General features: G+C 44.0%; 1 protein-coding gene across 2 annotated transcripts; it reads left to right on the forward strand.

Annotated features, from left to right (window-relative positions):
• Positions 1-24,487: 24,487 nt before the first annotated feature.
• Positions 24,488-753,658, forward strand: PTH1R (parathyroid hormone 1 receptor). Of its 2 annotated transcripts, none has more exons than XM_069210957.1 (14): positions 24,488-26,233; positions 248,211-248,282; positions 440,858-440,963; positions 567,890-568,000; positions 572,229-572,347; positions 631,579-631,673; positions 636,234-636,420; positions 637,554-637,707; positions 646,941-647,001; positions 668,107-668,173; positions 713,324-713,418; positions 737,199-737,340; positions 741,428-741,469; positions 750,603-753,658. In XM_069210957.1, exons 1-14 carry the CDS (start codon positions 26,159-26,161, stop codon positions 750,963-750,965), a joined length of 1,689 nt encoding a protein of 562 aa, XP_069067058.1. In that variant the 5' UTR covers positions 24,488-26,158; the 3' UTR covers positions 750,966-753,658. The 2 variants fall into 2 exon arrangements, with proteins under 2 accessions (XP_069067058.1, XP_069067059.1); XM_069210958.1 differs by having other exon boundaries at positions 26,020-26,233; positions 646,941-646,997; positions 668,103-668,173.
• The last annotated feature ends 399,775 nt before the right edge of the window (positions 753,659-1,153,433 follow it).

Below are 1,153,433 nucleotides of genomic sequence, written 5' to 3' on the forward strand. Positions count from 1 at the left end.
AAAGCCAAGAAAGCGCTGAATTTCCTTACTTGATTATGGAGCTTCTAGTTCAGACTGGCCTGTATCTTGTTTTTGTCCATAGCAATACCATCAGGAGCTTTAAAATATCCCAAAAACTCTATTGTTCTTGCAGGAAACACACACTTCTCTAATTTGTCTAATAAGTGGTGTGCCCCTAATTTCTGAAGAACTGCCCATACATGTTCTGCATGTTCTTTAGGAGTAGATTAATAGATCAGAATGTTGTCCATGTAAACTATTACACAGACGCCCAGGAACTCTTGCAACACCTAATTTATAAATATTTGGAAGGCAGCAGGGGCATTTCACAGGCCAAAGGGCATCACTGTATATTCAAAGAGCCCAAACTTGGTCAGGAATGCTGTCTTCCATTCATCATCCTCCAAAATATGGATCAAATGATAGACCCCACTAAAGTCAAGGTTGGTATAGATGGTGGAGTTACGCACTTGATCTAAAAGAAACGGTATTAGAGGAAGGGGGTAACATTTTTGATTGTCACATTGTTAACTGCACGATAATCTATACAGGCACACAAATCACCATCCTTCTTAGGTACGAGAAACAAAGGCGAAGATACTGGTGATGTAGGTATTGAGTTTCTGGCTCAGACAGAGCGTATACTCTGGGTGGCCTGTTGTTCACTGAAGACATCATGAAAGTCCCGGTAAGGACCACGTAAGGCCTGTGAGTCAGGGACAGAAGCAGCAAGAGTGGATGCGCAGTACAAGGGTGTCACCAGTTGAGGTGGTTCCGGATAGCAGGAATGCCAGCAGTATTTTGAGCCCAAAATGACCATCCAAGGTACCAAATATATTTTTGGGTTGTGTACCTGGAGCCATGGGATACCTACAATGGCACCAAAAACTGGAGTATCCATGAGATCAAATTGGATCTCCTCAAAATGTTTATTGGCACAGATCATAGTTAAAGGACTAGTCTGATGGTCGATAAGTCTGTAGGATAATTCCGAACTATCAACAGCTCTTACTGGCCCTGGAGTGTCTTTCTTAATCATAGTGATCCCCAAGGTCTCAGCAAGACCTATATCCAAGAAATTCCCAGTGGTTCCTGAGTCAAGTAATATAGAAAGGACCTTTCGTACTTGGGCAGACAAAATCAAGGTGACTATTAGGGTAAGGTGACGAGGTACCTGAGTTATGTTATTAACTAGGAAATGTGAGACCTTACTCATAAGGTTGCTCGATAAGGCGGTCACAGCTTTTATGGAGCCTGGTACTTTTCCACCTGCTTGGATGTACCTAAATCTGACATAGCTACTGTGCCCACTGCTTTCTTATTTTGAAAAAGTAGCCTCTTTCTAGCATGGTTACCCCCATTTTTGGCCTGTTTGCGAGTGTTTGTCAGTGTGTTTTTACTGTCTCACTGGGGTCCTGCTAGCCAGGACCCCGGTGCTCATAGTTAAAACCCTATTTGTCAGTGTGTTTTGCCCATCTCACTGGGATTCTGTTAGCCGGGACCCCAGTGCTCATGTTTTCTGGTCTATGTGTGTGTTGTCAGTATGCTTAACTGTGTCACTGAAGTTATGCTAACCCGAACTCCAGTTCTTATGCTCTCTCTACTTACTAAATTTGTCACTATAGTTTAGTGACTTCATATCCCAATTCTGATTGGCACACTGGACACCCATTATAAGTCCCTAGTATGTGGTTCCTAGGTACCCAGGTCATTGGGGTTACAGGAGATCCTTATGGGCTGCAGCATTTCTTTTGCCACCTATAAGGATCTCAGACAAACTTTCTTCAGGACTGCCACTGCAGCCTGAGTGAAATAGTGCACATACTATTTCCCAGCCATTTTCACTGCACTTAAGTAACCTATAAGTCACCTATATGTCTAACCTTCATTTACTGAAGGCTAGGTGCAAAGTTACTGTGTGTGAAGGCACCCTTGCTCTAGCAAAGGTGCCCCTACATTGTCCAGGTCCAATTCCCCAGACTTTGTGAGTGCGGGGATACCATTACACGCGTACACTACATAGATGTCAATACATATATGTAGCTTTACAATGGTAACTCCGAATATGGCCATGTGAGAATTCTAAGATCATGGAATTGTCCCCCCATTCAAAATCTAGTATTGGGGGGCCAATCCCATGCACCCTGGGGAATCCATTGTGTACCCCCAGTACTGTCAAACCAGCTCTCTGAGGTTTCCACTGCAGCCCCAGCTTCTGCCACCTCACAGACAGGTTTCTGCCCTCCTGGGAACTGAGAAGCTCAATCCCAGGAAGGCAGAACAATGCATTTTTTTGGGAGGAGGATGTTACACCCTCTCCCTTTGGAAATAGGTGTTACAGGCTTGTTACAGGGGTAGCGTCCCAAAGCCTCTGGAAATTCTTTAAAGGGCACAGATGGTGCCCTCCTTGCATAAGCCAGTCTACATCAGTTCAGGGACCCCCAGTCCCTGCTGTGGTGCGAAACTGGACAAAGGAAAGGAGAGTGACCACTCCCCACTCCATCACTGCCCCAAGGGTGGTGCCCAGAGCTCCTCCAGTGTGTCCCTGGCTTTTGCCATCCTGGATTCCAAGGTGTGGGGACACTCTGGAGACCTCTGAGTGGCCAGTGCCAGCAGGTGACTTCAGAGACACCTCCTGATAGGTGCATACCTGAGTAGGTAGCCAATTCCCCTCTCATGGCTATTTAGGGTCTCTCCTCTGGGTGTCCCTCAGATTCAGCTTTGAAGACTCCTCCAGGAATCCTCTGCATCCTCTGCTTCAGCTTCTGGCTGTCGGATCAACCGCAGACTGCTCCAGGAACCACTGCAACTGCAACAAACGACTCCTGTGACCTGCAACTTCAGCTCCAGACAGCATTTGCAACAGTTTCCAAGGTGTGCACACTCTGAGGACTGCCTGTCTTCATCCTGCACCAGAAGAACTGAAGGAATCTCCTATGGAGTGACGGAGTCACTTCCTTGCTTCTGCAGGCACCCTTCTGCGACGACAAAAATTATTCTGGGACTCCTCTCCTGATGACGAGCGTGCTCCCTGGAACACAGGTGGTGGACCGAGATGACCCAAACTGTTGCAAGGTCCAGCTGTCCAAATTTAGTGGGGTAAGAGCTTGCCTCTCCATGCTGTGACAGTACCCCTATGCACTGCATCTTCACCAGCTCCTTGGGCTTCTGTGCACTTCTTCCAAGAATCCTTCATGCACAGTGTAGCCCAGGTCCCCAGCACTCCATCCTGCAACGCACAACTCACTGAGTGGTTCTCCGGCGGCATGGGACCTTCCTTTGTAGTGCTGCGATGACCGCACTTTGCATCTTCTTTGTCCCCATGTCCTGGGACTCCCGTGGGTACTTCCTGGTCTTCCATGGGCTCTCTGAAGTGCTGAGAGCCCCCTCTGTCTGCTCAGTCCAAGTTGAGACCCCCAGGTCCCTCCTGGGTCCAGGCAGCTCCATTTTGACACAAACCGCATACTTGCGTGAACCAAGGCTTGTTGGTGAAATCCAGTGACACAAACAGCCTGCATCCAACAACTCGACTTGGGACATCACCTGCACCAAGCAGGAACCCACAGCCATCTACTTTGGTGCTCTTCTGTACTCTTCTTTTTACCAGAGAATCCACTTTTGCACCGTCTTTTAGCTTGGCAGGGGCTCCTGTCCTTCGTGGAATCTTCTTCAACTTCTGGACTTGTTCCCCTCTCTCCACAGGTCTTCAGGTCCAGGAATCCATCATTTTTTGCTTGCAGTCTTGCTTGGTTCTTGCAAAAACTCTTATCACGACTTGTATTGTGTCCTGAGGAAACTTGATGTTCTTTACTCCGGCTTTCCTGGGCTCTGTGGTGGAGTATTTTAATTACCTTTGGTGTTTTCCTACACTCCCAACTTACCTCTACACACTAGACTTGCCTAGGGGAGAATTCATGATTCGCATTCAACTATTTTAGTATATGGTTTGTGTTGCCCCTAGGCCCATTGCAATCTATTGTATTTTCTACTGTTTGCACTATTCTATGACTGTTTACTTACCTGATATTGGTTACTAGTGTATATATTGTGTATAATACTTACCTCCAGAAGGAGTATTGCCTCTAAGATATTTTGGGTCTTGTGTCACTAAAATAAAGAACCTTTATTTTTGATAACACTGAGTTTTGTCTTTGCATGTCTCCTAGCTCAGCCTTAGCTGCTCTGCTACAGCTACCTCTAGACAGCCTAAGCTGCTAGAACACTGCCTACATTTCACTAATAAGGGATAACTGGACATGTTATACGGTGTACGTACCTTAGGTACCCACTACAAACCAGGTCTGCTCCTACACTTAAAAGTAGTAGATCTATTTCTACATTCTTGAGCAAAATGCCTGGGTTTGCCGCAATAAAGACAAAGATTCAATTTCCTTCTACTCTCCTTCTCTTCCTTGGACAAGGGTCCTCTCACTCCTCCAATTTGCATGGGTTCTGAGGAGTCATGATTAGAAGTGATTGGTTCTTTTCTTTCCGGCACAACCACCACTATTTGAGTTTCATCTTGTGATTTCTCATCTCTTCTTTCTGCCAAATGATTATCTAAACAAACCACCAGGTCAATAAACTGTGAGCACTCACTGGGTGGGTCGGCTATCTAGGCTAGAACATCCTTAAGTTTTTCATGAATGCCTCGATAGAAGATAGAGGTGTATTTTTCTTCAGGCCACTCAGTCTCAGCTATCAGGTGATTAAAAGAGGTGATGTAAGTTAACAAATATTTATTACACTGACGTAGACTCAGCAACTCGTTGTCGCTGGCTTGAATAAACACATTTTAGTGAAAAGCCTATGCATGGATTCCTTAAAATGAGTAAAGTCATAAAGCAATTGGTTGTTATGTTCCACTAGGGGAACAGACCAGTTTTTGGCGTTTCCTCCTAGATAAGAGATTTTAAATGCCACCATGGCGGCATCATTTGGGAAGGCCATTGGATGGTAGATTCATTGTAAGTGACATTGGTTCATAAAGGTTTGGTATTTGACACTGTCACCCAAAAATCACTCAGGGGAGCTAAGAGAACTGGGGTAGGTGTGTAGGTGTGTAGGTTGTGTAGGGGAAGATAAACTTTGGTTTGTACTATAGCCGAAGGCGGTATATTGAAAACGAGGTGGATGTACAATGGGTGTTCTTAGCTTGTATCTAGTGTCTTCCCATGAAAAATTCTGGGGCCTCTACGTATGTAACTTGTAACTCAATTCAGTATTATCAAGTTGAAGGGCTGACACCTCCTGCTGTAAGGCCTGGAGGGTCCTTGTGATATCTGCCAAAGAAGGAGAGTCCTCTTCAGGTGGCAACGCATGCTTAAAGGCTTCAGAAGACTCATCCAGGGATTCCATTGCCCAGTCAGCCCTGAATGTTGTAGCTTGGTTTTTATATTGTGGCGCAGCCACTCACCTGAAAACCAGGCTGTCTGCAGGGGCGATGACTGTTCTTCCAACATCCTGACTCACCTCTCGGTGGTGCTAATTGCACCAGGAGCCCTGGAAGGTGCCCCAAATGTGAAGGGGATTTGGAAAAAGAGAAAAAGAAACACTGCACTCCTTTTCACCAGGTCCAGCCGGGTGTGGTTCTTTGGGTTATAGAGGACTGTCAGTGGAGCCCCTGGAAGTTGCCTTTCTGTGTTGAATTACAGTATTGGTGAAGCTATGTTGTTGGGTCCTGACAACTTCCACTGCCAACTGAGAGCTTTAAGATGGCCCAAAAGAAAGATCCCCCAAAAAAAGTGGTCAGCGAGAAGCAGCTTTCCACCAGTGGTGTGCCAACCGCAACCTTTTTCGGGCGACGTGTGCCTGCCACACCTGCCCTCAGGGAGGAACCTGGGAGCAGCACTCCCACGTCAACAGCCCCACCCCAGTCTAAGCCCAAGACTATGTCTGTCAGTGAAGCAGCCACTGAAATCATGGAGACACCAATGAGCAGTGACACTGAATCTGATTTGTCCCTTTCGCAAAGTAGTACCCCATTATTTCAGGAAACAGAGCAAAGTGGACAGCAGCTGCAGCCAGCAATAGTAAATCTTCCCAAAGTTGGAGCAGAATGGGAGATTGAACTTCCTGTTGAGCAAGAACCTCCTCTTTTAGAATCAATGGCTCCCAGATCACCAGTAAGAGGAAGGAAGGGTACTACTCCACCACCTTCTCCAAGCACCACTTGTGATGATGATGATAGGGACATGGAGTGGTCCCTGCCAAAGTCCGGGAGACGCAAGGAGAGGCAAGGAAAGATAAAAGCTCCAGAAAGCCTTAGAATCATGGGAGAGGATGATGAGGTGGATGACGACGATGAGCCAGTCACTGTGGAAGCTGGCACAGAGAAGTCTGACATTACTACCCAACCTTCTATGAGGAATGAGACACAAGTAGCACTGCCAGCTCCTATATTTGTAAGGCCCCCAGCTGAGACCTGCACCAACCCCGGCCTCAGTAGAAGTATGCACTGCAAAAAGGCAATTGACACACCCACATACCCCAAGTTCTTCTTCAGGCATTGGCTGCGGCCCACTATTAAAGTACTCTTCCCCAGTTTGGGACTTTTTTACGCTTAGCAAACAGGAAGAGATCATTGCAATATGCTCCATTTTCCACATGAATGTTCGTTAGGGTAAGACTGGTTCACATTATAGTATTGGAGGCCAGATGACACATATGAAAAAAGGAGGAGCACCTTAAAAAATAACTGAACGTGGTCATGGTGGTAAAGGTGAGGAGAGCCGGGAAACATCAACTACAACTTGTCATATCAAGGTAGAAGGTGAGTAAGAAAATGGTGACATCCTCACGCAAGGCAGCCCTATCCCCAGCAGTGTGCCAGAATCACCCACTTCAGCAACCTCACAATGGCACAGAAAGACTCAGAGTCTGATGAAGACACCATGGCATATGGTGACTGCACCATGATGTACAGTGAGTCTACCATCACCTACTTCTTTGAAGTCTTCTGCGCCAGTGGCCCCAGAGAAGAAGAAAATCCAAGCTAGTAGTACAGGCATGCTTAGGCAGAGAGGTCCTATGACTGCAGCCACCAAAGGGCACATTTGTACAATGGAAATCTGGCACAAATGTTAGCTTTTGACCTCCTCCCTTTTTCTTTTGTGGAAGTAGGATTTGTAGAATTTGTGCCTGAAATGGAAGGTTCCAAGTCAGACCTATATTGCCAGAGTTGCTGTTCCAGCACTGCATCACAATGTTCTGCAATATGATGGACATGCTTTGCAGCAAAGTGTTGTCCACACTATCCCACAGAAGACAGACATGTGGACCAGTTGTCAGGCTACTGATTACATGTGCATCACTGGACACTGTATCGCTTTTGCGGGAGTAAAGCAAAAGCTATCTACAGGGCTTAGCCCTGAAGACATTTTTAAGAGCGTCCGGCAGCATGCAACAGTAGCCATGTTTCCCATGAAGAAATCACATACAGCTGAAAACATCTTGGACAAATTTAATAGCAAGGTGTCTGATTTGCTGCAACCTAGAGGTCTCCAAATTGGATTTGTTGCAATGGGTAATGGCAGTAGCATAGTTAAGGTCATGGCAGATGGTGGCTATTTCAGGGTCCTAGGTTCAGTGCATTGCATCGTCCTGGCTGTGCAAGAATTTCTTCAAAGAGAAGACATAGTCAGCAACATACTGACCACTTGCTGATGAATCTGCACTAATTTCAGCCATTCTTTTGAAGTCCAGAAGTACCTGCGGATTAATCAGCGTGCTAACAGTATACCAGTTAAAGCCCTGATACAGGAGGTACCAACACGTTGGAACTCAACCTATTATATGTTACAACATCTATTAGATCAGTACAAATAGATCAATGACTATGTCATTCAAAGAAGAGTGGATGCAATAAGGAAAGCTATGACCATTGATAAACAGCGACTAATGAAATGCCTGATACAGATGCTGCTCCTTTTTGAGGTTTCACGCGGGACGTTAGCAAGGAGGACAGTACAATGGCCCAAGCTGTCCCATTGTTGCATCTGCTACAAGAGCAGTTAAAGAAGGTGTCTGAAAGGTTCGCACTCAGAGGTATGAACGAAAACCCAGAGGTGCATTTCTTGGTTGAGATCCTAAGCTATCACTTCACTTGTAATATAAGGCTGCAAAATTATATTATCTCATCCAAAGAGCACATCTGTGTCACCCTACTTGATCCACGCTACAAAAATATTATTCCCACTTTAATTCCTTTTTCTGAAGGGGATATTTAAAAATACAAGTGATAGATAGTTGAGCAAGCCAGAGAACTGGAAGAGGAATGGCTGGAACTTAGAGTCCCACTCTGCAGTTCTGGGATGCTGCCTTCAATTTCCACATAAGGCAGTTTTGTCTCACAGCAGCCAACAACAGCAACAAGAACATCAGCAACAACAGCATCAGAAGAATCAGACTCAAACTCTGCATTGGCTTGGTTTCAAGTGGCAGGTATTAAGTCCATTGCAGAGGTGAAGGCAAAAGAGGTCAGGCAAGTGGCAACACCAATGATACTTCAGAAGATCTTCCAGGAGTAACTGGGTGACCAAAAGAGGTGTATATGGATTGAAACCCATTGGTGTATTTGTATGGGAAGATGTGCCAATGGCCACAGATCAGCAGGCTGTCAATAAGGTATCTAGCTTGTCCTGTAGCCAATGAGTCTGCTAAACATGTTTTCAGTGCAGCTGGTGCAATTGTTCAATGAGAAGGACCACCCTCTTGCCTCAAAATGTGGAAAGATTAGCCATGATCAAAATGAACCACCTTTGTATACCACCTGATTACAGCATTCCTGAAACACCACAGGAGGAAGAAGAGGGTGAGTGGTAGGAATCAAGTCTATTTGCTAACCAACTTTTGGGTGAACCACCTGAGTTTAAGGGTAAACTCTTCTTCCCGGACTGAGTATGCAATGGCCTAATTATTTCTAGTTGAACTTCTTTCTTTCTTTGCAAAAATATAACCAGTGGAACATTATGTTTGTGTCAGATTTATGTTGCCCAACATGTTTTATTCGCATGTATGCCTGGAGACAATGCCTGCCTTCTTTACATGCAATTACCTATCCTTTTTTATATCACATAGCAGGGATGCCCCAGAAGATCATTGATTACAAGACTGCCAGTGCCAATTCCAAAATCCAATGTGTTGCTACCATTAAAGAGGAGATACTGTGCTTGGATAAGAAGAGGTAACTACTAACTATTGCACCAATGAGTCGTGATATATTGAGTGATGGTGAGTGATGATTGATGATGTATGTGGTGTCTGACAGTGAGGGAGGGAGTTAATCAAATTTGTAAACTTGATTGCAATCATTTGCAATGTTTGCGGACTGATGGGTGATCATTTTGTCCTAAAAGTGATTTGCCTGTCAAACTTTGTGAAATTTACTTGCAGGGTCCTCTCCTTTTTTCTGGTTCCTCTGAGACCAGGCTAGCCACTTTAGTTACCAAAGACAAATCCACACAAAATACTCTAATTCTGTTTCTCTATTTGTTCTTCAACAACAGTGCACTACACAGGTCTACCTCACTCGATCTGGGACTGGGACGGAGTTACTCAGAATCAGGAGGAGGAGGATGGAAGGACTCAACTGCCTTAAAAGCTAGAAGGAGAAAGTTATCGACTTCAAAGAGAAACCATGATGATAGCGAAGTCTCTGAGGCCTAGTACTCACTCAGCTCTGTGGACTGGAGAGAGGTGTTTTGATTTGGTAAATGCTGCTGAGTGTGTGTTTGCTACATTGCCGGCTCAAATGTGAAACTCCTCTTTACGCTCTTGCTCTGCCTCTTAGTCTTCTTGGTAAACTCCTGACTCCTCATGAAGCTTACTTTGCTTCCTTTTGTCCTTCTCCTTTACTCTGTAATACAGTTACTGTTTTTCAATATGCAAGACTTCTAGTCCTCTCCTGCATGAACAAAACTTGGTGAAAGCTCAGCATTCCAGCTTACCTACCAAACATGTTCAGTTGGGCACCCAAGAGTGATGGACATTCCAAGAAGAATGGAGATGCACCACTCAATTTGGCAATACAGTGTCATTTTATTTTTAACAATCCCAATTTTTAGAATTGGGTGGGTTAACTCCAATCCACCATAATTTGTATTTTTCAAACCTAGAAGACATAACATTTAGAGATATACTATATTGGGTCTCTCTGGGGCAGAAGGACTGATTGCAATGCACTTAACTGAATTGTGTCATACTTAGCCCTTCACCATTTCTTTCCACAACGGATTGATGATGGTGTGCTGCTCAGTGTACTGATACATATTGTTCTGGTTTCGTTTGTGTAGTGTTTCTCTTTGACACACTTTTCCCCAAAACCCCTTTCCCATCCATTCATCGAGCCCCTAACCCTCTTTCCCTGGGATGTGTGATTTATAAGGTGTGACTTAATTTTACACTATAAATGGATCACACACTTACTGGGGTGGATGTGGTGAAAGTGACACCAACTCACTGCATGACCTGTTACCAGAGCAATATTCCACACAGACCCCATCAACATCATCATTAAGGTCTTGCTTTGTGTGTTCTGTAAATGTTTCACCTTGTCCAACTACTCCTGACTCTGAGCCCACTTCTCTTGACTCAAGGATTTCATTTCTTAAGTTTAGTTTTTTCATTAAATACTAGCTTCCCACTGCTCAGAAGAAGTGGATATCTCTAGTTTTTATTATCGTATCAGGTCTTCCTATTTGTGTATCAAATACTGTCATTGTGGAAGTCTGGTCTCGGTCTTCCTAAAGTTATGATATAATATACGACCCACTAACTCTTTGTTTTCTTTCAATCTAGTTGACAATGATGGTTACCATTTGATTAATTCTGCAGTTGGAGTTCACATATGTGGAAGTGGCACTTTTGTCTTCCCTGTTAGTACGCTAGCCTGATACTACTACTACTACCACTCCCTTAAGATAAGATACCACCTTAGGAAACCCCTGTAGTAAGAAGACTAAGGTATCAGCCCTCACTTCATTGATTCAGGTAAGAGAAGCACTGTGGATTGAATTGAACTTGTTTAGTTAGTAACTAAATTCTACTGAAGAAGATGTTTGTGTGTATGTAGGTGTTTGTAGGCAAAATAGGCAATAGCAATCATCACATAGTAGTCATTATAGTTACAGAAGGCAGTAGAGCAAGGATATAAGTAAATGACACACACTTTTCTTAGCAGATTTAAAAAACAGTCTATACTAAAAGGCATCAGTGCAAACTAAAACCCCAAAACACACATTTGGGGCATAAATGAGGAAGAATAACTTAGCCCCTTTTATTTTTTACAAATAGAAAACTCACCCTTTCCACCCACAAAAGGCTCACCCTCTCCCAAAATAAATAGCCCGTTCCCAAAAGTCCACAATAAAAGAAACAAAAGTCCACAATGAAAGTCCAAGTGCAGAAACACATGGTCCCAACTCCCTTCCCACCCTCTAAACCCACAACATGTCCATCCTACCAAAACAAAAAATTGAAAAAGGACTCAGAAGAGGGCATTGTCAATTTGGGTCTGGAGCTGGTCCAGCTCTTCTCGATCCTCTCCAGATGACTCTCCACTCACCTCTCCAGGCAGTCCAGCCGCTGCAGGATGGGTCACAGCAATGTCCTCTGAAGGTCAGAGGAGGTGGCAACAGTGGCAGTCATTGCCCCTGACAGCTGGTGGTGGCGGCGTCAATGTATTGGCCAGGAGGCTGGATGCTGGGCCTTGCTTACTTAACTAGGACCCGGGTCAGAGGCAGCTACCTCTGCCTCTTCATCCTCCAGGGCCACCAGCAGCCAGTATTCTGACTAGATGGTCTCCAGCCTCTACTGCTGCAGACGGGCCACTATCTTCTGCCTGGTGGGTGGTTCTGGTGGACCAGCAGGAGTAGCTACATCGAGGAAAACAACAAGAAAAAATAAAATTTTAAAGAATGCTCTGTGCAAACCCTTGTATAAAATGAAGTTGTGGGTGGCAAAGTAGCAGTACATTGCTTGTCCCCTGGGCCCATTGGAATTTGATGTGATTATGATTAGGAGTGTCACAGTTTTATTTTTTACCCACACATGCCTCTCATAAAAAGCACTGACTATCTGGCGGGAAAGAATTAAGACAGAACAAATATAACACCAGATTAAAAAACCAGTAATTTGATTTTTTTCTTTTAAAGGGTTATCTAGTAATTAAACGGAAACTTTGAATGGAAAAATGAAAATAAATTACCTCTCATTAATAAGTAAAGCATTATGCACTATGGAGTACAAGTTGTTGTGCTAAATGAATGGAGGCATGCTAGCCAGTGCTTTGGATACTTTGCTGCTGGCTTCAGCCTGGGCAGCTGAAGTTGACAATTATCTATCTTTAATTCCGATTGTCCTGCTCTTCTCCAAATGCCTTTCACTTTTTATCCCGAAGCCAAAGAAGCAGATCGAAACCCATTGGTGTAAGATACTACGTCACACATGTCACATATAAAATGCAGATATTATTATCCTATCTTCTGTAAGCAGATGGTGGGGAAAATGATGCACGGCACTACAGGGAAAAATCTGATCAGACCTAAAAAGAAATCTCATATGGGAAACCATGAAACATATTTTGGAATCACTTCACATGGCCATAAAAATGTGGCACATGGCAAAAATTGATTTTTCTATTTTTTAGTAGGCTGGGATAATAGAACTTAAGAAAGAAGAAAGGAATTAAGTACTAAGAGATGACTGAATGGTCGAAGGAAAACACACCTTGTGTGTTTGGTTTGAAATACATTTAAAACTTTGTAAATGCTGCATTAAAGGAAGCAGACGCAAATTTCACAGCCAACACTGTAGTCACAAATTGAACCATACTTAATTTCGGTCATAGGTGGTGAAATACCATGAGCAGAGTGGGGGGGGTTGATGAATGATGGCGGGTGGGATACTTATCAGCTTCACTTAACAAATACAGTGAGTCAAGGGATTAGAAGAAAAATTAAATTACCACCCACTCTGAACCACAGTTTTGATAACCATAAAAGAAAGTAAGTAAAGTAGGTGACATGCATGCCCCTCTCTAGAAGAACTCACTTGTTTATTCATCCAAGCAATTATTCAATCAACCTTTCATTCTTCCTAGTATATTCACCCACAGCCACCATGATTTATGTTTTACTTTTTCTCATCCACTTTTTCATTAAAATGTCCAATCCATTATCCATCCCTTAAGTATCTACCCTTTCTTTCAATCATTCTTTCACCCATCCATCCATTTATCCAATACTCATCCACACATCTTTTCGCCCACCCACACACCCTTTTCTTTCACTTATTTCACTCATCCTTTCTTTTAACCTTCTGTTCTTTCCCGTTTTCATCAAGCCATCATTTTTAACATACATTAAGTGAGTTTTGCTGAGTTGCAGATAGAAGAGACCATAACTCAACCACCAAATGTAGCTGGTAAAGTGGGGTGTTCACAATCACGAGTCACAGTGGTGCCCTTGTAGCTAGTGAGCATAATAGTAATTGTCAATAAGCAAGCAATGTGACTTACCACTGCCTGATCCTGGTGCTGGATCTCCGCCTCCAACTGACTCTCCATGTGCAGTGGCCAGCTATGACTCCCCTAAATTTTTTTCATCAAAAAAATACAACTGCAATACATGACTACAGTTCGGTTAACAGTTTGGTTAGCACTGGAGTATCTTCTGTGAGAAAGGGCCTCTTTTGACATGGTAGCCCCCATGTTTTGCCAGGAAAATGATGTGGTTTCGAACTGTAAGTGCCCTGGGTCCCTGTTAAACAGGTTCCCAGGGTCAGATCTCTTTCTCCAAAACTGTATTGGCACTTCAGCCACCTTTGTAAGTCCCTGTTAAATAGTACCCCTGGTACCTAGGGCATGGATTCTGAAGAGTGCCCGCCAGAACTGCAGCACCAATTGTGCCATTCTGAGAGGCCCCACACCAGCTTCATGCAGACTGCCTTTGCAAGTGCATGACAAGGTGTATTTAAAGGCTGCAAACTTGACAGTGCCATTTCCCCTAACACTTCACGCACTGTAGGTAAGTCATCCCTTTGGCAGGCCTCACAGCCCTAAGGTAGGGTGCACTATAATGCATATGAGGGCATATGTGTGTGTGAACAAATATGCTCCTACTGTGTATTTTTCAAAACCTTAAGACATGGTAAGTGTACAGGGAAGCCATAACAAATGCATGTGCTGGACACAGGTCATTACGAGTTCCCCAGCTACATGATGGCCTCTCTCTATAATACTAGGTTGTTAGGTATCACAAAACTCAGAATAATATACCCACATTGATTCCCATTTTGGATTTATTATAAAATGTTAGAGGTTCCCTTTGCAAACCCTAACAGTCCTTGCATGGTTGCTGACTGGTTTCTGCCATCCTGCCATCACCAAACAAAAGTCTGGACTCCTAGGGTGACAGTCTCTGCTCTGAATAGCCAGAACACAAAGCCTTTCCTGGGTGGAGGTGTTACACCTCCTTCCCCGGGCAGGCACCTTGCACCAGCGGTCAGCTTCAAAGGGTTTATCGCCTTTGAAATCTGACCTCTGACTGTGCTGCTAGAAGCTGCCCAAAAGTTTTACCCCTACTTTAAGTGAGAAATCCCACTGGAAAACTTAAGCAGAATGGGAGGCGTGGCCATCCACAGTATGCACCATCCCCTAGGTGTGGCAGGCAAGGTGACCACTCCATTTCATTTTCCTCCAACTTGAATGGTTGGAAAATAGCCAATCAGTGTTAGAGATGTGACCCTTTCCTACAGAAACTGGTTCCATAATGGGCGTAGCCACCCTAAGGTAGGTGGCCCACTGGCCACTACCAGGTACTCCCCTTTCTTCCACTAGATGCAGTATTTAGTGGGCATCCCTAGACCTACAGATCAGATTTGATGGGCACAAGAAGACTAGCTACAAAGAAGACCTGAGACACGAGAACAGTAGTCCTGCTGCAAGAAGAAAAAGGCACCAAACCCTGCCTGCTGCACCCAGGACTCGACAATCACCTCCGTGTGACAATGGAAGGACTCTAAGAAACCCAAGAGGAACTCCACCCTTCTGCAAATTGCCAAGAACCTCCCTCTAAGTGAAAGCATCACTATATGCACACTGTAAGCAAGAAACCAATGAAGTCCAGTTCACCGACCGGTTGCTGACCATTGAACTGGACACAGCAGCCTGACCAAAATAATCCCAACATACCAAAGGGACATATCCTACCAGTGTGCCAAGCTTAGTCTCACTGCAAGTAAGCATCAGTCAAGGGACACTAGGACACCCAAGAGTGGCCCTCCTGACCTAAAATCTACCCTCAACCTGACCTGCACCCTTGGCCGACCTATCTGCACCTCACCCAGCCTCCCTGGCCCCTGCATTGGAAAACCAGCTGTGCTCTAGGGGTCCCTAACCCCTACTAACCTATACACTCCAAAGGGACCGACTGGCTTACCTTTAAGTCAATCCGTGCAGTGCATTTCCAAGTGGTCCCCTTCTTTGTTCTGCACCAGCTCCAAGACTTTCAGCCGCTGTTCCTGCTTGAACTGAGAACCTCCTGAACTTCTCCAGCTGGCCCACAGGACATCTCAATGACCTCAACCAAAAAATAGAAGGTGACACTTGTTAGAGCATTGCCTAATTTTATATGCATTTTTAAAGTTTTTCCCATTCATTCCTATGGGGTGTAATTATGCACAAAATGACTATACTTTCTATACTTTGAAAAATCTTAATTAAAAAAAGTACTGACCCAATTGTGATAATCTTAGTCTTAAAAAATGTATAAAAATCTTAGGTATTCTTGTTAATTGGTCTTTGATTTGTTTTTGGGAGTGTGTGTCCACATTTATTGATACCGTGAGTGCAACAAATGCTTAGCACATCTCCAAGGTAAGCCTAACTGCTCGCCCAGACTACCACAAAACAGAGCATTAGGTGGTCTGCTTTTCACCCCTAGATACCAAGGTGAGGTTGCTTGGACTCTCTGCACAGTGCATGTCATTTTTGTACACTACTGTATATAGAGAATCAGCCTCCTACATCTTCTATCAAAAATATCACTCTGTGCATTTTGCTGGTTCGCAGTATTAGAAAAGTCAGGTAGTCAAGTCAGCCAAAAATTTTTCATAATGGAGGGGCAGAGCTATATTCTATGATGATGATGCCTCTGAATCATTAAAGCACAATGAAGAGGTGGAATAATAATGGTCAATGAAAGACATGTGATGTTGGTTGGCAAATGCAATGAGACCTAATACTTTCCAGCTATGCTGCACTGTCATAGGAACTGCTGTAATACTGTATAAATGAATTACAAGGCACAACATTGGAAGTTGGGGGTGGTCCATGACCATGGCCACTCTCTTGTTAACTGTTAGAGCATGAGCAAGAAAATGAACGCATTCTCAACAAACATACATGGTGAATATTATTTATAATACTAGCTTACGTGGGCCTGCAGTCTTCACAGTAGATAGTAAAGAACTAAAAACCTTTTGTTAGTCTTACAATACCACAAGATATATAGGGGAGAGGGAAAGATTACCAGCAAAGCAGAAGAAATCTAGAGATAGGTACAGACTGGAAAAAGCCAGCTACCAAACAAAAAACATGAAATAAGGAAAAGAAAAGATGATACAGGGGTAACTGGAGTTATACAGAAATTGGATAATGAATTGGAAAAAAGGAGACAGTATAAAAAATGCACAAGACAAAATTAAAGGTAGTATATAATAGTGGGCACAGATAAAAGTTAGAGAAATTGTAATAAGAAATGATAGGGCTTACTGGGATGAGTAAAGCCCTCAGCAGTGGAGCTAGTGGTCAGTGCCTCCTCCCCAGCCATTCCCAGACTTGTCTCTGTGCTGCCCCCTTCTTGCACGTGGATGCTGATGTAAGAAATAAAGAAGTTAAAAAATAGATTTGCGGTATAGTTAATCTTCACAAAATTATTATAACAGGCAAACGGAGTAACACTGTACTTATCTAAATCAGATCGCCTATGGTGCTAGTATCGACTATCTTTGAGTTGGCCCTACTAATCCTAAAATCCCTATACCCAAATTTCCTTAACAAAAACTATATTTGGAACTAATGCATTGTAATGAATGATCTTTGATTATAATCTAATTTCTCAAATCCCTTGATGGACCACCTCAGCCTCCCTTTTTTTCAATGCATAGATGCATACTAGTACTACACCCCCACTGTGAATGTGCTTGGTACTGTATGAGTTACATAAAGAAGGTCACAGAGAATGCAAACTAACTGATGTCACTAATTCACTATGGTGACAGAAGGACAGAGGAGTCTGCAATTGCTTCTTAAATAATCAGTCAAAGTGAGTGCCAACAAGTGTGATTAGGTAGCATTGAGCACCTGCCTAGCTCATACTGGATCACATAATATTCTTAATGTAAATTCTGAGTGTGAGCAGCATGCTATTTGGAAAAACGTTAGAATTGTAGAACAAAAACACGACAAATGATTAATACTCCCTGAGCCCTGTAATCTCAATGCCTAGAAGGTCGAGCAGGTCCTGCTCCCGCTCTAGGATATCTGCCCTGCGGTGTGTCAGCTGCTGGGTGGTACTCTGGACTTGGCTGATGTGCCGCACACACCTGCACAAACTCCCAAAACACTGCTAGTACTCCTGCAGGGAGAATCCACTGCCAGGCCTGCCCCCTGCTGCCAGCACGGAGGGGAGGTGGTACTGCATGAAAAAAACAAGCGCTGCCACCTCCACCTCAGAAAAGATTGCCAGGCGTTGCATCCCTTGGTGGCACTGCCATCTGCAAGGTAGGTGAGTGCTGAGGCTACCTGTTCGGGGGCCTGGCGAAGCCACTCCCCTGGTCACCCTGCTCTGCCATGGTGCTGGGTGGGGTAAAGAAAAGGAAGGAAGGAAGGAAGGAAGAAAGGAAGGAAGGAAGGAAGGAAGGAAGGAAGGAAGGAAGGAAGGAAGGAAGGAAGGAAGGAAGGAAGGAAGGAAGGAAGGAAGGAAGGACCACTCTGCTGTGTTCAACATAGCACGACTATGTGAGCTTCACCCAGGTCTACTGTTGACTCAATGGGTCACTTTCACAAAGGCATTTATGAGCATGAGAAGTAGCAGTATAACATGAGTACTCTTTTATGTGTTTGTCTATTCCTCTGTGACTTGGCCCTGAAGCTCCCATCTCCAAATTAGCAAAATGCAAAGAGGGAACAGTCCTTTCTAAATGTACTAACTGTATATGAATATACTCACTTTATTCCCATTTTAGATGATTTTAAGTCAATTGGCAAAAACATGTAACAGTACATAATACAATACTACAGGAGTACTTCTTTACGTGCTCCAAAATGCCTCTGTGAATAGGACTTTTAGTCTGCACCTTTGATCTTACTTTGTATTCTAATGACTAATGCACTGGCATAGCCTTTCCCTTTTTCTCCTGTATTTAAATTAACTTTAAAATATAAAGTCTGGACTCTCAGATGAGTGATTTGGAGAATAATGTGAAGTACATTGTGGTGGGGGTAAACAGTAAACTTGCACTGCTTGAAGCAGCTGCAGCAAATGTGCTGGAGCTTCTAAACAAACTCATCAATAGCACCAGTACAGGCAACATGCAGAGCCCACATACTTCTAACAGGAGCATAATTATTGAGACACGTTCAACTTCCCTAGCTGATAAAACTGAGTGACCAGAGAGGAACCACACTGTGCAAAAAAATTGACCTCTCAGGCTGACCATCACTACCCTTCAGGCGGAAAGACCTCCAGGAAAATGATGGGTCAAGCTCCTTCTCAGAATGATGTATTGCAAGGAAGCAAGCTACGGGGAAGGGTCATTAATACACAGTGTGATGTGTTCATGTATTATAGCCACCTCCCCACAAGATACTGTGCATCTCTCACCTGAAACCACGTCATATGTGCTGATTTCGAAGGGGGGGCCCGTCTTGAACCCCACATTAAAGGAGTCCTGCTAGGAGCTCAAAAATAAAGTAGTCCACTGGTTATCACAAAGGATTTGCAATGTGAAACAAGTGCCTAATGAAATTATGGCTATGAGGAAAGTTCAGTGGGCAAGTAATACCAGGAAATCTAATGAGGGGATTGTGTTGTTTGAATTTTCAAAACCCTAAATTAGTTAAATATATCATATTGACTCTAAAAAAAATACAATATGGTGGCGTCTGCATGGGGGCAATGTTGAAGTCGAACTGCTAGGGATTTTTTATAAACCTGAACAATTTTTACTGCATAATACACACCCTAAGCTTAAGGAAAGGGCCATGAGCTGCATCAAGATGAAAGCTACAGAGTGGCCATCAACAACCAGTTTGCCTCCCTTGAGTGCCTGGAAGAAATAGATTGACTCTTCACTCTAGATAGGAAAATAGGAGTAGGAGGAAATATCCTCCAGGTCAATGACGTGTAACACCTCTCAACAGTGTTTGGCTACAGATAATCTAACTGCCAATCTACGTGGTACTTTTGAAGTTACAGCACTGTTATGGAAAATCAGAGGTTTGGTAATTATGTTTTCCTAAAAGGACTGGTATAGCTGTAGTAAGCTAGCTCAGCTTTTGTATTTACAAAGTACATGGCTGGTAGACAATATTTTTTTGGATGGTTTTTAAGTTGAGTGTAAGCGTACTACCTCTTGTATACTTTTAAGTATACTTCTGTAGGCTTCCCGCTATTTCATTTGTTATTTTTAGTGTCATTTAAAAATCCTTGCGTGCTAGTATTCAGTCATGCCTCTTTGTCCCTCCTTCTTCTGTGTGGGAGCAGGGACCAGCTACTGTATAATTACGCTTTGTCCTGGTTATCTGGTCTGAAGAGGACCTTTTTATTTTCTTTGTTTCCTGCTCCTGTCCAGGGAAGCTTCCCTTTCATTGGAGAGCATTATTCCTCTGAGCTTAGCTGTAAACAAGGCTATAAATCAGGCTATCTTGGTCACATTTGGTCTTTGTGGGCTCTCTGTACCCTTTCTCAGCTGCCTGGCTCCCGCCCTTCCTTGGCTTGGATTTTCATTTCCAAGTGTGCCTGCCTGTATGCTGAGAACAAAAGTGGAAGATCACTTGTAATTGCTTATAGCCTAGGCACCCAGCTGTACCAGGGCTCTGCAATCCTTAGTGACAGTGCCCACTTCTGCTCCTTACTGGGATCCCACTCACAGCTCCATCAGTGCACCTCAGTTCACACACTCCAAGCCCTTAGCAGTGCCAGGGCCAGTGCCAAGAACACCACACATGATGTCTGCCACAGCACCTCAGTTCTTGCTGTCAGTACACTCAGCTGCTCCAGTACTGGGACCACCGCGAGCACAGCTCCATCAGTGCACCTCAGTTCGCACACTCCAAGCACTCAGCCGTTCCAGTGCCAGGAACTCCAAACATGCTGTCTGGCAGAGCACCTCAGTTCTTGCAGTCAGTACACTCTGCTGCTCCAGTACTGGGACCTTGGGCACAGCTCCATCAGTGCACCTCAGTTCACACACTCCAAGTCCTCAGCTGTGTCAGTGCCAGGAAGCCAACACATGATGTCTGCCACAGTACCTCAGTTCTTGCTGTCAGTACACTCTGCTGCTCCAGTACTGGGACCACTGTGAACACAGCTCCATCAGTGCACCTCAGTTCGAACACTCCAACCCTCAGCCATTCCAGTGCCAGGAACTCCACACATGCTGTCTGCCAGAGCACCTCAGTTCTTGCAGTCAGTATACTCTACTGCCCCAGTACTGGGACCACCTCATGCGCAGCTCCATCAGTGCACCGCAATTCACACACACCAAGCTGTCAGTGTTGCCAGGAACCCCACACACGCTGTCTGCCAGAGCACCTCAGTTCTTGCAGTCAGTACACTCTGCTGCTCCAGTCCTGGGTCCACCTTTCGCACAGCCCCATCAGTGCACCTAAGTTCAAACACTCCAAGCCCTCAGCCGTGCTGGTGCCAGAACCCCACACGTGCTGTCTGCCAGAGCACCTCAGTTCTTACAGTCAATACACTCAGCCGTTCCAGTACTCGGACCTCGGGCACAGCTCCATTAGTACACCTCAATTCTACCCCGGCGAGGTCACTTCCTTTCCTATAGTGGGACCCCACTCACATACAGTTCCATAACAGCAGCTCAGTTCTAATATTCAGTCCCGCAGTCAAGCCACTACTGGAACCAAGAGAGCAAACCATAGCTCAGCAAGTGCACCTCAAGTCTAACATCGAACACCACTGTTGATGGGAAGCACTACAGCTCAGCCAGAATCAATCAATTCTAGCATTCAGTGTGCATTTCTTCTCAGTCCTAAGGCTCAGGCACACACCCTTCAGGACTCCTTGCTTCTGTGGTTCAGAGGCAATACCACTCCTACACTGGGCCCCACTCTCAGCTTCACCAGGGCACCTCCAAGCTAACACTTGGCAACACTGGCACGCCAATAATAAGTTCCACACATAGCTCCATTAACATACCTCACTTCTGACCATGTGTGCCCATTACTATTCCAATACTGCAGCCCAGACACAACTTTGTCAGTGCACCTCAACCTTAACCTGCAGAGCTCCATAATTCCAATAACAGGAATTAAATTGTGCTCTGTTTCTCATTCCTCACCTGCTGCCTTTCTGTTAATCCAGCACTGGGCTGGGACACAGCTCTGTCTATACCCCTAATCCTGATATGAAGTGCTCCAAAATTGCTGTATTGGGGTTCACATACAACTCTGCTAATGTACCTCCTGCTGTTCTGCATTGTTCCTTGCTGTTCCACACTCTGACTTCTGTTTGAGGACCTGAGGGAGTCAATTATATCTATTCTTAGCGGGCATCTTTATTTGGGAGGGTCTGTTTCACCTATCTTACTCTGTTCTTTCCTTTACACTGTTTACTCTCAATGTTTTCTTTCTCCCCCACGTTTCTCTTTCCATCTTTCCAGCTCCTAAAATCCACACATTAACAGTTTTACTCTTTCTTTCAAATGTTTATTTGTACTCCTCTCCCTTTTTTAATTTCCCTCTTCCTCTTGCTACCTCCTCTTTCAAACTCGCAAAAACGTAGTTATTTCTTTCCTTGTTTCGTTCCTCACTTTTTTTATCAGGCACTCATTCTATCACTATTTTTCTCTTCCCTTCATGCTTTTTTATCATTTTTTATTTGCTCTCTCTTTTGACTTGGTATGCATTCTTTCACTTATTTTTAGATATTTCTTCCTTCCTTTCTCTAGTGTTTTTTTATCTTTATCTGTCAATTCACGTTTTCCTATAAATCCCTCTTTTTCCCGTCTATATGTGGAAGCCACAAGTTACTTGTTGGGACACGAAGTGTCAAAGTGGTTTTCCCATTCTGTGTGTCAGTACATATATGCCCTGGTTCTTTCACTGCTTGTTTCTCTCACCATCTCTCTTTTTTCTCTAATGTTAATTTTTCTCTTTCTTTTCACACTTCTTTCATATTTTTCCTCTTTATCTTTCATTCGCTAGCTTCCTTCCTTTTTTTCTTTTGTCTCACACGTTTCCTCTATTCCTTCTTTTAGTTGTTTTCATTTTCTCGTTCTTTCTTTCCCTTTTTTCTTTTATTTCTTTGCAACCCCTTCTCTTTTTCCCTTTTGTCTGTTGTATTCCTTTTGCTTCTATTTTTCTGCATCATCCGCTTTGTCTCCTCAATGGAGCAACAGGTGCAGTGGCACCAAGGCCCAGAGACCTATGGACCTCACTCAACTCTAATTACTGCTGTGTTTTCCTACCAAAATTGAAGTCAACCATTTTCCTTTCTTACTCCAGGGCCCATGACACCGTTACTCCACCACTTGTCCTCTCCATCTTTATTCCCGACTCCCTCTTTCCTTTCACCCTCCAATCCGTCCCAAATGATATTTTTGTTATGAAGTTTTGAGCATTACACTCTAATGCCAAAAGTTTATTTCTGATGAAGATTTATATGATAATTGTATATGTTTTAAGATGGAGGAAAAGGGTAAATGTAAGTGCTTTTTTAGTTAAATGCTGGGCCACTGGAATTAGTTAGCAGGAAACGATGAAATTATGAGGCAGGATTGACCAATTTATGTGGCAAGAAAAGTTCAGTTATGAAATTACAGTGCCAATAGCTCTAACTCAAGAAAATGCGAGACCTGTTGGACAGCAAATGCTTGTTTATCTTGCGCTGCTAATGCATCTCCGTTGAGTGTAGGGAGGACAAAGGAAGTCTTCTTGTTATAGTATCGATTATATTACCATTGAAAGGGCTAAAGACATTTTTAGATTCACTGTTATCAATGTGTACTACTAATCATTGAAGACAACCCTGATATATTGATAAGTAATTTTTGTGCTAATTAATACATGTGATGCTTCTTGACTGAGTGTAGTCACCACATTGGAAAAAGATTTAGATACTTTTCTCCAGAGCAAATGATATCTTCCTAGTCTGGTCTGGGGACTTCAATATCAGCAGATGCTCTCTTCCTTCTAAAGCGGTGTTGGTTTTAACTGACATGTAGGGCGAGCGGTTGGAGCACTTTCGTCATTCGTCTTTTGGCAAAGATTTGAATAACTTGATGATCAAGTATAACTTAATCATCACCAATGTTTATAATAGTGGCAGTGATAAGCTGCCACTCACTTTTATTGGACGAGGTGCTAAGATCATATATTGGTCTCAGTTAACCATAAGATTCTCCCAGTTAACTTCAGTGTCAACGAAAGCTGTGTAAGTGACCATAACCCGGTAGTGCTTACTGGATCAATGCACTTACAACAACATATGCAGCTATCCAGTATATCAAATATCAAAATTGACAGGCAGAACATTTTGGGCTGGGATTCACTGATCGCTTTTTAACCGTTTTAAGGAGGTAATTTTATATTGGTACTTAAAGCTGGATGTTCTTTTATGGTTTATTATGTACCTTAAACCAAATAAAGATTTGCTGACGATGATGAACTTTAAAATTGTCTTGCATGTCGGCACTGTTGGAAATCACAGCCCTAGAGCAGAAAGTGTATGCTCGTGTACGCGTGTGAGAGCAATGTTCATGGCCATACAACACATATATTGAAAAGGCTTGCATTATCAAACAGCTCTTATTTTTATTCCACTCACTAAATATTGGCACGAATCAGCTTGACACCCGGGTGGTTATTTTCTGCTAAGCCGTTTTAACAGCTGCCAGCCCATGCGGTATTCTGTCCTGGTGTGTGTGGTTTACTATAAACGTGCTCCACCCAAACCAAATAAAAACACCCACTGCTGAATTGTACAAAAGGGGACATACTTTGTACGAACTGGAAAAAATAACCCAGTCATTTGCAGATGCCAGCGAAGGCAACACTGCAATTTTCCAGCAGAGACTCAATGTATCATTAGGAGAGTTGAGGTCTGAGCAAGAAAGAACGGGAGGGGCAGCGGTGGTGGTGGGTAAACATGGATTTCAGTGACTGGAGGTCACGTGCCTCTCAGCGACCGACCAATGGGATTCTTACCATGCTGCCTTTATACCTGCCTCTCGCCAAGGAGCCACACACGTCCACTCAGACCTACAGAGAGAGAGAGAGAGGGCGCGCGAGAGGGGGAGCCCAGAGCATCGGCAGCGAGAGTTTCTGACAGGAAACCCTCCTCTGCCTACGCTCCACAGAGGGTCCCTTTTCATAAAGTAGCTGAAGGCACCTATTCAGGGCTGCGGTTGTGTGCACCCAAACACGAGGAAATCTGCTCAGATCGAGCAAGCTGCAGTAGCCGTTACCTTCTCTGCTGCTCTCCTAGTTTTGTTGTATTTTTTTACTTTCATTTTATGTGAGCTGCAGCGTGAATACTTCCCTCGCGCAAAAGTGCATTAATTTGTACATACCTAGGTTCCGTTCCATCTAAATTTGCCATCACGGTCCACGGAAGCAAACCACCACTCAGGAGGAAAAAGAAGCAAAGTAAGGAACAGAAGCAAAAAAGGCACAGCGGTGTGTTTCGTCGTCTCTGCAGCTCCAAAACCAATCGCTGTTTCCAAAGGAACGCACGCTTGGACTTTGCTTTTTTTCATTAAACAAACACGCCAAGCCTTGCAGCGGTGATCCTGTCCCTAAGGATCCATGAAAGAACTTAACTAGCAGCTGAGCTGGGACGCAGGCTGGTGAATCCGAGGAGCTCGTGAGCTCAATAAAGTTGAGCTTCAGTATTGCTCCTGCTGCTGGGATGGACTGAACGCACTGGTTCCAGGGTATTCTGTATCTTTTCACAGCATCACTTTTCCCATTCCGGAAAGACTTATCATTCCATCCTACATCTCTATATACAGAAGTGGCAGCTTTCCCGGATGGGCATCATAATTGTCGACATGTTTTGGTCTAAACCAAAGTTGCATGCCCTGGAGTTGGCTGTGGCATGCTTCTGTTGAGGTGCAGCTTAGAAACCTGCGAAAAGCCAGTCCTGTCCCTGCGACGACTGATGCGCATGCTCTCGGGACTTCCTCCGACATCTACTCAGAATATCATTCCGCTTGGAACATCATCAACTCACTCGCGAACTTCGACGACTCTGGTATGTTTTTGTTTCCTCCACCATCCTGGCACATTGTGGATCTACACCACAAAATCTTTTTCTGAGACAACTTGAGCACTATACTCTCGCAAGGCACACATCCCCTGCGCTGACGTCTGGGAAAGGAGCCTGCGCACAGTTTGGGTGACTGTCTTATTGCTCAAAATCCAAGTTACCCACCATGGTTCATTCATCTTAAAATACAAACTCGCGCAATTATCTACAAGTCTGTGCGACTAAAAGTTTGTGAAGAACCCCCTGATCGCCTTTCTGCCGCATTTTGTGAAGTTCAGAACACCAGGCCGCCTTGATAAAAAACAGGAAACGTAGTAAGACTTTTCGACATATGGATGTGATTTTGTTTCTCAGACGGCCGGCTAAACTTGCACAAGGGGGGCATGCAGCCGAGCACTGGCCAGCTTGCCGCTAATTAATTGTTTCCGAGACCTCCTGGTTGTCCTTCGAATTTTGTTGTTGGTGAAAAGTCAAACTGGGTCCCAGAAATGAGAAAAAGAGGCAAGGGTATGAGCTTTCTATCCCAAAGCCTGCTTGGCTCGCGGGCGCCTTAAAAGCGCGAGCAGCGACGACGTTAAGTGACTGGTCCGCTGAAGAAGCCCCGTCCCTCGCAAGCGTCTGGATGCAGGCTTAGTCCCTTGGATATGGGCGCTTCTCTGGTCTCTCACAGCCTGCGGTTAATGCTCCTGTGTTCGGTCTTCAGCTCTGTCTATGCTATGGTGAGTCAACGCTCCGTTCCTTTTCTTCCTAGTTGTATCATGTTGCCCTGGTTCGGCTATGCTGCATGCGTGTTTAATTTGGTCACCCGTGCCTTGCTGCGCAGCAAGAGCACGCCGACTCGTCTGCAATTAAGTATTCACCCTCCGAGTCAATGAATGAAAAAACGAATGAATGATTGAAAGATGAATTGTGAACTTGGTTTGTCTACTTTGGAGTGTATCTACATGCAGTGCTGTCCACGCTCAAGGTCCTGGTGCCACTAAGTGTCTGCTTACTTTCAGCTAGCTGCCTCTTGATACTTGGCTGGGCAGTAGGTTTTGATTTGATGAGCGGAGGGAGCATGGTGGTGTAGTCACTGATCTGGTTGTCTGCGTTCTTTGTCAGATTTACTTTGGTGGAGAATATCTAACATAACCTCCTAGCCAGTGCTTGAAATGGAAACACAGAAGTGTGGGGACGCTCTACCCCAGAGTACCCGTTTGCTTCTAAGAAGTGCCAGTACTCTCCCATTAAATGTATTGCGCGAGTGGTGAGAAGTGCAGGTAGTCTTCCTTTCAAATTAAAGAAGTGTTTGAAATCACTTCCCGGAAGCCCCTGAAAATTTAAAGCACTAAACCTAGAATAACAGAGTAATTTAACTTATCTTTGTGCCTTTTGAAACTACGTTCCGTCTGTGTGTTGCTGTCCAGATAGGGTTTTGTGGTACCATAGATAAAAATTACATGTTGAGGCCCCATCTCTAACAATGGAGTCAAAATTGATGCTTCTCTTAGCCATAGGCCGCCCCTTAACTGTGACGCCATATGCTGCTACCCACTGTAGCATTTATGTAGGATTTTCCCTGTCAGAGTATCTGTTATGAAAAAGGTACACATTGGGATTAGTTTTAAAAAGACACGTTTCAACAATTTTCTGATTTGTTTTCCAAGGATCGTGGTAAACCTGCAACTCAGAAACATGGACATATGATACTCTGGCATCTTTTTCTGAAGGGATTTTCTATTTCGCTTTCCATGCTTCGAAGTTTACGCAGGAGCATGCCTCCAGCACATGGTGGGCAAGAATCTTACACACAGGAGAATAGAAAAATATTTAACCTTGTCCTTTCTGCCGAAGCCCTTGTGAGGAAATGCACCCTTCAAAATGTATTTTGTGCTTTAAGTGAGCAGGTTCTGTTGATACTGAGTTCCTGCTCTTATGTGAAAGAGCATTTATAAAGTGCTTCCAAGCGCTTTGCATAGGGGTGAAATACTTTCAATGGGAGGATACTGTTACTTTTCATCATCAGCACAATATTTGAATACGATGGTGTAAGCACTTTGCATTAGGAGAGAAGTGCTTGTAATAGGAAGGTATAAACACTCTTAGCAGGGGTGCATAACTTCAATGGGGTCGTTATGGCCACTTCTCTGTAGAAGTGCGTTGATGTTAATGTGATATTACTGGGACTTTTTAGTAGAGGTACAGTGCTTTCAACATATGGGAATTAAATATCTCAGGAACAATGCATTTTCCAATAGCCAGGTAGCAGAAGCACTTAGTAGGGCACAAGTTCTTTCAATGGTCTGTATAGACGTTTTCAGCAAGTGTGAAATACTTTTGGTAGGAGTTTAAGGGCATTTATTAATAAGGGTGCAATACTTCCAAGTCAGGGGAAAGGTGGCTCTCCCTAGCTGGGGTACAATACTTATAATGTTCGTGCACTTGCACGTTTTAGTAGTGCAGTTGTTACTTTCAGTGGAAGGTCATTTCCACTTTTCATCATTTGTGCAATATTTCCAATAGCAGTGGTTTGACACTTCTCAGTAGGTATACTCAATTTCAGTGGGGTTGTCTTAATTTCAATTGACAGTGTTGGTACTTCTCAGGAAACGTGTCATATTTCCATTGAAAAGGTATCTTCACTAATCAGTAGTTATGCAATGGCTTCAATGAAAGTGTAATGGATTTCTTCACTGGGAGTGTTATACTTTCCATGGGAGCGCATTTGTACTTCTCAGTAAGAGTGAAATAATTATACTGAGGGTATATCTCCACTTCTCGTGATACTTTTAATCCTATTAGCACCTCGCAGCGGTGGTGTGATATTTTCAATGGGATGGTATCTGCACTTCCCAGCAGTTGTGCAACACTTTAAAAATAAGTGCATTGGTACTTTTAGTGGAGGTGCTCTTACTTTCAATGGGAAGATTGCTGCAATTCTCAGTAAGTGTGCAATGCTTTAATAGGAGCATCAGTGTATTGGCACTTCTCAGTAAGAGTGTGATACATTCAATGATAGGGTATCTGCACTGTGCAATGCTTTCAAAGTGAGCGTATTGGCACTTCTAAGTAGAGGTGCTGTAAGTTTCAATGCAGAATGTTGTTATCTGAGCAGAGGTGCAATGATTTTAATATGTGTGTGTGCACTTCTCAGTAAGAGTTGGATACCTTCCATGGGCGGGGTATCTGCACTTCTCTGCAGGGGTTCAGTAATTCTATGTAGTGTTTCTTTACGTCTCAGTAAATATGTGCTACTCTCAGTGGGATGTATCAGGCTTTTTGCAGTAGAGGCATGATCTTTTTTTCAATGGAAGCGTGTCTACAGTTCTCCGTAGTTGTGCGATACTATCGATGGGAGGGCATCCCCGTGTCTCAGCACGTGTGTATTGCTTTATTTGGGAGTGTAATGACACTTCTCAGTAAGAGTGCGATACTTTCAATGGGAGAGTATCTGCATTTGTCAGTAGACTTGTGATGCTTTCAATGGGAGGGTATCCGCACTTAGCAGAAGAGGTGTGATATTTTCAACGAGACAGTATCTGCAATTCTCTGTTGGTGTGCAGTGCTCCCAATAGGAGTGTCCTGGCACTTTTCATTAACAGAGTGACACTTTTAATGGGAGAGTATTTGCACTTTCCAGTGGGTGTGCAGTGCATTTGTTGGGAGGTTGCCTACACTTAGCAGGTGAGAATCGTTTTCAGAATATATTAGTACATCTCTGTAGTGCGGCTGTTACTTTTAAAGTGAGGATACCTGCTCTTCTCAGTAGGCGTGCAATACTTTCAACGGGGGCATATTGGCCGTTCTCAATCGAGGTGTGATGCTTTACACGGGAGAGTATCTGCACTTTTAAGGGGTTGTACAAGACTTTCAAAGTGGGCACTTGCACTTCTAAGAAGAAAGCAGCTATTTAGCATACTCGGTACCAGGGTGTGTATCTTTATGTTTCCAACAGAGAGTATATGGTTAGCCTCAACTCATGCATTGCTCTGTACGTGGTAAAGTTATATTTTTGGTGTCTCAAATCTGTTTCGGGTAGCAGTGTTTCTGCTTTATCAGTGCAGTATTCAATTAGCAGGATCACTAAATGATCCTGCTGGCTCGTGAGTAATTAGGACAGTGATTTATGTGTTCTGGTGATGTTTGTGTTTTTGCAATTAAACAGGGCGCATGAAAAATTGATAATGTGATAATTAAGTGATCTGCCCCTAGCGAAAGTCTGCATGAGGTTTACAGTACAGCGCTCAGAATTGTTTTGTAGCACTACACAAAGCAATCAATGACTCGCTTGAAAAGTATTCCTGACCGCACACTATCGAATCTGCTTACAGATATATCCTCTTAGAGTGGCAGAAGCGTTATATAAAACACTCACATTATATCAAAGTACAATCGGTGAACCTCTGACTCATCCCTCACAGAGAACGAGACAGCGTTGCATATTTCCCAACAGTCTCCAAACATGCCAGTGCACCTAACCGAAGTCAGTCGCCCAACTAACACCAGTCCTGGCCAGAAAGAGCGTGACTCTCTGTAATGCTAGGTAGCGAAAATAGAATGTGTTGATATTTTGAGCACCCGTGTGCAGGATGCATGGTCTGCTGCTGTCACATTCCAAAAGTGAGGTTTTTCAGCGGGTTAACCTTCCACCCAGACTGCGTCCTGCATGCTTCACAAGCCTTTCCCCAAATCCAGGCCATTGTAGACCTTTTCCCAGAGAAGGGGCCGGTAACCGCCTGCTTATGCAAGTGCACTTTTAAAAAATAAGCGTGGATGTGCTTGCTTATTCACCAATTTACTTCTGAAAGTGGAAAGTTTGAAACTGTCTTGAATAGCCACCTGAAAATCTTAGTATTTGATGGCAAAGCCTGGAATCTCGTGACGCGTTGCTACTGTAGAATTATGTAAATATATATGTGTGTATGTACGTAGAGTGATGGCTATGATATATATCGATGTATCAGTTCCACGTGGCATTTCTTAAACACGAACTCGTATGTAGCCAACAATCGAAGCTTTCTTTAATGGGCACAGAAAAGCACTAATTTGTGTTTAATTGGGTGAAATACGGCAATGTAGGGTGGCTTCTACTGTTCTTCCTTTTCCAGATTCCAAGCCTCACCCTTTATCATCCACCTGAAAAGTCTTGGGGCACCATATAAAGAGCGTGAGCATATTAGTCCATGAGTGTAGAGGTCACGGAGCTGGGGCACGTGCGTAATGGTGAGAGCTATCCTGGGATACATGGGCAGAGATAGCATGGAAATAGAGACGCTAGGACTGACGAGGAAGATTGGAGGCTCACGGACGGTCAATATGAGGGGTCGGGTGGCACATGGACCCACGGTGCGAGAGGTTTGGAGGTTAAAGACACGCATTGTGAGGGGCTCATTCAGCCACGTAACCATACAGTCAAGGGTGATTTAGAGCCTACTGAGAGTCAATATGCAGACCAAATAAGAAAGCCATATCTATCTATCTATCTATCTATCTATCTATCTATCTATCTATCTATCTATCTATCTATCTATCTCAAAATTAGTGTGGGGAGACGGGTGCTTGTACAGGCATGATATGATCTGAGGCTACATTTAGACACTGCCAAAGTGTTGGACAGGTGCACAGACAATCTGAGTATTGCACACGGACAGGCGTCAGGAGCTGTGGCCGATTGACCCACACTGCTCGAGGCATGAGGGTCCAAGGTCCAAGCATGACGAGCTTCAGCCACATTAATGGCAGTGGAAGTTGCTTGTGGATAGTGGGTAGTAAATGTTTAGAATGTGGCTCAAGCAGGCGCTCTGAGGAGCTGGGTTACCTTTACCAAGAATGTGCATAACATTGTGTTCATGCACAGACAATGGGAGGAGATTTGGGCACATGGTAGGACAGTGAGACTGGCATCAGATGCAAGTGCCATGTGAACAACTTAGGCATGTGCACAATTACTATGAGGAGCTTGAGGCACATGAGCTATGAGGAGTTTAAGACAGTCAGAGACAATGTGAGGGACTAGGTGCACATGAACCGTGTGAAAAGCTTGTGACATACACACTGCCAGAGATGAGGAGCTAGGTGCATGTGAACAGGATGAGGAGCTTACAACACGTGCATAGGCAGCGCACAAAGCTAGATGGACATGAACCATGTGACAAGCTTTTAACACATGCACTGTCAGAGTTAGGAGCTAGGTGCACATGGACCATGTGAAGAGTTTGCAACATATGCACTGCCAGCGTGAGGAGTTAGGTGCCGGGGAACCATATGAGGAGCTTGCGACATGTGCACAGCCAGTGTAAGGAGCTGGGTGTTCATGAAATGTGTGAAGAGCTTGCGACACATGCACTGCCAGCGTGAGGAGTTTGGTGCACATGAAACGAATGAGGAGTTTGTGACACGTGCACCTACAGTATGAAAAGAGAGGCACGCATGAACCATGTGGAGAGTTTGAGACCCGTGCTCAACTGTGAAAAGATTGGGACATATGGAAAGGTAGTTTGAGGAATGTGATTCACGGTCAACAACTTGAGTCTAGTAAGTAGAAGGAGTGAAACGTTTGTGACACGTACAAAAAGTGATTTTTTTGAGCCATTTTGATAGACAGTGTGGAGTTTGAAAGAAGGTACGGGGACAAACAGTAGCTTGGTCACTTGGGCACGTCAACTATTTGAGGCACATGGACACTGTATGCCATTTGAGGCATATAGTGAGGAGATCGAAGCTCATTCAGACATTGTGGCTAAGGGACGATTAATAGACAGTGTGAGCAGAATGTGGTACTTGGAGAGAGTGAATTTCTTTAGAAATATTCACAGGAAGGATGTGGTGATCTAGGCACATGCACATTTTAAGGAGCTTTGGTACCAGGGACAAAGTGTGAACATCTGAGGCATAGGTGCTGTGTATGGCATTTGAGGCACATTTGCAGGCAGGGAGGAACTTACAGCTAGCACCAAACATCACCTGGAGATAGGGGAAAACTAACAGAGTATGGGAGGAGCTTGTGGCTCATAGACAGACTTGGGCGGTCATTCTGACCCTGGCGGTCAAAGACCGCCAGGGCGGAGGACCGCGGGAGCACCGCCGACAGGCCGGCGGTGCTCCAATGGGGATTCCGACCGCGGCGGTAAAGCCGCGGTCGGACCGGCAACACTGGCGGTCTCCCGCCAGTGTACCGCCGCCCCATTGAATCCTCCAAGGCGGCGCAGCTTGCTGCGCCGCCGAGGGGATTCCGACCCCCCCTACCGCCATCCAGATCCCGGCGGTCCGACCGCCGGGAACCGGATGGCGGTAGGGGGGGTCGCGGGGCCCCTGGGGGCCCCTGCAGTGCCCATGCCACTGGCATGGGCATTGCAGGGGCCCCCGTAAGAGGGCCCCTAAATGTATTTCACTGTCTGCTGCGCAGACAGTGAAATACCCGACGGGTGCAACTGCACCCGTCGCACAGCTTCCACTCCGCCGGCTCGATTCCGAGCCGGCTTCATCGTGGAAGCCTCTTTCCCGCTGGGCTGGCGGGCGGCCTGAAGGCGACCGCCCGCCAGCCCAGCGGGAAAGTCAGAATTACCGCCGCGGTCTTTCGACCGCGGAACGGTAACCTGACGGCGGGACTTTGGCGGGCGGCCTCCGCCGCCCGCCAAGGTCAGAATGAGGGCCCTGGAGTGCTTTTGGGGGAATGATGGACGGCACATTGAGCTTGATTTTCACTGTAGATCACTTTGGGCCAGATGTACCAAAGGGTTTTACCCATTCTGTGTCTATGGGAAAATGTGTTTGTACATATGGCCCTTTGTCATTTAGATATTTTGTTTTCATCATCCTTAAGTTCTCAAGCACAAGAAGCAGCACCTGATGCATTCAAGGTGTGTTGTATTAGAAAACTATCTTGTTTTATAGGCCATTTGTACCTTCCATGTGACACAGTGTGGTGACACAAAACCTGTTAATACCACAGTATGAAGCCAATCCAATAGGATCGGCGTCAGCTGCTTTGTTTTCACATTGCTTTTGCAAATGTTTAATGTTGGGGAGCCGCCAGTTCCTTGCTAATATTAAAAAACACCTAAAAGAAAAAATTATATTTTGGTCTAAAAAACATATGCATTGCTATGTTAACCTATGGCATTACGGGAACAACCTTGTGTGTGGGTATGCTCCTGTAAAAGAGCAGAGACTGCTGTGTTTCATAATAAAGGTAGCTGATGAACGAAGTGGATTAACCAATAGTCCCATGCTGATAGCTACGGTGGGAGGAAGACACATGTGAATGGTGCAGCTACAGACCAATAGACGAAGAGGGCTAAGCTCTTTTAAGTAAATGCATTAAATAAATAATTTTAGTGAAATAGACAGGTCTTCACGAACACAGGAATACAACTATTACATGTCAGATTAATAAAATTTGGATCATTTTGCAATGAGAAATCCTTGACTTATTCTGATTCAGTATGTTCAACAAACAACATAGTTACACACTGGTAAGTCTGGAACGACATTGGACACTCCAGAGTAAATGTTAATTTCTATCTGTTTTTTAATTGGGGCATTCAAAATTACCTGAATGTCTAATACAGATGTGAAGTGGAAGAACTGGGTTATAAACATATTTTATGCTGGCTCTAGTGTTAAAAAGATAGTGGAAACTGTGCCCAAATGCTCTGGTAGTAAATAAAGTGTGTGCATGGAGAAACAGGCCAATAGATATACTGCATGACTATTGTATAGGCTCCATGCAGAGTTTTGCAGTAAAAGCGTAATGCTAACTTGAATACTAGAGGTGAACTTGCTGAAAACTTGAGATATTTTGCTTGTGGGGGCTGTAGAGGATCCTCCTGAGTTGCATTTTGCTTTTCATTTTGTTTCACAGGTTTAATAAACTGGACTTTCAGCTCCACCAAGGGCTGGATCTCTGCTATGGCAGAGGAGCATCGGCCAACTGCTGAAAGCAGAAAAATTAAGGTATAATAAAAGTATTTTATTATCCCTTTATTTTTCCGGTTACGTGGGGACGGGGGGGGGAGGTGGAGGCGAGGCCAGCATCCTCCACGTCAACAAGTGGAGTAGGAAAGGTGGTGTGCTTCTAAGTGTGCATGTCAGTTGTTTGACCGGCCATCCGAGGCCAACCAAACTGACATATGCACTTAGAACTCTCCACTCAGCTGTGTAGTAGAGCCGGGTGGAGACCGAGCACAGTGTCCCACTCCCTCTCTGAGTGGCATTTCACTCCACGTGCTGCCCCCGCACCCATCACTCTACACGCTGCCCCCGCACCTCCCACTCTGTGCACTGAGCCCCCCTCCACTCTTTCCTGCAGCAGCCGCTACTGAGCTCCACAAATGGGATATCAGTTCCCTAGTTCAGCATTTATAGGTGGTTTAGTTTTACAAAATGGCTCTGAAAGCAAACAGATTAAGTGCATCTAGGATGCCTGTGAAATATTCGGAAGGCCACTAGAATTATGTGGCAATGGAGCACAAAATCATGTGACAACGTTAACTAAATGATGTGGAAAAGGAAATCTGGCAAAGGAAAACCAAACCGAATTATTTGGCAAAATATATTTTCTCTTGGATGATTGTAGTCAGTTAAAGGGTAATTAAGCACCTCGTTCATAGATATTACATACAGCTATTTTAATATTTAACATCGTGATACAAGAGGGATCCGAAAGTTGGACTATTAGTAACTTTACACTTCTTTGCTATTTACCATTTCTGAGCATACATTTACTACTAAGAGCAAAATGTATATGTCTCCACCTCTCAAAACAAGGGTGGTGACAGCTAGAGCTGTATTTCTGAGTGTAAAGCTATTACTACTAACTTATCACATGTAGGCAGCGGCTCCTCCTCAAGGGCGTAGTTTTCACTATGTTTATCCATGGGCAAAAATAATAAAATGTGCTAATTCTTACAAAAATATATTTTAATGGAAAATAAGACTGTAAATTAACTTAAAATAAATATTATTAACCTATAACTAAAACATAAATGTTACAGCAGATTAGCTGATCAAATTGAATGCTCAATAAATAAATAAAAATATATCAAATACTTTTAAAATTGTTATTATTCAAATTAATTGAAGGGAATACGGGACTCACAGTCATTTCATGTACAATGATTACTTATTACATTTTAGTAAAGTGTATTTGCTTACCAAATTTTTATTACTTTATTTTTTATTGTGTTTAAAATATATATTTAATTATTTTAAACAAAACTTAAAACATTAGTTAGTTCATTACTTTATTTAATTAAAGTAATGTGACATTGAATATAATTTTAATACATATATAGTGTGTTGGTATACCTAAACATATAACTTTCTATATACACAGAAACACATACGTTTAACTTTTTGAATTCAAAATAATTAATTTTATTTAACATGCTTTCATAAGAAGTGTTGTTTTTGGTCCCTGCATTTATTATTTTCAATGGTAGTGTGTTACAGTATCTGTGAGTGGCCATGTGGCATGCTAGACTTACTCCAAGGCTGTACTATAGTTCATTACAACTCATTTTGGTCCTTTTTGTCTGTAGTAACTTTAGAAATGCAGTTTATGAATAGCAATGTGTTTAGTCTTTTTTGGATGGGGCTTGTATTTGCATGTATTTCACTAAACCTATCCTTGGCCCTACATAATCAACTCCCATTTAGTTATAAGAACTCCTCATATTCTAGTCACTCCCCTGGGTTCCTTAATCATTTGCTACTAAAAAGTATACATGTGGTATTTGGAGACCTCTGTAACTCAGGCAGAGAACTGCCCATTGACAAGATAGGAGAGGCTTAGACGGAGATCTCCACATGCAGCCTCGGATTGGCAAGGCGGGCAGTCTGGCATCGGCCAATGGGCCTGTGCCTGAGGCCAGTTAATGGGCTGTTTTTCAGCCTGTTAAACAGTGCAACCTGCTTTGGCCCTCTCAGGCGTCACCAAGTGCACAACGTGAAAGGCCGTTATACTAGCTTTTATATACAAATACTGAACCTGTCTCCATCAAGTGATGTCAGGGCAGCGGCTAATTGTCAGAGGCAGAATGACAATGAACTGCTCCAGCTGTCACAGCAGGTCACCTCCGACTCTCTCCAGCTGTGCCAGAGCTTCCGATGGGAAGCAGTTACCACTTGCTTTGCAGAGGATAGGGACAGAAGAGAGGACCTGAGAGTTGGGTAGTGGGGGTTGGTGAGAGGCAGAGAGGGAACTCTGCAGTTGATTTTTGTGCCCTCCATGGGACAGGGTGCGATAAATTAGTCTCTGCTGTTCTTCTTTGCCTGCCCCATATCCGTTCCTGCAATCAACAGGGAGAGGTTGTGGCCTTAACAGACTTCGAAACTGAAAAACCATATTTAAGTCCCAGCATCAACTCAGCATCCTGTGATCCTGGGCAAATCTCATAATTCACCTGAGCCTCCAATCTTACCTTCTGTATTGGTATCTCCTGCTCTTGTAAAGTTCAACACTCCTGTGTCAAGTTTATGCTATATAAAACTGTGAGAAAAGTGACACTATGTGTATTTATTTTTGCATTTACACACTAGCATCATTCTATTTGTTAGAACTTACGCATGATGCTACCTGCAAGTAAAACAAAAATAACAATGTGCTTTTTGCAAGTCTCTGAACACTACACTACAGGACCTTTCTTAAGTAGTGTAAAAGTACTGCACATATCTAAAAAGACATGCGTGAGTGTAAAAGGCCTTAGGATGAAGAGGACTCTCAGGGAATCTCAGGATGAGAAATATTCCAAGAACATCCAAGAGAATAATGTGGAATAATTTTGTTTCCAGTCTTGACAAAAGTTACAGGCCCTATAAGATTTAAATTACTTTTAGTACTGCAAATGTTTACAAACATTAGGTCCATGCTCCTAACTAAACAGTGTTTTGCTAAAGGTTGCGATCTGCAAATGTGGGCCACTTTTCTTTGACTGCCTGGGCCTAATTGTGGCCCCAATCCAACCCTGTCCACATGTAACAATAGTGAGTAGCATTTTGCATTATGTGAATTGTAGTATCTATTGCTATTAAATGTATTACTAAGTGCAGTTGGTGACTAGGCCCGTCTTTAAAAGAAATATGGGTCAGAACAAGAGATAACCTTTTTTCTAGGATATCACCAGACATCAAAAGGTAAGAACCAAACTAGACCTGGGTTTTTGCAGATCTGAATGCAATGCATAATCTATGCGAGGAATGCATTAATTGCATACTGTCAGCATGGAACATTGTCAATGCAGACCATGTAATCCAAGGGAGCATATTTATTCCACAGACGCATAAACAGAGACCAACGCGCTGTGGTTTTGTTTTTATATGAAATAGGTCGGTTCATTGTTTTGTGCGTTTTTTTTAACATTTTCCGAACCCCATTGTAAACGCCAGCAAATGTTTGAGCCAAATTTGCAATCCAACAAAAATGATTTCCGTTTCTGTATTTAGTTTATGCATGTTTGGTATCTTTGTCGTAGGCGGTAGCACCAACATATCAACATTCAAGCAGAGATCACATATTGAACAATTTTCGGATTGACTAGTTCAGCAATTGGCATCGTTCTAGGGATGATAGTTCTTCTTTTCTCAATTTTCTAAGATTACACAGACAGAGCTTATACGGACACAAAAAATTAGATTCCTAGGAATACAAAAAGTGGATTCCATTAGCTACGCCTGTCCTGAGAAGACTGCACATCTCTGATCACGTTGTCCCTTATAAATGTGCTTTGTCTTTTTTGTAGGGAGGCTATTTATTGCACTTAAATAAATCTATGGTGTCATTAGAGGTAAACGCGCAGGTGATGTACAGAGTGCAGGTAGATAAGGATCAAGACCATTCATTCCCTTTGCCATGTTCCTAGCACAGTGTTCAATGTCTGAAAGATTTGTAAACATCCGTTCCCACGTGTAGGAGGTTTTGTTGGAATTGTGTTGCTATCAGTGACGATTAATTCAAAATCGGAATAAGATAGCTAACAATAAAGTATATTTCTTTTAATTCAGGGAAAATCTAGATGTGTTCGAAACCGAAAAGCGCTCTATAGACATACTCTATATAGTGTTTCTACGTCTGAGAGAGTGACGTCATCTTTTGTGTGCCACCTGTGAAAAAACACTTCAAAGCTGAACATTTGAAACCAGACACGCACGCCAACACTGACATCTATAGCCGGGGGAATACCGCCAATTTAGATCATGTAAGCGGGCACTGAGCCTGACTCAAAGCCCTGACTGAGAAGCGGCTTCTGCTCTGTACTTCAGCACTTTCCCCCAACAAACCGCAGGGGGCGCTGAGTTGCTGGTTGCTCAGTGGGTTAGGCGCGCACTCTGTTTACCGTTTTGAACCTGCAGAGGTTCGACACCCAGCAAAACTGACACAGCCTATCATTTGTATGACCTTGATTAAAGGAGTACCATTGGGTTGAACAAAATACGCGCCCTCTTTGTTAATTGTGAGTTGCACTTCTGTCTGAATTGTCAACTACACCCATTGCCAGTGATGTGAAAATGAAAGTGGGTATTCACGCAGTTAGGGACATAACTTTACTGGCTTCAAGAGCTCCAGTAATGGTAGTACAGCCTGGTCACGCCTGGTAAAGCTAAAGCTCAGTTGGTTAATGTGCCTGCTGCATTGTTCTAACTGCAGAGCTCAAATCTGAATCCCTGTAGAATTCAGCATTCTCCATCTTTTTGTGTTGAAAGAGCAGAGCGTGTTAAGATGGACAACCGGAACGTTGTTTTTATTTTACACAATGTGGTAATTGCAAAACTACCTGAGCTAAGTAGATGAAGTAAATAAATACATGAATAAATAAATACATACATAAATTAATGGAACACTACTTATTCACGCGAAACGAAAGTGTTGGTGGACTCTTGCCATGAGATAGAGCAGTGGGGATTGGGGTTTGCTGCAGTGTCTTTTCTGTAAACTGGAAGTCACAGATTTTGAACGTAGCAGAACTGCCTCTCAACTTTTCAAAGATATTAATACGGTGTGTGACGAGCAAAAGCACCACCTCTAATTTGCAGGCCAATCTATCTATCTATCTATCTATCTATCTATCTATCTATCTATCTATCTATCTATCTATCTATCTATCTATCTGCTAAACCTAGGTAGTTATAGTTAGAATTTGGTTTCTACAAAAAAAAAAAAAAATTGTTTTGCTAATAACGTTGGCACCGATAGAGGAATCTTCATAAAAGTTTCCCCCAAAATATGACACCCACTTCAGCTGCTTACTGGAAGGTTTCGGACCACTACCTCCCGGGCTAATTAGATTAAGTAGCCACTCCATCCCCGGGGACCGCCCCCTCCCCAGGGCTAATTAGATTAAGAATGCGGGAGGCTGCCCTGCAGCCCCAGGGACCACCGACTCCCCGGGGCTGTATAGATTGGAGGGGAGCCGTGCGGCTCCCCACAAGGAGCCATAGATGGCCCTGCAGGCTGCAACCCCTCAAGGTAGACTCCTCCTATATCCTGGGGAGCCACCCCCTGGGACATAGCTGTTTGCTGTGACTTGGAGGGAGCTTTGACAGCTCCAGCTAAGTCAGAGCAAACAGTCTGTTTCCAGCAAGTGAGAGCTGTCATAGAGCTCTCACTTGATGGAAGCAGAGGTGTCCTCTGTTTCCCTGCCTCCAAATATGCAGGCAGGGAAACAGAGGAAACTATTTCTCTCACAGAGATAGAGCTTCACCTTTAGCAGCTTCCTCTCCGTGACAGCAATGCTCGCTCACATAGGAGGTGGGAAGCCAGCTGGGACGGTGAGCGCCCTTCAGGCTCCCCTGTGGTCCCCAACACTTTTGACTGGGTACCCTGCTGGACACCCAGGGGATGGGGTCCCCGGTGCCGAGATCTGCCTGGGGAGGGGGGTACATCGCCTCTTCACCCCCCCAAAAATAAAATCATTAAGCCAGGCCCCAGGGATGGGATCCCTGCGGCTCAAGTCAACCAGGGGAGGGAGGCCCTCTGTCCCCCTCCCCCCAAACAAATTAATTTAGAAGGCCGAGCCCTCCTGGATGGGGACACCAGGGCCCAGGTCAGTTTGGAAGGGGGGTTATGCGGCGCCCTCCTCCAAAAAATAAGTATATTAATGTTGGGTCCTGAGGGATGGGCTCCCCGTGGCTGAAATCAGCCTGGGGAGGGGGGGTACATGGCCACCCTTCCCTCAACAAAACATGTTGTAAAAGGCTGCCCCCCCAGGGCCGAAATTAGCCAGGGAAGGGGGGCCTTTTTGGCCCTCCCCATGGAATTGCAGTGGGACCAGTGAATGGGGTCCCTGGGGCCAAAAATGGCCGTGAGAGGGGAGCCTTGAGGACCTGCAGCCAACTACTGCTGCACTTGGGCAAAAATTGTGTGCAGCATGGGGTTAAGTGGTTAGGAGGTTGTCCACAGGGACTGGCCACAGGCCAGGCTCTGTAGCCAACCCCACCTCAAATGGCTGAAAGAAATGCACGGAGAAAGTTTGGGTGGTTATAGGGGGTTGGCCGCAGGGCCTGGCCACAGGCTACCTTAGAGCACAAGTTATAGTTACTTGAAAAAACTCAACTATAAAAGCTTTCATTTCTATGGTTTTGTGCATGTAAAATCTGAACCAATCTACAACGTCCCTGCTTTTAGTGAATATATATAATATATATAAAATCCACTTTGCATTGCCAAAAGTCCCTTTTGTTACCGCTCAGAATGCCCCATATTATGTTACTGTTGGTAATTACAAAGATAAAATAAATTTTATATGGTGGCAGTTTGAATTTGTTTGACAGATAGGGCAATGAAGAAAACATGATTTAACCGGGATCACACAATCTGATCACAGTGAAAAGCTGAGAGTAGAACTGTTTCAAAATCAATAACTCATCCACTAGCCTCGGCCTTCTCCCCTACCTCCACTATACACTGCAAACATCAGAACAAAATAGTACATTCTTGGGTGTTGGTTATGGATTGCCTTTGGATACTTTTATCTTCTCTGAATTTCTTTGTTTTTTTCCAAGGAGGTCAGCTGAATTAAAATTCCAATGTGTTTAAAGTTTCTTTCTCATTCTTTGTATTCTGAAATTTAGCTTAAAAACCTATTCACACTGATTTTCCATTTTTTTAAACAATACTGTGATCCCTCTACAATGGCGTAATATTTCCTCATAATTATATAAAAAGGAAAACTTTGCGAGTCTAAAATACTGCTGTAGAAATTATGGTTATTTTGTTTAAGAAATGTAGGTAAAGCCTCAGAGAATCGTTTTTTGACTTGCCACACAATAGTAATATATGTAGCCAGTTTAGCACTGTTAGTGGGTCAAACCAAGTATTTAAAAGGAGATCACAGTGGGACATCTTGAAAACAAAGCTCAAAAATCATCTTTGGTGTTCCTTTATTAGGGGTGTCTAAGAGGCAGGCTGCCTCACCAGCCTTATGTTTTATTGATAAATACATACCTATCTATATATATTGCAGCTTTTATGCAGCCCTCTTCATCCATTGGTTTACTCAAGTGTCATTCACATTTGGGTTCCACCCACCACAGTATACTACATGTGGCAACAGGTCAGCCCTCTTCTCCCATTGGCTGCCTTGCACTGTCAGTTACATCTGATCTGACATGGAAAGACCTCTGAAAAGGAGAGCATCTTAGTGCCAAGGACGGTGTGCATGGGATGTTGGGCAATGTCATTATTTTACACATTTTTATATATATATATATATATATATATATATATATATATATACCAAATTTGTTTTGCATAGTGCATAATTATGTAAAAAAATGATAAAAAAACATTGTGTGGTTGCCAAGGCAGACATACGGGCTTTGCAAGTGTATGTTTCGTACATTAATCCTGGATATGAAATTAAAAATGTAAATATAGGAAAGTACCCTCTTTTTGGCATGTTAGCCCCCAATTTCTGCCTGATGTCAGTGTGTCACTGGGATCCTGCTCACCAGGACCTCAGTGTGTACGGTTTATGGCCTGCTTGTCCGTGTGTTTCACTGTTTTCTAAATTGTCACTGGAGTCCTGTTAATCAGAACTGCAGTGCTCATGCTCTCTCTCTCTTTCAAAATTTGTCACTACAGTTTAGTGACTCCATATTTCACTCTAAATAGGCACACTGGACCCCCCTTATAAGTCCCTAGTATATGGGACATAGGTACCCAGGGCATTGGGGTTCAGGGAATCCTTATGGACTGCAGCATTTCTTTTGCCATCCGTTAGGAGACCATACAAACACTTCTTTGGGAATGCCATTGCAGCCTGTGTGAAATAGTGCATGCACTATTTCACAGCCATTTTCACTGCACCAGGTCACTTATAAATCACCTATATGTCTAACCTTCAGACTCTGAAGGCTAGGTGCATAGTACCTGTGTGTGAGGGCATCCCTGCACTAGCAGAGGTGCCCCCACATCATCCAGGCCCATTTTCCCTGTCTTCTTGATTGCGGGGACGCCATTATAAGTGTGCACTACATATAGGTTAATACATATACGTAGCTTCACAATGGTAGCTCTGAAAATGGCCATGTAAGGTATCTAACAACTGGGAATTGTACCCCAATAATGATTCAAGTTTTGGTTGCACAATCCCATGCATTCTGGGGGCTCCACCATGTCCCCCGCAGTACTGTCTTACCAGTCTTCTGAGGTTTTCACTGCAGCCCTAGCTGCTGCCACCTCACAGACAGGAAGGCAGAACAATGCCTTTCCTTTAGGAGAGGAGTGTTACACCCTCTCCCTTTGGAAATAGATGTTACAGGCATGGGAGGGTATCCTCCCAGAGCCTCTGGAAATGATTTGAACGGCACAGATGGTGCCCTCCTTGCATAATCCAGTCTACACCAGTTCTGGGACCCCCAGTCACTTTTCTGGCGTACAACTGGACAAAGGAAAAGGGAGTGAGCAGTCCCCTGTCCATCACCACCCGAGGGGTGATGCCCAGACCTCCTCCAGAGTGTCCCTGGGTTCTGCCATCTTGTTTTCAGGATGGCCAGGGAACTCTGGGAGCATCTGAGTGGCCAGAGCCAGCAGGTGACCTCAGAGACCCCTCCTAATAGGTGCTTACCTGATTGGGTGACCAATTTCCCTCTCCGGGCTGTTTAGGGTCTCTCCTCTGGGTGTTTCTTCAGATTCAGATTGCAAGACTCCAGCAGGAATCTTCTGCATCCTTTACTTTATCTTCTACTGATGGATCAATCACTGACTGCTCCAGGAACTCTACAAAACTGCAACAAAGAAGCTAAGACGACTTCTGCAACCTTGTAACTTCAGCTCCTGCCAGCAACTGCAACAGTTTCCAGGTTGTGCATCCTCAGAGGACTGCCTATCTTCAGCCTGCACCATAAGAACTGAAGGAATCTCCCGTGGAGTAACGGAGTCACTTCCCTGTTTCAGCAGGTACCTGTCTGCAGCGACGACCGGTGGCTTGGGTCCCCTCTCCAGAAGACAGGCCTGGATCCAGCAACAAGGGTGGTGGACTAAAATGACTCGGGCATTCCCGACATCCAGCTGTCCAATTTTGGTGGAGGTAAGAGCTTTCCTCCCTACTCAAGACAGTACCCCATCCACCACATGACTTGCAGTTGCAAAGGCTCTTGTGGGACCTTCCCAGAAGTTCTTCATGCACAGCACAGCTTAGGCCCTCCGCACACCATCCTGTGATGCACAGCTTCCTGAGTGGTTTTCCAGCGGTGTGGAAATCCTTAGTGTTGTGCTGCATGGGCCTCCATTTGCACCTTCTTTGTACCCGTGCTGTGGGACTCCTGTGCACGCTGTCTGGTCTTCTGAGGGCTCTCTCAGTCACTGAGAGCCTCCTATGTCTGCCTCTCCTGGGTAGAGGCCACCAGGTCCTTCCTGGTCCCAGGCAGCACCATTTTCTCCTAACCCCAAGCTTTGCGTTTTCCAAGGCTTGTTGGCAGAATCCAGCAACACAAACCAGACTGCATTCATCCGTCTGGCGTGGGATATCTTCTTCACCAACCAGGAACCCGCATCTGTCTTTTTTGGTGCAATATTGACTTTGTCTTCTCACCGGTTGTTCCACTTTTGCACCTTCATCCGGGTTAGCAGGGACCCCTGTTCTCCCTGGACTCTTCAGTGCTTCTTGGACTTGGTCCCCTTCTTCCACAGGTCTTCAAGTCCAGGAATCCATCATTGATGTCTTGCAATCTCTTCTGGTTCTTGCATTATCTTCTATCATGACTTCTAGTGTGTTTAAGGAAACTTGCTGTGTTTAACTCCTGCTCTCTGGGGTGGGGTACAGTACTTACCTTTGGTGATTTCTTACACTCCCGGTGCCCCTCTACACACTACTCTTGCCTAGGTGAGAAAACAACTTTCACATTGCAATATTTTAGTATATGGTTTGTGCTCCCCCTAGGCCCATTGCAACCTATGGTGATTTTCACTATTAGCACTGTTTTCCTACTGTGTACTTACCTGTTTCCGGTTATTAGTGTATATATTGTGTGATTTACTTACCCTCCTAAAGGAGTATAGCCTACAAAGTATTTTTGACATTGTGTGACTAAAATAAAGTACCTTTATTTTTGTAACACTGGGTACTGTCTTTTATGTGTGTAAGTACTGTTTGACCTCAGTGGAATTGCAAGAGCTTTGCATGTCTCCTAGTTCAGCCTTGTCTGCTCTGCCTTCAGCTACCTCTAGACAGTCTGGCTTCTAGACACTGACTACATTTCACTGATAAGGGATAACTGGACCTGGTATAAGGTGTAAGTACCTTTGGTACCCACATCAAATTAGGCCAGCCTCCTACAGTAAGTGAGTGAAATTAAACTTCTAAGGGTATTTAGGAATCTGAAGTAAACGCCCAATGAGCATATACGGTTTGCAAATGTTTGTCTAGTCCATGCTTCTTTTTCAAAAGCACTACCTTTTTGATGATTCAAAGGAAACAAGTGCTATTCATACATTTAATTCCATGAATGTCCATTCGGAAATTGTAGACATTTCCCTTTCCATTCTTGGTTAACAGTGCCTCTCGTACCCTCATATTTAAGACAGATTATTCCAATCTGAACTCAGTTGGTGCACAGATCCCCTAAATTGGCTCATAGATTCTCCCATTTCTAGTTGAAGAAGATATACCAGTGAGTTACATGCAAATGTTGTGTTGTCCACGCCGGGTTTCTAGCGATAGAACAACTATATTCTGAAATAAATGAGAACTCAAAATGTTCTAATTCTATATATAGTCTTCAGACTGACACTCATTACTTCTTATTTTCTGTTGCTGCGTAAACTGAGGTACAGATAGATGAATATGATAAAGATGAGGCTGATATTATAACAGTTGTTTTGTGGGTGGACATTTGACAGCTTGGATACAAGAATATAGTTAATTGAACTATTTTTCCTTCTAAGCCTAACCCTCACTGCCGCTGGCGCTGTCTGCTCTTTCTAACATTAAAGTGCTGCGCAATTTAAACTACAAGACATAACCTTCATCCACAGGAAACAATTTAAAACGTGCTAAATTGTGCCCACTGTTCTTTTTGGACAGGATCAATGTGACCAAGAAATCAATTATTTTGCATTGGTTGTTGGCCAGGCTGATGTTTTCAGTGAAGAGGAGCGGGCGTGTTTTTTTCCTTTTCATTAGACCTGACATTATCAGTCCTGTGATGTTCCCATATCTCTGCCTGCTAAACATCTTCATTAAAATGGTTCCCTTGGGAGACTCTTGTTCCAGCTTGACAATCATAGCATTCTTCCCTTGATGCTTTTGGATTAAGGTCTATGCAGAACTATAAATAAAACTTAAATGATTCATGGAATAAGGTCTATTCATTTCCTTGCCTAAGAAACCACATGCATGTTTGGATCTGTTTGTTTCTTTTAACGATTACACCAAGCCAAGGTTTTTATAATAATAATTCAATATAAGGCAAGGTCGTAAAACCGAGATCCCCTACAGGATCAGCCAGATGTTTTCTAGTGCTGAGCATTTGGGCCAAATCACAAGCTTACAAAGGCTATCACCGACTTGAGGGCTTCTTGATATATAGGTTCCTTCACTGTATAGCACAACATCTGGCACCTGTGTCACACCTCTGGCTCTCCACGTTCAACTGCATGAGTGAGTACAAATGCTACAAGAAACAAAGTTTGCTTTTCATGTAGCACTCACTGAGCAACAAATTAGCTATTTCCTATTTCAGAGGAGGCGTAGACCATGTCATCCAAAGAAGGGGCTTGTGAGGTTCCTTGGGGGCTGCGTGCACAGCACTTGAACAGTTTCCTCAATTAGGAATACCACTGTGTTGCACGTGGTGTCATGCCTCATCAAATGACCACATGGTGAAGAGGTACAATCCCACATTGAGATGGAAATCATTGAACAGAAGGGTTTCCAGCTCCGGTGTAAAGGCTCTGTACAGCTGTACTCCAATAAAAACGCCCCAGAACATGGAAAGTGAAACTAGATGTTTTCTTTATTGCTCTGGTGGAGGGTGGATGTGGCTGTTTAGGCAGGGCAGGGGATACAAAGTCCCCTTCTCCACACCCCTGCCAAAGTCACTCCCTGCTTCTCTGTATGCATACATGATGGAAATATTCTTTAGGTTAGTGCTTTAAATGGGCAGGTACACTCTGGTGCTGAGTACCTACACTTCTTTAATTTGACAGGGAGAGTACCGGCACTTCTCTATACGTCTGCAATACATTTAATGGGAACACACAGGCATTTATGAGTAGCAAACACGTAGTGAGTACTTACACTTCAAATTTTTCACTTAAAGCACTGCTTAGGGTGGTAGGTATGAGAAAATGTGAAAATTTGGAATTACCATACCTTCCATTCCTGCATTATGACAAGCCTTGTGAGCTATGAATGATTGGAGGTGAATGTGAATACCTGGATGGATCAATGAAAACATGTAGATTTAATATTGTATGGAGAAAGTTATCTCCAAACCTATTTTCTTCTACTAAATTACAGATGACTACACGTTTTTCATATATTATGCAAATAGTTGCTGCAATCATATGGCAAAGATCCTATCTCCTTACGCCTTGTCCCCTTTGTAAGCTTCAGATGGTCTTCGATATGTTAGAAACAAACTGATGGATGTTGCTCAAAAGCAACCTGGACATTACATTGTGGTCCATACTTCCACCAATGGAGCTCACCACTACTCAGGAAATCTATTGTGTGGATTGCCAAGACATTCAAGAAATCTTCCAGGTCGTCAATGCCTGGCTGCACTATGCACTATACAAATGCATTCTATCCCACCTTCAAAAAGTGCAATCTTTACTAGCTTCAGAAAGTGGCAGATGCAGGCCGCTCGACTTGCAGAGAGGGAATATGCCAGACATAGTGGGGATTAGATTAAAAATCTTGTCCATGGCATTAATGTCCATCACTGGGTTGGGATCCTCTCCCTCAATTACAAGGGCACCCCTAGTGTTTCTAGGACATGCCCATTTCATCAACATCCATTGAATTAAAACGTTCCTTCCAACTACATCAGCCTGAAGACTAATGATTTGCTCTCCAGACACCAATGTTTTGTAATTGATTTGCTGTGCGCAATATGGCAAGCACCAACCTTGAAGAAGCTAAACACATTCTCCTACCAAAATATTTTTTAACTTCTGTAAACTCTGACACCCATCTACACACATGTCTCTTTTGACTGCAAATGTGTCCAGGTAACATGAATGCCCAGGGCCATTTTATTGCTTTTTTTTAATCTTTGTGTAACTCAACAAAAAGCGCTTTGAGATGATTATGTTTGTAGAGCAGGCAATGAACTAATACTGAACATGAATAAATAATGAATCCACATGGAACTAAGGGTGTAGTTATATTAGTGAAGTTGGTACAGTGCCACCTCTGTGCAGGTGGGTGATTCATCCACTGCATCCCAGTTATAGCTGCCTTTTCCTACCCGACCATGGTGCTAAGGGGCCTATTTTCCTAGCTTGCATTAGACCTGGGACACGCTCGCTACACTACTGCATGAGACCACAGTGAAAGAGCTTTAAAGTTAATGCTTTCACATGGGATTGCTCAATATTATGCCCCATGTCAATAAGCAATTGACTAATGTATCTGTTTAAGGCATTCGTTCGTTGAACATGCAAATGTATACTTGTTTATACAACGTGCAGACACATCAACACTGTGGGCAGACCTATCAGCACTTGGTGTTGGTGCAAAGTCACAAAAAGTGATGCAGAATGGCACAAATTGTTGATAAACTATTTAATCCAGCTTAAAATTGATTTTTTTCACTCAAAAAGTACCCTGTAAAGTAAAGCACACATGGCTTTATTCTGCTTTCCGTTACCGAGCCAACGGGGCATTCCATGAGTGGTACATGTGCATTCCCATGTTACCACCCATTGTTTTTGGAAGCAAAGACCTATCCTCTAACAATGGTAGGCAGGGCTATACTCGAAAAATGCTGCCTAATTGACTGCAGGGGCTAGCAAAGAGAACTCTTTTAATTTGTTTCTAACTTCTCAAACTTTGCATGTGTGTAACACTGTACAGCTCACATACAAAGTGGGGAAAGTTTTTTACTATGTCCAAGCATAGTATAGTATTTTGTACTGGAATGTTACCCTCCCAGTACAAACCTACACTAGACCCCATACACACACTTTTTCACTATGGTGTAAAGGTGTGTGCCTGGCTCTAGGCAGCTTGCTTGAGTACTAGCACAGGTGATAACAGAACAGAAGGTGCACTGTGTTTGCCCACTTCCAGAGTGTGGCACAGCAACTTTTGTTGCTGCACTGCCTTGCAAAACTTTTTAATAGGACTCCCCCTGTATTTAGGACTCCCCCTCCATCTGTGGGCTCCTGCATAACGTCTCTGCTATGACCATTACATACAAGTGTGGGAATTTAAGTTTTATAAATGCTCCAAATTCCACAGTTGCAAAACTTGTTAATAAATCCTGCACATTAAAAAGGGCAGTAACTGCATGTGCAGAGCATGGATTGTAGAGCAAAGATTTTAAACTTTCGTCTACTCTCTGGTCTATCAATAATTCCATATTATTTACTAGAACGCACCCCTATACAATGAAACGGTGAGTTTGGCGGATTGTTCGTTCATGTATTTTTGTTACTGTATGAGTTCAGTATTTCATGCATCGTCTGGAAAGAAAACTATTCTTAGCTTTTTTAAACCCCTGGCTGTAAATCAAAGCAATCAAAAAACGTGTCGTTTAGTGGTACTTAAAGTTATTTCGAACTGGCCCTTTTCCATTCAGGAGTTGGGTACACAAGCCAGATGTTGTGTTCAGAATTCCCCTTGCTTTCTGTTATATTATATGATTTTACATAGCTCAACTGCCGCTTGATTGTAGTGAGCTTGTTTATGGAGTTCTCCTTTTGCGGAATGCTCCTTATCTTCCAGAACCTCAATTCTTCCTAGTTACTGCCTTTTAATCCTAGTGTGTGGGTATTTAAGTGTCCATTTCTTACAGGCCCATTGTTCTATGTCCTTCTGTAAGTGTTTGCCTACCACAGTGTCAGTCAGTGTCTTTTTTATTAGGTCTGGGTGAAGTTTCTTTTATGTGGGTGTAATTTCACATATTTTTGATAATTTCGCATTATGCTTGTTACCCGAAACTCACAAAATTATGCTCTCACAACGTGTTGTGCAATTATGCACCTTTCATGGCAAAAAATAGCACAAGTGTAGGAAGAACTGAAACAACCAGATGTGAGAGACTGGTGTTACTGGTGCTTGTTGTTTTGTTGGGCTATTTTTTTTTAGCTTGGAATGTATCGTTGCATCCACTTTTGTGCAAAAATATAGTGCCAATTGCTGCTACTCTTTAGCAAAGAATTACCCTTAATTTCACATATTTGTTTCAGAAAATGTGTAATTAGGCAAAACTAAATTATACAAATTTCACCCACTCCCTTATCTATCAAAGTGTTTCAGTGTCTCATTGTTTCCGTCAACTGTAATCTTAGTTCAGTGTCACTGTTTTCCTGTCTCACTGTTAGTCAGTAGCTTTTTGTTCCAGTGTCACCATATGTCCCTCTGAGTGTCTTCATTTTCCGATTTAAGTGTCTTTGTTGTTCCAGAGTACATTTGTCCCTGACTGGGGACAGTCTTACTGTCCAATTGTGGGTTTCCATGTGTTAGTGGTTTTCTGGTGATAGCATGCGTCTCCCTTTCCCAGCGTCAGCACCTTTCCTGTACCAGTGCCACAGTCTTCCTGTTCAACTCTTGAATGTACGTTTCTCACCGTCCATATGTAAATGCCTCTTTTTCCCAGCGGTTTCTTGGCCAAGTGTCCATGCCTCTCCGTATCTCTGGCAATGTCTTGTTTTTCAACACACCCAGTCTCATTGTTCCAGTGTAAAATTCCCCACTGTACATGTAGCACATACAGTCAGTGGTTCCACAGCACTTCACTCTTTCATGTAAGCGCTAATCTTGCAAAGTCTCACCATGTGCTCTGAACAGGAAGAGTGGTGCTGTGCATGGCAAGAACGAAATAGATTCTCACATTTGCACTTCGGTGAGGATCAGGTTTCTCTCTGAAATTAACTAAACATTACATACTTAAATATGTGAATACCAGACATTACCTTTTGGGTGCATGCCACGAAATACAACTGAGTCCTCACTCATTTCACTAGGTAACTCATGCAGTTTGATGATATGCATTTATTTATGTATGTACGCATGTACATATGTATGTATGCATCTATGTATTATGTATTTGTGTATGTATGCATGCATGTGGTATTTCTATGACAAAAACCTAGCCAAAAAGCAGAAAAGTTCTGTACATGGTCAAAGACATACATAAAGTCAGTAAGTTAGGTGAGAGGAAACTGGATTGTGGATGATTAATTCATTGTGATGTAGTGTTCTTTAAAGAGGTGATTCTTCAGCTCTTTCCTAAATTGGAGCTTTGTTGAGTTGGTCCTGTTGATTACAAGGATGTTGTTCCCGATCGTGGGTGCAAAGATGGAAAAGGCCTACTGTCTTTTAATTACTCTTTATACCTTTTGGTCTGTAGTCATATTGTGTCCTGGCTGTGTGTGTGCCGAGATCCACCAGAAATCATGAACTTGTCTGCAAGATAAGCAGGGATGCTGGTCATGGTAGCTTTATAAATGAAACTGCTGGTTATGAAACTGGTTTAAGTTAGCAAGAGGAGCAAATAGATTACCATCAGAATGTGGGTGATGTGAAATATTTCTTCAGGCCCCAGATGGGACATGCTGCTGCATGTAGGATGACACTATGTGGTGCTAATTTGGAGTCTGAGAGATCATAGACAAGAGCATTACCACCATCTAGATGCAAGAGTCACTTTCTGGTACTAGCCTGTCTTTGTTTTTTTGCCAGTGTGTTCTTTAAAAGTGAGGTTGGTGTCCAGGATGATTCCAAGTCACCTGACATTTGGTAAAAGACCTTATGCAAGAAGCATCTACACGAACCTGTAAAACACAATCTTAACTGTTTGAACCATGTTAAATGCCTACATCCAAGAGGAGGATTTCTCTTGGGTGTGGTCCCATAGTGATTACCTCTAATCCTATCCCTGGGCTCCAGTAGAGAACTACCAATGTTTGAACTTTCTCAATTGTCATAAATAAACAATTTAAGCAACGTCAATGGACATTTTTATTTTATGTCACTCTAATGTACTTCTTTGTCCCGATTGGACTTTTAAAAAAGTACATATGTTAAACAAGTCAATCAGCACAAAATTATTTTTAGTTTCATCAAAATCTCCCTGGTCATTTCACCATTTATATGTTTGTGAACTGACAAGTAAACTATCTTCCAGTTTAAATTGGAGAAAAGGACACAGCGGAGATTACAAGAAACCTAAACTATATGGCTATGTGACTCCAGAATCAGTATCCTGTGAGATCCCCAGATTATATTATTACGTGGCACTTTTTCTGAAGTAACAAATCTGCTGAAAGTCTTCAGTCAGCATCAAGATAGCATTTGCCAGTGTCACTTAATGTTATCCTGGGGCTTACCTTTCAACCCAGTGCTCCATTAGGAACATAAGGTGGTTCTAAGAACCTTCCCCTACTAAGCACAGAAAGGGCACTGTGTAATGCTTTCAACAAGAAGTGATCTGGGTTATTTACTCTAGGATGGCTTCATGAGACAATTGGCAGGACAACAGCTCACAGGAACCTGCTCCTTGCCCTCCCAGTCTTCAATTGCCACTCTCACTCAACCTGTTCCAAAGGTCTCAGCCTCCCACTGTGACATTAAAGGCACTGGTGTGCACATCTGATGTCACATGGTCATTGTAGCTGCAGCTCTGGAAGGTTCGCTTGTGAAAACAAAGGTCACATTAACTCTCAGGTTTAAGATAAGTACTATTAAATTCAATGAAGCCTAAAGTGAGTTATATCAAGGCACTTAAATTGACCCTGGAGTCTATTCAGGGAATGCACAAAGGTATTAGTCTTTTTCAGCTGTGTTCCCCTGTTTCTTATACGTGTAGAGTGACTATATGAACATAGTTACGACAATTACATACTTTTCTCTCTGTCTCTATCCTATTGTCACTGTCTCCTTGGCTGGCATCCATGCCTTCCTGCCAAATAGTCTGTTTCTTTGCCCCTTCTGTGTCCCAGTAAAATAGTTTTTTCCAGACTCCAGTCCATATGTCTTAGTCCTTTTGTCTGTGCCCCATTTTTATGCATAAGCCTGTCCCAGTCTCCAAGTGCTCCATGTGCCTGTGTCCCTTTGTACCAGGATCATAGACTGTTTCTCCCTTCACCAGAGTTATTATCTCCCTCTGTCAGGATTGCTTCTGTCCCTCTGAAAATGCCCCCATGACAGAGTTGGTGTTTCCAAAGCCTTTGTTAACATCAGCCTGTCCTAGTGCCCGGGTGAGATCATGAAATGGTAACTTTGAAAGAAAGTGCCTGCAAATTATGGAGCCATGGTGAAAGAGTGGGATAAAAGCAGGCAGGGAGCAGCATAACGGGGATGTTGTTGTGCAGGGAGATAGGCAAGATGATGGTCTTGCAGGTGTGTTAGGGCATCAGCCCCTAGCATCTACTAAAGCCTACTTATGTCAATCATGGCTTGCCAAGGGCTGTTTTAGCTCTGTGACTGAACACACAAACAAAGATGCCCTGGAAGCTGTGGTTAAGTTGAGAGGCCCTGTCACATGAACTAATGTGTGTACCCTTTGAGGGTGAAACTAAAACCTGTGGGGACTTCTGGAGGGACCAGAGGGAGGCAGTGCTGACAAATCTCACACACCACTACTCCAGGTGTAACCGAGGCATGAAAATTACATTTGTGTCATGAGTTGGGGAACAAAAGGAGCAGAAACATTAACGAAAAGTCATGCAATCCTCTGGGGTCAATCATGTTTGAGCAATGGAGTTTAGGAAGAGGAAGGTAGAGTGCCAGTTGTTGTCTTACCTGGATGGCAGGAGAAGCTATCGACATTTGTAGGCTGTGAGCATCAGAAGAATACTACAGTTGTTCCCCCATGTCTATTCAGTCCTCCATAAGGCTCAATAATTTAAGCTCACAGTAAGATCACTTTACCATTTTTAAATAGATAGTTATCACAGCACAATTGTCAGAGACATCTGGGACCAGTACACTTGAAAGAAAACTGCCATCAAACCTTTTGTATGAGATTTTACTGGTGCCATTCAGAAATTAAAAAGTCAGCAAATGCAATTTCTGAGTGGTTAGAGACTGGGAAATAGTTGATGCTCTGTTTAAATAATTCTAACATATTGGGAGTATTTTTTACATACTATAAATACATTAAATTCACTTGACCAAATGTGGACAGGTCTATCACGAAATCAGGTTTAGGGCGATGTAAAAACATTTCAAAACAATTCTAAACTACTTAATTGGCCAATACTAAAGTGTTGATTTGGTTAAAACTCACAGTTGTAATCAGGTGGACATCATTTTATTAAACCAAGCATTGCCAAAACCAATATGTTTAGTGATTGCTGCGAAACCTTTGGATTTGTCGATGCTTTTAGGTTTTTTGTTTTTTTTTAAACATTGTCATTCATCAAATAGTCTTGTCCATATGTCACATAAAAAAGCAAACATTGTGCCACTAGTCCAGGGCACTAAAGGGACTACATTATTCAATGTATGTGTGCAAGGGCAGGATGCCATCACTCCCAGTGAAAAATGCTGCTGTGATAGTACAATGAAACACGGGGTCATTAAACTCATGGGAGGAGAGACGGCGAAACAATGTCCTTTGTCGGCAGGTTTACACTTTTCCAAAGAGTAAGAACTATTAGTACATATTCGTGTGGGGTCACAAATAGCAAGAGATAAGGCCACTCATGATTCTATATGGACCTCAAAATGGTTGTGTCTTGTAGTATTTAACCCCGAGCTCGTGCCATATTTACTTGTTACCGGCTCGTGTTATAAGGTGATTATTGCATAACTCACAGCATTGCCATTTACAATGTTTTATAATGATGCTTTTGAAAATGAGACATCGAAGGATTCAGTGGCTTCCTCCCGCAGGGCCTCCTTGCTCCTTGTTATGTGTTGTCTGTCCGTCTTAGTCAGTTATAGATTGCTCTTGATGGGTTTGTCCTTCACAAAGCCTTTCACCTTTTATCCCCTGCTGCGCCATCCGCCCCTGCTCGTTCTGGTGATGATTTCTGTCAGTTAGGACTGAGTGAGACCTCGCTTTGCCCTCCCCAGGGGGCCGACAATTGCTTGCTTCACCGGTATACTTATTGTGCTTCTGTCGTGTATACTTGTAATCCATTAAAGTCGGAAATGAGATGTCCACATTAGTACCGTTTCCTCCCTTCCTAGCCTTCACATATGCTTTCCCATTTGTTTTTATACATTGTGATGATGTGCCTTTTCCAGTCGAATCAGTGGGAAATTAGAAAGCCGATTATTTATCTTCTTTAAGAGTGCGGTATTGCCATCGGCCCTTGCCATTTTCTCGGACATTTCGTCAACAAAAGAAGCTAGGAACCAAACTAGTGCACAACTAATGGTTTTATTTCAATTGTTTATATAACTGTTTAAAATATTGTAAACGTTCGACCACAGTAACCAATCAGAGAGCACATTTACATTTCCAACCGTGCTTCCCCTAGTAAAATACCCTCGTACAGCGTGATTGCATTCATACAGCGGGGCTGCGCCAGGTGGTGGAGCGTGCTTCTCTGCTGCACTTAACAGTCAGGTGCTTCTCTGCTGCACTTAACAGTCAGGTGCTTCTCTGCTGCACTTAACAGTCAGGTGCTTCTCTGCTGCACTTAACAGTCAGGTGCTTCTCTGCTGCACTTAACAGTCAGGTGCTCCACTGCTGCACTTAACAGTCAGGTGCTTCTCTGCTGCACTTAACAGTCAGGTGCTTCTCTGCTGCACTTAACAGTCAGGTGCTTCTCTGCTGCACTTAACAGTCAGGTGCTCCACTGCTGCACTTAACAGTCAGGTACACAAGGCCTTCTTGGAGGAACACAGACAAGCCACCAGGAGCCTCAGGAATAGATTATTACGTTTTATACGTTGAAAGACTTTCACACTGGCCATGCTTGTAAGGACCTTCTGTCGTTGTGATAGAGCCTTATGAGTCCAGCCTCCAGCAAAAAAATTAACTACTCGAAAGCTCTGTGAGGCATTCTGGGAGAAACTCAGCTTTTTTCCGTATAAGTTTGATGAAATATGTACTACTGAGTTAAGTAACAATACGTATTATTCACAGTGCTGCTAAACTACGTCAACTGGGCAACAGCCACTATGTGTAAAAAACACAAATAAAAATGCTTGCAAGAATGCACATATATTAGTAGATATTTTGTGAAAAAATAGATGCAGGCAAATGGTATCAGTTTTTCACTTTTGGAGGTGCTAAAATTGCAGATTTTGCTTTAAATAAACACAACACCCTCGCACACAGCCCAGCAAAGGCCCACCTTCCTGCCTCCACCTGATGTTAGCCTTGGCTTTTGTGGAAAAACTCTACAAGTGGACAAGTATACTACATAGTGGGAGAACCGGAAAGGGTCTCTTGCCAGTGGAGTCATTCAGCCACCCTTCTTTCACCTAATCATCCTGTTATTCATTTATCACTGTTGAGAATGAATGAAGCCTAGGGTGACTGAGTATAAAGGGGAAACGTCCTTAACAATGCGTCCTTAAGGACGCAGGCATTTCCCACACAAGCGGAACCACGCTTGCCTGAACAAAGCATGGCTTTTTCTGTGCCTTAACCATGCATGTGCTGAACTATGCATATGCATGATTAAGGCACAGAAAAAGCCATGCGTTGTTCAGGAGAGGCCATGGAGGATGCAGTGAGGTAAGTGGGGCTAGGTCAGGGGTGGGGGGCTGATTAAGGAATTGGGGTGGGTGGTAGGTCGGGGTGGGGTATTTTTTTTTTAAGGGGCGGTTGGGTAGTTTGGGTATTTTTTTTATTTAAGGTCTTAGGGTTGGGGGTTGAGCTATCTTTTTTTTAAGAGTGGGGGTTTGGGTATTTTTTTTATTTAGGGCTTATGGTGGGGGCGGGAGAGTTTATTTTTGAAGGGGTGGGGAAGGTGTAAGGAAGGGCAGGAGGAGGGAGGATAGAAGAGGAGGAAGGAGTGGGAGAGGACGCAGTGAGGTGAGTGGGTTTGGGGCAGGGTTGGTGGGTAATTTTTAGCGGTGGGGTGGATTTAGGGATTAGGGTGATTGGGGGTATCCCACTACCTAGTTTTTTGTGGCAGGTGTGGAGGATCAGGGTATTTTTTTTTAGGGCTCAGGGTGAGTGGCGGGTCGGGGTAATTTAGTTTTTAGGGGTGGGGGGTTGGGATGTATTTTTTTTAGGGCTTAGGGTGGATGAGGGTCGAGGTAGTTTACTTATTTGGGGGGAAAGTTTTAGGGCTCAAGGTGGGTGGGGAATGTCGGGGTAGTTTAGTTTTTAGGGGTAAGGGGTCAGGGTAGTTTTCTTTAGGGCTCATAGTGGGTTTGGGATCGGGGTAGTTTACTTTTTAGGGGTGGGGGGTCAAGGATAGTTTTTTTTAGGGCTCAGGGTGGGTGGGGGTGGCAACACTTTAGTTTGTAGGGGCAGGGTGGGGGGTTTGGGATAGATTTTTTTTAGGGCTCAGGGCAGGTGAAGGGTCGTGGTAGTTTAGGTATTAGGGCTCAGGGCGGGTGGAGGGTCGGGGTAGTTTAGGTATTAGGGGTGGGTGTAGTTTTGGGGCTCAGGGCAGATGGGGGAGTTGCATGACAGAACCACACATGCTGTTTCACATGCATTTCCACATATGCCTTTACTAGGCATGCTTTTACAATGAAATTCATTGTAAAGGCATGTGGGGTAAAGGCATGTGTAGAAACAACGTGGTCATGTTTCTGACTGCGTTGTAAAGGCATGCGTTGTTCCGGCATGGGTGGTTCCATCATACAACCAGTATATAAGTGTGGAAACAGTGTAATTTTTGGGTAAAGATAACTATCAAATCCTGGTGAGCACATATTATGAAAGTGATGTTAGTTTGGAAGGACAGGGCAGCATTTCACCATCTTTGAAAATCATGGGATTTTATTTGTGCCACTGGCTGAAGGTGGTGGGCACCAGCACTCAATTTTGTGTCTCAAGACATATTTCTCATCTCAGGCCTTAGTCCTAAACAAGATGGAGAAAGTCAGAAAAGAAGGAAAGAGCAAAAGAAAGATACAAACACTAACAAAGGGAGAACACAATTCCCCACCTCAGGCCAGGAGACCACCACCTCCCCGAGACATTGAAGAAAATGTGTGCAGGGGGGTCCTCTCAGCCCTGGGGACCACCACCTCCCCGGGGCTATACCTTTTGGAGGGGGGCCGCACAGTCCCCCTCAAGGAGCCAAAGATGCCCCTGGGGACCGCCACCCCCTAGGGCCGTCTCCTGCTATGTTCCAGGCTGTCCACCCCTGGGACATAGCTGTTTGCTTTGGCTTGGATGTAGCTTTCAAAGCTGTAGCCAAGGCACAGCAAACACTCAGGTTTCTGACAGTGGGACCTGTCAAGAAGGTCCAGCTGCCAGAAACTGGAGTTTTTATCTCTGTTAGGAGATGAAAGCTTTCCTTCAGCAACCACAGAGCTACTACTTAAAGCAGCTCCTTGCTTTTTGAAACAATGGGACCGTGCGCAGCCCCAGGTAGCCCGTAAAAGGCACATTATAAAAAAAAAAAAATGTAGGGACTACTGAGAACCCATTAAGAGCTCCCCCATGATCCCAGAAAGCCAATAAACTACTAAAAAAAATATAAAAAAAGAGAATAGCACAAGTGTTAAGGTCACAGACCTTCACGTTGAGGGTTCAAGTCCAGCCGGACTCGTTTCCCTTTTTTTTTATGTACATATGTTTAAGGCTCATATGAAAGGTGATCTTACCCATTTTAAATGGCAAATACATTTTTCTTTTCAAATTGTGCAGAAATATCGAATTCTAAGTATATTATACATCAAAGCCTTAAAAACCTTTCATCTCTCTCCCTCCCCCTCACTGACTCTCACTTTCAATCTCTTTCTCCTACTCACAGACCCACTCAGGCACTTACACACCCACTCTCAGACCTACAGTGTTGCCCTAAGGTAAATATAACTAACTCCCACGCCAAGCACTGCTAACTACCCCACAAATTACCGCACTCATGACATCTTTGATAACATCATTAATAATATCAATGTAATATTTGCAGTAAAATATTTGACAAAAAACTGTGCATGGCGAGGGCATGAATTATAGTTATCTTAGGGCATGAGTTATAGTTACTTGAGTCAACTTTAACTATAAATGGTGAATTTCTATGGTTTCGTAAATTTTAAATGTAAGCCTAACTATAACATCCCTGTAACCTTTGTTTTTTTCTAAGTGAATATATATAAAATATATATATATATATATATATATATATATATATATATATATATATTCTGTCAAAAAGCTGCTGTAATCCTTTCGCCCAACGCGGCAGACCAGGACGGGGTAGCAATCCCCTATAAATTCCACACAAATTCCTCTTACTCCACACGTCAACTATCCGCTGTTTTAAGAAAGGAAAGTCCCAGTCACCACTCTGAGTGGTGTGTGTGCACTAAAGACTCACTGCAACAATCAATATTGTGACTGGGACTTTCCTTTCTTGAACTAGAGGATAATTGACGTGTGGAGCAAGAGGAATTTGTGTGGAATATATATATATATATATATTCACATTTATTTTAATGCTTAAATAAAATTTTATTTATAAATAAATATTATTTTATCACAAAGATATTTTAATAACCTTTATTATTGTAAAAATAATGTAATTGATTAAAAAAAATATTAAACTCATTTAAATTACTTCCTTACTTCCATACATGAATTTTGCTAACTTGTAATGCATAATCAATAAATATAAATATTTTACTCTTGATGTGTATTATTGTTTAAATAAATATTTTAAAATAATTTTGTTTCATTTAATAAATAATTATTTTTGTTATTAATAGTGTAGCTTCCATTTACCTTAGTCTACATTTAAAATATATACACCACATTAAGTATATTAACATTCAACTTAAAAATATTTAAAATATTCTTCTCTAACCTTAGTTAACTTTTCAAATTCTCTCTATAATGTACCTTAGTAATATCTCCGCTTCTATTGAGAGTTGTCCACCAAGAGTGCGGACTGTCAAATATGATCATAAGGTCACTGCTAGTAGTAAATTTAAGGTCCTATATGATATTTGTACTGACTTCAATATCTGTGTCAGTGGGCTGGGACGTATAACTGTACACTTCTGAGTAACATTAGACTCCTAAATGGTGAATAGCCAAACGTAGTAATGTTTTCTAAAGGTATAAGAGTAAACTTACATGTGTACATTTACTGTTGTGAATGTTCCGAAATATTTGGTGCTTTAACTTTAAGGCATGAGAAAAGGTTTATTTTTTTATTTCAAGAAAAAGTTAATTACATGTTTGTTCCCTAAATGGCACAGATAGTTCCTGTTTCATTACTGACTAAGCTGTTCTGATTCTGTTTTTGACATCTCAATGGAAAGGAACTTTGAGAACATGTTGATGTACATATATATAAACCTAGTGACCTTTCGTATTGTATATTTTTTCATGACTAAAAGAAGTCTGCCTCCCCTTCGGACCATTAAGTTTGTGAAGTTAAGTAGGTGGGGGCTTTTGTGAACAGTGAACCTTTTTTAAGTTTGCTTAGTTGCCGTCTATATGTAATCAAATAATTCCTAAATAAATAAAAATTACATGCAAATGTATTCATATAGGTGCTGTAAGTTGCTTTCAGCCCTGGGCAATTTTAACATCTATTCAAATTTTGCTTCTGATGTACTACAGCATATAGCTTCGGCAAGGATTCAGAACACTTTACCCATTGGCTTCTTTGCACTGTGATTTATTGCATTTATACATTTGCCTAAACGAAGTCTGCTTTAAAGACAATGTTTGTGGGCCAATACTTTTACTTTGCCAGTGCTTTTTCCATCTTTATATACGTTTTTTTTCTTAGTCCTTAAAGTATGGTTTTTGGGTTACAATTTTCACTAAGCTAATAAAATTCTAATTTCTCCCATTGTATATTAAAACTAAAAACAGGTTTTGACCCTTTTCCATACACATTTGCCTTATTTGAAGCAGTTGTGGTTTTCTATTAAAATCATATGCAATTTCTTTTTGTATTTTTTATAATTTGTTGCATATTGCAAGAACATAGAGGTGGTGACGTTTTCTTTTTCTTCTCTTTTATTATTGTGACATGCTTACATTAATAAGAAATCATGTGAATATATACATGCATACACACATACATACATAAATAAATAACCACAATGTTAGCATGTTAGCTTGGCAAGGCCAGCGCTATTAGGTTTTGCAACAGCTTGTTTGTTTGTCAGAATTTTCATTTAACCAGGAGCAGCTTTAAATTGATTTATAATCATAATTTAAAATTACCTCTGCTACTCCCCCTAAATGCTGGATTGTTTTGGAAAAGGTTCATGCCAAACTAGAATATCAAACTGATGTAATTGTAGCGCTTTTCCTGTCTGTTTGCGATGTGAATAAACAACAAAGAAGGAGTTTTACCTGTGGCTTTGGATATATGCACTGATTATATATCCTAGTCTGTTTTTCTGGGAAATGATATGCATGATGTGTGGTCAGGAAAACTGAGGACGAAGCCTAATGTTCTCATTAAACATTTGGGAAAAGGCAACCAAAATGCTGATGCCTTTGACACTTCCTTTTTACCTCAGTTTACTCACTTGTTCCGATATCCATCAGAGATGATCTTTACATTGAATAAAACATAGGTGACTGACACGATTTGGTGCAGCTTTGAGATCTGATTTTTATCACTGGACAATCATATTGTTGTATTCACGAGGAGCCTAGATATTTTGGAATATGCCAGCAAATAGGGGTGGCACACTGGTTGACCTTCATTGTAACTTTTTATGTGAGGTTATTGAATTTTGTAAAATAGCTCTCTAGATTAGGTGGAAAAACTATGGCTTCTAGAAATGTAAACCTGTGTGGAATGCCTCATTTAGAGGGTAGCATGAATAGAATATAATAGAATCTGTTGACACAGGAGCTATCTAACTTCAAGATGGGAAAGCCATGCTTCCTTAAGCCTGTGAGCCAGTCTTGTTCTAGATGCTTTTGGCATTCTATTAGACCAACTGGTGGTTTCTAACCTAGATTGCAACTATTCTGCTTGTTACAAAAAATGGTAAGCCTGGTACAGTCTCTGAAGGTTTCTGAACATTCACTTCTTTATCAGTCATTGGTTGCCCATTCCTTGAACAGCTGATAATTGTCCTCTGCTCCCATGCTGATTTGACACCTAAAATAAGCTTGTTCAAGCTTTTGGATCAATCGACTATATCTAGGTTGCTCTAACTCTTCTGCAACTTTATTATCTCTTGTTTTGGCCTACAGCGCAACTTAGCTCTAGCTCTAGTATTGGTTTATTGCATCTGTTCCATATCAGTCTCACATTATCACCTGTGGCTTTATTGTTATTCACAAAAATCACAAAATAAAATAAATGCAAGTGAAATATGTATCCGAAAGAGTTTTCTCCACCAAGACAATATTTTCTGTTTGTAAAAACAACATTTTCCATGTACAGAAAGAAATTTTGGATTATTTCCTAATTTGTATTTCCTTCTATGTGGAAAATAGTCATTTATAAACGTTTCCCCTCAGGGGTCCTATTGAAAATGTACAACTGTTGCATATTTCCAGTAATCCTGTTTGGGTCCCCTGTGAATTTCCGAAAAGTCCACACTTTTACAGGAGTAATATTTTATTAGCCTTCCTTTGAGAATAGCTTCTTCTGGATAATTAAATAAAGAAAAACAGGCTATTAAATTTCTACTACTTTATCATTTTCTTTCTTAGAGAACCTGGATTCCTGAGTGATGTGCATTTTATAAGGCGTTTGAAATGAGCACAAGAAAGTTGGATTCATTACAAATAGAAATAGCTAAATGGTTGATTCGTTGTCAGGTAAATTTAATCTGTTCCCAGTTAAGATACTAATAGCTGAATTACATTTCCCACGGCAGACACTGTACACGTGCAGTTTTCCCCATATACATTTGGGAAGTCAAACTTGCCAATTTTTCCCAGGTCAGGGAGGGTGGTGGAGGTGGTGGTGGGGCGGTATTCTCACTAAATACAGACATGCAGATTTTTGTTGTGGAAAGTCCCAACATTCTTCTTTTATTTCCCAGTTCTTGGGAAAAACTCAGAAGAGGTGATTAATATTGCACCCGATAAATTCTGAACACATTAGTTTGGATTTTACCTGGTGCGATAATTGTCACACATGGCATCGGGGCTCTAGTTATCCAGACTTTAGTCCAAGGGAGGCAAGCTACCGCAATGTAATACTTTTAATGCATTGAATTACGTAATCATTTATATCTATAGCATCACGTTTACAGATGACAATGTTCAGTGCTCACTGTGTGATCCTTTGAAGGGATGTCTAGCAATAGATAAGTGGCAGTGCAGATTCAGAATTATTGCTCCCGGGAGCCATATATTCTTTCCGAAACAGTTATTGATTGGAAGCTTGAAATAATTATGTTTCCCGGGCTGCTGGACATGCTAGTGTATTTTTACATCAAATAATCTAATTGATGTTTTTGGGATGTATTTTCAATATCTGTAAAAACGAAATGGAACCGGTAATTCTGATGAAGGACTAACTGGTTAGTGACTGAAGGACAACTGCTAAAATTGCTATTTCTAGTAGAAAGAACAATGTAACTTTTGCTTCAAGTGTGTTCTTTCATAGGATAGTCTCAGTAGGGTATATACGAGTTCAGAGCCCATCAAAAGCCCTGGCTTTCTAAAGGGCTGCCTTATTGACAGTAATGCGACCCTTGGGAGTTGTGAATATGTTGTTTAGGGGCATTCAACGTCAGCATTTATGCCTTAAACATGTAACCTAAGTGAACAAACATGAGGATTTATTTTGAGAAATGCGCACAGTGATTTTGAGACTAAGTCCCATATTTAATGCGGAGCTAAAAAAGTATAAATATGGGCCTAAATACCTAAGCAGAAGTCGTAGCTCACCTGCCTAAAGTGCCTGCTGCGTTGAAGACCTGCACCTGGGTTTTAGGCTTAATAACGATCTTGAGCTTTTTACATAACACAACACAATGTAAATTGAATTAGGTTCTTGAACAATAGCGCGGATTAGCCAGTCCAAGGACCCATACCCACCTTCTGAATCTCTGCCTGTCGATCAAAGACTTATTTTTCTGGTGGAGCAATGCAGGGGTCCTACCTTTCCAATGAAGGTAATTTCTCTATGCCAAAGTCAATTTTTAAAAAAAGTTTCAGGTTGTCATTTAGAGGCCCATCTTTAGACAGACTACCTGATTGACTCAAAAGTGACAGACTTGGCTCAGTTGACATTTTTCTGGTATTATTATCAATCAACTAACCGGAAACACTACTACCTGATTTTATATCCTCCCCTCGCCCACTGTTCTCAGAAATAGCTCTAATGCAATTTCCGGGCTGTGCTACTGTGATACAAAAACAAGCGATAAAATACATTTTATCTCAGAAGGATCAATGTTTGAGTTGGCCCTACCCAGTGTGATCATAGGGCCTTCAAAATACACACACGTATAAAACAACCATTGGCAAAGCCAGTAGGTTTCGCCAATGTGAGACCTATTGGTGTGGTCAAAGTTTTTTAAGATGTTGCACAGCATCTTGGGATGCTGTGTAATATGGCTTAAAGTATATAAAACCAAAGCACTGTGACACAGACAGCATTAACTGAGTCATAGCACTTGTTTTCTATTAACTGTGCACAGCCAGAGCTGTTGTGCAAAATATTTTAAACTAAGCCAAATAGCTCACACAGGGCTAGAACGTAAAAAAAATATCAGAGCAGAATTTAAGCTGGCAGTTTACATGGCTACTGTGGGTGTACACTAGGTGGTGGGCGATTTTTTCGGGACTGCAGTAGACAGAGGCTGCACACAAGCCACAAAGGAAATATCAACAAAAGGGAAGCACAAGTCAGAGTAAGTAGCAACAGTCCAAGCATAAAAAGCCTGCTTGGCTCTCTGTAGAACACCACTGTAAACCGACCATATCTTGAAGTAGTCAGGGGAAGGTGGAGGCCACCTGTTTTGAATACACACATACACTCTAATGTCTAAAACAATGGAAACAACAAATAGAAGTTGGAGAGTGGCTGTGGGGGGTACATCAAAACACCAGACATTGGGGAGGAGGTCAGGGGCAATATTGAAACAAGGGACAGGGAGAGTGGAGCGGGAGAGGCAACGATGAAGAAAGCAAGGTGAGAGGGACTGGGGAGGCAATAAGCAAGAGGGAAGAGGTGGAACTAACGAACCAAGCAACAAGGGTGGAAGGGACAGATATGCACTCTTATGGAGCTGTAGCAGACAAATAAAAGTACTTATGCAAGTTGGTGGCCAGTGTAAAAGCACTGGCCGCAGGCAGGAAACTGTACTTCAGCCAAGGTCCATGGAAGATCAGAAGAACTGAAGAGAAAGGGGAAAAAGAAGGTGTTGTCCAATGACAAGCAAGGAAAAAAGAGCCATGTCTGAGCTAACCAAAGGTAAGTAATAGGTGGGCTCTAAGCACATTTTAGTTTTTTTTTTAATTTACCATAGATTTCACAAGCATAGCACAAGTAGTGTACAGGGAAAACCTGAAAACAGTGGGCAGTAAATCCGGTAAGGTACTTATCTTGTCTTTTTGCTGCAAAAGATCTAGTTGAGGAGTTCATTCTCACAAATGGGATATAGCTAACCATTTTACTGAGCAGCATTGGAGTGTTAAACAGCTATCACATAATGCACTATGTACACAGATACATTGAAGTTATTATTGGCTATATAAATAAAATAAGATCGACTAATACTAGGCACAATGAAAAAAACTGAAGCAGATTCTCATTAGTGTGCTTGAAAGAAGTGCAATGCCCACTGAACTTCTCTTGAGTTCTTATTGGTGACTTTGTCATGATTGATGAATGGCTTCAACAATTAACTTTAGGGGCAGATCAGAATGCATATGTTTATTCTGGTGACATTTTGGGGTTCTAAACCTAGTGTGCTTGTGTAATTACCTGTTTAAAATCCTTACGTGCATTGTTTTCTCATTTAGGAGAGGCTCACAAGATAAGAGGTTCAGCCACGGCACAGGTCAGAGGTGAGGTGGTATACGGAGTCCCCTCTCTATTTTTAGAAATGGGACCCTATTACTCTTAGCTCCTTGCAAGAAGGTGTTGCTCATAGCACCAGCAGGAAACAAACATGCATTAACAGCAACTGCAATGCTTGATAAATACACACAGCACACTGTGTTTACTCACTAAAAGCTGTTTAAGAAATAGAATTTACAAGTTCGACATGGCTGTTTTAAAATGTTTGTTACTTTCAGCCACTTACAATTTCACTTACACTTTTGATATTGTTGGAAATTGGGTTTCTGGTTGGCTAAGGTATGTATCTAATCCAGGCAGAGCCCACCACTTGAGTCAGGGCAAGACAGTTGCACACCATACAAAATGTGTGCTCACCCTCTGTTAGCTTGAGGCAGAGCACGTGGGCATATCATCAGAGGCAATGTGCAACGCATTTGTGCAACACACTCACACAACACAATGAAAACACCACAAAAGAGACTCCACACACAGAATTATATAAAAAATATACAGTATATTATACATAAACCCACATCAAAATGACATGAATCATAAATACTGTACACACTATGGAGGTACTCAGATAGTACTTGTTATCCTGATCAACGCAAGGCATATATCAGTAAATACTTAGAGCACGGAATGCAGCAGAAAAGCACATGAATAATAGTTAGTTAACATAGGCACAGGAACACCTGCACTCCTAATAGCAGGGTTACAGTAATCACTATGGGCCTGACAGAAATTGTGCTTTAGCAAAAAGAGTAGGGTGCTGGATATTGTAGTCCTTGAATCACTGTTTCCTGATGCCAGGAAACGTTCCTTGCAGCAGTAAGTACTCTGCTGCGCTTGGGGACCTCCACTGAGGTTTTTACCTGTAATGCTTACAGAAGCTCAAAAAGCCCCCAAGATCTGTGGCACAGAGTGAAGGAGGGAAGGAACAACCATAGGAGACCCAAAAGAGACCTCGCTGGGTTCCTTACTTTCCCTGTGCCCAAACCCAGCTGCTGAGAGCATGTAGTGCATCTGCCCACAACACTGTACCTTTCAGGTTCAACTGAGGTCTATCCTGAAGTGGGCAATGGTGCTCTCCTTGCAGGGAATTCCTTGGGGCTGAGAAGAGGCCAAAAGGCCTCTGAAGTGGAGCCTATGCTGTCGGCATGTTACACGCCCTGAATCCAGGGGTGGGACATCAGCATAAACCTCATGGGCTTGGTCTTATCTCAGTTGCCAGGTAACGCGGCACTGACAGGGCCGTACTGCGAGGCATTGCAGAGGCTTCCTCGTATGGCAGTGGTAGGCCTGTGGGGAGCGTGTGCCTCGGCGCAGCACTTAGCTCAAAGAGGCCACATGCTGCGGTTTCCCTGTCTGAGGGGCCGCACTGTAGAAAAACACATACTGACATTTTAGGAAGTACAAATCGCTCTGCACACACTTTTTTTCACAAGCAGCAAAGCTTACAGCACGTGCTGTCCTTAGAAACTTGTGATGTCTGGACTCAGAGTCCCACCAGCCAGAGATTATAAGGCAGAGTCTTTTCTGGTCCAGAGACTTTAATCAAACAGGGGGCAAACCAACAAGTCCTTGTAGAACACTGGGGCAAAAAGAGGGTACAATGCAGGCGGGCCAGCACAAGAGTCCAATTGCAGGGGGGGCAGTGTCTTCAGCAGCCCAACAGTCAGCGTGATAGCACAACAAAGCAAGTAGTTCAAATGACAGTTCCTGCTGGCAGCGCAGCAGTCCTTTGTCAATGTGTAGTTTGTAGACCTAGCAGCGTTTTGTTACACGTGCACATAGTGTCTAAAAACATGAGGTCAAAGAACCAATACCTATACTATAAAATGTGTGTCACGTAGGAGGTGACTTCAAAGTCTTTAGAAGTATACAACAATTCCTTTCAGCCCAGCCCTGGCTCCAGATGGTCAGGTTTGGGTGAATCCACTCTTCGTGTGAGGGCAGGACACAACCTATATAAATGTTGAGTGAACCTCCTCTCCCAGTCCAGGAAGAATATCAGGATGTAGATGAATACAGATGTATCCGCTGTCACATCCAGCCCTTCCTGTCCTATTGCTGTCTAGAGAGTATGCACACAGTGTAGCTGTCACCCAGGCCAGGCATGTATTGAAGACAGGCTACAAAGCACAAGAGATGTAAGCGCAGAGAAATTCCCACTTTCTAAAAGTGGCATTTCTAAAACAGTCATGTAAAATCCAACTACACTAGTAAGTAGGATTTATCACTACCATTCTAAACATACCAAACCTGACTAAGCTACTCCTTTCTGATCAGGAATTACCACTTAAAAGGGTATAAGGGAATCCCCAGTGCTATCTTATGAGAGGATCAGGCCTCACCAGAGTAAAAAATTAAATAAGCTGTTTGTCACCATCAGGAGATGCCACACATAAAGGCACGTATCCTACCTTTTACGTACACAGCACCTGCCCATAGGGCTTCCTAGGGCCTACCTCTGTAGTAAAAAGGGAGTTTAAGGTGTGGCAAGTAGTCTTAAAGTCCAAGTCAAAGTGGCAGTAAACTGTGCACACAGGATCTGCAGTGGCAGGCCTGAGACAGTTTTGAAAGGCTAGTTCTGTGGGTGGCACAATCGGTGCTTCAGGTCCTCTAATAGCACTTAAATTACAGGCCCTGGGTATATAGTATACCACTTTGCAAAGGTACTTACAAGTAAATCAAATAAGCCAAGCAGGTGTAAACCAATCCTACCATATTGAGAGGAGAGAGAACATGCACTTTAGCACTGATTAGCAGTGGTAAAATTATCACTGTCCTAAAGCCAACAAAAAGAAGGCCAGAAAAATAGGAGGAGGAAGACATAATGTTTGGGGTAACTCTGCAAAAATGGCCAGATCCAACAAATATATAGAAAAAATATGTGTGCTTTATAAAAAATTTAAACAAAAATATCCTATTCATATTTATTTATACTTATGTTAAGTTAACTTTTATAAAGTAACCAGTTTGACTTTCCATTAACTTTTAAGAAAGGATTATAATAAAGGCATGGCACCAGTGCTTGTGATGTCACTTCCTATGTTGTAATTTGTAAACCTAATACAATAATTAGTCCCCCAGTATTTTCCCTAGGACTTGTGGCCTGTGTCTGATGGACAACACTATATGGTTAAGGTTGCTAGTGGGGCACATGGGGTCCTGACTCATGTGAAGCTTCATGGTTGTCGTCAGACATTTTCTGCTTGAACCAAGTCGCCATAGATATAAAATTGTGCTATCTACATAAGCATAGTAAAATAAAAATTTTATGTCATGCACACAGCCAAATAATCAGTTTTTATGGAAGGTAAAACATAATAAATATTACGCACCACCCTATTTAGCTTCGACCTCTACCCCTTTGTAAGTAGTGCTTGTTTTGGGGTAGATAACAAAAATGACCCATCTTGTGATTACTGAGGCAGTTACAGACATATAACATATGTTGTAGTCCGTGTTTAATTTGAGCCAATGATTGCAGGTGGGACAAGCATTTCTGGGGACAAGGACTAATTTTTCATTACTACATTCTGACCCAGAGATAGAGAGAAAGAGACGGGGCGAAGAATAAAGAAATGAAAGACTGAAAAGCAGTTACAAAGGGAGAAAGCAGGGATGAAAAAGAACCTGCAAGAGTGAGATAAAGGGACAGGGAGTGTATGGTGGCGGGTGAAAGAGACATGAGGTGGAATTAAGCACAGACACCTTTGGCTTTAGGCAACCCGAAGTTCCGGAAGTGTCAGACGTGGCTTTTGAGAAACGCTGGGTCCTGTTCACTTATTCTTTCCCAAACAGGCACTGGCAGTAGAGCCCAGCCTTAGTGTGGAGCAGAACTGTTTTTTGTTAACCAGGTGAAGTTACGAGTGAAGGCCGGAAACTGTAGCAAGGGATTATATGAACTTCCAAAATGTTCTACATCACCCGTATGCCTATACCTTTGCCATTTGGTGGGTACCCACCAACTAAGGAACTTTTCAATCAGTCTCTCTGATGTGTTATTGCAGAAACAAAGATTCTTAATGAACAGTATAACTGCTGCTATGAATCTTCCTTTTACTTTCTTGTTAAAGCAATATAAGTGTCTCCAACATCCTGTGAATACATATGGCAATTTAGTCTTAAAAATGATGTTGATTGCCTTTCGTTTTTTTATCAATAAAGCAATTTTCTATTTGTTTGCTGATGGATCTCGTAAAGATGTTGGCAAGCACGGGACGATAAAAAAATAATAATAATTTGAACTAACTGTCGTAGAAAGTTTATGTATCAGTTAAACACCATAAAAACATAATTTCAAGATTAAATATCTACAGCAAATTTAAAACCTATAATTAGAAATGCATACAAGTCTGTTACATATAGATTAAAAAATCTGCACGGCTGTCAGCCTTTTGGAGAGCCCTGTCTTTCTGAGCCACTCATTCGTAGTAAATTCTTTGGTAAATACTTGTGATAAGACAAGGGCTGCTGATAAGATGTGTATTTATCTACTCCTTTCATCCTCCACAGTGAAAAAGTACACAAATCCCTGGCATGAGCGCAACAATGCAAGTTGGGAGTGATTAATTCTCTGAGGAAGGACGAAGAACATGCGTACATTTTCCTTGTTGATTTGTGAAAATATGCTTACATTTCTAGAAAAAAAGGTATTTTTAGAAAAGAGTTGACCTTCCTCAGGATTTATGTCGGAAATAGGCTCATTATAAATGGCGAATTTAGTGATAAAACTGCTTAGCCGGCACTGTAGCTTTACGAAAGTGTTATGCTGGTTTGTTCCACCTTTATATGAGGTATTCTCCCATGCCCACAGAGGTTTACACCAAGTTGGACCACCTTATGAGTCTATTGCAGAGTCCAATTTCCTTTTACTGAACAATTTGGCCCTAGAGTTTTTTTGCTTAATTGATAGCATGTTGACCGGGGACATATTAAGGATAGTGAGGGCCCTGGGCCAAATTAATTTTGGGGGGTCCTTTCTGTAACAGCTTTGAATGTATGATCCAGTCATAGACCTTTCATTCATTCTTTGGCCAAGTCACTCAGGTTCACAGATACACTCGCCCAAATGCTAAGTATGTTGACATCTAATATTCAGGTTATAGTGAGGTGTGTTTTCAATATTGTAACACATCAGCAGCTCAGTAATGCGCAGCAAATAATCTCTGCGACACTGTTCCATGTCTCATGTATCGTGCTGTTTTGATCTAAAAATGTTTTTATGGATGTTGCATGAAACATAAACACATTTCTCGGCACAAATGTCTAACACACTCTCACACATCACCCACATAAAAAAATAAAAGTAAAGGAAAACGGTATATAAAACAATCTGTTCAAGAATTACTCAAGGTGATCAGGGCAAGACTCTATAGAACAGAGCTGGCTCTATCACAGGCCCCATGAAAAGCTGGAGCCCTGGGCCAGAGCCCATTTTGCCCATGCCTTAAAATGTCTCTGATGTTAACCAATTTCTCTGAAACGTTTTCATACATTTTTTCACCTTCGGCTATTACTGTTCAATGACAATAACGTGTAATTGTAAAGCACACATTCACATTTTGGTCTCTTTGCACCGACATAACCGAGGTGTATTGTAACCCAACTCATCAATACTCTTTTTTACCAAACTCTAGAGGTGAAAGGCTGAGTGGAACAATCAGAAACCAGAATTCCAACCTGTGACAATGAGATCAACTACAGAGTTATGGAGAGAATGCTTTAATCCACTGAGCCACCGGATACGGCATTGCATTACCTGTTTTAAAATAAAATGTATATAATTCCAGGACTAATCTTCAAGCAAAGCTATGTAATATCAAATACTTTTAATTTTTAACGATAGTTTAGGTGCCCAGTTTATAAAGATTTTGCTGTGAAGTAGGCGTGACATATACTTTGAATGCTACTGACTTACTAATGCATTCCTATAGTAAGCCAGGGATAGTTCTGCCGTACAACAGAAATTCACGAGTAAGCCAAGAGTTCTCCAAACGAAGGTTGCAACATATTCTTTGTGAATCAGCTCATCGGTGCGCACGCACCTACATAATGGACAGATCCTTGCCACATTTTCAGTGTAACCACTGACTTTGCAAGTTATCCCAATTTTAATATGTATTTGCATATAGTGATCATCTTTAAAAGGTAGCAACCATCCATCCATCCCACTGGTTGAGCTGGAAAGCGAACCTTGAAGAACAGCCTGCCATCCATTCTGAAGTGGGATTTTAAAAGTATACATTGAATCAGAATGAAGAGTAGACATACCACGCAAATCATCTAGGTCTCATTATAGTATAAACCTTATAGACATGATTCAATCTTTGAACATACTTTACAATGGTGGAACACTTTGAAACAGAGAGACATTAGCGCTGAGACTAATGTGTTGTGTTGTAAATAATTAAAAGCGTGGTGTCAATGGTTCATTCTCTAGCGAGCTTGGACTACTTTGGGTTGTTCTACTACACAATTGGCTTTCTTTTGCTCTTTATAATATGTGATCAGCAGCGATTCTGCATTCACAGTGTTTTCTGCAGAAATAAGGATTAACCACATCTGCCACAAATCCGACATATGATGCATAATTTTCAGATTCCAATACAAAATATTTCTAGCTTAAAGGGATCGAAAGTTGCCTAAAACTACAACATGTTGTGCTGCTCAGTGGCCGAGTAAAAGTAAAGGTTAATTGGTCAGCTTTCAGTTCCCAATTGCTGTGTTCAGGTTTTAAACAACTACAGTGCGGTGAAATACTTGCTCGGGTCGTATTAATGAGGGGTACATTGAATTAATAGCGAAATCATACTGCAGCATGAGGTGTCGCATTAAGCTGCATAATTTGTCTGTTCTTACTAGATCTATAGTCAACCGGTCGCATAATCTGGTCCTCCACTGGCGAAGGATTCCAAGGGTCCAGCCACTTTACTTCATCTTACAGTCCTTCTAAAGCAGGTGAAACAGGACAACTCCACATAGAATAGCTAACTGAAATGTGATGTGAGTGAAACGTCAGTGTTTACATGTAAAATTACATGTAAACATGTAAACATATAGCTTAGGGCTATTTCAGCGTAGACAGTCGTAGCTTGCAGCCTACTACTGGTACTGGCTTTCGCTGCCAGTGGCAATTTGTAGAAAAGGTTTCTGTAAAATGCACACTGTGTTTGTTAGGAATTGAATATCGAGATGAACTCTCACCTTGAGGCCACCTGATGGCCTTTGATCTTTGACCCTGAAATACTGTTGGAGCGTCTGGTGGTCATGGCTCTGCTCATTAACTTAAATTTGTTGTTTTTTAACATATTTTCACTTTCAGATAAGGCAGCAGGGCCGTTAAAAGGACAATGTAACCAACCTAATTGCTGCCTCTTCAAGGGCACGTGGTTAAAGTAATGAGTGAATAAATGCCAGGCCATTCAGCTTGTGCTTCGAATTTTATTGTCACTGTTTTAGCTATACCTTCGTGGCACTGCTTGTTGGTGTATCATCTATTTAGGATCGAGCCGGCGCTGCATGCGCTAGCGCATTCGTATCGCTAGAGAGACGCTTTAGGAATTAGAAAAGGGCTTGTAGCCCCGTCCACGTCACATCAGTGTCTTTCATTGGTTCGTGGGCTTGCCTGTTAGAATCTGCTTCCTTTCATTAGTTGAAGGCACGCATGCGTCATGCCTTTTCCGGTGGTTAGCCCTCCTCGAGCGCAGCGACCAATTACAGAAAACATGCAAGGCTCGCTGTTTCCCATCAGGTTTGTGGACTACTTTTTCTCTATTTTCGCAGCGCGATCTCGCTTGGCAGAAGTCGAGCGCTTTGCATAATATCCACCCTATTACACAGTTAATTGCACTTTTGCCGGTTACGATCATTATTGCGCTTTTGCCGATAGGTTTCATTACGAGTGAACTGTAGCAGCGCTGTTTTTTTCTTTCAACTTGGTAAGAAAAATACAGTTGGGAGTTTACAACTGGTAATAGCTGTAACTCGGACAAATGCGAGACCCTGGTGCATTGCAAATGCTCGTTTAATTCCTACATCTAACCAATCTACTGTAGTTATGTGTTCCTCGCTTTCACAGAGTGGATGAACAACATCACGAAGAAGACAAGAAGAACGAGGGTGTTTGTCTTCTTTGGAAAATAGCTATTTGCAAGACTGCCGCCATTTTGTTTTGATACATATATTTTGCAGTAGTATTTATTGATAATTAAAATCATTACAATATAAAATATTTAAATTTAAAAGAGACCATGCTTAAACATGATTGTGCAACACATTTGTGTCATCTGTTACAATAGTAGATGTCCATTCTGGCGGTATAAGAAGTGCCAGTGCATTGTACGCAGTAAAATTAACTGTCTGGCGTCTTATTTTGTGTACTTATATTTTATTTAGTGATTTCCATTTGTACAGAGAGGTATACCAAGTGGTTATTGTCAGTACTTTTTCAGAGATGTACAAGAGGGGATACTCTTACATATTCTGTTTTTCAAATTGAAAAATTGAAAGTCATTGTTTACAGGTTGGCAAATAGGGGACATTTGGCAAACAAAAATGGAAGATACCCCATTCGCCAACCTCTGAGTTCCCTCATCCCAGCAGGTTTTTGACATCAGAGGCTCAGTTAGCTCTGGAAACAGTAACTGTTGACTTGACAGCCCGTTCACAATTGGGCCCACCAGACAGTATTGGTTGACTGGCCCTATTTTTTGGTGGGTTGATTGTTATTCATTTTACCTGCCTGGCTCCCAAAATGAGCACAGGAAGTTGGGAAAAAGAACTCTGGAGATCTTAAAAAGAATAAAAATGCTATCAGAAAGTTTAGGAATACTCCTTAGACTATGTATCTGAAATCCATATTTTGATCTCATGGCTAGTTATGAACGCATACTTCAGCATTGTATTTGGCTTATGGCAGAGGCAGCCATAGAATGAGCTACATCAACTTCAGTCTGTCTAAGTCAGTAACCTGGGAAAACATGTTAAACCACTTCAAACTGTCTTATTTGAGGATTTTTAGGTTTCATAAACTTCTAAGAAAAAAGCAAAAAAACAAAAGTCCTATTGAAGTGCTTCCATAGATCCTGCTTAGTAAATATGTAGAATAGAGGTCAGTGCATCGAAAGACAATTGGTTTGCAGCTTTATATAGCTTGAAATTGGCCCACAGGCATTAGAGCACTTTACATGAGCATCAGGTTACATTTCACAAGGTCAGATGTTATTTATTTTACACACATGAAGATTATGTTAGTTTCTTAGAATCACTGGATGTTGATCTGATGTAGGGACTCAAACTTGGTTTCCCAAATCCAAAGTCAGCCACTCGGCCACATCTCCCCCAAATAATGGGGTGAGCCTGAGAAAAGAAGGTCAGTGAGGAAACCATGATATTCTTGCCCAGTAATGGTCGGTGTCAGGGAAAAGTCACGGGGGCCAGGGAATAAGGAAACCCAAAAAATAAAGAACTTACCTGCTGCTTGTTGTTCACCGCTCTTCCGGTGTGTGTGCACACAGGCTGAGGCTCCCAGAGTCTCCTACAGCCAATCCTAATGCTCCTCTCATGCTCTCATGCATGTAATACCCAGGAAAGCAGCATCAGGATTGGACGGAGGGGGTTTGTTTTGGGCTCCCAGGGGACTGGGAGCCTGTGCCTGCTGTTGTTCCCCACCGAGCGATGCAGCTGGGTTGGAGAGATGTCAATGTGTGTGTCGGTTTGATCCTCCTAAGACAGCCAGCCAAACTGGCATGCGCACTTACAGCAGTGCACTTAACTCCTCCACGATTTTTCTTATGGCTACTTCCCCAAGACTCAGCTCCTAATGAAAAATGAAATGATAATAAACGTGTTATTATCATTTCATTTTTCGTTTGCCTCCTCTGGCAGGGGGGCGGTGCTCCTCTGCCTTAACAGAAGAGCTGCCCCTGTTCTTACCTACTCACATTTCACACAAACAACCCCTACTGCCGCCAACCGCCCTGTTGCTGCCAGCATCCACTCATTGGCTTGCTTTGCATGGAGTTGTCATTGCGTAAGGTGTCTAATATTTGTGTGCCTTCAACTCGGCTTAATTATACAGATGACCACATAATCTATACAGGAAAATACATTACTACACTGGTATCAACAGTAGGAGCTTACATCACACAAAAGGTATAGCCTATGCAGCAAGATTCCATAGAATTCACAAGAGTTGTGTTGTGCCTGGTAAGAGTGCTGTGGTAGGCAGCACCACAAAGTGTTGCTTTCCCTGGTTGCGTGTTTAAGGAGAAAGATGCCAAGGCAGGAAATTGGTAGGAGTCTTGTGCACAGCACTCCCTCTGCAATGTCAATACTCATGAAGCTTAGATACTTTTCTAGCATTGTGATGATCAGAAGCTGAGTAGACTCCTGAGTCATTCATCACACTCTTACAGCCGGTGTGGCTCTCAACTTTGGCTCATATCACAGATACTGTTTCAGGTGGCCCACCCCCTTCTGTAGGTCTTGAGCAGTTGCAGTAGCTCACACCTGAGTATGCATGAGAGGAGCGTCAAGAGAGGTCTACAGAGATTTGCTGTAGGCTCCCACACAAGGGACATGCAGTGGTATTTGCACAAAGTGATGATTTGATCCTGTCGGGGAAATGTGTCACTCTGGAGAGGATAGGGGTTGCAGGAGATGGTGCACATGATGCTGGTAAGCCCTGTGTATCTTAGAACAGTGAATCACAACACACATTGAGTTGTAAGGTGGAGTCCAATTAGACTGAGGTCAAAGGTCTTTGTTGAGAATAGTCTACTAACCACTGTGTTAATATGGGTCCATGTAGCCTGGGTGACCTTGTCCGTCCGATCTCTGATGTCACTGGAGCATGCCCACCTTTCACATGTAAAGAGTACTTTAACCAAAAGGCACAGCATAGTCAGAGCAACCCCCAGTACCTCGATAAACACTAGCACACTAGCTTTTGGGTTCCAAAAGCCCACATTTATCACATCAATTTTCCAATTCCGTCAGTGTGTGGGCCTGAATGTCCTTTCTACTAAAGTCCTTGAATGAAAGCAGGTCAATCAGGAAAACATGTGCCGTTGCTCATGTCAGGATGCAGCGTTTCTAAATCAACAATAACAAAGAAGACATTAATTAAAGGGTATGAATGTGCCAGCAGGTGGTGCTGTGCATTCGCTGGTTATGCATTGCAAAGGAAGCACTCCTTAAGCTAAGGAAAGGTATGTAAAGGATCTAGCTACCCACAGAGTCTTTCATTCCTTGAAAGATGCACTGTTGTTATTCTCTACTATTATTGCAAATATAACAAGCCCTTGAAACCTACAGTATTACACTGTTAAAACACGAAACTAGTTATTGCTATGAGTATGGCTTTCCAGTTGCGGAAGCATATCTCTGCTACAGATTCCTAGATGTTGCGTTCGGTTGATTAATTTATCATGGCCATCATGCCCATCAAACAATGCAATACGTGCAACAAAATTTAATAATAATTATCCATGAATGAAATCACCCTGTGCATGAAATAGCGCACTTCATTTAATGATCTGTGCATAAAAGATTCTAGAACTACTGTGCACATTACGTAGCATTGTAAATGAAATAGTATATATGCATAAAATTAATTATATTTTGCATTAGTCTGCATATGGAATGCAAATAAAAATACCCCACGCATGAAATTTCCATATCTAATATATGTGTTTGCACATGGTGCCCGCATAAATGAAAACTACTCTGCATCTTTCATCTCCAAATGAAATGGAAAACGGTATTAAGTAATCCTTTAATTCTCATTAAATCGCCCTAAAAAGACCATGCATAATATTTCACCCAATGGTGAACTCTCCCCATGCGTCTGTGCATAATGTGTATAAATGAATATAAACGATCTTGCCAATAAATCTTTTCCCGCCCAAAACAATGCTCTGGGGTGTCTGCTGATGTAAGTTAATAGCAAGTGCCCATTGTCCACTCTGGCAAAATGCATAGATTTTCATAGAAACTTGTAGGTATCCATTGCATGATACCCCATACCTAGTAAAATGCTTGTACTGCCATAATTATAGTAATTATTGGAAGCATTAGGGTACCCGTAGCTTATATACATTCATGATACAATGTTGGCCTTGGCATAATAGTTTACTTACTTTCAACTTGTGGACATCATGCTCACTCTGACATAATGGTGGTAATTCCTGGTATATTTGAGACATCCATAGTATGATGGTGCATATCCTTGTCATTTTGCTGATCCTGACAGAATGGTGGTCTTTATTGACATATTGGGCAAGCCCATAGTACAATCTTTTCATATCCTTGGCATAATCGTGGTCTTGGCGCAATAGTGGTAATTCTTGCCATGCTGTGGATATTCTTACTACACTGGTGGCTCTGGCAGTATGGTGGTACTTCTTGCCATAATAAAGCCATCCAATGGACAAAGTTGGTAATTCCTGGCATATTGTTACTATCCATGTAAGACATAACTCCTATAATGGTGCTTCTTGCATTACGGTAATAATTCATGACATATTGCAGGCATCCATGGCCTCATGGTGTCCACCCTAGCATAATGCTGTCCCTACAGCAAGGTGGTAACTCATCCATATTGCTATTAGCCACTATGATGTTGATCCACATGTATAAGTAATTTTTAATTTATTAAAGTTCACAGAGGCTCAGATAAAAGGTAACAAATGTAAAAAAACATATTCCCTATGTATATTAGTTCAGTGGTTCCCAACTTGTGGCCTGGGGACACCTGGGGGTCTGCAACGCCGCTTCAGGGGGTCTGTGACTGCTTAGAACATTAAATAATATTAACAGATTAATAAAGTGTATGTAAGAGTGGCTAAATTTACAACTGAACATTTTAAAACATATTGTAAATGTCAAGGAATTTGAATTTGGAGGCAAAAAATTAAATTAGTATCCTTAGATTGAGTTGTGGGCGAAGTGCAGGTTCATCAAACAGAATATAGTATGGACAATGTGTGGTTTCAACTGAATTTAGAAAAGCTTCAACCTTCCTATTAATTTATTTTGTGTTTTTATATTTGCTTGTAAATTACATAAAATACTTTATCATTTGTGTATGTGTTTGATGAATGAATGTTTCTGAAATTTCTGTGTATTGTTTTGCGGCTCAAGTCATCAACAATGTTTAGGCCGGGGTCCCGGGCTTTCAGTAATGACTCAGTGACGGTCCCTGGATTCGAATAATGATGCAGTATAGGTCCCTAGGTTCCAGTAAGGATAAAGTGGGGTCCACAGAAGTCAGAAGGTTGAGAATAATGGTGGGAGGATCTCACAGAGTTTTACTCCACAAAATTTTGCAGAGTTTACTAAAAACTCCATGGAATTCCATGGAGTTATGTGTGCGGCAGGATGCCGCTTGCACTACCACCACCCTGGCCTGAACGCGCCAGATCTCAGAAGCACCAAGCAGGGTCAGGCCTGGCTAACCAGGCCCGACCCTGCTTAGCGCTTCTGAGATCATGCGCATTTAGGCCAGGGTGGTATGCCAGAAGCCAGTGGAAGCTGCAGATTCAGGCCTCTGTTGTGCCCACCACCCTGGTGCCTGCTGCTCTCAACCACACCTACACACTTCCCTTCACCAACTGTCCTCCTCCACAAACTTGCTACGAAGGGCCAAACACACCCCTTGTCTTGCACCAGCCTTGCAACCACTCCCTCTACACGTACCCACAGCCTCAGACTGTCCTTTCTTTAGGGCTTAGCATTAACAGCAGCAAATCAGCTCACCAAAAGCAGCCCAGTATTTTCACAAAGTGACTAGTCTGGCTTGCCACTGGGCTCCAAGGCACTCTCTCAGGCCACAAACATCGCTATCTGGTGGGGCCCGTCGGACTACCACTAAGCAGCTGATGCTCACCCGGTCCCTAGCTCTCTCTGCTGGCCTCAGCACCGCAACCCATAACACCACTTACGTTTGCAGGGACTTTGGGGAGACAGGTTCTTTTTAAGTGGAGCTGTGACTGCATGTTTCCTTTTCTCCAAGCACAGACCCCCGTCATAAGCAAATATTGTCCCTGCCCAGTGCTGGCTCCCACGTACACATAGAAGAGAAAGTGAAACGAGCATCTTACCTGGGTCTAGGAGGGTCCCTGTTGCCAGCGGCCTGGCTCTCTGCCTCCCTCTGCCTTCTGCTCCTGGGCTACTTAGGACACTAAAAGCACAGCCGCCTGGATCTGGAGGTGGCACCGGCACAGCTCCTCAACAGCAGCTTGCAGCAGCTCCACGCCAACCCTGTCATAGGACAAATGTTGACTTCTTTGGGCCAAGTGTAAAGTGCAGCCCAGTTATGGGCCACACAGCTCAAGAGCAGTCTGCGGTTGCAAGTCTGCGTTTGCTGTGTGTGGCCCATAACTGAGCTGCTGCGCATGCCGGTGAGCTCTGCTCCTCTGTCAGGCCCATGCAAAGGCTTTGGCTGAATTCCACGCTCCAAGCACGGAGTTCCAAAAACTCCATTAAGTCTGCCAGCAGAGCAGAGCTCACCACCCACCAGTAGTTGGGAACCACTGTATTAGTGTGCATGCTTAGCAAACACTCTCCACAACTCAAGACAGAGGTGACTTTGCTAAGGCCTGCGTTTTAGAGAGAGGGTTCAGCAAAGCAAAATCTATTGCACATGTAAATTCTCATGTATATACTTGCGTACTACTAGAACCCAGATGGTAAACAAAAAGGCATTCCTCTGGTTAATGACTTTATGGTTTTTGTTACTGGGAGATGGAGGAATTGCTAAACCTTGAGGTATTACCAGGATCACTGGCAATATGCGATTGAGCGGCTGTGGTGATTTTCACATAATTGTAGATTTGCCACATTTGCCACATAATTCATCATCTGCCTCATAATCTGCTGAAATGGCGAATTAATCAAGTAATACTATTACGAACTATGCAACATTATGCCACCTAATTTGGCTTTTCTTGCTGCATAATCTACTCAACCATGTTGCATAATTTGGCCCACTCTTAGTGCATAATTCCAGTGGCCCTGGGTACCTCCCACTGATTTTATCTTGAACCTCTTTTTTTTCACTCTCCAGACAGTTTGTTCTCGAGTGTCGGACGTGGGCAGTACCTTCCTACCTGTGTAAAATGTGTTCAATCTTTTTCAGGCTTTCTCAGAGTTGACAGGACTTTTGCCCAGACGTGTAGGTCTTAAAAGTTAATAGTCCTCTCAGAAATGAGTATGATATCCATGTACACTGGGTGAAGAGCATAACACAGTCCTCTGCAGCACCGGAGGACCCAAAACCTTTTAGGGGTCTTCCAACCCTTTTGGGCGCACCCATTCGGCTCAAAGCCGATGATTATCAGGAAGATATGGGAGACTCTGGGACCCTTCATCACGTTCTGCATGGGAAGGATCATCATTTTGTATTACGCCAGTGGGTCAGGCTGCCTTTGTGCCAGAGCTAGTGGTATTGATTCCATTCCTGCTACCCGGATCATCAAAATGTGTCTGCACTTGCATTGCAAACTAGTTTAAGGTATTCATGTGCACCTAGGGCAACATTTAGGGGGTAGTAGCTGGGACAGATGTTCTCCCATTGTGTCTGCTTGTAACTGCTACGAATTACTTTCCAACCCTGTAATTAAATAGACCTGATTATTGATGAAATGTGTTCAACTTTTACCAGTTTTATAATCAGCCTCCTTTTTGGTAAAGAGCCCTGGAAATAATAGAAACACACTGAGCCATTATCGGTTGGCATTCTCTAGGGATAGACATGCCCTGTGATGTCATATTAGTTGCCCCTACCATATTCAAGAAATAATGTAGCTTCACTAGGTGCGTGTTGCATCCCTCTGCAGGAGTACTGCCCTGATGAAGCTAAAACACTCCAGTGTGAAGAAATCATAACACTGGCCTCCCAAATATATTGCAAGTGTAAGGATCTGTCACAGTGGCTTTCTGTTGTAGCAGCAGCTAACACATAGCCCTTTTCGGAAATGGGGCCCCTAAGATTCCCAGCAGGGTTGGTCTTGTTCCCAAGGTATGCTTGTGAACAGTTTCTATTTTTCCTATGAGCACATCACCTCCCAGAGGGAAATATACCCTGTCTCGCCACATCTGAGGGTCCGAACAAAACAGCACTGACCATAGCAGCCATATGTATAAAACATAGACTTGAACCACAACATCAGTCAGTGCTGTGACATCTGGAATCCTGTCAGTTGCCCGCGGTTTGGCAGCTCAATTAAACAAGAGCAGAAACAGAAAGCCACACACGACATACCCCGAGTGTATACGATGGCTCATAGGGTTGAGTGCCTGCTGCAGCAATTCATGAGTAAGGTTCCACCTATCCACAATTATTCTCAATGCAGTGATTCTTATTGAACATAGGGATACTAAAAAACATTTTAGTGTTGGGATGAATGCCAGACAGCTAGTTAGTTAGTCTGTAGAAAAAAACGTTTTAATATCTTAAGTTCCAAGTCTAGAGTGCACTTTACAAGCTAATAATAAAATAATCATCTCCCATGTGTATATCTGTGGTTCTGATATTCTCTTATTTTTAGTAGCAGATGTTGTATATTGTAGCCATTAAAACTAGAAAATGACATATGAGGTAGAGTACCTTCCCTCAATTATTATAGTTATAATGACATTGCAAGTTACGGAGCAGTTCTAAGAGCATAAGGAGGCGGGAGGCCGGATACTGATGCTTTTGTGAGGGCATAGTACTCCAAGGTGAAATCTTATGTTCACATACTGTATCTAGTTGGGGTACTCTATTCCATAGTTTGTGGGTATCTTATTGAAAAGCGTCTTCGCTGCTGTGTGGGCAAATTATTTTCTACTGGGTGCGACCCTACCACGGTAAAGAATTTAGGTACCCGTGTTAAGGAATTTAAGATTAAACGTTGGTGTATTATTTTAATTTCACCATTGGTTAGGACTGTGTAAGACTGCTTTTACAGATCAAGAGTATGGTGTACAAACATTCTATTTTGCAAGAAGGCTGTTTATCTGCGGGCTTAGACACATTCACTTCAAATATAAAATATTGTAATTCTCTGTGTATACCTTCAGATCAACAATTATTTGTCCATAGTTGGTTCAAAACATGACCACCCTGCTTTTAGAAGGTGAAGATAACCATGTTCAATTCAAATTCTTTATGGTATTCTTTAAATTAGACCATGCAGTGATGGATTCTATTGTTCCTTTGGAAAATATTGAGCGCTCTCATACTTCAAGTTTCTTCAATTTAGCTGACTGTGGCCATTGAATTGCCCATGCTTCCCACATAGTGGGAAGAGACAGTTTGACTACAGTAACCCCATGCAGTGGCTGTGCTTTGTGAGGTTGTGTGGCTGCTCACGTCCTCTAAAGAGACATGCTGCTTTACTGTGTCCAAGGGCTCTCTCATTCCATGGATGTGGTCAAGAAAGTGAGAAATGCTGTGGGTAGGCCGCGACACGCAAGCCGACATTCCAAACATGGGCAAAGTGGGCCCCTATCTTTTAATCCCCGCTTAGAATGTGATATTTCTCTTTCTCTATCTCACCTCTATTTTTTTATCTGAGGCGCTCCCTTTTCACTGTCATCTTGAGGATTTTTGGATTCCCGGTAAGATATATTTCAGCTGTGTCTGAGTAATCTTGTTTCTAAAACATATACTTAAATATTTTTGGACATTGTGTGGTCTTCCATTAGCAAAATGAGGCAATACAATTAAAAAAATGTTCCAAAGAGGGGTCCCAAAATATGTTGTGTCCGTGGCCCCAAAAATCTTTTATGCATTTCTGCCCTCACCCCATTACCTCCTCAACCCCATTTCTCATCCCACTTCTCACTCACATGAGGTGTTCCAGCTCTACAGAGGCCCACGCGCCTCAGCCAGAACCAATCCAAAAGGCTCTATGCAACCCCCCCAATCTCCAATCACTTTCCACCAACCTGGTGATAAAATGGTATGGAGCCCAGAAAACGTCTTGTTTTCTTTGTCTGCTCCATACAGTATTAATGTATGGTCATTACAGTCATTCTTTGTAAGGTAAAACCTGGGGAACTGGACCTCTTGGAGATAGATTGTTGGCTCTCCCTTCTTAGTGTCTCCCTGGTAAACTTGGCACTGTTCTGGGCACTGTGCCTAGAGCTGGGGTTTGGATTCTGTGCAGTTTCCCGGGGAGTGGGAAGGCTTGGCCTTCCTTTATTTATTGCTTACCCTCTGTAATATCGGGACTGCCCTGGTGTGTTTACCGCTTTCTTCTTGAAGGATTTGGGGTGATGCACATCTCCCGCATCTCCTCCCAAATTCCCATTTCTTGGTGCCGTGCCATGCTTTGTGGTTGCTGGGCTTCCGGTGGATTGGGTGGGGCTGGTTGCTCCATTTTGTGGTGTGGTGTGTTTGCACTGTGTGCTTCATGGTGATGGGTGCACAGTGCCTGGAGGCTCTGCTTGGTTCCTCTTTTAATTTCTAGCAAACAAACACAAATGATGCAGAATGCAGAACCAATCAAACATTCACCCTCAGTCACAGATCTGGGTTTAATCCATCAATACTTTTGCTCACCATGCCACCCCAGTTTGGACCCAGCCAGATGCAAATCAGCCTTTGCAATGTTCCCCATGTAAACAGTCCAACCCGAACTGCTAAGCCAGGTTCTCCCTGGACCAGAAACAAGCATCCTGGGACTGGTTTTAGGCTATCATCCTTCATCAGCCAGGCTAACTTGAATCCAGTGGCATAGTGAAGCCCACGTCTGGTCAGACCCAGCGTACTTAGGATGACAAAAGCAAACAAACACAAATAATGGGCAGAATGCAGAACCCATCAAACATTCACCCCCAGTCACAGATCCTTATTCAATCCATCAATTCTTTTGCTCACCATGACAACCCAGTTTGGACCCAGCTATATGCAAACCAGTCTTGACCCTGTTCAGCCGAACTGTCCATGCTCACTGTGCCACTTGATTGAAGCTAGCCTTGCTGATGAAGGGTGATATCCTGAAACCAGTCTCAGGTTGCTTGTTTCGTGTGTACAGAGGACCTAGCCTGGCAGTTCGGGCTTGACTGTTCCCATTGGGAACAGGGTCAGGACTGATTTGCATATGGCTGGGTCGAAACTGGGGTGGCATTATGAGCAAAAGAACAATATATTAAACCAAGATACGTGATTGGGGGGTGAGCATTTAAAAGATTTCAACACTCCATGCTTACAGCTGCTGCCAATGGCTATGCACACTTCCCTATAATGTGTTCAGTGCCTGGTGGTCTCTTTTCTTCTGTCCTTCTCAATTCTGTGTCCGGTGCTCTTCCTGTTGTGAGCCTGGTGCCTGGGGGCCTTCTAATGTCTAAAGTCTTCCTCCATAGTGCAGCACTTCTTACTGCTGTGCTGCCATGGTAAGGTTTGGCCTGATCCTTTGGCTCCCTCTAGTGGTAGGAGGTCACCGGTCTTGTTGCCTAGAGAAGCTCAGTTCATTTCATGCCCTTCCGATTCAGGCAGTAGTTGGTTGTAGGCGTACTGTGGTGGTGGGATTGTGGCCTACCTTTTCTGTTTCAAGTGCCCTACATTTTTATTTGTCTTTAAAAATAAGTAAAAAAAATATATATAAATAATACTTTGATGAATTCCTCTGCCATTCACAATTATGTCTGATTTTGTGAATCTGCACGCATCTTTGCAGGCATACATTTGGCCTACTTGTGTCCTTTGGGGCCTTATAAGATGGTCCTGCCTCCTTCTCCATGTAAGTTCACCATGGAACACAGGAAGAAATTGGCCAAGTGTTGTTAAGGAGAGGAGGAAAAGACAGAAGTCTGAGGATGTTCTTTCTGGGTCATTTTAAGGCATAGGACTTTCTGAAGATCATTTCCAGCTTCTATTGTCTTCCCTCCTTGATGTGTGTTTGTGATCTAAGGACTCTGGGGGCTTAGGTTACTCTCCCTATTCTCCTTCCTCTTCAGTGTCTTCTTTGGTGGTATCCTCTCCCTCCTCTTCTTTGTCCTGGACTTCTCCAGAGTATGATTAAGATGTTGGTCTCCAGTGTCTGAGGCTCTGCCCAGGTCCAAATTCCTCCAGAAATCTGATAATTTGGCCCTATTATGGTATCTGGGTGACAATCTGAGTATCTCTATGGAGGATGATGTCCCAAGTCCCAGCTCAGGACATTTTCAGCAGTTTCATTCTTGCCCACCTTTATGATTGGCTGTCAATGAGGAGGTTTTGGATCTTCTTCTTCGTGACTGGAAGGATCCTGAAAAAGTGAATCTGCCTACATTTTTTACTCGTCTTGATCCTCTGTCCAACGGCATTGTTGAGTTCCCATCCTCTTTGAGGGCTGATCCTCTGCTGATCCTCTGCTTTTTCAATTGGCTGGTCATCCTTCTATTATGTCAGCTGAGGGTCCCATTTCTGATTCTGTTGATGGTTGGGTGGAGGCTTCCTTGAAGAAATGATTTTCTGGATTGAACCTGGCCTTTTGGGCTGCCATTTATACAGTCTATGCCACTCAGTCTTTGATTAAGGACTGCTATTCTTTGACTTTGACATACCAGGAATGGGTTGAGTTTTGCTCACTGTTTGCTAACATGAAGACTCAAGCTAAGTTTTTGTCAGATGTTTCCTGTGATGTTGTGGAAGCCTCCGCCTCTGCCATATTTCTGCTCATTACATTTGTGTCTCTGTGTGATTGGAAGGTGAACTCAGCTCAGAAGTCTGGGTTGGTACATATACTCTTCACTGGTAGCTGCCTTTTTGGATTTCAAAAATCAGAAACATGCCCATATCTTTTGCTCTCAACAATTCCTCTCAGAAAGTTCATCATAAGAAACTCTTGTGGGGTCACTCAGTGCCTTTTCAGTCCAAGCCTAGACGTTCTTCCTCCTTTCCTGCTCACTCTTTTTCGAAGCCTCAGTCTCCACCTGTGCTCAAGGCGGGAAAGTGTTCCTGACTATTCTTCCCTCCTGATGGGAGGTCACCTTGCCTTTTTTCTTCCAACTTGGCAAAAACTTGTCTTAGGCACATGGATGTTGGCAGATCATCGCAGAAAGATATTCCCTCAACTTCATCAGCTATCCTTTCCAATCTGGTCCGGTGGAGTGTCTCTCAAGCCCTTCCAAGCTCACAGTTCTCTCTCAGGAGATTGCGGGTCTCATCAGGAAATGTGCTGTGGTACCAGTTCCAGTGGTGCAGCAGAGGAAATGTTTTTACTCTCTGGTCTTCCTGGTTCCGAAACCTAAAGTGAAGGTCAGATTCATTTTCAATTTCAAGCATCTGAACCTCTTCCTGATGAAGCCTTGTTCAAGATGGACACTTTGCAATGCATTTTCCCTCTTATTCACCAAAGCAAAAGGCTGGCCTCCTTGGTCTTGAGGGATGCAGATCTGCACATTCCCATTGATTATTCCCATCAACAGTTTCTTTGCTTTGGTGTGGGCAGTTCACTGAAAGTTCAGGGTCCTTCCCTTCAGCCTTCAGCCTTGCCACCTCTCCCAGAGTGTTCACCAAGGTGTTGGCCCCTCTGATGGCTTATCTTTATGGTCTTGGGTGATGGTTCACCCCTACCTGGATGATTGGCTACTCCATCATCCTGTGTTGTCTGTGCTTCAATCTCAGATTGTGCTGGTGTGCAAGACTCGGGAGGGCTTTGGCCTGCTTGTGAATTGCAAGAAGTTGCATCTTACCCCTACAGAGTATCTGCATTTCATTGGGTCCATTTCCAGATCCCTGTGGGCTTGGTAACTCCTCCTTCTGACCAGGCACAAGTGTTGCACAACCTTCTCCTGGCTCTGGAATGCTCAAGACTGGCTGTGTCTTCAGGGTCACATAGCATGTAAGTTTTGATGCCACACATATTTTACTCATGCTGCTTTCTGGATTGACTTGAGAATTGTCTTTTCTTTTTCTTTTAGGGATCCTGCGTCCTTTCATCCCTTGAGCTCGGCTGGACTTGGGTCCTCTGGTACACCATCGGCTCTCTCTTTGGAAACCTGGCCTTCATCTACTGGATTTTTTGGTACTCATTTTCCCACACATTTGGCACTTGCTAAAGTGGTGGCTTGATCCTGTCAATTTGGCCAGAGGATTAATTCTTGCCTTCCCAGGGTTACTACTACTGATGCCAGCAGGCTGGGATGGGGAGCTACTTTAAACACGTTCTCGGTTCAGGAAAAGTGGTCTCCTCAGGAAAGCAAGCTCTCTTTGAATTAGAGGGAGTCGAAGGTGATTGTTCTTGCTGTGCTGCATATTTCCCCCTTGCTCACCAATCAGGTGGTGTCACCATTTCTTATGTCAACAGGCAGTCAGAGATGGGGTCTCTGTCTCTGTTGTCTCTGGTGTTTCAGTTTTGGAACTGGGCAGAATCTTTCCTCCTGTCCCTCTACGTGGCCTGTATATGAAGGAAGGACAATGTGCAAGCAGACAGGCTGAGCAGAGTTTTTCCTTCTTCCCTCGACTTCTGTTTGCTGGCCTGTATTTTCACCCAACTGTGCCAACGGTTCACTACTTCCTAGGTTGACCTGTTTGCCTCTGCAGAGAATTCCCTACAACCCAGGTTTTTTCCAGGTGCACAGAGCCAGGGTGTTGGGGGGGTGGATGCTCTGTCCCAACCCTGCCCACAGATGCTTCTGTATGCTTTTTCTCAATTCCCTCTTCATCCCAAGCTTTTGGCCAGACTTCAGAGGGAATCAGTGTGTCTCACTCTGGTCATTCCCTTTTGCCAAGGATGGGTTGACTTCCTCCATGGCAGCTGATGGTGGCAGCATTGGAATGGTTCCTCCTGTTCCACCCATGTCCCCTTCGGACACCCATTCTTCCCCCATCCACTTCTCAATGGATTTGTCTGATGGTATGACTCTTGAAAGGAGGGGTTTAATCTTGCAAGGTCTTTCCTAACCAGAGACGGCCTCCATTTAGCACTCTCAGAAGGGGTTGAGTAGGAAAGTCTAATGACCATCATTGGTCCTCATTATTTCAGTGGTGCAAAGATAGGTCTTTGGAGCTACTTGTCCTGCCTCCTTGGTCCATCAATTTCTGCAGGAGGGCTTCCAGAAAGATTTGGCAGTTACTACTTTGAGGGTACAATGGGCTTCTATAAGGGCGATTCACTCTCCTTTTGGTGTACCTGAACTGCTTCCTTTGGGTTCCTGCCTTCTTAAGGGAATTCTTTCATAAAACCTCATGTTCGCTCTGTGGTCCCTGCATGGGATTTGCCTTTAGTCCTCTGGGCCCTTTAGTCTCCTCCTTTTGAGCCCCTGCACAGTGAGAGTTTCAAGTTTCTTTCTTTGAAAGTTTTCTTCTTGGTGGCCATCACTTCTGCACAGAGGTTGGGTGAGTTGTAGTCTCTGTCCATCAGGCCTCCCTATTTGTGAATTTTCTCTGACAGGCTTGTCCTGCACTTGGGTCCTGTCTTTCTCCCCTTGGTTGTTTCCTCCTTTCACCGGCACCAGGAGATAACTTTGCCCTCTTCGTTCCAGAGACTGCTAATCCTGAGGAGGAAGCTTTACACAAATTGGATGTGGTAAGGGTTGTGACAATCTATCTGTCTCACACCAAGGATTTTCATCAGTGTGAGAACCTCTTTGTGAACCTTGGTGTCTTTTGTCATGGCCTGAAACTTTCTATGTCCTCTTTGTGTCACTGGATTCGCCTTTTGATTTCCCTGGCTTACGATTCTCAACATGTCTGTCTGGTGGTGTCCAGGAGTAGTCGACGAGGGGCATGACAGCTTCATGGGCAGGAGCTAAAGATGTTTCCATTTTGGACATTTGTCAGGCGGCCAATTGGGCTTCTCCCTCTACTTTTTTCACCAATTACAAGTTGAATGTGAATGATTCCTTGACGTTCAGGTCTTGAGAGTTGGCTGCTGTTACTCAGCAAAGGACTTGATCTCCTGTGGGATGCCTTTTTGGTTTGCTATAAAACTGTTTCTGCAGTACCCAAAGTCTTGGGGCATTATTCTTCGGGGATTTGGGTCATTTTGGATTTACTTTGGTATATCCTCATGTGAGTGAGTATTGGGGCAAGAAATGGGGCTGAAGAGGTAATTGCATTAATTTCTTACAGGTAATTCGTAGTACTCCGAATCCCCTATTTCTCATGCCAATACTTATGTGCCACCCTCCCCATTACTTCCCGGATCACAATCTGACCCCTTGGTTCTTGAGGTGGGGGATGGACAAGACATTTTCTTGGCACCATATCTTTTTAACAATAGGTTGATGGAAGGTTATTGGAGATTAGGAGGGGAGACGTTTTTGATTGGTTCTGGCTAAGGCACTTGGAACATCTCATGTGAGTTAGTATAGGTGCAAGAAATAGGGTATTGAGAGTAATGATAATTACCGATAAATTATGAATTCATTAGCCAGCACTTTGCTAATCACTTGTAATAAGTTGTTACATACAGATATTACTATTATTTTCTTACTGTAAGTGTGTTCTCCAATAAGAAAATCATGCACATCATTTAACCAAAAGATTATCATCTCCTTCAATTTATAATAAACTATCAGCAACAAACAGTCGATTTCCATTCATAAAAGGACAACTTTTGAACTGCATATCTTTTTATCATGACTCAGTATGTGATAAATGCACAATTGAAGTATTCCAGTTACAATTTTTAAAATGAAAGTTTTCTGGAGAATATCTGTGTTTTGGTTGAAGGTTACATCAATTCTAAACTTATTTTGTGCTGTTACCAAAGATTGATTTGAGTGACACAAATGCCTACTATGGAAACGACAAAAATCATTTCACATAGTTTTTTACTACATTCATGATTAGGTCATATTCTTTATAAATTACCCTTGTATCATGCATTTATGCAAAAAATTATCATTTTTATGCTACTTGATAGGTATAAAAGGATTGCACATGTATAATTTTTTCCAAATCTAGAACCGACTTGCTGTGCTTGACACAAGTGTACATCACACCCTGTTAACTCTCTACTCATAGCAAGCTTTAAAGGACAAGAGGAGCTTTCACAAATAGAATAAACACAGAGTGAAAAGAACAAATTTGCTTCAGATCAATCTGAGAGACATGTCAGACAGGACCCATGACTCACAGGTATGTGTGAAAAAACAACACAAGGAATGCATAGGGTTTGCTGCAGGGATGGGCTGGTCACTCATGACCTGCTGTCTTTTGGATGCCATCCAAGCTGAGTATATCCTGCTTTTATGTCTGAATGTCTGGGTCACCGTGAAACCAACTGGCAGGCAGAATAGTGGGAGGCCGAGTTCAAATGAGCCCTATCTATCAATCTCCTGCTCATGTTTGTTTTCTATGCATCCACAAGAGATGAACGCACACCATTCACACAAAATGGCTCAGGAAAATGTTGTAGGGCTGATCATGCTGTTTCTTAGGAATTTCTATATGTTTTAAGGTCTGCTTAAGGACAGATTTAGGTTAGGCCTCACATAGTAAGCCACACTCATAAATACACATTACTTAAATATATAGATATTCACTGAATTAAGCAAATGTTACAGGGACGTTATAGTAAGATAGGCGTTTTACCCACAGAAAACCCTAGAAATTCAGCAGTTATAGTTATCCTTATGGTTATACTTATGTTAAAAAATGATAACTCGTGACATAAAGTTACTTAACAGATTGAGTCATAGTTAGCTGCTGAATTTCTATGGTCTTGTGTGGGTAAAATGTTAGGCTAGCTATAACGTCCCTGGTAATCCTTGCTTTTTAAAGTGCATTTCTATGTTTTTTTACCATAAACTAATATATAAATACCACACTCTATTACAACCACTGCCGTGCACAGCCTTTGCCCGGGGGTGACAGGAGTTAGCCACAGGGCCTACCTGCAGGTATATTCTTCCAAAACATGCTCTAACCCCTTTTGTGCCCAGGATGTAATGGTTACGTCCTGAGGCACAGTGCTCGTGTGCCCAGGACGTAACCATTACGTCCTGGGCACAGAGCTCAGAGGGAGCGCTAGCACTCCCTCTGTGGGGTTCCCCCCCCACCCCCCAAGGCAGGGATGGAAGTGGAAGCCCTTCCCCTTCCACCCCCGACCCCCCCATCCTCCCTGTGACGTCAGCGCGCAATCGCTCGCTGATTTTCACAGAGGGCCTCCTCCATCGCGCTATAAGCTCAGCTTCCAGCGTGATCGGAAGAGAAATGCAAAAGCATTTCTCTTCCGATCACGTGGAGGAGGCCGAGAGGCTTTAAAGGAAAGGAAAGTTATTTCCTTCCCTTTGAAGTCTCTCTCAGTGTTTTAGCAGCCGGATTGCAAGCAATCCGGCTTCTAAAACGCCCACTAGACACCAGGGATTTTTTATGTAATTGGCATGAGGGAGCGACCCCTTGGGCAAGGGTCGCTCCCAGGGGGGGCATTTTTTTAAAGGCCTTTTCTGCCCCTTCCCCGGGGCCAGAAACCTCTAGGCACCAGAGAGCATTTTTTGTTGTTGTTGTTTTTGTTTTGTTTTATATTTTTGAGGTGGGGAGTGACCCCTTAGGCAAGGGTCGCTCCCCTAGTGGGCAAATTATATTTAGGCCTATTTTTATGAGGCCAATCTGCCCCCAAGAGGGGCAGAAACCACTAGACACCAGGGAGTTTTTTTTGTTTTTGTCGTTTTACAGATGGGGAGCGACCCTTTAGGCAAGAGTCGCTCCCCTGGAGGGGCAAATTGTATTTAGTCAATTTCTGCCCCCTTTGGGGGCAGATCGGACGATTTTAGGTCAATCTGCCCCAAAGGGGGGCAGAAACCACTAGGCACCAGGGATCTTTTTTTTGTGCCAACGTCACACAAGGGGAGCGACCCCGTAGGCAAGGGTCACTCCCCTGGGGGTGGGGGGGCAAATTTATTTTAGGCCATTTATGCCCCCCCTGGGGCCAGCTGAGCTAGAGGCCAAAATCCACAGGTAGGCACTTTGCAAAAAACACCTCTGTTTTCGGTGAAAAAATGTGACATGTCCATGTTGTGTTTTGGGCTATTTCCTTTCGTGGTCGCTAGGCCTACCTTACACAAGTGAGGTACCATTTTTATCGGGAGAGTTGTGGGAACGCTGGGTGGAAGGATATTTGTGGCTCCTCTCAGATTCCAGAACTTTCTGTCACCGAAATGAGAGGAACAAGTGTTTTTTTGGCCAAATTTTGAGGTTTGCAAAGGATTCTGGGTAACAGAACGTGGTCAGAGCCCCACAAGTCACCCCATCTTGGATTCCCCTAGGTGTCTAGTTTTCAAAAATGCACTTGTTTGCTAGGTTTCCCCAGGTGCCGGCTGAGCTAGGGGCCAAAATCCACAGGTAGGCACTTTGTAAAAAACACCTCTGTTTACTGTGAAAAAATGTGATGTGTCCACGTTGTGTTTTGGGCCATTTCCTTTTGTGGGCGCTAAGCCTACCCACACCAGTGAGGTACCATTGCTATCGGGAGACTTGGGGGGAACGCTGGGTGGAAGGAAATTTGTGGCTCCTTTTAGATTTCAGAACTTTCTGACACCGAAATGAGAGGAAAAAGTGTTTTTTTTGGTTAAATTTTGAGATTTGCAAAGGATTCTGGGTAACAGAACCTGGTCAGAGCCCCACAAGTCACCCCATCCTGGATTCCCCTAGGTGTCTAGTTTAAAAAAATGCACTGGTTTGCTAGGTTTCCCCAGGTGCCGGCTGAGCTAGAGGCCAAAATCCACAGGTAGGCGCTTTGCAAAAAACGACTCTGTTTTCTGTGAAAAAATGTGATGTGTCCACGTTGTGTTTTGGGCCATTTCCTTTTGTGGGCGCTAGGCCTACCCACACAAGTAAGGTACCATTTTTATCGGGAGAGTTGCAGGAACGCTGGGTGGAAGGAAATTTGTGGCTCCTTTCAGATTCCTGAACTTTCTGTCACCGAAATGAGAGGAAAAAGTGTTTTTTTGGCCAAATTTTGAGGCTTGCAAAGGATTCTGGGTAAAAGAACCTGGTCAGAGCCCCACAAGTCACCCCCATCTTGGATTCCCCTAGGTATCTAGTTTTAAAAAATGCGCTGGTTTGCTAGGTTTCCCCAGGTGCCGGTTGAGCTAGAGGCCAAAATCCACAGGTAGGCACTTTGCAAAAAACACCTCTGTTTTCTGGGAAAAAATGTGATGAGTCCACGTTGTGTTTTGGGCCATTTCCTTTTGTGGGCACGAGGCCTACCCACACCAGTGAGGTACCATTTTTATTGGGAGACTTGGGGGAACGCAGAATAGCAAAACAAGTATTATTGCCCCTTGTCTTTCTATACATTTTTTCCTTCCAAATGTAAGGCAGTGTGTAAAAAAGACATCTATTTGAGAAATGCCCTGTAATTCACATGCTAGTATGGGCACCCCGGAATTCAGAGATGTGCAAATAACCACTGCTTCTCAGCACCTTATCTTGTGGCCATTGTGGAAATACAAAGGTTTTCTTGATACCTATTTTTCACTTTTTATATTTCATCAAATGAATTGCTGTCTACCCGGTATAGAATAAAAACCCATTGCAAGGTGCAGCTCATTTATTGGCTCTGGGTACCTAGAGTTCTTGATGAACCTACAAGCCCTATATATCCCCGCAACCAGAAGAGTCCCGCTGACATAATGGTATATTGCTTTAAAAAATCTGACATCGCAGGAAAAAGTTACAGAGTAAAACGTGGAGACAAATTGATGTTTTTTCACCTCAATTTCAATATTTTTTTATTTCAGCTGTTATTTTCTGTAGGAAAAACTTATAGGATGTACACAAATGACCCCTTGCTGAATTCAGAATTTTGTCTACTTTTCAGAAATGTTTAGCTTTCTGGAATCCAGTATTGGTTTCTCACCCATTTCGGTCACTAACTGGAAGGAGGCTGAAAGCACAAAAAATAGTTAAAATGGGGTATGTCACAGTAAAATGTCAAAATTGTATTGAAATATTGGGTTTTCCAATTCAGATCTGCCTGTTCCTGAAAGCTGGGAAGATGATGATCTTGTCACCGCAAACCCTTTGTTGATGCCATTTTTAGGGAAAAAACCACGAGCTGCCTTCTGCAGCCCTTTTTCCCATTATTTTGAAGAAAACAAAATGTTCACTGTATTTTGGCTAATTTCTTGGTCTCCTTCAGGGGAACCCACAAAGTCTGGGTACCTCTAGAATCCCTCGGATGTTGGAAAAAAAGGACGCAAATTTGGCGTGGGTAGCTTATGTGAACAAAAAGTTATGAGGGCCTAAGCGCGAACTGCCTAAATAGCCAAAAAAAGGCTCGGTACAGGTGGGGGAAAAGGCCTGCCAGTTGTAGATACATGTTCACTTAGTTGAATCTGTTGTCCTTCTTTCACTTTGTTAAAACTGCAATGCACTTATTTTCCAGGTGTAAGCAATGTGTTTTCAACAGCTAAGCAAGGCGAGTGGTTGTAGCACTGAAACTTGTAGGGTTTTTCCTGCTGGCCACTATGTTCACCGAATAAAGCTTTAATTTTGAAACTGAAGTGGAGTTCTATGGTCCAGAGTCAGGAGATTGTGTGGTTCATATATAGTTAGGACCATGTTTCAATCGAAAAAGCGAAAAGCGATTTTTGACTTACCTATATCTTTGGCACCTTTTGACGAATCTGTGCCCTGGTGATTCATGTTGTGCATGGAAAGTTTCGGGGTGATCCATCAAGCAGGGTCTGAGAAAAGGGGGGTGGTCAAAAAAGTTGTGTTTCTCATGTTAATTCCCATAGGACCTTTAGGCACGACTACAGCCCGAACCGCTGAAGGGAATTACACCAGATTTGGCAGAAAGCTAGATTTCGGTACACAGAGTGTGCTTTCACTTATTTGGTGTAAATCTGTGCTGTAGTTTTGGAGATATTAAAGGGAAAATAAATGTAGATATGTCTGGCCGCTACAACTTTGTGAATAATGACGAGCTAGTGCAGAGAAATGCACAGCTCTGATTGGATGTCAACACTTCAAACCGGGAATTGTTGGCAGCCATCTTGGGCTTCGGGTCCAGCCGAGTCCCAGAAACAAACACAATAAAAAAAAAAATGTGCGAGTGTAGGGTCATCCTGACACCTTAGTTCTGGTGGTGGCATCCGAGAGGGACCATGCCAGTGCAAAAAAACAGGTTTTTGTTTATTTTTTCACCCAAAATGTAAAATATTTGTGGATTTAAAAAAAAAAAAAACACATAGAAGGTCCAGGTCCCGAGGGCATTTATAACTTTGAATGTGGGGTCACCTTTCAACTCACCCACGGTCCGGGGACCAACACCTCGCTGGGGCAAAATGCTTATGTGTGGGGCAAGGCCCAACGGCCTCCCCTGCACCCTGGGGACCACCACCTCCCCAGGGCATTTTTAAATTCACTGCAGGGAGGGCCTTGTGACTGCCCCCTGCTGCACTGGGGACCACCGCCTCCCTAGGGCATTATAAAGATTCAATGCGGGGAGGGCACTCACCCCCCCAGCAGCCGTGGGGACCACCATCTCTCTAGGGCACAAAATGCAATGAAGTTTGGGGTAGTGCCCAGCCCCCCCCGCAGTTCCGGGGACCACCACTTCCCTGGGGCTATACTCGTAGGAGGGGGGCCGCATGCGGTGCAAGGTTGGGTGCTTATAGGGGGTTGGCCTCTGTGGCTGACCGCCACCATGAAGGGCTGAAGGTCATGAGCGGCAGAGTTGGATTAAAGCATAGTAATGAAAATGACTATACATGAAAAACCATAGAAATTCACAGAAAAAACATGCTTATAATAATACAAAACCAATAGTACTTTTTATGGGTGAGCGCAAAGCGCTCAGTCCATTCTGTAATCTCTTTTTGGGCTTCAAACCACGCCCATGTAACGTCACTCACTTACATTAGTTCGCGGGCTTGCCTTATAAAATCCGCTTACTTTCATTTGCGAAAGGCATGCATACGTCATGCCGTTTGGGGTGTTTAGCCCACGTACACATCAGCGGTAAACTACTAAAAACATGCAAGGCTTGATGTTTTCAGCGAAGCACAATCTCGCTGCATTTTACATAGCTCGATCGCTCTGCGTTTTTTTTTCTTTACAAGGCTAATAGCTGTAACTCGAGCAAATGCAATACCCGTTGCATTGAAAATGCTTGTTTTCTTTTATCAATCAGATTATTAGTTTCCTGTAATGTGCATGAAATCAAATAGATTTCATTTTCCTTTATAAGAACACCTTCCTGCCACAAAGCATCTACAATACTATTACAATTATTGTTATTTTTATAGTATAAAATTTCATTGCCAACATATGGCCATCATGTTTAGGCATCAGGGTATTTGTTTTTATTACATGTTTACTTTTATAGCATATGTTTGTAATTAAGAAAAGGTCCCATGGCACCAGCTTTCATAGGACAAATCTATTTGCTTTGTCAGTGTAACATATAAAAGCCAGTGGAAAAATCCCCTTGACACCATTCATTGTCTTTTTGGTATTAGAAAGGTGCTTGCAAGTCCCCATCTGAGACAGCAAATATGCCCACACACTTTCTCTATGTGATAATCTGATTCTTGGTATGTGTGCCTGGCAGGCTGGCTGGATCTGTCCATGTCATAAAGTTGGCGGTAGGCCGTGCAGGAGTGGCAGTACACAACTAAGGCCAATATTTATACTTTTTGCCACAAAACTGCACTAACGCAGTTTTGTGGCAAAAGGTTTAGCGCTGGTTTGTGTCATTTTACAATGCCAGCTGAGCTCCGTATTTATTTAATGGCGTAATCCGGTGCTAAACTTCGGCTAGTGTCTTCAAAAAAGACGCTAGACGGGTGGTAGTGGCAGTAGGGAAGGAGGGGCTTGTGTGTCAGAAAATGACATTAGCCTGGTTTGAGGCAAAACAATGCCTCTAACCAGACTAGCTCCATTTTCCGGTGCACAGCCACCAAAAACATGACTCCTTTCTTAGGAAAGACAGGAGTCATGCCCACCACCCCAATGGCCAGCACAGGGGACAAGTGTCCTCTGGGCATGGCCATTGCAACCTGTGCGATGCAGGGGGCCCCAAGTTAGGGCCCCCCATGTAAAAACGAATATAGAAAAAAAAATACCTACCCAGACTTACCTGGGATTGCATCCCCCATCCTCCGGTGTCCCTCAGGTGGGGGTGTTCCTTGGGCTTGGGGAGGGCACCAGTGGACCCATTCCATGGTGTTTAACCATGGAAATTGGACCACAGTTCCCCTAACACCGGGTCTGACCCAGGTGGTAAATAATGGTGCTAAGTGAGCTTAGCACCACTATTTAGCCCCTCCTCCCACCCGTACGTCACTTTAGCATAAGGGGGATAAATATGAGGCTATGGGGGAAGCACCATTTTTTTGGATGGGAATGCCTACCTTGCACCTCATTGATGCAAGGTAAGTTCACGCCTCCAAAAAAAGGTGCAAACTCCTAGGTTTTGACGTTAGACATGTCTAATGTCAAAATATAAATATGGAGTTAGGTTTGCGCTGAATTTGCGTAAAGAAAAAAACGATGCACATGTGACGCACAAAAGTATAAGTATGGACCTAAATGTGATCTACCAGTATAATTTCAGCTGTGCGCCATGTTTAGGGAATCTGATGTTGGTGTGGGAGAGTAACTTAGGGGCATATTTAAGAGCCCCTAGTGCCTCCTTGAACCACATTTGATTCATTTTTTTAAACGCAAATGTGGCCCGAAGAGGCCAAAAACGTGGTGCCATATTTACAAAGTGGTGCAATGCATGCAATCCTCCACTTTGTAACCCTTTGTGCTATATTATGCATGCACCAGGAATAATGCATGTAAAGGGGGCATTCCCCCATTGGGGGGGCGGAAACGATGGCGCAAGGAAATCTAAGAGATTTCCTTGCACCATTTTTCCGGCACTTTCAACACCTGCACAGAGCAGGCATTAAAAGGAGGCTTCCATTGCTTACAATGGGCCTCTAAATGCCTTGCAGGATTAGCGTCAAATTTTTTACACTAATCCTCCAAAGCGCCGGACTAGCAACAAAAATGCTGTCACTAGTTCCCTAACTACTGCCATTTTGTGCCGTATTTTAAATATGATGCACAAATGGTGGCGTTAGTGGGGGTGCTAAGGGGCGCATGAAAAGTGGGGCTGCACTAGGTGCAGCGCCATTTCTCATAAATCTGCCCCTAATCATCACCAGCATCCTTAATTTACTACAGCCAGTATCGAATGCAGACCTGTGTGTTTGTCTGTGCGCCTAGCGTCCTGTCTTTGTGCCTTACCATCTCGTGCATTTGTGTGTATAATGGTATTCCTATTAAATGTTGGTATTGGGATTGGCTGGTCTTATGCATAATTTAACATAACAGTTACAGCAGAGCTCCAAGTATTATTGATGGTCGTGGTTCAGAGCCAATTTCTGACTTGTTTATACAGAAAATGTGGCCGCCGCAAACCTGCCAGCATGTGCCTGCTTCATTAACATTGTATCTAATCTAATAGGCCAGTCTTTTAGCATAACTAACTCTACAGGGTAATAAACCAATTAGTCAAAGGCAGCTGCATAAGGTTTGAAATAGAAGTATACCTTCAGCAGATTTCTTAAGGTGAGTCCGGGCCAGAACACTGCGAGTAAAGATGTGTAACATTCAAGTGAATTAAAGGGAGGCAGCTAAGGTAAGAGTTGACTCGAGGACATGCGGAACAGGATGTATCCAAACCGAGAACTTCGCTACTCATAATTTTTCGGAAATTGTATTTAAAAATAATTTGTAATATTTCCTGGGGAAACACCAAATATTTATTTTAAAGTGATGCTGGAGGTATTAGGCTGAACGTGCTACGTAGGAAAGGTAACTCAAGTGTAATGTTGATGAAAATATTTATTTGTTGTCACATATGTTGAATAGAACCAGCATTTTTCTCCTGCCGACTAAAGTCACATTTATTTCATTATTACACGACTTTTGCATAGCACCAAAATATTGCCTTCTGGCTGCTTCGGAATTATTCGAGACACTATAAACTAAAAACAACTATAGCAGCATTTGAAAAACACAGGTGGTTACAGTGTCCTTCATGCTTGAAGGACAAAGCAGGGCCACTGGAATTAAAAGCGATTCTGGCACTAGCACTGATCCAAAATTTGAAGATTTCTACGAGTAAATCATTCATAGCTCAAACGAACCAAAGTTATATTAAACGCGTCAAAAGTTGTGCTGCGGTTCGGCAGACCCCCTATACAAAGGTTAACTGCTTACCTTTTAGTTGTTGATTACAATATTCTGGTCTTAAATTCGTGCTTGTGAGGTGAAACTTTACTGTAGACGGTAATAATGTGTGATAAAATGACAGTAATAGTGAAATAAAACTGTGATAGACTGTACAGGATTATGCTGCATAATTTCCCACTTATTGCTGCATAATTTCGTCACTGTCAAATTTCAGTGGCCATGTATACAAGCAAGACAGCGAGATAATGGCTTCCATGATGGTGTATTTGAAAACATTTCTGCTAAGCACACCTTTATAAGAAGTAGCCAAAGAAAGTATCACCAAGTCGATACAAACTTGCCATTTTAGTGTGTTTAAAGCAGGAGCGGCTCGCGGGGCTTTGTAGGGGCAGGGCGGAGCGACGAGGGGTGCGTGCGGGGGGCACCAGGGCAAATTAATAATTTCTTTTTAAAATCACTTACCTGCTTCTCTGCTGCACTGCAGGCTCCCAGCCTGCCCTGCGGCCAAACCTGACCCTGCTCAAAGCAGCATTAGGATTGGCTGGGAGCACCCAGCCAGGGTGCTCCGAGGCAGATTGGGAACCTGTGCATGCTCTAGTTGCTGGGCTGGAGAGAGCATTCTGCACATGTATGTTTGGCCGGCCCGAGAAGGCCAGCCAAACATACATGCGCAGTGAGGGGAGTGCATAGTGCACTCCCCTCATCGTTGTCATCCCCGATGGCCAGCCCCTTTAACAAACAAAATAATAATAAACATAGTTTATTATTGTTTCATTTGCTAAAGGTGATTTGCAGCGGCTGCTGCTGGCAGGAGTGGGTGACGCTCCTACGCCCTAATGGAGGAGCATGCCTGGTTTAAAGGTTATATATTATTTTCATTCCTGCTAGGGCCCTGATTAAATATGTGTGGAGTTTCCGTTGGCTGGAATCACCTTTTTGACAGGTATTTCCACACATATTCATTTCTATGTGAATTAAACCTCACTGAAAGCGGAATAATGGTGCAAACACAGATTTACTGGCACTATTCTCTTTTCTGTAATATAGCACACACACACACACACCACCAGCTCTGCGTAGGTGATAAATATCTATGGGGAACTGGTGTAAGGGGTGGGCTGAGAGTTTGAAGACTGAAAGGAAGAAGGTTGGCTGGCAGGGGAGGCATCACTTGCTCATCCCATGCGTTGTCTGAGTGTCTATCAAGAGCCAGCATGTGGATCTTGGCTAAAATGAAGCCATTTCACTCAACAATTTTACCAGTCAGATTTTACCACCAGGAAATTTGGTCCGGTGTTCCTGCAACCAATAAATCCAGCTGCAGGATCAACACCCTTCTCATGACTAAGTGGAGTATAAATCGCTCTAATCAACTCCTAATCCGGGTCTATGTACACAGCTGCTTCACCCAAACAATGCTGCTGTTTTGAATCATGTTTCAATTAACTGTCATTGCAGGAGACAGTGCAAGTTACTTATAGCTATTGAGTCTGACTGTGGATGTTACCCATAGCTATTGATTTTGACAGCATCTACAGTTTGCTACATAAAGCTAAACATCTTACAAGTTCACACAGCCATCATTTTATTGGATCTCAGTGCCGCCTTTGACACTGTGAATCACAACACCCTCCGCCATAATCTCTCTAGTATAGGGATAGAAGGTACAGCATTCGGCTGGTTCTCCTCTTTCCTTACAGGAAGAACCTTCCAAGTCTTGGACCGTTCTTTCTTGTCCGATACATTTCCCCTGACCTGTGGAGTCCCACAGGGCTTCTCTCTGAGCCCTACTCTTTTTAATATCTATCTTTCCTCCTTAGCTAAAATTGTCAAACCGTATGACCTCTCAGTGGGCACATATGCTGACGATACTCAACTAATAGTATCTCTTTCCAATACCAATGATCCTTCCTTAACGAATCTTTCCCTCTGTTTAGCGGACATCAGCAAATGGATGAATATGTCCAAATTGAAACTTAATGATGGAAAATCAGAGGTGATGATTATAGGCAATGGCGCCCCTTCTAATCTTTCAGCATTGTACCCAGAGGCTCTTAGCAATTTTCCTCCTCCCAAGGATCATATAAAGAGCCTTGGCTTCTGGTTGGACTGTTGCCTTACAATGGAACAACAATCTAAAAAGATTTCATTCTCTTGTTTTGGTCTTCTTAGAACTCTAAGGAAAATCTTTAAGCTGCTACACCCTCTGGCCAGAAGAATTCTTATTCAGGCCATGATACTCTCCCGACTGGACTACGGCAACTCTCTTTTTCTCAGTTCCCCTGACTATGTAGTGAAGAAACTCCAGGTCGTACAGAATGCTGCCATAAGACTACTTATGAATTTACCTAGACATCATTCAGCCAAATCAGACTTAGCTTTGCTTTACTGGTTACCAATAAAGCAGCGTATTCACTTTAAAGCCCTATGCATGATACATAAAGCTCTGCACAAAAAGGGACCACAATTTCTGAGACATAACATCTCTCTTTATGCCCCCACTAGAACGCTGAGATCTTTCACCACCTAGCTAGTCCATATAGCATGGTTTAAGATGTCTTCAAAGGGAGGTAACTCCTTTTCGATCAAGGCAGTGCGCCTCTGGAATTCCCTACCTCTAGAACTCCGGCAAGAACCTTTTGAACTTTCGTTCCTAAAAAAAATTAAAAACTCTCCTATACTCGATCTAACTTTCTCATCCCTGTTAGTCAATATTTTTTGCATCAGAGCTGTTACTTCCTTTTTCAGCGCTGGGAGGCCTTTGGGTAGCTATGCTCTTTATAAATCTTTTAAACTAAACTAAACATCCTCCAAAACGACATGTGAGCTGTTAGTAATTTAGTTATGTACTCATTCGGTTGTTCAAAGATAGGGCTTTAACATTTGCAAACTGACTGTTACATTTAGGACTTCTACGAAGCTTGGAGATGACACTTCCATGGACAAGCAGGGTCTGCATCAGTTATGAAAGGGATATTAAAGGATGACATTGTATGATCAAACCTTCAGTTGTAGATATATATGAAGGTAATTCATAAAAAAACATGCACATGCATCAGCTTAATATGTATTTAGCCGTAGCATCTTAAAGAGTGATCACAGTGTCTGACAGCTGTGAGACAACCTAACATGAGTAGTTATGGCCTTTTATAACTGGTAACACTATGGTAACCCTATGTCAACGTGCTTCTTAAACATTGCTACTGTCTAAACCCCAGTATACCTGATGACTGGGGGCATACCTTGGTCAGAAAGGTTGGGAGGGTGTGAGTTTCTGATTTTCTAACAATCATGATGGCATATAATGAATGTCAAAATACATTATACAATAAGCAGGGTACATGAGAGGGGATAAAGGGGCATTGGAAAGGTAGAGTATGTAATTGGTAGTGGTAGTAAGTGAGAGAAAACACAAAATAACCACTATTTTGAAAACTTTCAAAGCAGAAAGGCAGTGTGTGTGTGTGTGGGGGGGGGAGGTTTCAGTGTTTTTGTAAAAATTCCTTGTGAAATTTGACCGACTCCTCATCATACCCAACTGAAAGCACCTGAGCGGGTATAACACCCCCAAACACCCCTCCTGAAGCTATGCCCCTGTTGATGACAACCATAACCTGACTTTTAGCAAGAGCTCAACTGAACAACAAATCTCTGAAGCAGACTCAGATTCCATTGTTAGAGTAGGCAGGATGCATGAGCCTTCTAGTTTGGTTTACAACTCAGATTTTCTCATATTGCATGTTTCCAGGTTTTTAATTTAATTAGTGCCACATTGGCAAAATGTTGTATTTCACGGTCTATTTCCATTCCACCAAGATTCCTTTTGTTATTTCTGTGGACATTTGTCATGAACTCCCGTAAGAGGTTCAAAGAGTCAACTGAAAAAACTTTTTAGCGGTTACTGTATGTCACCATGTTAACAGCATTTGATCTTCTGTATGGCATCCACATCCTCATCTATCTCATAAATACTTGATTGGACATTAATAACACACCAGTATATAGGTTGACTTCGTCTTTCGCCATCTGCACCATCTAGGTGAAATAATCATTCCTATCCTCATCAACTCTCAACATTTCAGGGGAGGTGTCTGACTGTTTGATACAACTGTTTTCATCTTAATTACCTATTTTGCTACCTATATTGCTTCGCTGGCTTCCATCCTCAGTAACTACAAAGTTGCCTTTCATATTTAATTCTCTCAGTATTCAGCTGCACACCAACTGCATGAGAATTGAGGTATTTGACAAAGATTTAGTGGTTGCCACCTACAATATAAGAGGTTGGAGAAATGGCGGCCTCCCTCCCTAGGCTGATGTTGGCGCTGGGGACCCCTTTCCCTGGGGCCCAGTCTAAATATTTGATTTTTGGGCAGAGGGGGAGTCCCACAGCCCCTCTGCCAAACATCAGCCCCTGGGGCCCTGTCTAAATATTTAATTTATTTGGGGGGGAGAGGGCCATGCAGCCCAATTCTCAGGCTGATCCTGACCACAGGGACCCCCATCCCAGGGCCCAGCTAAGTATTTATTTTTTTGGAGGGGAGGGGGGCCATGCACCCCCTCCTGCAGGCCAGTGTCAGCTCAGGGATCCCATCTCCTGGGGCCCAGCCTAAACATTTATTTAGCATTACTGTGATAAGGCAACCAAAGGCGGTCAATGGTACACCTTCTGTGAACACCTTTAATCTGAGTTTTATTAGTCCGACCCAGTCCCTTTGGCAGCCAACTGCAAGCACTGATCATGGATTACTGACCAGTAAAGAAAATCAGACTTTGTATTGACCCTGAAAAACCCAGATGGACGAAACACACATCTACTGTTGTTTTTGTGCTTTATGAGATACTGAAGCGAGCATTGAAAGACAAAAAATACAAAGATGATATTTGCATCTGTCAAATACCACACAAAAGAGCGTACTCTGCTTAGATCTCGATTGGTGCCCAGCATGCTGTGTTATAAAATGTTGAATTAATTAATTGGCCCAAAAAAACATTTGATGACAATCAGTTGCTGTTGCTGCTGGCTTTGCATCTGGATATATTCTTACTATAGTGCAGACCACTCAAGTTGTGGCAAGAAAAAGAAGCACCAGTTGTCCTGCATTGGCTTCTGTTTATATTTGTTCCCTGGCATCCACTGCTTACAGGACCCTACTTTTTCCCCATTGAAAAATGTCCTTTCCTGTCTACTGCTGTCTTTGCATATCCAATGTCACCCATCCCCATTCATTCCTGTCTTCCACTACTTACAGCTCCTTCTCGTCATCCAAATTCATGTCTCCAAAAGGCATCTTATTTCTCATAATACTAGCCGGATAATCCATCATCTCTCCTGCTCCACTGCCATCCATTTTGGTCCACTGCTGTGTCTAGCCATTCACATTTGTCACTCAGATTTCACTGCTGTATCTCCTCATGTGTTCTGTCATATTTTCCCTTCCAAGGGTGTATGTGTATCCATACGCACACAATCCAGGCACTCTGCTTTATCAAATTGTTCAGTGATCTGTCTCTATATGCACGTCCAAATCTCTATATGCATTGCCTTCTATGCTCATACACCTGCTGTTTTTGTTTAACCCCTTCGCTGCCAGGCCTTTTCCCCCTTAGGTGCCAGGCCTCTTTTAGGCTATTTGGGTCAGTTCACACTTAGGCCATCATAACGTTTTGCCACATAAGCTACCCAATCCAAATTTGCATCCTTTTTTTCCAACATCCTAGGGATTTTAGAGGTACCCAGAGTTTGTGGGTTCCCTGGAGGACACCAAGAAATTAGTCAAAATACAGTGAAAATTTAGTTTTTTTTAAACAAATGGAATAAAAGGGCTACAGAAGAAGGCTTGTGATTTTTCCCTGAAAACTGCATCAACAAAGGGTTTGAGGTGCTAAAATCACCATCTTACCAGCTTTCAGGAACAGGCAGACTTGAATCAGAAAAACATATTTTTCAACTCAATTTTGCCATTTTTCTGGGACATACCACATTTTTACTATTGTTTGTGCTTTTAGCCTCCTTCCAGTGAGTGACAGAAATGGGTGTGAAACCAATGCTGGATCCCAGACAGCTAAACATTTCAAAAAAGTAGACACAATTCTGAATTCAGCAAGGGGTTCTTTGTGTAGATCCTACAAGGTTTTCCTTCAGAAAATAACAGCTAAAATAAAGAAAAAAATATTGAAATTGATGTGAAAAAAACAGCCATTTCTCTCCATGTTTTACTCTGTAACTTTTTCTGCGATGTCAGATTTTCAAATGCAATATACCGTTACGTCTACTGGACTCTTCTGGTTGCTGGGATATATAGGGCTTGTAGGTTCATCAAGAACCCTAGGCACCCAGAGCATAGAAAGGAGCTGCACCTTTCAATGGGTTTTCATTGTATACTGGGTGTACAAAAATTCATTGATGAAATATAAAGAGTGCAAAGTAGGTATCAAGAAAACCTTTGTACTTCCAAAATGGGCACAAGGTAAGGGGTTGAGAAGCAATGGTTATTTGCACATTTCTGAATTCCGGGTTCCTCATAGTAGCATGTGAATTACAGGGTATTTCTCAAATAGTCGTCTTTTTCACACACTGACTTACATTTGGAAGGAAGAAATGTAGAGAAAGACAGGAGGCAATAAAACTTGTTCTTCTATTCTGTGTTCCCATAGGTCTCCCAATAAAAATGGTATCTCCCTTGTGTGGGTAGGCCTAATGCCCGCGACAGGAAACACAACATGGGCAAACCTATACATTTTTGAAAACTAGACACCAAGGGGAATTTTTTAATGTGGTGACTTGTGGGACTCTTACCAGGTTCTGTTACCCAGAATCCTTTGCAAACCTCAAACTTTGGCAGAAAAAACACTTTTTCCTCACATTTTGGTGAAAGTAAGTTCTGGAATCTGAGAATAGCAAGTTCCCCCTTGAGCCAGTCGCAGGACATAACTGTTACGTCCTTGGTGGGTAAGGGGTTAATGCATTGCTGCTTATCTCCACCCACATCCTCTCTTCATCCCCTGCCTTCTCTTTGATTCAGTCTCGCTCTCTCTCTCTCTCCCTTTCTCTTGCTCTCTCTCTCTCTCTCTATCCACTTCAGTTCAGTTTCATGCCCTTTGTGCCCATCCAACACCATCTTTCCCATTTTCTGATATTCCTATATCCTGCTTTGTCTCTTCAATGGCTTCCATGTCCCCCCAGGTATGTACAATCATCCAGAAAGTGCCTCAAATCTACTGATATGCAAACATTCATAGCACCTTATCCAATGCAGTTTTTTTTCTGTTTCCTTCCATTTAGCTCCATCCACTGAAGTACTTCCACAATCCCTGTTTACATCTCTTTGTATCCACTTCTGTGTCTCTACACCAACTGTTATGCTTCCCTGTTCACAGAAGAGACTTCCAATCTGAAAACATCTCTCTATCCACTCCCTTCTCTCCCAGTGCGTTTCCATCTGTTCTCTTTCAATGCCATCTCTACTCATCTCCTGAACCCTCACTGCCATCTCGTCCCATCCACTGCAATTCTTCCCATACATTGCTGCCTCCCCCCATTGACTGCCGTGTCTAGCCAGCGTTTGTGGTTTCCCCATACTCCACGCAACTTATGCTGTTTTTCTCACCAATTCCTCTTGACTGCCCCATTTCAGCTTTCCCCCACTCCGACATATAATCCCATACATACCCAGTTACCACTCTTCCCATTTATAGTGCTCTTTCCCCACTCACTGATTTCTCACCCCTGCACTGCTTGCCATATACGTTGACACTGTCCAATAAGCAAGCAGATTGTCATACACATACAACTTTAAATGTGTATAAATATGTGATTTATGTTTGTCTGCTTCTCCTTGTTTGTCATGAGTACTCTGTTTGTGACCACATGGTCACATCCTGGCGGATTGTCAGAAGGCAGAGAAGCGAGGCGAGAAAGAGGATGATATGTGATATAAGCAGTATGAAGGTGAATAAAGAGAGTGTTAGGAAAGATGAACACTCATTGGCAAAGCCAATAGGTCTTACGCTGGCTGACAGCCTGTTCGCTTTGTCAAGATCTGTTCTTGTTTATTTTTTTAAATCTTAGCCTTCATCAATCTAAAAAAAAAATATTGGCTGAAAGCAAATATATTTTTTGTTCTCAAAAAACATACATTGCCATAGTAGCGCCTGTCACTGAAACAAACCCCATTATGTGGGGGTGTGACCTTGTAAAAAGAGGAAAATGTTATCCCTACCAATGAAGTTAACCAGTTGCTGAAATGGGCTCATCTATTAATGGATACTACAGCAGCGGAAGAAACATGTGTACCACACAACAGGAGACAAATAAATGAAGAGGACTGAATGAAATGCCCTATAATTAAGTATATTGTATAAATAATTTTGGTAAAATCAAAAAATCCTGGCTAACCGAAGTCCTAAAAGGAAAGGCGAGGGTGGCGTAGAAGGAAACGAAGGGGAGCATGGCTGACAGTGGAAGCAGAAGGGAATGAGATCTGAGGGCAGCAGGTGGCGAGGGAGGGGAAATGAAGAGCAATGGCAAAGAACAGTGAGGGTAGGTGCGGGAAAGACAGGAGTGGGAGAAGTGCGGGCATGGGCAGGGGAGATAAGTTAGAAGTGAGAAAACAGGAAAAGAACATTCGAGCATTACATTTTCAGCCAGTTTTTACCTTATAGTAATTCCGTTATCTTACTGTAGGGTATTACATTACAGTAGAGAACAGTGGTGCATTAAAATTTGACCTGTTACTGTATTAGCAAATTAACTTATCTCACAGGAGCTATAGCCCTCTCAGTGACATTATAAGGATAACTTGTGATGCATTCTTTGGTCCTATTAAAAAAGGATACCGAGGCTGGCCTATCTACTTGTGATCAGAGGCAAAGTAGGAGATATGAAAGTTAAGAGACAACTGAATAGAGCTGATGAGTGGGAGCGACTGAGCCTAAGGGCAAAGAAGGCATGTTTCTAATTGAAATCAGACATAATTTTCGATTTTATATTTCAGCACAATATAGCTGAAATGTGTTTTTGAAATTCTGACTTTACATATAGTATACAGCACAGACCAATGTCTTAACTTTCTAGCTACCTCACTAGCTCTCTGCGGCTTCAAAATTAATTTGAACCGATCATATTCAAAGGTATTCACACTTGACCTTCCTATGGATGTAACAGGGCCCTCTAAGATGATTAGAAGTTCTCAGGTAACTTCCGTTACCAGCCTCTTTAGAAATACAAGATCTGTGGCAAATTCGCTGACCAGGTGTATTTCACCCTGAGACTTCAGCTGCTGGAAGCAGTCAAAGTCGCTGGCTGAAATATTAGGGGAAATGAGGAATTACTGAGGGATCTGGAATGTAATTACTTATTCTACAGGTAATATGCTTTAGTTCCCTCATTTCTAAGAAGAAAGAAGACCTCGAGTGGATCACTTAAAATCCTCAGTTAACTTCCCTCAACAGGAGTTTTAGATACCCTCATTATCATTAACTCAGGGTGGGGCGTATTTGCTACGTGTTTGACTCGTCCACTTGGAATGAGGCCCTAGATGTTCTCTAACTAAAATCTATCCAAATGAGCTTTATGATGGCTAATGTAACTCCACCTGCACTAGGCATTTCCTAGGATCAGGGCACTTTTTAGTATTGTACCTTATTAATTTGTGTGAAAAAAATATATGTTTAATTTGAAGTGTAAATGTTGCACTAGTCCGGAAACAAACAAAAGATTTGGTAAAAATAGATTACTCTCCAAAATATTGTACGGAGTTTAATGCCAATGGAATATGCAATGATGAATTATACAGGTACCATAGTTGCTTAAAGCCAAGAAACCCTGTTAGATTAGAGCATTGGCTGGGATCATCATTGGTTTTGATCCACTCTCCGAGGCTCCATTATTTGACAGTGGAACCTGACATGCCTCTTTCCTACTGACATTTCAGCTCCAGGCGTGGTGACAAGGATTGTCATCACCATAATATTTTGCAATCCCAAAACCTCTGACCACCATGTAATGACAGAAAATTGATTGGAGAAATCTGAAGCACACTGAAGATATTGAAATCCCATTCAATGCTGTCAGGGACAAATAATTTCTCCAAGGGAACTTATGTTGACTTTGCAGATGGTAGCCTGGCAGGCTTGTTCATTAATTAAGATAATGAGTGTTTGCTTTTCCAGCGTGAACTCTGACAGCAGCAATTAAGCCTCTGGCAACCTTGATGTGTCCAAATCACTAATGTGAGCAACCTTTGTTGCACGTTTAACTTAAATAAATAATTTGAGAATATAAATTCTGTGACACACTTTTGATTAAACTATTGTTTATGAATAGTTTCCTTTGATTCATTTAATTAATGGGATACATTCCCAGTGGTCAAAGCCCCATGACTTTATTTTTAAGAATTATTTTTCCTTAATCACTTTCATTAGAAATGTTACCACTGACGAACCAGTTGATGGTATAGGGGTACACTTCCAATTTATACAATTCTATTGCATAATTGAGAATAAATACATACATTTCGTACCAGAGTTAGCAGCACAGTAGTATTTTCAGTACTTGGACAAAATATCCAGCTGTAAATCTGAAAGACAGAATTATTGGCAAAAAATATCGTGATACCAAAATATCATGATGTAGACATATCGTGTCAAGTATTTTTTTTTAAACTAATTTATATTGTTGTTAAGAATAGCATTGTTATTGATATTGTTTTCTGTAATACAGCTTTACAAATATTATTTCTTAATTATTTTAATATTTTTTAGTTCATATATTAATTGTATGTGTTACTATTGTTTGTATACTTGTTCTGAACTTTTTTAAATATAATTTCGAATTTGAAGTGATTGTGAATTTCTACTTTACCTGGCAATATTAATTTATAGTTATGTAAAACGTTGTTGGGCTTTTAGGAGGATAGGGTGGGACGTTAGTTAAGTAATAATTAAGTATTAATTTATTAATAATATTTAAGTAAAATGTAAAAATGTAAATTAGCACTTGTATAGCGCACTACTCACCCGTTAGGGTCTCAAGGCGCTGTACTCATACCGCTATGGAACCCCTCCTGGCTTTTCCCTGTGAGGCGCCCACTCCTGAGCACCCCAAGGGTGAAGCCAGGCATCCAAGCACTGTTGGGGCCGTTGTGGAGATTAAGCAAGCTATTGCCCAGAGTTGCAGAGTGGGACCCATGAATTAGATTAGGCACCGAGGCGAGAATTATCTGGTCAAGGGGAATTGAGCCCAAGACCTGCCGAAGCAGGACTTGAACCCTGGTCTTGAGCCAGAGCTCTGCCTCAGGGTCTGCCGCTCTAACCATTGATCCACACTTCTCCAGTGACTGGTATTAATAATGTACATTATGTAAAACTGATTTACTCGACTTATATTTTAGGTACTGTTTGCTATGTTTGTAGGGGTATAGAGGGGGAAACTAGATAATAACTAACAAGTACATTTTTTATGTATTATTAATTATTTAATTGATTATTAATTACATAATTTTTGTAATAAAGATATATTTTAATTACATTTTAGGTGCTGGCTGCTGGGTTTGTAGGGGTATAGAGTTTGAAGTTAATTAGGTAATAATTGGTGAACAATTAATTATTAATATTTTATTAATAATTGAGTTAATTGTTGCTTATGTACATTATGTAATACTGATTTATTTTATTTATATTTTAATTGCGGGCTGCTATGTTTGTAAGGCCATAGGGTGGGAAGGTAATTAGGTAATAATTTAAAAAAGAATTCATGCAAAATGAAATATTTAATTGATTAATAATTGTGTACATTTTGTAATATTTATATACTGTAATAATTATATTTTAGGTGTGGGTTGCTGGGTTTGTAGAGTTATAGGATGGTAAGTTAATTAATTAATAATTAATTGACAATGAATTATTAATTGTTAATTTATTATGTAATTGATTATCAATTATTTAAAATGTGTTATACTTATTAATTTCGATTAGATTTAAGGTGTAGATTGCAAGGTTTGTAGAGGAACAGGGTGGCAATTTAAGTAATATATATTTTTTTAATTTGAAAATTACTTATTGCACTATGAATTTTGAACAAAATGCTGTTTTTATTGTTTAATATGTATATTATGTTAAGTAATAATGTTTATAGTATGAGTTTTGTATATTTTCTAAATTAATAGGGTAATTCAAATATGTAATTTATTTGAAGTGAAGTAGTATATCTACTGTTGGTTAGACTGGAATGGGAATAGTAAATTTCACCCCTCCAAAGTCCAACACTTTTCTTTCTGTTGCACAGACTGGAGTGGGAATAGTAAATCTTACCCCTCTGAAGTCCAATGCTTTCTCAACTGTTCCACAGACTGGTGTGGGAATAGTGGTGTGGAATAGTAAATTGAACCCTCCCAAGTCCAACACTTTCATTCCTGTTTCCCTGGTTGCAGTTGGAATAGTAAATCTAATCCCTCAGAAATCCAATACTTCCCACATATTGAGGTGTTTGGAGTGGGAATAATATATTTATCACCTCCAAAGTCCTGCACTTTCTATAGTGTTGCATAAACGGGAGAGGGAATATATTATTCCTCGACTTTAATACATTTCCTAAAAATAGTTAAATATATTCATTAGGGTTATTAGTAACATTTTTTATAATGTTATTTTATATTACTTGCTTATATTTTTATTTTTTAAATTTGTTATAATATTTTTGGTAAATTTCTGGTTTTAGATTATAGTTTGTATGTTTTGAAATTGAATAGTTAATATTTTGTATGTTTCCTTGAAGGAAAGTACATTTAAAGATTTAAACATAAATGTAATATACTGTAAAACATATAGTTTTAAAAATGGGGATACAGTATATAAATATGTAAATATATATAAATTTACACACATAATATATATTTAAATGTGTGTATATAAATCTACATTTAAATATAGTATTAATATTAGTGAGATTTATTTAATTCATATTATATTAATGGTATACATTAAAATATTTAAGAATTACTACTTTAAACTCTAGATATAAAGATAACGTATTTTTGTATGTGTTTTAAGAATATTCATTAGTATAAAACAATATTTATTTGATATTTTTGTACTTGCCATTATAAGGAAAGCAACACAATATTTTTGTAAACTATATTTTTAACACAATATCTGTGTTATACAATATTGTTAATTTTGATATTGTGTCAGCGATCTGTATTTTCTATCTCTCTCTGTGTCTAGTGGCTAAGTAGATGCTCCATCTAGTAGATCTTAGTCTAATCCTGCCTTCCCCTCCTAAGCAAATTGTGCATATCCCAAAACTCCCAGTATCTCTCTGCAATTAATGAGGCTTATTTAATGATAGCAGGGGTGATTATGAAATACCAACCCTCAATAGTAAACTTCCATAATATGGACAACACATTTGTATATTACTCAGGAGGTGACGGTTAAGTCAAGGCTTTAATTAATATTGAAAAACAAGCCAAACTTTACATCTCTTTCTGTGAGTTGGCATTCATATGGGCATCTGCTCCTGGCAGACTTGTTGTCCTGCCATAATATTGTGTTCAGAATATTGACTAACATAACATCATATAAATAGGTAAGTACAGATTTACTATTCCTAAGACCATATCTACACACTTTCAAGATAGATATATAGATACTAAGATAGATATTAAGTGTTCATTGGTATGAAGTTACATTTAGTACAGCTATACTTACCTATATGTACTAACCTCCATGATATTGTGGTGGTCACTATTCTAGGTACAGTATTATGGCAGCACAATATTTAAAACTTGATATTGTAGTGGATGATTTCTTATTTAGATCAAATGTAAAAGGAACACATTTGCTGTTTGCTGTTTTACTCTAAATGCCAATGTTCTGTGGAATGTTCCATTTACGTACATGGTAACAGCTCCTATTTTCTGTTTGTGACACAAATATAAACATCACTATTAAAGTCCTCAAGTGCCTTTTTCTGGGTTAGCATAGGGCTGCATAAGAAGCTTGAAGGTGATGATGTTTAAGGTAGTCTTTTCGCCCCACTATGAAGCAGATTAGAAGGGAACGATTTACCCAATACAAAAGAGTTTGTGGCTCTCTAAGCACAAGCTTATACTAGTGCTGAGGCCTATGCACTTGGATATAGCCTAGTTTACAGCTATTGAAAAAATGTACGAGCCAACGCACAAAAAGAAATAACTGGAAAAGTTACCTGAATAGTTGAGGTTCTTTCTGTTTTCTGCATCAAGTGTCTCTAGTGATATATAAAATGTGGCCTGTTGCTCTTTAGATTTTCTTGACAATATTTGAAGCACATGTTGTAGCTGAACCCAAGGACTTGGAAACACTAACTGTTTTACTTAACGATGTTAGAATAAAAATGGTTATGATCAATTAAATATGTTATGGATCACAGTAGCATTTGATATACATATTATAACAAAATTATTCTATCCAGTATATTGACTAACACTATATTTTCAAGTTAAGATGTGCAATTAAGAACAGTAAATATATACTTAGAGTGATGATGTTGTTGTCTTCAATGTAAAGAATGCAATATTTTTGTTAGGTTTATAGTTGTGAGCTCGATGCGCTGATATACAACCATTGATATGTCATGTTGATTTAAATTCAAAATCTGCTAGTAGGAGACTTTTATTATGTGTCACCATTACTTTAGTGCTCAATGAATATTGAACCGTATATGGACCACAAGTCTAACTCAAGCACACGTTTATCAGTTTCACGCAAATTAATTTAAAATAGAATGTTCAAGTGATTCATTTGACACCACAGTTGGCATGGCTGATGTGAGGTCGTGGCATCTCATACAGTGGACCACCAAACGTTTAAGAGAAATAGCTTCCATTTGGCATACAATTTTTTAAGTCCAAACAAGCAAAAATGATAAACAAACCACAACAAGTTAAATAATGACCGAAAGAATTGGGTCTGGGGCAATGTTAGACCTGATATCCTTGGCGTGGTTACCCCTGACTTTCTGCCTTCTGCCTTACTGTTTTGCTGACTTCATGCTTGCTGGCTTAAAGACTCTGGGTGTTTTACCACTGCTGACCAGTGCTGAAGTGCATGTGCTGTTTCCCTAAAATATGTTAAAACTGGCTTATCCGCAATAGGCTTATTTAATTTACTTAAGTCCCTAGTAAATTGTACTTCAGGTGCCCAAGGCCTGTAAATTAAATGCTACTAGTGGACCTGCAGCACTGATTATGCCACCTGCTTTCGTAATCCTCTAAACTTGACTGGGTCCTGCCATTGCAGAGCCTGTGGGTGCATTTTTTAATTATCACATCTTCCTGCCAAGTTAACCCTCTTGCCAGGCCAAAACATCATTTTTAATACATTTAAATCACTGCTAAGGTAGGCCTGGACAGCCCTAAGACAGGGTGTAGTGTATTTAAAAAGCTAGACATGTACTTTTAAGTTTTGCATGCCCAGTTAGTGAAATAAGTTCGTTTTTCACTCCTGCAAGGCCTATTTCCCCCATGGGTTAATATGGGGATTACCATGTTACATTCTATAAATGTATTTTCCCACTGGGACCAGATAGATATTCCAAGTATGGTTTCTCTGAGCTCAACATTTAAAATCATAACTTATAGTAAAATTGGATTTTAAATTGCAGTTCTGAAAGTGCCACTTTTAGAAAGTTAGCATTTTATTACTTTAACCATTCTGTGCCTCTGCCTGAATACATGTCAGGGTGGGTGACAGCTGGGCTCTTGTGTATTTCCTCTAGACAGCCACACACAAAGGGAGCTGAGGTGTGCTATTTACATCCTGATGGCCAATCACCAGGGTGATGAGTCTTCCTGGGCTGGATGGGAGGGAGGAGCTGACACTTGCACCTGAAAAGGGCTGTGCCTGTCTCCAAACCAAAGCTCTGCCTAATCCCCTGTAGTATGTTATGAACCAAGGAAGTAAGGGCAGAGACTTGTGCACTTCAAAGGCTTCTCTTTGAAGTCTCCCATACTTCAAAGGCACAACTGGGTATAAGTATGTGACCCCAAACACCACCAAATCAATAAACGTCTGGACCTGAGGACATTCTGCCAGAAAGAAGGACTGCTGTGCTGCTGAATGGACTGTCAATCTGCTGGAACTATGCTGGTCTTTGCTGAACTCCTGCTTTGCTGTGCCTTCCCTGCTGCCTTCCTTCCCTGGGAGTGAGAAGGGCTGGGCCTGCATCCGTAAATCCACAGAACCAAAGTGACTCCAAGTGCTTGCTCGCATGCCTTCTGTTCTGAAATCTCAAGGACATCAAAGACTTCACTAACCTCTTCTACACCCTCTGGCCAACTGTGGGTCGTACCCTGCCAAGCGGTGCCGGTGCAGTCTTGGGCCCTTGGAAGTGGGTTCTGCAGCTGTGTTCTGAGAAAATCCATCCATCGCTGTCACTGCGCCCATCAAAACCACCACATTGCCCCTCGTCTCGGAGCATTGCAACTGCTGCTGTAGAAGAGGACCTTGCATCTCTGATTATCCGGCTCAGAATCGATGCATCACCATCATCCCCGGCGCATCACCTTCACATCGCAGGCTGCTTGGCTGGACAACAATGAATTCCCCTCATCACAAAAGATTTGACGCCACATCCCTGCTCTGGGATCATCAACTGTTGGGTTTGATGGCGTAACATCCCCAGACTGCGTGTATCAGAACCAACACATTGTCTTTGCATCGTCTCCCCTGCTCCTCGCATCTGATCTTCGACATCCAAGCAACCCTCCATACAAAGTACTGTTTCAGATGGACAAGGTTGGTCCCTGTAGCTGGCTCATACTCCATCACAGTCGGCCTGAACTTTGGATTTACCCTGGTCTAGCACAACGAGATTGCCACAGTTGCGCTTTAAGTTTTTAAGCACTACAATTGCAGATATTTTCAAAAATTCATATCTCAACTTCTACTTATAGGATTTTTGTTGTTTTGGTCCCATTTTGGTCATTAAATTAGGATCCATATTTCTAACTTAGTGTGGATTATTCTTGAGTGATGTTTATACTGTTTTACTGTCTAAGTGATGCACAAACACTTTTCACATTCCCTCATAAGTTAAGCCTGCCTACTCCATGCCAAGCTACCAGAGGGTAAGCACAGGTTATTTTATGATGTGTATCTGACCTACCCTGACTAGGATTGTGGTCCCTATTTGGACAGGGTTCATACGTTTGCCAACTAGAGGACCAATTTCTAACAGACAATTACAAGGCAAATTTGGCTCTAAAAGCAAGCTTTGTAAATCTCACTTAAGGGCTTATGTTTCCTTGCTTTGGGTAATGCAAAAGGCAGTTCAAGACCTGAGTAAATCTGGGCCCCAGTTTTCTGGAAGAAAATGTGAACGGTCATGATGATGCCTTGACTCTGAAAACTCTGAATAAGAAGGACTTTTGGTAGGCATTGACCCTATATTGTTTATATATTATCAAATATATTTGGAGTGTACAATCTGAGAACTATCGATGAGGTGTTTTATGTAATTGCAGTTTCAATGAAAAGATTTGTGCCCCCTTTTGCCTCTGATTTTATGTCTGCCCATAGTGACCACCTCACAATAACCATGTGACATTGCAGACAGTTTTCTGATCTGCATTCAGAATTTAATGGTGTTATCTTTGTAGAGAATACTTTTTAATCTCTTTCACAATGTAACAGGGCTTCAGTTCAGACACTGTTGAAGTATATTGATGATCTTATTAGCAGGGATGACTTTTGGGTGGTGCAACAGGTGCAGCCCACTGTACTGCGCTTGAGAGTTAGTGAAGAGCTTCCAAACAATTTATGAGTTTAAAAGCACCTATTGCAGAGTTCCTTTTGTGTCCAGCAGTTTTGGGCAAAAAAGAATGTCAAGATAACTCTTATGATTACATTTCATGATGGAGAAAGATCAAGGCCCTTATTTATACTTTTTTAGTGCTGCATTTGCGCCATTTTTGACGCAAAAGCAGTGCGAACTCACAAAATATAGTTGCATTTTCAAAGTTTGTGCCACTTTTGCGTCAAAAAAAGTATAAACATGGGCCTGAGTGTCATCTAGTGGCAGTTTTGACTCCACATAAAGTAGCGCAGAGGGTTAATATGCCTGCGGCAAAGAACGTGTGCCATGCAGATCACATAACTGTATGCTACATGGATAGCTCAGTGGAATACTGCTTTTGTCACAGAGATCATTTTATTAATTGCAGTTCATAAGTTACAATCCTAATACAGCGCAGTAATTTATGAACTGTCATCAAAAAGCTGCATGCAAACTGCATGGTGTAGGTTAGAATGTTATGTTTTTTTCCTTGTGTTTCTTTAACCTAATATTAAAAGGTTTGGGTAGAAATGCATTCCTATTAGTAAAGCCAGCCTCAACCACAGTGGTATGTTTCAAATCCTGAGGTTGTGTGTCTCCAACTCAAATAACTCTTAAAACATACTGTCTATTAATTTGGATGACATGGGATTACTATACCTTTTACACCTCATTGTTTTCTGTAACATTTCTTGTAGACTGATTTACCCATGTATGATTCATTGTCTGCATATAATATGTATATAGCGTAAAGTCTTCTGACACCCTACACTGGTATGACTAGCACAATAAAAAAAATGAAATGCATGTGAGACAGGGGTTATGGAGAGAGGAGGAGAACTGTTGTAGGGTGGTAATTACAGACATCCATGGGAAAGGAGGCCATTGGGGGGGCGCCAAAAAGATTGTAGTACTGGACACAAACCAGCGAGAGAGGCTGTCCTGCTCATCAGATACAGATGATAGCTTCAAAAATACAGAGCTAACTCCTTCATTAATGTTCATTCAATTGGAAATGATAGCACCTGCAGTAAAAATGTTTGACTGTCCCTTTGTAATAGGATATGTTTTTACCATTTCTACTTGTCCTAAATCAGTAAAGCTGATAAGTTGATTTAGTGGTAACTGCAGCGGTTATGAGTAATCTGTGGGTAACAGCATTGGCTTTATAAACACTACAGTTCATTGCTCTTTCAGTCTGAAAGAAGTCAACACAATAAGCAAAACGAAGTTGAGTAAGGAAAGTGCTTATTAGGGAGTATTAGATCAGCATCAAGACAAATTCAGTGTGTGGTGTACACCATATTTATTTTATTCACTTTTCTTGCAGCAATCTACTACAATCATGATCATCTCAAAGAACATTCGTACTGCTTGCTTGCGGCAACATAAATAGCAGTTTCTAGAAAATTGTTGTATATAATAGATTGTGGAAGAAGATGGAGGCTAGGCACTGGCATTGATTGTTAATTCAGAAAAAACACAGGACAAAATCCTTTATGTCGAAACTGAACCAGGGTACAGCAGAGAACAGAAATAATGGTTCAATGGGCCTGAGTTCACACAGTAGCACAAGTCTAATCCAATCAATGAACACATGTGGGTAATGTATTTAATGAGGACAGAAAACTAGCAAAGCCTTTTCGAATGAATAACCCATTGGTTAGTGTTATAATTTACAAATGTACATACAGCACAGTGCTCAAAGGTGCAGTTGTGTGAACAATAAAATGTGACATACATATATACAATTTGATGTATATTATTTATCAAGTATCCACAGTTCCTCATATTTTGATTTATTCAATCCATGTAACAATGTTGATGTTTTGACCCACATTCTAATTTTAGTGGGACTCTTCAGGACAACAAGTGCTGCCTGTCCCAATCACCTCAGTGCTGTTGGTATCCTAATATATGCAGAGGTAATCAGGATACAATGCTAAACCAACGGCTTATCACAAAAATAGACTGATCTTGGAGTGAGTAGCGAGATAAAGATCCAGAACTTCTTATTTGCCGGATCATGAAATCAAGCCTCGTTTTTATTAATGTTGCTGTGAGAGTAGGCAGTGGAACACTGTCTTCTTCTGCTTAAACTTTCTGGAACAAGCCACAAAGGGAAAGGGGTCCAATGGGGACCCTTTCATATTTGAAAATAGGGTACCATTCCAACTTGGGCGTCTGTAACTTTTCAAATGTTCGCAAACAGAATTCATATATCTAGATTACCAATTGCAATTTGGAAGAAATGCCCACACCGCGCCACTTCCTAATTGCAATTTGGTAATATGTTAATAGACAGTAAAAGATTACTGCCTAATAAAATGGGATTCGTACTTGGGAAAAACCCATTTTGCGATTGCAAACACTTCTATTTTGCAAATTAGAATGTTTATTACTGCAAAGTAGGTTAGTTAATCTGGCTCTCTGTACTTTATCCAATACCTATTTTATGGTCGTTCGCTTTATCAAGGCTTCAACTCTTTTCAGCACATCACATTCCCGATTGTCAATGTTCATATTAATCACAAAGCTTATTTTTAAGGCTTTATGGCATTTTCATCATAATTGGATTGTCATCATTCTTTCATACTGTTTAGATTTCCAAAAGAGATTTATAATTCTGTAACGTAATTATAAAGCTGTACCATGTGCTTAACATATTAGAAAAAGCACAAACGGTATAAACGAAAGTGAATCATTTCAATTGCAAGATTATCAGAAGTATAAGTCTGTTCGGAAAAAAAATTAAATGTGAAGAGGTGAATAAATAAAGCCTTAACAAAGTGGTTGCCAGCGAAACACGTGCTGGTTGTAGCCCGAACTTGAATGTTTATGGACAAAAACAAACGAGGAATCCTGAACAATGAACAACTGAAAGAAATGATGAATATATGGAGCACCTAAAGGCAATAATCTCATGAAAAAGTTTTTGTTATGATAGAACTCTATTGAGAAATTCATGACGTTCAGAAGATCATTATTTGTTTGTCTGTAATATTTGTTTGAGGATGCCTCCTCAACCATATTGTGTAGGTAGAAACTGTAATACTAGTGGGTAACTAGTAAAGCCAGTAAAAAGATGAACTTATGTTAGTGTCTGGTCGTTCTCTACAATTCCCCAAATTAGATAACTAGAGGTATGTGATTTCTTCACTTTCAGTATGAGCATTCGCCTTGTGTTAGCTCCATGATCATGCCTGCATGGAATATGTGCATGTCACACTATCTGCAGTGCTAGCACTTGTAGAGGAACTCAAGGAAGGTGGTTTAGGAAAGCCATCCTGCTCTTAGAGGGTTCTTTCCTGGTAACTTAATTCTGAATTGAGAAGACTAACTTGTTTTAAATATGCACGTGTCCTGCATGCATCATCCACAAGCATTGAGAATAGAGGGTGTACGTGCTGAGATACTGTAATTATAGCTAGTTATATGTCAGATGGCCCCGTTCATTACCAAGATATTTCTTAGCAACATGTATGCTAATAGAAAGTGGCACATGTTACAATACGGACTGTGTATGGACATTTGCAAGATTGTTTGTCCAAGAGGAAACATGGACATGAACAAACTGATGGAAGGGAAGCAGTGGGAATGTGGCCATGATCAGTAAAAGCTCTTCTCTCTGTCTTCTCTCTGGTAAAGCTGGCGTGTTTTGTGTTACTCTCTGAAAGCTGAAACACCTATAGATGGAGGAGTAAGAGTACACATTGAGGTCTGGATGCTTGGCAGGAGGGCGAATATAACTATATTTGGAAGGGAGGGAGAACCCCTGAAAAGTGGAAGAGGATGGCAATGAGCAGGGTAGCTTTCAATGGCAACAGATATCACAGAATACTAGTAGGCAAAATATGCTTTGGAAAGAAATGCATGGATAAAGCTGTAGACCATATAAGGTGGATGTATCTATACTAAGGGAATCATTGGGTGTATGTGATGGGCTGGGCATTTTTCTTGATTGTCATTTTCTATGAATAAATTAAATAATTTAAGTACTCTAATTGAGCACGCTGTTACCCTACTGCTGTGTTCTGGTGCTTTAATTAAGTACCTGGTGAGAGGGAGGATTGATTAGGAACTAGAGATGTTTTTATGTAACCCGTGATGATTTTTGAGAAATCACAAGATAGATGGAAGAGAGATCCAGAACTAAACTGCAATAAATAAAAACAAGCTTACACCACTCCACAATTTGTAAACATAGGAATCTGAAGGCCCCTAGCTGCGTAAAATATACAGACCTAAATGACTCAAACAAAGTTAGAGAAACGTAGGTCCTTGGTTATAAATGTTTATAACACATGCAGCCACCCTTAAAGGCAGAGGGCCCTATTCAGTCAAAAAAATATAAAAGTACAGAGATGGTCATCTCTGCATGAAAATACCTTTACTGTTATTACTACTCACAAACATTTAAAGTAGCACGAAACGGTTTGGACTCCAAGGGTGCCACTGGGAATGCCATATGATTATTCTGAATGCTCTTATGTCCACTGTGTGGAGTTCTGTATTGCATAGCATTCCACACCAGAGAAATGGCTTCTCCTGTGCAAAATCAAAAATTTTCTTCATGAGCCATACATTTTCCTTGTGGAGAAAGTCTTTCGCCTTCACCCCCAATAAATTAGGGGGTGACTTATTCCCCTCCCCATCTTGGAAGCAGCGACACACCAAATCTTGGCCTGGCATACATTTCTTACTATTTCCAGGGTGGAAAGAGGTCACAGAGAAGTTTTGGAATGCCCACAAGTGTACATTTTTGTGAGAATTCACTGACTTCCAAGGCAAACAAAATCTTGGCAAAGCCAAACTTTGGAATGCCCAATTCCCACCCCTTCAGTGGAATTTACTACTGCACTTCCGATGGAGAAATAGAGGTGGTAAATGCATTGATGCCAACCACGGATTCCTTTATGAGTTTCTGGCAGGCATGAAAAAGGTATTTACCTGTGTGAATAGGCCTCAAAGTATTTTGCAATTATAAAGGCAGCGTAGAAATGCTAGACAAACTCAAAACATAATAAGCTAAGCGTGTTGAATGATTTTAAATCGCTTTTCAAGCAAAACAGGAAGGCCTTGCTAAAGTTATTTGCAAGAACCAATGCATGATTTAATAATGTATCATTGCTATATTCTTCTTGTCCTCCCCTTCACTAGATTGAAACGGTTTCAAATGACATATATGCCAGACAGATGACTAATATCACATATCTGTAAACGGTACTGATAAATTCCATTCACTATTAACATCACTGTCCAAAATTGAGGAATCTGTGGTATGTTCTGAATCATACTATTGACTTCCTGTTTCACAGAAGTTCCTACCTGTAGGTTGTACCAAAAAACCGACTATTTTTTGGTACATAAAATTGACAGAATGAGTGTGTTTTAGGCCTTCCTTTGACACTTCTTGAAGTTTAACGTCTACGGCTCTTGATATAATGCATTCTATAGTACACTGACTGTAGTGCAGGGAAAAGTCATTGCTACTTCGCTGTTATGCATTCAAAGGAGAAAGCTACAAAAATGTGTTGTGTGCTGGAAGTGGACACTTACAAATGAGCAAAGGTTTAATGAGGTAAGAAATCTATATCGACATCATCGGGAACCCTTATTAGCACGTTTAATGACAGAAGGTGAGTATCTCTTAGTTCACACTAAATAGGACACTCAATCAAGGGCTTTTAGCATCCCTATCCCCAAAGCAATATGTACTCATCCAAAAAGTGCATACATTATGGACTAACAGAAACAGTGTTGCTCTCTTGAAATGTAATTATTCACTCAGTACCTTATCCTGTCAATGTCGAAATCCCGATATCCATATATCACTAGGGTAGCTCTGGAAGCAATAGATATAGATTGAAGCGTCAGCTTCCATATTTGACAAGAATAGTGTGATTCTAGTCAACTCACTTTTAATTCCTGCACCTCAGATTCTCTTTTCTTAAAAAACAAATATGTTCAACTCATTGTATCAGCGTTCATATACTTACATGGAGTAAAATACATTTCACCTCATTCCTTACTTTTCAGTTTATGTGCAAGAGAAAGTAAGAAATAGCCTACTTTAACAAAATGATGCCTCGACTTCACTGTCTACCAGTCGTGTGAGAACTTAAAAAGATGCTAAGACAACATCGCAAAACTATAGTTATATAAAAGATAATGTTATTATATTTGTAGGTTGTATTGTAATGTAAAGGACATTGTTGCACAGTTAGCAGCATGCACAAGCCAATTGGAGGAGAGGTCGAACAAAGTTTAATTTTTACGGACTTGTGGGACAGAAAAGGATTAAGAAAGGGAGAGTGGTAATCGACTTTGTTAATCATGTAGTTTACCATCCTGAAACATCTTAGAGTAAAAATGTCCCTGGAGACTGGCCTATTTGTTTTGAAATCTCCAGCAATAACCAAAGTAACTGTGAAATGTTGTATCGCTACTGAATTTGCTGGGATGCCATATCAATGGCTGACTGTGCGCTGCATACCCGCAAATACCAACAGCAATAACATAATATAATATTCCCACGGTTTTGACTTTTGGAGAAACTGTCGATAAAACGCTTAAACCGGATTATTCATAAAACAATTTAGTAAGGTAGCATGTCTGGTTTATTTTAAAGAATTCTGCTCCTCTGAAGAAAGTTTTTATATATTTTGTTTAACAAGAGGTTATCTAGAAAAAAACACTCCTGAAATCACTTTCTTTGGTTATTAGAGTACATCACCCAGTGCTTAATTTGTAAATAAAAAGGTGCCGGCGCCCAAAGCCCTCCTCTTAAATGCGTAGCTGCTGCAATTAAATGTGTGAACAGGCAATACTGAGGTGGCGTAATCCAGAAGCCATCTCGGGCCTCTTCAAACCATAACAAGCATTTACAATGCAACGGGTCTCGCGTTTGCTCATGTTAGAGCTGATCGCGTTGTAAACTCCTAACCCGACTTTTCACCTATCGGGCAAAAGGGCATTTATGTACATAACCCGAAAAAGTGAAATTAACTCTGTAGAAGCGCTCGACTTCTGCCAAGCGAGATCGCGCTCTTAAATTAGAGAAAAAGAAGTCCACGAGCCCGACGGAAAACTGCGAGCCTCGCATGTTTTCTGTACTTGGTCGCTGCGCTCGAGGAGGGCAAAGGCATGACGTATGCGTGCCTTCGACTAATGAAAGCAAGCAGATTTTATTAGGCAAGCCCACGAACCAATGAAAAACACTGACGTGAAGTTGACAGGGCTCCTAGTCCTTTTCTAAATACTAAAGCGTCTCGCTGCGATACGCATACGCGAGCGCATGCAACGCAGGCTCGACCCTAAAAGCCACTCCATGCCCCTTCAGCTCACTCTAGCAGCTTTCTACTTCCTCCCTTTGTGACGTGTTTTCGTTTTTCACTTCCTTCGTCTTTCCCATATGTGTCTTTTGCTCTCAGCAAATGCTGGAGGCAGAAGAATAAGCCCCGGCCCTCAAAAATAAGTGCCGGTGCTCAGCACCAGAAACAACAAGAACAAATTAGAACAAATTAAGCACTGACATCACCTAAGGCATAGGTCGCAAAAGAAAATATATTTAAAGTCCACATAATAAGGAAGCACGTTTAAGTAATTCATAGCTTAATATTTGCTAACAAAATATTATATCTACCAGCCGTCTTAGTGTTTCCTACATCCAGGAAGGCTGGTGAAACCGGAAAGCTTTGCATTTCAAAAGGAAGTGCAAAGTTCCCAAACTTTGGACGACCTGGCACAGATTACCCACACACATTCCCTGCCTCCCGATGTAAGGCCCAAGATGGACCTGGTAATGCTTGTATGGAATTGTGTTTCCAACTGTTATCTCAATGGACAGGGTGAAAAACTATAGCCCGCGGTTAGCTGTGCTTTGTCCGGGGCTTGGGTTCATTGGGAAATAAGAATAAGAGAGAACAGTTAAATAATAAAATAAGCACTGGCAAAGGCAATCGGTCCCACCTTTTGCAAATGTCTTTTAGTCATCTTGCACAGCGCTATGACACAGTCTGTACTGGCTGCGCCTTAGCGCTTTTGTAATGGCAGGCAGGAGGCCAAGCACTAACAACGGGGGTGTGGGAGGGTTATTTGCAGCATGGACAGGGACAGTAATCAAAATTAAGTAATCTGTACTTGGGCTGTGTTGTAAGAGAAAGGGGAAGAAGTGAAACTAGCACGCACAGGCCAGTTAGGAGGCACCAAATAAGAGTGCTTTGTGCAGAGATATGTGGTCTGGCTAATTTGTAGAGTTTGTTACTAAAGTATCTTGTTTTAGTCCTAACAACCCAGCTTGATCCAGTTGTGTGATCCTGAGCACATCATTTTATGTCCCTGCCCCTCAGTTTTCTTGCAAGTGTGTGCTATTCAAGAAAATGCATTTATTTTTAATAGAAACTAGAGGAAGTTTCTAACTTCTTTTGGTTAAAATGCACTACACTATGATGAAAAGATAATATATTGACAGCTGGTAGCCAGGCTTTTTATTTGCAAATCTTCACACACCTGCCAACGAACTGTAGAGGGAATTAAGATGTGTGAGTCCTATGAAGCATCTGTATTCTGCAACCAAGTGCAGTAGACTCTCTGAAAGAATCATTAAGGTAAATGCCCATCGACGGAAAAACAATCAGCAAGTTAAGTGCTCTCCGCTGACATCTATCGTAACATGCAGGTTTCAAGTTCGAATCTCTGCGAAGCAAACAGAGACTTATATTCTTCTGAGGACAGTTCATTAAGTAACATTAAAAAGAATTAGTATATTTATTATTTACACATTATTTATAAAACTCTGAAATTTCAGGTCTGTCATATGGAGCTAAATATAAACAAGCATTGGCAAAACCAAAAGATCAGACTTGGATTTTGAGCCCTATCAAAATGATTCAGACTACTTTTGAGATAGTGAAACAGTGCACTGTGCAGGCACACTATAGGAAGTGGAATGATACACAAACAACTAATTGTATTAGATGGAAGATAATTTACTCCTCCTCTGGGTAGACCCAAAACCAACTCTGTGTTTTAAAGAACCGGTAACATAACCCACACAGATAGCTGCACTGTCAAGCCATGATTAGGCACGCATTATCAATGACACAAATAAGGAATTTCTGCCCAACGTTAAATGAGATAATATAGTGAGACTGGGATAGAAGACAAGGTGAGACAAAGGAAGGTACAGAGAAAGGTGTTAAACAGGAAAGGCGTTGAGAGATTGAGACTGAGAATAATTAAATAGAGGGGAGAGAAAAGAGGGGATTGTAAAAGTGGAATGAATTAGCATATTAAACAATAAGGAAGTGAGGGGAGTCTAGAATATTCTATTGAGGGATATGATCAAAACAGGGGATCCAGTGGAAAGGGTAGCAGTAGAGAGAGTGAGTCATAAGAATAATGCTTGAGAAAGGGGTCCTGAAAAGGTGAATGGGAATCAATGTGCGATTAAAGAATATATTCAGAAAAAAGTCTGTGGGAAATTAAAGTTAGAAGGGCTGATGGGAAAAAATGGAAGGTAAAGTGTGAGGGAAACATTAGAAAATAGGAAATAATTTATTGAATGCTAGATCAGTCCACCCTCTTTAACTTTCTTGGTCCCGGGGCTGGTTGTCTTCCACCGTATCCCCTTCTCCTTCCTGTTATCAAAACCAATCCCAGGTTGTTTGGTTATCAACCAATTGCTTACTTGTTTGTTGGGCTTTTCAATACTGCTGGACAGACGTCCCTGATTGATCTCATTTTATATCAGATATGGTTGATCTTTATAATTTGCATATATTTGTGGACACAAAGTTTGTAAACTAACCATGGTGATTTTATGTAAACCATTAATAAAGAAGTATGATTAAAAAAAGAAAATAGGAAATAGAGAACATAGAAGAGAGAGAAAGAAAGCGGTAGAGTGAAAAGAGAAAGTAAGTAATGGCAAGTGATAATGAGAGCAATTGACAGATGGGTAACAAGGACGTACCTCACCTAAAGAAGAAGCGAACACAGGTCCAGCAATTAGGCTCGTATACAGCAGAGGAAGTAGATACGAAATAAGTACATTGGTGGCAACTGAAAAATCTGATTCATTACCACTGCTGAGTGCGAGAAGCCATTACGCAGTAGGTCCCATTTCTCTCAGTCACCTATAAGCATATGTGTGAAATTACACTTCCCACCAGAGCACACATAACTAATGGATGTGAAGACTGCTCCATAAGTGTAAGAGTTATGAATGAAACACTTCATTGATTCTCACCAAAGCATTGGTAACATTTTTCACGTTCCTGCATTTAGAGTTTAAGTGCCATCGGCCCTTATTGAGAGAATAAAGCAATAAATTACAGGGCACATGTTTTCATCTAATATTATTAAATAGATTTTTATTGCAATGTATGGACTATTTTTTTTTTTTTATTTAAAGTAAAAAGATGTGTTTTAACAAAAACATGCACTGAAGTCGATTTTGCCCTGGGCTCATTGACTTTTACAGAGTAGCTATGTAAACACTTGCGAATTGGGGTAAATACAATTAACCGAAAAATGAGGTATTTCCACAGGTTTCTTCCTCTCAAGACAGATTTATTTTTATTACAAATGTGTTTTTATTTGCAAGCATTGGAAAAAATAAGTATATTCACAGTTGTAAACAAACTGAATTGATTCGCATTGATTTTCTTCGCCTTAAAACTGGCTATACCCTTATAATCACAATTTTTAAAGGAGCCCCTTGAGCCTTAGAGACAATACCTAAATATTATTCAAATACGTATTCATTAAGATGGTCAGTGCCTTGTGCTTAAAATAAAGTGTATCTCTGTAGCAGCCCGAACTTGGTAAAATCATTAATTATATAATTAATATTTTGTATTGAAAAAGGCAAGCATTTAAAATAATCTTTACTTTGCGCTCCAGTGCAAGAGGTGCTAAGGTGTGCATTTTCTGCCATCTTCAGCCCAGCCTCTATTCTTGACTCATCAGATGGCGAGTTACATGTACCATCTGTATTTTACAACAATAATACGTCACCACAAAGTATTATTACAATGAATAGCTTTTTGCGTGAAATACTAAAATGTTATACTTTGAAGGTAAAACTTTTATGATTACATATAGTAGGGGATCCTTATTTATATATGTTTTGATTTTTTTTAACTGGGTTTAAATGATTTAGACACTGATTTTGGCATTAGTACAAAAAAGTTACTGTGCCAGGTCACCATTTTTCCATCGTCTGTGCATCAAAGAAAATATTTACACGCCAGGTCATTAGTAAGGAATAAATACCCTAGTTGGCTGGTGCAGGGTTGAGAATTTCGGAGGTGAGCAGCCATTCAAAGGCTATTCTCTTGTGACATCAGTCACTCAGACAACAGTGTCCATTAGCAGGTCACATATTGACACCAGGTCTCAATGGATCTACGTGTATGACCTAGGCCCCATCAATAATTTGGGACCATGACACCCTTGCACCAATACATGGTACCACGTGTATTACTTGCTCAGAATCTGCGCACTGCACAGCTGGAGAAAAAGGAAGATTGGAATTGTAGTTCTGACTGCATCTAGGAAGTAGCAACTTCATCTTATTAATTTTTATGTTGTCAACAAAGCACCAGCTGATGTTTGTTGGTGAGGTAAAGGAGGACAAGTTGACTGGATTGATGTTATGGTAAGCACTTATGGATGAGACATAGACGAGACAGACCATTATTTTAAAACATTTACATTAAAATATGTGTAAGCCAAGTGAAACATTTTCCACACTTAGGCCATCTTACTCACTTGGCTAGTAATGCTGACCCCGTTGCACACAAGCTTGTGCAAGTGAATTGTGTTACAAGTTGTGCTCAACCTCACTATTCTGAGACTCATAGTGCCGAACAGGGAAAACGTGCAGTATTAGAGTGTTATTCCCCATTGTAGCCCATGTCATTCATGCTGGACAATCACAACTGCACCGAAGAAAAACTGCATCCTGCATTATTGGTGTTTCCCTGAGGGGTAGTGCAACACTCAAATACTGGCCGACTCATTATAGATAAAGTCAAGTTTCATGGTTCTTTTTATTAATAAAAATGTATAAGGTTCCAACAGCTATTCCACACGATCCCACCAACTCACATTAAACATAATGTAAGTGGTCAAGCTAATAAGGAACTTGTGAAATAATGTTTGATGCTTGTTAATCAGGGTAAATGAAGAATACTGCTGAGTTGTTGTGGCAAAAACTGATTTTAGTCCCGTATTACAAGTTTGCCAGAATATAACTGGATATCTACAACAAATGGTAAATAATATTACCATAATTTAAAAAATTGACACGCAATTATGTCAAATGCAAAGCGCACTCCTGCAACCAAACCTGACACACGTATGCACTTTGCACTAAATATAATAAACAAATAAACACAAGTGCTGCAAACAAAAGTCACTTGATTTCTGCTTGTTTGCATTGTTCCTCCACTCTAAGGATAGAATGTTTTTGCCTGCGTGTCTCCCAATTACGCCATGTGGCATAATAGCGTAGTTTGATGAAATGTTGCTTAAAATCAAGGCTGGACTGGCCGTACCAGCCTTTAGGCAATTCACTAGAAGGCTGAAAGGGTGGAGGTCACTTTTGTTACTGGGAGCTGGTTTTGTAGCAGTGTAGTGTTTTAAAAGCACCGCAGAGGACTTTGTATGTCAACGTTTTTCAGGCCGCATTAAAGGGGCCAAGATAACTCTGGTGATTAATGTACCTGCTGGAGAGAGATTGGGGTTTTGTCTGGTCGCAGTTTTGACTCATATAAGGTATCTCAGAGGGTTAATATGCCTGCTACAAAAGCTGTGTTCTATGCAGATCACAGAACAGTATTTTATGTGTAATGCTCAGTGGGATACTGCTTTGTCACAGAGATCCTTTTGTTACTGTGCAGTTCATAAATTATTACAATTATAATCAAGCACAGTGAGCTATGAACTGCCATCAGAGAGCTGCATGCAAATGGCATGGTAGAGGTTAGAAAGTCGTGCATTTTTCCCAGTCTCTGATTATCCTAATTTGATTAAAAGGGTTTGTTTAAGTACAAATAAAAAGGCAACCCTAACCACTGTGTTACATTCTGAATCCTCAATATATGCTCCCCAAGATCAAACATTCTAAAAAATGCCTGCCAGTATGGATGACATGTGAATCCTACACCTCGTAATCCCATTTGTCAACATTTTCTATACCCTGATTTACTCATTGTCTCTGTATCTGTGTATGATGTAAAGTGCTACAAAACCCTACACTGGTAAGAGAGGCACTATAAAACAAATGAAATACATGCAATTTAGAGGCTATGAAGAGATGATGGGCACTCGCTGTATCATGATGTGCTGTAAGGTCATCATTTAGTATGCTTTAAAAACTGAGTCAAATGAATTTATAATGAAAAATGTGTTATAGAATGCACCGTTTGTGCCATGTTTTGCCAAATTTTCTTTGAGGGTAAACCCCGCCTCCCAAGTTCCATTGTAGTAGTCAGGCTTGCTCACCGTGCACCCAATGGGGGCTGGTCTGACAAAATTTGCCAGGGCTGCTTTGTGTTCCCAGTCCAGCCCTACTTAAAAAGCATAAGGCAAAGCATAATACACATAACAAAGAATATTGGACCAGGGAGTCAGCAAACGGAACCCTTTGAAGCCACCTAGAAGAGGGATGGGAATCATATTAATCAGCAAGCAAGGCATTAGACAATGGGTAAGAAATACAGTTTGAAAACAGCCAAAGTACTCTAATTTTGTATAATGTGATAACAATAAATAATTTCCAAGAAAAAGGTTTGGTAGGCATTCTGAACTGTCATACTTATTTATATGCAATTTAAATCACCACCATTGGTAGCGGAACAGGGACATAAATCATTATTAAAACTACTGCAGTATTGATATCCTGCAGGTGTTTCACAGCCGTGTGGGTGTAACACCTTGCATAGCACCCAAATAATCTGTTCTAGGCATGCAAATTTACAGAATGCACACAAAAACATTACATATCTCACACTGTATGCAAAACATTGTGACGGTATAGCTAAGGAACTAGACAAATACAGCAATTAAACGAATTGTGAAGTTGTTGCACAGCTGGTGTGGGCAGTGGAAATGAGTTTAATGGCGAGTGGGAGTTTGTCAGCGGGTGGCAGAAAACACTAGGAAGGGAGAATTGTTCTATGATCTCAGGTATAGGTAAAGAGGGTGTCATTTCTTGCCTTTCATCTTTAGATTTGCATAATTTCAGCCTTAAGATGAATTGGCTGTACTTTGTGCAAAGAACACCAAAGAAGTGGGGCTCATCAAAAGGTTGTTTTTGGTTTAATGCATAGCAGTTCACACACTAGGACATTAATCTGATGTAACCTAAGTGAGGGTGGCAGTGGAGTGGATTTAACCCCTCGGGTGCCCTGGACGTAACGGTTACGTCCTGGGCAGCACCGCTCGGGTGCCCAGGTCGTAACCGTTACGTCCAAATAGAGGCCCTCGGGAGAAGCGCTAGTGCTCCCCCAGCGGACCTCGCACCCCCTCCCCTGGGCAGGGATTGAAGGGAAATCACTTCCCCTTTCACCCCACCCCCATGATCCCCCCGTGGCGTCTGATCTCATCAGAGGCCTACCCCTCCGTGCTGGAAGTTCAGCTTCTAGCACTGATCGGAGGAGAAATGCAAAAGCATTTCTTGTCCGATCACATGGAGTAGGAGAGAGAGGCATGCAAGGAGAGGAAAGCCCTTTCCTTTCCTTTCATGTCTCTCTCAACATGCAGAAATGCCACTAGACACCAGGGATTTTAAAAAATATATATTTAAACGCAAAGGGAGCGGCCCTTGGGCACGGGCCGCTCCCCAGGGGGGCAAAATATGGGGGTGGGGGGGCAGAAACCTCTAGGAACCAGGGATTTTTTTTGTTTTATTTTTTTATATGTGGGGAGCGACCTCTTAGGTAAGGGTCGCTCCCCTGAGGACATAATTATCTTTAGGTCATTTCTGGCCCCCCCTTGGGGGCAGATGGCCTATTTTTGGAAGGCCCATCTGCTCCCAAGGGGGGCAGAAAGCCCACCAGAGACCAGGGAAGATTTTTTTCAAAATAAGAGGGTGGGGGTATGGCCATGCCCCCATTCCAAATAAATGGGGCCAAAGTTGTTCTGCCCACTATTGGGCGGCAGAGGGGGTAACTACCCCCGATCCACACCCTAGGGGGGACAGAAAGTCTACTAGATGCCAGGGAATTATTTAAAAAAAAACAAATTGTGTGGTGGTGGTGGCTACCAACCAGTATGGGCAACTGAAGGGGGTAACAGTCTTTCAGCTCTCCCCCGCACACTAAAACATCTTATCCCACGGCAAGCAAAAGGACCTTTGATTATTTGGGGTTCTGGTTTTCCATTTGGGCCAGAGAACTTGGCTAACTCAAAATCGTCCCACTTGGAATGGTGAGGGCTGCACTTTTTGGACTTTGGGACGCTGCCATGTAGAAAAAATCCACAAGACCTAGACACATCTGAAAACTAAACATCTGGGTGATTCCATGCACCCCATACTACTGTCTTACCCACAATGCCCAAAAACCTCCAACTTTGCTGGAAATCACACATTTTTCCCACATTTTTGTGATGGAACCTTCCAGAATCTACAGGAATCCACAAAATTCCTACCACCCAGCATTGTTGCATCTAAACCTATAAAAATTGTGCCCCACGTGTCAGCCTAAACATTTTCTTTTTCCAAACTGCCCTTTTGGACCTACTTTGGTTCCCCCTCAATTTTGACATGTTTTTGTCTCTTCCCTACCACAGGCACTTGGCCCACCTTCACAAGTGAGGTATCATTTTTACTGGGAGACTGAGGGGAACGTTGGGTGGTAGGAAATTTGTGCTGGTGAGGTGATCCCACACATAAATGTGGGAAAAATTTGATTGTTTATCTATATTTGAGGTTTTCTGAGGATTCTGGGTAAGAAAACAGTGGGGGATCCATACAAGTCACACCTCCCTGGATTCCCTCTCATGTCTAGTTTTCAGAAATGTTTGGGTTTGGTAGCTTTCCCTCAATGGCTGCTGAACCAAGGGCCAAAAACGCAGGTCCCCCGACAAAAACAGGTAGTTTAGTATTTGATAATTTTGATGTGTCCACATAGTGTTTGGGGCATTTCCTTTCATGGGCACTAGGCCTACCCACACAAGTGAGGTACTATTTTTATTGGGAGACTTGGGGGAACGTTTGGTGGAAAGAAATTTGTGGCTTCTCTCAGATTCCAGAACTTTCTGTCACCGAAATGTGAGGAAAAAGTGTTTTTTGGCCAAATTGTGAGGTTTGCAAAGGATTCTGGGTAACAGAACCTGGTGAGAGTCCCACAAGTCACCCCATCATGGATTCCCCTAGCCTTCTAGTTTTATAAAATGTGCAGGTTTGGTAGGTTTCCCTAGGTGCCGGCTGAGCTAGAGGCCAAAATCTACAGCTAGGCACTGTGCAAAAAAAGAGGTCTGTTTTCTTTGGGAAAATGTGATGTGCCCACGTTGTGTTTTGGGGCATTTCCTATTGCGAGCGCTAGGCTTACCCACACAAGTGAGGTAACCTTTTTATTGGGAGGCTTGGGAAAATGCTGGGAGGAAGGAAATTTGTGGCTTCTCTCAGATTCCAGAACTTTCTGTCACCGAAATGTGAGGAAGAAGTGTTTTTAGGCCAAATTTTGAGGTTTGCAAAGGATTCTGGGTAACAGAACCTGGTGAGAGTCCCACTAGGCACCCCATCTTGGATTCACCTAGGTGTCTAGTTTTCAAAAATGCACAGTTTTGGTAGGTTTTCCTAAGTGCGGGCTGAGCTAGAGGCTAAAATCCACAGCTCGGCACTTTCCAAAAAACACGTCAGTTTTCTTTGGGAAAATGTGATGTGTCCATATTGCGTTTCCTGTCGTGGGCATTAGGCCTACCCACGCAAGTGGGGTACCATTTTTATTGGGAGACCTAGGGGAACAAAGAATAGCAGAACAAGTGTTATTGCCCCTTGTTTTTCTCTACATTTTTTACTTCCAAATGTAAGACATTTGTAAGACAGTCTGTAAAAAAAACATGTATTTGAGAAATGCCCTATAATTCACATGCTAGTATGGGGACCCCAGAATTCAGAGATGTGCGAATAACCACTGCTTGCTTCTCAACACCTTATCTTGTGCCCATTTTGAAAATCCAAAGGTTTTTTTGATACCTATTTTTCACTCTTTATATTTCACAATGTGAATTGCTATAAATCCGGTATAGAATGGAAACACATTGCAAGGTGCAGCTTATTTATTGACTCTGCCTACCTAGGGTTCTTGATAAACCTACAAGCCCTATATATCCCCACAACCAGAAGAGTTAAGTAGACGTAACGGTATATTGCTTTCAAAAATATGACATAGGAGTAAAAAGTTACAGAGTAAAAGGTGAAGGAAAATTAATGTTTTTTTCACCTCAATTTCAATATTTTTTTATTTCAGCTGTTATTGTCTGTAGGAAAACCTTGTAGGATATACACAAATTACCCCTTGCTGAATTCAGCATTTTGTCTATTTTTCAGAAATGTTTAGCTTTCCAGGATCCAGCATTGGTTTCACACCCACTTCAGTCCCTAACTAGAAGGAGGCTAAAAGCACACAAAATAGTAAAAATGGGTTACATCCCAGTAAAATGCCAAAATTGTGTTGAAAACTGCGTTTTTCTGATTCAAGTCTGCCTGTTCCTAAAATCTGAGAAGCTGCTGATTTTAGCACTGCAAACCCTTTGTTGATGCCATTTTCAGGGGAAAAAAACACAAGCCTTCTTCTGAAGCCCTTTTTTCCCATTTTTAAAAAACAAAAACAAATTGTTGCTGTATTTTGGCTAATTTCTTGATCTCCTTCAGGGGAACCCTCAAACTCTGGGTACCTCTAGAATCCCTAGAATGTTGGAAAAAAAGGACGCAAATTTGGTGTGGGTAGCTTATGTGGACATAAAGTTATGAGGGCCTAAGCGCAAACCTTTCCAAATAGCCAAAAAAAGGGCTGACACCTGAGGGAGAAAAGGCCTGGCAGCGAAGGGGTTATAGTTTGAATGGCTGGTTAGATTTTTCTTTTGTTGCTAGTAAGGAAGGTTGCTTCATGCATATCAGTTTGAATGACACTTGAAAGGTGATAATTGAGAGGGGTATTGCAATCATTATTGTGGAACTGGAACAAGAAGTGCCTTCATTGAAGAAAAGATGTTTGTTGTAGGAATGATTCAATTTTGTAGAAAATGCTGAATTCATGCTATGTTATCTTAGGGGACCTGTTTTTTTAAACAATCTAGCATGAGAGGTTTATGTCTATTTAGAAAACAATGCACTTAGTGCCTCAGTAAGAAGCAAGAAAAGATGAAGATATGAATATGTATCCATGCTTGAATCTTCGAGTGAAGTAGGCTGTCATTAAATAGCACAAACTCCATTTTTGTCAGTCTGAGCTTTTGACAGCATATGATGTGGCAAAAATCTCTGAAATTTGAATTCTCTGTAACAGTCAAAATCACTTTAAAATATAGTTTCATGTCATTGATGTACGTGTGGTGTCAGATGTCATTTTGGGAAACAAGTTCCAGGGGTTCAATGCATTAGTACCATCATTAGTGCCCATACCTGGTCCCTGAAAGATATCACATGCAGAAGGAAGAGGTGGGAATTTAGAGGAACCAATTTGTACAATATTTAACCTGTCTGAGAGAAAAGCCATGAACCAGACCAGGACAGAATTGGAGATTTGTGTAATGTTGCTCCCCACACTCTCTACTGCAGAAGAGGTTTAACTTGCTTTGGTATGCCTAAAGCAGCTAGTGGTTGCCAGTGGGACATGGTATTGAGTGGGTGTTAGACTTTTCATCCTTGGCGTAGTCTCTCTTAACGTTTTGCCTCTGTTTCCCAGGTTGTTGATGTGCTAGACTCTGTTTTGCTATTTTTGTTACTCTAGGCACTTTACCACTGCTAACCAGTGCTAAAGTGCAAGTGCTCCTATACAAAATGCATATGTAATTGGTTCATCCATGATTGGCATATTTGATTTACCAGTAAGCCCCTAGTAAAGTGCACTAGAGGTGCCCGGGCCTGTAAACCAAATGCTACTAGTCGGCCTGCAGCACTAGCTGTGCCACCCACCTAAGTAGCTCTGAAATCATGTCTCAGACCTGCCACTGCAGTATCTGTGTGTGCAGTTTTAAACTGTAAGTTCGACTTAGCAAGTGTACCCACTTTCCAGGCCTAAACCTTCCCTTTTCTTACATGTAAGACGCCCCTAAGATAGGCCCTAGATAGCCCCAAGGGAAGGGTGCAGTGTATGGTTAAGGTACGACATACAGTAATGTGTTTTATATGTCCTGACAGTGAAATACTGCTAAATTAATTTTTCACTGTTGCAAGGACTGTCCCTCTCATAGGTTAACATGGGGGCTACCTTTAAATATGATTAAAGTGAGATTCCCTTTGGGAGCGGATAGACATGTGGAGTTTGGGGTCTCTGAGTTCAAAATTTAAAAATACATCTTTTAGTAAAGTTGATTTTAAGATTGTGTGTTTGAAAATGACACTTTTAGAAAGTGGGCATTTTCTTGCTTAAACCATTTCTGTGACTCTGCCTGTTTGTGGATTCCCTGTCTGGGTCAGTTTGACAGTTGGGCTGGTTGCACCTCTCACTGGACAGTGACACAAAGCGAGCTGGGGTGTAGCCTGCATGTCCTGATGAGCCATCTGTGCTAGGAGGGAGGAGAGGAGTGGTCACTCACACCAGAAAGAACTGTGCCTGCCCTCACACAATGCAGTCTCCAACCCCCTGGTGTATGTCTTGGGCTTGGGCAAGGCAGGATTTCACAAACACGAGAGACTTTTCTTTGACGTAAGCCTACTTCAAAGGGCAAAATGGATATAAGAAGGGCACCCAAAACCACAGACTTTAGAACACTTCTGGAAACCAAGAGGAACCGCTGCCTGGAGAAGTGCTGAGGAAGAAAAGCTGCCCTGCCTGTGACTGTGCTTTGTGGAGCTATGCTGCAGTTGCTGTTTCTGCCTGTGCTAGAGGACAAAGAATGGACTTTGTCCTGCTTTCCTTCTTGTGAAGAACTCTCCAAGGGCTTGATTTAGAACTTGCCTCCTGTTGTTGAAGTCTCAGGGACAGCAAAGACTTCTCTCTTCTGGCACCTGGAGCCTCTGCTTAGACTCCTGCTCTGCCCAGTGGTGCCCATCCAGTTCCTGGGACCCTGAAAGGAGAAGCTGACAGACCAAGAGTGGGAAATCCACGCACCGACTGCTGTGTGGGGAAAAGATCGACGCAACTCCGATCTGCGGCTGAAAAATCTACGCGCCACCGGCTTTGCGGCTGAAAATCGACTCTTGCCTGCAACGCGACCGGAGGATAGACGCCCGCGGCTGGAGAAACGACACGCATCATCGCTGACAGAGGTTGGTGAGATCGTAACCTGCGCTGCATGCTTTTTGGATCATCGTGTGGCAGATTTTCTGATTTTTTACATTGCTGGGCATGTAAAATTTACGCAAGGCCTGCCCTGACCTGAGAGTGCATTTTGAATCGACGCATCGCTCTTCTGCGGTGAAAAGAAACAACGCACGCCAACTCGACTGAAGGAGAAGTGACGCACGATCTCGTGAGTGAGTGAAATCGACACATCGCAAGCCCTTTTTGATGCACGCTCGCCGTGCGGGGATATTTGTGACATACCCAGGTAAATTTCCATGCTCACAGTGTTAGCGTTGTGTGTAAAGTTACATGAAGACTCTTTTTGGTTTTTAATTGATAACTTGACATTTGTTTATTGTGGATTTTTGTCATTTTGGTCTTGTTTTGTTTAGATAAATATTTTCTCTTTTTCTAAACCTGTGCTGTGTCATTTTGTAGTGTTTTCATTAAGTTACTGTGTGTGTTGGTACAAATACTTTACACCTAGCACTCTGAAGTTAAGCCTATTGCTCGTGCCCAGCTACCAAGGGGGTGAGCGGGGGTTAGCTGAGGGTGATTCTCTTTTACCCTGACTAGAGTGAGGGTCTTGCTTGGACGGGGGTAACCTGACTGCCAACCAAAGACCCCATTTCTAACAGTGGGGACATCTCTCTATTAAATGTTCCTTAAGAACTAGACAGCCTCTTGACCTTATATTGGATACAAGATATTAAACATGAAGTACATTTTGTTCCCAAGAATCAGTCACAGAAATCATTCTTCAACATGTTAAGATCATTATAGTACTAATACACCTACAGCGATCTAAGAAGTCTTCTCGACAAATGAAATAAATCCATAAATAAAGCCTAATGCATTCTTCTCAGTTTGATGGTTCACCATTGTTTTGCTTGTCTCAATCTCCATGGAGAGTCTTAAAAATGATTAACAACCTAGGAAACAGTGGCCTAGAAATGGTCCAATGGGCCCTCTATTGTCCTGTTTCAAGTGAAAGACAACAATATTTGTGCTAGTGGGTCCTTATCAGGGATAGACTGAAAACCAAAACCAACCCTGGCAAAACTGTTCAAATCAGCTCCACATTGGTAGAAGTTTTGGCTAGGACGGGTCCATGAGAGTTTGGTTTAATCATGCCAGCCCATCTTGCTCTGTAAGCAATTCCCTCATCTGCAATCTACTGGGAAATTGCCCGGGTGGTATAATGGGCAGTCTAGCCCGGGCCCTCATAATCAACACCTTTGTACCATTGCATCTGCTGTACTGATGATAGCTATGGCCTCTACAAGGAACAGAGGCAAACACATATTTCATATAAGCAGCTGGGATCCAGGAGGTGGGAAAACATGTACTCCCTTTAAACTGTATACTAGTGAAATTATTGATTTAAAATTTGTGGCAATCAGGAGGGAATATTTAATTGAATTTATCACTTTTAAACAATGTTCAATAACAGTCAAGTAACTTGAGTAGCATGTTTTTTCCTTTAGGTATTGGGCAAATATGTATTACCATTCATATGACTCATTATATTACCAAATGACTGGAAAATACTCTTAAATGATAGGAGGGGTTCAACGTGTAGACAACCTGGAAAAGACTCGAGCAGAAACTTAAATTTAGTAAAAGGGTGTTGCCTACTCTTTGCCCCTGAACATAGAAAGAGTTCACTGTTCTCTTATAAGCAGCTAAACTAATCTTTATCCCTCGCCTCAGACCCAGTTGACCCCTTGCCCTGAGGGATGGAAGGTGGTGGTGGACGAGGGTGTCATCTTTTGGGAGAGGCAGGTGAGGTGCATCCCTGCCTCCTAATAGAGGTGTAACACAGGCTTCTGCAGCCCCTACTCTGCAAAGGCCCTATTCAGCCCAAGGCCAATGATATGGGAGACTCGGGGACACATATTCATAGTCTGCAGGGGGCATCATTTTATGTTACACCATTGCCTCTCAAATCTCTGTCTTTCTTCCTGTTTTGCCCACCTATTTGGTGCTGACAGGAAGGAAATAAGAGTGGGGCGAATGTGGGGAGAGGAGATCACATGGGGACTTGTGGATTAATAATCAGTAAGTGCAAATTAAAAGTCACATTTCAATTATATGATTCATCCAACATTTAGCACTTCTGTTCCTTAAAAAATCAATAGATGTCCTGCTGCATACATATATATATATATATATATATATATATATATTTATGCCTTAAGTTAAATGCATTTTATTACAAATGCGAGAACCTTGATAAGACCTTAAACTCTGATATCTCATATGGCTAACACGACATTCATAAGGAAATGTGATGGGTGAGTAATAGTGCCACAGGCCTATTCTACGGCCTAGTTTACTACTAGTGAGGTGGGTGGCCCAAGGTAAAAGGGCAGTAGTTGTCTCAAGACATGTTTACTTCGAAAGAGCTTCAGGTACATTGTTGCTGGCCTCCCTGGCTACGGGTTCAATATATGCATTAAATTGTTCATTGCTTTCTACATGTCAGTCATGCTCTCTGAATAGGATGATTATATTTAAATACGAATGTGCCGCAGAATCACAATCGAGCACTGCAACACAGACAATTTTCCACGGTCTTGCTTTGTCGACCTTGATAGATCTGCGTCTTAGGCAGAATTATGTTACAAAAATAAAACCACACTTCAAATGACACCATATTTAATAAACGACAGTGTTACATTCTTAATCTGTCCCACTTGCCCTTAAATCACGAGATCAATCTCCGGAAACATTAATGCAGTAGCTTACAGCTTCGTCGGGCCTAAAACACACCACCGTTTGTTTCAGACAAAACGCCCCTACCATGTACAACCCCAGTGTTGGTGAAAGGTTTGCGGTTAACGGGGCACCCTCAAGAAACTAACATTGATGCCGTAAAGGTTGCTGCATTCATGCTAAATTGACATTTATCAGTAATTGGTCTTGGTAACATTCATGCCTGACAATACCTTCAGTGTTCGCATTTTTCTACTGTCCTAAACTTAAGTTGCAGTTTGCCGCAGGGATTTCTGTCGTATAACCAGCCCACCGGCATAAACCTCTATCCTAATAAACATGAAAAAAGCCTTACAAACCGATTCAGCACAGTTTAGGGGGAGTCCCAGTGGTCGAGCGCGAGGGAGGGAAATTTGGCCGGGCTCCAAAGAAACAGAAACATCATTTGACTTAAACAAATACAGGAGGTTGTTTTTGGCTGAATTCCAGTCAAGTAAAGCAAAATAGCAAAGAATGCAGGCTCCCCCGAGCTAACCTTTAAAACCATTTCCAATAATAGAGCGTTCAGCATTTGAAAAAATTGCACATGCAGAAAATAAAGCTGTTGATAGATGTCCGACTTATAAAACGCGATCATTATCCATCCCGCTGTTAAATATCAGCTCATTAAACTGCATAAATAGGAAGGTGTGAATTCCAGCATGCACTGCCATTTCGTTCACTCTTTATAGGCCCAAAAGCTAATGATGGGACTAAAACAAGACAGGATGCTCTGTGTGAAAACCTTGTTTACGGTGGTGGTAAGCACTGGCGTAGCAAGGGTATCAAGGGCCTTCGTGCTAGGTAAGAGTAGTGCAAGACAGTTGGGCACGGCCCCGGTGTCACTGTGCTTGGTGCACTCGTAGAAGACACGCCTAGTGGTGAACGTTATCCGATTGAGCAATGGCTGCTCTCTGGGATGGGCCAGGCAGCATTCTGAAGGCTTCCTGAGCAGGAGTAGCACGTGTCAGTGGCTTCTAAGGAGATGAGAGGTCAGAAGCACTTTGACTTCTATTCCTGGAGCTCGGCATGACTAAATGATGATAACAATGACCCTCGACAAATACAGCAGAACCCAATCTTGGGGTCAGTGACCTAGCTGAAGGGGAACTTCCACAAAAAAAGCCCAAGACCTCTCTTTTGCACACTCTTCTCATGTAAGTTTATTTTCATTTATGATTCCTGTGGTGAGATACCGACTGTTAATTTGTTATTGAGCCTGACCTTTGGCAAACATGTTGGCCACCATGAGATTAACGCTTTATCCTGGCTGACCTTGTCTAGTACAGTGACGGGAATGAGCCTCCAGATGAATGGGTGAATCTAATATCATGAGAGTCAATGCACTGTTACCTAGAAGTCGAACCTCGACCGTCTGGGACTAATTTAAGCAGTATCCTCTAGTTAGAGCTAATTCTGGTTCTCAGGACCAATCACAATAGTGCAGTATTATGTCTTCTACAGGACCTAACAAGCTATCAGCCTAAGGGTAGGTGGTCTCTCTGCCCAAAACAAGTATTTATGGAAGTGCAAACACATTTAGATCTCAATAAAGAAGCTGTTTACTCTAGTCTGTACAGGCAGTATAAACGTAAGTTACTTGAGTAAAATTTAGGCAAGCACTACTATGTAATGCAGTTACATTCAGTACCAGCCCTAATTTAATGCTTGCACTGACATACTTTGGTAGACCTTGCCATTTTTAGAATATCATTACTGCTCTCAGAGGCCTCAGCTTGAAAGATTGGCCTAACTTGTTTGTGTATTCATTCATTCAACTATATGTTTCGTCGTACACACTCTTAGTCATCCATGCTCTCACCCATTACATTTCTATGTGCTTAGTCGTCACTCATTCGTTCATCCATTCATTCATTCATGCAATGATTAAAAAGTTATCACACTTAACCTTACACTTTACTAGCCACAGACACACTGGCAAACTTATGAATCAATGAAGAATCACTTTCACTCATAAAATAGCCACAACTTTTGGCTTTGTTAATGCTCGTTTGAACATCGAAATTGAAATTTAGAATTCTTGAATGCACGGAAACATCATGTATATTCTTGGAAAATGATGAACTTATCACGGTTCGTCATTGCAATATTCAACATAGACTTTTCAAGAAAATCTGGGGTTTGACTGTTGTGGTGGCCATACTTCATTGTTGTGACTTGGTTAAGTAATTGCTTTCCTTTTAGAAATGTGATCAACGTGATTTAAATCACATCCCCCTAAGGCATGCAGCATGATTGAAAGTGCTGCGAAACAAAAGCTTATCTTCTGGGGATCGCTCTACCACTATGCCTGAAAAACAGAGGAGGTTGAGCAAGTGGTTGGCGGAAGCAAAAATGATACTCAATCATGCGTTAGTATTTGTATTGTCAACCTTGAGGCTCAATCTACTGTATAAGGAGATTTGCATGACTCTTTCTGAGTCTGAACACTCACACAAAAGGAAATAGCAGAACGAGTGGGCACAGAGCTATTTTTTAGAGCCTAATTTAAAATGCAGCCAGAAAAAAAAATCTGATATTTACTCACATAGACCTATGCCCAAATTTTGTGCAAATTCCTTTCTTTTTTGGAATCCTCAAAGAATTCCTGGAGTACTCCATGGGATCTATGACTGTTGCTGCTTTCCAACAATATTGGCATGCCTATCCATTTTTGCCAAATCAGAATGTACGTGTGTATATTTCCACATGCAGGAATGACAGGATATCTGTTCTAAGTATTTGTTATCTCCACAGGAAAGCAATATTCCTGTTCATAAACGCTTTACAAACATGGATTTACATCTGCCCTTAATAGGAGTACATCTTAAACGTTTTTAATGTTTCCCCTTCCCTCCCCTACTTGCCCACCAACCCCACTCGGGGGTTTTCCTCATACATTTACCACCAATTCAGAGCAACTGGTAAATATATGCCTTAAACTCCACAAAACGGGGGATTCCATTTGGTTCTAGAATAGGAAAAAAATGGCCTCATGGTAATTCCCCTTTCCTTGGGTTTTAACTCGTAATACAAATGATGAACAACAGAGGTTGAATGAGAACGTAAACAATTGGAGGTTGAGGTGAAGACCCAATATTCTGACAGAGTGATAATGAAACTGGTATTTATCACAAAGAGGGAAGTGGGAAGAAAGCTGTGTCAGTCATAAAACAGGCTAAAAAAGTGCTGTTTCTTCCTACTCTGGCTGATTACAGGATATGGTTTCAGATAAACCATGCTAGTCAGACAGTTACAAGAGTTAACCACCTACCACACAGACTGGCATGGCACGTTTAGTGTCCTAGTGGGGCCATTCAGCTCAGCTCAACTCGGTTGGGGGCCTTTGAAATGGGGAATAGCATCAACTGTTATTGAAGGATGGGAAGCTGGAAAATTCTGGTAAAAATGTGTATACTGACATCTGCCTTCTCCTTATTCGGGATGTGCGAAATAAGTGTAATTTGTTTTTGGGTAAAAATGTTGGCAAATGTGCGCGAAATGTCATGCAGTTATGAAAATTGCAAATCCATCATTTCATGCAACAGTTTTCTTCTCATCGATTTATAAAGTGGGGACACATTTTGCGCTTACATTCTGTTACTCCCATGCAGAACATTTTTTATTACGAATGGTGCATAACTATGTGGTAACAGGTGTAACTGGAAATTAAGTAAATTATGAGTGAAGTAAATTATGCCAGGGTAATTTAAAATGTTCTTAGGCGTAATCATTATATCAGCAATCTGGATAGATAATATGTTTAAAAGTAAACATCCCGCCGCCTGAAAGCCTCAATAAAAGGAGAATCTGGCACATCATCAGTCCAATCTGTTGTAATTCTTGTTGCCACTTAGAGGAGGAAGCAGCACGAATGGCCACCAGGTAAGGAGATGTGCTTCTATTCCTACTACTTTTCCTTTTTAAGGAACATGTGTTTTGTATTCCTACTCTGTTTGCTGGTAACTGTGCACAGTTCATGACGCAAGAAGTTGGAGGATGGCTCCAAGTCTGTGGAAATCCCCACTTCACTTAATTTGTGAAGAAGTTGCAACCTTTTTTATTTCTATGTATTATCCCATCTCAACAACACTTATTTAAATCTGGACACCCCTCTTCCTTCAGAACCACATGAAATAATTTTCTCAGAAGTAGAAAAGCGCTGCACGGTCGAGTGCAAAAGGAAGCGGAAAGAAAATAGTCAAGTATATACTTTACTGTATGCCTGTACCGGTCTCTGCGTGAGGCCCACCTAGGCCTCTCAGTGAGCAACGCTCCCATCTGGCTCTCATCAGGAGGCCCTCGCCGTGCACCGCCCTGGGTGCTTGAAGGTTTTATGTGAATTCATTTCCCTATTGTCATTTCCATATGTTCCGCACAAGCCTTCCAGCAATCTACAAACTTCTGGGCTGTGAGAGAAGGCTGAGGAACCCCCTCCCGCAAAGTTAATTCTCTGTATGTCAACACTCCGTGCCTGAGTCACAAAGAGTTTGCCTTGGCTTGTTATTTGGAAGTACACTTCTCCTGACTTATTATTGCAATTGTATAGTAAGACAGGAGTGCTACAGCAGTAAGTCACAACCATGATCAGTGAAATCTTTGTGAATGACTCCCTCGCAGGTTTTCTATGAGATAATTTTCAGTCAAAACTATCACAAAATATGACTAAAAGCAAAAATGACTGTTTTGATCCCAAAAAGCACGCATTACCATAGTAGTTTTTGGCACTTGCTGGAACTATTGTGTGTGTACTTGTGATCCTTAAGAAAGGGCAGAATGCCATCACTCCAAGTGAAGTTTGTCAATGGCTGAAGTGTGATTACACACTGACAAACGCTTTTGTGAGTAGAAGAAACATAACACCATAACAGGCCAATGGACAAGAAAGGATTGTCTGAAAGTCAATTTAATTAAATTTACTATACATATAATTTTAGCAAAATCAAAAGGTCTTGGTTAACGCTACATCTAAAAATGGTCTGCAGGTCCAAACTGCTATGTTGTTTTTTTCATGGGATCTCTCTGAACCACTAAGAAAGGGTGCAGAAGGACATCACAAATATGGGTGCAATCATTAATTGTTCATGACTCTACTGAGTGTCTTGTGGGTCTTCTTTACAGTCCAGGATGCCTTTGCATAGACACTGACATGTGGGTCCTGTCTTTTTATGCAAAATGTCAACTTGCCTATGGAGGGCAGTTGGAGAGTTCCCCACATGCAGTGCTGTGTATGACTGCTTCCTCTTGAGTGGTCACCTGAGCACATAGCCTGCTACTTGCCTGTGGCCTCTAGTTCCTGCTTGTTCCAGCCTGATCCAGTTGCCTCTGTTTGACCAAATGACACTGCCATTGCTCGGGTTTTCCCATATCCAGGTTTTTCTGCTCACTGTTCTTCCTATCAACAGATGCCCTGCCCACCCCATGACCTATTTAATGCAGGAAGTGCAGCAGAGACGTGCAGTGGGCAGGCCTCAGTGTGCCAACGGCAAGCCCATCTGTGCCCGTCTGTCCCTGGGCCGCACCCAGCACCAGGAACACTGGTCCCTTGACCATCCAATGCAGCACCACAACCACAGGTGTAGCCACCACTGGAGCTGACAAATGTTTTCACTACTCCTACACCATCCTCTGCAACCTCAACAACATACACTGTCAAACACACTGCTGCTAAATTTCCCCAGCTTCAGAGGAGAACCTTTCTTCTGCACCAATTGTGATTTTACTTGGAACACATCAGATGCCAACATCACTACCTCCAAACAACCAACACACGCCACCACCAGAACCCCATACTAACTGTCAGCCATGCTCCTCAACGTCTGATGTCTTGGGAAACACTCCAATAAAATCTGGGATGTCCTCAACAGCAACACACCCAACCTTCTCTTCCTGACCGAATAATGGCTCAACCTAGCCTTCAACCCGCAAATCGATTCAGCCATCCCCTGCGTGCAAAATCATACACCAAGACCGAACCCACAAACCAGGGGGGAGGACTCGCTATCATCTACAAACCCATGATTAACTGTACCACCTTCACCTACCCGAACAACAACTTCATGAAACACCTTCATTTCAAAATATGAATGGACTTCAATGCCTCCCTTAAAGGAACCCTCTCCTACTGTCCCCTGGGCCCCCAAGCCAAGTTCTGCAACCATATTGCAGATCTCATCGCTCTGTTCTCAATGAAATCAATCAACTATATTCTCTTTGAGGACCTCAATTTACACCTGGGAGACAAAAAAGACCCCAGCTCCACCCAGCTTGTCCAAGGACCAACCCACAAAGCAGGCCACACCCTCATCCCTATTCTCCTCTCCAACAACAGGACCACCACTACCCACATGACCCTACTCACATAGTCCAACCACTACATCATACATTTCAAGGTACCCACCCACTAAGCCACACCTCAAGAAAAATCAGAAGCACCATTAACACACTAGGCATAAAATATCTGAAGAAAACTAGACCAAGACTTATAGGAATGCCCACCCAACCACACCGGAAACCTCAATGTCTACACCAAGCTCTTGAATAAATTGCTCAATGACTGTGCTAACTGCTCTGCTCTCAACATAAACAAGATATCCAAAATAAACAAACAACCCAGCTGGTACACAAACAACCTCAGTGAGTTCAAGTGACACTGTAAACAACTTGAGAAAAAATGGAGACTCAACAAAGCTTCACATACAAAGCCACACTCAACCTCTACCACCAACTACTATGAGAGGCAACGAAAAAGGCCCTAACACTTAGACTCAAAGCCAGCCCCAACAATGCCAAAGAACTCTTCACCATTGTCACTGAGTTCTCCAACCTTGCTGCTGCCAACAGTGACATCATCTCATTTCAAGCACTCTACAGCAACCTCTCAAACTTCTTTGAACAGGAGATTGCCAAGATCTACACACATTCAACCCACAGCATACCGATACAATATCCAGCAAGACACCTCCCTCATCTCTAAACAGCAGTTTAGCAACTGGAGGACCCTACTGAACAAAGGCACAACCGCCCTGGTCAGTACCATCCACTCAGGAGCTCACTTAAACTCATGCCCCAACTTCATATACAACATTGAAAGAAATATCTCCCCTGCACTCACCGCTATCATCAATACCTCCATAAGCACTGCCCCCTTACTGTCTTACTGAAAAAATGCAGATTTCAATGCCCTACTGAAGAAACCAGCAGCAGACCCCAGCACCCTCAATAGCTACAGACCCATCTTGCTCCTGCTTTTTCCAACTGAGGTCATGGAAAAAAACATCAACACCCAACTCGGAGACCACCCACAACTTCCTCAACTGCTAGGCACCTCTCAATCTGGCTTTTTCACCAACCACAACACAGAAAAAGCCCCTATGTCCACCAGTGGCATCAGAAGCATCCGTGACAGTGGATAAATGGCTGCACTCATCCTTGTCAACCTCTCCACAGCTTTTGATACAGTCTTCCACAACACACTCATCAGAAGGCTTCTGCACTTGGGTATCTGCGGACCAGCTCTCAATTAGAAATCCACCTTCCTCACAGACAGAACTCAATCAGTTGGATTTTCCCCCTACACCTTAGAACCCAGGAAACCCATCTGCAGAGTCCCTCAAGCATTGTCACTCAGCCCAACATTCTTCAACATTTACATGACGCCCCTTGCAGACATTGCTGGAACCCATGGCATCATATAGTATTCTACACCAAAGACACACAGCTCATCTGTTCCCTGAGTGACTCACCCAGCACTGCCAAAGCAAACTTTGCCAAATCGATGATCAACATCGCTGAAAAACAACTGCCCCCAGCTCAACATAGACAAAAACGAAGTCCTTATATTTGGCAACAACCACTCCCTCTAGAACGCCTCTTGGTGGCCCTCTGAACCTTGCCCCAACCCCTGCAGACCATGCCAAGAACTTCAGGATCATCTTGGACACCAACCTTTCCATGAGCAGACAGATCAACACCGTCGCCTCATCATGCTTCCAAATCCTGTGAATGTTACTCAAGATTTTCAAGTGAATCCCACTGAAAACCAGACAAACAGTCCCCCAGGCTCTTTTCACAAGTAGACTTTGCTATGGAAACTCCCTCTACTTCGGCCACCCCAGCCCATGTTCTATGCCACCTCAAAACCACTCAGAACGCTGCCACTAGACTCATCCTGAACATCCCAGGAAATAACCACATCTCTCCACACCTCAACAATACTCACTGGCTCCCAGTCCAGGAAAGATGTAAGTTCAAGCTACTCACCCATGCCTTCAAAGCTCTCTACAACAGCAGTCCAGTATACCTTAACCTCTGCCTCAACTTCTACCAACCTGCCAGACACCTTTGATCTGCATCCCAGGCAAAAGCACTCCTCCCTTGCATCAAGAAGACTAGAAGCCGAGGTCACTCCTCCTCATACCAGTGGCGTTACAAAGGCCCAACAGCCCCTGCGGTGCGAGGTGGCCTGAATTCCAGGGTTACACCTCAGCACCTGACCTGAGACTAAATGCTCCTCAATAGATCTGGAGGGGGGACCCTCCATGCACTTTGTAGGAGGGGCTCCCTCCAGTTCCGTTAAGCCACTGCCTCATATCGCTCAACCAAGACCTGGAAAGACCTCCCTCAACACCTCAGAATTCCTCCTCCCTCATGGACTTCCCAAGGAGCCTCAAGACATGGCTCCTCCAGGCTAAACAGGCATAATCTCCTCCCAACTCAGGCCTGCCCCACTCAGCACATGAATAACCTCACAAGTGATTAGCCATGGTCCACAAATCCTCATAACATAACAGTGGTCCACAGGGGTTCCTTGGGTACACTGTTTGTGTTCTCTCAAGGGGCATTGTCAAATAGGACACTAGCTTTGCCTAACCTTAAGGTGGCACACAAATAGTATTTCCCCCAGTGTCTATTTTGTGTATGCATCTCCATCTCGGATTTGCTATAGGCAGATCATCTGCTTTGGCCACAAACTGTGCAAAAGAGGAACCACCCACCATTTATAGTGCAGAAGCAAATCAGGTGCCCACATAGTGCAGTGGGTATGCTAAAAAGTACTTCCTATGCTCACTGTGCCACTAAAAGCAAGCTGCAATTAAATGATGAGGCCCAAGTAGGCCAAAACTGGTCTATGGTTGCTTTTGTTACGGCTCAACAAGGACCTGCCTAGGCAATTTGGGTAGAATGTCTTCTAATGCATCAGGACCAAGGCTGATTTGTACATGGTTAGAACGCATGTGAGGCGGTATTGTGGGCAGAAAAAAATTGACTTGGAGGCAGCCTTAGTAATTACTAGTGTCTGAGATTATTTCACACATTTCATCCATCACTTATTTGTATTTTCTTTTGTGATGCCCTAAGTGTGACTGATATGCCCAGATGTGGGTCCCGTGATCACTTTGCCACTGGAACCAGGCTACACCTGACTGAAGAGGCCCAATTAGGCTGAAACCAGTCTTGGGTTGCTTGTAGTCTAATTTATTGAGGACATGGCTTGGCAGTCTAGATTGGACTGTTCTTTTAGAAGTTGGATCTAAACTGATTTGCATATGGCTGGGTCTCATTTGAGGAGGCATGCTGGACAAAAAAAATGGACTGCGATATGGCCCAAACAATTACCAGTGGCTACGATTAGTTCAAGCATTCCTTCCATCACTTTTATAGTATTTTTCAATATGCCCCCTAAATGTGACGGTTAAGCCCTGACATAGGTTCCACGTTCCCTATACCACTAGAACCAAGTTACACCTAACTGAAGAGAGGGAATTATGCCAAAATTGAACTAGGTTTGCTTTTAGCCAATGTTTTTTATATTTTGTATCATAATGGCATGGGCTCAACAGCTACCCAGGTAGACAGTTTATAAAGTTCCTTCCATTAAATAACTCGCCATAGTGAGCTGGTAGCACATATGCCACCTAAAGGCTTTGATGTCTTATTAATGCGAAAAAGATACATTATCTGAGTGATATGGATTCTCTCTGATGCTTGATCTATAATAACTCTATGTTAAACTCAAAAAGCGTAGTAGAGTTCCCTGTTGTATAAGCAGCGATTTTGGAACCATTACTGTTTCGTAAATCCTGCAGAATTTTATGTTTTTCTCTTTACCTTTCAACTTGGAAGCAGTAGCCAACAATATCACCTTCAAAAGAGGAATCAAGACCTGTGTTGTTCATCATACTCACATAGTCATTCACAATCAGCATGGCTCTGGATACTAATGTCGCTACCATGGCTACGTAGAGATTGATGGCCTGTTCAAGCAAAGTTGCATAGACGTGGCCATTTAACTGTTAGTAGTTGAGAAGTGGCCGTGCTTCCCCGCAGGCACCGTCTGTCAGCTGCTTTAAATAGCAAGGTCATTCCTTCTTCTTATCTGTAATGGAGACCTCCGACCTCTGACCTCTGCGCTGTCAGTACTTCCTCTCTCCAGAAAATAGCAACATAATAGTGTGCAGAAGCCACGTGATTTTCCTCGGACGTTCTCACCTCACATGTAACAATATTCAGCAGTGAATGCATTGCTTACTTATATAATATAAATCATTGAAAGAACACGAGGGCGATCCCTGCACTTGGGAGTGATCGGAATCATGAATACGATTGGCGTGATGAACTCCCCTTAAATTATTGAGTTTCAGAACTAACTGGTTAATATTATAAGTACAAACGAACCAGGTATTGGTGAAGTCAAGACACTGAGTTGGCAAATTACAAGAATCACGCCCTGAATATGAGTGGGTCAATTCTTTCTGACCCCTGCACAATCTCCTGTTTGGGCAGGGGGTCACAGTTTCCAGTGTGAGTTATTTAATTCACCCAGTAATCAATGGGCGCGTTAAATATCTCACGCTTCACTACATTTCGGAAAGTCAGAAAAGTATAGGGTATTTACAGTACTGTGCGAATTTTTGGTGCACTAAGCACCAAAATCCAAATGTTATTCCCTAAAAACTCGTGATATGTGTTAATTATAGCATCTGATAAATAACAAGCCCTGCGGAATCATTATTTATGAAGTGCAATAAATATTACCTTGATTTCAACAAACTGGACCTATATTTATTTAATACTTAATTCATGTTTCAAAGAGATTAAGAAAATATGTGAAACTCAACAAATAAACTATAAAATAAAACATGATTGATTGGGTCAATAAATAAAGTAAATACTAAATGGATGAGAAAGACACTGAAGAGAAGAATACATGTATTATCATGTGAGTGGAAGAATGGAATGCTGAGTGGCTGAGCCACACACCCAATAGAATAATGTTCCTGAATGAAAGGTGGGAAATGAAAACAAACAGAAAATGAAATGGACAAGTAAATACCGAATGAGTTTTGGAATGTCCAGAGTGCAGAATGCGGAATAGAATGGCATGATAGATAAACAGGAGTATTAATACATGAAATTGTAGAATTTAGCACTGACATGCTGTAAGAACTTGGGGCCAGATGTATGAAATTCCGGCATTGCGACTCGCAATTTGCGAGTCGCAATGCCGGATGCAGGATGGTGTCCCTGACACCATCTGCGAGTCGCAAGGGGGTCGCAAAGGCCCACCTCATTAATATTAATGAGGTGGGTCGCAATTTGCGACCCCCTTGCGAGTTGCAGCACTCAGGGATGGTGGCCTGCTGGAGACAGCAGACCACCATATCTGTGACTGCTTTTAAATAAAGCTGTTTTTTTTTTTGTAATGCAGCCCGTTTTCCTTAAAGGAAAACGAGATGCATTACAAAATGAAAAATGAAACGTTTCAGTTTCATTTTTTCAGAGATGTTCTGAAAAAATGTTTCCAAGGGCATTCACAAAGGGGCAGGGGTCCCATGGGGACCCCTTCCCATTTGCGAATGGGTTACCACCAGTGTGACACTGGTGGTAACTGCGATTGCTTTGCAACCGCGTTCGCGGTTGCAAAGCAATCCCACATCGCGCTGCGACTCGCAAATAGGAAGGGGAACACCCCTTCCTATTTGTGACTCGCAGTCCCATTTTGCGAGTCGGTAACCAGGTTACCAACTCGCAAAATGGGAATGGGCATCGCGATGTGGCTTTTGCGCCTCGCAAACAGCGATTTTCACTGTTTGCGAGGCGCAAAAGCCTATCTACATCTGGCCCTTGGAGTAATATGCAGTGAGGCTGGTTCGACTTCACTATGAAATACTCTCACAGTATCCCAGAGATGGTTCTGTGGTTTCTCAATAAGAAATTCTTAGCTCACTCCTAGTGGTGTGCCAAAGAGCAGTCAGGCTTTACTAGAGGAACATGTGTTAAGCATTTCAGAGTACCAACATGGATGATAGTAATTGACACAACTTGAAAGAAATCCAAAACCAATTCTTAAAAATAAAGCAGATTATTATTATTCATTCAAACACCAAAACAAAGTAAGTCAGATACGTAAAACCTCAGTTATGGATTTTCAAAGGAAAAATAATTCAATGCAGTTCAAGCCATCAAACTGTTACCATTGCAGTGAATGGGGAAAATCACTAGTGACACTCAGTCACTTGCGGGGTGACATCAGAGAAACCCACTGGTAGTTAAGGTTTTGCAGGTTCCATGACCAAGCTCAAAAAGTCAGACTACTTTTACCTGGCTCGTGGGGGCCCTGCTATAGAGGTGTCGTGGCTGTCCTTGGTGCTGAATGCAGTAGCCATGGGTGCTGAAGAAAATTGTACTTTTGGCACTCCTTTACTTGCAGGTTGATCTCATGGAAGCCCACTGGGGGTTAAACTTCTGTGGGCCACTGGATCAGGGATCACTAGCAGAATAGACCTAATTAGCTCAGACGCCTGAGGTGCAGAGGTGTGCTTGAAAAATGGTAGCTGACTATATCTTGCTGGTGAGCTGAACTACACTTCCCACAATGCATTGGACCACCTACTTTGGGTTATCCCTCAGAGGGCTTGATAGCCAGCGCATCTTCAGTTTCGGTAGATGCTTTTTACCTGCGATAGGCAGGGGACTAGTGCCACTAGTCCAAGGGAGCCTGGGCGAGCTGCAGTAGAGTAGTTCCAGGAAGGTTGCCACACGTTCAAGATATCAAGCCTTTGGTTTATGCAGGTTTCTGTTGTCGTCAACGCAGGTCTTCTCCTCTACTTTCTTCACAAGCTGTTGCAGACCTGAGGTACTGGTGCCAGGGGAGCCCCTTAAATCCTAGATTTAGAGGTGTTAGGGGTGGGGGATACAGGTAGCCAATGGGCTAATAGCCACAGCGGCTAATCTGCCCCTGAGGTGGCACCTTTTCCACTCAGAACCTTCTATTTTGCCGCTTTTCAATATGGCAGAAATCTTCCTGAGCTGTATGAACCAGGCTGTCCACTCTAGCAGTGTGGATAGCCTTCTGGGAGAGCATATTTGGAGACTAATTTTCCTATGTGCCCAGGTGCAAATATGCCAGGGGGACGGCTTTGTCATCCACTGGGGGGCACTCTGCTTGAATATCAGAGGTGGTGTTCCCTTTGAAGCTCACTGCCTTTATGTGCCACTTCACTAGCCTTCCTGGGAGGGAGGGAGGTGTGATCTACTTCCCATCCAGGCCATTGTCCTGACTTGAGTGTTCACACTTCTGCTGAGGATGTCAGTATCCTGTCTTGACAGCAGCAGCTGTGAGCTGGCAGCCAGAGCACAGGAAATCTAGGACAACTAGTTGGGCAACCTCTAAGGTTGCTCTCTGGGTCTATGCCACATCCCCCTTGACATGAGAGCCATGTAAGGGGAGAGAAGGCACTTGTTTCATACCAAGCATGACCCAATTTGGTGGTACCATAATGGAACTGTTGACCTCGGATTTGCCTGTGTGAAGCCCATGTTATCTTATATACCGTTGTTCATTTATAGTAGCCTTTAATGTAAAAGGCCACTATAGGGACCTATAAGCTTGCACTTATATGTCCACACCTTTAATATAATGCAGCCTACCTTCTGGGCTCAAGAGGCCACTCCTAGGGGTGACTGACATATATTAAGATATTGTCAACATGGTGTGGGCACAGTTGAGTTCAAGCAGTTTGCACTGCTGTTGCAATCTGCAATGACAGACCTGCTGTCAGTACTTTACTTGAGTAACTCAGGGTGGTACAAACAGTGCTTCAGGCCCTGATGACCCCTTTAACACCCATGCCCTAGATACCATATGTACTATATACTAGGGACTTATAAGGGGGTAAGGGGTTAACATACTTGCCAATTGGGTGTGGATATACCACTTTGGGGAGAGAGCACTGGCACTGAGGTGTGGTTATCAGGCTCCAGTGCATTTTAGGAGTCAAGCAACAGCATCTAGAGCAAAAAGCGTGGGGCTGACCATCCAAGAAGGTCTCTTTCCTACACATGCTAAATAGATGAATTAATCACAGTCTAATTTTACAAGAGGGATACTTAATGAATTAATGAATGTAGTACTGAATAATTGGTGCACCACACAGTTGAGTCAACCTAAACTATTAGCAGAGTAATGACTACATTAATAAACTGTTGATTGACTACAGACCGGCATACAAAAATCAAATTGAGAGGATAAATTGAATGTTGAATAAATGTGTGCAATTATCATCTATCAATTGCAGAATGGTAGATGCATGAGTGGAATACTGGAAATATAAATGAATGAATGCATGGTATGTGATCAAATGAATTGGACACTTAAATAATTATTGATAGTGTAGCAGTGCTATTAATTGATCTATGATGCTGTTGGAAAATTAAGACAATTTATTGCTTTTTGATGGCAGAAATGTTGAAAATTCTAAATCACTGCATGAAAACTTGAATCACATTTAAGTCTCATAATACCAGAAACATCTTTTGGTACCCTCAAAACAGACAATCCCAGACAAGAGGAAAATAGTGCTTGTGTTCTCCACATTAAAGTAAAGCTTGAGACACCAAGTTGGGCGTGACAGAGGTGATGGTTCAAGGAAAGTCTTGTATTGGTTGACTCTCGGATGACTACATGGGCAGGGGTAACAGGTAATGTATGAAAGTGGTGGGGCAAGCGAAGTGCCCCACTGCATTGCAAAACACATACATATAACGAGCCTGAAAAATACCAGCACTTGCATGCATTACAATAACATTAAAAATAAAATAAATGCACTTACCCACGTTGCGACCTCTGTGTCCTTCGCAGTCTGTGACTCCAAAAGGCACGTGTGGAAGAGGTAACTTACCTAATAAATCCAGACGGTGCTCTCATGATGTTAACCAGCATGAGAGCAGTGCCAGGATTGGATCGAATGTACTGACTAGACGTTCTTTCAGGCCCTGTAGGCCTGTGCGTGGTCTCCATCCAGCTGTCTACGACAGCTAGGTGGAGAGCTTCAAAGTGCACTTGTCAGTTTTGCCGACAGAAGACAGCTGGCCGACCTCACTTGCACCCTTTTCTGTGTCTGGCCAGTCACTGCTGTAGTCGTTCATGCAGAAGAGGACATGCCCCTCATTTTTCCCAGCTTTGGGGCAGGTTGACGGCTGTGGTACGCCTTCTGAAAATTAAAATGGCAATGAAATCATTTCATTGCTATTTTATTGTTCACATTGATTTAGTACGGCTCGCAGCTAGCTGGGCAATGCTATCCCATCCTCATGAAGAAACCGCCGCTGTTAACTTGGGAACTATAATTTTTAACATAAGGCCTCTCTCTTCGACTCCAGACCAACTTGGAATCTTGGTCCTGCCTCTCTATCTCTGATGCCAGATTCAGTATGGTTTCTGACCACACTCTGAGATGCCTTACTTTCTAGTTGTCCAAAGTGCTGCTCATTACACGAAAGTGCGTGCCCTCACCAAGGGCTCTGTGATAATGTGCAGGCCCAACTCAAAGTCATGGTCGAAGTGCTCATGGTTTGATTAGGCTCTGAACGCTTTACAAAGCGGAACGAGTCACTTCCACTCTGCTCTAGGAAACAAACACTGAAACGGAAACAGAGAACAAAATAGAAGTCTCTGGGACCTCGCCCCATGTTCAGTAAGGTAAGTGGGGTCGGGTGGGGGGCATCATTGTGTGCATGCAGTTCGCCAGTAAAGAATCACGGTTTCAATATGTGTTCATTTTTAACATTCAAGTGCGCTCCAAGCGCGGATCAATCACTGAGCCTGAAAGTATGCCGCGTGCTTCGGCCCAGCGGCATTTCCTGATTGTGCAAATCATAGTGTTGTAGAAAGTTCCAATATTTTCTTTAATATGGAAAGGAATTCAATGGTTCCGAGGTCCTGGCTCTGTAATTATCGGCCCCTTGCCTAATTAGGCCTTGATTGATGGTTTTTGTAAGATGTCAGTCTCGTTTCTGCATGCTGGAATCCCTCTGCTGCCATTTGTTTGTAATTCAGAAAAATACCGGTTAGTGATGAGCAGCTGTGCCAGCCTCCCTTGCTGGCACATTAAGTGAATCCAGAATGAGAGGGAAGTCTCGAGCTGGGTTAAATATAATCATTAGCAGAAGTGCGATTGGCTACAGCGGTTACCATCTGTGACTGATCCTGCCACTAGGAATGCAGTTATGAATGTACCCCACCCTACCCTTCACCACCTCCAACCACACACACACTCTCCCTCTCACCACACACACACGCACACACACATGCTATTCTTTGCAACATACACATACAACCCCCTCATCTCACCTCGACTCACAAGGTCCCACCCTTCACCCTCACATGGAGACACACACATGCATGATTGTACGCACAATGAGACATACACACACCCGTACCTCTCACCCCCTTCGCCCAAGCCCTCTACACACCAGCACACACAAACATACACACCCAGGTCCTTTTCCTGGCTTCCCCCAAAACGCACCTAAAGATTTGGTCTTACGTTTATCTCTATCACCGTCTTCCAGTAAGTATTAAAAAATGTACCCTTCTCATGAAATCATAATTTCCATGTTGAGTATGTGATGGAGGCGGTGAGGTGCACTGTATTGTGGAGCTTAAGTGTCAGACTAATTGACCACAAAAAGTTACTTCGAACGAGATTATTGAACATACACTCCTTGCAAAAAAGTTCTTTGGACCATATTCTTTGGTGTTATGTGTGTATTCTGGTTTTACAGAAGGTACTATATAGCCTATTTAATGCAGAAGACACGTCAGCTCTTTGATCACTCCCCTGAGAGAATGTCTTCACTTGCATAGTAACGGACCGGTGCAAATAAAACTAAGACTTTGCTTTTGTACATGTTGTTTGTCATTGAAGTATGAACATAAGCAACAATACCCTAAGGGCATTACTGGATGTGTGCCTCATGAGAAATGGGCCGCTTTCAATAGAGTGCACTTTTGAAGAGAGCACAGTGGGCTCACATGCTTCACTTGCTTCAAGGGTGGGGTTCTGGCCCCTTTCAAAAGCAGAGTCCGTGTAGTTAGCATCTTCACAGGAGCAGCATACTCTTGCAGAGCCATTAAGACCTTCTTCAATGTTAAGGGCTATCTGCACCCACCGAAAGAGAACTAAGAGAAGTAAGTCACCTGCTGCTCCACGTGTAATTGCTGCAGACTCTTCTGCACATGCACAGTTTGCATCACATTTTCCACCTTTGGAAAGGGCCTGATGTACTCAAAGTGCGTTATGCTGCTAACATATAGATTGAAGCATGGTGCACTGATCTTCGTGTATTCAAATTGATGTTGCCTCTCTGTGAGGGGCTGATTAATAAAAATGAAATCGAATCCCACTTGAAATGGCAGAGGTCCTTACAGACTACAGCAGAAGCATTTACTTTGCCCTATATTGTATCTTTGCATACAAACTAGGGCAGAGGTTTACTTAGAAGTCATGCAGCATAGTACACCACGTAAAGCTGCTGCAGTCTGTATCCTGAAAGAAAGAGCAGAACAGCACCAACTCTACTAAGATGTAGTGGTATTCTGCTCTCTCCCTGTACTGGTGCAGTCTTCGCTGCTATGCTCCAATGCAGACACTCTTGTACCATAGTACAAGAGTTTACGCATTGTGGGAAGCATAGGTTTTTTGCAGGAAGTGGTCCTTTCCACTATACAAACTGTGCTTTAAGGTTTTTCATACTTTGTATGTGTGCTGTTCAATGCTGCAGACATGCAATGTCTGAAAAACAAGAAGAAATGAAAATATTTCTCATTGTTACACCCGACTCGAGGGGGTGCCGGATCCCTGTCTATATTGCTTTGTAGATAGAGGTGTGCGTCAAAACCCATGGATGACTGCATGGGAATACCCACACCCGACCCATGGAATGCCCTCTTGACTTAAGGTAACTGAAGGCAGCACGTGGCACAGCTTTGCATTACTTTGGATTGCAATCCAATACAAATCAGGATTTGCATTAGGTTGTAAATTACAGCAGAATGCTTTGTGTCAGATTTGTGATAAAAATATAATGCAAACCCAATGAAAAGTGTAAAAATGAAACCACAGCACTTAGGGCCAAATGTATCAAGCAATGTTGCATTTGCAAACGCTGCGAATCGCAAAATCTGGCCGTTTGCGAATGCAAAAATGCCTTTCAGGATATATGAAAGGCATTCGCTGTGCAATTTTAAGGAATCGCTTAAATAGAGATTTCTTAAAATTGCGTTCCCATTTAGAAAATCGCAAATTGCAATTCTCTAAATAGGAAATAGAAAATAGGGAATTCCTATTTGCGATTTCCAAAGCGCATGTATCAAGCATTTCCTAAATGTGAATTGGGCATTTAGGAAATGTAATTTCCACCAAATCCAATTTGGTGTAAGCATGTGCAATTTTAAAAAATGCATTATAAATGCATTTTTAAAAATGACATGTAGCACACACATGCCCCTAGGGCATGTGTTTGCTTCACATGTCCGCAAATATTTTTTTGGGGTGCATCAGAGGGGGCCTTAGGCCCCCGCAACCCTGGGGTTTGCATTACCTAATTTGTGAATTCCTAACTGGATTTTGCAAATTGGAAAATGCAAAAACATTCGCACCTATGGGCCTACAGGTTCATAGGGATGAATGGAGTCACATTCTTTAATTGCGATTCGGTAATCAATTGTGAATTTTAAGAAATCACGATTACCGAATCACAAATTTCATACATCCCATTTTGCATTTCCTAAATAGCGATTCCTTAAAATTCGCTAGTTAAGAAATGCAAAACAGATCTTTGATACATCTGGCCCTTAATCTATAATCACAATACATGTAGTTTTAGATATTTTTTGAAATCATGAAATTCTGAACCAGTCCCTCTTGAAAATTAAATTCTTCTTTATTGTGAACTCGCAACTTCATTAGTCTTAAAACAGTCCTCCTTGTCAATTTGCTCATTGACGGCCAACACGTGTTTCACCACAATTGTGGCTTTCTTAAGGCATGCAAAATAGAATTACACTCTGTAGATTTCCTGTATATTCTGGAGAGTATCTTGTTCTCTACTGTATACAAGATAACATCCAGAAATTCAATTAGGTCGAAGCCCACATGATGTGTAAAAAGATTATGATTATTGTTATTCAGATGGTTAATAAAGATATCCAAATCCGAATTTGTACCAGTCCAAATGACTAATTTGTCATCTATATATCTTCCCCAACATAGGATGTGTTGCAGGACAGCTGGTGGACAGTCTGTCCACTGACGTTGTTTTTCAAAATGTCCCATATAAAGATTTGCATATGAGGATGAATTATTTGCCCTATAGAAACACCTTGAGCTTGCCTATACCAATTACCGTCATGTAAAAACAAGTTATTCTCCAAGACTAGTCGTGTGAGATCTATCAACATATTGGTGTGTTCATAAAAGGTTGCATCTCTATGGGAGAGTATGGTAATCAACGCCTCTAGGCCTTTCTCTAGAGGAATAAATGTCTATAATGAGGTGACATAAAAACTAACCTCTTCTACCATTCAGTGTCTCTTTCTCCTTTCTCCTGGCTGGCACTTTTGTTTTATAGCTGAAAATGGGTTGTGTTTTAAGGGTCTTTCTTTGTAATTTCATTGTTATAGACCTGTTACTCCTGAATATGTGTAATGTGCTATGCTTTCTAGGGGCTAAACATGTGGTTGTACTGCATTACCTAATCAGAGTAATTTCTTGTGGCTCTCCCCTTAAACCTTAAAACACTTGAAATAGGTGAATGCTTTACTAAAATAGAAATCCTCAAAGCGAAAGCAGCTCTCCCAGCACAGCAGGAGAGCAATTCTACAATATTCACTGAACTCAGGAAACTCATCCCATAATGCTTTGCAAGCATTCTTTTTCAAAACATTTTTACTTACTATAACTCATCCTGTGGTGGTCCTAAAACAATGGGACCACCACCAAAACGTTCACAACAACATGCTCCTTCTGTCTACATCATCTTTGGGTCCCACACACTAGGTTAGTGGGGACCCCAAAATAATAACCCTTCCTACTATTCAGTGTCTATTTAATCTTTCTCATTGCTGGAACTTCTGTTTTGTAGTTGAAAGTAGGTTGTGTTTTAAGGGTCTTTTTCTGTAATGTCATTGTGATAGGCCTGCTAGCTCTGAATATATGCAATATGCAATACTTCTAGGGGCTAAATATAGTGTTGCACTGCAATACTTTCTGCCATTTTTTGTGTGTGGTTATGCCCTCGAAGGGCAAACTATGCAGTTACATGGCCATGTTTTTTACAAATGTTATTTCCATTGTGGGGTTTTCTAGGGGCTGTTCCCGTAATACTTTGCAGGGCATTACGTTTACAAAACATTTTTGATCAAACCTCAGCCTATGGGGGTCCTAGGACAATGGGACCAACTTCAAAACACTCTTTCTGTCTACATCATCTCTGGGTCCCCACACTAGGTTAATGGGGACCCCAAAAGAATAACCCCTCCCACCATTCAGTGTATTTTAAGCTTTCTCATGGGTACAACATTTGTTTTACAGCTGGGAGAAGTTTTGTTTTAAAGGCCTTGTTTGTAATATCTTTGCAGTAGGCCTGCTAGCCCTAAAAATGCCCTCTACGGGTTAAGTATATGATTATTCTGCGTTACCTTCTCTTGTATTTTTTAATGGGGTTGTTCCCTCTGAAAGTAGTATTCTATTGGAATTAGCATGTCAGATTTAAATTAGGATGCTAATTGGCAATATTTTCATTTTTTGCTGCAGATAGAGGAAGAAGGTAAATGGGAGTGATTTAGTTATATGCAGGGCCACTGGAATTATATAGCAGGAAAAAACAAAATTATCCAGTTATGAATTTACAATGACAATACCTCTAACTCAAGCAAATGTGAGACCTATTGCATTGTAAATGCTTGTTATCTGTGCAGACACTCTGTAAAGTTATTGGCCCAAATTTAAGAAGGGCCTAGCACCAACTTTCGTCACATTAGCGTAATTTTTTAATGCTAATGTGGCGATAGTGTGGAAACAACGCCACACCATATTTACAAAGTGGTGCAATGCACACACTGCGCACTTTGTAAACCCTTGTGCCACATTATGCCAGTTCCAGACAGGATGTTTGCAAGGGAGGCGTTCCCCCGTTAGAGGGCCCGCAAAAATGGCGCAGTGGAATCTGTGAGATCCCACTGTGCTATTTGTAGCTGCATTTTTAACCCCTGCACAGAGCAGGCTTTGAAAGGAGGCACACCATTTTTGTTGATAGGCCTCCTTGTACTTTGTAGGACTAGTGCTAAATATTTTGGTACTAATCCTGAAAAGCACAACAATAGTGTAAAAAATTATGATCTATTGTCCCTAAACTGCACCACGGTGCGCCGTATGTTAAATACGGCACACATATGGTGGTGTTACAGGAGGCGCAATGGGCACCAAGAAAGGTGGCACTTCATGTTATGAAGCACCACTTTTCTTAAATCTGAGCCATTGTCTGTTGCATTCTTTTACTTTTTTTTATGTACATTTCAGCCCTCGAGTGCCATTGGCAGGAGTGGAATAAGAAAGTCAGCAGTTCTTCTGATTGACCATGTCTCACCTGGAGTCGGGTTAAAAACAAAACAGCTCAGTTTAAGAGACAACCTGTGTTGACCAATCAAAATACATCTGGAATTGATGTATTCAAAAAAGAGTGCTAGACATTGAGAGCCTGATTACGACCTTGGCGGAGGGGATAACGCTGTCCCAAATGTGATGGATATTCCGTCCGCTGTGTTACAAGTTCCATAGGATAAAATGGAACTTGTAATACGGCGGACAGGATGTCCTCACATTTGGGATGGAGTAATCCCCTCCGCCAGGTTGTAATTAGGTCCAGTGTGAAAGGCCTTAATCCCCCCAACACAGATTACAAGAGATATACTGTAATTAAACCACAGAGTATGAGGTATACTGTGATTACTTTACAGAGTATACAAGGGATATTGTGATTACTCTTCAGAGTATGAGAGGTACACTGTGATTACTTTCCAGGGTACCAGAGGGATATTCCGATTCAGAACTCATGTTCACTGCTCATAGTTTTCTCTGCTGCGACTACTGCAGTATTCAAACGAGATAAAAACTATAATGCAGTCAAAAATAATTAGCAAATATATCGCTAACTAATAATTAATGCTGAAAATCGGGGAATGATTGTTCGCAGCAAAAGGGGAACATCAAATCAGATACTTCTACATATATTACATCTGCATTAAGTTAATGATTATTTTATGTTAAGTGACTCGCCACCATAAATACAAATGACATGTTCAGCAACATGTGTAGGTTTAAAGTACTGCTCATGCTAAAAATGAAATAGCCACTGAGTAGGCACCTTAGCACCATGATAGCACCTAGTGCCAGATTTACAAGGCCCTGGTGCCTCCACGTGCCACATCAGCATCTTTTTGCACTTTTTCCAAGCTGTCAAGTAACAGTCAGAACACTTGTATCTACTAGTTGATTCAGAGGTGTAAATGAATAACAAATGACATGTTTCATTCTGACAGAAGTGCTGTTATCATTAGAGCTACAGAGTAAGCCTGCTAAAATATGTGTGATGCGAACCACACCGTTGGCCTGATTACGAGCGCCCCGTGTTGGTTGCAATAATTATTGCACTCCATAAATGACCGAGGTGTTCAGAATTTATCAAGTGTACTAAATTATCCAATACTCTGACTTTTTAGGGACTAACAGGTAGGTTTTGGTGTTTATCGTACCAAAATTCCCATACCCAGTAGTACCTGGTGTCTTTTCCCTGTTACCTTCCAGCATTTTCCGTGCTGAATTTTAATAAAGGGTATGAACTTTATTACACCCAGTAATTTTCCGAGTGCAATAATGATCACACTAATTATAACTGCAATTCCAGTGCAAACATCTGATTGCAAAATAACGGGCCACTCGTAATCAGGCCTTGTTTTTACTCTCTAGGCTATGGCCGGGCTCTGCAGTAAAGACACACCATGAAATGTGCATTTTCTATAATGGCCATGCACATCCTGGTGCTACCCACCATGACACTGTGGGGCATATGTACAACAAATGTTCTTGTGTCGCCCCTGCCCCACCTAACGACACCAAGAGTGCACCGCATTTACAATACGGTACACCATGGAGGTCATTCGGGCAATAGTGTCAAAATGTTTGATGTTTTTGTGGTGCTTTGCTGCACTAGCATAAAAAATGTTGACGCTAGTGCAGCAAAGTGCAAGGAGGCCCATAGGTTTCTATGGGCGCATCATTTTAATGCCTGACATGAGCAGGCATTAAAAATGACATAAAAAACGGCAAAGTAAAATCTTGTAGATTTCAATGCGCCATTTTCGCAGGCCTCCTAACACTGGAACGGCCCCCCCTTGCATACATTATGCTTGGCGCAGGCATAATGTGGCGCAAGAGTTTACAAAGTAGCACCATGCATGCATTGCGCCACTTTGTAAATATGGCACGGGGAAAATGCCACTTTAGCGCTGCTATAGCGTAAAAGAAATGATGCTATGGTAGCACTAAGGTGGCGCTAGGGCTCTTAAATATGCCCCTAAGTGTTTTATTGTTTTTATGGTCTGGCTTGACAGCACAACTTTCGCCAGACAATTATGTGAATATCACTAAAGAGGAACTTTGGCTCAGTTCTCCTGTTGGGAGCCAGAAGTACGTGTTTTGATTGGGCAGAAATTGTGTGCTTTCACAAAAAGGTGCTTGCCCTCCACACAGTGGCAATCAATTTGTTTATTTATCCAGTTGCCTCCGCTTGAACCTTCAGGGGCACAAACATGAAATTATAATGCTATTAAAATGTCTTAGAAAATTAGAAAACCTATGGTATATTTGTCTGGCAGCAGTACAGATGGAAGGAGGGCAGTCATTAACATGCACGCTGTTTAGGTTTGGCTTGAGAGTGCAAATGTCACCTGACCTTTGAACCTACACCAATATCATTCTACTGTTTTTGCTTCCACACCAATAGGTATCCATTCACCTGCTATTTACTGGTAATGCTTCACATTGCCATACAACATTTCTTTAAAGCCAGATTAGCATTGCCAATGCTTGTTATCTTCTTAAAAATGCATGTGACCTAATGTCGGGAAACACCAGCTTCTACGGCTGAAGTGTAGCAGCTGATCAAGCAGCACATATCTACCTCTATACTCAAGAAATAACTTTTATTATTAATATAGTCAAAGATAATTATTTTGACTGTGAAACCTACAGAAATGAGCTAAAATCCCAACCTTAACAGGTGTTCAAAAACCATGTGCAAGAAACATAAAGACAAGGACTATGGAAGGAGTAATATTTGGGCTTTGCTGTAAACATAGTCAGTTTTCCTTCAAGAAGCAAGACTGCATTTGCTTTACTGAGATGCCAACATTTGTACTAGGAAAAGTTTCAAAACGCAATAGAGTTCATGAAAAGAGTCATGTAGTTGACAGATCAAGCAGGCAGAATATGGTGGAGAAGTGTGGCACAATGGTTAGAGCAGCAGACCCTGATGCAGAGATCTGGTCTGGGACCAGGGTTCAATTCCCACCTCAGTGGGTCTTGGCCTCAATTCTCTTGGACCAGATAATTCTCAGTGCCTAATCTAATTAATTGGTCTCACTCTGTAACTCTGGGCATTAGCTTGCTTAATCTCAACAACAGCCCTCACAGCGCTTGGATGCTTGGCTACACACTGGCACTGTCCAGGAGTGGCACCTCAAAGGGAAAAGCCAGGAGGGGTTCCACAGCGGTATGAGTACAGCACCTTGAGACCCTAATGGGTGAGTAGTGCGCTATACAAGTGCAAAGTTGACAGTTTTTTGTTTTTTTGGCAGAACAGCTTTAGTGTGGCATTTATTTTTTTCAGTTTATTCTGGGGCAAAAATAACAAATTTGTGAAGGAAGGCCTAGGTGAGATTATAACTAACTTTTCCCCATCTTGACTCTGTCGAGGAGCAATGTGATAATGTTGCATGCGTAGTGGCAACGGGTCCCAGGAGATAGGAAGCAACTGCACCTCACTGATAGTTCTTTTTCACTTCCATATCTGGGAATGAGGGAACCATTTTCCTTATATGCGCTAGAGACCAAGGCACCCCTGCTACTCCCCTGGTTATGCACCCTGATGCTGCTTCTTTTCCACTCAACTTTTTAGTTCACTGTGTTTCAGTATTTTTAGTTTATTAAGCATTCGGTCATCCGAATTTTTTATACAAAATGGAAAACTGAAGGTAAGCATAAAAGTAAATGACTTTAAAACTCATAAAACGTAGTATTGTATAAACAACATAAGCATGTAGGAACATGGAATTGAGTATTAGGCACCAGCGATAAAAAAGAAATATACATATATTTAGAATGGTGGCATCAAATCCCATGTACTTGCTACTTGTATACTCATAAAGTGGGCATCTGTGAATCTATACAAACATGTTTGTGTGTAAAGTGGAAGTAGTCAACATCCTTCTTATTTGGATTTTCTAATTGATTTTCATGGGCATGTATCTACTGAGGTTCTTCTCCTAAAGATATGTTCTTTCTTATGAGATTGTCTTCATTTATTGACCTATACGGTCAGTAAACCGGGGTGACATTTATGGCAGTGAAAACTTCAGTAATTTGAGTAATTTGTGTAATTTCACATTATGATTGCTACGCAACGTGCCTGATTATGCCACGTCACTGATCTGAGACGTAGGCCCAGATTTATGAAGGGTCTAGCGAAAACTATAGCAACATTAGGCTCATTTTTTGACACTAACGTGGCGATATTGCGGCAAAAATGCTGCATCATATTTACAAAGTGGTGCAATGCATGCATTGCACCACTTTGTAAACCCTTGCGCCACATTATGACCTTGCCAGGCATAATGTATGCAAGGGGGTGTTCCCCCGTTAGGGGGCCCTAAAAAATGGTGCAGTGAAATCTATGAGATTCCACTGCATCATTTTTAGTTGCATTTTAACGCTTGCACGGAGCAGGTGTTAAAAGGCTGCACACCATTAGTTAAAATGGGCCTCTATGTGCTTTGTAGGATTAGTGGCAAATATTTTGGTGCTAATCCTACAATGTACAACAATAGCGTCAAAAATTATGACACTATTGCCCTTAACCTGCACCATGGTGCATCATATTTTAAATACAGCGCACATATGGTGGCGTTAGGGGAGCCCAATCAGCTGCAAGAAAAGTGTTGCTTCATGACATAAGCGCCACTTTTCTTAAACCTGAGACTTAATTCCGGTAAAAACCCTATCAAAGGAACACAGGAAACAAGCAAAAAACTGAGGGGCATATTTAAGAGCCCCCACAATTCCAACGCCACATTAGCTTCATTTTTTGACTCTAATGTGGCGTAAGAAGGCCAAAAATGCCGCACCACATTTACAAAGTGGCACAATGCCTACATTGTCCCACTTTGTAACCCCTTTCACTACATTATGCCTGCTCCAGGCATAATGTATGCAAAGGGGGCATTACCTTGTTAGGTGGGGCCAAAGTATTGGCATAAGGGTATCTAACAGATTTCCTTACGTCATTTTTTGTGGCACTTTTAATGCATGCTCAGAACAGGCTTTAAAAGGGGTCATGCCATGGAATGCAACGGACCCCTATTTACTCTGCAGGAGTTGCACCAACATTTTGATGCTACTCCTGCAGAGTACATCAATAGTGTAAATAAAATTATCCTATTGCCCCCTACCCTGAGCCATGGTGTGCCGTATTTTAAATGCAGCGCATAGATGGTGGCATTAGGGGGGTGCTAAAGGGCTCAAGAAAGGTGGCATTGCATGCTGTGCACTGCCACTTTTCTTAAATATGCCCCTGAATGTTAGTGGTTCTTGTTAGCATCACATCTGATTCTGTGCTTTTTTTTTTTAAAGAAGACTGTTCACCTTTGCACTGGAAATGGAAACATTTTGGGGCATATTTATACTCCGTTTGCACCGAATTTGCGTCGTTTTTTTAGACGCAAATTCGACGCAAAACTAACTCCATATTTATACTTTGGCGTTAGACGCGTCTAGCGCCAAAGTTCATGGAGTTAGCGTCATTTTTTTGCGTGAACACCTTCCTTGCGTTAATGATATGCAAGGTAGGCGTTCCCGTCTTAAAAAATGACTGCGATGCATACGCGTCGTATTTATACTCCCGGGCAAAAATGACACCCGGGAGTGGGCGGGTCTAAAAAACCCGCATTTGCGCCGGATTTTAGCGCCTGGGTCAGGGCAGGCGTTAAGGGATCTGTGGGCTCAGAATGAGCCCAGAGGTGCCCTCCCCTGCCCCCAGGGACACCCCCTGCCACCCTTGCCCACCCCAGGAGGACACCCAAGGATGGAGGGACCCACCCCAGGGACATTAAGGTAAGTCCAGGTAAGTATTTTTTTTTTTTTTTGTGGCATAGGGGGGCCTGATTTGTGCCCCCCTACATGCCACTATGCCCAATGACCATGCCCAGGGGACAGAAGTCCCCTGGGCATGGCCATTGGGCAAGGGGGCATGACTCCTGTCTTTGCTAAGACAGGAGTCATTTCAATGGGGGATGGGCGTCGTAAAAAAATGGCGCAAATCGGGTTGTGGCGATTTTTTTGCCTCAGCCTGACTTGCACCATTTGTGGACGCCCATACGCCATTTTCCCCCTACGCCGGCGCTGCCTGGTGTACATCGTTTTTTTTAAACGCACACCAGACAGCGCCGGCGGCTAACGCTGGCTAACGTCATTGAATAAATACTGCGCCCGCATGGCGCTTCAGAATGGCGTTAGCCGGCGCTAATTTTTTTGGAGCAAAACTGCGTAGCGCAGTTTTGCATCAAAAAGTATAAATATGGGCCTTTGCACTTAAAAATAAGGCAAAATTAAGAATCCAGCATTTTATATAACATTGTGTAATTCTGCACAATATTTTGGGCATTTTGCATAATTTCTGTAAAGGTAATTACGCAAATCTCGTCCACACATAACATTGGTCAGCAATCCATTTTCAAAGTACCCCTGCATCACTCCTGCTCTCTCCATGAAAAGGTCCCTTCTGGCAGGTTACCCCAGTAGATTTATTTCCATTTCTAGATCCATTTATCACGGAAACGCAGTCTGGTGTGCTATCATCCAGAGACACAACAGGCCCAGTTTCTGCTTTTGCCTTCGCCATGTGAGCAAACTGTTTGATCCTGGGCACTTTATTTCCCAGTCTATCAGTTTCTTTATCTGCTCAAGCACGTGGATAGAATAACAAGATTAAAATGTACAAATGAAAACTGAACATTTTGTGCATTCTGTTTCCTCCTGTGACTTTGTAGAGTTGGCCTTTCTTATCTGTACTAACATTTGCTTTACCTCACCCCTACTGCTCTTACCTGAATGTTTGTGAAATAATTGCTCCCATCTCTTTGATAGGCTCTGATTCATTTCTCAGCTGGCACTCAGTGTCGAGTGAGAAAGGGAAGAGCTAGAAGGAATAAAGGCAAAGTGTTGTCTGATGGTCATTGATAGATGTACTATGGTTTATTGTCTGTTTTTGATTTTCTTTGATTTGTGATGACAATGAGGGAGGAGAGGCCAGGAACATTGGTTCAGCAAGGGAGGACCAATACATCATTTTTGCACCCGACCTGTAGAGAGGGAAAAGACAAGCATTTGCGCGCACAGGCAGATGTTTGTTACTTTCTGCATTGAAATTCAATTTTGTATGGCCCATCCCCTCTGTTGTACTGAAATGTGTTCAGGGTTATGATTAAATAAGTGAAACTAGAGAATAAACAGAGTGGATGTGTGCACATAAAATATAAAAACAGGAGCTTCTTCTGGTCATACACCACAAAACACTCGGAGCCTCATTTATAGTGTGGAGGACAGGATGTTTGGTCATAAAGACGACAGAGTACTCTCTTTGCCAAACCACTGATCCGCCTGCCATATTTAGATATAGGTGGTGATTAGGTTTTCGTTGTCGGAGCAACTTCTGGTCTGATCGATGGAATCATGCCTCTTACTGCTCAATGAAGTGGGAGCTGTCAGAGGAAAGACACTACAATGGCTATTTAGGTGGACAACGTAATTGTTTTCTGTATGTCACCATCAGGCAAAGCCTCGTAGCGAGGGACAGAAAAAAACAATAATGATCCAAACACCCTAGGAAAAAACTCACAGGGTATAAGGGTCATTCATGTTTTTGTTTTTTAGAAACAAACACCCACTTCAGGAGTTTGTTTCTGAAAAACAAAAACTTTGAAAAAGTTTAGTGAACGGCCGTGTAAACTGACGACTGCTGTTCACTAAACTATTTTGTACATTGAAAGAAACCACCCAGACAAAGGTTCCTTGCACTGTACAAAGATGATTGCTGGACTGGCAGTCACTTCAGGTTAATAGCCTGTCAGAATAGTAGAGGATATGGTGGAGGTACTATCCTCTGCCACCATGAAAAGAGTATTGTCTGTCACATCATAAACTATGCCCTTACGATACTCCTTGTTAGATGTCCCATTTGCCATATTACAAATGCAATATAGCCTATGCCATTTGTCAAACAGTGCAAAGGATATCCATCATCTTTTGACGATGTACTCCATCTGCCAAACTCTAAATAAAGTCCTTAAGCTTTAGGTTAAATAATTGCATTTAGAAATGTATTTTGCAGAAAATAAACAAATTTTAGGGAGACTCAGATTTCCCCCATCAAATACTTTTTTGAAGATTTTTTATTGGAACATATTTTCAATTGCTATACACACTTTAGTTGCCAAAGATGTTGGTCCTGTGTGTATAATGTGTTGTAGTGGTTCTTTTGTTGACCTTGTATGCATATGGCCCTATTTCTAGTCCCCATTTTTCTCGTTAACTAAACTATGTGATTCTGTGTAATTACCTTTTTTGTTTTAGTCGGTAAGTTCAGTTGACTCCAAAATATAATGTGGTCTAGTTCTTATATTGTTGACTCTGCTTTTTTATGCCTGAATAATTTTCCCCGTTTTCCTACTTAAGTAAACTGGATCAGTTCCATTGAGAGCAAAAGCTGGGAGCTCTCCAAATGTGGCAACGCACCATCTTACAGTGATAAGTATAGAACAGGGGGCATATTTCAGTAGTACTTGTCAATTAATTTTCTTGAGTGTTCATATTAATACTTTGTTATTTATTTATAGTGCTGTGAGCCAAAGCACCTCACGTAGACCATTTATATGTACAATTATTATTACCTAATTAAATCAGCCAGAAGTGTTCTTATGTTCTTACTCTACAGATATGTAAGTACGTTTCAAGAAATATGTCAGATGGTAAGAAGATGGTAAGAAAATATTGGGTTGACAAGCTCATGTGGCAGTTCTATTGTTCAGGGAGAATTGTATTACCTACTGACCTACCAGAAGCAATTCTAGTATTATTGTTTATAGGTTAGACTCAAAACCGCATAGAGCTAACAGGTTTTCAAAAACATTTCAGTATAGATTTACTTATATTTCATGCAATGCTGCACAGTAACCAAAGTTGCTGTGCTGCACTGAATGACAGAGAGAGAGAGCAAGATAACACAATAAATCTATTAACATACGGTGATGCTGGTTTTTCCTAGGCGCTGGTGCACTGCCAGACTTTCTAGCACCACGTACACACATAACATAACATAAACCATAGTGCAAATGTTTATGATGTCTACCATATATTTATTTTATTTATACTGAAAGGGTATTCTTCGAGTGTGTACTTGAAGTATACACCTTGAGTACATAAACTAAGCTAAGCTACAACATACTTCAGTACACTAATGAACTGTGAAAGAGAGAAGAGGGCTGCTTCTGCTGTTGTGACCTTGACAAGAACCCAAAGGGTTAGTTCTGCTCCGACTTGTACCCAGGATAAAGAAGTGGGATACAATGGTCAATTGGATGATCTTCTCTTAAGCTACGGGGACATAAAAGGTGTAAGGAGCCCACTTTTCCAAAAGAGTCCTTTGACTATTTTATACAGGCCCTGGACTGTGACACTAAAAGCACACAAAAGAAGATTTCTACACACAGAATATATATATATATATATATATATATATATATATATATATATATATATATATATATATATATATATCACACACTCTCTCTCTCTCTCTCTCTCTCTCTCTATATATATAGATATATATATATATATATATATATATATATATATATATACTGCAAAAGTATATTTAAAAATATATATTTTTGTATTAACTTATCCTTTTTGGTTGGCTCTTAAGAGAGCCTTTTACTAGAAGTGTGACTTTGTATTTAGATATGCATCAGCAATAATTTTCAGATGTTATCAATGAAGACGTTATTGCCATTGAAGGTACAATTTACATCACCAGTATGATATAGGTCAGCTTTTGAATAGAGAATATTTAGGTGATATATCGACAACATGATGTGATCCCTTTAGGAATGCAGGCACCATTTTCTTTATATCTCAGTGTATTTTCTCAAAATTTCTGACATTTGCTAATGAGTACTTCCAATTTATGCCTTTCATTTCAATTTCCATTTGAATACCAGTGAGGTGACTGATATCATCACGTCCAGAATGAATAAATATAAAATGGGGATGCTCGCAATCACTAAGAGAGGAAATGAGAGGTAGGACATTATTCCACCCTAAACCTCTTTTAGCCACTCATGTGACTTCAATGTTTGCCAAACCTAAATTATGCTCACTTCTACACTTCTTGACATACTCTGTATCCCACAAGATATAACTATGTCTCATGATCCACACTCAAACCATAAATTTGAAAAAATACAACCAACCCTCAAGAAAACTGACTTAATGTAATATAGTGAAACATTGATATACCAGCCCACAATACTGTCCAATGAGATACTATTTAAGATATAACATATGAAATATTCAGTGTAATTAGTGATGCGTAAGATTGGGCTACTAACATTGCCAAAAGAGTAGTAAGGAAGCACATTATATAACAACTAGACTGTACAGTTTAACAATCTGATACTCTACCTACAGCAATTTGACTGATATTTAAGCTGATATGAGCATGTAAAGCAATTCAGTACAGGATTAAAAGGGAAACCCACCATTAACATGTTTTGTACTGGGTGCTTTCCTTAATCCAGATGTGAAACAGAAAAAACATTTATTCATATCATAACATTAACTAATAGTATGCTACCTAAAAGGCATAATTCAGCTGCAACACAGATGCTATTAGATATTTTTTTGGATTAGGCTATAAATGTAGACCAATACTACTACATCTATGCAAATACTATGCAGTAATAGGCTCAATATTTATTTGTACAATGCAGGGCAATAAATAAGATGGAGGGTGAGAACTGATTTGCACATGGGTGGGTCTAAAATAAGGTGACATATGAAAGAAAAGAATAATGGGTTGGAGCGCTTCCCTGAACTATTAGCTTGGTTTCACTTATCATCATTGTCTATCATCAGCTTTTGTGTATTTTATTTACCACTCTAAGTAGGATGGGTATGGCCAGACATAGCTCCCGTGCTTACTGTGTCACTTGAACCAAACTTTACCAGGCTGATGACCATATAACTACAGTGAGAACAGTCCTGCTTCAGGCTCAGGGAAGACCTGACTTGGCAGTTGAGGATGGACTCTATGTATAAGGAGCATGGTCAAAGCGGGTTTGCTTATGGCTGGGTCCAAAATGTGTTTTTATGGTGAGTAAAAGAAGGATGCCTTGCACTGCTACCACAAGCTATTGCCACTGGTTAGACGTGCTGCTACCAGTCTCCTATCACCTTTTGTGTGTTTTATATCCTGCCCTAAGTGGTATTGGTGTGGTTACACTTGCGTCCTGTCCCGAGCTTCTCACTGTAAGTACTCTATTTCTAGCCCATAACTAAGATAAAACCATTGCTGTGATGCTTATGTTGCAGGTCAGTTAGGACCTGGCTTAGAAGTATAAACTACACTGTTCCCATTAGAAGCAGGGTGAAGACTATTTTGTATGTAGATGCATCTGAAGTGAGATGGCATGCTAGCCATTACAGCGATGGGTTGGAATGCTACCCTGAGCTATGACCACTGATTTCACTAGTTTCAAACTGCCTCCATCAACTTTTGTGTGTTTATAAACCACCATAAGTGGCATGGACAATGCAGCATGCAGGCCCCATGCTCACTGTGTCACTGGAACTAGCTGTACACTGCTGGTGTGCTGATACATAGGGTGAAACCTGTCCTGGGTTGCCTGTCTTTTGCTTTACGGAGGACCTGGTTTTGCAGATCAGACTAGACCCATTAGGATGATGACCAAGACTGAATTGCTTATAGCTTGGGCAAAACAGAGGTGGTATTCTGAGCAAAACAATGATGAGTTTGACTGGTAACCCAAGCTATTATCATTGGCTAGACTATTGCAAAAAGCCTCCCATCTTCGTTTGTGTGTTTTTAGTGATACACTAACTAAAGCATACATTTGTAAATACATTTTTATTCCTACATGAACAGGACTACATAAAAAATATTAATTTTCTCTGGATGTGAACAGATGTCAACACAACGTTTAATTGTTTACTGTTTTAAATAAAGTTACAATTTTACTTTTTGCTTGTTTAAGTACTATTCCTTTTCTATATGAAACATATGTGAAAACATCAGATAAAATACAGCTCTTGATTATAGTGAAATGGAAAATAGTTCTGGGAAGAACTTTTTTTTTTTTTTGCTCCTTTTGTTTCGTATTTTTTTGTGTCAAGCTATAGGTCAAATGGGACAACTATAAAAAAAAACGAAAACATCCATCTAACAGGGCATGATAAAACATGCTGCTAAAAAATAAAAAAAAATCCTAGGGTCTTTTCAGAGGGCAGCGGTGAGCTATTGCAAGCTCCCAGTGGATTTTAAGGTTGACTATAACTTTTTGGCAAGCTAAACAGTAGGACGCTGTCCTTGCATATGGCTCAACAATGTTTCACTCCTGCCTCAGGAGGTTAACATTCACTGCCGAACCAGGTGGTGGATTGGTGGGTGATGCAGAAGTAGTCTCTGGTGGGTGTATTTGGGTGGCCACAGCTGAAGTATACAGTCCAACTGTTGTGATATGCCCAGCTCCAACATATATTCTCTCTTCCAGTTTCACCAACTGCAGCTCTCTTCTCCTTTGTGTCCAAGTGAAGTGGGTGGAATGCATGGCACGAAGGTGTTTCTGCATTCCTGTTGTCCCTAGGGAGTACTGCTGGCCACTTCCATGGGATGTCACCTAGTGTTACAAAGAACATGTCACAATCTGAATGTTCACTTATTTCTCACCCACTGGGAGAATGAAGAACTGCCACACCACCGACTCTTTAAGAAACGTTTGCAGCTCCAGTTCTTTCTCTATGATGGCAATGGCCTCCTCTTGCTCCTGTATCGCAGCCGCTGGCACAACAGTGAGTTGTTTTTCACCCGACGTGATCAACAATTTGCCCCAACCAAACCAAAAGCAGCAGCACAATCGTTGCACTTCTGAACAGGTAAAAAGCACACCAAGAATGATTAGAAATAAATAAAGCTTCCTATTGGTTGAAAGCCAAATGGTTCTAGCTTTGTTAGCATCTTGAGGTACTGCAGTACCTCTGAGATGGCAGGGTACCAGTGGCACAAACAATAGAAATACCACAGTTATAGTCACTTTTTTCTTGTTCATTAAAACATTATTTGACCAAATTGCACTATAACCAACAGCTTTATCTAAAATTTAAATGTCCCTCATACACTCAAGCAAATATAACTCACCATATTTATATTACATAAACAACAAAATATTTTTAAGATTAAATCCTAATGTAAACAAAATTCAGAAATGTATACATTGTTTTGAAACATGTGATTTAATATAATATAAATGTTATAGTTGCTTGAGTGTATGTGGGACGTTTAAATTTTAGATAACCCTGTGGGTCGTTGTGTAAATTTGTCAAACAATGTTTTAATAAACAAGGAAAAAAGTGACTATAGCTATGGTATTTCTAATGTTTGTGTAGTTCAAATGTGTTATGTAGTAGGATACTATTACATTAACCTCAAACCATAACTCAGCTGTAATCTTTGCTTTTTGTGACCAAAAAAGAAATATAGACATATACATATTCACTGAACAAACACAAAGGTCACAGGGACGTTATAGCTAGGCATTCATTTTAAACCTACAAAACCATAAAATTCACCAGTTATAGTTAGAGTTACCTCAAGTAACTTATAACCCGTGCCTTAAGGTAACTATAACTTGCACCCCTGCCATGCACAGTTTTTTCATCAAAAAATTTACTGCAAATATTACATGGATATTATCAATGATGTTATGAAAGATGGCATGAGTGCTGTAATTTGTGGGGTAATTAGCAGTGCATGGCCAGCCACCGTGCGCGGCGTTGGTTGGCCACGCGGTGTGGCTTCCAGCCAGTCACTGAGGCCAACCCCCTAAAGCACCCAAACTTGTACCCTGCATGGCCTTCACCCGTGCGCATGGGAGGTTGCCCGCAAGACCTGGCCTGCAGCCAGCCCTTGCGGCCAACACCCCTACCCACCCAAACCCATGCTGTGCACAGCCCTTTGGCCGTGCACAGCGGTAGATGGCAGTGGCTTCCCTGAGTGTGAGAATAGGTGTGAGAGGGTATATGTGGGGGATTGTCTGTCTGGGTGTGAGAGGGCAAATATCAGTGTTTTATTGGGTATATCAGTGTGTGTGAAGGTTTGTGAGTGGGTGCATGAGGGTGTCAGTGGGTCTGTGAGTGTCTAAGTGGGTCTGTGAGTGGGTGCGTGAGTGTCTGAGTGGGACTGTGAGTGGGTGCATAAGTATCTGAGTGGGTGTATGAGTGGGAGCAATTGATTGAAAAAGGCAAAAAGAGAGAAAGAAAGTGAGAGGGAAATAGAGTGCTTTAGGTGTTAATATCTCATATACTTAAAATGAGACATTTGTGTTTGATTTAAAATAAAAAATGTATTTGTCATTTTTTTTAAACTATAATTTTTCATTTATTTAAAAAAAAAAGGGAAATGAGTCCAGCTGGACTTGAACCCCCAAAGCTCAGCACTTTATGGGCTATCTGGGACCCAGAGGGAGTCCTCAAGGGCTCCCCATGGTCTTTATATATATATTTTTTATTTATCTATGCCTATTTTTTTTTAAAATATATATTTTTAAATAAAAAGCCATTATGGGCCACCTGCCACTATGGGGGAAGCCTTAAGGCTTCCCTGGCAGTGTTATTGCTTCAGCAAGCACGGAGCTGCTTTAGCAGCAGCTCTGTGCTTGCTGAAGCATTTCATCTCTGTCCCCTGGTAACTCATAAGCCCTGGGTTGGTAGTGGTCCCTGGGGCAGTGAGAGGGGGCCAGGAGCCCCCCCCACTTTTTTACACAAAAGCCCCCTGGACTTGGCACACCTGGGGGCATTATAGCAACGAAGCATGGGAGCTGGCACTTTGTTTTTTTTAAACTTTATGGCGGATCCATGGATCCACCGTGACTCCATCTGTAAAATAAAAATACAATGCTTTTCAGACCTGGAAGGGTCCCTTTGGGACCCCACCACCAGAGCTAAGGGGTCAGGGGGTTTGTATCCTGGCCCCTTTCATTTATTTGTTACTTTTTTTTTACACTCAGCTTCAACCAAGCCCCAAGATGTCTGACAAAACTTCAATGACTTCTGTTGTTGAAGTGTTATCAGCCAGTCAGATCTTTGCATGAGATCAGGAGGGGTCGCAAATCCTTTGCATTCCTACATATACACATTTGGATTTTCTCTAATATCTCAAAACTAATGAACAGAATAACACCAAGATAAGTAAAAAGCAGTCTTTCTGGACCAGGCCCTACCTATCTCCCCAGTTTGGTCCGTCAGTAGTTTTTGTACTTTCACTGTTCGAAATTCCTATGGAAAAATGAATGGGGAAAACATGTTTTGGGACCCCCCCTTTTTCTCACTCCCCACCCGATGGATCACCCCGAAATATTCCAGGCAGCAGCTGATGGGACTGGCGAATGTTTTTGGAAAGTTTTGTGAGGATTCATCAAGCAGGGCCAAAGATATAGGCAAGTAAAAGACAGCTTTTTTATATGAAAACTAGGTCCCAACTATAACTACCTAGAGGTGACTGCCACTCTGTAATATACATTTATATAATAATAATAATATAATAATATATAATATGTAAAGAGTTTCCAAACTAGAGATTACACACGTATAAGTAAATGCAAAAGCTTTACTAAACAAAATCCAGCCCTTGTGACCCATTTCAGCACTACAGCCTTGTTTTTGTAAAAATGTATTTTAGTGCATTTATGTAGCAATACGTCAGTTATCATGTAGCATAACAAGAACATGTTTAAGCCACATGTGTGCAATTTACTCCACCTTACAACTTAGAACATGAGGGCAGGGGTTGCAGACAAAGCATATCCATGACATCACATAATGAATGCAGTGTGACAGTTATTGAGTTACTAATTTTGCACATCAGGCATCTCCAACATGCACGTTCAGCATGTTCTGTCTCTGGTGTGTTAGAACGCAGTTGGGGGGCACTGCCCATCCAGTGTCCCCATAAAGGCAGAGTTGCCACCCGTAATGTGGAAAACACTGTGTTACAGACAACCACCTCCTGCATCAGGGTGTCAGGATTGTGTGGTGTGGTGATTAATGGGGTGCAAAGGTCTGTTAGGATTAACTCCCATTGAGATGCAAGTGGGTGTTTGCATAGACCTAGTGTATATTTAGAACAAAGAGCTGTGCCCTCTGCTCTTGCTCAGACAGTGACTGTACCCATGCCTCCTATGTCAGTGGAGCAGGGGATCGCCATTTATGAGTTATGGGGCATTTAGCCAGTAATGATCCCAGATCTAGAAAACGGGACATGACTTTCAATTTTGTACCCCTATGGAACAATCCCATAATGCATGTTTCCCATGTCTGCAGTATAGGCTTGCCCACACAGTTTGTGATTCAGAATTGTGCTCCAGTAGCGATTTAGAGTTGGACATGAAAACATCATGTGTAGTAGGTCCGCTCCCACCCTCCGTCAATGTGAGCAGGCAGCGTCAATGCGATGGAAGTACCTGTTGACCTTTTCAGGAGTGAGATAGGCCCTCTGTGTGACATAACATTGTATGAGGCGGAATTGCATGTTGCGTGGGACATGCATGAGAGTTTCTTATACAGTTGCCCACTGCTTATCAGTGAAGACCCCCCTTGTCCTCCTCCCGTCACTCGTGGAGAGTTGTGAGCGGTCTGGATGTAAAGAGCCATTAAGAGTCCACCATCCAGCACAAAAGGTGTCTCCACTCCCCAAACACATGTAGGTATTTTAATGTGAGATGTATTTGGGGTTCCTGTGTCAGGTCCCCCCATGCACACAGCAATGTATACTTCAGGGAGTTATATAATAGAAAGGTCCCTGAGGTAGATGCATGGTCTCCCATCAGTGTATCATGAGTGTGGAGTATGCCATCAGTACAGAGGTCCCCTAGGGTGTGTATCACCACTTAATGCCAGGAAATCAATTCTGTGTTTGATGTGATACATGCGCCACATGGCGTCCCTAGTAATGGTGTGGCCGGTGCTAAGGAATCGTGTCTCTAGTAAGGTAGCAATATCTATGATAGCAGCAGTACGCTAGGCTCAGTAATGTAGGCTCTGGGGCGGAAGATTTGGTACAAGGGTGGAACAAATGGAGCAGTCTATAACATGACCATGCTGGTAGGTCGGTGGCAGTATCCGATATGTGTGGGGATGAAAACCAGCAAGCCACCAATTGCAGCTGCGCAGCCAGATAGTAGTGCCATAAGTTTGGTAGTGACAACCCTCCCAGGTTCATTGAGCAGTAGAGTTTAGAAAGGGACACTCTATAGCGGGAGGTTTTCCAAATGAAGTTACGTAAGTCCCCCTCCATGGAGGGAAAAAAGGAGGCTGGGATATATAGTGCCAAATTCACAAAGTAATATAACATTCGGGGCAGGATTATCCTTTTAACAAGGGTCATCCTACCCATCACTGTCAGTGGCAGCGTCTTCCAGAACGCCATCTGGCTGCGCAGAGCCGTCGTGGCATGCACCAGATTTCCATTAAACAGGTCAGAGTTTGTATGATATACCTGAATGCCAAGATATTTAAATGTACTCAGCTGCCACACCAGTCCAGGGGCGACAGAGATAGGGCCTAGATCAGTTATGGCGGGTGACAACAGGAAAACAAAGGATTTAGTCCAGTTCAGTCGTAGCCCGGAGACCTTCGCATGCTCATCCGACAGGGTTAATATATCCCTGGGAAAATCGCTGGGTCCCTAATTTACATCAGGAGGTCATCTGCATATAAAGACACACCATGATCCCCATCTCCTTGAAGGCACTACAGCCTTGTTCACACATGAACCTTGAGGTTTCATACTAAAAAGAACTTAAAGGGGCCATGCAGTACCCCCCCCTCCGACTGGGCCCTGGGAGCCATCACCTAGCCGGGGATATTTTATAAATATTTATTGGAGGGGGCTGAAAGGACCCCCTTGGGCCCTGGGGACCACCACCTCCGAAGGGACAAATACTTTTTTTCAAAAAGAAACGGGGTCCACGTGTCCCCCATCCCTATGCTGATTTTGGTCTGTGGCCCCCATGCCCCTAAGGCCCGCCAAATATTGAAGGGTGCCCATTAAAACCTATGGGGGCCACAAGCAGAGCCTCAAGACCCCCACGGTCTCACCATCTCCTGCAAGAGCTGGCATTACTCCCGTATGCAGGGAGCTGCTTTAAATAGCAGCTTCCTCCATGCTTGAGCAATTTTTTCATGTCTTTTCCTGCCCACATATTAGAGGACAGGGAAAGAGAGGAAAACTCAATTTTCAGTAAGCTAGAGTTTTTTTTAATTTCCCACTTGCTGAAAGGAGAGTATTTTCTTTTGCTTGGCTGGAGCTGTTACCTCCCGCCAAGCAAAGGCTAGGAACTACCTTCCAAAAGTGGGCATCTCAAGAGGTAGCAGGAGCTGGCTCTGGGGGGTGACAGTCCCCAGGGCCATATATAGCTCCAGGAATGGTGCCACATGGACCCCCTCCTCATATTCTATTTATATTGCCCTGGGGAGGTAGTAGTCTCTGGGGCACAGGTGGATTGCGTGGCCTTCCATATATTTACTTAACAATATTACCCTGGGGAGGTGGCGCTCCCCGGAGCATGGGGGGGCCACGCGCCTCCTGCATACTTAACTACATTGCCTTGGGGAGGTGGCGGGCCCCAGGGCATGAGGGGACATGCGGCACCCTGCATATTTAATAAGAATAGTCTGAGGATGTAGTGATCCCCAGGGTTTCTGAAAGACCTAAGAGGGACCATATGCAACCGTTATATTTTTTCCTAAAATGCCCCAGGGCCTGACTCATCTGTGGGTAAAATGAGTTAGAAACGGGAGACTGTGTTTTCTTTTTGTTTAAAAACAATCAGAGCAAGATCTGTGGTTCCAGGCACAGATTTCTCTGTGATTAAAAATACATATTTTTAAGCCTGGTTGGGGGGGGGGGGTCCCAGGGCACCACTGGCTGAAGCCAAGTCCAAAAAATGGCTTCCAACACTTCTAGTTTGAAGTGTTTGCAGCCAATCAGATCTCAGCAGGAGAGCTCCATGGATCCGTGGCCCTAGATATAAATTTTCTTTTCCCGTTAATATCTCAAAAAACTACTGAATGAATTTACGCTAAATCAAAAAAGGTGATCTGCACACAAAAAGCTACCTTTTTGCAAAATTTGGTGTATTTACCTCCAGCAGTTCGGGCTGCAGATGTATCTAAAAAGTTTATGGGATTTAACATGTGAAGTGCACTTTTTTAACCCCCTCATCTTTTTCTCAGCCCACTCTTGACAAATCATCCCAAAAATTTCCATGCACAACAAGACCAAACTTGACAATTTTTTGGGAAATTTTGTGAAGATTCGTCAAACAGTGGCAAAGATATAGGAAAGTAAAAAACGATTATTCAGTGGAAACAAGTTCCTAACTATAACTACCTAGTAGGATATATATATATATATATATTCAATTAAAATGCCAAAGGTTACAGACACGTTCTAGTTAGGCTCACATTTTAAGGGTACCAAACCATAGAAATTGACCTGTTAGAGTCATCTCAAGTAACTATAACTTATGCCCTAAAGTAACCATAGCTCGTACCCCCAAATATATTTATTTCTGCCAAAAACTGTAATTTTCTGGCCTGTGCCTGATTGCTGGTGATGCATGGAGAGGTGCTAACCCTAGTGCCGTAAAAGTGGCACAAACACCTCACAAATGTATTATACATGCAAACTGCATATGGGTAAAAAATGTATATGTGCCTGTGACGCTATTGCAGCTATATGGAAATTAAGCGATCCAGTTCAGGAAGTTATTTTTATGGAACTGTCCATTATGGGAGTTGGAGTTTGGTTATTGAAGTCACATGACTGTGTATTTAAAAAGCACTGGCTCACTCACACGTGCTTTTACTAACCTGTGAACAAGGCATGCTGTTGCCGAAACGCGTCAGGATTTTTTGTCTTGCTGCTCAGAAATGCTATTAAATGCTTAGATTTTAACATGGACTGGTGCCTGGGCTTTTCATGTTTGGGAGATATTGTCTGTGGGATGCTTCGCCCCAGAAACCCAGGCCAGCCTGTTGGGTCTGTGGCCCCTTACGGAGCAGGAGGTGAAAATGATAGTTTTATGGAAGGGGCCCAACCCGCTCACCTTCATGCAAACAAGGCATTTATCCGAGAAATATATTGTGATGGAGGTGAGCAAGGGATAGGAGGGAGACAGTGTGTCTCTTCTCCTACTTTTCATGTATTCCTTGTATTGCTGTTATCATGCTGGGCAGCAACTGTATAAGCAAGTGGACTATCAAGTAATGGATACATAATGCACATAAAAACATCTGTATGGTGAATTGAAGTGCGTGTGACGCTATTGCAGCTATATGGAAATTAAGTGCTCGAGTTCAGGAAGTTATTTTTATGGAACTGTGAATTATGGGAATTGGAGTTTGGTTATTGAAGTCACATGACTGTGTATTTAAAAAGCACTGGCTCACTCACACCTGCTTTTACTTACCTGTGAACAAGCCATGCTGTTGCCGAAAGGCGTCAGGATTTTTTGTCTTGCTGCTCAGAAATGCTATTAAATGCTTGGAATTTAACATGGACTGGTGCCTGGGCTTTTCGTGTTTGGGAGATATTGTCTGTGGGATGCTTCGCCCCAGTAACCCAGGCTGCCCTGTTGGGTCTGTGGCCCCTTACGGAGCAGGAGGTGACAATGATAGTTTTATGGAAGGGGCCCGACCCGCTCACCTTCATGCAAACAAGGCATTTATCCGAGAAATATATTGTGATGGAGGTGAGCAAGGGATAGGAGGGAGACAGTGTGTCTCTCCTCTTACTTTTCATGTATTCCTTGTATTGCTGTTGTCATGCTGGGCAGCAACTGTAAAAGCAAGTGGACTATCAAGTAATGGATACCTAATGCACATAAGAACATCTGTATGGTGAACTGAAGTGCCTGTGACGCTATTGCAGCTATATGGAAATTAAGCGCTCCAGTTCAGGAAGTTATTTTTATGGAACTGTGCATTGTGGGAGTTGGAGTTTGGTTATTGAAGTCACATGACTGTGTATTTAAAAAGCACTGGCTCACTCACACCTGCTTTTACTTACCTGTGAACAAGGCATGCTGTTGCGAAACACGTCAGGATTTTTTGTCTCGCTGCTCAGAAATGCTATTAAATGCTTAGATTTTAACATGGACTGGTGCCTGGGCTTTTCGTGTTTGTGAGATATATATATATATATGTACATCTATGTATATATATATATATATATATACATAAGCATATATACATATACACACACATATATATATATATATATATATATACATACACATATATTTATACATACATATATATACATATATATATATATATATATATATATATATATATATATATATATATATATATATATATATATATATAACCTACTGGTGGTCGTCACTAGGTAGTTATAGTTAGGATCTTTAGGACCTAGGCTTTTGTTTTGTTAATAACTTTAGCGTTGTTTGATGAATCGTAGTGACATTTTCCACTATTAAATATGACTCTCACTTCAGCATCTGTCTGGAAAGTTTTGGGGTGATCCGCCATGCAGGAGCAGAGAAAAAGGGGGGGGGCTCAAAATGCTTTTACCCCATGCACTTTTCCATTTTAAACAGCAGTAGCTCCCAAATCACTTGATGGAATTACACCAAATTTGACAGAAAGGTAGCTTTTAGACCACAAAGCGTCATTTTTGCCAAATTAAAATAAAATGCAGGTGGCTGCCCAGCTCTCCCACAGCCCTAGGGACCACCACCTTCCTGGGGCATAGTTTACATTATAATGCAGGGGGGCTGCGTGACTCCCTTGCAACCCCAAAATCCTCCACCTCCCCGGGGCTTTAAACTAAGTAAATGTGGGGCCACTTGGCTGCCTGCAACACCAGGGACTGCCACCTCCCCAGGGCATAACTTACATTACAATGTGGGTGGCTGTACAGCCCTTCCGCAGACCCCGGGACCTCCACCTCCCCGGGACAGATTTTGTAAATAAATGTTGGGGGAACCCTGCCCCCCGAAGCCTCGGGGACATCACCTCCCCAAAGCTAAAGTTCAAGAACATAGGGGGTCAATTTTGGATCCCCGGCCCTAGGGACCACCACCTCCCCAAGGCAATTAAAGTTGGAGGGGGCCACATGGCCACCCATCAAGGAGCCAATAATGGCCCTGGGGACGGCTAACCCCAGGGCCAGCTCCTACTATGTCCAGGGGTGCTTTGACAGCTCACACCAAGTCGGAGCAAACACTCTGGTTCCAGCAGGGAGAGCTGTCAAACAGCTCTTCCTTGCTGGAAGCAGAGCTTTTCTCTGTTTCCATGCCCACAGAGATGCAGGCAGGGAAAAAGAGGAAACATTGCTCTCACAGAGAGGAAGCTGCATCTTTAGCAGCTCCCTCTCTGTGACAGCAATGCTGGCTCCCACATGAGGGTCGGCGGGAGCCTTCAGACTCCCCCCATCCCCAACATTGTAACTGGGTACACTGGGGGGGCACCCAGGTCTCACAGCCGGGTACTGGGGGATGGGTTTCCCGGGCCAAGATAAGCTGTGAGAATGGGGGCCATGTGGCTACTTCCCACCAAAAGAAAAAAAAAAGTATAGTCTGGGCCCTGGGGGATGGGGTCCCAGGGATTGAGATCAGCCTGGGGAGGGGGTTTGTGCAGACGCCTCCTCCCAAAAAAAAGGTCCCAGGGAATGGGATCCCTGGAGTCATGATAGCCTGCGGAGGGGGGACCATGCGAGGGGTGGGATGCTGTAGGGGTTGGATACAGGGCCTAACTGCATGTTATGCTCTGCCATGAACCCCTGCTGTGCATGGTTGAAGGTAGTGTGCAGCATGGGGTTGGGTTGTTATAGGGGCTGGTTGCAGGCCAGGCCACAGGCCAGGCCCTGTGGCCTACTCCTGCTGTGCTTAGCCGGGTGGTTATAGGGGTTGGCCGCAGGGTCATACCTGTGGCCAGGCCCTGTGGCCAACCGCTGCCACACATGGCCAAAGGCCATGCGCTGTGGTTGATGGATTAACATATAGAAATTAAAATTACTTTATGTTAAAAAAAAACCATAGGGAGTCACTTAAAAAAACAAAAGATTACAGCGATGATATAGTTAGGCTCACACTTTAAGTGAACTAAACCATCAAAATGTACCTGTTATCTCAAGTAACTATAATTTGCTCTGTCACCATCCACTGCTAATTGCCCCATATAATAGTTGAGATAATTCTAACTATACATTGCAAATGTGAGCCAAACTATAACGTCTCTGTAACCCTTGTTTTTTTTAAGTGAATGTATATATATATATATGCAAAAAAAGAAGCGAGAACTCTGGGTAGTTCCCACATTTATGTGGAGAGCAGCTCCAGTAAGGAGCACCCTGTAACACCAGTGACACTCTAGATTTGTTCATCTCAAATGTGTGTTTATCAAGCAAAGTTTTTAAGTATAGGACCAGTACAGTGATATCCACGCCGATCTAGATAGGAACAGAATCGTTTGCCATTTGTACAGCAAATTCTTTAAGCATAGGTTTGACACTTGATGAGCTGTAAAATGACAAAAGCCATTTACCACTCCAGGCACAGTATTACAGCTTTGGATTATTAAAATAACATTCAAGCAAATCTGGAATGAGTAAAAGCAACTCCTGACACGTGTTTCACTCTCATTAGAGCTCTTCGGAGAGGTTTAGCTTTGTCCAGACACAAGGGAGCATCCAGTATAAGTCAAAAGAAATCCCTATATATATATATATATATATATATATATATATATGGGTGTGTTTTAATTCAGAATTGTCTGATAAGCTCACCTATAGAGTGTCCTCTGAAGTGTAGGAAAGTGCTTTAGTGTGCTGGTGTGCTTGAATGTGCCATACACCACTGTGTAATGATGTAATGGTGATGATGTAGCATAATGATTTTAATGTATGGAGATGATTTAGTTTAAAGTAAAGGTGAATTGGTTGGTGGTTTTTGAAGGGGCATGTAGTAAAATTATTCCATCACAGAGGAACAAGGCTGGTCTACAGTTCACTACACTGAAAGGAATGCCTTCAATGTCCAAAGGATATTTTAAGCCCAACATCCTGGGTGAGGAAGAGACAGGGCTGTGAGAGAGGGTTGGCAAGCTGAGTGGTGTGGCAGCTGCTTCAGCATATAAGCAAAGACTGCTGGGCAGCTACTATGAAGTCAAGTTAAAAGCAACCATTGCATCGGTTAACTAGCTTTGTCAGCAAATCACTTGTTAACTGGAGTTAACCCAAACACTCACTCATCATTAAGAAATGACACTTCTCTGTGGAATACTGTTCATAATAGTCCATAACACATTTAAATCTGATACAGACATTTTTTTCTGAATTCCTAAGTGGATGCATCCCCTTCTCTTACCCTGGCAATTTCTAGATTCCTAGATCTCCCCAGCCCACAGGGTCTTCCCACTCATGAACAACATGCCCTAGGCATGCAGGCTGAATGGGATGTGAGATTGGCCATTCTGATCCCAGCTGAAGGATGTGCCAGTGGCAGCTTCAATCCTGCATTACTAGAAAGGCAAGTCACCTTTCATGAAAAATCTAGAAAGGTATCATTAATCTGAGAGAGCTCAAGATATAAGTAGAAAACAATTAGTGGTGAACCATCCCTCTGCAAGGATCCTCTAAAATAATGGTCAGAGCCCTATTGAAAGGCTTCTGGATGCTATCTGTAACAAATAGTGACTGTGAGGTACAGCTTGCCAATTCCTGCGGTAGAATTATTTAATATATATAATATTAATATTAATATTAATATATATGTTAGTTCTTCTAGAGAGCACCCACTCCCTCCCTCGATTATCAATGTGATTTCACATATTGGGTGGGAGACAATTAATGTCAGGTATAATAAATCCTCTCTTTGCAACCATGACAACAAAACCTGTCAAGCACCAAGAGCGTCTGAGGCCTATCCTTTCCTCAAGGACTAAAGTAGCAGAGCAGCCCTCCTGTGAATGTACAATTTTTGGTTACAGGCTTCTTCCAGAGACATCAAGAGCATACTCTCCCTACCTCCTCAGGATGGCCTATATTTTTTTTGGGGGGGTGAATAAAACAATGACACTGTGCTATTAACTCCATAGATCAGACCAATAACCACGGGGCAATCATTGTGCTTTTGGCCTGGCCCTAACTACATTTAAAACACCTCTCAATTGTATCTGGTGCTCAGACCCACCTGTTTCTTATGTGGTTAGGAAACATCTAGGAGAGTGGCAGGTCAATGGAACGTGGTGAAACTTGGCCTTTCGTGGGGAACACAGTGTCCATAATGTATTTTTGGACAGTCATCTTGACCCATGGCTCAGGTATTCAGTGTAAGTTTACTCAGCTGCTCAGGTGTGACTGCTGAATGCCTAAGTGCTAGACCTGGCAGTCTTAGGGTGGTCTTACCCACAACTTTTTGCTTAACTGTTAACCACTTTTCTGACCTCATTTTTGTTGTCTATAGGACTCTGTGCACTTTACAAAGGGCCTGTACTCTCTCCTTAAAACATGGCAACATTGGCTCATCCCCAATTGGCATATTTAATGTACCCATAAAGTCCCTAGTGATGAGGTACTACATGTACCAATGGCCTGTATATTAAATGCTACTAGAGGTCATGCAGTGCTGATTGTTCCACCCACCTAAGTAGCCCTCTAACCATGTCTCAGGCATGCCATTGCAGCACCTCTGTGTGCGGTTACACTGCCATTTGACCTGGCAAAACAACCCTTTTGCAAGGCCTAAACCTTCCCTTTTTATACATATAAGTCACACCAAGGGTAGGTCCAGGATGACCGAAAGGGCAGGGTGCAACAAAAGGTAGGACATGTACTTTTAAGTTTTACAGGTCCTGGTAGTGAACAACTCCCCAAGTTGTTTTTCACTACAGCAAGGCTTTTCTCTCCCATAGGGTAACATCTGGATTGCCTTATTACATCTTATTAGCATAATTCACAGTTCGAAAGAGTTAAGCGTTTTGCCTTTGGAGTTTCTGGATTCACAATTCAAAATAACAACTTATGGTGAAGTCGGATTTTAAATTGCAGTTCTTAAAATGCCCATTTTTAGAAAATTGTCATTTTCGTACTTAAGCCATTTAGGGGGTCATTCTGACCCTGGCGGCCGGTGACCGCCAGGGTCACCGACCACGGGAGCACCGCCAACAGGCTGGCGGTGCTCCCAAGGGCATTCTGACCGCGGCGGTTCAGCCGCGGCCAGAAAGGGTAAACCGGCGGTCTCCCGCCGGTTTACCACTGCCCTACAGAATCCTCCATGGCGGCGGAGCGCGCTCCGCCGCCATGGGGATTCTGACACCCCCTACCGCCATCCTGTTCCTGGCGGGTCTCCCGCCAGGAACAGGATGGCGGTAGGGGGTGCCGCGGGGCCCCACAAAGTATTTCAGTGTCTGCAAAGCAGACACTGAAATACGCGACGGATGCAACTGCACCCGTCGCACCTTCCCTCTACGCCGGCTCAATTCTGAGCCGGCGTCCTCGTGGGAAGGTAGATTTGCCCTGGGCTGGCGGGCGGCCTTTTGGCGGCAGCCCGCCAGCCCAGGGCAAATCTCAAAATACCCTCAGCGGTCTTGCGACCGCGGAGCGGTATTTTGACGGGGGAACATTGGCGGGCGGCCTCCGCCGCCCGCCAATGTTAGAATCACCCCCTTAGTGCCTGCTGCCTGTCTCTGATCACATGTCTAGTGTGGGTGAAAGCTGAGATTTGTGTATTCTCCCTAGACAACCACACACAATGGGAACTTAGGTGTGACTCTGTGGGCCATTCTGCATGTATGGGAGGGAGGAACTGAAACTAGGAACACTTACACCTGAAAAGGCTGTGTCTTGTCCCCACCCAAAAGGCTGCATACCCCTTTGTAGTGAGTATGGTACCAGGACAGGAAGGGCAGGACCTCTGTGCACTTCAAAGGCCTGTCTTTGATGTCCCCCCCTTTAAAGGCCCAAATGGGTTTTAGTACTGGACCTCTGACACCACCACGTCAATACACTTCTGGACCTGTGAAGGACTGTTGTACTGCTGAAGGGCTGCCACTCTCTTGGACTGCTACTTAAATGGACTCCTGCCTTGCTATGCCGCCCTGTTGCCTGCATGGGTGAGAAGGACTGGACCTGCACCACTTGAACCTTGAGTGACTCCAGGGGCTAGCTGGCTGGCCTCCAGATCTGAAGTCACAGAGACATAAAAGATTTCCATCCACCCTTCTTCTGCACCTGGACTCTGCCATCCATGAGTCTCCCCAGCCAAGTGGTGCAATCACAAGTCTGGACCGCTGGGAGTAGGCCTAAGGTGCCTTCTATCCTCTGCTGAATAAGACATCCCGAGCTGAACCGAAGCATCTCCTAGGCTGAGCTGCGCATCTCCAAGCAGAACTAACACAGTTGAGGACTAATAAATGGATGTGCATGTGTGAATCTATTTTATGATGTGGCAGCATTGTATCGGAAAGGGATACAGGAGAAATGTGTCTCAATGTTTATACCTATTTCAACATTTTGCTCTCTTTCGCCTTACGACAAATCATACCTCAAATACTCAACACAATGATACTCAAAGTCCAGATTTGGAACCACAGCACCCTCCATTTTTAATTGTGCCTTATGCATTTACTTTTCCTGGAAAGTAGTAGAGAGGATCACCATAAACAATCAAACTAACTAGGCTGACTTTCTCTACCTCTTTCTACCTATATAATAAACCTACAATCTTTAGGTCATTTACACTGCTTCAGCTAGTCTAGCAACCAGGTAGAGACCTGGGACTCTATCATCACAACTTCTCTGAAGATACTTGGGTCCTTTTACATAGAGTACTGAGGGATACAACAGATTTTTACACCCACTGTGTTTACCAGGTCACTTTGAAATTACAGAAGGGGAAGCTGACTCTTGTGCCCCCCGAATGTGCAAAATGTCAGATCTAAATGTGCGCATGCACGATCCCAAGGTAGAAAGCCCTCATATGAATGAGAATGTGAGTGTATGCAGATGAGGGAACCCTTTACTTCTGCTCCCCTTTCATGTCAAATTACAGATTGGGGTGCAGGGGAAAAGATGTTGTCCAGAGATGTACTGATTATGCCCCACATATAAGGTGGAGCATAGGCAGCACAGGGTCTTGTACAGGGGTGCTAAGAACCCCATGCTTCTGCCGTAGGAAGGAACATTCATACTCTGCACATGCCAGTGAGGGTATCACTACTTCCTCTTCAAAATAAACCTGAGCCCACTGCTTGCAATGAAAGGTAAGTTGGTGCTTTCAGACAGCTGGTCCCCCTTTCACTTTGCACTTGCACTGAGAACAGCAAATGTTTTGTATTTCATGAACTGTTCCTGTTTGCACCTAATGCACCCATTTAAGAATGCACCATGGCACAAACAGGGACAGTGCCCCTCATGTGTAATTGGGGCCCTGACTAGCGAGCTAAGAAAACACTCCTCTCTGACCTTCTAACTTAATAATAAATGCTTTAACAGGAAGACCACCAATTACCAAACCAATAAAATAAGACATTCTGCTTGTTTTTATTTTGGTACACCAGGACTTTATTTTTCATCATCACCAGACTGACCTAGGACAAGAAAAAGAAAAGCAGAGAAGTGAGACAATTAGAGGAATTGAAACAAGCCATGGCGAAGCCAATATGTTTTGCCTATGCAAGAGCTATTGGCTATGCCAATGTCTTTTAGCCATGTTGTACATCAGCGTGTCTGCTGTTCAGTATGTCTAAAAGTTATTGGCATAGAGGAGAGTGGTGTGGAGTGATGTTGACTGGATTGTCATAAAGTAGAGTGTCGTAGAGTGTATTGGGGTGGTGTAGATAGTTGTTGAGTGGTGTAGAGTGGAGTGCAGGGTTGTGTGGTGGTGTAGAATGTGGAGGAGTGTCATGAAGTTTTGTAGAGTGGAGTGCCATGGAGTGCCATACAGTGTTATTGAATGGAATAGAGTGTTGTGGAGTAGAGTGGGGTGTCATGGAGTAGAGTGGAGTATCATACAGTGGAGTGCTGTGGAGTAGAGTGGAGTACAGTGTTGTAGAGTGGAGGGGCATAGGTAAGAGGGGTGTAGAGCTCAGTAAAGTTTCATAGACTAGAGTGGCATTGAATGGAGTAGAATGTTGGAGAGTGCCATAGTGTCACAGAGTGGAGAGACACAGAGTGGATTGTTGTACAGTGGAGTGTCATAGAATGGAATGCAGTGTTGCAGAGTGCTGTAAAGTGGAGTGAAGGGTCATAGAGTGAAGGGTCATACAGTGGAGGGTATTAGAGTGGAGGGTTATAAATTGGAGGGCCGTTGAGTGGAGTAAAGTGTTGTGGAGTTGAGTAGAGTAGAGTGGCATAAAGTGGAGTAGAAAAGGTTGGCATAGAGTGGTGTAGAGTGCTGTAGAATGGAGTAGAGTGGAGTGTCATACAGTGGAGTGGCAAGCAGTGTTGTAAAGTGGAGGGGTAGAGTGGAGGGGCGTAGATTAGAGGGTTGTAACGTGTATGGACATAGGGGGTCATTCTGACCCTGGCGGTAATTACCGCCATGGCGGAGGTCGGCGGTAGCACCGCCAACAGGCTGGCGGTGCACCGCTGGGCATTCTGACCGCGGCGGTTCAGCCGTGGCCAGAAACAGAAAGTCGGCGGTGTCCCGCCGACTTTCCGCTGCCCTTGAGAATCCTCCATGGCGGCGGAGCGCGCTCCGCCGCCATGGGGATTCTGACACCCCCTACCGCCATCCAGTTCCTGGCGGTTCTCCCGCCGGGAACAGGATGGCGGTAGGGGGTGCTGCGGGGCCCCTGGGGGCCCCTGCAGTGCCCATGCCAATGGCATGGGCACTGCAGGGGCCCCCGTAAGAGGGCCCCAAAAAGAATTTCAGTGTCTGCCTAGCAGACACTGAAATTCGCGACAGGTGCAACTGCACCCGTCGCACCTTCCCACACCGCCGGCTCAATTCTGAGCCGGCGTCCTCGTGGGAAGGGTGTTTCCCGCTGGGCTGGCGGGCGGACTTTCGGCGGTCGCCCGCCAGCCCAGTGGGAAAGCCAGAATGACCGCCGCGGTCTTTTGACCGCGGAGCGGTCTTTCGGCGGGAACCGCGTGGCGGGCGCGACCGCCATCCGCCGCGGTCAGAATGACCCCCATAGAGTGCTGTGGAATGTTGCAGAGTGGAAAGGGATAGAGTGAAGTGTCGAAGAGTGGAGCGGCATATTGTAGAGTGGAGTAAAGTGTTGAAGAGTAAGGTAAAGTGGAATAAAGTGGTGTAGAGTGGTGTAGAGTTGAGTGTGATAGAGCTTTAAAGAGTGAAGGGGTGAATAGTAGAGGGGTATAGAGTGGAGTGGAGTAAAATGTTATAGAGTGGAGGGGCATAGAGTGGAGTAAAGTGGCATTGATTAGCGTAGACTGCAGTAGAGTGTCATACAGTGGAGTGAGGTAGAGTGCAGTGGCATAGAGTGGAGTTTTGAGGTGTGTCATGGAGTATTGTAGAGTGGAGTGGCGTAGAGTGAAGTAGAGTAGAGTGGAGTAGGATGGTGTAGAGTAGACTACAGTGTCTTGGAGTGGAGTAAAGTGTTCTAGAGTGGTGTAGCGTGGTGTAGAGTGGAGTAGACTGGCATAAAGTGGAGTACAGTGGAGTAGAGAAGAGTAGAGTGGTGCAACATTGTGGAGTGTGTGTCATGGAATGTCATAGAGTGGATGTTCATAGAGTAGAGGCCCGTAGAGTTCAGGGTCATAGAGTGAAGGCGAGTATTCTGGAATGGAGTAAAGTTTCAGAGTGGAGGGGTGAGGAATGTGTTGTAGAGTGAAGTAGAGTGTCAGAATGGAGGAACATAGAATGGAGGGGCTTAGAGCAGAGGGGCGTAGAGTGTCATAGAGTGACGTGGAGTGTCATATAGCAGAGGGTCATAGAGAGGAGGGTTGTAGAGTCAAGGGTCATAGATCAGAGGAGCATGAAGGGGAGGGGCATAGAACAGAGGGTCATAGAGCTGAGGGACATAGAGCAGAGGGGCATAGAGTGGAGTAAAGGAAAATAGAGTAGAGTTGAGTGGTGTAGCGTAGAGTGGAGTACAGTGGAGTACAGTGGCATAGAGTGGAGCGGTATTGAATGACACAAAGCAGAAGATCACAGAGTGTCATAGAGTGGAGTATTTTAGAGTGGAGTAGAGTGGCCTACAGCAAAGTGGCATTGAGAGACATAGAGTGTTGTAGAGTGGAGTGGCACAGAGTGGTGTAGAGTGTTGTATGGTAAAGTGGTATAGAGTGTTGCAGAGTGGAGAGGCATAGAGTTGAGTGGAGAAGAGTGCCATAGAGTGTCATGGAGTACCGTAGATTAAAGTGGCATTGAGTGCATCATTGTAGAGTGGAGCAGAGTAGAGTGGTGTAGAGTGGAGTGACTGGATTAGAGTGGCGTAGAGTGGCATAGACTGGAGTGAATTGGCATAGAGTGGAGTAGCATAGATGTCATAGACTGGAGGGGCGTAAAGTGGCATAGAGTGGAGTAGAGTTGCATAGAGTGTGGAATGCATATTGTGGTAGTGCACTGCTGTTAGAAATGGGGTCTCTGGTTGACAGTCAGGTTACCCCCTGTTCAAGCAAGGACCCTCACTCTAGTTAGGATAAAAGAGAATCACCCTCAGCTAACCCCTGCTTACCCCCTTGGTAGCTTGGCAGAGCAGTAGGCTTAACCTCAGAGTGCTAGGTGTAAAGTATTTGTACCAACACACACAGTAACTTAATGAAAACACTACAAAATGACACAACACCAGTTTAGAAAAATAGGAAATATTTATCTAGACAAAACAAGACCAAAACGACAAAAATCCAACACACATAAGTCAAGTTATGATTTTTTTAAAGGGTTAAAATAAAAAGAGTCTTTAGGTAGTTGTAACACCACACTAGCGCTGCTAGCGTGAAAATGTACCTGGTTTGCGTCAAAAATAACCCCGCACGGGCGGTGGGCGTCGAAAGTAACCCTGCACGGCTGTGTGCGTCGAAAACAACTCGGCACGGCGGTGCGCGTTGAAAAAGCCAGCCACACGACGATCCGAAAGTCCCGCGGCGCAGGGTGCGATCTCTCAGCCTCCGTCAGCGATGCTGCGCGTCGTTTCTCCTGCTCCGGGCGTCGGTTTTTCGGTCGCGTTTCCTGCGGCGTCGTTTCTCAGCTGCGGAACCGGCGTCGCGTCGTTTTTCAGCCGCGCTCGGATTCGCGTCGATCTTTTCTCCGCACGGCGCTCGGTGCGTGTATTTTTGTCCTTAGGCTGCCAGCCTCTCCGTTCAGGGTCCCAGGAACTGGAAGGGCACCACAGAGCAGAGTAGGGGTCTCTCCAGAGACTCCAGGTGCTGGCAGGAAGAAGTCTTTGCTATCCCTGAGACTTCAACAACAGGAGGCAAGCTCTACATCAAGCCCTTGGAGATTTCTTCTTCAAGATGGAAGGCACACAAAGTCCAGTCTTTGCCCTCTTACTCTGGCAGAAGCAGCACTGCAGGAAAGCTCCACAAAGCACAGTCACAGGCAGGGCAGCACTTGTTCCTCAGCTATCAGCTCTTCTCCAGGCAGAGGTTCCTCTTGATTCCAGAAGTGTTTCTCAAGTTTGTAAGTTTGGGTGCCCTTCTTATACCCATTTTAGTCTTTGAAGTCACCTTCCTTCAAAGGGGACTCACACCTTCTTGTGAAATCCTGCCTTGCCCAGGCAAGGCCTCAGACACACACCAGGGGGCTGGAGACAGCATTGTCAGAGGCAGGCACAGTCCTTTCAGATGACAGTGACCACTCCACCCCTCCCTCCTAGCAGAGATGGCTAATCAGGAAATGCAGATCACACCCCAGCTCCCTTTGTGTCACTGTCTGGTGTGAGGTGAAAAACAACCCAACTGTCAAACTGACCCAGACAGGGAATCCACAAACCAGGCAGAGTCACAGAATGGTTTAAGCAAGAAAATGCTCACTTTCTAAAAGTGGCATTTCCAAACGCACAATCTCAATATCAACTTTACTAAAAGATGTATTTTTAAATTGTGAGTTCAGGGATCCCAAACTCCACATGTCCATCTACTCTCAAGGGGAATCTACACTTTAATCATATTTAAAGGTAGCCCCCATATTATCCTATGAGAGAGAGACAGACCTTGCAACAGTGAAAACGAAATTGGCAGTATTTCACTGTCAGGACATATAAACCACATTACTATATGTCCTACCTTATCCATACACTGCACCCTGCCCTTGGGGCTCCCTAGGGCCTACCTTAGGGGTGCCTTATATGTAAGGAAAGGGAAGGTTTAGGCCTGGCAAGTGGGTACACTTGCCAAGTCGAATTTACAGTGTAAAAATACACATACAGACACTGCAGGGGCAGGTCTGAGACATGATTACAGAGCTACTTATGTGGGTGGCACAACCAGTGCTGCAGGCCCACTAGTAGCATTTGATTTACAGGCCCTGGCACCTCTAGTGCACCTTACTAGGGACTTACTAGTAAATCAAATATGCCAATCATGGATAAACCACTTACATACAATTTAAACAGGAGAGCATATGCACTTTAGCACTGGTTAGCAGTGGTAAAGTGCTCAGAGTTGAAAAGCCAACAGCAACATGTCAGAAAAAAATAGGAGGCAGGAGGCGAAAAAGACTGGGGATGACCCTGCATAAGCAAAAGTCCAACACGACCCCCTACCAGCCTAAAGCCAGGGGAGAACAATCAATACCTTGATGTACTTCCCTGATTGGGGCGATAGAACAGGGACCCAGGCCCACAACAGCAGGGGCATGTTCCAGTTCTACGCCTTCCTGACTCCAGTTGGATCCCTCTGTCCATACTCTCAGGGCCCACTAAGCTAACCCATGGGGAACCCTTCTCCACATCTACAGACGCCATCTGTGCAACACCTAACTTTACTTTGCTCACAGATGTATTGCAATGGGCAGATAGTACCACCAGGGCCAACACAGTGGTGTTGCCCACTCCACCCCCGGGGTGTGACTCTCGTCCTCCCCCCCCTAGGGGCAACTCTGTCCACCAGGACAGCAAGCCACAGTGGCCCCAGACAACTGTCAGGGATGAGAGCCCGACCTCAGGCCTCTCTAACCACTGTGACCGTGGAGAGTGGGGGGTTGTAGCCCCAGGTGCCTGGCACCCTTTGACCACTCTCTCTTCCACCAGTGCAGGGATGTTAACCTGCAACTGATCCTCCAACCTGGGGTCTGTACCTTCAGGTTGGACCAGGGCCAGGGGTGAGGCTTCCCTCCCCCTGCCCTCTCCTCTGGGGTCCTGGACCACCCAACTAGGAGTGGCCCCCCCAGAAGACAACATGGTAGGGGCACTGTTAGCAGTAGCCCCTTCCTCCAGGTCAGGGGGGACACCCTTAACCTGGCCTCCCAATCCAGGGTCTGTACCCACAGACTGGATCACTGCCTGGCAAACCAGGACTTCCTGGGGGGCATACCTACCCCCTACCAGGTCAGAGTTTACCCTCTGAACCTGGTCATCCAACCCAGGGTCACCACCCTGCGGTTGAACCACTGCCTGGCACACCAGGACTTCCTTGGGAGCACACTTACCCCCCATCAGGTCAGAGTTTACCCCCTGAACCTGATCATTCAACCCAGAGTCACCACCCTGCGGTTGAACCATTGCCTGGCACACCAGGACTTCCAGGGGGGCACACTTACCCCCCTCAAGGGACACACTGTCCCGAAGGGCCACACAAGAGTCTGGCTGGCGCAGGTCTCCTGACCTCTGCCCATCTGACAGAGTCTGGATTCCCCCCAACCCAGAAATGGTCTTACCAAGGTCATTCATGGGGGCTCTGCTCTCAGAGTTGACCCCTGACCCTCCAGGTTCTCCACTGGGGTCCGCAACCCCCTCTCAACCCTCTGTCTGGACTTCTGCACCCCCTCACTAGGAGTGGTACTGCCAGACACCAGAACTGGTGGGACGCTGGCTACAGCCGCCCCCCCAAGTTCTCCTGACACTGTGGGGTCTCCCTCAACAGATGGCCCTATGGTACAGGCTAGGCTCCCCTCCTGGTGTTCCCGCAGGGAACCCTCCAGGACCTGGGACCGGATCTCGGGCACCTTGGGCCTCAACCCATCCCCATTCCCTCTCCTCTGAGACTGGACAAGGGGTCCCTCACCCATCCCACTACACTGGGACCTACCTGGGACACTACAATCCTTCCCTACCTCACCTGGTTGGGAACTACCTAGACCACTCCTCTCAGGAGCACCCCCAAATGCCTCTTCAGACTCTCTGGTACTCACCCAGAAGTCTGCCTCCATTGTAAGCTCCCTGGGGTCAGAGAACTCACACTCCACCTGGTGTTGGCATAGCTCGGGAAAATAAGGACTAGACATATGCTCTCCAGCAATTACATCACTCAGCCCCTCACATGAATTAACCAAAGTACCCTTCACCCAACCATCCAGTGACTGCCTTGAAAAAGCACCCCACATCACCCTCCTGAGACTGGTGAGACAGTACCTGACTGTCCCTGACACTCAACCCACACTCTTCTGGGATGTTTTCACACTCCATAACCAGGACTTCTACCTGGGGGGAACCCCTCTCCCTGTCACTCTCACCTAGAGTCAGTAGAGTGTCCCTCCCACCAGTAGGAATATGACTCCCCATGCCAGTTCCCCAATCCACCTCAGAGACCCTGTGCATCACTGGAGCTACCTCATACCCCTGAACCTCCTGGCGTGTGTTAACTCCCTCCTTCAAGTAGGGCACCACCTCTCTGGGCATGTGCACTTCTGCAGCATCACTGGATATACAATTGTTGCTGCCACCATTCCAGCTGGACTCAGCCCTCATGACTTCCAGCTCTTTCAATTTAAGCTCGTAAGCATAAATCATTTTTTTAATCTCTAAGTTCCTCCTCCTTTCTTCCAACTCCCAATCGAGCTTTTTCAGCTCCCATTGGTACTCCCTCTCTGCCTGTCTGTCCTGTAACTCTTCAGGAGTCAGACCCTTGGGTGACACCCTGCCACCCCTCCTGGGGACCCTCCCCCCAGGCGTAACAGGTTCCTCCACTACACCACTGTGTATCCTCTGCACTTCCCCCCCCCATATTCTCCTCCTCTGTGTGCCTTCCAGCCTTCTTGATTGTCACCCAGGCCCTCTGTGCCTGTTGCAGCTCCCCCTCCCTGGTGGAGCTCTCAGTGGGACAGTCAAGATCTTTAAGGAACTGTTTCAATTGAGCAACTGAGTACTCCTTCAGTTTCTCCATTTCAAACACAGCTCCAGCTGTTGCATCTCCAGATTGAGACATGATGGTCACAAGTGCAAAGTTCCAAAATGCAGAAAAAAATAATTTCCCAATGAAGTAAAAAGAATCAGTCAAGGGATCAGCAAAATCATGGAAGTAAAAAAAAAGAGTCCTTAAGAGAAAAATCAAAAAGATCACCAAACAAGTAGTATGTGGTCACGTAGTGGTCTGAGATCAAAACAGTAGTGTACACTTAATTACTGTATGTCAAGTACAAATACAAGTCCAAATCCCGACCGCTGGTCACCAATGTTAGAAATGGGGTCTCTGGTTGACAGTCAGGTTACCCCCTGTTCAAGCAAGGACCCTCACTCTAGTTAGGATAAAAGAGAATCACCCTCAGCTAACCCCTGCTTACCCCCTTGGTAGCTTGGCAGAGCAGTAGGCTTAACCTCAGAGTGCTAGGTGTAAAGTATTTGTACCAACACACACAGTAACTTAATGAAAACACTACAAAATGACACAACACCAGTTTAGAAAAATAGGAAATATTTATCTAGACAAAACAAGACCAAAACGACAAAAATCCAACACACACAAGTCAAGTTATGATTTTTTTAAAGGGTTAAAATAAAAAGAGTCTTTAGGTAGTTGTAACACCACACTAGCGCTGCTAGCGTGAAAATGTACCTGGTTTGCGTCAAAAATAACCCCGCACGGGCGGTGGGCGTCGAAAGTAACCCTGCACGGCTGTGTGCGTCGAAAACAACTCGGCACGGCGGTGCGCGTTGAAAAAGCCAGCCACACGACGATCCGAAAGTCCTGCGGCGCAGGGTGCGATCTCTCAGCCTCCGTCAGCGATGCTGCGCGTCGTTTCTCCTGCTCCGGGCGTCGGTTTTTCGGTCGCGTTTCCTGCGGCGTCGTTTCTCAGCTGCGGAACCGGCGTCGCGTCGTTTTCTCAGCCGCGCTCGGATTCGCGTCGATCTTTTCTCCGCACGGCGCTCGGTGCGTGTATTTTTGTCCTTAGGCTGCCAGCCTCTCCGTTCAGGGTCCCAGGAACTGGAAGGGCACCACAGAGCAGAGTAGGGGTCTCTCCAGAGACTCCAGGTGCTGGCAGGAAGAAGTCTTTGCTATCCCTGAGACTTCAACAACAGGAGGCAAGCTCTACATCAAGCCCTTGGAGATTTCTTCTTCAAGATGGAAGGCACACAAAGTCCAGTCTTTGCCCTCTTACTCTGGCAGAAGCAGCACTGCAGGAAAGCTCCACAAAGCACAGTCACAGGCAGGGCAGCACTTGTTCCTCAGCTATCAGCTCTTCTCCAGGCAGAGGTTCCTCTTGATTCCAGAAGTGTTTCTCAAGTTTGTAAGTTTGGGTGCCCTTCTTATACCCATTTTAGTCTTTGAAGTCACCTTCCTTCAAAGGGGACTCACACCTTCTTGTGAAATCCTGCCTTGCCCAGGCAAGGCCTCAGACACACACCAGGGGGCTGGAGACAGCATTGTCAGAGGCAGGCACAGTCCTTTCAGATGACAGTGACCACTCCACCCCTCCCTCCTAGCAGAGATGGCTAATCAGGAAATGCAGATCACACCCCAGCTCCCTTTGTGTCACTGTCTGGTGTGAGGTGAAAAACAACCCAACTGTCAAACTGACCCAGACAGGGAATCCACAAACCAGGCAGAGTCACAGAATGGTTTAAGCAAGAAAATGCTCACTTTCTAAAAGTGGCATTTCCAAACGCACAATCTCAAAATCAACTTTACTAAAAGATGTATTTTTAAATTGTGAGTTCAGGGATCCCAAACTCCACATGTCCATCTACTCTCTAGGGGAATCTACACTTTAATCATATTTAAAGGTAGCCCCCATATTATCCTATGAGAGAGAGACAGACCTTGCAACAGTGAAAACGAAATTGGCAGTATTTCACTGTCAGGACATATAAACCACATTACTATATGTCCTACCTTATCCATACACTGCACCCTGCCCTTGGGGCTCCCTAGGGCCTACCTTAGGGGTGCCTTATATGTAAGGAAAGGGAAGGTTTAGGCCTGGCAAGTGGGTACACTTGCCAAGTCGAATTTACAGTGTAAAAATACACATACAGACACTGCAGGGGCAGGTCTGAGACATGATTACAGAGCTACTTATGTGGGTGGCACAACCAGTGCTGCAGGCCCACTAGTAGCATTTGATTTACAGGCCCTGGCACCTCTAGTGCACCTTACTAGGGACTTACTAGTAAATCAAATATGCCAATCATGGATAAACCACTTACATACAATTTAAACAGGAGAGCATATGCACTTTAGCAACATTGTGGAGTGTGTGTCATGGAATGTCATAGAGTGGATGTTCATAGAGTAGAGGCCCGTAGAGTTCAGGGTCATAGAGTGAAGGCGAGTATTCTGGAATGGAGTAAAGTTTCAGAGTGGAGGGGTGAGGAATGTGTTGTAGAGTGAAGTAGAGTGTCAGAATGGAGGAACATAGAATGGAGGGGCTTAGAGCAGAGGGGCGTAGAGTGTCATAGAGTGACGTGGAGTGTCATATAGCAGAGGGTCATAGAGAGGAGGGTTGTAGAGTCAAGGGTCATAGATCAGAGGAGCATGAAGGGGAGGGGCATAGAACAGAGGGTCATAGAGCTGAGGGACATAGAGCAGAGGGGCATAGAGTGGAGTAAAGGAAAATAGAGTAGAGTTGAGTGGTGTAGCGTAGAGTGGAGTACAGTGGAGTACAGTGGCATAGAGTGGAGCGGTATTGAATGACACAAAGCAGAAGATCACAGAGTGTCATAGAGTGGAGTATTTTAGAGTGGAGTAGAGTGGCCTACAGCAAAGTGGCATTGAGAGACATAGAGTGTTGTAGAGTGGAGTGGCACAGAGTGGTGTAGAGTGTTGTATGGTAAAGTGGTATAGAGTGTTGCAGAGTGGAGAGGCATAGAGTTGAGTGGAGAAGAGTGCCATAGAGTGTCATGGAGTACCGTAGATTAAAGTGGCATTGAGTGCATCATTGTAGAGTGGAGCAGAGTAGAGTGGTGTAGAGTGGAGTGACTGGATTAGAGTGGCGTAGAGTGGCATAGACTGGAGTGAATTGGCATAGAGTGGAGTAGCATAGATGTCATAGACTGGAGGGGCGTAAAGTGGCATAGAGTGGAGTAGAGTTGCATAGAGTGTGGAATGCATATTGTGGTAGTGCACTGCCATTACAGACAACACCTTTTCAATTGAAATGACCATTATATTTCCAGAGACATACAGTGTTACTGATAAAACTACGTAGCACACAAACAATGATGTATGGAAATGGCATCACCTAGTGTATTGATTCATTTGGATTGTATTAAAATATTTGGTTACAGCACACTTCAGAATGACAATAATGTTCTTCATTCTCTAATTCGGACATATTCTGAAAATTTTACACAGTTCTTTCACTTATATGTACATTTTGTTGTGTGTTAGAAAAAAAGCCTTTCCTTTCACTGTCCAAGATTGCCAGATATATCCTCTCGCTTTGAAATCAGTGAAAGAAAAGTAAACATTAAGCTCCCTCATAAGACAAAGCCTGACATTTGACCTCTACCTTTTAAAGCACAGCAAAAGTCACAAGATAAGAACAAAATTTAAAGGCCTGTTTGAGCACTTCTGGAAGAATACAGTAAACAGGCTATAATCCAGGAGAGGGACAAACCAGGAAGAACAGCCTAAAACAAATAAAGGCAGCAAGCAAATATGATTTCCAAATCACAAAGCCAATGGTAAGCAATGGGTGTAATGCATTCTTAGGAGAGCTTTTAGAATGTCCCTAATGAGTCTTCAGCTATCAGTTAGCTGCACTATCTGGTAGGCTTCGACCTCAGAATTAAAACAGTGACAAAAAGAGAACGAAAGTATAAAAAAATAACCTGGAAGAGTTAGATAAAGAAGTGTAGAGTGGTGGAAGAAAGAGGCACAATATGGAATCAATAGGCATCCTTCATATTTGCATATCCCGACATTTTGCAGCACTGGCTGTTCTAAAGGAAAATGTGAAATCCCTGCCCTACCATTTTTGTATGTACTTATTCATTCAGTCATTCGGAGCCATTTGGGCATCAAGAAAAAAGCTTTAAGGGCATCTGTTCTGCCTTTCACCTCCGCGGTTGTGAAGAGCCGAGGAGCAATTTATCAACCTTCATGACTCTCCTCATTGCCTTAATGTCATATCTAATTAATGTCATCACTAATTATTGCTCACACTCTTCGGAGTTGAGACCTTGTGACCATGGGGATTTCCCCGTTGGCTAATGCGCTGTATCACTTCTACTAGTATTCTGAATCGCCTCAAAATGATCTCTCTCATCCATTCATACCCCCCTCTCGTCAAAAGCAATAGGAAATCAGCAAGTTGAAAAGCTGTTTCTGCCACAACCGCCTGCATGCAGACAGCATCCTCACAGGAGTTTGGTTTCAGCTTTCAAAGCTGTCTTTCACGCTGCAGGCCACTGTGCGCGCTGATAAGTTGTATTTCTATTTTCGCAGCCATGCCTGGGCGGACCGGTGGGATGCTGCACAAGCCGTGTCAGGTTGATTTTCCGACTATTTGCCCGCCACTTTGTTCACTGGCATCTTTCCCAGGTACAGACATTCTACGGAATTATTGAAAATATAAAATCAGTTCTACAACACAGAGTGGTGTTTCTGAAGTTTTGATCAGTTATGTCTAAAAGACCACCACTTAATGAGGTGTAGTTTTCTTATTGTTTTATACACTGCTTGCAATTCATATTTGGACTTATACAGTACCTAAAATTCATATGTGAACTATGTGCAATGCTTAAAATTCATATCTGCACTTTTATAGTGCTTCAAATACATACGTACCGTTATTCATGTGCTTCTATGGCTAATAATGATGAGTGTGTTCAACCCTGAAATCGGTGTTCTTATAACCCTTAAAAGGTAACATTTTTCTACTGCATCTTACATATTAATGTAAAGGAGCAGGGGATGTGGAAGGATATGATAGAACAGCTTTAATGTTAATACAGAAACTGATGACTCAAAAGTGAAATTAAAATATGCATCATCGCTCTGAAACTATGCAACATATGCCATTTTTGCATGTTCCTAATGTAGATGCTCCAATAGGTAAATTTCCTGCTCCTGAAATTTCTGTTGAGACTTTGGGGGTCATTCTGACCTCGGCGGTAAAAGTCGCTTACCGCCGGCCAGAAGGCCGCCATAACACCGCCGCGGCCGCGGAAAACCGCCACGGTCATTCTGACCCGCAACTGGCAAACCGCCAAAAACCCGACATCCACAATAATCCGCCACACCAAAGGTCAGCGGGAAACTGGCGATGACCAAACCTCCACCGTCATGCCAACAGAAATACGTCCATGCCATTCCGACCCACAAATCCCCGCAGCGGTCTTTCAACCGCGGTATTCCATTGTCGGTACACACCGCCGCGGTCAAAATACACACACCTTTACAAAACACATCCACATTGGATAATTCAAAATACACACACCTGAGACACATACACACACCACTCCCACACACCCAATCCAGTATAAAACACACACCCACATCACCCACAAACCCCTACGACCACAATTGCGAGTGAAGGACAGAGAGAGAGAGCACAGCATAGAGTACACCATCACACAGAGGCAAATCACAACATCACCCACACACTTTCCACGCACAAAACACCATACACCACCACACTCACCACACTCTACAACACATACACCACCCCTCACCTCATCCACACCACCCCATGGCACCCCAAAGACACCCCAGGTTCTCTGACGCAGAACTCAGGGTCATGGTGGAGGAAATAGTTTGTGTAGAGCCCCAGCTCTTAGGGGCACAGGTGCAGCACACCACCATTGCCAGGAAGATGGAGCTATGGAGCAGAATAGTGGACAGGGTCAACGCTGTGGGACAGCATCCACGCAATCGGGACGACATCAGGAAGCGGTGGAATGACCTACGGGGGAAGGTGCGTTCCATGGTATCAAGGCACAACATTGTGGTGCAGAAGACTGGCGGCGGACCCCCACCTACTCCCCCAGAATTCACAGCATGGGAGGAGGAAGTCTTGCACATCCTGCATCCTGAGGGCCTCGCAGGAGTAGGCGGAGGAATGGACTCTGGTAAGTCAAATCTTCACTACTTCATTCCCCCCACCCCACCTGCATGCCAAATCATACCCCCACCCTCACCCCCACTCCCATCACACCAACTCCTTGCTAATGGCTCACCATCACAACCCACCCATCCCAAAACCTAGCCCTGCATGCCTCCCCAAAGCATGGACACCCATCCCCAAAGCATGCCCACTGCACACACCCATCACCCCCACAAGCCACCGTCACAAAAGCCCCCACAAGGGAATGCCAGCACTGGGGGACACGGCCACCCACCCATTACACGAAATGCCACACACAGAAGCAATAACCATACTCTTATACCCCTGCAGGACCCGAACGCCACCACACCGCCACGGAGGGTCCAGAGATGTCCATCCCACCCCCAGAAGAGGCCATCAGTGATGACAGCAGCTCTGTCTCCCTGGACCCTGATGACCAGCCCGGCCCATCGGGGACCTCGGACAGTCGGTTCCCCACAGACAGCCACAGGCTACACCAGACCCAACCCCCTCTGGGAACACCAGCACAGCTCCCACCCAGCGGGCCCATGCCTCTGTCTCCAGGACACGTCAATCAGCGGTGTGTCCACCACTACAGGGCACCCAGGTTGACCCACCACCCCAACAACAACAGGGACCTGGGGGCAGTGGTAGTGGGCACACCGTCCAGGGCACAGAGGCCCAGGGAAACAGGGGAACTGGGAGGGCTGCTGTGCGACGGGGGGGGACAGGCCCAGGGAACCGACTCTCCAAGAGGCCCTCTCCTCCATCATGGGAGCATACCACCACTCCCAGGAGACGATGGCTACGGTACTGGCCAGGTTCCAGGAGATCCAGGTCATGCAGGAGCAACAGTACATGGGGTTCAGAGAGGAACTGAGGAACATTAGTTCCGCAATGGGGACCATCGTCGCGGCCCTAACCCAGATAGTCACCACATTGCGGGACCATGTGGCACCACAAAGGGCCCCTGTCACTAGCCTGGACCAGGAACAGCCTACCACCTCCACCGGCGCTAGTGGACAGGAGGCCCCCACACAACGACAGGCCACCAGAACCCCACCTCCTGCAGAAGAAGAACCACCCCGCAAGCAGAACCTGAGATCTCACAAGAAGACAGAGTAGGATTGCAAGACCCCCGCCAGCAAACGATACCCCCTGATGTCATCCCACTGTCCCACATTGTCACCCTGTCCAACCTTGAACTGCCCCTGCTCCATCCTTCCACAGGCATATGGACAATGCACCTGTGCGACTGAGAACTGGACTCTGCCATGGACATTACTCCACCATCACCCATCCCCGTTTTACAATCATGTTCCATAAATTTAGCACTTGAATTAAATCACTTTTTGCACTAAAAAAATCTGGAGTCTGCTTGTAATTTGAACAAATGTATTAGACATAACAGTGCCAAAATGTTCAGTTACATTGTGATGACAACATACCACTGTCACACAGCTGTAGTCCATGGGCAAACAAAGCAGAGGTCACGCAGTGGGGCCCACAGCTCTGAAAACGGAAGGGAAAGTCACAACTCAGTTAACAGGAACTGGGGGGGAACTCAGACAGTAGAGAGGCAGGAGACTTTAAGTAAATGTAAAATGGCGTGGTTGATTCGTACCTGTGTGCTACTGAAAATACTGTTGTATCACTGTGTCCCTGTTGTCTGTGTCGTCCCCGTCGTCCTCCTCCTCTTCACTCTCCACAGGCTCCACAGCTGCTACAACACCACCATCTGGACCATCCTCCTGCAGGAAAGGCACCTGGCGTCGCAAAGCCAAGTTGTGAAGCATACAGCAGGCCACGATGATATGGCACACCTTCTTTGGTGAGTACATTAGGGATCCCCCTGTCATATGCAGGCACCTAAACCTGGCCTTCAGGAGGCCGAAGGTTCTTTCTATAATCCTCCTAGTTCGCCCATGGGCCTCATTGTAGCGTTCCTCTGCCCTTGTCCTGGGATTCCGCACTGGGGTAAGTAGCCACGACAGGTTGGGGTAACCAGAGTCACCTATTAGCCACACATGGTGTCTCTGTAGCTGTTCCATCACATAAGGGATGCTGCTATTTCGCATGATGTACGCGTCATGCACTGACCCAGGGAACTTGGCATTTACATGGGAGATGTACTGGTCAGCCAAACAGACCACCTGGACATTCATAGAATGATAACTTTTTCTGTTTCTGTACACCTGCTCACTGCCACTGGGGGGAACCAAGGCCACATGTGTCCCATCAATGGCACCAATGATGTTGGGGATATGTCCAAGGGCATAGAAATCACCCTTCACTGTAGCCAAATCGGCCACCTCAGGGAAAACAATGTAGCTCCGCATGTGTTTCAGCAGGGCAGACAACACTCTGGACAAAACCTTAGAAAACATAGGCTGAGACATCCCTGATGATATGGCCACTGTTGTTTGGAATGATCCACTTGCCAAAAAATGGAGTACTGACAGAACCTGCACCAGAGGGGGAATCCCTGTGGGTTGGCGAATGGGGGACATCAGGTCTAGCTCCAGCTGGGCACACAGTTCCTGTATAGTGGCTCGGTCAAGTCTGTATGTAAGTATGACATGTCTTTCTTCCATTGTCGACAGGTCCACCAGCGGTCTGTACACGGGACGATTCCTCCATCTCCTCGCAAGTCCCAGCGGACGGTGCCTAGGAAGGACAACATGGAGCACAGAGTCAAGCAACCCACAGGTACGTAACCACAGCTTGCACAGTACACAATTCGCTATGCATTGAATGGCTTGTATGAGTGGCAATGCAAGGCCTAGGCCTGTGTGACGCCGTAGAAATTCAGCCAATGTGGGCACTTGAAATGGCGGCTGCCTGACCTGTGAAGTGTGACAATGGGATGTGAGGTCAATGCGCTGGCGTGGCACACCGTGGCGGTAGGCGGTCGAAGACCGCGGCGCAAAGCAGCATTGGTTAACATAGAACCCTATGGGTCTCAGGAGCCAATGACGATGTGCGCCGGCAGTCGCGGTACTCACCGCCGCGGTACGCACCGCCGCGGGCGTGACCGCCATTTTCTGACTGCTTAATCACTCGAGACCTGATCATCCACAGGAGAGGACCTATACTGCAAGTGCTGCTGTGAACTCGGTCTGGAAGAGACAATGGCTGCTGCGACTGGGGAAAGGGCCCCTGCCTTCACATCTGAGGAATTGGATAAACTCGTTGATGGGGTCCTCCCCCAGTATGCGCTACTCTACGGTCCTCCAGATCAACAGGTAAGTACACTGGGAGCACGTAGTATGGGCTATGCCTGTGTTGAGTGGGGTGGATGTAAGATGGTGGGGAGGGGAGCGTATGAGGATAGCAACGCACGACAGATGAGAGCATGTGCCACATGGCAAGGCTGGGGAGGAGGAGCCACTCACATCGACCATGCAGAAAAGTGATGATATTTCTTTTTCCACCCTGTCCATGTCACATAGGTCAGCGCCCATCAGAAGATCGACATTTGGCGTGCCATCGCCAAGGACGTCCGGGCCCTGGGGGTCCACAACAGACGGGGCACCCACTGCCACAAGATGTGGGAGGACATCCGCCGCGGGAGCAGAAAGACCGCCGAGGCTCTGCTGGGGGTGGCCTCCCAACGTAGGAGGGGTGCCAGTCGTCAATTGACCCCCCTGATGTCCCGGATCCTGGCGGTGGCCTACCCCAATTTGGATGGGCGCATGAGGACATCACAGCAGACACAAGGGGGTGAGTATCAGCACATTCTGCTATATTAGCGCACAGTGGAGGTGTCTGGGTGGGGGAGGAGGGCTGTGGCTATCTCTAGGCCAGGGCGGTTTCTGTAGGCTAGGCCCCTCCGTTAGACATGGCCCTGTGCCCCACCCCCCACCTCTGAAGGGTGCTAAGTACAGATATCCATGGCCCGGGCTCACCTATGTGTGCATTTGACGTCCATAGACTTGTAGGCCAAGTCACAATAATTGAGTAGTGTACCCCGAGTGCGGGGCGTAGTGCAGGGGGCTTCTGTGTCTGTCCTCTCCGCCAACGGTGCCGCCAATGCATGCACTCAACATGTCTTTCTTTCTTCTCTCCCCCCCTTTTTTTTGGTTTTCCTGCTCATGTGTGCATTAGCATCATCAGGCGGAGGAGAAGTGGCATCGGCGCACGAGGGAGCTGCATCTCACATGGGCCCGGAGGGCCCTGCAACCAACTCGGACTTAACCAGTAAGACGGAGGGCGAGGGGGGCTCCACAACGGGGACCCGTGGAGACGTCAGCGACACCGACACGTCCTCGGAAGGGAGCTCCCTTGTGGTGGTGGCACCATCCGTGCCCACCGCAAAAACAGGTACAGCCGCCACCCAGCGCACCAGCTCCGCCCTCCCAGCAGCCCCTCAGCTTTCGCCCCGTGCCCGCTCGGCCAGGAAGCCGGCCATCTCCTTCGCCCCTGGCACCTCAGGTCCTGCCCCAGTTACCCCTGCTGCCCTCAGTGAGGAGGTCATTGACCTCCTCAGGACGCTCATTGTTGGGCAGTCTACCCTTTTGAATGCCATCCAGGGGGTGGAAAGGGAGGTGCATTGGAGCAATGCATACCTGGAGGGCATTCATTCGGGTCAGGCTGCCCATCAGCGATCGTTCAACGCTCTGGCCTCAGCACTGACGGCAGCAATTGTCCCTGTGTCTAGCCTCCCCCCTCCAACTTCCTCAACCCAGTCCCACTCCCCTGTTCCTCTGCCTATCCCAGACACACCTACAGAGCAGCCTGCACACACATCAACACCCAAGGGCAGCTCATCCAGACATAAGCACCACAGATCACACAAGCATTCACCCAAGCAACATCCACATGCAGACACAGCAACACCCACTGCCTCCACTGTGTCCCCCTCCTCCTCGTCTCCCTCCTCCCTCCCTGTGACGTCTCCACTCACACCTGCATGCACACCACCATCAGCCAGTACGTCCATCACCACCACACCCACCAGAACAGTCCCCACACGTGCAGTCACCACCCCCACTACCATTTACACGTCCCCTGTGTCCTCTCCCAGTGTGTCTGTCACCCCGTCTTCCAAACCACACAAACGCAGGCAGCCACCCACCCAACAGCCATCCACCTCACGACAGCCTCCGTCACAAGCACCTGCACCCAAAGACAGCACACTTGACTCTCCTACAACCACATCCTCTTCCTCCACTCCCATACCCACTACAACTACCCGTCCCTGTCTTTCTAAATTGATTTTCCTTTCCAACCTTGACCTCTTTCCAACAACTGACCCACCCCCTCCATCTCGTAAGAGTCCAACCAGCACCTCAGCCAATACAAGCCCTGCACCTACTAGGACCATCGTTCAGGGCTATTGGAGTCCACCAGCTCCTAGGGCAGGAACATCAGCCAGCAGCAAGGGGACAGCCAGCCCACCCCCTGGGAAAAGAAGCAAAACAGTGAAGGGCCGGCTCCACAGGCCTGAGACGGCTGCCCCCAAGGACACCAGCCTTGCACCGTCACCTGGCCCATCCACCAAGGGAGGCAAGGGCCCCAGAGATTCTTCCAAGGAGGGCAAGGGCCCCAGAGATACTTCCAAGGAAGGCAAGGGCCCCAGAGATTCGTCCAAGGAGGGCAAGGGCCCCAGAGATACTTCCAAGGGAGGCAAGGGCCCCAGAGATTCGTCCAAGGAGGGCAAGGGCAGCAGGGCGAAGAAGTCCGGCAGCAGGCGAGCTGCCCAGGAGGGCCCCACCAGCCCCATTTGGGGTGTGACGGAGGACACCCATGGGCCCAGGAGTCCACCACAGGAGGGCCCCGCAAGCGATAGGTCGGATGGCGACTGAGCGGGAATGATTGCCCAGATCTGGTTCCCTAGGAACACAAGACAAGCACCGCTGAACAGGGCCCGCCGTGAGAAGCACCGCTGAACAGGGCCCCGCCGTGAGAAGAACCGCTGAACAGGGCCCCGCCGTGAGAAGCACCGCTCCGCTGGGCCCCGACGTGAGAAGAACCGCTGAACAGGGCCCCGCCGTGAGAAGAACCGCTGAACAGGGCCCCGCCGTGAGAAGAACCGCTGAACAGGGCCCCGCCGTGAGAAGCACCGCTCCGCTGGGCCCCGCCGTGAGAAGAACCGCTGAACAGGGCCCCGCCGTGAGAAGAACCGCTGAACAGGGCCCCGCCGTCTCTGCACCGCTCCGCTGGGCCCTTCATCTCAAGCACTGCTCCGCTGGGCCCTTCATCTCAAGCACCGCTCTGCTGGGCCCCGCCGTCTCTGCACCGCTCCACTGGGCCCTTCATCTCAAGCACCGCTCCGCTGGGCCCTTCATCTCAAGCACCGCTCCGCTGGGCCCTTCCTCTCAAGCACCGCTCTGCTGGGCCCTTCATCTCAAGCACCGCTCCACTGGGCCCCGCCGTCTCTGCACCGCTCCGCTGGACCCTTCATCTCAAGCACCGCTCCGCTGGGCCCTTCCTCTCAAGCACCGCTCTGCTGGGCCCTTCATCTCAAGCACCGCTCCGCTGGGCCCTTCATCTCAAGCACCGCTCCACCGGGCCCGCCGTCTCTGCACCGCTCCGCTGGGCCCTTCATCTCAAGCACCGCTCCGCTGGGCCCTTCATCTCAAGCACCGCTCCACTGGGCCCCGCCGTCTCTGCACCGCTCCGCTGGGCCCTTCATCTCAAGCACCGCTCCGCTGGGCCCTTCCTCTCAAGCACCGCTCCGCTGGGCCCTTCATCTCAAGCACCACTCCGCTGAGCCCCGCCGTCTCTGCACCGCTCCGCTGGGCCCTTCATCTCAAGCACCGCTCCACTGGGCCCGCCGTGAGAAGAACCGCTGAACAGGGCCCCGCCGTGAGAAGAACCGCTGAACAGGGCCCCGCCGTGAGAAGCACCGCTCCGCTGGGCCCCGCCGTGAGAAGAACCGCTGAACAGGGCCCCGCCGTGAGAAGAACCACTGAACAGGGCCCCGCCGTCTCTGCACCGCTCCGCTGGGCCCTTCATCTCAAGCACTGCTCCGCTGGGCCCTTCATCTCAAGCACCGCTCTGCTGGGCCCCGCCGTCTCTGCACCGCTCCACTGGGCCCTTCATCTCAAGCACCGCTCCGCTGGGCCCTTCATCTCAAGCACTGCTCCGCTGGGCCCTTCCTCTCAAGCACCGCTCTGCTGGGCCCTTCATCTCAAGCACCGCTCCACTGGGCCCCGCCGTCTCTGCACCGCTCCGCTGGGCCCTTCATCTCAAGCACCGCTCCGCTGGGCCCTTCATCTCAAGCACCGCTCCGCTGGGCCCTTCCTCTCAAGCACCGCTCTGCTGGGCCCTTCATCTCAAGCACCGCTCCGCTGGGCCCTTCATCTCAAGCACCGCTCCACCGGGCCCGCCGTCTCTGCACCGCTCCGCTGGGCCCTTCATCTCAAGCACCGCTCCGCTGGGCCCTTCATCTCAAGCACCGCTCCACTGGGCCCCTCCGTCTCTGCACCGCTCTGCTGGGCCCTTCATCTCAAGCACCGCTCCTCTGGGCCCTTCCTCTCAAGCACCGCTCCGCTGGGCCCTTCATCTCAAGCACCGCTCCGCTGGGCCCCGCCGTCTCTGCACCGCTCCGCTGGGCCCTTCATCTCAAGCACCGCTCCACTGGGCCCTTTATCTCAAGCACCGCTCCGCTGGGCCCCGCCGTCTCTGCACCGCTCCGCTGGGCCCTTCATCTCAAGCACCGCTCCGCTGGGCCCTTCCTCTCAAGCACCGCTCCGCTGGGCCCTTGATCTCAAGCACCGCTCCGCTGGGCCCTTGATCTCAAGCACCGCTCCGCTGGGCCCTTCCTCTCAAGCACCGCTCCGCTGGGGCCTTCATCTCAAGCACCGCTGGCCCATTGGCAGGGCCGGATCTGTGTCGGGCAGGGCTTCATGAAGCACTCTGGGCACCATGCCTCCTCCATAACCAGTGGAGTCTGTAATCCACCAGATGGACTGTGGCTTTGCACTCCCCAGGATGGTACAGTGGGCAATCCACCCACTGAAAAGACTTGTGAGACTGTGGCTTTGCACTCCCCAGGATGGTACAGTGGGCAATCCACCCACTGTAGAGACTTGTGAGACTGTGGCTTTGCACTCCCCAGGATGGTACAGTGGGCAATCCACCCACTGTAGAGACTTGTGAGACTGTGGCTTTGCACTCCCCAGGATTGTACAGTGGGCAATCCACCCACTGAAAAGACTTGTGAGACTGTGGCTTTGCACTCCCCAGGATGGTACAGTGGGCATGGAGGCCCCTCGTGGATCTGGCGTCGTGGACTCATGTGGCTGAGGTGCCCCCCCTTCCCTTCCCCCTGAGGTGCCTGTGGTTTTATTATCTGATGCCCCAGCAGTGTTCTCTCCAATGGAATCGGGTTTCGTGTGTGGGCTTTGCCCATGTGTTTATGCACATTGGCCCACGGACAATGGCATGTAGCCAATATGTGCCGGACTTTTGGACTATGTTCATATTCTTCATGTTGTGATTTATTTGTTTTAATAATCTAATATTTCACTTAATTTCAAATATGCTTTAATATACTTCTATTTTAATGATCATTTTATTTTGTCTTTGAATTATTCCGGGGGGTTTGGGGGTGTAAATCTGACTTGTTGCTCTGCATTGGTGTGTGGGGATTTGGGGGGGGGGGGGTGTCGCGTATGTGTGTGCCCGTAATCTTTTCTCCTCCCCCCTCCCCCCTCCCCTGTGTCGTAGGTGCAGTACTCACCGTTGTCTCTTGCGGCGGCGTTCGTGCTACTGGTAGAGGAGCAGGTAGACAATCGCTGGTAGGATGTTTAATTCGGGTTCCATACTGTCCAGATTCCTCGTGGAGTGTATAGAGGTGAGCGTTTTCCCGTTCGTGATCTGTTTCCGCCGTGTTTTTATCGGCGGGGCTCCCGCCCCGGAAAAGGTGGTGTATTGGTGGGTCGTGATAGGGTGGGCGGTACATTGTCTGCCGCCTGTCTGTTGGCGGTGACCGCCGCGCTGTTTGTTTGCCCCACCGTGGCGGTCGGAGTGTTAAAGTGGCGGGCTGTGTTGGCGGTTCCCGCCAGGGTCAGAATTCCATTTTTTTGACCGCCTGCCTGTTGGCGGGTTGGCCGCCGCTTTAACACCGACCGCCAGGGTTGGAATGACCCCCTTTATGTCATAGGTCTGAACATAAGCAAAGCAGCCGGCATGTCATTTTTCTGAGTATGTATGTATGTGGTATTTTTATAGCGCAGGCCTAGGAAAAAGGCAGCAAAGTGATGTAGAAAGTCAAAGACAAGCTAAAGTCAACAAGTGATTGCAGTGATAGCTTGTTTGCAGATCGTTAATGCATTTTGATTTAGTGTTCTTTAAAGAGGTGCATTTTCACTCCAGGTCTGGATGCTGTAATTTGAAACTGAGGAGACTATCAAGTAGGTTTGAGAAGCATCCGCCTATTGGTGAATCTTATTGCTGTTATCTGTGAGTACAGCACCAAGCAGCTTCATGTAGAGCTTGAAGATGGCAGGGCAAGGTATGGAATCCTGTGGGACTCCACAGGTAATAGGATCTTTTGGGACTTGATGGTGTCCATGAGAACAAACCAGTGTTGGCTTGAAAGGTCGGAGGGGAACCATTAAAGGACATTTTCTCTGAATCCCTTTCAAGACTCCAGAGTGCATATGAAAGTTGGATGGGTGGGACGGTGGGATGCTGCACGCTATTTTCTTGCCTGCGATCGAGGGGTCATCACCATCACCATCTATGGTTAGGAGGGCATTGTCTACAATGTATAACGTAGCAGTGTTTGTGCTGCAGTGTGGTCTGAGGACAGACTGGGAATCATGAAGGAAATGTTTAGCCTTAATGTAATTTTGGAGTTGAGTACATACTGCATTTTCAATGATCTTGGTGATGAGTGATGGGTCAGTAGTTGGCTAGGTCATCAGAGTATACTGTAAGTTTAGTTAGGAGTGGGAGGACCTGGCCTATCTTGATAGCTTCTGAGCAGATTCCCTGAATGTAGGAAGCATTGAAAATTGTGAGTATTGGTGAGTGACCTTCTCAGAGAAAGCTGTTGATGATGGGTGAGAGTACTACATCATCTTTTTTAAGAAGTGTCTCTGAGGTTTGACAATGTCAACCAGAGCGGGCAGGAAAACAGATGTAAAATCTGTTGCCAGCCAGTAAACACAGTTTTCCTACTCCCGCCTGATGGGAGCGGACTTAGAGTTTGCTCTTGCTTGTCATGATCTGCCAAAGCTTCCACCAAGTGAAAGTAAACTGCTATCTCCAGAGGGTGGGCACCTCTGGAGTTAGGGAGCCAGTTCCTTGGGGTTGGTGGCCCCCAGGGCTATTAATGGCTCCAGGAGGGGGGCTGCACAGCCCTTCCTCCTTTAGTTTGCACAGGGCCAGCCCTACGGAGGTGGTGGGCAGGGGCAGAAAATTGCCTAAGAGGGTAGATGCACAGCCCTCTACCCCTTTTTTAATATTTATTGTCCCTGGGAGGTGGTGCTCCCTAGGGCCCTCAACAACCTATGAGGGGTGCCTGCACGGCCCGCAATATATTTTTCCTAGAAAGCCCTGAGGAAGTGGTGGTCCACAGGACACTACAAAATGACACAACACCAGTTTAGAAAAATAGGAAATATTTATCTAAACAAAACAAGACCAAAACGACAAAAGTCCACCATACACAAGTCAAGTTATCAATAAAAATGCAAAAAGAGTCTTTAAGTAGTTTTAAACACACACTAGCGCTGCTAGCGTGAAAATGTACCTGGTGCGCTTCAAAAATAACCCCGCACGGGCGGGTGTGCATCAAAAATAACTTCGCACGGCGGTGCGTGAGTCGGAAATCCAGCCGCGCGATGATCCGAAATCCCCGCAGCGCAGGTTGTGATCTCCCAGCCTCCGTCAGCGAAGCTGCGTTTCGTTTCTCCTGCTCCGTGCGTCGATTCTTCGGTCGCGTTTCCTGCGTGCGTCGTTTTCTCAGCTACGGAGCCGGCAGTGCATAATTTTTTCAGCCGCAGATCGGAGTCGCGTCAATCTTTTCCCCGCACGGCGCTCTGTGCGTGGATTTCCTTGTCTTTAGGCTGCCAGCTTCTCCTTTCAGGGTCCCAGGAACTGGATGAGCACCACAGGGCAGAGTAGGAGTCTCTCCAGAGACTCCAGGTGCTGGCAGAGAGAAGTCTTTGCTATCCCTGAGACTTCAAATAACAGGAGGCAAGCTCTAGATCGAGCCCTTGGAGATTTCTTCTCAAGATGTAAGGCACACAAAGTCCAGTCTTTGCCCTCTTACTCTGGCAGAAGCAGCAACTGCAGGATAGCTCCACAAAGCACAGTCACAGGCAGGGCAGCTCTTCTTCCTCAGCTATTCAGCTCTTCTCCAGGCAGAGGTTCCTCTTGGTTCCAGAAGTGTTTCTAAAGTCTGTGGTTTTGGGTGCCCTTCTTATACCCAATTTCTCCTTTGAAGTAGGCCTACTTCAAAGTAAAGTCTCTTTTGAATGTGAAATCCTGCCTAGCCCAGGCCAGGCCCCAGACACTCACCAGGGGGTTGGAGACTGCATTGTGTGAGGGCAGGCACAGCCCTTTCAGGTGTGAGTGACCACTCCTCCCCTCCCTCTAGCACAGATGGCTCATCAGGATATGCAGGCTACACCCCAGCTCCCTTTGTGTCACTGTCTAGTGTGAGGTGCAACCAGCCCAACTGTCAAACTGACCCAGACAGGGAATCCACAAACAGGCAGAGTCACAGAAATGGTAAAAGCAAGAAAATGCCTACTTTCTAAAAGTGGCATTTTCAAACACACAATCTTAAAATCAACTTTACTAAAAGATGTATTTTTAAATTGTGAGCTCAGAGACCCCAAACTCCATATGTCTATCTGCTCCCAAAGGGAATCTACACTTTAATCAGATTTAAAGGTAGCCCCCATGTTAACCTATGAGAGGGACAGGCCTTGCAACAGTGAAATATCGAATTCAGCAATATTTCACTGTCAGGACATATAAAACACATTACTATATGTCCTACCTTAATCATACACTGCACCCTGCCCTTGGGACTACCTAGGGCCTACCTTAGGGGTGTCTGACATGTAAGAAAAGGGAAGGTTTAGGCCTGGCAAGTGGGTACACTTGCCAAGTCGAATTTACAGTTAAAACTGCACACACAGACACTGCAGTGGCAGGTCTGAGACATGATTACAGAGCTACTTATGTGGGTGGAACAACCAGTGCTGCAGGCCTACTAGTAGCATTTGATGTACAGGCCCTGGCACCTCTAGTGCACTTTACTAGGGACTTACTAGTAAACCAAATATGCCAATCATGGATAAACCAATCAACAATACAATTTACACAGAGAGCATATGCACTTTAGCACTGGTTAACAGTGGTAAAGTGCTCAGAGTTAACAAACCAACAGCAACAGGTCAGAAGAAATAGGAGGCAAGAGGCAAAAAGATTGGGGTTGACCCTGCATAAGCAAAAAAGTCCAACAGTGGTGATCTCTGGGGCACTATTAAGTGCACGGGGGGCACCTGCACCTCCTCCCTAACAATTATATAACCTCATGCCCCAGAGACCTCGTCCAGCTAGAATTCCAGTGAAATATTTTTACAAAAAAGCTCTTTTCCTGGCAGGGTCTCTGGGGGACCCCAGCACCAGGGCTAGGGGGTCAGGGTAGCCCTATCCTCCCCCTTTTCTTTTTTTTTTGGCCCCCTCTTGGAGAATCACCCCAAAACTTTCAACACAACAGCTGAACTGACTTTAACACTAGTTTTCTCAAATGGGGCCAAATGTACTGGTAAAGCAGAAGACTAGGTACTACCTATGACTACCTCCTGCCCGGCCAACTGCCCGGATGTTAAATATATACATATATATATATATATATATATATATATATATATATATATATATATATAAAAATATACACATATATATATACACACACAATCACATAAATATTAAATCTATTCAAGTATTCAATTATAAGGGAAGTTATCTCATTATGGCCACTGAATCCCAAAAGCACATAATATGCAAAATAATCCAAAGAAAGGAAAAAAGAAGAAGAAAAAAAAAAGAATTTGATAAGCAGAACTAAGCAAAAGCTAAGAGATACTGCCTTTACTATTTACTGTTTGGTGTGTCCCTGACAATTAATATATATTGGCCACCTATACATCCAACTAAAAAACGTATTATGAAACATATGAGACCGATCATCCATAGGGACCACACATATCCCGTAGCACAACATTTTGTATCACTTCATGGAAGCTTAAGGTTCTTTTGTCTAGATCATATATCCTAGGGAGAGAGAGGGGGTGATAGAGTGAGAAAGTTGAGACGCCTTGAGTCAAGGTACATTATTGTCCTCCAAACAAATATACCCTCAGGCTTAAACAATGAGGAAGAATTGACAGTGCATCAAGGTCAGTAATCATGTAACATATAGGCCTTTGAACTACAGGGGGTGATTAGAGGTAGGTGGCCCAGAATGAAATTTTAAATGAGCTTTTATCTCAATATTCTTGTAAAATTAGGTATGGAGAAACAATAATTAATACATGCGAGTAATAGTCCTATCCTCCTTCTTTTTCTCTTAATTTCTGCTTATTCAATTCTCTTTTATTTTCTTCTCTTTTCCTTTCTTTGTATTATTTTGTATATAATGTGTTTATTGTGATCCTGCGGTTTGGATGAGATAACTTCTCTTATAATTAAATAGATTTGATTGACTAGCATTTGTACTTTATGATGTAATTGAAGATTTGTGATATAATATCCTCTTGACCAACGTATGCCCATATTGGGTTCAATTGGTATAAATGCGAGCTGCATGGAGTATATAATAATGATTTATAGTTGCATTGGCACATGAATAGGATCTTACGTTTATGCTGTATAGGGTGATCCTTTGATATCTGCAATGCATTTTTGCCCATGCAGGGCTTCATCGTAGGCCTATTTATGCTATTTTATGCCAGTGCGGCACAGCAGAATGGTAGTAGAGAGACAATGAATGATATTTTTGTTAATATTTCTTAAAGACTAAGGGGGTTATTCTAACTTTGGAGGAGGTGTTAATCCGTCCCAAAAGTGATGGAAAAGTGACGGATTTACCACCAGCCGTATTACGAGTCCATTATATCCTATGGAACTCGTAATACGGCTGGTGGTATATCCGTCACTTTACCGTCACTTTTGGGACGGATTAACACTCCTCCAAAGTTAGAATAACCCCCTAAGTCTCTCATTACGGGTGTGGCGTTTTCAAGACCGCCACATTCGCGATGGAGGTCTGACCGCCGCAAACAGGTCAGTCTGACCACCCTATTATGACCATGGCAGATGGGCCATGGTCCGACCACCCCACCAGGTTGCTGCGTGTCGCCAGCATGGCTGTCTCGCCGGTCGCAATCCACCAGGGCAGCGCTGCAAGCAGTGCTGCCCTGGGGATTATGAGTTCCCTTGCCACCAGACTTTGCATAGCGTTTTCACCGCAATGCAAAGGCTGACAGTAAGGGGGCCGCATGGGGGCCCCTGCACTGCCCATGCCTTTGGCAAGGGCAGTGCAGGGGCCTCCATGGACCGCCCTATCACGCATTTCACTTCCCGAATTATGGCCAGTGAAATGCTTGACAGGTGCTGTTGCACCCGACGCACTGCAACATTGCCGCCGCATCGACTACAAGCCGGCATCGATAATGTGGTGAGTTTTCCGCTGGGCCAGCGGGCGGAAACACTGATTATGCCTGCTGGCCCAGCAGAAAACTCCTAATAGGGCAGCCAGCATACTGCCAACACTGGTGGTATGCTGGCTGTAGTGGTTTTGGCGGTCTTGTAAAAAGACTGCCGAAGCCATATTGAGGGCCTAAATGTGGATGTTAGTTGGTCTTTAAACAACAGTATGGGTTGTGTTATTTTTGATTTTTTTATGATTATTTGGTAATTCTGGATGATTTAGATGTGACTTTTTGTAGCAATGAATTTAGAAACTGTGCTATGACAAGCATGTTAAAAGTTGGAGACTGTGGAAAGGAAGGAATTCTCCTACCATGACAATAGTCTGTTGTTGATTGTGTATGCATAATTCTCATCCAATAATTTGATTTGAAATGTCTATTTAAATATACTTCATGGCATGGAACACCAACATTGATAAAGGTGCTTGCTGAAACATGTCTGTTCTTTGTACGATCTGAATAAAGTAACAATTGTTTTACTTCCCCGAGAGTGCTGGTCGTTTCTCTGGTTGGAGCTTTGATTTAATTCTGTGAGCCCAACCTCATGTGACCGAGCACCTGCCCGGGAGTGCAAGTGGCTTTTGTGATCTCGCAGCAAATCTCATATATGAGTTATAGTAAGGACCATGTTTCCACAGAAGTGTTTATTGACTTGCCTTTATCTTTGGCGCCATTTGATGATCTTCACAAAATTGTGAAAATAAAGTGTGCCAGTAATTCTTGTTCTGCTTGGAAAGTTTTGGTGTGACCTGTCAAGTGGGGGGGAGAAAAAGCGGTGGTGTCAGAAAAAGTGTGTTTCCCATGTTAATTTTAATAGGAGCTTTGAACACAACAACAGCCTGAACCACTAGACCGCATTACACCAAATTATTCCGCAGATTGTGCTTTTTGCTATTTGGTGTAAATCCTTTTAGTAGTTGTTGAGAAGTTTAAGGAAATCCAAATTTGTATATCTATGGCCACGGTTCCTCTCCTGTGCCTATTTTTACTTAAGCCCCCAGGTGGGCCAGGTCCCAGGGACATGCAGTGCTCCAAATAAACTGGAGGCGGGCGCATGGGGCCCCCTTTAAGGGCTTATTTGTGCCCCAGGGACCACCACCTCCCCAGGGCAAAATACTATCATTATAAAAAGGGGGCCCTGTGGACCCCCTGGGCCTTGGGAGCTGTCACCTCCCACAAGGCTACTAAATAAAATAAGGTGCGGTCTGCCATGATCCCCCCTGGCCCTAGGGACCACCACATCCCCAGGGCAAATTGTAAATGCTGGAGGGGGACAATGAGACCCTCCTTCTGGAGCCAATAATGGCTCTGGGGACCACCACCCCTCAGGACCGGCTACTGCTATGTCCCGGGGTGCCCACCATAGTTATTTGCTCAGATTTGGAAGGAGCTTTGACGTGGCCACCAAGTCATGGCAAACTTTCCTCTTCCAGTGGGAGAGAGCTGTCAAGGTGCTCTCACCAACTGGAAGCAGAGGTTTCATCTCTTTTCCTGCATGCAGACATGTGGACAGGGGAAGAAATAAAGCAATTGCTATTGCAGACAGGGAGCTGCATGTTTAGCAGTTCCCTGTGTGCAATAACAATGCTGACTGCCGTAGGAGGCAGGCGGGCGGCTGGTAGCACAGGGACATTGATGCTCCCCCGTGGTCCCAGTGCACACTGGGTGGACTACGGGGCACCCAGGAGACATGGCTGGGTCCCAGGGGATGGTGTTTCCCGGGCCGAAATTAGCCCGTGGGTTCCGTACAACCACCTTCCCCCATTGAAATACCCCACTTACCGTCCACCTTAGTAATATGCAAATGTCTTCTCTCCTTTGGCAGGATGATGAACAGCTTGCCAAAGGGCTCTACAGTGCATTTCTCATGATTTTGGTGGCACATTCTTGATGCCGAGGAAGATGAGGACAATCGGACCAAACAAAGAAGCACTTATGTCAAATAACTTAGAGGAATTACCCTGGTTTGGTGGAGATTTACATCTTTGTAGTCTTGTTGTCCTCTCTATAGGAGGATTAATGTTATCACAGAATTCTGGAGAAAGAGGCACGAGGAACAATCACACTGCTAAAGGCACACAAGGTCACTGGAGACATTTCCTTGTGGTCCATTAGACAGCTCTAGTGTAGAATACATGCTGGACATTTACACAACGAGGTAGGACTTATTAACTAACCAATAGAAAGTACTCCACTTGGGTAGACATTTTGTGCAAAATAGTGCACTCTTGTTGGATAAACAAGCAAGTGAACTTACATTCTGGCCATGATGCTCATTTCACACACACAGGAAGCACTTACAAATACAAATGTAGCAGGTGAACCAGTTGAAGCTCTGCTTATGTAAAGGACAGATGATCCTAACTCCTGTGTTTGGCAAAGGCAGAGCAAGTGTGTTTACTCTACGTTTCCATATTGAAAAACGATCTGAAATTCTTCACGTAGGTGAATGTATTTTTTATGTATTGGAGCGCAATCTGTATGTGACTGTGACAAGTGGGTTCTTTCTCTCCTGGTTAGGGCAGAGTCCATGGTTCTCCCTTTAAACTGCTATGTGTATGCAAATGTGCAAATCACCTGGAAGCTCTGCCTGCTATGCCCCGCCACGTCTACCTTTGTAATATACAAAAGCTCTTCCTGTCTTTTGCAAGGATGATGGACAGCTTACCAAAGGGCTCCCCAGTGCGTTTCCAGCCAATTTTGGTGGCACGTTGTTAATGCAGAGGAATATGACGACATCCCCACCAAACAAACAAGCACTTATGTCAAATAGCTAAGAGGAAGGATCCTGGTTTTGTGGAGGTTTACGTCTTTGTAGTCTAATTGGCCTCTCTATAGGAGGTTTCATGTTATCACAGAATTCTGGAGAAAGACACCTGAGAACCAATCACATTGCCAAACACATACAAGGTTGCTGGAGACATTTGTTTGTGGCCCATTACACAGGTGTAGTGCATAAAACACATTAGACATTAATCCGTGGCAGCACTTACTAACTAACCAGTAGAAAGTCGTTCAGTTGGTTAGACATTTTGTGCAAAACCATGGACTCTTGTTGGATAAATGTGCAGGTGCGCTTCCTTTGTGACTGAGTCACTCACACAGCTACTGAAACACCCACACAGACACTCATACACCCACTCACAGACACACTCAGACACTCCTGCTCCCACTCACAGACCCACTCATGTACTCACTCACAGACCCACTCAGACACTCATAGACCCAACACAGAGACTTATCCACCCACTCACAGGCCCACTCAGACATTCACGAACCCACTCAGAGACCCCCTCAGACATTCATGCACCCAGTTACAGACCCACTCAAGTTCACACACCCATTCACAGACCCACTCAGAAATGCATGCTCTCACTCACAGATGCACTCAGAGACTTGTACCCACTGACAGACCTACTCAGACACTCATGCACCTACTCACAGACCCACTCAGAGACTCACACACCCAGTCATAGACCTACTCAGACACTCGCACACCCACTGACAGACACACTCAGACACTCACACACTTACTGAGACACTTATTCACTCACTCACACACTCACTGTCAAAGGTTAATGGTTACATTTAGAAATAAAAAATTACAAAAATTTAGAAATTCGCTTAAAAAACAAAAGGCTACAGGACGTTATAGTTAGGAAATAGGATTAACAAAACCTGAAAAATTCACTGAAAAAAACAAAGGTTATAGTGATGTTATAGTTAGGCTTACATTTCACTCAGACAAAACCAGTGAAATTCAGCAGTTATCGTTATCTGAGCTAACTATAACTTAGGCCCCTGCAATGCACTGCTTATGACATTGCATATTACATCACCCATGATATCGCCAGTGATATCCCTGATGACATCACTGATGACATCTCAAATGACACATTTTACCGGGGAAGCTAGCACTTTTTCCTGAGATATTGATGTTAACTGGAATATAGAGTGAGGCATTTTTACTATGGCAAAGTGTTGGTCAAAAAGCTCCTATTGAGTAGCCTTCACAGTGTCATAAATAATTTCAACTGTATCACAATAGAAAGAAGCCAGGGTATCACAAAGAATCTGTGAGTGTTGGCTAGGGGGTCGCTTTTAAGATGCTCAGGGGTCTTGAAAAATGTGGCTGCTCTAAAAGGATCCCCAGCCAAGGTTATGGAAGAGGACCACATGGTTCTTTAGAAGGTGGATTTAATCACACAATGTCACATTGAATACTGCCTCATTTGTCTCTTAAATGCTTTGGGCTTGTCTGGTGAATAATGCCACCTTCAATGCCTCTCAGCTTGCCTAGCCACTGTATCTGCTGTGCCAATTCAGGGCTTACTCAGAGGTAAATAATCTATTGGTGTACTTGCCTGATGAAGTCTCAGAGTGGCAGATTGAGTTAGCTAGTACCATGGTTCAGGGAAAGGTTTGGGACACCCTTTACTGCCTTGGTGGTCTGAAATTGATTCTATTTGTTGATGAGGCGTTCTGTGGTCATCAGTTTTCTAGATTTGTGGCCTAAATGGGGTCAGCCTTTTAAACATGATCAGGTGGTGATTTGACCATGTAACTGAGGAGATAATAATGTTATAAATGAAGCTGTACATGAGAAAAATAAGATCAAGGCTAATATCTGTAGAATGTGTAGCACCTGAGGGAGGTTGGCATAGTCCCATAGCTAAGAACTAACTTGCTACTGTGGAAAAGCTAGAACTAGTATTCAATTCTGCCTTGAAATGAAAATTCCTGTGGCTGGTAGTCTGAGAAAAGGCCATCGAAACCTTGCCACTTTGTTCTAGAAAATTGTCTAACTATTTCCCTGGGGTACTTGGTGGATGATTCGTCAATTTAAATGCACATGTGAAAGATGCTAAGAACTTCACAAGATCGTTCAGAACAATTCCCTGAAAGGAGTCAACAGTTAAAAATGTTGAGAAAGTTTTTGAAGACAATAGCAACACCTCTTCTCTTCTTCACTACTCTATTACTTTTAACCTTCTGTAGTCTGTTGTCTGTGCCTTACCTGTGTAAGGGTTTGAGGTCTGTAAAAGCCAAGTCTCAGCAGAAAATCAATGTCCAAGCCTAATAGAAGGTGGAATATCTCTCAGTGTTGTTCTGAAAAGAAGTGCGTATTGATATGGGATCCTTGAAAATGCTAGAGCTCTTCAGTGTCCTAGAAAGTTGCTGTGGCCACTTTATGTCAAGCAAGTGCCCAGGATAAGATTTGTTCATCCAGCCTAGCAGCTTGCTTGTTGTGTATCATGTTCCTCACTCAGGTGGTCGAAGAGCAGCCTTTACCACCATTGGCATGGATGGGGGCTCACATGCTTATCTTTGGTGCACAATCAGGACATCCACTGCATGAACCTGCTGTGTGAATGTGCACCACCTGAATTTAAATAGAAAAATCCATCAATACACAAGGTGGAACTCAAGAATGCTAACATGCACATTTTCAACAAGGAACTAACCCCTAAAGGGAAGGGAGGCTGGACTCAGTAAAAGGATTCCCAAACAACTAAGACAGGGGAAACTGGCATAGATGGTTGCTACAGTCTGAAGTTAAGAGACATATAACCAGATTGTGTGCATACAACCAAACAGCATCAATAGAAGAAAAGGTAGCTCCAAACAGACTTCACATCAGATCAGAGAAGATCAAAGTTATTATATACTTAGTTTTAAAAATGTGATTTTATTATGAATTCATAGTCTGATATCTTTAGTGGAAGAGTAACTTTATAAAAATGCACTTTGTGCTGCCTGAGCCGAAATAGAGCATTTTATGCCGCACATCACTCCTCCAGAGACTGGCTACATTTAGCAACCCTGCCCTCCAGAGGACAATATCTTGATTTCTGGTTTCATGAAGGCAGTTGTATTGTCAACAACTAAACATAGAGGGCCTGACTTTGCATTTGGTGTGGAGGCCACTTTGTCATAAATGTGACAGATATTTTATCCACTATATTACAAATGCTTTATATATAATGTCACTTGCAAGATAGCAGACAACTTATCTGTCACGTTTGTGACCATGTCACCCAATCACCAAACTCTAAATGCAGCCCTTAGCAGGAATTACCCATCTGGGAGTAGACAATAACAGTTGGGAGAATAAAGGGCAGTCTTAGCTTTAACTTTTTTGCTTAAAAGCTGCCAGAGTCCTCCAAGACCCAATCACACCAACCACAAGATGGGTTTGAACTCTGACAAATTGGCAGAAACCTCATGTCCATACTGGAGTGGTTTTAGAGAGAGCCAGAGACCTTTCTGGTGAAATAAGGTTTCAGTCATCTTACATTTTGAGCTTCTGGGAATTTTTACAGTGAGACAAAGAGGAAAAAGATGGGCAAAGAGAGAGACATTTGGCAGGTCTGGGTATGGACATGTCTGAATCACTGGATAGTGTACAGGATCAGACTGGAAGGAAGACACATTTGACTCCTGATTTCTGCCTGGAAGCCTGGGAGTGGAACTTCCCCTCTTTACCTGTTCAATGGACTCAATAACCGGGAGGTTGTCTTGTTAATGCAATGCTTGGCTGACCACAGAGGACTTGACCTTGTGGCAACCCTGGCTAGATAGAGACTGAGGCCCAGATTTATACTTTTTGACGCAACACTGTGCAAACACAGTTTTGCGTCAAAAAGTATAGCGGTGGCTTGCACAATTCCAGGATGCCCTCCAGGTGTCAAATTAATGGAATGGTGCAATCCAGTGCAAAGGGTGAGCTAACTTCATGGAAAATGACGTTAGCCAGGAGGGGGTGGTGGTATGGGAGAAGGTTGTCTTGCACCAAAAAATGACACTAGGCTGGTTAGAGTTAAAAAAGATGACTTTATCCAGCCTAGCGTCATTTCTTGATGTAAAACCATCCATACCACATGACTCCTGCCTTATAATAGACAGGAGTCATGCCCACCACCCCAGTGGCCAGCACAGAGGACAAGGGTCCCCTGGGCAAGGGCCATTGCACCAAATGCCATGTATGGGGGCCCATTTCAGGGCCCCCAATGGCACTTAAAAAAAATACTTACCTCTACTTACCTATACTTACCTGGGATGGGGTCCCCAATACAGTGATGTCCCTCTGGTGTGGGTGGGGGTGTTCCTGGGGCTTGGAGAGGGCACCTGTGGGCCCTTTCCATGGTGTTTGACCATGGAAATGGGTACACAGGTCCCCTAACGCCTGGCCAGACCCATGCATTAAATAATGGCGCAAAGGAGGCTTAGCACCATTATTTAGGCCCGCCTCCCTCCTGTGCACCATTTTTGCACGGCAAGGATAAATAAGGTGCTAGGGCCTCAGAGTCATTTTTTGGGATGGGAACGCCTAACTTGCATATCATTGACGCAAGGTAGGTTCACGCATCCAAAAAATGACTTTAACTCCAAAATGTTGGGTCTAGACTTGTCTAGCCCCAAAATATAAATATGGAGTTAAGTTTGTGAATTAAGGTAAAAATAAATGACGCTAATTCTGTGCAAACAGAGTATAAATCTGGGCCTGGGTACCTCGAAACTTGCAGCAGTGACCTGAAATTTTGTGGGACCTAGTTAATTTAATCACCTCTGTAGGACCGGGGCAAGACCACCTGAACTGTAATCTTCAGCGTGGTTCCTCTTGCTGATTCTGTGCAGCATTTTTGCACAGTTCCCGTGAATTGCCTCATTGCATTATCTCCCTTATGCATAATATTAAATGTAATTCAAAGTATTCATATACAAATAGTTGCTGTGAATAAAAAGTGCTCTTATATAAAGCTATGTGTCATCCTTCGGATTCTAGTACACACCATATAAAACAGCAAATAGTAAATACAAATCTTTAACAAGTCACTTGTGGGAATAAATGTTACATGGGCCTATTCAAATGAAATTATTAACAAGAATTCACTTTTAAAATCAACATTTTTATGCTCCCCTTTCCATTTAGTCACTGCAGTCCCGTTCGTGGTCAATAATGCCATTCTAGAAGAATATACTCTTGTTCTTAACTGGTTAGGTTATTCCACAGGAAGCCCCTAGTTTGATACTTCTGGGAAGCCTCTTCCATATGAGTGGCAATTGTCTTTAAATTGCCCCTCTCACTGTTCGATCAGTATATATATTAGACCTCTCCGGTCTACACCATGTGGTAATGCCATCACCATGCATTTTGTCAACTTACAAACATCCTTGAGTTGAGATATTTTGTCATTTCTAACTGATTTGCAATTCTTTGCTGATTATGAAGTGGTCTGGACACCACTCTGGTGACGGTGAGTGCAAGCACAGGATGATCACTTCAGTCAAAGAGCAAGCTCCAAGTATAAACATGCCATCTAATCGTCTTTGTAATCAGTCTCCTCTACCTTTCTTTCATCTGTTCAATGCATGTATAAATCCAGGCCACCCCTTTAGACCGTGCTGACTATGATGTTTGCATTGCATTTCATTTTCTTGTCTCATGGAGGTTTTAAAAAAAAAAATCTTCAACATGAGCCCACGCCCATTTATTATCAGCATGCTGCTGCTGCAGTCCATCAGCTATTTTTGTCTTCTTTTTTCTTCCTTTTGCCAAACCTGTTGGTGTGCAGGTACTCCTCGCCAGTCACTGAAATGGAGTCTCTATATAGAGCACTGTTTCAGATAAGGGTGATGACACTTGGTCAGTATATGGGAGCCACAGATAAAGCATTGGACGTGACCAAAATCTCTAAAAATTGAAACAGTTCCATGAAATTGCGGAAAGGTGGAATTGACTCCAGCGTAATTTATATTGCATTTTATTATCGTTGTACATATATAGATGTTTCCTACGCTTTGCGAGCCCCATAGTGCTCTCAGCTTGTTGAGGAAGTAGAGATTCCATATTTATAATTTATAAAGCTTTTGAAATCCTTAACAAAGTCATGTAGCTTTCTGGCCATTAAAGCTAGGTGGGTTGCAAACGTTTGTTGCTTTAAAAACTGGCCGTGGTTCTAAGAATTTTGGGAAGCACTGATTTAGGATCTTGGTTGTAGTTAATTAATAGATTTGCCAGTGAGAGTGAGTAACTTTAAACATCAGGACCAGCATAATGTATTTCACCCTATTAATGAAACCCCTTCCCTTGGCGATACTGAAACTGTGGGTACCAGTAGTCCGAATAAAGGGGAGAGTTATTGAGAGTTACACTTAACACCTTATGATCACATGAGAAATGTAGATTTACCAGAAAAATTGGTAGTTCCCCCTCCGATTCTCATGTAATTCCACACTTTTGCCTGGATTTTTACCTAGAAAATTTGGCTGCCATTACCAGCTGATAGCTCCTGGCGAAACTAAAAAGATCAACACTGTTCCCACAGATCTCATACTGGTATTACCAACCCTTTTAGAATTATGAGGTCATTACTATTGAGCTCTTCGAAAGACAAAGTACATGCATGCTGTTTTATCTTTCTCCGACCTGAGGAGAAGACAGAGTAAGTGTTTTTAACCGTGCCTAGAGCAAAACAATCGAGGCTAGTTACATGGCAAGTTGATGGTGAGTTTAAGCCACGTGATTCAATTAGAGATCATGGTTTGTCTGACAAGCATAGCGAAATCCCCCACAGTGGTCATAAGGAAGTACAGACTCTAGAAAGATAGAAAATGCAATAAAAATATCTGTTAAATAATTAATTGGCTTCTTAACTGAGACTGCTAAAAGCGGTAACAAATACAACTCATGAGTAGGGTTGGGCAAAATTGGCGGAGGTTCATTAAGGGGAATTCCATGGAATTACTTTACAATTCCGTGAAATTCTGCCAAGGGGCAGAGTGGGCAGCACAATGTGCAGTTTATACCCCTCAGTGCCCTTACTTAAATATGTAGTGGTACAGAGGGTTATGCAGTGCACTCCACCCCAGTGCAGTACATACCCCTTGGTGCCCTTACAGACATATGTAAGGGCACCGAGGGGTATGCACTGCACTGTAATTCAGTACATACTCCTCGGTGCCCTTACATAAGCATGTAAGAGGGAGTGCATGCCTCTCGGTGCCCTTACATACCTATGTAAGGGTATCAAAGGGTATGCAGTGCACTAGAGTGGTGAATCAGCCAACAGAGATGTTCTAAACTGTGGCAATTGGTGCAGGTAAAGGTTGAAAGGTACTGATGGGAAACACGTGGTGCATCTCAAATCATCAAGGATTGAGTATAAAAACAAATATATATTACTTCTGTTCCTATTTCTGTGTTCTCTCCATTCCACAGTTTTACTTATGTTAGACCCTCTGTGTCACTTCCTCAAAGTCTCCATTGTCTCTCTGTGTCATTTACTCCTGCCTTTGCAATCCTTATTTGCAGTCTATTCTTGTGTCACCCTCCTGCATCTGTTCAAAATCTATTTCTACTCTAAACCAAAACCTTTGAGGGTGGCTCTCACCATATTCAATTCCTATTCATTCATATCATCCTATATACTCTGCATCTAAATGTACTTCCAATCCTGTGTCACCTCTTCTCACGTCAACATCTGTAATTTCATGCCACCCACTTTGTTTAGTCTTCTCACTCTCCATTTTTGCTTTCATGTTCAAAAGCATGCCCCCCCTGCGTCTTGACCTTCTCAATTTCCATTCTATTCTGGTGGGCCACCATCTTCTTATGTTAAACTTGCTCTCCTCTTCTGGCATTTTGAGAATTCTGCTATGTAATCACCCATGTCTAATTTGACTTCTGGTCTATCCTGCTCAATCCAGTGACTAAATGGAGCAAAAAAGTAAAATATTGGGACAAAGCAGTCCACCATAAACGTAAGCAAATAAGTCACATGATGATACATTCAATTGAGGTATTATCCGAATATGGAAGACAAGAAACACATAGGTAAGGAGATTGAGGATTGTTTGATGGAACAGGATGAGACAGGTGACTGATAAAGGTTGAGCTATGATATCCGATGTTTGAAACAAGCCACATTTTATAAGAGAGACTTTCCTTCAAGCACGCTGCACTTAAGTTAAATTAAAATATTAATAGAAACTATTCAGAATCAAGGCAGTCATGTTATCACCCTCACATTCCAACATGAAATTGAAAGAGGGTCATAACATGTTAGGCACCAAAGGTATGATTGTGGCATCCCTATGGCTTTCTGAAAGCATGTAGATGTTGTTGAAGGGGATGCGTGGCTCTAAAATGAGGAATAAGATTAAGAGTAGTTTTGTAGGTGGAATAGGCATAATTGTAGTCCTCAAGCTCTGGGCTGGGATAGCTCAGTTTCTGATCCAATTTAAGCCATTCTAATAGGGTTACTTGAGTTAGATATTACTATTCATCGCTGGATTTAACAGTCTATACATCATTATTATTTATTAAATACTCAGTAGCAAAGAGAATGAACAAGAATGTGGAGGGATATTGTTACAAAACTCTGACTTAAGGAATTCATTCTCTTCTAACCACATGCATATGTCTTTCCTTCATGTCTCAGAAATGCTTGCTTGTAGAGATGGAATGAGGAATAATTATTGTTAAAAGTGATATCAACAGTAGAAGTGCCAAACACTGTTACTGTGCATCTAAACCATGTGGTCACTATATAGCATAACATAACTGGTATATGAGTATATTGACAGACAATGGATATTTTGGGAGTATGGTTTGATACATGGTTGACCATGGATCATCAAGCGAAGAAAATATCTTCTTCCTGTTTTGGCATATTCAGACGTCTTAGAAAGATCTTTAAAATGCTTCCGTTTATTGCAAAGAGGCTTATCATACAGGCCTTAATAATTTCTCACCTGGTCTATGGGAACGCTTAGTTTCTTGGCGCACCAAAATATGTTATGAAGAAATTGCAGGTGGTACAGAACACCGCTGCCCGCCTTGTCTTCAAATTACCCAGGCATGAATCGTCCAGATCAGCTTTATCAACTCTGGACTGGCTCCATTTAGAGCAACGGATAAAATTTAAATCCTTATGTTATATTCACAGAGCGCTATATGACAAAGGCCCGCCAATATTGCCAACCCTAGCTTCCTTCTACAAATCCACCAGACATCTCAGATCATCTTCCACGGCCCTAGCTGTTATTCCCCCAATAAAAAAAGGCTAAATGGGAAAGAAGATCAATATCTTACCTTGGAGCTCGACTGTGGAATTCACTACCACTGAACCTATGTCAAACTAGCCACAAACTCTCATTTCGGCGGCTATTAAAAACTTGGCTATTTTAGTTAGTGTTCCAAGGCAGTGTTTTTGAAGATTTCTGTACAGCGCTGGGAGGCCTTCAGGTAGCTCTGCGCTCTATAAATTTTCATAACATAACATAACATAACATATTTACATCTCGCTGGAGGATTTAGAGAGTGATCAGGAGTCAAGTCATAAAATGTATTTTACATACAATTTTATACATCCCTGGATCAACATGTGAGCAGTACTGGTGATCACAAAAAAAACAAAAAAAGCCTTAGGCACACGCTTTGAGACAACAGTATTGAGCAAGGCTGAAGACAATGCGTTGTGTTTCTCAAGTGGAGACAAAGAACTATACAAACTAGAGTTGCAGCGCAATTGTTATTTCATAAGAACCACACGAGCTGGTTTCGGCTGTTCAACTTAAGATAGTGTGCTTTGAAATGTATTTCTCACCACTATCTTTGTGGTTTGATATATTTTAAGATAGAATTAAAATACCATTATCTGTTGAATGGGATTGATAGAGGTACTTCATCTTTATTGGTGTAAATGAATGGTAAAGAGTTTCAAATAACACACTTTCACTGAGCTTTCTCTTGTTGTAAGGGACTCTGATTACTTAAGCTTCACTGTGATAGTCATGAGAATACAATCACATGTTGTACCTGTGTACACATTAGTCTTTCATGCTGAAGAGTCTATTTCTGGAATGTGTGTATGTTGCAGATTGCTTTGCTTTTTCAGAGGGCCAATGACATGAAAATCTAGTGCATGCATCTCAGCAAAATCTGGTCTCTAAAACAGTTTACTACAAGAAAGTTTTACACACATGAAAGAGTTCTGTTATTTGCGTCAGTATTTTTAAGTGCATCGCAGGAGGATGATCGTGAAACCCTAAAGCAATTTAAGAAAGGTATTGAATTCAGTCAAGTTGGCACTTGCTTAATTGTGTTCAAACACAACACAGAAACACAACATGACAGTGTTATCAGAGTGCTATTCAGACCACACGCTTGTTCCTCTCCATCACTCAAATCTGCAGCACCGCCCAACCCATGCTGAGGATGGATTTAGGAAACATGCTACTTAGACAGATAAAGAGGGAGCTGATAAGTGTAGAATGCAACCTTCAGAACAATCAACATGAAAACCTTTAATGAAACAACCATTTAGCTATTCTCAAATACCACAATGAAGCATCTTCCTAGAATAAGCTGGCCCTGCTTATAATAAGGAAAACAAATCATGGCTTCATATTGACCAATACATGGTACAACGAGTAGTCAACCAAACAATGCAGTGAAACATGGCAAACTAGTTTATGAAGTGAGTGGCGGAAGAGAAAAAACACTGTCACAGAATTACAGACCTGTACACCTCAAATCCATGAGCCAAACAGTATCTTTAACCTCATATATATATATGAGCTCATGTAACCAATGAAGATAGTTTATGAACATACAACTGTAGTTACCTAACCCACACGCTCTACTAGTATCCTCTTTGTGGCTCAGTAATATTACAATATCATACTGATGCTCTCTGAGTCCAAAAGATCTGAAATATCTGAATTCATATCCAATAACTCTGAAACCTCATTTAACCCACCCACATTAACCTATCTCTTTGGCAATTTGGTATTAATAACATTCAACCTTCTGGTGAGAGTGAATGTGTCAGAACTCAAAACCCAAAGTAAAATGTATAACTATGGTGTCAAGCTTGAGATAAATGCCTACCTTCTAAACTAGACCATAACTGGAATCCAAAAATATACCCTCAACGTAACCCTCCTACAGCTGGCATCAGCAGATGCTAAAGCAGCAGCTGTTCGCCACCAGGCATGAAACCTGCCATGCCTTAGTGAAATCATTCGCTAAGAGTTAGCAAGACAACTTGAATAACACATGTAACAGTAAGTAGGGCCTCCTTCATAATTATCGATACTGGTTGTGGCTTGTCAGCAGCAATGAATTCACCAGAGCGGCTTATACTTCCTATAGTTGGGAACAAGATATTAACCTGTATAACCCACAGCTTTTGATACTATACACTACTTTATATTGTGGGTAAGTGTAAAGTGTGGGCTAGTGTCTAGATCTACTCTGAAGTAAATTTGGACCTTCCTCCTGAACCTCATCGGCAAGTATGGGCTAAGATAATTCAGCAGAAAGATATATAAATTACGTAGATTAATGAGTTACTCGTTGGTGATCACTATCATGACTGTTGTCCAACATAGAAGGTATTTTCCAGTGCAATCTTTAGATGCATTTCCAAATATTTAACATTAACCCCCTTACTTTACTTTTGGTTGAAGAGAAAGGAACCCCGAAGCCTATGTTTTTTTTCTTGATGAAGAAGAGCTTCTTTGCATAAACAGAGTCAAGTCAAAGATACCGATTCTAGTAGGACAAACACATTACCGTTACACTGGTCTCTAAACCTGCAAAAGCTTCAAGGTGCCACTTTCAGGGTTAGACACATGAGATTCCTACTGAACAGTAATCTTTCAATTGTACATTTATTGAAGTGACCACAGCCACCACTATGGAGTTGCCAAATATACTGGCCAATGAGGTCACAAATCCGGGCAATCAGATTGTGACTGATTTCATAAAGGCAAAATTTAATGAAGAAAGGCTTAAAAGGATTCCACAAGTGCCCAGAATATTCAAGGATACAATTCAGTCATAATCACAATATATATGGCTTACTGCGGCATAAGCCTAAGATGCTTATCAAAACTGGACGTCATTATGTGCTACGCAGGAAACTGTGGCCCAGATTTAAGAGGGCCTAGCGCCATTCTAACGAAACATTAGCATACATTTTTTACGCTAATGTGGTGTTAGATGGCCAAAAACGCCACAACATATTTACAAAGTGGTGTCAGGCACAAATAAATCTAGGAGATCTCTGTGCGTCACTTTTTTGGTACTTTTAATGCCTGCTCTGAGCAAGCGTTAAAAGGTGGCTCCCATTGGTTACAGTGGGCCTCTGGGTGCTTTGCAGGATTAGCATCAATTTTTTTTATACTAATCCTGCAAAGCACAAACCTAGAGTAAAATATTCTGATGCTAGTTCCCTAACTACTGCCATGGTGCACCATATATTAAATATGCCGCACACATTGTTGCTTTTGGAGGGCGCTAAGGGGGCGCAAGAAAAGTTGCTCTGCCCTAGGTGCAGTGCCGCTTTTCTTAAAAATGCCCCTATATTTTTCTCAGTAGCTCAGCCAGTGTGTTATGCACAAGCGTATTGAAGAAAATAGTCTCCCTGACTGCTGTTTGAATTATAAGGTACAGTAATGGGCTCTACAGGCCTCTAGCCTCCTGTGCCACTGCACCCGCTGTGCCAATGGAAGCTAAGCTCCTGAATCCAAGACTTTCCATCTTATCAAAATGCAGGCCTTCAAGTGATTGAAAGAAGAAAGAGGAGCTCTCGGAGTCCAAAGTCTCAGGATGCAGAATGTATGGTCTTATATTAAGGGGAACAACTTTTTTCAGGAAACACCTGAAAATTAATTGTTTAGACTTGACTAAACTCAGTGCTATACTGGGTTGGCAACTGACGAATCCCCGACTTTTGTCTCTGTCTTTGTTTGAACTGTAACTTCTCCCCCTTCAAAATGAGATTCTGGTAGTGTTCACAATGTAGATGCACAGTTCTTTAAAAACAACTACAAAATAAACAAACAAATAAATAAATATAAAACAGTTGTGTCAATGTATCTTAGTGATAATTCCTCCAACCGCTAGGGAATAATATTCATTATCAACTTGGCAAATCTAACTTTTGTTGCGAACGTCAACCTCGTTCCTATGCCTAGTGAATATAGCAAAGGTCTGAACTTAGTTATTAGAGCTAATTGGATCACTCACACTATCCAGTTTATTTTAAGGCCAGTTCTCTTATTCACACATCGACATTATTTAACGTAGGCAGTCCACTATGTAAACATTCCTCACAATCATGCACATACATCTCATACACTTGTGCCTTAGGATCATGTACATTCTCTCCGCTGTCATGTATGGATAACTCAAGATGAAATATGTCCTCAGAGACATGTGACATACTCCTCAAGAGTGTGTGTATACTTCCAAGGATAATGCACATGTTGTTGAAGATGACTTAATAACACACAATGAATATAACTTAATAACACACAACCTGACTTGCCCTGGAAGCTGAAGCTGAGTTGGTAAGAGAATAGACAGATCAGTGCTTGATTTAAGATAAAGTATGAGCAAGAATCTACAACAGCCTTATGTAAAGCATATGTAAAACTAGATAATTATTTTAATCAGATATTACTCACATATGTTCTGCTGCCTTGTTTAACCATTAATCACTCACTTTCAATCACTCACTCACTATAGGACTGCTTGCTATGAAGACAGAGATGCACAAGTTAACCCATATATAGAATGCACGCCCTCACCAACCTGTTGTGTAGCATGCTTCATCATATGGCCCGGATTTGCATCAGTCACAAAGCTCCTGGTGCGAACTACTGCCATAAAAAATAGGAGGAGCTCCTGAGGTGTTATGACAAAAAATTAGGATGGGCAAATGATGAGCCTAGGGTGGTGATGTGAGGGTTTTATGTGCAAAGGGGAGAAAATAATAATGTTAAACTACCTCAAGATCGATGAGTATAAGATCATTGAGCCTCATAGGGTAGAGATTAAACATTTGTGGGATACTTTGACCCACTTGCAGAGGGCAACATTTTTATGCTCCCTTAAAACCCTCAAAAGAGATGCAAGGGGATTCGGCAGGATGTTGATGCCCTCTCTGCTAAATTTATATGCATCAAAACAGATAAAAATAAATTTCACAGCCCATCATAGGAAGGTCCAGTGAATACGGGGTAATACCCCTGGCGTCCGAAGATGGTTCTTCTGATGAATGAAGCCTATTTCTTCCTATCTCAAAGGAGAAGTAAAAGATACTTCAATCCACTGAAGAGGGCCCCGAAGAAGAAGCAGGTCACCTACCAGAGGGGTGAAATCCTCATATCCTGTATATAGGAGTACTTATGACTCTTAAGTGGTGTTTTTGTTTTCTCTTCCTTAACACAAGTTTGTGGTTATTTTTTGTTTAACTATGTAACCTGTGTGGTGGTCCATACCTGTCGCCTTCCTTGTTTGAAAAATAATTTGACAGTGGATGAAATAGTCACATACATTTACTTCAAAGAACAATCAGTAAGTCATACTAATCCTCTCTATACTCCCAATTAATTAATTGAATTACACCCAAATTATCATCACAACCAATCGAGAAACAACTGAAGATTAGTGTGTATGGCCCTGCCAAGCTCCCCAGTAATAATATTTAGATAAAGATTCGCAGCTGGGACAAAACCATGCCAACAGGAGGGACTTTAAGTCCCATCCTTGTACATATTGTACTTACACTGCTCAAAAAAATAGCGTTGTTCCTAGTGGGTACATTTACAGTGTCACTGAAAAAAAAATACATCATCTGTTAAGGGATAAACCTACCATACATTTTAATTATCGAACCAAGAAAACATAAAATGTTATGAAATAGGAATTTCAGTGAATTATTAACGTAGTCAAGGGTGAACTGGAAGTCGGATATTAAAGCACTGATAAATTAAATGAAATGAAGAGACATATAATAATGTGACCTTCTTAATCATCAATTGATGTTTGTGGGTTATAGGCTTAAATCCTGTTTTTATTACAAAATCTACTTAAATCCACTGTCAAATGAATAAATGTTAGCTGAAAATGGTTGCACTGATATAAGCAGTCAGTTTACTTTAGTAGCTGTTTGCTCACCTCATTTTGCCAACATATTCTTTTGAAATGCATTATGGTTTATGATTAAAGGAATCCAAGATACAGTGGGAGAGAGGACACACTGATAAGACTGAAAGCAAATAAGTTGTTGCGAAAGATACAGTGACCAACAGATTCACCAAAACAAATAGAACTGCAGTCTGTAGCGAGGGATTAGCACAGGACACAACTTGAACTGTGTCTTTTTAGAGAGCTATCATTGGAAAGAAACAAAAATATAGTGACGAATAGTATGTATAAGAAGCAGCAGAAAATTCAAAAGAAGGTAGAGTGGAGAGAGATAATCATGGTCTTGGGGATATGAAACAGGCCAAGAGAAATGCAGACATTTAATGAGGCATGTAGAGGAGTTATTTATATTTGGGCTGTGTTGCGCTTGACACAAAATGTGGACAATAACCTTTGTTATGCACCTGCAAAAAACATTCACAGGGAGAGAGACGTGATAAACAAGCGTGTACAGAGACTTGTTTAAGCTTGGGTAAGAAACGGATGACAAGTGGACGAGAGAGACAACCAGGTAAAAACTAGGAGACATGGAGAGAGAATCAAGAGAGGCTACTGTCTGACATAGCAAGCAGGAGCTTTATTTAAGAAACAGTGAGATATGGAGACAGATTAGACGAAGAAAGCAACTGATGTGGAAGGAGAAAAGACAGGAAAAGAGATGGAACGTGCAGGCTGAGTTAGGGTTGATGTAATAAGCATATTGGAGAGGAATTTAGATGGCGAGGCAAAGCTGAGTAAGACGGAGATCACGGATAGAAGAAATGAGAGGGAGGAGCAGGAATGCAGAGTGAAAAAAGATACATTCCAGTATGGTGAGAATTCTCGACTGGGAAAAGGAAATACATAGTCAACGGTAGACAGAATATGGCATAGAGACTGCACTTGGAAAAAGATTCAGTCAGTGAGGATGACATGCACAAATATTATAAATTGGGTAAAAACCCCAAAATAGGGGACAAAGCGAATTCGTTTTTAGAAGGGTTAGAGAACGAAGGACCAAGGGGACATAATGGTAGAAGAAAAGGGGCAGATGGAAGGTAGGGTACATTCTTGAAGATACCAATTTATATGAAAATAAAATTATTATATCCGAGACATAAATTATGAAAAAGAGAAAACAAAGAACAAAATTCAATTGTTTTTACAAGTGTTTCAGTCCCAGGAAAACCAATTTTAGGGCTTTTTATCAACCTACTATACACTTATACAAATGGATAAGTAGTTTGCTGAAGTATCTAAAATTGCCACAGGTTTGTTCTTGAAGAGAGATGATCAAAAAACCTTGGTCTTCACAAATACCTGCACCATCATTCCAGAGCGTTGACAAAATAGCCAGGGCAAACATATAGGCCCTCATTACAACATTGGCGGTCGGTAACCGCTGCCCGCCAAGTTGTAACCGCCGTGCGGCCGCCGATGCGGCCGCACTCCTGCGGTTACCATAATGAGATCACCGCTGGGCCGGCGGGCGGGAACCAAGTTTCCATCCGCCAGCCCAGTGGGGATGTCGGCCGCAACACGGGAGCCGGCTCCAAATGGAGCCGGCAGTGTTGCAGCAGTGCGACGGGTGCAGTTGCACCCGTCGTGCTTTTCACTGTCTGCTATTCACTGTTGCTGTTGGTGTTTCCATGCAACACCCATTCCTTTTGACACTTCCCCAGATTTACGAAAAATTGTAAACCTGAGGCAGCGCCAAAAACTAGCACCAACCCAGGGGTGGTGTTAGATTGGCGCAACAAGGAGAAATACTTTTATTTCTCCTCGTTTTTGCTTTATCTATGTGTGCTGCGTAGAAAGAGTGAAATGCTATTAATGATTGTTTATGTGCAGGAAGGTGTTCCTCCCTGCACATAAACAATCATTGCATACTGATGATTTGCTACTTCAATATATGCTGCATTCTGCAGCACATATAAAAGTAACAAATCACCATTAATGATTGTTTATGTGCAGGAGGGGACTCCTTCCTGCCCATAAACAATAATTCCCTGCAAGGCAGACACCCTTACACTATTGTGCAAGGGTGCCTGCGTTGGCGTTAGAAGACTAATTTTAGCAGAAGCACTAGGGAACCCACAGGGGTTCACTGTATAAATGTAAGTATGGCACATCCCTGTATTTTTTTAATGTTGGATTGCGGTGCTGCCAAATTTGGTGCAGCTCTGTGCTCCAACATTTCCTTGTAAATAAAGCCTTTACTTTCACAGTATTCTTGTCCTCAATACTTTTGGCACAATATTATGTCCAAACAATATTTTAAACACAACATTTTGTCCAAACAGCATGAATCCACATCAAACTGGCATTTGAGCTACCCAGGAATCAATCACAACTCTAGTCATTAGGTATTTTAACAATTTTATTAATGAATGGAAGTTTGGTTAGGATGCAACATTGTTAACTAATTCTACTGTAGAATCCGACAAGGCAATAATGGAAAGAAAGAATTCTGAATTAGATGCTCTGACTACCACTAGGTGGTGAATCTTGTCAACGTCCGTGTTGTGTCCTGATGAAAGGAGACATGACACAGTGAAGGGTTCCACTCCTTTATTCAGCACGATCTCTGACCAGCAACCTGCTTGGACCTCTGCTGTATAACTAATGCCTTTCCTTTTCTGCCCAGAACTCCTCCAACCAGGTCTCCCACTTCCAGCCAGCTGTGATAGTCAGAACTTCAGTCGGAGGCAGCCATACAGTCCTAGAAAGCCCGACTCTACACCTCCCTGTTTAAATATGAGCCCCATTGTTCTCACTGAATTCAGATGTCTGAAATAAGCTGACATGGCCTGGTCACAACTCAGCCTGACAAAGTTGGTACCACCAGAGGAGTTGGCTCAGTAACCATCAGGTCACACAAGACATCCACTAGTACCAGAGGGCTCCATGTCATGCTAAGGGTTGGGGCTGTTGTTGTTCTGAGTGTCCTTTGTGGCCTGAAAGTTTCAAATATTCACGGTGATGGACTTCCTCTGGAGAGATGCTGTGACCTTGCTCCTTTTGACTGTCGTTACTTGGAGTGGGTTGGTGTCAAAGAGGGTGTCCATTTTCCTCCGTTGTCTCTGCTTAACCACTAACCAATTGCTGCCTTCAGGGAGAATTCCCTCCTTTCGCCACTCAGTGGCCACATGCACTCATCTTCTTCTTCTTTTCCTGGCCAGTTGCCTTGACTCTGTCTGGGTTCATCTGCTATTCATGAGATTATTGTGGTAATTTGGTGCGAACTGACCTATTGAACATAAGCGTGCAGGACTCTCCTCAGTTGTTGAGTGCAGAGTGTTTTGATAAGCCTGCAGAACTTAACAGAGGGATTGTTCAAGCACCAGTCCTTCTTCAGTGACTTGCTGTACAGTCTGATTAAGGGAGCCTATGATTCGTTCTACTATTCTGTTGGCTTGAGGCCAGAGTTGAGTAATCCGGTGATGCTCAATCTCCAGGTGGTTCGGGAATTTTCTGAAGTTACCACTGGTGAATGGTGGCCAATTGTCAGACTTCAGGATTTTGGGAAATCCCCAACTTGCAACGATGTCATCCAGTGTCCAGATTACCTAGGCAGCTCCAGTAAATGAGACTATTGGGAATCAGGAGTATTCGTCTACTACCATTAGAAGATTCTTGCCAGACTTGAGTGGGCCGAAGAATTCAACTGCTATCCTCTCCCACATACTCTCTGGTATTTCTGACATCTCCAGAGGCATTTGTCACATGGCTGGTGACAGGCAGTTGCACAGGTGACACTTTTGAATTTCTGTCTCTACTATAGCATCTAAACCAGGGAACCATAGTCTTTCTCGGAGTGCCCTTTCAGTGGCAACTATCCCTTGGTGTCCTTCCTGTGCTAGGTAAATGTCTTGTTTGTGGAGTTTCTTAGGGACCATGATCCTGTGAGGACGAGTCCCTCTCGTATAACTGCCAATTTGTTCCTGAAGTTGTCAAAGGCTTTGATCTCCTCAGAGTCACCGCTCCGCTCTTTGCTGTGTTTCCATTTGTGCCGGTCGATGAGGTGCATGACAATGGCTAGATTGCTGTCTACTTTTGTGGTGTTGGCCCTTTGAGGAATCAAAAGTGTGGAGGTCACTCTCGTGCTACCTATGAATTGAAGGTATTCCTCAGCAATGGACAAGTTCCAATTCATCAGGTGCAGTGGCTGTCTGGAAAATAAGTCAGTTGGATTGTGTACCTTTTCTGTTTTTTGAACAATGGTGTTGTCATACTCCAGGAGGTGTAGTCCCCATGGTTTCATCCTGGGAGGAATTTTAGATTTGGGGTTCCCAAAGAGTGTTAGGAGAGTCTGCTGGTCTGCTATGATGGTGCACAATTTGCTATATAGGAAGACATGGCAAGGTTCTCCTCTTCCTTGGTTTAGGGTAGAGCTTCTCAGTTTCAGATAGACTTCTGCTAGTATAGGCAACAGTTAGATGCTGGGACTCCAGGGTTCCACAGTGTTGTGCCAAGATGGCTTCAATACCCAGTGAACTGGCATCGACAATCACTTCTATGGACAGTGTGGGGTCAAAATAAGCCATAATAGTGGCCTTGGCAAGGCCAGCCTTTATCTGTTAAAAACTATGTTTGCATTCCAGGGCCACTGGAAGACCACCTTCTGCCTTGGGAGGTGATGAAGCGGGGCACTGATGGTGGCATAATTTCAAGTGTTTCTTACACAATACTATCCATATCTATAAAGCATCAGAGTGTCTCATGGTAGGCTTGCAGCTGTTAAGAACGCAACATTATACGGATCAGGCATCATACCTTCTCCCGAGAACAGGTGCCCTAAGAATTTCCATTCGGTTCTACGGAATTCACATTTGTCCGTGTTGATAGTGAGACTGGCTTCACATAGTAGATGGCAGACCTTGTTCAGTGCATCGTCATGTGCTTTGCGTGTGGGCCAAAAGACTAGAATAGTGTCACTGTAGTTTAACACATTGGATATAAGTTCAGTGAACCAGCAATGACCTCATGGAAGATTTCAGCACCTGATGAGTTCAGTCTCTTGTAGCACAAAATGGCCCAAAAAGTCATGATGCAGCAGCACAGTTCCTCCAGTTTGATCTGATGTTAGCCTTTGTTGAGTTCAACCTTGGAGATGAGCTTCACTCCATAGATCTGGGTGATCATGCCTGGATGTGCGGACCGTGGTGCCGTTCATGTTCTATCACCTTCTTGGGCTGATACAGATCAACGCATATTCAGACATCCCCTTTTCTGTCCTTTGTTTATATCTACAACAATGGGAGACATCCAGGGAATGGGGCCTTCAGGCGATTCAATAATGTTGAGGCATAGAAGGTTTCTGATCTCTTTCTTCACTGCCTCTTGCAGTTAGAATGCAACTCTCCTGTGTCTCTGTTCCTCTAGGTGAACACTCTTATCGAAATGAATGTGAACGCAGTCATCTTCCAGCTTGCTAATGCCACTGAAGAAAGCTGGGAGGTGATGAGCAATGCCTGGGTCTGTCTCAATGGTAGCTGATGGAGATGAATCCCATTGCATCTGCCATGGCAAAACTGAGGAGGCAAGCCCCCAACATCTAGCCTTGCAGCACATGAATAGGCGCCATGATGATGCTTGTGCCATATATTCCAGTCACTTTGAACAAGCCATAAAGGTGAAGAGACTGCACGTGTGAACACTTTGATGGGGGATTGCGAGATCTTTGGAACTGGTTCAAGTTCAGTGAAACATTGAAATGACATCACATTTATTGACCCCCGATTATGAAAGGTATGGACTGTTTGTTCAAATCCACATGAGCAACTAGGCAATTGCGGGTGGCCTTCAGCAGGTGTACCTAGTGGATAAGCTCAGTCTCTGAGTGTACATGCATGAGGCCCAATCAGGTCAAGGAAGGCAGACAGAGAACTATGGGAACAGGTGCTTGACAGACCGGAAGTAGAAAGTGGTGGGGTACTTCTCCTCATGTAGGTGAGGGATGCTGTGAACTTCTCTGTGCAGTGTATTGGTGTGTTCTCTGCTGACACATAGATTTTTCATTGAGTCTCAGTCAGTTGCACACAGCCTTGAGGTCAACTAGGTCTCATCCTCTGATGACCAAAGCACCACTGTTGTTGATGCATTTCATGGTGCAGCCACTCAGTTTAAAGGTGACTCGCGGTCGCGGGGATACAGAGCAGCGTATAGACATCATCATGAGGTATCCATCCTCCTCACTATCACTGGCTGGTGATGTGGTGGAATGAGTGAGGGCAAAGGGGGCAGCTGGCCTGTGTGTGCTATCATGACACTTCACACCAGATGGCAGGGCCTGTTGCCTGACTTGTGACTGCTTCGGCTTTCATGACTTGGTTTGTCCCTGTGTCTGCTGTGGTTGGAAGGTTGGTGCTTTGTTTGGGCTCCACGGATGTGGTTTTCGATTGCACACCTGCCCGAGTGTTGGGCACTTGCCATCATGAGGGTATGCCAAACCACACCTGTAGCATGAGCTTGCAACTTCCAGAAATCACAGTTTGTGCTTGTCTTTCCACATCCAATGGCCACTTTCAGTGGCTAGCACTGCCCCACTGGTTGTCACATTCCCTTCCATGGCAGCTGCTTGTTTGTCAGCATCTTAATCTGTGTGGGCTGTGGCCAGCATCTTTTCAACAGAGTGTGTTTCTCTCAGTATTCACCTTCTGAAGGGTTCAGATTGACAGCCATCTATGACTCTGAGGTTCATAACTTCCTCATTGGAAAGTTTGTTGAACTGGCAGTGCTTGATGAGGTATTCTAAGTGCCCTACAAAGTCGTCCATTGAACCTCCTAGTTGCTGGCTAGCTTTGCCAAATGTGTAATGTTCATAGTTCACATTGGTGGCATTGTAAAATTTCTTGGCAAGTTCGTCTTTCACTTTTTGGCCTCTTCTTTTGTTTTGTTTTTGAGGGCCTCTTTAATGCCATCTTCTGAGAGGTTCTTGAAGAAACAAATCACCTTGGTTTTATCTGATTCTTCTGGGGTTTCAATGAGGTCATTGAGTTTCTCAGTCCAGTCCACCATGCCCCAATGTAGTGCTTATTGGACATGTCAAATGGGCGGCTGCTTCAGGAATGTGGCAGCATTGTATGCGGGCTGTCTATCAGTAGACATGGCAGCTTGGAGCGAGGCACGCACCTTGCGCTTGCAGTGCAGATGTAGGGTTCACGGACAGTCACTGTGTCTGTGACTCACTGGACATGGCTACTACCAGTGAGATGCTGGTTCAAGGCTGGAAGCAACCAGGGACTGTCACAATTTAAAATGGCCCCCAAGTAGATGCAGACTCAAGGTAGGGGCGAAGTGGTGGGTCTTCCCTCCCCATGATGGCTGCCAGCAGAGAACAGGGCCTGTGTGTGCCTCAAATGCAAAAACAACAGATTATGGATGAAATGCAGAACAAATCTAACATTCATCCCCAGTCACAGATCTGGGTTTAATCCATCAATGTTTTTGCTTGCCATACCATTCCAGTTTGGATCCAGCCATATGCAGAACACTCTTGACCCGACACCCCATGGGAACAGTCCAGTCCAAACTGCCAGGCCAGGTCTTCCCTAGACCAGAAACAAGCATCCTGGTACCAGTTTTGAGGTATCACCCCTCATCAGACAGGCTAGCTTGAATCTTGTGGCCTAGCGAGCACGGGACCCACATCTCGGCATACCCTTCCCACTTAAGGCAGCAAAATGAAAAACAACAGATGATGGATGGAATGTGGAACAAATCAAACATTCATCCCCAGTCACAGATCTGGGTTTAATCCATCAGTTTTTTTGCTTGCCATGCCATTCCAGTTTGGATCCTGCCATATGCAAAACAGTCTTGACCCTGCTCCCCGTGGGAACAGTCCAGCCCAAACTGCCAGGCCAGGTCCTCCCTGGACCAGAAATAAGCATCCTGGGAATGGTTTTGAGGTATCACCCCTCATCAGACAGGCTAGCTTGAGTCTGGTGGCATAGTGAGCACAAGACCCACGTCTTGGGATACCCTTCCCACTTAGGACAACAAATGCAACAGATGATGGACGGAATGCAGAACAAATCAAACATTCACTCCCAGTCACCTGGGTATGCCTCCCCAATTCAAGATGGCAGCCAGCAGGGAACAAGGCCTAGATGCCAGTGAGTACTGGGGATGCTGAGATGCCTGAAGAGGCTTCACAACGTGCTGCAGGAGTCAAGATGTAATGATAGGCAGTGATAAAAGTGTTCCTTAGAGGTGTTGGGGCTCAGGCGACTCTAGGGGTGCCAAATGTGATGTTTTCAGAAGCTGCAGCCATAGAGCCATCTTGAGGGAGAGCGGCCGGGGGTTGTAGGGGTGAGACACACCCTTGTGGTGAGCCAATGAGCACGCTGATAGGTGAGCTGTCAGGGCTGGTTGACTGCTGCGTGTCAGGTCAATCCCATCATTGTTGCCTCTTTTGTGTCCAGATGAAAGGAGATACAACACAGTAAAGAGTTTAACACCTTTATTCAGCACAGTCTCTGACCAGCAACCTGCTCGGGCCTCTGTTGTGGAACTTATGCCTTTTGCCCAATACCCCTCCTATCCTGTCTCCCCCTCTGGATGGCTGTGATAGTCACAGCTTAATTTGGAGGAGACCACAGTGTAATAGAAAGCCCAACCCTACAGCCTTTATAATAGCTTGTGCACTGGCACGTCCCCAGCACTTGCCTCATTCCTTATAGTCATAGTTACCCTTCTGGTCATCCTGTCAAGGTTCCCTTCCTCTTTATTGTGCAGGCACCCGTCCTATGGCTCCCTACCCCTTTTCAAATAATATGTTTACTCCTTTTGGTTCGCTAAAGCAACATCCTCAATGTTATAACTCCAGAGCAGATCGTCCGTTTCCAGTATTTCACAGTAGCCAGCTTGCTGTCATCTGTTTGAAGGTTCAGAGACCTTTTACACATGCTTTACAATTCCTGTCTATGTCTCAATTACAATTTTGTTAATCAAAACTACAATACTAACTTACAGGGCCGGCTTTAGAGCTGGTGATGCCCTGTGCAAGTCTTTTTGTCACCCCGCACCTTGACCACTTCCTCGGATTTCGGCCTCACTACCACCCGGCAAATGTGTCCCTCATCTCTCATAGACCCCCTTTCACATACCTTCATTTTAAAGTGCTTGTAAAGACTGGTTTTACTAATCCACTTAGCTATACATATAAAATATAGTTCTGTTCTTTGCATCAGGCATATTAACCCTCTGCTCCACTTTATGGCGGATCAAAGCTGCCACCAGACAAAACTCCCATCTCTCTCCCAAGCAGCAACATTAATCATAAGAGGTATATTGACATTTGAATTGCTTCCTGAAGGCGGGACGAAGAAGGAACTGTTCAGCAGGTGTTTTTAAATCACAGTTTTCCTAAGCTCTTGCTAAACACAGCTACCCCTGAGGTCAACGCCCTCCAATCCAGGCCAGCACCCGGTGCGACTGCACCGCTCGCACCTCCCTAAAGCTGGCGCTGCTAAATAATAATAATAATAATAATAATAATAATAATAATAATAATAGCAATACTGGTGATGATGATGATGATGACAAAGATAATAATAATAAAAGTAATAACATTATTAAGGCATGGATTTGAATAATTACAGCAGTAGCAATTGCACTAATAGCACTATGAACACGAATTTCAACTTTGTCTCCACTCTTTGTTCTGACAGCATTGGCCCCCTAAAAAAGGGTAACAGATACATATTTAAGCCCTTTCACTGTGCCACTTACCTTGTAAAAAAGCAGAACTTAATATATTTTTAAATGGTGGTGGCTAACAGAGAGGTGTTTTTTCCTTTTTTGCAGAAAAAGTTTGCTGAAGCACAGCAAGTGGGATATCAAAATTCTTCGAAGCACAGCCTTCCCATTGAAGTTTATGTGAGTAATAGATGTACAAGCAAAGTCTGTATGTTATTGAAAGAAAAGCACATAGAAATATGTCTATACTCTTTTAATGTGCATAATGGTTTAATGTTTTATTTACAAAAAAAACTTTAAAAATATCTAAATAAAGTACATGTACATGAGGAAGTCTGTTTGATCAGCTTCTCAGGGCAATGAACACTCCTGCACTGGTGTATACACTGAGTGAGCGCTGTTTTTTTTTCTTTCATATCGAGGAGGGGTACTATATTTGGATTTGCCAGTATGAGCCACTGGTGATAGCATGACAAGCTGCCTGAAGTGGGAGTGTTGGAGGGGAGGGGGGAAGCGCAGCATGGTTCCTTGAGGTGGACTGGTGGTGGGGGCAGCTGGAGGTGAGGGGGGAGCGAGAGAGAGGGAGAGGGAGAGAGAGAAAGAGAGCTTTACTTGACATATATATTCCTTATTCTCTGCTAATATTTTTTACAAATTGGCCTATACTGTGTTTTTGGGGTTTTCTCTTGTCATGTTACACATTTTGTTATTTGGATTATTATTGGATATAACCGGAGTGAGTTTCACCTTTCGAGTTCCAGCTAGAAATATAGCTATTTCGAAAAGTAACCCAACAGAATTCTTGACATTTTAGTTGCAAGTAACCTTCGTTATCAGCATTCAGCATGTTTTTAACAATGACCTTGCTAAGAAATAGGGGATGGATTTACACAAAATGTCTGCATTGTGTAGATTTCTGACTTGTGTTCCAATTACAACTTGCCGCAAAAAAACTGTTGTTATTTCACATCTGCTAAAGTGCAATTTGCCCTGAACTCTTGGGGCCTAATTATCAAAGGTAAACTTATAATTTTGTGTAACTTCACCAACGTTTAATATTCACAAAGGGATTTACGAGTAGTATATTTATAAGTGCAGAGTCCCCACACATAAAAAGCTAGCACTATGCTATATTTTTACGGAGGGGTGTTGCGTTGAAGGGGGCTGTTTTTGGTGTTACAATCCCCTAAAAAATGAATTTTCTGATAAATATTTAGGTACAGGTACTCTTATTTGGATTTCACCTGAGATTTATGCATGCACACACTGACAAAAACACACACCCTCTCTCTCATCTCTGTTTTGAAAGCCCTAATAAAGTTCATTATTTTACAAAGTATTGTGCTTCTATCACTCAGTACTCCTACCAATCACACCTGCTAAATTGCAATTTGCCCTGGACTCTTGGGACCTGATTCACAAGGCTAAACTTATACTTTTGTGTAAGTTAACAAACATTTGATATTCACAAAGGGATTTACGAGTAGTATCTTGTTGAGTGTGGAGTACCCATACATAAAAAGATAGCATTATACTATCTTTTCACAGAGGGGTGTAGCTTCAGGGGGGTTGTTTTTGGTGTTATAATCCCCTAATAAATGTTTTTTCTGATGAATAAATAGTTGGGTACAGGCACTCTTAGTTGGATTTCACTTGGGATTTATCCATGCACACACAGACAAAAACACACACTCTCTCTCATCTTTGTTTTGAAAGCCCTAAAAAAAGTTAATTATTTTATAAAATATTGTGCTTCTCTAACTTAGTACTCTGACTAATGTACACTGCTGTTGCTTTCCACTGCTTCTTAAACCCCTCTCATATACACAAAGGAACAGCATGCAAGGAGCTCACACACCATTGCTCAATGGCGCCCCGTTACAATAAGGTAAAACCACATTGAAGAAACCTCGAAAACTCTTATCAGAATTATCTCTCTGTGCGGTGTTATTGTAACATGCAATACAAGGCAGTAAGCTGTTTCTAGTGTCAATTTTGTTGTAGTGTGACAATGACAGGGGATGTGGCGTTTGCACTTTGGTGTCAAATGTGTAAAAAATAATTTCTAGTACAATCGTATTGACTATTGTGTCACTGGGAAGCATTTAACTTCATTTGTATGGCAAAAATGGCATTATATTAATAAAAACCTTTGTATGTACATATTTTCTATTATTTACTTATTATGCATACATTACAGCAAGGTCAGGCAGTCATTTGTAAGTATACAACGAGTGTAATGAAACATCAACATGGTATCCAGGAGTGGAACACGCTCAATTAAACACCTAACATAAGCCTAAATTTGAGATTGCCTCCCATTTAGTTTTCTTTTGATATAGTCATTCTTAGCACCTCGTTCTCCTTTATATCCATTTATCTATTCTTTACTTTCTGCATATTTTAACCACGTTTTCCTACGTTGACCATTTCTGCCTCCTTTTTCGATTAACTTCAGTTTTTTAATTATCCCCTTGTTTTTCCATATCTATTGCCATCAGGTTTCATTGGGTGTTTTGTTGTTGTATGACGTCTTTTGCCATTCCTCCCACACTGAATTCTGTTATGACCAGTTACAACTGTCTAGCCATTATTAAAATGTTCCAAGTATTTAGTATCAATTTAAAACAAATATAGCGAGCGTTTACAATGTTATGAGTCCCACTTTTGCTCGAGTTAGAGCTATTGGCGTTGTAAATTCCTCACTGTACTTTTCTTGCCACATAAATTGAAAAGTAAAACAGTTGACATAAGCAAGACGATTCAAGTGGCACGGCCACCATGAGCATGAGCCCGAAGGAGAGACGCAAAAGGAAAAAGAAGTTCCCTCGCAGTCAAACATATCTGTAAACGTGCAATTATCCATGTAACGGGGTTGATGGCCAAGGTCATAACCAAACCACCCCAAGGAGGGACAAACGTAAAGCATTTACCGATGATAACACAGGAGGTTTGAAAGGCACGCCCATGAACGATTGATAGTGATGGGAATGCGGTGGGCATGGTAAAAAGCCCACAGGACTTACAACAGCCCAGAAGGCTCACTTTTACATTTTCAAGCCGTTTTGAATTCTGTCATGGCATAAGGAAAATTGCAAAGCATGTAAAATATCTGATCATTTCCTCTTGAACTGGGTGATATCCTTTGTAGGAAAGTCCTCCTTTTTTGCCTGATCACCCCCACTCTTTTTGGATAGGTACTGGTGGTTACTGACTCTTGGCTGTGCCCTGGGTACTGCTAACCAGTCCCAGGGCCTGTGCTCTGTGTAAAATGGATATGCAAATTAGGCTAATTATAATTGGCTAAGTGAACCTACCTATAAGTCCCTAGTATATGGTAGGGCATGTAGGTTTAGGGACCACAGCATAGGTGGTGCACACCTAGGTGCACTGCTGAGGTGCCCAGTGTCATTTTAAAAGCAAGCCTGCCTTGCTGGCTACTTTTAAATTAAAGTTATATGCAAATTCGACTTTGGAATTAAAGGTACTTCCAAAGTCTTAAACTACCTTATTTTTACATATAAGTCACCCCTAAGGTGTGCCCTATGTGCCCCTAGGGCTGGGTGCCATGTAACTATAAGCAGGGACTTTATAAAAATAGATTTATAAGCCCTGGTGAGGTAAAAACAGCCAAATTCGTTTTTCCCTCATTGAAGTAAATGGCCTTCATAGGCTAGAATGGGCAGACTTTATTTTAAATTTTAAAGTCTCCTTAAATGTTACATACCAAGAATTTGGTATCAAATTAATTGTTGTAATAAATCCCACAACTTCCAGTTGTTGGATTTATTATAACTTGTTCAGGTAAAAAGTTTAGACTTTACCTAAAAAGTTGCCAATTTCAGCTCTGCATTGTTTTTGCTGCTGTGCTCTGATTGGCCAGCCTGCAGCAGCTTCTGCCAGGCTACTTTGATGAGGTGTGAAGTGGCCTGGCTTCACACAAAGGAATGTGCTTGGGGGAGAGAATCTCCCCTCAGCAGATGGTGAGGCAGGAAGGGGGAGGGCTGCCAAACTGGTCTTCAAAGGCAGAGAAGGACATCTGGAGCACCCAGCAACACCCCCACATCCTGCAACCCCAGACAGCTAGGTGCCCCCTTGATTAGATTAGGAGAGGGCAGGAGAGGGGTGTGTTTATGATTTTTAGCCACACCAGTGGGTGGGCTCAGCCAGATGTAACCTCCAAAAATCAGATTCAGCCATGTTGGATTTTTAGAGACTGTTGCCTTTTGGGATGGATTTTTGCCACACTTCCCAGGAAGTGGTCATCACAGGGGGACGACCCTGTACCTGATTGGAGAACCAGGGCCCCCCTGCTTTTCACCCAGGAGCAAGAATAAAACTGGCAGACCTGCCCCCACACCTCAGATCCCCGCCAACTTTCAAGAAGAAGGAACTTAAGGAGAAGAAGGACTGCCCTGCTGGACCCTGCACTCAGAAGGACTGCACCAGCTGCACACTTGTGCTTCACCACAAGAAGGACTTTGCCTGGCTTCAACTGGTTCAAGGAGGGACTCCCTGTTGGCTACAGGTGAAAAATTGCTATCCAGAGTCCCCTGCACCAACTCCTAAAAAAGAGACCAGTTGACCAATGCCCAGTGGCCAAAAAGGAGTTTGCGCCAGGTGCATTCTGGGAGTTGAAGTCCGCACCCCTCATGGACCATCACAGAACTTCTGGACCCTTGGGGTGAGCTGTGGGCCCCAAAAGAACCTTAAAAGAACATCTGGGTGAAGCCCCAGAAGTTTGGAAAAGATTTGAGAATTTTTGAAAAAAAGCTCCAGAGAGGGACCGACCCGCCGCGGAAATTCTAGCCGGCTTGCCTCAACCGCGACCCGGCCTGACTTCGTGGTTCGTCCCGGTAAAGAAAAACATCCGAAAAAGAGACTAAGTCCGAACGTAAAAAGTTGACCGGGACCTCCCAGCCATCGTATCCGAGAAGGGCTCCACGGACGTCGGATCAAGATCCAGGTTTACCCCGGTCGAAGGATTTTCATCTCGAAAAAACGACTAAGTCCGAAGGTAGAAATCACCACCGAGGAAACCCACATAGCGTATCCGGACAAGGGCTCCAGGAGGTCGGATTCAACTGGCAGGTTCGTCCCGGTGAAGAAAAACTTCAAAATAAAGACTAAGTCAGAAGGTAATTTTTTAACCGAGGCCTCCAGCGACTTGCAGCCGAGCAGGGCTTCATCGCGGTCGGCCTGAAACTTTGACTTTGTCCCGGTCCTGGTGCAACCAGATGACCCGATTGGCGCTTTTTGTTTCTAAGCGCTAGAAAAATAATAATACTTTAAAAATTCATATCTCCGGTTCCCCTGAACCAATTTGATTCGTTTTTGTGTCATTTTAAAGATAAAAATATAAACTATTTTTATAAATTGGTTTTGGATTTTTAAACTGTTTCCTGTGTTTTATTTAATTACTGTTTTGTGATATTTGAATGCTTTACACACTGTCTCCTAAGTTAAGCCTTGACGCTCGTTGCCAAGCTACCAAGGGTTGAGCTGGGATTAATTTACTGAGACCTAACTGTACCTAGGTGGAGGTTAGTGGCTTGTTGCTAGGTGTAGGTACCTACCTGCCCTTACCAATAACCCATTTTCCAACATTTTTGGTGGCAGCGGTGGGATCCTGTACTTGTGTTCAGTATCACGTTACAGTTTAAGTAAAACAAATTAAAAATCCTTTAAATTGTCTTAGTGCAAAAATTCTTTTTTTTTAATTTTTAATTTTTAATTTTTAATTTTTTTTAAAATTAATTATTAATTTGGATTAATTTCTATTATTGAATTTTTGTAATTTTTCTAAATTCTTGTTTCCAATTTTTGCAAAAAGTTTTTGTTGACACAAAACTAGGGAACCATGGAGCTTGATCTGGCTAGCCTACCCACACTGACAGTAGTCCAGCTTAGGGGGTTGTGTATTGAGAGAGGGTTGCCTGCAACCACTGATCTCAGGAAGCAAATCCTGATTAAATCCCTGACAGCATGGGCTGAGGCCCAAGAGGTAGAGACAGAGGAAGCTCCAGAGGAGGAAGAAAAAGGGGAAGATGCTAACTCTAACCACTCAGGGGAGGGAAGGCATCCGAGCCTAAGTGAGGAAGAGGAAGAACGGTCCTCAGTAGATACAGTCACTAGGGGCAGGCCCAAAGCTAGTGGTAGGAAGGGGGTCCCTTCAGGAGGAGAGAACCCATCCATCAGAGAAAGAGAGCTGGAGGCCCAGCTAGCATACATAGCTTTGGAAGCAGAGAAGCTGGCCCTAGAAAAGAAAAAGTGGGCAAGCAAAGAGAAAAGAGATGGTGGCAGCGATAAAGAGGCTGAGGTGTCCCTGGGTGGGGGTTTTGCCCCCAGATTACCCAAAGGGGTGGTTCCTGCCTATGTAGAAGGGGATGACATAGATAAGTGGCTGGGGGCCTTTGAGAGGGCCCTCCAGATGAGGAAAGTCAAGCCTCAGTACTGGGGTTCACTTCTTTGGGAGTTAGTTCCCAACTCTGGGAGGGATAGGCTCCTAACCATGAGTGGGGAGGATGCAGACTCATACCCCAGTATGAAGAGTTGCTTGACTAAAAAGTTTGGTCTGACCCCAGAGCAGTATAGGCTCAAGTTTAGGGACACCCAAAAGACAAGCACCCAGTCCTGGGTGGACTTTGTGGAGATTTCAGTAAAGGCACTGGAGGGCTGGATACAGGGCAACAGGGTAAGTACCTTTGAGGGGCTGTACAATTTGATTATGAGGGAGCACCTTCTAACTAATTGTGTCCGAGAGAGGCTCCGCCAGTATCTAGTAGACTCCAGGTTGACCAACCCCAGAGAGCTGGGGGAGGCAGCAGATGACTGTTTAAGAACTAGGGTTAACCAGAAACCCCCAGGGGGTGATCAGAAAAAGGGAGGACATGGTTCTTCTCAGGGGAAGAACCAGGGGAAAGATGATAAAAAGCCCAAAGAGTCCTCACAAGAGTCCCCAAAAACTTCTCAGGGAGGGGGAGCCCCGAGCCAATTCACTTTTAAAGGGAAAGGGTATCAGGGAAAGAATTTTGATCCTGCTAAAGCAGGAAGGTTTCAGGAGCTTGCTAAGGCCGGCAAGTGTTTTGATTGTCATCAACCTGGACATAAAAGAGGAGATGCTATCTGCTCCAAGAAGCCCCCCACTGGTGGGCAATCCCAGGGGATTGCTAGTGTAGGGTTGGGGGTGGAAGTTGGCCCAGGGGTGGAATCAGGGTACACTGAAGTCACCTTAGTATCCGTGGGTGGGGTGGACATTGCAACTATGGCCACCTTACCTCCCATCATGGAGAGGTATAGGCAGAGGCCTAAAGTCAATGGGACTGAAGTGGAAGCTCTGAGAGATACAGGTGCCAGTGTGACAATGGTCACAGAAAAGCTGGTTTCTCCAGAGCAGGTCTTACCTTGTGTCTTCCACCAGGTGACTTATGCAGATACCAGAACCAAACTCCATCCCATGGCTATGGTGAGTCTGGAATGGGGAGGTGTGACTGGCCCTAAAAAGGTAGCTGTAGCTCCTGCCCTCCCAGTAGAGTGTCTGCTGGGAAATGATCTTGAAGCATCTGAATGGTCAGAAGTGGAGAGAAGGGTCCATGCACAGATGCTGGACCTCCCGGAATGGGTGTGTGCTGTGACCAGGTCACAGGCAGCACAACAGGGAAATGCTGGACACTTGGACCCTGGAACAATGGGCCAAGCCTCCAAGAAAAAGAGAAAGGGCACTGGGTCTGGATTGCCAGCCCCAACAAGTACAGAGGGTCAGGAAGAATCCAACCCTGAGGGGGAGGATCTGAACTCTGAGGGAGGGACACTTTCCCTGCAAACTATGCCTGACTTGGCAGAACTGCAAGGGGCAGGTGGGCCCACCAGAGAAGATTTGTGCCAGGGACAAAGAGAGTGTCCCACTCTTGAGGGCCTGAGGCAGACTGCTGCCAGGCAAGAACAAGGGGATACCAGTGGGTCCCACAAGGTTTACTGGGAGGATGGAGTTCTCTACACTGAGGCAAGGGCCCTCAAACCAGGGGCTACTAGGAGAGTAGTGGTCCCCCAGAAGTATAGAGAATTCCTCCTTACCTTAAGCCATGATATCCCCTTAGCTGGTCATTTGGGACAGACCAAGACCTGGAGCAGGCTGGTCAACCATTTTTATTGGCCCCAAATGTCAGAAAAAGTCAGGGAGTTTTGCAGCTCCTGTGTCACCTGTCAAGCCAGTGGCAAGACAGGAGGCAAACCAAAGGCTCCCCTGATACCACTGCCAGTGGTTGGGACTCCCTTTGAGCGGGTGGGGATTGACATTGTTGGTCCCCTAGACCCACCAACTGCTTCAGGTAACAGGTACATTGTGGTGGTAGTGGACCATGCCACCAGGTACCCTGAGGCAATACCCCTCCGGACAGTCACTGCTCCCACAGTGGCTAGGGCCCTACTTGGTGTGTTCACCAGAGTGGGATTCCCAAAGGAGGTGGTCTCAGATAGGGGCACAAACTTTATGTCAGCCTATCTGAAAGCCATGTGGGATGAGTGTGGTGTTACTTATAAGTTCACCACCCCCTACCACCCACAGACCAATGGTCTCGTGGAAAGATTTAATAAAACCCTGAAGGGCATGATCATGGGTTTGTCTGACAAACTCAGGAGGAGATGGGATGTCCTCCTCCCATGCCTGCTGTTTGCCTACAGAGAGGTGCCACAGAAGGGGGTTGGATTCAGCCCCTTTGAGTTACTGTTTGGGCACCCTGTAAGAGGCCCATTGTGCTTGGTGAGAGAGTCTTGGGAAAAGCCTCTCAAAGAATCCAAGGAGAATGTGCTAGATTATGTACTGGGCCTGCGGTCACGCATGGCTGAGTATATGAAGAAGGCAAGCAGAAACCTGGAAGCCAGCCAGGAGCTCATGAAGCTCTGGCATGATCAAAAGGCTACCCTGCCTGAGTATCACCCAGGACAGCTGGTGTGGGTTTTGGAGCCCATGGCTCCTAGGGCACTACAGGCCAAGTGGACTGGGCCCTATCCAATTCTGGAGAAAAAAGGTGAGGTCACATACTTGGTGGACCTTGGCACCCCCAGTAATCCTCACAGGATCCTGCATGTTAACAGGATGAAACCCCACCAGGACAGGGCAGACATGACCATGCTAATGGTCACTGATGAAGGGAAGGAGGAGGAGGGTGAACCTCTGCCAGACCTCCTGTCCTCAAAGGCAAAAGATAGGTCAGTGGAGGGAGTGGTACTCTCTCCCAAATTGACAGACCAGCAACAAAAAGACTGTAAGCAAGTTTTGGGACAGTTTGCTAGTCTGTTCTCCCTGACCCCAGGACTCACCAATTGGTGTGTCCATGATGTTGACACTGGTGACAGCTTGCCTGTCAAGAACAAGCTGTACAGGCTGTCTGACCAGGTCAAGGCCAACATCAAAGCTGAAGTGGCTAAGATGTTGGACCTCAAGGTAATTGAGCCCTCTGATAGTCCTTGGTCCAGTCCAGTGGTACTGGTGCCCAAAGCTAATCCCCAAGGTGGGAAGAAAGAATTGAGATTCTGTGTGGACTACAGAGGTCTAAACGCAGTCACTAGGACTGATGCTCACCCCATACCTAGAGCTGATGAGCTCATTGACAGGTTGGGGGCTGCCAAATTCCTGAGCACATTTGATCTGACCTCAGGATATTGGCAGATTGCCTTAAGTCCAAGAGCCAAGGAGAGGTCAGCATTTTCCACACCAGAGGGCCACTTTCAGTTCAAGGTGATGCCCTTTGGCATGAAAAATGCTCCTGCCACCTTCCAACGGTTGGTGAACAGAGTTCTATCTGGGTTGGAATCTTTCAGTGCAGCTTATCTGGATGATATAGCTGTATTTAGTTCCACCTGGAAGGACCACCTGGTCCACCTGAAGGAAGTGCTTCAGGCCCTGCTTCAAGCAGGCCTGACTATCAAGGCAAGCAAGTGCCAGATAGGGCAAAGCTCTGTTGTGTACCTGGGCCACCTTGTTGGTGGAGGCCATGTACAACCTCTCCAGCCCAAGATCCAGACTATCCTGGATTGGGAGGCTCCAAAAACCCAGACTCAGGTCAGGGCCTTTCTTGGCCTGACTGGGTACTACAGGAGGTTTGTTCAGAATTTTGGGACCATAGTGGCCCCTCTGACTGAGCTTACCTCCAAGAAACAGCCCAAGAAGGTCATTTGGACCCCAGAGTGTCAGAAAGCTTTTGACACCCTAAAGCAGGCTATGTGTTCAGCACCAGTGTTACTGGCCCCTGACTATAGCAATGAGTTTATAGTCCTAACAGATGCTTCAGAGGAAGGGATTGGGGCAGTGTTAGCACAAGTTAATGAAGAGGGCCATGATCACCCAGTTGCCTTCATCAGCAGGCGACTACTCCCCAGAGAGAAAAAATGGAGTGACATTGAGAGGGAGGCCTTTGCTGTGGTCTGGTCCCTGAAGAAGTTGAGGCCTTACTTGTTTGGCACTCACTTCCGTGTACAAACTGACCACAGACATCTCAGATGGTTGATGCAGATGAGGGGGGAAAACCCAAAACTGTTAAGGTGGTCCATTTCCCTACAGGGGATGGACTTCACAGTGGAGCACAGACCTGGGACTGCCCATGCCAATGCAGATGGCCTTTCCAGGTTTTTCCACTTAGCTGATAAGGACTACCAGGGTGTAGGTTAGTACCCATCACCTTTCATCTGGGGGGGGGGCAGTGTAGGAAAGTCCTCCTTTTTTGCCTGATCACCCCCACTCTTTTTGGATAGGTACTGGTGGTTACTGACTCTTGGCTGTGCCCTGGGTACTGCTAACCAGTCCCAGGGCCTGTGCTCTGTGTAAAATGGATATGCAAATTAGGCTAATTATAATTGGCTAAGTTAACCTACCTATAAGTCCCTAGTATATGGTAGGGCATGTAGGTTTAGGGACCACAGCATAGGTGGTGCACACCTAGGTGCACTGCTGAGGTGCCCAGTGTCATTTTAAAAGCAAGCCTGCCTTGCTGGCTGCTTTTAAATTAAAGTTATATGCAAATTCGACTTTGGAATTAAAGGTACTTCCAAAGTCTTAAACTACCTTATTTTTACATATAAGTCACCCCTAATGTGTGCCCTATGTGCCCCTAGGGCTGGGTGCCATGTAACTATAAGCAGGGACTTTATAAAAATAGATTTATAAGCCCTGGTGAGGTAAAAACAGCCAAATTCGTTTTTCCCTCATTGAAGTAAATGGCCTTCATAGGCTAGAATGGGCAGACTTTATTTTAAATTTTAAAGTCTCCTTAAATGTTACATACCAAGAATTTGGTATCAAATTAATTGTTGTAATAAATCCCACAACTTCCAGTTGTTGGATTTATTATAACTTGTTCAGGTAAAAAGTTTAGACTTTACCTAAAAAGTTGCCAATTTCAGCTCTGCATTGTTTTTGCTGCTGTGCTCTGATTGGCCAGCCTGCAGCAGCTTCTGCCAGGGTACTTTGATGAGGTGTGAAGTGGCCTGGCTTCACACAAAGGAATGTGCTTGGGGGAGAGAATCTCCCCTCAGCAGATGGTGAGGCAGGAAGGGGGAGGGCTGCCAAACTGGTCTTCAAAGGCAGAGAAGGACATCTGGAGCACCCAGCAACACCCCCACATCCTGCAACCCCAGACAGCTAGGTGCCCCCTTGATTAGATTAGGAGAGGGCAGGAGAGGGGTGTGTTTATGATTTTTAGCGACACCAGTGGGTGGGCTCAGCCAGATGTAACCTCCAAAAATCAGATTCAGCCATGTTGGATTTTTAGAGACTGTTGCCTTTTGGGATGGATTTTTGCCACACTTCCCAGGAAGTGGTCATCACAGGGGGACGACCCTGTACCTGATTGGAGAACCAGGGCCCCCCTGCTTTACACCCAGGAGCAAGAATAAAACTGGCAGACCTGCCCCCACACCTCAGATCCCCGCCAACTTTCAAGAAGAAGGAACTTAAGGAGAAGAAGGACTGCCCTGCTGGACCCCTGGCCTGCACCTGGACCCTGCACTCAGAAGGACTGCACCAGCTGCACACTTAGGCTTCACCACAAGAAGGACTTTGCCTGGCTTCAACTGGTTCAAGGAGGGACTCCCTGTTTGCTACAGGTGAAAAATTGCTATCCAGAGTCCCCTGCACCAACTCCTAAAAAAGAGACCAGTTGACCACTGCCCAGTGGCCAAAAAGGAGTTTGCGCCAGGTGCATTCTGGGAGTTGAAGTCCGCACTCCCCAAGGACCATCACAGAACTTCTGGACCCTTGGGGTGAGCTGTGGACCCCAAAAGAACCTTAAAAGAACATCTGGGTGAAGCCCCAGAAGTTTGGAAAAGATTTGAGAATTTTTGAAAAAAAGCTCCAGAGAGGGACCGACCCGCCGCGGAAATTCTAGCCGGCTTGCCTCAACCGCGACCCGGCCTGACTTCGTGGTTCGTCCCGGTAAAGAAAAACATCCGAAAAAGAGACTAAGTCCGAACGTAAAAAGTTGACCGGGACCTCCCAGCCATCGTATCCGAGAAGGGCTCCACGGACGTCGGATCAAGATCCAGGTTTACCCCGGTCGAATGATTTTCATCTCGAAAAAACGACTAAGTCTGAAGGTAGAAATCACCACCGAGGAAACCCACATCGCGTATCCGGACAAGGGCTCCAGGAGGTCGGATTCAACTGGCAGGTTCGTCCCGGTGAAGAAAAACTTCAAAATAAAGACTAAGTCAGAAGGTAACTTTTTAACCGAGGCCTCCCGCGACTTGTAGCCGAGCTGGGCTCCATCGCGGTCGGCCTGAAACTTTGACTTTGTCCCGGTCCTGGTGCAACCAGATGACCCGATTGGCGCTTTTTGTTTCTAAGCGCTAGAAAAATAATAATACTTTAAAAATTCATATCTCTGGTTCCCCTGAACCAATTTTATTCGTTTTTGTGTCATTTTAAAGATAAAAATATAAACTATTTTTATAAATTGGTTTTGGATTTTTAAACTGTTTCCTGTGTTTTATTTAATTACTGTTTTGTGATATTTGAATGCTTTACACACTGTCTCCTAAGTTAAGCCTTGACGCTCGTTGCCAAGCTACCAAGGGTTGAGCTGGGATTAATTTACTGATACCTAACTGTACCTAGGTGGAGGTTAGTGGCTTGTTGCTAGGTGTAGGTACCTACCTGCCCTTACCAATAACCCATTTTCCAACATTTTTGGTGGCAGCGGTGGGATCCTGTACTTGTGTTCAGTATCACGTTACAGTTTAAGTAAAACAAATTAAAAATCCTTTAAATTGTCTTAGTGCAATTTTTTATTTTTTTTTATTTTTAATTTTTTTTTTTAAATTTTTTTTTAATTAATTATTAATTTGGATTAATTTCAATTATTGAATTTTTGTAATTTTTCTAAATTCTTGTTTCCAATTTTTGCAAAAAGTTTTTGTTGACACAAAACTAGGGAACCATGGAGCTTGATCTGGCTAGCCTACCCACACTGACAGTAGTCCAGCTTAGGGGGTTGTGTATTGAGAGAGGGTTGCCTGCAACCACTGATCTCAGGAAGCAAATCCTGATTAAATCCCTGACAGCATGGGCTGAGGCCCAAGAGGTAGAGACAGAGGAAGCTCCAGAGGAGGAAGAAAAAGGGGAAGATGCTAACTCTAACCACTCAGGGGAGGGAAGGCATCCGAGCCTAAGTGAGGAAGAGGAAGAACGGTCCTCAGTAGATACAGTCACTAGGGGCAGGCCCAAAGCTAGTGGTAGGAAGGGGGTCCCTTCAGGAGGAGAGAACCCATCCATCAGAGAAAGAGAGCTGGAGGCCCAGCTAGCATACATAGCTTTGGAAGCAGAGAAGCTGGCCCTAGAAAAGAAAAAGTGGGCAAGCAAAGAGAAAAGAGATGGTGGCAGCGATAAAGAGGCTGAGGTGTCCCTGGGTGGGGGTTTTGCCCCCAGATTACCCAAAGGGGTGGTTCCTGCCTATGTAGAAGGGGATGACATAGATAAGTGGCTGGGGGCCTTTGAGAGGGCCCTCCAGATGAGGAAAGTCAAGCCTCAGTACTGGGGTTCACTTCTTTGGGAGTTAGTTCCCAACTCTGGGAGGGATAGGCTCCTAACCATGAGTGGGGAGGATGCAGACTCATACCCCAGTATGAAGAGTTGCTTGACTAAAAAGTTTGGTCTGACCCCAGAGCAGTATAGGCTCAAGTTTAGGGACACCCAAAAGACAAGCACCCAGTCCTGGGTGGACTTTGTGGAGATTTCAGTAAAGGCACTGGAGGGCTGGATACAGGGCAACAGGGTAAGTACCTTTGAGGGGCTGTACAATTTGATTATGAGGGAGCACCTTCTAACTAATTGTGTCCGAGAGAGGCTCCGCCAGTATCTAGTAGACTCCAGGTTGACCAACCCCAGAGAGCTGGGGGAGGCAGCAGATGACTGTTTAAGAACTAGGGTTAACCAGAAACCCCCAGGGGGTGATCAGAAAAAGGGAGGACATGGTTCTTCTCAGGGGAAGAACCAGGGGAAAGATGATAAAAAGCCCAAAGAGTCCTCACAAGAGTCCCCAAAAACTTCTCAGGGAGGGGGAGCCCCGAGCCAATTCACTTTTAAAGGGAAAGGGTATCAGGGAAAGAATTTTGATCCTGCTAAAGCAGGAAGGTTTCAGGAGCTTGCTAAGGCCGGCAAGTGTTTTGATTGTCATCAACCTGGACATAAAAGAGGAGATGCTATCTGCTCCAAGAAGCCCCCCACTGGTGGGCAATCTCAGGGGATTGCTAGTGTAGGGTTGGGGGTGGAAGTTGGCCCAGGGGTGGAATCAGGGTACACTGAAGTCACCTTAGTATCCGTGGGTGGGGTGGACATTGCAACTATGGCCACCTTACCTCCCATCATGGAGAGGTATAGGCAGAGGCCTAAAGTCAATGGGACTGAAGTGGAAGCTCTGAGAGATACAGGTGCCAGTGTGACAATGGTCACAGAAAAGCTGGTTTCTCCAGAGCAGGTCTTACCTTGTGCCTTCCACCAGGTGACTTATGCAGATACCAGAACCAAACTCCATCCCATGGCTATGGTGAGTCTGGAATGGGGAGGTGTGACTGGCCCTAAAAAGGTAGCTGTAGCTCCTGCCCTCCCAGTAGAGTGTCTGCTGGGAAATGATCTTGAAGCATCTGAATGGTCAGAAGTGGAGAGAAGGGTCCATGCACAGATGCTGGACCTCCCGGAATGGGTGTGTGCTGTGACCAGGTCACAGGCAGCACAACAGGGAAATGCTGGACACTTGGACCCTGGAACAATGGGCCAAGCCTCCAAGAAAAAGAGAAAGGGCACTGGGTCTGGATTGCCAGCCCCAACAAGTACAGAGGGTCAGGAAGAATCCAACCCTGAGGGGGAGGATCTGAACTCTGAGGGAGGGACACTTTCCCTGCAAACTATGCCTGACTTGGCAGAACTGCAAGGGGCAGGTGGGCCCACCAGAGAAGATTTGTGCCAGGGACAAAGAGAGTGTCCCACTCTTGAGGGCCTGAGGCAGACTGCTGCCAGGCAAGAACAAGGGGATACCAGTGGGTCCCACAAGGTTTACTGGGAGGATGGAGTTCTCTACACTGAGGCAAGGGCCCTCAAACCAGGGGCTACTAGGAGAGTAGTGGTCCCCCAGAAGTATAGAGAATTCCTCCTTACCTTAAGCCATGATATCCCCTTAGCTGGTCATTTGGGACAGACCAAGACCTGGAGCAGGCTGGTCAACCATTTTTATTGGCCCCAAATGTCAGAAAAAGTCAGGGAGTTTTGCAGCTCCTGTGTCACCTGTCAAGCCAGTGGCAAGACAGGAGGCAAACCAAAGGCTCCCCTGATACCACTGCCAGTGGTTGGGACTCCCTTTGAGCGGGTGGGGATTGACATTGTTGGTCCCCTAGACCCACCAACTGCTTCAGGTAACAGGTACATTGTGGTGGTAGTGGACCATGCCACCAGGTACCCTGAGGCAATACCCCTCCGGACAGTCACTGCTCCCACAGTGGCTAGGGCCCTACTTGGTGTGTTCACCAGAGTGGGATTCCCAAAGGAGGTGGTCTCAGATAGGGGCACAAACTTTATGTCAGCCTATCTGAAAGCCATGTGGGATGAGTGTGGTGTTACTTATAAGTTCACCACCCCCTACCACCCACAGACCAATGGTCTCGTGGAAAGATTTAATAAAACCCTGAAGGGCATGATCATGGGTTTGTCTGACAAACTCAGGAGGAGATGGGATGTCCTCCTCCCATGCCTGCTGTTTGCCTACAGAGAGGTGCCACAGAAGGGGGTTGGATTCAGCCCCTTTGAGTTACTGTTTGGGCACCCTGTAAGAGGCCCATTGTGCTTGGTGAGAGAGTCTTGGGAAAAGCCTCTCAAAGAATCCAAGGAGAATGTGCTAGATTATGTACTGGGCCTGCGGTCACGCATGGCTGAGTATATGAAGAAGGCAAGCAGAAACCTGGAAGCCAGCCAGGAGCTCATGAAGCTCTGGCATGATCAAAAGGCTACCCTGCCTGAGTATCACCCAGGACAGCTGGTGTGGGTTTTGGAGCCCATGGCTCCTAGGGCACTACAGGCCAAGTGGACTGGGCCCTATCCAATTCTGGAGAAAAAAGGTGAGGTCACATACTTGGTGGACCTTGGCACCCCCAGTAATCCTCACAGGATCCTGCATGTTAACAGGATGAAACCCCACCAGGACAGGGCAGACATGACCATGCTAATGGTCACTGATGAAGGGAAGGAGGAGGAGGGTGAACCTCTGCCAGACCTCCTGTCCTCAAAGGCAAAAGATAGGTCAGTGGAGGGAGTGGTACTCTCTCCCAAATTGACAGACCAGCAACAAAAAGACTGTAAGCAAGTTTTGGGACAGTTTGCTAGTCTGTTCTCCCTGACCCCAGGACTCACCAATTGGTGTGTCCATGATGTTGACACTGGTGACAGCTTGCCTGTCAAGAACAAGCTGTACAGGCTGTCTGACCAGGTCAAGGCCAACATCAAAGCTGAAGTGGCTAAGATGTTGGACCTCAAGGTAATTGAGCCCTCTGATAGTCCTTGGTCCAGTCCAGTGGTACTGGTGCCCAAAGCTAATCCCCAAGGTGGGAAGAAAGAATTGAGATTCTGTGTGGACTACAGAGGTCTAAACGCAGTCACTAGGACTGATGCTCACCCCATACCTAGAGCTGATGAGCTCATTGACAGGTTGGGGGCTGCCAAATTCCTGAGCACATTTGATCTGACCTCAGGATATTGGCAGATTGCCTTAAGTCCAAGAGCCAAGGAGAGGTCAGCATTTTCCACACCAGAGGGCCACTTTCAGTTCAAGGTGATGCCCTTTGGCATGAAAAATGCTCCTGCCACCTTCCAACGGTTGGTGAACAGAGTCCTATCTGGGTTGGAATCTTTCAGTGCAGCTTATCTGGATGATATAGCTGTATTTAGTTCCACCTGGAAGGACCACCTGGTCCACCTGAAGGAAGTGCTTCAGGCCCTGCTTCAAGCAGGCCTGACTATCAAGGCAAGCAAGTGCCAGATAGGGCAAAGCTCTGTTGTGTACCTGGGCCACCTTGTTGGTGGAGGCCATGTACAACCTCTCCAGCCCAAGATCCAGACTATCCTGGATTGGGAGGCTCCAAAAACCCAGACTCAGGTCAGGGCCTTTCTTGGCCTGACTGGGTACTACAGGAGGTTTGTTCAGAATTTTGGGACCATAGTGGCCCCTCTGACTGAGCTTACCTCCAAGAAACAGCCCAAGAAGGTCATTTGGACCCCAGAGTGTCAGAAAGCTTTTGACACCCTAAAGCAGGCTATGTGTTCAGCACCAGTGTTACTGGCCCCTGACTATAGCAATGAGTTTATAGTCCTAACAGATGCTTCAGAGGAAGGGATTGGGGCAGTGTTAGCACAAGTTAATGAAGAGGGCCATGATCACCCAGTTGCCTTCATCAGCAGGCGACTACTCCCCAGAGAGAAAAAATGGAGTGACATTGAGAGGGAGGCCTTTGCTGTGGTCTGGTCCCTGAAGAAGTTGAGGCCTTACTTGTTTGGCACTCACTTCCGTGTACAAACTGACCACAGACATCTCAGATGGTTGATGCAGATGAGGGGGGAAAACCCAAAACTGTTAAGGTGGTCCATTTCCCTACAGGGGATGGACTTCACAGTGGAGCACAGACCTGGGACTGCCCATGCCAATGCAGATGGCCTTTCCAGGTTTTTCCACTTAGCTGATGAGGACTACCAGGGTGTAGGTTAGTACCCATCACCTTTCATCTGGGGGGGGGGGCAGTGTAGGAAAGTCCTCCTTTTTTGCCTGATCACCCCCACTCTTTTTGGATAGGTACTGGTGGTTACTGACTCTTGGCTGTGCCCTGGGTACTGCTAACCAGTCCCAGGGCCTGTGCTCTGTGTAAAATGGATATGCAAATTAGGCTAATTATAATTGGCTAAGTTAACCTACCTATAAGTCCCTAGTATATGGTAGGGCATGTAGGTTTAGGGACCACAGCATAGGTAGTGCACACCTAGGTGCACTGCTGAGGTGCCCAGTGTCATTTTAAAAGCAAGCCTGCCTTGCTGGCTGCTTTTAAATTAAAGTTATATGCAAATTCGACTTTGGAATTAAAGGTACTTCCAAATTCTTAAACTACCTTATTTTTACATATAAGTCACCCCTAATGTGTGCCCTATGTGCCCCTAGGGCTGGGTGCCATGTAACTATAAGCAGGGACTTTATAAAAATAGATTTATAAGCCCTGGTGAGGTAAAAACAGCCAAATTCGTTTTTCCCTCATTGAAGTAAATGGCCTTCATAGGCTAGAATGGGCAGACTTTATTTTAAATTTTAAAGTCTCCTTAAATGTTACATACCAAGAATTTGGTATCAAATTAATTGTTGTAATAAATCCCACAACTTCCAGTTGTTGGATTTATTATAACTTGTTCAGGTAAAAAGTTTAGACTTTACCTAAAAAGTTGCCAATTTCAGCTCTGCATTGTTTTTGCTGCTGTGCTCTGATTGGCCAGCCTGCAGCAGCTTCTGCCAGGGTACTTTGATGAGGTGTGAAGTGGCCTGGCTTCACACAAAGGAATGTGCTTGGGGGAGAGAATCTCCCCTCAGCAGATGGTGAGGCAGGAAGGGGGAGGGCTGCCAAACTGGTCTTCAAAGGCAGAGAAGGACATCTGGAGCACCCAGCAACACCCCCACATCCTGCAACCCCAGACAGCTAGGTGCCCCCTTGATTAGATTAGGAGAGGGCAGGAGAGGGGTGTGTTTATGATTTTTAGCGACACCAGTGGGTGGGCTCAGCCAGATGTAACCTCCAAAAATCAGATTCAGCCATGTTGGATTTTTAGAGACTGTTGCCTTTTGGGATGGATTTTTGCCACACTTCCCAGGAAGTGGTCATCACAGGGGGACGACCCTGTACCTGATTGGAGAACCAGGGCCCCCCTGCTTTACACCCAGGAGCAAGAATAAAACTGGCAGACCTGCCCCCACACCTCAGATCCCCGCCAACTTTCAAGAAGAAGGAACTTAAGGAGAAGAAGGACTGCCCTGCTGGACCCCTGGCCTGCACCTGGACCCTGCACTCAGAAGGACTGCACCAGCTGCACACTTAGGCTTCACCACAAGAAGGACTTTGCCTGGCTTCAACTGGTTCAAGGAGGGACTCCCTGTTTGCTACAGGTGAAAAATTGCTATCCAGAGTCCCCTGCACCAACTCCTAAAAAAGAGACCAGTTGACCACTGCCCAGTGGCCAAAAAGGAGTTTGCGCCAGGTGCATTCTGGGAGTTGAAGTCCGCACCCCCCAAGGACCATCACAGAACTTCTGGACCCTTGGGGTGAGCTGTGGACCCCAAAAGAACCTTAAAAGAACATCTGGGTGAAGCCCCAGAAGTTTGGAAAAGATTTGAGAATTTTTGAAAAAAAGCTCCAGAGAGGGACCGACCCGCCGCGGAAATTCTAGCCGGCTTGCCTCAACCGCGACCCGGCCTGACTTCGTGGTTCGTCCCGGTAAAGAAAAACATCCGAAAAAGAGACTAAGTCCGAACGTAAAAAGTTGACCGGGACCTCCCAGCCATCGTATCCGAGAAGGGCTCCACGGACGTCGGATCAAGATCCAGGTTTACCCCGGTCGAATGATTTTCATCTCGAAAAAACGACTAAGTCTGAAGGTAGAAATCACCACCGAGGAAACCCACATCGCGTATCCGGACAAGGGCTCCAGGAGGTCGGATTCAACTGGCAGGTTCGTCCCGGTGAAGAAAAACTTCAAAATAAAGACTAAGTCAGAAGGTAACTTTTTAACCGAGGCCTCCCGCGACTTGTAGCCGAGCTGGGCTCCATCGCGGTCGGCCTGAAACTTTGACTTTATCCCGGTCCTGGTGCAACCAGATGACCCGATTGGCGCTTTTTGTTTCTAAGCGCTAGAAAAATAATAATACTTTAAAAATTCATATCTCTGGTTCCCCTGAACCAATTTTATTCGTTTTTGTGTCATTTTAAAGATAAAAATATAAACTATTTTTATAAATTGGTTTTGGATTTTTAAACTGTTTCCTGTGTTTTATTTAATTACTGTTTTGTGATATTTGAATGCTTTACACACTGTCTCCTAAGTTAAGCCTTGACGCTCGTTGCCAAGCTACCAAGGGTTGAGCTGGGATTAATTTACTGATACCTAACTGTACCTAGGTGGAGGTTAGTGGCTTGTTGCTAGGTGTAGGTACCTACCTGCCCTTACCAATAACCCATTTTCCAACATTTTTGGTGGCAGCGGTGGGATCCTGTACTTGTGTTCAGTATCACGTTACAGTTTAAGTAAAACAAATGAAAAATCCTTTAAATTGTCTTAGTGCAATTTTTTATTTTTTTTTATTTTTAATTTTCTTTTTTTAAATTTTTTTTTAATTAATTATTAATTTGGATTAATTTCAATTATTGAATTTTTGTAATTTTTCTAAATTCTTGTTTCCAATTTTTGCAAAAAGTTTTTGTTGACACAAAACTAGGGAACCATGGAGCTTGATCTGGCTAGCCTACCCACACTGACAGTAGTCCAGCTTAGGGGGTTGTGTATTGAGAGAGGGTTGCCTGCAACCACTGATCTCAGGAAGCAAATCCTGATTAAATCCCTGACAGCATGGGCTGAGGCCCAAGAGGTAGAGACAGAGGAAGCTCCAGAGGAGGAAGAAAAAGGGGAAGATGCTAACTCTAACCACTCAGGGGAGGGAAGGCATCCGAGCCTAAGTGAGGAAGAGGAAGAACGGTCCTCAGTAGATACAGTCACTAGGGGCAGGCCCAAAGCTAGTGGTAGGAAGGGGGTCCCTTCAGGAGGAGAGAACCCATCCATCAGAGAAAGAGAGCTGGAGGCCCAGCTAGCATACATAGCTTTGGAAGCAGAGAAGCTGGCCCTAGAAAAGAAAAAGTGGGCAAGCAAAGAGAAAAGAGATGGTGGCAGCGATAAAGAGGCTGAGGTGTCCCTGGGTGGGGGTTTTGCCCCCAGATTACCCAAAGGGGTGGTTCCTGCCTATGTAGAAGGGGATGACATAGATAAGTGGCTGGGGGCCTTTGAGAGGGCCCTCCAGATGAGGAAAGTCAAGCCTCAGTACTGGGGTTCACTTCTTTGGGAGTTAGTTCCCAACTCTGGGAGGGATAGGCTCCTAACCATGAGTGGGGAGGATGCAGACTCATACCCCAGTATGAAGAGTTGCTTGACTAAAAAGTTTGGTCTGACCCCAGAGCAGTATAGGCTCAAGTCTAGGGACACCCAAAAGACAAGCACCCAGTCCTGGGTGGACTTTGTGGACATTTCAGTAAAGGCACTGGAGGGCTGGATACAGGGCAACAGGGTAAGTACCTTTGAGGGGCTGTACAATTTGATTATGAGGGAGCACCTTCTAACTAATTGTGTCCGAGAGAGGCTCCGCCAGTATCTAGTAGACTCCAGGTTGACCAACCCCAGAGAGCTGGGGGAGGCAGCAGATGACTGGTTAAGAACTAGGGTTAACCAGAAACCCCCAGGGGGTGATCAGAAAAAGGGAGGACATGGTTCTTCTCAGGGGAAGAACCAGGGGAAAGATGATAAAAAGCCCAAAGAGTCCTCACAAGAGTCCCCAAAAACTTCTCAGGGAGGGGGAGCCCCGAGCCAATTCACTTTTAAAGGGAAAGGGTATCAGGGAAAGAATTTTGATCCTGCTAAAGCAGGAAGGTTTCAGGAGCTTGCTAAGGCCGGCAAGTGTTTTGATTGTCATCAACCTGGACATAAAAGAGGAGATGCTATCTGCTCCAAGAAGCCCCCCACTGGTGGGCAATCCCAGGGGATTGCTAGTGTAGGGTTGGGGGTGGAAGTTGGCCCAGGGGTGGAATCAGGGTACACTGAAGTCACCTTAGTATCCGTGGGTGGGGTGGACATTGCAACTATGGCCACCTTACCTCCCATCATGGAGAGGTATAGGCAGATGCCTAAAGTCAATGGGACTGAAGTGGAAGCTCTAAGAGATACAGGAGCCAGTGTGACAATGGTCACAGAAAAGCTGGTTTCTCCAGAGCAGGTCTTACCTTGTGTCTTCCACCAGGTGACTTATGCAGATACCAGAACCAAACTCCATCCCATGGCTATGGTGAGTCTGGAATGGGGAGGTGTGACTGGCCCTAAAAAGGTAGCTGTAGCTCCTGCCCTCCCAGTAGAGTGTCTGCTGGGAAATGATCTTGAAGCATCTGAATGGTCAGAAGTGGAGAGAAGGGTCCATGCACAGATGCTGGACCTCCCGGAATGGGTGTGTGCTGTGACCAGGTCACAGGCAGCACAACAGGGAAATGCTGGACACTTGGACCCTGGAACAATGGGCCAAGCCTCCAAGAAAAAGAGAAAGGGCACTGGGTCTGGATTGCCAGCCCCAACAAGTACAGAGGGTCAGGAAGAATCCAACCCTGAGGGGGAGGATCTGAACTCTGAGGGAGGGACACTTTCCCTGCAAACTATGCCTGACTTGGCAGAACTGCAAGGGGCAGGTGGGCCCACCAGAGAAGATTTGTGCCAGGGACAAAGAGAGTGTCCCACTCTTGAGGGCCTGAGGCAGACTGCTGCCAGGCAAGAACAAGGGGATACCAGTGGGTCCCACAAGGTTTACTGGGAGGATGGAGTTCTCTACACTGAGGCAAGGGCCCTCAAACCAGGGGCTACTAGGAGAGTAGTGGTCCCCCAGAAGTATAGAGAATTCCTCCTTACCTTAAGCCATGATATCCCCTTAGCTGGTCATTTGGGACAGACCAAGACCTGGAGCAGGCTGGTCAACCATTTTTATTGGCCCCAAATGTCAGAAAAAGTCAGGGAGTTTTGCAGCTCCTGTGTCACCTGTCAAGCCAGTGGCAAGACAGGAGGCAAACCAAAGGCTCCCCTGATACCACTGCCAGTGGTTGGGACTCCCTTTGAGCGGGTGGGGATTGACATTGTTGGTCCCCTAGACCCACCAACTGCTTCAGGTAACAGGTACATTGTGGTGGTAGTGGACCATGCCACCAGGTACCCTGAGGCAATACCCCTCCGGACAGTCACTGCTCCCACAGTGGCTAGGGCCCTACTTGGTGTGTTCACCAGAGTGGGATTCCCAAAGGAGGTGGTCTCAGATAGGGGCACAAACTTTATGTCAGCCTATCTGAAAGCCATATGGGATGAGTGTGGTGTTACTTATAAGTTCACCACCCCCTACCACCCACAGACCAATGGTCTCGTGGAAAGATTTAATAAGACCCTGAAGGGCATGATCATGGGTTTGTCTGACAAACTCAGGAGGAGATGGGATGTCCTCCTCCCATGCCTGCTGTTTGCCTACAGAGAGGTGCCACAGAAGGGGGTTGGATTCAGCCCCTTTGAGTTACTGTTTGGGCACCCTGTAAGAGGCCCATTGTGCTTGGTGAGAGAGTCTTGGGAAAAGCCTCTCAAAGAATCCAAGGAGAATGTGCTAGATTATGTACTGGGCCTGCGGTCACGCATGGCTGAGTATATGAAGAAGGCAAGCAGAAACCTGGAAGCCAGCCAGGAGCTCATGAAGCTCTGGCATGATCAAAAGGCTACCCTGCCTGAGTATCACCCAGGACAGCTGGTGTGGGTTTGGAGCCCATGGATCCTAGGGCACTACAGGCCAAGTGGACTGGGCCCTATCCAATTCTGGAGAAAAAAGGTGAGGTCACATACTTGGTGGACCTTGGCACCCCCAGGAATCCTCACAGGATCCTGCATGTTAACAGGATGAAACCCCACCAGGACAGGGCAGACATGACCATGCTAATGGTCACTGATGAAGGGAAGGAGGAGGAGGGTGAACCTCTGCCAGACCTCCTGTCCTCAAAGGCAAAAGATGGGTCAGTGGAGGGAGTGGTACTCTCTCCCAAATTGACAGACCAGCAACAAAAAGACTGTAAGCAAGTTTTGGGACAGTTTGCTAGTCTGTTCTCCCTGACCCCAGGACTCACCAATTGGTGTGTCCATGATGTTGACACTGGTGACAGCTTGCCTGTCAAGAACAAGCTGTACAGGCTGTCTGACCAGGTCAAGGCCAACATCAAAGCTGAAGTGGCTAAGATGTTGGACCTCAAGGTAATTGAGCCCTCTGATAGTCCTTGGTCCACTCCAGTGGTACTGGTGCCCAAAGCTAATCCCCAAGGTGGGAAGAAAGAATTGAGATTCTGTGTGGACTACAGAGGTCTAAACGCAGTCACTAGGACTGATGCTCACCCCATACCTAGAGCTGATGAGCTCATTGACAGGTTGGGGGCTGCCAAATTCCTGAGCACATTTGATCTGACCTCAGGATATTGGCAGATTGCCTTAAGTCCAAGAGCCAAGGAGAGGTCAGCATTTTCCACACCAGAGGGCCACTTTCAGTTCAAGGTGATGTCCTTTGGCATGAAAAATGCTCCTGCCACCTTCCAACGGTTGGTGAACAGAGTCCTATCTGGGTTGGAATCTTTCAGTGCAGCTTATCTGGATGATATAGCTGTATTTAGTTCCACCTGGAAGGACCACCTGGTCCACCTGAAGGAAGTGCTTCAGGCCCTGCTTCAAGCAGGCCTGACTATCAAGGCAAGCAAGTGCCAGATAGGGCAAAGCTCTGTTGTGTACCTGGGCCACCTTGTTGGTGGAGGCCATGTACAACCTCTCCAGCCCAAGATCCAGACTATCCTGGATTGGGAGGCTCCAAAAACCCAGACTCAGGTCAGGGCCTTTCTTGGCCTGACTGGGTACTACAGGAGGTTTGTTCAGAATTTTGGGACCATAGTGGCCCCTCTGACTGAGCTTACCTCCAAGAAACAGCCCAAGAACGCCATTTGGACCCCAGAGTGTCAGAAAGCTTTTGACACCCTAAAGCAGGCTATGTGTTCAGCACCAGTGTTACTGGCCCCTGACTATAGCAAGGAGTTTGTAGTACAAACAGATGCTTCAGAGGAAGGGATTGGGGCAGTGTTAGCACAAGTTAATGAAGAGGGCCATGATCACCCAGTTGCCTTCATCAGCAGGCGACTACTCCCCAGAGAGAAAAAATGGAGTGCCATTGAGAGGGAGGCCTTTGCTGTGGTCTGGTCCCTGAAGAAGTTGAGGCCTTACTTGTTTGGCACTCACTTCCGTGTACAAACTGACCACAGACCTCTCAGATGGTTGATGCAGATGAGGGGGGAAAACCCAAAACTGTTAAGGTGGTCCATTTCCCTACAGGGGATGGACTTCACAGTGGAGCACAGACCTGGGACTGCCCATGCCAATGCAGATGGCCTTTCCAGGTTTTTCCACTTAGCTGATGAGGACTACCAGGGTGTAGGTTAGTACCCATCACCTTTCATCTGGGGGGGGGCAGTGTAGGAAAGTCCTCCTTTTTTGCCTGATCAACCCCACTCTTTTTGGATAGGTACTGGTGGTTACTGACTCTTGGCTGTGCCCTGGGTACTGCTAACCAGTCCCAGGGCCTGTGCTCTGTGTAAAATGGATATGCAAATTAGGCTAATTATAATTGGCTAAGTTAACCTACCTATAAGTCCCTAGTATATGGTAGGGCATGTAGGTTTAGGGACCACAGCATAGGTGGTGCACACCTAGGTGCACTGCTGAGGTGCCCAGTGTCATTTTAAAAGCAAGCCTGCCTTGCTGGCTGCTTTTAAATTAAAGTTATATGCAAATTCGACTTTGGAATTAAAGGTACTTCCAAAGTCTTAAACTACCTTATTTTTACATATAAGTCACCCCTAAGGTGTGCCCTATGTACCCCTAGGGCTGGGTGCCATGTAACTATAAGCAGGGACTTTATAAAAATAGATTTATAAGCCCTGGTGAGGTAAAAACAGCCAAATTCGTTTTTCCCTCATTGAAGTAAATGGCCTTCATAGGCTAGAATGGGCAGACTTTATTTTAAATTTTAAAGTCTCCTTAAATGTTACATACCAAGAATTTGGTATCAAATTAATTGTTGTAATAAATCCCACAACTTCCAGTTGTTGGATTTATTATAACTTGTTCAGGTAAAAAGTTTAGACTTTACCTAAAAAGTTGCCAATTTCAGCTCTGCATTGTTTTTGCTGCTGTGCTCTGATTGGCCAGCCTGCAGCAGCTTCTGCCAGGCTACTTTGATGAGGTGTGAAGTGGCCTGGCTTCACACAAGGGAATGTGCTTGGGGGAGAGAATCTCCCCTCAGCAGATGGTGAGGCAGGAAGGGGGAGGGCTGCCAAACTGGTCTTCAAAGGCAGAGAAGGACATCTGGAGCACCCAGCAACACCCCCACATCCTGCAACCCCAGACAGCTAGGTGCCCCCTTGATTAGATTAGGAGAGGGCAGGAGAGGGGTGTGTTTATGATTTTTAGCCACACCAGTGGGTGGGCTCAGCCAGATGTAACCTCCAAAAATCAGATTCAGCCATGTTGGATTTTTAGAGACTGTTGCCTTTTGGGATGGATTTTTGCCACACTTCCCAGGAAGTGGTCATCACAGGGGGACGACCCTGTACCTGATTGGAGAACCAGGGCCCCCCTGCTTTTCACCCAGGAGCAAGAATAAAACTGGCAGACCTGCCCCCACACCTCAGATCCCCGCCAACTTTCAAGAAGAAGGAACTTAAGGAGAAGAAGGACTGCCCTGCTGGACCCCTGGCCTGCACCTGAACCCTGCACTCAGAAGGACTGCACCAGCTGCACACTTGGGCTTCACCACAAGAAGGACTTTGCCTGGCTTCAACTGGTTCAAGGAGGGACTCCCTGTTGGCTACAGGTGAAAAATTGCTATCCAGAGTCCCCTGCACCAACTCCTAAAAAAGAGACCAGTTGACCACTGCCCAGTGGCCAAAAAGGAGTTTGCGCCAGGTGCATTCTGGGAGTTGAAGTCCGCACCCCCCAAGGACCATCACAGAACTTCTGGACCCTTGGGGTGAGCTGTGGACCCCAAAAGAACCTTAAAAGAACATCTGGGTGAAGCCCCAGAAGTTTGGAAAAGATTTGAGAATTTTTGAAAAAAAGCTCCAGAGAGGGACCGACCCGCTGCGGAAATTCTAGCCGGCTTGCCTCAACCGCGACCCGGCCTGACTTCGTGGTTCGTCCCGGTAAAGAAAAACATCCGAAAAAGAGACTAAGTCCGAACGTAAAAAGTTGACCGGGACCTCCCAGCCATCGTATCCGAGAAGGACTCCACGGACATCGGATCAAGATCCAGGTTTACCCCGGTCGAAGGATTTTCATCTCGAAAAAACGACTAAGTCCGAAGGTAGAAATCACCACCGAGGAAACCCACATCGCGTATCCGGACAAGGGCTCCAGGAGGTCGGATTCAACTGGCAGGTTCGTCCCGGTGAAGAAAAACTTCAAAATAAAGACTAAGTCAGAAGGTAACTTTTTAACCGAGGCCTCCCGCGACTTGTAGCCGAGCAGGGCTCCATCGCGGTCGGCCTGAAACTTTGACTTTGTCCCGGTCCTGGTGCAACCAGATGACCCGATTGGCGCTTTTTGTTTCTAAGCGCTAGAAAAATAATAATACTTTAAAAATTCATATCTCCGGTTCCCCTGAACCAATTTTATTAGTTTTTGTGTCATTTTAAAGATAAAAATATAAACTATTTTTATAAATTGGTTTTGGACTTTTAAACTGTTTCCTGTGTTTTATTTAATTACTGTTTTGTGATATTTGAATGCTTTACACACTGTCTCCTAAGTTAAGCCTTGACGCTCGTTGCCAAGCTACCAAGGGTTGAGCTGGGATTAATTTACTGAGACCTAACTGTACCTAGGTGGAGGTTAGTGGCTTGTTGCTAGGTGTAGGTACCTACCTGCCCTTACCAATAACCCATTTTCCAACATCCTCTCAACTAAACGTAACACCTTACGCAATTCTTTTTTAGTAAATTTACAGTAGTTCATGTACTTACATAAGAAACTGATAACCCTGACTTCACAATGAATTGAGGCGCTCACACAACTGCCCAAAACAAGATGTGGCCCCATTTATTGTCAGAAATATGGTAAAATGGAGGTTATGTTTTCAACAGTAGTTACTTGCCCCATCTGGAATTACAAGATTCACAAGTGTACAGGAGGTCCTTAGCTTTTTACCTGTCTGGGTGAGTTGTTGGGCAAAAATGTGGAAACACGTTAGGCAATGGGTGCAGAAACACAATACCCAAATTTTATTCCCCTACAAATATTCAGGAGCATGTTGACCCTCCCCTAAACCTCAAGTAATAATACACTCACTACCTACATAGTTCTGCATTTTGGAAGAGAGGAGATGCAGGGCTATTTTCTGACCTCCCCTCTTGTAATTGGGCCATAACAGCTGGAAAACTGGAGGCAGCACAGTTGTGGTGAATCCCATCAAAATCAGTCATTCCTCAAAGAAAAGCTATTCAAGCTGGGATTTTAACGAGGTGGACCTCATGTTTCTTATACTGAGCACAGATGCCTTAACATTAAGTTTTGGTGATTGCATGGAGAGGACAGGCGGCAGCATGGATGATGATTAAAAATAATTTTCAGGCCATTTCAACATGAATAGCATCTGGAACTTTGTGATTTAAAAGTGCATCTACAACTGTGGAGTGCAAAGGCATCTCAAACTTATTTTCAGTAATTTACAGATGGGGCGCCATAAGATATATTTTTTTGTGTATTTTTACACTATAGTTATTTAAACACATTTTATATAATTCAAAATAATCGCATATTTAATCTTAATAATCATCTCAGTTCATTTTAATAAGGGCACCTCAATGCCTGTGGCAGTAAGGTGCATGAAGGTCCTTGACCAGCATGAAAGCAAGGGTAAAGCAGGCTGTTGTACCGCCTTAAGCAGAAATGCTACAACTTTGATTACAAGCAGACAGAGAAGGAGTGAGAAATGTATCAATACCACACGATGTAGCAATTACTGGGCATGGTAAATGCCTCCCATACTAATGTTTCCCTAGGAAAATGAGGAATTGCGGGCTGAAATGGTATCCTTGGTGCCAAATACAGAGTTCTGATGCTTACTTCGTCTTCGAATCCCACTCTTTGATCAGAGTTTGTGCAATGACTGGAGTTTACCATGCCAGCCTCACATGTTCTTCCACTCTGCCTCCTATTCACATGTATTCAGGACTCTTGTGTCTTAATTCACCTTGAAGGCATTGTAATCTGGGTTATGATATTATTAATCTATGTTTTTCCAACCGTAATTTTTGGGTGCATATAAGGTAAATTGGGGAAAGAATGCAGACAGTTAACGCGCTTGTTCACCTGAGAAAGTATTTGGTGCTGCAGAATAGGATCTCCTTCAGCATCTAAAAGGCACGTGTATCTCAATAAGAAAGCTAAACGCGGGAACAGAGTTCCATGATGAAAAGTAGGTCGCAAAGACATGGCTTTCTAGCCTCTTTGACCGAAAACATTGAACAATAAAGAAGTTCTCCTTTTCTAATCTCAGCATGTGAGATTGATTCTAAGGTAGAAAAACTAAAATTCATTAATTTGTTTAAAATAGTAAAAGTGACACAGTTGTACAGACTGTGCATTACTTTGAGTTACTAAATTCAAGTTATTGTGATGCTAATCTTACCCTTCTGCCTCTGAGATCTACAAATAAAAGCCATGTTTTTCCTTTTCTCAAAGACAAAGAATGGCAATCTGTAGGTATTGAAAAAGGAAGTGATTAATTTACGTATTGATAGCATTCGAAGCCAGTTGTTAAACAGAGAACATTTTAAAAGCGATGAAATCCCACAATACCAAAAAGTAATTTAGCATTTATTTTGAGAACTAAACCTTGATTACTCATTTATGGGCGTTTTTAACGAGTCCCTCTACTGGGGTTAAACGTTCAAATTCAGCAGATTGGTCCCAAGCCAGTGTAAATTTAAGTGTGCTCTGTCTATTCCTGCATATTCCTCACGGATTGACTCAGTTAGTTAGTAATAATGTTAGGTTAGTGGGTAAAGAACTATTTTTAATGCGTTTAGCTAAAAAGATAGGGAGTCTTTTCTTTCGAGATACAAAGTCATTACATTTACAGAGAATTGTTAAGGGAAACAACTCAGTCCTTGTCATCTACATATATCACAGAAGTATGAAGAACGTTGTCACATATACTCCTCTTGCTCTTTGGTTTACTGATGCAGGAATATAGCTTAACAGGTAATTGAAAATCGATCAACATCTTCCAGAGACACAGCAGGTTTAAGATAGAAATAACAGCTAAAGCAGCCGAGAAGGACTAGTGATTAGTAGAGTTTAAGCATTCAATTGAAGCCTATAATGGCAGGAGTAATTTCAGATTGAAGTTTCTCATATTAAACGGGTTCACAAATAGGTGGGGGCATAATATTCCCAATTGCAAAGAAAGGAGGAAATACACATAAATAATGCATTTATTTCCCTTTCTACACTCTTAAAAAGCGAATTTTAGCGCATTGCCTTCATGGTTTGCACCGGGGGGTTTCAGGTGCAATTCACAATAAACAGTGCACCAAGCATAATCCTGTAATGTGTATGAAAGTTAGTTTGCACACAATATGGGGTTCAAACTGCGATTGGGGAAACGGTGCATATCAAATCCTTGGAAGCCAAAGGATTAAACATTTTGGCAAGAGTTCAATGTATGAGGTTCGCATTATTTTCAAAGAATTCATGGCTAATACTTAACAAGAGCACTCACGATTAAGCTGATTATAGTGGTTTATCAGAGAAATGAATTTGTGGTCAGATTTACTTTGTTGAACGTTCTTGCTCATACCTAAGAGAGTTGAATTTCTGTCACTGTCCCTCCAACACTGCTTTTACCTCACTGCAAGATCATGTGAAAAACAAGATCTCTATCTGTCAATGTATCTTATTTGGCTTTGTTATTGTACATTATGTTATTTACACTTTCATAGCACAAGATCGGCCAAAAGCATAGCCTCGCCACACTGTCCAGATCAGTTGTGCGTTTCACACAATTCACATGGTTATTTTGGAGATTTTATCCTATTCGTCCTGTGATGAGGTATTGTGGGTCATGTTCTGGTGCATTATTACAACCACATAGTTTAACTAGCTTGGTCTAAGTTTTGTGTGTGTTTGTATGCAAACTTGAGATCTGTGCTCAATGTTGGATAAGCTCTTAGAAATTGTATTGGTGTAAGAGAAATGAGACCTGGGGCCATGTTGAATTGCTGTCTCTTTATGTAGATCAGTAATATGTTGTTGTCAGGTGCATAGCACTACTAGGAGGGTGCCATTGTGTTTCTGATTGCTGCTGCTTGTCTGTGTGAGAGCATACATTAGACTTTCTATTAAATGTGCTTATTTGTGACACTGAATCTCCTAAGCGCTTGCTACTGTCAACATGTCTGTGTTGCATAATTAAAATAGTTGGCTGTGGATGGGGGCAGTAATTTCATTTGATAGTTGAGAACAGACGCTTAGATGGATATGGTGGTGTGGGTGCCATTAGGGAGACGAACATTCAAATGGTGTGAGAGCTTTTGGTTCTTCAGAAAGGAGGACATTGAATAAGAGTAGTATGCATATTTGGCCATGTGGAGTGTTTTACTAAGTTTGTTGATGTGATCCTTCTATATTTCCAGTTTTTCATGGATAAAATGTTTATTCAATTTTCGCAGACTACTGCATATTTATATTTTCTGGATAGCTGGAGAAATACATAGTTGAGGAAGGGGTTACGGAGAGTGTATTTGTGAAATATAACGTAAGAGATGCATGGTGAGAGCACGGTAAGTGTAATGTGCACATGGTTTGGGTAGTCTTTTAGAATCCTTACTTTGCTTTTATCTGTTAGTAATGGGATTGCATGCATTTGGTTTGCTAAATGGCTGTATGCATATTAGCATGTGGATTAGTGAATGTGTCTAGGAACCTAAAGTTGGGGTAATGTGCCCATAGCTTGAGATGAGATCTGTCTCTAAGAATATTTAACATCCATTTTGTGAGGCTGTGTGTTGAGGTTGATTGCTTGCCAAAAATACAAAGACATTCTTTGATGAATGGGTGGGTGGCAAGTCCTATTTGTTTTCTTGTCATTGTATGACTTATTTATGTATGGGTCCAGAGAGATTTATTTTCTGTTGATGAGTCTTTCTGGTTGTTTCAAATACACAATGTCCAGTGGGTGAAGGTATTTCGTCTAATTTTGCAACTTTGAGTAGTGCCTGAGATGTGGTCGATGTAGGTAAACGTAATTCTAATGTTTTAAGTTGTGTTCGTGATGTGTGAATCTCCTGACGGCCAGTAGGACTTAAGGTATATAATGACAGGCCGGTAGAGCTGTTTTCTATCTAGTTTGTTCTTATCAGTATATTTTGTGAAATTGTTTTCACGCATCTGAGGTCTCGTAAAATGTACATATTTTGTGTCACACTATTTCAGGTTAGTTTCAAACACGGGTGGCTTGCTTCAGCAGATAATGTCTTGGGAAAACAGAAGCAAAGCAATTATGAGAAAATGTATTCTCAACACGGCTCCTGATGGTTTGTCGAAAGCTATGCCCATACATTACATTTTCAGAAGAGGTCAACTACGTTTTTTGCAAAATGCAGAGCTTTGCGAATTTTTCTGAAAAAATTACGAATATTTTGCCATTTTTTTTCAATTTTGCATACCACTGGTACTGATATTTTACCTGATTGCAGGGAGTATTTTGTTAGCATTGTCTAGCTTTTATCATTAATATTTGTGTTCAATGTTCTCATGCTGTTTCGTACTGCAGAGCTTTTGGCTGTTAGCAGGTCCATTTCAGCTGAGGTGCTGCCAGTATGCTAGCATATATATCAGTAGCGCCTATAAAGATGTTATTTTATGAAAAGTGTAGCTTTGTAGCCTGATGACAGCTCTAGCTGAAAATTTGCAAAACACTTGCATGTAAATACTTATGAACAACGAATTGCATGTGTTGGTTGCAAACTGTAAGTTTTTTACCTTTATCTACAACATGGATGTCTTTGGGATTCAGGTGCTATCCCAGCGTTAGAGATATGGTTCTGCTTAGACCAGCTGAAAGGGTACCATTCTAGACAAAAAGAGTTGCTTCCTGCGTTCGTCAGATACAATTAAGATTCTCTGAGTTGAACAATACATTTACATCTGCACGCAGTATTTACCTATTTGAATTGTGATTATAAATATGCAGTAGCTGGCATCGGGAGTGTACATTTGAGATTATTTTGATAATTGTGGATTTTATCGGGACACATAGGCGGTCATTCCAACCGCGGCGGGCGGCGGTAGCCGCCCGCCATGCGGTTACCGCCGAATGACCGCACCGCGGTCAAAAGACCGCGGCGGCCATTCTGGCTTTCCCGCTGGGCCGGCGGGCGACCGCCAAAAGGCCGCCTGCCGGCACAGCGGGAAAGCCCCAGCAACGATGAAGCCGGCTCCGAATGGAGCCGGCGGAGTTGCTGGTGTGCGACGGGAGCAGTGGCACCCGTCGCGATTTTCAGTGTCTGCTTTGCAGACACTGAAAATCATTATGGGGCCCTGTGAGGGGGCCCCTGCACTGCCCATGCCAGTGGCATGGGCAGTGCAGGGGCCCCCAGGGGCCCCACAACACCCGTTCCAGCCATCCTGTTCCTGGCGGTATTTACCGCCAGGACCAGGATGGCGGGAAGGCGGTCGGAAATCCCATGGCGGTGCTGCAAGCAGCGCCGCCATGGCGGATTCCTTGGGCCAGGGGTAAACCGGCGGGAAACCGCCGGTTGCCCTTTTCTGACCGCGGCTTTACCGCTGCGGTCAGAATGGCCCTGGAATCACCGCCAGCCTGTTGGCGGTGCTTCCGCGGTCCCCGGCCCTGGCGGTCATGGACCGCCAGGGTCGGAATGACCCCCATAGTGTTGCCCTTTGGTCTATTGTCTGAATGGCTACAGAGTCTGTAAGCTTTTGACAGCTTAAACATTCTAACTATACACACTCCTAATATATGATTGCAGGTCCACTCGGAAAACATAACACAGCTTACTTTATGTCCCCATTTGTATGTAAGATACGCATTAATGTTTAGGTCCGAAATTCACTTGACTTGCATTTGTGTAATCACTCGAAATTCAATAAAAAATGACACAAAATGATGTGGAATTATGCAAAATGTAAAATTGTCATTTAGCGCTAAATTGGTGGGAAGCGTTGGCATGTCCATTTTGGACTCAAGTATGCATTTTGCACTAATGAACAGTGCAAAAAACACATGTACTGTGAGCATCAGCCATGTGTGTTCTGGTCGTTTGTGCTGTCCCCATGCTCTTCTGCTAAAGTTTTGCCACAAATGCAGACTAATTATGGTACGTTGCATAGTGGATTAATGTGAAATTAGTGTAATTCGAAATTCACAATATTGGGCGAGGTTCCCATCATAATGGGAATTTCACCTGGGCCTCCTTTTTATTAAGCTATCCCTAGCTGTTTTCTGAATTGACCCAAACTGTTTTAAGCTCATTTATTGCAACAGGTCCAGCATTATTAAAATATTTGGGAGTGGCGAGGGTGCATATCAAGCCCACTTTTAGTCTTTAGTCTTGGCATGGGCATGTGTTGGCATTAGTCCATTCCATGGCAAGGATAAAAAGAGGCTTCAATCTATTCCACAGAGACTTTTCATGCACATAATAGTGACATGGCAGAATAATAGCAAATACCATCAAATTAATGGTATCATTTACATTCTCCAATGTCTCAAAGCCCCTTTATAGTAGTTCAGTATCTAGCTGCAGCTTGTATTACTTTTGGCAAGGCAACACCTGTGTAATTTACTGTAGGTTAGTTATGGTGAAATACCGCAAAATTATGCAAGATTCCACAAAATTATTCAAATAGAGTAATTTGACATTTAGCTGTAATTTCTTACCACAAAAATGCCCCTTTGAATCCAAAATTGACACACGGATGCATTTTGCACGGAAAAAAATGCGCTATTGACAAATCAACATGAACAGCAGCGTAAACTGCCACTCGTGCTCGCTAAATTCGTTGTTTCTGGTAATATTTGCCACGCAAATTACTCTTAATTATGTGAGCAGGCGTAATCACGTAATTACTGGTAATTTTGCATCAACGAGTACCACGGAATTACCAAATTTACTCTGATTACTGTGGTATAATTAACATTAATCCCAGGGGTAACTGTGGCATAATTAACATTAATCCCAGGGGTAGATGCCCATGAAAGAGGGATGTTTTTACTAATGAGGGAGTTTAGTTCCGAAATTCATTAAATGCGATATCCCTCTTTTATGTTTAGGGATATAATTTTCAGACCCACTTCCTTCTGTCGGTACAGCAGGAACTCATCCATAGGTTTCACAGAAGCACAACACGGCAAAACTACACCTAGGATTCTGTAATGATCAAAGCACTTATCACTGATACTAAACACAATTTACCACGTCACCCACAATGCAGGCTAGAAGGATCAAAGTTGATTGTGTGTAATCTATCGGATTAAGAATGCATATGTCACGTTTCGACCAGACATTAGCAATCACTCTGATATTTTCTTATATAACACCCTATGCCTATTGACGTTTTTTCCATTTACTTATTAAAACAGTTCTGACCCCGTACTTTGTTTATTTTTTTCAAGCATTAGCTAATTTTCCAGATAAATGTTTCATTTGAATATGTGAGATAAAATCGCACCATGAACTTCTTTATATGTGATTTGATGATTTGTTATGACCACAATAAATAATTTGGAAAAAATGCCATCAAATAGAGGTTTCTAAACTGTGCACCATTAGGAGCACTTCTCTTCTACTCGTAGCCTTAATTTTACCTCACGTTAAATTGATTAAAGTTACAATACTTTAAAAAAATCTCAGCTACAGTCAGCTTTTGCTATGTTTGATAAGTTCCAAGATAAACAGAGTGTGTTTTTGGGTCAACTCTCACTCATTATCAGATCGATTAATTGTCTAGCTCACTTCTCTGCTCCTAATTCAATGGCTTTCCACCCTATATGCTTGTGATTGTCCTGCTCAGGAGCATTTTGGTCTTATATGGTACTGATTGGATGAGTTATGTCCTTCCACTGCTCCCTTTTTGGTAAATTTTTTTATTTTGTTTTTTAGCAAGCAATGGATCTGGCATGGGATGAGTGCACAAATGTGTGTTGAGTTTGTGTTTGTTGCATGTTTGTGGAGAGAATGCATGAGATGGAAAGGCTGTTCCAGCACAGTTTACCACTGAATACACTATTCAGAGCAGATGCCCTGCTTTGTAAAACAATTATGTCATTGGCTACACTGATACCGATTATTCGGCTTTGTTCCATTCATAAATAGAAACACGATCAATTACTTCTTGTAATATAATTTCCTTTGTTGATCGATTTCTCCTGCTTCTGAGCCTTGTGTTGCATTAGGCATTTTCTAAAAAACTATATACATTGATATTCTTGTTAATTAACTGTAAAGGCTGTCGATCAATACTGTCTAATGACAACCAGAGATCTGTAGCCACTGATTTAAAGTGCAGGTAATGCATGGCAGAATAAAACAGTAAAAGAAAAATGCATTTAAATTTGTTAATTTTTAAAAGGTGCATAACTGAGATAGACTAACCGCATGAGTTAACATGAGTCTGCAAAATTAGCCCTCATTATAAGTGTCATATCAATTCTTCTGATAACTCTGTCCATCTGAACGTATTGATCCCAGTAATTCTGTGGAGGCTGAGTTCTAGGGGAAGCAGAAGTAGGTGCTGGAGGGTCCCATTTGAAATAAGGAATACCACAGTAATCAGTAAGTCTTAATTGATTCCTTGCACAGGGAGCTTCATTGTTGGTCTTGGTCTCCTCTTGGCTCTCAGAGCAGTGTTTAGCCAAAAATGTTCAAAGTCCAAGTTTTAGATTTTGGGTATCTGGACACCTTTAACACCACCAAGGGTTCTGTACACCACTAGAGGGGTTAGACCACACTCAGGCTGGGTCCAGGTGTGTGTTAAAAATGGTTAGACTCCGATCCAGAGGCTAGCAAATGAGCCCTTGGAGTCACTCTGGTAGTCCAAGAGATGGAACAGGGCTCAAGCAGCAGGGCAATCTTCTAAGGGTCCAAGACAGGCTTCAGGCAGCAAAACAGTCATTCCCGGTGCTGCAAAGCAGTCTTCTGAAGTACTCCATAGGCTACAGCAGCAGGCAGTCCTCTGAGAGTCCTTCGGCAGGTGCAAAAAGTGAACTGAGGAGTGGGTCTGAGGAGTCTATCTTTATACTAGATGTTTTCTTTGAAGTAGGAGAAGTTTCTAGAGAATTCCCTATGAAAGTTTTGAAGTTTTCCTGCTTCATCTGCCCTGGCTCCAAGCTCGCTACAGAAACAATGCAGTGGCGACAAGACCTTTGTGCGAAGGCAGGACACAGCCTATTCAGTTGCAAGTGGGTTTATGCACAGCTCCACCTCCTTTCCCCATTCAGCCAGTGATGGCCTATGCAGGCTCACCTAACCCAACTATTGTGTGGGTGTCTGGGAGGAAAAACAAACTCCAGCTGCCAACTACACCCAGTCATGTGACCCAGGAACAGGCCGAAGTCTCCAAATATTTAGGGCAGAAAAATGCAACTTTCTAATAGTGGTATTTTAAAAAATCTAACTTAAAATCAAACTTTACCATTGAAGAGGATTTTAAATTACAATTTCCGAAACACCAAACATGAAGTGCTTAGCTGTTTCTAATCTAATGTTAGCACTTATTAAATGTAATAAGGCACCCTACATTTATTCTCTGGAAAGATAAGCCTTCCAGTAGTGAAAAATAAATTTAGGAGTTTTTCACGACTAGGAAATGCCAAACATAAAGTACTTGCCCTGTAGTCCTAAGGCCAATAAAATAAAATTCTGTGAAAATAGGAATTTTGAAAGCAAGATTTTTGGGATGACCATGCAGAGAGGGCCAAGTCCAACAGTAATGGAAACATCTTCTTAAGCATCCTGAAGGTTGTCTGTGATGTACTCCAGAGTGTGCTCAGCTAAAGTTGTTTAGGAAAGGTGTTGGAAAATGTGATTTACATTCAAGGTTGACCTGGTTTGGGTTGATTTGGGAGATCAGAAGCTGTAAGCAATATTCCATGATAATAAATGGAAGTTTCTGAGAGGATGAGCAAAATTAAGTTTAAATAAAAGATTGCTGGCATGTAGGGTGGAATTGTGGATTATCTTGATAAAAGGTAAAGCTGAAGTCAGTAGATAAAGCACTTGCTTCGAGGTTCTATGCCACATCTCCATATTCTTGGTATCGATTCCACTGAATAAAAACAATGTATTAGCATATTTAATACTGTGATACATATGATGTGGTGTAGCTTGTCTGGGATCATGAATTGGGACACGAGCGCCCTATCCTTCAGTTTCAAACTCTGCTTCGATACATGAAACTGTTTTCTTGCACAGTTGTACTGCATGCATATGTATTATCTGTGTATGTACAAGTATCAAACTTTTATATATATATCTATATATATATATATATACATATATCTATATCTATATCTATCTATCTATCTATCTATCTATCTATCTATCTATCTATCTATCTATCTATCTATCTCTATATATATATATATAAATATATACATACATATGTGTGTATATATATATATATATATATATATATATATATATATATATATATATATATATATAGATAGATATTTCCTAGTGGTGGTCACCCCTAGGTACTTATAGTTAGGACCTATTTTCTATAAAGAAGTGTTTTTTTACTTGCCCATATCTTTTGCGCCGCTTGACAAATTTTCACAAAACGTTCCTAAAATATTTGTGAGTCACATCAGCTACTTTCTGGAAAGTTTTGGGGTGATCCATCCAGGGGGACAGAAAAAAGGAGGGGGGCGAAAACACGATTTGGAATTCTTTCATACGGATTTTGAACAGCAATAGCACCAAAACTACTGGACGGAATCACACCAAATTTGGCAGAAAGGTAGGTCCTGGTCAAGAAAGCAACCTTTCTTTGTTTTAGTGTAATTTTGTTGAGTAGTTCTTGAGAAATTAAGGGGGAAACACATTTGTCAATATAGGGAAGTGAAGGATTTGCGATCCCTCCTGATCTCATACTGAGACCTGATTGGCTGATAACACTTCAACAATAGAAGCTGTTAAAGTGTTGTCAGCCATTTTGGGACTCGGCTGTAGCCAAGTCCCGGAGAAAATGTAAATAATAAAACAAGGGGCCAGCATACGAATACACTGACCCTCTAGCTCTGGTGGTGAACAAAGTTGCAGTGGATCTGTGGAACCGCTGTAAAATAAAAATAAAAAAATGAAGCAAGGGCTCCAGTGCTTTGTTATTATAAAGCCCCCAGGTGGGCCAAGTTCCAGGAGGAGTTCTTTAAAAATGCAGGGGTGGGGGGACTCCTGGCTTCCTCCTGCTGCCCCAGGGACCGCCACCTCCCCGGGGCGATCAATGTGATTTATGTGGGGGGCCTGTGCCCCCCAACACCCTGGGGACCACCACCCCCAGGGCAAAATGTAATTGATTTGCAGGGGGGCTGTAGTGCCCCCCATGGCCCCAGTGATCGCCACCTCCCCAGCCAAATATTTTAAAATAGAAAGGGGGTTCCTTTGGGACCACCAAGCCCCAGTGATCACCATCTCCCCAGGGCTGCATACACATTGGACGGGGTCCACATAGCCACCCTCGTGGAGCCACTGATGGCCCTGGGGACTACTACCACCCAGGGCTGGCTCCTGCTATGTCCCGGGGGACCCATTCCTGGGACATAGCTGTTTGCTATGGCTCGGCGGCAGCTCTGCAGCAGCAACCACGCCACAGCAAACACTTCCGTTTTTGACAAAAGGTCCTATCAAACAGGTCCCGCTCTCAAAAACTGAAGCTTTCCTCTCCGACCCTTGCACACGTGCAGGGGACGGATATGAAATGCTTCAGCAAGAACGGAGCTGCTGTCATAGCAGCTCCGTGCGTGCAGAAGCAATGGCACTGCAAGGAAATCCTTGAGGATTCCTCCCCAGTACCAGATAGCCCATAAACAGTATGTTTTAAAAAAATAATAAGAAAATAATATAAATGAGTAGATCAGTGTGATGGTACAGACCTTCACACTCAGCACTCAAAGTTCAAGTCCAGCAAGAGTTGCTTCCCTATTTTCTTTTTTTAATTACAAATTGTTTTACTTTGTAAAAATGACAGATATTTTTTTATTTTAAATTGGTCAGAAGTATCTCATTTTAAGTAGATCATACATCAAAACCTAAAAAAACCTAAAAAAAAGTTCTATCTCTCTCCATCTCGCTCTCTTTCTCTCTCTCTCTTTCAATCTTTTTCTCCCACTCACACATGCACCCAGACTATCACTCAACCACTCAAAGACCCACTCAGTCCCTCATGCACACACACACAGCCTCATTCAGACGCTCATGCACTCACTCACAGACCCACTCAGACAGTTACGCACCCACGCACAGACCCACTCAGACTCTCAGACATCCACTCACAGACCCAGTGGCAGCCTTCTGCACCCACTCACAGACCTTTGCACACACTGACACACCCACTAAAACACTGATGGCCAACTTCCGCTGCACGCGGCCAAAGGGCTGTGCACAGTATGGGGTTTGGTGGTTAGGAGGTTTGGACGCAGGTTCTGGCTGCAGGCCAGGTCTTGCAGGCAACCTCCGCTGTGCACAGGCAGAGGTCGTTCATGGTGAAAGGTTGGTTGCTTACAGTGGTAGGCGCCTGTGACCAACTGCTACAATGCAGGGCGGTGGTTGGATTAACATTTAGTCATGAACATTACTATACGTTAAAAACATAGACATTCGCTAAAAAAACAAAGGTTACAGGGACTTTATAGTTAGGAAATAGAATTAAAATAAAACATTGAAATTCACTTAAAAACACAAAGGTTACAAGGACATTATAATTAGGCTCACATTTTAAACATAGAAAGCCATAGAAATGCACCAGTTATAGTTAGAGTTACCTCAAGTAACTATAACTCGTGCCGTAAGGTAACTACAACTCACACCCTTGCCAGGCACTGCTAATTAACCCACAAATTATGGCACTCATGGTATCTTTGATAACATCATTTATAATATCAATCAATGTAATATTTGCAGTAAACCTTTTAATGAAAAAATTGTACATGGCAGGGGCGCAAGTTATAGTTACCTTAGGACACTAGGTATAGTTACTTGAAGTAACTCTAACTCGTGAATTTCTATGGTTTTGTATGTTTAGAATGTGACCCTAACTATAACGTCCTTGTATCCTTTGGTTCTTTAAGTGAAAAAATATATATACACACACACACACACACACACACTCACACACACATACACACACATACACACGCACACATATATATATATATATATATATATATATATATATATATATAAATATATATATTCATATATACCAGCCTCTTTGATTTCTGGTGGATGCCTGGGTCCCACCCTGGGAACCCACATCTTTTAAATAAGTTGGAGGGCATGGGGAAACTGCTCAAGTGATCCTGTTGCCCCTGCCGCTTCCCTGGCAAGAGTTGCCCACTTTTTGTTTTTGTTCGTGCCCAGGTTCCTACCCGGGGTACCCACATTCCTTAAATCCATTGGGTGCCTTGGGGGTAGCCCCAAGGCTCCCATGGCCCCTGTCCACACCCCTGCCAACACCCATCCTTGGTGCTGGTGACAGCCAGCAACAACTATTCTCCCACCCTGCGGCAACAGATTTAAGACGGGCTCCTTCCTGGCGGGATTTTTGCTGCACCCATTGAAGGCAGGTAGACATAGCTCAAGCTCCTTAGGATGGGGTCTCCAGGGCTCGACTTTAGCTCAGGGAAGTGGGCCACACGCCCTCTTCCCTACTCTATTCCTCAAGCCCGCCTCCATTTTTGTGCTGGAGTGAGAAGGCAAATTTTCAGTGGGATTAATTTGGTCGCTATATGCAACCGACCCTCCATTATGTCAGCTTGAACCTGTGACTTTCGCCTGGTCTCGGAGGACCAGATGGCCTGAAGTGGCGCTTTGTGCTTTTTTGGGGTTTGCTTGTGCCTCACCCTGACGAGGATTGTGGTTGCTGCTTGAATAAGGTTCCACCCCAATCAACCAGCAGCTCAATTTATCTATCTATCTATCTATCTATCTATCTATCTATCTATCTATCTATCTATCTATCTATCTATCTATCTATCTATCTATCTATCTATCTATCTATCTATCTATCTATCTATCTATCTATCTATCTATCTATACATATCACTTCTCTCTAAACACAGTGTGTTGTCACCAACAATATAAATTGACTTGTTGACTTCTTTCACGGTGTACTGGTATATTAGACAAGAGAGGATAATATATTTTCACTATTTTGATGTGAGAGTCAGAAATCATACCTAACCTGAACAGGCAAGAAAGGTTGTGCTGACACACAGCAAGATATACCACTTTTAGATACTCATTTAACAATTGATATGCCAGAGAAGAGAGAGTAATACTTAATCAAGCTCCCATTTTTGAAATGTGATGTAGACAAGACTCAGAGAGGCCTACTATTATATGCAATTCTTAGGGTGAATGAATTTTGTAGCGAAATCCTGTTATCACATCAGTGCGTGCAACTCCCACTCTGAAGTGCAATACATTACTAGATTGCATTTTATGGGGGTTCAAAACTGTGCTTCTTAGCTATGATATCATGAAACAGATGACACAGGCCAGATTCAGGGTAATCGGACTGCAACACCTAGCAAAAAAAGCATTGCCTGTCTATGTAAAAAATAGAACATTCAAGAGCTATTGTGTTAAACAATGTGTTTTAGTATGTATGTGTGTATGTTTATTTGTATAGCAGAAACATTATTGAAAGTCAGTGGAGCTCTACATATGGTCAAATGTAACATTACACCGGTGGGTGACAAGCAAGGGAGTTAGGTTTCAAGAGTGAAGGTGGACTATGAATGTGCTGCTATGTAGTAACGTGTGTCTTCAGTTTTTTAAATAAAATGGAATAGGGTTGGAGTAGTCCTGTTCAATATTTAGATATTGGGCCAGAGACATATGAATACAAAATATTTTCAAGCAGCACCTAGCTTGTGAAAGTATAAGGGCGGGTGCCCAGGCCTCTGCTAAGAAGCCCACAGGTAGTACAATTAAATGTTGGTGTGCCAAATACCATGGCTTTGTCCACCTAAATCTACCTCATGCCTTTTTAATCCACTTCCTTCCAGCCACCACTTGCCCCTTGATCTCACTCTTGAAAGTTACTGCTTTCTCCCTTTCTGATGTTTTTTTCATCTTTCTCTTCTTCTGACTTTCAATTTTGTGTGCTTTCCCTTTCTTCCTCTCATAAATGTCTGCTGTAGAAAGACAAGCGCTAGTTCCGAAAAATGAGTGATGATGGCCACTGCCGGCAACCACTGGTTCAAATTAAGCACTGGTTTCAGGCAAAGCACTGGAGTATGTTAGACAAATTTCTGGTTATTGGGAGCCAAAACATAGAAATAAGGGATATTTTGGGATTACACATAAACATTCATGTTAGACCAGGCATTGTTGCCATGGTTTTCTCCTAATGTTTTGACTTCAGACTTCCTGTTGTGCTCACTTTGTTTTTGTTGGCCTTAGGATTCTGCACACTTTACCACTGCTAACCAGTGCTAATGTGCTTGTGCTCTATCCTTAAAACATGTATTTGACTGATACCCAATTAGCATATTTATTTAATTTTAAATCCTTAGTAAAGTGGCACTAGATGTGTCCAGGGTCGGTAAATTAAATGCTACTAGTGGGCATACAGCACCGATTGTGCACCCACTTAAGTAGCACTCTAAACATTTCTCAGGTCTACCATTGTAACCTGTTTGTGTGCAGCTTAAAACTGCCATTTTGAACTGGAAAATAAACCTTTTTCCAGGCCCAAACCTTCCTTCTTAATAAATATGTCACCTCTAACGTGGGTCCTGATAGCCCGAATAGCAGGGTGCAGTGTATTTAAAAGGTAGGACATGTACTTTTATGTTTTACATGTCCTGGTAGTAAAAAACTCTTAAATGTATTGTTCACTACTGAAAGGCCCACCTTGCTTATAGGATAACACCGGAGTTTCCTTATTACATTTTATCAATTTAATTTCTAAATGGGAACAGGTTTAGCGCTTGGAAACCCTCCTGGGAGAGACGAGAGATGAGAGACGAGCTCAGACGCACGACGCTGGTGCCGGGTGGCTCGCGTCGCGGTTTGCTCACCGCGAGTGCGAGCGCGAGGTGCGCGGCGTCCGGCGTGCGGCACACTGTCTGGGGGCTGCCGCTGCTAGCCGCTGCCCGTGCTAGCAGGAGAACAGCCGCGGAAAAGTCGGTGTCAGCAGGAGAACAGTCACGGGAAGCCGGGAAGCCGAGTGAGCTGCTTCTGTGAGCTGCCGCCGCTCCGAGGTGCACGGTCCGGGGCAGAAGCTGCTGGCAGGGGGGGAGCAGCTTCCGCAAGCAGGCGGGTGTGACCAGGGCTGCTGCCTGTTTTCTCATCAGCGCCTCTGGGGGCGCCGGTTCGCTGTTACAGTGCGGACTACGGCGTGGTCTGGGCACTAAGTAAAGCCAGAAGGAGCACCAGAGGAGTACTGGAGTCCCAGAGCACGAGAGGAGTACTAGAGGGGTACCAGAGGAGCTTGGAGTTGCTGCCCTGCCCTGCCCTGCCATCACATGGACTAGGTGAGCCAAGGAGGTGAGCCAAGGAGGGTATCCGCTGTTTTTCAGCCACCACAGCGGCACCTAGCCATATTTAGTTTTTCTCTGACCTGACCCAACCTAAGGATATTACCCCGACCTAAGTGACTTAAGTGACTTAAGTGACATAAGTGACCTAAGTGGCTCCTGTGGCCTGTGGCCAGGCCTGGCCGTGAGCGGATCAAGAGTGGGCCACACAAAGTAGCGCATCAAGTAATGCATAAGCAATGCATAAGCAACGCATAAGTAACGCAAGTAGGCGTAAGTAGCCTTCACAACAGAGACAGAGAGGATCTGAAGGGGCCAGATAGAGAGAACCAGAGAACCAGAGAACCAGAGGAGGCCATTAATCGACACATTAAACTGCGCTAGAGGGACAGATATCATTCGAACATCGCGCTTTTTTGTACGGCGTATTGTGCATATTGTGCATATATTGTGCGTCACCACACAGCAAGGCAAGCAAAGCCAAGCTCTATACATTCTAGAGAAACATCCTACAGATCTTACAGATCCCGGAAATTGTTGAAGTTGCTGATCCTGATCTTTTCAAACAGTAAGATAAAAAAAAATGGTTGGAACAAGAGGGAAAACAAAGAAAGCCAGAGAGGCCAACGAGGCACTCGGTAATCCAGTGAAACCCCAAAGACCAGAGCAGGAACCCAACAGCTTACAAGATCTGGGGTCAGACCAAGACCTGGACCCTAGAGCCACTAAGTCATCCCGAGGGGAATTTATAAACCAAGGAGTGGTCGCAGCAGCAGAGGAAGCCCATAATGGGATTCCCAACGATGAAAGCAAACCAGGATAAGAACCGGGTGGGACACCCGAAGCGGCACCAGGGTCTATGCTGTCTATGCTGCTAGTCCATACTGACTCTGACGACATGGGGCATGTATCACTGAATGCAGGTGAAATGGCGGGGGGCCCTGCAAGTCCTCCGCATAGGAGACAACAGTATATACCAACGCACCTGGGCCCAGGTGGGACCAGGGGAGCAAGGGAAATTAAATCAAAGATAAATACTATTACCAACTATTACAATCATATAAATCTAAATACTGATTGGCTGCAGATGCAAAGCTCTAAAGCTAGCGACCTCCCATCACAGCCATCAGGGGAAAAAGGTGACAATAATGTGGAGGGCGAGCTGGAGCTCTTAGAGACCGGGCATCAGGATTCCTGTCCATCCCAGCAGCGATCTGCCCGACCATCACGACTACCCTGTGGAACGAACGACTCCTTTGTGGGTAGTGAAGTGGGGTCAATTAGTTCCCCAGAATGGGGCAGTTTCTCGGAAGAACAAAGACAAAGAAAAAGAAAAAGTAATGAATCACCTCATTCGGAAGCCCTAATGGGACCACTACATTCTGGGAGCTCTCCACTGATATTCCCTTTACCTCATCTAAAAGTAGAACCTACAATCCTTCAAAATGTAAAGGGGCCTGAAACAGAACAATCATCACAGAAATACTCACACAAGCTCTCTACGCCACAGCTTCACCATGGAAGCCAAATTGTAAAAACGAACCTAACGTTGAGCAGATTTGATCATAGTTCTTGTAGTCTGGAGCTCTCCTCGCCTGACAACTCCATAATTGGTAGTATAGAGCCCCAATTAAACAGTATAACATCGGAAGACTTAAACCTCTTGGAAGGTAGTATAATGTTAGGTCATAGAGGAGAGGATGATAAGAACCTAGAAGGCCAGACAAATAATGAGCAAAGTGAGCAAACCTGGGGAAATAGAGACGATCCCCCATTAGATCAACCAATTCTAAGCATCATGAAAGTTATATGCACAACATTGGACTCAATTGCAACAACGATCATGGTCCAGTCTCAAAAATTTGATGATCAACTTGAGCTAACTAAACAATTTACTAACTCATTACAGACCATAGACTATAGGATGGCCTTAGTAGAGGGTGTAATAAGGGAAAATCTGTTACATCAGGCAGTGGCTGAAAAAATGGACAAGATGGACAGGCAAGCTTGTGGCCCACTGCTGGAAAAATTACTGGAAGTTCCGAAAGTAATTAAAGACATAATCGAAGATTGCAAATCTAGTCTCAAAAACACACAGGCGTGCAATCACGAGTCAGCAAAAACAGAATCGAGATTAACTGAAAGACCAATAGATAGCGAAGATAAAGAAGGGCCCTCTGGCACGGGACGAGACGAGCGCCCAGACGCAAAAACCCACATAGACAAGACGGAGAGAATCAACAAAAGTCCTGTATCAGCAATCGAAATCTCAAATATAGTAAAAAAAAAGACTCTGAGTAAAGGGCATCAACAAACAGGTAGATGGAAATACACATGGAAAAAACCTAGAGGAAACAACAAAGTACCAGCAAAAAAGGCTCTAAATATGCCGAAACAGGCAAGCCCAACAGGGCAGACCAGGAACACAGGCGATGAGTCTACTCAACAGCAGCCTAAAGATCAGTGCATCAAGCCCGAGAGTCTCGAGAAACCAACTGACAAAGATATTAGTTTTATAAATAAAAATCCTGGATTATTGTGCGACAAAAGCTGCACCCACCATTCTCATATAAACCGAATTCCCATTGGCCCTAGTATCTGGGCACGACTTAGACAAAGGAAAGAGGCCAGAAAAAGACTCAGGTACAAATCACGGGATCAATGAGGCAAACGATCCCCTAGCCAATGGACAATACAAATGGAGCCCAGAGACAACAAAATCAAGTACCGGCATTGATAAGCACCTCCCAGCCATAAAAATAGAACACTCAATTCAGGCGCATTATCCAAATACAGTAGGAGTCCATAATGGAAAACGTCAGCAGCCTCTGAACTTTATTACCGAGGGGGTAGAACAAGAAAACAGCAAAAGTGAAAACGGAAGGGCAAAGAGCCCAGAATGCACAAGAAGCGAACAAAGCACAAGAAAAACCATGTGCGTGGATAATACAATAGCCCCGGTTCCCGCACCTCGGTCAAAAGTAAAACACTGCTCTCAGGCAAGTTCGGGAAACCACAACTTTAGTAGCCACTGATCCACCTGCCCCACCGCGTCCGGTGCTTGACTTGGAAACTAAAGGAAAAAAGGATAATTGGCCTCCAAAAAGACAACCTCATGAGGAACATAGGAACAAGGAGTTGCAATTCGGGAGGGAAAAATGCCAGGTAGAACGAACATTGACTAGTCAGGCAGCTACTATTTACAATAAAGCAAAGGAAGATAATCAATCTCAAGGAAGATGGTCACAGGGAGGTAACGGGCATACCGAGCTTCGCACTGAAATAATTAAAGAGCCTGATGCCACAATCATGTTTATTCCCGAGTACTCCTCAAGAGGAAGTCATGACATTCTAAATAGGACTAACATCCTACATTTGGTCAATTCTCTGCCAGCTCTGCAGAACGTAGCAACTAAAGACCTCCTCTCAGTAAGATTTATGCAAAGGAAAGAATCGGAGAACGGGGAATCAACAGAAACAGTCTGGGCTTCACCCTGGATAGTAGAACAGATTTTAAAATGTTCTAACATGATGAAGACATGGGGAATATCTACTGCTATTCCACAAAAGGAACCGTATCCAACAATATTTCTTGAAAAAGCTCCAAAGCAAAATGTTTCGGGCAGGCAAGAGGTAGAAGGCAATTCTGGTTCGATACTACAGGGAGCAATTAGTTCTAAACAACAACTCCCTGAACGAATAAACCTGAGCAATATGAGGTTCTGCCTGCTTGTTAACTCCCCTAGAAACAGCAGGGGCAATCCCCCACAGTTGCAGAATGATGAAGACCAACCATCTAGAAATTTGTAGCAACAAATGGGCAGCTCAAACATAAAAAATAGAACTAGTCCTACATTAAAAATCTTAAGCTGGAATATTGCAGGCCTAAAAAGCAAAATGGAAGATAAGGATTGGGTTGAATTTATTAAACAGCAAGATATCAGCTGCTTCCAAGAAACTTGGTCTACCAACGCCATTGACCTAGACGGGTTTTCCACTTTTTACATACCTGCTATCAAACAAAAAAAAGGAAGACCATCGGGAGGTCTGATCATTTGGATCAGAACTTCGCTATTGAGAAATTCTGCTGTAACCCATGCTATACTAAGCAAGGAAATCCAGACGCTTGCAGTAAAACATGAGGAGTGGTCACTTGAAATAGTAAATGTGTACTTCCCTCCCATTAGCCGGGCCCAAGTCACGCCTGGTGTGCGGCTCCTCGAAGAACATATTTTAAATAAAAGATCTAAGGGTTGGAGGAACCCAACACTAGGTTACGCGAACAACCGTCCCCCTCAGTTTTGTAAAACCCTTCTACTAATATGTGGTGATTTTAACACTAAACCCCATTCTATCCTTTGGGATGAACAAGTAGTAGAGGAAGATCACGCTTGGAATATACCAACGCCCCTCATCCAACGTTGTCAAGATTCTAAAAAAGGGGAACTAATCTTTGAAGTACTAATAGAAGGCGGAATTCGCACAGTAAACGGAAGAACCAACTCAGATAGAACTTTTAAATCTACCTTTCGAACTGGAAAAAGACACAGTATAATTGACTATATGGCAATAAACATCGAAGCCTGGCATTATGTTATCGATATGGAAATAAGGGACAGGATCGAGAGTGACCACGACCCATTGCTAATGGAGATAATCCATCCGGACGCAAGCCTGGGGAAGGTTGAGTTTCCATTTAACGGAAATTGCTTAGCAATAACCATGAGACCAAATAGGAAAAACATACTAAGGTCAAACGTAGATGAACCCTATTTGAGCGTACCTAGTCAAACCTGGTTTCTATCACTTAGTACGTTTTTAAACCTACCAGTTAATGAAGCTTTACCCCTCCTGGATAATTTTAACAACTTGCTATTACAAACAACAAAGGAAAGAATTAAGCATCCCCAAACTAACCCTAATACGATGGAGGGCTGGTTCGATGAAGAGTGTTTGAAACTAAAAAATACCTTATCGCAAGCACTAAAGAATCATTTGAATAACCATAATGAGCAATACTTTTATGAATGCAGGCAACAGTACAAAAAATTACTAAGATATAAAAGGAAGACATTTCCACATAAGCTCTGGAAATCCCTCCTGCAAGCAATATCGGCAGGAAACTGCAAAAAGTTTTGGGAGATAGTCAGATGGGGATGCGAAGGCCCTTCAAAAAACCTAGAACTGAATATCAACCCACAACTCTGGGTAGAGCATTTTACCGCCTTGTATCAGGAAGAGGTCAAGACGGCATCCCGGAGTACAAATAACTCAACCAGCCTCATCCAAGGACTGGAAGGTAGTAATCAAAGATCAAACAAGGTAGTTCCACTTCAAACGACCTATGTAGCATCATCAAAAAGGTTTGTTAGATCGACAAATGGAACCCAGAATGAATTAGTCCCAAACGAACTCCCCGGCACAAATGCCATGCAAGTAACCCATGCCATCCCTTGCGCAATGGAGCTGATACCGGAATTCAGCGAGAAAGAGATTAAACAAGTTATTCTCCTTCAAAAATTTGTACAAGGCTGCAGGCCCAGACGGTATCCCTTCAGACGTCAATCGTAATCAGTTAACGCTATGGCTGCCTGCTCTAACACGTATATTCAACAGTATTTGGCACCACGAGGTAATTCCTACCTCTTGGAAGAAATCAATAATTGTCCCAATTCACAAAAAAGGACCTCGGGACATGGTGTGCAATTATAGGCCTATCTCACTGCTTGACAGTGTTGGAAAAATCTTCGCCAAATTGATCCAGCTGCGTTTAGATCAATGGCTGGAGGATGGAGATTTAATATCGACACACCAAGCTGGTTTTAGGAGAGGCCAAAGTACAATAGACCAACTTTTTAAGCTAAATATGATCTGCGTGAAATACGCCACCCTAAAAGATTGTGCATTATATCTGGTCTTTGTGGATCTCCAAACAGCTTTTGACAGCGTCAATCGCCAAACATTATGGCAGTTATTGTCGGAAATGGGCATACAGGGAAAAATTCTAAGGCTGCTAATTCTACTGCATACAGGGAATACTGCCAGGGTTAGATATTCTATGAGAAACGATTATACAGCAGAAATTCCAATCCAGCGTGGTGTAAAACAAGGATGTGTTTTGGCCCCAACCTTGTTTAACTGTTATATAAATAAAGTAAGCCAAGATCTGAGGAAATTAAATCTGGATGTGCCAAAACTAGCCAACGAAAGTATACCTATCCTGCTTTTTGCTGACGACGCTGTACTACTGGCAAGAACAGAGATAGCAATGCATCGTCTACTTAGGGGTTTCAAATCATTTTGCACTTCAAGGAGCATGATAATTAATGAGGGGAAAACAAAGTTTATGATTCTTAACCCAAAACAAACGATGCATTCGACTTTTAGGGTAAACAACAAGCCCTTGGCCCGAGTGACTACCTATGACTACCTGGGTTGCAGACTGGATGAAAAACAGACATGGAAATCACAAATCTACAAAAGTAACATCTCCTTGGCCCAGCACGCTGGAGCGGTACTTAGATTTGCTAAAGCCACAGGCAATCATTCTGTGAGTTCTGCACTGCTTGCTTATAAAACCAAAGCAAGGACTGCAGCACTTTACAGCGCAGAGATCTGGGGATTTAGAAAGACCCCATTAATACAAGTAACCGAGAATAATTTTCTACGCCGATTACTTTGCTTAGGCACTGTCGCACCAATGATTGCGTTGAGAACTGATCTACAAATGAGAAAGGTCGAGGATTACATTGCACTGGCCCCAATAAGATATTGGATCCGTATCTGGGCAAAAGAGGAACTCAAACCATACAGAGATACACTCATGGACATCATGAAGCTACAAAATCATCGAAAATTGCCTTGGTTTAAACACATCTCAACTACCATGGCTGCTATTGGCCAAGAAGACCTCTGGCTTCATCCAGGGAAAATCAGAAGGCCCAGTTTATCTGTCATTAAAAAGGCATACTGGGACCAAAAGACCCAGAGTATGTGTGAGATACTTAGCCCTTTACTCAAGCGGTACATTTTGTTCAATCAAGAGCTTAAACCAGCAATTTTCATTGACTGCATTTATCCGGAAGAAAAAAGGGCTCTCTATTTTAAATTTCGGATGGGTACATTACCAGTGATGGCGGTGACTAACAGATGGCAAGCCGTCTCACAGCGCGGTTCAGACTGCTGTCCTTGCCTTCATGGTGGTCAAGAAACATTATCCCACTTCCTTTTATTATGTCATTTTACGCTTAAACTCCGCAAATTGTACTTATGTCCGCTTTTTAGATCATACGGAATCCGGAAATGTAATGAGGCGGAAGTGCTTTGTATGCGATCAGATGAGAAACATATTGTGGCGAAGGTTTCAACTTATATATTGGAAGCATGGAAGCTACGTTCATTAATGTACTCACAGTTGGCCTAAGTATAATTACTTGTGTTATCCTAGCTATCATTTATATGGGAAACCGTTGAAGGTTGCTGATTAAACCGGGCTAGGTCCTGGGTTATTATTATATTGCTGGCAGGTATCGCAAGAACCCAAATGATTAGTGCAAGAATAGGATATTTAAATTTTAGATCTATAATGCTTTTAGAATAGTAAAGAGTCTTATGCCAATTATGGCTAATTATCAAGTTTTATGATATTGCAGGGTATATTGGATTCACCTAGGGCCAAGTAAAATCAAAAACTCAAGTATAGTCTTTCTTTTAGTACAATGTTTTATTTAATGTAATTTTATTGCGTGTGATGGATTGATACTTATTGTGTACTATTGTTATGGCCGGATAGGCTGACAACAATTAAATAAATGGTAAATGGTAAATGGTAACCATTTCTGTCTGGTGTCTCTGGAAATGGAATTTAAAATCCTAACTTATAGGGAAGTCGGATTTTAAATTACAATTTTGAAAATGCCACTTTTAGGAAGTTTGCATATTCTTGCCATGGCTGATTGGTGCCTTCAGTCTGTCTCTGGGTCACATGACTGAATTTAGGTGACAGTTGGGCTTTGTGTATTCCTTTTAGACAGCCACACACAATGGAGGGTAGGTGTGACTGACTGGGCTACCACTGGCAAGATGCGAAGCAGGACATGGGATGAGACCCATTTAAACTTGAGTACACACAACAGGGTGCATCTCTTGAACCGAGAATCCAGAGTGACCCCAAGGTATAGCTGGTTGGACTTTTGATCAGAAGCCTCAGGGAGATAACAGGTTTCCATGACTTTGCATGTGCCCTTGGACTCTGTCATTTGTGAGTCTACCCTGCCAAACGGCTCTACCCCAGTCCTGGCCCCTTGGAAGTGTACTTAAGGAGCTCTTTCATCATCCGTGGATCCACCACAATTGACACATCACCTCTGCTGTGCAGCGCAACCCCTAGCAAAATCAATGCATCTCCTGTGCTGCATGAGTTGGACCCATCACAAAGACCTGCTTTGCTGCTGCAGCTCACAACACCTCCAGAACCACCAATGCATGATGCACCTTTGATGCAGGCCCTTGCATCCCTCATCGAAGGCAGCCTGGATGATGGTGCCGGACCCTGCATCGCAGCCTCACAGCTCCTCAGAATAGACGCGTCGCACCGACTATGCGCCGCATCCAAGATGCTGGACTTCACATCGTAAGCGCTGTCGATAGGATCCTTGACAATGATTATGCCCTTGCATCATAGTCGCCCCGCATCTTGGATCTGATGCATTACCTCGGCTGCGCAAATCATCTCCAACAGAGATCCTGCAATGATTTGCAAACCAGGATTTCAGATACTTTTTCAGCAGGCCTAACTAGGCCCCTGTACCCAGTCCATGCTCCATCGCGGTCAGAATGAACCTGTGACTTTGTCCCGGTCTGGTACGACCAGTGCACCCTATACATAAATTATGCAAAAGACACAGCCTAAATTCAGCTGAATCACAGAGGGGAATACTTGAGCCATTTTCTATCTTTAAATTATAAACATCGGAAAAAGAAAGTCAATAACATATATCTTTTTAGAAATTATATGGTTCCCCTTGTCATTCTCAGTCTTGTAACCAAAGGAAGTTAAAAATGCTTTTTTCTGTAACAGCTTAGCACTTCAAAGTTACCTCAGTATAACATTTGGCACTTCAATTAATAATACATTTAAAATATAAATGAACATGCATTTTCCATAGCATGGCGCTCCATACAATCTCCATGCAAGAGATTAAAAAACACTGAGCATGGCATTGTCCAGAACACATACAAAGCTTTAATGTTCTTTTCAGATACATCTGTGGTTTAACTCTAATACTATGGGGTGTAGTACTTTGTATTTGGGGAGGGGACTTCGCAGTATAAAAGAAGAACAAATCCGTTTTTAAAAATGAAAGCAAGGGCTAGAATATCTATTTAAGAACTAAGGGCCAGATGTAGGAAAGATCCAAATTGCGACTTGCAATTTGCGAGTCCCTGCAACTCGCAAATTGCAAGTCGCAATTTGGTATGCAGAAAGGTGTCTCAGACACCTTCTGCAACTCGCAATGGGGTCGCAAAGACCCACCTCATTAATATTAATGAGGTGGGTCGCAGTTTGCGACCCCATTGCGAGTATGGGCACTCACGGGGATGGTGGCCTGCTGGAGACAGCAGACCACCATGTCCGTGGCTGCTTTTTAATAAAGCAGTTTTTTTTTTTCTGAGTGCAACCCGTTTTCCTTAAAGGAAAACGAGCTGCACTTTGAAAAAAAAACCGAAACCTTTAGTTTCGGTTTTTTTCAGGGCAGGTAGTGTTCCATTGGACCACTGCCTGCTCTGAAAAAATATTTATTTGTCCAGTCACAAAGGGGAAGGGGTCCCATGGGGACCCCTTCCCGTTTGCGACTGGGTTACCATCCACTTCAAGTGGATGGTAACTGCGATTCCATTTGCGACCGCTTTCGCGGTCGCAAATGGAATTGAATCGCATTGCGAGTCGCAAATAGGAAGGGAACACCCCTTCCTATTTGCGAGTCGGAAATGCATTTTGCGAGTCGGATCCGACTCGCAAAATGCATTTCTGCATAGCAAAAAGGCATTTGCGCCTCGCAAATGGCGATTTTCGCTATTTGCGAAGCGCAATCTCTTTGCTACATCTGGCCCTAGGCTACTTGGGTATCGATATATTTGGAGAATGTAACAGTTCAAGAGAATACAACGAGAGAGGGACAAACAGAAATATTAGAGGGCACTGAAGAATGGAATATTGAAGAAAACTTGAAAATTGAATAAATTATTAATGAATTAGTGAATATTGGTGTATTTTTCATGTATTTCATGATAAACAGAGCATGCCCATTTTTCTATGTTAGGTTCAGTTAACAGTAAGAGAGAGCAAACTGACGCTGGATATGAAATTAGTGAAGATCACAAATTTTACCGACTTCTGCTTGACTCAGTTAAGGGGAAATATTTCCAACGTTAGCCCTTCCGAAAAAGAAGTAAGAAACTGTGCAGAAATATCCATATTTTAGAAAAGCTCTGCAGCCCAAGGCTCTGTCAGATCACTGACACACTACAGCTCATATTTGATGTTTTATGTTACCATACAGCCACAGGCGAAAACCAGAAGAAAGAAAAGTATTGTGATCTATGCAATTAATTTGTTGTCATTGTGTTTCATTTCTTCCTTGTTCAGTTATTTACCTATAGAAATAGGTGTGATTTTTAAAAAAGTGATTCTGTAATGCTGGTTAATTAAGCAGTCTTTCCAATTCTTCGTTTAAATGTGTGGCCGTTTGAAAAAGCACGAGCATTAAAATCCATGTACTTGCAATAATTACAGATCAGTAAGATACTTGTTATTGGACAGCCAAAGCAGAACACATTTGAATGTCCATTGGTTATATTTATGAAGTCATATAGTCATCACTGTTCAGAAAAATACATCAAGAACCACAGCATTCTTTACAATATAGGGCAATGCAACATGGTATACATGGACACACATCACATTCTATACAATGTTATATGCAGTGTATGTATGCATTCGATTACATTTTTCTCACCCATAAAATTATTTTGATACCAGTGAGTTTTCATGCAGAGTGTTGCAAAAGAAAGGTACTGAAAAATACACTGGGGAGATGCAGAGAGAAAATTGAAATGTGTAACCACCATCATCTTTGCAGAGTATCACCACCAGTTTGGAAACAACAGTTTCATTGTAAACGTTTTGTACATCGGCAAAATGTTTTCCACAACTTTAAAAGATTTACTCTCAAATATTTCACTGAAGGACAGAAAAAGTTTATCTGCAGCCCAGTATGATTCTATTTCCATGTTTTATCATTTAGGAAATGCATAATTTTAAACTGAACTATTGACTAAAACAGTCTTCTGGCTATCCTCTTGTTATGTTATGTTATGTTATGTTATGTTAATTCAATTTGTATAGTGCATAGCTACCCGAAGGCCTCCCAGCGCTTTAACAGAACCTGAAATCAGAAGATGCGGGAAGTTAGTATAGCCATGTTTTCAATAGCCGCCTGAAGCTAAGTTCCTGGTCAGTGAGACGAAGGGGTAGAGGCAGAGAATTCCAAAGCCTTGTCCCTAAAAATGACAGAGACCTATCACCCCATCTGGCCCTTTTTATATGCGGGACTGCTGCTAGGGCTGCAGATGAGGACCTAAGGTTTCTCAATGGTTTATAAAACGTTGCCAGAGATCGTAAATGTGGAGGACCTTTATCATGTAGAGATCTAGTGCAGCATCATCAAAGTGGTCATCGATCAAATTAGAGCAGCTTATTGGGACACAAAGTTATTTCTCCATTTTCTTGTAATATGCTTGCAAACCCTCCGCTGCGCGACCTGTCTCTGCATTTGTAACACAGAAATCTACCTTTCCAACAGAATAGAGAAAATCCACTCTCCGAATAAGCCCTTTACTTATTAAAGTTGTGACCGATGCTCATTGGTCTCTTTAATCAGGCACCCGAAAAGAACTATTTCTTAGAAAACATTCATTGGCAGAATAAAAAAGGATCAGCTGATATTATCAGTAAAGACTTTGCAGGCCAGTGTCTGCATTTGATGCTGCTTCGTTGTCCTATATGTGAAATAATATCCGCACAAAAGTGGAAAAGGCTATAATATGAAATATCAAAGGCACGGACACTATGCCTGGAAGGCATGATGGCTGAAAGATCAGACTAAATAAGAAAAGATGATCATGTATTGTGGCAGATAATTATATAAGGTAATAAAAACTGATGGAGTCACATTGAGCTGAGTGACTATGTTTGTAAAAATTACATTTAGGTCATTAATACAGTGGCGTAGCGTGGGTTGTCAGTACCCGGGGCAAGGCAAGTAATTTGCGCCCCCTAACCTGTGGATTTTAGCACTCGCGAGTGTGAGCGCGCCCCCGCCCCCCCCCCCAGATGTTGCGCCCGGTGCGGCCGGCCCCCCCTGCACCCCCCACGCTACGCAACTGCATTAATATCAGTCTATAATTTTATTGGAGGCAATACATCGTCTACCACTCTATTGTCACCTCCACATCAAACTAACCCTATTAACTATTGTATTAATCTTTATACATACCTATACATACCTTGCAACGGTTGGTTTGGTCAATGTTGTACATGTTGAGATAGGAGGGCCACTCAAATCATAATATTCTGCTGCGATTTCCGTATAATTATGGACTAGCCACGTTTGCAACATAATTCATCATCTGCTGTACAATCTGCAGATTTTTATAAAAAAATATTTCTATTTTGAACGGATGAAATATTACTAGAAAGGCAGCAATGCATGCTACCGCACTTTGGAAAGCCCTTTGCAAATATTGACTGGTCACTTTTACATTGTTGATTGCTGAGTGTGCGTGTTAATCTGGAACTAATAATGGGAAACCTTTGTTTAGACAATTTGAACATAAGGGCGGATGAGAAAATATTGAGGGAATACTATCAAAAAATCGGCAGCAGTTTGCAGCACAATTGTTTTTTTGTTGCTGCATAATTTAGTCATCCCTTCTGCTTAATTTGGTCCTCTCCTGCCACATAATTACAGTGTCCCTAGATGTAAGTGCCTCGCAATATGAAGCACACTCCATAGAGGGTAATGAAGCATTATCAACAGAATCAATATTGTGCATTTGCTCCTGCCAGTTTCTCCAACTTTTGGCGCTTTTAGGCTAGATATATTCGAACTGGATTTCACTGGGGGAGTGTGAGTATAAATGAGCCTGAAGGTGTTTTACTTCCACTTATCTCTCACTGCTTAATCAGAAAGAAAAACATCTTCCTGCCCAAATCAGGAATACCAGAATACCATAATGAGGGTCTATAAAGGCATCTTTTTAAAGATTTTTCTGGAGGTATGTATGTAAAACTGAAAAAAAAAATACAAAATTAAAAGATGAAATCCCTACCAAGTGTGGATTTTATGTTTATGGGCCCCCTATAGCACACAAACCATTTGTTAGTGGCTAGTATCTGCTACCTCAGAATGAATTTGTGGTCTAAGTGGCCATTGAAAAAGAAGCACCAAAATACTAAGAGGTGCAGAAACGTTTCTAGAGAATCTTGTGTTAATCAAAATGAATGAAGGTTTCAGTCCTATACAGATCTTTGTGGTAGAATTGGGATCCACTTTTCGAAGGTCCTCAATGGTAAACAATGTGCTAAACTAAAATGTAAAATGGTGATTGAATTCTCATACAACCATTTCTTCCTGTCTTCTAGATAGTGCCTCTTTCTTATTTTCTACAATCCCCAAATGCCCCTTTTACCAAGTATTTGTTATCCATTACCAGACAATTATTTTAGCACTTTGGAGATATCAGCTATGTAATGATTTTGAAACGTATTTGGAAACACTCAGTAAATCTGAATTGGTTGTTGCCCTGATTCCAGATTATGAGTCAGTTTCAATTTTTGTATTGACCTTGGGTTTTCCATTGAAAAAATCTCTTTAGCTTTTACCAGGAGAAACTGGTAAAGAGAAAAAGGAGAGGAATCATGTGTAAACCTAAACCTTTGCTTTATGACTCTTTTTACCCTTTAAACCTCTGACTTGGTACTAAAACTGCCTAGTGAAATACCATGTCTATGCAGCAATATAGCTTCACTGGGAAATTTTACCTCAGATAAATCCATCTAGGTTATAATGAGGAATTTGGTATGTTTTTAAGTGCAAACTGATTTGCGTCTGTGCTGTGGACAAACACCATGCTCAGATGTGGAGGCAGAACTGCCATGATGCGTATGAGAAAGGTTGGATCTTGAGGACTATTCTGAAGGCAATAAAGTTGAGTATGGTTTTGGAGAAGGCGGCTTAGTCCTTTCATGGTATGAACTAAAAGTGTTTGTTTTACCCAGTATATTGATTTCGGAGAATGAATATTTGCTGGAATGGGCAACTTGATTACTGGTAACATATACATCTGTGCTCCTTCTTGATACTGGACACTTATAGGTCTCCAGCATATGGATCATGATCTACCTAGATTTGATGTTTCCAGAGTGGTGCAAAATATTCCCAAAAAAACATGCAATGATCAAGCAAGTTTACTTTCCATTCTAGACAATTTCACATTATGACAACAAGCCAAGGTTGATTTGTGTGTCTTGTTCCTGTCTGAGGAGGCATGGTGGGCAACAAATGGAAAACAGTCAAGGGCTTTGATGCAGCCCAAGTCATTAGCAATGGCTGAAATTGGATCAAGCATTCTACCCAACAATTTTGTAAGTCTCAGCACCCGGTATGCCCAGGCATAGGCCATACTCACTGTGCCACAAGAAACAGGTTGCACCCCACTGAAGAGGTCCAAATAGACTGAAACAGGTCTGCGTTTGCTTGTGTTCTGATTCGTAGAGTACGTAGCCTGGCAGTTTGAGTTGAGTATTGGACTATTCCAACTGGAGCAGGACAAAGTCTGATTTGCATGTCTGGTTTCTGTTTTAGATGGCAAGGTGAGTGAAAAAATGATGGATTGAGATGCAGGCCCAAGTGATTAACAGGGGCTTAGAATAATTCAAGCATTTCAGCCATCACTTTTTTGTATTTCTTAATTGATCACACATTGTTCAACAATAGGTCCTAATTTAGCATTTGGCATACAGGTGTATCCATCAGAACTGTGTCATACTTCCAAGTTCCAAATGCATTCACAATAGGTAATAGGGGAAACATTTTAATTCAGTCGGTCTAATTTGCATATATTTGAGCTTTATGTATTATGATTGTTAAGTAAAATTTCCAACATTATGCCATCACTCCAGTCACTCAATTATGCTCCAGTTCATGGTAAAAAATATTGTACAGGAGAACGGAAACAATGTGTTACATGTAGAGCCGCTAACTGCTCTACATGTAGGTTCTCTTTTAAAGACATCATTAATCACTTATTTTTCCCACTTTGATTTGTTTTGTGTGGTGCAGTGGCTATGTTTTAAACATCTCTTTGTCCCTTTGTTGACTGGCTCCAGTTACTTCAGGACAACCAGCCTTAGGACGACACCTGGGGTTGCACCTTATTACGGAAGAAATGTCAGAAAATAGTCTGTTTAACAGGATATGGGGAGCAAATGTCAAAATATTATTCTGCCTGGAGTACTGTAAATCTTCACACCACTCCAGAGTCTCTTAAAAATCGGACCCCTGCTTAGTTACTATCCTAAAGAAGTAAACACAAACATATTTACAGTTAAAGATATATCTAGGTAGACAGTCAGATACCATACTGAGCATATGAAGAAACAAGAGGCCAGATACACTAGTAGGGAATAATGTTCAAGCTGCTGCTTACAACCCCTTGTCCTTTCAAATACTATGGGCCAGATTTCATAGAATGAGGGTGTGCAGCACTGCACCAATTTTAGCAGCATCACGCATCGTAATTTTCAAAATGCAGGCATGTGCCGTATTTACTAGAATACGGCAGACCCTTGTGTTTCCCCCTGCACTAGCGCAAAATTTGCAGCCGTGCTCCAATGCAGCATTACTTGCACCATAGTGCAAGGATTGTTGTGTTGAAAGGGAGATAGTTTTTGTGCAGGAAGGAACACCTTCCTGCACAAAAGCATTCTTCAATGGTGATTTGCTCTTTCTATGTGTGCTGCAAAACGCAGCACACATAGAAAGAGCAAAAAAATTGAGAGCATTTCTCTTCATTGCGCCATGCTAACACCTCCCAGGGATTGTGTTAGATTTTGGCACTGCCTCAAGTTTACGAAAACCCGTAAATCTGAGGCAGTATCAAAATGCAATGGGTGTTGCTGTGGCACATCCACAGCAACACCCATTGCACATTCCTTCACAAAAAGTGGCTTAACACCAACTTGTAAATATGGCGCAGGGCATTGGGCCACGGATCATCACGAAAAGTGATGCTCCGATGACGCTAGGGGCTCTTAAATATGCCCCTATATGCCCTAAAGCAAATTACAGACCCATATTCATCTAGTTATCAGTCTGGTGAGCAGAAGTGATACAAGCAAAAATGGGAGCAATTTTCAGTATTTCACTTGCATTAAATGATGGTTTTAAATTATTGTGCAATCTGGTTTGAGCAAAAATACATTTCTTGAATTTCTTACTTACGTTGATATCAGAGTCAAATGATTTAACATAAGGAGGAGCTGATCCACCACATCATCCTGATTAAACACTTCCCTTTTCTAATATTATGTTTTTTTCAGTCGTCCTTCAGACATGGCTGGGGTTTACCTTCTATGGTGGCAATGTCTCGACCTGCATCTCAGGCAGTGAGATTCTATCCTTATTTTCTGTTTGGCATTGTATGGTTACTATGGCAATGCGCAAATATTCTACAGGCTGTCTAAGGTATCTAAGTTCTAAGGACCTGTTCTCAGTTTCCACAAAGATCTTGGCAGATACAGCCCTTATCAGATCTGTGAAGAATACCCATCCTTTCCAGCTTCTGCAACAGATTCAACAGCCGCCAAACCTACTGGGACTATTCAGAGAATTCACAAACTCGCCTAAGAATGCTTACTCAATGATGGTGGACCAAACAACTTCACATATTTGTGACTACCCTAGTGGAAGTCTCTCAGATGTATGGAACTTTGAGACACATTACTCATATTCTGCATGAGATAGGACATGGTGTGTAGTATGATTTTTTTGTTGACTTCAGAGTCCCAGTCTGCTCAGTTTTTGTCAAGAAGCTACATTCTGAAGTTTGAAAAACACTAAGGGCCAGATGTAGCAAAGTTTTGTGAGTCGCAAATGGCCCGATTCGCAATTTGCGACCTCGCAAAATCCGAAATGGGATGCAAAAATCCAATTTCCGAAGTGCAAATAGCGATGCAAGCCATTACCGACTCGCAAAATTTGCGACCTGATTGTGCAATCCGCAAAGGGGAAGTCGCAATTTGCAAGTCGCAAACCATATGAAAAAGCTAGTCGCAAAAAGCCCATTTTGCACACCCAAATTACCACTAAGTCAGAGCAGGTGGTAACCAGAACCAAAGTATAAAAGGAGACCCAGAAGGCATCTAGGTTACTCAAAATGGCAGAACTGTATGTGATAGCATGGAGGAGGAGAGTCCACGCCGCCCAGCAGAGGAGGAGGAGGAGCCAGAGACAGGAGAGGATATACCAAACCAGGCAGGCACTATTCCAACAAACTGAGGAGAAGATTTATGACAAATATAGACTGAGCAGTGCAGCAATATTAGAATTAATTGAACTACTCAATCCACAGCTGCAATGACAGACAATGCGCGGCAGCACCATCCCCACACATGTGCAAGTGCTATGCTCACTGCACCTCTGTGCCTCGGGTAGCTATCAGGGGGTGATTTCTGTGGCAGGTGGGGTATCCCAAAGTGCACTCTCACGATTCTTCAGATGTTTCCTAGATGCCATACTCACACACATGTCCAGATACATATACCTATCCAGGAATGAGGCAGAAATTAACAGCACCAAGTTGGACTTCTACAGAATTGCCAGCTTACCCCATGTAATAGGGTGTGTGGACAGGACACATATACAAATCTGCCCTCCTGCAAATCTGGAATATGTGTTCCGCAATAGGAAATGTACCCGCTCACTAAACATCCAGGTGGTATGTGACACCCATAATGTCATTACAGACATTGTAGCTACATTTCCAGGAAGTACACATGACTCATATATATTCAGGCACAGTGGGATACACCAACGCCTAGAAAGTAGGGAGTTTGGAGACGGATATCTATTAGGTATTGCTGAATACACCCTGAAGCTTTACATACAGGTCACTGTGAAAACCATCCATGCCCTGCTAACATTGCTTATTTTTGCATACAGGTGATAGTGCATATGCTCTAAGACCATGGATACTTACCCCGTACCTACCACCTGGCAATGAGAACGAGAGGCGTTATAACAGCGCACATCGGCGGACCAGAACTGTCATCGAGAGGACCTTGGATGGCTAAAGGCAAGATTCAGATGCCTCCACAAAAGTGGAGGTGCACTCCAGTATGCCCCAGAAACAGCATTCAAGATTTTAGCCGCCTGTGCAATCCTACACAACATTGCCACCAGATGTGGGCTACATCTCTCCCCTGAAGACACAGATTCGGAGGATGAGGAGCAAGAGCTACCACACCGACAGCCTGCGGATAGAAGCATTGCAAATCAAGGCAGACAGAGACGGGACCACATTGCAACCCAATACTTTGGCAGGTACATGACAACTGTCACCACACTCACTGATGTCAGACAAACAGAGCCCAGATGTGTAGTGGAACAAACAAAACCTTTTTATTAGTGAACTAAATAATGAAAGAAAAGTGCTGTCCGTTGAAGTCTGTACATGTCCAAATGTAATGAATGAGGACACATTAACATAATGTGCCTCATGACTCATGCTGTCTGATGGCTTACACCCTCCTCCTTGGGCGCCCAGCAAGGCTCATCCCAGGTGGGTCAGCTGACCCCTGCCGTGCACTTTCACTCCTTAGCACATGTGAGTCAGTGTCCTGAGGGGTCTCACCTGTGCCCCTTGCCACCTCCCTAGCTTCCATCAAGTCCACTGCGTGGCTGATGCAGCCAAGTCCACGTGCCACATCCCCCGCAAAGTGGCCAAGTTCCACCTGTAAACTAACTGTCCGTCTAGACAGGCCAGTAGTGTTTGTTGCAAGACACCCAATTGCAGTTGCCATGCGGTTGAAGTGAGCCACTGTGTGGCGCTCCCTGCGCCTTGCACTCTGTCTGTCTGCCACCAGTTCCGTCACAAGTTGGCGGATGGCCTGGGTGAGATCCCCCACATTTTCATTCAGTCTAGTGAACTGTGTGTTCACTTCAGCTTGGCCAGTGGTCATGTTGCTCTCCATCCTGTGCAATGTACTTGAGATTGACCTCAATTGTCTGTTTTGCAGGCGCTGACCATTAAGGGGGGATGCCTCTATTCCTGCATGACCTGCCTCCCCTATCTCCTCCTGGGGCACTGCCAGTACTCTGCGTCTGTGTCTGCGCCTTTGTCGTGCTGCTGGCTCTGGACGACTTGCTGTGGGGCTGGGGCCAGGGGTCATATCAGCTTCCCCCATTTCCTGCACTTGTTCCTGAGAGGACTCTGGTGGTGTCCTGCTGGGCCCAGGAATTTCTGCTGCAGCCTCCTGAACTGTCTCTGGCCTGGTGTCTCCTCCCTGCCTGTTGTCGCTGCTGGGGGTGTCTTGTGGGAGACCTGTGGGACATAGGGAATACACTGTCAGTCTCTCACATCTGTTTATGCCTCATAATAAACATTTGCCTATATGCTGACTACTGTACTGCATTGCCCATAATGCAACATTCTAGTGGTTGCTAGACTGGAATGGAGTTAGTCTGGTTGTGCCTGCTGCTATGTACTGGGAGAGTGTGGGTACTGCATTTGTAGGTGTGAATGCATATCTCATGGTACTCAATTTTGGATGTCCCTGGTGCAGAACTGTCCACCTCTCCCATTCCAAGTACGGCCTCAGGCTCCAGGGTCTGCTCCACCATTGCTTCCAGGGCTGTGGGTGGTGGGATGGTGGATGGGCCTCCTCCGGTGCCCCTCATTTCTCTCAGCCGCTCTGCTACCCTCTCCTTTGTCCTGGAGCGCAGGTCATACCACCTTTTCTTTATTTCCTCCAGTGTGCGGTGGCTCACCCCTATGGCATTAATCCGGTCCTGGATTTGCTGCCAGATCTTCTTTTTTTCTGTGTCTAGGACACTCAGGGCTGCCTTCCCAAACAGTTTGTCATGGTGCTGGCAAGCATACCTCTGTGAGCACCTCCAGTTCTTTGTCAGAAAACTTGAGTTTTCTTTTTCTCCCAGCACTGCCTCTTTCCTCCATTGTAGCAGCAGGTCCTCTCTCCTGGGTGTTGCACAGCAGTTTGGAAAGGGTGTGGTCCTCCCTCCTTCCAGGTGTATTTGATGACTTCCAGGTTCTGATGTCATCACCAAGAGCCAGGAAGTGAATTTCCAAACTGTTGTGCTGCACCTGCAGGCAATTTGTGGGCCAGTCGCAATTTGCGATACCCTACTCGCAAATTGCGACCTCGCTTTTAGCAAGGTCGCAAAAAGCGACCTCGCTAGAAGCGAACTCGCAAAATGCGGTGCAACATCATTTGCGACTCCCAAATTGGTGTCGCACTTTTTTCTTGGATCCCATTTTGCGAGACGGAAATTGCGATTCGCATTGAATCACAATTTCCGACTTGCTATTTTTTTCCTACCTACATCTGGCCCTAATTTCGAGTTCCTTGTTTTGTATTACTTCTGAAGTCACATTGAGAGTGACAAGCTGTAATGAATATTCCTACTCTGCAGGTGTTTCATTATAACAAACAGCATGCTAAAATGATTCTAATGAACCTCATAATGTGCAATGTAACAAAATGAGTTTTGAACCTTATAGAGTGAGGCTCTTCCTCCCTGTAGTCTGTGTTGGCAGGCAGCTGTCAGACTGACACATAATTTCCTGCATGGGGCAAATAACTTGAAGAGAAAAAAGGAAGCAAAGACCAACATATCTAAAGAACCAACTACCACTGAGAGACTTGGTTAAAAGGTGCATTCAGAGGAACCTGAACACAGTTTAGGGTCCTTGTCTTATTTTATTGACAAAGTGTGTGCTTCTTTCCTAAGTTATGCTAAGGGAGCCATGTCTTCACTGTATTTGGACTCACTAAGAGTCATATTTACTAACGTTTGGTGCTTGTCAAAGACAAATAATGCCGTTTTTATGTCTCTCAGCTCAGGTGCACTTCAGGCTGCTATGCACCAATGTAAATATCCTTGCACCATAATGCAAAGGTGAATATGTTCTGTCAGGCATAGTTTTTATTTTATTAAAAAGGTACCTTCCAGTAAAAAAAAAAAAAAAAAAAATATGCTTTAGCATGGCTTAATACTTTTGCATGTATGCTGGACAGTCCAGCACACAAGTGATGAGACTTTGAAATTGTGCTCCACCTGTATGACTACCTTGAGGAGGTGTACGTTTTGGCACAAGGCCCTCTTTACTATGGTAGTAGATAGAGATGTGTGCAAAACCCATGAGTGGGTCCAGGGGAATGCCGATGTACTACTACTGGAATGTCCCTATGATGCAAAGTTTTGTGACACAAACCTGGTGCAAACTTTTGGTACATTTACCCCAGTGTTTGTCAATTCTTGATGAGTAAGCAAGGCTTCAGTAGCACCTGGTACGTAATCTCAGCCCTTTTAAAGAGTGCCACAGTGTGTGTTGCAGGGAGCACAACAGGTGCTTTCTTTGTGGTGGTGGTAGCTGGTGGTGGGTGCCAGCACTCATTTTTGCGGACCAGAAACTATTTTGACCAAGAGCAGGAGAGAAAGGAAGAAAAGGGAGACAGAAAAAGTTAGAAATAGTAACAACGGGAGACAGTAGTGATGAAAAAGAACCTGCAAGGCTGAGAAAAGAGCAAGTGTAGAGTGGTGGAAGAAATAGGCATCACGTGGAACCAGCAATAGGCAACCTTGGCATTTGACATCCTCTGCATTTGACATTGTGTGTCATAAGTGGACTCCTTTTAAAATATTTAATCACTGATACACTTGTTTTTACTAACCAAGCACTGGCTGTCATTTGTGTGCAGCTCACTCTCAGCCTTTCTTAAGAGTATGGCCGCGTAAGCTCACAGATTGTTCTTATTATTTCTTCTTCCAAATAAACACTCTATATAGGACCTTCATTACAATATAGTGGTTTAGGCTTTGCCTACCAAGCTGGCTGCAGGCTTATTGTGAAGCAAAGGCTTGCATTTCCTTCAGGAAATGTGGTCCACATGTAAATGTTCACGTTGTAGTTATCAACCACTGCTCCCAGCATGCCATCATTATGTTCAGTCTGAAATCTGGCAGTTTGAGATTGCTCCGTTTATGATTGCAGGAGGCACATATGAGTTATCTTAAAATTATAATTTGCTGCTAACCTTTAAGCATTTGACTGATTTTCCAGGTAAATGTGTAACAGTCAGACAGAGAGAAAAAAAGATGGGAAAGGAAGGCACATTACTGGTGAGAAAAAAGTAAAGCAATAAAAATAATATTTCATGAAAAATTATACAACATATTGTGAAATTATCTTGATGGTGGTGCGTGAAAACTAAAGTCAAGGGCACAGCTCATGTTCATAAGTTAGAGGAAATAAAGGCAAGAGGAATGCATTGACGACAAAACATATCCTGCAAGACATATTCTGCTAAAACCAATCTGCAGTGGGAAAAAATATGTTCAAAAATATCCCTTGAAATGTACTCAGCCCTAAACATAGGAAATATTGCTAGTGAATTACACATTTCACATGACCATAGTACACTATGCATGAACCATATCAGGATCATTTTAAAAAGACCTTGGGCTTCATTTACAAGAAACTGAAGCATCTGCATTGATGTGTCAGATTTCTTGAGCCTGCCGCAAATCCCCTAACAACGACATGGATGCTCTTTAATTACAATACGGAGCTCCATCACGCATGTTTTCACAGATGCCTCAGAAATTCTGATGCATCTGTTGGTGCTAAAGTGATGCATTACTGTAGTTGCGTCATAAAACTGACTCAACTCCTGCAATGAGTCAGAACTCAGAGGAGAGTCCCATTGTAAAAAAAGCCCTGTGTCAATTTTACTCCTGGTCCGAGAAGGCATTAAAAATTTTATGCAGTGAAGTTGTACAGTGATGCAGTGAAAAGTTGTAAATTTCACTGCGTCAATTCTACGTGCCTTTTTACATGAGAACACCTACCCTGTATACATTATACCTGACCCAGGTAAAATGTGATGCTGGGCTTTACAAACTGACACATTGGGCCCAGTAGTTCTATTCTATCTATGCACCCAGGATCTGGAACAACAACACCCTTTTTAAATTACACTATATCACAGGGCCATAACCCTCCACATCCCAGCTACCTGTCATATCACTTGTTGACTTTCTGTTTATCTTTGACCATGTACAGCACTCTATTGCCTTTTGGCTAGGTTTGCTATATAGAAATGCCATGTACATACATACATCAAAACGTTTAAATTGACAACGGTCTCTGACATTGGCTTTCCCTGCCCAATAAATAATGTTTGGGATATACAATAACATTTGCATATGCACTTGGTGATACAAATATAAAAAGATAATAGCAGTGCCACTATGATGGTCTTACTAATATAGTATTTAATTCAATACAGAATGTTGATGAACTTTATGTTTTTGCAGTATGTCAGTTTGAGCATGACAACATATATATATATATAACTGAATTAAAAGATCTTTGTCTTTATTATAGAAATTATAGAGTTCTGGTTCACATATAAGGCTTTAGTTTGCAGTGAGGGTGGTAATTACTAAAAAATATTGGCTTCAGTTATAACTTTTTGGGGGTGTGTAACTCACATTACTGAGTGACTTGAGAATTCTAGAGAAATCTGCTGCTTATCTGGTAAGGTATATTGTCATTAATACATAGGTCCTCATTATGAGTGTGGCAGTCTTCAGACTGTCACACTCGCGGTGGCAATGGGACTGCTGCACTCCAGGCAGTCCCACCACCATATTATAACTCTGGTGGGTGGGGCTGCCTAAAGACCACCATCACCGTCTGGAACATTGTTCCTCATGTGATGACAGCAGTCTGAGTTGTGCTCAGCCATGGTAGGGCTGAACTCAGTGCCTCCATGCTGATCACAACTCTGCTTTCTGCCAGTCTTTCCATGGTGGTCACCCCACCAGGAAAGGCTGGCAGAAAGCCTGTGCCTGTGGCCACTGTGGGTCCCTGCACTGCCCATGCCCATGGTATGGGCAGGGTAGGGGCTCCCCCTGTCCAGCACCATCGGAATGCAATGGTGCTCTTGTGCTACAGGGTTGGCCTCAGATCCCTTAAGGGAGCTGAGACCAATACCGTAGCACTGTTCCCGCCGGTCAGCCTGGAAGGAATGTTATTTTACAATGTTTCTGCTGGTCAGCCCGGCAGGAACATTGTAATATGAAAGGGGGGATGCCTCCGGCATGGCGATGCCGTCCTCCCCGTGACATTGACGATACTGTGATGGGACCGCCAATGTCATAATCAGGTCCATAATATTAACCTTCCTACTATACTGAGTGATCTATTTAAACATACCCGTCTTTTTTGCCTGGGTCTCTCTGCCACTTTAATGCCAATAGATTTTGCAATGAGATCTAATTGACAATATGTCAGTCTCACTACTACTTCAAACAGAGTGGGAATCTGCATGTTGACCATTCTGCTCATATGTTACAACTCAGCGCTTCCACACAAACGTGGAGGGGTCTTTATCTGGTAATAACATTTTTTCTCAGCACAGATGTGATGTTTGCAAACCTACAAAGGATGATCTTCAGGGGGAACATGCCAGATAACTATACTTTAAGCACTCTAAAGTTTTTGCAACATTTGAAAGGTCTACTGATGACACCAGTGCTTCTACAGTTACAGATTAATTTTACTTAATCAGGTGCGCTGCTGGCTAGGTGAGCATTGTAACTTGCTTAATGAGAATTTGTGCAGTACTGAAGAGAATCCAGGTTTCTAAGGGGCCTCAACAAACCAGCTGAGACAATCAGCTAAATAAAACCTGTCACCTCAGACTTTATCAGAATTATCTTGCAAACGTCTTGACTTTAGACGTTATTCTCTGCAAATTTGATGTCCAGGCAGTTTAAGAGTGATTAGTGTGCCTATTCTAGCATTCACTTTTGAGTTTGGGTGCCAGAGGGTTTTCTGGGGAACTAAACCTTTTCACTGTGTTTTCATCTCACAGAATCCTCTACTTCCGCTGGTTCTAAGAGCAGCAAACTCCTTTGATCCCTTTACAATTTGCTTCAAAGTGATGTTCACAATCTGACTTGATGACACCATGGTTGTCACCTATCAGATCAAAGATGGAGTACTGCAAGTAACCTCTAGGTTACATTAGTTTACATTGCTTGTAAACCTTAAATACTTGAAGAGACATGAAAAATATCCATTGGGACAACCTATCCTGCTGTGCACATTATGTGATTTAACACATTTTGTCAATACTGAACATGTGAGGAAGGTGCTGCTAGACTTGAAATACATTGCTGTATTACTGTAGTTGGTATTTTTGATAAGCAGGGTATTTCGGCAATTTAACAAGGCAAGTATTAATGAAAGTGTTCATTTCATTACATTTTTCATCAGTAAATGTTAGTTGTTTCACATAAATAGTTCACAGAAAACTCTAAAGTAGTATTCCTAAAAGTGAATTACAGGTATTTTTATTTCCAATGAAAAGAACATAATTAGTTACAACAGGAGGCGAGTTCAATATCATCTAATGGTAAAATATTTGCTTGAAAACAAAGACATTTAAATCCAATCACAATTCCCAAATTCAAATCACTGAAGATGTTCAGCAGTTGATATTTTTTCCTTTCTTCAATCCTTTAAGGAGTGTTGTATCAAGAAAGAGGAATTGCCAGCAAACTAACTACCAAATGTAAAACTGATATCCCGGATGATCCTAATAACCAAAAATACATAGTGAAGCTGTAAACCCATGGACCGTCTGAGGATGTAAAGATAATCTACTGGTAGCAAACACTTCAATATTTCTTTAATTGCCTGGATAATTCACCATCAAATTCCTCTGTTGCATTCCTCTTTTTAAGTGTAAGAGCACAACATTTGTCCTAATGCAGAACATCAAAGCAGTAAGGCATCAGAGGCATTTTCCAATTTCTATGTTCTGCAGAATGCAGCACACGTTACAGACAGGAAAAATCGAGAAGTAAAGATATTTCTCCTCATTACGCCTCACCTCGGAAGGTGCATTCCCAGGTCTACCACTAATGGTTAACATGGAAATATACCAAAATCAATGGGTGGATGCATGGGAATGTCAATGCTCTACCCGTGGAACACCTCTCTAGGGCAGAGTAATGCAAGGCAGAGATTTGTCCTGGCTTGTGTTACTCCAAATTTATATAGCCATTCAGGCCCAAGCAAAGTGGAATTGTGTGACTTGATAAGTCTCACTTAGGTTTTGGGTCGCACTTGTGCCCTGTTTAATGACACAAGGGCAATGCAAAATCTTAATAAACTTGGCCCTCTGTTTTTTAGGGCAACGTTTAGTTTGCCAGTATCTCAAGTGAAATTTCTCATGTAAGAGCTCTCATTGTGCACAAATGTTCCACGAGAAAGAGGCAGAGGACTGATTTGAGCAGAAAACGCTCTCAGTGAAACTTTTTCTGCAATAACAAGCCTTGAACAGTTGAAAATTACTTAAAAATCATATTCTGCAATTTGAAATAATTCTGGAATTTCACCACTACAATTTACATTTTGTCCTGGTCTTCTAATTATTAACTATAAACTTACTAAGAATGCAATATGAAAATCTGGCCCTACTGAATTTTTCTACAGTAGTGATTCCTTCAACGGATGTGAAGGCCCCACCCATCTTTGTTGCATGCATTATCACTGGGTTTTCACTCTACACCACAGACCTATCTGGTGTTTCAGTTTGGCTCCCTGTGCTCAAGGGTTCTTATGGTATTCTTATACTGGGAGAGTACAGTAGTGATTGCTGCTGCCTGGTAGTTACTATGGAATGGATTTCTTAGATTCAAATTGACTAGGAGTGGGCTACTGCAATTGGTATTAATGCCTCACCTTGATGTGGTTAAAAACTAGGGTATTTGTGTTGTTTATGTCTACTGAGTTGACTGACTTTTTACCATTTTCTTGTTTTTGCATGGGTCATGGACAGTTCATCAGGAGAAGTCCCTAATAAGTACACCATCACCAGCTACCTTCATCAGTTGGGGTGTTAGTGAGTGTCCGATAGGTGTTATTTTTTAACCTGTAAATATTCATAGCATTCTAGTACTTAACACAGCTTCATTCAAATGTATTCGCATTAGAACTTGGTGCCCATCCACTATTTCCTAGCTTGAATACCCAAAGGGTGTGTCTGGTACATAAATTAACCAATTTACTCACTAGGCTTTTGGCTATTCCCGTTCCTTATATCATCAATTTGTCTCTCCCAACAGTTCACAGAACAACTGAATGATGTATTGCTGTTCACACAGAACATAGGGGGTCATTCCGACCCCGGCGGGCGGCGGGCACCGCCCGCTGGGCGGAGACCGCCAGAAGACCGCACCGCGGTCAAATTACCGCGGCGGTCATTCTGACTTTCCCGCTTGGCGGGCGGGCGACCGCCAAAAGGCCGCCCGCCCTCCCAGCGGGAAAGCCCCAGCAACAATGAAGCCGGCTCCGAATGGAGCCGGCGGAGTTGCTGGTGTGCGACGGGTGCAGTGGCACCCGTCGCACTGAAAATCTGAATGGGGCCCTGTTAGGGGGCCCCACGACACCCGTTCCCGCCAGCCTCTTCCTGGCGGTGTAAACCGCCAGGAACAGGCTGGCGGGAAGGGAGTCGGAATCCCCATGGCGGCGCTGCTTGCAGCGCCGCCGTGGAGGATGCCCTGGGGCAGGGGAAAACCGGCGGGAAACCGCCGGTTCCCCTTTTCTGACCGCGGTTTACCGCCACGGTCAGAATTGCCCCAGAAGCACCGCCAGCCTGTTGGCGGTGCTTCCTCCGTCCCCGGCCCTGGCGGTCCATGACCGCCAGGGTCGGAATGAGGCCCATAGACCTGTCTCACTTCACCCTTGATATGGAGGGTGATATCGGACCTTAATTATATTCCCTCTCAATTCTTCATTGAATAGAGGTCAATAAACTTCCAAACATCCTCCCTTCTCTCTTCCTTATGTCATTACCTTTAAAACTGTAAAGATAATTTCCTACACTGCAGAAGGGTCGTTAGATCCACCTAATATTGATACAAATTGAGTTTTCTGCTCTGGACCAGATACCATATTTTGACGAAAGAGGCAGAACGTGCAATAATTCAATCATTTTCTGCTTTTCTTTGTTTTGAAGTTGAGGAGTGCTATAGATGCTTTGCAGACGGTAATTCCAATCCCTCCCGAGGGGATCTCCATGCTTGGGGGAGGCACGGCTGCTTGTTTGGACTTCCCGTGCCAAGTTCAAAGAGCTCGGATTACAGGCACTAATCGCTTCCAGATTTGCACTGATACTCGCAGGAGACAATTTGCTATTACAGATTGAGCCATGATCTCCATCACCCTGCAGAATGTTGTTACCGATCATTAGTGAGGTAATGCCAGGGAGGATGAGCATTAAGAGATAATAATAGGATTCCAAGTGATAGATTTCAAAGCCACAGGCCTTTTTATGACCGCATCATTTTCCATTATCATTATCATTACACGCCAGTGTCCATTTCTTTTAAATAAATAGGCTTGTTGTCAGTATGGAGCTCTGTAATGATGTGCTTTCAATTGGCTCAGCACGTGACCTAGCCTTCCCCTTCCTTACGATTTAGAAACTTACATTGATGGCACATAAGAACTGTCAGGCATTAATTGCCAATTCTACCTTCATAGAAAATCATTGCTCTGCTGTATGAATTCCTTTCTTGTGTGCACCCGAGACAAATTTATCCTTATTACCCAACAAATGTGCAATGTTGCAATTACACATGCATGGCAGTCAACACATAATTTACTCATCACGGCCAGTGCTTAATTAGTGCCTGTTGTTGCAGGTGGTGGACCCTGGCATTTATATTTGCAATCTGGAAATTGTATTATCAGACTTACAGCTTTATTTAGAGTTTGACAGAGAAGAGGCTCTGTCAATACATGGTGGATATCCCTCTAATGTATGTAGAGTGTGATTGACTATAATGCACTTGGAAGGAGACGGCTGTGACATCCACTGTTCTAGACAGAGCACACTGTCAGTCGAACGCCAAAAATAAGGCTTCTTGACCAGGAGATAGAAAGGGAGAAAAGAAAAGAAAGAAGGCGGAAGGGAATGATTGGAAAACAGTGACACAGGGAGACAGCCGAAATGAAAAGGAACCTGGAAAAAGTGATAGGAAGTGTATGGCAGTGGGAGAAAGAAGTATGAGTTGGAATGAACTCTAGGTAGCCTCGTACTCAGCAACCCTGGCATTCCAATGTGCCAGCAGTGGGCTCCACTTGTCTTTATTTGTTACCAAATCAAACACTTTTTATGATGTGTAAAGCGTTTGAAAGCCGTTGCCTCAGCAGGGCAAAAATGAACAATATTTGTACTAATTGGCTGACTTTATCGCTCATTAATATTCTGGCTCCGGCAGTTGAATCCCATGCGAGTCAGCAGGTTTTATGGTACAAATAATACTTTTGAGTCATTGTTGCCCCAGAAATATCAGTGCAATTACTGAGTTGAATCCAAAATTTCAGGCAATATTTATAAGAACCCAAAAGTAAATGCGACTTCTCCGGGACCATCTCAAAATAGTCCATTCGTAACTTCAAAACATTGACAGTTGTACCTTAGTAGAATCAAGCAATTTCAATGTATTTTCTCCTAAATTACACCAAAAGGTGCCCCCTCACATTCCCATATACGTGTTTCTCGAACCACTACGTCCCAGCAAGAAATGACAGAGGTGGGTCTCGTGACTCAGTTGGCTAATACTTTCACCACATGAATCTGGGTATGAATCTTGATGGGTCCACTCATCCTTTTATCTGTCTAAAATTGGTAAAATGAGAACCATTGAGAGTTAAAGTAAACATACGCTTTTTAATGCAAAGATGCCCCAAGGGGTGAACGAATGTTTTCAAAATGCATGTTACGTAAAAAAATTAAAACATTATTGATTGCTGAATGTGTGAACTGGGGGTTTATTAACATTATAACTCCGTCACTACAAATCCCATTATAAATATATAACCAGCATTCTTACCTAAAAGAAACAACACAGACTTAAGCAAAAATTTCAAGAATCAGAAACTATTTATTAGATGATGGTTTGTCAGACTTTATGGCATATACCTATTCCAAAAGTCATAGCATATTAATCCCCCCTCTTTGCTAAAAACATATATAATTCACCGAAGAAGCCATCCACCTTTCAGCATACTTGTGTACATATCTTGGAGCACCGGGGTTATTTTTTGCATATATTATGGGGATCTGTTCCTTTTGTGTGAACTGCAGAACAATCTTGCTGTGACCAGAGATAATAAAAATCTAGATGTACTTCCTCAATTACTGAAAAGGTTGCTGAATGCAATTTTTTGGACGTCCTAATACTTAAAAAAATCTGCCACAGCAAGGGTCAATGTTACTTTGCTTGTGCCCAAAGCTCACATTTAAATTGTTCTCTACAATGTTAGGCTATCCTAACAACTTTCCTTTATTGATGGATCCTAATCCGTGAGGTCTGCAACATGCAATTAAACTAAAAGAATGTTGAAGTACCATTGCAATCTCAGAGGATAAAGCCACACAAGTGTTTGTAGCCCTTGACAAAATTAGCAAAGCCAATAAAGTTCGCATTGGCTGCCTTGTTGTAGTTTTCAAGAAGCTACTTTAACTATTAACTGATACTGTACTAGTCTCCTGTTGTCCATCATTATGGTCTGTGTATCAGTAATAGCAAACACTTGCATTACACTTTTAGGCATAGTACCTTAGAGTTCATTGAGAACTATTTGTATTTTTGCTTCTGCATTTGTCTTTTCATTGCTTGTTTGGTTTTATCATTGTTTTTGCAATAATGTTATTGTTGTGGAAGCCGTCAAGCCTTCATCAATCTGAAAAAAAACATTGGCTAAAAGCAAGACTACTGTTTGGTCTCAAAAGACAGACATTGACATGGAAGTCCCTGACACTGACAGAGACTACTTTGTGTGTGTATGTGTGTGTTTGTGTGTTTCTTGTGAAAGGGCAGAATGCTGCTGTTAGAAATGGGGTCTTTGGTTGCGGTCAGGTTACCCCCTGTTCAAGCAAGGACCCTCACTCTAGTCAGAGTAAAAGAGAATCATCCTCAGCTAACCCCTGCTTACATGCTTGGTAGCTTGGCAGAGCAGTAGGCTTAACTTCAGAGTGCTAGGTGTAAAGAATTTGTACCAACACACACAGTAACTTAATGAAAACACTACATGACACAACACCAGTTTAGAACAATAGGAAATATTTATCTAAACAAAACAAGACCAAAACGACAAAAATCCGACATACACAAGTCAAGTTATGAATTTTTAAAGATTAAACTCAAAAACAGCGCTTAGAAACACAAAATGCTTTGATGAGGTGTTAACACAGCATCGTGACGGAGTGGTTCCCAACAAGCCGACACCAGCGGTGCCGGACACGGAGTCGTGTAGACCCCCAAGTACAGCACCTTGGTAAAGAAATGAAAATGAGCTGATGCGCGAAGTCGGGGATCGCGGTTTCTGTGCGAAATATTGAATCCGCGCACTTCGAGCGGCGTCGGTCAGGACGTCGTGTGGCGACTTTCATGGAGCCGCAGACTTCAGTGGGGCTGCAGCGATGTCAGACCTGCGGAGGTCGCCCCGTTCCAGCGAAGATCACTGAGTCGGGTGCAGGCGGCGTCACCGGATTCAGCAGCGGTGTCGGTCCGAAGCCGTCCAAAGTCAATTTCCTTGGATTTTCACCAGCTTTCCTTTCAAGGGCCCAGGGACTGGATAGGGCACCACTTATCAGAGCAGGAGCCTCTCCAGAGACTCCAGGTGCTGGCAGAGAGAAGTCTTTGCTGTCCCTGAGACTTCAAACAACAGGAGGCAAGCTCTAAATCAAGCCCTTGGAGATTTCTTCTCAAGATGGAAGGCACAGAAAGTCCAGTCTTTGCCCTCTTACTCTGGCAGAAGCAGCAACTGCAGGATAGCTCCACAAAGCACAGTCACAGGCATGGCAGCTCTTCTTCCTCAGCTCTTCGGCTCTTCTCCAGGCAGAGGTTCCTCTTGCTTCTAGAAGTTTTCTAAGGTCTGTGGTTTTGGGTGCCATTCTTATACCCAATTTCTCCTTTGAAGTAGGCCTACTTCAAAGTAATGTCTCTTTTGAATGTGAAATCCTGACTTGCCTAGGCCAGGCCCCAGACACTCACCAGGGGGTCGGAGACTTCATTGTGTGAGGACAGGCACAGCCCTTTCAGGTGTAAATTACCACTCCTCCCCTCCCTCCTAGCACAGATGGCCCATCACGAAATGCAGACTACACCCCAGCTCCCTTTGTGTCACTGTCTAGTGTAAGGTGCAACCGGCCCAATTGTCAAACTGACCCAGACAGGGAATCCACAAACAGGCAGAGTCACAGAAATGGTGTTAGCAAGAAAATGCTCACTTTCTAAAAGTGGCATTTTCAAACACACAATCTTAAAATCAACTTTACTAAAATATTTATTTTTAAATTGTGAGCTCAGAGACCCCAAACTCCTCATGTCCATCCGCTCCCAAAGGGAATCTACACTTTAATCAGATTTAAAGGTAGCCCCCATGTTAACCTATGAGAGGGACAGGCCTTGCAACAGTGAAAAAAACAAATTTAGTAATATTTCACTGTCAGGACATATAAAACACATTACTATATGTCCTACCTTAACCATACACTGCACCCTGCCCTTGGGGCTGCCTAGGGCCTACCTTAGGGGTGTCTGACATGTAAGAAAAGGGAAGGTTTAGGCCTGGCAAGTGGGTACACTTGCCAAGTCGAATTTACAGTTAAAACTGCACACACCAACACTGCAATGGCAGGTCTGAGACATGATTACAGAGCTACTTATGTGGGTGGCACAACCAGTGCTGCAGGTCCATTAGTAGCATTTGATTTACAGGCCTGGGCCCCTCTAGTGCACTTTACTAGGAACTTACTAGTAAACAAAATATGCCAGTCATGGATAAGCCAATTACATACAATTTTACAAAGAGAGCATATGCACTTTAGCACTGGTTAGCAGTGGTAAAGTGCTCAGAGTTAAAAAAAACAACAGCAACAGGTCAGATAAAATAGGACGCAAGAGGCAAAAAGATTGGGAATGACCCTGCATAATCAAAAAAGTCTAACAGCTGCTACTCATGATGAAGTGAGCCAATGGCTGAAGTGGGATGACCCACAGCCCCATGCTGAATGTTGTAATGGATGTAATGGATGTAATGGATGAAGAGCATTGGCAGAAAGCCCTAATAAGCAACTATAGTATATATATATATATATATATAGTCACGTTTTACACACTCAAAACCAAAGAAACTCAATAGTTACAGTTACAATTATTTATGTAGTTATGTAAAATCTGAATTTACCTATGTATGTAAATTTACCTATGTACCATGTAACCTTTGGTTTTTGTAGTGAATATTTCTCTCTCTCTATAGATAGATAGATATTTAGAGAGAGAGAGAGATTCACTAAAAAAAAACAAAGGTTACATGGATGTTATAGTTGAATATATATATACATAGTGAAATCAAAATAAAAGGCATTAGCTAATGCCAGGCCTGAGCACATTCTCCTCTCTCGCCATCAACAGCAGGATGAGGATTTATTATTGTAGATAAGGTGCCCTCTGGGGAATAACACCATAAGTAATTGTCTACTTTTCACAAATTGTTGGTCCATCCTTGGTCTTATCTTGAACTCTCTTTCCAAATGTCAGGGGTGATCATGTTTTCCTGCATAAAATCAGTGTAGGAGAAGAGGACATACACTGCTGGAACAATGTGTGTACATGTATAAGCACTTTGGATTTTTTTACAGAACAGTGCTGATTTTAGTTTGCTAGGAACGCAAGCTGACACTCTGCTTTTGCGGCTTGCACAAAGAACTGCAAACTAGATTCATAAAAATATCTTCCGAAACATTTTTGTCTTTCTATGTGAGCAAAGCAGGAAATACTTGTGGCTCCAGCTCAAAAAGGCTGTTTGTTCTGCGTGCTTTATTTTAAGACTTGACAGCAAACGTTAAAGTCATAAATGAGTGCGATCTGTGTGGGTTTTCATTTTTTTTCACGAAAAATAGCCCAAATATTTGTTTTTCTGTGGTACTGTGTGATTGATGGAAAACCAAACTCCACAGTATCTTAGAAAGGGCCTATCTTAAGTCAGAAAACAGCCTCCCTTCTGAGTCTTCTTAGACAACCTCACTTTGGTTTTAATGAAGATTCTTATTTTTAGAAAAGAAAATATGATGTGTTTGGTATGTTTTGCTCCTCCAGGCCATTTGTACCACAGAAACTGTTTTTTTTATTCTTCACAAATCCATGGAATAAACAAATAATTAAAGCCTAACTTCCTGAAGAAATTTTGTTTTAATAATTCTTGAAGGCCCTGTGGTCATGAGTTCTTTATACCAACCAGAAAAGTACAAAGGTGTTCGTTTTTTTTTTTTGTTGCTAAGTCAGAAAAGGCCGTGAGCGTTCAAGATCACAAAGACCCTGAAAGTAGTTAAAATATTCTCCCAAGTGGGATATCTGTAGTCTCCAAGGGGGATTGCATGTTCATATTTGAACTTAGGGGTTGCGTACAAGTCTGACCGTCACAAGAACACCAGACTCACGGTGCTGATCAGACCGCCTCAGCTGTGGTGGGTGGACTGAAACATTATGAGGTTGCCATGCAGACCTGCCAACCTACCGCTGTCCCAGCCAGGATCCAAGATCCTGATAGGCTGACGGCGGTCCTCATTGAAATCAGCCAGGGTGGCGATGAACTCAGCGTCGCCCTGCTGATTACAACCTTGTTCACCACCAGCCTTTCAATGGCGGTCTGACCACCATGAAAAGGCTGGCGGAGAATAAGTGCAGGGTGCCACATGGGAGCCCATGCGCTGCCCATGCCTGACGCATGGTCAGTGCAGGGGTCCCACCGCTCAGCACCCTTGAAATGCGTAGTCTGCTCTCCAGGCAGTGCGCATTTCAAGGGTGCTGGTGCACCCTGCATGCAGCAGCATTGCTGTGGGCTTAATTATGAGCTGGGAACAATGCTTTTGCACATTTCCCCCTGGGCTGATGGGCAGGAACCTGGGTTCACGTCCTTCAGCCCAGTGGGAAAGTTGTAATGGGGCTGATGGAGAGACCACCAGCACCCCGGCGGTTGGGAATTTGGCAGACGGATGTTTCCATTCACCAAACTCCTAATGACCCACTTTGATTGTTGACCCCAAATATAGAAAGGGTAACCTACAATGCACACAAAACTTTTTTTACTTATCATGGCAATAATAACTTCTTGGAAAGACATAATGCAAAATATCTGATAATCAGTTTCTTCTCTTACCTGAACAAAAATTATCCCTTTGGAAGCTTCAGTTGTATTTTGTTCAAGTTTATTATAGTGGTATATAGTGCCATCTAAGGTTTTTAGTTATTTTCCTCATGTGACTTCCCTATTCCAGGGACAATTGCGCTCCAAACTACAACCTGCTCTGAGCATGTGCTAAATGGAAGTGGGGTCATGCCCAGGTATGGGAGAGAGTCTCAGGAAGAAAGGCAGCTGAGGGTAGGAATGGGGGAGCCTCCCATGTTTTTCCCATGTCTTAGGAAGTGTTGGGGAATACATCCCGGTCTATTCTTGTTCCTGTAGTTCCTTCCTAATTCCCATACATTTTTATATTTGCTGGCTTTTTTAGTTGAAAGAATCAGGCCCATTGTTCCTGTATGCCGTTAATCCAAATACAGAAATTCAGTGGCTGGTCCTTTTAATTAAGGTAAGGTGGTATCTCCCGTATAGAGACTGCTCTGACTCTTTCATAATTGGACTCTATATTTCACGGTTTAGTTTTATTTGGGTAAGTAGCTCAAGCTGGATTTGCACATAGGCATCTCAGCAATGCTATTTTCCTTAGTCCTCTAATAATGCATCTCTCTGCTGACCTGCAACACTATTCCACTGTCCTGATTTGTAGAACATGCTAGCATTCCAGTACGGACACATCTTCTAACCACCAATAAAGATCTCTGCTCAGGGGTGTAGCTTCAATAGTTTAGGGGTGTGTTTGGGATCTTTCACTCCCACCTAATAAATGTATTCTCTAATCTGATAAATAGTTGTGTACAGGTGTTTTAAGTTGGGTATGGTGTGGTGCTTGTCAGATTTCACTTAGGATTTCTACCTTAAAACACATACAATTGTCTTTGCTTTGAGGGTCTGTTTATTTTATAAAACATTTGGCCAGATATAAGATGGCCCATCTTGCTCCACATTTGTATCATTTCTTTTTAAGCAAATGTGGCATTAAGGTGACATTTCTCACGCACCATATTTACAAAGTGTCGCAATGCATGCATTGCGCCACTTTGTAACTCCTTGCGCCACATGATGCCTGCACCTGGCATAATGAATAGAAGGGGATTCGAGCAAGAGGGGACCTGAAAAAATTACGCAGGTAAATTTAACAGATTTCCCTGTGCCATTTTTTCTCTCATTTGTAACGCCAGCTCAGAGCAGGCATTAAAATGCCTTCCCATTTAAGTCACTGGGCCTCCTTGCACTTTGCTGCACTAGCACCCACAATTTTGACGCTATTATTCTAACTACCACCATGGTGCGCTGTATGTTAAATACAGCGTAACCATGGTGTTGTTAGGTGCCAATAGAGGGGCACAGAAAAAGTGGCTCATCGGAGCTGATGCGCCACTTTTTCATAAATCTTGGCCAGTGAGTTTTAAGTTTCTCTTAATATATTTCATTACATTAAATTCAATGGAGATTTAACCTGCAGATTCTCAGCTTTAAATTCCAGTGGGAGCCAATGCACATTTCATAATCTTTTGATGTCAATAACATAGGACATGTGATGAGTAATAATACTAGATACTAACAGCTTCAAAATAAATCATTTTTATATGATATATCAGTGTTATTTGTAGTATCAGCACTTGTATAGCGCATGAATACCTCTTCTGTGTGTTACACAGATATGGTCTATTTTGCCTACCTAAACAAGGCATTTTCCAGATCTTTATTAGAACATTGTCATGAGGGTATAATGATCATTAAAGGACCGCACAGTTTGTCATGGGCCCTCACCTGCGGCTCAGGCCTATAACTCAGGTTTGTAGCCTATAATAGCAGTTACAGCCCTCAACAGCAGAACATAATGCTTAAAAATAGAAAGAGATTCATGAGACCGTTCCAATCTATTCAACAATGCTTGTTGTAAAAATAGCATGAATAAAGCTGGCAATGAATTGGTGAGCTGACTACATGCAACAAAAAACTGAATAACCTGCAAGTTACTGGGTTTTATATAGGTGAAGTAGATAGGGCTATTGGGGGCTTGCTGAAACCAACTGCAGATTACAGCTTTCTACCAAATTGTAAAAACCTAAATTTTATGAGAGATGTTGTAAGATTTCATTAGGAGTAGTGCCACAAAGCGTGCGAGGTAGTGAGTTTTCAAATTAAACATTTCATTCAAGCTACAGTTATAGTTTAATTCAGTGGGACATACAGCAATTTTCCCCCAGCCACAGGAACTTAGTTTACAATAAAGTCAAAGTCTGTTGGCGCCCTGGTACATACCGTATGACTACATCCTGATCTGCTAAATATAAACATTTATAATTAAGCTTAAGGTAGGGCACGTGACCTTGCGGCTAATTAACAGGCCGTTGTTTCCTCAACTCCCCTCGCCAATAGACACATGTCCGTTCATGTCATTAATATATATATTCATATCCTTTTAACAAGGCAGAGCTGGGAAGAATATATAGATATATCCAGGGCTCTAACCACATTATTCAATTTCGCTTTCAAAGACGTGAAACAAGAAATAGGAGCTTCGTATAGTTCTGTTCTTCTGTCGCACACCACCACCCACTGCATCCCAAAATCAGAAAAGGGCTCTAAAATATCCAGAGGACCATTGTCAGTTCCCTTTCTCGTCACGTCTCACTTTCCCTTTTGTGTATGTGCAAATTGACTCACAACAGTGCGTCCTAACTGCTATCTAGAGAAGATAGTGTTTCATGCTGGAAAGGTGCACTTTTCTCAGTGCGCAAACTACTTTGTTCTGCTTTACATCACATTGCACAAAGGAGGCATTATTGGTGATCGGTTCAAACACCAATAGTTTTTGATGCAAAGCCTGGTTTATTCAGATAGGAAGATTTGGCTTTGTGTTAAAACTAACACCTGCTTGAAGCAGGCAAAAACAAGGGGAAACGTTTTCATTTCCAGAGGCGGCTGCCACAAATCTCAAGGGAAGGGGCAGGGGGAGCGGAGATGTAGTGGGGGTAAAAATAATAAATAAATAAACTCACCTCAACCAAGATGCACCCGTCTCCTGCCGCCTCGCACTCCTCTTGCCTGGATGTGGTGTCTCAACGTTCTTTGGGACACCAGCACAGACTCCCTAGCAATCCTTGCACTGCTTTCATGCTACAACTAGCTTGAAAGCAGCACCAAGATTGGTCTAAGCGACTTGGCCAGCCGCTCAGACACCGCTCTGAACTATTGTTTTATTTTTCCACTGCTGGCTCAGCCATGGTGGTGACGCTCCTTCGCCATAGCGAAGGAACCACCAATGTTCATTTCTACAACACATTACACATAGCACATGTGCCGCAGTGAACAGCACACATCAATGCAGGGGATTCTTCTGGGTTTGTCAAGGCATAGGATTTTGTTGTTGAATAGTATGCTTCCAAATTCTGTGCAAATCAGCACACATTCACCTCTGTTACATGGCAGAAGGCCTTGTTTACATGCCAGTAGAGTGGATGCCACCAGCAGCAGGTCATTCTTAGGAAGCATAGCTATGAGCCAGTTTTCTCCCTTGCATTACACAATACACCAAATATGTATGTTGTGCTGTGTTGCGTGAATAATGATTAAATCTGTGCCTTTAAGTGGACAGCAGGCCAGGGTATAAAGACGTGTAAAGCCTGCGTACTGCAGTTGTTTAGGTGATTATCTTAAGGTGCTCTTTCTTTTTTTGGTAGATATGTTTAGTCTAATTTTCATCCAAAAATGAACTCACCTATCTCATCTGCATGATTGAGGCTTTAGTTCTTTATGGTCCCACACGATTAAATCATATGTGTGGTAGGTGTTTTACATGCTGAAGCATTTCGTTTTTTTTATACATGCTTCACAGCGCTTCTCTACACTGGCAAAAAGGACAAATAAGCTTCAGGCTTTGAAATTGTGCTAAGTAGAGTCATCACATTCAATATTTTGTCATATTTTGTTAGTTTTCAAATTGCTTATGCCAATATGTGCAAGAGCATACCTGTCTAAAACAAAAGAGACTTTTCCACAACTTAAAGATGCGTCTGTTACATGTGCTACAACATCCTGCTGCTAAGTTGCCTTGCTCGACCCCCTTTGAAAAGATGTACTAGACAGCTTGAATTTGGCGAATCACAAGGAGAATAATTCTGTAATTCTCGTCACTAAGAAATGAAGCATGAAGTCTAGTTTTTTCACACATCGCATTAATTTTTCTTCACAGCTCCCTGCGTGAACTCATTACAGAAGAGTTCAGTTGCCGGGACCTCTCCTTGACAGAAAACACAGCCCCAAGAGTGATATCGTCAGACTATTTCACATATCTAGAGGAAAAGTACTTCTGATTGACACATATAAGAACACAAACTTACACAAACGAACACTCGTCTTCAAAGTCTTCAAAACCAATCCTAAACTAAAGGTGGGGATGACCATATACATGGTTCTAAAATAACAGACAAAATAACATACAAATAATATAAAAATGGGTGCAGGTTATTGTTAGTTCAGTAAACTATTCCTGGTTCATTTCAGTGCATTTTCAGTTTGCTAACATTAGGTCTTACCTTATTTCAACACCTAACTATAACGTCACTTCAACCTTGTTTTTTTCAGCGAATGACCATAACATACCAAAATGCAACTTTAATATTTTTTTCTGTGAATTTCTGTGATTTTGTTTTAATCATATTCAAAGGCCATCCCCTGCGAGCTACCTGCAGTCTGCTCCCCCACCTGTGACCAACCCCCCACCGCTTTCAGCTGTGAGCAGTAGGGGGGGGTTGGCAACAGGACCTGTCTCTGTGACCAGTACCTCTCAGTGCCCAATCCCTGGCTACCTATGGCTTCTGGCCAGACCCTGTCTCCAACCTGCTTGGGTGCTGAACCTACAATGCACTTGACCATCAATTGTGCACAGCAGGTTTGCTGGAACAGGTTGGCCCCTGGCCAGGACCTGAACCCAGCAACCCTACCCAATGGAGCCTGCTAACCCACTGAGTACTGCTGAAGGCCTGCACAATGGTGGTTGGCCAGCCACAGAGTCTATGACCAGAACATTTTCTTATTTTTTGTGTAGATGTTTTTGGTACCACAGAGGTAGCCTCACTATGTACAGTGGTCCTGGGTGCAGGAGCCATAGAACCTGCAATTCAAAGTAATGTTTCTTTAGATCTTTGACTAAAGTGAGGGTTCCTTGTCCCCTCCCTCCCCCACCCTACCCCTGGAGCCTGACACCTTTATGTGCCAATTTGAAAAAAAAATTGACTTGAAGATTGAGTCCCCAAGTTCTTTAATGGTAGCTGCCTCATTTTCTTCTATGTTACGGCCAGCCAATTGGATCATTTTGGAATTGTAGCAACTGGGCTGATACCACAGTACCAAAATGACCAACTTGAGCAAAAGCTTCCTTGGCCAATCAGAAGGGCCAATTTTTTATTTTTTTTTGGCTTCTACATGAGAACTATGGAGGACTCCCTTGTTATCAACAATTCAGACATATCTAACGTTTTCTGAATGTAATCCCTTCATGCCCAACTTAAGGCTCTCATGAAATTGTAATTTTTTTTAAATGGCTGAATCATTTCACAAAAAGCATACTTTCTGAGTAAAGTTCTAACTTTGTGTAAAATTTAGTGTGAATATGTTCAGTATTTCTGTATCAGAGAGCAAAGTTCTAAAGGAGTTAAAATGATAAATGTTACTGTCAGAACCCCACACCTTTACCTTGGCATCTGCTTGAGGGATCAGTGTAAAACTTTCCTTGAAGTAGCAACAAAGGATATATACAGTGTAATGTGTTACTTATTCCAGTTGCTTGCTCGTGGAGAAAGGCTCTGAGTCCTGAAAAAATAATCAAAGTATGAGTCATGATGCCCCTCCACACCCTCAACAAACTTAATAAACATCATATTACACAGACCATATTTGCATATATGGATTGTGCCATGGCATTCTCTCATGTGTGTTTTTTATGTATTTAACCAACAACTAGGACACATTGGGGTAAATGTATCCTTCCAGTCACCTCCCTTTCAATAATTTGTTTTCCTTTCAATACTAGAAGTGTTTATTAGCTCTAACTAAATTTATGGAAATATTTCTTGAAAAACAATGATCAACTAATATATTCAAATAATAAAGGTTTCTCGATGAGGGGAGAGTTCTTCTTTTCTGTGACTTTACTCCCCTCTATACAATGATTAGAAAACACAGAAAATGTTGTTTCTTAATAATTTGTGTGACTGAATTCTTGTATTACACACAGGTTATGCATTTGTTTGCAGCTGCAATAAAACAATACACCACTCATTCATCCCTTTAAAGCAAAAATGGAATCAATCTTGCTGAAATCCAGGCAGGTTGCCAAACCTCAGCAATGCCTGTAGTAGTATTTTAAGCAACATTATCCATTCCAGATTCTGTACTGATGCCAAGACTCCCCTTTTCTGGCATCTCATCTTGGAAGAAAGCAAGAGCTTATTTTTCCCATTCTTTTCTCTAACTAAGATTCACTTGTACAGATTGAGAAATATATTCCCACCCGAAGAAAACACCACTTCTCATCCAATGGGCATTTGTTCAAAGGCTGAGAAATACATTTAGAGTGTTTCATGATGAGGGATTGCTGTTGTCAGAAACTTGTTCTAAATTTAAAAAGTGGATAGAACATTCGGCTTGTCAAAAAGCTTGTGTTAAAATCCAATTGCGACATGTCACACTTTTTGGTTCTGTGCTCACTGACTTAATTTCTCTTGATCATAAAAAATATACGTTTTTCGAATAAAACATATGTATTACGTTCGATGTCATACAAACAGAAGTGGCCTCAAAACCCCAAATTCACTAGGGTATTTTTATACCTGTTAATTCTATTTCACGGTTCATTGGTCTGACATCATTCAAGGGAGTTATTCATAATAGACATTGGGTCTAGTTTAGAGCAAAAATGCTTTCATATGTGATATAAAAATGCATTGAATATAAAGTATATTAAAGTCTATTCGTGATTCTAGGGGGATGTTTTGAATGTTTTGAAGGGGTGTGGAAAATTCGGGAAATAGCTCATGGGTCCCTGCGAACCATGGATCTATCATAACAGCAGCCTTATACTATTCTGCACAACTTTCTCATTATCCATTGTTAAGTCAACTTTCTTTTCTGGAACAATACACAGAACCTGAGCCTTCTTATTGAAATCAATGTCAATTGTCAGTTGCAACCTGCAGTAACAAGTTTAAAAAGTTAAAATTCAACATATTCTCCTTTCTACAGTGCAAAGAAAGAAGATGTTTTCTGAAATTACCTAATCGTAACTACATAATTATTTTTCTAATCTCTTTTATACTGACAACCAAATAGTAGAGTTAATTATTTCACTGTTTTTAATTATTACCTCCCTGGTTGACAAAAACACCCTTTTCAAGGTAACAGTGGCAAAATAAACATGTAATGTGAAAAGAACATTAAAGGTCATTTAAGGGTATCGTGTTTAATAAGGTCCTGTGTTGCCATCTTGGGGATTCGATGACATTTACAAACCACTCTGCTGTCTGTCACATAATAATGTGACCAGAAGCCGTCAGTGATCCTGTTGTATACCATGCCGCTGATCATACCCCTGCAAACCTTAAATATTGTGTCTGATCCAGACCTATATGTTTTTGGATCTGTTTTTGGTAATTTAGGAGTGACAATTCGTATGTATTCCCTATTTTAAAGTTGTCAATTCTAGTTTATGCCAATTATGCCACTAAGTGTCAAGATGTGTGATTGTAACATACATTTTCATTTTAATGTTGCTTTATTAGCTAGGTGATTGTAATGTGGGGCACTAGGCCCTCATGCTGGTAAAATGAGGTGACGCAGACACGGTGGTAGGGTGGTATTAGACTGGCCTCAGGCACGTGTGCCCGGCCCCTTTTATTGGCAGGGTCACCTGACTGGTGACGCCTGTGTTGGGTGGGTGTGGGTTACACAAGTAAGACCAGCCCTCAGCAGAGTGGCTGGCAGAAACACTAGAATGAGTCCAGCTGGACTCTACATCCCTCTCAAACTTTATTGAGGAACCAAACAAAAGTCCAACCTGTAAAAGGAACAATAACAAAGCACCACAATCAGTCTCTCGGCCTCGAAAAGGCAGACTGCAGAATTGCAGTGGACATGGTGCAGCTGGGAGCACCCGGACACCTCCGCACAAGTCCATAATTTAACCAGGTACAGCTGGGCACGAACACAGTGTGAATGAAGTCCAGATACTTCAGTTGCTTGTCCACGACCTCACAGTTCGCTGGATATTGTTGATCGGGTCCTGCCTGGGCTCATGTGGTCAAAGTCTATTTACAGTTTCTGATGCGGGTGCATCTGGAGCAGTGGGGAGTCCACTGTACACAGTTCTGGACGGCATTCTGACTCTGGAGATTGTCTACCTCCTAAGACTGCAGATGACTTGACGGCCTGGGGCGCCTAGAAGTCCAACGGCAGAGCAGCGGCAGTCTTCCCTCTCGTGCCAGACCTCCATCAAGCAGGAGTCTCCTCGAGGCCCTTCCGCGGGCTTCCACGGGACTGTGTGGGCTGTGCTTGCCTATCTCAGGCCCAGCAAAGACGTCTCAGAGGAACAGCCTACAGGACCACATCCTAGTTTCGCACAGAGCCACAAGGGTTGTTGATGCAGGGTCCGCTTGCTCGAGCCATCCGGATTCAGGTGCTCTGGCCATAGTGCAAAGTCTTCAGGTGACCAGTCTCTCGATATGAGACCTCCGTGCTTCCGGATGCCTGACGTGGAGCTGTCTCAGATGCATTCTCTCTCAGCGATATTCCGCTCCCACAGGAATTTGTTGGAGGCCCTTGTCCCTGGATTGCGCCGGGACTGCGTGGGCTGTGCGGGCCAATGTAGGCCACGCCAAAGGAGTCTCTCTGAACTCCCAACAGGGCCACGTCCTAGTCTTGTGCAACCCCAAGGGTGGATGATTCAAATGATCTGGTCTGCTCTTACCGGCAGGTGTCTGGTTCACGGAGCTCATGGCAGGTGTTCAGATGATAAGTTTCTACGTTGGTAGACATGCCTTGTCAGCGTCGGTTCTTGTTGCTGACTGTCTCCACTCAGGTGGTGCTGTGCTCCTCCTTCGATGATTTGGCGATGCACCTCATCATGATGGTGATGTTTTTTCATCCTTTTGCAGATCAAACAGGTGGCGGCGGCTTTGTCAGCGGAAGGACCAATTGATGGACATAGTGGCCACGGAGGGTCTTGTGTGGCCTGTGCAGTCGGCGTCAGGGATGCCATCACAGCCAAGCAGCCGATGACAGGTGACAGGACGGTCGTACTGGGAAGCGTGGGGGACCACCCGCATCGCTGTCTTCAGTGACGTCTGCTCACCCCGGTGACTGTCTTGTACTGATGGGTGCCTCCTCATCTGCTCGCACGAGTCCTCAGTTGTGTCACTCTACTTCCTTCCACTTTCACACCTGCGATGGAGTTGATCTGTGGTGTGACCGGTCTGTCACACTCCCCTCCTCATTTCTTGTTGGCATCGTGCCACTCTCTCTTCTCCTTGGTGTGGTGTCGTGCCACAGGTCACATGTTGCGGCACATGGACCTTGCGCTGCACCTCTGCTGGTACATCTTCCTCTTTGTCCTCGACGTGGCGTGGTGCCACGGGTCGCATGCTGCTTCACACGGACCTATCACTGCACCTTTGCTGGTGCATTTTCCTCTTCGTCCTCGCGTTCTGCCACAGGTCGCATGCTTCGTCACATGGACCTATCACTGCACCTCCTCTGGTACATCTTGCTCGGTCGCAGCCTCTCACAGGCTGAGTCCTGTGGGTAGGACATGATCTGCTCTTCAGGCAGACCTCTCCCGGTCTGGTCCGTTCCCGGATCCTCTTGGTGAACCTCTCTCTGGCAGGAGGGTCCCCGCTCTCTTCCTCCTTCTCTTCACTCGAGGGCGCCACTCTTGCTCCTCGAGGCTGCGCTGTTTCGGCGCTCACTCCTGCCATCTGCTCTGGCAGGGTCGGTCAGTTCAGATGACCTGCTCACTGATGGGCCAACAGTGGCCATCTTCCATCGCTGCGCGGCCAGCTGACATGGCCTCTTTTCCCGTGCGTTACGTCACGCTCTCGGGTACTCTCTCCATCTTCACGGACTTTACCCATGTCGCCACATTCTCGGGCGCAGCTCTCTGTGCACGCTGCGCACGTGTCAGTCTCTTTTTTTTTCTGGGTGTCCTGTGGCAACGCCTGGCATTTCCCTTTCTTGTCCTGCGGTGATGTCCATCACTGCTGGGGCATGTGGCGTTCTTTCGTCGGTGGCGGCGGACGGCCGCCAGGGGCTGCGCAGACCATGCGCGCTCTCTTCGTACCTCACGTGGCACTTGCATCCGTTTCTCACGGTTGCAGCTTGGCTGGGACAGCTGCAGTCTTCTCTTTCTCTTTTGCAGCGTCGCTTCCTTCTTCTTCGCCGTTTCCATTTCTGCACCGTTTCTGTCTACGGGCGCACTCTTGGTTTGGAGCATGCACTTTCTGAAGGTGCTGCTGTAAACTTGCCTTTATCCAAGCTTGTTTTCCCTTTAAAACAGAAATAGTGTGCAATACCAACTCTGGCCACTGGATGCCAGTAGTGCACTTTTTTTTTCTAGCTTCAAGACAGTCTTTCCTGTTACCGGCCTTGTTTATTTCAACAGATGCCGGTGAGGAGGGCATGCTGCTGAGAGGACTTCGTCATGCTGGTGGGGGCTGCAGGTAAGTGCAATTGTATTTATTTTCTATCTTCTCTCCCTTTTCTCTTCTCACTTTTCTCTCCTCTTTTTTCTTATTCTGTCCAATTTTCTTTTTCTTCCAAAGCTGCATAGCCTCGTTTGAGGAGGCATGCAGAGGGCACACATTTCCGTGAGAGGGGGTGGGAGGCTCCGGGCACTGTTTTTCCTTTCCTGTAGGTGCGTGTGAGCACCTCTCTTCTTCATTCACTTCTGGGAGGTGGGGGCGCGGCCCTGGGCACCTGGTGCGTGTCTGCACCATGTTATTTCAAATTATTTTGGTGCGTGTCTGCACCTCATGCTTGAATTCCTGCTGGGACAAAGGGGGGCAGCCCCTGGGCATTTTAGTTTCGTTCGTGGTGCATGCCAGCACCATTGCGGATCTTACGTTGTGGCCGCAGCAGTCCTTTGTGCTGCGGCTGTTTTGCCGGCATTTTTGGGGTGGGGGCAGAAAAGAAAAAAAAAGTAAAAACGGTGCCGGTCATTGTTATTTTTTTTTCTTGGTGCCCGATCGCACCATGTACATCACACGCGGCCGCAGCTGCATGACACGCTGCGGACCGCCTTCTTTTCCTGGGGCGACCGGCCCCGGACACAGTTCCGCACTTTCTTCGAGGGGAGGGGGGGGCGGCCCTAGGCATTCCTCTTTGTTTTCTTCAGTGCACGTTTTTTCTTTTTGGCCATTCATTTCTTCACGGCGCGCAACAGCGCCTTCTACCCATGTGCTAACTCTGGGGAGGGCGCGCTCAGGGCAATTCCTTCTGGGGGCACCGGGAACACAAGCCTCACAGCGCTTTATTTACTTTCAGCACCGCAGCCGTTTTGGCAGCGCTGCGGGACGCTGTCATCGACAGCACTCACCCCCTTCTTTCCTATCGATGGAGCTGGGACTGCACGGCCTCACTTCTCCTCTTCACCAAGTTGTGCCCATGTCTGCGACCACGTGGGGTTTGAGATCCCACCCTTGTCGCCAATGTAATGTGGGGCACTAGGCCCTCATGCTGGTAAAATGAGGTGACGCAGACACGGTGGTAGGGTGGTATTAGACTGGCCTCAGGCACGTGCGCCCGGCCCCTTTTATTGGCAGGGTCACCTGATTGGTGACGCCTGTGTTGGGTGGGTGTGGGTTACACAAGTAAGACCATCCCTCAGCAGAGTGGCTGGCAGAAACACTAGAACGAGTCAAGCTGGACTCTACAGTGATGACCTAACAACTACCTTAATTCAGGATGTGCAAAACTAAAATTTCAAGAGGAAAGCTTTGAGAACTTATCAAAGCGTGTAACTTTCTGAACTTCCAAATGTATCGCATTTGCAGAACTGTACCTTCAGATAACATTTTCGATGAAAAGTAAGTGTTTAAAAAAGATGTCTCTGGTAACAAAATTATAATTTCTTCAGAATGTTGCCGTATATTGGGTGTTCTGGTTATATTTGTCGACAAACTCAACTTCTGGCGGCTTTGTCACCTCCTATTGGTTTGCATGTTTTTGAAGTTATCAATTTTGGATGAGTTTTTTTTTTTAAATCGTCACGACTTTGCAAACGTCAACCATGCCAGCTTTCCCCAGTCATATTCTGAATGTAATGGAACGTATGCCTTTTCTTCTACCATCTGGTGAGCAGCTATTATTGCAACGTTGTCTGGAGGAACTGGAACTTAACAGAGTTATCTAGGCCAATGAACAAAATTAGCGCAGAACCATTTGTGCATTGTTTCGTGTTCTTAGAACTTAATCAGCTATGCATACGCAAACAGCAATGAACAGGATTTAACATTTCATGATGGTACACAGGCAAAAATCCTCACAGGTAGTTCGCATGACTTTTATACTCTAGGCTAACGACGACATTCTTTCACCTGAATGACCATTTCATGTTAAATCACATAAAATGTGTAATTTGCGAAATTATTACAAATATGCACATGGAAGGATCAGGCACATTCCACATTGTGTGTGATTTAATTCAGTGCTAGTATTTGCTACTTCACACTTGTTTGCGAGTAATTCGTCGGTATGAAATTGCATTGAATCCTGTGCATCTTTGTGCTGTATTTGTCTGACTCCGCCCATTTTGCAACGATTGTAGGGTGTTGTGCTCACTTCAACTTTTAGGGTAAAAATCCTTTTGCGTGCCAAAGTTGACCAGAGCAGCCATTTGCACCGCTTTTGGTTGAGTGGCACTCCTTTGTGTACCATGAGCACACATGCAAAACATTATAAAATTTGGGCCTAGATGTGAAAAGGAAAATATCATAGGCCAGTGACTGACGGATCGCACAGCTTTTCTGTTATTTCTTATTGACAACAAATGCGTGAGCTGGATTGGGACTCAGCGAGGTCACGGTTTGGCATACGGTTATACACATTTCTTTCACCTCCAGATCGCGGCTCTGTAGGCTTTTTGCATGAAGAAGCTTAGATGCCTTCTCTAAACACTGCTCTTAAAGCCTGTTTTTTCTCATATTTGTTGAGAGGCACCCTGTTTAGTTTCAAACAATTCACTAATGCAGGAATTCTGAAACTGTATCCCTTCCATTTCCTGAGCCTGAGGGTCGCCTTCCCTACCATCATCATTGCCAGAGATTAAAGAAAAACTTCAATTTAAGCTACCAATGATGTCATCTTCAAACCACATTTTAATGCCTTTATATCACTAAAACAAACTTTTCGGCTGTTTTCTCTTTTGGATTTTCGAAAATCCCTAGGGGCATGCGACCTGAAAAAATATAGTATGGCCAAATGTAATATTTAGATTTTGGAGGTTCTTTTTTGTCTGCCCCTAAATTCGCTTCAAATTGCACTGGTGCACTGCTTAAAACAAAGGGAATAATTTCCTAAACTAATCACCCCACAGACGTGGACTGATATGGACAAAAACATAATAATAAAATGGTTTATTATATAACACTCCGAAAGGGATGTGGGCAGCCTGCGTGGGGTCGTGTGCAATCTTCATTTTCACCTACACCTAACACTTGAGGGCTGTATTCCATTATTTTCCCCTCCAACATTGACATTGTTTGCAATGAGATAAAAACGTCGTCATTTCACATATACAACAGAGGCTAAAGTGGCAACATTCATGTTAAGCTGTCTGAGGGTAAGATATCTGAAAACACAAAGTTTACAAACCCAAAATAATATTACCTATATAAATTTAGTACGGGAAAAAAAGTAGTAGCATTTCTCATTCTGCCATTAGTCATTTGTATGCATCATGTTGTCTTTCATATTTCTGCATAAGACAAAAATAGCAATAATAACATTAATATTTCATATGATAGTGAAACCTACAGGTGTCCAAGTGCTAAAATGGATCTTATTCTCAGGTACTGAATACTGATGATAGGGTGAATCAATCCCATGGAAGTCACATCTGCAACCAGCACAGTACACACAGCTCTCTGCAGCAGCTGCATTAACCCATTCAGTTATCTTAAGAAATGTATAATAACGCATCTCACTGTAGAAATAGTCCTGCTTTAAGACTAAGGGGCAGATTTAATAAAAGTGTCACTGCACCTAGTGCAGCACCACTTTCATAGCGCCCCTTAGCGCCCCCTAACGTTACCAGGTGTGAGCCATAGTTAATATATGATGTCACATGGCGGTAGTTAGGGAACTAGCATCATAATTTTTTATGATAGTATGGCGCTTTGCAGGATTAGTGTCAAAAAATATTTACGCTAATCCTGTAAAACCCATTGAGGCCCATTGTAAACAATGCTGTGCCTCCTTTTAACGCCAAAAGTGCTGAAAAAAATGACACAAAGAAATCTCTTAGGTTTCTTGCACCATTATTTCAGCCCCCCCTAACTGGGGTACTCCCCTTTGCATATATTATGCCTGGCTCTTAAATCTGCCCCAAAGCATTGTTTTACAGAAAAGAAAGATTCTCATGCAAGCACATTACTTCCACAAGCAACAAAGGTTAATCAAGGTGAAATTTTAATTATTGGACACCTCAACAAAAGCACTCACAATGCTGGGCTATGTCAAGGTGTTCTCGAAATTTAGGTACAGAAATTTGACATTTATACTCACAAGTGTGTCACGCCTCGTGCCACTTTATGGCTTAATATATCACCTGTGCTTTGCCTCTGACTAATTTAATAGAGTTTCTCGGGCATGTTCAGGCCAACAGGGGGGAACGGTTTTTTGGGCAGGTCAGCTGACACAATGCAAGAACACTTTCTTCACTGAAAGAAAACAGATGATGTATTTAAAGCCTATGCAAGAATTTCCCAGCCCTTGGTGAAGGTTTTTTTTTCCAGTTGCTTCCCAAGTGAACAGCAGAAATCTATGCCGCTTTGAGCCAAGCTCCGTTTCTTTTTCCTTTTGTATCAACACAGTTTTGTCCTGTTTTGATGGTGTTTTACATAGTGGAATCATGCAAGCAATTTAAAGTTCGGTACAAATATCACTGTGGAGTTTGGAAAATCAAACGTCACATTGAACTATCTCCAAAGAGGAAGTTACAGAATTGAGAGGACGACAACTGCACATACAAATAATTATTTTTGATAGAATAATTCATAGCAAACGGTTAATGAAGAACATTCTGTTTCTAATTCTCTTATTGGTGCTAGTGCTTTCATCACGATTATTGGTAGAGAACATACATATAACTAAAGCCATCAAAGATAACATTTTGCACTGAACAGAAAATCATCAGATGTACTGATCATTAAATGAAGGTTTTCAGCTGCCATATACCTATGTGCAGTGTGTAATGTCCTACTTATTACCACAGTTAAATGTTGGGAGAGGCCAAGACTGATGAGAAGCAGCGGGTCCTGTTGAGGTTGGGTTTACGTTTCTTAAACTGTTGACAAAACAATGTGCAATGGTGAGGATCTGAGGATTTACTCGACTATTTGGCTGTAGCATTCAACACATAATTATGAATGTAACACAGTGGGCACATGCTTTGCAACCTCATCTGCAAGATCTGCATATTTAGCCAAAAATGTTGTTTTGAGTACAAATGGATGAAAGCAATAGTGCCAAGTAATTTGAAGTTTTTGCCATAAACCTTGCCAAATAATTTGATCCTGGATACATGCACACTAGTGGCATCGCGGTTTTATTTGCGGAAGCCCTGCAGATTTTGTTATGCATTTGGGAAAAGTATTAATGTCATTAGCTGTGAAACATGACGCCCTCTATCGGCCACTCAGTCGTTAATAGTGAAATTGAAAGAAGACTGACTCTAATGCACCTTAATTCTACTTCTGGATAGAGGATATTTCTCTTCTTGGGCTAGTTTGCATTGGAAAACATTACCTGAACAAATTTTGAAATAACCTCAATACTGTAAAAAAGATCATATCCATATTCACCGATTATGTTGTTTCCTGTTTGTTCTGAGCTGTCATTAATAGTGCCAAAAAACAATATGCATATTTTGCACTTAACAAAACAAAGTCTACACAAAACAATCCTCTTACAGTGCCCCTTGTCAGGACCCTTTTGCCGTCTAATGCTTTCTTTGCATTTGTTGAGGAGTTTTGTATTGTGCCTGTCTACCAGTGCTTAATTTGTTCCGGTCGTGGGCACCACCACTTATTCTTGGGGAATGGGACATTATTTCTATCATCAGACTTAGAACCAGAGCTATAAATAGAAATACAAAAATTGGTAAAATAAGGAGAAATATAAAGGTAGGAAAATAGTAATGAAAGAAGAAGAAAGCAGGGCAGAAAAATGATAAAGATAGGAAAAAAGTAATAAAGGAAGAAAGCAGGGATGAAAAGGGAACTTTGAAGAATGAGTTAAAGAGACAGTAAGAGTAGGTGTGTGAAAAAAGAGGTGTGCGATGGAATCAAGACTAGGTACACTTGCAATTTCGTAACGTTGGCATCAGGCAGCAAAATGGATTCATGAGAAAAAACGTAGACCCCTTCACTTTTCTTGGAAAGCACTAGATAAGAGTTTTCATATTTGCTACTACAGTTCCTCAGTTTTGGGAATGCATTAAAGACAAGACTTTTCTTGTTGCATCTGTTAGCGTAAGGGTTTTATTAACAATTATTAATGAGTGTTCATGTATTCTGAATAAGTGATTTGTGTAGAAAATATAAAAATGGAGAAAAATAATGCACACATTTGAAAATGTGATTACGAAGAGTGGCCACCAATCTTCACAAAGTGTACTTACTAGTAAATGAATATTGTGAAACGTTGAATATAAGTCTGACTAATGTAGTAATATGTCACAATAAGGGTTATGCATTATGTAGTAGCTTTATTACTTGTAGGCCTTAACTTAGCGAAGGTTTTGGCCTACGTGCCAGGCCTCATGTCAAAGCTGTATTTCTTAATGTTTAATAAATGGCTGTCCTAGAGAGTTAAACTGTGATCTTTCATTTTGCATTGTTTAAATGTGTTTATAGCTTTCTTTTCTCATGAGAACGGAATGCTAGAAGATGCTGTTCTTGCTGATGTAACATTTTGTGTGCAATGTGTGTGAGACTGACTTTCTCAGGAAGAGAACAATGGAGATACTGACTGGAGTGGAAGCTGCAACAATATTGTTATCTGACAAGCTGGATGATGAGGACATTGCAGGACAGCCAATCAACAACATGTGAATGGAGTAATAATAGAATTCATAGATTTGGAGTTTTAGTTTTATTGGACAAAGTGTGAACATGCGATTAACTGACCAGTAGGGATTTGGGAGGTAGTTTTAGTAGTTTTGATTTAACAACATTGCACAGAGAGAATATAGGTTCATTGCCCATTTCTTGCTGGCCGAGAGGTCAATATTTCCTTATGCGTCTTGACAAGAGATGTGCTCAACTTTAATGCTTAAAGACTTTACGTTTTCTGAACATTAATGCTGAATCCTGATTGCCTTGCTGATCGACTGATGTCCTGAGGATGAAGACTGACTCTGTTTGCTGATTCACACTGAGGACAGGTATGATGAATTAGACTGTTGACTATCATGCATATTTGCTTTCCTTTCGAGGTACCAACTGCACTGTTTTGATACAGCCATAGTTAGATGTTTTTCCAAATTCGTGTTACTAAATTGTTTTGCATGAAGCCCAACATGCTGATGCTAATCTGATGTTAGTCAAGGATCCTCACTAATGAAATTATGCTAATAGGGAATAATGCTTGATGAATTTCTCCGCTGAACTTAAATGTATGTAATCACTTTGACGCAGTTGATTTTGTTATTAATTTGCACTGTAACCTTAGAATGTGTTGAAGTTCAAGCTTTGATTAGATTACGTTTCTTCTGCCTCTTTGGACAGCCAGTGTTGTTTCTGTATGTGTGTCATTTGATTGTGAGATTAATCTACATGACCTTAGCATTGTTAATATAGGGGAATAAATATTCAAACCTTTAACAAAATGTGTGTTTATTCATGACTGAAAGGTCATGGTGTGTGACAATTACTGATTCCATTGATTATTGATGTAACTGATTGTTGGTGATTATTGATATTCTGTACTGGTTATAGATTATGTACTGCAGCTATGGTAAGAACATCTTAATTGAGAGTCAAAAGGTTCATCACCTATTTGCGTCCCTTTGTAAGTTTACTTATTAAGGTCAGACCACTGGACTCTATGTAAATGCAAAGAGTTTCATCTCTCCCTTGCATTCTACTTTCTGCATGTTTGCCAGATGCCTTTACCTCTTGTACGTATTTGGTATGTGGCTAACTGGGAAAGGCTTTATCTACCTTAACACCAAGGGCAAATGTATGATGGAACAAAGAATTTTGGAACCATGCATCCCTGAACAGCACGGTCGGAACAACAACCCCGTTGTTACCACAAATGCATTTACCACACATGCCTTACAACGATTTTTCATTGTAGAAGCATGTCTAGTAAAGGCATGTGTGGGAATGGATGCGTGGTTCTAGCATTCAACCCCCCACCTGTCCTAAGTCCCAGAAGTACCCCACCACTAATATTTAAATTACACCGACCACCCACCCCAAATACAAAACTACCCCGGATACTCCCACCCACGCTGAACCCTAAACCTTTCCCCGATCTCACCTGCCCACCCTAAAACAACCGGCCCCCCACCCCTAAAAACAAAACTACCCTGATCCCCCACCCCCAAAAACCAAATGACCCCAATCCCTCCACCCCCACCTCTGAAATCCAAACTACCTACACCCCCCACCCCAAAAACCAAACTACCCCCACCTCCACCCCAAAAACCAATCTACCCAGACGCCCACCCCCAAAAACACTAACTACCCCAATCCCACCCCCAAAAAACAAACTACCCGACCCCCACCCCCAAAAACCAAACTACCCCACCCTCAAAAAACAATCTACCCTGACCATCCCACCCCAAAAAACAATCTACCCTGACCCCCACCCCAAACTACTCTGACCCCTCACCCCCAAAAACACTAAACCCCCTACCACCAAAAACCAAACTACCCCAATTCCCCAACCCCCACTCCCAAAAACCAAACTACTCTGACCAACATACCCCCAAAAGCCAAACTACCCCGACCCTCCATCCCCCACCCCCAAAAAACAAACTATCCTGATCCCCCACCCCTAAAACCAAACTGCCCGACCCCCACACCCCCACCCACAAAAAGACAAACTACCCCGACCCCAACCATCAAAAATCGAACTATCCCGATCCCCCACCCCAAAAAACAAACCACCCGATCCCCCAAAAACAAAAGTACCCGACCCCCACCTCAAATCAAAACTACCCCGACCCCCCACCCAGCCCCTAAAAACAGGACTGCCCCATCCCCTACCCTAAAACCAGAACTACCCCAATCCCCCCACCACCACCTCTAAAAAAAACAGTCTACCCCGACTTCCCCCACCCAAGCCCTTAATCCACCCATCCCTAAAAACTACCCCAACCCTGCCCCAGCCCCACTTACCTGACCGCGTCCTCTCCAGATGCACTCACTATTTTTCTCTGCCTTAACCACGCAATTGTGTTGTTCAGCACATGCATGGTTAAGGCAGAGAAAAAGGGAGTCTTGTTAACGGAAGCATGGTTCTGCTTGCATTAACAACATAGGTCGTTGGTCCGGAGTCGTACTTCTGGATGTTTCCCCCAAGGAATTTTGCTTTCCACGGTATTACATTTTCATTCACAAATATTCATTGCAAGATCGAGCAATAACAACAGTTACCATCACAGTTGAGACTCATGGCTGGTGTGGCCTAAACAAGTTTTTCTGCCCTGCTGTTTTTCATACATTACCCCTTTTGTGTCTATTATAGCATTATAAGCAGCTTAAAAAGATTTTTAGCATTTAAAAATAGTTCAATAAATAACCAAACAGAGCAGAATGCCATCAATATTCAAGCAGGTATGTTCTTTCCTTCCCTTAGTCTTCAGCACTTTCTAACCCTCTTTTCTTAACAATAAAAGTCCTCCGAAGTGAAATTGTGCTCTAAAAAGACTGATTGTCAAAAAACACAACATAACATATGTGTTAGACCTGGCATTCTTTGCATGGTTTCCTCCTAATATTTTGCCTCCAGACCGTCTGCTTTCGTTGATTTCGTTTTTGCTAGCCTTAGGATTCTGCACACCTCACCACTCGCTAAACAGTGCTAAACTGCTTGTGCTCATTCCTTAAAACATGGCACCACTGGCTTAAAAACAATTGGCATTTCTAATTTACTTATAACTATAGTAAGGTGCACTACCTGTGCCCTGGGCGTGTGAACTGAAAATGTTACTAGTGGGTTTGCACTATTGACTGTGACACCCAGTTAAGTAGCCCTTTAAACATGTCACAGGCCTCCCCTTGTCGTTTTAAACTGCTGTTTCAACCTGGCAAAATAAACCTTTTGCTAGGTCCAAACCTTCCTTTTTAATACATGTACGTCACCCCTAGGGTAGGCCCTGAATAGCCCAGGGGACAGGGTTCAATGTATTTAAAAAGTAAGACATGTACCTTTGAGTTTTACGTGCCCTGGTGGCAAAAAAAAAAAAATACTCTTACATCCATTTTTCACCACAGCAAGGCTTATTTCTCCCTTAGATTAACATTGGAATTGTCTTGTAACACTTTAAAATAGTAATTTCCAAAAGGGAAGAGAGAGCCTCTTCAAGTTTGGTGTCTCTGGAATCACAATGTAAAATCCTAAGTGATGGTGAAGTTGGATTTTAAATTACATTAATAAAAATGCCACTTTAAAACATTGGGCATTTTCTTACTTTTGCCACTTGCTTTGAAATGTGTCTATATCTCCTATACAGCCACACACAATGGGAGCTTAGGTGTGATTTGATAGGCCATTCTGAGCAGGATGTGAGGGAGGAGCTGGACACATGCTCACTTACACCTGACTAGGCCATGTCCTGTCCCTACATAAAGGGCTGCATCCCCATTTAGTTAGTCTGGAGCCAGGACAGGACATCAAAGGCATGTCTTTGAAGTGTCCCCTAAGTCAAAAGCATCCCTGGGTATAAGAACTGGATGTTAAACACACCAATTCAGCACCCTTCTGCACCTGAGGATACTCTGTCAGGCAGAAGGACTGCTGTGCAGCTGAAGGAATGCTACTCTTCAGCACTGCACTCTGCTGGACTGCTTTGCTGACATGCTTCCCTCTTACCTGGGCTGAACATGCATCTCTCCAGCACATAGTCCAGAGTAACTCCAAGGGCTAGTTGGCTGGCCTCCTGATCTGAGGTCTGAGGGACACCAAAATCGTCCAACCCCCCTGCTTCTGCACCTGGACTTAGCTGTCTTTGAGTCTACTCTGCCCAAGAGGTGCCACCCCAGTCCTGGACACTTGGAAGTGAGCCTAATGTGCTTCCCAACAGAACAGACACATCCTCTATGCTGAGCGGTGCATCCCCCAGGAGTACCAATGCATCTCCTCAGCTAAGTGGTGCATCCTCAAGCAGAACTGACTCATCACTGCTGCTGCGTGGATTGGACCCAGAGCAGAGGACTCTTGTCACCAATTTGGTTTCAACGCATCACCTTCGGAATCGCCGCTGTACAACACTTCCCCAGAACAGGTCATCACATCCCTCCTCGACGGCAGTCTTAATGATGACGCCAAAGCTCCACATCACAGCTTCACTGTTCATCAGAACCAACCTTGGCTGTGCAATACATCCCTGACACTTGCTTTCACATTCCAAGCACCCTCGATGGGACCCTCGACATCAACAAAACAGGACCTCACAGCACATGCCTTGCTGCATCTCCAAACCAATGCATCACTTCAACTGCATGATGCACCTTCAACTCGGATCTATGCAATGCACACAACCAGGATTTAAGGTACTTTGTTCAGCAGACTTAACTGGGTCCCTGTAGCCAGCCTGTGCTCCATCTCAGTAAGCCTGAACTTTTGACTGTGTCCCGGTTTGGTGTGATCAGACCTCTCCAGTTTGCGCTTTTTCCCATTAGGCCCTATACTGCAGTTTGTTCATTGAAAACATTGTGATTCAAGTTTTATTGATTGGAGTTTTGTGATTTGGTCTTGTTTTATTTATTTAAATCAAGTTCTATTTTTCCAACCTGGTGTGGGATTCTTTTTCTGTGGTGTTTTCATTGTGTTACTACTTGAAGTGTTAGAAAATACTGTTCACTGTCCCAAGTATGCAATTCTCTTCCATTACCAGTCTCATACAATTCCTTAACTTGTGCATAAATATTTTATTATGTATCAAATCAACTAAAGATTTTTTTCCAGTCTGCAAAAGTGTGAAGATTGTCATGCAATCTACTTATGTAAATGCATTGATTGAGGAGCATTAAATCACATGTGCAATTTATTTTCCCAAAACTTCAGATAGCTTGAATATATTTTGAAAGTTTCCACATGTCCAAATATCAGTGCATGATAGCCAATGCTTAACATAGTTGTGCAGCTGGTGTAAGGACATTCAAAATGCTATCAGGTTGTGGTGCTGAAAGGTTATGCAATTACTCACGAATACGATGGAAGGGCTGATCAATGCAAACTATGTTTTCTAGGAATCCACTGCCTTTGCCACTGAATGACTGGGAAGTTCATTACCAGGGTTTCTTAGCTTTAATTCCATCTCATGAGTATTTCATCCATCACCCAACAATTCCTATCTTCTTTGTCACTAATGCATGTTAATTTTCATCACCCTTTCCTCCTTCCGGCACTGACTGCGGTGATAGTGGCTCTTGGTGCAGCAATTTTAGTTGGTACAGTCCTCCCAGATGGCACCAAGCTTGGGGAGGTGAGGTGTCATTCTTGCAAGGACTTTGAAAACACACGCAATTGGGACTCCTGACAACATACGCTTTTGAAGCGCATTTGCTAATGACACCCCACAGAATTGGCACTCATTGTGGTGGTCCTGTCTTATAGCGGGCACTTCCCCCTTTCTCACAGTTTAACTACATTTCATTCATCATTTTGTCTTTTGTGCCCCTCACACTCTTTTCTTATGATTGCAAATCTTATGATGAAAAATAAGCCTCTTTCCTTGGAAAATTATTTGTGCTGCCCATCACCTGAACTCGCTGTCACAAATTAAGCAATGGCTAATCTACAAAAGAGAAATTTACACTCTGACCCAAATCTGGAGGAGATTTCTAATTTGCATCTGCTTATTGCTGACTGCTCTTCTTTGCCCAATTCTTAATGATTTAGCAATAAAAGTAGAGCATATCTGCTGGCATGTTATGGGTGACAGTGGGAAAATAAATCAGCATTTGTTACCCCTCTATTTAGAGTTGGGAAAAGTTGAGGGTTTCTGATGGTGGAGCCTCGTCTGGCTCTGCTGTCAAAACCTCCAGATTTGACAACAAGTCTGCAAGAGAGTCAGCAAGTCATGGTAACAGTCATCCCACTATATTTACAGTAGGATCACCAGTTTTCTCTGGCAGGGACTACTAGGTGAGGCTTTCAGAGTTTATTCCTGAAAAACACAAAGTCTTTGCTGAGATGGTGCATCAAATATGGCACCTGTTTGGCAGAGTTTCATTGTCTTTGATGGTCATGCTGCAAGGGGGATTCTAATGAAGACAGAGAGATTCCTGCCTTTTTGGAGGTCTTCCATCTGGAAGGCAGTGGTGACGGTTATGTCCTCCCTGATGCCCTAGCAGACCATACACCATGCATAAAATGTCCTCTTATATCACTTTACGTTTGCTGTTTCTATGCCTAATGCTTTAAAAATTAAAAAATATATATATTGCAAATGAAATGTTAACATGTTTAGTTGAGATCATGCCATACAGTGTTGTTGGTATCCTCACATTTAGTGACCTCATCACATTAATGGAGTGATAATCGGTATTAGACAGTCTTGAATGTGTTGATCTATTATCACCTTGTAGAGTGCACTCTGGGTTCTACTAAGGGAGGTCTGCACATGGCGGGAGCCTAGTCTTGAGATTCTCCTGCATTGGAACAATACTGTAACATGGTGGCATCTTCATCACTAGTGTCACACAGATCACAGCCCACTTATAGTTGTTTCTGTGCAATTGCCAAATCATGAAACCTGTGTAGACAATAATGAAAGTCCCAACTAAATAATGCACACATTGCTCTTAATTTTCCCTGTAAAGGTATCTTTTTGACGTTGAACTGAAATGCCAACGCAGAATGCTGAGGTCCTCCAAGAATCTCTTCTTCCTATATTGCAGCTTTGACCCCCAATAGGGAAGGACCAGCAGTTAAATCTCCCTTCCTTGTTGAGTCCTAGGGTCAGCGTGCTGCATAAATAGCAATATTAATGAACAAGGTAGCTGTGAAATGGCCACCAGTGGCCAATTTTACTCCTTCAGCTGGAGACAGACCAATAATAGGTCTATTCTTCCTTTCCTATGGACATCCAACATGGGAGGCTAAATACCAGTAGGCCAAGGATTGGCATTGATTAGTAGTGCAATCTCACATATATGCATGAATCATGAGTAACTCTCTTTTCCATTAGAATTAGGAGTTGCATTTGCTTTTCCCTTCTTTGATGAGAATAGTTGTTGTATTAAAGGCACCCTTTAATGCAATATACATTGCCCATGGAAAGTATCTAAATAATTTTCTATCCTTCTCTTAGGGTTGAGAAGTTTAAGGTTCACAGTGCAACACTTGTATATATTTAAAAAAGAAGAGAATTTGGTCAATTTTCTGTGTTTTCTACACAAAATACATCAGCTCTAGTAAAAATTTGAAGTACGGATTTTGTGAAACAAAAAATTATTTCTCAGTCAATCTTTCTACTTACAATTGAAAACTTAGTTCATGATGGAAAGACTGCCATAAACATTGATATTTATGTTATTTGTTACCACTTGTATGAAGGGTTTCTACCTTTTTTTCTTGCATGGCCTGATGCTGCTCTCTTTATTGCATTATGATGTATTAGCCACTTCAAAATCGCCGTTGCACAGTCACCCATCCAAAAGAAATAGAACCTAAACTTTGATTTAAAAAAAAAAAAAAACGATCCCACTCTTTCTGAGTAATGCGTGCACCAACTCTTTTTCAATGGTTTAAAGCAGAAGCTTCACTTTAATTAAGGCTGCTGTCAAATCTGCATGTTATGTATTCCAGTTGTGCAATTGAATTCATTGGTTCATGCAACCCATAAACACATCTTTGAGAATTCTGATGAGACCCGCATTGCCATAGCCTATAGGTCTCGCTTTTGAGATCGTATAAGTGTTTAGCCATTATGTATTCAAATAATGCCTTCACTAACTGCAAAGCCTGAAGCAGCTTGTGGCACACTCAAAAACAGTGTCTGACATTTGACATTTGATCTTTGAAAAGGATAGGTCTTGACTCGCTTTTGTGACACTTTAGGTGGGCTATTTCACAAGTGGGTTAATCTTTGCAGGTACTGCCCTGACCCGCTGAGATATTTTCATGACATTTGAACCAGTTACCTGCAAGTTACACAAATGTTTATTAGGCGGGCCAATAACTCTTGGGATGCCTTAAGAGACCTCTATATACATTAAAACAATAGAATACCTTAAAGTGATTTTGCGATGTGTAAATATCAATGGACTGATCTTGTGTTGTTATTACATCAATACACTTTCTGTGTAAATCAAATACCATTCCAAAATTACATTTGTGTAAACAACAGCACTACATTCTAAAGTTACGATACAAAGATTAGCAGCAGTCACTTTGTGTTATCTATTACCTGTTAAATAATCTGAATAGCAAAATAGTGTACTACTCAACTGCACTAACAATGTGTTTATGAAAGCAGAGAAACAGCAGACCCTGCTGTCTGATTTTCTCATGAGAATTAGCCATCTGTGTGTGGGTTTCCCCACATGTTAACCAGATTCAGAATGTTAACTTTAGCCTTTCCATTAAAGGATAAGTAAATAGACCTTCTCCACATCTGGTAGACAGGAAAGCAATACAAATGAAATACACACACGCTCTGTTGCCTAACAAAGACCACAAAAAAGTAAAACAAGTGATGATTTTAGAATCATTCTGCATCTTTATCAAGGCTTCCTTCCCCTCCTTTCTTAGATTTAAACTTCAGGGTGGGGGTGAACAAGGACACTTCTGTGATACCATCTGGAACATTTGTACAAGGATGCGACTGCCTCATCCAGGAAAAATAGTGATGGTAACTGTACATCTATAGGTCACATTGACAATGTCCCTCTTCTTTAATGACATTACATTAACAAGAGTGACTTCAGCGGAAAATACAGATAGTAGCTACTGTGAACGAGTGTTTAGAAAATAACTATTTGTGCTTGAATAGTTACCAGTATGAGCTGGGGAATACCTGTGCCGCACAGTATTGTTCAGCCTTCGGCTATATCAAGGGTTTAGCACTAAATACTTAATTTTATTTTTCAGGTGTATAAGATCATAAAAACTGTTAAGCTTTTGTTATAGGTGACAGTAACTGCTTTACCTAGAAAGGCATCTGCTGATTGTGAAGGTCTGTCTATGAGCAGCACTTCCCTGATATTATTGTTTTAATGTGATGGTTCAAGAAAGGTGCAAAATATCATGCAAGTTCCTGATTTCTCACTCGCAACCAAGTAGCTTTGATTGAAGCACAACAGCTGATCCTTTCCAGGTTGGGAGGAAGTGGGAGGGATGGCAAGTAAATGTTGGAGAGTGTATCTGCACTCACTGAGAGTCACAGCAGCTCCAATCGGAGTACAACAGCTGGTCTTTCCAGCTTGGGAGGAGGTGGGAGGGATGACAAGTGAATGTTAGAGAGCAAGCGTAAAGAAAATAACTATTTGCCCTTGAGCAGTTAGCAATTTGAGCTGGGGCATGTATGTGCCACACAGTATCGTTCAGCCTTCGGCTATATCAAGGCTTTAAAACTATACATCTAGTTGCATTTTTCAAATGCATAATATAATAAAACCTGTTAAGCTTTCATTATAAGTGACAGTAACTGTTTTACCTAGGAAGGCAACTGCTGATTGTGAAGGTCTGTCTGTAAACATCCCTACCCTGATATTATTATTGCTTTAATGTGATATTTCAAGAAAGGTGAGAAACACCATGGAAGTTCCTGGCTTCTCACTCGGAACCAAGCAGGTGGGAGGGATCACAGGTAAATGGCAGAGAGCGTGCCTGCACTCACAGAGTGTCAGAGCACCCCCGTAGCAGCAACTCCGATCGGAACACATAGCCGGTCTCTCTGGCATGCAGATGCAATAAAATATGGGTACTGAAGCTGAACAAGCACTTACAGTGTAACATGAGCAGAAAAGAAATCATAAAATAGTCCCCCAAATGAACAGATAACTAAGCAAAGTGTAAGGGTATATTATTTGGCTGGTGGGAGGAAACAAAAGACAAAAAGGAGGAACAAAGAGGAAGGACTGACCATTATCAAGCAAAGATTTTTAAAGGGCACTGACAGAGGCAAATGAAAAGCAATTAACTGACTTGAAGCCCAGAAAAATATATACTGCAGGTCTTGAAGCTGGTCCTAAATAAGTGAGGGCATCTTAAGTACATAAGGTGTGAAAACACTAGGAGTACTGTTTATAAATGCCAAGGTAATCCAGATGGATCTGGCATTTCTAGTTATCAGCCCTACCATTACTAGAAGATCGTCTGGAAGACTGCAGGTTTGGTGGTTTTTACTCAGACATTTCACCTGCTAAAACCTTTAAAAATGTCTTGTTTAAAATGCTGGTGCAAACGTTGAAATACATGCCAGAATTGGTGTGCAAAATATAATTCCCTCATTGAAACCATCTAATCTTCGGTATTTCCTCCATTTATCGAAATACAGATGTCCAGGGTATCATAACTACGGGGAAGGGGAAACGGAATATAGGGCCCCTTTGGACTCTTAAATCTCAGACCCTGTGTCCGAATTATCCATGCACCTGAGAAAAGTAAGATTTTCTAACAAAAACAATTGGAATAAAGAAAAACATTTTTTTTCTTTACAGTTAAGGGTAATATTGCCTTTTTGCATTTTCTGCTACATGTGCGCTCCTCAGAGACTTATATAAAGCCATCTGCACATCCATTTCAGTGAGCTATGTTACCATAAAGCTGCCTAAAACATTAAGATTTGTGGAAATGAAGTGCAGGTATAGTTTATTATCAGGACAATAAATATGTTAGCATGTATATGCTATGTGGCAGCACAAATAATTTGTTCCATTGTCCTTCAGAAGATTAGAGAAAGATGTGTGATGATATGAAAATTATATTTGTATTCTACAAGATCTTTTTAAATTTAGGATGTTTTCTTCAGGCACTTCCTGAAGACTGAAAGCATCACACTGGCGGATCAGTGCATATTGTTTGTCATATTATGGCAACAAAGTAACATAGCAGGAATAGAGCACTCATGAAAATCTGACGATAACAATAAAAGTTTCCAAAGCCATAGACTTCACACAAAGCCATTCACCTTAGGTATTGAGACTTAATTTGAGTTTGTTTATGGCCATCCACTTGTCATCCAGCTTTGACCCAGGTCACTAGTGAGGTTGACCTCATTTAGAAATTAGTGGACCGGTTCTCTGTCACAAATGTGATGGAATTTCCCATCTAACTTGTCATGCTATGATTGTCTTATAAACCATACCACTTGTAATAAGCCGAACAGGATATCCATCGCATTTGTGATGAAGTAACCAGCCCACCAAATTCTAAACTCGGCTCTGAGTTTTGTCTGCAGCTTTGAAGGGAACACACCACCATCAAATTATTATGAAAATAGTTGTGTACATTGTAGAGAAAAAGCTCAAGAAAGACTGCAAAAGTCTTAAAGGCATACAATAAAAACAAGAAATGTTTAGAAGCTTGAGATACCTTACAGATCACTTTGGAGACAGGAGACATAATGGAGACATACATTTTGCAGTCTAGAGATGTCCTCCCTGTTCTGATTTAGTTAAAAAGGGCAAATATACATTTGCATTATTGTGTAGCTGATATTTTGCTTTCAGTGTTTTGTATGGATGATATGAAAAGTCAATATTGCAATCGAATATCCTTGCAGACAGATTAGCTGCTAAGCCAGTCCTGAAAGGCAAACCCCAAACAGGTCAACGCTTCTGTGGGTATTAATTATTATTCTGAGTGATAATCCCATCGTGCAGAACACTCTTTTTCTACTGCACATTATATTGTTTTTTACATTCTTTATTTTGTTTGCCATTGAACTAAAATTGATTTGCATTATCCTTTGAAAGGAAGAATGTTGCACTTTTCAAGGAAGTTCTCTCTTGAATCAATGCTCATAAAAATGCTGCAGTCAACCTCCTAAGGCTTTTCTACGACCCTATCTGGAACTCCCATCAATCGAGTCTGAGTGCAACATTCTGGACAGGCACGGCAGTTGTTGTCTGCACATGCCATAATTATTTAATTAGCTATTACAGTTCATGCAACAAAGGGAATGTGCTGCCTGATACTATCAACTGTACGCTGAACAGAACGAGGTGACCTCTGGAATGCCCTTTCTAATAAGCCTGTATGTAAGCACGGATAAGAAAGACTCACATCCCTCTGATGTGTATGGAGTTTCCTGCACTATAAGATGCAGCTTTGCACGGAACTTGCTGTTCTTGCTTAACGTTTGAAACATGCCCTCTAGGAACTAAGAATTGTATTAACATATTTACAATCATGGTTCTGTTCATGTGTCCATGCACTACATTTTTGCGGTGAACAGTGCATTATTTTGCAACGTGCTGGAAAATGAGGGATTGTGCATAGCAAGCATAGCACAAAATTAGGCAAAATACACAATATTATGCCAGCCTAATAGAAATTTAGCACACCCAGACCTCATAAGAAGCAAGCAAATGATAGTGATGAGAATGCCTAGCAATGGAAAGTAATAATTGGTCTAAATCTCACTGTCAGTACAGGAATAGCCCACAATAGCTATTGAAAACGGGTAGCTAAAACACGTCTATTGGTGACATTTGAAAAAAGCAGATACCTCAGAATAAGTAAAGGAAAATAAGATAGGGAACAGCCAATTCCTTACTTATGGGGGCAAATGTAGAGTTCAGAATTAGGCACAGATTGAAGTTTTTATTACACTTGCAAAACGTGAAATTCATGTACATTGTGATAAACAAAATTTAGAAAACTCACAAAAGTTTGCTTTGCACAGTTCTATGTAATTGTTGTGCAGATGAGACTGTTTCAAGCAGAAAAACTATCATCAAAAGACATTTTCCTCTCAAACCAATCCTCTGTATGCATGGTATGCTCTTCAATGGAAATTTTATACACTATTCCGGCAAACCTCGTTTAGTTGCATTTGTGTCATTGCACATAATTTTCAGGAAATTTTCGGAAATTCCACAAAGCAAGAATGCAATTTTGCACACCACCTGCTCAGAATTATGGAATGACAGAAGCAGGTTTGGCAATAGACTGAAAGAGAAAAGACCAATCATAGAGTAGCTGTTCACTACTGATATTGTGTACATCACAGACTAATCTAAAATAAGAAGAAAATGGATAAACATGTGACTATACAACTCTGCATTTGTAGTAATACCACAATCACACAACCAATTGCAATGCCAATTGGTCTTTCTTGCTTTTACATAGAAGCAAGACCAAGTGGCACAGCCAAAAAGCTCCTGGGTTCCGGACACTGAAAGGGAGCAAATACAGCAAAACAACTGAAATTGACCTGAAAGACATTCGATCTTGAGCATAGATTGACTCTGATGAGTAACATACAAGGCTGTCTCTCAACAGACAGCTGTAGCTGTCTGTAGCCATTATAAGACTGACATATTGTCTCCTCAATGAAAACGTTAGCCATTTGAATTTACTTGGAACTGAAACTCAAAAAGAGAACCTCAATATGTCACAAATGGAACCGTGGTATTTCAGTAAAGAACCTCTGATTAAAAGGGAGGGAAACAAAAATGAGGTCGCATCCCTACTTTCTTCCGTCTTCCTGCACTGCAGATGTTGTAAAAACTTTAGAAAAGTACTCTGTGCTTGGGGTTTTCACAGTGTGTTATTGCATGTTCTTTTTCTCTTCTCGCACTATTTTTCCAGACACAATCATGTCTTATATTTAAGGATAACTAAGCTGTGTATTGTTGCACAACTTCATTTTTGGTAGCAGCATAGATCTTTATTATTGAAACTATTCTGCTCTCAGTGTCAGTAGATGTTTCTTTACAATTGGCAAGGGCAAGTGTGAATGTTTCAGTCATGTTTTCCACATTTTCTGTCACGGACAGAAAGGTGTTGCTCAAACATCACTCATCAAACAAAGTGGAGTTATGTAGAGGTTGTTAGTGATCAAGCTCTCTAGCTTCAGTGTCAACAGCGGTACTCCTTACACAGGCTAAGAAAAAAGTTCATGCAGCAAAGTATCATAGATTGATATGTTGTAGGCAGGGCTGCAAAGAATAGACACTTCTCGAGATACTATTTGAGAAAGAAAATTGCATTGTGGAGTCAGATGAAGAATAGTCTGAGGATCTAATGGTGGGCCCTTTTCTAGTAGTGTTGTGTTCGTTCCAGAAAAACAGGACTATCTGATGTTTTGGTGAACTGAAATTTTAATTTTTAAACTAAAGGGATCAATATACGCGAAAAGGTCTCTACATAATAGCAAGTGTCGTAAGCTAGATTTTCTTCTTTGCTGACAGACATCTGTAAACACAAAAGTTGTGGGGCTCTCTCTAAGTAATAGGCTGAGGTGGTCTTTATGGTTGTAATTTTCACCTGGTTTGAAGGCACTTGTTTTGTTGTCTTTTCAAATATCAACGGGACACATCATCCCAAATATGCAGGAATAGGGGCTTTAGTTAACAGGGAGATAAAGACTTTGCCTTCTGGCAAAGCGTTATAATGCAGTGTCTCTAATGTCTTTGCTTCACCACTTTCAGAAATCATTAGAGTAATAATATAAGGATGTTACTGTTGTCCTGTCAGAGTGAGGGACAGGTAAGATGGTGTACTACAGGAAGTCTATGTGACAAACAAGATGTGAGTAAGAGGCATGTCACAGGAAACTGGAAGAAGGGGCATGTCGCAGGCAGGGGTGTGTAGCTGAAGAGTAAGCTGTTGTTCACAGGCTGTGGCTTGTAGCTGAAGGAGGATGCTAAAGTCACTAAAAACTGATGAGCTCAAGAAGAAAGTCGGGTCACAGGCAAGCAGTAGTGTTATGGGAAAGGAAAGGATTGGTCACAGGTATTTGAATGAGAAATTGGGTGGACAGCACAAAAGCGAAGTGGTACGGGTCATGACATGAACCTTGGCAGAAGAAATGGTAGGGAGAGTGATTACTAATTGAAAATGTAACGTCTTAGTTCTTCCCTTCTGTCCACTTCACATCATGCCTATGCACTGCACTTTGAATGTTGCAGTGTTGATGCTTTAGTTTTGATGGCATCAGACTCGCTGACTCCAAACGACCAAGCATAACAGTTTGGAAGTTCGAGTGAGACACGGAACAGTGGTATGTTAAACTCAAAAGTGCATAATCTCTTGACCAAGTGGACCCATTTGTTTAGAAAGGAATTGAGATTAGATTGGTTCCAAAAATGTTTCTCTCGTCCTAACTCCTTAAATATTTTCTTTTCAGGTTTCACTTACTCCTGGATTTCACGTAGTAAGTCACATCAATTCATGAATCGCAGCTAGTGAATAGAGCCCACGTCGTCGATGGTCCATAAAGGAGTTATTCTTTTGACTGCTCTTAATATGGATACAATATACAATTTTTTAGCATATGCTTAATCTATACGGGCCATATTTAATGGAATAGTATGTAAAATATGCACTTCGAATTTGGGAATTAGATATGGAAATAAAAGCAGGAAAAACATACGAGGTTTTACCACCTCCAACTTTCACAAAGATGTGCAAAGACGCCGAAACGCCTAAAGAAATATTTTAGAATAATGGTTTAGGCCAGTCTGTGGAAACCTTAGTATACAGCCTGCGAACTTTACCAAAAAGAAATAATTAATTGAATAAATGCAAAGAATTAACCCTAGCAGGTGAAGGTTGCATCTCAGTTTTTTATTAAAGTTATTAATGTAATTTAAAAAAAATGTATTTTCGTGGTAAGGTCATCGCTCTGAGACCCACAGCCATTATCACTGAAAAGACAAAGACCTTTTTCCATTCCGAAGAATCAAAAGCCTGCTCTTTTCATCGCGACTCTGGACTGAACCTATGAGAATTGATCGGAAAACATTCCTTCCGGTTGTTAAATGTTTTCTTGCAGTTGCAATACAAGCCTTCACTCCCAATCACTGTTAAACTCACTGAATTTGCTGAAAGTCCGATAGGAGTGGTCTGACAAATTGATGGTTCCACACTTGAGTGTGAAAAAATTAAGCTATTAAATAAAGTATTTTCAAGACGTTTCAAGAAAAGAGATGTCTTGTTTTCAAACTTTTTATTTGTTCATATTATTTTCTTTCATCAACATCTACAGTAACATTGACATTTGCTTGATTTTTTCTGTACATATGCTTTTGCTTTAAGGTTAAAACGTAAATAAGGTTAATAAAAAGCTCACTAGCCCTACTGCATTTCAAAATGCATGCCATTAGAATAGTAAATATGGCTCAGAAGGGGAACATTGCAAATACCTAGAGGTATTATATGTCATCGTATTAGTAATTCTGAGGAGCATGAGTTAGCTAGTCAAAGGCTGACATTACCTCCTGCATCCCACGCACTCTCTTTCTTTGCTAGTTAGCTAAATAAATGTATGAATGACATATGGTAACAGTTCGACTGTGTAGAGTGCCAGGCATCAAGTAACGTGCCCCGCTTTTAATTACAGGATCAAAAACGTTATGAATATTTTTTTTTTCACTCGGGAAGCTTCATATTTTTCTGTCATTTTCAGCTGTTGCTACTTTGCAGAAGTGGAATTTGGAACAAGGCACGTGTGCTGCATAAAACACATTATTAAATGTGTTCATGACAGGTTAAGAAAATATTAACAACTGGACACTAATAGAACACACATGTTTTACTCTTTATTTCCCACCGGCAAGTTCTATTTCTGCTCCAGGAGCTGAAGAGATCAGATTACATGAATGAGTCTAAAAGGTTTCCAGAAATTGCTCTGCCAGAGTACAGTACACCTCTCTCACACTGTAAGTCCCGGCCCAAACCATCTGCAAACTTTCTGCAACAAGCGCTGCTCCTTGAAAGTGTGAGCTAAGGAAGGGTTGGGGGTTGCACTTCAGCTCTTCAGCACTTCCTAGCTGACGGAGGTTGTGCAATTCAACTAGTTACTGTTAGGTTTGCCAGTACATGCGCTTAGGACTCATTGATAACTAAAACACTCGTGGTTAATTGTCATTATGCAAGCATAAACTTGCACTAAGTCCACGTATTGAGCTACCTGCTGCTCAATAAAATGGGGAAAACTTACAGAGAGGCATAATTAGACAAAATATTAAAAAAAAATCGATGCCATAAGATTGTTAAACTTTTGATTTAAACTAATTTATGACATTGGAATACATGTTTTGATAAAGCGTGAAACCCTGTGGACTATACAAACACAACACACTGGGACACATTCAATAAAAAGTCACTTATTGCAATGCAGCAACCAAAGTTGCTGTGCTTTGTTGCATGAGAAAGAAAGAGCTAAACAGCCATATCTACAAGATATGGCACTGCTGCTTTCTTCCCTAGTTCTGGCACACAATTAGGCTGTCTTGCAGCACACCTACAGCTTTGCTCCTAAATGCAAAGGTGTGTGCGTGATGTCTAGCATAGGTTTGTACTGCAAGATTTCCAACTTATCTATACTGTACAGTGCAGCAGACATCTATACAGAATTGACTGCTGTAACTCTCTCCTGAGTGGTCTCCCCAAGACCTCACCCCTCGGAAATTGATCCTATTTTTGGCAGCACGTTTCAGCTATTGGACCAGAAGGTATGATCCTATGTCACCTCTGCTGCTCACTCGCCAATGGATGCCCATTCTAGTCCAGGCCATTTACAAGATGGTCTGTATCACCCACAAAGCCCTATACAATTCCTCTCCCCATTACCTAAGCAACAAGCTTAACCTATCTGGAGTTCCTTGACCATTGAAAACTGCAGAAGCACTGCTGCTAGAACATCTGACCTTCAAAAAGACATGAATGATGCTCAATCTTTCTCAGGTAACGTAACCAGAATCTTGAAATCCCTACCTTTGAATCAATGCACCAGAACCTTGCTGGCAATCTTTATAATGGAGCTGAAAGCCCTTCTTCTTCAAATACATTTCAGTGAATAATTGTTTAGCTAACCCTTACTGTGTAAACTTGCTTTCTCACCTCTATGGTTTAGTCTCTAACTTACTTTGACTGCTCTATCCCTATTTCACAAAACCTCGGTTGGCAACCTGTACTCTGCTACTCTGCACTCTGCCACAACTTATGTTACTAACTACCATGTTCATCTGTAAATCTGTGACCTGGTTATGATCTACTGAGCTTTAGGTGTGTGACATAACTTTTAGAATGATCAAACATCGGTAATTGTGGACCTTGTATATTGACGCACATAAAAACCTTCATATTGATGAACATTTGGTGATTTTGGGCCTTGTATTGTGATGTATGTTTCGCTGTAAAGACCTTACCTAACCAGGTAATGCTGGTCTTTAAGTAACAAACTATGTTTTATTGTAAAGCATCCTGGCACCTTTTGGTAATGTTTGCACTATACAAAATAGCATAAATAAATGTCCACATTTCAAGAAAATAAACTTTTTTCTTACTTTTCCTACTTTACGTCCGTCTTAAGGAGGCATATTTGTTTGGAACAAATCTTTGTCTACAGATTTTAGTAGATATGGCTTTGCATCATAAACTATGTATGGTAGGAGTGAGAAAGCAAATGTACCACACAAGGTATGCTGCCTTGATGCAAATCAATGCATTGCACTATTTGCATTACTTTTAGACAACTGTCCATGCCAAAAACTGTTTTGCGCTGGAAAGTTAATCGTTTTTCAAGACGTTCCAATTTTTGTGAATTGCTAATACATTTTCCTCACTGTTTGACATTTTGAATCCAAAATCAAATGCCCCACAATAGATATTCGCACGAGTGCAGACTTATGATCCATAGTGCCAAAACACTCATTGTGATTTCACTGGAATCAAATTCACTTACAACAACTCTCTTAGTTTTATAAAAAGGTCCAGAAACCTATGCCTTATAGTTGTGTAACAAAAGGCTGGAATGGGAAATGTTAAGTTGTGAACTATGTGAGGATAGTAACGAGGGTGACATCCACCCAACATTTAGAAGTTTGTGAATTTCTGTTATTTTCAGAACAGAACATATTCCTACACCACCCTGAGTCACGAAGAAGGGCTATTCCTCATATCATTAGGTGTATTAAATTTAGATAAACTTTACAAAACAGATTTTACATTTTCAACTAAATGTATTGTTAATAATAATAATAATAATTGGTGCCTGTATATTTTAATGTGAACCTATAAACAGTGTAGGTGTATGAAGTTTGTTGGCTTAGATCATGTGTATTTATTTTTGTATACATTTTGCACGGTTTGTGAGTTTGCAACTAGCAAATATTTTAAAAATGAACTATTATACTGTCCCTTTGTGGTGTTAGGAAACTGCTCCCACAACTACTAAGGACAACGTGTGAACTGGCATCGTCTGGCAACAATCACATGTTCCTGACTCTGAGTCCCTATACCTTGGTAAAGATCTGAGTCCCCTGCCTTCTAACTGCTGTATGCATGATATACCATCCTGGTACTTGCCCTTCACTGTCCCTTCCCAGAAGGCATTGCTTCTCTCATCATGGTAACCCAGGGGAGAGATGGAGCCATTGTTTTCAGCAGCAGGATGCCCACCCACGAAGCATTCAGCAAAAGTAAGTGTTGGACCTGGCCCTATTTACAGGGTCATCCCAAAACCCCCTATCTATGCTCTCAGACAGGGAGTCATCATGGTGGAAGTCTGGGCACCAAACTCTCCCCCTATGGAAATGTCAGGAAACTTCTCACCTTCGCAAGTGTGGAGTTTCATAACTTCAGAGTGAAGTTAATAACTTTGTCCACCTCTAATAAAAATCAGTATTTTCCATTCCATCTCCATTTACTTTTAGTACATTTTCTCAACAGTAGAAGGGTAAATTATTATTTTTTAAAGCTAGAATTGAAACTTATATCGTAGGATACATTTAAAATATTACTGAATGACAAAAGAGACATCGTGTGAAATGCATGCAGAGAGTGACCCACCAAGAGATCTGTCCTTTTATATATCTAGAAAGGTAGCATACTCAAGAAATGTGTAATGCTTTCCTGGACTCAAAGCTGAGCATAATACAGACATAAATTTGTGTCTGAAAGATATCCAAACACCAAGGGCCTCATTACGAGGCTGGAGGTCTTCAGACCCGTTGCTGCTGTGTCAGTCTGACTGCCACATAAAGACACTGGCAGTCAGACCACCTGGATTTTACCAGCACCAACGGGATCGGTGTTCCTGAAGGCCTAGCTGTGGCAGAAATCATAATCCACCAGGGCAGCGCTGCATGCAGTGCTGCCCTGCAAATTACAACTTTGTTCTCTGGAGGCTTCACCACCATGAAAAGGCTGGTGGAGAACAGGTGCAGGTGGTCACAGGGGGGCCCCTGCACTGCCCATGCACTTGACATGGGCAGTGACGGGGTCCCCTGCCCAGCACCGTCGCAATGTTTACTGTCTGCTACAGATTTCTCTGCAGGATCTGCTGATGACTAGCAATGGAATTTACTGTGAACTCATTGGATGTCACGAAAATGTGGCTGCTTGTGTTTTTTTGTTTGATTGATGATGCAGTGGACTAACTTCAGTTACTTCAAGAGATATGCCTTAATTAGGCATATGAAAGTACACAGATGGGTGGCACCGCACACTGCAGTAGATGTTCATCCGGGTCTCACAGTCTGCATGATCACGCTTACATTCAGATATACCTGGCACATAACGTATTACAATGTTTGTATGTACATCTCTTAAAACATTAACCTATTCGTTCAGCCCTGTTGACGCCGAACGAGCTCGTTGCTGAAATGTTACCATGTTTGCTTTTCACTGTGTGTTGATTGCCTGCCATGGAAGTTTCACAAAAGGGATAGTGTTGTTTCTAAAAATGAATCCTATAAACAAGGCAGCATATGGGCCGCCCTTGGAGACTTGGGGTTTACTTTAGTGGTTGGGAGATCAGCCAATGAAATTGAAAGACCAGAAAACCAGAAAACATTATCATAATTATACCATGCCTTTCTCTGGGGATGGAAAGTTCAATGAATGTCAATTTACAGGCTCTGGATATAATCTGCAGCTAGGCCCCCTGAGCTTGGCTGTTCTTCTACTATTCTGCAGTTGGATAGAAATATTACAAGATCAATCCTCAAGAACTGTTGGCATGAGCTGTCAGATGACGCCAGTCTGAACCCCTTTAAAACAACAGCAGATGTCATACTATGAGGGAGAGAACTTACTGCTTGCGGAATGTTAATGTGCACGGCACATATGTGAGTGACAAAGCTCACAAGCAGTAAAGTCTTCACCCAGTCACCTATCTCGGCACTGCTTTGCTGCCACTTTGATGCATTGTTTTTAAAGCACAATGCAGAGTATTACTCTACACTGATAGGGCTTACAGTAAAGTATATTTCAAACTTCTCTAACAGTTTTGTGTTGTGAAGCATTGGAATACAGTGCTGCAAATAAGTGTAGGTGTAGGTGATAAAGTAGGGGTACATCTGAATCACTACAATGCCACACTGTTAATGTACTGTGTTAATGAGTACAATGAGGTTACTGAACTCGAAAATAATGCTGAGGTGCACTTTATTTGGGATATAGTCAGTGCCACAGGAATTATGTGGCATACGAGGACCAAGTTATTCAGGAAAGTTGATTAAAGTAACAAGCATGACATTTCAAACTGTGCAGCATAAAACGGATCATAAACCATCATGGGTATTTCACTATTTTGTTAATTACATACATTAATATTGTCTGGGAAATGGCTCTCCGTCATTAGTACCTGATTAACACCAGGGTACAGCAATTAGCAGCTAAAAAGTGATCGGTTAACCTTTGCAAAAGGCCTGTCTCTGTCTAACACCAACTACTTATTGTAGCAATTTTGATGCATGAAACGTGTTTTAATATTTGCAGTTCATTGTGGATTATGTACCAAATGTGGTAAATCCATATTTATGTGGAAAACACTGTAGATGCAATATTGCATATCTACAGTGGCCCTGGATCTGATATATTATGGGAGATACAGTACAGTGCGTGAAGGTTAAAAAACACTGCTATTGGTATCCAAAGCAGTACAAGTACATTTATTACAGTCTGGGGGGGCATAGCTCAGTGATTCTTTTACAGTGCAGTTGTGGAGGAAACAGAAAATCTGTTGCTGGGGTTTACAGTATATGATTGCCCATAACACACATGTTTTTATAATATAGTGTGTGGGGTACTGTACTGTATGAAAGGGGCAGAATAGATCTTTTAGGCCTGGGTGGAGTTCAGGGAGTTCGGCTCTGCGGGGTTCCACGAGCTGATTAAAAACTTGACAGAGTTCCGGGACCCGTGAGGTCCTGAGTGCGCCTGATCTCGGAAGCGCTAAGCAGGGCAGGCCCAACCCTGCTTAGTGCTTCCATGACCGGACGCATTCAGGAGAGAGTTGTAGGCAGTGAAAGTTGCTGATTCGGGCCTCTTGTACACTGTCCTGTCCTGTGTGCACTGCACACGGAGCAGACTTTTGAAACTAGAACTGCATCACTTGCTGCAGCATACCCAAGAGGATATGAAACAGCCCCTTCCATGCAATGTGAGGCACCATCCAATGCTTCATTGTGTGCCCAGTGTAAGCTATGAACACGGATGTCTGGTTGGGCTCCCAAAATCTAACTTTTCCATTTTGCCAAGTCATCTTTTCTCAGTTTCCATGCATGATTTCTTTTGTTTTTGCTCATGGGCGCTGTCGTCAAAAGATGACAATTAACTTATTCTAAATATGCGAGACCTATAGCATTGAAAATGCTTGTTATTAACATATGATTAACTTGAATAAAAAATTGCAATACAGTAGAAAACCTCTCTGTGCCAAACGTGAACACATGATGCAAGCAAAGTAAACTTATTGTCCAAGCATAATAGGATGGAAAATTGGAAAAGACTACATAACAAAATTGTTTTGAAAATTGCAGAGTATAAAAGATTACAATCTCCATATATCTATTGTTTCAGAAACATTCTGTGGTCAGATTTTCAAAACAATCTTTGTGCCTGCAAACATTGATGGTGTTTCAGCCCTATCAGGGTTAGCGGGTCATCATCAGAAAAATATATATTTGAGGAGTACAAGTGAAATCTAAAGACAAAACTCCCAAACATAAGTAAAGAAAAGCAAATAGTTTGCATGGCCATTGTGACAGTAAGTACAAATATGCAATTACCTTCCAACATGTGAATATTGTGAAGGCAATCCAGGAAGTAAAGAAACCTGAAACAGAATAAAATTGAATTAAAAATGGAGAATGAAGCAGAATTTAAGTGCCTTAGTGGTTTAAGTAAACCACACCAGTGAATACAATTTCGTAGAATGTAAGTCCCACAAGTGATGTAGGCCACGCGCTATTCAAAAGATGCAGATGCTAAAGGAAATGCCATAATTGTGTCACTATAGTGCTAATAAATAGTATGCATTTAGTGTAGTAATGAGTAGACACTCTGGAAACAACATCATTGCTGGGAATACAGTAAACTCTTGAGACAATGTTTAGTATTGAGAATAAGGCTATTTCAGTATTGAATGTCACTGAACCATATTTGATAGGTAATACAGTAACAGACTATTCTCTAGCTTGCCAGTGGATACTTGGTAGTATTCAGACAGAATATAGAGTTTTAAATATGGGATACAGAAATATCTAAAAAAGATAATGTGACACAGTAATATCTGCGCAAATGCAATTTAGCGTTAAAAAGTATAGCGCCGGCTTGCGTCATTCCATAGCGCCAGCCAGGCGGTAAAATTTATGGAATCCCGCAAACTGGCGCAAAGGGTGGGTTTGCGTTTGTGAAAATTATGTTAGCAGGGTGAGGGTGGTGGTATGAGGGAAGAGGGTTTTTTTGCACAGAGGATAAATAAGGCACTAGAGGTTTTGAGTCATTTTTTGGACGTGAACGCCTAAGTTGTATCTCATTGACGCAAGGTGGGTAAACGCATCCAAAAAATGACTTTAACTCCAATATTTTGACGCTAGATGGGTCTAGCGTCAAAATATAAATATTGAGTTAAGTTTGCGCTCAATTTGCGTGAAAAAAATTACGTTAATTCAGCGCAGAGTGTAAAAATGCCCCAAGTGTTATATCAAAAGCAAGTTTTTAATACACCTTAAAGCAACGCCTGATTGTAACAGGAGAAATGCATTGCACAATGGGAACATTCTTCAATAAAAAGCATGTCTAGTTCTTTCTTCCTTAAAAAAATAAATAATAATCTGTCAATAGCAGGTGCTACCACTGGTGCAACGGCTCAAGTCTGAGAAGCTGCACCAGTGGAGCACTGTCTACACTGGTGGAGCCAGAGTCAAGCTCGTTTACTTGACCTCTATATTCTCAGGCCTCAGAAGGTGCATAATCCCATAAACTATTTTGTGGCGTCTACGCTGTCGGCTCTCTATTCAGAGGTTCAAACACGCAAACGGACTAAATAAGCCTTTGTTGCATTTATCTCTCCACCAGGGCTTAGACATGCTGATGGTTTCTGCCGTACAATATGACAATGCTAGATTTTGCACCTCCGAGATTGCACGTGCCACACTAGGGTGTTCGGTACTTCTAAATCCAAACAGGAGCCCTGGTAGGCCTCAGTCATTTAGCGACTACATGCACAATGTACTTTTGTGCTTAAAATAAAAATGCCTAACATAGCATCACATTTTTACCATCTGCTACTTTTGCTTTATAGTGAACCGATCTTTGCGTGTTGAAATTTACAAATCCTTGTATCCAATGGGAAAAGCAAAGATACATGGGTTAATTGTCGCACATGACATAATGCCTTTGGGGAGTCCAAGAGCTCTTGCCTTTGCGTAGTCCAGAGAGTGAGAAAACGAGGATTCTTTGGCCTTCATATCTGTCTCCCGCCCTCCGGCATTGAATATCAGCCCACATTTAAATATACTTATGCAGTGTGAAGATGTCAGTCTGCACATCTCCAGAACTGTCTCTGGAGCTCCACAGCTTCTAGAGAGAACATCTAGAAATGTAGTCTGTTGAGTTGTTGTATAATCTGTCCCATTACAAAAGGGGCTTTGTTTATTGGAGTCTTTGTTGACCAATTTATTTTGCGATTTTATACAGCACGAACTCGACCCGAAGGTACTGGAACGCTTTACATTAACACCGGTTACGTTACACAAGGACATTTTTTGACAATCCCAATAATGTTCTAAAATGACATTTGCCGTTTATCGTTCAACTTATTCTTTGAGTATTTTTACAGCTCACTTATTTCCCGATTTGTTCGTCAATGCTGCAGGCAAAATTCTAGTGACCTATCAATGCTGTAATGAGGGAGAAAAGCCTGAGAGGACGGTGCACTCGCAGGGCACATCTGTGTGTGAAGCTCCCGGTCAAGGGTCAGGTGGGGTCAAAGAGAGAAATTATGGCCCGTATTTATACTTTTTTTAGCGCCGCATTTGCGCCGCTTTTTGACGGCTAACGGCGCAAACCTACAAAATACAATGGTATTTTGCAAGTTTGCGCCGTTTTTGCGTCAAAAAACGACGCAAATGCGGCGCTAAAAAAAGTATAAATACGGTATATCTCTCACATCTTTTATCGTAGATATCAGGGTCGCTACTATTGGTACTCTGGCAGAGTGAAGAAGTTTTTTTGTGGCTGACATTTTACACTGTTTGCTTACTCGATTTCGTTGACGTTTGTAATGCTCTGCACCGTACGGGGGTTTATTCAATTAGCTGAGAGAATTTAACTCTTCCACCCCCTCCGTTTTTGTAAACGCCATGGGTTTCTCTATTTTTTAAATAATTTATGTTTCATGGCCCAAGTCTGTTAGTGACCCAGTTACGCTAGAAAGCCTCCATAACGTTCCCGTGGAATGTGCGCCCCCTTGTGGTGTGACATGAAATTTAAGCCTTTTCAGTTTTAAATAAATAGTGTCTCGCTCATAAATGTGAGGCGTATTTGCCATATAGTTAAAACACTTGACATGAATGGCAATGGCAATAGCTTGATGCAATATTTGTTAGGGCCTATTAGGAAATTCATAGGTTTTTCCTTGTAAGGGAAATAGAAAACCAGCACGAATAGTCCCGCCGTACTTCAAAACGGTGTTTAGTTTGAGAAGAAGCAATTAGTTGAAAGACATCGGGGTATGATGATGCTGCCACTACCAAAAAGATGACAAGATGTTTTGACAAATAGTAACCAATGGTATTGCCTATGAAAAGGAGCAACGTCGGAAAGTCATGATTCACGCTGATTCGGCTAGGTTACTAAATGATATGCAGGTTTAAATGCAAATTGTATTTTAGAACACTTACTACCCCTGACGAGGCATCGTGCTTTAGCATTCTACCTGTGAGCCCAAAGTTAGTGATCAGTCCATTAGTTATTGGTGTTAGGTTTGCATGCTCATTTCATGCATCCTGTTGGACCTGGCTTTTTGATAGGGACATCCCCAAACTTTTTGCCTCCTTCCTCCTATTTTTTCTGACCTGTTGTTGTTGGCTTTTGACCTCTGAGCACTTTACCACTGCTAACCAGTGCTAAAGTGCATATGCTCTCTGTGTAAATTGTACTATTGATTGGTTTATCCATGATTGACTATTTAATTTACCTGTAAGTCCCTAGTATAGTGCACTACATGTGCCTAGGGCATGTAGATTAAATGCTACTAGTGGGCCTGCAGCACTGGTTGTGCCACCCACCTCAGTAGCCCCTTAACCTTGTCTCAGGCCTGCCATTGCAAGGCCTGTGTGTGCAGTTTCACTGCCACTTCGACTTGGCATTTAAAAGTACTTGCCAAGCCTAGAACTCCCCTTTTTCTACATATAAGTCATCCCTAATGTGTGCCCTAGGTAACCCCTAGAGCAGGGTGCTGTGTAGGTAAAAGGCAGGACATGTACCTGTGTAGTTATATGTCCTGGTAGTGTAAAATTCCTAAATTCGTTTTTACACTACTTTGAGGCCTGCTCCCTTCATAGGCTAACATTGGGGCTGCCCTCATACACTGTTGAAGTGGCAGCTGCTGATCTGAAAGGAGCAGGAAGGTCATATTTAGTATGGCCAGAATGGTAATATAAAATCCTGCTGACTGGTGAAGTCGGATTTAATATTACTATTCTAGAAATGCCACTTTTAGAAAGTGAGCATTTCTTTGCACTAAAAACTTGTTGTGCCCTTCAATCCACGTCTGGCTAGGTTTAGTTGACAGCTCCTTGTGCATTCACTCAGACACACCCCAAACACAGGGTACTCAGCCTCACTTGCATACATCTGCATTTTGAATGGGTCTTCCTGGGCTGGGAGGGTGGAGGGCCTGCCCTCACACAAAGGACTGCCACACCCCCTACTGGGACTCTGGCAGACAGGATTGAACTGAAAGGGGGCTTGGTGCATTTCTTAGACACTCTTTGAAGTCACCCCCACTTCAAAGGCACAACTTAGTATAAAACAGGGCCTCTGCCCTACCTCATCAGACACTTGCTGGAGAAGAAACCTGAACCAGAAACTACATCCTGCCAAGAAGAACTGCCTGGCTGCTCAAAGGACTCACCTGTCTGCTTTCTACAAAGGACTGCTGTCTTGCTGTTGCCCTGCTGCCTTGCTGAACTCTTGTCTGGCTGTGAAAGTGCTCTCCAAGGGCTTGGATAGAGCTTGCCTCCTGTTCCTTGAAGTCTCAGGACCAAAAAGACTTCTTCCTTTCACTTGGACGCTCCGTGCGCCGAAAATTTCGACGCACAGCTTGTTTCGCGGCGAGAAAAACGCCGCACACCGATGCTGATCGACGCGACGCCCTCGGGACGATCGAGACTTCGATGCACAACCTCGCAAGGACAAAGCCGCCCGACTTTCCAGGAGAAATCGACGCAACGCCTACCGTGAGCGCGAAACTTTGACGCACGGCCTCGCAAGGACAACGCCGCCCGACTTCCAAGGAGAAATCGACGCGACGCCTGCCGTGAGACCAAAATTTCGACGCACGGCCTCGCAAGGACAACGCCGCCCGACTTCCAAGGAGAAATCGACGCGACGCCTACCGTGAGATCGAAACTTCGACGCGCAGCCCCGCAGAACGACGCGCAGCCGGAAAATAAGCAGGAGAATCCACGCACAGACCCGGGACATCTGGTAATCCCCGCGATCCACAAAAAGAGACTGTCTGCGCGCCGGAAAACGACACCCGACTTCCCCGCGTGGAAAAGAACGACGCAAGTCTGTGTGTGCTGAGGAGAAATCGACGCACACACCCCTTTTTCCACGCATCTCTTCTCCTGTGGCCCTCTGAGGAGATTTCCCACCAGAAACCAGGTACTCTGTGCTTGAAAGACACTTTATTGCTTTTTAAAGACTTAAAGACACTTAATATCACTTTTCAGTGATATCTTTACAAATTCGTATTGCAACTTTGATCATTTTGACCTACAATTACCCAGATAAATATTCTATATTTTTCTAAACACTGTGTGGTGTATTTTTGTGGTGTTATACTATGGTGTTGTATGATTTATTGCACAAATGCTTTACACATTGCCTTCTAAGTTAAGCCTGACTGCTCGTGCCAAGCTACCGGAGGGTGAGCACAGGCTGATTTTGGATTGTGTGTGACTTACCCTGACTAGAGTGAGGGTTCTTGCTTGGACAGAGGGCAACCTGACTGCCAACCAAAAACCCCATTTCTAACATTGGTGATCAGCGGTGAGGATAGGACTTGTGTTTGTGCAGTGACATACAGTAGCTAAGTATTTCACTACCTACCCACAGTTGAAGGTCAACTTGATCTTTCATCTTTTTTTTTTGTTGCTTTTGGTTCTCTGATGTCCTCCTGGATATACTATTGATATTTTGGACTTTGGATTTTGGTTTTTGCCGGTAAGACCTTGTCAGCAATGAGATTGCTTACCTACTCACTCTTTGTGCCTACTGACCACCTCACTAAGGCTGACTTAAGGAGGCTTTGCAGAAAATGGGGCCTTCCTGTATCAAGGAAATCTACTAAGATGGAAATGCTACATGCCTACGTAGTCTGGGCAGAGAGAGAGGCAGAAAAAAACCAAATGACTAAATACCCCTCAGATGAGGAGGGGGACTACTCAAATGAGGAGGATGACGACTCAGATGAGGAAAGAGATCCAGTGAGAGCAGAATGGCTCCGAGCTCGAGAGCGGTGGGTGGAAGAACTAGATGAGTTTCTTGAAAGGGCTGAGGCAACAAGTCTCTTAGCCCTGGAAGAAGAAAAGATTGCAGCTCAGGAGCTGAGCTGTAAAGAGCTGAAACTGGAGGCCGGAAGGGCTGAGTCCAGTTCAGATGGTGGCAGCAAAAATCTTGCATCCAGTACTGCTGAAGAAGGGCACAAGCCCAGAGATGTGGTGCCCAACTTGAAGAAGGGAGTTGACACACCCCAGGTGGTTCAAGAGTATGAGATAGTTCCCGTTATGCACAGGATCCCTGAGAAGGATTGGGGAACTGGCACAGGGAGTCATATTCCTACTGGGGGGAGGGACACTTTACTGACTCTAGCAGAGAGTGACAGAGAAAAGGGTTCCCCCCTGGTGGACGTCCTGGATATAGAGTGTAGAGACATCCCAGAAGAGTATGGGTTGAGTGTCAGGGACAGGCAGATACTGTCTCACCAGTCTCAAGAGGGTGACATAGAGTGCTTTTCCAAGGCTGAGTTACTGGGTGGTTGGGTGAAGGGTACTGTGGTTAATACATGTGAAGGGCAGAGTGATGTAATTGCTGGAGAGCATATGTCTGGTCCTTATTTTCCAGAGCTACGCCAACACCAGGTGGAGTGTGAGTTCTCTGACCCCAGGGAACTTACAGTGGAGGCAGACTTTTGGGTGAGTACCAGAGAGTCTGAAGAGGCATTTGGGGGTGCTCCTGAAGGGAGTGGTCTAGGTGGTTCCCGACCAAGTGAGGTGGGAGAGGATTGTAGTGTCCCAGGTAGGTCTCAGAGCCTAACCTGTACCGTAGGGCCACCTTTTGAGGGAAGCCCCGCAGTGTCAGAAGAACTTGGGGGGATGACTGTAGACAGCATCCCAACAGTTCTGGTGTCTGGCAGTACCACTCCTAGTGAGGGGGTGCAGAAGTCCAGACATAGGGTTGAGAGGGGGTGGCAGACCCCAGTGGAGGATCTTGAAAGTCAGGGGTCAGCTCTGAGAGCAGAGCCCACCAGGAATGACCCAGGTGAGACCGTTTCTGGTTTGGGGGAAACCCAGACTCTGCCGGATGGGCAGAGGTCGGGAGACCTGCGCCAACCAGACTCTTGTGTGGCCCTTGGGGACGGCGTGTCCCTTGTGGGGGGTGAGAGTGCCCCCCAGGAAGTCCTGGCATGCCAGGCAAAGATTCAACCTCAGGGTGGTGACTCTGGGTTGGATAACCGGGTTCAGAGGTTAAACTTTGACCTGGTGGGGGGTAGATGTGCCCCCCAGAAAGTCCTGGAATGCCAGGCAATGGTTCAACCTCAGGGTGGTGACTCTGGGTTGGCTTACCAGGTGAAGAGGTCAAACTCTGACCGGGTGGGAGGTAGGTGTGCCTCCCAAGAAGTCCTGCTGTGCCAGGCAATTGTCCAACCTCAGGGTGTTGACTCTGGGTTGGATGGTCAGGTTCAGAGGTTAAACTCTGACCTGGTGGGGGGTAGGTGTGCCCCCCAGAAAGTCCTGGCGTGCCAGGCAGTTGTCCAACCTCAGGGTGTCGACTCTAGGTTGGATGGCCAGGTTCAGAGGTTAAACTCTGACCTGGTGGGAGGTAGGTGTGCCTCCCAGAAAGTCCTGGGGTGCCAGGCAATTGCCCAACCTCAGGGTGGTGACTCTGGGTTGGCTAACCAGGTTCAGAGGTCAAACTCTGACCTGGTGGGGGGTAGGTGTGCCCCCCAGAAAGTCCTGGTATACCAGGCAATGGTTCAACCTCAGGGTGGTGACTCTGGGTTGGCTTACCAGGTGAAGAGGTCAAACTCTGACCGGGTGGGAGGTAGGTGTGCCTCCCAAGAAGTCCTGCTGTGCCAGGCAATTGTCCAACCTCAGGGTGTTGACTCTGGGTTGGATGGTCAGGTTCAGAGGTTAAACTCTGACCTGGTGGGGGGTAGGTGTGCCCCCCAGAAAGTCCTGGCGTGCCAGGCAGTTGTCCAACCTCAGGGTGTCGACTCTGGGTTGGAGAACCAGGCTCAGAGGTTAAACTCTGACCTGGTGGGAGGTAGGTGTGCCTCCCTGAAAGTCCTGGCCTGCCAGGCAATGGTTCAACCTCAGGGTGGTGACTCTGGGTTGGATATCCAGGTTCAGAGGTTAACCTCTGACCTGGTGGGGGGTAGGTGTGCCCCCCAGAATGCCCTGGTGTACCAGGCAGTTGTCCAACCTCAGGATGGTGACCCTAGGTTGGAGAACCAGGTTCAGAGGTTAAACTCTGACCTGGTGGAGGGTCAGTGTGCCCTCCAGGAAGTCCTGGCGTGCCAGGCGATTGTTCAACTTCAGGGTGGTGACTCTGAGTTGAATGGCCCAGTTCAGAGGTTAAACTCTGACCTGGTGGAGGGTCAGTGTGCCCTCCAGGAAGTCCTGGCGTGCCAGGCAATTGTTCAACTTCAGGGTGGCGACTCTGAGTTGAATGGTCAGGTGCAGAGGTTAAACTCTGACCTGGTGGGGGGTATGTGTGCCTCCCAGAAAGTCCTGGTTTGCCAGGCAGTGATCCAGTCTGAGGGTACAGACCCTGGGCTGGAAGACCAGGTTCAGGGTGTCCCCCCGGACCTGGAGAGAGGGGCTACTGATAACAGTGCCCCTACCCTATTGTCTTCTGAGGAGGCCACTCCTAGTTGGAGGGTGCTGGACCCCAGAAGGGAGGGCAGGGGGAGGGAAGCCTCACCCCGGGCCCTAGTCCAACCTGAAGGTACAGACCCCAGGTTGGAGGGCCAGTTGCAGGTTAACAGCCCTGCACTGGTGGAGGAATGGTACAGGGCGACTTCTATAAGCACCCTGACCATGGTGGACTCTGGGGGTACCGCTCCAGGAGGGAGGGTACAGAGCCCCAGAGGGGAGGGCCAGGTTCAGGCTGTCATCCCTGACCTGGTGGAAGGGAGAATGGTTAAAGGGTGCCCAGCACCTGGGGCTACCGCCCCCCACTCTCCACAGCCACAGTGGTGGGAGAGCTTTGAGAGGCCTGGGGCCTGGCTCTCATCCCTGACAACTGTCAGTAACCACTGTGGCTTGCTGTCCGGGTGGACAGAGTTATCCCTGGGGAGGGGACAAGTGTCACACCCCGGGGATAGAATGGGCAACACCACTGTGTTGGTCCTGGTGGTACTATCCTGCTCCTGGGATACATCTGTGAGCAAAGTAAGGTTAGGTGCTGCACAGATGGGATCCGCAGGAAAGGAGAAAGGTTCCCCATGGATGTGCTTAGTGGGCCCTGAGAGTATGGACAGAGGGATCCAATTGGAGTCAGGAAGGCGAAGAACTGGAGCATGCCCCTGCTGTTGTGGGCCTGGGTCCTTGTTCTGTCGCCTCAAACAGGGAAGTACATCAGGATAGTGATTGTTCTCCCCTGGCTTTAGGCTGGTGGGGGGTCATGTTGGACCTGGCTTTTTGATAGGGACATCCCCAAACTTTTTGCCTCCTTCCTCCTATTTTTTCTGACCTGTTGTTGTTGGCTTTTGACCTCTGAGCACTTTACCACTGCTAACCAGTGCTAAAGTGCATATGCTCTCTGTGTAAATTGTACTATTGATTGGTTTATCTATGATTGACTATTTAATTTACCTGTAAGTCCCTAGTATAGTGCACTACATGTGCCTAGGGCATGTAGATTAAATGCTACTAGTGGGCCTGCAGCACTGGTTGTGCCACCCACCTCAGTAGCCCCTTAACCTTGTCTCAGGCCTGCCATTGCAAGGCCTGTGTGTGCAGTTTCACTGCCACTTCGACTTGGCATTTAAAAGTACTTGCCAAGCCTAGAACTCCCCTTTTTCTACATATAAGTCATCCCTAATGTGTGCCCTAGGTAACCCCTAGAGCAGGGTGCTGTGTAGGTAAAAGGCAGGACATGTACCTGTGTAGTTATATGTCCTGGTAGTGTAAAATTCCTAAATTCGTTTTTACACTACTGTGAGGCCTGCTCCCTTCATAGGCTAACATTGGGGCTGCCCTCATACACTGTTGAAATGGCAGCTGCTGATCTGAAAGGAGCAGGAAGGTCATATTTAGTATGGCCAGAATGGTAATATAAAATCCTGCTGACTGGTGAAGTCGTATTTAATATTACTATTCTAGAAATGCCACTTTTAGAAAGTGAGCATTTCTTTGCACTAAAAACTTGTTGTGCCCTTCAATCCACGTCTGGCTAGGTTTAGTTGACAGCTCCTTGTGCATTCACTCAGACACACCCCAAACACAGGGTACTCAGCCTCACTTGCATACATCTGCATTTTGAATGGGTCTTCCTGGGCTGGGAGGGTGGAGGGCCTGCCCTCACACAAAGGACTGCCACACCCCCTACTGGGACTCTGGCAGACAGGATTGAACTGAAAGGGGGCTTGGTGCATTTCTTAGACACTCTTTGAAGTCACCCCCACTTCAAAGGCACAACTTAGTATAAAACAGGGCCTCTGCCCTACCTCATCAGACACTTGCTGGAGAAGAAACCTGAACCAGAAACTACATCCTGCCAAGAAGAACTGCCTGGCTGCTCAAAGGACTCACCTGTCTGCTTTCTACAAAGGACTGCTGTCTTGCTGTTGCCCTGCTGCCTTGCTGAACTCTTGTCTGGCTGTGAAAGTGCTCTCCAAGGGCTTGGATAGAGCTTGCCTCCTGTTCCTTGAAGTCTCAGGACCAAAAAGACTTCTTCCTTTCACTTGGACGCTCCGTGCGCCGAAAATTTCGATGCACAGCTTGTTTCGCGGCGAGAAAAACGCCGCACACCGATGCTGATCGACGCGACGCCCTCGGGACGATCGAGACTTCGACGCACAACCTCGCAAGGACAAAGCCGCCCGACTTTCCAGGAGAAATCGACGCGACGCCTACCGTGAGCGCGAAACTTTGACGCACGGCCTCGCAAGGACAACGCCGCCCGACTTCCAAGGAGAAATCGACGCGACGCCTGCCGTGAGACCAAAATTTCGACGCACGGCCTCGCAAGGACAACGCCGCCCGACTTCCAAGGAGAAATCGACGCGACGCCTACCGTGAGATCGAAACTTCGACGCGCAGCCCCGCAGAACGACGCGCAGCCGGAAAATAAGCAGGAGAATCCACGCACAGACCCGGGACATCTGGTAATCCCCGCGATCCACAAAAAGAGACTGTCTGCGCGCCGGAAAACGACACCCGACTTCCCCGCGTGGAAAAGAACGACGCAAGTCTGTGTGTGCTGAGGAGAAATCGACGCACACACCCCTTTTTCCACGCATCTCTTCTCCTGTGGCCCTCTGAGGAGATTTCCCACCAGAAACCAGGTACTCTGTGCTTGAAAGACACTTTATTGCTTTTTAAAGACTTAAAGACACTTAATATCACTTTTCAGTGATATCTTTACAAATTCGTATTGCAACTTTGATCATTTTGACCTACAATTACCCAGATAAATATTCTATATTTTTCTAAACACTGTGTGGTGTATTTTTGTGGTGTTATACTATGGTGTTGTATGATTTATTGCACAAATGCTTTACACATTGCCTTCTAAGTTAAGCCTGACTGCTCGTGCCAAGCTACCGGAGGGTGAGCACAGGCTGATTTTGGATTGTGTGTGACTTACCCTGACTAGAGTGAGGGTTCTTGCTTGGACAGAGGGCAACCTGACTGCCAACCAAAAACCCCATTTCTAACACATCCAATCCAGTTTCATTGTGGTGCAATGTTGATGTAGATGTGATCATTAGAGGGCGGCTTTCTGAGACACAATTGCTTGCTGAAATTCATAGTTATTGTTATTGTCTCCAAAACGAGCTTTAAGGCAGATTGGCATGAGAGTTAGGGTAACTGGCATACAGAAAAGGCAGACAAAAGGGAGAAGGAAGCAGAGTTCCTTTTAAAAAATAAGGGATGGAAGGTCGATTTTTCACGCAGGATGTTTAGGGATATATAGTAGGTTGAGAAGTTTTGAGTGCAATTTGTGGATGCAAACCTGTCGAAAGAAACTGTTTCAGATTCTGCTTCTAAGGAATGTAGATTGCACAATCTTTCTAGAGGCACTTAAGAGGTGACATACTCCCACAGTAAAAAAAAGGAAGCACATTGCTTAAGAACCCTTTACTTCTAGCAGTGTGACAAGTTAGAGACTCCATATATATATATATATATACCCACTGCAGCATATTTAATACTATGAAGTACTGTTACAGTTTATGCAAATCATGTGCACCATAAACATTATGTTTATATAATATAAAAATGCTATGTAGACAACAACCATCTTAACAAGCATTTTCAATGCAACCGGTCTCGCATTTGCTCAAGTTAGAGCCATTAGCGTTGTAAACTCCTAACCAGACTTTTTTTGCCACACAAATTAAAAGAAAAAAACGCAACGTGGTCGCACTATGTAAAATGCAGTGTGATCATGTTGAAATTGAAAAAGGAAAAACAGAGCGCGCTCTTACTATGTAAACCCAGCACGATTGCGCGGCGTGGAAAATAAACTGATAAAGTAGTGCGGAAACCATGCTGAAAACATCGAGCATCGAATGTTTTCAGTAGTTTACCGGTGTTGTGTAGGTGGACTAAACACCGGAAAAGGCATGACATATTCATGCCTTTTACAAATGAAAGCAAGCGGATTTTAAAAGGCAAGCCCACAAACCAATGAAAGTGACTGACATGACATGAGGTGGCTGCAAGCCCACAAAGAGATTACTACAGGGGACGAAGAGCTTTGCGCTCACCCCTAAAAATATAACACGGCAATTGATAGTCACATTGCAGCAATCATTAGTATATTCAGTGTATGTTTGTGAACTATTCTGTGCCTTGTTCCAAGGGGCTGTACCCTGCATTCACCCGAGGACCATCTCCACAGGACAGACACCATGTCCAGCTGAATGGATGTGTCTGGGGTTAACTTCCCCTTCCAGGATCCTCCTTGCCTCATAGTAATGAAAGAAAACACAACTATTAGGCGTATGAGTCTGTCAGGAGATATTTGATTTTCTTATTGATTGCAAAATGTTATTTAGAATAAGAGAACCACATAACCTGGGCGACAGGGCTGGCCAATTTATCACCAGGGACTCACCCCTGAAGGTACAAAAAGAACAAGTGATGTACGGAATGCTGAACAATGACAAACATTCACCCCAGTACAGAGATCTGGGCCTAAATCCATCATTTATTTTCTACCAAAGCCATTCCAGTTTTGACCCATCCATATGCTTGTTTCCCATCCAGGGAGGACCTGGCCTGGCAGTTCAGGCTGGTCTGTTCCCATGGAAGCAGGTTTAAAGATTGATTTGCATAATGCTGGCTGCAAACTGGAATGGCATTGGTAGCAACAAACAATGGCTTTAGGCCCAGATCTCTGTAATGGGGATGAATGTTTGACATTGTTCACCATTCCTTCCATCACTTGCTCTCATTAGATTTTTTGTCCTAAGTGGGACGGGTATACCCAGATGTGGGTCCTGTGCTCCCCATGCCATTGGAGTCAAGCTAGCTTGGCTGATGAGGGGTGATACCCCAAAACTGGTCCCAGGATGCTCATTCCAGTCCAGGGAGGACCAGACCTGGCAGTTCGGGCTGGACTGTTCTTATGGGGAGCAGGGTCAAGACTGATTTGCACATGGCTGGGTCCAAAAAGATACTGGGGGTGAATATTTGACATTGTTCAGCCTTCCGTCCATCACTTGTTCTTTATGTATTTATCACTCCAGAAGGTGAGCATCATTTGTCACTCAAACAAAAAACTTATGCTTGTGGCATATAACAGGAGAGAGCAGCCTTTGACAGTAAACCGAGTGCTGAGGATGAACTTCACTTCCAGGAACCTTTTGCTCAAAACTCTCAATTAAATTAATAATCCACCAGATAGGGACCTTATAAAGGATGTGAGTAGGTGCAGAGCACATACACACTGGCTCTTTGGGCCAGTTGAGTCTGAGTCGGCCATTTTAGTTGTACAGATTACATTAAATCTGGTGTGAACTATTTTGAGAATGAGAGTTATAGCTTGCAAGCGTTTAGGTCTGTTGCAAAGTAAACACCTATTTAAACCTTCATCCAGGCTCAAATTCACCAGTCAGAGAGAAAAGTCTTGTAAGTTTTTTTTCTCACATTTCTTGCATTATATAAATGTGCTTCTTTTTTGTGTTTACCTAATTAGAGGGTCAAGTTAGATCTCTTGTTTCCTGATCAGACCAACCACATTTTCTAGAAAACAGATCTTTTCAGTGAACAAACAGTAACTTGTGATTCATTGTTTAATTCAGTTTATCAATTTACCGCAAACTAGATTGGCATGTTTGTAAAGTATACAAAAAAGTGATGAATGGAATACTTGAGTTAATGTCAGCCACAGGTAATTTCTTGGCCGCATCCCAGTCCTTCGTTATTTTGCACATCTTGCCACCTCAGGTTGAACACAGCAATACAAATCAACCTTTACTCTGCTCCAATGGAAACAGTCCAGCCTGAACTGCCAGGCCAGGTCTTCACTGAACCAGAACACTAGCAACCGAAGAACGGTTTTGTCCTTATTAGAGCTCATCAGTCGGGTATAGATTGATTCCAGTAGCACAGTGCTCATGGGACCCACATCTGGACATTCCCATCCCACTTAGGGCATCACACTTAAGAAAACAAAAAATGGGATGGATGAATACTTTGATTTGTATCAGCTCTTAACGTTGCCTTGATCAACTTAAAGTCGACATTTCAGCAAGCACCACATAATTTTGCTATTATCAAGATCTTATAAAAAATTAACTGTCATCAGACTATGCCTTTATTCACAGTTCTTCACTGAACTAAAGGAAAAGGAGACTAGGCCATAGAGACAGGTGGAGGTGTAACATTGCCTTGTTAAAACGAACACATTTAAAATAACCATAGCTATATTCAAAATCACTATTCAGAACTACTGTGCCTAAGTTAGCGAATCTCCACAAAACCAGCCATGCAGCTTGTACTAGCATACCATCAATCAGACTGTGCCTGATCACTCTCTCACATCTTACAGAATTCATGCCTGTGAGTATTGAAGGTAAATATTTCACTCTTGTTAATATGACTGGTCTTTTGCAGGGTAGCACCTTCTCTAGCCGTAAACTTTCACTTTGTTTTTTTTTGGTTGATTCACATCTACTGCTAAAGGAACATAAGATATTAGTTGTAAAAAGTATTACTTTTCATATTTTTGTCCACTGATGATAAAAGACCTCCTAACTGAGAATATGTCTTGCACAGTGATAGAAGTTCTGTTCTTGTCAGAAATTGACTTGGAAAATGCTCAATGGGGGTCTTGGCTCAGTACTTGACTGGTGCATTTAATCACATCTCCCGAGTTCTTTGGACATTTTATGGACTCCCACTGAAGCGAGAATAACAGGTGTCTGACATTCAAGGGCTCCTAGTTACCTTGTGGAGACAAGGGTCATTACAGGCCAGTGAAGGCTCCGAATCCCACAATACGGGGTCACAACAACAAATATTTCACATAGCAGCTCTGGCAGCCTTAATACACATCTGGCCAGATAATCTCTGCTTTTAAATATGCGAGAAAACATGACGTTTTTTATGATTTTACTCATTATTTAGAAGACTTCTTTTCCTGTGTTAATTATTGATGCTGTGTTGTAAAGTACTCTGGCGCCGGTTTTGTAATGTTTCTGTAATAGTTATGAATTAATTAGTAATACGAATGAACCTATAATTCTATTTTTGCCATCTGTGTTCTTGATGACATCAATACATGGGACATTAAATGTGCTTCCTGTATAATTATGGTTTGCTAGAGCGGCCTGCTGAGTAGAGAATAGGGCAGAGGATTGATTATATGTAAAACAAAGTGAAACAGTCCGTTTGGGATTCAAAAACCTAATGGGAGTCCTGCAAACTGGTTTCATTAGTTTCCTAAAATGTAATTTTGAGAGCAATTGATGAGCGAGAAATGTATCCAAAGCAAAAATCACACCACTCCAAGCTCGTCAGACTATCTGGTCAGAGATTGTAGTCAAGTTTTTTCCATGAACACAATTGACTAAAGGGGGAGTTGTGGATAGGGGCGTCACTGTCGGTGGTGCAGCTGGTGCAGCAGCTCTGGGACCCAGAGGTGGGAGGTGGACACAGCCTTACCTGTACCCGCTATAGTTAAATCACAAGTCACCGTTCTGAATCATTTCAACACAGCCTTACCTGTGCCAGCTACAGCTAAATCACAAGTCACCGTTCTGAATCATTTCAACACAGAGCTTGCCTGTTTGTTCTTGGAGGGACGCAGTGGGGCGGAGAGATTAGGAAGGAGACGATAGAAGACAAAGGGGAAATGCAAAAGAGAGGGGTAAGGAATGAAAGACAGGGAGAGGTTGAAAACAGGCAGAAATGTGAAAGGACAGGAGAAAGCGATAAAGATGGACAAAATGGTAAAGGGAAAAAGAAGAGAAAGGACAGAATGTAAAGATGAAAGGGAAGGAACAGAAGGAAAGAGACTGAAGATAGGGAGAACAGCACTGACGAGATACAGATTTGATAAAGGGAAGAAGGAGTTAGCGACAATAAAAAATAAAGAGGACATTTGTGGGTGAGAAGGGTAGATGCAGATAGAAAAGAGAGAATACAGAAGAAGTGGGGGGGAGAAGAGGAATGTAGGAAAGGGTTTAGTTGGAGCTAGGAGAGAAAAAAGGAAAGAAAGAGAAGATTAAGATAAGGATGAGTGAGAAACAGTAGAAGAGGCACAGGACGGAGTAGGGATAAAAGGGCCTTAAAGAAGGATGGCAAAGAGAGATAGGGAGGCGTGGGGTGTAGAGATGAAAATGCAGATAGAATGAAGAACTCTGAGTCTTGCAACTTCCGTTAGTGCTGCAGGTGCAGCAACACACAGGATATGGGATTCAGGGGCCAACTGCTCCCCCAACTACAGATGCTTTTATTACTGAACCAGGTTGTTGGGGGGTCTATTTTCTTGTCTTACATTATTAACCATGGAATCCTTTGCTACGGCACTTGTGTGGGATTTGTACTTAACAAATAAGGTTATACAGTAATTATTCTGGGGGATTAGTCAGGTGTATAACAAGTGGGGCGGCTCCTCCGCAATGGCGTAGGAGCGTCGCCCCGCTGGCCAAGCCAGTAGTTGAACGATGAATCAACATTTCTTTTTTGTTTTACCTTTCAGCTTCTGGCTCAGGCAGTAGCATGTGAAGGGAGGGATGGGCTGGGGCACAGGAGGGGGGAGGAGGAGAGAGTGCACCTAAGTGTGCATGTGTGTTTGGCCCACCATCTCAGACTGACTAAACACACATGCACACTTAGGTTTCCCCAGCCCGGCTATGTTGAACAGCCGGGCTAAAGAAACTGCACTGACCCCAGGGTTGTGTCTGAGCGGCAGTCCAAGCTGCTCAGACCAATCCTGATGCTGCTTTTATGCTAGCTTTAGCATGAAAGTAGCACCAGGATTGCCAAGGAGCCTGTGCTGGTTTCCCATTGGATGCTGGGACACCAGAAGAGGATTGAGGTGGCAAGCTGCAGCGGGATGAGGTAAGTTTTTGTTAAATAATTTTTTATCCCCTCCCCGTCCCTCTGCCCCGCCCTCCCCTCCCCTTGAGATTTGCTGTGGCCGTGGCCGTGTATACCTGTTCTTAATAAGAGTGACAGGGTTGAATCACACAAAGAGAGCTCTGTAATTGCTAATTTAAGGCATAGTTTGTTAAAGTATATTATGGTGACTGGAGTCTTAAATCAGTTAAGAGATGGTGCAGCATATGTTATGTTCATTCACTGTGGTAAATGGTTGTTTGTACCTGGAACACTATAGGGATATGATGGTGTTGACTGGATCTAGAGCAACAATTGTTAACATCGCTGAAGCAACTACAACGCACAAAATAATACATCACAATAAAATAATACAAATCAAAAGAAAAATGAAAAAAAACGTAGCAAGTCAGAATAATTCCACACTACTACACCAATGCACAAAAACCCGACATAAATTGACTCAACAAAATTGCAAATTTTATGTTGTGTTTCTATGACGTTTATGATTGCGTTGTGATTGTTGAGTTGCTGTGCTTAGTGGTATTGTTGTGTTGCTGTACTGTAGAGATGCGTATTGTGCTATCCATGTGTTTTGATTGTGATTTTGTTTTGATGAATCTTTGGTGAATTTTAATGCTAGATGACCAGTCACAATTATACTGGATATTTGTAATACTTGTTTTAATTTGCTGAAAATGAGAAGTCACTAAGGGATGAAACAAACCTTTTACTTGTAGCACTCTCCAAAAATGTATTGTGACTGATGTTCTGCATTATACATGTGATTGAGCACTCTAAAGTCAATACTCTTCAGAGAGAAGGAAACCGTGGGCGTAGGGATGAAAGGGATGAATAGTGCAGCAGATGCAGTGTATCGCAGCCCCTAGGGGTGAGGGGTCTTCTGCACGAGAAGAATGCTCGACTTTTAATAGCGAACTTTGTACAAATTACCCCATTTCCCTTCCATACATTAGGACCCCTGACACACTTGTACGCCAATGAGGTAAACATTTAGGCCCAGACTCTGAAAGGTTTAGTGTCGGTTTAGCATTGCTTTTGTAACGCTAAACTGACGCCAAATTCTTTTTGACATTCACAAACCAATGCAAATAGGTATTTGCATTGTTTTGTGTGGCAAAGTAACACAAAGCAGAGCACAATGCTGCTTTGCATTACTTTGCATCAAGGGGGTGTTACATGGGTGGCACATGGGCCTACCTGTGGTGCCATTCATGCATTGAAACATCAGAAGAAAGGGCTAGCACCACAAATTAACACCTTTGAAAAGCAGGTGCTAAACGGAGAGATGTTTTTATTTCTCCCTGCTTTTCTGACTCTGCATGGGTGCTGCACTGTACAGCACACATACAATGTAGGAAGAGCATTTCCACTTGTTTAGGCATGGTATTTTGTACAGGAAAAGTATCCTTGTACAAAAACTATGCTAGGCTCACGCACACACCCTAACACTATGGCGCAAAGGTGTGCATGTGGCGCACGGCAGTTGAGCTCAGCGCCGGCGCTAGGGAGAGGGGAGGATCGTGCCATATCTCCTGCACTCTCCCTGCCACGCAGCGCAAAGCAGCTCTTTTGCCTGCTGGACTGCGCTGCGTGATACCTTTCAGAATCTGGGCCTTAATTGGGAATAACAAAAACTTCAAAAGCCTCAAAACATGATTTAAGTGAAATGTGTTTCAAGTACAAAATAGATATGCCTCGGAGACAAAGCCTGCCTCTTCTGACCGGCATTACTCCATGAAGGCAGACACGACGGAGAGCTCCGGAACAGATGTGCGCCATTCCAGCCAAACAAATAAAACAACACATGGCCCAATGGATGACCACAGTGCTTTGGAGGCATTTTTTTCTCTTAATCCGCTGCCACTTATGTTTTAAAAAAGAACCGCAAATTTATATCACATGCTGGGTCAAACCACAAATTAAAAATCTATTGTGTTAATCAATGTGTTTGCTCTAAACCTCCTTTAATCGAGGGGCACGTGTTTCATGGAGAGATGCGTCACACAGATATGTGTTTTCCCTGGGGCGTTTGTTCTAGAAAGACGCCACTGTCGCGTCTCTGTGAAGCCGGGAGAGTAATCTCTGCAAGATAGGGTCACTGTACAGAAGCATGCCTTGCAAAACACAGGGCAACAATTAGACTACGTGTCAGTGCAGAATTCAAAATTAAAAGACAGTGAAAAGAACCCTTTACAAATAAAATAACCAAATAAACAGCTAATGGGGATTGGGTCAACGCCTTTTATGGTGTTTTAATTTGAAACCGACTTCACGTTAAGTAAACACAGCACGCTGTAACATACATTTATGACCTTTGATGAAGCTGAAATGAAGGTTTTACATTTATTAACGCATAAACGTAGTGTGAAATAATCATGTGTGACTTTAACCGAACTAATAAAGATTGTACGGGGACAAAATGTGCCCTCAGAGTAGTTTGCCAACATTTATAAGCGTGCTTTATATAACGTGATGTATTAGAATTGCACTAATCCGACATAATCGTAAACGTGTGCTATGATTTGCTTGTTTGAAATGTTTTAGCTTAGCATTACTTTAGTGCAGGCTTCGGCCTAGTTGCCTGGTCTCACGGTTTAGATGCTCGTATTTTTCCAATGTGCTATTAAACGTGTATTTCTGCTTGAAGCTGTACTTTTCCACTGAGATCGTTCACATGCTTATCTTAAGGTTTCGTGCCAGCCCGGCATTTTTCTCTTTACTCCAAGGTCAATCTGCAGGTGCGGACAATGGAAGCTCTGAAAATGAGTTAATTGGTATAAAATGTTGCAACTTGCGTACCCGTCTCCAAGGATAATGTATGCTTAAGTAAAAGCTTGAGAACTGTTGTTTTTGATTGAACAATTTGAAGCTAACCTATGAACCCTCCAATGGAAGACCCTACTGGATTTGAACTGTTGTCTATTTAAACCAGGTGCACGAGAAGAAGGTAGCCATTACCCGACATTGCACCCATTGCGCCATTTTGCAGCTATTATGGCCCACCTTGCTGCGACGCCATTTTGAGAGACTTTGATTCTTTCTCTAATCGAGAGAAAGAGACTTAAATGATTCTTACCCTAGAGACTTTAACTTTGACTTGTCCCTTTGCATGAAGTAGTAGTTTATCTTGCCGCCGTGAGGCAATTGCCCCGTCCACCCCTGCCCCTTTGCCCCCGTCGCATGCTGATCGAGAAACGATACCTGTGAGACGAAGACTTCCTTGAATGCTGATGGAAATTGGTAAATATGAAAGGAAATTGTACAATTGCATTGTGTTTCTTTTAGGTAACCAACTGCTGATTTGATAAGAGCCCTAGTTAGGAGTTTTCTAAATTGATGTTGCTAAATTGTTTTTGCATGAAGTCCCACATGCCGATGCTAATTTGAGGTTAGATGAGGATTCCTTTTGTCGCACGATGCAATTTGAGACCTTGTTATGCTGACTAAATGTATGCAATTAGCTCATTACAGATTATAGTTCTAGTGATTTGCATTGCCATTATCGAATGCCTTGTTATTCAAATGTTGCATAGATTGCACCTGTTTCGCCGTTATGGACAGCTATTAATGTTCATATATGTTTATCATTTGGTGCTGAGACATATCTATATTGTGCTAGCTTTGTTAATATAGGGAAATAAATTCACTAACTTTGAATAAACTGGTGTGGTTATTCCTGACTGAAAGGTCAGGGTTCGCCGAAATGTATTCTGGATTAATTGTTAAGTGTTATGTTGATCAGGGCATTGCTTATGTTCGTTATTGATTATTGATTTGATTAAATTGACTGATTAAGGGTGGAGAGGGTTCCACTTAGCCAAAAGATTCATCGGCCTAAAGAGCGTCCAAAATACAGGTAAATTACTAATAAGGAACGCCTTTTGGGACCCCGTACTATTAAAGTATATGGTGTTGAATTAACGGTTACGCCTTTTGAGACCCCACTCGAAAAGTTGGATTAGATTTTTCTTGGATAAAACAGATTGAGAGAATGATGATGGGCTAAGTCCCCCGCGACTTTCCCGGGATCTCGGAGCTTGCGAATGAAGAGAATGGAGGTGTGGAATCGGCGTTGGTGGTACTAGTGACGGTATGAGAGAAGTTAGGGTTTTGTGCTTGCACAGCTTATTGCCGCAGATTGTGTGAAAAGCTTGCGAGGATTTCCTTTTTTTAGAGAATAGCGGAGGTGCGACTCCGAGTGTAGAAGTAGGGAAGTCGTCGAACTTCATAGAAATAGCGGAGGTGCGACTCCGAGTGTGAGAGTAGGGAAGTCGTCGAACTTCATGTGCATGTAGCGCTTCGTGCATAAAAAGGTCCACGTGGTTGTTGTTGTTGAGACGGGCCCTGCGAGGTCAAGAGACTCCGGAGTATGTTGTTTTATGTTGTGGTCTGGTCGGTTTAGTAGGTTGATCGGGCGTGGTCAACGAGTCGGTACGTGTGTTAAGGGAGTGAAAGAAACTTCGACTTCGGGCTTTGACAAAATTCTAAGTGCACTAGAATAGATCATTGACAAGTTGAGAGCAGAGTCTGCGGGTCAGATTTGCTTGCGAACGTGGGGACCGAGAAAGATGGAATAACTGCCGAGGCTAGTGAAAAATCCCTAAGGTCCTGAAGCGATTGTGTTACCCCTCCTGTAGTAAACCGACAGATCTGTTTTATATTTTTGGTAGCTCGCGATACATGCAAGAAATTGTTACGAGAGGAGCTGAGTGAAGGAGGACTAGCCGCGAGGCTTTGTCAGCCGCACTGTGTGTGAGTGTGACGTCACTAGGAGCCGCGCTGGGATAGGTTGGTCGCAGAGAAGGGTCGCGCACGGATTGGACGCAGTCCGTGGGGCTCGATTGGAAGGGGAAAGGCAAGTGAAGAGTATTCCGGGAATTAAAGTCACCTATTGATTACAAACTTTGTGAAATAAAAGACGAGAAAATGAAATTTTTTAAAGCATTTAGGAGTGCGATGAAGGGGGAGTCTTACATTAAAGCGAGCATAGGAGAGGAGACGCCGCCCGAAGGTACCCCAGCTTACATTGTAATGGAAGAGAAGGGGTAGCTCCGTGTCTTTGGCTAAAGCAATGGCACAAGCTGACAGAGAAACATGGGAGCGTAGCGTTCCCGATCCATGGGACATTCAATATAAGGATCCTAGAGAATTTGAGATTTGCGATGTACGACATGAAGGTACCTCCAAGGCCAGCACAGTTTGAGGCTCTAGCGATTTGGGAACTGATGGCTAGACAGCAGCAGCAAAATAAGTTCGAGACCAGGATAAGAAAGGTAGAAAAGACACTAGCGGATGCTAGGTGGGATAATGCACAGAAGGTGTGGAGGTCAGATTTAGTGCAGGGGATAAAATTGTTTCCCGCGATTACTAAGGAAGAAGAGGAGACGGGTAAGAAAGCTACCTGTAAGACAAACAGGAGGTGTTCCAAGGATAGGGAGGACGAGGAAAAGTTGAGAAGAGAAGAGGAGTTAGAGGATGAGGAGTTAATCATGCAATTGCTGAATGACCGTCCACCACCTTATGCAGAGAGTGGACAAGGTCCAAGTACCAGTTCTGCCCCTCCGGCACCGGTACAGAACAGTGAAACTCAGAGATCAGGAGCATCATCGCGATCTAAGGACCCGAGTTTACTGTTCACCCCGCAGATACCGCAGGTTAGGAGAATATATCCAGATGTGCCCATGTGGAAACCAGCAGAAAATTATCAGCCGCAGATCCCAAGGTACTACAGCAGTGACAACAGTGCAGGAATGATTCTAGATCCAACCGTAATGGGAGTACAGAATGGTCACAACCCGACCTTGGCACAAGCTGAATCAACCCAGTTTTTGATGCCTCAAAAGCAGATGCAGGGGGGAACAGCACATGCTCAGATGACGGGGAATCAGATGGGCATGCCGGCAATGATGACAAATAGTGTGGGAATGAACATGTCTCAGAACATGGGAAATGGACAGAACCCAGACACGATATCGCTACCCATTACTGTAGGTCCACCGGTACTTTTGTACAGTCAGCCTAACTTAGGAATGAGCGGCCAGGGATCAATGCTGCAGAGTGGGACAGAAAGGAGGTGCATAGAAAACACTCCAGGGATAACCCCGATAGCGGCTCAGCCAACCGGATCTGGGTCCTTGATGGAGTTTAGTCCCGTATGTGCTCAGTCAACACTGGTGAGGTCGAGCCCCCCACTGATAATACCTCTAACATCGAACACTGAAAAGTTGCCGCAACCATCAATGGCAGTCGATGTGAATGCTACACTGATGGGGCTGAATGCGCAACAGCTGTCACAGTGGTTCAACAGTCTGAATTCCACACAAAGTTCAGCCAGTGGGAAGGGAGAAGATTATCTGAATAGGGTCAGGTTAAACATGGAAGCGCAAGAATTGGTGGAAGGGACTATGGGTGTGAATAGGTTAGAGTCCTACTCGGAAGAAGAGCTGACGTATCTATGTCCCAGGATTACGAGAGAAGTGAACAAAGTACATAAAAGCTTGCAGGAAGTAGCTGACAAAAACGGGGTTGACATAGACAAGACAAAACACTTGAGCAGGAGCTACAGGTTGGATTTTGGGACCACAGACTTTGAACACATGAGGTCAGCAGGCATGAAGGCGCACCTTAGAGAATTGCTGCAGAGTGCACAAGTGTGGAGGTGCTTAGACAAATGGGAAAGCAGATGGGTAAAGAGAAAGGAAAAGAGGAAAGACAGTGTCCCAGAGCTAAACGAGAAAAGACCACAGAGTAGTGATGCAGTAACCATGTTACCAATGAGGGAGACAGCAGGGGGAAAATTAATACATGCACCATGGCACAGAAGCGACATTCAGTCTTTTACGGATGATTTTCCTAAACTGAGAGAGAAACCGATTGAATGGTATCAATAGACTGACAGGTTTGTGAAGCTTGCAAAATGTCTCTGGGAAGACCTGAACACTCTCTTTGAGATTGTGGTTCCGGCAGATTTGTGGGAGGATTGCAAAAGAGCTGTAGGTTGGCCGACAAGTGAACCAGAAAGAGACAGGGATACGGGTGCACCATCACCTATGGTGATGAGCCTGTACTATAAGGTGATTGAACATTTGAAGACGAAGGTTGCCGCGAAAAATGTGGATTGGCAGAAGATCGATCGAACTGCTCAAGAGGCTAAAGAGTCAATTCATAGTTATTACGAGAGGTTGTTGAAGGCGTTCAAGAACTACAGTGGCACGGAAACAATAGAGGCGAAGGACATGCTTCATTTTGTGTTTAGATTTGTGGAAGGGCTGAGACCAGAGATAAGTCAGATGATAAAGTCGCATTTGATTTGTTGGCAGTCGAAACCTATTGATGAGGTGTTGAATTATGCGAAATACTGTAGCGACGAAATTGAAGTGAAACAGAAAAAGTTGAAAGAGAAAGTGATGATGATGCAGCTTAAGGCAGCTCAGACAGGTTTGCAAGGTCTGCAAGGGTTGCAAGGGTTCCAACAACAGATACCGCAACCGCAGCCGCAGTTGCAGGGAAACATGGCGTTTCAGCCACAGGTCAGAGGCAGAGGCAGAGGAGGTTTTGTGAATAATGGTCCGGATTTGAACACTGTTGTGAATGGTGTGCAGGCAATGAAGAAGGTGATGCCGTGTCACGTGTGCGGAATTGTCGGTCATTGGAAACGCGAGTGCCCGGTGGTGGTGCAGGAAGGTGCAGGTGTTGGTCAGCAAAACAATGATGTCAATGCATTTCAGACAATGAGGGGACCGAAAATGAGAGGTCCAAACCCAAATTTTCAGACCATAAATCAGCTACAGGGATTACAGCCCATGCAGCCGCAGCACCTTCAAAGACCAAACTAGAAATTGCAAACGTCAGCAGCTCAGATTTAAGACAATGACTATAATATATGAAGGAAGGGGTTCGATAGTTGAGATAAATAACATGGCACCTCCCCCTGCCAACCAAGGTGGTGGCAAATATGAACTGCAGTACCACTGGACAGAGCTAATACTGCCTCAACTGGGCTCTACGCAGAAAAATAAATCTGCAATTGCCTAGTTACATATTTAATTATTTATGACTGTAGTTTTGTATAGAGCGCCTTAGGACCGTAGGCAAGTTTCAGCATACCTTAGATAAGGACGTATATGGAAGGAGGGACGAATGAATGGTACTATTTCTAAAACACATCACACGCCCAAATGCTTCAGGGTACCAAGTTCAGAGAGCTAACTTAAACTAAACACAGCCTAGTTCATTAAATGTGTTTTGAGAACTTTGCAGAAAGTCTGAACATCCTTCGAAAGCCGAACTGCAACTAAAATAGTATTCCAAAAGGAAGGAAGAAGCACTGAGAATGTTCTACCTCTAGATCTTGACCTAAGAAAGTGAGGAACCAGTAACAGTGGAAGCTTGTGGTATATAAAAGCACACGAACAGCGTATTCAGGAAGCAATCTGTGAACGAAATCAGGCCCAGTGTTATGATGGGCCTCATAATGATAGCACTTTACTTTAAATTGTATACGTTTGTTACCTAATAAGCAGTAAAGGGCATGTCTTGCTTAACATGGAGAAATAATAGTCAATTTACCTGGCAATAGATGAACCAGGCAATTAACCACCAGAAGGATGTAATCGTTTGGTGTGAACACTCATTTGCATGTATCCCAAAAATTGTGACAAAGACTTAGACGAGGAAACATGAATGTAAATTTTAGTTTATGCTAATATAAATGGGGTATGTTATGTGTCTGAGGAACACAAAGGTAGTTTCAACAGCTTCACTGTGACCCTTCTGATATTTTCCAAAAGCTCCATTTCATGAACAATTTTTGGTTAGCCATTTTAGCTCAGTATCTAATTTTTTAATGTGGATTGAGAAGTCTGCAATTCTAATCCCAATTATTTCAGTGGAGAACATTGTGTGGCCCTTGTCAAATCATTATTCTTCATATCTGCCAACATTGAGTAATGTTAGTAATCTTAGAAACAGGTGAGTCACAGTGTTAAACAATACATTGAACACTAGGGCTGTATTATGAAAACATTGCCTCCAGCTGACACAGAGGCCTTGCCAATGCACCCTTAGTGGAGCACTATGGGTCTTATATTACACTAAGAGCATCCCACGCAGCTATGGAAGAACACATTGTATCAACGTGAATCTAGAAAAATCTGATTCTTGCACTCAGAATGGAGGACTTTAATTGCTGCTTTATCAAGATTTGCGGGGATGAGGCTGCCCTGACCCAGGCACTAAATAATGGCGCCAAGCAAGCTTAGCGCCATTATTTAAGGCCCCCATCCCCCTGTTCTAGATTTTAGCATGGGGGGATAAATATGGAGCTTAGGCCATATCGTAATTTTCTGAACGAGAACGCCTACCTTGTATCTCATTGACGCAAGGTAGGTTTTCACATCCAGAAAATGAAGTGAACTCCATAACTTTGGAGTTAGACGTGTGTAGCACCAAAGTATAAATATGGAGTTAGGTTTGTGCTGAATTCGCCTAAAAAAATGATGCTAATTCGCCGCAAACCGAGTATAAATATGGGCCTTAGTAGCTGGGCATCAGCAACAAGGCAATCCTCAGAGAAAGCTTATCTATAACTAAGCCTAGCACCCCAAACACAATGAAAGTACTATACGAACTGACGTACTGACAAAATATTACAATTTACTAAGAACAATAAAGCAAAATTAATATTCACTAAAAGAGAGTTCAAATGTATAACAAAATGGAACTGGTAAAAAGGAGGGCAGTTACAGGTGTGGTGAAACTTACAGACCAAGAAAATAGTTAGAAGATATTAAATATAGTTTAAACTGTTTTGGCTCAATTAGCCAACTATAGAGCAAAATGCTAAAAGCTACAATTAAACAATTAAAAGTTAATGTGACTATTATACCAAGGCATTAATTTGGTCAATTTATCGCTGTCAAGTCCTATGTAAACAAATGAAAAAACACTAAGGGCCCAGTAAGAGGGAGATTTAAGAAAAGTGGTGCTGCACCCAGTGCAGCGCCACATTTTTTGCGCCCCTTAGCACCCCCTCTACCACTCCCATGTAGGAGCTAGATTTAAAATATGGCGCACCATGGCGCAGGGTAGGGGGGAATAGTGTCAGAATTTATGATGCTGTTGATTGGCGTTATATTATAAATAATGGTGTGCCCCCTTTAACACCTGCTCTGAGCAGGCACTAAAAATGGCACAAAAAATGGTGCAAAAAAATCTTTTAGATTTCTTTGTGTCATTTCTTTGGCCCCCTTAAATGGGGAATAGCCTCCTTGCATACATTATGCCTGGTACAGGCATAATGTGGCACAAGGGGTTACAAAGTAGTGCAATGTATGCATTGTACCACTTTGTAAATCTGGTGCGGAGATTTTGGCCACATTAGCATAAACAAATGATGCTAATGTGGCGCAAGGAGTAGCTAGACCATCTTAAATCTGGACCAAAATGAGGCAGAAAGTCGAGGTCCACAGAAAATCCAAGGAAGGTAGGAAGTAAGGAAGGATGGGAGAAAGAAAGAAAGAAAGAAAGAAAGAAAGAAAGAAAGAAAGAAAGAAAGAAAGAAAGAAAGAAAGAGAGAAAGAAAGAAAGGAAGAAAGAAGGGTTGAAACAGGAGTATGAGGAACACCTTCATTAAAACATGAATACAAATATGACTGAAAAAATAGGAGGGTCAGAACAAGTAAGTGGACCTGGAACTGATTTGGAACTAATCTCAGCTTCACTTCAGGATGCTGCAAGCTCCATTTTCTTTGTCTTTGGCTAATGCTGGTTCATGATTTTAAGAAAGAGGGCTGTGGAAGAAAGACAAGCAGACAGGGAAAGAAAGTACAGTAAGAACGAGAGAGGTAACAAATAGATGAGTCATCCCCTAAATAAAACAAAAAAAACAAACAACCAGAAAAATGATCATACAGCATCACTAGAGTGGAAGATGAAACTATGAATTTCCATAGTAACCTTCAGCCAATCAATGCAAAATGCTCACTTTAAGGTAGGATATCCCTCATTCTACACTCGAGGAATACATGAAATGTCAAGTATTAAAACATCTGATCAAATATGGCACTCAGAAGGCAGCACACCACCATAAGTATGAGCAAGGAAACTTCAGCCAATGAGTATTCAGAGCCTGTGGAGCAGGGGAGAAATCAGTTATCTTGGTGTGACCTGTTTCCCTTTATTGATATTTCAAGTGTAATATGAATCAATCAATCGGATGCTAATTGATACTGTCCACTAGGAAGAACATTTGCCAAGATTTCCCAAAGCAAAAACTGCCTGCATTATTTACTCCTCATACCTGTTTTCTGCCTATCTCAGGATTCTGTAACATAAATTGATTAGGAACCCCACAAAGCTATAATCCATACATCAGTAATCTAGTGATTAAAAGAACCATCTCCAAACAATATCTTTCAGGAGCACAACCTGACCTGCAACAGTCGACAAACAAGCCCTCCTCAGTAGACTAGGACCTCAATATTCCTTGAGACCAAGTTTGTGAGAATAGAGAATTCAAAAGTACAAGTCTGAGTAACCTACACATTTTCTTTCAATATTTATACATAAAACTTATTCAACTCTTCTTATTTTGGAAGTTCTGAAAAACTCAAAGTACAACTTTTTATGATAAATTCATCTATGTTTTTTGGGTAAGGACAGTATAGTGCTATACTATTGAGGTGAAAATATTCTTGTGTTGATATGCTGACAAACCTACTTGTCTAAAGAACAAAATAACTGGTAATATCCATAAGGGAAGCACAACTTTCTCACTCAAAATTATTAATTTCAGCTATCACAGGGATATGAAAGCCTGAATCAAACAAGGAATGGTTGAGAATGAATCATCAGTGGATCACACATAGATTTCTGTAATAATCACTCATATATTGACCTTTCATACCGGCCCTAAGACAGAAACATAACTTAAGGCCTGACATGAAGTTAGACAGACAGTTAACTCCATCACAAATGTGATGGATATCCCATTCACCTTATTACAAGTGTATTGTACCCTATGGCACTTCTAATATGCGGATTGGATATCCTTCACCTTTGTAATTAAATAACCTGTCCACCAAACTTTAAATCAGACCCTTAGACACTAAAAGGAATTGTGGACAGTCAATGAATAAGAAGTTGCATATAGCCTTTAATAAAGAACAATTTGAATTTTTCTTTTCTCCGTTGTCGAGATCATTTGAGGTGTGAAATCCATTGAGCAAAACCCTTCCAATTTTTTCCTCCTCTTTAGTCAGACTAAGAAAGAGTACAAGAAAGGCTTTCATATTTATTAAGTCAAGAAGGGATGTCAATAATTTCACCCACCATGTTTGCTAGCATGTCCGATCCTTACAAGATGCCACATTCAAATGGTCTCATCATTTGTTGTTACAATGCCCCCAGCAGTATTTGCTTACCATTTGAGAAGTGTAGATGGAAAGCACTTGTTAGGGACAGATTTATGAGCCCCTAGCATCTCCTTGCCCCACATTAAGCGTCATTTGTTACGCTATTGTGGCCCAATGAGGCCAAAATCACTGCACCATATTTGCAAAGTGGTGCAATGCATGCATTAAGAGACTTTGTAACACTTTGCGCTACGTTATGCTTGCGCCAGGCATAATTTATGTAAAGGGGGCATTCCCCCCGTAGGAGGTCCGAAAAAATGGTGCAAAGAAATCTGAAAGATTTCTTTGCGTCATTTTATTCTGCACTTTTAATGCATGTACACCACTGTTGAAAATGGGCCTCAATTGGCTTTGCAGGATTAGTGTCAAAATTCTTGACACTAATCCTGCAAAGCTCCAAACCAGTGTCAAACATTCTGATACTAGTTCCCTAACTATCACAATGGTGTGCCGCATCTTAGATTCTAAGGGGGGAGCAAGAAAGTGGTGCTGGGCAAAGGGCTGAAGGGCGCAAGAAAAGTGGTGCTGCACTGGGTGCAGCCCCACTTTTCTTAAATCTGGCCCTTAGTGTTTTTAGTTGTTTATAGAAGAGCCAGGCCTCTGTTTACAGTGTACACACTGTATTCAGGCCTTAGCAAAATTACTTAATTTGGTATAGACTGGATTTAGTATGTCCTGGAACTTGGTCAATTGATGGGCCTCAGGGCCACGCTCATCACATCATTCATCCTCTGTTCACATCTTTGTAGGCTTTCAACAGATATGCCCACTGAGTCCTTTAGGTTCCTGTGACTGACATGAGCAACCTGCTTTGTCGCTAGCACCAGCTACACCTTTCCAAAAATATTACTTAGATCATTTCTCCAATGACCTGGCCACCTGTAACTACAACAATTTCAAGACGCTAAGTTGGAATATTTCAGGACTTGCCTCTAAATGTAGGGAACCAAACTGGTTTTCTTGTATTAAGGGGTTTCCCTTGATATGCCCGCTAGAGACTTGGGAGACCACTAATTGCTTATTTTGGAGGGGTATAAAACATATCTCAGGTGAGCTTTTGCCACATTGCCAAGGCATATGCCACATTGTTTCAGAGTTGCACCCAAAACTTTTCAGACTGTCTCGATTCTAATGCTCCAGATCAGGTGATACTACCTGCCTTTGGGAGTATTTGCGACAAGGTAATTGAAAGTTTTAAATCCCCCAGTAAGTAAAATCACCCTACTTGCACCACAGTGGTTTAATTCAGGCTCCTCTAATGCTCTATGAAACCTTAATTGTGCTGTGAAAATGACACCCAGAGATGATGAGTGGATAGCCATCTGTCGGCAAACATATCAAGAGGAACATAACAAGCATTAAAATGTATTGGGGGACGCAGTCTGGGACAATCTCTTGCAAGCAAGCATCTGGAAAAATAGGTCTACCTTCTGCCGTATTATCAACCATCCCTGTTTTGCACTAGAACTTTTTACTCACGGGCAAGGTGATGCGTCAATTTCCGGGTGCACAGCCTTGGCTCCTTACTGCAGTGCGCCGATATTCTGATGCCCAGGGACAATGCATGGAAAATCCAAAAATCGTTTGGGGGATGAAACAGGTGTTGCGTTTATCCGGTAGGCAATGCAGCAATTTTCAGCTGCAAGACAGGTGCTGCATTGAATTTTGCAGGTGTTGTGTCATTTTTCCGATCCAGTGGATTGTCTCTCTCTGGTGAAGTCTTTGATGGCCCTCAGACTTCTTAGCAGGAGGAAAGCTCAGTCCAAACCCTTGGAGATCACTTGTGGGGGGAAGGCAGAGTCCTTCCAACAGAGTCATGGAGCAGCAGGCAGCAAGGCAGCAAGCAGGAGAGCAGTCCTTCCAGAAAAGCAGTCCAGATAAATCTTTTGGGCAGCATGGCAGTCCCTCTTACAGAGTCCAGTTGTAGGTCCAGAAGTGTCTGATTTTAGGGGATCCCAGGTCTAAATGGGACACTGGTAATGTGGCTGTAAATATTTTGAAGCTGCATTTTACACATAAGTGCATATTGCCCAATTTGTGAGAGAGAGACAAAACATTAGACAATTCTTATGCAAACACTTATCGTGGGAATTTGCATTCTAATGTGACGTTTTCCATAAGTTATGGTCTCTGCAACCTCCCTACAGAAAGTTTGTAAACTTCACTAAATTCTGCAGGCCAAATGTAAATTTAACTTCCCCTGACAGCAAGGAACAGAAGCATTGCAATTTAATAGTAGAGAGAATGATTTAGTTTTCTATAATAATAGTAACAACAGGCTTGTTTTTATCTAGCACTTTTGTTCATAAGCTCCTTACGGAGAGCCTTGTTGCATTTATTTCATTTTAGACTCATTACGCTGATCTCAGTTAGAGGGAAGGCTCAATTGAGCAAGTTGGAATCTCAGCATGTGACCTGCAGCATTGAGTAATTAACACGGACGTTCAATGACGATTGTGTGTCAAGAGAGCCTTTACTGTACCCCTTCCTTACTTTCGGTGTCATGGAGGCTGTAAAGGGCTAAATGAAGGCTTCTTTACTACCTGATGCTGATTTGACCTAAAAGCAAAAAAGGACTGCATTGAAGGCACTGGTGCTCTCTGTATACAGCGACCTTCGTTTCTTAAATGTGTCTGGTTTAAATCTGTTTACGCTCCGTCCATTAGCAAATGAAACCACAAATTATTGGATTTGCCGATGCTTCTTAGGAATTGTGTCTCATCTCTGTCCATAACAAGACACCGCCACCTGTTTTCTTTAATTCACTTATAAGAATGAACTTTCAGAGGAATGTTATGATTAGACAAGACCCTTCTCGAAAGGAGTATCATGTTATCTTTTAAGAACATTCCATTCACTGTGAGAAACGAGATAACGATGTGTACCATGGACCCAGCTGCTTTCCAGATTGGAAGTATCCCTGTTTCTGGATCCACATGACATGTCAGGGGCGAAAAATATCTCTAAGAGAACTTTAGCAGCAGTTTGCTTTCCAAGAGAAAAAGCATTGTTGGAAGGAAGAAAATCTATCTTTCATAAGTTCTATTTGGACATGCTGCATTTATAAATGTAGTTCTTCAGTGAATTCAGTGAAAGGTGCTAAATGTAGACTAATCGGTGTTGAGCTCTCATTGCATAAACGAATTCACTTGGCATCTCAGTAATGATGCCATGTCTGCGGGCAGCCTTAAGATCTATGTACATACATAATTTACACCAATGTTAGGCAATTTTACACCAGTTCTAGTGCAAGTTTTCACTATCATTTGCACAAGGAGTGGTATTACAGATAATGTTTCTGATTGTGACACTTGTTTGCCCCTGTTTCTGGTGTCCCAGGGACTCTGTAATTTCATAGTAGGTGCCGCAGTTATTTGTGCGGCTCTTCCTATAAAGAAGGATTGCACCGGTGCACATTTTGCACCAGCACAATCAAAAAGAGGCATTCGCTTTTGTTCATGGGGGTTTGGACCCATGCAAATGAGGTAACTCATTGCCATTGTGCCTGCATCGTACTGCAGAGCAGGGCACAATGGCAAAGAAGACGTCAAGAGGCGTCCCGTGTGCTACATATGAGGAGATGCACAGTCAGTGTGCTCCCAGGTTGGCCCTTACAAAGCTGCAAAGGTAATCTCAGGAACCCCCAGGCATCCTTCTCTGAAACAGAGACCGGTTGACCTCTAGTTAAACACTAACCTGTTTTTTCAAACCATAAAAACCCTGTCTTTTACTGTTGCACTGGCCTTAGTCCAGGCACTTACTGTCATAGTTCGCACATGCACTGAGGACTGCTCATATTTTAGTATAATTAAGTGCATTGTCCCTAGCACACTTAACTAAGGGTGCACCGTGGTGCAAACAGGGACAGTGTGCTCAACTTGTAATTGGGCCCAGGTGACCAATGAAAAAATTACATATTCACTCACATAAAATTGCAAAAATGATCTTCTTGAATTGGTCAGCGAGTGTAAATATTGCTCCCTCACTTACCGATTGTAGCAAAATTGAGCAAACCTTGGTGCAAAATTATGTTACACCACAGCAATCTATGTGAAACTTTCCAATGCTGCTTTGTTAAAGAAAAAATGCACCAGCACTGCAACCTGATACACCACCTCACTCCCCTCAGCCAGGTTAAAAGAACGCAAAGAGAAACTGCCAGATGCAGACTTAAACCCTTATTCCAGATTTATCCAATAGTGGAAGTTATTGGATGAATCCAGATTACAATATTTGTGATTACTCCCCAGATCTGTACCACGTCTGTGGTGTTTCATTCAGAGACTACAATACTCCTGGTAATTCCTAATTTCTAAAGGGAACTTCATGGTCACTCTTTGAATTCCCGCGCTGTTCCACTTCAGAGTTACTCATGCTCCTGGTCTCAGTAATTTAGGCTACAGATTCACCAGTAAATACTATAGGGTTCTCACAATCTGTTCTGCAGTTTAAAAAAAAAAATAGTCCTAAAGGCGCAGGTGCACCCCTATAAATTAGAGAGAAATTCTCAGCATTAAAAAATTCAGAAAAAAACAGTAACACAAAAAATTGATTATTCTTGTTTTACCTCATTTACATCTGTTTGCTCTACCAAAGTGTGTGGATGTTCCACAAAGTAGAAAATCCATTGGGCACAGAATGAACACAATTCATTTTTTTTTTTTTCTTATTCATTTTTCACGATTTTTCCGTTCCACAACACCAACAGCGAAAATTGAGTATTTTTATGCACTTTCTTTCCCATACTTGCTTCACCAATTATGTGAAGGCCATTTGGGGACATATTTGGCAGTGCAGGTAAGTACGGCGAAAGGGACTGCAAGAGTTTATGGATACCATATTAGTTGTGAGTTGAGTATTCACACTCTATACATTGCCCACTTCTTTGACTCTCTCCTGGGAGCACCTCCGTGGCGATCAATCCCGAACAGGAATTACTTGAAACTAAGAATATTGCTCAATAAAATCCTATTGCACTGATATCTTGATCTGATTCTTTTCTTTACCTCTGCCATGTACATACTCTGTCCGATTTTGTGTCTGTTTTTTTTTTTTACTTTTTCATTCCTCCCTACATTGCGTTATTAAAGAGGTAAAGTTCTTATAACACAATTTGTTACTGCCATTTTCTCTTTTTTCCCATCTACTGATATAAATTAACCATTGTGACCAGCTGAGACCCCACAGTCACAAAGTGAGGGATAAATAAAACAATGTATTGAGGCTTGCCGCCAGTTTGACTGTTACCTCCCCATGCAGGTACCTGGGAGATCATTTACCCTCATTACCCCGCAAGCATAGAGAAAGAACATAGTGCATCTAAGCTCCAGAAGGGGGCACTACCTACTGAGTTACACTTTCAGCCTCGAGTCTAAGGGTAACAGTGCATGGCTACATATCTGCACATAATCACATAGTAAATCATTTGTAAAGATGGAATGTGCAGAGCAGCGAGCAATAAAAAGGAGGTCCGGATCATTGAGCTGCGTGGTTACCTTAGGGGCTGCATTCATTATAGTCCTGTCCTGTTTTTTTCATTTGATAGTCATGGAATTGAGTCTTCCAGCAATTTAATGTCCATTCCAATTTAACTCTGCCCCTGGCGTCCATCTTACTTTCTGCCCGCTCCGACCTGTTCTGAAGACGGTCTGATTTTAGACACCATCAGTGCCTGCGGCAGCTGCTGCCACCATCTTTATCGCCAGAGCGCAACTGACAAGTTCAGCTGAATGCAGATCTTGACAAACGTAAGAGTCATTGACAGTAAGGTCTGTTTCAAATCCCAGTATTGTGACCTCAGAGGTTTTGCTCATGCTTTTGGTAATTCAAGACCATAATTCAACGGAAACTCAACACTGTTATGAACTTGTTACACTGCTGCACAGCAGATACATGTTCTCAGATTGATTTCTAACTCATGGAACAAACGTTTCAATGCGAGCTAATTGATTTTCGTTCTTTAAAATCGAATCTGTTTTATTTTCCTGGAGTGAGTTCCTATCGGGGCAAAAATGTACACGTTTCCCAGATCAATAGTGCCCTGAAGGTATAGATCGGAGACAAACAAAATGGTGACTATTATGGTCCTGATAAATTCTATGTGATGAGACTCATGCCATGTGTCTCTTTCAAGGTGAAAACCACACTCTGCATACAGATTTCTGTAGAAGGCGCCCTGCTCATGCCATCTTCTCTCTCACTTGCACCACTAAGCCAAACTTTCTATTTCATCTTATTTAGGGCTAAAACCCACCACTTCAACATTGACATCATATGAGTCAAACCTGGCTTCCTTGAAGCAAGATCGAATTTTATGTCTGGCTTGATAGCACAGATGTCTGACAGAGTGTTTTTCACTTCGTTTCTAAAAATATTCATACAGTTTTCTTCAAAGGAGTAGTTCACTCTCACCTTGTGCTATTGTCTGCTTGGTGTATCACTACGCCTCCTTGCGAATATTTCCATTGCACTTATTTTTCACTAATTTTCTAACAAGCATTTGCAAAGCTAATAATTCAAGCTTTAACCTGCTAACGAAAAAAAACACAGGAATGTATTACAGTGTTACTACAATAAAGCCAGACCTATTGGCTTTCCTAATTCCTGCATTTCCCTGCAATCAAAATCAATTATTCTGCCTCCTTGCTGAAAACTGGGCCTCCTTTGATTTTTGCTGGAGTAATAGGTTGCCCACTGCTCAAGCTAACGCCGCTAAGTGTCCATTCTTGATTCAACTAGACCTGGTACCATAGTGAACAGTAAGGACCCATTCCCAGGTATTTCACTGCAAAGCTTTTATGACACAGTGGGGCTGTAGGAAATGGATGGATAGTGACTGTTTTGAAAATGCAGAACTTTACCATTGCATCGTGAAAACATTTAATTTCATTTCATTTTCCATTTTATAAAGCGCATGGCTACCCATCGGGCTTCCAAGTGCTTTTACCACTGCCAAGTCCAGAAAACAGGCATCTACACTACAAACCTAGAAATGAAAAAGGTTTTCCATTTCTTTCTAAAACTCATGTAATTTCTTTCCTTTCTCAGCTCCTCGGGTAGAGAATTCCAGATTTTTGGGCCCACAAATCTAAAGGACCAACCCCCACCTCTAGTTCTTCTGATTCTGGGAACTACTAAGAGGTCAAGATTATGGGACCTGAGATGTCTATTTGATAAATGAGGAGTAATCAGTTGCTCTAAAATAGGTGGACCACGGTTATGTTTAGCTTAATGCACAATGCAGAGGGCCGTACACTGGATTCTACAATTAATAGGGAGCTAGTGCAAAGCCTTACGCTCTGGACATGCTGATGGTATTTTTGGGACATCCATCAGTAATCATGTGGCTGCATTCTAAATAACTTGCTGTCTTGCAATAACAGTTTGTGGACTACCCAATCACAGTGAATTACCATAATCTAAACAGGAGATAATTAAACCCCGACTCACGGTTCTTGGAGCATCCGCCTGCAGCCACCTCAAAGTCTTTCTCAGGGCTCTCAGCAAGCTGAAACAGCAGCCTGCCATCCCCTGCACTTGAGATGACATGGTAAGCTGGTTGTCCAGCAAGAAGTCTAAGTTTTTAACTTCTTATTCAGGAGATGGAAATTCCACCTGATGAGGGCCAGCTGATTACATTTCAGAGTGAGGGGTTATTACCCACTATCATTACCTCTGTTTTTCCCCATTAAGTTTCAAGCAGCTGGCTGCCATCCAGCTGGAGACTTTCCCTAAGCAGCAGTTGATCCTCACAGAAGTAGAAACAGTATCAGAGGATAATGAGACAATCAGCTGAGTATCATCTGCATAGATACCATCTCAAAGCCAAATGAGTCAATAATGTCAGAGAGAAGGGGGACGTATAGATTAAAAAGTGGAGGACTCAAGGATGATCCCTGAGGCATTCCACATATCAGCTGATGTTTATCTGAAAAGAAAGGATCCTTGCTGACCTGGAAGCTAGGCTTCTCTAACAAAATTGCAAACCAACTAAGGACTCTCCCCCCAAATCCAACATTTCCTATCCAATGCAGAAGAGTAGAATGTGACACTGTATCTAAAGCAGCACTCAGGTCCTATAGGATCAGTCCAGCTGAGCCTCCTTGATCCAGAACTGCCCTCAGATCTTCTGTAGCAATTAACAAAACAGTTTCTGTGCTGCAGCCTGAGCAGAAACTCATTTGGGTGGGATAGAGAATGTTGTTAGCTTCCAGATAATCTACAAACCACCTATTTATTTTATTTTCTAAGATCTTACTAGCTCCTGGAAAAAGGGATATAGTTCTATAATTGCCTACGACCTCAGGGTCCAGGAAAGTTTTTTTTTAATAAAGATCGGATGGTTGCATGCTTCCAATCCTCTGGGACTCCACTCTTCTTAAGACAGCAGTTAAATATGTCTGTCAGGGTGGAGAGTACCACATCTCCTCTTTTCACAACAATGACTACTGAGGTAGGGTCCGTAGGTGAGACTGATTTAGCTGTGCTAGCCACAGACCTTACCTCCTCAAATGTCAACTAGGGGAAGGTGGAAAATTCCAAATTACGGATATTAATGATCAGATCTTCTCCTAAATTATCTTCAAAGCCCTTCGGACTAGCTAAGACATCATAAATATTTTGCGCTTTACCAAGGAAGTGAGGAGCCAAAGCATCACAACAGTCTTTTTTATGAAGGCGGAGACCCATTGGGTTGCTCTGATTTAATAAAGGAATTGACAATTGAATATAGCTCCTTGACAGAATTTGCAGACTGATTGATCCTCTTTCCCAAGCTATCGGTTCGTACTTTTTGAATAGCATAGTGATATTTCCTCAAAATGGGTTTATAAATCTGTTTATCCAAATTGTCATAGTTAGTTCACTCTTTTTTCATACTTTTTGCAAGCCTTTTTCAGTAGTTTTAATTCCTCAGAAAACCATGCAACTTTTTCATGGTGTTGACCTGTTTTAAAATCTTTCTTTGGGATTAGCCCAGGAATGCCATTATTAATCTAATTCCTAAAAGCCAACTAAGACAATGAGGACTCCTGTGCTTGACTAAAATTAGGAAGTGACTCACGTAAGTGCAAAATCCAACTGGCTATATCTAATTTGGACCAATGACGACATTCTTTGAAATATGATATTTTAGCAATGGAATTCCCTACTCTTGGAATTGCAAAAGATATAAGATAGTGATCCGTCCATATAAGTTGTAAAGAGGGTTTAACTGTCAGATTGTTTATATTAGTAAATATAGGGTCCAGGACATGTCCCTTGATATGCGTTGGGGCACTAACCAGTTGGCACAGGTTAACCGAGGACAGATCTTTAAGCAAACTGGTAGTCTGAATACAGTCTAAAGTATCAAAGCGAATATTCAAGAAACACAATAGAGAAAAGCTTGCTGTCTGAAGGCTATGGGCCACCAATGTGTCACATGAGATCCTAACAAACTCTGTGGGTGGTCCAGGCGGTCGATAGGTTAGCAGTCCAGAAAAAGTGAAGGTGTGGGATACTTTTATTGTAAAAGCTAAACTCTCACGTCCTGGGATAGCTAAAGGGCTAAACTTGCATAGGCAACCCCTCCTCTCATCTTGCCCACCCGATCATGCCTGGCAATTGTATAGCCCGTGGTAGACTTGCTGCAACATCGGGCTCATTATCCTCATTCAGCCAGGTTTCCGTAAGGAAAAGTGCTACTGGCTGCTGCTCTTCTACAAGGGAATTCAACTCTATTTGATGCTTGGGAAGCGGCCTGCAGTTAATTAAATACACTTGCCAGACCTCTATAACCTCCTGCCTCCCTTCATTTGATAAACTACCTCGGGTCAGGGATTGGGTTACCTTGGGCACATTTACACCATACCCTCAACATGGGCAGGACTTTAATATACTGTCCAGAGCTATAGAATGCCAGAAACCTGCCTCTTGAAGCTTTGTAAAACCCCTTAATTTTGATGACGAGTTAACTATTTTTTCTGTCGTGAAATGGACAGGGGTCCTGGCTCTGGTCGGTCGTGGACATGCACAGATGGGCTTGCCTTAGGCGTGCCTCTGGAGCGCCACTAGTGCGTCCGCTGCAGGTGTCTGCTGTGCATCCGCACACTGACCACCATTAAATAGAGTAGCGAGAAGGAAACAAGAACACCAAGAGCAGTGTCTAATGACAAGTAAAAGAGGACTGTCAGCTCCTGCACACGACTGTATAGTCAGGCAACTCAAAAGAAAGACTGCCACCCTTTTTCCCTAAAACGTACAGTGAAGCAGATAAAATTGTGAAAACAACCCCCAAAAATGCTTAAAATAGCCGTCCCACCAATGAAAGAGTGGTGCTTGCTGAGCGGTGATTACTAGACTAAACAGCACAGGAACCACGCACCAGCCACCATTAAATAGAGTAGCCCCAAAGAAACAAGAACGGCAATAGTGGCATCTAATGACAAGTAAAAAGAGACTATCAACTCCTGCACACTGCCGAATAGTCAGGCAACTCGAAAGAAAGACTGTCACCCTTTTTTCCAAAAATATACAATGAAGCAGATACAAAAGTTAAAACAACCCTAAATAAATGCTTAAAATAGCCCATCCACCAATAATAGAATGGTGCTTACTGAGCTCTGATTACTGAACTGAACAAAACAGAAACTGTGCACCAGCCACAATTAAATAGAGCAGCCCTAAGGAAACAAGAATGCCGATAGCGGCTTCTAATGACAAGTAAAAAAAGACTATCGGCTCAGTCACACAGCCGAATAGTCAGATAACTTTAAAGAAAAACTGACACCCTATTTCCCAAAAATATACAATGAAGCTGCTAAAAATGTTAATGCAATACCCAAAAATGGGTAAAATAGGCCGTCCACCAGTCATAAAGTGGTGCTTAATGAGTAGTGAGTACTGAACTGAACATCACAGTTTCCAACTAAACTGGCCGGTACTCAAGTTCAATCATTGTCAAATGTTTTAAATATATATATATATATATTTTTATTATTATTGTCATTGCAGTTGCCGAAATTTTACCTAACGAAATCAAGCCAATATTTTAAGTATATTATCATCACGTGTAACTTCAGCATCATATGGAGTTTTTTTGACCAAGTGTGTACGAGTACATTTAAGGGAAATAAAAATACTGTTTTAATAGAGACCCCAATATTTCAGCCAGTAGACAAAGATTCCTTTGCAACACTGTGATAATATATTTGTTGGATATGCATTTCAATTAACAATGTGATATGTAAATTGGTGAATATCTGTGTTTTAGATTTCACTACACATTGTGGGCCAGATTTATGAAAAAGTGGCACAGTACAGCACAGCATGTCACCTTGCTGTGCTGCGTCACTTGGAAGGGAGAGGAATGCACCGTATTTCAGTAACACAGCACATTCCTGTCCTTTCCTCCTGCGCTGTGTCACAATGGGCTGTCTGGCGCTGACGTAACATGCAGGATTGTTTTTGTGCAGGAAGGAAACAATTCTGGGAGGTTTTTTTCTCCTTCTATGTGCGATGCAGAAAGCGAGGAGAAATTAAGATATTTCTCCTCGTTGTGCCTCACCTGGGGAGGCTTAGGATTTGTACGCATCCTCAGGTTTACCAGGGTTAGTAATTCTGAAGATGTGTCAAAATCAATGGGTGTTGCATGGTAACACCCACTGCCACGCCCATGGGACGCCTCCATTGCACAGAGTAAGGCAGCGCAGTGATTTGCACTTCCTTGCCTTACTCTACATCTTAGAGGACATTCAAAGGCAGACTAAGTGGCTTTGACTGGCCCCATAGATATTGTTGCAAGGAATGCGCTGGCATTGCCTCACAAAGAATGAAGCAAAGGTGGTGTTAGGGACTCATAAATATGCCCCTGAGGCTTCTCATCTTTGAACCCCAGAGGCACATTCTCATCAAAATAACTTTGCCCTTGTAACATCCAAGTCATATAACAACGCCAGATGTTTATACTCCTGAATGTTTTCCCAGTGGAGTAGGCTAAGTTATTTTACAGATGCAATAATTAAAGCCCTCAATACAGTTCAAACTGGTCATATCTGTAAAATGTATCCATATAGTACACTTACTGACAAAAATGACAATAGCTGGACACATGTTATGTCTTTCTGATGCCAACTGTTAGCTTTATGGAAATATCCACAATGCTGAATTGAAACTTGCTAGAGGCACTTGTGTATAGATATTTTTGTAATAAAAATGAAGTTGAAGTTTTTTTGTTGAGAAAAAAAAAAAATCTCTTCCAACTTTCCGGCCATTGAATCAAAGATACGCTTCAATTACTTTCACACTTGAAATGAGACTGAGCTCTCCATCGAATTACACTCCATTGGCTTTCTGCATTTATAAACTTGCATATATGGTCAGGGCCCCATGCCACACCTCTGATAGGTATGAACGAAGGAACTCGACGTACACCGTTTCTTCCTCAGTAAGTACGTTTATTCATAAGCGACCCGGCCCTGCTGTCATCCTCGGCTGTCCTCAACTCCAACCGCCTTCCCACTCTCCAACTTCTAGAACCCTTTCACCAGTTGCCAGGAGACAGCCAGGTTCTCTTACATCATATGTGAGTACAATATAACAACCTCCCCTTCTATTAGTCTATAGTCTCTTGCCCCTTTCACTGTGCGTCATATGCCTGCTCTCCTCCCTTCTTTATACAATTGCTGATTTTCTCCCACTACCTATGCCTTTATATACCGCACACTTGCCTTTTAAAGCTTGTTCGCTTCCTTATTTTGTCTTTTTCCCTCACCATCACAAGAAAGTGTGATGGCCCCTTGGAATCTTACACAAACATTGCTTGCCACGCTGTGAAATGGCAAATAAATGTTTTGTTCCCAGATCCATATCCGAGTGGGGTTGTGGCCTAGAGCTGGAACGCTTCCTGAAGTCCCGGTTGCCCTCTAATTAACATGGCTCCATGTTTAGTTTGAGTTGACTGGGTTTATACTTGCTTTTCTGGCTGTTTACTGTTAACTTAGGTACAATATGAGTGCGAGTTAAATGCTAGAGCAGCTTCTCCACACCTTATCTTCCGAGAGCATCAGCCTTTTCAGCATCCATCCACATTTATTGCTGGTATGCCTCTACCTTCCTAGACCTCTCTATAGGTCTGAGTCCATGCCTTCCAGCTCTAATTACGTGCAGATTTGGCCATTCCAAATCTTGAAATTGTACAGGTTAATATTTAATTTTTGCACTAATTTTTTACTACTAAATGTTTATTTATAGCATTTATGGACAGCAAAATTTTTATTATTAAACTGCATTTAAAAAAAAAATCCACAGAGTAATCGTAAATCATAGCACTATGATCAAAACCGGACAAGCACTGAGAGGGGAGGCATTCAGGGATCAGGCAGAGGGCACAAAATGGACACAAGCCTGGTGCCTGTGCACTTTCTTACACCTACATTGGAAGTATATTAAAAATGCCCCCTTACATTTTTCCTTAAATTGTGCTTTTCTTCATTTCTTACTTCTTCCCATCATTCTTCCTTTTCTTCTTCCCTTCCTTCCTATTTCCTCACTTTCTACTTTCCTATTAATTTCCTTCAATTCTTAATTCTTTCCATCTTCCCCTCTTCTAGTGCTCTGTCCTATTATATTTATTCATTCTGTTTTTTAATTCTTTTTTTGTCTTCTACTACCTTAACCTCTTTAATTTCGCAGGCCTCATCTAACTTGCGTATTTATGTTTGTCCTTATCCACTCACTACATTTTACCTTTCCGCCTCATTTTTTCAGGAACAGGAGGAGACTAACTCATCTTGGAAGAGGCCTGTATTTTCGTGAAATATGTCTATGTATCTTAAAATAATCCACATATCCTGCTCTTTTTGAAGGTTATTGGGCCCTAGAAGCAAAAAGGAAAGATGACGTTCACCATTACAGGGATTGTCAAATTGTGAAAAGATAGACATATCTGAATCGAAATTGACAGCTACTGTCATAAAAACTGTGCTATGCTGCTTCAAAGTCACTTTAACTGACACACACATAAAAAAGCCATTCATCATGGGCCTGGAACATTTTCTTGAAATTGTGCAATATTTTACCAAAGCACATTTTCAGTGATGTTTCCAATTGACAGCATGATAAGCAAACATTGGTTAATCATAAGTTCTCTGGGTCTCCCCTGTGTGGCAAATCCATCTAATTAAAATCGTAAACTACATTTATCATAAGTGCTACGCTTGTTCTTCTGCTGTTGCCTTATCCCTAATGAAATGTCACTTGCCACTTTCCTAGAAGATGCTAATATCACAGCAGTCACTCATAAAAGTATGCCCAAGTACTTTTTCCATTGCTCTGTAGATACCATACGAATCTTGACACAGTAACAGACAGCATGAGGCTGCCTACAGATTGTTCTCGTACAGCATGGGTAATCACAAACTTTTCTCGGGGCCAAAAGTACAGCCTGTTTGTGCCCGAGGGCCACATGGATGGGCCTGCGGGTGGGGGCAGGGTCAGGTCACGTGGTGCAGGACTACTAGAGTAGAAGAAAATCACAACCTTTTCATAACATTACTAGACAATTCAGTATTTCAAAAACAGGTGTAACTACACAGCTACAAACTGCACAGTTCTCAATTGTGCGCTATTTTAAGCACTTGCTCACAACCTGAACGCACATAGATATGGAGATAGCTCTTTTTAGTGTACAGCACACAAGAGTAAAATATTGCTTGAAAATAACTACAGAAACACAACATCCTAGAATAAAAATAAAGCACAGGGAATTCAAGAGTAAATAAAATGTGAAAAAAGTGCAACAATATGGCTGTTCCCAGACTGGGAGGCCTATGTACTTTTTATTGACTGCAGCTGTTGGTGAGGCAGGGGATGGGGACCAAGGCAGTTACTGGTAGTGCTCCACAATGATGCCTGTCTAGGATGACACCACTATTTGTAAGGCTCTGCAGAGGTCCGAACATAGTAATTAATTCACCCTCATTTTTATCAGCTATCTTTTTTTTTATTAGATGTGTCAGACTGGGACAGAAAATAGACCAGGCACCAAAATAAAAGAGGACCCCATTTGTGAATTATATAAGTGAAAGAAGGGAAATCAACAGTAAAAACTGGCACCGGACCCATAAAAAAAGTGGGACATGTTTACAAGATAAAAACTGTGGTAATTTGCAAAGACATGCTGTATAAGTTTTTTGCAAGATATGGAAACTGCATGGATTTGATCTTAATGCAGGTAACGGTTCTGATTTACAAAGGGCCACCACAGTTGCAGCAGAGACCCCGCAGTTATGGCAGAGGTCCCACACTCATGGTAGTACCTTTATACAGCAGTTTCCCATTGTGGAGGTCCTGTCACAAGTGCGGGACCCCTGCCATGACTGCAGGGCCTCCTCCACATCTGAGGAGGCCCTTTGTGATAAGGGCCAATTTTACTTTTGATATCAGGGAAATTATCAGTACTAACTGTCCCAGGAGACCGTAAAAAAAAGGGCCATGTTTACAAGATAAAAACTATTGTAATTTCCAAAGACATGCTGTATAGGTTTTTTGCAAGATATGAAAGACTGCATGAATTTGAGCTTGCTGCAGGCAATGTTAGTTTTAATATCAGGCACATCAACAGTCAAAACTTACCAAGGAGACCATACAAAAAGTAGGCAATGTTTACAAGATAAAAACTGTTGTAATTTGCAAAGACGTGCTATATACATTTTTTAGAGGGGAAGGACTGGCTGCATGGATTTGAGCTTGCTGCAGGCAATGTTAGTTTTCATATCAGGCAAATCAACAGTAAAAATTGGCCTAGCAGATCATAAAACCGACCCACAAACAGGCAAAAACACTCAACACACTGACCTGAGGGCCTCCTGGTGAGGAGGGCAGGCTAGCTGGTGGAGAGCAGAATGGAAAGAAGCTGGTTGGTGGGCGGTGAGGAGGAGAGCAGGCTTGCTCGATCCACATGAGTCCCCTGCTGTGTGTGCAGTCCCTTTGGCAGGAGAGAAGTGCTGGAGAGAGTAGGCTGAGGGTGGCATCGACAAAGCAGGCCGCAGGCGCCATTGACAAAGCAGGCAATGCCCTCGACAAAGGTAGCAGTGAGATTAAAGAAAGTGTCCTTACAAGGTAGCAAGGGGCTTTTTCTTCTCTCCGGGCATATGATGTCACTCATAGTGGGCTCGCGATGCACAATGCTTTCAGTAAACAAAAGAGAGGTCCACTGGACCAGGCGCAGAGACATTCATATTGCGCAAGCTCCAGCGGCCTATTTTTGTGTTTACTGAAAGCATGGGCCATCAGAGAACCCGCTACACAGCAGCTGTTCAGGGCTTGCCCAAGCAAGGGGCCTTAAAAAAGTCCCACAAACTAAAGCATTGCAATTTCCTTGTTCTGAGTCTCAACACATATCAGGAATGTTTGACATGATGGACAACTTGCTGCAAGTGTCTGTTTAGAAGCGTTTACAGTCTCAGCTGTATCTATGAGACAGTGCGTTATTCTCCTAAATGCACTTTGTTGTGGGATCCTGGAGGTATTCCACTGTTTTGCATTATAACACCTTGATAGCCCTCACTAAACCATCAGATTCCTTATGTACAAGTGTATCACTTAGCCACCTACCCGGCGTTTAGCTTAAGCAGTTAAGGCTCATCAATTATTTCACTGTGGTCATACAGTTACTGAATTGGGATGGACCCCTGTCATCTGAGGATGTTAAGGATAAAATCAATTGAGTACCTTCACCATATGACATCAAATGACATTTCAAGGGATTCAAAAATGTCTGACAGTGGGCGTACATAAATGTTTAGTAGAGTGGGGCTCAGAGAAGATCCTTGTGGTGTCCCAAAGGCTAGCTGACATTTGGTGGGAGAAAACAGTGTCAAAACCACTTAAAAGGAATTCCATTCCTAGAAAAACATAAACCAGGATAGCCCTTTGTTGCAGATCCCAAAGTCTCTCAGGGCCTCATTTACAAGGCCTGTGGTGCAGGGCAGAGCAGCAAGTGCTTTGCTGTGCCACCCTGTGCCACAGGGAAAGGGAAGAAATGTGCCGTATCTACAAGATGTGGTGCATTTCTGTCCTCTCCACCTTTGCGCTGGCAAATGAATTGCTGTCATGTGCCATGGTGCAAAGGTGCCTGTGTTGTGGGGATGATTGTTTTTGTGCAGGAAGGGACACCTTCCTGCACAAAAACAGTCACAAGAGGTGTTTTCCTCTTTCCATTTGTGCTGCAGAAATAGGAAAAAATGGGTAGAAATAAAGATATTTATCCCTGTTGTGCCGATCTTACGCCACCCCTGAGTTGGCATAGGAATTTGATGCATTCCTAGATTTGTAAATCTGGGAATGCATCAGATTCCTTTGGGTTCCATAAATGTTGCATGGGAACACCCCAAGCAACACTTATGGGACGCCCCTTTCACGCAGTTATGCATGAGAGGCGTCCATACTTATAAGGCCATGAAAAGCCACACAACGTGGCTTTGTGTGGCCTATTAAATATGTGCTGGCACACTGCGCCACTAGAGCATCAAAAATATGACGCTCTGGTGGCGCAGTGTGCTGCTAGGGACTCCCAAATGAGGCCCTCAGTCTTTGTATTGATTGCTGCACTGAGATTTAATCATGTCAGTGCAGCAGAGCCTCCTTTATCGAAAATCTTCCTGAAATTCTATAGTTAATTCTAGCAAAACTAACTCAGTGTTGTGAGAGGGCCGAAAACCTGTTTGAGAGGGACGGAGTATTTGATGCTGCTCCGAATATTGTGGCAGCTGGCAATTAATGATTTTCTTCAGTAAATTTGCCAGTACGGGCAGGAGTGAATTTGAATGACGATTTTCAAGCATTTTGTGGCCAAGAGGTATTTTTTTCGGTAGTGGTAAAACTACTGTATGTTTCAAAAGGGTCGGGACCACAGCGATGGTGTTGGAGAGAATGAGAAAATAAAAAAATAAAAAATGGAAAAAAGTACGAGCCCCACCCTTTGAACTATTCTGTGCAATGCTGAGTCTGTTGGGAGCCTTATTTTATAGTAAGCATAAGGCTTTCAAAGGCTTCTACATTCATTAAATTAAAAGTGGATAAGCTTCGATTAGTGCACGTTCACTGACAGGGAGGCCCATACTCAATAAGAGCTGCTCTGAACTCTTCCTTAGAGAAAATGGCATAAGTATTATCCTCTTTTCCAATATTATAGTCAGCTAGCTTGTTACAAACCTTTTTCGAAACTCCAGGAGTATTTTTTAATGTTTGAAAGAATCGTATACAAAGCTCATGATGCCATATAAGGACGACCAGTCAGACCTGGAGTTAAGCTGAACACTGGGTAGAGTGGAACACTATAGGGAATGCCACAGAGGGTGATGTCTATCTTTGTAGCGACCTTCTGTGGATGTATTTTATGTCAATGTGTTTTAAAGGCTTTTGTGTCCTTTCTTGCTCTTCATTGTGAACCTTTGATCATTTCATGCTCGTAGATGTTCATTAGTGGGAAGATGATTGATTTAAACCAGAGCATAATCACCATAGGTTCAACTGAAACCCCTTTAAATAGCGAAACGTGAATACAACGCACAAGTGCCGCAGGCTACACACATCTCATGCTCAGGGGCCGATCAATACCAGGATTGTGACAACAGTAAACGATCAACAAAGGAGCAAATATAAACGGCATGTGGGAACAGTCAAGGAGATTATTATGAGAAGGTGAACGGCCAAATTTAGACTTGTACTAAAAGGTGTTTTGAGAGCTTTTTTTGCCAAAACTGCCCCTGCAAATTACCAAAATTAGAATGCTAATATGAAAACGTGTTAACAGTGTGGCCTAAATGTGATTTTTGTGATGTTTACTGTGCTGCTAAAAGTCTTGAGCGACGCTCTGCCTTTCACCGGGAGGAGCCGAAAGCAGCTCAAATACAGATGTGTGAGTTAATAAGAGGTACTACAACAGCATAACTCCAATCAAACCTACAGGTCGGCTTCGTATCAGTGGGGCAGTAGTTGTAGAGATAGTTATCGCTCAGGATAAAATCTGACAGGTCAGTCGGACATTTTCTGGAATTTTTCTGGTGCAGTAAATAGCACATATTTATGGGTTGATGTAAACTAACGTGCAGAGATGCTCTATCGCACCAAAATCGCACGCAGTGAATATATCAGGAATTTTACCCCGATAAATATTGACATGGATGGCCTGAGCCTCTTATTTGTCATGGCCCGTCTTCACTCTTACCAATGGTAATAAATAATATAAAACACTGAAATCTAACCATAGGAACATAGGTTACTGCTACGACCAAGCATGCACATGACACAACAATATACACCACTATAACACATTTAGACACATACAATTACATACATTTATGCCTACCATGCATACCACAATGCAGACACATGTATATATGCACTCTCACACACACATATATATATATATGTATGCAGTTGCCACAAAGTAGTTATGGTTGGGACCTAGTTTCTATAGAAAAAAAGTTTTTTGTTTGCCTAAATCTTTGGTGCCAGTTGATGAATCTTCACAAAAGTTTCCAGAACAATTCACCAGTCACATCAGCTGCTGTCTAGAACATTTTAGGGTGATCTGTCAAGCGGGGGTTGAGAAAACAGGGGGTCCAAAACGTGTTTCCCCATTCATTTTTCCATAGGGATTTTGAACAGCAATAGCGCATAAATCACTGGACAGAATTGCACCAAATTTGGAAGAAAGCTAGGGCCTGGTTCAGAAAGCGATTTTGTTTGTGATTTGGTGTAAATCCATTCAATAGTTTTAGAGAAATTAAAGAAAATCCAAATCTGTATATATAGGGATGCAAAGGATACGTGACCTCTTCTGATCTTGTGCTGATATCTGATTGGCTGCCAATACCTTAAAAAAGGAAGTGTTGATAGACATGTTGGGACTCAGCTTCAGCTGAGTCCCTGAAGAAAGCTTACAAATAAAGAAAAGGGGCCAGAGCACAGACACCATTACACCTTAGCTCTAGTGGTGGTGTCCTACAGGGAACCACCCCAGGGCTAAAAAGCACTTTTTACAAAAAGGTTTTGCTGGGAATTTGTGACGGGGTTGCAAATCCGGTCAACAATTAAAAAAAAAAAACAGTCTGCACATGTTTTCTATCAAGCCCCTGGGTGGGCCAGGTCAAGGGGGCATTTTAATATTTCAATGCAGGGGGGTCTCTGTACCCTGCAGCCTTGGGGACCACCACCCCCGGGGCTGTAATTCAATTAAAAGGGGGTCCACATGGCCATCCTCATTTTCAAAAATAAATTAAAATTAGGAAAATGTGTTTTGGAACCCCCCCTTTTTCTCAGCCCCTGCTTGATGGATCACCCCAAAACCTTCCAAACAGCAGCTGAAGTGAGCATTGATATTTTTTTGAAAATTGCATGGAGACACATCAACCGGCACCAAAGATTTAGGCAAGTCCAAAAACGCTTTTTTCAGTTGAAGGTAGGCCCAAACTATAACTGCCTACTTACACACAGTGTCTATGCAGTACTCATCACTAAGCCCTAAAACTCCTTACTATCATTATACACTACCTTGTCCTAAACCTGAAAAACTCTTTACTGACCTCACACACTAACATTCCCTGAGCCCTAATAATTCCTTACTGCCTCTATCCACCACCCCGAACCTTAGAAGCTCTTCACTACCCCATCCACCACCTATTCCATAGCTCTAAAAAATCCTCACTACCCCTAAACACCATTCTTCCCCGACCTCTAAAAACGTCTTACTTTGCATATACACTACCCTTCCCAGACCATTTAGAAGTACTACCTACCCCTGTACATCTCCTGAATTTACCCTAAATACTCCTTACTAAACATGTACATCCATCCATCCATGAGCGCTAAAAAACCCTTACTACACCTATACACTATGCATACCTGAGCCCTAAAAACACGTTATTACTCCCAAATGCTGCCTATAGCTGAGTCCCAAATTCCCTTACTAATGCTATGTAGCACCACCCATGCCATCCCTTACACTCTTTAATGTGTTGTAAATGCAATGCAGTGTAGCGTACCTCATTCTAACTCACTTTGTTGTAGCAGTGTACGAAATTGAGTGATTGGGTGAGGGGGTTGGAGGACCCACTCAGGCAACAAGCACAATCCTTTTCAGGTTAAACCACAAAAGTCACAATATTAACCTACGCTTAACCCCCAGGTAGCTTGGCTCAAAAGGAGTCAGGATTAACTTAGAGGCAATGTGGAATGTATTTTTGCAGCACTCAAAAGTAATAAGGTGAAACCATAAACCCTCAAAGCTCATTTTAATAAATACAACAATACCAGAGTGACAAGAGTCCAATCAGTAGAGCTGGAGATCTTAATTTTAAAACATTTTAGTACAAATAAAGGCAAGAAGAAGAAAGTGTCAACTGTTAACATCTAGTCATGTTGAACCAGGACAAAATCAAACCTTCAGGTCAACCGCATTGGAGCACAGGTCACAGGCCAGTCACAAGACCAAATTCAGTCCAGTGGGAGTTGTACTTTATGCCCTAGATACGAGGTCTCTGCAGTGTTGCTGTGCAAGGGTTCGCATCGCTTCTCCTTGGTTCCAATGAAGTTTTCAGCTGTGCACAGAGGCTTTTCAGGGCTTTGCATCGTTGGATCTGATGAAGATTTCAGCTGAGTGGGAAGGCTTTGCATGGTTTCTCATTGCTCAGCGTTGGTTTCAATGAATCTTTTAAGTGGGCACCGAGGTTTTGGGGACATTTGCATCACTCTGTGTTGGTTCTGATGAAGCTGTTCTTTGTGAAACAAGACTTTGCTGGGCTTTGCATTGCTCATCATTGGATTAGATGAAGATTTCAGCTAGGTGGCAAGGCTTTGTAGGGCTTCACGTCTCTCTGCATCAGTTTTGATTAAGCTTTCAGCTGGGCCATGAGGCTTTGCAAGGCTTCATGGCACTTCAAGCCATAAATGATGGACCCTTCATTTGGGCAAGGCAGAGTTTCCTCTGATGCCTGCCAAGGGTCCACGACCTGGGAGTCACCACTTGGGGATCAGGACGCACTCCAGCAGAAGCTAACAGCAGGTCTCAGGCAAGTCAAGACAGGTCTAGTTGCAGCTGGTCAGTTGCATGTTGCGTCCCTGTAACTCACCCAGGAGGTCAGCCAACTGACACTTGGAGTCACTCTGGGTAGCCTGAGAGCAAGGCAAGAAGGTCTTATCCTTCCTCTGACAGCAAGGTATCCTTTTAGCAGCAGGAAATTCCTTTTGAGAATAGGGCAGTCCTTCTTCTGAATCTTCCATAGGTTAAGGGTGTACTGATGGCAGAGGTCCACTATTTATACCTGGTGTTTACCTTTGTGTGGGAGAACAACTGGGTTGACAAAGGTCATCCTCTTCTTCTGGTCAAGGCCTTAAACTGTCTGGGTGACAAAAGAAGGAGAGTCCTGGTTCAGGTTCATTTGTGTGTGGCGTAGTCAAAGCCCTTTGAAGTGTAAGTGAGGCTGGGTACAGCTCCCCCCGATCATCATGTGAGGTTTGCCCATCCTGCCAGTGTGGCTCATCCTGTCCACAGCTAAGTCCCCTTTGTGTCATGGTCTGGAAGTGATACACAAACACCAACAGCAGAGCCATTTACAGTCATGTGAACCAGAACACTAGCAGAAAGGCACAGTTGGGACAAGAAAATGCAAACTTTCCAAAACTGGCATTTTCAGAATTGCAATTTACAATCAAACCTTACCATGAAAGAAGATTTTAAATTACAATACATTTGAGTGTAAACAGCATATCTCCAGCTGCTCCCATTCTAAAGGTAGCATACTTGAAGGAGAGAGAACATGCACTTTTGCATAGGGTAGCTGTCGTAAGGCGCACCGAGTCCTAAAGCCTACAAAAAGGAGTTCTGCAAAGTAAGGTGGATGAAGGCAAAAAATCTGGGTTGGCCTTCCAGAAAGGGCTAGGTTCGACAAGAACTAAATGCATTATGGAAAATGTGTTGTAGAGATCCTGTCTTGTAGCCGGTGCCTACAGCCCAGAATTATGCAGGAGAGAGCTTCTCCACTACCAGTAAATAGTTACTCCTGGGTGCAGTATTTACAGCATGAAGTAACTACCTCATATTTCCATTTCAAAATGAGGAGAGATAACAGGAATAATTGGTTAGAATTGACTGCAAATTTTCCATCAGTTAAATTTTGCACATTTGACCTATCAAAATTTGTTGGACAAAAATTGTGGGATGATCTGGGGAGATAATTGATGCATTAATTGGAATTTCCGTACCTATGCAAACTACAGATTGTAAAACTTACCTTACAACTCGTTATTAGTGCCTTGATGTCAGCGTGTGGAGTAGACATTTTCCTATGGACAAAACCCTTTCCCCTACAAACCAATTCAATTTCCCACTCTGAAAATGAGTCAACAACTTCTCAGCATTGGAGTAAGTGTCTAAGGCAATAATGTACCCAAAGAGGACCTGGCAAATTCTGTCAGACCAGCACCAATAGGGTGCAAGGCAAGTGAGCCTGGTACTACAATGGAAAGAAAAATTGGGAAAAATGGCAAAAACAGTGCATTCTACAACACATGTTTCATTATACATTCATTTGTATTCGTTTTTTAATCATAGCAAATGATGACCTTACAGTGCACCAGAATACAGCAATCCTCATTGGGGTTCTTCAGTGATTTTCTCATCATCATCCTCTAATAGTGCCTCTCATCTCTCCATAGCCCTCTCTCTCATGTATTCCATTGGCTTTATAGTGCCTCTCTTACCAGTTTAGGGTAATGAAGCAATTTACATTACACACATACAGAGACAATGAATCATATGTGTGTAAATCAGTGTATAGGAAATGTTATATAAAACAAAGGGGGCTACAAGGTGTAGGATTCACATGTCATCCATACTGATAGGTGTTTTTTAAGGTTGACTCTACAAATAACAAATTGCTTCTACCCAACAAACCTTTTTTGTCAAAATTAGGATAATTAATGACTATAAAAAAACATAACTTTCTAACATGTACTGTGCAGTTTGCATACAGCTCTTTGAAGGCAGTTCATAGCTCACTGCACTTTATTATGAATATGATGCATGAAATGCACAGTACCAAAAGAATCTCGTGACAAATCAGTATCCCACTGAGCACTGTACGTAAAATATTGTTCTGTGATATGCATAGTACACCTTCTTTCCAGCAGGCATATTAACCCTCTGTGTTACCTTAGATGATTAAAAACGACCCACAGACAAACCCCTGACATCTCTCCAGCAGGTACATGAATCACCAGAGTTATCTCGCCACTTTCATTGTTGCTTGAAAACTGTTGCATATACCAAGAATGTTTCAGTGGTTTTCAAACGGCTGAACTGCTACAAAACCGGCACTCCATTGACAGAAGCAGCACCCTACCCTCCGAGCCTCCCAGGGAAATGCCAGATGCCCTACTGTCAGTTTGGCATTTTTTATGGATGCCACTACCCAATGGAAATCTGTGCTCTGCATCTAACACTAAATATAGAACTCTGGATGACTGCCCCCAGAAATTTTGCAAATTGTATTTTGGGTAGACAAATATGTCTAATTTACTGAGGCAAAAATGTAGTGAATCTTCTCACATCTGATGAAAATGTTACAAATTTCTGCAAGGAGCTGAGGCACAAGAAAACTAAGAATGGAGAACAAAAGATTGTGTTTTTAAAAACAGTAAACACTGAAGTATGTTTAACTGTTTCCAAGTCCATATTAAAATTAAATTATTACTTTAAATGATTGCGAAATGCCCTGCGGTCTAGCCAATGGAAAGACGTATTCATTATCACAAGCAGTCCTTCTAAACGGCACAAAATTGTTCTGAATGATGAATTCACTGTTCTGTTCAATAATCCCGTAAATATTATGCATAATTTGTCACTGCCAGGGCACATTTTGTTCTTTCAATAGCCTCAACTAATTAAAACAAAGGATGTCATTAGGATATAACACACAGGGGTTTTCTACAATAATCCAGACTCTGTTGTGTGTAATCTTTTACTGCCAGAGCATTTTTGGCTCTCTCAATTACCCTCGCCAATTAAAATGAATGTTGCCATTAACACATCAGGTTACGTGTCACATTAGATTGAATTGAAACCTCTGGCAAATACTTCGAGAAAATTGGACACCATGCAATGAATTTTGGGCGTTTGGTTTTCCACAACTGACAAATTAGATTCATATCTCTTGCGAGTCATTGGCGAGCTCAGTATTTCACCGGAGCACATTAGTTTCACTGTAGCTCCCAGTGACATTTGAAGGATCTTGGGGACCCTGGGCAAGACATAAATAAGGAGCTCTGGCCTGGAACAGATTTGCATTCTATTGCCCTTATTTGGCTAATTCAAGCTCCAAGATGCTAAATAATATTAAAACAATACATTAGCGGCTGAAATGGAGAAATAAGCAGACGTGTGATAGAGAGAACAATACATTTCCCAGGGGCTCTCTTGGATGATGGGGTTCCTGGGCATATGGCTACTTTCCCAAGCCTTAAAAGGTCTCTGCTAGACCCAGCCCTGTGACTGGTCTGACTGTCTGCATCATTGAGTCTCGCTTATTCTCTCACACCCCTAAACAATGAGAAAACTTCCTTCCTCTAACTCTGCCTATAACGATGACATTTGCCCTGGACATGAATGTCCATCTCTATTGATGTAGAGTAGGAGCTGTATAACAAATCCTATGAAGAAACCTGAACGGTGTTTCATGTAAAGGTTTTGAGTCGAAGGTGTCCTGGGAAGCATGTTTATTGATGGGAATCTCAAAAATGTTATGCTAAAAATGTCTAGTCTTTATCCTTCATTTCTTTGAATGGGGAAAATATCTTACCCCTATTCACACCATGTTGCACTGCAGAAACCCAAAATTCCCTTGTGATTTCTCCTCCATTCTGATGAGCTTATCCTAGTGATCCAAATGTGTGCTTCCCATCTTTCACATGTCAGAATCTTGCCTGTAGCCACCACCTGAGTAATGCTGTTGTGTCTGCTGTGAGTTTATCCTACATATTACCCTCCAATTTCCTGCTTCTCTTGTACACTGGTCTTCAACACCCCATTATCTGCCCTAAAACATGCATGGTGCACCCTTCCCTGTGCTCTCATCCTAGCTCACGGAGGGAGATTCCCCATTGTGTTCTGCTGCTCACAAAAATAATGTCCACTGGGCATCTTCTCTCCGCTTCCCTGCATCACTTCATTTTCCTTTGCTTTCTTCTCTTTGGCAGTGTATACACTGTGCATACAGGTGCCAAAAGCTGTCCTGTAATGTGAACACCATCTTTTATTGTCCCTGTGCTGAATTTTAGCAACCGTACCTACACTGAGAAATTTGAGACTTTGGCTATTTTTATTTTTTCACAAAATCCTTTCCAGTTTTTTAAGTTCGCTGCATTTTTGGTCTTTTTATTTAATGTTTGTATTTACATGTTTTTTTTTTACTGGAATCATGCCAAAGCTGAACCTGGCTGCAGTACAAAAGAGACCAAGCTGTGAAAAGATATCATGAAAATATTACTGTTCACCTAATTATGACTCTTATGACATGCACACTCTAGGCCACGTGCGCCGTGAAAACAATCAATAGGGATACATAAAACAAAGGCAAAACCTTAGTGGGCAGATATGTACATTTCCAATTTTTTTTCAAATATGCAGAAAAGAAGAAGGAGTTCTAATGTCATGTAGGAAATGTTTTCCCTGTTTAACTGAGGACACTGAGAAGCAATATATTTACCATATATTTGAACATTTGAATGTTGAGGGCGCCACTGACGACAACAAAGTGACTCAGTACCAATAATAGTTGGTATAGACATTCTGCACCAAGCTTCCAAAACTTGTTGCTCTGTTTCCCCCTGTTTATTTCAGCACATGCTACCCTCAGTAGGTGGGATGTTCTAACAGCATTATTAGCCCTCTGCCCCTGTCTTTTATTGGTGTTTAAAAGCCCTCCCTTGTTATAGGTCCAAACTGTGTAGAGAGGGCCTTATGCAACTATTATAGCCCTCAGAAGCAGGATATAGTTTAACTTTAAAATACATCAGGGTATAGCGGAGAAGGCAAGTATACTTAAGAGATACAGCCGCTGAACTAGAAGTTATGAAATAAGATATTCCTTTCAATCACCGGAAGTAACATAAGGATGACATGCCTTTCAGACGGACAGAAACCATGTAACTATCAGAAGTGGTGAGGATATCCATAGCACCTTTTGAGAAGACAAGAGAGTCTACAGACAGTCTAGTCTTTTTTTCACAGGTTCAATTGGACGGTCTTGCTGGAAACTCACTGTGCAGTTTGTAGAGATGACAATTGCGTCTTAGAGGAAGGTTGAAAAAATGCAGAGAGCATCAATCATTGCATGTTCTTGAGGGAATCTAGCAAGCCTATTTTGAAAAGTGATAGGAATGTCTTGTTTTTGTTGCAAGGACGAAATATAGTTATTGTTACTCAGCTACATAGTAATCATTCAACTGACGACAGAATGCAGAATAGATTAGTTGATGCAAAATAAATGTAAGTAATGACATTGCCCAATGTACAGTGTTCAGCTACAACAAATCAGCACTTATTTCATCCGCGAATTATAAAAAAAACCTCAAGTTAGCGTCAGTCAGGAAAAGTGTAAAACAGAGGTCGAAGTAGGCAAATATATATTGTCAATAACGTTACTAAGCTTTTTCAATTTTACTTCATCAGTTCAGATAATTTTGGTTAATAAACAACCATTTCTGCGTGATTATTGCCACCTTGATGGGCGTTAGGCTGAAAGGGAAGAAGTGGGTCTCTTACATTGTGAAGGGAGACATAGGAAGTCATCCAAGAAGAAACAAATCTTCTTTCCAGGGTTCCTCCACCACGAAATTAATATAACTATTTTCAGTTGGTTAATCAGCAAATATAAAGGCTGCCTGGGAACCAGGATGAGCTTTAATTGATAAAATCAATTGAAGCTGTCATCCGGTCAAAAACCTATCAATAGGTACTAAAAGGGTGTTGTCATGTCTGAATTGTGTCCTTTAAGTCCAAATATATAAAAGTAGTTTGCATAAGGTACATCGTCATTTCTTATTACTAAATTGATGTTGTTGAAAAGCCCTGAAGATACTTAAATAGTGAAGCCCATATTTATCATAATTTTGTGTCCCCCTTGTGCCGTGCAAGGGGGCACACGGGTGACACAACATTAAAGTCAGTTTTATCAGGCTACTCAAGATCACCTTGCATGGACCTGCATGGCTTGATATATCTGGAGTAACACAAGACAGGGCAAATCATTGCCTTGCATTACTCTACACTAGAGAGGCATTCTATTATGGTTGGAGCATGAGTGTTCCCAAGCAGCCACCTATGGATCTTGGTGCATTCTCAGATTTACCATTGGTTTAAGACCTATGAATGCATCAAAATGCTAAACCTCCTAAGGGGAGTTGTAACGAGGAGACATCTCTGTATTTCTCTGCATTTTTCTTCTTTCTATGTGTGCTGTGTTGCGCTTCCCACATAGAAAAAGGAAAATGCCACTTAGGATTGTTTTGGGGCAAGAAGGTGTCCTTTCCTGCAAAAAAACAAGCCTGCCTACTATGCAGGCACCCTTGCACCTTGACACAAGTGTGCCTGCATGGTCACAAGGCAGCACATTGTGCACCAGTGCTAGACAAGGACAGGTATGAGCAGTATAATGTTAAAAACAGTGCAGTACTGCCCTTTTCCTTTCATGTAGTGCAGAGCGGCAAGGTGACTTGCTGCTTTGTGCCGCATGAAAATAATAATAAACCTGGGTCTGAATACTTTGCACATTTTGCAGCAGGGCATCTTATACTGTGCATAATATTGTTTTAACTGTGACAGACTTTCGTAGTTTGTGTGTAATTATTAGTCGTAACTACTAACATATATTGGCAGTGCTTTTTGTCACATTCTGGGATTTCAAAGCAGCAAAAATACACATCACTATTCCCCAGTGCACCAACCATATTTCCAATCAGTAAAACACTGAGAAATTGGGGTGTGGGATGACTGGGGTGTGAGCCCTGGTCAAACAGCAAACACAATTCCTGTCAGGGGAAGGCACAAGCAAACCCCAAATTAACCTATGCTCACCCTCGGGTAGTTTGCCACAGAGCAGTCAGGCTTTACTTGAAGGCAATTACTAAAGTACTTGTGCAACACTTCAAACAGTAAAGCAGTGAAAATACTATAAAAAAGGTTCCCACACCAGGTTAGAAAAATAGAACATAATATAATAAATAAAACAAGACCAAAATAGCAAAACTCCAATTAGTAGAACTTGAGTTATGAATTAAAAAAACAAAACTGTAAAACAGTGCTTAGAAAAAAGAAGTGCCAACTGGGGATATCTGGTTAAGCTGGACTGGGACAAAGTCAAACGTTCAGGCCAACATGGTGGAGCATAGGCCAGCTACAGGGACCCAGTTTTTCCAGCTGAACCAAAGTACCTTAGATCCTGTTTGCAGAGTGTCGCATGGGTTTCGAAACAAAGGTGTGTCATGCATCAGGGGTGATGCATCAGTTCCGAGATGTGGCAAGGCTATGGTGTGAGATTTTGATGCATTGACGTTGAGTATTCTGGTGTTAGGGCTTGTAATGCGAAGACATGTGTGGCGGATGAATGGCGCAGTCAAGATGATGCGTTGGTTCCGATCCTTGCAGTAGCAGCGATGTGGAGGCTCTGCTTTGAGACTGTCATTGATGAGGGATGTGAGGAGCTTGCAGTGGGGAAAGTGTCTTGCAATGCCAGTTCAGAAGGCATTCTGCTGATCCCAAGATGTCCAACCCACACAGTAGAGGTGAAGCACTAGCTCTGCTCAACGTAACAACAGCAAAGCGTCTGTTCTTCTCCCGCAGCAGAGGATGTGTCGATTCCACTGGAGCAAGGAAGGTGCACTTCCAAGGGTCCAGAACTGAGGTGGCACCACTTGGCAGGGCAGACTCACAGATGACATAGTCTAGGAGCAGAGTTGTTGGAAGTCTTTTATGTCCCTGAGACTTCAGATAAGTAGTCCAGACAACTAGCCCTTGGAGTCAGTCTGGATTCTGGGTTGGACAGATTCAGGTCCAGTCCTTCTCACTCCAAGTCAAGAGGGCAACAGCAGCACAGCAAGGCAGGAGTCCAGCAAATTAGCAGTCTAGTAGAGTGGCAGTCCTTTAGCAGTATAGAAGTCCTTCTTCCTGGCAGAGTATCAACAGTCCAAATGTTTCCTGAAGTGGTCCACTACTTATACCCAGTTGGGCCTTTAAAGTGTGGGAGACTTTAGAATCATGCCTTTAAAGTGCACATAGCCTTTGCCCATCCTGCCCTGGTTCCAGACTCACTACAGGAGAGTAACAGCCCTTTGTGTGTGGACAGGACACAAACTATACAGGTGTCAGTGAGGCTGTGCCCAGCTTCTCTCTCCCATCCTGCCCAGGATGACCCATCAACTCCCACCAGGTGTCATCTAACCTCCCATTGTGTGTGGATGTCTAGGAGGAATACACAAAGCCCAGCTGTCACCCCACCCCAGACGTTATCAGAGACATTCAGTAGGTACCAAAAGGCTAAAGTAAGAAAATGTCAACTTTCTAAACGTGGCATTTTCAGAATTGCAATTTAAAATTTGACCTTACCATAAGTTAGGACTTTAACTTGTAATTCCCATGACATCAAACATGGGAGGGGGCAGGTTATGTGTTCCCATTTGGAAATTCTCCTCATAAGGTGTAATAAGATACTTCCAATGGGATGGATAGGACTTGTAGTAGTGAAAAACACATTTATGTTTTTTCACTATTAGGACATGTGAAACTTAAAAGTAGATGTCCAGCTTTTTAAATACACTGTGCCCTGCACTTGGGGTTGTTTTGCACCCACTTTAGGGGTGACATATATGTATTAAAAAGGAAGGCTTGGGCCTGTCACAAGGTTTGCTTTGCCAGGTTTGACATGCCAGTTCAAAACCGCACACACAGGCTCTGGAGTGGCAGGCCTGAGAAATATTTAAAGTGCTACTTAAGTGGCTGGTACAATCAGTGTTGTAGAACACTGATAGCATTTAATTTACAGGCCATAAGCACATGTAGTGCCCTTCACTAGGGACTTATAAGTAAGTTAAGTATGCCAATTTGGGATACACAAATGTTTCCACATTTTAGGGAAAGAGAACAAGCACTTTGGCACTGGTTAGAAGTGGTAAAATGTGCAGAATCCTAAAGCCAGCAAAAACAAAATCAGCAGAAACAAGAGGTATGAAGGCAAAAAGTCTATGGGAACCCACACCAATGATGCCAGGTTAGGTTACACACAGATGCATCGGAAGTGATCGCATTAACCAACTAAAATCTCCTACCAGAAAAAAGTTAATTCCCACAGATTAGTTCAACTTGCACTTCTTTTCTTTGAGATGTGCCTTTGATTCGATATGCAGCTGCTTGCAAATGAAAATTCAACAAAATAGTTGCAGGCTATTTTATTTTTAACTACATTTCTGACCTTTCCCCACACTCACAAACCCCCACCCCATTTTGTACAATTCTACCATGGGTACCACCTCATGTTCAGCATCAACACTTTAACTGGACATGTTTTGAAAAGGAAGGTTCTAACCAAATCATCCTTCCAAGAGAACATTAGTCATATCTACACTTTCAGCCAAGTCACTTCTCAATCCAAGGGCCAATTCAGCATTCTTTATCAAACAGGCTATTCTTGGTACTTGCTAAAAATGTCAAAGACAAGATACTTTCCATGAATTAATATTCCAAAGCAAGCTGCTGCTTTTTATCATCTCATCATGACAGGAACTTGAATTCTTTAGCTGTTAAACTAGAAAACACATAATCAAATTGTTCGCTCATAAGTATACATTTCCTGATACTTCTACAAAGCAATATTTGTTAGTTATGTTCGAGATATAGAAAAGACCAAAAAGACTCCCTCTGGCAGATTTAATTTTGCTGCTTAACAAGCAACATCAGTGGTAAGAAAGCGTAGGTCAATTTCAACATTTTACTGATCAATGAAAGCAAACCATAGAGAAGCAACCACATTAGAGTGTCCTCATGCTGTGTCATAAGCGATAAAGACTTCTTCAGTAGAAAACATACACTTTTCCCACAGCCAACACTGCAAGGCATATATATAGGCCAAACATGTCTTTCTGGATATGGCATCACTTCATTGTGAAACCCCAGAAATTATAATTTTCTGATCTTTAAAGTGACTTCACTAAGGGCCTGATTTAGATATTGGAGTAGAAGCCCCTTTTCAATGTCATCTTTCAGCTGCTGATTGCTGTCTCCACTTGTTAATCTTGTTCCAACAAGGAAAACCATGTTAAAATGGTAACATAAGAAAATATTAGTGGGGACCAAAATTAGGAAAATCATCTTGCTGCACTGCCCTGCATCGCAAGGAAAGGGCACAAATGTGCCATATCTATGTGTTACAGAGCATTCCTGTCCCTACCAACAGCTTTGGAGACATGTTGTTTACCCAGTGCTAACTCAGAGACCCGTGCACCATGGTGCAAGGGTGTCTGCATTGTTGGCAGGATTGTTTTTGTGAAGGAAGGGACACCGTCCTGCACAAAAACAATTGTGGCAGGTTTTTCCTGTTTCTATGTGTGCTACAGAATGCAGCACACATAGAAAGAGGAAAAACAAGGAGAAATTAAGATATTTCACCTTGTTGTGCCTCCCCTGGGTAGGCACAACAAATAAGGCTTTGGCGAATCACCAGGTTTACAGGCTCTCGTAAATCTGGGATGCATCAAAATCCATGGGTGTTGTGTGTGAAAACCTGCCAAAACACCCATGGAATGCCTCCCTGGTGCAGAATAAGGCAACACTGCAATCTGGGCTACCTTACCTTGCTCCATATCTATGAGGCCATTTAAAACCATGCAAAGTGGCTTTGCATCACCTCATAGAAATGCATGAGAGATTTGCGCCACTGCTGCATCACTAAAAGTGACACAGCTGTGCCGCAGGACTCTCATAAATATTCCACTGGGTTTTTACTGCATTATGCAGCATATTTTAGTAAATCTCCATTCACTGGCAAAAAGTCGGATTTAATTGATTTTCATGAAAAAATGAAATAGACCTATCAAAATGATTAGGGTGATTGATAATAAAACAGAGGGTCTTTAAAATGGTATATTCTTGCATTGTTCAGATTTGATAAAGTGTGCAAAAGTGTGCAAACATATCTCGTAAGTATACAAAATTAACATTGATAAGAGTGCAAGTTTACACAAAAACACATATATTGGATGCATGCTCTGAATCCAAAAATCTGCATCCCTATATCACAAAGGGATACATTGTTTTTGCACACATACTAAACTCCTTTTCACATCCACCCTGTACTATTTTCTGCCATTGACAGTGGACATCATAATACAAGATCTCACATCTTTCAAATAAACAGGCATTTGCATTTCTCCACCTATCAGGGGACTGAACCAGAGATTCAGATGCTTTGTGCACCACTCCCGCACTTCAGGCATCAGATGAGGATTAGTGATAGGAGGATTCTGTGGTGCAGTATCCAAGGCCCAGATGTATCATGCATTTTTGCGATCGCAAAAATGCATTTTGGTATGTATGAATTCCAATTTGCGATTTGGTAACTTGTTACTGAATCCCAATTTGAAATTACTACTACATACCGATTCGGTATTAGGATGGGGCGTGTCAAGGGGGTCCCTTCCTAATACCGAATCCCAGCGGTATGTAGGAATGTTTTTTGACTCAAATACGGTTGCAAAACATTCACATTTTACCACCTACGTCAAGTAGGTGGTAACCCATTCGCAAACAGGAAGGGTCCGCAAGGGACCCCTTCCACTTTGTGAATGCATGCGACAACCTTTTTTTTAAAGAGCTGGCAGTGGTCCCAGGGACCACTGCCTACTCTTAAAGAGTGAAAAGAAAACTTATAATTTTTCTTTTTTAAACGCATCCCATTTTCCTTTAAGTTAAACACGATGCGTTTTTAAGAAACGATTGCTTTATTTGAAAGCAATCACAGACATGGTGGTGTGCTAAGCCCAGAAGGCCACCATCCCTGTGATTATAGCCATTCACAATGGGTCACAAATTGTGACCTACCTCATGAATATTAATGAGGAAGGTTGATTTGCGAGCCATTGGTAATCGCTAAACGAAACTCCTGGAGTTTCATACATTCAAATAGCGATTATGTAATTGCGATTCGCAGATAATTGCAATCAGGTAATCGCTATTCAGAAAAATTATACATCTGGCCTTAAATGCTGTGGTCTATTTCAAGGGCCACCATGAGTTGGACGATTCGTGTAAACCCCTAGTGTCGTGAAGGTCTGGCATTTTTATTTTTTTGTGAGATTGTGACTACATTTTAAATTCATAGAATTTGTTATAACTTTATGCTCCTGCATCAGGGTCAAAGTCTATAAAGCTATTCATTTTGTCATGTGTTTTTATGAACCAGCAAGTCTCTTTTGTTGTGGGTGATAAACCTGAACTGCATTTCCCGTCGCTATCTACTAGGTGAATTCCATTTTGAATATGTGAATGAAGTGATTTTGCACTGCACCCTCAACGCATTTTTTCCCAAAAATCGCGGCCGCTGGCAGTTGGCAGTTTAAACATGTATGCTTTCCACACATGTAGCATTTGCTACACATTGCAATTTTATACAGAAACAGCTTTTTTAAAACTTTTCTTTAATGTTCAGCCTGTGCATATTACATTTTTTTCGAAGCAGATCCACTCGTTCTTCAAAAGATTTGTTGAACGGCGCATACGTTTTTTGCACCTGGATCACACTGCTTGATTAAGCAGGGATTGACACATTATAGTTTTTCAAATTCCACTGCTAAGAACGTCAGCCCCATAGACCACAAGGGATCAAAAGGCTTGACAAATGCATCTATACTTCTGTGTATAGTGGTATGATTTGGCTCTGAGATTTTGTCGTGCATCCTTTTGCACTGATATTTTAATGAACGAGTTAAGATGTTTGTGGCATATTGTGTAGTGGGACTGAATGTCCTTAAGGGCATGGTAATGGTTCAGTGGTACGTGAACATCAGCACGGTAGGCTGAACTGTCATGAGAAGAGATGCACGAATCTCCTCTGGGTGTTTTTGAGGTAGATAGAGACAATGATCTTCAAAAAGAACATGCCCTGGCCTCCAGAGAGAAAAAAAATGCAAAACTGAAGAAGGGCGCTCAGTCGGCCATATTCATATGGAGCTGTGTACTGCTTACGATTACCATTTATGGGCGAGCAAAATAAACTGGCATGCGGGAAGTTACATGAAATGTCAGCCTGACAGGCTTTGAACGGAATCCAGTGTGACTGAGTAGCAAGTCTGGTCATAGGGACTGACGCTTTAAGGGGTGATATTCTGTCAATTCTTTCTTTACATACCACAAACAATCAAGCTATAAACGTTTCAACTAAAATATAAAAGGAAGTGCTTAGTTTGCAAAAAATAAGTGCAGGGGCTTATAGTATTTCTTATGAGTTTGATCACCTGCTAAATTCCAAAACTGCTTAGTTCTGATTCAGTCTTACACATCTTTCTTACACCACACAACATTCCCTGTGACTTAGAATCACTTTTGCATGTTCTTTGCTATCCCTGCTTTCTAGCTTTGATGATGTTTTCCTATGTTTCTCTTCATTTCTTCCTTTTCTGCCTTGCTCATTCTGGCACTGATAATAGAAAAATAAGCCCCAGTCCCCAAAAACGAGTGCCAGTGTGCGCCACTTGCAAGTACCCGCATTAATACTTGCCAAAAGAATACATCTTCAATGAGTAAGAGTAATTGTCGACTAAGGGGGCCTATTCACAAACATATGTATATTTACTCAAGTGTATGTCTACTCCTACATCAAGGTTTAACTCTCCACTTTTTGGCTGTTCAGCATTTCCAAATGGAGATTTACAGTTAAGCGCAGACTTACTAGTTTCTTACAGCATATTTGACATACCATATGTGAAGTTATTACTAGGACCTTTCACATGTTGGTGGAGATAGCTTCCACTGCTGTGAAGATTGGAACGTGCAGGAAAAGTCAATAAAGTTTATTACTTTAAAAAAGTTAACATTATTTAATGTAGATTGTAAATGTATAATAATTGAACATACTTATTTTTAACCTGGAAGTAATAAAATAAAATGTTACAGCGTATTAAGTCATGCATTAAATGTACATTAAACAATAGAATAATCGAAATGTTTTATGTAACTATAAATCTACATTTTTAAACAATAACTTAAAATAGGAAAAATACCAACTGTGATTCACATTTTTAGCTATTTTTTTCTATTTGGTAAACCAGGCGAAATGTATGTATTAATCTAATTTAAATAATTGTACATTTATTCTCTCCCTCCCTTGTTCTCTCTCTCTCTCCCCTCCCACACACCCATACACACACACACGCATATATATAATTAACTAAATGAATTAAGTTAACATTACTTCCCATGGTGTATTACAATTACAAAGTCTTATTTTGTGGGTGTGTGCTTTGCTTTAGGAATTCACTCCCAACTGCCCCCTTAAATTTTCCTTAACACCACCCATACTGTATTGGTTTTTCCTCATTTTTCTGTCACGCCCCTAGTCCCTCCCACATTTACTGAAAAGTAGTACACTTAAGTGTACAGAGATCTCGGCCACCCTGAAAATGATGATGACAGCACACTTGTATTCAAAGAATCATTTAGTAATTTTGCAAAACTAATAATGAGTGGAAGTAAGATAGCAAAAATGAACATTGATCAAGGGTAAATTATGCAACAGAATGGCACCTTGATCTGAGGAATGCTATTTAACAGTAACATTTCACATGAGGAGGATTTGTATACTGATGTAATTATTTTGTCATCATATCATAGCAAAGAAATAATGGAAGGAAATGCATGTACAATTCACTCTAGGGGGTCTCACAATGTCTGACTCAAATTCCAAGCAGCATTTTAATCTGCTTAGTGAGTGAGCAGGCTGTTGCTATCCCGAGGGAACTTAGTGTAATGTATTTTGCAATAATTCACTAGCTCTTCCCAGATTGTCAGTCAGAGAATTCACCCTGGCTTTTAAATTAAGTGGTTTTAACAGCAGTACGGGATTAAGTATACCGAATCCCGTTATCAGACGCCCTGTTCACCAATCAGTTTAATGATACAAATGTTGTTTATGTTGCAGCAGTAAACTGCCTCATATTGAATGCCACTCCCTCGAGATTTGGACAGCAACTGACACAATGAAATTGATTATGACTTCATGGGAATGAAAACGCAAAGTTAGATTTTTGTCTCTGATAGGTCTATCTGGCTTGACAAAACTGGTCCATTTCGAAGGTGGCAAAGGCATTAATAGATATCGAAACCATGGTACTAAAAGTATGGACAGTAATTCTTGCAGACCACGGGCCAGGCTCATTTTCGATGTCTTGTTCGAGGGCTGCCCGCCATTTAGTTGGAAGGAGGTAATTTGTAAGGAAGTACTTGGATTGCTTCGTTTTGCTGAAATTTCAAGTGTTACTCAATAAAATGTTTATGATTGGCTTTGTAGGGACGACAGGTTGCAACAGTTTTGATGGGATTTAGACTTTCAAGTTGGAGACTCATGCACAGACCACTGTAGGTGCCTGTGTTTTGATTTGGCTAACTTACTGTGAGCCTGGTTTAGAATTTGTCACGTGAGTATCCTGGCACTGACGATGGATATCCTGTACGTTTATTAACAATGAATTATATCCTTGGCCCTTGCAATAAGGACTATCCGTCATGTTAGTGACAGTGTAAACGATCTAACTTACCAGCTGAGGACGATGGTGCACAGGCCACAGACATAATAGATGGTTTGCTAATGGAATTTGAGTATAAGGATCTGGGAGGTAATGATGACTCATCATTTTCTACTTCTTTGCTATTGCCATCACCTTAACAAGGATGAGGTGACTTATGCTATCAATAAAAACCTAAATGCAAAGGCCACAGGCAAATACACTTGTGGATGTGTATAAGAGCATTATTGATTGTGAGCCTCTGTTTTAACATTACAGGGGCAGAATATATCCTTACCACTTGGCCGCAATCTATGAGAAAGATACTCAAGAAAGGCAATAACAGCGACCCCAGATTTTGTCAACCATTATCCCTCCTGGACTCCTTAGCCAACATTGTGAGCCAACATTTTGAGTATTATTATGGAAAGGATAGAATTGTGGGCTGAAGACAATGCTGTAGTTACAGAATAAAAGAACAGGTTAATGGGGGGTATTGGCTCAGTGGAGCAGTGCCTAAATTAGAATGGTTTAGTAGGCAAATATAGTAGGGCCAAGGTGGGACGTCTTCATCTTTGTTATATGAATCTGACTAGTGCGTTTGAATTTCTTAATCATTGGAAATTATGGCAAACCATGATATTGTTGGGTGCCTCGGAACACAGAGAGCCTGATTTAGATATTGGTGGGCGAGTTACTCTGTCACAACTGTGCTGAATATCCCACCTGCCAAAATCCCACTGTATCCAATGGGTTTTAGATTTCAGCAGCTGGCATGTCCATCACCATTGCGATGGAGTAACTCTTCTGCCAGTATCTAGATCAGGTCCTTAGTGTAGCTTCTGGCCCAAATTTAAGGAAGCCTAACCACCAGGGTGCGGTATGGACCTAATGTGGAATGCACCTGCCTTTTAAAGGTGACAAGAGAGTACAGGGAGTGTTGAATTCTTGCCCCATTTCTTTTTTCCCTCTACATTTTTAGACTGAATAGAGTGCTCTAGATGCTACAACTAGACTTTCCTAGAACAGCCACTGGGTCTGTCCCAGTTTTATTGTACATAGATGAGGCAGTCCTGCTTTCTAGGACCACAAACGGGTTACAACAACTCATTGATTGTTTCTCAACATACATAGGGGATAGGAACTTTAAGGTAAATTTAAGAAAGAATTTCACAATAATTTGTGGGCGCGGAATGCCTTCGACTTATATTCATCATATTAAAGGTGTACTCATAGTGAGATTTTCATCCTCCTGTTATTTGGGACTGTTGTTTATGTGATACTCGAGATAGATACAGAGAAATATGTTAGTCACGCCTGATATACTCTAGTGAAGGTGTGTTTAGGTTTGCTACAAAAATAGATAACAAACCAATTAAGGAAATGTTGACCATTTACAAAAGCACATTTTTATCTGCAGCTGCCTATGGGGGATGCCTCTGAGGCTTGGTAATGCTGCTATTTTATAAATACAGGAAATTCACCCTATCCTAAGTTGCAAAATCAACACTTTCAATTATTGTGTATAGAGAGTTGGGTTTGCCTTATGTGGAGTACACTTTATACAGTATGTAAAACCAGTTCTCCTATGGCATGCAATTTTGGAGCAAGTCAGTAACATCATTCATTAGGGCTACTTGTTTTTTAATCCCATGGCTTTCTCATATTAGTGATGTTTTATGTATGTTTAATAATCCTGTTTTAAATGAGAATCATAGTCAATTAGCCATTATTAGAAAAGTGAGTTAAAATTGGTATTTACCAATAATAGAGAGGATTTTAAATCTTTGGAGGAGCCATCTGTTAGAAATTTTGGGCCTCGTTTACAAGGTTTTAGTGCAGGGCAGTGCCACAAGGATTCTTGCCGTGCTGCCCTGTGTCAAAAGAAAAGGGCAGGAATGTGCTGTATCTCTGAGATATGACGTATTCCTGTCCTTTCCACCTGCGCTGGTTCACAATGAGCTGTCATGTGCCAAAGCAGGCTCGCTTGCACCTTGATGCAATTGTGTTTGCACTATAGGGAGGATTGTTTTTGTGCGGGAAGGGACACCTTCCTGCACAAAACCAATCAATGGAGACTTTTACCTTTTTGCTGCAGAAATAGGCACACATAGAGAGAGGAAAAAACAAGGAGAAATAAAGTTATTTCCCCTCGTTCACCTCCCTTATGCATCTCCTGGGGAGGCATAGGCTTTTCATGCATTCCCAGGTATACGAAAAATATTGTAAATCTGGAAATGTGTCAAATGCCATAGGTGTTACATGGGAACAACTGCAGTAACACAAACAAAACACTTCCATATCGTAGTGTGAAGCAACACAGCAACTTGTGCTGCGTTGTCTTACTCCATATCTACAAGGCCATGAAAAGCCACGCAAGGTGGCTTTATGTGGCCTTCTAGAAATGACTTTGCAGTGTGCACCACAGAAGCATCAAAAAGTGATACTCCGATGGGGCTAGGTGCTTGTATATAAGCCCCTATGTGTCTGCTCTTCAGTCTGCTAGTGTGCAATTGTATCATTGTACTGTTACTAATGTGCAACACCGATATATCTTGACTCATTTATTTAGTACTGTACATGATGTGGTCGCTTTCCCAAAAACAGGTCAGTGGATGAAAGGCAGATCTTTTTCCTTTTTCTTTCAGCACTCCGATACAGTTCATGTTTTTCCTTGCACTTTCCCAGTTCTTATGTGCCCACATATTTACCCGTACAGCACCCTCTCTTTATGCTTTCACTTCTCCACTAATCCCTATTCCTCCCCACACTTTTTAATTTATTTACCAATACATGTTTTTTCTTGAGTACCTCTGCCCTCTCTCTAGCAGCTACCTCTCCTTCTCGTGCTGTTTCACCCCTGTGCTCCTCTGTCCGTCTCTCAATCCCAACTCCTAGTTTTATTTTTCCTTTTTATGTCTGAGGGCCTGACAGCTGCAAAGTGCTACTGAGCTCCTTTTTTCATTCACTTTATTTTTTATTTTTAGTTTACTTTTGTAAAATGGCTGTCAGCCACGTTGATAAGGCAAATTAAAAATGCTAGAAGTGCTACAGGTGCATCAGAACAAATTGTGGGCCACGTGGGAATGTTTATTCTTCACTTCAAAGATAAATCCAAGATGGCCACGTATACATCACCATGTATGAAATGACATTACCATGCACCAGTAGCCATTTTGAAATTATTAATTTCTTTACTAATGCCATTGCAAACAAGCAATGGCAAGGCCAGTAGCTCAAAAATTTAAAGACAAACCCTAAGGATTTTGGAAGTGCTTGCCTCCATGAAGTTACATAAATTCAGTACATAAAAGTATAAACATGTTACTGTGTTCTATTATTGATTTGCAGTTTACAAGAGACATTAACATGTAAGGGTAATTTATGGTTGGAACATCCTATCGGCAAGAATGACAGTGAGAGAGCACAACTTTTAACGGAATTTACAAAGAAATAAAATAGATATGATTCAGTGATTATTATTGTAAGAATATACATGCAGAGTTATGAACTAAATTTAAACTATGGTGTTGGCCGGAAAAAGTCATACTACAGGTGTTGGCGGTCCTTATCTGACATTAATGTACATGTTTCTACAACCCTCGGTGCATTGCTTCGGGTCAGAAACTTAATGTTGCATTTTCTTTCCTTAGGTTGATAATGATGATGTCATTACAAAAGAAGAGCAAATTTATATTCTGTTGAAAGCCAAAGCTAAGTGTGAAAGACACCTGAAATCTCAAGTGCCTAAGGTTCATGGTGAGTCCTCAACGCCATTACAATCTTGTACAATCCAAGCATGTAACTTCCAACTAAAGATTCTCGACATAATTAGAAATTACTGGAGTCATAGCAATAACATTTAGATGTAATTTACCATAGCATTTACAGTTTGTATCATTGATGATTTTGGCTGTTGTGGTTAATTATGAATTGAAATGTAAAGAATTATGAATTATGTTAGCCTGTAGAGGACTAAACTGTTCTGAAATGTAGTGTGGTTCTGCCATCCCTAATGTCAGTGGTTGCTTAGTTTGCGTTTTTCTTCTAACTTGTCATTGAAATTGATAAGCACCCATTCAATAATTATTTTATATTAGTTTATTACCTTTTTGAGATATAAAACTATGAACTCAAAAGTCTTTTATTCTTGATTTTTAACATTTCTATTTTTGTTTTTTCATAATATTTTATTCTTTATTGTGGCAGAACGTAGGGTTGTAAAAACGTCTATGTACCATTCTCAATGGTAACATCATGTAGATACAAAAATGTCTTCTTAGCATTTGTCTGGTGATGCAACGAGGCACTGTACGGTGGGCATAATTTAGTGTTTGTAGGACCACAAACAGGTTACAACAACTCAGTGATTGTTTGTCTATGTAAATGAGGGATAGGGATTAGAATTAATATTTCAGAAAGACTTTTGCTATGATTTGCGAAAGAGGAATGCCTGAGACTTCATCATATTAAAGGTGTGCCAATAGTGAGATTTTCACTCGTTTTTTGCTTGGTGTTACATTTTACATCATGTGATACTTGACATCGACACATAGAAATATATTGATCACACCTACTATGTTATATTAAAGGTGGGTTTAGGTTTATGACAAAAATAGATAGCAAACCAATTGAGGAAATGTTGGCCACTTACAGAAGCACATTTTACCAGTAGCTACCTACGGGGGAGACCTCTGAGGTTTGGAAGTTCTTCTATTTTACAATTACAGGAAAATCACTTTATCTGCTGCTTGCTTATGGTCCAAAACTGGATTTATTAGGTTTAAAGAGTCAGGTTTGCCTTATGTGGAGGTACTTTAAATATAAACCCCATCCTCCTTTGGCAAGTAATTTGGAGCAAGGCAGAGACATCATTCACTAAGGCTATTATCAAGGATTACTTGTCTCTTAATCAGTTTTTTTTAACTTCAATGACCTTCTCGTATTAGACTGTTTTAATTGAGAATCTAGAGTCAATTATCCATTAATCGAAAAGTGGTTTATAATTGTTATTTACTAATAATAAAGATGATTTAAAATCTATGGAGGAACTTATCAAATCATCTGATATTATTTATCTGCTCTTCAGTCTGATGGTGTGCAAAATTATCTTTTTACAATTTCTAATTTACAACACTAATAGATCTTGACTCGTTTTTGAGTACTGTACACAATATGGTAATATTATCAAAAATAGGTCAGTGGTGGAATATCAGGCCTTTTTTCTTTTTCTTTCAGCACTCCAATAGGGTGCATGTTTTTAATTTCTTTCCTTATGTGGCAACTTATTAACCCATCTGACATCCCCTCTTTCTGCTTTCACTTATCCACTACTCGATATTCCCTCCCGCACTTTTTGATTTGTTTAACAATTGGTATAATTTCTTGAGCATCCCTGCCCTGTCTCTAACTGCTACCTCTCCAGCTCTTGGCATTGCTTCCCAGTGCTTCTCTGTCTCGCTTTCACTCTGAACTCCTGGTTTTATTTTTCCTTTTTATTTGTCAATGGGCCTGACAGCTCCAAAGTGCTAGGAGATTGCGAATGAGATACTCCATCGCAAACTTGACAGATGTTCTGTCTGCTGATTTACAAGTGTTAAAGGATACAAAGCACTCGAATTACAGCAGACTGAATTCCAACATGTTTGTAATTGGGTATCCCAACAACCAAGCTGTAAAGCATGCTCTTAGATTTGGATAGAGGCTTACTTATTGTTAGTTTGTTGATCACTCATGCTCTCTCTGCAACTTTGCAAGCAACCCTGGGCAGGTCTTAAAATATGGACAAATTTAGCGTATTTGTTTTAATGCATGGGTTATATTTACTAAGAGTTTGTAGCATATTTGCATCACAAAAGCAACACCTATATTTTTTTACCAGTATACTTTCCAGTGCTAAATTTGTTTTGTGCTGCAAAATCACTTGAAGGTAACACAAAGCAGCGCAGAGAACTGCTTTGCTTTTGTTAGCACCAAGGGGGCGTTCTATCGGTGATGAATGGTCATTCCCATGCCACCACCTAAGATTTTTTACACCAAACCTTATTTATTAAAAAAAGTAAATAGAATTTTGCATTAAACAATAGCGCCCATTTCAAATAGGCGCTGTCACAGAGAAATGCTATTATTTCTCCTTTCTTTTTGGACTTTCCGTGTGTTTTGCACTATATGGCACACATACAAAGTGGGAAAAGTTTTAAGGCTAGTCCAAGCATAGTGTCCTTACAATACAATGTTTATGCTAGACTCATGCAGGCACCTTGTACTATGCTGCAAATGTGTGTGCCTTGCCCATGAGAGCAAATTTCTGTATGGGCACTAGGAGGCGGGGAGGAGACTGCCATATCTCTGTAAATATGGTGTGCTCTGCTCTCTCCTTCTCACACAGCGCAAAATTTTTGGCTGCTGCACTGAGTTGCATGAGAACTTAGTAAATCTGACCCTTGTTTTTTGATGTGTCTGTATCATACTGTGCCTTGAAATCTGTGTGTGTGCCTCTATGGACACATGAGTGTGTATATACCAGTGGTCGGTAATGTTGGAATGCTGATTTGTCCTTGTGTGTCTATCAGTCTAATTTAAAACATATGATATATTTATTGCTCAGCTCTACTTTGCTTTATCCCTGTCTGTTTTTTAAGGTGATTTTTAGAAAGCTTGTCATATTTTCTTCTTTCAGTGTGTTTGTCTCTATGTTCATTAGAGTTTTTGTTATTATTTTTTTTATATTTGAATGAGTAATGGATACTAATGTGAGTCCACATTCACAATGTATCCCCATGCCAACATTACTCTCTGGCTGTGTCTCCGGTATTGTGCTAATAGTGTATCTGGATGTGCCTCTGACATTGTCGTTATACTATGGAGTTTGAGTGGGTGAATGATGTTCATATACCTATTGCTGCTTCGGGTTCTGGGTGTGTCTCTGTGTCGATGTGATTACGTTTGTATTACTGTTAAGGTGTGCAAATGCAGTCTGTAAGTGTATAAATCAATTTTCTAACATAGTGAGTGCTGTAATCAAATCTGTTTTCCTGTGTACATGTTCTTCAGTGTGTCTCTAAGCTCACACTAGTCTTTGTCTGAGAGAATGACAATGTTCAAATGCTATTTTGATTTAAGTGTTTGAGTTGAGAGGTGAAAGTTATGACTTGTGCAGAAACTTCAGTGGTTTGACAATTTTGAGTCAAAACTATAACTCTCTTTTTAAATGTAGTTTTTTTCAGTCTATTTCCGTGTTTTTGTCTAGAGATTTCGCTTTGAAATAAAGATGAATGTGTCATTATTTGACTAAGAATAATATATTTTTCAAAATTAGACATTTCTTACTTGATTGATAATATAGTGAGTACTGCTTTCCATAAGCTTGTGCATAATTTGGACACCTGCTGCATATTTGTGGGATTTGATCTGAACTAGACATCACAAGTGGGCCATTTCCTCCACTGGTGTAGTCATAATCATGAGGGTACCATCATAGCTGTGTTCATATCTATGTGGCTTTCTCCCTGAGACTGTGTTTGATTTTGTAGCCGTGTCCCTCAGCTTGCACATGAGGAAGACACCTTCCTCCCAACTGTGTGATTAGACCGGAATTGAACACCCACTGCATAAGTGCTCCATTCTCTCTATGTGTGTGTGTGAGTGCATCCCTGGGGGTACCCCTTGGATCACAGTTGGACAAGTACTATGTTAGTGTTTCTTTTGCTTAGTGGGTAAGGACAGCTCCCTGAGGATACCTCTGAGTGTGTGTCAGAGTGAGTGCTGATACCTGTGAGCTTGGACCAGAGTTGGACACCAACTGCACAAGTGTTCTTTTGTCCTTAGTTGTGTACGCACTACTTAAGTGTGTTATTACATCAATAGATATGTGCTTGTCCCTGAAGGTAGCTACGAATGTGTGCCTGAGTGTGTGCAGCTGTCTGTGTTCCTCGATCAGAGTTGGGCACTAACTGCATGAGGGTGCACTTGGTTCTCAGTTGGGCACAGGCTACCTTAGTGTGCTGTTTCCTCAAAGGATATGTGCTTGTCCCTGAGGGTAAATATGAGTGTGTGTCTGAGTTAGTGCAGCAGTCTTTTAGCTCTCATCAGAGTTGGACACTCACTGCATGAGTGTGTGTTTGGACCTGTTTCCACACCCACTACCTAGATATGCCGTTTCCTTCATAGAGTGTGTATATCCCCTCTGGGCACCACTGAGTCAACTACGTACTTTGGATGTAATTTGGACAACCTCAGCATGATTAAGTGATTGGATCTGAATTAAACACCGGCTACCTAAGTGTGGAATTCCCTCCAAACGTGTATTTATATTTCTGTCTTACCCTCTGGAAGTAGGTGTGAGTTTACACTGATGTTCTTTTCTCAACGGTTAACCAAATTGTCGAGTGATCAACAATATGCATAAAGCTGGATCTTCTTCCGTAGTATTCGTGCCAGAGGAGCACTCAAATCCCTAAGTGGTGCCTGGGTGCTTATGTGAGTGAGTAGGGATGGGTATAAACCTGACCTTGAGTGGATACTCCATGCTTCACTGTAGCTTGGAGAGCTCAACTCCCTGACTGTGGTCCATAGGGCATATGTGAGTGAGTGAGGGTATGTTTGTAATCTGAACTTGCATTGGACGTCTTCTGCCTCACTGTTCTCTTGACTCTATTGTGTTTAGAGTGTTGAAATCCTTAGCCCTAATCCAAATCATATTGTGTACAAAAACCCTAAATGTGATTGACAGGATTGACCTTCATGAACACAGAAGTGCTAACTCTCAAAATCTGTTCTGCCACTTTTTTAATCCCAAAATTCAAAAACTACTTGACAGATTTACATCAAAACAAAAAAATCACCCTTTTTAAATATGTTCCACATTCATGTTGAATTTGGTGCAAATTCTTTCATCAATTACTATTTTATCTTTCAGCAAATTTTCCTGTGCGAGATAATTGGGAAATGATACAGGGTGTCTCCTCCCACCTTCACCTTTTTCCAATGGGCAAATGTTCACTAAAGTTGCCATTCCGAAACTTAGTTGGCTGAGATGATAGAGTGCCTCATTTCCTAAAAATCTGTCTAACAGGTCAAAAGTTATTAGCAAATCAAAACATTCCTTTTCAAAGCAAAGTATAGCTGAGCTATAATTGCACAGTGGTGATCATTTATAAAGATTCTGCTATAATTACTGAATAATTTTATTGATACTCATGGTTGATAGTTCAAAGAAACAATAATTACAATTATTCCCAATCCATTAACAAAGTGGTGATGACATATTCCGAAAATGGAATCTTTATTCTTCACCCTAAACAGAAGGATCATGATACGACATGAGGGGAAATTTATTTTGGGGTGCAGTTAAAACTGGGAGCAGCCAAAAGCATTCATTAGATATTAACTATAGCATAATTTGAGGAATCCACATTTAGCATGTTTAATCTTCTATGGCATGTGGTAAGTTGTCTGCATATACAAAAAAGGGCAAAAGAGACGTTTTAATGTGCAAATATCTTTGGTTCTCTATAATGAATATAAATTAAATGTAGCGGGCTATGTCAGCATGTTCATGACAGTTTAGGAATTTCAGGTGTCATGTAACTCTGAAAAGAGGGGAGGGATCAAAGCTAAAGTAAGGGTGGTTCAAAATAATTAAGTTGTTAACTTTGACTCTTTCACAGATCTGCAACCGATTGCAGACAGCTGCTATGTTTGGCCTATGCCTGAAATTTGATTTTCATGGAAATGCATCACAAGGGGAACACTTAGGGCCGGATGTAGCAAAGGGTTTTTCCCATTCTGTGTCAATGGGATTTTTTTTTCGTACATATGGCCCTTAATGTGGTGTTAAAAACCAGCTTTTCCCATTTTAATTTGCATAGGAATATTTGCTTTCTGCTACAGAAAACCCCAGAAAAGATGTACACCAAAATTGCCATGAAATTAGAACTTTGCTCAGTGAAATGCCATTGCTTGATTTTTTTGTTTATCATTTCGGTAGTGTTTGAGAAATCAGCATTATGGCATTGCAAGAATATCTCAGTGGGCTTGAAAGAGTTGAAAGTTAATATATATCTGGACTAGTAGTCAGTGTACAATCTTGAACCCAGGTATGCAGACTGACTGGGCACTTAAATGCTTTTTGCTCCTGTATTCCATTTTGGGCTTGCAGTACCAAAGTTGGGTCCCTAATTCTCAAAAAGTGTACTCAACTCCTTAAAAGTACAGATAAATACTGGTCCAGGCCACAGGCCAAGCCCCGAGGCAATGCCCAGCTACACACAGTTGAAGGCTGCCTGTAACAAATGTTGACAATCGATGTCAAGTTAGGCACAGGAATTATCTGAAGGCACTGGCCCTGCTGGATGTGGTCTTCAGGCCGGCAAGTGCCCTACAAAAACTGTCAAGGAGTTGCTTCACATGCCTTTTGGTCCCACACAAGACACACTGGATGTGGACAAACCCTGGTGCCAAAGACCATGAGCAATGTAGGTTGGTCACCTACAGAAGGTTAGGCAGTAAAGAGACCTGCGGCTAATCCTCCCAGAAGGGTTTTGGTACCATTTGAAGTTGTCATCAGTGATGTCATCAGTAATGCAATTTGAGATGTAACCAGTGAAGTCATCAATGATGTAATTTGACACATCAAGAGAGATGCTATATGGAAGGTCACAAGCAACACATGATTGAGCGTGTGTTATGAGTAGTTTACATAACCAAAGCAAGTATATATTAGTGGCTTTTAGATTTTTGGTGAATACGTTAAGCAGGGTTTACCAAAACCAAACATAACTTCAATGTAACCTTTGTGTTTGAGTATATTTTTACCATACACCACATTCAACAATTTGTTTCAACCATCTGCTGCATGTGCCAAATCCCTGCTGTACACAGCTTTTAGTTACGTGCAACAGGTTTAGCCACAGAGTCTGACCTTTGACCAGGCCCAGAACCAAAACCACCTCAGATACCACAGGACTTAGCCTGAGGCCAGGTCATGCGTCCAACATGCTGTGAGTGGCCAACTGCTTCTGTGCATGGCTTCAGTCTGTAGCTAGCAACAGTTAGCATCAGGGTCAGGTTTTCAGATGGGCCCTTTGCCCAATTCACTGTGAGAGGCCAACCCCCACCATCGACAGCTGTGTTTAGAAGGGGTTTCAGCTTAGGGCGTTACTCTACAACAGGCTCTGCAGCCAACCTGCTACAGGCTGACCACGGTTGCTGTGTCTTGCATTTCACACTGCTCAGTGATGGTTAGCTGCAGGGCCTATCTTACAAACAAGCCATGAGGCCAGTCTGCCACTGGGATTTTACCCACCAAAATCATACTGCCTGTGGTTAGCAGCAGAAGTAGTTTGCCTCAATGTAAGTGGCCAAATACCACTCTGATGGTTTTTATATTTTTTTCACATGCTTTAATGCTTTAATTTTTATTGTTCTTACCTTTTGAAAGTATTGCATTAAACGTCTTTACTTTGGTATGTATAACAACCCTTAAACATTTTTAAAGCATCATGGTTACAAATGTTTTATTCAGTTAAGCTTGCAAAGGAGAGCTTGTGATTTTTTTAAGTGATTATTTTTTAGGGAGGCGACTCTTTGATTTTCCTCACAGAGGAACTCTTCTTGAATTTTCTGCATTATGTGGCAAACATTGTCAGTCGAGGATAATAATCTTCCTCAATTGCTCGGAGAACATCAGCAAGAACCCCCTTTTCTTCTTGCTGCTCCTGACACTTGTATGGTACCTCTTTGAAAAAACGAAATTGTATGTAAAACACCTAGATGTTTTATAATGTATGTTGTTCAAAATACGTATAGGCATGGTGCCCTTTCTGCAACACATGATTGCAAAGTGTGGACATGAATTTAAATGCATTCACTCTCTTTTCTCCTGTTTGGTGAATGAAGAACTTCCTGGCGAATTACTCTTTGGTTGGATTTTCAAGGACTTTAAAAGCTGAAGACATGTTTGTCAAAGTAGATCAATTTGGTGAAAATCTTCTATTCTGCAAAAAGTGGAACTCAAAATGGTGTCTCTAAGTGGGGGGGCCTAGTTTGTTCAGATATCAACTATTTCACTATTTGACAATCAGACCTCTCCTCTCCTTTCATTTTTTCATTTCCTCTTTCAGTAATAACAAAGGGTTTGTGGGTCCCATTGATGTCAGAAGGATACAACTTCACTATACAGCAGTGATCGTCAAACTATTTAATTCCTCACCCCCAGTAGAAAAAAATCATTGGGGCCCCCTGCCGAATCTTTCATAATGATTCGATTAAATTGGCAATATTTACATGTCCACACTTATTTAAGCATTGCTGCTAAGTTCTGTTACTAATTTAAAAAATGCAATTAAATGCATTATTGCCAAACATACTATTGAAGTCAGGCTGGCCTTACTAACATGTAAAAGTATCCACAGTGTGATTATTAGAAGTTTGGTTTCTTGAGGAATATGTGGAGTCCCTTTCCTTTTGGCACACACTCCCAGCTAGGATATAAATGACACAACATGTTAGCAATGGCCCATTGCAGAGCGGTTGTTGTTGCTCATTTGTTCAGCTTAAAACATAGCCTTGTTATTAGCATAATCCTTCTTTTGGCCAGAGCCTGGTGCCCCCCTGGGATCACTTGGGGCCCCACTTGGGGGGACCGCCACCAGTCTGAAGACCCCTGCTCTACAGGGAATAAGTGCCATGAGCCTAGTGAATGTTTTGGAACTAAGACTTTGATAAGGAAACACGTTCTTGCTCTATGCAATCACAGAGCCTGCAAAAGTGAGTACCACAAACCTCAGAAATCTTTAAAAACTCGAGTTTGATAGAAAGATAGAAAAACCTATTGTTTTAACCAGTTTCATAGATGGCATTATATAAATAAGAATCATGTAACAATTGCATACTTTTTGATCATCAGATTTGAAGATTCGTGGTACCAGATACTGAGGAGCTTATTGACAAGCCCCTTGTGCCACCGGTGCAGCACCTTCTCCCATATCAAAATTGCCACACCAGCAGCACAAGGGGCTTGTAAATAAGCACCCTATTTTGGAAAACATGAGCCTGCTGGTCCCACTCAAGTCTATTGTGACCAGCTTGTAGAGGATCTGCAAATCCATAATTATCACTGCAGAAGTATGATTGGTCCCTGAGAATGTACGGTTCCGCATTTAAATATTTCATGACTTTGTGATACAGCTCAGTGGATAGTCTTGCAGCAAAGAAGTCTGCACTCTTTTTCTGCTGTGCTTTTCTGTTTTTTGGGAAAAAGAAGTATTTTCCTTTATTTGGTCGAATTTCTGCAGAAGAACAGAAAAGAACAGGACAAAAGCAGGACTGCAGATGAAAAAGAAAATCAAGATCAAATGTTGGAATAGTTGAAGAGGATATTTCAAAATCTCCTCCTGGGTCAGTAGTAGTGCAGAAGTTTTCACGGTTTCATTTGGCGAAAAGAACCTGACAGCCAAGTATGTCACATGTTCAATATGTGAAACTCAGTTGGGGCAATGGGGAAACATTGTTTTGGTACTAGCACACAAACCTATCAATGTTGAACGTGAGAGGGTGTTTGTAGCTTCAAAAATGAAGAAACTATGAGATGCAAGAGGCATTGCAGTACACCACTGCTGCTCAAGAGTGGTTGCCTTACCACATTTTCCTGGAGTAAGTAGTAAATGGCCCTGGTTTCATACTGTGGGATTACATTGCATGGTGTGTGGGAAGGTGATCTCCTGCGGAGACCAATGACACAGGTCACCTGTGTCAAGTGCTCCTGCACTTGTCAAATGCAAAGAATATCGTTTCTGTCTTTAGTTAACCTGTTCTGTTTTCCTCATTTTTGATGTTTTCTCATCTGCCAATGAAGCAAAATTATAGTATATTAGTTTTCAATACAAAAAGTAAAAACACAAAATATTCCACCAAAGTTTACCTCTATACACCCCTCTTGGACCAGATCACCTGGCTCACCGACGCAGTATCTCTCAAGTCCCCCCAAGACCAAACTTTGCTGTATTTCACAATGTCTACCGACATGTATGTCTGAAACAGGATATATTTCACCTGCATTTGTTGTGATATTCACTCACGGCTACTGCCTCCATTGTATATACTGTGACAGGAGTGCTTACCTTTGTTATCTCTCCTATCTTTCGTGTGAAAATAAAAATAACATGAACAAAAAAAAGAGTAAAACATCAAAATAAGTGTTTGTTTTTAGAACCCATTTTACTGGTTTAATGAATGATAAAATTGCATGTTGTCTGTTATGTGTGTATTTATACATTTCTATTTATGTATGATTTAGATGTATGTGTGTGTGTATATGTATGAGACCATCTCACTATGGACAAATGGCTTGATGTTGTGGACACGCAAATACATACCTTTGTTTCCTTGGACCCAGCACTCGGTTTGTGGAACCGAAAGGGACGATGGAGAACAAGCTCCCTCATCCAATCAGATTTGAGTATTTTCTTTAATCGTGGGTCCCTGGAGGTCTGTGACACTCGTTTCTTGGAACTCTGTATATTAATGGTCCAGAAATGTCTATCATTTTATCACTTCTTGCCAACCAAACACATTTTTAAATGTTAATTTCTCAAAAGCTATTCAATGCATTTACACCAAACCAAACCAAACAAAGACAGTTCCTTGAGGAAAACGTTACTATTCTGAACCCAAACTGAATTGCCTTTTTCAGAAAGATTTGTACAGATTTGGTGAATGGCACCAAAGTTAATAGGAAAACAATAAACACATATTCAGTAGAAACTCTAACTTGACCATAATTACATAAGATGCCAGTGGTGGGTTGAGAGGAGGGACTTGTCCCCTGCTCGCTATCCCCACTGGCCAGAGTCGAAGGCCATGCCCAGTAGGATTAGGCACATATGTACAGTTGAACAAAGTGCTTGGCAGACGGCCAGGTCCAGCTGCCACCCCCTGCTGCACATGGTTGTGGGGAGTGACTAAATAAAAGACGTTAAGTGTAATGAACAGTTAAATATGGTATATAATCAAAAAAATCCAGAAATTTACTGAACAATTGAAAGGTTGAAGTGAAGATAAAATTAACTTTGTTAATAAAAACTCAACATATCTTTAAAAACAACCTTAGAAATTCACTAAAACCGGTTGAAGTGAAATTATAATTAGAAAACAAAGCCTAAATACTACTGACATTCACCAGTTATGATTAGGCAAACAAACCATAACTGGCGGCCCTGTCACTTATTGCTTATGAACGCATATATGACATTACCCATGACATGTAAAATGACATAATTAATTACATTGATGCTGACATGCAAATTACATTAATGGTAAAGTAAATTATGATTACACACTGAGGTTGTGTGTGGAATTGAGACTGGGGAATGCGAAATTTGCATAACTTGCTTTTGCCTAAATGTACAACTTTCCACAAATATTAAATGAAAGTATGCAAAATGCAAAACTTGTATTTTTGCACTAAATGTTTGTGTAATATGCATTCAGATGTTCTTATTGGGCGCAGGGGTGCATTTTGTGCTTAAATAAACTGCAAAAAACTAAATTAGTCTGAACAATAGTCATTCATGTTCTTGTCATTCACATTGGTCTCATACTCCTCTACTAAACGTTTGCTGCAAACATGAAGTAATTACGGCACGTAACACATTTCTTGGAACTTCACATTACAGTCATAATGCAAAATTCCCAAAATTACACACCATCATGCCAGCGTTCAAGAAAGTGTGCACTGACCTAGTTGACACACACGTTTGGTGCTTGTGTTGTGATTTATGTTATTTTATGTTACATAGTGATACGGAGTACAATGGTATATTTTGTAAATGCTTGTACAGTCACACTAACACTACATTTTTCTTTATGTTTTTAGTTAACAGTGGATGTGTGGTTGTATGAAACCGGTGTAAATTTTATATTACCTGCCAGTGTTTAGAAGTAATGGAAGATGTGTTGCAATATGATACTGAGTATTACTCTTTTTACATTAGTTGTGTGGTGTACTATGTTAGTTGTTTTATTTTGTTATGGTACATGCATGGCAATGAGATAGTGTGTCTCTCTTGTGGCTTCTTTATAGTGGATAATGACAGTTACAGGCTAAGTATCACTTTACGTGTCCTAAACCAAACTTTTTTGGTATGAATACAGTAGGCTACTGTTTGTAAGAGGGTTATGCTTCTGTAGCTGTGGATATACTATAAGTGTATCATTTTAAATAGCAGTATTTAAATAAATCACATATATATTATTCTACTTGAAAATAACTAGGAGAAATTAGCAGTCAACAAGGATGTCAGCAATGATGTAATTCGATATGTCATCAGTAAGGTCATCAATCAGGTCTTTTAACATGCAATGAGTGATGTTACATATAAGGTCATAAGCAGTACATTACAGGGGCACAGGTGTTTATCTAACCATAACTAGTGAATCTTAGCATTAGAGTCATACATCTTACAAATCCAGTGTGGTGTGCAAGAAGTGTCATTTAGTTTAATGGGGGATTCAGCAAGATAAAGGAAGATGTACTTTGATATAATATGTGGGTTTCCAGATGAAATAAAAGATATAGGCCCTCATTACAAGTTTGGCCGAAGAGGATGAGGTATTTACCATGTTCTGTATTATTAACACAGGGTGAGGTATTTACCAAATATGTTAAATACTTCAGTTTCCATGTTAAAAAAGAAAAGAAAAGTAAAACGGGTTATAACATGCCGAATCGGCCTTAACACTCTAAGGGCCAGATTTAAGAAAAGTGGTGCTTCAATACAGGTAGGACTCTTTTTATTGCTACCCTTTTAGCCCACCTACCGCCACATGTGTGTACTATATTTAAAATACGGTGCACCATGGAACAGGAAAGGGGGCAATAGCATCAGAATTTCTGACGCTATTGATGTACTGTTCAGGGTTAGCGTCAAAATTTTGACGCTAATCCTGAAAAGTACATAGGGACCCATTGAAAAATATGGCATGCACCCTTTTAACGCCTAAGTGCCGAAATAATGATGCAAATAAATCTCTTAGATTTCTTTGTGCCATTTTTTTCAGCTCCCCTAATGGGGGAACGCCCCTTTTGCATACATTAGGCATGGCGCATGCATGATGTAGCGCAAAAGGTTACAAAGTTGCGCAATGCATGGATTGCGCCACTTTGTGAATTTTGCGTGGGGCAAAGGTCACCTTAGTGTCAAAAATATGATGCTAAGGCGGCGCTAAAGTGGCACTAGACCCTCTTAAATCTGGGCCTAAATGCTGTCTGTTTTACCTTTTTCAGGCCTTATCTTTTGGTAGATTTTGGCAAGTTTGACCTGCCAGAATTTATGAGTGGGAAACTGTAAGGGTGTGATAAATATCTTGTAACTTGTAATTTGGACTCTAGACTTAATTCATCAGGCATTGCATCAAGCAAGGTAGGAATTCTTGGAAGATAGAGAGGCAAGATATGCTGTAGCTACGACACCTATGGGGATGGTCTTTCCACACTATTGTTAGTTTGCAGTCATGGTGGAGTGGTTTGACTATTTAGACTTGGAGTTTGCTCATGAGATACTGCTTGAGGAAGTGGGGTTTCAACAGCAGGGTCAGATTTGGGAACCAAAACCAGCCTTGACATAAATGCTCAAACTAACCATCCATTCATTCTATTCCTGATTCACTCCTCCCTCACTGATCTCTTTCTCTCCACCTCCTCCTCTCACTTTCACTCTCTCTTGAAGTCCCTTGTGCCTTCTACAATTAACCTTTGGGAGCTTGGCAAAGTGACTGAGGCAATATCAGTGCCAATTAGTCTAAAAACTGGTTTCCAAAAGGATCCAGCACTTTAAGAAAGTGTCAATGTAACAAAAAGCCAGTCTGGCCCTGTTCAAGATAAAGTCTATGGTGTAGCTCGAGAAAGAAATGGATTCTCAGTTCTGAGATCTGCCCACCGTTTGCATTGATTAAAGTTGTTTTACAGCATCTTGATTTCTAAAAAATAGACGGCAAAGAAGAGACAAGGTTTTTTCCCCAACATCTACTTACTGTACATTATCTATCTATTCCTTAATAAGTGCTCTTGTTGCATCTGACTGGCACCAGCTCTCATTTGTTGGGGGACATGGCTTATTTTTATTCATAAACAGTGACAAGTGTAGAATGCAAGGAGTAAGCCATCTTGGCATTCGGCAAAACTATCCTTCACAAGCACCGGCTTCTTGGAAAAATGTCGTTCCCTGCACTTCTTTTTCTATTTTTTTTCAAATTAAGCCTTGGTTTTGCCAGTACTTTCTAGGTAATTAATAATGCTCGAGAGACAAGAAAAAGTAATCTCTATTGTATGAGAAAATACCTATTGCTGATTCCAATCAGATGCCTATTATGTTAAATCCAGATGGTGTTTGCTTTTGCTTGGTACAGTATTATTTTGGCATGCACTCCCATCATGACTTCGCAGCTGAAGATGAACCGCTAAGAATGAAGCTTTTAAATACATTTCATCCAGGAAATTGAAATTAAAGTGCACACATTCCTTTTACGTTTGCTTCTCACCTGCACCAGTCGTAGCACAAGCACACGTTAGTAAGCTGAGTAATGATCTTAACAAGAGACAACTTTTTTTTAATGTAAACATAAATATTCCAATAAAATTGCGATTTTCGTTCTCGTTGCATTTAACGAACTCCCAGGGCACTTTGCAAAAGCATGGTAAGTCTCCAGTAGCAAGAATTCCTTTGACAGAAACATTCAGCCTGGCTGTTTTTAAAAAAAAATAGAAACAAATATTTTTGAGATTAGAGATACTAAATGCAATTGGATTGGGCGAGCTCTTTGTGAAAATATACAGGGAGTGCAGAATTATTAGGCAAATGAGTATTTTGACCACATCATCCTCTTCATGCATGTTGTCTTACTCCAAGCTGTATAGGCTCGAAAGCCTACTACCAATTAAGCATATTAGGTGATGTGCATCTCTGTAATGAGAAGGGGTGTGGTCTAATGACATCAACACCCTATATCAGGTGTGCATAATTATTAGGCAACTTCCTTTCCTTTGGCAAAATGGGTCAAAAGAAGGACTTGACAGGCTCAGAAAAGTCAAAAATAGAGAGATATCTTGCAGAGGGATGCAGCACTCTTAAAATTGCAAAGCTTCTGAAGCGTGATCATCGAACAATCAAGCGTTTCATTCAAAATAGTCAACAGGGTCGCAAGAAGCATGTGGAAAAACCAAGGCGCAAAATAACTGCCCATGAACTGAGAAAAGTCAAGCGTGCAGCTGCCACGATGCCACTTGCCACCAGTTTGGCCATATTTCAGAGCTGCAACATCACTGGAGTGCCCAAAAGCACAAGGTGTGCAATACTCAGAGACATGGCCAAGGTAAGAAAGGCTGAAAGACGACCACCACTGAACAAGACACACAAGCTGAAACGTCAAGACTGGGCCAAGAAATATCTCAAGACTGATTTTTCAAAGGTTTTATGGACTGATGAAATGAGAGTGAGTCTTGATGGGCCAGATGGATGGGCCCGTGGCTGGATTGGTAAAGGGCAGAGAGCTCCAGTCCGACTCAGACGCCAGCAAGGTGGAGGTGGAGTACTGGTTTGGGCTGGTATCATCAAAGATGAGCTTGTGGGGCCTTTTCGGGTTGAGGATGGAGTCAAGCTCAACTCCCAGTCCTACTGCCAGTTCCTGGAAGACACCTTCTTCAAGCAGTGGTACAGGAAGAAGTCTGCATCCTTCAAGAAAAACATGATTTTCATGCAGGGCAATGCTCCATCACACGCGTCCAAGTACTCCACAGCGTGGCTGGCAAGAAAGGGTATAAAAGAAGGAAATCTAATGACATGGCCTCCTTGTTCACCTGATCTGAACCCCATTGAGAACCTGTGGTCCATCATCAAATGTGAGATTTACAAGGAGGGAAAACAGTACACCTCTCTGAACAGTGTCTGGGAGGCTGTGGTTGCTGCTGCACGCAATGTTGATGGTGAACAGATCAAAACACTGACAGAATCCATGGATGGCAGGCTTTTGAGTGTCCTTGCAAAGAAAAGTGGCTATATTGGTCACTGATTTGTTTTTGTTTTGTTTTTGAATGTCAGAAATGTATATTTGTGAATGTTGAGATGTTATATTGGTTTCACTGGTAATAATAAATAATTGAAATGGGTATATATTTGTTTTTTGTTAAGTTGCCTAATAATTATGCACAGTAATAGTCACCTGCACACACAGATATCCCCCTAACATAGCTAAAACTAAAAACAAACTAAAAACTACTTCCAAAAATATTCAGCTTTGATATTTATGAGTTTTTTGGGTTCATTGAGAACATGGTTGTTGTTCAATAATAAAATGAATCCTCAAAAATACAACTTGCCTAATAATTCTGCACTCCCTGTACTCAGTTTCTTCCGATGAAAGTGTTCTGTTTCCCTCAATATCTAGACATGTTAGGGCGCCTGTGCCACCCCTCCCTGAGTTAGAAGCAAGGCTTCTGGGAGCTTCCTCACCGCTGCACTTCTGTCCTTCCCGTCGCCTCCTCTGAGGTATGTGATCTTATGTCCTGTCCAATGCATTTTTGGATAATGAGGCTTAGAGGTTAACAGAGCACAATCCCAACACGTTGGGGCTAGGTGAAAGGTGGAAAACACCAGCGATTTCTCCGACCAACCATAGCATGATTGGTTAGGTGGGCAGGTGAACCACTGATAGTCTTTAGGTCAAAGGAATGATGTGAAAGGATGGATGCCTCTTTAGCCGTTAAGGTGGCAGTTGATATCTACTAATAGGTTCAAGATGCTAAACTGGCCTTTAATAGTGTTTACAGAACAAACGGAATTTCTCCTAGCAGATCCATGCCTCTTGAGCTCCTTTGGCATCCCACCTTCTAAATGAGTGTCTCTTTCTAACCCGGTGGTCTCACAGGTGGAGTGTGCGCATGGTGGGTGTTTACTTTTAACATGCTCCTTAAAAGTGGGACTTTGCTTCTGTTCAATACATGAATTGTTTGCTGATCAGGACTATGGCCCTCATTCTGACCCTGGCGGATACAATCCGCCAGGGCCAACGGGCGCGGGAGCACCGCCGACAGGCCGGCGGTGCCCCTAAGGGCATTCTGACCGCGGCGCTAACGCCGCGGTCAGACAGGGAAAACTGGCGGTCTCCCGCCAGTTTCCCGCTGCCCTGGGGAATCCTCCATGGCGGCGCAGCATGCTGCGCCGCCATGGGGATTCCGACCCCCTTCCCGCCGGCCTGGCTCTGGCGGTTCTTACCGCCAGAACCTGGCCGGCGGGAACGGGCGTCTTGGGGCCCCTGGCCCCATGCCCATGGCATGGGCACTGCAGGGGCCCCCTAACAGGGCCCAACTAGGCTTTTCAGTGTCTGCGATGCAGACACTGAAAAGCGCGACGGGTGCTGCTGCACCCGTCGCACGCCTTCCACTCCGCCGGCTCGATTCCGAGCCGGCTTCCTTGTGGAAGGCGCTTTCCCGCTGGGCCGGCGGGCGATCTGAATCAGATCGCCCGCCGGCCCAGCGGGAAAGTCAGAATACCCCTCGCGGTCTATTGACCGCGGGGCGGTATTCAGGCGGCTTCCGACGGGCGGGCGGCAACCGCCGCCCGCCTAGGTCAGAATGACCACCTATGTCTGGACCAATGATGGCTATAGACCAGGATTCATGTTTGATCAATTTTACACTTGTGGGTAGTCCAGTTTCTCCCTATCCACACGACCATGGTGTTGTTTCTGAGGATTTGAAGCCAATTCATTTTTGCTCCTTGTCATGAGGCTTCATTAGAGTCTTTATGTCGCATGGCGATTATTCAGAATGAGGATACCTTTACATTTCCTCCCAAGCAAAGAGATTTGTGGTGCCTTGACTTCAACATAAACATATATTTCCTTTTGTCCTTAGCAGGCAAAAGACTCAGCTCTCCATAATTTCCATTTTTTAGAAAGTTTTTTTTCTGGTTGTCTAGGGTATGCACCTAAGCCAGGCAGAAACCACCACTCTAGTCAGGGCAAGTAAGTTACACACCAAAGAAAACCTGTTCTCACCCCCTGGTAGCTTGGCACAGAGCAGTCAGGCTTAACTCTAGAGCTCTTGTGTAAAAGGGTTTCCGCAACACACTCACACCAATTACACAATAAAGAAACTACAAAAAGAGACTCCACACAGGATTATATATAAAAATATGCTTCTTATATTTTAATTAGATATCTTAGACATCAACATCAAAGATAATAAGTATTATGTAGGCATACCACTTATTAAAATGGGACTCATTATGATAACAATGCAAGTACCAACACGATTTGTATCCTGCGATCTGGACACACTGGGGTCCTGAATATGCTTCAACACCTGAATCATTACATGGCACCTTAAGTACCAAAAATTCATAATTATTGTGCATACCATGTCGACTCTGAGGTAATACTCCTTATCCTGTCTGTGAAGGTATCAGAAGGAGATACCTCACACTATCAGAACAGGTAGTAATAAAACAAGATAGTCATTATAGTGCACACCACATACCTCAACCCCTGATTATATGCAGGCTTAGGGACATAGGCTACAGGAGCACCTGCGCACTTACTACAAGAAATACGGTAATTTGTTACAGTATAGGATCTGGACCTCCATCAAGGGTTTCACTTGTCCTACTATCACCACAGCAGCCAGGTGCCCCCATCAGGTATGCGCTTACATGAGGGGGAGCCCACACTATATACTTATGCAGGGGCCTGTCTGGATCCCCCACGTGGATTAGCAATGGCCTGGGGGTGTGCTGGGCAATGGCTGATTGAGGTGGCCACCCAGCACTGTTCAGGCTCACATTTCAGTGTGTCTGTGCCCCTTTGGGGTTTTCCGAACAACCGCAGCGAATGCCCATTAACTGGAGTTGCCTGTGGTGCAGATGGGGCAGCACAAAACTCTCGAGCAGCCTGTCCCAGTCCCAAGTGCGCTGAGAGCAAGTGAGACAGGCTGCGAAGAGCTGCCAAAAATCTGGGGCAGGGGGTCTTCCTTTTGTCTGCAGGAAACATGGGCCCTACTGGGGAAAGCCTCACCCATCAGCTCCCAAACAAGGTCCAGTACAAATTCTTCCGACTGACCTCTCTGGTTGTGGTGACTGGTAGTGGCGCACAACTGTGACTTGGGTCACGCTCAGCACAGGAAAGCTCAGGCCCCTTTTCGTATGGCAACACAGGGCCAGGGTACTGGGAAGTTGAGGAAACACTAAACAGCTCTCCCCACATGCTGAGAGGCATCCAAGAGCTCACTATGCACCTATGACACATATGAAGTGAACTGTACAACACTCACCAAGTGCTGATGGTGTAGACTATGAGGGTTGGGAGAAGGAGCTCACTGCCAATTCTGGGGCAGCCCAGCCCCAGAAGAACACTTGAGAGTGCAGAGGGGGTTGTAGGCCAGTACATAAAGTTACTATTGCAGCATGGTGGCAGACCTCCTAGGGATCCAGCAGGTGGCAGGCCAGCATGACAAAGCCAGTAACTTCATTGGTGGTCCCTCCTGGCAGTACCACAGGGCCTTAGCACAACAATGTCAGGGGGCAGCTGGCAGCCGGGCAACAAGCAGAAAAACAATCCAGTGAGTCCTTTATGCCAGCCAGCAGAGAGCAGGCAAGAGGCCAACAACAGAAGAGCAGCCCAGATTAGTCCTTTGTGCAGCTCAGCAGTCCTGACAGAGGTTTAGCACCAATTTGAAAAGTGATTTGAAAACATAGGGCCAGAGCCCTAACTTATATTTCAAAATGCCTTTGTTGTGGGGGCGATTTTAAACGGACCCTTTCAAATGTAACACAACCCCTTTCAACCCAGCCCTGGCTCCAGACATCAGTAGGAGATAAATTAGTCGATTGTGTGAGGCAGGGACACAGTCTATACAAATGTAAGTGTGCCCCGCCTCCCTCTCCTCCAGCCCAGGAAGACTATCAGTATGCAGATGCACTTAGTCACTCCTTTGTGATGGTCTCTGGGAAGTATGCACAAAGGGTAGCTGGCACTTTGCCCTAGATGTGGATTGGAGTTAGTCTGCAAAGCACATACAGTTAGGAGCACAGAGAAATGCCCACTTACTAAAAGTGGCATTTCTAAAATAGTAATGTAAATTCCAACTACACCAGTATGCAGGATTTCTCAGTACCATTCCAAACATACGAAACATGCCCATGCCACTCCTTTCAGGTCTGAAATTACCGCTTAAAAATATCATGGGAATTCCCTGTGCTATCCTTTGAGAGGATCAACCCTCACAGGAGTCACCACTAAGACATGTAAAACATAAAGGTACATCGCCTACCGTTTACATACATAGCGCCCTGCCCATAGGGCTATCTAGGGACTACCTTAGGGGTGATGTAGGTGTAGAAAAAGGCGACTTTAGGCCTTGGAAAGTAGTTTGAATTGCCAGGTCAATGTGGCAGTAACCTGTGCACGCAGTCCCTGCAATGGCAGGCCCGAGATCAGTTTGAAAGGCTACTTTTGTGGGTGGCTCAATCAGTGCTGTAGGCCCACAAGTAGAATTTAATTTACAGGCCTTGAGTATATGGTATGCCACTTTACAAGGGACTTGCAGGTAAATTAAATATGCCAAACAGGTGTAAGCCAATCATACCAAGTTTTAGGGTAGAGAACACATGGTTTTTAGCTCTGATTAGCACTGTTAAAGTTCCCAGAGTCCTAAAGCCAACAAAAAGAGGGTTAGAAAAAAAGGGAGGAGAAAGCCAGAATATTTGGGGATAACCCTGCAAAAATGGTAATCTCCAACACCATTCAGAAGTAATGTGCAGGGAATGTAGAAGACTATACACTAATACCTGTGTTAGATGCACTATTATTGATTATTGATTATTATTGATTTCTGTCAAAGTAGATTTAAGTAAGAAGCCCATAGCTAATGATTTTAATGAGACTATGACTTTGGTTTACAGCACAATTGCTCCAATCAGGACAAAGATTGTTAACTACCTCTCCCTTCTCTGGTTTACACCCTACATAAGTGAAATTAAGCACCATTGCTGTAAATCAGAATTAATTGATCGTATAAAACAAATCTTCCAGAGGATCACGCCATGTTCATGGGGAACTAAAGAAGTATAAAAGGCCTTATTCAAAGGAAAAAATCCTTCTTTAATGACAAAGTCGAAAGTGCTAGCAATAAACCCAAAACACTTGTGCAAACATTACAGTCTCTTTATTCCTGTCTACCATCCTGCACTGCTGAATCAGTAGAGTGTACAGAATCTTCTAAAAGTGTTTTTTTTAATGCTTATATCTAGCAGGACATTAAGAAGAAGGGCACCATTGTTAGCCTGCAAGCTATCATAGGTGAACAACGTTTGAAAACCAGCCTAGAGTGTCTAATTAATTCACAACTTCACCAGTTTCATTTCCAGAAGGTGGAGGAGCGTGTTATTGAAATGCTTTTGAAGAAACTGTAACCTACATACTATTGCTACGATGCCTTACCAAGACTCGTCATCAAGAAATGGAGGTGTTTGCTCCATTGTATGTTACAACAAATGGTGAGCCAATCATTGTCACCAAGGTACACCCTTAAAAACCTAAATCAGTCTCTTCTGACTCCCCCACCCCAACAAATCTCCTTTCTGCATCAAGCGACAATTACATTTGCAGAGTGCTCATTACGCATAAATAAATTAAAAAATATGCATCTTTATTTATTAATCTGTGGAAACAGCAGCATTGTGAAGAATCAAGAACTGTATTTGATGTTCAAGGCGAGGCACCTGGCACTTGATAAACGTTTTCAAATGACTCTGCACACCACCTGTACTAGGCCCGTTACACTAGATATGCCCTCTGGCACTGCATGCAAAATGTGAAATTTAGCCCCTTGAATAGACATAACACTACACAGACACAATACTCCAGATAGAACTTGTTAAATTGTGCATGACACTCCACATGAGGCCTCAGGTCAGTCAAAATATGGCTGCTTGACTAAATATTGGGACACAGAAATTTGACTCTGACATTCTCTTACTGAAATTTCAAATTTCTCCATTTGTTAACCACAGCCACCATTTTGGCCGATCTTCGAAACACTCCTTTAGAAGCTTATCCGGCCTCATCTGACCCTTAGATTGAATAGCAAGAGCAATTGAAACCTCACATTTGACCCTAGACCTTACTGTAATCAATTAGTTTGTGTGGTTCTCCACTTTCTGTGATAGTGGAAAGGGGTCACACGTTCTCTGATAGCCCAATTATTTAACAGTCTACACTTGCTTATTACGTTCCCTACTAACCACCTTCATCTTCGTGAACTCAAGAAGCCTTATTTTTTCTCCCCTATATGCTATCACTAGTACTATGTCTACCATCTCCTCCACTTTCAAGGATAGTTTTGTTTCAGTTTTGTGTTCTTACTTAGTGCCACGAACCACATAAAGGTGGCTGAACACTCAAGCAAAGTGAAAACTAGCCTAAATGATGAAACCAGTATAGGTCTTGAAAATAGAAAATACTCAGAAAACGGTCTTGAGAACCTGATTCTTCAGATTAGTGCACCAGAACACAATATGCCAGTTAATATCTCCATAATTGGACAAACCACTACACATTAGATCTCCAGAACTGGACAAATCCTCTGCATGAGTTGTCAAGAACAGAAAACAATACACTAGATAAGTCCTCCATGACTGATCACAGTACACTACAGGAGCAATTAAGAACTGGGTTCCACATAAGCAGGTCCAGGTAAAATAGGTCCAATATGATCAGGGAATAGTCCAGTGATTGCTAATTGAGAATGTATTTATAGAAAGTCTTGTGTTGTGTCTGAATTCGCGTGAAGGCAAATAAATGGAAAAACCTTTGTTACAGTCCATTAGGAAATGACCTATCTTGTACATTTGACAAAATAATGGGGTGGAATGTTGGTGCTAGTGCAACATGAATTTGAGGATGTTTTACTTGAGTCTTAGATGGGTAAGCAGTCCAAAGAGTCAATTCATGATAGTAGAAGGTTCTGCTACTAAGGGCCACATGTACAAAGATCCGTTTTTGAGGCTCACAAACTGCGAGTCACAAAACCGGATGACAACAGTGTACTTTACACGGTTTGTGATTCCCAATGGGGTCACAAATGACCTACCTCATGAATGTTCATGAGGCAGGTTGCAATTTGCGACCCGTTGGGAATGGCTGCCCTCACAGGGATAGTGGCCTGCTGCAGACAGCAGACCACCATGTTTGTGACTGCTTTTAAATAACCCACTGCCTGGTCTGAAAAAATACTTTTGCTGCCATTCGCGTAGGGACCCCTTCCTGTTTGCGAATGGTGCTTGAAACTGGTGCTAACTGCGATTGTTTTGTGACCCTTTTATGGTCATAAAACAATGCTACATCATGCTGTGACTCGCAATTAGGAAGGGAACACCCTTTCCTAATTGCGACTCGCAAACCTATTTTGCAATTTGGTAAATAGATTACCGAATCGCAAAATAGTCTCTGTGCATACCAAAATGTTTTTTTCTGTTGCAAACAGTCCGATTCTGCAAATCGGGCTGTTTGCGACAGGAACAATGGTCCGTACATGTGCCCCTAAATCTTTAAGGATTATATAAAGAAGACCTGGGACCTGATTTAATAGGCCCTAGCGCCACGTTAGCACTACCATAGCATCATTTGTTTGTTGCTAAGGTGACGCTAAAGTGTTTTTTACACATGCCATATTTACAAACTGGCGCAATGCATGCATTGTGCCACTTTGAAACCTTTGCACCACATTAAGCTTGCACCAGGCATAATGTATGCAAATGGGGGCATTTGCCTGTTGGGGGGGTCGAAAAAATGGCACAAGGAAATCTAGGAGAATTCTTTGCACCATTTTTTTCAGTACTTTTAACGCCTGCTCAGAGCAGTTGTTATAAGGGGGCATGCCGTTGAGTACAATGGGCCCTCATGTATTTTGCAGGAGTAGCGTCAAAATGTTGGCGCTACTCCTAAAGAGTACATCAACAGCGTCAGGAATTCTGACACTATTGCCCCTACCCTGCGCCATGTTGCACCGTATTTTAAATACTGAGCATTCTTGGTGGTGGTAGAGGGGTGCTTAGTGGTGCAAGGAAAGTGCACTTTTCTTAAATCAGCCCCTAGTTGAAGCTGATCTCAAAAGCCTGTGAGGCTAGTGGCAATGAAGGACTCCCTTGAGATGTGATTGGGCAGTGGCAGTGAAAAAGTATGAACTGATCATAGTATTTTGAATTCTGCTGTCTGCTGCACTGGGATGCAATGGAGTGGAAAACTGGTGTGTGTTAGGTGGTCAGTGTGTTTCAATCTGAGTGTGAGTCGAGCAGCATAGTTCTGGACTATTTGAAGTTTAGCCATACATTTCTTGAGGAGTCCTGTGTACAGGCTGTTACACTAATTTAGTTGGCATAGACAAAAGTATAACTAAAGCCATTTTGAAGCTGACAAACAGGAGATAAATATTCCACAATAAAGACAACTTTAATAAAATGCTTTTTTACGAGGGGTTTGATTGCCCTGTGAGGGAGAGATCAACGCCAAGCAAAACGTCTCGAATATAGACCTTGGTGGTGGATGTTGGTGAGACACCTTTGGGGTTTTGTTAAATATAAGGAAGAGAAGAGGAGTTTACAGGCTCTCAGATTCTGACGGTTAATACAATGGTAGTTGTGTTTCTGCTGAGGCCTTTAACATTGGACACAGTGCCCGAGATGGTCATCAGAACTAAACACAGTATGCTAGAGTTGGCCGCAAGAAATTGAATCAATAGTCACGATGAGCTGATGGAACCTACAGAAAGCACTCCAAATGTAGTTCCCAGCGCATGGCTCTTTGTGCCACATATAGCTCCAAAAATTAGTACCAATGCCCATGGAGAGGAATCCAGAACTTAACACAATATTTCCTATAAACGTCTACAATTGGATACAGTGTGCTTTTAATTGTGCTTGTTTAATTTTGCTCTGAGTATGTAGTGTTTCATACAGCACACACTTTTTCCATTCGGACACCTTGGCGTAGAGTCAGGGCACCAAATGTGGTGTAACTAGTAACGTGTACCCTTCACAGTGGCAAAATAATCTTTATTTTGTTATGATTTTATTTAGACCTCATTTTTCTCATCTTGCTGTCCATGCAAGGTTGCCACATAATTTACCTGTGGTGATCTCGTATGGGATACTCAACCTGATAATGGACATTGGAAGCTTTCACTGCTGCTGTCTGTGTTAAAGAAATCTTGTATTTAAGGGACGCTTGTAGAACTATTTTCGGTGCTATATTTACTCTCTGCATGAGAGGGAGTCTTGCATTCCTGCTGCAAGTGCTGTCCGTTTTCTGCACATTTTTAGGAGAGGGAGAACTTTTGTGAGAGAAACTTGTATTGGTGATCACCGTGCATTAACTGCCCTGTTTGAGAAACAATCTTGCACTGCTCCTGGCCAAGGCAAGGTTGCTTCTGTACTGTACTGTGTGCATTGATAATAACTGACAAATCATTTTAGCCACACAAAGGCTAACCTATAGGCCTTGTTCATACCGATTTAATTCTGCACGTTTTGAGCAAGTGATTCAACCTCTTACTCTTCCCTATCTAATATGCTCTCTAATGGCAGAAGAAATGCTATTAAATGAAAAGATGATTGATCCCAGTTTTACATTTGAGTGTTTTTGTTGTGAAATATGCTGTGGTCACTATGCTTTAACCAGGGCCACTGGAATTATGCCATTCTCGGCCGCAGTGTTTTCTGCATGATCATGGATTTGTCAATTGGATTATGTGGTCAATGGAAAACCATTGGCCACATAATCCAATATCTGCTGCGTCATTTTCAGATTTGACAAAGAATTATTTCTAGCTCAAACAGATAAAAAGTTAGTAACATCGCAGTCACAAAGCCCTTCCCTAAGGTTGACTGGTCACCAAACAGTTGCGTATTGATGTGTTTAAGTGTTAAATTGGTTCTAGTAAGGTCAAGTATTTGCCCAAATAGTGTTAACCTATGAAAATGGCAAACAAATAAGTAACGCAATCACAGAATGTGCTTCCTCACCCCTCATAATTTGCCTTTTTTGCCGCATAATTTAATACCCTGTCAAATAATGTGCTGCTCCCCTTTCACACAATTCCATTGGCCCTGGTTTTAACCAGCTACTAAATGTATGGTGATCCATGAACTTAAAAGCCAGTTTCAGCTGTGACCCAACTTTTTCCTAAATAATTAACTGTGCAGTTGGCAGTGTTACCACAGAATCATGTTATTATTTCCCTGAATTATAGAAAATGTTGATGATATTGTGCTCTGAAAATAAAGAAAACTCCATGCATAACTGAGCAACGAATTGGCAGGTGTTTGATGCACACTGAGATATTTATTTAAACCTGAAAATTTGAAAGGCTGTAGGAAACAATATTAGTTGCTAGTAGAATGTATCACAGCAACTCTGTCCAAAACAATACCTAAACCCCTTATCATATGATTATTGGGTTTAAGAGAAGCAAGTAAAGCCATAGTCCAGGAAGGCTCTTCTATTGATTGAAAAACAGAAACAAAACCGGAGCCAGTGCTTAATTTGTAAAGGTATTAGTGCTGGGCCAAACGTTTTGCTTAAAAGTACTCAGTCAGGATTATTGTATATTAGCGAGCTGAATACCAAGTCTGTTTGGTTGTGATTCCACCTCATGCCTCTTTATTCCACCACCAGACTCTCCCTGCTTTTTTATCTAACACTTTTTAGGTTCCTTTTTATCCCTGCTTCCTTTCTTTGTCACTTTTTCTTTATCTTTTTCTTACCCTTTCTTTTCACGTTTTGCGATTTTCTCTCTCTTGTTGTGGGTCAAATTCTGTTGAGGAAAGGAAAATGCCATTCGTCAAAAATTAGTATCGGTGGGCCCCACCTCCAACCACCAGCCCAAATTAAGCACTGGACCTACCAACAAACATATCTACAGCACATCCTTGAGATACAGACTCATACATGTCCTATTTCTTTGTCTGTCTAGTGATTGATATTTCTTTTGAGGTTACTAGATAGGGGGAATTGGTAAGATAGGGTTTGAGGATCTTCACTCATTTCCTATGTGGAATTAGGATAAAGTCATCAAGAGCCTGATTTAGAGTTTGGCGGATGGGGTTACTCCGTCACAAGTGTAACAGATATCCCTCCTCCCATATTACAATTCTATTATATCCTACGGACATTGTGATATGCAGGATGGGCTATCCGTCACATTTGTGACGGAGTAACCATCCACTAAACTCTAAATCAGGCCCCAAGTCTTTCCAATTACAACTCTAAAAGAAAGTGAACAGCATATGTATTGCTTACATTTGATAACTGGATGTCTTTGAGCAAGGGTTTTGTCAATAAATTCTATTTCTCATTAAAATGATATTGATTCTCTCAATGCTAAATAAACTATTATGTCTTTCTCATGTTTGGTAAAAGTTTATAACGCACAAAGAGGTCTAGGTTAACTAAATGGGCCTGAACATGAGTGACCCAGTAAAAAGACATGGTGATTTTGGATATGATATTACTATTATTTCAGGTTAATAACACCTATGAACCAGCAAAATTCATGTTTTGTTCCTGTGATGGGTGTGATAGGTGAGAATTGATGTTTCCTTGTGACTTCTTCTATCTGAGTACCCATTTTGGCTAAAATTTCACCCATACATTTCGCCTGTCTTAAGGAGTCAAAATGCCTTGGTAAAACAATCCCAGTGCAAGGTGTTTCTGATTTTTCTGGTAACTCCAGTTACTTGAGAAATTGGAATTACTAGCCAACGTGTGATCGGCCCTTATTTGAGGCCAGCCTACGGGCCCCTGTCGGTTTTGAAGATACTTTTAGTGTTCTCTGTATTGTAAAAGTCTCAGCTGGAAAGAAATAACTGGTTCTAATGCGTGGGTGTTTGGACTCTAAAGGATCTGTCTGCTCACAAATTAATATATAGAGTTATTAATCAAAAAACGGAAGTTGGTTGGGTTTTGGTGCATGCTAAAAGCACATGGGTGGTTTGAAGATGAGATGCTTAACAGCTGCACCTGTCAATTTTTTTTTTATTCTATCTGCTCTGGTCAGTGAGTAATGCGGGATCTCCAAGAAATAAGTGAATTCTGTGATTAAAAAAAATTAAAGGCTTTTGGAATGCAAAAACTAACGCATGATGGACTAAATGTTCTTTATGATTTATTAATATCATTAGGACCTGTACTGTATACATTTCAGTTGCCTACAAATCTGAACGAAAAGAGGGTGTGGAATGGGCATCCCACATCTTTCACCAAAACACTGAAAGTTATAGGGGCTTATATACAAGGATATAGTGCCCCGATAGCATCATTTTTTCTGATGCTGCGGTGGCACTAAAACAACTACGTATTCACAAAGTGATGCTAGAAGCCTCTAACATCACTTTTCCTGGGCTAGCATCATTTTTCCACATTGACAGATCTGGTTGCATCAGATACCGACAATGATATGCAATGTAGGCATCCTCTTTTAGAAAGTGACGCTAGCCCCCTAGTGCTGTATTTACAAGCTTTTAGAAAAATTACATTGGCCTAGGAAAGGTTGTGTTAACTCTGGCTAGCCTCAAAATGTTAATGCCTGGTCAGACCAGGTGTTAAAAGGACGTAGGCATAGTCATGAAAGGAGAACACATACAAAGTACTCCAGCAACCTGGAATATACCATGGAAATACTATTGCTACAACTTGGGGCACAACGGAGAGCAGCGCAACCCCCACCATCACCACCACATAATCCTGCACCACCACAGTCACCACCGCCTGGACCACAGAGGCAGTGCAGGAGGAAGGAGCGTCTATACCGGCAGCGGGCAGCCCTGATTTCCCATAGGGAGGAGGGGATCATCACCTTCTACTGGCTGCGCAGGGAGTCAATAGTACAGCTGCTCCACCTTACTGCACCCCAACTGCAGGCAACAGTCAAGCAATCCACCTCCATCCTGCCACAAATCAAGCACCTGACTGTGCTTCACCTCCTGGCATCTGGCTTATTCCAGATCACAGCAGCACAAGTGAGTGGAGTGTCACAGTCCTCCCTGTCTGCATTCCTGCCCACAGTCCTGCATGCAATCATCTGCCTCACACCCTGCTACATCCTCTTCCCCCGCACCCAGCAATTGCAGCAGGAAAAAAAAGGGATTCTATGTGCCATTGCTGGATTTCCCGATGTCCTTGGAGCCATGGGCTGCAGACTTGTGCTACTCATACCACTTGCTGCAACAGAACATGTGTACTGTAAAACCAAGCACACATATTTGATGAATGCCCAGGTCATTGTCGATCATCGCAGCTACTTCATCAATGTGCTGTCAAAATACTTGGGCAACACCCATGACTCATTTATCTTCAGAAACTCAATCATCAACCAGAGGTTTCTGGATGGACAATACAGGAATGGCCTACATGTAGGTAAGCATATAGCAAATACCTAACAGACACAAGAACAAAAACATATGGGGGACACAATACACAGATCACTGTCTGCCTACACAGATAGACAACAGCATGGTGATGCCTATCACACATACATGCACTATGATTCTGTACACAGATCTAATGCAAATCACCCTAACCTACAGGTGAAGACATCTAAAGTCATTTTTGCATATGTTGCATGGCAGACAGGAAATCTGCTCTACATCTCTGTATGCAAAGGAGGTGCACTGTCTACGCTGGAGGGTAGTTACATGCAACACACATGCGACATCAGTCATGTCATGCCTCCAACATCAGGAATTAGGGCCCTCAGTTACCCTGTCCTTGTGCCACTCTGTGCCACCAGAGCAGCATTTATTGTCTGGTCCACTGACACAGTGTGCCAGTCCATATTTACAAGGTCATGCAAAGCCCCTTTGCATGGCTTATCATGGCCATGTGAATATCTACCCCTTACATGCATAACACTGCATGAAAGGGCCGTTCCATGGGTGTTGCTTGGGCTATATCCACGCAACACACATGAACAAAAAAGGTACCTGACGTATTCACAGATTTACAAAACTGGGAATGTATCACAATTTTATGCCATCTCAGGCTTTTTTGTGCCAGAAGGTGCTCTCTCCTGCACAATAACAGTCATCCCCATAATACAATATGTTGCAAGGCTGCCTGCCTTGGCGCTAGGCAGAAAGTTGTGCGTCAGTGCAAGGGGAGAGGACAGAAAGGTGACATATCTTGATGATGGTGCTTTCCTGGCTCTCCACAGTGGCTCATGAAAGTGCAGCAAGGCATGTGCCATGCTGCCCTATGCCATGGGCCATGTCAATGAGGCCCTAGGTGCCAGATGACAAACCACTGGCCATGGCCAGGTCACATGTAACTGTACAAATGCACAATGCTATGTTAAATAACTCACCTCTCACATGTGTGAAGAATAATGCTACACACAGACATCACCCTCCATGCCTTGGAGGCAGCTGCCTTGGCTGGAAGGTGCACCTTCATACAAAATTCCATCCAAAAAGCTAAGTGGAACTCCTACATCCCCTAATGCGAGTGTGAATGTGTACTCACTAGGCAACTTGTGTGTAAGCATAGTTGCCTGGACCCCAAACTTGCAGGTGGACCCAAGTAATGTGTTCTAGTTCCCCTTCTTTTAAACATAGTACAGTGCAGGAAGTTGTGTAGCTGAACTGCAGATTAACACCCACAAATCTGCAGGATACATGTGTGCACAAGTTGGGCACAATTCCCTCACACATGTGCACAATGTCACTACGCTATGACATGCAAACATGGATTGGGAAATGGCAGTTGTCACAATAGGTCATGCATTTGGGATGTGTGAGGACATACTGTGTGGATGGCATCATGTCAACTGTTATGGACAATAATGGCTAATCAAAGGCCTGACAAATGTAATGTAGGGCACTTCCAACATCTGGGGAGGAGCGGTGACCCATAATGTGTCTGTGTCCACCATGACTGCGATGTCTCCAATAACCTAGGTTGGACAGACAAAAAAGATTCCTAGGCACAGTCTGTTGCACCACACAAGTAGTGCCAACACAAGCCATTGAGTGGGCTAGAGCAATGGGAACCAGACACCATCCAACCCCGCTGCACATATATGACAGTCAGGAAGTTGATTGTTCTGAACTATCTGCCCATGCGCTGCATTTGACCCCACATACAGTGAGTGAATAAGCCCCTGGAAACTGCACCACACTGGCATGACTAACATATCATGTGGTCATAATTGGCTGGAGTGCATGACAATACCAAAACACATGACACACATGGGCAGAATGTTTGCAAATGCAGTAAACCAAAGCACTGATACTTCTATTTTCATTCAACATTTCAGTTGACCAAGGTGACCAAGGTGACCAATGTGACAGCATTCAGTCATGGGTTGTGTCCCCTATTACTAATCTACAAACAGATGTGGGGAGGGCCTATAACCAGGCACGTGTCAGGGCCCAGACAGGTCGTTTGGCTTGATAAAACCCTGCTTCCACTGTCTGGATGTATCTGGTGGGCCATTGCTTTATTCACCACCCATGGTGTGTAAGTTGATCCTGGCATGTGCTATACTGCACAATATCTGCATGAAAACAAATGTCCCCGGGGATGAGGATCAGGAGGTTACCCATGAAGAGGAGGAGGATGACCACGCAATTCATCCAGACATACACAATACTGTTGCTGGGGCACAGTAATGCAGTCTCATTGTCAAGCATTTTTTCCCATAAATTCATGTGCAGTAAGGCATGACTACCAAACATATAAATAAATCATCCTAACTAACATATATGTTGGAGTGTATGTCACAGTCCTATTTTACCAAAAAACTATATCCAAGAAGCCACGACTAGGTCCCAAGAGTCGTACCAGACACCATGCACTGAGTTCAGAAAAGTGTGATGTGTAATTTTGCATTGACAGCCAAATAAACCTGTTTGGATGAAAACACACATATCTGCCAATGAACTGTTTTTCCAAAAGGAAAACATGTAGATAGGAATTACTACATTAAGCATCAGGGCAACACTGTATGCCAAGGTCTTTAAATATTAGACAGGAACTGCAATAGTTAATCACTGTGAGATATGTGTCAAATCAATGGGTGAAAGATTCATAACACTGTTGACAACTCACAAGTTCCACATCTTTTGCACTCACATGTACGACAAATAGCAAGTGTATCACAGAGGATAGTACATCTGCATGTGTAGCACAGTGCCAACAAATCAGTAGTCATCTTGCTTGTATGCTGAACAATGTCATTGCATGTCTCATACCATTGGCAATGGGTCTGAGTACATCATGACACAGTATGGCTTGTACATAGATGTGGGTCCATTAGCTATGAAGAGCATTCCACCAAACCACCCATACTCAATGTGCAGCTGCCAAAGGATATTGACTGTAGCTGTGGCTACTCCTCACAAACACACCCACAGGGAAGCCCTGCAGAGTCCAAATCATGGTCTTAACAGGGCCTGCTACATCATGGAGGGGACTACCAGCGTACACCAGAATTACTCCTGGAGTTATGATAGGTTGTGGGACCATTTAGCCTACGCACCACCAAGAGCAGTTGAAACAATAGTACTGTGCTGCATATTGCCAGACACATGCAGGATGTAATCTCCCATGGCCCAATGACAACGAGGAGCAGGAACATCTGGACGATGAGTATGCTGAAGATGGGAGGAAGCCCAAAATGTAACATCAATAGCAGCAACATTGTTGAGTCCACAATTTTTAGCCCAATGTGTGGTAGATGCGTGAGTGACTTACACAATATCAGAAGAGCGTGATGACAAGAAAGGCTGTACCTATGTAAGATAACACAGAGCATCACGGCCAGCGCAAATTATCATTATTTAATGATTGTTAATGAGCACGAAAGGACACCTTCCTGCACATAAACAATAATTGAAGGTATTTTGCTCCTTCTATGTGGGCTGAAGAATGAAAGTATTTCTCCTCGATGCACCATGCTAACACTACAACACGTAAATTTTTGGCGCTGCCTCAGGTTCATGATTTCTTGTAAATCTGGAGCAGCATTACAATTTAATGAGTGTTGAAGTGGAATGCCCACAAGAACACCCATTGAACGCCCCTTTCATGCTAAGTGATGGATGTAGAGGGGTCGTATTTACAAGGTGGGGTTAAGTCACAAAGAATCGTTTAATTCTGCCTTGTAAATATGGAGCAGGTTATTGCACCTTAGTGATGCTCTGGTAATGCAAGGGCCTCATAAATGAGGCCCTAAATATCACAGCATTTGCCTGAACCAGACACAGTAAACCCCCAACCTTGCTTGATAGCCTGCTGTTTTCACTTTGGGGTACAGCACATACTGTCCAATGTGGCTGTATGGTGCACATTCCAGGGCTAATCCATGGCATCCCTGGGGACAAATTAAGCAATGGACTCAGGTGCCAACACAAGGGGCTTATTTACAAGCCCCTTGTGCAGCAGTAGCATCACTTTGTTTGATGCTACGATGGCGCACAACAGTCCCCTACTCCGGATTTACAAACTGGTGCAGTGGTACCATTGCACGACTTTTGTAAACCCTTGTGCCACATCATACCTGTGCCAGGTATAATGTATGCAAGGGAGGCATACCCCTGCAAGGAAACCCTTAGGAATGATGCAGGGAAATCTACAAGCTTTCACTGCATCATTCTATTGTCATTTTTGAATGGATGCTCAAAGGCAGCCGTTAAAGTGAGACTCTGCTTTGTTTTATGGGCCTTTCCATGCTTTGCTGGACCAGCATCAACATTTTGGATGCTAGTCCAGCAAAGCATAACAACTGCGTCAGAAATTCTGATGCAGCTGGGCTAGCGAGCACCATGGTGCACTGTATTGTAAATATAGTGCTACCATGGTGTTGTTAGGTGGGTGCAGGGTTGTGCAAGAAAGCTGGCACACCAATCACGATGTGACAGTTTCTTGTAAAAAAAGGCCTATATGTGGTACACGGTTCAACCCTCTGAAGGTGTGGTGTCCCCGAAGCATAGGAAATGAGGCCTATACATGGCCTGATCTATGTAATGCATGTACTTACACCCATTTAACACTTACAAAACATACATTGGACACATGGAAAGAGAGGAGTGTGTGAAACACAACCATTCACAGGCAACCCTGCAACCCATATGACTAGGAAAATGATTCCCAATAGACACCATACAGATATACATTTCTTGCATGCCGTGCATCAAAGAAAATAGCACTTTGCTTCAATACATGTATTTTCCAGCCATCGTGTATGCCAAAAAATGACGCATCCCATGCACGAGTCAGAACTTCCTCTTTTTGGCTCATCATGCATCCTCAAAAACCCACGCATAGGTGTGGAGCGTTGAAAAAAACATCACATTGATTGACAACATGCTGCAGCAGCCCAGGAAGTGATGCACTGGCTCAGCCATGGGGCAAACCAGGAACCACAAAGTTACTTTCACTTTCTCTTACAATAACTGCATTTTGTCTCTGGTTGAGAGAGGTGCTGTGTTGTCGGAGCTGTGTAGAGGAGTGCTGTTGGAGGAGTATTATGTCCTGTCTGCTGTCTCTGTTCTGTCCTTGGTATCTGTTTGTTCCTGTCTATTAGTATGTTGTATTGTCTTAAGTGTGTATTGTAGTGTAGTTTGCTGTACTTTTTTTTATCTTAGAGTTATTTTAGGTTTGGGTGGGGACATGTTGGGGGAAGGCAAGGGTCTGAGGGATAAGTTCAGAGAATTTGAGTGCCTTTGTCTGGCTAGTCACTCACTACCTCCCCAACATGCTGGCCATAGGCAGCTACATTATCCAGGGCTACCAGACCGAGGCACGGAAGCTACGCTGGAGGAGGGTCCAGTTCCACATGCTGAGAATCTTTGAAGTTGATTGGTCAGCCCACCAGCTGAAGCATGAGTGGGCAGATGTTGTGTCACGAGAGTGGGACCTCCTGGATTACCTTGGGCTTGAGGTTGGTGGAACTGTTGGTAAGTACACAATCTTTGTGAGGGAATTAATGAATTATGTGTGCTATAAGATGCCTGGTGTCCATAGCCCCTCCTTTACTAAGTTAGGACACAGGGCAGAGCAGCAAGTGGTGTTGCTGAGCCAAACAACATCACTGACAAGTGCAGCAAGGCACCATTAGCATTACATTGGACACATTCCTCTCTGTGTCCCCTGTGCCTACTCACAAAATGCTGATGATCACCAATGCAGGCACCCTTGTGTAATGGTGCAAGAGTACGTGGTTGACAGGGAAGAGTATACATGTCCAGGAAGGGAGACCTTCCTGCCCATACACAATCATCATTGGTGTTGAGCTTTGTCTATGTGTACTGTAGAGAGCAGCACACCTAGGCAATGAAAACACATGGATAAATATGGTATTTAATTATCTCTGTACCACTCTGACGCGCGCCATGAGGTGACATATGACTCTGGTACATTACCAGCCTTGTATCCATGGCCACGCACACTGTGCCACAGAAACTCACCAGACATGTTGCTCTGGTGGTGCAGGGTCACACTTGGCCAGCTAATTGTGGGCCATTGTGTCAGTGGTTGACAAATATCAGGTCTCACATGCCAGCACACATCAAATAAGACATGTCAGAGACAAGGCATGACACAAATGTATCGGAATACTGGGTTGTTCTGTGCCCACAATGAGCAGTGTCAGTAGCATACTTGTCGAACACTTTCTTGTTAGCGCCACAGTTCACATTTAAGCTCATATGCTGTGTTCAACTGAGGATGTGTGCACCTTTCCAAAACAAGGCCTCCTGCCAGGGCACATGTCAACATATGTTGCCCTGGGCGATGTCCCTTACCATTAGCAACCCAATTTTGAGTCCCTTTGGTGGATCATGTGTCATGTACATGAGGCAGGATGTATGTGACTCTGTACATAGTCATACCCTGTGAAATGCCAAACACACGTATATGTCCCACACATGTCTGTAGCAGAAAAAAAAGATGTAGTGTTGGGTTGAAAGAGAAAACATATTTATGTGTTGTCTTTGGCTATGCAGCAATGGTATCTAAGGATGTTTGCCAAATGAGGGGACAAGGATAGCTAACTACTGCTGTATTTTGCATTGTCATGGACTGGTGATGATAAGAGTGATGCAGGAGTAGTGTGAGTTTTGGCCGAGTGTGTGCTTTGAGTAATGTTGGTGCTGAGGGCCACTACACTCAGGTTGTCTTGAAAAATCTTTGGATAGTAAGTCATTTGAAAGCCATACACTATGTACCTGAGACATATTTGAATGTTACCATCACATATGGGTACATGCCAGCCTGGCCTACCAAAGTATGACATTGAGACATGTCCAATGGCCTGTTTGAATTGTCAAAACCATTAGGCATTTATGGCCATTTGCAAGTCAAGTGTGATGTGCAATAGTTGACCACAGTATGACATTCACAGTGCAATGTCTCGTGTTATTTCTTGCAGGGGGACCCCAGCCTTACATGAGAGGAGACCCGATGCTACCAGTGAGTGTCATCCTGTATGTGTAATGGCTACTGCAAGGATTGTGTGTGAGGTTGTATGTTGTGTGCAATGCCATGTACAAAATGCATATATACAAAGTCAAACTCAATATGCCATGAATGTTTATGGATAGTAAGGGAGAGGTTCACCCTTGGATGTGCATTTGCATCTGACTTGTGTCAAGGAGGTTCCGATTGTCATCATTGAGGCTACCAATTTGCTGGTTTGGGCAAGGTGAAATGACCACAGTGCCAGGATCTATGAACATATATGGTAGTGGACTCATGAGTGACATGGCAGGGCACTGGGGGTCTTATTTACAAGCCCATTGGACCGGCAGTGAGTCACTTTTTCTATGGGAAAAAGTAACGGACCAACAGTGTTAGGGGCTTGTAAATAAGCCCCTGGATACCTGCTTAAAGTTGTCCATATGCACAGATGGGCTATTGTCCCTCATGGTGCAATCCATATCTGATATGTCTGGCTAGCCTACACATGAGGGCTTATTTACAAGTTCTGGTGCAGTCCTGTGCAGCAAGGAGTTTTTTTTCGTGCTGCCCTTCACAACCGAGAAGGGGCAGAAATGCTGCATATCTATAAGATATGGCACATTTCTATCCTCTCACCCTGTGCTTGGGCACAAATTAGGGCCTTGAGCCAACACAGCCACTCTTACACCATGGTGCAAGGATGCCTGCTTTGTGGGATGATTGTTTTGTGCAAGAATGGACACCTTCTTGCACATAAACCATCACAAGCAGTGACTTCTTCTTACTATATGTGCTGCATTCTGGAGCAGACATAGAAGGGGGAAAAATTGAAAAATTATTTCTCTATTTTGCATCACGCCTATGCCACCTCAGAGGATGTCTGGGGATATGATGCTTTCCCAGACTTGCTAAATCTGGGAATGTGTCAGATACCTAATCATTCCATGGGTGTTATTTGGGAACTCACCCAGAAGCACCCATGGAACACCCCTTTTACACAGTTTCATGAGTGAAAGGGGCCCGTAATTACATGGCAATGAAAAGTCAAGCTTGCTGGTTTGGCATGGCCTTGGACATATGGAATGCCACACTGTGCCACAGGACCGTCTATGAAATGATGTTCCTGTGGTGCAATATGTGGGTAGGGCTTAGTAAATAAGGCCCATAGTGTATGATTCACAAGACAGTATAATAAGAACATGTGGTAGAGGTACAGAGTCCAACACATCTAAGCAGGCTGTCAATGTGGGCTTCTCAAAACATGTTCTTGTTGTGTGTGCCACAGGAAGATCACAGCAAATCATGTAGGCCCAGGACTGAGAACATTTGATACGGGCCCTATGATGAGCAGGACAGTGTTCAACATGACACACTTGGAATTGATATTGTTTTGCCCACACATGAGTTGTGACGCCACATACTTGATGTCCTATGTACCAACATTGCTATCCTCTTTCAGCCTCAGAGATGGGAAAATGTGTGTTAGTCTAAAGGGATGTCCTTACAACAGTGTAAAATGCAATGCTAATTAACAAATCATCTTCAGATAGCGTTGGCCCTGAAAGTCTACAGGATGTAATAAAAATAGGTTCCTATAATGATCTGCTTCTGCCATTGCTATTCCAAGACCCCTGTTTACAGGCTATGTAGGGCATGCATGAACTCATCGATCAGATGGCTGTGCTACGTGCTGGAGAGTAGCATGGTGACATGAGTTGTGGACGCATATGTAGAGTCAATAGGCTACATAATGGGACTCATCCAATTACTCTGGGAATATGCTAGGAGTCATGGCACAGTCCAACATGTACTGGCATGGGAGTCTTTAGGATTAGTTTCATGCATATCTGTGTGATGTGAGTGAACAATACACCCTCCATACTCACATATCATACCTATGACATGTAGATTCCATGTAGCAATGTGTCCAGATATGTGTCCTTGCCTGATCAGGCCCATAATGTGTGACATGCCATCTGACTCACAGTCCTTGCTCAGATGACTTTGCAAAATGACAATGGATCCAAGGGCAGTGGAGTATGCAAATTTGACATTGACGAGCAATGCAACATGATGGATGTGCCTTGCTATTGTCACAATGAAACATTTATCATAACAATAGTCAAAGAAGACATGGTAATTAACAAATGTCCTTAGATGGGGCATTACTAGTGTGTAACAGTAGCTTCAGCTTTGTACTGTGAGCAAAATTGACATGGAGAAGAATGGTATTGAGCAGATGTATGTTCAGTTAGCCCTTCCAGATCTTCTTGTGATATTTGATGTGCATCATGTGTTGACTGCTTATTGTGTTTACAGGACATGCTTGATGTTCATTTACTAACTAACCTTTGTCTGATATGTATTCTTACCTTTTTCTCCAGAGACATGAGCCCATCTCAGAGGTGTGGCTTTGACAAGAGGAAAGACAGGTACAATCCCATAGCCAAGTGAGGAAAATGTCAGGACGTTGGGCAAGATGTAGGAGCGTGAACGGTCATCTGGGTCATGGAGTGCCTTTCCCCAAGGGGCACCCACAAGGGATCAGTGCACCTCAACCCAACAACACTATGACAAGTATCGGGCAACCAACGGGTGGGCCTGCAGGGGCAGATCAGGCTACATCAACAGCACCACAGACTGTCCCAGCCCCAGCACAGCAACCAGGAGTTGAGTTTCAGAAGGGTATGTGCCAGGAGATGGCGGATTTGGAGCTTAGGATTGCAACAATTGAATATCATCAGGAGAAGATGATGGGGTTGCTACGTTCTATCCAGGCTGCTTTTTGTAAGCCCTAAAAAGCTGACTGGCCTATTTTGTTTTACTTCCCTTGCCCTTGTATATAGATGTTTTATTGTGAGGGTTTTTAACTAGTTTGTTTAGTGTAGATAAGTTTTAGAACGTAGATGTTTTTACTAAGGGTGGGCTATGTTTTAGGGGTCTCCATTTATTGGATGGTTTTTGGATAGAGGGGTCATGTTTTAGGTGTTTGAATAAAAAAATAACAAAAAAATGCAAAACAATGATCAAACTTTAACAAATATATATATATATATAGATATATGTTTAGTCATAGATCTTTAGTTAGTTTCTGTATAGGTGTAGCTGCTGTTGTCCTTGTCTACAAATGTATTTTAGGAGGGGTGGAGGGTTGATGTATGTCATGTGGCGTTAAATGTTTAGGATAAGTTAAGATAAGTTAAGTTAGTAGTATATATTATAGGATTAGGTAGTGTAGTTTCGAATAGTTAGGTTAGGTAGATTAGGTAGTTTTAGTTAAGAGTTCTTATTCTTATTAAATTTGGTGTTACCTAGCTCATGGTCTCCATCATGATTTCTGCCTCAGATTTCACATGTCTGCACAGGTTGTGTTAGATGCATGCCTTTGGCTTTGCAAGGGACCTTCATTTGTGGAATCTTGTTGTCATAGCACTCACCCTAAACCATGAAATCATTGATTTGTTACTCACACACTTACGTGAACTGACTTGAACTCGCAACATGGGCTTGTCACATCAATGTGTGATTTTTGCTACTTTCCTTGCTTAGACCAGCTACTTGTGGTGTGAGTTATATCAGCTGTCACAATGACTGCATGATACCTTTTACATTACATGCTTGGGAGCCCCGAAAACCATTTTTTTATCAATATACATATCACCTTCTCTACGTATGTTCAATTAGTCTGTGTGGCTTTTTCTCTGATTGCAATCCACAGATATCCCTTTGGTGAGCAGTCAGTGTATTAGCTTCACACAATTTAACATGCTCATGTTGTCCCTGCTTCAGACACACATACAACACCAAGATAAGTGATTTTATTTACGTGTTCATTTACGTGCAGTACTGATGTGCATTCCATGAGACAACAACCCCAACAGATGTATGTAGTCATTGGATGACCAGACAAAGTACATGGGGGTGAACGTGTCATGGGACATGTGTACAAGAGGAGTGCTTTAGTGAGGAGGAGGAGCACATTGCCATTAAGAAAGATTGGCCAAAACGCCAGTCCACATATGTGAGAGATCAACAGTGGGGGATTTGAATTGAGGACAGTGCCGAGTGTTTTTACGCTGGACTGATCTTTAGCACAGAGCAAAGGAGAAAGGGGCCATGTCCCACAGAGAAAAGCTACTGGTCAGTTTTCCTGGTGAAAGATGTTCCTTCCACATTTTTAACCTCTGATGTATGTGGTGCCTCCTGTGACTGGGTTGTTGTAGGTGCTGAAGTACAGGGAGGCACACACACATCAGGAGGTGAAGATGTGGATGCTGTATCAACAGCAGCTCTCATCTGTGGGAACACATGAGGCAGCATATAAGCAAGGAGAACCTGCAGGTTCTGTAACACAGCAGCAACATCACAGTGAATGGCGCCCAAGGTGGCACTGAGGGAGTCTTGCTTCCACTACATGGACTCCAGGACATCTTTGTATTGTCCACAGCCTGTTGGAAACTTCGCTAGTGGCACTTGGACTGGGCATTTGCTTGTACCTCAGCCTCATGACACCAGCAATGTCTGCCAGGGACAGCTGGAGGCCAGGAAGGAGAGTTGGTGCTTTGTATGGATGACATGATATCCTCATTTGGACTGAGGCACCTCAGGCCTGCCTCTAGGGTACCCAACCACAGTCTCCATCACCACCCACACCATATCTGCGAGCTCCCACTGGACCTCTATGGCAGGTTTTTGGAATGAAATTGCTGGGTCCTGGGAGTCCAGGGCTGTGGTTGAGCTGGTAGATGTATGTTGGATGTTTGGTGGTCATGCAGGAAGCCTGCAATGCTGTCTAGCCTTCCTGCAACTGGAGATGGTGTCCATATGGCACCCAGGATTTCCTGGATGGTATCTGGATGTATGTTTTGCAGCTGGTCCTCCACATCATCAGAGGAGTCCAGGCAGGCAGCTGGCCAGGAGGTATGGTGTCATCCTCTGTAATGAAATGCAGGTAAGTTAATGTTCAGTTCTGCTAGATGTTGACATGAGTGTTCAGGTTTACAAGGAAGGTTTCCAAGGGAGCCCTTTCATTGCCTCATTTCAGGGACCTAGCAGCACACTGCCCAACTGGAGGGTTTTAGAACTTCATCCTCCAGTGGCACAGTGTGCAGGCTCCTAATTTACAAGACTACACCATACCAACTTGTGTAGATTGTCATGGCCCTGTAATTCTGTATCCCTTTCACGCATTACACTGCATATAGGGTGAGTTTCTTGGGTGTTGCTGTGGTTGTCCCCCACAACGCCCATGGAATGCAAAGGAATGTGACTCATTTCCAGATCTGGATTTCTGGAGATGTGTCAGATTCCTCCACAACCTCAGGGGTGATGTTGCAGTGGTACAACATGGAGATTTGACATTTTATTCCCCATTTTTTCCAATTTTAATATTTTCTGCATTCTACAGCACACATGGAAAGTGGAAGACGAAATTTGTGATTGTTGAAGTTCAAGGAAGTGTCCCTTTCAGCTAATGAGCACTTATCCATGCAACACAGGCACCCCTACACCATGATGCAAGGGTACCTGTATTAGTGCTAAGAATCAGTGAATAGACCATCAGGGAGGAAAGTAAAGGTATGTGTTGCATTTTGGTGAACACAACACATACCTGCACTTTCCAAATGCCACAGCGCAGCCTGGCAAGCTGGGGTGCATCATCATGTTGCATGTTGTGCTCATACATGGGGCCTTGAGTTGGACAGTGATTTGTAGTACACCAGTTTGGCATGGGGATTGATGCACATTATTTCAAAATGTGCATTGCTAATTGTTGTCATTGGCACTGTGTGCCTGCTCTGAGGAAATGAGCTTCTGTCCTACTGTGTAGTTTGCCTCATTTACATCCCCATGACATCCTGATAAGAGTAGTCTACCTGCAGAGTATCCCACATCATATGACACAGGCCCATGCCATTGTATGTGTTCAGACCTCCTCAGATTACCCACTTTTGATTCCTGGTACACAGGTAAGTGTCACACAGTGATCCTACCTAACGCATACTGTCATTCACACATGCCTACAACAGGTCGATCATGCATGTCTATACCCAGTGGTACTACATGATAATTTGTTTTAGACAGCACTTTTTGGGCCCTCACCCCACATTGTAGTGGTGTTGTGATTAGTAGCAAGTCCTTACATCTGAATCCCACATCAGTGGCCCAGCCACTTCAGCCTACGATCCTCTATGGATCCCATGATTTGTGTTTTTGGTATTCCTTTGTCAGATCCCTGTTTGACCACCTCTAAATTGTACATGTGGCACCATGAGACATTGCTGCATCATACACCTTCCTGACATGTGCCACAAGCTCCCACTGGTCCACATGATGTGTAGGTTGTAGTCCCCAAAGGGATTTTCTGTGCCATCCCTTTCCAGGAGTGGCACACGCATTCCCCATTCAGACCCATTAGTACTTGGGTATTTGTGTAGGGACCATGCAATACACGTCCGTTCCCACTTTCCCAGTATGCACAGACTCCCTGTTCAAACCAAATGTCATTTTTGCAATGAAGAGCCAGCACCTACCATACAGAGCAATAACAGTGTCCCACCATGCCCACACATAATCATAGTTTTTACATAAATGGTCCACTGTTGTGCATTTCTTACATCACACACCCACCAATTGATTATTTGTTCTTGTGGTGCCTTCCATGACAGCTGCCCCCTGTGTGCACTCCCCTGCCCACCATTTCAGCTGGGTGCAATTTAGTTTAATGCGGGGTACAATAAACCTCTTGCCATGTTCCTATCTGTGTATGCCTCCCATTACCCACACCTGACCCCCCTCTCAGATACGTTATTTGTACTGTAACACAGCCATTACACTGTGAGTAACTAAATCCTAGATTAGAGTGCATGGGCCCAAGTGAGACTGAGTAGCTACATGGTACAAGGATGCCTACATTGGAGCTGTCATCTGTTTCTGTGCCATTGCTGAGGAAAGTACAGGGATGCTTTGCATTTCAGTGGATCCAACACATCCCTGAAATTTCTAAATGACACAGTGCAGCACAGCAAGCTGGCTGGCAGTGTTGTACTGTTTTATTTCCTCATACATGTGACACAAAAGGTCTCATTTACATGGGAGGCGTGCACAGGCAGGGCAGCAATGCACCTTATCTACAAAATACAGCACATTTCTCTCCTTTACTACTGCACTGGTGTGCAAGGTGCTACCTAGTTCCAATGCAGGTACCCTCGCAACGTGGTGCAGGAAGCCTGCGTTGTGAGGGACACTTTCCTGAACAAAAAGATAATCACAAGACGTGTTTTCCTCTTTCTATGTGTACTGCATTCTGCAGCAAACATAGGAAGAGGTTAAACATGGGAAGTGATGAAGGTATTTATCCCCGTTACATCCTTCCCATAAGGTGGCATAGGACTTTGAAGCATTCCCAACCCTGTAAATCTGGGAATGCATCAAATTCTTGGTTTCCATTGGTGCAACACCCATGGAATGTCCATTTGGTGCAGTGTTATGCATGAAAGGTGTCCATATGTGCAAGACCACTAAATGCAGTGCAAGGTGGCTTTTGTCTGGTCCTGTAGATATGGACTGGCACACTGAGCCACAGGATCTTCTTTGGAAATCTACACTCTGGTGGCACAGTGTGCCTCTGGTGCCTCGTACATGAGGCTCAAAGTGAGATAAATGTGGAATGATGCTGCACTTCAGACAATTCAGACAGTGAGGTGATGGTTGTGGCCTGGGATCTGCTAATTGCGTAAAGTCAGTCCACATAACCTTTGTCTGCTGTTTTACCATGAGTGTGCCAGCATAATACACTATGGCCTGCAGGCAGTGCATTTTTGTACCTTGTGCATTGCTGACACCCCCTTTGACATTGTGTAGTGATCACATTGACACTTACTGCAACTTACATTGTGATTGTTGTAGTCTGTCATATGCTGCACAGTTGTGCCCTTGAACTCCTGTCACCAACTTCTCAGGTATGACAGCTGCCACCATCTCCTCGAGGTCATCTAGCTACTCCTGTGGTGCTGGACTTCCATCTCTGGTCTGAAATGCTGCTTTGTATTTGCTGGCCAGTTTCTCCTTTGTTCTGAGCTTGCAATCATGCTAGCTTTTACTGTCCTCTTGGTTTCTGCCACACTGTTGACTTTGTCAACTATGGACTGCCATATGGCCTCTTTCCTCCCTAACGGCAATTTGAAGGTGATGAATAGCTGTTGTTGATGCTGCGTCACCTCACAGATCAATATGTTGCTTTCCTCCTTACTCAACCTGCACTTCCTCTTCCCCTTCTCCTTTGAGTCTGTCTGGACATCCTGGCTTGCACTTGGGTTGTTGAGGTTGTCCTGGGATGTCTGGTCTTCAGTGGTCTCCATTTCTAGTTCTGCAATGTCACCTGTTGTGGTTTTGTATGAAGCAGCATTTTGCAGGTTTTTTATGCTTTTAGGCGCAAAAAGTGATGCTGGGCTGGTTAGCATCAGAATACGTACAAAATCTGGCTAAAAGTTATTTTTACAGTACTAGCGTCATTTTGGTTTACGACACAACACACAGGCTAGCCTCATGTTTTTTCACACATCCATGATCCTAATGTCATGTAGCACTGTTTTGTAAATACGGTGCAAGCATGGCATTAGGATTTGTCCTTACCCGGCTGTAAAATGTTTGACGCAATGCTGCACTGCAGCAGCGTTGCCTCATTTCTTGTAATAAAGGCCATAGTATATGCATTTTGGGAATGTAGATTCAGGAATGGAGATCTGCAGTCCCTCAAACACTTCCATTCTTACAGGTAACTTTGACTCATAGTGGCATGGTGCAAGGTTTTAGCCCCTACCAAGTGATGCTTTTTGACAGTGATGAATTAGTACATCCATCAGACTGTGAGAAATGTCAAGCTTCGCAAATCAGTCAGTGTGCAAAATCTTGCAAACTATTCAGTGTGCAAAACCAGCTACTATCTTTGAGCTTGATAAGTATACATTAGGGCCAAAGTCTCTTATATTACTATAGGCATATGGTGAACTATATAATTTTTACTCGACTGCAGGTGGTGATTTCTACACCTGGGGAGCCTGAGAACATAGTATTGGCCTGATACAGTTAGGAGTTCATCAGCATTGAGATTGTGTGAAACTTGTGTGATTTGCTGCTTTCACTTAATTTTATGAAATTTCAGGAACATTATGCAACAATACATGCATGTGCCTGAAAAGCAAATGTCATGTTAGTGCAAAATGAACCGTCCCGTCAATTTTGCTCCAGTATACTCAGCACTTTTTACTTTTGTTCGTGAAGAATGCTGAGAGAATCAGGGACGAATATACATAATAACTTTCCAAACACTAAATTAACCTTCCAAATTTGGTAACTGGCAGATTTTTGCCCATTTTTGCTGTGTTGCCTATGCTACATGTATCACCAGTTGAATAACCCAGTTTAAGAAATCAGTTGACAGGCATGGAAAACCATTGATGTTTACTTTCTAAATTAGAAGTGAAAGGAGATTTTTGTTTGGACAGGAAATATATTGATTTCCATAAACCAACTTTCTATCTGTTTGTTTTATTTTTAAAAGTTTCCTCCCAAATTGCTAAAAAACAAAACACTCCCTCGGTGTGTACTTTCTTCGTGTTCCCGTCAGTTGCACCGCAGATGCCTAAATTTATGTGCAAAATGCATAATTATGCTTATTCTTGAGCTGGTGATGGTTGGGTTTACTTGAATCATACAGAAATATTATTTGGCTCGGTGTTTGTGAAAAAAGGTTTTCAAATTTAATTATATTTGCATTTGCAAGTTACAGATTCCAGGTCTTTACCCAGACAGAGGTGCAATGTTCGGAGGCCTGAAATGAACTCCCCCTTGCCCACAGCATAATGTAGTGTCAATCACTGAAGTATCACAAGGCCTCCAGTGGAATCTTCAATACTGAGCTCCGAAGTGAACAGTCCTTGCCATACACTGGACAGTGTTTATTTTTTTTAAGACATTTTGAAGCCCATCGGTTTCCTGGGTGGCTAGTTCCAAACGCCAAGTTTGCCAAAAACCAGGACTGCCTAATCTCACTGTACCTCATGCTTCTTGATCTCACCACCCTACACTTCCTAGCTCTTTCTCTCACTCTTTTCATACCTCCTTTCTCCCTCCTTTTTTCTTTTTACTGTTTTTCTTTTTCTCTTCCTCCTCTTTTCTCACTTTTCTGCCTTCTTCTCTGTTACTCTAGGTTAATGCCTCATGATGAAAACAATAAATCCAGAATCCCAAATATCAGTGCCCACCACCTGCAACCAGCGACATAAATTAAATACTGCTATGGACCATGTTCTATTCTCACTGATCATATTATACAAGTGTTTTACATACCAAATCTAGCTCATCGTTTTTATATATAATATAAATAATAATATACATGAGTATTTCTGAAAACACTATCTTCTTATCCAACTCTTCATTAAAAACCTATGGAAATATCGGTATGACTCCATGCTCTTATAATTACGAATTAAACATTTCTGTTTTCAGCAAGTAAAAGTTCACAAATCCGGTTTTAATATTGAACTATGGGAACATCTAAATAGACAACTCTGGGATCAGGGAAGTACCTTCCACTGGGGCAGCAGGTGAAATGGAAGTCTGCCACAGAAAACTGAATGGACCATTGAATCATGAATATTCATGTATTGTACCATTCACACAACGGTACGGTGACACATTTTCTTCCTTTCGCTATTGCACGCTGAGAGAATTAGAGAGATTGGAGTCATCTGTGTTCTAAACCTGACCAGCACGCATAACTTTGTGATGCTGCACAAATCAGTTCTGTCACCTCTGTCTGAGTATCTCTATACACAAATAAAGTCATTGAAAAACAGGCTGAAATTACTCTGTGTCAAAGTTTACACGTGGCGGTAGCCTGTGCTCATTTTTAGAGAACAACGCTTACTTTCCAGTTATCAGAATTTCACCAAGAACAAGACAAACCCAGAAATGTGAGAAACAGGAATTAAGGGAAAGGTGAGAAAGCTGTGACAAAGAAACAATGCTGGAATATACAAGAATCTACAAGAGTGAGACCAAAAAGGGGGTTTAGGGTATGGATGGAATAGGTGTGAGTAGTGCTCAATTTGTAAATAAAAACGTGGTGGTGCCCAAAGCCCTCCTCTTAAACACATAGCTGCTTCAATTAAATGTGCGAACACAGAATAGGGAGACAGCGTAATCCCGAAGCCATTTCAGGCCTCTTTAATCCATTTACAGCCAGTCCCTGACCCTTCAGCTCACTCTTGTAGCTTTCTGCTTTCTCCCTTTTTGACACTTTTTCAATTTTCTCTTCCTCCTTCTTTCCCATATGTGTCTTTTGCTCTCAGAAAATTCTTGAGGCAGAAAAATAAATGTCGGCTCTCCAAATAAGTGCTGGTGCTCCGCACTGGAAACAACAAGCACAAATTAAGCATTGGGAGGAGGAATCAATACTAGGCTTCCTTATTAATTGTCAGCACTGCCATTTGGCTGTTCTGATGGTTAGCTCTTAGGCAAAAATGTGAGCCCCTTCACTGCCAAATATAACAAGTACTGCAGCCTAAGCCGGATTGACCTGTACCCAGGTCTAAGTTTAAGTAAACTTATCTTTTAGACTTTTCATCCTTGGTGTGGTCTCCCTTAATGCTTTGCCTCTGTTTCCCAGGTTGTTGATGTGTGCTGCACTTTGCAGTTTTTGTTACTCTGGGCACTTTGCCACTGCTAACCAATGCTAATGTACAAGTGCTCCTATGCAAAATATGTATGTAATTGGCTTATCCATGATTGCCATATTTGATTTACTAGTAAGTCCCTAGTAAAGTGCACCAGAGGTGCCCAGGACCTGTAAATCAAATGCTACTAGTAGGCCTGCAGCACTGGCTGTGCCACCCACATAAGTAGCTCTGTAATCATGTGTCAGACCTGCCACTGCAATGTCTGTGTGTGGCGTTTTAACTATAAAGTCCATTTGGCAAGTGTACCCACTTGCCAGGCCTAGACCTTCCCTTTTCTTACATGTGAGGCACCCCTAAGGTAGGCCCCAGGTAGCCCCAAGGGCAGAGTGCAGTGTATGTTTAAGGTAGGACATATAGTAATGTGTTTTATATATCCTGAAAGTGAAATACTGCTAAATTTGTTTGTCACTGTTGCAAGGCCTGGCCCTCTCATAGGTTAACATAGGGGCTACCTTCAAATATGATTAAAGTGTAGATTCCCTTTTGGAGAGGATAGACATGTGGAGTTGAGGGTCTCTGAGCTGACAATTTAAAAATACATCTTTTAGTAAAGTTGATTTTAAGATTGTGTGTTTGAAAATTCCACTTTTAGAAAGTGAGCATTTTCTTGCTTAAACCCTTTTTTGTGACGGACGTTTTCCAGCCCCATCATGCTAAGAAGGTCCACATTAACGCTACAAGTTGAGAGTATTTCACCAAGAAACCTTTTTTCTTCTGGAAGCAGGTGAAGGTTTTAGGTTAAATACTGTGCAAAAACATGCAAGAATTGGTGCAGAAGGTCTGATTCCCACGTTACCTACTAGACTACCCTCTATACCCCAGTGTTGTCAAAGCCCCAGCATCTGTAATTCTGTGGTTGGGGGCAGTAATTGGCAGAAAGCAGATTGACCTATAATGGCCCATCAGTCTATGTCAGAAGCGATGTCAGTTTATCACAATTTCAAGTTTGCCATTTTGGAGGACACGCAAATCAAACTTTATACATCCATGTTTGCTACGTCTTAACTACCTGAATGAGTGAGGCAATGATCGAGTCTCACCAAATCTCGTATATGTCGGTGCAACACTAACAGTGCAAATAGCGCGGATTTGTAATTATCACTTACTCTGTTTACCAGTTTTTTTAAACTGGTGGTATCAATGAATGCAAAATAGAGAAAAAGTATAGTAACTATTTCTTTATAGTGCAAGTATAAGTTGCCTCACAAAATGAATTTGCGCTTGGTATCTCTTGAATTCCTATTTACTGCCCATCTTATCGGACGCCACTACCATGCCAGGGTGGAATTCAATATTTACTGAACATGAGAGCAGGGATGTGCGAAACTGTGCACATTTTTTGTGTCATTTTACAAAACTCTGTGGAAAATGTATGAAATTATGCTTTCGGAGCAAAATGTTGTTTGCCCGCACCTTGTGTGACTGTATTTATGCAAGCAGACACCTCGTCTAAAAACGTCTTACACAGTATCAGTAGAAGGATGGTTTGCCAAGAAAAAGTTTTTTGATGATACGTTTCATGTGTGAATCAGACTCCTGCAGACACAACTATGTGATATAGCATCATATGAAGTTATAAGAAATATCAAGTCACACAAAATGAGGGAATTTTGCAGATTTTAGCAGCTCAATAAAAAATTCATCCAGGTCTACTAGAGAGATCAAATGGCCCTTGTTCAGTATTCTGAGGTCCAGTGCAAAAGCGCTGTAGTATAGTAGCACAATTCGCATTCTCTTAGAGTGCTTCCACAGGCCACTTAGCATTATTTTGCACACCCATACCGTAGACTAGACATGGATTAGCCGTAAGGTATTTTCAATGTGTTTTAATGTATGTTCTCAAGACCGGGCCCTAGAAGTGTTCTTCCCCACTCTTGTGGATTGTTTATAGGAGAAAACGCCATGAATTATCCCCAAACCAGACCTCTTTTCAATTTACTAGTGTCTGGATATTTTTTAATTGAATTGTACATGGGCGTTTCTTTTTAATTCAATTTGTGACTTTTTTGGAATATTCTTAACACAGATGTGAAAGCAAAAAGAAATATGTTGAAAGATGGCAAAAGGGGGCGTGGCAGTACTTTCACAACATTCCAGAGCATATGCTCTTCAGATGTGCTTCCTCCAGACTAAATTGAGGAAATCTAGCCTACAAACTCGAGCTACTGGTCATTCTTGGCAACAGCAAACTCAAAAAGACAAATATCTGTCTTCAAAACATAAGCAGACTGGTATGCCAGCATGGCACTGTGTGTATGATTTGTGCGTGTGCCACCCCAGGGAAAGGTACTCCTGTTTTCAACTCTAACGAAGTGTGGAAATATACTAAATTAGAGGGAAAGCTCATTTTACTGTCCTCCAATCCGGATACACTGCTAAAAGTGTATTTCTTGTTTATACGTTTAGTTAGTTTGGTAGTGATGTACTTTATGATTGAACTAATTTTCTGTCAAGGAAACTAAGGGCCTGACTTAGACCCTGAAGGATGGATTACCATGTGTAATGATGGGAGAGGACTTTAGTTTTGCCATCCAGACAGAGATGGTAGTCCTTTCTAGTTAAAGATGTCTGTTCTTCTAGCGGTCATCTCTGTGTGGTGAAAGGAACCATGGCCAAGGTGGTTACCTACAGGTAAAAAAGGTTTACTGGATACCCACTGTCAGTCTTCATGGCCATCAACCAAACTTCATCATTTTTTGTTTTTCAAAAACAAACTCTAAGGCCCATATTTATGCTTTTTTAGCACCACATTTCCTTTGTTTTTTGACGCAAAATTGGCACAAACTTACAAAATACTACTGTATTTTGTAAGTTTGCGCTGCTTTTGCGTTAAAAAAATAAGCAAATGCGGCACTAAAAAAGTATAAATATGGGCCTAAATGTAGTCGTTTTTTTCTGAAAAACAAAAAAGCTAATGACCCCCACACCCTGGAAATTTTCTTTCAGAGTATGGGAGTCATGTTTGTTCTGTTCTCATCACCAAATGTTTCTCGGCAGGTGATGGGCAGAAAAAATAATCAGACTGTCCACTCTAAATAAGGTGGGTAATATAACAACTTTACTCCAAGAGCACTTATTCCATTAAGGGTATCTTTCCTTCAGTGGCATTAACAGGGGCTCCACCAAGAGAAAGCTGACAGTCCACCTAGCTCTGAATGAGGTGGCTGGACCATGAATTTGAGGAGACAGGGTAGTCCATTGCATACGTGATAGAGTATCAAGTCTGCCAACCTTAAATTTAGGCCCTACGTACATAGAAGATACTGTAAAAAATTGGGTTGTTGGTTGGGGGGAGTGTGTGTCCATTTCAAGCAAATGCTGCAGTCCTCATCAAGGTGTACCACAGAAGTCACTACATTAACCTATGCTTCATTCTCTAGTAGCTTGGCACAAATCACAGTCAGGCTTAACTTAGAGGCAATGAGTAAAGTATTTATGCAATACTCAACAGTAACAAAGAGGAAATACAAAACAAAAGAAATCTGAAGTTTTCTGTTCACGGTGGAGGAGGCCCTGAGAGCAGGGAAAGCATCATGAATGGTCACCACTGTAGAGTTAAGAGTAATTGAGGTGTCACAGCTGGTCAGTGCTGTAGTGCAAAGATCCTGCCAGTCATCACGTAAGGTATGTGCTGGAGCTTTGTGTTGGCAGTCCCCGTTGGCTCCCAGTGCTTGGCATTGGCAGGTAAAGTGGGCGGCAAGATCTTTGCGTGAACTGGCACATTCGTGTCACACTGGGCTACAAACTTCAGGGTTTCTCCTTTTCTTCTAGCAGGAGGTCAACCGATACCACACCAATACACCAGGACCTGGGAGGCACTTTTTGGGGATCAGAAAACTCACTCCAGAAGAGACAAGTTTGGCTGAGGCAGGTCCAGTTGCAGGGCCAGGCAGGTCCAGTGCAGCAGGTCAGCTGGGCAGTTGCAGAGAGGCCTCTTGAGCTAGGTGTGTCCTTGTAGCTTATAACAGGATGTTAATCAGCAGGCCCTTGGAGTCAATTCAGCCTGGGATGAAAGGAGAAGGTCCAGCCTGCTATAAGTGGCATTTTCTGAATTGTGACTTAACATCTGGCATTGCCATTAAATAGATCTTTAAATTAATGTTTTCTAGACACCATTTATTTCTACCTGCTCCCAGCCAAACATTATCTCTTATTAAATGTTCTAAGTTAACTTATTTTTATCCTATGGGAGAGGTAGGCCTCACTGTAGTGAGAAACAAGTTTGTGAGGGTTTTCATCATCAGGACAGGTAAAACTTAAAGGTACATGTCCTCCGTTTTAAATACGATGCACCCTGCCTTATGGCTGTTTAAGGATTAGTTTTGGGTGTCAGTTATATGTATGAAAAGGGGGTTTTAGGTTTGCAAAGGGGCTATTTTGCCAAGTCGAATTAGCAGTTTAAAACTACAGGCTGCAATGGCAGACATGTTTTAAGTGGCTATGTAAGTGGGTGGAGCAATAAGTACTGCAGGCCCACTTTAATGCACTAACCCTGCATACAGGGCATCCCAATTTACTAGGGACTTATGACTAAAATAAGTATGCCACTCAGATGTAAAAAGAATTTCCATCTTTTCGGGAGTGAGCAGAAGCACATTAGTACTGGTTAGGAGTGGTAAAGTGTACTGAGTCCCAAAGCCAACAAAAGTTCATTGAGCAAAACAGAAAGGGAAAAGACAAAAAGTTGGGGGAAGGCCACACTAAGGCTGAAAGGTCCAACAGATGCAACACAATATTTAGTACTCAACCTTTGTTGGTGTTTGTAGGTGATGGGAACAGTCATTCATTTTTGGAAACAGGGTCTTATTTTTCACTCTCAAAACTTTTCTTTCCAGAAAAACCATAGAATAGGAGAGAGAGGAAGAAAGGGGACGAGAGTAGATTAGTGGCAAATTGAAAAAGCAGCACTGTAACAGAGCTAAAAGCATGAGTTAAAAAGATAGGAAGGGTATTGTGGTAGAATTAAGAGGTAAGAGGTGGATTAAGACTAACCATTTTTAGGACTAAATTTAAGAAAAGTGGTGCTGCATTATAAGCAGCGCCACTTTTATTGTGGCCCTTAGTGCCCCCGTAATGCCATCATGTGTACGCCATATTAATCATATGGCGCACCATGCAGCAGGTTAGGGACAATAAAGTCATCATTTTTTATGCTATTCTAGTACATTGCAAGATTAGTACCTAAAATGTTGGTGCTAATCCTGCAAGAAACATAGGGGCCTATTAAGCCTTTTGATGCCTGCTCTGTGAAGGCATTAAAAATATCTGCTAAAAACGATGCAGATTCTATCACACCATTTTTGCAGTCCCCTTATGGGGGAACACCCCCTCTTATATATATTATACCTAGTGCAGGCATTATGTGGCGCCAGGGGTTACAAAGTGCAATGCATGCGATATGAGGGGGGTATTGGGACCCACTGCCACAGGGTCCAAATGTTTAAAATCATATTTTCGGCTGGGCTCTCATCCCACTGGACTCCCATATGCACCAGCGCAAACCCTTGTGATCGGGAGCATTGGTAGCCCATGAGAATCTCACGGGTTCGGAAAAACATTTTTTCAGAAAAAAATTGGGGCACAGATGTCTCTTATGGGCAGTTGGGTGCAAGGCTTTGCCACTGGCAAGACCCTACAACTAACCCACTCAGTACATGGCCAAAGGCTATGTGCAGCAGAGAGTTGTCTGACCACAGGTGTTGGAAACAGGGCAAGACCACAGGCCCAGCCTTGCAGCAAATCTCATGCTGAACAACTCAAATGCACCAGAGGTTTGACTACCGGTGAGGGGCTTGGCACATGGCAGGATTTGACTATCTACGGAGGATAGGACATAGGCCTGTCCGTAGGGGTTTGGTTTAATTACTGTTGGAAAATTGGTTATTGGTAGGGCAGGTAGGTACCTACACCTAGCAACAAGCCACTAACCTCCACATAGGTACAGTTAGGTCTCAGTAAATTAATCCCAGCTCAACCCTTGGTAGCTTGGCAACGAGCGTCAAGGCTTAACTTAGGAGACAAAGTGTAAAGCATTCAAATATCACAAAACAGTAATTAAATAAAACACAGGAAACAGTTTAAAAATCCAAAACCAATTTATAAAAATAGTTTATATTTTTATCTTTAAAATGACACAAAAACAATTAAAATCGGTTCAGAGGAACCGGAGATATGAATTTTTAAAGAATTATTACTTTTCTAGCGCTTAGAAACAAAAAGTGCCAATCGGGTCATCTGGTTGCACCTCGACCGGGGCAAAGTCAAACTTTCAGGCCGACCGCGATGGAGCCCTGCTCGGCTACAGGTCGCGGGAGGCCTCGGTTAAAAAGTTACCTTCTGACTTAGTCTTTATTTTGAAGTTTTTCTTCACCGGGACGAACCTGCCAGTTGAATCCGACCTCCTGGAGCCCTTGTCCGGATACGCGATGTGGGTTTCCTCGGTGGAGACTTTTACCTTCGGACTTAGTCGTTTTTTCGAGATGAAAATCCTTCGACCGGGGTAAACCTGGATCTTGATCCGACGTCCATGGAGCCCTTCTCGGATACGATGGCTGGGAGGTCCCGGTCAACTTTTTACGTTCGGACTTAGTCTCTTTTTTGGATGTTTTTCTTTACCGGGACGAACCACGAAGTCAGGCCGGGTCGCGGTTGAGGCAAGCCGGCTAGAATTTCCGCGGCGGGTCGGTCCCTCTCTGGAGCTTTTTTTCCAAAAATTCTCAAATCTTTTCCAAACTTCTGGGGCTTCACCCAGATGTTCTTTTAAGGTTCTTTTGGGGTCCACAGCTCACCCCAAGGGTCCAGAAGTTCTGTGATGGTCCTTGGGGGGTGCGGACTTCAACTCCCAGAATGCACCTGGCGCAAACTCCTTTTTGGCCACTGGACAGTGGTCAGCTGGTCGCTTTCTTCAGGAGTTGGTGCAGGGGACTCTGGTTTAGCAATTTTTCACTTGTAGCAAACAGGGAGTCCCTCCTTGAACCAGTTGAAGCCAGGCAAAGTCCTTCTTGTGGTGAAGCCCAAGTGTGCAGCTGGTGCAGTCCTTCTGAGTGCAGGGTCCAGGTGCAGGCCAGGGGTCCAGCAGGGCAGTCCTTCTTCTTCTTTAGTTCCTTTCTTGTTGAATTCTGGAGGGGATCTGAGGCGTGGGTGCAGGTCTGCCAGTTTTATCCTTGCTCCTGGGTGAAAAGCAGGGGGGCCCTGGTTCTCCAATCAGGGACAAGGTCGTCCCCCTGTGATGACCACTTCCTGGGAAGTGTGGCAAAAATCCATCCCAGAAGGCAACAGTCTCTAAAAATCCAACATGGATGAATCTGATTTTTGGAGGTTACATCTGGCTGAGCCCACCCACTGGTGTGGCTAAAAATCATAAACACAACCCCCCCCCCCCAGCCCACACGCCCAGGAGACTCAGCCCAACCCTGGGAGAGTCTTCCTGGCTTGTTAGGCGAGGAAGACAGTGAAGAAAACTGGCTGTCCCTTTGCAGGGCCTACTCTGCCTTATATCCTCCTGTCAGGGTCACTCCCTATGGGTAGTGAAGCCATCCCAACAGTAAAAGGACCCAACTCAAACTGAAACTTTCCTCTAGGGGGGTCTTCCTCCTTTCTCTCTGCCAACTTGGGTAGTGAGGTGCCCACCTCCCCTACTCCAAACTTTGCTAGGGCAACACCTAGCTTACCCAAAAAGGTCACCCAACACTTGAGCAACCCCACCATGACCAATAGGGTCAGGGGGCCTACTTTGCTATTGGCCCTGGGGTCTGCCTCCCAGGCCAAGTACAGTGCTGCCAGGAAGGCTAGCACCCAGCAGAGGCTACTGACAGCTGTCAGTACCCAGAACCACACCCTAAGCTCTCCACTGACAGGTGGTTGAGCTGCTTTAGGGGCAACTTTGGGGTCCTGGCACCCCCCTTGCTGTCTAGAGTGGGGGGCTACCACCTCCTGTGGCAGACACCCTCCTTCCACTCTCCCTTCTGTCAGTGCAGGGGCAACACCTTGCATCTGGACAGCTGCCTGACTACTCAGGACTTCCTTGGGGTCAGGTGAGGCCTCACCAGTGCCAACTCTGGGCTCCCCCCCTACTGGGGCAGAAGGCCTTTGGCTCCCTGGAACTCTCTTTAAGAGTGGCCTACCTTTCCTTTTCTTATTTCCTTTTCTTGGGGACCCCTGTCTCCTAACTGTAGGGACTGACTCCCCAGGACTTTGGGTTGGGGGGGCGCCTTGGGCGACCACCCCATCTGTGACCAGACTCACCTCTGGGAGGTCATTGCCCAGGATACAATCTAGGGGAAGGTCAGCACTGACTACCACCCTAATCCAGTCAAGGATACCCTCCCTCTCTAGGGGCACTATGGCTACAGGTTTGGAGGTGACCTCCCCTGTGGCTATCCTGACTTTCTTTGTCTTTCCTGGGACATACATGTCTGGGGTCACTAACCGGTCACTCACTATAGTGTGACTGGCACAGGTGTCTCTCAGGCCAGTGGTAGGGATCCCATTCACTTGAATGTGGTGGAAGTGCCTACTCCCACCCTCAGGGATCACCAGCTTACCATCTGGTCCTGTCTCCCAGCTCAATGCTAGGAGGACTTCATCATCTGAGGAATCCTCCTCTATGGCTACACTGGACAGCCCAGTGCTAACCACCTTCTTTGGACAGGCTGCATCTCCTCTGAAGTGACCTGTCTGCTGACAGTCAAAGCAAGCCCTACTGTCCAAGAGCTTTTTTAACCCTGGGTCTAACTGTCTCTGCTGGTCAGAGTGGGAGTGGGATTTACTCTCCTCCTTCTTAGGGTTCTGGGGTACAGAGGGAGTCTCTGTGGTGGGCTTACCACCTCCCTCCTTAGGTTTTTGGGGACCTGTCCCCCCCTTCTTGGAGTCTCCCCCCTGGGACTTGACAACCACCCTGGTTCTCAACCACTCATCAGCTGCCTCCCCTAGCTCTCTAGGGTTGGTCTGCTTAGAGTCCACTAGATGCTGGCGTAACCTTTCTTGGGTACAATTGGTCAAGATGTGCTCTCTCATGATCAGATTGTATAACCCCTCATAAGTATCTACTTTGTTACCAATAATCCAGCCCTCTAGTGCCTTTAGTGAAATGTCCACAAAGTCAACCCAAGACTGGGTACTGACCTTCTGGGTGTCCCTGAACTTCATTCTATATTGCTCTGGGGTCAGACCAAACTTCTTGGCTAAGCACCTCTTCATACTAGGGTATGAATCTGCCTCCTCCCCCCTTAAGGTCAGAAGCCTATCCCTCCCTGAGTTGGGGACCAACTCCCACAAAAGGGAACCCCAGTATTGAGGCCTAACCCTTCTCATTTGGAGTGCCCTCTCAAAGGCCCCCAGCCACTTATCTATGTCATCCCCCTCTATATAAGCAGGAACTACCCCCTTGGGTAATCTGGGGCAAACTCCCCCACCCATGGACACCTCAGCTTCTTTATCGCTGCTTCCATCTCTTTTCTCTTTGTATGCCCACTTTTTCTTTTCTAGGGCCAGCTTCTCTGCTTCCAAAGCTATGTATGCTAGCTGGGCCTCCAGCTCTCTTTCTCTGATGGATGGGTTCTCTCCTCCTGAAAGGACCCCCTTCCCACCACTAGCTTTGGATCTGCTCCTAGTGACTGTGTTTACTGAGGACCGTTCTTCCTCATCCTCACTTAGGCTCAGATGCCTTCCCTCCCCTGAGTGGTTAGAGCTTGCATCCTCCCTTCTTTCTCCCTCCTCTGGAGCTTCTACTGACTCTACCTCTTGGGCCTCAGCCCATGCTGTCAGGGATGTGATCAGGATTTGCTTCCTGAGATCAGTGGTTGCAGGCAACCCTCTTTCAAGACACAACCCCCTAAGCTGGACTACTGTCAGTGTGGGTAGGCTAGCCAGATCAAGCTCCACGGTTCCCTAGTTTTGTGTCAACAAAAACTTTTTGCAAAAATTGGAAACAAGAATTTAGAAAAATTACAAAAATTCAATAATTGAAATTAATCCGAATTAAAAATTAAAAAATTTTTTTGCACTAGGACAATTTAAAAGATTTTTAATTTGTTTTACCTAAAACTGTAACGTGATATTGAACACAAGTACAGGATCCCGTCGCTGCTTCCAATTATGTTGGAAAATGGGTTATTGGTAGGGCAGGTAGGTACCTACACCTAGCAACAAGCCACTAACCTCCACATAGGTACAGTTAGGTCTCAGTAAATTAATCCCAGCTCAACCCTTGGTAGCTTGGCAACGAGCGTCAAGGCTTAACTTAGGAGACAAAGTGTAAAGCATTCAAATATCACAAAACAGTAATTAAATAAAACACAGGAAACAGTTTAAAAATCCAAAACCAATTTATAAAAATAGTTTATATTTTTATCTTTAAAATGACACAAAAACGATTAAAATCGGTTCAGGGGAACCGGAGATATGAATTTTTAAAGAATTATTACTTTTCTAGCGCTTAGAAACAAAAAGCGCCAATCGGGTCATCTGGTTGCACCTCGACCGGGGCAAAGTCAAACTTTCAGGCCGACCGCGATGGAGCCCTGCTCGGCTACAGGTCGCGGGAGGCCTCGGTTAAAAAGTTACCTTCTGACTTAGTCTTTATTTTGAAGTTTTTCTTCACCGGGACGAACCTGCCAGTTGAATCCGACCTCCTGGAGCCCTTGTCCGGATACGCGATGTGGGTTTCCTCGGTGGAGACTTTTACCTTCGGACTTAGTCGTTTTTTCGAGATGAAAATCCTTCGACCGGGGTAAACCTGGATCTTGATCCGACGTCCATGGAGCCCTTCTCGGATACGATGGCTGAGAGGTCCCGGTCAACTTTTTACGTTCGGACTTAGTCTCTTTTTTGGATGTTTTTCTTTACCGGGACGAACCACGAAGTCAGGCCGGGTCGCGGTTGAGGCAAGCCGGCTAGAATTTCCGCGGCGGGTCGGTCCCTCTCTGGAGCTTTTTTTCCAAAAATTCTCAAATCTTTTCCAAACTTCTGGGGCTTCACCCAGATGTTCTTTTAAGGTTCTTTTGGGGTCCACAGCTCACCCCAAGGGTCCAGAAGTTCTGTGATGGTCCTTGGGGGGTGCGGACTTCAACTCCCAGAATGCACCTGGCGCAAACTCCTTTTTGGCCACTGGACAGTGGTCAGCTGGTCGCTTTCTTCAGGAGTTGGTGCAGGGGACTCTGGTTTAGCAATTTTTCACTTGTAGCAAACAGGGAGTCCCTCCTTGAACCAGTTGAAGCCAGGCAAAGTCCTTCTTGTGGTGAAGCCCAAGTGTGCAGCTGGTGCAGTCCTTCTGAGTGCAGGGTCCAGGTGCAGGCCAGGGGTCCAGCAGGGCAGTCCTTCTTCTTCTTTAGTTCCTTTCTTGTTGAATTCTGGAGGGGATCTGAGGCGTGGGTGCAGGTCTGCCAGTTTTATCCTTGCTCCTGGGTGAAAAGCAGGGGGGCCCTGGTTCTCCAATCATGGACAGGGTCGTCCCCCTGTGATGACCACTTCCTGGGAAGTGTGGCAAAAATCCATCCCAGAAGGCAACAGTCTCTAAAAATCCAACATGGATGAATCTGATTTTTGGAGGTTACATCTGGCTGAGCCCACCCACTGGTGTGGCTAAAAATCATAAACACACCCCTCTCCTGCCCTCTCCTAATCTAATCAAGGGGGCACCTAATTGTCTGGGGTTGCAGGATGTGGGGGTGTTGCTGGGTGCTGCAAATGTCCTTCTCTGCCTTTGAAGACCAGTTTGGCAGCCATCCCCCTTCCTGCCTCACCATCTGCTGAGGGGAGATTCTCTCCCCCAAGCACATTCCTTTGTGTGAAGCCTGGCCACTTCACACCTCATCAAGGCAGCCTGGCAGAAGCTGCTGCAGGCTGGCCAATCAGAGCACAGCAGCAAAAACAATGCAGAGCTGAAATTGGCAACTTTTTAGGTAAAGTCTAAACTTTTTACCTGGACAAGTTATATTAAATCCAACAACTGGAAGTTGTGGGATTTATTACAACAATCAATTTGATACCAAATTCTTGGTATGTAACATTTAAGGAGACTTTAAAATTTAAAATAAAGTCTGCCCATTCTAGCCTATGAAGGCCATTTACTTCAATGAGGGAAAAACGAATTTGGCTGTTTTTACCTCACCAGGGCTTATAAATCTATTTTTATAAAGTCCCTGCTTATAGTTACATGGCACCCAGCCCTAGGGGCACATAGGGCACACCTTAGGGGTGACTTATATGTAAAAATAAGGTAGTTTAAGACTTTGGAAGTACCTTTAATTCCAAAGTCGAATGTGCATATAACTTTAATTTAAAAGCAGCCAGCAAGGCAGGCTTGCTTTTAAAATGACACTGGGCACCTCAGCAGTGCACCTAGGTGTGCACCACCTATGCTGTGGTCCCTAAACCTACATGCCCTACCATATACTAGGGACTTATAGGTAGGTTAACTTAGCCAATTATAATTAGCCTAATTTGCATATCCATTTTACACAGAGCACAGGCCCTGGGACTGGTTAGCAGTACCCAGGGCACCATCAAAGTCAGGAAAACACCAGCAAAAAGAGGAAAATGGGGGCAAAAAGTTATGGGGCCTCTGCAATCAGCCCTGTTTTCTCACAATTACATATGTTAATAAAATCTTAATTTACATTAAAGAAACATACAGCCTCATTACGAGTGTGATGGTCCTCAAACCGCCACACTCACGTTGATGGTCAGGCCGCCACACTCTGGGCGATCCGACTGACACATCACAACCCTGCTGGATCCGCTCATCATTCCCGATGGGCTGATGGCAGTCTGACTTGTATTCAGCCACCACAGCACTGAATTGAGTGCTGCCATGCTGATTACAACCCAGTTTTCCACCAACCTTTCATGGTGGTCATCCCGCCATGAAAAGGATGGCGGAAAGCCAGTGCCGGGGTTTACAGGGGGCCTCTGCACTGCCCATGGCATGAGCAGTGCCTGGGCCCCCCTGCCCAGCAACATCAGAATACACACTGTCTGCGCAGGGTTATGCAAAAACAAAGAGATCAGGAAAAAAGAAAGGTCTGAAAGTGAGCAGGATAATGTGAAATATTAGTTTTTACAATATAATGAGGCAGATTCTGAAATAAGAACAATAATACATACAAATTGGCATGTTCTCAACAAGGATGAGCAACTCAAAGAAATTAGTCACATGGGCCCGCATATTACCTCTAAAAGTAATAGGTCAATCAGTGATATAACTAGTAGCAACTTGGCCCCAGTAGTAAGTGAAGGTTGGCTGCAGCAAAACGCTAAAGGCTTCATTAAATGTAATTCATGTAAGGCCTGCTTATATGGTGTTAATCAGAATACGTTCATTACGTTTGAGGGCCTTGAAGTCTTTATCAGAGAGAGAATCACTTGTAATACTGAATATGTTGTTTCCATTTTACATTGTGGCTGTGCAAAGCGATAGGTTGTGAGTATGATCAATAAATCGAGGTTACATATTCTAGAGCATATACAAGCCATTAAGCATGGTGATAAGAGTTACCCTATGGCCTCCCATTTTGAGCAGGATCATGGATGATCTTCAGCAAGTTTTAATTACTGCCACTTATGACATGTTAAATCTCACTCACGGGGCAGGGACAGAGAAAAGGAATTAAGAACAGAGGAATCATGTATGATTTTAATACGAGGTACGAAAGTTCCATGGGGCCATAATGCTGATGCTGAGTTACATGTCCAATTATGATCCTGCTATAAGCTTTTATTTGCTAGGCAGAATTTGCAGATACCTTGACGTATGCACTTTGTGCATTTTAATTTGCATTATGCACTTTAAATTGTTATGCAGATTTCGCATACATTTTGTATATTTACCTGAGATTTCTGTGTCCTATTAAGCACTTTAAGCTAGTATGCTGATTTTGCACATACTTGAGATTCTTGTGTCCAGATGGATGACATTCCTGCTGAAAGTTGGAGAATATGGCTTTGCTTACATTGATGTTTACTTGCGGTATATATATATATATATATATATATATATATATACATTTATTTATATGTATATAGATTATGTGTTTCTAAACTACAGGTCATTAACATTGATATGCATTTTTAATAGCTAGCATTTTTGTGTGTTTTGTACATCTTTTGATATCAGCCCAAACATGCCAGCACCTATTTTGTATATTAGGATATCTTGGGTTTAATTATGATGATGAAACCAGTTAAAACCTGCACCATGCACCACTAATTACTCCACATATTACATTATTAATGATGTCCATGGCATCATTGATATTATTATTGCAACATTTGCAATAAAATTATTGATGAGAAAGCTGCGCCTGGGCAGGGGTGCAAGTTATAGTTACCTTAGGGTGCGAGTTATAGTTACTTGAGTTAACAGTAACTATAACTGCTGAATTTCTATGGTTTTGTGCAAGTTTAGTTTAGTTTAATAGATTTATAAAGTGCATGGCTACCTGAAGGCCTCCCAGCGCTAAAAAAGAGATGGAAGAACCAGAGTGGAATTTATGCTGGAAAGAATAGAGTCTTCAATTTACCCCAAAAGGATAGTTTGGAGTTGTCCATTTGGAGTGCCAGGGGGAGGGAGTTCTATATATTAGCTGCTCTAAATGCAAAGGATCTACCTCCCCATCTTGGTTTCTTAACACAACAGGTGACCATGAGTAGGCGGCCTGCTGTGTTTTGCACTACCTGCAATACACAGGTAGGAGAGCTCAAAAACAGGACATTCCCATAGTCCAAACAAGGTAATAAAAGGGCCTGAACCATAAGTCTTTTAGTGGGAAAAGGAAGAGATTTGAACATTTTTCTAAGGATTCTTAGAAGATTGAAGCAGGTGGCCGTCAGTTTATTCAGAACCTAACTATAATGTCCCTGTAACATTTGTTTCTTTCAGTGAATGTGTGTGTTTGTGTATATAAACATATATATATATATATAAATATATATGTGCATATATATATATATATATATATATATATATATTTTTATATATATATATATATATATATATATATATATATAATGCTTAATTTCTGATGAGAAAGTTGCATGTTGCGAGATAGGAAATAGCAACAAAGAGAGAGCAGGAATGAAAAAGAACCTTCAGTAGTTAAATAGTAAAATTGAGAAACATAAATGTTAAGGTGGTATAGGAAAGGAAAAACTACATAGGGTGATTTTTTAAAGCTGCTGTCTACTTTCTTGAACAATCTTTGTGCTGCTTTTAGGTACTCAGCTTGCCCTCACTGTTGAACACAGCAAGCTACAAAATACAATGGGATAGAAAAAGGCAAAAAAATGATAATGGCAGTCGTTAGATCTGCCAGCATACTTAATGGAAACATGAATGAGCTACACAGGCTGCTGGTGAGGCACCCGGGGCTTGGAAATGAAAAGCGAACTGTGATCACGATACAGTTGTCATGGTGACACTACAAGGAGGTCTCCTTTCACCAGTTTATACGCCTGGCGATGACCTTATTGAGAGAACGACTGAAGTACCCCTATCGAATGAACTCTCTTGCAATGGCCTCCTTATCAAATGATGTGGCTCTTCTGTTGCACCCTGTTTTCAGTGCTACTGGTTGTCAAAGAAAACTAAAACAAATAAACATCTCACAATATGTATTATTATTTGCTGATTGTTTGGACGGGGTTGTTGTTATTTATGTATAGTTTAGTTGCCCCTTCCAAAATATTATTTTCTCATATGATCAGTTTTACTTTTTTCATATGCCAAAACTGCATAGAAGTTCTACCTATTTATAGCGGTGAAAGCTTACAAATACAATTCTTCAGGCATTTTCAATGAACATATCTATAATTTCCCAGTTACATGCGATGGTTAAGTAATGTATAGCTTTGTAAGCCTTTAGCCTTTTCTTTAGTGTCAAAAATAAATGAGTGTGTGATCGGGAGGTTTGTATGTAAGGATTAGCATCACCTGAAAGCCTACATATGTAATATCTATTGAAGCACATAGCATGTACAATTGATTTCTACTTTATAATGGAACGAGTGTTTAAAAACCCTTGGCCGATTTCACGCTATATAAAATTGCACAAAAAATAATTTAAATTGTACTAATCACAGTTAATAAAGAGGATTGTCATACTTAGAAAAACGGCGTGTCTACATTTAATGGTAGCCCTAAATAGGTCTCAGATAAGCCAGAGGATACAGGCTTAAGTCAAACTTATTTGCTGAGTTAATAAAATGTGTGTTAGATTGCTCATTCACAGGCTTGCACACAACAGCAACCGACTCCATGTGTTGTCTACATGGTGGGTCCCTGGTCTGCGCTCCTTCGAAAAGTCACCCTGAGCTAAATATATGAGAAATCAATGGACTTCAGCTCGTGTTTCATAATAAACAACACGCCTAAAAACGCATGAATGTGGCCTTGTGTAATGTAACTGATAATCATGTAACTCACTGTAGTGCCTTCCAATCGAGTCCACGCTATATCAAACTGCAAAAGAAATAAATAAAACAACATCAGGGATAGGAAACACAGTGTAGTTCTGTAACGCTAACAAGGCTAGAAAATAGTCACGGAACGCAATTGGACGTTTACAAGGCTAGGTAGGCTGTTTCGCTAGGAGATGGCCTGTAGGGCCTGCTACCCAGCAGGGTCTGAAAGTAGCTCTGATGAAGCTGTACATAATTGTCTTACTGATACATACTTGATGTGTTTCTCCAGTTAAATGATTGCTGTACACATTATTCCAGACTCCCATGCATGAGAAGATTTCAAGATTTTCTCCTCAAAGCTGCATTTTATATAATGCTGTGCGTTCTGGCAACTCTGCAGCACACCTGGGCACACAGAGATCTGCATTACAGGTGTTGCATAGTCTGCTTTGGCCCTGATGTCCAGCATTTCATATGTCAGAGATTTACTTGGAGAACGCCATGCATGTCTTCACTTAAAGTGGAGGGGTATCAATGCCTTATTAATTCTTCCAAATGAGTCTTCTGACGAGGAGGTAGGTTTGAGTTATATCTTCTGGTCATGATGGTTAAACTGGTGGAATATTTGGTGTCCTCGTCAAAAATATATATCAGTAAAACACTGCATGGGACCGAGTAAGAGTGTCCCAGATGCAAAGATGGTAATTCCACAACCCCAGCATGAGGGATACTGTTTTTCCCAGTAGCTTCGAGGATACAGAACTAATCGAGATTCCAAGTCAAACTAAGAGAATCACCTGAAAGATATTTGCTGCACGACCCTGCGCCAAATCCCTGTAAATATACACGAAAGTGTACATCTAAGATATGAGTTGCAACATTTCTCAGTTCTATCTATTTTGTTAAAAACATTTGTTTGCACCTTTGACCCGATCACATTTCAGGTTCAGGTTTGATGGTTGAAGTTATTGTAACTTCCCTCCTGACGTTGTGATTTTACGGTTATTTGTAGCAGTCAAGACACTTTTCATATGTTTATTATTTAGAACATATGCATCATCTGGATATAAGTTGCACTTCTGTTCCAAATATATTTTTATTTGAGACATGTGCCCCATTCCACCTACATGTCTTGTATCTAGTATACGTTTTCATATTATTCCTTGCTTCCTTATCAGATAAAATGTGATTGGATCTGTTTAATATGTATTATATACAAATAATTAAGCTGAAGTAAGAGAATCATTTTGTCCCCGTAGAAGTAGTGCATGGTCATGCCAGAATGACAGGTTATGTTATATTGATTTGCATAGCACATTAATCACCTGAGAGGGAATTCAGGCATGAGGGAATGCAGTTTTATGTAAGATGCGTCCTCCTTCCGATTAAACATGATGAAGTAATTAAAATGAAGCTGAGGGATAGTGTTGGCAAATTTGAGAGTTAGTTTCATCGTCATCTGCTATACAAACAGACTAAGAAAAGTACTTCATTGAGACCCTGGCCTGGCTTCCTGCTGTTTGGCTAACAAGTAAAGACATTTGAGATGCTGACCATAGGCTATGCAGAGATGTCAAGGGGAAAGTCATTTGTGATGCTGAGTATAGGCTGTGCAGAGATGCCAATTGCTTGGACGGTGTAAGAAATGGGGTCTCTAGTTGGCAGTCGGTTTACACCCTGTCCAAGTAAGAACCCTCACTCTAGTCAGGATAAGGGAGATATTCGCTCAGATAACACCTGCTCACCCCCTTGCTAGCTTGGCACGAGCAGTCAGGCTTATCTCAGAAGCAGTGTGCAAAGCATTTGCACATAACACAGAGTAACACAGCGAAAACACTACAAAAGGACAACACACCAGTTTTAGAAAAATAGCCAATATTTATCTATTTAAAACAAGATCAAATTAAAATCCAACATACAGTAATAAAAATATGAATTCTGCAAAATTTACTAAAAAATACAGTTCCTTGAAGTCAATAGCTCCACCTGAGCAACAGAACCAATAGTTCAGGCTGGCCACAGCGTCGCGGGTCAGCTACGGTGTTAGGATGACCCGCAAACAGTACCTTGGATTTGTAGGACCTCGTGATCCTTGTGGTGAGCTCCGGAGAGCGGCGTCGCTGATGTCGTGGTGTCGGTTCCAGAGTCGGTGCAGGAGTTGTCGGGCCCTTGAAGTCACATGGGTTGCAGATCGAACTCTGGGCAGATGAAGTCAGGAGCACCAGCGTGGATGGTGTCGGGTTGCGGTGCAAAGCGGGACGATGCAACGTGTGGTGCAAAGCAGGACGATGCAATGTGCTGTGTTCACAGGTCATGGTGCAGGCACTGGCTCGGTGACGGTGTCCAGCGGCATCAGTGGGACGAGTGCTGGGTTATGAAGCAGGGCGGTGCAATGTGCGGTGTCCACAGGTCACGGTGCAGGCAGCGGCATCGTTGTTGCAGAATCGCTGTTGTCAGTAGGCCCAAGCCAGCGGTGCAGGACCGGACGGTGCTTCCTGCACCTCACGAGCGGTGTCCACAGGCCACGGTGCAGGCAGCGGTGCCAGTGTCAGCAGGAGCATTGTCGTCGGGGAGGCCCAGGCTGTGATGTGAGTAGGCTATGCCGGAGTGCAGGCCCACAGGACGGTGAGACCAGGATCACGGTGCGAAGCAGGGCAATGCGACTCAGTGCGGTGTTGTCAGGTCACGGTGCAGGCCAGCAGTATCATTGGTGAAGTCACGGAGGTTTCTCCTGTTGAACAGCACAAAACACACAGTTCCCAGTGCTGCAGGTCGAGGAAACTGAAGTCTATGGTGTCCCTGAGACTTCCAACAGGAGGCAAGCTCCACTCCAAGCGCTTGGAGATCTTTCTCAAGCAGGACACACAGCAAAGTTCCCCCTCTGCACTCTTTCCAGGCAGAAGCAGCAACTGCAGGCCAATCCAGCAAAGCAGAACATCAAAGGGACAGCACTGGCAGAGGTTCCTCTAAAAGTCTAGGGTTTTGGGTCTTCTTCTTATACCTTGTTCTGCCTTTGAAGTTGGAAAACATCAAGGCAAAATCTCAAGTATTTGCAAGATCCTACCTTGTCCAGGCCAGGCCCCAGACGCACACCAGGGGGTCAGAGACTGCATTGTGTTAGGGCAGACACAGTCCTTTCAGGTGGGAACGACCCCTCCTCCCTCCCCTTCAGCTCACATGCCTCATCAGGCTATGCAGACTACACCACACGCCCTTCTGTGTCACTGTCCAGAGAGGTGCAAAACAGTCCAACTTTCAAACTGACCTAGACAGACAATCCACAAACAGGCACAGTCACAGAATGGTTTAAGCAAGAAAATACCTTGGATTGTAGGACATTGGTCAACTAAAATGCTCAGAAAAATCTTCCCCTATCTGTTACATGAATGGGGAGTATCTGCTATCCTGGCATTGGTAATGTCCAAGATAGACTACTGTAATGCACTGTTCCTTAATCTGGATAAGGGGCTGATAAAAAGACTCCAATTAGTTCAGAATTCCGCTGTCAGAGCGGTTCTTAATCTCCCACGATGTATATCAGTTAGAGAGAGTCTCAGGAAATTACATTGGTTACCAGTGGCGCAATGTATCCAGTTTAAGTCGCTCTGTCTTACTTTTAAGGCAGTTCAGGTTCAATCTCCTGGGCATAGGTAGCCCACTGTTGGGGGTTCAAGATAACCCTAAACACCCAGCACCAGCAACACAGGGCCGGTTAAGTGCAGAGGTCAAACAGGAGCCAAAATAATGTGGGCCCCTTTGGAGATATTAAAAGGAGGCTTCCATTGGCTTCTGGGGTTTTTGCAGTATGTGTCCGAAATTTTGACGCTAATCCTGGAAAGCACGGGACTAGCAGAAAAGTGACCCTTCACTGTGTGCAGCACCATTTTTCTTAAATATGCCCCTATGGACCTAAGCATTCAAGTCTCAAACAAATATGCTGCCACAAACCCCTATAGATATGTTTTATTGGAACGGATTTACTGTCAATCATCCTAAGAAATACATTAACAAGATAAAACAATTGAGCATACTACTAAATGGCAAAACTTATAAATAGTAAAGAATTGCCAAGGATGCATAATTGTGCTTATTTAGCATACTGGAGTTAAAGCTATGGAGCATTCATTTCTGTTCCCAAAATGGTTTCAGGAAATATTGTGAGGTGGCAAACAGGACAGTTGTTTTCATCAAATTTGCCAGAATACATACACTCTACTCTATTTACATATCGCATACTATTTGCATTTCAAGCTTTAAAAGTGTTTGCATGAATTTTAATGTATAGTAGACAAGAAATGTATTTAGCAACTATTTACACAGCAAGTTGATTTGAGGTAGATGCCCACAGTATTTACAATTTGGGTTGATTACACATTTCTTTGGGTTCCTTTCGCGCGTCTTCTGCATCCTGTTGCTTTTCTTCGTTCATTAACTCTTTTACTCTAGTTACCCCTAGTTGAGGACACTCTACACCTTTCCTGTGCTGACATGGAGCACTAGTTTTAAGGACTGTACAACTGAATACCGACCTGAAGAATATTGTGGAACAAGAATATCGAGGACAGACTATCAAGGGACAAAATATCCAAGCTTTGAAAACATATGTATCACATAGGTACACATATGTGGAGTTAGCTATAGAACATATATTCATTCTTAACTGTCGATATTTATTCGATATTATGTCCTCAGTTGGACTTTTGCTTATGCAGGGTCTTTTTGCCTCCTGCCTCCTATTTTTTTCTGACCTGTTGCTGTTGGCTTTTCAACTCTGAGCACTTTACCACTGCTAACCAGTGCTAAAGTGCATATGTTCTCCGTGTAAATTGTATGTAATTGGTTCTCCATGATTGGCATATTTGTTTTACTGTTAAATCCCTAGTAAAGTGCACTAGAGGTGCCCAGGGCCTGTAAATCAAATGCTACTAGTGGGCCTGCAGCACTGGTTGTGCCACCCACATAAGTAGCTCTGTAATCATGTCTCAGACCTGCCACTGCAGTGTCTGTGTGTGTATTTTTACACTGTAAATTCGACTTGGCAAGTGTACCCACTTGCTAGACCTAAACCTTCCCTTTTCTTACATGTAAGGCACCCCTAAGGTAGGCCCTAGGTAGCCCCAGGGCAGGGTGCAGTGTATGGATAAGGTAGGACATATAGTAATGTGGTTTATATGTCCTGACAGTGAAATACTGCCAATTTCGTTTTTCACTGTTGCAAAGCCTGTCTCTCTCATAGGATAACATGGGTGCTACCTTTAAATATGAATAAAGTGTAGATTCCCCTAGAGAGTAGATGGACATGTGGAGTTTGGGGTCCCTGAACTCACAATTTAAAAATACATCTTTTAGTAAAGTTGATTTTAAGATTGTGCGTTTGAAAATGCCACTTTTAGAAAGTGAGCATTTTCTTGCTTAAACCATTCTGTGACTCTGCCGTGTTTGTGGATTCCCTATCTGGGTCAGTTTGACAGTTGGGTTGTTTTTCACCTCACACCAGACAGTGACACAAAGGGGGCTGGGGTGTAACCTGCATTTCCTGATTAGCCATCTCTGCTAGGAGGGAGGGGTGGAGTGGTCACTCTCATCTGAAAGGACTGTGCCTGCCTCTGACAATGCCGGCTCCAACCCCCTGCTGTGTGTCTGATGACTTGCCTGGGCAAGGCAGGATTTCACAAGTAGGTGTGAGTCCAATTTGAAGAAAGGTGACTTCAAAGACTAAAATGGGTATAAGAAGGGCACCCAAATCTACAGACTTCAGAAACACTTCTGGAACCAAGAGGACCCTCTGCCTGGAGAAGAGCTGATAGCTGAGGAAGACGTGCTGCCCTGCCTGTGACTGTGCTTTGTGGAGCTTTCCTGCAGTGCTGCTTCTGCCAGAGTAAGAGGGCAAAGACTGGACTTTGTGTGCCTTCCATCTTGTGAAGAAATCTCCAAGGGCTTGAGTTAGAGCTTGCCTCCTGTTGTTTGAAGTCTCAGGGACAGCAAAGACTTCTCTCTGCCAGCACCTGGAGTCTCTGGAGAGACTCCTGCTCTGACAAGTGGTGCCCTGTCCAGTCCCTGGGCCCTTGAAAGGAAAGATGGTGGAAATCCAAGGAAATCGACTTCGGACGACTTCAGACCGACGCCGCTGCTGAATCCGGTAACGCCGTCTGCACCTGACGCCGTGACCTTCGCTGAAACGCGACACTCTTCGCAGGCCCGTCGCCGCAGCAGCCCCGCTGAAATCCGCGACTCCGTGGAAGTCGCCGCACCACGTCGTGACCGACGCCGCTTGAAGTGCACGGATTCAACGTTTCGCACAGACGCCGCGATTCCTGACTTCGCGCCTCGGCTTGTTTTCACTCTTCACCAAAGGTACTGTACTTGGGGGTCTACACGACTCCGTGTCCGGCGCCGCTGGTGTCGGCTTGTTGGGAACGACTCCGTCACGACGCCGTGTTAACATCTCATTGAAGCATTTTTGTTTCTAAGCGCTATTTTTGAGTTTAATCTTTAAAAAAATCATAACTTGACTTGTGTATGTCGGATTTTTGTAGTTTTGGTCTTGTTTTGTTTAGATAAATATTTCCTATTTTTCTAAACCGGTGTTGTGTCATTTTGTAGTGTTTTCATTAAGTTACTGTGTGTGTTGGTACAAATACTTTACACCTAGCACTCTGAAGTTAAGCCTACTGCTCTGCCAAGCTACCAAGGGGGTAAGCAGGGGTTAGCTGAGGGTGATCCTCTTTTACCCTGACTAGAGTGAGGGTCCTTGCTTGAACAGGGGGTAACCTGACTGTCAACCAAAGACCCCATTTCTAACATCCTCGATATTTAGTACCCTCGATAATCTGACTTCAGTATCTAGTATGCACACCAGCATTAAGCTATAGCCGTTTATACAAATTCCTTTTCTTGGGCAGTGCTTTGGCTTTTTGGGTCTGTGGGAAACATTAGTTACACAGGTATAATCCTGTGTAATTCGGAATATTCACTTTATGTAATTTGTATGCAATTTTTGTGAATTCTATATACTGTCAAATTTCTCATGATTTTTGTTCACAGGAATCTTGTTCGGGTAGAAAGGGTCTTGCAGGAGGCATTTTCCCTTAAACCCATACCTTGCTAGCGTCTCTCATGACTCCATTATGTTATTAGAAAGCACTCTATCACCAAAGATTTCACTTAATTCTGAGGGTTAGAAACAAGCAACACTAAACACAAAGACAAGTAAGTGATGTGGCAGAAGGGTCGAGTTTTAGATTATTTTATGAATTTCACACAGCTCATGAGGGGTTGAGTTCCAAAATGAGGGGGGTAGTACAGAAAAAGCTCATCTGTCACATTCGGTTTTGTGAATTCTGGGACCAGCAATAAGAACAGTTCTGCTGATGCAGGGCTCAGAGGGGACTAAAAAAGAGTAAACACTTCAAAATGTAATTTGGGGCAGTTAATAAGAAAGGTCCATGAATGATACAAAAAACTTTAAAAAGTAACATTATTACTGCAGATGGGCTGCCATGTATTAGCTGGATTGCTCTTGCACGTAATTCTAATGTGAGAGAACAACGAAAAATATTTCACCGTTTTCTACATATTTCTAAAAACAAAATCTAAACAAAAAAAAAGAATCTCACACACTTTATCAGTAACATTATAACCTTCTAATTTATTAAACAAAATACGGACACATTGCATTCAGTTTCTGTCAGTGTTGAGAATCTGGTAACTTTTCAGTTGCACTAGCATAACCTTGAGCAAAATATTCATAACTCATGTAAGTATTCGTGAACAGTCTTATAGGAAGGCAGAAGGAGGGCACGGAACTGTGGGTTCAAACTTTGCATGTGCCTCTTTAAAATAAGATCTTCTTTTCCAAGCTCTCCTCTGACAATGCCTACAGGATGGAAATTTTATAGCAGGAAATTTGTGCTGAGTATTATAAAGCCAAGTTTCTGTGGTTACGCAGCAATTACAATTTCTCACAAACTTAGTAGACCTAGCAGATTTTAGCAAAAGCTTATACAGCAGTTGCAAGTATTTGATCTATAAGAAACTGAATGTCAGATGAAGTGTATCACTTCAGCGAAATTGAGCTTGAGTTTGGGATTACATGTTTTGTGCTAATTACTACTCTTCTGCACATTTCCCCAGATTCATTTTGGACTAATTTGTCATTTGAAAATGGTCAGAAAGAAGCACAACATGCAATAATTGTGTGTTCAAACTCTTATACCAGATGTTTCTCATTTCGTACTACAGGACTACCTATGGATGTGCTACTCTTCATCTAGCAAATAATGCATTCTGTATTATTAGTATTTACAGGGTGTGATCTTTTGCACTTAATTTAGCCGAACACTCAGAACGAGGCTTAATTGATTAACAGGAGAAGCAGAATTAATGGTCATAGAAAAGCCTCATCTTAATCTATCCGTGAATTTTATGATTATGTGCAGTTTATGAAGAACAATAGGAAGCACATTCCATACCTTTGTTACTTAAAAAAAAGAAAGGGATGTGCTCAAATTCTACGATGGCTAATCACAATAAAGTAAACACGAGCTTTCACAGAAGAATTAACATATAATTTTGGAAGTTAGTTATAAAATTTGGAGCAAAGATGGCCCGATCTTTGAAAACAAGTTAAGGGGTCTGATGTATAAAGTTATTTTCACTTCTCTCCTATAATGATAATGTGGTCAATCACATAGTTCCGGTGTAAGGAAAGTTTGACTGGCAAGAGAAAACTGAAGAGGAAGGGTCCTTACTTGTCCATGTGACCGAAAGGGCCAACAAGGTGCTGACTGGTGCTGACTGGTGAACTAGGACATTTTTAGACCAGCTGCTGAGAGCTCCTCTTGGTATGACTTTCTCTTCAGGAGATTAAGGAACTTGTGGTGAAAGGGGAGATAGCGGCACTCTGGACTAAGAAACGAATAAGAGAAGATAATCTTCCTCGTGGGGACCAATATTTAAATTTTACTGTTGTGGCGAGTGTGAAGGTCGTGCCCATTCTTACACAATACACAAACATGTCATCCTTCCTTGAATTGTGAATGACTGAGTCCTGTTAAATTGCTCACTGGAATCCCATGACCCCCGTCTCTCTTAGTGAAGCACATACCAACTAGTCCCCATTAACTCACCCTTTGTGTTTTCCTTTATCTTTATTTCACTGGAAACAGAGTGCTAAAATGTTCTCTTTCCCACACGGATAGACTGTGTGATAGCAGAAACTTTGTGCTGGCATTCTGTGTCAGCTCAAGATGTTTTAACAATTAGGTTTGAAGGCCTTTATAAGAGATGTTGTTGCCATCTAGCCTGGAGGTCATGGTTGAGTTTACCGCATACTTTTGAGTTTTAGAAGGAAACAATGGTAACATCTCGTTTACCAAACAGAGGCTAAATAAAGAAGTATACGTCACAGAGATGAATGAGAAACTGCAGAGCAGTCACAATCCATATTAATACCATCTTAATTGCAAAGGTGCCCCAAGAAAAGGCTACAGTGGAAGGAAAAACATACCGTTTTTTTCTACACCACTCCACGCCAAATTGAGTGGTATTCACAGATATTAGATTACATGCTGGCTTAAGGTACTTTTTTCTGAGAAGTCTCTGGTAATTTTCAGATATTGGGTTAAAAAACAATCATATCACGCAGCTTTCAAAGATTCCAAAACATGTGCTGTGTCAAATTGCATTATTGTTTTTACCTGGGTAGTAATAGCCCTCTCTCTCTTTCTCATCTGATATATCATCGAATACTTTTAGTTTAGCTCAGTTTGCCTGGCGCAACACAATTGTAGTTTTCAATAGGTCAAACAATAATGCTCTTATACTTTATGGTTACCTACTATTGTAATTGTTGTTGCTCAACTCCTTGTGTTATGATTCAGTGAATCTTGTTATAAAAATTTTGGGGCAAATTTATGAAAAGTGGCGCTTGATGTCATGATGCGCCACTTTTCTTTCGCACCCATTGTGCCCCGTAACGCCACCATGTGTGCACCTTATTTATGATACGGCATACCATGGCCCATGCTAGGGAACTACCGTCATAAATTTTTATGCTAGGTTGGCGCTTTGCATGATTAGCGTCAAAAATATTGACTCTAATCCTGCAAAGTGACAGGATGTCCAATGAAAATAATGGGAGCCTCATTTTAACACCTGCCTTAGGCAGGCATTTAAAATTACGTTGAAAATGGTGCAGTGGAATCTCATTGGTTCCACTGCACCATTTTTTTGGGCCTCCGAATGCCCTCCTTGTATACATTATGCCTGGCGCAGGCATAATGTGGCACAAGTGTTGCATTGCGCCACTTTGTAAAAATGGCTTGGCGTTTTTGCCACCTTAACACAACATTGGGCGTTAAAAAAATTATGCTCATATGGCGCAAGGTGGCACTAGGGCCTTCTTAAATTTGGCCCTTTGTCTGTTTGGAGCTCTTACGATTGGTGTGCCATTGCTGGATTGTAAACAATAAATAAGTCAAACTGAATGAAGCCTTGTTAGCTATGCAAATATTGATCTGCGCCGGAAACCATCATCTCTCATGGTGAATCACAACAAACCCCTAGAAGCTAAAATTGGAAAGGAAAATTTGTGCTCTAACCAACATTTTCCCTCTATTTCATTGTGGATCGTATAGTTCTGTATTTCACAGATCACCTTCAGCATCATGATAACAGATTTCACATCATTGACGAAATATTCACGTCCAAATAAACTGAGTCCCAAGGCAATTTGATAATAGTATTTTTGCTACAAAGTTTGTAAACCACACAGGTGACCCAGGGAGAGTGTAATATATGATAAACATATAAAGATGGGGGCTCTCTGCAGAAGGTAGGTCTTCTGTTAAGGCCATTTCGAAAAAATGTAAGGCAAAGTTAATATTGCATTTGACTTTAGAACCTCAGAAGCTTTATTACACTTAACATGTGTCAATTTATTGTGGATTGAACCTGTTCACGAGTATCTTCCTCAAATTATGGAGCCGGGATGAAGCTCTTTCAAATCTATTTCCCTCATTTCCTCTCGGATTTCCATAATAAAACAAAGAAAAAAATCCATCCGGCTTCTCTCCTATTGTCTTCCATTTTATTTAGCAAGTAATTTTCCTGCACAATGTTCAGCATGAAAAATTAGACTTCCCACAAATGAAAGAGCTCCAGTTTCTTGAATGAACTGAAGCTCTGCTACCAGGAACCGAAATCTATTGTATTTACGATTTTCTAGAACAAACAGAAGGATGGACACACAAAGAATCCACATCTGAATAGTCTAATGTCTGTAGGGCAGTTTTTGTAGAAGTTCCTATAAAATGTTATGTGTTGTGACACTCTATGTAAATAGTCAAATTTTCTGTTAATTGTATAACAGATGTAATTTGAACATTATCACTTGCATCCTGGTATGTTCAATTGTGCAATTGTGGATTAAATGCTAACCTTCCTATAATGTTTAGACAGTTCTGTACAAAGATAACTTACACCTTCCTAATTGGTGTTTTAATTCTGTCTTGATTCAAACTTGTTCAGTGCTGCCTATTACACAAATAATCACAGGAATAGTGTGTGGGTGGAATCCTTCCGAATATGTTTATTAGTTGTGTTTGGGTCATCTACTTTTTGACAACTGTATTGGATAAAACAATACATTATAAGAGGCAGCAAAATAATAATAATGTGAACTAGAGTGGTCTTTGAAGCAGTGAGCTTGGACGACTGCTATGTTTCTCCATATAAATGGCTTTATTAGAATATCATATAATGCTATATCACATAATTTCGCTGAATCCTTATTTTACTGATTTAATATTATCACATAAATAAGTCTTCACACACCGTCCTTCCACTTCTACCTTTATTTCTGTTCCTGTTCACTTCCCCACTGATCAGTGATGTAAATTGAGGCAATTAACCCTCCGGGGTAATTCTGATATCATGCCACATAAGAAAAACATCATCAACGCCAACCAAGAACTTAGACTTCTGCCTATTCAAGATTATAGGTAAAAAATATCATTTTTAAATTTCTAAAGTTGTTAAAAAACAGAAAATGGCGAAAGAAAGGAAAAGCTTTTGTGTTCATTGGAAGTGGGCGAAGTGGACTGTTTCAGCAATGGTTCACCTTTCCAGTGATTCAACAAATCAGACTGACGGAGGAGATGAACTGTGTATCACTCATGGAAAGTGACCATAAACCAGGAAGACCTAAACACATTACACAGGTGCAAACTGATATGTATTTGCTGCGTTTAATGGGTGAAATTACAGCTAGTGGTAAAGAAAAAAACCCAGAGAGGACAGAATGTGACCCATTCAGTTGTTTCACTTTACAGAGTACAATGGTGCTGTTCAATCCACTCCCATTCCTCTTGATTGTTGGTACCTATCAATAGTTGAGGTGTAGTGTAACCATTTGTCATAATCACAGCTGTGAAAAGTAAACAAAGCTTTAAGTAGCCCTTTGCTCAGCAAAAGAGCCTCAGATTTTACTAGCTGTACGCTTTTTAGTTGTTTTATCTATTCCATATCCCTAGATTGCCTCACAGTTTCAAATGACTTTATTCCATCTTTTGAAATGTACTTTCTACCCGCTTATTTTTGTTACTAACGTATGCGACTCCATAACAGCGAGTCATAAAGTTTTCACTGAGTGCAGTATAACCTCCATTGACTGCTGTTTTTAGACTGTTCTCCGCATGTAGTCTATTTACCCACCTCGCTATGGTCCCTGCTAGTTTTACTCCAATGTGACTCATGTTCGGGCTAATTACGGATACACCTGCTACATCTTTCTTTAATTGTAGCACTGGTTGAGCGCCATTAAAGACGTTACATTTTTATATTCTGATAAATTATTCACTATTACCTTTAAATACGAAGTGTATGCATATAAACGTGCAGATACTTCCAATGTATATTTATAACGTGCATAGCTTAAAATATGTATCAATCTACATTTCGTACATGATTTACTCATGCATGAGCCAGGCTTACATACGTGTAAAGAAATATACCTTTTGGCCAAACGATGTATAGAGGACTTAATACATTACTTTAATAAAAAAAAAGAAAAAAATCCTTCTGAATCGCTTTTTGCGAAAATATGGGATCATCTAAAAGGCACTTCAGCAGTGCCTCCGCCAGTCCTCAGTGGATTCCTAGACCAATAAAAGAAGCATAATTTTCTTTAACCCCTTCGCTGCCAGGCCTTTTCCCCCTCCTGTGCCAGGCCTTTTTTTGCCTATTTGGGGCAGTTCGCGCTTAGGCTCTCATAACTTTTTGTCCACATAAGCTAGGCAAGCCAAATTTGCGTCCTTTTTTTCCAACATCCTAGGGATTCTAGAGGTACCCAGACTTTGTGGGTTCCCCTGAAGGAGGCCAAGAAATTTGCCAAAATACAGTGAAAATTTCATTTTTTTTTTTTAAAATGGGAAAAATTGGCTGCAGATGAAGGCTTGTGGTTTTTCCCCTGAAAATGGCATCAACAAAGGGTTTGTGGTGCTAAACTCACCAGCTTCCCAGCTTTCAGGAACAGGCAGACTTGAATCAGAAAACCCAATTTTCCAACACAAATTTGGCATTTTACTGGGACATACCCCATTTTTACAATTTTTTGTGCTTTCAGCCTCCTTCCAGTCAGTGACAGAAATGGGCATGAAACCAATGCTGGATCCCAGAAACCTAAACATTCCTGAAAAGTAGACAAAATTCTGAATTCAGCAAGGGGTCATTTGTGTAGATCCTACAAGGGTTTCCTACAGAAAATAACAACTGAAAAAGAAAAATATTGAAATTGAGTTGAAAAAAACATAAATTTTTCTCTACGTTTTACTCTGTAACTTTTTCCTGCAATGTCAGATTTTCGAAAGCAATATACCGTTACGTCTGCTGGACTCCTCTGGTTGCGGGGATATATAGGGCTTGTAGGTTCATCAAGAACCGTAGGTACCCAGAGCCAATAAATGAGCTGCACCCTGCAGTGCGTTTTCATTCTATACCGGGTATACAGCAATTCGTTTGGTGAAATATAAAGAGTAAAAAATAGCTATCAAGAAAACCTTTGTATTTCCAAAAAGGGCACAAGATAAGGTGTTGAGGAGCAGTGGTTATTTGCACATCTCTGAATTCCGGTGTGACCATACTAGCATGTGAATTACAGGGCATTTCTCAAATAGATGTCTTTTTACACACTCTCCTATATTTGGAAGGAAAAAATGTAGAGATAGACAAGGGGCAATAACACTTGTTTTGCTAATCTATGTTCCCCCAAGTCTCCCGATAAAAATGATACCTCACTTGTGTGGGTAGGCCTAGCGCCCGCGACAGGAAATGCCCCAAAACGCAACGTGGACACATCCCATTTTTTGAAAGAAAACAAAGGTGTTTTTTGCAAAGTGCCTACCTGTAGATTTTGGCCTCTAGCTCAGCCGACACCTAGGGAAACCTACCAAACCTGTGCATTTTTGAAAACTAGAAACCTAGGGGAATCCAAGATGGGGTGACTTGTGGGGCTCTGACCAGGTTCTATTACCCAGAATCCTTTGCAAACCTAAAAATTTGGCTAAAAAAACACATGTTCCTCACATTTCTGTGGCAGAAAGTTCTGGAATCTGAGAGGAGGCACAAATTTCCTTCCACCCAGAGTTCCCCCAAGTCTCCCAATAAAAATGATACCTCACTTGTGTGGGTAGGCCTAGCGCCCGCGACAGGAAATGCCCCAAAGCACAACGTGGACACATCCCATTTTTTGACAGAAAACAGAGCTGTTTTTTGCAAAGTGCCTACCTGTAGATTTTGGGCTCTAGCTCAGCCGGCACCTAGGGAAACCTACCAAACCTGTGCATTTCTGAAAACTAAAGACCTAGGGGAATCCAAGATGAGGTGACTTGTGCGGCTCTGACCAGCTTTTGTTACCCAGAATCCTTTGCAAACCTCAACATTTGGCTAAAAAAACACATTTTCCTCACATTTTGGTAACAGAAAGTTCTGGAATCTGAGAGGAGGCACAAATTTCCTTCCACCCAGCGTTCCCCCAAGTCTCCCGATAAAAATGATACCTCACTTGTGTGGGTAGGCCTAGCGCCTGCGACAGCAAATGCCCCAAAACGAACGTGCACACATCACATTTTTTTAAAGAAAACAGAGGTGTTTTTTGCAAAGTGCCTACCTGTAGATTTTGGCCTTTAGCTCAGCCGGCACCTAGGGAAACCTACCAAACCTGTGCATTTCTGAAAACTAGAGACCTAGGGGAATCCAAGATGGGGTGACTTGTGGGGCTCTGACCAGGTTCTGTTACCCAGAATCCTTTGCAAACCTGAAAACTTGGCTAAAAAAACAAATTTTCCTCACATTTCGGTGACAGAAAGTTCTGGAATCAGAGAGGAGCCACAAATTTCCTTCCACCCAGTGTTCCCCCAAGTCTACCGATAAAAATGATACCTCACTTGTGTGGGTAGGCCTAGCACCCGCGACAGGAAATGCCCCAAAACGCAACATGGACACATCACATTTTTTTAAAGAAAACAGAGGTGTTTTTTGCAAAGTGCCTACCTTAAGATTTTGGCCTCTAGCTCAGCCGGCACCTAGGGAAACCTACCAAACCTATGCATTTTTGAAAACTAGAGACCTAGGGGAATCCAAGATGGGGTGACTTGTGGGGCTCTAAACAGGTTTTGTTACCCAGAATCCTTTGCAAACCTCAAAATTTGGCTAAAAAAAAACACATTTTCCTCACATTTTGGTGACAGAAAGTTCTGGAATCAAAGAGGAGCCACAAATGTCCTTCCACCCAGCGTTCCCCCAAGTCTCCCGATAAAAATGATACCTCACTTGTGTGGGTAGGACTAGCGCCCACGAAAGGAAATGGCCCAAAACACAACGTGGAGACATCACATTTTTTCATAGAAAATAAAGCCTACCTGTGGATTTTGGCCTGTAGCTCAGCCGGCACCTGGGGAAACCTAGCAAACCAGCGCATTTTTGAAAACTAGAAACCCAGGGGAATCCAAGATGGGGCGACTTGCGGGGCTTTGACCAGGTTATGTTACCCAGAATCCTTTGCAAACATCAAAATTTGGCCAAAAAAACACTTTTTCCTCTCATTTCGGTGACAGAAAGTTCTGGAATCTGAGAGGAGCCACAAATTTCCTTCCACCCAGCGTTCCCCTTAGTCTCTCGATAAAAATGGTACCTCACTTCTGTGGGTAGGTCTAGCGCCCACGAAAGGAAATGGCTCTAAACACAACGTGGACACAACATATTTTTTCACAGAAAACAGAGGTGTTTTTTGCAAAGTGCCTACCTGTGGATTTTAGCCTCTAGCTCAGCCGGCCCCATGGGGGGGGCAGAAATGCCCTAAAATAAATTTGACCCCCACCACCCCAAACCCCCCTTGCCCGGGAGCGACCCTTGCCTACGAGGTCGCTCCCCCTGCGTGACATTGGCGCCAAAAAAAAATCACCGGTGCCAAGTGGTTTCTGCCCCCTTGGGGGCAGATTCACCTAAAATCTGCCAATCTGCCCCCAAGGGGGGCACAAATGGTCTAAATACATTTTGCCCCCCAGGGGAGCGACCATTGCCTAATGGGTCGCTCCCCATCTCTAAAAAAATAAACAAACAAAAAAAAAAAACACCCAAAAAAATTTGCCCTGGCACCTAGAGGTTTCTGACCCCCTGGGGGCAGATAGGGCTAATAATAGGCCTATCTGCCCCCAGGGGGGGCAGAAATGGCCTGAAATAAATTTGCCCCCCAACCCCCACCCCCCCCCGGGAGCGACCCTTGCCTACGGGGTCGCGCCCCCTGTGAGACATTGGCGCCAAAAAAAAAAAATCCCCGGTGCATAGTGGTTTCTGCCCCCTTGGGGGCAGATTGACCTAAAATCGGCCAATCTGCCGCCAAGGGGGGCAGAAATGGTCTAAATACAATTTGCCCCCCAGGAGATCGACCCTTGCCTAATGGGTCGCTCCCCATCTCTAAAAAAACAAACAAACAAAAAAAAAACACAAAAAAAAATTGCCCTGCGCCTAGGCCTAAAATAAATTTGCCCCCCCAACCCCCCCCGGGAGCGACCCTTGCCTACGGGGTCGCTCCCCCTGCGTGACATTGGCGCCAAAAAACAAATCCCCGGTGCCTAGTGGTTTCTGCCCCCTTGGGGGCAGATTGACCTAAAATCGGCCAATCTGCCCCCAAGGGGGGCAGAAATGGTCTAAATACAATTTGCCCCCCAGGGCAGCGACCCTTGCCTGATGGGTCGCTCCCCATCTCTAAAAAAACAAAAAAAAAAAAAAAAAAAAAAAATTTGCCCTGGCGCCTAGAGGTTTCTGACCCCCCTGTGGCAGATCGGGCTAATAATAGGCCGATCTGCCCCCAGGGGGGTCAGAAAAGGCCTAAAATAAATTTGCCCCCCAATCCCCACCCCTCCCCCGGAGCGACCCTTGCCTACGGGGTTGCTCCCCCTGCGTGACATTGGCACCAAAAAAAAAAATCCCCGGTGCCTAGTGGTTTCTGCCCCCTTGGGGGCAGATTGACCTAAAATCGGCCAATCTGCCTCCAAGGGGGGCAGAAATGGTCTAAATACAATTTGCCCTCCAGGGGAGCGACCCTTGCCTAATGGGTCGTTCCCCATCTCTAAAAAAACAAACAAAAAAAAAAAACACAAAAAAAATAAATTGCCCTGCCGCCTAGAGGTTTCGCCCCCCCCTTGGGGCAGATCGGCCTAATAATAGGCCGATCTGCCCCCAGGGGGGGCAGAAATGGCCTAAAATAATTTCCCCCCCCAGGGAGCGACCCTTGCCTAAGGGGTCGCTCCCCTTGCGTGAAATTCACGTAAAGAAAAAAAACTCCCTGGTGTCTAGTGGTTTCTGCCCTCTTGGGGACAGATTGACCTAAAATCGGCCAATCTGCCCCCAAGGGGGGCAGAAATGGTCTAAATACAATTTGCCCCCCAGGGGAGCAACCCTTGCCTCATGGGTCGCTCCCCATCTCTAAAAAAACAAACAAACAAAAAAAACACAAAAAAAATAAATTGCCCTGGCGCCTAGAGGTTTCTGCCCCCCCCTGGGGGCAGATCGGCCTAATAATAGGCCGATCTGCCCCCAGGGGGGGCAGAAATGGCCTAAAATAATTTCCCCCCCCAGGGAGCGACCCTTGCCTAAGGGGTCGCTCCCCTTGCGTGAAATTCACGTAAAGAAAAAAAACTCCCTGGTGTCTAGTGGTTTCTGCCCTCTTGGGGACAGATTGACCTAAAATCGGCCAATCTGCCCCCAAGGGGGGCAGAAATGGTCTAAATACAATTTGCCCCCCAGGGGAGCAACCCTTGCCTCATGGGTCGCTCCCCATCTCTAAAAAAACAAACAAACAAAAAAAAAACACAAACAAAAAATTGCCCTGGCGCCTAGGCCTAAAATAAATTTGCCCCCCCAACCCCCCCCCCCCGGGAGCGACCCTTGCCTACGGGGTCGCTCCCCCTGCGTGACATTGGCGCCAAAAAACAAATCCCCGGTGCCTAGTGGTTTCTGCCCCCAAGGGGGCAGATTGACCTAAAATCGGCCAATCTGCCCCCAAGGGGGGCAGAAATGGTCTAAATACAATTTGCCCACCAGGGCAGCGACCCTTGCCTGATGGGTCGCTCCCCATCTCTAAAAAAACAAACAAACAAAAAAAAAAACACCCCAAAAAAATTGCCCTGGCGCCTAGAGGTTTCTGACCCCCCTGGGGGCAGATCGGGCTAATAATAGGCCTATCTGCCCCCAGGGGGGGCAGAAATGGCCTAAAATAAATTTGCCCCCCCAACCCCCACACCCCCGGGAGCGACCCCTGCCTACGGGGTCGCTCCCCCTGCGTGACATTGGCGCCAAAAAACAAATCCCCGGTACCTAGTGGTTTCTGCCCCCGTGGGGGCAGATTGACCTAAAATCGGGCAATCTGCCCCCAAGGGGGGCAGAAATGGTCTAAATACAATTTGCCCCCCAGGGCAGCAACCCTTGCCTGATGGGTCGCTCCCCATCTCTAAAAAAACAAACAAACAAAAAAAAAAACACCAAAAAAAATGTGCCCTGGCGCCTAGAGGTTTCTGACCCCCCTGGGGGCAGATCGGGCTAATAATAGGCCTACCTGCCCCCAGGGGGGGCAGAAATGGCCTAAAATAAATTTGCCCCCCAACCCCCACCCCCCCCGGGAGCGACCCTTGCCTACGGGGTCGCTCCCCCTGCGTGACATTGGCGCCAAAAAAAATAATCCCCGGTGCCTAGTGGTTTCTGCCCCCTTGGGGGCAGATTGACCTAAAATCGGCCAATCTGACCCCAAGGGGGGCAGAAATTGTCTAAATACAATTTGCCCCCCAGGAGATCGACCCTTGCCTAATGGGTCGCTCCCCATCTCTAAAAAAACAAACAAACAAAAAAAAAACACAAAAAAAAAATTGCCCTGCGCCTAGGCCTAAAATAAATTCCCCCCCCCAACCCCCACCCCCCCCCCGGAGCGACCCTTGCCTACGGGGTCGCTCCCCCTGCGTGACATTGTCGCCAAAAAACAAATCCCCGGTGCCTAGTGGTTTCTGCCCCCTTGGGGGCAGATTGACCTAAAATCTGCCAATCTGCCCCCAAGGGGGGCAGAAATGGTCTAAATACAATTTGCCCCCCAGGGCAGCGACCCTTGCCTGATGGGTCGCTCCCCATCTCTAAAGAAACAAACAAACAAAAAAAAAAACACCCAAAAAAATTTGCCCTGGCGCCTAGAGGTTTCTGACCCCCCTGCGGCAGATCGGGCTAATAATAGGCCGATCTGCCCCCGGGGGGGTCAGAAATGGCCTAAAATATATTTGCCCCCCAATCCCCACCCCTCCCCCGGAGCGACCCTTGCCTACGGGGTTGCTCCCCCTGTGTGACATTGGCGCCAAAAAAAAAAATCCCCGGTGCCTAGTGGTTTCTGCCCCCTTGGGGGCAGATTGACCTAAAATCGGCCAATCTGCCCCCAAGAGGGGCAGAAATGGTCTAAATACAATTTGCACCCCAGGGGAGCGACCCTTGCCTAATGGGTCGCTCCCCATCTCTAAAAAAACAAAGAAACAAAAAATAAAAAAAAAATAAAAAAATTGCCCTACCGCCTAGAGGTTTCTGACCCCCCTGGGGGCAGAAATGGCCTAAAATAAATTTGCCCCCCCAACCTCCACACCCCCCCGGAGCGACCCTTGCCTACGGGGTCGCTCCCTCTGCGTGTCATTGGCGCCAAAAAATAAATCCCGATGCCTAGTGGTTTCTGCCCCCTTGGGGGCAGATTGACCTCAAATCGGCCAATCTGCCCCGGGGGGGGCAGAAATGGCCTAAAATAATTCTCCCCCCTCCCCAGGGAGTGACCCTTGCCTAAGGGGTCGCTTCCCTTGCGTGAAATTCACGTAAAGAAAAAAAACTCCCTGGTGTCTAGTCATCAAAATAGGCCAATCTGCCCCCAAGGGGGGCAGAAATGGCCTAAATATAATTTGCCCCCTAGGGGGAGCGACCCTTGCCTAAGGGGTCGCTCCCCACCTAAAAAAAAAAAAACATAACAAAAAAAAAAAAAAAAAATGATCCCTGGTGCCTAGAGGTTTCTGCCCCCCCTGGGGGCAGATCGGCCTGATAGTAGGGGGGGCAGAAAAGGCCTTCCCCAAAAAATGCCCCCGCATGGGAGTGACCCTTGCCTAAGGGGTCGCTCCCTTTTTTCACTTTCAGCAAAAAAAAAAAACATCCCTGGTGTCTAGTGGGGTTTCAAAAGCCGGATTGCAAGCAATCCGGCTTTTGAAACCCTGGGAGAGACTTCAAAGGGAAGGAAATACATTTCCTTCCCTTTGAAGCCCCTCCGGGCCTCCCCCATGTGATTGAAAGAGAAATGCTGAGCATTTCTCTTTCCAGCGCGATGGGGGAGGCCCCTGTGACAAGTCAGCGTGCGCTCGCGAGCTGACGTCACGGGGGGGTGGGCGGGTCGGGGGTGGAAGGGGAAGGTCTTCCCCTTCCATCCCCACCTTGGAGGGGGAGAGGGGTGCGCGCTAGCGCTCCCCCAAGTTCCCGTGCCTTGGATGAGGTGACCTCCTCCAAGGCACACAGGAACTGTAGCCTTGGACGAGGTCACCTCGTCCAAGGCACAGAAGCGGTTAAGGATCCAACAATTACATTTCAAGGCCTCCCTTGTAGAATTTAGTCTGTTTCTGTAGATTGAGATATTTAGCATCATTCTTTTTTTATGCATCATACATTTGCTGCCTGGTGTGAACTTGCAAAATGTTAATGTGTACTGCATTATCTGTGGGACCAATTATTCTTTGCTTTTGTGGTCTCATATGTAGAAAAGTATTTTGGAAAGTCAAACAACCCCGAATGGCATGATCATTCAGAGGTGGATGGGAACCCCTTTCTGTAATTCAAAATATTCCGAATTATGAAGTTATGTTATGTAATGTTATATTATGATCTACAGAACTTGTAAGTCTCTCATCCATGTATAAGTTATCTTGTCACCAGAAAGGAAAGGAATCCTTCAGACCACCAAGGTCTACCAAAAAAAGCTTTAAAGTAATGAATTTTCTTTGGAAGAGGCTGTGAATATCACAGAGTACGCGGCAATAGAGAGATTTTGGCTTTTCTAAAGAAAATATTCTTCAAATGAAAGTGGAATGCAGAGACTTCACAGAAACTAAGAGGGGCCTCTGAAGAGGCTCTTGTGCGCTAGGGGGTATATTTATGAGAGGCTTGAGCTGCCGAAGCATCACTTTTTTGATGCTCAGGTGGTGCAAGCCTATCAACCATATCACTTTGCGTGGCTTTGCATGGTCTCATAGATATGGAGTAAAACAAAGCAGAGCAAGTCGCTGTATTGTCTTACTCTGCACCAGGGAGGCATTCCATGGGCATTGCAGTGGGGTTTTTCATGCAACACCATAGATTTTGATGCTGTCCCAAATTTTAAAAATACATAACCCCGGGGCAGTGCCAAAACCTTGCTGCATTGCCTTACTGTACACCAGGGAGGCATTCCATGGGCATTGTGGTGGGTTTTCTCATGCAACACCATATTTTTTACGCTGCCCCAAATTTACAAAAATCACATAATCCTGGGGCAGCACCAAAACCTTACACCCCTCTCCAGGACAGGAGTAATGAGGAGAAATATTTTTGTTTCTCCTTGTTCTCTCCTCTTTCATGTGTGCTGCACTCTGCAACACACATGGAAAGAGGAAAACACCTCTTGGGATTGCTTTTGTCCAGGAAGGTGTCCCTTCCTGCACAAAAACAACCCGGCATACAATGCAGGCACCTTTGTACCATGGTGCAAGGGTACCTGCGTTGGTACTAGGCAACCAATTGTGCACCAGTATGGCAGAAAGGACAGCAATGCACTAAATATCATGAATACAGAGCATTCCTGCCCTTTCACATAGGTATACGGCAGTGGAGAAAAAAGACTTGCGGTGCTGCCCTACACCAATTCCCCATTAAAACGGGCCTGAGTTCTAAACATTGCTTCCCACATCAAAATTCACAGGTCCCATTTTTTTAACAGCCATTTTTGTCCTTGCAAATTTCTGCAGTTTTTATGCAGAGGGTGCTGGGCTAATTGCATAACATGTAATTGCAATACTTGTGGTGACAAGGGTTACTGCTTATATTGCAATGAACTGAGCCTATTGTAATTGAGGCCTAAGTCTTTTAAGTCTGAAGATAAAATGTGAGAGTAGGATAAGGTGGCAAAATGATTAAGATCATTCCACTTAAGCTCCTGGAGCAAAACTCAAAACTCAATGAGATCTCAAGTACATTGTGCCCTTCCTCATATATACCTATCAAGGCATTGGCGTATGACCTTTGTGGGTGTTTATAGATTGCTTGCTTCCGATTTAATAATATAACATCTGACACACTCAGATTTCATCATTTTATCAATTAATCTGCTGAGATGGATTTTCTTTTTTAAAGGAATGCTAAATACCTGACTTAGTACTTGGTGGACAAGTCCGTCACCATGATGATGGATATCCCGTATGTTGAAATCTAAATTGTGGGACTTAGATTTTGGCAGACGGGATATCCATCACCGTTGTGATGGAGTAACCTACCTGCCGAGTTCTAAATCAGGCCCTAAGTTCCTGTAATGTATAGATGCCATTATGATCTGCTGACCCTGTCTAAAGAGGCTCTCATAATTCATGTCCAGGAGTTCCAATCTTTCTGTTTTGGCATTCATCAATATATGACTCATGGTTGTTTTGAATGAGAAATCCCTTTCAGTGTCATAAGGTTATTGATAGAACATCCAGGTTGAATTCCTGAAATAAAATGTTGGCTTATATCTGCATTTATTTTTTTATATAGCAGACTACGTATTTTGCACCATACACTCCATTAAAGCTGGAGTCCCTCAAGGTCCAGTTATTTCACATATGCTTGTCAACATCTGTATGACATCATCACTAGATCTAAACAATGGTTTTGTCTTCACCTGCTACAACTATGCTTACGACATGCAGCTACTTCTGAAATTATAGAGTCCAAAGGATGCTGGAGCATCAAAAATCTTTGGTTCCCACCAGAATGTTGACCAAAGTATGACATGGATCCACCTCAATTTGAATGCCTCCAAAACCAAAACGCAGACCTGTGGCAACTTGAAAACCTATGACCTTCCCTGCACCTGACCTGCTGATCTAGGGCAATCACCTATAAATATCTAAGGAGTTAGGAAAACTCTGAATTACAATGGATGCCAAGCTGTAAATGAATGCACAAGTGTATAAAGTAGTCAAATCAAGCTTTCTCAGAACGAAAACATTGTGACACATCTTCCAACACCTAGGATTCCCCCACAAGGTTCAAGCTACCATCTCACTTGTCGTGTCAAAACTGGATTACAATAATGGACTGTGTTAAGGTTCACCTTTGTCAACTATGAAAAAAATGAGATTTCAGAAAGTTGCTGCTAGACTTCTTATACAAGTAAAGATGTAAAGCCACAAGCACACGTTTTTCCTGTCTTGAGTGTCCTGCACTGACTATCAGTTGCCAGAATATCCACTTTCAAGGTGCTTTGTATCACACACAAAGCAATAGATGGCAAAGGACCTCTCTTCTTCAGGGAGAAAATCAACAATGAAACCTATGTTCAAGAATGGGTCCCCACCTCACATCCCTACATAAAAGAGAAAGAAAACAGAAGTGGAACATCTTTCTCTGTTCAGGCATCTAGACTATGAAATTAGCTACACATAAACGTGAGATCCGCTGACAACCATTTCAGCTTTACAAGATTAGCCAAGAGCTGGCTCTTCCCCACATGATGACTACTTTCACAACACAAGAGTGTACAACAGCAGTCTACTCAGACATGATAAACTAAGCTTCTCACAGAATGGTGATGAGGATGTTGTTATACATGTGTCATTGTATATTGAACTATGTTTCCTGTCCATGTGTACATATGTATGTATAAGTTAATTACAGTTATTTGAAATGAAAGAAATTGCATACTTTTCTATAAGATAAATGTACACATCATACAACATAACTATTTGTGCTCTTGTGTACACATGGGTATTTAAATAGAGGGGTTTACTCCAACCACTGAAACTTTACCAAGTGTAATGTGCATATATCTGTGCATAATTAATTTCAGTTTTGTTATTTAAAAAAAATCTCTGTTCATCCTTTATCCCAGCCCGCCTCTCTTTGACTCATCCCAAACCTTTCTGACTACAATGCACTCCCAAACATCCTTCTCCACTCGTCTCACCCCAGTTAACAGGCACAAACAAACACTATTTCCTATTTCCCCTTTTAGATCCATTCTCATTATTCTATCCCTCCTCTAAACTCTACTAACACACAAGAAATGAAGAGCATAAACCTAACAGAAAATATGCAAAATGATGAAAAAAGCCCACTTATTACTAATCTGCTAACTATTAAATTCTAAACTTTAATCTTGGGTTCTGGAGTAGTGTGCTACTTGCTGCAAAGTGCTTCAATCCTCATCAGGGGTACTAAGTGCCATATAATTACAATTTACAATTGCATTCAGTAATTTTGAATGGTAGAACTATTTGCAATTGACTACTGCAATATTCAGAGGAAACTTGACAATCTGGTTTCTCATATAGGAAACAGATGAATGTCAGCATATTTTTCACATTGCACACAGCTAAATCCTGACTGTCTGAAAGCAAACGCTTGTTTCTAATGATGATGGCAGAGGAAATTGCATTGTTGTGCGAATTGACATCATTAAGAGGACATTAACCTATCATTAAAGAATAGATGTCTTTTTATAGTATTAAAATGTATTTGCCATTATTGAAGTACTTCGAGTTAATTCAATAAGAACACATTGCTCAGAGACAGAGAAAAAATATGTTATGCTAACTGTCAAAATAAAACATGAACTCCTTCTGACTGGTTGTCCTTACAGGAAATCTTATTAAATTAATCTTTAGTAAAGGATCATTTTTACAGGGATGGTAATAAATTGCCCACTCCGGCAAACTGTGAATAAGTTCTTGCTGCTTGTATATGAAAGAAAACAAGATAAATGAAGTACAATATTTCAGAGCAGATGTCAGAGGTTTAAACATAAGGGCTGTGTGAGAAATTGGGTTATTGGTTGAGAGGGGTGAAACCCGTCTCAAGCAACAATCACAATCCTTGACAGGGTGAACCACAAAAACATACTAAATTAACCTTTGTGTAACACTCTGGTATCTTGGCACAAAAGCAGTCAGGCTTAACTAAGAGAAGAGGCAACATGTAAAGTATTTATGCAGCACACAAAGAATATTAAAGTGAAAACACAGCAACATAAATCCCATACCAATTTAGATAGATAGAATACATGTAAATGCATTATTTGACACCAAACTAACAAAAATTAAATCAGTAAAACAGCAGATATACAGTTTCAAAGTTTGCAGGTAAGCATAGAGCCTAAAAGCACAAAGCACCACTCATGGACATCTGGTTATTCTAGACCAGGGGGAAGTCACAAATTTGGGCTGATTGAGATGGAGCTTGGCCAGATATTGAGGCGAAGTTAGTCCCACTGGAAAAGTTACCTTGTCAAAGTTCAGTGTGAAGAGCCACATTCACATTTGGAAGAGGTCGCAAGGAGTAGGGAAAGCGTTGCAGGTGGTCATCACTGTAGCAGGAAGAGCAGGACAGTCGTTGCTGATGGTCAGCTCTGTAGCATGAATTTCCTTTCAGGCATCGTGGATGGTTATTGCTGGAGCTTCGTTTTGGTGGTCACAGTGGGCTGTTGATGTTGTAGCACAAAGTGCAAATCTCCCATAATCAATCGTCACTGGTGGTTGCAGTAGCACTTTGATAGTCAGCGTGGGCAGGAGGATCTGAGTGTGAATGGATCCATTTGCAGTTGTCAAGTGCCCATAACATCAGGATTTTCTCATTTTCTTCAGAGGAGTGCACTTTGATGCTAACCAAGGGCCCATGACTTGAGGAGGTGCTTCTTCTGGACTACTCTTGCAGAGGCTAGAAAGGCTAAGGTAGGTCTGGTTGCAGGTCTCAGCAGGTCCAGTTGCAGCGGATCAGCTGAGCAGTTGCAGGGAGACCTCTGAAGCTTGGTATGTCCCTGTAGCTCTGAACTGGAGGTCCGTCCACTGACCCTTGTAGTCACTTTAGGTAGCCTGGAATGAAGTAAGCAGGTCCAGTCTTCCTTCTCAAACAGAAAGGCAGGTCTCAGACAGCAGGACAGTCCTTTGGCAGCAGGGCAGTCCTTCTTCTGTAGGATCCACAGGTATAGGAGTGTCTTGAAGAGCTGATCCAAGGGCCCAATATGTATTCATCGTGCCAGCTTTGAAGAGGGAGAAACTGCTAGACTCCCACCACATCTTGTTCTGGAATTTCCTATCTTCTATTGGCCCTAGGATCTCTGGAGACACAAAAGGCTAGTGTGAAGTTCTTTGTGTGTGCTGAAGCAGCTTCTTTGAAGTGAAAGTGATAGGTGACTGCTCCGCCCCTCCCATCAGGTCACAATGGCCCATCCTGCTAATGCCTGCCAGCACTGAGTCTCCCTTTGTGATATTGTCTGAGAGGAAACCACAAAGGTCAAGTGCCAAATACACTTAGTCACGTGAAACAGGATTGAGGCTGTAGACACCAAATGGTTAGGACAGAAAAAGCCAACTTTATAAATGTAACATTTTCAGAATTGTGACTTATAATCCAAATGTACCTTTTATGAAGGTTTTAAATTACAATTCATTTGAGTGTAAACATAGTATCTCTACCTGTTCCCAATCCAAAAGCATCACTTATTTCATGCAATAGGGTAAGCCAATATCATCTTATGGGTGAGGCAGGCATTGTAGTTGTGAAAAACAAACTTTGAGAGCCTTTCACTAGCAGGACATGTAAAATTTAAAAGTGTAGGGCAACTTTTTTAAATGCACTACACACTGCCTTATGGGCTGTTTAGGACCTACCCTAGGTGACCAGGTACTGACATGTATTAACAATGAAAGTTTAGGTGTGGCCAAAGGTGCATTTTGTCAGGTTCAAAAGGCAGTTTGAAACTACACACACACTGCAAAAGGCAGTGCTGAGACTAGTTTGAAATGGCTACTTAAGTGGGTAGTGCAATGAGTGCTGCTAGCCCACTTGTAGCATTTAATTTACAGTTCCTGTGTACATGCAGTACTATTTTACTAGGGACTTACAAATAAAACACGTTCTGATTTGGTATACATCTATGTTATTATGTTTAGAGGATGAGCACAAGCACTTTAGCACTGGTTAGCAGTCCTAGTGTGAAAAAAAAACAAATTCATCAAAACAAGAGTGAAGGCAAAAGGTTTGGAGGAAAACCACACCAAAAAATAACAATAAAAATACTGTTCATAGTATTATTATTTTAATTACTAAGTGGCCAAAACCTCAATTAGATGGTGGCCTCTAACAACCTTTTGATCATTGTGTATGCTGTCACGTTAGTAAAGGTAAACCTTGCATTGACAATCTTAAATCTACAATTTAATAATGCTTAATGACTTGCGTCAGTGTCCAGGGTCAGTCAGTCTATATTGGGCAGTATATTTAGTGGACATTCCAATTTATTACCTCAGTCATGGCCACAAGTATTACTGCACTCAATGTGGATATCAGAGGGCCATGGCCCATGAGAAGCAAAGGCTTGAGAGAGTTATGCAAACCTTCTTTCCCTCAATGATAGAAATAGATAAAATATTTATGTCTGTGTATCAGCATATGTGGTGTATGAAATGGGGTTACCCATTTAATCCCCTTTGATTGTTTTGCTTTTTGACTACTCTATTTTCAACTTTAGCTGTGAGCGGATTACACCACTTGACTCTCACTCATGGTAAATTCTGTGGAAAGGGACTGAGAGTGCTAACCACCAGTCTCTGCATTTTAAGATAAGGTCTTCTGCTGAGCAGCTGGGAAAGATGCTTTTGGTTAGTAACACAGACGTATGTGAGCACACGCATGTGTCACATGTGCACACATGGACATGTAGAGCTTTTGAAACTATTCGTCTAAATGAGCCAGGTATCTGCACACAAATAGCTTTTTGCAGAACAGACTATTTCAGGAATTTGCACACACTTGGTGTGGGCTTTTATTGTGAATGAATATTCATAGTGTACATCTGTAGTGATTATTGAAAAGGCAGTCCGCTTGCTGCATTATAAATTATGAGTGATATCTGCAGCACACAGTTTCACCATACTTGGAGATACCAGTCTTTTATCAATGTTAGAGTAAACAGGTACACTTAGTGCAGATCTACTGTCATTTTCCTGTTAAACGTACTTCTTTTGGCACTTTAAAATTTATTATATTTCCCTTGCTCATCCATAATTTGTTTTCAGGCCTTTGTTCTCTCTACTGGACAAGTTAAGTACTCTCCTCACAGCAGGACGAGCAAATGTCTCCCCACACAGTAGAGCCATTTGTCAGTGCTTGGCCTGCTTCCTGGAAAAAAAAAGAGGTGGGAAGTGAATCTACTGTGTTAATGAACTTTTCATACTACATTTTGCCCGGGCTACCTGAAGCCCTAAGACACAGAGGAGGATGGCCAGACCTCTGGAGCCATACACAGGAGGAGCTCCTCTTTGACGTTTTGATGGAAAGGGATCAGGCAACCGTGTCTGTTGGGGGTGTGGCTGAGATTCCCATGGAAGGTCTTTCCATAGATGACTTCAAGCTGCCATATTTAAACACCCCTAAATCGTGTACAGGAGGGAACGAGGTAGGGGTGGAATAATGATGTGGCACCCTTGGGCAGAGGTGCCTATCTTCCAGACCTTTCCACCCCACTTAAAAATAAAAACCACTACACAAGGTGAAGACAGTTGAGGACTCACTGGACATGGAAGCACTAACAGTAAAGGAATGCCCTGCCAGAAGGAGAAGTCACTTGATGATACCATAAGAATTGAATGAAGGACTTTGACTCCAACTGGCACAAAGAGATTGAGATTGTTTCTCCAGGACCATTGGCACTGCCCTCTTATCCTCGCTTAGAGTCAGTAGAGGGATTGACCTGTGTTGACAGACCATGGATGGTTCCACTGAATCATCTGTGGACTGGACTTGCAGCCTCTTGAACCCTATCATTAATGTGGCCACTGACTCTGCTTGCTGAGACACAGGTGATCTTCATGGCAGCCAAAGACATGGGGCCTGCAGAGTTTGGCAGGGAGCGTACGTTGCTGGAGGGCTGATAAAGGGCTGTTGAAGAGGTCACTGTGTGCGGGCAGGTTCCAGGATCCATTAGCCCAGAAAGGGGACAGATCCTACAGATGGTACAGAAAATCAAGCCTCAGAAATCAAAGTGAAGTTTAGAGGTCATGAGGCCTGAAGAAACTACTCCAGGTGTATAATGCACCACTAGGAGCAAAACAATACCTTTCTGGATAAAATCTTCTGCAGAAAACCAGAGAAAACCTCCAAAGCAGCCTACCCTCCATTCCCCCCTCCTGTTATCCATCTGCTGGAAAAAACCTTGAGTCCCCACAGGTCAGGCCAAGCCCATGAGGGATGATGCAATCCTCCTTAATCATATCATAGGGAGGGTCATGCGTGTGGTCCCTTTTCAGGAGCCTTCCATGGGTCTAGACCACTCCCCATGCTCATGTCTGGGAGGAGCTGTATGCACACTGCACCACCATTCCACCTGTGAGGATGCAGGCAGAATAAAGAGAAAGGGCTGGCTTGCTTGAAATGGAGAGTCAGCCAGACCCAGAGGGGCCGTGGGGCGTCTTCAAACTGAGAAATGGCTGCAAAAGGCCTCTCATTAAATATTCACACCTGGGGCTGAAGAGCACCCCATAAGTCTTCATAATGTGCCTATCACTCTTTGTGGTACCTAGAGAAGTGAATGGGCACCACCAAAGATTCTAGCAAGTGTTGGGGGCTGCAGGGAGTGCAGTAGTCCCCAGGATATGCCCCTCAAAGTTTCACTCAGGGGGGTATGTTTATGACCCCAGGAGACATTTGTTTGATTTTCTAAGTGCTTTTGGAGCTTGGGTTGTTGCACAGAGGGTGTGGAGTGAGAAAACTCCTGTAGTGGCAGAAGTGTGGAGATCAAGAGTGGACTCCTTTCCGCTTGTTGTTAAATGAGGGATGCTTTAATGAAATATGATTCTATAAACAGTGGGTCCCAGTGCATATTAGTGTCCGTCCTTAAGAGATGATACCATCATAGGATGTTAATAATGTGGTTTGTCATAGGTTTAAATGCCATATTTGTATTTCTATAGTTGTGGTGACATTCTGACAAAACCAGTAGACCTGACCTATTATGATTGCACATTATGATATTGTGTCTAAGCATATGTGCAGGAGTATTGTGATTCATGTTTATTACTTGCTGGGGTGCCAACTGTTTTTTATCGAGTCACCAAAGGCATTTCCAATTACCTATTTGTAGATATTTGTAACTTTATGAATACGTTTTAGTATTGTATGTGTTATAAGGTAAAAAAAAATGATTATTGAGTATTGTGGATGCCTTCCAGCGAGCTAGATGTACTAGCCCACACCACCTCCCCCAAGTAGGCCTGGGCGGCTCAGCTTCACTACCCTGAGAAGTCAAGTGCTACAGTGGGGTAACTTGGCTTCCAGTGAGACAACTTTGTGGACTTATTATTTGTGAAAGTTGCACATCCTTTTCAAACAATAACCCAATGTCTTACAAGTGATACATGCCATACTTACTGTAGGGTTGAGCGCACAAGCGCTCAGGCCTGTTGTAATCTCTCTGTGGGCTTTTAATCATGCACACACTTCCTATTCATTCTTTGTTGTGCTTGTCTTAAATGCTTCATTTTAATTGGTGCATTTTGTGAAATCTCCTTCCTTTGTGTGCTGAGTTCCCTCCAAGGCGATTTCACTAAGTCAATATTTTTGTTGGCCATCACATTATGTTACGCTTCCTCCTGTTACACTGTGTGATGGTCCCTCCTCCGGTTTTGGTTTTCCTTTCATCCCAGCCGCGATCCTTTCTAGACATTCACGCAGGGCGCCAATAACTCTTGCGTTCATGCTCATGTCTGCCATGCTGCTTTGAAATGACTTGCTTCTGTCAACTACTTTACTTTTCATTATCAATATATGTGGCAAGAAAAGCCCAGTTAGGAAAAATACAATGCTAATAGCTGTAACTTGAGCAAACGTGAGACCCATTGCATACCAAATGAATGTTGTATATGCATTAGCTACAAGAACAGGTACTGGAGCAGAAAATGATCACAATATTGTTGCACAGGTGCATTGTGTGAGCAGTGAGGATCCAAGAAAAGAAAGATCTTGAAGATCCAGAATGTAAAGCTGTGTTATGGTCACAATATAGGATCTTACCTTTGCACAAGAGTAACAGATGTCTAAATCTGCCTTTAATACTCCACTTGCTCTAAAACAGAGTGTTTCATTGGGCCATGTTTATTTTCACTCATATAGCTCAAATATATTCGTACCATGGTAGAGAAAAAACAAATGTAGTCCAAACATGTTTGTTTTGCCGAACTATACGAATAAATTCACTCCTACACATTTATTACCACAGTGCAAAGGTCACGTTCCAAATTAATGCCACAGTACAGAATAACTGAAATGCAAAAAAAACACTGCTTACTCCCTTACAGAGGGCATGTTGCAATGACTTTTCCCAGGTAGTCTACTGTTGTTGTAGCATTAACGCCTCGTCTATGTTGTTACCTTACTGTACAAAAGCAACTCCGTGTGTACTACTTAAATCATTTTTTAAACACACAAACAAAAAACACCATGGTAGAAAACACATCTGCGGATGCACAGAATGTTTTATTTCACGTTGCACATCTGCATATTTACTAATTATGAGGGAGAGAGAACCAGATACAGAGTTGTCATCTTGGCAAGTGTGGACCTCAATTTCAGATCAGCAGTCGCAGTGCAGTTCTGAGTAAGCATGTGCACTTCTAGCATTCGACATGTCTGTCAATCTCGCAGAGGGGAATTGGAAACACCAAGCAGCGTACAGGAGATTGCCTTACTGGAATAAGTGACGCCACTGGGGAAAGTGCCTTTATTTGACTGTCACCTAAACAAGAAGCCTGCTCGAATCCTGCTCGTATAAATGAGTGTCTTGATTTGGATCCAACCTTATAAACAACCATTGACTAAGCCCAGGAAATAGCAAGCTTTATGCGGTCTACTACATTAACCGCTTCCTTGTTTTTTCGATCAACCTGCCGACCAAGCTAGCACACCAAATTACACCATGGCCAAGCCTGCATGACTGTACGTCTTTACGGCACAGCAGGTACTCTTTTGCAATGACAGTCAGCCAAAGACAGAAAGAAATTCCATTGCACCGCGAGTGTTTCTTATTTTTTCAGCAAATTTGTTCAACGCGCTGTTTATTGAAACATCAATGCACGAAGCTAGACCCTGCCAAGGGCTGAGGTCAGAATGACTGGCACCAGCCAGACTGAGAGTTGGTCAAAGGGGAACACATAACATACAACATAAGAAAACACTCTCTGTGCTAACTTCAGTACAGGAAGATGGGAATCTTCTAGAAGCCCTCCTTTTTAATTCGGTGACTCGTGCTAGCTTTCAAAACCGTTCCCTGACACTTGTGTGCGTGCTAGAATCCACGCATCTCTCAGACGTACCAGTAGTCCCTCAGGTATGCTTTAAATGTGACATTCCTCGACATACTAATGACAATTATCCCTCTTGGAATTGTTTTATACTGCATTTTCAACAAATGTGCTATGTTAAGGCACTGTAGGCCCTTGGCTTACTGTACCAGCACAGATGGGCACAAAAAAATGTCATCGAAAATGGCCCAGTATTTTTAGGCACGTGTCATCCCGTTGGGGAAGGCGGTGTAGAAGTGCCGGACTCTTGCTGGGGCCTAGTTGAAGAACCCGTCAAAGACAGATCTTGTGGTTCTGATGTGAATGGGGAGGCCGTGCAAGGCTTTAAGAGCGAGATATGAGGAGGATCGCTAGCCAGCTCTGGCTATAAGGAAGTGGGGTGGGGGGTGGGGCTAGGAGGAGGCTAGCGGTGTCCTGGTAAGTGTGTGGAAGCTGACACCGTTTTTTCAGGTATGAGGGGCCTTCTAAGTGTGAGCTTAAAGAGCACATGTTTGCGAATATGGAGCCAGTGAAGATTTTTGAGGTGTTTGCTGATGTGAGTGTGGGAGGTTAATTGTAGTGCGAATTTGGCTGCTGTGCTGTAACTGACCTGGAGAAGTTTGGTAAAATATAAGGAATCGGAAACGTGTGGAGGTGAAGAAGTTTGCCTACGATAATACAATTTAGCACACCTTGCAATTTTTGTGGTTGTTTTGGGAACAACCCTGGTAATAAATCATTTGATTGCTAAGGCCATGGTACTCTAGGTGGTTAGTTTTGGTCGCAGCTCAATTGCAGATTGCTGCTAGTCACAAGGTATTTACCCTCAATTGCAAAAATAATACAAACTGCAAAACAAAGCAAAATAAAGTAGTTGAACACATCAGTTAGTTTGCTTCTCTCTCATGGCATGTTTGGAGCAACATTCCGACCCACAGGCGCAGTCTTTTCTTGTTTATATACATTCTGTGACTCCCACTGGTAGCGAGTCAGCATGCTGCATGATCCACAATGGGGACTGTAAGCCAAAACAAATTCCCTTATTTGAGTACATTATGGGCCATATGTACGAACACAATTTCCCATTGACACAGAATGGGAAAAACCCTTTGCTACATCTGGCCCTATGTCCCTTTGAAAAGAATTAAAGATGCATTCATAAAATTGTGCAACCACTTCAAAAAAGCCTGCCCCCTTGGTGTTTCATAAAGTCCCTGACAACCAATTGGGTTATTCAATGTACATAGCACAAGGTGCTGTAGTTGGTAAGCGCTGTTTACTTTTGCCCCATCTCTTTTTATAATATTTTCCTAGGTATTCCATCAGGGAGAGAGTCTATTTTGTGTTACAGTTGAGCTCAGTGCTTAATTTGTAAATAAATAAGTGCGGGCCCCTAGTCAGGAGGCAACTGCAGCCTGCACTACGGTTGCCCTGCCAGCGCTGCCAATGGCAGTACCAACTAACGATCAAACTCCTACAAGTGTGACATTTTTGACTATTTCAGGCCCCCAAAACTGTAAGAACGGTTTCAGCGACTTGTTAGTCATTTTGAATGTGTATTGAATTAATAAACAACTGTCATGCTTATGTCTAAATTAGGCAAGAATCCTGTTCTGATAGTGCAGTGAAAAAAAATCATCAAGAGTTTGATTCACCATAGCAAAGCTATCCAAAGGGATATACACTCCCAGGTATTTAGTGATCGGCTGCGAGTTTGCCTAGTAAGTAATCAATAAATGCCAGAGGGCATCTTGGTTCTATGAACTGTTGTACAAAGGAGCAACACTCTCACTGTGACAAATCAAGTATGCCTTAAGTGCTTCCTTAAAGACCGTAAGGTTGGTAAGTTGTTACAGATAAAGAGGAAGCATGTTCTAAAAAAAGAAGATGCAATAACAGAAAATGAATGGCCACCAGCCTGGGACCACTGAAAATATGAATCAGTCAATTAGAGAGAAAAAGCAGAACAGGGGTCAATTAAGAATATATGGAGATAATTTGCTTTACAGCATATAAGAGCCTGACTTGTACAATGTTTTGTGAGCTATAACTGAACATGCTGATTATATGACACGAGCTTCTGAGATTCCGAGCTTCAGAGACTCGGTCAAATTTCCTAGGGCTGTAAATCAACCTACCATATTGTGTACTCTCCGCAGCTTTCAAAGAGAGTGGGAGGGAAGACCTAAGTAGCATACACTGAAGCTATCATGCCTTGAAATTCCACCAGCACTGACTACCTCGGCTTCAAATTTGAAGGTATCTTTGGGAGGTTTTTCTTTTAAAGTCTCATGCAAAAAGCAGTGTCGGTCACTTTCTTTTCTTTGGTGCTTTTGTAACTGCAAGACAGCAATCGCAGGGTAAACGCGCATTTTCATTGCAATGGTTCTCGGGTTTACTCAAGTTAAAGCTATTAGCATTGTAAACTCCTAACCGGACTATTCTTGCCACATAAACTGAAAAGTAAAACAGTTTCACTTAAGTAAGCCGATAGCCGCCATGAGCGCAAAGCAAACAGTCAAAAGGAAACAGACGTTCGCTTGCAGTGAAACTTAGTGGCAAAAGTGCAATTGTTCATGTAACTGGCAAAAGTGCAAATATCCATGTAACAGGGTCAATGTCATGCAAAGCGCTCTACTACAGCACAGCGGGATCGCGCAGCCTATGAAATAAAGAGAAAAAATAGTGCAGAAACCATATGGAAAACATGGAGCCTTGTATGTTTTCAGTAGTTGGCCGGTGCGCTCGAGGCGGGCTAAACAATGGAAAAGGCATGACTCATGCATGCCTTTCACTAATTAACTCAAGCTAATTTTAAAAGGCAAGCCCATAAACCAACCAAACTGATGGGCTTGACATGGGTGTGGTTAAAAGCCCACAGAGAGATTAGACCAGGGACAGAAAGCTTTGTGCTCGACCCTAAAAACTACCTTGTGAATCGGAAATGTCCTTCTGTTTCTCAAATTACACTTTGTAACTCATTTTAAATTGGAAGGTGGAAAGGCAATAAAAGGGGTGACCCAGCGTCCTTCTATAATGCACTGCATTTTAGAAGTGGTTTACAACTGTGATTGCAACACCATTGAACAGATCAGGATTCTGCACATTTTATAGAATGTCGATTTGGGATGCAATAGATTTTCACATCTGTGTAATGTAAATTGGAGGTGAGGTCTCAAAGTGGCTGATGTGCAAAAAAGTGCAAAAACAGCAACTATTTGCGACCTCAAGATTTTTGCATCAAGCCTTTTATACATGGAATGCCAAACCACTTTTACAATAGTCTTTCAATATGAGGCAGACAGTACAAAAGTAGAGTTCATTTAAAAATCAAGGGGCAGATTTATGAAAAGTGGCACTCCACTTAATGCAGCACCACTTTTTAAACTCCCCCTTGTGCCCCCTAACGCCACTCTGTGTGTGCCGTATTTAAGGTACAGCACACGATGGCAGTACTTAGGGTACTAGTGTCATATTTGTTTACGCTAGTCCGGCGCTTTGCAGGATTAGCATAAAAAATGTTGATGCTAATCCTGCAAAGCACCGAGAAACCCATTGAAAACAATCGGAGTCTCCCTTTAACACCTGCTCTTAGCAAGTATTAAAAATGCACATAAAAATGATGTGAAGAAATCTCTTAGATTTCTTGGTGCCATTTTTTTGGCCCCACTTAGCGCTGGAACGTCCCCCTTGAATACATTATGCCTAGCACAGGCATAATGTGGTGCAGGGGGTTACAAAGTGGTGCAATAAGCATTGCGCCATATTGTAAATATGGCACAGCATTTTTAGCCTTTCAACACCACATTGGCACCACATTTCCACTCACCGCCGGGGTCATAATGACCCACTATGTCTCTTAGACTCGAAATTTAAGAAAAGTGGTGCTGCTTCCAATGCAGCGCCACTTTTCTTGCGCCCCTTAGCTCCTCCTACCACCACCATGTGTGGCCGTACTTAATATACGGCGCACCATGGTGCAGGGTAGGGGCAATAGCATCAAAATGTTTGACACTACTGATGTACTGTGCAGGATTAGTACCAAAATATTGGCAATAATCCTGCAGAGTGCCAACGGGTTTTTTCAAAACAGTGATATGCCCCCTTTTGACCACTCTCTGTGCAGGCATTAAAAATAGCATTAAAAACAGCACAGTGGAATCTCTTAGAGTCCACTGCACCATATTTGCAGTCCCCCTAATGCCGGAATGCCCCCCTTGCATGCAGTATGCCTGCGCAGGCATAATGTGGTACAAGGGGTTTCAATGTGGTGCAATGCATGCATTGTACCACTTTGTAAATATGGTTTGGCCTTGTTTGGCTACATTAGCATCATTAAAAATTATGCTAATGTGGTGCAAGGAGGCACTAGGCCCTCTTGAATCTGGGCCTAAACATCTTAAAACAGATGTAGAAAAGCATAAAAGGGAATCATTATGCAGTGGAATTATCCTGATTGTCCTGCTATACCTTAATAAGCCATGCTTTGATATGCACACATTCCCATAATGTTTTACTCTTTTTCTACGTAGTCACCTAAAGCCTTAATAATTCCTCTCATGTCTTTTTAATAGACACATTATTTTGAAGTTCATTGAATTTTCCATCTGAGATGGGAATTGGCAATATGGTGCAAATGTTAATATAGGCAGAATGCAAAATAAACCTTTTAAGAGAGCCCGCTTATTGCCACTTAGCAAATCTCCGGGGAGATATTGTAGACACTGAAAACCCAGCAGTCCCAACGTTTTGAATTTTTCCTTTTTTATGGCTTGTACATGTAAAAGAAGAACTTTTCTTGGGAGAACACAACAGGGCAGGGTTTCAGAAAATGTAAATTTTATAAAGAAGGCATGCATATTAATAAAATACCGTAAATATTTAGTAGCCTTATAAGTTGACTAAATTCTTTGGTGAACCCAATGATTTAGGGCCAGATGTACGATCATTTCCTTTTAGGACGCGCAGTTTGCACATTTTTGCAACTAGCTATTTGTTAGTCACGAAAGCAAATGTACTAATGTGTCACAGACACATTTAGTAATTCCCAATGGGTTCGCAATTGACCTGCCTCATCAATATTCATGAGGCAGGTCTCAATTTGCGACCCATTGGAATGGGCAATAACACAGGGATAGTGGCCTGCTTGGGACAGCAGAACGCCATGTCTGTGTCTGCTTTTAAATAAAGTAAACATTATTTAATGCAACCTGGATGTGTTTCAAAAAAAGAAAAAGTAAACATTTCTGTTTCATTTTTTAAAAGTAGGCAGTGGTCCGTGCGCCTGCTCCTAAAAACATTTTTTTCCATTCACAAAGGGAAGAGGTCCCCTGGGTTTCCCTTCCTGCTTGCAACTGCCTTACCAACCACTTGAAGTAGGTGGCAAACTACGATTGTTTTGCAACCACATTTTGGTTGCAAAAAAACTGTACATCCCCCTGCAACTCGCTATTAGGAAGGGACACCCTTGGCATGCCTTTTCCTAATAGCGACTCACAAACTCTATCTTGTTACTTAGTAACAGGTTACCAACTCACAAAATAGGGTTTGTACACGGCAGAGGCCATTTTAGCTGTCACCAATGGCACAAAACTCTGTTTGCAACTAATAAAAATGGTCGTTCATCGAGCCCTTAAAGTACTACAATTGATTTCTCATGTATTCCTTTACAAGCTAAAATACTGCATTTGTTGCATGGCATAACATTTGAAAGTTTAGCTGCTGAGATCACTCCTCTCTTCTTTACCACCTTCTGAAGATAGTTTTTGTATTGTTCTACAAAGCGAACTCTAATTAATGTAAAACCAGTCACTAGAAATGTAGTAAGCTTCTCACTTTCTTATATGGGTATAGTAAGAAATGAACAAAAATCGGTGAGACAGGTAGAGAATGGAAGATAGTGAAATCATCTGACTCTGCATAAACAATCCTCTTTCCATAAAAAGTGTCAAATAGTAGGTAGGATGCAAACGTGAATGTGCATATGCTATTATTGAGGCTACATTTTTTGTGTACTATTGTTATTTCATATACTACTGTCTTGACGTGGCAGGAGCTTCAGAGAGATTACAATGCAAGAGAGAGACAAGGGAACAGAGAGACGAAATCTGAGATAACTGAGTGTGCTTGGGAGTCTGTCAGTTGAAGGAGTTTCAAATACTTCGTGGAAGAGGTCTGTTTTCATGCCTATTCAGTACTTCTGGAGCCAAACATGGGGCGACAGACAACTGAAGGAAGTTTCATGATGAAGAGCACTAAGCATAAATGGACACCCCCACTCAAAATATTTGAAATGCATCAGCTGAAGCAGTTGCTATTTTTGACAAGTGGATGTTAGATTTCCCCTCAGGTGATATGAGAACAAGAGGTTTATTTACAAGCCCCCAACGTCAACGTTGAGTCACTTGTTGTGACACAGAGGTGGCGCTAAGCAATCGCTTACAGTGTGCCACATTTACAAACTGGTGCAATGGAACCATTTTGCTAGTTTGTAAAGCCAAGCGCCACGTTATATCTGCACCAGGCATAATGTATGGAAGGGAGACGTTCCCATGTAAAAAGCCACGCAGAAAGGGTGTAGTGAAATTTACAATATTTCACTCAACGTTCTGCAAATTCACTGTGTCAGATTTTTAACACCTCCTCAGAGCAGGCGGTAAACTGATGTAGGGCTTTTTAACATGGGAGCCTTTCTGGCATTGCTGGTGTAGCGTCATTTTTTTGATGCAAGTCCAGCAATGCATGACTGTAGAACCACAAATGCGTCAGACTTTCTGACGCATCTGTGAAAACATGTACCATGGAGCTCTGTATAGTAAATACAGCACATCCGCAATGTTGTTAGGGGGCACAGGGCAACACAAGAAATCTAACGCACTGGAGCTGATGCATCAGAGTCTTGTAAATGAGGCCCAAAATATTTTTAGGTCTTTGTTTTGACAATGCAGCTGTCAAACAGGCCCACTGCTAATGCTAACATTATACATATAGTGGACTTTGGGTTCACCCCTCTCAAACACTGACATTTGTTGAGCAGCCTCTTTCAGCCATTAACTTGAGAATTTGCCACTCATGCCTTGGTTTGGTCCAAAGGAGAATTCATTCCTGGAACAATCCTATTGGTTGTTTGGGGATATTTGTCTGTCACCCCTTGAAGCACTTCATTGAACTGCATGAGTCACTACATTACAATAATAGCCCTCTCTTTAAACCTCTGATGACCCCTTCAACTGTGCATCAAACTAATGTATTGTCACTTTATGCATTAGCACATCAAAATCATTTTGCTTTGCTAATGTTTGTTATAAACAATCAGGGATACAACTGTTGGGAGCTTAATGTACAAGTTCGAAAGCACCTTTGCAGAGCACACTCCTATTGAACAGCAAGTTTCAGATCCTCTTCAGAACAGGAGTAATTGACACCTACGTAAGCCACATACATGTTATTATTATCTATTTTGTTTTCAAAATACCCCATATGACTATCATGACTCTTCTGACAGACCTAATATTTTGAAGTTCATTGAGTTTCCCACCAGAGGTATGGATTAGGAATATGACACATATGTTAATATGTGTAGAAGACAAAATTAAAATTTTGAGTGGCCTGCTCATTCCACTTAGCAGATATCTCTGTAGAGGCGCTGAAGGGAATGTAAGCCTTAATAGGGATGGTTAGAACAGCAAGAGGAAAAATATATGGTCCTTTGATGATAGGAATAAAAACAAAAACAGGCATTAATGACATAATCATCCCCTTCAGAGCAATAGAATATTTGCATCCACAATGCAGACCATTAACACAAACACGAAGTCACCATAACAGAAACAAGGGCTCCTCAGAAGAGGTAAGCTTTGTGATTTAGATAAGCACAGAGATACCATATCTTCTGACAGCCCATAAAATGACCTGCCTACCTAAGTAAAAGGTAGGACTACGCTTCAGGGGCTAGATGTACCAAGAAATGGGTTTGTGACTCGCAAATTGCGAGTCGCAAACCCATATGCGGTATGGTGTCCCTGACACCATCTGTGAATCACAAGGGGGTCGCAAAGACCCACCTCATTAATATTAATGAGGTGGGTCGCAATTTGCGACCCCCTTGCGATTCGCTGCACTCACAGGGATGGTGGCCTGCTGGAGACAGCAGACCACCATGTCTGTGACTGCTTTTTAATAAAGCAGGTTTTTTGTGTGTATTGCAGACCGTTTTCCCTAAAGGAAAAGGAGTTGCAATACACTCGAGAAAATGAAACGTTTTTTGATTCATTTTTTCAGAGCCATTCACAAAGGGGAAGGGGTCCCCTGGGGACCCCTTCCCTTTGCGAATGGTTTGGCACCCATTTGAAATGGGTGCTAACTGGGAATTGTTTTGCAACCGCGGTCACAAAGCAATTCTACATCGGGATGCGAATCGCAAATAGGAAGGGGAACACCCTTTCCTGTGTGTGAGTCGCATTCCCATTTTGCGAGTCGGTAACTAGGTTACCAACTCGCAAAATGGGAATGAGCATCGCGATGCGCATTTTGCATGGCGCAAACAGTGAAATTCGCTGTTTGCACCATGCAAAACGCTTTGTACATCTGGCCCCAGATCTTAAGTCACTCATGTGACACAGGGAGGTAATTGGTGCGATATTTATTACACCTGATAAAACGTAACTGTGCTGGTTAGTAATTTTTCGGATATATTAAACACCATTAAATTATTAGTTTATTTCCCCGATAGTTGGACTTACAACACATATCGGTTTCCAACAACCAACTTGCAATAGGGCCCTTATCTCGGCTCTATTGTGTTTATTTTCCACCCTACATCTATCATCCCTCGTGAACACCATGTCCTACATAAATCTCTTCTGTTTCCCAGACCCTTTGCCCTATTTTGTGCAAGACAACAATTGGGAGCCTACATATATTTCATTTAGTGAAAGGCAAAATCTTGATGAAGGTGGAATCAGCCTATTCACTATCTAGGTATCAATTTGGAGTTCATTTTCTCTCTTCATATTTTTGTTTTGCTCATCTAGCAAATGATGTCCCATTTTCATCTATTTTTTATGATACTCTGTTAACTTTCTGATTAACAGAGAAGAGTTGGGCTGAGTCTCTTTGTGTAAGTTACAGCTCTTGTAAAAAAAAAAAAACACCCTATTGTCTGAGTGCCTGCAGGCGACTGACGTATCATGATACTATCCACCATGGATTTCAAACCATCTCTACAGCGTGGATAATTATTGCAGACTTATAGAAGGTACTGGGTGTGTGATGAGTCGTCACCACTGTTATAATTGTAAAATAATACATAGTGAAAATAATTGATGTGATTGCCGCAGAGGCGGTGGCATTTGCCAGGAATTATGGGCATTTGCATACCTTGGTACCCGGGCTTTTATGGCATAAAAATACAGGTATGATAGCTTATATTTTAAGAAACCAGTTCTTCCTCTTTAGTTCTCCAGCTCTGTGCCTGTGTCGATTATCATCACAGGGCATTGAAAAATTCATTTTAAATGCACCGAACTCAATTCATTGGAAGGACTTGAAGATGGGAAGAAAGCGAAAATTCAGTTTAACTTGTATTTTGCAGTCTGTGAAAAGAAGCCGAAAAATAGAAATTAAATGGAATGTTTCACCAGCAAAGCAGATACGCCTTCACGTGTATTTTTTTTGTTTTGTCCAGAGAACACTTCTAACTCTGGTATTCAGCAGATGTTAAACGAGGGCAACAACATAAACTCATGAGCATTCTAACCAAAGAGATTAATTATGCACCGAATTCTGCCGTACCTAAGATAAATATAACAATGATAATCTCTCCCATTTTAAAAATTAGATATTTAGTAGCCCTCTTTGGAATTCTGCATCAGACAAAATTTCATTTACACCTTAATTATCAATCTATAATTTCCATTAAATTATAGTTATTAATCAAAATGTTTAAGATGTTTCCTTCAGGAAGGTAGGTTTCAGCATTGCTGGCAGTTTATTGTGTAATACCCTGGATCACGTGAGGTGTATTTTTAGAATCATGGGATATGCTGTTACTGTCCAGTCTTTCAGCTACAATGGTATGTACAAGGAGAATTGAGTCTTTACTTAGATGTTTTGCATCGTTTCATGTATTGCTAATTTACACCTCTCAGTGCCTAGACTGATGTACGTAGGAAAGTAGCCTCTTTCTAGCATGGTTACCCCCACTTTTGGCCTGTTTGTGAGTGTGTGTCAGTGTGTTTTTACTGTGTCACTGGGATACTGCTAGCCAGGACCTTAGTGCTCATAGATAAAAACCTATATGTCAGTGTGTTTTGCCTGTCTCACTGGGATCCTGCTAGCCAGGACCACAGTACTCATAGTTTGTGGCCTAATATATATGCCTGTGAAGTGCCTAACTGTGTCACTGAGGCTCTGCTAACCAGAACCCCAGTGCGTATGCTCTCTCTGCTTTTAAATTTGTCAATGTAGGCCAGTGACTACATTTACCAATTTCAATTGGCATACTGGACCCCCTTATAAGTCCCTAGTAAATGGTACCTAGGTACCCAGGGCATTGGGGTTCCAGGAGATCCATATGGGCTGCAGCATTGCTTTTGCCACCCATATGGAGCTCAGACAAACCCTTGCACAGGCCTGCCATTGCAGCTTGCGTGAAATAACACACATGTTATTTCACAGCCATTTTCACTGCACTTAAGTAACTTATAAGTCACCTATATGTCTAACCTTCATTTGCTGAAGGTTAGGTGCAAAGTTACTAAGAGTGAGGGCACCCTTGCATTAGCAAAGGCGCCCCCACATATTTCAGGGCCATTTCCCCGGACTTTGTGAGTGCTGGGACGCCATTACACGCGTGCACTACATATAGGTAACTCCAAATATGGCCATTTAACATGTCAAAGATCATGGAATTGTCCCCCCATTTCAAATCTGGTATTGGGGTGCCAATTCCATGCACCTTGGGGGCTCCACCATGGACCTCCAGTACTGCCAAACAAGCTCACTGAGGCTTGCACTGCAGCTACAGCTGCTACCACCTCACAGACAGGGTTATGCCCTCTTGGGGTCTGGGCAGCCAAGTCACGGGGAGGCAAACAAAGCATTTCCTCTGAGAGCAGGGTGTTACACACACTCCCTTTGGAAATAGGTGTTACAGGCTGGGGAGGGGTAGCCTCCTCCAGCCGCTGGGAATGCTTTGAAGAGCACAGATGGTGCCCTCCTTGCATAAACCAGTCTACACCGGTTGAGGGTGGGAAACTGGACAAAGGAAAGGGGAGTGACCACTCCCCTGTCCATCACCATCCCAGGGATGGTGCCCAGAGCTCCTCCAGTGTGTTCCAGACTTCAGCCATCTTGCTTTGCAAGGTATGGGGGCACTCCGAAGGGCTCTGAGTGGCCAGTGCCAGAAAGTGACGTCAGAGACCCCTCCTGATAGGTCCATATCTGATAAGGTAGCCAATCCCCCTCTCAGGGCTACTTAGGGTATCTCCTTTGGGATCTCTTCAGAGTCTGCTTGCAAGTTTCCTTCAGGAATCCTCTGCAACAACTTCAGACTCTTCTGACCTCAGATCAACCGCAGCCTGCTCCAAGAAACGTTCTAACTGCAACAAAGTGTCTACAAGAGACACTTTTCTTCAGCAACCTCAGCTCCAAGTCAGCCACTGCAACAGTTTACACAGTGTGCATGCTCTGGTGAATCCCTGTCTTCATCCTGCACTAGAAGGACCGAAGAAATCTCCTGTGGAGTGACGGAGTCACTCCCCTGCTCCAAACAGGCACCTTCCAAGGCGATGACTGGTACCCTGGGACTCCTCTCACGGTGACGAGCATGCTCCTAAGGACACAAAGGGTGGACATCATCGACATAGACTGTCCTGAGGTCCTGCTAACGCATTTTGGAGGAGGTAAGACCATGCCTTCCCCGAGAATGATGGTACACCTGTGTTTTGTGCCTTCTTCGCCTCCTGATGGCTATGTGCACTATTTCCAAAATTCCTATGTGCACAGCTGGCCCTTGTCCCCAGCACTCCACCCTGTGATATCCAACTCACTGAGTTGTTCTCGGCGGCGTGGGACCTTCTATTGTTGTTCCTCATCCACCGCATTTTGCACCTCCTTTGAACCCAGATCCTGCAGTTTCTGGGGGTGCTGGCTGGCATCCTGAGGGCTCTCTAAAGTGCTGACAGCCCCCTCTTCCTCCTCACACAGAGTTGAGGCCCTCAGGTCCCTCCTGGGTCCATGCAGCGCCATTTTTATGTAAAATGCACTTTTGTTGTAGCCAAGGCTTGTTGACGCCTTCCGACACAAAATCTCATCTGCAGCAATCTTCACGCCGTGGGACATGTTTTACATCATGCAGGAACCAGCTGGCATCTTCTTACAGTGCATTTCTGCAGTCTTCAACCAACCAGGGACTCTTCTTTTGCACCCTCTTCTGGGTTGGCAGGGGCTCCTGTCCTTCCTGGAACTTCTTTCAACTTCTGTACTTGGTTCCCTTCCTTTGCAGGTTTTCAGGTCCAATAATCCAGCCGTTGTTCTTTGCAGACTTGGTTGGCTGCTGCAAAATCCCAAAAACTAGGTGTAGTGTGTCCTAAGGAAACTTGCAGTACTTTACTCCTGCTTTTCTGGGCTCTGGGGTGGGGTAATTTACTTGCCTTTACTGTATTCTTACTCTCCCAGTAATTCTGCACACACTAAACTTGCCTAGGGGGGAATTTGTGATTCACATTCCACTTATTTAGTATATGGTTTGTGTTGCCCCTAGACCTATTTTCTCCCATTGCATTCTATAGGATTTCCTACTGTTTGCATTGTACTGTTCTATGACTATTTACTTGTCTAATTTTGGTGTCTAGTGTATATATTGTGTATAATACTTACCTCCGGAAGGAGTATTGTCTCTAAGATATTTTTGGTACTGTGTCACCCAAATACATACCTTTATTTTTGGTAACACTGAGTATTGTCTTTACTAGTGTATAAGTACTGTGTAACTATAAGTGGTATTGCATGAGCTTTGCATGTCTTCTAGTTCAGCCTAACCTGCTCTGCTATAGCTACCTCTATCCGCCTAAGCTGCTGGAAAACTACTACTTCACTAATAAGGGATAACTGGACCTGGTATAAGGTGTAAGTACTCAATGTACCCACTACAAACCAGGCCAGCCTCCTACAATGTCTGTCATCATATCAGGTCAATCCTATTACAGCAGTCTCTGTACTATGTCTGAAGGGAGGTACCATTAACACAGACCTTACAGTGGTTGTGGCCTACTAGAAGGACTCAAACCAAAGCAAAGGCACAAAACCTAGAGGTAAGAAATGAAAAGAAATTAACACCCTGGCAAGAGGGCATTTTCCATGATAGATTTTATTTCCTATAAAATCTTCAAGTAGTTATTTGATTTCCATTACAAAGTGGAAGATTATCATTTATTAGTAGTGGCTGAAGAGTTTATTTTAGATGTTAATAGTGCACTACGTCTCTCTTATCTCTGACTACCCCCGAGGAACTTGATCTCTTGATTTCCTCGGTTGCAATGGAGAGGTGCTCTTTTGCAGAAGAAATGCAAGGTCAATCTTAGCTACTGCAGTGAACAGACATGCTTCCTACAATTGTTGCATGCAGTTTAATTCAGTTCTTCAGAGATTTCTGCATGTTTAAAAATGCTTCCTAAGAAGCAAACTGACTGAGAGAGATTGTCTTTCTTCTGTAACTAACTCCAACTGAACACTAAAAGAAAGTGTCACAAATCTTTCCTTATCACTTTATAATCACACTATAACCGTAGTAAAAAAGACCTTCCGATTTTCATCTGAAAAAAAATACCTTCTGAGTCAACCAAATATTTAAGGGGTAATGGAATTTCTCTGAAGGAGATATTCTGACCAATTTGAGAAAGCTGTGGAAAAAAAGCAGTTTGGTTGCTCCATTTATTGTAAGTAGCCGGATGTAGTGAAACATATCAACAATTTGTAAAGCTATTCCAATACTACATCAAGTTAAATGCCTTTATTCGTTACTCATATACATGGTGATGGCAGAGACCTTATCGAACAGTCCAAAGAACGGCTAGGAATATCTAGTAATGGCTTCATTGAAAGGTTGTCATGACGGCTGTGTTGCAATAAGAGATGCCACCTGCTTGGGCTCTGTTCAGACACAGACATCTGATTTGCATTCCCATATTATGTTCAGGCTTTTTGCATTACTTTGAATATTATGATGCTCGAGCGAGATTGAGCTTGCAAAAGAGGTACTTGCTGAGCTATTTCTTAAATGCAATTAATACATTAGTTATAATAAGGTGGCCGTGGTAAGACTTTCGCAAAAATTTGAATTTCAAGAAAGGGCAGTAAAGGTGAAGGAGCATTGCAGTAAATCATATCTGATGGCGGAAAAACCTCCTGTGGAATAAATTGCTCTTCAATGTAGATGTTATGTTCGCTACAGGTCATGTCCTGAAAATAATGGATATTAAACCTAAGGGTTTCACTGGAATCAGCTAATAGTCAATTTTACATACTGGTCCTCTACTTTAGTTTACACAGATTTTCTCGATAGAGGTAAACACGGTTTTTAATCATTTCAGCTGACCATATTCCCTCCTTGTGTTTTGGGCAGGCAAATATAAACGCCTCCTGGCCTTAGTGGCATGAAGGCCATACACACCATACGTGTTTTTTTTAGAGTTTCGTATATATTGCGAACTTGGTCCACAGGCAAGCAGCAACACAAGACTATCAAAGAAAGCCGAACAGGCTTTCTAATACAGAAACAGAAAAAATCCATGTTGTCAAAACAAGATAAGAACTGCCTAATTAGGCTTATGAGCACACGGAAATAAGGTGGAGGGTGATGGTCACTTGACAAAAGCCCCCCCTTAAACGACAGCTCTGCCCACTTTGAGATACATTTCACCATGTGAGAGGAGGGGACTTTAAGCGGCCTGGAGAGGAGCAGGGCCTTGAACCAATTACTGTTGCGAGGCAGTAAGAGGCTGGAGAGGAAGCAAGGCTTTGTGGTGAGCGCCAATCCCCCGCCCCTACAGATGTAAAACAAAAGCTTTTGTGACTGCCACTGACGTCCAGGTGAGGCTGCGAACTCGCCCGTAGACATAAGCTGGGTCCATCTTCCTAACTCAAGATGCAAAGCCACTCTATCCAGGGGATTCCAGCTCCTGCAGTTCCTCTCCATGCGATATTGGCTCCTCATCGGGAGACTGCGAGAGCAGAGCCGCTAATGAGTGAAACATGGTGATACCGTGTGTGTCAGTATGCGTGAAACTACCATTCATTTAGGGTAAACATGTCACTCAGCTGCCATCATCTGATCGACATGGTGACTACTGTACTGTAAAAAAAACCTGTACCCTGATAACAGAAAAATGCAAGGATTACATTGTCATATTCCACTGTTTTATGGCTCAAAGTCAAATGATGATAAGCCCCCGGATTTTGCCTTTCCTGTACTCTATGGATTACATTTCCTTACTTCAGCAGTATAATAGGCGAAATAACCTCAGACCTCCTGAGAAGAAACACATGCTGTTCTGGCCTCACATCTATCCGCCCAGTTCTGCCTTAGTTGGATACCAAGAAGCCTATTTAAAAATCTATCAATATGTGTATGCACGTTTTCTGCCGAGCTGGGATATGGGTTCCCTATTTACCAGTGTTGTTTATTTCGCATTTTTAATGTGTGCTTGAAACTTCATCGCACTTCCTGTGGAGAACGCAAAGTACATTCCTGCTGGCTTTCACGACCCAGCAGGAACGAAAAACAACAATGACTTTTTTCAGCCGGGAAAGTTTTTGCTGACATTGTTAACAGGGTGCGCTTTTCCTCTCACGTAGTTCCATAAAACAAAGTGAATTTGCACAGCAGACCATTTAAAATCATAGCGAAATTGCATTAATTTGATATTTGAAGCTATGCAACATTTCTTTATTTACATTTTATTTTGAGAGTCGGGTCATCAAAAAAAAATTCAGCTAGTTGGTACACTTTGGTTCAGATACAAGTGCAAAGCAAATTAAATAATCACACCCATCATCAGAGAAAGATGTAATTTTTCCTTTGCTTATTCCACATTCTTCCATGTTACCCCAGATTCCTCTGTATTTTCTAAGTGCCCCTACTTTTTGACCATGTAGCCCTTCCCACATTTTGATCTGATGCATCTTATTCACGATACTCCATGATTTGAAGTTAGGTGTTTCTGGGCATTTCCACTCCTGCAAAAATTGCAAACTCAGTGAGCGTGCGCCCAGTGAAGAGATGTATAGAAATTGCCTCTTACTCATAAGGATTAGCCTTGATGGATGGAACATGTCAGAAAGTGTCTGTAAGCGCCCCGGTGTTATCAAGATCGACACACGCTCACTAATAGCTACAAATACCTGTTGACAGAAGTCAGCCAGTTAAAGTCTTAATTTTACCCAGTGTTGCAGGTATCATTTCACCCTGCAGTTGTTGATGAAGCAATACCAATTCCGTACTCCCGTCATGTTGCTTGCGAAGTAAGCTTTGCTAAATTGTTCCCCTCAACCTGATTATGCTGCATGAAATGTCTTACCTGTTTTTCTTTAAATTTACCTTGTACCGTTCCCCCCTTCCTGGTACTTAAGCTCCTCTTTTACTTACCCTCTTCTCTCCCCATCTATGTCAATTCACCCCTAAATCCTCCATCATCTTATCTCTGTTTCTGTATTCAATATCACATTTAAGTTCCTTTCCTCCACTGGATAGCTCCCACTACACATCCATGCTGAGTAGCAATGAACCTCTATAGAATAAGAAACTGGAGCTGACAATTTGTAAACATACTTAAACCTTTTTGGTTTCTATGCACCTGGTCACCCTTGATTCCACTCAATGTGTCTTGATCCGACCCAATATACCAGTACCAAAGAATATCCCCACAATGGATATTTCCACGGTTCTGAGCAGTGAAAATCAGTCAACACTATACTTTAAGAGAGAAAACAAATGAAAACCTGTTTCTAACATCCAATTGGCTTAAAAGTTACTGATTTTTTTTGTTGCCTCTAGTTTCACAGCTAACCCACAAAATAGAAGTAGCTTAGGGATCTTCTAAATAACAGCTTAGGGATCTACTTAATAACAGTCTGTTTTTCTTCAACTTGCGTCTAGGTTAGCCTTGTTTTGTCCATGATGTGCTAATTATTGCAGGTTAGCCTGTTTGCTAGTAAAATTAGTTAGGACTTCTGGCCAAGCTAATGTACAAAGATAGGGTACCTTGATCCTAGTTGCGTCAGTGTCAAGGAAGATGTGGGATGCAGACGAGGTGATGCATCAGTTCTAATCCCGCAACAGAAGGGGAGGCATCTGTGTTCTCCATGCAAGTCAGCAAGGTGTAAGATCCAAGGCGATGCGCTGATCCAAAATGTTTTGCGTCGGGTCCAGAGGTGAAGATGCACCAGTTCTGATCAGCGCAAAGGTGAAGATGAGCCTGTTCCATTGAGGATGTGGTGGTTTAGTTGAAGCAGCCACTGTAGGCTTCACTTCTAAGGGTCCAGGACTTGGGCGGGACCAGCTGACAGGGCAGACTTACAGATGGCAGAGTACAGGTGCAGCAGCAAGAACAGGAGACCCCCTGCAGTCACTTCTGATTCTGAGTTAGAGAGATGCAGCTCCAATCCTTCTCACTTCTTGGCAAGAGGACAGCAAGCAGCAGGTCAGCACAGAAAACCAGGAGTTCAGCAGAGTAGCAGTCCAGCAGTCCTTGTAGCAGCACATCAGTCCTTCTTCTTGGCAAAGCATTCACGGTTCCAAAAGTGTACTGTAATGGTGATGTCAGATTCCTTATGCCCAGTTGGGTCTTTGAACTAAGGGAGACTTCAAGGAGAGGCCTTTGAAGTGCACAAAGACTCTGTCTTTCCAGCCATGGCTCCAGACTTACTACAGGGATGTATACAGCCCTTCGTGTGGGGACAGGGCACAGCCTATTTAGGTGTGAGGCTTTGCAAGGATCTGCCCACACCCATCAAGCCACTTAATGGCCCATTGAGGCCCATCTAATCACAAATAATCTCCTACTGTGTGTGGCTGTCTAGAAGAAATACACAAAGCCAAGCTGTTACCCACCCCAGAATTGATCAGAGACAGGCATCAGGCACCAAATGGCTAAAATAAGAAAATGCCAACTTTCTAAAAGTGTGCTATAAGGAACAATGGTCCATAAGCAGAGGTAAATAGTTATCTAATGCACTGAGGAAACAAATATAACCCAGGGACTGCTTGAGTACACTTGAGTTCTTCTTTAAGGAGCTGAATTGTCACCACCATGTTCGGGCACCTTTATCATATCAATCAATGGTTGTTTTTTTAATATGGTGCTGGGTTTATCGATTCTACTAAGATAGTACACCTCAATTTTATTTGCTGTTGGACTTTTGCTTATGCAGGGTCATCCCCAGACTTTTTTGCCTCCTGCCTCCTATTTTTTTTCTGACCTGTCGCTGTTGGCTTTTCAACTCTGAGCACTTTACCACTGCTAACCAGTGCTAAAGTGCATATGCTCTCCTGTTTAAATTGTATGTAAGTGGTTCATCCATGATTGGCATATTTGAATTACTAGTAAGTCCCTAGTAATGTGCACTAGAGGTGCCAGGGCCTGTAAATCAAATGCTACTAGTGGGCCTGCAGCACTGGTTGTGCCACCCACATAAGTAGCTCTGTAATCATGTCTCAGACCTGCCCCTGCAGTGTCTGTATGTGTATTTTTACACTGTAAATTCGACTTGGCAAGTGTACCCACTTGCCAGGCCTAAACCTTCCCTTTCCTTACATGTAAGGCACCCCTAAGGTAGGCCCTAGGTAGCCCCAAGGGCAGGGTGCAGTGTATGGATAAGGTAGGACATATAGTAATGTGGTTTATATGTCCTGACAGTGAAATACTGCCAATTTCGTTTTCACTGTTGCAAGGTCTGTCTCTCTCTCATAGGATAATATGGGGGCTACCTTTAAATATGATTAAAGTGTAGATTCCCCTAGAGAGTAGATGGACATGTGGAGTTTGGGATCCCTGAACTCACAATTTAAAAATACATCTTTTAGTAAAGTTGATTTTAAGATTGTGAGTTTGGAAATGCCACTTTTAGAAAGTGAGCATTTTCTTGCTTAAACCATTCTGTGACTCTGCCTTGTTTGTGGATTCCCTGTCTGGGTCAGTTTGACAGTTGGGTTGTTTTTCACCTCACACCAGACAGTGACACAAAGGGAGCTGGGGTGTGATCTGCATTTCCTGATTAGCCATCTCTGCTAGGAGGGAGGGGTGGAGTGGTCACTCTCATCTGAAAGGACTGTGCCTGCCTCTGACAATGCTGTCTCCAGCCCCCTGGTGTGTGTCTGAGGCCTTGCCTGGGCAAGGCAGGATTTCACAAGAAGGTGTGAGTCCCCTTTGAAGGAAGGTGACTTCAAAGACTAAAATGGGTATAAGAAGGGCATCCAAACTTACAAACTTGAGAAACACTTCTGGAATCAAGAGGAACCTCTGCCTGGAGAAGAGCTGATCGCTGAGGAACAAGTGCTGCCCTGCCTGTGACTGTGCTTTGTGGAGCTTTCCTGCAGTGCTGCTTCTGCCTGAGTAAGAGGGCAAAGACTGGACTTGGTGTGCCTTCCATCTTGAAGAAGAAATCTCCAAGGGCTTGATGTAGAGCTTGCCTCCTGTTGTTGAAGTCTCAGGGATAGCAAAGACTTCTTCCTGCCAGCACCTGGAGTCTCTGGAGAGACCCCTACTCTGCTCTGTGGTGCCCTTCCAGTTCCTGGGACCCTGAAAGGAGAGGCTGGCAGCCTAAGGACAAAAATACACGCACCGAGCGCCGTGCGGAGAAAAGATCGACGCGAATCCGATCGCGGCTGAGAAAACGACGCAACGCCGACTCCGCAGCTGAGAAACGACGCCGCAGGAAACGCGACCGGAGAATCGACGCCCGGAGCAGGAGAAACGACGCGCAGCATCGCTGACGAAGGCTGAGAGATCGCAACCAGCGCCGCGGGACTTTCGGACCGTCGCGTGGCTGGCTTTTTCGACGCGCCTCGCCGTGCCGAGCTGTTTTCGACGCATATACCCGTGCAGGGTTATTTTCGACGCACACCACCCGTGCGGGGTTATTTTTGCCGCAAACCAGGTACATTTTCACGCTAGCAGCGCTAGTGTGGTGTTACAACTACCTAAAGACTCTTTTTATTTTTAAACCTTTAAAAAAATCATAACTTGACTTGTGTATGTTGGATTTTTGTCGTTTTGGTCTTGTTTTGTCTAGATAAATATTTCCTATTTTTCTAAACTGGTGTTGTGTCATTTTGTAGTGTTTTCATTAGGTTACTGTGTGTGTTGGTACAAATACTTTACGCCCAGCACTCTGAGGTTAAGCCTACTGCTCTGCCAAGCTACCAAGGGGGTAAGCAGGGGTTAGCTGAGGGTGATTCTCTTTTATCCTAACTAGAGTAAGGGTCCTTGCTTGAACAGGGGGTAACCTGACTGTCAACCAAAGACCCCATTTCTAACATTGGTGACCAGCGGTCGGGATTTGGACTTGTATTTGTACTTGACATACAGTAATTAAGTGTACACTACTGTTTTGATCTCAGACCACTACGTGACCACATACTACTTGTCTTGTGATTCTGCTTTTTGTTCTCTGATGTCCTCCTGGAAGTATTGCTAATATTTTTGGACTTTGTTTTTTGGTTGTGAAGCCTTTGCAGAATGGAAGTCAATTTCTGGCACCTATTTATGTATAAAAAGTGGCAGCTTAAAGCATTCTGCATGGAAAGGGGACTGGCTGTGAACAAGAAATCCAGAAGGGAGGATCTTGAGTCAGCCCTGTTTCAGTATGAATTGAAACGTTGTCAGGCAACACCACCAAATGAGTCTGAGGAGGATAACTACTCTGAGGAGGAGGACTACTCCAAAGAGGAGGACAGTGGCCCTGAGGAGGGAACAGAAAGAGATGATTGGCTCCTAGCTCGAATCCGGAGTCTGGAAGAGCTAGATGCAGAGCTTAAGAGGGCTGAGGAGAAGAGAGCCTTAGTCCTGGAAGAAAGGAGGAGGGACTTAGAGATTAAAAAAATGATTTATGCTTACGAGCTTAAATTGAAAGAGCTGGAAGTCATGAGGGCTGAGTCCAGCTGGAATGGTGGCAGCAACAATTGTATATCCAGTGATGCTGCAGAAGTGCACATGCCCAGAGAGGTGGTGCCCTACTTGAAGGAGGGAGTTAACACACGCCAGGAGGTTCAGGGGTATGAGGTAGCTCCAGTGATGCACAGAGTCTCTGAGGTGGATTGGGGAACTGGCATGGGGAGTCATATTCCTACTGGTGGGAGGGACACTCTACTGACTCTAGTTGAGAGTGACAGGGAGAGGGGTTCCCCCCAGGTAGAAGTCCTGGTTATGGAGTGTGAAAACATCCCAGAAGAGTGTGGGTTGAGTGTCAGGGACAGTCAGGTACTGTCTCACCAGTCTCAGGAGGGTAATGTGGGATGCTTTGTCAAAGCAGAGTCACTGGATGGTTGGGTGAAGGGTACTTTGGTTAATTCATGTGAGGGGCTGAGTGATGTAATTGCTGGAGAGCATATGTCTAGTCCTTATTTTCCAGAGCTATGCCAACACCAGGTGGAGTGTGAGTTCTCTGACCCCAGGGAGCTTACAATGGAGGCAGACTTCTGGGTGAGTACCAGAGAGTCTGAAGAGGCATTTGGGGGTGCTCCTGAGAGGAGTGGTCTAGGTAGTTCCCAACCAGGTGAGGTAGGGAAGGATTGTAGCGTCCCAGGTAGGTCCCAGTGTAGTGGGATGGGTGAGGGACCCCATGTCCAGTCTCAGAGGAGAGGGAATGGGGATGGGTTGAGGCCCAAGGTGCCCGAGATCCGGTCCCAGATCCTGGAGGGTTCCCTGCGGGAACACCAGGAGGGGAGCCTAGCCTGTACCATAGGGCCATCTGTTGAGGGAGACCCCACAGTGTCAGGAGAACTTGGGGGGGCCGCTGTAGCCAGCGTCCCACCAGTTCTGGTGTCTGGCAGTACCACTCCTAGTGAGGGGGTGCAGAAGTCCAGACAGAGGGTTGAGAGGGGGTTGCGGACCCCAGTGGAGAACCTGGAGGGTCAGGGGTCAGCTCTGAGAGCAGAGCCCCCCATGAATGACCTTGGTGAGACCATTTCTGGGTTGGGGGGAATCCAGACTCTGTCAGATGGGCAGAGGTCAGGAGACCTGCGCCAGCCAGACTCTTGTGTGGCCCTTCGGGACAGTGTGTCCCTTGAGGGGGGTAAGTGTGCCCCCCTGGAAGTCCTGGTGTGCCAGGCAATGGTTCAACCGCAGGGTGGTGACTCTGGGTTGAATGATCAGGTTCAGGGGGTAAACTCTGACCTGATAGGGGGTAGGTGTGCTCCCAAGGAAGTCCTGGTGTGCCAGGCAGTGGTTCAACCGCAGGGTGGTGACCCTGGGTTGGATGACCAGGTTCAGAGGGTAAACTCTGACCTGGTAGGGGGTAGGTATGCCCCCCAGGAAGTCCTGGGTTGCCAGGCAGTGATCCAGTCTGTGGGTACAGACCCTGGATTGGGAGGCCAGGTTAAGGGTGTCCCCCCTGACCTGGAGGAAGGGGCTACTGCTAACTGTGCCCCTACCATGTTGTCTTCTGGGGGGGCCACTCCTAGTTGGGTGGTTCAGGACCCCAGAAGAGAGGGCAGGGGGAGGGAAGCCTCACCCCTGGCCCTGGTCCAACCTGAAGGTACAGACCCCAGGTTGGAGGATCAGTTGCAGGTTAACATCCCTGCACTGATGGAAGAATTGTGCAGGACTGCTTCTACAAGCACCCTGACAGTTTTTGACTCTGGGGGTGCCGCTTCTGCAGGGAGGGTACAGAGCCCCAGAGGGGAGGACCAGGGTCAGGTTAACATCCCTGACCTGGCGGAAGAGAGAGTGGTCAAAGGGTGCCAGGCACCTGGGGCTACCACCCCCCACTCTCCACAGTCACAGTGGTTAGAGAGGCCTGAGGTCGGGCTCTCATCCCTGACAGTTGTCTGGGGCCACTGTGGCTTGCTGTCCTGGTGGACAGAGTTGCCCCTGGGGGGGGGAGGACGAGAGTCACACCCCGGGGGTGGAGTGGGCAACACCACTGTGTTGGCCCTGGTGGTACTATCTGCCCATTGCAATGCATCTGTGAGCAAAGTAAAGTTAGGTGTTGCACAGATGGTGTCTGTAGATGTGGAGAAGGGTTCCCCATGGGTTAGCTTAGTGGGCCCTGAGAGTATGGACAGAGGGATCCAACTGGAGTCAGGAAGGCGTAGAACTGGAACATGCCCCTGCTGTTGTGGGCCTGGGTCCTTGTTCTATCGCCCCAATCAGGGAAGTACATCAAGGTATTGATTGTTCTCCCCTGGCTTTAGGCTGGTAGGGGGTCGTGTTGGACTTTTGCTTATGCAGGGTCATCCCCAGACTTTTTTGCCTCCTGCCTCCTATTTTTTTCTGACCTGTCGCTGTTGGCTTTTCAACTCTGAGCACTTTACCACTGCTAACCAGTGCTAAAGTGCATATGCTCTCCTGTTTAAATTGTATGTAAGTGGTTCATCCATGATTGGCATATTTGAATTACTAGTAAGTCCCTAGTAATGTGCACTAGAGGTGCCAGGGCCTGTAAATCAAATGCTACTAGTGGGCCTGCAGCACTGGTTGTGCCACCCACATAAGTAGCTCTGTAATCATGTCTCAGACCTGCCCCTGCAGTGTCTGTATGTGTATTTTTACACTGTAAATTCGACTTGGCAAGTGTACCCACTTGCCAGGCCTAAACCTTCCCTTTCCTTACATGTAAGGCACCCCTAAGGTAGGCCCTAGGTAGCCCCAAGGGCAGGGTGCAGTGTATGGATAAGGTAGGACATATAGTAATGTGGTTTATATGTCCTGACAGTGAAATACTGCCAATTTCGTTTTCACTGTTGCAAGGTCTGTCTCTCTCTCATAGGATAATATGGGGGCTACCTTTAAATATGATTAAAGTGTAGATTCCCCTAGAGAGTAGATGGACATGTGGAGTTTGGGATCCCTGAACTCACAATTTAAAAATACATCTTTTAGTAAAGTTGATTTTAAGATTGTGAGTTTGGAAATGCCACTTTTAGAAAGTGAGCATTTTCTTGCTTAAACCATTCTGTGACTCTGCCTTGTTTGTGGATTCCCTGTCTGGGTCAGTTTGACAGTTGGGTTGTTTTTCACCTCACACCAGACAGTGACACAAAGGGAGCTGGGGTGTGATCTGCATTTCCTGATTAGCCATCTCTGCTAGGAGGGAGGGGTGGAGTGGTCACTCTCATCTGAAAGGACTGTGCCTGCCTCTGACAATGCTGTCTCCAGCCCCCTGGTGTGTGTCTGAGGCCTTGCCTGGGCAAGGCAGGATTTCACAAGAAGGTGTGAGTCCCCTTTGAAGGAAGGTGACTTCAAAGACTAAAATGGGTATAAGAAGGGCATCCAAACTTACAAACTTGAGAAACACTTCTGGAATCAAGAGGAACCTCTGCCTGGAGAAGAGCTGATCGCTGAGGAACAAGTGCTGCCCTGCCTGTGACTGTGCTTTGTGGAGCTTTCCTGCAGTGCTGCTTCTGCCTGAGTAAGAGGGCAAAGACTGGACTTGGTGTGCCTTCCATCTTGAAGAAGAAATCTCCAAGGGCTTGATGTAGAGCTTGCCTCCTGTTGTTGAAGTCTCAGGGATAGCAAAGACTTCTTCCTGCCAGCACCTGGAGTCTCTGGAGAGACCCCTACTCTGCTCTGTGGTGCCCTTCCAGTTCCTGGGACCCTGAAAGGAGAGGCTGGCAGCCTAAGGACAAAAATACACGCACCGAGCGCCGTGCGGAGAAAAGATCGACGCGAATCCGATCGCGGCTGAGAAAACGACGCAACGCCGACTCCGCAGCTGAGAAACGACGCCGCAGGAAACGCGACCGGAGAATCGACGCCCGGAGCAGGAGAAACGACGCGCAGCATCGCTGACGAAGGCTGAGAGATCGCAACCAGCGCCGCGGGACTTTCGGACCGTCGCGTGGCTGGCTTTTTCGACGCGCCTCGCCGTGCCGAGCTGTTTTCGACGCATATACCCGTGCAGGGTTATTTTCGACGCACACCACCCGTGCGGGGTTATTTTTGCCGCAAACCAGGTACATTTTCACGCTAGCAGCGCTAGTGTGGTGTTACAACTACCTAAAGACTCTTTTTATTTTTAAACCTTTAAAAAAATCATAACTTGACTTGTGTATGTTGGATTTTTGTCGTTTTGGTCTTGTTTTGTCTAGATAAATATTTCCTATTTTTCTAAACTGGTGTTGTGTCATTTTGTAGTGTTTTCATTAGGTTACTGTGTGTGTTGGTACAAATACTTTACGCCCAGCACTCTGAGGTTAAGCCTACTGCTCTGCCAAGCTACCAAGGGGGTAAGCAGGGGTTAGCTGAGGGTGATTCTCTTTTATCCTAACTAGAGTAAGGGTCCTTGCTTGAACAGGGGGTAACCTGACTGTCAACCAAAGACCCCATTTCTAACATTTGCTATTTAAGGTTTTTTGCAATAATTACAATATGACCATGAGTATTTATTACCCCCAGAATAAGTGTTCCTGTCCCGCTTTGGCATTACGGCTTCCATTATTTCATTGTATACTATTCTGCTGGAATTGTGCACATTATTAGAATCACGTTGAGCATTAGACAGTGTGTTACATGCACCACTCAGAAATGGCCGCCAGTGCATCCCGGCATTTGTACTTTTGTCCTTCCTTGATTTCTAAATGGTAGTATTTGGAAGGAAGCGCTTGTGGAGCCTATCGGACTTGAGCTACTTGTGTTGGCGATGGACTGTATTTTTGCACGCTTTGCGGTAAAAGCACCTTGCATGCTTCCCTTTAGATACTCTGTCACATTATGTATATGCTATATTTGCCCCCCGTTTTTCTTTTACTGCATCTTGATATTCACCAAGTCCTGATTATTTTACAGTGTTTGTACCTATTTGTGATAAGCATTGTCTTATGCCGCTTTTTTGGTGGAACAACACAGAAATAGTTTATTAGTCTCACTCTTGTTCCCAGTTGTTTTTAGAGCTTGTGGTCAGACCATGTGTCTATCCAGAGTATTGTTACTGTACCAGACACTGTGATGTTACTTCTTCGGGGTAAGACTTCACTCATATCACTCCTTCGGTTTACAACACATTTAATGCATAGGCAACTCTGAGCCCTAATTTATTGGGCACAGTTGACGGGTGGTTAATTTGTTTTTGGCTTCTTCTCAGTGCCTGGGCCTACTCTTATGTGAGTTAATACTTTGTGGCAGACTATGGCCCCAGAAGTGGTCTTGTTTACCTGGGTGTTGTATTCCATTGCAATCCCATTGGTTGGTATTTATTCTTTAGGTTCCATTAATTGTGTGCTGCATGTGATCCTCCATTGGTGTTTGAGGTCCTTCACGTTGATTGGCACTTCCTTCTTAGTCATAGCCACCATTGCTATCTTCAGATCGACCATGGTCTGTGCCACATTATCACATCACAATGACCCCAGCATGGAGGTCTTGTTGGTTGGCACCATGTACACAGCAGACTTCCTGTGTGATATATATATATTCTCTATTCCTTCTCTTATGTCTTTTCTTTTTTTTACTCTTTTCTTTTTTCTCTTTATTTTCTCAGAGAGGTACCCATATAGCTAATTGCCTCTGGTCTTGATATATTGTGCCATGGATACATCATATCGTCCAGATGATGATACTCACATTTAATGCGGATTGAAACAATGTCAACTAAAGCACCATAACCCTCCCTCCTTAAATGTATGTAATTTTATATGGGGTGTAGTAGTGTTGTACTCTATCAGGATATTGGGAATATATTGGGACTATATTGTTTTATGGCTTTGTCACTTGTTTTTTGCCTGTATACATGTTGTACCTACACTAATGTGGCCTGTAAGGGTATTATCCTTACGCTTAAACTTCTGTATTAATAAAATAATGTTTTTTATATAGCTGATTGAGCATTCCAAGGGATATATTGTTTCCCCAGTGCATTAGATAACTATTTACCTTTGCTTAGGGACCCTTGTTCCTCATAGCATAGTACTGCCCTTGGTCCCTGACTATCCTTGGGCTTTCCTTATTCTTTCAAAACAACTCTCTAAAAGTGGCATTTTCAGAATTACAATTTAAAATCCTACTTCACCATAAGCAAGGATTGTAAATTGTGATTCCAGGGACAACAAACTTAAAAGGTTTATCTCTTACAGATTGGGAAAAACACTTAGAAAATGTAATATGGTAACTCCAATGTTAACCTATTGGAAGGGTAGGTCTTGCAGAAGTGAGAAACAAATTTACGAGTTTTTCACTACCATGACATGATAACTTTATAGTCCAGGGCCTGCCTTTTAAATAAATTGCATGCTGCCCTCTGGGTTGTCCAGAGCCTACTGTAGAAGTGACATATATATATAAAAGGGAAGGTTTAGGCCTGGCAAAATGATTATTTTGCCACGTCATCACAACAGTTAAAAACTGCACAAATAGTCTCAGCAATGGCAGACCTGAGCCTTGGTTAGAGGGCTACTTAAGTCGGTGACACAATATATGCTGCAGGCCCACTAGTAAATTTGATTTGCAAGCCCTGGGCACAATAAGTGAAATGCACTAGTGACCTATAAGTAAATTAAACATGTCAGTTAGGGATGAGGCAATGTTACCATGTTTAGGGGAGAGAGCACAAACACTTTAGCACTGGTTAGCAGTGGTAAAATGCACAGAGTTCTAAAGCCAGAAAAACTGAGATCAGAAAAATGAGACGGCAAAGCGTTGAGGGAGAAGACCACCATAACACTGTCACATAATTAAGTATAACTAACAGATATGAAAAAAAAACAGTGCTCCAGTACTGTCACAAACCCTCTTTTTGCTTCAATTATCCAACAGGATAAAACAATAAACTATATTCCACTGGCCTACTGGGCGAATTCCTGAGATGGAGGAAAAGGGAATGTTTTTACACAAGCCTAACAAAGACTATTGCAGGCTGAGCCATACCTTTGGCCAGATATGACAGATTTAAAATATTCTTATAGGTGTTCAGACTAAAAACATCTCATATAAATGGATTTAAAAGCAGTGCCATGTGAGTGTCTGTCAGGTTAAGATTAAGCACAGATATTAGTGATTGATGTGCGGTTTTAAAAGGGAGTTTGGCCACAATGCCTCATCTTCCTTATCCAGCTAATTCACATGTATCATGGAAGGAATCATGGACTGTCACTTACCAGTGATCCCCTTAGATCTTTAGCTGCTCCAATGGAAAGGAAGACTTGATACTTTGTTTCAAAACCCCTGACCCTAGTTCCAGACCTTTACATTTCATTTACTTTTACTTATTCTATGAATTTGTATTGTGGGTATGAGCATCAGAAAGAGGTCAGCGCATTAGGATTTCATTTTATAGATTTCTACGGTGCACATTAGGGACTACAACAAATCTTTGCATTTCATGTGTTTCCATTAAAATGTATATCTTGCTATTCAGTAGCACAATGATTACATTGTTGTGTTGCAAGATTTCTTTTTACTTTTTTGGTCTTTTAAAAGTTTTGTCATGTAGGAAATCCTTCTAGAACAAAAATATTACATTATTTTATTTTACTATTGTCCTCCCTGATTTAGTGATTACATTTGAATTTGTGTTTTGACCATATTAATAGCTTAAAATTATTTAGAAAAAATAACTTGCTGCTACCGTTATTTTCTTTAAGTCAAATACATCTGCACATTAAATCAAACCTGTGTAAAAGCTATTAGGCCACCAAACACAGAATCCTCACAGCAGAATATGCTTTTGACTCGTAATGTAGCTGGTAACTTTTCATGATTTTGTTTTGTTTTCTTTACAGATGGTTTTTGTCTACCTGAATGGGATGGCATGGTTTGTTGGCCAGAGGGTAATGCAGGCAAGGTGGTATCCATGCCTTGCCCAGAGTACATCTATGACTTCAACCACAAAGGTAAAGCCATCTGTGCAAATTTGTTGTAATGATTGTGACCACATTAGGCAAATCAACTATTATGATCCATGGTCATTTGGAGAAGGACCATCCATGTAGAAGTTTTCTAAATGTGTAAAGTCTCAAATTGATGATTCTAGGATTGGTTCAAGTGAAGTACTCATAGACACCTGTAACATTAATGCTTTCATTTAAAGATAGCCAGTACTCTTCTACATCCGATTTGGATCACTAAATGTAAATATGCTCTGCATGGTGGGGAACATATTTCCCCTGACATGGTTCTCACATACATTCAGGGGAGGCACTTTTTTTTGTGTCCTCATTCATGTAACCCGAAGTCAGAAGCATCGATCATACATACACCTTGGAATAATGGATTCCTTCCTATTCGATTCCCGTGTGCGGCTATCAGACCAGGGAGCAAACCATATCTCTGGGCTAAATAAGCCCTCCAGAACACTACTACATTGCATTCCTTTGGACTCGCATTTGTGTATTCATAGGACAGGCAATAATTTGTTGCAAGCCAGTTTATTAGCGGCCCCCAGAACTCACATCTCTTCTCAGTTCTTTCCTTCCCCCTTCTATTGCATACTAAGTTAAACATTAATGAGTCTTTCAATTCCAGAAATGTTGGGGGGGTCGTACAAGTCCATCTCCTACATATCTCTCTCCTAGCCGGCAGAATCATGTAAAACAGCAACTTGGCACTATTCTTTTTTATCCGGTTATCTCCCTGTGTGCAACCAAAGATAATCAGAGAGGGGCTTACCTTACACTTCATTGGTAAAATCTTATTAATGTAATCACCAACCTCATTCCAAAACCAGCTAAGTCGAGGACACTCCCAAAATATCTGCATATCACCTGCAGATTCCAAGCTGCATTTCCCACACAAGACCTTATTACCGGGCTTCAATCTTGTTAGCTTCTCAGGGGTCCGAAATTCCCTGTGATTTGAAAACAAATGATTCCTTCTTCAACTGGCAGGTTTAACTGTGGAATACAGCAAAGCAATAGATACTTGCCATAACTCTCTTATCTGTATTCTTGGCAAATGTTCTTTCCAAATTTCTTCTGGCATAAGGATTTCACCATCTATCATGTCTAGGAGTGTCCAGTACCATCTTGATAGATCTTTTTTGTCCATGTCGACCTTCTGATGCAGCCTTTCCTCCTCATTCAAGCCAACCACTCCTCCTTTGATCTCTTTCCCCCAACTCCTTATTTGCAAGTAGTTAAATTTTGAGAAATTACCTGCTGATTCCCTAATAAGATCTTCATAGAAAATACAACTTTCTGCTGTTCACAGTTGCCCCCATTGCCAAAACCCGTCCTCCTTCAAAGGTACAGCTAAAACAGGGGAGCCACTATAAAGAAAATGTATCCTTCACAACAGGTTCATCAAGCTAGGATCATGATGACATGGCAGACCTGTCGCGACTTATGTTATTCCTGAACTCACACCCCAAACTGTAGATCTGTTTGCAGGAATAACATACCCAAAGTCCTCTGCAAGTGGGGAGATTTATGCCTGATGGTTTACTAGAGGTCACAGACAGATGATACACTTGAAGTAATGGCACTGGAGGAGACACTCATAAGTGAGTCGCCTCTCTGGTGCCACTGCAGCTGTCAGGAGGAAAAGATAGTGTCCCTGAAGGCAGAGCTCGAGATGAGTATACTACCAGGAACACCTACTTTCTCTTCACTCTAAGTGAGATGGAATAACACAGATCCTAGCAGTCAAGACAAGTGTCGAGTTTTGGTGGATAGCACCATTCTACCTGCCTGTAAACTAAACCCCAATAATCTAAACTGACCAAAACAATATCCAATGTATGCATGCAATGTTCTTTCACCTTGTGCAGAATGGTGATTTAAATTTGGCGTGGCACATTATTGATTCTTTGAAATCAACAGCAGGGTCTTAATTGTAGTCTCTCTGCAAACGTAACTAGAATATATTCCTGAATTTGGACTCTAAGCTAAGTTCTAAACACAGTTTATGGGGAAAAAAGCTTATTTAAACACGTTTGTCTCACTGTTGTAGAGGTACTTTTACGTAGTGCAATATAAACCTCCTCTAACATGGGGATAAGAGCTAAGACACATATTTTAATGACCATTGACGAAAATTGCTCCCTGATTACAAAATAACATTTCAAGAGTGTACTATACACTGTCCCTTTACTATTTTTCCCCTTAGTTAAATTTCTTTCCTTTCTCCTTTCTGTTCTTTCTTCATTAGCCTCTCTTCTCCAGGTTTTGTTTTTTATTTATTTTCATTCATTCTCTTCTTCCATTCTACTCTTATTTTACTTCTTTTCCTACTTCCAGACAGCTTCTCTTTTGCTTCTCCTCTTTTGACTTCTATTTCCCTCATCTTCGTCCATCATTTTCCTCTCTTCTCCGTTCCCTTCTTGTTTTTACGTCCTTTCCTAAAATGTATTTTCTTCTTCATTTCTCTTCCTTTTCTATCATAGCCACTCTGTCCTTCCATCCTTTATTCAACACTCCTACATCACTGCACGGTATCAACATGATTTTCTACCCTAGCTTCCATCTTTCTTCTTCACTCTATCTTTTTGCTGTTTTTCTCTCTCTCTCACACTCACTCTCTCTTCCTGTTCTTCCAGATATCTTCCTTCCTTGCATCCTATCCTCCGTCTCCCTTTCTCCTTGCCTTACTTCCAACTTTCCGTAGTTGTTTCCTTTGCTTTTTTTTTTTTTTCTTATTTTTTTATTTTGTTCTTTCTTTTTTCTTCCTGTTTCACACTGTTATTTACTCTTCTCACTTTTATTGTTCTGTTTCTCTCTTTTTCTAGGTCTCTCTATTTCTGACTTTTCATTCTTTCGCCCCCTTGCCTTTTTCCTTGCAACGCTTTCTTTAGGTTAGACGCTGGAACCTCTCACTCTCCACGTCCCATCTCATTTTTAATTCTTAATCACTTACGTCCGACTTGTCCATCACAAAATCTTACCTAATTTTCTGGCTTATCGGTAGTTCAGTAAAGGCTTCTTGAACAAATAAAATATTTGCGCTCGACTTTATTGCGTGGGAGCTTTCTACCATATTTGATCACATTGTTACCAGTGAAAATTCGGTACTTCCAAATGTACTCAAGCACAAAGTTCCTCACAAGTTGCAACTTATAACTCGGGTGTCTGTCATTTTGAAATACTCGGTAGCGAGGACTGTAAATTCACGTTCCGAACAAGCTTCTGAAATCCTACAGCAAATAAATCCTCAGCAATATCAATCGACAGTAAAAACTATTTTCAATTACATCTGATACTCGGAGATTATCATTTTAGCAACTAAGAACACAAAAAAATGGTGTTTGTTTTCAGATATGGGGCCTGATATAGAAAGGTTATTTCGTCAGTCTCAGACCCTGCAAATTGAAAAATACAGGATTTGGAACTGCAAAATAATGGTTTGAAATGTATATAGCCCCTTTTGTGAGTTTGAAAGACTTGTAAAGGGGGTTTTGAAATGGACATCTCCTTCCTATATGTAAGTCGTTATGGGATGCATGAATAGATTATTACCTCAATTGTGGTGGCAAATTATTGATCAGTTGCTGACCATGAAGATTGACTGGTAAATGATTGGCAAAGGGTAAATAGTCTGCAAGAGAAAGCTACCCCTTTGGGAACCTTATGGTGGCCTCGGGGGCGTGGGGGGATGGGGAGGGGCAGATGGTGGTTCATGGGACCACTGGGTGGTCACTTGATGTCTTCACAAGATGTAAATATGATTTTATAAATTAACCCCGTGTCTATTTAAAGGACTTAGGTTACTTTTTTAAAAAATGAATAGACTCGGAATGCCAACTCATGGACAGAGGTCTGTGGTCCATCTCAGGCCTCCAACCCTATGTTTGCAGACACATGTAGAGGGATACAAATTCAACCTCCCTCATTAATATTAATGAGCCAGCAATATTTGTGTCAGAAAGCGAACATACATTCTGCAGTTAGATTGATCTGCATGTACATCAGTCACATCACACTACTGGCTGGTGAGCAATTTCCACATCCTAGTTTGTAGACTGACATTGGCAGACCAGGCCGAGAGTACCATCCTTAGGACCTGCACAGAAGGGAGTTGTTAGATGTTTCGTTCCAGTATTCATCTTATGTTCAAAACATATGACCACTACCTCCCCCACCAAGAGAGCACTCTGCTGACATCACTGTTGTCTGATTTCTTTATTAGGCCATGCCTATCGGAGGTGTGACATGAACGGGAGCTGGGATGTGGCGACGGGTCACAACCGCACCTGGGCAAATTACAACGAATGTACCAAGTTCCTCACCAATGAGACCAGGGAACGGGTAAGGAAAGTGTTTGTGTTGAATAGTGCTAATGGTTTACTGAATGTTCATATTTTCAAAAACTTGTGTTGCACAGAAGTAGTGTTGCCTCTGCTATCTCAGTGTGTTGCACTTGGACCAGAGGAAATTAAATATGAGTCAGTAGAGACAATTCAGTAAACTATGATTTTTAATGGAAGGGGGTAAGCAGCACTTCTTAAAGACCAGTTTCAATCAAAACATTTAGTTATGTACTATAAAGTCACACCATGGCTTGGGAATAAAGAAAAGCACCTGCTCAACGATTGTAATGTGTTGCAAACCAATACTAGAAAGTAACCATTGCAACCTCCTTACTATTGGTTCTTAAGACTGAGGGAAAACAGCATGAAAATAGTAAGATGCATGCTTTCCCATAATGAACATCCACACTTCGTGGGCCGCACTTACACTCTAAGTACTGCATGTGGTTGGCAACCAGACATAGCAGAACAATTCTAGTATTTGCTTTGAAAGTCAACTCTGTTCAGCTGTGGGTAACGCAAGTTAGGCCCCCTGATTTGGATCAGATTTAAGGGAGGGTGGTCACTTGGTTATGAACAGCAGATACATTAGTGTAAATTGCATGCATGCATTAATTTATTGCTCTTTTGTACATAATGAATTTGCGATGATAACAAAGGAGAGGTCTTTGTAATAACATATCCTTAACTACGTGATAATATCTCACTGTGACATGTAATTATTGCCCTGAGTGAAATTGTATGTCACAGGTCTAAATACTACTACTACTACTACTACTACTACTACTAATAATAATAATAATAATAATAATAATAAAAATAATAAGTAGGAGTAGAAGAAGAAGAACAGCAACAACAATATCATCAACAACAATATGAACAAGGATGCATTTTGGACAAGGGCAAGGATAAGGAGAATGGTAAGGATAAGGATACAAGTAAGGATAAGGATAAGGATAAAGATAAAGATAAGGATAAGGATAAAGATAAAGTTAAGGATAAGGATAAAGATAAGGACAAGGATAAAGATAAAGATAAGGATAAGTTTGAATAAATAAATTAACAAAATACCAATGGTTATTGTGACCCAACTAAATGTCACTAATGTTTTCATCCTCATGATTTAACTACCTCAAAAATGTCTGGTAGCACTATGTTTGAATTATTCTATTGGCTGGACTGGGCCCTTTCTGGAGGGTCACCCCCAAATGTTTGCCTTCCTTTCCTAAACCTAATTACGTTGGCTTTTAGGACTCTGTGCACCTTTTCCCTGCAAGTGAGTGGTAATGTATTTGTTCTTTCCCTTGAAAACATGGCTAAAACGAACTACCACTGATTGATACATTTAATTTACTGGTACATGTCTAGTGCAAGGTACTACATGTATACAGAGCCTGTAAATGAAATGCTAACAATGTCCTGCAGCTCCCATTGTGCAACACCCTTATGAAGCAATGTAAAACATGTCTCAGGCCTCCCACTGTAGTTGTATTGCAGTTTTCAACTGCAGTTTCGACCGGGCAACATACAACGTTTACCAGGCATAAACCTTCCTTTTAAATACTTATAGGTCACCCTTACGGTGGGCCCTAACCACTTCTAGAGAAGGGTGCATTGCAATCAAAAAGTAGGGCATGTGGGTTTATGTTTTACATGCCCTAGTAGTGAAACACTCCTAAAGTCATTTTCCACTGTTGTAATGTTATCTGTCCCTTAGACTAGCTCTGGGCTACCTTTTTACACTTAATCATTCCTCATTTCAAATTGATAGTAGATAGAGAAATCATGTTTACACTCAAATTGAACTTAAACATCTTTTGTGGTGGTGAAGTCATATTTTAAGTTACAATTTTGAAAATGGCACTTAAAGAAAGTTGACATTTCTATACCCAGACCAACTGAGGCTTTCTGATAGTGTTCGGGGGTTATATGATTGGGAATGGTGCTCCTGTTGTTCCAGACATAGGTGCAAAGATACCTAGGTGTGAGAGGAGAGGGTCTTCCTGACAGGATGTCTAGAAGGGAAGTTGTGCCCTGCTCTTGTGGTTCACCCTGACAAGGATTGTGTTTATTATCTGAGTAGTGCTTCCACCCTTTCCAACTTATAGCACAATTTCTTACACTATCATATTCTGAGTTTGTCACTGTAAGTTTCTACACATTCTGAGCTACACCATTTTTAATGTGATATGCACTACACTGATTGTAATACTTTTTTGCTCCATTTGGAAATTACTTTTGGTGCATTTCATTTCACAACCATACAATTTCTTTCACATGAAGGATCTAGACATGGATTTAAGCTTTTGTGGGGAGGATGGTGGTATCACCATATGTTATAAGGAATTAAGGGCCAGATGTAGCAAAATTCTGGATTGCGACTCGCAAATTGCGAGTCAGACCGACTCGTAATTGCGAGTTGCCAGAATCCAGAATGTAGGCTGGTGTCCCTGACACCATCTGCAACTCGCAAGGGGGTCGCAAAGGCCTACCTTATTATTATTAATGAGGTGGGTCGCAATTTGCGACCCCCTTGCGAGTGGCGGCACTCACAGGTATGGTGGCCTGCTGGAGACAGCAGACCACCATGGTTGTGACTGCTTTTAAATAAAGCAGTTTTCTTTTTGTAATGCAGCCTGTTTTCTTTAAAGGAAAACGAGATGCATTACAAAACGAAAACATGAAATGTTTTCGTTTCATTTTTTCAGAGCAGGCAGTCCACAGGACCACTGCCTGCTCTGAAAAATGTTTTCCATGCCATTCACAAAAGGGAAGGGGTCTTATGGGGACTGCGAATGGGTTACCACCACTGTGACACTGGTGGTAACTGCTATTACTTCACGACCGCGTTCGCGGTCACAAAGCAATACAGCACCGCACTACGACTCGCATTTAGGAAGGGTAACCAAATCGCAGTCCCGTTTTGCGAGACGGTAACCAGGTTACTGACTCGCAAAACAGGGATTGGGCATCACAATGTGCTTTTTGCCCGTCTCAAACAGTGAAATTCGCTGATTGCGACATGCAAAATGTTTGGTACATCTGGCCAAAAATCCCTTCTCCTCCTGGGATATGGCAAGTCACCTCAGAGTTCTTTGCCCTCAAAATAGAACACAGCCTCCTCCTTACCCCTATATTGATATACATGGTCACAAAACTCAATGGTGACTTGCAATATCCTTATAATATACAGCAGGATGTACTTTATCCAATATATTACAGGCACAAGTATAGAGTTATAAGCACTATCAAAATTCCATTAGGGCATATAGGTGGGGTTCAGCAAACTTCAAGGAAGAAAACTTTTACAACTTCTTCATTATCTTAGCGATGCCCTAGTGGCTGGTTTGATTAGCAGCAAACAGCACCTTCTCAGGTTTAGCAACCAATGCTCACAAATGATTGTCATGTATGAAGCCTATGGCAAGCAGTGATGGATTTATGAGGGGACACCAGAGGCATGCTCTAGCTATGGTGTAAGAGTTAGGCTACGGGATAAAAACTGTAGCAGAACGCTTCCCTAGCTGGGGTGCTCAGAATACAAGGTACTGATTTTGAGTCCTTGTTGGCTATAGTGAGTCAAAACAGGTTTTAAACTACTAGTTGATTGACAGAAGTCCGCAGATAAACAATAGGAAAGCAAAAGGGTAAAAAAGCACATGAAATGTGCAGCACATGTCATACCGGGGCAGTTTCAGCTAAAAAAGTGAAACACTAATTTTTTTAAACTAAGGTCCATATTTATAAGCATCTTGCACCACCGGCGCTGATTGCGACGTTCAAAAAGTTTGGTACATCTGGCCCAAAATCCCTTCTCCTCCTGGGATATGGCAAGTCACCTCAGAGTTCTTTGACCTCAAAATAGAACACAGCCTCCTCCTTACCCCTATATTGATATACATGGTCACAAAACTCAATGGTGACTTGCAATATCCTTATAATATACAGCAGGATGTACTTTATCCAATATATTACAGGTACAAGTTTAGAGTTATAAGTACTATCAAAATTTCATTAGGGCATATAGGTGGGGTTCAGCAAACTTCAAGGAAGAAAACTTTTACAACTTCTTCATTATCTTAGCGATGCCCTAGTGGCTGGTTTGATTAGCAGCAAACAGCACCTTCTCAGGTTTAGCAACCAATGCTCACAAATGATTGTCATGTATGAAGCCTATGGCAACCAGTGATGGATTTATGAGGGGCCACCAGAGGCATGCTCTAGCTATGGTGTAAGAGTTAGGCTACGGGATAAATACTGTAGCAGAACGCTTCCCTACCTGGGGTGCTCAGAATACAAGTGTTAGACCTGACAGCCTTAGGGTAGTCACCCCTAACTTTTTGCCTGCCTCCCTCCACTTTTTGGACACTGTTTTTGCTGGTTTTTAGACTCTGCGCACTTTACCACTGCTAACCAGTGCTACAGTGCATATGCTCCCTCCCTTAAAACATGGTAACCTTGAATCATACCTGATTGGACTATTAATTTACTTATAAGTCCCTAGTAAGGTGCACTTCATGTGCACAGGGCTGGTAAATTAAATGCTACTAGTGGGCCTGCAGCACTGGTTGTGCCACCCACTTAAGTAGCCCCTTTTCCTTGTCTCAAGCCTGCCATTGCAAGGCCTGTGTGTGCAGTTTCACTGCCACCTCGACTTGGCATTTAAAAGTACTTGCCAAGCCTAGAACTCCCCTTTTTCTACATATAAGTCACCCTTAATGTGTGCCCTAGGTAACCCCTAGAGCAGGGTGCTGTGTAGGTAAAAGGCGGGACATGTACCTGGGTAGTTATATGTCCTGGTAGTGTAAAACTCCTAAAATCGTTTTTACACTACTGTGAGGCCTGCTCCCTTCATAGGCTAACATTGGGGCTGCCCTCATACACTGTTGAAGTGGCAGCTGCTGTTCTGAAAGGAGCAGGAAGGTCATATTTAGTATGGCCAGAATGGTAATACAAAATCCTGCTGACTGGTGAAGTCGGATTTAATATTACTATTCTAGAAATGCCACTTTTAGAAAGTGAGCATTTCTTTGCACTTAAATCTTTCTGTGCCTTACAATCCACGTCTGGCTGGGCTTGGTTGACAGCTCCTTGTGCATTCACCTACACACCCCAAACACAGGGTACTCAGCCTCACTTGCATACATCTGCATTTTGAATGGGTCTTCCTGGGCTGGGAGGGTGGAGGGCCTGCTCTCACACAAAGGACTGCCACACCCCCTACTGGGACCCTGGCAGACAGGATTGAACTGAAAGGGGACCTGGTGCACTTCTTAGCCACTCTTTGAAGTCTCCCCCACTTCAAAGGCACATTTGGGTATAAAACAGGGCCTCTGCCCTACCTCAAGAGACACTTGCTGGAGAAGAAACCTGAACCAGAAACTACATCCTGCCAAGAAGAACTGCCTGGCTGCTCAAAGGACTCACCTGTCTGCTTTCTACAAAGGACTGCTGCCTTGCTGTTGGCCTGCTGCCTTGCTGAACTCTTGTCTGGCTGTGAAAGTGCTCTCCAAGGGCTTGGATAGAGCTTGCCTCCTGTTCCCTGAAGTCTCAGGACCAAAAAGACTTCTCTTTTTCACTTGGACGCTCCGTGCGCCGAAAATTTCGACGCACAGCTTGTTCCGCGGCGAGAAAAACGCCGCACACCGACGCTGATCGACGCGACGCCTTAGGGACGACCGGAAATCCGACGCACGGCTTCGCAAGGACAACGCCGCCCGACCTCTAGAGGAGAAATCGACGCAACGCCTGCTGTGAGATCGTAATTTCGACGCGCAGCCCCGCAGAACGACGCGCAGCCGGAAAACAAGCAGGAAAATCCACGAACAGACCCGGGACATCTGGTAATCCCCGCGATCCACAGAAAGAGACTGTCCGCGCGCCGGAAAACGACGCCCGACTCCCCGTGTGAAAAATAACGACGCAAGTCCGTGTGTGCTGGGGGGAAATCGACGCACACACTCTTTTTCCACGCCTCTCTTCTTTTGTGGCCCTCTGAGGAGATTTTCCACTCTAAACCAGGTACTTGTCCTTGAAAAAGACTTTGTTTACCTTTTAAAGACTTAAGACACTTTATATCACTTTTCAGTGATATCTCTACAATTTCGCATTGCAACTTTATTCTTTTTGACCTAAATTATCCTGATAAGTATTATATATTTTTCTAAACACTGTGTGGTGTATTTTTGTGGTGCTATATGGTGGTATTGTATGATTTATTGCACAAATACTGTACACATTGCCTTCTAAGTTAAGCCTGACTGCTCGTGCCAAGCTACCAGAGGGTGGGCACAGGATAATCTTGGATTGTGTGTGACTTACCCTGACTAGAGTGAGGGCTTTTGCTTGGACAGGGGGTAACCTGACTGCCAACCAAAAACCCCATTTCTAACAACAAGGTACTGATTTTGAGTCCTTGTTGGCTATAGTGAGTCAAAACAGGTTTTAAACTACTAGTTGATTGACAGAAGTCTGCAGATAAACAATAGGAAAGCAAAAGGGTAAAAAAGCACATGAAATGTGCAGCACATGTCATACCGGGGCAGTTTCAGCTAAAAAAGTGAAACACTAATTTTTCTAAACTAAGGTCCATATTTATAAGCATCTTGCACCACCGGCGCATCACTTTAAGTGATGCACCGGTGGCGCAAGATGATGACCTATATCTACAAGGCAACGCAAAGCCACTCTGCATGGCTTTTCATGGCCTTCTAGATATGGAGTAAGGCAACGCAGCAAAAGTCACTGCGTTGCCTTACTTTGTGTCAAAGAGACGTTTCCATTGGGTGTTGCGTGAGGTTCCCATGCAACATCCATGGATTTTGACACATTCCCAGATTTACAATAACTTGTAAACTTGGCAATGTGTCAAATGCCTACTGGCATAAGAGTGATGCAACGGAGAGAAATATCTTTATTTCTCCCCATTTTTTCCTCTATGTGTGCTGCATTGTACAGCACACATAGGAGGAGGAAAAAGCCTCCATTGATTGTTTTTGTGCAGGAAGGTGTCCCTTCCTGCTCAAAAACAATCATCCCCACTATGAAGGAACCCTTGCACCATGGTGCAAGGGTGCTTGTGCTGGCACATGACAGCAATTTCTGCACCAGCACAGGGGGATATGGCAGAACTGCACTGTATCTTGTAGATAGGATGCATTTCTGCAATTTCCTGGTGGCTCAGGACGGCGCAGCAAGTCACTTGCTGCACCACCCTGCGCCATGGGGCATTGTAAATATGGCCCTAAGTGAGTTCAGAGGTTTGAATTCAGGGCAGGTCACCCATGACCAAACCAAAAATGGGATCTGTGCAAAGTGGACTGTATAGTCATTTTGTAAGGTGATCAAAATAGATCAATATCTGAGCAAGTTTGACATTTAATGCAGCCCACTTCAGTTGGAAATATAGGTTCCACTTTACTCATTAAATTAGACAATGAGAGAAGAGAAATTACAGCTGCATAAAAAATAAGGTTCTTACTAGGACAAAGTAGCAAAATTAGACTTTCTATTTTCTCCCAGACCATAATCCCTCACCCACCGCGGTTTGCAGGTTTCCAGCAGGCACATTTCCGAGCGCTGCTTGAAGCTGTAGTATCAGCTTGATTCAATTACAAGGTCGCACAGTTTCATGTTCTGGATTAAATTAGAAAATTCAAACCTCATGCTTTTATGTTTAGATTTTGGTTCTATTTTTGCTTCTTCTTTAGCGCATACTTCCAAGCTTCAGCCTCGCCCTGGATTAAACTCATGGTTTTCCATAGTTACAACATGTCTGAGGTCGTCCACCAAACTAACATTGTGATCTAATTTAGTGTTGAAGACCTATAAAGTCATAAACGCAATAATGTCACCGTATAGTTGAATGCCTATTTATTGATTTCAGCAATTATTATGCACACATCCCACAGGACCTTTCTATGCTGAAGAGAAATCAAGTGAGGTCTGATTGAACTATGTGTCAGGGTTGTCTAAATGATGAAGCAAGAAACTTGTTAATTAAGTGTCTAGTGATGTGGCAGAATTATTTCGTTGTTCTATTTTCAATCTAACACAATAGTACTGCAGGGCAAATGAGTCACCTCATAATAACCCCACTAATCAGCAATTGAAAGGTAACCATTTAACACTTGAAAGAGTCTGGCACTTCATGTCACTACAGATTCCATTTTCTTTTTAGTAATTTATTGACCCAATTGAGCTAGTAAGTATTTTTTGGGTTGAAATCTGCAATTTATGCAGCAGTTGATGGATTTGGTGGCAGGTTTGGGGAATGTCTAATTATGTGTACTGCTGTGTCCTCAGGATTGCAAAATTACAACAGTCTTGGTTATAACCTGTTAAATTGTAGTTGCATTTATATAGTAGTTGATACGATTGAAAAGGCGCCGAAACTCATTTGTAGACTGTAAATATTGACTCGTTTGATCTAGAAACTGTTTCTTTAAATCTGCAAATTATGAAGGACTTGGTGGAGCATGCAGCAAGTTTGGAGAATCCATAACTACAGTATGCGTAAAGCGGTGTAACCTCAGAATTGCAAAATTACAGTGTTCATGGTTGTAATCTGTTGTACTGTAGCTGCATTTATATAGTGCTTACTACTCCTGATGAGGCACCGAAGCTCACTTGCAGACACGTGACGTATTTTGTCAGTGCGCTCGGATAGAAAACAGTAGGTTTCGGCAGCACCCCAAGTGAAGTGTGTTCTGAGCTTGTGCATGATGGCGAGAGGTGTGCACTAATAGTGTTTGGATTGGGTTGGGAAGTGAAATGAGTGAGAGATAGGATGCTTAAGCGAAATAAGGAGCTAACATATTTATAGACTAGGTGGCAGACTGCAGGGCCTGTTTTAAAAGTGCGTCAGTGTTGTGCCTGTATGACAGAGGCTGCTGATACTGTGTTCCTGAGTATGAGTATCTGCACCTTAGAGTGTCATCGAGCGAAGGAGAATGAGAGCTAGCAGATGGTAGCGCCTACCATTCGTTCATCCATTCTGTTTTTTTCTACATTGCGGTATTTCTGGTATTTATTTCCATTCTGAATGAAGGACTACAAGTATAGTAATGCAAAACAACAACTACGAAGGATGAACTATTTAACTTTCAACTCCTGATCTTTGATTAAAAGCATCTTAAATCCACACTAGAGTTTCCAGCCTTATGCACCTGGTTAAACGCCTCCTCCGACGAAGAGCAGGCACAAGACAAACATTCCTATTCACTTGGATATCAAATAGTTCCATCAAAGGCTCTGCAATGGAACTGGGAAATCAGACAGCTAGGATATTAAATCATGTTCACAGCCCTTATACTGTATATTGGAACAATAACTTGAAAGTTGTTACTGGAAGCACTGGGCCGCAGGGCGCGATGAGTCGCAGGCACTCTTGTTGGTTGAAGAAGGCAGTCTTATAAAGATACATCAAAGTTTACAAGCTTGTTTTCTCCCCGGGCTCCTCGTCTCAGAAACGTAGCCTAACCAATGTTTAACACATTCATTTATCTGCTCTGACCCTCCTCTGTTGGCAAGATATAACCTACCCTCTTGTGCATATCACATCCCTACCTCCTACTCACTTACTTTCTAATCATAACCTTTCGCCTGGAATTCCACGCTGTCCTCAAACACTGTTGTGTAATGCTCCCGACTCCTTTACATATTATTGCCCAAGAGGCAGTGAGCTACACAGTCCACTCTGAAACAAGGCTAGCTGTTCCTCACACACAATTGATTTCACCTTCGCAAACACAACCACTAGCCATTTAAAACAAATTAGGACCACTCAGCGCTGTGAAAAGGGGGACAACTGTCCCCGCTCTAAAGTCGATGCAGCACTTCACCCACCATGGCATTTGCATGTATTTATTTATGTGTTTATTTATTAATTAATTTATTGATGCGTTTATTGATGTATACATTTAATTACTTATGTACTATTTGTAGTAAGTACAAGTTGGAATAAAAAAACAGACATGGCATATCCGAACAAGGCATGATTGTGAGAGATACTGACCGTTACTATAATGATGTCTAGAAAATATTCATCTAAGTTTTTGCGGAAGAGCTGAGATAAAATTCATAGAAGATTCTTTAATGGAATTGCAAATTCGCCACCTTTTCTTTGAGCGTGATCTGATGCCACGATTTTAGTGTCATACATGTCTCCGTTAGCATGATTTGGTTAGAGAAAGACATAACACAGGTATTCCTGTATTTCAAAGTTGTTATGTAGTTTCTAAGTCTTCTTCCAAACAAAACAAGCTTGCAGAAATTCCACTATGTTGCACCTCTCTCACCATAAAGCTCAGAGGGCCTCTTAACACAATGCGCTGGACTCTTCAAACTAGGGGGCATATTTAGAATGCCCTAGCGCCAACTTGCGCCACATAAATGTAATTATTTTTTACGTTAATGTGGCCCACCGAGGCCGAAATCCCTGCTTCTTATTTTCAGGGTGGCGCAATTCATGCATTGCCCCACTCTGTAACCCTTTGCGCTACATTATCCCGGCACCCAGCATAATGTATGCAAAGGGGGCGGTCCTCTGTTAGAAGAGACAGAAAAATGGCGCAAGGAAATCTATGAGATTTTCTTGAGCAATTTTTATGACATTTTTAACGTCTGCTCAAGAGTAGGTGTTAAAAGGGGGCTTCCATTCATTAGAATGGGGCCCTATGTACTCTGCATGAGTAGCATCAATATTTTGGCGCTACTCCTGCAGAGTACATTAATAGCATCAAGAAAAATGACGCTATTGCCTCATACCCTGCGCCATGGTGCACCGCATTTTAAATATGGCACACACATGGTCGTGGTAGAGGGGTGCTAAGCGGAGCAGGGAAAGTGGCGCTGCACTCAGTGCATCGTCACTTTCATAAATCTGCCCCTATGTGAGGAAGTAGGAGATTCCCTTCTCCAAAGGAGTGATCCCTGGAAGACATTCCAAGTCTTCGTCTTTTTTCTCGGGCCTCGATGAGAGTTTAACTGCTTTGAAATGGCTTCCAGGAACATGTGAAATTTACAAACGTCTCAGCTAAGGTTACAGCTTCTTGAAATTTCCCCACATCAAAGCACAAGTTGTAAAATGGGAAAAACAGCCGTCTTGAAACGCAGAAGAAAGAAAGTGGGGATGGATAGGTCTTTCCTTGTTCAAGTTCATGGGCTGCCTGGTTACCATTCCTCAGTAATGTGTCAGAGCACATTTTTTTGTTTATTGAGAGTGAGCAACTGGAGTTTGGGCATGAACACCAAGACGGCCTCTTTTACCCATCTTGTCCTGTGGGAGAGTTCTAATTTACCACATGCATGTATATTATTGCAATTGTGTTTACTACCTTTGAACGTTTGGTGAAACTACTGATTGTTCTTCAAGCAAACAAGTTGCAATAATGACAAAAATAACGAAAACACAGCTGTTTGCTATTCATGCAGAAATCCTGCTCAATATAGGAGTACAAGGGTCTTGGCGGTCCTGATAAAATCTGCACATTTTGCGAGGGAAACTCTAACAACGCGGGAAGAGCTATGCGTGCCATTTTCCCACAAGTGCAACAACGCTTGCCTCAACAACCGCTCTGCCTTAATCATGCAAGTGCCTGAACCACACATATGCGTAGTTCAGGCAGAGAGAGAGCGGTCCAGTTGTCTGGGTGGAACAGGAAGGAGCTGAGAGCAGAGGAGAGAGAGGTGAGTGGGGCTGGGTCCAAGTTTGGGGAAGGAGGATGGGGTAGATTTTAGGACAGGGCAGGTTCGGGGTAATTTTTAGGACAGGTCAGGGTAGGTTTTAGAGGTAGTTTTTAAGGACTGGGCTGGTAGGTTTTAGTGTTCAGGGCGGGAATGGGGGGTTTTAGGGTTCACAGCGGTGGGTCGGGGTAGTTTTTAGGACAGTGACGGGGCTATAGGCATCAGGGCGGGAGGGGTGCTAGGGCTAGTTTTTAGGGCAGGGTCAGTTTTAGTGTTCAGGGCAGGGGAGTCGGGGTAGTTATTAGGACAGGGTGGGGTTACTTTTAGTGCTCAGGCCGGGGGGGGGGGTTAGGGCTCAGGTCAGGGGGCAGAAGGGACAGTTTTAAGGGCTGGGGTGGGGTCGAGTATGGTATCAGGTGTTAGGGGGCAGGGCGGGGGACGATTTGTCACACATATTCCTATACCAAGCATGCTTTTACAACGAAATTCATTGTAGAGGCATGCATGGTAAAGGCATGCATGGCATAGTTGTGGCCATTGGTCAGACCCCATGGTTAAGGCATGCTTGGTTTAGGCATGTGTAAGTCCATCATACAACCTTTTGCGAAGCAAATGAAACATGTCAACCCAGACTAAAGGCATTAGCTCAGTAAATGCCTCTTTGTGTCATATTATGTTTTCAACCATATCAAAGGCACACTCTTATTAAAGAATTGGGTTAGAGTTCCCTGAAGATATTTTTTAAGTTCTCATCCCAAGTTCTCATCTACGAACATAGAGAATATCAATGTGCTCCCTCCCACAGCAAGGTTGAGCCCACCTAGTGATTAATACCACTCCAGGTGAGGACCCGATGATGAAGACTGCTACATGATTAGCAGTTGTGTGAGGGTTCTATAAAAACACATGCAGTGTGCCTCGTGAGCACTAAGGAGCAGGGCATAGTAACAGCTTGTTTTATGAGACACCCTCCACTTTTGGTTTATGTACTATTTCTGCAGGCCAAATGAATTCCAAAAAACGAATCTTCAAGGCACATCAAAGGTAGGCAAGTCACAGTCAGTGATAAAAGGCTCCTAAAAAGCCTCTTTTTAAGGTCTTGCACCTCAATTCAAGCTGTTGAACTCTGCATTATTCTACATTGGAATCAATTACATAATGGATGGTTATCCACAATATGGTATATGAGTCCCAGCTTTTATTTAACAACTTTGGACATTGCCAAGTCCTTGTTGAATAACAGCAAAGATTAACATAATGAGACATGAATTACAACAATTAAAAGGAGAAGTGCTTGGAGGAATGCAGATAATCAGTTGTGAAGATAAAGCTGTGCACTAGCCTCTGCCGAGGCTATTAATACCACATCCGATCCGGGCTGATTTTATGAAGCTCAGATTCTTCACCTAAATTTACCAGATGCAAGAATACTTTGCCAGTTTTGTCAGGAGCAAATCAGCATCCAGGAAGGCAGAGGGTACATGAGCAGCATGGTTTCAAACCACCCCATCTAACAGCATGGAGGAAACATGCAATGTTCCTCTCTAGCAGCCCCAGAGCCTAATCTGCTCCTGACAACCTCCCCACCCCACATAGAAACTTCATATGACCCACACTCACCTTTTCCATCTGCTTGTAAATCTAGTAAATGTGAGCACTTATGTCAGTGAAATTCGGTAAAACCTCTGTTTTTTCACTTGGTAGTTCCAGGATCTCATATGTATTCCACATTTCTTGGAGTGTCATGATATGTGGAGTTAAGAGTGTAGATACCAGATGAAATCAGTGTTTTTCATCACCAGTATCTCCCACATTAACTCTGTGATCTCATAATGAGGGCTATCGAGATCTCTTGTTTACTATAGCCTTAGAACCCGCAGTAGCGGGCTCTACCGGCTATTAAAGGCCCGCTCCCGAGTTAAATGCCCGAGCCGAAGGCGAGGGCATTTAACAAGGGAAAGGGCCTTTAATAGCCGGTAGAGCCCGCTACAGCGGGTTCTAAGGCTATTAGAACATTCTGCCACTCAGGGCAGAATGTTCTCTTAAAAAAAACAAATTGCTCACGGAGCCCGAGGGGATTAGAATCCCCTCGGGCTCCGTGAGGCTTTGTTCACAGCTGCTGCTGTGAACAAAGCCCATTGGAATGTTGGCGCTGCGGGCTTTTAACGGCCAGTAAAAGCCCGCAGCACTCCAATGTTTTCAATGGAGCTGCCAACTTCCAATGTTCTAATAAATGTTTTAAAGGAGTCAGAAAAGAAAACGTGATGAGTAACTCCTCAAATCATGTAAATAGTCAAGGAAGGGCATGATAAACATTTTTTACAAGGAAAATGAATCAGAGCATTATGTCTAGTAGTTATTCAGCCACTGCACAAAGTATTGCCCACTTAATAGTAAAATCTCACCAGGGGTATTGTATACCAATATTAGTCTCACCCTGCGTAGAACATTGTGGAAACCTTGAAAAGAGGATTTTAAGGAGGTGTCACCCACAGTACTGCAGTTACTTCTGTTGAGATACCACCAGGACCCTGCATCCATCCTTTAATCATTGCTGAATATTTTCCACTTGTGATTGGCACCACAGTATTTTGACACATATTATAGAAAGCACAACAGGACTGCTACACCCGACTCACTATTGAAACTTTGTCTGTATTATGGTGCCCACTATAGGCTCCATAATTGGCATTAGGAGGACAAAAAAGAGCCATTTCTGCAATTTGAAACCAAGAAAATATTATTTTTGCATACTTTTGAACAGCATCAGATAATTTTGATGACCTAAATAAATACCTTGTGTTTTCTTTGGTGCTGCATAGCACTTTCTGAAGTTTCTAAATTGTAAAAACTACAGATAATCCAAATTAATGATACTCAATTTACCCTCCTTGGAAGAGGAAACTCTGAGTCAGCTGTGTAAGAATTTGAACTCAGTGAACTGACTATCCAAGCATAATTCAGTGGTAAGTGTTCAACTCACTTAGCAATAACAGAATGACTTCCAATATTTTACTGAAAGCATATATCTGAAAGATATCTGTAATATCTGTAGTTATATGCAATATCTGATTATGAGCAAACTTTAACCTGAGGAATGGCAGCCCAAGACTAATGGCTGTTTCATGAGTGGGTAATTTACAGCATGAGGAAGGTGAGCTTCAGCAGTACAGAATAATTTTGAAGATGTTGCAGTTCTTTTCTGGTTTTCATTGGAAAGAGTATTTCCAAGTCAATATTGACTAATTTTAACAATTAGATTCGAATTTTAATTGTACCATTTTTTCTCTTGTTTTAATCCAGGTCTTTAAAATGCAATTAACGTTATAGATTTATTTTAGTTGCTAAGCACAGAGTTTTTCAACTAAAAGTCCAGCATAATCATGCCAGTTGTGTAACATCCTAGGGCCCCGAATAAGAGTACCGCAATGGGGATATTATATTTATGACATCTGATAAAATCGATATATGTATGTACAAAAGGCTGTGGAGGGCTGTATTGGGTCAAAGGCAAAGATACTGTCAATGAATGGTTAGAGGAACATATCTGTTCTCAAAGTGGAAGAGGAATGTTAATTTACTGCAATGTTGTGCTCTTTTGAGTGACATGTCTTCATCGCTTGAAATTTGATACAGGGGTGTCATTTGTTATAGTGTACATGTAGAAGTCCTGTTACAGTTTTTGTTTCCTTTTTGCACCTTATTAGATCTAGCGTCCTTGGCGTGGTCTCCCCTAACTTTTTACCTCTGCTTCTCAGGTTGTTTCTGTGTGCTGGACTCTGTTTTTGCTGTTTGAGTTACTCTGGGCACTTTACCACTGCTGACCAGTGCTAAAGTGGAAGTACTCTCTATGTGAAAATGTATGTACAATTTGTTTTTCCATAATTGGCATATTTGATTTACTAGTAAGTCCCTAGTAGAATGCACTAAAGGTGCCAAGGGCCTGTAAATCAAACACTGCTAGTGGGCCTGCGGCACTGAATGTGCCACCCACATAAGTAGCCCTGTAAACATGGCTCAGACCTGCCACTGCAGTGGTTTTAAACTGCCAATTCGACCTGCCAAGTGTACCCACTTGCCAGGCCTAAACCTTCCCTTTTTATACATGTAAGGCACCCCTAGGTTTGGCCCTAGGTAGCCCCATGGGCAGGGCGCATTGTATGTTAAAGTTAGGACATGTACTTGTGTGCTTTTACATGGTCCAACAGTGAAATACTGCCAAACTCGGGTTTCTCTGTTGCAAGGCCTATCTCTTTCATAGGTTAACATGGGAACTGCCTTTAAGTATCCTTAAAGTGCAATTTCCCTTTTAGAGCAGATAGAGATCTGGAGTTAGGGGTCTCTGAACTCCCAATGTAAAAATACCTCCTTTAGTGAAGGCGGTTTTTAGATTGTTAGTTTGAAAATGCCACTTTTAGAAAGTAGGCATTTTCTTGCTTAAACCATGTTTGTGGATTCCCGGTGTGGGTCATACTGACAGTTGGGCTGTTTGTGAATCTCCTCTAGACAGTGACACAAAGGGAGCTGGGGTGTTTGCTACATATCCTGATGAGCCATGTGTGCTAGAGAGAATGGGTGAAGTGGTCACTTACACCTGAGTGGACTATGCCACCCTCACACAATGCAGTCTCCAAACCCCTGGTGTGTAACTGGGGCCTTGCCTGGGCAAGGCAGTATCCTGTAAACAACAGAGGCTTTTCTTTGAAGTTGGGCAACTTCAAAGACAGAACAGGGTATAAATATTGGACCCAAAACCCCAGACTTTAGATTTCTTCAAGATTTGCTTCTGGAAACAAGAGGAACCTCTGCCAAGAAGAAGAGCTGAGGAGATGTGCTGCCCCTGCCTGTGACTGTGCTTTGTTGGGCTATCCTGCAGTTGCTGCTTCTGCCTGAGAAAGGGAACCAAGACTGGACTTTGTGATATATTCCTGCTTGAGAAGAATCTCCAAAGGCTTGGACTGAGCTTCCCCCTGTTCTGAAGTCACAGGACCATCAAAGACTTCCTCTGCCAGTACCTGGACTCCCTGCTGAGACTCCTGCCCTGCCAAGTGCCTAATCCAGTCCGTGGGCTCTTGAAAGGAGAAGCTGGCAAAAAACCAAGTAAACCGACTTTAGACGACTCCGGACTGACACCGCTGCTTGAATCCCGTGATGCCGCCTGCAACCGAAGCTGTGGTCCTCGCTGGAGTGCAACGGCCTGCAAGCCCTCCACCGCTGCAGCCTCACTGAAGTCCGCGACTCTGAGGAAGTCGCCGCACCACATCATGACCACCAGACATTGACTCTGCCTGAACTATGCGGATCCAATTCTTGGCACTGACACCACCTCACCTCCACTGCTCCACAGCAAGGACCCTATGCCTCTTCATGACACCTCTGCTCCTTTGCTCCACAGCCCCAGAACCGACACCACCTCAGATCCAGCGACACCGCGATCCCCGACTCCGTGCACCTGCTTGTATCCTCATTGTCTACAAGGTACTGTACCTGGTGGTTCGTGTGACTCTGTGACTCCGTGACCAGCGCCATTGGTGTCTCATTGTTGGGAACGACTCCATCACGTTGATATCACCTAAACAAAGCGTTTGTGTTTCTAAGCGATATTTTTGTGTTTAATCTTTAAAAATTCATAACTTGACTTGTGTATGTTGGATATTTGCCATTCTGGTCTTGTTTTGTTCAGTTAAATAGTGGCTATTCCTCTAACCTGGAGTCATTTTGTAGTGTTTTCACTGTATTACTTTGTGTGTTGGTACAAATACTTTACACATTGTCTCTGGGTTAAGCCTTTGTGCTCGTACCAAGCTACAAAGGGGGTGAGCGGAGGTTAATCAAGTGTTTTTCTTGCTTGGACATGGGGCAACCTGACTCCCAACCAAAGACCCCATTTCTAACACAAATCTCCATCTCTAGTTTGATGATGTCTTGGGTACAGGTGCACTGAGAACCAACATAGGTGGTGAGGTTGTCAGGCAGATAGGCTACATGCTGCCAGTTATTATTTTGTATATGATACAGATGGTTATGACAATGGTGTATGTAGTTAAAGGAAGCTTAGGGAGTATTTTCCTCTTGAGGACGATATGGTGATATGTATTCAGGTCCTTGATAAGGCATGCAGAAGCAGATGATCTGAAAGTGGGACGGTACTAGCTAATGAGTAGGCTTTTCCACCATCCAGGTGTACAAGAGCGAGCATTTAAATTACATTTCCAAAGTCACTCTTGAAAGCAATTGACTAATTTTTTTAATAGAGACAGCTAGAACCAGACCATCTTGGTTTTTCTACTAATTTGTTCATTTACGGTGAAATCTGGATCCAAGCAACATGGTATTATCTGAAAGTTGGGTTTCAAGTTCAACCTGGTTCAAATTGTTGAGCTAGACCTGTAAGCAATTGGGTTGAGGGGGTGGAAGACCCACTCACACAAAAATAATCCTAGTCAGGGTGAACCACAAAAGTCATTAATGCTCTGGTAGCTTGGCACAAAAGCAGTCAAGACAATGTGTAAAGTAGTTGTGATTTAATACTCACTCAGGAACATTTTTTCACTTGTATTGTCTTGTGAAGCTCTATCCAGTTTCCTTAGCCGGTTTGGAAACACATTTATGCTATTAATCAAGTCCACATACCCCTTTCACATGACTTACTGATTCTCGATAGCCTGCATGATGTTTGGTCTTTTTACAGAATGCATGGGAAGTTTCTTGATCTTCTAATTTCAACTGCCTTCATGTTATTATCTCCAACTAGAAATCTTCAGAGAATATCACACTTCAGTGATGGTGGAACTTAGTATGTCACCATCATGAGCTGGACGGATACAATCACAGCACATTACAGTTATCAGTTAAAAGTAATTGTTTATAGATGTCATTTACCACTTATCTGTCTCACATCACTATGACAGTTTATACTTACTGTTTTACGATATCATAGTTACTGTACTTGATAAATTCTTCACATAAGTATATTTCTTATTGTTACAATATGACTCATTATGTATACTGTTAGAAATGGGGTTTTTGGTTGGCAGTCAGGTTACCTCCTGTCCAAGCAAAAGCCCTCACTCTAGTCAGGGTAAGTCACACACTATCCAAGATTATCCTGTGCCCACCCTCTGGTAGCTTGGCACGAGCAGTCAGGCTTAACTTAGAAGGCAATGTGTAAAGTATTTGTGCAATAAATCATACAATACCACCATATAGCACCACAAAACTACACCACACAGTGTTTAGAAAAATATATAATATTTATCAGGATAATTGTAGGTCAAAAAGAATAAAGTTGCAATGGAAAATTGTAGAAATATCACAGGGAAGTGATATAAAGTGTCTTAAGTCTTTAGAATGCAATACAGTGTCTTTCAAGCACAAAGTACCTGGTTTCTGGTGGAAAATCTCCTCAGAGGGCCACAGGAGAAGAGATGCGTGGAAAAAGGGGTGTGTGCGTCGATTTCTCCTCAGCACACACAGACTTGCGTCGGTCTTTTCCACGCGGGGAAGTCGGGCGTCGTTTTCCGGCGCGCAGACAGTCTCTTTTTGTGGATCGCGGGGATTACCAGATGTCCCGGGACTGTGCGTGGATTCTCCTGCTTGTTTTCCGGCTGCGCGTCGTTCTGCGGGGCTGCGCGTCGAAGTTTCGATCTCACGGTAGGCGTCGCGTCGATTTCTCCTTGGAAGTCGGGCGGCGTTGTCCTTGCGAGGCCGTGCGTCGAAAGTTTGGTCTCACGGCAGGCGTCGCGTCGATTTCTCCTTGGAAGTCGGGCGGCATTGTCCTTGCGAGGCCGTGCGTCAAAGTTTCGCACTCACGGTGGGCGTCGCGTCGATTTCTCCTGGAAAGTCGAGCGGCTTTGTCCTTGCGAGGTTGTGCGTCGAAGTCTCGATCGTCCCGAGGGCGTCGCGTCGATCAGCGTCGGTGTGCGGCGTTTTTCTCGCCGCGAAACAAGCTGTGCGTCGAAAGTTTCGGCGCACGGAGCGTCCAAGTGAAAGGAAGAAGTCTTTTTGGTCCTGAGACTTCAAGGAACAGGAGGCAAGCTCTATCCAAGCCCTTGGAGAGCACTTTCACAGCCAGACAAGAGTTCAGCAAGGCAGCAGGGCAACAGCAAGACAGCAGTCCTTTGTAGAAAGCAGACAGGTGAGTCCTTTGAGCAGCCAGGCAGTTCTTCTTGGCAGGATGTAGTTTCTGGTTCCGGTTTCTTCTCCAGCAAGTGTCTGATGAGGTAGGGCAGAGGCCCTGTTTTATACCCAAATGTGCCTTTGAAGTGGGGGAGACTTCAAAGAGAGGCTAAGAAGTGCACCAGGTCCCCTTTCAGTTCAATCCTGTCTGCCAGGGTCCCAGTAGGGGGTGTGGCAGTCCTTTGTGTGAGGGCAGGCCCTCCACCCTCCCAGCCCAGGAAGACCCATTCAAAATGCAGATGTATGCAAGTGAGGCTGAGTACCCTGTGTTTGGGGTGTGTCTGAGTGAATGCACAAGGAGCTGTCAACTAAACCTAGCCAGACGTGGATTGTAAGGCACAGAAGGATTTAAGTGCAAAGAAATGCTCACTTTCTAAAAGTGGCATTTCTAGAATAGTAATATTAAATCCGACTTCACCAGTCAGTAGGATTTTGTATTACCATTCTGGCCATACTAAATATGACCTCCCTGCTCCTTTCAGATCAGCAGCTGCCACTTCAACAGTGTATGAGGGCAGCCCCAATGTTAGCCTATGAAGGGAGCAGGTCTCCCAGTAGTGCAAAAACGAATTTAGGAGTTTTACACTACCAGGACATATAACTACACAGGTACATGTCCTGCCTTTTACCTACACAGCACCCTGCTCTAGGGGATACCCAGGGCACACATTAAGGGTGACTTATATGCAGAAAAAGGGGAGTTCTAGGCTTGGCAAGTACTTTTAAATGCCAAGTCGAGGTGGCAGTGAAACTGCACACCCAGGCCTAGCAATGGTAGGCCTGAGACAAGGAAAAGGGGCTACTTAAGTGGGTGGCACAATCCGTGCTGCAGGTCCACTAGTAGCATTTAATCTATATGCCCTAGGCACCTGGAGTGCACATGACTGGGGACTTATAAGTAGATTAAATAGTTCAATCAGGTATGATCCAAAGTTACCATGTTTACAGAGAGAGAGCATATACACTTTATCACTGGTTAGCAGTGGTAAAGTGCGCAGAGTCTAAAAACCAGCAAAACAGTATCCAAAACGAGGAGGGAGGCAGGCAAAAAGTTAGGGGTGACTACCCTAAGGCTGTCAGGTCTAACATGTGTCCCCCCCAGCTGAAAGTGGGGAGAGCTACCCGACCTCCTGGGAGCTCTCATCGCTAAGGCGGAAGTACCTGGAGAGACCATCAGCATTGGCGTGGTCAACCCCTGGGCGATGTTCCACCGTAAAGTCCATCCCCTGTAGGGAAATGGACCACCTCAGAAGTTTTGGATTCTCACCCCTCATCTGCATGAGCCATCTGAGGGGTCTGTGGTCTGTCTGAACTAGGAAGTGAGTCCCAAACAGGTAGGGCCTCAGCTTCTTCAGGGCCCAGACCACAGCAAAAGCTTCTCTTTCAATAGCACTCCACCTCTGTTCCCGTGTTAATAGCCTTCTGCTAATAAAGACTACCGGTTGATCTTGGCCCTCCTCATTTAGCTGTGCTAGGACTGCCCCTATGCCATGCTCTGAAGCGTCTGTCTGCACGATAAATTCCTGGGAGTAGTCAGGGGCCTTGAGCACGGGGGCCGTGCACATGGCTTCCTTTAGGGCGTCAAAGGCTTTCTGACAAGCCTCTGTCCAATTCACCAACCTAGGTTGCTTCTTGGACGTGAGTTCTGTCAAGGGGGACACAATGGTACCATAGCCCTTGACAAACCTGCGGTAGTATCCGGTGAGGCCTAAAAAGGCTCTCACCTCAGTCTGGGTTCGAGGTGGTTGCCAGGCCTTGATAGTTTCGATCTTGGCCTGGAGTGGCTGCACCTTGCCACCACCTACTAGGTGTCCCAAGTACACCACGGAACCCTGCCCAATCTGGCACTTACTAGCCTTGATGGTCAGGCCTGCCTGTTGCAGGGCCTGAAGCACCTCCTTGAGGTGGAGCAGGTGTTCCTCCCAGCTGGAACTGTAGACAGCGATGTCATCCAGGTAGGCTGCACAGAAGGCATCCTTGCCAGCCAGGACCCCGTTAACCAACCGTTGGAAGGTAGCGGGGGCATTTTTTAATCCAAACGGCATCACTCGGAACTGGTAATGGCCGTCAGGGGTGGAAAAGGCGGACCTTTCCTTAGCCCCCTCAGTCAGGGCGATCTGCCAGTACCCTGAAGTAAGATCAAACGTACTCAGGAACTTGGCAGCGCCTAGCCTGTCCACGAGCTCATCAGCTCGGGGGATGGGGTGAGCATCAGTCCGGGTGACTGAGTTGAGACCCCGGTAGTCCACACAGAACCGGAGCTCTGGCTTCGCACCTGGGGCAGTAGCCTTAGGGACCAATACCACTGGGCTGGCCCAGGGACTACTGGATTTCTCAATGACCCCTAGAGTCAACATCTTGGAGACCTCCTCCTTGATGCTGGCCTTCACCTTATCCGACAACCTGTAAATTTTGTTTTTCACAGGGAGACTGTCACCGGTGTCAATATCATGAACACAGAGGTGGGTCAGCCCAGGAGTAAGGGAGAACAGGGGGGAGAACTGCTCCAACAGCTCATAACAGTCTCCTTTCTGATTTAGAGTCAGGGTGCCAGACAGAATGACCCCGCTTACTGACCCATCACCTTCTTGGGCAGAGAGGAGGTCGGGGAGAGGTTCACTCTCCTCTTCCGTTCCTTCATCTGTGACCAGAAGCATGTTGATCTCCGACCTCTCACAATGAGCTTTTAGTCGGTTCACATGGAGCACCCTTAGGGGATTCCTAGGGGTTTTGAGGTCCACTAGGTAAGTGGCCTCCCCTTTCCGCTCCTTTATTTCAAATGGGCCAGACCAGCGGTCCTGGAGAGCTCTGGGCTCTACTGGCTCCATTACCCACACTTTGTCTCCAGGTTGAAACTCTACCAGGGTGGCCTTCTGGTCATACCATTGTTTCATCACCTCTTGACTGGCCTCAAGGTTATCTTGGGCTTCTTTCCAGAAGCGGGTCATCTGGTTGCGGAGGGCCAACATATAGCTGACCACATCCTGAGGGGGTGCCTTTGGAGCTTTCTCCAATCCCTCTTGGACAATGCTTAAGGGTCCCCTGACAGGGTACCCATAGAGAAGTTCAAAGGGACTGAACCCTACCCCTCTCTGGGGGACCTCTCTGTAAGCAAAGAGAAGGCATGGTAAGAGGACGTCCCACTTACGCCTCATGGCCTCAGGAAGGCCACCAATCATGCCTTTCAGGGTCTTGTTGAATCTCTCCACAAGACCGTTCGTCTGGGGGTGATAGGGTGTGGTGAACTTGTAAGTTACACCACACGCATCCCACAGCGACTTCATGTATGCGGACATGAAGTTAGTGCCTCTGTCAGACACTATTTCCTTGGGGAACCCCACACGGGTAAATATCCCCATCAGGGTTCTGGCCACCACCGGTGCAGTTACTGTCCTTAGAGGGATTGCCTCTGGGTAACGGGTGGCATGGTCCACCAAAACCAGGATGAACCTGTTGCCTAAGGCAGTTTTGGGGTCCAAGGGGCCAACAATGTCGATGCCCACCCTTTCAAAGGGGGTGCCAACGACAGGAAGTGGAATCAGGGGGGTTTTAACCCTTTTTCCTGCTTTACCACTGGCCTGGCAGGTAGGACAGGATCTGCAGAACTTGTCTGAGTGTGTCCTCATTTTGGGCCAATAAAAGTGGGTGACAAGCCTGTTAAAGGTCTTGCCCTGCCCCAAATGTCCTGCCAGGGGAATGTCGTGAGCCAGACCCAGTAGGAAGGTTCGGTAACATTGGGGGACCACCAGCACACGTGCTGCCCCAAAGCCCGGAACCTTAGGCTCACTGTAAAGGAGATCATTCTCCCAATATAGGTGGTGATCGCCAGAGGCGTCGCCGGCTGCCTGGTTTGAGGCTTGTTTCCTCAAACCTTCTAGAGTGGGACATTCTTTCTGCGCCTTGCAGAAGTCCTCCCTGGTGGGTCCACCCTCAACTTGCCAACCAGCAAGCTCAGGTAAGTCACCTAGGGCGGCGATGTCTTCCCCAGTTGGCTCGGAAGCCTCCTCCTCAGGAGCCTCGTCAGCCACTGTGGGAACAGCGGGGGCCGGTTTCCCGCACCCCTGGTCCCTCCTCCTGGCAGCTCTCTGGGCCATCGTTCCAGGCTCCAGATGCCCTTGACTTCCCTCTCAGTCAGCCATGGACCGTGTGGTCATGCAGACCCACTCAGGTAACCCTAACATCTCCAGGTGAGACCTGAGCTCCACTTCTTTCCAAGCAGTGTGCTCAAGGTCATTGCCTAACAGACAATCTACAGGCATGGCAGGACTCACAGCTACTTTTAGAGTACCAGAGACCCCCCCCCACTCAAAGGGAACCAGAGCCACCGGTAGGTGACTCTCGCGATTGTCAGCTACTCTGACCTGGTGGAATGTATTAGGCATGATCTGCTCTGCTGACACCAGCTGACTCTTGATAGTAGTCATACTGGCTCCTGTGTCACGCAGAGCCTCCACCCTCTGCCCATCAATGGTGACCCACTGCCGGTACTTGGAAGTATTTCTAGGCATGTGGGCCTTGGGCACCATTTCTCCTTCTCCCAGGGACACTAGGGAAATCTCTACCTGTTCCCCAAAGCTAGTTGGGTCCATCTCCCCCCCGAGTGCTACACTAGTCAACCCAGGTGCCTGTCCGGTAGTGGACGGTGCCCTCTTGGGGCACTGAGGATCGCCTTTGTAGTGACCATATTGGTAACATTCCATGCATTTGGGGCTAGATTTTCCTGACTTGTCAAATGTCCCTGGCTTTCTCCCAAATTTGGAAAAGGAAGGGTTGCCACCCCCTCCCTGGGAATTCTTTTGGGGGCCTTTAGAGAGTTCCTTATCTGTAAGTTTATCTCCCCCCTCTTTCTTCTGTTGGGAACCCTGACCACCTTTGTGGGAGTCCCCCCCAGGTACCTTTTTGGACACTCTGGTGCTAACCCAGAGGTCCGCCTCCTCAGCAAGCTTCCTGGGATCAGTCAGCTTACTATCCACTAGGTGCTGGCGCAAATCTGTATAAGTAACATTAAGCATATGCTCTCTCAGGATCAAATCATATAAACTTTTATAATCTGCTACTTTGTTGCCCCGCACCCATCCATTCAGTGCCTTACTAGAGAAATCAAAGAAATCTACCCATGTTTGTGTGGTTTGTTTGGTGCTGTCCCTGAACCTCTGACGGTATCCCTCAGGGGTCAGCCCAAACTTGGCAAGTAAAGTGGCTTTCTGGAGTGGGTATGTGTTTTGATCCGGTGGATCCAATGTGAGAAGTGTGTCCCTCCCCAATGGCGGCACATAACCCCACATAGCTACCCCCCATTGCCCTTCAGGAACCTCATGAGCCCTTAGTGCAACTTCATAAGCGGCTAACCATTTATCTATGTCATCTCCCACCACAAAACTGGGCACCACATTTTTGGGTATACGAACCTTCTTTTCTCCAGCAGGTCCTGTCTGTATGCTGCCACCATTATTGCTGGATTCAGACTGTCTTGCCTTGATCTCCAGCTCTTTGAGACTCAGTTCATGAGCCAACAATAGTTTCTTTTCAGCCAAAGCTCTTTCAGCTTCCACTTGTTTGGCTGCTCTTTCAGCTTCTGCTTGTTTGGCTGCCCTTTCAGCTTCTGCTTGAATCTGTTTGGCTGTCCTTTCAGCTTCAATCTGTTTGGCTGCTCTTTCAGCCTCAGCTTGTTTGGCTTCTCTTTCTGCCCTCCTCTCCTCCTGTTGCGCCTCAATTTTCAGTTTTGCCATTTGCAATTGGAACTCCCTTTCCTCTCTCCTTTCCTCTGCGGTCAGGCTTTGCATGGAGACACTGCTCCCTGGTCTGGAAGGGTGCACAATTGCAGTGGTAACACCATCCATAGATAGTGAAAATCCTTCTGAGGGGCCATTTTCTGGCTCCCCTTCCTCATCATCCTCTAAATGGGCTTCTGCCCAGGCCCTCAGCGCCACTTGAAAGTCCTCCTTTCTGGAGGCCCCTTGGGTGGGTACCCTCAATGCCCTGCAGAATCCTCTTAGTTGTTTGACCGTGTATGTATCCAACTGGACTAGGTCAAAGTCCCCTGTCTGAGACCCAGTCAGAGACATGTTGAGTGAAGATTTAGTTTTTGAAAATTGTCAGGAAAAAACGGATTTTCAAAAAGAGATAAAAACCAAGTTGACCTTCAACTGTGGGTAGGTAGTGAGATACTTAGCTACTGTATGTCACTGCACAAATACAAGTCCTATCCTCACCGCTGATCACCAATGTTAGAAATGGGGTTTTTGGTTGGCAGTCAGGTTACCTCCTGTCCAAGCAAAAGCCCTCACTCTAGTCAGGGTAAGTCACACACTATCCAAGATTATCCTGTGCCCACCCTCTGGTAGCTTGGCACGAGCAGTCAGGCTTAACTTAGAAGGCAATGTGTAAAGTATTTGTGCAATAAATCATACAATACCACCATATAGCACCACAAAACTACACCACACAGTGTTTAGAAAAATATATAATATTTATCAGGATAATTGTAGGTCAAAAAGAATAAAGTTGCAATGGAAAATTGTAGAAATATCACAGGGAAGTGATATAAAGTGTCTTAAGTCTTTAGAATGCAATACAGTGTCTTTCAAGCACAAAGTACCTGGTTTCTGGTGGAAAATCTCCTCAGAGGGCCACAGGAGAAGAGATGCGTGGAAAAAGGGGTGTGTGCGTCGATTTCTCCTCAGCACACACAGACTTGCGTCGGTCTTTTCCACGCGGGGAAGTCGGGCGTCGTTTTCCGGCGCGCAGACAGTCTCTTTTTGTGGATCGCGGGGATTACCAGATGTCCCGGGACTGTGCGTGGATTCTCCTGCTTGTTTTCCGGCTGCGCGTCGTTCTGCGGGGCTGCGCGTCGAAGTTTCGATCTCACGGTAGGCGTCGCGTCGATTTCTCCTTGGAAGTCGGGCGGCGTTGTCCTTGCGAGGCCGTGCGTCGAAAGTTTGGTCTCACGGCAGGCGTCGCGTCGATTTCTCCTTGGAAGTCGGGCGGCGTTGTCCTTGCGAGGCCGTGCGTCAAAGTTTCGCACTCACGGTGGGCGTCGCGTCGATTTCTCCTGGAAAGTCGAGCGGCTTTGTCCTTGCGAGGTTGTGCGTCGAAGTCTCGATCGTCCCGAGGGCGTCGCGTCGATCAGCGTCGGTGTGCGGCGTTTTTCTCGCCGCGAAACAAGCTGTGCGTCGAAATTTTCGGCGCACGGAGCGTCCAAGTGAAAGGAAGAAGTCTTTTTGGTCCTGAGACTTCAAGGAACAGGAGGCAAGCTCTATCCAAGCCCTTGGAGAGCACTTTCACAGCCAGACAAGAGTTCAGCAAGGCAGCAGGGCAACAGCAAGACAGCAGTCCTTTGTAGAAAGCAGACAGGTGAGTCCTTTGAGCAGCCAGGCAGTTCTTCTTGGCAGGATGTAGTTTCTGGTTCCGGTTTCTTCTCCAGCAAGTGTCTGATGAGGTAGGGCAGAGGCCCTGTTTTATACCCAAATGTGCCTTTGAAGTGGGGGAGACTTCAAAGAGAGGCTAAGAAGTGCACCAGGTCCCCTTTCAGTTCAATCCTGTCTGCCAGGGTCCCAGTAGGGGGTGTGGCAGTCCTTTGTGTGAGGGCAGGCCCTCCACCCTCCCAGCCCAGGAAGACCCATTCAAAATGCAGATGTATGCAAGTGAGGCTGAGTATCCTGTGTTTGGGGTGTGTCTGAGTGAATGCACAAGGAGCTGTCAACTAAACCTAGCCAGACGTGGATTGTAAGGCACAGAAGGATTTAAGTGCAAAGAAATGCTCACTTTCTAAAAGTGGCATTTCTAGAATAGTAATATTAAATCCGACTTCACCAGTCAGTAGGATTTTGTATTACCATTCTGGCCATACTAAATATGACCTCCCTGCTCCTTTCAGATCAGCAGCTGCCACTTCAACAGTGTATGAGGGCAGCCCCAATGTTAGCCTATGAAGGGAGCAGGTCTCCCAGTAGTGCAAAAACGAATTTAGGAGTTTTACACTACCAGGACATATAACTACACAGGTACATGTCCTGCCTTTTACCTACACAGCACCCTGCTCTAGGGGATACCCAGGGCACACATTAAGGGTGACTTATATGCAGAAAAAGGGGAGTTCTAGGCTTGGCAAGTACTTTTAAATGCCAAGTCGAGGTGGCAGTGAAACTGCACACCCAGGCCTAGCAATGGTAGGCCTGAGACAAGGAAAAGGGGCTACTTAAGTGGGTGGCACAATCCGTGCTGCAGGTCCACTAGTAGCATTTAATCTATATGCCCTAGGCACCTGGAGTGCACATGACTGGGGACTTATAAGTAGATTAAATAGTTCAATCAGGTATGATCCAAAGTTACCATGTTTACAGAGAGAGAGCATATACACTTTATCACTGGTTAGCAGTGGTAAAGTGCGCAGAGTCTAAAAACCAGCAAAACAGTATCCAAAACGAGGAGGGAGGGAGGCAAAAAGTTAGGGGTGACTACCCTAAGGCTGTCAGGTCTAACATATACTCTTTCTCTTTCTTCCCTCTCTCCCTTTCCTTCATTCGGTCTTTACCTTGAAAATAATTTTTTACTTGCATTGCTCATATTAGTTCTTACTCATGCTTATGAGATTTGATTAATTCCTAGCTTTGTTTAAAGTCACTTACATACGTCTGCAATGCTGTATTATATTTCTTTTGTTCCAAAATAAACGCTGTTAACTTAACTTAAAGTACTTTGAAGTTTTTAGTAAACATAGTGACAAGACCACAAAGCGACAACTGTGGTTATCTGGTTGTGCCAGACCATGAAAAAGTCACCAGGTCAGGCCAACCATGATGGAACATGGTCCAGGTACAAGAACATGGCTATTGCCAGTGAGAGTTGCACCTAATGTCCTTGATACAAGGACATTAGGTGCTTTGGGTCATTCTGCATTGGGTCTGGTTATGAGCTGTGCAGTGCTACAATGCAAAGTCCAGCAGTGTTTTGAATCTTGCTGTGTGAGTTCTGATCAGGAGCTAAGAGGGTGGCGATGCAAGTTCCTACATCAATTTGCATCAAGGTGCATCTGTTCCAATGGCGCTGCCAGTCAGGAGCTGCAACGGGCTGCTATGTGAGCTCCTACGTTGAGTTGTTCTTCACAGGGTCAGTTCCAATCAGGGGCTGCAAGGGCTGTGATTTGAGATCCTGTGTTAAGTTGCATCTTGCTGCGTTGGTGTAGGAAAGTATCATCTTGCCTGGCATGTTACCCCCATTTTCACTGTATGTATGTTTGTTTTTGCCCATGTGTCACTGAGATCCTGCTAGGCAGGACCCCAGTGCTCATAATGTATGCCCTGTATGTGTTCCCTGTGTGGTGCCTAACTGTATCACTGAGGCTCTGCTAACCAGAACCTTCAGTGTTTATGCTCTCTCTGCTTTGTCACTGCAGGCTAGTGACTAATTTTACCAATTCTCATTGGCACACTGGAACACCCATATAATTCCCTTGTACATGGTACCTAGGTACCCAGGGTATTGGGGTTCCAGGAGATCACTATAGGCTGCAGCATTTCTTTGCCACCCATATGGAGCTCAGACAATTTTTACACAGGACTGCCACTGCAGCCTGAGTGAAATAACATCCACATTATTTCACAGCAATTTTTTACTACACATAAGTAACTTATAAGTCACCTATACGTCTAACCCTCACTTGGTGAAGGTTAGGTGCCAAGTTACTTAGTGTGTGGGCACCCTGGCACTAGCCAAGGTGCCCCCACATCGTTCAGGGCAAATTCCCCAAACGTTGGGAATGCGGGGACACCATTACACGCGTGCACTACACATAGTCCACTACCTATTTGTTCCGTCACAATGGTAACTCCGAACATGGCCATGTAACGTGTCTAAGATCATGGAATCATCACCCCAATACCATTCTGGTATTGGGGGACAATTCTATGATCCCCCGGGTCTCTAGCACAGAAACCTGGTACTGCCAAACTGCCTTTCCCGGGGTTTCCACTGCAGCTGCTGCTGCTGCCAACCCCTCAGACAGGTTTCTGCCCCCCTGGGGTCTGGGCAGCCCAGGCCCAGGAAGGCAGAACAAAGGATTTCCTCTGAGAGAGGGTGTTACACCCTCTCCCTTTGGAAATAGGTGTGAAGGGCTGGGGAGGAGTAGCCTCCCCCAGCCTCTGGAAATGCTTTGATGGGCACAGATGGTGCCCATCTCTGCATAAGCCAGTCTACACCAGTTCAGGGATCCCCCAGCCCTGCTCTGGCCCGAAACTGGACAAAGGAAAGGGGAGTGACCACTCCCCTGACCAGTACCTCCCAGGGGAGGTGCCCAGAGCTCCTCCAGTGTGTCCCAGACCTCTGCCATCTTGGATTCAGAGGTGTTGGGGCACAATGGACTGCTCTGAATGGCCAGTGCCAGCAGGTGATGTCAGAGACCCCTCCTGATAGGTACTTACCTCTTTCAGTAGCCAAGCCTCCTTTCTTAGTAGCCAAACCTCCTTTTCTGGCTATTTAGGGTCTCTCCTCTTGGCTACTCCTCAGATAACAAATGCAAGAGCTCACCAGAGTTCCTCTGCACTTCCCTCTTCGACTTCTGCCAGGGATCAACCGCTGACTGCTCCAAGACGCCTGCAAAACAGCAAAGTAGCAAGACGACTATCAGCAACATTGTAGCGCCTCATCCTGGAGGCTTTCTCGACTGTTTTCTGGTGGTTCATGCTCTGAGGGCTGTCTGCCTTCACCCTGCACTGGAAGCCAAGAAGAAATCTCCCGTGGGTCAACAGAATCTTCCCTCTGCTAACGCAGGCACCAAACTTGTGCATCACCGGTCCTCTGGGTCCCCTCTCATCCTGACAAGCGTGGTCCCTGGAACACAGGAACTGGATCCAAGTGTCTCCCACAGTCCAGTTTCCCTTCTGTCCAAATTTGGTGGAGGTAAGTCAGACAGCAAACCTGTGTACTGCGTGATTTGCAGCTGCTCTGGTTTCTGTGCACTTTTCCAGGACTTCCTTTGTGCACAGCCTAGCCTGGGCCCCCAGCACTCCGTCCTGCATTGCCCAACTCGCTGAGTTTGACTCCGACGTCGTGGGACCCTCCTTTTGTGACTCTGAGTTCACAGATCTTCTAAGTGCCTGTTCCGGTACTTTTGTGAGTGCTGCCTGCTTCTGCGGGGGCTCTCTGAGTTGCTGAGTGCCCCCCCTGTCTCCTCCTTCAAGGGGCGACATCCTGGTCCTTCCTGGTCCCCAGCAGCACCCAAAATCCTCTACAGCAACTCTTGCAGCTAGAAAGGCTTGTTTGTGGTATTTCTGCCTGGAAACACTTCTGCAACATCTAGCACGCCGTGGGACATCTTCCATCCAAAGGAAAAGTTCCTAGCCCTTTTCGTTGTTGCAGAATCTTCGGCTTCTTCCACCGGGAGGCAGCCCTTTTGCACCTTCATCCAGGGTTTAGTGGGCACCTGCCCCCCCTGGACACTTTCATGACTCTTGGACTTGGTCCCCTTCCTTTACAGGTCCTCAGGTCCAGGAATCCATCTTCAGTGTTTTGCTGGTGCTTGTGGTTCTTGCAGAATCCCCTATCACTACTTTTGTGTCTTTCTGGGGTAGTAGGGTAACTTTACTCCTACTTTTCAGGGTCTTGGGGTGGGGTATTTTGGACACCCTTACTGTTTTCTCACAGTCCCAGCGACCCTCTACAACCTCCCATAGGTCTGGGGTCAATTCGTGATTCGCATTCCACTTTTGGAGTATATGGTTTGTGTTGCAGCTAGACCTATGTCTACCTATTGCATCCTACTGTGATTCTACATTGTTTGCACTACTTTCCCTACTATTACTTACCTGTTTGGGTTTGTGTACATATAACTTGTGTATATTTCTTACCTCCTAAGTGAGGGTATTCTCTGAAATACTTTTGGCATATTGGGCCAGATGTACGAAAAAAGCAATTTGCGACTTGCAAATTGCGAGTCCCTGCGACTCGCAATTTGCAACTCGCAAATTGCTATGCAGTACGGTGTCTCAGACACCGACTGCAACTCGCAATGGGGTCGCAATGACCCACCTCATGAATATTCATGAGGTGGGTCGCAAATTGCGGCCCCATTGCGAGTATAGGCACTCGCTAACATGGAGGCCTGCTGACGTCAGCAGGCCTCCATGTTAGCGACCTGCTTGTCAATAAAGCAGGTTTTTTTTTTTTTAAAGTGTAGCCCGTTTTCCCTAAGGGAAAACGAGCTGCACTTTAAAAAAATCCGAAACCTTTAGTTTCGGTTTTTCAGGGCAGGGAGTGGTCCCTTGGACCACTCCCTGCCCTGAAAAATTAATATCTGGTCCAGTCACAAAGGGGAAGGGGTCCCATGGGGACCCCTTCCCGTTTGCGACTGGGTTACCATCCACTTCAAGTGGATGGTAACTGCGAGTCCATTTGCATACCAGTGCGAGTCGCTAATAGGAAGGGAACACCCCTTCCTATTAGCGAGTCTGAAATGCATTTTGCGAGTCGCATCCGACTCGCAAAATGCATTTCTGCATAGCAAACCCACGTTTGCGAGTCGCAAACGGCGATTTTCGCCGTTTGCGACTCGCAAACGGGTTGCTACATCTGGCCCATTGTCACTAAAATAAAGTACCTTTATTTTTAGTAACTCTGAATATTGTGTTTTCTTATGATATTGTGCTATATGATATAAGTGGTATAGTAGGAGCTTTGCAGGTCTCCTAGTTCAGCCTAAGTTGCTTTGCCATAGCTACCTTCTATCAGCCTAAGCTGCTAGAAACACCTCTATTCTACTAATAAGGGATAACTGTCAGGGTGTAAGTACCACACGGTACCCACTATAAGCCAGGCCAGCCTCCTATAGTTGGATTATATGGAACTTGCAGAAGAGTAGGGAGGAGTACACCTTGATGCCAGCCAAGGGTCCAAGACCTGGGGCAAACCTCCTAGGGATCAGGACTCACTCTGGACCCAGGACAGCAGCAAGGATCAGGCAGAACCTGTTGCAGGTCCATGCAGGTCCAGTGAAGCAGGCCAGCTGGGTAGTTTCAAGGAGGCCTCTGAATCTTAGTGTGTCTCTGTAACTCACACAGGAGGTCATCCAACTGACCCTTAGAGTCATGCTGGCTAGCTTGGGATGAAGGCAAGCAAGTCCAGTCTTCCTTCTGGCAGCAGGGTAGTCCTTTTTCTATGACTTCCACGTGTCTAGGAGTGCTTTGTAGATGGGTTCTACAGGTTCAGTATTTTTACCGAAGGCCAGCTTTTGTGTGGGTGACTCCTTGTTCTACCCCACATTTGGTTCTGGAAAGTTATCCTCCATTCCCTGTCAAGGTTCAAAATTGTCTGGGGAGTCAAATGGCAGGACAGTTGGTGTAAGATTATTTTGTGTACAGGAGGCAAAGCCCTTTGAAGTGTAAGTGGGGCTTGGTATAGCCCCTCATAGTCACCCTACCAGGATGGTCCATCCTGTCCCCACTTTCTGGAAAGAATACACAAACCTCAACAGCAGAGCCATTCAAATTCAACTTACCCAGGACACTGACATGAAGGCACATGTGATTGGGACAAGAAAATGCCAACTTTGTAAAGAGAATTTCAAATTACAATTAATTTGAGTGCCAACAGTATATTTCTACCTATTGCCAATTAAAGTTATCAGTTATCAAGTATAATAAGGTTATCCAATGTTAATCAATGGGAGGGGTAGGCCTTACAACAGTGGAAAACTACTTTATGAGTTTTTCACTACCAGTGTATGCAAAGCTTAAGAACATATGGTCTGCATTATAAATAAATTCTACAATTCCATATGCGCCTGTAGGGCCTAAATAGGGGTGACTTAGATGTATTAAAAATTATAGTTTTAGGCTTGGCAAACATTTTATTTTGTAAAGTACAAAAAGCAGTTTAAAACTACACAATAAGCTACAGTGGCAGGCCCAGACATGTTATAAAAGGCTACTTTAGTGGGTGGCACAATGAGTGCTGCAGAACCACTAGTGGCATTTAATTTACAGGTCCAGGTCACACCTAGTACTATTTACTAGGGATATACAAGTAAATTAAATGTGCTAATCAGGTGTAACCCAATTTTACCATGTTTCAAGGAAGTGAGCAGAAGCATTTTAGCACTGGTTACCAGTGGTAAAGTGCACAGAGTCCTAAAGCGAACAAAATGAAATGTACAACTAGTAAAGGCAAAAAGAAAATTTGGGGACCACCACACAAAGGATGTAGGTTCTAACAGATATCAATTAGTTTGAAAAGTTCTATATTTATTGAGTCTGATAAATTGCAACTATAGCGAAATTCAGAGAAAATATAATAATGTAATCACTTTCCACATAGAAAACACACCTATGGTATTTAAGTGATGCCTTTCTGATATTCAGTTTTGATAGCCCTAAAATGCCAAAAATTAAAAGGGAAAGGTAAGGGGGTGTTGATTTTATTGTAGCTATTAATTACCTGATGCAGTAAACGTGGCAGCATTTGTAGGTGTGGTTCCTGTGCAAACAAGTGTTTCTGCAGGAATTGCAAAACACATGAATTTGTAATTGATACCTGTATGGGAACACCAAAGGGTGTTGCTAGTGGCTGCTCCAGAGAGCCCTTTGCAAAAAAAAAAAAAATTGAGTTAGGAGCCCCGTTTTGAGTTGTTCTCCTCACTCAATTGTGGTATTGCAAGCTCTTGCACTCTGTCAACTGAACTCACTTTCAATGGGGACACTGCATAAAATCAAAACCGTCCTCAAGCTTCCAGCAGCCTTATATGCCTCACCACATCTTAGGGCAGGAGAAGACATATGCTCAAGATAGACATTGTTGATCAGAGTAACACTAATCTACCCTAGAAGCTATGGTGATTCTCCAGCATCTTAATGGCAAATCCTGTCCCATGGGCTGATTTTACTGCTGTGCCCAGTGGAGAGGTGCTACTTTTTGTATTGAAGAATGAACTATTTCTTATAGACATTAATTGTGAGTGTGATCATATTACCAGTATAACATTGTTTGATAGCAAAACTAAAGTAATGCTTTCCAGGAAGTGTTATACCAACTAGTAAAATAAGTATTTAAAACTTCCAAATAGTGAAGGTAAGTTAGGTTAAATCAATGTAAATGCAAGTAATAAACAAAGTCAGCAATGGCTCAGAAAGGGGTGGCAAGATGAATGAAGTTCTAGTAGATGAGGATTAACAAATTAATAATTATACATTTTACAGTTTTTTATTGTAATATTAATAGTAGACTCATCCGTAAGAACAACCTAGCAAAATCATTTTTTTCCGCATGGTCAAGTCAGATTTTAGTCACTTTCTGGATCCTATTTTCACTGGTATGTGGACTGTGTACATAGTGATATTGCCAATGAATGCATGTGCTTCATTCCCAAAATGGTCTTTTTAAATTGGTTTCACCCAACTGGTATATTTAACTTTTCAAGACGGACATTGTAAGTTGGTCTAGACAGCAGCACTGTGGATGTTGATAGTCACATGTAGGCTGTGTTAGTATTTACACCACCATGTATGACAAAAATGTATAGGTATCAGAAACCCATTGTGTACTAAAGGGCTGAAGTGACACCTGACAGAGAAAAATGCTGTTCCATGTAGGAAAATATATTTTATATGTATATTTCAGTCACCTTCAAGTGTGTCTTGTTAGACCATACCGCTGGGTGCTTGATATATAAATATACAGCATGTTACATATTGGGAATATTGTGTCCCCAAAGCGAATGAATATTTGTCCATAAGCTGTTATAGTGTACAGTTATAGCTATATTTTATAGGAGCATTTCTACATTTGACTTAAAACCTTAAAAATGTATATATCCTGTGCCATAATTGTAATTGCTTTGGTTTCTTTTTCGCTTCAATTTTGTTTGTAATTTTCCAAATTGTTTTGGGAATTTTATTGTGATGTTTTCTTGACTTTTAAATTGTTGTTGCATCTTGAACTTACCACACATTTCTTTGGGAGATATCCCTCTGAGCATGGCATCTCTTGAACTGTTTTCATACAACCAGGGTACATTTATTAAGCTGGCAAGGGTGCCGAAGCCAAATTAACCTTAAACTGTCTGTCTACAATGGACCAATGCTCATAGGAAAAACATCTCAATAAACACAGTATCGCTTGCCTTTAGAGAGTAATGCCCGAAACCATAAAAGATGTATTGATTTTTGGAGAGTCACAAAGGGCCAGATGTAGATAAGTTACAAATTGCGGCTTGCAATTTGCGAGTCATAGCGACTCGCAAATTGCAACTCGCAATCCGAGATGCAGAAAGGTGTCTCAGACACCTTCTGCGACTCGCTATGGGGTCGCAAAGACCCACCTCATGAATATTCATGAGGTGGGTCGCAGTTTGCGACCCCATAGCGAGTCTAGGCACTCACGGGGATGGTGGCCTGCTGGAGACAGCAGACCACCATGTCCGTGACTGCTTTTTTAATAAAGCAGGTTTTTTTTCCGCTTTGCAGCCCGTTTTCCTTAAAGGAAAACGAGCTGCAAAAAGAAAAAAATCCGAAACCATTTGGTTTCGGTTTTTTCAGAGTAGGCAGTGGTCCATAGGACCACTGCCTGCTCTGAAAAAATATTTTTGTGAGCATTCACAAAGGGCATGGGACCCCTTCCCTTTTGCGAATGAGTTACCATCCACTTCAAGTGGATGGTAACTGCGAGTTGGTTTGCGACCGCTTTCGTGGTCACAAAGCAACTCTACATCGCGATGCGGTCGCAAATAGGAAGGGAACACCCCTTCCTATTTGCGAGTCGGAATCACATTTTGCCCATCGGTACCGACTCGCAAAATGTGATTCTGCATCGCGGTCAGCCTTTTGCGCCTCGCAAACTGCATTTTTCGCCGTTTGCGAGGCGCAAAAGGCTTCCTACATCTGGCCCAAAATCCCAAGACATTCCTTTAATGATCCAGTAAAATTGTAGTACTTTGGTCATTCTCTTGGTACTGTTAGTTACACTCCCTATAAATACCTGCACTTCAGAGTGTTATACCTAGTGATTCTTATTTCTTGAAAAATACCATTCACTAAGGCAGACAGTATTAGAAGGTGTAATGCCTATGAAGGTGTGGTATCATCCATTCAAAGAGGTTGCTATGGCAGAACACTCCCTGTATATGAAGAGGGTCACAGGGGACCAAATACACAATGGTCATTCTCCTAGAGACTCACAGGGTCTTGCTACACCAACAGCCAAAAACTATACAAGTTTATTTAATACTTGTCAGAAAGTATTCTTCCTAAACAAGCTTTTTTAACTCTAAATCTGCACTTGAAGCTAGCAGTGGAAGGTTCTACCTTCCCATCATTGGTTGTGTCAGAAGAATCTTTCATCAACAAGATTCTCTCACCACTGGGGCCCTTTCTATTCACCATGGTAAGCGTCAACATGCCCATTAAGGTTTACAGATGTGAAAGCAAATCAGTGAATAAGATAGATAGTGCGACCTCTGGCATTTATGTGATTGCTTCCATCATATTCATTCTCATTGGACAGCTGAAGAATTGTTCAGGCAGGTAAAGAAAAGCCCCTCCTTCATCATTGCACCAAAGGCAATTATCTTAAGGGGACTTGACAGTGGTCCAAAGTGTTGTATGAAATCAATTATGGCACAATAGTTTGCGTAATTGACTCCCATTCTCACTGGATCTGATGGCATTACGGTGTTAATCTCAAATCCTGTTCCCCAGAATTTACCACTCCCACACAAAAATCGAAGCCCCCAGATGCTACAGGACATCCTGTGGCGAGATGATAATAGGCTCCCATCAGTCCAGTGCTGCAGCATTGTCTAGCATGACCTGTTGTAGTATTTTAGTAGTGAGGTGATTTATTTTGATAGAATTCTGTAAATCATGCAAATCCAGATAAGTGTAACCATTGCATTTATCAATCAGCTGTTACCCACTAACATCCATTTCATAGCCACAAAAATCTGAAGACTGAGAACAAAAAAGAAGGCTAATTTACTAAAGTCCAAAAAGCGCAGATCAAGAGTTTTGCAGATTTCTGGCGCATGAATTAATTCATTCTACGATCTCGGAATAGGAAGATTATTGAGGACATTTATAGCCCTCACATAGCCTCTGAAAATCATCTTAGAATTGTTACGTGCTTTCTTTGCCAGTGTCAGCCTGCCCTGTTTGAGATAATATCCTCTCTTGCGCATATCATCGTGACATAACTCACATATTAAGCCATAGCCTGGAATCCTTGTGACCCTATGTCAAACTCCTTCAAATACTTGGCAACAAAAGCACATCCTGTCCAGCTTACAGAAGAGCGAGTATTTTTCCTTGCAGTTAAATCAACGGGGATTGAATTCCCAGGTTTTTCAATTTACTGGAATGGTGACAGAACTGCTTTAACATATAGGTTGGCTACTCCACACAAACATAAAATGTGAATGCTTATACAACTTTTGACACTTTTACAGAAGTGAACAGTTGACATGGCATTAAGAAATAACATTATTATTTCAGGATGCTCAGAAAATAAATCGCACTTTTCCTATTCCAACTACTCCAGAGATTATGCTCTTGGGCTTGAAACATCCTACACTGACTCGCTTGACCAAAGAGAAATGGCATGTGTCCATACAGACCCTGGGTGCGGCAAAACACAGAATAGCGCACCACTGGAAAAAAGCAGAAACACCACATATTACTCACTATTACACAATTGCTCCAACACCTCTGGGTTACTAAACTGGAAGCCCTTGGATAGGTGCCTGAATGAGGGGACTCTCCGCTTGACCCCCCCCCCCTCGATGGAGGGTGCTAGGCCTATTTCACTGATAGGGAGAAGAGGGACCTCACCATTCAGTTGTGCATTGTATTTGCAGATGGACAGCCCTCAAAAGGCATGTGGGAGGGATGTTTGACTAGTAACTAGTTAGCTTTCTAAGGTGGAGACTCGTGGTTGTTGCATCCTTCTGCAGTTGGGTTAGCAGAAGAGAGGAGAAGGGAACAGATGAGCGAACATGACGCTGACATTTGATGGGAGGAAGAAGAACATGCCCCATGTGGATAGATACATTTGAGCAGTTTGTGCAACTTTAGACAGTGTCGTTAACCGCTCTGGTCAGCCTTTCTTAATAGTGCCTGAACCGATATATGACTATTCACCTTTTAGTGTTAAAATGCTAATTAACTGTTGTGAAACAAAAATAAGTCAGTAATTAGACAATAGTTCCAACCACATCACAGAGAATTAAGGATATTCTGCAGACATGCCTGAGATAAGCAAGTTACATGTTAAACTTTGAAAAAATATATGATCAAATCTGCTTTTCATTCTACTGAGGGTGATATAATGAGATCTAATAAAATAGTAAGACCAGTCAAGTGGAGGGAGGCAAGCTTTCCAAGACATGAACGTTTGGGATCCCCCACAAATATTTACATTCGTACTCATTCTTAAACGTTGATTCAAATTCTTCATAACTTGGAAATGGTTGGAGATTTACTGCAAACAAGTGCTGGAGAAACTCCGCTTCCAGGAAAGGATTGCGAATGAGTCAGCTACAGATTTGTTGGTGCTGTAGGAAAACAGCTCTCTCCATGGGAAAACCTTTTCCCTGCAGAGAATAAAATGTGCATTTGCAATGTAGTCTAAAAAGACCGATATACTTCGTGGTACCACAATACAGTTGCTAAATAAAGGAATTGCTGTACGTTGTCTGAGATTTGAAATTGCCTTGCACTGAGCCAAACGTTTCAAACTGTTTCTGTCCACACACAGAGCCTTCTGTTTGAAACTGTGCACTGCCAAGTGCCAGTTTCTCCTCCTGCAATCATCCTTCTGATTAATGCATGCCTTGCCAGTGGAAACCACAAGGAGCCTTTTCCAAATTGTGGGAGCCTTATGTAATGGTTTGAGGTTGAGTTGCATAGTTGCGGATCTTAATGAGAACTGTCATTCTGATCCCAAAGTACATTCTGGCAAATCATATTGACATAGGAATGTGCCCTTGAATGTTAGTGGCGTGCAGGACCTTTTCAAGGAAATCTGTGAATAACATTTGTCACTACTAACTAGTAAAGAAGACTGTGTTATGACATGGAACCAAAACAAGGCTCAGGTTAAGGAACATGTAACACATATATAGGCAAAAGGATGCAATTTGGTAAAAGGCTCGAAATATTAGACTAAAATGTTCTTGATATAATCTGTTTATTATATTCATTCGATTTATGTGTTAGTGTTATGCTCTGATATTTTTTAGGTCTTGATTGATGGAGCAGTTTCCTATTAGACATAATGCTAATGGCTTAAATATAGTGTGGGCTTTGGCTCCGCTCAAAGGACTATATTGTCTTATCTCGTGCTATTGGCTGTTTAGTGTGTTTGTCCACTTCCTTTGAAGTGCTTTTATTACTATACATGATAAATTATTTTACATCTCAAAAGTTCCCTGAATCATCACACAATAAATACTTTAGCTCGTAGATGCCTAATAAACAGAAACCAATTGTTGTGTTCACTGCAGTACATTTTTTAAATATTGTTTAATGTAACTAATTTTACTGACTTCAACTGATGCTAATACTTTCAACCCAAATCACACAACATTTTTTTATACAGTTCCAGAACAAGCAAACTACCTCTGCAAATGGTGCAAAAATTCCGTCCCAGCCTTACAACTTTATAAGATACAATTCACACTAAAACCAGGTGACTGATCAAGCCTCAAAACTGCACTTCCCATAAGCCTGGTCCATATTCTCCGAGGTGTTCTTTTTTAGGGAAATTACTACACCGTTGAAATCAAGAAAAGCCAAGGAGATTTCTAACGATTCCATCATATGTGCATTCTATTCAATTAAAAGGAGGGATAAGCATGTTCACAGTCTGGTAACAGAAAACGCAGATTGCTATTGGAAGACTAGAAAATATTAGGAGTTTTATTGAGCAGGTCAATAAATGACTTATTGAACATGTCAAAGGAATCCAGCTAGAAAGAATCACCACAGAATTTGTTTTTAGTCCATTGGCACTCACAAACATTTTCCCAGGGACCAAAAAGTTTGGTCAGTGGTGTAATTGAGGGCTGCACTGATGCCAGAAGGATGGTGGCTGTGGTGGGGGTATGTAGGGGCATAGGGCAGGGGGGTATGTCGGGTAAGGTGTGTTTAGGGGCAGTAAAGCATGTACATCTGGTGGCTGGATTGAATTGCTCAATGTGGAATTAGAAAACCTGGGATTTCATTTTCCCCCTATTTTCTTCATTATCACATATTAGAGGACCTTGAAATACATGACTTCGGGATCTACGCTGTCAATAATGTGGTTGATTTGATAAACTATAATGTTGTTCATATATAGTAGCAACTCCTGCACCTAAAGGGTGCACATAGCAACTGCTTTTTGCCTTTTATATCACTATTGGTATTTTTGTCAAGGTGGGGGGGGGCATGAAAGTTTCTAATTTCATGTTTGGATCACTTTAAAGAATAATACTTCTCAATGCATTGATATCATCTCAGTTACTAAGCTGAAATGGTTCTCCATGTTCATAAAATACAATGTTTGAATTTTTAAGAGACTTTACCATATGTTTACACTTTGCTGTAACATGTTTTAATAAATGAAGTTTTTCCTAAAGTTAAGTGGTACACGACACCCCAGTTACTTCCTTTCTGTAACTGCAATTAACCTTCAAATAAATGCTTGCCAATTTATCTGACATATTTTTAATGTTAGTGCTGAGTTAGTAAACATTAGCCCAATGCTGCTGTTGACCAGGGGGCGCACCTAAAGGTCAAAAAGGTTGCATGGGGCCCCCAGACTGTCCTTTGAGTATCACTGTTCTAGCCTGGCGCTCTTTTTTAGATTTATCTGTCAGTGATAAATATCTTGCATTCCTAGATGGTGACACTTTTGTCTTCACATGTAATTAGTACCCTAGTATCACCAATACTTTTCTTTGATATACTCCCACTGGATTTTAAGGAAAGGTCTCTACTTAAGCTGAAAGGTGTTTTATTCTCCTATAAAAGAACTAATGACATGTCGCAAACGAGTTGCGGTAGTTAAAAAAACGGTAAAACCATTTGCAACGTTTTTGCAGTTTGTGCAAAATAGTTGATTTGTGCGATATTTTTTAGTGAAAACACATTTGCTCCAGTCCTAATTACAGAGTGATGTTTGCATCACTGCTAGGACAAGGGAATGGATTGTGAAAGCATAGCTAGCGCACGTATTTCTTTTTTTCATTGTAATTAATAAAAGATATATGATACAAGAAATCCTAGGGAATCAATAACTCTTTTGAAAAACTGAGAAAGCTGGATTTGCACTATTTTAATGCTTATGTAATAGAAAACAGAAAACTGATGTTTAGAACCTAGTGACTTAAAATTCTCTCATAACAAAATATGTTTTGGAAGCAAACATTTTGAAAACTGATTGCAAATTTGAAAATGTATAGGTATGTTATATTTTCAAATGAATCACATTTCCCTCTACGAAGTTCCTAAAACACAGTTATATTAAGGGGCAGATTTAAGAAAAGTGCTGCTGCACCCAGTGGAGTGCCACTTTCCTTGCGCCCCTTAGCGCCCCCTACCACCAAAATGTGTGCACCGTATTTATTTAAAATTTGGTGGTCCGTTGTGCAGGGTAGGGAGCAATAGCGTCAGAATTTTTTACCCTATTGATGTACTGTTCAGGGCTATCACCAAAGTTTTGGCACTAACCCTGAAGAGTACATAGGTTCCTATTGTAACCAATGGTGTGCCCCCTTTTAACGCATGCTCTGAGCAGGCGTTAAAAATGCCCAAAAAATGGTGCAAAGAAATCTTTTAGATTTTATCACCCCCTCCGATGAGGAAACACCCCCCTTGCATACATTATGCGTGGTATAGACATAATGTGGCACAGGGGGTTACAAAGTGGTGCAATTCGTGCATTACAGCACTTTGTAAATCTGGTGCTGCGATTTTGGCCTTGTTGAGCCACATTAGCTTAAAAAAAGATGACACTTGTGCAAGGAGGCACAAGGCCTTCTTAATTCTGGGCCTAAGTTTCTAAAATTTTGATAGACACAACAAATATAGACGTCAGTGTCTCATATGTAGGAAAGGCTCATTAAAATCATATTTTCTCTGTGTGCCTGTCACAAATCACATTCTAGAAACAAAAGCTATATCTCCATTGAGGGAGCACAGTTAATGGGCTGACTTTAATTAAGTCTATACCTCCATGCACAGGCCAATAGCCCTGATTTAAGAAAATCAAGAGTGTGATTTTAGAGGAACTTAACAGGTATGACATGCTGCATCTGTTTTCAGAAGCCTGTGGTGCACTGGCAAAAATAGTGCTTGTAGACAGGGCCAAAAGAAGATATGAAGTCTTTGTGAAGTTTCTTTTCAAGTATTGTGATCTGCCAGAGCACCAATATCCACCACCCTTCTACTCTATCTCTTTCTTTCTTCCTTCCTTCCCAAGCACCTAAGCCACTGCCGTTTACCTTCCTTGGCATCTCATGCCTGTGGAAGCAGTTTGGTTGCAGCGTCAAGGTTGCCTTCTGCAGGATTTCTTACCCAGAGAAGACAGAAAATTATCACTCCTGCCGGGCTGGCCATATTTACTTGGCAACAGATGAAGTCATAAATCGTGGACTTCTTCAGTTAGGGCAAAAGTTCTGACTTTGCCTCAGTTTGCTCATGAAGTCATAGTCGAAGTATTGTTGGATGCAAGTCCATGAAAGTGCAGTACAGGGAAAAAGTATGGGTCTTAACTTCAAAACAGCAAAACAGAGATGATCTTTATAAGTACCACAACTAACCCCAATCCGTTTGCATCACAAAAGTTTAGGGGCAGATTTATGGAAAGTGGAGCTTCACCAAGTGCAGCGCCACTTTCCCTGTACCCTTTAGCATCCCCTTACCGCCACCATATGTGCGCTGTATTTAAAATACAGCACACCATGGCGCAGGGTAGAGGGCAATAGCATCATTTTTCATGATGCTATTGATGTACTCTGCAGAAGTTGTGCCAAAATATTGGCTCTGTTCCTGCTGAGTACATAAGGCCCCATTCTAAAGAATGGAAGCCCCCTTTTAACACCTGCTCTTGTGCAGGCGTTAAAAGTGCTGTAAAAAATGGTGCAAGGAAATCCTATAGATTTCCTTATGCCATTTTTATAGCTCCCCTAATGGGGGAACGCCCCCTCTACAGACATTATGCCTGGTGGAGCCATAACGTAGTGCAAAGGGTTACAGAGTGGCATGCATGCATTGTGCCACCCAGTAAATAAGGCGCAGGGATTTTGGCCTCGTTGGGCCACATTAATGATAAAAATAATTACGTTAATGTGGTGAAAAGTGGCGCTAGGGCATTATAAATATGCCCCTTAGTCTTTGGGATGGAATTCCCACAAATGAATCCAGCCAAATACATTCTCTAATAAAGATTTTTATTTTTTTTTATAAAATTTTTATGTTCGTTAACCCTTCAGAAGCACTGAAATCCTGAAGAAGTGGATTTGTGTTTAACCTTTTATGGTTTGGATGTGTATTCTGAATGCTCACCTATTGAACGATAGGTAGCAGAAATTTTTGCACTGTCAATCGTGATCCAGTAATCATCTGTACATGACAGTTTATGCATTTTGTTAATCACAATAATATTAGATTGATTGTAAAATGATGCTCTGAAAACCCACCTTAGAGTACATTCACCTTGGAATAGTCACTGAAAGCTAAGTGGTATCAAGATTAAATTACACGTTTGAAGAATTAGTCTGTCATCAAGTTGTATTTCAGAGTCTAACCTAATAGTTTGTAATGAAACAACTTTAGATTTTTTATGATAAGTGTTTGAAATTCATGTGCAAATGTAGAGAAACACAGTTCTGCACCACATTAATGGAAATGTATTGACAAAGTTTCTTTGCTGTAAAGTTACTGTAGCATAAAAGCTAATGAAACTTTATTAATGCTGAATTTATAGTTTACATATCAAAATGTGTTTTATTTGAATGTATTTTTGTGCTGTTTTATTTCACTTGTATTATTATTAGCCTAAGTGAGGCCTGCGAGGCCTGTATTCGTGACTGTGCAGAAAATGTCAAGTAATTTTCCTAGCGAGTACCTTCCTTCCAGATTTCGTTCCCATGAGAATGCAACCTTGTTAATATACACTTAGGCCCATGTTTATACTTTTTGGTGCAAAACTGCGCTAACGCTTTTTTGTGTCAAAAAGTTTACTACTAGCTTGCGTCATTCCAAGGTGCCTGCGGGGCACCAAATTTAAGGAATGCTGCCAAGCCGGCGCTAAGATTGGGCTAACGTCAGAACAAATTACGTTAACCGGGTGGGGATGGCAGTAGGGGTGAAGGGGGTTTTGCCTCAAAAAATGCCGCAAGGCTGGTTAAAGGCAAAAAAAAATGCCATTAACCAGCCTAGCGTCATTTCCTGATGCACAACCATCCATAACACATGAGCCCTGTCTTAGCAAAGACAGGAGTCATGCGCACCACCCCAATGGCTAGCAAAGGGCATGGCCATTGCACCCCTTGCCATGCAGGTGACCCCATGTTAGGGCCCCCAATGGCACTTAGATATTTAAAAAAAAAATACTTACCAATACTTACCCTACTTAACTGGGATGGAGTCCCTCATCCTCTGGTGTCTCTCTGGTGTGGGTAAACGGGCTTAGCACCATTATTTAGTCCTGCCTCCACCCGTGCACTATTTTTGCACGGGGGATAAATATGGCGCTACGGGCTTAGAGTCACTTTTTGGACAGAAATGCATACCTTGCATCTCATTGACGCAAGGTAGGTACATGTATCCAAAAAATGACGTTAACTCCTATATTTTGATGCTAGACTGGTCTAGCGTCAAAATATAAATATGGAGTTAACTTTGCACCGTTTTTGCATAAAAACAATGATGCACAAACATAGTATAAATATGCTCCTTACTGTTTAACACATAGTTAGTTTGGAAAGTCATCCTTGAGAAAGGAACATCCTCAACTGTGGAAGAGTACAAATGGATACAGTTTTCATGACAGACCTGGGAAATTATATCAGTGTTTCAAGTTGGAGTAGCATGGTTGATTTCTATTGAATGCTACCAATTCAGATGGACAGATGATCTGTCAAATCATCTTGATCTGTGAACTTTAATACATCAATGCCTAGTTGGACTTTGGTCAGAATCCACAAAGAGAAGAAGTAGAATCCTTTTGCCCTGTATCCTTCATGGTGAGTCCTTTGGGCTTTGAGAGGTATTGTCCTTTCTCCCCTTGACCCTTTGAAATGCCTTGTTGAGAATTAGAGATTTCTCCCTAACCCAAAGAAGAAAACTCTTGACCAGGCTTTTGGTATGCTGAGGCTTTTCCTTTTTCTTACTTTTTGCCCATTTTAGTTAGTGACCTGTTGCCCAAGATTACCTTTTTCAAAATGTCTTTTTGCCCTTTTTGTCTTTTGCCCACATGTGTTCAGCTCAGCACATTATTCCCAGATTGGTTAGTCTGTAGGTTTTTTAACTTGCCCAAGTAGCTGAACCTCGATGATTTGAATTGCCTTAATGCTTTTAAAACATGAGCAATATGTGTTTTCTGTACATAAGGCAATTTTACTGATGTTCTGTATCATATTTGTTGAGTGTTTAGCTCTCTTAATGTTAGTTTGCCTGAACTTATTTTGTCACCTTGGTCAACCCTTGGTGATCCTGCATCTTTATATCTTTGTCTTGAGCATTGTCTACATTACTTTGAGCTTACGTTTGTGATAAAACTCCCTAACTCTATTCCCGACTAGAGTTTTCCTTTTATGGCCACATGGGTCATACTGTCTAATGTAAATGGTTTGTACTGAAATTTGTTTATCCAGTTTTTCCACACCCTTATGCTGGTTCCAAAGATCTGTTTACCTCATTGGGCACTGATTCCTGCGAAGGAAGAAAATGCTCCAGCAGATCTGGTAGCAGATTGATGGTTTACCCCACAAGGGGAGAGAACCATTCAAGTGTACTGTTCGGGAGATAGTATTGATCCCATGCTATTGTCAAGTCCAATTTCTGCCCACCCAAATTCTGTCCCATGGTTTGTTCTGAAGTCTGATGAGGTTCCACAATTGTTCCTGCAAAAGATGGATGTGTGAGTAGTAATAGGGTTTTGTTCTTGCATTGCTTTTGGCCTGAAGATTGTTGTAAAGTGTGGTATTGTGAAGTGTTTTGCGGAATCATCACACTTGTGTGAATGAGGCACTTATTGCTACAAAATGTCCACGGTTATTGTTGTTGGTGTTGACTGGTCTATTGTGGCCTAAGATCCCAGGATAACGCACAAGTGTAGAAGACACTTGGTTAATTTATTGTCTGCAGTGAGGTGCTTGTCATGAGATGTCATTCACAGTGTCAATAGTTTTTCTTGAGTGAGTGTGAGTTTTAGATGGTATTAAGTGAATCCTGAGTGTGCATGGACAATCTGTATCAACTGGAGTGAGGATTGCTGATCAAGTTACACTTGTTATATAATTCTGAAAGCTATAGGCAGAAAGAGTATCTTCATACAGCTTTGAAGTGTTTGAGTTCCTATCCTGTAGTGTGTAGACAGGTTATTGGTTTTTGCTTGCAAACGTTTTGCATTGTGAGGGATTGTGCAAGAGACAATTGAAAAGCAACTGCATTGCTGAAAGAAGCGAATGTGATGTCATTGTGTGCCATGCTGGTATTGATCCGATGGTGTGAAGCCGTGCTGCTATCGGTGGGCAATGCCACATTGATATTGGTTGAGAACCTCAATAGAAAAGGGTTGTGCGACTGAAATTACATTTTGATTCGGGTATACAGTTATTGTGACTTACTGAATTTGATTAAAACTTAAGTTCTTTAAAACATTAAAAAGTGCACTAAAAGGAGATGTTTTTATTCCAGTTATAGAGGGTATTTAGACACCCATCTGAAGGTACTCCAGGTCAATATGTATCATCCAAAAAGGTTTTCATGCATGCTTGCTGCTTGTTCAATGGTGCAAGTTTACTGAGAAAGAAGTTGCATTATCATTTACCCCTTATGATACTTTTGATTTAAGAATTTTAGATAACCTGAGGTGAGTGCTTTATGAATTGGAACCACCTCCAAGACCCACAGAAAGCTCTTAGTATTTGGGAATTAACAGTGCATCAGAAGATGACAATATATTATGAGAACAAAATGCAGAAATCAATAAAGACACTTTCCGAGGCAAGAAGAACAGATAGTTTGGACAGCAGACATAATTGAAGACTTTGATTGTATCCAGCTGTTTCTAGTGAAGATGGAGAAAGCACTATACACAAAACTGTGAGAAAGACAGGAAAGGCAGAGCAGACAACAGCTACCGAGCATAAAAAGATAGTGACATGCAAGAGTGATACAGATGAAGAGTTTTTAAATCAGACCTTGTTGAATCATCTGCCTCCGTATCATTTGGTTGAGATAGGAACAAAAAGTGAAGCTGCACAAAATGTTACCCCAAATGTTCCTTCTGCTCCGTTGAACGAACCTCGAGTCATATAGTACCAAGTACACCTGCAAGTTCAATGACACAAATTCCTGAAGTAAATCAAACAGGCCAGAGTTTACCACATTTCAGCCTGTGCCAAGTACTATTGGGAATTAGATTAGATTGTGCCAAATTCTAACGTGAACCAGACATTGCAAACACCTTATACAGATCTGCCTGTGCCAAATTTTATTCCACATCAACCAGTGCAAATCTTTAGTCCAGGTCAGTCAATCCCAAATGTTTTGTCATTCCAAACAGGACAGAGTTTCAGTACTGTTTTAACAGGACAGAATGTAGGATTACAAGTCCTCAGATTTATATAAATCGTTTTGGCCCATGTGCATTAACATTTTCAGTGACTTTAGGGCCCATGGTTCCCTTGTATACTCCAGGTTCATCTGGAAGCGATCAATGGTGGTTCCTGCAATAATGTGGAGGAGTGTTGCGCCCTCACCAGCAGCTTCAAAAACCTTTGAAAGAAAAGGATAATAAACTTTGTTCATTATCCTTTTCTTTTAAAGGGGCCAAAGGGTTAAGGAGCAGCAAGGCGGAGTGCTCAGCACTCCCCCTCAGAGTGCATGTATGTTCGGCCGGCCGTCTCGGGCCAGTCAAAAATACATGTGCAGTGGGCTCTCTCCATCCCGGCAACACAGTTGGACGCAGATCCAACCTCAATGACAAGTCAGACATGATTTACCCCTGATGCGTGGTTTCCTCAGAGAGTTTCACCTTATTTTGTGCCCAGGCAAAAGCAGATCCTGACAGTTAATTGCAGCACTCCACAAGGAGGAGTACCCTTTAACATGCCAGAGAATATGTCTATTGTTAATAACACAAATCAGCCGACTGCAGGTTCTTTAAGAGCAAAAATATCTCAGAATAATCTTATGCATTTCTGAGATTTCACAGCACAGCAGCTAAATGAGTGGTTAAATAATTTGATTCCTGAAGGTGCGACAGGTACAACAAACAGCAATGTGAGAACAGAAGAGACCCCAGAGAGTGAAAGATCAGTGAGTGTTCCCAGACTGAAACTGGAATTAGACAAAATCATATTAGGAATGTTAGACTTAGCCCAATGGGAAACTTACACATGCATTCATGTGCAAAGGCAATACTCCAAGTGCAGGACAGGCTTATGAAAGATTAGCTGGAATAGTTGAGAAATATGAGGTGGATATGAAGAAATCAAAGCCCTTGAAGTGAAGTTATAGATTGGAATTTAGTACAAAAGATTTATGGGGTCATTATGACCTCGGCGGTCAGTGATAATGTGGTGGTAGTACCGCCAACAGGCTGGCGGTACATACCGCCACAATACCATTTTGACTGCCATGGTGGTAGCAGCCGCCGGGCTGGAGATAAGAATCTCCAGTCCGGCAGCCGCTATTGTACTGCCGGAGGTATCATGACCCTGCCTACCGCCATGGTTTTTGTGGCGTTCACAACACCACGAAAACCATGGCAATAGGCCCTACCAGTGGCAGTGAATTCCTTCCTTGTCACTGGTAGGAGGCTCACCCACGCCCCAAACACTCCCCAGATGTCCCCACCCCCCATCCACACACCCCCTTTTGATCGCCCACACCCATTCACGCACACTCGTAGAAATGCACCACACATACACACACTCACACAGGCATACACGCATTCATTCACACATGCATCCATTCATTCTCACACACATCTGTACACACATTCACACTGACACACAGACACGCATTCACATTTCCATTCATATACGCATTCTCACACATGCATGCACACTCGCAAACAACACTACACACACATTTGCATTCATGCACACATTCACACATTCATGCACACAACCCCACACACACACAACACCACCCACCCCCTCCACTGTCAGAAAACCACCTTACCTGCTTACAGGCGGTCTTCCGGCAGGAAACGGGACAGGGCGCTGCTACCTCCAGCAGAACACCGCCAGGCCATATTATTTTTCATAATACGGCTGGCGGCGGTCTAATGGCATGGCGCTGGTGGTGGTAGCAGAGCCACCATAACACCACCCGCCAATATTGCCACAGCCGGATTTCCGTCCTTCTTGTGGTGGAAATCCGGCTGTGGTCATAATTTGGCGGATGGATGTTAGCCGCAGCGATGGTCATTTGGCGGCCGTCGCCGCCAATGTCTTAATGAGGGCCATAGCCAATATGAGATCACCTGGGATTAAATTGCACATTAAGGAATTAATCACGTACATTCAGAAATGGGGTGCTATGGATAAGTGAGAAGGTAGATGGGTGAAGAAATGGGATCAGAAGAGAGCAAAACCAGATGTGTCTCTGCCAGTAGCAAATCAAGCTGAGGCCAATGTAAAAATGCTGCCCATGAGAGAGATTCCTAAAGGAGGTTATGTTCATGTACACTGGACTAGGAGTGATAATCTGTCATTCACCAATGACTACCCCAGATTGAGAGAGAAACCAGTGGAATGGTACAATCAGACAGAAAGGTTTGTGAAGCTTTCAAAATTCCTGTGGGAGATTTGAATACGTTGTTTGCCATTCTGGTTCCGAGTGATTTGTGCACTGAATGCAAAGTTAAGGTTGATTGGCCAGACTGTGAACCCCCAAGAGACCTAATAACAGGTGCACCATCGGAAGGGGTGCCGAAAAAGTATTACAAGGTGACTGAGTTCTTGAAAAACAAGGTGTCTCTGAAAGACATTGATTGGCAGAGTATTGATTGATGACACAGGAATTGAAGGAGTCAGTTCATGCCTATTATGAGAGATTGTTACAGACGTTCAAACTTTTTAGTGGTATAGAAACAATAGAAGCTAAAGGTGTGGGTCATTTTGTGTTCACATTTGTTCAGGAATTGAAACCAAACAAACATGAGATGATTCAGCAACATTTGATTTGTTGGCAGAGCAAAATGATTGATGAGATCCTGCAGTATGCAAAATATTGCAGTAATGAACTGGAAGTAAAGCACAAAAAGTTGAAAGAGAAGGCTATGCTCATGCAGTTGAAAGCTGCACCGAAAGTTAGTCAAAGCCCACAAGTGATGGTGAACACTGGTGGAATGCAAGGATTGCAACAGCAGAAAACTAATGTTATCCAGCCTAGAGGTAGAGTAGGTGGTGTTCAGTAGATCAGATCAGTGGTGTTGTTGATGTCCAGGCTTTGAAGAAAACTAATCCATGTCATGTGTTTGGACATTTGGGCCATTGGAGAAGGGATTGACCCCTTAATAATGTCAATAACTAGGTATAGAATAATGAAGTTGCTCAAGTACAAGGTAATAATCAGGTTCATATTCAGGTAGTTCAAAGACCAAGAATGCAAAATGTAAATATGACCCAAGGACAGCAGATTCAAATACCACAAGTTCTGATGACTCAACAGCAAATGGTTGCTCCCCAAGAGAATCTAAATCAAATTGCAAATACAAATGTGAACCAGTTAGCATTGCAGTTTCCCCTAATGGATCAAAGTGATGAGGAATTGTCACAAACACTTGAATCTGATAGCTCAGATGATGAGGATTGCATGGTAGATGCATCCTTTGAAGTAGATCAACTTGGTCCCTGTATAAATGCAGACGTAATAGGTCACATGTATCATTCCTGGTTGACCCAGGGGCTACACACTCTTGTATCAGAACAGTAGAAGTACCAAATGTGCCCTTTTCAGGAAAGAGAACACAGGTTGTAGGAGTGACAATTAAACAGTTGACGACTACTGTAACAGAATCTGTCACAGTAAAAATAGGTTCATTGGAAGATGAACACCGATTTGTGGATTGTGATTTAAGTCCAGTAAGATTGGTTGGACGTGACCTACTGTGTAAGCAAATTTTTCTATTAGCTGCACATCCAGAGGAATCACAAAACAGACAAATGATGGGGATGTGTCCTATAAAATTGTGAAGCAGAACCCTACTGTCATATTGTACCCAATGCTGACATGTAATGATTTGCCCGAATATTTAAAAGACACAGGGGGTGATTCTGACCGCGGCGGACGGCGGTCGCCGCCCGCCACGCGGTTCCCGCCGAAAGACCGCTCCGCGGTCAAAAGACCGCGGCGGTCATTCTGGCTTTCCCACTGGGCTGGCGGGTGACCGCCGAAAGTCCGCCCGCCAGCCCAGCGGGAAACACCCTTCCCACGAGGACGCCGGCTCAGAATTGAGCCGGCGGTGTGGGAAGGTGCGACGGGTGCAGTTGCACCCGTCGCGAATTTCAGTGTCTGCTAGGCAGACACTGAAATTCTTTTTGGGGCCCTCTTACGGGGGCCCCTGCAGTGCCCATGCCATTGGCTTGGGCACTGCAGGGGCCCCCAGGGGCCCCGCGGCACACCTTACCGCCATCTTGTTCCCGGCGGGAGAACCGCCAGGAACTGGATGGCGGTAGGGGGTGTCAGAATCCCCATGGCGGCGGAGCGCGCTCCGCCGCCATGGAGGATTCTCAAGGGCAGCGGAAAGTCGGCGGGACACCGCCGACTTTCCGTTTCTGGCCGCGGCTGAACCGCCGCGGTCAGAATGCCCAGCGGTGCACCGCCAGCCTGTTGGCGGTGCTACCGCCGACCTCCGCCATGGCGGTAATTACCGCCAGGGTCAGAATGACCCCCACAGTGTCACCTGAAGTTTGGGGATAGAGATAAGACTTGTTAAAAGAACTGAGTCTGTAAAAGTAACAGTGAAGCCAAATGCAGTGTATCCAAAAACTCCCTCATATAAATTGACACCTGAGACAATAGCCAGAATAACTCGCCTAATAAACAGTCTAATTGAACAAGTTATCCTGAAAGAATTTAAGGAAAGTCCATGTAATTCTCCCATATAACATGACACCTGAGACAATTGCTGGAATAACTCACCAAACAGTGAGCAGGGTATCCTGAAAAAGATTATGGGATGTCTATGTAATGCTCCTATTCTAGGACTGCAGAAGCCCAATGGAAAGTATCGCATAGTCCGTGGCCTGAGCAAAATCAATGAAATCGCCATTCCATGTTGTCCTGTGTTCCCGAATCCTGCAGTGATTTTATTCCAAATTCCATGTGAAGCAGAATAGTTCACCATGATTTATCTGTGCCAAGCATTTTTCTCTATCCCATTCTTTGAGGAAAGCTAATTCCTCTTCATTTTTAAATTCAGCAGTCATGTTTTGGCATGGTGCTGATCTCCACCAGGGTCTACCAAGAGTCCGTCCATCATTAATCAGATCTTGAAAAAGAATCCAGAGTCCCCTAAATGGCCCTAGCTTTCAGTCTTAGTGCAGTATATTGATGATCTACTTGTGGTATCAAGTACATAAGAACCATGCAGGAGAGATGTAATTGCAGTCTTGAATCATTTAGGAGAAAACAGACATGTGTTTCCCCAGCCAAACTGCAGTCTTGCAAGAAAGAAGTCCTGTGCTTAGGTCATGACATTGAGAAAGGTGTGAGGAAGGCATCACAGGAAAGAATCTCATCAATAATAATAATGAATCCCCCTGCCACTCAGAAAGAATTCCAAATGGTCCTAGGAATGGTTGGCTATTGTCACCAGAGGATTCCAAACTTTTCCCTTTTGGTCAAGCCTTTGCAGATGTGGCACACAAAGATATGTCTGATCGGTGCCATTGGATGACAACTTCATATGAACCTTCACAGAGCTGTGAGAAATCCTATGTCACACCCCAACTTTGGGAATGCCTAATTATAACAATTGTTTTTCTTTGTTTTGTTGCGAGAGGGGTGGGCTCTCTCAGTTTTGACTTAGTTGCATGGAAATGTGAATTAACCAGTCGAATATTTTTCTGTCTCCCTCGATCCTTTGGCCTCTGAGGTGACTATTTGTTTTAAGGCAGTTGCAGTCCTAAGAGTCAGCACTGGACAGTGAGAAGGCATTATTATGGGTCACCCTCTGAATGTTTTTATTCCCCATTCTGTGGAAATATTATTAACCTGAACCAAGACTTAATTTCTCACCAGTGTGCATTTGACCAGCTATGGGTAGGTCATACTTTCTGAGTCAAATGTCACCCATAAGAGATGTACTGTTATGAATCCTTCCACTCTGTTGCCTAACCCTGTTGAAAATGCCAGTGAATGTGTGGATGATGTTGAGCATGACTGTCTCAATGTGATAGATTGTGCACCAATTGAAGATCTGATATTCAAGACATTCAACTAACTGAAAATGACTATTGCCCTCATAACGACTTTGGCGGTCTTTTCCAAAGACAGCTGAAGTCGCTGGTGTCAAAATGCCACCCTAATATGACTGATCTCTGACTTCTGCTCGAAATCATGTGGAGTTCTAAGACCTTTCGTGCTGGTGGTTGGCGGTGCAGAGGCGGTATTGCCACCAGTACCGCCACACCAAAAAGAGACCGCACACCGTATTACAACCCTGATATGGTGTGGCGGTGTCCAGATGGCAAGGCTTTGCCAGTGGTGGAAGTGCCAGGACCTGTCCCCTCCCGGATAACCTCCTCGATAGACGAGGTAAGTGGATCATCTGACGGAAGGGTGTGTGTGTGTGGGTCTGCGTGTGTGAGTGTGTGAATGTTGTGAATGAAGGGGGGTGTTTGAGGGTGCATGTCTGCCTCTGTGAGTGATTGTTTGTGGATGGGGTGGGTGGGGAGTGAGTGTTTGTGGATGGGAGGAAGGGGGTGAATGAGTGTTTGTGGATGAGGTGAGTGTGTGGGTGCATGTCTGCTGGTGTGAGCGATTGAGTGCATGAGTGCGATTGAGCAGATGGAAGGGGTGAGTGTGTGTATGTGGTGCAGGGGGAGGGGGTATGAATGTATGTATGCGCTAGGGGAGGGGTGTGTGAATGTATGCATACGCTGGGGGAGGGTAGTGTGAAAATATGTATGCACTGGCAGGAGGGGGAGTGAATGCATGCATGAGTTCAGTGTTTTTGTGTGGGAGTATGTGAGCGCATGTGTGAGGGTATGTGGACGTGTGTGCGAATGTATCCTGATTACAGGAATGCTTGTTCCTTTCACCAGCACGCAAAACTGACAGCTTTTTCTGGCAGAGCGACTGGCAGAAAAATTCTAGCTGTCTCCAGCTTCGTGATAACATTCGCGGTATCATGCCATCCGCCATGCTGGAGGTGCTCGGATGCATTTCTCACTGGTGAGAAATGCATCCAGGGGTTTTCCGGCAGGGAACAGGACAGAGCGCTGCTACCGCCAGGAGGGTCGGTGGTTTGGCTTCAGCCAAACTCCTAATTTGGCAGTATTGACCGCCGGCCCATAGAGGGTGGTGACACCGGCTCACCGGCCCTGGGGGTCTTCGGACCGCCAGGGTAATAATGAGGGCCAATGTCATGTTTGTTGATGGCTCCTGTTTAAGAGCTAACAATGGTACCTTGGGAGCTGGTTATGCAGTTTGCTCAGTCTCAGGTGTGATTGAAGTTTCTGGCTTTGAGGAGTCTTTTCTAGAAGTAACTGAATTAGTTGTGCTTACTAGAGCATGCTGTTTTTCTGAATAGCTGAAAGTGACAATCTTTACTTATATTATTGTTTTGGTGTTGTTCATGATTTTGGACAGTTGTGGTCCCAGAGAGGGTTTATGCTCTCCACTGGATTCCCTACCTGCAGTGGAGATAAAACTTATAATCTGTTGAATGGATTGCAACTGCCTGCAGAAATTGTTTCTGTCAATTGTGCCGCTCATAAGAAATCTACTGACTATGTAACTTTGGCAAATACAAATGCTGACGAGCTGGCAAGATATTGAGCCCTAAGTTGTACCTCCTTTAATGGAGAGTGGAACAATTTTACAAATGATGAGACAAGTCAGAATTTCCTGTTACCTGCAGCTGATACCTGGAAGGAAGTTAAGAAATTGCAAGAAGAAGTAACAGAAGAGGAGCAGCAAAGTTGGGTTAGAGCAGGATGTGTCAAGTGAAATGAGGATGATATTTGGGTTTCAAGTGATGGAAGAGCAGTGTTGCCGAATAGCTTGTTGTCACCCCTGGCTGAACACTATCATGGACATTCACACGTAGGTAGAGATGCAAAGCGCAGAACATTTTAAACAGAAGTGGTTCAATCCCAGATTCGGAGTGATAGTAGAAGCTGTGTGTCACAGGTGTGTCACGTGCCAGCAGATGAATGTAGGAAAAGGCACAGTTGTCACACTGAGCCACGTGGGTAGATCAGGAGGACTTTTCAACAGGATGCAGCTGGATTGCATAGAGTTGCCTGTGTACAATGGACTGAGATAAGTTTTAGTCATTGTATTTTTTTTTCTGTTGGGTTGAAGTCTACCCAACCAGGAGAAATTACAGTCTCAGCAAAGCTGTTACTTAGGAAGTTGATACCAAGGTTTTGATTCCCGACTTCCCTAGATTTGGTCCAAGAAACTCACTTCAACAGTGAGGTCCTGAAAGTATTATGTGCAGCATTACAAGTTGAGCAAAGATTACATTTCAGCTACAGACCTGAGGCTTCTGGACTGGTCAAGCAAGTTATTGGTACCCTGAAGTCTAGACTGGCAAATATATGTGCTTCTAACACTCTGAAATGGCCAGACACATTGCCTCTTGTCTTGCAGTACACCTGACAGGAAGACTGATTTATCCCTATATGAAACCATAGTGGGAAGAGCCATGAGATAGCCAGCTTTGCCTTCAAGTTCTCTTGTGAACATTACAGATGCCTTAGTGCTGGATCATTGCAAAGGACTGGCTGACATGGTTTGTTCTTTGTCTCGTCAGGTTGGAGAAGGTACCGTACAGCCACAGCAGGAGCTTTGCCATGACCTATGTCCAGGTGAATTGGTAATGGTGAAGAAACACTTAAGAAAATCCTGCTTGAAACTGTGTTTGTAAAGGTCCCTACCCAATGGTTTTGATAACTACTGCAGCTGTGAAGTGCGCTGGTCTCCCTAACTGGGCACATGTGAGCCACACTCGCAAAATTCAAGGTCCCTAGATGATACAGCACCTGTTCCAGAAGGGCCAGTTACAATGAGCAAGAGGGATCAGGTTAGTTAAGCTGTTGGCACTGGACAAGTGGCTGCTTTATCACAAGTATGGTCTGAGGGGGATCTGAGTGAGTCAACATCAGTGGTTGGTAACAAAGGGTTAAGACAGGATCAGTTGACTCATGCAAGCTTGGATGCTGACGAAGGACCAGTTCTTGTAGATAAAAAAAGTTGCACCAAGAGACAATTGGCCAAATGAGTAAACAGTGCCAGCTGTACAAGTGCCTCCAACAATTACTGAGAAGACTGAAGAGCCAAGTCAAAGTCACAGTCATGATGAGGGTCGAGTAAAAAGAATACCAAAGAGAAAAAGAGTACCAGGCCAAAAAAATACAGCACCTAAGCGGACATATTTTGCTGCCAATGACTAGAAGAAGGAAGTTGCAATCTTTTGCTTTAACAATTCAAATCCAGTTCAATATTCTTGAGTTTGAAATTGCAGTGGAGCTGAACGTGAAATCTAATTGTCGCTAAATTTACAAAGACATTACATTTTGGAAGTGATTATTAGTGATTACGAGCTGCGCTTTTATTAGCGACATTTGAACGTTCTGAAGAAGATTTTGAACACTTGCAAGTAGAGAAAACTCTTGATGAACGTTCTAGAAGATCACAGAACTTTCTGTGCTTGTAAGGTTCTCAAGGTGTGAAATTAGCAGATGCTTCTCATTTAAAAGTTAATGTTCATGAGGGTAATTTGCTGTGATTTCCTTCATGTATTATTGTCTGTACATGTGTGTGTTTGAGTGTGTGTGTGTGTGTGTGTGTGTGTGCGCTATATGTCTGCATTTGTTTATAAAATCCACAAGACCATCCAGCTTGTACATTAAACTGCTTATACTAGGCACAGGCCTAGGTGGTCTCTAACTTTAACAATGATCATTCATTTACTCCCTCCTCCATAGAAGAGCTCTCTCCTTTTCTGCTGTGATGCTGTTTCAAACATTTATGACCATTATGTAATCCCGTATCGCTCATTAGAATTCCCCTTCAGAGTTTCAATTGTTGTTACTATTGGTTTTCAGCACAAAAACCCTTAAACCCAATACTATGTTTATTCCTTGGCCACATTTTGCAACTTCTATTATATACGCTATAACTCTTTACACCTTTGGAGTGCAGTCTCCAAAACATAGTGCTATGCATCAAATGAGGCCTCATCAATGCTGTATACAATAATACCATAACATGATGACTCTGACATTTAGTTCATTGAGATGGAAATGCAAAACTGAGCACCCACTCCTGTGTAATAGTAAAAACCTGTAAAATCAGAGCGTGCACAGTGTATTTGATATTTTACTTAAATTCACACCTTTTTTCACATTCAAAAATGTTTTTCTTCATGTTTTACTTGGGACCCTTAAATTGACATTTACATTTTTTGTGCATTTCACTGGAATTCGATTGCCTCCAAGCAAGCTGGTACCTTTTAGGGGGAGAGTCTCTCATATCTCTAGTTCTTCTGGCACAAAACCAAAACTTGACCAGACTAACTACTCAAAACCTTAAATGACATTTGACCCAGGATCCTGAAATAGGTACATTGCCCAGTCTAATCATTTCAAGCAAACCTCCACTTAAGTTTGTAAAACACTCTCTTTGAATCACATTCGAAACCCACTGCTTGAAAGTTACATGTACTTACTAAAGCACAGTAAAGTACCTGTTTCTTTTGTAAGTAATGTCTCCAATCTAGTTCACAGATCGATGAGCATCTGTTTTCGTCTGCACAGCATGTTTCCAACTTCCACATACCCCTAAAATTCTGCTCCTTAAGCTTTGCCAGAGTGAAGTTTGCAGGAAACTGAATTCTAACTTTGCCAAAGACAATCTTAGCAGGAAAATGAATTTGTAATTGGTTAGAAATGATCTTACCAGCAATTCCCATTTTGTCATTCTACAGGAGGTCTTTGATCGCCTTTATCTTATATACACCGTGGGATACTCCATCTCCCTGGGATCATTGACAGTCGCCGTCCTTATTCTAGGATATTTCAGGTAAGTGGATCAGCTTGTTCAAAGGAGCAGTCAGAAAAAAATACTCCCCACTTTGAACCATATTCCAGATAGCTCTGGGTGAGAGGTTGAGGCAGGCAAACCCAGCAGTTGTTTGGGTCATTGGTCCCCTTGAGGGAATTCTGAATTTCTTAAAGTTCCTTTCTCCACCCTTCCTTCAGTATTTAGTCCTTTCTTCTGTCCGTCCTTCTTTGTCTTTTTCCTTCCTCCCCTGTTTAACTATCATGAATCCGGAATTCTTGCCATCTATCTTTCTCTCCATTCATTCATCAAACAATCGTTGCTTCTTTCTTTTCTTCCATCCATCTTCTAGATTTTGTCTCCATCCATTCATTGTTCTCTCATACATCTATCCATCAATCTTCCACCGATCCTCTGTCCATTCATCCCTGCATTTATCCTCTCTCCTCCTATTCAACCATCCTTCTCATTCTTCTACCACAAGAGGTCCTATTTTTGAGATCTTCTTCGAGACCAGGGTTCTCAATCTAAGCAAAAGGAACCATAAACAATAACTTAAACGTTCCTTGTTGCACAGAACTGCCTAGTGACACTCAACCCAGCTCATGCTGCTAAAAGTGGGAGGTTAATAACACCCTAGACCCCATTCATTACTTCCTCCTGCATTGAGAGCCTGCAAATGTAGAAATGCAATTTGAGTAAAAAAAGCAAACAAGATGTTCAAAACACAAAGTTCCACATTCTGCTTCTGCCTCAACAAAACCCCTTTTCTTGACATATATATCTGCAATAAAAAGTAACCTCACGCAATAATTTTACCAGCTCAGTTCACATTAATTCCAGTGAGTGAAGTTTAACTTTTTGAGGGAATTCATGTCCCTGTTTAACAGTGAGAGACTCAGTTCAGCCAGTGGTCAACAGTTTTTGCATTAGGGAGCAGGAAAACTAATGAATATGAGATTGTGGCTAATTACATAGGGGAATCAATGTTTCTATAGCAAACATATTTTTTTAGCCAGTCCATTTCAGCAGGATAAGTTAAATACTCTCAAGTTAGCACTGATCTGGAAATTCTGATTCCGCCAGTGTGCTGAATGGGGATTGGCATGTGACTTCTGATGAAGCCCTGGGTGTCATTTTAATCGAGACAAGCTAAGCAAAATAGATGCACAAATATAATTAGCATCTATTTTCCTCCAAAACATGCAAACTATCCCAATATCTCTGTCTTTGCCGTAGGGATAAAGTGACTTTATCATCACTCAACGTTTTCAAAATCTTTAGCACTACTTTCTTATCCATAAATTGTTTCAGGCCCAAAAACACTTTCACAGATGAGTGTGAGGTTTACATTTTATTGGATTTTGATATGCAGAAACTCTTCTGTGTTAAGTGTTAAGACAGTCATACCTATTAATACATATCAAATGTAAGAGGACAGCTGAGCTAACATCACATCCTCAGTGACATTAATGTATTCTATTTAAAAAAAAATATGACACTTGAAACATTACAAGATGCATTTGGTTACATGACCCAAAGTACTTCGACTGTATTTCCTGTGTGCAATGTTCATCCAGGAAACATGCTAACTAGTCAATATGTAAATAGCTCCAATTCATATAATTTGCCAGCATACTTCATCCTTGAGGATATTTGGAAAATATTGGCCAGGACTTCGTGGAGCAACGTTAGAGACCCCAGTCAGTACTCATGTCTAAATAAGGCTAAAGGGAATTTCTGGGCCAAAGGTTTCCACTTGGGCTAGGGAAGGAATGCTATCATCCTGCAGAAGTTACTGGCCATGTGAAATACATAACACCAACTCTTCATGACCTCTACCAACTGCTGACATGCTCTTATCGTCGAAGTGAAGCGGCCAAGAAATCCCTACATTGGTACCGCTTTGCTAATTTTAGAGGTGTTTTGTGAGAAATTGATTTGTTGGTTGAGGGGAGTGAACCTCTACTCTAGCAACAGCCACAATCCTTGTCAGAGTGAACCACAAGCAGTTGATAAATTAATCTGTGCTTAACTATCTGGTAGCTTGGCACAAAAGCAGTCAGGCTTAACTTAGAGGCAAAGTGTAAAACATTTATGCGGTGTTCAAACAGTAATAAAGTGAAAACATAGCACAAGAAGAATACCTCACCAATTTATAAAATTAGAATGCGATTTAATAAGTTATCAGAGTCCAAAATGACAAAAATCAAATCAGTAAACCAGAAAAATGCAATTTTAATGATTTCAGGAAAGTACAGAGCCTAAAACCTCAAAGCGTTACTCACCGTTATCTGGTTGTGAAGGACAAGGTGAAAGTCACAAGTTCAGACAACTATGATGAAGCACAGGCCAGATAAAGGGACTAGGTTATTCCTGCTGAAAAGCTTGCCTTCTGAAGTCCTGGGTGACATGTTCCTCTCATGGTGGAGGAGGCAGAGACAAGCAGGGAGAGCATCACGCTTGGTCATCACTGTAGCATGAAAATCAGCCAGCCATCGCAGACGGTCATCACCATCGCATGAAGTTTATGTTGGTTGCCACAGATAGTCGTTGCTGGAGCTTCATGCTGGAAGTCACTTCAGGTTGTTGATACTGTAGTGCAAAATGCAGATTACATTTTGCTGGTCATCGCTGGTGATCACTGTAGCACGAAGAGTTGGCTTCATATTGATGGCTGGTGCTTGGGGCAAGATCTTGGCAAAAACAAGCCCATTAGTGGTCGCAAGGAGGCAAAACCTTCAGGATGTCTCCTTTTTGAGTCAGAGGAGTGCACTCTGATGCCAACCAAGGGCCCAGGACCTGAGGAGGAACCTCTTTGGGATCAAGGACACTCTTGCAGACGCCAGCAGGGCTTGGGCAATTTCAGTTGCAGGTACAGGCAGCAGGTCAACTTGGCATATGCAAGGCGGCTTCTGGATCGTATTGTGTCTCAGCAGAGCAGGAGGTCAGTCAGCTGAACCTTGGAGTCAATCAACCTGGGATGAAGGAGCACAGGTCCAGTCTTCCTTCTCAGCAAGCATGGCAGGCCTCAAGCAGCAGGGCATCCTTCTTCTGTAGTGTCCACAGGTCAAAGAGTGTACTGAAGTGTAGTTTATACCTGGTGGCCATGTTGAAGTGGGAGAAGCTTCTGGAGTTTCCCTCTACAGAGGTGTCAGGAATTTCCTGCCTTCCTTCTCTGCTCCCATTCTGTCTGTGGGCACAATAGGCTAGTGTGACACTCTTGGTGTGTGAGCTGGGCGAGTGCCTTTGAAGTGCAGGTGTGGTAGATGACAGCTTTGCTCCCCCAAAGCTAGTGCGGTCCATCCTGCCAGTACCCAGAGCCTCTATCATAATACTGTCATAGAGGACTACACAAAGGCTAACTGCCATGTGTACAACATGTGAAACGTAAACATACTTGGCCACCTTTATAAATACAAGCATCCTGCAATAAATACTGTTTCAGGCCTAATCTAGGTGTGACTTATATGTATTAAAAAGGAAGGTTTAGGCCTGGCAAAAGGTTTATTTTGCAGGGTCAAAACTGCAGTTTAATACTGCACACACAAGCCTCAGTCGTAAGTCTGGGACATGTTTAAAAGGCTACTCAATTTCTGCCACAATCAGTGCTGCCGACCCTCTAGTAGCATTTAGGCTACAGGCCCTGGGCCCCTGTAGTACCAATTTAGTATGGACATATAAGTAAATTAAATGCTGCCATTGGGTGTAAACCAATTTCACCTTGTTGAAAAGAAGAGATCACAAGCACTGGTTAGCAGTGGTAAAGTGTGCAGTGTCCTAAAGTATAAAACTGGTTAAAAAAACAGGAGGGTTAAGGCAAAATTTGTGGGGGTAATCCTGTGGAGAAGGCCAAGTCCAACATGTTTCATTCTAATTTTCTTTATGCCATAGCATCAGAAGTCTGCCAAATGGACACCAAGCCAACTACATAAATTGGCAGAAACCAACAAAGCTGTATACACTGTGGGCCTTAATAGTAGACCACATTGCTTCTAGAAACATTTCAGTGCTTTTGTACCCCATATGAACTTCTTCCTTTTGCCTTTTATGAATTTATTATGATTTTTTTTATCCTTTAGTTTGTTAAACTGTCTGTCACTTTTTCAGTTTTGTCCAATATGTGCAGCTAAAAAATAAATTGATCGTGAACAAAATGAGGTATAACGTTAAGTGGTTAGTCAGCATTGTAATATTACCATTCTCCACAAGAATCTACTCCATATGGGCCAGGCCTCCAGACATGAACCCAAAAGTACTGCAAGGGAGTATTATGGAAGTATTTATGTGGGGGAGGTTTTATTCAGAAAATAATCTCAATCTTGTGTCAAAGAAATTACTGATATTCCCTTTTGTAATGAGTGGCTATTAGTTACCGGGTCAGACATGTTATAGTTCTTGTAACTTGGATAAGCATGTTTAATTTTAATGCTGTGGGCCTCAGTATGGTCATTTATAAATGACTGGACTGTCTTCATGGAATGACGCTTTGCTGGGTTGTGCTGCTTATGATATTACTGTTAATAAATCTTTGTTGAAACATCCCTGTGTCCACCATTCCTTCATCCTGTTTTCCTACAGGCGGCTGCACTGCACTAGAAATTACATCCACATGCACCTGTTTGTCTCCTTCATGTTGCGAGCTGTCAGTATTTTTGTGAAGGATGCGGTCCTGTATTCTGGATCTGCTCTCGAGGAGATGGACCGAATTTCTGAAGAAGATCTGAAGTCTCTCACCCAACCTTTTCTTCCAGACAAGTCACAGTTTGTGAGTGATTGGGAGCTATTATTGATCAGTTCAATTTGCATTTTCTGGTTCATTAAATTTTGAATGAGGCTACACTGGCTAGATAATGTGTTCTCTCCAGCGCATGCACTGCCCCTCTGAGCTTTCATATGCTGGAGAGAGTGCAGCATAACACATGCACAATGCTGTGTGGCGAACATATTTACATGTGTTATCTTAGACCATATTCAAAGATATGTTAGAGTAAAGCTGGAGATGGCTGAAGCATCTGTAGCAGGTTGATGTGTAAATATGCTTCATAATGATTTGATCTAGTAAATATTCTAGATAACCATGTCAGGTATGCTCAAACAAGGCTTTTGTCAATAAGGTACTAGATAGTTTCTCTAAATACGAGACTCTTCATACCTTCTTAAATTTGTTCTGAGCAAATCTTTGTGAACCTACCTCTTGGTGCAAAGGACACTTGTAAGTCCACTACAATAAATGTAAGATTCCAAAAAAGACAAATGTTTGTGATTGGCGAAAATCCTTTTGCAAGTATTCATCATAAGAACCTTTGCATTTTTTCTGAGTCAATATTGCTTTCTAAGAAGCCTCCAGAAATTTAAGACGAGTGCAAATTACTAAACACAGTTGTAAAGCTGTCACTGGTTTGGGGACTATGCATTTGTGTAACAGTTATGGAAAGGTAAAATTGAATCACAAATAGAAAAATCAGCCAGTTTGGGTCAAACATGTAATAAATCCCAAAAATCACATGTGCAGTGTTAAAAAAAAAAATTCACTTAAAAAAAAATCAGTGCACAGAAAAAAAGTGATTTATAATCTGAAAATTTAAATACGCTTTGTAAATACCTGCATTTCCATTCCAATGAATCAGTAAATATTTGGGGATTTTTTTGTGTTGATGCATAATTGATTAATGATTGGAAACAGAAAATGCAAAAGGAGATTGTCCATAATGATTGCATGAAAGCTGAACAGCATATATGTTGACATTATTGTCTCCTTGCATTCTTGAGGATAGACACCACCCAGTCCTCCCATTTCAGTTTTGCAAGATGTTTCTCCTATTGCTCCTCAAGTAATCATAATTTATTGTTTATCAGTATCATCTGATTCCCCTAATCTGTTTCATATTGTGTTTTCAGGTTGGCTGCAAGATAGCTGTTACATTCTTCCTCTATTTCCTGACTACCAACTACTACTGGATTCTTGTGGAAGGCCTCTACCTCCACAGCCTTATCTTCATGGCCTTTTTCTCAGACAAAAAATATCTTTGGGGATTCACATTATTTGGCTGGGGTAAGATATTCCTGTTTTCATTTAACACTATTACTATGAAAACTAGTTTATGTTTCATATTACTAGAGCAAAACAAATGAATCTTATTACAGGACGTCATCCACCCACCAAAGCAAGTGGTAGGATTCCCAGTTGGGTAGTAATTCTGTGTTAGAGAGAAATTATGCCTGAAAATTCCTCTTCATCTTGGTAGATAGCAAAAATGGCTGAGTGAGCTGTTATTCCAGCCATTGGCTCTTTATGGCCAGCGAGGAGGAAACATCACTGCCCAAATGGATGGAACACCATGAAGGCCACCTTTCAAGTCCTGTAGCAATTATCGGAATATGATGAGCAAAGTGCTATTTTACTCTGGGCAATGATTTCATTTCATGCAAATTCTAGCCAATACTGCAACACCAAGGGATATCATGCCTCTAACTAGTGGAAAGAGGAAGACCTTGTTCAGATGCTATTACCATTCATATGAGATCCTTCGGTGAGGATTAAATCGTTAGTGACTGTTGTGTCAAGGGACTTTTGTTCATTGAGCAGTATTTGCCTGAGACATCTGGCTTTCTTTAAATGGTGGTGCCTACTAACCGAGCTTAATCAGCACTACAACCCAGCCTATCCCTGAACATGATGAGGACTACACTGTTAATGTAGCGTTTATCCTCTAATACTGCTACAACATGTTTTGTTGCCGAAAATCCCCATGTGACAGCAACTAACTGTCTGACTGAGGATTAAATTTGTTTTATTCGAAATCTGCTTATATACTAACAGAACTCTGGGGGAGAATTATTAATTTGTAGCATAATGCAGCACAGCAACAAAAGATGCTGCACTTTGTTGCACTAGGAAGAAAGAGCCAGATAGTGTTCTATCTACAAATGTATGATGTTGCACTCTCTTATCTAGTACTAGCTCTTTTTCAGGCTGCCTATCCTCACACACGCACAAACACACACATGCACACACACACACATAGGGTGTTTAAATGTAAAGTGTGTTTTAAGAGTGCAGTACAACCTCCTGTCTACTGGGGCAGAGCGGAGCAAAAATATAAACACACTTGATGAAACACAGATCCCCAAAAGGCAATTTTTAAAATGTTGTAAATATTGACACAGATGTTCCTGAAGCCATTTCTTATCATTCAAAATAAATTGTCTTTTTGGGTACCTGGGTTCAGGTCCCCACAGTGCAATCAAGTCCCCACAGCGTGAGTGTGTTACCGCGCCCAAGTCCCCACAGGGTTAGTAGCACAAACACACACACACACCTTTGCACTATAGTGCAAAGGGTGTGTACCTGATGTGTATAAAAGGTTAAGTACTACAAAATAACATGCTTAGGCATACTTTAACATGCTTCCCACATTAAATGTATGCTGTAGAGTGAAGCACCTATTTCAAATGTTAAATATTAGGATAAATAAAACATTTCTCCTTCTTAGTGGCTGCCACAAACATGTACTTTTTGGCTCAAAACCCTGTCTATCATTGTTGGTATAGAGAGTTTTAGGTCATAAACTCTGGGTGTAGGTGTGGGAACACATTTACCAGCCATGCAATGCCTCCCTAATGCAAAGTAATGCAATGTTGTGCAAAGTGCTGTTTATGCTACTTTCAGGGCTTCTTTTCTGGGCAAGCAATATTTTGTGCTTTGAAAGTAAATATTTTCTCAATATTTTGTGCTGGTTTTTGTGAATCATCACTTTGTGAAGGAGCAATATGCCTCTTTGTTTACAACCCCAAATAGGCGTATTGAAAAGCAGTGATTTGCATTGAAAAGGAAGATTTTGTATATCAATACTATTATGGGCAAAGCAATATATTTGTCTGTAACATAACAGAGTTGTGGGTATGTACAATTGTACTAATACAGTAGAGAGTGCAAGAAAATATGTCAGTTATAAGAAATGTGTTTACTGGGAACCAAGTTTATATGTAAAAGAAATTCGTTTTTTTACAAGGAATCCAGAATGTAAATAGAGTGATAAACGTGTAAACCATATCCAGAGAATAAACAACAATTAGGGTAGAGGAAGGCAGCTATTCAGTTATAAAAGGTTAATCCGACATAACAGCAATTTTACCGAAAAAGTGTTTTTGTTCCAAATTCTGCATGAGGTCTCTACACACCAGTTTGAGGACTTTCATCTCTACAGATTGCACTACATTTCCCAAAATCTATAAACTTGCAAATATAATATACAACCTTTCAATTCGGTGAACCAAAATAACCTTAAATGTGAATGAATTGAACCAATTATAGCAACACAAAAGGATAATGTACGGAATGGTGAACAATGCAAACATTCACCCCCCCATTACAGATCTGGGTTTAGTGCAAGAATGGCGTCACTTTGTAAATATGATACAGTGATTTGTGCCTTCCAATGCCCCATTACCGTCATAAAAATGATGCTATTGTGGCGCTGGAATGGCGCTAGGCCCCTTAAATCTAGGCCTTGGTCTCCAACTTATTAATGGCAATTAGTGCATGGAAGAGAATATGAAACATGCTATGGAACATATTGTACAGCAATGTAAAGCATATGGTGGGTACATTCATATTTTGTGAAATGTAGGGCCTGACATTTAAGGCCTGAGATCTGGTTACCATTAATTCTGATGCTTTTTTCACACCAATTGATTTGCAACCTGTCCCCTCATCTTGCAATTAATCAATCACTGTGCAAAAGGCTATTTATTAGGAAGACTAAAAACTACTGCCTAAATAATTCTGCAAATGACTACAACTGCATGAATTGGTATCTGCAAACGATAGCAAACACCCATCCCCGCACTCACATGAATTGAATGCAGACTTTTTTTTAAAGTTGCCTTTGGCCTTTAAAAATGCAGGAACGGTTGTGAAAATGTATGTTGTTATTTAGAGAATGGCCTTACAGGAGCGTGCATCAGTTTTTAGATCACTGCGTGCACACCTAATGCACACCCAATGGCAAAAGCTGCTATTTACAAAATGGAATGTGTGTGTCATGGACACCTTCCATTTTGTAAATGCATTACCACTCTCTTTAAAATCTAAGAACAAGTAAATGATTTCTACCTGCTTATGCATGTGATTGCATACCATTGGTACATTACACTCGGACTTGCAAAGGGGAAAGAAGATTCACTTCACACACTCCTTTCAAATGCAAATAAGTATATGCTGTAAAGGGTATTTTGTGAGCCAGGTCGGACATTTAGTACATTGCTACATACAGATGTGAGGTCACCAAACCTGTGATTTTCAAATGCATAATTTTGCAAAAGAAAAGTACACAGATTTTGCACACCCCTAATGTAACATGTACGAAAACATCTTCCACAGTGGGCAATAACCCAAATATGAATTAACATCCTGGCCCTCATTATGACTTAGGTGGTAAATGCCTCCTACCGCCACAGCGACAGCCACCAAAAGACCATTGCTGTGGCTACCAGCCCACCGCCATATTATGACCGTAGCCGGAATTCCACCAGAAGACTGGAGGAATTCCAGCTAAGATCATGGCGGCAGATGGCAGTAAGGTGGCGCTGCTGCCAGCAGCAGTGCCACACCAGTAGACCGCCACCGACCGTATCATGATCTATGATACAGCCTGGCGGTGTTCTGCCGGCGGATGCTGCTGTTGGCAGCAGCACCCCATCCCGTCTCCTGCTGGAGGACCCCCTGCAAGCAGGTAAGTCGGGTTCTCCGACAGGGGAGGGGGGTGTATGTTTCTGTGTGCGTGCTTGCGGGTGGGGGCATGTGGAATGTGTGTGTGCATGAATGGATGTGAGTGTGCGTGTATGTTGTGATGTGTGAGTGCGTGTGTGCATGTATGTATGTCAGTGTGTGTAGATGTGTGTGTGCATGGATGTATGCATACGTGGGTGAATGTGGGTATGTGTGTTTATGCATGTGTATGTCCCTGCGTGTAGGTGTGTGTATGTCAGGGGTCAGAAGGGGGAGAGTGAGGGAGGGCTCCGGGAGGTGGAGGGGGCGGGGGAGACCCCTATCAGTGCCATCGAAGGAATTATCTGGCATTGATAGTGCCTACTGCCATGTTTTTCATGGTGGTAAAAAAGCTACGGAAACCATGGCGGTGGGCAGGGTCGTATTCCCGTAGGTGGCCTAGTGGCGGCTGCCGGGCTGGAGACTGTAGTCTCCAGCACAGCGGTCGTTACTGCTGTGGCGGTCAGTGTGGTACATTGGCGGTGTGGCTTTTGCCAAACTGCCAATGTCATAATATGGCAGTATGTACTGCCAGCCTGTTGGCGGTACTACCGCCACTATAACACCGACCGCCGGGGTCATAATGGCCCCCTCTGTCTCCCAACTACAGCCAAAAACCACCAGAGGATAGACTGATTCACTAGAATAAGAGAGCTCCCACCATTCTTCATGATGTTTTGTCTGCAACCTCCTGTTTTTGCACCGTTCTAGATTTTTTATCCAGTGATGTTCCGAATGCTTTAGACATATTCCAGTGGTAGTTCTAATTTTCTAAGTTTTTGAACATCAAAATTCATTTGTGTTCATGATCCATGAAGTGCTTCGAGTAACATGTCTTGTCAATATCAGAAGAAACTTTGGCCTTATGGAACCTGCATTGTACACACTGTGTGTAAAATTTGCACATGCACAGCGCATACAATGTGGATGCTTTAGGTGTCAATTTCAACTTTAACAATGGAGGACCTCTGCCTGCTGGAAGATAAACAATACCAGAGCAGTGACCATGATGGAAGTTTACTTACAAATACAATTATTTTTCCCATTACTAATAGTAATGAAAATCTGACATTTTAGATGGATAGTTTTTTATTGTAAAATGTGTGTATTGACAAGAATACCATTAGCAATGTAGGGACAGATCAATACTTGCCATGTCAACCAGATGAAATTGAGAAAGAACCACAAACCTTTACCGATGTTTCGACTTCCTTGTTAAATGGAAGGCTTTTAAATCACAATGTGGAACTAAAACCTAGAAATATTCTATGACATAAAAGTATCCAATACAACTTTAGATTTTCTTCTAACAACTTTTAGTTAAAATATCCATAACTCACAACCACTGAGCCTTTGTTAAATTTTTAAAAGGTTTTTATTTTATTGTGACCTACTTAAGTTACCTGTAAATATTATGTAAAAGTAGGATTTGTTAAAACATCAGTCCAATCAATTGATATTCTTTTCCTTAAGAAAAAATCCTTCTTATTCAATTTTGCAAGATATTCTGAAGCAACAGGAATTAGGTCAATGCACCAATGAAGTAATGAGCAACCTTTCTGAAAATTACACAACTTCCAATTACTGTGTGTTTTTCACTTCTGTGGAATTATAGCTGCATAAAAAATATGTAATTATTTTTGGTTAGAATCTATTTCTTCCATTAACACGTGGGTAAAGGTAATAATAAAGATACTAGAAAGTTTCCGAAAAAATGTATTTTTTTTAAAGTGCAACGTCTTCATATGAGTTTGTGATGACTGAACCTGCAATGACTGTGAGGTCAAGCAATTTTGCAAACTGAAATCATTTAAAGGTTACAAATAAGAACATATTTTGAAAGTTACACATTTGGGACTGTATTGAGATGAAATGTTTTTTTCAATTGTCTGCATCTCATAGAGGTAAAATTACTTCTCACTGAGGAACAACTATTGAATCAAGATTCGAACCAGATAATTTGAAAGGGATGCTAGAAAATTAGGACAAAACATAGCCATCAGGGTAGGACCTATAGCCTGTGAGTTTGTTTACAGTACAATGCTATTTATGTTTGTCTGATGTAGTCACCTCCATCCTCTTTTCAGTGACTGAGATTGAGAAAAATTGTAATTGTTCTTTTGTTGTCTTTTGTCCAATCAAGATCACCTTGTCACAGTTTCTCATGGCTAAAGTTGTTTTGACCTCCCTTCCTCTTATCTCTGCTCAGTCTATTGCTGCAAGTTGAGGCTATGTTGCCATCATAGGTAGATGGATGAAATATCTCACAGATGGCAGCCAAGCAGTGTAAAATTCTTTCATTGCATCTCCTCCTTACTGAAAATGATCCCTTTCCCACTAGAGTAGAAAAAGTTAGATATTTACTTTGAAGCACAACCTCATGCTGCAGAACACCAAGTACCTCTTTTTGGCTAACAAGACCCCTAACACGATAGATTACTCATTGTTGCATTCAAGTGTTCTAGAAATATCACACTGTACATTACAAAAGTGGAGGGAAGTGCATGCACCCAATACATTTCTCAATAGTCTGATTCCTAGAGAGCCTAATTTAACACCTACTTCAAGCATAATGAGGCAGTGGGCAACTGTAGCTATAGTACAGTCTGCATCCTGTTTTGTCATGCAGAACACAGAAACATAGGGATTAGAGGGCACAGTAAATAAATAACAGGGCTGGTTGAAATACACACATCTAAGGCAATTTATTTTAGAATTCTGCTGCTTGGTAATATCCTTGTAGAACCTCATAGTAAATATCTGTATATTTGAAGACAGAACTGGTGAAAATTATCTTTTCATTTGATTAAATTAAAGTCATTGCCCTTCTTCCATTTACCCTAGGGGGATAGTTACCTCTCCCCATTTATGTCATTGGCCTAAAACAAGTCGGGTCTCAAAAAGGTTAAGAGTATCTTCCCAAGACTGACGCCAGAAGTACCACTCACAGAATAATATGGTATCACCATCCATTCATCCAATATTAGATAACAAGCACAAATTGAATTTTTCCTGGTAGTGTCCTGTATTCTAAATTGACAAAAATATATTTCCTGGGAGGAATCTCTGACGTTTACACATCTTTAATGCATTGTGCAATTCTCTGTTGGTAAAACCACTTGGACCTATGCTGTATACATAATTATAACATGCTTACATTGTTCATTGGGCATGATCATGAAAGATATTTCACCCCATTACTGTATGATTGTGTATGAAACCATCAAATGTAGGGTCCATCTTCCAATCAAGTAGGGTCTTCTTTAAACAAAGTTTATAATTACACATTTTATATCACTTTATGAAAGTAGCAGCTGTACAACCTTTCTGTACAAGTTAGAACTAACCTGAGTTTGAATACCTCTCTTCGTGCTTTTAACGAATGCATTGCTAGCAAATAGCCTTCTTCTTCTGAATTATATTGTTTACATGACGGACGGTTAGAGTGGACCAAGTACCATTTCCAAATCTTTTGAGTGAGCCAGTAGTTTTCCTGGTTCATTTTTTTTTAAACATAATTTTTCAGGTGGGAATTCATCAAATCTATCAACAAGACATTGGGCTCTTTGTTATCTTGTTCAGCAATCACACTACTCTGCCTTAGATATTTATTTACACACAACACAGTTTAGGTTTAATTTTATGACAAATACATTTGTTTACAGCTTTCACTGCATCAGTATGGTCCTAAAAAGCGTTTGGAATCTTGGAGCCCTTGACTTCTAGGATTCTTATTTTTTCCGTCAATTAGTGTGCATGTGGATGTGGTCCTTAGAGGATACAGTCTTCATGAATGTTTGTATGTAGATTTTTGATAGGACATTGATGTATTAGTATTACTTGAAAGTATGCACCATTGAGGTTACACTTGCTTTGCTAGCTGTATGGATTGGACCAATATTGTTGCAGCATACCAATAGTTGGGTCAAATGTGTGCTGTTGGTCTACTATGTGCTGTGAATATAATTTGCTCTAGGTGTATAGTGTTATTTGGTTTTGGTTAAATTGGGCTTTTCTTACTTATTTTCAAAGTGCTTATTTGCACAATCCAACTACTGTTGTAAAGAATTTTGTGTGAAATAAAAAAAATATTGCCATTTAGAACAGAAGTTCATATGAACCCCCTTTGACCCTAGTGCATTCAAGCAGTAAACCCATCTGAGTCCATCATCCAATTTTTAACACAGTCATAAAACTTCTAGTGGACTTTCTAAAATAAAAAAAGCACACAAAATGTTTAAAATGACACTGTTTAGCATAATACAATGTAACTCATTTGCCCATTATAAAAAATAGCTTAAAATGCAGCACAATGTAAAACATGTAACAGTAATTCAACAAAGATAGACTTACGGTGTCATGGGCGTAGGTTGGGAGTGGCACATTTTCTATGGGCACATTATCACGCCCTTTGAAAGTCTACCCAGTACCTATATTGTCCTACTGACAGTGGCCCAATAGGAATTTCTCTTCAAGGCTTAACATGGAACTTTATGCCCCTTCAGATGTCATGGATGACTTTTACATAAAACTGTAGTAATACTACCTGGTCCGATCTCTATTGTGATCCACATTCAGGAGAGGTCCTGGTAGATTCTCTTGTCAATACCAGATGGTAGCATGTTTTAATGATTCATTGGTCACACATAATTAGCGACATCCTAATGCTGCTACACTCTAGTTGGTGGATGTGGGCAAATCAAAAATTAGAAAAAAAAAACAAATACATAATCAATATACAATTCCATTGCCAGGTCTTCCTGTACAGAAATGATAAGGAAGGGAGGTGATTGTAAAGCACCACTAAAGAAACTCCGCTGTTAACTGCTAGTCAAGTTGGACTCTTGTAATTCCCACCATGGTTTTGCTGGTATTTACTTTGTTCTTGTGCATTAATCACATAAAAAAGTCTATTAACAGAAGAGTACAATCAACCATAACAAGTAAAATATCTGTAATATGGCAATAGCGATGATGTGTTCCTCACAGTCATTTTGCATCATTAAAGATGTAGCTTTGTCCTTCTCTTCAAGGCTCAATATATATTTTTTGTATGTGTTTATTTATATTTTTTATATTTGTGTATATTTTCATTAGTACACCAGAATTCATTGCGTACAGTGTTACAAAACATCGGACAAGTGTTAACAGGTCAAACATAGTTAATAAGTGACGGGCAGTAGGCCAAGAATGAATAGCAGAAGTGAAAGAATGAAATGTTGGAGACCCACGCCCTAAGTCAAGCCATTTCTTTCAGCTCGAACAGCGCATGGATTATATTGTCTACTTTCCAGGAACTGTAAACGTTAATTGTATTTTGGAGTAATTTATTAATTATTTGAGACTTCTAACAACTACCATGATATTGTGTATTAGAACAAGTAGACATGTCAAATGTCAAACAATGGAAGCATGACTGGAAGCGTGGAATGTCACTGCAAAAGGCCTTCAGTTTCCCATCTTTGCAGATCGCACCTTGAATCAATTATGTTTTCATCGTATTTATTTGTTTTTAGGACTCCCAGCTGTATTTGTTACAATCTGGGCCACTGTGAGAGCTACTCAAGCAGACACTAGGTGAGTTTCCTTTTTAGTTTTCTTTTCAGCAGCATAACATTTTTTGCTTAAATTTAATAGATATATTGAAGAAAGATTTGCCTACTTCTAATTCCTAGCTTGGGGCTAAAAGACATTACTTGGTGTAATGGGAGTAGGAGGCTGTACAAAATGAGCAAATAATAGTACATATTATTAACAGTAGTCTAGCTTTCAGGGAGGACCATTCAATTTGTATTCAAATATATAGTTGAGTTAATGACCAGGGACATGGAAATATATACAAATCTCTGACAGAACAATAGTATTGGGGTTAGTTATGTTTACAACTGCACAAGCTATTTACAATATTATGGACGTCAGCACTGTAATGCTTTGCTGCACTAGGAACTTTAATCTGAACTTAGACTGCTGCAAATCATTTTTGCACTTTGTTTTTAGAAACAAAAACTGTTTATTAGGGTTTGGATTCAAACTTGGGGGCCTTTTAATTTGGTAGGTTTATCTTTTCGGCAGAGGTGTGTTAGACTATGTGATCAGGAAGTGAGACAACCGTTCCAAGATTAGCGGTCTAGCTGTGATGATGCTCGTTTATTTAAATGAGGGCATTGCAGGGCTGCACATGTGGCGCAGCAAAAGTGCGCCTAAGGCAAGCCCTTCTGCACCTGTCCGCGCCTGAATGGCTCAAGGTCCTTCCCAGTCAGCTCTTATTCAGTTTACCAAATCTGAATTTTTGAGTCTGCTCCCTACTCCGCTTTGAGCATGTGGAGCCTCCTTTAATGTAGGTCACATGGATTCACACTGCGATGAGTGTGGATTCTTGCTTCAGAACACCACCATATTAACAGTTAAAACTTGTCCTGGCTCCTGATATTGTACTTCCTTCACACATATGTCACTAAACTGTAGATCATTGGTTTATCACAGGTTTGAATTACATGACGTTCTCAAAGATCAGATGCCAGGCACCATTTTTCTAATGGAGACATGGATGGAGGCGGGATTGCAATAATCTTTAAAAAAGAGTTGCAATGCTCCTTTTCTGAACTTGCTATCAAGGGCAGTAATGCTAATTTCTTCTCCTTTGTGCTGTCTAACATAGCTGCTTTGCCATGTTAGGAGCTCTTATTTACTACCCTCCGGTGCTGTTGAACTTCCCCACTTTACTAGCAGATATACTGTCTCCCTTAGCCATGCAATACTCAAATCTGTTAGTATTAGGTGATTCCAATGAGGATTAGATAAGACTGGTTGCCTGCTGTAAAAGCCCTAGATGAGGAAATGGAGAGTTTCCAGCTCTCCTAGCTCATCCCTGCCCCCATTTATAGATAAGGGCACACACTTAACCCAGTATTTAATAACATGAGCTGTGCCAAAATTGTGCCCCCATCCCACTGATTTGGTCAGATCATCTGGTGATTCCAATTAGTATACCTTGTGCTAAGGCATCGGGAAATTCTGTGCTGCCCCCAACATGGTCACAGAGATGGTCAAAAGTTACTCCTAAGATGCCTAACCAGGCCCTCAGCAACAACTATCCGACTTTTGATAGTTGTGTCAAGAAAGCGAGAGGTCAATTTGATGATTGGTTCAGCAGTGCATTAGACCAGATTGCTCCCATTACAAAACTAGTTGTCCACAGAAGAAAACCATCAGATGCATGGTTTTCCGCTGAACTCCCGGCACCTAAAAAGAAACGTAAGAAGGTTGAACTACTCTGGTGTAAATCCTGTGATCAATGTAGCAGAGACAATTATAGGAGAGACCTGCTTTGCACACTAACCAGTCACAAAGAGAGTATTATTCTAAGGAAATCTCTGCCTCCAAGAATTCCTCTCATGCAGTCTTTCAGATCATTAAATCCTTTACATCATTAATGGCTATTACACCCTCCTCATGACCTTCGGCTGAGAGTTGTGACACCCTGGCCTCGTTCTTTTCTGAAAAGGTTGGAATCATTTATGCTTCCTTTTCATCAGAAGCTAGAAATCACCCTTGACTGGAAACATGATTCAACCCGACAGGAGAAGGCAATAAGCTTCATCAAATTGAGGAACTCATGTCTCTTTCGTCACTATTAAATTGCGATCCCGAGCTGACCTTGTTTCCCCTGCCATACTGGAGCAGGGATGTGAAACTATCTATCTGGTCCCATGTGAATTTGTTAATTTGTCCCTGGCCTCTGAATGTACTCTCTGCCAATTGACGCATGCTATGGTGGTACCTCTTCTCAAAACACCACTACTCAGCTCCTCCAAACAGGAAAATTACAGGCCCATATCATTGCTACCCCTATTTTCAAAAATCACTATGAAGCACATGGATAGGCAGGTTTCCAGTTATTTGGAGGCTAATGACTTACTGCACTGGACCCAATCAGGTTTCTGGCCTTTACTTTGCACCAAATCTGCCCTGCTGCTAGCTTCTGAATCGTACAACAATCAAAATATCCAGAAGGAAAAAATAAGTACCCAACTATCCAAGCGAAAACCTCAATTTTTCACTGAAAAATAATTTCTTTAATATTATAAGAGTAATTTAATCGTAGTGTCAACGAATTACCTGTGCACCTAAAAAACTAATACACAGAATGAAATCTAAATATATACAAATCCATTACATAAAGAAAACAACCAACAATTCCATTTGGGCACCGTAATACATAAAACATAGGCTGCTTAACCATCCAGTGGCAAGCAGTCACAATGTAAGGTAGTGACCATAGTGTGAGGAAAGTATCTGGCCTCAGTGAGAGAAACCAATCACTGAAGAGATGTTCAATGCAGTCCGCAAATTATAAGTCCAACAATTAGAAATTCCAACGGTACTTCCTTCAAAATAACAGTCGACGCGTTTCAGCCTTAAAGAATCCGGCCTCCTCAGGACAATGGAAACAGTGCCTTAAAACAATAGACGCATGAATGCATCAACTGTAGAGGCGGTAAGAGATGAATCAAAACCTGTGTGCTCTTGGTGAACCGCGACCCGGCTAACTACATTCCCGGGAGGCGGCTTGTCGGATTATGGATGAAGTGGATACAGCGGCCATCTTGATGTTGGACCTTAGCATCGCCTTCAATAGGGTGTCACACAACATTTTGCTGAAGAGGCTATGAAATTGTGGAATCGGCGGCAATGTGTTGCGTTAACTATCCTCTTTCCTGTCAGGACTCACTTTTCAGATCTCTCAGAAAGCTTTTAAGTCCACGGTGCACCGCCTGCAGCAGGGAGTTCCACAAGTCTCCTCACTCAGCCTGACTCTTTTTAATGTATATATCTGCCATTTGGCAGAGGTCATTGAGCAACACAGGGTTTCTATTATCTCATACACCTATGCCACACAAATTATCATCACCCTGTTGCAGAACAGCAATATCGTGGCCTCCTGCCACATTGAATGCCTATCAGAAGTAGCTGCATGGATGGATTCAAACTGTCTGAAAGTTAATGCTGGAAAGATGGAGGTAGTGGTCCTAGACAAGCACGTTAACATCTGGTCCAATGCTTGGTGGCCCAGTGACCTAGGTCCACTACCCGTATCTAAGGCCAAGGTTAAACACCTAGGCATCTGGTTTGATGCTAATCTTTTTTTTTTATGCTCCGATCACTGCCCTTACAGGGAAACTACTCTGGCTACCTGTTAGAAATGGGGTCTTTGGTTGGCAGTCAGGATGTCCCTTGTCCAAGCAAGGAACCTCACTCTAGTCAGGGTAATGGAGAAACACACTCAGATAACCCCTGCTTTCCCCCTTGGTAGCGTGGCACAAGCAGTCAGGCTTATCTCAGAGGCAATGTGTAAAGTATTTGTACCAACACACACACAGTAATACAGTGAAAACACTACAAAATGGACACCACACCAGTTTTGAAAAATAGCTAATTTTTATCTGAGTCAAATAAGACAGAAATGCCAAAAATCCAAAATACACAAGTTAAATTATGAATGTTCAAAAGAATAAGAGTCTTACTCCATAGAAAACAATGGAAATGTTGATTCTGCACAAAGTACCTGGTTAGTGTTAAAGATAAAGCTGCACGGGCGAGCATGGTCGAAAAGGCAGTGGTGCGTCGATTACTTCCTTGCAAGGGAGGTCGTGCATCATTTCTTCTCCAGTTGGGTTGGCGATGCATCGTTTTTCTCCCTCAAAAGAGAGCAATGCGTTGATTTCCAGAAGGGGCACCTCGGATCCGCATAGAGTTGGGTTGACTTTGACGCCCAGGGAAGGTGCATGGAAAATCTTGTTGCATGGTGTTAGAAAACCATGCTGCATGGGGTTGTGTCATTGTCAGCAGCCACAAGCGGGTGTTGCACATAATTTTTCCAGCCGTGATGTGTCAATCTCCCAGCCGCGATGCAGGTGGAGCATCGATTTTAGCCACAAAGTCGGCGACACGTCATTTATCAGCCGCGTCAAAATATTTCCCCGCACTGCATCCTGTGTGTGGATTTATAGCTCTTATCTGCCAACTTCACCTTTCAAGGGCCCAGGGACTGGACAGGGCACCACTTGGCAGGCTGGAGTCTCAGCAGCCCTGAGACTTCAAAACAGGAAGCAAGCTCAGCTCAAGCCCTTGGAGATTCTTTACAAGCAGGAATGCACAACAAAGTCCAGTCTTTGTCCTCTTTCACAGGCAGAAGCCACAACTGCAGTATAGCCCAACAAAGCGCAGCCACAGACAGGGGCAGCACTTCTCCTCAGCTCTTCATCTCTTCAGCTCTTCTCCTTGGCAGAAGTTCCTTTTGGTTCCAGAAGTTATCTTATTTTCAGGGGGTTTGGGTCCAATACTTATACCCCTTTCTGCCTTGTCCAGGCCAGGCCCCAGACACACACCAGGGGTTTGGAGACTGCATTGTGTGAGGGCAGGCACAGCCCTTTCAGGTGTAAGTGACCACTCCTCCCTCCCCTCCTAGAACAGATGGCACATCAGGATATGCAGGCTACACCCCAGCTCCTCTTGTATCACTGTCTAGAGGAGAGGTTCAAACAGCCCAACTGTCAAACTGACCCAGAAAAGGAATACATAAACAGGCACAGAATGGTTTAAGAAAGAAAATGCCTACTTTCTAAAAGTAGAAAGAACAGATGATGGACGGAATGCAGAGCAAATCATACATTCATCCCCAGTCACAAAGATCTGGGTTTAATCCATCACTTTTTAATTTGTTTGGATGCTTGTTTCCAGTCAAGGGAGGACCTGGCCTGGCAGTTCGGGCTGGACTCTTCCCATGAGGAACAGGGTCAAGACTGATTTGCGTATGGCTGGGTCTAAACTGGGGTGGCATGGTGAGCAAAAGAACGATGGATTAAACCCAGATCTGTGACTGGTGGTAAATGTTTGATTGGTTTTGCATTCCGTCCATCATTTGTGTTTTGCTTTGCTTTTACCACCATAGGTGCGCCGGGTATGCTCAGACGTGGGTCCCAGGCTCACTATGCCACTGGATTCAAGCTAGCCTGGCTGATGAAGGGTGAAACCCTGAAACCGGTCCCAGCATGCTTGTTTCCGGTCCAGGTAGGACCTGGCCTGGCAGTTTGGGCTGGACTGTTCCCATGAGGAACAGGGTCAAGACTGATTTGTATATGGCTGGGTCTAAACTGGGGTGGCATGGTGAGCAAAAGAACGATGGATTAAACCCAGATCTGTGACTGGGGGTGAATGTTTGGTTGGTTCTGCATCCTGTCCATCATTTGTGTTTTGCTTTACTTTCTAAAAGTGGCATTTTTAAACTAACAATCTAAAAACCAACTTCACTAAAAGGTGTATTTTCAAATTGTGAGTTCAGAGACCCCAAACTCCAAATTTTTATCTGCTCTCAGAGGGAATCTGCACATTAATAATATTTAACGGCAGTCTCCATGTTAACCTATGGGGGAGATAGGCCTTGAAACAATGAAGACTGAATTTCACTGTTATGACATGTAACACACATCAGTACATGCCCCAGCTTTAACATACACTACACCCTACCCATGGGTCTACCGGGGGCTACCTTAGGGGCGCCTTACATGTATGAAAAGGGAAGGTTTAGGCCTTGCATGTGGGTACACTTGGAAAGTCGAATTGGCAGTTTAAAACTGCACACACAGACATTCCAGTGGCAGGTCTGAGCCATGTTCACAGGGCTACTTATGTGGGTGACACAACTAGTGCTGCAGGCCCACTAGTAACATTTTATTTACAGGCCCTGGGCACCTCTAGTGCACTTTACTAGTAAATCAAATATGCCAATCATGGATAAGCCAATTACACACACATTTTACATAGGAGCACTTGTACTTTATCACTGGTTAGCAGTAGTAAAGTGCCCATAGTATCAAAAACAGCAAAAACAGTCCTGCACAAATCCATAACCTGGGAAAGAGAGGCAAAAGGTTAGAGGAGACCACGCCAGGGATGCCAAGACTAACACTACAGATGAGGCATTTATTATTTTAAGCATTTGTAAAGCACATAGCTACCCTAGGGCATCACAGCGCTAAGGCAAAGAGCTAGACACCAATCGCAGGGATGGAATATCCAAGACTTAATGGGGAAAGAGCCAGGCCTTAAGTGATTTCCAGAAGCAGGGCTCATTGTCCATACATCTCAGCTCTGTAGGAAATGTGTTCCAGAGTTTGGGAACGAGGTACACAAATGATCTTCTGCCCCATCTGGCTCTATGAATTCTGGGAACCTTCAAAAGATGGTCATAGGTGGGCCTTAGGGTCCTGGAGGGAGAGTAAGGGGACCAGTAGCGACCTAATCATCTGAGGTCATTTAGAAATAAGCACTTTGCAAGCCAGACAACATGCTTTAAATTTTGTCAAGGAATCAATAGGGAGCCAGTGAAGAGAGGCTATGGCTGCCTTTACTGATGCGGATCTCAGAAGCTTAAGGAGAGTTCTGGCTGCAGCATTTTGCACAACCTGCAGCCTTTTTACAACATATTTTGGGGAGCCAAGGTACAATAAGTTGCCATAGTCCAGCTGTGAAAGAACCAAAGGTTGGACCACAATTCCTTGACATGATATTGGAATAACATTCAGGATTTTACGAAGGGTTCTAAGAATACCGAAACAAGTGGCAACAAGATTGTTAGCCTGTTTGTCCATGGACACAGATTTATCCAGCCACATTCCCAGACTTTTTATAGGGAATGTTGGGAGGGGTGGATTGCACTGGCATTCTGTACAAGTGATCAGAGGCTGAGGGTCGGGCATGTTCCCTAAGATGATAAGCTCAGTTTTGTCACTGTTTAATTTCAAACAGCAATTCACCATCCATCTGGCCACTCTCTGTAGAGAGGGGCCTAACTGAGTAGTCCTTAAGGAATTTCTGGGGGCCAGGAATACCACCAATTGGGTATCTTCAGCATAGGAGATTATTGATAGTCCATGTTCCTGCACGATGTCCAAAAGTGGGTTCAAGTATACATTAAATAGTGTAGGGCTTAGGGCAGAGCCTTGTGGGATGCAGCACTTCAAAGGAAGGACATCGGAGAAGCAGCTCTTGTCACAAATTTGAAAGGTTCTATCCTTCAGAAACTCAATTTTGTGCATGATTCCGCAGTCCAACTTGTCTCAAGCTGTTGGCTAGGACTGAATGGTCCACTCTATCAAAAGCTGCACTGAGATCCAGCAAGATGAGTGCAGCTGCTCCTCTCTGGTCTAGCATGTTTATTCAGTTTTTCATTTACTGCTTGGAGGGCTGTTTCTGTGCTTTGATGAGCACGGAAGCCCATTTGCGTGACAGGCGCTGATTTTCTTCCAGGAACATGGATAAGGAATGGTTGATATGTTTTCAAGGATCTTGCTTACATAAGGTAGCAGAGACACTGGTCTGTAATTCTCAGTTTTTTTTTTTTTACTTATTGGGAACAATCCCTGTCTGAAGAGAGAAATTAAGTAAATCCTTTAGGATAGGGAGGATGGCTTGCATTCCTTGTGCCCATATAAGCGGTTGTGCTAGGTGAAGTGGGGATGCCGATTTGATCTTATTAACAAAGACAAGTACTTCTTCCTCTGTGATGAGGGGGAAAGCGAACAGTCCCAGAGAGGAAGAGTAAATCTGATGTTATCCTCCTGAACAGAGTAAGGCGAAAGATTGAATTGTAATGAGTCATAGATATCTATAACTTTATTTTGAAAGAAGTTTGCCAGTTTATTGCAACAAGCTATGGAGGGGTCGGGGGGAAGGTTCCCACTAATTGGGGCAGAGAGGGATTTTACATTCTTAAACAGTTCCTTAGGAACATTGAAATCCTGATTAATTTTGGCCTTGTCATAGGCCGACTGGGCCTTTTTTGTTTTTGCATGATAGTGACTGACTGCAATTCTGTAGATAAGCTTCAAGCGATCTTCATAAGTCCTCCCCAATTTCCTCTCTAGCTTCTTACTCTCCTCTTTTAAAGATGCAGGATGGGCATTAAACCAGGGAGCAGACTTAGCTTTTGTTATATATTAGAATTTTGTAACTGGGATACAAATGTCAAGTGCCTGTGTGAGCAATTCCTCCATCAGCCCATAGGCAGAGTCTGGGTTATCACCTAGCTTCGGAGTAGAGGAGGCAAGAGCTTCCATCCATTTATTAGTTTGAAGTTTGGGCCATTTGTGGTCCATTCTGAACACATGTTTAATCCCAGCTCTGGGTGGCTGATGGTTCAGTGTGAAAGGAATGAGGAAGTGATCTTTCAGAACATAGGACATGGTTTGTTCACCAGAATCATAGGTTCATTGCTAAAAATAGGGTCCAACCGATGACCTTTTTCATAAGTTGGGACAACTACCTTTTGAAATAACTGGATTGCCTCTAAATTGTGCAGTAACCTGCTGGTAGTTGGAGCGTACAGATCTTCTAAGTGTAAGTTGAAGTCATCCAGGAAAGTGATGTTGTTTTTTTCCCACGGTCAGACCAGCCAAAAGGTCCATGAGAGCTTTCACAATCTTAACAGAAGTTCTAGGGGTTCTATATTGTAACACCCCTAGAAAAGGTGCATGACGGGGAAAGGAAGATGGTAAGCAGAAAATTCTCACAGTCAGGAATCAGAAGCGGATTGGTTATACATCTAAAGCTATCTTTTAAAATGATTGCAATACCCTGCAAATCCTGTTTTCATGATTAAGTCTACATATATAATAGCCAGCAGGCAAGGCTCCCACAATCTCTGGTGGTCAATTGCCATGCAGCCAGGTTTCCGTAAGAAACAGAACATCTAGCTGTTAATCCTCCAATACTGACCTGAAAATAAAACTGTGTAATGGGAGTGATCTGCAGTTGACTGACAACAGTTTCCATGGCTTGCTTGCAAGGGAGGAATAGTATGGTGGCTCTCTAGAATTGTCTTATGCTTCCAGATAGTATCTGCAGACTGTGCAGTGCCAATTACTGCTATCTAAATGTATAGGAAGGCAGCCCCAAGAGGGAGAAATCAGTCTCAAAGCAAGCAGCTGTTGTGAGGAGTATCTTGCCTGACCTGTGAGGAACTGGGCAGGGTCCCTGGCCACTGGTCCTGGTTGGGCATGGACGGACGCAGATGGGCTTGCCTTTGTCATACCTTCGGCTTGCCAGCGGTGCACCGACTGTGTGTGTCCGCTGCACGCCCATGCCCTTGCTGCCATTAAGTAAGGCTACAAACACTAGAATGCAGACTTTCAGGGAAATTCTGTGGTAGGGAGAGTAAAATGAATCTCAATGACTTCCCAAGTCCTCCTTCACTAGCAGATCACATTAGAATTAAAAATTGTCAGACCATTTAAAAACAACCATTTTGGAATCAGCAGTAAATACAAGAGTTCAAAGCAATCAAAAAAGGCGCCCAGCAGTGCATGTTGAATTTACCTGCGTACCCGGGTCCCTGCCACCATTAAATTAGGCAGGTGGCAACCACTAGAGCACCGAACTGCAGGTCAACTCGATGGTAGGGACAGTAAATTGAAACTTTGTGACTTCTCGAGTCCCCCTTCAATAGAAAATCACATTAGAATTGTCAGAACATTTAAAAACAATAATTTGTGGATCAGCAGTAAAAACAGCAGTTCAAAAACAATTAAGAAAGGCTTCCAGCGGTGTACGCTGACTTTACCCATAGAGTCCTATACAGACCTATAGACCGATAGAGTCCTTTTTAAAGCACTCTGCTTTTGCTTTAAGGCTCTTTGCTCCTAGGGTCCTCATTATCTTCAGCTAATGGTGAAACCCTATGTGCCCACCAGAAACTTGAGATCATCTGAAACCAAATGTGCCATCAACCAGAAATTCAAAAGGGCCACAGCTCCTAAAGCCAGGAATACCCTGGTTGTGGAAATTCGGCAAGCCCCATCTAAACTCCTATTTAGGAAAAAGTTAAGGACCTGGCTTTTTGGCTCATGTGAGCTTTTCCATCAAACTGGGTAACCCCTCATCCAATGTATCAGTACCCTAGCTCTGGGACACTCCGCATGGAGTAGCTATGTGCTTTACAAATCACATTATTATTATAATTATTTATTCAACCTGTTGCATGGTATATTGTTGAAATTCATCACCAAATGCACTGATGGGTGAATAGGGAAATGATGAGTTAAAAAGTGTTTGCCAAGTTAAAACTACTTTGAGAAAATTAAAAATGACATCAATACATTTTGCATCAAAATGTCAGAACAAGTGACAGTCTAATCTGGATGCAGAATTAGGCTTCACATCACTAAGGCCCTCATTCTGACCCTGGCGGTCGGTGATAAAGCGGCGGCCAAGCCGCCAACAGGCCGGCGGTCTAAAATATGCAATTCTGACCCTGGCGGGAACCGCCAACACAGCCCGCCAACTTAACACTCCGCCCGCCACAGCGGTACAAACAAACAGCGCGGCGGTTCCCGCCAACAGCCAGGCGGCAGACAATGTACCGCCCACCCTATTACGACCCACCAATCTGCCACCTTTTCCGGGGCGGGAGCACCGCCGATAAGAACACGGCGGAAACAGACTACGAACGGGAAAACGCTCACCTCTTCGCACTCCACGCGAGATTCCGGCAGCATGGAACCAGAGTTGCAGGTCATCCCCGCACTCCTATTCCTGCTCATATACCAGGAGCACGCCCGGCGGCGCGGAAGACATCGGTGAGTACTGCACCTACGACACAGGGGAGGGAAAAGATTGCCGGCACACACCCACCCACCCACACCCACTACAACACACACATCAATGCATTCCCACAGATCACTGTCACAACCCACAAACCACCCCCCTCCGAAATAATGCAAAGACCAAAAGAAGAGATCATAAACGGGCAGATATATTGAAATATGGACACCAGTAATCGCAATAAATAAATAAACTATATACAAAATATATACAGCTACTAAATGTAGTCCAACCACTGTCCGTGGATCACAGGGGTCCTGTGCAAAGGGGCAAGGCCCAGTCCCACGACAAGAACTCCACGGAGAGAACACTGCAGGGGCATCAGAAAGAAAATCGGACAGGCACCTCAGGGGGAAGGGAAGGGGGGGCACCTCAGCCACTTGAGTACACGACGCCAGATCCACAAGGGGACTCCATGACCACTGGCCCATCCTGGGGAGAGCAAAGCCACAGTCCAAACAGTCCATACAGTGGGTGGCCTGCCCACTGGGCCATCCTGGGGAGAGCAAAGCCACAGTCCATACAGTCCATACAGTGGGTGGCCTGCCCACTGGGCCATCCTGGGGAGAGCAAAGCCACAGTCCATACAGTGGGTGGCCTGTCCACTGGGCCATCCTGGGGAGAGCAAAGCCACAGTCCATACAGTCCATACAGTGGGTGGGCTGCCCACTGGGCCATCCTGGGGAGAGCAAAGCCACAGTCCATACAGTCCATACAGTGGGTGGCCTGCCCACTGGGCCATCCTGGGGAGAGCAAAGCCACAGTCCAAACAGTCCATACAGTGGGTGGCCTGCCCACTGGGCCATCCTGGGGAGAGCAAAGCCACAGTCCAAACAGTCCATACAGTGGGTGGCCTGCCCACTGGGCCATCCTGGGGAGAGCAAAGCCACAGTCCATACAGTCCATACAGTGGGTGGCCTGCCCACTGGGCCATCCTGGGGAGAGCAAAGCCACAGTCCAAACAGTCCATACAGTGGGTGGCCTGCCCACTGGGCCATCCTGGGGAGAGCAAAGCCACAGTCCATACAGTCCATACAGTGGGTGGCCTGCCCACTGGGCCATCCTGGGGAGAGCAAAGCCACAGTCCATACAGTCCATAACAGACCCCACTGCCACTGGAGGAGGCAAGTTGGCCAGAGGACATCCTGCAGCCCTGCCCGAGATAGATCCTGCCCTGCCACGTCTGCCAAAGGGCCAGCGGTTCTTGCCTTGAAGGGCCCAGTTCAGCGGTTCCTGAGACGGCGGGGCCCAGTTCAGCGGTCCTTGCCCTGAAGGGCCCAGTTCAGCGGTGCTTGAGACGGCGGGGCCCAGTTCAGCGTTCCTTGCCCTGAAGGGCCCAGTTCAGCGGTTCTTGAGACGGCGGGGCCCAGTTCAGCGCTCCTTGCCTTGAAGGGCCCAGTTCAGCGGTGCTTGAGACGGCGGGGCCCAGTTCAGCGCTCCTTGCCTTGAAGGGCCCAGTTCAGCGGTGCTTGAGACGGCGGGGCCCAGTTCAGCGCTCCTTGCCTTGAAGGGCTTAGTTCAGCGGTGCTTGAGACGGCGGGGCCCAGTTCAGCGCTCCTTGCCTTGAAGGGCCCAGTTCAGCGGTGCTTGAGACGGCGGGGCCCAGTTCAGCGGTGCTTGAGACGGCGGGGCCCAGCGGAGCGGTTCTTGAGACGGCGGGGCCCAGCGGAGCGGTGCTTGAGACGGCGGGGCCCAGTTCAGCGCTCCTTGCCTTGAAGGGCCCAGTTCAGCGGTGCTTGAGACGGCGGGGCCCAGCGGAGCGGTTCTTGAGACGGCGGGGCCCAGTTCAGCGGTGCTTGAGACGGCGGGGCCCAGTTCAGCGGTCCTTGCCCTGAAGGGCCCAGTTCAGCGGTTCTTGAGACGGCGGGGCCCAGTTCAGCGCTCCTTGCCTTGAAGGGCCCAGTTCAGCGGTGCTTGAGACGGCGGGGCCCAGTTCAGCGCTCCTTGCCTTGAAGGGCCCAGTTCAGCGGTGCTTGAGACGGCGGGGCCCAGCGGAGCGGTTCTTGAGACGGCGGGGCCCAGTTCAGCGGTGCTTGAGACGGCGGGGCCCAGTTCAGCGGTCCTTGCCCTGAAGGGCCCAGTTCAGCGGTTCTTGAGACGGCGGGCCCAGTTCAGCGCTCCTTGCCTTGAAGGGCCCAGTTCAGCGGTGCTTTAGACGGCGGGGCCCAGTTCAGCGGTCCTTGCCCTGAAGGGCCCAGTTCAGCGGTTCCTGAGACGGCGGGGCCCAGTTCAGCGGTCCTTGCCTTGAAGGGCCCAGTTCAGCGGTTCTTGAGACGGCGGACGGTCTATGGCCAACTGCTAATTGCCTGGTGGTGCCCTCCTGGGCAGCGGGGATGGTGCTCCTTCACTGCCCACCTGGGCTGTGGGTGGTGGGGCCCTCCTGGCCAGCTGGGCTGGGTCCTCCCTGGGCAGCGGCTATGGGGGTGGTGGGCTCTCCCGGGGCAGCTGTGCCGGTTCCTCCCGGGGCAGCGGCTATGGGGGTTGTGGGCTCCTCCTGGGCAGCAGGCCTGCTGCCTGACCTCTCCGACTTGCTGCCCTTGCCCTCCTTAGTCGTCGGCCTGTGGCCCTTTCCTCCCTTTGGAGCTGTGGCTGGTGACTGTCTCTGGGTGGTGTCCGGGGGGATGTAGAAGGCGGGCTCCTGCGGCGCCCCTTCCGCCTTCTGCTCCTCTTCCCAGGGGGTGGGCTGGCTGTCCCCTTGCTGCTGGGCGAAGATCCAGACATGCGGGCTGGCGGGCTCCAATACCCCTGCACCCTTGTCAAGGGGGCTGCAGGGCTGGTGGTGGCTGAGGTGCTCTTCTTACCCCGACGAGAAGGAGGGGGGGGCTCAGGGTCAGGAAAGAAGTTAGTAGTGGCGAGGAAGAGCTTCTTGGGACAATGGAGAGTGGTAGGTACAGTGGGAATGGGAGTGGAGGGAGAGGATGTGGTTGTAGGTGAGTCACGTTTGCTGTCTTTGGGTGCAGGTGCAGGAGGGATAGGCTGTCGTGAGGTGGATGGCTGTTGGGTGGGTGGGTGGCTGCGTTTGTGTGGTGTGGAAGAGGGGGTGACAGACACAGTGGGAGAGGACACAGGGGACGTGTAAATGGCAGTGGGGGTGGTGACTGCATGTGTGCGGACTGGAGTGGAGGGTGTGCTGGTGATGGAAACACTGGCTGATGGTGAGGTGAATGGAGGTGTGAGTGTAGACGTCACAGGGAGGGAGGAGGGAGACGAGGAGGTGGGGGTCACAGAGGTGGTAGTGACTGTTGGCATGTCTGCATCGGAATGTTGCGTGTGTGAATGTCTGCGTGATCTGTGGTGCTTATGTTTGGATGAGCTTCTCTTGGGTGTTGAGGTGTGTGCAGGCTGGTCTGATGGTGTGGGTGGGACAGGCAGAGGAACAGGAGACTGGGAGGAGGGAGTTAGTAGAGGCAGGCAGGAGACAGGGACAATGGCTGCCGTCAGTGCTGAGGCCAGAGCCTGGAACGATCGCTGATGGGCAGCCTGACCCGAATGAATGCCCTCCAGGTACGCATTGCTGCGATGAACCTCCCTCTCCACCCCCTGGATGGCATTCAAAAGGGTAGTCTGCCCAACAATGAGCGTTCGGAGGAGGTCAATGACCTCCTCACTGAGGGCAGCGGGGGTAACAGGGGCAGGGCCTGAGGTGCCTGGGGCGAAGGAGATGCCCGGCTTCCTGGCAGAGCGGGCACGGGGCGAACGCTGAGGGGCTGCTGGGAGGGCGGAGATGGTGCGCTGGGTGGCGGCTGTACCTGTAATGGCGGGGGGCACGGATGGTGCCACCCCCGCAAGGGAGCCCCCTTCCGAGGACGTGTCCGTGTCGCTGCAGGCTCCAGTCGTCCCCGTCGTGGAGCTCCCCTCGCCCTCCGTCTCACTGGTCCAGTCTGACTCTGTGGCATGGCCCTCCTGGGCCATGTGAGATGCAGCTCCCTCCTGCCCCGATGCCACTTCTCCTCCGCCTGATGATGCTGATGCACACAAGCACAGAAAGACAAACAAAAATGGGGGGGGAGAGAGAAATAAAGGGATATTGAGTACATGGATCTCCGGTACAGTTAGCGGACATGACAGACACAGATGCCCCCTGCACTAAGTTGCGCACTTGGGGTCCGCTACGCATTCCGTGGAACATGCCCTACACGCCTAGAGTTGACAACTGCACCCATGGATGACACGGCCCAGGGATGGCTGTACTGACAAACTACTGAGGGTGGTGGCTGGGGACACAGGGGCTTACGGGGGTGCCCAGCCTACAGATATCGCCCTGGCCTAGGGGGACCCCCAGCCATCCTCCCCCAACCAGACACCTCCACTGCGCGACAACAGAGTAGATAATGCTTGTACTCACCCCCTTGTGTCTGCTGTGCTGCCCTCACGCGCCCATCCAATTCAGGGTAGGCCACCGCCAGGATCCGGAACATCAGGGGGCTCAGTTGACGGCAGGCACCCCGCCTACGTTGGGAGGCCATCCCCAGCAGAGACTTGGCGGTCTTCTTGGTCCCGCGGCGGATGTCCTCCCGCCTCTTGCGGCAGTGGGTGCCCCGTCGATGGTGGACCCCCAGGGTCCGGACTTCCTTGGCGATGGCACGCCAAATCCCGATCTTCTCATGGGCGCGGACCTATGTGACACGTACAGGGAGGGAGAAATACCACGTTCAAGTTTGTCAGCATTTTCCTTTCCAGTGGCCCAACGCCCCCCATCCCCGCCAGGCCCCCCGCCATGCCCAACATGCCCCCCATCCCCACCAGGCCCCCCGCCATGCCCCCCGCCAGGCCCAACATGCCCCCCATCCCTGCCAGGCCCCCCGCCAGGCCCAACATGCCCCCCATCCCCGCCAGGCCCCCCGCCATGCCCCCCGCCAGGCCCAACATGCCCCCCATCCCCGCCATGCCCCCCGCCAGGCCCAACATGCCCCCCATCCCCGCCAGGCCCCCCGCCAGGCCCAACATGCCCCCCATCCCCGCCAGGCCCCCCGCCATGCCCCCCGCCAGGCCCAACATGCCCCCCATCCCCGCCATGCCCCCCGCCAGGCCCAACATGCCCCCCATCCCCGCCAGGCCCCCCGCCAGGCCCCCAAGCCAGCCAGTGTCCCCAAATCCAGATTGAATTAAACTCACTTGTTGGTCTGGAGGACCGTAGAGTAGCGCATACTGGGGGAGGACCCCATCCACGAGTTTCTCCAACTCCTCTCCAGTGAAGGCAGGGGCCCTTTCCCCAGGTGCAGCAGCCATTGTCCCTTCCAGACCGAGGTCACAGCAACACTTGCAGTATAGGTCCTCTCCTGTGAAAGTTCAAGTCGCAAGTGGATAAGTAGATAGAAAATGGCGGTCACGTCCGCGGCGGTGCGTACCGCGGCGGTGCGTCCCGCCACCGCCGGCGCCCTTCGCCATTGGCTCCTGAAACCCATAGGCTTCAATGTTAACCAATGCGGCTTTGCGCCGCGGTCTTCGCCCGCCGCCCGCCGCGGTGTGCCACGCCAGCGCATTGACCTCACATCCCATTGTCACACTTCACAGGTCAGGGAGCCGCCATTTCCAGGGCCCACATGGCTCAATTTCAACTGCGTCACACAGGCCTAGGCCTTGCATAGCCACTCAGACACGCCATTCACTGCATAGAGAATCGTATACTGTGCTAGCTGTGAGTACGTACCTGTGGGTTGCTTGACTGTGTGCTCCATGTTGTCCTTCCTAGGCACCGTCTGCTGGGTTGGGCGAGGAGACGGATGAATCCTCCCGTGTACCGACCGCTGGTGGACCTGTCGACAATGGAAGAACGCCACATTATCCTGACCTACCGTCTTAACCGTGCCACTATCCATGAACTGTGTGCCCAGCTGGAGCCCGACCTGATGTCCCCCATCCGCCAACCCACAGGGATTCCCCCTCTGGTGCAGGTCATGTCAGTACTCCATTTCTTGGCAAGTGGGTCATTTCAGACAACCGTGGGAATTGCTTCTGGGATGTCTCAGCCCATGTTTTCGAAGGTGTTATCCAGAGTGTTGTCTGCCCTGATGAAATCCGTGAGGAGCTACATCATTTTCCCTGAGGTGGGCGAATTGGCTACAGTGAAGGGTGATTTCTACACCCTTGGACATATTCCCAACGTAATTGGTGCCATTGATGGGACCCATGTGGCTTTGGTTCCCCCAAGAGACAGGGAGCAGGTGTACAGGAACAGAAAAAATTACCATTCAATGAACATCCAGGTGGTGTGTTTGGCTGACCAGTACATCTCGCATGTAAATGCCAAATTCCCAGGGTCAGTGCATGATGCCTACATCCTAAGGAATAGCAGCATCCCTTACGTGATGGAACAGCTACAGAGACACCGTGTATGGCTAGTGGGGGACTCTGGGTACCCCAACCTGTCGTGGCTACTGACCCCAGTAAGGAATCCCCGGACCAGGGCAGAGGAACGGTACAATGAGGCCCATGGGCGTACTAGGAGGGTGATCGAACGCACCTTTGGCCTCCTAAAGGCCAGGTTTAGGTGCCTGCATATGACAGGTGGATCCCTAATGTACTCACCTAAGAAGGTGTGTCACATCATCGTGGCCTGCTGCATGCTTCACAACCTGGCTTTGCGCCGCCAGGTGCCTTTCCTGCAGGAGGATGGTCGAGACGGTGGTGTTGTGGCAGCGGTGGAACCTGAGGAGAGTGACGAGGAGGAAGACGACGGGCTGAAACAGACAACAGGGACAGAATCATTGAACAGTACTTCCAATAGGACACAGGTAACATTTCAAAGATAATTTAGTAAATGTTAACTACTCTCCAGCATCTCTGCTGCCTGTCTATTTGCCCCAGTGTATGATGACTGAGTTTTGGCTTTTCCCTCCCTATTTCAGATCTGGGGTCCCCACTACGAGTCCTGTGCTTCGTTTCCCCATGGACTACAGCTTTGTGGCAGCTGTTTGTTGACTTCACCATGTACAAAGACATATTTGCACTGTCATGTCAATTACAATCTATTGAAATCACAGCCAGACTCCAGATATTTTGGTGCAAAATAGGTGTTTATTGAAGTGCTCAAAATGGGATGGGTGGTTTCAAGTGGGTGGGGGCTATGGTGAAGGAATGTCCATGGCAGAGTCCAGAGTAACAGTCACACAGGTGCATTGTCCAGAGGCCTGTGGAGAGATGGAGCATGGGCAGTTCAAGGATGGACAGGGTGACAATGTGGGACAGTGGGATGACATCAGGTGGTATCCATTGCTGGCGGGGGTCTTGACATTCTACTCTGTCTTCTTGCGAGATCTCAGGGCCCTCTTGCGGGGTGGTTCTTCTCCTGCAGGAGGTGGGGGTCTGGTGGGCTGCTGCTGTGCGGGGGCCTCCTGTCCACTAGCGCCGGCGGAGGTGGTTGGCTGTTCTTGGTCCAGGCTAGTGGCAGGGGCCCTTGGGTGTTGTTCAGTGTCCGCCCTGGTGTTGACGAGGTCCTGCAGCAGCCCTACCATGGTAACCAGGGTGGTGTTGATGGCTCTGATGTCCTCCCTGTACCCCCGATAGTGTTCCTCCTGCAGTGCCTGGATCTCCTGGAACCGGGCCAGTACCGTCGCCATCGTCTCCTGGGAGCGGTTGTATGCTCCCATGATGGTGGTGAGGACCTCGTGGAGAGTGGGTTCCCTGGGCCTCTCCTCCCCCCCCTGTCGCACAGCTGCCCTCCGAGTTCCCCTGTTTCCCTGGGCCTCTGCCCCCTGGCCGGTGTGCCCACTACCACTGCCCCCAGGTCCCTGTTGTTGTTGGGGTGGTGGGTTATCCTGGGTGCCCTGTAGTGGTAGACACACCGCAGATTGACGTGCCCTGGAGACAGAGGCATGGGCCCGCTGGGTGGGAGCTGTGCTGGTGTTCCCAGAGGGGTTAGGGTCTGTAGTGGCCTGGGCCTGTGTGAGGGGAACCGACTGTCCAGAGGTCCCCGATGGTCCGGGCTGGTCATCGGTGTCCAGGTCGACAGAGCTGCTGTCATCGCTGACGGCCTCTTGGGTGGAGGGTGTGGAGAATTCTGGCCCCTCCGCCGCGGTGTGTTGACGGTCGGGTCCTGCAGGGGTATAGAGGTATGGTTATAGTTTCAATGTGTGGCATATGGGTGTATCTGTGGGTTCTCGTGTCCCCAAGTGCTGGCATTCGTGTGTGGGGGCTTTGGTGAGGGTGGCTTGTGGGGGGGATGTGTATATGCATTGGGCATGCTTTGGTGATGGGTGTCCATGCTTAGTGGACGCATGCAGGCCTAGGTTTTGGGATGTGTGGGTTGTGATGGTGAGACATTGGCGGGGAATAGGTGTGCTGGGGGTGGGGGTGAGGATGGTGGTGGGGGTGAGGATGGTGGTGGGGGTGAGGATGGTGGTGGGGGTGAGGGTGGGGGTGAGGATGGGGGTGGGGGTGAGGGTGGGGTTCGAGGATGGGGGTGAGGGTTGGGGTCTGATTTGGCATGCAGGTGGGGGGGAAGCAGTATTGAAGCTTCAACTTACCAGTATCCATTCCTCCGCCGACTCCTGCGAGGCCGTCAGGATGCAGGATGTTCAAGACTTCCTCCTCCCATGATGTGAATTGTGGGGGTTGAGGTGGGGGCCCTCCGCCAATCTTCTGCACGGCGATGTTGTGCCTGGATACCATGGAACGCACCTTCCCCCGTAGGTCGTTCCATCGCTTCCTGATGTCTTCCCGATTTCTGGGGTGCTGTCCCACTGCGTTCACCCTGTCGACAATCCTCTGCCATAGCTCCGTCCTCCGGGCAATGCTGGTGTATTGTATCTGTGTGCCGAACAGCTGGGGCTCTACCCGAACGATTTCCTCCACCATGACCCTGAGTTCTTCGTCTGTGAAGCTGGGTTGTCTTTGGGGTGCCATGGGGTGGTGTGTATGATGTGTGGGGTGGAGTATGTGTATTTAAGTGAGTTGAGTGTGGTGGTGTGTGTTGTTTTGTGTGTGGATAGTGTGTGGGTGATGGTGTTGAGTGGCTGCGGCTGTTATTTTTTGGATGCTGGTGTCTCGCTCTTGCCTTCTTTACGAATTTTTTTGCGTAGGGGTTTGTGGGTGATGTGGGTGTGTGTTTTATATTGTATTGTGTGTGTGGGAGTGGTGTGTGTATGTGTATCAGGTGTGTGGGATTCAAATCGTCCAATGTGGCGGAGTTTTGTTCGTTTGTGTGTATTCTGACCGCGGCGGTGTGTCCCGCCAATGGAATACCGCGTTTGAATGACCGCCGCGTGGATTCGTGGGTCGTAATGGCATGGGCGTATTTCTGTTGGCGTGACGGTGGAGGTTTTGTCACCTCCACCTTTCCGCCGACCGCTGGTCTGGCGGTCTGTTGTGGCGGTCGGATTTTCGGAGGTTTGCCTTCTGCGGGTCAGAATGACCGTGGCGGGTTTCCGCGACCGCGGCGGGATTATGGAGGATTTCTGACCGGCGGTAGGCGCCTTTTACCGCCGAGGTCAGAATGACCCCCTAAGCCTTTTCCGCTCTTAATGGTTATGGAAAAAGTATAACAGTTATGGAAAAAGGATCAGTGACACGAATGCCTCACCAGTACATTCATTTTGTATAGTATTCTAAACTTTTGTTTTTATGACTTTTTGGAAAGTAAGTAAATTAATGATATCTAGATACCGAAAGTGGCTGGTAATTTGATGTTTTAATAGATGACTGTATATGTGGCTAATGACTAAAAGTTAGAATTATGACTTTGGCCCTGATATAGATATTGACGGAGTGGTTACAACAGTTACGGATATCCGGTCCTCCGAAATCTAAATCCCATTGGCAATAATAGGATTTCGATTTTGACAGATGGGATATCCGTCACTGCTGTGATGGAGTAACCCCTCTGTCAATATCTAAATCGGGCCCTTTGTACTGAACGGACCACAAACATAACTGCACTGTGTGTTTTCAAATGTATTTGAGCCTAATCCAAAATGACCATCCAGAAAATGTCTGCAGTGACATCTTAAAGCTCATCAGTGTGCTTTTCAACAAAGCCAACCCATATACAGTTTATTACTGAAATGCTCTTTTGTTCTTACCTAGGTGTTGGGACTTGAGTGCTGGAAATCTTAAGTGGATCATCCAGGTGCCAATCCTGGCTGCTATAGTGGTGAGTACTTATTGTGAAATACTTTTCACTGTGACATAGTTTTCTGAATCTTCATTAGACTCTTGTAATTTTTATTATCCTTGCCAAATGTAACAGATCCATGGAATTTTTCGAGATTTTATAGGCATAATCTTTAGTGTGCTTTTCAGCATTATGTTTGAGGAGAGAATGTCGTGCAGCCAAAGCACAAGCACAAGGTATATTCTCTTTGAACCCACATCCTTTAGGTATTTCGGGTGACCGTTGAATTTCAGGAATACATTTTCACAGGAGATGCCAGTAGGTAGACTTTGAAAAAGTTTGTGTTTTTTTGTACTTTTCATGAAATAGGACCTCATCACAACATCGGCGGTAATAAATGCCTACCGCCACGGTGACTGCCGCCAAAAGACCATTGCCGCAGCTACCAGCTGTCTGCCATAATATAACCACTGCCGGGTGTGGCCATACTGGCGGATGGCGGAATGGTGGCACTGCTACCACCAGCAGCAATACGCCTGTAGACCGCCACCACAATCACAATTTACAGTATCCTTAACGTTCATAAAAGACTTTGCTTGGCGTATGACTAGACAAATGTTAGCAACAACGAGTAGCATCAAATCACTCAGCAAATTGTGATTCGTGCTTTACTCCTAAGATCCCTGGGTTATTGTAGCATGTTTTGACTTTGGAAGCACTTCTCAGAGAAAGAAAGAAAGAAAGAAAGAAAGAAAGAAAGAAAGAAAGAAAGAAAGAAAGAAAGAAAGATGAAAGAAAGAAAGAAAGAAAGAGAGAAAGAAGGAATCAACCTTCCTTTTTTTTGTTTGCATCGAAACAAAGCCTCCCTAATCAAAAAACTCTTCAGCTCACCTAGGTAACTGATGCTCAAGTGTGCTGAAAAAGCAGTTTGCATTCACAAACTTGAAGTAGATATTCACAAACTTTCACAAATACCTTTAAACATAGTCACATGTACTTTTCACATAGATTCCCTTCCTGGAAATTAATATAGCAAGAATAAAAATAAAATACTGCTTTTTCAAATGACGAGGCATAATATATTGATGAAAATGTTAATAAAATGCAGATTGAAAAATAAGACACTGAAGTGAGCAATAATAAGCGGTCCCTGTTACATGCCCAGTAGGCTTTTTTACACACCCAAAAATTACATTGGTTACACTTTCTATGTACTTGACCAAAACCATACTTTTTTTTATTAGTTTGAGCATAGCAGCGTGCATGCGCTGCTTTTCCGATGTGTTGGTATGTATCTGAGCTTTTAAACATGCCCACCGCACGCCTAACACTATCTCCGTTCATGGGCTTGCCTTTCAAAAGTCCTTTGTTTCCATTGGTAACTGGTTTACATTTGTCCCTCCTTGGGGCAGTTTTGTTACCGCCTTGGCTGTCGCCTCTGTTACATGGATAATTTTACTTTTGCTGATATCTTTTGCTGTGAGCAAAATTTTTCTTTTTTTTTTACTCTCTCTTTGCACTTACGGCGGTGCTTTGAATAGGATCGCCTATGTCAACTGTTTTACTTTTTATTTTCCGTTTTTTTTTTCTTGAAGCATTCTTGACATTAGCCTTAAGATGGTATCCTTACTTCTGTTCTTTTAATGTTTGCTGCTAAGACGATCACACCGTGGCGGTCGAAGTGGTACATTGGCAGGTTGGCTCATAATGTGGTGGTAAGTACTGCCAGCCTGTTGGCAGAACTACTGCCACATTATCGCCAACCACTGGGGTTGTAATGACCCCCAAAATGTCTTAATCCTGCCTGCTGCTTCTTCCGAACGAGACTTTGGAACTCAGGCTCCAGTCCCAGCATTGCTTCAACAGCCTGTAATTCTGGGCAAATCACTTAGGCCCTCATTTTGACCTTGGCCGTCTTTTGTAAAGACTGCCGAGGTACCGCCGTGCTGAAGACCGCCAGTGCAGGTGGTTTCCGCGGGGTGTATTATGACTGCTGGCAGCCCTCCATCCTTTTTCGGATGGAAAGCCGCCAGCAGCCATACTGGTCTGGTGGCTTAGTGGACTAATGCGTCCACTGTAGAAGCCTGTGTTTGACCTCATGGTCACAGGTTCAAAGCCCGGCAGGTTCACTCAGCCTTTCATCCAAAATTCTGAGGTCGATAAAATGAGTACCATTGAGTTGGGTAACAATAAACATCTGTTATTCAGCGCCAAGATGCCTACAGGTGAACGTGCGCTTTACAAATGCATAGGTTATGTTATACTGGCGGTCGGCGGGGAAGTGGAGGTTGCTCCACCTCCACCGCCCGTCATCAGAACACCGCCCACCGAATCACGTCCCATGATTCGGTGTGGTGGTGTTCTGGTGATGGGGTGCTGGCGGTGGAGCAGCCCACGTGGATCCCGTCCCCTCCCGGAGGATCAACGGACAAGGTAAGTTGATCGTCCGCCAGGGGAGGGGGGTGGGGGGGTGTTGTGTGCGTGCATGGGAGTGTGCGTGTCAGTATGTAGAGGAGGTGTGTGAGGGCATGTATGCATGCAGGGGGTGTTGTGTGTATGGGAAATGTGTGCTGGTCAGTCTGTGTTTATGTCTGTTTGTATGGGTGTGGGTATGTGTTGTTGTAGTGTATGTGTATGTGTGCGTGTGGGGGTGTGTGTATGTGCATGTTGGGGGTGGGGTGGGGAGGGGGGTCCTGCCACCTTTGGGGGGTGGCAGGGGGGTGGAGGTGTGGGGGGAGGACTTGGGGTGGGGGAGACCCCTATCAGTGCCCGGGAAGGAATTCCCTGGCACTGATAGTGCCTACCGCCATGGATTTCGTGGTAGTTCCAAACCACCTGAAATCCATGGCGGTATGCAGGGTCCTGATACCGCCGGTGGTATGGTGATGGCCGCCAGGCTGAAGACCGAAGTCTCTAGCCCAGCGGTCATCACCGCCCTGGCGGTCGGAGTGGAGAAGTGGCAGATGACCATGGGGGTAACCGCCATGGTCATAATTACTTTTTTTTTCCTCCAGCCTGTTGGCAGTATTACTGCCACTTCTCCCCCGTCTGCCAGGGTTGTAATGAGGGCCTTAATCTTCCCATGCCTAAAACAAGCAAAACAATTGATCTGACCTATTTAACACAATCTCCTGATCATGTAAAGAGCTGCAGTGCCCCCAGGCCGAGTTTGTGATGCAAAAAACTGAAAAAATAAGGCAATGGTCATTTTAAAAAATGAAAATAACCAATACTTGAGCACAGCCAACTATCTTTGTGAAAGTGATATTGGTTACTAATGGTATAGCATCTAACAGTTAAGGTATTGTGCTGTGTCCACTAGGGGTGCTGACTACGAAGTGCTATACCATAGATTGGTGACAATCACAGACTGAGATTAGCAACAAGGGGTTCCTTGTAACAGAAATACTTCTGTGGAGGGCATAAATTTGCTGCTCTTGCGTCAGTCTTCTGAAATGTCCTAATATGGATAAAAAGCTAATAACTGTAGAAAGACTAAAACACGAAAAATACTGAAATCCCAGCAATCCCAGCAACGTTTCTGTTAGATAAACATTTTAACTGCCTCTTCTTTCTTCTCCTCACTCAGCTTCTTTCTAGAATACTGCTTTTGCGTTGTGTTGTTGGTGAAGGGAATTACTTTTGTTATATGCAGGGCCACTGGAATTATATGGCAGAGAGGACAAAATTATGCCACAGGGTTGACCAATTTATGAGGCAAGAAAAGTCCAGTTATGCATTTACAATGCCAATAGCTCTAAGTCAAGCAAATGGGAGACCTATTGCTTTGCAAATGTTTGTTTATTTAGTAGACCAGTTTATCATGGTCATTGTAGTTTTCATAATGATCGCGTTGGTACTTTCCAATTTGAACTACTCAGTACATTTATATTTTGCTTCGTAATAGTCATCAGAGAAGTACGGTTAATTTTGTGCTAATTTCCATCCTGTAAGTAGGAATTAGCTCTGCCCCCAAGGCATCCACAGCTTAGTTACAAGTAAAGCATATGTTACAAGAAATCAGAAAAACATCGCATAAAATACTTTTCACATATAGGGCCACCAGTGGGCAGATCTTAAGTAGTCCTTTGGCTCTATTAATGTTCCAAAACAAAGCAAGCTTGTACACACCCAATGAATAAAGACTTTTGAAGAGTTCTGAAAAATAATATAAAATCTGACAAAGATCTTGAAATAGATTGCACCTTAAACTTCAATATATTAATAGAGATTATTTATGAGAGGGTCAAATCAAAGTGTATAAGGAAGTAAATCGGTATAAAGGATGCATCCTTATTGTCTTTTCTCGCATTTTTATGCATTTGTATTTTTTAAAGTTATCACTACTTTTTTGTTAATGGAAAGTGAGTTTAAATAAAGCTCAAGGGGACTAATTATTTCAAAACATTTAATATTTCAGATGAATATATTTGGCTGTAATTTGTATGCAATGTATTTCCTTTTTTCAGAATCCATCTGGGATTCAATTCTTTTACCAAAAATATTAGTCATATAAATCACCCCATTAGTTAAAATAACAAGTAAGCTTTTTAGTGTGAGATTGAGAGGGGAGATGTCTTTCACCAGACACATGTCTGCTTATAACATGTAGGAAACATATCTGCATAAAATCACATCTATTATGGGGTAAAATCCATTGCGTGTTTTCCCTCGCATACTGAAATCTCCTAAAATGTATTTCTAGTTCCGCAATGAAGGCTGTGCTTATCAAAACATAAGGACTTTTCTTACACTAAAATGAAAATGTAATAAATCCGTGAAATTATAAATGACTTCGGGGTAACCACATATGAATGTCCAATCTGTCTGTTTTAGAGGTGACCAGTTGTATTTCCCATGTCACCATCAAGTGCAGCCATTTTGAAATTACATTTACAGACACAAATCAAGAAAACTCTTTTGTGTATACATTTATATTTTCCACTCACTTCAAACTACCGTCCAAATGTCTATTTTGACACTTCATCATATGGATGCTTGATTGTGATGTGTTTGAAAATGATTCATGTATGACCGATTGTTTCCTACAGCAGTCTGCTTGCAGACTGAGCCAATTATCCTCCCCTTTCTGTAATGGCTCTGTCGCCCAGTCCTCTTGCCATGGCCTGGAAGTGGGCGCGGATATCATAAGTACAGGCTTTGAGGATAAGCATCTTCGTACCACGTCTACAAGTGCAATTCAGTAATTTATAAACTGACTCTTATCAACAGTGTAACTTACAAATGGACATGAATAGGTTGATGAACCTTTCGGCACGCAATTAAAATGTTCTTACCATAGCTCCAGTACATAATCAATAACCAATACACAATAGTCAATAATCAACAACAATCAATAACAGTAATAATCAATGAAGTCAGTAATTGTCACGCACCATGACCTTTCAGTCATGAATAACCACACCTTTTAGTAAAAGTTAGAATATTTATTTCCCTATATTTAGAATGATAAGGTCATGCAGATTAATCTCAAAATCAAATGAAACACATACAGAAACAATGCTGGCTGTCCAAAGCGGCGGAAGAAACATAGGGCCTGATTCTAACTTTGGAGGACGGTTTTAAACCGTCCCAAAAGTGGCGGATATACCACCTACCGTATTACGAGTCCATTATATCCTATGGAACTCGTAATACGGTAGGTGGTATATCCGCCACTTTTGGGACGGTTTAACACCGTCCTCCAAAGTTAGAATCAGGCCCATAATCTAATCAAAGCTTGAACTACTCATTCTAAGATTACGATGCAAATTAATAACAAAGTCAGCTGCGTCAAAGTAATTATGTACATTCAAATTCAGCAGAGAAATTCATCAAGCATTATTCCCTATTAGAATAATTTAATTAGCGAGAATCCTTAACTAACATCCGATTAACTTAGTAACACAAATTTAGAAAAACAGCTAACTATGGTTCTATCAAAACAGTGCAGTTGGTACCTAGAAAGTGAAAGCAAATGTGCATAATAATCAACAGTCTAATTAATATTAGCTATCCTCAATGTGGGTCAGCGAGCAGAGTCAGTCTTTGTCCTCAGGACATCAGTCGATCAGCAAGACATCAGGATTCAGCATCAAAGTTCAGAAAACGCAAAGTCTCTAAGCATTAAAGTTAAGCATGTCTCTTGTCAAGACACAAAAGGAAATATTGACCTTTCGGCCAGCAAGAGATTGGGCAATGCCGATAATGGCAAAAAGCAGAATGCTTGAGGCAATATACAAGGGCAGAATGCTTGGTTCTTCTCAGTGCAGTGTTTTTAAATTAAAACTCCTAAAACTACTTCGCAAATCCCTATTGGTCAGTTAATCACATGTTCACACTTTATGCAATAAACCTAAAACTCCAAATCTATGAATTCTGCCATTACTCCGTTGACATGACGTTGATTGGTTTGTCCGGCAATGTCCTAATCATCCGGCTTGTCAGGTAACAATATTGTTGCAGCTTCCACTCCAGTCAGTATCTCCATTGTTCTTCTCCTGAGATAGTCAGACTCACACGCATTACACACAAAATGTTACATTAACAAGAACAGCATCTTCTAGCATTCAATTCTCATGCGCAAGCTTCCGTTGTGAGCACATTTAAACAAGGCAAAATGAAATCACAGTTTAACTCTCTAGGGCAGCCATTTATTAAACATTAAGAAATACAGCTTTGACATGAGATCTGGCAAACTAGGCCAAGACATTCGCTAAGTTAAGGTCTACAATTAATAAAGTTTGAGCATAATACAGAACCCTTGTTATGACGTACTACTACATTAGCCAAACATATAATCAACATTTCACAATATTAATTCACCAGTAAGTACACTTCGTGCGCATTGGTGGCCTCTCTTCGTAATCACATTTTCAAATGTGTGCATTATTTTTCTATGTTAATATATTTCTACACAAACCTCTAATTCAAAATACATGAACACTCATTAATAATTTTTATTAAAACACCTGCACTAGCAACAGCAGAGATTCCGCTGAGGAGATAAACTGCCTTTCTTCCAACTGAAGATAGGCAAATTATTTAGATGTATAGTGATTTTTGCCACTTCTGTTGAGAAAATTATTTAAAGGTTGGCAGAAAGTGGCCAGAGCCTTCACATACGTGATTCGTGTATTTCCAAACATCCTCTAGTCCAGTCTTCTGAGTCGACTGTATTTTGTTTTCCTTCATGAGGAGCTGAAGAAAATTGTGCAACAGAGTTCCTCTCATTTAAATTGTGATGCTTTGAACGCAAACAGCTTAGGACATCCTGAGCAAACTCTGCCATCCTCAATAACTGCTACAAAGAAATCCTATGGATACAGTGTTCTCTAAGGGTTGGTTCTTTCAGGAGTTAAGGCATACGTTCTGTTGCAAAAACACGATGCAAAAACAGTGATATCCTAAATCAGTGTTATCATTTTATTAGTTTTGGTAGTTGTGGTTTATTATTTAGGTCTGATTTGACAAGACCTATTGTTTCTTGATTGCAGATAGTGGGCTCTGCGTCAGTCTCCTGCAGCTAATGACTTCTTTGGGCCAGTCAGGTTCATTCATAGATTTGATTCTTGTTAATTGCATATTGGCTCTTCCCTGAGGAGTACGTCTTTCTCACCTTTAGGCTATTGCTGTGTATCCTCCTACTTTCCAGGAAGTGTACTCATCGCATCTTTTTTTGTTGAAAGCAGGAGATATTTTTGAAAGAAACAATCAATTTCAAATCATCAAAAGTTCAACACATAAAGTAGGTTACAGCCTTCATCTGACACTCAGGACTCCTTAGGGAAGGGTGTGGGCTTCAATGAAGGGCAGGGTCGGAAGCAACAGGGCAGCCAAGAAGAGCTTCAGCCGGGCCACATGAATAGTCCTGTGGAGGAATACAAATAATGAGGTATACACAAAAATGATGGGAGAAATGCTTGAATTAATCTCAGCCAATGAATATTATTCAATCACATCCCAGTCTATTGTTTTTTCACTCACCTTGCCACCGTTGATTGGACCCAACCTTTTGCAAATCATGCTTTGTCCCGAGGCAGGCCAGATCCCTTCTAAACCACAACAGAAGCATTCTTAGACCAGGAATGCAAATACGGAGTGCTGGAGGTGACTGACCTAAGAGAAGGAAGAAATTCAGGGCAGAGGTAAAGAGAAAGCTACTTAAAGAAAGCTGTTTGGTGAGGGAAAAGTGTAGGTGAAGGGAAAAGAGGAAGAATGGAAAACTTTAGAAGGAGAGGTGATAGTCAAGCCTTTTTCAGGGGAAATCACTTGTTAATCCCATGTTGAAGGGTGAGGTTACCATGACACAAACAAAGATATGAAGATTGAATCATGAGCGTGTTAGTTGAGGAGCACTGTCGGAGAGGGTATTTCAACAAGACACATTGCATTGAAAAGTAACGATGCATCATATTTTTTTCCCAATAAGCAGAAAATGTTTTCTTCTCCCTTGTCTCCTCTGTCCATGTCCCTTCGATCTATCTTGTCCACAAAATGCTGCAATGCTATTTCTTCTAGGGTAGCACTGGGGTTTTCTGGCATTATGAAAGTGTCTGCCCACTTCAAAAAGAGTTTTTGAATTCATCATCCGCAATGCTCCTGGTGAAATTACAGCATAAATGTACAAGTCTATTGAAAATCGCGAGTCATGGCTTCTTGTGTACAAAGGTCTAAATATATACCAAGAGATGACTGCCAGAAGAAAAGTCACAATGAGCAGGACTTACATTGCCAATCCTGAATCAAAAATGCATTTTTTGGGAGAGAGGAGTGGAGCCAAATTGACTTGAAGATGGCTGTGTGAAAAGCAGCTGTGTGAAAAGTAGCCCCTTCAGCAATTTGAGAAATGCAGCCACAACTCGCAGATGGGTGTGCCTCACACAGTATGAAATTAGTGATGTCCCATTTCTGTGGTCTTTGGCAGACCTCTGGTGGTGCCTTGGTAATAAGAATTGTGATTACCTTTGGACACGTAGGCATCATGGGATAGATTGAAGACGATGCCCGTGTCTTGTGGTTTACGAATGTGCTGCCCCTTGGTGAAGGAGAAGCCTTGGAATCTGGATTAGTGGGGAGAGTCTGCTGAGTTGGAGATGCAGTGGAGCAATAACATAGAGGTGAGCAGCAACTGAAAGCTGCTGCCTCTTACAGGGAGGGGGAGTGGATTACACTGGGGCCTTGGTAGACCTGGGAGGATAATGTTCATGCCCAGAGACATAGTGAGTGATGAAGTGGACTGAGTGGGGTCGGCTTCCCACTTGGCTGGATGAAGTGAATTAGATTTTTTTATAGGCAAGTTTATACTGTGGCACCTGGCACCTTCCCCCTGCTTTGGCTGTTTTTCGGTTCTAGGATAGAGGAAAAGATTTAGACTTCCCCACATAGACGACTATGATATCACAGATGACTATTGATAATTGTGACAAATGATAGACAGACGATGAAACTTAGATTTTTAACATGGAATCTCTGTAGGATCAATACTCCCTGTAAAACACAGAATGTGGTGGTTCACTCAATTGAAGAAACTCATCCTGCTCCACATAATTCTATGCCAAAACAAATACCATGAAAGAAATAAGTTACAATGCCCCATTTAGAGGGCATCCATGTCAGAGAAGTAATATGGGTTAGAAACGGTTATAGGTAGGGCCACTGGAGTTATGCGGCACTGGACATACAAACCATGCAGCAGGGCTGAGTAAATTATGCAGCAAGAAAATACAACTTAGGCAGTATAATGCAGCAGATTTTGTGGTACTATTACTAATTTTATTGTCTTTTATAAAATTGTTAAGACTATTTGGGCATTGATTAACACCTGAATACAGCAACAAGCAACAGAAATGTGAACAGTTAACCTTTATTAACTTTTGAACCATCTGACCTAGAAATACTTTTTTGTTCAAATCTGCAGGCTAAACATAAATTGAAATAAGTCTAACATTTGTCTGATCACAGACTGTGCACTGCAATGTGTGCTAGAGTGCCCTCTCCAATGAAGTGGTGCAGTACCCTGAGATGATGTTATATAGAGACCAAGCAGAAGGGTTTTGATGCACCAGATAAACTATGACACTGAGTAGAGCTGGAATAAGCTCCCACTGTCACTGGCTGGTAGAATTGCCATTGTGAAAAATGGTTGTGCTCCCAAGGATGCCTTACATATTTCCATACCCAGAGCTCCTACCTGAGTGATTTACAGGACTCTATGGGGACTAATGATCCTATTGTCATAGGAAGGTAAGCAACTGAGAATTAGGTGGAGTAGATTGACATTACCAAATGAACAGGGAACAATAGGCACTCCTGATTTGGAAGCATATTATTGTGTAGCGACACAAACTGGTGTGGAATGGTGAGCAAAATATTGATAGATTAAACCCAGATCTGTGACTGGGGGTGAGTGTTTGAAAGGTTTCAGCACTCCGTCCATCATCCTTTGTGCTGCTAAAGTCACCCTAAGTGGGAAGGGTATGCCCAGACATGGGTCCCGTGCTGACTGTGCCAATGGATTCAAGGTAGCCTGACTGATGAAGGCTGATACACTGAAACCGGCCCTAGGATGCTTTTTTCTGGTCCATGGAGGACTTGGCCTGGCAGTTCGGGCTGGACAGTTCCTGTGGGGAACAGGGTCAAGACTGATTTGCATATGGCTGGGTCCAAACTAGGGTGGCATAGTGAGCAAAAGAACAATGGATTAAACCCAGATCTGTGAATGGGAGTGAGAGTTTGAAATGTTTCAGCACTCCTTCCATCATCGTTTGTGTATTATTATGTAGCATAAGCCCAGTATACTCTTTACACACCCACCACATTTAATGTTAAAACGGGATGAGTCTACCCCTGAGCTTATTGAGGCCGAAATGTCCTTATCAACCGCTAAATCAAAAGGGGGTGTAGAAATTGTATGGCCTAATGCTTGGACCTGATTGGATGAAAAGAACAACATTAAAATACTCTACATACCAGAGATGAGGGTGCAATTGTGTGCTTGTTTTATTAGATGCAAACACTAGTACACAGTTAGAAAAAATAAATGTACTCAAAGTTGAGAATTATTTTCAGGTGGTGCATTCAAAGCCCTTGAGCGAGTGAAAGAACGAATCCAGATGTTCTGGCACTCAGTTAATTTTTATATTATTGAATATGGTCTACACATCAAGATATAGGCCCTCTTCACGACCCTGTCGGTCCGAAGACGGCCAAGGTCGCTGTGGCAGTCTCACCGCCGACAGGCCAGCGGTGACTACTGCCAAATTAGGAGTTTGGCAGTTTGGCCAAAGTCAAACTACTGAGCCTCTACCCATCCTGCTACATTACCACTTTTCATCGGGCTGGACGCGAGCACCTCCATCACGGCAGATGGCATCATACTGCTAATAGGAACAGAAGGCAGGAGACCACCACCATTTTCTGGCAGTCGCACCAACCAAAAAAGCTAATGGTCTTTCACCCTGCCGCTGGAATAAGCATTCCTGCCATCAGGATGCACCGGCACACACGTCCACATACCCACATGCATGCACTCGCACACTTCTACACACACACAAGCACACCCCGACTCACCCACACAAATGCGACATACACACTCATTCACACTGACAAATACAAACACCGCACTCACACATGCATTCGCTGCCCAACCCCCATGCACATACATATATTCACCACCCTCACTACATACACGCATGCATTCACTCCCCCTCCCATGCGCATACATACATTCACACACACACCCTCTGCACCGCATTTACGCACTCACCCACTCTCCCCATCCAATCACACACTCACCCCACTCCCCGTCCACACACAATCACTCACACACGCAGACACGCACCCACAAACACTCCCCCTCCCTCTGCATTCACAACATTCACACACTCACACACCCTCACCTGTTGGACGATCCACTTACCTCATTTGTTGAGGAGGTCGTCCAGGAGGGGATGGGGTCCTGGTGCTTCCTCCGCCTGCAGTGCCTCACCATCTGTAACTGCCAGGTTGTAATACAGTGTGCAGTCTCTTTTTGGTGTGGTGTACTTGTGGCGGTACTGCCTGTGCACCGCTGACCGCCATCACGACTGTTCTTGGAATTCCACCCAATTTTGGGCGGAAGTCAGAGATCACTCATTTTAGGGTGATCTTAAGACCGCCAGCTCTGGTGATATTTTGGCTCCCATGGCTTCGGCGGTCTTTGGAAAAGACCGCTGAAGTTGTGGTGAGGGCCATAATCTCTAGATTCCTAACTCCTCTATTGCAAAGGACAGAATATAAACAGATAATATCAAGGTTATATAGGCAGGCTCACAGCACAGGTGTTAAAAATGGGAACCAGCTAGGTTTGAAATGAGAGCAAGACTTAAAATGTACTATTGCTGATGAGCAGTGGAAATATTGCTGCTTGTGGTACCAGATGTCTTGTAAAATAATAGACACAGACTATCTCATTCAAATGTATACAGCACTTTTACAGTGCTACTGAGCAACTAATGTGATATGGGCAGGCATAAGGTGCTAAGTGTCGAAATGTAGATATGCTCCAGTGGGCCTTATGCATTTAGACTGACAGTGCCTGGAAACATGGGCTTGCAGGGAGGACATCTCTGCAGACTTGGAAAGAATGACAGGGACCTGTAATCTATCACTTACAGCCGAGTTGTTGAACTAAGTTAAGACTATACCAAAATTGATAGGAAAATACACTGCATTTCATTGCTACTTGCAAAACAAACAGTGGTAATGAGATGGGACAGGTGACCCCTGCTAAAAGGTAAGGCACTGCTTGCTAGGCTTCGTTTATTGAAATAATGCAGCAGACACTTACAATCAACCAATGCCGCCTGCATCCAGACCAAAAGACATATGGCCCTGCTTCAGTCTTTTCTACTAAAGTACTCTCCATAATGTGGAAATGGAACTATCGATATTGGCTGCATTCAAGTGGGCACCAATTAATGGTTAATAATTGTTTTGTATCCCTGCTGACTGACATAATGTAAGCCCTCAATGTTTTTGCAGCTGAAACATACAGTGTGAACCTTTATGGTGTCATGGTTAGTGATAATAAATAGTCAATGGTAACTCGCACCTGCTCTGTGAAATCAGTGATACCCAAAATGTATGCGACATCATCAATATATTATACAAGAAATAGACATAAGCCACTGTGCAAACTATTTAACATTAGCAACCCCTTAGCCATTGTATAGAGGTTTGAAGTAAGCATACCCCTCAACCTTTTGAGTGTGATGGAGAGATTCAGGGCTTGATTCACAAAGGTAAACTTAAACTTTGGTTTAGGTTTACTATTTTTTTTTCATTCACAAACTCCAAGGTTATATTAAGTTTACCACAGCGGGGATTCCTCAATTAGGTGGAGAAACCCTTCATATAAAAAGATAGGACAGGCCTATCTCTTTATTTGTGGACTTCCCTGCCCGACTACAGTCTTCACATAAATAAAATTACTATTAACTCAGAGTTTGTGAATAGCAAAAAAATAGTAAACTTACACAAAAGTGTAAGTTTACCTTTGTGAATCAGGTCATCTGTGGTTTTAGGAGGCGATCAAATTTAAGTTAATGTTGATCACGTTTGTGAGGGAGGCATTCAGGTCTTTGGGAAGTATTTTGCTTTCTGGAGGGCGAAGATGAGTCCAAAGAGAGTGATGTTTAGAAAATGTAGATGAGTTTAAAGATAGGGACATCACAGATGGTGTTTCATATTCTGTACGAAGTTAACCTCTTCGCCTTACCCTAATTTTCTCCATCACGAATTCTCAATGCGAACCTGTGCATTTTGCAATCTTAATCCTTTAATCAACTGCACGTCAGGTATTTAAAATTCAATTTGGAGTATTTTTGAATTTAGTAATTAACTGTGACAATTTCTGTTTTCAAGAATGGACAAGCACCATGCCCTGCTTGTTAGGTTTTTTGTTTGCTATGCTGCTGTTCTGAGGATGCATTGCATGCATATAGAGTAAAAAGGACTATTGGTTCTCCCTCCCTTCGCCTACACATACAAACAGAAATGAGGGAAACTGGCACCCCGTACAGTATGTGGTGCAAATTAGCGACACTTCAGCAGTTCCTGTAAACCTGTAAACCAGCGCAGGAGTTCCATGTCCGCCCCTGTTGTGAGCCTCCTCCTCCACTGTTTATCATTCCATGCCAAGCCAACACTAGCAAGCTCAATTTGCAGTATTTTTTCATGGAGTGCAGTCTTGTGCTGAAAATTTCGTTATTTTCTTTCATAGCCTGAAACCAACTGCTTGCTCGTCAGTATCTCATAATGGAGCAGTCTGTTCGTTTTAATCCATGAACAACTCATTATCAACTTCCAGCTTCCGTAACATTTAATGTTGGGTGACGGCCAATTTCCTGTGATCGCTGGACCTTGCTTAATAATTTATGAAGCTGGAATGCCTTATTACTCTGCGAAATATGGATGCACTGTCTCAGCAATTTGGTTCAAGGGTCTCACATAGGGGACCATTGTCACAGGGCTACTTACAGAGCTTTTTGTTTACTTTGTTCTTTTTCAATTAACACGTTTTATAGCATTTTCCTATCCTTTACCAAGGCCTCAAAGCGCTTTGAATTTCGTCAAGGAAATTGCTTCTCAGTTTGTTATCAACCACACAATCCTCTGATTAATAGGACACATGTGAAGTTCCCCTAAATATTTCGAAGGCTGCAATAACCCACATTGGAGCACATCTCAATTATAAATGCACTATGTAACACAGTGATAGAATCTAGGCTGTGTCCATGGAATGCATGTTAAGGCAATTGGAAGTCAGTGGGTTAAGAACATTTACTTGCAGGTCCAGTTCCTATTTCCCGAACTACATAACGTGGGATACATGTAGTATATATCCAGTACATCAGTTGAGCGGAAATGGGGGCCATTGGGGTTGAGTTCTCTCACCAGTAGAACTTATTTGCTTCTATGCAGAAACTAATAAATAGTCAGGGTACTTTATATAAAGAGAATTGGGTTGAGGCAGTCTTACTCTAAATTTCCATGTAGGGACGTTCACCCTTGCTCATAAGAGAGAGTACATTCAAATAATATATTAAGGACAACATTCTCGCATCAAATATAGGAGGTGACCACCTGCAGGTTATGGCATACTATGAACTAAAACTATTCCTGTCATGGCTTAGATTTCAACTAACCAAGATTGCTTCTTTATAGAATGTTTGCCAAACCATGGGTTTCGGTTAATGAGGTTAGTCTGTCAGGTTTCACTCTCCATCCCAGTATATCCTTTTTCTTGTGGTCTAACATTCCTAATTCATTAGTCAAAAAACACCAATGTGCATATTTTCCATGTGTCTGTGTATGACCTAAACTCTCTGGTTCACAGTATGCAACAAGATAATTAATGTGCAGATGTCTATGCAGCGAAAAGTCAAATTACCACAGAACGTGCGTGACACTCTATACCATTCATTGTAATTGGCTAGCACACTGTAGACTCCACAAGTGTGAGTAACTATTTTATTGTTTTAATAACATAACCTTTCCATATATTATAAATAGTGCGGCAGGGCGAGGTAGTTTAGTTGGTTAATTTATATTCTACAGAGAAGTGTTGTAACCTGAAGGTCACTGGCTTGAAACCTGGTGATTTGCCCCAGTTTTTCGTCTATGCACGTTGGTACAATTAGTATCACTGAGATGTGAAACAATACCCCTGTTCACTGCCAGCTCAATAACACTGAAAACTATGGTAGTAACAATACAGTTATACTCTGTGTTACTAGAATTATGCGATTCTGCAGTTGCACATAATACAGATTTTCCACAAGTGCCACATAATTTACCATCTGCTACATAATGTGTGGACTGTGAATTTATTTTTTATTTTGCAAGCAAAGTCTCATGCAGATCCTGATTAATAGGCTACCTGTAGTACCGACATCAATTGTACAGTTTTATCATGCACTGCTTCTTTCGGAACAGAAATGTTTAGCAAACATTCTGAAACTGGACACGTGCCCTCTTTCTCAATCCCTCCAGTCTATCAAGATAACTCATAAGAATAATATGTTTCCGTATGTACTTCAGGTGCTTTTTTTCTCCTGACTGACTCAACAGTGGAGGCATAGGGTAACACATGTAATTTCTGTAATTTTTTCAAGCATTATTTATTCTGCAGTTTTGTATAGAGCAGACTTCATTACAATAGTTGCCATTAGAGAGCTTCACAAAAAAATCATATTACACATTACACATTTTAGGGACGGTGGAAGTTAAGGGTTTGATTTAAATGTTGGCAGAGGGGGAACTCAGCTGCAACTGTGATGGAGTTCCCTCCCTTCCAACATTATGGTCTGCCTGCCCAATTTAGAATCAGGTGGCCCACAGGTTTGATGATAGCAGAGACTACTCCTTCTTCGTTATGGACAAACCCCTCTGATAGACCGACAGAGTAAGGGCTGTTGGAGGTTTGGCTGTACGCTGGCCCACCTAATTTAGATGGGTGGACATTGAGCCATATTTCAGTTCCCATCACTGCAAGGAAAAAAAGCTGGTAGGTATTGAAAAGTGCTAAATGCCGCCCTTCCCATGAAAGAAAACTCCCATGGTAAGGTTGGCATTGTTTTTTAAAATTTCAGAAGGAAAATCCCGAAATGGCATTTTCTTTTTGAAAATAATTTAAAAAAACATTTTAAATTAGTCATGCAGCCCTGCCAAGCTTACAGTGCATTGACAGGAACCACCAATACGAGGGTTCTTTGCCAATGCTAGAAATCTGACCTGGGCTGGCAGACATTTCTAAATTTGGCAGACAGCACCTCTGTCAGGGTGAAAGAGCAATTTACTCCTTCACCCTGGCAGCCAAATTGGTTAACCACCAAGATTTATCTCAGGCCCTAGGAGATTTGCACAGAATCACCAAACGTTGAAATGAGGGAGGACTCGATTCTGGTCCTCTGAGTCCAAAGTTGGCGGCTCTGGCTGTTAAAATGCATTTGCTCTGTTACAAGTAACACGCGCAGAAAAATGTACGCAACATTCCACCCGCCAACAACGGCTATCCGGTGATCACCTGGAGTAGGTTCAATTCAATCTTACTCCACCTATGAACAGTTCGGCCCGCTTGGAGGCTTAGTTAAAACAGGGGAGCACAGAGGCACGTAGCAGATCATCCTTGCGTAGAGTTCAACAAAGTGTTCCGAAAACAGGAGGAAAAGAAACACACATTTCAGTAAGAACCAAGGAAAAAAAAAACATGCTTAAGTCTCATCGGCTCCGTGATTGACTTCTCCGAGCACAGTTGCGGTTTGTGATCCTAAAAATAAATAATTATTTGAATGAAAGCTGGCCCTTGTCTTGAAACCTCCCTTCTTGCTCCTTCGGTGTCCGGTGTCTTGAAAAATACATAGTGATTTTAAATGTTTATTATAACATAAACACTGGCTCATGTCCAAGCGCACTTTGCTCGGTGAGAGCTTGCTTTTTAGCCAAAAGGAGAAATTCCTGCACAGAAATGTTTTCTCTTCATTTGTTAAGAGAACTTTTTTTGTTTCTTCGATGAGTTTACTATACATAGAGGTTTTCTAGAAGGTCTATATTTCCATGAGCGAATGCTAACTTAACCACGGCACCAATGTAGTCGCAACTTCTGTTATGAAATTTCATCGGTGTTGATGATTTCTGTGACATCAGACAAATACAACGCACAACAGATGCAAAAGAATCTTGCCATAATTAGGACACATTTAATATAAGTAGGATGTATGCAGAATATCACTCATCCAAGCGTTTGTGTAGTGTAAATGTGCTATTTTCTTTATAGCAGTGGTTCCCAACCTGTGGTCCATGGACCCCTAGGGATCCGCGAAGCCTCCTCAGGGAGTATGCCACTGCTAAGAAAATTAAGTAATGTTAACAGATTAAGGCGGTAATTCTGACCGCGGCCCGCCATTCTGGCTTTCCCGCTGGGCCGGCGGGCGCCCGCCAAAGGAGCGCCCGCCGGCCCAGCGGGAAAGGCCCTGCAACATAGAAGCCGGCTCCGAATGGAGCCGGCGGTGTTGCAGGGGTGCGACGGGTGCAGTTGCACCCGTCGCGATTTTCACTGTCTGCAAAGCAGACAGTGAAAATCATGCTGGAGCCCTGTTAGGGGGCCCCTGCACTGCCCATGCCTGTGGCATGGGCAGTGCAGGGGCCCCCAGGGGCCCCACGACACCCGTTCCCGCCATCCTGTTCCTGGCGGTAAAAACCGCCAGAAACAGGGTGGCGGGAAGGGGGTCGGAATCTCCATGGCGGCGCTGCTTGCAGCGCCGCCATGGAGATTCAGCCCAGACAGGGGAAATCCGGCGGGAAACCGCCGGATCCCCTTTTCTGACCGCGGCTTTACTGCTGCGGTCAGAATGGGCAGGGAAGCACCGCCAGCCTGTTGGCGGTGCTTCCGTGGTCATCCACCCTGGCGGTCGATGACCGCCAGGGTTGGAATGACCCTCTAAGTCCCCAGCTTTCAGTAATGACTCAGTGGAGGGCCCCCAGATTCCAAAAATGATTAACTGCGGGTCCCTGGGTTTCAGTAATGATAAAGTGGGGGTCCACAGAAGCCAAAAGGTTGGGAACCACTGCTTTATAGGATATAATAATAAGGGCTAGCCATTTTTAGGCGTAGCCTATGGACAGCAGCTGTAACAACAGCCTCTGGAAAGCATAAAAATGAGTACATCACATCCTTTGTTGTACTGTATACAGAAAGCGGCTTTTGGTGAATCTCCATCAGCCATTGTTCTACTGAAGTGACAGTCACACTTTAGGGTAGCTTTCAGAACTTCAAATTTAGAGCAGTGGAGTTGATACAAGTTAATCATCGATATTGATTAATGATTAACTTGTATCAATATCATCCAACAGGATAGCCATTTGGTCTTTGGATAGTGAATCAGTGTGTGACAGCATTTTGCCTGTTTATTTTCTGCCACATTTGTTAACACTTTACTCCTACTCAGCTCAGTCTAGCCAGGGTTTAAGTGGATTTAACCCACATCCCCGACCATCACCCTCAACAACTGGACCAACATCAGCACGGAAGAAACCAAATCCATCATGAACTCTATCCACTCCGGCGCCCCTTCGGACCCCTGCCCGCACTTCATCTTTAACAAAGCCGACGACATCATCGCCCCGCACCTCCAGACCGTCATCAACTCTTCTTTTTCTTCTGCTACCTTCCCCGAATGCTGGAAACACGCCGAAGTCAACGCCCTACTAAAGAAACCTACGGCTGACCCGAGCGACCTGAAAAACTTCCGCCCCATCTCCCTTCTGCCTTTCCCAGCCAAAGTAATAGAGAAGACCGTCAACAAACAGCTGACCACCTTCCTGGAAGACAACAACCTGCTCGACCCCTCACAGACCGGATTCCGAACCAACCACAGCACTGAAACCGCCCTCATCTCAGTCACGGACGACATCAGAACCCTGATGGACAACGGTGAAACAGTCGCCCTCATTCTTCTCGACCTCTCGGCTGCCTTTGACACCGTCTGTCACCGCACCCTAATCACCCGCCTCTGCTCCACCGGGATCCAAGACCAGGCCCTGGACTGGATCGCCTCCTTCCTCGCAAACCGCTCCCAAAGAGTCTACCTCCCTCCGTTTCGCTCAGAACCCACTGAGATCATCTGCGGCGTACCTCAAGGCTCATCACTCAGCCCGACACTCTTCAATGTCTACATGAGCCCCCTCGCCAACATCGTACGCAAGCACGACATCATCATCACCTCCTACGCCGACGACACCCAACTTATACTCTCCCTCACCAAGGACCCCGCCAGCGCCAAGACCAACCTACAAGAGGGTATGAAGGACGTCGCAGATTGGATGAGGCTCAGCCGCCTAAAGCTGAACTCTGAAAAAACGGAAGTCCTCATCCTCGGCAACACCCCGTCCGCCTGGGACGACTCCTGGTGGCCCACGGCCCTCGGCACCGCACCGACCCCCGCAGACCACTCCCGCAACCTCGGCTTCATCTTGGACCCTCTTCTCACCATGACCAAGCAAGTCAACACCGTGTCCTCCGCCTGCTTCCTCACCCTCCGCATGCTCCGCAAGATCTTCCGCTGGATCCCCGCCGACACCAGAAAAACCGTGACCCACGCCCTCGTCACGAGCCGCCTGGACTACGGCAACACCCTCTACGCTGGGACCACAGCCAAACTCCAAAATCGCCTACAACGCATTCAAAACGCCTCGGCCCGCCTCATCCTCGACGTACCCCGCAGCAGCCACATCTCCGCACACCTGAGACACCTGCATTGGCTCCCAGTCAGCAAAAGGATCACCTTCCGACTTCTCACCCACGCACACAAAGCCCTCCACGACAAGGGACCGGAATACCTCAACAGACGCCTCAACTTCTACGTCCCCACCCGCCCCCTCCGCTCCTCTGGCCTTGCACTCGCCGCCGTCCCTCGCATCCGACGCTCCACGGCGGGTGGGAGATCTTTCTCCTTCCTAGCGGCCAAGACCTGGAACTCCCTCCCCACCAGCCTCAGGACCACCCAGGACCACTCCGCTTTCCGGAGACTCCTAAAGACCTGGCTGTTCGAGCAGCGATAACCACCCCCTTTGTCCGTAGCGCCTTGAGACCCGCACGGGTGAGTAGCGCGCTTTATAAATGCTAATGATTTGATTTGATGAAAAAGTGTGATTGGGGGATTTCTAAAATGGACGTTTCCTATGGGGTGGCTTAATCAATGGAAACTACATCTCTGTGATTCCCATAGTGTGATACATGTCTGGTATGTTGGTTCCTCTCTGAGCTTTCTGTTATTGCAGTCACATATGTAACACAATAATTGGCATACACTTAAAAAGTAGCCAGGGATATAGGTTGTGTCAATCGTTGTTAGCTGTTTGAGATGAATAACAACGATTTGTTGTAAATGATTAAAACAGAAAATGTTTCAATTCTGTATTTGTGAGATTGTGTATAAAGATTACTGCGGAAGAGGTAGTGGTCTCAACCACTCCTGTTATGTTCATTTTATGTTAGACATAGGCACCCTTATCAAGTCATATTACAGATCTAAGTCAAAGAAAGAAATTAAGTGACAAGAATTCAATTACAAAATAATAAACTATCAACACTGCATCCTTACTAATCAGCCTCTAGCTTAGTATTCATACCATATCTATGGATGACTCCATCTAGAGAATAAACGATAAACTTTTGTAATTCAAATGATGCACCCCATGACAATGCCATGATGATGTATGTTACAAACTTTCAGAGCACATTAATTTATGCAGTGATAAGTTATACTGTATAGGGTGTGACTGGAAGAAACCATCGGTCTTATTGAGTCCTGCCTGCCACAAAAAGAAGAGTATGACAAAATGTCGCATCTTTTAAGACAGAAAAGCAGCTATCATGGGATATTTTGACACACAGCAGTAAGGAATGTAGAAAATGTGATAACAGGAAGTAATGGTTCTTATGTTTACTATAAACTGTGGGGAAAACATATCCATGGCAGAGCAAAGATGCTAAAAATTTATATTATTACGCTTTCTGAACTAATAATGTTTTGATTACGGTATATCATGCTACCTTTACACCGAGGCCAGAATCTTGGTAGGTAAGGGCAATGAAGAAGGTACAGATTCAATGTTTTTGTCCTTGATATGTTATTTATGATTACAGTATTGCAATATTCAATCATTGATATGTCGGACCCACACCCACTATGCGTGTTCTAAATTTGGAGGAATTGGATAGTAATGATCCATAACATGACCACGAGGCTGTTACTGGGACTTTTCAAGTCTACATTGGGCTTGAGATATTTTACTTCATTTGACTGCAGAGTGAAGTTAAAGTGGTTTGCACATGCCACGGTGCATCCTTTGTTTCTGCATCCTAGCTTTCGGTAGGTTACTCCTGCCAGAACATAGAGATCGTACAACATACTTCAGCTAATTATTTCCTCCGTGATGAACCAGAGGGGTATGTGTGCTACTTAGAGGCACCGTTTAGAATTTGGGTATGATCAAGGAAAACAGATCACTTGATTTTTTTGCCAAATATGTTAATTTCCAATTCTGTGGCAAAAGTCGGTTAGGACAGTGAGAGTAAGACTTGTGAATCACAAGGTCTTTAGTGTTTATGTTTCTCCAGTTCACAAGATTGCATTGCTTTTCATCTCTTGACCCCTCATCCAATTCAGGTTCAATGCACCACCCACTCCTCCTGTATGTATTTGTTCTTAAGAGGAATGGATTTGCTTAAGAAGTTCCAATTCCACTATTTGACAATTATCTGAACTTATCCCCTTTTTGCATACACTACATTTATTGAAACATTTATAAGTTAATTTTTTGTCTCTAAAAATGTACAGAGAAAATGAAGGACGCAGACAGACGCGAATGCAGGCCTAATTCTTATTGCATATTACACTTTCATACAGATAAACTAAGTTTGTAAATTTAGAGTCATACTGAGCCAGTCTTGGATCTGCCCTTGAATAATGTACAAGGTGCAGAAGGAGCAAATAGCTTCCATCATCTTGACAGTTTAGCGCCCCTTGTGTTTTCTCAGAAGAGCCATTTAGAGTCTTGTCAAGAATATTGTACCAACGTCTTCCCTGGGTCCTCTGCTGTTTTTCACATTTGCTAAGCAGTTCTTTTTTGTCTGTGTCTTTTCCAAAAAATATTTGAAGAATGACAACATATTTTACCTGGCAATTGCTTCCTTCGAGCAATTTCCTCCAGCCTTCAACACTCCAGGGACTTTAACACGTATTTGTAACTTACTGAGCTGCTTTTATTTTGTATGCATTTTTTTACTTGAATTCTTTTAAAGACCTGCTTGGAAAGACTGCTACAATATGCAACACAACATTCACTTACAATTAGTGAATTCTGCTCTTAAGGCCAAGGGTAGATTATTTAAAAGGTTTCAAACTATTTGCGGATGTATTATGATCCCGCTTAGACACCTGTTATTCCAAATTGAAGGGAAATTATTTTTGTCTTTATAATGCAGCTTTTAAAAAATGTGATAATGTACAAGTCACAGTAAATATAATGTGCTGACCATTCTCCCTCCCCGTTTTTTGCTTAAAGTAAAATACATCTGGTATAGCATAATTCTACCTGCCACACTAAAGTGCTAATAGCCACGCCCATGAGTTGATCAGTGCAGTAGTTCATGTATGTCTCGTGCAAACAGAGTTCAAATTGATGTTAATGGCCACAGAGTCAAAAGATAAATGCTGCCACTTGATGGTTCCGTCCCAACATTTTTTTAAAGTAATTTCTAACGAAATTGAAATGACGTTTCAGCAGAAGTGTTTTGCTGTGTTCATGTAGAAACTCTTCATGTCTAGTGGGTAGGTGCAGATGGCATTCAATCTTCTAGTGATTTTTCTACCAGTACAATTTCATTAGGAAGTTTCCAGAATAAAAAAAAAAAATCATGGTTAAATAGGGATATAAGCAAAACCCTCCAAAATGGGTTGTCTCTGCAATTACAGAATTCATTTTAACAATTGAAAGCCAATTATAATCAAATGGCAATCCTTGTTTTCTGCTACATTGATTAGCTACCTTTTCAATATATTGTAGCCTCAAGATTCACTGTGATTTTGTTTGCCTCCTCTCTGGGCAGTGATATGATGTATCCCCACTAAATAGCTGATAGATGAGTTTGACTAATTTGGTCTCATAAATAAACGGGAGTGGAGTCATTTGTGTTGCCCTCAAAACTGGTTGACAGGTGTACACATATTGAGGCTTTTAAGGATTGAATAGTGTTCCTAAGGTATTCCTTCTCCTATTTGCTTACTAACGTATAGATCACAATTGTGGTCATCACTTTAATGACCCTTTTCACCATGAATTAGATATTACTAGACTTAGAGGCATATTTATAATGCCCTAGTGCCATCTTTTCCACATTAACATCATTAATTTTACGTTATTGTGGGTGAAGGAGGCAGAAATCCCCACGCCGTATTTACAGTGTGGTGCAATGCCTGCATTGCCCCTTTCTGTAACACTTTGCGCTACATTATGCCTGCACCAGTCATAATGTATGCAAAGGGGGAGTCCCCCATTATGGAAGCCAAAAAAAGGGGTTTAAGGAAATCTATGAGATTTCCTTGTGACATTTTTTACGGCACTTTTAACACCTGCTCAAGAGCAGGTGTTAAAAGGGGCATCCATTCCAGTGGTTGCCGTAAGTATTGTGTGTCTGTCCTGTTATTGTATTTCCTTTTTGTGCCTTTTGCCTTTTTGTGCCTTTTTGCTTTCTGCCTTCTTTCCTTGTGTTTTTTACCTTTTACTGCTTTTCGCCTTCTTTTCTCTTGCCTTGCTTGTTTTTCAGCTTTCAGCCGTTCTCTCCGCCGCTGCGTCCCCTGCACCCCTTCGCGCCCCCATTTGCCCACCGCTCCCGCCTCCCAGCTGCTCCTCCCTCCCACCTCCACTTCTTAATAACGGCCGCTGCGTGGTGCACAGAGTGACCCCTGACCTGATTTTAGGTCGGATTTCACTCCTCACGCCGCGCAGCTCCTCCTGACTGCCTCTGTGCCATCTACCCCACCCTCGCTGCTGCTGCGAGTTCAAGGCCCTCAATCACCAGCAGGCACCCGCCTGCGCCTCATCCCTGGTGTCTAGTGGTTGTCATAAGTATTGTGTGTCTGTCCTGTTATTGTATTTTCTTTTTGTGCCTTCTGCCTTTTTGTGCCTTTCTGCTTTCTGCCTTCTTTCCTCGTGTTTTTTGCCTTTTACTGCTTTTTACCTTCTTTTCTCTTGCCTCGCTTGTTTTTTGGTTTTCAGCCGCTCTCTCCTTTCCCGCCGCTGTGTCCCCTGCGGCCTCACTCCCCTTGTGCCCCCATTTGCCCACCGCTCCGCCTCCCAGCTGCTCCTCCCTCCCACTCCCCCTTGTTAATGGTGGCCGCGCATAGCGGGTGTGCCGCTGGCGCAGCCCGTCTGCGCCCATCTGTGCCTGGACTGCGCCCAGCGCCAGACCCTCGGCCCGTGCGCTCCCCATGCCACCATAAGCCACTACAGTGCCAACGAACTCCACGCCCTCAACCCAAGCTGCTCCACCGACTACTTCCAAGCCACCCCGAGGCACACCCATGGGCCCTTCTCCTGACGGATCTGCAGCTTCACCTGCCCCCAAGCCGCACAGCACCATGCCAGAAACACACACAACCACCTCAGCTGCATCCGCCTCAACACCCGCTCCGTCCACAAGCACGCTGTCAAACTCTGGGACCTACTCACCTCATCTTCCCCAGACGTTGCCTTCCTCACCGAAACCTGGATGACTCCCTCATCGCCATAGCCATCCCCGAAGGCTATAAGATCACACACAGAGATCTCACCAACAGACCGGGAGGAGGAATCACCATAGTCCACAAGAACACCATCAGAATCTCAACAAACACCGATGACACCCTTGATGCCGCCGAACACTTCCACTTCCAGATCCACATCAACGCCAACACCACCCTCAGAGGAACCCTTGTCTACAGGCCCCCAGGCCCCTTACCTCAGTTCAATGACTCCATCGCCGACATGATCAGCACCCAGGCCCTTGCCTCTACAGACTACATTCTCCTCTGCGACTTGAATTTTCACCTCGAGAACACCAACGACAGCAACTCCACTGCTCTGATCGACAACCTCGGTCTCAAACAACTGGTCACGATGCCCACCCACTCCGCCGGCCTCACACTCGACCCTGTCTTCTCCACCAGCAACCACGTCACCTTCAGCCATACCACCGAACTCCACTGGACCGACCACCGCTGCATCCACTTCACCTTCCAGAAACCCGCCACTCACCACCACCCACAACAGACCCCCACCGCAGTTGGAACAAGATCTAGGAAGACCAACTGATCTCTATCCTCATCCAGGCCCTGCCACCCAGCACCACCAACCCCAACACAGCCGCCCTCAACCTCAGACACTGGCTAGACGACTGCGCCAACACCCTCGTCTTGCTCAGGAAATCCTCCAACAATTGCACTAGCACCAAGACCATTTGGTTCACCGCCAACCTTCAGACCTCCAAGCAGAAGTGCCGGAAAATCGAGAAGAAGTGGCACCACAAACCAACAGAGAGCAACCACGCAGCCCTCAAGACAGCCAACCGCAAGCACGACCAGCTCATCCAGACCATCAAAAGATCCTTCTACAAAGATCGCATCAACGACAACGCCCATGACAGCAAAGAGCTCGTCAGCATCGTCAAAGAACTCACCAACCCCAGGTCATGCTCCAACGACACCCCTCTATTGCAAGACCTCTGCAACTCCCTTGCCACCTTCTTCCATCACAAGATCACGGAAATCAATGACAGCTTCAACTCCTCACCCCCCACTACCACCACGACCACCACCAACCCCAATGCACCCAACCACATCAACCTCTTGCTGTCCTGGACCCACATCACCGACGAGGACACCATCAAAACCACGAGCACCATCCACTGCACATCTCCCTACGACCTCTGAACCCACCATGTCTTCAACAATGCAAGCCCCATCATCGCCCCCCAACTCCACATGATCATCAACAGCTCCTTCGAGACCGCCACCTTCCCAGAGAGCTGGAAGCACGCCGAAGTCAGCGCCCTGCTAAAGAAACCCAAAGCGGACCCCGAAGACCTCAAGAATTACTGACCCATCTCCCTGCTTCCCTTCCCGGTGAAGGTCATCGAGAAGATCATCAATGACAACTGACCCGCTTCCTGGAGGACAACAACACACTGGACATCTCCTAATCCGGATTCCATAGGAACCACAGCACCGAGTACGCCCTCATCGCCGCAACCAACGACATCAGGACCATGCTCGACAAAGGTGAAACCGTGGCCCTCATCCTCCTGGAACCTCTCGGCGGCTTTTGACACCGTCTGCCACCACACCCTCTGCACTTGCCTCTAAGACGCCGGGTTCCACCACAAGGCCCTAGACTGGATCACATCCTTCCTCTCCGGCAGAACTCAGAGAGTCCGCCTCCCTCCCTTCCTGTTGGAAGCCACCAAGACCATCTTTGGCGTTCCCCAATGGTCTTCTCTCAGCCCAACTCTTTTTAACATCTACATGGCACCGCTCGGCAACATCGTCTGATCCCACAACCTCAACATCGTCTCCTACGCCGACGACACCCAGCTGATCCTCTCACTCACCAAGGACCCTGCCACCGCCAAAACCAATCTCCACGACGGACTGCATGCCATTGCCAACTGGATGGAGAAGAGCCGCCTCAAACATAACTTGGACAAGACAGAGATCCTCATCCTCGGCTCCAACCGCTCCGCATGAGACGACTCCTGGTGGCCAGCCACCCTAGGAACCGCACCAACACCCACCTCCCATGCACACAATCTAGGCTTAATCCTAGACTCATCGCTCACCGTGACCCATCAAGGCAACGCCGTCTCATCTTCCTGCTTCAACACTCTCCGCATGCTTTGCAAGATCTTCAGATGGATCCCCAGCGAAACAAGAAGGACGGTCACCCATGCCCTCGCCAGCAGCAGACTGGACTATGGCAACACACTCTATGCAGGAACCACAGCCAAGCTCCAGAAGAAACTACAACATATACAGAACGCCTCCGCACGCCTCATCCTCAACATCCCACGCCGCGACCTCATCTCAGCCCACCTAAGAGACCTACACTGTCTTCCCGTCACCAAGAGGATCACCTTCAAACTCCTCATCCACACCCACAAAGCTCTTCACAACACGGGCCCTGCCTCCCTCAACAAGTGACTCACCTTCCACGCTCCCACCCGCCAACTCCGCTCTGCCAAACTTGCCCTCGCCGCCGTCCCTCGCATCCATCGAACTACAGCTGGCGGCAGATCCTTTTCCCACCTCGCCTCCAAGACCTGGAACACCCTACCCCCACCTACGACAGACCCAGGACCTTCTGACCTTCAGGAAACTCCTCAAGACCTGGTTATTCGAGCAGTATCAGTTCCTTCCCACCCCTCTTTCAGCGCCTTGAGACCCTAGCGGGTGAGTAGAGCGCTTTACAAATGACTGATTGATTGAAAAAGGCACAGTTAATCACAATTTCTCAGCGAATTGCAGTCTGCCATTCAGAACAAGAGAGGAATGGGGACCATCCTAATTAAGATCAGGCATAAGCTCTTATCATCTATGGATCAACGTTACTCTTGAGCATTTAACACTCTTGGATCTCTGCAACACTTTACATCATTGATCACATGTAGGTCATAACTGCGAAGTGGACCATGCCTGACTCAGGTGAAATGTTCAACTGCTTCTGTTACTTTTGAGGAAAACTAGACTCTATCTGAAACTTCTCATGTGGAGTGACACAGTGAACTATATTCTAGACCAATTTATTTAACATAAAATTGATCCTTAGCCATTACCAGTGAAACCTTTAGCATGCCTTCTTGCATCTAAATTTGAAAAAAGGAACTGTCAATCATTCACAAATCCGACCACACTTTATAAAGACTCAAGACGCAACTTGAATAAAAACATTTGTCTAAATAGCACAAAGTCTGAAATTTTGCTTCTAGTCCAACTGTCCCAAGCGTCTCTCCAATAAGCTGTTTTCCATGAGGCCCCACTAGAGTTTGCTGTTAAAGTGAGACAGTCTAAATAGCCAATGTGAATAAATGTAACTATCCATTCCAGAGTATTCAGAGATGGAATTGCTGGAATATCTGCACTTGTGGTCTGGAAAGTCAGAAATATAGTCACATTTGTTCATATTTTGGAGCCGCATTGAAGGACAGACCATGGAATATCCGATTTCTAAAGCAGTGTGGTGTTCTGAATTATGTTACCTCATTTGCCTTGACCAAGATTCCCTTTTGTGAAATGATAATTCATAAAGAAGACCAAGATTGTATGTGGAGAACCTTCTGTTGTGGGTTTATGAAAGGGAACATGATGGGCTCTAACAATTCTTGTCTTTCTTTGAATTGGTCTTACTAAGCTTTGGGATGAGGATCTGAATAATGCAACTCACAGATAAATCATACCTAGATAGTCTTCATATCCTTATGGAATACCAAAATGTGTAAAGTTTGAGAATATCAAATGGTTCCCAAAATCTTCATTTTGACGTTTAACTTTTTTAGTGCATTTTCAGACTCCCTCTGTCCAAACTGAAATGTATACTCCAGTTTGTTCATTTTCAGTCCCATTGCTGATATCAGCCAGACTTTCTATCCTAAAGGGATCACACTCAACCTATGTTTTGGATATTTCTTCACCAATTTGTTTAGTATGCTGAATTGTTTTCAGAATTGACAACAGGGCTCCATGTATCCTATTCCTGCCTATTCACTCTTTCTTGAACCATGCCTTACCATCCAGCTCTTTCATCTGTTGTTTTCTTTGCAAAGTTGGAATGGCAAATGCTTTCAAGACTTTTTTCTCTACCATCGGAGGCACCACTTATATAATCCCTTTTGGAGAGTGTTCCTCCATCAGTTCCATGAGTCTCTTATCTTGATTCACTAGATGTAGCATAAGGAAGCATTTGTGATGGGGTTGAACTGTTTTTTTTCAGTTTCTGTCTTGTCAGTGAGACCATCACAGTGTCTCCATTTCTGCTTATTCACATGGTCTTTTCTGTAGCCAGCCAGAGGGCAAATCTATTAATGAGTGTAATGTCTGGTGAATGCTGCCCTTCCATGAGATGACCCTGCTGCACACAGTTAAGACATTGCTAGCTTCTTTAACAATGCTGCCATGGGCACAAGAGTCTAATACAGACAGGCTTCTTAGAAGGAATAGTTGGAGACACCACAGGCATGCTCAACTCCTCTCGCTGAGTCCTTAGATTTAAAGATACCACCCACTTCACTCTTGGTCATATGGATCGTTCCATTAAGGCCTTAAGCGAAATAAGCACCTTTCTTTAACCTAGCATGTACTACATCCAGTGAGAAATCATTTAAGAAGTGCAGCTATCACCCCAGTTGTGCCATCCAAAGCATCTGTATTTGTTACAGATATACTCTGTGATTCTGGATCAATTGTGAACACTTTGCAGGGGTATCTAATGTCATCATTAAAACCTGATACATCAGCACTTGAAAATCACTACATCCTTGCGGGTCACTTGTACTGTTTGTACCAGTGGTTCCCAACCTTTTGACTCTGTGGATCCCCACTTTATCATTACTGAAACACAGGGACCACCAATGAATCATTATTTGAATCTAGGGATCCCCCACAGAGTCATTACTGAAAGCTGGGGACCTAATCTGTTAATATTATTTAATTTTCTAAGCAGTTGCGGACCCACTGAGGAGGCTTTGCGGACCCCTCGAGGTCCCCGGACCACAGGTTGGGAACCACTGGTTTATACTGTTTATGGTTACTTTTGTACTGAAATGTTCTTCCTTATCATATTTATTTCAGTGAAGGGTTAGGTGCAAGGTTTGAGGAGGTGGATCCATCTTCCCTGTTATTAGCCAATGTCACTGTGCTGCAGAGACGAGCTATATTTGATTACAATTTGCAGTATTAGTAACACTATTGTTTAACACAGAGAGGGCAAGAATGTCAAACCCTTGATCCGCTGGCCAGCAAACAAGGGTGAAGGAGGGTGTTTACCTCACCTCTTCCGAGTCCTTGAAGGTTTTTCTTGCAGCCACTTAACCATTTTTATTCTATATTATTTTTGTTAAATTCTTTTAAAAGGTCTGACTTTTCCATTCTTACCAAATGTTTGTTTTCTGCTTTTGTCTGTTTTAATTGCCTTCAGTGCTTCAGTAGTTCACATAATACACTTCCCCCTTGCTAAAATTAATATTGGGGCACTCAGCCTTATGGTACCAATCATCACACCCTATGAAAAATTGGGTTGTTGGTTGATTGGGGTGTGAGCCCTGGTCAAGAAACATCCACAATCCCTTGCAGGGTGAAAAACAAAACGTCACTATATGTACCTGTGCTTAATCCTGGGTAGCTTGGTACAAAAAGCAGTCAGGCTCAACTTAGAGGCAACATGTAAATATTTATGCAGCGCACAAAGTAAAAACATAACACAAGAAAATTCCCAAACCAATTTAGAAAAATAGAGTACATTTTAATAAATTATTTGACACTGAAGCAACAAAAATGTAATCAGTACACCCAGAGTTATGAATTTTTCGTTTTCAATAAAACTAGCATCCAAAAGAACAAAGTGCCAAACCGCAGAAATGTAGTTGTGCGAGACCAGCCCAAACCCAAAACATTTGGCCAATCGCAATGGAGTGTGGTTTGGGTACAAGAAGTTGACTGGGGCCGGTCAGTGCTTACCTTCGGACGTAGAACAAATTTTAAGAAAAAGTGTCTGAGAACATGAAGTTCAGTGGAGCAAAGCGGCAAGAGGTGTCCAAGGAGGGAGAATTTCCATTGAATAACCTTGGGTCAAAGCTGCTTAGTCTTTGAAATAGAAATCAAAAATCTCCAGCAGGACAAGGCAAAGGGCAGTAGCTGAAAACTATTCCACAACACAGGATACCCCTTTGGCCAAGGGCCACTGAAAAAGATTTGCTGCTGCGGATAAGAACGTAACCTGGGAAGCTGCAAAGTCAATCCAATCAGTGATGTACCTGGGCGGATAGGCTAGCAGCATGGTCCCTGTCTCCTCTTAGTTCTCAGAGCACTTTTGAGCCAAAATGTGTCTAATTCCTGGGTTAAGTCTAGGTGCGGGTTCAAGATGGAGGAAGCTTTGTGTGTCCTGGAGGGTATGAACATGATGCCAGCAAACTAGCCTTTGTGAGTCACTCTGGAGATCCTGGGACAGATGAAGATCCAGTCCATGTACCCAGTCAGAAGTCAATAGAACAGCAGGGCAAAGGGGAAGCAATCCAGCAGGCAGCAGAGTAGAAGTCCATCAGAGTAGCAGTCCTTTCAGCAGCACAGCAGTCCTTCTTCCTGGCAGAGTATCAACAGATCCAGAAGTGTACTGAAGAGTTGGTGTCTGATGATCTACTTTTATCCTCTGGTGCCCTGGTTATGGAAGTTGGGAGACGCTTCTACACAGTGGCTTTGAAGTGTATAGAATTTCTTGCCTCCCCTGCTATGGTTCCAAGCTGGCTGCAGTGACAATGTGGGGTCATTGTGTGGTTGTGTGGAGGCACAGCACAGCCTATTCAGTTGCAAGTGGGAATGTGCTGAGGTCCCACCAATCCTGACAGCAGATGGCCCATTGAGGCACACTTAATCTCTCTATTGTGCGACTGTTTGGGAGGAATTCACAAGGCCTAACTGTCAGTTAAACAAAGTCATGTGACCAAGACAGGCTAAATGCACAAAAGTGTAAGAGCAGGAAAATTATAATTTTATAATAGTGGCATTTTCAAAATTATAACGAAAAATCCAACTTTACCATTTAAAAGGGTTTATCACTACAATTTAATAGATACCATACATGACATGTCTACCTGCTCCGAACTGAAAAACACAGATTATTAAATGCAATAAGGAATCCCCAATGATATCCTAAGAAAGGAGGAGGCCTCTCAGTACTAAAAACAAGCTTAGGACTTTTTTACCACGAGGAAATGTCAATCTTAAAAGTACATGCCCAACTTTTTAATTACACAGCTGTGAGAAAGTAGCCTCTTTCTACCATGGTTACCCCCACTTTTGGCCTGTTTGTGAGTGTGTGTCAGTGTGTTTTTACTGTGTCACTGGGATCCTGCTAGCCAGGACCCCAGTTCTCATAGATAAAAACCTATATGTCAGTGGGTTTTGCCTGTCTCACTGGGATCCTGCTAGCCAGGACCCCAGTGCTCATAGTTTGTGGCCTAATGTGTGTGTTGTGAGTAGTGCTTGACTGTGTCACTGAGGCTCTGCTAACCAGAACCTCAGTGCTTATGCTCTCTCTGCTTTTAAATTTGTCACTGTAGGCTAGTTACTTCATTTACCAATTTCAATTGGTGCACTGGACCCCCCTTATAAGTCCCTAGTATATGGTACCTAGGCACACAGGGCATTGGGGTTCCAGGAGACCCTTATGGGCTGCAACATTTCTTTTGCCACCCATAAGGAGCTCAGAGAAAACCCTTCCACAGGCCTGCCATTGCAGCTTGCGTGAAATAGTGCACACACTATTTTACAGCCATTTCCACTATACTTAAGTAACTTATAAGTCACCTATATGTCGAACCCTCACTTGCTGAAGGTTAGGTGCAAAGTTACTAAATGTGAGGGCACCCTTGCACTTCCAAAGATGCCCCCACATAGTTCAGGGCCAGTCCCCAAGACTTTGTGAGTGTGGGGACGCCATTACATGCGTGCACTACATATAGGTCAATACCTATATGTAGCTTCACAATGGTAACTTCGAATATGGCCATGTAAGGTGTCTAAGATCATGGAATTGTCCCCCCATTCCAAATCTGGTATTGGGGAGACAATTCCATATATCTTGGGGGGCTTCACTATGGACCCCAAGTACTGCCAAACCAGCTCTCTGAGGCTTTCACTGCAGCTGCAGCTGCTGCCACCTTACGGACAGGGTTCTGCCCTCCTGGGGTCTGAGCAGCTCAGTCCCAGGAAGGCAGAACAGAGCATTTCCTCTGAGAGCAGGGTGTTACACCCTCTCCTTTTGGAAATATATGTTACAGGCTGGGGAGGGGTACCCTCCCCCAACCTCTGGAAATGCTTTGAAGGGCACAGATGGTGCCCTCCTTGCATAAGCCAGTCTACACCAGTTCAGGGACCCCTTGTCTCCTGCTCTGGTGCAAAACTGGACAAAGGAAAGGGGAGTGACCACTCCCCTGTCCATCACCACCCTAAGGGTGGTGCCCAGAGCTCCTACAGTGTGTCCCAGACTTCAGCCATCTTGCTTTGCAACGTGTGGGGGCACTCTGGAGGCCTCTGAGTGGCCAGTGCCAGCAGGTGACATCAGAGACCCCTCCTGATAGGGTCTTACCTGATAAGGTAGCCAATCCCCCTCTCAGGGCTATTTAGGGTCTCTCCTGTGGGTTCCCTTCAGATTCTACCTGCAAGTTTCCAGCAGAAAACTTCTGCAACTACTACTTCATCCTCTGACCTCGGATCAACCACAGCCTGCTCCAGGAACCGCTGTAACAGCAACAAAGTATCCACAAGGGATATATATCCTCTGCAATTTCAGCTCCAGCCAGCAACTGCAACAGTTTCTACGGTGTGCGCGCTCTGAGGTCTCCCTGTCTTCATCCTGCCAGAAGGACCAAAGAAATCTCCCGTGGGGTGACTGAGTCACTCCCCTGCTTACGCAGGCACCTTCCAAGTCAACAACGGTACTCCTGGACTCCTCTCACAGCGACGAGCGTACTCCTAGAAACACAGAACATGGACCCTATCGACACAGACTGTCCTAAGGTCCTGCTGATGCAATTTGGAAGAGGTAAGACCTTGCCTTCCGTGAGAGCAACAGTACCCCTTTGTACCACGTCTTCTTCACCTCCTGAGGCCTCTGTGCACTATTTGCAAAATTCCTTCATGCACAGACTGGCCCAGGTCCCCAGCACTCTATCCTGCGATGCTCAATTCGCTGAGTTCATGCACAGACTGGCCCAGGTCCCCAGCACACTATCCTACGATGCTCAATTCGCTGAGTTGACCTCCAGTGGCCGGCGATCCTTCTTTGCAGTGCTGCACCAACTGCATTATACACCTCCTTTGTCCCCGTGTCCTGGGTTTCCCGTGGGTGCTGCCTGGCATCCTGAGGGCTCTCTAAAGTGCTGAGAGCCGCCTCTTCCTCCTCACACAGAGTTGAGGCCCCCAGCTCCCTCCTGGGACCAGCCAGCGCCATATTGATGCAAAATGAAACTTTGTTGTAACCAAGGCTTGTTGGCGACTTCCAACACAAAACCACATCTGCATCCATCATCACGTCGTGGGACATCCTTTGCATCATGCAGGAACCCACTGGCATCTTCCTAGGGTGCATTCCTGCAGTCTTCGTCCAACCGGGGACTCTTCTTTTGCACCCTCTTCTGGGTTGGCAGGGGCTCCTGTCCTTCCTGGAACTTCTTTTGACTTTTGAACTTGATCCCCTTCTTTTGCAGGTCTTCAGGTCCAGGAATCCAGCAGTTGCTGTTTGCAGACTTGGTTGGTTACTGCAATAATCCATATCACGAGGTGTAGTGTGTCCTAAGGAAACTTGCAGTACTTTACTCCTGCTTTTCTGGGCTCTGGGGTGGGGTAATTTACTTACCTCTGCTGTAGTCTTACTCTCTCAGCAATTCTGCACACACTACAATTGTCTAGGGGGGAATTTGTGATTCGCATTCCACTTTCTTAGTATATGGTTTGTGCTGCCCCTAGACCTATTTTCTCCCTTTGCATTCTATACCATTTCCTATTGTTTGCGCTATCCTATGTCTAATTACTTGCCTCATTTTGATGTCTAGTGTATATACTGTGTATAATACTTACCTACAGAAGGAGTATTGCCTCTAAGATATTTTTGAAACTGTGTCACCCAAATAAACTAAAACTAAAATACCAGTGAGTATTGTCTTTACTTGTGTATAAGTACTGTGTTACAATAAGTGGTATTGCATTTGCTTTGCATGTCTCCTAGTTCAGCCTAAGCTGCTCTGCTCTAGCTACCTCTATCAGCCCAAGCTGCTAAAACACTACTACTTCACTAATAAGGGATAACTGGACCTGGTATACAGTGTAAATACCCAAGGCACCCACTACAAACCAGGCCAGCCTCCTACAACAGCACCCAGCCCCACAGGCTGCCTAGGACATATGTTAGTAATGACATATGTAATAAAATCACAGTTTAGGGCTTGGCAGGGGGGTTTTAAATCCAGGTTGATGTATCAGTTTAAAATTGCTTTCAGGCTGCAGTGGCACGCCTGGAACATGTTTGATAATGCTGCTTAAGTGGGTAAAGCAATGGGTGCTGCAGGTTCACTGGTATCATTTAATTTACAGGCCCTCGGTATATTGTATGCTACTCTACAAAGAACTTACAACTAAGTGAAATATGCCAATTTGGTATAAACTAATTTAACCATGGTTTTGGGGAGTGAGCGCAAGCACTTTAGCATTACTAAGCAATGGTAAGGTGTACAGAGTCCTATGGCCAACAAAAATTAATTCAGCAAAACGTGGAGGGTTAAGGCAAAACTTTGGGGGTGACCCTGCAGAGAGAGCCAGGTCAATCAATCCCCATTCATTGTCTTGTGGAAGGCCCTAGACTTGTCCTTTACCATTGTCTTGAGCGCTCAGCACCTGTGTTCCCCTGCCTTTTCAACAGCCCCATCTCTTGTGCTCTTGATTTAGGGTCCAAGCATTGCAAGCCATTTACTCTCTCATTGTACCCAGGTCTAAAACATGTGCATTAGTCACAGTTCTAAGCCTGTGGTGAACATCCCTGAACAAGATTGATACCCAACCGTCCAGATGACAGAACCATTGAAAAGCATATATTATCACTAAGAGTGCTAAATTTCACACTAGAAGCGAATAAGATTTGCTGAAATTCAGAAGAAAGATTGTTAAATCACCTGTTACAGAATGCTTTCAGGTCCTACTCCATCTGGCATGTTTAGGAGATAAGACTGGGTCACCTTTCATCATTCTAGCGCTTCTAATGCTGGCATTAATCTGCATACAAAACATCATTTAATTTATAATATGCATTGTAAATGACCTTAAGCAACCTTTAGAGGTGCCTTACTGTGTTTGATTTATTGGTCACATTTAACAATGTCAGTTATAGTATGCTTCTTAATATATTGTTTGACATTGACTTTGCAGTATTTTTTGTGGAATCACTTCAGCTGAGAAGGAATTTAGCAAGAATTGCACAGTCTTTTTCTCTCATTTTTGAAACCGTGTGATTTTTTGAATCATCATTAAGGATTTAGCTCTTCGCATAAACTCCCTTTATTATTTATTGGGAAGAAGTTAAGTTTAGAAATCATTCTTCTGTCTAGCCTCTTTCACCCTCAGTCTTTTTCTGGAAGCATTGGACTAACAGTGTTTATTTAACAATAGGTTATTTTTTATAGTCGTGTCCCTTCAGCCAAGCCATTCCTCAACAATGTCTACCCAGCTCCAACTTCAGTAACCTAAGATGCTAGGCGCTGCTTTGATATGCTCAGAACCACACAGAGTAGCAGCTAGATTGTTGAGGTCAAATTAACAAGCTCTTGAGTCCTTTGCAGATATCAAGTACCAGACCACACCCCTTTATGGTAAATAGTGACTTTTTTTTTCTAGGGCGTTTTAAAAACGATTTTTATGACAAACTGCATGTTCTCCAACATAAGCAAAGCAGATTCACATCTCCCAAAGGGAACATGCGGAAACAATCTGTTTCAATTTGTGTGGTTCTCATTACATTTCCTTTCAAACACAAAATTCTTTGTTTCCTTCCCGGTTTAGAAAGTGTGACCCAATTCAGCCGGTAAACAGTTATTTTTCACTATGTTTCTTACTTTTATATTTTTTCTTGACTAGGAAATTATGAAGCATTTACTCAAATAAAGTTTTTACTATGAGTCTTATATTCATTTTGATACTCATTAGCTCCCTACCAAGCATATGTCTTTTTACTGCATCAGTCATAGTCTTTTGTTATTATCTTGTGTTTTCTATGTTTCACTTCTATATGTATGGATGTAAAAGAGAAAAGGCAATATTTAATCTGCATAATACGAACTGTATGTTTAACCGTTAGCAGTTTAGGGTTGCAAACTATTTCATAGCTGAGAGAAAATAAATGATCTTCTCGTTCGGAGGGAGATGCCAGAGAGGTACGGTCTATATACATCTGCAAATTTAACAAGTACAAACTGAGAATTGTTAAAAAAAATCTAGGAAAGAAGTGAGTTACAACAAGATATCATATTTTTGTTACTGGCCCAAAAGTGAATCTTTCACAAATGTTAAAAGGCCTACATAGTTTGAAAACCACCTACCCGTATATTTTATTTTTACTCATATTCCTTTATAAAAGATATGTGCAACTGTTCATAAAATGTTTCCTATAGTGTATTAGGGGTGGTGAAAGGGGCCATCCCATGAATGATGTTACAATAGATCACAAACCCCAGCTGACATCAACAAAAAAAGGACATTCTGGAATGTTTTTTGTTGCCGAATGTTAAAAATGTAGGAGCAGACAAATATTTTTTTCTCTGTGCTCTATGGTCTTTTAAACGGTTGTTTTAAATCACTTGTTTTACTCTTTGTATTAAGACAATCACTTTCAGTAAACTTTGAACTTAAGATAATGGAATGCAAAATATATTACAAAATAAATAACAGTAAGAGTTATTAAACCAGCACTTCTGAGTTACAGTCCTGAATACCTTTTGGTGCAAGAGTGTGTTTCCCAGAATATTACAATTTAGCAAGCACTGGTAAAGGCAATAGGTCTGGCATTGACTTCCAGCCTTTTGGCTTTGTCAAGTCTTGTGTTTTTCTTGTTATGGCTTTCGTAACACTTCACCAATATTGAAAAAACAAGAACTAGCTATAAGTAAAAATATTTTTTAAATCTCAAAAAGCACACATTCACGTAGAAATCTCTGAAACTGAATCAGCGTTGGTCTGGGGCAGCATATAATGACTGGGTGCCAAAAAAAAGTGGTCACCATTAGCAAATGAGGTAACTAGAAATGTGACCCACGTTTCCAAATCTAGCTGTTTGGAACTTGAAAAATCACACTGTACAAGTATAGTTGTTTTGAAAGGAATGAGGAACTGCATGCATTTGTGCTTGTTGCAGTAAATGTATGTAATAATAGGGATATCAATGGTAAAAACCACCCCACAAGACCATAAAAGAGGCCCACAAACAGCCACACAATTGGTGCACATATTTACCTCTCAGACCAGCCCTTCGGGCAATGCCATGTGGGTCTATAGGTCAGTTAGACCCTGCTCTAAAGGGAACTACTTTTTGTGCAGATGTGTTTCATATGAGAGAGCAGAATGACTTCACTCATGGTAAAGTTAGCCAATGGCTAAAGTGGGCTGACCAGTTTGCCATAATGTATTCTGTAGTGCATGGAAATAAAATGTGAATGGCACAACAACAAACCAATGGATTAAAATGGCTGGCTGAAAACCCCATATGCAGATATAATTTACATAAGGTTTTAGTAAAATCAACAGGACTTGGCTAATGCCAAACCCTATAAAAAGTGTGCATAGATAGCATGGCTTGTGCAATGTGCTGTGCAATTTAGGTCTGAAGCGGAGCATTGTCCTGTCCTCGCCTGGATAACCATTCTCATGTCTACTACAAGAGGTGTTCCTTTTGTGACTTAGGGCCTGATTTAGAGTTTGGTGGATGAGTGATTTAATCACAAACATGAAGGATATCCCGTCCGTCATATTATGACTCCCATAGGATATAATGAGATTGTAAAATGACAGATTTGTGACAGATTAACATCTTCAGCCAAACTTTAAATCAGGGCCATTATGTATTATCACAATATGTTCTTAGAAAGGCAAATATTGTTCACTTTTAATGCACTGCGTTCAGAAGGAGCTATACCACAAGTGAAGAATGAAGCACTGGAAAATTTAAAGTGTGAAATTTATCTTTGCATAAAAAACATATTGCAGTCAAAATTATAAATTCATAACTCCCTTCAAAGAAAGAGGCCATTACACGTTAGAGCACTTGCTCTGCCAGTCTCTAAGTTAAAAGCAAATTCTGCCTGTAAATATAACCTGATAACTCCCTTTGTTACCTTGGGACAATAATAGGGTTGGACTAAGACAGAAAATAGGCCTGCACAGCAAAATAAAAGTTCCTCCCATTAACAGATCAGATAGCTAAAACACTGGGCAACATTCTGAAAATAAGTAGAGTTATGCTCTTTTAAAGACATGCTGTATTGGTGTTTTGAAAATTATGGAAGTATGCATGCATGTGTGTTTACTGCATGCAGTGATTGAGGTGGTATCAGGGAAATCAACAGTAAAAGCAGTCCCACCAGGTCAGAAACAGCAGATAGGCCACTCTGACTCTGGGCAACAATGACAACAACACTGTGAAATGGTAGGTGCTGTGACACTGTCTAAAATACTTTGGGCCAGATTTACAACAAACTGGTGCAGCATGGAGCTGCGTCAAAGTCAGCAGAGCCGCGCTGTGCCAGTTTTGAAACATAGGGATGCACCCTATTTACAAGAATACTGCACGCCCTTGCGTTTTCCCCTGCGCGGCGCTAAATGTAGCTGCTAACGCATACACCCTTGCACAATAGTGCAAGAGTGTCTGAGTTGAGATGATCGCTTGTTTATGTGCAAGAAGGTGTCCCTTCCTACACATAAATAATCCACAATGGCGATTTGGCACTTCTATGTTTGCTGCAGAATGATTGTTTATGTGCACGAAGGGACACCTTCCTGCACATAAACTATCATTCATAGCGGGTTTGCTCTTTCTATGTGTCAGAATGCAGCACACATAGAAAAAGCAAAAGCAAGGAGAAATGAAAGCATTTCTCCTCGCAGCGCCAGTTTTTGGCACTGCCACAGATTTACAGATTCTTGTAAACCTGGGGCAGAGTCAAAATCAATGGGTGTTGTGTTGGAATGCCAACAGCAACACCCATTGTTGGCCCCTATGCTGCAGATAACTTCATGGGGGGCATATTTACAAGGCGGTGGTAAGCCACAAAATGTGGCTTAGAGCTGCCTTGTAAGTATGCGTAGTGCACAACGCCACTGGAGCGTCACAAAAAATGATCAATTATGTCTAGTAAATAGCCTTAGCATGAGTACAAGGCATCTGTATGTTTTCTTTTATTTTAATTTTTATACAGGCAAAGTCAACCTAAGGTATTGGATCACTTTACATGAGCACCAGTCATACAAGGACACATTGATTTTTTGTTTTTGTTTTTAGGCATGGGTAGATTTAGAGATTTGCCTAGAATCACATGATGTTGAGCTTAGGCCGATGCTCGAACCTTTGTTCCACAGACCTAAAATTGACAGCTCTGGCTGCCATGTCACATCTTCTCTCCTTCTGCTTCTGTGTTAGCTGAATGTTCCTACGTGTGCTAGAAATGTTTCATCAACAGCATTCTCCATTTCATAGCTGCTCTGCCCCAGAAACGTTTACTCACTAAGCTGCTGGCTGCAAGTTCAGTTCCAGAACTTGCTCTATGGTTATGGACAATGCCATTTAATGTGCCACTTAATAAATGCACGCACAGCACACATTATAAGCCCTGGGGGGCTTTGATCCATAAAAGTGATGAAATAAAGCAAAAGAAATGAAAAATGTAAAAGTTAAAATGAATGTTTGTTAAAAAATATATCACAGATTGGCCCACCATACCTGGCAATGAAACAACATTTTATAATGTAGATGATGTGTACTTTATGAATAAGTGAAATGCTGACACTCACAAAGAAGATAGCTAATGGATGAATTGGGAAGACCCATTATCCCATGCTGTATGCTGTGATGAGTGGAAGCAAAATGTGGATACTGCAAGAGACCAATGGATGAAGAAGTTTGACTGAAAGATCCTCTATAATATATCTGTGGAAATGTGCTGTTAAAAATATCTTGGCAGTATTACTTTATAAGAAATTCCTGGGAGACTGCTTGCCCACATAACCCTTCTGAGGGGGCTACAGCTGCTTACAGTGCTCATCCCATGCTGATTGCTACTGTTGTTCAAACATTTTCAAAAATGAATTTTTATCTCCAGGGCAGTACTGATGCCGCTGAAACATGCTTTCATTCGCTACCTTGACATATCAGACTCACCTATGTAGTTTCTCTTCATGGGGACATGTTATAGGAAATACATCAATTTCTAGCCAGATGTTAACACTGTCACCCTCTTCTCTCTTGTCTGTGTATTTTGCATTCTGGATTTAAACCAAATGTGGTGAATGAATTGAAATAAGACTGAGGCAGTGACAATTGATCATAACACTTGAAATTGGCAGATATCCTGCCTTCCTGATGTGAATCCACCAGCAATTCTGCCACCTTTGGAGCAATGTATGTTTTGCTCTGGGCTATAAATTCCTACATGCCACACTCCATCCTGATAGTATATTTTCAAATGCTCCACTTGTCATAATGTCTTTGTTTTCTAAATTTCCTTGGTAAATTAACCATAGTCAAAGCTTAGGAAATGTTTTGGCTTGACCATAGATATGATCTGTAAAAAGGTTCATGACAGGATTGGCTGAGGGTGGGAATTTGAGATTCTGTGATCAGAGCTCATTTTGTTCAAGACATGTATGGTGAACAGTTCCCTGGTTGTCAACCTTTCACTGTCAAACCTCACAGGGTAGATTGTGGAAATCCCAAAGAGCCATAAATAAGGCCAAGGCCATCCAGTGTCTACATAGTTACCTCCTAAATATTAGTTTTGTTATTGCACTTAATAGCCATATGTATGCTGATGAAACTCATCTAACCATCTACACCAGGGATTGTATGGAGTTGCACTGTTGTCAAACAGGATTAGTTTATGTGTTTGAATCAAAAATTTCACCATCAAACTCTCTGTGTTTTTGACTTTGCCATTCCACTCCTCCACCCATCTGGGGTAAACTCATCCAATACAAAGATACATTTAAAGACCTGAAAATGTAGCTAGGTAAGAGTCTCATCTTGATGCCGCAAATTGTTGACACCACAGAATGGCACAATTTGTAATGCAACTTTATCAGAAAAGCAAAATCTGAAATTAAGAGGTTACAGTAAAGGAAATATCTGAAAGAATATTAGTTGTTTGGTGTCTGTTCCACAGACTTCCAAAACGGGCCCTCATCCATCTAGAGGTCATGCATAGTTCCACATTTAAATCGGCAAAAGTCATAACAACTAGACTGTTATTTTAAGGATGGATGAAACTTACGCAGGCTCTGGGAGAAGAGTAGTTTTGTTTTGCATTTCCTGCTTCATTCATATGAGAGTTCTTGGTGAAGTTCCTAAGTGCCAGCAGTTCAAATCACTCTACTTCTTTCAAGTAGAGTCACAAGGTCTGTTAATTAACATCATATGCTTGTGCAACGATTCTCCAGGAATCAGAAAAGGGTCTCAGAGATGGTGATGCATGATCTGCTACAAGCTTACTGTGCCTCCAAATATTTAAAGAGAACTTCCTTATTTGCCTAGAAGGGCTACTATGTCCCTTCTTTAAATAAAGGCCTGCTCTTGCTCTATCATCACTTACACATAGAGATGGCTTGTAATGAGTCTACAAATCAAAAACTTTAAATTCCTTTTACAGCATCTTGTTAACAAGCACTTTGAATTATCTTCACTTACTGCACATTGTAGCTGTCTGAATTAGTGTCGCTGGTAAAAGAGACCATACATCTAATACTCCATGATTTTTTTCATTTAATGCACTCTGTCTTTGTTATTGCCTGAGTGACAGGACCATAACAAAGGGAATCCCCTATCTTGATAGGTATAGCCTAAAATAGAAGTGTTCCAAAGCTATTAGAACAGTCCACCCACTGATTGTAAATTCAAGCAGGGAGTAAAACATAGGAACATTAGAATATATGTCCTACATCACCCAACTAAAATCTCCTACCGATTCATTGTCATTAGTGAAATTCTTAACTCTTCATTATTTTAAAGTTGTAGTAGGTAACATGCAAATGTCTGCTCTCTGTCAATATTCCTGGCAAATTGTTGTTCCCGTAAAACACCCATTCCACACTACCAGGGTGTGTCCATCTCCCATTTTCTGCTGCATCACCATGGTATTCATTTTGACTAAGGTGTGTGAAATACAAATAATTTGATTTCGCTTAATTATGTGAAGCTTTGTGAAAATGTTGCTGAATAATGTGTAAGTATACAAAATGTGAATCCATCATTCAAGGCCATATTTTAATGTGAAGATTATCCTTGTGTACATTTTTTGCACAATGACACATTTTGCAGTACAAATCTAATGCAAAAAAAAGAAGTGGTGCAAGAAACAGTTGTTTACATTATAGGCATTTGTATTATTCTCAGACACACCCAGTAAACTTTTTCCAGGAGTGGAGTATAATTAGGGGACTGAGCATAATGGTGGATTTTCTGTTTTGCACGTAACAAGTGTTATTTGAGTTTCCCCAAATCATGCGAAATACATTGGAGTCACTTAAATTGTTTCATGCTTTTATAGTGAGAACTGCGTCCTTGCATCAAAAATTGACAGGAGGGAGCATTTTTCACTCCAATATAGTGCTAAATGACAGATTTGCATTCAACGTAATTAATGTAAAAAATGTGTAATTTAATGTAATTTTGCATAACGTTACCAAAATGTTGCCTAATAACGCAAAGGCAAATTAATCGGATTTCACAAACCTCTACACTTTATCTTTTCTTTCACCTTTTTTCACCTTTTGTTGCACCCTACCAATACTGCAGCTCTACTTCTACAACTTGACATCTTTATTTTACCTGAATTACCAAAATCCTTTTATTTTAATAGCTGAAAGATAATTCTACATTTATACAACAATATAAGTCAAATAAATCATAAGAAGGATTGTGAATGAATGTGAATGAATGTGAATGATTAAATGCAATTGTGTGAGGGATTTTGAAGATGTGTATTAAGGCAAGGTGATGACAAGGAATGACGAATAGAAGCCACAAGAACATTTAAAGTGAAGGGCAGTGGATAGACGTTTGCAATGCCACAAGTATGAATTTGGATATGGACAAGGCTTTATGGATCATTTAAAGATCTGATATGCCTTTGTGGGAGTATGTTTTCCAGTTCAAATATCTGATGCAATTGAAATGAATAGATACGTGTAATGGGGAAGAGAATTTACTGTGCAGATAGAATTATAAAGAAAATGTTTTAAAATTATTTCACCGACGTTATGCTCTTTTTTAGATATAACAATGACTTGTTGATTTATTTTAATGGAGCACTTACATCTTTACCCCTTTACCTTTGAAAGGAGCTTCTGTCTTGCTCATCAGACTACTTATCACAACATGCTCCCTTCCTTTAGATTTCTTTTGGATAGTGTGCTGTGATATATAAAGATCAAATGATCTGCAATACATTTCTTGTTTGTGGGTTGTTTTAAATGTGAGGAGTCTGTGAAAATGTTTAATCTAAATGAAGATAAAGGGCAATGTGTATATCAATAATATGTCAGTAATGACAAATGCTTCTTAATGTATTCTTGATGTCTTCTAATTTATGTTTTCTAGGTAAATTTTATTCTATTTATCAATATTGTCAGAGTTCTCGCTACCAAACTAAGAGAAACAAATGCAGGGAGGTGTGACACAAGGCAACAATACAGGTAAAGTGTTTTATCTACATTTGTTTTTACGAAATTTCACATTTGTGTGTACTAAGAGAAAAATTATTTGATTTCATTTGTTACAAGATTTTTTATATCAAACAGAGAGTGAACGGGGGCATATAAGAATTTTAAAGAGAACTCGAATGATTGGCAGACAAAGCCTTTAAAAATTTTTAATTTAACAAATTTCAAAGATTGATGGGATGATAAATGTGAAGCTGCAGTCTATTTTACTTGGCCTTAAGCGATCTCATGTTTTTGTTCCAACCAGTTTGGCAAATACAAACTCTTTTCAAGTATTCTTGTTATGAAATGCTTAATTTCAGCATCCCAGCAATTTGCAGGGAACACTAGACAAACATCGTAATGGTCCAAAAATCTGAATCTATTAGTATCTCAACTGAAAACTAGTGACATTCAGCTTTAAGTCATCCAGCAGCATAACACACTGCTAATAATGGGGTTGTAGTTAAAGCAGATGGGGTCAGATGTATCAGTTTACCCAAGAGTGATTACCTAATTGTGATTTTTTGCGAATCGCAATTAGGTTATCGGTACTAGAATGTATGAAACTCCAGGAGTTTCATTTAGTGAATCCAAAGGGCTCGCAAATCAACCTACTTCATTATTATTAATGAGGTAGGTCGCAGTTTGCGACCCATTTTGAATGGCTACAATCACAGGGATGGTGGCCTGCTGGGCTCAGCAGACCACCATGTCTGTGATTGCTTTTAAATACAGCTATTCTTTTTTGTTATTTTAAATGCAGCTCGTTTTCCTTAAAGGAAAACGGGATCAATTTAAAAAAGAAAAATGTAGGCAGTGGTCCTTGGGAACCCCTTCCTGTTTGCAAATGGGCTAATGCAAATGTTTTGTGACTGCACTTGGGTCAAAAAACATTCCTACATACTGCTGCGATTCGGTATTAGGAAGGGACTCCCTCGACACACCCCTTCCTAATACCAAATCGGTATGTTGTCGCAATTCCAATTTGCGATTCGGTAACAAGTTACAGAATTGCAAATTGGAATTGATACATACCAAAATGCATTTTTGTGATTACTGTTTGCAATCGCAAAAATGCATGATACATCTGCCTATAGTTTCTTCAACATTTATGGTATAAACTCAAATTTGTTAAGATAAACTAAAAATGTACTAGAAGTGCCTTCAGCCCAACAACCCATTCAGACATTTTAAAACCATCACGTAAGCTACATGTTTTTTGCTACTAAATTTCCATTAGATTCCATTACATTGCAGTGGAACAAAGCTGGAGACAATGCTTAATGGCTCCACTGTTATTTATTCATACTTCAGACATAATTGTGCTTTTGTTTCAGAAGAATACCTCAACATGTCAATAGTGTCATTATCTGACATTACGATGATATTAGTGTAGTGCAAACATGCAAATAAAAATTAGGTTGGTTCTTATAACTTATTTTTTTAATGAATAGAAAGATGTCCTCACAGATTGACTATTACAAGTAATTTTTTAAGGTTATCTTTACAATCAATCTTCAAAATGGACATATAAGACATTTTTTAAATGTCTAACTTGTAAATAACTGATAACCTATTTAACTAACCTTTTTAATATGGTTACTTAGGAGACAACTCTATTGTAGGCCTGGGCGGAATTTCACCTATGTCGGTGTAACCGGAGTAGTTTCAGCAATTCCACATTACTCTTTAGTGCGGAATTACCAATAATTACCCAATTACTCCTCCTTATGTATTTTGGGTGGATAACATTTTACTGCAAGATCACATTTAGTAGCGGTCGCTCTCACTCACTATTTGCGTTCTGTTAGATTTAGCTCTGCTTCTCAGTGCAAAATGCATCTTTGCATCCAATTTTGATGCAAGAGTGCATTTGGCACTAAGAAAATAGTGCTAAGTGTCCTGGAGTATGTTGGGGGAAAATTCTACCCCAAGAGCACTTTTAGTGAGCGCAAGAGTCCTCTTGCATCTGCTAATTGTGTCCTGATTCATTTAGCACTATTTCTTGGTGAAAATGCATTCTCATGTCTATTTTGGACCTGAGTGTGCATATTTGCACTACAATATACTGCTAAACACAGAATAAGGGTCTAATTACGACCCTGGTGATCACCAGACCGCCAGTGTCATGGTCACGGTCGGACCGCCACCATAGTGGCGGTCGACAGCAACATTACGAAAGTGGTGAAAGCACCACAGTTGGACCGCCGGCACTGCCAGGTTGCGGTGGTTGTAACTTGCCAGGGCAGCACTGCTTGCAGCACTGCCCTGGGGATTGTGAGTCCCCTTTCCGCCATCTATTGCATGGTGGTAGCCCCGCCATGCAAAGGCTGGTGGAAAGAGGTGCCAGAGGCTCCTTGGGGGCCCCTGCACTGCCCGTGCACTTGGCAGGGCAGTGCAGGTGCCCCATAGACAGTCCTGTCACGGCTCCCACTGCCTGAATTACGGGCAGTGGAAAGCGCGACGGGTGCTGCTGCACCCGCCGCACCGCCACATTGGTGCCGGCTCAATGTTAAGGCCCTGCAGTGAACTACTAATAGGGCCAGAGGTGTTCAAGCTGCACAAGTGGCCTGATAGCGGTACACGTTTTGCTGGTGGCCTCCGCCAAACTCATAATGGGGGCCTAAGTTTTCTCGCATAATTCAGCAGAATCCCATGGAATTCCTCAGTAATATTGCATGATTATGCTACAAATACTTACGTGAGTTAAACCCACTCAATAGTTAGAGTCAAATATTTACAAATTGGAACAATAAATATGCACATTTCATAAAAATGCTTAGAATCTAGTTGTTATCAGTACAGACCTTACTATCTGTGGCGATGCCAGGCAATTCTCACAAAATATGTTCCACTCTTAGTCCATAAAATATTGATTTAAAAATTATTTATGTGTTAAATACAAAGGTGAAATGGTATATTAGCATTAATGAAACCATAGGAATATTAAATTATATTGAATGCATTTTTACAAGCATCCAGTGCAACATAAAGGGTGAAAAGGCAATATTGGGTAATGGACTATATTTGGAAAGGGAACTGTTTCATATAACTCTCAAACACTCAGTTCCCAATTCCTTATCCAGCCACGCTTTCATCACAGGAATTATTCAACTATTAGTACTGTTTCTTCTCGTCCGTATTTCAGATACTTAGACAACAAATACACCTTGAAAGTGAGCAAGATGTAAACATCATTTGTCCCGTCTACCTCCCTATCAAACAAATAGACAGTCAAATTTTGATAAGATATTTAACACAGTAGTAATTAATATTTTCACTTCATCCTGGCCCTCCAGCTCCGAAATGGAAATCTGCCCTGCCAAAATCATGAAGCAATATGTTGCAGACAAACTTACCCCTTCATTCAACCTTTCATTAAACACAAGAAAAGTTACAGGATCATTAAAAGCTGCACTTTTAAAGAAACCAACATTACTTCCCCCAATCCCAAAAGGTTACAGCCCTTCTCTCTGCTACCTAGGAAGAATCCAAGAAAAATTAGTTTTAAATAATTTTCCTCTATTGAGTCAAATATTATTCTCAATCCTGTACAAGCCGGCTTCAGGACCGAAAATAACACCAAGTTAGTGATACTGTCCATTTTGAATTACCTTGAGACTCATGGATAGTGGTGGTGTTGCAGCCCTTATTGGAATAGATGTATGTGCTGCATGCAACACAATTGAAAATTCACCTTTTCTAAGTAGGCTCCAAGATATTGATTCACATTAAATGAGCTCTAAAATGGGCAACTTCATTTATTTCCTGACACACCCAGACCATTTTTCTTCACCCATTTAAACGATTTTCAGATATCCCGATGACACAAGGCTGATTTTCTAATTGGTGGAACTTAAGAACTCTATATCTTGCCACTAAACTGATAATTTTAATTCCCTTTGTTCTTACCTTCATCCAAAAATGGATGGTCTCTAATTTTGTAAAAATAAATCCTAATACAATCGAGGTTCTGGGAACAAAGAAAGCTTTACAAAAGTAGAATCCCAGGCCACAGTACATAGAGTCTTCACCTATCACAGTGACATCCTATGTTTGGCAGATGGAACGTCTCAGGCATATTCTTCCCGACATTAACTCAGAGCACCATATAAATGTTGTCTGAGCCAATGATTCAAAACGTCTAGATTGCGGAAATGCATATTATTGGGACTTGCCCAACAAGCTCTTTTGGCATTTCATTCACATTTCCTTGCCCCCTCTGCTTCACTACAGCCTCCTAGCTGTTGGTAAAACACAGTGAAGAAAACAAGTGCCGTCAGTGTTATTTCAGCTTGTAAAAGGTGAACCAGTAAGAAAAGACACAAGTACAGTGTTTGCCGAAGGTCTACATGCATCCCTTTCTTTAAATTAAACTTTACATAATTGATTCCATTTACAAAATAACATTTATGGAATTCTATTATGATTGTTATGATTTTAATGATGATGACGATTATTGTTGTTGTTATTGTTGTTGGTATTATTATTATTACTATTATGTTGTTGCTGCTGTTATTGATATTAATGTTTTGTTATTATTATTAGTATTATCGTTATATAATTAATTGCTAATGCAAGCAAGAGTAGTGTATTTTGAACAATAGAGGTCTTTTCTAAAAAAAGCATAAATTCACAAAATGTCTTTATTACTGTTAAAATATACAAGTTGAACGGCACAGCCACTGTATTCATTTTCTATGACACATTATCATTACGTCCTCACTTTTGGTACCTTTATCATGTTCTTTTCTGATATGTTATGCAAAGAAAGGTATGTAGGTTGCTTCAGGGCAGGTGTGACACATCTTTGCAGATCTGAACCCAATTCTCAAAAAAGCCTTGTAGCAGTGTCCTTTAGTACAGCTGTCTTGGGGCCAAACAAACCTTAAATTGTTATATTACACAATAATTGCAGTTGTTAATGGAAAAGGGCTGCTTTCTTCTGCATTCCCTTAAAAATGAAATTTTCTCAGATCCTTTGTGAAAAATGCTGCATTCAAAATACTAGACCATCTGGTATTTTGGACCTTTCCCATGGTCTCCTCAAAGATCATTTGGCTGGAAGAGAGTTTCCAGTTCTGCATGATAATTATTTTTGACAAACCATAGGCCTGATTACAAAGTACATCTGACAAATCTTAACCCACTCTTAAATCAATCCCCACGCACCAAACACTTTGATATTGACGGAATGTGTACATTAATTTTAAAAGATAGAGCATTTGACCTGAACAAGGAGCTCTTGTGATTTTCAATAAAATGATAGGATGTAAGAAAATATCTTCTGTTTCTCTTTAAAAAAGTGAAAGAAATACACAGTGATTGTCAGAGTATAAAAACATTTATGTTGTCAATAATATACCAAGTCATTATAATCCAGCATGTTTAATTGTGCGACTACGAAAGATGTTGGTTTGGAGAGTGTGCAGCCAAACAGTATGAGCTTTCTGAACTCCCTTAAAATTGTATTTCTCAAGTACTGTATGTTTATAGACAATTATCTTGAAAACCGATAAAGATTAATTTCTGACTTTTGAATAGTTAATAAGACAAAGCTCTCTACTGTTCTGAAAACAAGTACTGGGATGTAACAAAAAATGCATATTATGGTAATTTCTGGGCAAGACAGCAAAACACGAGATGGAATATTTCATGCATTCTGGAAATGGTGCATTTCTATTAAGATGAATATGCAATTCGATAACTACTTGCTGTTTACTTGGCCACGACATAAAACAGAAAATAAATACAGTTCACAGAAATTCCCTCAAAATGATGCTGTAATTTTATATATTGCCGTTCTCTGTTTAGAAAAATATGGAAATATTTTCAGATTGAGTTTTCATTGAAGCAGAGGTATAGTTTAAAATTATTACCTGAGAGTGGCGTGCTGTGCTTTGCTCATTCACAGGTGACGCACAGTTGTCTTAGGGTCTGATTTAGATCTCAGCAGATGGAATACTCTGTCACAAATGTGACGGATATCCCGTCCGCCGTATTACCAACTCCATAGGATATAATGGGATGGGATTATAATACGGCGGACAGGATATCTGTCACGTTTGTGACAGAGTAGTCCCCTCTGCCAAGATCAGGCCCATAGTCTTTTCAGACATTTCCTCTTACCGCAACAAATGGTAGATTCCTTTGCACCCAGCTGCAAGATGCTAAAGAAACAGTGTGACAAAGAGTAGGCCTGTGACACCTGGCTGTGGTACTTTTCAAATTATGTGACACTGGAGTGACATTATATTGGTGGGCAGAGACTATGGGGTATATTTACTAAGAGTTTGCTCCGTATTTGAGTTACAAAAGCGACACAAATCAATGCTTAAACGTTTTTCCCAATTTACTTTTCAGTGCAAAACATGTTGTGCTGGAAATTCGCTTGAAAGTAATACAAACCTGCCTTCCCATTACTTAGCACCAAGGGTTGGTCCATAGTGTTTGATGCAAAACCCTATTTACTAAAAAAAAGTAGACATGTTTTTTACTTGAAAGTAATACAAACCTGCCTTTCCATTACTTAGCACCAAGGGTTGGTCCATAGTGTTTGATGCAAAACCCTATTTACTAAAAAAAAAGTAGACATGTTTTTTCGTTAAAAAAATAACACTCATTTCAAATAGGCGCTTTACAGGAGAAATACTTCTATTTCTCCTTTCTTTTCTGACTTTCATGTGCTCTACACTGTATAAAAATATACACGGAGGGAACAGGTTTAAAGTTAGTCTAAGCATAGTATTTTGTACTGGAAGGGCATAGCTTTCTATGTATGCATGCATTGTTAGGTATTTTTTTTAGATAGAAAGAATACATGTTTCAGTCAGAAATAAAATAGGAAGTATGTTTCCGATTTAGAGTTTGGGGCGGCTCGCTGTAAGTTAGGGTGGTGGAAGTCATTATGTCAGCCACCCTAGCCAAACTGCTGCCCAGAGATTTCTCCCAACTCCTATGGCTGCAGAGGAGCCATCACCCTGACAGTTCCTGTGAAGGAACTAAACATTTGCTGAGTGCTCCCCATGTTTCATGCAAACTTTTTTGTATTTCAAAAACAAACTCCCAAAATCGGTGTTCTTTTTTTTCTTCAAAAAACAAAATACTAATGACCCTGGCACCTAGGAGCTTTATCCAAGGGTGTGGTGGTCATTTTTATTTTTATTGTTCAAGGCCACTAGGCTTTTCCTTGTGGTGACAACCAAAAAGATACCTCAGACTATCGTCTCTAAGTAGGACAAACAGTCTGATCGTTGTAGGGCTTCCTGCAGCGGAGGCACAATTAACAGAATAAGAACGGTCCATCAAACTCAAAATAGAGCCGGTGGACTGTCAGTTTACTGGACAAGATATTCTGTCATGGAGTATCTTGCCTGCCAAACTCTATATCAGACCCCTTTACTGTGGAGGGAGGCATAATTAAGTCAACTAGACTTGGTAAATTTAATTGGTGCACAGCTTTAATGTCATCATAGTTACAAAACCTTTGGTATCAAGTTGCTTTGATTGCTATGTGGTAACAAAACTGACTGCTACTCCAAATTCCACCACATTTAAACTGTATCTGTTAATGCCACCTAAAGTCAGCTAAAGATAAAGGTGATTGTTTTAATAGCTGCATAAAGCATTACAATTTATGGTTTTGTCATCCAGAATTTTCCTATGTGCGTTAGTTGTTATTTGAAAAAAATGCACTGGCTTGATTCGAAATCAGGAAACAATCAAAATGTGCATAGTAAAAATTAGCAAAGAAAAACAATCAACAGCATTTAGATACAAAAAATAATAATATTGATAATCACAAAAACATTGCTAACTTTACTTTTTAGCTCCCCCTGACCGGCTGCAAATAAACGCATTGAGTGAAAACATCTAATTTAAATCATTTGAATAACACTACCACCAAATTAAATAAGCAATATTTTTGTTTTGGTGAGTTTTCACAGAGATGATCAATCACAATGTCATTTTGTGGAGTGGGTTCCAGTTGTGGTTTGGAAACATCCTGCATTGCTTTCCCAGACTTGGTTTGACCCTCAGCAGGTATACCATCTGACAGGATGTTCAGTGACCAGACGAAAATATCCTGGCAAATGGGAAACCATGATTTAAGTCTAGTTCTACTTTAATTGGTTGAATGCCTGCAGCACCATGTGACAATGAACAGTAGATGCATAGAGGGGAATATCCTAGCTATGTTGGTTATGATCTAGTGTAATGAATATCTATGAAATGAACTAATGGTAATAATATAAGGCCAAGTAGACAAAGCAATTTCGACCATAAAGTGTATTTGTGATCAACAATAGCTAGAACTACGGGTGTAAAATATTCACAGTGTGAACATGAAGTCATAGATATATTTACTTCTGTGGTCATGTAATAGTACGCATCAGTAAACCAACATGCACAAATATTCTATCTGTAACATGCACAAACCCCTTTCAAATAGCCATAGATTTTTCCTGGTCAAAATGTATAATTTTCCATGGTGTGATGACAAATGAAGCACTCCCAAACTTTGTATGGGTGTATGGGAAAGGACTCCTTCTGGGAAAAATATTTTCCCAATAAGGGTTTACACTGCATGTACAATATGTATGGTAGAAATGTTAACACCTGAAAAAGTTACAGTACAGGGGTGGAGCTAGGTAAGCCATCATGGCGGATGCACACTCTTGAGCTCCAGTTCATCTCTCAAATTACCTCGGCTTGCAGCGGTGCTGATACACCATCTGTCCTGGGGAGATCACCCCTACCCTACAGATAGCCTGAAGAGCTCGATACAGGACCACAGGAAAGCAGAGCAGCTGATCAGAGTACTCACCAGGTGGACTGGGAGCCCAGTGTCTTTCCCGGCGTCCTTGCTCGTGTGCTTCTGGTGGTGACCCCCCAAATGACCATGTATAGGGAGGGGGGCAACACAGGGATTCTGTATGCCATAGAAGACTCAAGCTCCTTCCTTTAGCCTAAGAATAGGAACATGTGGGTGGATGTGGCCCTCTTATAACAAGGCCTTTGCAACACCACAGCCTGAGTTTCCATGGCAGAAGTGCAGATCTCTGAATTGAAAGACACAGTTTGAGAGTTCAAGACATTAAAGAATGCAAGAATTTGACTGAAGAGGCCGAAACTAGAGCCCACAGGAGCAGTCTCCATTTCATTGGATTTCCCGAGGGGAGTGGAGGGTTGTGTGCCTAAGCTATCCTTGGAACAATGGATTCAATCCTGGACTGAAAATACACTATTGTCAACATGTATTATTGTTGAAAATGCCCATAGGATGGTTGCTCAGATGCCTCTTTGTGGGCTCCACCCCATTCCATGTTTTCCAAGTGCTAACCTACCATGTTATGGATGTCATCCTACCTGGAGCAAGGGCAAAAGGACAACTTCTGTTTTAATCCAGACACATGATGATATTCCTGGATTATACAAGGCATGTCCAAGCCCAATGAAAAATTCATGAGGCTTTTAAACAAAAGACCATGGGGCTGCAAAATATGCTCCTCCTCCCAGCTCGACTACAAGTGATCCATGGAGGTAAACACATTTCTTTGAGACCTCAGAGGAATTTTAGACCTGGGGATGGAGCACTGACCAGTTCAGGCAAACCAACCACTTCTATGGCGTGAAGACGTGGCCCAGCTGGAAGCGAGCACAAACAGCCCAGGCACAGAAAGAGATCCTGTGGTGGCACGGGAGCCAATGTAACACTTAAAATACAGCAAAGTCAGAGAGAGATGACACCATCACTCCAAAAGGGCCAGTGAAGGAGACTCCAAAGGGGTGTTCATCCACCACAGACATGGATCCCTAACTTCATTAAGAGGGGCGGCAACAATGAACATGACATCTCTTTGAGCGCCAGCGCCACCATATCCTTCAATGTAGCACATGAAAGCTGCGTGGCTCAGATAAAAAGACCAGGTGAAGGTTTAGGATACTGCCTAGTTAAATATTGTGAGTTGTGTTTGGGCCACAGATGCTTCAACAATGGGGAACTATGTAGGGATGAAGGTCAGGGAGAGGGCATTGGTTGAGTTATACATTTAGCTTTTATTTTACTTTCTTGGGCACAATTTATGACACCATCTCACAAAGCCACCCGCAGAAAACAGAGATGATTTTATAAGCAAAGGCTCTCTGGGGGGTGTGAGCGCCAACCACACATCACCAACTTCTCCTCTTTGGCTCCTGTGTAGACTGCCATGCATGACACTGTGGCCATCACCTGGAACATGAACGGTCTCCTAGATCTAATCAAACGTGGGACAGTTCTACGATTTATACACCATTGTGCTCCTCGGATAGTGATATTTCAGGAAACCCATCACCTGGGGACCAGTTGCACCTTCCTAACTAAGTTCGGTGATGCCAAAATCTACCACACCCGTTTCACCCCTGGCTCCAGGGGAGTGGCAGTCAAGCTCCACAAATCTTTACCGATGGTGGTGTCTTGCGTCACCCAGGATGCCGGAAGTAGATTTGTTTCGGTGGAGGGCTTGAGGAATGATGTCTATTATAATCTACTCAATGTTTATGTCCCCCTGCAATTAGGCACATCTATATTGCAGACGATCAGGGACATCATAATGTCCTTCCCCTCCGGTAGAACAATTGTAGGGAGTGTTTTCAATGATATCTTCAGTCCCTTTTTTTTCACGAGTCCCACCTTCAGGACAAGGAGGTGACTCAGGGTTTGGGACTATGCGATGTATGGAAGGTGTGGAACCCTCGGGCTAGGGAATACATGTATTCGTCGAATGTCCATGGTTCACTTTCCTGCAATGTCTATTTCTTGCTTCCTGCCCTGACCTATTACATACACAGGGCTCCTGTATCCTTTAGAGGGGCATTTTGGACAATGCCCCTGCCATGATCCACGTTGGAACACGGGCAAGGAAAGAGGAGTGGTAGATTCTGGCGGCCCAAATACAGGCCTTCCTTCACATTAAGCAGAGCTCAGTTGACTCACCTTGGATACTGTGGGAAGCATCTATGGCCACCATGAGAGGGGATATGCGGTCTTACATCAGGGGCCAAACCCATGCGAACTATGCTCACATGTTTGAGTTAGACACTTCTATCCTAAATCTGGAGATCAAGAGTCGGGTACTTTAAAGGAAATGATGGGTCAGCACCTGGCAGTGCAGAGGGCCATCCCTTACCAGTTATGCATGGACGAGGCCTACCGGTGTTGAGAAGCAATAACTATAAGGGTTTTTGATTGGGGAGAAATATCCGACAAGCTTGTACATTTGCTTGCCACAAGGGATTTTGGGCCAGATGTACAAATTTTTGTTTTGTGACTCGCAATTTGCAATCAGTTTGGAATTGCAAGTTGTGAGTTGCAAAATAAAATGTACAGCAGTGTTAAGAACACTGTTAATGATACCCAATGGGGTTGCAATGACCTACTTGATCAATATTCATGAGGTAGGTTGCAATTTGCGACCCCATTGGGAATGGCCACACTCACAGGGATGGAGGCCTGCTTGGGACAGGAGCCACCATGTCTATGACTGCTTTTTAAATAAAGCAGTTTTTTTTTTTAATGAAGCCTGTTTTCCTTAAAAGAAAACAGGATGCATTATTAAAAAAAAAAGAAACGTTTTTCTTTTAATTTTTTTCAGAGTAGGCAGTGTTCCCTGGGACCACTGCCTACTCTTACAAATGTTCACAAAGGAGAAGGGGTCCCTTGGGGACCCTGTCACACTAATGGTTACCTCCAGCTTGAAGTTGGTGGTATTCTGTGAATGTTTTGCGACTGCATTCCTGTCACAAAACATTCACACATATCAGTGTGACTCGCTATTAGTATGGGATGCCCTTGGCATACCCCTTTCTAAATAGAGACTCAGAAAAACATTTTGTGATTCTGTAATAGATTACCTAATCACAAATTGAGGTCTGTACACGCAAAAAGTGGTTTTTTTTTGCATTTGCAAATGGCCTGACTCTGCGAATAGGACAGTTTGCAAATGCAAAAATCCATTGTGCATCTGGCCCCTGGAGTCCAGAGTGATTCCGAGCATCCTACATCAAACGAAGGGCAAGCTGTAGCCACCGCTGAGATCGTGTCCACATTTGCAGAATATTATGGCTTCTTCTATGCTGAGCATGCCTGTACGATGCGGAAACAATATGCCCATTTACTTACTGATATCCTATTGCCCAGATGGACTGCTGCAGAACGGGAAGATCTCGATCAGCCACTGATTGTAGAAGAGATAAATGAGGATCTCTCGGATCCTAATCTGAGCTGGACCCCAGGTCCCGATGGATTCCCAATGCAATATTACCACAGATTGTGCCAAACAATCCTCTTCCCATCCTAGAAAAGTACATTGAAGCCATCACCGAAAGGTCATTTCACTATGGAACTAGACTTGGCCACCATAATGGTGCTACCGAAACCCAACAATCCACTGGACCATGATGTTTCATATCAGCTTATTTCCCTTATGATCACAGAGGTCAAATTGTTCACCAAGGTCCTAGTGAGATGCCTCAACCGGATACTGAGCAGCCTAGTTCACCCGGACCAATTAGGATTCATTCCCTATTAAAGCATGAGACACTGTATCTGAAGGGTCATATGGCCCTGGCCCACTTCTGGACAATACAGTGCTGGTGCTCCACAGTACCTATGCTTCACAATTTTGAAAAGGCCTTTGACTCATTGGATCGGGCCTTTTTAAATGAGGTACTTAGCAAATTGGGCACTGTTGAATGGTTTTGATCCTATAAGTTATAAAGGATTGGAAGCCCACTTTGTGAATCCAAAATTATTTATTAATGGACATTTCAACGAAAGAACGTAGAATCATAAATTCCAAGGTTATTTATTGATGTCCATTTCAAGCAAAGATCGTAGAGAGCCAACACATGTTTTGCCCCCGTTGGTGGGTCTACATGGGGCTTTTTCAAGGCTAGTAAACATCATCAAAGTAAATCCATTATATGGAACACTTATTGGTTGGTCACTATATTCAGTCAGTCTGAGAGTGGAGACGATGTCATAAACCGATCGGCCATGTCCTGGGATGAATTCCACGCAGCAATAAATAACCTTGGGATTTATGGTTCTCCGTTCAAATGTCTACATTCTTTGGTTGAAATGGACATTAGTAAATAACTTTGGAGGCAAAATTGGTCCATACCCATCTGATCACCCACATTGCATAGAAAAGGGCATTTTAAAGGAAGAGAGAGTTGGGCCATAGAAATTCAATCTTTTGATCCTATGTGCATGTTCTATGCACAAAACCACAGGCCCAAGTGCCAGTGAATAAGGTGATGATTTCCCACCTATAGATTTCCAATCTGATGAGACACCAGACAGGGTTGCCCCATCCACCTTCATCTTTGCCCTGCGTTGAAACAACTTTTGTCCTGGGTATTATGTGACACCCAGGTTTGGGTATTCGACTGGACACTGACAATAGGAGACAGGATTGACATCTACACAGAATATATTCTCTTTTTCATAGCTCAACTGGACATAACAGGCACTTGTCTTATTCCTATCCTTGATTCCTTTGGGTAGGCATCTGGACTTACAGAGAACTGGTCAAAATATTTCTCGGCCCCTCTGAGAGGTAACTGTGGGGATGAGGCATGGCACCCTGCCCTCCCCATCCAATGTCTGAGCTTCCACAATCTGCATGTCCATATCATCTGGGAGTCAGAGTTAGCCTGGAGCCTTTAACCTCTGCCCACTCGCTCAGACTATTCAGAAGGACCTGGACAGATGGACCAAACTGCCTGTCAATGTGTTGGACAGGGTGGCCCTGAATATGAAAATGGTCCTTTCTCATCTGCTGTATGTCCTCCAGAGTTGTCCCTTCTCGATCTTGAGCCAATGGTTTGCAGTTATCACCTCCATAGTGCGTAAATTGCTGTGGGGCTGGTAAACTACCCAGGATCTCCTTTGATAAATGTGTTAGGCCCACGTTTGAAGGAGGTCTAGCCATGGTGAATTTCAACTTCTGCCACTGGGCTGCACATAAACTACTTGTGAACGACTGAATACATGGTGGGTGGGAGGACCCTGCCTTCAGGTTGAAGGTCACACTGATCGGTCCAGACAAAATTATAGTCATGCTATATGGGACACCTCTTACCCAAGCACTCCTTGAGATCACTAGGATTGTCTTGGGGGCCTGGAGGTTGGAGTTGTGGTGAATGGGTAAAGACCACCGAGTGATGATAGAGACCCCTTCTGGACCGGGAAATTATTTACTTGAGTGGCACAACTTAAGGTGTTCCAGGGATGGGTCCAGATAAGTGGTTCAAGGCTGGGAGAATTCAGGAGGATGAGCACTTAAAAAGCTTTTTTGACCCTTCAAACAGAATTCTCCCTATATAAATCTCAATTCTATCTTTACCTCCAGCTTAGACACACTAAGTCGTGCTGCATGCCCTCATCTGATGCACATCTGGGCTGTAGCTCCCTGGAAATATGACTACTTATGGGCCCACTGGTCAAAGGAGGCATCTCCCAGGTATATTGGGCCTTGGATAACCACTCTCCCTGCACACTTTTGAGCCTAAAGGAACGGTGGGAAGAATGTGTGGGCCCCCATAGAGGTGGTGGAATGGCAGGAGGCATGCATGACACCTCGTACCCTAGCTATTTCGGCCCACCTGTGCCTCATTCAACTTAAGTTCCTTCAATGCACAATCTTCACACCTCATCAATTATGAAAAGCCCAGAGAATGTCAGAGCCCAACTGTTCCAGGTGTGGGAAAGAAATGGGAGACTTCTTCCATATCATGTGAAGAACTTCAATTATCGGCCAATACTGGCTGAACATCTTTAAGGTTCTCTTGGATGTATTGGGTCAGACATTCACATTGCCTCAAGCACACAACAAGGGATCACCATTAACCAACAAGCGTGGCTGTTGTTTTCAATCTTCTGTTGATTTACTGATGATGTTATGCTGTAAATATAGATTTGTTTTTCTTTTGTTCTCTTTGTTACATTAAGTTTTTTCATTTTTGTATCCTTGTTGAAATGTTTCTTTACATTGCTAAAGGAAGGGATAGATGTTCTGTATTACTAGAACTGTATGCGTCATCTGTTCCAGTACAGATGACATGTTTATAATTCCATGCTAGAACCTGTCATCCTGGAATGCTCTATGAGTTCCAGGACAAAAGTTGTCACAAGAAGCTGGAGTTCCAGGATGCTGTTCACAGTTGGTGCATGCAGAATTCATTAAACTTCAATCAACCGTACCCAACTTGTCTCACTACGTATTCAGACAACTTGACACACTGCTACCACCATCAAAGCAGTACTCCTTATAATAACCTTCACTGTGCTTGCAGAACTATTAGAATATTGATGTAATGCATTAGGTCCTATCCTAGAACCACCCCATGACCTTAGTCTCTTGTTCCATTCAAAACTAATGTAGTCTGAAAAGACGTTCCAATGTAGGTTTCAACAATTAGAATCCTTTCTGAATTCACCCTAATGGTTCAATCTGCCAGACATGTTCCAGCTTCCTTGCATAGAAACATCAAGCCCTGAGAAGACGATAATGTGATTTGCATTTTCTTTGCTCCTCGTGGAAGATTACTTTAAGAGAATGGTCCTTCCTGTTTCATCCTGTGATAACATTCCATTATGATGGTGCTACCCAGACTGCTATTTGTACCTCACAGATATTTTATATTAAAGATTAAAGCATTTTGATTGTGAGGTAAGATCAAGCAATTTGCCTACAAATGTGTAGTTTTTGTGTTTGTGTTAAATCAAGATTCAAACCCAGGCCTGCTGTGGCGTTGCCACTGGTGTCTGACCTGACTGTGACACCTGAAATGCTGTCAGGTGGGTGGAACGTAGCATTGGAGGCTGGCAGGCAGCGCAAGAAGCTCACAGGAGGGTCCCTGCACCATCTGCTGACACCTCCTTGCAGCAACTGACCGGCAAGTCCTGTCGTATCCCTGCCTCCATCATGGGGGAGGTTGTTGCTGGAGGATGCCATCGGCACCGCTATTCCATCATGTTTTCTTCTTCCCAGGATTCTCTAGATGGGATCCTGTGTTTCTATACAGCATCAGCCAAGACTGTCTCAGACTTTACCTCTGTTACCGGTCCCCAATCTTAGATGGCTTCTGTTAGAAATGGGGTCTTTGGTTGGCAGTCAGGTTACCCCCTGTCCAAGCAAGGACCCTCACGCTAGTCAGGGTAAATCACACACAATTCAAATTATCCTGTGCCCACCCTCTGGTAGCTTGGCAATCAGCAGTCAGGCTTAACTTAGAACGGAAAAGGTAAAGTATTTGTGCAATAATCATGCAATAAGACAGTAGAAGACCACAAAAATACACCACACAGTGTTTAGAAAACTATATAATATTTATCTGGTAAAATGCACGTCAAAACGATTAAAGTGCAATAAGTATATTTTGGAATATCACTGTAAAAATGATATAAAGTGTCTTTGGTTTCTTAAAAGCAATAAATGTCTCTTGCAAGCACAAAGTACCTGGTTTGCATTCAAAATCTCTGCAAAGAACCACAGAGGAGGAGATGCGTGGAAAATGGGGAGTGTGCGTTGATTTCTTGGGCCGCACATGGCGATACGCCGTTTATTTTTCACGCAGGAAAGACTTTGCATCGATTTCCTGCACTCTGTCTTGGATCCTCTTCGGGTTGGGGGTTTTCAGATGCCCCGGGGATGATGCGTTGAATTCCTGCCCTGACAGGATGAAGTCACAGGAGCTGCGTCAATCCGGTAGGCATTGCATAGAAATTCCTACTGCATGGCAGGTGCTGCGTCGATTCCTCTCTGGAAGTCGTGCTGTGTCGTTCCGGCTTGGCTGTGCGTTGATCCAGTGGGCCGCGCATTGAATTTCCGGTTGCTACGCTGGTGCTGCGTCGATCTTCTAGTTGCGAAGTCGGGCTGCGTCATTCTGGTTCGGCATGCAGTGACATTTTCACCGCGATGCAGGCTGTGCATCATTTCTGGCAGGCTGTGCGTCAAAAGGGAGTTCTTCTTGCTGGAATGAAGTATTTTTGCTCCTGATACTTCAGGGAACAGGAGGCAACCTCTATCCAAGCCCTTGGAGAGCACTTCTCAGCACAGCCAGAGAGCAGCAAGGCAGCAAGGCAGCAGTGCAACAGCAAGGTAGCAGTCCTTCACAGAAAGCAGTCAGGTGAGTCCTTTGGGCAGCCAGGCAGTTTTTCTTGGCAGGTCGCAGGTTATGGATCAAGTTCTCTTCTCCAGGAAGTATCTGTAAGGTATAGTGTCTACCTCAGAAGTGTCTGAGTTGGTAGGGTCAGAGACTTTCTTTAATACCTAAATGTGCCTTTGAAGTGGGGGACACTTCAAAGAGTGGCTTAGAAGTGCACAAGGTCCCCTTTCAGTTCCATCCTGTCTGCCAGGGTCCCAGTGGGGGGTGTGGCAGTCCTTTGTTTGAGGGCAGGCTACTGTACTTTGACATGTAAGTGGCAGGCCCTCCACCCTTCCAGCCCAGGAAGACCCATTCAATATGCAGATGTGTGCTAGTGTGACTGAGTATCCTGTGTTTTGGGTTGTCTGAGTGAATGCACAAGGAGCTGTCAACTAAACCTAGCCAGACGTGGATTAGAAGGCACAGAAGGATTTAAGTGCTCACTTTCTAAAAGTAGCATTTCTAAAATAGTAATATAAAATCCAACTTCCAATAAGCAGGATTTTGTATCACCATTCTGACCACACTAAATATGACCTGGCTACTACTTTCAGATCAGGATCTACCACTCAAACATTATATGAGGGTAGCCCCAACGCTTTCCTATGAAAGGAGCAGGCCTCACAGCAGTGTAAAATGAATAAAGGAGTTTTACACTACCAGGACATATAGAACACACATGTTCATGTCCTGTCTCTTACCTCCATAGCACCCTGCCCTATGGGCTACCTAGGGCCTACCTTAGGGGTGACTTATATGTAGAAAAAAAGGGGAGTTTAAAGCTTGGCCAGTACTTTTAAATGCCAAGTCGAAGTGGCAGTGAAACTTCACACATAGGCACTGCAGAGGCAGGCCTGAGACATGGTTAGGAGGCTACTTATGTGAGTGGCACAACCAGTGCAGCCCACTAGTAGCATTTAATTTACAGGCCTTGGGCAAATGTAGAGCACTTGACCAGGGACTTGCAAGTAAATTAAATAAGCCAATGTAAACTGTAAACTTGTATAGCACACTACTCACCCGTTAGGGTCTCAAGGAACTGTATGCATACCACTGTGAAACCTCTCCTGGCTTTTCCCTGTGAGGCACCCACTCCTGGACAGCCCCAGGGTGAAGCCAGGCATTGATGCGCTGTTGTGGAAATTAAGCAAGCTATTGCCCAGAGGGGGACCCATTAATTAGATTAGGCACCAAGGCGAGAATTATCTGGTCTAAGGGAATTGAGCCCAAGACCCACCGAGGTGAGAATTGAACCCTGGTCCCGGACCAGATCTCTGCATCAGTGTCTGCCACTCTAACCATTGTGCCACACTTCTCCGCGTGCCCCCATGTCACTATGTTTTAAGGAGAGAGCATATGCACTTTAGCACTGATTAGCAGTGGTAAAGTGTGCAGAGTCCTAGAGCCAGCAAAAATGAGGTCAAAAAAAGAGAAGGAGGAAGGCAAAAAGTTTGGGGGGGACCTTGCAGAAAGGCAATTTCCAACAGCTTTTCTATATCTTCCTGAGTTTCTTGCCCTATACAAGGAAGTCTGTCCAGCTTAGAGCCTGTGTTGCAACTCTTCATGCTCCTTCTCTAGTGATCATCACACCTGCTTAGATTGGGTTTTTTCCAACCAACATATCATCCTCTTCCTAGCTGCCTAGCCTTATTTCAGCTCCTCCTTCTGTTTGGACCTTTCCTGTTATTTTCTTCCTGGATTCCAACTACCTTTAAATATTTTTTTACCTTGGCCTTTTTACTCTATTGGGATTCCTTCCAGGGGGCACTTTCCTGCTTGAAAGTGTCCTGTGTTGGCAGAAATGTGGTTATTAGAACGGATCACCCTTACCTCAGGTAGACCAGAACAGTCAAGACTCGAAGTAGTAAATCACTCCACGACTGAAGATCTACAAGTAGGAGTCTGATCCCTGGCAAATGCATGATGAAAGGAATGCAGCGAAGCCACGAAAATTAAACCCTACACCTGCCAAAATTCTCACCAAAAGAATTAATACAGATAGAAGAATTCCTGATTAGACAGTGACTTTTATATTACTTATTGTTACTCCACTTTAATTATGCTACAGCACTGACCCTTGCTCAAAAGCATGGCTTCTTATGCATAATCAGCACTTACTTGATTATGTGTACCTTACACTCCTGACTCTGCATCTTCTTCTACCTTAGCTGTCTCAAACATAAATGCTTAGTTTATCTTACAAATAGTTATTATTGCTTCGTATTTCTCACCATCTTTTATTTCCTCTCCTGTGTCTTCTTTACCTTTATTATATCAAGACAAAGTTTGTGTTTCCTTATTTTCAACTATGACTTACTGGCTGTACTTCATAAATCTAAGACTACTTCTGTCCACTATGTCTACCCACTCCAGATTACCGCAACTAAGGCTTGTTTACTTTACTGTCTATGTGCATTATTCAACTCCTCACTCATACTACAGGTATTTCTACCAATCTTTCAAGCACAAAATGATTGTTACCTGTAATTCTTAAGTTATCCTTTGCACACCCTTCATTATAAACAACCTCCCATCTCCCTTCGTCTCTATCTTTGTAAGCTACTTAAGTATATAATCTTTAACAAACTGCCTGCCTGCTTAGATGACAAATGTCTCCTTCTCCACATCAGTCTGAGTTTTGTTATGCTAAATCCATTGAAACTTCTCGTACCTTAACTGTCAAATATCTAACATCCACTGGATACCAGAAACTACTTTTTCTACTTCTTTTTCTTAATCAGCTTTTGACACTGCTAGAAATTGAGGTACTGGTTGACTGGGCTGTGAGTCCAGGCCAAGCAGTAAACACAGTCTAAGTCAGGGTAAGGCACAAGCAAACCCCAAATTAACCTGTGCACACTCCCTGGTAACTTAACACAGGGCAGTTAGATTTATCTTAGAGGCAATGTGTAAAGCATTTATGCAACACTTCAAAGAATAGCATAGTGAAAACACCACACAAAAAGAATCCCATACCAAGGTAAAAAAGAGCAAAGCAAATTTACTTAATAAAACAAGACCAAAATAACAAAACTCCAATCAGTAGAACCAGAGTTATGATTTTTTTAATGAATAAACTGCAATGTAACGCCTAAAAGCATAAAGCACCAACCACGACAATCTGGTAGCCGGGTCAAAGTCAAAAAGTCAGTCTGACCATGTGGGTTAGATACAGTCATAGATTACTCCTGCTGAAGTTTACCCCTTCTAAAATTTTGTGCCAAGACTCCTGTTCTCATTGGAGAGGTTTGCAAGGAGCAAACAGAGTGTCATAGGCGGGAGTCGGTGTGGTTCAAAGAGCAGGCTGGGGGTCACTGAAAGGTGGCCTGGAGCTTGGCATTGGTGGTCCCCTGTGAGCTCTCAATGCTGGTGTGTGAAGATGGGCTGCTGGCAGTCCGCATTGATTTTTGGTGTGATCGCCATGGTTATGGTTGCGAATGGGACCATTTACGGTGATGAAGAGCCCAAAAGCTTGAACTAAGAGCCAGCTGAGCCACACCAAGGTTCCAGGACCTGAAGGGCACCACCTGGGGGGGAGGAACTCACTGAATATGGGTTGAGGAGCTGAGACCAGCAGATTAGCCCTTTGAGTCAGTTTGGGTTCCTGAGTTCAAGAAGGGTTCCAGGTCCAGTTCTTCTTCCCCACAGGTCAGCAGAATATGTCAGCAGTCTGTTCAGAGCAGCAGTGCAGAAGAGTGGCAGTCCTTGTAACAGTACAGCAGTTCTTCTTCCTTGCAGACTATCTACAGGTCCAGAATGTACTGAAATGGTGGTGTCTTAGGTCCTTCTTTTATACACGGTTGTGTCTTTGAAGTGGATAGAAGCTTCTAGAGGTATGCCTTTGAAGTGCATAGATGCCTTGCCTTTCCTGCCCTGGCTCCAGAATAACTATAGGGATTTTGTAGTCCTTTGTGTGAAAACAGGACACATTCTATTCATGTGTAAGGGAGGCCAGGCCTAGCACCTCCCTCCCATCCTGCCAGTGATGGCCCATCCAGTCACACCTAAGGTCCCATTGTATGTGGCTCTCTAGGAGGAATACATAAAGCCCTACTGCCAAATACATCATGTGACCAGCGACAGACTGCAATCACCAAATGGCTATGGCAAGAAAGTTTCTAAAAGTGGCATTTTCAGAATTGTAATTTAAAATACAACTTCAGCATCAGTTAAGATTGTAAATTAGGATTCCAGAGACACTAAACATGAATGAATCATCTTTTCCCGTTTGGAAATTACACTTATAAAATATAATACGGCAACTCAATTGTTATCCTATGAGAGAGATAGGCCTTGCATTAGTGAAAATGAATTTAAAGTTTTTCCCTACCGCAACATGAAAAACTTTAAAGCACACTTTCAACTTTTTAAAAACATTGCTCCCTACCTTAGGGCCTAACAAAATGTTTATTTTACCAGGTTGAAATGGCAGTTTAAACAGCATACAAAGGCTCTGTAATGGTAGCCATCAAGCATATTTAAAGGACAATTTAAGTGGGTGGCACAATAGTTGCTGAAGGCCCACTGGTAGCTTTTAATTGACAGGCTATGGAAACATCTGGCACACTTTCCTAGGGGCTTAGAAGTAAATTAAATGTGACAATTGGGTATACGCCAATATTTACATGTTTTGAGTAAATATCACAAACACTTTAGCACTGGTTAGAGCGGTAATGTGCACAGAGTCCTGAGGCCAAGAAAAACAAATTCTGCAAAAATAGAAGGAAGAACGAAAAACATCTGGGCATGATCCTGCAGAAATGGCCGGGGCCAACAGATACTTTTGAGAGCTCTATTTTGGCATCCTCTCTTTCTACCAAGAAAATATATAGTATTACACTCTCTTGCTTTTCTTCTCTTCTTGTTGGCCACTTTTATCTTCTGGCTTGGGTAGATCAAAACCCTACCCTTCCCCTCTCCGTCTCATTTCAGTGTTGCCAAAGTCTGTCATAGGATTCCTTCTTGATTTGCTCCACCTCCTTTCCCCCCTTGTTTCTGCCATTAAACTGTCTTGCTTTCTACACTAATATATCAAATGTATTTCTTTATTTCTCCTATAATTCTTCACCTAATGACATTTTATCTAGTTACTCATTCTCAGTCCATTCTTGGATACGAAGTTACTCTGACTAACTTAACCTCTTTAGATGCTAAATACCTTTCTTCCCTGCTTTTTCCCAACAACTATCCTCCTGCTACTTGTCTGCTTTCTTTCTTGGCCCACAAAGTATGTGAGCTTTTTGACTCTTCACTCTACCTCCTAATCATACCTTCTACATCATTCACATCTGACATTTTCAACTCTGCACTCTGTGTAATATGCGCACTTTCTTGCTTTTTACGGTAACTGTCCACAAATTCTTCAATTCATCTTCTCTTCAACCTTCTGTCAACCACTTCTAGCTCTTTCAGTTACTACCTTCTGTTGGATTACATTTAATTAACTTTTTCCTTTCTATTTATATCATTTTTAAATCCACCCAATTTCTTGATTAAAAAGGCTCAGGTAACCATTCATCATCGTCTAATTACATTTCATTTTCTTATAAAATGAGACATTCTTTCCAACATTAACACACTCCAAATATTTACAGCAACCCATAAGAGATACCAGCATAGTCTTTGCCCCTCCCTTCCCCCCCCCAGGCTACCCTCCTTGCCCTGCTGTGGCACCCATTCATGACAAGCACCATTACTGAAATAGGCTGACACTGTAGAAATTTCTTCATTCCTTTTCCTGCTACAGAATTCCCTACTTATAGACATCCTGGACCAGAATTGGATGTTTTTGCCACTCTTGAGTATGCATAAGACATGGAAAATGTTGGGTACCCCTCTTACTTGGAATTCACCCCATTTGTGTGTACAATGCATGTTGTAAACATTATGCACATCTCTATTGAAAATTAACCATGTATGCCTGTGTTATATAGCATTCATAATCATGGAAAATCACCAATCCTGACTGTGTGAATCAGGATACGGAGTTTGATATAGCAAGTTACATTTCTGTGCATCTCTGTGTAATTTTGGTGTGCTTAAAGGTTTTTTGAATCAGGCCTTATTTCAACAGTGAATGGTTCTCAATGACTTGAGTTGAAATTTCCTTTTTTGTGTCCTGAAGAACACGAGGCATTGTATAGATTAAGTTATGGCATCTTTTATATTCAAAGCCATATGAGGACAGTCTGTTTTATGTGGCATGCATAGAACATAAACGGACATTAATAGAAGAAGGGGAACCATTTTAAGCTTCATTCCTATGTTATGGGCAAATCATGTAAATGACAGAACAACATTCTGAGTCAATTGTAATGTCACCTCCATGTATGTGAGTGGCATTTAAACCCTGGTCTGACATGTTACTTACCCCGATTGAGATATCAGCTTTGCTCATACTGAAAAACGAAGTCTCTATTTACAATTCCTGTCTAGAAACTGCAAGTAATGAAAGATGCATTTTAAAAAGAAAATACCACTTAAAATTGTAAAAATGAAGCATGTTTGTTAATGAAAATAACATCATAAACAACTCTTTCACTCTCTTTGCCATCCCCTCTCTCCCGGACATACAGGAAGCTGCTGAAATCAACCCTTGTCCTAATGCCTCTGTTTGGAGTTCATTATATTGTTTTTATGGCTTTGCCATACACCGACGTGTCAGGGATTCTTTGGCAAGTTCAAATGCACTATGAAATGATCTTCAATTCTTTCCAGGTAAGATGTTTATCACAAGTAAAATGAAGCCTAACATCTATGTAACATGTGCGTACTGTCCTACCTTGTCAAACAATGTGAAAATATGGATTTTCAAATTACTAAAGAGGGTTCTATACATTCTTACATAGTATACAATATAGGTACAGAACGCAGCTGACAAAAAATACTTTTTGAAGGAATGAGTATAATAATGTACTGGACTTTGGTTAAATATATAATTAAATTAGCTCTAAGTATTGAAGCAACCACCCGAAAAGGACAAAAATCATATTAAGAAAGCTGGACAAATGGAATGATCTACACAGAATTTGTGGCCTCATGCTTGAGGATCCTAGATTTCTTCCCAGCACATCAACTCATTTCTAGACTACTTGGGGAATGTTGACCTTCCTGCATATTATTCCAGAACTAGATTTAAATAGTAAATAAACACTCCAGACTATATTGGGGAATATTATTCATTCCCAAATATTCTAGAACTGCAGTTAGAATTGAAAATTATCAGTTCCAACACTCAGAAAACCTCTGCAGTTTAGACGCCATCCCATGCATTTCCAGGATAAATGCACTGTCATAGCACTTTCACTTAGGGGTAAGACTGCTGGTTTTCCAGTGGTAGCAGCACCATGTGCAGTTGACTGAGTCATTCCCTCACTAGTTGGAAACTGTCAACCTAACCATTTTGGCTAGCTAGCAGCACCTCACCCAAACCTAGGAAGTAAAAGTGATTTGTATCAGCCTAGTGGCAGCCTAGGAAACATAACACACTGACTTCTCAAGGAAGTCGTAGTTGTCAGATCTCTCTCTTTTCTCTCATTTGCACAAGTCTCACACAAGTAAAGGTAAACAAAGAGATACAGGACATTTTTCAGTGTATTTATTGAAAGGACTGCATTGTACAATAAAAAACATGAGCTGCATTTACTAGAAGGATGAAAGATATCACAATGCTGATTGTGACCAACAGTGAGAAACAAAAAAAATTCCCAGCATCCTGCAATAAACATGTCTACAAATTCATACCTACACTTCTTAGCATCTATGTGAGGGCATAGCAGGGATTGCCCTTTCTACCCTTACTAGCCCCTGCAAGGAACTCCACCCCCAGAAATGAAAACAGAAGTCTACCTGTCATCTCCTCAATTGGCTGTAAAGATAGGGCTGAGGTCAGCAGGATTGCAATGAGGTGGCACAAACCATAAGATGGCTTCTTTGACTGGAATGACCTATCTCCCCTCCTTTGGCCTGTGTGGCGTTTTTATAATAAAATATGATGTATTCTAAGTCAGGCCTGACGTGATAATTTGATTAAGTGTTGAGGGCTGGCTCCACACTCTTGTGACGGCTTTTCTAGATAAAGATTGGTGCAGCCTTGAGCAGAGGCACAGAATGAAATGTTGTGAAAAGGAACTAATCAACAACACTTTTGCAGAATAGCAGCTGATTCGAAAAATTAAATATCCACTCTAAGAGCAAGTTGTGCTAAATTGAATTAAAATGATTAAATGAAATAAAAACTTGTAACTAGGTAAAAGGGCACAAGTCACAGTAAAAAAGTGGGCCCAAGCAAAGCGCTAAAATGAACCCACAACAACACCTGCAGCTATGATGTTGCACCTCCATCCTCATCTGCAGCAGCCCTAACTTTCAAGCACTTAGAATTCAAAAGCTGGAGAACTGACCTCTAGAATGTCACTAGAACATTTCCTTACAAGTGATTTCAGTGACTTGTAGTCTGTGTTTATGTACATTGAACATATTGGACTACCACATATGAAAAGAGATTTGTATAATTAATATGACCAGGACTAGAAATGTTGTGCTCTCATCACTAGAGGTTAAATTGTAGTACTATAAACCTCATTTCTGACCTGCACTGCACCTTGCCATTCCACCACTGGAAACTCAATAGAGGTCTGTTGGAGAAACTCAGTCATGGCCTGATACTCCAGAAATGTGGCCCACACATATTGGTAAGTGAATTTGGAATAGATTTCTATTCAATCATTATCCCAGAAAATAATGAAAGTGCACATCTTGGACTTTGCCCCATGGCTTTCATATTCAAATTACATGGATCTTCTGCCTTAATTATTTTCCTCTACTTCATACATTTATCACCAGCTCTCAGGGTTTACACTTTCCTCACACTCTGCTTCTTCAGGTGTGTGTGTATCACAAGGCAAGGTTATTTGTGTTATTCCAAGAGAGTAGAAAGTGTCACATTGAAAATGCAACAATATAACACAGAGGGCTCCTAAACTAAGCAGACTGGCACCACCAGAATACCGCTCCCACTTTCCCATCTCTAATAAAATCTGAAAAAAGAACACAACAAGGACTTGTATTTTTTTCTTTTACCTGATCCATTAATCTTTTATCGGTCAGGTGTTGTGAGCCGTGAGCACCAGACAAGTGAAGCTGTTCCTTATATTAACCATGACCCCTCTTCTTTTGTGGGAGCACCACATACCACTTGCAGTCCACATTGTCATAATTTCAAGGGTGGACAAGAGCATCCTCTTCGCATATTATGTTACTGGACATGCTTCCAAAGCAATGCAGCTTCCTGCATTACCTAGGGGATGTATCCATGGAAAAATAGCATGTCACCTCCAGGATGTCAGGGTGTATAATATATGCCAAACTTAGAATAATATTAATGGTTCCTTTTCAATGTGTACTGTGTGTATGGGCACAACAACAGGTGTAACTGTGCAATGTTGACCCACATGCTTAGGCCTTCGTTACAATATACATGGGTGCAATGGCAGGTCATTCTGTAATTACCTATACTGGGCTGTTACTACATCTTTGTAATGTTAATCCCAGGAATTGGCATTTTCCCTCCTCCCCAGGCTCTTTTGACAGATGTTTTCTGACAGGTGTGCTCTGGCTAAAGCATGGTCAGTTTTAGGGTGGTGCAACTGTTGTGGGGGGGGGCGCTACGTTTAAAAATAACTTATAGGTTTAGAAGTACTTGAACTTCCTTGTGCGTCAAGCAGTTTCAGGTGACAATAAAACTGCCAACATTACTCTACTGATTATTGGCCAATTTTGACTTGTGATACGGTAATGCAGAGAGATAATGTGCCCGCTGCTGAGAATGTGCACCATGCAAATCACAAGTGTGAGTTAACTAGGAGTAGCACTTTAAAACAAAAATGCATGTCACAGAGGTACTATGGAGAGATGAGGGTCTCTGTTGGAAACTGATAGAGAGGGAATCCGTGGAGAAGGAGGTCATGGATGGCAGTGCCAAAAGAGACTGTAGCATTGTGCACCACCAGTGCAAAAGCCAGCCCACAGAAAACCCAGAGGGGACGGATTTACCATTTATCTCATAATCCTTATTCATGCTTAAACTCCAGTTTCTACCCAAACCTGAGTTATAATGGGTGCCCTATTGTGATTTGTATTGCAGCATATTTATGTTATGGGATAGTTTGGGTGCCTTTTGGGAAGTACATAGGCTGTTCAACGTTTGCAGTGGAAAGAACCAGCACAGAGACATGTGCAAGTTTCGCTCTCAGCACTGACTTCTCAAAATGGAGATTGGAATTATATTGCATTTTTAGGGTATGGTTCAGAAAATAGTTATTTTTCTCATGGACCTTCTCAATGGCATCCGCTTTTTCTTGAGTGATTTAGTTAAGAAAGAAAATTAATCTTTCTTGACCTCTTGTAAATATTGAGATCTTTAGCAATATGGCATCCCAGCTGGATATTTCCTGGTTATTAGTGACCAAAGTATGTGTGGTCCTCACATACTTTTCATTGCCCGGTTATTTAAATTATGTCAAGTAACCGCCCTCTAACTTACAAGATGAGTTTTGTTTCTAATAACCATTTAGATATATACTTAGATTTGTGTGCTTCTGTTTGTAAAAAAATACTTTAACTACTCTGGCAGAATAAGGCTTTCGATATTGACTTGCCTCCAGCATTAGCACCATGTTGTTGTCACCTCAAGGATGTTTTTGCAATAGTGGGTTAGACCCAAATACAGAATATATATCAATATTAATGTTTATAGCCTGCTGTCCCATAGCTACATTGTCATACTTTTTATTTTTCTTCACAGGGTTTTTTTGTTGCTATCATATATTGTTTCTGTAATGGGGAGGTGAGTATTTCAACCAAATAGCGTTATTTCTTCTTTTTATATCTTGCACTTTGCAATTGCATGCAACGTGTTACGTTGAGTATTGTTTTCTGTAACTTGCACTTAATAACTTACACTCAATTTAATTTGCAGAGTTCGCTTTAGACTTATTGGATTTTTCCATGGAACGATAGGTCAAACAGATGACACAGTATTGCTGAATGCACTCTTTAGAGAGTCAATGTGAATCTGACCATTTTAAAATGAGAATGTGCCACGTGTCATAGTCTCTAAGCCCTGTGAGACACAGAACAAAAAAAAACAGGCATTAATTAGAATTGCATGACACTTGATTCCTCTAATTGCCATGTGCCTGATTAGAATATAGTCTTTCTAAATAGTGGTACAAATAATGTGAGTTAATGTGCTATTAATGTTTTAAACCTACCGTATGTTTTAGATTTTCAGAAGACCAAAAATTAGATTTTGCCTTTTTACTCATCGTCCATTGTTGAGGGAATAGACAGTATCTTTTTCTGCCCCAGTGCACAAAGGAGCACATTTAATAAAGTATTTTCGGCCATGAACGAATGTTTACGGCTGAAAATATCTTCCTTTATGACAACGAGAAATAGACAAAATTATTCTTGGCATGTTTGTATGAATATATTACTGTGGCAAAATCTGCTGAAGTTAGGGAACACTCGCACTTTATGATTTCGGCTTTCTCAAACTCCCGTCCGACTTTTCCCATCCTTGAAATGGTGTTAAAGTACCCTGTCGGAAGGGAAATGATCACATGGCATTCCCAGAAGTACACCTGGACACCTGTGTCTGGTGAAGCTTTGAAGCTATACTTTTAGGTATGCCTGTGAATACAAAAAAACCGGAGAAAAAAAACAAAGTGTACTCAGATGGTGATGTAAAGCTCCTCCTTTACTTTTACATTTTTGTCTATCTACAATTTCATATTTTTGTTTTCTCATGGAGATGTTTGTGTTGTACCTATGAATATTATCCATTACAGTACTCGACGTTCATTATCTTTAACCCCTTCCCTGCCAGGCCTTTTTCACCCTCAGGTGCCAGGCCTTTTTTTTGGCTATTGGGGCAGTTTGTGCTTGAGCCCTTTTTGTCCGCATAAGCTACCGACGCCAAATTTGCGTCCTTTTTTTCTAAGATCCTAGGGATTCTAGAGGTACCCAGAGTTTGTGGGTTCCCCTGGAGGAGACTAAGAAATTGGCCAAAATATAGTAAAAATGTCGTTTTTTTTGCAATAAACGGGGAAAAAGTGCTGCAGAAGAAAGCATGTTTTTTTCCCCCTGAAAATGGCATCAACAAAGTGTTTGTGCTACAATCACCATCTTCCCAACTTTCAGGAACAGGCAGACTTGAGTCAGAAAAACACATTGGCATTTTACTAGGACATACCCCATTTTTACTATTATTTGAGCTCTTAGCCTCCTTCCAGTTAGTGATACAAACGGGTGTGAAACCAATGCTGGATCCAGGACACCTAAACATTTCAGAAAAGTAGACAACATTCTGAATTCAGCAAGGGTTCATTTGTGTAGATCCTACAAGTTTTTCCTTCAGAAAATAATAGCTGAAATAAAAACATATTGAAATTGAGGAGAAAAAAACAGCCATTTCTCTCCACGTTTTACTCTGTAACCTTCTCCTGCGATAGGAGATTTTCAAAAGCAATATACCATTATGTCTGCCGGACTCTTCTGGTGGGGGGGATTTATAGGGCTTGTAGGTTCATCAAGAATCCTAGGTACCCTGAGCCAATAAAGGAACTGCACCTTGCAATGGGTTTTCATTGTATACCGGGTATACAGCAATTCATTTGGTGAAATATAAAGAGTGAAAAATAGGTATCAAGGAAACTTTTGTATTTCCAAAATGGGCACAAGATAAGGTGTTGAGAAGTGGTGGTTATTTGCACATCTCTGAGTTCCGGGGTCCCCATACTAGCATGTGAATTACAGGGCATTTCTTAAATAGTCGTATTGTTTGCACACTGTCTTACATTTGGAAGGAAAAAATGTTGAGAAAGACAAGGGACAATAACACTTGTTCTTCTTTTCTGTGTTCCCCCAAGTCTCCCGATAAAAGTGGTACCTCACTTGCGTTGGTAGGCCTAATGCCCACGACAGGAAACTCAACATGGACACATCACATTTTTACATTGAAATCTGACGTGTTTTTTGGAAAGTACCTAGCTGTGGATTTTGGCCTCTAGCTCAGCCGGCACCTAGGGAAACTTACCAAACCTGTGCGTATTTCAAAAGTAGACACCTAGGGGAATCCAGGATGTGGTGACTTGTGGGGCTCTCACCAGGTTCTGTTACCGAGAATCTTTTGCAAACCTCAACATTTTGCAAAAAAACACTTTTTCATTACATTTCGGTGATAGAAAGTTCTGGAATCTAAGAGGAGCCACAGATTTCCTTCCACCCAGCACTCCCCCAAGTCTCACAGTAAAAATGGTACCTCACTGCTGTGGGTAGGCCTAGTGCCCACAATAGGAAATGTCCCAAAACACAACATGTACACATCACCTTTTCCCAAAGACAACTGACCTGTTTTTTGCAAAGTGACTAGCTGTGGATTTTGGCCTGTAGCTCAGCCTGCAGCTAGGAAAACTTAGTAAACCTTAGTAAAGCTGGACATTTGTGAAAACTAGGCACCTAGGAAATTCAGAAAGGGGTGATTTGTGGAGCTCTCACCAGGTTCTGTTACCCAGAATACTTTGCAAACCTCAAAATGTGGCTAAAAAAACACCTTTTCCTCACATTTCGGTGGTGAAAAGGTCTGGAATCTCAGAGGAGCCACAAACGTCCTTCTACCCAGCATTCCCTCATATCTCCCGATAAAAATGGTACCTCACTTGTGTGTGTAGGCCAAGTGCCCATGACAGGAAATGCCCCAAAAAACAACGTGGATGCATCACATTTTCCCAAAGACAACTGACCTGTTTTTTGAAAAGTGCCTAGCTGTGGATTTTGGCTTCTAGCTCAGCCGGCACCTAGGGAAACCTAGCAAACCTATATATTTATGGAAAGTAGACACCTAGGGGAATCCAGAATGGGATGACTTGTGGGGTTCTTACTAAGTTCTATTACCCAGAATCCTTTGCAAACATCAGAATTTGGCCAAAAAATACTTTTTCCTCACATTTCGGTGTTGGAAAGTTCTGGAATCTAAGAGGAGCCACAAATTTCTTTCCACTCAGCATTTCCTCGGGTCTCCCAATAAAAATGGTACCTCACTTGTGTGGGTAGGCCCAGTGCCCGCGACAGACAATGCCCCAAAACACAACATGGACGCATCACAATAGGAGACATCACAATTTCCCAAAGAAAACTGACCTTTTTTTTGCATAATTTTACTTGGGAGACTGAGGGGAACACTGAGTGGTAGGAAGTGTGTGCCGGCACAGTGATCCTACAAAGAAAAGTGAGGAAAATGTGTTTTTAAGCAAATTTTGAGGTTTACAGGTAGTATGGGTAGGAAAATGGTGGGGGATACATGCAAGCCATACCTCCTTTGACTCTACCAGGTGTCTAGTTCTCAAACATGTTTGGGTTTGGTAGGTTTCCAGATGACCGCTGCACTCTGGACCAAAAACGCAAGTCCACCCCCCCCCCAAAACCCCCAGAAAAACAGGTAGTTTTATAATAGATCATTTTGATGTGCCCACATCCTTCTGTGATGTTCCAAAAACTAAAATTGTGAAAAGAAACACACTGAGGTTATGTTAAAAAGACCTCTCACCCACTGAACAAGTTGGTGGCATGTTTCATCATCGGGGTCCCACCCGAGACACCTAGCATGTCACAGGTGAGCTTCGATGTCTGATTACAGAGGGACAGGTTTTTTCATTTTTACCGCACATACTGGTTGGATTTGGCACAAGGGTGAGTGATGTTTCAGTAGATCCAATTTTATTAACAAGAGATTTCAAAAAAATGAAATGCACTGTTAATAACTGAAAGGTCAAAAAACTGAACCAATGACTCACAGCTCGTGAGCTGTAAAGACACGCCAAGGCACCAACCACTTAACATTCCATTCACACACCTTTCATACATGACATACACAAGGCAATTCATGCCGCCAGACGCGGGCCAAGCACATTAAAACACTCACATTAACAAACAGTGCCTTTCAAGAGCCCATCACTTTCATACACCCACATGCCTGATACTAATGGGAGTCTGTGGACTAGCGTTTGGCTAGGAGTTTGTTGTAGTGGCTAACAGCAAGTCACTATTTACACCGCCAGTCAAGCACCACTCCACGCACACCACCAGTGAAGTACCATTCCACGCACACCGCCGTCCAAGCGCCACTCCACACACACCGCCAGCCAAGCTCCACTCCATGCATATCGCCAGACAAGCGCCATTCCATGTACACCGCCATCACTTTTTTTTAAACAACAAAGAAACCACTAACTAATTATTAATAAGTACAAAACTACAAACACAAAAGCTCTATCTAAATGCATAACAGTAATGCCAACTGTGAAACTGAACATATGAAAATATAAAACAGGCAGTTTACGCTCACAGTAGTTCCCAAAAATTCTTTTGGGTGTGGTAACTCCTGAAACAGCCAGCCACATACAGCCTAAGCTTTGAAGGACAATCAGGGCAGTGCATCCGACTCTCCCTTCGGATACCTCTTTGCGCACAGACTCTACATTTCTTAGTGGGCAAGTCTTTTTTGGGAGTGGGAGAAATGTGATCAGGCAATTGTCAAGCTTTCAATAGAGCCACACCCTCCCCCACTGCATCTCTAGGAACTCTTGCCTGTTTCACCACAATAAGGCTCTCTATCACTGACTCCTGAAATTTAACAAATTTCATCCTTGACTCAGGAGAACAATGCTTGAATACAAAAAAAGCATTAAAAGTTACTAAATGGAAGAGATGAATAGCCAGCTTTTTATATGAAACGTAAGACTTACGAACAGCAATGTAAGGCCCCAACCTCTGATCTACTCTATCAGCACCACCCACGTGCTTATTGTAGTCCAAAATACACGCAGGTTTGCGCACTTCGGCAACCTGACCCCAAACAGTCACGGGGAAGTACTCTGATCATGGATGGTTGTCAGCATGTACACATCCCTCTTGTCTGCCTATTTCAGAGCTAGCAGCTCATTATTACACAAGGCACTGCACTGTCCCCTCTCAAGTTTTTTACAGACAAGCTCCCTTGGATAGCCTTTCCGGTTAGAGCAGATTGTGCCACAAGCAGCATTGTCCAATCTGAACAATTCCATGAACAACTGCACTCCAGTGTAGAAGGTATCTACATTCAAATGGTGACCTTTGTTAAACAGTCGTCTACCAAGTTCCCACACAATGTTTTCTCTAACTCCAAAATGTGGGTGGACAACCAGGGGGGGTCAAAACTGGAATCCCTACCAGTGTAGACCTGGAAATTATACACGTATCCCAGACTACTTTCAGACAGCATACATCTTAATTCCATACTGTGCCCTCTTCCTAGGAATGTACTGCTCAAAAAACAAATGCCCCTTGAACAGGACTAAAGACTCATCTACAGATATTTCTTTCCCTGGAACATAGACCTCTGAAAACGGATCTACAAAATGATCAAGGACAGGCCTAATCTTAAAAAGACGGTCATAATCAGGGCAATCTTGAGGCAAGGCTAAAGCATTGTCAACAAAATGCAGCATCCGAAGAAGAAGCAAATACCGATTAGGAGTCATGGTTGAAGGAAATATAGCCGTTGCCATCAAGGGATAAGTAGACCAATAAGAATCCAGTGATGGCTTCCTATCAACCCCATAAAAAAAGTAAAACCACAAAACTGTTTCAAGTCTTCCAGATTTGTGGGAATCCACTGTGTAGCTCTAGACTGTGGCCTTAGTCTGGCAGCGTTGTCCCTCAAATACTGCCTCCACATACAAATTAGTCTGCTCAACAATCTCTTCCAAAAATACATTGTCCATAAACAACTGAAATAAATTGACAGGCAAGAAGTTTTCTGTATTTACTCTACACCCTGGGAGACCAGTAAATAAAGGCAACTCTGGCTGCTCCATGTTTGGGGCAACCCAGAGTTCAGGTCTTCCAATGGGAAACCTTTCAGCCACAGGCTGCTGCACTATTGCACATCAGTGTCTTCCTCTAAAAAAGGCCCTTCATCTGCACTGAGAGTGGCTTCCTCATCAGAAAATTACTCTCGGACAGAAAATTCACTTACAGAATTTCTCACTTCCTCCTCTGCCTCAGTCTCATAATCATGATCAGAAGACGACTCAAAAAGCATACCAACAACCTGCAGAGTGGTCACTCTGCTGCTAGCCATGATCCTTTCTGAGAAGTGTAACTTGACAAATGCGCCAACAACAACCAGCACTATCTAAAATAAGTAATAAACAAAGTATGGCTTTATCACAAAGGGTTATGTACTCAAAAACTATACCACTCACTTGCCTGAAAAAGCTAGACTCACCAGCAACTACTCTGCACAGACACAGCAATCACCAATGATATCCCACTAAAAAGAAAATTAAACATAAGACAACACAAATATCATTGTGCATCAATCCATGGGCAATTTCACATACAATCCTGCATTTAGTAGACCACCTACAAACAAGTCATTTTTCAACAATACTCTTTTGGAGTAAATAGTTTTTTGCGTAGTTGCATGTTTTCTAAAACATGCAACTACGCAAACTGCAGGTCAACCACTGCCAAAACCGCAAGGAGCCACAGCAAAGGAAGCAAAAGCTTTAAACTAGAACAAAAAGGAGAAATAAACTGTTATAATCACAAATGCAAATACTTCGCCAGTTGACAAACACCCCGCCACCAAACATTTAGACATTTTCCCTGGTGCCTAGTGGTTTCAGCCCCCCTTGTGGGCAGATGGGCCTACAAAAAATAAGCTGATCTGCCCCTAAGGGGGACAGAAATGACCAACGGTTGTGTGCCCCCCTTGGGCGGGATGACCCTTGCCCAAGGGGCTGTCCCCACACAAAAAAACAAAACTTTAAAAAACCCATGGTGTCTTGGTGGCTTCTGCCCCCCTTGGGGTCAGATGGGCCTAAAAAAAATCAGTCTTTCTTCCCGGGGGTTGGGGGGTGCAGAAATGGCCATCAGTAATGTGCCCCCTTTGGGGGGTGAACCTTGCCAAAGGGGCCACCCCCCACCACATAAACCACACACACACACAAGATCCCTGGTGCCTAAGTGGATTCTGCCCCTCTTGGGGGCAGATGGGCCTACAAAAAAAATGCCCAACAATTGTATTCCCCCATACAAAAAAAACAAAACTTCAATAAATCCCTGGTGTCTTGGTGGCTTCTGCCCCCCTTGGGGACAGATTGGCCTATAAAAATAGGCCTACCTGCACCTAAGGGGGGTATAAATGGCCATCAGTAATGTGCCCCATTTGGTGGGCGACCCTTGCCAAAGGGGCTGCCCCCACACACAAAACACACACAAGATCCCTGGTGCTTAAGTGGATTCTGCCCCCCTTTGAGGCAGATGAGCCTATAAAAAATAGGCTGATCTGCCCCCAAGGGGGAAGAAATAACCAACAGATCTGTGTTACCTTTGCGGGGGTGACCCTTGCCAATGGGGGTGACCTATAACACAAAAATACAAAGAAATAAATCCCTGGTGTCTTGGTGGCTTCTGGGCCTAAAAAAATAGGCTTATCTGCCCCCAAGGTGGGCAGAAATGGCCATCAATCATATGCCTCTTTTGGAGGAGCAACCCTTGCCCAAGGGGAGCCCCCAAGAAACAAAAAACACCCACACAACAATCCCTGGGGCATAGTGGGTTTCGACGCCCTGGGGGCCTAATCAGCCAAAAACATGAGCTATCTAGCCCCAGGGGGCCGAAACATACAACAAAAATCTTGCCCCCATGGCAGCGACCCTTCCCCAAGGGGTCGCTGCCCTAAAACATAATTATAATTAATCCCTGGTGTCTAGTGGGTTTCGTCCCCCTCCGGGGGGGGGGCAGATTGACCAAAAAAATGGTTGATATAGCAGCCAGGAGGAGCCGAAACATAAATATTATATTGCACCCAGGGAAGCTACCCTTGCCTGAGGGGTCGCTCCCCAAATAAACAGAAAACATCCCTGGTGCCTTGTGGGTGGATTCCTGCTCCACGATCGTGGGCTTTGCCCGCTATTGTGGAGCAGGAATCCATTCAAAATCCATTGAATCCATTCAAAACCTTCCCCCTGTGTCTGTTTTCTCTCTCCAACACCCCAGGGAGAAGGACTTACCAAAGAGTGTCTTCTCTCTCCACGCGCTGGAAGCAAATGGCTTCCAGCGTGTCCCTGGCAGTATTTGATGACGTTGGTGCGCTCACATCAGTTTGCAGAGGAGGGAACAGGGGTGGAAGGGGAAGCCATTCCCTTTCCATCCCTGACTAGGGTGTGTGGGTGGGAGGCCGACAGGGGGAGCACTAGCGCTCCCACGTGTTCCAGGTGCAGGACGAGCTGGTCTCATCCTCAGCTCACGGCAACCATGGTCGAGGGCAAGACCAGCTCCTCCTAGGCACCCAAGGGGTTAAAGGGAAAACTTTCTGTGTAATGCAGATGTGAATCTTATATTGTGCACTACATTGCATGAAAGAGCAGGGGAGACTACTCTTTACCCTAACAGCTCCATTAAATGGACGATTTTTGAATTTCAAAAATGGCTACCTCCAGGGAGCAGAATATAGCTCGGTAAAAAGTAATTTTGCACTCTATTCATGACAAGACAAAAGAGAGATGCTAAAGTGTCATCATTTGGTCTCTGGGTAAATTGGATATTAATCTGCATCTATGTTAATTGTTCATAAATCTTATTTTATTGCAATTGCATTCAGTATCAGCACCAAACTCTTGGAATGGAACTACTTTGGAACACATTATTAAAACTTTCATCTTTATTTTATGAAAATGTAAGGACATGTAAAACAGGAAAGGCATTTTGTAATGTTCGAGTTTGCTCTCAACAGTATATATTTCAGGAAGAACATATTTTTAATGTTGTTGGTTGCCATTACATCAGAATGTGCTTTTCTTTAAATGCAGCCTGCACCCATTTTCCAAATAACAGCTAAACATGTATCTCCTGCTTCTCGATGTCAACAGGTCCAAGCAGAAATAAAGAAGTCATGGAGCAGGTGGACTTTGGCCCTTGACTTCAAAAGAAAAGCACGGAGTGGGAGTACAACATACAGCTATGGACCCATGGTCTCTCACACAAGCATTACCAATGTAACCACACGGGGGACTCTTGCTTTACACTTAAACACCAGACTTGTATCCACTGCCTTAAATGGGCACCGGAATTTGCCAGGGTATGTCAAAAATGGCTCAATATCTGAAAACTCAATTCCATCTTCTGGGCCAGAACAGTACAACAAGGACGAGGAGTATCTAAATGGCTCTGTGGTGTACGACGCTGAGAGACCAACAGCACTGGTGGAGGAAGAACGTGAGACAGTGATGTGAACTGCTTTCCTGTAAGCAAAGAATAAGCAGGGCAAATATTAATCTATGGAGTAAAGGGCGAGTTTCACAATCCACCTGTCCTGAGACAGACAACAGGATTGTTAGGAAAGCCAGACACATTGGTTGAAGACATTGGAATTCATTCAACAGTCTCCCTTCCAGGCATGGTTCAAAGTTATACTTTTCCAGATCAACCAACTTGATATATTGGAATCTTCCATTTTGTAAGGGCCAACCATTTGCTTTCTCTGTTAAATTTCACTGAGAGAACCACAGCACAAAACCACAGTAATGTAGTAAAAAGACTGTATTAGTATGTTGTGTTTTCATTTTCACAATGGTACAAGTGCAAATGTTCACACTGGCCTTCAGAATTTTCTTTTATTAAGAAAAGGATATTCCAAAAGAGTTGGTTGCAAATTTTGTGATTGCCATCCTCTGAGGATTAGGAGGCACCATGCATGGACAAATACAACATCAGTGTGCGTACAATTTGCAAATACCAAGACTTGATATTGACCAGATCTATTGATTGTTTTCAGGAAAAAAAAACTTATTTTGTGTTTTTTCACAAAGCAGCACAATTTGTGGTAACAATTAACTCACTGCTATGTACTTGATACAAATAAAAACCAGGGATTCTCCTACCATTGCTTAGTGAGAAGAAGGAACAATCATCAAATTCAAAATAGAGAGCAACACAAATGACACCATTGGTCTTCTATAATATAAAAACAGACACCAAATATTACATAGGATCAGATGGATATATTAAATATAAATTGTTACAGATATTCCGTTATATAAGTGCAATATGATCCAAAGATTATTGATTCATATTTGTAGGATGGGATTTATCCTATGTTTTGTTTATGAAGGAGAATTATTTTCAAACATGGGTTACCATATATTGTTCGTGATTCACGGAGCAGATACGACAGAGATGACACAGGGGTATTTTCATGAATCATTATATGGAATATTTATTACAATCTTTATATCAATCATGTCTAGATGAGAAACGAGTGAATGATATGATATATATGACCATTGCTAATTATTTATTATTGATTATGAATTTCTAAATCAGAATCAGGAATACAGTGAGGATTACCAGTTCATGTCTAGATACATCATTAATTGTTTTATAGCAGAGATTTGTTTTTAAATATGTGTTAACAAATGTTCCATTTACCTTTTTAAATTATCTTTCTTGATAAATAGGTGGTTAGATGTTGACTCCATTTTTATTCTAAATTGACAGGTACTCCTTGGATCAATGCAGATATGGCACAGCTTCATGCTCTTTAAGGGATCTTTATTGCAGATCAAATTACATGTGCATGGGTTACCCAGAGTAGCTCTATGATGATTATTCTGTCACTCTTTCAAAATCTGAAACTCGCGTTCTGACTGTCTCAAAAACAGCTCATGCCAAATTAGCTTAATTGAGTTTCAGGCCAACTTATAAATAAAATCATGCACTGCAAAGTCATTTATAGCAATTTTTAGATAGATGAGGATGCCTTGAAAAACTAACATATTGATAAACAAAATGGAAATAGTAATTCTGCATAGATTAATAATCCAGTTTCAAGAAATATGTACTATAAACCCTAAAATTAATTTATTAATACATACTAAACATTTCTCCTCCTTTTGTGTGAGAATTGATTAGGTTGAAATTGACAGTGTTACCTAACCAACTCAAGGGTGGCAGTGATTGAACAAAATAGTAGTCATCTTGAAGGCCATTGATTTACCAAATTCCTTTCCATTCTTAGGTGATAGCAGACTTTTATTATTAGGGAGGGAAAACTCACCATCACAGAGTGTTATTCCTTCCCTTCAAATTCATATAATCTGCTTTTTATCTCTCACCTGCCGTCTCTTCTTTTACTGTGTGCCACATTCCTTTTCCATGAAGTAGTCAATGTTCTTTTTAGAAGTAATACTGAAATGATCCCTATTGGAAAAAGTTTCCTAGAAACCTTGAGGAGATTTAAATTAGCTGAGATACCTTAATTATGAAGCAGTCCTCTTAGATTTCAGATGTATTAGATCTTTCAAATCTCATCCCCTTGAATTCTGAAATTGCAGTCTTCTTGCTTGCTTGTGATTCCTATTTATTGAATCTGTTCCCTTTCCACCTAAATTTAGAAAACATTTGAGTAATACTATGTCATTACATACTCTGAATGAAAAACAATGGGACCAAATGCAATTTTTAGAGTATTTTTTAATATGAAGGACTGGCTTTCATGAAATATAAGACTTTGATGTGTTGTTAAGTTCAAATGCTAATCCATTTTTTTTCTTCTAATGAAAAGGATGGAATTTAACATTATGGACCGTATATCAGTATTATGTGTTGCCATATTAATTTATGGAGGACCTCATCTCTGAAAAGTTATATGTTTAAAACGTTGTATAATGAATGGAGTAAAATGAAAATTCCATATAATTCCTTCCCCATGATAATAACATTGATCATTTAACACACAGGTAACATAATTTGTTTCAGGGGACACAGGAAGAACTGTTTAAGGACATATTTTAATATGCATCCATTCCTGTAAATTGTAATGGAAACGTTAATATAAATGCAATGAAGTAAGGTACTAAATGTAATGGAGTTCTATGATATGTATGGCTTTGTTCACTTTGAAATATATGTAAAACTCTAAGGATAATTACTGGTTTAGTGTACATTTGTGAAATGTCTTAACTTCAAAATGGAATTATTTTTTTTAAATGCTGTCACCATATGTCATGTTATATAATATAATATATTATCTGTTTTAAAAACATGATTCATTACTATTCATTGATACATTGCTTCTCATGCTAATTTCCATCTAAAATTGGTGGAAAAAAACTATTAACACACAATCCTAACCTTGCAATTTTTACGGAACTTTAAAAAGTGAACAACAGGCTGTAATAGTTTGGCCGTTTATATAAAAAGTCTACTGCAGTTGCTGTTGTTAACAATGTTTAAAGAATTCAAGAGAGTTAGTAATTTTTCAACAATGTGATGAGTTTTGAAGAAAGAAAATATTACCTCAGGATACTCACTACTGTGTTCTGCTTCTGCCGAGCAACTGAATCATTCTTGCTTTCCTTGTTCAAAGAAACATGAAAGTGATGAAATTGAGAAGGACAGGTTTTAGAAAAATGCAAATGAATTTTATGGTTTGTGGCAGTTGGGATTACATTTAGGGACTGTTAATAGAGATTAGGATCCAAGAGAAGAGCTTTATAAAATACCATAATGTTATAGTTTACATCACTATCATGCTCTAATATATGAACTAGGAAGTGATATAGTTTTGATATTGATTTTCTTTATTTTGCATTTCATTGTCATTATTATAGTTACTGCAAATAGTGTTATTGTTATTATTAGTCAAAGTAGCAGTATTAAAGTTTTAATATTTCATATTGTAGCCGGCTCTTGAGAGCTATAACAGTTGTTGAATTCCCTCTGTCCGATGTATTCTGCTGCACCACAGGAGAGGGTGTATAATAGGAGAGATGGCCTTTTACAACAGGTATGGCCAAAGACTGAAGGTCCATAATGCTATTAGAACATTTCACCAACTGAGGACAGATGCTATATATATTAACCAGGGATAAACAGAAGACAAACATTGAAAAGGTGAATCAGAAGGCCTGTACCAGATAATATTGGCCCTTTGCTACTCCACTGTCCTTAGAGGAGCTCCAAAGTTCTAGTTTTGTTATATTGTTTATGCAGCTTACCACAGACTAAATTTCATTTTGCTGTGTGCTAAATTGTTTCCAGTGTAGGTTTGGAATGTACAAGGACCCCTAGATCTATATGTAATGGCATATAGAGGCATTCACAAGTTATTTCCCTAGCCTTCTTATGTGAATTCAACACACATTCTCCAGCAGAAAATATTTGCAGAAGAATCTCAGCATTTTCACTTCCATTTTGTCAACCTCAAACCAACATTAAGTGTAATGTTTACCAATCATTTCACTGTGAGACAGTGCATTCCACTCTGACCTCTTGTCCAGGTCTAAATGAAAGATAATCAAACCACATCCTGAAGAGTAGCTAGATTACTGTACTGGGTGAGGAAGCAGAAGAGTAGAGGTATGTGCCCCCCTTAAATAACTGAGTCTCAGACTGAGGGTAGATGGCATAATTAGGCTTTCCTTTTTTCAGTGTTTATTTTTGTGAATATCATTGTTTTTTTCTCAGTGCTTTCCAAACATTTGTACATCAACATTTATTGATGTTTATTCAGCTGCCTCACCCCAAACTAAACAAAAATTGTTTATCTTGTTTATAAAACATGTTGCATTTCAGCAATGATTGTTACATCGTAAATATTTAACTTAAAGGAGAAGTATTGCATGGTATGTAGTGTTTTCCCACTGGCAGTGTGTCAAGTTAACTCATAGCAGACTGTGCTAAGAAAGAGTATGTGCACCAACAGTCAGACTCTCACATGCCCTCTCTCTCATCTCATTAACTCTCACACCCATCCCCTCTGGGCTCTTTCTGGTTTGCAGGATGATTAGTGGATTAAGATAGTGTTATATTCAAATGTTTTTCATGAACAAATTCCTGGACACAGTGTTGGGCGGGGGGTGCCATTCACCTTATCCGTAATAAATATTAAGATGTTGAACATGTCAACAGCACAGTACCTTCCATTACCCCAGATTAATTTAAAGCTCTGCATTTTAGGACATCTAAAACTTCATACTTTCAGCATATCTGGCACTGTTCTTCTACAGTGGTTGCCTTGCTACATGAAAGTACTGCTGCAGTTGTTGTGTAGAGATTTATAGCTGCCATGCGTACCCATGCCAAGTGTCAATCTTTAAGTCAGTGCCAATGTTTTAACATCACATTATATTCTGAGGCTTGCAGTTTTATAAAGCCAAGATTACCAGAATGTTTCACAAATGACAATGGAACACTTTGCAGCTTTGAATTTTTGTAGTTATGTTGTTTTGGCATGTAGAAAGCCATGTCATGGTTTCACCACTGCCCCATGCACATAGTGGCAATATACTTTTTACAGTTACCCATGACACCTTGCATTGGATGATTAAAGCCTTGGGTTTTGGTAGCTCCCCTGCTATCAATGCTGACTTGTGAACAAAGTGGACTGATGTATCCAAGGGTTTTACCCATTCTGTGTCTGTGATAAAATGTGAGAGTACATATTGGCCAAGATTCATATGAGCCAGCCATTTTACTATTCATTGACATAATTAACGACTGCCAAAAGATCAAAAAATAAATTTTTCCATCCTCATTTGTGAATTCAAAATGGCTGAAGGAACCCCAAAGTTGGATCTTGGAGGGCCACCCTACACCCCTTCCAAAGAAAAGGTGGCAGGGGAACCTATAATATGTGGTGGGGCACCCCTCCCTTTCAGCTCACAAGCTGCACATGACCAATGGCTTTCTGCAGATACGTCCAACAAGAGCAGGATAGCAGCCTCACCTCCAACTTGACAGACAGGCCTGGTGAAAATTCTTAGTCGCAGGACATCATCAAAATAAGGTTACACAGGACCAAAGAGCTTTAAATCTGCATTTGTATGTTGCTCCAATTTTCTAAAAACACCCAGAGCCTAAACCTCTTGTTTGGAGGGCCACTGATACTGAACAGTTTACCCTACTGAGCGATGCCACCCACTCCTGAACTGCTGGAGTGAGGGAAACAACCAATCCAAGCATATTTACCAGTGTGCCAAAGAACCAACAGAAACAAGCTATAACCTTTGATTCTTGTGGATTATTTTATATTGCTCCTCCGCATTTATTACCCCAAAAATAACAAAGAAGAGGCTTACCTTGGCTTCAGGTCTGACCACCTCCATAAGCAGTTTACCCACAGCTTGCCAATAGTGGTGAAGCATATGACACTGCCAAAACATATGGACATCATCCACCCTCTCTTCATCACATTCAGGACACTTCTTCTCCTGCTTCCTCACAACTTTCAACCTCTTCAGGGTTCAATAGTTCCTGTGTAATGCGAACAGATGATTCTTCCTTAAGGAGGTAGATCTAGTCATAACCCAAAGCATAGATATTGATACTTGCCAGAGTATGGTGACATCCAGAGATGGCAGGTCCTTTCCCCATTTTCCTAACAGCAAAAGAAAAGCCTCTTCCTCTTTCCCGGCCTCTACTAGGCCAGGAGCAGCTTTTCTTCCCAAGCGTAGTTTTCTGGTCCATCCTTGGGGAGGACTCTTGCCCAGCTTGCACGTTGATAGTACTTAAATCTGGAAACAGTTCCCTTATGTGCGTTCAGTGCATTTAGCCCAAGTAAGCAACTCGTTACCCTCCAAGATTCGCCACCATATAGTAATACCCGCCTGACCTGATACCAAAGTTTACAGGCTGCTGCAAAGGCCTTTAGCCTAATCTTTTTAAAGTATTTTAAGTGACCAAATTTAAAAAGAAAATGGTTCCATTCCTCAGGAATTTGGTTAGTCTCAGCCCTAAAAAGTAAAGAGAAACAGGATTTATCGCACAGTAGCCCTCTCATGTTCTTTAACTGGAATGCCATGTAATGTTTATAAGTATCTGAGCTTGCAATACCCCTGCTCTCTTTTCCTACATAGCTTCTTCCACACAATTCAGACTCCTCTTGATGCCCACACAAAGCTCCTCAACTCCCCTGTAGCGTCTCAAAACAAGCCTGTTTAAATTCTAAAGGGATTTTGTTAAAGATAAAGGTGAACTTTGACAGTATAGACATCTTCAGAATGTTTGATCTGCCTTTTTAGGAGAGCGGGAGAGCAGCTCAGACCTTTAACAGCCTTCTAGTGGCTAGCACTAATTTATTTAAATTGACCTGTGCAAGCTCATTCAGATTAGCCGTTATCTGCATCCCCAAGTACCTTATCTCATGCTTAACCAGGGGGCTATTAAAGCTGGTGTTCCATTGCACAATTTCAGTTTTTTGCTGGTTGACAATATACCCAGTCACCTTCCTAAATTCCTCTAACATGTGTACAATGCTTGTAAATGACCTGGCCGATGCCCTCATACACACCATCACATTGTGTGTATAGAGTGCCATGCTCTTCTCCCATCCCTTATATTAAAAAATAATAATGCTTTGATTCAGCCTGATCTTAGTTGCAAGAGGATCAATATATATGTTAAAAAGGAGGGGGGAAGCAGACAACCCTGACAGGTCCCTCTACCTAACTTAATTTGCAGAGGTAGATTACCATTTATCAATAATTTAGCCATTGGGTTTTTATATCAAGCCTGAATTGCTCTAGAGAAGGTATCACCCAATTTAGAAGGTCAATCACCACATGCAAAAAAGGTCAACTGACTCGGTCAACTGCCTTAGCCACGTCAAGCGGGAGCACCACCGGGGAAGATTACCCCTAACTGCCAGGTCTATAGCGCCCACAAGATTATGCGTCAACTCAAAGAGTTGTCTCCCTTTAAAGAAACCCTTTTGGTTTTCATGGACTAAAAAAAAACGATCACCTACTCAAGCCGCTTTGCTAAAATATGAATATATAGCTTGTAATCTGATTTTAAAAGGGCGATAGGCCTAAAAGACCCATCTGGAGCAAGGTTTTTGTTAGGTTTCAAAATTAAACTGATCACTGCCTCATGCCAAGACTTTATTGTGTCTCATCCTCTGACAAAAACATTATTTACTACCTCCAACAAGATAGGTGCCAACTCATCCTTTAGTAAGATATAGAGTTCATTAGGCAAACTATCTGGGCCAGGTGCTTCCCCTTCTTCAAACTCTTAATTGCTTCATGCAGCTCCTCTATACTAATCTTCCAACTTCTGCCTTAAGCTATCTTTTAAACAGGGAGCAGCCATCTCACTAAGATATTCCTTTATCTGATTACCTGATATCTCTAGGTCCCCTGTGTATAACTTCTGAAAGAAGGAGATAAAGGGGTCTGTTCTATCTCCTCATCCTCTGTGCAGTTTCAACCTGTATCCTTGTCCAGAATGATTTTAATATTATTTCTTGTTTACTCTATCTTCATTTTCCAGGCAAGTAACTTTCCGCACCCTTCAACATACTCGTAGTGGGTGAGTCTGCAAATTTTCCATCTTCTCTTAATTTTGGCTTCTAAAATGGCATGCTCTGGCCGCCTTTATCTGCCCTTCTAGTTTGAGTGACTTCTGTTAATCTATTATTAAATCAGCTTCCCTCTGCAGTTTCTGAATAGTGGACTCAAGTTCTCCTATTTGTTTCCTCTCCTCTTTGTAAGCATTTGCAGCCATACTAATTAGCCTGCCCCCAATGAAAGCCTTAAATGAATCCCAAACCACCTGTAAAAGAGAGGAGCCACAATTCAGAATAATAAACTCCATGGTATCTTGTACAAGACCATCTATGGCCTACTGATTTGAATACAGAACCGGATTTACTGTCCATCTAGAATGAGCGGACCGTTTATCCAGAGTAAGATGTAATCTCACTGCACTGTGGGCAGAAAGATGTTCAGGTATATGCTTGATTCCTATAGAGTTCCCTCATAGTTTCCTGTCTGCTAAAAAAAAGTCAATCCTAGAATGATGACCATATTTCCTAGTGTGGAAGGTAAACCTTGGACCAATACCACCTTTCCAGTGCCAGATATCTACAAAGCATAAATCCTCCATTGTCTGTTTCACCAAGGCCCTCATTTTAGGTGAATTAGTAGTGCCCATCATGGTGAATTTATCCAAGACTAGATCCATTAGTACATTAAAATCACCCATTAATGGTAATGGATATTTTACCTCTAACAACTGATTATACAAAGCTTGAAGGGAAGCTGGGTCATCTATATTCAGGCCGTAATAGCCCACAAACGCCCACCAAGAACCATGCACTTTTGCCTCAACAATCAACCATTTCCCTTTAGGATCTGCTACTGATTTATCTAAAGTAGCCCTTATGGAGTTCTTAAATAAAATCTTGATGCCCTTAACCACACAGGACGGGATAGAACACAAACAATGGCCAACCCATGTTTGTTTCTTAAGTATAACACCCAATACTTCTTGTAACAGATGAGTCTCCTGAAAGATAAACACCTCTCCATCTGCTAGTTGCAAATATTCAAAGATTCTATACCTTTTACCCTTAACTCTAAGGCCATTAACATTCCAGGCTCAAACCTTTGATTGGGCCGGTATAGTCTTACACATCTTCAAAGAGTGGCAAGCCAAATTAACCGGAGCCCCAGAATAAGCCTGCCGTCATAGGAATTTACGATGAGGACTACTTTTTGTTCTTTTCTTCCACATGTTCCCACACCCTGTGATTAATAAAGAAAAAAGACACACTAACTGTACCCATACCCTCCACCCATGACCCTGGGGAACCCTCCCTTCTACCATTGGATAAATCTGATAGACTTCTCCTGTATGAGCTTTCCTTACCCTGGTCAACTGGAATTCCGAGATGCCTTGATCTTCTCTACCAAGATACCAACTTCCTTTGGGTCCCTAATATTATGCAACTTGTTGTCCCACATCATTCTAAGGTAAGTCTGGGAAACACATCTGTACTGTAGCACTCAAAGACCTTAGCTAATATATTTTCCAAGCTCCCACTGTCTATTTTGGGTTGCCCTGGAGAAGTCTGATCTCATGCGGAAGAACCAGTCACCCTTGGTGAAGCTGCTAACCTTGAGGGCCTCTGACAACAGTTTTTCTTTGAAAGAATAGGTTCTAAAGTTATGTTCCTTTGGCTCTTCCTGGTTGCAGTTTTTTCTGAGGGATCACAGTGAATTCTCTGAATATCTTCTTCCTGGTTCACCTGGCCTACAGAAGGAATAAACTCCTTAATGCTATCACAAAGGCTTTAATATCACCCCCAACCCTCTGGGACATTCAGCAGCCTAATGTTATTCCTTCTCAGGTTGTTCTCCAGGGTTTCTATTTTGTCATGTTGGTCCTTCTCCCCTGACTTTAAACCCTTAAGCTCTCATCGATTTAGATCAGATGCTAAGATCTCAACCACTCTGCTCCTCAATGACTTTATCTTGACCTCCATAGCTTTTCAAGTCCCCCTGATCTTCTCTTGGTTACTTTCTGAGAAAACAAATTTCCCTCCTATTTCTTCTGCTAGGTTACTAAAAACTTCTGCATGTCCAAATGCCCCACACTCCCCAAGACTGACAGACAGAGGACTGAGGGGTTGGCACTGATGCATCAAACTTGGGGGGGGGCGGTCAAAACCTGAGCGAGCACTTGAGATCTTCTAGGAGATCCTGGTAATGGAGAGTAGCTGTCTTTGTTCTCTACTCTCTCCACAGTAGACTTATCTAAGTGCCAAGAGGGTAAAAGGTTTACCGACTCCTCCATATTCTTCATTTTCTTCAGCAAAACCCTAAAAAAAGAGCATAATGAAGGAGTGATGTTAGAGCCTCCTAAGGGTTTTTCAACTTTCCTTCTTCGCACCCCCAAATTCCCTTTAGCCACTCTGCTTTTTTTTACTGAGATATGGGGTGGCACAATGAGACCTCCGGTCAGTTCAATAGGATGAAAAATTTGCTCCTCCCCCGGACTGTCATCCCGATTCTGCGAGGGGGCAATCCCTTTGTCAGAAATGGAGATATCCCACGGCCCAACACTGGCACCTGGCCTCCTATTTCTCAAAGAAGAGCCCCTAGCTAGGGGGTTATCTGTCCAGTGGTCAGTGTTCTTATTTCCTCCTGCAGGTACAGTAGCTGAAATTAAAGAGCCCCATTTATGTATCCCCTGCTTGTGACAGGGCCACAAGGAACCTGAGGCTCCCTCACAGCATTGCCTGACCCCTGACCTTGGTGCTGCATTGTCTCCAACATTCTTGGCAGCAGTGTTGCAGAACCTGTGCCTGTACAAGGACTCCCAGAGCTTCTGACGCTGCCAGTAATCTCCTGGAAGTAGATATGAGATGATACATGTTCTCAGCTGTCTCCACCCACAGCCTGATTTCTCAGCTACTACCTCCAGGACTCAGCGCTGAACAAGCTACACCTTCAGGCCCGGCTCCAGCATATGGCAAGCAACAATTGACCACCCAAAGGAAACTCAGACAAGAGTCCAAGAAAGCTTCCAGTGACAACATTTAGTAATAATGTAATACAGAAAGGTATTTTAAAGGCAGAGCATAGTGAAAGTAGACTATGGATCAGAGAGCCCCCCACCAATTCTCTCAGACGGCCGCCATTTCCCCCCCTAAAAGATCAAATAAGATTGTAATGCTACCAGATTCTCTGCAGTTTATGCAATTAATTAGGCCTCAAAACATCAAAATGCAAGCAGACGGGTCTTGTATCAATTTTCCTTGCTACTGACTTGTGTAATAAAAAGTTACATTGTGTTGCCCCTTTGGAAAAAAAATATATTTGCTCTCACTGTATTCTCTTGGAATTATATTGTAGATGGTAGATGTACAGATGTTTATCAGTGTTTATATGCTTACACTGATACTTTACTTATTTACTTTTCAGTAAGTATCTATCAATTATAGGTTTAAACCTAAAGCAGGAAGGCCTAGCTGTGCTGCACAGTGAGGATGAGGAGCACACAAGCTGAACAGTGATGGTTCTTGAATCAAATTTCAGTGTTGGGCCACTTCTGTTCAGTTGCAGATAGATTAATTCCTTAGTATACGTAGTTTTAGCTCATTAATCATAGGGGCAGACTACAACCTCTGAATGCCCAACCGAAAAACATAAGCAAGCTCTCTTAAGGCACGTTTGAAGATGTTCTTACATGTCAACCAAATGCCTTCCAACCGTATTACAAATTAACACAATCTCATTTATTGCTGGTCAACTTGGAGCAAAATGAACTTTGAGAGCAAAATGAACCCATGTAGCTGCCTCTATGGAAATTCGTAAAGAACAATAATTAAGGGTATCATGGACTATTGAAAACAATGTGATATTTAACAAAGTGATGCTTAAGCAGCCCTTAAGCAGACTACTGTAGTTTTCTGAATCATGAAATGAGAGACATAGGAAGATCATTATTACAACTTAATGGGTGATAAATACATTGTTACCTTAATTAACCATATTTTTACAACAATTTTATACAAATCTTCTAGCTGTCCTCTCTCAATTACTGGAAATGAGCGCACCATCATTGTAGCTCCCTGTTTTATAAGCCTTAAGATATGTGTGTCTGTGTGTGTGTGTGTGTGTGTGTGTTTAAGTGTGTGAATAATTCTATATATTTTCTAGGATTTCATGAATGATACAATCAATTGGTAGTCTGAATACACAATGCTGAGTAAATAATTGTCAGTTTTTTTTTTAGGAAAGTGTAAAGGTTAAAGATGAAGATAATCCTCTGTCTACAAAATATTTGTAATTTGAGGAACATATGTCTAGTAGGTTCCAAAAGATGATCAAACCACTTAGTAGGACCTACAACATAATGGCAAGAAATGTGATAAATGCCTCAGATAAAAATGAATTCAACTTGTCTCAAAATTCTGGTCGGCAGTGATTCCCAAGAATAATAACTCCAATGTAGCAATGATCGTAATAAGATGCTTCCATGTGTATAACCTCTTGAAAACATCTCAATCAATATGTGTTAAATCTGGGTGAAATTTTGTCACCTGGAATTACCAGTGTCTCCGGGCATGAAACTATCAGATGTGCAATCTCAGGGCCTAATAAATCCAGGGCTGAAGATACCAGGTCCTAGTTAATAGATCAGGGGTTCTGGTCAGAAGCACAGCCTGGTCCCCACTTGAAGCCTGTTGCAGCAAGGTTAAACAGATATTGCCCCTCCCCCGATCAACCCTCCCCCTTGACACTTTCCAGCTACTCTGAGCAGGGAGAAAATATCAGTGGTTTCTCTCCTGAACTGGGGAACACCACACAGAAAAGGAGTGGCATCTCCGGGGGAATATGGTCAGTCCCCATTCTGGGCAGAAAAGACATAATCAGTGGTTTTGGGTGTATGAACACTGGCCGGACTCAGAAATTGCAGCCTTTCCAATGTCCTTGCACCAAACATGGATACCCTCGTATTGATGGCCTCAACTGCTTTGCATAATTTAGGTGCTGAAGTTTGTCCAGAAAAATGAAAAAATAATTCTAAACACAAAAATAAGTCACATTGATGTTTTCAAACACAATTAACCACAGAAGCTGCTCCATGAAATAACCAGCAGCGAAACAATAATGTCAAGAAAGTAGACTCATTAGACTATTTGACTTTTAATTATATAAAGGTTGGAAACTTAAATACATCTGTAAAAATACAGTGGATAATAATTAGTTAAAAACTAGAAATTGAAATTGAAATTTAAAAAAAATACTAAATCCAAGCAACATGAATGAGCAGAAGGCAGGAAAGACACTGCAGCATCTATAGATGTACATGATGTTTGTGTTTTGTAATCCTTGCTGAAAGTCAATTCAGCATTGAGCGGGGTCAAAGTGAGAGATACAGTCAGAGAGTGAATCTAGGCAGTGAGAGCTGGGTTCTGAGAGAGGGGCAGTAGTGGCTCACGACACGTTGAAGAACGGGGAGGTGCATAGCAGGGGAGAGAAAAAAATGAATTAAAAAAAACACTGATTCCCCGCCGCCATAACCGCACTGGTCCTTTGCCTCCAATGCTGCTGCAGGCAGTGGCTCCCAGACTGCCCTGCGGCCAATCTGAACGCTGCTGTCATGCTTCTGGCAGCATAACAGTAGCATTTGGATTGGCCGGAGAGCCAAGTCAGGGTGCTACGAGGCAGAGTGGGAGTTTCTGTCTGCTGTCTCCAACCTGTCAACATAGTGCCGGGTTGGAGAGAGCACAGTGCTTATGTGTGTTTGGCCGGCCCGAAACGGCCAGCCAAACATACATGCACACTGAGGGGAGTGCTGAGCACTCTCTCTCTGTGCTCGTCATAGCCCGTGGCCTCACCCCTTTTACAATAAAACAATAATAAATGTAGTTTATTATTACTTTATTGTAGACGTTTTGCTGCTGGGGTGGTAACGCTCCTCTGCCATAGCGGAAGAGCCGTGCCTGGAGAGGAGGTGAAGTATATCAAGTGTTTCAATGTAGTGTTTTTAAGGTGTTGTCTTCAACTATTTAGTGAATCAAAGAAGGTTAGGTCCTGATGTATAGGAGATGCTGTTACAGATCATGGGGGCTTATCTAGAAAAGTCCTGTTCCCTAGTTCTAACTTGAAGTTATTTGCCTTTCATCAAAATCAGAAAAATATTTCAGATTGGCTGTGACATACGCAGAGGAACATTTTAATAACTTAAATACCCTTTTGTTGGTTGTTAATAGTGGGTGAGGATAATCAAGGAGGAGGACTTGCATTGCTAGTTTACCACATTGGAAACTACGATTTTCTTTCCATATAAGCACAGACCTTATGGGTAAATCAATGAGGAATATGGTTTCATGAAGTAAAGAGTTATATAAATATGATAGATATATGTCAAGATGCAAATTTTAATTTGACCTTTTACACAATGCTGGAGTGAGAACAATCATTTTGTGGTTTCCTCCTCATGATGATGGGTTGGCCTGGTTAATAATAGACCACATGAGATAATTAATTTTTTTACATTTTTTAGTCTTCATTTGCCTTCAAATGATGTAAATCGCAACATGAGGGCACCCTTTTGCCATCTGAGAGTTTTATGCCGAATGGACCCTTGTAACGGGGTTACTTTAGCGAATACAGACATAATCATAGGACCTGTGGTGCTGAACTACTTGCTCGCCAAATTATATAGCCAGAGAATTAATCCTCAGTTTCTCTACATTTGATGCAGTCAAGTTCTGATTTGCACACTTTGTCAATTGCTTTTAGCCAATTATGCAGTGTGGGACGGGTTAACTGTAGCAAACTTACAAAGACCTCTCTCCTAGCACCATGACAAAAAAACTATTTTTTGACCTTCAGAGATAGACATATTGAGCTACACATCAGTTTGGAAAAGAATCAGAAAGGTGATTACGTTGATTGTTTGGAGCATGATTTCTGATAGTGTACTACTTACATCTTCTAAAGATTTGTAAACTGTGGGGCAAACATATGCTCATCACTGGTGTTGTGCTTCCAGCACCGTTTACAACTTGTCACAGCCCTGTAGCAAATTTTGCCATCTTCTTTGACCTCATACAGAGTCTGTGAAGTGGAAAGAGATGATTCTTCCTTAGGGCAGCAGTTTTAACTGAGGAGCAAAGAAGACTAAGAGTCTTGCCATAGGTTTAGTTGCTCCTCTGTTGGCAGGTAACCTTCCAAGGGAGGAGAGAAATCTTTGAGTTCCTTTCATCCACATTTACTAGCTTCCAGTATCAGATGAAGACTTCCTTTTTTAGTGGCTTTGGATCTTTAACTCTTTCTTCATATTCCAACCCTCATGCTTGTTCCTTTTCTGGGCTGACCTCCAGGATATCAGTTGCTAATATTTATACCACAAGACTGAATCATTAGTTACCACTGTTAGAGCATCCCATGGAATTGGGCCTATTCCATCTTGCAACTGCTCCCAATGTCTGTTTTAATCATTGGAATGCAGTGCTTATCCTTTGAAGAAGGAAGTGTACCAGGGGAACTGCAAATGTGGACATTCAGGGTGTAATACTCAATACCTAAGATTGTCCTTAGACTATGTCAACAAAATGAGATAGTTCCAAAACTGATTATGAGTAATAGTAAAATGCACTAGAGACTTGGAGGGTCCATCATAAATCAATTTGCACAGCAGTAATACAGCACTGACAAAAACCAGTATCCGGGAGTTTAGTGATTATGGTTTGTGGTATTATGTGTTACATGTTAATAGATAATTCCAGGTTTTTCTCCTATGCTAAACTCCTCCTGGTATGACCTGTATGAGTGTTGCCTAGAAACCAATGCATTATTTACTAGAAGAGGAAACACTGGGGCATGCCAGTTTGGATTCAAATTTTGTTTTCACCCAAATCAGTATTGAGAGGCCACTCCAAATGGAGGCCTTTGTGGAATTATTATATTTTAATGTGAGAATTATAATCTTCATGCCACCATAAATCATATAACATGGCTATGACTGGTACACACAACATTGTTAGACCTGGCATCCTTGTTGTGGCATTCCCCAAACTCTTTGCCTTCACCCCTCCTTCTTTACTGAATCTGTTTTTGTTAGCTTTAGGATGGTAGCACTTTACCACTGCTAACCAGCACTACAGTGCTTGTACCTTTTTCCAAAAACATGGTGAAGTTGGCCTACACCTGATTGCCACATTAAATGTACTTATTTCCCCCTATTATATGATGCTACATGTACTCAGTGCATGTATATTAATTGATACTAGTGTGATTGGGCTGCCCATTAAACTAGTGCTTTAAAGCATGCATTAGGCCTACTGTCCGGTGAAGGAGGACTGTATCTGCTCCTTGAACAAGAATACACTTCAAATAACTTGCCTTCAGCACACACAAAGGAAGTTAACACTAGCCTTATGTCACCACAGACAGTTTGGAGTCTTGAGAGGAAAAAAGAACTGTCCAGAAGCAGATGTGGGAGTAGGGAAGAATGTCCAACCCACACACAAGGTCTGACACCAGGTATAAATATTGGGTCCCAGAACCACTCTCCAGTACACTTCTGGACCTGTGGAAGAGTCAGAAGAAGGACTGCCCTGCTGCCATGCTGCCAGAAAGACTGTCCTGCTACCCTGCTGCTGAAAAAAGGATTGCCTTGCTGCCATATCTGTCCTTGATATTACTGTATCATGATATTCTGGGGGTCGATATTCAGTAGTATAACCAATTAAGGGACTGTGGTTGTTGGACCTGGCCCCTTTTGCAGGGTCATCCACACATTTTTTGCTTCCTTCCTCCTATTTTTTCTGGCCTGTTTTTGTTGGCTTTAGGACTCTGGGCACTTTAGCCTACTAACCAGTGCTAAAGTGCATATGCTCTCTGTCTACATTGTACTGGTGATTGGTTTATCCATAATTGGCATATTTTATTTACTATTTAGTCCCTAGTAAAATGCACTATGGGTGCCCATGGACTGTGAATCAAATGCTACTAATGGTCCTACCGCACTGATTGTGCCACCCACATGAGTAGCCCTGTAAACATGTCTAAGAACTGCCACTGCAGTGTCTGTGCGTGCAGTTTTGCACTGCCAATTCGACCTGGCAAGTGCACTCACTTGCCAGAATCAAACCTTTCCTTTTGCTGCATGTCAGTCACCTCTAAGGTAGGTCCTAGGTGGCCCCAGGGGCAGGATACAGTGTATTTATAAGTTAGGACAAGTACTGGTGTGTTTTACATGTCCTGATAGTGAAATACTGCCAAATGTGTTTTTCACTATTACAAGGCCTATCTCTACCATAGGTTGACATGGGTAGTGCCTTTAAGTATCTTTTAAGTGCAGTTTCCCATTGGGAGCAGATAGAAATGTGGAGTTTGGGGTCTCTGAGCTCACAATTTAAAAATACATCTTTTGGTAGAGTTGGTATTTAGACTGTCTGTTTCAAAAATGCCACTTTAAGAAAGTGGGCATTTTCTTGCTTAACCATTCTGTGCCTCTGCCTGCCTGTCGAATCCATGTCTGGGTCAGACTGACAGTTGGGCTGTTTGTGAATTCCCTCTAGACAGTGACACAAAGGGAGCTGAGGAGTGTCCTGCATATCCTGCTGAGTCTCCTGGACTGGATTGGGGAGGGTACACCTGAAAGGTCTGTGCCTGTCCTCACACAGTGCAGACTCCAACCCCCTGGCGTGTATCTGGGGCCAGGACTGGACAAGGCAGGATCTTGTGAACAACAAGACTTTCCTTTGAAGTTTGCCTACTTCAAAGGCAGAAATGAGTATACTTAGTGGAACTCAAACCCAAGACTTTTAGATTACTTTTGGGTCAAGAGGAACCTCTGCCAATAAGAGGAGCTTGATGCTTGAGTAGTACCTGCCACTCTGTGTGATGCTTTGCTGTGCTGACGTGCTGCTGCTGCTTCTGCCTGAAGAGGGAAAGAACTTTACTTTTCTTTCTGAAACCCTGCGTGTAAAGTTTTAGGAAGGGCTTGGACTGAGCTTGGCCCCTGTTCTGAAGTCTCAGGGACATCAAAGACTTCATCTGCCAGCACCAGAGCTCTCTTGCTGAGACCCCTACCCTGCCAAGGGGTGCTGCATACAGTCCCTGGGCCCTTGACAGGAGAAGCTGGTGTACCCAAGGTGAAAATCCATGCACCGGAGCTGAGCAGTAGAAAAATCGATGGCAGCGCCTGCACCGTGGTTGAAAAATCAACGCATCACCGGTCAATTCAACACATTGCCAACTCAGCACAGATTAATCGCTGCTGTGCATCCGGACTTTCCACACATCATCTCTGGGCATCAAAACCTGCAACATCACCACACCGACCTGAGGCAGCTTGTCTGACCATTGACTCATCACTTCCCTGCAAGAAAATAATACAGCACATTGCTTGTCTGGCAAAGAAAGAATTGACGCATTGGCCTCACTTTTGAGTATGGAATCAATCCATTGCTTTTCGGATGCACGCCAGCTCGTGCTGCTTTATTTTTAATGCATACCAGATACTTTTTACTAAAACACTGTATCTATTGATTTCTATGGATTAAGGCTCTTTTTACTTTAAAAATTCATAAATTAGCTTGTGAATGTTGGATTTTTGTCGCTTTGGTCTTGTTTGATTTAGATAAATATTGGCTATTTTTCTAAGCGGGAGTCCTTTTGTGATGTTTTTACTGTGTTACTGTGTGTGTTGTTACTGATACTTTACACATTGCCTCTGAGATAAGGCTGACTGCATATGCCAAGCTACCAAGGAAGTGAGCAGGGGTTATCTGAGCTGTTTTTCTCCCTTACCCTGACTAGAGTGAGGGTCCCTACTTGGACAGGGTGCAAACTGCCTGCCAACTAAAGACCCCATTTCTAACAGTGGTCATGGGAATTCTGCCAGAAACTGTGGTCACCCACATCCCATTAGCACTCCTCTGTAATCCGATCCCCCTTTTATGAAGATGGCAGAAGGTTGCCTTCTCACCAACCAGACATACACCAGCCTTGTCACTGATATAAAAAGCAACAAGGTGATCTATTGAATGCTTGAATTAATCTCAACCACTGGCAATTGCTCAGGGCTATGTCCCAATCCATCTTTTTTTCCCCACCAAGTCACCTCAGTTTGGACCCAGCCATATGCAAATCAGTCTTGACCCTGCTCCTCATGGGAAGAGTCCAAACGGAACAGCCAGGCCAGGTCCTCCCTGAACTGGAACATCAGCAACCTAGAACCAGTTTCACCCTAGTTAGGGCTCTTTAGCCAGGTATCGCTAGGTTTAAGTGTCACAGTGAGCCGGAGACCCACGTCTGGGCATACCCACTGCAGTTAGTGTCAAATGCAAATCCAACAAGGTGATGAGTCAAGACTGATTTCCATACATGGGTTCAAACTGAGGTGACATGGTGTGAAGAATAATGACAGATTTGCATGTGGCTCTGAGTAATTAACAGTAGCTGAGTTAAATTCAAGCATTCCATCCATCTTTTTTGTATACTTTAGTGTGTTGCTTTAAGTGGAATGGCCAGTTTGTGCTAGACTGTTCTGACTGGAACAGGGTCAAAACGTATTTGCATATAGCTGGGTCCAAACTGAGGTGACATAGTATGCAGAATAATGATGGATTGGGATGTGACCGAGATTAATTCACGTATTCCATCCATCACTTTTTTGTATACTTTAGTCTGTCAATGATATCATCATTTAAGTGGTGTAGATAGCACTGAAAGTGATGCTGGCCTGCAACCATTTTTTATTGTACGATTTTATGAAAGACTGCAATGTAGTAGTCTTCAGAGAATGCTCAATAACCCTTGACATGCTAGTGGAAAAGTCCTCCATGATAGCAGCAATTTTTATGTGGGTACGGGCAATGTAAAATTAATTTGGGGTACATTTTCATACCCACAAATCTTTGTGAAATTCCACCATGAAAAACAGATTAGGGGCCAGATGTAGGAAAATTGCAAATTGCGACTTGCAATTTGCGAGTCCTTCCGACTCGCAAATTGCAAGTCACAATTTGCAATGCAGAACGGTGTCTCAGACACCGTCTGCGAGTTGGTATGGGGTCGCAGAGACCCACCTCATTAATATTAATGAGGTGGGTCGCCAATTGCTGCCCCATACCGACTATAGGCACTCGCAAACAATAAGGCCTGCTGTAGTCAGCAGACCTCCATGTTCGTGACTGCTTTTAAATGAAGCAGTTTTTTTTTTTTAAGTGTAGCCCGTTTTCCTTAAAGGAAAACGAGCTGCACTTAAAAAAAAATCCAAAACCTTTAGTTTCGGTATTTTTTCAGGGTAGGTAGTGGTCCCTTGGACCACTACCTGCCCCAAAAAATAATTTGGGGTCCATTCACAAAGAGGAAGGGGTCCCATGGGGACCCCTTCCAATTTGCAAGTGGGTTACCATCCACCTGAAGTGGATGGTAACTGCGACACCATTTGCGACCGCATATGCGGTCGCAAATGGTATTGCATACCACTCCGAATCGCACCTTCCTATTTGCGATATGCATTTCTGAATAGGAAAATGCGATTTGCGAGTCGCAAACGGCAATTTTTGCCGTTTGCAACTCGCAAGTGCTTTCCTACATCTGGCCCCAGGTTACTACAATATTTTTTTTTTGATGTGCTGCTGCCAAGTGAGCCAAAACTGCAATCTTTTAACTAGTTGACCTTTTTCTGACCAGAATGGCAGAGGAGAAAGAGCTTCACCACTTAGTTGATTCAAACACCTGTTAAGGAAATTTTAATTAAGGCCCCAAACCAAACTTAAACTACACAAACATTAGAAAATCTAAATTTATAGTTATACCTTACATTTATAATTTACACAGCACCTAGTAATACTATTGTCAAGGTTGTACATAAAATTAAAGTTAAGGTAGAACTGTAACTTTACAAGTTCTAATGTTTGTGTAATTTAAATGTGGTTTGTTTAGAAAGAATAAATAAAGTAGTTAGAGTAATTCAAAGGTGGTGCATCTATTATAAATGTAAGGAATAACCATAACTTTAGCATTTTTTATGTTTGTGTACTTTACTTTTGGTTAATAAATAAAGAATAAATAACTTTTTTTCTGACTATAACTACGATGTAACCTTTGGGTTTTCAATAAATGTCAATGTTTTTTTTTATTTTTAATAAAAATGTGTTTCACATCGTACTGTCATGTGTTGTTGAATAGAGTGTCATTATGTGGTGAGTCATACAGTACAGTGGAGGAGAGTGTTTCACAGTGGAGTATCGAAGAGTGTAGTGTCATGGAGTAGAGTAGAGTGGAGTAGAGTACAGTGGAGTACTGTTGCATATATTGGAGTAAAGTGTTATACTGTGCAGTGTGGCTTCATAGAGTAGAGTAGGATGGAGTGCAGTAGAGTAGAGTGGCATAGCATAGAGTGAAGTTAAGTGTCATAAATTGGAGTGGAGTCTCATACAATACAGAGGAATTCTGTGCCGTAGAGTGTTGAAAAGTCTCATAAACTGGAGTAGATTGTTATACAGTGGACTCTAGTGGGATAGATAGAGATGAGTACAAAGTTGTACATTCAAGTGTACGGAGATAGAGTGGAATAGAGCCTTATAGGCCCTGATTTATACTTTTTGGCGCAAAACTGCACTAATGCAGTTTTGCACCAAAAAGTTTAGCACTGACTTGCACCATTTCTGTGCACCAGCCGGGCACCATATTTATGAAATGGTGCAAGCCAGTGCAAAGGGTAGGCTAGCATCAAAAAAATGACATTAATCGGGTGGGGCTAGCGGAATGGAAGAAGGGTTTTTTTCACCCAAAAATTACACTAGGCAGGTTAGAGTAAAAAAAAATGACTCTAACCTGCCTAGAGTCATTTTCTGATACAAAACCATCCATACCGCATGGCTCCTGTCTTAGAAAAGACAGGAGTCATGCCCACCACCCCAATAGCCAACACAGGGGACCAGGGTTCCCTGGGCATGGCCATTGCACCCAGTGCCATGTGGGGGGGAGGGCATTTCAGGGCCCCCAATGGCACTTTAAAAAAATAAATAAAATACTTACCTGTACTTACCTTTACTTACCTGGGATGGGGTCCACCATCCTCCGCTGTCCCTTTGGTGCGGGTGGGGTTGTCCCTGGGGTCTGGGGAGGGCATCTGTGGGCTTATTCCATGGTGTTCCACCATAGAGTCATTTGTTGCACTGGAACGTCTACTTTGCAACTCATTGATGCAAAGTAGGTTTTCACATCCAAAAAGTGACTTTAACTCCATAAATTTGGCACTAGACGGGTCTAGTGCCAAAGTATAAATATGGAGTTAATTTTGCACCAAATTTGCATAAAAACAAATGATGCAAATGCGATGCAAAACAAGTATAAATATGCCCCATAGAGTGTAATATAGTTTTGTAAAGTAGAGTTTGCATAGGGTGGAGGAGAGTGTCTTACAGTATGACTGTAGAATGGAGTGTGGAACTTTGGCATAGAGTGGGGTAAAGTTATATATAGTGAAGTGGAGTCGGTGGAGTTGAGTTGCGTAGGATAGAGTGGAATAAAGAATCATAGAGTGGAGTGTAATGTTGTGGAGTCGAGTGGTGTGGAGTGGAGTACAGTGGCCTGGCATAGAATGCAGAGAAGTAAAGTATCATATAATGGAGTGGCGTGTTGTACAGTGGAGTGGCCTGGCATGTTGTAGAGTCTTGGAAAGTGCCATAAAGTAGAGCACCAGAGAACGAATTAGAGCGGTGTACAGTGGAGTGGCAAGGAGTAGAGTGCAGTACAGTGTGGTAGAGTGGAGTGTAAAAGAGTGGGGTAGAGTTGAGTGGCATACAGTAGTGTAGAGTGAAGTGGTGTAGAGTGTAGTAGTGGAGTACATTAGAGTGGAGTGGAGTTTGATCACATATGTAAGTACAGTAAAGTGGGTTGGAGTGCCAGAGAGGGAGTTGCTGAGTGTAGTACGGTGGAATAGAGTGCTGTACAGTGCCTTACAGTAAACTAGAGTGCTGTATACTCACATCGACTAGAACACAATGTTGTACAGAGTGGAGACTTGTGTGTTAGAGTGGGGGGCATCAAGTGTTGTTGAGTGGAGTAGAGTGGAGTGGCATTGAGTGGAGTAGTGTACAGTGAAGTAGTGGAGCACAGTGAAGTGGAATGGAGTAGGGTGTCACAGAGCAGAGTGGAGTAAAGGGCAGGTGTAGTGGCATAGAGGGAGTTTTGTAGAGTGTTTTAGAGTGGATTAGAGTGTCATAGAGTGGTACATAGTACAGTAGAGTGTTGTTCGGTATCATAAAGTGGAGTATTGTGTTGTAAAGTGAAATGTAGGGGCTTAGAGTGCAGTAGAGTGTCATACAGTGGCAGTGTATATTAGTGTATTGTAGACTGGAGTTGCATACAGTAGAGTTCAGTTTGATAGAGCAAAGTGGTATTGGGTATAGTGTCATAGAGTGGAGTACAATGAGGTAACGTGTGGAATTGAATGGAGTGGTGTAGCATAGAGTAAAGTGCCATAGAGTAGAATGCTATGTTATATAGTAGAGTAATGTAGAGTGGAGTAGAGTGAAAAGGTGTAACACAGAGTGTAGTATAGTATGATAGAGTATAGCGGCATGTCGTACCATGGAGTTGTGTGGCATGTCATAGATGTGTCAGAAATTGATGTACAGTGTGGTACAGTTGAGTGGCATAGAGGGGAGTATAGTGTTGTACTGTGGAGTGACATACAGTACATTACAGTGTATTTGAGTAAAGTGGAATGGCATAGAAAGTGGTTGAGCTGAGTGGCATGGACTGGCAACAATGGAGTTGCTCAAAGTGGATTAGTGTGTCTTAGGGTAGAGTGGAGTAAATTGGGGTAGAGTGGCATTAAGGAAGTTCTGTAGAGTATTGTACTGTGGAGTAGAGTATTGTACATTAGAAAAGAATATACTAGAGTGTTATACAGTGACATTGTTTGAAGTATTATATTGTAAAGTGGAGTGGCATAGAATGGAGCTGTGTTTATTACACTGAAGGGCCTTAGAATGTCGTAGAGTGGATTATAGTGTTGTAGTGCATAGTAGACTGCAGTGGCATAGAGTGGAGTGGTGTACAGTGCTGTGTCATACAGTGTTGTGTTGTAGAGTAGTAGACTATTATGGTGTATAGTGTCATAGGGTATAGATGACTTGACATGCAGTATTGTGGCATACATTGGAGTGGTGTAGAGTGTTGTGGCATAGAGTGTTGCAGTGTAGAGTGTCTTGGCAGAGAGTCGAGTGAAATAGGGTGGATTGGTATAAAGTGGATTAGCATAGGCTTGAGTGGTCTAGAGTGGAATGACTTAAATTAGCCTTTTGTATAGTGTAATAGCGCAAGGTGGAGTGGTGTATAGTGGTTTGGGATAGAGTGGAGATGCATACAGTGGAATAACAAAGTGTGTAATGGTGTACCCTAGAGTTGCATACAGTTGAGTAGCATAGGGTGCAGTACCATACTGTTGAATACCATAGAGTGGAGTGGGTTAGAGTGGAGTTCTGCGGCTGGAGTGCCCTAGAGTGGAGTACTGGGAATAGCGCAGCATAGTGAAGAGTGAAGATGTGTGAAGTGGAGTGGCATAGACAGGAGTGTGGTACAGTGGAGTAGCGTGTCATAGAGTACAGTGACGTGGCATGGAGTGGAGTGGCATGTTGTAGAGTAGAGTGGAGTGGCATGCTGTGGAGTGGCATGGCCTGCAGTGGTGTAAAGTCATGTAGTGTGTGGGAGAGTAGAGTAGAGTGCTGTAAAGTTGAATGGCATACAATGGAGTGGAGTGGCTTAGAGTGTAGTGGCTTACAGATGAATAACATATAGTGGACTGGTACATTTTAGAGTGGTGTACCCTGGAATAGTGTACAGTGGAGTGGCATACAGTGGAGTGGCATAAAGTAGTTGGGCATCTAATGGAATAGCGTAGAATGGATAGAATGGAGAATTATAGAGTGGACTGTCATAGAATACAATAACATAGAGTGGAGTGGTGGAGAGAAGAGGTGTACACTGGTAAGTACTGTGTAGTAGCCATACAGTGCATTAGCCTAGAGTAAATTGATGTTGAGTAGAGTGCCGTACAGTGGAACAGCAAAGAGTGGAGTGGCATACAGTGTAGTGGGGTACATTGTAGGGTCAAAGAGTGTACTGAACTGTCATGGAGTAGTGTGACATGACATACAGTTGAGTAACTTGTCAGAGAAGGGAGTATTGTGCCATATGCAAGTGGAGTGTCATGTCGTACATTGGAGTGGGGTGGAGTGGCGTGTCATAGTCTAAAGTAAAGTGACATAGTATGAAAATGGCTAAATGGATGTACATCAAGTTTTTCATGAATGTAGAATATGGTGCACAGAGTAAGGGTAGGCAGCAAATGCTGCTGTCTTGTGTTTCTCCAGATTTACCAAACAATGCAGGGCAACATATGGTGGCATTGCGTTTCTTGTTAAATCTGACTTAAGTATTATGTTGCCCTTGCAAAATCATGTGTAATGGAAGGGTAATGCAATACAATGATAAATCTGTCCCTTTGTGATAAATTGTGCCACGGTTTACTGTGGTAACTTTGGGGTATACCCATGTACATGCAGATGACAATGCTGTATATAATTGGCTATGGCTGCCTTTACAAAATGTTTACTACAGATTTGCTGTGTTCTGAGTTACAGTCTCAAAGGTACAGGTAAGTAGTGGGTTTTATTTTTGTTCCCTACCCATAACAACTTTATTACATTTTTAATATGTAGTGAAATGTATTTATATTTTTCAAAATATTTTTTTAAAAGTTTGTGGAGTACTGTGCTAGTACTAGGAACTATCACGTTTTTGACGATATATCTTTTTTTTTTTTTAAATGCATTTATTTGTGCTGTAATTGCTTGGAACCTTCGCAGTACTCTGTGACATATAGTGTACCACAGTGTTTTTTTGTTGTTTTTTTATATATGCTGTTTTGAATTTTTTAAAAACTATATAGAAACATATATATAATTTTCCCTACCTATTACCAACTTAATAAAGTGGTAATATGTAGAGGAAAATTATTAAACCTAATACCTATATGTGAGAAAACAGGGCTGATTGCAGAGGCCCCCTAACTTTTTGCCCCCATTTTCCACTTTTGGCTGGTGTTTTCCTGCCTCTGATGGTGCCCTGGGTACTGCTAACCAGTCCCAGGGCCTGTGCTCTGTGTAAAATCAATATGCAAATTAGGCTAATTATATTTGGCTAAGTCAACCTACATATAAGTCCCTAGTATATGGTAGGGCATGTAGGTTTAGGGACCCCAGCATAGGTAGTGCACCCTTAGGTGCACTGCTGAGGTGCCCAGTGTCATTTTAAAGACAGGCCTGCCTTGCTGGATGCTTTTAAATTAAAGTTATATGCAAATTCGGCTTTGGAATTAAAAGTAGTTCCAAAGTCTTAAACTACTTTATTTTTACAAATAAGTCACCCCTAAGGTGTGCCCTATGTGCCCCTAGGGATGGGTGCCATGTAACTATATGCAGGGACCTTAGACAAGTAGTTTTATAAGCCCTGGTGAGGTAAAAACAGCCAATTTCCTTTTTCCCTCATTGTAGTGGATAGCCTTCATAGGCTAGAATGGGGAGACTTTATTTTAATTTTAAAAGTCCCCTTAAATGACAGATACAAAGAGTATGGTATCAAATTGATTGTTATAATAAATCCCACAACTTCCAGTTGTTGTATTTAATATAACTTGTTCAGCTAAAAAGTTTAAAACTTTACCTGAAAAGTTGCCAATTTCAGCCCTGCATTGTTTTTGCTGCTGTGTCCTGATTAGCCAGCCTCTGGCAGCCTGGCCAGGCTGCCTTGATGAGGTGTGAAGTGGCCTGGCTTCACACAAAGGGATGTGCCTGTGGGAGGGAATCTCCCCTCAGCAGATGGTGAGGCAGGAAGGGGGAGGGCTGCCAAACTGGTCTTTAAAGGCAGAGAAGGACATTTGGGACACCCCCACATCCTGCAACCCCATACAACTAGCTGCCCCCTTGATTAGATTAGGAGAGGGCAGGAGAGGGATGTGTTTATGATTTTTAGCCACACCAGTGGGTGGGCTCAGCCAGATGTAAACTCTAAAAATCATTTTCAGCCATGATGGATTTTTGAAGAATGTTGCCTCCTGGGATTGATTTTTGCCACACTTCCCAGGAAGTGGCGATCACAGGGGGAAGGACCCTACACCTGATTGGAGAATCAGGACCCCCCTGTTTTTCACCCAGGAGCAAGGATAAAACTGGCAGACCTGCACCCACACCTCAGTTCCCTACCAGATCCCGCTTAGATTCCAACAAGGAAGAACCAAAGGAGAAGAAGCACTGCCCTGTTGGACCCCTGGCCTGCACCTGGAACCTGCACTCAGAAGGACTGCGCCAGCTGCACACTTGGGCTTCACCACAAGAAGGACTTGCCTGGCTTCAACTGGTTCAAGGAGGGACTCCCTGTTTGCTACAGGTGAAAAATTGCTAACCAGAGTCCCGTGCACCAACTCCTGAAGAAATCAACTAGCTGACCACTGCCCGGTGGCCAAAAAGGAGTTTGTGCCAGGTGCATTCTGTGAGTTGTAGTCCACACCCCCAAGGATCATCTCAGAGCTTCTGGACCCTTGGGGTGAGCTGTGTACACTAAAAGAACCTTTAAAGGACATCTGGGAGAAGACCCAGAAGTTTGGAGAAGTTTGGAGAACTTTTGAAAAAAAGCTCCATAGAGGGACCGACCTGCCGCGGCAACTCTAGCCGGCTTGCCTCAACCGCGACCTGGCCTGATTTGCAGGTTCGTCCCGGTGAAGAAAAATCTCCAAAAAAGAGACTAAGTCCGACCGTACAAAGTTGACCGGGACTACCCAGCCAGCATATCCGAGAAGGGCTCCAAGGACATCAGATCAAGATCCAGGTTTACCCCGGTTGAAGGATTTTCACCTCGAAAAAAACCGACTATGTCCGAAGGTAAAAATCTCCACCGAGGATTCCCGCGACGCGTATCTGGAGAAGAGTTCCAGGAGGTCGGATGGGACTGGCAGGTTCGTCCCGCTGAAGAAAATCTTCAGAAAAATGACTAAGTGCGAAGGTAAACTTTTGACGGAGGCCTCCCGCGGCCTGTAGCCGAGCCGGGCTCCATCGCGGTCAGCCTTAAACTTTGACTTTGCCCCGGTCGAGGTGCAACCAGATGACCCGATTGGTGCTTTTTGTTTCTAGGTGCTAAAAAAACAATAATTCTTTAAAAATTCATATCTCCGGTTCCCCTTATCCGATTTTATTCGTTTTTGTGTCATTTTAAAGATAAAAATATAATCTAATTTTATAAATTGGTTTTGGATATTTAAACTGTTTCCTGTGTTTTATTTAATTACTGTTTTTTTAAATTTGAATGCTTTACACTCTGTCTCCTAAGTTAAGCCTTGTCGCTCGTTGCCAAGCTACCAAGGGTTGAGCTGGGTTTAATTTACTGAGACCTAACTGAACCTAAGTGGAGGATAGTGGCCTAATGCTAAGTGTAGGTACCTACCTGCCCTTACCAATGACCCATTTTCCAACACTATATCACCTAGAAGATGGGGAAAGTGGCCTTGAAACACAGTTGCCTTTACATTTTGTAAAGACAGTCATTAGCCAATCACATAATGATTTGTCATCACCAGGTACCACAGTATTTTCATGACATTTAATGAAACTAGTGTGATCCCGTAAATCTCTAAGTTTAAATGCCTTATAACTTTAAAAATACTTAATCTACTTACCGCTATTACCCAAAAGGATCATTTGTACACCAAAATGTATAATCCTGCCAAATTTTATGAAAATCCATTTGCCGTTTGGCAACTACATATAAGTACAAAGTTTATGGAAAATACATTGGTGCCAAAATGCATTTTGGGATCCCCTTTTTTCTTTGCACCTCCTTGATGAATCTCCACAAAACTGTGCATCACCAGCTAATGTTGAAAAAGCTATAGGTCTGGAATTGTTTGTGCAGATTAGTCTAACGGGTGCAAAGTTGTTAGCAAACAAAAATCTGAGGAATTACTTTCGCTGGGAATTCTACCTAGAACTACAAAGTGACAATCACACAATCCTCCTGTTAGCGCGTTAGACCTTAATAAGTGAACTTACAAGGGAGATGTGAATTGGTCGATGGACCTTTGAGGTTTTCCTACCATGTATCCCATACAAATACAGATCAATAGCAACAACAATCAATAACATCAATAATTAATAGGAGTCAGTAATTTTCACTCACCATGACCTTGTGGCCATGAATAACCATACCTTTGTATAAAAGTTACATTGTTTATTTCCGTATATTAACAATGCTAATGTCACATAGCTCATCCTCTAAATCAACAGATAAACATACAAAAACAATACTTGCAGTCCAAAATGGCGAGCGAATCGCAATCTTATCAAAGCTTAGGCTACTACACATTCTAATGTTACAGTACAAATAATAGCAAGAATAACTGCACAAACGATATTACATACATTTAGATTCAGCAAAGGAAAGACATCAGCTATTGATACATGTAGTGAACTTCATCAGTGAGAACCCCAACTAACACCAGATTAGGATTAGCATGTTTGAGCTTCATGCAAAACAATTTAGTCACACCAATTTGGAAAAAAATCCAACTATGGCTCTATCAAATAGCAGTTAGTACCTAGAAAAAAAATGCAAATATACATAGCTCTCAGTATCATAGTCAATATACCTATCCTCAGTTTGGATCAGTAAGCTGTGACAGTCTTCATCCTCAGGACATCGGTTCAGTGAACTAGGCATCAGGATACAGCATCAAAGTTCAGGAAAAAGCAAAGTCTCTCTAAGCAGTAAAGTTAAGCACATCAAGTCAAGGAATGTAACAGCGTTGGAATGCCTTTTCTCCTCTCTGTGCATTCTGGCTAAGTTAGATTTCCTAAAACTACTCCCCACATCCTAATTAGTCAGGGGATCGCATGTTCACACTTTGTCCAAAGAAACACAAAATTCAGATCTATAATTCTACTAATAGATGGTTCACATGTTGATGATTGGCTCCTCTTCTCCCGCTTGTCGTTCGGCTCGTCAGGTAAAAATATTGTTGCAGCTTATACTCCAGTCAGTATGGCCATTGTTCTCTCCTGGGAAAGTCAGTCTTACACACATTACAATAACAATATTGCATTACCAAGTACATCATCTTCTAGCGAGCAGTTCTCATGAGAAAGTCTTTTAGCTACGAGCACATGGACAATATAGTGGAAAATCACAATCTAATTCTCCAAGCAGACATTTTATCAAACGCCTTAGAAATGCAGCTTGACATGAGGCATTGCAACCAGACCAAGACCTCGCTAAGTTAAGACCTACAATTAATAAAGCTAATACATAATACATAACCTTTAATATGACATATTACTACATTAATCAAACATAAGCTCAACATTTCATATTAATAAGCCATTAATAAGTACACTTCGTGAATATTGGCGACCACTCACGTGTGCACACTTTCAAAGGCGTGCATTAATTTCCTCTAAGCTAACACAATTTCTATGCAAATTTGACACTCAAAATACATGAATATTTATTAATAAAATCAGTGTTACAACTCCTCAGATAGAAGACACCACCACAGTATCCAGTGCTTTCATCATTCAAGTTAGAACTCAAGTGGTAAAATGCCTCATTTTTCATTGACACCTGCATCAAGCTGCAGTGGTATAACACACAGTTCTCTTCTTTCTTCCCTTTACTTTAATGTTAACATATCACCCTTGATTAAACTAATTCACTTTTTCTTAGTCTTTTTTAAAACTAATCCAATGTTACCTATCTGTTCCTCGATATTTTGAGATTTTAAATGAGTCTCTTTGCAAGAAGTGGTTGAATGAGCTCCATTAAACTAAGGTAATGCTGTGAGGAGGACTGGCCTTGAAGTGCTACTTTGACATCTCTAATTAAAGAACTGATCACTAGGTTTAGGAATTTTGGGGCAGCATTGAGGGATTGATTGTCCCCTAAATTTCAAGTATGGTTAACTTTGCCATATTTCATTTCCCAGTCATTAAACATATGTTTGAGTTTGTGATGCCTCAGAGAATTCGGGCTATAAGGCAGTTTGTGCTCTATTGGAGTGCCAACCTTCAAAATGCTTATCTATGTAATCCACATTACCTTTTCAAAATTTTAAGCATCTGCAAAATTTGACAACTCACACAGTACATAGATTATCCTCCTTTGATCATAAGTCCACAGCCCTGCACACCTTATAAGGTTTGTAGATCAAAGAAAGAATAAAGTATACATTGTAATGCTTTCCTTCTTCAAGCTGTCAACAGTTTTACTCAATGTTGTCTAATTGTACAAGATCTGGCCTCCTTTAACATTCCATTCCTAAATTTAAAACCAGTGTGAGGTTGCTGGTCCTTCGTAGGGATGGCAGCCCAGCTACAACATGGTCCATTGCTCATTTGAAAACATGTTAATGAGTACTATTTCCTTGGATGTGCACTTAAAATCAACTTACAATCTATTAAATTGCTGTTTTATAATACGGAAATATATCTCTATTAAAGGGGAATGGGCTCTTTGGTGGAGATCCAGAAAAAACAACGCATTACCCCATAGCATTCACAGTATGTATGCCAACCAGGTATCAGTAACTTTAAGTCTAAACTTAGACTTCAGGTCTAAACTTAGGCACATATTTATACTTTTTTAGTGCTGAATTTGCGTCATTTTTTGATACAAAAGCATCGCAAACTTGCAAAATACAATTGTATTTTGTAGGTTTGCGCCGTTTTTGTGTCAAAAAGTGGGGCAAATACGGCGCTAATAAAGTATAAATATGGACCTTAGAATTCAGGTCTAATTTCAGACTTCAGTTATAAACTTACACTTCAGGTCTAATTTTGTCTTTGTGGTTTGAGATTCTAAAGCTAAACTTAGACTTCATCTCTAAATATAGACTTCAAGTCTAAATTCAGACTTCAGGTCTGAAGTTAGACTTCAGGTCTAAAGTTAGACTTCAGGTGTAAACACAGGGCCTGATTCATAAAGGTAAACATACACTTTTTGCAAGTTTACGATTGTTTGCTATTCACAAAGGGATTTACAAGTAGTATTGTTACAAGTGCAGAGTCTCAGCACCTAAAAAGATAGTACAGCCCTATCTTTTTATATACGGAGACTCCACACTTGTAAAGATACTACTCGTAAATCCCTATGTGAATAGTAAACAAATGTAAACTTACACAAAAGTGTAAGTTTACTCTTCTGAATCAGGCCCTCAATCTTCAGGTCTAAACTTAGACATCAGACCTAACTTTATCTTTGTAAATTAGGCCATCTCTTTTAATGATTTGCTGTGTCTAATGTACTCAGTTGTATTATCATGGATTAGCATGACATTCCATGAACTCCAAAAAGAAATGCTAAATAAGTTACATCCTGATCAAAACCCATGAGATTTAACCATTATCCAAAGATAAGATGTTAGATCCATGGAATCTAAAAGTTCAAGGGTTGACCCAGGGAAGCGTCACAATGTATATGTGTAGGAGGCTGGCCTGGTTTGTAGTGGGTACCTTGGGTACTTACACCTTATACCAGGCCCAGTTATCCCTTATTAGTGAAGTAGTAGTGTTCTAGGAGCTTAGGCTGATAGAGGTAGCTATAGCAGAGCAGCTTAGGCTGAACTAGGAGACATGCAAAGCTCATGCAATACCACTTATAGTTACACAGTACTTATACACAAGTAAAGACAATACTCAGTGTTACCAAAAATAAAGGTATTTATTTGGGTGACACAGTACCAAAAATATCTTGGAGACAATACTCATTCTGGAGGTAAGTATTATACACAATATATACACTAGACACCAAAATAAGGCAAGTAATTAGACATAGGATAGTGCAAACAATAGGAAATGCTAAGAATGCAATGGGAGAAAATAGGTCTGGGGCAACACAAACCATATACTAAGAAAATGGAATGCAAATCACGAATTCCCCCCTAGACAAGTGTAGTGTGTGCAGAATCTCTGGGAGAGTAAGAATACAGTAAAGATAAGTAAATTACCACACCCCAGAGCCCAGAAAAGCAGGAGTAAAGTACTGCAAGTTTCCTTAGGACACACAACACCTCATGATTGGGATATTGCAGTAACCAACCAAGTCTGTAAACAACAACTGCTAGATTCCTGAACCTGAAGACCTGCAAAAGAAGGGGACCAAGTCCAGAAGTCGAAAGAAGTTCCAGGAAGGGCTGGAGCCCCTGCCAACCCAGAAGACGGTGCAAAATAAGTTTCCCCTGGTTGGACAAAGACTGCAGGAATGCACCCTAGGAAGATGCCAGCAGGTTCCTGCATGATGCAAAGGATGTCCCACGATGTGAAGATGGATGCAGATGTGATTTTATGTTGGAAGTTGCCAACAAGCCTTGGTTACGACAAATATGCGTTTTGTGTCAAAATGGCAGTGGCTGGACCCAGGAGGGACCTGGGGGCCTCAACTCTGTATGAGGCGGAAGAGGGGGCTCTCAGCACTTTAGAGAGCCCTCAGGATGCCAGACAGCCCCCACGGGAGTCCCAGGACACGGGGACAAAGGAAGTGCAAAAAGCAGTTGGTGCAGCACAACAAAGGAAGGTCCCACACTGCCAGAGAACAACTCAGTGAGTTGAGCATTGCAGGATGTAACGCTTGGGACCTGGGCCAGGCTGTGCATGAAGGAATTTAGCAAACAGTGCACAGAGGCCTCAGGAGGTGAAGAAGACGCAGTACACAGGGGTACTGTCGCTCTCAGGGAAAACAAGGTCTTACCTCCTCCAAATTGCGTCTGCAGGACCTCAGGACAGTCTATGTCAATAGAGTCCACCCTCTGTGTCCTTAGGAGCATGCTCGATGATGTGAGAGGAATACAAGAGTACCGGTCATCATCTTGGAAGGTGCCTGTGTGAGCAGGGGAGTGACTCCGTCACCCCACAGGAGATTTCTTCGGTCCTTCTGGTGCAGGATGAAGACAGGGAGTCCTCAGAGCATGCACACCTTGGAAACTGTTGCAGATGCTAGCTGGAGCTGAAGTTGTAGAAGAAAAGTATCCCTTGTGGATACTTTGTTTCTGTTCCAGCGGTTCCTGAAGCAGGCTGAGGTTAAGCCAAGTTCAGAGGATGAAGTAGTGGTTGCAGAGGAGTCCTGATGGAAACTTGCATGCAGAATCTGAAGAGAACCCACAGGAGAGACCCTAAAAAGCCCTGAGAGGGGGATTGGCTACCTTATCTGGTAAAGACCTATCAGGAGGGGTCTCTGACTTTACCTGCTGGCACAGACCACTCGGAGCCCTCCAGAGTGCCCCCACACCTTGCACAGCAAGATGGCTGAAGTCTGGGACACACTGGAGGAGCTCTGGCACCACCCCTGGGGTGGTGATTGACAGGGGAGTGGTCACTCCCCTTTCCTTTGTTCAGTTTTGCGCCAGAGCCGGGGACAAGGGGTCCCTGAACCAGTGGAGACTGGCTTATGCAAGGAGGGCACCATCTGTGCCCTTCAAAGCATTTCCAGAGGCTGGGGGAGGCTACCCCTCCCAAGCCTGTAACACCTATTTCCAAAGGGAGAGGGTGTAACACCCTGCTCTCAGAGGACATTTTTTGTTCTACCTTCCTGGGAATGAGCTGCAGACCCCAGGAAGGCAGAACCCTGTCTGTGAGGTGGCAGCAGCTTTAGCTGCAGTGCAAGCCTCAGAGAGCTGGTTTGGCAGTACTGGGGGTCCATAGTGGAGCCCCCCAGGATGCATGGAATTGGCTCCTCAATACCAGATTTGGAAAGGGGGGACAATTCCATGATCTTAGACATGTTACATGGCCATATTCGGAGTTACCATTGTGAAGCTACATATAGGTATTTACCTATCTGTAGTGCACACGTGTAATGGCGTCCCCACACTCACAAAGTCCTGGGAAATGGCTCTGAACTATGTGGGGGCAGCTTTGCTAGTGCAAGGGTGCCTTCACACTTAATAAATTTGCACCTAACCTTCAGCAAGTGAAGGTTAGACATGTAGGTGATTTACAAGTTACTTAACCCCTTAGCTGCTGGGCCTTTTCCCCCCCAGTGCTGAGCCCTTTTTTGGCTATTTGGGGTAGTTCGCGCTTAGGGCTTCATAACTTTTTGTCCACATAAGCTAACCACGCCAAATTTGCGTCCTTTTTTTCCAACATCCTAGGGATTCTAATGGTACCCAGAGTTTGTGGTTTACCCTGGAGGAGACCAAGAAAATAGCCAAAATACAGTGAAAATTTTGTTTTTTCCAAAAAAATGGGAAGAAAGGGCCGCCGAAGAAGGCTTGTGTTTTTTTCCCTGAAAATGCCATCAACAAAGGGTTTCTGGTGCTGAAATCACTATCTTCCCACCTTTCAGGAACGGGCAGACTTGAATCAGAAAACCACATTTTCCAACACAAATTTGGCATTTTACTGGGACATACCCCATTTTTACTATTTTTGGTGCTTTCAACCTCCTTCCAGTTAGTGACAGGAATGGGTGTGAAACCAATGCTGGATCCCGGAAAGCTAAACATTTCTGAAAACTAGACAAAATTCTGAATTCAGCAAGGGGTCATTTGTGTAGATCCTACAAGGTTTTCCTACAGAAAATAACAGCTGAAATAAAAAAATATTGAAATTGAGCTGAAAACAACAGCCATTTTTCTTTATGTTTTACTCTGTAACTTTTTCCTGCGATGTCAGATTTCTGAAAGCAATATACCGTTTTGTCTGCTGGTCTCTTCTGGTTGCGGGGATATAAAGGGCTTATAGGTTCATCAAGAACCCTAGCTACCCAGAGCCAATAAATGAGGTGCACCCTGCAGTTGGTTTTCATTCTATACTGGGTATACAGCAATTCATTTGCTGAAATATGAGGAGTGAAAAAGAGGTATCAAGAAAACCTTTGCATTTCCAAAATGGGATCAAGATAAGGTTTTGAGGAGCAGTGGTTATTTGCACATCTTTGAATTCCGAGGTGCCCATACTAGCATGTGAATTGCAGGGCATTTCTCAAATAGACGTCTTTTTTACACACTCTCTTATATTTGGAAGGAAAAAATGTAGAGAAAGATAAGGGGCAATAACACTTGTTTTGCTATTCTATGTTCCCCCAAGTCTCCCGATAAAAATGATACCTCACTTGTGTGGGTAGGCCTAGCGCCCGCGACAGGAAATGCCCCAAAACACAACGTGGACACATCCCATTTTTTCACAAAATACAGAGCTGTTTTTTTGCAAAGTGCCTACCTGTAGATTATGGCCTCTAGCTCAGCCGGCACCTAGGGAAACCTACCAAACCTGTACATTTTTGAAAACTAGAGACCTAGGGGAATCCAAGATGGGGTGACTCGCGGGGCTCTGACCAGGTTCTGTTACCCAGAATCCTTTGCAAACCTCAAAAAGTGGCTAAAAAAACAAGTTTTCCTCACATTTCGGTGACAGAAAATTCTGGAATCGGAGAGGAGCCTCAAATTTGCTTCCAACCAGCGTCCCCCCAAGTCTCCCGATAAAAATGATACCTCACTTGTGTGGGTAGACCTAGCGCCCGCGACAGGAAATGCCCCAAAACACAACGTGGACACATCACAGAAAACAGAGCTGTTTTTTGCAAAGTGCCTACCTGTAGATTTTGGCCTCTAGCTCAGCCGGCACCTAGGGAAACCTACCAAACCTGTACATTTTTGAAAACTAGAGACCTAGGGGAATCCAAGATGGGGTGACTCGCGGGGCTCTGACCAGGTTCTGTTACCCAGAATCCTTTGCAAACCTCAAAAAGTGGCCAAAAAAACAAGTTTTCCTCACATTTCGGTGACAGAAAGTTCTGGAATCTGAGAGGAGCCTCAAATTTCCTTCCACCCAGCGTCCCCCCAAGTCTCCCGATAAAAATGATACCTCACTTGTGTGGGTAGGCCTAGCGCCCGCGACAGGAAATGCCCCAAAACACAACGTGGACACATCACAGAAAACAGAGCTGTTTTTTGCAAAGTGCCTACCTGTAGATTTTGGCCTCTAGCTCAGCCGGCACCTAGGGAAACCTACCAAACCTGTACATTTTTGAAAACTAGCGACCTAGGGGAATCCAAGATGGGGTGACTCGCGGGGCTCTGACCAGGTTCTGTTACCCAGAATCCTTTGCAAACCTCAAAAAGTGGCTAAAAAAACAAGTTTTCCTCACATTTCGGTGACAGAAAGTTCTGAAATCGGAGAGGAGCCTCAAATTTCCTTCCACCCAGCGTCCCCCCAAGTCTCCCGATAAAAATGATACCTCACTTGTGTGGGTAGGCCTAGCGCCCGCGACAGGAAATGCCCCAAAACACAACGTGGACACATCACAGAAAACAGAGCTGTTTTTTGCAAAGTGCCTACCTGTAGATTTTGGCCTCTAGCTCAGCCGGCATCTAGGGAAACCTACCAAACCTGTACATTTTTGAAAACTAGAGACCTAGGGGAATCCAAGGAGGGGTGACTTGCGGGGCTCGGACCAGGTTCTGTTACCCAGAATCCTTTGTAAACCTCAAAAAGTGGCTAAAAAAACAAGTTTTCCTCACATTTCGGTGACAGAAAGTTCTGGAATCTGAGAGGAGCCACAAATTTCCTTCCACCCAGCGTCCCCCCAAGTCTCCCGATAAAAATGATACCTCACTTGTGTGGGTAGGCCTAGCGCCCGCGACAGGAAATGCCCCAAAACACAACGTGGACACATCACAGAAAACAGAGCTGTTTTTTGCAAAGTGCCTACCTGTAGATTTTGGCCTCTAGCTCAGCCGGCATCTAGGGAAACCTACCAAACCTGTACATTTTTGAAAACTAGAGACCTAGGGGAATCCAAGATGGGGTGACTCGCGGGGCTCTGACCAGGTTCTGTTACCCAGAATCCTTTGCAAACCTCAAAAAGTGGCTAAAAAAACAAGTTTTCCTCATATTTCGGTGACAGAAAGTTCTGGAATCTGAGAGGAGCCTCAAATTTCCTTCCACCCAGCGTCCCCCCAAGTCTCCCGATAAAAATGATACCTCACTTGTGTGGGTAGGCCTACTGCCCGCGACAGGAAATGCCCCAAAACACAACGTGGACACATCACAGAAAACAGAGCTGTTTTTTGCAAAGTGCCTACCTGTAGATTTTGGCCTCTAGCTCAGCCGGCACCTAGGGAAACCTACCAAACCTGTGCATTTCTGAAAACTAGAGACCTAGGGGAATCCAAAGAGGGGTGACTTGCGGGGCTCGGACCAGGTTCTGTTACCCAGAATCCTTTGCAAACCTCAAAAAGTGGCTAAAAAAACAAGTTTTCCTCACATTTCGGTGACAGAAAGTTCTGGAATCTGAGAGGAGCCACAAATTTACTTCCACCCAGCGTTCCCCCAAGCCTCCCGATAAAAATGATACCTCACTTGTGTGGTTAGGCCTGGTGCCTGCGACAGGAATAGATCACACAACGGTCAATGTTGGTCCTTACGTGAGGCAGCTGTTGACCCTGGGGTGATCCATTCCTGACACAGACACTAGGTGTAGGCACTCAAGTGGGGTAGTGTTTTTATCAGGACAGGTGAGGAGTCACTGGGTGGTAGGAATATTGTGGATCCCAGCATATTCCTGTAGTTTGTGTGACAGAAATGCGAGAAAAATTGAGTTTTTTTTCAACATTTCAGCTTTGCAGGGTATTCTGGGTAAGAAAACTTTGGGGAAGCCACACAAGTCACACCTCTGTGGACTCCCCCGAATGTCTAGTTTCCAGAAATGTTTGGGTTTAGTGTGTTTCTCTATATGGCCGCCGAATCCAGGACCAAAAACACAGGTGCCTGCCTTACAAAACCAGTTTGTTTTGCCATGGATAATTTTGATGTCTCCACAATATGATTTGGGTGGTGGAATTTGGGGCTGAACTAAATTGGGGAGCTCCCAAGAGAGCACTCTCTCTCTGCTTGCCGCCGCATTCACCTGCTCTCTGGGTTGGCCTAACCCACTGTTACCCAGTTGCACAAACAGCTTGCGAAGGGACAGCAGGACTGTCCTCATCACCTCCCTCATAATGTACTGGAAGAGGAGTTATTGAATGGGACTCCTCTGACTGAAAAATAACTCCCAGAGTCTGCGCCATTGTCCTATCCCTCAGATGCTGTCTCAGTATCTGATGTCTCAGTCTCTGATCCTATGTCAGAGCGGTCCTCTATAACCCGAGTGCAGGCAGCAGTCATCCATCAAGATGCCATCTCTGCTATTGGCTAAACTGTTGCTCTAAAACACTAGCCTACGTAGACAGTCACAAAATCGATGGTGTGTGAGATACGTGCAACAGTAGAGGCCACCTTACCTGCGCTTCTTCCCTCAATCAGCACGTACTTTCAAGACACTCAAAAAACACCTTGTCACATACCATTCGTCACAGTCTTTAGCACCTCCTGCGCCCAGTCCAACAATCATTATTGGTGCTCCCACTCCCTCCTCCTCGGATTCCCTCATTACCACCCAGCAAAAGTGCCCTTCATCTCTCCATAGACTTTGCTAATGTACTCAGCTATTTACATAAAATACAGATTTGCTCTTTGCAGTAGGCATATAAACCTTCTGCGCTTCTTTATGGCACTAAAACTGCCACTAGACAAGTCGGACCCTTTTCCCCCCAGGGAAACCACACACATATTGACAAAAGTGATATATATATGACAGCCAATCACCTGAAACTCAACTCAAGCAAAACCGAAATAATCCTCTTTGGCCCACACAAAAACACCTGGGACCCCTCATGGTGGCCCACCACGCTAGGCACTGCACCCACCCCTGCCAACCACGCACGCAACCTCAGCATCATCCTAGACTCCTCCCTCTCGATGACCCAACAAATCAACGCTCTCACCTCCTCATGCTTCAACACACTCCGTATACTGAAAAACATTCAAATGGATCCCCACAGAGACCAGAAAAACTGTCACTCACGCACACATCAGCAGCAGGCTTGATTACGGAAACGCCCTCTACGCCGGCACCACTCTAAAACTCAAGCGCAAACTACACGCATCTACAACTCAGCAGCACGACTCATCCTCGACCTCCGCCGACACGAACACATCTCTCCACACCTCAAATCCCTCCACTGGCTCCCCATTGACAAAAGGATCACCTTCAAGATCCTCATCCTCGCACACAAATCACTCCACAACACAGGCCCTGCCTACCTCAACGAGAGTCACCTTCCACACCCCCACACGAAACGTCCGCTCAGCTGACCTCTCTCTCGCCTCTGTCCCCCGCATCAAACACACCACCACCGGGGGCAGATCCTTCTCCTACCTTGCACCCAAAACCTGGAACGCCCTCACAACCCACCTTCGCAAGACCCAAAACCTACTTCTTTTCAGGAAGGGCCTCAAAACCTGGCTTTTCGAACAGTGAACCTCCCAGCCCCTTTCCCTCCCCCCGCCCCCCCCCAAGCGCCTTGAGACCCTCACAGGTGAGTAGCACACTTTATAAATCTCTTTGGTATATATAGATCTACCTCTATATATATATATATATCTATGTACATAGATATATCTATAGATATATCCATGTACAGAGATATATCTATCTACATAGATATATAAATATAGATCTATATATAGATCTATTTTTTTTTAGTTGTTGTATGGTTTCCTTGGGGGCCAAAATGGCCCCCAGGGAAACCCTACAACATCTAAAAAAAAAAATGCCCCCACAGGGGGTCACCCTGCCCACGGGCGACCCCCTGTCATTTTATTTATTTTTTATTTTTATTTTTTTGAAAAAAAAACAATCCCCTGGGGGGGGCGCGATCGCGGCCCCCCCCCCCCCCCCCACAGGGGGCACCTACCTTTTTTTTTTTTATTAATTATGCCCCCGGGGGTGGGCGGCCCGTTTCCCCTTTCTTACGAGGCCTTCTCAAACTGTTTCAGCTGTGCTGCGATCGGGGGCCAGGAAACACTTTCAGGAAGGCCTCGTAAGAAAGGGGAGACACTCCCCTTTCTTACGAGGCCTTCCCGAACGTGGGAAAGGCCGTTTTCCCCATCAAAGCAGGAAGCGGCCGCAAGGCTGCTTCCTGCTTTGATGGGGAAAACATCTTTGCAACGTCAGCGCGCCGCGAGGCGCGCTGACGTCACAAAGGGGCGGGTGGGGGGGCGGGGGGAGACACGGAAGCTTCCGTGTCTCCCGGGGGGGGGGTTTAAAAAAAAAAAAAAATCCTCGGGTGCGACGCACCCGAGGATTTATTGATACCCTTCCTGGTGTCGGCCACTGGTCGTGACCCGCACCAGGGAGGGTGTGTGGGCGTCGGCCAGTGGCCGACGCCCGCAACGAAGAGGTTAAGTGCAGTGACAATGGCTGTGACATAACGTGTGCGTTATTTCACGCAGGCTGCAATGGCAGGCCTGTGCAAGGGTTTGTCTGAGCTCTCTATGGGTGGCAAAAGAAATGCTGCAGCCCATATGGATCTCCTGGAACCCCAATGCCCTGGGTACCTAGGTACCATATACCAGGGACTTATAAGGGGGGTACAGTGTGCCAATTGAAATTGGTAAATGAAGTCACTAGCCTACAGTGACAAATTTAAAAGCAGCGAGAGCATAAGCACTGAGGTTCTGATTAGCACAGCCTCATTGACACAGTCAAGCAGTATACAGACACACACATTAGGCCAGAAACTATGAGCACCAGGGTCCTGACCAGCAGGATCCAAGTGAGACAGGCAAAAACATACTGACATATAGGTAACAAATGGGGGTAACATGCCAAGGAAGATGGTACTTTCCTACAATATGACAAACACATACCCTATTTCGGACATTGAACTTGTCTTTTCCCTACTCTAAGAATTTTCCTGACTGAAGTGGTCCTATACTGTGACCTGTGTCTCAACATTTGTGGTTTAATGGAGTGTTACTAATTTCAGGCACAAGGCAACAAAAATGAGAGACTTGAGCGCAAAGACAACTTTTTAGTGTGTTTTTCACTGAAGCCTACTGTCAGTGTCAGACAGGTGTGCTCCACTTGTGGCCAAGCCCACTCCTTCCCCTGGTCCCACTTAAACTTAAAAGAAACGTTGCTACACTTTCTGATCTTTTCAAGTTCCGACTGATTTACATAAGGCCACAATGGTCTCGATTATAACGATTAGCCCCATTAACTTTAAATAATGATCGGTAAGTAAGTTGCAACCCAGTTTCTGTCTCCTTTCCAATTTTTTAGAGGCAGTTAGTGAACACATTTTATTATTTTTATGTAATGTTGATGTAGGCCTTAATGTTTTTATTTAACTGCATTTCTTTGTAGATTGATGATGTCTGCTTCCACCAGCACCTCCTAAGAGTGCAAATTGAGCTTCATCTGTGCCATTATCTTTATCTAATGTGATATCCTAGTGATATTGTTTTGAGTGTCCATCTAAAATATATATACTATACATAATTATTTTGCATTTTCTTCATTTGGGAGGGAAAGTCTTACATTGAGTAAAGGACGACATGAAAGCAATTGTTAGAACATGATTTGCAGTACATAATAACTTTCTATTTATGAGCGAAATGGTGCACCAAATATAGGGGGTGAAGGATAGGGTGACCAGATGTCCCTGTTTTTCCCAGACAGTCCCGTTATTTTGGGAAATGTTCAGACACTTTCGTCAAAAATAAATAAATGTCCCAGTTTTTGGGAAGTGGCTAACTTATTTAAAGAAATGTCCCGGTTTTTCAGTAGTTTTCTGAGTTGAGCATATGCACTGTTGTAAAGTCGATGTGCGCATGCTCACTTTTCTCTGCTTGAGAAGATGCGGAGTGACGTCACTTAGGTGAATGTTGTAACATGAAGGGAAATCCAGGGAGAAAAGAGATTTTTTCTCTCTGGTTTTCCCTTCTCTTTATACAAAGCAGCAACAATGGTGTTGGGCCAGCCATTAGGACAAGAGCTCCTTCGAACCAACAGTGACCAGCACGGCCCTTCCCTGCTCACAGGAGTCAGAGTTCACCGTCTGCAGCAAGCTCCAGCCAGCCACCTTCATGACACTGCTCTGCCCTTTTACGCAGCTCAGAATCAAGCAGCTTCTAAAGGCAAAAGGGGCCTGGAGTAGAACCATCTATACTGATAGGCAGTATAGTTTGAGTGCTTGGTCTGGAAAAGCACAAACTCAGAATTTAAATGTAACACCAAAGTTAAGGGTTCTCTTTATTAATAAGAATTGATTTCAACTAAAATGAGCCCTTTTTGCAACATTAGGATAATGAAAAGCTGGGAAAAAATCCTAACGCTGTAATCTATACCTTGCAGTTTGCATGCAGCTCTTAATTGACAGGTATCTAACTGTTCTGTACTAGGATTCTAACTTAACAAAAGGATCTTTCTGACAAAAGTAATAAGCCACTGACGTTTTTGCATTATGTGCACTTAACCTGCAATGCACAAGTTCTTTGCAGTAGGCATATTACCACTCTGCTCTACCTCAAAATGTCCACTAGAGGATCCTGTCTCTCGCCAGGCAGAACATTAATCACCAGAGTCACCAGCTATAGCAAATGTTGCAGCAAAGTCTATTAAAATGGAGCTAAGTTTACAGTCAATAAAATACCTCTGATTTGTCGTCAGTAATTCTTCATATGTATCTGTGGAGGAGTCCTTTTTCTGTGTCTATGAAAGCTGTTAAATGTTCCTACTTTTATGTTGATGGTTGCTGCAAACTGTAGTTCTACTTCCATGTCTTTAACCTGTCCCATTTTTTTTTTTTTTGAGAATCTGGTCACCGTATTAAAGGAAGTTTTGGTTTGTTTCACCACATGCAAAAAGCACAATGGTTTGTGGTGTGTATTCATTTTGCAAGGGCTCTGGAGAGAAATACTACCAACATAGCAACGTTTTGCAAAATTCGATTTTGACTTCCATTGTAATAAATTTGAAAAATAGCTGTGACTTGTTTCACGATGGAGTTTTGTAGATTTAGTGAAATGTTTCGTCTAGCTGTATTCAAATTCACTAGAAATTAGCATGTATGCGTTTTGGCAAAACGTTTCCGGTAGCTCTATTCAACTATACCAGAAACTAGCATTTACATGGCAACATAAATTCTGCACCACCAGGCATATAGTACCCTCCATGTCCATGAGTGGAAAGTGAGACATAATAATGATAGTATTTTATGCTCAGTTCACAATACCAGTTGCCAGAACTTAATTTCTAAAGTAATAAGTGCCGGTGCCAAAAGTTTCGCTCAGAAGACCATAGCCAGCACTGCCGAATGTCATGCTTGCTGAATACCAAGGATGCATAGTCTTAATTCTACTTCATGCCTCTTTCTAACTCCTGGAACTTCTTTCTCATCCCTTTTTTTTTTGCTTATCTCTGTTTTAAAGTCTGTTTGTTCTTCCTTCTTGCCAACTTTTTTACCTTTCTCTGTTTTGTTCTGGGTCAGAGGACGAAAATAAATTAGTGCCTATGGGCTTCACATCCAAACAGTGGCTCACATAAAGCACTGCCTTTTGAACAGGATGCCTAAAGGCGCTAACATTTTAGCTTGCTGTCAGCTATTCTAGGAATACAAAAAGTTGATCCGTCCGGACCAGTACAGGAATTCGACCAGCGTTTATTACTGTCATGGAGCCATGTATCATCACTGCCCTTGATCTGAAGTACTAAATTCTCATCCACTGAAGGATGCATCACAGTACTGTATGCACAATCTTTGTAAAGGACAAGTGGACCACAAGCACCACGAAAATATAACAAACACAGAAGACTTCGGAGGCAGACAGCACAGAAAATAACAGCTTAGAAAGAAACATAGGGACATATTTGCAAAGCCAAAATGAGATTTATGAAGCCATGCAAGGACACCTTACTTAGCCCTGAGTTGCTTCATAAACCTTTAGTAAAGCAAAGCAGCGCAAACTGCTGTGTTTATTTACTCTGCCTCAGGGAGGATTACCATGGATTTTTTGTGGGTGTTCCCACACAACATACATGAATTTTGACTCATTCCCAGATTTACCAGAAGTTGTAGACCTGGGAATGTGCCAAAATCTATGCCTCCCCAGGTGAGGCGTATTGAAGAGATATATCAGGGGATTGGCTTTGTGCAGGAAGCTGCCCAAAAACAATCCTACATGCAATGGAGGCACCATTGCACCAAGGCGAAAGTGTGCCTGCATTGGCACTAGGAAGCCCATTGTGTGCCAGTGCTGGGGAAAGGGCAGGAATGTGCTGTATTGGGATAAATACAACACATTTCTGCACTTTCACTATTGTGCAGCACAACAAGGTTACTTGCTGTGCTGCGCTGCACTACTTGGCCGTAAGTATGGCCCCTAGTTTGTTAAGGAGATGAGTTTGCATGTGTCTTTCCTAATGATACAGATATCCTCTTTACAAGTAGTGCATCAGTTCCCTTCTCTGGAAATGTTTTCTGGAGTCTTGGTAATTTCAGAGGCAGGAATATAAATAGAATTACAGGTTTTGGTGAATACCACGCTGGTATCAATATTTTCATGAAGGCTCCTCCATGTTTAACTCGAATGTTTCACAGTGTGATTTTTGCAACTTTTACCAGCCAAAGGCTTTGTGCGAAACACCGCAACTCATAATTCTGACTGGCCCATAACCGTCATTACCAGGCCCATCAGAATTAAAAGGGCCACTTGTAGTGAGTGCCTCAGATTGTAAAAGAAGGTTCAGACGTCCAAATGCAATTGTAAGAAATACACTCTCAGTTCTCACCCCATACCCATTGGGTAGGAAAGACCAGCCATAATTTGGTGGCTCGATGCCCCTCACACCATTAGTGTGGGTGTGGCTGCACCTGCTGCACCAAATATAGATAAGCCCCGGGGAGCCAATTAGGTTCTGTAAAAACCCCGAAGATCAGTGATGGTCTTATGCCACACCTCTTCTCAATATTACTGTTTTAGGAAATTGCCATGCATGGACATTTCAATAGTGCAATGTCTGTTGTTTTTACTGCCAAAAGAAAGGAGTTAAACTCTCCTTCATTAAAAGGTTACAGTGAAATTCCATGCATTTTCGAGATGTTAGTTAAAATAGCTGTATGCCAAGTTTTATTTTAATTCTTGGATGTCTACCAATTACCACACAGTGCAAGGTTAATCTTAGTCAGGGGTAAACTCTGTCAATAGCAGAATCACAAAGAAATTTAGGGCCAGATTTACAAGAAAGTGGCGCATCAGCTGTGATGCGCCACTTTTCTTGCACCCTCCTACGCTCCCCTAGCGACACCATGTAAGCGCTGTATTTACAATATGGCGCACGATGGCGCACGTTAGGACAACAGCGTCAGAATTTACGACGCTATTGTGGTAATTTGCAGGGTTGGCGCCTAATCCTACTAAGGAAAGGGAAGCCCACCATTGAAAGTAATGGCTACATCATGTTAACACCTGTTCGGAGCAGGCGTGGAAATTGACACTAAAAATGGCAGCGTGAAATGTTGTAAATTTCACTGCACCATTTTTACCATTCCCTGCAGGGAAACTCCCGCCTTGCATACATTATGCCTTGCTCCGACATAATGTAGCGCAAGTAGTTGCTAAGTGCTGCAGTGCAAGCATTGTGCCACTTTGTAAAAATGGCAAAGGAGAATGGCCTCCTTAACGTCACACTAGCATAAAAAATGACGCTACTGTGATGTGAAGAGGTGCTATGGCCTTGTAAATCTGGCCCGCAATTTAGTAATACAATCAAATATTGATAATTATTTTGCCAGGTATAAAATTGTAGAAACTGTTTTCGAACTGTTGTTTTTTCCAACTCCTTGGTATTGAAGCCATGTTATTATTTCTTTAAAACTATTGAACTTGAAGCTTGTGAATAATGCTAACTATGAGAGTGTGTTAAAAAAGAATGTCTGGGGGGTAAGCTTTCCACGCTTTTTAACATCTAGACCTCGCCCCTGCTCTAGTGGCGTAAAGTGTGATTATGTGAGAAAGAAGACAGCATCCAGTCATTGTTCAGGGGCAGCAGAACCTTGGTGGCAAGGCTATGCCTGGCAGTGAACCACAAAGAAGTAATCAATGATCAAGGGCAGGTGAATTATCAACTCCAAACAGTCAGCACATTGTAATCCTCTTAATGTCTTGATAAACAACAACATCACTTACTTGAAAGTGGCATCGATCCATGCCGGAGCAACAAGGAGATCAGTTGAGCTCCAAAAACATAACTAGAAAGTTATCAGCTGTATCAACTTATCTGTGCATTCTGCACTGGTGGGGGTCACTTCATTATCAGTTCATAAAGTACGTTTATTTAAACCTTGGTCACTAAAATATAAACCAAATACAACTTGCATTTAAAGTTTAAAATACCTACTCCGTTTAAAATATGTAGTTTTTCTATCCCTATTTAACAAATACCACCTACTGCACAAGTTATGAAAGTGCTGAAAATAAATATAGATTCCCATACTTCCCCAGAGTTAAAAACATTCACCATCAAAAATGCCTACCCTACATTAACTAATCCACATTTTCCCAATTGCCAATACAAAAACACCTATTACACAAACAATATAATACGGGATAAAAATATCGATGCTTCCCAACGATTACACAGTATTTCCTGGTTTTAAAAATCAACCCTGTTCCATCCTCAAAAACAAGCAGTCCAAGAAAATATGCCAGTTGGTGCATTTCGAATGGTGGTGCTCATTTCTCACTCTGTGCATGAAAGTTAGTCATCATGAGCCAAAGGTGGTTGGACCTAGGAACCAGAGGGGAAACGTAGGCTCAGATTTAAGAAGCTCTAGCACCAAATTAGCATCATGTTTTTGACACCAATGTGGCAAAAATCGCTGTGCCATATTTACAAAGTGGCTCAATGCATGGATTGCACCACTTCGTAACCCCTTGCGCCACATTATAACTGCGTGCCACGCATAATGTATGCAAGGGGTTGTTCCCCTGTTAGGGGTGTAAAAATAATGGTGCAATGAATTCTAAAAGATTTATTTGCCCCATTTTTAGTGGCATTTTTTAACTCCTGCTCTGAGCAGGCATTAAAAGGAGGCCACCATTTATTAAAATGGGCCTCTATGTACTTTGAAGGACTAGCGCATGAGCACGAGTTGACTGATCTGGAACACAGTGAGAGCACCACGAAGGTGTGGACTGAGGTGCCATAAGCAGCCCTTGGAGGTAATGCATAAACCCTCTTTATCAGTTAGATACTAATTAGCTTAATTTGTGACGTCACAAGGAGCAACATCAAAGTGGGTGAAATCATGAGCCATGTCACATGAAGCTGTGACAAATGTCCAGAGTAAGTATAAAAGTGAAATATATAACGTCTTAATAAACACAATGGTCTAATAATTTCTGAATCGGATACATCATATCTACAGTAGTCAACACCAATCATGTAAATGACAGTTAGTTTGTCTATGATGTGCGATAGAAGTGTCACAGTGCCAGCATAAGTACATATTTCATCAGATGATTGAGCCAAATAGATGTAAACAAACACAACGTGTTAAAGGATGTGTATTGTGGATAGCTTGTAGCAGGAAGATAAACAGACCAGAAACAAGATCCCAACAATATAGGTTAATTGATTCCAAAAACCGCACAGTGCACTCTGATGTTTGCAGAATGAAAACTACTGCTGATAATTACCATGTTTTTGAAGAATGCAGACAATAGAGTAAAAGGAAGAGATATGGCATTAAAGGGCTGGAAAAAGTGAAATTCGAAGCAGTGCATCGTCTGGAGTCCGGGAGTGAAAAAAACAGTATGTAAAGCTGTGTGGAGTTTTCTACCTGCAGGTGTGGGGTGCAGACGTGTCAGAGGGGACTGAGCTCAACAGAGGTGTGCAGTGGAATTAGTAGTTCATCAGAAGAAGTAGACATGCTCATCCCTTCAGCATCTTGTGTTTCAAGGACCGCTCTTTGCTAAGTACTAAAACGGACGCCAAAATGCCTAGTGTAGCACAAGTAAAATAACATACTCTTCGGTCATGAAGGCACTACAGCGTTAGCCAACTTTCCCAGCCTAAGCCCTTCTGTTGTTGAATGGCCACGGGGGAGGCAAGGAGTTAATACAAATCAGGATTCATAGAGTCCTGTGTACTCGCTCTTTGTGCAGCTTTCGTGACATCTGGAAGCAGGAGAAGCAAAAGGCTTCAAGGAGTACAAAATGGTGAGCAAGTGATAGCAGCTGCTACCCATAGTTGACATCTACGTGTACTGTGACAGTGAATGGAAGACTGGTAGTTAGTTGTGTTCGATTTATGTTATATAAAATAACTCAGCGATCAGCATTTTAGAATGATGTTCTAGTGTCAGAGCTGTAGGCATGACTTTTATATTCCGCATCAGACCTTTATATGTTACAGGAATGGAGGTGCACTTAAATAGGTGTAACTGTGGGGTTTAGGTTAGGTACTAGTAGATTTTGCTGATGGCTTGACAGCATGCACTGACAGAACACCGGATGGTGCATGTGTACTAGAGTACTTCAGACAGCGAATAACATTAATTCATGGGTGTATGGGACTGATACAGGGCAGAGGCAGGTGACCCCCTAGATGACATCACAGGGTTAACTGACATAACTTTGTCCTCTCAACTGCCTCCCATTTGTTGCTGAAAGCCTGTGAGAATGCCAGGAAAATACTTAGATGCTGTGAAACACCAACCTACAACACAATTCTATTAGTGTACATTTAATGCTGAACTTAGTATATGGATCTCTGACAAACCATAAACCCCTTCACTACTCTGTCAGTGAACCTCAATTTATGCTTGGTCTAAGGTGCACTAGCAGACCTGTGGTGGGATCCTGTACTTTACTAGCACTGTACGCTGCAAGCATGAAGAAGGTATACTAACAGATCTAGGCCAAAGGTGGAGCATATGGATGCGCAGAATGGCTATCTCCAGTAAACAGTGTGTACAAGACTGTTGGTTGGGGGGGCTATTAAAGCAACAGCCACAATCCCTGTCAGGGTGAACTGCCAAAGTCATTAACTTAACTTGTGATCAACCCTTTGATAGCTTGGCACAAACGCAGTCAGGCCTAACCCAGAGGCAATGTGTAAAGTATTTATGCAGCACACCAACAGTAGTTAAATAGAAACACAGCACTAGAAAAATCTCACACTAATTAAAAACAATAGAGTACATTTTGATAAATTATTCAACACCAAAAGGACAAAAATCCAAGAAGTAGAATCAGAGTTATGAATTTTTAAAGCTTTTAGTAAAAACCAGCACCTAAAAGATCAATGAAGCATCTGCAGATATCTGGGCCTTCATTACGAGTTTGGCAGTCCGACGACCACCACAGTGGCGATGGCGTTCACTCTGCCGCAGGGCCGGCAGTGAAGACTGTCATATTATGACCATGGCAATGTTCCCAACAGAACACAGCCAAAGTAGCGCCAGTACCGCCAGTGTGGATCGACCGCCACGGACGGCGGTAAGCATCTCCAGTTCAGCGGGCAGCATGTTTCTGCTGACCATTTTACGAGGTTGCACACTACCAGGATTTCCACTGCGGTTGCAACACCATGAAAAGCCTGGCAGAAACAAACTACATAAAAGGGGACACTAACCTACAGGAACCCAGGCACATCCGCAGCCGCTGTGGAACCAGAACTGGAAGTCTTCCCACTGCTCCTGCTGGCCATACAACTCCAGAATCAGCGATGCCAGCGAAGACAACAACCGTAAGGACACTCACCTAGCACACACTGGAGGGAAGGACATTAGTACACACCCACACACAACCCCACCACGGCTAGCCATGCCCACACACACACGTAAACAAACACCCGTATCAATACACACACATACACACATACAAAGCACATACACACAATTACCCATATACAACACATTTATATTAAAGGAAAGCCAAGACAAGTTTGGCACCCTCGACACCAACGGGTCACTGGTGCAGATATATTAAATAGAAAATAATAGTAAGCTCTGAACTATGTACAAAATAGGCCTACAGGCAGGTCCAAATGGACATGGTGGCCCAGGCACACAGGGCAATGTCCATGCCCCTACTTGGCTCCTGACTGCAAAGTGGCCTCCACATAGCACAGGCATCAATAGGGCATGCAGACACCTCAGGGTTGATGTTGGGGCGAGGCAGGGGTTTGAGTTTTGGAGGGGGCCCATAGGTTTGGGTTTGGAAGGGGGTTCTTTGGTTTGGGATGGGGTTTAGGTTTGGACTTTGTTTTTGGGAGAGGGGGCTTGGGTTTGGGATGGATAACCTTGGGCTTTGTGGGGGTAGAAGTCTTAGGTGGAGGAGGGGCATAGCTTGTACAAGGGGGACCATGGGAGGACTGGGAGGTGGAAGGCACAAGTATGGAAAGGGTGACAAGGCACTTGGGAGGAACAGGGACTGCGATAGTGGGAGGGAACAGGCAAAATTCCTGCAGGAAGTGTTTTTTAGGGACACAAGGTTGGTCATGGGAAAAACGTTTGGGAGTGGAGGGAGAGTGAGTGTTCGAGATGGGGGTATGTGCAGGAGCTTTGGGTGCAGGTGAGAGCATGGATGTCATGTGTGTGCTGTGTGACTGTTGGGGTGGGTGATTATGGGATTTTAGGTGCAGTGGGAGGTGGGGGGAGGAGATTCAGGGAGATGGCAGGGTGGATGTGTGAGTGTGTGTTGTGGTGCCTGCAGGTCGGGTGGATGTGCTACATGTGAGGATGTTGATAGTTTTGCTGAGTGCACATGTGGTGTGTGGGGTGCATATATGCGGGTCAGCTATTGTGTTGATGATGGGAATGAGGGCACTTGTGGCAGGATCTGGGAATGATGATGTAGTGACTGATGGTTTGAGTGGTGTAGTGTCTGTGAGGGGGAAGGTGGTGGGGGAGTCCGTGTAGGGAGTTGATGTTATTGTGTGTGCATGTGTCTGTTGTCTGTGTGTGCATGGCGGTGATGGCTTTTGTGGTGGTGGTGTTTGTCCTTGCAAACCATGTCTGTTGCTATGGTTGCATGTTTGACTGAAAGTGTGCCTTGGCTGGGTGGGGGGAGAGGGGGTGTGGGATTAGGATTCGGTAGCTGGAGGAGGGTAGAAGAAGAAGGGACACTGGTTTCCATCAATGAGGAGGCCAGAGCCTGAAATGATCCCTGCAGGGCAGCCAGGGCATGTAGGTAGGCATTCAGTCCCTAGATGGCATTCACAATGGTTGACTGCCCCACAGAGAGGGACCTCAGAAGATCAATAGCTTCCTCATTGAGGGCAGCAGGGCTGACTGGGGAAGGGGCAGAGATGCCTGTAGCGAATGATATGCCCACCCTGCTGGGTGATGGGGCAACTGGGTAGGGAGCTACAGGGAGGGTGGTGTTGGTAAGGGTTTGGCGGACAAGGATGGTGCTGGGATGGTCCTAGATGGGTCCACCACCAACAGGGAGCGTCCATCGAGGAATCCGAAGATGTTGTCGTTGATTCTGTCTCCACCATTGCACTCCCCTTGCCCTCCCTCCCACTGGTCCCCTCGGCTCCACTGGTATCAGCCTCCTGGGTCCCATGGAAATCATCTTCCCCACTCCCCGGTGTCCCTTCTTTTTCACCTGATGATGCTGATGCACATAAAGATAGAGGAGGAGAGGGAGGGAGGGTGGCAGAGAAAGACAGGGTGCAATGGGTCAATACCAACAGAACATTTACACAGAGTAGCAACATTGCTATCTGCTGCTATGCCATGGCAGGCCATGCCTTCACATATACATGCAACAACATTAGGAAACCATGGGGGAAACTACAGCAATGCTGATGTAAACTGCTGATTTGGGAACATTTGCGCTCATGTACTTGATGAGGGTCATACCAGTCACAGTTGCCCAGGACTTTGCACATTCTCATGGTTGTTTATATTGACATAACCGGTACTCCTTACTCAACAGCACCCAGCACAGGAGGTAGCATGGCCACTAATCCATTAAAAAATTGCACAGTAACATCTGGGTCAACTGTGCCTATCTAGATATACAGTACAAGGCAGCTGGTTAAGGACTCACTAATTACCTATGTCACATTAGTAAAGTGATACTGATGGCAATGCCCTGACGGCTCAGTTATACTGATGTTGATGGTAGGAGCTGGTCTCTCAAACTTTGTTAAGGGTGACCACACAAATCCCAAATTGGAAGTAAATGCCCTCATAAGTCACTGTCTGCTTAGCATAGGCACATATCTTTTATACCAATCCTGCTAGGGTGGCTGATACCCATAGTCAACGTGAATCTAACAATGATTTACGCTACATCTTCCCACTAGTAGGTAACTCCAAGCCATAAACATATTGCATGAGTGAGTGTAGACTTACCCCCTTATGGCTGTTCTGCTGCCCTCAAGCACCCATCCAACCCAGGGTAGGCCACTGCCACAATGCGGGCCATTAGTGGGGTCAGGGTCTGACAGGCACCCCCCCTCATTGGGAGGATGTCCTCAGCTGGCCCTCTGAGGTCTTATGTGCCCAGCGTGTCAGATCCTCCCATCTCTTTCTGCAGTGGGTGCTCCGCCGACTATGGACCCCCAAGGTCTGCACTTGCTTGGTGATGGCACGCCAAATCTTCTTCTGATGGGCGCCGACCTGCCTGGGTGACACAGACAGAAGAACAAATCATGTAGAGTGGCATCACAGGGACAGCAGTGGACATCACACATCAGCCACACTAACTTGTCTTTATGTGACTAACGCTCTGACTCCTTACCCATCTCCATGCATCCACTCTGTCTGCCCCATCTGTCCTGCCATTTGATAAGTTTTGTTTTGACCAATGACTTTGTGTTTCACCACTGCGCATATTAGTTGCTCAATGTTCACCAGTAGCACATGGTATGTTTTGTTCAGTTTAGCCGCCTATGGGCTTTGACATTGCATTAGTCATTACATTCTGTATTGTGCCTATTGGCTTTGACATGGCATTAGCCATTACTTTCTGTATTCAGTTTAGCCGCCTATGGGCTTTGACATTGCATTAGCCATTACATTCTGTATTCTGCCTATTGGCTTTGACACGCTGTATCCAGTCTAGCCGCCTATTGGCTTTGACATTGCATGCCTATTGACTTTGACATGATGTATTCAATTTAGCTGCCTATTGACTTTGACATGCTATTAGATATTCTGCCTATTGGCTTTGACATGATATCATATATTACATTTTGTATTCAGCTTAACTGCCTTTTGGCTTTGACATGATATTATACATTGCATTTTGTATTCAGCTCAGCTGCCTATGGGCTTTGACATGATATAAGACATTGTATTTTGTATTCAGCTTAGATGCCTATTGGCTTTGACATGACACTAGACATTGCATTTGATATTTAGGTTAGCTGCCTATTGCCTTTAACATGACATTGCATTTGATCTTTAGGTTAGCTGCCCATTGCCTTTAACGTGGAGTTCTGTATTTTTCCAAGCTGTGTTTTTGCACCAGAGAACCAAGATGTTTTGCTCTCACAGTAGACTAGACCTGATAAGAGAGAGTACATGGGCGTCGTTTCTCTTCCCTTGAGCTTGGGAACAGGAGTAGTCTTGGAGACCTGGCCAGTCTCCAAAAGGCTTGCTCAGTTTCCCAGGTCTGAGAGGAGGGGGCACACCTTTGTAACGAATGTAACAGGCTGCAGAGAGTCAGATTCGAATCTGCCGGACTTCGTGCTGGAGCTTGGCGCCAGCTGCCAGCATCCCGTGTGGGTAGATGACACTCTTTCTCGCGGCTGACAGGGGTCATCAGCTTGCAGACCTTAGAAAGATGTAGCTGTAAATAGTTCCTACACGGTGAAGTATTTGTTTTGCTTTGCATTCAATATCTTATAAATATAACCTGCTGTGTATATTGCAAACTGATATATTTTGTTTGATTAACGCGGACTTGAAAGCTACTAATTCGTCATTCATTCATAAACATTGTGGTTGGGGAAGAATAAAATAACAATAAAAGTCTTCTTTGACCTCAGAAGTGCATTTCTGTTGTGTTATGTTAGTGCTTAGAAACTAAATAAGAGGAAAGCACTACAATTGGTACCAGGAGTGGGGTCGGTCATTAAGAGGTGATTAAAGGGGTTTGACGAGTTAGTAGATTTCTAAGTGCACACTTTAAAAGTGTAATTGTTTTTTGTTGTTTGGAGAATTACAGAAATTGTTTTCTGTTTGGAGAATCACAGTAGCACGGCAGACCATGTCGGAGAATACATGTGTTGATGAACTGCCTGATGGTGCTAAGAAAAACTGTGAATTGTTTTCTGTTTGGGGAATTACAGAAGAAAATGCATGTGTAGCTAAAAGGCCTGATAATGTTTTGAGAAATAATTCCCGTTGTATATATGTAGAAAACGTGTGTTTTGGAAGTAATGATGACAGAAAGGTCTGGATACCTTTATCTGCTTACAGAGAAATGCAGGAGAAATGTAGGCAGTTGGAACATGAAAATAGGAATTTACGTGAGCAAATTAGCCAGGATACGATAATTCAAAATAATGCTGAAAGTTATAAAAATGAAGAATCTTTCTTGTCCCATTCCAGTAATGAGGGGGTTAAGACAGCTCCGAGCTGCACTGAGTTTCCGTGTGAGCCAGGGTTTTTGGCAGCCAAAATGCATTCCTTAACTGATAACACGGACGAGAGAGCTCAGAATGTGATTTACGAGTTACCGTTGCAAAATGCACAAGTAAAACGAAAGATTTTAGAGCAAGACACCCCGAGTTTCATTAGCTTGTTTGATTTTTGGAAAAAGAATAGCCCTCATTTGAGAGAAATCCTAACACTTTTGTACATGGTCACTGTGAAAAATAATATGCAGCTGCGCGCTTGTGATTTGGCAAATGAAATAATGCAGACTTTAGGTTTCTGCGCAGTGCAAGGAAATACTTATGTATATTTAAATCAAGAACAAGGAAAGAAAATAGTGCCCCTAGCTAGAATCATACAATGGATCTGGTACTTGCAAGACAGGGCTAGAGTACCACAGATAAAAGAATTACCAATGAAGTTGTGTGCACCATTTGAATTCGTGTCCACTGAAGATAAAAAGCATGTTTGTTTTACTAATGATTCATTGACTGAAATGTTGCTTTCTGGCACAGTAGAAGGAACAGAGTTGTATAATGTGTGTCAGATTTTAAAGCAAGAGCTACATGAGATGTGTCATTTTTATGCTGATTTTTGGTTCTTTGATAATGTTTTAGCACCTAACTGGTTCAATTACCTTGCAGATGTTAATGAGAAAAATGCAGAGAGAGAAGTGTTCACCCAGAATTCTGCCTTAGTGGGGATGGCTATGTGGGTGCCCCAGAAATGTGAAAAGGCCACTTACAGGTGGGCAGAGATGAGAGAGATGCACATTCCCCTAGATTTGATAAAAACTGTGCAGCACGCACAAAAGCAATCTGTCATGCAAGCAGTCACAGAGCAGTTGGGGAGAGGAAAGTTACCAGAACAGAAATGGCAAATTGATCAGGTTTTAGGGAGAGTGATTGCTGCAAATTACCAAGGAAAAATCGAAATTATGCTGATACCTAGAAAAGAATCTGATTCATTCATACAAATTGGAGACAGAATGGCCCAACTTGACAAAAATGCAGTGAATGGAGGTTTGGTAAAGAAGGAGTCTGCCCCAGCCCTTCTGACAGTGCAAGAAAAGGGGAGCTGTGGAGCAGCAGATAAAAACCTCAGTGCTGATGTGTGGGCTGAAGCCCCAAGTGATCCTCCAGAACCTGCAGAAAATATAACAAAGGGCCCCAAAAACGTCCTGCTGATTATAAAACAGGGAAAGAAAGAGGAAGGGTGCAGTTTAAATGAAAAATGTTATTTGCAAGAAAAGTCATACTTGTTTCTTTTGCAGATCCGACCACGTTTCGCCACTGTCCCTGAGTGCGCTGTGTGGTCCCCCTTCCGGTGTGTGCGTGTGGGGTCGGGGAAGGGACCGAATCCCCAACCTGAACCTGGCTGAGTAAAGTGCCAGCACCATGGATCCATTTTGCGCAAACTGCGCCTTCAGTTCAAGTTCAACTTGTTTGCTGTGTTTTTTTTTTTTCCCCTCTCGTATGGAACTCTGACTTTTGCTTACCTTCCAGCAAACCTTTCAGGTGGACCGTGCACCTTTACATGAGTAGAACTCATGCCACATCAAATTGCTAACACTGTTGAATTAGAGACTCATTCAGAGAAAAAAAAAAAATGTGTGCCCAGTCTTTTCTATGTAGATGTATCTGATGTGAAAGGTTATGAGATCAATGTGTTAATTCACTTCTATTGCTTTACAGGGATTGCTTTGATCATAATGTTTTTTGTGCTGATGTTTTTTTTTTTTTGTTTGAAATATGAGATATATGAAACAAAAATTCATTGGTCAAAGGGCGGAATGTCCTGCCATTTGATAAGTTTTGTTTTGACCAATGACTTTGTGTTTCACCACTGCGCATATTAGTTGCTCAATGTTCACCAGTAGCACATGGTATGTTTTGTTCAGTTTAGCCGCCTATGGGCTTTGACATTGCATTAGTCATTACATTCTGTATTGTGCCTATTGGCTTTGACATGGCATTAGCCATTACTTTCTGTATTCAGTTTAGCCGCCTATGGGCTTTGACATTGCATTAGCCATTACATTCTGTATTCTGCCTATTGGCTTTGACACGCTGTATCCAGTCTAGCCGCCTATTGGCTTTGACATTGCATGCCTATTGACTTTGACATGATGTATTCAATTTAGCTGCCTATTGACTTTGACATGCTATTAGATATTCTGCCTATTGGCTTTGACATGATATCATATATTACATTTTGTATTCAGCTTAACTGCCTTTTGGCTTTGACATGATATTATACATTGCATTTTGTATTCAGCTCAGCTGCCTATGGGCTTTGACATGATATAAGACATTGTATTTTGTATTCAGCTTAGATGCCTATTGGCTTTGACATGACACTAGACATTGCATTTGATATTTAGGTTAGCTGCCTATTGCCTTTAACATGACATTGCATTTGATCTTTAGGTTAGCTGCCCATTGCCTTTAACGTGGAGTTCTGTATTTTTCCAAGCTGTGTTTTTGCACCAGAGAACCAAGATGTTTTGCTCTCACAGTAGACTAGACCTGATAAGAGAGAGTACATGGGCGTCGTTTCTCTTCCCTTGAGCTTGGGAACAGGAGTAGTCTTGGAGACCTGGCCAGTCTCCAAAAGGCTTGCTCAGTTTCCCAGGTCTGAGAGGAGGGGGCACACCTTTGTAACGAATGTAACAGGCTGCAGAGAGTCAGATTCGAATCTGCCGGACCTCGTGCTGGAGCTTGGCGCCAGCTGCCAGCATCCAGCATCCCGTGTGGGTAGATGACACTCTTTCTCGCGGCTGACAGGGGTCATCAGCTTGCAGACCTTAGAAAGATGTAGCTGTAAATAGTTCCTACACGGTGAAGTATTTGTTTTGCTTTGCATTCAATATCTTATAAATATAACCTGCTGTGTATATTGCAAACTGATATATTTTGTTTGATTAACGCGGACTTGAAAGCTACTAATTCGTCATTCATTCATAAACATTGTGGTTGGGGAAGAATAAAATAACAATAAAAGTCTTCTTTGACCTCAGAAGTGCATTTCTGTTGTGTTATGTTAGTGCTTAGAAACTAAATAAGAGGAAAGCACTACACCCATCCCAACGCCTTTCAACCTCACATACATCACTATCAGACAGGACAGTGACATAAGACTTACCCGCTGCTCTGGTGTCCCATACAACTGTCCATACAGGGGTAGGACCCCACCCACAGCTTCTCCACCTCCTCCTGGGTGAAGGCTAGGGCCCTATCTCCTGCAGGATGTGGCATTCTGGCTCTCAGAGAGGGTATACAGCAGCTCACGCAGTGGAGGTCTTGCTTGTGTCAGTGTCAGAAGTCAAGTAAGCTATGCTACCGAAAATGGTGGTTGCGCCCGCTGTGTACAAGAGCATCACCGCCAGAAGTTATCACCATTGGCCCCAGTCTCCCATAGGCAAAAATGTTATCCAATGAGGAGTTGTACAGCAGATGAGACCATGACGACTAATGCCGGTGGTTTGATGGCACTTTCATCTGTTCTGTGCATGCAGAATAGGCGGCTGCCATTTTATATGTAGTAAGTGAATTGTAGGTAAATTTTAGGTGCGTTATGGATGAAATATGGTGACTACTGCATTGATTGACTATGTTCACACATTCAAGACATTAACTTTAGGATTATCCTCTCTCCTATTCACAGACACCGTGCAATGGTGAGAATGAGACATGCCCCTGTGTACCAGCCCCTAGTCAAGATTGCTACCCTGGAAGAGAGACACGTCATGTAGATGTATTGTTTGAATCGTCAGACCATCATGGAGCTGTTTGTCCAGTTGGAGCCGGATTTCTTGCCCGCCATACATCATCCCCATGCCACCCATCCCACAGTACAGGTGTTGTCAGTGTTCCACTTCCTTCCCGCAGGGTTGTTCCAGGTACCGGTAGCATGGCAGCAGCGATGTCGCAGTGGATGTTCAGTCATGTGTTGAAGGATGTACTATGTGCTTTACTCAAACACCTGCCCAGATACATCAGGTTCCCCCAACATGCATATTAGGAGACTGTTAAATCTGACTTTTATGATATGGCACCTATCCCACATGTGATAGGGGGCCATAGATGGCATCAACATTGCCTTGGTTCCTCCTAGGAGAAATGAACAAGTGTACAGGAACGGGAAAAACGTTTACTCCATTAATGTCCAGGTGATGTGTCTCACTGACTTATATGTCTCCCAAGTTATGGCCAAGTTTCCTGGTTCTGTGCATGACTCCTATATTCTGAGGAACAGCAACGTCCCACACATGATGGCACAACTACAGAGGGACAGGGTCTGGCTCATTGGTATGTATCTAATAGTATGTGTGCCCCTGTAATCTCTCCTCTCTTCACATTCTGCCTTGTGTCTCTGCCAGTATTGAGATGGGTCTAACCTTTGTGCACACAGATGACTTCGGCTATCTTAACTTTCCCTGGCTGCTGACACCTGTGAGATTTCCTACTACAGATGGTAAAAACCATTTCAATGAGGCCCGCAGCAGGATGAGGCATGTCATCGAGAGGACGTTTGGGATACTGAAGGTCAGATTCTGCTGTCTACCCATCTCCGGAGGTGCCCTGCTCTACACACCACTAAAAGTTTGTCAGATCATTGTTGCCTGCTGCATGAAACACAATCTGACCCTGAGACATCACAACCCATTACTGGATGTAGAGGAGGTGGCAGCTGGACCAGTGGCTGATGATGGTGACAAAGAAAGTGATGAGGAGGCAGATGATGAGGATGCAGCTGACTTTAGTGCTGAGTTCATCCACCAATACTTCCAATGAGAAACAGGTATGTGTAAACAGTTTTGTATGTGACCTGTACTCCTTTCTGCCTTGTGACATAGTGCCTCCTACTGTGTGTCATCAGTGGAAGTGATGAGTGCAACTATTCCTCTGGGTGGGTTGGGGAGACATGTTGGCCATTAGTACAAGTGTTACTGTTCAAATGTGAGTGCTATTTTCAACATGCTGTTGTGTGGCATCACATCTGCAAAGTAATGTTCATGTTGTATGTTCCCTATAATGCTATGTCATCTGCAAGTGAAGTGCTAAACATACCGGTGTCATTATTATTGCTACTTATCCTCACAGTCCACAATGGGAGAATGTGTAATCTAACTTTTGCTGACTGTGGAATTTGCCTTTAGTTGAGTTTTGTCAGTTGTGAGGAAAGGACCAATGAGTATGGATGTCTAAGAAATGTAGGTCTGCCATGGAAATATGGCTTGAGATTCCACTTCCCAAATCACACTAGGGACCTTGACATTGTACTGCATCTGTATTGAGTGGGCAACATTGACTCCTATTGTGATGGTTGGCCCGGTCTTGGTCTACTTGCAGCTCATTCGTGTAGTACAACTCTGGTTCCTGCCTTGCCTGGCGGCTCCCTTGACACATGTATCCAGAAGATGTCTGCTCTGCTATCATCCTTGCTGCATTTTGCTCACTCTTCTGTCAATCTCACAGACTTTTACAGGACAATTGGTTGATTGTTATGACATGTTGTACAACAGAAATATGTACTTGTTAAAATAAAGACACATAGCCAGTAGCTGAGCTCAAAGGTGTTTAATGTGATTCACAAGTACAATGGGTGATGAGTGGGTTCATAGTGCATCAGAATAGTTGTCCCAGCTGTAGATAGTACAGGTCCAGTATCCAAGGGGCCATGGGATAATGGAGACATGACAGTGAACAGTCAACGGGGTGTGTCAGTGGCACTCAATGGAATATGTTCAGAAGAGGATCACTTCCTGGCAGTGGCTTTGGTCTTGACATCAGGTCCTGCATGATGTCTGGTTGGTCGACCTCACTTGCATGTGGGTTGCTGCAGAGGGAGGGGTGCTGTCCTTCATCAAAGGGATATCCAGCCTGCTAGAATTCTCATCAGCTACAGCCTCCTGCCTCATCCTGCCTAGTCTCGCTGGAGATTTTCGACTTCCTAAAAAGTCACTAAGTCCGAACTTAGAAATGTTCACCGCTACTTTTTCCAGCTGTTCCCCGACAATGACACTTTCACCCCAGACATCGTCTGCAGCCTTGCCCTGCTGAACTTTGAATTCTCTGTATATTTTCTATGACATTTCTTCTAAGTCTGAAGGTAAGCACTGATGGGGTCCAATCTACTTTTTGTATCTGACCCAAACTTCATTGCGTTCTGCTGTATTGTTCTCCTTTGACCCGTTCTTGCAAGAGTAGGGCCCCCATTACTAGTTTGGAGGTCTTATGGCAAGACCGTTGCACTGGCAGCCGCCAAAAGACCTCCAGTGATGGTGGTATCTTGATTGCCATATTACTAGCCACAAACTGAAGACCGCCTAAATACAACCACAAATCCGACACCGCCAGGCTGACCGAGAGATGGACCCACCACCAGCACCGCCATGCAGACAACACCCCACCCTCCATATTGTGACCCACAAATCAGCACAACCGTCATTGCATGATGGAAACCATTGCCTGTGTGAACCGCTGCCCACAAAAGATCACCGCCACCAGCACCCAACACCACATTGGACAGTATGCATAACCCACACCTGACACATATACCCACAACTACACACACCCACGCTCACCACAATAAAACACACCCCCACAAACCACAATCCTTTGCAACAACTACCACACACAGAGATACTGACAACACGGAAATACACATATTAGGCATTTCAACACCATAGGCACACATACACATCTCACGCAGTACACAACACAAACATAACAACTGCACAGAAACACCACAACACACCTAAGTAATCACCCCACACCCACCATCAATCCCCAAACACCACACCCTTGCGCACAACACCCTCCAAACCACTACACCACCACCATGTCCCCACAAAAACACCCACACTTCACTGATGTAGAGTTGAAGGTCATGGTTGATCAAATCATCATGGTAGGGCCACAACTGTTAGGAGCACAGGTCCAGTGTAAATCCATTGCCAGAAAATTTGATTTATGGCAGAAGACCGTTGACAGGGTCAAATCAGTGGGCACCCATCCACGCACAAGGGAGAACATAAGGAAGAGGTGGTCGGACCATAAGGGGAAGGTGCGTTCCATGGCATCACGTCATCAGATTGCCATTAACAAGACTGACGGTGGGCCCCCACCTCCTCCCCCTGACTTCACATCATGGGAGGAGAAGGTCTTGGGCATACTGCATCCTGAGGGCCTGACTGGAATCATCAGAGAACTCGACTCTGGTAAATCAACAACACTCCTCAGGGACCAACCTCTCCTGAACAGCATGCGTCCCCACCACCCTATCACTCCCCAATCATCCCATCTCATACTTCTGCACCCCTAATCACTACACACCCCTCCCCTACATGTCTCACCACCAACTCCCACTATCCCCACACAGTCCCTCCCAAGTGCACGAATACCACTCACAATGCCAAGCACAACTCCCACCATGCATCACTCCCTACACATCAAAAGATGACAGTCCCACTTCACAGTGGAACACCTGCACGGAAAACCATAGGACATGCAACACCAACTGAATGTTTCAACTGTGTTCTACTACATGGTAATGACAGCAATGCAGAGAAGAATGTAACCGGACATACCACGAAGTCAGGCCAACCGGCGATGCACCATAAAAAGATAGACAAGTAGGTTGGTACCAATCTTCCTTCAGTTTAAAGAACAGTCTTTAGCCAAAACTTTTCTAAGTTCCAAGTTTTAGATTTTCATTATCTAGGCAGATTTAGCACCACCACTAAGGGTCCAGGACTGGAGGGGCACTATTTGTGGAGTTATGACTCCCTCAGACTAGGTCCAAGATGGTGGGATCCTACCATGTCCCTGTGGCTCCGAACAGAAGACCAGCAAACTAGCCCTTGAATTCACCCTGGTGTTCCTGGTTTCAAGTGAAGAAGCAAGGCTCAATCAGCAGTATAGGCCTCTGATGTCTCATGGAAGGCTCCAGGAAAAGGTGATCTAAGATGGTGGCCGGGAGATGTGGCTGATTCGGACCAGCTTTCCAGCCTGGCCCGCTAGTTCGTTGATACCATGGCAGTCTCCGTTTTTGGTCAGGCACGCCGTGCGGAATGATTGCAGGTGGAATTGACACCGCAACTGCGTTTTCTTGGTGGTGCGCGGCACGACAATCTGGAGGGCGGTGCACAGCCAGGGGTGCCGTGTACCGCTTGGTTCGGCTCGCGGCCACGCGAGTCATGCCGCGGCGGCCGCCACTCTGTTTACTGCTCGCAGGCTGCAGCACCCGCACTGGAGTCGCGGCGGTGCTCGGCTGGCTGCTGATGGCGCCCATGACCAGAAAGACTCCCCGAATGGTAAGGGGGAAGCCCAGCCTGGAGGCCAAGGCAGGGAAGAGAGATAAGAAACTGCCTGCTGCCCCCTCTAAGGACCGAACCAGCGCTCAAGGAAAAGGATTACAGCAAGGTGCTCTGGCGATGGAAAAATTACAGGGGAATTTTGCACAGGTCCCCGCAATGTTCAAACAAACAGTGAGGACAAAGCAGACACCCCCCCAAAAGGAACTACGTAATGAAGGAGCTGAGCCCTCGGAAGGCAACAGTGACCTGGAGGCTTCCACAGGAATGGTGGCCAGGGGAACAGACAGCCTGGATGGGACAGGTAGGACTTTGGTAAATGGGGGTAGTGATGTGGACCCCCTGTGGGATGTCAATAGAACAGACCCCTGGCTGCTGATGGAGGAGAATGCTGACCTGGGTGAGACTATCATCGGAGCAGGGACTAGCAGCTCAACTCAAAACGAGACACTACAAGGAACCACTGATGCAGAAAAGATCCCCCAATATCCAAATCTAAAGCACTGAGCACCAGTCGCGGGGGGAAGGAGGATAAACTATTGGGGGCTAAAGGCGATACTGAACAAGTGGACACTGCAAAGAGCTTTTTCTCTCTCTCTGACCAGTCAAAGGAATCAGATGAAGAGACCCCATTAACAGACATTGATCAGAATGCAGCTCTGCTGCTAGCATTTGGGTGTCGAATAAATTGACTTGTAGAAGGAAATCGACTGATCGATTCAGCAATAGTGCTAACCCGGGGATAATGCCTAGGGGGGTGCAGCCGAATGACCAAGAAGGTGTAGGTGAACTTCAGTGGGACTATACGGCCACCCAGCAGGCATTTTCAAAAATCGGTATTTCTGATGATACCCCAACCGGATCAACAATTGGGCCCTCAGAACACGCTGGGGGGCCCTCGCTGGAATTAATTTACCGTACTATGGTACAAAAAGAGAGCAGGAAGGATAAAATTTCGAATAAACAGCTACAGTCCTCCATTAAAAGAGTGGTGAAGTCCTGCCATGATATAAGTACTCTTATTACCTCAATGGAGACCCGCACTGATGCGCTGGAGACAGAAGTTAAGGCTACAGCTAACCAGACGGCCACACAGGAACAATAGATTTTGGACATGCAATTGAAATTAGAAGATGCTGAGAACCGTCAGCGACGGAACCACCTCCGGATCCTGGGCATAGCGGAGCAGCTGGAGGGGCAAGACACCAGGGCTTACATAGTGTCGTTATTCAAGAAAGCTTTCCCAGACCTTCCTGAACGGAACTGGGAAACAGAGATTCAGAGAGCACATCGATTTCCACTGCTTAAGAAAAAACAAACACCGGATACCAGTGGAGGGCAGAACTACCCTAGGGCCATTATTATATATTTTGGCAATTTTCTGCTGCGGCAAACAGTGTTTGAAAAAACCTGCCCCAACTTAAAAGCAAACGTAGGAGGGGTATCCTTTTTTTCAAGACCAGACTTTGCACATGCTACTGTAGAGAGACAATGGTGGCTGAGACAGCTGATTATACCATTTCAGGAGGCAGGGGCGGAGGCGTATCTTCTAAGTCCGGCTCGGCTAAAAATAATCTATAAAGCAACAACACAGACTTTCTTGTCCAAAATTAAAGCAGGGGAATATTTGCGGCAATTAAGCGACAGTAACCGTGGTAGAAAATTAAGTTGAACCATGAGTTTTTGTTATTAGAGGGGGGGGATTGAAGCTTAAGCATAGTGTGATTTTTTTCTCTATTAGGGGATCCCCCCACCTATCTTTGTTGTGTTTTTCTTCTTTTTACTCTGATTTGCTGCTGTTGTGGTAGGTGGGGGCTGCTGCGGTGGAAAGGATTCTGGGCTATTTTTGTCTTATTAGTGGGCTGGGTTGGGGGGGTGGACGACTTCTATCTTTCGGGCCAAGCGGCCTGGCAATCCCATTTTCTGGGGTAGGGGTAGAAGGGTGGGACAGGAGGGGGAGGTTTATTGTTTTTGAGGGGAGGGGGCTGGGGTTGATCAGGGTGGGGGGGAGAGGGTGTAAAGTGGCACGCAGTGGGAAGGATGGTAGCAATGCTAGGGTTTTTGTCAACGCAGAATTTGGAAAAACTGGGTGGTTGGCGCAAGTAGGGTGTAGAAGAAGATGGTTAATAATATGGGCCAGGAAGGTAAAATGCGTATAGCTACAGTGAATGTTTGCAGGCTCAACGATGGCAAAAAACGTCAGGTGGTAAGGGAAGGTTTTAAGGCCTTTAAGGCCCACATTATCTGTATGTAGGAGGCACATATTGCTGGAGCGCAGAAGCACTTAATAGAATTTCCTGGACGGAAGCTGATGGCGTATAAAACCATAATACAACCACTACAGGGGTAGCTATACTTACGCGTATTACGTCTCTGGTGGTTTTAAAACAGTTTACGGATAAAATGGGTTGGGTGGTTTTGCTGGAGTGTTTGGCTCAGGGGTCAAAGTTCACAATATGCTCAATTTATGGATCAAATGTAGATGATCCGGAAATTTGGGATTTAGTTAATAGGGAGCTATCTTGGGCTATCTTGGGCGACCTCGATAGTAACATGTGGGGACTTTAACATACATTTGGATAGCGAAACCCCCATTCAAGAGCAAACGATATACCAGGGTAAAAAAACAACGTTTTCTTAGCACTCCAGACATTAACATTAAATTATGGGCTGATCGATGCCTGGCAGAGGTGTAGGCCGCTAGAATTAGGTCATACGTTTTTTTCTTTTCCACATAATAAATCAGTAAGGCTGGATTATTTTTTTGTGTCGGCATCTCTGCAAGAGGGGCTAAGGATTGAGAGATATCCTAGAATTATGTCGGACCACAACCCGTTTGGGTTTTGGTGGTGGGTTTAGGGAAGGAAGGGCCCCAAGTTAGGACCTGGTCGTTTGATAGAGCATTACTAGCCGACCCAATGTATGTGCAACAAATAAGGGTGTGAATTCCGGAGTTTTTTTAGACAAATCGGGGTACCGCCCCCAGCCACATAGTATGGGATACATTTAAAGCTGCTGTTAGAGGAAAGACGTTGAGGTACGCAGTGAGAAAAGAGAGATTCTGCACTGAGCAATTAAAGCTAATACAGACAACGCTGACTGCAGCTGAGCAACGACTGGGGGAGGCGATAGGGAACAAGGGAGAGATCTCAGATATTTTATACGAAATAACTGTTACAAAAGCAGAGGCTGTAAACGGCAGCTGCTAAGTTTTTGTATTATCGGCAGGAATGCTATGAATATAGTGAGAAAGTTGGTAAGCAGCTGGCTTTAAAAATAAGGCAGAAGTTAACCCACTGTAATATTAACACACTCGAGAATAAAGATGGGCAATTAGTCAGCAGTGGCCCCGAAATTTTAGAAGTGTTTAGACAGTTTTATCAAAAACTCTATTCGCAAGAAGTGTATCTCCAGGAGGAGGAGATATCCCAGAACATGGTGAATATCTCGCTGGGGCAGTTGCAGGAGGGAGATAAAAGTGAGTTGGAAGCCCCGTTGTCAGATAAGGAAATTGGAGCAGCAATCAGTGCTCTTGCAAGTGGAAAAGCAGCAGGCTCAGATCAGATTCCCCTTGAGTTTTATAAAATCTTTTTTTTTGGAGTTAAGGAAGGAACTTCTTAGCCTATTTCTTGGAGTACAGCCAGGGTCCCCACAACCGACCTCATGGGAAGAGGCTAATATAATAGTTTTTTTTTTTAAAAGGCAAGGAACCGCATTTACCGGGGCTCATATCACCCGATTTCTTTAATCAATAGCGATGCCAAGATCTATGCTAAGGTACTGGCTAGTCGACTAAGCTTAGTGATTTCTAATCTAGTATCTCCGTGGCAGCACGGGTTTATCCCTGGAAAAGGCACAGCCGATCATATCAGACACGTAATTACATTATTGGATGCCAGGGCCGTGGCTAAGCTTCCAATGGCAGTAATACTGCTTGACGCGGAAAAAGCGTTCCATCGGGTGCATTGGTCCTTTCTATGGACAATTCTGCGTAAAAACAATATCGGTCCTGGGTTTATTAAGGCTGTTCAGCTGCTTTATCAAAATCCTACTGCCACTATGCAAGTAGCAGCTCCCATTATCATTCAGAGAGGTACAAGACAGGGATGTCCGTGCTCACCGCTGCTGTTTGCCTTATATATTGATCCATTGATTAGGAAATTGTTAAGCAACAGTTTGATCAGACCAGTGGAATTGATAGGGGGTAGCACTAAAATACTTGCCTATGCGGACGATATTGCGGTTGTTACAACGGACCCTGTGATTGCCTTAAAGGAAATAGAATATGAAGCTGCATGATTTGGAAGGGTGTCCGGTTATTTACTAAATAAAACTAAATGTCAAATATTAGTCAATGGCTGGACAACTATTGAGGATGAGCACAAAAGGACCCAAGTTCAATATCTAGGAGTCAAGCTGACATCAAACCTTGATGAGATAGTAGAAATAAACCTGGCTCTGGTTTTAACAAAGGCTAAGAAGGACCTGCGTCATATCAATAATTTACAACTTTCGTTGGTGGGATGCTGTAATGTGATAAAAATGACATTTCTACCCAAAGTGCTTTATTTTGTCAGATCTATACCGCTAGAAATTGGGCATGAATGGTTTAAACAAATGGAAGGATTGACTAGCAATTTTATATGGTCTTATACCAAAACACGCCGGGCTTTCCGCTATTTAATACTCCCAAGGGAGAGAGGGGGTGGGTGCTCCCTAGCTTCAAATTATATTACTTGGCGGCCGTATTACAATATGCAGAGACCTTATGTTTTATGGATAGAACCACGCAAGACATTCTTCCTTCAATTTATACACTGATCTGGGGTAAGGAGGCTGTTGCAGTCTTCTTGCGAATTGTAGAACCTAGCTACTTCAAGAAGGTTAAATTTAAAACGATCAGAGCTGCTTTTAAGGCATGGGCGCAGGTCAAGCGCAAGATAGGCATGGGGATGGTTTGTTATTACACGCTGCTCTAGAACACGCCTATTTTCCAGAGATTTTTAAAAACAGGCATTGTATAAGATGGGCTAATCATCGGGTCCAGAAAGTGGGTGATCTTTTTCTTGAGAGCGGTCACCTAAAGACGTTTGAGGATTTGAAAGCAGAGTTTGCCCTAGATAGTAGAGATTTTGCAGATTAGGTACTTCCTACTGACTACTTTTAAACACAACCCGTGTGGGGGAAGGATCAGGTTGTTGGATGCCGTGGGTAAAGCCACAGGTTGTACTATCAGGAACTTGTACCCGCTTCTCCTAGATTTAGTACAGGATGATGTGGCGCTGCTTGTCAAGAAATGGGAGCTGCGGGTGGGCGCTAATGAGTCTGCAGTTTATGAATCTATAGGCATGGCTCAAAATGTTTTATTGTCAGCCGGCCCGCAAGCTCAGCATTACAAGGTTCTGTATAATTTATACTACACACCGGCTAAGATTGCCAGCTGGGGAAGGACAGAGGGTAATACCTGTCCGCGGTGTGGTAGCTCAGAGGCAGACCTCTGCCATATGTTTATTAATTGTGGGAAACTGTCTAGGCTCATTAACGATATATCAGAATTCTTGAAAAAAGTCCGGAAACAGAATATTAACTTACACCTCAACTGATGTTGTTGGGGGTTGATGAGTCTGTCTGCAAGAATCAATTGAGATACGTTTTGTTTTTGGCAATGTCTGTATTACGTGGGTGTGTGGCATCTGATTGGCGGGAATCTGACCCCCCTTCTTGGAATCAATGGATTACAAGGCTTTTATCTGTATATCATCTGGAATATAGCTTATATAGAATAAAGGGCGCCACATCTAGAAAAAGAGGCTCCATAATCTGGACACCCCTGCTTTCATGGCTTCAGGGCCCCGAGAATGGATAGATAGAAATCCAAGCAACTAATGGATTCTCTTGCTTTTTTTCATTATCATTTGCCTGGTCTATGTCTGAATAATGTTAATAACTGATATCTGGATATTAATGTACTGGTCTGGATTTTTCCTCTGTGATGAAATTGCATATCACTGTGTGTCTAAAAAAAAAAAAAAAAAAAGGAAGGCTCCAGGCAGCAAATTAGTCTTGTGGACTACACAACAGGCCACAGTAACAAGCAGTTCTCTGAGAGTCCTTCCACAGGTTCACAAAGTGAACTGAAGAGTACGTCCAAAGGCCCTATTTTTATACCTGGTGCCTTCTTTAAAGTAGGAGAAGTTTCAAGAGATTTTCTCTTTCAAGTGCTTGAAATTGTCTGACTCCCATGCCCTTGTTCCATGCTAGCTGCACAGTCGATGAAGTGTTGACAAACCCTTTCTATGAAGGTCAAGCACAGCCTATTCAGTCGCAGGAGGGACTGTGTCAAGCTGAGCTCCCTCACCCTGCCAGAAGATGGCCTATTCAGGCACACTTATCCTTCTATTGTGTGACTGCCTGGGAGGAATTCACAAAGCCTAACTGCCAACTACACGCAGTCATGTGACATAGGAGAGGATCCTGGCTCTAAGCAAAGGGCAGGAAAATGCCAACTTCCAAAAAGTAGCATTTTCATTCAAAATTGTAATTTAAAATCTGACTTTACCAAGAAAGAGGATTTTTAGTTAGAATGTCATAGATACCAAATATGAGCTGCATAGATATTCCCAATGAAAAGTTAGCATTTATTAAATGTAATAAGGCAACCCAATGGTATCCTAGGGGAAAGGTAGGACTCCTGAAATTAAAAAATGAATTTAGGGTTTTTTATTACCAGGACATATAGGGCCTGATTACAACTTTGCAGAAGGTGTTAATCCGTCCCAAAAGTGACGGTAAAGTGACGGATATACCACTAGGCGTATTACGAGTTCCATAGGATATAATGGACTCGTAATACGGCTGGTGGTATATCAGTCACTTTACCGTCACTTTTGGGACGGATTAATACCTCCTCCAAAGTTGTAATCAGGCCCATAAATCTTAAAAGTACATGTTCACCCTTTTAACTACAATGCGCTCTGTCCTATTGGCTGCCTTTGGCCTACCTTAGAAGTGACTTTTATGCAATAAAATCAGAGTTTAAGGTTTGAGAAGGGGGGTTATATTGCCAAGTGGAAATGACAGGTTAAAACTGCATTCAGGCTAAATTTCCAGACCTGGGACATTTTTTAAGGGACTAAGTAATTGTGGGTGGCACTATACGTGCTGCAGGCCCACTAATAGCATTTAATTTACAGGTCGTTGTTATGTAGTACACCACTCTACACAGAACCTATAAGTAAATTAAACATGCCAATTAGGTGGAAGACAATTTTACCATGTTTAGGGGAGTGAGCAAAAGCTCTTCAGCAGGGGCTACAAGTGGTAAAGTGTGCAGAGTACTAAGGCCACGGAAGGAATCCAGCAAAAAGTTATGACCTAAGGGAAAAGATTTGGGGCTGACCCTGCAGGGCCTGGTCTAACACATAAGTATTAAAGAGATGCTAGCAAAATATTGTTCTAATGTACATGACATATGAGGCACTCGCTAAAGTCAATTGATTAGTAAAGGATTTTAGTGTTAGCAAATTTTCTAGAACCTGTAAGAAAAAATACGATGATCATTGATATAGCCACATATCATGATCATGATTTCCAAATAGAGTCCATTCATGAAAAAAGGAGAAGAGACATAATAGATCTCAAACGAAATTCTTCAGTCTTCGTGATTTATTTCAAATGGTTGCATCTTCCGTCCTCCAATATATAACAGTATCACTCAACAACAGCCAAATAACATGTTCATATTGTCCATATGAAACAGCCGAACAGCCAACAAATACATTTTTTGCAGTTGTATATAGTGCAAACTCAACCCAAACGTTTTGGAGCAGTTTACATGAACACGAATTACATTACATGAAGTCACATTCATATTTTTTATGGCAAGGAGAGAGTAACTGATTTGCTCAATGTTAAGAGGAGGTCAAGACTCTAACTTGGTTCTCCAGTTCCAAAGTCAGTAGCTCTGTCGGCAACGCGACATCCTTCCCCCAAAATCCTTGTATAAGCCAAAACAATATGATAAAGTTAGTCTTTTCAGTGTTAGGTTTGATTGAAAATAAATGCACACCTTTAAATCTCTAAAAGGGCTTACATTAAATAAGTTGGATTTAGAAATGCACACATGGTTCTAGTTATGTTCTAAGGAGGAATACATTGTGTCAAGCCTCTTGTAGTCTGTTCTATGCTGTGAACGACAGAATATATATATAGAGAGAGAGAGAGTGTGTGTGTGTGTGCGTGCGTGCGTGTGTGTGTGTTGGGGAGTTTTAGATCCAGGTTCTACGGGTAAAAAGGTTAAGAACAGTGAGCAGAATGAGAGCCCCAGTGCGAATGTATGCACCTTAGGGCTCGTTCATAAAGAAATCTGGTCAAATTCCCACATGTCAAGGCAGTCATCGTGAATTTCGGTGATGATACTTACAGCGCAAAAGTGCTGTGGCAGCAAGTAAGCACCGTCCAATTTTGAGGAGATGTGATAGTGGCACCATCAGGTCCTGACAAGGTTGTCCGCAGGATCAGACAGCCCTTCTGTTTGTGGGGCCTTCCGATCCCCAAATCACCTGGAGAATGCAGAGCGCGCGTATGCAAACAATAACTGTGTGTTCTTGACTGCACAACAGACCAAATTTAGATGAAGTACACTGCAGTCCACTTCAGGTGGAATCGCTCGTTGATCCTGGAAAATGCCTATGCCAAATTGCAAAAGCCCCCGTTCAATAACGTGAACGCCACTTACTGAGTCATTCTGTCTTGTACATTGTACAGAAACAGCTTACGCTCTTGCTATGACCCTCACCAAGCAGACCGCCCGCAAGTCTAGTGGATGAAAAGCGGATCTCAAACAGCTGGCTACCAAGGCTGCCCACAAGAACACTTCTGCAACTGGCGGAGTCAAGAAACCATACTCCTACCTGCCCAGGACTGTGGCTCTCTGCAAGATCCACCGCTACCAGAACCTGTATGGCAGAATTGGTTTTGTAACTGGTTATGTTTCCATAAGAGAAGCAGTCACAGACTCGAATGGGATCCCCTAGCATTAATGGAGCACGAGCTTGTGAAGGTGAGTGCATGCCCTACTAGTATGCGTGTGGTAAAATGTCCTCAATAAACCCTTCAATAATTTCAAGTTGCGCCACTTACATCATCAATGACACAGATTTGTCATCCCTTACATCACAAATCACACAGATTTATCATATGCCCCTCCAGAAACACAAGACAGCAGTTTCAACTATAAGAGGCCCACAGAACAAGTTTGCCATTGTAAGCAAATAAATCTTCATTTGGGCAATAAACCGTCATTCGATGTTATAGACACTACACATGCGCATTCGTCAAACGCACGTTAGAAGTTCTGTCAGTCGGATTAAAATGGATGGAAGAATAAACTACATTTCAGGGAGATAATATATTACACCCATCAATATGTTCAATATAGAACGCCCACTGCAAATAAGACGTCATTTTATAGGCAATGTCTAGACATGTCAGCTGTCTTTTGGGTATGCCAAAGGCCATGAATCTGTCGCAGACACAGCAGTCACTGAGGGCACGACACATATAGTATGCCTCCGAAAGCCCAGTCAGCTGTGGTGCAAAAATATCTTTGTGTAAATTATACTCGCTAATAACCTTCCCATCGAAAACAACATAGGATATAACCCAACTGTTTTTGAAGCTTTGACGTGGAACAGCCATTCAAATTAACTCCTTTGGGTTTAATTCCTATATAAAACCACCCAGTGCTCGAAGTTGTTTGACAATATGTGCGTCATGAAGCGCTTATTTTCACAAAGAAAGTGGAGCCTAAACGTCGGAAAAGCAAAGCCTGAAATTCTAAATTGAAGCCAACGTAGTACACGCGCTAAAGGAATGAAAACATATGCGTTCTGTGTAACTCACTAATTGAAAAGAACATTTTTCCAAAAAGATTAGCGGGAAAATGCTGGTGTAGGTGCTGCTCATATGCCCTCACGGCAGCGTGCGAGACACCAAATCCATTTTGCGGGTTCAAAATAAACGCGGTGAGTGATAATTTAAAATGCATTGTCTATAAATTGCTAACGGAAAGACACAAATCACTACAGTTAAGTGTGGGGAGAGGTACGAGGAGAGGGGTCAGCGATTCCACTAAACAAATGCTTTTTTGGGAGCATTGATTGGGCCACAGTGCCACATCCCACCCCTATCCAGTAATTTTATATTTCCAATGTAGTGTCTGTCCCTGTTATCCAGCTTGAACAACTGAATGTTCTACTTGGTAGGCGCTTTTTTGAACACATTCAAGTAAGAATAGTCATACACCTTGTATGGTCTTGGTCCTCAGGAAAATATGGTCAAAAAGGAAATATTATGATCTAATAGATCTTAAATCAGGGTTTCTCTTACACTGGCATTGTCATTCGGTCTTTTAGATGTAAAAGTGTCTTCTGTTTTCAATTTTTCAACTTTGGAAAAATGCTCCCACAATGTTCAGTTGTCAATCTGATACAAGTGTCTTTATTTCTTTGGAACTGTACGTCATTGTTGCAAATGTCACTGAGTGCTGTGGATCCCCACAGAGCAGTGGTTGAACTATGAGTAAAGGTGTTTGCTGTTCCAGGGTGTTGCAGCTAGGGAAGCAGAATGTGCTGCAACACCCCCAGAATACATTTACAGGACTTCAGAACGAGAATGATGAATGATCAATAAAATGGTGATTTATTTTTTAAATCTCGTAACATTTGCTGTGCTTTCAAAAATAGAGATCAAGTGCTTACTGCAAAGTGGGGGAATTTTGCAACCAAGTGAAAATTATTCTGTGGTAGGAGAGTGGGAAAAGAGCAGGTTGAAGTATGTCAAATGCGTTCCAAAACAACATTGAAATATTTGTAAATTAACTTTTCAAATATTTTAAAACATATCAGCAGCAGGTAAGGAGTGAATGACTACATGACTACTTGAGACACATCAAATATTGGAACAATATATATTTTCACGCAAGGCATTTTTTTCTAGTTCTAAAGTGTGATGGAAACAAAGATTTTAATGGGATCAAAACATATCAAGAATTGTGTGATAAATATGCCCCAAATCCAAATTTTCACACATTATCGTTTGTAAAACCAATAGGTTTAGCGGTAAACCTGCATGTCTGACACACAATTAATTGTCATTTCAAAAGGACATTTCATTGGAAAATGTGCTTTCCGTAAATGGCAGACCCATACCACTCCATGCTTTACTCCTATAAGTGGGAAAACATGTTTCAAAATGCACCGTGGGATGCATTCTAAGGGCCTGATTTAGATTTCGGCAGAGGGGTTACTCCATCACAACAGTGACAGGTATCCCGCCTACTGAAATCTAAATACCACAGGAAACAATGGGATTTAGATTTCTGAGGTGGGATATCCATCACCTCCGTGGCAAAGTAACCCCTTCGCCGAAATCTAAATTAAGTCATAAGTCTACAACTCTACCATTCTTCTGCTCAATAGACATTACGTACTTGCTACATTTGTCATTCATGTTGTGCTTTGATTTTTTACAAACTCTGTGACTTCAGTGATGTAACATTGATGTCTGCGTCCCTATTCTGAAAAATGATCCTGCACCACGGTGATATTCTGCTGTTTTTATTTAATTCTCTGTTTAGAAATATATTTCTCACATGTCTGTTTCCCTTCTTAAAACTATAGTCTGCCTGTTTGTAAATAGCTTGCCGTTGTGTACTGCAATTTAATAGTGTGTTCCAATTTTTTCCGATTTGTGTTCCATCATGCAATTATGTGCAAAGTGATTTTCCATTCCCATAAAGTTGGATTACACTCTAGAAAATTTAGCACTAAACTTTACGGAGGCACAGTTTAATTTTCCTTTACTACTACCTGCAGTCATGTTCCATGGCTAATATGCACAGGATTTAATGCTGCTAAGAATTTTCTCCCTATTGTCACCCATGTAGCATCGGTGAAACAGAAAATGTGCCACTCTGCAATGTAATGTCATGTCGCAACTACCAGAAATCTCACCCTGGAGCTTGATGTAGCAAGAAAGAGAATTGCTAATCTGCTACTAAGAAATTCCCTCCTTGCCCTGTGGTGCAGTGCATCACAATATGTGCCATTTTTTTGTTTTAAACTTTGTCAGCTTGATGTGTTACTAGTATATGTAAGGCACACATATCACCCAGGGTGGTATCTTGGCACCTGATGGAAGGTGTTGACTGAAATTCCAGATGAAGGCATATTGGTAGAGCCAGGTTTTCAGATGCTTTCCGAACTCAAGGACTGAGCTGTTCAATCAGATGGGAAAGGGGAGCCTATTACAAACCTTGGGGGTGATTTGGGAGTGAGCACATTCTCCAGCTTTGGCTCACCAGATGCAGAGAACATGGGTGTTAGAAATGGGGTTTCTGGTTGGATAGGGTATGCACCTCAGCCAGGCAGAACCCACCCACTCTTGTCAGGGCAAGGGCGTTACACGTCCAAGATAACCCCTGCTCACCCCCTTGGTAGCTTGGCACGAGCAGTCAGGCTTATCCTAGAGGCAAAGTGTAAAGTGTTTGCACAACACACACAACACACGTGACGCACCAAACCCACCACAAAGAAAACACAACAACAAGTTATATGAAAATATACTGTACTGTACACAACTCAATTATTATACCAAACATCACATATCAGTAGTATCTTGCTACTTTAGCAGTTGTCAGAATGTTACACATTAGTTACTCTGCAAACTAGCAGAAGTCAAATATGACACACAGGTTACTCAGTATTCTGCAACATAAGGAGTAGTCAGGAAACATGTTATTATACTAAAACACTTGTCATAAGAATATCATAAACGCCCATAGTAGGAACATTATAAACCATATGGCAAGTCATAGAAACATATTAGTATGGTATGCCCATAATAGGAACATTTTCATACATATGTAAAACATCATACAATATGTAGGAAATATATTTATCCACAAATTCTGTAGAAAGAACTTAGAATAAATGTATGGTTCCTTTAGGGAATACCTGTTTTAATGATGAGGGCATCTCCAGTGCCTAGAAGATGAAAAATTGGGCCGCTGGCACTCCTCTGTGCAAAACTGGGGCCTCTGGTAACCTTTGAGGCAGAGGAGGGTGACATGCACCTCCTCTGTGCTGTGGATGGGCCCCTCCAGGGGCCCACAATCACTGGGGGCCCCTCTGGGCCTCAACCGGCCCTCACGAGGTGGGCCAAAGTCCACAGGATAATGCAGGGGGGAGGGGGGCACCACGCACCCTCTCCGATTTGTTATGGGCACCTCCTCTGGCCTGTGATCTCTTGGGGTCCCCCGGGCCTGCACTGGCCCTCCAATGCGGTGGAGACCACCAAACTGGCACTGGCCCACAAGGGGCCACAAAGTGAGACCGGTGGCACAGGGGGACCTCAAGTGGGGTTCCCACCCCGCCCGCGGCCTCTGTGGACAGGTCCGGAGTGTCGTGGGGGCAGGAGGAGCCTCTGGTGAGGCTTCCTTTCCCCCTGCCCAGCAGAAGGAACCAACAGGGGCCTGGTGGGGCGAGGGAGCGTCCGATGAGGTTTCCGTCCCTGCCCACCAACACCAGCAGCACTCGGCGGCCCATCCGGCCGTTGGAAAGGGCAGGCACCAATGTAGGTGCGCGCTTCACCCCGGGGGCATGACAGGAGTGCTCTCGCTCCAATTTCTTGCTAAGTTGGATCTTCTCGTGCCCCGGGGGCACAAAGGACAGCGCAACGCCAGTGCTGCAGAACACGTAGCCCGGGTCGCGGCGGTGATGTCCCCTCATAGTGAATAAGCACTTTTAAGGCTCAAAATACCAGAAGGGGCAGCGCTTACAAGTGCTAAGAAAATCCCCAAACAGGCGCTTTCCAAAGCACTTAACTCAGTAACGAAGTGAAGCACCCCTCATGCTTAAAAATGGATGCAGGCGTCAGGGGCCACATCACCCTGCCCCTGGGGGACAATGTTTTGGAGAAAGTCCCACAGGTGGAGGGGCCAAGCAACAGGCCAGCACAGAGAAGATGCAGCAGGTGACAAGTCCTTCACAGTGACCCAGCAGGTCACAGGTCAGCACAGCAGCAGTCCATGGCAGTCCCTGATGAGTCCTTCCAGCCCTTCTGTGCCCAGTTCCAAGATGATTCAAAGAGTCTCCAAATTGTGGGGAAAATTCCCCTGTACTTATACTCAGTCCTTACAGTGTTTTACAATGGTAGGGAGAGGAGGTTCCAACCTGTTACAACTAGTTCTGGGAGTGCCCCCTCTCTCCTTCAGCACAGGCTCCAAACATCAGTGGAGGGTAAACAACCCTATTGTGAGAGGCCAGGGCACAGCCTTTACAAATTTAGGTGTGCCCGCCTCTCCCTTCTCTCAGCCCAGGAAGACTATTCAGTATACAGATGCACCTCTGTGATACCTCCACCACCCGTGTAAGGCTACCTGAAAAGTATGCATAAAGCCCCAACTGTCACTCTGCCCAGACGTGGATTGGAGTCAAGCTGCAAAACACCAGAGTCATCAGCACAGATAAATGCGCACTTTCTAGAAGTGGCATTTCTGTCATAGTAAGCAGCATTTATTATCACCATCACAACCATACCAAACATGCCTACACTACCCCTCATAAATCAGACAATGCCCCTTACACATAAGGCAGGGCATTTCTAATGCAATCCTATGAGAAGGCAGCACTCACAGCAGTGAGACATCAAGTTAGGCTGTTTGTCACTACCAGGACAGTCCACGCAACCTGGCACATGTCCTGCCTTCTACATACATAGCTCCCTGCCCATAGGGCTAGCTAGGGCGTACCCTAGGGATGACTAACATGTAGTAAAAGCGGAGTTCTGGGCCGGCCATGTAAATTTAGATGCCAGGTCCCTGTGGCAGAAAACTGCACACACAGGCCCTGTGCTAGCAGGCCTGAGACTGGTTTGAAAGTCAGTGGGTGGCGCAAGCAGCACTGCAGGCTCACTAGTAGTATTTAATTTACAGGCCCGAGGTATAGAGATACCACTGTACAAGGGACTTACAGGTAAATTAAATATGCCAATTAGGTACAAGCCAATCATACCATCTTTAGATGGGATAGCTCCTGCACTTTAGCACTGGTCAGCAGTGATAAAGTGCTCAGAGTCCTAGAGCCAACAGCAAGAGGTCAGAAAAAAACAGAAGGAAGGAGGCAAAAAGACTGGGGATGACCCTGCTTTAGGAAAAAAAAGTCCAACAATAGGCAAGTAATTTATCAGCCTAATAGAGGTGTCTGGTTGGGATGTGAAAGTGGATGTGATGATTGAGTTACAAGGGGGTCATATTGTGCAATATCTTGTATGTGTGGATGAGAAGTTTGGAGGGGGAGTGTTTATGTAGTCTGATGGCAGCCTTGTGGGTGACCTGAAGTCTGCTGTTGAGCTCTGCCATGATGGCTATGTAAAGGGAATAGCTGTAATCAAGCCTGCTGGTGACAATGGCTTTTACCACTTTTCCACGGACATTGAGCAGAAACAATTTGAATGCTATCATGCACATTCCTAGAGTAGGAAGGCATGTTAACTCAATCATGCCTACCTAGTTGGACCTGGATCTTCAAAGTTTAATTTGGAATAGCATTAGAACTTGCAAAGATATGATGTTACGGTCTTCCCAATTTCTTTTACCCCAGAGACAAAACGTTTCATTAAGATGGTGTTAGACCAATGGAGGAGACAAACATTTTTGACAGAGTTTCTAAAATGAGTGTGGCACTAACAATAATGTTTAAGTGTGAATAAAATCTCTGAAGTATATTGTTCCATTTTACATCTGGTTATAAATGCAGACTTTTCTATTTTCAAGAGTCAAAGTTATCAATGAAAAACATCTACAAGATGAACCAAGGGTCATATCCCTTCAGCCATCACTGCTTGAAAATGGCATTCATATTTTGTTTCAACCCATTGGACAACCACTGAGAGAAGGAACTTTCTGTTGTTACATAACACATTTTGCTTCTTTACAAAGGTAGGCATTCAATAGAGTCCAACTCCATCTTCAGTCCCGAAGACAGATCAATGTCCACAAGTCTCTGGCTGTCAAAGGGCTGCTCCGGTAAATGTATCATAGCCACGGCGAGTCTGTGTGTGAAGGGTAGAGATGCCTCTTTCGGATAATTAGAGCTCTCCAGGGAAAGACTCAGTACAGTCTGTCTTTGGAGATGTCAGATGACTTCATGGGAAAGTACAATAAAGCCCACACATTTGACTGATACCTTCACTGAAGCCATAGCAGGACAATACATTATAACTTAAAGGTTGCGTTTCCACTGATCACAGATGTCATCAATATTGATTGAAATAAATGATGATTTTTGAGCTGCATCCTAAACCTACTAGTTTTTATTGATCGGATGGGACTGGAGCAGCTGCTCTTTTCTTAAGCCACTAGAATAGACAATTGTTTGGTTGAGTGTTTGTATTCAGGATTTCAACTTCTGTTCAATTCACATTACAGTAGCACACTTTCATTCACTGCTGGGTGTTACATTCCAATTGTTTTTATTAATTTCCTAGTGTTAGGCATTATGCAGGTGGAGGTGAATTTGCATGCTGTCTACATGCATTTGGAAAAGTAGCTTGTAATGAAGGCTATGAAAATGTATGAAAAAGCTGGCTTGGAACGACCAGTGGACCCAAGCTAATCAGGGGTTACTGGGTCAGAATTGTATCAATGTGACCACTCATCTCAGGTATCCTTTTTGTCCCTTATCAGCTTTCCATTTGCAATGTTATAAGTTACCTGTCAAATGTAGATGTTAGGAAGTGAACAAGAGAGGAAAGATCTATGAGGAACTCCACATATGATGATTTTAAGAGCCAAAGATACTGAGACAATTAAGATGTTTTTAACACAGTCCAAAATCAAAGATTTGCACCGCCTGTGCACTTTTCTGAGTGACAAAGAGATCCTTGTGGTCTGCTGTGTTGTAGGCTGCAAAAGGTCATCCAAGTTCAAAATCTTTGTTTTGTTGACATTGAGGAGCAGGACGACTCTCTCTGATGTCAGCTTCAGTGGCAATGGTAGCTACAAATTAAAGGGACTGTGTAATGGGTCTCAAGGTGAGGGGTTTATGACACCTGGCCCATACTGCCTCGGGGCTCAACAGTCATGTGCACCAGCCTTGTGTGCCCCCAGGACACTTTGGTATTACAGAAGAGGCTGCAGGCACTTGTGAGGCCCCCTCTCTCATAATGATAGAGCTGGTGAACATGCAGCGCAGCACTATCTCAGGAGGGTATTCCCTCATTTTCATGGGGGCATGAGAGAGTCTTTTTGCCTCTGCGGCCGCGTATTATGGACACAGGTGTAAAGCTAAAGAAGCTGTCAGAAGGTGCACTGAACAAAAAAGTAGCACACTGTCAGTACACCCCTCTGAAATGGAGAAAGGGTGTCCCATTGGCACCCCAGACACCCCCTTGCTGGGGATTTCAGTCAGTCACTGCCCCCGCTTGCGAAGGGCTCTTTAATTCTTCCTTAAAGTGCAGGTGGGTTGTCACCTGCACAGTGAAATATGTCAGAGCTTTGAAGGAGCCCCTCTGTATTTCACTTGAACGTCCTGCCCTGAGGGCAGCACATTCCCTGTAATAGGACGCACTTTGCCTGTTTGCATATGGTGCATCTATTTAAAGGTGCACCGTGGGGTAAACAGGAAAAGTGCACCCTATGTGTTAAAAGGGATGAGCAAGCCATACCAACCTTGGGGATTTGGAACAGACATATGGTAGAAATTAAAAAAATTACAACAAAAAATAGTTTGTGCAGTGCCCTGATGTGTTCTGCGAATGTCAATTGGCATGAAGGTTGCTTTTTCTGTGGCCGGTCTTTGGTCATATGGTGAAAAATAGAGAGCTTCAAGTTGTTGTTTCATGTTCTGTGGTCTCCATGGGTTGTTTGGGAGCTTCTGCACAAGTGCTGAAGAAAGAACAGATAGGAAATATATCAGGGATCAGCACAACACTCAAGATTAGACTTGGAATTAGAAAAGGTTGGGTAATATGCAGTTCTAAATTCTGGCTAGATTAACAGCACTGAGACTACAAAGACTTTAGTGTAAAAATGTTCAGTGAGCTACTGAATGCCCCCAAACTCTATTTCTACTGACAGGCAACTGAGCAGGTGCCCATACCCAGTTTATGTACATTGCATCTGTATAACTGTACTGTGCAGCCAGGCTGTGTCAGCATTTCCCCCGTTGAGGGTAATTCTGAATTTTATCATCCCCACTAAAGGAGCTTTGTGTCAACATGCAAAGACCCAAGAAGGTCTTAATTTGAGTTGGTGATTGCAAAAGTGGCCCACCAGCACTCATTTTTGGGATGGGAAGTTATTTTTCCCTCATCAGATTTTGACCCAGAACAAGTGAAAGAAAAACACAAAAGAGATAAAGAAAGGGTAAGAGTAAGAAGAAAAACAGTGACAAAAATGAAACAGGGACAAGAAACAACCAAAAACTGTAAGATAATGATCAGGGAATGTCTGCTGTTGGATAAAAGAGGCATGAGGTGGAATCAAAACGAAACAGCCTTGGTATTTGGCTATTTAATAGTGCCAGCTATGGGCTTCTCAGTAAAAATTTGGGCCCGAAGTTATTGTTTTACAGACCAAGCACTGAGGTCAAGTACACCTCACATAGACTACTAAGGTGGGAAACTGTGGACTGTCTCCAAACAGGCCAGGAAACACGGAATGATAAGTAAAAGACAATGGGAATGAGTAGCCATGCTCTCCATAAGACTGGACATTCCATCAATGAGGTTGTCCTTTTTGGGTAGCAGGCATCCTACATCTTGCATTCACCATTAATCTGCCAACAGTTACACGTATCTCTAGCCACAGATGTTCTTACAATGTTCTTCAAACCTTTTCTGTAATTCACTCATACTAAACTTCATGAAAGGTTATGTCTGCAATGACTGCGTGTTTTTTTTTCTGAATATTAAATTTTTTAATACAAATAAAGGGGTGCAGTCTGTCACATCCGTGGGACTTCAATGTGAATTAAGAAGTGGGTCCCTTACTCATTTGGGTGCACCTGGGAACCTTCCAAAATAATCATGGGCCACCAGTAAATGTTAGGGCAACAGTGGCCATTGGGGATACTATCCTGTTGTCACTACAGTGTTTGACCAAAATATTGAATTTGAAATATCGGAATTCAAACACATCAGAAATAAATATTGGAATGCAAAAATATCATGGCATAGAATATCATTGTCAAGAATATTGATTTTTTTGTAAGTAATATTGTTCATAAGAATAAGGTTGTTTTTGATACCATTTTCATTAATATAGTTGAACAAAGTATTGTTTTTATTTATTTTAACTAGTTTTCGGTATTATATTAATTTTAGTTGCTAGTATTATTATCAAGTTTTCAAAATGTAATTTGTTAAATTTAAAATTTAAAATTTAAATTGGTAATTTAATTATATTATTAGTTATAGTAAGTTATATTTTATAGCGGGTTGTTGAGCTTGTAGGGGTGTAAGGTAGAAAGTTATTAATTTATAGAAAATTAAAATGCATAGAGAACTAGTTTTTAATTAATAATTAATCATATATTTTATAGTTGATTATGTAAATAGTTTATTATCTATTTATTTATTTTACATATTGGTACCGGGTTGTTAGGTCTTTATGGGTGTAGGCTGGAAACGTTAATAGTTTTTAAAAACATGAGAAAATATTAAAAATTAGTTAACATTTTTTAATTATTTAATTGTTTGTTCAATGTGTAAATAATGTAACATTTATTTAAACAATATTTCAGTTGTGGGTTTGTAGAAGATTATGGTGAGTAGTTCAAATAAATTAGTTTTTAAATTAAACGTTATTCTTTCTTTAAAATATTTGTATCTGTTTATTACTTATGTAAATTACCTAATGTATTACTTATTGTGCAACTGTTGTACTGTTTTATGTTTTTTAATATGTATGTTTGTTTTTAAATGTTCATTATAGATGCATGTTTGATACTGTGTTATTTATTTAGGTGAATAGGTTGGTAGGAAAATAAAAATATACTTTTTTATATTAAGATATATATTTGTGTAATTGTTTCATTTGAAATTAATTATGTATAACATTTTTGTATGCATTATTTTTTAAATGATTTTATTTAATGGTGTTTGTGAGAATTTGTTGCTGAGATGACATTTGTTATTTGTCACTTAAAATTAATTAATTGTTTTAACTATATATATAAGTGATGATTTGTTACTGAGTTATTTTTTATAGTTAGTGAAGTTGTTATTATTATACGCTGTTTTCTTTTTTAATGTATATGTTAACATTTTTTTATAAATAAATTTATTTATTTTTGTGTACTCTCATTTAATATTTAATCCCTCCATAGACTAACACTTTCCCTATTGTTGCTGTGAATGGATTAGGGATAGTAAATCTAAGACCTCTGAAGTTCAACACTTTCCCTATTGATGCTTAGATTGAAGTAGTAATAGTAAATCTAACCCATTCAATGGCCAAAGCTTTCCCTACTGTTGCTTAGAGTGGGAATAGTAATGCCCATATTTATACTTTTTTAGCCCCGCATTTGCATCATTTTTTGATGCAAAATTGGCGCAAGCTTACAAAATACAATTGTATTTTTTAAGTTTGTGCCGATTTTGCATAAAAAAACAACGCAAATGCGGGGCTAAAAAAGTATAAATATAGGCCTAAATGTCACCTCTCCGAAGTCCAACACTTTCCCTGTTATTACACGGACTAAAGTGGGATGAGTACACTAACCTCACTTTCCCTACTGTTGCAAAAACTAGTATACATTATATTCTTAAACTGCAAAAGGTTTCCGAATAGTGATTAAATAAATTTGATGGTATTATTTGTTTTTTATACATATTGATATTGTTTGTTTTAATTTTTAAATGTATTTTAATGTTTATAGCATTTTAGTAATTTTGTTTTTTGGCATTTTGAAGTGTGTATATTTTATTTATTATCTAAATTAATTAATATTTTCCATTAATACATTTCATTATTTTTTGTGGTTTTTATAGTAATACATTTGAAATAAAAAATATAATCTGAAATACATATTTTTATTAATTATATTTTCTATATATGTGAGTGTGTGTGTGTGTTTATACATTCTGTCCATCATCTGTTCTTGTTGCTTAAGTACCCTAAGTGGGAAGGGTATGCCTAGACGAGGGTCTCATGCTCACTGTGCCACTGGATTCAAGCTACCCTAGCTGATGAGGGGTGATACCCTGAAACTGGTCCCAGGATGCTTGTTTCCTGTCCACAAAGGACCTGGCCTGGAAGTTTGGTCTGGACTGTTCCCATGCAGAGCAGGGTCAAGACTGATTTGCATATGGCTAGGTCGAAACTGGGGTGGCGTGGTAAGCTAAAAAATTGATGGATAAAACACAGATCTGTGACTGGGGGTGAATGTTTGATTTGTTCAACATTCCGTCCATCATCTAAGTGGGAAGGGTATGCCCAGGTGTGGGTCCCATGCTCACTGTGCCACTGGATTCATGCTAGTCTTGCTGATGAAGGGTCATACTCTGAATCCAGATCCCGGATGCTTGTTTCTGCTCCCGGTAGGACCTGACCTGGCAGTTTGGGCTGGACTGTTCCCATGGAAAGCAGGTTCAAGACTGATTTGCATATGGCTATCTACAAACTGGAGTGGCATGGTGAGCAAAACAACTGATGGTTTAAATCCATACCTGTGACTGGGGGTGACTGTTTGATTTGTTCCACTTTCCGTCCATCATCTCTTCTTTTTGCTTTTTTCGAAGTTGTATTTGTCACTGATTACAGATGGATCCACCAGCAGAGTGATTCTGGTTACTTGTTCTTCTTCATATTTTTTTGTTTTCTTCCTTTCTTGCTACCTTATAGATTAACTCCCATTGCATTGGTAGTAACAATACAGATCAGTACGGCAACAGTAGAATATAAACACTGGATGCAAATTTCCAGTGCAGTGATTCTACTTTTGTGACCAAAACCAGCCTAAAAATGCTCCTTACATTTGTGCAACTAATTTATGCTCATTTTTGCATCAAAAGTCAGTCAGTCAGGCAAAATGTGATTATTTAGACTTAGGGCCTCATTATGAGTATGACAGACTGGAAAGCCCATCTGCCAAACTCCAGACAGGGTGGGTGCTGCCTTTGTGGTGACTACCCCGTCAGACCTATTAGGAGTTTCCTGGTAGGTTGGTGGACGTAAACCTTGGTTTCTGCCCACTGACCTAGCAGGAAACAGGCTACAGCATTGTCTTTGGCTCATAATTGAGGCAATGGCAATGCTGTAGCCTACAGGGTGCACTGGCACCCTTGCAATGTTCACTGTCTGCCAGTCAGACAGTGAACATTTCGATGGTGCTAGGCAGGGGGACCCCTGCACTATCCATGCCAAGTGAAACAGCCATGAAAAGGCTAACGGAGAATGAAGTTGTAATCAGCAGGAAGCGTTGCCCTGGTGGATTACAATATTTGGCACCTCCACGCTGTCTTTCGGAATCTTGGATCCTGGCGGCGCTGGCGGAACCCTGGCTGTCTGACAGCCAGGGTCTTTATGTGGTGGTTGGGCTGCCACAGCAGCGGCAGTCCTGACGGCCACCACAAGGCTGGCTGTCTGAAGAACACCAGCCTTGTAATGAGGTCCTTAGTCTTTTAAACATTTACACAGTAAAAATCTTTTTCATTAAATAAAATATTACATACATTTGTAAAACCATTTTAAGCTAAAACCATATTTATAACTGCAGCATGTAGCAGAAAATTCCATCGGTTATGTTCACCAGTAAAATGCTCAGACATTTGTTAAAATTGTGTTCACCTCAATGCACAGGATAAGTCTGAAAACCACAAGTTCAATAGTAAATTGGCTAGCTGCCACCTTTCTCTAACACCATATTTTTGTAAAATCGGTCTCAGGTATCTTTTTTGTTGTGCTAAAAAACACAAACAATCTAGTAAAATGTACATGAAATCCACTTTTATGTTAAGACCACATTTACACATTTTGGCCATTGCTAAAAAAGAGCCTTGAACTTGAGAAATTAAAACGTGGTTAATGCTGGATCTAAATTTCAGGAGTCTCGATCTTAGACATGCATTTGGTAGGCTATGTAAACAAGGGAATATTTCCTCCCCCACCTACAAGGGCATCAGAGGGGATGCAGATTTCTTGTTCTGTAAACAACTGCCTCCAGCTCAACACAGACAAATCTAAAGTCCTCATCTTCAGCAACAATCTCTCCCCTGGGATGCCTCTTGGTAGCCTTCCGAACTTGGCCCCCCACTCAATCCTACAGACAGGATCCTCAGGATCATCCTGGACACCAACCTCTTCATTATCAGAAGGATCAACGCCATTGTCTCATCATGCTTCCACATCCTGCTAATGCTACACCAAACAGTCAGTCACCCAGGGTTCTATCACAACTAGAATTTACTACAGAAATGCCTTCTACTTTGGAATCCCAGTCCATGCTGTATGCCTACTCCAAACCACCCAGAAGACTGCCCGGCTCATCCTGAACATCTGTGAAATGTCTCTCCACACCTAAAAATCTCCACTGGCTCCCAGTCCAGGAAAGATCAAAGTTCAAGCTACTCACCCACGCCACAACTCCGGCCCAGCAAACCTTAACCATTGCCTCAACTTCAAACAATTAACCAGCCACCTCCGAGCTGCATCTCAGGCAAGAGCACACCTCCCTCTCATCGAGAACGTCAGAAGCGGAGGATGCTCCTTCTCATACTTCGCAGCCAAGACCTAGAATGACCTCTTGCAACACCTCAGAATCTTCCCGTCCCTCATGGACTTCCAAAGGAACCTCAAGACATGGCTCTTCCAGATGAAACAGGTGCAATGCCCTCTTCCCCCCCTCGGTCCTGCCCTAATCAGCATCTGAAAACCCTCACATGTGATTTGTGGTGCAAATCCAAGTATAATATAACATCTCAAATCTTGAAAGAAGGACCGTTACCCACCACTCATACTACAAAAAATCAATGCAACAGGAGGCATTCCTTTCACACAGAATTTACCCATGATAGTATCACGGGGCACAAGACTGTATAACTTGATCCTCTGACCTTCCCTCAGCTCAAGGTTAATCCAACAAAATCTTCAAGAATAATCATAGAAGAACGTCAGACCAACTTGACTTGTGTTTAACTGTATCACCCTGTATCAGTTTATAGCTTGCAAGAAGACTCAAAGGACAAAAAAAAATAACCATCCCATAATCCGACACTGAAATCTGAATTGGAGAAAGAAACAATGAAAGGAATTCCTGCACTGCAGTTTAGGGTGCAGAACATTGTCCTGGCATGCCATGAAACAGAATGAGGTGTAGTTCTGTCATCGAATAAATGCAAACACCAATCTACCTCAGAGACAGTGACTACTTTTACTGTGGAAGCTACACAGGGAGCCTCCGTGTGGGCTTCACATGGCTCCAATATAGTGTTCTGAGGTCAGCCGTATCTTCGTTTCAGTTACTTAGATCCTAATAATTAAAACGGGCTCAATTAAAATGTCATCTTTTGGGGTTACCCACATTCTCCCATGTGCTGCATTGGCATAACACAAAGGTAAATGAATGAATCAACGTCTCTGTAAACCTTGTGACTCATTGTAAATTGCATTGAAAACGTCAGTCAGCTCTACGAAAGATGCTTGGAAGGCCTAACCACGCTTTAAAAACAAAATGCTTGTATTGGATTTCACAGCCAAACCGACCGGAGCAATATTTTCTCAAAACTCGATGGAGTCATTTCACAACTTTGTAGCACCAACAGGAAAAATACATAGGGAAGACACGGTGAATAAACATCCATGTTTCAGTTGGCCAGACTTTTTTATGAAACAAACAGGCATCCTGGCATTTTCGGTTAGGTTCCGCTTTACTACCTACCACTTTTAGCGCAGAACTTTTGATATCTTTTTAGCATGTCCTTGTACAGTTTGCATTCGGGTTCTTTATCCACAAGTAGTCTTAGCGAAATGTGAGTTACTGTGACTTAGGCCCATATTTATACTTTTTTAGCGCCGCATTTGCGTCGTTTTTTGACGCAAAATCGGCGCAAACTTTAAAAATGCAATTGTGGCCCATATTTATACTTTTTGATGCAAAACTGCGCCAACGCAGTTTTGCGTCAAAAAATTTTGCGCCGGCTAACGCCGTTCTGAAGCACCATGCGGGCGCCGTATTTATTCAATGACGTTAGCCGGCGTTAGCCGCCGGCGCTGTCTGGTGTGCGTTAAAAAAAACGACGTGCACCAGGCAGCGACGGCGTAGGGGGAAAATGGCGTATGGGCGTCCAAAAAAGGTGCAAGTCAGGCTGAGGCAAAAAAATCACCACAACCCGATTTGCGCCATATTTTTACGACGCCCATCCCCCATTGAAATGACTCCTGTCTTAGCAAAGACAGGAGTCATGCCCCCTTGTCCAATGGCCATGCCCAGGGGACTTCTGTCCCCTGGGCATGGTCATTGGGCATAGTGGCATGTAGGGGAGCACAAATCAGGCCCCCCTATGCCACAAAAAAAATAAAATATATATACTTACCTGGACTTACCTTAATGTCCCTGGGGTGGGTCCCTCCATCCTTGGGTGTCCTCCTGGGGTGGGCAAGGGTGGCAGGGGGTGTCCCTGGGGGCAGGGGAGGGCACCTCTGGGCTCATTCTGAGCCCACAGGTCCCTTAACGCCTGCCCTGACCCAGGCGCTAAAATCCGGCGCAAAAGCCGGGTTTTTTAGACCCGCCCACTCCCGGGCGTCATTTTTGCCCGGGAGTATAAATACGACGCATATGCATCGCAGTCATTTTTTAAGACGGGAACGCCTACCTTGCATATCATTAACGCAAGGAAGGTGTTCACGCAAAAAAATTACGCTAACTCCATGAACTTTGGCGCTAGACGCGTCTAACGCCAAAGTATAAATATGGAGTTAGTTTTGCGTCTAATTTGCGTCGAAAAAAATGACGCAAATTCGGCGCAAACGGAGTGCGGCGCTAAAAAAGTATAAATATGGGCCTTAATATCACCTACTTTTGGCAATTTCTTGTTGCTTGTTACAAACATGTCCCGAAATTGCATTAGTACACTAAATTGAATAGTTATGAAGCTCATGTGGCAAAAATTTGGTGTGACTGCACAGTAACTACACAAAGTACCAGAATGAGTGCGACTTCTGTTTTTGTGCTGTTTTTAGCATGAAATCCTTATTTCGTACTAAGGTACAGTGCTAGCTTCAGGTTTGCATGTCACACAATTATGTGTAATTTTTCCAAAATGTTGCTGGATGAATGCATATAAAAGTGTCACGAATTTTGCACACTCCTAGTCTTAAGCATCAAAATAAGGGTGCAGGCCGTGCAAAAGATAAGCCCAGTTCTCGTGATAATAGGATCCCATGTAGAAACTCCAAAGTGCAAAAAATATACTTTTTGTCTGGAGTTTCTATGTGGGATGCTGTTAGGAGGTTTGGAGACAAAATAGCATATTTTCTGTTTTGCAAATTTTGCAAAACTTACTTCCATTTCATAGCCATGCTATTTGATGAAATCTTTACCTGGAGGGGAATGTTTTGACCTGTAAATTATCTCACAAGAGCTGTACAATTGATGTCTGCTGCAGCAGTAGAAAATGTACTTCCTACACCAGCCTCATGCTATTAAATGTTGTGACTTTCGTATTTAAGGTAGCTCTTGTGTTCAATTTTCACTGGAAAAAACGCATGTAAATTCCATATAACGTGTAAACTTGGGCAATTTCCACAAAAATTACTCATATCTTGGATGAGAAAAATTATGCAATTTCGTCCGAGCCTAGCTATTTGATACCCACATCCCCCCACACATTTCCTCATCCTTAAAAGCAGAACTGGAGGCTGTGCATTTTCCTACCATTGCACCCAAGGCATGGGATGACCTCCCTCAACATCATAGCATCCACCTTACTTCTTGAGTACCGCAAGAAGTTTAACCCCTTCACTGCGGGCGTCGGACACTGGCCGACGCCCGCACTACCTCCCTGGTGCGGGTCACGACCAGTTGCCGACACCAGGGAGGGGGTTAATAAATCCTCGGGTGCGTTGCACCCGAGGATTTTCTTTTTCTATCCCCGGGAGACACGGAAGCTTCTGTGTCTGCCCCCCGCCCCCCACCCGCCCCTTTGTGACGTCCGTAACAAAGTTGATTTTCCCATCGGAGCAGGAAGCAGCCTTGCGGCCGCTTCCTGCTCCGATGGGGAAAACGGCCTTGCCAACGTTCGGGAAGGCCTCGTGAGAAAGGGGAGACTCTCCCCTTTCTTACGAGGCCTTCCTGAAAGTGTTTCCTGGCCCCTGGTCGCAGCTGTGCTGCACAGCTGCGATTGGGGGGCCAGGAAACACTTTCAGAAGGCCTCGTAAGAAAGGGGAGAGTCTCCCTTTTCTTACGAGGCCTTCTGAAAGTGTTTCCTGGCCCCCGATCGCAGCACAGCTGCGATCGGGGGCCAGGAAACACCACTAAACGGCAGGGATTTCACTTGGGGGGGTCGCCCCCCTCGGAAAATGGGCCGCCCCCCCCCAGGGGCATTTTTTTTAAAAAAAAGGTAGGTGCCCCCCCCCCCCCCGGGGAAACATTTAAAAAAAAAAAAAAAAAAAATGGACAGGGGGTCAATTTTTTTTTGTTGTTGTAGGGTTTCCCTGGGGGCCATTTTGGCCCCCAAGGAAACCATACAACAACTAAAAAAAATAGATCTATATATATATAGATCTATATATAGATAGATATATCTATGGATATATCTATGTACATGGATATATCTATAGATAGATCTATAGATATATATAGATATATGTATATATATATATATATAGATCTATCTATAGATATATCTATGTAGATAGATATATATAGAGAGATAGATCTATATATATATATATATATATCACTTTAGTCAATATGTGTGTGGTTTCCCTGGGGGCTGCGATCGGCCCCCAGGAAAACCAGACCCACATATAAAAGTGATATGTATATATATGTATATATATTTATATATATAGACTTGCCACCAGTTGTCTTGCAGTTGCAGCTTGCGTCTTCAAAGCAATGCACATACTTCAACTGACGCTTTTCAACTGTAGCTTTTAGGCAGCAATAAAAAAGTCAAGTAAGTATTGTGACTATGTTTCTGCTACAAAAGGGTCAGACTTGTCTAGTGGCAGTTTTAGTGCCCTAAAGAAGCGCAGAAGGTTTATATGCCTATTGCAAAGAGCAAATCTGTATTTTATGTAAATAGCTGAGTACATTAGTAAAGTCAGCCATTACCTGCGCTATAATACCAATGAAATGTATGTGCGGGGTGGAGGGCGGCTATGGAGAGATGAAGAGCACTTTTGCTGGGTGGTAATGAGGGAATCGAGGAGGAGGGAGTGGGAGCACCAATAATGATTGTTGGACTGGGCGCAGGAGGTGCTAAAGACTGTGACGAATGGTATGTGACAAGGTGTTTTTTGAGTGTCTTGAAAGAACGTGCTGATTGAGGGAAGAAGCGCAGGTAAGGTGGCCTCTACTGTTGCACGTATCTCACACACACCATCGATTTTGTGACTGTCTACGTAGGCTAGTGTTTTAGAGCAACAGATTAGCCAATAGCAGAGATGGCATCTTGATGGATGACAGCTGCCGGCACTCGGGTTCTAGAGGACAGCTCTGACATAGGATCAGAGACTGAGACATCAGATACTGAGACAGCATCTGAGGGATAGGACAATGGCGCAGACTCTGGGAGTGATTTTTCAGTCGGAGGAGTCCCATTCGATAACTCCTCTTCCAGTACATTATGAGGGAGGTGATGAGGACAGTCCTGCTGTCCCTTCGCAAGCAGTTTGTGCAACTGGGTAATAGTGGGTTAGCCCAACCCAGAGAGCAGGTGAATGCGGCAGCAAGCAGAGAGAGAGAGAGAGTGCTCTCTTGGGAGCTCCCCAATTTAGTTCAGCCCCAAATTCCACCGCCCAAATCGTATTGTGGCGACATCAAAATTATCTATGGCAAAACAAACTGGTTTTGTAAGGCAGGCACCTGTGTTTTTGTTCCTGGGTTCGGCGGCCATATAGAGAAACACACTAAACCCAAACATTTTGGAAAACTAGACATTCGGGGGAGTCCACAGAGGTGTGACTTGTGTGGATTCCCCAAAGTTTTCTTACCCAGAATACCCTGCAAAGCTGAAATGTTGAAGAAAAACTCTATTTTTCTCGCATTTCTGTCACACAAACTACAGGAATATGCTGGGATCCACAAAATTCCACCACCCAGTGACTCCTCACCTGTCCTGATAAAAATATTACCCCACTTGAGTGCCTACACCTAGTGCCTGCATCAGGAATGGATCACCCCAGGGTCAACAGCTGCCTCATGTAAGGACCAACATTGACCGTTGTGTGATCTATTCCTGTCACGGGCACCAGGCCTACCCACACAAGTGAGGTACCGTTTTTATCGGGAGACTTGGGGGAATGCTGTGTGGAAGGAAATCTGTGGCTCCTCTCAGATTCCAGAACTTTCTGTCACCGAAATGAGAGGAAAAAGTGTTTTTTTGGCCAAATTTTGATGTTTGCAAAGGATTCTGGTTAACAGAACCTGGTCAGAGCCCCACAAGTCACCCCATCTTGGATTCCCCTGGGTTTCTAATTTTCAAAAATGCGCTGGTTTGCTAGGTTTTCCCAGGTGCCGGCTGAGCTGGAGGCCAAAATCCACAGGTAGGTACTGTTTTCTATGAAAAAATTTGATGTGTCCACGTTGTGTTTTGGGGCACTTCCTGTCGCGGGCACTGGGCCTACCCACACAAGTGAGGTATCATTTTTATCGGGAGATTTCAGGGAGCGCTGGGTGGAAGGAAATTTGTGGCTCCTCTCAGATTTCAGAACTTTTTGTCACTTAAATGTGAGGAAAACGTGTTTTTTTAGTCACGTTTTGAGGTTTGCAAAGGATTCTGGGTAACAGAACCTGGTCAGAGCCCCACAAGTCACCCCATCTTGGATTCCCCTAGGTCTCTAGTTTTCAAAAATGCACAGGTTTGGTAGGTTTCCCTATGTGCCGGCTGAGCTAGAGGCCAAAATCTACAGGTAGGCACTTTGAAAAAAACAGCTCTGTTTTCTGTCAAAAAATGGGATGTGTCCACGTTGTGTTTTGGGGCATTTCCTGTTTTGGGCGCTAGGCCTACCCACACAAGTGAGGTATCATTTTTATTGGGAGACTTGGGGGAACGCTGGGTGAAAGGAAATTTGTTGTTCCTCTCAGATTTCCGAACTTTCTGTCACCGAAATGTGAAGAAAACGTGTTTTTTTAGCCACGTTTTGAGGTTTCCAAAGGATTCTGGGTAACAGAACCTGGTCAGAGCCCCACATGTCACCCCATCTTGGATTTCCCTAGGTCTCTAGTTTTAAAAAATGCACAGGTTTGGTAGGTTTCCCTATGTGCCGGCTGAGCTAGAGGCCAAAATCTACAGGTAGGCACTTTGAAAAAAACAGCTCTGTTTTCTGTCAAAAAATGGGATGTGTCAACGTTGTGTTTTGGGGCATTTCCTGTCGCGGGCGCTAGGCCTACCCACACAAGTGAGGTATCATTTTTATCGGTAGACTTGGGGGAACGCTGGGTGGAAGGAAATTTGTGGCTCCTCTCAGATTTCAGAACTTTCTGTCACTGAAATGTGAGGGAAACATGTTTTTTTAGCCACGTTTTGAGGTTTGCAAAGGATTCTGTGTAACAGAACCTGGTCAGAGCCCCACAAGTCACCCTATCTTGGATTCCCCTAGGTCTCTAGTTTTCAAAAATGCACAGGTTTGGTAGGTTTCCTTATGTGCCGGCTGAGCTAGAGGCCAAAATCTACAGGTAGGCACTTTGCAAAAAACAGCTCTGTTTTCTGTCAAAAAATGGGATGTGTCCACGTTGTGTTTTGGGGCATTTCCTGTCGCAGGGCGCTAGGCCTACCCACACAAGTGAGGTATCATTTTTTTCAGGAGACTTGGGGGAACGCTGGGTGGAAGGAAATTTGTGGCTCCTCTCAGATTTCAGAACTTTCTGTCACTGAAATGTGAGGGAAACATGTTTTTTTAGCCACGTTTTGAGGTTTGCAAAGGATTCTGTGTAACAGAACCTGGTCAGAGCCCCACAAGTCACCCTATCTTGGATTCCCCTAGGTCTCTAGTTTTCAAAAATGCACAGGTTTGGTAGGTTTCCTTATGTGCCGGCTGAGCTAGAGGCCAAAATCTACAGGTAGGCACTTTGCAAAAAACAGCTCTGTTTTCTGTCAAAAAATGGGATGTGTCCACGTTGTGTTTTGGGGCATTTCCTGTCGCGGGCGCTAGGCCTACCCACACAAGTGAGGTATCATTTTTTTCAGGAGACTTGGGGGAAAGCTGGGTGGAAGGAAATTTGTGGCTCCTCTCAGATTCCAGAACTTTCTGTCACGGAAATGAGAGGAAAACGTGTTTTTTTAGCCACATTTTGAGGTTTGCAAAGGATTCTGGGTAACAGAACCTGGTCAGAGCCCCACAAGTCACCCCATCTAGGATTCCCCTAGGTCTCTAGTTTTCAAAAATGCACAGGGTTGGTAGGTTTCCCTAGGTGCCGGCTGAGCTAGAGGCCAAAATCCACAGCTAGGCACTTTGCAAAAAACAGCTCAGTTTTCTGTCAAAAAAATGGGATGTGTCCACGTTGTGTTTTGGGGCATTTCCTGTCGCAGGCGCTAGGCCTACCCACACAAGTGAGGTATCATTTTTATCGGGAGACTTGGGGGAACATAGAATAGCAAAACAAGTGTTATTGCCCCTTATCTTTCTCTACATGTTTTCCTTCCAAATATAAGAGAGTGTGTAAAAAAGACGTCTATTTGAGAAATGCCCTGCAATTCACATGCTAGTATGGGCACCCCGGAATTCAGAGATGTGCAAATAACCACTGCTCCTCAAAACCTTATCTTGAGCTCATTTTGGAAATGCAAAGGTTTTCTTGATACCTATTTTTCACTCTTCATATTTCAGCAAATGAATTGCTGTATACCCAGTATAGAATGAAAACCAACTGCAGGGTGCAGCTCATTTATTGGCTCTGGGTACCTAGGGTTCTTGATGAACCTACAAGCCCATAATATCCCCGCAACCAGAAGAGTCCATCAGACAAAACGGTATATTGCTTTCAGAAATCTGACATCGCAGGAAAAAGTTACAGAGTAAAACATAAAGAAAAATGGCTGTTGTTTTCAGCTCAATTTCAATATTTTTTTATTTCAGCTGTTATTTTCTGTAGGAAAACCTTGTAGGATCTACACAAATGACCCCTTGCTGAATTCAGAATTTTGTCTAGTTTTCAGAAATGTTTAGCTTTCCTGGATCCAGTATTGGTTTCACACCCATTCCTGTCACTAACTGGAAGGAGGCTGAAAGCACCAAAAATAGTAAAAATGGGGTATGTCCCAGTAAAATGCCAAATTTGTGTTGAAAAATGTAGTTTTCTGATTCAAGTCTGCCCGTTCCTGAAAGATGGGAAGATGGTGATTTCAGCACCAGAAACCCTTTGTTGATGGCATTTTCAGGGAAAAAACCACAAGCCTTCTTCGGGAACCCTTTTTTCTCATTTTTTTGGAAACAACTAAATTTTCACTGTATTTTGGCTAATTTCTTGGTCTCCTCGAGGGGAAACCACAAACTCTGGGTACCATTAGAATCCCTAGGATGTTGGAAAAAAGGACGCAAATTTGGCATGGATAGCTTATGTGGACAAAAAGTTATGAAGGCCTATGCGCGAACTACCCCAAATAGCCAAAAAAGGGCTCAGCACGGGGGGGGGGGGAAAGGCCCAGCAGCTAAGAGGTTAAGACCTGGCTGTTCATATAAGCACCTTGGGGACCACAAACCTACACACCTGTCCAAGTGCATAGATACCGTTTCGGGTGATCAGTGCACTATACAAATCAATGTAACATAACATATAGAGAGACAGAAATGAAGAGTGGTAAGGAAAGACAGTGAAATTAGAAGTTGCAGATTTTGAGGAGCTGAAGATACATGTAGAATGGGGTCAATAAGCTTGCTTTAAATATATGTATTTGAATCACAAATTTGGTGACTCGCCTAATAGGATGAGGTGCTGTAGTGGATCCAGATACCCTGCAAACTTGTAGCACAGCATTCACCTATAATTTATCAAGGGCTGAGGCATCAAGGATCAGTTTTATGGATGTAATTGTGTTCATATCATACTGTGCACATTGGCAACCTTCTCTATAAGAAGCCAAACGCATTTGAAATATGCGTAGATGTGCAATTTTAACAACTATTTGGGTTGGCTACTTGTTGGGTCCTGTTGGACCTGGCCCTCTCGGCAAGGCCACCCCAAACCTTTTGCTTTCAAACCTAAGTTTGCTTAGTTTGTTTTTGTTGGGTTTTAGGGCTCTGCATACTTTACCACTGCTTACCAGTGCTAAAGTTTTTGTGCTTTCTCTTCTAAGCATGATAGAATTGGCTTCTGCCCAATTGGTATACTTATTTTACTCGCACGCCCCCAATAAATTGGAACCACATGTACCTAGGGCCTATACATTAAATGTTACTAGTGGAGTTTGCAGCGCTGATTATGCCACTCACCTAAGTAGCCCTTCTAAACATATCTCAGGCCGTCAATTGCAGCCTGTGTGTGCCATTTTATACTGTCATTTTGATCTCACAATATAAACCTCTTGCCTGGCTCAAACCTGTAAGTCATCCCTAAAGTAGGCCCTACACAGCCCAGAAGGCAGAGTGCAGTGTATTTAAATGTATTTGAAACGTGACTGATGTAATTTAAATTTTTACAACTCTTGTTAGTCAAAAAGCCCTAAATTCGCTTTTGAGTATGGGGTTTCCTTATTACATTTAATAGGTGTTAACATTAAATTGGGAGCAGGTTGACAGTTACATTTTGGCATTTAAAGAGTTGTAATTAAAAGCTCTCTTTAATCGTAGAGTCAGAAATCTAGTCACAAATCTGAAAATGACAATTATACAAAAAGAAAGAATACCCTAATTCATCATAGATTAATATACATTCTAAAATAGACATGCAGCCTTTTTCACTATGTCAAAATTCAATTACTTAAGGAGATCGTTTGAAGGGTTCAAAGGAATAAATCAGAATTTTCACAGTGAAAATGATATTCAGCAAATATTAGATTGTTTTATGAAACGTTCATATATTTGCTACTTAAAATACTTTTGACTTTCAACAGAATCACAAGGCAACAAAAACAATGTTATGTGAGTGCAAAAAGAAAGACAATCTTATTATATTTAAAAATATTTTTTCAAAATGTTTAACAAAATCACAAAGCAACAAAAACACTGTTGTGTTTCTGCATATAAGACAATCATCATATTTGGATAGCATTTTTCAAAATGTTTATCATATTTCATATATATTCCCAAGGAGAAAAACAAGTGTCCTTGTTTAGTATAAAACAGTTCTTAAGAAGGGTCTCCTGCCGTGGTGCTATATGGTGTCCTCAAACGTGAAGTGGTTCAGTCTCTTAATAGTAAAGCACCTAAGCACTCCTTAAGCCAAGCCAACCTTTTTTGATCTCTGTGGGGACAAATGATCTGTGAAATGTCCATCAGTAGTTTTACATTTTTAATTCAGAACAAGACAGGTGTGCCTGAAGAGTGCTGATGTGGAGACATTAGAGAGCATTATTTGTTCAGAAAAACCTTAATTTAGGGTTCCTTTTAAAAAGAAAACATGCACCTACCTGTTCCTCTCAGTGTACATCTTAGTATACTTTGAACACATGAAAAAACAGGACTTGAGTCACTGAATACTTATTATTACAAAAACTTTGGCACTATTTCACCAAAAAAGCCCAATGATAATTGCTTAAAGGGGCTCTCACCCAGTTATTAAGTCAATTTTATTGTGAAAAGAGAAGAAGCAGTGTAATAGTATTTTGGAACCAATTTATTCATTTCTCAGTGCATAAGAGCATTTATTACTGTTCTGGCAAATGCCCATAACTACTTTGCCTCACGTGTTGAATTTCACACGCATATTGTGGAATGTTAAAAGTTGTTGCGCTTCTGTCTGGACGTTCATTTATACATTTCTCTTTCTGAATACTCTGCAGTCAACTTGTTTCTCCCCCGATGTCCAATTTTCTGATTTCCAACAGGTCGCATGATTCCTGGAACTCATGGGAAATATAGTTCTGTATGTGCCAGATATTTTTGTAACTATAGGATGTATATCCAACAAATCACATGACTCTGGAAACTTATGGGAAATGTAGTTTATGCATAGAGGATCTTGAAAACAATAGGATGCATCTTTAAAAACATTTGGATGGATCATTTCCATCTTACTATAAACATCCAAGAGGGTAGTCCCTGGATCGCCCTGGGGGCAGGGTGCAGTGTATTTGAAAAGCAGGTCATATACTTTGAGTTTTTTATGTCCTGGTAGTGAAAACTCTTAAAATCATTTTTCACTTCAAGTTATTTTATTACATTTAAAAAGCTGTAATTTCCAAATGGGAACAGGTGATCAGTTCATGTTTGGTGTCTCTGGAATTGTAATGAAACATTCTCTCTTATAGTAAGGCTGCATTTTTAATTACAATTGTGAAAATGCCACTTTTAGAAAGTTGTAATTTCCCTGTCTTAGCCATTTGGTGCCTGCAGCCTGTCACTGGGTCACATGGTTGGATGTAGTTGTCAGTTGGGTTTTGTGTATTCCTTCTAGACTGCCACACACAATATGGAGTTTAGGTGTACCTGGATGGGCAATCACCCGCAGGATGGGAGGGAGGAACTAGGCACAGACATATTCACACTTGAATAGGTTACTTTCTGCCTCCACAGAAAGGGCTGCATACCACTGTAATTAGTCTGAAGCCAGAAAGTCAGGAGACCCCTGCTTTTAAAAGGGGAACGTCCTAAAGCTTCTCCCACTTCATAACTGCTGAAGTATGAGAAGATTCTAGAGAATCCCTTTGAAGAGTTTGGAATTTCCTGCCTTCCCACCCTGGCTCCAGCCTGGCTGCAGGCACAATGGGCTAGAAATCTTTTGTGTGATGGCAGGTCACAGCTTGACAAGGCTAGGGCCACTCACTTGAAATCCAGGGTTCCGCAGGAGTGAAGAAAAATGCCCACAACCCAGTAGACTAAACCTTCACACCTGAGGGACACAGAGTGAGAGCCAGTAGTCCTGAGGGGGAAGGGTAAGGAATAGGGAAGGGAATAGGAAGAGAAGACAAACACTAGACTGCGGCAGCTCTGTGACTGCAATTCTGGCATGGTGCTTCCCAGCTTGTGATAAGAGGGACCCTAAGCTAAAGAAAATTAATACAATTAGGACGCTGGCCTTCACTGCCAACCTTCAAAGCATTCACTTGAATCCTGATGACAAGTAACATTTACACTCACCAAGGCATTATCCGTTCCAACTTATATGTAAGGGCCATTGAAACTTTTACACATCACAGCTGAAAGAAAGTTTCCAACAATGGTCTTAGTCATTAGCGAGGATCATATTCTGTCCTTTTAAGAGGTTGACAGTGTCATTAGATACCTTACTCAATCATTGTAGGTAATTTCAAGAGCGAGATTGTTATGGATCACCTATTACTGCCTATGCTTTCCTTTTTTCACATGCCTCCTTCATGATTAACTCCTTTTTTAAAGAAAATAATGTTATAAACTGCCACACGTTTGGGGATGAAAAATATCACCAACAAACCCCCCAAACAATTAGGATGTCATCAAACAATGTTCTTGCAGTCTATGTTGCAGTTTTTTTTAACACTAATCTTTTCTCTCAGGAAGCACTGGGGCACAAAAGATAATCTTAGTAATATGATTCTTTTCTTTATACACCTGGAAATTCAGATCACTCCTCTGCAGTGGAAGAGCCAGTGATACAGGCAAGAGTGGAGGAGACAGCCACCCGGAAAAGGAGGCCTAAAGGGAGATGGAAGAGGGAAGTGGAATCAGGAGACAGTAGTCAGGAGCTCTAGAGAAGGTTAGATACCCGAAGCCAAGCTGTGAGAGCAACCGCGGGTGTAATTAAAATAAACAAACTCTCATAATGCTAGGCATGGGGAGGGGCGGCAGTGTGAGTCAGTAGCTTCCGCAGGTGCTGTGAACAAGTATTAGGCAACGTGTGGAAGGCACGGATGAGTCATTGTTCGTATGAAGAAGGCACACAATGGAAAACACACTTTGCAGTCCTTATTTTATCAAATGTATGTAACTTTAACTACATGTTAAAGGCGTTCAGATCAAATTCTATAGCGCTCTTGCAAATACAATATTGTTCAGATCAAATTACACAGTGTTCTTGCAAATACCATATTGCTCACCAAATCAGAACTCAATAAAGTGTGAGGGAGGCCTAAGGGTTCACTTATAATACATCGACCTTACTGACAGTGTATGGAGACAGTCTATGATATCAACTATAGAGTATTTTGGGGTTTGCAGACAGCACATGATAAGCAGGTCATAACACAGCCTATTGATTTGCAAGTGCGTCTGTGTCCAGCTCTGCCAGACCAACCTGACAATGATGGAACATCCAGGCACTCCTAATCCCTCTGCTGTGTAGCTGTTTGGATGGAATACACAAAGTCCAACTGTCGACTACACTCAGTCATGTGACCCAGGGACATGCTGCATGCATAAAAAAATTAGGATAGAAAAAATGCCAACTTTCTAAAAGTGAACACACATAGGGGCAACCCAGTATTCCCCTAGGAACTGGGTACAGACAATGTCTCACATAAAAATGCTCATAGAGGAGTTGTTAAGATATAGTATGGGTACATATGATCCAGTCTTCAATTAATGAAGAAGACAACTCTGTACTGTTAAAATCCAATATATTACTCAATAGGATTCAGGACGTTCAAAAAAATGTACAACAAATCCAATGAATGTCCATCTCATAAACAACAACACTGTATGTTACCCCCCTAGATCAAAAGATTGAATCCCAACAGAAGATCCAGGAAGGGGTTATAACCATCCTCATGACACAGTCCTGCACAATAATTTCCTGGTTTTTAGTCCCACTTCAAGCAATATAGTGGACTTTCAATTCAGCATGTCAAATGTTGACGTTTCGCCCTGTGGTGGCAGTCAGAGGCTATCCATATAGACTGGTTAAAAGATCCCTGAAACATGCCTGGTACTACGATCGACAAGCCTTACTCCAGGTCAAAGAGAAAGTTGATCACTCTCGTATTACTTGTGTTACAACTTTTGGTTCAGAGTCAAATGCAATTAAAAAGATTATTTTTAAAAAATGGCACTAAATAGCCTCTCTTGATATTCCACTTGAGAAACCATTATTTGTCTTCAAAAGGGGACCAACGACATCAAAAGCACGATGGAAACAGTACACAGAAGGGAAACGACTCCCCTCTGGAGACTCAAGGATGAACCACGACGCCATGGAGCCTGAACTGCAGATCTTCCCCATGCTGGTCTACCTCCTCCTACACCAGGAATACCAGCGCCGGTGACAACGACCACGGTGAGTACTGCCTCCTAGCACACAGAGGAGGGGGAAGGAAAAAGAGAGTGACACAGACATGCAACACCCCCACCCCCAACACCATACACAAAACCCACAAACAGATGCAGTAACATTACACAGCCACCTCATACCCCTCAAGAATCATGCAAGGACAAAAGGAAGTGATTAAAGTGAGTGTAATAAGATAAAATACTAGAAATACGTCCTCAAAAATCAAAACAGTATTTACATATATCCAAATAGAGGGACACTGCCCAGTCCATAATGTCCGTGGGCCACAGGGCCACATCACATAGGCCAAGGCCCCACTTGACTCCTGCCTCAACACGGAGAGAACACTGCTGGGGCATCAGGTAAAAAATACACAGGCACCTCAGGGGGAAGGGGAATGGGGGCATCTCAGCCGGAAGATGGTACAACACCACTGGTCCTGGAGGGGGCTACATGCCCTCTGCGATGTCCTGGGGAGTGCAAGGCCACAGTCTCTGAAGTGGGTGGTTTGCCCACTGCTTGGTCCTGGGGAGTGCAAGGCCACAGTCTCTCAAGTGGGTGGTTTGCCCACTTCTTGGTCCTGGGGAGTGCAAGGCCACAGTCTCTCAAGTGGGTGATTTGCCCACTGCTTGGTCCTGGGGAGTGCAAGGCCACAGTCTCTAGTAGATGCCTTCTTCCACTGGTTCTGGAGGGAGCCATGTGCCAAGTGTGCGTCATCCTGGCAATGAGGGGGGTGAGTGGATGCCTTCTTCCACTGGTTCTGGAGGGGGCCTTGTACCCAGTGTGCTTCATCCTGGCAAGGAGGGGATGAGTGGATGCCTTCTTCCACTGGTTCTGGAGGGGGCCTTGTGCTCAGTGTCCTTCATCCTAGCAAGGAGGGGGTGAGTGGATGCCTTCTTCCACTGGTTCTGGAGGGGGCCTTGTGCCCAGGGTGCTTCATCCTGGCAAGGAGTGGGTAAGTGGATGCCTTCGTCCACTGGTTCCAGAGGGGGCTCTTGGGGAGTACAAGGTCACAGTCTCTCACCTGTGTGTCATACCCACAAGATTTACAGTGGGCAGGATGCATAACTCTCCATGGAGGCAGGACTACAGTCCATCTGCCAGCAGCGATGGCTGCACAGTGGTCGGAATGCCGGGGCTTGTGTCGGTGCTGCCAGTGGTGGGAGGAGGCTCCAGCCCTTCCCCTGCAGCCTCTGACGGCTGCCCACTGGGGCTGCTGCTGCTGCCAGTGGTGCTGGCGGCGGGCATGTGGATGTGCAGGTGGCGGTGCTGGTGGCGGTGCTGCCAGTGGTGGGGGGAGGCTCCAGCCCTTCTCCGTCAGCCTCAGACAGCTGCCCACTGGGGCTGCTGCTGCCAGTGGTGCATGTGGCCTTACAGGTGGCTGTGCTGGTGGTAGTGGGGGGAGGCTCCAGCTCTTCCCCAGCAGCCTCGGATGGCTGAAGCACCATTATTGGTGTTAGGGGCTCAGATCCTGTCACAGCACCATGCGTCCTGTACTTCCTGCAGGCCCTTTTCCCTTGCCCTTGGCAGCTGGTGGTACCTCCTTGCCCTTGCCAGCTGGTGGTGCCTCCTTGCTCTTGCCCTTGGCAGCTGGTGGTGCCTCCTTGCCCTTGGCAGCTGGTAGTGCCTCCTTGCCCTTCCCCTTAGCACAATGCCAGTGCTGATGGGTGTCTCCTTGGAGCCTCTCACACCTGCAGTAGCTGCCGAAACTACAGTGGCCGTGGACTGGGTGGCTGAGGTGCTGGCCTGGGTTCTGCCCACCCTGGCCCAAAGTGAAGGACAGGGGGAGGGGGAGGGAAGAGGTCAAGGGTGGTGAGGAAAAGCTTCTTAGGGACACTGGGGTGGGAAGAGGGTGAAGGTTTGTGAGTGGAGGCAGAAGGAGTGGTTGTAGGAGGTGTCTGCTGTGTTTGGGTGCAGGTGCATGAGCTGGATGCTGCTGTGAGGTGGATGGCTGTTGGGTGTCTGAGTGCTTGTGTTTGTGTACTTTGGGAGGAAGGGGCACAGACACAGTGGGAGGGGACACAGGGGACGTGTGCATGGATGTGGGGGTGGTGACTGCCAGTGAGGGGCGTGTAGTGATAGGCGTGATGGTGGTAGTGGATGAGGATGTAGTGCCTGCAGGTGTGAGTGTAGACTCTACTGGGAGGGAGGTGGATGAAGAGGAGGAGGGGGACACAGTGGAGGCAGTGGATGTTGGTATGTCTGCTTCTGGGTGGTGTTTTTGTGAGTGACTGTGGGATGAAGTGTGGTGCCTGTGTTTGCCTGAGCCACTCCTGTGTGTTGTCCTGGGTGCATGCTGGTCTGAATGTGTGCTTGGGATAGGTTGGGGTTCAGGGGAATGGGACTGTGTAGAGGAAGTTTGAGGGGGGAGGCTAGAGACATGGACAATGGCTGCCATCAGGGAGGAGGCCAGAGTCTGGAATGATCTATGTTGGGCTGCCACACCAGAGTGAATGCCCTCCAGGAATGCATTTCTATGTTGTAAATGCCCTGCCAGCCCCTGGATGGCATTCACAATGGTTGACTGCCCAACAGAGATGGATTGCAGTAGGTCAATAGCCTCCTCACTCAGGGCAGCAGGGCAAACTGGGACAGGGCCTGAGGTGCCTGGGGCGAAGGAGATGCCCACCTTCCTGGGTGAGCGGGCACGGGAAACTCGCTGAGGGGCGGCTGGGAGGGCGGTGCTGGTACGGGGGTGCCGGCTGTACCTGTAGTTGGGGTGGCCACAGAGGTGTCCGCCACCACCAGGGAGCTTCCATCGGAGGAGGTATCACTTTCAGAACTGTCCCCTCCAGTCTCCTCCGTGGTGCTCCCCTCACCTCTCATCCCACTAGTGCCCTCACTGTCGGTGGATTCAGCCTCCTGGGCCCCATGGGATGCAGCTCCCTCCATCGCCAATGCCAGCAACAACACCACCGTTGGCGTACACAACACACAGGGGACAGCCCTAAGCACTAGGCGATGCACTACCAGTCACAATGCTAGTCACCAGGCCATGGACAGTAATACCTAACGCCAGTTGCAGTATAACTGAGACCCACAGATCCCTGCCCAGTAGTGGATGCCCACTAGCTTGTTTGGGGGTGGAGTGCATCAGTCCCTGCCCAACATGGAATCTACCCTGCAATGTCTGGCCTGGCCTAGGGGCACTAAAAGGCACACATCCCCCACCCAGAGACCACCGCCCAACGCGCAAGTAGTATATTGGGAACTGTACTCACCCCCTTGTGGCTGCTGTGATGCCCCCAAGCACCCATCCAGTTCCAGGTAGGCCACTGCCAGTATACAGAACATTAGGGGGTCAGGTTTCGACGGGTACCCCTTCCTCGTTGGGAAGCCATCCCCAGCTGGGCCTCCACCATCTTCCTTGCCCAGCATCTCAGGTCCGGTCGTTTGCGACAGTGGGTGCTCCGCCTGCCGTTGATCCCCAGGGTCCGTACATCCTTTGCGATGGCATGCCATATACCCTTTTTCTGATGGGCACTGACCTGCAGAAAAATAAAAATAGAAAATGGTATCAGTCAGGCTGTCTGGCTTGTTACACTCATGTCCCACCATATCCCTCCCATCCCCTCCCCACACGAGGCCTTCACACACAGCACTCCATGCATTCATATCCCATGCATCGTGCACACAGTGTACTCGCCTGTTGGTCTGGAGGCCCATACAGCAATCAGTACTGGGGTAGGACCCCATCCACCAGTCTCTCCAACTCTGCAGCGGTGAAGGCAGGGGCCCTTTCTCCAGTGACTTGAGCCATGGTCGCTTCCAGACACAGATCACAGCAGAACTTGCAGTGTAGGTCCTCTCCTGTTGAAGGTCAGGTAGCAAGTGAGTGAACAGATGGAAAATGGCGGTCACGTCCGCGGCTGTGCATACCGTCACCGCCGGCGTACATCACCATTGGTTACTGTAACCCATAGGGCCCAATGATAACCAATGAGGAGTTGCACAGCGGAACACGACCGCCTCCCGTAATGGCGCGAAACGTCAGCGGCATTATTTCATTTCCACCTGTCCCTCCACACAGGACAGGCGTCCGTCATTTCAGGATGGGGTAGGACATGGCATCTTACTGTGTCACAGCTGACATAAGCACATTTTGGGACTAAGAATCAACATACTGTTTCTGTCACAACATGCAATGCATTGTACATTGAGGAAATGTCGGAAACTGACTGTTGCTCATCGTTTTGCCCCCTAGATTACAACCACTGAGGATGATTAGGATATGGAGACATCCCCCGGTGTACAGGACCCTGGTGGACTTGGCAACAATGGAGGACAGGCTCATTATCCTCACCTACAGACTTGATAGGGCCACCATCCAAGAGCTGTGTGCCCAATTGGAGCCAGACCTGATATCAGCTATCCATCAGCCCACTGGGATACCCCTCTTGTGCAAGTCCTATCTGTGCTCCATTTCTTGGCAAGTGGATCCTTCCAAGTGACAGTGGCCTTGGCAGCAGGAATGATACAGCCAATGTTCTCAAACGTGCTGACCAGAGTGTTGTCTGCCCTGATGAAACACATGCGCAGCTACATCGTATTCCCCCAGGTGGAGGATTTGGCCACAGTGAAAGCTGACTTCTATGCAATGGGACATATCCCCAACATTGTTGGAGCAATTGATGGTACACATATTGCCTCCCCTCCCCCGGAGAAATGAACAGGTGTTCAGAAATCGAAAGAGCTTTCACTCGATGAATGTTCAAATAGTGTGCCTGGCGGACCAGTACATCTCCCATGTGAATGCAAAGTATCCTGGGTCTGTGCATGATGCCTTTATCCTTAGGAATAGCAGCATCCCATATATGATGGCTCAACTCCAGAGGCACCGGGTGTGGCTAATAGGTGAGCCCATGGTCCCCACCCAGTGTATGTTGGTATATGGGTGTGGGGTTGGCCCTAAGGGTGAGTGTCTGGCTAACAGGTATCCCTCAATATTTGCAGGTGACTCTGGTTACCCCAACCTCTCAAGGCTACTGACCCCAGTGAGGAATCCCAGGACAAGGGCAGAAGAAGGTTACAATGTGGCACATGGGCGAACAAGAAGAATTATAGAGCGAACCTTTGGCCTCCTGAAGGCTAGGTTTCGGTACCTCCATCTAACAGGTGGTTCCCTGTGTTACTCACCTAAGAAGGTGTGCCAGATCATCGTGGCATGTTGCATATTGCACAACCTTGCCTTGAGACACCAGGTGCCTTTTCTGCAGGATGATGAGGCTGGAGATGGGCGTGTGGCAGCGGTAGAGCCTGTGGACAGTGATGAAGAGGCAGAGGATGAGGATGTAGACAACAGAACATCTATCATTCGACAGTACTTCCAGTGACACACAGGTAAGACACTGTAACTTCACCTTCCATTGCAGTTTTGTTTTGTAAATTTCCGATGGCAGGCTGCTGTTCCCACTACTATGGCCACCTACTGTACCCTTTGACATGTCTATTCACAGATATCTGTGCCCTACTCTGGCTCCTGGTGTATTGACTGCAGCACAATACAGGTCATACCTAAGCATAAGTTACTGTACAGTCTAACTTGCAATGTCTACAGATTGTTAAATGAATACATACTTAAATCATTTGACATACTACATATTTGTATTTTTTCAAAGGGTGGTTATTTAATATTTAATTGCTGAAAAGTTAATGTGGATGTCCTGGGGCCTTGGGTGATAGCAGAGGAGAGTCCAGGATAGAGTCCATTCTATTTGTATCACATGTGCTTTGTCCAAGGGGGCATAGGACGTGGAGCAATGGCAGTTCAAGATGGAGAGGGTGACAGAGTGGGACACATGGGTGACAATCAGGAGAGTAGTATTTCCTGGCGGGGGTCTTGGCAATGTTCTCTGGCTTCTGCCTGGATCGCAGGGACCGTTTGTGCGGTGGTTCTCATTCTGCAGGGGGAGGGGTGCTGGTGGCATGTTGTTCCTGTGGTGGAGCCTCCTGTCTGCTAGCGTTAGCGGAGGTGGAGGACTGTTCATCAGTGTGGCTAGTGTCAGGGGCCCGTTGGTGTGCCACTGCCTCCCGCATGGTGTTGGCCATGTCTGCCTGCACCCCTGTAATGGTGACCAGGGTGGTGTGGATGTCCCTCAGGTCCTCCCTGATCCCCAGGTACTGTCCCTCTTGCAGCCGCTGGGTCTCCTGCAACTTGGCCAGTATCTGGCCCATTGTCTCCTGGGAATGGTGGTATGCTCCCAGGATGTTGGTGAGTGCCTTGTGGAGAGTCGGTTCCCTGGGCCTGTCCTCCCCCTGTCGCACAGAAGTCCTCCCAGTTTCCCTGTTGTCCTGTGCCTCTGTCCCTTGAACTGTGTGCCTACTGCCACTGACCTCAGGTCCCTGATCGTCCTGTGTTTGTGGGGTGTACTGGAGTCCCTGTGGTGGTGGACACACTGCTGATTGACGTGTCCTCTGGACAGAGATATGGGTCCACTGGGTGGGTACTGTGGTGGTGTTTCCTGAGGGGGGAGGCTCTGTGGTGTTATGGGACTGTGGCTGGGTAACAGACTGTCCAGAGGTCCTGAGTGTGTGGGTGTGGTGTGTGTATGTGTGTCAGGTGTGTGTATTATGAATTGTCCAATGTGGTGTAGTTTTGTTAGTGTGTGTATTTTGAGGGCGGCGGTGTCTACCGCCAATGGTTTACTGCGGTTGAAAGACCGCCACGGTGATTCATGGGTCCTGATACTGTGGGCGTATTTCTGTTGGCGTAACAGTGTGGGTTTTGGTCCCGCCAGTTTATCACTGAGCTTTGTTCTGGCGGACTTGTGTGGGTGTCCGTATAGTGACGGATTGCTATGTGTGTGTCATAATATGGGTAGCGGTATACCGACGCGGTCACAGTATGTTGGCGGCAGTCGGCATGGCAGTAAGCGAGACTTACCGCCAATGTCATAATGGGGGCCTATGTGTCAAACATCCTTCTCAGGGCACAGGGATTCCCCTAAGTGTGTTTATTTTTTGCTAACTGTTGTGCATGTATACGCCATTTTCTTATAAACTGCATCACTCAAATGCGCCAGCACATATGCTTCTAATTTAAGGTCAATATTTTTCATGCTCCTTCTAAAAAGTATGAGTACTTTGCTTCCCTGCAATCCCCAGCTTGCTCAAATTTGGTCAAACCTTGCATTTTTGAATATGTGTAACAATTTTTTGGAGCTAGCGCTCTCACTGTTAGGCTGCCACAGCACTGTACACTATTCTAGGGACTTAATAATAAAACAAATATGCCAATTATGGATAAACCAATTACATACACATTTTGTAAAGGAGCACTTGCACTTTAGCACTGGTTAGCAGTGGTAAAGTGCCCAGAGTAACAAAAACAGCAAAATCAGAGTCCAGCACACATCAACAACCTGGGAAACAGAGGCAAAATGTTAAGGGAGACCACGCCAAGGATGAAAAGTCTAACATGCACCCCTTGAGTTTACAGAGTATCTCGCAAGGAGGTAGTGTACCAAAGCAGAAGAGCATCTAAAGGCATACAAAGGGAAAGGACAGCTATGGTAAGGCAGAAAAACCAGAAAAGTGAAGGCAGAGCAACCTTAGTGTGAACACATATGGAATGGGTAAGTAATGGACAAACATGCTGGGGTTATCACTAAGGTTGTACACAGGGTAGGGCTCAGAACTTCTCACAGCAACAGGGAACGTCAATGCCTCTGTGCAGATTACTCTTACAGATAGTCACCATGCAAGACCCACGGAAAGGAGGCAGCAGAAGTGATTCTGTGTCCGGACCCTTAGGGCACAAACAAGGATTGTACTTACATACACAAGACTAGCCCTTGTGGGTCTAGCTGGAGACACAGTGGCAATTCCTGGAAAACAGCCATAGCACACTGTCACTGTTAGGCACTAAAGACTACATGCAACACTAGACAAAGGATGGGGGCTGGATTTGCCTCCTGTAAACCAGGTGCCAACCCAAGTACAAAAGAAAACACTTCTACACAGGTGAGGACTGATAGTACACTTACCAGACATGATAACCCAAGAGGAAACAGAAACAAAACAAACTAAGAGGCAAAGCCAGGAACAGGGAACAGGCTCAGGCTGACACAAAGGCAAGAACAAGTTGGGGAAACAGAAAGCAGGCTCTAGCTGAAACAAACAGGAGTAAGGCTGAGAAACAGGAAGCAGACTCTGATTGGAACAGCAGGAACAGGACTGGGAAAACAGAGAGCAGGTTCAGAATGAATCAGGACTGTAACACAATCCAACAAGGGGTCTGGAGCAGAAAGGAATCAGAATCCAATGCATGACGAGGACCTTCAGGGAATGGCATCTTATAAGCAGTTCCAGGCAGCAGCACAGCCAGGGCAGAGTCACAGGGGTGGGCTGCACAAGAGAAGTCACAGGTGTGTACAGCTTCAGTCTCTCACAAGTCCTGGAGGACAGAATCCAGTATAAAGGGACAACCAGACTTTTCCCATAGGAAACAATGGACAGAAGATTACAAGTTTTACCAACTACCAGGCAGTGCATTATGAGACCTAAAGTCCATGGATGCTAATGTAGTTCTTCTACAGCATGCAATATGGAAAAGGGAAGCAACAATGAGTCAGAAAGGGACTCTGGGTGAGTGTTAATGATGATTCCCAGGGTACAGAAAGTCCGTTTACAACACCCCCTAGAGATGGGAAGGCAGAGACGTAACACATGGCAGTGGCAGGACTGATTTCCAGGGATGGACTGTGCAGGACATGTGTTGTGAACATTGCTTGTCATACCTGGGACACTCATGCTATTCATTTTCACAAATGATGCTCCCCTTGTCACACAAGCTCCTTGCAGAGATTGCAAGTGTCATACCTACTGATGTCAGGGGTCTGTTCATACATTCCTGTTTCGACTGATATTTCTCATCCACTGCCTCATGTATGGGGTGCTTATTTACCTTATGACTGGAGATGTCATAGTTGTGTGTCATGTGCTACAGTAGACCATGTTGGCAACGTGGATGTGAGTCATATGCTGTGGTCCATTGATTTGGTCCTTCATATGTGAAATTCTAAAGATGAGTATTTTTTATATGTGTGTGATGTTTGCTGTACAATGATACGCATCACATGTGAAGTTGCATCAGAAGTAGTCAGATTTATTTTTGTACCATGCTTCCTGAGGCAATACTCACATTCTTAAGGAACATGTGATGGAGAATGAAGAAACCAGAGCAGGATTGTGTGATCAAATAAGGTGTTTATTTATACATCTTAACAAGGTGTGTAGAGTGACTATTAAGTGAAAAAGTGTTGTACAATTTGCTGTCTGCAGCACATTCCTGCAGCTGTGTTCTGCTGTTGCCCATAATTTTCCCTGCCACCATCCTCCCCCTCCTCCTCCTCAGGCAGTTCTTGGTCTGGCCCATATGAAGGGATGTTCCTCCTCACACAAATGTTGTGCAGGATAGCACAGGTCAGTAAAATTTTCCACACAATGTGTGGGACATATAGAAGGCTGCCTCATGTTATGTCCAGGCACCTGAATCTGGACCTTTCCACAATGGTGCATGTCATCCGATGTGCCTCATTATAAGCACGCTCTGCTGCTGTGCTTGGGTTGGGGAATGGGGTAATGATCCATGGTTGGATCCCGTAACCCTGATCCGCTGCAAAAGATAATAGGAGTGAGTATTTTGTTAGTCCTTGCAACAGGAATGTCATGTAGCATGGAAGTTGAAATCTTGTGTTGTCTGTGACTCATATGTGTTTGTGGTATTGTGTGACATCCTGGGCTTCTGTGAGGTTTTAACTGCAGTGGGTTGTTTGACATGACAACTTGTGTTTGGCTCATTGACCTGGGATCTATGATTTTTTTTTCCTGAATTGTTGGTCAATATGTATGGGCCTTATGTACGAACACATTTTCCCATAGACACAGAATGGGTAAAACCCTTTGATACATCTGGCCCTATGTACCATGCGTGGTGTAGTGTCCAACATGTTTCAGTGTGCTTACACTGGAGGGGACATGATACTTCCACACACACAATGGATTCAGATAGGTGGTAACATGGTTGCACTACATGGCCTGGACATCCCATCCATTTAGACATATGTCATTGCAGATGAAATGCAACAGTGAGGTCCTTTGATTTGGCTAGGTGACAATGCATAACACATCTCCATAAGTTGGCAGCACTGAGCTGTTCAGTATTGACAATGCACAATTGTCCCATGTGTGACTTGTTTCTAGTCAAGCCTTTGTTGGTCCCTTTGCCAGTAGCTCATGTGCAACCGTGCACCTACACTACCGAACTTGCTCCAGGGAACCCGGCTAACTGCCTTGTGGAGGTGGATGTCTTTGTGCAGGAAGTGCCATCTCCCTGTACATATGCTACTTTGATGGACAATTGGCTCTTTCAGTGTGTGCAGCAGTGTGCAATTTGCATTAGTGCCACATCAATATGAGTTCATAACACAGTCCACTTCCTTATTGCAACCTGGCAACGACACCCCAGAAGTGATGTATGATGTTGGGACTGCCTCAGTATTTCCGTGTCACCTACATGTGAGTCAGCATCATCATGCTATGTGTCTCATGGTGTTAGACCTGCTGCATCACACATTGCACACCCGTCCCTCACTACATACTGTTTGGGAGGGTGGCCGATTGACTATGTGGTCTACTATAATTGTAAATTGTTCATCTTCTAAGTTGTACTTCCAGTGCAGGCCATGTCATTGTCACTGTGGACTTTGACATTGGTTCCTTGTTGCTCTAGAGTGGCAGCTAATGTTTGTGGCAGCCGTCATTTGTCCAGAGGTGTGTATCCCATTGTCTCAGGGTGTACCACATAACTACCAGTGTCACCCCTCAGTGTCAGCCTGCCCACGTGTCAATGTAGTGGTGTATGTTTTGTGTGTCCTACAGGGTTGTTGTGCTATGTGTATATTGCTAGGTTTATTGACTTACCGACAAGAAGGCCATTGCCATATTGTCCAATTACGGACACTCCCAGGATACTTGGCCAAGATGTTTGTGAACAATCCCTAGTGGTCAACTATGGTCTGCACATTGATGGAATGTGTGTGATTTTTGTTCCTGAATAGGTGCTCTGTTACTGCAGGTGGGACGATCCGGACATGGGTGCAGTCAATTGCACCAAGCACATGCGGGAAGCCATAGATTTGATAGAAGCCCTGTTTTATCTCCTGCTGCTTCTGCTGGGTGTTGGGAAAGCTGATGTGGAGGGTGTGATGGAGATTATGGCATCTAACACCTTGGGCAGCAAGGCCAAGAATGAGGGGTGCGATACCCCAACAACGAGGGCACCCATTGTCTGGAAGGAGCTACTTGTTAACATATGTAGGACAGCTAGCAGTTTGGTCACCAGTGGTATGTTGTGTGGTGTCTGAAGGTTAGCTGTTAGTTGTGGCTCAATTTGGCGCAGCAGCTGCTGTATGGCTTGCCAGATGAGTCATTACCTCCGGATGATGTCCTATTCCAGAGGTCATGGAGGGTTGTCCTGCTCCTGAAAAGTCTCTCCTGCCATCTGCATTGCCTTTGTGGGCCGTGTTGGGTGGTGGTGGTGGCTGCTGCTGTTGGTCCTGTGCTCTGTGTTGTCTTGAAAGCTGTATCAGTAGCACCTCCATGTTGTCCTGTTGGTCTGTAATGTTGCTTGTGTGGTTTCCTTAAGTAGTGGTGTGTTTGCCTCATTTTAATGCCTGCCCTAGCATGAAATTTTGACGCAAATTGTCATTTTCAGGTCCGCCTGCCCCCGTGCGTCATTTTTGCCTGGGTGGATTAATATGGAGCTAGGGTGTTTGAGTCATTTTTTTGACGGGAACCCCTACCTTGCATCTCATAAATATGGAGTTGCGTTTGCGCTGGATTTGGAACAAAAAAAATGATGCAAATCCGGCGCAAACAGAGTATAAATATGGGCCTGAATGCTTAGAAAATATCAAATTATAGTGCCATAATTATTTCTTAAAGAGCTCCTTTGCTGAGCTTCGTGCAAGCAAACGCGCATGTGGGCCTAGTGCTAATAGCGACTTATTTAAAAATTCAAAACTCTCCAAAGTGTAATTATACACTCAGGTTCAGCTTTCAACACAGCGACCTGAGGCGTTCTACCATTATTGGCGAAAAAATGCGCCCTTTATCGCGGTGGACACATAAAAAAACACAGCTGGGGCAAATATTGAACCATGTGTAGTGGTATACATCATAAGCACTTGCTAATTTACGGTGGTAGAACAAAGATATAGGGAACATAACCTTTTTGCCGAGTACACTTGAAGAACTAATATTACTAGCATTTTCTGAAGAGATGGGCAGGTCGGGCCAGGCATGTAACACAATGTTATTATTGACAGCAGATATTTGTAAACATAAACCAACCTGACCTTGTCTGACTCAAACCTATTGAATAGGAGATTAAGGAAAAAAGGAACAATAAATCGCTTTTAGTCCTGTTGCGCTGGCGGGGTTCATAGGCAGTGTTGTGTTTTGCTCTCAGGGACTACGTTGGTCTGATATGGAGACTCCTCGTTGGAATTTGAAATTAGGTTTGGCTGTCCTTTTACTTTTGAACCTCTCTGTATCCTGTTGTTTTGTCCCTTTGTCGCTTTCTAGGTCAAGTGTAAGCCTTTGACGTGTTGTTTACTTTTAAGTATACTTATACTGTGGGTTCCAGCTATTTCATTTGTTGGCTCCAGTGTCCTTTAAAAATCATTGCCTGCTAGTGGTCAGTTCTGCCTCTTTGTCCTGCCTTTTTCACTTTGAGGGCACCAACTACTGTATAATTACGCTATGTCCTTTTTATGTCTTCTGAAGGGGACTTTATTTTTAGAATTTGCCTGTTGGTCTTACACTGTGGGTGTGTGTTCAGTCCCTCCTCCCCACCAGCTCCCTCTGCAAACATAAAACCAACAGCAGAGGGAGGCTTTTCCAGTCACCTTCGTTTATCTTAGCTCCCACGTTTGGCTTGGAATGGAGAGCTTTAATTTCCTTGTTGCCTCTGCCATAGCAGGAGAAGACAAGCTGCTGTGCTCTGATCAGAGCTGCTTCAAGGGTGTGCCCTGCTGATAAGTGACTGAAAGCTCAATGTTTGTTTGAGTATGATCCCACAAGCCTGCATTGACATACAGCCAAAATGCAACTTACAATTTATTTAGACAAACTAAATACACTGTAAAAAATGAGAAACAGGCATAAAAACGTACAGAAAACACTGCAAGGGCAGCTCTGGGCCCCACAATACTATAACTGGCATTGCCTCTTTAAGGGGTCCCTGAAGCCGCCCTCGCTCTCTACCTGTTGCCCTTCCTGTCCTCCCGTCCCTGTTAGAGGGTATAATGATGCCCTCAAAAGCAAGTCCTCAGTTTCAGCTGTAATGTTTTGTGCGTAGAAGACAGAGACTGACATTGTGTTGTTGTTATGTAACATTACATTGTGATGATATGAATATGGTTCTTTAGGCAAAATTGTTTTATATTTTGAAATGCACAGTTTATGGGATGTCACTTTTACGTAAATGGTGTTCTACGTTCAGAAGCTATTAGGGTGCTCTTTTTTAGGTGCCTTACAATTGGTTTTATTTGCACGTCTATTGTACTGTTTGCAGAATCCCCAGAGACATGTATCACACTGTTCTAATAGTAAAATTACTCGTTTTGCTCTTGGTCAATTAAATCAGCAGTCATTGCTTTGCACATGCTTCATAAACAATGCGCTTTAAAGGAGATGCCTTTGTATGTCACGTAATGGTATGTAAATAGTGTCTGACAGTCTGCGCATCTCCGACCAAGGAAAACACTCCCTTCCCATAACCTTTCATTCTTTCAAAGACGTCATAAACGTTATTTCGTATTTTGTTGGGGGATGGGGCGTCAACTAAAACTGACAGGTGCAGAGACAAATGTTTTCACAAATCTTGCCTTTGCTCTGTTGAGAGTGACACTGGGACAAGATTTCAGTCAGGATTCCTTCATTTAGCAGTGTGGCAAGTGAAGTCACACAGGTGACATTTCCAGTCTGCAGGCACAGGCCCATAATTCTCTCCCCATCTTCTTGTAATCGATGTAAAACACATTATCAGAAAAGTTCAGTTAGGAATTTACAACTCAAATAGCTCTAACTCAAACAAACGCAAGACCCATTGCATTGCAAATGCTTGTTTTGAACTGCTGTCACGCAACCTGCTGGTTGGGTGAGCTGGATTCTCTAATGTGTTGGTCTCCCTTCCTGATGTTTTCTTCAGCCTGGTAGTTTTCGATTTTGGCTGTGATTTCTTCTGTGGTCGCAAACAAAAAAATCAGGGCCTCATTTATAAGAAAATAATGGAGTGCGATGCTACCCCAAATTTGGCAGCGCCCCACTCCGTCATTTTCAAAATGTAGGGATGCTCCGTATTAACAGGAATACAGCGCACACCTGTGTTTCCCCCTGTGCTGGCGCTAAATTATCTGCCAAGCGCCAACACAACCACCCTTGCACCATGGTGCATGATGGCTATGTAACAGGGGAGATTGTTTTTGTGCAGGAAGGGAAACTTCAATGATGATTTGCCCTTTTGAAGTGTGCTGCATAAACCTCATAAATCTGGGGCAGTGTCAAAATGTAATGGTTGTTGCTGTGGAGCGCCCACAGCAACACCCATTGCACACCCCTTCCATGCAGATTGCTGCATGTGAAGGGGCTGTATTTGGAAGGTGGTGTTAAGCCACAAAAAGTGATGCTCCAGTGACTCTAGGGGCTCGTGCCCCTTAGAGTTTGGCAGACAGGATAGTCCACAAAAACGTGGAAAATATGCCATCCACCATATCACAAGTGCTGAATTGTAAAGTGCACTTGGCTCGATAATCAGGCCCTAAGGTCCTCCTGGACTCTATGGCTGATATTTATACTATTTTAGCGCTGCATTTCAAGCGCCAACTTACAAAACACAATTATATTTTGTGAGTTTGCGCCGCTTTTGCATAAAAAAATTATGCAACTGCGGCACTAAAAAAGTGTAAATATGGGTCTATATTTGGTTCTTTCCTGTCCTAACTCTGCCTAGGAGTTATCTTTTCCTTCACTTCACCTTTCTCTCCCGCTGTGCCTTCTGATGATCTGTCAGTCTTTTTTTATCCAAGATGCATTCTGATTGTACCTAAATCCCTCTTTTCTAAAAATTGGCACTTTCTTCTGTTTTCTTGTCCCTTTGGACCCTACTGTTTCTTGTCCAAATCAGGTCCTACAATCCTGAGGATATCCAGAATCAACTGTGGTAAAGAGGCCAAAAGGGTAATCATTCAGTACATTACATTTGGATTAATTAAACCAATTTAGGTAACTTAATTAAGCATATAGAAATATGCAAGTACATATTTCCCTTTTTAATTTATCTGTAAAAATGGTCTGATCAAGTTACTCACTGATTAAATAATTGCTCCACATGTAAGCCTGTTTGTTTTGTTTTGTTCTACTGCTATTTCTATATGCATATTTAAGTTAGCTAAATTGATGTAAATAATCCAAATGTAATGTACTGAAGGATCCCCTTGTTGGGCTCTTTACCTCAGTTGATGTTGTTACCAAAGCTCCCAAGGGATTATTGGGTTGCCCTGGTACTTTTGAGAACATCCCAAGTCACATCTGGTGGGTTGTGTACTGTTGACATCTAATAGGCTGCTGCCTGATCCTCTTCCTCAGCTTTTATCTCTCTCAGATGATTACCTGTGGGGCTGCTGAATGTTTATGCTTTGGGTAGCCATATACTCTTGTATGGTGTGTCATATACATTATTGGTTTGGGTATTTCGGTAGCCTGTCATTGCCTGCACCTCTGTAGTGTGCAGTTTGCTATCAATGCTTATGTATGGACTGATAAGTAAGGAAAGAAACAAAGAAAGGAGACTGAGAGGCAATACCTGGATTATCAACAGTTATTCCATTACTAAAATTATTTCTTTGTAAGCCCACAGCTTTAACAAATGTCCCTCTTTTATTGGTTAGCAGCATTTGCTGGGGATTTGTAGAGGTATGACCAGCTGGGGTTATGAGTCTGTCACTCTTTAAGGGGGCCTAGATGAAGGGTATTTGGAGAAAATTATGTGACTAACGTGGGCAGTCCAGGAGGCTTGCTCTACTTGCATGTATCTAAATACAGAGATAAGAAAGGAAGAATTATATTAATGAAATTACCGGTAAGTGAACTAAGCATTATTACTTCAATTGAAAACAAAGTAACCTTCATGGATTCCACATGAACTCATTAAATCCTGATCTCCAAAGGTATGGGGTCCAAAGCTTTTGTGTTCATCTGATGTATTCTATAAAACAGATAAAGCAGCTGATCTTTAGGAACCACTTAAACACAAAATTATACTAACCATCCGTTCACTACCAGTAAGTGACTCAGAGAAGGTCAGTAGTAGGTAATAAGTGGTGATCTATCCTGTAATAAATTGGATTAATATTTTATGTAGGTGACTTTCCCACATCAAGGATAATCACAACTCTTGACATGGTGAACATTCAAAGTAATTAAATTAACATTAGCTCATCTCCCTGGCAGCTGTGGGACAGTGCACATTGGTTTAATTGAGGGAAATGTGTATAGTAGTTATGCAGTAACAAAACAGTAATAAAGCCTAAACACCAAACAATAAAAAGCCTAATCCCAATGCAAAAACGACGGTAACACTAATGAGTAGAATGACACCAAAATGACAAAACATCCAATAAAGGAAAATGGAGATATGAATTTTTGAACTTTTAAATGAAAATAGCACCAAAACACACAAATCACCATTGGTAATCAATTGTCACGCTAGACCAGGTTATATGCATGATTTGAGGCAGATCACAAAGGTGCTCTTGGGATGTAATTATTTTTCTGGAAGTCAAAATTCGTCAGCAGGCCAAGGCAGCAGACTGTATCCAACAAGTCTTTACAAGGTTGGAAAGGCTTTGGCCAAGATATCATTAAAGTCATTGGTTTTGGGTGGAATAGGTCAGAGTGGGAACAATTCACATTTCACGCCAAGCATAGCCTCCCACTGATCTTGCACATTTAGCACCATTGCCCAGTCAAGATTGTTACCTACATACGTACTCATTTTGAAGAACACAATCCTTCAGTGCGGCAAGATAGCAGCTGTTTCCCTCAGTGAGTCCCCAGATGGAACCCTTTTTGCCAAGCTGCCGCACAATAAATTTGCGACTGAGGAAAAGCTACAAGCAGGAGAAACCTGATTTCTTAGCCCATCAAGGTAACACCTTGCTAAAGTAAGTTGAGGTGGTTTGTTCCAATCCTCTTGAGGTCTCTAAGTCCAAAAATGTTTTAAGCCCTAGGTTTTCCTGACTTTTAGGAGAAGCCCAGTTAAATACAGCCAAGGGTCCCAGGACTTTAGGAACAGCAAGTGGTGGTCAAGACTCACTCTAACAGAGGACACCACAGGGTACAGGTCAAGTCCAGTTGGTGCTGATCTGCTGGCTATGTCAAGAAAATGCCTCTTTTAGCTTTTTGCAGTGCTTTAGTGACAGAGGAGATTAACCAACTGACCTTGGAGTCCAGCCTGTTGCCCTGGACACAGGAAGGAGCAGATCAATCCTTCAGGGATCCTCTCAGGTCACAGACAGCAGGACCAGTCCTCTTCTGTTCTGTGGTGGGGTGACTTCTGGCCCCTTCACGACCAGTGAGGTGAAAGTTACCCAGGGTAACCCTATCCACATTTGCAGCAGTTCTTGTTTGCCCTACTGTATTCAATCTTACAATGCACCAACTCTCAAAGTCCAAAATGAGGAAACCCTTCCCTACTTCTGTAGACCTTGAGTGTCCACCCAGAGTTGTGAACAGGGTAATGAGCAGGCTCCTCCTCTGTGGTTACTTTAAACCAGTGCTGGGGTCAGGTATCCTCCCACTGAGTCTGGTTCCTACCTGACTGGGAGGACAAAAGCTGGGGGTTTTCCAAGTCCCACCTAAAATGTGCATGTAACAGGGGAGGCCTCTTTGACATAAATTAAATTCTTCAGTACACCCCAACTGGTCTTCTGTCAAAGAAAGAGAAATACCACCCCACACTCAGGCCATTGTGTCTGCTCTTTGAGCAGTTTTCATGCCTCCACTCTACTTCTGGTGTTGAGAATTTCCATTTCATTCATATTTTGAATTTAAAAAAGTGAAATTCACCATTAAGTTGGGCTTTTAATAAATATTAAAAAGAGTGTTTTAATCACATTTCTAGATGGTCCCAATCAGAGGTAGTGGAATTCATGTGGAATCCTGCTTCCTTTTATTTCCTATAGGCAAGCCAAAGCCTTCTTACATTGAAAATAGTTTTGGGGTGCTAGTCACTGTAAGGACATGTTAAGTTTAAATTGGTAAATGTAGTACTTTTAAATACCATGCACCCTTCCTTGTGGGCTACAAGGACCACACAGGGATGATTATTAATACTAAAAGGAAGATTTTCTCCTGAAACAATGCATACCTCCAGCCTGATTGCCTTAGATTGGTCAAAAAGAGAAAATAGCGGAGCACACAAGTTGTCCTTAATATAGAAATGCAAGAAGCCAATTATGGCTTATGAAAGATGATAGGAGGTACAGATTATTCCTAGAATAGTGTTTTTACATTATCAACAATGGTGTAAGTTCTTTTATGAACATATACCTATAAAAACCTTTACATATCAAAAATAATTTTTATTAAAGAAAACACATATTATGAAATACACATCATAACAAAATTAATACAATAAAACCACACTAACATATAACTGACAAAAAGAACATGAAGTATTCTTATTGAAATAATCAAATCTTGAAGTATGTGGGCTTAGAAGGTGTACGTTGAACCCGCATGTAGCATCAGCCGACACGTGTTTCGTCCAAAATTTGACTTCTTCAAGGCTGATAAGTTGTAATACAAAAGATTGGTGTCTTAGCATGTTTGTGAATGAGCAAAAATGAGAAAAAAATGTCATGGCTTTAAGAGTTCACACACTCTGTAAGTTTCAAGGCAGGTGTGTAGCATTTTAAGACTGTTCAAGTGTCTAAAACCTGAGCTGAATTGCTTGATCCGGTGCAACAAAAATATAGGAGAGATAGGCCTTCCGGTAGTGAAAAATGAAAATAGACGTTTTCACTACCTGGACATGTTAAACTTAAAAGTACATGTCCATCTTATAAATACACTGCTCCCTGACCTTGTGATAACTAGGGCCTACCATAGGGATGACTTACATGTAATAAAAAGGAAGGTTTGGGCCTGGCAAGCGGGTGTACTTGTCAGGTGATATAGCAGTTTAAAACTGCACACACAGGCCCTGCAGTGGCAGGCACGAGCATGTTTGAAGTGCTACAACAGTGAGTGGCACAATCAGTGCTGCAGGCCCACTGGTACCATTTAATTTACAGTCCCTTGGCGCATGTAGTGTTCTTTACTAGGGACTTACAAATAAATTAAATATGCCAATTGTTGTTAAGCCAACGTTACCATGTTTAGAAGATAGAGGACATGCACTTTAGCACTGCTCAGTAGTGGTAAAGTGCCCAGAGTCCTGAAACCAAAAAAAAACAGGGTCAGAAAAATAGGTGGAGGAAGGCAAAAAGTTTGTGGATGCGGAAAGAGCCGTTTCCAACACATACTATAACGTCCCTGTGATGTTTGTTTTTTCAGTCAACTTCAAGGGTTTTTTAATGCAGCGGGGTGTTCGCTGCAGAGCCTGGCCTTTGGCCAGGCCCTATGACCCACCCGCACATGCAGCCAACCCCACACCTCGCATGCCGGGCTAAGCCCCATGATCAAACCCCTAAAGGCAGCCAACCTGTGAGGTGGGCAGGCAGCCCCTCTCTCTGGTCTGATTTCAGCTCTGGGGAACCCATACCCCTGCCTCAATTTTTTTTTTTGGAGAGGGGATATGTGGCGCCCCATCCCTGGGCCATATTTTGGCCCCCTTGGTCCCATCACCCCTAGCCTAGCCTTATTGTGAATTGGGTTAGAGCACACAGCCACCCTCCCTGGGCTGAATTCTGACCTCATGGACCCCATCTCCCAGGGCCCAGCTGTTTTTCGAAAGGGGTACCCTTCCCATGGAAGTATTTTGGCTCTAGGGAACCCGAATCCTGGGGCCACCTTATTGCAAATGGAAAGGGGGCACACAGATTCCCTCCCCAGGCTGCTTTTAGCCCCAGGGACCCTATCCCCCAAGGCCAGGCCATTCTACAAAGGGAGAGGGGCATGCAGCTCCCTCCCCAAGCCAATATTTGCCCTGGGGACCCCATCCCCAGTAAATGATAGGTGGCCTGGAACCAATCCAGGACACCCACTGCTGCTTTGTTGGGGGTGATGGGAGAGCCCCAATTCCCCCCACAGCCCCAGCCAGCTCTTCTTCTCCAGAGGGAGCAGGCATTGCTCCCACCCACAGGGAGCATCAAAAAATGCTGCTCCCTGCAGACAGTAGCAATTTTTTTATCTGTTTACCCAGACGAAAAGTCCTTCCCAGTGGGTGGGAGCGTTTTTTATGCTCCCATCCACTAGGAGTGGACTTAGTGTTTGCTCTCGATGGCGGGAGATTTGAAATTGTTCCTGCTAGGTGAGAGCAAACACAGGTTTCCCATCCAGCACCAGAGTGGGCAGGGAATCTGCTATGTCCCAGGGGTGGGTACCCTGGGACATAGCTGGAGCCAGCCCTGGAGGATGGGGTCCCCAGAGCTATTAATGGCTCCAGGAGGGTGGTCATGCAGCACCTCTACTCTTTTCTCTGCACGACCGGGACCTGGTGGTTGGGGTCCCCGGAGGCAAAAACAGCCAAGAGAAAGGCCGTGCATCCACCCTCTCCCTTTTTGTTCAAGGCCAGGCCGCAGGGGATGGCGGTCACCAGGGCCGAAATCAGCCTGGGAGGGAGGCTGTGTGCCCCCCAACTTATTTTGTAGGGCCAGGCCCACAGAATGGGATCCCTGGGGCCGAAATCTGCCTGGTGAGGGGGGAGTCACACTTGCCCCTTTCCCATAATTAAACATATAAAACCACACCCTGTGACCTGGCCTTCCCAGGAGGCACAAAGAAAATGAGTACAGAAGCCCACAGTTGTTTTTTTTCCTCAATTTTACTGAGGATTCACAGATCCTTCACAAATTCACTGTAAAATAAAAATAAAACATTTTGGCTCCTGGTGAGGTCCATCTGGGACCACACCACCAGCCTTAGGGAGTCAGGGTATTTCTACTCTGCTCCTTTGTCTTTTTTCTAATATTTGTTCTTGAGACTCAGCTGATTCCGAGTCCCAAGATGACTGCTACCACTTTCTGGTTGAAGTGGTGGCATCCAATCAGATCTCACCATGAGATTTGCTGGAAGCATGGAGGATTTGTGTTCCTAGATATACATACACCTTTTTTCTTTAATAATCCCAGAGGCTACTGAATGGATTTACTTCAAATTACAAAAAACATACTTTCTGGACCAAGATCTAGCTTTCTGCCAAGTTTGCTGTAATTCCATTCAGGGGTTCAGGCTGTAGACATGTCTAAAATACCTATGGGAAAGTGCAAGGGGAAAACAGGTTTTGAGACCGCCCCTTCTTTTTGACCCCAGCTTGATGAATCACCCTGAAACATGCAACACAGCAGCTGGAATGAGTGGCAAAGATACATCAAATGGCACCAACATTTTTGGCAAATCAAATGGAAACTAGGTCCTAACTAAAACTATCTATTGGTGACTGTCAGTAGGGTATATCTAAAAATATGTACTACGAAACCATAGAAATTCAGCAATTATAGTTAGAGTTATTTCAATTAACTATAACTCGTGCCCTAAGGTAACTATAACTCACGCCACCGCCATGCACAGTTTTTTTGTCAAAAATGTTACTGCAAATATTACATTGATATCATCAATGATGTTATCAAAGATTTCCTGAGTGCTGTAATTTGTGGGGCATTAGCAATTCATGGGGAGGGTGCGAGTTATAGTTACCATAGGGCAAGAGTTATACCTACTTGAGATAACTATATCTGCTGTACTTCTATATTGTTGTACATTTAAAACGTGAGCCTAACTATAATGACCCTCTAACCTTTGTTTTTCATGTGAATTTCTGTTTTAAAAAAATTTGATTTCCTAACTATAACGCCCTTGTAACCTTAGTTTTTTTCATTGAATTTCTATGTTTTTTAAAATCTATCGTAATTGTCCTTACTATACGTTAATCCAACTACCACAGTACTCGGCCAGGCCCGAGGCCAACCTTCTATAAGCAGCCAACCTTGCACCGTACACAACCTTTGCCCTTGCGCAGCATGGGTTGCCTGCAGCCAGACCCTGCGGCCAACACCCCTAATCACCCAAGCCACACTGCGCAAGGCCCTTTGGCCATCTGCTGCAGGAATTGGCCACAGCCTGTCTCTTTGGGTGTGAGATGGTGTATCTGAAGATGAGAGTGGCTGTGAGAGTGTCTGGCTGGGTGTGACAGTCTGCGCATAAGAGTCTTAGTGGTTGCATCAGTGTCTGTGCCGGTCTGTGAGAGGATGCATGAGGGTGTCAGTGGGTCTGTGAGTGGGTGTGTGAGAATCTCAGTGGGTTTGTGAGTGGGTGGTTGAGTGTATGAGTAGGTCTGTGAGTCATTGGGTGCGGGTCTGACTGGGGATGTGAGTGGTTGCCTGAGGGTCTGAGTGGGTCTGTGAGTGGGTTCATGAGTGTCTGAGTAGGTCTGTTAGTGGGTGCGTGAGGGTCTAAGTAGGTGAGTGAGTGGGTGAAAGAGATTGAAAGAAAGAGAGAGAGAGAGAAAGAGAGAAAGCGATTGAGAGATGGAGAGTTTTTTAGGCTTTGATGGACGATATAATTAAAATGAGATCTTGAAAAGAAAAATGTATTAGTCAATTAACAAGAGTAAGATCATCTTTTAGTATGAGCCTTAAACATTTGAAGTTTTAAAAAACTTAAGTAGGGAAATGATCCAGGACATGCCTGTAGTAGAACCCTCAACTTTCAGTGTGAGGGTCTGAAACCTTGACCATTAGACCTTAGTTTTTTGTTTTTTTTCATTTTGTGCCCTTACAGGGTGGGGTAGCTTCAAGGCCTCCTGTGTGGTCCCTGATTATTGTTTTTTATTTTTTTTATTTTGTGCCCTTTACAGGCTACCTGGGACCACTGGGGGAGCCTCAAGGCCTCCCCATTGGTCCCAGCCAGCTCCTGCCTGAGCCGGCATTGCTCCACCAAGCAAGGAGTGCTTTTCATAGCAGCTCCTTGCTTGCTGGAGCAATATTTTTATCAGTCTTCCCTGCATGTATGCAGGGAAGACAGATGAAAACTCTGCTTTCTGACAGCGGGATCTGTTTGCCAGATCCTGCTGTCAGAAAGTGGAGTTATGTTTGTTTTTGCTTGGTGGGAGTTGTCAGCTACCACGAAGCAAAAGTAAATAGCTATGTTTCAGGGGTGGACATCTCGGGACATAACAGGAGCTGGCCCTGGGTGGTGGCCCCCGTGCAATGTGGTAATAGTCTGTGGGAGGTGGTAGTCCTCAGGGCTACGGGGGTCTGAAACAGACCCCATTTAAATTTTTTACTCTGTGCCCTGTAGCCCCCGCCCCATATTAGTTAAAATCCCTGGAGAACTTGTGGTCCCCAGGGCTGTGGGGGGCCACACACAGCCCTCCTCACCATATTACTTAAAAGCCCCAGGGAGGAGGTGGTCCCTGGAGCAGCTGTGGGTGGGTCCACAGCCACCCCTGTTACATATAATGAAATCCCCTGGGATGTGGCGGTCTCCAGGGTTGCTGGGGGGCCAGGTGGCCCTCCCCACATTACAAGGCAATGCAGGACTTGGCCCACCCGGTGTATTGTTTGATAAAAAAAGTTCTCCAGAACTACAGTTCCACCATGAATTGCTGTGATTTTTTTTTAATGCTTTTCAGTCTGGGGGTGGGCCCTTTGGGACCCCTGCACCAGAGCTAAGGGGTCAGGGTGTCTGTACTCTCGATTGTTTCTTTATTTTTAACCTTTTTTCTGGGTCTTGTCTGAAGCCGAGACCCAACATGGCTGCTAACACTTCATTGGTGAAGTGTTGCCCATCAATCAGATCTCAGCACAAGATCAGGAGGGTTCACAAATCCTCAGTGTCCCTATATATACAAACTTGATTTCCTTTAATTTCTCAAAAGCTACTGAGCGGATTTACACCAAATAACAAAGAGGGCTCATTCTGGACCAAGAGCTGCATTTCTGCCAAATTTGGTGTAATTCCATCCAGTGGTTTGTGCGCTATCTCTAAATAGGGAAAACCCACTTTTTTCTCAACACCTGCTTGAGGGATCACCCTGAACTTTCCAGGCATCAGCTGAAGTGAGCATCAAATTTTTTCTTTAAACATTTTGTGAAGATTCATCAAAGGGCACCAAAGGTATTAGCAAAACAAAAAAGTTCTTTCTATAGAAACTAGGTCCTAACTATGCCACCTGGTAATGTATGTATGTATATATATATATATATATATATATATATATATTTATATATATATATATATATATATATATATATACATATCTATGAGGACTTGGTGAGGGTGATGGGGGATTTAAAGGCTGCCTGGACTCTAGATATGTTTGGGGGATGCGCATAGCAGGAGAAGGCAGGGAAAGAGTACAGAAATTGTGTGGAAAATGCACAGGAGTGAAATGGCTGTAGGGATGTACCACTCAGAAAAAAATGTTGAAAAATCTTCTGTAAAGAAAATCAACTTTAGGGCTAGGGCTTTCACAGGATGTCCCCATAGAATGAACTTTTGGGAGCTGACTTTAAAAATGCTCATGGCATCATACAAATCACCTAGGTCTTGAATACTGGTGTAAAGAGAACATTCTCCATGGTTTGTCGTGGGACATTACAGATGTGTGTTGATCCCTCTCTTGCTTGTGATTGACTTCAAACCACCTGCCACTGCCCTACAAAACTGACCACAGAACCTAGATATGCCATTAAAGGAATTCTAAAAGCTACAAGCCTCTTTAAACCAGTAGATGAATCCACAATATATTTGTGAGTAGACACATCTTGAATGGGCTCCCTAGTTTACTATGCTTATTTCAAACAGTCCCAATACACAGAGAGGAAGAGGTATTTCAGACAATTAAAAAAACATATACTGTATGATGGGATGTGTAAGAATGGACATGTAGGCAATCATCCAAACGTTGCCTGCACATGGACCGATCGGTAGTAAGAGGGCACTGAGGGACATTATGTGGCATCATAAAGAAACTAGGCCACGTATATTACAGCAAATCACAGGCAGTCCTCTCAGAATATGAGACTCTATAGTAGGGATAAAACAGCAGGCATACTTCTCATCCCACACACCCATACACTAGGATACAGATTCATGCCCGTTTGAGAAGTTGAGGCTTTCAAGAGATGGACAAAAGGAGACAGCAGGGCATTAGGTTATCTGCACAAATATGCTCATACTAGAACTTTAGAAAACAGTAAGAAAACCTTTAAATTGCTGAAGGGAGAGAGGTTCAATTACCACAAAATCGGCGATCGGGGCTACACATCCATTCACCAGGATAGTAGGATGTAGAGAATAAATGCAATTTGAGCTGGCTGTACAGTCCTTTGTGGACACCAGATATTAGGCCCTCATTACGAGTTTGGTAGTTTTTGGGCAAGACCGCCGTGCGAAATGGTGCCACCATACCTGCAGCGGTGGCAGAATAGCAATCGCCGGATTACGAGCCACAAAAAAAAAAAACGCCCAAATACAGACACAAAACCAACACCCCACGGCGAAAGAGTGACTGATTAATCTCCGGCCCTGCCACACTGACACCATTCTGACCGTTATATTATGAATCAACCTCCAGCACAGTGAAACATGCACAGCAGACACCGTAGGCTGTTCTCACCGCTGCAGAACAAAAAGGCACAGCGGAAAGGAGCCAACATCACATTGGCCAGTTCAAATATCCCACACCTGATAACCATACACACACAACGCACACCTGACCACACCACCATATAAAGCTCCCCAAACAAGCCGTTGCAACAAATACGAGCAGCCACAGCTACACACAAGACTAAGCACACCCCAAACACAGCAAACATATATCACACAGCACACATTGCACAAGTCAACACCACAGCCCACCAGCACATTCAGCCAAACACCCCCACACCACCAGACACGCACAACACATACCCACCCCACAACATGTCACGCCAGAAGCATCAACGGACCACCAACAATGAGTTGCACATCATGGTGGATGAGATCATCAGAGTAGAGCCACAGCTCATGGGAGTCCAGGTACAACAAACATCCATAGCCAAAAAGACGGAGTTATAGCAGAGGATCATCGACAGGGTGAATGCAGTCAGCACATACCCAAGAACAAGGAAGGACATCAGGAAGAGGTGGAACGACCTCAGGGGGAAGGTCCGGTCCTTGGTGTCCAGGCAGAGGATGGCCAGTAACAGGACCTACGGTGGGCCCCCACCTCCTCCCCTTCATTCAACAACCTGGGAGGAGAAGGTCCTGGACACCATGTATCCCAAGGACCTGAATGACATTAGTGGAGGGCTCGACACTGGTAAATCAGCAATACCCCCCAAGCAACAACCACCCATGCCCAGCATGCCTCCTCACCACTTTCCAACCCATTAAAACCCATCCCACTGCCCCGTCCGAAACACCCCACACCCCTTCTCTGCATGCCACACCACCCCACTCCCACCATTCCTACTCACACACCCTGAATGCATGGATATCAACCACAATGTGAAAAAACACAGCTCCCACAATCCAATCCAAACCAATGTCTGCAGTGCAGCAGCTGTCAATGCTATCACTGGGAAGCAAGTCAAGCTCTGCATGCATCCCACAGGGATACAACAACAGTCACACAACTAACATCTACCATATCCATCCACAGGTACCCATGCCACTGACACCCTGCAGATGGTGCCTGGCTCAGAAACCCCTTCCCAGGATGAAGGCCTCAAAGTATGTCTGAATGAGGACGACTTGCTTGGGCTATCTGGGGCCACTGGACAGTCCACCAATAGCACACCTACCCTTGATACACCGGAAGACCCTACCCATATGGCAACAACACCACAGCCAGACCCTGAACCCCACACCTGTGCTCCAGGGACCCTTGAATCAGAGAAGTGCCCCGTAGTACAGTGGCCAGAGTAAAGGGCACCCACCCCACACAATGACAGCCCTGCTGCTGCTGGGAGTAGGCACACTGTAACAGGGGCACAGGCACAGGCACAGGCACAGGGGGCCAGGGGTAGTGGGAGGGGAACCGTGGCTCAAGGGTCAGGACAGCCACTTCAACTGACTGCCCAGGAGGGCCTCAACCAAGCCCTGGGTGTATACCAGCACACCCAGGACACAGTGGCCCAGATCCTCGCTACCATGCAGGAGACCCTGCGGCTGCAGGGGCAATACCATCAGAAGGCCATGCAACAGTGGCAGGCCCACAATACCACCATGGCCTCCCTAGTAGGGGTATTCAAGGACCTGACCACTGTCATGCATGAATCCACCACCCACCAGCATGCCCCGACCACTGGCCACATCCCATTACAGCCCTCCACGTCAGCGGCAGCCAGTGGCATTGAGGTCCCACCACAGGACTCAAAGGACACCAGCACCCCTACCCCTGTAGCTGAGAAACCCCCACACAAGCGAGGACGTCCAAGTAGACATCCAGTCGGACATGATGCCCAGACCACAACCACCGCCAGGAAGTGACCCTCACCTGAACATTTTCCCTTGTGTGTGACTGTGACACCAGTCAACTGTCCACTCCCATATCTCTGCCTACCCATGGCGAGCAACCTGGACTACCTACAGCTGGCCTTACCATTCTGATGATCTCTGCCGCCATGACCCCATTCATCACCCCTTACACTTGTTCATCCCAAATAAATGACAATTGAGCACAGTCCAAGTCTATATGTTTACTTGCCATGAGTATGAATGGAACTGCCAATACGTGTACAAGTGGCAACCCATCACCAAGCACATTCATGGGAGGATGACAGAGGGGGGAGCAAAATGCGAGGATGTTGAATGTGGAACAGGCTTTGGCTGGAGATATGTGTCAATGTAGGGAACAGCCCAGGCAGGGAGCACAGAACACAACAACATTGTCCTGAAAGGAGAGCAAGACAGGGACAACAATCACTGTGGGAGTCACAGATGCCAACTCCACACAAATACATTGTAGGAACAGGTATCCAGGGCAGATTTGCCAATCAGATCCGCAACCATATGGCCAGTACAAACTCACATACACAACACACATCAACCCAATGGTCCCAGACCTGGCACCATACCCACTGCCACCAACAATGTAGCACTGCCACCCAATGTCGACTCCCAGGATGGATGTTGTATTGATACAACAACCCTGTGTGGCACACACATAGCACTGGCAAATCAGGGAACATTCTGCATACACATTGATGGCACTAGTGCACCAGCACCACATCTGCCTGACCTGTACACTGTGAATACCTCAGTCATGGGCACATATGACAGCCCCCAAACCCACCCAGAGTCAGAGCTGCAACAAATACTGTGAGTGGTCACAGACAACAGGTGGCATCAGGAACAAGGCAGACAGTTGTAGTGGACACATAACACACAGTGTTCACATACCTGCATCTCAGCCGAAGTAATGTCGAATCAGCTCCGCCCTTGAGTTAGCTGCATCCTCATCATCATCCTCTTCTTCACTACTCATGTCTCCTTCATCAGCCACTTGCACAGCTACCCCCTCCTGTGCATCCACCAATGGGATGTGATGCCTCAAGGCCAGATTGTGCAGCATGCAGCAGGCCACAATTATCTGGCACACCTTCTGTGGGATATAGAGCAGGGCACCCCCGGAGACAAGCAAACAGCAGAACCTGGCCTTCAGCAGGCCAAAGCATCTCTCAATGACCCGTCTGGTATGACCGTGGGCCTCATTGTAATGGTCCTCTTCAGCTGAGGCTGGATGCCTCACGGGTGTCAGGAGCCGGGCGGGTTGGGATAGCCAGAGTCACCTGTGTTCATAGAGGGAAGAGGCATGCGAAGACCGGGAGGGCAATAGGGCAGGTACACAAGAGTGCAGTGAGCTGAGGGGCACACATATGCATGGGTACATACCGATGAGCCAGGCACGGTCCCTCTGGAGTGGTGCCATCATGTGTGGGACGCTGCTGTTCCACAGGATGAAGGAATCATGCAGAGAGCCTGAGTACTTGGCCGGCACCAGGGAGATGTACTGGTCATGGAGACACACCACCTGCACATTGACCGAATGAACGTTTCTGTGGTTTCTGTAACCTGTTCATTCCTCCTAGGTGGCACAAGGGCAATGTGGGTGCCATCAACAGCCCGAATGACATGTGGGAGGTGTAACACATCGTAGAATGCAGCCTTGACAGTGGGCAAATCTGCATGTTGGCGGAACCCGATGTAGCTTGCCATGTGTTTTATCAGGGCGCACAGTACATCCCTCAGGACGTTGCTGAACATGGGCTGTGACATCCCACTTGCGAGACCCACTGTGACCTGGAATGAGCCTGAGGCAAGGTAGTGGAGGAATGATAACACCTGCACTGTGGGAGGGATGGCATTGGAATTGCGAATGGCAGGCAACAAATCCGGTTCCAACTGGGCCACTAGTTCCATTATAGTCACATGGTTCAGGCGATAGGTCTGGATGATGTGACGGTCCTCCAGGGTGGCAAGGTCAACTAGGGTCCTGTACACCAGTGCAGTCCTCATCCTCAACCTTACATCGTACGTGGGAACAGGAGAGAGTTGGATCGATGTCGTGCACCATGGACTGTGTCGATGGTGTTGATGTCACCCATGACACAGAAACTTTCACATACATTACACATTGGAGATGTAAATTGGTAGCCGCCTGTCTGAATGCATGGGACAGGTGGAAGTAAGATCATGCCGCCACCGTAACATATCATGGCGGTAGGTGGTCACAAGCGCCATGGAACTCACCATTTGTTAACACTGTTGCCTATGGGAGGCATGAGCCAACGGTGCCTGCCGCCAGCGGTGACAGTGATGTCCGCGGCAGCCGTGACTGCCATTTTATGTGTTCATGCTCACTTGACTCCTGCACCCCATGCACTGAATACCTCCACTGAGTGTGCTGCTGTGTTCTACTCCGGTAGCCAAGATGCCTCATCCTGCATGAGACAGGGTCCCAGCCTTCACCCAGGAAGAGTTGGAGCGGCTCGTCCTTTCCCTGTATGGAGAGTTGTATGGGGCACCAGAGCAGCAGATGAGCCCAATGTCATTGTCCTGTATGTGATTTGTCCGCATGTGGATGGGGGCCTTGGTAGGTGGCAGTGTGTATGGAGCATGGACATGGGTGAGGGGCTTAAGAAAACATTGGCTGACGACACGTGGGTGTGGGAGTGTGTTGTGTGCTGTCCACTATTGTCCCAGGGATGCCACTCTACATGAGTGTGTCCTTCTGTCTATATCACCCATGCAGGTCAGTGCCCATCAAAAGAAGGGGATTTGGCGTTCCATCGCCAAGCAAGTATTGACCCTGGGGGTCCATGCATGGCAGAGCACCCACTGCAGAAAGAGGTGGGAGGGCCTGAGATGCTGGGCCCGGAAAACTGTGGAGACCCAGCTGGGGACATCCTCCCGATGAGGGAGAGGTGCCTATCGGACCCTGACCCCCCAATCGAATGTCCTACATATTGGCAGTGGCCTACCCTGAGATGAATGGGCGCTTGAGAGCAGCACAGCAACCACATGGGTGTAAGTACTCATTCTCACTGGGTGAGCGGGCACGGGCGACTGGGTGGGGAGTTACAGGGAGGGCGGTGCTGGTAAGGGGGGTGGCAGATAAGGATGGTGCTGGGATGGTCAGAGTAGGAAAGTGAATTATGTCATGTGTCACATAGAAAAGTCAGTGAACATGCCTTTCATGGTTGCAGAGAGTCTACCGACAGTATGACTTGTACATGGCATCATCAATCTGCCCATTACCATGTTTTGTGTTTCCAACTTAATTAACCATCTTGCAGTCTGCAGAGAGGAGAGGCTAGGAGATGGCTACATGAAAGTAAAGTGGGACTCGCAGTTGCAACATAAATGGTGGCACAGCGAAACAGAGGTCTCCTTCAGTGGGAGCGACTGTGAGCCTACTGTTAGTCATTCCATGATATGCAAACAGGTGACCCTTAATGGCCTTTGCAATGTGGGGGTTGCGAACTTGGCCTGTTGTCAGAAGAGTACTCCCGACCCTTTGATAAATTCAGCGTCCCATACACTTACAATGTTAGTTATGTGGGCCTGAACGACTACAGCTGTTGCACAATGAAACCAGGAGGTGCGTATGCAATCACAGTCTCAAAAAATGTTACATGTTGCCTGCAAGTTACAACCCCCCCACACAACAGATCGAAGTAGCAGAAAGGTGGCCCCACACTGATACAATGAATGTAACCAATGACAAGCTGAGCAGACTGAAGGCTCTACTGTTCCAGTAACAATTTAGGTTGACCATGGCTAGAGAGTTGTGTACTCACCAGATAGCAAGATCTTCAGACGAATTTCAATCCCCATCACATTCTAACTCAGCAAAGCACTCGGGAGAGCTGCTATCCAGTATAACCAACGCTGCAAGCACTACAGGGATTGTGCAATGCTGTAAGTTTAACTGATCTGGATTTGTGTCCCTCTTCCATGCTGTTTTCAGACTCATTCCTACAGACATCCATCACTCCCATCAAGTTGTCTCAAAAAGTTCTCATTATCCTAATGAGACTACTGGATTCGGGTGGCAGAATCACCTGTACTGCAGGGGACTGAGACTGATCCCGCATCATGTGACACCTGTCGGCCCAATCCGGGTATGTTCCGTCTAGCTAGCAGTGCCTCATCTCCACCTAAGAGCAGGGATGATTGGGGCAACCGGGCGCATGACATACATGACTCCTCAGGGGAAATGTGGTCACTCAGATCTCATCTGTTTCTCTCTGTTACATTAGTCTCACATATGCAAGGAGAATCAGAGGCAGAGTATAGTTCACTAAGGTTTTATTGAAGTAACTGCATCTTACATAACAAAGTATGTATTGCAACAACTAGGATGGTGAAGCACAATAAGATTAAAATTGTGACAAGGAGAGTAAAACACAAGAATAATGCTACCATACTGTCACTAAGGATTGCATAGATAGTTCCTACCTAAGCTATGTTCGAACACATCATGTGAAGCTCTAATTCCGCCTTTCAGGTTCTTCCTGGGATGACATCTTTCCTCATACCTGAGCATGAGGCCTGTAGTCTACATAAGCCACTGTAGCACAGCAATCAGCAATTATCATACAGTTATGGTCATCTGGCTGTGCTCTCCCTCTAATGTACATGGGTTAAAGTTGTGTTTTTAAAATAAAACAGCTGATGTTCCAAGAAAGGATCCCCATGTAAGAGTGTATATGTTTCTGTGAACATTGGAGACAAAGTGTGCCACTTTTGCCGGCAACCTATCTTACTGCAGCCTTGAGAAAAGCACAGAGTGAGAGAAATGTCTTGTTTAAGAACGCAGTGCTGACCTAGGCGAGGAACAGCTATATAGAGAAAATAAAACAAAACTGCAAATGTAGCTAATACTAAAATAATAAAACTAAGCCGAATAAAATATATCTAGGTTAAAGTGCACAACGGCAGGCCTATTATGCTAGAATAACGTGTATAAAATTATAAGAAAATGGCTAAACAACACCCTCCCCTTGCCGGGTCAAAGGTGGTTCAAAGCCTAATTGAATATATAAAAGTTACTGAAATTCATCCTAAATCATATATATATGGAATGTCAATAATGACAAGTTAAAAGACACTTGAGCATGTATTAAAAGGATAATTTAAAATGTTAATTGTGGTGTCAAGAAAAGCCGAATTTCAAATGTTAGAGTCATTTTTAAAGTCGCCAATTAAATCTGGGATAATTGAAAAACCAATGAGCATTCATGTTCGAAAGCCTGAGCTCCAGCCGAGGCAGTAGCATTCTGTAATGTGCCCAACAGTGATTTTGGAGCTGCATGATCCACAAAGGTCAACTTAAAAACGGCTTCCCGTAGCAAACGCACCCTCAACGCGCATGTCTGGTAATGAGCCCTCAGCAAGAACATCAACAGATCAGCGTCCAATGAAAGCAAACGCTACATAGAAAGACAAACTTTCAGCGCACATTCGAAAGGGCATCAGAGACAGTGAAACACGGGCTGCACACAGTGCAAAACCGGTCTGAATGACGGAGACCAGTCATACTCCAATCGCTACAGGAGTGGTGCTCCAAAGTACTGCATCATGCTTTCACGACACAGCTGCGCTGATGGAAGCGCTTTCAGTCCTCCTTGTTGTAAAGGGACAGCCATTGTGCAGAAATAGTAGCAACAGCAAAATGCCACCTATTCTGCCCAAGTTATCGGAAATCCCCTGAAAATACTGGAAAATATTGAGTGGATGGCTGAATGTATTAAGCCAAATATAGAGGAGAAGGTGTAAACAAAACCAGAACCAACAGCCTTAAAGAAATGTGCGATTCCAGTAGTACTGGATGCGTTAAGTATCTGACCCAAAAGTTCACCAAAGTGTCTCAGAAAGTTAGTACTTAAAAGGGACTGTATCTCTGCGGATGACCTCACAACCTGAAGTGCATAGGTCTCACATGCAGATGTAAGCACCACATGTTTTTGAAACAATAAAGACTTGAGTCGGCTCAACTCGTGAAAATTCACATTAGAAGTAGCGATATGGGGGCCAAATCTCAGCTACTTCCCTTTGTCGTGTAGGAGGGAAAAGTACATTCTCGCAGTATGTAACAATTTTGGAGACCGAAATGACATAAACTATTCCGGCTCACATCCCACAACAGCTCTCACTATTAAGGAGCACATAGTTGCCATTCGAGAGCACCTGGAACGCAGGTCTGATCAAGGCGACTGGGACTCCCTTTAGATAACAAGCCAAGTTCGCTGCCGAAGCATTGCACGCCCGGTGCAAGTACAGCTGTTTACAAACCATTGAATGGCTGACAGAAGTCTCGCATTCACTACCGCTAAGAAAGACCTCTTTCATTCCATTGAGACATTTGTACGCAAAGGGTAGCTCCAACACCTTGTGTATGTAACTATCTCCTAGCCTTTCATATCTGCCCACTGGAATGTGTTTTAAGCAGGATGTGAATTGAAGTGTTGAGATAGGCAAATTGATGACCCCTTCTATTAACCACTCAGCAGATGGTATTTCAGCCACAGTAAAAGGCAACTTTTCAAATTTCTCAAAATTTAACATGACATAAGTCGTTTCTTTTTAGCCATTAGTTGTTGTTGTCGCGCTAAATTAAATGTAGAAAATATGTCCGTCATGTGACCTCTTTTCACTGTTTGTAGTGTCCAACCTAACTGCATAATGGATCTTAGTTGACTCTGTCCATGGTGTAAAGAGGACATGTCGCTCTGTACTATGTCTATTGCAGAGGAAACAATGTTGTTTAAGTGTATATTCAGTCGGAAAGGGTATTAATCCCATTATCTACAACAGCTAATACTTTCTGTAAATTTTCTTGGTCTATTTGCCTTACCTAGGCAGCAGCTTCTTGTTGATAAAGCTTCCATATGTCATTATAAACTGCATATAAGAAGCACTTTCTGCGTTGTTTTCTGAGGCCAAACAGGAAGTCCTGTAACTCAGTATTATTAGACAGGAGTCTGAGGTGTTCTTTAACAGCATCTAGTGAGGAACTCTTGAACCATTGCTGGCATAGTTTCCCTACACTCTATGTTGTCACTATTCCTATGTGTTCAATCAATCAATCAATCACGATATTTATAAAGCGCGCTATGTACCCGTCAGGGTTTCGAGGCACTGGGGGGAAGGGGGAGGGGGGGTGGAGGTGTGCTGCAGTTAGCGGTCGAAGAGCCAGGTTTTGAGGAGTCTCCTGAAGGCGAGGAGGTCCTGGGTCTGGCGTAGAGATGTGGGGAGAGAGTTCCAGGACTTGGCGGCGAGGAAGGAGAAGGATCTGCCGCCGCAGGTCTTGCGCTGGATTCGGGGGACGACGGCGAGGGCGAGGTTGGCGGATCGAAGTTGACGTGTGGGAGCGTAGAAATTGAGTCTGGAGTTGAGGTAGGAGGGTCCGGCGTTGTGAAGTGCCTTGTGAGCGTGGGTGAGGAGTTTAAAGGTGATCCTCTTCTCCACCGGGAGCCAGTGGAGTTCCCTCAGGTGAGGGGAGATGTGACATCGGCGGGGTATGTCGAGGATCAGTCGGGCGGAGGCATTTTGGATACGCTGGAGTCGTTTGATGTCTTTGGTTGGGATGCCTGTGTAGAGTGCGTTGCCGTAGTCAAGTCTGCTGCTGACGAGGGCTTGGGTCACCATCTTTCTGGTCTCTGTTGGAATCCACTTGAAGATTCTGCGGAGCATGCGGAGGGTGTTGAAACAGGAGGAGGAGACGGTGCTGACCTGTTTGGACATGGTGAGTGCAGAGTCCAGGATGAAGCCGAGGTTTCTTGCGTGGCTGGCAGGGGTGGGTGGGGGTCCGAGGTGAGTCGTTCCAGGCTGAAGGAGAGCGCCCGAGGATGAGGATTTCCGTCTTGTCGGAGTTGAGTTTCAGGCGACTGTTGTTCATCCATTCGGCGATGGATTTTAGTCCTTCGTGGAGGTTTGTTTTGGCGGTGAGAGGGTCTTTGGTCAGGGAGAGGACGAGCTGGGTGTCGTCGGCGTAGGAGATGATGCTGAGGTGATGCTGGCAGGCCAGTTTTGCGAGGGGGGCCATGTAGACGTTGAACAAAGTAGGGCTGAGGGAGGATCCTTGGGGGACGCCGCAGATGAGGTTGGTGGCTTTGGAGCGAAAGGGGGAGAGTCGGACTCTCTGAGTTCTGTCGGAGAGAAAGGAAGAGATCCAGTGGAGGGCTTTGTCTTGGATGCCGGCTTCCTGGAGGCGGGTCAGTAGGGTGCGGTGGCAGACTGTGTCAAAAGCGGCTGATAGGTCGAGGATAGTTCAGATAGTGCATAGCAAGGGTCAGGACTACTTGTTCTAAAACCCCCCGTGGAGTTTACAAAGCATTTATGACACCCATTGGTATCTATTGGCTACAATAACCACCCACCTGGATGTGAAAGTGAAGCAATAAATGTGCCATTTTGGACCCATTCATCGAGTTGATCTTCTTTTGTATTGATAAACTTTTGCCATTTGTAAAATTTTGCAGGGACAGGAATACTGGGAGCATTCAAATCCTTAATTTTTGCTAAGCCTAAACAAGTTGTCTGTTGTACAGTTTCATTTGAAATATCATTTGAACAGTTATCAGGCATGCTCTAAATAAAGCTTCCTTTCCCCTTATTTGCCAATTTTTTGTTCCCCATATACTTTTTAAATCAATCGGATTTGACCAATATTCAAAGTCTTCTATAGCCAACCGGGAAACAAAGGAATCTGAATTTTGTATCAGTCAATAATATATGCACAATTTCCATCAATGGCAATTTGAAATAATATGACTCAGCATTTTTAACATTGTGCCCAGAAAAATATGCAATTTTTTCAGAATATGTTTTGGAACTCCCTTGTGGTGGAGCTGGACAATGTTCTCATTGTGTGTAATTAAAAATAGTTTTGGGGGTACTTGCTCTGTGAATGAAGTGGTGTCCATAATAATTATAACAGAACATGTCTCCATAATTTGCTTTGGATTGATAAAAATCCTCACTTTCAAATACAGAAAAATACTGCAACTCAGTCATCATGGATCCAACTGTTTTCACATCCTAGTCATCAGAAACACCTCTAGGTATTATTATATCATTCATAGAAAGTTTAAACACATATGGTATTTGAATTACCTCACTCGGGCTTATATTTCAAATGTGACTTTATCCCAAACAATCCCATCAGGAACTGGTATAGCGGAAATGTTCACAAAAGACAAGTCTTTGCGGACTTTGTGAGAAGAAAAATGGGGTTTCAGGACCTCATCTACCAGTTCAACTGTTGATCGTTCAGGAAGGTAATGACCATGTATTAGTAGAAAAGAAGGTAAAAACAAAGCCAATCCATAGGAGAAAAGCTAATATATTCAAGGAAAGCCACAGATAGTTCCATGGGAATATAAAGTACTTTGTTTTGAGACAAATTATTATCTTTCGTGTTTTTGACAGTTCAGATGCAGAGGAGGCAGATGAGTCCGAAAAAGTGTGATTGATGTTGGCAAAATATCCAGAAGCAGTTTGTGCAAAAACTGGAGCCGTATTTTGTAAAGGAGAACTAACAGTGGCCTCCCGCTGTGGTTTGTAATAGAAGATGCCATCCATCCTTTTAGAATTTGAGAATGATCGGTCAACATTTTCTATGTTGCTTGTTGTAAAAGATGCTAGTGAAACTAATGAAAGATCATTTTCCACCCTCCCCAAGCTCTGTGAGGTGTTAGTGTTGCTGTTTAAAACTTGTAGAGGGACATCTTGACAAGTAGTGAGAGGGATTTGGATACTACTGGTTGTTCCTCTTGGTCTGCTGTGCAGGATTGGCCACATGGTGTAACTTGACATTGTCGGTAGAGACAAAGTGGTTTTCTTTAGAACCAGGCAGCAGTGGTAGAATAACAGTTCTGGTACAGTGTATTCCCAGGACTGGAACCGGTGCACGATAGGAAGGACTGAACTGCTTTTTCATAGCAACTTTTTCACATACTAAATCCCCAATCCTTGAAATCCAACTGGTAGATGTTATTGGTACATCCTTAATTCCTAAGGAGGTAGCACTGGCAGAAGTGTTGTCGTCACGGAACTGTTGTAATTCCTGCAAGACAGTGACGTGTTCATTTATGTCAAAAGTTGTTTCTGACACCTCCACGCCAGGACCATCAAGATCTGGAACATACATTTGAGTTCCAAACAGGCACTTGTATGAAGTACGACCCCCCACGAACCTTCTAGGCAGATTATTTAGTGCTCTCTAGACTCCATACAGGTGATTAAGCCAACTACGACCTGTACCTAGTGCTCTGGCTGTTAAGGATTGCTTTAAATCTCGGTTTCGTCGCTCCACAACACTAATTCCCTTGAGATGAAATGGAGATGAGTAATGGAGTTGGACCCTAATGAAGCCATGGTGTCCCTGAAAACCCTTGAGGCGAAAGCAGGGCCCTGGTCCGAGTGGAAAGTCCCAACTGCATATGTGCCAATAAAGACTTGCAAATCTTTAAAAACAGTCCGAGCGTCAGACGAGCATTGTGGCCACACCCATAGAAATCTGGAGTAGGAGTCAACAGCGACTAAGATGTATTTGTAAGTACCGTCAGGTGTCAAGGGACTACATTGGGCCAAGTACACACATTGTAATGGTTTGTTTGTAATTAGGAGGGGTGTCTGAGGTGGGCGTTTAACGGTGGTGAACCCCTTAATTTGTTGGCAGAGATCACAAAAAAAGGACATACTGTTTGGTCTGTTTGTATAGATCTGGCCACCAATAATGGGCTTGCAATAATGATATTGTAGCCGCCACACTAGCATGGGCAGAAGCAAATCCCTCATGCGCTGCTTTGATCAACTCTGGTCTTCAATCTTTGTTGGGAGTCTCACGATTACCTCCACCTGGTATTCTAGCTATGGCAGAAAACAAGTCTGCCATCCGGTAGGAATATTTAGCAGGAAATGCTTTTGGAAAGGGCGTGCCTTCAGCCGTGGCTGCCACGGCAGCCAGTATGTCATCGTCCGTTTTGTCCTAGAATGAGTTATTGCAGCAACAAAAGCCGTAGCTACTGCTGATTTGGCTGCTTCATCAGCCAGTGTATTCCCAGCAGTGTGTATTCCAACGCACTGATATCCAAGTGTATGTACAACATAGACATTTGGTAGCATTTCCTTCAGATCCGCTACTTTCCCCCACAGCAGTCAGTGTTTGATGGTGTTACCTTTGGAATCTCTGAACCCATTTTGGCACCAGTAATGCAGATATTCATTGAAGGACTGCACGCAATAGTACGAATCACAGACAATCAGTGTTAGCTGTTGAGAATCCGTATGTTCCAGTGCCATCACTAGTTGTGCAGTGCAATTCCCTAGGGTTTGCATAAAGGTATGTTGTGGGTAGAATTTTCCACCCTCCATATAGCCACTTACGACTGCGCAAGCAACGGAGTATTGATGCTTTGGAACTATAGCAGGTTGTGCTGAGCCATCAGTGTACATGACTCTTTGATATTGATCAATAGGCAATGTTTTTGCCAGAACTGGGGATTCTAGTTTATATTGCAAAAATTCTTGAGTTTGTAGCTTTGGGTCAAAATATAATCAACCTCAGTGGCTGTCATAGACATTGCCCATTGGACCTAACATGGATGTAATGCATTAATGTTTAGGACGCTGGCTTTGGTAACAGCCTCGAGGGCTGGGATTGGTGCTACAACAATAATGCATTTCCCCTAGGCTAGTGGTCTTTCTTTAATGACAGCCATCTGAACAGCAGTGAATATTTTCTCAGTGGGAGCAAAGCATTGTTCTGCTGTAGAGTACAAATGTGATGTGTATGAAATCAGGAATGTCTCACCCTCATTGTATGTTACATAGGTGAAACCAATGGCACCAGCAAGTACGATGATGACCAGATGTTTTTTATTGTCCCCTGTGTGTAGGTGCTGTGCTGCAAGCATGTCTTGTTGCAATGCTCTAAGAATGCGTGTGTGTTTTAACTGTCCAGAATTTACTGGAAAAGTCAGGATGTGTTGTCATATAAAAGTTTGATGCATGAGGCATAATCTGGAATGTAAGTTCTGCCAAAATTTAGAAAACTCAATAATGATTGGAGTTTGTTAATGGTATTTGGAGGTTGTAACTGTGCGCATTTTTTGTAAGAATTGCGGCACTAGGCTCTTTCCTCACTTGATTATTCATATCCCAGAAACAGGACACTAAGGAAGGCTGTTTTTGATTTTTTGAAGTTGAATTTATAGCCAAATTTAGCAAATCCTACAACAATGCGAGCTACCCGTCTTAGATGTTGCAGTAATTCATCATACGCAAGGTAGATATCATCTACATAGGACTATGCTTCAGTGTCAATGTTGTGCAATATTGAAGTTACACAAGCCGCAAATAGTCCTGGACTGTCATTGTACCCCTGTGGTAAATGACAAAACTATTTTCTGGGAGTCTGGTGCACTGAAACTTGTTAAGTCTCTACTGTCAGGCGCTATATTTTGGTAGAAGAAACCATTGGAAATATCCAATGTTGTTTTGTATTTTTTGAGCACTATGTTGTTCATAAGTTCTGTACTATGAGAATTTTGCATAGCATATGTGTGTTTATGACTGTTTGACTGTTTGAGTGTCTGTAGTCTAAGACTATTCTGTATGAATGGTCCGGTTTGGCTACAGGAAATAAAGGATTATTCATTGGTGAGACACAAGGTTCGATTATGCCCTGGTACTCTAGTTGTGTGAGGATTTCCCTCACAGACGCTTTAGCATCATGTTTTATTTGGTTTGGGGTTGATTTTTGATTGGAATTACATGATAGGGTGAATCTTTATCCCACCCTACGTGGTTGCTGTATAACGCAGGTGCCTGCGCCAATTCCTAATCAATGGCGTAGGATTTTTCGAGCTCTTCCAGAACAAAAGGCAGGGTTTGATAACCTTTTCCCCATATGGGCAAGTACGGACAAATTCAGGTGCCCAATCCTTTTCCGCCAGTAAAATATAATAAATGTTGATGACGCAGTCCCAAAAGATTGCGTCACTTGTGCATTCAATGTCTCCTTTTAACTGTATTGTTACTTTCTACACCCTGTCAGGCATAGAGACATGCATATCCTCAGTTTCATCTTGTAAGAAGTCATCAGTTAGTTTCACCTCCAGATGCTCTTGAAGATTCCGGCGAACTATTGTGACCTCTGCTGAGCTGTCAAGCAGAGCTAGTGCCCAAGTCTTGTTCTTCAATAGAGCCCTCTTCCTGAGTGTCATGGCGAAACCAACTTCTACCACTTTTCTATTTATAAATCGGGGTTTTTGTTGGGGAAGTTTCTCTTCTTTTTTAACAGAAACTTCTGTTGAGCGTTGTGATTCCTGTCTCGGTTTCATGTACTCAGTTCTCTGCTCTGACCGCCCACTTGTCTCACTGCATTGTTCCAGTGAGTCCTGAAAGGAACAAGATTGGATTCTTTCAGTATATTGAGATCTGTTTTTATATTATCTCTATTTCTGAAATTAAATCTATTCTGGGGGTTCTTCAAATGCGGAGCTTCCCCCCTTTCTTTTTTAGGAGTTTTTCTTTTTTCCCAGCATTTTTTAGAACCATCAGGTGCTTGCTTGCTAGAATCTTTATTAGATTACCCTGAAACTGGTTTTATGGGTCTCGGCCCCAGACTATCTTGACCAATACTAGAATGGGTCTCCGCAATAATCTTTGGCAGCTCACGTTCTTGATCCTGTGCGGGAACATCCTGGAGCCACATATGCACTGCTAGTGCTACTGCTTCCCCTTCAAGGTTACTGAGTATAATGGAAGAGACAGTGGCAAAGTTACCCATAAGTCGCATCCCCAAATCTAGTGCCGGGGAAGCCCCGTATTCATCATGAATTTGTTTTAACACTTCCGGAAGATCGGCAAGTGTCGGTGTACTGTGTGCGGTAGTATAGAGCGTGGCAAATACTGTGCCCCAAATATTGCAGTTATCTACTGTGGGAACCATTGCAAATGGCAAGCACATAGTTAATATTCTATGCTTATCCTGAGGTCCAGTATGGGGAAATACTGCTTGCAGTGCATTTATTTTTTGAGCTAACCAAAACAGAATCTCTTCCCGTTTGGTGGTTACTTTACCCATGATCTAATGTACATTTGCAGGATTAATGCCTGGTGTTGCTGCATGTGGTTGCACCAGGCAGCACGTGCTGGGTTTGTATTTATTCTTTGCATTACAAACTGTACTAATAGTCTGTATATTCTCGTAAGCTCAGTATATAAGAGGTGAACCTCAGCTACCACCAAGGTTGCTGCATCAGGGTGCAGTGTCTATGTGGCCAATAAAGGGCAGATAGGACCATCATTATTTAGAGGACTTAACGTGTAGGATTGTATGTGGTAGGGCGCTATCAAGCCAATTATTTTGGTCTTGATAAGATAGAGGTATTTCTAAATATGCATAAGCTCTATATTGTGCAGGTATGTTTGCAAGTGTATAGTCATGAAATGCATTTGTGTTCCCATCAGTTGCTGGAAATGTGACCCTAGAATAGAAGATTTCTGTTCCGTATGCTGCATGAGCTTCAAAAACAAATGTAACTGGACCCTCCTGGGCCGTTAGGCCTTGTGCCAATAAGTGTGCTGTGAGGGGTGGTCACATATTGAATGCAATTGCTCCCCATTGCGGGATCGCCATGGTATATGGTAAATTTTGTTCAGAGATAAGCACACAAAATGGGGATTATCGTTTTAGGGTTCGAGCTTGAATAACCTACAGCGTTAGTTAGGTACTCCTTACTTAGCTGAGGAGGAAAAAATCATCAATACTACGGACGACTCTGTATATAGTGAGAGAGCGTAGCTTATATAATCTATATTAACATGAAATGCTTATGAACTAATGTATAGTAATATCACATAGAAATTGTATTAATATGTTTTGCTAAACGTGCGCTTGAAATGTGTCCACGGGGAGTGGCCGCCAATGTATACGGGGACTTATAAAAATGACTAATGTTGATGAATTTATATATTAGAGGATAGTTTTATACTAATTATTAATGATTATGTTATTAAAGTTTTGCAAATAAATCAGTAGGCCTTAAGTTAGCATGAGCCGTAGCCTAGCTGCTTGGCTCTCATATTCAATGTATTTTTCTAACGTGCAATGTGCTGACTCGCTAAAGGACATGAACTCTTGTTTTCTTCAAACTAGAAGCTGAATGTAACTATAGTAGATCCGTTCTCATGAAGTTCACCGCGCTTGTAGAAAATGTATTAACCAAATGCAACAGTGTAGACTAATGTTAAATACAAGGTCGCCCAAACCGGTACGGACAATGGAGCTACTGACTGAAGATGCACAAAGAATTACAAAAGGATGAAATCATTCCGGACATTCTACCTCTAAAGACGTCAATCATATGGACCAATAAAATGCCTGAGAACTAATGCGGGGTGAAAGATTTAATGACATAATGCAATTTTAACTGGGTAAAGATAGTGGGGTGCAACCCTTTGACCAATTAGATTTTAGGGGAATGTACAACGAAAAAGGGATAAAAACCTATGACACACGGAAGTGGTTGGAATGGTTAGGGAAATGCTGGTGATATGATCCAGAAACTTTGTAACTCTGTTTGGTGACTTGCTGATTTTACTTAGAATAATCCTTGTCCTTAGATTGCCCATTTACACTTTACCTCCTTATGAGGGAAGTGCCCCTTTGCCCTTTCTGCCTGAGCTGAATTCCTGACTGATGGCGAATCAACTGATGTCCTGAAGACGAAGACTGAACCTGAGTGCTGACTTAAACCTTGGAGGGTAACTATATGACATTGAAATTGTGATTGTCTGTTTGCTTTTCCTTTCTAGGTACCAACTGCTTCTCTTTAGACAGGGACCATAGCTAGATGTTTCCAAATTGGTGTTCTAAAATGTTTTGCATGAAGCCCAACATGCCAATGCTAATTAGAGGTTAGTTGAGAGGGGTTCACTAAACTGATGCAAGTAGACAAATGACTGAATTAATGCTTTGTTAACAATACTCTGCTAAGGATAGTTTATGTTTGCGCCATATTATATTCTGATGTTTGTGATTCTTGCTTTGATAAAATCTTATAAGAGTTGCCATATCGTGACTATGCTAATGTGTTTCTTGGTTTTGAGGTTAATCAACTTGCTAGTAGTATTGTAACCAATAGGAAATAAAATCACTAAAATTATACTAAACTGGTGTGGTTATTCATGACTGAAAGGTCATGGTGGTGTCTTGCGTCCAACTAAATGACATTGACAAAAGTGAAATGTATTGTGATAATAAGCATTGATGATATTATTGACGTATTGATTGACATGTTGATTAGCTATCTCGTCCTAAGATGTCTCTCAACTGGGTCAAAAGATTCATTGGCCTAAAACGAGTTCTAATGTGTAATAATTTATCATAAAGGGACGCGTTAACAGTTCTGGTAGCAGAGCGACGGTTTGGCCCTTTGAGGCCCTAGGACGGAGAATCATTGTTTAATTTTGTTTTCTGAGATAATGCAAATTGGAGGTATGATGTGTTTCTAAATTCCCCATGACTTTCCCGGAATCTCGGAGCCTGCCTAAGTGAGTTGGGAATGATCTTGGCGTTTTAGCATGTGTGGTGTAGGATTTGCGCTTGTTCATCTTAGGCATTTTGCAGGTGTTTTTGTGAAATTTTTGTGTTTTTAGGCCAGGTAATGTTGTTTTAGTAGGAGTGGGTGTACTCCGCAGTATGAGAGTAGGGAAGTCGTCGAACTTCATATGAGTGTGGCGCTTTGTGCTAAAAAATTATCCACGTGGTTGGTTGGTAATGTACGGACCCGTTGTGGTCTAAGACTCCGGAGTATTTTGACAAGTGTAGGAGACACTTGGGTTTATGTTGTAATTTGGGCGGTTTAATAGGTCAATCGGGCGTGGTTGAAAAGTCAAGTTTGAGTCAAATTGTGTGTATGAAACATTCAATGGAGATTTGGCAAGTTCTAACGTGCACTAGGACGAACCATTGACAAGTTGACAGTAGGATTTGCGGGTCAAATTCTGCTTGCGGTTGCGGGAGTTGAGAAGGAGAGAGTAGTGGCAGAGGCTTCAAGTGAAATCTCTGTAAAGTTCGGAAGTGAATGTGTTACCCTTCCTGTAGTAAACTGTCAAATTTGGGTTTTTGTGGTTAAAGGTGCTTGCAATATAGTGCATTAGTTTGGTGTGAATCCAGAGTGAGGAGGTCAAGCCGCAAGACTTTGTCAGCTGCAGTGTGTGTGAGTGTGACGTCAGTGGTGCCGCGCTGGGATAGGTCAGTTGCCGAGAGGGGTCGCGCACGGATTGGCAGCCGTCCATGAGAGGCAATAGGTAGAGAAAGGTGGGTGAAGAGTGTTCTGGGAATTAAAGTCACGTTCTGATTAGATTCAAAACAAAATAAGGGACGAGAAAAATGAATTTCTTTAAGGCTTTAAGAAGCGCTCTGAAAGGAGACGCATACATTATGGCGAGTGAGGGGGAGCCTACACCACCTGAGGGTACTCCAGCTTATATAGTAATGGAGGAGAAGGGGGGTCGCGCCTTGCCTATGGATGAAGCAGTGGCTCAAACTGACAGAGAAGGAGGGATGTTTGGCATTTCCGGAGCACAGAACGTTCAATACGAGAATTTTAGAAAATTTGCGGTGGATGTTAAGTGTGCAGAAACCACCTCCGAGGTCAGCCCAGTATGAGGCATTAGCAGTCTGGGATGTATTGGCCACACGACAAAGACAGCAGAAATTTGAGAGAAGAATGAAAAGGGCAGAAAAGACTTTAGCCGAGGCTAGATGGGACAACGAGAGCAAAATGTGGAGAAGGGGAATAATTGACAGACTCAAATTGTTTCCAGCAATAACACAGGAAGACGAGACACAGGGAAAGAAAGCCACTTGTAAAACAGACAAGGGCTCTAGCAAGCCAAAAGAGACTAAGAGGTCTTGGGTAGATGAAGATGACTCAGACGATGAAGAATTTCTAAATCAGTTGTTACATGTTCGCCCGCCACCATATTCAATAAATGACAATGCCCCGAGCACTAGTGTGGGTCCTGGGAACCAGACGCAGAGTAAAGAATTTACAAATACAGTGCAGACAAGTGATACAGGTTTGATACAGAATGGTGTCAGTGTACCCACTGCGCCAGACATGCAGATACAGTTGCAACCTCCGCCACAGATACAGAGGATTTATACAGACGTCCCAGTACTAGAGACTACTACGAGTTTGATGGTGCCGCCTGATCCGATATAGACAAAATCAAGGTTGGTGCAGATTGAGCCAACTCCACAATTGCTGCCCCAGCCGCAGCAACAACTGATTCTGGGTTATAGTCCAGCAGCAGGACCTCCGTTTGTACCTGCACCAGCCACAGTGAGTCAGGCTTTGGGGGTTACTGCTCCACGGAGTTTGGGACCAGGTCAGACACCAGCTGCCATATCATTGCCAATTACTGTTGGTCCACCGGTACTATTGTATGCGCAGGGTAAGCCTGGTGTGTGTGATCAGGGAACGATGACCCAAGAGGCAATAAGAGAGGGTTCACAGGAACTCCCCAATTAATGGCACTGAGAGAGCAATCAGCTGAGGGACCCAGGTCCTTGCTAGACCTTAGCCCGATTGAAGCACCTTTGGAGGCAATGAGACAAGCAGGGTTGGGTGTGCTAACCCCACAGACAATAAGTACAAACTCCTCACAGTCACCATTGATGCATGCAGGGAATATTTCACTGCAAGGTTTCACTGTACAACAGTTAAATGAGTGGTTAGAAAAGACTTATCCTTCACAACATACCGCGGTAACGGCAGAAAAGCCAGAAAAGGAAGATTACCTCAATTTTGTGAGACTGGGAGTAGAAGCTGCAGAACTAGTGGAAGGGACAATGGGGGTAAACCGATAAGAGTCATACACAGAAGTAGAATTGAGGTATCTGTGCCCCAAAATCACTAAAGAAGTGGGCAAGGTGCATCAGAGGTTGGCGAACCTGGCAGACAAATACAATATAGACATCGAGAATACTAAACATTTGAAAAGAAGCTACAGATTAGACTTCAATTCTAAAGATTTTGAGCACATGAGGGCTTCCGGAATGAGGGCGCATCTTAAAGAGATACATCAAAGCGCGCAAATCTGGGGAACTTTAGAGAAATGGGAAGGCAGATGGGCAAAGAAGAGAGATAAAGAGAAAAGTGACAGTCCGGAATCAAACCAGGCTAAAGCCTCACCGGACACGGGGACAGTAAAAATGCCACCAATGAGAGAAACAGCTGGAGGGGTCCTAGTCCATGTACCGTGGTCTAGAGGAGACATTCTGTCCTTCACAAATGATTATCCCAGGTTGAGGGAGAAGCCAATAGAATGGTACCAGCAGACAGATAGGTTTGTGAAGCTTGCAAAATGTCTCTGGGAAGACTTGAATACCCTGTTAGAGATTATTGTGCCACCGACTTATGGCTTGAGTGCAAGAGAGGTGTGGACTGGCCGACACAGGAACCGGCAAGAAATAAGGTGACTGGAGCACCATCTGAGGAGGTGATGAGGTACTATCATAAAATGATTGAGTTTTTGAAGCAAAAAGTGTCACCGAAAGTGACTGATTGGCAGAAAATAGATCGGACCTCACAGGAGGTCAAAGTGTCGATCCATGCTTATTATGAGAGACTGTTGAAAGCGTTCAAACATTACAGTGGCATTGAGACTATTGAGCCAAAAGACATGAACCATCTTGTGTTCAGATTTGTTGAAGGGCTAGGACCAGAGGTTAGCCAGATGATTAAGAATCATTTGATCTGTTGGCAAGCGAAGCCGATTGATGAGGTGTTGCAATATGCAAAATACTGCAGTGACGAGATTGAGTTGAAGCAGAGAAAGTTGAAGGAGAAAGTGATGGTGATGAAGATTAGGGCAGCGTAAGCAGGGATGCAGGGGAATGGAATCCAGCAGATGGTACAGCAGCAACCGCAAGGGAATGGCATGTTTCAGGCACAGCCAAGAGGTCGAGGTCGGGGTTTTGTGAATCGCGGTCCAGACTTGAATACTGTTGTGGTTCAAAATGATGCACAGGGGATGAAAAAGATGTCACCATGTCACGCGTGCGGGGGCGTGGGGCATTGGAAGCGGGAATGCCCAAATATGGTGCAGGATGGTGTCATTCAACAAAGCATTGATGGCGGTACATTTCAAAATACGAGGGGTCCAAAAATGAGGGGTCAAAATCAGAACTTCCAGAATAACATGGTTCAGATGCAGGGGTTACAACCCATGCAGCAAATGCAAATGCTGCATGTTCAACCAGCACAAATGCAGCAAGTACAACAGCAGATTCCTCTGGTACCTAGACAGCAAATGCAATTACCATTAGCTCCAATGGGACAGCAACAGGTGATGCTTCCTCAGCAGGTCACAGGCCAAATGATGAGTCAAAATAACACAGTGCAGAAGTTCCCATTGCGTGGTGAAGATGGAGTAAAGGATGAATGGTCGGATGATAGTTCAGACAGTGAGGAGTGCAGGCTTGCAGCGTCCCTAGAAGTAGATCAGAGGGGACCCTATGTGGAGGGAAAGGTGATGGGTCACAAGGTTTCATTCCTGGTTGACACAGGAGCTACACGCTCTACAGTCAGAAGTGCAGAGGTTCTGAAATTGCCACTTTCAGGGCGTACCATAAGAGTGGTAGGAGTAGCAAACCAGTATTTGACAAACACGATTACAGATCCGGTCCAAGTTGAGATTGGCAACTTCCAGGGATTACACAAGTTTGTAGTCTGTGATTCAAGTCCTGTGTCCTTACTGGGAAGGGACTTACTGTGCAAGACGAAATGTTCGTTTACCTGTTCCAATGAAGGGATTGAAGTACAGACAAACAGTGATGATGAAGTTGTTGATGGTCAGTTCTCAGAGTCAGAGATGGAGACCGCAAATGAAGAATACCCTCTGATAACTCTATTCCTGATGCTTACAGTAACTGACTTGCCAGTTGAATTGCAGGAAACTATGACTGAGAAGGTATGAGACCTGACAGGAAAGGAAGTAGGGCTGATAAAAGGAGTAGAACCAGTTGAAGTGCAGGTTAAACCAAATGCGGTGTTTCCTCAGGTACCGCAGTACCACATGGCACAAGATGTTCTTATTCAAGTGTCACAAATAATTGCAGACTTTGTAAAGCAAGGAGTTCTGAAAGAAGTGATGAGCAGCCCATGTAATTCACCAATAATGGGTCTGAAAAAGCCTTGTGGGAAGGTTCGAATTGTGCAAGACTTGCAAAAAATAAATGAGATTGTGGTAAAATGTTGCCCCATAGTGCCAAATCCAGCAGTGATCATGTTTCAGGTTCCGTGTGATGCAGAATGGTTCACAGTTGTGGACCTGTCTCAAGTATTCTTTTCGGTGCCTCTTCATGAGGACAGCCAATTTCTCTTCAGTTTCAAATTCCTGGACAAGGTGTACAGTTGGTATAGAATTCCTCAAGGGTTTTCTGAGTCACCATCCATCTTCAATCAGATATTGAAGAAGGATTTAGAGTCACTGGAACTGCCTTTCAGTTCAACTCTGGTGCAGTACATCGATGATTTGTTGATTGCGTCCAGAACAAAAGATGACTGCAGGTATGACACAATTGCCTTACTGAACCATTTGGGAAAGAACGGACATAAGGTGTCCCCAAAGAAGCCGCAGTACTGTCAGAAAGAGGTGAAGTACTTAGGGCACTTGATTGAGAAGGGGTCTAGGAAAATATCAAAAGAAAGGGTGACAGCCATAATGCAGATGAATCCTCCAACAACAAAGAGCGATGTCAGAATGTTTTTGGGAATGGTGGGCTACTGTCGTCAGTGGATTCCCAACTTCTCAATTATCTCCAAGCCTTTGGTGAAGCTGACAGGTAAAGTAGTTAAGGATGACCCGGGTACCATAATCTTGTCCGAGGAAGAGATTTAAGGCATTCATGGAACTGAGAGAATGCATGTGCAGAGCGCCAGCTTTGGGTATGCCTGATTACACGAAACCTTTCCTACTGTTTTGTCATGAACGTGATGCATGTTCTTTGTCTGTCTTAACACAGGTCCATGGAGGTGCAAACCGCCCAGTAGCATATTTTTCAGCTACTTTGCACCCAGTCGCAGCAGCCTTACCTGGTTGTTTGTGTGCAGTTGCAGCAGTTGGTCAGAGCCTCACATAGTGTGAAGGCATAGTGATGGGACATCCCCTAACAGTAATGGTTCCACATTCAGTTGAAATTCTGTTAACCCGAACCAAGACGCAGCACATGACAAATGCTAGGTTAACGAGATTTGAGACCGTCATACTGGGGTCTCCCAATGTTTCTTTGAAGAGATGTACTGTATTGAACCCGGCAACTCTACTTCCTGTTGAAAATACTGAGATTAGTAATACAGAGGAGGTGGAACATGACTGTCTTGAGGTAACAGAACTATGCACCAAACACCCAGACCTGACATTAAAGATACTCAGTTGGAAGAAAATGACTACATTATATTTGTTGATGGGTCATGCTTGAGAGACTCAGTCGGAATACTGAGGGCTGGCTATGCCGTGTGTACAATCACCGGTATTCTAGAAGCTTCCTGGCTCGAAAGAGTGTACTCTGCACAAGTGGCTGAATTAATTGCCCTTACTAAGGCATGCCACGCAGCTGAAAACCTGAAGGTTACTATCTATACTGACAGCAGATACAGTTTTGGAATTGTACATGATTTTGGCCAATTATGGTCACAAAGGGGTTTTATGACCTCTTCTGGCTCACCAGTGAAAAATGGCGAAAATATAAAGGATTTGTTGCATGCGATTCAGTTACCTCTTGAAATTGCCGTGGTGAAATGCAATGCTCATGTCAAGTCACAAGACTTCGTGTCAATGGGAAATGGCTATGCAGATCAAGTCACAAGGTTTTGCGCATTGAACTGTATATCGTTCAAGGAACAGTGGGAACTATTACCTGAAACTGAGAATGAATCATGCTTAAACTTTGCATTAAGAGTAGTTGATACATTAGATGAGCTAAGATCCCTGCAGGGCCGTGCTAGCAGGGAGGAAAAACGCTCCTGGCAGAGAATGCAATGTGTACAGAGAGCTGGCGACTTTTGGGTCTCAGAGGAGGGGAAGTTGGTTTTACCAAACAGCCTTTTGTCACAGTTTGCAAGGCTTTATCATGGTCAGGCACATCTTGGGAGGGACGCAATGATCAGATTATTCAAAAGCGACTGGTTCAATCCGAAATTCAGACAAGCCGCAGATGTTACCTGTCACAGGTGCATTATCTATCAACAGATGAATGCGGGAAAAGGGACTGTGGTGACTTTGAGCCACATAGGGAGAGCTGGAGGTCCGTTTAGCAAGATGCAAATGGATTTCATTGAGATGCCCATGTGTGGAGGTTTAAGGTACGTGTTGGTGATTGTGTGTGTTTTCAGTCACTGGATTGAAGCTTACCCTACATGTAGGAATGACAGTCTAACAGTAGCAAAGTTGTTACTCAGAGAGCTGATACCACAGTTTGGATTTCCGGTCTCTTTAGAATCAGATAGGGGCAGACATTTTGACAATGAGGTGATTAAGCTCTTATGTGCGGCATTAGACATTGAGCAGAAGCTGCACTGTAGCTACCCCGCCCTGAAGCATCAGGACTAGTGGAACAGATGAATGGTACCTTGAAGTCGAGAATAGCAAAGATGTGCGCAGCTACCAATATGAAGTGGCCAGACGCATTGCCCTTAGTGCTGATGTCAATGAGAAACACACCTGATAAGAAGACAGGACTATCTCCCCATAAAATATTGATGGGCAGAGCTAGGAGGATGCCTGCAGTACCTGCAAATGCTCTTGTGAATATCACGGATGATATGGTGTTGGAATACCTCAAAGGTCTAGCTGATGTGGTCCGCTCTTTCTCTGACCAGGTGGAAGCTAACACATTACCACCAATCAGTGATCCAGGGCACACCTTAAGAGCCAGTGACTGGGTGGTTGTCAAGAAGCACGTGAGGAAGTCGTGTTTGGAGCCACGTTGGAAGGGGCCATATCAAGAAATACTGACAACAACCTTTGCTGTGAAATGTGCAGGCGTTCCAAACTGGATACATGCCAGTCACACAAAGAAGGTGACAAGTCCAACTGATGAGGAACTTGAAGTGTCCGAAACAACAACTCCAGAGAAAGAAGTCTCAGGGCCGGAGAATATTCAAAGGGGGACTGAGACTGAAGGAGAGCCCACTGAGGACGGCTTAGTCCCTCAAACAGTAAACGAGTTTGAGAGAGGTGACGGTGAGCCTATCTCAGTAGAGGCAGCAGGAGAACCAAGACAAGGAGAGGTTCTCCCAAAAGTAGACGGATACGGGTTAGAACTTGAACCCATTGCAGACTTTGAAGACGAGAGGGAAGGACCAGAAGGAGGACAAAGTACATCAACTCTTCCTGAGCCGATTGCAGGTCCGTCAAGAGAAAACACCATAGTACAAGAGGAGGGTGCTGTTCAGCGTCCTGAAAGACCAGGCAGAAAGAAAACGCAGAAAGGTGACAACTGGCCAAAGAAACAAGCTGCAAAAGAGAAAATAGTTCCTGGTGACACGATAGCGGAAGAAATTGACACCACTAGAAAAGAGGATCTCAGTGAAGGAGATTTGCAGAGTGAACACAGATTGAAAAGAAAGAGAGTCGCAAATAAAAGATATGCGGGCCCTGAATGGGCATGTGCAGCAACATCTGAATGGCAACAAGAATTCTTAGCATTCTGTTTTGATCGAGAGGTACCAGGTCAATACTACGGCACCTGAAATCAACCTGAGAAAAAGACTGTGTTGAAACTGAAAATAAAAAGCTGTGAAGCTGAGAAAAATTAGACTGAAAATTACCGGATGAGACATTGATAACCTGAATTGACTTTGAAAACCGACTATGACAAGCTGCTAAACCTGATTTGACAAAAAGGATCCTGGGATGAGTGAAACACTGTAAATACACGCAGAGAGAAACAGAGACTTTTGCTTTAGAGAAAAAAAAAAAAAAGAGCTTTTATATCGTCCTCAAGTTGATTGTTTGTTTCATATTATTCTGCTATCTGATTCTTTACAGATCATGGCTTACACTAGAGGTAGAAGCAAAAGGGGTAAGGTGTGTGGTTGGTTAAGTATTATCTTAGGTATTTTATGTGCAATAATAATTGTGGGAATGCCATGGCAAGATAAGAAAGTGACTAAAAATGCTTCAAAACCTGAGACTGCTACTTTAAGACCGTGGGAAAAGTTTGAACAGGATGCAAAATACTTACATGCAGGAACTAACTCAAAAGGGGAACTCTCTTCTAATGTTTTCTATCGCTTGCTGAATGAGTATGTTGACACAATGGATGCAAAGAACTGTTATGTGTGTACAAAGATCCCTACATCGGTGCAAGAAGGGGTCACTTACCATAGTCTTCGACTAACCTACGGGAAAAATTGTAGTCTGTTACTAACAAGATTCTATAATCAGGAACATGTGCAATACTTTTATTCAAATTTAGATGTGGTGTTGTTCTTTGTTCCTGTGATTGAGTTTCTAAATAAGCTAGCTAAAGAGAATAGCATAAAACTGGTTAGGGGTTTCTTTGAGCCGACACTAACATTTGGGACAGCTTATGTGCACCGCAACAATCTGACCTGCTTATTAACACCTGTAGAGAAAAGCTTTTTAGATCACACTGATGATAGATGCAAAACATTGAAAGAAAGGTTAGAAAAAGGGTCAGAAAAATGCACATATGCAAATGATCATGCTTACACCGCAATAAAAACGCAGGGCAAATTAGGTATAGATGCATTACATGTAGGTAGGCTTTGTATATATAGGCCGAAATCTGAGCACAACACTTTATTTGTGGGAACGAGTGAATGCAGGCAAGTGTTTTTGTTTCAGAGTAAGTGGACATTCATGTTAAATGGACAGGATCCAGCGATCCCTGGGATCTATTACATATGTGGGCTTAATGCTTATTACCGTCTCCCTAAGGGATGGTATGGGACATGTTATTTGGGAATAGTTTTCCCAAAGATTTACCAGATTGATGACTTAAAACAAATACCTAAAATGTCTGAATTACAACATGATAGACAAAAGAGAGAGACAGCGGCTGCTGTTATTGGTGACATATTTGGAGCCATAATTCCTTCAGTAGGGGTTATCTTAAACTCCATAAAGATTTGAAAGTTGTCTACTATTGTGGATAACATGCTGACAAACTTCACAGGGGCTATACTCCTGATGGATACTGAACTTGCTGCGGAGAGGGCTATGACTCTTCAAAACCAGCTTGCTTTAGACATTCTTTTAGCGAAGAGCGGCGGGGTCTGTATGATGCTTAACGAGTGCCATTGTTGTGCTTTCATTCCTGATAATAGTAGAAAGATTAGAGGTATGCTTACTAACCTAACAAGAGATAGTGCAGATTTGAAGGAGCTGAAGGAACCTGGAGTTTGGGAGAAAGTGGGGAAAGGAATTGCCAGAGTAGGAAATTGGTTTAGTAATATTTGGAACGGGGTACTTGCAAAAATATTAGGGGGTCTACTGATTGTTCTGATTTGTTTCTTGGGTTTATGGGGAGCATGTAAAATTAATGAAAGAATTAAGAAAAATTTGACAAAACGAAGCAAATGAAATGAGGAAAATGAAAGGGAGAAAATGTTTAAGGAAATTTGGGAAAGATCACAGAAAGGGCAAGATGTCGAAATGCGCATTATGCGCAAGGTGAAAAATTTAAGTAAAAGGTTGAAAGGGAAAGGTTTGTGTGATGACAAAGGTCATCAGAGGAGGGACTGAGAGAGCGTAGCTTATATAATCTCTATTAACATGAAATGCTTATGAACATGTATAGTAATATCGCATAGAAATTTTATTAATATGTTTTGCTAAACGTGCGCTTGAAATGTGCCCATGAGGAGTGGCCGCCAATGTATACCGGGACTAATAAAAATGACTAATGTTGATGAATTTATATATTAGAGGATAGTTTTCTACTAATTATTAATGATTATGTTATTAAAGTTTTGCAAATAAATCAGTAGGCCTTAAGTTAGCATGAGCTGTAGCCTAGCTGCTTGGCTCTCATATTCAATGTATTTTTCTAACGTGCAATGTGCTGACTCGCTAAAGGACATGAACTCTTGTTTTCTTCAAACTAGAAGCTGAATGTAACTATAGTAAATCCGTTCTCATGAAGTTCACCGCGCTTGTAGAAAATGTATTAACCAAATGCAACAGTGTAGACTAATGTTAAATACAAGGTCGCCCAAACCGGTACGGACAATGGAGCTACTGACCGAAGATGCACAAAGAATTACAAAAGGATGAAATCATACCGGACATTCTACCTCCTAAGACGTCAATCATATGGACCAATAAAATGCCTGAGAACTAATGCGGGCTGAAAGATTTAATGACATAATGCAATTTTAACTGGGTAAAGATAGTGGGGTGCAACCCTTTGACCAATTAGATTTTAGGGGAATGTACAACGAAAAAGGGATAAAAACCTATGACACACGGAAGTGGTTAGAATGGTTAGGGAAATGCTGGTGATATGATCCAGAAACTTTGGCCCATATTTATACTTTTTGACGCTAAACTGAGCTAACGCAGTTTAGCGTCAAAAAATTTAGCGCCGTCTAACGCCATTTGGATGCGCCATTCGGGCGTCAAATTTATACTTTGACGTACGGCGGCACAACCAACAGGTGGGAGTCATTATTTCGTGACGCAAACAGCGTCGGTCTGTCGTAAGGGAAACCCACGTAAAAGTGACGCAAATCACTGTGGGTCGATTTACGACAGCGCAATCGTGAAAACGCCGTTTTTTTTCACGCTATTGCGTGACATTTTTGCGCGAAAACTGCACTTACAGGAGAGGAGACCCAAAATGGATCCTAGATGCCCCAACAGACCCCAGGAGGATGAGAGCAGACCAGGACCCAGCCAGGAGGAAGCATACAGGAACCAGGACATGTTAAAGAAAAAAAGAAAGTGTCGCTTCAGTGCAGAGGAGCAGGAAATCCTGGTGAAAGAGGTGACGGAACACCAGCACCAACTTTTCATATCCTCAAAATTGCCACTCAGTAGGAGAGAGGCCATCTGGAAAGAAATTGTGGACAAGATAAACAGTGTGGCTGAAGAACGCCGGACAGTCACCGAGTGTAAGAAACGCTGGCATGACTGTAAACGTAGGACCAAAGAGAAAATGGCCAGGAACAGGAAGGCAGCAATGCAGACTGGAGGGGGGAGTCCAGCACAACAGGAGGCCCTGGACCACATGGAGGAGATGGTCGCAGCCGTCATCCCGGAGGAGATCGTCACAGGGATACAAGGACTGGACAGCGCAGACTACCACGACACTACGCACATGCAGGGTAAGTCGCATGGGGAATTACAATGCAATAATGGGGACTGTAAGCAGGGGGGGATACCTACTACACAATGCATGTAACTTAGCACATATATGAAGTGGCATGGGGAAAGGGGCACGGCAGGGGGGAATGGCCAGTACTGACCATAGCCGGGGCACGACAAAATACTGCCACCACTACAGTCCCACGGGGACATCCTGTAATTACAACAAGAGAGCCAAGGGAAACCAGTGACAGGTGGGAAGGACACTACCCTGAATCCACATCCAGGCACTTGTTTTGCACAAACTATTCCCCATCAACTAGGTCCCTACCTGTAATGCAGTAGCAAATACAACAACTGCAACTTAACTGCCACCACAGTTGACAATAACACCTCTCATCTCTGGGCAGCTATAGTACCAAATGGCAGGAACCCCACCCTGGAACATTCATTCCTAAATTAGGGGGTGAGGATGACATCTGCAACTACTCCTAGAAATAAGACAAAGGTACCAGTACACTTAAATGCCGAATGTCCATAACTGACACATACATAAGCCTAAGTAAACAGCAATAGGAGCCACACAGCACTAACGACACACACATGCTGCATACGTCAGGGTCCCTCACGTGCCTGCCTAACAATGCTACATCACAAATGTCATACTGCTCAGACAACAACATTGACGAGGGGACACAGGCAACTGGTCAATGAAACACATCTGCACAGTCTAACCAAAAAATAGGACATTCATACGATAAACAGGCCAATCCAGTAAGACACACATCAGACCCCATCAGATACAAACATCAACAATGTTTACATCCATACCACATCCTAACATTGACATACATAGGTCATGCCATCTAACATGTACAGATCATGCAATGTGAATAAAAAGTGTATGGTGCAGGGCATGTGAGGCAAGTGTGCTGGCAGGGCAGTCACAACACCCACAGTCAGTCAAAGTGTAGCGTGGCAAGTGAAACGTATACTTTGCGCAATAGCCTCAGGCTGGAGGCCTTTGTGCATCTTACCCTGAATGTACTTATACTCATTTGCTCACATCTAAGTGCCTCAGAGCACTTTGCACTAAATGAATCTCATTGCCCTTCCTATCAGTTAATGTAGCAAATAGTCAGTCCTAAGGTGTTGGCAATTAGTCAAATCACCCTGTTTTGCCTACTTCTGCACTGGAGTTTGCCAGAACATATTCACTCTGTGCCCCAGTCAAGGATACCGTCTGGTTCGTTGATGATAGATGTGGTAGGGGTTAAGGTTTGCCATTCCTGCGTAGGGAAACTTTTTCATCACAATGACATATGTCTTTTAAATTCACTTCCTCGTCCCAAGACACGCATGGGGGAGTTTACAAACAGAAAATCACATCTAGATGCTGCCTGCCTTGCTGCTGATGCACAACCAGATCCCAGCCCATTCCTCTGATATGAGGGATGATGTCTCCCCTGTGATTCAGACAGCCAAGCTCCAAACTTAACATGCAGTGCTATATATAGAACAAGCAGAGGGAGAGTAGAAACTGTTAGGCACCATGATAGCTGTGTACCAATGTATTACTCTCCTGCGGACTATTTCAGTTCTAACTGTGTGTATTGTTTTGGTTATTGGGGCTCACACCTAAATTCCTACAAGTCAGTTGTACAATGAAACTTCATATCAAACAAATACTGTCTGTGTCATTTGTGTATGGGAACATACCGGAAAAGATAGAAATGTGTAGGACCTGAGTGACCACCACTTCCCTGAGAAGTCCCAAAGATGTCATGGGCTTGGACTTCTAAACATTCCTCTGTTGTGGGAGACCAGAGGCACTGCTAGTCTGTCTGAGCTAAATAGAATATCTGGGTGACAGAGTTATTTACAAGTGGGTCAAACTTAGTCCCCCACACCATTAGCTATCCTGCTGCCTAGAAAGCCAAGAATCACATGTAGGATAATGAGAGCCCACCCAAACAAATGTCCCTCCATAACAATAGTGAAACACCGAGGGAGGAGTAGGACAAAAAAATGCATATTCCGAAATAATTACAAATCAACACCTAGAGATGACCTGGCAGGCATGTCTGATAGCTCCATATCATACATGTGACACACAGGTGGGCCATAGGCCTACAACAATGCCCTATGACGGACAGCAGGTACCAAGACAAAATCAGAGTACAAAGTTAAGCCATCCAAAGGCTTGTATCTTAGTGCTAAATGATCTCAACACAGACACACTAATTGTACCCTGTTTCTTTGCAGAGGAACACGGATCTCCTGCCGATATGCCTGTCCATGAGTTCCCTGATGACATGGACGACGAGACCATCAACCTCACACAAGAGACCATTGATATGGTCCTCGAAAGCCTCCAAACCCCCCCTTCAGTAACAAGGAGGAGCCAAGAAGAAGCAGCCACCACAGTAGAACCACCCGCCACCCCAATTGTAAGACCTGCCAGCTCCAACACAGCTGAGGACTCTGACGACACTGGCACCAGCTTCGAAAGAACAGTCGTTGGGGTCCAGAGGGAGCTGGCCAAGGAGGTGCGGGTGGGGATGCAAAATATGGCAGCCAGCCTTGAGGGGGTGCGTTCGTGCATGCTGTCAACTGCTGATCAGGCAGCTGCAATGCAAGCCAGAACATCGCTGTTGGAGGAACTTTTAGTAACACAGAAGGCAATCTGCACAGCTGTCATCCAGTTGACCAAACAACTCCAACAGCAAGCCAGTCAGCGTGTGCACGAATGCAACATGGAACCCCTCAGGGCCGACCTGGCTGCCTACCATCGGGATGTGGCTGCCATTCTGAAAAACCAGCACGCTCTCCTTGCTGCAGTACTGCCCTTCATAACTGGACAGGGATCAGACCCTGGGATGTCTGCCTCCATGTCTTCTGACACTGAGGTGTGTGTTGCCCCTTCACAACCAACAACAACAAGGACACACCAGGCAACACACACATCAGAAGAAGAAGACATGGAACAGATAACATTCACTCGCAAGAGTACCCGGAAGCCCTAGACCCTGCACCATGCTCTACTCTGACCAAGGTCCTACGTTTTGACACATGCCAGCCTCACTCCAACTACCCTCAATGACTGTTCGGCAATCTACTGTTTAACTTGTCCACATTGGCTGTAAATGTTTCTCTCCTACCATTTGGCAATTCCTGTTCCTCTGCACCGTCTGTGACATCACCCCAGCATGTCAGGAGCATCATGCACACCCTGTAAATAGGATCACCATTTAAGAATGCACCAGAACGGACTCACCTAACATTGTTAATGGACTTTTTGCACTACTCCACCTAAAAATAAATATCACTTGCACACCTATTGTGTCTCTGTGTCATTTCACACTTCAACTGTGCAGTACATAACTCCAAAGTGGCTGTGTGGCAACCATGTCGATTCTCTATACTACTGTCCTGATTTGATGTATACTGAAACATCTGTGCAGTGGCCAGGATTGCATCATAGCTTTACTAGACTGAGGAAAATAACTGATGTAGGGACTAAGCACACACAATCATGCTGTGTTGGACAGAATGAGGCCCCATCCATAGCTATTCTAGACAACTAATGGTGGCTGAGAAATGTAGGCACCTTGCAATACTAAAACAAGACATTATGCTGTAAAATAAAAGGAATGATAACCAAATTACACTGCATCAATCACCCTTACAGTGTATACTACCATGAAGGAAAGTCATGCTCAAGCAGTACACACATGATGTAGGTCAGCAATGACAGCAACAAGACAAGAGTGTGAACAAATACTCATCTACAAAGCTCTCCCTGAACTTCACAATGCTGTCCGACCTATCTATTTACCTACAAAATCAACTCTGGAAGCACTCTTTGTGAAGTAGGATACATACCAACCCCAAATCTTGATGATCTATGCACACTACCAATGGTGGCTCTCCCACATGGTGGATACTTACCAAGTTAGCACACGGGTAGCTGGCATGTTAAACCTCAATAGCCTGGGGATAGCGAGCATAGGACACAAATGTCATACTAAAACTTTCTGCTACACTGATGTCAAGGCCATGAAAAGGTAGCACCTAACGCATCAGGTAAAGGGTTAACAAAATTTTTATTTCCAATAAGTAATAAAAGAGGCAACTAAGGGAAAGATAAACCTACACTAATCTAACCTGACTACTACTAACCCACAACTGTCCCTAACTAACCGAAGCTAAACTTACTCTACACATGTAACGAAACGATCTAAACATCAATCCCCCACCCACCATTATGAGACAAGACACATGCAGGACAACACTTACTAACCTACACACATACTACACTATCCTAAACAAACATATATATATATATATATTTTTTTATATATATATATATATTTTTTTTTTTTTTTTTTTAATCAGGAATCCCAACATTGCCCCCCACCCACCCACCCACACAAAAAGATAAGATATAAAGAAGAAGGACCCCCCACCCTCTTACCTAACACTAACTAAGCTAATTTCCTACACTTATCCTATAACTAACCCCCCAAACCCAACTAACAGTATGAAATAGGAAAGAGGTGAGAGGGGAGGGGTAAAAGTTCTGGAGAGCAAAATGTCTACTGATTTGGCCTCCGTACTGTTCGCCGGATGGAGCGCACCTTCTTCTTCACCTCAGCCATGTCCTCCGTCAGGGTGTCAACTTTGGCAATCAACCTGTCCAATTTCCTTGACAATGCGTGGAAGTCCGCTGGGTTGATCGGAGGGTCAGTGCAGGTCTGGGTGCCGGTGGAGGTGGATTGTGTTGGTGGAGTGGTGTGGGCACGGGACTGCCCTGCTCCCACCAAACGGCTGGGTCCAGGTCTGGATGAGGATGCCTGGTCCGTTGCTGGGTCCACTTGGCCAGACCTGGTGGATGTAGTGGCGGGGGTTGTTGGGGGCATCGTTGGGGAGCCTGTGGTGTGGCATACCACGCCCCGGAGGCCCGTTCCGAATTGTATCTGCGGGCCATCCTCCGATACCCACACTGCACCTGCAGGATGTGGCTGTACCTCATTGCCCGGCGCTCAAACTGGTTGCGAGCTGCGGCACTCAGGTTTGCAGCTGTGAAGAGAAAAGGCAAATATTGAGCATAGAATTTACAGTGGGTTGAATACCACAATGGGTAATTTGTCCATTACTAGCAATGTATTGGTTGCAGCAATTGTTACAACATAGTTCACGGGAAGGCTCAGAGGAAGTACATGTGAATCATGCATACTGAAGGGCATATCACATATAGCATATCCATGTCTCTACATGATGGATGACATCACCCTAAACTACTCATACAATTCATACCTAAGGCATTATACATTATGGCACCAGCTCGTCCGCATACTGACTTCACTACATATGTCATTCTATGTGATAAGAATCACACTCCTCACTCAATGGCATTTCGAAATAGTTGTGTGCTAAGATTGAACCCCTGGCCATGAATCAGATGTCGACACTATGGGCCAGATGTAGGAATTGATGGGAAATCAACTAGCAAATTGCAAAGCTGAACGGTGTCTCTGACACCGTCTGCAAGTCACTATGGGGTCCCTAAATCCCACCTCATGAACATCAATGATGTGGGTTCCAACTTGCACCACCTTAGCAACTATGGGCACTCACGGGGATGGAGGCCTGCTGGGAACAGCAGAACTCCATAGACGTGACTGCTTTTAAATGAAGCAAGTTATTTGTCACCAAGTGTAGGCCCTTTATCTGAAAGGAAAATGAGCTGCGATTTGTTTAAATTCACAACAATTGATGTTTCGTAATTTACACAATAATTATTGCTCCCCTAGACCACTAGCTGTTTTGTGCAGGAGTATTTTGGTCCACTCACAAAGGTGAAGGTTCACAATGAGGACCCCTTCCAGTCAGCAAGTTGGTTAGCATCCACTTCAAGTGGATGATAACAGCTACTCACTTTGCAACCACATACTCGTTAGCAAATGGGATTGCCTACCACTGTGATTTGCAAGTAGGGCTGGTAAACTCCTTTATTTTTTTCATTTAGAAAAGCATTTTGCGAATATGTACATGACCACCAAAAACATTTCGGATTAGGAAACAGACGTTTGCAAATCACTAACATCAAATTATGATATTTGCAATGTGTAGACATTTTGCTACATCTGGACCTAGGTACAAACTCAAGTCACAAAAGGTGTTAAGTACGTGTAACATACTGGTTGCTACAGTCCTAGGTACCCTGTTTCACAGTAACATCCCAGTCTTTGTGGGTGGTGTGGGAAGAACAAACAACAATCCCATGATCAATGCACAACCAGGAGTGTACAGAAAGTTCAACAAGCATGTGCCTTCACACACAACACCTATGAAGGGCTAGCAACACGTTGGAGTCAGCCCAACCTTGTCACATCCCAGGTCCACACATGTCAAAATGATATGACTTAGCCCAACATAACATACTATTAGTGAGGCATGTTTTACAACACACACAGAGGAGGTAGAACACCCATTCACATGATTCAACAGAACACCTAGGCCATTGCACTCAAGTCACACACACTTCGAGGTCACCTTGTGGAAGTACATGCCCCCGGAAGATCCGACCTACAGTGTACACAGTCCATCCACAACTAGGAAGAAGCACTTGTCATCGAAGCCATGTGCCTAAGCTATCTGGGAGACTGTCAGTCTGATATGCTGACTCAGTTAATGTCAAGTTCCTGACCAAGTCGAACATTGACCAGTGTATTCAAAATGAGTCATGCTATTCCCAATTGTCGCACTAATTGAATGACCTACTGCCCCTCAATCTGAGAGATGACTAGGTATTGCTTTACAGAAACATTATTCCAATTTGATATCACACCAAAACAACAAAGCCAATGAACGGCCAGCACATCAAATCATGAATTATCCTGAACACACAGTAATCCATCATGCTTCATTTCCAAACAATGTAAATAGCACTTAGGCAACACTCACTGTAGGTATCGGGGTTGTCAAAATGGGCCACCTCACCAACGGTGTACGGGGCTGGTCCACCTGTAAAGCATGAAAGGAAGATTATACTCAGACTGGGTGAACAGACAAATAATTTCTGTTACAATGACAGTGTGTGAATATTACATGGTAATGATACACTTTCACACATGCTCATCCTGCCTGGCTGACTTTGTATTCTAGATTATCATTGGATGAGTCTCCTGCTCCAGTGACACACCCTACTACACTCATGCAGTGGCCAGGACAGTCATGTGTCGTCCAAGTTAATCCTCCATTAGTAGGCCCCAACAATCATGTGATCCATACATCTCAGCATGTGCATCCCAGAGAGAAACATTCCACAACTGGTTCCATGAGGACTGCATGACCACTCACAATCAAACAGGCTATGTGGACAGGTTCAACACACAGCAACCAGACACACATGTGACATATGTGTGGACAACATGACTAACTTCATGTGACGTGAAGGCAACACACAGGTGTAGCATCATCATGTGTTTGCAATTTTCGGTCTAGCTATGGCGTCTACATATGTAGGTATGTTGTTTCTACATGACGTACTCACTGGCCATTATGACCAGTAGAGTACAAATAGAGCAGTTCACGTGTTGCTTTTCAGACACAAATGCAACAGTACATTCCATGCAGCTACAGCCATCTGGTATGTGTTGCAAAAATGAGGCATCGGCCTGGTAGCATAGGTCTTCATACACATCCGGCAACAAATATACATTTGGACACATATGTATACCTTTGTAGCGCAGCATTTGCATCATTTTGTGACGCAGAGAGGGGGCTACTTAGCAAAATACAAATAGATGTTGCATTTTACTGCTGTTATTGGGTGTACATGTGTAGCAAAAATGGGGATTTATGTGTATGCCCATGGGCCTAGGTTTCCCTAGCATAACACGCAGTCAGCTACTTATTTTGCAGATTGGCTACCAATCATCACATGTTCACGCACACATTCCTATTATTCCCATGTAATTGATTAGTACTCACCAACATAGCCACCAATCCGGAGTCCCAGGTGGTCCAGCAGGTCCTGTTCGCTGCTGATCAGATCCGCCCAGCGGTGCTTGAGTTGATGTATATTCCTCAGACTCCCGTAGACCCGGACCAGGTGATGGCGCACCTTCTCCCAACGGATTTTCCTCGCCTCCGTGTGATACCCCTGTATCACACGGCCCCCAGCCTCCAGCATCAGTGGGAGGAAATGGCTTACGAGCCATATGAAGCCCCCCAATTCGTCCTCACCCATCCTGGACAGGCGAGGCCTACCTGACATGATGAGAGGTGTAAAAAAGTACAAAAGAAAAATGAAAGAAAAAGTGGGAAATGGGGAAAGGTAGAGGTGTGAAAGAAAAAGAAGAAGGAGAAAAATAGCCCAACTAACCCCCCAAACTATGCTACCCACAACAGACTCCCACAGACAATACAAACTATCACAGGTATAGACAAAATAACACTAAACAGACTGAGACAATGTTAGACAACAATAAAAGATTGACACAAAGACAAAATACAAGGCACACAGGACACTAAAGCAGTAAAACACAGGACAACACCTTTCACACAACCACACAGTCTAGATAACTCTGAGACTGCAAAGTGAAAGTGAAAGTCAACTCCCAGTACAGATTTGGTAAACAGGATATCCTATTACATCACTTCCTGCATAAAATGGCCGCCGTTTTTATTTTCGCGTAATGCGTCATATTTTCACGCATACACAGATGTGCGTCATATTTTTTTGACGCATTACAGTGCACATGATGCGGAACGTAAAAATATGATATGAATATTATTTTTTCAAATTGTACATGAGATGACCAACATATTGTGCATGTAGCGTCATTTTTACCACACATACATCATGGGCGTCATTTTTTTTACACGTACAGTGGTGCACATGATGCGGAGTCAAAAAATATGATATGAATATTAATAATTAATACTGTACATGAGATGACCAACATATTGTGCATGTAGCGTCATTTTTACCACGCATACATCATGGGCGTCATTTTTTTTACACGTACAGTGGTGCACATGATGCGGAGTCAAAAAATATGATATGAATATAAATAATTAATGCTGTACATGAAATGACCAACATATTGTCCATGTAGCGTCATTTTTACCACGCATACATCATGGGCGTCATTTTTTTTACACGTACAGTGGTGCACATGATGCGGAGTCAAAAAATATGATATGAATATTAATAATTTATACTGTACATGAAATGACCAATATATTGTGCATATAGCGTCATTTTTACCACGCATACTTCATGAGCGTGTTTTTTTTTACACGTACAGTAGTGCACATGATGCTGAGTCAAAAATATTGTGGATGTAAATAATAATTTGAAGGTGAAATATCAAGACACTTTTGGATACATTTGTATCTGACTCTGCATTGTGTGCACTCATGTACATGAACAAATTATGACGGCCATGCTGTATGCGTAGAATATGGAGCAAATTTATCCAAATGTCTTCATGTGTTTAGCTTTGGAAAGGTGATTTGTCATGGTAAAACGGTGCGATGTGAGACACATTTGTGTTTGTATATGACAAATGTCCGTACTTTTATGTATAGACGGCCTTCACACTGTGATGTTTGGGATACGTTAACTAATGTATTGACCATATTTGACAACATATTTGGTGTAATTGCTGATGGCTATTTTGAAATGAGGTTTTTGATACCATTATGTATTCCGTCTCCAAAATGTCCCCACCTTTATGATGGGGATGCTTTTATCTGTAGTCCTAACAGGGAGTGGGAGAGTCACTTTCAGTTTTTATGGGGCTGACCATGTCCCATTATGATTTTGTGTTTCATATTTGTGTAGGACTTGTGACATGGAGGCCACACATGTGCCTTATGCATGTGTTTAGTTCACAAGTACATGATTCTTGTATGTTTTGGGGGTGGTAGAGGTGGAGTTAGGCCCCCAGCACCCTAGGATTTGACCATCCAGAATAGCTACTGTATCCATGGAGTATTTTTATCATATCCTGGCAAACCTGCAGCAGCGGGGGAATGTAAGGCCATATGGTATGAATGACTGTTGACCATTCATTCATCTCATTAGCCCATTTGACGTTTGCAGTAATGATGATTTGGAGCTAAGTTGCATACCATTTTCATATGACTAAGGGGGTCATTCTGACCGCGGCGGTCGGCGGTCGCCGCCCGCCAAGCGGTTCCCGCCGAAAGACCGCGGCGGTCATTCTGGCTTCCCCACTGGGCTGGCGGGCAACCGCCAAAAGTCCGCCCGCCAGCCCAGCGGGAAACACCCTTCCCACGAGGACGCCGGCTCAGAATGGAGCCGGCGGAGTGGGAAGGTGCGACGGGTGCAGTTGCACCCGTCGCGAATTTCAGTGTCTGCAAAGCAGACACTGAAATTCTTTGTGGGGCCCTCTTACGGGGGCCCCTGCAGTACCCATGCCACTGGCATGGGTACTGCAGGGGCCCCCAGGGGCCCCGCGGCACACCCTACCGCCATCCTGTTCCTGGCGGGAGACCCTCCAGGAACAGGATGGCGGTATGGGGTGTCAGAATCCCCATGGCGGCGGAGTGCGCTCCGCCGCCATGGCAGATTCTCAAGGGCAGCCGCCGACTTCCCGTTTCTGGCCGCGGCTGAACCGCCGCAGTCAGAATGCCCATCGGTGCACCGCCAGCCTGTTGGCGGTGCTACCGCCGACCTCCGCCATGGCGGTAATTACCGCCAGGGTCAGAATGACCCCCTAAGTTTGCAAGACTCTCAGCGTTCACGATGTGATAATGCGAAGATTGTTTTGCTTGTCTGTGTCCCTTTCTGCATAAACTGGTTTAGTGTCATGTTACAATCTTTCTGCTAGGTTCAAACTGGGACACAACTGTGATGGTCTACTTTCAAATATTAGGTTGGTTGTATGACATATGTGTACATGTGTGTGGGAATGTGGATCCAGTATGACCTGTCTGTGTGTATGTTGTCACTGTAACTTCAAGGTCTCCTCCTGAGTTAGTGGCAGCTGATGTTGTTGCAATTGTGTATTGCTCACATCATACACTTGAGAGAAGCCATTGATGACATGTTCACGTACACATGGATGGTCCCACCCTGTCTCTGAACACGTGTGATGTGACTTGCAAATGATCTCCAATTTTGGGCTGGATGAGAGACTGTTTCAGTTGTTTGGATCCGGCATGTGTAATTGTCACATTTGTACTCTTGTTGGGCTCTGTGTATGGTAATGTAACATGTCACATCCTACCCTCTGTGCATACAGTTGTGATGTTTATTTTTGGTGTGATGAATTTTAATGGCATTCTTGATCAATGAGACGACATTCATCTTCAGCTATTTCAAACTAAAGGTGGTCAGAAATGAATAGGCCAAAGCATGATGTGGTGTTTGTGATCTGTGTTTATTTACAAGTGTGGAATACAAGTGATTATAATAACTTAAGTAAAAAAATTGTTCACAAGCTGTTGGCGCCTACGCACTCCTGCTGCGGTGTTAGCTTGTTCCCCCTCCTGTTGCAGGCCGCATCCTCCTCATCATCATCCTCAGGCATGTCTGGGTCCGGTTCAAGGAGGGGAATGTTCCTTTGTACACAAATATTGTGTAATATGGCACAAGTGAGTATGATTTTGCATACCATCTCTGGGGAGTATAGTAGGCTTCCGCCAGTGATGTCAAGGCAGCGGAACCTTGACTTTAGGATCCCAAAGGTCCTCTCCACAATGCTGCGGGTCCTCTTGTGGGCGTCAGTGTATGCCCGCTCAGCAGCAGTATTTGGGTTCCCATATGGTGTCATTATCCAAGGCTGGATGCCATACCCCTGATCAGCTGAAAGAGAAACACAGAATGGTATCAATTAGATGTAGGAGGCACTGTTGTACGTATCTTTGATGGCAGTAGTTGTGTTGTGCTGTCTGTGACTATTTTGTGTACTAATGTGACAACCTATGGTTGTTGGTGGAAACTTTGGCATTGTTTTTTTTCCTTGGCTGAGCAAGTGTTTGTTGTCTAACTGTTTGTCAGCAGGATGTATTGGTTTCTCAAGTACAGTGTGCCCTCCCTTGCATTGTGACTTGTGACACAGGTGTCCGTGTGTCCTCACTGGGGGTGTGATGATAGTTCCATGCAGAGTTGAAACATGAAAGGGTATTAGAAACGTTCATATGAACATAGCCAGGCCATCCCATCCCTTAAAAGTTATGCATTGTATTAGTGTACAGGTTATTGTGAGACTTCCAATTTGCAAGGTGACATTTAGGCAACCACAGTCATGAATGTCTTCACACTAAGCTGTGGAGTAAATTCAAATGTGTGAGAGGTTCAATGGTGACTTGTGACACATGGCTAGTGATGTGAGTACCTCAGTGTGTTCCTGTCTAGGTGTTGCTATTGTGGTGTATGGGTTGTTTATCCTAGAGGGTTTCTGTGCAGTGAGTATATAAGTTGATTTTTGTCCTTACCAACAAGTAGTCCATTGCCATACCGTCCATCCTGGAAGTGTTGGTTGATGGTGGAGTGACGGAAGATGAATGCGTCATGTACACTCCCAGGATATTTAGCCACAATGTTGCTGATCAGTCCTTGGTGATCGACTATGGCCTGCACGTTGATGGAATGTGTGTGCTTCCTGTTGCGGTAGAGGTGTTCACTCGCAGCAGGTGGCACAAGGCGTACGTGTGTGCAGTCGATTGCACCAAGGACGTGCGGAAAGCCACTGATGGCGTAGAACCCCTGTTTTGTTTCCTGCTGCTTCTGCAGTGTGTTAGGGAAGCAGATGTGGCGGGGTGTCAGTCCAATGATGGCATCCAGTACTTTAGGCAGGAATGCGGAGAAAGATGGTTGTGAGATTCCACCAACCAGGGCACCAGTTGTCTGAAACGAGCCACTTGCCAGCAGGTGAAGTACGGCAAGCAGCTTTGTTTCTGTTGGGATAGTGCGTGGAGTCACTAAAGTGGGGGCCAATTGCTGTTCAATATTTGTCAGCAGCTGCTGAATGGCCTGCCAGTTCAACCGGTACCTCTGGATGATGTCTCGTTCCCTGAGGCCATGCAGGGTTGTTCGTGGGCGGAATATCCTCTCCTGCCTTCTGCGCTGTCTTTGGGGTCCCTGCTGTTGTTGTTGTGGCTGCTGTTGTTGCTGCAGGGCTCTGCGTCTACGTGCACGTTGAAGAAAAAGCACCTCCATGTCTCCCTGTTGCTGCTCTGCTGCTCTGCTGCTCTGTTGTTTGTTCTGTGTGTTCTGATTAAGTACAGGTGTGTATGCCCCATTTTAACGCCTGCCCTGACCCAGGCGTTAAAATTTCACGCTATTCGTGCTTTGCGCCATTTTTTTGCGCCGCCTGCCGCGCGGGAGTGATTTTTGCCCTGGAGCATAAATACCACGCACCGCTATGTGCGTCTGTTTTTGGACGGGAACGCCTTCCTTGCATCTCATTAACGCAAGGAAGGCGTTCACGCAAAAAAATGACGCTATTTGCCCGTACTTTGGCGCTAGACGCGTCTAACGCCAAAGTATAAATATGGCGTTAGTTTTGCGCCGAATTTGCGTCGAAAAAAACGACACTAATTCGGCGCAAACGGAGTATAAATACGGGCCTTTGTCACTCTGTTGGGTGACTTGCTGATTTTACTTAGAATAATCCTTGTCCTTAGATTGCCCATTTACACTTTACCTCCTTATGAGGGAAGTGCCCCTTTGCCCTTTCTGCCTGAGCTGAATTCCTGACTGATGGCGAATCAACTGATGTCCTGAAGACGAAGACTGAACCTGAGTGCTGACTTAAACCTTGGAGGGTAACTATATGACAATGAAATTGTGATTATCTGTTTACTTTTCCTTTCTAGGTACCAACTGCTTCTCTTTTGACAGGGACCATAGCTAGATGTTTCCAAATTGGTGTTCTAAAATATTTTGCATGATCCCTCCTCCGATGGCAGCTCCCTGGTGGTGGCAGACCCATCTGTGCCCATGCCTGCATCATCCTTTTCTGCCACCCCCTTTACCAGCACCAGCCTCCCTTTAGCTCCCCATACATTTGCCTGTGGCCGATCACCCAAGAGGGTGGGCATCTCCTTCGCCGCAGGCACCTCTGCCCCTGCCCCAGTCAGCCCAACTGCCCAAAATGAGGAGGCTATTGACCTCCTGAAGTCCATCTCTGTGTGGCAGACAACTATTGTGAATGCCATCCAGGGTCTTGCATCCCAGATGCAACAGTGCAATGCGTTTCTGGAAGGCATTCACATTGCTTTTTCTAGCCTGCAGAGATCGTTTCTGGCTCTGGCCTCCACCTTGACAGCAGCCAGTGTTCCTTCTATTTCCATCCCTGCTCCAGCTACCTGTTCCCATAACCACATCCCACTCACCTCACCCATCCAAGGCACACCTACTGACGTACATGCAGACAAATGAACAGACATGGTAGACAAGAACAGACATAAGCAACACATACGCCATCACCACCATGCACACACTCAACTGACACATGCTGACATGACAACATCCATACCCTGCATTGACCCCCCACCACCTCACCCCCACAGTCGGCACACCACTCACATCGGCAGTCTGCACCACATCAATCACTGTTCCTGCCACATGTGCTCTCACTGGCACCGTCACTACATCCTCTGACATACAATCTTGCACCCCATACTCCACTGGTACAGACACCACAACTGTCAATACCCCCACATGCAGCACATCCACCCTACCTGCAGACACTAACCCAACATACACTCACACATCCCCGTCATCTCCCTGCATCTTCTCCACACACCTGCACCCAAGTCACCTCCACGTACACACATCACAACCTTACCCATCCCCTCCACTCCCAATCATCCTTTCCTTGACATCCCATGGGTCCCCAAGAAACGTTTCCTTCATGATTTTTACATGTTCTCCAACACTGACATTGTCCCTGGTGCCGCCAAGCGCACTACTACCCTTCCAATACCCCTGCCTTCCTCCTCCCAATCTGCCACTGCCCCCACCCATGCACCTCCACCACCTGCCACTTCCACCCCTATCATGTCGACTGCTCCTGCTGCCAAACCCCAGCCCAAGCCCACTCCCTCCACTTCCAAGGCCAGGCCCAAAGCCCACCCCCTGGCTAAACTCCCCCCTAAAAGGGGAGGCCCAAGGGCCTCCCCATCCAAGTCCACCCCTAAGGACCCCCCCTCCAAGCTCAGACGAAAGGACCACCCATCCAAGCCCAAGGCCCACCTCGCACACACCCCCACCCCTGAGGTGCCTGCATTCCCCATTTATGCCCCTGCCCTGTAGAGGCCTGCACTTTGCAGACAGGAGTCAAGTTGGGACGTCACCTTGTGCCCAGTGTGCTCGGGGCACCTATTGGACTGGGCCTGGGGCCTGTGTATGAATGGGTACATTCACAATGTTGACTTTTCTACTATATCTGTGCCACAACACCGTTGGTGTCGATGGTACCTACCTTGTCCTGGCGTTCCTTCCACATGTATGTGTGTTGGTTGTGGGTATTAGCATGTATGGGTGTGTGTATGCATCTGTGTATGAGTGTGTGTGTAGGTACAGGTGTGTGTTTGTGTGTGTGTGGACATGGCTTCCCATGCCGTGTGTGTGTTGTGTGTGTACTGACATCGTTCCCTCCACTGTGTGCTAGGCTGGTGTACTTACGGTTGGTGTTGTGGTTGCTATCACTGGTCCGGGAGTTGCAGGACCAGGTGGAGGATTGGGAGGAGTTACAATTTGCGTGCCATGGCACCTACGGACGTGCCCGTGTTCCTGACGGTAGGTATTCCGATTTATATCGTTTGTTTCCACCAGGCTTTTGGTGCTGGTAGTTCCACCCCGGAAATCCTGGCAGTGTGCTACCTTGTAATATGGTTGTGGCTTCCTGCCTGACCGCCAGGCTGATGATGGCTGCCGCCTGGCATGCCAGTCCTTCCCCTGTGGAGGGCCGAACGGTAACTTGCCTGTGTTTTGCAGGTGCCTTCCCAGTACTTGTGATATGGAGATCTTCACCGCCGGGCCCGTGGCGGTGCGTCCGCCAACTCCACCACGGCGGCACACTCATCGCCAAACCCGTAATGAGGGCCTTAGCATCTTCTTTGTACAAACTACGTAAGCAGCCTAAAAGCTCGACCTACTGGAAAGACATGTCTAGATGATATTTGACTCCAGATAAGTTATGCAAGATGTTTCCTGGGGTAATGGACAGATATAAGAACATTTTTCGGGCAAGGGACAACCTCCCACATATTTGGCTAACATGCCCTATATTCACAAATTATTTGCAAGAAATGACATGCAAGAAAATGTTGCAGCAAAAAAAAGGTTTAGGGTTCCCAATTCTGAACATGAAGGGGCAGTACCACCGGGCCTAGGCCCAGTCTCATTAAATTCTATGACAGGCAGAGACTGGGATCTGATCTTTCAGCTACTGAAGATGGCAAAAAAGTTGGAAACCCCTCCCCAACTCAGTATGTGATATGGAAAATGATGACGGTCAATGGAACATCTCTCGCATCACCTAAATAAAGACAGAAATACTGCCGGCAAATTGGCTCAGAATTTGGTTACTAGCGCTAAACTGCATGAACAATGACATGTTAGAATTCTTCATTATCAAGATTGGAACTATGGGAACTGACATGCCAAAAGAAAGATGGCCAACAGACGAAATGAGGGTACAATTGATCATGGGCAGCTCACTGTATGGCAGGAGAGAGAGGGTGGGACGTCAGGGTAGATTGGGATTTTGTGTTTTCTAGTTTTGAATTTGTTTTATTAACATTGCAAGGTGATACAGAACAGAAAGGGACCTGGGTCCCTGCACATTTGGGAAATTACATAGATTGTATCACATAGGGGGCAAGTAAAGCTAAGTACAGTCAGCAACACGTCTTAAGCATTGAAAAGGACAATAGTAAGAAAGATTAAGGAAAAGAAAGGGGGGTCTGGGGTGAAAAAGGGGGGGAGAGGGGAGAGGGAAAAGGAGGGCAAATTTGAAACGTAGGCGGTCGAGTGGTGCAGCATCTGAGGTGACATGTCCCGTTGTGATGAGGCGCAGCTCAAAATGACTTCGATCCGTACAGCTATTCTAGGACGCCTTTACGGGTCGTTCCCCCTTGTATCAAAGATAGAGATATCTGGGGCCATATGCGCAAAGCCATGCACTATTCATTGGTAAAGATAAGTGCCTTGTGCGGCAGCCATGACTCATTAAGTTTCAAATTGAGAAGAACCGGTAGAAGAGGGAGAAAGGGGCCAGTGTCAGTTTTCCTAATCAGAGGATGTTTGGAAGCCCAACAAGGCCTGCACAGGGCACAATGCAAAGCGACCCGTCGTATGGAGAGAGAGATGATAGAAGAGAAGGAAGAGAGAGAAGAAAATGGTAGAGGAGAAGGGGGAGAGAAAGAGAGAGAGGGCGGCTGGTGTCAGAAGGGCAGCAGGAGGCCCTATATTAAGAAGGGGGGAGGGAAGGAAGAAGAAGGGGGGAGGTAAAGACGGGGCAAGGATGTTCTGTGAGTGTTATCAAACTCCCTAAAGTGATGGCTTGGTTAGGTTCTGCCGTCTGGGGGGAGGCTGAAATACTGGGGTGGGGAGGAGGGTGATTGGGGGGGTGGGAAAGGTAAGGCACTATGGAACTTGCATGTGAAAGGTGCGGGGGGGGTGGGGGTGTAGCAGCTAGGACTTTGATTAGGGGCCAGTGGGATCAAAAACGAGGAGCGGCGTAGGACAGAAGTAGCTGGCAGTGGGCAACGTACGACGGTGGTGCTGCATGGAAAGGGGTACACACCTGGTTGAATACATTAGTCTGATCCTGAAGGTTATAGATGACTCTTTGGTGTGTGGCTTTGCCGGTCATTGCCATGATCCATTCCTCCGGGGTTGGGGAGATTGCTGATCGTCAGTGACGGAGGATACAGATTTTTGCAGTTGCTAGTGCCATATGTAACAATCGACTTTGCAGCCTGGGCAGGGCCGGGAGGGAAGCCATGTTGTGCATTTTAATAAGGGATGGGGAGAGCGGTATCTGAAGTGGTATGGACTCAGCCAGAGTGAGACCCACCGCTTTCCATAAAGGCTGGACCGTCAGGCAGTCAATTAGAATATGAAGCAGATCTCAGTGTGACTCTGTGCAGCACCAACACTGCGCGTGTGGAAGAAGCCTTGTTCTGTGTAATTCTGCTGGGGTGCAGTACCAACCCTGAAGTACCTTGAAGAGACAGAATTTTAGCCGAGCTTCTCGAGTACCCTTGTCCATGGCCTCCAGAATGTCCGCCCAGTCCTCTGTGTCAAATGTCCGCTGCAAGTGGTCTTGCCATTGTAGGCGTAGCTTTTCCAGGAGAGGTTGTGAGTATAAATGTAACGTGATGGCCTCATAGAGGCCTGCCATAATGCCTTTGTGCTTTCCCCATATTTTGAAATAAGTTACCACGGGCGAAGTCAGGAGTCCCCTGCGAATTGTGTCAGCGCACTGTTGTAAACAGTGTTTGAGTTGCAGGTATCGCCATTCCTGCAGTGGGTGGAGATTAAATTCCACCTGCAGCATAGTGAAGGATTTGGGCGCTCCGTCCTCTAAGACCTGAGCAAGGATAATGATACCGGCTCTACTCCACTGCGGCCAATTAAGCACCTCTTTCACCATCCGTAAGCTATTATTGTTCCATAAGGGGGCCTGGGCATGCAGGAGAGGATGTACCCCAAATAGGCGGTAGGCCCTGCGCCAGGCCGCTCGGGTCGCCTTTAGGATCGGGTTTGCTGTACTGGATGACGAGAGATCATCACGGTAAACCCCGCCAAGTCCCCCGTCATGGGAAAGCAGCATCTTCTCTACAGTGTGTTGGCTCCGGTGATCCAGGCAGTGTATGAGCCAGTTGTGATAGGTGCAGAGCTAGTGCATAATGTTCCACCAAGGGAAGTCCCATTCCCCCATGGGAGCGGCGCGCCATTAGTTTAGCTGATGCCAGACGTGGTTGCGTAGGGCCACACAAAGGCTCTAATTTGTCACGCGCGAGAGGGGGAGAGCCTCACTTTTGTCCCAGTTTATGCGGTAACCAGAGAGAGGCGCAAATCCATCGATAATCTCCAGCAGGGCTGTCAGAGAACGTTGGTTCCATTGCCAACAGGAACAAAAAGGGTGAGAGGAGACATCCCTGCCGCATCCCTCTAAGGATGGGGAAGGGGTCCGAGAGGAATCCTACGCAGTTAACCTGTTCCGTGGAGCAATCATAGAGCAGGCGGATCATAGAAATAAACCGATCACCCAGACCAAACTTTGCCAGTGTCACGAATAGGTAGCGCCATTCTATGTAATTGAACTCCATCTTGGCATCCAGAGATAGAGCCAGGGCAGCCTCTGGCATGTCGCTGGATGCCCATATAGTGTGACATAAAGTGCGCAAGTGATTTCTGGAGGTGCGGCCCGGTACAAACCCCACTTGAGTGTGGTGTATTAGAGATGGTATGACTTTTGCGTAAGCAGTTTGCTAGAACACTGGCCAGTATTTTAATATTGCAGTTCAGGAGCGATATGGGCCGGTAACTGCTACAGAGTAAGGGGTCTCTTTCCGGTTTTGGTATGATCGCTATTGTGGCATTGTTGGATATAGCACCCAGAGCTTCCGTCCGGCATGCTTCGCCCAGAGCCCCATGCAGGACGTCGATCACTTCCTTCCCCACCCATTTATAAAATTCCATGGGGAATCCGTCCTCTCTGGGTGATTTGTGCTAGGGGAGGTCGGAGATGACTTTCTCAATTTCCAGCCTACTGATTTCTCTGTTCAGAAGGTTGCGACCGTCGTCAGAAAGAGAGGTAAAGTCAATGTTAGCGAGGAAGGCCTTGATTTGGGCAGGGGTGGATGTCGCCTCCGGCATATAGAGGTGCCGGTAGAAGGATGCAAATTCATTAACTATCTCTTGTGGGTGCATAAGCACCTCTCCTGTATGAGTGCGAATGGCCGGTATAGCGAGAGCGTCCGTTCTCTGACGAAGTTGAGCTGCCAGCAATCGGCCGGCCTTCTCACCTTGCTCATAGTGTCTCCCTTGTAGGCGTTGCAGGGCGTATTCAGCCTGGGAGGTTTACAGCTGGTTTAGGGTCATGCAGGCGCTTTCCAGACATCTACGCGTGTGAAGGGAGGGGTGGTTTGTGTATTGCCACATGAGATGCCAAATATCGGTTTCCAGTGCCACGTGTCACACTTTTCTCTCTCTATTTGCTAATGCCGCGTCACACATCATTTGCCCATGAATGGTTGCTTTGGCCGCTGCCCATACGATCCTCTTGGAGTCGACAGTGCCTAGGTTTTCTTGAATGAATGTGGACGCATGAGCTCTCAGCTGTGTCTTTCCTTGCGGAGAACGGTAGCGATGAACGGCAAATGTCCATGGTTTGCAACCCGGAAACACAAGACCCACTTGGACACCCACGTGGATTGGGGACTGGTCAGAAAGACCGCATTCAAGTATTCGGGCATCCTGGGCATGGGCATGGGCCTCTAAATTATGTGACATGAGGATATAGTCTAGATGGGATTGAGTGTCGTACACCGGTGACAAAAAGGTGTACTCTCTGTCGACCGGATGTGTCAGCCTACAGTGATCCACCAAGCCGTTGTCCAGCATTATATCAGACTGTAGGGCCCTGTCAGTGTTATTGCTGATATCCAGGGGCCCTGTCCTATCTAGTACCGCATCTCTAGCAAGGTTCCAATCTCCCCCAATTATGTACTGAGTTGCCCCTATTTCAGTCAAGAGACGGTTGATTTTCGGAAAGAACAGTAGTTTTGAACCGATTGGCACGTAAATGGAGCCCACACACAGTGAGGAGTCCCCCATCTTTAGCTTAGTGAACACATATCACCCCTTTGGGTCAGTCCATGATTTAATGACAGTGAGGGGGATGGTTTTCCGTAACAGTAGTGCGACACCGCATTTCCGGGGGCGCTACCTCCTAGTTCTTGCGGGATAGGGTTGCAGCTAAATAATGCTGTACCCACCCAGTCCCTGTGCAGCTTATCGGACTCATCCCTTTCAAGGTGCGACTTCTGGAGTAGAGCTATATCAGCCCGCTTGGAGTTGAGGTAGGAAAGTATCTTTTTCCGTTTTATGAAATGGGTAAGGCCATTTACATTCCAGGATATGATCCTCAGTCGGGGAGAAGGGGGTGGAGGGGAACCATCCATTGTGGGACCCGAAGTTAGGGGCTAGGGAGTCCAGACGAGAGAGAGAGAGGGGGGAGGGGAGGCGTGGGCGAGTACAGGAATCTGGAGAAAAAGGCTGTCTCAGACAGTGGTGGAGGCAGTAGGGGTGGAGGAAAGGAAGGGGGGTAAGGCGTGGGAGGTGAATTGGGGCATAGAGAGAGGAGAGAAGGGAGGAGACACCAGGGAAAAGGGAGAGAAGAGGAAAGAGTACAAAAAAAGGGGTAGAGAAAGGGGAGGGAAGAGATGAGAGGGGAAATGAGAGGGAGAGAAAGATAGAAGTACAAGGAATGGGCCAGAAGGGTAGGGAGTGGTCGGTACTACCTTCAAGAGCAGAGGTGGGGAGAGAAAGAGACAGAATGAGAGAAAGAAGGAGAGGGAGAGAGGAAGGAAGGAAGAGAAGAGAAGAGAAGAGAAGAGAAGAGAAGAGAAGAGAAGAGAAGAGAAGAGAAGAGAAAGAGGAAGAGAAGAGAAGAGAAGAGAAGAGAAGAGAAGAGAAGAGAAGAGAAGAGAAGAGAAGAGAAGAGAAGAGAAGAGAACGGAACAGTGAAGTCCTGCCGATCCCGAGCTGTAGTCTGGGGGTCTAAAACTAAGGGGGTCATTCCGACCCCGGCGGTCATAGACCGCCGGGGCCGGGGATGCGGGAGCACCGCCAACAGGCTGGCGGTGCCCCGCAGGGCATTCTGACCGCGGCGGTTTGGCCGCGGTCAGACCAGGAAAACCGGCGGTCTCCGGCCGGTTTTCCGCTGCCCTGGGAATCCCCCATGGCGGCGCAGCTTGCTGCGCCGCCATGGGGGATTCCGACCCCCTCACCGCCATCCTGTTCCTGCCGGTTCCGACCGCCAGGAACAGGATGGCGGTGAGGGGTGTCGTGGGGCCAATGGCATGGGCACTGCAGGGGCCCCCGTAAGAGGGCCCCACTTTGAATTCCAGTGTCTGCTCAGCAGACACTGGAATTTGCGATGGGTGCAACTGCACCCGTCGCACCTTCCCACTCCGCCGGCTCCATTCGGAGCCGGCTTCCTCGTGGGAAGGGGTTTTCCGCTGGGCTGGCGGGCGTCCTTCTGGCGGTCGCCCCCCAGCCCAGCGGGAAAGCCAGAATGGCCTCCGCTGTCTTTCGACTGCGGAGCGGCCATATGGCGTTTCCCTCCAGGCGGGCGGCTCCCACCGCCCGCCGGGGTCTGAATGACCCCCTAAGTCTATAAAGCTCAATCGCTCGGCCAGTAGGCCCCCGGCCGGGAGGGGGGAGGCACGCAAACATCTCAGTTCCGCCATCCCAATCTCCTTGTTCTGGCATAAGCACAGGAGGGTGCTGCATGAGCATGTGATAGAGGCCAGTACGGCACCGTGCCTCGGGGGTGGGGAAGGGGAATCTTCGCTGTGTGCGCCATGGGTGGTATCAGGCCAGGATCCCGGTGATAGTATCAAGCACAGCGAATGACGCGGGTGCCGGATATTCGCATGGGAGGGTCATCTATCAACATGTCCTCTGAGAACCCTGTGTCCCCTAGTGCAGTGACCCCCAGATAGGATACGTAGGTCATAGTGCCCGTCATCAATCACTAGCAATGGATGTAAGGTAACTTATCAATGTGGGGGCCAATCAGGCAGCATAGGGGGATTCTATCTTGGGGAGGGGGCATACAAGTGCAGGGGAGGGAAAGGTGGTGAAAGAGGGAGGGGATCGAGTGGCCGGCGAACATGTGAGCAATATGACATTGAGTACAAAAAACATCGAACAGCAATCAGTTGGAGATAATCAAACTTGGGACATACTATAAACATATGAAATCTGAAATTCGATAGGCATGTCATACAGTTAACTCAAACAGTCCAAATGGGGGCTGAGCAAAAGAATGAGTTCTTCGTAAGACCTATTGGAATACAGTTCAGCTGTAAAACAAAACATTAGCAACAACATTGAGGCAGGTACTCATCCTTCCGTTGTCTCAGGGAGAGGACCATTGCAGCTTGCGCAGGACTCCATATGCACCACTGTTGCAGCTCCCTTGGAATGCAGTGCATCTTTGTCATCAAGTGGGGGCTGCAGTGGGCTTCAGGGGGTAGCAAGACTTGTCCCTGTCTGTGGTCTGCGGATGCCTCACCACTGCCTGCAGTACTTGTCCCCTGTCATTGTGGCTCTTCATGAGCCTTTCTAGGTCTCTCCCCCTGGGGTGGGAGTCTACGGTGGTCCGTCCCGCTTCTCCAAGGGTGGGATTCGGGAGCTGCGCGCCTCTACTTGCCCCAGACAAGTCTGGGTCGGAGAAGCTGTATCCATGGACTGGGTCTGGGCCTGGAGCCCTTCCAGAAAATCTTGCAGGTCTTCAGGGCCGTCAAAGTCTTTGGACACACCATTTTTAGTGATCCACATTCTTGCCGGTTCAAATAGACCATATTTCACTTCCAGCTGGCGCAAACAGGGGTCGGATGGCCAGGAATGCCTTCCTGTGCTCGCTGGTCTCTTTAGAGAAATCGGTAGTCAGTCTAATCTTTAGTCCACCCATCCTAAATGGGCCGTTTGCAGGGGCCGCTTATAGGAGTTGGCGGGTCTGCACGTGTCGCAGAAGGCATGCTATGAGGGGACGGGGGCGATTGGCATCTTGCCGTCTTTTGGGGCCTAGTCTGTGGGCTCTTTGAAATTCCAGCGGGGTCGAAAGTTAGCCCAGTAAGCTTGGGCAGGGTCTCCCGCAAGTAGGAGTGAGTGTCCACACCTTCAATGTTCTCCGGGAATCCGAGAAAGCAGACGTTGTCTCTACTACTCCTATCCTCCAGGTCTATTAGCTTGCTTCAGAGGTATAGAAGTTCCTGATCTCTGTCCAAGGAGGAGGTGATATACGTTTCCACCGTCGACACTCACTGTTCTAGTCCCGTCACTCGTGACTGAAAGCCTGCTATATCCAAGCGCATGGATTTCGTCTCCGCTGTCAGCAAGGTCATAGCGTTGTCCATCCCCTCCAGCCTGCGACCCTCCACCGATATCTCCTGCAGAATGCAGTCCATAGTTGCTCCCTGCATGGGATCTGCCATGGTGCTGGGCGGAGTGATTGGATGCACCTCTGAGGAGGGAGACGGGCCCTCCAATGTTGTAGAGCTTCCGAGAAGAGTAATTGCTGGGATAGTTTACCTGATTGCTTGCCCAACATCCTGCCACCAGGCATTGCAGACTCCCTGATGCAGGCTTTTTCCCATAGGTTGTAGACCTGGGGGGGGACTCTCGCTAGGTGCCGCTTGCAATACAGTAGCAGTGTGTGGGCAAGCGAGAGTCGTGGGAGGAGGGGGGGAGGAGGCACCCACTGCCCCCGCGATGGATCCAGTACTTGATGGGGACCAGTACGTGGCTGCTGCAATGCCAGTGGTCAAAAGTCAAAATCAGAAGCGGGAGGGAGGGAAGGTCTCAATAATTCAGGATCCATGAAGAGGGAAATCTTTAGTGCATGGTGGCCTCCGCTGTTCCAGCATCAGTGTAGCCACTCTATGCCTGTAGACCCTCCAGCCTAGGGGCTAAGGGCAGTACTGCTGCAGCATGTAGTGGCGCAGATGTTCCCCCTCTGGTGGTCCCAACTGGCTCTCTTCGTTACACCTGTACGGTGTGGGAGGGAATGCTTGGTTCACTCCACCTGCTGTCCCGCTTCACAGTCTCTCGGGGCTCGATTCCTCTGTGGGTCATGACACTTCCCGCAAATCCTGCTGCCCCCGGATCATAAACCCCTCCCAGGTGCCCAAGGAGTGCAGTAGTCGGGGATATCAAGGACCTACTGACCAGGGTCCTTCTCCGTCAACGTTGATCTGTGGTTGTGGGGTCACTGTGCTCTTGTGCTTATGAGGCGCTGTTGTTGCGCACCCTGGAGAGCAGCCCTGGGGGGGGAGCGCTGCGTCCGCCCCTTGTTTACCGAGGATCGGTTGTGTGGATTCACGTTCCTTGGATGGTATGTAGGCTAGCCGGGTCACTGCCCTCCTCTCCGCTCCATTGCGGCAGGCACACCAGGCTAAAGCGCCTCCTTCCCTGGTACAGCACTCTCCGAGCAGGGAGGGAAAGGTGAGAGGAGGTAGGGTGAGAGCGCACGGAGGGGAGCAAAGTCGCGGGCTGTGTTGGCGTCCCAATGGCGGGTCTCCAACTGCGGTGCGCACCTCTCCCCGAGGTACGGAGAGCCGCTCCTGTCTTTCTCCTCGCGTCGGGCCGGGCCGTGGTGTCACGGGAGCCCGCGGCTCGGTCGCAGTCCATCTCGTTGCACGCACCCCGTGCAGGGGCTATCGGGCTCACCTCACGCCCAGCCGATGGTCCCAAACTGGCAACGTCCTTTAGCACCCCATCAGTGATTGGAGCGGGTGGCTCACTGCCCACGCAGTGTGGCCACCCCCGGACTGAGGCCCGCCGTCCCACGGAGCTCTGCTCCTAGGCGGCCATTTTGTCTCGTGGCCAGACCACACCCCCAATTTTGTGTTTTCTGTCATAAACCCCTTTTCTAACTGCACCACATATAGACACAAACTTGAAGGAAATTTGAGATTAAAGCATTCCTCAAGGTGAACACTTGCTGCATGCCAATAGTTATCAATATTAGGACCAGAGCACCTATTTCTTCCTAATTATTTTAACACCGCAAAAAATCAGTGGACTTGGTAAGAAATTTGGATGTCATTATGGGCATGCATAAGTCAATGCAAAAACAATTTATTTTAGTGTTGGAAAACATATTGTTCTTTTGCATCAGGCAAGTCTGAGCATCTCTGAGCCCTAGTCATTTGCCCTGTGCCAAGGGGCCCTTATCGCTTTGGGGCTCGATTTTGAGGTGGAAAGCAATTTATAGTTCACCAAACATACCACCAGTTCAGAGCTGTGCAAGTTTGGGAGAATTTTACTATGCTAGCTCCGCAAAATGTGCCATAGCTGATGATCTCTATTAAAGTGCCATATAAAGTGGTGGTGAATCTGTCATATTGAGAGACATAATTCCACAAAAATATTAGTCTATACCCTAATAACTGGGGAATATAGATACTGACATCCTTCTTCCTCATTGTACCTACAGTTCGTTTCCCTACACATAGTAACAGAAAGGCTATTTGTGACAGTGGCCATTACTGTCAATTTCACTGTTAATTTGCCCATTGGCTACAAATCTGCTTCAAAATCACACATTTATTCTAAAATCTCTGTATTTTCTGTTGAGGCACATCTGTGGCAGATATGTATAAGTCCTGCTATTGTTTATCTGCACTCATGGTGAACGTGAATAATCTGCTTCTGACAGAAACATTTCTGGTGCCCATCACTTAATCAGGTCTTTAGCCCGTGGGTGCTTTGTTTAGGCTTTTGCCACCAAGTATCTAGGATCTCACCCCCTTCTAGTCTAAAGTACTTGGTTAAGTGATGTCTTTCTTCTTATCGCCTACAGAGGCCAACAGCCTGGGTAACAACTATTTTCTCGGGAGCAAATTATTAGTCACCTTGTAATATATCGGACATAAACAACCGTGCTTCTTATGTTTCTTAAATTTTACACTGGTTAAAAGCTGGAGTTCACTGGAGCACGTTTCGGTAGGCCACATGCCACTTCTTTCAAATGTCCACTTGCAAAAAGAATCAATATTTGGTTGGGTGCTTTCTTCTAAATATAAGATGATTAGGGCATCTCTTTATTGTAACGAGAGAAAATTCATAGTAACCAGCCTCTTCATCAACATCAGCTATATGTGAGTACAATTAATTGTAATGTAAATCCTTTCCTATTACCCAATTAGACAAACGTGTGGGCACTTGGCGTGCTATTGTCCTTTTACCAGGAAATGTGGTGCAATGTAGTTTCTTTTTGTTTTGTAAATGTTTAGGCTTTGCTGATTGATGCCTCATTATTGGGGACATAATCAAGAATAATGAAAAATATAATGACAATAATTCTGGCTTTTAAATGATATTCATTACAGTTCTGAAGAACAGCTTCTCTGAATGCGTGTTTGGCCCTATCCGCAATCAACAGCCAATGCGGAACGTTTTAATCATTGGTTAATTATATTCCAAAAGGGGATGTGCCATTCTTCTTTCAGCTGCATAATCACACGTCGTTTCCTCAGAGCCCACTGGGCCACATTCGGAACAGGACGAAAGTCCATTTTGGGCAGGCGAACCTCCTGCTTCAGCAACATGTGCACAGTACAAATCCATGATTGTTAAGAGATTACTAGGTATTTGATATGCTTCGAGTTTTATACGAGTAACATTTTCCAAGAACGCCGCCTTAAATTACTTTTTCCACTATCAATCTCAGAGCTTGTGAGGGAAACGAACGTACGGGACAGGTTGTGGTCTTTGGTGATGTGAAAAAAATCGTGTCTTTTTCTAGATTCCCATTTTACATGTGGGTTTACCTGTGGTTGGAACATTGCATTAGAATACCGGAAAGTTATTGATTGGTTGAGACAGAAAGCCAAAAGATTGCCCGCCGGCCCAGCGGGGAAGGCCCTGCAACAATGAAGCCGGCTCCGAATGGAGCCGGCGGAGTTGCAGGGGTGCGACGGGTGCAGTTGCACCTGTCGCGATTTTCACTGTCTGCAATGCAATGCAGACAGTGAAAATCCTTATGGGGCCCTGTTAGGGGCCCCACGACACCCGTTCCAGCCATCCTGTTTCTGGCGGTGAAAACCACCAGAAACAGGCTGGCGGAAGGGCAGCGCCGCCATGGAGGATTCCCTCAGCTGGGGGAAATCCGACGGAAAAACGCCGGACCCGGCTGGGCGACCGCGGCTACACAGCCGCGGTCGGAATAAGAAATGAAGCACCACCAGCCTGTTGACGGTGCTTCAGCCGGCCTCCACCCTGGCGGTCATAGACCGCCAGGGTCAGAATGAGGCCCTATGTGCTGATTGGGTCACGCCTCCCACACACACATGCTAAACTGTGCGGTTGAAGCCTCATCTTGAACACCCATTATATTCTCTACATACGATCCCTACGCACAAGTAGAACATCCTCACAGAAGTACAGTGTTCATATTGCTGTGCTGAGCAGCGGTGTGATAATTCAGCTGGATTCTTCACCCAGCACATTTTTGTAATTAGATATTTTGACATCTCCGGCACTGTTCCAGTCAATTCCGAAATGGTATTCCTTCTTGTCACAGTGACATTAGTGAGTCTTTAACATGCTCTCCGTGCACAATTAGCAAGTGGTTTCTGTATAGTTTTATTATATAATAATGAATAATTGGAGTTTTTGGCTGTGAATGTGTGCTTTCGATTATACAGCAACAAGATTCAATTTTACATTGTTAAGACTTTATCTGGGAGTAAGCTACTTTCTTTGTGATTCCGACCTGCTTGTCCATTCGGGGCCCTTTTATATAAATCGGTCTTCTCTTGGTTCACAATTTATACAGTGTACAGAGTCAAGACCCCTGTGAGTATATTTTTTTCTCTCTGGAACACGTCATTGTGTTTTCCGCTGGGTGCTGGTTTCCTCCCTATTAGGTTGGTGTTTTTTGTTTTGTTTTCTTGTTCGCTACTCTAATTGGTATACGTTTAGTGGCCACACTCCTATCATCTATTTTTTTCTCTATTATAGGTGTCCTTTTATCTCTTGGGCCTGAAGAGACCCCTTATTTGTTTGAGGGTTGAAACGTCGTCGACTTTCATTTGTGAACCTAGTAACATAACACTTTGATATGAATCGGGATATTAAAATGGACAATTGATGGTTCAGGTCACTTACCTTGTGGTTATTGGGAACTTTTTTAATGTGAATGCGGTGAACAAACTTTAATGTTTGTAATTTGGTCTTTGGCTTGGTTTTCGGGTTTTGGCACCAATTTGAATGTTTATAAATCATTACACTTAGGTGTTTTTGATGTATTTTAAAATAAAAATATGAATTATTTTCTAACTTCTGGAAATTTGTGTTTCTCTAGTTATAATGGAGCTCCGTTATGTCACCTTAGTGGTGATTATTCAGATATCTTTTTTGTTTAATTGAATATCTATATATCGGTGGCCAAGAACCAATGTTTTTTGACATATATTGTATGGCCCAGGTTCCTTGTTACTAGGGTGGCCCTCGATGAGGTTTACACAACGTAGTACAGTGGCTACAAGACAAGGGTGGTATTCTCTGTGTAGGTGTATTAACATCCTTCTTTGACTGGATACATTGTTTTAATATTTTTTGATGATATACAGGATGACAGAAAGGGAGGCCCCTTTATATTCTGCTGAATACATTGATAAGATAGTGAGTAGTCCATCATTGTTTACTGTACAGTCGAACAAACAGAGTGATCCTAAGCAGATTTTTATAGACAAACTTGAAAAAGTCAAGAATAAACATGTTAGAATTGAACTCTAGTACTGTATGTTAACTGAATATCCGAAGACTGGTATTATACCCCAAGAGCTTGTGGTCAGGAACGTTCCTGGCATTTTTAAAGATGATAAGAAATTTAAAAGTGGATTTTGTAGTATTTCAGTTATGTGTTCCGGCCATTGGATGGTGTTAGGGATCGAAACAGCCTTGGAACACTCTAAGGAAGAACTAAAGGAAGGTGAGGCACTAGAGAGAGAATTGTTAGGTGATGACTGGGTAAGTGAGGCAAAACAGTTACTGGAGAGACTGAATAAGGCAATTGAGGACCACAATAATTTTGAGCTGAAAAAGAAAGAAGACAAGGTAACAAAGGGTATTAAGAACTATTCCAAAGAAAAGGCGTTCCCTTATTCGAGAGACAATTACTTCTCGACTTTTCCTGCACAGGATAGACAGTACGCTTGTGGCCAGTACAAGAAAGACCACTCAGTCACTTTTTCCAATTCATCAGCAGGTTCAGAGGACTCGGATCCCTTAGTGGTACCTATTCACACAGACACACATGCAGGTCAGCCTTTTTTAGCCAAGGACACAAGGGGAGGGGCAGAGGGAGAAGCCAAACTTAGTACCTATCCCCAGAAGAATGCCAGACAAGATGAAAGGTAGACAGATGGTGAACCCAGGGACCATAGAAACAGTGGTTAACAATAAGGGGTTGACAATACCCATTTTTAATCTTTCCAAACGTATTCTTTCATTCGCTGAGGTCAATTTACTAAGTGAAGGATTATAATTTATCACAGAAAGGATGAGTTATTTCGTCTTGAAAACAGAGATGATCCAATTCTTCATTCAGATAAGACTCAGAATATTCTTTACAGACAGTAGTGACTCTATATCTGACTCTACAGTATAACGGGCCTCGAGCCGTCTTCTAGTTTCTATCCCTCCAATAATATTATGTCTCCAGAGGTGCTAACCTTTGAGAAAATAATTTTGAAAGGCCTTAATGATATGAGAATTAGCATGCAATTTGTGCCATAAAATATTTCACTTGCTGAACGACAGGCTTTGTATGCATTGAAAGGCACCACATCTTTCATTATCAAACCTACAGATAAAGGGATCGGTATTGTTCTGCAGGACTGTGACAAGTTTGACATGGAAATATACAGGTAAGTCTCTGATGAGAAATCTTATACTCAATTACGTACTAATCTTTTTAATAAGATCAGAGCAGAAATTCGATAAGTGACCTTTGAAGGAAAGGAACTAGGTTTTATCACTGAGGAGGAATTTCTGTTTTTGAATAATGAGAACCCAAAACGCCAGTATTGTACATATTGCTTAAGATTCACAAAAATTAGGAGAATCCTCCAGGTTGACCGATTTTATCGGGATGTGGTTACATTCTGGAACAATTAGGGAGGTACATCAATTTCTTCATTCAAGAATGTGTTCCTCTACAGGACATGTACGTTAAAGAAAACACATACATAGTGAATGTTAATGAGGATATGTCTTCAATGTGGACATGGATTGGTTGGTAACCTTAGATATAGCCTCTCTTTACACTAACATTCCACAAGAGGATAGTATAGTTATTATTGAGAACCTCTTAAACTACTGCCCTCAACCTGTTCGTGTTTCAACAGGATTTATTGTTACCCTCCTATGCATAGCTTTGCAATGTAATTATTTTAAGTATAATAAACAGTGCTACCAACAATGCTCTGGTACATCCATGGGGACTTTTTTCTCTCCAAACCTGGTGAATATCTATGTATATGACTTTGAACAAAGATGTGTCCTATCATCTACTAATTGATATTCAACATGTATTGGCTTTTGGAAAAAGGTACGTAGATGATATTTTCATGATTTGGTCAGGGCTTGAGCTAGAAGTGGAGAATTTTTTTGAATATTTGCATCACATCCAAGAGCATCTTCACTTTACTTTCACGATGAGCAATGTGGAAATTGCATTCATAGACCTCACGAAAAAACATGGGGATGGTAAAGTATATTCCAGCCTTTGTTGGAAATCAACAGATATGAACACACTTTTGGCAGACAGGAGCTACCATCCACTAGCCCTGATGGATGGCCTGCCTTTTGGTCAAATCCTGCATTTGTGAATGAACTGTTCATTGAATGAAGACTATTTAAGAGAGGCTAGACTGTTGGCTAGAAGATGTCCTAAGATAATGATAAGAGTGGCTATAAAATGAGATTGGTACTGTCCTAGGGATTACCTTTTATGTACTAGATCCAAGACACCCTTGGTGTGTGTGTGGCTACCTTTTGTCTGCAATTTAACAAGGTTTGGAAGTTGATAAATAAGAATTGCCACATTTTACAAAATATTGATGGTACACTACAATCACCTACGTTTGCCTTCAGGAAGGGTAAAAGCATAAAAGATTATTTAGTGCATTCCACCACTCCATCCAAAGCTAAACATCTGCGGTTGGAAACAATGTTGGGGCTACCCACCTTAAGGGGACATTATTGATGTCATAATTGCATTGTGAGTGCATTTACCTTCGACACAAAGAAATTTGAACATGGTTCTGTGACAATTGATTTGAAATGTGTATCCAATTGTAACACCAAAAATGTTGTCTATGTGGTATTGTGTCCCTGTACTTAAATTTATGTTGGTCAAACCACTCAACCAGTAAGACACGTATTTGTTAACATCGGAGCAGAATCAGGTGTTCAGTTACCACAGCCCGTATGGTCTCACACTTTCTTGAAAGAAACCATTCAGCAGACATTATGAAATGGCAGGTTACTGATATTGCATTGGCTCCTTGCAGGAGAGGGGACTTTTCAAATATCCTGAAGAAAAGGGAACTGATGTGGATAGAACGATGTGATTCTATAAAAAATGGGCTGAACACAGTGGAAGAGTGGTGAGCATATATCCGAACTGGAGAATTAGTAACTCTATATGTCAAACGGGACAATACATGCCTTTCTTGGATATAAATAGGAAATATTTTATATGATATATTATGGGTGTCACTACAGAGATTGATGAGAGTAAGTGCCCCACATCACATATTGATGACTTCCTGAGGCTGACAAATATCACAATCTGAATTAATCTATTAAGTAGAGATGTTCTTCAAATGTCGATTCCTGGGATTAGGAGTACATTGATTCAGTTCCTTTTCACATGTTGATATACTTGTTTACCTGATATTGTGTTAATAGTCTGGTAGGGATGTTTTATATTATGTACATTCATATGGTGGTCTTTGATGCGATCTATCACTATATTCGGTAATTGCATATTTCCTTCTAATCCCTTCTCTGTCAGGAGTTTTGTCTCTTCTAACTTCCTGTGTCTATTTGTTTAATCTGTTGTGTGTGCTATAATTATTTTTTTTTCTTTTGGAATAAATAACACCTTTTCATTCTGATGCATGGGGCTACTGACTGATTAATTGACATAAGTTACTGGGAGAACACCTCTTCATTTTGATTATTGTTCCACTTTTTTGCATGGGTCCACACTAGACCTATATACCATAGGCTACGCCCCATTTATCCATCAATGTGAACGCAGTTCAAGCCATATCATGACGGCTGGGGGTTATTTTGATTTTTTCTGAATATTGTGCCTCCTTTGCTATTGTTTTTATTGTTTATTGTAATGTTCCTATAAGGCCTCCAGACAGGATTATTCATCAAAAGACATGGTGCTGAACGGTGCGGTTCAAGCCTCGTCTTGAACACCCATTATATTTCTCTACATATGATTCTGAGAGAGCGTGCTTATATAATCAATATTAACATGAAATGATTATGAACTAATGGGTAATAATGCTGCATAGAAAATGTATTAATGTATTTTACTAAACGTGCGCTTGAAATGTGCCCACGGAGAGTGGCCGTCAACACATATGAGGGCTAATGAAACTGACTAATAATGTTGAAATGCTATATTATGATATGATTTTATAATATTAATAATAAAGTATAAGTAAAGGCTTTTGCTAATAAATTATTAGGCTTTAGTTAGCATGAGTCGAGGCCTAGCTGCCTGACTCTCATATTAAATGTGTTTTTTCTAACGTGCAGTGTGCTGACTTGCTGAAGGACATGAACTCTTGTTTTTCTCCCAACTAGAAGCTGAATGTAACTGTAGTAGATCCGTTCTCATGAAATTCGACTTGTTTGTAGAAACATTTTAGCTGAATGCAACACTGTAGACCAGTAGCAGGTACAAGGTCGCCTGAACCGTTACAGACAATGGAGCCACTGACCAAAGATGTGCAAAGGACCACAAGACTATGACATCATACCGGAGATTCCACCCGCTAAAGACGTCAATCATAGGGACCAATAAAATACGTGAGAACTGTTATGGGGTGACAAATTCGATGAGCTAATGTGAAGACAATTGGTTAAAGATAGTGGGGAGCAACCCCTTGTCCAACCAAATTTCAGGGGAATTGACAATGAAAAGGGGATAAAAACCCCTGACACCAGGAAGTAAATTAGAACTAGAGAGAACAGGAAAGAATAGGAGACTAAGAGAGAATTAGGGAGATGCTGATGCAATTTGCTATGACTCAGACACTTTGTCACTCTGCATAGAGATTTTGCTGTTTGGTTCTTAAAACTATCCTTGCCTTATATTGCCCATTTACACTTTACCTCCTTATGAGGGAAGTGCCCCTTTTACCCGATTGCTGAATTCCTGGCTGATGCCGAACCAAATGATGTCCTGAGGACGAAGACCGAACCTGAGTGCTGACCCAAATACGGAGGGTAACTATATGACAATGAAATTGTAATTGTCTGTTTGCTTTTCCTTTCTAGGTACCAACTGCTTCTTTTGACAGAGACCATAGTTAGATGTTTTCCAAATTGGTGTTACTAAATTGTTTTGCATGAAGCCCAACATGCCAATGCTGATTTGAGGTTAGGAGAGGGATTCACTAAACTGACGCAAATAGACAAATGACTGAATCTATGCTTTGTTGAATAACATTATGATGATACTCTGCTAAAGATAACTTATGCTGACACCGTGTTATATTCTAATGTTTGTGATTCTTGCTTTGATGAAATCTTATCAGAGTTGCCATATTGTGACTATGCTAATGTGTTTCTTGGTTTTGAGACTAATAAACTTGCTAGTAGAATTGTAATCAATAGGGAATAAACTTCACAAAATTGTACTAAACTGGTGTGGTTATTCATGACTGAAAGGTCATGGTGGTTTTGAGTTTTATTAAATGTCTTTGATCAATCTGAATTGTCATATTACTGTGAACTTTGATGACATTATTGACATATTGCTTGACATGTTGATTAGCTATCTCGTCCTAAGGTGTCTTCAATCAGGGTCAAAAGATTCATTGTCCTAAAACGAGTCCCAAAGTGAGTAAATTGGTCATAAAGGGACGCGTTAACAATTCCAACACGCGACCAGAGTGTCCTCACTGAAGTACAGCATTCATGTTGCTACGCTGAGCGGTGGTGTGCTAATTCGGGTTGATTCTTCACCCCGCATGTTTTTATATTTAGATATTTTGACATCTCCGGCACCACTCCGGTCAATTCCGACACGGTATTCCTTCTTGTCACTGTGACATTAGTGAGCCTTTAACATGCCTTCCATGCATGGTTAGTAAGTGGTTTCTCTATAGTGTTATTATATCATGCACAATTTGACTTATATGGCTCCGAACGTCTGTTCTTTATTATACAGCAACAAGATTCCCTTTTACAATGTGAGGAGCTTAACTGGGTGTAAGCTACTTTCTTTCTGATTCTGACTTCCTTGTTCATTTGTGCCCCTTTTATAGTAATTGGTCTTCTCTTGCTTTGCAATTTATTCAGTGTTACGACTCCTGTGAGTATTTTTTTCTCTTTGGATCATGCATGTTGTGTTTTCACCTGGGTGCTGGTTTCCTGACTATTAGGTTGGTGTTTTTCTGTTCCGTTGGCCACTACTCTATCTGATATACAATTAGTGGACACATTCCTATCTTCTATTATATTTGTTTTTCTGTACTTTAGGTGTCCATTTATCTCTTGGTCTTGATGAGACCCCTTATCTGTTAGAGAATTGAAATGCCATTCACTTCCATTTGTGAACCTAGAAACATAACCCTCTGGTATGAATCAGGGTATTAAAATGGGCAATTGATGGTTAAGGTCACTTATGTTGTTCTTGGAAACCTTTCTAATGTGAATGAGGTAAACAAACTTGATTGCTTGTAATATGGTCTTTGATTTGGGTGCCTGGTTTTGGACACCAATTTGTAGGTGTGCAAGTCATTACACATAGGTGTTTCTGATGTAATTTAAATATAAATATAGATTATTTTCTAAATTCTCAAAATGTGTGTTTCTCTAATTATTATGGAGCTCCCTTCTGTCATCTTAGTGGTGATTATTCGGGTATCTTTTTTGTTTCATTAAATATCTATATATCGTTGGACAAGAACCATTTTTTTTTTACATATACTATATAGCCCAGGCTCGTCGTTACTAGGGTGGCCTTTGTTATGGTTTACACTACTCAGCTAACAGCTTTAACATTCACAACTATACTGATGATACACAACTCTACTTGAAAGCCTCCTCTGCTTTAGAAATCCGAAGTTTCAAACACTGCCTCCACATCATCCAGGTCTGGATCTCCAGCACCTACTTGTGTAAAAAAGAAAAGAGAAAAGCAGCAGGTCTTTACCGTCTATGGACCAAGGATCTAGAACAACATCAAACTGTCCATCTGGACTGATAAACACTGCTCCGGTACTCAAAGAGCTGAAAACTCACTCTTTAAAGAACTCTGCATCACAGTTCATTAACCATCCATAGTTCAGTTATTTCTCTGATCACTCATTGACTTTATGATTGTCTTTGACCCTGTACAGCACTCAGTTACCTTTTTCTAGGCTTGCACTATAAAAATACAAAATACATACATACGTATATGCAGAGGGGCACATGAGGGTACATAAATAGAGCCAAACAGGTGCAGGGTTAAACACAGGGGGCAGAAGGGCAGAAGGTAATGTACATTGAATCAAACAGAATCACAGTGTTAAACAGAAGGGGCCAGAGGGCCAAGCAATGCTACAAGAAATAATGGGGAACACAATTTTAGATGAAAAGTGCCAAAGGCTCAAACTAAGGAAGATGAATAGAGAGAAACTGACCCAAAATGATCGATATATGGGAGAGGAGTACTATAGAAGTCTTGATCAATAGATCCAGAGAGGCATTACATGTTAGATACAAAGGAACAGAAGGCCACAAATTGGTAGATAGCTAGAGCCAAAAGAGCACAAAATATTAGATGTTTAGAGACAGGGAGGCATGCAAAGATAGGTAGCTCATAAGAGAGACAGACTGAAAAGGAACTAGAAAGAAAAGCTTGGGTAGGAAGATAGATGGAAAAGGACAAGAAATGTTAGGCAGATAAATCCTAAAAGTCATAAAATGTTGGTTGCAAAGAACCAGAGGGATACATAATTGCTTAAAGATAGAATGAAAGAGGTAAAATGCTAAACATAGGTGCTACAGTGGCATATAGGGATAGGTGCACATAGCCAAAAGGGCTTGAAATGCTAGCCACAAGGAGCCAGATGGGCATACAAAAGTAGGCAAATAGAGCAAAAGTGCACAGAATATTAAATACAATGAGCCAGAGGGATACTCAAAGATGGTTTGCTCCAAAGAAAGAGAAAACATGACAAGATGGGCAAGCAAGTGTAGGTAAATAGTGACAAAGGGGCCTGAAATATAGATTTATGGGGTCAGACAGTTACATGAGTGTCACTAGATAAATCCAAACGTTCACTAAATGTTAGAAACATAGAGCCGGAGCCATACACAAGGGTTTATACACAGAGTTCGGGACATGAAATGTAAAACAAAATGGCAAAGACAAGATGAAGTAGATGAATGTAGCCAAAAGGACCCACAATGTTAGACACAGTGGGCCACAGTAGCAAACAAGAATAGATAGATCAAACAAAAGGGTGTGGATCCTGAATATCGCTACAGAATATTGTGAGACAATAATGTCATTGGCAGAATATTGAGGGTAAAATATAAAAAAATAAGGCGGTCATTCTGACCGCGGCGGGCGGCGGTCGCCGCTCGCCATGCGGTTACCGCCGAATGACCGCCCGCGGTCAAAAGACCGCGGCGGCCATTCCAACTTTCCCGCTGGGCCGGCGGACGACCGCCAAAAGGCCGCCCTCCGGCCCAGCGGGAAAGCCGCTGCAACGAGGAAGCCGGCTCCGAATGGAGCCGGCGGAGTTGCAGGGGTGCGACGGGTGCAGTGGCACCCGTCGCGATTTTCACTGTCTGCAAAGCAGACAGTGAAAATCTGTATGGGGCCCTGTTAGGGGGCCCCTGCACTGCCCATGCCAGTGGCATGGGCAGTGCAGGGGCCCCCAGGGGCCCCACGACACCCGTTCCCGCCATCCTGGTTCTGGCGGTGACAACCGCCAGAAACAGGCTGGCAGGAAGGGGGTCGGAATCCCCATGGCGGCGCCATGCAAGTAGCGCCGCCATGGAGGATTCCCTGGGCCAGGGGAAAACCGGCGGCAAACCGCTGGTTCCCCTTTTCTGACCGCGGCTTTACCGCCGCGGTCAGAATAGCCCAGGAAGCACCGCCAGCCTGTTGGCGGTGCTTCCGCTGCCCTCCGCCCTGGCGGTCACAGACCGCCAGGGTTGGAATGAGGGCCTAAGTGTGTATTGATTTACTATAACTCCACATGTATGTATCTTAACAATATATAAATATCTTCAAGGTGTGTATATGTGGAGTTAAAAATAGTAAATCTATACTTCCCTATTTGCACTTGTCTTTTGATATTTTTTCTTTCAGTATTTTGTCCACAATGTTAGTGTGCCACAATATCCTTGCATTCAGAATTTCAAAGTACAATCAATCGAAAAGTGCCAAGAAGATTTGGGATCAAACGTCTAACAAGCACATAAGGCTTTATAGATGGAGATAAAGGACAAGAAGTGGTAAATACAAAGGACACAGTGGCATGCCATGGTAAATAGATAATACCAAAGAGGTATTGAATGTTAGATGCATGTTGGCTAGAGGTCACATAAGCTCAGAAATAAATGCCCAGATTTAAGAAAAGTTAGCATCACATTTGCACATTTGCTTCCCGCATGTGATGGGTGCTATGGACTGCACCCATGTCCAACTTGTCCCTTCTGCAGCAATCGAACACCTCTACAGGAACCACAAACATACCCACTCCATCAATGTGCAGGCCATCTTGGACCACCATGGAATTATCACAAACATCCTTGCCAAATATCCCGGAAGCATTCAGTAAAATTCGTTGGAACCTCCTCTATACCTCTGCACCATTTTAGCTTTAGCCCAATGGGGGAACACATCCCATGCATACATGATGCTGTACACAAGCATAATGTGTTGCTAAGACACACTTAGGCCCTCATTACAACCCTGGCGGTCGGTGATAAACCGGTGGTAATACCACCAACAGGCCGGCAGTAAAAAAAATGGAATTATGACGATGGCGGAAACCGCCAACGCAGACAGCCACTTTAACACTCTGACCGCTTCGGCGGTAGCAACAAGCACTATGGCGGTAACTGCCAACAGACAGGCGGAAGACAGTGTACCGCCCACTCTCTGAGAGGCCAATCCGCCACCTTTTCTGGGGCGGTACCAACACCATCAAAAGCATGGCAAAAACAGTACACAAAAGGGAAACGACTCACCTCTCGACACTCAAGGAAGAACCACGATGCCATGGAGCCCGAACTGCACATTTTTGCAGTGCTGGTCTACCTACTCCTACACCAGGAACACGAACGGCGGGATATATGACCACGGTGAGTACTGCACCCAGCACACAAGGGATGGGGGGAGAAAAAAGAGAGTGACACACACACATGCAACACCCTCACCCCCATCCCCGACACCATATACACAAACAGATGCAATAACATTACCTATACACCCCGTGACCCTCAGGAATAACGCAAGGACGAAAGGAATTGATTAAATTGAGTGTAATAGTTCAATTTTAGATAAATACATCCTTAAAGCAATAAACAGTATGTACAATATATACAAATGGAGGGACAATGCCCACTCCAAAATGTCTGTGGCCCACAGGGCCATAACAGATAGGCCAAGGTCACACTAGACTCCAGCCTCAATACGGTGAGAACACTGCAGGGGCATCAGGTCGAAAACACACAGGCACCTCAGGGAAACAGGGAATGGGGGGGGCACCTCAGCTGGAAGATGGTACAACGCCACTGCTCCTGGAGGGGGCTATGTGCCCTCTGCGATGTCCTGGGGAGTGCAAGGCCACAGTCTCTCAAGTGGGTGGTTTGCCCACTGCTTGCTCCTGGGGAGTGCAAAGCCACAGTCTCTCAAGTGGGTGGTTTGCCCACTGCTTGGTCCTGGGGAGTGCAAGGCCACAGTCTCTCAAGTGGATGCCTTCCTCCACTGGTTCTGGAGGGGGCCTTGTGCCCAGTGTGCTTCATCCTGGCAAGGATGGGGTGAGTGGATGCTTTCTTCCACTGGTTCTGGAGGGAGCTTTGTTCCGAGTGCGCTTTATCCTGGCATGGATGGGGTGAGTGGATGCCTTCTTCCACTCGTTCTGGAGAGGGCTTTGTACCCAGTGTGCTTTTTCCTGGAAGATGCGAGGTCACAGTCTCTCACCTGGGTGTCACACCTACAGGTGTTGCAGGGGCCAGGACGCACTCCAGCACATGTAGTCACGACTACACACTGCTCACCGGCGGTGATGGCTGCTCTCTGGTTGGCATTTGCGGTGCAGGTGGCGGTGCAGTCAGTGGTAAGGGGAAGCTCCAGCCCTTCCCCTGCAGCCTCGGATGGCTGCCCACTGGGGCTGCTGCCAGTGGTGCTGGTAGCGGTACAGGTGGCTGTGCTGGCCACAGTGCAGGTGGCACTGCTGTCAGTGGTGGAGGCAGACTCCAGCCCTTCCCCTGCAGCCTCGGGCTGCTGAAATGCCATGACTGGTGTTGTTTGCCCCTTCCTGCCCTTGGCAGATGATGGTGCCTCCTTGCTTCTGCCAGCTGGTGTTCCCTTCCTGCCCTTGCTGGCTGGTGGCACCTCCTTCCCCTTGCTGGCTGGTGGTGCCTTCTTCCCCTTGCTGGCTGAGGGTGCCTCCTTCCCCTTGCTGTCTGGTGTCCCCTTCTTGCCCTTGCTAGGTGGCGGCCCCTTCTTGCCCTTAGCAGGTGGTGCAGGCACACTGGCTGGGCTGATGGGTGCTTCCTTGGAGCCTCTCACACCTGCAGTAGCTGCAGAAACTACAGTGGCCGTGGACTGGGTGGTGAGGTGCTGGGCTGGGTTCTGGCCGCCCTGGCCCGAAGTGAAGGATGTGGGAGGGGCAGGGAATAGGTCAAGGGTGGCGAGGAAAAGCTTCTTAGGGACACTGGGGTGGGAAGAGGGTGGAGGTTTTGGAGTGGAGGAAGAGGGAGTGGTTGTAGGAGGTATCTGTCTGCTGTGTTTGTGTGCAGGTGCATGGGCTGGATGCTGTTGTGAGGTGGATGGCTGTTGGGTGTCTGAGTGCTTGCGTTTGTGTACTTTGGGAGGAGGGGCACAGACACAGTGGGAGAGGATACAGGGGACGTGTGCATGGATGTGGGGGTGGTGACTGCCAGTGAGGGTCGTGTTGTGATAGGTGTGCTGGATGAGGTAGTGGATGAGGATGTAGTGCATGTAGGTGTGAGGGGAGATGCTACTGGGAGGGAGGTGGACGACGAGGAGGAGGGGGACACAGTGGAGGCAATGGATGCTGGTGTGTCTGCATCTGGATTGTGCTTGTGTGAGTGCCTGTGGGATGAAGTGTGGTGCTTGTGTTTGCCTGAGCCACTTCTGTGTGTTGATTTGGGTGCATGCAGGTCTGAAGGTGTGCTTGGGATAGGCTCGGGTTGAGGGGATTGGGACTGGGTAGAGGAAGTTGGAGGGGGAGGCTGGGTACAGGGACAATGGCTGCCATCAGTGAGTTGGCCAGAGCCTTGAATGCTCTTTGTTGGGCCGTCACACCAGAGTGAATGCCCTTCAGGAATGCATTTGTTTGTTGCAAATGCCCTGCTAGACCCTGGATTACATTCAGTATGGTTGACTGCCCAACAGAGCGGGATCTCGGGGGGTCAATAGCCTCCTCACTGAGGGCAGCTGGGCTGACTGGGTCAGGGCCTGAGGTGCCTGGGGTGAAGGAGATGTCCACCCTCCTGGGTGAGTGGGCATGGGAAACTTGTTGAAGGGCTGCTGGGAGGGCAGTGCTGGTACGAGGGTGGCGGCTTTACCTGTAGTTGGGGTGGGCACAGAGGTGTCCGCCACCACCAGGGAGCTTCCATCGGAGGAGGAGTCGCTGTTGGTTCTGTCCCCTCCTGCCTCCGTCGTGGTGCTCCCCTCACCCTCCGTCCCACTGGTGCCCTCTCGTCTGTGGATTTGGCCTCCAGGCCCATGTGGGATGCAGCTCCCTCCGTCGCCTGTGCCCCTGCTCCTCTGCCAGATGATGATAAAGCACACAAGGACAGGGTTACAAAACAAAAAGAGGGGGAAGAGACAGAGGATACACTTGGTCAATGCCAGCAACAACACTACTGTTGGCATACACAACTCAAAGGGAAAAGCATTTTGCACTAGGCCATGCACTACCAGCTACAATGCTAGTCACCAGACCATGGGGTACAATGCCTAATGCCATTAGCTGCACACCTGAAACCCATAGGACACTGCCCAGTAGTAGATGCCCACTAATATTAGTGGGTTTGAAGTGCATGTGAGCTTGCCCATCATGGAACCTACCCTGCCATGTTCATCCAGGCCTAGGGGCACCCACAGCCAACATCCCCCACCCAGGTAACACCTTAACGTGCAAAGTCATGATTCTGAGTCTGCCCCCTTGTGGCTGATGTGATGCCTTCAAGCACTCATCCAACTCCAGATAGGCCACCGCCAGGATGCGAACATCAGGAGGGGTCACGGTATGATGGGCACCCCTTCCTTGTTGGGAGGCCAGCCCCAGCTGGGCCTCTGGTGTCTTCCTTGTGCAGCGGCGCAGGTCCTCCCACCGTTTGCGGCAGTGGGTGCTCTGCGTATCAAAGACCCCCAGGGTCCGCACCTCCTTGGAGATGGCAACCAAATACCCTTTATCTGATGAGCGCTGACCTTCAGAAAAAGATACAGTGGAAAATGTATTGTTCATACCATCCAAACTGTTATACTCATGACCCAACATATCCCTCCCATTCCCTTACGCACATATATTGACCACCATAAATGGAGCACTCTGCCCAGGACCCCTCACCCCCCCTACACAAGGCTCACACACACAGCACTCCATACATTCATGCCCCACACATCGTGCTCACAGTGTACTCACCTGTTGGTCTGCAGGACCATAAAGTAAAGGGTACTGGGGTAGGACTCCATCCACCGGTCTCTCCAAATCCTTCGAAGTGAAGGCAGGGGCCCTTTCCCCAGAAACTCAAGCCATGGTCACTTCCAGACACAGGTCACAGCAGCACTTGCAGTGTAGTTTCTCTCCTGTTGACGGTCAGGTAGCAAGTGAGTGAACAGATAGAAAATGGCTGTCATGTCCACGGCGGTGCATACCGTCACCACCAGCATACATCACCATTGGGTCCTGGAACCCATAGTCCCCAATGATAACCTATGCGGTGTTGCACAGCAGTTGTCGACCACCTCCCACAAAGGCACACAACGGCAGCGGAATTACCTCCTTTCCACTTGTCCCTCATCACAAGTCAGGCGGCCGCCATATCAGGGGGGCACAGGCCATGGCACCTAATTGTGTCACAGCAGACATAGGCACATCAATGGACCTGCACGTTCACATACTGTTTCTGTAAAAAAAGAAAAGCATATTAATATGAGTATATGTTTGAATATGACCATCTGCTCACCGTTTTTCACCCTAGAGTTCAACCGCTGAGGATGAATAGGAGATGGCGACATACCCCCGTGTACAGACCCATGGTGCACCTGGCAACAATGGAGGACAGGCACATTATCCTAACCTACAGACTTGATAAGGCCACAATCCAAGAGCTGTGTGCCCAATAGGAGCCAGACCTGATTTCAGCTATCCACCACCCCACAGGTATCCCCCACTCTAGTGCAGGTCCTGTCCGTGCTCCATTTCTTGGCAAGTGGTTCTTTCCAAACAACAGTGGCCATGGCATCAGGGATGTCACAGCCTATGTTCTCAAACGTGCTGACCAGAGTGTTGTCTGCCCTGATGAAACACATGCGCAGCTACATCGTATTCCCCTAGGTGGAGGATTTGGCCGCAGTGAAGGCTGACTTCTATGCAATGGGACATATCCCCAACATCATTGGTGCCATTGATGGTACACATATTGCCTTTGCACCCCCCTCCGGAAAAATGAACAGGTGTTCAGAAATCAAAAGAGCTTTCACTCTCTGAATGTGCAGATGGTGTGCTTGGCAGACCGGTACATCTCCCATGTCAATGCAAGGTACCCTGGCTCTGTGCATGATGCCTTTATCTTGAGGAATAGCAGCATCCCATATGTGATGTCTCAACTCCAAAGGCACCAGGTGTGGCTAAATGGTGAGCCCATTGTCCCCACCCAGAGTATGTTGGTATATGGGTGTGGGGTTGGCCCTAAGGATGAGTGTCTGGCTAACAGGTATCCCTCGATATTTGCAGGTGACTCTGGTTACCCCAACCTTTCATGGCTACTGACCCTAGTGAGAAATGCCAGGACAAGGGCAGGGGAAAGTTACAATTAGGCACATGAGCGAACAAGGAGGATCATTGAGCGCACCTTTGGCCTCCTGAAGGCCAGATTCTGGTGCTTCCATCTGACACTGTAACTTCACCTTCCATTGCAGTTTTGTGTTGGACATTGTACATGGAAGACAGATTTTTCAAATTCTATGACCACTTACTGTACCCTTTGGCATATCTATTTTCAGATATCTGTGCCCCACTCTGGCTCCTGGTGTGTTTACTGCTGCCCATTACAGGTCATACCTATGTATATGTAACCGTACATTTGAATTGCAATGTTTACAGCTTGTTAAACTAATACATATTTCAATCAATTGACAGACTCCATACTTGTATTAGTTCCAAGAGTGTTTATTTCTGTGATAATAAGTGTAGGGGGTATTTCAGTGGGCTGGGTTGATGGTGGAGGAATGTCCAGGATAAAGTTCCAGTCTATTGGTATCACAGGAAGTGGAGCAATGGCAGATCAATGTGGACAGGGTGACACAGTGGGACACAAGGGTGACATTCAGGGAGTCTTATTTCCTGGCGGGAGTCTTGGAAATGTTCTCTTGCTTCTGCCTGGATCACAGGGACCTTTTGCGTGGTGGTTCTCCTTCTGCAGGGGGTAGGGTGCTGGTGGCCTGTTGGTCCAGTGGCAGGGCCTCCTGTCCACAAGTGTCAGCGGAGGTGGAGGGCTGTTCATCGGTGTGGCTAGTGTCAGGGTCCCGTTGGTGTGCCACAGCCTCCCTCATGGTGTTGGCCATGTCTGCCAGCACCCCTGCAATGGTGACCAGGGTGGTGTGGATGTCTCTCAGGTCCTCCCTGATCCCCAGGTACTGTCCCTCCTGCAGCCGCTGGGTCTCCAGCAGATTGGCCAGTGTCTGGCCCATTGTCTCCTTGGAATGGTTGTATGCTCCCAGGATGTTGGTGAGTACCTTGTGGAGAGTCGGTTCCCTGGGCCTGTCCTCCCCCTGACGCACAGCAGTCCTCCTAGCTTCCCTGTTGTCCTGTGCCTCTGTCCCCTGAACCGTGTGCTCACTGCCACTGACCCCAGGTCCCTAACCGTCCTGTGTTTGTGGGGTGGCCTGGGGTCCCTGTAGAGGTGGACACACTGCTGATTGGCGTGTCCTGGGGACAGAGGTATGGGCCCACTGGGTGGGTGCTGTGGTGGTGTTTCCTGAGGGGGAGGCTGTGTGGTGGGATGGGACTGTGCCTGGGTCACCAACTGTCCAGATGTCCCTGATGAGCCAGGTTGGTTATCGTGATCCAGGCGTGCAGAGCTGCTGTCATCACTGTGGGCCTTTTCTGTGGGGGGACTGGATGTTGCTGGAACCTCCTCTCCGGTGACATTGTATGGTGGTCCTGTGGGGATGTAAATGCAGTGTTATTGTTTCTGTGTGTGACATCTTGTGCATGGGTATGTTTCCCTCTATGGTTGTTATTACCAAGGCAGCTTTGGGTTGTGTGAGTTGTGATTTGGTTGGCTAAGTGACTGTCACTAGTGTGCATGCTGTGGTGATGGGTGTCCATGCAGGTCTGTGATGGGGGTCCATGAATTGGTGTAGCATGCAGGGCTTGGTATTGGAATGGATGGGTTGTGATGGTGGGGTATATGTGAGGTGGTGGAGTGATGGGGTGAGGGTGGGGGTAGGAGTTTGTGATGGCATGCAGGTGGGGGGGGATGAAGTAGTAAAGATTTGACTTACCAGAGTCCAGTCATCCTGCTACTCCTGCCAGGCCCTCAGGATGCATGATCGCCGAGACTTGCTCTTCCCATGTTGTTAGCTGTGGGGAAGAAGGTGGGGGTCCACCACCAGTCCTCTGTACAGCTATCTGGTTACTTGCTACCATGGAACACACCTTCCCCCATAGGTCATTCCACCTCTTCCTGATGTCATCCCTTGTTCTGGGGTGCTGTCCCACGGCGTTGATCCTGTCCACAACTCTCCGCCATAGCTCGATCTTCCTAGCAATGGTTGTCTGCTGCACCTGTGATCCAAATAGCTATGGCTCTACACAGATGATTTCCTCCACCATGACCCTTAGCTCCTCCTCTGAGAACCTGGGGTGTCTTTGTGGTGCCTTGGGTGTAGTGTGAGTGGTGTGTGTGAGGGTGTATGGGGTGATGTGTCGGGGTGTGTGCTGTGACGTGCGTGGATCGTGTATGGGTGATGGTGTTTTGGGCTCTGATTCAGTGGGTGCTCCTGGCTTATCTCTCTCTCAGTTGTCAAATTTTTTTTTCGTAAAGGGTTGTGGGTAGTGTGTGTGCGTGTATTATATTGGTGTGGGTGTGGCGGGTGTCATTTGTGTGTAGTTTGAATTGTACAATGTAGTGTTGTTTTGTTAGTGTGTGTGTATTTTGAGCACAGCGGTCTGTACCGCCAATGGTTTACCGCAGTTGAATGTCCCCCGTGGTGATTCGTGGGTCATGATACTGTGGGCGTATTTCTATTGGTGTAATGGTGTGGGTTTTGGTACCGCCATTTTATCACTGACCTTTGGGCTGGCGGACTTGTGTGGGTGTCTGTATAGTGGTGTATTTCTATGTGTGTGTCATAATACGCGCAGCGATATAACACCGCGGTTGTAGTATGTTGGCGGCCATCAGCACGGTGGTAGGCGTCATTTACCGCCAATGTTGTAATGAGGGCCCCAATACGCAAGTGTGGTGTATAGCTGGTAGGGGGAGCCAAAATGGTGCAGTGGAATCTAACAAAAACAACTGTGTCATATAATGGTGCTACTTTTGATGCCTGCTCAGAGCAGTTGTTTAAAGGGTGCACACCATTGCTACTAAAGGGGCCCTGAGTACTGTTTGTGGTAAGGGCCTAAATCTTAGCTCAGAGCCTATACAGTACATCAAATCCATCAAACACCTCATACGCTATTATCCCCTACCCTGTCCCATGGTGTGGATACTGTAAAATATGGTACACACATGGTTGTTATAGTGGGACGCTAAGGGCCGTATTTATACTCTGGTTGCGCCGAATTTGCGTCGTTTTTTTCGACGCAAATTCGACGCTAAACTAACGCCAACTAACGCCATATTTATACTATGGCGTTAGACGCTTCGGGCGCCAAAGTGCCCGGAGTGTGCGTCATTTTTTAGCGTGAACCCCTTCCTTGCGTTAATGATATGCAAGGGAGGCGTTCCCGTCTTAAAAAATGACTCCCAGGCCTTTACGTGGTATTTATACTCCCGGGCAAAAATGACGCCCGGGAGTGGGCGTGGCCAAAAACGGCGCATTTGCGCCGCTTTTTAACGCCTGGGTCAGGCATGGCGTTAAGGGACAAGTGGGCTCAAAATGAGCCCAGAGTGCCCTCCCCTGCCCCCAGGGACCCCCCCTGCCACCCTTGCCCACCCCAGGAGGACACCCAAGGACGGAGGGACCCATCCCATGGACATTAAGGTAAGTTCAGGTAAGTATTTTTTTTTTTTTTTTTTGTGGCATAGGGGGGCCTGATTTGTGCCCCCCTACATGCCACTATGCCCAATGACCATGCCCAGGGGACAGAAGTCCCCTGGGCATGGCCATTGGGCAAGGGGGCATGACTCCTATCTTTACAATGATAGGAGTCATGTTGATGGGGGATGGGCGTCGTTAAAAAATGGCGCAAGTCGGGTTAAGACGATTTTTTAGCGTCAACCGGACTTGCGCCATTTTAAGACGCCCTAACGTCATTTTTTCCCAACGCCGGCGCTGCCTGGTCTACGTGGTTTTTTTCCACGCACACCAGGCAGCGCCGGTCTGCTTGCGCCGGCTAACGCCATTCAATAAATACGGCGCCCGCATGGCGCTTCAGGATGACGTTAGCCGGCGCAAAATTTTTTGACGCTAAACTGCGTTGGCGCAGTTTAGCGTCAAAAAGTATAAATACGGGCCTAAGGGTGGAAAGAAGAGTGGCCCTGCACTGGCTTCTGTGCCACTTTACTTTAATTTGCCCCAAAGTCAGGAACAAAAAACATTGCCTAAAAAATTCACCACCACATGAATGTGTTGGTGGAATGTAGGCATTGTCTCTAGCTAATACAATTCACATTGTCACACACATATAACACAAGTGTGTTGGCTTGACATATGCCTGTGGCAATCCAGGAAATATACATGAAGGCTAGGAAGTACCTACAAAGTTAGGTTTGTATCTGCTAAGTTACCTAGCTAATTCTGAATGACAACACCACACATGAGTACTGAGAAAATACTTCTCGGTGCCACTCACATGTATTAGTAAGAGAGTGACATACAGGGATCAATACACACAAATGTCTATATATTACATCCAATCAACTCGGAATGTGCATTTAAGTCAAGCAATGTACTAACAAGTCAAAGACCCTTGCCAAACTATATGTGTGAAGAATGTCATAGAAAGCTTGATTGTGACATTCCCTCTACTCATAGCTGACATGAGTAATCACAGTACTAAAATGCACTCACTGGGAAGGTTAAATAGGTTGGCCATGTATGAAAAATGATGTGAACCCACAGTAGGACAGTTGTGTGAGAAGTTGGAAGACTTGGAGGGCTGGTCCTGCAGAAATGATCTCTGGATACTAGTGGTACCTTAAAATACCAACGATCTAGCCATGGACCTGTTTGTGGACGATCTCACCCTGAAACAGATGCAAACACATGAAGTCCCAAAAGCCTTATAGGTGGAGGGAGCCCACGGCATCCCAGGTGCACCATTAAAGCCTGGAGCACACCCTTGGCCCATCATAGCAAGTCTCATAAACGTCCGATACCGGGACATGAGTCAGCCAGCAGCTTGCTGTGACCCTCCTTTGCATATAGGTTAAGATTGGGTTTCCTTTGTCCACAATAACTGCCTTTGGGTCGACAGGCTGTATCGCAGTGTTATCTAAATGAAGAAGGCTCTGAGGCAACGGTATCACAATGACTTTTCCGGCACATCTTCAATTAGTCACAGCATGCAAAACTCATTTTTTAGCAAGCCCAGAAGCTGGTTGTGATTGGCTGGATTGAATATCAGCTGGCAGGAGGGTGAAGACATTGCAACCACCCTAAGAGGCACCAGGGTGGCGGCATGGCAAAGGAGTATAGTAAAGCACTTGAATTGGAGGTGCGGGTCAAAACACATAACGCCAAGCCTGGGGCATCATCCAGATCACCCAAATGGATCTTGGGACCCATAGGGATATGGGAGGGGCTTGTGTGATCATAAATGTGGCACTGGAGATGGATCCAAAGCACTTTGTGAGTGGGCTGGGAGCAGGCTGCGATGATCCTAAACTGGAAATTGAAAGCAAGATTGAGACAGAGGATAGAGACACCAATTTGATAAAGACATTCGAGTAAGGGGAGCAGTATGTTTTCTTCAGACCAACAGGCACTATGTGCACTTGGAGAGGTGGGCAGCTAGGAATCTGCAGCACAGTGTAGCAGGGAGTGATGATTGCAGAGAGTCAATTTGATAGTTGTAGATGATGTTCAAGAAAGATACATACGACCAGTCAACATAGCTGAGGCACACAGGATAATCACTCTCACAGTCTGAACCCCAAACAGCTTAGGGTTGGCACTCCTGTGTGTGGTCCTTTAACCATATAAAGTTACTACGTTAAACCTAAGGATAGTATCCTGGAACTTCAATGGCCTACCTGACATAGTCAGACCGGTAGTGGTGCCCCATTACATCATACCAGATTCTCCTGGAATGATTCTCCCACAAGAGACACACGTCCTAGGCCATAGGTGTAATGCCCTTTACCATTGGGGAAATACTAAGGTTGCTAATGTGGGTCATACCACCTCCTCTAGAGGAGTAGTAATGTTTGTGGGGAGAACGCTGCCCCTGGTCATTTGGCAAATGTGGCCCGATCCGCTGGGTACCTATGTGGTGCTCTCTGGGACCTGGGAGGGGGGCATCTTCAACATACCTCCAGTAGATTCACAACATGACTTCACGATTCCGTCCCACCAGCCCTGACCACTCTGTCTCCCAGATGGGGAAATGATCATGTGAGGGGACCTCAATGCAATGCCGAGTGATAGCATACACCTACATCCCCCTAGGCCCCTGGACTCTGTCAGACAACCATAAGCAGACTTCCTCACTGCCCAGGGACTGGCTTATGTATGGTGTACCCTTAACCCAGCAAGCCAACACTTCATTCTTTTACTTGGGGGTGCATGATAATCTTTCCTAAATTGATCATATGCTCATGCTGATTCACCAGCTTTTAAAAGTCAGTGATGCCACTAACTTAACCAGGGGTATAGGGTGGGCCCAAGAGGACAAACACTACCTGCATCATATTGAGGCCTTGGTAACTTAAAGAGCCAAAAAGTTGAGAATTAATTTTAGATGCAAATGACTATCATTTACAGGGAAACAGCACATCAGTCGAATCTCCACTCACGTTGTGGATGGCCTATGAGACAGTAATCAAAGGGTTGGTCTCACCATGATGGCTCAAGGGAACCAACTAAAAAGTGACAGATTGAAGGCTCTTGAACGTGAGTTTTTGTCCATTGAGTACGGCATACCTGATGAGGAGATATGAGGGAGCCCACATCTTAGCCATTAAGCAAAATCAAAACTGAGATGTGGCATAGGAAGCTGCAAACATGCGCCATAGGGCAACACAGCACAACATCAATGTAATGGGGACACAACAAGAAAAATATTGGCCTGGCCGGACAGGTATCAGGCAGTGGACAGATCCTTCCCTAGGATCCAGAAGGAGTCAGGGGAACTTGCTAGCAGTGGACACACCATAGCCCAAATGGCGGGCCACTACTGTGGGAAAATCAATAGTGAAAGGTATTTCACCACAAAAAACAAATCAGACAAGCTTCTGAGTGACATGTCCCACCCAAGCCTCACTAGAAAGGATAGGGAAGCCATAGAAGATGCACTTTCCTTGGAGGAAATTGAAAGAGGCATCAGGGATGTGAAGCTCGTCAAAGCATCAGGGCCCAACAGGGTAACAATGGAACCAAAAACGTTGACAGCCACTTAGGTTGCCTCATATCTGAAGGCCAGAAGGGGTGAGTACTAGTGGCAGGCTTCCATAGTGGTCCTACACAAAGACGGGAAGCCCAGGGAGGACAGTATCTATACCCTGCATCTACAGACAAGACAGAGTTAAAAAAAATATATAAATGACCTGACCAAGCATCCAAGGAATAACCACATCGATTCTTGTCAAATCATGTGAAACAATGGGAACTGATGAGAAATGTCCTGCACAAACAAGCTGCCATTCCCCAGTATATGATAGGGCAAGCCTTATATCAAGTCCATCAAAGGCAACTACACATACTTGGCCATGGGATCACAATGTGCAGGTGCATGTCTCCAGGGGACTGTGCATTGCAGTGCAGATGAACCATCTTGAGGATGGAAGATCACCAATCAACACCCCCTCAAAATCCTGAGTAGGCTACATTGATCTTTGACACAGTCAGGGGCCTGCTGATTGTGCACAGTGAAATGAGCTGTGGTGACCACAGTCAACCAATGTTCATACATGCAACAATGGCCCTGTATGGCCATTCAAATTGCAAATTGATGACTAGGGTGCCATCATTGCATGAGAGTACCCCTGCCATACAGATTGTATTTAATTTCATCAACCTGCCAATAACCTGTATGTTTGAGTAATTGAACTTAGAAAATGTATGTTGTTAACACAACATACCTAAATGTATCCACTTATGTCCCATCTAGGTGGACCAGGCTTGTTGCTGTCAATTTGCAGATGGACAAATGTGTACAATTAACATCACTAAATGTGTATGTGTCAAAAGATTACTTACAACTGATCATGACCAGTACAAATGTCCCCCCATTGTGAAACATGTGCTACACAGATATGAGTACACAGCTTTGGAACAATGGACTACATATGAGATAGCTGTATTCGAGATTTGGTATGTGTCCAATCCCTAAGCACACCACTGTATAATGCAGCACTTTTCATACATGATACATATATCATCACACAACATACGTGTCACATATATAGCTATAATCACACTTCAGCACACCATCTCCAACATTTTGCATGCATGGGGAATCATAGGTTACACATTTTGCTCTACATCATTAACTCTGCTCCTTACAACACACCTGAGTGTGCACATATGTGCACTCACATTGAAATGGCTGACAGGATCTTATGCCGGCCTTAGTCAACAGCATCCTTTGTAAAAGATTTCTTAAGGGTATGATATGCCAGAACATGTATTGCACATGGGCCTTCCGATCTTATGTTCGGTATAGTAACGTACAGTCGGAATTCTAACATTACAATGTGATAGACCCACAACATGAGTAGCATCCCATATGTACACTGAGTACACATGTGTAAACATGTATGTGGCTAAGAGTCATTATACACAGGCACATTTGTAAACTGTATCAGTCCTCACATGCATCACACACACATACATACACATGGTAACACATTACTATGTTACCAGTACAGAACAAAATGCACATGCACATACATGTAGCCATACCATACAACATACATAGATGCATGGCCAGTGTAACATGGAATGTAAATGTGGGTGCAATGTCAGCCTTTTCACCTGAACCCTCGCATGGACGTTATGCGTCAAGAATTTTGACGCATAGGGAACATTGCCATACAGTGCAAATAACTAAATTACACCTGGAACCATGCGTGTCTGACCTGTCTTCCTGTCTCAGCCTTCCCTCAAAAATCCACGCATGCCCGGTATGTGTCAAAAATATTGACGCACACCATTGTCCCACATACATCGCTATTCCAAAAATGACACCTGGCCTCTGCGCCTCAATTGCAATTCGACAGACCTTGTCAGCCTTCATGGTAAAAATCCACGCATGGCTGTCATGCATCAAAAAAAATGATGCATAGCGGGAAACGTGACACATACACCCAGGAAGTGATGTAACGAGTTCCTTGCTGCACACATGGTAAAGTGAATTTACTTTCACTTTTACTTTACAGTCTTTTCTGTCTATGGCTGAGAGAGGTTGTGTGGAACTGGTGCTGGTTGGTGAGAGTTTTGTGCTGTGTCCTGTTGCTGTTCAGCCCTTTTTGTTGTATTTGTGAGTTTTGTATAGTGTTATTGTCCTGTCATTGTATTAATATTGTCGGGTATTTGCCTTGGAGTAGTATAGTTTGTTTGGGGATTTGGGGTTAAGTGGGCTTATTTTCTCTTTGGGTCATTGATTGCTGTGGAGGGAGACAGCAGGATGCTGGCAAGGGAAGGGCCCAGTGCATGAGTCCAGATGAACTGGGGGGTTCATTTGGTTAGTGTGCCACTACCACCCAAACATGTTGAGAATGGGTGGCCGTGTGATCATGGGCTACACTACCAAGGCCAGGAAGCTGTTCTGGGGAAGGTCCTGTTCCATCTGCACAGGATCTTCAAGATGGACTGCACAGACCACCAGATCAAGCACCGGTGAGTAGACCTCATTTACAGGGAAGGTGACCTCCTGGATCACTTGTGGTTCGGGTTGGCGGACCTGTTGGCAAGTAAACCTGTGACATTGCTACATCCTCCTTTGCATGTGCATGACAGTAGGTCATTAGGGAAATAATAGCATTTCATGGGAAAGGTGAGGACATCAAGGGGCAGATGTAAGGAAAGTGTTTCTGCACCCAGTGTAGCACCACTTTCCTTGCACCCCTTAGTACCCCCCCCTACCGCCATCATGTGTGCACTGTAACTAAGATACAGCACACACATGTTGGCTATGGGATCACAAAACAAATGTGCAGGTGTATGTCTACAGGGAACTGGGCATTGCAGTGCAGATGAACCATCATGAGGATGGGAGATCACCAACCAACACCCCCTCAAAATCATGAGTAGGCTACATTGATCCTTGACCCAGTCAGGGCGCTGCTGATTGCGCACAGTGAACTGAGCTGAGGCTACCACAGTCAACCTGTGTTCATAAATGCGACAATGGTCCAGTATGGCCATTCACATTGCAAATTGATGACTAGAGTGCCATCACTGCATGAGAGCACCCCTGCTGTACAGATTGTATTCAATTTCATCAATCTGCCAATAACATATATGTTTGAGTAATTGAACTTAGAAAAGCTAGCTCGGTGGACCAGGCTTGTTGCTGTCAATTTGTGGATTGAGAAATATGTGCAATTAACATCATTAAATGTGTACATTTCACATGATTACTTACAACTGATCAGTATAAATGTCCCCCATTGTGAAACATGTGTTACACAGATATGAGTACACAACTTTGGAACAATGGCCTAAACACCTAAATAGCAATTGACGCACATATAAGATAGCTGTATTTGAGATTGGATATGTTTTTAATCCCTAAACACACCACTGCACCACTTTAGGCATCACTTATCAGACAAGATACATATATCATCACACAAAATACACGTCACATATGGAGCTACAATCACACATGTCAGAAAACCATTTCCAACTGTGTAAGTCCTCACATGCATCACACACACATACATACATATGATAACACATTCCTATGTTACCGGTACACAATCAAGTACACATGCACAAACATGTAGCCATACCATACAAAATGCATAGATACATAGCCCCTGTAACAAGGAATGTGAATGTGGGTGCACTGTCAGCCTTTCCACCTAAATCCACACATGGATGTTATTCGTCATATATTTTGACGCATGTGGTACATCTCCATACAGTGCAAATAACTAAAATGACGCCTGTCACCATGCGCATCTGAACCGTTTTCCTGTCTCAGCCTTCCCTCAAAAACCCATGCATGCCCAGTAAGACGCATACATTGTCCAACGTACATTGCTAATTCCAACAATGACACCTGGCCTCTGGGCGTCAATTGCTAGTCAACAGGCCTTGTCAGCCTTCATGGTAAAATTCCATGCATGGCCCTCATGCATCAGAAGAAACAACGCATATCGGGAAACATGATACATACACCCAGGAAATGGTGGAATTAGACTTCCTTGCTACACACATGGTAAAGTGAATTTAATTTCACTTTACAGTCTATTTTGTCTGTGGTTGAGAGAGGTTGTGTGGAGCTGGTGCTGGTTGAGGAGTGGTGGTTGGTGGGACTTTTATGCTGTGTCCTGTTGCTGGTCAGTCCTTTTTGTTGTATTTGTGAGTTTTGTGTAATATGTTTGCCCTGTCATTGTATTAGTATTGTGTAATGTATGTGTCCTGTCATTGTATTAGTATTGTCAGGTGTTCATCTTAGGGTAGTGGAATTTGTTTGGGTATTTGAGGTTAGGTGGGCTTATTTTATCTTTTCTTTTTGGGTCATTGGTGGCTGTGGAGGGCACAGCAGGATGTCTGGCAAGGGAAAGGCCCAGCGAATTATTCCAGATGAACTGGAGAGGGTTCATTTGGTTAGTGTATCACTACCTCCCCAATATGATGAGAATGGGTGGCAGTGTGATCATGGGCTACCCTTCTGAGGCCAGGAAGCTGTGCTGGGGGAAGGTCCTGTTACAGCTGCACAGGATCTTCAAGGTGGACCACACAGACCATCAGATCAAGCACCGGTGGGAAGACCTCATTGCCAGGGAAGGCAATCTCTTGGATCACTTGGTGGTTTAGGTTGGTGGACCTTTAGGTAAGTAAACTTGTAACATTGCTACATTCTCTTTTGCATGTGCATGTCAGTAGGGCAGTAGGAAAATAATAGAATTTCATAAGAAAGGTGAGGACATCAAGGAGAAGATGTAAGGAAAGTGTTGCTGCACCCAGTGCAGCACCACTATCCTTGCACCCCTTAGTACCCCCCCTACAGTCGTCATGTGTGCGTGGAATCTAAGATATGGTGCATACATGGTGGCGGTAGGGGTGCTAAGGCACGCAAGGAAAAGTGGCTAATTTCGCAAAATTAACAGTGTCCTGTCCCCCAGTAAGTGTGACGTATGAATCAGAGACATGTGTGTATGGGTGAGTCAAATTGCTAAATATTTGTTTGGGTACTACCTATGTCTGTGTGACTGACATGTTGTAGGTGGCAGCGGGTAACTCCGAACACTAAGCTGACTGGGTCACTTAGCTAAACAAGTGCAATGTGTAAATGTTGTCCATGTTCATCTTTGTTCACAAATCTTTAAGCGATGTTTTCCTGTCATGTCTTGCAGGTGGACCTCCAAACTACACCATAGGAGAGGTTTTCACTTTTGAAGACCCGGATGCAACCAGTATGTATCACCTTGTATGTCATAAATGTACATACAGTGTTGTTTCTGAGAGGGTTTGATGTGTATTAAGCCATGTACAAACAGCATGAGTGTCAATTTCGACACCATCACCTATCATTGGGTATCAACATCATTTCAGATGGTATGCTCAGGATGTAGAGTTTATAGAATGTTGCACAGGTGCCAACGTGTGCTGCCATGGATTAGTGGGTCTCAGGAAATGTTTTGTATGGCCACAAACACACTGATGTCAGTCACAATATGTGTCAAAGGTGCTGGCTCTCTGCAATGCATGAATGTAGAAAACGTGTTTTCACAGCAACCGTTCCCGTACTGTGTGCCACAGGTATTGACAATTCAGTCAGGTCATGTAGCTACAATATATGTAGCCGGGTACAGCTCTCTAAGGGCTTTTCGCAAGGAGAATGTGCATCCTGGGTGCATTACTGCTCTTTAATAATGAAGTGAGGCACTGGAAGAACACAGAGCTCTGTTGAGAAAGATGTCAGCTGAGTACACATTGAGATTTATGCTCTTCTCCAGATGGATGTGGAAATAGTCCATGCATTGTAGCAAATAAGATGTGTGCAGATGAAACAACAGGTTTTAGTCATCATGATAGTTGTGAGCAAGCATGATCACATCACATGTGTATGAAAAGTACATGGTGATTGTATAACCGGTATTTAGGAGGTGTATCAAATTTGTGCACAAATAGGGGCAGACAAACAGGTAAACCGGTGCTGCACCGGGTGCTGCACCACTTCTATTGTCGTCCTTAGCTCCTCGCTATCCGCCACCATGTGTGTGCCGTATATGACATACTGAGCACCATGGCGCTGGGTACGTGCCAAATGTTGTTAACATCTTGTTGTACATGACATACAATTCATGGTTAGTACAAAATAATCTAATGCCAACCCTAGACTGTACATAGGGGCCCATTGTGACCAATGGTGTGCTCCCTTTTAGTTCCAGCTCTGAGCTGGCATTAAAACTAGGAAAAAAAAAGAGTCAGCCGAAGATTGCAGAGATCCATTTTGGCAGTCAGCCTACTGGGGTAATGTAAACCTTGCATACATCATGCCTGGCACAGGCCTAATGTGAGGGAAGGGATGACAAAGTGGCACAAAACAGAGATTGGACAACTTTGTTGAGATTCTGCTGACCATTTGGCCTTGTTGTACCTTATTTGCATCATATTGCTTATGACTCTAGCGTAGTGGAAGGAGGCCCAAGACCCTCTCAAATTTTGGCACTAGTGTGCAACTTTGGAGAACCATAATCCCCGTGATGTACCAAATAATGTAGATACTTGCTAGGCAGATTTGTATGGACTTGGGTCTTCCCCTTGTTGGCTTACTGCTTGACAACATTTGTCATCACAAAATGCTGTTTACTATGCATGCTTGTTCTTCCTCTGCTCAATGCAGTTACTGATGACATGTTCCCCTCATGTTTTAGCTGCCACAATGACTCCAGTGCAAAAAGAGAAGTTCACTAAACATGTGGAAAGGTTCCGGCACATTTGCATGGTCCAGGTTGGTTATAGAAAGATGGTAAGGAAATATCGCACAGAAAAGTTGTCTGTGGCATGGAAGGCCTTCCCTAATGGTGGACCAGCCAAACATCCTAAAACCACATCAACTACAGGAGTGTCCTCAGCAAACAGAGTCTGTGGTGCTCCTTCAGGTCTGGCACCCTCAACATCAGCGGCAAATCAGACAACACCAGCACCACAACAGCCATCACCATCTGCCACTGGGACCAGCTTTGAGGCAGAAATGCGAATAGACATGGCTGAGCTCAAGGCAAGGTTGACAAGATTGGAGGCCGGCAATGCCCTAAATTATAAAATACTGAAGTTCATAAAGAGAAAGCTCAAGAAGCTGTAGGTGTGGCCACTCACCACATCCATGGACCTTCCCCAGTATGCATTGTTCGAAGTTTCAGTGGGTTTTATGGGATTAGACATAGGTTAGGTAGGATAGTGTAGGTTAGTTGTGGGATATAGTTAGTGTAGTTTGGGGGAGTGGGATTTAGGCATTGTTTTTGTTTTGGGGTAGTTGGGTGGGGGTTATGTTTAGGGGTATATGTAAAAAAATAAAACAAACAAAAAGTAAGAATACATTTATTTATTTTTTAACGCAAAAAGTATATATTTTTTAGACCATAGGATTAGTTAGTATGTGTGTAGTTTAGTTCATGTTGTCCTACTCGTCTTTTGTCTCATAAGGGGCGCAGGGGTACAATGTTTATTGAGTGGCATGCGTATAAGTTAAGTTTAGAATAGAATAGATAACTATAGAATTAAACTAAGATAAGTTAGTATAGGTTAGCTCAGTGTAGGTTAATGAGTAGGTTAGGTTTTTGATAGCTTGTGTTTTTGTTACCAATATATCCTGTCATATTTCGGACAATTAGGTGTCCATGATGATTGACTGTCTGGGTATTCTCATCTCTGCACTGGTCAAGTTGGGGAAATGCCTTAAGGTCTACATTCAGCATTGATTTACATGGATGACTATATGCATCCCCTATGTCCAAGGAGCTGTCTGATTGGCAGCACTATGACATCAGCTACTCAAGCCAGTTTTCAGCGCAGTACCTGACACTCTGATTGTGTATGGATACAATATATTTGACATGTAATGATGCTACATCAATTGCCATTGGTAAGATCTGCCACAATCTTTTTAGAAAAGTTTAGCACTATATACTTCACTTTATATGGTATGGATCCTGGCAAACTGACAGCTGCCTGTCACAGTTTTGAATATGCTCTTCAGTTCCTCACATATTTGTTATATTGGTACATTTGTCAGGGAAATTTCCTGACACTTGTGCCATATGTCAACTTGCATGGAAATATGTTCAATACATGCTTGTGAAGCTTGGTAAGCTGTTTGTGGTCCACATTACTAGCATTCACCTTTATCATGTTTGAGTCCTAGTGTGTGCCTTTGTGTCTGACAGTAAGCCACATGGCATTTGGTTCTGTCCTCATCAACATTGCTTCACATATTGCAGACATTCAATTGAGTTGGTTAAACACTGAAAAAGTGCATGATACATGTGAATATGGTGATTTATTTACATGTGCAAGTTTATTTTCAAATGCAGTACAATGTCTAGTTCACTGACCCCATGAAGAGAGATCCTGAGCCATGTGATGTGTATTCAGAGTCTAAGGGTGAGGGACATATCATGAGACATGTGTAGGAGAAGTGCGCATTAGTGAGGAGGTGTCCAATTTGACAATAAGTAGGAATTGAGACAATGACAGTCCATAGCATATGTCAACAGTGGTTGAGTAAAGAGGGCTCTTTGCCAGCTGTCACAAAACTGGCATGATCTTAAGCACAGAACTAAGGAGATACTGTACATGTGGCACAGACTGGTGCTACCGGGTTGTTTTACGTCTGAATGTTGTTCCTTATAAAGCTTCATCCTCTGATGTGTGTGGTGACTCCTGTGCCATGGGTGGTGCTGTTGTTGAAGCTGAGGGTACACATCAGTGGACATAGATGTGGAACCAAAGGTCCCTCCAGCTGCCATTAGTGGGAACACATAAGGCATCACTGCAGCAAGGATTAGCTGCTGATTTCTCAACACAACAGCTACATCACAGTGGTAGGCAGCCATGATTTTCCTGAGGGAGGCCACTTCCCGCTGTATGGACTCCAGGGCATTTTGTGTCACACCCAGCCTGTTACCTATCCAGTTGCTGCCACTTTGGGAGGGCAATTGTTCAAGTCTCTGCCTCATGACATCAGCTATGTTGGCCAGGGACAGCTGGAGTCCACTTACCAGGGAGTGAGTGCCTCTGATGGCAGCTGAGTTGTCCTTATTTGGACTGAGGTACCTCTGCACTCCCTTCAGGCTGCCTACCATGGACTCCATCCCCACCCACACCTGCTGGACCAGCTCCAGCTGGTCTCCTACCACTGTCCCCTGAAAGGTGATGTCTGAAGCCTCAGAGTCCAGGGCTTTGACACGACTGGTTGGTGCTGTGTGTTTGTAGGTGGGTGGTTTATATGGAGAACCCACAATGATGTGTGTCCTCGCTGCGACTTGAGGTGGTATCTTGAAGGAACCTAGGACATCCTGGAGAGTCTTTTTATTGATGGTCAGGAGCTGGTCATCCATGTCATCTGTAAAATCCAGGACAGGCAGGTCGGCAGGAGGTAAGGTATTATCCACTGCAATGGGATAGTACAATGTCAATCTCCGACTGTAGCGGCTGTTGACATGGCTCATCATTAACTTGCTACTTGTGGCTCAGTGACATATTACAGACCCCAGGTTATAATTGTTTATTATGTGTTGCATTGTGCATCACACATGGGGCAACCTTTCAAGGTATTTTGTGTGTTGATCCCACACCAACATATTCCTGGCAGGCCCCTTGCCCCAGCCACTGACACCATGGTAGCATGTCATTTACATTCCCATTCACCATGGTGGAGATTCCCACAGTAGTGTAACGAGTGTTGTCACTATTTTAGTGCTTTGCTGCATTAGCACCATGAATGATGGCACTAGTGCAGCAAAGCACAGGGAGATCCATTGCTTACAATGCTTGTGTAACTTTTTGTGCCTTTAGCAGGCCCCACACATGTGCTAATTGGATGCCACAGTGCAAGCTTTATGGATTGTCAGCCCCATTAGTTCGTCCTTCCATACATTAGGGGCATTTCCTTACATACAGCATTTTGCCACAGGCATATGTTGGTGTAAGGAGGTATAATGTAAATCAATGCATGCATATTGTGAGTTTATTAATGTGGCACAAGGGAAATTGGCAGCTTGGATCCACATTGGGAAATATTTTTATGGTACTGTTGCATTATGGTCCAGTGACATTGTGCCCCTAGTCCAACATTGATGCCACTTGTGCCTGTTCTTACCCATGAAGGTGTCCCTTTATGCACAAAGTGAACCATTTCCACATCACAGGCAACCTTGTTACATTGTGAAATTGAAGCAACTTGCACAGCAGCACAAATGATGATCACAGACATGCCCCTTATGTTCTATATGTTCACTTTTGTGCCTATTCCCAAATGGTGCATGGAGGTGTGTGAGAGTTGTTGTCGGGCTACCAAGTGTGAGTGACGTAGGACATGTTGCACACTGAGGCCCTGATTTTTCTAAAGTGGCGCAGCTCAGTGCAGCGGCAAAAATAGCTGCATAATGCTGCGCAACTTTTGAAATGCAGGGATGTGCCAAATTTACAGGAATATGGTACACCCCTGCGTTTCCCCCTTTGCAGATTTGAGCTCCTTGCACCACTTACCATAGTGCAAGGGTGCCTGAGTTAAGGGGATAGATTGTTTATTTGCAGGATGATGTTTCTTCCTGCACATGAACAAACTATTATGGCAATTTGGCATTTCTATGTGTGCTGCAGAATGCAGAACATAAAAAGCGCAATGACATGAGGAGAAAGGAAAACATTTTGCCTTGTTGCGCCATTTGGGGTGGTGTAGAATTTAGTCACTGCCTCGGGTTAACATGTGGTCTTGGATCCTGGGCAACAATACGCAATGGTTGTTGTTGTGGCACAGCCACAGCCACACTGATTGCATGCCCCTTCCAGGCAAAGTGCTGCGTGTGTAGGGGCCATATTTACAAGGTGGTGTTAAGCCACAGTAAATGGCTTAAGAACACGTTGTGTATATGTTGGAGTGCATAGCGCCACCAGAACGTCACTACAAGAGAGGCTCCGGTGTCGATGGGGACTTTTGATTCTGACCCTATGTGTCCCGATTCGACCCTTTTGCATGCATTCAGTGTGTCTTAAGTGTCTCCCCCTTCTGCTTTTGTCAAATTCGAGATAATCCCCTCCTACAGTTTACCATGCATTTGTGGTAGTTCTTGGTAGTTTGTGCTGTCCTGTCCCGAGATTCCAGTGACCAGCTCCTCCTGGATGACCGCTGCCACCATCTCCTCCAGCTCATCCAGGTCCTCTTGTGGTGTAGGACTTCCACCTCCAGTCTGCAGTGCTGACTTTTGGTTCCTGACCAGTTTCTCCTTAGTTCTGCACTTGCATTCATGCCATTGCTTCTTACAATCAGTGATAGTCCTCTTCAACTCTGCCACGCTGTTGACTTTATCTACTATTGCCTGTCTCTGCTGAGAAGTGCTCTCCAAGGACTTGGATTGAGCTTGCCTCCTGTTTCCTGAAGTCTCAGGGCCAAAAAGACTTCATCTCTGCAACAAAACTCCTTGTGCGGTGAAAATCGGCACACAGCCTGCCGGAATCGACGCACAGCCTGTCCAGCGGTGAGAAAATCACTGCATCACCAAACCGGAATGATGCAGCCTGGCTCCCCGAGTAGAGATCGATGCAGTGCCAGCATTGCAACCAGAAATTCAACGCTCAGCCCACCAGATAGATGCATTGCCGAGCCGGAACGATGCAACCCGACTTCCTGTTAGAAGAATTGATGCAGCGCCAGCCAGCTGCCCACCGGATCGATGCAACAGTTGTGACTTCATCCCGCATGCCCAGGATTTCCACGCATCGTTCCTGGGCGTCAAAGGATCCCACAATGCAAAGAGGATTCAAGTCTGTGTGACGGAATTCGTTGCAAAGCCCTTGCCACGTGGAAAAGAACCAACGACTCATCTGTGTGCGCCCTGAAGACTGAGCACACCTACCTTTTTCACGCAGCTCCTCATCTGCGGTCTTCATGTGTATAGTTTTGACACAAACCAAGTACTTCGTGCTTGCAAGAGACAATTGTTGCTTTTAATAACTAAAGTCTATTCTTATCATTAGAAAAGTGATATTTCTACTTGTGATTATCAACTCTTGATTGTTTTGACCTTAATTTAATCAGATAAATATCTTATATTTGTTCTAAACTTGTGTGGTGTCTTTTTGCGGTGTTCTCACTGTGTTATTGCATGATTTATTGCACAAATACTTTACACATTGCTTTCTAAGTTAAGCCTGACTGCTCCATGTCAAGCTACCAGAGGATGGGCACATGATAATTTGGATTGTGTGTGACTTACCCTGACTAGGATTGTGATCCCTATTTGGACAAAGGTGTATACCTCTGCCAACTAGAGACCCCATTTCTAACAATGAGAATCTTTTTTGTTTCTTGGGGGAGTCTGTCATACAGAGACATCCCCGGCACACATCACAAGATAATCCCTCAGTTACTGCAAGGTGGTTCAAAATGGAATTGCCAGACTGCCAAATGGAACATAAGACTAGAGGTGAATACTGGGGATCCTGTGAGTATTAGGCAGCAGAGAAAAGCTTACAGATTGATTCAGGCAAAAGCCCATATCCATTAGGAAAACCAGATTTGGGTGGAGCTTTTGAAAGCGGGGTATCTAGGGACTCTAAAGGCTTTTGGAACTTCGTAGCTAATAGGGGCAAGCGTGCCAGGCATTCTCTTTCTAGTTCCATCCAGACAGAAATTTGGTTTAAGCACTTTTCAGACCAGTTCCAGCTTGCTCCAGGCTCTCCAGGGAAAGGCTGTGCACCAGAGGATTTGGGCCTCCAGGCACTCTCCTCATAACTTAGATTTAAGAGAGAGAGGATACCGTATCCACTATTAGCTGTGTTGCCTTCGGGAAAGTGGTGGAGCCAGAAGGGGTCCTAGGGGACCATTTTAGGCAGGGCCCGAGGCTTTGGCCACCTACATAAACTTGCTATTTAATACCATCTTAGTGGGAGCTGAGATTCCAGACAGTTGGAAGGCAGACAAAATAGTCCCTATTTACAGACCCATTAGCCTTATTGATGTTTTTCAGACAATCTTTTGTAGGCAGGTTTTGGACAGGCTGAAGGGATGAACTGATGAAGCTGTTGCCCTATCTAGCTTGCAAGCTGGTTTCCGGTCAGACACCAGTACTGTTGATCAGGTCTTTAGATTCTTGACCGTCTACTGGAAGATCATAATTTTGCAAAATTCACACTTATATTTGGTCTTTGTTGACCTAAAGTCTGCGTTCGACCTGGTCTCACGTTCCAACTTGTGGGCTGTCCTAAAGCCTAATGAGGTACCTGAGGATATATTAAGTATGTAGGTGTGGCTACACCTGGATACTTATGCGCAGGTGTGCTGGGACCCCTCAGGAGAATTAACAGGATGCAAATCAATCTCCAAAGGGGTGCGACAGGGTTGTGTCCTTGCCCCCACCTTGTTCTCCCTATACCTTAATGACGTGATGTCCACCCTTCGGAATTGCGATAGCAATGCCCCAAAAATTGCAGTTAAATGAATCCCCCTACTGTTGTTTGAGGGTGACATCTTATTGGTGTCCAAAACCCCTATAAGTCTCCAGAAACTGGTTAACCCCCTTAAAGGCCTTTTGCAGGGAGAGAGTATTGATAATAAACCATTCTAAAATCAAGGTAATGGCCCTCAATCCACATAAGTCTTTCAGAGAAACAGTAAGATCAGAGTGCCAGGCACTCCAAAGAGTATCTAAATTTGACTATTTAGGTATTTGGTTGATAAGTAGTATGCAGTGATCATCTCAGATAAAGAAGAGTAGTTTGAACTTACCCATCATGTATCAAGTATGTAGAGGATCTTCCAGGCTTCTAAACCTAAGCAGCTATCTCCTGCGCTTAAAGTTTATAGTGTCAAGGCTGAAGGTGGTACCCTGTATGGAGAGGAACTTTGGAGTTCTACAGATTTATCGTCCTTGGTGAAAGCTGAAAATATATTTTTGAGCTCCTTAATTGACCTTCCTAAAAGCACGGCATTGCTACCCCTGAAATGGGACCTGGAGGTTAAATCTATTACCCACAAGGCCCAACTGAGACTTTGGAGGAGGCTGAGATCAATACCTGACCTGGCTGCTTACAATGACGCCCTTAATGAAGTGGTAGAGCAGGATAATAACATAAAGATTGAATGGTTACAATTTGTCAGGGACACCTTATTTGAAATTGGCCTGGGAAATTATTGGTATGACCCCGGCCTTCCCTTGAATCTTGCAAATAATAGCATCAAAGAAGCCATCTGGGTGTATAAATGGACCCTGGAGGTGAGAAGTAGTGGACATGGCCCTCTGACCCAGGATTCCTTCACTTTAAATTTACAATGTAGTTATGAGTCCTTTTTTGATTACATAATGGTTCCCTTAGGTAAGTCTCTTTATGTCAAATTCAGGCACAGTACACTTCCCCTCAATGACTTCTGTGCAGACAGGAAACCTAATCAAAACATGGTTTGCCGTGTATGCCAGCACAGTAAGGAGAACTTATTGCACTTCTTTTTCTTTTGCCCGGGATATATTAAACCTAGGTTTCATTGGATCTTGCCAGCTTGTAGGTAGTTGGGGGCCAGGCAATGTATGGTGGCCCTGGGGACTTTGAGAGCTGAGACCAAGAAGCATATAGGCCCTCATTCCAACATTGGCGGCAAAAGCCGTTTACCGCCGTGCAGAAGACCGCCAACACACCGCCGCGGCAGCTGAATTCCACCACGGTCATTATGACCCAGTGCTCGGAATCCGCCAAAATTCAGACACCCACACAAGTCCGGCACACCAAAGGTCAGTGATAAACTGGCGAAAACAAAACCTCCACCGTCACGCCAACAGAAAAACGCCCACACTATCACGACACACGAATCCACGCGGCGGTCATTCAACCGCGGTATTCCATTGGCTGTACACACCGCCGCGCTCAAAATACACACACATTTACAAAACACTACCACATTGGACAATTCCAAATACACACACCTGAGACACATACACACACCACTCCAACACACCCATTACAATATAAAACACACAACCACATCACCCACAAACCCCTACGACAAAATTACTGAGAGAAGGACAGAGAGAGACACTACAAACAACTACCAAGCATCCACAGGCACACAATACCATCACCCACATAACTTCCAAGCACCTCACACAACACACCACTAAATATCACTCCACTTATCACTACACACACCACCCCACACATCACCCACACCACCCCGTGGCACGGCAAAGACACCCCAGGTTCTCTGAGGAGGAGCTCAGGGTCATGGGGGAGGAAATCGTCCGGGTAGAGCCACAGCTATTCGGATCACAGCTGCAGCACACCTCATAGCTAGGAAGATGGAGCTATGGCGCAGAATAGTGGACAGGGTCAATGCAGTGAGACAGCACCCAAGAAATAGGGATGACATCAGGAAGAGGTGGAACGACCTACGGGGGAAGGTGCGTTCTGTGATCTCAAGACACCACATCGCGGTACAGAGGACTGACGGCGGACCCCCACCTCCTTCCTCACAACTAACAACATGGGAGGAGCAAGTCTTGGCGATTCTGCATCCTGAGGGCCTTGCAGGAGTAGATGGAGGAATGGTCTCTGGTAAGTCAAATCTTAAGTATTATATCCCCCACCATACTTGCATGCTATCACATACCCCCACCCTCACCCCCATCCCTCCAACTCCTCACAAATGTCCCAACATCACAAACCACACATCCTAACACCAAGCCCTGCATGCAACAACAAAGCATGGACACCCATCACCAATGCATGGCCACTGCACATACCCATACACCCCCCTAAACCACCATCACACAAGGACCCACACAGGAATGCAAGCACTGGGGTACAGGGTCACTCACCCATTGCACACCATGCCACACACAGATGTAATAAACATCATTTTATACACCTGCAGGACCCCTACTCAAAGTCACCGGACAGGAGGGTCCACACATGTCCACACCTCCAACAGAAGAGGCCCACAGTAATGACAGCAGCTCTGTCCAACTGGATCTAGATGACCAGCCCGGCCCATCTGGGACCTCTGGACAGTCGGTTCCCCTGACACAGTCACAGGCCACCACAGAGCTTCCCCCCTCTGGAAACACCAGCACAGCACCCACCCAGCGGGCCCATACCTCTGTCCCCAGGACACGTCAATCAGCAGTGTGTCCGCCACTACAGGGAACCCAGGCTAACCCACCACCCCAAAAACAACAGGGACCTGGGGGCAGTGGGCACACGGTCCAGGGGACGGAGGCACAGGAACACAGGGGAACTGGGAGGTCTGCTGTGCGACGGGGAGACCCAGCGGCTGCAGGAGGAACAGTATTAGGGCTTCAGGGAGGAATTCAGAACCATCAATTCCACCCTGGGCACCATCGTAGGGGTGCTGAAGGAAGTACTCAACACCAGGAGGGACCCTGTGGCACTACAAGGGGCCCCTGACACTAGCCTGGACGATGAACTGCCACCACCTCGGCCAGCGCTAGTGGACAGGAGGCACCGCCACAGGACCACCACACCAGCACCCCACCCCCTGCAGAGGGAGAACCACCCCGCAAACGGTCCCTGAGATCCAGGACAAAGACAGAGAACAATGCCAAGACCCCCGCCAAGAAATAAGACCATCCTGATTGTCATCCTTTTGTCCCACCGTGTCACCCTGTCCATCCTCAAACTGCCCCAGCTCCACTTCCTATGCCCATTTGGGCAATGCACCTGTGAGACTAATAGACTGGACTCTGCCATGGACATTCCACCACCATCACCCCTCACCATTTTACGACCCCCTCCAATATTGAGCACTGAAATAAACACCCTTAAAGCACTAAACAATCTGGAGTCTGTCTGTGATTTCGAAATAGTGTATTAGCAATTACAGTGACAAAATGCTCTTTCAATTGTAATGTCAACATACCTATGTCACACAGCTCTAGTCCATGAGGAAACAAAGCAGATGTCACACAGTGGGACCCACATCTGTGAAATCGTAAGGGAAAGTGACAACTCAGTGACCATACACTGGGTGAAAACGACAGACAGTAGAGAGGTAGTAGTGTTAAAGTACATGTAGTAGGCATGTTTGTATTCTTACCTGTGTCTCATTGGAAGTATTGCAGGATAACTGAGTTCCTGTTGTCGATGTCCTCTTCTTCTGCTTCCTCGTCTTCACTATCCACAGGCTCCACAGCTGCCACAACACCGCCATCTGGACCATCCTCCTGCAGAAAAGGCACCTGTTGTCGCAAAGCTAAGTTGTGAAGCATACAGCAGGCCACGATGATCTGGCACACCTTCTTTGGTGAGAAGAATAGGGATCCACCTGTCATATGGAGGCACCTGAACCTCGCCTTCAGGAGGCCGAAGGTCCGCTCTATAACCCTCCGAGTCCGCCCATGTTCCTCATTGTAGCGTTCCTCTGCCCTTGTCCTGAGATTCCTCACTGGGGTGAGTATCCATGACAGGTTGGGGTAACCAGAGTCACCTGCAAATGGCGAGGGCAACTGTTAGACACACACTAACCTGTAGGGATATCCCCAGACCCAGACAACCATTCCCACTGACTTGCTTCCAGGTGCTCACCTAATAGCCACACACAGTGCCTCTGGAGTTGACCCATCACATAAGGGATGCTGCTATTCCGCAGGATGTAAGCGTCATGCACTGAGCCAGGGAATTTGGCATTCACATAGGAGATGTACTGGTCTGCCAAACACACCATCTGCACATTCATGGAATGATAACTCTTCCGGTTTCTGTACACCTGTTCACTCCTGCGGGGGGTACCAAAGCCACATGTGTCCCATCAATGGGACCTATGATGTTGGGGATATGTCCAAGGGCATAGAAGTCACCTTTCACTGTAGGCAAATCCTCCACCTGAGGGAAAACGATGTAGCTCCGCATGTGTTTCAGTAGGGCAGACAACACTGGAAATGGAGTACTGACAGCACCTGCACTAGAGGGGGGATTCCTGTGGGATGGCGGATAGCTGACTTCAGGTCTGGCTCCAGCTGGGCACACAGGTTCAGGATTGTGGCACGATCAAGCCTGTAGGTGATGATCACATGTCTTTCCTCCATTGTCGACAGGTCCACCAGCGGTCTGTACACCGGAGGATGCCACCATCTCCTCACATGTCCCAGCGGACGGTGCCTATGAAGGACAACAGCGAGCACAGAGTCAACCAACTCAGAGGTACATACCCAGAGTTTACACAGAACACAAATCATAATCCGAAATCTGGCCTGTATGAGTGTTGAGGCAGGGCCTTGGTATGTGTGACGCAGTTAAAAATTAAGCCATGTGGCCCCCTGAAATGGCGGCTGTCTGACCTGTAAAGTGGGACAATGGGATGTGAGATAACTGCGCTGGCGTTGTACACCGTCGCGGTAGGCGGTCGAAGACCACGGCGCAATTCAGCATTGGTTAACATTGGACCCTATGGGTCCCAGGAGCCAATGACGATGTACGCCGGCGGTGATGGTAAGCACCGCCGCGGACGTGACCGCCATTTTCTATCTATTCAATCACTCGATACCTGATCTTCGACAGGAGAGGACCTACACTGCAAGTGCTGCTGTGACCTCGGTCTGGAAGAGACAATGACTTGTGCGTCTGGGGAAAGGGCCCCTGCCTTCACATCGGAGGAGTTGGAGAAACTCGTGGATGGGGTCCTCCCCCAGTACACGCTACTCTACGGTCCTCCAGACAAACAGGTAAGTACACTGGGAGCATGCTGTATGGGCTATGCCTGTGTGGAGTGGGATGGATGAAAGATGGGGGGGGGAGATTGAGGCGTGCATGAAATGACAGTGAGTGCATGTGCCACATGGCAAGGGTAGGGATGGGGGCCAATGACTGTGACGGTGCAGTTGGTAATAACTTTTCTTTTTCCCCTGTACAATTCATGTAGGTCAGCGCCCACCAGAAGAAGAATATTTGGCGTGCCATCGCCAAGGACGTCCGCACCCTGGGGGACTAACACAGACGGAGCACCCACCGCTGTAAGAGATGGGTGGACATTCGCCTCTGGAGCAAGAAGACGGCGGAGGCCTAGCTGGGGATGGCCTCCCAACGTGGGAGGGGTGCCCGTCGCACCATGACCCCCCTGATGTTCAGGATTCTGGCGGTGGCGTACCCGGAGTTAGATGGGCAATTGAGGGCATCACAGCAGCCACAAGAGGGTGAGTACACTCTCATTCTGCTGATTTTGCACGCAGTGGAGGTGTCTGGGTGGGGGAGGTGGTCTGTGGGTTTCCCTAGGCCAGGGTGAGTGTGCTAGTTAGGTCCCCTTGTTCTGGCAGACCCTGTGGCACCCCACCTCACCTGTGTACAGAGCCAAGTACACCTAGTCAGGCTCCTGTGACATCCATGTGTGCAGATGTCGGCCATAGCCTTGTAGGCCATGTCCCAGAGATTGAACAGTGGCCCCCAGTGCGCGGCGTAGAGCAGGGGGCTTCTGTGTCTGTTGTGTCTGCCAACGATAGCGGTAATGCATGCACTCAACATGTCTTTCTTCTGTCGTTCCCCCCCTTTTTGTGGTCTCCCTGTTCTTGTGTGCATTAGCATCATCAGGCGGAGGAGCAGTGGCACCGGAGCAGGAGGGAGCTGCATCCCACATGGCCCTGGAGGGAGATACTACAGACTTGGAATTCACCAGTGGGACGGAGGGCGAGGGGAGCTCCACGGCGGGGACAGGAACTGACACCAGTGATACAGACTCGTCCTCTGATGGGAGCTCCCTTGTGGTGGCGGCCACATATGTGCCCCCCGCATCTACAGGTACAGCTGCCACCCCTCCTACCAGCACCGCCCTCCCAGCAGCACCTCAGCCTTTGCCCCGTGCCCGCTCACCCAGCAGGGTGGGCATCAACTTCACCCCAGGCACTTCAGATCCTGCCCCAGTCACTCCTGCTGCCCTCAGTGAGGAGGCCATTGACCTCCTCAGGTCCCTCACTGTTGGGCAGTCTACCATTTTGAATGCCATCCAGGGTGTAGAAAGGAAGTTGCAACAAACAAATGCATTCCTGGAGGGCATTCATTCTGGTCAGGCGGCCCTTCAGCGAGCTTTTCAGACTCTGGCCTCAGCACTGATGTCAGCTATTGTCCCTGTCTTTAGCCTCCCCCATCCAACTTCCTCCACCCAGACCCAATCCCCTCTACTGCAGCCTATCCCAGGCACACCTTCAGACCAGCATGCACACACGTCAACACACAAGGGAAGCTCAGGCAAACATAAGCACCACACATCCAACAGGCACTCATGCAAGCATCACACACATGCAGACACACCAACATCCACTGCCTCCACTGTGTCCCCCTCCTCCTCGTCTCCCTCCTCCCTCCCAGTCTCATCTCCACTCACACCTGCATGCACTACATCTACAGCCACTACTTCCATCACCAGCACACACACCACCACACCCCGCTCACGTGCAGTCACCACCCCCACTACCATTCACACGTCCCCTGTGTCCTCTCCCGGTGTGTCTGTGATGCCCCCTCCCAAGATACACAAACGCAGCCACACACCCACCCAACAGCCATCCACCTCACGACAGCCTACAGCGCATGCACCTTCACCCAAAGTCACCAAACGAACACCTCCTACAACCACAACCTCTTCCTCCACTCCCAAACCCTCTCCAGCTACTCGTCCCAGTGTTCCCAAGAAACTTTTCCTGTCCACCCTTGACCTCTTTCCCTCACCTCCCCCACTCCGTCAGTCTCCTAGGGCCCGACTCTCCAGGTCCCAACCTAGCACCTCAGCCACAGCATCTCCGGGACCAGTGGTGCCTGTAGTCACCGGAATCTGGAGTGCACCGGGCAGCAGGGCACCCAGTGTGGCACGGAGCCACAGCACGGACAGTCCCCCAACTGTCAAGCATCAAAAGTTGGCCAGTGCCCGGCGGGAGAGGGGGAAGACTCCAGCCACCAAAGCCGGTCCCAGGGGTACAGGTGGGAGTGTGGAGTCAGCTGCAACACCTTCCAAGGTTTGGAAGGGGCACAAGAAACTCAGCAAGTCTGGGAAGAGCAGCACAGCGGAGAAGACCGCCATCATCCCTGCTGCACAGGAGGCCACCGCCATCATCCCCGCTGCCCAGGAAGCCACCGCCAGCACCAGCCCTGCTGCCCAGGAGGCCACCGCCATCAACCCCGCTGCCCAGGAGGCCAGCACCAGCCCTGCTGCCCAGGAGGCCACCGCCATCATCCCCGCTGCCCAGGAGGCCACCGCCAGCACCAGCCCTGCTGCACAAGAGGCCACCGCCAGCACCAGCCCTGCTGCCCAGGACAGGACCGCCAGCACCAGCCCAGCTGCCCAGGACAGGACCGCCAGCACCAGCCCAGCTGCCCAGGACAGGACCGTCAGCACCAGCCCAGCTGCCCAGAACAGGACCGCCAGCACTATCCCAGCTGCCCAGAAGAGGACCTCCAGCACCAGCCCAGCTGCCCAGGACAGGACCGCCAGCACCAGCCCCGCTGGGCCATAAGGGACCGCCAGCACCAGCCCCGCTGGGCCATAAGGGAACGCCAGCACCAGCCCCGCTGGGCCAGACAGGACCGCCAGCAGCTGAGTCACTGCCAAGGACCCCGCCACCACAAGCACCGCTGAACAGGACACTGCTGCCACAAGCACCGCTGAACAGGACACTGCCGCCACAGGCACCGCTGAACAGGACACCGCAGCCACAAGCACCGCTGCCATGGACACCGCCGCCACAAGCACCACTGCCAAGGACACCGCCGCCACAAGCACCGCTGAACAGGACACTGCCGCCACAAGCACCGCTGCCAAGGACACCGCCGCCACAAGCACCGTTGAACAGGACACTGCCGCCACAAGCACCGCTGCCAAGGACACCGCCGCAACAAGCACCGCTGGCCCATGAGCACCAAGGGCACTGACGCTACTGAGTCCGTCACGAGCAGGATGAAGCACTCTGGGCACAAGGCCCCCTCCAGAACCAGTGGAGTAAGGTATCCACTACCTCAGTCCTTGGCAGGATGAAGCTCTCTGGGCACAAGGCCCCCTCCAGAACCAGTGGAGATTCACCTCCACTACCTCAGTCCTTGGCAGGATGAAGCACTCTGGGCACAAGGCCCCCTCCAGAACCAGTGGAGACTGTTATCCACTTGAGAGACTGTGGCTTTGCACTCCCCAGGATGGAACAGTGGGCAACCCACCCACTGTAGAGACTTGAGAGACTGTGGCTTTGCACTCCCCAGGATGGAACGGTGGGCAACCCACCCACTGTAGAGACTTGAGAGACTGTGGCTTTGTACTCCCCAGGATGGAACAGTGGGCAACTCACCCACTGTAGAGACTTGATAGACTGTGGCTTTGCACTCCCCATGATTGAACAGTGGGCAACCCACCCACTGTAGAGACTTGAGAGACTGTGGCTTTGCACTCTCCAGGATTGAACTGTGGGCATGTGGCCCCCTCGTGGATTTGGCATCATACACTCAACCGGCTGAGGTGCCCCCCCTTTCCCTTCCCCCTGAGGTGCCTGTTTTATTGGTATCTGATGCCCCTGCAGTGTTCTCTCCGTCATGTTCAGGAATTGAGTGTGGGCCTCGCCCATGCCGTGTGGGCCCAGTGTTCCACGGACTTCCATGGAGTACTACCTGGACTGCTATTCTTAGTGTATATATTTGTTTATAGTTTATATATATTTTTGTGTACTGGATTTTAATATATTACAATGGTTACACTCATTTCTTTTTGTCTTTGCATTCTTCCAGGGGGTTTGGGGGGTGTAACTGTAATGTATCATGCTGTATTAGTGTGTGTGTTGTAGTGGGTGAGGGTGGGGGTTGGGGTGTTGCGTGTGTGTGTCCCTGTTTTTTCCCTCCCCCCTCCCCTGTGTCGTAGGTGCACTACTCACCGTGGTCTTCGCCGCCGGCGTTCGTGCTCCTGGTAGAGGAGCAAGAAGATAAGGGCTGGCAGGATCTGGAGCTCGGGTTCCATGGCGTCCGGGTTCCTCGTGGGGTGTGTAGAGGTGAGCATTTTCCCTTCGAAGCCCTGTTTCCACCGTGTTTTTGTTCGCAGTGAATCCGCCCCGGAAAAGGTGGCGGATTGGTAGGTTGTGATACTGTGGGCGGTACATTGTGCTCCGCCTGTCTGTTGGCGGTGACCGCCATGCTGTTTGTTTGTACCGCCGTGGCGGTCGGAGTGTTAAAGTGGCTGTCTATGTTGGCGGTTTCCGCCATGGTCGTGATTCCATTTTTTTTGCCGCCGGCCTGTTGGCGGTCTTACCGCTGCTTTAACACCGACCGCCAGGGTTGTAATGACCACCATAGTGTGCCCATTAGAGGCCCTCAACCCATGTGCTAATGTGAATGAGAGCATTTGATATGCAGCCTCTGCCCATCTTTTAATGAGTGGACGGTCGAGAATGGGAACCCCCTATTCCTCGTCCGCCTCCTCAGTGAGTACATGACCATCAGTTACCCTGGTTTCACAAGTGGTATTAAAGTTTTCTGTAATGATCACTTTATCATACGAGGCATATTGCTCTCTATGCGCCTTCAGTTGTTTAAGGTTAGTGGTCTCTCTGCCACGTCTAATCCTCCTGTTATAAACATTATACAGTAAGATCTCTGTGTTATTTGCCCCAGTTATTTTGATGCACTGACTATCCGGAGAAGGAACACATAAAGAACTTGCTACTACATTGAGGGTAATACGAATCCATACCAGCAAACCAACCGAAGGACAACCCTTCCCCGCAGTAGTTGCTGATTCAAAAAAGCTAGCATAGCCAGGTCTGTGGATGGGGTACATTCTCCATGCCTCTTGCGACAAACATAAATAACATTGGTCCACAAAAGATTCCCACTTTTCGTCGCCCATTTTGGAGCTCATTTCTGCTACATTCCAGGATAGAATACTAATATTACCTAAGGTCCGGGCCTGGGGTTCTATTACCACCCTATCTGACCCTCTCTGAACACATGGGTGGGAAGTGTTGCATAGATTGGGACCACTTCCATAAATACATTGACTAGTGCCTTTGTCTGAAGGGAGAGCCTTAAAGTTCTTAGGTAGAAAATGGTTGCTGACCCTGAGTCAATCCACCTGTGACAGCCCAAAACCTCTTCTGAGCCATTTTGCACCAATGCCAGCACCAGAATCACATAGTGGCCGGGGTACTTGTGCTGGGTTGGCTTTAAACTTAAACCGCACAAGAGTACTTTCTAGGGGAATTTTCCACAGTTCCAGTTCCACAAGCCCTTCCACTAACTTGGCGCTTTTCAAGCAAAGCTCAATACAATATGTTGGCCCCCTAAGCGGAGATAAGTATAATGTTTACTTTGATAGCAGTGTCCCTTCCATGCAGAGTCTTAGTCAAAAGATGTGCCTGAGAATGCATTTGGAAAGGGGCTAGTTTGAAAACTGAACTGAATAAAGATACTAAAAATGGTTTTAAAAACGAAGGCTATGTGACTTTGTCTCATGAGATTTTGAAAACTGATTCTGACAAGAATATCTCATTAGACAACTTTATGGACTTTATGTTGAAACCAACACTATTCAGCCATTACTTTTAAAGGTTTAGTAGAGGAGGGTTAGATCCAGTACCCCTGAGAATGTAAAAATTACTTTAAACCCATATATATATTGCGATATTTTATTAAAACCCTTTCAGAAACTCAGGACTATTTTGCCAATTTCAGACCATGTCAACAGATCGGATTCAGATGAGAGACTCGCGATTTTTTAAGCCCAACACGGCTTATTTGTAGTTGGCTTTTACCTGAATTTGACTGGGCTTCAATTTAGGTCAACGGGGAAAATACGTTCTCTGATAAAAAAAAATCCAATTCTCCCAGTTTCCGGTTTTAAAAGGTTAGCATGTATGCAATTTATGTGAAAATTGTGCTACAAAATACAACATGAAATCCTTTCTTTTACATAATTTTTCAGGAACAGCGTAATCGCTTGATCAGCCCAGTTTAACAAATGTATTTATTCCCCTCCACTTTTGAAATTCATCAGCCACATAAGCAGCAGCAGCATCGTCACTTAAGATTATTCCATCTTTTGCTGCCATCCCCAAGTCTCATGAGCCAGGCACCGCTCTGTTTACTTTGCTACAGCTGTCTCTCATATGCTGGTCTTCTTGGGGTACAGGCCAACATGCTGCGAAACAATCTGTTCTTTTTACTTGCCACTTCCTCACGCAGTCTCTAACTTTGGCTCGGCGACATGTATTTTTACACTGTTTTTGCTGGAATAGTTACTATTTTAATGCATGTTGTGGCATAAGATGATGAAAAGTTCAGTTTTTCTATTGGCAGGAAGATAGCACTACTGAACACCTAAATGATCGAAAGAACGCCAAAGGGCATAACTTTTGATGTGCACTGGAAATATTTAAGAAGCTGTTTATTTGTTTTTAAATCTTGTGGGACTTACCTGTTTGTTTTTATGCTATTGTCTTTTCTAGCAGTTAAGAACTTTTGTTTAATAGCATACATTAATATCATGGATAAAAGTAATTAAAAGTTAAGGCTTTTGCAATGAACAAAGAAAAAACATGAACAATATTTACAGCTGTCTTTGTACATTATAGTTTCCACTTTTTGCATCTGAAGTGCAGTTCTTATTGGCTTAATGTTTCTCGGCTCATGGCTCATTTTAAAAAACATACTTTATGATTTGTTTTGTACCCTTACAGGGTTCACAGTTGGGGCCTTAGGGAGACTGCAGACGTCTTTCCCTTTCAGCCTCCTCGAGCTGATACCAAACATATCTTCTCCTCTTGTCCCATTTTGGCAACTTATTGCACAAAGTTATTTCACAAACTTAATCAGGGTTTCAAGCTCAGAATTAGGCCGGAACCTCAGGTCATCTTGTCTAAACACTTTTCTGCTTCCCGGCCAATTGCAGTCATTGTGGATCGTGACGGTGTGGCAAGCACTTGACTACAATGGGAAACACCCGTATTCAACTTATGGTGGCAGGAGTTTATTTACTTTTACACCCTTGAATGGTCGACTCCTAGCTATAACCAAAACCGCATAGGATTCGGAAACCCTGGTCCATTTTAACTAATGGATGGCCGTCTGCCATCCTGGCTGTGCAGATACAGCATACATTTTCATTAGCCTGTTTTTTCCCCTTTTCTTTACTGTGAATGCATGACAAACTTTTTTTTTTTTTTCATTGCGCGGACTGTCTTCTCTTGTATAATTGTTTGTACTGAGATGAATGATGGTATTTTGTACTTTTTCTGATACTGTCCTTTTAAAAAATAGAATAAGATGGTTATTTATAATGTTCACGAAACGTCGCTGACAAGCCAATGTTTATAGCTGGTATTGATCTATATGATAGAGTTTCTACTTTCTACTTCAGACGTGCAGTTCTTATTTACTTCCTACGACCAATTATCTAATAGCATTTGCATAAAATAATATTTAACTCAGAATAGATCTGAGCCTTCGGTTTCCCTGCCTACAGCCAACAGCGCGAGGGATAGCTCCAGGGAACCGGACACATAATATTACGAGTTTTTTTAAAGCAAGCGGTACAACTGTTTTCATGACAGTTCATCGCACCCTCCTCCTACCTTTCCTAACAACAATGTTCCATTGTTCTTGTATTATGTTACATAGATGAGTAAACCTTCTCAAACTCCTGCAATGAGATGAATCATGCACTTTTAGGTCTTACCCCGCATTGTTAATTTGTTCTCTCTTGTTTTAATCCAATCTTTATTGAACGTTCAAAATTTCACTAAAGAAATAAGCAGGTTAGTAATTGAACAGTTAAGGACATCTAGACTTTGCCTCCAAGATGGATGCCTTTTTACCTCAGAACATCCTGCACCATAGTGGGTTCCATATCGGGACAAAAAAACAGGAGTAGTAGTTGCAAGAGCGTGCCATTACGCCTCTAAAAATGTGAAATGAAAGAGTGGTTGTTTTTCCGCTTAACGAAAGAAATGTTTCCTTTAACGTGGTGCATGTTAAAATATATATGAACCACATGCACAGATGAATGCAAATGTTTCATGTATGTCATCTTTTATCAGTGTTTAAAAGAATGTTTATGGTCCAGTTTTTAAGAAGTATTATACTTTATAGTCATTATATATTTGACATGAGACATATAGAATTTACTTAACCTGAAAGAGTATTCATGTTCAATTAGTTTGACCATAGTGAAGGCTCATATATTTTCTGTGTTTTACCCTTCAATGTGCAGTCTGCTTTTTAAATATTTTTTTAAATCTGCAGGTGTTAGGATCCAAGACTGAGTTAATAGGGAGCTTATTGTTTGAGATGATTAGAAAAGCCTGGCAGAATGGTTATTGAGGATGTGAGGAGTATCCTGAGTTGGTAGATGTAACTCTTGTGAAATTTAAGAACTTGAGGGTGTGCCAAAGTTGATGACTAAAACCCGGAAGGCTGAAGTGTCAATTAGCAAATTAAAATTTGTGGCTATGTTTTTTAAACTGGTAAAGGTATTTGCCTATGAGATCATCCTTGGAAGAAACAAGATTTAAGTGTGGTTTAGTTAGCAGTAAGCTTAAGCTTACCTCTGCTCTTAGATGACATCAGATCCTACTTAGATACCTCTCTTGAACTTTTTCCTATTCGGCTTCCAGCCTCCGTAGTTCTCTTGATGGAAACGTCTCCAGAAGTTCTGTCATGCTAACTACTTTTCAGAACCTACAGAATATTAGCATAGTTAGGATTTTAGCTTAGATGGTTAGACAGGAAAACTTGGATTCAAACTGTATGCTTCAACTATTGTTCCTCATTTTCTGCATTATTGGTATTGAATTAGTGGTATTTTACATGTTAGTTAAATTTCATCTTGTATAATGTTTTGATTCACCTTTGGTTAATCTGTACATTTATACTTGGATTTTGAGATTCATATATGTAAGTTTGACTTTAAGTCTAAATAAAGGCCTTTGAACTGTAAGTTGTCTCTGGAATTGAATGTGTGACTATCGAGTTACACTGTACTTGATTTGAATAATTTGATGCTTTGTCTCCTCACCCTTCGGAACAGAGACGAAAAATTAATAGGACTCCAGAATCTATATTTAGGGCCCAGAGCTGGAGCCGAAGGTAGCGACGAGGATGGTTCTTTTCTGAACTGAGGAGAACTGAAACTAGGCACTAGAACAGTTAGTCCCCATTAACCAATTTAGATGCTCGTACCAGACTTGGAAGATCAGTGGAATCTCGGTGATTCAGAGGAAAGTTGTACTGGCACCAGATGAGTGAGTATTATTAAGGTTGCAGATTGCGGTAGTTATGGTTTGTTTGTGATGACTGTGTGAATAAGTGGTATCTTGCGGAGATGTTTTTGAATGTTGTGTGAGTGTGATGATTTGTAAAATAAATTGAAGAATTTATCGGGTTCGACATGGCCTAAGATCCTGGGATAGTTTGAAAGGTGTGGAAGACACCATATTATATTTTCTGCTCAGAGCTTGTGTCATTATGAGATGTCGTCAGAGGCATAGTTGAGAAAGGGACTTACTTTGAGTGGCGAGGTGATTAGTGTAGTGAATATTAACATAAAGAGTGAAGCTATACTGGTCTCGATGATGTCCAACAGGTCGAGATTTCATTGGAAGTGATTGTAAACTCTCTTGTGTGTTTGAAATAATTAATTTTAGCAGTGCACTCAAAAGTTTTGTCGTTTTTGTTTATGTATAGTATTGAGGAGTGAGTGTGTGTGCAGATTGCAAAGGAGAGGCACTGCTACAAGAAGAAAGATCTAAGTCACATTGTACCACACTGATATAAATCAGTTTGAGTGGTGTTGCGCTGGTATTGGTGGACAGCATCATACAGTTCCGTACTTCGATTGGTGAATGCGTTGGAGCAAGGAATTGTGGATACAATATTGTTTTAATTAAAATTGAAGTCTTCTGAAAATTGTTGAAGAATGAAATGTTTTTAAATTTTGAAAGACTTATGCAGAGGTGATGCTCATATTCCTAGTATAGAGAGCGAAGTGGCCCCTCCTGAAGATACTCCAGCTCATTACATGGCAATTAATGGAGGGCTTCAGACGTATGTTTGACTTAGTCAATGGTACAGGATCACGGAAAAGGATGGTCCATTGAGATTCTTATAATATGGCACATTTAATTTTAGTATTATTGAAAATTTGAGGAGGGTGTTGTACGAAATAAAGCCGCCACCTGGACCTCCACAATATTATGCACTTAATACTTGGGATCGTGTTGCTCATGCGAAGGAAAGGGAGAGATCCCAAAGTAGAGAAAAGAAAGCTATGCGTTCTTAGGCAGATGCTAGATGGGATGCTGTGCAGAAAAGGTGGAGAACAGATGTGATAGATGGGGTAAAGCTGTAACCAGCTTTGACCACAGATGTGACTGAGGGAGAAAAGGAAAGAAAGGTGATCAGAAAGCAAAAAGAGAAGAAATAAAAAAGTATGATGACATGAGCATGGATGATGATGATGATTCTGGAAACAGTTTTTAGATGTGTGATTATCTGAACACCCACCCCGTGTGATGAAGCAGGAGGTGAGAGTGGGAACAATGGTATTGGAGGCAGTGGCTTAATTACCTTTCCAAGTGCCCCGCATAAGAAGGCTTTTAGCCCTGCGGGACCTATTCCTATTAGTATGTATGTGATCACAGTCCAGTGAATCTCTTGGGAGGAGATTTACTTACAAAACTAAACTATGTTATCTTTTTCACTCCAGCAGGAATAGATGTGCAAACTCATGATGAGAATGCTGTCTTTAAGCTAATGAAAAATGAACCGTGTTGCATGATGATGACATTGCTGGCACTTGATGATTTGCCTCCAAACTGGAAGAAACTCTCAAACATGAGATGTGGGATTTTACTAGGAAGGATATTGGACTGATTAAAGGTGCAGAAACTATCCAGAGTTCAGTCAAGCCTAGTGCTGTACTGTCAAGAACCCCACAAAATAATTTGATACCAGACACAATTGCTGGGATAACTCCTGTAATTGAATTCATGATACAGCAGGGAATTCTCAAGGAGATAACAGGAAGCCCTTCTGACACTCCCATTATGGGTCTTCAGAAACCAAGTGGCAAATATGGGATTGTGTACGACCTGAGAAAAATAAATAATGTTGTTGTTCCTTGTTTCTCCGTAGTACAGAATCCAGCCGTATTACTGTTCCACATTCCATTTGAGGCTCAGTGGTTCACTGTCACTGGTTTGAGTAAGACCTTCTTTTCGATACCTTTGCACGAGGGCAGTCAGAACCTTTTCGCATTCCTACTCACAAGGGTATCCCAAATCCCTATCTATTTTTAACCTATTTCAAAGAACAAATTGGAATCTTTAGTCATGCAGATCAGTTTTGATACAATAAATCAATGACCTAATGGTGTTGTTGAATACTCAGGAAGATTGAAATCAAGACACTACTGCATTTTTGAACTACCTGGCTGAGACTAGACATCAGAGGTCACCAGGAAAGTTACAATATTATCAAAATGTGGTCCAATATCTTGGACACCACATTGAAAAGGTAGTGAGGAAAGTGTCACAAGGGAGGATTTCAGCTATACTGAAAATTAGTCTGACAACCACACAGAGGGAAGTCAGGATGTTTCTGGGAATGATGGGCTACTGTAGACAGTGGATACAAACTTTTCCCTGATTGCCAAGCCTTTATAGAGGCAGACACACAAGGGTGTGTTTGATCCGGTACCATGGGATAACAACTGTGTTGTCACATTTCTATTGTTGAGAGAATGCCTCTGTCATGCCCCAGCTGTAGGGATGCCCATTTCTAATAAATCTTTTGCACTTTACTGCAGGGAGAGGAAAGGCTAGGCTCTCTCAGTGCTAACTCAAATGCAAAGGAAATGCTGAGAGACGCTTGGCCTATTTTTCCGCCATATTGGATCCTGTTGCTTTTGCTTTGCCAGGCTGCCTTAAATCAGTAGCAACAGTCCGCACAAGTATAGAAAGTTGTGAAAATATTGGTATGGGTCACCCATTGACTGTGTACATCCCACATTCCATAGAACTTTCGTTGACCAGAACACAAATGCAACATCTTACATGCAGTCGACTTACTAAATATCAGAAGGTGATATTAGCCGCAGTGAATGTAACTATCAAATGTTGTGGGATTTTGAAACCTGCCACTCTGTTGCCAATATCAAATCAAGGCATTGTTGAAGATTGTGAAGGAGACAATGATTGTCTTTATGTCACTGAATTGTGCACCAAACCGAGACCAGACATCTGAGATGAACCATTACCTAAATCTGATTATGTCCTTTATGTTGATGGTTCATGCTTAATAAACAGTGGAGGAAGTCCGAGAGCAGCTAACGCTGTCTGTACCTTTTCTGGAGTTGGTGACGCTTCCTGGCTTCAAGGAGAAATCTCTTCCCAAGTAGCTGAACTGATTGTTCCTACAACAGCATGTTGTGTTTCCAACCAATTGAAAGTGACAATCTTTACTGATAGTCAGTACAGCTTTGACATCGTTCATGACTTCCGACAACTATGGTCTTAGTGAGGTTTTATGGCGTCTTCTGGACCTCCGATCAGGAATGGCAAACAAGTGAGAAGCCACCTCGACACACTGGAATGGCCAAAGTAGATTGCAGTGGTTAAGTGCCTTGCACATCATTTCGGAGATGATAAGATAATATTGGACTATAGGTATGCTGATGAGATTGCAAAATACTGTGCACACAATGTTTGTACATTTAATGGTGAATTCATAAATGAAGAAATGGATGGGACTTACGTTAACCTCTTGTTGACAACAGTTGATACCTGTGACAAAATGAGAAGCCTTCAGAGGGAAGTGTCTCAGGTAGAACACCAGAGATGGGTCCGAGCAGGTTGTGTTAAGAGAGATAACGACATTTGGATTTCAATGGATGGACGACCAGTGTTGCCAATCAGTCTGTTACCTTCTATGGCTAGACGTTTCCATGGTCCAGCTCATATAGGGAGGGATGACATGGTGACATTGTTTAGACAGACTTGTTTCAATCCTAGATTTAGGTTGGTGGTTGGAGCTTTGTGCCATAGATGTGTTGCATGTCAACAGAACAATGTTGGGAAAAGAACTGCAGTCACACTGAGTGACATAGGAAGGTCAGGAGGACCTTTTAATAGGATACAAATGGATTTAATTGAGATGCTTTTGTGCAATGGATTGAGGTATGTTCTGGTTGTAGTGTGTATCTTTTCTCATTGGGTCAAGGCTTATCCAACTAGACAGAATGATAGTGTTACATAGCTAAGCTGTTACTGAAGGAACTTATTCCTAGGTTTAATATCCCAACCTCTTTGGAATCAGATTGAGGAACTATTTCAACAAATAGGTCCTGAAATCGTTTTGTGCATCTTTGCAATTGAAGCGACAATTACTTTCCAGTTACAGACCAGAGGCTTTAGGTCTCGTGGAGCAGGTGAATGGCACGCTGAAATCCAGAATGGCAAAAGTGTCTGCTTCAATACCATTAAAATGGCCTAATGCTCTGTCTCTTGTGTTAATGAGTTTGCGGAGTGTACCTGATCAAAAGGCTGGACTGTGCCCCCATGAGATCGTAACAGGGAGAATGATGAGACTGCCAGTGATTCTTGCAAATGCACTTGTGAATATTACTGATGACATAGGCCCTCATTATGACATAGGCTGTAAATGCTGCTTACCGCCGTGGTGACAGCCGCCAACATACCGCCATGGTGGCAAATATCCGTTTACCATATTATGACACACACACACCAAACCGACAGAATACTGCCACATCCAAAAATCCGCCAGCCCAAAGGTCAGTGGTAAAGTGTTGGTATGAACACCCTTACCGTTAGGCCAACAAAACAACGCCCAACACATTATGACCCACAAATCACCACAGCGGACATTCAATGGCAGTAAACCATTGGCGGAATACACAGGCGCGCTCAGATTGGCCACCCAAATACAAAATAACACAACATTGGCCAAAACTAAAATCACATACCTGACACTCAAACACCACACCCACCCACCCATAGCACTATAAAACACACACACACATTACACACCATCCTTTACGAATACCAATAAGCACCACAAGACTAACACAAAGACCTCTGAGACAACTACACACACACACACACCACAAACACCCATCCATCAGGCAAGCACCCCACATCCTACAACCCAACACATCACTTAACACCCTCTGCATAACACACACCACAAACACCCATGTCCCCACTAAGGCACCCCCTTTCACAGATGAGGAGTTGCGGTTTGTGCTCGAGGAAATAGTCAGGGTAGAGCCACAGCTGTTTGGAGCACAGATACAGCAAATATCCACTGCCAGGAAGATGGAGCTACAGTGGAGAATCGTGGACAGGGTGAACGCCGTGGGACACCATCCAAGAACAAGGGACGACAGCAGGGAGAGGTGGAACGACCTATGGGGGAAGGTACATTCTGTGGCAGCAAGGCACCAGCTCGCAATCCAGAGCACTGGTGGTGGACCCCTACCGCCTCCCCCACAGCTCACAGTATGGGAAGAACACGTCCTGGCAATCCTGAGGGACTCACTAGAGTAGCCGGAGGACTGGACACTGGTGAATCAATATTTACTACTTATCACCCCCATACCTGCATGCCATCCCACCCCCTCACCCTCACTCCATTACTCCACTCCATCCCACACACTGAACCTACACATCTGACTAACCCCAATGCCAAACCCTACATGCTATACCAATGCATGGACAGCCATCCAACCCCTGCATGGACACCCATCACCAAAGCATGCACAGCACGGAGAACTAACAATCACACAACACATCACCATGCACAAACAAAGGTGGCAGGGCAACAGCAATGATAGAGGGGAAGACAGGGATGTACAATATGTCACAGACATGAAGCATAATACATTACTTACATCCCCACAGGTGCCCCAGCCAATCTTAGCGGCGAGGATGTGCCACGACTAACTAGCCCCCCAACAAAAGATGCCCCCAGTGATGACAGTAACTCTGGGCTTCAGGATCTGGATGAACTGCCCGGCCCATCAGGGACCACTGGTCAGTCGGCCACCACAGCCCACTCACAGTCCACCACAGAGCCTCCCCATCAGTATCCAACACCACAGCACCCACTCAATGTCCCCACACTTCCGTCCCCAGGTCACATCAATCAGCAGTGTGACCACCCATACAGGGACCGCAGTCCACACCCCACACCCAAAACCGTCAGGGACCTGGGGTCAGTGGCAGTGGGCACACTGTTCAGGGGAACAGGGACACTGGGAGGACCACTGTGCACCAGGGAGAGGACAGGACCAGGGAACTGACTCTTAAGGAGGCACTCACTAATATCCTGGGGGCTTACCAACAATCCCAGGACAAGATGGGCCAGATCCTTACCAACATGCAGGAGAACAAGCGGCTTCAGGAGGGACACCATCAGGAGATCAGGGAGGATTTGCAGGCCCTCAACACCACCATAATCTCCATAGCAGGGTTGGTGGCAGATATGGCCAACATCATGAGGGAATGGACAGCACACCAGTGGGCCCCTACCACTAGCCAGTCTACTGACCAGCCCACCACTTCTGCTGCAGTTAGTGGGCAGGAGGCCCTGCCACAGGACCCAAAAGTCACCAGCAACACTCCTCCTGCAGAAGGTGAACCACCTGGCAAACATTCCCTGCGACCCAGCCAGAAGCCAGAGACACTTGCCAAGACCAAGACCACCGCCAGGAAATTAGACCCTCCTTAATGTCCCTCTCGTGTCCCACTTAGTCCACTTTGAACTGCCTTTGCGCCACTTCCCATGGCCCCTTGGACACTGGATCTGTGATACAAAAAGACCAGAACAATACCCTGGACTTTCCTCAATCATCACCCCATTCCATTGCACTTCTCTGTCAATTATTTGCACTGCAATAAACACCATTGAACACAACCTGAGTGAAAGTGTTTTATGTGATGAAAATGTGCATATATGGAAACACTCACATCAGGTGCAAATGATCTGAACACTGTGGTAGCACACATTTAATGACCTGTATCTGTCTGTAGTCATCACATCAGTACGCAGATGTCATACCACCAACATCTGCATAATGAGAAGCCATAGGTGACAGTAAGTAGATATGAGAAGGAAGTAAATGCCATCCTGCTAAAAGCCACACAGAAAACATCAATAAGGGGAACGGTCAGTTCCACTGTCTCACCTGTGTGTCATTGGAAGTATTGATGTATAACTGATGTTCTGTTGTCCATATCCTCATCCTCTGCCTCCTCATCCTCACTGTCCTCACGGTCCACTTCTGCCACTGGGGCATTTCCAGTCTCCTCAACCTGCAGATAAGGCACATGTCCTCTGAGGGCCAGGTTGTGCAACATGCAGCATGCTACTACTATCTAGCAGACCTTCTCGGGTGAGTAGCACAGGGATCCATCAGTTAGATGGAGGCATCTGAACCTGTCCTTCAGGAGGCTTAAGATCCTTTCAATAATTCTCCTGGTTCGCCCATGTGCATCATTATAACGATTCCCAGCCCCTGTCCAGGAATTCCTCACAGGGGTCAGGGGCCATGACAGGTTTGGGTAGCCAGAGTCACCTGAAAGTATTGAGCGACAAACATTAGCCTTACACAATGGTATGGGGTCAACACCAGAAGTCATACACTGACATACATTGGGTGGGGAGTCAGGCTCAATTAGCCACACCTTGTGCCTGTGTAGCTGTGCCATCACATTTGGGATGCTGCTATTCCTCAGGACGAAGGCATCATGCACCGACCCAGGATACTTGGTAGTGACATGGGAGATGTACCTGTCAGCTAGGCACACCATTTGCACATTGAGTGAGTGGGAACTCTTCCGATTCCTGAACACCTGTTCATTCTGGCGTGGGGGACAAATGCAACATGTATACCGTCAATCGCTCCAATAATGTTGGGTTTATGTCCCACTGTATAGAATCCTGCCTTCACAGTGGCCAAATCTTCCACCTGGGGGAAAACAATGTAGCTGCACATGTGTTTTACCAGGGCAAACAAAACCCTTGCCAGCACAATTGAGAACATTGGCTGTGACGTTCCTGCTGCAAGCCCACTGTCACTTGGAAAGAACCAATTGCCAGGACATGGAGCACTGATAAAACCTGCACTAGAGGGGGCATCCCAGTGGGATCACGGATAGCTGATATCAGATCAGGCTCCAGTTGAGCACACAGCTCTGTGATTGTGGCCCTGTCCAGTCAATAGGTTAGTATTATGTGCCTACCAGTGGTAGGTATCTGAGGACACAAGAGTGAGTAGGCTATCACAATGTGAACAATGGAACCACCACCGCAATGTACATAGAGCAGTAACATGATGGGAAATTGGGAATGGCAATGTATGTGCAAATTATAGAAATTATACAGTTCTCGATTATATGAATATTGTCCACCACCATGAAATGGCGACCGCCTGTCCTGTATGTACGGACAGGTGGAAGTGAGGTAATTCGTCCGACGTTGTGCGTCATGGCGGAAGGCAGTCTTGCACCACCGTGCTATTACTCATTGGATAAGATGGGGCTCTATGGAGTACAGTGCCCAATGGGGATCACCGCGGCCTGGCTGATGAAGTGTGATACCCTGAAACCGGTCCCAGGATGCTTGTTTCCGGTCCAGGGAGGACCTGGCTTGGCAGTTCGGGCTGGACTGCTCCCATGAGGAACAGGGTCAAGACTGATTTGCATATGGCTGGGTCCAAACTGGGGTCGCATGGTGAGCAAAAGAACGATGGATTAAACCCAGATCTGTGACTTGGGGTGAGTGTTTGCATTGTTCAGCACTTCGTCCATCATCCTTTAGGGTCTTCCCTCCAACAGCAGTGGGCAAGGAGCCCTAACTTCCAGTTGGGACACAGCAGCCCTCATCTCCATCTGGGGCACAGCAGTCCTCACCTTCAGCCTGGACACAGCAGCCCTCACCTCCAGCAGAGGGCATGTAAGCCACTCTCCAGGGACTGCTGTACAAGGATCCCCCTCCAGAACCAGTGGGCAGGTTCTCCAACTCAGAGACTGCGACCTTCCACTCCCCAGCAAATTGAAATGGGCAAGGAGCCCCCTCCAGAACCAGTGGGCAAGTTCCCCAACTTAGAGACTGTGACTTTGCACTCCCTAGGAAATTGACATGGGCATGGAGCCCCCTCCAGAACCAGTGGGCAAGTTCCCCAACTCAGAGACTGTGACCTTGCACTCCCCAGCAAATTGAAATCTGCATGGGACCCCCTCCAGAACCAGTGGTAAAGTTCCCCACGCCAGCTGAGGTGCCCCTCACACCCTTTCCCCCTGGGGTGCCTGGCCATTCCCAACATGATGCCCCTGCATAGTATAGTGTGGATTACATCAGGGAACGAGTCTGGCCTTGGATGTGCCCTGTGGCCATGTGGGCCTTTTGTACTTTGGACTGGCCATTGGCCCTTTCTGAACAGTGACTCGTGTATTTCTTGTCACATGCACAATATGGTGGCAGTTAGCATAAAATTACAATATCAGTTCCGGATAAATGTAGTCCTTGCATTATGATGTGTGCCCTGTGAGACTGTTTTTCCTCTTTAGCTGGTTGTGTGTATGGTATGTGTGTGAATGGTATGTGTTGTGTGTGTGTGTGTCACGCTCCTTTTCTCCCTCCCTCTCTTGTGTGCTAGGTAGCTGTACTCACCGTCTCAATCGGTGTTGGTGTTCCAGGTGGAGCATGGCATAGAAGAGCATCAGGAAGACTTAAAGTTCCAGTTCCATGGCGACATTGATCTTCTCTGTGTCTCTGTTGGTAAGTCTTTCATCTTCTGTGTTCTGTTTCCGCCAGCCTTTTGATGGCATTGGTACCGCAGAGGAAATCATGGCGGTTAGCTATGTCTTAATATGGTGGGCGGTACCCTGTCTTCTGTCTGGCTGTTGATGGCTACCGCCGTAGTCAGTGGTGTTAACGCCCTGGCGGTTGGTGCGGTACCATGGCTATCTATGGGAGTTATCACCGCCATGGTCATAATTTGTGTCTCTGTGTAATTACCGCAAGCCTATTAGCGGTATTACCACCACTTTAACAGTCACTGCCAATGTCATAATGACCACCCTAGTCTTAGACTATTGCAAAGAACTGGCAGATGTGGCGCGTTCTGTTTCTCATGAAGTTGGAGCAGCCACAACACTTCTGCATCAAAAACAATGCAATGACCTTAATCCAAGTGATTGGGTCTTAGGGAAAAACATGTCAGAAAGACATGTTAGAACCTTGCTGTTGTGGACCTTACCAGGTGATCGTAGTGATGATGATTGTTGGAAAGTGTGGAGGTCTCCCCAACTGGATACATGCTTCCCACACTCACAGAGTTGAGTGTCCCCTCAACACAACAGCGCCTGTTCTGAAGAACAAGTGATACGAGGGAGATAACAGGAAGAAGACTCAGAGGCTGTCAGGGACCATACTGAGCCAGGAATAACACTTGATCAAGCTGAAGTTGTATTTTGAATTTTTGCTCTCTTCAATGAATTTGGTTCATTTAGATATTAAAGACATTCTTGTTGATTGGGATAGAGAATTTGGCCCATATAATTTCTGTGTTTTAACCTTTAACGTGCAGTCTGCTTTTTTAATGTTTTTGTAAAACAAGCAGGTGTCAGGATCCGAGACCGAGTTAATAGGAAGCTCATTATTTGAGAGGATAAGAAAAGCCCTGCAGAATGCTTATCCACAATTTGAACAGTATCCTGAGCTGGCAGTGGTACCTCAGGTGAAATTTCAGAGCGTGAGGGTGTACCAAGGGAGACGACTAAAACCCAGAAGGCTGAAGTGTCAATTACCAAACAATAATTTGTGGCTATGTTTTTGAACTGGGAAAGATATTTGCCAACGAGATCATGCTTGGAAGAAACCAGATTTACGTATGGTTTAGTTAGTAGTAAGCTTAAGATTACCTCTGCTCTTAGCTGAGAGCAGATCCTACTTACATATCTCTCTTGAACTTTTTCCTTTGTGGCTTCATGCCACCATACCTCTCTTGATGGAAACGTCTCCAGAAGTTCTGTCATGCTGACTACTTCCCAAACCTATAGAATATTAGCAATATTAGGATTTTAGTTTAACTGATTAGGCAGGAAAAGTTGGACTTGAACTCTATGCATCAATAGTTTTTTCTTATTTTCTGCATTATTACTATTGAATTAGTAGTCTTTTAAAATGTTAGTTAAATTTCATACTGTACAGGGTTTTGATTCGCCTTTGGTTATTCATTATGTTTATACATTGATTTTGACACTTATATGTGTAAATTTGACTTTGGGTCTAAATAAAGCCCTTGGAACTGTAAGTTGATCTCTGGATTTGAAAATGTGACTATCGGGTTACACTGTAATGCATTTGAATAATTTGATGCTTTGTCTCCTCACTCTTTGGAACACAGAAGAAAAATTAATCGGACCCCAGAATCTAGAATAAGGGCCCGAACTGGAACACAGTTCTGTGATATTATAGCATGCCAGACTAGGCAAAACATTTATCTTTTTGGGGTCTAGTCTCAAGAAAAAGAAAACAAATGTGTTTCACGGACTACAACTTTTCTTCCCATGAATGGAGGACATTTTGAATTGTCCCTGTCAGGATAGGAAATACGCCAGCAGACATGACATAAGGAGGTTGCCCAGAATAGGGCAGCCAACTCTGACATCATTTACATCATCCTTGCAAAGGTTTTGCCAATGGCAGAGCGGACTGCACCTTCGGCTTAAGGAAAACTGTGTGGATGTAACTTTTAAATGTGGTGAGGAAAACCAGAGGTCCATAATCTTCACAGAACTCTGATTCTTTCTTTTTCAGAGAAAGTGAACATACAGCTCTTAATTTTAAAGCTCTTTCATTAATCACTTTATTTTGAGATAATTGAGGCCCTGACATTGACTGGAAAGCAGGGAGATGTATGAATTATAGGAATGGAAGCATTTGGTGAAACCACCATATTTGCCATCACTGCACCCACTGTTGGGGCTATAGCTATGGTGTTAATGACCATGCCTTGTCTGCTATTCCCTGGGAGTAGTTATTTTGACTTTTATGAACTATATAGCTGACATCTACTCAAGACTCATAGATTTCTCAGGAGCCATTATGTGTTTAACAGTTTATGGAGAGACACAATTCCCTGTGTGACACGCTCTCCAAAGAAACCAGCAAAAAACGGAATAACATGCAGTCCACAGCATGATACATGGTGGTATGGACATCATAAAATTATCACCAGTTTCTACAAACAAGGTCCTCTTGTGATGCCTGACCCGTTTTGGACATACTTTGTGTAATATTAAAGTTATTTTTATTAATTTTGCAATCAATTTAAGATTGTTCAAAGTCAAAGTGTTTATGATCTAGCTACTTTTAAATCCATGCAATGCCAATGTTCAACTCTAAACTGCAGTCACAAGAAGTGTCTTTATAACTGCTGTCTAGGGAGGTTTTGATTGATGTTTTAGTTGCAGTTAATTATTAGACATTTTAGAAAATGCTCAGCTAGTGTTCACTTAGCTAGATATCTGGGGGCTTACTTACAAGCCCTTGGCGTGACTTGAGTGTTACTTTTTTTTGATGCTCTAGTGGCATAGTGTGCTGCCCCATATTTAGAAGGCCACACAAAGCCACCTTGTGTGGCTTTTCATGGCCTTGTAAATATGGTCCCCTTTCATGCATAACTCTGCGTGAAAGGGGCATTCCATGGGTTTTGCTGTGGGTGTTCCCACACAACACTCATAGAATATGACTCATTTACAGATTTACAAAGCTGGGAATGCATCAGATTCCTATGCCACTCCAGGAATGGTGAAAAGTGGTGCATTCTGCAGCACACATAGAAGGAGAAAAACACCATTAATGATTGTTTATACTCAGTATGGTGTCTCTTCCTACACACAAACAATCATCCCTGCAAAGCAGGCACCCTTGCACTATGGTACAAGGTTGCCTGCATAGACCCAAGGCAGACAAGTGTGCTGAAACTACAGGGATGTGTTATAGTGCTGTAAATATGACCCATCCCTGCATTTTCCTAATGATACAGCTCAGTGCCAGCAAGCCATTCTTTATCATTTTTTTGTAAATATGGGTCTTGGTGTGTCCAGAAAGAACACACAAATCAGCTTTTATACGGTTTCCTGATTTTAGACAGTTAGGCCCATATTTACAAAAAAAATGACACTGCATGGTGCTGTACCTTGCTGCGTCAGGAGGAAAGTGCAGGGATACATCATATTTACAACAATACGACACACCCTGTTCTTTCCTATGTGATGGTGCACAATTGGCAGCCTTGTGCAAATGGCGTCACCCTTGCACCATTGTGCAAGGGTGCCTGTGTTGAGGGAAGGACACTTTCCTGCACATAAACAATCATTAATGGCATTTTCCTCCTTCTATGTGTGCTGCAGAATGCATCACACAAGGAAAGCGGAAAAACAATGAGAAATGAAGCGATTTCTCCATGTTGCACCAAATTTACATCACCCCTGGGTGGCGTAGGAATATGACACATTTCAGCCTTGTACTTCTGAGAATGCATCAGATTCCATGGGTGTTGTTAGAAATGGGGTCTTTGGTTGACAGTCAGGTTACCCCCTGTTCAAGCAAGGACCCTCACTCTAGTTAGGATAAAAGAGAATCACCCTCAGCTAACCCCTGCTTACCCCCTTGGTAGCTTGGCAGAGCAGTAGGCTTAACCTCAGAGTGCTGGGCGTAAAGTATTTGTACCAACACACACAGTAACTTAATGAAAACACTACAAAATGACACAACACCAGTTTAGAAAAATAGGAAATATTTATCTAGACAAAACAAGACCAAAACGACAAAAATCCAACATACACAAGTCAAGTTATGATTTTTTAAAGGTTTAAAATAAAAAGAGTCTTTAGGTAGTTGTAACACCACACTAGCGCTGCTAGCGTGAAAATGTACCTGGTTTGCGTCAAAAATAACCCCGCACGGGCGGTGTGCGTCGAAAGTAACCCTGCACGGCTGTGTGCGTCGAAAACAACTCGGCACGGCGGTGCGTGTTGAAAAAGCCAGCCACACGACGATCCGAAAGTCCCGCGGCGCAGGGTGCGATCTCTCAGCCTCCGTCAGCGATGCTGCGCGTCGTTTCTCCTGCTCCGGGCGTCGGTTTTTCGGTCGCGTTTCCTGCGGCGTCGTTTCTCAGCTGCGGAACCGGCGTCGCGTCGTTTTCTCATCCGCGATCGGATTCGCGTCGATCTTTTCTCCGCACGGCGCTCAGTGCGTGTATTTTTGTCCTTAGGCTGCCAGCCTCTCCTTTCAGGGTCCCAGGAACTGGAAGGGCACCACAGAGCAGAGTAGGGGTCTCTCCAGAGACTCCAGGTGCTGGCAGGAAGAAGTCTTTGCTATCCCTGAGACTTCAACAACAGGAGGCAAGCTCTACATCAAGCCCTTGGAGATTTCTTCTTCAAGATGGAAGGCACACAAAGTCCAGTCTTTGCCCTCTTACTCTGGCAGAAGCAGCACTGCAGGAAAGCTCCACAAAGCACAGTCACAGGCAGGGCAGCACGTTTTCCTCAGCTATCAGCTCTTCTCCAGGCAGAGGTTCCTCTTGGTTCCAGAAGTGTTTCTAAAGTTTGTAAGTTTGGGTGCCCTTCTTATACCCATTTTAGTCTTTGAAGTCACCTTTCTTCAAAGGGGACTCACACCTTCTTGTGAAATCCTGCCTTGCCCAGGCAAGGCCTCAGACACACACCAGGGGGCTGGAGACAGCATTGTCAGAGGCAGCCACAGTCCTTTCAGATGAGAGTGACCACTCCACCCCTCCCTCCTAGCAGAGATAGCTAATCAGGAAATGCAGATCACACCCCAGCTCCCTTTGTGTCACTGTCTGGTGTGAGGTGAAAAACAACCCAGCTGTCAAACTGACCCAGACAGGGAATCCACAAACAAGGCAAAGTCACAGAATGGTTTAAGCAAGAAAATGCTCACTTTCTAAAAGTGGCATTTCCAAACGCACAATCTCAAAATCAACTTTACTAAAAGATGTATTTTTAAATTGTGAGTTCAGGGATCCCAAACTCCACATGTCCATCTACTCTCTAGGGGAATCTACACTTTAATCATATTTAAAGGTAGCCCCCATATTATCCTATGAGAGAGAGACAGACCTTGCAACAGTGAAAACGAAATTGGCAGTATTTCACTGTCAGGACATATAAACCACATTACTATATGTCCTACCTTATCCATACACTGCACCCTGCCCTTGGGGCTACCTAGGGCCTACCTTAGGGGTGCCTTACATGTAAAGAAAGGGAAGGTTTAGGCCTGGCAAGTGGGTACACTTGCCAAGTCGAATTTACAGTGTAAAATTACACATACAGACACTGCAGTGGCAGGTCTGAGACATGATTACAGAGCTACTTATGTGGGTGGCACAACCAGTGCTGCAGGCCCACTAGTAGCATTTGATTTACAGGCCCTGGCACCTCTAGTGCACCTTACTAGGGACTTACTAGTAATTCAAATATGCCAATCATGGATAAACCACTTACCTACAATTTAAACAGGAGAGCATATGCACTTTAGCACTGGTTAGCAGTGGTAAAGTGCTCAGAGTTGAAAAGCCAACAGCAACATGTCAGAAAAAAATAGGAGGCAGGAGGCAAAAAAAGACTGGGGATGACCCTGCATAAGCAAAAGTCCAACACGACCCCCTACCAGCCTAAAGCCAGGGGAGAACAATCAATACCTTGATGTACTTCCCTGATTGGGGCGATAGAACAGGGACCCAGGCCCACAACAGCAGGGGCATGTTCCAGTTCTACGCCTTCCTGACTCCAGTTGGATCCCTCTGTCCATACTCTCAGGGCCCACTAAGCTAACCCATGGGGAACCCTTCTCCACATCTACAGACACCATCTGTGCAACACCTAACTTTACTTTGCTCACAGATGTATTGCAATGGGCAGATAGTACCACCAGGGCCAACACAGTGGTGTTGCCCACTCCACCCCCGGGGTGTGACTCTCGTCCTCCCCCCCCCAGGGGCAACTCTGTCCACCAGGACAGCAAGCCACAGTGGCCCCAGACAACTGTCAGGGATGAAAGCCCGACCTCAGGCCTCTCTAACCACTGTGACTGTGGAGAGTGGGGGGTGGTAGCCCCAGGTGCCTGGCACCCTTTGACCACTCTCTCTTCCACCAGGTCAGGGATGTTAACCTGACCCTGGTCCTCTCCTCTGGGGCTCTGTACCCTCCCTGCAGAAGCGGCACCCCCAGAGTCAAAAACTGTCAGGGTGCTTGTAGAAGCAGTCCTGCCCAATTCTTCCATCAGTGCAGGGATGTTAACCTGCAACTGATCCTCCAACCTGGGGTCTGTACCTTCAGGTTGGACTAGGGCCAGGGGTGAGGCTTCCCTCCCCCTGCCCTCTCTTCTGGGGTCCTGAACCACCCAACTAGGAGTGGCCCCCCCAGAAGACAACATGGTAGGGGCACTGTTAGCAGTAGCCCCTTCCTCCAGGTCAGGGGGGACACCCTTAACCTGGCCTCCCAATCCAGGGTCTGTACCCACAGACTGGATCACTGCCTGGCAAACCAGGACTTCCTGGGGGGCATACCTACCCCCTACCAGGTCAGAGTTTACCCTCTGAACCTGGTCATCCAACCTAGGGTCACCACCCTGCGGTTGAACCACTGCCTGGCACACCAGGACTTCCTTGGGAGCACACTTACCCCCCATCAGGTCAGAGTTTACCCCCTGAACCTGATCATTCAACCCAGAGTCACCACCCTGCGGTTGAACCATTGCCTGGCACACCAGGACTTCCAGGGGGGCCCACTTACCCCCCTCAAGGGACACACTGTCCCGAAGGGCCACACAAGAGTCTGGCTGGCGCAGGTCCCCTGACCTCTGCCCATCTGACAGAGTCTGGATTCCCCCCAACCCAGAAATGGTCTCACCAAGGTCATTCATGGGGGGCTCTGCTCTCAGAGCTGACCCCTGACCCTCCAGGTTCTCCACTGGGGTCCGCAACCCCCTCTCAACCCTCTGTCTGGACTTCTGCACCCCCTCACTAGGAGTGGTACTGCCAGACACCAGAACTGGTGGGACGCTGGCTACAGCCGCCCCCCCAAGTTCTCCTGACACTGTGGGGTCTCCCTCAACAGATGGCCTTATGGTACAGGCTAGGCTCCCCTCCTGGTGTTCCCGCAGGGAACCCTCCTGGACCTGGGACCGGATCTCGGGCACCTTGGGCCTCAACCCATCCCCATTCCCTCTCCTCTGAGACTGGACATGGGGTCCCTCACCCATCCCACTACTCTGGGACCTACCTGGGACACTACAATCCTTCCCTACCTCACCTGGTTGGGAACTACCTAGACCACTCCTCTCAGGAGCACCCCCAAATGCCTCTTCAGACTCTCTGGTACTCACCCAGAAGTCTGCCTCCATTGTAAGCTCCCTGGGGTCAGAGAACTCACACTCCACCTGGTGTTGGCATAGCTCTGGAAAATAAGGACTAGACATATGCTTTCCAGCAATTACATCACTCAGCCCCTCACATGAATTAACCAAAGTACCCTTCACCCAACCATCCAGTGACTCTGCTTTGACAAAGCACCCCACATCACCCTCCTGAGACTGGTGAGACAGTACCTGACTGTCCCTGACACTCAACCCACACTCTTCTGGGATGTCTTCACACTCCATAACCAGGACTTCTACCTGGGGGGAACCCCTCTCCCTGTCACTCTCAACTAGAGTCAGTAGAGTGTCCCTCCCACCAGTAGGAATATGACTCCCCATGCCAGTTCCCCAATCCACCTCAGGGACCCTGTGCATCACTGGAGCTACCTCATACCCCTGAACCTCCTGGCGTGTGTTAACTCCCTCCTTCAAGTAGGGCACCACCTCTCTGGGCATGTGCACTTCTGCAGCATCACTGGATATACAATTGTTGCTGCCACCATTCCAGCTGGACTCAGCCCTCATGACTTCCAGCTCTTTCAATTTAAGCTCGTAAGCATAAATCATTTTTTTAATCTCTAAGTTCCTCCTCCTTTCTTCCAGCTCCCAATCGAGCTTTTTCAGCTCCCATTGGTACTCCCTCTCTGCCTGTCTGTCCTGTAACTCTTCAGGAGTCAGACCCTTGGGTGACACCCTGCCATCCCTCCTGGCGACCCTCCCCCCAGGCGTAACAGGTTCCTCCACTACACCACTGTGTATCCCCTGCACTTCCCCCCCCATATTCTCCTCCTCTGTGTGCCTTCCAGCCTTCTTGATTGTCACCCAGGCCCTCTGTGCCTGTTGCAGCTCCCCCTCCCTGGTGGAGCTCTCAGTGGGACAGTCAAGATCTTTAAGGAACTGTTTCAATTGAGCAACTGAGTCCTCCTTCAGTTTCTCCATTTCAAACACAGCTCCAGCTGTTGCATCTCCAGATTGAGACATGATGGTCACAAGTGCAAAGTTCCAAAGGCAGAAAAAATAATTTCCCAATGAAGTAAAAAGAATCAGTCAAGGGATCAGCAAAATCATGGAAGTAGAATAAAAAGAGTCCTTAAGAGAAAAATCAAAAGATCACCAAACAAGTAGTATGTGGTCACGTAGTGGTCTGAGATCAAAACAGCAGTGTACACTTAATTACTGTATGTCAAGTACAAATACAAGTCCAATCCCGACCGCTGGTCACCAATGTTAGAAATGGGGTCTTTGGTTGACAGTCAGGTTACCCCCTGTTCAAGCAAGGACCCTCACTCTAGTTAGGATAAAAGAGAATCACCCTCAGCTAACCCCTGCTTACCCCCTTGGTAGCTTGGCAGAGCAGTAGGCTTAACCTCAGAGTGCTGGGCGTAAAGTATTTGTACCAACACACACAGTAACTTAATGAAAACACTACAAAATGACACAACACCAGTTTAGAAAAATAGGAAATATTTATCTAGACAAAACAAGACCAAAACGACAAAAATCCAACATACACAAGTCAAGTTATGATTTTTTAAAGGTTTAAAATAAAAAGAGTCTTTAGGTAGTTGTAACACCACACTAGCGCTGCTAGCGTGAAAATGTACCTGGTTTGCGTCAAAAATAACCCCGCACGGGCGGTGTGCGTCGAAAGTAACCCTGCACGGCTGTGTGCGTCGAAAACAACTCGGCACGGCGGTGCGTGTTGAAAAAGCCAGCCACACGACGATCCGAAAGTCCCGCGGCGCAGGGTGCGATCTCTCAGCCTCCGTCAGCGATGCTGCGCGACGTTTCTCCTGCTCCGGGCGTCGGTTTTTCGGTCGCGTTTCCTGCGGCGTCGTTTCTCAGCTGCGGAACCGGCGTCGCGTCGTTTTCTCATCCGCGATCGGATTCGCGTCGATCTTTTCTCCGCACGGCGCTCGGTGCGTGTATTTTTGTCCTTAGGCTGCCAGCCTCTCCTTTCAGGGTCCCAGGAACTGGAAGGGCACCACAGAGCAGAGTAGGGGTCTCTCCAGAGACTCCAGGTGCTGGCAGGAAGAAGTCTTTGCTATCCCTGAGACTTCAACAACAGGAGGCAAGCTCTACATCAAGCCCTTGGAGATTTCTTCTTCAAGATGGAAGGCACACAAAGTCCAGTCTTTGCCCTCTTACTCTGACAGAAGCAGCACTGCAGGAAAGCTCCACAAAGCACAGTCACAGGCAGGGCAGCACGTTTTCCTCAGCTATCAGCTCTTCTCCAGGCAGAGGTTCCTCTTGGTTCCAGAAGTGTTTCTAAAGTTTGTAAGTTTGGGTGCCCTTCTTATACCCATTTTAGTCTTTGAAGTCACCTTTCTTCAAAGGGGACTCACACCTTCTTGTGAAATCCTGCCTTGCCCAGGCAAGGCCTCAGACACACACCAGGGGGCTGGAGACAGCATTGTCAGAGGCAGGCACAGTCCTTTCAGATGAGAGTGACCACTCCACCCCTCCCTCCTAGCAGAGATAGCTAATCAGGAAATGCAGATCACACCCCAGCTCCCTTTGTGTCACTGTCTGGTGTGAGGTGAAAAACAACCCAGCTGTCAAACTGACCCAGACAGGGAATCCACAAACAAGGCAAAGTCACAGAATGGTTTAAGCAAGAAAATGCTCACTTTCTAAAAGTGGCATTTCCAAACGCACAATCTCAAAATCAACTTTACTAAAAGATGTATTTTTAAATTGTGAGTTCAGGGATCCCAAACTCCACATGTCCATCTACTCTCTAGGGGAATCTACACTTTAATCATATTTAAAGGTAGCCCCCATATTATCCTATGAGAGAGAGACAGACCTTGCAACAGTGAAAACGAAATTGGCAGTATTTCACTGTCAGGACATATAAACCACATTACTATATGTCCTACCTTATCCATACACTGCACCCTGCCCTTGGGGCTACCTAGGGCCTACCTTAGGGGTGCCTTACATGTAAAGAAAGGGAAGGTTTAGGCCTGGCAAGTGGGTACACTTGCCAAGTCGAATTTACAGTGTAAAATTACACATACAGACACTGCAGTGGCAGGTCTGAGACATGATTACAGAGCTACTTATGTGGGTGGCACAACCAGTGCTGCAGGCCCACTAGTAGCATTTGATTTACAGGCCCTGGCACCTCTAGTGCACCTTACTAGGGACTTACTAGTAATTCAAATATGCCAATCATGGATAAACCGCTTACCTACAATTTAAACAGGAGAGCATATGCACTTTAGCACTGGTTAGCAGTGGTAAAGTGCTCAGAGTTGAAAAGCCAACAGCAACATGTCAGAAAAAAATAGGAGGCAGGAGGCGAAAAAAGACTGGGGATGACCCTGCATAAGCAAAAGTCCAACAGGTGTTACGTGGAAACACCCACAACAACCCCCATGGAACACCCCCTTCACACAGAGTATTGCATGAAAGGGGGACATATTTTGCTTCCAAATCTTTATTTTGGCTAAAAGCCATGAAAGAACAATGAGACCAAATATAAAATTGTTAAGACATTAAAATCAACCAACATACTCCAGATAGATTGATGGGGCGGAGCTAGCCAGCCAGCAAGATGTCCGGCACTCTGTGAGGCTCTGCTTCGGCTGGGGCCCGTTCCGCACATTTCTCCCGTCAGGACAGAGCTGGCTGGGTAACGAGGCAGCGGGGGGGGCGCCTAGCGTTGGTGTCATTCCCCCCCTGCAGCTGAAGTGGCTGAACTTGTAGTGGCACCCAGGATAGAGGCGGCGGGCCGGCTGCCTCGTGGCGCGACGTGCTCCTTGGCCCCGGCTCTCGATGCTGGGCCGACTCGTGCCGGCCCGGAAAGGACACGGAATCTCTGTTGGGCAGGCACTCACCTGAGGAATACACCGGGGTGCCCGATCGGTGGTCGGCTTGGACCGCGCCCCCCCAGTGCTTCGTTGCTTTTTCTCCGCTGTGCCTGTGGCTCGCTGACGTGCTTCAGGGGCCTGTGCCCGCGCGGCCTGGATGCTGGAGCGGCCGCGCGGACTGCTTCGAGCGCTGCCGGCCTAAGGGCCCTTTTTTGGGGTCAGAGGCAGTAATGTTTGTGGCCGCAGACGCGGCTGATGCTTATTGGTACCTGGGAGGGCCGGGGGGCTGTTCGGCGGTCGGGTCGGACCGCGGCCCCCGGCTGATGCTGCTTGACTCGGCAGCCGGCTGCCGGTACACTGTTGGCTGGACTGGATTGGTGCAGTGCGGTGCGTGGAGCTGCAGATTGGTGCGATTTGGCCCTTGGTGCCCTGGGCCTGGTCGCTGGAGGACATTGGGGCTGCAGTGTCTCCTTGCTGTAACTGTTGTGGGACTGCATGTGGTATGGAGTCTGCTGTGCGGCCTGGATGACGCAGTTAATGCCCGGTGAGCAATGGAAGGAGGAGGATTGCGGCGAGGGCCTGGGTTTGCGCGGCTGCGGCTAGACTGGCTGGCGGTGGTGGTGGAGGAGGGGACCGACTGTGGAGGACACTGGTGTGGGATCGGAGGATGGCGCAGTAGAGCTCTGACCTTCTGCCTTTGGTGAAGTGGCCTGGCCTGGTGCTGGACATTTTAGAGGTTGACCGGAGCTGATGGTGCTGGATAGAGCTGATTAGTGGAGATCCTGGTGAATTCTGTGGTGGTGGACGGCATAGCTGGTTTCCTTGCCCAGATACTTACGGATATTGGTTGCGTGTGCCCATTGACGGCCTGCTGACTGCGTGATGGGGAAGGCAGAGCACAGACAAGCGAAGCTCTCATTTGAGGGGGGCCGGCGGAAGTGGGGAACTCCAGCTGCTCAATCTGAGGAGCTGGTGACGGAAGAGGGGCCTTCGGATGGGTCGGTCAAGGCTATGTTTCTGGACTTGATGACTAGCCTGGCTGGCATAGATGGGAAGCTGGATCATGTGACGGAGCAGCTTGATCGAATCAAGACTCGGGTGGACGATCATGACTCCCGCCTTGATCAGCTGGAGGCGCGCACCTCCGGGCTGGAGGATACGTGGCGAGATGAGCGTGAACAGTTGCTGCGCATGGGAGGGTGATGGAGGTCATCCGGGCTAAAAATGAGGATTTGAAGGTCTGGTCGTGCCGGAGTAATCTTAGGCTGATTGGGCTCCCTGAGTCCACCGATATGGGTAGAATGGAGGATTTTGTGGAGGGAATGCTCTCTGACCTTTTCCCCGGCCAGTTATCCCATCTGTTGGTTGTGGAGAGATTGCATAGATGGTTAGGACCACGGCCTCCCCTTGGAATCCCCCGCACCCCATCATTATTCGGCTCCTGAATTATCGGGATCGAGATACGATTCTGCGACTGGCCAGGGAGCACCGCTCGGTGATCTATTAAAATACTGAACTGAGTTTTTTTCCAGACAATACCCCTGGCATGCAGGCTGCCCGTAGGGCATTCTTGCTGGCGAAGCGCTCTCTGGCCCAAACGGCTGCTAGGTTCTCTCTCATATTCCCGGCAAAGCTAAAAGTGCAACATGGTGGGACTCTTCAATTTTTTACGGATCCGAAGCTGGCGGCGAGGTATGCCAAGTCTCTTTCTCAGAAGTTTGAGGCAGCACCCGCGGATGATCGTGCTGTAGAGTGGGAGTCCCTAAGTGGTAATGGCTGACTGGTATAGACATTATCTGGCGGTTGTATGTGCCACTGCATTCTGCTGTGGGGCTTTTTTTGTGCCTTTTGTCCTGAAGACACTCCTTTTTGCTGGGCCCCATGCCCGCCCTTCCCTGTCCTGCTATTGGACGGGTTGGGTGGTTAGGTCTCCGCCCTCTGGATGAGTCCCTTTTCTTTGCATATTTGGGTAGCTGTGTTTTCTGGTGGAAGGGCCTTGGATTCGACCCGATTGGGGGGTCTGTGTGGGTGGGGGTTGGGGGGATTCTGGAGCTGTTGTACTATGTTTTTTTATGTTCTTCTTATTATGTTCTGTGGTTGCGAGAGGTTGGCCGGGATGGAGGAGTGGCAGTACTGCGTTATAGGTCTGGTGGGAGGCGGGGATGACACCAGTGGGAGTGGCTCTGATTCGCTGTCTAACATGGAATGTGCGAGGCTTGAATGACAGACGGAAGGTGCGTCTTATGTCGGCGTATGTCAAGTGGCAGAATATGGATACATGCATGTTGCAGGAGACGCACCTAGTGGAGACAACTCTGCATTATTTAAAGGCGGGGTGGATTGGGGAATGTCACGGCTCTGTTATTCACGCTATGCTAGAGGCGTAGCAATTTTGATACGCAAGGGGCTACAGTGGCGTACTCGTAGGGTTATTGTTGATCCTTTGGGGCGGTATGTTTTGCTCAGTGGATTGCTATTGGACAGGCCGGGTCGCCTCATTTCGGTGTACGGACCTAATTCGGATGATCCTGAGTTTTTTAGTGAGGTCTGGCGACTGACTGAGTCGCTGAGGGGAGGAACTGTGCTTTGGGGGGGGAACTTTAATGTGACACTCGACCCCCTTCTGGATAGAAAAAGTGCGGCCCAGGTGCAGCATACTGCTGCTGCTCGTGTTTTGTCTGCGATTATGGAAGATGCATCGTTGGTGGACCTGTGGCGGATGAGGCACCCTGCGGATCGGGAGGGTACTTGTGTTAATTATGTGCATAATAGTTGGTCACGCGTTGACCGCTGGATAGGCTAGCGCAATGTGGCTTTATGGACCTGATCGGCTGATCATTTGGCTCGCACGCTGTCTGATCACTCCCCGGTGCAAATAGAGCTGGAGGTACCTGGTGGGCCTGCTCAGGCTTGTATGTGGAGGTTGCCGCTCGGGCACTTAGAGATGAACTGTTTCGTGAGGAGTTACGCTGCGACATTGCTCTATATTTTGAACAGAATGCGGGCACAGTGCAATCGGCTGGTACGCTGTGGGAGGCCTTTAAGGTAGTTGTGCGCGGGATATGTATTTCAAAGCAAAACGGGTGTGGCGTACACTGTGCCGTGAGTTGGCTGAGCTGGAGGCTTGAATAGCAGACCTGGAGGCTCGGCTAGTGCAGGACTGGTCTGGTGATTCATTGGCGGCCTTGAGGGCTGCAGTCTCCTCATATGAAGAAGCGCCTCTGAGAGAACTGCATTTTTTAGGGAAATTTGAACGGGCCAGGCGTTACGGAGAGGGTGACAGAGCTGGGTGCACCTTGGCGAATTTACTCCGCAGGCCAGCAGCTACGTGACTGAAATGGAAGATTTTGGAGGGGAGCGGGTAACGGTACGGCTGAAGTTCTGAGGGTTTTCACCACATTTTTTCAAGATCTTTACTCTGCTCCTTCTGCAGTGCCTGAGGAGGTGATTCAGCGATATTTTTCTGAGATTAGTCTCCTTTGGTTTGACAGAGCACATAGGGAATATTTTAATGCTCCCTTTACTGAGGAAGAGGTTAAAGCTGCGATTCAAAGCCTTCCTGGAGATAAGGCCCCTGGTTTGGACGGGCTGTCCCCGGCGTTTTATAAAGAATATGCTGACATTTTGGCACCCTATTTGCTAGAGATGTATGAGGAGGCTCTACAGAATGGAGTCCTTCCGGCTTCCCTCCCCAAGACGCTCATTGTTACGGTTCTTAAGTCTGGGAAGGCTGCATTTAGTTGCGATTCGTACCGCCCTCTCTCGATGATTAACATAGACCACAAAATATTGGCAAAAATGATTGCGGCACGGTTGCAGCCGCTCATGACGAAACTGGTGCTGCCGGATCAGTCAGGGTTTATTCCGGGACGGTCTACAGCACATAATCTGCGCACATTTTTTGCCGTTGCTGGTTCAGTCGTCGTTGACGACGTGGCTGTGGCGGTGTTTCTAGACGCTACAAAGGCGTTTGATTCATTGCTGTGGCAATATCTGTTTGCGCTTCTTGAGAGAGTGGGAAGGAGCAGGCGCTTTGGGAACTGGATACGTTTGTTATACTCGCAGCCAGTGGCTCGCTTACGGATGAATGGGTGTGTGTCGTAGCCCTTTGCGGTGGCGCACGGAACCAGGCAGGGGTGCCCACTGTCGCCGTTGCTTTTTGCGATTGCGATGGAGCCGCTGGTGGCCTATTTGCGACAGCACCATGGTGTGCGGGGGCTACCGTTTTGTCAGAGATCGATTCTGATATCCATGTATGCTGATGACGTTGCGCTGTATGTACGGGATCCTGCGTGCAACTTGGAAGCGTTATTAGATGAGATTGTCAGGTTCGGGGGAATCTCTGTTGTGGTGATAAATTGGTCTAAGTTTGTCGTACTGCCTCTTTCATCTGGAACGGCAATATGCCGGTCCCGTTATCTTATTACGTGGGCGGATGGGCCTGTTAAATATTTGGGACTTTGGCTGAGCTGCTATGTTGAGACGCTCTGGCTTGCCAATTACGGTAAAGCTATGTCTTGGCTAGAGGACAGAATTGCAGCATGGCGCTCTTTGCCACTGTCTCTGACCGGGCGGATTGCAGTGGCAAAGATGCTTGTATTGCCTAAATTTCTGTACTTGTTCATTAATTTCCCGCAGGTGCTTACAGCTGTTTTTTTGCAGCGACTCCGATCTGCGCTGATTCGTCTGGTCCGGGCGGGGGATCAGCCTCGCATTGCCTGGAGAACATTAGTGTTACCATTTGAGTTAGGAGGACTTGCGGCTCCTTATCTGGAGCTTTATTATTACTGTGCGTAGGCCCACTTTGCGTATTATTGGATCAGAGCAATTAGTTATTTGCCACATCTGGTCCCGGAGAGTGATGCGGTGTGGCCTGACGGCCTTGAGCGAGTGCTGGGTAGCCTAGCCAGGGGCTCGGCCTCGTGGTGTAGATACGATGGCCTCCACAGTCCGGGCCCGGTCGATCTCGCTGAAGCGTTCTTGGACGAGTGTGCCTTTTGCGCCGTCTATGTATGTGGCGGCTGTGGGGGATGAGGCGATGTTTTTTGATTCGCAGCTGAGGAATTTCCACAGGACCTTCGATTTGATTTCCCTCGAAGATTGGTTTGTCGATGGTAGATTGATGTCCCCGGGGGAGCTCCTGGGGGATGGACCTGCCAATGCGCTGCTCCGCTTATATGTGTTGCGGATATGTGCTAAGCTGAGTGCACGGTACCCCAGCCTGCCTGCGACTCTGCCGACTTGCCGCGCATTGGATGTGTTGTGGAGTGCGCAGTCGCTGAAGAAGCTTATCACAAAATTGTATGGCTGTGTGCAGGAGCGGGGTGGTCGGGGCTGACTGCAAGGATGAAGTGGGAGGAAGATGTGGGGGAGGGCAGTGCAGATGATGTTTGGAGGGCGTGCTTTGCGCATATGAAGGAGTTGTCGCCCAATTACAGGCTCTGCCTTGTGCACTTTAAGTTTCTGCACCGCTTATATTACTCTCCTCGAAGTTTGTGCATTATGGGGCTGCGAGCGGATGATGCCTGTGTAAGATGCCAGACCCCTGCCGCTGATTTTATACACTTGGCGTGGAATTGTGCGGAAGTGTATGCCTCTTGGAGGGAGGTTTTCTGTGTGCTTACTGAGATGATTGGGCTAGAGTTTTCTCCGTCTCCCATAATGGCGCTGCTGGGTGGGGTGAGCGGAGTACAGTCAACAGTGCGGCGCTTGGTTGGCATGCTGTTGTTGTTGGCTAAGCACAGGGTGGCAATTTGTTGGGGCCGGGACCGGTCTCCTCAAGTCTCAGATTGGCTGCGAGATGCAGCATTTTGCCAGGAGCAATTATCGAATTATTGGGAGCTGACACCGGTTGGCTCCAGGCCACGTGATATCTTGGTGCCCCTTCGATCCTATCTTGAATATGCATCTGTCTGAATAGTCTATTTTGAGGGCTTGTATCCTGATATATTGAGTGCTGTCCTCGCTTCTATGGACTGTAGTGGACTGCAATGATTGCTGAGGGTGCTGATTGCTCCTCCCGGCCTTTCCTTCCTTCTTTCCTCTTGGTTTTTTGTTTTTCCCTTTCTGCTACATGTGTTTAGGGGCCTGCCCTTGGGCTCGGCGGCTTGCTGAGACTGTTCGGCTGTAGGCTGCATGTGCATGGACATTTGATATTGTTACCGGACTCTATCTGATTGAATCTAGAGAACCTTCAGAAACATGCAGCACAGTCGGTGCGTTGGGAGACCTGGTGATTCAATGTGGTGGTAACTGCCTTGATTTAATGCTGCGTGGGTAGAGGGGGCTCTTCTGTTCGTCTGTTGTATGTTGTTAACATAAATGCATAAATAAATAAATTTAAAAAAAGAAACCTACTCCAGATAGATTGATAAAACCTATTTAAATAAAACTTTTGATAAAATAAATACAGCCAAAGCATCCTTGAACTCAATAAAACGTGTCACAACAAATGAAAAAATAAACTCTTCATGCACAATTTCTCAAAATGCCAGTGCACGAGGGACAGCAGAAGTTTCTGAAAATACCCAATGCTTTCATAATGTTCAGATACAGTCTTGGACAACAAGTCTCAAAGTTCTGGTGCATGAGGGGGAACAAAGAACAGTAACACCTATGCTTTTTTTGGTGTCAGAACTAATGTTGGACTTGGACATCATGCACCTAGTCCTCTTAATCATTAGGGGGTGTTGGGAGACAGCAAAGACAATGCTTTGACTAGTGTCGTATCTCAATATACGAAGGACCACAACATGTTGTTTGGCCCCTAAAAATCAACATATTGGGAGTATCCATTTTTCCTCCTCTTCTCACAGGTGGGGCAGAAAACAATGCATGCTTCACAGTTTCCTTACTGGCACCACAAGAAGGATATGCCCACCATGTCTTGCTCATGAGGCCATACTCACTCTGAGGTGAAGGAGAACGAGAGGGTACCACAATCAAACTAGAGAAAAAGTCCCTGATTTATACTTTTTGGAGCAAAACTGCACCAACTCAGTTTTGCATCAAAAAGTTTAGCACCGGCTTGCACCATTTCTGTGTACCAGCCAGGCACCATATTTATGGATGGTGCAAGCCGGTGCAAAGAGTAGGCTAGCGGCAAAAAAATGACTTCAGTCGGGTAGGGCTGGAAGTAGGGAAGAAGGGGTTTTTGCACCAAGATATGAGGTTAGGTAGTTTAGATTAAAATAAAATGACTCTAACCTGCCGAGAATCATTTTCTTGCGCAAAACCGTCCATACCACATGACTTCTGTCTTAGAAAAGACAGAAGTCATGCCCAACACCCCAATGGCCATTGCACCCAGTGCCATGTAGGGGGGGCATTTCAGGACTCCCAATTGCACTTACCTGTACTTACCTCTACTTACCTGTACTTACCTGGAATGGGGTCCCTCATCCTCCGCTGTACCTTTGGTGTGGGTGGGGGTGTCCTTGGGGCCTGGGGAGGGCACCTGTGGGCTTATTCCATGGTGTTCTACCATGGAAATAGGCCCACAAGTCCCCTAATGCCTGCCCTGACCCAGGTGTTAAAAAATGGGGCAAAGCTAGCTTTGCCCAATTTGTTTATACCTCCTCCCTCCCGTGCATCATTTTTGCACAAGAGTATAAATATGGCGTTAAGGCCATAGAGTAATTTTTTGCACGTGAACGCCTACCTTGCATCTCATTAAGGCAAGGTAGGTTTCCACTTCCAAAAAATGACTTTAACTTCATAAATTTGGCGCTAGATGGGTCTAGTACCAAAATATAAATAAAGAGTTAGTTTTGCACCAAATTAGAGTAAATAAAATGACACTAATTTGGTGCAAAAAGAGTATAAAAATGCCCCAAAGTTTCCTAGTTAGCGCAGGTTCAATCTTGTCAAGGAATCGTTCTGCCTTAAACTCATCCTTCACCAGAAGGAAAGAATCAGACAGGGGTCCGAAGGAGGGTTGTGTCTGCATTACGGCCATTGTGTTTTGACCATAATTGGCTTTGATGGTGTTCTTACTAATGGACCCGGTGGTCATTGGATCATACCACAAAACCGCATAGCCCAACTTTCGCAGAGTCTCTCTAGTGTGTGTTATTCACGGGATATTACCAGATCTTGGCTGGCCCATGATTTCTTCCTGCCCCTGGCGATACGCTATAGGCTCGGGTGTAGGCCAGAGCCTCCTCCGCTAGAAGATTGGTCTCAACCCAATCCCTTCTGAGATTGGCTGGATATCCATATCTAGCCTGAGTGGAAGCAAGGAGGTGCTAACTAGGAGGCCTGTCAGCTAGTGCTGGAACTGGTTGTCCATTAGAGTAAGAGCCACTGCGTCCTTATGACATCAAAGCTCCACCCCTTAAACGGCAGCCACCATAGCTTGCTGTTTGTAGATTTGCAGAGCGGATGAAATTGGGTGGAATTTGGAGCTACTCTGCACATTTAACAACCCCCTGTCTGTTGCTCGAGTTTAAGTCTGCACCTATCAATATGACTACACCAGTCCAACTGCTCAGTGAGAATCAATCCTAAATGCTCAAAAGTATGCACACGCTCAAATGAGGAGCCTTTAAGCCACGAATTGGATCTGGTCGTGCGGCACGAGTTGAAAACCATGGCCAAATTTAAGAAAAGTGGTGCTTCATTGCATGAAGCACCACTTTTTTTGCGCCCCATTGCGCCCCATAGCGCCCCCCTAATGGCACCATGTGTTCACCGCATTAATGATGTGGCGCACCATGGCATACGTTAGGATCAGTAGCATCATAGTTTCTGATGCTATTGTGGTACTTTGAAGGATTAGCACCAAAACTGTTGGTGCTAATCCTGCAAATTACATAGAGGCCCATGATAAACAATGATGTGACTCATTTTAAAGCCTGCACTGAGCCAGTGTTAAAAATGACAAGAAAAATAGCGAGGTGGAATCTCATAGATTCCACTGCACCATTTTTCTGGGCCCTCTAACTGAAGAACACCCCCTTGCATACATTATGCCTGGAGCAGGCATAATGTGCTGCAAGGGTTTACAAAGTGATGCACTGCATGCCTTGAACCACTTTGTAAATTTGGCGTGGCGTTTTTCCAACCTAATGCTACATTAGCATAAAAAAAGGATGCTAATGTGGCGTTAGGTGGTGGTAGACCCTTCTGAAATTTGGACCCACGTATTTTGTTTTTGAGATGTGGATTCCAGGTCCCTCTTACTGCAAAAGATGTCAAAGCTGTCTAGAATCCTCTGCAACCACCTGGGTGATTTGGGTATAAATAAAGTATCATCCATATCAGGGTGTGAACCTTGATGCCTGCGAAACTTGGGGAATCTCCCTCACACCCATTCAAATGGTAAATCAGATAGTAAACAAAAATTGTAAAAAGGGTAAAGGCTAAAACACAACCTTGTCTGACTACGTTTGTGATGTAAAAGCGGTCTGTCAGCTCGTGTAGTCGACCACACCTCACCTGGACGGAATGAAGCCTATGAAGTCTTATGAAATCGACCAATAAATATATAGACACACCTATATCAGTCAACACCTGCCAGAGCGTGAGCCTCAGGAATAGGTCAAAGGCAGAGATCGTAGAGCTACCAACACTACATACCACCTCCCACCTCCCAGAACCACTGTTTTCCAAAAAAGGTAGAATACCTGATCCAGTGTGCTGACGCTGTTCTTAAACCCAGCCAATTGGGGGAGGGGCACTTCCTCAGCAGCTAGCCATTTTTGTAACCTTCCTAGGAGAATCCTGCTGAATACCTTCTGAGAACAGTCAATGAGAATTTTAGGCCTGTAATTAGACAGAAGTGATGGACAGCCCTTTTTGTAAAAGGGAACAATTTCAACCCCCAGCCAAGTAGGCTGAATGGGAGCCGCGTTCAATATTGCATTAAGAGAACTGTAAAATAAGGACCCCAGACATCCATCTTGCTGTGACAGAGGTCACATTGGATTTTGTCAGGGCATGGAGCCTTGTTAGGGATGATCTTAAGAATCACAGATTTAATATCTTGTAATGCAATACTAGAAGGCTCCTCTCTGTCATGCATATATCTCAGGTCCTCTAAGGTATCACAACTGGTAACTACTGAAAGGAAGCTTGTCTCTCCAACTACAGAGTACAAGCTTGAAAATGTGTGACCCCTTGGTGTCCACAATGTGAAATCCCTCAGCAGGACCTGCTGACACCAAGGGCCATATTTATACTTTTTGACGCAAAACTGCGCTAACGCAGTTTTGCGTCAAAAAAATTAGCACCGGCTAACGCCATTCTGAAGCACCATGCGGGCGCCGTATTTAATCAATGACGTTAGCCGGCGTTAGCCGCCGGCGCTGCCTGGTGTGCGTGGAAAAAAACGACGTACACCAGGCAGCGCCGGCGTAGGGGGATATGGAGCTTGGGCGTCAAAAAATGGGGCAAGTCAGGCTGAGGCAAATTTTTCGCCTCAACCCGATTTGCGCCATTTTTTTCGACTCCCAAACCCCATAGAAATGACTCCTGTCTTAGCAAAGACAGGAGTCATGCCCCCTTGCCCAATGGCCATGCCCAGGGGACTTCTGTCCCCTGAGCATGGTCATTGGGCATAGTGGCATGTAGGGGGGCACAAATCAGGCCCCCCTATGCCACAAAAAAAAAAATATATATATACTTACCGGAACTTACCTTAATGTCCCTGGGATGGGTCCCTCCAGCCTTGGGTGTCCTCCTGGGGTGGGCAAGCGTGACAGGGGGTGTCCCTGGGGGCATGGGAGGGCACCTCTGGGTTCCTTCCGAGTCCACAGGTCCCTTAACGCCTGCCTTTTCCAGGCACAAAAAAACGGCGCAAAACCGTCCGTACGTCATTTTTTTTGACCCGCCCACTCCCGGGCGTGAATTTTGTCCGGGAGTGTAAATACGGCGCACATGCCTCGGAGTCAATTTTTTAGACGGGAACGCCTACCTTGCATGTCATTAACGCAAAGTAGGTGTCCACGCTAAAAAATGACGCAAAGTCCATGGACTTTGGCGCTAGACGCGTCTAACGCCAAAGTATAAATATGGAGTTAGTTTTGCGTCGGAATTGCGTCAAAAAAAACAAAGCAATTCCGGCGTAAACAGAGTATAAATATGCCCCCAAGTTTCAGAAAGTCCACTGATCTCCCTTTCGCACAGCATCTAAAAGCCTTTCCCACTTCGCAAGCTCCCACTCCCTTTTAGCATGGTATATGTCCCTTTATATGCAATCCTTGTAGTTTTTATCTCATTCCTACTGTGGTGCTTGGTGGCTTGCATCTAAAAAGCCCCAGCCACCTTGCAGGAAAGATTTAACCAGGTGGGGGGAGACTGCCTCCCTACAGCCTTTTTGGTTTCCACAAAACAATTCTACGAAGCTCTTCAAACGTTCTGGTGTGACCGTCACAAATCTTCTCCTGAATATCACTAGAGTCTACCTGCCCTGCAAGGCATAGTAGGCCTTCCTGCTGTGCACTACTCCCACCAGCTCCTTAGAGTGAGCCATATGACACAATTTAACACTACCCATATTGTTAGTTGGCCTCAGTCTTCTATCAAAAGGATTGGGGGAGCTGGCTGCCATGTCACAGAGTGGGAGAGCTATAACTCTAGAGCAGGGTTCTTCAAACTGGGGGGGGGTGGGCCCCCCTAGGGTGGCCTCAAGTGATCTCAAGGGGGGTGCCATGCTCTGGGCAAAAGAAGCATTATCCAGATAAATATGCTTTTTAAGCAGAAAACAATTAATTTCATTTTAAACACTGCCATCTTTTTAAAATAACTTTGAAAAATTCTGAGGGGGGCACTGGTGATTTTTATTATTTCACTAGGTCGGGTGCAGCATTAAAAAGTTTGAAAACCACTGCTCTGGAGAGTGCATGGTGATCACTATTCTTGAGAGAACTACCTTGTTGAAAAAATTAGACCAAACCTGCAAATCTACCAGAATATAGTCAATGAGATTGGTGCTATGGGAGCAATTAAAAGTATGTTTACCTTTCCTATCAGAGGCAGTTCTGCCATAACAGGCTTGTAAGCTCTGATTTATTGTTAATGCACTGATTTGAAGGGTGAGTGAGACCCATTTCTTAACTGGAGGAATTAATTACACTGGGACGGACCATACTCTGTCTCTTGGGTTAAAGCCATTAAATGTCCACTAGGAGTTCAAATCACAGTTGAAGTCTCCTTTCTAGTTTCCAAACTTTAGCCAGAGCAGATGTCAGATTTGTGCTTAGCAACTCTAAATTTGAAGAAATTCTTTTTTGAGCTACAGGTCTAGTGTTCACATTATAACTGTACAGGATGAATTGTGGGAAATCAGGAAGATACATAAGATGTCCAGGGAGGAAATTAAAAGTTCCTCCACCTTGCAGGTTTGGACTGACTACACCCACATAGTTAGTTCCCCCAATGGTCTCCCCTTGCCTGTTGCTAGGGGGTTGAAAGGGGGTCTGCTTTAGGTGAGGCTAATACATCTGCAGTGACGGGTTCTTCCCTCCCACCTCTGTTTAAAAGAGGACTAGAGCAGGGGAATACATTAATAGGAGAGGCCAGTTTTCAGATAACAGGATTGGACCTAGACTAAGGCAATGGCATTCTGGCTGTGGGAGATGAATTATTTGGGTCCCCTGTGGGTATAGGTGACTGAGCGGTTAACTCTGACTCAGACAAACCCCTCTGCCTATGGTTTCTTGCTGCTATAAGAGGTCTCATGGCTGGATAACACCTCAATGCCTCTAACGTATTTCGCCCAATCGTAGTGGCATCAGGGGACCTGTTCCCTGGTACAAAAGATAGCCTCTTAAAAACCCTCAGTGTATTCTCAGCTCCTCAGCCCTTTCAGTACAGTTCCTCGGTTGGAACATGTCTATGGAACTTCACTGGGGAAGTTTGTCAATCAACATCAGCAAGGACATCAAAGCGATTAAAAGTGGAGAAACCAAATATATCTTTTGCACATGCAAGGTCCTTGGGAGCATAAACCAGTGCATGAACAATCCGTGTGCATTTACGCTGTTATGGGGTGCACTCCTACAGAAGTCATGGGGTTTGTAAAAGGTGACCCAGTGGAAGCAAATCAATGCCTAAGGAACCCACCTGTCTACTAAGCTGGTCCAGTAATAAACATTCCACTAAATCAGGAGACCTGAAATTGATGACCACACAGTCGCCAGGGCAAGCATCCTTGCCATTGATATTAGATTGAGAAAGGGGAACGTTTCGGTTTCTCACCAGCCAGTCCAATACTTTGTTGATAAGCTGACTCTGGGCCTTACTCTGACAACCGTGCAATTATAGATCTCCTGCAAGAACCTAAGACAGGGGCATTAGTCTGGTGGTAAATCAAATACCGGGTGTCTCTGAAATGGACTTCTACCAGGGGCGGTCTGGGCCTAGGTGCCTTGCTCGTATTGTTCTTACTGCCTATGGTGGACTCTTGACCGCCCAACTTCCCACCTGAGCTATGGGGTAGTAAATGAGCTGCGGACTGCATACTGTGTGTAGAGGAAGGGGCAGATAGTAGGCTATTCACTGTCATGCCATCTTGCACAGCAGGAACCATAGGAACTAAGGAAGATAACTGGTCAGACACAGCCAGCTGGATATCCCGAGGGGCAGTGTTTAAGGCCATGGAAGCATAAGATTGCTCTGGCACGAAATCCCTAAACACTTTTTCAATCATTTGCAATTGATCAAGAATGGAGGACAGTTCAGCAGCAGGAAATTTTTAAACAGAGATACAGTCCTCCTTTAATTGAGCAACCCAAAGGGAACAGTAGCTGGCCCATCAATTGCAGAGGGTTTTTTAGAATGCTTTGAGGTGACCTTGGAACCTTGAATAGATGTCAAATGGAAACTCGAGCCTGCCGCCGAGGCCGCCACCGATGGCTGGGGACTTGCCTCGGGGGATGTCTCAATAACACAAGGGTATTGAGGTAGATTAGAGATCAAGATCCCTCTTCCAGCATGATCGGAAGGTACAGCCAGATGATCAGACTGATGATCAGCCGTAGACATATTGCAGGTGGAATGCAGAGAACAGCTCACATTTGGCACCAAAACTTGTGAGAGTCCAGAGCCCACGAACAATCTCCTCTCAGTATGTTCTATTTCCATGGAGATAACTCCCATCACTCTCTGCAACATTCTATCAATAGATGTGAGAGGAAGAGTTAGAGGAACATCCCAGTAAAGAAACAGCAACTGTCCACAACAACTGTCCACCTACCTCCTCCCCTGGTCTTGGTGCTGCTACCTCCACCCACACAAGCCAGAAACACAGAAGATGTCAGAGACAGCAAAGCTAGCAGACAATGGCAAAAGAAGGCTGAAGGAAGCAAGAAGATGGCAAGTGATGGCAGGGAGTGCCAGATAATGTCTGGTCAGCAATTTTTGGCCTGCTTGCTCACTTGATGGAATCTACTAAATTGCTAGATTTGCTAGGTTTGGTCCAGGCTACAAGTTCACTTATCTGCCACAGTGCACAATTATCAGCCAATACCCTTGTTCCCCCTGTTGAGCTACAAGAGTCCCCCCTTGCAGCTGGGAAGGCCGCAGCTGGGAAGATTGTGCCACAGTGGGCCTAAAGGTACCAAGTTGCACCCAGACACAAATAAAGCACCCTGCAGCTCCTGCAGCCACTGCCACAAATCACCACACTAACCTCCCTGCCATATACCTGTGCCAGCTTCCCTCCATGGATGGGAAAGTACACTGATGGCGGTCGGGAGCAACAAAAGTGCACGGTGCTGCAATAGTGCAAGGTGGCTTTGTATGGCCTTGTAAATACAGGCCAGCACACTGTAATGCAGATTTAGACCAATCCACCAGGAATGCCATTTTATTACAGGTGCTGTATAGTGATGTTAGCTTTATTCACTGAGCTTAATTGAGAACAATATCATGTCATTATAGGTATTATGAATATGTGTCCAAAGAGAGGTACAAATGGCAAAGTATGCTTGGTTTATTACATGGATATTCTGGCATTGGCCTCATTTAGTGTTCCACCATTTGGGTTAGATGTATGTTGTATATTATTACATCATATAAGTAGATATTGTGTTAAGGTTGTCTGGACATTAATAGTGATATTTGATTTGACTGATTTATACAGAAATTCAGACTCTTGACCCATAAACACATGGGTGTCTACTTGGGACACTGAAATAAAGATACTTATGACTCTAATACCCGGACACATGTCATGAACACCATATAGAACCACAAGGTATTAAGATACTTACCACTGATAAGACTGATGTACACTTATACACAATGGGAGACAGTGAGATTAATGCTCACTTGAGGATTAATCTTTTCACATTGTTTTTCATTCCTTTTCATCTTTTTTCATCCTTTATTAGCCAATTTTCACCTGCACTTGTAAATGCATCAATATCATTTATGGTTCATCTATAACACAAGAATGTTACACCTATATACTTTTTCATGCACAAGTGACTTGACTATGCCTCAGGTGATAGGTCTATCATTAGTATTACAGTTTCCTCCCTAAATTGATGCACATTCTTTTGGAATTTGATTCCAGCACTGAAGAAGTCAGCTACAACTCAGGTGGCATGAGGAAACATGTGTTGGTATTATGGCAGTGGTACTGTGACAATGTACGAGCTTTGATAATTGATCTACAAAGTGAATAAAGTGATATTTATCTTTCAAGGACTTACTTGGAGTGTTCCTCAAAGTTGATGAACAATTGTAAGGACCTTTTCCAATAGAGGAAGTAAGGGTGGCTCCTCCTCTCTCCTCGAGCACCAATTACTGGAGACTCTTATCTTAAACTATCCCTTTCCAATCATGACCTTCAGTGTGTGCTCCACTATTTCCAACTACCCATATGTGTCACGTATAATTAGATTTTTGGATGGAGCTACTGACGTTGATCTTCTGTGCTATAGCCTGAATTGGTGCTGCAAATTTATGTTAAATGACAAATGACATTAATCATCAAAGTTGTTCCTTTGTTCCCCCTCACATGTTTGGCTGAACTCATAGTCCAACAAGGCACTGGTCAGTTTTTTTTAAAGACGGAAGATGTACAAGGTGGGAGACAAACATCGAAAAGGTCCAAAATAAAGCTACATGTTGAGTATCCAATGTTGCAGTCAATGGAAAGGCTGTTCTATCATGAATTTCTGTACCGTGGAGGTAGCACACGTCAAATAGTCTTGTTGTTGTTACTTTCACTTTGAGTATTGTATCTTCATGTTTAGTTTTGTCTTTAGAATTATATAAAGAATATGCACTCAGTGCATACAGAAATAATTACTCAGGCACAAAACATAGCCTAAATTTCCTAATAAAAAGTAACATAATACATCAAATTGCTAGTTACAGTTAAGATTAAATGAACAGATTACTACTCTCTGTTTGTTTTGAAGAACCCTTGTTTCAAATTTTATCACACAAAGACTACCCATTATAAGTCTTTCAGAATCATTAAATAAAGTTCCTTAAAATTCATGATCTGCAGCTTCAATAAACAACAATAAATGAGTTGTCTTCTATTGACAGAAGTTTTTTTCAAATACTTTTCTTTTTGCTTTGATAGAAAAGAGAATACGAGATCAATGCAAAACATAGGTTAGTAATAAAACCAGATATCTGCCATTTCCTTTTCCAGTATCTCACATGGTTCTTTTGATTCAACACTTTAATCAACTAAACCAATCAAAGCACATGCTTCCAGACTCTCTTCATGCTGTGGTCATCAATTTGACTAGATCTTCCAAGAGGATGAGAGAGGAGAGCACCAGGAAGCTTATAAGCCATGCAATTATTACTTTGTGGAATTAGGTTATTCAGTGTGAAAATCTACTAAGACCATCCATCCAGAAGCTTAGTGGTCCATCTCACACTTCATGTTTCCATCATAGCAAAAGCAAAGAGCACTGCAGATCATCTCCACAACACCCTTTCTACAGATTTAAAATGTCATATGAGTCAGATAAGCAAACTTGTGGACAATAGACCTTTGCAGAGGTCATATCACTTTGTATGCATTTATCACTATAAAAGTACAAGAATAAATTGTTTTCTGTTGAAGTCATTTCATGTATTTGTAAAGGTAAAGGCCACTCTTTATTAGCTGCAAATAAGAGAGTCCAATTGCAATCCATCATATTATGCCTTTTCTTATACATTATAGGCAATAACTGTTCAATGATGAATTTACTGATTAATTTGTAAAATTTTCAGCCACTATTATCATCATTTATGAAAACATTACTTATTTTTTGAAAAACCATTTGCCACCTTGAAACTTTCTTTCCTTCAGTCTTTGACCTCTGCTGGCATTTGAGGCCTAGTAGTGAACTCATAGACACTGCATTGAAGATGATTTAGAGAGCGAAATTACTAAATCTATTGCCACAAGTTGACGGTTTGATAGTTAGAGGAAAAACTTTAACTTTACAGTAACTTCCTTTGAGGGATGGAGGCAACACATGCAATGACTATTCAAAAAAACTCTAAACTTCTCAGACAGTTAATTGCCTTGTTGCTGTTTTGTCTCATTAACAAGAACCATAGGCCAGCCTCAGATAGATCTCACTTTATACAGTTCATCAGCAATACTTACTGAACTTATGAAAGCTTCTGGATTCTTGCAATTCTCATATTGAGTTGTAGTCATTAAAATTTCTTCCACTCAGCTTGATGATTTTGGGTGAACTCCAAACAAAAAGAAAAAGTTGAATAACTCTTGACTCTTCTAAAAGCAGTGGGTTACCAGAGTCAAATGGTGGTCATCAGATAGGGTTAAGAGCAAATCCATTGGAGATTTGTGGGTTTCCAATGTTCTCCTTAAATTGTACAAATCCACTCCTAGATAAAGAGTTTAATGGAGCAATCCCTTTTCAACAGTTCTCCTCTCAAACTTGTATTTCTCGATGGCTGAGTGCAGAGTCTAATTTAGCTTGCTAGTTGTAAGAAATTGTATTTGGAGTGGATGATTAGCTACTTTGGGGAATAACAACTCTTCTTCTCAAGATGAACTCTCAAGGTCACTAAATTAACCTGAGCTCAATTTCCTGGTAGCTTTAGCACAGTAAATAGAGGCTTAACTTAGGGCAATATGTACTACAACATATTTATGCTGTACTACATATTTATGCTGTACTACAACAGTAATATAGTCAAACCACCAAACAAATAAAATCTAAAACAAAGTTAGATAAACAGAGTAAAATTCAATAAACGAAATGACACAAAAACAACAAAAATCCAATTGGGGGAACCAGAGATATAAGAGCATGAGTTTCAATGTTTTAAAAACGTATAGCACAAAAAAATTCTCTGTGTGAATGATAGACTATGGAAGCGGTAAAGTGAATTTTCAGGCCACACACAAGTCCAATCAGATCTACTAAGTATGTAGGTCCTGCTGAAAGTCAGGAAGTCAAAACATTCCCAAAAGTTTCTGATTTCCAATGTAGAATTGGACTTTGTCACTTTCTGAGAAGAAAAATCCTCCTGGTGTGGAACACACTTAAAATTGTAGCCATCATCATGTAAATAAAGACCACATAGTTGAAGCAGGTTGATCCCACTAGGGCTAAAGAGCATAAATGATTTTTCATTGAAAATCCAAACACAAAATTTGACTGTGTGATGTTTTCAGAGGTGCAGAGGTAAAAATTTCTCCATGTGGGGCAAAGTTGAAATTCAATCCAATTCTGTGGAACTGCTGGTCGGATACTTTTCCCAGCAGGACCCAACGAAGCTCTGAAGGTAAAGTATTCAAAAGTTTCTAAACATTCTTCTGACGTCCAGACAACCATAGAAGTACACTTCTAAAGCCGCAGGTCCTCAGTGGAAGCACAAAGAGACTCTCGAATTGTCAGGAAGAGGCCAACATCAAAGTCCAGTCTAGGTTTAGTACGCACTAGTCATATGGGCATTTCAGGGAATGGTTCACTTGTGACCTGTTGTGTCTCTGTCGCCACGGAGGAGGTCAGCTATCTAACCCTTGGAGTCTACTTTTTTGTCCTTTGCTGTGGGTATAAGAGGGAGTGGGTCCAGTCCTCCAGGACTCCTCTTAGGTTACTGACAGCAGTTTCAGCCCTCTTCCCATCTTCTGCAAGTCCACAAAGTGTTCTAAGGGGTGACTTAGAGAGTCACATTTACGGGTGACACAATCTGAGAAAGGGACTCCTGTGTGCACCCTAAACAATGGTGTAAAAGTTCCCAGGCCTTCCTACTTTTTAAATAGTTCCTTACTGCAAACAGTTCCAAGATGTAATGCGTCAAGGCAGTTCCAAGATGGCCAAATCTTCAGCCATTCTGAAAATGGGCTCTGAGAAAAGGAGATGTGTAGAGGAATGTGTTATGAAAATTATTAGTTTTCTATTACACTAAAAGATAGTTTGAAGCAGGCCCTGGACCCACAGCAAAAATGAGACAGAAGTCTGACAAGACAAAGTAGAGTCCTTCAGCAACCAGAGAGGGGATATACAAGAATTTTGTTCTGGTCTCACTTAATCACTTTCAAAGTTTGGAAACGTCTTATATGTATCTCAGACAGGTCTCTAACGGAGGATTTGACACTATGGTGTGAACAGGAGGGGCAGTAGCCCACCCTCCGATTGTCCAGTTGAGCTCAGAGCAGCTAATCTGGACATAGAGGCCAAAGTAGGCTTGTTATATAGCTCCTGGAAGGCATTTCACACCTCATTAAGGTCAAATACTTGATTTTCAGCTGCTGGGGAGCTTTGGGCTGGGAAAATCTACTTTTCTAAAAATTACTTTTCGTAAAAAGTTACTAACGATTTAGCTTCACTATTGAATTGGGCTTATAATAAAAGTTAAAGGGTAGTTGAATAATTTTTCCAGCTGGTCTCAAATATGAGATGTAGTATTAACATTTTAATATGTACTCTGATTTTCTGTATAGGACAGCCAAGACTGCACCAGGGAAAATAGCTTTTTGAGGCCATGTCAATGCAAGGACATTATTTTTTACATGTCTCACTTTTAAATACCATGCACTCTTCCTTGTGGACAATAAGTTCTACACAGTGTTGACTTATTAATATTTTTAAAAAAGGTATTTGGCAGTCAAAAAGGGTTATTATGACGGGTTGCACTGCAGGTTTTATAGCAGTCAGGCAACAATGGCAGGCCTAAAGCCATGTTTTGTATGTGCACTTTTTGGATGGCACAAGAGGTACTGCAGTTCACTGTGGCATTTAACATCCAGGCCCTGAGTACATTTCCTACATTTCCTACACCATATACTATTGAAGAGTAGGCAAGTTAGATTTGTATCAATTAGAATTAAACTAATTTAAGCATGTTTACAGAGGTAGCACAGGACCTTTACTCCTAGTTAGCAGGAGTAAAGTGAACAGCATTCTAAATAAGGAAGACCTACCCGCACAATTGTGCTTGAAACATTCACCCTCTCCTGATGATGTCCTTCGACTAAATAGAGTTTGAAAAGCTGACTAAATATAGACTTTGGTGACTTAACTCCTGCAAAGTAATTCCAGAATCAAGAGTCATTCGACGTATTTTTGTTTGTATGCATTTGTCATTTTTCTATTCATCTTACACTGTTTTCACCATTTGAGCACTTCTACTTATGCAACCAAAACATTTTTTCCAAGACCATTCTTAATTTTGCAAAAAAACTGTCGTTTTTTCTATTACAATAGTTGGTCCTCATATCTTTAAATCATAGTTATTCCTTACAGTATGAATGTTATTTCAACTGGGGATAGTAGCTACATTCAGCTGTTTAGTGAATATTATTTGTGTAAACAAGACTACATTGAACCCTTTCTGTTTGATATGTACTGTTGCAACAAGTTCCTATTGTAGCTGATTGCCCATACCCTTGTTCTTCCACAAGGATTCACTTTTATCTTTCACACCTAAACTTACTACATGAAAGCTATTCTAAAGCCACTGAAATCAACAGCTGATCATATAAAAAAATGTCTGTATTCAGTAGAGACAATCAGAACTCATTGCACATGTACACTTTCCCCACAATAGATATTAACACCGTAGTGTGCGTTTTCAAAATCATTATGCTCACTAAAGGGCTATAGTTCAGAATAAAGAGTAGGAAATATAGAATTAACTGAATATCATCACTAAAATTCAAGAACTTAGATTTACTATGCTTACTATGTGGAGATAAGCAAAGTAAATCTATATAAACAACTTGTTGCTATTTGAATCCTCTCCATGGCTACTATATTCTGGTAATTTGATATTCCCTATTCAATATTTTTAATTCCAACCTTTCAAAGCAGAAATCACACCTGAAGCTCTCTTACAGTGAGCCAAATGTACACATTTGATACAATAGTCTATGCAAGAGCTACAATGACAATGAAAGCACATCCTGTTGAGATCCAAATCAGAGGTTGCAATTCCCAATAACCAGAATAAATGATCAGTCTCAAAGAAGATTGAACAGCATGCTAATGAACATTGCCTAAGCAAAATCCATTATTTTTCTAAACACAATATGGCAGAGAAAAACAAGAACTAGAGGCTCATCAAATATGTCAAACACTTTATAACCTAACTTTCCCTACAATGCATTCAATAGAGAAGTTAATTGATTACAACTTCTATTATATCATTAACATCGACACCATCCGGCATAAGACAGGCCTCAGCAACACACTAACTGAGAATCATCTCACACTGCTTGTCACCTTACCAGCTGAAGAATGTTTCAGCTGCTGGCATATGACACATTTTTCACTATTAATAACTCACATCAAGTTAAAACATAAAAGAATGACAATTCTAATACCATCATTGCCGGTGAACTGTTTCACATCAGAAAGTCCAAAGTCTCTAATGATCTTTATTTTAAACATTAACTGAAGACTATGGCCCTCATTATGACATTGGTGGTAAATCCACTTACTGCCATGCTGACTGCTGCCAACATACTTCTGTCGTGGCGGTTTACCGCTACCCATATTATGACCCACACATAGCAAGCCGTCACTATACACACACACACATAAGTCCGCTAGTCCAAAGGTCAGTGATAAAATGGCGGAACCAAAACCCACACCGTTACGCCAACAGAACTATGCCCACAGCATTCTTACCCACGAATCACCGGGGCGGACATTCAACGACGGTAAACCATTGGCAATGATTACCGCCGTGCTCACAATGGACACCCACAGACAAAACAACACCACATTGGACAATTCAAACTATAAACACCTGACACACATACACACACCACACCCACACCACTATAAAACACACACACACAATACCCACAACACTTTATGACTAACAAAAATTGCCATTAGAGAGAGATATATCAAGGGCACCCACACAACCAGAGCAACAGAACACCATCACCCATACACCATCCATGCACCTCACAGCACACACTCTAACACATCACCCCACACCCCCTCACACACACCATTCACACTACACCCATGGCACCACAAAGACACCCCAGGTTGTTAGAGGAGGAGCTAAAGATCATGGTGGAGGAAATCATCCAGGGTAGAGCCACAGCTCCTCGGATCACAGGTGCAGCAGATATCCATTGCTAGGAAGATGGAGTCATGGCGGAGGATTGTGGACAGGGTCAACGCCGTGGGACAGCACCCCAGAACAATGGATGACATCAATAAGAGGTGGAATGACCTACGGGGGAAGGTGTGTTCCGTGGTAGCAAGACACCAGATAGCAGTACAGAGGACTGGCAGTGGACCCCACCTCCTCCCCCACAACTAACATCATGGGAGGAACAATTCTTGGCAATACTGCATCCTGAGGCCCTGGCAGGAGTAGCAGGTGGGCTGGACTCTGGTAAGTCAAATCTTTATTACTAACACCCCCCTACCTGCATGCCATTTCAAACCCCCATCTGTACCCTCACTCCCATCACTCCACCACCTCAAATACACCCCACCATCACAACCCACCCATCCCAATCCCAAGCCCTGCATGCAACACCAATGCATGGACCCCCATCAGAGACCTGCATGGACATCAATCACCAAAGCATGCACACTTCAGACAATCACCTAGCCAACTTGGGGTCAGATGTAGGAAGATTCCGCAAAGTCAGAGCGACTCACAATTTGCGAGTCGCAATTTGGAATGTTGGATGGTGTCCCTGATACCATCTGCGTTTCGCAAAGGGGTCGCAAAGGCCCACCTCATGAACATTCATGAGGTGGGTCGCAATTTGCGACCCTCTTGCGAATGGCGGCCCTCACAGGGATGGTGGCCTGCTGCGGACAGCAGACCACCATGTCTGTGACTGCTTTTTAATAAAGAATTTTTTTTTGTAATGCAGCCCATTTTCCTTAAAGGAAAACGAGAGGCATTACAAAAACGAAAAATGAAATGTTTTTATTTCATTTTTTCAGAGCAGGCAGTGGTCCATGGGACCACAGCCTGTTCTGAACAAATGTTTTCAGTGCCCTTCTCAACAGGGAAGGGGTCCCATGGGGACCCTTTCCCTTTTGCAAATGGGTTACCACCCATTTCAAAAGGGTGCAAACTGCGATTGGTGTGCGACCGCGTTCGCGGTCACAAAGCAATCCTGCATTACACTGCGACTCGCAATTAGGAAAGGAAGGGCAAGGATATACCACCAGCTGCCAAGGGGAAGGGCAAGGATGTAACATCAGCTGCCAAGGGGTCGGAGGCACCACCACATGGGAAGGGCAAGGAGGTACCACCAGGTGGCAAGGGCAAGGAGGCACCAACACATGGCAAGGACAAAGGGCCTGCCACTGCAGGCAGGAAAGATAGGAGGCCTGGTGCTAGGACTGATTCTGAGCCTATAACAACAACCATGGTGCTTCAGCTGTCCTAGGCTGCAGGCAAAGGGCTGGAGCCTCCCCCACCACTGGCAGCACAGACACCAGCAACACTGCCAGCACTGCCACCAACACCGCCACAAGCACCGCCACCAGCACCATTGCCAGCAGCAGCAGCTCCGGTGGGCAGCCGTCCAGGGCTGCAGGGGAAGGGCTGGAGCCTCCCCCCACCACTGCCAGCACCGACACCAGCACTGCCACCACTGCGCAGCTGTCACCGCCGGCGAGCAGTTTGTATTCCTGCCTCCATGGACTGTAATGCATCCTGACCACTGAAAATCGTGTGGTTGTAACACCCAGGAGAGTGACTGTAAACTTGCACTCCCCAAGAACTGCATCAAAGGGCACAAGGACCCCTCCAGAACCAGTGGAAGAAGGCATCCGCTCACTCCCTCCTTGACAGGATGAAGCACACTGGGCACAAGGCCCCCTCCAGAACCAGTAGAAGAAGGCATCCACTCCCTCCCTCCTTGCCAGGATGAAGCACACTGGGCTCAAGGCCCACTTCAGAACATGCGGGCAGGCCACCCACTAGTGAGGCTGTGGCTTTGCACTCCCCAGGCCCAAGCAGTGGGCAAAACCACCCACTAGAGAGACTGTAGCTTTGCACTCCCCATGACCAAGCAGTGGGCAAACCACTCACTTGAGAGACTATGGCCTTGCACTCCCCAAGGACCAAGCAGTGGGCAACCCACCCACTTGAGTGACTGTGGCTTTGCACTCCCAGGACCAAGCAGTGGGCACACCACCCACTTGAGAGACTGTGGCTTTGCACTCCCCAGGACCAAGCACTGGGCAAACCACCCTCTTGAGAGACCGTGGCCTTCCACTCCCCATGACAGCGCACAAGGCATGTAGCCCCCTCCAGGACCAGTGGTAGTGGATGAGGATGTAGTGCATGCAAGTGTGAGTGTAGACGCCACTGGGGGGTAGGTGGATGAGGAGGAGAGGGACACAGTGGAGGCAGTGGATGTTGGTGTGTCTGCATCTGGATGGTGTTTGTGTGAGTACCTGTGGGATGATGTGTGGTGCTTGTGTTTGCCTGAGCCACTCTTGTTTGTTGTCTTGGCTGCATACTTGTGTAAATGTGTGTTTGGGATAGGTTGGGGTTCAGGGGAATGGGACTGGGACTGGGGAGAGGAAGGTGGAGGGGGAGGGTAGAAACAGGGACAATGGCTGCCATCAGGGAGGAGGCCAGAGCCTGGATTGATCTCTTTTGGGCCGCAATGCCAGAGTGAATGCCCTCCAGGAATGCATTTGTTTGTTGCAAATGCCCTGCCAGCTCCTGGATGGCATTCACAATGGTTGACTGCCCAACAGAGATGGATCGAGGGGGGTCAATAGCCTCCTCACTGGGGCAGGGCCTAAGGTGCCTGGGTAAAGGAGATGCCCACCCTCCTGGGTGAGCGGGTACGGGAAACACAGTGAGGGGCTGCTGGGAGGGCGGTGCTGGTACAGGGGTGGCGGCTGTACCTGTAGGTGGGGTGGCCACAGACCTGTCCGCCACCACTAGGGAGCTTCCATCGGAGGAGGTATCATTTTCCGAACGGTCCTCTCCTGTCTCCGTCATGGTGCTCCCCTCGCCCTCCATCCCACTGGTGCCTTCACAGTCAGTGGATTCGGCCTCCTGTGCCCTGTGGGATGCAGCTCCCTCCGTCACCGGTGCCTCTGCTCTCCGCCAAATCATGCTAATGCACAGAAGGACAGGATGACAAAACAAAAATGGGGGGAAGAGACAAAGGATACACTTGGTCAATGGCGGTAACACCACCACCATTAGCGTACACGATACACACACACACACACACACACACACACAGGGAACAGCCCTACGCACTAGGCAATGCACTACCAGTCACATTGCTAGTCACCAGCCCATGGACAGAGACACCTAACACCAATTGCAGCATACCTGAGACCCACACACCCCTGTCCAGTACTGGATGCCTACTAGCTTGGTTGGAGGAAGTTTACATCAGACCCTGCCGAACATGGGACCTACCCTGCAATGTCTGGCCTAGCGTAGGGGCACCCACAGGCCCACATCCCATACCCGTATACCACCCCACCACGGGCAAGTAGTGTATTAGGGCACTGTACTCACACCCTTGTGGCTGCTGTGATGCCACCAAGCACCCATCCAGCTCTGGATAAGCCACCGCCAGTATGCGGGCCATCACGGGGGTCAGGGTTCGATGGGCACCCCTCCCGCGTTGGTTAGCCATCCCCAGCTGGGCCTCCCCCATCTTCCGTGCCCAGCATATCAGGTCCTCCCACTGTTTCTGACAGTGGGTGCTCTGCCTGCCGTAGACCCCCTGGGTCCTCAAGTTCTTGGCGATGGCATGCCATATGCTCTTTTTCTGATGGGCGCTGACCTGCAGGGATATACACATGGGTAAAGGTATCAGTCAGACTGTCCTGCCTGTTACACTGTACACTCATGGCCCACCATGGCCCTTCACATCCCCTTACACACAGACATGACCCAGCATACATGCAGCATGCTGCCCGCCCAGGGCCCATCCACCAACTCCCCTACACGAGGTCTTCAGACACTCACTCCATGCATTCATGCCCCATGCATCGTGCTCACAGTATACTCACCTATTGGTCTGGAGACCCATACAGCATTCTGTTCTAGGGTAGGACCCCATCCACCAGTCTCTCCAACTCTGCCGAGGTGAAGGCAGGGGCCCTTTCCCCAGTCACACGAGCCATGGTCGCTCCCAGACAAAGGTCACAGCAGCACATGGACTGTAGGTCCTCTCCTGTTGAAATTCAGGTAGCAAGTGAGTGAACAGATGGAAAATGGCAGTCATGTCCACAGTGGTGTGTACCATCACCGCCATTGTACATCAACACTGGCCATTGTACCCCATAGGGGCCAATAATAACCAATGAGGAGTTGCACTGCGGTTCTCGACCACCTCCCGCAACGGCACACAATGCCAGTGGAATTACTTAATTTCCACATATCCCTCCATACAGGACAGGGGGATGCCATTTCCGGGGGGGGTAGGCCATGGCACCTAACTGCCTAACAGTACACAGAAGCACCATTTGGACCGCTCCATCAATATACTGTTACAATCACATAATGCAATGAAGTGTAGTGGTTGGAAATCTGAGATACTGACCTGCTGCTCACCGTTTTGCCCCATAGATTGCAACCGCTGCGGATGAATAGGAAATGGAGACATCCCCCTGTGTACAGACCCCTGGTGGACTTGGCAACAATGGAGGACAGGCACATCATCCTCACCTATAGACTTGACAGGGCCACAATCACAGAGCTGTGTGCCCAATGGGAGCCTGACCTGATATATGCTATCTGTCAGCCCACTGGGACTCCCCCTCTTTTGCAAGTCCTATCTGTGCTCCATGTCCTGGCAGCTGGCTCCTTCCAAGTGACAGTGGGATTGGCAGCAGGAATGTCTCAGTCAATGTTCTCAATAGTTCTGACCAGAGTGTTGTCTGCCCTGATTAAACCCATGTGCAGCTACATCGTTTTCCTTCAGGTGGAGGATTTGGCCACAGTGAAAGCTGATTTCTATGCAATGGGATGTATCCCCAACATCATTGGGGCAATTGATGGTACACATATTGCATTTGCCCCCCCGGAGAAATGAACAGGTGTTCAGAAATCGAAAGAGCTTTCACTCAATGAATGTGCAGATAGTGTGCAGGGTGGACCAGTACATCTCCCATGTCAATGCAAAGTATCCTGGGTCTGTGCATGATGCCTTTATCCTGAGGAATAGCAGCATCCCATATGTGATGGCTGAACTCCAGGGGCACAGGGGGTAGCTAATAGGTGAGCCCTGGTTCCCATCCAGTGGATGTTGGTGTATGGGTATGGTGCGGGCCCTCAGGGTTAGTGTGTGTCTAATAGTTGTCCCACAATATTTTCAGGTGACTCTGATTACCCCAACCTCTCATGGTTACTGACCCCTGTGAGGAATCCCAGGACAAGGGCAAAGGAATGTTACAATGAGGCACATGGGTGAACAAGAAGAATTACAGAGGGGACGTTCGGCCTCCTGAAGGCTAGGTTTTGTTGCCTCCATCTGACAGGTGGTTCCCTGTGCTACTGTGCTACTCACCCAAGAAGGTCTGTCAGATCATCGTGGCATGCTGTATGTTGCACAACCTTGCCTTACGTCGCCAGCTACCTTTTCTGCAGGAGGATGAGGCTGGAGATGGCCGTGTGGCAGCAGTGGACCCTGTGGACAGTGAAGATGAGGAGGCAGAGGATGAGGACAACAGAAATTCAATAATACGTCAATACTTCCAATGACACACAGGTAAGAAAGTGTAACTTCACATTTAATTGACAGGTTTGTGTTTGACATTGTTACTGGCAGGCTAATTTTCCCACTACTATGGCCACTCACTGTACCTTTTGGCATCTCTATTTGTAGATACATGTGCCCCACTTTCGCTCCTGGTGTGTTTACTGTAGCCAGCTTCAGGTCATTCCTATGTATACATTACTGTACAGTTGAATCGCAATGTTTATACCTTGTTAAACAAATACATACTTAAACCACTTGGCGTACTCCATACTTGTATTTTTTCAAAGGGTGTTTATTTAGGTGCTAATAACTAGAGGGGGATAGGCAGTGGGCTCGGGTGATGGTGGAGGTAAGTACAGGATAGAGTCCAGTCTAGGTGTATTATCCAACGGGGCGTAGGAAGGGGAACAATGGCAGTTCAAGGTGGACAGGGTGGCAGAGTGGGAGGTAAGGGTGACAATCAGGAGAGTCTTATTTCCTGGCGGGGGCCTTGACACTAGTCTCTTGCTTCTGCTTGGATCGCAGGGAATGTTTGGTGGTTCTCCTTCTGCAGGAGAAGGGATGCTTGTGGCCTGTTGGTCCTGTGGTGGGGCCTCCTGTCCACTAGCGGCAGCGGACGTGGAGGCCTGCTAATCCGTTTGGCTAGTGGTAGGTGCCACTACCTCCCTCATCGTGTTGGCCATGTCTGCCAGCACCCTTGCAATGGTGACCAGGGTGGTCTTGATATCCTTCAAGTCCTCCCTGATCCCCAGGGACTGTGCTTCCTGAAGCAGCTGTTTCTCCTGCATCTCGTCCAGTATCTGGCCCAGCGTATCCTGGGAATGGTGATATGCTCCCATGATCGCAGTGAGTGCCTCGTGGAGAGTTGGTTCCCTGGGCCTGTCCTCCCCCTGTCGCAAAGCAGTCCTCCCAGCTTCCCTGTTGTCCTGTGCCCACTGCCACTGACCCCAGGTCCCTGATCATCCTGTGTTTGTGGTGTGCCCTGGGGTCCCTGTAGTGGTGGACACACTGCTGATTGTCGTGTCCCGGGGACAGAGGTATGGGCCCACGGGTGGGTACTGTGCTGGTTTTTCCGGAGGGGGGAGGCTCTGTGGTGGTATGGGACTGTGCCTGGGTAACAGACTGTCCGGAGATCCCTGATGGGCCAGGTTGGCCATCCAGATCCAGGCATTCAGAGATGCGGTCATCACTGTGGGCCTCTTCTGTGGAGGGGAGTGGATGTTGCTGGCACCTCCTTTCTTGTGAAGTTGGCTGGGGGACCTGTGGGGATGTAAATGCAGTGTTATTTTTTCTGCATGTGACATATTGTGCACGGATGGGCTGCCCTCTAAGGTTGTTATTACCCTGGCAGCTTGCCTTGTGTGAGTTGGAATTTGGTGGGCTAGCTGTTTCCCTCTAGTGTGCATCCTTTAGTGATAGGTGTCCATGCAGGTCTGTGATGGGTGTCCATGCATTGGTGTTGCATGCAGGTCTTGGTATTGGGATGGGTGGGTTGTGATGGTGGGGTGTGTGGGAGATGGTGGAGTGATGGGAGTGAGGGTAAGGGTAAGGGTATGTGATGGCATGCAGGTGGGGGTTGAAAGTAGTAAAGAGTTGACGTACCAGAGACTAGTCCTCCTCCTACTCCTGCCAGGCTCTCAGGATGCATGATTGCCAAGACTTGCTCCTCCCATGTTGTTAGTTGTGGGGGAGGAGGTGGGGGTCCACCGCCAGTCCTCTGTACAGCTATTTGGTGTCTTGCTACCACGGAACGCACCTTCTCCCGTAGGTCGTGCTACCTCTTCCTGATGTCATCCCTTGTTCTGGGGTGCTGTCCCACGGCGTTGACACTGTCCACGATTCTCTGCCATAGCACCATCTTCCTAGGGATGGATGTCTGCTGCACCTGTGAACCGAATAGCTGTGGCTCTACCCGGATGATTTACTCCACTATGCCCCTTAGCTCCTCCTCTGAGAACCTGGGGTGTCATTGTGGTGCCATGGGTGTAGTGTGAGTGGTGTGGGTGAGGGTGTGTGGGGTGATGTGTTGGGGTGTGTGATGTAAAGTGCATTAACGGTGCATAGGTGATGGTGGTGTGTGGCTGTGATCTTGTCTGTGGTCTTGCTATCTCTTTTGTGGCACTTGTTTTTAGTTGTAAAGGGTTGTGGGTTATGTGGGTGTGTGTTATATAGTGCTGTGGGTGTGTGGGTGTGATGTGTATATGTGTGTCAGGTTTGAATTGTCCAATATGGTGTTGGTTTGTATATGTTTGTGTATTTTGAGGCCAGTGGTATGTACCTCCAATGGTTTAGCGCCATTGAATGTCCGCCATGGTGATTCGTGGGTCATTATGTTGTGGGCGTAGTTCTGCTAGCGTAACGGTGTGGGTTTGGATACCTCCAGTTCATCACCGACCTCTGGGCTGGCGGACTTGTGTGTGTGGCTGTATAGTGATGGATTGCTATGAGTGTGTCATATTATGGGTAGCGGTAATCCGCTGCTGAGGCGGTATATTGCCAGCAGTCGGCATGGCGACATGGCGGTAACAGGAAATTATTGCCAATGTCATAATTATTAGGGCCTAAATGTAGCTGATAAATATCACACCGTGAGTTAATGGTGTTTACTGGGTGCAGTAAATAGCCAAATCCATTCTGAGACATTAGTTATAGTGGCCTAAAATATTTCTGTCTTCTAACAATATAGCAAGAGCAGAAACAGCATCCTTTTTGGGTACACCTTACCTCTCCCTACATCATGGACTAGATGCATGCTTAGAAATAAATGAACTACCAATTAATTGATAATTTGCTTATCATAATCATGTGGCTTGATCAAATTGGTCTTGTTGCACAAACGTTTGTATACCTCATAAAAGTGGCAAATTATAAATGAAGAATTTATTTCAGAACAATAACATATCTAGTGAGAAGTTTTACATGAGTTGCTGTGGCACAAAGATTATTTTTGAATAACTTGTTTTTTTAACTCTGAAATGGTGTACTATTGATCCTCAAGGCATCATTTACCTTTCAAGGGTTAGACTCAGTCGACCTAACTAATTTAACATTGTAAGGAAACAGGCTTTTTTCAGGCCCCTCTCACACTTTTTGCCCCCATTTGGACTATTAGCTGCTGATTTTTGACTCTGAGAGTGCACTGATACCTGATAACCCTTTAACCCCACACAAATTGCATTTTGAATTGGTTATATCTAATTCGCAAAGCCTGACTTATAGGTCCTAGTATATGGTACTCATGGAGCCAACATCAAGTAAAACAGAGTGCCCAACCAGGGCTGCAGCACTGTTTTGCAACCCTTCATGTGACAACATACAAAGGGGCATATTTATACTCCATTTGCGCCAGAATTGCATCGTTTTTTTTGACGCAATTTCGACGCAAAACTAACTCCATATTTATACTTTGGCGTTAGACGCGTCTAGCGCCAAAGTCCATGGAGTTAGCATCATTTTTTAGCGTGGACACCTACTTTGCGTTAATTATATGCAAGGTAGGCGTTCCCATCTAAAAAATCGACTCCGAGGCATGTGCGTCGGATTTATACTCCCGGGCAAAAATCACGCCCGGGAGTGGGCGGGTAAAAAAAAATGACGTACGGCCGCTTTTGCAGCGTTTTTTAGCGCCTGCAAAAGGCAGGCGTTAAGGGACCTGTGGGCTCTGAAGGAGCCCAGAGGTGCCCTCCCACGCCCCCAGGGACACCCCCTGTCACCCTTGGCCACCCCAGGAGGACACCCAAGGCTGGAGGGACCCATCCCAGGGACATTAAGGTAAGTTCAGGTAAGTGTTTTTTTTTTTTTTTTTTGTGGCATAGGGGGGCCTGATTTGTGCCCCCCTACATGCCACTATGCCCAATGACCATGCCCAGGGGACAGAAGTCCCCTGGGCATGGCCATTGGGCAAGGGGGCATGACTCCTGTCTTTGCTAAGACAGGAGTCATTTCTATGGGGGTTGGGTGACGCAAATCGGGTTGAGGCGAAAAATTTGCCTCAGCCTGACTTGCCCCATTTTTTGGCGCCCAAGCTCCATATCCCCCTACGCCGGCGCTGCCTGGTGTACGTCGTTTTTTTTCACGCACACCAGGCAGGGCTGGCAGCTAACGCCGGCTAACGCCATTGAATATATACGGCGCCCGCATGGCGCTTCAGAATGGCGTTAGCCTGCGCTAATTTTTTTGACGCAAAACTGCGTTAGCGCAGTTTTGCGTCAAAAAGTATAAATATGGGCCAAAATACCCCCCAGCCTGCCATCGCAGACTGATAGGACAGTGTGTTCACTGCCAGTTCAACTTTGCAATTGAAATCTATGACAAAGCCACCCAATCCCTTAACATTATGTATGTCTCCCCTATGGAAGGCCTATAGAGTCCTACAACAGGGAGCTGTATTTTGTTAAGTAACACATATGTTTTACAATATCTCTTAGCGCAACACTTCTAAATTGTTATTTTGCTGTGGGAAAAGTTAGTAGCCCGATTGGCTAATATAGGGTCACCTTAGGGCACCCCCACCCGGCTAACTTTTGACTAGGACTACCAAACTGGCTATGTGAGGTATCAATATAATCATGGCATTAAATGCTATCCAAGTACCAGGTCGAAGTTAATATCACTATTAATGGTGGGCAGCTTTTAGAAAGATGTCCCTCTGTGCTCTGCTTGTCCAGCAGCCTCACAAAGGCATACACATTCAGACAAGTTTCTTACTGCCTGGGAAGATATGTGAATTACTCCCAGGCTCTGGAACAAAGGGCAGTGCTGCAACAGCGAGGTGCCAGCTCCTCTGCCCAGATTGGCACTTGGGGGTTTAGCCTAGAGGAGAGCTTGAAAGGGAAAGTCACCTTTGATGGGAAGCTTGGCCCAACACACTGAGCAGGATGCCTTTGGTTCCTGTAAACAGGACCAGAGAGGGGAACATGACACCAAACTGGTTTTACCATGAGGTGTTTCCTTCAGGTAGCAACACCTCTAGAGTGGGCTACCTTGATCCTCATGCCAAGGAAGGGTTGTGTCATCTTGAAAGGGGCATGAATGTGGCATTCTGGGATAGCCAAATGCCACACTTCACAGGACTTCACTAGGTAGGAGGGGACCCACTAGCCCTTTGTCTTGTACCCCTGTGTTCCCCTTGGAACGCTTTCCTGGGATAGATATGGTTCTCCTATCATGTTGTACCTCAGTACTCACTGAACTTGGAAGAAAAAAATATTTAAAAAAATACTTACCGGAACTTACCTTAATGTCCCTGGGATGGGTCCCTCCAGTCTTGGGTGTCCTCCTGGGGTGGGCAAGGGTGACAGGGGGTGTCCCTGGGGGCATGGGAGGGCACCTCTGGGCTCCTTCCGAGCCCACAGGTCCCTTAACGCCTGCCTTGTCCAGGTGCTAAAAAACGGTGCAAAAGCAGCCGTACGTCAATTTTTTTGACCCGCCCACTCCCGGGCGTGAATTTTGCCCAGGAGTGTAAATACGGCGCACATGCCTCGGAGTCAATTTTTTAGACGGGAACGCCTACCTTGCATCTCATTAACGCAAAGTAGGTGTCCACGCTAAAAAATGACACAAACTCCATGGACTTTAGCGCTAGATGCGTCTAACGCCAAAGTATAAATATGGAGTTAGTTTTGCGTCGGAATTGCGTAAAAAAAAAACAACGCAATTCCGGCGCAAACAGAGTATAAATATGCCCCTAACTGTTTTAAGCTTTTCAAAAGTTCCAAAATTTTTGGTTGGAAAATGCTTGGTTGCAGTTATCTTAAAAGTTATTTATTGCTTATGAATTCTGTATCTCTTTACCCCTCTGGTGGATTTTGATGATTAAGGTCTCTAAAAATGTATGAACATAAGCTCTATTTTTTATAAATTGGTGTCTTCTTTCTTTGATGTTGTATGATTTGTTTCTTTGTTTGGTGCTGCTAAGTGCTTTACACATTGTTCCTTTGCTAAGCCTTACTGCTCGTAGCCACAGTTACCCAGGATTGAGCTTATGGATGAGTAAACGCACGTCACTGGATCCAAGACGGTATATGCAAGTGTACTGCATGATAAGGCTGCCCAGCCATGTCATACAGTGGACTCAAATCCTCACAAACCTAATAACATATTTTATTTTTACTCCTTCTTAACAAAGTATTGCCATTTTGTTGTATTCCAAATAAAAGGCACTGCAGTTTACTGAATGTAACAGTTTTTATTTTATCCACCACACAAAGATGGACATCTGGTGATACTGGAACTTGATACTTGCACACAGAAGTCAGTACAGACACTAAGGGGCTGATTTATGAAAAGTTAGCGCCGCGTTTGTGTCATTTTTTGATGCAAAAGCGGTGCTAACTTTTCATAAATCAAGCCTTTAAGGCCATATTTTACCATTAAAAGACTCACAGCATGTTGCCGTTTGCTCTGAATTTGTTGCATTTTTGTCTTACTAAAGAGACCTCATCACTCTGTCTCTGAAACTAAATTCTGAGCTATTCTAGCAATGGATGCACATTCAAATGTGAATTGTTGCACATGAACATATTGGCAAAGCATGTAAACAAGCAAGGAGGGCATGGGCTAAAGGGCAGCATGTCTGCCAAGAGTTGATGGTTCCATGGGCTAGTGCATCCACTTGATGGATTAATGTTTAATCTCAGGGTCACAGGTTTGAATCCTAATGGGTCCACTCAGAATTTCACCCTTCTGTGTAGATAAAATGAGCGCTATTGAGATGGGTAACAAAAAGTCAGCTATTTTAGAGTGTGCATACATTTCACAAATATACATTATGCTATGTAGATATTTAGCCTATCCACACAAACTTGGATATCCTTAGGTAACAAAGCAGATCTGTTGCTTGGTCACCATTGAATGAACATGTGATTTCCAAACATACATATTATATGGTTATGTTTAGCAGTGGCAAATCCACATGAACCACTCCCTCCCCATCCAGGCACCTAAAGAGAGTCACCATGGAGACTTCCACAGGAAGAGTTTACAGTCAAAAGCCACACATCAAGGAGGTTCCTGGTCCCTGGTTCCAGAGAGAAACCTCAGCAATCACATGCACATACTGTCAGTTTAGCAGGGTCTTCATTGAAAGGATCAAGACACATGAACTCAACACCCCATCAAGGTGACTCTGGAGGCCACAACGAGTGTGGGTGCAATGTTTGAATTAAGTTGGCCATGTTGGTGCCTACTGAGTCCCCACACCAAGAAGGGCTCTTGAGATCTTCTGCACACACTCATGGAGAAAGATACCATATTTTACTGTGTCTGCATGTGAGGTGCTTTCCTTTAGGCAGATATGAGTATGCAAAAGCGTGCAAGTACTATTCCACTTAAAGACTGGAATATGAATCAAAGTAGACTGAGCTGAACGTTTTGTAACACAGAGTCGTTGTTTGAAAATGGGTTGCTAGTTGACTGGGGTGTAAATCTTCGTCAAACAGCAATCACAATCCTAATCAGGGTAAGAGTCAGGCAACTCTAAATTCACCTTTGCTCACCCCCTAGTAGCCTGGGACAGAGCAGTCAAGCTTAACTTAGAGGCAGTGTGTAAAGTATTTGTGCAACTCCTCAAAGGATAAAACTGTGAAAACATGACACAAAATCAATCCACACCAGTTTAGAAAAATAAAGTACAATTTAATAAATAGAAAAGATGCACTTAGACGCTAGAATGGCCAACTTGGGATATCTGGTCGTGTCAGACCAGAACAAAGTCAAAAGTTCAGGCTGACAGTGATAGAGTGCGGGCCAGCTACAGGGACCCCATTGAGCCCACTGAACCAATGTACCTTAAAAGGCTGGTGTGGGAGTGTTGCGTTGGTTCTGAACCACACTGTTGAGGAGATGTGCATATTTTTCCCACACAGTTGAGGAGATGCGTTAAAGTTTCACAATCAAGCGGAGTCAATGTGTTGGTTCCGAGATGCGATGGAGTTTGGGTGTGGGTGTGGGGTGCTTCGACATCGAGGCGATGCCCTGAAACTGATTAACACAATGGCTGTGATGTCGAGTTCATCATTGTCATCAATGCAGTCATCGATGGGGATGCAGGGACCTTGCATCAAAGAAAATACTGAGTGCTGGTGCCTAAGGCGATGTACCAGTTCTGTCCATGCAACAGCAGCGATGCATTGATTTTTCCAACATAACACGGAATGCGTTGGTTCTGCTGGAGCAAAATGCCCTCGTCTCACTTCCAAGAGTCCAGGACTGGGGTGGCACCAGGTGGCTGGGTAGACTCACAGAAAACAGAGTCCTGGTGTAAAAGCAGGTTGGTTGAAAGTCTTTTACATCCCTGAGTCATCAGAACAGGAGAATCGTGATCTGGTCACTTTGGGTTCAAGTGATGCCGGTTCACTCCTTTTCACCCAGGCAGGGGAATACAAGCAGCCCCGCAGGTCAAGATTCCAGCAAAGCCGCATTCCAGCAGAGTGTCAGTCCTTCAACAGCACAGCAGAGGAGTCACTACATGCAGCTGTCTAAGGGGAATATGCAGAGCTCAGCTGTCACCCCCCCAGACAAGTGATCAGAGACAGGTTACAGGCACCAAATGGCTAAATTAAGAAAATGGCAACTTTCTAAAAGTGGTGTTTTCATAATTACAATTTAAAATCCAACTTCATCATAAGTTGTGATTTTTAAACTGTGATTCCAGAGACACCAGACTCAAAAGGTTAATCTCTTCCAGATTGTCAATTACACTTATAAAATTTAATACGGTAATCCAAATGTTATCCTGTGGGAGAGATAGGCATTGCTGTAGTGAAAAACACCTTTGAGAGTTACTCACAGCCAGAACATGTAAAACTTAAAAGTCCATGTCCTGCTTTTAAAAACATTACACCCTGCACTCTGGGTTGTTCAGTGCCTACATTATAGGTGACTTATATGTATAAAAAGGGAAGATTTGGTCGTGGCTAAAAGGTTATTTTGCCAGGTCAACATGGCAGCGTAAACTGCACTTACAGGCTCTGCATTGGCAGGCCTGAGACATGGTTAAAGGACTACTTAAGTGATGATGCATTGGTTGCACCGGGTTGGAGGTCAATGCATAAATATTCAGGTGTAATTACTTTCAGTCTGTATCTTCTGATGAGACCACAGACTAAGGTTCTGCCAAAGACATGGAATAAAAGTGCAATGAAAAACAACATTCAGAAAATTCTGATTAGGATCCCATTCCATTCAGACCCAAGGGCTTTGTAATGAAACGTGAGAGCTCAAACTTTCAAGCAGGAAAATAGAAAACATATGGCAGATCATTGCTATAATTCTAATAGAAATTCAACTTTCTGTAAATAGTAAGCACAGGCAGAATTTTTCCCATTAGGATATAAAGCAAAACAGAAGTGCAGTGAGGAAACAATACTGTTGTAATAAAAACCTCACATTTAATAATAGATAAGGAACACAGGGCAAATTATCTTTCTCCGTGACAAGTATGTGACAAGTATGCATTGCACGTCTCCGGCCTTATCTTTGCTTTTTTTATCATCACTATCTGTGGTGAAAGACTCCTCCAGTGCTGACTGCCCTTATAAAAGAAAACACATTTTCTATTTTTTCCCGACATGATCCTTTACAAATTGTGACCCAACAGTTGAAGGGAAAAGCTTTTTTGCCTTTTTGGGCTCTGTTTATCTCTTTCAAAATGTATTTTAATCAAACGTGCTGTCAAAATGATTTAAAATTGGTATAGATTATCTCATCTCTCCTTATTCTTCTGTAGGTCTGTTGGTCTCAATTGGACCCTCTCTGGCCTATGAGTTCATTAATGATGTCAAGATGAGAAATGTGCCGTCCCTTGTTAAATCTGGCTGAAAAAAAGCTTTATATGTACCTTACAGAGCTAATGTACATAAAAATACTTTACAATATGGTGGGTGAAGTGCGTTAGGTTTTTCGTTGGTCTTTAAATTGTGGTTTATTGATGCGTGGGATTAGATGCTGTGCCCTGTTGACATCTATCAAACAGAAAATGTATATTTCCAATGCGGTTAGACACAGGCGCACTACCGTGCCCATGCTATTTCTCAATTAGTTTTCAGGTTGGTTTGGGACATAGACATAGACATCAACAACCATTGACTAGTGTAAAATGCCATTGATTAGGACAGGATTGCCCATCAGAATATAGCATCAAACATAACGGGAATGTTTAAATCATCAACTTTTCAACCTCACCCTTCGAAAACTCCCCCATCTTTCCTTCTCATTTAATTCCCCCACTTTTGCCTTTGTTCACCCAGCCTCTACTTCATTCCACTACATATCCCCCTTCTCCTTTCGTCTCATGCCTGAATCGGTCATCCCCCACTCTGTCATCCTTCACCTGCTTCTTCTTCCCCTCTCGAAGGGTGGGTAGGCCCACATCTGACTCTCCCCCCATCTACAGCCCACAATTAGCAACCTGCCCTAAAACTGGCATACTCCCTTTTCCCACAATGACCCCACTCACAGCCCCTTTCCTGCAATAACACACCCATTTAATTCCCTCATGTAGGGCGGGTGGTCAACCTCAACGCAGCTCGACAGGCTGGCGCAGAAGAGGATGATCCCACCCATAAACCCTCCCTATATACTCCCACCCTTAAACCCTCCCCAGATTATCCCTTCCCCAATTCCTGTCCTGGTTGTCTCCTTCCGGCCCGAATGCTCCTGTGGAGAGACTAGACTGTGCCTGCTCTCTACAGGGCCCTACATTGTGAGACTGAGCTAACTTTTTTCACTGTACTGAGAAGACATGTACCTATCAATTGCCTTCTGATTAGATAACGTTTAGGGCAGGGGCCTATAAGGTAGAAGTATTTGTAAAGATTTGTTGGTGATGGTAGGTCCCTACTTTGTGGTGCACTCGTTCTGCTTCAGCTGTGCAGGGAAGGAGCGGTTGTGGCATGAGTGCAGCGTTTCTTAAAATAAGCAGGGGTGGCTCCTTCACATTGGCGAAGAAGGGTTTCCTCACTGGCTAAAAGCCAGCATATAAAATGACATTTTACTATCATTTCATTTTTCAGCTGCTGTTGGGCCTTCCACACACAAACAATAGAACTTGCCTTTGGAGGTAGTGGTCTCTGGGTAGTGGGGGGCCAGCATGCCCCCGCACTTATCTAACTAATTGCCCAGGGAGGTGGTGGTCCCCAGGGCTGGGGGCAGGCTGTCAGGCCTCCCCCACACAAACAGTACAATTTGCCCCAGAGAGGTTGTGGTCCTCCTGGCTCAGGGAGGCCGTGCAGCCTCCCCCGCATTCTAATTACTCATCACCCTGGGAGGTGACAGACCCTGGGGCTAATGGAATCCCTAATAGGGGGGCCCCCTGCGCCCCATTATTCCTGAGTTGCCATCCTAAAAAGCATGCAATGACTAATTTTTCTTGCTTATTTGGAATCAACAATTGGGAAAGCAGGTTACCAATATCCTCAAAGACCCTACTTCTGTCCTGAGTGTCCCATTTCAGTCATTCTGCTATTGTAGAGCCTGATGTGGGAGAAATATTTCACTATTACAGAACCGCCTAGTGCCAGACAGGTCTTTATGCAGGCTAAAATGTCTTTTCCTATGGAGTTTTGATTCCCCCTGAGTTTACTACTTATCAAGAGCAAGAGACTTTTGTGTTGAAGTCCTACGTCCAAATACCTGAAAGTCAAGATGGGAGGGTAGGCCACTATCCAGCTAAATAGCCTTGAGTTTGTATCACATGATGCTGATGATCGCGGCTTCCAACAATGCATCTGGATTCACATTGTCAAACCCAGCAGCAATATTAGAATGATTACATCAAATTCCTGTGTCTGTTGTACATAGCACCTATTATTAGAATTCCCCAGCTTGACTGCAGATGAATATCAAATACAGGAATGCACAATAGAAATGATAATATTGCAAGGAACCCTGACAGAATCAATACAAAACAAGAAATGAAATAGGATTGATAATACATAATTTCCATGGTGTCTCTAAATAGCTAAATTTATGAATGGGACAAACCTACATCTTATTTGCACAAGTCCTCAAATGAAGAAGAGATACCTATTGGGACTAGTGGCACATAACGAATGGACTACACTACTCAGAGGATCCAGATGGATCACGATACACACTGTTTTCAGGTTATACAAATGATGTAATGAAATATAGCGACTGTTGGAATACCTATGCAAAGATATTACTTAGGTGCACATTTTGACTTTGGTGGTCTTTTGCGAAGACTGCTGTCAAAGTCGGCACCAAAAGACCGCCAGTGTTGGAGGTTCGAAGACTGCTGTATTATGAGTCACCTACAGATTTCTGCCCATAAACAGGCAGAAATCCGACACCGTCGATCTGACAGATGGTAGGTGAGAAGCGGTTTCACTGCCAGCACTGCCACTCGGCAAGAACTCTGGCCATATTACAAGCAGTAATATGGCACGGTGGTCCTTGCACAGTGGGGTGGCATTGGTGGTGGAACTGCCAACATCCACCCCCTCCCGGATAACCAGCTCGATGTGGGCTGCTGTTCTACCCAGACAGGAAGGTGGACCAACCGGAAGGGGTGGTGTGTGTGTGTGCTAGGTGCATGTGTGTGGTGTGTGCATATATGTGTGCGAGCATGTGTGTGTGTTGGAATGGGTGTGCATGCCTGTGTGTGTGACTGTATGCGTGCACAGAGGGGGTGTGGGTGCATATATGCAGAAGGTGGGTGATGGGGCTGTGCAAGTATGCAGAGGGTGGGGGGGTGTAAGAATGCGGAGGGGGGATGTGTGTCTGTATACGAGTCAGTGGGGGTGCATGTCTGTTTGTGTGCTAGTGCTTGGGGGTGTTTGTGTGCAAGCGAGATGGGGTGTTTGTATGTATGTGTGCGGGCAGGTGGGTTGTGTGTCTGTAAGTGTGTGGACTTATGGGGGTGCGTGTGCTGGCAAAAGGAATGCGGATTCCTGTTGCCGGGTGGGTTAACACCAGGTTTTTTGTGGTGGGGAAACTGCCGCAAAACCCTGGCAGGTTGCTGCCTCGTAATACAACCGGTGGCGCTCACTGCTGGCCGTGCCGGTCCGACCGAACCGTTGAGACTGGTAGCGTTGTGGCGGTTTGGCTTCGGCCAAACTGCCAAATTTGTAATGTGGTGGTCTTTACTGCAGGGACCGCGATGGTAAGATCGACACCGCGAGTGTGGCAGCCTTATGACAGCCACACTTGTAATGAGGCCCTTAGTGTTTTCCCAAGGTATCCTGTTGTTAAGTCCTGTTCTTACTGTATATATCCAATAAACCTCGCTTTTTTCCTATAGCAGCTACTGATAATGTCCTTTATTCTTTTCTTTGACACTTTTAATCTTTTCCAGTATAATCTATCCCAGGTTATTTTCCATATGGCTGTGTCCCATGTAGTGTGTGCTGCCATGAGAACTGGAACCTTAATATTGCGTATGACTAAATTATGCTCACTGAACCTTATATGAAATATCCATCCAGTTTCACCTATGTAACCCAGGCCACAAGGACAAAGTATAAGGTCTACAATGATCTCAGTTCTACAGTTCGTCATCTGTTTGAGAGTAATGGAGACCCTCCCATATTCGATGTTGCTCAACACTGTGGCACTTTCACAGGTGTGACATTGCCCACAACAATGGTTTCTGGTGACAGGAGAGTCTCCTATAATTGATCTTTGTATAAATGTAGATTCAGAGGTCATCCTCACTTCCACAAGTCTATCTCTCAGGTTGCATTTCCTTCCGAATGCAAACAGTTGCCTAGGTAGTTTATGTTCATCTTCCATGGCATTTAGACTTTGACACTGGTAATGGATAATTTGCCTTATCTTTTGGTTCATATTTGAGTGACAGACCAAAAAAACCAAGCTGTCCTTGGTTTCATCTTGTCTAGATTGAAACATACTTTCTCTAATATACTACCTAGCTCTTTCATAAGCATCACACATGAGTCATCCTGGCTATCTTCTTTTCAGAAGTTTCTCTCTTACAACTTCTGTGTTACTGCCATATTCCTGTATTGTGGTGCAATTTCTTCTGATACATAAGAATTGACTAAAAGGGATGCCTTGTTTCTGACACCAGGGGTGAAAACTTTGGAAATGGAGTAATGTATTCCTTGCAGTGGGTTTAGTATACAAAAAACTTCTAAACTTCCTTCATTATGTTGAATCCACATATCTAGGAATTCCACTTTGTCCCTACTCATTTTCGGTATGGATTCAAAACTGACATCACACATGGTAATTCAGATAAAGAACACATTGAAGGCTTCTTCCTCACCTCCCCAGATTTAAAAAAAATGTCATTGTTAAATCTAGACCATAATTTGATACTATCTGAGAAAGGTGCCACTTCATTGTAGACTTACTTCCTTTAAAGAGGCCCATGTAAATAGTAGCTACACTAGGAGCACAGGGAGCTCTTGTTAGACTTGGCATCCTTGGTGTGGTCTTCCCTAGTGTTTTACCTCTGTTTCCCAGGTTGTTGATGTGTGCGAGATTCTGTTTTTGCTGTTTCTGTTACACTGGGCACTTTACCACTGCTATCCAGTGCTAAGGTGCAAGTGCTTCTATGTAAATTGTGTATGTAATTGGCTTTCCATGATTGACATATTTGATTTACTGGTAAGTCCCTAGTACAGTACACTAGAGGCACCTAGGGCCTGTAAATCAAATGCTACTAGTGGGCCTGCAGCACTGGTTGTGCCACCCACATTAGTAGCCATGTAAACATGGCTCTGACCTGCCAGTGCAGTGTCTGTGTGTGCAGATTTTAACTGCCAATTTGACTTGGCAAGTGTACCCACTTGCCAGGCCTAAACCTTCCCTTTACTTACATGTAAGACCCCCCTAAGGTAGGTCCTAGGTAGTCCCATGGGCAGGGTGCAGTGTATGTTTAAGGTAGGACATATACTAATGTGTTTTATATGTCCTGACAGTGAAATACTGCCAAATTCGATTTTCACTTGTACAAGACCTATCTCTCTCATAGGTTAACATGGGGGCTGCCTTCAAAATTGATAATAGCGTAGATTCCTCTTGGGAGCAGATAGACATGATGAGTTTGTGGCCTCTGAGCTCACAATTTAAAAATACCTCTTTTATTAAAGTGGGTTTTGAGATTGTATGTTTGGAAATGCCACTTTTAGAAAGTGGGCATTTTCTTGCTTAAGCCATTCTGGCCCTAATTATGACATTAGCAGTAAATCCCACTTACCACCACGCTGACTGCCGCCAACTTACCACTGCTGCGGCGGATATCCATTCACCATATTATGACACACAGACACCAATCCGTCACTATACAGCCACATACACAAATCTGCCAGACCAAGGGACAGTGCTAAAGTGACCGTTACGCCAGCAGAACTATGCCCACCACATTATGACCCACGATTCACCACAGCAGATATTCACCGGGGATAAACCATTGGCGGTACATACCGCTGCGCTCAAAATACACACACACAAACAACACACCTGACACCCATACACACACCACCCACACCAACTCACAACACTATAAAACACACCCCCACATTACCCACAACCGTTTACCATTACAAACAATTGCCACCAGAGAGATACAGCAAGACCACCAACACAACCAGAGCCACACACCATACACACCTATTCACCACTCACGCACCCCACATCACACACCCCAACACATTACGCAACACACCTTCACCTGCACACCTTAAACAACACCCATGGCACCACAAAGACACCCCCGATTCACAGAGGAGGAGCTAATGTTCATGGTGGAAGAAATCATCAGGGTAGAGCCACAGCTATTTGGAGCACAGGTGCAGCAGATATCGATAGCTAGGAAGATGGAACTATGGCGGAGAAACATGGACAGGGTCAACGCCGTGGGACAGCACCCAAGAACTAGGGATGACATCAGGAAGAGGTGGAATGACCTACGGGGGAAGGTACATTCCATTGCAGCAATACACCAACTCGCTGTACAGAGGACTGGCGGTGGACCCCAACCTCCGCCCCTACAACTCACAGCATGGGATGAACAAGTATTGGCATTCCTGCACCCTGAGGGCCTGGCCGGAGAAGGAGGAGGACTGGACTCTGGTAAGTCAACTCTCTACTACTATCATCCCCCTACCTGCATGCCATCACATACCCCCACCATCACACCCATCACTCCACCACTACTCACAACCCACCATCACATCTCACTTATCCCAATGCCAAGCCCTGCATGCTTTACAAAGCATGGATACCCCCACAACCCTGCATGGGCACTAATCACTATAGCATGCAATCTAGAGAGAACTAATCATCCCACCATACACCAATGTACACAAGTGAAAGCTGCTAGTGCCAATACAAACAAAGAGGGCAAGCAACAGTTGCACGATATTTCAGACACAGAAACCATAACACATCATTTATATCCCCACAGGTACCCCAGCCAATGTCACTGGAGAGGAGGTGCCAGCACTATCCAGTCCCCCAACAGAAGAGGCCCACAGTGATGACAGAATCTCTGGTCTTCAGGACCTGGATAACAATCCTGGCCCATCAGAGACCTCTGGACAGTCGGTTACCCAGGCCCAGCCACACACCACCACAGAGCCTCCCCCATCAGGAAACACCACCACAGCACCCACCCAGCATAGCCATACCTCTGTCCCCAGGACACGTCAATCAACAGTGTGTCCACCTTTACAAGGAACCCAGGGCACACCTCAAACCCATGACAAACAGGGACCTGGGGTCAGTGGACACACGGTTCAGTGGAGAGAGGCACAGGCCAATAGTGACACTGGGAGGACTGCTGTGCACGATGGGAAGGACAGGCCCAGGGAACCGACTATCCAGGAGGCACTTGCAGAGATCCTGGGAGAATATCAACAGTTCCAGATCCTGGACAATGTGCAGGAGAACAGGCGGCTGCAGGATGAACAGTACCAGGGGATCAGGGAGGACTTGCAGGCCATCAACAACACCCTGATCTCCATTGCAGGGGTGATGGCAGACATGGCCAATACTATGAGGGAGGCCGTTGCACAACAGCGGACCCCTGGCGCTAACCAGACATCTGAATAGCCTTCTATCTCCGCTGCTGCTAGTGGACAGGAGGTCCCGCCATAGGGACAGGAGGCACCGCCGCAGGACTTACAGGCCACCAGCACCCCTCCACCTGCAGAGGGAGAACCACCCCGCAAATGTTCCCTGCAATCCAGACAGAAGCCAGAGACTATTGCCAAGACTCCAGCCAGGAAATTAAACTCTCCTGATTGTCACCTTTGTGTCCGATTGTGTCACCCTGTCCACCTTGAACTGCCATTGCTCCCCTTCCTATGTCCCCTTGGACAATACATCTGTGCTACAAATAGACTGGACCAATACCCTGGACTTTCCTCCATCATCACCCCATCCCATTGCACTTGCCCCTCAAACGTTTAGCACTTCAATAAACACCCTTGCACAAAAAAAAAAGAAGTTTGGAGCATGTCAATTTTTTCAAGTATGTATTCATTGAAACAGGTACAAACATTGCAATTCAACTGTATAGAAAATGATCATAGATTATTGACCTGTAGCTGGCTGCACTGATCACACCAGGAGTATATGTGAGGTCAGCAACATCTGAAAAATTGCCAAAGGGTACAGTAAATGGGCATAGAAGTGGGAAATAGCAGCATGCCAGTGTCACAGACAATGCAACAAATTCAATGGAAATGTGAAGTATCACTGTCTTACCTGTGTGTCATTTGAAGTAATGTCTGATCACTGATGTTCTGTTGTCCTCATCCTCTGCCTCCTCATCCTCACTGTCCACAGGGTCCACTGCTACCACATGGGCATCCCCAGCCTCCTCCTCCTGCAGAAAAGGCACATTGGGGGTCATTCTGACCTCGGCGGTAAAAGCCGCTTACCGCCGGTCAGAAGGCCGCCACAATACCGCCGCGGCCGCGGTCAGCCGCCACGGACATTCTGACCCACAACTGCAAAACCTCCAAAAATCCGCCCTCCACTGCAGTCCGCCACATCAGCGGCCAGCGCTAAACTGGAGAAGACCAAACCTCCACCGCCACGCCAACAGAAATACGCCCATCCCATTATGACCCGCAAATCCACGCAGCGGTCATTCAACCGCGGTATTCCATTGGCGGTACACACCGCCGCGGTCAAAATACACACACCTTTACAAACCCCTACCACATTGGACAATTTGAAAGGCACACACCTGAAACACATACACACACCACTCCCACACATCCAATACCATATAAAACACACACCCACATCACCCACAAACCCCTACCAACAAAAACCAGAGACGAAGGAGAGAGAGACACATCAGAGAATAGAGAGCCAGACACACAGAGGCACACCACAACATCACACACACCACATAGAAGCACAAAGCACCACACACCAACACACACATCATCACATACACCACCCCACACCTCATACACACCACCCCATGGCACCACAAAGGCACCCACGCTTTTCGGACCAAGAACTCCGGGTCATGGTGGAGGAGATCATAAGAGTGGAACCCCAGCTCTTCGGCTCACAGGTCCAGCACACCACCATAGCAAGGAAGGCGGAGCTCTGGCAGCGGATCGTGGACAGGGTCAACGCGGTGGGACAGCATCCCAGAAATCGAGAGGACATCCGCAAACGATGGAACGACCTATGGGGGAAGGTGCGCTCGATGGTCTCGTGACACAACATCGCAGTGCAGAAGACTGGCGGGGGACCCCCACCCACTCCACCCGAATTCACAACATGGGAGCAATAGGTACTCAACATCCTGCATCCTGATGGCTTCGCTGGAGTACACGGAGGAATGGACTCTGGTAAGTACAAGGCCAACCACTTCACCCCCCCCCCAGCATGCTAACCCCCACTCTCACCCCCAACCCCCCAGCACCCATCCTCCCTGAGAATGTCTCCCCAGCACAACCCACCCAACACCAACCCCTGCATGCCATCCCCAAACTATGGACACCCATCACCTAAGCATGACCACTGCACATACCCATCCCCCCCCCACAAAACACCCTCACAACACCTCCCCCAAGGGAATGCCAGCACTGGGGGACAAGGGCACCCATAAAACGCAAGCTAATGCACACACAGAAACAATAACCATACCCTCTTACCCCATGCAGGACCCGAACGACAACACACCAGTCAGGAGGGACCAGAAATGTCCATCCCACCCCCGGAACAGGCCCCTAGTGATGACAGCAGCTCTGTCGACCTGGAACCTGACGACCAGCCCGGACCATCGGGGACCTCTGGGCAGTCGGTTCCCCTCACCCAGACACAGGCCACTGCAGACCCAACCCCCTCTGGGAACAACAGCACAGCTCCCACCCAGCGGGCCCATGCCTCTGTCTCTAGGACAGGTCAAGCAGCGGTGTGTCTACCACTACAGAGCCCCCAGGGTAACCCACCAACCCAACAACAACAGGGACCTGGGGCAGTGGGAGTGGGCACACCGTCCAGGGGACAGAGGCCCAGGGAAACAGGGCAACTCGGAGGGCTGCTGTGCGACAGGGGGGGGAGGAGAGGCCCAGGGAACCCACTCCCCAAGAGGCCCTCACCACCATCATGGCAGCCTACCACCACTCACAAGAGACGATGGCGACGGTACTGGCCAGGTTCCAGGAGATCCAGGCACAGCAGGAGCAACGCTACATGGGGTTCAGCGACCAACTCAGCAACATCTCAACCGCTATGGGGAGCATAGTCCAGGCCCTGAACCGTATAGAGGACACGTTTCGGGACCATGTGGCATCACACAGGGCCCCTGTCACTAGCCAGGAACAGGAACAGCCTACCACCTCCGCCGGCGCTAGTGGACAGGAGGCCCCACCACAACGACAGCCCACCAGAACCCCACCTCCTGCTGAACAACAACCGCCCGCAAAAGGAGCCTGAGATTAAAAAAAACGACAGAGTAGGATGTCAAGTCCCCCGCCAGCATCACATACCCCCTGAAGTCCTCCCACTGTTCCACATTGCCACCCTGTCAAACCTTGAACTGCCCCTGCTCCATCCTGCCACAGGCATATGGACAATGCACCTGTGAGACTGAGAACTGGACTCCGCCATGGACATTACTCCACCCCCACCCATCACTGTTTCACTATCATGTACCAATATCTATGCACTAATAATAAATCACACATTGCACTGAAATCAATCAGGACTCAGCCTGTCTTATTTACAAATGTATGACACATTACATATCAATTACGTATTATTAACATTGTGAATTACACATACCGAGGTAACTTAGCATTAGTCCATGGGCCAACCAAGCCGAGGTCACGCAGTGGCTCATACAGCACAGAAAAGGGAAGGGAAAATCAAACATCATGTTTATAGTTCTGGGGGGAAATCGACAAAGTTGAGATGCAGGAGGCTTTCAGGAAATGTAAAATGGCATGGGTGATTACTACCTGTGTGCTACTGGAAATACTGTTCTATTACTCTGTCCCTGTTGTCTGTGTCGTCCTCTGAGTCTTCCTCCTCTTCACTCTCTGCAGCCTCCGCAGCTGCTTCAACACCACCATCTGCACCATCCTCCTGCAGGAAAGGAACCTGACATCGCAATGCCAGATTGTGAAGCATACAGCAGGCCACGATGATGTGGCACACCTTCTTTGGTGAGTACATCAGGGATCCCCCTGTCATATGCAGGCACCTAAACCTGGCCTTCAGGAGGCCAAAGGTCCTTTCGATGATCCTCCTAGTTCGCCCATGGGCGTCATTGTACCGTTCCTCTGCCCTGGTCCGGGGATTCCTCACTGGGGTCAGTAGCCAAGGCAGGTTGGGGTAACCAGAGTCACCTATTAGCCACACACGTTGTCTCTGTAGCTGCTCCATCACATAGGGGATGCTGCTATTTCGCATCACATACGCGTCATGCACTGACCCTGGGAACTTGGCATTTACATGGGAGATGTACTGGTCAGCCAAACAGACCACCTGGACATTCATCGAATGATAACTTTTTCTGTTTCTGTACACCTGCTCATCGTCTTTTGGGGGTACCAAAGCCACATGGGTCCCATCAATGGCACCAATGATGTTGGGGATATGTCCAAGGGCATAGAAATCACCCTTCACTGTAGGCAAGTCACCCTCCTCTGGGAAAATGATGTAGCTCCGCATGAGTTTCATCAGGGCAGACAACACTCCGCTCAAAATCTTTGAAAACATAGGCTGAGACATTCCAGATGGCATGGCCACTGTTGTCTGGAATGACCCAGTTGCCAAAAAATGGAGGACTGACAAAACCTGCACCAGAGGGGGAATCCCTGTGGGTTGGCGGATGGGGGACATCAGGGCTGGCTCCAGCTGGGCACACAGTTCATGGATAGTGGCACGGTCAAGTCTGTATCGAAGTATTATATGGCGTTTTTCCATTGTCGACAGGTCCACCAGCGGTCGGTACACGCGAGGATTCGTCCTTCTCCTCGCAAGTCCCAGCGGACGGTGCCTAGGAAGGACAACATGGAGCACAGAGTCAGGCAAACCACAGGTACGTACAGACAGCTTGCACAGTTAAAGAATGGCAATGGGTTGAAAGGCGTGTATGTGTGGCAATGCAAGGCCTAGGCCTGTGTGTCGCAGTCAAAATTAAGCCATGTAGGCCCTTGAAATGGCAGCTGCCTGACCTGTGAAGCGGGACAATGGGATGTGAGGTCAATGCGCTGGCGGGGCACACCGTGGCGGTAGGCGGTCGAAGACCGCGGCGCAAAGCCGCATTGGTTAACATTGAAGTCTATGGGTTTCAGGAGCCAATGACGATGTGCGCCGGCGGTCGCGGTACGCACCGCCGCGGTACGCACCGCCGCGGGCGTGACCGGCATTTCCTAGCTGATTGTTCACTCGAGACCTGATCATCCACAGGAGAGGACCTATACTGCAAGTGCTGCTGTGACCTCGGTCTGGAAGTGACAATGGCTGCTGCGACTGGGGAAAGGGCCCCTGCCTTCACGTCTGAAGAGTTGGAGAAGCTCGTGGATGGGGTCCTCCCCCAGTATGCGCTACTCTACGGTCCTCCAGACCAACAAGTGAGTACACCGGGTGCACATGGACTGGGCTATGCCTGTGTGGATTGGGGTGGATGTAAGTTGGTGGGGTGGGGGGCGAATGAGGAGTGCAACGCACGACAGATGAGAGCATGTGCCATATGGCAAAGTTGGTGGGGGGGGGCAATCACATCTAACATGCAGGTCATTGATGATTTCCTCCTTTCCACCCTGTACATGTCAAATAGGTCAGCGCCCATCAGAAGATCGAGATTTGGCGTGCCATCGCCAAGGAAGTCCGGAACTTGGGGGTCCACAACAGATGGGGCACCCACTGCCGCAAGAGGTGGGAGGACATCCACCGCGGAACAAGGAAGACTGCAGAAACACTGCTGGGGATGGCCTCCCAACCTAGGAGGGGTGCCCGTCGCACTATGACCCCCTTGATGTCCCGGATCCTGGCGGTGGCCTACCCTGAATTGGATGGGCGCTTTAAGACATCACAGCAGACACAAGGGGGGGAGTATCAGCACATTGTCCTATCTTTCTGCGCAGTGGAGGCGTCTGGGTGGGGGAGGAGGGCTGTGGGTGACATTAGGCCAGGGCGCTTTCTGTAGTGTAGTCCTCTCCCTTAGGCATGGCCCTGTGCCCCCGGCCCCCACCTCTGTAGGGTGACAAGTACAGCCATTGAAGGTCCAGCATCACCCATGTGCGTGTTTGACGTCTCTTGGCCTGTTGTCCTAGTCAGTAGTACTGAGTAGTGTACCCCGAATGCGCGGCTTAGTGCATGAGGCTCCTGTGTCTGTCCTCTCCGCCAATGGTGTTGACATTGCATGCACTCAACCTGGTCTTCTTTTTTCTCCCCCCACCCTTTCTCTTCATCTTCTTGTGCATGTGTGCATTAGCATCATCAGGCGGAGGAGATTTGGCATCGGAGCACGAGGGAGCTGCAGGACACAAGGCCCCGGTGGGCCCAGGAACAGACACCGAGGGCACCAGTGATCCGGAGGGCGAGGGGAGCACCACGACGGGGACCGCTGGTGAGAGCAGCGACAGCGACACGTCCTCGGATGGAAGCTCCCTAGCGGTGGCGGCAACATCCGGGCCCCCCGCCTCTACAGGTACAGCCGCCACCCAGCGCACCAGCACCGCCCTCCCAGCAGCCCCTCAGCCTACGCTCCGTGCCCGCTCGCCCAGGAAGGCGCGCGTCTCCTTCGCCCCAGGCACCTCAGCCCCTGCCCCTGTTGCCCCTGCTGCCCTCAGTGCGGAGCTCATTGACCTGGTGAGGACGCTCATTGTTGGGCAGACGACCCTTTTGAATGCCATCCAGGGTGTGCAAAGGGAGGTGCAACAGAGCAATGCGTACCTGGAGGGCATTCATTCGGGTCAGGCTGCCCATCAACGAGCGTTCACTGCTCTGGCCTCAGCACTGACGGCAGCCATTGTCCCTGTTTCCAGCCTCCCTCTTCTTACTGCCTCCAGCCTTTCTCTGTCTCCTGTTCCTCAGCCTATCCCATCCACACCATCAGACCAGCCTGCACACACCTCAACACCCAAGAGCAGCTCATCCAGACACAAGCACCACAGATCCCACAAACACTCACCCAAGCAACACCCAGATGCAGACATTCCAACAGTCACAACCACCTCTGTGTCCCCCTCCTCCTCGTCTCCCTCCTCCCTCCCTGTGACGTCTACACTCACACCTGCATGCACCCCAACATCAGCCAGTGCTTCCATCACCACCTCACCCTCCACTACAGTCCACACTCGTGCAGTCACCACCCCCACTGCCATGTACACGTCCCCTGTGTCCTCTCCCACTGTGTCTGTCACCCCCTCTTCCAAGACACACAAACGCAGGCAGCCACCCACCCAACAGACATCCACCTCACGACAGCCTACAGCACCAGCACCTTCACCCAATGACAGCACACCTGACTCTCCTACAACCACATCCTCTTCCTCCACTCCCATCACCACTTCTCCTACCCTTTACCTTGGACCTAAAAAGCTTTTCATGGCTAATCTTGACCTCTTTCCCTCCGATGAGCTCCCCCCTCCATCTGCAAAGAGTCCCAAGAGCACCGCAGCCACCACCAGCCCAGCTTCGCGTGTCACTGTTGTGCATGGGATCTGGAGTCCACCCTTTGCCAGCAGTGACACATCGATCAGCAGCAAGGACACGTCCAGCCCCCCCCGGCAAGAGGACCCGCAAAAACAAGGGCCGCCGTGCGAGGACCGACAGGGCTGCCCCCAAGGAGCAATGTGCGGCCACTTCACCAGCCAGACCATCTAGGGGAGGCAAGGGCCCGAGAGCCCCATCAAAGGAGCGGAAGGGCAGCAGGAGCGCGGAGAAGGTGGACCCCACATGTCACATCCCAGCTGGGAAGGAGGACACTAAGGAGGCCAGGAGTCCGTCCCCGAAGGGTCCAGAAACGTCACGGTCCGAGGGCGACTGAGCAGGGAGTCCAGGCCAGGTCTGGCTCCCTTGACCTGCTGGATGAGCACCGCTGAACAGGGCCCGCCGTGGAGAAGAGCACCGCTGAACAGGGCCCGCGGTGCAGAAGAGCACCGCTGAACAGGGCCCGCGGTGCAGAAGAGCACCGCTGAACAGGGCCCGCCGTGGAGAAGAGCACCGCTGAACAGGGCCCGCGGTGCAGAACAGCACCGCTGAACAGGGCCCGCCGTGGAGAAGAGCACCGCTGAACAGGGCCCGCCGTGGAGAAGAGCACCGCTGAACAGGGCCCGCCGTGGAGAAGAGCACCGCTGAACAGGGCCCGCGGTGCAGAAGAGCACCGCTGAACAGGGCCCGCGGTGCAGAAGAGCACCGCTGAACAGGGCCCGGCGTGGAGAAGAGCACCGCTGAACAGGGCCCGCCGTGGAGAGGAGCACCGCTGAACAGGGCCCGCCGTGGAGAGGAGCACCGCTGAACAGGGCCCGCCGTGGAGAGGAGCACCGCTGAAGAGGGCCCCGCCGTGAGGATAGGCACCGCTGAAGAGGGCCCCGCCATCTCAAGCACCGCTCCGCTGGGCCCTTCATCTCAAGCACCGCTCCGCTGGGCCCTTCATCTCAAGCACCTCTCCGCTGGGCCCCGCCGTCTCAAGCACCGCTCCGCTGGGCCCTTCTTCTCAAGCACCGCTCCGCTGGGCCCCGCCGTCTCAAGCACCGCTCCGCTGGGCCCTTCATCTCAAGCACCGCTCCGCTGGGCCCTTCTTCTCAAGCACCGCTCCGCTGGGCCCCGCCGTCTCAAGCACCGCTCCGCTGGGCCCTTCATCTCAAGCACCGCTCCGCTGGGCCCCGCCGTCTCAAGCACCGCTCCGCTGGGCCCTTCTTCTCAAGCACCGCTCCGCTGGGCCCCGCCGTCTCAAGCACCGCTCCGCTGGGCCCTTCATCTCTAGCACCGCTCCGCTGGGCCCTTCTTCTCAAGCACCGCTCCGCTGGGCCCCGCCGTCTCAAGCACCGCTCCGCTGGGCCCTTCTTCTCAAGCACCGCTCCGCTGGGCCCCGCCGTCTCAAGCACCGCTCCGCTGGGCCCTTCTTCTCAAGCACCGCTCCGCTGGGCCCCGCGGTCTCAAGCACCGCTCCGCTGGGCCCTTCATCTCAAGCACCGCTCCGCTGGGTCCCGCCGTCTCAAGCACCGCTCCGCTGGGCCCTTCTTCTCAAGCACCGCTCCGCTGGGCCCTTCCTGTCAAGCACCGCTCCGCTGGGCCCTTCTTCTCAAGCACCACTCCGCTGGGCCCTTCATCTCAAGCACCGCTCCGCTGGGCCCCGCCGTCTCAAGCACCGCTCCGCTGGGCCCCGCCGTCTCAAGCACCGCTCCGCTGGGCCCTTCTTCTCAAGCACCGCTCCGCTGGGCCCTTCATCTCAAGCACCGCTCCGCTGGGCCCTTCATCTCAAGCACCGCTCCGCTGGGCCCTTCCTGTCAAGCACCGCTCCGCTTGGCCCTTCTTCTAAAGCACCGCTCCGCTGGGCCCTTCATCTCAAGCACCGCTCCGCTGGGCCCCGCCGTCTCAAGCACCGCTCCGCTGGGCCCTTCTTCTCAAGCACCGCTCTGCTGGGCCCTTCATCTCAAGCACCGCTCCGCTGGGCCCTTCATCTCAAGCACCGCTCTGCTGGGCACCGCCGTCTCAATCACTGTTTATGGTTCACTGTGCCCACCATGCCTCCTCCTTGACCAGTGGAGACTGTCATCCACCTGATGGACTGTGGCTTTGCACTCCCCAGGATGGTACAGTGGGCAGCCCACCCACTGTAGAGACATTGAGAGACTGTGGCTTTACACTCCCCAGGATGGTACAGTGGGCAGCCCACCCACTGTAGAGACATTGAGAGACTGTGGCTTTGCACTCCCCAGGATGGTACAGTGGGCAGCCCACCCACTGTAGAGACATTGAGAGACTGTGGCTTTGCACTCCCCAGGATGGTACAGTGGGCATGGTGGCTCCTCGTGGATCTGGCGTCGTGGACTCATGTGGCTGTGGTGCTCCCCCCTTCCCTTCCCCCTGAGGTGCCTGTAGTTTTTACATCTGATGCCCCTGCAGTGTTCTCTCCAAAGGACTCAAGTCTCCTGTGTGGGCTTTGCCCTTGTTTCTCAAAACTTTGCCCCACGGACATGATGAATTCGTAGGATGTGCAGGACTTGTTACTTCAGTTATACACTGATGTGTATATCATTTGTTTTCTTGTGAATATCTTTCATGGTTGTACGATAATTTTCAGGAGCTTTTTGGTACAAAAATATTTATTCCAATTTTGATTATGTCCTAGCATTTTTCAGGGGTGTTTGGGTGGTGTCACTGTGACTTGTTGCTCTGCATTGGTGTGTACATAGTTGGGGGGGGGGTCGCATATGTGTGTGCCCGTAACCTTTCATCCTCCCCCCTCCCGTGTGTCGTAGGTGCAGTACTCACCGTTGTCGTCTGCGCCAGACTTGTACTCGTGGTAGATGAGAAGGTAGACGAGAGCAGGTAGGATGTTTAATTCGGGTTCCATGCTGTCCTCCTTCCTCCTGGAGTGCGTAGTGGTGTGCGTTTTCCCGTTCGTAGTCTGTTTCCGCCGTGTTTTTATCGGCGGTGCTCCCGCCCTGGAAAAGGTGGCGGATTGGTGAGTTGTGATAGTGTGGGCGGTACATTGTCTGCCGCCTGGCTGTTGGCGGTGACCGCCGCGCTGTTTGTTTGTACCGCCGTGGCGGGCGGAGTGTTAAAGTGGCTATCCGTGTTGGCGGTTCCCGCCAGGGTCAGAATTCCATATTTTTTACCGCCAGCCTGTTGGCGGGTTGGCCGCCGCTTTAACACCGACCGCCAGGGTTAGAATCACCCCCATTGTGTCTTAGGACAAGGTTGTGCAAAATGCAGCATGCCACTACTATCTGGCAGCCCTTCTTTGGTGAGTAGCACAGGGATCCACCTGTCAGATGGAGGCATCTGAACCTGGCCTTCAGGACACCAAAGGTCCTTTCTATTATCCTTCTGGTTCGTCCATGAGCCTCATTATAATGTTCATCTGCTCTTGTCCTGGCATTCCTCACAGCGGTCAGCAGCCATGATAGGTTGGGGTAACCAGAGTCACCTGCAAATATTGAGGGACAACATTTATCCACACACTGTCCCATATGGCCCATGCCATACACCAACATATACTGGGTGGGAACCAGGGCTCTCCTATAAGCCACACCCTGTGCCTCTGTAGTTGGCCCACCACATTTGGGATGCTGCTATTCCTCAGGACAAAGGCACCATGCACCGATTCAGGATACTTTGCAGTGACGTGGGAGATGTACTGGTCCACCAAGCACACTATCTGTACATTCATAGAGTGGAAACTCTTCAGATTTCTGAACCCCTTACTCATTCTTTCAGGGGGGGGACAAATGCAAAATGTGTTCCATCAATCACCCCAATTATGTTGGGGATATGTCCCATTGCATAGAACTCAGCCTTCACTGTGGCCAAATCTTCAACCTGGGGAAATACAATGTAGCTTTACATGTGTTTAATCAGGGTAGACAGAACTCTTGTTAGCACTATTGAGAACATTGGCTGTGACATTTCTGCTGCCAAGCCCACTGTCAATTGGAAAGAACCAGTTGCTAGGAAATGGAGCACTGATGGAACTTGCACAAGAGGGGGGATCCCAGTGGGGTGACGGATATCAGATATAAGGTCAGGCTCCAATTGCGCACACAGCTCTGTGATTGCGGCCCTGTCAAATCTATAGGTGAGGATAATGTGCCTGTCTTCCATTGTTGCCAAGTCCACCATGGGTCTGTACATGGGGTATGTCTCCATCTCCAATTCATCCGCAGTGGTAGCAAGCTATGGGGCAAAAGAGTGAGAAGCCGGTCACAAACTGAACAATGAGGCTACAACAGAACTTTGCAACTTGTAATGGATAAGTGTGATTTGTACAGTATGCCCAATTCACCAGTGACTCAGCAAATATCCAGGGCCTGCCCCCCCCTGAAATGGCATCAGCCTGTCCTGTGTGGAGGGACAGGTGGAAGTGAGGTAATTCTGCTGACGTTGTGCGCTGTTGTGGGAGGCAGTCGGGAACCGCCATGTAACTCCTCATTGGATAAAACTGGGCCCTATGGGTTACAGTGGCCAGTAGTGATCTACACAGGCAGTGACGGTATGCACTGCTGCGGACGTGACTGCCATTTTCTATCTGATTCCTAACTTGCTACCTGATGTTCAACAGGAGAGGACCTACACTGCATGTGCTGCTGTGACCTGTGTCTGCAACCTACCAGGGCCTGTGTGACTGGGGAAAGGGCCCCAGCCTTCACTTCGGCAGAGGTAGAGAGACTGGTGGATGGGGTCCTACCCCAGTACGGACTGCTGTATGGGCTTCCAGACCAACAGATGTGTACACTGTGGACATGATGCATGTGGCATGAATGCAGGGAGTGGTGTGTGTGAAGGCCTCTTAAAAGGGGGTGGGTGGATGTCCTCTCTGTGGCGTATTGGTTATGTGCTGGACATGTGTGTGTAAATGGTGATGTGAAGGGGTATGGTGGGCCATAAGTGTAACAGGCAGGACTGTTTGACTAATTCCATTTTCCTGTGTGTATTGTCTCTGCAGGTCAGTGCCCATCAAAAGAGGTTATATATCGTGCCATCACCAAGGATGTGTGGACCCTGGGGGTCTACTGCCGGCGGAGCACCCACTGTCGGAAACAGTGGGAGGACCTGACACACTGGGCACGGAAGACAGCAGAGGCCCAGCCCGGGATGGCCTCCAAATGAGGAACGGGTGTCTGTCGAACCCTGACCCCTCCGGTGGCCCGCATACTGGTGGTGGCCTACCCTGAGCTGAATGGGCACTTGAGGGCATCACAGCAACCACAAGAGGGTGAGTACAATAGCCATCATTACAACGTACGCATGGTAGAGTGGTATCCGGGTGGTGGATGTGTGTCAGTGGGTGCCCTAAGGGCAGGCCTGACATTGTAGCGTAGGTCCCCGGGTGGCTAGGGTTCAGAAGGTAAAATCTTGCTACCTAGCTCGTAGGCATCTACTAGTGGTCAGGGCTGGGTGGGGCCCAGGTGTGCTGCATTTTGGTGGTGTGTGCCCCTCACCATGCCTTGGCTGCTAACGGTTTCTCTGGAAGTGCTATGGCATATTGAGTATGGCTGTTCCCTATGTGTGAGGGTGCTGTGTATGCCAACGGTGGTGTTGGTGCAGCCATTGACCAAGTGTATCCTTTGACTCTTTCCCTCTGTTTTTTTTAGGTCATCATCTGGCAGAGGAGCAGAGGCACCGGCGACGGAGGAAGCTGCATCCCACAGGTCCCAGGAGACAGAATCCACTGACGCTGAGGGCACCAGTGGGACGGAGCGCGAGGGGAGCACCACGGTGGAGACTAGAGGGGACAGTTCTGACAGTGATACCTCCTCCAATGGAAGCTCCCTGGTGGTGGCAGACACCTCTGTGACCACCCCGGCAACAGGTACATCCGCCACCCCTGTACCAGCACCGCCCTCCCAGCAGCCCCTCAGTGAGTTGCCTGTGCCCGCTCCCACAGGAGGGTGGGCATCTCCATGCCCCAGGCACCTCAAGCCCTCCCCCAGTTAGCCCTGCTGCCCTCAGTGAGGAGGCTATTGACCTCCTGAGATCCATCTCTGTAGGCCAGTCAACCATTGTGAATACCATCCAGGGGCTAGCAGCCCAGATACAACAGACTAATGCATTTCTGGAGGTCATTCACACTGGATTGGCAGCCCAATAGAGATCGATTCAAGCTGTCGCCTCCTCTCTGATGGCAACCATTGTCCCTGTTTCTATCGTCCCCACTCCAGCTTCCTCTTCCCAGTCCCAGTCCCATTCTCCTCAACCCCAACCCATCCCAAGCACACAGGCAGATGAACATGCACATAAGAGTGCCACAGGCAACCACAAGCACCACACTTCATCCCACAGGCACTCAAACAATCATCATCCAGATGCAGACACACCAACATCCACTATTTCCACTGTCTCCCCCTCCTCCTCCTCCAACTCCTCCCCAGTTCCGTCTACACTAACACCTGCATGCACTACATCATCATCCTCTACCAACATCATCACCACACCAAGCAGAACACACACCTCACTGGCAGACACCTACACAACAGCCATGCACGTCCCCTGTGTCCTCTCCTACTGTGTCTGTCCCCCCCTCCTAAGGTACACAAAGACACCCAACAGCCATCCACCTCACCACAGAATACAACCCATGCACCCTCACCCAAAGTCAACAGACAGACAGCTCCAACAACCACTCCCTCATCTTCCACTCCCATTCCTTCTCCCTCTTCCTGCCCCAATGTCCCTAAAAAACTGTTCGTATCCACCACTGACCTCTTCCCTCCCCCTCTCCCATCCTGCACGTATGGCTAGGTTGGGAAGAACCAAGCCAAGCACTTCAGCCACCCAGTCCACGGGCCCAGTTGTCACCACACCCACTCTTGGTGGAAAAGGATCCACGCCACATGTCCTGAAGGTGAAGGAGCCTGCACCAGGCAGCCTCAAAGAAAAGGAGCATGCTGCAGCTGCCAGAAAGACCCAGGAGCCTGCCCCAGCAGGCAAGAAGGTAAAGGAGCCTGCCCCAGCTGGCCGGAAAAAGCAAGGAGTCTGCCCCAGCAGCTGCTAAGAAGATAAAGGAGCCTGCCCCAGCTACCAGGAAGAGCAAGGAGCCTGCACCAGCAGCCAGGAAGACTAAGGGGCCTGGGCAGGAACTGTGACAGAGCCCCTACCACCAAAAATGGTTGTGAAGCCTTCCGATGTTGCAGGGGATGGGCAGGAGCCTCCCCCCACCGGGAGCACCATCACCTCCAGTGGGCAACCGACCGAGGCTGCAGGGGATGGGCAGGAGCCTCCCCCCACCAGCAGCAACACCACCACCTCCAGTGGGCAGCTGTCTGAGGCTGCAGGGGATGGACAGGAGCCTCCACCCACCAGCAGCAGCAGCACCACCACTGAGGAGCTGTCACACCCGGCAGACAGCATTCAATCCTGCCTCCATGGGCTGCTGTGTGGCCTGCCCCCTGTAAATCCAGTGGGTATGACACCCACCAGAGAGACTGTGACCTTGCACTCCCAGGATTAAGAGCACAGGGCACGAGGCCCTCTCCAGAACCAGTGGGTAAGACACCACATAGCCATGACACCCCAGGATCAAGAGCCCAGGGCATGAGGCCCCCTCCAGAACCAGTGGGTATGACACCCACCTGAGAGACTGTGGCCTTGCACTCCTCGGGACCAAGCACATGGCATGTTGCCCCCTCTATAGCAAGTGGGCAAGTCACCCACCTGAGAGACTGTGGCTTTGCACTCCCCAGGATCAAGCACAGGGCATGTTGCCCCCTCCAGAACAAGTTGGCAAGTCACCCACCTGAGAAACTGTGGCCTTGCACTCCCCAGGATCAAGCACAGGGCATGTTGCTCCCTCCAGAGCAAGTGGGAAAATCACAGACTCCAGAGACTGTGGCCTTGCACTTCCCATGACCAAGCAGAGGGCATGTTGCCCTCCAGAGCAAGTGGGCAAAACACCCACCTGAGAGACTGTGGCCTTGCACTCCCCAGGATCAAGCACAGGGCACGTTGCCCCCTCCAGAAACAATGGTTTTGTTCCATCTCCCGGCTGAGGTGCCCCCGCCCCTTTCCTCCTGAGGTGCCTGCCTATTTACCATCTGATGCCCCTGCAGTGTTCTCTCCATGTTGATGCAGATGACATGTGTGACCTTGAACTTTAGCATGTGACCATTTGGCCTACAAACATTGTGGACTGGGCTGAGTCCCTTTTTATGTACATAAGTATATGTCTATTCTCTTGCCTAAATAATTTTTCTATATGTGTTGCTCGCATTACATTCACTTTTTCAGAATCGTTTTGTCCTTGCATTATGCATTCGAGTTGCAGCGTAAAACATTTTAGTAATGCAGCTGATTGTGTGTATGGTGTAGGGGTGTGTGTGTTGCGTGTGTGTGTCACTCAGATTCCGCCAGGCTTTTGAAGTTATTGGTACTGCCCCGGAAAAGGTGGCGGATTGATGTGTCTTAATATGGTGGGTGGAACATTGACTTCCGCCTGGCTATAGGCAGCTACCACTGTGGTAGCTGTTGTTTTCGCCCTGTCGGTCTGTGTGGTACATTGGCTGTCAATCGGAGATCTTTTCGCCATGGTCATAATTTGGCAGTGATTACCGCTGGCCTGTTGGTGGTATTACAGCCACTTTAACACACAATCGCAGGGTTGTAATGAGGCCTCTATGACTCTGCCTGTTTGAGAATTCCCTGTCTGGGTCAGTCTGACAGTTGGGCTGTCTGCATCACTCTCTAGACAGTGACACAAAGGGAGCTGGGGTGCAGCCTGCATATCCTGATGAACCATCTGTGCTAGGAGGGAGGGGAGCAGTGGTTACTTACACCTGAAAGGGCTGTACCTGCCCTCACACAATGCAGTCTCCAACCCCCTGGTGTGAGTCTGGGGCCTGACATGGGCAAGGCAGGATTTCACAAACAAGAAAGACTTTCCTTTGAAGTAGACCTACTTCAAAGGCAGAACTGGGTATAAGAAGAGCACTGAAACCCCTGAAAATTAGATCACTTCTGGACATCAAGACAAACCTCTGCCTGGAGAATAGCTCAGGAGAAGTGCTGCCCTGCCTGTGACTGTGTTTTTTGGAGCTATCCTGCAGTTGCTGCTTCTGCCTGTACAAGGAGACAAAGACTGGACTTGGTTGTGCATTCCTGCTTGTGAAGAAATCTCCAAGGGCTTGTCCTGAGCTTGCCTCCTGTTGTTGAAGTCTCAGGGCCATCAAAGACTTCTCTTGCTAGCACCTGGACTCTCTGCTGAGATTCCTGCCCTGCCAAGTGGTGTCCTATCCAGTTCCAGGGGCCTTGGAAGGTGTAGCTGGCAGACCAAGACTGAAAATCCATGCATAGACCGACGTGCAGGGAAAAGTTTGACGCACCTTCTGAGACGTGGCTGAGAAACGACACACTACCTGCTTCACGGCAGAAATCGATGCCCCACCGGCATCACGGCTGGAAGATCGATGCACGCAGCTGGGGAAATGATGTGCATCACCTGCTGACGGAGGCTGATAACATTGCAACCCACATAGCGAGGTTTTGCTGATACCGTGCTTCAGGATTTTCGACGCAAACCTTGCTGGGTGAGGAAAAATGACACAAAGCCTGCCCGTACCCAAGTGCTTGCCCAGATCGACTTATCGCTCTCCTGCGGAGAGGGAAAATGACGCACGCCGACCTGACTGGAGGAGAAGAATGACAAACAGTCTTGCTTGAGGGTGAGAAATCGACACGTCACTGGCCTTTTTCGATGCACACTCTCCCGTGCATGTTATGTTGACACTACCCAGGTACTTTTCAACGCTACCTCGTTACTGTTTTCTCAAGGATTTAGGACTCTTTTGCTTTTAAAATTGATAACATGACTTGTGTATGTTGGATTTTTGTCATTTTGGTCTTGTTTAGATAAATAATTCCTATTTTTCTAAACCCTTGTTGTCTATTTTGTAGTGTTTTCACTGAGTTACTGTGTGTGTTGGTACAAATACTTTAGACATAGACTCTGAAGATAATCCTGCCTGCTTGTGCCAAGCTACCAAGGGGGTGTGCGGGGGTTAACTGAGGGTGATTCTCCTTTACTCTGACTAGAATGAGGGTACTTGCTTGAACAGGGGGTAACCTGACTGCCAACCAAGGAGCCCATTTCTAACAGCCTTCATACTGACTCTCTTGACTTGCTTAAACAATTGTCCATCACAGTCAAAATAATTATCTTTCAGTGCAAACATTGGAGGACAAATACAGTCGGCCTTCTTGAATTTTAGATGTTAATAAGGCCTTAACTGACACGAGTCCCTCTTTTTTAGATATATTTGTGTAGGGTGCCACACTGTCCATCATAACCAGGAGGTCTGTATTTGGACTGAATTTCAAGACTTATACTTGAGGATAGTATGGCCTGTATCCTTTATGTATATTTTAAATGTGGTCACTAATGGTTTCAAGAAGGTGTCTATAAATTTAGGTAAAGGCTCTGTAGCTGACCCAATGGTGGATACTACTGAGTAAAGGAATGGATCTGTAATTCTTTTTTGTCTCTTAGGAACCCCATAGATGACTGGAGTTCGTATTTATCATGTCCTAGGAAAGTCAAGTTTTTGTTAACTGAAAATGTTTTCTTCTAGAGCTTGTTTACTTATTTTATCATTCTGATGTATAATATTTTATGTAAGATCGCCTCCGATCTTCTGATAGTGTTCTGTAACAGGTAACACACTTTCCAGCTTTTCTTCACATTTGTCTGGGTCAAATAGCACAATTCCACCTCCTACATCACTAGATTTATCAGTGATTAGGTCCTCCTCTGATATATAGCACTCAAGTCCTGGGACGTATCTCAAGATCTTAAGAACTTTATTCAAAACAGTCATCTCAACTGTCAGAAGCCAGATTGGATGAAGCCAGAAGGAGGTTTCAATCCTGGCAAGTTAGGTTCTACGCAGGGATCTGTGGTGGTAAAAACTTCTCTCAATCAATCCGTCAAAAGAAGGAATATAAATCCTCCATAACTTCGAACCGGGGCTGTGTTACATGACACCGCAGGGCCCCCTTCCCTGAGACTTACTAGGCCCCAGGGATCATATCCCCCAGGGCTGAATTTTATTAAAAATTTGATAGGCGCTGCCTGTCCCTTGAGCCTTATTAGGCCCCGGGGACACTAACATCTGCAACCAGGTAATTATTAAATGACGGGTGCATAAATCCCACATCCCAGAGCGTGAATGTGCATCAGGAACTCTATCCCTGGGGCCAAAAATTAAATGAAAAGGGGAAGGGGGCCACGTGGCCACCTCCCTGAGCTATTTATGACCATGGGGATCCATCCCCCATGCCCAATCTACTTATTTAGGACACCAGGACAGGTGCCTCCCTAACTGAGCCATATTTGGTTATTCGGACCCCATTCCCTGGAGCCCATTTAAATTATAATGGGGAGGCAGCAAGCAGACCCCTCTCTGAGCTGTTGCAGTATTGAGGAGTCTACCCTGAGGGCCCTTTCTACTTAAAAAGAGTGCAGGGCAGCTCCCTTCACCAAAACATTATTGTCCCAGGGAGAAAACCTCCCTTAGCTATTTTTGGCACAAGGGAGCCCAACCTCAGGGCCGCTTTCCATAAGGGGAGGGGGAGTGCTACCATCCGAGTTATTATAGGCGCTGGGAAGCCAGCCATCGGAACCACTTTCAATAAGGGGAGGGGGCTGCATGGTCAATCTCACAGAGCCATTAAATGCTCCAGGTAGCCCATCCCTTGGGCCAAAATGTAGCAAAAAGTATCAAGGGGGCGACATGCCCCCCCCCCCAGGGCCAAAATAGTATAAGAAAGGTAATGGCGTCCCATGACACTCCATCCTGAATCATTATAGGCCCTGATTAGTACACCCCCTGGGGTCACATTCCATAAGGGGAGGTGGACCATGCGTCACCCTACCCAAACTATTTTAAGCCATGGTGTGCTCACCCCCAGGACCATATTCAATTAGGGGAGGGGATGATTGGCCCCACTACCAAAGCCATTATAGGCCATGAGGGAACCCACCTATGGAGACCAGCATTTACCCAAAAGGGGAAGGGGAGCAAGCAGCCCCTTCCCCAAGCCTTGAAAAGGTCCTAGGCTCCCCATCTCCTGAGTCCAAATCACATGCTATGTCCCGATGAGCCCATTCCTGGGACACAGCATTTTCTATGCCTGCCTAAGCACGCAGGGATACTTGTCTTTGCTCCCAATTGGAGAGAGCATTTTCAAAACTTCTGCCAAATTGGAGCAAACACTGACTCTGCTCCCAGTGGACAGGATCTTTTAAAATGCTACCGCCAGCTAGGAATATGATTGTATTCTGTTTCCCTGATGCACGCAGGGAAAAGAACAGTTATTGTTCCCACCCGAATTGTGCAGCTGTTTATGCTGTTCTCTCTGGGAAGAGCAATATCTTGATCTGTTTCCCTGCCTGCATCTGTGCAGGCAGTGAAACGGATCAGGCGTCTGCTGCCAGTTGCCATGAGAATTTTCAAAGCTCCCATCCTCTGAGAGCAGAGTCAGTGCTGATTCACATAGAGCTTCCACACTCAAGGTGGAGGGCCTGCAGTAGTGGGGGCATCTCCATACTAGGGACACAATCTCCTCAATGAGAAGTCTCAGTGTGGAGATTTTGCCCTGAGTTTAGAGACTCCCCCACGACTACAGGTCCTCCAGCACAAGCGTGGAGGCCCTTTGTTAATGCAGCCCCTCAGTGTTTGTTCCTGTATGGCAGGAGAGTTACAAATGATCCAGCCATAAGGGAGCAAAGAAAGGTTTTCCTGCCCGCACCAGTATGGGCAGTGAAACTGCTGTGTCCCTGGAGTTGTCTGCCCGGGATACAACTAGTGAACCTGTCCTGGGGGATGGGGTCTGCAGGATCATTAATAATTCATGGAGGAGAATGCATGGCCCAGCCTCCATTTTTAGAATGTTAGCGGTCCTGGGGATGGGATTCCCTGGAACTTTTCAAGTCTCATTGAGGGTTACAGCACAGTTACTGCACCATTTCTAGTGACTTCCAACCCCTGGAGTGGGCCTTATGAAATTCAACCCCATGGGTGGGCTCCCCTGGACATATATTGGCTCGAGGAGGGGGCCATAGACCAGTAGGGTAAAGCAGCTATATAGAGTCAAGTGGTATTTCCATTTAACTGTGAAATGATTGGCTCTGACATGCATGGAAAATTATTGAAATTGAAGACAAGATCCCCTACCTAAAAAGAAAGTGTATTACAACAGTGGCTACTTGCCATATTTATCATTACTAATTTGCAATTAGGTGAGGTCTGGTAACAGCTATGTAGTAAGGATAAGAAGAAGAACAAGCTGAAAACCTTTGATACAAAAGATAAAGTTAAACATGTTGGTCTTAAAAATCTTTACTGTACCCAGTAGGTAAATGTGCCGTGGACTTCCCTACCTGTTTCCAGCTGCATATCATCTGCTAAATCGATTTATAAACATGCTTAATATTGCTAAAACTATTTGCACTTCCTGAAGTTAGCAGTTAAACAAACAGATCTCAATTTATTGAGTATTAGTAAGTTATGTTATGTATTGTTATGTTTTGGCATGTCATGTTATGTTAGGAAACTTTATAAGTACACCTAAGGGTTTCTTGGAGCTGTGACAACCAGGAGGGAGGGAGAGAGGAGAGGGCTCAGGCAAATCAAAAGCTTGATTAAAAAGCTAGGCCTTCAAAATCTTCCTGAACCTCAGGAAGTTCGTTTCCAGGATGATAGAGAAGGGAGAAAGTTCCATAAGATGAAGGACAGAAAAGAGAAACTTCAGTCCCCTGCATTCTTCTGCTTGAACTGAGGGATCCTCAACTGGCTGGCAAGAAAGCATCTCACAGCATGAAGAGGAATATATCTCTTAAATCGGCTTGCTACGAAGGCAGGAGCATGGTCTTGGATGGATTTGTAAATAATACAAACCGTTTTCAAAAGAGCACTCTGTTAAAGGGGAAGCCATGAAGCATCATTTATGCAGGAGAGATATGCACGTCAATGCAAGTTAGAGGCTATTCTTGCTGCTGTATTTTGATTTATTTGCAATTTCTGTGAAGAAGTTGCAGGGAGACCAAAATAAAGGGAGTTTGTATAGTCCAAGTAGGACACAATTACTGCTGCAATAGCGACTTTCAAAGCCTCAGGTGAGAGAAGAGGAACAACCGTCCTAATGGGGTTCAATAAATCAAATCACTTTGATGTCACTGCCTTGATCTGGAAGATCATGGACAGTTGATTGTCTACCACAATGCCCAGGCTATTGGCAGAGACTGCTGGAACAGGAGGGGCACCGAGCTCAAAGGGCCAATAGGTGTTGGCCCAGAGATCTGTCCTATGATTGAGAATAACCAGCTCAGTTTTATTTGGTTTAACATGAGGGAGTTAGTACCCATCCAATTCCAAATGAACTCTAGGATAGATTGAAGTTTCTGGTGGAATTAGGCAGTACTCTCAAGCTGGATGGTGACTTGAGAGTCATCACCTTAGTTGTAGAATCTACAACCATCACTAGCTAGGGCTAAACAGCGGAGGAGATAGTTCTGAGTCCTGGGGAAACCCACAGATGAAAAACATCTTAGGAGAAGAAAAAAGGGCCAAGCTGCACTTCCTGTGTGTGGCCTTCTAGAACGGAAGCCATCCAGCTTAGAGCCTAACATGGTAGACTAACCACTTTCAGACATTTCATGGAAATGTCTAGGTCAACAGTATTGAAGGAGGACTATAAATCTAGGAGACCTAGGGCCATATTTATACTTTTTGATGCAAAACAGCGCCGACGCAGTTTTGCGTCAAAACATTTAGCCAGCTAACTCCATTTCTTTGCACCGCACAGGCGTCAAATTTATACTTTGATCCACGGTAGCGCAAACCACTGGTGTGAGTCTTTTTTTTTTTACTCAAACAAATGGGTCATGTCATAAAGAAAAACGACGTTAACACGGCAAAAATGACTTTGAGTCGATTCACGACGTCGCAAGCGGGATACGCGCCTTTTTTTCCCTCAATTGAGTCAAAAAGCGGTGCAAACACTGCAAAATATGCAAAGGAGAGCTAAAATGGATTCCAGAAGCATTGAGAGACCCCAGGAAGATGACAACAGACCAGGAACCATCCAGGAGGACCCACACATGACCCAGGAGAGGGAGAAGAAGAAAAGGAAGTGTCAGTTCAGTGCAGAGGAGCAGGAAATACTGGTCAGAGAGGTGACTGAACACCAGCACCAACTTTTTGTCACCTCTAAATTGCCAATTGGTAGGAGAGAGGCAATTTTGCAACAAATTGTGGACAAGATAAATAGTGTGGCTGAAGTACGGAGAACAGTCATCGAGTGCAAGAAACGCTGGCATGACTGCAAGCGCAGGCCCAAGGAAAAGATGACCAGGAACAGGAAGGCAGCACTGCAGAATGGAGGTGGGAGTCTAGCACCGCAAGAGGCCCTGGACCACATGGAGGAGATGGTGGCAGCCATCATCACTGAGCAGAAATGGACGTGTATGAGTGTACGAACAAATAAGTAACCTGGCTGTACAATGTAACAAATGATAGGTGTGAGTTATGTATACTATCCTATATGAGATTATACCATCACTCACCTTATCAGGGTTCACATGAACATCAGGCTGCAGGCAGACGTAACACAGTGTCCTCAATACCAAATCTGGTCTCAAATATTGTCAGATTGAAAACATACATCCAAACTTAACAACACATTGGGATCCATAGTAACCTTCAGTGGTGGGTGCAATGGATGGCAGATACATAGGGATTTGGATGCAGGACGGAACACAAATGCAAATACTAAATTGACACTGTCTACCCATGCTAAGGCCCTGATCCCCAAGCATATGACACATACTGTAAATGATTACCTAAATATTTATGTAACAGTAAAAAAGGATACTAAAACCAGGGGAAACACCTTAACTAAACTAACCTATCCTAACTACCCATTACAGACAACTGACCCTAACTAACCTAAGCTAAACTTACTTATCACATTTAACTAAACCCTCTAAACATCAACCCCCCAAACCCCCTTAAAATAACAGGACACATGTTGGACAACATATACTAACCGAAACACATACTATCTTATACTAAACAAATATATTTTTGAGGGGTGTGGGGGGTTTCTATATATATATATTTTTAAACACACAAACCCCAACATCATCAGCCCACACACCCACCCACCAACACAGATAAAAATAAACATGTAAAAATATCATACCCCCACCCCATACCCACTACTACTAACTAACCTAACAGCCTATTCTAACCTAACACTAAGCCCCCTAAACCCATTAATTAAAAGAACCAGGAAAGAGGAGGGAGGGGAGGGAATCATGGGTGAGGGTATCAGATTCGCAAGTTTACCCTGCGCAGGGTCTTCTTAATGGCACGCACCCTCCTATTTATTTGTGACACCTCCTGCTGCAGCCTGTCCAGTCTGCGCAACATCCATTGCATGTCACGTTGCATAGCTTGAAAATCACCAGGGTCAATGACTGCAGCAGGGTTGGTCTTAGTGCCAGTTGTTGAGGGTTGTCCAGTTGGTGGTGCCATGCTTGGAGGGGGAGGTGCAGGTGCTGCTGTCAGTGGTCCTGGAGCTGAGGAAGTCGATGGTCCTGCAGTGGTGGCTGTCATCCTTGGTGCCACCTGGGTCGTAGTGGTGTTGCTGGTGGTGGCGGCTGTTGTTGACACCGAAGGGCCCCCTTGGGCAAATGCCCTCCACACCCCTGAGGCTCTGTCATGGCAATAAAACCGTGCCATGTGGTGGAACCCAGACTCCACATTCAGAATGTTTGCTGTAACACATCGCCTGCCACTGAAATTCACGGATCTGGCTGGCATCCATATTGGTTGCAATTAAAAAAGATAAAGCAAAACATTAGGTACTTCATTGTGTGATATAGCTACTGATGAGAATCAGACAATACATCTAATGTAGCTAAAACAGGCCATATCACCATACAGATCACAGATTCTCCCTGAGGACGTACATGCCAACGCAGCCTACACATGTCCTATCTAACAGCACAGCAATGCTCTAAAAGACGTGTACCAACTTAAATGACCTATGCATCATTGTTCAGCCATTAGTCACATAAAAAATGCTGCAAGTCCTCCACATGTGACAGGCCAACTAATGACTATCTTCTGGATGACAATCAAGGGACGCAAGATCTGTGATTTGTAAATGGAATTGCCAGGATGGTATGCCGTTGCTAATCAAGAGTGGGTATCCTAGGTTTTGACAAGTAATTTACAGATTTACATGTCTGTGTACTAAACTTGGATCATCACACCTAGGTACACATTTCATAACCCTAAGCCTGTGCCTCGGGGGGATGGACAAGCAACACATACTTTCAAACATCAAGGACACCCAGGGAGCTTTGGACAGCTGTACATGGGTTTAGTCAGTCCACCACAGGTAAGAAGGGTGTCCAACTAGGATAGACACAAACCTTGGACAATCCCATCCACATTTATGTTTGTAATTGCAGACAATTGTCACCATAATTTGATATCACTAATACCTGTCCTACAACAAGCAGAAAGATGCAAGCACACATCTGGGCATGAGCTGCATGCACACCTATGACATTGTAGTCAAGTGCCACATACACGTAGCACAACATGTGGAGCTACATGGTGCTCGGAAGTCAAACATACAGTCAAACATGTTCATTAGTGAACAGGGAGTCTCAAGTCTGTGGGTAAGACTTTGGCATCCCTATTCTGTGAGATTCAGGGTCTGACTTGCTGTGCTGACTAAATCATGAATATGGCCATCTGCTTAAAAATTTGTATAAAAATGTTAACAACAAATGTCACCCTATTCACATGGCCATGCCTACAGGGCTGCACTACAATCCCAAAATATGACTATAAGCTACTGATTGTCCAACTCAAATATGGGAAAAAAAGTGAAACTCCAGGCAAGTTACATATCAGATCATGTGCCAGCACATCATCCCTTGCTATGTGTCCAACACACAGGAGTCAATCACACAACAGCTGCAAACACAACACATAACAGAAATATCACCACTTACTGGACATGAATGGGTCCGCAAATAGAGCCACTGCACCAATTGTGTAAGGGGCAGGTCCACCTGTATAGCATGGAAGGGTGAAATGTGCTCAATATCTGTGCACTGTCTACCACTTTCACATAAAATTACCGTGTGTAACATTATATCTGAAAGTCCATCCTCTCAGGCATGATGATACTCCAACATATATACCACTGCAAACATGTATAGACCCGGTCACTCTAGTGAGTGATACACAAACATCTGCACACATGCAGTGGCCCTAACTATCATGTGGTGACAAACATGCTCCATCAATTGGTTGCAGACTCATTTATGGGGTGTACTACTCTCATCATTTGTAGTAATGAGAGACATGCAGAGCCACATTCCTGGAGCACTGCAATACCAGTGACTCAGGTATTGGTGCTTGTGCATCAAGGGACAATAAGTTAATGTGTGATGCTCATGTAGGTTGATTGAAGGTCATGATTTAGTATGCTTTCTATGGTCCCTTACATGTAGGGCCTGTGTTGTGTGTAGGTTAGCAAATGTACCACTGTGTCAATCATGATGATGTAGGTTTCAATTTGTATGTACATTCGGAATGGCAGCAGCCACAGGAATGCTGGTCTTCTGATCTTAGCATACACCCATATCTGTGAAAGCCTTCATACTGGTAAGTTAGTTATTGTACATATGCTGCACTAGATCAGTAGGGGTGTACCAAAAGAAACTCGCAAAGTATTAGGGAACTTTGTTTGCATGATGGAATTGGTCAGGGGTCCCTTGCATGACATCATGCACGTAATACATTGTGACCATGCATTCCCCAACGTCAGGTATCCCATGATGACCCCATAACTTATGAGAAGCCCATGGCTATAGAGTAACACAGATGGGAAATGCATTTGTTCTGTTCTAGCTATTGTGCCCAAGACCAATTTAAAACACACAGGTACAATGAACAATCAACAATTGTTATCCCTCAATTTGTATCATTTGCTTCATGTTATACGCCACAGCTATGGAAAGTAGCACCAAACATTTAGAAATGAACCCATGTGCATTACTTTGGCATCCATTCCTAATTTAATTGTGGCAAAACCAAGTCAAACTATCAGCCTAAGATAACACCTGAGGTTAGACAGAAATTGGTACGTATGGGCCAGAATACAGTTCAGACATGTATTCGAAATAATTGGGGACCACATTAATTCTTTGAATTAGCTGGGGAAAAACATCTCTTTCCTGGTACACTCACAGACCATGGCTAAAACATATGTTTGAGCCGCATTAGCATCATCTATTGACGTGAAAGCAGCACTAATTTACAAGCTCCAGTTGTGTTTCATAACTTAGTGCAGCTGTTGCGTCAACAAATGACGGTAATGTGTAGCAATTATTGTATAACTCAGGGCCACTGTATGTTTAACTTGCATTCCACATGTCCAAAAACATTGCCTGCAGCATATCAACACATCTGCCACTGTCAGTACAGAGAATTTAAATGTGCACATTACTCTGAATTGTACTCACCAACAGGGCCACCAATCACAATACCCAGGTGGTCCAGCAGGTCTCGCCCTCTAGCAACAAGGTCAGCCCAGCGGTGCTTTAGTTGGTGATTGTTGCGTGGTGTGTTGTAGATACGACGCAGATGGTGTAACACCTTTGACCGCCGGAGCCTCCTCGCCTATGCGTGATACCCCTGTATCACCATGACACCTGCTTCGATCATCAAGAGGAGGAAGTGGCACACCAGCCAAATTAATCCCCCCAGCTCCTCCTCACTCATTCTCCCCAGACACAGCCTACACAACAGAAATAAAATGAAATTTAAAGGGTACAGAGGATAATAAAGGGAAAGGAGGGAGGAAAATGAAATAAAAGTAACCCTAAAACAGCCCAACTATCCTCAAACTCACAATACCACAACAGACTCCCAACAGTACAAAGACAAAATTAGACACCAAAAACTACAAATAAACACTTACAATGAACAACTGAGACAATTACAAATAACACAGATGACAAATAGGATGGCACACAGGAGACAAAATCACAATTGGGACAGACAAAACTGTAAACACAGCCACACAGTCTAGAAAAATCACAGACTGCAAAGTGAAAGTGAAAGTACACCCATTGTACCAATTCTGTAAACAGGATATCCTATGACATCACTTCCTGCCTCAAATGCGGTGCGTTTTGATTATGATGCGTCAAAATATTATGATGCTTACAGTCTGTGCGTCAATTTTTGTGGACGCACATGCTTAAAAATAACCCAGCATCCATAGTTCCAAATATTTTGTATTGGTAACCAATTTCATGGGGTACAATGTAGGAATTACGGCTCGGGGCCAATGGATGTATTATGCCTGTGAGTGTCATTTTTCTATGCATCTGCGGCGATCTGTGATGCATGTGCATCTTTTTTGATGCATATGCGTCAAAATGTATGTCTTTTACTGGGTTTGGGTCATTTCTCACATTTTTATAGTACATGACAGCTGTAACTATACAGAGATAGGCTGTTTGCACCTACATTGTGCATTCCAGTGTTTGGGCACATGTGGTAGATCACACTACTGTGGACCATGATCCTCTAATTGTTGTACCGGATTAGCATTCTTCACTGACGCAATAGATACCCAAACTTTTGGAATACAAATTGGTATTACCCAGTTTGAGCTGGTTGTGCGTCAATAGAGAATAGCCAGGCTATGCAACTTAATACGTTAACTAATTCCCTGTGTGGCAATGTCTGTGAATTGGCTATTTCAATTTTAGTTGGCCCTCTGTGTCAACATCACAAGACATGTTTTCATAAATGTGCTTGTATGCATGTGTTGTAAATGTGGATAACCATCAGATCCTATTCAATGTGGAAATGAGTCAGGAAATGTGTATGTCATACACGTAGCAACAAATGCTGTGTGAGCTTCCCTGACTTTTGGGACAAAAGCATCTCCCATGACAAACTATGCACAGGGTAGATAGAGGAGGGGTGATAATGGCAATGTTACAAGGCTAAGCCATCACATGTACTGGAATGTTGGATACCACATCCTGGTCGTCTTGTTTGTATACTACCCATGAGTCAGGAATTTGAAAATGCTATGTATGTACAGTGTTTGTGACACAGAGTTCCAAAACCAATCCCAAAATGTAATGTCACTCTACAGTTTGAGTTATATAAATGACCTTTGTTTCTCTTGTGGCAGTGGAGGACCAGCAGACCAAGCAGCATGTGTTCACATATTTCCAGTGGTTAATTGCACAAAGGTGTCCAGTTCAAGTGTGTGGCCATGTGTCCCCTGTGTCATTATCGGGGTCACGTTGTCACAGTTATGTGCAGTTCTAGTCATAAGTCTGTGGAGCCATTCCCTGCATTAACAGAGTATCCTTCAATGCAGAAATGAACGAAAGCCAAAAAGGAATTGAAAACACACATGGGGATTGTCCAGCTATGGCACTGCAGAAGTTTTATGAGACTGACAACAGGGCAACCTTGGTGTGCTCACAAAGTTAATGAATCAGTCATTTTAAACCAGCAGGTTTCATCACAACATTTGTACACAGGGTGGGCTCTAAAATTCACACTACAAAGGGGAACATCAGGGCCTCTGTGCTGATTAATCTCACAGCTATTCGCTACGCAAGCCCCATCAATAGGTTGGGGATGATGTGATGAATCTGTGTGTGGACTATCAGGGCACAAACAATGTTTTGTCCTTTCATGCACATTAGTAAACGTTGTTTGTTGTGCTGGAGGCACCGTACCCAATCCATGCATACAGCCATGGTACACTGTCATTGTTTGTCACTCATGTATACATGAAACCCAGACAAGGGATGGGCCGTGATTAGGCTATTTGAAGACATGTCCCACACCATGATACGATAAGTAAACTGATTACGCTATACAATCTATTTGAGGATTCATCATAGACCTACCAGACACAATACCCCAGGAGGAAAGTGAGGGCATGGAAAGCAACTATGAGACAAATGTAGCAACAGAGAACCTTTATGGTAATAGAAATACAGGAACCAATCAGGCTAACAGGATGGAGGCTCTGTCAGGAACTAACGTGAACAAGGCAAATACACAGTGAGCAGACTGAGACTGGGAAAAGCTAGAACAACACTCTGGAAAATGAAAACTGTATTTGTCCTGTGGGCTGCACTGTCACACAATCACCTAAAGCCTGTGTTACACAAGTGATTTATATAGCACTGCATAACAAGGATATACATATAATGGCACCTTTTAAGCCGTTCCAGGCAGCAGCAAGGGCAGTGCAGGTTCAAATGGCTGGTCCTCATGGAAGTGCTCACAGGTGTGTGCCTCTTCAGTCTCTCACAAGTCCTGTAGGTGAGAATCAAGTTCAAGGGGCCAACAGCACCTTTCACATGGAAAGCAATAGACAGGTGATTACAGGTACAACAGACTACCAGTCAGTGCATTATCTGACCTGAAGTCCATGGAGACAGATGAAATATGACTATGGAATGCCATAATAAAGAGGGAAGCACACTGGAGTCAGAATGTGAGTCTGGGTGTGTGTAGATGAAGGATTATCTGGGTACAAATAGTCCATTTCCAGGGACCCCTAGAGAAGGGTGGGGAGAGACTGAAAACATGGCAGTGGCAGGATTTATGACCTGGGATGTACTGCGCAGGGCATGTCTTGTGAGCAATGCTTGTCATACCTGGGGCACTCGTGCTATCCATTTGCAGCTTATATGGACTTCTTGTCACACATACTCCTTGCAGAGATAGCTGATGTCACACTTACTGCTGTCAAGGGTCTGGTCATACATTCCTGTTACCAATGCAATAGCACAACCACTGCCTCATGTATGAAGCAGGTTTTTACCTTATGAATGATGGTATCTTAGTTGTGTGCCATATGCTGCAATGAATCATGTTGCCAACATGTATGTGTGCCATAGCTGTGGTCCTTTGATATTGACCTTCAAATGTTAAATAGATAGGATATATGTCATTTACACAGCGTGTGAAGTTGGCTGTAGATTCATACCCAACAAATGTGATGTGGATTTTTCAGTATCGTAATCTGTATAGCTGCAATGCTCCATTATGCTAAACTCTGATTATGAATCCTAGGGATAATGTTATGCATAAATAATTACCCAGACCATGATTTAGTGATTAGAATAGGTGTTTAATTACATATGGTAAGACAGTGGTGAGGGTGAGCAGAGTTAAAAGAAGTTTTGTACAATTTGTTGTCTCCGATGCAATCCTGCTGCAGTGTTTGGATAGTCCCCCTCATGTTGATGGACAACATCCTCCTCTTCTTCCTCTTCAGGCATTTGTGGGTCTGGTTCATAGAGGGGAATGTTCCTCCTTACACAAATGTTGTGCAGGATGGCACAGGTCAAAATTATCTTGCAGACCATTTCAGGTGAGTAGAGGAGGCTGCCTCCGGTGATGTCGAGGCACCTGAATCTTGACTTCAGGATGCTAAAGGTCCTCTCTACTATGGTACGTGTCCTCCGATGTGCATCATTATAGGCACGCTCTGATGCTGTTCTTGGGTTTACAAATGGGGTCATGATTCATGGCTGGATCCCATACCCCTGATCAGCTGAAAGAGAAAATGAGTGAAACATTTTGATGGAGCTTGCACCATGATTATCACTTTGCATGGCAGTTGTTCTCTTGTGTTGTCTGTGACTCATCTGTGTTATTGTGTGGAATCCTAGGCTTCCAGGATGTACCATTGGCATTGGGATGTTTCATTATCTGAACTGGTATTTTGCTGATTGACCGGATGTCAGCAGTATTTTTGTAGACTTGCAGTACATTGTGTATTCCCATGCGTTCTGTCATGTGAAAGAGGTGTCCATGTGTCTTAACTGGGGGTGACATGATACTTCCACAGAATCAATTCCACAATGGTGGTAACACAGTTGCATCTACATGGCCTGGACAGCCCATCCAATTTAACATATGCAATAGAATTTGTTAAACATCAGGGAGGATCTTTGCTTTGGCTAGGTGACAATGTACAACACATCTCCATAAGTTGGCAGCACTGACGTGTTGACAATTGACAATGCACAAATATCCCATGTGTGACAAGTTCTCTGCAGACCTATTTATCTGCCCTTACCGAGTTGACTCATGTTCAAATGTGTACCTACAATACTGAACCTGGTCCAGTTCAGCTGGCTAACTTGGTTGTTGGGTTGACGGTTTAAGTGTCAGAAGGTCCAACTGCCTGTACATCTGTTGGGTATATGTGTAATTGTCTCAAACCGTATGTGTAGGAATGTGCACTTTGCAAAACTGTCACATCAATATGTGTTCTTATCACAGTCCAGTTGCTTATTGGTAGTGGGCAATGTCAGACCAGGAGTGAAGTGAGATGTTGGTACAGCCTCAATGATTCCATGTCCCATTCATTAGAATCATCATCATCATGCCATGTGTGTCATGGTGTTATACCTGCAGCAAAACACATTGCATACACCTTACATTGTCCATATTGTTTGGAAGGGTGTGTGATTGAGTGTTATTGATGTAATATTGTAAGATTATTCTTCCAAGTTGTACTGGCAGTTAAGGCCATGTCACTGTCACTGCGTGATTTTAAATTGTTCCCTTGTGTCTGGGGACTGGCATCTGTTGTTATTTGCATCTGTCATTTGTCCATAGGTGTGTATCCCATTGGATCAGTGGCAGAAGAAGAATGAATCATTTACACTCCCAGGATACTTTGCCACGATTTTGGTGATCAAACCCCGGTAATTGACAATGGTCTGCACATTGATGGAGTGTGTGTGCTTCCTTTTGTGGTATAGATGCTCGGTTGCAGCGAGTGGCACAATCCGTACATGTGTGCAGTCATCATCATCATCAATTTACTTTATTCAGTACAAAATAGACCATAAAAGACATCCAATAAATACAAACATACAAATTTCATGATCATTAAATTAATAAAAACATGATTGATACATATTTTGAATTCCAAAAGCAGCATATTTAAAATTTAACACAGCCTGTATGATGTCTACATTTCCCAAGTTATGTAAATAAAGGGAAGCAAGCTGGGTAGTTCTAAAACTTTTAGATAAAAATAACGGTCGTAAAAACCTTTTTCTTGGGATATAATAGAAAGTGAAGAAAAGTATAAAGTGCAAGGTACTTTGGGATGCCTTTCCATCGTAGCAGCATGGTGGAAGATTCTTAAACCAAGTTCCACGTGTAGGAAATGCTACCAAGTAATGTAATGTATTCAGGTGTAGCCTAGTAAGTACAAACCTATGTCGCTCAAGGCTGATAGTAGTCAAATATAACATTGGTTGCGATTGCTGATTCTGGTTCCTCGCCTGGATTCTATCTGTAGCCAAAATCGGCTCCAAATCATGCATTTTCTGCCAATATATTTCCTTTACCTTTTTGATATCCCGCTTTGTCAGAAGGTCCGGCTTAAAAAATAACTCCCCTAGTCCTAAAGAAAGAACAGAAGAGTGGACATATCTGAGCCACCCTTCTACATAAAAAAGCTTCAGGTTTTGACCAAATTTTTATCCATAGTAATATAGGTTGGAGCTTCACATAGCTGGATATGCATCTCAGGCCTACTTCTTCATGGCAGATCGTTACTGAAGTTGATTGCAGGACTGCTAATAGCCTTCTTAAAAACTTAGGGCCAGATGTAGGAAACTTCAATTTTGCAACTTGCAAATTGAGAGTCTGACCGACTCGCAATTTTCAACTCGCAAAATTGTATGCAGAAAGGTGCCTCAGACACCTTCTGCGACTCGCTATGGGGTCGCAAAGACCCACCTCATCAATATTCATGAGGTGGGTCGCAGTTTGCGACCCCATAGAGAGTCCCTGCACTCACAGGGATGGTGGCCTGCTGTAGTCAGCAGACCTCCATGTCTGTGACTGCTTTGTCAATAAAGCAGAGTTTTTTTTCATTTTGCAGCCCGTTTTCCCTTAAAGGAAAATGAGCTGCAAAATGAAAACTAAACCAAAACCATTTGGTTTCGTTTTTTTCAGAGTAGGCAGTGGTCCATAGGACCACTGCCTGCTCTGAAAAAATATTATTTTCGGCATTTACAAAGGGGAAGGGGTCCCATGGGGACCCCTTCCCTTTTGCGAATGAGTTACCACCAGTGTGACACTGGTGGTAACTGCGAGTTGGTTTGGGACCGCATTCGCGGTCATAAAGCAACTCTGAATGGTGATGCGGTCGCAAATAGGAAGGGAACACCCCTTCCTATTTGCGAGTCGCATCCCCAAATTGCGAATCGGTACCGACTCGCAATTTGGGGATGAGCATCGCGTTCGGCCTTTTGCATGCCGCAAGCTGCGTTTTTCGCAGTTTGCGACAGTCAAAAGGCCTCGTACATCTGGCCCTAATTTTCTACAATCTGGAGGCTTGACCATTCAGCATATAGGGATAGGGTACATGCATGATTGAACCATCGAGGGCCTCGTATTTTATTAGTGCCAGGGCACTGTAATTTTTCAGCCATATACTTTGTTAAAGAAGAGAAAGCATAGACGATTTCGTGGGGGGGCATATCTTCACTTAAAATGGTCATAACTACTGTCCATTTATTCAGCATTAGATCTTTAAAAAAGCTGTTACTATCTATTTTTCCCCATTTAATTGTAAGACCATTTTGGGCTGAAAACTTCATATCTGGATGTCGTTTCTCTATTCTCGGGTCACTCTTCAAGCCCAAGTTTATTTCAATACTTAGAGGGTTGTGATCACTAATACAGGTTGGCGTCACTCTAAAGTGCCCGACAAAGGGGGTTAATTCTCTGGAATAAATAATAAAATCAATAATGGTGTGAGCATCTCCTCTTATAAACGTCGGTACCCCCTCTGAGGCTGATATAGGAAAAAGCAGAGAGTTAGCTGTTATCACACAGTTAAGAGCATTCCCATAAGGAGAATGTTTAAAGTGCTGAATAGGACAATCGTTTTCATTGAGGAGCCCACAACAGTCTAAATACTCTGGTTCACACAAATTAGCATTAAAATCACCAACCCATATTATTCTTAGGTCCTTTTTACTAGTATTCATTGCCTTGTATATTGTCGTCTCCAGGTTGCCAACCACACTAGTGTCTGAGTTGTCAAAAGTATTGTTATAATAATTAATCAGCAATATATCAAACGCTCAGATAATTTCAAAATTAACGCCAAGAAAAAAGGTGATGTACCTACAACGCGCACATCCACCTCCTTTGCCATTACTGATACAAAAGTAACCAGACTTCCCTTAGCCCTACCCACGGAGGTCTTAATTGCAGGGACACTATGGGGGTCATTCTGACCCTGGCGGTCATGGACCGCCAGGGCCAACGACCGCGGAAGCACCGCCAACAGGCTGGCGGTGCTTCTGGGGCCCGCCGCGGTCAGAAAAGGGAAACCGGCGGTTTCCTCCACGGGGATTCCGACCCCCTTCCCGCCATCCTGTTTCTGGCGGTTTTCACCGCCAGAAACAGGATGGCGGGAACGGGTGTCGTGGGGCCCCTGGGGGCCCCTGCAGTGCCCATGCCACTGGCATGGGCACTGCAGGGGCCCCCTAACAGGGCCCCATTAAGATTTTCAGTGTCTGCTTGGCAGACACTGAAAATCGCGACGGGTGCAACTGCACCCGTCGCACACCAGCAACTCCGCCGGCTCCATTCGGAGCCGGCTTCCTCGTTGCTGGGGCTTTCCCGCTGGGCGGGCGGGCGGCCTTTTGGCGGTCGCCCGCCAGCCCAGCGGGAAAGTCAGAATGACCGCCTCGGTCTTTTGACCGCGGTACGGTCTTCTGGCGGTTCCCGCCAGGCGGGCGGCTTCCGCCGCCCGCAGGGGTCAGAATGACCCCCTATATGTGGTATAACCATTAATATATGGAGGCTCTATAAGCCAAGTCTCTTGGCAGCAAATAAAAAGGTTTTCTGTCACTAATTTTAGCCAATCAAGGTTTCCCATTTTTTATTTTAATCCTGCCACATTCCAAGAAATAATCCCAGAAACTGTCATATCATGTATATCAGAGGCTCCCTTAGATCGCAGAAAGGACTGGTGCAATGTATTTATCTCCGGAGTCCCCTGTACGGGTGACCCAGTTGCTAGTGGTCAGTCTAACTGCTCAAAAGAAGCCAAGGGCTCAAATCTGTTAGACTTCATCAGGGCAGTATCGAGTGGTTTAGAGACACCAAGATGGCTAAGATTCTGTTTTCCAGAGTAATTTAAATCAGATGAACACGACTTGGGTGAAGAGTGAATGAACTTGGATAATTGTTGTACCCTTATAGACCCTGCAGGTAGCATTATAGTTGAAAAGTGGTGATGCAAGACATTGATTATCCAGGGGCTCCTAAAGTTTATAATTATGCAATCCCCTTGTGAAGACTTAGGGGATAAGCCAAACCAGGGAACCCTTCTTGCAGTTAAAATGTCCTTGCAAAAATCTACCCTCCTCCCCGAATACTTTCCTACCCAGTGCGTCACTTTGTTTAACAATGATGCATGAGACTCGTAATGCGAGTTTCCTAGTATAGGGACATTTTCCAGAATTAAAATATAGGGAACACATGCCAGCGAGATCCTTGGTTAAGTTGTTTGAGTTCTTATAGTCACCTGGCCCTCAGAATCCTCCCGCTTATCTGCACCCCACTGGGATTGTACATTTGTAGAATTTTGTATTGCCACTAGATTCAAGGGCTTAGAAGCTAGGTTCTGGACGGGATTCGGCCTATTTTTTTGGTATGACAAAGTAACCGGGGCTGGTGGGCGCACAAAGTCAGTATGGTTAATCTGAGATTCTACCCTCAGTGGTGGTGGGTTCGTTGTCATTGATATAAAGTCAACCTTTTCCTCGAGGACAGCCACTTTCTCCAGAACCAAAGAACACAACTTTTTATATCCCTGAGTTGATTCTGAATCTGGCAGAGAGCTCCGAGGTCTTACAATCTCTTATATGTTTTCCCATAGTTCTTTTTAATGGGTTGGAATGATAGTTTCCCCTTTCTCTTCTCCATTCCTACTGAGTCCTTTTCAGGCACATAATATTTTACAGGACACAAGGCTGGATCTGAAGAGGGGACTATAACATGAGGAGAGATCACTTGCCTACTTTTTATTGGGGGTGGACTCTCGGAGGTCATGGAAGTAATTAAGTTAACTCGGGGATCCTTATCCATTAATACACAAGGATATCCTGTCCATGTTTTGGTTAATGGAGATTTTACATAGGGAGTCCATTCTTCCACCTCACCTTTCCCTTTTTTCTCGAGGGATGACTCAAAGTAGCTTCCACTCTCCGTCTCTCGGACTCAATGACACCCATCACAGAGGTAAGATAGCTAGTTATCAGCCTGGGGGGGGCGGCTCCTGGGTGGGGCCCCTACTTCCACAATTTCCTTTTCATTTCCCCTTCAGGGAAAGCTAATCCTTGATTAAAAAGAAAGAAAAAAAAACTGAATACCTTATGCTTTTTACCTTCCTTATAGAGTCCAATGCCCAATGCTAACCTGGGGTAAGGCTGAGTTTTATGCAACTCTTGTCATGAGGGGAAGGGCTAATCACGGCTTCCTGCCACAAAAAAAACAAAAAGTTGTGGCCCTATAACCCTCACCATCTCCTGGTACACGTATGAATTGGCAGGACACGGAGTGTCTAAAAAAAGCGTCTCAAATACCTAAGATAACAGAGACTCCTCCTTCTCCTTCAATCAGCGCTATTTTGTGATTCTATCCCATTCAACGGGGTCCCAGAAAAAGGATTGAAGGGGGGGGGCCAGCCCAGCCTCTTCCTGTCGATGGCGGGCGAAGGACGGGCCCGCCCTTGGCCCGGGCTTTGCCCGGACGCAGCCCGCGCGCGTCCAGTGAGGCGGGAGCGCGATAAAATCTTTAAAGGGCTCCTCTCCGCCCCCAGCAGCAGTCCGGCGCATACCACGAGGCGTGATAAAATCTTTAAAGGGCTCCTCTCCGCCCCCAGCAGCAGTCCGGCGCGTCCCGTGAGGTGGGAGCACAATAAAATCATTAAAGGGCTCCTCTCCGTCCCCAGCAGCAGTCCAGCGCGCCATGTGTGCAGTCAATGGCACAAAGCACGTGTGGGAAACCGTTGATTTGGGAGAAGCCCTGTTTGGTCTCCTGCTACTTCTGCTGTGTGTTGGGGAAGCTGATGCGGCGGGGTGTGAGGGAAATGATGGCATCCAATACCTTGGGTAGGAAGGCAGAGTATGAGGGCTGTGAGATCTCGACAACCAGGGCACCAGTGGTTTGAAACGAGCCACTTGCCAACATGTGGAGGACAGCTAGCAGCTTGGTCTCTGGTGGAATGATGTGGGGTGTCTGCAAGCTGGGTGCCAACTGTGGCTCAATGTGGTGCAGCAGCTTCTGAATGGCTTGCCAGTTGAGTATGTACCTCTGGATGATGTCTTGTTGCCTGAGTCCCAGAAGGGTTGTCCAGGTCCTGAATTTCCTCTCCTGCCTTCTGCGTTGCCTTTGGGGTCCCTGCTGGTGTGGTGGAAGCTGCTGCTGTTGGTCCTCTCGGTGTCTTCATGCATGCTGGATGAATAGCACCTCCATGTCTTCCTTTTGGAGCTCTGCTGTTGCTTTTGTGTGTTTTCCTTAAGTACTGGTGTGTTTGCCCCATTTTAATGCCTGCCCTGACCCAGGCGTTGTTTTTTGACGCAAATTGGGCTGTGCGTTATTTTCCACCTCCGCCTCCCACCCGTGTCGGATATTTGCGAGGTAGGATAAATATGGCACACAGGTGTTTAAGTCATATTTCGGACTGGGACGCCTACCTTGCATGTCATTAACGCAAGGCAGTTCCACGCATCCAGGCACCCACTTGCCAGGTCCAAAGCTTTCCTTTTACTACATATAAGTCAACAGTAGGCAGCTCCACGGGCAGGGTGCAGTATATTTAAAAGGTAGGACATGTACTGATGTAGCTTACATGTCTTGATAGTGAAATACTGGTAATTTCGTTTTTCACTATTGCAAGACCTATCTCTCCTGTAGGGTAACATAGGAATAGAAATATCTTTTAAGTGTAATTTCCCAGTGGGAGCAAGTGAAGATGTGGGATTTGGGGTCTCTGAATGCACAATTTACAATTACATCTTCTAGTGAAGTTGGTTTTTGAAGTGCAAGTTTGAAAATGACACTTAAAGAAAGTGGGCATTTTCTTGCTTAACCATTCTGTGCCTCTCCCTGTCTGTGGGCACACATCTGGGTAGGGATGACAGTTGGGCTGTCTTTGAATTCACTCTGGACAGTCACACAAAGGGAGTTGAGGTGTGCCCTGCAAATTCTGATGGGTTTTCCTAGGCTAGAATGGTGGGAGAAGGTGACAGTTGCACCTGAATAGTGCTGTGCTTGTCCTTACACAAAGCAGTCTCTAACCCCATGGAGTGTGTCTCGGGCCAGGGAACGGAAGGTAGAGTCTTGTGTACTGCAAAGAATTTCCTTTGTAGTTTACCTACTTCAAAGGTAGAAGTGAGTATAAATACTGGAGCCTTGAGACCACAACTTCAGAACACTTCTGGACTGAGGACAGTCTAGGAAGAAGAGCTAGATGCTCCAGGACGACCTGCCACTCTGCCTGTTGCTTTGCTGTCCTGGCTTGCTGCTTCTGTCCTGGAGTAAAAAGACTGGACTTTGCTTTCTACACCCTGCTTCCAAAGATTCTCCAAGGGCTTGGACTGATCTTGTCTTCTATTAGAAGTCTCAGAGACATCAAAGACTTAATCAGCCAGCACCTGGGCTCTCTTGATGAGAGTCATGGCTCACAAAGTGGTGCTAAATACGGTTCCTGGGCCAGTGGGAGTGAGTTCTGGTATAACCAAGAAGAAACCAAGTACATCGACTCCAGAGCGACTTTTGAACCAGCGCCTCTGTCTGACTCTGTGCTGCTACCTGCATCAGAGCAGTGGTCCCACTTAGTGAAACATCCGTGACTGACTCCGCAGGCCTGAAGCCGCTGCAACACCTCTGAAGTTTTGCCACAACGTGAGTCCCGAGTGTAATGAACTGACACCTTCTCTCCCCGGTAGCAGTAAGGAACCAATGCCTCACCAGCTCCATTGACACCTCACCTCCCTGACTATGTGCAATGTCTTGGTTTCCTCATTGTTTTTAAAGGTACTGTGCCTGGGGTCCATGTGACTCTGTGACTTGCCTGCACTACCTAGAGAGTGGCGTAGGACTGTTGGGAATGACTCTGTGAAGGCCTTGTGATAGCCCCAGTTGGATCCATTGTGTTTCTAACCCCTTTACTGAGATGTAATCTTTAATAAATTGCATCTTTGCTTGTGTATATTGGATTTTTGTTGTTGTGGTCTTATTTTATTCAGATACATTTTGGCTATTTTTCTAAACTGGTGTAGTTAGCTCTTTTGTAGTGTTTTTACTGTGGTACTGTGTGTGTACAAATACTTTACACATTGCCTCTGAGATAAGTCTGACTGCTTGGGCAAAGCTACCAAAGGGGTGCGTAATGTTTCTCTTAGAAATGTGACTCCCTTACCTTGACTAGAGTGAGGGTCCCTACTTGGACAGGGTCCAAACCACTGGCAACCTGAGAACCCATTTCTAAGATGGATGAAAAAATGTTGATGAATAAAGGAACCTGCTTTGTTCCTGCATAGCAAAAGTTTAAAAATTGTAGCTTCATAGAGGAGAAGTGAAACGGGCTACTTTTTCAGCAGCCTAGGATCATCGCCCAGCTTCTTCAGCAAGGTAAGCATTATAGCAACTTTAAATCTGTCAGGGATAATGCCCTAACTGAGTGACCTATTCCAAAGGTCTAACATAGGGTTGGCTGATATGACAGACAGAATGTGTCTAATGGTAGGGGGCACTGTTCCAGCGAGCAGCCAGATTTTGAAGTGCATTGGGAAGTGTATGAATTGTACTTGTTATGTTTTTTTGTTTTTCAGGTACCAGCTGCAACTCACTGATTTAACGGCTGCTAATGATTTTTAACATAACCCGAGTTAGATGTTTTTCTAAATTTGTGTTACTAAAACTTTTACATGAAGCCCAACATGTCAATGCTAATTAGTGGTTAATGAGGGAAATGCTTTTCTTTACATGCGCTTGAATTGTTATTGACGTTTTATCATTTGTTCTGATGTATTTGATTACTTTAGCACAGATCTTGGTGCTATGTTCTTGTGTTGTAATAATTGAATTGATTTGTTTACTTGCTTTGATGAAACTCTGATAAATAAGGCATTCTAATTAGTCTTTGTTGACTCTCTATATGTATCATTTGTGCTTGAGAATTATTTTTGTGACTTTAGCGTTGTAATATAGGGAAATAAAATTGTCAACCTTTCACTAAAACTGGTGTGGTTATTGAAGTACTATGAATTGTAGATTGTATTGATTTTATATTGTTGTAGTGATTATGACGTCATGCATTTGACATCCCCTCTATTCAATGTCGGTTCGGTCCAATCGGTCTGATGCGTGAAACCTACTATCTGATCGAGGTAATAGCTTAGGTTTCTCCGCACGTTAACAGTTTTTGGTAGCAGAGTTCGGGTATGTCATTTTTAGATGATGTCAATGATGATATCATGATTTGTGAACATTTTTTATTGAGTTTTGATTATTAGTTTTTCAAAATGTTTTACGGATTGGATAAAATAAGTTGCTAGATGCCTTAAGTGACTTTCCCAGTCCTCGGAGATGCTCTAGTTTGGAAGGGAGTGTTCACAGCGTACTGTTGTTGGATTGAGGGTGGTTAGAGAAAATGCACTTACACCGCTTTAACTAATTTGCAGATAATCGAGTTGTTTGTGAGTTTATTGGAAATTGGCATACTCTAATAGAAGAAGTAGTGTTCATAGGGAGTGGGCATACTCAATAGAGATATATGAGTAGGGAAGTCGGCGAACTTCATGTGAGTGTGGCGGTTACTTCACGGAAAAATTATCCACGTGGTTATTGGTAAGACAGACCTAATGAGAGAGGTCTAAGACTCCGGAATATATTGACAAGTGTAGTGAGATGCTTGGTATATGTTGTAATTTGTCTATTTAGTAGACCAATCTGGTGTGGTTGGAAAGTTACGTTTGTGAGATAATTTGAATGATTGAGATTTTTCAAATAAGATTTGGCGAGTTCTATGTGAACCAGGACAGTATCGTTTGATCAGCCGAGAGTATAATTTGCAGGTTGAATTTTACTTGCGAATGAGGGGAACTGTTATAAAGAATAGCAGTACACACGAAAGCTGAAGGTGAAATTTGGAAGGGTCCTAAAGCGGTTGGGTTCCCCTACCTATAGTAAATAGACACGTTTGTTTTCTTTTGATTTTTGAGTATTGCTTGCAGGTTAATATTGCATTGGGTTGTGTGTCGAATTTGAGGAAGATAAGCCTAAAGACTTTGTTGGCATCTCAGCTGCAGTGCTGAGGGGTGTGTGTGAGTTAGTGTGACGTAGGATTGTGCCGCACTGTGATAGGTTGGTTAGCAGGAGGGTTCGTGCACGGATTGGTGGACTATTGCGTGTTTTGCGATTGAACGAGAAGGGTGTTGAAGAGGATTGTGGGTCTGTAGTCACTTCCTGATTAATTGTGTTTTAACAGATTTAGTGAAAATGAAGTGTTTTAAAGCTTTAAAAAGTGCTCTTAGAGGTGATGAGTACATTCCGGAGGGAGAGAGAAATGTGTCCTCCAGAAAATACTCAAGCCTATATCGTAATTGAGGAGAAAGGTACCGGAACATGTCTTTGGTTGAAGCATTGGATTAAAATCACAAAGAAAGAAGGTTGTTTACCTTTTCCAGAAAACTGTACTTTTAATTTGAGGATTTTGGAGAATTTGAGACACAAAATGTACAGTATAGTAACCTCCTCCGAGACCAGCTCAGTTCGAGGCTTTTGCTATTTGGGAATGAGTTATGAGACAACAACAGTCTTTGAAATTTGAAAAGAGGATGAGAAGAGTGCAAAGGATACTAGCAGAAGCTAGATGGGACAATAAGCAGAGACAGTGGAGCATCAATATCTTACAGGGTGTTCAGTTGTTTCCAGCATTGCCAAAAGATGATGAAAATGAATCAAACATGACAAAGAAGAATAAAGGGAGTTCTTGGTAGTCAAGGAACAGAAATCAAAAGAGCTTAAAAGAGTTATGTTCAATGATGATGATTCAGATGATGAAGAGTATTTGTCTGAGATGTTGCAAAATCGTCCAACACCATACATGGCTCAAGAAGACACAGGGGCTAGTGGAGCACCACTATCAGCTATAGCATCACAAAGTTCATTTCACAGTATTCGTCTCATCACAGAGAATCAATTACAGGTCAGCTATAACATGAATCAGAATTTTTCCGGGGCGAGATTTACAACGCTCAGGTCAGAACAGTTCAGGTTCAAGGGAACAAGTACAGATGGAGAGTAGTTTCAATGATTTGTTAGATAATGGACAGAGACCGGAGATAAATATTCCACAGGTTTGTCCAGAGGTTCCGATTGTAAGGACAAATACTGATTTGGATGATGTCTTTGGGTCAAAATGTACAAGATTTGAGGTTAATTCAAAAAGAGCCTAATCGAGTGCTGACACCACAGCTACAGAATATGGAGTTAGGAAAGTCACAGCATTGTGAAATAAGAAACCCAGATGCAATTTCAGTACCAATTACATTTGGTCCACCAATGCCATTATATGTCCAGGATAACAATGGTGTAGCAAATTCTTTAACTCAGAGTCAGAATATAGTTATATCTTCTTCTGGGCAAGGACAAAACTTGAATGAGTCAAATTCTTTAATACATTTGTCTCCTATTTGACATACTGGAATAGGATCATGCAATGGTCAAGAGAAGAGATTATTAACACCACAATGTGTGAGTACAATACAGCAGCAATCATTGAGTGCTCAGCCTGACAGGTTTTTCATTAAAGGGTGTGTCTGCACAAGAAATAACCAAATGGTTGGAAGAGTTGAATGATTCAATAACTCCAGAGCTTCAGAATAGGGAAGAAGACTTGATAAACAGGGTGAGATTATCAATCGAAGGGAATTAGCTTCTGGAAGGAACAATGGGTGTGAACCGACTTGAGTCATATAAAGATGCTCAACTGAGATATTTGTGTAAGATCATTACAAAGGGAGTGAGAGAAGTACCCCAGCAACTACAAGAAGTAGCAGATGAGTATGGAATAGATATAACAAAAATGATAAACCTAAAGAGAAGTCATAGATTACATTTTGAGGAAGAAGATTTGAACACATGAGGTCGGCAGGAATGAAAACACATTGTAGGGAATAGCCTTGGATAAATGGGAAGGCAGATGGGTCAAGAAAAGAGAAAGACTGAAGAAAAATGTAGGTACCCCCTTTGTAGATTTATCACAGACAAGAGAATCAGTGAAGAGGTTGCCAATGAGAGAAACTCCAGGAGAGAATTTTGGCCATGTGCCTTGGAGCAGAAGTGACATTCTATAATTTACAAATGATTACCCAAGGTTGAGGGAGAAATCAGTGTAAATGGTATCAACAGACAGATTGGATCTTTTTCTTTCTGCACACTCTCGGACCCTTCTTGTGAATCTCGTTTTAGCTAATCCTTCTTCCTTGCCCATCTTCCTTCCCACTTTTCTAATGCTCCCCAAATTTGTGCACTCTGCAATAGCTCTTTGAGATGTGCCTTTATCCCTGCTGACCTCAAAACCTGTTCAAAATCCTTTGCCTCAAAATCTAATCTGTAACTACTTTTCAAATGCTTTGTTTTCTCAATTTCTATATTGTGTTTATCTGCCAGGTCTGGCAATTTCTGATGTATATTGCCCACTTCTCTCATAATTCTCAGACACATATATCTCAGCTCTTCTTCTGTGTAGGATTCTAACCTATTCACTCCCATTGATCCCTCGACTAGTTCAATTATCTCTGTGGTCAGCCTCACACGATCGATCTGCTCCTTACCTCTGGATGTATTTTGAGTGGTATGCAGACTATTTAACCACTCGCTTAACTGTTGTGCTGTTAATCCCTGCAATGAGATATTACTTGCATTCGGCAATGGCATCTGTTGTACCACTGCACCCGAAGTTTGCTGTGTCAGATGCTTCAAGCTCTGACTTACACTCCGACCATTTACGGCGTCTGGAAGCGCAACAATTGGACTAATATTCATTAATGGCCTAAGTCCATCAAAGGTCTGTCCCATAGATTATATTACTTGCACATGCTCTTTCACCTCCCTCCCCACGAGTCTCTGTGACACTTCACCCTGTTCTCCTGCAATCAGCTTCTTTTGTGCTAACAATGGTACCGATGGACCATCAGTAATTGGCAACGATATTGCATCTGGTGCTGCTCTAGCACCTGCATTTTGTGGAAGGGCTACTCCCACACTATGATTCATCACGGGTGTCACATCTGACTGTGTCCCTGTCAATGGTATGAACTTCGGCAAACCCTGTGTCTGCGCCAGAGGCAATAACATTGGAGTCGGCTCAGTCTGAATAAGCATTGGCCACGGAACCACTTGCTCCGTAGGAACCACTAACATCGAGGTTGACTCAAGAATATGTACTTCTGTATAAATTCTCTGTACCGGTGGTGGGTGCATTTGTGCTTGGACTACCGAAGTAGTCACTGCATGCAGAGTACTTTACATTACTCCCTGTACCTGAGCATTATCTGTTTGCACTGGACCCGCTGTCCCCAATACCTGTGCTGGGGCAGTTGGAACAGAATTAGTACCTGGACCTGTATCATTCGCCACATATGGTGGAGGTCGATCCCTTAATATCTGAGTAATGAGATCCTCAATGCCTGAATCTTCTCCTTCTACCTAAGCCTTTTTCTCTTTCTTACCCCCTGACAAACTCTTATCACTCTTTCTAGTCTCCTCTTTCTCTTCTGACTCGTCTTCCTCTGTAATGGCTGGAAACAACCTCACACCCTGCAATGTCACCATTCTCCACTTCTTCTGTTCCCAATCCCATCTTGCTTCTGCTAAAGACTTCTCTACCTTTCTTACTCTCCTCTGGAATTTTATTTATTGCTGCTTCCTCGCTATAAGCTCCCAAACCGCTTATTCCCCAAACCGTGATGGTCTCAGAAGTGGCTTTGTCTCATATAATGTCATTCGCAACTAATCCACAATTCTCAAATTAAACCTTCTATGCTGTGGAAACGTTAAAGCTCCCTGTTTCTCTGTCAATTTGCACCACTGCTTTAACCAAAGACATGGCACGATACCTTGCGCCTCCATTACAATAAATACCAGAGGATTTTCTGGTGGGGCAGGCTCCCCAACTGTCGCTTTAAAGTAAGAATCCCTTTTATGGCCTCCTGAAAGCTGTGAAAAACATAATTTTTCTATCTTTTGTGTATTCAATTCAATAAGGAAATTACCTTTACTCCCAAGATTCCTTTCACCCGCTTTCTCAAGCAATTGCCTCTTGCGGACGGCTGCCAATCTGCTCGCGACTGTTCTCACTAACCAACCTATCCCAGCGTGGCTCACTCTGATGTCACGCTCACACAGTGCGGCTGACAAAGTCTTGCGGCTTGTCCTCCTGATCTCTAATCCACACAAAACGAATGCAAAATTATTGTGAGCACTAACCAAAAACCAATAACCAAAAGCAAATCAGTTGGTTTGCTACAGGAAGGTGCACAATCGCTTCAGAGACCTTAGGGATTTTCACTGGTGGCACTTTCGCTCATGCAGCTATTCCTCTTTCTGTGTCTCCCACATTCGCAAGCAAAATTCAACCTGCCAAATTCCCTCTCAAATGATCAATGGGTCTGTCCTGGTGCACATAGGACTTTCCAAATTCTCTTACTCTCTTAACTTACACGCCGACTTATTGATCACACCCGATCAACCTACTAAACCGGACAGATTACAACATATAACCAAGTGTCTCCTACACTTGTCAATATACTCTGGAGTCTTAGACCACGCAGGGTCCGTACCTCACCAACAACCATGTGAACAATTTTTGAGGACAAAGCGCCACACACATATGAAGTTCAATGACTTCCCTACTCTCATACTGTGGAGTATGCACACTCCTACTAAACCTCAACTGGAGTACGCATACTCCCTACTTTACCTCACATACATCTCACTTCACCTGCGATCTGCATAAGCCTTTTACAAGCGCAACCTACCACTCACACACTATCACAAGAACACCAAGAACATACCCAACTCTACTAGTGGGATCCAGGATCTGGGAAAATCATTTATGGGTTTAAGGGGACAACATCTTTGCTACAATTGCCATTTTAGAAAAACAAAATTCAAATCTCATATAATACACAACTAATCGTAGCTCAAACTACCACCATAACTGCTAATCACCAAATAACTAGTTCTCCAATGAACCAAACCATTCTCTGATACCAAAAACTATAAGCGTGCCTAGTCCTTAATAAGTAAACTTACAAGGGGATGCGTATAGGCCAATGAACCTTTTGAACCACATGGAGTATCCTAGCCATGTAGTGACTAATGTATATCAATAATTTCAATACACAATCAATAACCAGTAGGAGAAAACATTAATCAACTGATAATTTCATCAATAATTCATGAATAACCACAACTAAATATACGTTTTAACAATTTTTATTTCCCTATTTGTTTCAATACTAAGGCATAATGTTAATTCAAACTTTATTTTTTCATCTCAATATCAATTCATTAATGACCACCAACAACATAATCTAATGAGAACTTGAGAAAACATTTGCTCCAATGCTTCAACATAAGCTAACAAAGATGAATATACCAACACTAATAGCAGAGTTCAGCAATCAGTTCGTGAATTATTTGTCACTGTCAGCGTCACCCAAAGTAACCTTACCTCACCCAGATTAGCATTAGCATGTGGGATTTCATGCGAAAAACAATTTAGAAAAACATGAATTTGGAAAAACATCTAGCTAGGAGAAAACTAAAAAACACAGCAGTTGGTACCTAGGAGAAAAGGTATAAAGGTTAATCAGTCACATTGTCATAGTTACCTATCCACAGAATTGATCAGCAACAAAGTCAGTCTTCGTCGTCAGGTCCTCAATTGATCAGCAATGCATCAGGCTCTCAAGCGCATAAGCCCAATGACAGGATCATGAATCATGCCTTCTGATGTCATCAATTCTCCCCTCACGTTTCTGAAGTTTTAACCCTTGGCATGACTTTATATTAGAGATTTTCAGTCCATCCCCCTAATTCCTAATTGGATCACTAATCACCAGTTATTACTCTCTCCAATTAATTTTAGTTAACAAATGTATGAATTCTAATATTACACCATTCTCAGTTCGTTGATTTGTTCACTGTATGATGTCCTCATCATCCGGCTCATCAGGTATCGAAAATGTTGCATTTTCTTCTCCAGTCAGATGCCCTATTGTTCAAGTCCTAGGAAAGGACATCCAGTCTACTCTACACATAATTGTATCAGCTCGATTCCATCATCTCCTGTCCGTCGGTACATTGCAGAAAATTCTAGCTTAGCAAACTTGAAAATCGGGTCGTTCAATGTTAGTTCAACATCTCAGCTTCACTACAGTGTGCAATTATTCTGCTTCGGCATGAGGCCTGGCAACACTAGGCCACACATTCGGCTAAGTTAGCTCTACAATATAATGCAAAACATACGTTATACATCTCACTATGGCACATTACTACATTTTTATTATTAATTTTCATTATTTTTCATACTTTTAATCATTTTTAGTACAATTCGTGAACAATGGCAGTACCTCTTCGTGGTCACATTTTCAAACATACACATGAATTTCTCTAGATTAGTCATTTTTACCATCTCTCTTTGATAATTAATAATGCATAACACTCGTTAATAATTTTAATTAGCATATCTGCTTCTGAAAGGTGTTGCAGTATACACAATACTGTAGTGATGAGATTGAAATGAAGCAGAGAAAGTTGAAAGTGAAGGCAATGGTGATGCAGATTAAAAGGCTGCACAGTCAGGAATGCAACGACATTTTTCATCAGCAGCCGCAAGGAAGTGGTATGTTTCAGAATCAAGGCAGAGGTAGAGGTCGGGGTGGAATGATGCTTCCGGTTGTTAAAGGGAATGTAGATTTGAATTTATTGGTGATGCAAGAAGGACAGCAAGAAAGAAGATGTTACTGTGTCACAACTGCGGGGTAATTGGACATTCGAAAAGGCAGTGTCCAATGCTGAATCAAGGTGGTGTTGGTGTTGTTCAGCAGACAAATGATATCAGTACTTATCAGAGCATGAGAGGACCCAGAATAAGAGGTCAAAATCAGAAGTTCCAGAATGGAGTAAATAATATGCATGGGTTTCAGCCTTTACAACCGATGCAGGAGATGCAAAATGTGCAACCACAGGTACAAGAAATGCAGATGCCTCAAATGCAACAATTGCAGCCACAGGTGCAGATGCAGATGCAGATGGTGTCTGCTCAGCAGATTCACGTACCTAGACAGATTCAAATGCCACAGAGTCCTATGCATCAGCAACAAGTGATGCTTTCTCAGGTGGTCATGAATCAGAGAGTAAACAGAAGTGACAACACAGTGAATGAATCGCCAACACATTGTGAGAATAAAATAAACAATGTATGGCTGATGGATAGTTCAGATGAGGATGAGTGCGTGATGGCAGCATCATTGGAAGTGGATCAGAGAGGTCCTTATGTAAAGAGAAACGTACATGGACATGACACTTTTTTTTTCTGGTTGATACTGGAGCTACACGCTCAACAGTGAGATCAGTAGAGTTTCCGGACTTAGCATTGTCAGGGAAAACAGTTCAGATTGTGGGAGTTGCAAATCAACATTTGACAAATCCTATTACAGAACCAGTTATTGTTAAAATTGGTAGTTTTGTAGGTTTGCTTAAATTGCGATTTGTATTTCCAGTTCTGTGTCAGTCTTGGGAAGAGATTTGTTGTGCAAAACAAATTGTTCAATTACCTGTTCAGAACAAGGTATTGAGATTCAAACAAACAGTGATGAAGATGACTTGACACTTACTGATAATGAACGAGTGTCTGAAGAGTTTCCTTTGATTAGTTTCAATGAGCCAGACGTTGAAGAAAATAATTTAACTGATCTGATTAGTTTTTTCCCAGTCTTTAAGATAAAAGATCTTCCAGATGATTTGCAGAAGACTGTTAAGTTTAGAGTTTGGGATCTTTCAGGAAAAGAAATTGGGTTGATTAAAGGAGTGGAACCAGTCAAAGTTGCATTGAAGCCGAATGTGGTGTATCCTCAGACTCTACAATACCATAAAACAAATGAGGCTATTGAGGGTATAAGACCTTTGATAGAACAGTTTTTGGGGCAAGGAGTCCTAAAAAAGTGTTGAGTAATCCATGTAATTCACCAACAATGGGTTTGAGAAAACCATGTGGGAAAATTCAACTTGTGCAGGATTTGAGGAAAATCAATGATATTGTGAGTGAATGTTGACCAGTTGTGCCAAATCCAGCTATCATCATGTTTCAGATTCCGTGTGATGCTGAGTAGGTTACTGTGCTAGATCTGTGTCAAGCATTTTTCTCTTTACCTCTTCATGAAGATAGTAGATATCTCTTTTGTTTGAAATTATTGACCAGAGTCAACTTTTGGTGTAGAATTCCACAAGGGTTTTCAGAATCGCCATTTATTTTCAATCAAATTTTGAAAAAGGACCTGGGGTCATTAGCGTTGCCTCATCAATCAACATTGGTGTGATATATAGATGATTTATTGGTTGCATCAGAGACAAAAGAAGGATGTAAAAATTATACAATAACTTTGTTGAAGTTCCTGGGAGACAATGGTCATAAAGTGTCCCCTACTAAATTACAATATTGTCCGAAGGAAGTGAGATATTTGGGTCACCTGATTGAGAAAGGAACTAGGAGAATCTGAAGAGAGAGAGCAGTGACAATTGTACAGATGAAAGCACCAGGTACACAGAAAGAGATGAGGATGTTCCTGGGAATGATTGGATATTGTCATCAGTGGATTCTAAATTTCTCAGCTATTTCAAATCCCCTTCAGAGATTAACTCATAAGGATATTTACGATCCTATAATGATGGATGCAGAGTGTATGAAAACATTTAATGAGATGAAAGAGAGTTTGTGTCAAGGCCAGCCATGGGTATGCCTGATTACACACAGAGTTTCTCGTTGTTTTGTCATGAACGTGATGGATTTTCGTTATCTGTTTTGACACAGACACATGGAGGTTTCAATCGTCCAGTAGCATATTTTTCAGCTACTTTGGACCCAGTCACAGCAGCCTTACCAGGATGTTTGCATTCTGTTGCAGAAGTAAAGGAGAGCTACTCTCTTACTGTGATGGTACCTCATTCAATAGAAATTCTATTGAATCACTCGAAGACACAGTACTTGGCCAATGCAAGATGGTCACAATATGAAATATGACAATCAAAAGAAGTACAGTGCTTAACCCAGCAACTTTACTTCCTGTTGAAAGAATTGATTCAGATAAATTAGATGATACTGAACATGATTGTTTGGAAATTACAGAGCTATGTACAAAACCAGGGGCGGATATTAGAGATACCTACCTAGAAGACAATGACCAAATTATTTTTGTTGATGGTTCCTGCTTAAGAGATAATGTGGGCACACTGAGAGCAGGAAATGCAGTATGTACTATCATGGGCATATTGGAAGCTTCATGGCTTCAAGGAGTGTTTTCTACTAAAATAGCAGAATTTGTGGCTCCTACTAGGGCATGCCAGATTTCAGACCAGATGAAAGTAACAATCTATACAGATAATCAATATGGATCCAGCATAGTGCATGATTTTGGCCAGATATGGTCACAGAGAGGTTTCCTAACTTCTGGTTCACCTATGAGAAATGGTGAGAGGATTCATGAATTGTTGCAAGCTGTTCAGAAACCGGAGAAAATTGCAGTGGTGAAATGCAGTGTACATCAAAGGGGACAGGATTATATAACTTTGGTAAATGCATATGCACATCAATTTGCTAAATTCTGTTCCTTGCATGACATTTCAGTTAAAGGAAAGTGGGAATTGTTGCCTGAGCATAATGAAGACTATGAACATTCAGCTCTTGCAAATTGTCAATACTTTGCAAGAGCTGAAGGATCTACAAGACAATGTTCTAAAAGAAGAGCGCAAAATGAAGCTTAAATGTATCCAAAGGGATGATGATGTTTGGGTGACAGCAAAGGGAAAAGTGGTTCTGCCAAATAATTTGCTAATTCAAATGGATAGATATTACCATGGTCAAGCACATATAGGGAGAGATGCAATGATTCAAACTTTCAAGCAGTATTGGTTTAATCAAAGTTTTAGACAAGTTGCCAAAGTAGTTTGACATGGATTTATTGTCTGTCAGCAGATGAACATTGGTAAAGGAACAGTAGTCAACATGGGACACACTGGCCTGGCGGGAGGTCCATTCAATAGAATGCAAAAGGATTTCTTTGAGATGCCTGAATGTGGAGGTTTGAAATATATGTTGGTGATTGTGTGTATTTTTAGTCATTGTATTGATTCTGACCCTACTAGGAGAAATGACAATCTTATAGTAGCTAAGTTACTATTTAGAGAGCTGATTCCACGTTTCCATTTCCCGATCTCTTTAGAATCATATAGAGGAAGCCACTTCAACAGTGAAGTGATAAAGTTACTATGTTCAGCTTTACACATTCAGCAGAAACTTTGTTGTAGCTACCACCCAGAAGCTTCAGGACTTGTAGAACAGATGAATAGAACTCTAAAGTCCAGACTTGGAAAAATGTGTCCATCAACAAATTTGAAATGGCCAGATGCTTTACCATTGTTTTTAATGTCAATGAGAAGTACCCCTGACAAGAAGAAAGGATTGTTACCTCATGAAATCGTAATGGGGAGATCAATGAGACTACCAGCAATTCCTGCAAATGCTCTTGTAAATATTACAGATGACATGGTGTTAGACTACTGCAAAGGTTTGGCTGATGTAGTTCAATCTTTTTCTCATCAGGTGGAAGCAACTACAATTCAACAATCTTAAGGCCAAGGTCACAACTTGAAAGCTGCTGATTGGGTCGTCATTCGTAAGTACGTGAGAAAGTTTAGAGCCACGGTGGAGAGGACCTTATCTAGTAATTCTAATAACAACAACGGCTGTGCAGGGCTACTGAACTGGGTACATGCAACCAATACCCAGTAGGTGAATAATCCAACAGAACAAGAAGAAGAACTGTTGAGATTGCCTGCAGCCAAGAATATTTCAGAGCCGGGACAAGAAAGAAAAGAACTGGAAGCAATACCTGGAAATTATAAAACTGATTTGCCTATTTCTCTAACAGACAAAAGAGAAAGAATCCTGGAGGAAGGTGAATCATCTACAAATGACAAAATAAGGCAACCGGTGCAAGGAGAACAAGAAAGAATACTGGTCGAGAGAAGATATGATCAGAGAAGGGTGTCTTCAGAAACAGATAATCTAACACACTTGACGGAGAGAAGTTCTACTCAGAGGAGGGTGTCCTCAGAAGCAGGTAGTCTGACATACCAGACTGAACAAGTGACTGACCCCAATGGAAAGGGAGTTGAGGCAGGTCCTGACCAAGTGAATTTGACTCCTCCTGAGCCTTTTGCAGGAACATCGGGAGAGAAGAGTTTGAGTTCAATCCTGAGGAACGTGTTGACAAGAAAACACTTGAAAAGTGACAGCTGGCCAGAGAAAAGTTAAAAAAGAGAGAAGATAAATGTAGTTTCATCAATACAAGTAGGAAAAGAGCTGAATGAAAGAGAAAACATCAGTGAAGAAGAAATTGAAAACAATACAAGAGCAAACAGAAAAAGAGTTGCAAACAGGAGATATTCTGCACAAGAATGGCCATGTTTGGGTACAACTGCATGGCAAGAAGAGTTTTTGAATTTTTGTTTTGAGAAAAACATTCCGAGTTTATATTTTGGCATGTGAAGATGGCCAGTTCTTTCTTGGTGTTAAGTTGAATTTTGAAAGAGAAAAGATTTTTGAAAGAAGTCATGCCTAGAGACATTTGCTTAAAGAGACATTGATAATGTATGTTGACAAGCTACTAAACTGGTTTTGACAAAAAAAAAATTATCGGATTGTGACAAGGAGGATTTTGTTGTGTAAATGGACTTTTGAAAAAAAAATAGGAGGGATTGATGCTGAATTTTGAAAAATTTTGAACATTTTTGTATTTTGTTTTTATTTTTGTTTTAGTTTTTGCTGTAATGTTGCATTTTTTTCTTACTTCTAATTTCAGATTCTCAATAGAGCATGTGAAACTTTAGTAATCAACACACTAAAAATAGTGGTTGTAGGTTTATAGGTATTGGTTTGGCGGTTGTTTGTGCTATAATGTGTTTATTATTATTTATAGGTCTGATTGTTTTTGAGATAAATGGAGCCAACCATGATACAGAGTCAAACACTTCTGATAATTCTTTAGAGACTACTACTGATACGTCTTCTACAATAGACAGGTTTATGATAGATATAAAATATTTACACGAGGAGAAAGAGCTTTCTTCTAATGTCTTCTATCGCTTATTGCAGGAGTATGTTGAAGTGATGGTCGCAAAAGATTGTTTTGTTTGCACACAGATTCCAGCCTCTGTGGAGGAAGGAATTACATAATATAGCTTGCCCCTAATCTATGCTATAGATTGCAGTCTTTTACAAACACGTTTCTATGACCAAGAATATATACAGTATTTTTTCTCGAACTACGATGTAGTTCTTACTTTTGTGCCTGTTATTGGTTATTTGAGTAAAATAGCCAAAGTTCATAACATAGTAATAAAGATAGATTTCTTTGAGCCTGCATTAACCTTTGGGAGGGCATTTGCCCACCAAATTAATCTTACTTGTTTACTAACACCTGTAGAGAACTGATTTTTAGATAACACAGGAGAAAGAATACGAGAGATTAATGTTAAGATAAGGGATAATGCTTATACTGACATTACTAAAAATGGAAGACTAACATTGCAAGCAGAACTTGTGGGAAAGCTTTGTATATATAGGCCTCAAAGTCATTTTGATAAAGTATATGTGGGTACTAGTGAATGTAGACATGTGTTTTTGTTACAGAGTAAGTGGAGTTTTATGTTGAATGGACAAGACCCTCCAGTACCTGGTGTAATTTATATCTGTGGAAAGAATGCCTATTATTGTCTTTCTAGAGGATGGTATGGTACATGTTATTCGGGAATAGTCTTTCCGCAAATATATCAGTTGGAAGACTTGAGGAAGTTTCCTAAATTTTCTAAGATTCAAATGAGACACAAGTGAGAATCAGTTTTTAGCATTGTGGGAGTCATTTTTAGAGCAATACTTCCTTCAGTGGGAGTTGTTCTCAATTCAATAAAGATACAGAAATTGCCTGCAGTTGTGGATCACATGTTGACAAGTTATTCTGGAGCTATCACACTCCTAGATACAGAATTGGCTGCTACAAGAGCTATGGCTCTTCAGAACCACCTTGCATTAGACATGCTTTTAGCAAAGGAGGGCTGAGTTTGCAAATTTCTTGGTCCGCGGCACTGTTGTTCGTACATACCGGACAATTCTAAATTTGTTAGAGATTGATTAATAATCTAACAGATGATAAAACTGAATTAAAAGAACTAACTGAATCTACTATCTGGGAAAAAGTTGGCAAGGGAATTGCTTGAGTGGGAAATTGGTTTGGCAACTTGGGAAAAGGAATAGTATTGAAAGTGATCAAATGGGTTTCAATTACAGCGTTTTGTTTAATTGGAATATGGGGAACATACAACATTTATAAAATATTTTAGAAATGAAAGTTTGAGAAAAATTAAAAGAGTTTGGATGTTCATATAGAAAAATGTTATGAGGACAAAATGAAGCGAAAGAAGATTTATAAGAAAACAAAAGAGATAAGGTTCTAAATGTTTCTAAATTGAAATAAATAAATGTATTTGAAAGGTTTGTGTGATGACTCATATAGTCATCAGAGGAGGGATTGTGGAAGCAGAGATTATAGTGATAAAAATCTCTATTTGATAATGTACCCATTTTATAAATGTGTTTTAACTTTGATTAATGAATATAGTAATGAAAACAAGTGTTTTATGAAATGGCCACCATCTTATGTAGGTCTTTGTTAACTTAGCATGAACAGAATAATTTTCATTTATTCTACACAAAGTTTCTCTAGTATGTTTCTTAACCAATAAATGTGTTAACAGTGACATCTACAGGACTAAAGCATAAGCATATACAAGGTTGTTGTATGATGTAATTAATGAAATGTTTCAACTGTTCTCATTGTTAGAGAAATGTTATTAACATGTGTGTTTTCCTTAAGGGTGGAAATTAATGAAACAATGTTAAATCATGTATCCTGAGTACGAGTTCTTGCTGAGGGGGAAACGAAGGATCCAACTACGAGACTGAAGAAAAGGAAGTCTAGGATACAAATGTATTAGTTTAGGGATTCGAAAACCAATGGAAAACTTGAATGTTGTCTAAATGTGTAATTTCTAGATATCTGTTTTTATTCTAATTGGTCATACTTTGCTCACCTTATGTTTTGTCTAATCATTTTCATTTGTCAGTTTTAATTTAATGTTTGGTCACCACTTTTTTTAAGCGAGTCCTACTGAGAGTTTTTTTTTGGGAGGTTTGAGTTTCATTCTTATTGGGAGAGCTTTAGAGAGTCTCTTGGGCTGGTTTTGGGTTTTGTCACTCTGACAGATCTTTGGGAGTTTATGTTCAAAATGCTTTAATGGTTTAGATCCAAAATCTAAACCATTACCTTGTCCCATCCTGTATCCTGTTTTCTGATGCTGATTGCTGAGGGTGTCCCTCTGATGAAGCAGATGAACTTGCTGATTTTGTAGTGCATTTGATAATGTATAAATTGCACTTATGTTTTTTTTTGTTTTTCAGGGACGAGCTGCAACTCACTGATTTAACTGCTGCTAATGATTTTTAACATTACCCGAGTTAGATGTTTTTCTAAATTTGTGTTACTAAAACCTTTACATGAAGCCCAACATGTTAATGTTAATTAGTTGCGAATGAGGGAAATGCTTTTCTTCACATGCTCTTGAATTGCTATTGATGTTTTAGCATTTGTTCTGATGTATTTGATTACTTTAGCACAGATCCTGGTGCTATGTTCTTGTGTTATAATCATTGAATTGATTTGTTTACTTGATTTGATTAAACTCAGATATATGAGGCATTCTAATTAGTCTTTGTTGAATCTCTGTATGTATCATTTGTGCTTGAGAATTATTTTCGTGACTTTAGCGTTGTTAATATAGGGAAATAAAAATGTTAACCTTTTACTAAAACTGGTGTAGTGTTTGAAGTAATATGAGATTGTAGATTGTATTGATTTTATATTGTTGTGGTGATTATGATGTCATGCATTTGACATCCCCTCTATACAATGTTGATTTGGTCCAATTGGCCTGATGCGTGAAACCTACTATCTGATCTGAGGTAATAGCTTAGGTTTCTCCCCACTTTAACACCCCATCCACATTCCTACCAGGTTGTTGAAACTGAGAAGGGGTCGAAATGCCATCCTTAATTGACCTAATGTTCTCCTTGAAAAAATGTACTGTGTGGATTGCAAAGAGTTTGGGATGGTTTTATACTCACTTAAAAGAAGTTTAACAATTTAAAAGTTTCTTTTTGTCTATTTGTCACTAAATGAATGCAGCTAGAATAAAAAGAGGATTTGGTGGTGAGCAGCATGCTTTTATACTTCCTCAAGCCCTCACTAAAACATGCTATCCTTAAAGTGTGATAGCTCTTACGCCCCTGCCTTTCAAGCCTTCGTAGGCTGAGCTTTGCTGCTTTCAATTCATCATTTAACCAAGGAAAGTGTTTAGAAGGAGAATTCATCAATCAAGTAAGTTCTGGGACATGAACAACATGAGTGTACTGTAGCCAGTTGCAAAAAACACAAGAAGCCTGTTCAGGAAACGATTGGGGACTAGGTAGGTTTCACAGAGGGTAACAGCCATTTTCTGGACACTCACCCTGCTCCAGTTGCAGAAGATGCAGGGGCACGCATTACTCTATGCAGTGCAGGTATTAAGATATACTTTAGGTTGAATGAGGTGGTGATCTGCCCATATGTAAGGTGGGGCCAACACCTTCTAGATAGGTGTGTTGTGTGACAATACTAAATCTAAAATATGCACATTAGCATGGGTAGGCAAATGGGCCTGTTATGTGAAAAACAAAAGAAGCATGAGATCACAGAACACTTTGGGCCTGATTCTAACTTTGGAGGACGGTGTTAAACCGTCCCAAAAGTGGCGGATACACCACCTACCGTATTACGAGTCCATTATATCCTATGGAACTCGTAATACGGTAGGTGGTATATCCGCCACTTTTGGGACGGTTTAACACCGTCCTCCAAAGTTAGAATCAGGACCTTTGTCCTTGTAATTCGTGGGAGGGTTCTCATACCAAAAGTTGAAATCCCCCATGACCAGCAGATGGTTATATGAGGTGCCAAGGCTGCATGTTAATTCAAAAGAGTCATTAAAGTTGTCCATGCAGTGTAGTGGCCTATATTCGACCATGCATACTAGACAGCAAGAACGAAACGAAATGTTTGCTGTCATAATATCAACCTAAGGAATAATGGTATTAAATAAAGCCTGGAATGAACCTACTTTCAATATTTGGGACACAAGATCAGTCAGGCTTTGAAGTGTTAAAGGGCGGTCTACAGAGCTCTGCAAAGGATGCATGCAAGGAATTGCAGAGACCTCTGGGTAATTTGAGCTGAGCCAGTGTTTACCACTAAACTTCTGACGAATCAACCTGAAGCTTGCAACTGCTTTCCTAATTGTATTGTGTTCCCTAAAAAGGATCTCAAGTGCATAAATGGAAAAACGAGCTGAAATGTATTGTCTCATCCTACCATGGTGTCCACTGTTGATGTATCAGCCAAGAATGCCAAAGTTTTTCAGAATGCAGATAGGGATAGTGAAAATGTGTGTTCTGGAGAGAATCTAAGGGATCTATCTATCTATCTATCTATCTATCTATCTATCTATCTTTCTATCTATCTATCTATCTATCTATCTATCTATCTATCTATTAATTAATTAATTACAGTTTATATATATCTCAGACATTTTGCAGAATCCAGATAGGGATAGTGAAAAGGTGTGCTCCGGAGAGAATCTAAGGGCTCTATTTATTTATTACAGGTTTATATATCTCAGACTTCACCCGAAGATGTTGGGTAGCTTTAGATGAGTGTTAGTTACATTGCACAATGTCAGATTTATTTTTTAGGCACAGGAAGATAAAGTGAATTTCTCAGGATGATTGAAAGTTGAGCCAACGCCTAGGCTCAACCCAGGTTCTAGAGTTCCGTAGTCTCAGCTCATGCCGTAACGCCACATCATATCCTAGTATAGAGGTGGTGAGGGGCGAACAGATAGCCACAAAAAATGGTGGCTGTCCTGTCCTCTCATATCTCTCATCTCCGCCTCATTCAACGTGATGCAAATGTTAGCTTTCCTGGTTGTGGAAGCTTCATCAAATGGAAAACTCACACCACAGCCACCTTCAATGGAGACCTTTTTCCCAGTAGAGTTTTGCACTTTCCAATCGCTGTACACATCATGTTGTCCTGGACAGAAACGGGAGGGGAAAACTCACTATGTATTAAGGACATTAGATTAATTTTCCAAATACCCATTAGCCCTCGAAAATGTTGCTGATGGTCTTGCGAGGAATGCAGTTTCTTGGTTTTCATTCACCCAACGAGGAACACCTTGCCTTGAATTGAAATTATTGCTAGAAAAAGTATAATCAATCTGAAACTAATGGTGTGCGAAATTCATCTAAATTCCTTTTTCATAATCCAAACAAATTTTGGAAAATTGTATAAAATTATTCAAAATGCATGTAGGGTACATAGAGCTATATTTTGTTTTTAAATTGCTTTTTCTCGTTGTTTTGACAGGAGGATGTATTTTGTGCTAAAAAAAAAAAAGAAATACCACAGGAAGCAAGAACTTCTGCTCACGTTCTGTTCACATTGCCCAGCCATAGGGTTTTAACCCAAATGGACTCGAAATAATTTAATGGCGTAATTTTGTGTGACAAGCGTAACACAGAGGGGGTCATTCTGACCCCGGCTGGCGGCGGGAGCCGCCCACCTGGAGGGAACCGCCGAATGACCGCACCGCGGTCAAAAGACTGCGGCGGCCATTCTGGCTTTCCCGCTGGGCCGGCGGGCGACCGCTAGAAGGCCGCCCGCCGGCCCAGCGGGAAACCCCCCTCAACAATGAATCCGGCTCCGAATGGAGCCGGCTGAGTTGTAGGGGTGCGACGGGTGCAGTGGCACCCTTCGCCATTTTCAGTGTCTGCAAAGCAGACACTGAAAATCATTATGGGGCCCTGTTAGGGGGCCCCTGCACTGCCCATGCCAGTGGCATGGGCAGTGCAGGGGCCCCCAGGGGCCCCACGACACCCGTTCCCGCCATCCTGTTCCTGGCGGTAAAAACCACCAGGAACAGGATGGCGGGAAGGGGGTCGGAATCCCCATGGCGGCGCTGCAAGCAGCGCCGCCATAGAGGATTCCCTGGGCCAGGGGTAAACCGGCGGGAAACCGGCGGGAAACCGGCGGTTCCCCTTTTCTGACTGCGGCTTTACCGCCGCGGTCAGAATGGCCCAGGAAGCACCGCCAGCCTGTTGGCGGTGCTTCCTCTGCCCTCTGCCCTGGCGGTTTCAAACCGCCAGGGTCAGAATGAGGGCCAGAATGCCATAAATGATGCAAGATTATACCGGCGTAATAACAATTTTGTCTGGGCATAGTTGTAAGATATCCACCTTGTATGTAAACGGAATTCTCCTACAGGCAGTTCAAGGCATACACTATCGCTCTTGCCAATAATTGGTGAACGGCCTAAACAACCCCATGCTCGCATTTAGCCCATATTTATACTCTTTCTAGCACCACATTTGCGATGCTTTTTGACGCAAAAACGGTGCAAACGTACAAAATACAATTGTATTTTGCAAGTTTGCGCTGTTTTTGCGTAAAAAAATGACGCAAACGCATCCCTAAAAAAGTATAAATATGGGCCTTAATTTTGAATTAGAGGATTTGCAGACAACACTAACAAGTAAGATACTTTGGCCTAGATTTAAGCAGGCCTAGGGCCTCCTTGCACCACATTAACGTTCTTTTTTTTTTTACGCTAATGTGACCCTACGAGGCCAAAATCGCTGCACCAGATTTACAAAGTGGCGCAATGCATGCATTGCGCCACTTTGTAACCCCTTGTGCCACATTATGCTTGCTCCAGGCATAATGTATGCAAGAGAGGCATTCCCCCATTAGTGGGACCGAAAAAATGTCGCAAAGAAATCTAAAAGATTTCTTTGTGCCTTTTTTTGTGGCATTCTTAACTCCTGCTCAGGACAGGTATTAAAAGGGAGCACCCAATTATTTATAATGGGCCCCTATATACTGTCCCGAATTAGTGCCAGCATTTTGGTGATAACCCTGAGCAGTACATCAACAGAATCAAAAATGTAGATGCTATTTCCCCCTACCCCGCACCATGGTGCACCGTATTTTAAATACAGCACACACATGGTGGAAGTATGGGGAGCTAATGGGCGCAAGTAAAGTGGCGCTGCACTGAGTGCAGCCATGGGCAACTCCTTTGCTATGGTGAAGGAGCGTCGTCCCACTGGCTGAGCCAGAAGCAGAAAAATAAAAAATCAGTTTTCTATCATTTTATTTTTCTGCTTCTGGCACAACAGTGCAGGTACGGGTGGGGCTGTGCCACAAGAGGTGTGAGGAGGAAGGAGGAGAGAGTGCACCTAAATGCGCATGTGTGTTTGGCCAGCCGTCTGAGGCCATCAAAACACACATGCACACTTAGGTATCTCCAGCAAGGCTGTGTACACAGCCAAGCTGGAGAAACAGCACAGATCCCAGACTTGTGTCTTAGCAGCAATGACTGCCACTCAGACCAATCCTGATGCTGCTTACATGCTATGTTTAGCAAGTAAGCAGTGGCAGGTTTGCTGGGAGCCTGTGCTGTGGTCCCACCGATTTGCTGGGACACCACATCGACAGAAGAGGAGTGACGAACGAGACTACAGCGTCCTTGAAGGTAAGTTAAATTTCTTTTATTTTACTTTTTATTTTCTCCCCTGCGTGTCTGCCTCCCCCCCCCCTTGTGATTTGTGGCGACCGCCTCTGGGTGCAGCACCCCTTTTCTTAAATCTGTCACTATATTTTTCTTGTCACACTAATCCATGGCAGCTAAAATATGCATTTTATGGCAGAAAACCATGTCTGTTAGACCTCTGGTTATACCTTGTGGTTTGAGGAGAAAAGTTGAATTCCACAACGGAGAACTAAAATGTGATATCAAAACAACATTTGAAATTCATTTAGCTCGTGGAGAGAGTTGAAGAAAGAAAGACATGAATGCACACAGCAATTAAAATGGCTGCATCCTACAAACGTCTTCGTACTTGTGGAAGTGCTATGTAGGTTAATTCCCCAGTGTCATAAATAAGAGCAATGAAGTGTTCCTCTTTACTTCAAAGGGAGCTGAACTAAAGAAAACATGTTAGTCATTCTGCTTATATCTTCCTGCCAAACTCACACCTGTAAATGATGAACAAGATTATGCACTTCTCAAGTAGGGCATAAAGATAGCACAAACGTCGATAAGACATCTCCGGCTCATGAAAATGTATTTTTAGTACTTTGATAGTATAGCAGCTTTGCTTCTGATTCGTAGCCCTTGAATAATGCCTGAGAGGTGCTCATTACTTGCATTGGTTGCTCATTTTACTTTATGAGTGTTAGAAACTGGTTTTCTGATTGGCAGATTTATGCGATCTGTCCTAGCGGGAACCACAATCAGGGTAAGTCAGATACACACCAAAAATTAACCTGTGTTCACCTTCTGGTAGCTTGACACAGAACAGTCACGCTTAACTTAAGAGGCAATGTGTAAAGTATTAGTGCATCACTTAATACAGTAAAACTGAACAAACAAGACCAAAACAATGAAAATTCATTAAGTTGAAGTCAAGATATGAATTTTTAAAGAATAAACAATTGTAGTGCTTAGAAGAGAAAGCACCAACTAAGGCTATCTGGTCCCAATAGAGCGGCTCAGATCTGAAAAGCCAGGCTGACCACAATGGAACACATGTCAAATACATAGACCAGCCTTGGTCCGCTGAAAACAGTAACTTAGGGCCTCATTATGAATTTGCCGGGCGGCGGAGGCCCCCTGCAAAACTCTTACTGCCATCAGGCAACATTTGAGGCCTGAACTCTGCCAGTCCTGTTTTGAGTTCCCCACTGGACCAGCAGGCAGAAACAGTGTTTCCACCAGCCGGCCCAGCAGGAAAGAGGGCCTTAACATTGCAGCTGGCTCCTAATGGAGCCGGCGTCAATGTGGCGGTGCAGTGGGTGCAGCAGCACCCGTTGTGCATTTCAGTGTCTGTAATTCGGGCAGTGGAGTGCGTGACAGGGCTGTGCATGAGGGCCCCTGCACTGTCCATTACAAGATCGTGGGCAGTGAAGGGGCCCCTAAGTCCCCCATTCCGCCAGCCTTTACATGGCGGATGGGGACTCTAAAGCCCCAGGGCAGCGCTGCTTGCAGTACTGCCCTGGTGGATTACAACCGACAAGACCGACAGGCTGCAGGCTGGCAGCTGCCTGCCGGTGTTGGCGGTTGGACCGTGGCGGCTCTGCCACAGGCATAATGTCGCGGTCCAACCACAAATATGACCCTAGGCGGTCTGGTGACTGCCAGGGTCATTATGAGGCCCTTAGGTTTCAGATGCATGGAAGTCAAGGACATGAAGCAAGGAGTAATAGAGGCAATGCATTGGCATCAATTCATAATATGTAGGCGATGCATCAGCTCAGAGCAGTGCAAAGTCGGAGATGCACCGAGGATGGAGATGATATATCACACATTCTGCAAAGCAATGCTCTTGAGTCTCACAGAAGCAGTGATGCGCTAGTGTCGACGGTAAAGCAGTGTCCTGTATCTTCCCAGCAGTGGTGACGCATTTTCAATGCAATCCTATGAGAAGGCATCACTCACAGCAATGATAAACCAAATAGGCTGTTTGTCACTACCAGGACAGGCCATACAGCTAGGTACTTGTCCTGCCTTTTACATACATATCACCCTGCCCATAGGGCTAGCTGGGGCCTACCTTAGGAGTGACTTATATGTAGGAAAAGGGAAGTTCCAGGCCTGGCAAGTACATTTAGATGCCAGGTCCCTGTTGCAGTAAATTGGGCATACAAGCCCTGAGCTAGGAGGCCTGAGATAGGGTTGTAAGGCGACTTCTGTCGGTGGTACAAACAGTGCTGCAGATCCACTAGCAGCATTCAATTTACAGGCCCTGGGTATAGGGATATCACTGTACAAGGGACTTACAGGTAAATTAGATGTGCCAATCAGGTATAAACTAATCATTCCAAGTTTACAAGGGAGAGTATTTGCACTTTAGCACTGATCAGCAGTGATAAAGTGACCAGAGTCATAACATTGACAAAAAGGGTCAGAAAAACAATAGGAGAAGGCAAAAAGTTTGGGGAATGACCCTGTAAAAAGGGTCAGGTCCAACAGTAGGTTTGCATTTTATCTTGGGCAGAACACATTCACATGCATTTATATTCTTTTGTGTGGTCTGTGTTTAAAAAGTGGAAGGTGTTTGTAAAAGGTTGCAAGTGTGTCATTCCTCCTTAGTTGTAAATAAAACCGATTACAGCTAGCTGCCTAGAAGGAAGTAAAATATCTTACATCATTGTTTAGGTATATTGTGCTGGAGCGTTTATATCATTCGCAGGAATCAGTGGTCATCTAGCTAGGAGGACCTTTGGACCCTGCAACAGAGGGTGGTAGAACCATTCAACTCAATTTCATTTCAGACTAAATAAATTAAACAGTATTTACCCATTTGGCCATACATGTAAAATTCTTGTCAGGAATAAAGTTAAGTGATTTATTACAAACTCAAGATCAAAGTACTGTAAATTACTCTCAGGGCAAAGTTATAAAGATACAGTATCGCCAAGGGTTGCCCAAGGTGGCAAAATAAATTCAGACACACCAACATTATTAAAACTAAGAATTCAATAACGAAAACACATAACATCAACAAGATCGGTTACTTTATAGAAAGTAAATATTGCTCAGGTTTAGCAAGCATCATTTAGTTTCAAATAATTAGGATTAGAATTTCAGCTGAGCAAAGGGAAAACTGTACCATGGCCAAATAAAGTATTAACCTTTGTGCAGTGAAACATATGTGGGCAAATGACAAAAAGGACAAAAAGAGCAAAAGGAATTTGGAAAAAGAAATCTCGGGCAACAAGGTACTAATGAAGGTGATCAAAAGATATGTAAAAAAGCAACAGAGTGAGCATGTCAGAAGCTTGATCAAGAGTGTTCTGAAAGGGAGGTTAGGAAAGTTTCTCTAAATCGCAATAGAGCATGTCAAAGGGCCAAAGCAGAGAAGAAGAACCTAGCCAAGGGGCTCAAAATTCAGAGATACAGGAACAGGGGCTCTGCTTTTCATCTTCAGGATTCTGGAGGGCTCTCTGACCAAAGTCCAATAGGTCAACAATATAGGAAAATTCAAAAAGTAATCAGATTCACTCCAAAAAGCAGTCTATATTATGTTGAAGGGGCATCATCCAATAATAATCGATCACATGACTCCAGGTTGAAACATCGACTTCCAAACTCAGGTTTGTCATGGGAACCTCGTCCATCCATGTAGCTCCACACAGGATTGAAACATTTGGATCATTTATTGGTCCATATATTCAGGATATTCCAATTTCAGGCACTCAGTTACACTTTCTCTCTATGTCTAAACAATAATGCCTACTACCAAAGCTAGTCTTCGCATGGGAACGAAGACTGAAAGAAAGCCAATGTTATGGATATGAATCAGCATTTCCTGCACAGTCACAAAATACAAATCCAAAAGGGCTCACTTAGGCTAACTCAAGTGTTTTCATAAACACCTTTAGTATGTTAACTTATGAATTCAACATTAATAATGCTTCAATAATATGCATGTTACATTCATTTTCAATGAAAAGCTCTACTGATGCATTTCAATTGTTGTAACACAGAATTGCATTTCTCTTCTTTTGCACACATATTTACATCATTTATCATTATAAATTCAATATAATTTCAATATATTCTGTTAGTCTAAGGTCTAAATTATAACATCATATCAATTAGATCTTGCAAACAAATGATTTATAAGCGATACCACTAGGGTTTCTAACACTAGTTTAAACTAATGTACAATTATAATGATTTCTCATAAAAACTTTCTACATTCAAAGTATTAGTACTTTGCTTAACATAATGCACATATTGACACATATTGATGACTTCTGTGACATGAGAGACACCAATATATTTTAACTACATTAGTCCCCCCTTTGATGGTGCATGTAACCATCACAAAATACTCTAGTTCTTATTTAATGACACAGCTCAAAATTTCAGAGGCCTATCCTGATAAGGTCTTTTGTCATCCTCTAATCGTTTAACGTCACCTAAGGTTAAAATAATATATACTTATCCTAGTTTCCATTTGAATCTCTTCTCTTTCTATTCTTTGCTCTCTTTCTTTAAGCCTTTTGAACAATTTATACAGACCAAATGCAACTAGGGCACACAGAGCTATTATCCACAAGGGTCTCAGAATGGCTCCCACAATTCCTCTTCCTAAGTTTCCAAACCACCTTTAAGTGGCTGAAAAACACTACTTTTAGCTTTCCAGGCACCTATGGCTGTTAATTCCTTGGGGTCTTTTGTTCAAGTCAGTCATTTTTGCAATGTATTTTCTTATCTCGTTACTATTGTCCGGTAAAGTGCAACATTGTTTGCGCATGTACCATTTTGTAGGCTCTGCCTTCTTTTCTGAGCAGTATGTCTAATGTAAGACAATTTTGCAAAACAATTGATGTAAAAGCAACCATTTCTGTGTGCATTAACAATATGGCACCCACAGTGTATGTAGATAATTTATCTCCTATTGTTAACAACTTTCTAATATTGATAGCATTCAAGATCACACCTACTGATGGAACTATGGTACCAAAAATATCTCTCACAATCTTTGAAGCACTAGCTTCTCTTTTTGACTCTGGAGTTTCATTTCTCATCCCAGAATAGATCATTAAAATGGTCCACATGATAAATCTTTGGAAAAACTACTCTCAGGTAACATGTACCTTACCAGCCTTGCAGCAGCTTGTAATATGCATTTTCCCACATATGAAATAAATACCTGGTATTGTGGGATCTGGTCCATTCAGAATGAAAATCCAAACACTTTGAAACACAAACACAAACACATGTCTGCATTCACGAGATCCATCAGAAAGCATGTCTGTTTTTGATTTAGGTCCATATACACAAAATGTCCCTGCATGTTGCCTGTCTAAGGCCATAAATCCTTGGTTTCCAGCCACTGAATGTGTTGCATCTGTTTCCCTTTTGTGTTCAACTATTCTCTTTTCTATCCTGGATTTCATAGCTTTTCTTCTTTCTGTAACTTATGCAGTGAATTCCTTTTCTACCAATATACAGGGAGTGCAGAATTATTAGGCAAGTTGTATTTTTGAGGATTAATTTTATTATTGAACAACAACCATGTTCTCAATGAACCCAAAAAACTCATTAATATCAAAACTGAATATTTTTGGAAGTAGTTTTTAGTTTGTTTTTAGTCTTAGCTATGTTAGGTGGATATCTGTGTATGCAGGTGACTATCACTGTGCATAATTATTAGGCAACTTAACAAAAAAAAATATATACCCATTTCAATTATTTTTCATTACCAGTGAAACTAATATAACATCTCAACATTCACAAATATACATTTCTGACATTCAAAAACAAAACAAAAACAAATCAGTGACCAATATAGCCACCTTTCTTTGCAAGGACACTCAAAAGCCTGCCATCCATGGATTCTGTCAGTGTTTTGATCTGTTCACCATCAACATTGCGTGCAGCAGCAACCACAGCCTCCCAGACACTGTTCAGAGAGGTGTACTGTTTTCCCTCCTTGTAAATCTCACATTTGATGATGGACCACAGGTTCTCAATGGGGTTCAGATCAGGTGAACAAGGAGGCCATGTCATTAGATTTCCTTCTTTTATACCCTTTCTTGCCAGCCACGCTGTGGAGTACTTGGACGCGTGTGATGGAGCATTGTCCTGCATGAAAGTCATGTTTTTCTTGAAGGATGCAGACTTCTTCCTGTACCACTGCTTGAAGAAGGTGTCTTCCAGGAACTGGCAGTAGGACTGGGAGTTGAGCTTGACTCCATCCTCAACCCGAAAAGGCCCCACAAGCTCATCTTTGATGATACCAGCCCAAACCAGTACTCCACCTCCACCTTGCTGGCGTCTGAGTCGGACTGGAGCTCTCTGCCCTTTACCAATCCAGCCACGGGCCCATCCATCTGGCCCATCAAGACTCACTCTCATTTCATCAGTCCATAAAACCTTAGAAAAATCAGTCTTGAGATATTTCTTGGCCCAGTCTTGACGTTTCAGCTTGTGTCTTGTTCAGTGGTGGTCGTCTTTCAGCCTTTCTTACCTTGGCCATGTCTCTGAGTATTGCACACCTTGTGCTTTTGGGCACTCCAGTGATGTTGCAGCTCTGAAATATGGCCAAACTGGTGGCAAGTGGCATCGTGGCAGCTGCACGCTTGCCTTTTCTCAGTTCATGGGCAGTTATTTTGCGCCTTGGTTTTTCCACACGCTTCTTGCGACCCTGTTGACTATTTTGAATGAAACGCTTGATTGTTCGATGATCACGCTTCAGAAGCTTTGCAATTTTAAGAGTGCTGCATCCCTCTGCAAGATATCTCACTATTTTTGACTTTTCTGAGCCTGTCAAGTCCTTCTTTTGACCCATTTTGCCAAAGGAAAGGAAGTTGCCTAATAATTATGCACACCTGATATAGGGTGTTGATGTCATTAGACCACACCCCTTCTCATTACAGAGATGCACATCACCTAATATGCTTAATTGGTAGTAGGCTTTCGAGCCTATACAGCTTGGAGTAAGACAACATGCATAAAGAGGATGATGTGGTCAAAATACTCATTTGCCTAATAATTCTGCACTCCCTGTAAGTATGAAAGTCAAATTGTTCTTATGGGTATAACCTGCACCAAATATCAATGTAGGCTCAAGGAAACCTCCCTCTGTGTCAATGTTTTTTGTTTTACCAATGTTACTCAAATATTTCATGAGAGGGACAATTGAAAACACTAGGTCATAATTTGAGTAAAAGTATCGATACTACTCCTGGTGATACAACAGTGTTAATAGAAGAGTACAGGAAATTCCATAGGTTAGGGGTCAACAATGATATGTGATTTTCTCCCTCACTGATGGAGGCAACTGTGTGCACTTTCTAGCTTCCATGATGTCTGCACATTCATACAAGAGTTTATAATAGACATTTGCTGACAAATCACCTCAAGAATCATCAGTTTGTGAGAATTCCTCATCTTTGTGCAAGGGATCTGAATTTGTGATGGAATTTGCTACAGTCGGGGCACTTGTGGAAGGAACTTTCTCCAAATAATTTCCTGTGAGGAAACTCAATCCAATAAACACTAACATAATCATGATTACCGTCACCACTCCTAAACCTATGCATACATATTTGTATTTATTACATCTACTGTGATTTGAATCCACAAGTTATCTAATTTCAGACCAAAGTCCAAATTTAAAAATCAAAAACAAAAATCAAAAAACAAAAATGCAAAGCGGCTTTAACATATCAATTTCTCTTTTCAGCTCTTTTTATTTATGAGCAAAACAATAATCAAAAATAATCTCTTCCACAAGGCAAATTATTCACAAAGTTCCTTGATCTTCTAGAAAGTTAATCTATTCTCAACTTGTATTTGTTCAAAAGGCCTCTACTAAAGGTTAAAATTGCAACTGGATTTTGGAACATGTCTAATGTACTGTGTCACCTGCAAGGAAAGCCTCCCTCTGCTTTCCATGTAACAGACTTTTGGTGAAGGGGAATATACACACATTACATTTTGGTAGGATTTACATGTGTACATTTTACAATAAAGACACAAAGGAAGTCCCTGTGTTCTATGCTGTTCATTGTGCACAATGTGTCGAACAGTTCACTAGTGGGGTCATTGTTGTAGTAATCATTAGAGTAGGTGGCCTAGCTGTAAGTAGTACAGGTCCAGTAACCAAGGGCCTAGTGAAAAAAGAGACATAAAAGTGAACAGCCAATACGGTGTCTCAGTGGCACACAAGGGAGAATGTTGAGCAGTGGGCCACTTCCTGGCAGCAGGTTTAGTCTTGGCATCTGCTCCTGAAGGATCTCTGGATAGATGGCCACGTTTGCGGGGGGTTCCTTAGCTACAGATGGCGGGGTGCCAGTGACCTGTGGTTCCTCTGACTGGGCCTCCATTCCACTAGCTGAGGCTGATGTTGATGGCTCAGTTGGTATCTGGCTAATGAAAGGGGCCTTCTGGTGGGTGGAGGAAGCATGCATGATGGTGGTGCGCTCCTTGAGCACCCCTGCAATGGAGGCCATGGTGACATTGCATGCCTGCCACTCCTGCATGGCCTCCTGGTGGTATTTCCTCTGCAGCCTTTGGTTTTCCTCAAGAATGGTCAGTATTTGGCCCATCTTGCTCGGGGATTGCTGGTATGCTCCCAGGACTTGAAAGATGGTTTCCTGTCCAGGTGAGTCCCTTGGGTGCCCCCTCACCTGGCACCACAGGTGCCCTCCCACAGCCTATAACCCCTGTACCTGTGCCCCTGGCATGGTGTGCCCACTCCCAGTTAACCTAGGACCTTCATTGTCTTGGATGTGAGGGGTCAACTCAGGTTCAATATACTGTGGGGCACACTAATGATTGATCAGTCCTTGGGACACAGGTTTGGGGACGGGAGGTTGGCTATGATTTTGATGCCACAGGTTGGGGAGGTTGGATGTGGGCAGGGTGAGGCTGGGAGTGGTGGACTGATCAGGTGTCTCAGATAGGCCAGGTAAGTCGTCAATGTCCAGACATCCTGAGGCGTTGTCATCATTGGGGCCTTCATGCTGGGAGGGCTGTCTGCCTGGCATCGTCTCCATGGCATTCTCTCCATGGTGGCAGTGGCAGGGGTACCTGTGAATTAAGGAGGAGAGTGTCACTAGTGGAGGTATGAATGTTGATGTCTTTTTCTGATGCATTCATTGGCTTGACTGGATTCCCAATTATGGCAATGGCTTGTGCATCACTGCATACATTGTTTGTGGGTAATGGACAGTGAAATGGGTACTGTGTTCCATTGAGGGTTGATGAATGAGGATTGCATTCCTGTCACGGCCTTGTATAAGTCCTCAGTCATAGCATCCTGATGGTGTTTGAGGTGCAATAGTTGTACATGCGGGTGTCGAACTGTGATGTAGACATATCAGCTTTTTATGAGGATACGCAGGTGCATTGTGTGAGTTGTAGTGATGGGTATTGGCAGTGCTATCCATGCACTGGGCAGGGACTGTCTGGACATTGTGATTGGGTGGTGGTGTGGCATGCAGTGGAGAGGCTTTAGGTGATTGTGTTGGAGGTGTAGGGGTAGATATGGTGACTGGGGAGTGATAGGTTGTTGGGGTAGCATGCTGGACTGGACAAATTAGTCCTAGGGGAGTGTTAGTTACTTACCAGAGTCCAGTCCTCCAGGTATTCCAGTCAGGCACTCAGGATGCAGGATGTCCAAGACCGTCTCCTCCTACTATGCAAACTCTGAGGGAGGAGGTGGGGGCCCACCGCAAGTCTTCATCACAGCAATTTGGTGCCTGGATGCCATGGAACTCACCTTCCCCTATCGGTCATTTCACCTCTTCCAGATGTCCTCCCATGTGCGTGGATGGTTGCCCATTGAGTTGACCCTGTTGACGATTCTCTGCCATAACTCAATTTTCCTGGCTATGGATGTTTGTTGGACCTGTGCTCCAAGCAGTTGTGGCTGTACCCTGATGATTTAATCTATCATGACCCTCAATTCATGATCTGTGAAGCGTGGGTGTTTTTGACAGGACATGGTAGTTGCATTATGAGTGGGGGAGTGTAGGTTGCAAGGGTGCAGTATACGGTGCTTGGTGGGGTGGGGGTGCTTGGTTGTGTGTGCTGGTTGTTTGTGTGCTGTGACGATTTGTATATTGTGTCAATGGTGAAGTTGTGTGGTGTGTGCTGAGTTTTGTGTGTGATAGTGTGTATGGTGTCCGAGTGCAGTGCCTTTAGTTTGTGTGCTCCTCGCTGTCAGTGTATGACATTTTGGTTGCAAAGAGTTATGGGTTGTATGGGGGTGTGTTTAACAGTGGTGTGTGTTGATGTGGCAGATATGTGTATATTTTGAGGTATCCAATGTGGTGCCGTGTTCTGGTGGAGGTGTGTTTTTGACCGCAGCAGTTCCTCTCCACCAATGGTTTTCATCTGTGCAATGACCGCTGTGCTGATTTGTGGGTCATATTCTGGAGGGTGGAATATGTTTGGCATTGCAGCGCTGAGACTGCCTCTATCCCATCCTAAGATGTCCTGGCAGTGTCTGATTTGTGGCTGTAATTTGGTGGTCTTCTCTGTGGACTGTTAATACGGCAGACGGGATACCCCCAACACAGGCGTGTTTTGGTGGACACAACTGCAGTGGTCTTCCCAAAATACTGCCAAACTTGTAATAAGGTCCTCAGTGAGACACTGATGCACTCACACACAGACCCACTGAGACACTCATACACCCACTCACAGACCACTCAGAGCCTCATACACCCTCTCACAGACCCACTCAGACACTGATGCACCCACTCACTGACCCTCTCAGACCCTCACACACCCACACAGTCCCTCATGCATACACTCACAGTCCCATTCAGACCCTCATGTACCCACTCACAAATCCACTCAGACCCTCATGCACCCACTCACAGACCCACTCAGACCCTCACACACCCATTCACAGACACTGACACATCCACTCAGGCCCACTCAGGCACTGATTCACACATTCACAAATCCACTCAGGCTCTCATACACCCACTCAAAGACCCAGTGAGACCCTAATGCACCCACTCACAGACCCACTGTGACACTCATACACCCACTCACAGACCACTCAGAGCCTCAGGCACACATTCACAAACCAGTTCAGACACTGATGCACCAACTCACTGACCCACTCAGGCCCAGACACACCCACCCACAGACCCACTCCAACCCTCGCACACCCAGTCACATACCCACTCAGAGACTCACGGTCTCTTCACAGACCCACTCAGACACTGACACACCCATTCACTAACCCACTTAGGCAGGGACACATCCATTCACAGACCCACACAGACACTGATGCACCCACTCACTGACCCACACAGACTCTGACACAACCACTCACAGAGCCACTCAGCCACTAATGTACCCACTCACAGACCCACTAAGACAATAACGCATCCACTCTCAGACACATGCAGTCCCTCATGCACCCACTTACAGACGCATTGAGACTCTCACGCACCCACTCACAAATCCACTCAGACTCTTGTGCACCCATTCACAGGCCCACTCAGATCCTCACATGCCCATTCGCACACCCACACAGACACTGACACAACCATTCACAGACCCACTCAGACAGTGATGCACCCACTTATAGACCCAATCAGACCCTCAAGCACCCATTCACGAATCCACTCAGACCCTGATGTACCCCCACTCACAGACCCACTCAGACACTGATGCACCCACTCACAGACCCAGTGAGACACTGATGTACCTACACATAGACCCACTTAGACACTTTTACACTCATTCACAGACCACTCAGACACTGATGCACCTCCTACGACACTGATGCAAGCACTCACACCCAGACAGAGACTTTCACAGCCAGTCCCACGCCAGTATGGGTATGTTAGTGTTTTAGTATGTGTATGTGTGGTGATCCATGTGAGTTTGTGTATGAGTACAATTGGGTGTATGAGTGGTTCTATGGATGACGTTATCAGTGATGTCATTTGAGATGTCATCAGTGATGTCATCTGTGATGTCACTGATAATGTCATGAGTGATGTAATATGTGATGTCCTAAGCAGTGCATTTCAGGGGCTCAAGGTATAGTTAGCTCAGGTAACCATAACTGCTGAATTTATCTGGTTTTGAGAAAGTAAATTCAGGAATTAACTATAACATCTCTGAAACCTTAGCCACTAGGTATAGTCAACACAGGGAATGAGTCACTCTATTGTGCTTGCTCTTTATTTATGTTGACTACTTCTATATATGTTGCACAGTGTCAAGGATGTGAGATTATAATAATCATCTTTGAAGTGCCACCTTGCCTTGCGGAACAGAGTTTTTTATATTTGTAGTGCTTCATCAAGTTTGGCTTCCTCAGCAACCGTTTCAGCTCCGAGCAGCATATATATATATATATACATTGAATCGTTCAGGCAAAGTAGGTTGTTATAGTTAGGACTTATTTTCCATAGGAAGAGTGTTTTTGTTTTGCCAATAACTTTGGCACCGGTTGAACTTATACTTCAGTCGGTTTAGCTGCTGTCTTGAATGTTTTGTTGTGATCTGTCAAGAAGAGGGCTGAGAAAAAGTGGGGCCCTGAAAAGGCTTTTCCTCTTGCATTTTGGCGTAAAGATTTTGAAAACAAGTACAGCACAAACCAGTTGACAAATGTATACCAGTATTGGCAAAATGCTAGCTCTTGGTCTGGAAAGCATGCTGTTTGTGATTTGGTGTAAATACGTTCAAGAGTATCTGAGATATTAGAGTTTAAAATATATATATATATATATATATATATATATATATATATATATATATATATATATAGGATTGCAGCCAACATTTTGTTTGCCACATTAACTTGGGGTTGGAAACAAAGAGTGCAAAAACACATAAGGGATGAGGGTACAGTTATCATGACCCCATAGGACACATAGAGGGAGTGAGCAAAAAATTGCCCAATTTTTATTTTCTTCCTTTCGGTGGATCTGTGAGAATAATAAAAAAAATTACCCATTGCATCCAACCTCATGCTGCGCACAGCTTTCACCAAGTTTCTGAGTGCTTTCTCCTGCTTTCTGGCTTTCTGCCTCATTTTAAATGCTTTTCTACCTCATTTCCCCTGCTTTTCTGATTGTTTTCTCCTGCTTAATTTTCACTCTTGTTTCCCTCTGTTTTTCTCAGTACTTTCTCCTGCTTTTTGCCTCCTTTCTTTCTCTCTTCATTACTTTTTTTCCCATTCCTGCCTGCTGCCCATTTTCCCAACCCCTGCCTAGCCAAGCCTACCTCCTCCCAGTACCTCTCCCTTCTCCCAGGACCTCCCAGCGTTAGGAACCTGGCTCTTCCACTCCACAAAGATACACTGCTGCAGACCACAGAGCCCTGGATACCCGATGGACAAACAACCACTGCAGCAGCTCATCCACACATACCACTAGAGTACTGTTCTCCTGCTGACACTGCTGCTTCACCTTCAGCACTGAAGCAACCACCGCACCAGACACAGTGACCAAGACGACAGAACATAACTTCAGTGCATCCTATTCAACTCACTTTCACTAGTTAAACATGCTACAGAGTTCTAGGACACATTTTTCTCCCTCACCCCAGATGTCATCTTGCTCACAGAAACCTAACTCAACCCCACCCTTGCACCAGACATCACCACCACCATCCTTGAAGGTTACGAGAGAACACACCAGGACCGAACCAACAAGCACAGAGGTTGGAATCTCCATCATCTACAAGGACACCATTGACTGCACAACATCACCTGATGACCCGACACTGGTAATGGTGCACCTCAAATTCCAGCTCTACACAGTTGGAAAAAAGCACCATCAGAGGCACCCTTGCCTACAGACCTCCAAGACCAGGCCCCAGCTTCTGCAACGTTATCTTCAGCAACTTATATCTCCACAAGCAATCATCTCCAAGCACTACATTTTCCTAAATGACCTTAACCTCCACCCCAATGACCCCAGCAATGCCAACTCCACCACCCTCCTGGAAAGCTTGAACAATATCAGTCCCGAGCACATCAAGTAGCTTGTGACAGACCCTACCCACATAGTGGTACACATGCTGAACCCCATCTTCACCTCCAGCAACAGAGTCAGGTGTATCCACACCACACCACTCATCTGGCTCAACCATCACAGCATACACTTCACTCTCTCCAGACCCACACTGGCACCCTACCCCTCAGATCCATGCCTAGAAATTGGAAAAAGGTATCAGAAGACCAGTGGAACAACACCCTCCACTCCCACCTCTCAGACTCTGCACACAACCTGAATAAGCAGCAAAGAGCTTCTCCCAATGAATCATAGAATGCATTAATGCTCCCGCCAAGACAGCCAAGGTCAAAGAACAAAGCAAAAGAGCAAGCTGGTTCACCCAGGAACTGCACTCTTCCTAATGCAATTGACGACAATTTTGTAGGAAGTGGTGCATCAGCAAGAAAACAGAAGACCGATCGCACCACCTACAAGACCACCTTCAACCAGTACCACTGCCTCCTGAAAGAAACAAAGAAGAAAGCACTAGCAGACCACATCAAACCCAGCAGAAACCACAGTGAGGAACTCTGATATCTTGAAGTAGTTCATCTATCCTGTAGCCAATGAGAATCACATCACTCCCTCCCAGGAACTGTGCAACAACCTCGCAGACTTCTTCCACAACAAGATCTCAGCTATCTGTGAAACTCTTCGAATGCCTACTCTCAGCCGCAGACAGCATGCACAAACATGAAGCCCGAACACCTTCTTACCCTCTGGGAACTCCTCACCACGCAAGACACTATGGCCCTCATTCTGACCCTGGCGGTCTTTGACCGCCAGGGCGGAGGACCGCGGGAGCACCGCCGACAAGCCGGCGGTGCTCCAATGGGGATTCCGACCGCGGCGGTAAAGCCGCGGTCGGACCGGCACCACTGGCGGGGTCCCGCCAGTGTACCGCGGCCCCATTGAATCCTCCGCGGCGGCGCAGCTTGCTGCACCGCCGCGGGGATTCCGACCCCCCCTACCGCCATCCAGATCCCGGCGGTCGGACCGCCGAGATCCGGATGGCGGTAGGGGGGGTCGCGGGGCCCCTGGGGGCCCCTGCAGTGCCCATGCCACTGGCATGGGCATTGCAGGGGCCCCCGTAAGAGGGCCCCTACATGTATTTCACTGTCTGCTGCGCAGACAGTGAAATACGCGACGGGTGCAACTGCACCCGTCGCACAGCTTCCACTCCGCCGGCTCGATTCCGAGCCGGCTTCATCGTGGAAGCCTCTTTCCCGCTGGGCTGGCTGGCGGTCTGAAGGAGACCGCCCGCCAGCCCAGCGGGAAAGTCAGAATTACCGCCGCGGTCTTTCGACCGCAGAACGGTAACCTGACGTCGGGACTTTGGCGGGCGGCCTCCGCCGCCCGCCAAGGTCAGAATGAGGGCCTATCTCCATTGTATCAAGGTGAAGGTATTATATAGTATGACTAAAATACTTTTTGAGTCTGAAAGTCAATTGAGGATTTTTCGTGTACTCAAACTATACATATCTCACAGTGGGAAAGTGAAACACGAGTTCAAGATCCCATTTATGTAACATCAATGCAGCATGATGAAAGTAGTATACAGCCTGACTAAGTAGTCTTTCCATGGAATACCAACACAATACCCAGTAGGGAGCTTGGATTCACTCTGAGCAAACCCTAGCTGAGTCCCGGTAGTGTGGCAAAGAGCAGTCAGGCTACTTAGAGGAACATTTTCAATTACCAACATTGAAGATAAGAAAATGACACGACTTGACAAAAATCCAACACCAATTTATAAAAATAGATTAGATTGTCATCTCAATTTAGACACCAAAACAAACTTTGTAGCTTTTGTACATCCAGAGTTGTACATTTTTAAGTCTTTGCAGAATACAGTACTTTGCAGATTTAAGGGGCTCCCATTGAAGTCAATGGGGAAAATAGCAGTGGGTGCTCAGACACTTCTAAGGTGAGTTCAGGTGAACCTATGGAAACATAAGGTGACAGTCAAACTTTTTTTACCTTGCCCAGGGAGCCCAGTTGCAGAGGTGACTTGGCTGTCCTTGGTGCTGAATGGTCCGAAGTTGCTGGTGCGTTTTGTGCTCCTTTGCAAAACTGGACTCGGGGATTGACTCACATTCTACCCTTTGGACGTAAGGGTCTTTGAGGGCCAAGACCAGGGATTGACACTTGGACCAGGGGTGGCTCCTCCATATAGGCAGAGGAGCGTCACTACCCCACCAGCAGCAGAAGCTGCAACGCTTTCACCACGAAGGAATAATAACTAGGTTTATTATCCCTTAATGGTGAAAGGGGTGGGGCGTAGGGGATGACAGCCTTGGAGGGGAGTGCACAGAGCACTCCCCTCAGAGCGCAAGTGTGTTTGGCCGGCTGTCTCAGGCCGGTCAAACACACATGCACTGTAGGCTCTCTCCAGCCCGGCATCACAGTTGCCGGGCTGGAGAAAGCCTCCACAGGCTCCCTGTTTGCCTGGGACCACCCTGGCTGGGCGCTCCCAGCCAATCCTGGCACTGATTTGAGCAGCATCAGGATTAGGCCGGGCAGGCTGGGAGCCTGTGCCTGCAGCACCAGTGACGAGGACAGAGAAGACGCAGCAGCACAGAGGAGGTAAGTTTTTTTATTTATTATTTTTTTATTTTGTATTATTAATTGTCCCACTCTCATCCTCCCCTGCACGCCACACTTGTCCCAACCTTTCAATTAGGAGCAAGCCGCGACTGACTTGGATCTTCATCACCTTGTCCGGTGGCTCTGGGTGCTGAGGTAGCTCCTAGCTGTCAATCACCAGAATGGTTGTGCCAAACCTGCATTGCTGCTCCAGTCAAAGTCACTTTATCAGGCTGCAAACCCACAGGAGTGGGGTCATTGGCAATGTCAATCCCTGTGCTGGGTGGGTGCTCTGGAGTCAGTGAACATTGTGTGACCGTTGGTGGTTTCGTGTGGGCATCCAACAAACCTTGGTAGCTGCAAGGGTGGGCCACAAGATTTTTGGCAGCTGGAATTCGTTTGGTAGAGAGTAGAGGCTTGAAACTTGATACGGGCCTCGCCCCACTTCTTAGATGATGGACACCGAATTTCTTTGGGCTCAGGCACTCAGAGCCCGTCAGGTCACAGTTCTTTCTCCTCAGCACTTCTTTACTCCTGCAATTTGCTGTGGACTGGTACCACCAGTTGGGGGGGTCTTCCTTTGGGGTTTTGGTGTCCACGGGGGTCCCTCTGGTTGGGACCAATGAGTTTTCACCACTAGCACACACCTGGCACATGGTTCCAATATTGCTCTCACTAGATCACTCTGGCCCTCATTACAACATTGGCGGTAAATTCCGCTTACTGCCGTGCAGAAAACAGCCAACACACCGCCTTGGCCGCGGAATCCCGCCACAGCTATTACAACCCACAGCTCAGAATATGCCAAAATCTAGACACTCACACAAGTCCGCCACACCAAAGGTCAGTGATAAACTGGCGATAACAAAACCTCCACCGTCACGCCAACAGGAACACGCCCACACTATCACAACCCACGAATCCACGCGGCGGTCTTTCAACCACGATATTCCATTGGCGGTACACACCGCCGCGCTCAAAATACACACACATTTACAGAACACAACCAAACTGGACAATTCCAAATACACACACCTGATACACATACACACAACACTCCCACATACCCAATACAATATAAAACACACACCCACATTACCCACAAACTCTTACTACCAAAAATTTGGAAGAAGCAGAGAGACAGAAAAGCAAAGACCACACCAGCATACAGAGGCACACAACACCATCACTCATATACATCCACGCACAAAACAACACACACCCCTAAACATCACCCCACACATCACAACACACACTACGTCACACATCACTCACACCACCCCATGGCACTGCAAAGACACCCCAGGTTTTCTGAGGAGGACCTCAGGGTCATGGTGGAGGAAATCATCTGAGTAGAGCCACAGCTATTTGGATCACAGGTGCAGCACATGTCCATAGCTAGGAAGATGGAGCTATGGCGCAGAATCGTGGACAGGGTCAACACAGTGGGACAGCACCCAAGAACATGGGGTGGCATCAGGAAGTGGTGGAACAACCTACGGGGGAAGGTGCGTTCCGTGGTCTCAAGACACCACATTGAGGTTCAGAGGACTGGCGGCGGACCCCCACCTCCTCCCCCACAACTAACAACATGAAAGGAGCAGGTCTTGGCTATAGTGCAGGCCTCGTAGGAGTAGCTGGAGGAATGGACTCTGGTAAGTCAAATCTTTCACTAATTCATCCCCCACCCTACCTGCATGCTATTACATACCCCCACCCTCGCCCTCACCCCCATCACTCCAACTCCTCACATGTGTCCCACTATCACAAACCACACATCCCAACACCAAGCCCTGCATGCAACAACAAAGCATGGACACCCATCACCAATGCATGTCCACTACAGATACCCACACAGACCCCTAAACAATTATCACACAAGGTCCTACACAAGAATGTAAGCAGTGGGGTACAGGGTCACCCACCTACTGCACACCATGGCACACACAGATGCAATAATAATGCCTTTGCACCCCTGCAGGACCTATAACCAACGTCACAGGACAGGAGGTTCGAAACATGTCCACTCCCCCCACAGAAGAGACCCATAGTGATGACAGCAGCTCTGTCCAACTGGCCCGCCCGGCCCATCTGGGACCTCGAGAAAGTCGGTTCCCTCACACAGTCACAGGGCACTACAGAGCCTCCCCCTCAGGAAACACCAGCACAGCGAACACCCAGCGGGCCCATACCTCTGTCCCTGGGACAAGTCAAGCAGCAGTGTGTCCACCACTACAGGGAACCCAGGCTAACCCACCACCCCAGGAGCAGCAGGGACCTGGGGGCAGTGACAGTGGGCACATGGTTCAGGGGACAGAGGCCCAGGAAAACTGGGGAACTGGGAGGTCTGCTGTGCGACAGGGGGAGGACAGGCCCACGGAACACACTCTCCACGAGGCCCTCTCCAACATCATGGGAGCATACCATCATTCCCAGGAGACAATGGCAACGGTACTGGCCAAGTTTCAGGAGAACCAGCGGCTCCAGAAGGAACAGTATTTGGGGTTCAGGGAGGAACTCAAGTCCATCAAAACCACCCTGGTCACCATTGTAGGGGTGCTGAAGGACCTCGTGAACACCAGGAGGGACACTGTGGCACCACAAGGGGCCCTGACATTAGCCTGGATGATGAACTGCCCACCACCTCTGCCGGCGCTAGTGGACAGGACCACGACACCAGCACCCCACCCCCTGCAGATGGAGAACCACCCGGCAAGCTGTCCCTGAGATCCAGGACAAAGACAGAGAACAATGCCAAGACCCCCGCCAAGAAATGAGACCACCCTGAATGTCATCGTTCTGTCCCACGTTGTCACCCTGTCCATCCTTAAACTGCCCTAGCTCCTCTTCCTATGCCCCTTTGGACAATGCACCTGTGAGACAAATAAATGGACTCTGCCATGGACATTCCTCCACCATCACCCCTGCCCATTTTACAACCCCGTCCACTATTTAGCACTTAAATAAACACCCTTGAATCACAAAACAATCTGGAGTCAGTCTGTGCTTTCCAAAATGTGTATTTGCAATAACTGGGACAAATAGCAATGTCCATTGTCAACATACCTATGTCACAGAGCTCTAGTCCATGAGGTAACATAGCAGAGGTCACACAGTGGGACCCACATCTGTGAAATCGAAAGGGAAAGTGACAAATTAGGGTCCATACACTGGGTGAATGTGACAGACAGATGATAGGTCGAACAATTTTATCAGATGTAGGAGGCTGTAATGTCTTCTTACCTGTGTTTCACTGGAAGTATTGCTGGATCACGGTGTTTCTGTTGTCTATGTCCTCTTCTTCTGCCTCCCCTTCTTCATTGTCCACAGGCTCCACAGCTGCCACAAGACCTCCTTCTGGACCATCCTCCTACAGAAAAGGCACCTGTCATCGCAAAGCCAAGTTGTGCAGCATACAGCAGGCCACAATGATCTGGCACACCTTCTTTGGTGGGTAGTATAGGGAACCACCTGTCATATGGAGGCACCGGAACCTGGCCTTCAGGAGGCCGAAGGTCCTCTCTATAACCCTCCTAGTTCACCCATGTGCCTCATTGTAACGTTCCTCTGCCCTTGTCATGGGATTACTCACGGGGGTCAGTAGCCATGACAGGTTGGGGTAGTCAGAGTCACCTGCAAATGTTGAGGGACAACGGTTAGACAAACATTAACCATTAGGGACAACCCCAGACCCAGACAACTATTCCCACTGTATCGGGTCCTTGTCCTCACCTATTAGCCACACACGGTGCCTCTGGAGTTGCCCCATCACATAAGGGATGCTGCTATTCCTCAGAATGTAAGCGTCATGCACTGATCCAGGAAATTTGGCATTTACATGGGAGATGTACTGGTCGGCCAAACACACCGTCTGCACATTCATTGAATGGGAGCTCTTCTGGTTTCTGTACACCTGTTCACTCCTGCGGGGGGTACCAAGGCCACATGTGTCCATCAATGGCACCTATGATGCTGGGGATATGTCCCAGGGCATAGAAGTCACCTTTCACTGTAGGCAAATCCTCCACCTGAGGGAAAATGATGTAGCTGTGCATGTGTATCAGCAAGGCAGACAATACTCTGGACAACACGTTTGAGAACATAGGCTGGGACATCCCTGATACTATGGCCACTGTTGTTTGAAAAGACCCACTTGCCAGGAAATGGAGTACTGACAGGACCTGTACTAGAGGGGGGATTCCTGTGGGATGGCGGATAGCTGACATCAGGTCTGGCTCCAACTGGGCACACAGTTCCTGGATTTTGGCACGATCAAGTCTGTAGGTGACAATTACATGTCACTCTTCCATTGTCGACAGGTCCACCAGAGGTCTGTACACAGGAGGATGCCGCCATCTCATCACCTGCCCCAGTGGACGTGCTCTATGGATGAGAACAGCGAGCAGAGGGTCCGCCAACACTGAGGTACTAAAACAACAACTTTATTGCACACATTTGTCAATCCGCTATGTGCCTGTATTAGTGTATATGCAAGGCCTAGATATGTGTGACGCATTTAAAAATAATGCCATGTGGCGCCCTGAAACGGCGGCTACCTGACCTGTAATGTGGGACAAGGGGATATGTGATAACTTCGCTGGCGTTGTACACCATCGCGGTAGGTGGTCAAAGTCCGCGGCGCAATCCTGCATTAGTTAACATTGGACCCTATGGGTCCCAGGAGCCAATGACGATGTACGCCGGCAGTGACGGAACGCACCGCCGCGGACGTGACCGCCATTTTCTCTCTGTTCACTCACTTGATACCTGATCTTCAACAGGAGAGGACCTACACTGCAGGTGCTGCTGTGACCTCAGTCTGGAAGCGACGATGGCACATGTGTCTGGGGAAAGGGCCCCTGCCTTCACATCAGAGGAGTTGGATAAACTATTGGATGGGGTCCTCCCCCAGTACCCGCTACTCTACGGTCCTCCAGACAAACAGGTGAGAACACTGTGAGCATGCTGTATGGGCAATGCCTGTTTGGAGTGGTGTAGATGGGAGATGGGGGGTATGAGGCGTGCATGATCCAACAGTGAGTGTATGTGCATCAGGGCAAGGGTGGGAATGTGGGCCAATGACTGTGACGGTCAGGACGATTAATGTTGTACCTTTTCCCCTGTCCTATTCCTGTAGGTCAGCGCCCACCGGAAGAAGGATATTTGGCGTGCCATCACCAAGGACGTCCGGGCCCTGGGGGTCCAGCACAGACGGAGCACCCACTGCAGTAAAAGATGGGAGGACATTCGCCGCTGGAGCGAGAAGACAGTGGAGGCCCAGCTGGGGATGGCCTCCCAACGTGGGAGGGGTGCCCATCGCACCATGACCCCCCTGATGTTCCGGATCCTGGTGGTGGCGTATCCAGAGCTGGATGGGCACTTGAGGGCATCACAGCAGCCGCAAGGGCGTGAGTACAGTCACATCCATCTGACTCTGCACACATTGGAGGTGTCTGGGTGTGGTAGGTGGGCTGTGGGTTCCCCTAGACTAGGGCGAGCCTTGTAGGCAAGGACCCTTTGTGAGGCAGGCTAAGTGGCAACCAAACCCCACCAGTAGTAAGAGCCATCTACACCTAGTCAGGCTCCTGTGACTTCCATGTGTGCACTAATCGGGCACAGGCCATGTACCCCATGTCCCTGTGAGGAATTAGGGAACTCCAAGTTCATGGCGTTGTGCAGAGGGCTGCTGTGTCTGTAGTGTCCGCCAACGGTAGGGGTATTGCATGTACTGAACATGTCTTTCTACTTTCTTTCCCCCCCTTTTTGTGGTCTCCCTGTTCTTGTGTGCATTAGCATCATCAGGCGGAGGAGCTGTGCCACCGGAGCAGGAGGGAGATCCATCGCACATGGCTCTGGAGGGTGACACTACGGAGTCAGAATTCACCAGTGGGACAGAGTGCAAGGGGAGCTCCACGGCGGGGACTGGAGTAGAGACCAGCAACACCGACTCCTCCTCTGATGGGAGCTCCCTTGCTGTGGTGGGCCCCTCTGTGCCCCCCCATCTACAGGTACAGCTGCCACCCCCCACCAGCACTGACCTCCCAGCAGACCCTCAGTGTGTGCCCTGTGCCCTCTGACCCAGGAGAGTGGGCATCTCCTGCGCCCCAGGCACCTCAAGCGTTGCCCCTGTCAGCCCTGCTGCCCTCAGTGAGGAGGCCATTGACCTCCTGAGATCCCTCACTGTTGGGCTGTCTACCATTCTGAATGCCATCCAGGGTGTAGAGAGGCAGTTGCAATAGACAAATGCATACCTGGAGGGCATTCATTCTGTCCAGGCAGCCCAACAGCGAGCATTTCAGACTCTGGCCTCAGCACTGATGGCAGCCATTGTCCCTGTGTCCAACCTCCCCCCTCCAACGTCCTGCACCCAGACCCAATCCCCAGTACCTCAGCCTATCCCAAGCACACCATCAGACCAGCATGCACACACCTCAACACACAAGGGTAGCTCTGGCAAACATAAGCACCACAAATCCCATAGGCACTCACACAAGCATCATACCCATGCACACATACCAACATCCACTGCCTCCACTGTGTCCCCCTCCTCCACGTCTGCCTCCTCCTTTCCTGTCACGTCTCCACTCACACCTGCATGCACTATATCCTCAGCCACTACCTCCATCAACAGCACGCCCATCACCACACACCGCTCACGTGCAATCACCACCCCACTACCATTTACACATCCCCTGTGTCCTCTACCAGTGTGTCTGTGAGCCCTCCTCCCGAAGTACACAAACGCAGTCACACACCCACCCAACAGCCATCCACCTCACGACAGCCACCAGCCCATGCACCTTCACCCAAAGTCAGCAAACAGACACCTCCTACAACCAATACCTCTACCTCCACTCCAAAACCCCCTCCATCTACCCGTCCCAGTGTGTCTCAAAAACTTTTCCTGTCAAACCTTGACCTCTTCCCTTCACCTCCCCCACCCCTTCCGTCCCCTAGGGCCCACCTTCCCAGGTCCCAACCCAGCACCTCAGCCACCACATCACCGCGCACAGTGGTGCCAGCATTAAGCGGATTATGGAGTGCGCCAAGCAGCAGGGCTGCCAGTGTCCCAAGGAGCGAGGCCAAATCATTCCCCCACCTCCAAAACAGAAGAAGTTGTCCACATCCCAGAGGGAGAAGGCCAAAACACCTGCCATCAAGGGCTCAGCCAGGACAACAGTTGGGAGTAGCAAGACAGCTGCGCCACCATCCAAGGTGGGGAAGGGACTGGAGAGACTTGAGAGACTGTGGCTTTGCACTCCCCAGGATACATCAATGGGCAAGGAGCCCCCTCGTGGAGCTGGCGTCGTGCACTCATCCGGCTGAGGTGCCCCCCTTCCCCTTGAGGTGCCTGTGTTTTTTTCGATCTGATGCCCTGCAGTGTTCTCTCCGTTTCGATCGGGTATCGAGTGTGGGCCTCGCCCATGCATTTTGGGCCTAGTGGTCCACGGATTATATTGGTGCAGTACCTGGACTTTAATTCTTGGTGTACATATTTGTTTATAGTGTATATCCATTTTTGATTAATGGATTTTACATGATTACAATCGTTCAACTCATTTCCTTTTGTCCTTGAGTTCTTCTAGGAGGGGTTGGGGGGTGTAAATGTAATGTTTCACCATTGATTGGTGTGTGTGTTGTTGTGGGTGAGGGTGGGGGAGGGGGTGTTGCGTGTGTGTATCACTCTCTTTTCCCTCCCTCCTCCCCTGTGTCGTAGGTACAGTACTCACCGTGATTGTCGTGGCCGTCGGTCGGGCTCCTGGTAGAGGGGCAGGTGGACAATCGCAGGGAGTATTTGGAGTTCAGGCTCCATGGCATCCTGGTTCCTCGTGGAATGTGTAGAGGTGAGTGTTTCCCCTTCCAAGTCCTGTTTCCACTGTGTTTTTGTTCACGTTGAATCCGCCCCGGAAAAGGTGGCAGATTGGCCTGTCATAATGGTGTGGCCAGTCTGTTGGCGGAGACCGCCATGCTGTTTGTTTGTACCGCCGTGGCGGTCGGAGTGTTAAAGTGGCTTTCTATGTTGGCATTTTCCGCCACAGTCATAATTCCATTTTTTTTACCACCGGCCTGTTGGCAGTTTTACCGCCGCTTTACCATCGACCGGCAGGGTTGTAATGAGGGCCTCTGTGTTCTCTTCTTTGTGCTGGGGCCGGTGTCCAAGTCCTTTTTGTTGGTGCAGGTGTCTGTTTGTGCTTCTTCCTTCTTGACCTGGAAAGATCTAAGTTCTAGTGCCTAGGGAGCCCCTTAAATCCTGGCTTAGGGGCCATTTGAGGATGTGAGGGACAGTGGCCAATGGGCTACTGTCCCTTCAACTAGTCTGCCCTTGCAGTGATAACTTCCTGTGGGGAGTATGTCACTTTCTACCCAGAGCCCACTATTCTAGTGGTCTGCCAAGATGGGAGTACCCTTCCATGGCCATGCAGATCTCCTAACCCAACCTCAAAGGTGTTGCTAGTTTAAGGGAGGTGCACACCTCCTACTTAGCTAATTTCCCACTTGCCCAGCTGGAAAGGGCACAAATGCTTTGTCCTCCACAGGGGGGACAGCTGCTTGCATATCAAAAGAGGGTGAGGCCTTTGAGGCTCACAGACCTGATGCTTTTTGCACTAGCCAGCCTGGGAGGTAGGCTGTGTAACCTCCAGGCACTTTGCCTTACGTCCTGCCAAGGTTCAAGCACCACCAGCAGGAGGTCATACTTCTGTCTGTTGTGGCAGCAGCTAAGGAGAGTCTGCCAAAAGAGTACAGAACTGGGTAACTCTGTTGGCACCCTCTAAGGGTGCCATCTGGGCTTCTGCTTTTTAATCTGAAACATGGGCTTCATGATCAGGTTTGAAAAGCATAGTGTTTGATACCAAACACAACTGGATTCAGATGGGCCATTGCAGTGCTGCACATCTGAGCAGTGGTCAGATGCAAGCTCATGTTTTTCAGTTGACTGCCAATTACTCAGGCCAGTATTGCAGTTTAAATGCCAGCATGGGGGCAAATGTGCTCCTGCACATATGCCCTCACTCATTGAACAGTGCACCCTTCCCCCTGAGATACAGGGGACCTGCCTTAGGGGTTTTGGACCTGTCAATGGGCAGTAACAGGGGCTCCGTCTGCACTTGTGGGAAGGGTCTCACTTAGCAGCAGGCTGTTCATGTAGGCTCATTTAGCAGCTCTGGAGTCTCTCTTTTAGTTGGTGTACTCAGGGTGGCACAATTAGCACTGCAGTCCTGGTACCCCCATTACCACCCTTGCCCTGGGTACCATTCACTGGGGACTTACAGGGGTTGTAAGGTGCTTGCCAATTGGCCTATGCAATTCATCATTTACTTTAAAAGAAATAGCCTTGGTGCTGGGGCTTGGCTACCAAGCCTTAGCACACTACAGGTAAAATACCACAGCATCTGACAGCATAAAGTGAGGGGTGACCATGCAAAAAGGGGCACTTTACAACATGATACCCTCCCCGCAGATGAAAAGGGATGAGCACTATCCTCTCTCTTGGTACTCCTCATCTTCTAAGTAGAATAACCTTGAAAGGCCATGTGCACTGGCATGGTCAGTCCTTGGCCTGTCTTCCACTACAAAGTCCTGCCCTGTAGGGAAATAAATCCACCTCAACAATTTGGGGTTCTCTGCTCCCATCTGCCTTCACCACCTGAGAGCCCTGTGATTGGTTTGAACTTTTTTGTGAGTCCCAAACAAGTGTGGTCTAAGCTTCTTCAGGGACCAAACCACAGCAATGGTTTCCCTCTCAATGGCACTCAAATGCTGCTCTATGGGAAGGAGCCTCCCACTTGTAAAAGGTACTGGCTGATCCTGGCCCTCATTTTTGGTTGCCCCTATCCCTAGTTCAGAAGGGTCTGCCTGGCCAATGAATTGTTTCCATAGTCAGGTGCTTTTAGGACATGTGCTGAATACATGGCTGCTTACAAGGCATCAAAGGCAATCTGACTGGTTGCTGTCCAAATGTCTTTTCCTGGGTTGTTTCTGAGAGGGGCCACAATGGTTCCATACCCTTTCACAAACCTCCTGTTGTACCCTGTCAGGCCTAAAAAGGCTCTGACCTGGGTCTGGGTTGTGGGGGGCTACCAGTCCAGAATGGTCTAGATCTAGGCCTGGAGAGGTTTAACTTGGCCTCCACCTGCCAGGTGGCCGAATTAGCCAACAGGACTCTGCCCTATCTGGCACATACTGCCCTTTATAGTCAGGCCTGCCTATTACAGGACCTGTAAAGCATCTCTGAGGTGGACCAGGTGATTCTCCCAGCTGGAGCTAAAGACAGTTATATTATCTATGAAAGCTTTACTAAAGTCTTCCAAGCATGAGAGAACTTGATTCACCACCCTCCGAAAACTGGCAGGTACATTCTTCAAGCCAAAGGGCATCACCTTAAACTGAAACTGGCCCTCAGGAGTGGAGAAGGCAGAAGTCTCCTATGCTCCCTGGGTCAGTCCAATTTGCCAGTACTATGATGTCAAGTCAAAGGTACTTGAACTAGGGTGTGCATCAGTTTTAATGACTGCATTCGACCCCCTATAATCCACACCAAACCTCATCTCAGGTTTCCCATCTTTTGAGTGAGGCTCAGGGACAAGTGCCACTGGGCTAGCCCAGGGACCTTGAGAGGGTTCAATCAACCCTAGCTCTAGCATCTTCGTGATCTCCGCCTTCATGCAGTCCTTAACTTGGTCAGCCAGTCTGTACAACTGATTCTTCACATGAGGCTGTCACCAATGTCCACATCATGGGTACACCATGTCACCTGTCCAGGGGTTAAGAAAAAGAGGTCTGCAAACTGACTGCAAACCTGCCTACAGTCAGCCTGCTGCTGTGCAGTGAGGGTAGCTGACAGCTCAACACCTTCCACTGTACCATCTTGTGGGTTGGATGACAGGAGGTCTGGGAGTAGCTCTCTGTCCTCCTCCTCCTCTCTGTCTGTGACCAACATCATGGTCATGTCAGCCCTGTGCTGGTGTGGTTTTAGGCAATTGACATGAATCACTTTGTGAGGATTCCTGGGGGTGCCTAAGTCACCCAAGTAGGCGACTTCCCCCTTTCTCTCCACAATGCAATAAGGCCTAGTCTACTTTTCCAGAAGGGCCCTGGGAACTACAGACTCCAACACCCACACCAGCTGGCCAGGTTGATATTCAACCAAGGCTGCCTTCTGATCATACCAGTGCTTTACAAGATCCTGGTTGGACTGAAGATTCTTGTTTGCCCTTTCCATGGACTCTGCCATGCAAGAATGCAGGCCTAGAACATAGTCCACTATGTCTTGCTTAGGTTGCCTGAGAGGCTTTTCCCATCCCTCTTTCACAAGACTCAGAGGACCCCTTACAGGGTGCCCGAACAGAAGTTCAAAGGGGCTGAATCCCTCCTTCTTCTCAGGAACCTCCCTGTATGCAAAAAGGAGGCATGGCAAGAGGACATCCCACCCCCTTTGAGTTTCTCTGGAAGTCCCATAATCACGCTCTCAATGGCACTCATCACCAGAAGACTGGGCTGCGGAAACATGCTCTACATGGGAGTCGCAGCACACCTCCTAAAGAGACTCCAGACAATACAGAACTCAGCGGCAAGAGACATATTCGACATCCCCAGAAGCACCTACATCACATCCCATCTCAAAAAACTGTACTGTCTCACAATTCAGAAGAAATGTCAGTTCGAGATGCTGCCCTCGCCTACAAGGCCCTACACAACAAAGGACCAGAATATATCAACAAACGCCTGACCTTCCACCAACCGACGAGACACCTCAGATCAGCATCCCTCTCCCTTGATGACACCCCACTGATGCATTGAGCCAACAGTAGAGGATGCTCCTTCTCTCATCTGGCAGCCAAGGCTTGGAACAACCTCCCTCTGCACCTCAGGACTGCACTGTCACTCCAGCAATTTAGAAGAGAACTAAAGACCTGGATGTTCGAATGATCATTCCTCCACACAGCAGGATACAGCTCCAGCACTCTATAGAACAGTGGTACCCAAACTTTTTAATGCAGCACTCCCATGGTTGAAAAATAAAAATCATTGGGCCCTCCTCGTAATTTTTCATAATTATTTTATAAAGATGCAGTGTTTAAATATGTCTAGACCTATTTAAACATTGCAGTTAATTACTGTTACCTTTTTGAAAATGCAATAGCATGGTTCTGATTAAAACAAAGCCCTGTTATCTGTACAATGCTTCTTTTGGCCAGAGCCTGGCCCGCCCCCCAGTTTGAAGACCTCTGCTATAAAAGTTTGAGTGATTGATTGATTGATTGATAATCTGACAGAGGGTGCTAGCATGAAGGGAACCCTTGTGCAACTCAGAGATCTCCTTTGAATTCTCCCCTACATAAGTACTGGATCCTAAACCCCACAAACCAGATCACTTTTGGGTCCTGCGGATACTCACTTGCTTTGCTGTGTTGGCCTGATGACTGCTGTTTGCTGTGCTGCCAGTAGGGACTACCAATTTGCATTGTGCTCTGCTGTGTTGGTCTGTTGCTTTCACCTATGCAGTGAGGGAGAACTAAACCTGCCCTCTACAGCACACAATAACCCAAAGAACTCCAAGGGCTTGTTGGCTTGTCCACTGTTCTCTTTGACATCTGAGGGACATCAAAGACCTTGCTGTCTACAGTGCTTCTTGAATGAAAAAGATTCCCTGATCAAAAGCGGTACTCCACACTAATGGATAGCCTGAATCCTCAAATGGTAGATTATAATTTTTCTACCCCAGTGCATGTGGAGCACTTTGTTTTCCAGACCCCAGTACATGTGCTATTCTCCTTTGCTTCTGTGACCAGCACATGTAGCGCTGCAATGTTTCCCAGACCCAAGGCATGTGCTGTGCCCTTTCACCACTGTGAATCCAGAGCAGGGAGTGATGAATCATCTCTCTGGACTCAGAATGTGTGCCACACTCCTTGGCCTCTGTGACTCTAGAGAGGGGAGTGCTGCATTATCTTGCTGAACTCAGCGAGCTGGCTGTGCTCTCTCGCCTATGTGACTCCAGTGCAGAGCTGCATTATTTCTCCAGGCCTAGTGCGTGTACCATGCACCTTTGCCTCAGTATTCCCAACAGGGGAGTAACACTCCCCCGCCTTCTGAAGCTGCTCCAGACAAACCAAAGGGTTACCAGGTGATGCAACAGCATGGTGACATCTGCCCCGGTCCACCTTGTGTACTGTGAACTGCTGAGTGTAGCATTACTGTAATTCCTCTGAAAGAAGCATCAGCTTTCCTATTAGCACTGTTATTGCCCATTATATTAATATAAAAAAATGCAAATCCTTGGATACTGATTGGATTGTTTTCATTTTGGTCTTGCCTTAATCAGGTAAATATCCAGACATGGCTCCTCCACTAGGCCAAAGAAGCATCCCCCCGCCATCAGCAGCAGCTGCAAATCTTTTACCAAAAAATAATAACAAACTATGTTTATTATAATTTTTTTACAAAAGGGACGGGCCACATACTGTGACAAGCACTGAGCAGGAGTGCACAGCACTTCCCCTCACTGCGCATATATATGTTTGGCTGGCTGTCTCAGGCCAGCCAAACACACATGCGCAGTAGGCTCTCTCAAGCCCGGCACTGTGTTGCCGGGATAGAGAGAGCATGCACAGGCTCCCAGTCTGCTTGGGGGGCACCCTGGCTGGGCACTCCCAGCCATTTCTAATGCGGCTCTGAGCAGCATCAGGAACGGCCACAGGGCAGGCTGGGAGCCTATACCTACAGCTTGTCTGCGAGAGGAGCAGCTTGATGGTGACGGCGGTGGTGACGATTGAGGTAAGTTTTTTTTTAATTAACTCCCCCTGCCACTAACCAACACCCCCAACCCGACCTCCCCAACTGCGTGCGCTGCCCCACCCCCATTTAGCACCACAAGTTGCTCCTGTAAATATTATCTATTTTGCTAACCTGTTGTGCAGTCTTTTGTGGTGTATTTCATTGGGCGACTGTAATTAAGTGTTGCACAAATATTTTACACATTGCCTCTTAAGTTAAACCTGACTGTTATATGTCAAACTACAAAGAAAATAACTAAACAATGAGCTACAAGTGATGAATGAATGATTACTGAAATATGAGGAAGAAGTCAAGTTGAAGAAGCAACAAAAATTTAAAAAGATTACGTAGAGGGCAGGATTCTGACATTCACAAAAAAGTGTGATTTTCCGAGAAAAGAAATGAAGGTGGAAGATGCACAAAAACAACTGGATCGCATTTCTACAGGATTGATTTGTGATGTGAGCTCTGGTCTGAATAAAACGCTGACCCTTCTTCCCTCATGAGTTAATGAGGAAGTTTTTACAATGAGCAAAGTGGACAAGCTGATAAAAGACAGACCTCCTGTATGCGGCACAGGAAGAGGTTGAGAAAAGATGGAAAAAAGGAAACAACTAAGGAGAGGAAGGTCAGGCCACACAACCATCTAGACGCAATACCTGCAGGATCAGGAAAAACTGATTGAGAAATTGACTGTCTTAAATCTGTCCAAAAGACCATTAACTGATGAGGAGAAATCTGTACTTGAATTGGGACTAACATTTTGCCCAACTTTAAATTTTGATGATGTACAGACTCAAGTACATTTATATTTGTTTATTAGAAAGTTAAAATTGCACAAGTTACATGAGATGTCAAACATGAAAACTACTTGCCTAATAAATTGAATTTCACAAGCAACATCATGAGTGGAGATATGAATTTTCTCTTGACTCTGGAAACACTACTGTGAAAAGGGAAATCGTTCAACCCAGATATTGATCTGGAAAGAGTTTTGAAATCATTGGATATAAATATCAATATTCCAAGTGGCAGTGGGTTTAAATTAAAATCCATCCTGGATAATACCAACATTATTCCAGGATAATATTGGTATATTTCTTGAAATAATGGTGAAAGAATTGAGTTCTTTAGGAAACGGGGGGGAAGGGACCTAGCAACCTGACACTCACCACACTTAAAATATATGGCGCTATTGGTATAAACAAATCCGTCAAAGGTAAAACTTTAGTGGTCTTGGATGCAAGCATGTATGAAAGGGAAGGTCATAGACAGTTAGGTCAAACTGAATGTTATGCAGGCCTCAAAAAATTATGAAAATGTTACTAGACCTGCAGGTCGAGTAACTGGGATAATCTACTCGACCATAACTGTAATCACTTGACCCGTAAACAGGTCTCAATTGTGTGATCCTAGGCAAATATTTTACTTTATATAGTCGCCTTTTTCTTCATTCTCACATGAGTGTACTTTCAAATATGTGAGTTCAGCATTTTTTCAGTACAAAAAAAATTATTTGTTTGATTAAATGGACTAAATATTTGCTCGATGTATAAAAAGAATCTAGCCCATATAGAGGGGACACATGATCCATTACTTGCTTCTTAGTTTACCAATAACATTGCTACCAGGGCAGGAGTGTTTCTAGGTTTATGTTTAAACACACATTTTTAATAAATATATTACTAAAGCATGATGTGGTCACACATTGTCATTGACAGAGAGAAAATGTCCATGAAATGTCTGAAAATCTTCCCACTAACTTGCAGCTTTACTGATTGAACTATACAATATATTAACAAATCCAATAAAAATCGGGTTTCACAAAACATTTATTCTTTGCACATCAGTAAAGTGTTCTGATTTGTTTTCATCCTATTAAAATATATTTTCATCACACAGAAGTACAATGGGCTTTTACATCTACTGAAATATATGTTGATATGTTTGTACTGTTGATTTGAAATGTTGTTAGAAAAAAACTGACAAAATCCTGGAACTCTGAAGTTAGAAGAAAATTAATTGTAAGACAAATTGACTTTTGACCACTGTCTCTGAACAGAGAACAAATGTGACAAGAAGATTTAAAGTCCTCCTTCACTTTCTGACTTAACAGAACACCTGAGTAGAATTTTCAGGGCCTGTTATGAGACCATTACTTTCGAGACACATAGGAAATCTGTTAGTGAGTACTATCATGTTTTCCTGAGTGGTGCAATAAGGGTATCCTGGATTTTGATTAATATTTATTCCTTAGAAAGAATTATCCAAAAAATCCTTATTTTTATGTCCTGCCATATGTCCTTAAGAAAATGCCAGATCCTGCTGGGAGACAACTGTCTCCTCAAATAAGGCTTTTTTGGAAAACACAGTGATTTAAATAAATGTCTATTTTCATTTGTGTCTGCACTGGCCTCTTATTGTAGGGATAGCAGAGATTTCTTGACTAAGATACAAAACATTGAATGAATGGACACCAATGTAATTATCACTATGGACATCACATCATTGTGTACGGGCATTGATCATGAGTCTGGTTTAAAGGTATGTGAGCACAATTTAAAAACTAGAGCTGTTTGCTCCTATGAGCATATCAAAATGTTACTTGAGATGATTTGATACTATCTCAAGGAAAATATTTGTATGTTCTGTGGTAGATACTATAGACCAAAGGTGGGCACTTTGATGGGCACCTGCCTCAATCTCAGCTTTGCAAATCTTGTGATGGGCTGGTGGGAGGAGCTGGTGGCCTGGGCTAAAAACTATGAAGAATTCACATGACCTGTCCAGATATTTCCGATATGGAGTAGATATATTGATGTCTTGTTCCTTCTACAGGATGGGCCTTCAGAGAAGGCACACAGGTATGTGTATATTTTGAATGAGAATCCTTTTAATCTAAGATTTAGCACCAAAATGAGCCAAAATAAAATTCAGGTTTAGACATCAAACTCTGGGTGGAAGAAGGAAGATTAAACTCTTCTTTATTTTGCAAAAGATTCAGCTGTCATTGGTTCATTTTACACGCTGCTGGGGAACACATATTTTAGCTTAGATTAGACCTGCAACCTATGTAAACTTACAAGGGGACGTGAATAGGTCGATGAACCTTTTGACTCGCAATTAAGACATTCCCACCATAACTCCAGTACATGCAGATCAATAATCAATCAATAACATCAATAATCAATGATAATCAATGACATTAATAAGAAGTAATTGTCACACACCATGACTTTTCAGTTAGAATATTTATTTCCCTATATTAAGAATGCTAATGTCACGTAGGTTAACCTCAAAATCAAATGATAAACATACAGAAACAACACTGGCTGTCCAAAGCGATGAAAGAAACACAATCTAATCAAAGCTTGAACTATTACACATTCTAAGGTTACAGTGCACATTAATAACAAGAATAATTGCGCAAATGATATCACATACATTTAGATTCAGCAAAGAACAGATATCAAACATTATTCCGCATAGCAGACTTTCATTAATGAGAATCCTTAAATAACACCAGATTAGCATCATCATGTTGGGCTTCATGCAAAACAATTTAGCAAACACAAATTTGAAAAACATTTAACTATGGCTCTATCAAAACAGTGCGGCTTGTACCTAGAAAGAAAAAGCAAACATTCATTGCAAGTCACATTTAGTAATTTGTATACCTCTCCTCAAATGATTGGCAAGGTAAGATAGTTTTCTTCATCATGACATCAGTTCGGTCAGCAAGAATTCAGCATCGAGGTTCAGAAAACGCAAAGTCTTTATGCAATAAAGTTAAGCACGTCTCTTGTCAAGACGTTCAAGAAAGAAAATGGCCAAATGGGCTGTCTTCCCTTCATGCAGTCCAGCTAAGTTAGATTCCCTAAACCTACTTCTCAAGTCCCTATTGGTCAAGTAATCACATGTTCACACTTTGTCAAATAAAACTAAAATGTCAAATCTACAAATTCTACCACCACTCCGTTCTCATGTCGCTGATTGGCTTCTCTGATAATGTCCTCATCATCCGGCTCATCAGGAAACAATATTGTTGCAGCTTATTCTCCAGTCAGTGTCTTCATTGCTCTTCTCCTGAGAAAGTCAGTCTTACAAATGTTACACTCATAATGTTACATTTAGCAAGAACAGCATCTTCTAGCAACCGGTTCTCATGACAAAGACTTTTAGTTACGAGCACATTTAAACAGTACAGTGAAAAATCAGTTTAATTCTCCGAACAGCCATTTTATTAAACGTTAAGAAATACAGCTTGACATGAGGCCGTGCAACTAGGCTAAGACCTCCGCTAAGTTAAGGCCTACAATTAGTAAAGCTAATACATAATGCATAACCCTTAATATGATGTACTACTACATTAATTAAACATAAGCTTCATATTTCAATAAGCCATTAATAAGTATACTTTGTGAATATTGACGGCCACTCATTGTGATCACATTTTCAAATGCATGCAATATTTTTCTATGTTAGTACTTTTTCTATGCCAATCCATTTCTCATATTACATTAATACTCATTAATATCTTTACTAAAATACCTGCTCTAGCAATCCCTCGTCTGATGACTAAATATGTCATCACACTAAACTGTCACTCAAAAATGTTTGCATCAGCTAAAATTCTGTCATTTCAGTCCCTCATACTTTTGTTACCTTTTCGAATTTTCCTAAAACAATTTTTCCTGTTTCTTTTCTTCCCTCCTCTGATCATTCTTTGACCTTTTCAATTGTATGCCTGTACACAATTTACATATCCCCCATATTCCAGTTAGGCAAACCACAATAATCAGTAGCCCCAGTATAATTTTCATCAATATTCCTTTCCCAAGGTTGCTGAGACAATTTCCCACTGAAGCAAAACCTTTGCCAACTTTCTCCCAAACCCCTGATCCTTTTAACTCTTTCAAATCAGCACTTTCATTAGTCAGGTTAGTAAGTAAGGGCTACATGTACGAAGCTTAAATTGGGAGTCGGAAATAGCGACTTAATGTGAATCGCTATTTCCGACTGGCAAAACAGGATGTAAGACAAAATCGCAATTCCAATTTGTGATTTGGTGCTGAGTCACATCGCAATTTGCGAAATCGCAAATTGTGATTTTCTAAATTGGACATAGGTGTGTCACAGAGTCTCAAATTGCGACTGTGTCGCAATTAGTGAACGGGTGCAAGAGAAAAGAGAAAACACACTTCCTGGTGCTGGTTGATGACATCAGAACCAGGAAGTACCCTCCATTTAACTTGGGGGAGTCTAGCCAGCACAGACAGCAGAGGCACACCCAGCTGAGAGGAGCAACTGCAGCCATGGTAACTCAAACTAAGGAGGCAACCACTGCAGGGAGGAAGAGAAAGCTCAAATTCTCTGATAAGGAGTTGGAGGTCCTGAATGAGGAGTGCTGTCTACACCATGAGGTCCTGTTTGGCAAGGCAGCAATGAGTGTCCCTGATACACAAAAAAAGAAGATTTGGATGGACATACAGAGCAAGATCAATGTGATAGCAGTCAGCCATTGCACCATCGAGAAGGTTTGCAAAAGGTGGTACGACCTCAGGTCCAGAACCAAAAGAAAGGGTGGCAGAGCGGATGAGGGAGGCGCACAGAACAGGTGTAGGGCCATTCACAGTACTACCTCCTACAGCTATAGAGAGCATGGTGGAGACCACTCTGGACCAACCAGGCACAGGCCGTGGTGGCCATAGCCCTAGGAGGGTGTGATGTTGTCTACCTGGGTTTAGCCTGAGGCACATGATATTAATGTGTCAGACTTTTTTACATTTCACTTCTTTACTGCTAGCTAAATGCCAACATTTCCATAATACACTCCTGACATTAAAGGATTTTTTTTTTGCACAACCTGGCTATGTGTGTCTTACATTTGTGAGTGCTGTAACGGTTGCTACGTACCTGCCAAAGTAGTGAGTTGCAATGTGGTCCCGTCTCCGTCTGCCCTCCAGTGCGATGGTACCATTCCCAGGCTGTCGTTGTGGTGGTTCTTGCTCCTCATCTTCCGAATCTGTGTCATCTAGGGTGAGATGTAGCCCATGTCTGGTTGCTATGTTGTATAGGATGGCACATGTCGCACAATCTTGCATGCAGTCTATGGGGCATACTGGAGTGCACCTCCACTTTTGTGCAGGCATCGAAAACGTGACATTAACATGCCAAAGGTCCTCTCAATGGCTGTTCTTGTTTTGCCAATGTCCAATGTTGTAGCGCCTCTCATTCTGATTGGCAGGTGTTAGATATGGGGTGAGTATCTATGGCCTCAGGGCATATGCACTGACACCTGTGGAACAAAACAGCAGATATGAACATGGCTTCACATGGTTATGCAGTCACATGTATTTATGACATCAGTGTATACTACACTGTACCTAATAAATATCCTTCACCAAACTCCACACGTTCTAGGTGTTGATGTATCCCACTGTGCCTGAATATGTATGCATCACGTGTGCTCCCTGGAAATTTTGCCACTATATCAGTTATAACATTATGGGCATCACATACCACCTGGATATTGAGTGAGTGAGTTCATTTCCTATTGCTGAACACATATTCTAGATATGCAGGTGGACATA

The sequence above is a fragment of the Pleurodeles waltl genome, chromosome 10 (assembly GCF_031143425.1).
Source record: "Pleurodeles waltl isolate 20211129_DDA chromosome 10, aPleWal1.hap1.20221129, whole genome shotgun sequence".
In the NCBI taxonomy this organism is placed as follows: Eukaryota; Metazoa; Chordata; class Amphibia; order Caudata; family Salamandridae; genus Pleurodeles; species Pleurodeles waltl.

What these genes read in the sequence shown, in the direction of transcription:
- PTH1R (XM_069210957.1), top strand. Translation starts at nt 26,159, where the DNA reads ATGGGCGCTTCTCTGGTCTCTCACAGCCTGCGGTTAATGCTCCTGTGT. An exon ending in TCAAGTGCCTAAGGTTCATG is followed by an intron (nt 440,964 to 567,889) that starts GTGAGTCCTCAA and finishes TTTTCTTTACAG; the next exon opens with ATGGTTTTTGTCTACCTGAA. An exon ending in TTCCAGACAAGTCACAGTTT is followed by an intron (nt 636,421 to 637,553) that starts GTGAGTGATTGG and finishes TTGTGTTTTCAG; the next exon opens with GTTGGCTGCAAGATAGCTGT.